The sequence below is a fragment of the Notamacropus eugenii genome, chromosome 4 (genome assembly GCF_028372415.1).
Source record: "Notamacropus eugenii isolate mMacEug1 chromosome 4, mMacEug1.pri_v2, whole genome shotgun sequence".
NCBI classification, from domain to species: domain Eukaryota; kingdom Metazoa; phylum Chordata; class Mammalia; order Diprotodontia; family Macropodidae; genus Notamacropus; species Notamacropus eugenii.
The window spans coordinates 322,933,216-324,086,648 of NC_092875.1; the positions used below are offsets into that span (position 1 = coordinate 322,933,216).

Here is a 1,153,433-nt window from a genome sequence, read left to right on the forward strand (position 1 = left end):
GGAGAAGATCATTGGGAAGAGCCTGAAAACGAGCCACCAATTGGCAATGACAATTGTTTAAAGTGATAGTAAACCTTATCCTTACTGAGTCCAGTTCTCCTTTGAAGAAAGGAAACCAAATCTTTCTAGGATTATGCAAAACTACTCAGCTAGGAGTTCTAGGAGACTAGAACATTGTGGCCAATGGAAGCAAGAATTCCAGATTCCTGGCCCACAAGACACCTGCAGAAACTGGCTTTGGCCACATCCAAGGGACTCTATGTGCCATTCTCAGGCAGAGTCTCCCCCATCCATTGGTCTATAGGATCACGTGGGGAGAAGGCAGCTTTGACTTGGGGGTCCAAGACTTATCTTAGGAAGATTATCAGACTCTGGGGGAGGAGGAAGGCAGAGAAGGTAGACAAAATGTGTTCAGTCTAATTTAACTGACAGCTTAAGTGACCTCCCACAACTCTCAGGTTCTGACACTGCAAAAGCTCCTGCCTCTCCCTCAGGGCAGCTTCCCCTCCTCTTCAGGTGGGTGGTTCTGTTCATATGATATCTATAATTCCTCTTCCGGAAGTTTCTGTAATGCTGGATTTCCCACAGCAAGCCAGCTCAGCTACTTTGGAAATACTGGTGGCCACAAATCTCTCATTCTGGAGCATGAGAGATATGGCTCATTTTAAAATTTTCACTCTTTATGAAAAATTATTTTGAAATGATGCAAAAGAAATAGTTCCTGTAAGAAAGCAGCAGGTTATACAAGTCACCCCACTTTCAATGAACCCAGTGCATTAAAATCTCAATTTACAAAGAGTAAACTAAAGATTCTTTAATTTTCAAAAATTCATAGACTCAGAATGTTAGAGTTTGGAGGAGCTTACAGATCATCTAATGTTAAGAATTCTTAACCTTTTTCTATCAGGTTTCCCTTCGGCAATCTAGTGAAGTGTATGGGCCTTTTTCAGGATGTTTTGTAAAAGCATAAAATAAAATAGACAAAGGAAAAATTTTAAAATATTACAAAAGAAAAAATAATTATGTTGAAATAGTTATCAAATTTTTTTAAAAAAAGACAAGTTCACAGGCTCCAGCTTAAGAACCCCTAAGCTAGTCTAATGATCTTATTTTACTAAAATTAAACTGAAGTCCAGAGAGATGAAATACTTCCATCAGGATTACAGCTAGTTAGTACTGGTAGAATAGAGACCAGACCCCTATTTATATGTCTATTATCAATCCTTATTCATTGGAGAAGAGAGAAGGAAGGACAAAGCAGAAAGTAGAGAAGGAAAGAGGAGAGAGAAAGTAGAGAGAGAATAGAGGAGAGAGGGTCTTAGAGACAGGAAGACCCAGGTTCAATACTGCCTATGATCCCAGTAACCATTTTACGATTATGACCCTCAGTTTCCTGTCTGTCAAATGGAGATAATGCTAGACCTCCTGGAGAAGTGCTACATAAAAATCAACAATCATTTGTTCTTTGAACATCAGCTATTATGGTTTCTTTGAAATCCAGTGTTCATCCTTATTACTGTCAGTGAATATAGTATCTCTGAATAGCACAAATGTTTTGTTCAACTTGCATATTCTTTCATTATTCAAGCCATAGGCTCTTATTTTCCCCAGACAAAGAGGGAGTATAGGGAGGGAGTGCCAAAGATGAAGAAAGGTATTAGCATTATTATTACCTTTATTAAAAGTATTAGAAATATTAAAAATCAATTTCCTCTTTCTTCCTCTTTTTTTCCTCCACAGGAATTTGTAGGATTCTAAGTTAGCACTCTCTATCCAAGTGCAATGTGCCAAGTACTAAAAGCTTCTTTCCACCTCTGTCCCAACCTTTCTTCATCTCCCAGACAAGCCATGGGTTTTAATGTCCATGTGGATAGACATTACACTTTCTTTTCAGCCTATGTTGAGAGAAATTTAAAGGCTAACACCCGAAGATGGAAAGTGTCTCTAATGAATTAGGTAATACTTTGGTCTTGAAGCACCAGCAGTAACCAGTCTTTTATTTCCTTGACTTTCCAGTTAAACCACATCTCCTCCCTTGGCACAAATAGAATTTTCCTTCATTCCTTTCTTTTAAGGCCGCAAAGACACTGATTGCCAACCTAAGTTTTGTACTGACAGTTACCTTAAAGGGTATTATGATACACGTAAAAAATTTAAAAACCTCCAAAACTTAACTTTTAAAAATATAGAATATATGACTTCTGCCAATGTGAAGAAACTATAATTTCCTTTGAAACACTCAAGTATTATGAATTGGTCTAATCATTCTGAAAGCAATTTGGAATTATTCTGAGGAAGCGACTAAAATGCTCATACCCTTTGACGCAGAAATCCCGCTACAGGTACATACCCCAGGGAAGTCAAGGAAAGAAAGAAAAACCCAAAATAAATCAAATCATTTATAGTAACACTTTTTAACAGTAGTAATGAACTGGAAACAAAGTAGATATACATCAACTAGGAAATATCTAAATAAATTTTGCACATAAATGTAATAAAATAAAATTGTGCTGTAGAAAATAATGAAGATGATGAATACAGAGAAGAATGGGAAGACCTATTAGCTTATTCCAAGTAAAGTAAGCAGAACCAAAAAAGCAATGCATAGCCAGGTAAATGGAAACAACAGCACCAAAACAATCAAAACTGAACACTGCACCATTTGAATGAACAAGAGAGCCCAAAGAAATGTTATGAAAAAGCATAGCCCTCTTTGCAGAAATAGGTATGGGTACAGAACTCTAGAGATGTCAGACTTTTCCAATGTAGAGGTAGTTCTGCTGAATTGCTTTTTCACCCTCTTTTTTATTCTTTGTCATAAGGAATGGCTTTCTTAAGGAAGGATACCTTAGGAAATTCAGGTGATGTGAGAACAAAAAAGATGATAATAAAAATTTATTTTGAAAAAAATTTAAGCACTCCAGTTGTAATCATAGAATTATTATCACTTACTGGCCTCTAAGTCATTCTCTCTCATTTTTCAAGGAGTTCAGTTCTTGGTTTAAATTCTTCCTTCCCATCCCAAATCCTGTCCTAAATATGGAATTCAAATCCTATGTCACACATTTACTAACTGTGTGACCCTGGACAAGTTATTTAGCCTTGTTACTTTATCTGTAAAATAAAGAGATTGAATCAGATGACCTTTAAGATCTCTTTTAACTCTAAGGTTATGATCTCGAGATTCTTCACTGATGGGAGGCAATCATTTTATTCCTCCTAGATTAACTATCAAACGCCCAACAGCATCTATCCCACATCTTATAGTCTGATCTCGGCACTCCTCTACACACCAACTCACCAGCATTCATCTCAGCAGAGGACCATGACTTCTACTTGACTGATAAAACCAAATCCATTCACTTTATGCTTCCTCTTCTCCCCATTCCATACCTCATCCTTCCCCATCTATACTCTCTCCCATTCTCTCCCTTTTTTCCAGTCTTTGAAGAAAAGGTAATCATCATAATTGCCTAGGCCAGTGTTCTTGATTCCATTCCCTCTCATCATTTCCTGAAAATTTCCAGGAAAAATCCTCTGCACTCATTGCCTCCATTTTCTCACCTCCCACTCCCTTCTCACACTCTTAGAATCTGGTCTCTGACCCTGTGACTTGACTGAAGCTGCTCTCCATATTGGCTATTTTCAGCTGCTCCCATAGCTTCAACCATCATCTCCATGTAAATGAATCCCAAGTTTAAAGATCTCTGCTGAACCTCAGTCTCATATCACCAACTATCTGCTGGATATCTTCATTAACAGATGCTCTATCAACATCTCAATTCATGTCCAGAACAGAACTCTTATCTATTCCCTGTGACATATGAAAAGTTTGAGAGACATAATTTCTGCATAACTAATCATTTTATTAATTATGGCTTACAAATAATTAATAAAAAGATGGTCATTTGGCTTTCTCTCAGGAACCAAAAGACTCTTCCTGGAGACCTCTCAATGCTTACATACCTCGAAAGAGCAGGTGTTCCCAACAGGTGGCAATCAACTCTGGTTAATAATAAATGAGAGAATATTATAATGAGTAGTCCTATTCTAATAAGGAACTGGGGGATGTGACTTTGATAATGTCAGAAACTGGACCAGGAAAGAATAGTACATCTAACTAGATCAGACAGACTAGAGAAGTAGGAGACAATGTAATTGGTCAGGATCAATAACCACCTATTTGTATCTAATGGTAGCCACCTCTAGGACAGGTAGGGGACTGGGGGGAAGGGGATGGAGGGGAAGGAAGAAAAAAAAAGAAATTCATGATAGCTTTATTATACAAAGTTGTACATAATAGATTTATAGTTTCATGTGCAACCATCTTTTTAATTATACGATGTTATGGAAATTCTTATTTTCATAAATTGAAGATAGAATAATTTTTTTTGAAAACTAGGCATTAGAGGAAAGGCAATTTCAAGGAGCATTATCCATCATGATGAAGAAAAGTGCCAACTATGGTCTCTACAAAGCTTGACTCCAAAAGCCCCCTGAAAGCTACATCTAAGGGGAACTTTATGAGGACTTCAGAGGCAGAAGAGAACTGCTTGTAACCAAGAAGTTGTTTCTTTGTTTACACCATTGTGCTTTGTGCTCATTATCCTCATTGAGTCTGTGTGTATTCAATGTGTCAGTGTGCTCCAGACTTTTTATGCCTACTGCTCTTGCAAGTACCTATTAGCAAGAATCTTTGCTAAAAGACCAAATATCTAACTGATTATTAGTGGGAAGCACACTGGTGGGAGCCTATGAATGACAGTTCTAGAAATCCAGGTACTCAAGATTACTCCCTCAAACTCTAAGCATAGTAGTCAGGTGCCTTCTGAATACCCAGTCTCCCAAAGTGAGTGAGAGTTGGGAAGTAGTTCTGAAGGAAGTTGTTGTATTAGTATTTCAAGAGTCTAGCACACAGCAGGTATTTAATAAATGTTCAATAGAATTGTGATTATAGACTCTTAGATGTGGAAGAGACCTCAGATGCCATCTAACCTAATCCACAAATGAACAAGAAAGCTTTGTATGACATCCCTGACATATGGTCATCCAAACTCTTTTTAAAGACCTTTAATAACTGGTAACTCACCTCGCATTTCACTTTTGGACAGCTCTGACTATTAGCAAGTTTTTCCTTATGCAAGTTGAAGCAGCCTCTTTGCAGTTTCTACCCATTGCCCCTAGTTCTGGGACCAGAAAAACAACTAATCAGTATTACAGATTTCCAAACCTTCTTTTTGCCAATCTAAACATCTCTAGTTCTTCTGCTATCGCCTTGCCACTAGTTCCCTCACCATCTTATTGATCTCCCCTGCATGCTCTTGAGTTTTCCATTGTCATTCCTAAAATTCAGCACTCAAAACTAAAAATAGCTCTCCTGATGCACTCTGATCAGAGCAGTAGAACTATAACCTCCCTTGTTCAAGACACTGTGTTGTCATTAATATAACCAGCACTTGCAATGAGTTAGCATGACATGGATAGTGGACTGCCCTTAGCATCAGGAAGTCCCAAAGATAAGAGCTGCCCTCATTATATACTAGCTAGGTGACTATGAGCAAGTCACTTAACTTCTCAGTGTCCCAGCAGTTACTTAACAAATGTTGATCTACAACAAATGAGAAATCATAGCTATGGACCACTTCCCTCTCATCCCCCCCGCCCCCCAAAAAAAACTGCATTAGTCTTTTTGGCTGCCATGTCTCACCATTGAGTCATTGAGGAAAAGAATCCAGCTATTTTTCATTTGAATATATTGTCCAGCCACATGTTTCCAATCTTGTACTAGTTGATATTCTGAACCCAAGTGTTCCCCTAATAAATTTCATTTTATTAGATTTGACCTCTCCTTTCATCCTTTCAAGATCTTTTTGGATTCTAGTGTGTTCGCTATCCCTTCTAGATTTGTTTCACTTAATTTTAAAATGTTTTAAAAGAGAAAGTAAGTTATAACCCCTTTAATAAAGAATTTGTGTCAGCAGAAAGTCAAGTAACAAAATACTTTATTTTGTAAAGAAGGAACTCAAAGTAAGCAAAAATTTGAAAAGAAGCAGGTTTCAAAGAAAGGGGACTTAGCACTATCATGGATAAGCTGGCTAGATGGCTAATGTGGATATGTATGTTTTGCACAACTGTAATGTATAATAACTGTCATATTTCTTGCCTTCTTGGTGGGTGGAGGAAGAAGTTGAGAGAGGGAGAGAATATGGAATTGAAAAAAAAAATAAAAGCTAAATTTAAAACAAAAAAAGATAAAATAAAGCAACTTTTTTTCCTGAATGAGAAAGAACAACCATTCAATTCAATACACAAATGTATTAAAACCCAAATGAATACAAAGCACCATGCTATATGTTGGAGGGTGGGGAGATTCAAACTTTGGATAAGACATATGCCCTACTCTCTTAGAAATTATCATTTATTGGGGGATATGATACATACATACCATAATACACAAGATCATGGGATCAAAACTTTAGAGCTGAAAGGTCTTTGGAAGTGTCCAAGTCCAGCCCTTTCAAATAATTTCAAATAAGAAAGGCCTCCAGTACACTGAGTGAACTCTATGACAAAATGTATATGAGGACATGAACAAGAATGACATAGATACTCATGAATGGATTTTGATCTGCATATTTGGAGGGAATTTCCAAATTGATAAACATCCATTTGAGCATTTTAATAAGTTCAGGTAAACCTTATGTGAGGCTTAAAAGGGAAAAGGTTATTGCCACCTGGTGAGGAGGATTATTGAGGATTTGGGGGAGGAAGTGGTATTAGGAAGCTTTAATGATGGAGATTACATCAGAAGATGGAGCGAATGGGAAAATTGCATGCTGGATAGAAAACATAAGGCCTACATGGGAGACAGTAAGTAATTATAACTGAGTAGCCAAGAAAGGTGAGGAAAGAGAAAAAGAGAAGGTCAAGCTTTCTAAATGAAAGATCATGTAAATGGCAGTGCCTCTGACTGGAATAGTGAAGTCAAAAGAAAGAACACATGTTGGGAAAGGAAATAAATTTGGGTTTAGATACCCAATTAAGTCCTGATTAGTGTGAATAATGAATTCCAGAAAATGGTTGAATTATTTAAAGTCCCACTACTTGAAGTTATAAGTAAATGTAATGTATGGTCATTGGTTCCAGCCCAGTGGAAATATGCAATGAAAATTGCTTTTTAAAATTTGCATCTGTTTATTAATGTAATATAATAAAAAAGAATTTCTGACACAAATTATTACACAGTAAAAATTATAGAAAACAAAATTTGTAAAAATTTGGACAGTTCTGAGGACCTTTCAGCTCTAAAGTTTTGACCCCATGATTTTGTGTATTATGGTATGTGTGTATCACATCCCCCAATAAATGATAATTTCTATGAGAACAGGGGATATGCCTTATTTAAATTTTTTACTAACTATTGTACCTGAATCTTAGCCTACATAAATGATATGATGAAAATGTCATCAATGTCATTAACATCTTTTAGCAGCATAGCTTAAACAGTCTTTTTTAAATCTTCACGTATACTTTGGTGGCTACAAAAAGATGTATCTTCATCTCAGCAAATCTGCATGCTCACATTCTCACAAAATGAACCTGGATGACCTAGGGCATTAGCTAAAATTGGTCATGTTTTAAACCCAGTATTGTTGTCCTTGGGATATTTTTCCAACATCTGGGCTAAAATAACTTGAAAACCAGACTGAAAACAACTTTAGTCAACCATACTTTCTTGTTTGACTGCCAAAGAACAGGAGAAGATTGATGGCTGTAGCAACTCAGAGCTCATGAATATTTACAGGCTGAGAAAGAAGCATTGAGGCAGTTAGATGGCTCAGTGGGGAGAGTGCTGGACCTGCGGTCAGAAAGATCCAAAGATTCAAATTCTACCTCAGCCACATATTACAAGCTGTATGACCCTGGGCAAATCACTTTGCTCTACTCCACTGAACAATGAAATGGCAAACCACTCTAGTATCTTTGCCCACAATAGTATTGAGGTGCAATGGCCCATGGGGTCACAAAGAGTTAGACACAACTGAACAAAAAGAAGCATTGGTTTTTATTTAAAATTCCCTCCACACTTCCTCTCAATGAAAGTATTGGTCAATCCATAGATTCTTTAAATCCTAGTTGTGTGTTTTTTTCCTTAGGAATGTAAGTTCTAGAAGACATCTTTTCCCAAAATAAGTCTACTTCATCCCCATTAAAAATTTCTTAAATTTTTTTCTTCAAAACATCAGGACATTAAGCTGCCGTACCCACATCTGCACTGGTCATCGCTTCTGCCACCTCTCCAGTAGTCTGTGCAATTGAATTTGGTGTTTAAGGAAACAAACCAACACTTGAAATAAAAGTTTCTTCACTGTATACTTCATTTCCATTTTCTTTCACTTTCTTAAATAAACTTGAAATTTTTATCCTCATGCCTGCTCTGCTAAGAGGAATGTATTTAGGATTGCAATTTCAATGTATGCTGTTAAAAAGACATTCCATTTCTATCATTGTAATGCACTTGTATTCCTTGTAGTTTCCAAACCTCCCAAGACTGATGAGACTTCACCTTTGTCTCTTATTCAGCCTGCATGTTTTTTTTATTCCATACAATGAATTCAGATATTCCAACATCTCCTATTTTAGAGTTTGTTATGACCACATTCATGTTATTCAATTATATCAAATTTTTGTTCTAATGTAATAAGAAGCCTTTTCTTTTAGGGTCTGGTAGTGTTTCCATCTGAAATGTTCTTCCTTTTGTCCATTTTCTTAGGGCTCTTTTAAAAAAATTAAACTTTTAATTGTGTTAATTTGATAATATTATACACAGTAGCACAACACATCCACACAAGAAAATGGGCAAGAACAGACTGACACCACAATATGTTAAAACCCTCAACTAACTTGCATGTCTCATTCCATAAATTCAAATCTGGTTCCCCTTATATGTGACCTGATATAACAATTTGCCCTAAATCAAAATTTTTCAAAGTTATATTAATCTCAGCCTAGCTATATATTGAGTTCAAAGTGCCAATAAAATATCTAGATTGAGGTCTTGTGATTTTTGTTCAGGCCAATACTTAGCAGTTTTCTTGGCAAAAATACTGGAGTAGTTTGCCATTTCCTTTTCCAATGGATTAAGGCAAACAGGGTTAAGTAATTTAGCCAGGGTCACACAGCTAGTAGGTGTCTGATCTGGATTTCAACCCAGGTCTTCCTGACTCCAGGCCCAGCAATTTAGCCACTGAGCCATCTAGTTACCTTGGAGATCCTATATACAGTTATCCATCCACATCAATGGGGTTAGGAGCACAGAGCCCATCAATCTGGAAAATTTATGTATAAATTTTTGGTATTCCCTTCATATCAGAGAAGACAGAATTATTATGACAGTAAGAGATAAAATAAAGTTGATATTATACAATATATATTATGTGTATATTTATGCATTTCTGAGTTTCTAGATTTTTTCTATGTAATATACTAGTCTTTGTATTTCATTTGAAACTTTCTCAAAACTCCCCAAAAATTCCTTTTTAATTTCTTATGTTGATCCCCAATATGGTGAAACCATGGGAAGTCACAATATAGAAGAAATAACTGTAGTTTAAGCTATAGGAAGGAAGGAGATTGCCAAGACGAAATAGAGGGGCAGAATGAGACGTACATTTTCACACACACACACAAGACGTGATGTGAAATATGTGTAGATGTATGCACATTTAACTATAGTTATTGTTACAAGAGAATGCCTGGCCATATAGAAGGGAAGAATCCCAGAAAGTTCAGAAGAAGATGCAAACAAACAGGTCCATGCTGTATTTCTACGTATGCATAAAAACCCCCACAAGCCCACACAATATTCATTTTCATATACAATTCTCTTCTCTGTTCTTTGCATAAGTTGATGTTTATCAGGTTTATTTTTTTAAAAAGAAAGAAAATTTAATTTAGAAAAATAAGAAAAAGGCATTGAGAGTGTATGGGGATCATAATGACTGGAAATTGGTTCAAGCAAAACTGCTGTCCTACACAGAAGGAACAAGAAGATTGAATTGGGTGGGAAGGGGGAGGGGAATCGTCTTAGTTCCAGGGGTACCTTAGGCGCTAGGGCAGATCTGAGAGTAGTGTCGAAGCAGGAGATTTAGAACAACATGAAGGCCCTGGAGAGCTTGGGAAAGAGGCAGTGGAAAGTGGTGAGGCTTGACAAAAGGGACATCCGAGAGGGCCCAAAGAAAATTATATTTCAAGATCTTGGCTCAGGACAAAACAAAACTGTAAAAAAAAGGGCAGGGGACAGGGGAGTAATATCCCTGAGTTTAAGGGCCTTCTTCAGAAGACATTCTCCCTCATTAGGTTACTTTCAGTGTCCAAAAACCTTGTATCCTTATGTCTAACGTAAGTTAACCATTGGGTAAATGCAAGCCTTTCGTCCTTCAGAGAAAGTACCTTATTTCAGGGAATAATCATCATACTGTTTTTTCAGTCCATCACATGGTAATTCTGTTCCACACTTCTTAAGAGGTAAACAGAACAACAATGTATTCACTGGTGGCATATTGATACACATTTATCTCTCACGTGTTGCAAGGCATGAGCATAGAATTCTCAGAATAAGCACATTGTCAGTATTCAATTTTAACATATATTAGTGAGTATCCTGTGCATCCTAATCTTGCACCAGAGACAGTTTAGTAATAAATGATTTTTCAGTCATACTGGCACAAATTTTTTAAAGCTTCAGATGATGCTCACATCCCATTTTTTGTGAAAATTTTGACATAAAATCTGCAGCGATTAAGCAGTGAAATATGCTAAAGGGTAATAACTAGTTCATCCATCAGTGAATCCATCAAAGAATATCATAATTCAAATACTTAAATACAATTTTTATGAAATCATCCTTCATGGCAACTCACACTTGGGTGGAGGAACAATGATCCATTTCAGACTTTTAAGAAGTGAATTGCTAGACTTTTCAGAATCAAATAGTGTTTTATTATTTTTCTGTAGGACTTTGTAAAAAAAAAAAAAAGGTACCAAATATGTTAGTCCCAAAGCAATAACTAATTAACCCAAAACATCTATCTCTTCTTTGTACATTATATACATCTGAGAAATAAATAGTGTTCTAGGCAGCATACAAAACATCATTATATACAAATAAGGCTTTAAGCCAACTGCGTAAATACATGGCCAGTGCCGATCCATTCCCTGGAAATCAACTCCAAAGACTTCCATTACCTAAGGCCTACCAAGCAGGATGGACAAAGTCCACTTGACTTTGGTTAGAGAGCAGACAAAAAATTTAACAACAGAGAGTCACACAAATAGGAAACCCATCAGGGATGAACGTTGACTGAAAGGGGTCTCTAAAAGCCTGTGGCCTGAACAAAAACATTATTTTGGGCATTATGCAGGCTAATCCATTGTCTTTTAGAAACCAGAGCCCAAAGAAAACATGTCTAATCCCATCCAGTACCTCTCCTCCTGTCTCTCTCTCTGTTTCTCTCTCTCTCTCTCTCTCTCTCTCTCTCTCTCTCTCTCTCTCTCTCTCTCTCTCTCTCACACACACACACACACACACACACACACACACACACACACACACACACACACACACACACACATACCTCCCCTTCCTTTTTGGAGATCAAAAAGCATTCCAAGCTCTTAACTAGGTTATGATCTTATAGTAACACATAGAGGCTCCAAATTCAAGGTGACAATGGAAAAGAGCCCCTGCCCATCACATCTGGAGCATTTCAGGAAGAAAAGACTGCATAATTCCATCTCAAATCTGAACATGAAGATGTAGAGACAGAAACCCTGAATGATGGGCCAGGATCTCTGAACTGACCACCATTGAAAGATATGAGACATCAACAACCTCTCTGAATCTTAGTTTCTTCATCTGTAAAATGGGGGGAATAATATCTACTCTCTCCAACTCCTGTAAGAATCAAATAAGGTCATATATGGTGCTGTTCTTTGAAAAGTATAAAAATAGTGAAGAATATAAACTCTGTCTTATTATAGATCTATCATGTGGAAGTTTTTCTAGGAAATTCTACACTGGCAAGGCACAGTTGGAGACAGAAAATCTTTGGAGGAGTCAAGTGCAAAGTAAAATCAAAATTTCAGTAAATCCAACCTGTGGCTCCTGGGTCCAAGTTTCCTTGACCTATGTTGACTTTTGCAAATATAGATATACTTAATAAATGCAATATTTTCCTGAATGATGAAAAATTTGCTTTAAAACTTAACCAGCTATATTTTCTAGTACAAAGAAAGGCCAGTAGAGTACCCTTGATGGTGATTAGCATGTCAATACATTGTTTGCCATGGGTCATGCAAAGAGACCACTTGTGGACTCCAGGATACATGTCTTATACATAATTGCATTCCTACAGCTGCGGAATGCTAGGGCTAGAAAGAACCTTATTTATCATCTAATCTAGTCCACTCATTTTCAGATGAGGAAACTGAGGCTCAGAGGAAGTGATTTGTTCAGTGTCATGCAAGCAACTCTTGGAGGTCTCTCAATAAATATCTGTTGGATAAATGGGTGAATGATCCTTTGGACATTGCAAGAGCTTATGAGAAGAGAGACTGGACTTCTCAAATACAGCAAAGAGAGACAGTGCAAGCAAAAGCTGCCCAGAACCCTTCAGCATTCACCTCTGCATGCGATTTCTCCTCTATGTGGAAACACAGAATATTTCTCAAGTGTTCCATCATGTCAGAAAGACTTTTTTCTGAAGTGAACCCTAGGGGAAAGACCACCAGCCAGAGAATCCTTGGGGGGGGGGGGGGGGGGGTGCGTGTGTGTGCGTGTGTGTGTGTGTGTGTGTGTGTGTGTATGTGAGTGTGTGTGTGTGTAGGTGTCTCATCCATTGAGGGTCACACATTTACTGTGTCTCATCCATTAAGGGTCACTTCAACAATGGCTAAGTTTCCCCTCAGCTGAAAACACAGGTAGATATACTCCAGGAACTTCAAACCAGCACTGAGAAACACACAGACATTAAGCTTGTAGAAAGAACTGGAACTCAGCCTCCACTCAGGGTCCACTGTGTGTTTAGTTAGGGTTAGTGCTAGCCTAAGGAGCAGTGGTAGTTGCAGTAATGGATGAGTTCCCCTCCTGCCTGCCATTACAGCAGTCACAGGAAAAGGGGGCCTGGGCCCAGCCAGTCAACTGCCCTCCTATTAGCAGCCAAGAGGAGATCTTTCCCTCAGGGTAGATCCTCAGCAGTAACTTTCTTCATGTAGTTGGATGGCCTCTGGGGCTAAGATTTCCAAAAGGATCCTTAGAGCAGATTCATAAATGAACTGAAAAGAGAGATCACAGGAGAGCATGAGGCAGTAACAAACACCTTGGGACTGTTCATTCCTACTAAAAAATGTACCATACCAAGAGTCACATGAACTCTAGCTCCCAGAATAGACCAGGACTTAGTAACATCCTTCTCCTCTCCCTTAAGCAACAGGCATACATACTTACACATGCATGAGCACTAGACATACACAAAAATATATGTACAAAACACACACACACACACATACACACACACACATGCAAACAATGTAACACTCCATCCACCCTCACCTATGACAGCCTGTTATATCCACTCAGCCCTGTGAAGTCAGTACGGTGAGTATCACCATTTTTATTTTGAAGCTGAAGGGATATACACTCCAGGGAGACTAATGAGGGCACAGTAAATTATTGGTGAAGTGAAGTCTATCACAAAGGTCTTCTGATTTCTGACTCCTCATTCAGGGTTCTTCTACTTCTCAATACCTTCCCCATATCCATAGAGGAAAATGTATTCATAGATGTCTCCCCAGTTTTGTTTTTAAAGGGGAAGGGGGAGTATTCGGCAATTGTTATGAGAAAGACTTTAGGGTTATTCTTCAGGAAATCACCCCAAGCCCACAAGTGGGTGTTACATTAAAGAATCTTAACATTTACTGCTAACTACCCTATAGGAGTGCAGAAAGAGCACTGGAGAGGAAGTCATCAGGACAGTGGGCTATGGTCCCCACTCTGCCACCAACAAATCTCCTGTGCTCAGTTTCTTCCCTTGTGATATGAGGGAGTTGATCTTCAAAGACCCTTCCAACTCTAACATTCTATGGTTTTTTGTTTTGCAAAGGAAGCTTAGAACTTTAGATTAAGTGCTGTTCATCTCTAAGGACGATGAGGGGTTGGGGGAAGAGAATATATAAGCATACATAAAAGAGAAAACATAACCTGGCCAGGCAGTTCCTAGGGCTATGATTTGCTAGCTCAAGGTTGCTGTGTCTAAAATCTTCACAACAGTGGCCACACACACACACACACACACACACACACACACACACACACACACACTTTACTAAGTACACACCTTCCCAAAAAAATCTGGGGAGAGATCTATAAAAATATTTTCCTCTTGGGAGATAGGGACATAATAGGAAGCAGAGGAAAGAACTCCAAGGAAAAGCGTAGGAAACTTTGGTGACAGCCTCGAACTCACCCATGAGGTTAATGTGCCCATTGAACCTCTCTTGAGCGTGAATCTCCCTAACCATGAGAGCTATTTTATATATAGTTTACTTATTAAACTATTATTTTTATGAATGTATGTGGTTTTTTTCTTCAGTAATTTTCAGTCATGTCTGACTCTTTGTGACATCATTTGGGGCTTTCTTGCAAAGATACTGGAGAGGTTTGCCTTTTCCTTCTCCAGCTCATTTTACTGAAGAGGAAACTAAGGCAAACAGGGTTAAATGACTTGCCCAGTGTCACACAACTAGTAATTATCTGAGGCCAAATTTGCACTCAGGCCTTCCTGACTCCAGCCTTTGCTATCTATCCACTGCCCTAACTATCTGCCCCATTTATGCATAATTATTATTTATTTGAATAAAATATACTTATTGAACTATTTAAACTATTTCTATATAGTTTATTAAAACTATGAAATGAAGATGGTGCTACCTGCTCTACTTTCCCCACAGGCTGCTTGAGGGTCAAATAAAACAGTGACTGTAAAAGTACTTTTAAAATTACAAAACACAACGTTTTTTGGAAGAGACTGTCGTTATCATAGCATAAATCCTATTTGAAAGTAAGTTTAATCTTGCCATGTAATTCTATTTAGCTAGGCAATGTTTAACTAAAAAAAATGCTATGAGTGTGATCCAATGGAAGAGAATTGGTTCTAGAGACAGAAGGCCAGAGCTAAAATGCCAACTCTGATATCAGCTGTGTGACCTAGAGCATGTCACTGCATGTGGGCTTCATCGTGAGCTCTATCTGTTTCCTGGTCAGTCAATGGAGGGGCTTGGGTTAGAGGGTCTCTGAGGTTCATTCCAGACCTCAAGGACAGAGACCTTATAGAAAAAACCCAAAGGAAAAGGGAAGCACGAGGGACAGGAAGCAGAGTTATCATACCTGGTCTGATTTTTTATTCTCCAGCCATCTCGGCACTTGGTAAACCAAAGATCTTTACCAGGAGAGATGCTAGTTTGCTCAGGATCTTCAGCACAGAAAGTCATTCTGGACAAAAAAGAAAAGTAGCTGTGACCAGAACCCAAGAATGTGCCGACAGTAACTGAGTAATAAGAAAGACACCATCAATCAGAGAGGACGTGCCAGTATTAGATGGACAAAGGAGGGGGAGAACAAAGGGAAAGGAAGAGAAAAGAGACACCGCCATCAATCTAGTAATAGCCAATCATATGACCCTGAACTTCTCTCTGGGCCTCAGTTTCCTAAAATGCAAAATGAGCAGATTGAACTCAATGATCCCTTTAGTTCTAAGAGTCTTGAAATCTATTACCCCCTCCCCCCAAAAAAGTATTCATTAATTCTCTATTGCATCAAAAAAGCATTCATGAATTCTCTATTGCATGAAAAAAAGGACAAGATCTCCCATTGCATTTAGGGTCATCCTCATTCTTCCTAAACTGTCTGTTGCCATTGGTCCCAAAGGGCTCCAGAGAAGAAAGTGAGGCTGGTGACTTTGCACAGCCCTGCCTCACTGAAATCCAATTCACTTGCAAGTCAAGACATCACCTTTCTGAGGTCATGGTCCTCTTTGAGAATGAAGAACAAACAAAAACAATTGCATCAAATGTCTAGTTTTAGAAACCTTTCGTAATGTGGCTCCACTCTCTCAATATAATCTTATATTTTGGTTTTCCTCAGAATGCACCCTTCACTCTAGTGAGGCAAGGATCCTCATGGTTACCTGAATAAGTCATACCCATTCCTGTCTCTACACATTATACAAAATGTTCCCTCTACCTGATATGCCCATCCAAATCTTACACATCCACTAAGACCAAGTTCATGTTCTGATTCCTTCAAAAAGACTTTCCTAACTAGTGCTGTACCCATGAATCCCTCTCTACCCTGATGTCCTAGAACATTTAGGGTCTGTGGATACAAACCAGTTGCGGGGAGGGAAGGATATATAGTAGAGAAAGTACAAGAAACTTTACTTAAACATAGCATAGAAATCATCCAGAGGATGAAGGTGGCTTTCACCTCTCCTAATGTTTGCAGGGGCCTCTCTAAAGCTCTGGAGAGTAAACTACAAAAAAATTCTCCCCTCTCACACAAGGTCTCCAAGATTTCACTGGCCTCACATACATAGTCATACCCACATTAAAAAAAATTTAAATTTTTAAAATGAGACTGCTCATTTGAGTGGTTCATCAAAGCAATATGAGGTGTTATACAAGTGCCTGGCTTCTTCAAACCAGTCTGAGAGGAGAATGGGATCAGCTCCTGGGGAGGGGCTGCACAGCACCCTCTGTACAGAAGCCTATGGTGCATTCTCCATTCATCTGACCCTGCCATTCCAGATGGGGCCTGGCTTCCCTTTGAGTAGATAACACCTTTATGAAGCTGGAGTTGGTTATGTTGGAGATTGAAAATGAAATAGTGGGGTGGAGTCAAGATGGCAGAGTAGAAAGACACATATATGCCAGCTCTCCCCACACAGCCCATAAAATACCTGTAGAGAGGGACACTCAACAAATTTTGGAGCAGCAGAAGTGGAGAACAACAGAGTGGAGAAGATTTCCAGCCCAGAGTGACCTGAAGGGCCCACGGGAAATGTCTGTTGGACCTGATGTGGAGTGGAGCCCAGCCCAGCCTTGGTTGTGCGGCTTCTGAACAGCTCTCGGGAGCAGAATCTCCAGCCCCAGCAGCAGCAGTGGTTGGCAGATCACTCAACCCACAGGCACCAAAGGTCAGTGACAGGGTTTTTTCAGCTGGCCAGGAAGGGAGAAGGGCCTTCCCATAGCTCTGGCCTCAGGCAGCGGCCACAGAGGCCACATCTGGCAGGCGGCAGCAGTTCCCACAGCAGCCCCTACAGCAGCCCGCCTCCACTGTTGGATCATAAAAACCCTGGGGGCACTGAGGAGCTGATCATTACCGAAGCCCTGTGTAGAGGCCCTGAGGGAGCTGATCTTTATCTCACACTGAATGGCAGCCCTGCCAATGTAGCTTATCTGAATCTCAGCCCCCAGCACTGGCTTTGTGGAACTGCATGCCAGGTGGCTGTGGAGAGGAAACTCTGCTAAGATTCTGGGCTCCCAGACCAGTGTACATGCTTGATTGTGCCACCTTGGAGGAACTGAGATCTTATAGATCCCCAGAGTATACCCTACTCTTGACAAAGGACCCAAAAGTCAAGTAACTGGTTGGGAAAATGCCCAAAAAAGAGAAAGAAAATAAGACTATAGAAGGTTACTTTCTTGAACAGATATCTTCTCCCATCCTTTTGGATGAGGAAGAACAATGTTTACCATCAGGGAAAGACATAAAAGTCAAGGCTTCTGTATTCCAAACATCCAAATAAATATTCAATAGGCTCAGGCCACAGAAGAGCTCAAAAAGGATTTTGAAAATCAAGTAAGAGAGGTGGAAGAAAAAGTGGGAACAGAAATGAGAGAGATGCAAGAAAAGCATGAAAAGTGGGTCAATACTTTGATAAAGGAGACCCAAAAAAATGCTGAAGAAAATAACACCTTGAAAAATAGGCTAACAATTGGTAAAAGAGGTTCAAAAAGCCAGTGAGGAGAAGAATGCTCTAAAAAGCAGAATTAGCCAAATGGAAAAGGAGGTCCAAAAGCTCACTGAAAAAAATAGTTCTTTCAAAATTATAATGGAACACATGGAGGCTAATGAGAAACCAAGAAATCACAAAACAAAACCAAAAGAATGAAAAATGGAAGATAATGTGAAATATCCCATTGGAAAAACAACTGACCTGGAAAATAGATCCAGGAGAGACAATTTAAAAATTATGGGACTACCTGAAAGTCATGATCAAAAAAAGAGCCTAGACATTATCTTTCATGAAATGATCAAGGAAAACTGCCCTCATATTCTAGAACCAAAGGGCAAAATAAATATTGAAAGAATCCACCAATCACCTCCTGAAAGAGATCCAAAAAGAGAAACTCCTAGAAACATTGTGGCCAAATTTCAGAGTTCCCAGGTCAAGCAGAAAATATTGCCAGCAGTTAAAAAGAAACAATTCAAGTATTGTGGAAATACAATCAGGATAACACAAGATCTAGCAACTTCTACATTAAGGGATCAAAGGGCATGGAATATGACATTCCAGAAGTCAAAAAAACTAAGATTAAAACCAAAAATCACCTACCCAGCAAAACTGAGTATAAAACTTCAGGGGGGAAATGGTCTTTCAATGAAATAGAGAACTTTCAAGCATTCTTGATGAAAAGATCAGAGCTGAAAAGAAAATTTGACTTTCAAACACAAGAATGAAGAGAAGCATGAAAAGGTAAACAGCAAAGAGAAATCATAAGGGATTTACTAAAGTTGAACTATTTACATTCCTACATGGAAAGACAATATTTGTAATTCTTGAAACTTTTTTCAGTATCTGGGTAGCTGGTGGGATTACACACACACACACACACACACACACACACACACACACACACACACAGAAAGACATAGAGAGCATGGGGTGAATTGAATAAGATGGGATCATATCTTAAAAAATGAAATTAAGGGGTGAGAGAAATATATTGGGAGGAGAAAGGGAGAAATGGAATGGGGCAAATTATCTCTCATAGAAGAGGCAAGTAAAAGACTTTTCAGTGGAGGGAAAAAGGGGGAGGTGAGAGAAAAAACATGAAGCTTACTCTCATCACATTTGACTAAAGGAAGGAATAAAATGCACACTCATTTTGATATGAAAACCTATCTTACAATACAGGAAAGTGGGGGTGAAGGGGATAAGCAGGGTGGGGGGGATGATGGAAGGGACGGCAGTGGGAGGAGGGAGCAATTAGAAATCAACACTCTTGGGGAGGGACAGGATCGGAAGAGAGAATAGAAGAAATGGGGGGGCAGGATAGGATGGAGGGAAATATAGTTAGTCTTACACAACACGACTATTATAGGAGTCATTTGCAAAACTACACAGATATGGCCTATATTGAATTGCTTGCTTTCCCAAAGGGAATGGGTGGGGAGGGAGGGAGGAAGAGAAGTTGGAACTCAAAGTTTTAGGAACAACTGTTGAGTATTGTTCTTGCATACAACTAGGAAATAAGAAATTACAGGTAATGGGGTATAGAAATTTATCTTGCCCTACAGGACAAAGAGAAGATGGGAATAAGGGAAGGGAGGGATGTTAGAAGGAAGGACAAATTGATGACAGGGGTAATTAGAATGCTCGGCATTTTGGGGTGGGGGGAGGGGAGAAATGGGGAGAAAATTTGGAACCCAAAATTTTGTGAAAATGAATGTTGAAAACTTAAATAAATAAATTTAAATACAAAAAAAAGGAAAGAAAATGAAATATCATCCTCACCCAAGGCACTCAGGGGAAAGGCACAATGCTTTTAAAATGTGATACTATTGGAAGGAAGCCATGGCCTATCCAAGACATCTTCCTGGAGCAAGCTGGGAGGCCATCAGCCTTGATCCTTGGCACACAACATACAGGTCTTCAATTCTGGACCAAGGGAGTAGTGAAATAGATGGCCTCCCACATTCTGGGTTTTCAGAATTGCTATAACGACCCACTAGCCTAAAAGCGACTGAAATTCCCATCCCAGGCTGGTGAAGTTGCCTTGTTTCATAAAGCAACTTCTTACCTATAAAGGTATTTTTTTTAATAATGGCTGTTTTACCCGGGTACTTGAGAAGCTCATAAAAGATAGGGGAAACAGGTTTGAAAGAAGTGAGGAACACAAAAGACAGGAATGCTCTGACAGGAGGAAGGCCGGCAGGTGACTTACTTCTGCTGGGTTTCCCCAGATTTGACCCGGATGCGCCTAATGTGAAGCTCTTTCACAGGGTTGCGGGGTTTTGACAGATAGCTCCGCAGCTCTTTCCACAGGTTGTACCAAGATTGAGAGGTGTCCTCCCATGAGAGCTTGATCTTCAAGAGATCGCCCATGTCCTCTTCTGTATACACCAGGAAGGTGTTGGTGGCATTTAAGTCTATGTGCTCCACTCTGTGGGGCAAGAGCAAAGCTGTCTCTCTATGATACTCAGCCTAATTTTCTATCCCCTCTTTCCACTAATTATGAGAAGATAATAGTAAAAATAGCTGGTGTTTACATAACGCTTTAAAAAGTCTGCAAAATGTTTTAGATGTATTACCTCACTTAAGCCCTACTCCAATCTTGTGAAGGAATACAGATACAGGTGACCCCCATTTTTTATTGCTGTAGAAACTGAGGCTCAGAGAGGTTAAGTGACTTGGCTAGAATCATACAGCTTATGGGCAAGGCTTCCACAAATCCATGTCCAGTAGCCTACCCACTATACTGTGTTGACCTTCTAATGCACGTGTCTTATCTATAAAATGAGTTTGGACCTGTCAATTTCTCTGCTCTTCTTAGATTCTATTACTATGACAAAATCATAGCCAGGTGGCACACTGGATAGAGCAGTGGGTCTGGAGTCAGGATAAGCTGAGTACAAATCTGGCTTCAGACATTTACTAGCTGTCATTTGACCTCAGTTTCCTGAGGATAAAAACAGCACTTACCTCACAGGGTTGTTGTGAGGCTCAAAGGATATACTATTTGTAAAGAGCTTAGCACAGAGCCTAGCACATAGTAGGCACTTGATAAATGCTTGTCTCCTTACCCCTCTTCCTGGATTTCCGTTTCTTCAATTGGAAAACAAAGAAATTGGACCAAGAAGACATTCTTAACTTGTTTGTGTGTCATTGGACATTGTGACATTAGTGAAACCTATGGATCCCTTTGTTGAATAATGTTTTTAAATATATAAAATAGAATATATGGGATTATAATAGGAACCAATTATACTGAAATACAGTTACCAAAATATTTTTAAAAACAACTTAATTCAATTGAAATGTAAGTTCCACTTGATTTCATTTTCTTTTTATGTTTGCTACAAATTGATTATTATTTTAATTTTGAGAAATAATTATTGCATCTAAGGTTTCAAAAAAAAACAATGCAACATAAAATGTAAAGATAGTATCAACATTTCATTATCTGATTTATTTGTACTACAATACTACAAATAATATTAACCAATAAACATGTAAATTTAAAAACAAAAACAAGTTAATTGACCCCAGGGGAAGAGATCCTAGATCTCTGATGTCTCTTCCAAATCTAACATTCTATGAGCTTCCTTGAGCCTCTTACTCTCCTGCCCCACCCCAACAGGCCTTGAGTCCAGGAAACTTGTCTAGTGCTTCTTTGTCTCCCCCGTAGCTTCTCCATCAACCACAATGTGCTAAATAATATACTCCTTGTCCACTACCCACTCATCACACAACTGGAAAACATGCTCTTGCAGGTTTCCCAAAGCCCTGGGTGTGACATAACCTGGTTCTGCCTAGTTGATCAGCAAACCATATTCACATTGCTGATTCATCACAGTCATTTTACTCCCTGTTTCTGCCAGTGCTGAGTAATAACTATGTATGGTACAAATTTCGGGCAGATGTTGCTATGAGAGAAAGTGAAAGCAATGGAGGAAAGACTCATCACTGTCTGGGTTATCAGGAAGAATGACGTGTCCTTGACAAGAATAGAAATGCTTCAAAGAGAAATCAAAGGAATGTGAAGCAAATGTAAAGAGACAGAAGGGAGCCCTACTACATGTCAGAAATTGGAGGGCAGAAGAAAGTGAAGAAAAGAAGGAGGACTGCAGAGTGTTGGAGCTAAGTGACTGGTATAAGGTTATCCCCATAGTGAAGGAACTAAATCTCAGGAGGAAGCAGCTTCTTTTTCTCTAAGGAACGGCGATATTGAGCCACAAGTGCCATCAAGTAAAGTATTGTCTACTAATGGTCAGAAGAAGAGATAAGTTCTGGGCCTAGTGGATGACTCCATGATGAGGAGTTCAGAAGCAGCCAGAACAGCACAACACCAGAAAAGATCTTTTTCCCAGGGCTCATGTCTAGAATCTGAGTCTTGTCAAACCTGAAGACCTTTACCTACTCAAGGTGACTATTGACGGGGGCACAGGGGGCAGGGGCAGAAAGAGGAACAAACAATGCCTCTGAAAGGAACATAGGTGGTATTATGAGAGATCATGGAGTCCTGGAAGAGAGGAAATATTATTGTCACTGCTGCTGGTTGAAAGTATGGGTTTCAAAAGAGAAAAGTTGAACTACTTAAGAGGGTAGTACATGAAAGTGAAACTTTTTTCTTTCTTTTTTTAATTCAGCAAGTATTTATCGAGCACCTACTGTATACATATAATGTAATAAAGACAAAGAACGTAGTATCTGTTCTTAGGACTACTAGGGTGATGATACATAACACCAAAAAAACTACAATACAATTTAGAACTTGATAAAACATACAAAGGAAGAGAAATTAAGGAGGGAGGTGGGTTGAGAATCCATTAAAACATCATGGGAAGAAAAAGACAAAGATTCCACTAGTCAGAGATGCATAGGAAATATGATTCAAGCATTCAAGTCTGTCAAAATTTGAATTTGAGAACCACAGTTTGAAATATCAATTTGGAGGAAGGTTTCTGATGGAGTAGCCAGGGTTACTGAAGTCCATGACCCTTCAGTATTTAAATTTTTCCTAGCGACTTAGTAGAAGCCACGGGTACTTCGCTTATAGAATTTGCAGATGACATCAATCTTGGAGAAAGAGCTAATATGTTGGGTGAGAGTGTCAAGATCTCATATGTTTTCCAGAAATCTGAACAATAGACTACATCTAATACACTTGGGTAAGAAAAATAGGAACAGGTAGGTAGTGCAGTAGGTAGAGTCCTGGAGTCAGGAAGACTCATCTTCCTGAGCACAAATCTGGCCTCAGATTCTTACTTACTTTTTGCCTCAGTTTCCTCATCTGTAAAAAATAAGCTGGAGATGGAAATGACAAAGCAATCTAGTATCTTTACCAAGAAAATCCCAAATGGGGTCATGGAGGATCAGACATGACTGAAAACAACTGAACAACAACAAGAAAACTCAAGAGCATGGGGGACTGAGGGTAGACCTCAGTACACATGAAAAAGACCATAGTCAAACTGAGTCAACAATGAGACAAGCTAGAGTGATCTCAGGTGCATTTAGAGAAGCATAGTATTTAGAAGGTGACCATACTGATTCTGCCTGGATCAGAATACATCTGAAGTACTTTGTTCCCTGCTGGGTGTTATATTTTAGGAAGACCATAAAAAGCTGGAATGTATCCAGAAAATGATATGGGGTGGACTGATGGTGGGGGGACTGGAGATCATGCCACAGGAGGATTGATTAAAGGAGCTGGGGATGTTTTAAATCAATGGAGATAGCCTTAGAGAAAATAGATGCATTACCGTGTCCTAAAAGGCTATGGAATTTGTAAATGAAATCACCTATACATGTTGTCTATTCCATAAAAATGTAATTTCCTTGAAGGCAGTAACTGTCTCTGTTTTATTTATAGAACCAGCACTTAGCACAGAGCTTTGCACATAAGTAAATGCTATTTCTTAATAAATGTTTCTTCATTAATTCATTCCTGTTTAGCCTGGAAAAGGGCAAACTTAAAGGGGGAAAGGAGAAGAGAGGTGAGGAAATCACTATCTTCAAGCATTTTAAGTGTTACCATGTGGAAGAGAGATTCAATTTATCCTCTTTGGCTCCGAAAGGCAGAACTTGGAAACAATGGGTACAAACATAGGGAGGCAATTTTAGGCTCCATGTAAGGAAAGTCTTCCTAACAATGAGATTTGTCCAAAGAAGAAGGGACGGCCTTGAGAAGTAACAAAGCACCTTTCGTTAAAGATCGTTAAGCAGAGGCTAGATGACCATGCATTAAGAATTCTGGAGAGGGGAATTTGCTAGATTAAGACCAATTCTGAAATGTGATTTTTCTAGATACAGCCTGAGGCCAAGAATCTGGAAGCAAAGAACCCAGGTTCAAATCCTGTCTCTGACCCTTACTACCTATATGATGCTGGACAAGTCATTTATCTCCCTGGGCCTCAGTTTCCTCATCTCTACAATGGCCTTAAACTAGATAGCCTCTGGATCCCTGGTAACTCTAGACCTATGTAAGAATTCAGACTGATTGGAAACACCCAGCCTCAACTTCTATAGGTGAATACATACATATATATATAGATATATATATATGTATATGCACACACAACCATCCTCTCCATCTCTTCTCCCCTGCCTCTAAAATTCCTCACAATACTTGGCTCAAACCACAAGAAAGGTAGAATGTGACTTACATTTCTAGAGGAAGAGACTGGGAATCCGTGTTGGTGCCATAAAGTGTAACATAAAATGAAGGTTCTGTTTTTCCCATGGTCTTGTAGCTGAAGACATGGATTTTCATCTGATAATGGTAAACTGTAAGTACAAGAAGAACACAAATATTTACAAGGTCTTGATTGCAACTTCCTGCCTGGTAGCCATAGACTGGCACTAAGGGAGTGACTTAACAAACTGAAATCTGGAGATCAATTGACAAAAGACCAGAATCCAATATCTAAGCCAGGTAGTAAAAGCAATCAGCCCTGGGCAGGACCCTCAGATCTCCCTGACTTTATGAAATCTGACTTTCCTCCTTACCTTTTTGTCAATATTGCATCATCAAGAACTTGTTTCAGGATAAAGAGAAGGCCATTTATGCTAAGGGAAATATATGGTAGCTGGACAAGAGTAGGCTGTCACTAAATGGCAGCATGGAACTGGACAGTTGAAAAGCACCTTAGGGTTCTCCTGATCCAGCACTCTCCATTAACACAAGAGGAAATTGGGGTTTAGGAAGGAAAAGCAACTTTTCCAAGGCCACACACAAGTAATGAGGAGCAGAGCCAGGAGCTAAACCTTGATTTTCTATCTCCAGACTCAATGTTCTTTCTCCAAGATGCCTACTTGTATATTGACATTGATGGATGTTGTTCCTTTGCCAATGGGCCAAAGTACAAAGGTATTACAAAATAAACTGAGCCAAAAAACACAAATCAATTAAGAGGATGCAACTCGGTGGCACGACATTGGAAGTTTCATGTGTTTGTGACTTGATGCTGCCCTTTGTGTGAGACAGCACTGTGGCAAAAGTCTCTGACATACATTCTATTGACATAATGTGGTCTGTTGGGATAAAATGCTAGGTTTGCAATCAGAAGGAAAAAAACCTTGAGTTCAAACCCCTCCCTTGATCCTTACTAGCTGAGTAACCTTGGATGAATCATCTAATCTCTATGTGCATCAAGCAACTCCCTGGGACTATCATAGATGGTTTAGGATCTTTAATAGCAGAGAAAGTTTCCACATCAGGATTTTCCCATACTTATGAAATTACGACTCCTTCAAGCATTCACTGAGCTCATAATGACAACACTACCACAAACCGTTTCACTATCACAGTGAGAGTTCTGACTGCACCATCCACATTCTCTCTCACCCCCTTTGGACCAAAAAAGTACGTGTTGACATCAAAGATACTACCATCACACAACATGGGTATCATCTGTGGCCTTAGGTCCTTAGGACGTAACAACAGCAACAACAACAACAACAACAGGCAAATCCATGGGTCAAAAGCATGACCTTAGACTCACTGGCAATATCACCAATATGCAATTATAAAGAGCTTCTCATAGGAAGACAGGGTCTGTTATTATTATTACTATTATTGTCGTTGTTGTTATTATATATTATTATATTTGTTATTATTATTATATATTGTTATTATTGTTGTCATTGTTGTTATTATTATTATTATTCTGTTTTGTAGAAAAAGAGACTAAGGTTCATCGAGGTTTAGCGACCTGCCCAAGCCTACATTGGCAATGTGGTGGTGAAACCAGAATTTAAACTCAGGTCTCCTATGTCCAAATACACTAGTCTAGGGGTGGGAAATTTGTGGCTTCAAGACCACATGTGGCCTTCTAGGTCTTTGGGTGCAGCTCTTTGACTGATTCCAAATTTTACAGAACAAATCCTTTTATTAAGGGAATTTATTTTGTGAAGTTTGGATTCAGTCAAACGGCCTCACTTGAGGACCTAGAGGGCCACATGTGACTTCAAGGGCTCAGGTTCTGGAACCCACCCTTACTCTAATCTTTCCACTATGCTAAACTGCCTCATTAACACTATTTTTCAAACCACATGAATCCACTATCCTCAGCTACCTGTAGTAGAAAGATACCTGCCTTGCCAACCCTAGGAGCACCTGAATCATCCTATTTCACTGAGCTGAACTCGGGTGGGGTCATTTCCATGAAAGAAACAAGCTGCCACGGATTTTCTTCTCTCAAGTCAGTCTTAGCAGTCTCATAAGTCCTAGCATTAGTGTTATTTTAAAAAACCAAACCAAACAAAAAGACAACCTATAGCCATTAGCAAGTGAAAACAACGGGGCAGCTGTCAGGACATGAACATTTGGAGGCCAGACAGAAGCATCATTTATAATTCTGTGAGTAGGCCAGAAGTCAAGCCCATGGTGAAGTCACCAAAGGTGACGCTTTTTTCCTCTCTGGAGTTTAAGACTCTGGAACAGAGAAGGAGGAAGGTAGAGAAGAAAGAAAACAGATTCCCTGATTGGATGATGTCTTTAACTGAAGGGGCCAGGTTAGAATTTGTACCCCCTTTGAAAAGGAAAGTATCTCTTGACCTATCTGTGTGCCCTTAATGACTCCAAAATCACCCAGCTAACGGCTGATAGAAGAAGAGGAAGGAGGAACCTTAAAGATGCAGTCCAACCCTATCACTTTACAGATAACAGAAAGAAGAGCAGAGAAGCTCAGCTTAGGTTACACAGGCGGGAAGTGTCCTCATATCTGAATCCAAGTCTCCTGACTTAAGATACCCCTGTTCTCTCCACAACACTCAATAATATTGTTTAAAATGTAATTTAATTTACAGGAGTTTAACTTAATAGCCAATCTTCCTCAAGACTCCAGCTATACCATAATGATGTGCATTTATCAGTGCCTGGCACATAGTAGGCACTTCAGAAATATTTGTTAAGCTAATTCTCTGAGCTTGGACACTAAACTGCACAGTAATGTTGAGGAGTGAGAAGCAGAATTACCTTTGAAAGGCATGCCAGCCCGGGTCTTTAGGTACATTTTGCTGTTTCTTTTGTGCCGGATTTTCTTCGCATTATAGCCGATGCTGTTGCAGCGGTTTTTCCTGCAGCTCAGGCAGATGCCTTTCTTAAAACGATTGGAGTCTGTGCACTGAAAGGCAAAGCTCTGCTTGTCCTGGTTCACCAGGGAGTCCACAAAGAGGTGCACAGCCCGTTCATGCTCACATTTCACCACCTCAGTGATTGCTAAGGAAAAGATGAGAGAAGAGAGTGAGGGAAAGGGGGCAGAAGACCTGACCCCCATTAAACTCAAGACTTCAAACATCTATGAATGTCTCCAGGGTGGTACTCCCTCCAGCTACATAAGCCATGATCCCTCCATCCATATTTGAGTTTCATGGATTGCTGGGTCCAAAAACAAAACAAGCCAGGCCCTGGTCTGATATAAGAACTGGAATGAAATGTAGAGATACTTAGTTTGACCCAACAGAATGACTTGGCCAAAGTCAGCCCCTGGGGATCAGTCCCTTTGGTGATAAGCATTTCCTCAATTTTAAGAACAAATTCAGCTCACCCCAATCTGTTAGCCAGTTCTGTCTTCCAAAAGACTAATTAAAGCTATTCTGAGAAATCATTTAGGTTCATTACAGAATAATTAAAGCAGATAATAAATTAACTATGAGAAGAAAGAACAGAGTAGGCATTATGGGACATCCCCAACTAACTACTAGCAGGCTTGCAAAAATATTGAGCCATTTAAAACAAAGCATGACAGAGAAGGTCAAATGGGTTCATAATAAAACAGATGTGTCATAGGCAGAGGGGCTGGGGCTAGCATTAAGCAAAGCATGGCTGAATGAGAGGTAGTCCTATCAGGGAGATATAATCACTAACATTGAGTCTTTGTATATGGTGAAATGGGATGGGAGGGGTGAGTGGGCAAAGCAACTCACTTCCATAAGCAATTGATCCTAAAACATCATTCAGACCACAACCTGGCTGGTAGTCACCCCCATTGGGATAAACATCAATGTGGCCCACGGGCATCTGGATGCCAATACTCAAGCCAAAGGAACGAGTGTACGTATGGAGGACATCCACAAAGTATGCATCATCTGGGGAGAGCCGCTGGTGGATATCTGTTCCTTCAAACATGGGGCCAGCAGGATCCAAACCTAGATGAAGGAAGAAAGGCAACAATGCTGTATTTAGGAGGACTTCAGTCCAGTCAGCAATGCTTACTAAGCACTTACTGCATTTTCTGCACTGGGTTAGGCACTTTGGCTATGATAGAAAAGAAAGTGGAAGGTTACTGCCCTCAAGCATCTTATAGTTTTGTTATGGACCTTCATGGTAGCATTGGCCTCTCAGCTGCCTCAGCAAACAATTAAGTCACACATAGCAGGTGTGACCCATGACTGTGGGGAATTCCATGGAATTTTCCCCTTGCGTTACTTCTGACTCATGAATAGCAGAACTTAGTTAAAAAGTTCTAGAAAATAAGTACTGATGCTGGCAGGAAAGAGGCTGTTCATAGGAGCATGGAGGGAGAACTAGAATCTAGCCCAACCCCCTCATTTTACAGATGAGGAAAACAGAAAGAGAAGAAGAGATTTTCTAGGGGATGCCAGAGAGCACAGAATGCCAGGTTTGGAGTCAGAAAGACCTGAGTTCAAATTCCAACTCAGATATTCACTATCTATGTGACCCTGGGTAAATCACTTAACTTCTGTTTGCCTCAGTCTCCTCACCTGTAAAATGGGGATAATTTACCTCCCAGGGTTGTTGTGAAGATCAAATGAGAAAATAATTGAAAAATGCATATATATTTGTGTGCATGTATTTTGAAAGAGAGAGAGAGAGAGAGAACTTCCCCAAGATCATACAGGTAAAAAAAGTTAGAGGTGAGACTTGAACCCATGCTTTCCCCAAAGCCAGTCAATATTCCATTCTACCAGGCTATCTCCTCATCTTATAGAATTTTAGAGCTGGAAAAGACTTCAATAACAATAATAATTGTTATTTAGTGCTTACTATGTGGCAGGCACTATGCTCAGCATTTTACAATTATTAGTTTATTTGGTCCTTGCAACAGCCTCAGGAAATAGGTGCTCCTATTTTCCCCATTTTACAGATGAACAAACTGAAATATACAAAGGTTAAATGTCTTGCCCAGGGTCATACAGTTGGTAAGTATCTAAAGCTGGATTTGAACTCAGGTCTTCCTGACTCTGAACTTAGTGTTCTAACCATATCACCACCTAACTGCCTTTGCAGACTATTAAGTCCAAATTCCTCATTTTACAAAGACGCAGAATTGCACCTCTTGTCTCACTCATTCTTGAGTTTACCTAGTTAGGACAAAATTAGAAGGAAAAAACCTATTATCCTACACACACACACACACACACACACACACACACACACACACACTCTTGCCATTCAGCTTCAGAAATGTCCATTTCCAAACCTACATCTCATTAGTTCAATGACTTCGTAAAAGTCATTTTTTATGTACTGAGTTTCAGGAGGTGTAACTAAAGGCAGCTGCCAAAGTTATTAGAAGTAGGTGCAGCAATGACAGAAAGTGACTGGCTGACAACAGCGCCGTCTGACCTGTCACTGCTTCCACCAAAAAGTACTCTCCAAAGTAGCCCACTACTTCTGAAATGCTTCCTCTCCTGCACCCCAAAGACCTCTAGCTTCCATCCAAACAGAGATTACATGCTACCACCTATGACCTCTCCTGACTCTCCTCTCCTCCTTTCCTCCCCCCCTCCCAAGTTATGGGAGGGTCCCACTTACACAAGTCAGTATCTACTTACTCATGTGCAGGTCGTTCCTCTCCTTCCCAAGTAGAATGTAAACTCCCTGAAGTCAGGGACTCTTTCATTTTCATCTCTCTATCCTCAGTTCTTATCAGCAGAGTACCTTATAGGTAGTTAATGCTTAATAAGTGTTTGTTGAATGAATGAATAAATGAACAAACTCACTGCAGAATCAGAAGTAAAAACAAGGTCTCCTACCTCCTAATCTAAGACCCTTTCTGCTTGGTCACAGCTACAACTTGCTTTTGAGGTTCCTTTGGGAGGGGGTAAATTACAGGGTAACAATGGGAGTCAGTTTTCCCAAAATAAAGTCATTGAAGTAGAATGTACTCTGACTTTTTCCTTGATGAGGGTCAGAGGAAGGGAGGAAACAGTCTAAGAATCTGTATCTTGACACTCCATGAGTGTACACTCCCACAGATAACTGGATGCCCTCTCTGTTTCCCAACTTTCTGCATCCCACAAGACTAAGGTGACAAGATTCACCTCCACCTACAATACTCTCAGCAGCTCAGATAACATACCTCAAGAAAGACACATCAAGAGAACTAACCTGTCTATGCCTCTAACAGAGGCAGAATCAGCTGGGGCATTTAAGAACTATTAAGATAGTTGGCGGGTAGCTAGCCTATCCAACCTAACCTTCAGTCAATTATGGTGTAAGATCCACTCAACTAAGCATTCTGAACACAGATCAGGAATAGTCGATCAACAAATGTTTATTAAGCACTTACTATGTGTCAGATGAGAAAGCTAGATGGTGAAGTGGATAGAGCTGTCAGGCCTGCCCTGACTCATCTTCCTGAGTTCAAGTCTGGCCTCAGACACTCACTAGCTGAGTGACCCTGGGTGAATCACTTAACCCTGTCTGCTTTAGTTTCCTCATCAGTAAAATGAGCTGGAGAAGGAAATGACAAACCACTCCAATATCTCTGCCAAGAAAATCTTACATGGGAACATGATTGAAAAATGACTGAACCACAACAACACGTATCAGGAACTATGCTAAGCTTTAGGGATGCAAAGCAAAAACATGATCCTTGGCCTCACGTTCTAATGAGAGAGACAAACGTAAAAATAACTAGGTACACACGAGGTCTCTGCAGTGTAGATGAAGGGTAGTAAACTCAGAGGGGAAGGCATTAGCCACATTGTCTGCATTTCCCAGGAAGTTTCCCTGACGTGACTATATTTCTGCATCTCTCCCCTTAAGACCTTTGGAAAGTACCAGGGACCAAGAGGAGAGCAGGGTATTGTATCTGCATTCTCCTCCCACTAGGGTTATTTTGTGCCAGGACTATGCATGGTACCTTCCCCTAGTGGTAGGAAGCCTCTCTTCTCATAAGGTTCAACTGGGTGATGATAATAAGCCATTCTGTTAAGACCAAGACTATATATCTGATAAGGAGACTTTTTCAAAACTGTCCCAACATACTAAGGACATATTTGTGTGACCCAGTCAAATCAGCTAATGAAGATTTGAAATTCATCACCTCTAAGTGGTGATATAGTTTAAAAAACAGAAATAGCTTCTGAACCAGTTTAGTCAAATTCATGGATAACAAATCCATAAAGGGAAACTAGGATGCTTGGAGATATTCCCCTCTACATTGCCCTGATTTGGAGATTAACTTACTATGTTAATGTAATGAACACCTCCTGGCATCCCCTTTCAAAGAAAAAAAACAGAACTCCATGGACTATAGGGTGGGCCCAGAGAGGCTCCCCATTGCCTCCTACCATGCTCCTGCTCCCCAAAAGAAAAAAGAGAGAACATTTCTCCTGTATCACCAACAGAACAAAAAGGTTCTTTTCTTGGTCTGAACAAATGTACCACCAAATAGTGAATGCCATGGAAACTAAGCTGAGCTAGAGGAATGTGGGAAGACTTTATAGTCCAGTAGTTAGGCTGCTGGGATTGCTGGGAGCAGCCTAGTCAGACAGGCTATGTCCTCAGACTGTTCGTGTGAGGACATATTTGTGGGCCTGTGGACCCATGAATGAATGTTTGAAAAACTGAAAGCTCAGCACATTCCACTTTCAAAGGAAGTCCATGCCCTACCTCCTCCAAAAAACAAGAAGATCTAATCAAATACTGATTCTGAATAAGATTATAATCTTAGGAAGAACTTCTAGAAGCACAAGTGAGAAAAGTTAAAGAGGAACAAAGATCTTCCAAAGGACTCTTGATGCCATCCATATCCAGAGAAAGGACTATAGAATCAGAAAGCAGAATGAAGCAGACTGTTTTCTCTTTTGCTATGTTTTGGTTTGGTTTGGTTTTTCTCATGGTTTCTCCCATTCTTTTTAATTCTTCTATGCAATATGGCTAATGTGAAAATGTGTTTAATAAGAATATAAGATTATGTGCCATCTTGGGGAAGGAGGGGGAAGGGGGAGAAAAATTTAAAACATATGGAAGTGATTGCTGAAAACTGAAAACAAACAAATTAATAAAAAAAAAAAACAGAGAAACAAAGATCAAAGAATCCACGACTAAATGGGGATTTTTAAAAAGCTGTCTAGTTGAACCCTATTTTATCATTAAGATCTAGAGAGAAAGAATAGTTTACTCACAGTCAAACACAGAAAACACTAGCCTGTTATAAAACTGATATAGGTTTAGATTCAAAACTAATTTTAGAGATTACCTGGTTCACCATCCCATTATTTTCCACAGATGAGGAAACTGAGACTCAAGTTAACTTACTTGCTCAAGGTCACACAGCTAGGAAAGAATACAGCTGAGATTCCAACCCAGGATCTCTAATTTCAAAGCTAAGTTTCTTTCCCTATAACACACTGCCTCCAAATGCCTCCTCTGGCTAAAGACTTCTCTAACCTTTATTCACCAACACCAGCTTCAGAAAACAAACATGACATCACCTCCAAGTCCTCATCCCCATCCTAATCACAAAGGAAACCCACCAGATGAAAATACATGGGGGGAGATGGCAAGACCCCTATTGAAATTATCTTTAGCATCTGACATGATGTTGGAAGACAGTGAGCCTAGGCAACATCTATAACTGCATCTCTGAGAAAGGAAAATCTCCCCTCCCAGCTGAGCCTATGCCAAGCATTCTCCCCTTCAGCTGGTAGGAGGGGCCTGTCATCCAGCCAGCGACAGATCCTGACTCTCTGTACAATGTATTCATTAGCATTCTGCCCACTTCACGGGGCAGGACAAAAAGGGAAATGATATGTGTCAGTAGCTGCCACCCAAATAAGCCAAAAAGACAGACTCCTAATGTTGGGGCTTACACCCTTTGGCTTGGAGTCTGGCCTTGACCAGGAGAAGGGAGATGTCTTGAGCAGAGGGCCCCCATGGTCTCTCCTGATTCTGGACCACTGCAATGATTTGTTTTCATTTGGTGGGGTTTCCTGCCCCAGACTTCTGCATACAGGAGCACAGTGGGCCTCCTGTGAGCCAACATTTAAAAACTGCTGGCCTGGCCCTCCAACCACATGCAGCTCATCCAGCAGGGGAGCCCCTCAGACAATAGGCCCAAGAGTGGCCTAGTAGGAAGCTGCTTTGCTCCAGAAACAGGGTTAATTAGCAGATCCCTGTGAGTCTGGACAACAAAGGCAAAGCCCAGGACAAGATCATATTTCTTGCTGAACTACAGTTCTCTACAAGTTGGACTGAGTCAAACATCTCAACTAAGTCGTGGGGAAGGGAGGGAAGGAGATACCCTCTTGTACAGGTGGGGTGATACATAAGAGTTGCCAGGACAGCCCAGTCTCCCCCCACCCCCAGTGTTCAGTTTCCCTGTGCCATGTAGATGAGATGAACATTGGATGTCTAATCAATCCCCCAAATGTCTTTCACTCCAAGATTGCTTTTCTGTCTACTCTGCACATATCTTAAATGCCCCAATTTATATACATCTCCCTCTTTAAAATCTAATTCCTTGAAGACAGGAGCTGTTTGGTTTTTTCTTCTTAAGCACAGGACTTAGCTCAGTACCTGGATCACTGATGATAGATTTAGAGTGGGAAGGGACCTTAGAGGTAATAGAAACCAACCCCCTGAAAGAAATTGAAAAAGACAAAAGTTAAGTGACTTGCTGGGTATCACACAGGCACTAACTGTCTCAACACAGATCTTCCTGACTCTAAGACCAGTGTCCTATTACTCCTAAAATGTACTTGTGGATTGTTTCGAGTCCCAGCTTTTTCCACCAACTGTGTGGCTGTGACCAAGGTGTACTAGGCAAAATGGTGCAGAGGAAAGTAGCTGATTTGAACTCAGAGATCCAGAAAGACATTGGGCAAATCATTTAAACTCTCCAGGCCTGTTTCTGCATCTGTGAAACAATGAGGCATTCAATGCCCTCAAAGGTCCTAGGTTTCTATGAACTTCAAAGTCCCAACCAATAAAACTTTGTCATGCCTGAAATACCACTATTAGGAGTCATTCCTTAGGACTAAGTATGACTTAATGACACAGAAGACTGTGGTCTTCACTTAAAAGGTAAAGCCCTTGGGAGGAATAACAAAATTAAGTCCTTAACACCTCAGTGTGAATTTATCCTATGTCTCTCATTCAACATTTATTAAGCCCCTAACATAGTCCCTTGCACATAGCAGACCTGAGGATGCAACTATGAAAAGAAATTTAAAGTTAGGGAATTTACAATCTAGTATGGGAGATACGACGTGTTTTCCACCTGACAAAGGGACTAGGGAAGTCAGAGAACCACAGACACAGGAGGGGTACATGGAGGGGAATGGAGGGGAGGGGGGCCTGGATGTGGGGCTTATTAAGGACAAACAAGCATCAGTATCTCACTTTTCCTAGGGTTAGCCTCTGGATATGCCTTCAAAGAACAAATATGATAGAAGGAAAATCTTACAAATAAGAAAACTGCAGGGAGGGGGAAGAATGTGAACTGACTTAACTGACTTACAGCCAGAGAATAAGATTGAAACCCAAGTCCTCGAATTCCAAATCCACTACCTCATGCAGGTTAATGATTATTCAATAACCAAATTCAAATTGAAGCTCAGCTAAACTTTAGAGAATAAAACTCAATTCAGGTTTCTTATTGTACTCAGGAGATCCTGAATGAGGAAGATCTCATTAACTGTGCCAATCAATTTACATATGAATGATGCATGGCCATCCAACATAAACCAGATTATTTTAATTACAAAAATCATGCACACAATATAAAGTGACACTTCCTTCTTTTCCTTGCTCTCAAAGGGGAGTTCCAGATAAAGCTGCCAAAAGATTAAGCCTTCCATTTTATTCAGGGCTCAGACACTGTTTTGCCTAATTTTTTTTTTCCAAACCAGACATCACCCAGGAAACACAGCTCTGAATAACTATTGACTGTTCTTTGAGTTAAAGAGGGGCCTGAGTTCAGCTGCAGCACAGAATCACAATCCAAGAGGGAGAACAGAATCAAAAAGGAGAAATCAAACTCAGCAATTTCTTTAAAATGCATTACATTGACAAAGTGCTTTCATTGCTCAAAGCATGCTTTGTCATGAGATAGCGTGATGCTGGGGAAAGAACTCTGGATTGTCTCTTGAGGCCCCTTGGGTTATCGTATAATTCTATCACTTCCTAACTATGTTATTTCCTTTCATGAACTCAAGTTCCAGCCACACTGGCCTATTAGCTGCTCCTCACACTTGACATGATATCTCTCATCTCTCTGGCTTTGCACAGGCTGTCCCTAATACTGGAGATATACTCTCTCCTCACTTCAGGCTCAGGGCTCGAGCTCTACCTCTTACAGAAGGCCTTCCCTGGTTCCAAAGCCCCATCTCATCCACCCAGGTGCTAATGTCTCCTTGGGCCCCTGTATATCTTGTACCTGTTGCTCATCTATTTATTTATTTAGCCATTCATTTATTTGCACATTATTTACCCTGATAAAATATAAGCTCCTTAAGGGCAGAAACAGTCTCATTTTTGTTTTTTTGCAGTCCCAGAAACTAGAAAAGTACCTTGTACATAGTATGCACTTCATGTTTATTTAATTGAATTAAACATGACCTCAAACAAATTATCTCCTAGACCTCAGTTTCTTCAACTGCAAAATAAATTGGAAGCACTAAACTATTTCTAAGGGCAATTCTAGTTCTAGCTCTCAGAGATATGTTGGATCTATTTTATCTGATCTCACCCCATGCCCACCAAATAGGGTTTATTAGATCATTTCTGCAGATGGGAAAACTGGTACACAAGGACGTGAAATGTCATCCAGAATCCAGAAAGACCCTGACCCTTCTATGTGGTCACTTTATCACCAACAGGTTCCTAAAATTAATCTCTATGACGCATTTTGATGGCAAAAGCAAAGATTAGTGACAAAACTAAAAATTAAAGTCCTTTCCATGAAACAAGAACATGAAAAGGGGATTGGACAGAGAATCCAAAGATCTGAAATCTAATCCTATCTCTATCATTAACTAGCTGGGTGAACTTGGACAAATCACTTACTCTTTATGGGCCTCCATTGTCTCATCTGTAAAGTGATGGGACAGACGAGATGACCTTTTGGGTTAGTTCCAACTTCCACATTCTGAGAATAAACCAAAGCAACTGAAGATCCTTTAACACTTCAGAAAAGTACAGGTAATCAGAAGGGTGAAAAAGGAGATCAAGAGGATGGGGAATTGGAGGGTTTCCAAGTACATAAGGAAGCAGCACTTACCTGTGATCCTGCCTACTGTCCCCTGCACAAAGTTTCCAGCATATCCAGCAACATGAGCTCCAAGACTGTAGCCAATCAAGTGAACATTCTCAAGAGAAAAATGTTCCTTCTCCTGAAGTCACAAAAACACATTTATTAGAAGCTTGAGTTTCTGAGTCTGAAGAGGTCAGTCAGCACTACTGTGGGTCAAGCAAAGTCCTAACTGATCCTTGACAGAAAGACTAGTATTCTCTCTAGAATCCTTGGGCATTTGAAAGGTTGACTTGAGATCCTCAAGCTCATGGGAATGAGAGATTGTGGGCGAGATTGGAACCAAGGTTCATGACTCCAATTTCAACTATCCAAGAACTATAAGGAAGGGCCTGGCTAGCAGGTACCAACAAGACCCATTGATTCTCTATCTGTACCCCTTAGTCACTTCAGATTGAAAGGAAACATGGCACAATGGGGCTGTATTTGGAGAATAAGGACTGTTTCATTTTTGTCTTTGTATCTCTCAGCACCTAAGCACATTGCCAAGCACATAGGAGACACTTAGCAAATACCTGTTGAATCAAATGGAATGGAAAATAGAAGAGAAACATCTGAAACTACTGGTCACAGTCTTCTCCCTAATGGCTCAATGACAGGATTTTCCCATCAGTTCTCTATCCTCTCCATCCCCAATTCTCCTCCACTCTATTTCTTCTGATATCATAGAGTAACTAAACTTGGATTCAGGCAGACTAAGATCCAAATACCACACTGACACTGGCTATGTGACCATGGGCAAGTAGCTTAACTTCCTGAAGTCTCAGTTTCCTCATCTGTAAAATAAGGACATTGGATTCAATAACCTCTAAGGTCCTTTTTAACTCTAAGCCTATGATCTTCTGAATCTCTGTGCTCCCACACTCACCCTAATGTACTGCTGGGTTTCAAGTAAGGAGGACAGTAGCCATCTCTGCAAAAAAGTTAAGGAAGCCTAACTTTGAGGAAATAGGTAACTGTGAAAAGGTCATTATCCTCATGGCCCAAAGAACAGGCCTCCATAGACTTAGGTAGAAATAGAAGGTGATGATCTTGACAATTCAGGCCAGAATCCTCTCCCAATTCACCTGATTTCTGATGCAAAAAACTAAGATTCAGACTTGAATGATCCAGACAATTACTTCATTTTGCTAGCATAGACCTATTCTAGTCTATCCTGTGGATGCCTGGTAACTTGTTAACATGTAAAGAGAGTATTTAAGATCTCCTTCTTCGTGCTTAGTGTTCTAAAGTACTTATTTAGATGTATTTCCATGAATCTCATTCAAACTCCCTTAGAAAGTTGGTTAATATCCAACTACCCACAATCAGCAGCTATAACTGTGGAACCTCCTGAGAACCTTTAAAATTATAAGAAGACTTTGGCTTCTAGCCACATCCAATAAAACCATAAAATTTAGAGCTCACTGCAGGGGACTTTAGGCATCAAGCCAAGCCTCTCATTTTACTAAGGAGAAAGCTGAGGTCAAAGGGGTGAATACCTTGCCCAAGGTTACATAGGTAGTTTCAAACTCAGGACTCAAATGCAAGTCAAGCTAAATTTCTTATTCTTTGTATCAAGTCATGCTGCCTTGGACTAAAATGTGGGTTTATGAAATCAGCAAATATTACAGAATCAAATCTTAGGAACCTTAGAGGTCAGCTAGTCTTATCCCCTCATTTTACAGATGAGATACTTATGTAGAGATTTTTGTTGTTGTCCAGTCATTTTTCAGTCATTTCCAATTCCTCATGACCCCATTTGAGGTTTTCTTGGCAAAGATATCGGAGTGATTTGCCATCTCCTTCTCCAACTCATTTCACAGATGAGGAAACTGAGGCACTGGGTTAAGTGACTTACCCAAGATCACACAGATAGTCTGAGCTTGACATCCTACCCACTGTGCCATCTAGCTGCCCTGAGCAGTGACTTACTCAGGCCTAAATAGTTAACAAACAAAAGATCTGGGATTTGAACCTGGGTCCAAATGATTCTGAATCTTCTACCACACTCCTTCCACTGGGCCAGGACATATTACAAGTCAGATTCTCTCTTGGCAAATACATTGACTAGGAATGCTTCCGTTTGGTACCAGTAAAAGGTTTCCTCTGCATTGAGCTGATGACCTGACTTACTCCAAACAATGTTTGATTCTACAATTCCAACTCAAAAGAACTTCATTGGGTCTTTGGAATTCACTGTAACAGGAACTGACATAGTTTCCCCTAATTTTAGAATGTACTCCTCCCCCAATTACCTGCAGCCAATCCAGCATCTTGGCAATTTTAGAACCCACTTCCCTGGTGTTGTTGACAGCATCTGTATAGAGCTGATGGGCCAATGGCAGCCAGTCCACCACAACGACATTAGCATCCTGCTCTCTCATCTGGAGGGCTGACACGAGCTTGAACAACCAATTCTCAAACATGCCACTCATCTGCACAGGAAAGAAGACATGGTGCTGTTATTTTCCCTTTAAGTCTTCGGGAGCTTCTCTCAACCACAGAAACTAAAGATTGCCCTGAGTCCTTCATGCTGGTTACTCACAAATTAAACTTGTCACAGTGTAGACTGAGCTCCATAAGGGCAAGGATGGTAGTTCAGCCTAAAAACTTATCTTCCCATGCACTCTACACATATTAGGCACTTAAAAATGTTTTCTGAATAAATCAGTAATGGGGACAATTCCAAGCAAAACTTTTGTCAAGATAGGGAACCTCTTTTGCTGCCATCAAAAGTGAGTCAAATTTATAAAAATTAGAGCCATACCCCACTTGATAAATGGTCAAAGATTATGAACAGATTTTTTCAGAAGAAGAAATCAAAGCTATTGTCACATTAAAAATGTTCTAAATCACTAATAATTAGAGAAAGGGAAATTAAAACAATTCTGAGATACAACCTCACATCTCTCAGAATGGCTAAGATGACAGAAAAGGAAAATAATAAATGCTGAAGGTGTTGTGGGAAAATAGGTACTGTTGATTGACCTGTGAAATGTTCAGACCATTCTGGAGAACAATTTGGAATTATCCCCAAAGGGTTATAAAACTCTGTATATCCTTTGACCCAGCAATTTCACTACTAGGTCTATACTACAAGAAGAGTAAATGAAAGGGAAAAGGACCAATATGTACATAAATATTTATGGCAGTTCTTTTTGTGGTAGCAAAACAGTGGAAACTAAGAAGGATGCAGATAAATTGGGGAATGACTGAAGAAGTTATGGCATATGAATGTGATGGAACACTATTATGTTACAAAAATGATGAGGGGGATGGTTTCAGAAAAACCTAGGAAGATTTTATGAACTGATGCAAAGTGAAATGCACAGAACCAGGAGAACTATCTACACAGTAATGTCAATATTATAAAGACAATCAACTGTGAAAGATTTGGTAACTGATCAATACAGCGATCCACACCAACTCCAAGACTCACAATGAAACATGCTATCTATCTCCAGATTGAGAAATGAAGGGCCAAGATTAAAGATTAAAGCATATTCTTTCTTGCTATTAGGGTGGGAATGGGAGGGGGGGCAGGGAACCTAGTGAACAGAGAAATGTTTTGCATAATCTCAAATACATAACAGGTGTCATATTTCTTACTTTCTATTTTTAAATTTTATTTTGAATTAATTAAATAAAACAAGGATTTCCATAACAAAGCAGAATTTTTAAAAGATGATTGCACGCGAAACTGCAAATATATACAACTTACTATTCCTTTTAAATATATAATAAAGTTATCATGTAAATTTCTCCTTTTTTTCTCCTCAATGTGCAGGGGAAATGAGATAGTGAAAGGGAGAGAGTTTCAAACTGAAAATAATTATTTTTTAAAAAAAAAAGAATTTTCTTTCTCAGTGTTTCAATCTTTCAGGCTTCTGCTGAAAGTTTTGGCTAAATCTCAGCAACTGGACTGGATGATCATTGGTATAGAGGAGCTCCCAGACAGGAAATTCCATTTACCAAATCAGATCTTTTACTTCCTCTGTAATTTATAATCTTAGAGAGTTGACCAAGACGCTAACAGTTTCAATGTTTTGCCCAAGATCACACAGTCATTATGGGACAGAGGTAGGTCTTATACCTAGCTCTTCCTGCCTCCAGGCCTGGCTGCTTCTCTGTTCCCTACACCACAGATGCCTCCTAATCTCAGAAATTAATCCATATTAAAGTGTCAGTGAAGGATAATTTCTTAAGGTTTTTTTCTGTCACAGTCCTCACATTTTGAATAGCCCATTCAAAACAGTCAGAGTACAGCTGTGGAGTTCTCTGGGAGCAGATGAGCTAAGGAGTTTCTTTCTCTGATAAAAATACAGAAAGGTACTTTCTCTTATGCAAATATAGAGAAATAACAAGTTACTATTGTCTAGGTCACCCTCTACTAGGGCTAGAAAGAAGCTGGGGGAGTCTTTGTTCCCACAGCTGGGACAAGGGAAATAGGATAATAATGTTCCATAGTCAAATGTAGAATATAATTTCCTCAAAAAAGAAAACAATGTTATAAAGTTATGTATATTAGAAAGTCATTTCTAGTACATTATGGATTAATCAGATTTTTGTGGGCTGGCCTGGGAACGTATCTACTATGACTTTTTTTATTTCCACGTTTCCCACTCCACACAAACAACTTAGAATCTTTAAGAAAATATAAAACTTTTGGTAAATTGAGGACTGTTTGTATTTTGGTTTAACTCAAGGGTTCTCCAACTCAGAAGTCTGTAAGGGCTGGGATCTCTTATCTACATTATGCATCTCTTGGTAAACAGTAGACATTAAATAAGTGTTGATCTAATCATACTGAATTTCAGAGAAGCCCAGTGTGGGAGTTGATGTGAACTAGGAATTTAACCCATGAAACCTCTCTCAGTCTCAGTTTCTTCAGCTGTAAAATGAGCATAATAATAGCACTTACTCCATAAGGTGGTTGTAAACATCAAATGAGATGGCATACTTACAAATTTTGCAAAATTTTTGGGAAATCTTAAAGAGCTGTATAAATGCTAGCTATTACTATTTTTAGGCAGGCAGATTCTCTGTATGTCTCAAACCTCACCAGGTAGAAAAATCCCTGCATTTCCCCTGCATTGGTCCAGTTCTGGTCAAGAAGGAGGGAAAGATCCTAGAACCTTCCTTCTATCATTTGGTGATAGATGGCAAAATACCTACACTGTGTGAAAGAAATGAATTTCTCACTACCATCATAAGCACTTTATGGCTTACATTAATATATCAGTTTGGCAAAGCTTTTTCTTCCTCACCTTCCCTATCAGAAGCCTGCTCAGACAGAAGGGGGTGGGGAGGAATAGAGGCAGAAAGAACAATATTCAAAGTAATTCTACTGACATTTATTAATTATTTCCTAATTGACAAGCACTGTACTAGACATTAGGAGTGCCAACACAAAAACAAAACACAGATCCTGACTTCAAGCTTCAAGTGTCTTCATAGAATTTGACCCTTTAATGGAAAACAGCATCAAACAATAGCTAAACGGATGGTAGAGTGGAGACCATTGGAACTACAGGCATTGGCAAACACTTTTTAAAGATATTTTGTTTAATTGCTTATGTGATTTGATTGTTATTTGTGGGCAGGGGTGATATTTGTTCTATGTAGTGATACAACTAGTCCTGGACCTGGAATCAGGAAGACCTGAGTTCAAACCTGGCCTCAGACACTATCTGCAAAACTTTGGCCAAGTCATTTAACCATTTTCTGCCTCAATTTCCTGTTCTGTAAAATAAGGTTATTAATAGCATTTACCTGCCAGGGTTGTTGTAAGGATCAAATGAACTAATATTTATAAATATCATAAATATATATTTATATAAATATGCAATATTTTATATAAATATAAGTATATACATATATGTATGAATATATTATATTATATGTAAATATATACATATATGTATAAATAGATAAATATATTGTGTTATATCTTATATATAAATATAATATTCATTAAATGTTTATATATAATTACATATAAAATATTTATAAAACATTAAAGCACTCTAAATGCGAGCTTTATTATTTGTTGGATGCTTCATTTTACTTGGAGGTAACATTTTTGTGGGTTGTCAAAAAAAAAAACTACCATCTTAACCTAGAATTTTTAGTGCAAATGGTTGTCTTATAAATGAATAACTTCCCTAGTCACAGAATTATAAAATATTAGAGCTAGAACATGACTTAGAGATAACCTAACCCCTCACTCATCTAAAGTCTCTGAAGTTCAGTGTTAAAACCTTTTTTGTTGAAGACTGTTACAAGTAGATCTTTCACCACATGCTGCTCTGATAGTATATCCCTAAGAGCTTCAGCAGTTTTGAACCAGCCCATCTCTGGGTAGAAGAGGGCACCAAGCCAGGAGCTCCCTCACCCCACTCCACCCCCCATTCCCAGCCAACTCTTCTGGCTCCTCTTCAGATTCAGAGTCAGTCAAGTGACTCCAGCCAACTTGACATACAAAAAGGGATGTTGGAAGGCAGTAGTTGACCAATGTAATTAAACACAATTAAAGGGCTTCTTAAGTGGTGGTTGGGTTCTGCTGCTGCTGCTTTGAGGAGCTCCATGGGTAAGCCTGGTATGTGCCAGGGGTAAAGCCTGCTGTCAGCCACCACAGGCTGCAGCTGGAACACAGCCTGCTCCTTAAGTTCAGTGCCTGGACTCATTCTTTACAGATGCCTGAAATGCAAACAGCAAGCTGGAGGGTGGGGGTGGGGGTGGGGGTGGGGGTGCCTGCGGAGAGAAGAGAGAAAGGGAGGACCAGAAGCCTAGATGTTCATTTTAACTAAACAGAACAAAAGAAGCCAGAAACTGATAAAACTATGGAGTTCCCTCCCCCAGGAGCTCACCGTCCATCCGTGGATGATGAAAAAGGTTTTTGCTGTTGTGTTGAAACCACAGTCTTTTAAATGTTGGTCATGGCCCCTGGAGAGATAGCAGCCTTCATGCTCTGGGTCCCTGGAGGTTCTGACGTTAAACCGCACTGAAGGCTTGGCAGGAGCATGTACTGTATTGGACTGAATATGTTCAGTTAAGCTTTTATCTGCGGACAAAGGAATATAGTTGGATGCAATTTATATGTCAAGGTTCTAGTCTAGAGTGTACTGCTAATTAGCTGTGTGACCTTGGGCATGTTGCTTTATCTCTCTGGCCTCATGTTTTTCATCTGTCAAACAATAATGACCAAAATTTGTATGATGCTTTCTGATTTCAAGGTGCTTGTCACATAGTATCTCATTTGATCATCACAATAACTCTGTGAAGCAGAGAAGACAGGTCTATGATAATCTCCATTTTATAGATATGGAAACTGAGGCTCTGAGTTTCAATGATTTGCCCAAACTGACACAGCTGAAATTCAATTCAATTTAACCAAGTATTCATTAAATGCTTACTGTCTACCAAGCACTATGCTACACAAAGACAAAAAGAAAAACAGCCCCATGAAGGAACTTTCTTCCTGTAAAAGTAAACAGCAGAACCAGGAAACACACCAGAATCCTCTGACCTGGAGTAGTTTTTTCCTATCCAGTGCTCTTCAAATGGTTACCTCTGACACTGTACTACCCTCTTCGCTATACTGTCCCACAGATAGATGGCCCAACAAAAGCACTTTGGCAGTGGTGTGATAACCAAAGTAGAGTTATTACAGTCTCTTCTCTCCATCTCCCTCCTCTCTTCTCTGCTCTCTCTCCACCCTGTTTCCTTCTCCATTTTCTGTCTCCCTTTCTCCATACTTCCTCCTTTTCTCTCCCTCCCTCCCTCCTTCCCTTCACTTGACCTCCCTTCTTTCCCCTCTCTCTCCTTCCCCACCCCCCCACACCATTACAAAAGCAATCTCTTTTCTTCCTTCCCAACCCTTCCTCCCTTCAGAGAAAATGAAAATATTGTAGAGAGAATGACAGAAGATAAACTGAGGGGGAGGGCAGGAGCAGGGAGAGGACAGAAAGATATGCCTGAAAAGAAAAAGGAATTAATTGCAAGAGATAGGTGTATATATGCACACCTGAGCAAGATTTAGTTTATCTTTATCCCTTGATGCCTTTCCATCTGTTGTTCAGTGGTCAATAAATCCTTAAATTACTAGAACAGAGAGCTGAAAGAGAATTGTTACTATCTTACCTAAACTAACACTTTTATGTTAGAGGTGAAGAAATTGAATCCTGAAGAGGTTGTGACTTGTTTAAAGTCACACAGCTCATTAATAAGCTTTGAAACTCCAAAAAATTATAAGCAAGCTTTTTTAGCTGCCTTAGAACTGCATTTTTATTATTTGCAATCTCTCAACCCAATACTCCAATCCAAGCCTGTGAAAACTTTAGTTTTCAATTTTTTGTGTGTCAAAGACCCCTCTGTCATTCTGGTGAAGCCTATGGACCCCTCCTCAGAATGTTTGTAAATGAATAAAACAAAATACATAGAATTACAAAGGAAACCAACTATGCTGACATGCAATTATTTTTTTAATTTTTAAGTTCTTGGGGCCCAGATTAAGAACCCCTGTCTTAAAAGGTTTTTTAGAAAAAGGAAATTTGTAAGCACCCATGGGCATTTTCTGTTAGCTCTTTTAAACTAGGGCGGTCATAAAGTTCAAACAAGTAAAATGCCATTTGGGAGTTCCCCGACACACCTTCCCAACTGCCTCCCTCAATTGACTTAGAAAGTTCAAAGGTATTTGGTGCCATTCTAATACTGAAGTTGGGCACCTTCTACATAGAAACTCGAAGAGCTATAACTGGGGACACAGTGGTGGAGAAAGGGCTGAGGAGGAGGAACTGGAGGAAGCAGAGGAAAACGGAGGTGATGCTGGTGCATCAAAAAGTGACAAACCTAGCAACTTCTCTGAATACAGCTGCTGCTCCAAACTCCCGCACTAGTCAGGACAGAGGAAAGCAAACTTTCTTGGAATTGGAAAGCGATATCCTCCCTCCTCCCATCTTTCCAGGAACCTATGACAGATTAAAATAAACCGACTAGGGCAGCTAAACCCTGCTCTTTACCTTAATCCTGAATGATCAATGACCAGGGGAAAAAAATTAAAGGCAAGGCGAATTACTGGCAATCTGACAGAACGAACGCAAGTTAAAATGAAAGTGTAATTTTTAAAAGCTCGAGAGACTTAGATGGGGAGAGATGTGGGGAACGTAAACTTAGATTGGCCTCAGTTGTCCTTCTATTGCCACGCGATGGGGAAGATGCTTGGGGAAAGCTAAACTGGATCCAAAGAACAAGTGGATACTGAAAGCAATTAAGAAGGATGCGAAAAAGACCGAGAGGGAGAAAGAGGTGCTAAGAGGAGCAAATTGTGGAAAAGAAACCAGAATGAAAAATGAAAATAAATGAGCATTACCTTTAAGTCGCCCCTCTGGACCATCCGGATCTGTGTTTCCCGCGGCAACAGAACAATGGAGACTCCAGAGGCAAAGCAGGGAAATGAAGCTTCTCATCGCTTCCCCCCCCGCCGCAGTCCCTCACGCTGAGGAGGAAGGGGGAAAAACTAGGGATATTTCCTCTGCAAGGGAAGGAAATCCTTTTGCGAACCTGAGGTGCACTTTGTCTTTTCCTCTGGGCAATAATAAGGTAAAAGTCAAGAAGTTCGTGGGAAAAAAATTAAGAGGGGAATATGGGCACTAAGGAATGTGTGAGTGTGAGTGTTGAGGGCGACAGGGAAAGAGAGTGAACTATATTCGCTCACAACCTCAGAGGCCAAGGAGATGACTTGCTGTCAAGGAAGGAGGTCGGGGAGGGAGAAGTTGTAGTTTTTAAAAGTATCGGAGTCATCTGACCCATCGCCAGATGGTGATTTGCCTAATTTATTCGGAGTCCCGAGCTCTGATTGGTCACACCTTCTCTAACTCGCCAAAGTTTGAATGAAAGAGCCGCACACCCACCTTATGACGCATTCTTCCGCTGGACCAGGCTGAGTTCGGTTCTCTGCGCGCTTACACACACAGACACTCACTCGTGTATACACACACACACACACACACACACACACACACACACACACACACTCCCTCTACCACCAAGGGAGAGTCTTGTGTGTAGATAATCTCCTATAGATTATCCCTATCGGAAAGAAGCCCCAAAACATTTCTTTCCTACCCTTAAGAAAAAAAAGACAGTCTAGGGTAAGATAAGCCACCTTCTTCCGAAGTCTTTTCCCTCTCTCCATCCGAGTCCCACAGAGTTTTCCTCACCATCCTCGCTATATCCTGGAGTGCGGTGGAGGGAGCGCTGAGGGGAGGGAAAGTGAGCATTTATGGCTCATCAGATCTCTTTCCTCTCCTCTCCGATCATCCTGAGCCGGCTTACAGGTGACCAAGGAATCAGATAATGTGCGATCTGGGGTTGACTGGGTCGATGTTAGCCACACAGACTGGGGGAAAGGGAAGTGAAGATCATTCTAGGTCTACTCTCAACAAGCTGAATCTCTCCCAGCCCTCAGCAGAGGTTGTAGGGTGCTTAACACAGTGCATTGCACTTGCAGCTCAATTAGAAAACGCTCACACTGGATCATTTGGGGGCAACTCCAAAACCTTGGAATGAAAACGTTCCACTCCGCAAACACGTGCCTACACGCCGTTCTCTCCTCCTCTGGATCTCCCTCTCTCCCCATTTCTTTTTCTTTTTCTCCTTTGCCTTTCCTTCCTTCTTGGGCTCTTTTCTGTCCTTCCTCCTGATTCCCTTTGTTTTATCTTCTCTCTCCCTCTTTCTTCCCTCCCGGGGCTTCTGAACCTGAGAAAAGAGCCACGGTCTTCTTACTTGATCTTGGGAACCCGCAGTTCCAGCCCAGAAGTGAAGAGGATTCTGCAGGTTAAATCCAGTTTTAAAAAAGAAAGGCGGGGGGGAAGTGGAGGGGAGATACTTTTTGGACAGTCGGGAGAGAAGCTAGTGAAAAGTCACTTTTCTATCCCCTGAGCAGAGGTGCCACCCTATGGGTGCCGGGAAAATAAATGTGGACAGGATCAGAAAAAACAAAAAAACAGGGTTTTTGACCGCGAGTAACCCCTCTCAGGCAGGCAAGAGGCGGGCTCCTGGACCTAGCCTGAGAGCAGGGGAGGGTCTAGGAGGGGGCGTAGATCAGGGATGGAACACACCACTATCCACTTCGCCTACCTGGTAGAGTGTCTTTTCTCCTGTCCACGCCCCCCTAGTCCATTTACCCCACCGACCCCACAGCTGTGTGCTCTGGGCGCCCCTGCAGTCTTCTGTCCAAAGCTGCGAGGGGTCCCTTCCCAACACTCTAGGTTTCGGCTTTCCCATGAGCCAGAAGGGGGAAGTAGAAGGGAGGACTGAGAGGAGCGCAAGAAGGAAAAAAAAGACCGAGAAAAAAAAGAAAAGAGAGGAAGGGAGATACAGCGAACAGTAGAGGAAATCGGTGTGTGTGTGTGTGTGTGTGTGTGTGTGTGTGTGTGTGTGTGTGTGTGTGTGTGTGTGTGTGTGTTCATACACTTGTTTCCTGATGTTTTTTTCCGAAGGAAAAGGATGCGTTGTTGGTCACACTACACTTCTTTGTCCCATTTCAACACACACACACACACACACACACACACACACCAGATCCCTGATAAACGAACCCGTAGCACCAGGAATCTGAAAGCACTTCTGCATGAGCAACTCATGAAACAATGATCGTCTGTTTCTCAGTCGATAAGTGGTCAAAGGATATGAACAGGCAGTTTTCAGAAGAAGAAATCAAAGTTATCAATGGTCACGAGAAAAATGTTCTAAAACATTAATTAGAGAAATACAAATTTAAAAGATTCTGAGGCATCATTTCATATCTATCAGATTGGCTAAGATGACAGAAATGAAAAATGGCAATGCTGAGGAGTTGTGGGAAAATAGGTACACTAAAAAACTGTTGGTGGAGTTGTAAATTGGTTCAATCATTCTGGAGAACAATTTGGAACTATGGATGCCCAAACGGCATAGTTGTTGTGCACACCCTTTAACCTAGCAATACCACTCCTAGATCTGTAGCCCAAAGAGATCAAATAAAAAAGTAAAGGACATATCAAATCTTTCTGTGGTGGTAAAAAGTTGGAAATGGAGGGGATGCTCATCAGCTGGAGAATGGGTGAAGAAGTTATGGTATATGAATGTGATTTTGCGCTATAAGAAATGATGAATAGGATGGTTTTGGAAAAACGTGAGAAGACACAAACTGATGCAAAGTGAAGTGGGCAGAACAAAGAGAACAATGTACACAGTAACAGCAATATCTTAAGGAGAAAATGTGAAAGACATCAAAGCTCTGATCAATATAGCAAATCAAGAAAATTACATCCTCATGATGAAAAATGCTGTCCACCTTCAGAGAAAGAACTGATGGACTTCAACTGTAGATTGAAGCAGACTTTTTTCACTTTCTTTATGTTTCTGGCTTTTTATTGTTATTTTTTGCAACATGGCTAATATGGAAATATGTTTTGGATGGCTTTACACATGTAATTGATATCACATTTCTTACCTTCTAAATGAATGGTGGAAAGGTATGATAAGGAGAGAATCTGGAACTCAAAAAAATAATTAAATGATTATTTAAATAAGTAGATTAAACAGACAAATAAATAATTAAAGGAAAACTGTGACAGTCTATTCAGTTTTGAGTAAAGGAGTTAAGCCACTGTATAAATACTGCTTTTATTGAGGTTCTAAAGTAATGGTGTCAGACTCAGATAAAAACAGGGATCACTAAGCTGTATGTAAGCATCTTTGTGGAAGCATACTGACTTAGAAAACCACATATTAATATTATTTATGTTTTATTGTATATTTTTGTTAAATATTTCCCAAATACATTTTAATCTGGTTTGGGCCATGCTTGGGAGTCTCTTCTCGAAGGAGTGCCATTTTGAGACTGGATTTCCAGTTCCACTACTGTACTTCCTCTTTTCTCTCATTCCTGAGAATTTTCTTTCTTTTTCTCTTCCTTATCCTGTTCAGACTCATCCTCAAAAGTCTAAACCCTCTGAAAAATTTGTCTTTTTTCCATATATTAGCATCAAGGTGTAGGTTACCATAGCATAATCTTTAAACAGGTACAAGCATAAGCTTTAAACCTTGAAGGGAAATTAGAGATCCTGTAATCTGATTTCCTCATTTTACAGAAGAAGAAACTAAAGCCTAGCGAAGGGGAATGATTTGTTCAAGGTTTCATAGGTTGTTCAGTAGCAAAATTCAGACCTAGAACCCTTTGACTACAGATCTTTCCACTACATCATAAAGCAGCCATCTTTTCATTAAGTGACAAACAAGTGTTAGAGTAAAGCTAGACAAACCTTTTTTGATCCCTATACCCCTTGAATTTTAGTAAACCTTCTGGTGCCCTCTAGACAACATGAAAAGAAATAAATTCCAAAGTGTCCATGCATCTCCACATAAAAAAATAAAACTAAGAGATTAACTTAAATAGGTAAATATAATTATTTACTAAATGATCTCCATATTCTCTTGATAATCACCTTATACCCCAGATCAAAAACCCCTGAGCCAGAAAAATCTTAAAGTCCATCTAAACCCACATCTCCATTTTACAGATGAGAAAATTGAAACTTGGAGAACTTAAATGACTTTTTAAAGACTCATACCACTAATTAGAAACAGAACAAGTTGCTGAAACCCTGTTAACTCCTTACTGAACTGAGTAAATATGGCCCATGCCATGCAAAGCAATCTAAGGGGCTGCAAAGGTCTATCAAACCATCTGTATAGGAAAATTCTTTGATTGTCAGTTGGTTAGAGCCCCACCTAGTGTCTCCACATTGTAACATTAGTTTTTAATGGCAGCATCAGTACCATTATTTTTCTGCAGAGGCACATCTGACCTAGGATGAGCTCCATTTGATCACCTTTAGACCTTTGGCTTAATCAATCAACAACATGGAGTGTCAACTATGGACAAGGTAGGATATATAAGTGCCAATTTAATGACATAGGCATCTAGTGGGGTAGGTGAATTATGAGCTAGGGTAGAGATGGCATAGGTTTGGGAGAAAATCCTGGAACCAAATCCTGCCACAAGTTCAAAAATACATATGACTTGACCTCAATCCTTTATTAATCATCTTCTTATGCTATGCCTAGAACCTGTGTAGAGAAGACAAATAGTATCTTCTATGTGATCGTCCTTCAGGTCCTGAAGTAGCTATCAGACCCTCCTCTCCGCCCCCACCCAACTACCCAATCCTGTTTTCATCAATCAACACATCCCAAATTCTTTCAATTAATCCTCCTATGTCAAGGTCTTCTATCACATGGGCTGTCCTCCTTTTTCTACACTCTAGGAAAGTGCCCAGAACTGAACTCAGTGCTCCAAATGTTGTCTGATGAGGGTAGAGCAGCTCCCTCATATTGGATACTGTGCCTCCTAATTCAGCTTAAGGTCTCATTAGTTTTTTGCATGCCAAGTCACACTATTGATTCATATTGACCTTGCACTACAAGAGAAAGATCATTGTGAACTAAAACAGCTAAGGAAAGCTTTTTGAAGGATATAGGACTAGAGCTGGGTTCAAAGGATGGGTAAATTTTATCTATGTCTTAATTGTTTATTCGAAATCTACATACTGTTGGTGGAACTATGAATTAGTATAATCATTCTGGAAAGCAATTTAGAATATACTAAGAAGATGACTAACATGTCCTTAGGCTTATACCCCAAGAAGACCAAAGCCTAAAAGAAGAGACCTATATATCCCAAGATCTTCATAGCAGCACTTTTGTGGTGGCAACAAACTGGAAAGTAGGTGCCCATGCACTGGGGAATGACTAAATCAGGGATGGGGAACCTGCAACTTCAAGGCCACATGTGTTCTTCTAGGTCCTTGAGTGTGGTCTTTTGACTGAGTTCAAGTTTTACAGGAAAAAAAATCCCTTTTATTAAGGGGATTTGTTTTATGAAGTTTGTATTCAGTCAAAGGGCCATACTTGAGGACCTAGTGGTCACATGTGGCCTCAAGGCTGCAAGTTCTCCACCTCTAGACTAAACAAATTGTGGTACATGAATATTTGTTGTGAGGTCATTTCATGTCCAACTCTTTGTGACCCCATTTGGGATTTTCTTGGCAAAGATACTGAAGCAGTTTGCTATTTCCTTCTCCAGATCATTTCAAAGATGAGGAAACTGAGGTAAAAAGGGTTAAGTGACTTGCTCAGAATCACACAACTACTAAGGCCCTGAGGCCAGAACTCACAAAGATGAGCTTTCATGACTCTGGGGCCAGCATTCTATCCACTGTACCACCTAACTGCCTCAATGAAATATTAATGGATATCAAATATGAAGGATTCAGAGCAGAACAGCAAGACAAACGAAATAAGGCAGAGTGAAGTAAAAAGAACTAGGAAAATAATATACATAAGTATAACAATGTGCAAATACAGAATAAACAAAGGAAACTGGATGCTATGGAATTAGAGTGACCTACCTTGTCCTAAAGGAGAGATGAGAAAAAGAATGTACCTCCCTTCTTTCTTCACTGGGGGAAGAGGCCAATAACATGTGTGAAATGCTGCATATATTTCCAGGTTCAGCTGATAGGATTGTTATTCTTGCCAAACTCCTTTCTTGTTTATCTTCTGTTTTTTTTTTTTTTAATTTTTCATAAGAAGGTTTGGCTCACTGGGTAGTGGAGGATATATTTGGAAATAAAAGTGTCACAACAAAAAGTATCAATAAAAACATAAAGAAAAAGTAACATTATATACAATGGTATCAAAGAATTATAAGACACAGTCTCAACTCTAGGAACTGACAATCTAGAAATACAAGTAATGTCACAACGAAAAGTATCAATTGAAAAAAAGAAAAAATAACATTATATACAAAGGTATCAAAGAAGTATTAGATAAGATCTCAACTTGAGGAATTGACCATCTAGAAGGGAAGACCATGAGGGAGGGAGTATATGATCAATCAAAAGCCAATTAGAAAACAATCTAGACAGCATATAATTTCATCCTAGTCTGTATAATACAGGTAGTCACAGGTAGGCAAAGGAGAGATAAATCCCCATTGGTTTGGGGATGGTCAGAGAGGTCTCAGATGAGGTAGGGATATCTGAGACACACCTTGAGGAACAAATAGATTTTATTCTCAGGTCTCAGACGGTAGCTTGTTCTTAGGTCCAGCTGAGACACCAATTTCCTAAAAAGATCTGGGGTTAGAGACTAGGCTTCTTCATGATGGTTGCAGATGGAACAGACCACACCATTCTGAATAGACATGAAGAGTAAATTCATTCATTCAACAAAAATTAATTTATTGTTGCAATGATGGTAATACCGTTGGAATATTGGAGCTGAGCTCTCCAGGTTAATTTCTGGAGCACATGTTCCCAGGGACATCCAGGACTTTGATGATGAAGAAGATATCCTTTGGTGTCCATGATGGAGGGGGATGGGAGGGTGCAGCATCCAAGAAGAATGGTCACTAAGCCAGGAAGAGTAAGTAGCCCACTCAGTAAGTCATAAAAAGAATGTATCTGCCCTCTATCATTCCTTCTCCTCCATATGCACCGTAAAAAGTCTCTCTCCCTCCTGTGGGGGAGACTACACAGACTAGAATAGACAATGCCCTCTTCCTCTTCCCAGTGACTAATAGGCCTTAGCCTAAAGGGGCCAAGGTCTCCCATTGCATCCTGGGCCATCTCCAGATGCATATCTGGTCACTGGATCCAGATGACTCTGGAGGAGAAGTGAAGCAGGTGACCTTGCACAGCCCTCCCTCACTCAAAACAAAGTCAAGAGCAAGTCATATCATCATTTCTCTGATGGCATGGTCCTCTTCTTTAACGAAGAACAAACACAACAATCCAGTGACTGTGGCAAGGGATGTTAAGTGATGCCTGGGTGGGTGTAAGACTGAACATTGAGCCATGAAGAAGAGCCATGGCCTGGCTGCCCAGAAGATATGAACTTTGAAGGAGTTGTTTGGACAATACAGTGCCAAGGTAAAGGTGAAATGACTGTTTAGCAGTCCCATAAAATATTTCATATTTTGATATCTTAAATATCAACAGCCTAAGAGTTCCTAATAAGAGTTATAAATTAAAGTGTCATGTGTTAAGTGTTTGTCAATGTGTACTATGAGTCTTGCATTTTAAGCAAGGAGGAGAAATAGCTGACCTATTACTTGATCTACATTATTCATTGAGTGTCTTTTTGGGAGACTCCCAATTCCAGTCAAACCTAAGTTTTAAATGACTTTCCCTATTGATCCATGATATAATAAAAAGAGACAGAGAAGAAGTGCCAGACCTCTCTCTCTTTCTAGGTCAAGTTACCCCAGAACCAAACCTAGCCCATGCGAATCCAGACTAAGGAGTCCCTTAACTGGAAGAAGGTATCCTGCAGACCCTAGGGTCAACAGTGGCACTATTGTTACCTTAAGCTCCTACCATATGAACAGCAGTGTGCTGAAGGAGATAAAGTTTAAATAACATATGATCCCTGTCTTCATGGTGCATACCATGTAGTAAATCAGGTATTGTCTGCTTGCTCATCAAAACAACAAGCAATTATCAAAGAAAACTGGGCATCACCTCCAGAAAATCAATAGCAAACAAGTTGATCCAGGTCTCCAGGGGCTAGAACATTACGCTTGATTTCTTCAAGACTTCTTTCCAAATGGGAAAAGTTAGGGAGACATCCACTGAAGCTCATGTAACTTCTCATTTAAAATGCTAGTTTTCCTTATAATTAACCTACAATTTATCCACATCTGGAGGTGGATTTTGGGGTTAGAGCAGTAATCTTTGGCAATTTCCTCTATCTTTGGGGGCAATAAAGCAGAATTCTCTTTCTAATCTCTTACAGCCCCACAGGCTTAAATTTCTCAAACTCCACCACCACCACTGGAGACATCTGAAGTGAGCCAAATGATTCATAAAAAAATGCTTGAGCAGCAATAAACAAAACAAGTGTACCTGGGAGGTTTTCAAACAGATATTGGCATAAGTTCCAGAGGGGATGAAATCCAGAGAATAGGTTTCAAGAAGAAAATGACCCACAATTAAAGAAGAAAAAACTCTTATGGATTCCTTTACTCCAGACTATCAGCTTTTGTTTTGTAGTATCATTAACCCTGGACCAAAGTGGAGTAACCATTGATGAGAACTACTCAAAACTTTGGTATTCTGAGCCATGTTCATAGTCCCTCCCACGAACATCCTGGCTGGCCAAATCCTTGAGTTTAGGAAGCAAAATTCAGCAGATTACTACCCACTCTACCTGTTGGAGGTTTTATTCTTTGTCCTAGAGCCCCAGATCTGGAACAAGCTTACTGATCACAGACTTAGAGCTAAAAGGGAAAATTGAACAGGTTATTTATCCAACTCCCTTCTTTTAATAGATGAAGAAACTGAGACTCCAAGAGGTAAAATGATTTGCCTAAGGTTGTGCTGGTAGCAGATGAAAGAAATGAGATTTGAACCTAGCAATTCTGACTACAAGGCCATACTGGAATGTTGAGTGCAAAAAGCAAGTGTGAGCAAGATCCAAGCTGGAAGGTTTAAAAGCACGTGCAAGGAATGCTGTCAGACATGATTACTGTGTAAATTGGTTTTGCTTAACTATTCTTCTTTGTGACAAGGGAAGGTTTATATTTGGAGGAGAGAATAGAGGGTAATAGCAGGAAATGATTCTGATGTTTAAAAGGCACCAATAAAACTTCAATTAATATCACAAAAAACTCCACAACCCTATATTAATTACCTAGAGCCTTCAATTGCTCAATTGAAACTATTTTTAAGTGCTCTGGGGTGGGAATTAAATACCAGGGATGGGGGTGGCTTTCAGAAAGGATAAGATAATTACATAGGAGTCAGTAGAATAAAAGAAATTTGCCACAAATTGAAATAGTTCATCTTGGCCCTGGTCCAAAACATCAGAAAGATTCCCCAGGGGAAGATCAACATCCATTCATCTTTGAGGGGCTTCCCATCTCTGAATAAATGGGATAATAAAGGTATAGAAATACACAATATGGCCTTGGATAAGTCACTTCCATTCAAACTTAATATGTCCAAAACAAAACTCCCTATCTTTTCCCAGATCCTCTCTTCTAAACTGTTACTGTGGAGGACACCACCATGCTCTCTTTCATCTAGGTTGCAACCTCAGTGTCATTCTCCCCTCCTCACTCCAACTCATCCCATCTATCAAATCAGTTGTCAAATCATATCACTTCTACCTTTATTCACATGATAGGTGTGCATATGTATATATACATATGAATATATGCATGTGTATATATGTACATATATACATACTCATGTGTGTACTCATGTATCATGCTCCTCTTTGTGTCCTCACACACAAATATAGATAGATAGATAGATAGATAGATAGATAGAGATAGATAGATAGATAGATAGATAGATAGATAGATAGATAGATAGATAGATAGATGATAGGTAAACAGACAAGTCTATCTATCTATCTATCCCATTTTCTCTTCTCCTATAGTCATCAATCTAGTTCTGGCTCCCGTTTCACACCTAGTCTATTGCTTCTAATTGGTGTCCTTGCCTCAAGTATCACCCTACTCCAATCCATACTCCACAAAGCTGCCAAAATGATTTTCTTAAAGCTCTAATCTAAATATGTCACCCCTTCCCTCTTCCTAACTCCACATAGACACACTCAATAAGCTCCAGCAACTCCCTGTTAGCTCCGTAATCACAGATGTGTTTTGCCTTTAAAGCTCTTCACAACCCTACCTTATGAATCTTCTCGGTACTCCATATTCTCTCTGTGTGTCTTGCTCTGGTTGCTGTTCCTTCTCACCTCTGCCTCTTAGAATCCCTGGCTTTCTTAAAACTCAACTTAAGTACTTACTTCCCCTGCCAGCTGCCCTCAGTTTCTTCATATAGAAATTAAAAGAATGATTTCTAAAATCCATGACAACTATGTGACTCCATGACTAAATGTGGCTGTAATGAATAATAACCATTTATTTAGAGTGCACTGTCCACAGAGAACTGGGCTAGGCCCTGGGGGAAGGACACAAAGAGTGGTGTGATATGGTCTTTGCTCTACTGGATCTTATGGGTCCAGCTGGAGAATCAGGGTGGTATAGGGGCAAGAAGACTGGTCCCAGGGTGAGAAGATCACAGTTTAAATTGTAAAGCTGACACTAACTGGCTGTGTGACTGTAGCTAAGTCACAATCTCTCATTTAGACTGTTTCCTCACCTAAAAAATGGGGCTAATAATGTTTTTATAATAATATAAATAGTATTAACTCATATCAGTAGTATTCATTAATAGTATAATAATAATATTTATACTACCTACCCCCATAGGATTGTGGTGAGGAGAATGTTTTGTCAGCCTTAAACAAACTACACCTCGACCCTGGGCAGAGGTGGGAGGTCCCAAGTTGTATGCACATTGTACATATTTTCTGCCCTTTTTTTAAACGTACTATTTAGCTTTGCTGATTTTTCCTCTTTTTTCCCTTTTTTTAAATTTAAAAAAATACTCCATTACATGAGATGGCTTTGGAGGTGGGGATAGGGAGAAAGGAGAGAGTTGGGTGGGGAAAATTGCAATGATGCAAAAAAAGATGCCAATAAAAACCTATTTGGAAAATATAAATTAAAATATTCTCCAAAAAAAAGAATAAAAGAGAAACTATAAGCATGTGAGTTTTTAGTCTTGAGGAAGTAAAACTTAGTCATATAAAATGATTAAAAATAAGATGAGGTATCATGATATAGTTCAGAAGTTCTTCACCTTTTTAATATCAAAGACACCTTTGGTAATCTGGGGAAGCCTATAGACCTCATCTCAAAATAATGTTCTTTAATGTGTAAAATAAAGTACAAAGGACTGTAAAGGAAACAGCTTGTATTGAAATAAGTTATAATTTTTTTAAAAGCAGGTTTGCAGACCCCAGGTTAAAAATCCCTGGTCTGGCAAATAGAAAGTCAGCCCTGAAGTAAAGAAGTTCAAGTCCCACCTCTGACCCATACTAACCAAATGACCCTGGTCTAATCACAAAATCTCTCAGTGCCTCAGGCAACTCTCTAAATTGCTGAACGTTGCTCATTTGTTTTGATAAAAAAGAATTTCCTCCAAGGGTGTTCTCTGTTCCCCCCAAAAATGACAAGTCACTTAAAGTCCCTGGGCCCACAGCTTAGCACAGTGCATGGCATGTAGTAGGCATTTAACAAATGTTGATTGACTGATTGATTCTTCCATAAAGTTGGAGAGGTTGACATTACTCCAGAGGACTAGTGATGAAGTGTGCTACCACCTTCTGACTGAGAAGTGATAGACACAGTGTACAGAATGAACCTGGACAGTGGAAGAAATTTGCTTCATTCAGCTCTGCATGTTTGTTTAAACAGTTTTTTTTCCCAAATGGAGGACGTAAGGGGGGGGGGGAATTATTCATTGAAAAAATGAAATTTAATTAGTAAAATAAAAAGTAAAGGAATTGAACTAAATGGTCTCTGGGGTCCCTTCCAACTCTAAATCTAGATTAATATTCATATGAGCCTGAGAAAGCATTGTACACTATGTGTCAAATGACGGACACAGACAATAGATGCAATTCAGGAGAAAAAAGATCTCTGTGGGCTTGGAGTAGACTGAAAGACTCCATCCAGGGATCATAGGATTACTGAGGCCTGGACAGGACTGTGGAAGTCACCCAGCCCAACCTCCTAGCCTTGAGGTTGAACATAAAGGATGGTTAGCATTGAGAAGAGGGGCATAAGGAAAATCAGGGAGGTGGGATGCCCACAGTGCACTAAAGAGACTGTGTTTAGACTTGACTCATGTGAATTAAGGGTTCCTCTAAGGGAGAAGTGGGAGAAAGGGTAAGATGGGGACTGGGCAGATTATGAAGGGCTTTGAATGCTTCAGGAGGAATTTTGGACTTTATCCTCTGGGTAATCGGGAACAATGGCAGGGCTTTGAGTGGGGTATTTTGCTGCCCAGATCCTGTGTGATGCAGGAATTCTCATGAGTCTCATGAGTACAGCTGAGGAGCCACCACTGTTCCTTCCTAGTCTGACTTAAGCACCCAATTGTAGCTTTGGCTACAGTCCCCAGACCTCATGAAGCAGGTAGCTTCACTAGCCTACAAACCCCAAGTGACTATGAACCAGCTTCCACTCTGATCCAGTACACATTCCCTATCTCTGCATCCCCTAGGGGCAACTTCCTAAAAAAAACAACAAACATCAGCTTCCTAGATATCCTCTGTACTTCACTCACTACTCAAACCTTTGCAATAGGTCTTCAACCCCACTACTCAGTTCAAACTGTTCCCACCAAGTCTCAATGTTAAAATCCAACAGCCTTCTCTCAGTTCTCATCCAATTTGACCTTTCTTCAGAATTTGAAACTGTGGATCACTCCCTTACTTTTAGATGTAGAATGAGGATGTGTAACACTCTCTCTTGCCTAAGTTTGTAACACTGTTCTGTATTTATTTTCTTCCTCCTCCTCCAATAGGTCCTCCTCATTCTCCTCTGCTGGATCACCATCCATCCTCTTCCTGTACTCATGGATATACCCTCAGGACAGTCTCCTAAGACTTCTTCTCTCCCATTTCATCCCACCAGCTCCCACAGTTCAATTAGTATATCCAGGTAGATGTCTCCCAGATCTTCAGAGCAACCCTTCCCCTCCCAGTCTCCTGAGATCTAATCTTGACTCATCAAATGCCTGTTGAACATCTATTGACTACCCCACAAGTAACTCAAATTCAATTTGTCCAAAGCAAAATTTTTTATCTCCCCCTACCCTCTCCAATCAACCTCTTTCCAAATTTCCCTATTTCTGTGGAGGGCACCACCATTCCTCCACTCATTGAGGTTCCCACCCTCAGAGTTACGTTGGAGTCTTCACTTTTTGTCACCTTTCCATATCAGTCAGTTGCCAAGCTTTGCTGAGTCTTCTTCCTTGTGCAGCATCTCTATATCCACATATCTGTCACCTTCTCTACACTTCCTTAGTCACCATACCAGTTCAAGCCTTCATCCATCCCCCTCCCTGGACTATAGCAATAACCACCTCATTTATCTCATTGTCTTCAGTCCCTTCTTTATTTAATTCCTCCTCCTTACAGTTTCCTAACTGATATTCCTACAGCAGAGCTGACTATATCCCTACAACTGCTCAAGAAATTATCAAGAAGCAATCTCCAAGGGTGGCACAATGGTTAGAACACCAGCCTTGGATTCAGGAAGACCTGAGTTCAAATCCAACGTCCAGACACTAGCTGTGTGACCCTGAGCAAGTCACTTAACTTCAATTGCCTCAAAAAAAAAAGCAACCCCTGCTCTTTGTAGACGCCTACCCCATTGCCTCTGGGATCAAATACAAACTCACTCTCTTGGCATATAAATCTCTAGGGTTTCAATATGTCTTTCTAGATTGTAACTCTCCCTCACGCACTATGTTTCAACCAAATGGACCCACATGGTACTTCCTGTACAATCTAGTTTTTTCTGCAGTCCATACCTAGAAGGTTCTCCCTCCTCCTAGAATTCTTAGCTCCATTCAGGACTCAGGGTAGATCATCTCCAGGCCTTTTCCCATTCCACCCCCCAATTTGTTATTGTTTCTCCCCACTTTCACTTCCTTCCTAGTTACTTTAAATATATTTTGCATTTATTTATCTTAGTATTAACTTTTTTGTTTACTTTGTATTTACTTGTGCTACTTACCTTGGTAGAGTACTTTCTAGGGATGTACATATTGACAATAAGGTTTATGCACACTTTGTCAGAGCTAGCTCAGTGTTTGGGAGGCTCCAAAGAAAGGTTTGGGAGAAAAGAGGTTTGGGAGACTGACTACCAAACTGAAGGTCTACAGAGCTGTTGTGCTGACCTCATTTTTATATGCCTGTGAAATACAGACAGTCTACTAGAGCCATGCCAGGAAAGTGAATCGCTGCCATTTGAACTGTCTTAGGAAGATTCTGAGGATCACCTTTCATGATAAGGTACCAGACACTGAAGTCCTTGCTCAAACTGAGCTGTCAAGTATTCAAACTACGCTTCAGAGAGCACAACTCTGATGGGCTGGCCAAGTTGTTCTAATGCAAAATGTACATTTGTCAAAAAGACTATTTTATGGAGACCTCACATGGGGCAGGCGATCACATGGTGGCCAGAAGAAGTGATACAAGGACACTCTCAAGGTGTGTCTCAAGAACTTTGGATTTGACTGTATAACATGGGAGAAACTGGCACAGGATCACTCAGCATGACATGCCCACATCAGAAGGGGTGCTATCCTCTTTGAGCAAAGCAGAATTGAGACAGCACAGAGTAAATGCAGGATGTGCAAATTTGGGATATCCACCCCAAAAATTCATATGGACTATCTATGTCAAAGCTGTGGTAGAGCATTCTGAGCTGATGTTGGTCTGATCAGCCACAGTCAGACACACTGCAATTTCACTTTATCGTGGTGATGTCATTTTGGTCCTCTTCAAAGATGAAGGACAACAACCACACACCACTCATGCTACTTCTCCTTAATGGATATAAAGTCCTTATTTGGCCTCTTGTATCTCTAGCTTGGTAATGTTTTTCTTTGTTCACTTAGGAATTTCAGTCCTGTCCACTCTCTGTCCATGGAGTTTTTCTTGGGAAAAATACTTGAGAGGTTTGTTATTTCCTTCTCTGGTGGCAAACAGAGGTTAAGTGACTTGCCCAAGGTCACATAGCTAGTTCCTGAGGCTGGGTTTCAACTCAGGTATTCCTGACTCCAAGTCCAGCACTTTATCCACTATGCCATCTAACTGCCCCCTTGGCATATAGGAAGTGTTTAATAAATACTTGTCAAATTTAGCTGACTTGAACCTCCGGATTCCAAGGGAAATTCATGACCTTTGTAGAAATCCCAGTTTAAGGCCAAACTCTTTGATTAAGCTTCCCCTGATAAGAGTGCAAACAAGGGTCCCCTATTTTTAGACAAACACCTAAAAACATGAAAATTCATAGCAAAACAAAAGATAAATCATGGGAAGCTGACCATATGAGAAAAGGATTTGCCATATGAACCCTTTATGTAGTGAACTCCTTAAGTGCATTTCAAATATGACTTAACTTACAAAAATCCAATTTACAAAAACTTGATTGGTCAAAGACACTCTCTGCAGCCCACCTAGCATGAGTTAGTGAAAATTTGCCCTGAATCTGTTAGCTGAGGAACCTTCTTCCAACGGTGCCTAATCTCATTTGACTTGTATCCGGTTACAGAGTCTGGGAAGGTTGAGTCAAAGTGGTAATTGTTACTAATGGTTTGTAAACAAACTTTCTTTAATATAATTAACTCCTGGTTCTTACTGGAAAGAGTTAAGCAGTCAGCTAGGAAGCGTAGCCTCCTGGAGGAAGGGGGTGGAGACAGTTTAGATATGAGGAGGAAGAGGAAAAGAGGTTGCCCTGGGTGTGTCAGATAAATTATCTTTGGAGCACAACTCAGCCTGAAGATCCTGTTTGGGAATTCATGGGGAAGTGAATAGCCGTGAATATATTCACCTGACTTGAATTAGGTAGATGGTGGCTATTATGGCAACTAGGGGCAGGACACAGTGTTGGATCAAGATTCAGGAAGACCTAATTCAAATCTTGCCAAGGACATTTTATAGCTTTGTGATGCTGGGCAAGTCACCTAATTTTTGCCTGCCTCAGTTTCCTCATCTGTAAAATGTGGATAATAATAGTACCTACCTTTTAGGGTTGCTGTAAGGATCAAATGAATGAAATAATGTGTAAAGTACTTTCAAAAACTGAGGCATTATAAAAATGTCAGCTATGTGAGACCATGGCTAACTATCCCAGACCATCCTTAAACATAGTAGGTGTTGCAGTAAATAGATGTTGAAATGGTTGAAAACAGAGGTCTAGAGTATGTAATGGAAAGAGCCCTAGAATGTGTGGGAAGTGAGGAGGTCTGAGGTCTGAGTTCTAGTCTTTTTTTTCTTTTCTTTTCTCCCCAAATTTATTAATTTATTTGTTTTCAGTTTTCAATAGTCATTTCCATAAATTCCAAATTTTCTCCCCCTCCCCAAGACGACATGCAACCTTATATGGGTTCTACACATACATTCTTATTAAACACATTTTCACATTAGTCGTGTTGCATAGGAGAATTAAAACAAATGGGAGAAACCATGAGAAAACAAAATAAAACATAACAAAGTTTCATTCTGCAATTCTGACTCGATAGTTCTTTTCTCTGGATGTGGATGGCATTTTGCATCATGAGTGCTTTGGAAATGTTTTAGGTCCTTATATTTCCGTGAAAGGTTAAGTTTATCAAAAACAGTCCTCAAACACTGTGGCTATTACTATGTATAATGTTCTCCTGGCTGAATCCTAGTCTTGGGCCCTGTCCTTCGCAAGGAACTGAGTGAGTTGTTTCTAGGCCTCAGTTTCCTCATCTGTAAAAAAAAAAAAAAGGGAGTTTGAACAAGGGGATGTCTAAGGTCCTTTCAGAGAGCTCTAGAATAGGGCATCCTGAAGAGGAAGAATGCCCATAAAAATGTCCTGCTCCAACTTTTTCCTGATCCAGTCACAATTCTTCTGAATTGAGACTAATAATGAAGTCTTAGAGAAGACCAAGCAAAGCAGACAATCAATCAAAGTGACTTTTGTTATTCAGAGACATGGGAAGGATATTTAAAGTGCTAAATGATATTTGAGATTGTGCTGTGTCAGGATTTCAGCTCCCTTGGGGCTCTGGCACCTAGAGATAATAAATCAGGCCACTTGGCTGCCTGTTACTAAATTGGGGAGGAATCATAGCACAGTGGAAGGATCATTGGATCAGGAGTCAGAGCACTTGGACACACAAGAATCTTAGAGGCAGGAGGGAACTCACAGCCTATCTAGGCCACCAAGCTCAGCAGTGACTGACCAGCTTCTCCAACAAGTAACCTTCTCTTGAAGGACCCTACTGAGGAGAAAGAAACCCATTGACTCTCCAGGGCATCCATTTCACTTTTTAGGAGCTCTCATGGGTAGGGAATTTATCTTTCCCTTGAGTCTATATCTCCCTCTCTGAAACTTCTACCAGTGGCTTCACATTCTGTTTTCTGGGGCCAAGTATAACAAATTGAATCCCTTTTCCACAGGAGAGCATTCTAAATACTTGAAGATTGCCACCTAAGTAAGTCTCTTGTTCGGTTCTCTTCTCTTTATTTCCTAGCTCTTTTTCTGATGATCACTACCTGTGAGATTTTGGATAAGTTGTAATCCCCTCCCCAATCCCCTTCTTACTTTTTAGACTTCAACACCATGCCTCAGCTGCAGTTCCAACCTGGATTTTCCCTTAATGCCTAAGACCTGTTTTCTTTGGAAAATCCATCAACCCTCATGTCCTTATTACCCTGGAATATCCCTCTGCTATGCTGAACCTCTTCTACCATAGGTGAGTTCCTCCTGAGGCCTCTATTTTACAGAGAGGCCCAGTCTAGCCAATTTTCATTCCCCTCCAAACTGTGCTTATGGCTTTCTGAATTTCAAAACCATGCCTCCCCCTCTCCCATGATGACCCTGACTATTTATGTGTGCTGTTTCCCCATTAAAATGTAAGTTCCTTGAAGGCAAGGACCATGTTTCTTTTTGCTTATATTTGTATTCTCAACACTTAGTGTAGGAGCTGACACATGCTAAGTACTTTATCAATGCTTGTTGCCTTTCCTTACCACATCAGGGACCTCATTTTCTTCATCTGCAACGTGAGGGGCTTGGATTAGATAATCCCTAAGATCTCTTCTGTCTCTAAACTATAAGCAATAAACCAAGTATAATTGTGAGAGGAGAGTTAGGGTGGAGAAGAAAGGCTTTACTGTGGCCCTCGCCCATAAAATGGCCCATTGCCTGTTTTTCTGACCATTTTAGCTTTACTTCTTTGAAATCTTTGATAGTTCATTTAAAAGCAAGTGCTCCTGGGAGGAGACAATTAGCCCCAATTTAAAATGTACACCTCTCCAGGAATTAATTGACAACCAACAGAGATTAAGAAGATGATTTAGAATAGAAGCTATTCCAAAAAAGAGATGAAAGTACCAAGGGAAAACTTAATTGAGTTCAAAATTTTGTTGAGAGTCCATTTGGATTATTTCTTCAAATACATGAAGCCCCATTGCATGTAGTTCAACCATCTTGTTTGTATGGCATGTTCTCACAATCCTCTATCCTGTCTGGACTTTATTTGACGATACAATTCTCAAGGCCAGGACTATGCCTTCTGTCTCTTCTATTTGGACCACAAAACCAGAGAACCTAGTTCAGCACCTAGAACCTGGTGAGTGATCTGTGGAAGAAAGGAAGCAGAAAAAGTCTCTGTGTTATTTCCCAACTTCTTCTATGGGTCACTTGATTCAAGAGAAAATAGAGAATAATGACTGAAGGAAAGATTGACACTATCCAATTTGGCTTTGGACAGTGATCCAGTCCAACATCACTAGTCCTTGAGAAAACAACATATGGATTTAATTCAAGCTAAGTAGTATGGATTGAGTAGCTATTATGTGACAAGTTTTGTTCTAAATGCTAAAACAAGTAAGACTTGTTCCTTGTCCTTAAAGAGTTTGCATACCATTTAGAGTGATAAGACATACATTTTAGGGACCTTTAAGACTTTCATTTGATCAGTAATTGTGATGTCATTGATGCAAATACTCCCTTTCAGTAATGCAGATCCTAACCCATTTACACCTCATCCTTTAGGATTCTTTGTCCAACTCCTCCTATCAATAGTCCATGCATCCTAGTAGCCTTCCTCTATTCTAATGTTCCCTAGGTAACATTACAGTACCTGGAGCTGTCTATCTGTTTTCCCTTGCTCATCCTATATGATCAGTCCACCTCCTCTTCCAATCATATATTTCTAGAATGCTATCTTTTATGGTACTTCCTGCACATAAGTTATTAGTTACATTCTAGAGGCTATGCCCACCATACATCTTGCCATTGCCCTTTGTGTCACTAGAACGAATAAAAAGGTATTTTATTAAGCCTTTAATATGTACCAGGCACTGTGCTAAACAATGGAGATGAAAATATAAAAGACAAGGCAACCTCTACCCTTAAGGAACTTCTATTCAAAAAGGAAAAGACAACAACATATTAGGGAGTACTGCCTAGGTTGGTTTTGAAATTTATAGAATGTGAGTGGAGCCATGAGTTCAGTGATTGAAAGTTATTGGCCTCAAGGATTCATTTGTGTCAGACCAGAAAAAAACATCTTAAACACAGATGGGTTTAAGAGATCAAACAGCAGAGATCAAACAATTTCAAAAAGGTGCAGTGCTGTGGGCCCAAGAATAATAATGGAGCTCTTACTTAGTGGGAGTATTTGCAATTTTGTAAGTTTTCCATTTTCCAATGAAGTACATGGTTATGTCCCCAGATATTCCTTTCCTTCAATTTTGATTCTTTGTAGATCACAGTGTTCATGACTCATAATCATATTAATCACCACTATCAGTAGCTATGTAGTTAGTTGATGCATTTTTTGACCATGGCAATCCATTATGACATCTACAATCAAGATAGGACACAAGGCATTGTCAAATTGGTTGGCATGAGCAATAAGAAACAAGATCAGATAAAGATCTCATTTATCAAATATGTAAATATAGAAATGAGTCAAATTTACAGAAATAAGATCCATTCTTCAGTTGATAAATGGTCAAAGGATATGAACAGACAATTTTCAAAGTAATCAGAGCTTTCTACTGTCATAAGAAAAGTGGTCTAAATCACTATGGATTAGAGAAATGCAAATTAAAACAACTCTGAATTACCACCCTACACCTATCAAACTGGATCACAGGACAGAAAAGGAAAATGACAAATTTTGGAGGGGGCATGGGAAAATTGAGACACTAATTCACTATTGTGTACTGATTCAACCATTCTATAGAGCAATTTGGAACTATGCCCAACGGGCTATAAAACCATGCATACTGTTTGACCAAGCAAAATACTGTTACAAGGTCTATGTCCCAAAAAGATAAAAACAAAAAAGAAAAGGACCTATATTTACAAAAATATTTATAACAGCTCTTTTAGTGGTGACAAAGAATTGGAAATTGAGGGCATATCCACCAACTGGAGAATGGCTGAACAAGTGTTATATGATTGTGACAGAACATTGTTGTACTATAAGAAATGATGAGAAGAATGCTCCCAGAAAAATATGGAAAGACTTACATGAACAAAGTGAAATGGGAAGAACCAGGAGAATATTGTATATAATTAAAGCAATATTATATGATGATTAACTGTGAATGACTTAGCTATTCCTCTCAATACAATGATCCAGGACAATTCTGAAGAACTTATGATGAAAAATGTTATCTATCTCCAGAGACAGAACTGATGGAATCTGAATGCAGATCAAAGTATACTTTTTTAACTTTCTTTAGTTTTCTTGGGGTTTTTGTCTGTGTTTTCTTTCACAACGTAGCTAACATGGAAATATGCTTTACATGATTGCGTGTGTATAACCTATATCAAGTTGCTTTCTTTCTCAATGTGGCAGATGGTTGGAGGAGAGGGAGGATGAAGAAAATTTGGAACTCAAAAAAATTTTAAGGTAAATGTTAAAAATTGTTTTTACATGTAAATGGGAAAATTTTTAAAATAATTTTTTAAATTATCAGAACAAAATCAGAAAAGGGAACAGTACCGTTGTGGGCTGGCATAGTCAGGGAAAGTTTGGTGAATGAGGTAGAACCATAATTGGCTATATGAGTTGCTTGGCATGGAATTTTTTCAGATTGTCACAAAGCTGTCTAGAATTAGAGTCTAGATTTCAGATAAGCAAAGGAGAATAGAGACAGAAATAAAATAAAGTGAGAATAAGCATGATTTCTTGATGAGAGAATAATAAAAATGGCATGGCTAGGCCAAGCAATAACTATTGGGATAGTGAGAATTAATGGATACATAAAATTGGGTCATATTTAAGATGAAAGGGAAAGATGTTTTTGAAGAGATGGCAAACAGAAGGCAAGGTACTTTAACAGGAAAGCAATGGACATAGATTCAGAAGGCCTGGGGTCAACTTCTGGGTCCATCTCTAAGTAGTTTTGTTACCTTTTGTTCCCTCTCAGGACCTCAATTTCTTCTGTGAATTAGGAGAATTATGGGATGCTTTGGAACTAATGCACTGAATTTGGTGAGTAATTTTAAAAATCATTCAATTCACATTTTGATGTACTCTTTTTCACATCCTTTGTATATTCAAGTACAGAATAACAAACAAATTTAAAATTTTTAAATAGAGTTACACCAGATGATTTCCTCTGTCCTCTCTAGCTCTTAATAGTTACTTCATTAACCCAGGAAAAGACACAGGACTGTAGGCATCAGAAATTAGCTTTAGGGCTTGAACTTTCCCCAGTAGGAAACAAACCTGAGGTTCTAGATAGGTAACCATTTCCCATTGGACTTTCATGGTCCAAATAACTCATAGTGACCATAAACAATAAAAAATAGGTTTTCCCCCTCATATCGTGAATTAGTTTCTTGCTCCAGTTTTGGAACCAATCTTTTTTGTCTCTCCACCTCCCTCCAAGGAGATGCTACACAGGATTGCCTCCTCCTCTCACTGGACACAACACTATAGAATTCTCTTATCTCCAAAAGGCAGGTGATATCAAAGTACTCTTCCTTCTTCTTTAATAGCTCTCAAAAATAACAATATAATTCCATTCTTCTAGGCATATGTTCATGAGAACATATGCAATTATGATGTACCTTTGACATTCCTTCTCCAATTTTGAGCCCAGGAACTCAGCAATCAGGAACTCTCACTACTCCACCTCTATCCCACAGATGGAGAAAGAAATGGTTTCTCTGTCTCTGAGGGCCAGTGGCAATATTCAGGTCATTCCCCCATCCCAGGGATAAATATCTGTTCTCTGGTCTCTGACTGATCCTCAGTGTTCGATGGATCCCTCTTAAGGGAAAAGCACAGACTCTGCCACTGAAAAAAAGATTTCTCTGATCATTCTAATCCTACCTAGTCAACCAATACATCCTCATTAGATTCATATAACCTCAGGGAGAAGAAATAAAAGCTATGCAAGCTTATCAGGAAACTTCCTTGATCAGCCCCCAGCACTGTGCTTTCTTCCCACTTAAATACTCACATTTTCTATAAACCAAATCATGTCTTCAGGTGTATTGGTCTAGACTCTAGACTCTAATTCTAGACAGCTTTGTGACAATCTGAAAAAATTCCATGCCAAGCAACTCAGTATAGCCATAGCCCTTGAATGGGTATTGCCTCAGTCAAACTGAGACCTGGGAAATATGTTAGCATAAAAAGGCCAAGGTCTACCACTGTATCCAGAGCCATCTCCAGTCATCCTAATCCATATCTGGCCACTGAACCAGATCACTCAGAAGGAGAGAGTGAGGCTGATGACTTTGCACAGCCCTCCTTCACTTAAATCCAACTCACTTGCACTTCATGGCATCAGCTCCCTGACGTCATGGTCCTCTTCGAGAACGTAGGACAACAATAACAATATTCCCCCAAAGAATCCACAGCAAGGTCCATGGTACATAGTTCTTTTATGCTAACAATCCTTAGTGAGGGTACAGTGTTCCCATAATGAAGTGCACCTAGTATTTATATTTGCAAGTTTCCTCTAGTGCAGAGGTTCTTTACCTGGGATTCAAACACTTTAAAAAAATATTTTGATAATTATATTTCAATATAATTGGTTTCCTTTGTATTCTCATGTATTTTATTTTATACCAATAAAAACATTATTCTGAGAAGGCATCCATAAACTTGTCAATAGACTGTCAGGGTTTCCATGGCATAAATAAGGTTCAGAACTCCACTAGACTCATTTTTATTTTGTTGCTTGCAAACTTCTGTATCAACTCAGCCACTGACTACCCTCTTCTCACTAAGATAAAAGGGGGAAAATAAAGCAACCAGAGCAAAATAAGATAAAAACAAAGATGAAAGCCATGATTTGCTTTTCTACCCCCAAAGGGGAAAGCACTCAGGATTTTTAGGGCTTCAAGCCACCCCTTCCCTAGATTTGCCAGAAAAGACAACTCCCAGGCTGGCAATGCCCAGGAATGCCCCTCTCTATGAGGAGGGATTCTCAAATCCTCTTTACTCCAAGAGTCTGGTGTAATGCAAGCATTTACCCTTTTTCTCTCCTAATTGAGACCTAGAAGCAACCCTGAGGTGTGCAGTGCACAGGACCAAGAGGCTACCATTTCTGCAGCTCAAGAAGGGATGGTCAGTTCCCTACCAATATAAAGTCATTTCCCAGAGACCAAAGTCCAATTTCCCCAGTAACCAACAGTAAAATGAATGGGTTCAAGAAAATCTCCCAAGTCTTTTGACATTTGAATCTCAAACCTTCCATCCTATGAATCCTTTGCAAGAGTTTAGGACCTTTGCATATAAAAACCCATCCTCCAATTAAAAAGGAAAAATCAACTGTATAGTCCATAATAAATGACTAGCCCACAATACCCAGTACAAAAGAATTGAAATCTATTTCACACTACATTGAGAAAACCCAATTAGTTCCTGCATAGGAGTAAAAAGATTTCAGTAATGAGAGTTTTTTTTAAGAGACAATTGTCCTAGACAGGTAAAGGACACTATCTTCTTTTTTTTCTGGTTACAGAGACCCCTTTCGGGGAGCATGGACTAAGAAGAAAGTCAGGGAAGGATACATATGCACACACACACATACATACTTTTGTAATGTGCATATATAGTGTACATATCTATGCATGTATTTATTATGTACATATATATGTAATTCTATAAGTATGTATACATATGTTATATTATATAATTATACTGTATGTTAATATATTATTATATTATATTACATATTAATAATTGTGTATGCATGCATAGTATGTATATGCATATACATACTTGTATAATATGTATATATATACACTTACGTGATATATACATATGCACATACTTATATGTCTATGTTTTGTGTATGTGCATGTATATGTGTATACACACATATTATCAGGAAGACTTTGTTCCATAAAAAAGGAAGAAGGTATCAGCTGAGACCCTAAATTCACAGAATCTTAGGACTAAATGAGACCTTCAAAATCTAGTCCCAGTACTCGGTGAAGGAATCCTCCCTTCAGGTTCCCAAGTGATCATGCAAGCTGTGCTTGAACATTTCCAGTGCCTGGAAGATCAGCCCTTTGCAAGGAGACCCACTTCATTGTTGGACAACTCTAATTATCAGAAACTTCTTGTGTATCATAGGATTATAGATCTAGGACTGCAACAGACCTCTAGTCCAACCTTCTCATTTTATAGATGAGGAAACTGAGACCCTGAGAGGTTAAATGATGTGCCCCTAGCCACACAGGTAATAGGTTTCAGAGGTAAGGTGTGAACCCAGCAACATTAGTTTCATTGGAATATTCTATATTCAAGCTGGAACTAGTTTTAAGCCAAATAAATGTCCCACATGAGCCAGTTAGAGTGGAAACAGAGCCAGAACCTTTGTGGATACTAGGAAGGGCCTCAGACCAAAAAAATCTATCCACCCACTGTTCTTAACTTAGTTTCAATAGTTAATATGCAGGACATAATTAAATAGGTAAGTAGGGAAAGCCAATTGTTCAGGGTATTGAAAAACCTGTAAAGATCTATCAATAAGAGAAAACTTGGAAAGAATACATTTGGTTGTCCTCTCAAATGACTCCTCTAAACAGAAGAATATGATGAAAAGAGTGTTGGATTTTGTATTGATAATGCATTTTTACATTATTGTTAATATAATTTTGCTTCTTAATGGGAAGATCTTCCCCACCCATTAATGGGCCTGCCCATTACTAGAAGCTTGATAAGGGAAGGCCCACATCTTTTGTTAATGAGGTACTGGTTCACAATGGTTGTAATGCCCTCTGGCTCTGAAAACAATGTATAAGTACTCTGAGGTAAGGATTTGTTTTGAAGCTTATTCGCTGGAAGTGTTTGTTTGGCCAGATGAGACTCTGGGAAGCTGCTAAGCAGCCCCTCGGCTTTGAAAACCCAGATGTTGGTGCTCCTCTCTCTGGTAACTGTATATGTATGTTCAGACAGTTATCTGCCTGTTGATCTGTGATGTTAGTATTGCTTGTCAGGCACCTGGAAGCCTTGTCTGTTGATTTTGATTTCTCTGTGCTTTCTCTGGAGTTCCAGGTGCTGACTTTTTTCCCTGAACAAAGTGAATGATACATGTGCTTGATTAAAGTGATTGTTAACCATCAAGAGTTGCTTTCCTTTTAGAAATGCTAATCTAAGAACCTATTACTGGAAACCCTCCTGTGTATATTGGAGTGCTTGCTTTAAAAATTTGGAGTCAGATAGCTTGGATTGAAATCTTACCTCTGTCCTTGCTACCAATGTGAATTTAGAAAAATCATTTAACCTCTCTGGACCTTAGTTTCCTCATCTATAAAATAGAGGGTGAAGGGAACTGGACTAGATTACAATAAAATCCTTTCTGGTTCTAAATTTATAATTCTATGACTCTAGTTCCAGTTTTGCTATTTGATAGCTAGGTGGCACAGTGGATAAAGTGTAGTACTTGAAATCAGGTAAACTTGAATTCAGTTATCCTTTCTCAGATGCTTACTGACTGAGTGAACCTAGGCAGGTCACCTAAACTCTCTGTGCCTCAGTTTCCTTATCTGTTAAATGGGGAAAATAACAGCACCTACTCCCCTCACCCCAGGGTTGTTGTGAAGATCAAGCTAAATAAACTGTAAAATGCTTTTCAATCCTTAAAATCCTATGCAAATACAAATTAGCATTGTTCTTATTGTGATTACCTTGGAAAAGTCATTTAGCCATCTAGGCTTCAGTTTCTTCAGATATAAAATAAGACTAGATGATCTCTAAGGTCTAAATCCTCGGTCTCTTCTCTCTCTCAAAACCCCACTTCATCTCTTCCCACTTCCCCTTGGTCTCAGGGAGTGAAATGATCCTCCTTGTACCCAAACTGTACCCTCCACTTGTGCTGTTGATCACATCTCCTCTTTCTCTAGAACCTTGCTCTCTCATTCATTCCTTTTCTTTCTCTTGTCTTCAAATTCTCCTTTTTCTGGCTCATGTCTCTCCACCTACTCTTTCTGTCTTCTCAATTAATAGTGCTTTGAATAAAGTATTATTTAGGACCATTATATTCAATTATACCCTATCCCTTAAAAAAATACATCCCTGATCCTTCAAGGAATTATTCAATAAGCAATCATTTATTATGTCTCCCATATCACACAATCAATTCCAAAGTTATTAAGCAAGACCTTGAAAGTATCCTTGATCTTTCTGGAGATGAAAGGTAAATTTAAGGAGAAAGCTCAGGAGGACTGGAGATGGTCCACAGTACTTGATTATGGTCTTGCAGAAAGCCAGGCATTCAACCCATTCTACCTATAATCTTACACTTTTCCTCTTCATCATAGCTAAACTCCCAGGAAAAATAGCTGTGTTTCCAAAAGCCTCTAGGTCCTGACCACCCACTTACTTCTCAAGCCCTTGATATCTAGACTCACCTCCCCTACTTAGACAAAATTCTCTACCTCTTAATTGCTAAACACAATATCCTCTTCTCAAGTCTCCCTTCTCCTTGAATTTTTTTTAGCATTCAGCACTATTGTATTCCTCCTGTCACCTTCCATACTGTCTCATTCCTTGGTTTCTCAACTCTTTCCTAGTTCTCTAAACTGTTTGAATGAACCTTCTTATTCTTCTTTACCGGGTTCTCATCCTACCTATCTGACCACTCTTTTTTTAGTCTCCTTTACTGAGTCATCATCCATATCACAACCCTTTGGATGTTTTCCCAAGGATCAACCCTTTTTTCTTCCCTCATGACTTCATTTACTCCCATGGCTTCACTAAATACTTTTATCATAAGATTCCCAAACATAAGCAGCATATCTTAATCTCTCTCCTCAGTTCTAGTGCCATATTTTGACTGCCTGCTATATTTCTTATCCTGGATATTCCACCAGCACCTCAAACTCAGCCTCCACCAGAATTAACTAACCCCCCTAAACTCAACCTCAAAATCTGTCCCTTTAGCCAAAATTCATTTTTATAGATGATGGCACATTCTTAGTCATCAAGACTTGTTCAGTCTTTTGAGTCTTCCCTCACACTCAATCTCCATATTCAATCAATTGTCAAGTCCTATAGATTCTATTTCAGCAATATCTGTCAAATGTGTCCCTTCTCTCTGCTCTCACAGTTACCATCTTTCTTCAAGCACTCATTGCTGATCACCTAGATTACCATAATAGCCTTCTGATTTCTCCCTAAGCCTTCAATCTCTCCCCAATCCTATCCATGCTGCACACAACAATCTAAATAAATTTTCTAATTCATATGACTTACTTACCATGTCATTCCCCAGCTTACGATCTTGTTTGATAACTCATTATTCCCTGTAGGGTCAAATGTAAAGTTCTTAACCTGGCATTCAGGAACCTCCAGCAACATACATTTCCAGTCTTGTTTCACATTCCACCCAAACTGAGCTACTACTTGTTTCCTAATCTCAACCTGTAGTTTCCCACCTCCACGCATTTACCAAAACTTTGGAAAATACATTCTCTCAACAACTCTGCCATTTAGAATCCTCTTACTTCAAAGCTGAACTCAGGTGTGGCCTTCTCCCAAAAGCCTTCCCTGGTCCCTCATAACCAAGAGTGAGCTCTCTCTTTTTCAGATTTCAGCACTTAGGAACTGTCCTTTTTGCCCTTCTCACATTCTGTCTTTTACCATAAATATTTGTATGTGTATTCTATTCCCCTATTCTATTAAAAGCTCTTAGAAGACTGTCTTTGCAACTCCAAAAGACTCATTATGGAAAATACTGTCCACATCCAGGAAAAGAACTATGGAGTCCAAATGCAGGTAGAAGCATATCAGTTGCTGTCTCTGTCTCTTTTTTTGTTTGTTTCTTCTTTCTCATGGTCTCTCCCATTGGTTCTAATTCTTCTTTACAACATGACTAATGTGAAAATAGGTTTAATATGATTGTATATGTAGAGTCTATATCAAATTACACACCATCTTGGGGTGGGGGAGGAGAGAGTTGGGGAGAAAATTTGGAACTCAAAATCTTATGGAAGTGAATATTGAAAATTAAAAATAAATACATTTTTAAAAAGAAGATTGCTTTTATATTCCTAAAAATGAGTACCTTTCACACAGTGCATTCTTAATAAATATTTATTGAATTGAATTCACTTGCCTAGGCTAAATACTAATAAGTAGAATAATGTTTGCAAAGAGCAGGGGCAAAGATAATAGTAATTCCTTGTGTTTATAGATCATTTCCTTTTCACCCATATTGTCTCATTTGAACTTCATAGTAACCCTGTAAGAGAGCAAAAGCTAGTGTTTTTATCCCCGCTTAACCCCATGGGGGAAAAAAGAAGCTAAAGTAGTTCATAAAAAATCACAGAATTCTAGAATACTTATTGTCTGATCCAGTGGTTCTCAAAGTGAGATCTGGGGGCTCCTAAGGGTTCCCTAAATCCTTTCAAGGGGCCAGGAATGTAAAAGACTAAGAATATTAAGGTATTTGGATTTCTAATATTGTACATATCATAGGTGCTCCATCAGCCACCACCACACCATCCATACGTGAAACTATCAATTACAACAAATGGAGAAGTTTTGAATGCCATAGATAAGTTCACTTACCTTGGTAGCATACTTTCCAAGGATGTACACATTGACAATGAGATTGATGCACACACTGCCAGAGCTAGCACAGTGTTTGGGAGGTTCCAAAGAAAAGTTTAGGAGAGAAAAGGTATTAGCCTGACTACAATACTGAAGGTCTACAGTGCTTTTGTGTTGACCTCATTGTTGTATGCCTGTGAAACATGGACAGTCTACCAGCACCATGCCAGGAAACTGAATCACTTCCATTTGAACTGTCTTAGGAAGATTCTGAGGATCACCTGGAAGGATAAGGTATCAGACACTGAAGTCCTTGCTAGAACTGAACTGCCAAACATTCAAATTATGCTTCAGAGAGTACAACTCCAATAAGTTGACCATGTTGTTCAAATGCAAAATATATGCTTGCCAATAAGACTATTTTATGGAAAACTCACATGGCACAGGCGATCACATGGTGGTCAGAAGAAGTGATACATAGACACTCTCAAAGTCTCTCTCAAAAACTTTGGATTTGATTGAGCAACATGAGAGACACTGGCACAGGACCACTCAGCATGGCATGCCCACATCAGATAGGATACTGTGCTCTTTGAGCAAAGCAGAATTGAGACAGCACAGAGTAAATGCAGTATGCACAAATTTGGGATATCCGCCCCAAAATATTCATATGGACTATCTATGTCCAACCTATGGTAGAGCATTCTGAGCTCATATTGGTCTGATCAGCCACAGTCAGACACACTGCAATTTCACTTTATCATGGTGATATCATTTTGGTCTTCTTCAAGGACGAAGGACAACAACCAACCAAGCATACATATCTGTAGAATTAAGTCACAGAAACGTTACTCTTCTGGATGAACTACTTGGATTCCTTTCCTCCATCATCATGCCCTACCCTTTATACCCAGGAAAAGCTCATCACCAGGAAATTCACTGTCACAGAGACTTCATCAGCCTCAATACTCCTACCTCATCAATACCCTGAAGGACTAGGAGACCGGAGAAAATAATCCTCCAAAAGCCACCATCTAAAGAGGACTCCGTAGCCCAGAAAATTCTACTACTATTATCATTATGACTTCTACGACTACTACAACTAGTACTAATGTTGCTGCTGCTGCTGCTACCGCGACCACCACTTCTACTACTAAAGATAATAATAGAGGGGGCGGAGCCAAGATGGCGGAGTGAAAGCAACGACTCACCTAAGCTCCTGGAAAAACTCCTCTGGATATATCTGGGGGGAGAGTCTGACCAGACTTTGGAGGTGTAGAATCCAGTGGGAGATGGACTTTGACAGATTCGGAGCCCAGGCTGGACTGGAAGGTCCACGGGAGGGATCTGTTCCGCGGGGGTAAGACCCCGGAGCACAGCGCAGCGCGGTCGGCGCGGCAGGGCGGAGGAGACCCGAGGGGCCCGAGAGTGGCGGGCGAGACCAGCGGAGCAGGAGATAAGCCAGGCCGAGCCAACGATATCAGCGCAACAGCCTTTGAAATCTTCAGCCTAAAGACGGGACTTCAGTGGGTCACTACTTGAACATCCAGGAGCTGGGATGCCGGAGTGATCAGTAAGTGCTCTCCCCTCCCCCCCGATGACCGTGAGGGAACCATAAAATTCTTCCCCAGATTGATCCTGGATCAGTGGGAGCAGCAGAAGGGAGCGGGTGGTCTCATAACACCAGAGGCTGGAGAGGTGGCAAAGGGGGATTCTTCCTACCGTGGTGGAGGCTATCTGGAGGGACAGACAACCCAGGGCAGAGAAAAATTCGCACTGAGACCCAAGCAAGCCTCAGCCTGGGAGACGAGCCCCAGGAGGGGCGGGAACACGCATTAGTCTCTAGGCGTGCCCCAGCCATCCAGGGGAAAAGGGAAGACAATAGGGAAGCTGGGATCACCATCCCCCTGGACCTTGCCTTTGCCTCAGGCCAGCTGAGGAGATATCCTGAGACCAGACCACACCTCCCACACACCTATCAAGCTAAACCCAGGGTTGATCTGGGAAACAACAACAACAAAAAAAAAAGCCTGCTTTTAGCCTAGACAAACATCAACTCAACTTAAAAGATCTGTATCTTCTGACTGAAAGAACCAAAAGCTACAACACTCAGCCAACATCATGAATCAGAAAAAGCAGACGAAAAGTGAAAAAACCATAGAATCTTTCTATGGGGATAAGGACCAAAACACAAACACCAAAGAGGTCAGAGCTGAGACTGTACTTCCATCTGAAACCTCAGATGGGACTATGAATTTCTCGCAAGCACAACTAGATTACCTGGAACGTCTGAAGAAGGATATAAAAGAAAAACTGGCCAATGATTTTAAAACCATAAAAAAAGAATTCACTGATGAGAACATCAATCTGAAAAAGAAAATTGAAGAAATGGAAAAGGAAGTTCAAAAATTAACTGGAGAGAATAATTCCCTAAAAGGAAGAGTTAATCAAACGGAAAAGGAAACTCAAAACCTAATAGGGAAAATTGATCAGATGGAAAAGGAAACCCAAAACCTAACTGGGAAAATTGGTCGAATGGAAAAAGAAGTACAAAAATTAAATGGAGAAAATAGCTCCTTAAAGGGAAAAATTGGCCAGATGGAAAAGGAGATGCGAAAGCTAACTGAAGAAAACAATATGATCAAGATTAGAATTGGGCAAGTAGAAACTAATGACTCAATGAGGCAACAAGAATCAGTCAAACAAAATCTAAAGAATGAAAAGATAGAAGAAAATCTAAAATATTTAATTGGAAAAACAACTGACCTGGAAAATAGATCCAGGAGAGAAAATCTAAGAATTATTGGCCTGCCAGAAACCCATGATGAAGAAAAGAGTCTGGACAATATCTTCCAGGAAATCATCAAGGAAAACTGCCCAGAAGTACTAGACTCAGAGGGCAAAATAGTCATCGAAAGAATCCACCGTTCCCCACCGGAAAGGGATCCCAAACTCAAAACCCCAAGAAATATAGTTGCCAAATTCCAGAGCTATCAAGTGAAGGAGAAAATACTACAAGCAGCCAGAAAGAAACAATTTAAATATCAAGGTCACACAGTCAGGATCACACAGGACCTTGCAGCTTCTACATTAAAAGATCGAAAGAATTGGAACCCAATATTCCGTAAGGCAAAGGAGTTGGGACTTCAACCGAGGATCAACTACCCAGCAAAGTTCAGCATAACATTTCAGGCAAGGAGAAAGTCATTCAACGAAATAAGGGATTTCCAGAGCTTCCTGACCAAAACACCAGAACTCAATAGACAATTTGATCTTCAAATGCAGGTCTCCAGAGAATCATAAAAAGGTAAACAGAGGGGAAAAAACAAAAACAAAAACTTGCAACTCAATTAGGGCAATCTGTTTACCTCCCTGTAAGGGAAGATGATACCTGTTAATCTTGAGAACTGTGCAGCTATTATGATAAAAGGGATATATGTAGAGGGAACGGGCATAAAGTAAATGATGTCATGGCAAAAATATGATTTAAGTATGAGAAGGGAATGTAATAGGAGGTGTGGAAAGGGGGAAGCAGAAAATGGCAAATTATATCACAGGAAGAAGTACAAAACCATAGTAGAGGGAAGGAGGGGAGGGAGATGAGCATTGTTTGAGAGGTACTCTCATCTGATTTGTTCAAAGGAGGGAACAATAACCTTAAGCAGATAATCCTAACTAGCTCTATAGGTAGTAGGAGGGGAAGGGGGAAGAAAGGGGAGGGTGGCTAAAAGGGAGGAAAGAAGCAATAAGAGTCAAGGGGACTAAAAGGGAGGGGGGCTAAAAGAAGGAGGGGAAGGCTGCAGGAGGAGGGGGAGAAAAGTGAATACTATTGAGGAGGGGTAGGGAGACGGGAGAGTTAAAAGCACAAATGGTGGGAAAGAGGGTGGAGGGAAATACACAGATTGTAATCATAACTGTGAATGTGAATGGGATGAACTCTCCCATAAAACGGAGACGGATAGCAGAATGGATTAAAAGCCATAATCCAACAATATGCTGCTTACAAGAAACACATTTGAAATGGGGGGATACACATAGGATAAAGGTCAAAGGATGGAGCAGAATATATTGTGCCTCAGCTCATGTAAGAAAGGCAGGAGTAGCAATCCTAATCTCAGACAAAGCAAAAGCAGAAATAGATCTAATCAAAAGGGATAAGGATGGAAACTATATCCTACTAAAAGGCACCATAGACAATGAAGCAATATCATTACTAAACATGTATGCTCCAAGTGGTATAGCATCCAGATTCTTAGAGGAGAGGTTGGGGGAGTTGAAGGAAGAAATTGATAGCAAAACTATACTAGTGGGGGACCTCAACCTCCCCCTCTCTGAACTCGATAAATCCAACCTTAAAATAAACAAGAAAGAGGTTAAGGAGGTAAATAAAACTCTGGATAAGGTAGATATGATAGATCTTTGGAGAAAATTAAATGGGAATAGAAAGGAATATACCTTTTTCTCAGCGGTACATGGAACATTTACAAAAATTGACCATGTACTAGGACATAAAAATCTCACAATCCAGTGCAGAAAGGTAGAGATAATCAATGCATCCTTTTCAGATCATAATGCATTAAAAATTACATGTAATAAAAGGCCATGGAAAGAGAAACCAAAAATCAATTGGAAACTAAATAATCTAATTCTAAAGAAGGGTTGGGTTAAAGAAGAAATCATAGAAACAATCAACAACTTCATTCAAGAGAATGACAATAGTGAGACAACGTACCAAAACTTATGGGACACTGCAAAAGCAGTTATTAGGGGAAGTTTTATATCTCTGAATGCTTACATAAATAAAATAGAGAAAGAGGAGATCAATGACTTAGGCTTGCAGTTGAAAAAGCTAGAAAAAGAACAAATTGAAAATCCCCAAGTAAATACCAAATTAGAAATACTGAAAACCAAAGGAGAGATTAATAAAATTGAAATAAAGAAAACTATTGAATTAATAAATAAAACCAATAGTTGGTTTTATGAAAAAACTAATAAAATTGATAAACCTTTGGTTAATCTGATCAAAAAAAAGAAAGAAGAAAACCAAATTACTAACATTAAAAATGAAAGGGGTGAACTCACCTCCAATGAGGAGGAAATTAAAACAATAATTAGAAACTACTTTGCCCAACTTTATGCCCACAAATTCGATAATCTAAACGAGATGGATGAATATTTTAAAAAATACAAATTGCCCAGATTAACAGAAGAGGAAGTTGAATACTTAAACAACCCCATCTCAGAAAAAGAAATTGAACAAGCCATCAATGAACTCCCTAGGAAAAAATCTCCAGGGCCAGATGGATTCACAAGTGAATTCTATCAAACATTTAAAGAACAGTTAATTCCAATACTACATACACTATTCTTGAAAATTGGGGAAGAAGGAGTCCTCCCAAATTCTTTCTATGATACAAATATGGTTTTGATACCCAAACCAGGAAGAGACAAAACAGAGAAAGAAAATTATAGACCAATTTCCCTAATGAATATAGATGCAAAAATTTTAAATAAGATTTTAGCAAAACGAATACAGCATCTTATCATGAGATTAATACATTATGATCAGGTAGGATTCATACCAGGACTACAGAGCTGGTTCAATATTAGGAAAACTATTAGCATTATCGACCACATCAACAACAAAGCTAACAAAAACCACATGATTATCTCAATAGATGCAGAAAAAGCTTTTGACAAAATACAACATCCATTCCTACTAAAAACATTGGAGAACGTAGGAATAAAGGGAACTTTCCATAAAATAATAAGCAGTATCTATCTAAAACCTTCAGCAAGCATTATATGCAATGGGGATAAGCTAGATGCATTCCCAATAAGATCAGGGGTGAAACAAGGTTGTCCATTATCACCACTATTATTCAATATGGTACTAGAAATGTTAGCTGTAGCAATTAGACAAGATAAAGATATTCAAGGAATTAGAATAGCCAAAGAAGAAACTAAGTTATCACTCTTTGCAGATGATATGATGATTTACCTAGAGAATCCCAGAGATTCAAGTAAAAAATTACTTGAATTAATAAACAACTTTGGCAAAGTTGCAGGGTACAAAATAAACCCACACAAATCCTCTGCATTCCTATATATTAGCAACAAAGTTCAACAGCAAGAGATAGAAAGAGAAATCCCATTTAAAGTTAGGGTAGACAGTATAAAATACTTAGGAGTCTACCTGCCAAAACAAACCCAGGGACTATATGAACACAATTACAAGACACTTTTTGCACAAATAAACTCAGATTTAAGTAAGTGGAAAAACATTAGTTGCTCATGGGTAGGCCGTGCTAATATAATAAAAATGACAATTCTACCCAAATTAATATACTTATTTAGTGCCATACCAATTAAACTATCAGACAATTACTTTCTAGAGCTGGATAAAATAATATCAAAATTCATTTGGAAAAACAAAAGGTCCAGAATATCAAAGGGACTAATGAAAAGAAATGCTTGGGAAGGTGGCCTAGCGCTACCAGACCTTAAACTGTACTATAAAGCAGCAATTATCAAAACCACTTGGTATTGGCTAAGAAACAGAGAGGTAGACAAGTGGAATAGACTTGGCACTCAAGATGCAGTAGGCAAGGAATATAGCAACCTTCTGTTTGATAAACCCAAGGACCCCAGCTTCTGGGATAAGAACCCATTGTTTGACAAAAATTGCTGGGAAAACTGGATAACAGTGTGGCGGAAATTAGGCATAGACCCATACCTGACACCGTACACAAGAATAAAGTCCAAATGGGTACATGATTTAGGTATAAAGATTGATACCATGAACAAACTGGAGAAGCAAGGAATAGTGTATTTATCAGATCTATGGAGAAGGGAAGAATTCTTTACTAAAGGAGAGATAGAATGCATTATGAAATGCAAAATGGATAACTTTGAGTACATTAAACTGAGAAGTTTTTGCACAACCAAACCCAATGCAACCAAAATCCGGAGGGATGTAGTAAATTGGGAAAAAATTTTTACAGCTAAGCTCGGGGATAAAGGCCTCATTTCTAGAATATATAGAGAACTGACCCAAATGTATAATCATACAAGTCATTCCCCAATTGATAAATGCTCAAAGGATATGAACAGGCAATTTTCAGAGGAAGAAATTAAAGCTATCTATAATCATATGAAAAAATGCTCTAAATCACTATTGGTTAGAGAGATGCAAATCAAAACAACTCTGAGGTACCACATCACACCTATAAGATTGGCAAACATGACAGAACAAGAAAATGATAAATGCTGGAGAGGATGTGGGAGAGTTGGAACACTAATTCATTGTTGGTGGAGCTGTGAGCGCATCCAACCATTCTGGAGAGCAATTTGGAACTATGCCCAAAGGGCTACAAAAATGTGCATACCCTTTGACCCAGCAATATCGCTACTAGGACTATATCCCCAAGAGATCATAAAAATGGGAAAGGGTCCCACATGTACAAAAATATTTATAGCAGCACTCTATGTAGTTGCCAAAAACTGGAAGTCAAGGGGATGTCCATCAATTGGGGAATGGCTGAATAAATTATGGTATATGAATGTAATGGAGTACTATTGTGCCATAAGAAATGATGAACAAGAAGACTTCAGAGAGGCCTGGAAGGACTTATATGACCTGATGCTGAGTGAAAGGAGCAGAACCAGGAGAACTTTATGCACAGCAACAACCACAGTGTGTGAGAGTTTTTTCTGGTAGACTTAGATTTTTGTAATAACACAAGAACTTCTGAAAAAAAAAAAAAAAATCCCAATGGTGGACCTCAAGGCAAAATGCCTTCCACACTCAGAGAGAGAAATATGGAAGTCACTCACATAATGTAGCAGATCATGTTTGTGTATGTGTATCTGTTTGTGTATCATGTTCTGATTTGTTATACGGATTCTTTCATTTATCTTAGTCTGACTACATAGCATGACTATAGTGAAAATATACTCAATAGGAAAGTATATGTAGAATCTATACAGAATTGTATGCAGTCGTGGGGAGGGAGGGAGGTAGTGGGGGGTGGGTGGGGAGGGATAAAATCGCAATTGTATGGCAGTGATTGTTAAACATTAAAAAAATAAAAAAAATTAATAAAAAATTAAAAAAAAATTTAAAAAAATTAAAAAAAAAAAGATAATAATAATAATGCTTCAGACATAAAATGTTCTAAAATTTACTAAGTGCTGATGCATTCTTAAGATCATTTAAAAAGTAAGCAGCCCCCAAATACCAGATTTTCTGACTCCTACTTCAGTTCCCCATCTACTACAGAGGGAAAGGAGAAGGAAGAGCATTCCAGGCAGTGGTAAATCGAAGCACAAAGCTGTGTTTAGGAAACAATGAATAGATGTCTGGATGAAGTAGAGTGTTTATGGGATCATAAAACTGAACACTGGAAATCACGTTAGAGATTATCTCATCCACCTTCCTCATTTTGTAAATGAAACAATTAAGTCAGTGAAGGGAAGTGCCTTCATGTGAGGGTGTGGTGAGAGATGAGATTGGAGTAGCAGATAAGCATCAGATCCTGGAGGACCTGACCTTGCATGCCAGACTTGGACATTATCCTGTAGATAATGAGATTCCACTGATGATTTTCAAAAGGGTAATGACAAGGTCAAAATTATATTTTAGGAGGATCAAAAAGGAGCATGGGATTGGTCTTGCATTCCAGTTTTGCTATTTATTAGCTGTATGACCTTGGGCAAGTTGTTTTACTTCTCTGGGCTTCAGTTTCCTTACCTGTAAAGTAAGAGGAAAGGACAAAATGGTTCCTTTTAGGTCTAAATACTATGATCCCTTTTTCTAGTTTATTGTACTCTATTGCAGAGAATGCAGCTCTAATGGGCTGGCCACATAAATGCCAAACACAGGCTTATCCAAAAGACTGTTTTATGAAGAACTCACAGAAGGTGAACAAAAGAAGTAGTACAAAGACACTCTCAAGGTCTCTATGAACAAGTATAGTATCAACTGTGAGGCATGGGAAAAGCTGGCATAGGACTGCCCAGCATGGTATGCCTGCATCACCAGAATCGTAGAAGCACAAAGGACATGTGAGCTATGTACATCCAGAGCCCCTTCTATTCTAAGTGATCTAGCAGATCACTTGTGGTAATGCCTTCTGAACTTCTGATCAGCCACAACCAAATATATCGTACTCTGACTCCAACATTGTAATGTTGCTGATCTTCAAAAAAACAAAGGACCAACAACAATTATTGATTCTCTACTATAAGGGGGAGTGCTGCTGGGATCATGAGTATGTGATAGCAGAGGTTCTCTAATGCTTGGCAAGTATAATTCTGAAGAGGCTATCTAAGGCCTAAATGTGATTGATTGATTGTGTGTGGGGAACAATGCCAAAAGGTGCCATTTGTGTATTTGTAGCCCATGGAAGTTCTGAGGATCCTCATGCTAACTGTTACTCTCATAAATGAGTTGGGTTCTCAGAGTTAGGCTGGTTACATCTACCCCCTTAGGATTCTAATAACAATAATTAAAATAATAACAACTAATATTTACATGGTACTTTAAAGTTTGCAAAGTACTTTACAACCTTATCTGATTTTATCTTCATTACAACTCTAGGAGGTAGATATTATTATTGTCTCCATTTTTCATATGAGAAAACTAGGGCAGATAGTGGTTAAGTGACTTGCCTTGGATTACACAGCTAGGAAGAAATTGAGGCAGATTTGAACTCAGGCTTCCTTTATTCTGGGTTTAGTGTTGTATCCACTGTGCTAACTAACTTCTTTTAGAGGTACTCTTGAGAGGCCAAGGATAATTTTCTAATGCTATCAGTTCAATCTGTCTCCAGGATTATCATTTCAGAATCAATTTAGTCCACCAACCTAAAGTAGCTTTTTATCTTTACTAAGATAATATAAGCTTACTTAATTTTATCATACTTCACTTTATTACATTTTCAAAGTATTGCATTTTTTACAAATTGAACTTCTGTGGCAACCCTTTGTCAAGCAAGTCTATTGGTGCCATTTTTCCAACAGCATTTACTCACGTGGTGCCTGTGTGCCACATTTTGGTAATTCTCTCAATATTTTAAACTTTTTTTTATTACATCTGTTATGGTAATCTGTGATCAGTGATCTTTAATTTTACTTTTATAATTGACTTGGAGCATCATGAACTATGCCCGTATAAGACAGTGTTGTGTGTGTGTTCTGAATGCTCCACTAACTGGCCATTCTCCTGCCTCTCTTTTCCTGTTCTCAAGCCCCCCATTCCCTAAGATGCAAAAAAATTGAAATTAGGCCAGTTAGTAACCTTAGGATGGCCTCTCCATGTTCAAGTGAAAGGAAGAGTCAATCAACGATACCACAAATTTCATTGTTGTCTTATTTCAAGAAATTGCCACAGCCACTCAGCTTTCAGCAGCCAGCACCCTAATCAGTCAGCAATCATCAACATTGAGGCAAGACCCTCCACCAGCAAAAAGATTATGATTTACTGAAGGTTTAGATAATGGTTAGCATTTTTAGCACTAAAGTATTTTTTAATTAAGGTATGTGCATTATCATTTTAGACATAATACTATTGCACATTTAATACACTATAATAGAGTTTAAATATAACTTTAATATGTACTGGAAAACCAAAAAATTCATGTGCCTTACTTGATTAAAATATTCACTTTATTATGGTAGTCTAGAACCAAACTCAAAATATCTCTGAGGTATGCCTGTACAATAAGAACAATGGTTACAAAACATACTCTAAAAGACTATGACAGACTCTCCCAAGTATGTATGAAATCCTGGGCAAATGGGCTTGAGATTGGAGATCATATGTGGCAAAGGGTAGCTCCTGTTTTCTGGAAGTCTTTCTTCTTTTCATTGGGTACTCAAAAATTCCCCCTTAAATGTGGTGAATCTGTGTTTTTAGCTCCTGATGCATCTGCCATTCCCTGACTCAAGGCCATGTAGGACATGGAAGGGAAGATGGGAGATTCCACATCTCCACCCTTTGAAACTTTTCAGATACTCTTCTGGTCAAAGGAGATGGGGGTGAGGGCAAAGGAGACCTAGCCAAGGCTGAAACCAAGTCCTCTCCTCTCTTCCTGGTAGTCCCTCCTTAGGAATGTGCTGGGAAGCCACTTGTGTTTCAATTTCTGAAATTCAATTCCTTCTCAATACAATTGATAGTTTTATTAATAATGTAAATTTAGTAAATTTAATTTTTTAAATTGATAATTCGTCATTTGATGCCCCCCCCCAGCATCATATTTTCTAAGCCTATCCCTAAAAACACAAATTCTACTTCAAATATCTTTTAGCACTTTCTGTGCCCAATCTGTGATAGGGCATTTCAAGCTCATATGGATCTGATCAGCCACAGACAGACACAGTGAAACTTGACTTTATCGTGGTGATGTCATTTTGATCCTCTTCAAGAATGAAGGACCTGATTAATTGGTGGAAACAAGTTCTCAGTTAAGATATCAAGGTTAAAATGGAATAAAGTGGTTTCAACCAAATGCTTAAACCTCACCAATTTCCATGCTCCATGTTAAACAATCTAGTGGATATAACTATATTCAATGTCTTACCAAAATGCAATAAACTTTCTCTCTAATCAGCTGATCCCTATCTGCATGAACCAGGGAAAATCTCTACTCTCTTTGGGTTAATCTCCCCTCTCTCCGTTCCAAAGTGCTGACTTCTAAACCTGGATACAAATAACAATTAATGGCCACATGCTTTAATAGCATAAAAATACAGATAAGTACTAAAAAAAGTATAGTAGGCTGCAATACAATATATTACATAACATTTATATAGTGCTTATGTGCTGGGCTAAGGATTTCACAATTATTATGATAATTATTTTGATATTATGATAATTATTATGACATTATTGATTCCCACAATAACCCTGGGAAGTAGGTGTTATTATTATTCCCATACCAAATTAGGTCCAGGTTCCTTCTCATCCACCTCACAGAAATCAGGTAGGAGTTACAAGTATCACAATATTCATTTTATAGATGAGAAAGCTTTGTGTCATAGAGGCTAAGTGACTTGCTTATGGTCATACATCTAGTAAGTCTGGAGTTGGGACTTGAACACCTACTCAAGATAAATGTCAGATAAATGTCCATTCCACTATGCTAAACTGTTTGATCTTCAGCCTGGCTTCCATCTTGTGTTACTGTATCCAGAGCCAACAAAGAAAGTACAGGTAATTTATTATTATTTTCTTAAGAAACAATTTCATTTCGCATCCAAGCTGTCTGGGGATTAATAAAAGTTTTTTCAGCTGTGCAAGCTGAATTTTCAGTGCCACAAGGATCATTAGTCTGTGTCTCCAAGAGGTCAGGAGTTCCATATTAGGTGATATTCTCTCACACAGGACACAGTATCCTCACACTAATGCAACTCCAACAGGGAAGAAAAGTACAAGTCTGACCTTCCAGGCACCATTGACTAGTGGCCCCAAGTGGCTGCCCCTGACTCTCTCAGTCTCCTTATCTGCAAAGCTCATAAAACCTCAAACAAAGTTGCTTTGCAGTTTTAAGAAAGCTTTCACATGGGATATGTTGTTATTGTCATCCTTGCCTTTATTACTGGGATACATTGGTCCATGGGTCAAGGGACAGTAGGCCAGTGGGCCTTCTACAGGGGCTTGTGACATCCAGACATGTTTCTGGGGATGGATATGCACCTCTGGGGCATTATTAAAGGTATTATCCAAAATATCAGCTCCTTCTTCTCCAAATTGGCTCTAAGTTCCTGCTGGCTGAGATGTCTGAAATTTTCCACTGTTTTAAGTTGATATAATCTCCATCTGGTTCCTGTTAAAAATGTCTATGTCTGGGGGGAGAGTAGATGGTGGAGTAGAAGGACAGACTTGTAGAAGCTCTCCCCTCACAGCCTATAAAATATCTGTAAAAAATGACCCTAAATAAATTGTAGAGCAGCAGAAGCCACAAAATGACAGAGTGAAAGAGATTTCCAATCCAAGGCAGCCTGAAAGGCCAACATGAAAGGTCCATGGCATCGGACATGGAGCAGAGCCCAGTCCAGATTTAGCTGCCCTGTATGTCAGGGACAGGACTGGAGCAGGCCTCAGGGGGTGGAATCCCTGGTAGCAGTTGTGGTTCCCAGATTCCTCAACCACAAACACTAAAGACACCTTCAAAGGTCAGTGAGAAAGCTCTTTCACCTGGGGGAGGAGGGAATGAGGTCTGGCCTTGGCCCTAGGCAGTAGTGTCCATTTTTGGAGCCCTCGGGCTAAAGACCCTGGGGGAATCAAGCTGCTGATCTGGGTCTCAGCTATGAGTGATGGTCTTGTGGTGAAGAGGAGCACTGAGTGGTGGAGCTAGTGGAGGCTCTGGAGAGGGAATTCTACTCACAGATCCTGGGCAGAAAAGCTTGTGGTTGCTCCCAGACCAGAGTGAAGGCCAGGAAAGGAGGAAGCTCTTCTTCCTTGATTGTGCCACCTTGGAGGAACTGAGAACTTACAGATCCCTATAGTATACCCTCCACTTGACAAAGGACTCAAAAGTCAAGTAACTGGCCGGGAAAATGGCCAAAAAGGGGGAAAAATAAGACTATAGAAGGTTACTTACTTGGTGAACAGGTATTTTCTTCCATCTTTTTGGATGAGGAAGAACAATGCATACCATCAGAGGAAGACATAAAAGTTCTGCACCCAAAATTTCCAAAATAAATATGCAATGGTCTCAGGCCATAGAAGAGCTCAAAAAGGATTTTGAAAATCAAGTAAGAGAGGTAGAGGAAAAAATGGGAAGAGAAATGAGAGAGATGCAAGAAAATCAAGAAAAGCAAGTCAACAGCTTGCTAAAGAAGATCTTTAAAAAAGTGCTGAAGAAAATAACACCTTTAAAAATAGATTAAAGCAAATGGCAAAAGAGATCCCAAAAGCCAATGAGGACAAGAATCTTTTAAAAAGCAGAATTAACCAAATGGAAAAAGAGGTTCAAAAGCTCACTGAAGAAAATAGTTCTTTCAAAATTAGAATGGAACAGATGGAAGCTAATTATGAGAAATCAAGAAATTACAAGACAAAACCAAAAGAATGAAAAAATAAAAGACAATGTGAAATATCTCATTGGAAAAACAATTGACCTAGAAAATAGATCCAGGAGAGATAATTTAAAAATTATAGGACTACCTGAAAGCCATGATCAAAAAAAGAGCCTAGACATCATCTTTCATGAAATTATCAAGGAAAACTGCCCTGATATTCTAGAACCAGAGGGTGAAATAAATATTGAAAGAATTCACTGAACACCTCCTGAAAGAGATCCAAAAAGAGAAACTCCTAGGGATATTGTAGCCAAATTGCAGAGTTCCCAAGTCAAGGAGAAAATATTGCAAGCAGCCAGAAAGAAACAATTAGAGTATTGTGAAAATACAATCAGGATAACACAAGCTTCTACATTAAGGGATCAAAGGGCAGGAATATGATATTCTAGAAGTCAAAGAAACTAGGATTAAAGCCAAGAATCCCTCAGAAAGACTGAGTATAATACTTCAAGGGGGGGGGAAATGTCTTTCAATGAAATAGAGGACTTTCAAGCACTCTTGATGAAAAGACCAGAGCTGAATACAAAATCTGACTTTCAAACACAAGAATCAAGAGAAGTATGAAAAGGTAAACAGGAAAGAAAAATCATAAGGGACTTACTAAAGTTGAGCTGTTTACATTCCTACATGGAAAGATAATATTTGTAACCCTTGAAACTTTTCTTAGTATTTGGGTAGTTAGGGGAATTATACACATATAGAGACAGAGAGCACAGGGTGAGTTGAATAGTAAGGGATGATATCTAAAAAAAATAAAATTAAGGGGTGAGAGAGGAATATATTGGGAAGAGAAAGGGAGAAATGGAATGGGGCAAATTATCTCTCATAAAAGAGGCAGGAAAAAGCTTTTCCAATGGAGGGGAAGAAAAGGAGTGAGAGGGAAAAAGTGAATCTTACTTTCATCAGATTTGGCTTAAGGAGGGAATATGCATACTGCATTTGGTATAAAAATCTGTCTAACACTACAGGAAAGTAGGAGAGAAGGGGATAAGTTGGGTGGGGTATGATAGAAGGGAAGGCAAATGGGAGAAGGGAGTAGTTAGAAGTAAATACTTTAGGGGAGAGACAAGGTCAAAAGAGAATAGAATAAATAGGGGGCAAGATAGTATGGAGGGAAATATGGTTAGTCTTTCACAAAATGACTATTATGTAAATCGTTTGCAAAACTGCACATACATAGCTGATATTGGATTGTTTGCCTTCTCACTGGGGATGGGTGGGGAGGGAGGAAGGGAGAGAAGTTGGAACTCAAAGATTTAGGCATGAATGTTGAAAATTGTTTTTTCATGCAACTGGGAAATAAGAAATACAGGTAATGGGGTATAGAAATCTATCTTGCCCTACAAGAAAAGAGAGAAGATGGGGATAAGGGAAGGGAGGGGTGTGATAGAAGGGAGGGAATATTGGGGGAAGGGGTAATCATAATGAATGTGCTTTGAGGTGGGGGGAGGGGAGAGATGGGGAGAAAATTTGGAACTCAAAATCTTGTGGAAATGAAAGTTGAAAACTAAAAATAAATAAACAAATGTTTTAAAATGCCTATGTCTAACCTGGGAGGGGAGAGGAAATTATCACAGATTCATTTATCACATTACCTAGCTGTCAATTTGGGGAAGTAGCACAAAGTCAGGAGAGATTGGGAAAGAGGAAACTTTGATGGGGAAAAGACAAGAGAAGGGTGTAGAGGATGGAACACCACCTGGGAAGGCTGGATTCTAAGATAAATCACAGAAGTGAAGGGACAGAAGTATTCAAGACACCTGAGGTTCAGGTACCAAAAGAAGAAGGGTACTATAGCACCTTAAGATGGGGCTCCAGTACTATTCCACATGGCACAAGACTCCAAGGAGGCAAAGAACTATTCCAGGGTCTGTGCTTTCTTCAAGATAATAAGAGGATCTCAGGATTTAGAGAGGAAGGGACCCTAGACATCCTGGAATGCAATTGCACTTACCCACCCACATTTAAGAACACTGGGATCTTTACTAAATGGTCTTTTTTCTTTACAGTAAGGTCTTTTTTCACAACCCTCTCTCTTTGAAGAAAGAATAGATGTAGGGTTATTTTTGTATCTCCTGTCCCCTGTCCTTTTCCCTACCCCCAATACCTAGAACAATTCTGTTCATATGGTAGATATTCAATAACTAATCTGTTATCTTTGGTTAACCTGGGACTGGGAGGATTTCTACCTTCTCCATAGCTTTTCTGGATCCTACCACCTTGCACTGATTGATCAAAATCTGAAACTCCACTCAGATAAGTGTGTGTGGTGGTGGAGAGTTAGTTAAAATGGGAAAATTTGTTTTCTGGTTCTAGTGATTTGATGGAGGTGTGAAATGGGGAGTACATTATTCTAGTAATTCTGACTGCCACCATCAATTGCTTCCTCAAACACTGTCACAAGGTCAGGGGCCCCTAAGTAATCTCTCCCCAGTCAAATGTGTGGGCATAGATTTATGTAGGACCTTCCTTGGTCTCATCATGGTTGCCAAGCTGATCTCTGCTACTATCTACTGGGTTTCATCTATCAAGTCTCTTCAGAGCTATGTACTGATCTACTACTCTCCCTACTAAGAGTCACCACAGCTATCCTAACTACTAGTAGAAGGGGGAAGGGGGAGAGCTAACAGAATGCTTCAGGTTAAAATGAAATCTATACTTTAAACCGGAAGTGCCAAACACAAGTCACTATTAGATACTTCAAACAATGGAGGAAAGGAGAGAGTAATCACCTCCTCCTACTTCTTCATAAGAGCCAAAATGCTTAGACTTAGCTATTTAAAACCCTAAATATTTATTTTTTACTTATCCAATGACATTCTTTTTAATTCTATCAGATAAAATGTTCACACATCATAAAAAGATTAAAGTTTATAGGTATCGTTATAGTAAGTTTAATATCTCATTAACATCATATGATCACCTTCAGGATTGAGGGTCAGTCAAAGACCAAATCTCCAAAATAGGAAACAAATTTGGCATGCAGTAGTGATTATAAGTCTTCATGTATTCAGACCCAGCTGGAAACGTGTCTTCCAAAAGCAAGATAATTTCTTTTTTTTTTTTTTAATTAATTTATTTAACTTTTAACATTCATTTTCACAAAATTTTGGGTTCCAAATATTCTCCCCATTTGTCCCCTCCCCCCACCCCTAAACACTGAACATTCTAATTGCCCCTATGACCAATCTGCCCTCTCTTCTATCATCCCTCCCTTCCCTTGTCCCCATCTTCTCTTTTGTCCTGTAGGGCAACATAACTTTCTATACCCCTTTACCTGTATTTCTTGTTTCCTAGTGGCAAGAACAGAACTCAACAGTTGTTCCTAAAACTTTGACTTCCAACTTCTCTTCATCCCTCCCTCCCCACCCCTTCCCTTTGGAAGGCAAGCAATTCAATATAGGTCATATCTGTGTAGTTTTGCAAATGACTTCCATAGTAGTCGTGTTGTATAAGACTAACTATATTTCCCTCCTTCCTATCCTGCCCCCCATTGCTTCTATTCTCTCTTTTGAACCTGTCCCTCCCCAAGAGTGTTGACTTCAAATTGCTCCCTCCTCCCATTGCCCTCCCTTCCATCATCCCCCCCACCCTTATCCCCTTCTCCCCTTCTCCCCCATTTTTCTGTATTGTAAGATAGGTTTTCATACCAAAATGAGTGTGTATTTTATTCCTTCCTTTAGTGGAATGTGATGAGAGTAAACTTCATGTTTTTCTCTCACCTCCCCTCTTTTTCCCTCCACTAAAAAGTTTTTTTGCTTGCCTCTTTTATGAGAGATAATTTGCCGCATTCCATTTCTCCCTTTCTCTTCCCAATATATTTCTCTCTCACCCCTTAATTTCATTTTTTAAAGATATGATCCCATCCTATTCAATTCACTCTGTGCTCTGTGTGTGTGTGTGTGTGTGTGTGTCTGTGTGTGTAATCCCACCCACTACCCAGATACTGAAAAGTTTCAAGAGTTACAAATATTGTCTTTCCATGTAGGAATGTAAATAGTTCAACTTTAGTAAGTCCCTTATGACTTCTCTTTGCTGTTTACCTTTTCATGCTTTTCTTCATTATTGTGTTCGAAAGTCAAATTTTCTTTTCAGCTCTGGTCTTTTCATCAAGAATGCTTGAAAGTCCTCTATTTCATTGAAAGACCATTTTTTCCCCTGAAGTATTATACTCAGTTTTGCTGGGTAGGTGATTCTTGGTTTTAGTCCTAGTTCCTTTGACTTCTGGAATATCCTATTCCATACCCTTCGATCCCTTAATGTGGAAGCTGCTAGATCTTGTGTTATCCTGATTTTATTTCCACAATACTTGAATTGTTTCTTTCTAGCTGCTTGCAATATTTTCTCCTTGACCTGGGAACTCTGGAATTTGGCCACAATGTTCCTAGGAGTTTCTCTTTTTGGATCTCTTTCAGGAGGTGATAGGTGGATTCCTTGAATACTTATTTTGCCCTCTGGTTCTAGAATATCAGGCCAGTTTTCCTTGATAATCTCATGAAAGATGATGTCTAGGCTCTTTTTTTGATCCTGGCTTTCAGGTAGTCCCATAATTTTTAAATTGTCTCTCCTGGATCTATTTTCCTGGTCAGTTCTTTTTCCAATGAGATATTTCACATTATCTTCCATTTTTTCATTCTTTTGGTTTTGTTTTGTGATTTCTTGGTTTCTCCTAAAGTCATTAGCCTCCATCTGTTCCATTCTAATTTTGAAAGAACTATTTTCTTCAGTGAGCTTTTGAACCTCCTTTTCCATTTGGCTAATTCTACTTTTTAAAGAATTCTTCTCCTCATTGGCTTTTTGAACCTCTTTTGCCAATTGAGTTAGCCTATTTTTCAAGGTGTTATTTTCTTCGGCATTTTTTTGGGTCTCCTTTAGCAAGGTGTTGACCTGCTTTTCACGCTTTTTTTTTGCATCTCTCTCATTTCTCTTCCCAATTTTTCCTCCACCTCTCTAACTTGATTTTCAAAATCCTTTTTGAGCTCTTCCATGGCCTGAGCCCATTGAATATTTATTTTGGATGTTTGGGATACAGAAGCTTTGATTTCTATGTCTTTCCCTGATGTTAAGCATTGTTCTTCCTCATCCTGTTTAAATGATGCATCCTAAATTTAATAATTTATTATAAATTTATGGATTTTTTCCTGCATTGAAATTTTGATGATGCAGTATTGCATTATGTAGCCATATAATTTCATATTACAAACATACATATTCCTTCCAATGCATGCTGGACTACCTGACAATGCACAACACACTCACCTGCCAACACTTGCTTGTTGAGACCTGTTGGCAGACTGGACCACTGATTGGTTATAACTTGCATTTTGTGTGTTTGTTTCGAAAATAATGTGATCACCATGACTTTAACTCTGTCGTATGACAGATGAAACATGTATGAATAGTTTTTCAAAATTTTCTTATCTTCTCTTCTTTCCTTATGCTTCCATTGTCCCCTTATTTTTTATTCAATGCCCTCCAATTGCAACTGAGGCTACTACTGCCTTCCTGGGTCATTCCAGCACTCTCAAGGGGGCAGTATTACCCACTTTGGGAATGTCTATTCTAGACCATTATTTCAAAAAAAAACCCATTATGCTTCACTCCACTCTGTCCCACTAGTTCCTGAGACTGTTCACCAAAAACCTTGCCTCCTGTTTGTGTAACCTTTCTTTTTTCCCCTTCTACCTTGTCCAGTATGAAACTACCAGCTGTGATTAAATCAACTCTACTGCCTGCAAGCTGTCCTTACCCTTAGACCTTCACCCACCTGGGCCTCTGCTGAAAAGGACAAACTGGGGACCTAATTGGCCAGTTCCAGTTGAGCAACACAGTTCCTTCCTTCCTTTCTTCCTTCCTCCTTTCCTTCCCTCTCTACTTTCCATCTGTTCACGTAGGGTATCATACCCTTATTTTCAGGTGCTCTGCCTAATGGAATGTAAATTTTGATCTCTGAAACCTTGCAAGATATCTTGGAGTTTACAGGTTAGATTTCTTTCTTAAGGATCATGCCTTAAACCCAAATCACTCTGCCTCTCACTGATTGACCACAATAGGTTCCAGCCCAAGCTTCACTTGGTCACTGTTTGGGCCCTAATAGTTCAGAATAAGTGTAAATAGCAATTGTTTCTATTTTGGCCAGAAACTCTGAGGGTCTTCCCCTCCCAGCCTGATTTTTTTAACTAGGTAAAAGAGGCCATTCTTTGCCTTATTTCTTACCCAACCTTAATCACAGAATGGGCTCAGCCAAACTGAGACCTAGGAAAGGCCTTAGCTTAAAAAGGCCAAGATCTCCTGCTGTATCCAGGATCATCTCCAGTTGTCCTGATCTATATCTTGCCACTAGACTCAGATGGCTCCAGAGGAGAGGGTACACAGCCTTCCCCTCACTCAAATGCAATTGACTTGCAAGTCATGGCCAAATGCAATTCACATCACCTTCCTGATGTCATGGTCCTCTTCAAGAACCAAGAACAAACAACAAACACACAATAGTCTATGTTTAAGATGGTGAGGGCCAGGGTAGAGGTTTGGTAAGTAGAGGAAAGTGGATTTAAACAAGATATTGTGAAGGTAGAAAGAAGACATGACAATAGGTTAGCTATATGAGGCAAGTGCACATGAGAAGTTTATAATGAAAACAAGTGAACAGGTAATGAATTGAGGAATGAAATATAAAGTTAGTACAAGAGCTAGAAGAGGCAAAAGAAGGGTGTCATCTCTGTCATTTTTGGAAAATAAGATTGGCTAGTGTCTTCCCAGAGTCCGCAACCTGATCAGGATAGCAAGACTGGTAATGGCATGAAGCACTCGCCCCATGTAGCTCTGATCTTCTCTTTTCATTCATTTTTTCCAATGCCACTCATTCGTCCTGAGCCTCTTCATCTCTCTCTTTATGGCACCATCTTCCAGAAGTATTAATAACCATCCCCAGCATTGTTGAACACATTTCTCAGTTCTTTCACTTCTCCTCTAATCTGTTACCCTCATGAGTCCTCAAGACCTGGGTGAGTGAGGTGCCAGAAATCTCCATATTCCAGCAAACAATGTCTCCAGGGTCCTATTATAGCACATATAAATTTACCTCACAATAGAAACTTCTCAAATTGTAATATTAAAACAGATGGTATAGCACTGTCCTCAAAGTGGTAATGTCCTCCTAGGGCTGTTGATTCTCCTATGAACCTTATTTATTTATTTATTTTGGTAGCAAAGATACCCATTTAATTAAGACATTAACAAAACAGAAATCAGAGAAAATATTCTTAGGAGAATAAATACCAGACAATGGAGAGTGAAGCAACTTTCCCACTGGGGGTGAGATAATTCATTTAAACCAAGAAACAGATCTAGATCTTACCCAAGGGGAAATTCCCTGAAGTCTCTAGTACAGCAAGCTGGGGATAGGGACCTGTTGGAGACTGCCAACTCCTTTCATGTGGTCTTTCCCAGAGACTTATTTTCCGCTCAGCCACTTAAAATGGGGTTGGTATCATCCATTTTCTTTCTCAAAGCTGGAAGCCAGAAATTCTAGCAGGACACTGCAACAAACCGGCACCCTATATCTGCCCCCTTTGACCATCCATGCAGACTGTGCATAATAGGCTTACAAAAAAGATCAAGGCAAGAGATTCCAGTGACTATAACAGGAGCCTTAACTATTTATCTTCTGAGCTGGATCCTGGGGTATTTGACTTTGGGAACTCCCCCATACCACAAAGAGGCACAGCTAAGTGGTGCAGTGGATAGAAAGTCAGGTGTGAAATCAGGAAGACCTGAGTTCAAATCCACCCTCAGATACTTACTAACAGTGTGACCCTGGGCAAGTCACTTAACCCTATTTGCTTCACCATTAAAATGAGCTGAAGAAGGAAATGGCAAACCACTCCAGCATCTTTGCCAAGAAAACCCCAAATGGGATCATGAATAGACACAAATGAAAGGAATGAAAAACAGTATCACAAAAGTGGAAGAATAGTTGAAGCTGGAACTCAGCCAAAGAACAAGCATATTCTCATAGCATGAATGAGATGGGGGATGTGCTAGAGGTACAACCCACAGACACCAGCTTTGCAATTCCTAACCCTTCAAAGAAAGACTGTGTAAAGTTTAAATCTCTGCATAATGAGTAGTGGATGCTGTTGAGAAATAGCTTCAACAATCCATTGAGATCACTAAAGATCTGTCTCACAGGAACAGTGAGAAATCTTATTCTGGCATATGTGCAGAACTCCCAAATGGTGAGGATCAGAGTAAGTTTTGTTCAGGTCTCTGGCTTGTGTTTGCTTTAAGATACAAGGAAAGTCTCTCTCCATGTGGATCCCAGTTTGCTAGCTGACTCTTTGATAATGCGCACAAAGCAGTCTAGTTAGGGTCCTTTTTGGCTTCCAAATGGAGGTGGTTATCACTTCCTTCCCCCAGTGCTTTTCTCTGTCCATTGCAGTAGTTTGGAGTCTTAAAGGAGATTTCACAAAAGAATCACCCAGGCCAGGGAGGGCATAAGCCCTCACAAATCCACAGATAGAAAGTGGGAAGGACAAGGGCAAAAAAGGAAGATAGAACCAGGGCAAAAAGGGACACCATCAGCTTGCTCAGTAACAGTCTGCTTCGTGGTGAGGGCCAGAGGTTTATAGGATTGGGGCAGGTTCTTCCTCAGGCATAACTGATTGATTTGTCATCTGCTGCCACAGGCACGGAGAAGAGAATCAACTATCAGGGTCACAGTCACGAGTCACAGAAGTTTGCAGGTATGATTCCAGAAAAGGACATGGAAGGTAGAGGAGAGAGGTATCCCATCTAGGAGTAGCCTTGCCACAAAAGAAGCTAATCCTCCTGCTTAACCTTATCTCTGACTTTGAGAGTTAAGTTATATACCTGGCCAGGCCTTTTTTGAGGACTTTTTTTTTCTGTGCTGGATATCAGTGAAGGAAAGCAAGTGAACAATGAGATTTCAACATGACTTCCCTCAATTGTGAAATACTAATAGCTTATACTTAGCACTTTACAAGGCACTTTCCGCATAACAACCTTTGGTTGTTATGCAAGATTGATTATCCTCATTTCACCCATGAGGAAACTTCAGCTCCAGAATGTGCAAGAATTTGACCAAATCTACGCAGCTAGTAAGTAGTGAAGAGCCTAAGGTTTTCTACCTCCAAGTTCAATGTTCTTTCCACTGTGTTATATATGTAATTCCCCTGAGTTAGCCATCACCTAAAATCACCGTAGGATATGACTACAGGAACCTCTAAAGACCATGAAATCTAACATTTCATGAGCATACTTCCCTAATATTGCAGAAGCTCCATAGAAAACACAGAGATAATTATTCATTAGAAAGTGGCATAAGTTTAAAGTCTGGGCTGATAGAAACTAACATTTATAAGATACCTCTGAAATAGGCCACATAGTCATGGGAGGGAAGGGAAGGGAAGGGAAGGGAAGGGAAGGGAAGGGAAGGGAAGGGAAGGGAAGGGAAGGGAAGGGAAGGGAAGGGAAGGGAAGGGAAGGGAAGGGAAGGGAAGGGAAGGGAAGGGAAGGGAAGCTCAATGGGTATTTGTTGATTGAATCAATCAATGAGTATGGTTGTGTATTTTCTACAATACTAAGTTCAAATACAGGAGGGAGGCCAATTTTTTTTAAAAGAAACGGTTTAATTTATAATAGGCAAAAATTGAAAACCACCTGTATGTCTCTTGATGAGTGAATGCCTGAATAAATTGATGACCTTTGTGCTCCTAAGAGCATCCCCTTCTGTCCCTTACTGCCATCACTCCTCCATTAATTCCCTATTTATCCTCTCTGGAGATAAGGTGCCTTGTAGAAGCTGTCTGGTCAGCCTATTCTGCTTGGCAAGCACTGCTTCTGAGGACTAATCCAGTCACAACCATGAGCTTCCAAATTAGATTCCCATTCATTTGTTTATGTCCAATGTTGCCTCTTTCCTGGCCCCCATTAGCCCTCTTTTGTCTAACCACCCATTGCAGCTGCCCAAGCCTGGTACCCAGCCACAGAGGAAGGCAGCCAGGATCCTCTATGAGCCAAGTGTTGAGCTGCCAAATAAGGATCCTAGAAAAGTTAGAGCAGCCACCTCCCAGAGTCACCAGACAGGGCTTGTGTTTACACAACACCAATGGAGTGTGTAATGAATTCTCTCCACCCCAGAAGTCTCCTGGTGGGAGATCTCTCTGTTGTGATTATGCAGTGCCTTCTGTGTATCTATGCTAAGTGACTGTGGAATATGATAAAAGACTACAGCTAATTGGTGACCATTATAAGAAAAAAAAACAGAAATGGTTCCATCCCGGAGGGAGACAGATTTGATCTGGAGGTCAGAAAACAGCAGATCAAAGCAGAACTCAGACCTGACTGCAGAAGGCAGAGGACAATTAGAGAAAGGAAGAGTTCAATGGAAATGAGGGACCAGAAAAGATCAGTTTCCTGGGTTCCCTAAAGGAACTTGGTGGAAATTCAGGAGGAACTCAGCCTCACTTTGTAGATAGAATTAGGAACCAAGGAAGACTTCATTCTTTAATATATTCTTTCATTTGCTATTTGAACACCTACTCAGTCAGGGCTGGCCCTGTACTAGGCACTTAGGGGGTAATATGTATGTACAAAAAATAGTTATCTGACCTTCAAGAAAGAGAGAAGTCTAGAGGAGGAGGAGACTTTCCCACTAATGCTATTCAAATCAATCCAACAAATATTTTTGAGTTACTCTGCTAGACAGAAAGAGGGAAGGTGTAGCTATTCTGGGTGGCCTGTGGGTGAGAGAGGGTGTCCCAGGTTCTACAGTAATAAGCCAGAATGCTTTTATCTAAACCAGGAGTGGGGACCCTGGGGCCTTGAGGCCACATGTGGCCCTCCAGATCCTCAAGTGCAGCCCTTTGAATCCAAATTTCACAGAACAAATCCCCTTAATAAAAGGATTTGCTCTGTAAAACTTGGACTCAGTCAAAAGCCCATACCCAAGGACCTAGAAGACCACATGTGGCTTCAAGCATGCAGGTTCCCTGCTTTTCTCAAATAAATTCTGAAGTAGGTAGTGAATGCATTAGTACCTCATTTTACAAATGATGAAACCAAGATTTAGAGTAGTAAAGCAAGGTCATACAGTCAAATGAATAGAAGAGACAAGCCTAGAACATAGGTCTCCTGGATCTCAGTCTTGAGTCTCTTCTTGAATCTTTTGGCTTTCACCACGTAAATAGAAAATTCTAATCTTTCTTCAGGGCCACAAAAGGAAAAAGATTGTAGCAAGAAACCAAAATTTACAATGCCGAACATGTACTTATTCCCACTTTGCTGCACCTTTCAGTCTTCTCATACCTTACATTCTCCCTATCCCCCACCCCATTCATGCTCTCCAGCCCAGTGACACTGGCTTCCTTGCTATTGTTTAAACAAGGCATTCGCATCTCCCAACTCCAGGCATTTTCACTGGCTGTCCCTCAAACCTGGAATGCTCCTTCCTCGTCTCTGCCTCCTGGCTTCCTTCAAGTCCCAGTTAAAATCCTACAGTCCATTATGACCAAAGGGCTATAAAAATGTGCATATTCTTTGACCAGCAGTACTACTTCTAGATCTGTATCCCAAAGGGATCATAAGAATGGGAAAAGGACGCACATATGCAAAAATACTTATAGTAGCTCTTTTTGTGGTGGCAAAGAATTTCAAATTGAGGGGATGCCTATCAGTTGGGGAATGGCTGAACAAGTTATGGTATATGAATGTAATGGGATACTATTATGCTATAAGAAATGATGAACAGACAGACTTCGGAAAATCCTGGAAAGATTTATATGAACTGATGCTGAATGAAGTGAGCAAAATCAGAATATTGTTCACAGAAAGATCCACAGTGTGCCATGACTGATTTTGATAGACTTCTCAGCAATGCAAGGAGCTAAAACAATTCCAAAAAACTCATGAAAAATGCCATCCACATCCAGAGAAAGAATTATGGAGTCAAAATGCAGATCAAATCAAACTATTTAATTTTTTGTTTTATTTTGTTTTGCTTTTCTTTTACATGGTTTCTCCCATCCATTTTAATTTTTCTATGCAACATGACTAATGTGAAAATATATTTGATAGGAATGTATGTGTAGAGACAATATCAGATTGCTTGCTCTCTTGGGGAGAGAGAGAGGAGGAGGAGGAGAAAATTTAAAACTTATGAAAGTGAATGCTGAAAACTGAAAATAAATTAAATGAAAACTGTGAAAAAAAAGAAAAAATGATGAGCAGGCAGACTTCAAAAAACCTGGAAAGACTTGAATGAACTGGTGCTGAGTAAAATGAGAAGAACTAAAATATTGTACACAGTAACAGCCACAATGTGAGATGACGAACTTTGATAGGTTTGTCTCTCCTTTGCAATGCAAGGATCCAAGACAGCTCCAAAGGACTCATGACCCATCATCCGTCCACATCCAGAAGAAGAACCATGGAGTCTGAATGCAGACTGAAGCATATTATTTGCTCTCTCTCTTTTTTTCTTCTTCTTGTGGTTTCTCCCCTTGGTTCTAATTCTTCTTTAGAACATGACTAATGCAAAAATAGTTCAATATGAATGTATATGTATAACCTATATCAAAATACATATCATCCTGGGTGGGTGGGAGGAGGGGAGAGATGGGGAGAAAATTTGGATCTCAAAATCTTATAGAAGTGAATGTTGAAAACTAAAAATAAATAAATAAATGAAATCTCATTCATCCATTAAAAAAAAAATCCTACCTTCCAGTGAGTAGAATCAGGAGAACAGTGTACTCAGTAACCAAAACATTGTGCAATGACCAACTTTGATAGACTTAACTCTTCTCTGCATTATGAGGATCTTAAACAGTTTCAAAAGACTCCAAAAGACTCAATGCTGTCCACATCCAGAAAAAGAGCTATGGAATCTGAATGCAGATCAAAGCATACTATTTTCTCATTTTGTTTTGTTTTGTTTCTTCTTTCTCATGGTTTTTCCCTTTGGTTCTAATTTTTTCTTACAACATGACTAATATGGAAATATGTTTAATGATGATGATACTGTATTGCATATCAGATTGCATGCCATCTTGGGGAGAATAGAGTGGAGGGTCGAAGAGAAAATTTGGAACTCAAAACCTTATAGAAGTGAATGTTGAAAACAAAAAAATAAATCAAAAAATTTTTAAATCCTACCTTCCCAATGAACTCACTTCTAGTGTCTGTATTCTGTTGGCTATTTCCAATATCTCCTGTACACAGCTTATTTGTACATAATTGTTTGCATATTGTCTTCTCTGTTAGACCGTGTGCTCTTTGAGATCAGGGACTTTCTATTTTCTTTGTAATACCAGTTCTTAGCACAGTGCTCGGTACATAGGAGGTGGTCAACAAATGTTTATTGAATCACTGACTGACTGATTCTAGTTGCCATAGATTTATGCTTCTGTGAATTTGTAGTCATCCTAAGAAATATGACTTTCTTTAAAAATAGTAATAAGTTGTATTGGTGCCTTTTGTTTTTACACCAACCATTTCTGGATATATCTCCTACCCTCAACCCTACCCAGCTCCAACAAGATGACTTTCTCTTTCAGTGTTCAGTTCCCAGGAACAAGAGTGGAGGACTTCTCATTTCAAAACACTTTTCAAATGTGTTTTCTTAACATTTGATAAGGCGAAAATGTCCTCCTTAGGACTGAGAGATGGGATGCAAAAACTTGTCATCTTTACATAATTGCCTTATGAAGCATGTGAAGCCTATATTGCCATCACTACAATGTATGAAAATCACCTACTTCGATTAAACCAAATTTCACTTTTGGGTCATTGACACAGAATGAAAGAGACCAAGGGAGAGTCTATTCACATGTTTATATATAGGACATTGAACAGCAGCCACATAGCCACAGATCACCTTATTGCTACACCAAGTAGCGCCACCTAGTGACTTCCAAAGTTATGCCCACCAACCCACTACTACAATTTGTAGTCACATGAGGATTAGAGCTGCAAGTCATCTTAAGGGTGGTCATGTCCAAGTGATTTGGCCAAGGTCATACAGGTGGTAAATGGGTCAGCTTTGCCTCCAGTTTTTCCTGACAAACATTTCAAAACAGTATTGGGAACTTGGAGGAAGGGGGAGAAGAGGAGGATGAGGAGAAGGGAGAAGAGGAGGAGGAGGAGAAGGGAGAAGAGGAGGAGGAGGAGAAGGAAGAGGAGGAGGAGGAGGAGAAGGCTCAATGGAGGTCTTTCTTTTTTTCACATTTATTTAATCTTTAATTTATGAAATAAACAAGCATTTCCATTACATAGTATAATAAAAAAAAAGATAATTGCACATGAAGCTGCAAATTCGTTATGTACAATTTGCTATTCCTTTTAAATATTTAATTAAATATGTAATAAAGTAAATTTCTTTTTTCCCCTTCCCTCCACTCCCCCAGCCCTAGATATGGCTACCATTAGAGAAGGAAAGAATCTAGGAAGGATTGAAATAATGACTACTGTTCTGGGAAGTTAACCACAAATTGTATTTTGACAAATTATGAGATGTTTCCTGTCCATATAAATGTTATTTTGAATCATCTTGGTCTAGACAGATATCCAAGGACAATGATTGGACATTTCTCTCTCTAAGCTATAATGGCCTGGATTTAGGAGAAAAAAAGTAAATAAAATTTTTTCTGGAAACTTGTGCCTAATATGCAGAATACAGTATTGATTTTTTTTCTTCAAAACAAAAAATTTGAGACCAAAGAATGCCTAACAAAATTTGAGGTGATAAAAGCCACTGGAGGGGCATACTGTGGGTGGCACTAATGAATTAATTGAACCATTCTGGACAGTCATTTGAAACTATGCCCAAGGAGTCACTAAACCATGCATATGATGACCCAGAGATAGAGCTATTAAGCCTTTACCCTAAAAAGACAAAAGAAAGCCAAAAAAAAAAAGAGAGAGAGAAAGAGTGACTCAAATGCACAAAAATATTCAGTGGTAGCAAAAAATTGGAATTAAAAGAAATGCCCATCAATTGAAGAATGGCCAAAAAAAATTATGGTTTAAGAATGTAGTGGAATATTATTGCACATAAAAAATGATAAAATGGATGATCTCAGAGAAGCTTGAGAAGTCTTATAGGATCTGAATCAGTAAAGTGAGAAAAACCAGGAGAATAATTAATACAGTAACTATGACAATAGCAAAGAAAAACAACTTGGAAACACTTCAGAACTCTCATCAATGCAATGATAACCACAGTTCTAGAGGTCTGATAATGACAATAATACCCACAGTGACAGAAGGTTAGTGGTCTCAAGATGCCGACTGAGACATAACTTTTTTTCAGACATGGCAAATGCACAATTTTTTTTTTTTGCTTGACTGGGTTTATTTGTTATAAGGATTGTTTTGTTTTGTTTTGTTTTAGGGGAATTAGGAAAGAAAAGAGAGCTAATGATAAAGTTACTAAAAAAAAATTTGGAAAACCTGTATGAACCAATACAGAATGAAATGATCACAATCGGGGAAAGATTATAGGACAATGTTGTAAAGAAAAATAACTTTGAAAGACTTGTAAGCTCTGGTTACAGCAATAAACCATGATTTCACAGGTTGATGAAACAAACCACTTATCTCCTAACAAGAAAGCAATGGATTCCAGATGCAAACTAAGACATACATATTTGGACATAGCCAATACAGGAATTTGTTTTGCTTCACCATTTATATTTGTTTGAAGGGCTTTCTTTTTCTTTTTTGTTTAATCGATTGAGGAAGGGAGAGAGAAATAATGTTTTTAATGGAAAATAGTAAAGTTTGGTTTTTAATAGGTAACATTACTAAAGAAAATAAGGTCATTAAAGGTCATTAAACATACAGAAGAGAAAAGAAAGATGTTCAGAAGAAAACTTTGAAAGCATTTTCATAAATTTATTGAACTTATTATATGTATATAAAAGCAAGCTATATATAATAGTTTCACATGCAGTCCACTTTTTTCTGTTCTACTTTGTATATGGAAATGTTCATTCTTTTATTGATGTCTGAAAAGCTCAGAAAAAAATAAATTTTTAAAAATTCTGTTTTAAAAGATGTAAGGTTCTTGAGGACAGACACTATTTCACTGTTGTTTTTATATCCCCAAAACTTAGCACAGTGCTTGACACAATGAACACTTCATAATTTATTGACTAGCCAAAAAAAAAAAAAGTCACAGGAATGAGAATAGCAGGGCAGCTAATTTGGCCACCTAGGCATAAAAGGAGGGGGAATGAGTTGCTAAGGAATCTCTAACTACAATATGAAGAGAGGGAGGAAAGTTTCCTGGACATGCTTGGACATTTAGCATAGGAAATGATTAACCCCTTCACCTGCTTTGCTTTCCAGTGACACCTGATGATCATCAATAGAAGAAGAAAATGAGACCCAGGGAGGTTGTGACTTGCTTAGTTGTTTTTCAAGTCTTGATGGACTCTTTATGACCCCATTTGGGATTTTCTTGGCAAAGATGCTGGAATGGTTTGCCATTTCTTTCTCCAGTACATCTTACAGATGAGGAAACTAATGCAAATGGGGTTAAATGACTTGCCCAAGGTCAGAATAGTGTCTAAAGCCTGATTCGAACTGAGGAAGATGAGTTTTTCTCATTCCAAATCCAGTGCTCTATCCACTGAACCACCTAGCTGCTCCTTTGACTTGCCCAAGGTCGCACAGATATGTGGTTTGAATGCGTGTCCTCTGACTCCAGAGTCAGTGTCTTCTCTAATGCACCACACTATCTATTCTTTCATGCCTCCCAAATCCAAGCAAATCAAATCTAAGCAACCTCTTCTAAAGTTTTGCAAACCACCAAGTTCCACACTAATCACTCCCTAAATATGTTTGCCCAATAAGGCACCCCAAAAATTCCTCGCTGGAAAATTTAAATCTCTGTCTCTGCTCTCTTTCTCCATTTCTCCTCTCTCTCTATCTGTCTATCTGTCTGTCTGTCTGTCTCTCTCTCTCTCTCTCTCATGCACACATACCCACATATGCATGCACACACAGTCACAAATCACAAGTGCTATTTGTATACACATTTATCTAATTAATTGCTCTCTCTGCTTTCACTTTCACTTTCACACACACTTTCAGTCCTCCAGTACACTCCACACCAAAAACCAGGGGATAACTTCAAGCATGCCTGTTCCTCCAAGTAACAGCATTAGAAGAACATCTGAAGTAATCAGTCTCCCGTGGGTAGCTTTAAGCCTTTTTGTTCCAGTCCCTTTCAAGTTGAGCCTCCCTAGAGACTAACAGAATATTATTTCCATCTATCTGTAGACATGAAAAGGTCATATCATATGAAATTAGCTGACTAATGTGCCTTTTTTCTTTGAGCATATGAAGTGATAATATTATTACATTTCTTGCTTCATGGCTGGAAAAAGCTGCAGATAAGTAGCCCCTGCACTGTCTTAGAAAACTTGAAGTCATAATAGGCAGTGGAGAGGGCTTGTGGCATTTATTTCTTTTAATCCAAGTTTCTTTTTAATTATGAACTTAACAAACATTAACACCTCACTATACAAGGAACAGAAAATAGAATTGTATATGAAGTTACAAACTTTTACATGCAGTTTGGTATTTTTAATTATATATTAAATTTAACATGAAATTACCATGAACATGAAATTACCATAACATGAAATTAGCAATGAAATTACCTTGCTTATCTGTCGGTGTCCCCTTCAGAACTTTTCTCCTTTTTTCTCTATATTTTCTTAATGTTTCATTTATGTTCTTTTCATTTATCCTATTTTTGTATCAGCACTACCCACCAACTTGTCTCCCCTCCTGTAGAAACCCTCCCTTGTAATTTATAAGGAAAAGCAAGTAAAACAAATCAATACAAATGGCCTATGTTTATGAGCATGCCTCTTTCTGCACCTCTTTACCAAGAAGAAAGAGAGTAAGCTGCCATTGTCCCTCTACTGAAGTCATGGCTGCTTACCATCCAGCATTTTCAGCTCCTTTAGAGCTCTCCCAGACATAAAATAAGTACAATATTACATCATTTTCTTCTAATCTCTTGCTTCCTCCTGAGGCACCTTACATAAGACTGTCCCCCAAAATGAGAGGAGAACACTGCCAATATTTTTTCAATGACTCCCTCTTTTGGAGGAAAAAATGATTCCTTTGAGGGCAGCAATAGCCTGACTTAGTATATAGGATGTGTTTTACCCTACAGTGTCTTGCCTGTCACTACACACATCTGATATTAGTATGACCCACAGCATACAGCAGGCTGTAGGAAGCTAGAATTCAGGACTGGCTATGCTGAATTGAGTCTGTCACTTCAAATTTAGTAACAAAAGTTCCTTAACCTACTATTTCCTCACAGATTTATATGTCCTTCAATAATATCTCTAGCCTTGAGACTACTCCCTGCAACTTGCAATAACATCCACAAGTTGGGTCCCCAGATGCTAGCTGCTACCTCGAGATTCTAGGGTGTCTTATGAGTGATTACTCCTGTTGTTGTGTTCGTCCTTCTTTGCCAAAGAAGACTATGCCACTAGAGAAATGATGACTCTTAAAACTGTAGTAAGACCCCAGTAGCACTCTTCCCATTAAAAATCAGCCAATAGACACAATTAGCTTTTAGCAAAGGCCATGATGGCTAAGAAAAGCAATAGCAGCAAAGTAATCCCCTCATATTGCTGGGGCACCCCCTCCTACAAGTACATACTCTATCCATGGAAAGAGGGGGCATAAGATACAATGGTAGTAAGACACTCAGGAACATGGATGGACAAGGAAACTCACAACATCAGTGTTATAGGGCCCTGAGGACCTTTCTTTCTTCACAGAGTCCTGTCAAAGTTCCCTTCTGGATGAAGCTGTTCAGCGGGGCATCCTGAGCCAGCTTCTCTCCACGACTCCCCATTGTCAAGCCTGATGCTCTCTTATGTCCACAGCATTTTTTTATGTCCACCTTTCTTTGCAGCCAGAGAGCTTGCTTCTGGAAGTTGCTTCCTTCCTTAACTGACCTTCTCTGTATCTGCAACTTTATCTACAATTTATGTCTCTGCTGACATCTACAATGCAGTGTCTCCTACTGGCCAAGTCTTTCTCCTTCGAAACTACATGGCCTTTATTGGTGGGGAGGGATAAAGAATTCACCTTCCTTCCTTCAAGATTTGCTTTTATAGGTTGGGGTCTCTGTCCACTGCTAACTTGAACTGGCAAAATTAAAAATTCATTCAAGCCTTAGTTAGTTAAAGCCGCACAAAGAGGAATCCAATTCTTGCTCCTTCACTGAGCTTGCTCCTTTGAATTCTGTTAGAGAAAAGTATTCACATTTGATAAAGGGATCATTTATGGTAATGTCTAGTTAACATATTGATACTTCATTACCTCTCCTCTCCTTTTTGCTGTCTGTAACTACATCAACTATTGGGAAAGGAAATGAATTCCCAGTTCCCTTATACTTATAATTCAAAACAAGTCCATGATCAGCTGATCTGCCAGGCTAATTCAGCTCCCTTTTCTACAAATATGAAATCAGGAGTTTATTCACATGGTATCATTAATATGTTCTATAGTGGATGTGACCTCAACTTCTATCACTGTTCACTTTAGAACTATTCCTTAATGGGAAAAATAGCTTCAATAGGAAGTAGATAGTACTTAGTAGATAGTAGATAGATAGTAGGTTACTAGAGAGTTCTTCCATCAAAGTCTCGATGACTTTGTCATATAGGTGTGTTATAGAGGGGATTATAGTTCAGGTTGGTTAACATGGTCACTGGTCCCCTCCAACTCTGAGATTCTATGATTCCACTCATCACCATATGTTAGTCCATCTTCATATGAGATATTCAGTCTTCTTCCTATTGTAAAGTTCCCCTAAATGCTGTTGGAAGCAACAGGTTAATTGGCCATGACTTTATTAACTGTTCAATGGAGCCCCAGCATATGATGCGAATCTCTGGTGCAATCTCTTCCATTTCTACCCTCTGTTTCAAGTTTATCCCATTTTTAAAGTATCTATATGGTACTTGACACCAATGCATGTTTCGTCTAGAGGTTTTTTACATGATCATTACTCTCCACCTTTGGCTACTAAATCTATTATCTGGATAATATACACATTGTCTATCCTTTCAATGTGGCTATGGAGGCATGTGTAATGGGTTTATTTTGTCAGCATATAGAAAGTAGAATGGAAGAGAAAGAAAACTATTAAAAGAGTACCTATTGTTTTAACACAGTGTAATTGAGAACCCGAGATCAGATGTTTGCTAAATAGTTTAGAAGAATGAGCTCCTGAATTTTACAATCATTTAAAAACACATGGAACCATGACATCAAATAATGCAGCAATAATATTAACAATCTTTTGGCTGTTTAGGACAAAATAGAGGTGCCATAGTTATTTGTTGAGGTGGGATTTGTTTAAGAAGGCTTCATGATCCCCAAAAGATCATAAAATGGGAAAGGGTCCCACATGTACAAAAATATTTATAGCAGCTCTCTTTGTGGCGGCCAAGAACTGGACATCAAGGGGATGCCCATCAATTGGGGAATGGCTGAATAATTTACAGTATATGAATGTAATTAAATACTATTGTTCTATAAGAAATGATGAACAGACTTCAGAGAGGCCTGGAAAAACTTATATGATCTGATGCTGAGCGAAAGGAGCAGAACCAGGAGAACTTTGTGCACAGCAACAACCACAGTGTGCAAGAATTTTTTCTGGTAGACTTGGAACTTCATTGCAATGCAAGGACTTAAAAAAATTCCCAATGGTCTTTTAATGCAAAATGCCTTCCTCATCCAGAGAAAGAACTATGGAATTCAATCTCAGAATGTAGCAGATCATTTTCTTTTGAATTACATTTTGGTTTGTTATATGATTTCTCCAACTCATTTTAATTCTTCTATGCAACATGATGAAAATGTATTCAATAGGAATGTACGTGTAGAACGTATATAAAATTGTACACCATCTCAGGGAGGGAGGTGGAGGGAGGGAGGAAGAAGGGGGAAGGAGGGGAAAAAATCTAAGTTATATGGTAGTGATTGCACAACACTGAAAGTAAATTTTAAAAAATTGTCAATAAAAAAAAGAAGACTTCATGAAGGTAAGTCTAAATCATAATGCTGGAGAGATTTATGTTAGCAGAGGCAAAGGGCTGAACCATAGATCTGGTGTTCTATATAGCTTGTGTTCATAGCTTTAAGCACATTGGACAAAGTGAGGTCTGTCATTCAAACAGTGTCTTGTATTTCTGGAGTAGGAATTCAAAATCAACATGGTAGGTAATAGGAAGCCTTTGCAACATGATGAAGGTGGCATTTGAAGAAGTGTTGGTGGGATTGCACAAAGATTGGGATTTTACATGTTGTTTCACATATTCTAAACTGGGCTCTAATTTCATGGCATACAGAGTAGGTTGGTGAAAAAAACAAACTAGAAGCTAGTAATTTAGGGAAGAAATTTAAGTGATAAGGACCTCACCTGGAAAGAAAAAAGCCAATTTAAGGGGCCCATTCTGACCACCCCTGTCCATAGTAATTCCTTCTTTCTTTAAACTTTTAGAACACTTATTGTCCACCCATTCTGACTCCTAATGTCATAAATAGCTGCCTTACATAGTTGCTTTAAAAAAATTTTTGTCGAAATCTTATCCTCCTAATTATATTAAGCTTCTGGAGTTCAGAGACTGAGTTTTAAATTTCTTTTTTATTTCCTTTACTACATAGTAGAATGACTTACACTTAGTAAAGACCTCTTGAATGAATGAACGCATTAATGAATGAATGAATGAATGAATCTTTCGAAGGTTGCTTTGATGGTTCTTATTCATCTTAAGTTAATTTTATAATGGCCCTGAATCTGGAGAACTGACCAAATTTTCAGGGCTTGGGAAACAGACACCACTTGTTTATGGGATGTAACATATGATATGTTTAAAATCATCTCAAACATATGACATGTTTGGAGCATTGTCCAGACACAAGAATAGAGCCCATGGCAAGAAAGAAAGATCCCATCCCAGTGGCCAGTCTGAAAGTTCATTGCTCAACCTCAGTTCAAATATGATTTGGCACCACATTTTGCCCCTTGTTCTCATCCTCAAGATCAGGTTAAAAGTAAGCAGAAGTCAGTATTCTTTAGCATCACATTTCAGTTTTTCAACTTCGAAAAAGCTGAGGCTTGCAAATTTGTCACGTACAAGTTTTTACTGCAGCTTGTAAGTGGAGTTACTGCCAAATGATTGTTCCATTCAGGCAAAGGGTGCTTAGATATAGCTGAAGCCTAGGTTATACATGGAGAATTAAATAGCTTACCATGATAGGATAACCTATATAGACTCAGTTTTCATGCACTGGTTCATATCCTCTAAACCTGGTTCTAGTTTCATGGTTATAAAATTGCCTCTGATCCTTTACTTTCCATAAGAGTTATTCCCAAGAGTCTCCCAAAGATGTCTAATGGTAAAGGAGTTGCTTTCTCTAAGCACTTGCTAACATCTTGAATCTATCTTTAGTCACTTACTAGTTCTGTGACCCTTAGCCACTCTCAGCTTCAAATTCCTCATCTGTAAAATGGGGATAATTATAGCAACCAGATCATAGGCTAGTTGTGAGGATCAAATGAGATAAAGCTTTGCTAACCAAAAAGCACGTTTATCAATGTAATATATATTTGTTGATGTTTTTGTGCCTCAGTACAGGGAGACTCTATGCCTAGTTTACAAATGAGGCACAGAGCTGTAGGAAATAATGAATATGAAGCATGGGAAGACTTAGGTGAATCAATTTAGAGTGAAGTATAGTCAGGAAAACAAGATATACAAGAACTACTACAATGTGAACAGAAAGAGTGAAAACAGATGACACAGTGCCCTGTAGTTATAAAGACCAAGCTTGACCCTAGAGAAGAGCTGGGAAATTTAACTTCCCTCTCTTTAATGCAGAGGTGGGGGGATCTGAGTGTGAAATATTGCCCAAACTGTCAGAACCCTATTGATGTCTTGATTGGTTTTGCTAAACAATCTTCTGGGGGATTTGGTAAAATTAAACTAAGTAAAAGGGCAGTTAGGTTGCACAGTGAATAGAGCAGAGGGCCCAGAGTCAGGAAGACTCATCTTCCTGTGTTCAAATCTGACCTCAGACACTTACTAGCCATTTCACCCTGTTTGTCTCAGTTTTCTCATCTATAAAATGAGCTGGAGAAGGAAATGGCAAACCACTCCAGGATCTTTGCCAAGAAAACCCCACATGGGGACACAATTGAAAAACGACTGAACAACTCTAACAATTATGAAAAACATTTTTAACACTTAGTGGTCAAAAATTGGAAACTAAGGTGGGACAACTAAACAAATTATGGTTGAAGAGTAATGGAATATTTTTGTTCCACTTTCAGAGGAAAGTAGGAAGACCTAAATGGGCTGATACAGAGACTGGTGAACTGAATTAGGAGAACAATTTAAACATAAACAGCATAGAAAAAAACAGCTTTGAGAGACTTTGGAACTCTGATCAGTATAATGATAAGCCACAAGTCCAAAAGAATGAAGATAAAATATGCTTCCCACCTCCTAATAGAGAGGTGAGGAACTTAAGCAGAAAAACAAACACATGCCCAGATATGGCTAATGTGGGAGTTTGTTTTGAGGACTACGAAGCTATGTATTGAGGGCTTTTTCTTTTTGTCTTTTTTTAATTTGCTTCATGTGCTGGGGGGAATAGCAGGGACAGATAATTTTTAAATGCCTGTTAATTGAAAAAGATTTAAAAAATAAACTTTTTTTAAAATTAGAAAAAACTGCCTTTTTCTTTCTTTTTTATTCTGTTACAGGAGGAGAAATATATTAGGAAATAAATATGATGAAAAACAAAATATATTCATAAAATGATTTTTAAAAAGAAGTAAAGATAGAGCCCTAAAATTAAGAGAACATCAGACTTCCACTCCCAGGGAGTCACTCAGATATCAAGTGACCCTGAAAAAAGAATTACAGAAAAGGAAGATCTTTTCCTTATCTCTGGGATGAACATATTCAGATACTTTTTCTAGCCAAAACTATTCCCTTATCTATCATATACTAGCACCATGTTCTCCCAGGGTAAACTATATCTTGGCTTTTCCCTCTTTTGAATTATATGAGGAGTTAATATGTTCTTTATAGGGTCACATACTGACCCTCTGAGGAGTCTAGGGATTGGGTCACTGACCAGCAGAGATGATGAAGACTACAACCTAAAAAACATTCAGTTCTCTACTAAGAAATAGGGGGCAAACCAGGAAACCAATCTCTCATTAGCAAAAGCTATCCCTGTGTCTCTCCGTGTATCCCAGTGAACCAGGGTTACAGAAGGGAATTATGGTGATATTTCAGAGGAATATCCCCTACCTTCAAGGATGTACACCCATCTTTCCCCATCAACAATAGTTATTATTTCTAACATCTGGCACTAAAGTTCAAAAGAGCAACACTGAGTATGTGCAGCATGAGTGAAAGGACAGAACCCTCCCAAGGAATTTGAAAGATGGTGATGAGGTCTTGGTTTCTTAAGGGTACTTGAATCAAAAGGTTTGGGATTTGTTTTTTCTGAATCTTCACCATAAGTAAACAGGAAGTTAAGGATCAGTCTATACTTCTGTCTCACTGGGTCAATCTTGCCTACTTTTCAACAGCCCATCTGAACCCCAAGAAATGCAATTTGCAGAGAGCAAAGTCTGAGAGAAGAAGGGAATGTTTCTGACCATGCTTTTCTATGATGTTTTAAGAAGAGTAGAATACTTGAGACTTACTCAGAACAATTGCTCATATGAAACTATTTGTATTATGTTAACTAAATTCAATGAGCATTTATTAAACACCCATTATACATAAGGCACCATGGTAAATGTTTAGGATAAAGATAAAAATGAAAGACTGCCTATCCTCAAAGAATTTACATTCTATCAAGGAGGGGTCTGGGGTGGGGTATAGGGAATCACTATGGCTTTCTTATTTGAATAAGAAAAATTTAAGTGCATTAAAAGTCAAAAAGTACTAAATAAGAAGACTAGCAGCTTTGCTATTCACATGTGATATTTTTGAAAAATTTCCAGGTTTCCCAGGTCACTGACTAGATCAGGTTCTAATCTCTATGTTTGAAAAACACTTTCTCTGGCCTTGAATCAATGCCCTAGTAAGTAAGGATCAAGGCTTTGCCCTACAGCACCAAGTGTACAAAATTTAAATAATAATTTTTTAATTGTTCAATTTTAATATTTTTTGCATTTATATGTTGATATCATTTTCACTCCTCTAGAAGTATAGAAATGAGTATTAATTAGAGTTAATTAAATTAGGAAGGGACAAGATGGGGGTATGCTTCCTTTCCTTCCCTATCAGTGCAGGCATTGACATCCCCAGAAGCAGCCTCTTAGTGACATGGGGTCTCTTCCCTAGCACCTGCATGCATGCAAATGTGTGCACACATACACACACATGTACATGTGGCAATGTCCCTGGGAACTATCCTCCTACTCAAGTGAATTTATCTTTTTTTATTATTTTCACATTATGAATTACTGATTTGCTGCTTCCCAGAATACTATTCATCTTCAATCTATTGCCAAATCTTCCGAGTGCTACTTTCACAAAATCTCTCCTCTATGTTCCCTTCTCTTTATTCATTAGCCACAGCTATAATACAAGACCTTTTCACCTCTGGCCTGGACTACTAAAATAGCCTTCTAATTGATCTCTCTGTCTCAAGTCTTCCCCCTCAACTCTAATCCTTCTTCCACCCAGGTGCCAAAGTGATTTTTCTAAAGCTTATTATTTATCCCTGTCTCCCATGTAGAGGTGGCCCTTCTCCTTGCTAAGGTAAACTCCTAGACATGCACAAATGAGTCCTCTCCTTTCTATCTTCTCTATTATCCCCATTCTCTCACTAATCTTCAATTTCTCCCTGCCTACTGCCTACATAATTACCAATGTTTTTCCTATCATCCAAAAAACCTCACTTTATGTGATCATCACTGCTAGCTATCATTCTATGTTTCTCCTCTCTGTGGCTTAAGTCCTTGAGAAGGTCATTTGCAACAGAAGTCTTACTTCCTTTCCTTGAAGTCCCTTCTTAACTCTCAGTATTCTAGCTAATAAATAGCCTTATCATTCAACTGAAACTGCTCTCTCCAAAGTTACCAATGATCTCCTAATTGTCAAATCCAATATCCTTTCCTTAATCTTCATCCTTCTTTATCTCTCTGCCACTTTTGACACCATTGATCATCCTCTTCTCCTTTATACTCTCTTCTCTCTGGGTTTTCATGACTCTGGTTTTAATCTTACCCATCTGACTACTCCTTCTGTGTTCTTTGTTGAATGTTCATCCAGGTTGCACCTGTTAACCCTGGGGTCCTCCAGTGCTCTGTTCTGAGCTCTCTTCTCTTCTCACTCTATAGTATTTCACTTGGTAGTCTCACCAGTTCCCATGAATTCCACTATCATGTCTATACCAATGATTCTTGGATCTCTTGAGTCAGCCTTGACTCCCAGTTTTGTATCTCCTATTGCCAATTGGACAATTGCCAATCTTGAATTCGATGTCCCACAGACACTTTAAACTCAACACATCCAAAACTGAACTCATTATCTTCCCCCAAAAAACCCTCCATCTTCCAGCTTTATGCATTTCCACTGGCTGTCCTCCATTCATGGGATTCTCTCCTTCCTCATTTCTACCTCCTGCCTTCCCTGTCCTTCAGATCTTAGCTAAATTCCCACATTCTGCAAGAAGCCTTTCCCATTCTTCTTTAATGCTATTGCCTTCCCTCTTAAATACTCTCCAATTTATCTTGTATATAACTTGTTTTTACATAGTTTTTTGCATATTGTCTCTTCCATTACAGTGTGAATTCCTTGAAAAGGAACTGTTTTCTATATATCTTTGGTAAAGTGCCTGGCATATGTTAAGCACTTGGTAAATGCTTGTTAAGTGGACTTGCCCAGCTTACTGCTCAATGAGCTCCAGTAGAGCTCCCTTACCTCCAAAGTAAAATATAAATTCATTTTTGGTATTTAAAATTCTTTGTAACCTAGGCTTTCCCTACCTTTCCAGTACTATGCTTCCCTCCCTTTCATGCCTTTTTCAAACCAGTTTAGTGAAGTTACTGGAACTCAATAATCTGTCTCCCATCTCGATGCTAGCTTAGAATGCTAAGAATGCTCTCTTCACCTCCTCCTTTTAATTTCCCTGGCCTCCTTAAAGACTTAATTCCAGTCCGACTTTCTTTCTAATCTCCCCAGCTCTTAGATCACCCATCTCTCCTCTCTCTCTCTCTCACTCTCTCTCTCTCTCTCTCTCTCTCTCTCTCTCTCTCTCTCAGAGGTGGGGGAGGGGTGGGATTAGGACCAACCTCAGAAATCTGTGTGTCTTGACCTTAATATTCTTCAAAGTGCCCATGCTGACATTCTCACTCATCAGGGATACATTGGACCTTAACAGATAAGCCCTGATGATGTCTAACCTTGTGGATTCTAAAGGAGGGAATCTGTCATAAAACTATTACAGATTTCCTCAATAATCAAACTGAAAAATGAAAGACCATCTCTCCCCAAGGAGAAAGTAGTCACTTAGAAAGAACAGGGAGTTGAAGTAAACTAAACATACAGAGGAGGGCAATTAGGAGACTTGGATGAGGTGTGTGTGTGTATATGTCATATGTGTGTATATGAATAAATGGATAGAGAACTTATTAAGCACTCACTGTGTGCAAAGCACTGTGCTCAGCACTGAGGATACACATAAAAAATTAAGGCAGTCCTTGCTCTGATGAAGCTCGCCTTCTGATGGTAGACACTGAAGGAAGATTTCAACCACAGGTCAGAGGGAGAAGTCCCATGGTCCTTAGGGTATAACAACAAAATAGATGGCAATGTCTCTTTTTAAATTTCATTTCCACTGATGAAATCATATCAGGTTCTGATGCATGACCAACTGACAGTCTCAAAGACTGGATGGCAAGAACTTTATTTTCTGGGTCTTCAGTAGATGTGGCTGTAATCCTACAGAAATGGTTGCCAGGTGCATCTCCATAGGAGTGTTCCTTAGGACGATGTCTGAGAACACTGGACTAGAAACTTTACTATTTGAAAGGATCTTGGGATCAAGGTCCTGAGCTTTCTCCATTGGGGACCGAGGGGAGATTACGGCCAAAGAGGTGCTAGTCATTAGACTTGTCTGGCAAGTGCTGTTTCCCTTCTGTCCCTTGAGGACACTTGCTGTTTCAGCAAGGCTGATTTGCCTGCTCTGTGTGTGGCATTTGGTTACTAGTTGTGAGGAAGACTAGCCCCTTCTGCACAGGAGTTATTGTTTTGAGGGCATTGGGCTTCATTGTAACTGCATTTCAAAATAATTGCATTGTATTATATTATATTTCAATATGATTGGTGTCCTGCATAATCCTATGTATTTTGTTCTATGTATTTTATAATATTATTTTGATAAGTCATCCACAGGCTTCACTAGATTGACAAAGGTGTCCAGGACATAAAAAAAAAAAAGATTAAGAACCCTTAACTTAGTGTAAAAATGATAGTCATCTTAAGGTATTTGCAGAGCTGCCATGTAGAAGAATGGGGCTCATTCTGCTCACTCCCCAGGAGACAAAACTGAGAGCAATGAGTGGGAGTTGTAAAGAGGCAGGTTAAAGCTTTAAAAAAAAAACCTTAACAACTAGAGTGGCTAAAAGTGGAGCAGTGTATGCCAGGCCTCCCATGAGAGGCCTTCTGGGAAAGACTGAATGGCCACTGGCTGAGAATGTCATAAAGATATTCTTCATTATGTATGGGTTGGAGTAGATGACCTCTGAGGTTTATAGTCAATCAGCCGATAAGTATTTATTAAGGGCAGTACAGGTCAGTCATCGTTTTAGGCACTCAGGATATTAGTATTAAGAATGAAATAATCCCTACTCTATTTTCTCATTCTAAAGACAACAACATTCGAAAGACAACAAGAACATAGAAAATGCATAAAACAGAAGTACAAAGTTAATATGTACAAGTATATACAACATAGTCAAATAAAAGATGGTTTGGGAGAGCAATGACATTTATAAAGGCCAGGAAAGGTCATGCAAAAGATGATGCCTGAGATGCACCTAAAGAGAAGAAAAAAATTCTATGAGGAAGAACTGGGTGGGGAGAATATTCAAGGCATAGATCAGAAGTTTTCAAGCTGTAAGGGCCCCACAGAAATTATCTAGTCTGACTCTCATCTTAGAAACAGTAAAACTAAGACCTGGAAAGGTAATGGACCAGCCCGGTGGTACAGTGAGCTGGAACTAGATTCAGGAAGACTCACCTTTCTGAGTTCAAATCTGGCCTCAGATACTTACTATCTGTGAGACCCTGGGAAAGACCCTTCTAGCTTCAGTTTCTTCATCTGTAAAATGAGCTGGAGAAGAAAATGGCAAACCACTTCAATACTTTTGCCAAGAAAACCCCAAATTGTGTCACAAAGTGTTGGACATAACTGCACAAGAAAAACATGATATTTGTCACAAGGTTACATAGGTATGTAAATGGAAGAACCAGGATTTGAACCACTAACCTAGAGATAATTTTAAAGTCAGACTGGATGAGGTCCTTGGTCACCCTGCACATAAAAAAGCACCAGGCCTACAGAAGTCTAGCAAAAGAAACTGAGTTTGGATAAGAAATGTGGGAACCAGCTGAATAAGATAAAGGCTATCTTAGATGACATAAGGACAGAAAATAACAATGTGCACTTGTCTCTAGGAGTGTCTAACAACAAAGCAACAAGATTCAGAGACTTCACAATAAAGAAAATGTAGGTTTTAGACTGGAGGTTAAATTTTTTTTTTAATTTTAAATGTTTATTTATTAATTTTTAGTTTTCAACATTCATTTCCACAAAATTTTGAGTTCCAAATTTTCTCCCCATCTCTCCTCTCTCCCACCCCATAATGTCTTGCATTCTGATTACCCCTTTCCCTCCATATGCCCTCCTTTCTGTCACATCCCTCCCTTCCCTTATCCCCAGGTTCTCTCTTCACTTGTAGAGCAAGATAGATTTCTATACCCCATTACCTGTATTTCTTGTTTCACAGTTGTATGCAAAAATATTTCTCAACATTCATGCCTAATACTTTGAATTCCAACTTCTCTCCCTACCTCCCTTCCCACCTACCCCCACTGAGAAGGCAAACAATTCAATATATGCTATATATGTGTAGTTTTGCAAATGACTTCCATAATAGTCATGTTATAAGACTAACTATATTTCCCTCCATCCTATCCTGCCTCCCAATTCTTCTATTCTCTCTTTTGACCTTGTCCCTCCCCAAGAGTGTTTACTTCAAATTGTTCCCTCCTCCCATTTGCCCTCCCTTTCATCATCCCCCCGACCCTGCTTATCCCCTTCTCCCTACTTTCCTGTAATGTAGTATAGATTTTCATATCAAATTGAGTAAACATGTTATTCCCTCCTTAAGCCAAATGTGAAGAGAGTAAGTTTCAATTTTTCCCTCTCACCTCCTCCCTTTTCTCCTCCATTGAATAAGCTTATTCTGGCCTCTTTTGTGAGAGATAATTTGTCCCATTTCCTTTCTCCCTTTCTCTTCCCAATATATTCCCCCTCACCCCTTAATTTTATTTGTTAGATATCATCCCTTCATATTCAACTCACCCTGTGCTCTCTGTATACACACACACACACACACACACACACACGCATGTGTGTGTATGTGTATATAATCCCTCCAACTACCCAAATACTGAGAAAAGTCTCGAGTTACAAATATTTTCTTTCCATGTAGGAATGTAAACAATTTAACTTTAGAAAGTCCTTTATTATTTCTCTTTCCTGTTTACCTTTCATGCTTCTCTTGATTCTCGTGTTTGAAAGTCAAATTTTCTTTTCAGCTCTGGTCTTTTCATCAAGAATGCTTGAAAGTCCTCTATATCATTGAATGGCCATTTTTTTTCCCTGAAGTATTATACTCAGTTTTGCTGGGTAGGTGATTATTGGTTTTAATTCTAGTTCCTTTGACTTCTGAAATATCATATTCCAAGCCCTTTGATCCCTTAATGTAGAAGCTACCAGATCCTGTGTTATCCTTATTGCATTTCCACAATAGTCAAATTGTTTCTTTCTAGCTGCTTGCAATATTTTCTCCTTGACCTAGGAACTCTGGAATTTGGCTACAATATTCCTAGGAGTTTCTCTTTTTGGATCTCTTTCAGGAGGTGATCAATGGTTTCTTTCAATATTTATTTTGCCCTCTGGTTCTAGAATATCAGGGCAGTTTTCCTTGATAATTTCATGAAAGATGATGTCTAAGCTCTTTTTTTGATCATGACTTTTAGGTAGTCCCATAATTTTTAAATTGTCTCTCCTGGATCTATTTTCCAGGTCAGTTGTTTTTCCAATGAGATATTTCACATTATCTTCTATTTTTTCATTCTTTTCATTTTGTTTTGTAATTTCTTGGTTTCTCATAAAATCATTAGCTTCCATCTGCTCCATTCTGATTTATAAAGAACTTTTTTCTCCAGTGAGCTTTTGAACCTCCTTTTCTATTTGACTAATTCTGCTCTTTAAAGCATTCTTCTCTTCACTAACTTTTTGGGCCTCTTTTGCCATTGGAGTTAGTCTACTTTTTAAGGTGTTAATTTTTTCAGCATTTTTTGGGTCTCCTTTAGCAAGCTGTCGACTTGCTTTTCAAGATTTTCTTGCATCTCTCTCATTTCTCTTCCCAATTTTTCCTCCACCTCTCTTACTTGATTTTCAAAATTCTTTTTTAGCTCTTCCATGGCCTGAGACCATGGCATATTTATTTTGGAGATTTTGCATGCAGACCTTGACTTTTAGGTTTTCCTCTGAAGAAACTAAATTGTTCCTCCTCATCTTAAAGGATGGAAGAAAATACCTGCTCACCAAGGAAGTAACCTTCTATTTTAACTCAAACCTCCCCTTCCCCTCAAAATTATACATATATCTTTGTTAATGTAAAGATTTGAAGAAGATTGTAGTATCTCAGGAAAAGAAAGAGAATGAAAACCAACTGTCAGGGGAAAAGGTTGGTCCCTAAAACTGTTCTACAAAAGTGGTGAAAGGAAAAAAGAGCAGACTGAAGAAATGATTAGTGAGGAGAACATTCCAAGGTTTTAGATATCACAAGGTCTAGAAAAGTAACCATTGCTGAAAGGTATTTGACAAAAAGGAGAAAAAAAATGAGCAAAGAGCTATAAATCAACAAAAATAATCTCAGGTCTGGATGTGGCTAGTAGCCACAAAATGACAGAATTATAAACCCCCCCATTCCAATGGAGAATATTAACTCTATAAGTAAACTATTAAGGATTCCCCCCAAAAAATGGGACTCGAAGAAGACAAGGACAAATGGAAAAGTCAAGAGATCAAACAGGAAAAAAAAGAGATAGAAGAAGGCCCACCAATACCAGTTTGAGGGGCCATCTAAGAATATTCAGTCCTAACTGGAGATCTGTGGACAAAAAGGGGTGAGGCAAGCAAATTGGGGAAGAAGGAAGACACCTACATTTAGAATGAACATCTTGGTTCTCTCTGGAAAATTTTGGTTTTAAGTTTGGAGAGATGTCCCAGAGGAAGCTCCAATTTGGACAGTTTTCAAAGACCCTTCTCTAACTACTCATATCAAGAAGACAGTATGAAAGCAGAGAGGATATCTTCCACAATGGTCCCAAATATACTGGTCTCAGGAATCCCAAGAAAAGAATTCAAACAACATAGCATACTGTTTCCAGCCTTAAAAAGAGGAACAGAACAGAAATTAGGAACCAAGATTGCTTGGGTATAAGAAGAACTGTGCTTGGCAAATCACTTTTACCAATGTGGTGTAGTCAGATCATAAAAGACCCTGGAGGAGGGGGCTGTGGTCACAACTTATCTAATCTGGGTTCAGAGCAAGACAATGGGAGTCTGCAAACCAAGGAGGAAGGAATTTGGATATATTGCAAGGACAGAATTAAAGGACTTGTACAAAGATTATCAGGATATGTCCTAGTCAATGGACATAGAGGTCATTCTCACTGATAACCAGGGGGTTTAATATTCCTTGATTTTAGTTGTTATTGTTGTCTCTCAGTCATTTTTCAGTTATGTATGACTATTTATGACCTTTTTGGGGTTTTCTTGACAAGAGACTGGAATGGTTTACCATTTCCTCCTAAGACTCATTTTACAGAGGAGTAAACTGAGGCAAACAGGGTTAAGTGGCTTGCCCAAAGTCACACAGCTAGTAAGTGTCTGAGGTCATATTTGAATTCAGGAAGATGAGTCTTCTTGACTCTAGGGTTGGCACTCTATCCACTGAAGTATCTGACTGCCCTAAAAACCTTGGTTACAAGGTTCCAAATTTTGCTGGTAGACAAGAATGGTTTTTTTAATATATTTTTTCATTAAACATTTCTCAATTAATTTTAACAATCAGTTTTTTAAATTCTGAGTTTCAAATTCTCTCCCTCCCTCCTTCTTACCTCATCTTCCTCCTTGAGAGAGTGAGCAATTTGATATTTTTCATGTAGTCATGCAAAACACATTTCTATATTAGCCATGTTGTGAAAGAAAACAAACAAAAATGTAAAATAAGAGAATAATAAATATATAATATTTATTTAATAATACTTATTCATATTTAATATATTTAATAATATATATTTTTATATATTATATATAATTATATGTATTATAATATATACATGTTATATTATAATATATAATTATATATTAAATATATATACATATATATTTAATAATAAATAATAAAATAAGAAAAATAAAGTTTTTTTTTAAAAGTATGCCTCAGTGGCACACTTAAATTTAATCTGAATCATTAGCATTTTCTCCCTTAAGACTAAACAATAAACAAAGCCATAAATCAAGTCCTGATTTGTAGCTTTCACTTATTGCTAAGGTATAAATGCTCACATTGAAAATTTAAGCATCATCTCTCATGAATCAGTTAACTCTGGATCCAGCATACTCATATACCAAGAACACAGAATGAAACATTCCTTACTTGCAATGACCATATATTCTAATGGAAAGATCAAACTTGTATGCTTGATTGGACAATGCTAAACAAGGTGAAATGAGCTATGGTTAATTGGTTGTCTTGAAAAAGCTGTTTTATGTCCCAACAAGACTCAAATATTAGCTTCCCAACTAACTACCATAGTAATAAGCTAAGATATTGAATCCTATTTAAATAATTCATTTGATGCGTACTGTGACTCTCATCTTATCATTGCTTTCTGTGTTCAAGTAAATGATGTGTCCTATACTAAAAAAATAAATAAATAAAAAGTATACTTCAGTCTGCATTCAGAGTTCATTAGTTATCTTTCTGGAAATAGGCAGCCTTTTCCATCCTGGATCCTTTGGAACCATCTTGCATCATTGTCTTGATCAGAGTGACTAAGTCTTTCATAGTCAATTGTCCTTACAATATTGCTTTTATTGTGTACAATATACTGATTCTACTCACTTTACTTTGTCTGAGTGACAAGAATGCTTCAGTTGCCATTTTTCTAAAAAGAAGATGCTTTACTGAGATGGCAGACTAACTTTTCCAGATGTGGGATCTTATATAATATTAATCCAGAGATTTTCTCCAAATCTAAGTTTATATTCATAGATGTTGAGATAGACTAGCATAAATCTGCAGTAAACCCGAAATGTCTATTATTTCTCAATACATACATGTGTTTCATTCTCTGAATATGCTTTTTAATAACTAAAAGGGTTTATGAATGGCTATTTTGATTCCAAAATCATTCCCATATGGTAACAATTTTGTCCAGAAGAGTGCTTCACTATACAGTTAAATAAGTATACAGTGCTCAAGGATTCTGAGATAAGAACACAACGAGTCTCTGGGAAGCAACCCAGCTAATAAGAATTGAGGAGGTCTGAAATACAGAAATATCAGATATAAGATGGTCTGTGTCTGGGAATGTGACTGGGATCAACACCAAAACTAAGCTGTACCTGCGGATTGTCTAACTTGGTGACCAGAAGAAGAACTTGGTGGCAACAAACCTTCTTTGCACTGTGGTCCAGGATCTGGGATGAGAGTGGTCTCTGCAATTTATTTCCCTGAAATCTAGATTCTATATGGAAGATACACTGACCTTTTTTGGAAGTTTGTGACTTATCACAGTAAGTGCCAGAAGCAGGATTTGAACCCAAGTTTCAGTGACTCCAAGTTCATCATCCTCCCTTTCCTTCCTCCTACCCCATGCTGCCCTGTCTAGCTGTTATACTATATATTTTTCTCCTTCCTTTTGCTTCTAAGCTTCCAAAACAGATTCTCCATAAACACTTGTTGCTTCATTAATTCATTATAAAAAGATATCAAAGAAAGAGAAAAAGGATCCACATATACAAAAATACTTGTAGCAATTCTTTTTTATTATAGAAAGAACCAAAAACTAAGGGGATGCCCATCACTTGAAGAGTTATTAAACAAATTGTGGTATATGAATGTAATGGAATATTACTGTATCTTCAGAGATGATGAAAAGGACATTTTCAGAGAAACTTGGGAAGACATATGAACTGACACAGAGTTCAGTTCTCTGAACCAGAACCAGAAGAACAATTTCTATAATAACAACAATACTGTAATGGAAAACAACTTTGAAAGGCTCAAGGTGCAGAATGAGACATGCATTTTCAGATATGGCTGGTATCAACATTTATTTTGCTTGACTTGATTTTTTTTACAAAGATTTTGCTTTTCTTTTCTCTTTTTTAATTGTATAGGAAGTGGAAGGGAGAGGGGAACTACAAATAGGGTTACCAAAAACAAAAAGAGTTATTGAGACATTTCAAAACAATAAAAAGAAGAGAACAAAAGGAATGCCAGAAGGAAACACAGACAAGCAGGGCAGCTTTGAAATGTTAAATTTGTTATATATTTAGAAGGAAAGAAAAGCTATACATAATGGAGATTTATGTTTTCATGTTCTATTATATTTTTCTGTTCTACTTTGTCTATGGAAATGTTCATTTAAAAAATTAACTTGTTGGATATTTTCAATTCCTCATCTCAAATAGATTTTAAACTGAAAGGGACTTTAAAGATCATCCCATACAACCTTTTCATTTTAAAGACAATAATACTGAGGCTCAGAGAAGTGGCTCTCAATCAAAAAATCCCCCAATTCTTGTAGCTTTGACTGGAACATTTATATTGATAATTCTTGAATCTAGACTATGTCTGTAGTCTTTTTCCCAGTTCTATATTTCCAATTGCCTGCAAGGCTTTTCTATTTTAGTGTCTATCACCTCAAACTTAACACATTTAAGACCAAACTCATGAACTTCCTCAAACTATCCTGTTAATGCTACTTCCATTTTTTTAAATTCATCTAAATTTGAAATTCTGAAGTCTTTGGCTCATCCCTCTCTATCAGCCTCCATTTCTAATTACTCAAGAAATCTTATTCATTTTTCCTTTGAAATGTTGCTCATATCATATGATTCTATGGTTCAGTCACTTCTCCACAACCATTTCCACCACTCTGAAGAAACTCTTATTGCTTCAACCTTACATCTTAAATCTGACTTCCTTCTACTCCCCCCCCCCACTTCTCAGTGTTCCTAGTTTTGTCCTCAAGAGCCAAACAGAAGATATCCTCATAATAGGAAATCCATAATCACTCAAAATTCAAATTAATTACCCACACGAGAAAAATGAATCTAGATTATGACATTCAATTAGCTCTATTAATGAGTATATCATTGGAGAGGTCAGAAAGCATTTATTAGGCATTTACTATGGAATACAAAGACAATGAAACAGTCCTTGCCTTCAAGAAAATTCACATTCTAACAGGAAATAAAACATATCCAACATGTAAATATGCACAAAATGAACACAAGGTAGCTTTAGAAGGGAAAACACTAACAGCTCAAGGGTCAGAAAAGGCCTCTTGTAGAAAGTGGTGCTTGATCTGAGTCTTAAAAGGAATGAGGGATTTTAAGAGATGGACATGAAGAAGGAGTGCATTCTAGGCATGGAAGTCAGCCAGTAAAAAAGGAATAGATATGGGAAATAGAACAAATATGTGTGGAACAGTAAGTAGGCCAATATGGTTAGATCCAAGAATGAATGGTGAAGAGTAAGAAGACTGGAAAGTAGGGAGGGCTTACGTTGTATAGAGATTTAAACAACAGAGAAGAGTTTATATTTGATCCAAGACTTAAACAAAGACAAAGCTCCTAGAGATTATTGAGCAGAGATGTGACTTGTGCTTTTTCTTTTTCCCCAAAAATTACCTTGGCATTTGTGTGGAGGATGAATTGGAGTGGGAAATGACTTGAGGTAAAGAAGCTATTTAGAACTCTATTACAGTAGTCCATGCATGAAGTAATAGGGGGCTAAATTAGGGTGATATTTATATAAATAGAGAGAAGGGGACAAACAAGAAAAGATACTGTAGAGAGAAAATTGGTAAGACTTTGCAACTGATTGGATATATGGGGTAAAAAGGAGTTAAGGACAAAATGAAAAGAGTGGACCTAGAGAACTGTGAGAATATTGACGTCCTCCCCAGGAAGTTTGAAATAGGAGTGGGTTTGTAGAGAAAATAATGAATTCTAATTTTGAACATGTTGAGTTTGAGATGCCTACAAGATATTACTTCTAAAGATCCAATAAACCTTCAATGATGTAGAATTACAGCTCAGAAGAGTTTGGTTCTCAGAGGACTGAAATAACATCACTATGCTAGAGTCAAGTTACAATGTGTCAAACCAACATGAGCTCAGAATGCTCTACTAGAGGTCAAGCACAAAATGTGAACATTCAGGGTGGATTTTCTAAATTTTTGCTTCGTGTATGTGTCTGCGGTAGGGTAGGAACCCCACCTACCAGGATAATCAGGTCAGGGTTAGATAAGCAGACAATTTTTAAGTCAGCTTTTCTAGCACCAGGAGGTGAGCAATGTGATCCTTATAAAGTTTCTAAGACACCCAGGAGGCTGCCAAATCGCACTTCTGTTTCCAGTGAGATGACCCTATGGGCTGGACCACCTGTATGCTTGGTTGTGAAAACAGCTCCCTTAATTAAATTAAAAATAAAATGCATAAAAAAATTTTAAAAGAAGACTAAGAAGAAGCAATTCAACAAATAGGAGGAGGATGAGGGGAGAGCAGAATCAGGGAAATCCAAGAAGAAAGAATATTCAGGAAGAGATGGTGGTCAATAGTGTCAAACATTACAGAGAGGTTGAGAAAGATGAAGATTGAGAAGAGCCAATTAGACTTAGCAATTAAGAAATCACTGGTAACTTTGGAGAGAACAGCTTCAATTGAGTGGTGATACTAGAAACCACACTGGACAGGGTTAAGAAAAAAGCAAAAGAAAAGTAAGTGGAGATATTTAATATAGACAGTTTTTTTCAAGAAGGTTGTCTGAGAAAGAGAGAAGAGATAAAGAAATGACTAAAGCAACAGTGAGGTGTACTGAAGTTTCTTTAAGGATAGAGGGAGACAAAAAGCTATTAAACTGTGCATACCCTTCGACCCAACAATTCCACTACCAGGTCTATGCCCCCAAATATATCAAAGAAAGAGAGAAAGAACCCACATAAGCAGCTCTTTTTTTTTTTTTTTGTAGTGGCAAAGAAATAGAAACTGAGAGGATACCCATCAATTAAGGAATGACTGAAGAACTTATGGTATCTAAATGGGATGGAATAATCTTGTGGTGTAAGATATGATGGAGATGGTTTCAGAAAAGCCTGGAAAGACTTGTATGAACTGATGCAAAGTAAAGTGAACAAAATGAGAACAATTTGTACAATAACATTATTGTAAAAACAAACAACTTTGTAAGAATTAAGAGCTCTGATCAGCGTAATGACCAGCCATAATTCCAAAGGATTTATGATGAAACTTGCTATTGATCTCCAGTTAAAGAGCTGATGGACTCTGAGTAAAAGCTAAAGCATATTTTTCTCTTCTTTCTTTCTTATTATTTTTGAGGGGGGGAACATAACTAATGCAGGAATTTATTTTGCATGACTGTATATATATTTGTAATAGGTTTTATTTTTCTTGTCTTTCTGAAGGAGTGAAAGAATTCAGAACTGAAATAATATAAAATAAATGTTTTTAAAAAGAGTGGGGGGATACTTGGGAATATTTGTAGGTAGCAGGGGAGAAACCAGATGGGCAAAAATCCAAATTTGAATAGGAGAAAGGGAGTGGGCCAAATTGCAACTGGGAAATTATATAGTTTTTAATGATATTTTTTGTAAGAAGCAGCATAATATGTTGGATAAAGAGTTAGCCTTAAGTAAGAAAGACCAGGGTTCAAATGCTACCTCTGACATATAGTTGTGAGACTCTGGGTCATTTAAGTCGAGGCTGTCTCCAGACTCCTCCTTCAGGTCTCCTAGTGGGATTCCTCCCTCCTCACCCTTTATCATTTTCTTGTTATGCATTGTCTTCCCCCTTTAGAATGTAAGCTCCCAGTCTTTCTTCTTGATTGTATTTATTTTCTGGCTAAAGCTATACTTTTTGAGTAACCATAGGACCATTGCAGTCATTTTTGTATAACTTTTATATAATTTCTGAAGCAATCATGTTAAACCATGATGAAGCTCTGATATTCCTGTTCCCTTTACGGATGCCCACAGAGCAGTAAGTGGAGATGGGGGTAAAAAGCAATCTAGGAAAGGTGGGCAGAGCTAGTCTACAAATAAACTTGGACAAAGACAACCATACCAAATGGGGATGAATGGACAGAATTAGCTGTGAGATACTCAGAAAATGAAAAAATAAATGTTGTAGCCTGGCAAATCACTGATTCCCACTAACATGACTAGGGGCAGGGAGTGAAAGAAGAAAAAGAACAGAAATGTAATCACTTTTTAAACTGGGTTATTTAGTTTGGTCCTGAGTAAGGCTGGGTAAGTTTCTCACCATTTCAAGACCTTCTCCAGAACATGGCATAATCGATCCTTCCAGTCCTTACCTTGAAGGACCAGGAATATTAAGAGAAATTGTGCATGAACTTGGCTTCTGCACAAGCTTTGGCATCTTCTGATGAGAGTGTGACTCTGAAAGTTACTACAGCCTGCAATGGACTGTTGATAAAATGCTATGGTTTTATTAAATATTAGACAAATATTTTAATGTCCTATTTGTAGGACATCATCCCGAATTGTCTCCATCATAGTACATAGTAAAAGCTTAGTAAATGCTTGTTGATGATTATTATCTTTGAAGTTCACTAATGTATAAGAATTTACCAACATATGATCACTAGGGCTGGGAGAACAGAGAGAGTCCCTGAAGTTTTCCAAGGCCAGGGAAAATTACGTGATGACCTCATTTTACTAATCGTTCCCCTCTTCCCCACCACGCACAAATTTTTCACAGAATTTCAGAGTTAAAAGAAACTCCACAGATCATCTTGTCCAACATTTTCCAAACTGGAGGAAAACAAGGCCAGGGCTTCAAGTAGCTTGTGATTTAACAATGAAGGAGGGTAGTGAGACTGGTCTCATCTTACTCTCCCTACAATAGTTTAGGGCTCATCATCAGCACTGTTACCCTGAACTATATCCAACACCAACAACAACACTAGCCCCACTCCTCCTCTCCCTCTGCTGTGAAAGCTTCCAGCCTCTCTCCTTCTGAACCAGGTGTTAACCCCAAGAGAGAGTTATAACCTAACGGGTGGGGCTACGTGTGGTCCTCTAGGTCTTCAAGTGTGAGGCCACAGGTTCCCCACCCCTGAAACTAACCAATACCCACAGCAGCTACACAGGTTTTTTTGAGGAAAATTCCACACCTCCCCTTGTCTATCAGATCTTCTCATGCCTGCTGCAGGAGCCCCTCTGAGGCAGGGTGCAGGGATCAGGGTGTTGAGTTCCACTTCTTCCCTTTTCATTTTGGGGGAGACAGGATGACCAGGCATGGATGATGGATTGTGATCTGGATATTAGCTATTATTATGTTATATTCTATCTAAGTCTACTTAGCTTTATAACTTCTCTGGTACTGTCAAGGGCACCATGATTTTTGCATTAACCAAGGTTCCCACAGCCTCAGAAGCATCTTCACATCTTGTTCCCTAAGCCCACATTTGCATTTCCAATCACTTGCCTAAGTTTGTTGGTTCTACCTCCACAGCTGTCGCCTTCATCTATTCCCTTCTCTTTATTCATATAGCCATCAGTCTAGCTCAGACCCACCTCTTAATTGGACTACTACAATAGGATCTCCCCATTCTAATATGTCCTACAAATAGTTTTGTTGTTCAGCTGGGTCCAACTCTTCATGATGGCATTTGGGGTTTTCTAGGCAAAGATACTGGAATAGTTTGTCATTTTCTTTTCCAGTTCATTTTACAAACAAGGAATGGAAGCAAACAGAGTTAAGTGACTTGCCCAGAGTCATAAAGCTAGGAAGGGTCTGAGGTCAGATTTTAACTCACAAACATAAGTCCTCCTGACTCCAGGCCTGGCTACTTCCTGCACCACCTGGCTCCAAACAGTTGGCAGAGTGATTTTCCTAATGTGCAGGTCTACCCATGTCCTCCCTCTATTCATTAAACTCTAGTAGATCCCTATTAATTCTAGGATCAAATATTACTTCATCACCCTCTCATCTTTTTTTCCAGTTTCTTTGTGTGTGTTTGTAGCTGAACACAATTGTTAGCAAAGTCATACTATTTCAGAAGGTTGAGCATTCCAAATTTAAACAACTCTAACTGTGTGAACTAGTGAGTTCCCTCTCACTGAAGGTATTCAAGTGGAGATCAGGTGACCACTTGCTAGGGATGGCGTAGAGCATCACTTCTCAAAATATGTTCCATTGACCCTTGGCATTTCCCAAAACCCTTGCAGGGAGTCTATGAGGTCAAAACTATTTTCACAATAATACTAAAATGTCATTTGCCCATTAAAGTGTTTCTACTTTTCCAACTACATATCTGTGTGAGGCTAGATTTTTTTCATATACTTCAACCAAAACAACATCAAAATAGATTGTAGCAGATACTATTAAGATGGACATTTTTTTAAAATTGCACTTGTAACAATGCCCAGTATGCTTGGATCCAGTAATACCATTACTAGGTTCATAGCCCAAAGACATCACAAAAAAAGGGAAAAGGACCCACATGTACAAAAATATTTATATCAGCTCTTTTTGTGTTGGCAAAGAATTGGAAATTGAGGGGATGGTCATCAACTGGGTTATGGTTAAACAAACTGTGATATATGATTGTGATGGAATATTAATGTGCTATAAGAAATGATGAGCAGTCAGATTTCAGAAAAACCCGGAAAGACTTACATGAACTGATGCTGAGTGAAGGGAGCAGACCCAGGAAAACACTGTACACAGTATCAGCAACACAATCATCAACTATAATAGACTTAGTTCTTCTCAGAAGTACAATGATCCAAGACAGTTCCAAAAGACTTGTGATGGAAAATGCTATCCAGAGAAGACATACAGCAACTTGAATGCAGATCAACACATACTATTTTCACTCTTTTATTTTGTTTTTTCTTTCTTGGTTTTCCCTTTTGTTATGATTCTTCTTTCATATGATTAATATGATTGTACATGTATAACCTATATCAGATTGCTTGCTATCTTGGGAAGAAGGGAGGGGAGGAAAGCAGGGAGAAAAATTTGGAACTAAAAGTGAATGTGGAAAGCTATCTTTTCATGTAATATGAAAAAATACTATTAAGTAAAAAATAAACAAATAAAAATTGCAGAAATATGTAAAATACAATGCCACTCTTCTCACTAACGTTTTTGTTTTGAAAATATAGTTATTTTTCATTAAAATGTTATTTATGTTAACATATAGTAGATCTAGGTGGCACAGTAGATATACGTGCCTGGAATCAGAAAGATCTAAGTTCAAATCTAGCCTTATACACTAACTAGCTGTGTGACCCTGGACAAATCCCTTCACCTCTGTTTGCCTCAGTTTCCTCATCTATTAAATGGGGATGATAATAATAGCATCTACCTCCCAAGGTGAGTGTGAGGATCAAATGGGATAACAATGTGCAAAGCACAGTGTCTCACACAGAGTATGTGCTACATTAATGTTAGTTGTTGTTTTCTCTCTATGATTTCTACCCTTTGCTCCTAGTTCTGAGCAGAACAAGTCTAATCTCTCTTCCACATGACAGACCTTCAAATACTTGATGACCATTGTCTTCATTTCTTTAACTCAGTTTTCTCTTCTGCAAAAAATGTGAATAACAATAATTCTTTGTTCTATCAACCTCATAGGGCTGTTGGGAGGAAAGGGCACTGTGAATGAAAGGTGAGTGGCCATTGTCTTAAGGAATTGTGAAGGAAGTTGGGATGTTGAGCTTGGAGACTATTTTAATTCACTTAATGTTGCCCTCAAACATGTGAAAGTCTGTCATGTGGTAGAGGGAATAGGCTTGTTCTGCTTGACTACAAAGGAAAGAACTAGGACCAATAAGCAGAAATAACATGAAGGCACCCTTGTTTCAGTATAAGTTAGCTAACTTTCTAACTACTTGCTTGGCTCCCACCCCCTGCTCCATACTGACCTCTAGTTTCTACATGATTCCTGGCTCCTGCCCCTTGGCACTGCCCAAAGGTGGAAGAAGTTTCCTTGTTCTCAGCTACTGAGAGACTGAAAGAACAACAGGTCAGAGGTGTTGCAGATGGGATTTCTGCACTAGCTGAGAAGTTGGGCAGGTGGCTTTGAAGGCTCCTTCCAACCCAAGATCCCACATTTCTTCTTTTTTTTATCTGCTCTATTTGCCTAGAGGATTTAGAGGAACAAGGAACTAGAGAAAAAGGAGAACTATTGTATGGCATAGCACGTTTTCTTTGATCACCGACACAATAGCAGCTCAGCCTCTCCCCCTATTCAATCCTAGAAAGAAGAGATTATGTTGTCTGTGTCATCATGAAAACTTATGCTTTTTTGTCCTAAGAGGGGGAAAAAAATCTACTGAACAGAATTGCTATGGTAAATTCCACAGAGTGCATAAATGGAACATACAGATTATACAATGCCCCATGAAGAGCTAAATTCTCTATCAAGAGATTGTCTTTTCTGTCCTTTTTTCTTGGATAACTGGAAGCTAGCCTCATTCCCTGAAGAAACTGCTTATTACATGAAGGTTGGGGACAAAAAAGAAAAGAGAAATCAAGGGGACAAAACTAAGAGGAAAAACAATTACGAATATTCATTCAAAAATCTCAGGAGAAATGCAGTGTCTTGGGCAGTCAGACTAATCCATATATACTAATTGATTTACACAGAATAATATTGCTATGGCAGTTCAGGCAAACAAGTACTTTCCTAAAAGGGATTTATAACCTCCACTCAAAACTGTTGTTTGGACTAAGTATTTTATTCCTACAGGGGTCCTCCTTGACCTCTGTGGTTGTCTGAGAGAAACACTGCAGCTTTGAGAAAGGTAGGGTCTTATAATTTTTTTTTAATTGATCCCTGGAGACAGAAAAAGTGAGTGAAGCCTGAGTGGTCACCATTAAAGAGTACAAAATAGTTGTGTGTAAATCATGTTTTTATAAATCAAATCTTATGTTAAATGCACCAGGGAGTTTTGATATTTCATTTCTATTGCCATCACCCCCGTCCAGACCCTCATTATACAGGCCTGGGTTATTGCAACAATCTCCTAGCATATTTCTCTCTGCCTTCTGTCTCTTGTCCCTGCAACATATTTTGCATGCCTGACAGAAAATCCTCCTAAAATGTCACTTTTGTCATGTCTATTACGGTGAGCCCTATGCAGTGGTAGATCCAGGAGATGGGGTTAGAAACTCATAAGGGAAATCAAAAAATTTTAGGGAATAAGATGTGGGGGCAAAGCAAATCAAGGTTAGTGCTCAGAGAGTATTTGGAAATCATAGGTCAAGATGCAGCTATAAGTCAAAATTGGGCAAGCAGAAATCCAAGTCACAAAGGGATCAAATGACAAGAGCCTGAAATCACGTAGAAACCAGAGGTCAACGCAGAACAGGGGGTCAGAGGGCATTCAAGAGAACAGAAGCAGATGTGGCATCACAGAAGACAAAAATGACAAATTTTCCCCAAAACTTTATTAGTTCATTTGTTTTCAGTTTTCAAGAATCACTTCCATAAGGTCCAAATTTTCTCCCACTCCTTTCCCAAGGTGGCATGCAGTCTAATATGGGCTTTACACATACATTCCTATTAAACACATTTTCATATTAGTCATGTGGCATACAAGAATTAAAATGAATGAGAGAAACCATGAGAAAAACAAAAGAAAACATAACAAAAGAGAAAATAGTCTGTTTCATTCTGTGTTCTGACACCATAGTTCTTTCTCTGGATGTGGAAGGCATTTTACATCATGAATCCTTTGGAAATGTTTTAGGTCCTTGCATTGCTGTGAAGGGCTATGTCTATCAAAAACAGTCCTTGAACACTGTGACTGTTACCGTGTACAGTTTTCTCCTGGTTCTGCTCACTTCACTCAGCATCAGTTCATAGAAGTCTTTCCAGGTTTTTCTGAAGTCTGCCTGTTCATCTGCAAATTTGTTTTACTCTTTCATTTTGTGGGTTCTGCTGTTCTAGAATTTGTTTATAGTCATTTGTATAGGTATTTGGAGGGGTTTGGGGGAGAGCTCAAGCAAGTCTCTGATTTTACTCCACCATCTTGGTTCCACCAGAGTAGTGAACTTTTCTCTAGTCTCCCATCTCCACATACACACACCTAGCTGTGAAATGCAGCAACTGAAACATCTACTTTCTCCCCCTCCATCTGTTTAGGAGAAGCTTTTAAAAAAAACACAAACAAAAACTAGCCTGTCCTATCCAGGGGTGTGCTGCAGCCAGCTTGAATTGGTTGAGAACCATTGTTAAATTTCCAATATAAGCATTTACACCTTGAAAACCAACAAAGCTACAAATCGGAGCTTGTGAAAGTGATGGGGAAAGTGTAAATAATATAGATTAAGCTTAAAAGAGTGTCCTGCCAAACATTTTTGGAAAGTTGGTTGTTCATATACTAGCATATCCCTGTTAATCCCCCCTATTGTTGATTGTAGTTTGTAAGATTGACTCTTGTTTTTATAAATGAATTTGATCCCTTTGTCTGTGGGCATGTCATTTCTTAAGACCAAATTGTAGCCTAAGGAAGATGTTCCTGAGGGATCCTGCACTAGGACTCTGAAATTCACGTACAATAAAAGGCCTCCTTATCAGTTATAAACTATGGTTTCATTTTACAAATAATCCTAAAATTTCAACTTGACCTTCACTTAGATTTCCCTTAGAAAAATGAATCTAATTGAGGCATGGGACAGCTAGATGGCGCAGTGGATAGAGTGCCAGGCCTAGAGTCAAGAAGACTTATTGTCATGAGCTCAAATTCAGCCTCAGATACTTCCTAGCTGTGTGATCCTGGGCAAGTCATTTAACCCTGTTTACCTCACTTTTCTCATCTGGAGAAGGAAATAGAAAACCACTCCAGTATCTCTACCAAGAAAACCCTCAATGACACAACTGAAAAATGACTCAATAATGACAAAATTGGAGGTATGGCACCACTGAGGGTATGAGCACTCCTTCCGAAAACTAAAAACTACTTCTTTTACCCAAAGAGGGGGAGAGGTGAAGGAATTAAAGGAAAAAATTCTGCTTTCAATCCAACTTAATGGGTATAGTCTGGAGTGATTTTTTTTGTTATTTCACTCCTTTCTAGTAGTGGAGGAATTGAGAGCACAGATCCTGCCAGCTTCACAGAGGACATCTAGTGTATATCATATAACTATATGTATATATGTAATATATATATACACATATGTATATATAACTGTATATTTTGTTGAATCCTGTGTCTTTATATCAGTCTTTCTCTGCAGTCTTTCTACATATTGAACCCTATATTGTGACAAAGCAATCCAGCACAAAAATCCAACACAGAGACATTTTCTGACAACGTATACAACACTACGTTCTAGTAGCCCTCTGCCTCCCTGATTTGAAGAGATAGGGTTCATCATCTTTTCTCCAAATTCTTCATCAGTTTTCCATAACTCAGAGTTCAAGTTTCTTTTACATTCACATTATTGTAGTCATTTTGTATTCTGTTCTCTTGGTTTTGTTTACTTCACTCTATAACAATTTATATAAATCTTCCAACAGTTCAATGAATTCCATATATTCATCACTTATTATTTCATGCCATCATGTTATGTAGGGGAGGGGCCATCTCAATGTGTGGCTCTAATCCAGCCTCCCTTTAGTCACTTAAGTGATTTTCCTAAAACACAGGTCCAGTCATGTTGCCCCTCTATGTAGTAAATTGAACTGGCTCTCTATTATCTCAAATCAAAAATACAAAATGCTCAGTTTGGCATTCAAAGCCCGTTATAACCTATCCCCGTCCTATTTTTTCAGTGTTTTTACACCTTGCTTTCCATAACATACCATTTGATACAACGATACTGACCTCCTGGCTGTTCCATGAACAAGACACTCCATCACCTGTCTCCTAGCATTTTCTCTGGCTCTCTCCCATGCCTGGAATGCTCTTCCTCCTCTGCTGCAACTACTGACCTCCCTGCCTTCTTTTAAATCCCAATTAAAATCCTACCTTTACAGGAAATTTTCCCTAACTCTTCCTAATTCCAGTTTCTTGTTCAGTCGTTTTAGTCATATCCAACTCTTCATGATACCATTTGGAAGTTTTCTTGGCAAAGATACTGAAGTGATTTGTTATTTCCTTCTCCAGCTCGTTTTACAGATGAGGAAACTGAGGCAAATAGGGTTAAGTGCTTTGCCCAGGGTCACACAGCCAGTAAATGTTTTGAGGCTGGCTTTGAATGCAGCCTCCCTGACTCCAGGCCTGGCACTGTATTCACTGAGCCACCTAGTTTACTTAATTCCAGTGCTTTCTCTCTTTTAATTAATTCCTATTATTCCTGTTTATATTATCTCCTCTATAGTTTTGCACATATTTGTTTCTATGTTGTCTCCCCCTTTAGATGGTAAGCTCCTTGAGGGCAGGAGCTTTCTTTTGCCTCTTTTTGTATCCCCAGTGCTTAGTACAATGCATAGCACATAACAGACACAACACATGTTTATTGATTGATTGACTGAATAGATACATCTCTAGTGGCTCCTCCCTTTCTTCAAGGGCTCTAAGATACCATAAAAGAGCAGATGGTCACTCTGTTTTCCTTAAAGAAAGGGGGTACTGGGATAGAATTATATCTATCTGGTCCCTTAAATATTATTAGTCAAGGGGATATAATTTTTAGGTTCAAGCTAAACTTTTTATCACTGTTTCTTGATCACAAAATTCTATATCCAAGGCTTGACTTCCTTCTCACAAAATATCAGTTACACAATGAATACACATAGCAAGTAGCAAAAAAAATGTATCTGTCCAAGTCAATAGCAAAACAGACATTAGGGAAATCATATGTGTGTATATACATATATATGCGTACATATGTATATATACGCACACACACGTATTTATATATGTATGCATATGTATGCGCATATATATGCACATATATAAAGTATATGTGTGTATACATTTACAGGTGCTAACACAATACGCGTACAATACAATGTATGTATATATAATATTACATATATAATATACATATGTGTGAAAATATATACCTGACAACACAGATTGAAGGAGCTCTCCTATTGGAAGCAAGATTACTCAGCTCACCCAAAGGAAAATTCCCCAAAGTGTTGACTGTAAGAAACTGGGAATAGGAACATGATGGAGACTGCTAGCTCGTCTCAAGTCAGTTTTTTCTCAGAATCTTTTTCTCCCTTCAGGAACATAAAGTGGGATGGGCATTGTTCACTTTCCTTCTCAAATACAAAATCCAAAACACCCCAAAGAGACTGAAGAGCCTGATGAGACCATAGAGACTGGATCTCTCTTGTCTCTAGCTCTCACCAACTCCTTCCCAACCCTCAGATATGGCATTGATCTCCACCAATGAGGAAAGAATCCCATACCAATGAACTTTAGGGATCTGGTTACAAACGCCATTCCTAGAGCACCGTTTTTTCTTCCATTCTTCCAATCCATGGGTGCCCACTTTGGCTCCAGTTCTTTGTTACCAGCTACCAAAAAGAGTGCTGCTATGAATATGAATATGTGAATCCTATCACTTCTTCAGGTCCCAGATTGAGTACTGCCTCTTCCGTGGAGCCTGCTGCAACCCAAGCTAGAACAGTAATGGTTTTATCCCAGAGCCTGAACAATCCAAGGAGCCAGTGGTCAGAGTCAGCAGAGGGCAGCAGAGAACTGTCCAAGATAGTATTGGATGATGGCCTTACTATTCCACCAGCAAGGTGTTTTCCATTGTGTGTGGACAAGACACCAAAATATAGTTTCCCCAAATCAGAAGTCAGACATTCTGAGGATGAGCAGGTTCAAAGAGAAAAGAATGTAGAGATGAGGCCACAGCCAAGGGCCAGTCAAGGTCTCAAGGGAGGAATGTGTAGAAGGAAGATCGAGAAAGGCCCTGGATAATTTCAGCTTTCGAGACCGGGGTTACATAATATAAAAGTGATTATAACCAAGAGGCATTCCCCAAGTGAAATAAATCTGAGTATTTTTTTTTAATTTAAAACGGCACATCTAATCTTTGTGTAAGTAAACTAATAGCGAAAACATCTTACTTTTCAGATAATAGCATCATTGATAATGAGCATGATAAAAAATATTCAAACACTTTTGCTCCTTAGTCAAATGACCCTCCTCCTCACCTTCTGCAGCCCTTACCAGAGACCCTCCTGCCTTTTCACTTATCCACTTGGCCCTAATCCAGAGAGCTGATGAGGTTTTAGCATAGAACTGCCAAGAGCAAGGAGATCAAGTTGCAAGAGGGTCATAAATATAGATGGTTCTGTGTTTTATAACTATAAACCTTTCCCTGAACTTAGAAATATAAAATTGGTTTAAACATGAAAATTGTCTGCAATTCTGTATGTCTTTCCTTTTTATTCTCATTCAGATCCTCTGGTCATAAAGCTTTGTAAAACTTCACCTTGTAAGTATTGCCTCAGCTTGCTGTCCAGAATGTTGTGCTTTACTTTCAATGTCTCTAATAATCTTATTTATATATTTTCCATCTCTTTTGACCTTTCTCTCCCCTACACAGTTAAGTATAGGTTTCACACAAGAATGAAGAGAAGCATGAAAAGGTAAAGAGCAAAGAGAAGTCATAAGGGACTTATAAAAGTTGAACTGTTTACATCCCTACATGGAAAGACAATATTAGTAACTCTTGAAACTATTCAGTATCTGGGTACTTGGTGGGATTACACACACACACATGCACATGCACACACTCATAGAGACAGAGTGTACAGAGTGAATTGAATAGGATGGGATCATATCTTTAAAAAAAATGAAATCAAGCAGTGAGAGAGAAATATATTGGGAGGAGAAAGGGAGAAATGGAATGGGGCAAATTATCTCTCATAAAAGAGGCAAGCAGAAGATTTTTTTAGTTTGGGGGAAAAGAGGGGAGGTGAGAGAAAAACATGAAGTTTACTCTCATCACTTTCCACTAAAGGAAGGAATAAAATGCACACTCATTTTGGTATGAAAACCTATCTTACAATACAGGAAGGTGGGGGATAAGGGGATAAACAGGGTGGGGGGGGACGATGGAAGGGAGGGCATGGGGAGGAGAGTACAATTTGAGGTCGACACTCACAGGGAGGGACAGGATCAAAAGAGAGAATAGAAGTAATTGGAAGCAGGATAGGATGGAGGGAAATATAGTTAGTCTTATACAACACAACTATTATGGAAGTCATTTGCAAAACTACACAGATTTGGCCTATATTGAATTGCTTGCCTTCCAAAGGGAGGGTGTGGGGAGGGAGGGAGGAAAAGAAGTTGGAACTCAAAGTTTTAGGAACAACTGTCAAGTACTGTTCTTGCCACTAGGAAATAAGAAATACAGGTAAAGGGGTATAGAAAGTTATTTGGCCCAACAGGACAGAGGAGAGGATGGAGACAAGGGCAGAGAGGAATGATGGAGGAGAGAGTGGAGTGGTGATGGGGGCAATTGGAATGCTTGGTGTTTTGGGGTGGGGGGAGGGGACAAGGGGGGAGAAAATTTGGAGCCCAAAAATTCTGTGAAAATGAATGTTAAAAGTGAAATAAATAAATAAATTTAAGAACAAAAAAAAAAAAAAAGTATAGGTTTCAGAACCTTCCCTCTATCCTCTGGTCTTTCTGCAGTGCTCTGCTGACATTCTTTCACTTTTACTTCACCTTTTTCCAAAAAAGTTTTCCTTAGCTTCTCCTGTTCTGAATTCTACTTGCCAATTCATGGGCTATATATACCCTTACTTATTCCTTCCTTATTCTTTCCATATCCCTCAAAGGAGTAGAGACTCTAAAGAACCAAATGTGAATTCCCTCTCTATTCCATGTGTGCATCATTATACCTATGGACTTTAATTTTATTCTTTCTAATTTCTGCTATCCCTAACATTTAGAAATATTAGTTTACCAAGCCTAAATCCTCCAAGGAAGGTGACTGGTTGTGACAAATGGCACACAAAACCAAAAGAGAAAAAAATGCAACCTAACAATCTAAGGTTGTCCTAGGAGCCTGGCCTGGAACCACTGAGATCCCAGGTCTAGTCATTCCCCAAGTGGAAACCTGAAGTCATGTGCCTCTAACTAGATGGCTACACAAAGAAGTAGTCAGCAAAAACAAAAAGGGGAGTTTTGGGAAGATGGCAGTACATAGAGGATCACAGATCCCCTGCAAAAACGCCACTGGGACTGAGAGATGCAACCCTTTAGTCAGAAATAAAATCATCTCTAGACTCCTCTATCCAATCCAAGAATCCACAAATGGATCTACAGAGTCCTTCAGAGATCTTGGGACAGACAAATCAGAGCAGGTTGAAGGCATAGCCCCAAGGGTAAAGTCCAGGCATCCCCTGACTTTAGGGTATTCTGGGAGGTCTCTGGCATGCTCTGAACTAAGACAAACACTGCCTGAACCTGGCCTGAATCCTCAGAAATCTGCAGAATCCTGAATCTGGAGAAAAGGGAGATGTGAGGAGTCATCCATGACAACTTCACAATTGTGTTATAGGCAGGCTCTGGCCATAAAAAGATTGCTATTGCTAGTAACACCACTAATAATAAATGAAGAAACCTCCTGGAATAGGGGATGGAGAGCTAGAGTCAGGAAGACATAGATTCAAGTCCTTTCCCTGAGTCTGGACAAGCCACTTAATCTCTCAGTGCTCCAGATCTCTAAGTGCTCCTGTGCTCTAAGACCATAAATTGCAGACTAGGTACCAAACCCATTTTAAAGATGATGAAAGTGGGGCTCAGAAGGATTCAGTACATGCTAGCCCAGGTCTCTCCTTACTTCAAGTGAGCATTAAAAGTAGCACTTTCTACAATACCACACTTTTTAAACTGAGATTTTTTGTTTGTTTGTTATATTTATTTATGAACATATTCCACCACCTCCTCTACCCAGAAGGCTTTCCCTTGTATCAAAGATTTAAAAAGAAAACAAGCAGTTCAGCAAAATGAACCAAGGCGTCCATCACATCTGAGAGCAAATACTGTATTCAACACCCTGAGTCCCCCATCTCTGAAATAAAAGGAGGCAAACGCACTTTCTCATCTTTCTCCAAGGTCAAACTTAGCCATCGTAATTACACAGTTTTCGGTTATCTTCTACCGTACTCTCTCTGGATATCGTCACTATGCATGCTGTTTTCCCGGCTCTGCTTACTTCACTCTCCATCCAATCATCGCTGTTTTCACCAGCTTCTCTGAAGCCTTCACATTCCTAAGGTCTTGAGGAGAGGCATGTTTCCTTACCTTCATACACCACAGTTTTTTGGTTTCTAGCCATTCAGCCGTCCAAGTACATCCCCCTCTTAAAAAAATAAGACAAAACAAAAAACCTAGCACTATTGAGTTGTAAAGACGCCATTTGAATGCTCCAGTCCTCCCTTTCAATCTGGGATAAGTACTGGAGTTTGGAAAGCCCCTCCACCCACAGTTGGCCAAAATCCCGCTTTCATAGTTTCAGAACAGCCTGGGCTACCTGTCAAGCCGCAGGTACGTGCCCGCTGTGGAGCTCGAGCTCAGCCCTCACAGAAGTCAACGTTTGTTCCCAGTGTCGTGATGCCTCTTCAGAACAAAGTCTTGTGGAACGGAGGTTCTCCAGCCTTCTGTGTCAGGAACCTTTCTCCGTCCGGTAAAGTCTTCAATTCAATGTATCAGACGCCTCCTCCGTGCCTGGCACTGTGCTAAGCATTGGATAACTGTTTGTAAATGCATAAAGCCAAACGAACAGGTCTCCAACCTAAACCAAAAGCTATGGAAAATAAAAGGGAAGGGTTTTTTATTTTCTTCTCCAAGCTCATTGCCCCTTCCCCTCCCCCAGAACTCGGAACCCACGGAGAAGGCCGGGCTTCCGAGAAGACGGTGCTGAGGACATCCGTCCTGCCCCTTCCTACTGCCTCCTACGGTTTAAAATGCTCTCTTTCCAAGCAGAACTCCAAAAAAGCCATCAACAAGACACGCCCCTTTAGTTTCTTGGTTTCTGTGGTTTGTTGTCTCGTCTTTTTTTAAACAGTAATTTTGAGATAATCCCTTGGGACTACTTTTAGGTCCTACAACTTTTAAAAACATTCTCCACCCTCCCTTCCCCTTCCCTGCCCCTCCTCCCTCTGTTTCTCCCCCCTCCCCCACCTCAGCCCTCTCGTCCCGGGAAGTAGAACTCTCGCGAGATAGCCGAGGTGTCATCAAGTATCCCGAAAGCCTTTGCTCTTCCTTTTCCTTGAGCCGTCCTAGGTGAGTGAAGCGCCGCTTCTGAGCCACCTCTGCCATCCGCCGGGCATCGGCCCCATCGGCCCCTCACTCCGGCCGGACTGAAGGCCTCGGTGAAGGGTAAACCCGAGGCTTCCTTCAGGGCCGCCCATTTACCTCCCGATGGCTTTGGTTCTTTGGTTCCGGCGCGGGGAGCCGGGGGCAGCCTCGGCCTCCCGTTTGCAGCCTGCTGGCGGCTGGTGGACGGGCGAGGGTGGGAGTGGGGCCCACGGAGCGGTGCGCGCTCCGCCACCTCCTCCCCTATGCTCGAGCCTCCGTCCCTGCCCCCGCCTTCGGTATCCCCGCGAGCGCCGGAGCCTCCCGGAGCAGCCGATGGCCCCGGCCCCCCCCCGCAGGTCCCCGCGTCCCTGCCGCGTGGAGGAAGGCAAGGCTTCACTTCCGGGCCTCGTGTGGGTAGCGGAGGGAGGTTCAGGAAGGAGGCAGGGAGAGGCGGCCCTTGGCCGGGGTGCTGTACTTTACTTCAGCAACGCTGTGGGGACGGCTTTTCAAAGCAGGGAGTCTTGAGGTAATGAGATGAACGCTTCTCTGGGCCCTAGTTTTCCTTGTAAAAGGAACGGGTTGGACCGGTGTGACTGACTTCGCCTTAAGATAGTTGGAGCAGAATTACTGAGCTTTTATTCAACCCTGTCTAGCTTTTTGTGACCTCATTTTGGGGTTCTGGGGTGCTTTGCAGTTTCCTTCTCTGGCTCATTTTACAGGCGAGGAAACTGAGGCAAACAGGGTCCTGTGACTCACCCAGGGTCACACAGCTAATGAGTGTCTGAGGACAGCTTTGAACTCAGGAAGATGAGTCTAACTCCAGGCCCTTGGCTCTATCCCCTCTGGCTGCTAGCTGCCCAAAATGATTCCAACTCTAAATCCGAGGGCAAGTCCAAATTTGTCATGCAAGTAGTATTTATTGGGAGTGTGCCCAGCGCCGTTGGATATTAGCGGAATTTTAGGGCTTGAAGAAACGCATAGGTGAGTAAAGGGGAATTAAGACGACTATTGTATGTTTTTCTACTTTGGAATAAGTGGCTGCAGTGATGACTATTCTTAGGACACCTTTGGATTAACCATGAAAACAATGACATTCTGAGCAGCTGCTTCATTTAGCTTGATAGTGGGAATTTCAGTGTGTGTTTCCACAAATTCATTTTGACTCTTTAGATGATTACAAAATGTGGTGTGAGTCCTCCCTTCAGCATATTTACCAGATGTTTATTTGTGAGTCTTCTGAAATTTTTGTTTAAGAAAGAATACTGAATTGCGTTGCCTTTTTTCCCTAGGGTAATCAGTTAAAATGGTGAGGTACTCTCTTGATCCAGAAAACCCCACAAAATGTAAGTGAACATAGGATACTTTAGCTTAGAGTGATTTGTTTTATTGATGCTTTTTGCTTTTACATCAAACATTAAAAATCAATAATGCATCCTACAGATAACAGAATTCTGTAGGATTAAGAGTATAAATGCTTTTACAATTTTATAAGTCACAATAAAATGTCTCTCTCTACTAAACAGAACTATTTTTTTTTTTTAATTTTCAGCATGCAAGTCAAGGGGTTCAAATCTCCGGGTCCACTTCAAGGTATGTAAAAATAAATCATGATTAGCTTCCAAAGTGATTTTTCATATTGCGTGTATTTCTTGAAATCAGAGCTATGTACTTGAAGCTGCAATGATGACTTTTCTTAGGACACCTTTGGATTACCTATGAAAATAAAAACAACACTGAGCAGCCACTTTTGGTAGTGAGTTCCCCAGGGTTTTATACTAGGTGCTGCTACATTAATCTTAATCACAATATTGAAAAACAATGAGATTAGAAATAAGGGACAAGTATAATAGAGTGAAAACATTAGACTAGAGTCAGTTGCCCTATTTTGTAGTCCTTAGTTCTGTCACTAACAAGAGCATATTGTGTAAACTGAGTTTCTTTTGTTCTACATAAAGCAAATCATTATAACTGTAATAGAGAGGGGAAATCTACAAAAATTAATAATGCAGTACAACCAGATGTTAGATTAGCCACACTGATGTATCACTTTAGGAAATTAAAACAAATATGATCTGAACTACTCGTGAAAAATTTTGGGTCACAGTTACTCATTAAATATCAGTTATTGGTGGTTGATCCAGTCAATCAGTAAACATTTATTAAGTGCCAGGGGTACAAAAAGACAAGAAACTGGTCCCTCCTCTCTAGGAGCTTATATATGGAAACCTATACACAGCAAGCTATATAGAGGGTGAAAGCACTGGGTTAGGGAAGGTTTTATGTAGAAGGTGGGGTTTTAGTTGGGACTTAAAGGAAGCAATGGATTGGAACAGAAGAAGATACATTCCAGGCATGTGAAATAGCCAGAAAAAATGCCTAGAGCTGAGAGATGGTATGTCTTAATGAAACAACCGAAAGGCCAACATAATTGGATCAAACAATATTTCTTGGGTAGTAATAATCCTTTTTCAAAACTTCTTTTGACTCACTAATTAAAATATGACTTTTTACAGAACACCCGTGAAACAGCCCAAGCTATCAAGGGCATGCATATCCGAAAAGCTACCAAATATTTGAAAGATGTCACATTGAAGAAACAATGTGTTCCCTTCCGTCGGTATAATGGTGGAGTTGGCAGGTGTGCCCAGGTCAGAATTCTTGATTTATTTGTGGAAATATGTAAAATGTCTTTCTAAAAACACTTCTAAGGAATCAGTCTGGTAGAATAAGTTTAAATAGTAAGGTTTGCCCCCATTAGGCATTCCTTGGTTGCTGTGATGACAATCTTAGGACACCTTTGGATTAATCATGAAAAAAAGTATGTTCTGAGCAGTTTATAAACCCAGTTTTCTGAAAAGTGGGCAAATTTATGATTTCCAGGGAAATGTGCTATAAATAGGCAAATAGAATAACAATAATTTTTTTTTTTTTTTAATTTTCAGGCTAAGCAGTGGGGTTGGACACAGGGTCGCTGGCCCAAAAAGAGTGCTGAATTCTTGCTGCATATGCTGAAAAATGCAGAGAGTAACGCAGAACTGAAGGTAGGTTAAACCATACCAAATAAATACTATTTTTGAAATAATGGCAACTTTTAAGACTCAATATTAGTTATGCTGGTGATGATGGCAGAAATGAATTTGATGACAGTCATGACTCTCTTAGGACACCTTTGGATTAATGAAAATAATCACTCTGAGCCATCAAGTGGCATGGTAGTATAAGTTTCTGAAAGGGATCAGTCTAGTCTGGGATCCCTCATTTTATAAATGGGGAAGCCAAGCCCCAAAGGTTAAATAATGTCTTCCATAACACAAGTAGAAGCAATTTGGTTAAATGACCTGAATTTAGAGATGATCTTAATCATCTCTTTAGACCTCAGGGCTGATTTTGAGTTTAATTCCATTTTAACTCAAGGCATTAATCATATTAATTTTCTCCCTACACAGGGGTTGGATGTGGATTCTCTTGTCATTGAGCATATCCAGGTTAACAAGGCTCCCAAAATGCGACGGCGTACTTACAGGGCTCATGGTCGAATCAACCCGTACATGAGTTCTCCTTGTCATATTGAGATGATACTTACTGAAAAGGAACAAATTGTTCCTAAACCAGAAGAGGAGGTTGCTCAAAAGAAGAAGGTGAAAAAAATTTGGATTTTTATGTCATTGTTATATTTCTGGTTGCCATGATGACAATCTTAGGACACCTTTGGAATAACCATGAAAAAAACTTGTATTCTGAGCAACCCTGATTTCTTTCTTGAACTTTGCAATACATTGAAATGTCATTTAGTTTCTGATTGGTGAACGGTAAAATTTTCGTTTCACTGGAGCACAGTGGAATGAAAAGTCAGTTTTTATAGTGAAAAACGTGTTTGAGAGTTGCCTTTTTTAAAATCTTTTTTCTCCCCCCAGATATCCCAGAAGAAACTGAAGAAACAAAAGCTTATGGCTCGGGAGTAAAGAAAACATTAAAATGCAAATAAAAGTGAAATGAAAACATTTGTTACAGTAAATATTTTTAAAGTATTTATCCATAACTGGAAAACAGCTTAATGGTTGTTACTCACTTTTAATGGCTAGATATTCTGTAGTAGCAAGGGCGTTGGTTTTGTGGGGTAAACCTGAGGTTGGGCCTTTTCCCTACTGTTTTTAACCATGTGTAGTGTAGCATTGGTAAATCATTCATGTCCCTGAGTGTGCTCATTTGTAACTAGTGTAGTAGAAAGAACATGAGTAGCCACGTTGTTCATCAGTGTGGTCAGTACAAGAGTTCTGAAAGGTACTGACTGCTGTGTGTAGTCTTCCTTTGTTATTGATTATATCTTGACCAACTATGGGGTAGTGGGAGTGAATGACAGTGGGAATAAGTGTTGGACTTGGTGCTGAGGGCATTTCTGTTTGCAGAAGCAAAGTTGGGTAGACAAATTACGGACATTTGCCACAAAACACTATAAACATTGAACAGTTTCACTGTTTTAATAGGAATGTTGTGAAAGGCATTCCTTTGTTGGAGATGGTCTTGTCCAACTTTTAAAGCATGCACATTGGGGTGATGGATGTATATCCCAAATTTTTACTAATATCAGTATACAATCAAAGAAGTTTAGAGACTACCATAAAAGCCTAACTGCCCTATCTCAGGTCTAATTTCCTCCATAATAACTAAATCTGAAGTATGATTTTGTCATTTTTTTTTTCCCCAGCTTCCCTTAATGTTCTTTAGGGTTCAGAAGTCAAAGACACCAGGTCATGCACTGTGTCCCAGGCTATCACCAGTTGTCTTGAATTTTGTCTTGCCACTGGATTTCAGTGGCTGGAAGGGGCAAGTTCTACCTCACTTAAGTTCAATTCATGCATTAGTCAAGATATCCCCTAGTGAAGTCATTGGCCCTCAAAAGAAAAAGAACAAACAAACAACCTCTTATCTCCCAAAGTTCCCTGGAATGCCATTCTCCATTGTGGTAGGCAAAATCCAGGACTCAACCTCACGGAGACTGTCACTCACCCAGTTTAAATGAGCAGGTTGTTTCCAGGCAATTTTCTCTTGGCTGGTATTAACTACACTTAGCAATTTGTATGATTACCTGAAGAAGCAGTAAATACTAGCCCTTTATAAAGTGCTATTTGGTCAAGTGCTAAGATAAGTTATAGGTATTTCTGACTGCGGCTTTAACTTTACTTCTTTGTCTCTGATTCATAATACAGAAATCCTTCAGAACCTAGTTTCAGCCCATCCTTTCAGACTCTTAGTGCTCTTCTCAACAGTACGTCTCCAGTTTTCAGGCCTCCTGCCTCGAATGCATCCCCTTCTGCTTTAAAATGGGTTGCTCAAGAGTATTTTCAAAATTTAAATGTTTGCCAACAGAGCAAATTGCTTGACTGAGAAGGAATTAATCGCTATGTGCTTAACAGCGAGAAGCTGGAGTCGGGGTGGAGTCCAGGAAAGGGCACTTGGGTCTGAACCTGACGGTGGGAAAGGGCAAGCGGGAGACGCAAACCGGCGTTCCGGGGCCAGGGGTCGTCAAAGGCGGTCACCAAACGAGGGCAAGCGAGGCCCGGGTCCCTGAACTGCCAAACTTAAGTGATGTCCAAGAGCAAAGTATTAATGTTCTGTCCAGGTCTAAGGTCCGCGATTCTCCAATTCCGTTAAAAGGCGGGCAAAGGAAAATGCTAGATTCCAACAAGGAAGTAAGGGATCTGGTAGAGGTTTGGGGGAAGATGTGCTTCCCCAAACGGGCGTAAGGGAAGCTTAGAGCGTGGAAGCCCAGCAGTGCGCAAACGCAGAAACCTGTTCTGTACGGCGCTTCTCTGGCCGCCCAGCCCACGTGCCCCGATTTGCCCCGCCGCGTCACCCGAAGTCAGCGGATGGACGTCCAGAGGGACCTGAGCATTCTGGGCGTTTGAGTTCCCGGATCGTCACCTAGACAACAGGTCACGTGATAGTGGCGGTGCGGGCGCCGCTGGCCGACAGGGCTCTTCCGGCTCCCCATTGGCCTCGTTGTGGCCCCGGAAGTTGGGACGCTCCCGTTCCGGTTTGGCTGTCTCCTGGGTGAACGGGGCTGGGGCAGCGGTTCAGTCGGTCTATCGGTGGGTCCGTAGACTGGTGCGTGAGGGGCTGGGGTCGGGGGCTGTTGTGGGTCCCGCAGGGTGGGAGAGGAGTGAAGTAGAGCCAGTGCTAGACTCAGACGGCGGCGGCTGGGAGCGGGCGGGCCTCGGCTTCAGCCGTTGTCAGGGCCCGGGCACCTTCCTCGGTGGGTTCGAAGGCCCCCGGGGGTTGGGGAGCGGCCGTCTCCGCTTGTCTGGCTGTCGTCTGGGCCCTTCCGCCCCGCCATTTCTGGTTCCTTCACCTCCCGATCTCCAGGCCACCTTGTCACCCCCAGGCCGGTCACTTGTCTTCCTAGCCTTGGGCTTTCGTCTCACCTTCCTCCGTGATCCACCATTACCACCTTTTCCCGCCCTTGCCTTGCTCTGCATCTTTTACAGTTTCATCTTCCCTCTTCTCTCAAGGACTCCCTGACTCTCTTCCTGAACCACCCCAACAACGGGTATGACTGCTTTTCCCCATCTCCTTGGTCCTCAGCTCTTCCTGACCCACCTGCTGCCCCTCACCAGCTAGCTCCTCATCCTTCATTCTGGCTCAGATAGTAATAACAGCTTACGTTTTAATATACTTTATAGTTTTTAAAGTGTTTTCCTCACAACGGTCCTTTGGGGTGAGTATTGGTTCCAGTCTGTAGGTAAGGGTGCTGCTGAGGGTCAGAGTAGCCAAGACTAGACTCTAACAAATATCCTGTGAACAGCCAGCCATGTTTTTTCTCCACCAGGACAGGGTGGCTATCAGCGAACAAATGTCAGTTTTAAAAGAATGTGTAAACAGCAAGATGAAGATCTTTCATGTCAGTTTTCCTATAGTCCTGAATTTCCTACTCCAATATATAACCCGTTAGATACAAAGATTTAAAGACTTCAGGTGCTAGAGAAAAGTAATTTTTAAATAATAAAAATAGCTAATTTTTTTCTAGCACTTTATATTTAATCCTATTGAAATGGTACAGTTCTTATTCTCATTTTACAGATAAGATTGAGGTATAATGAAGTTAAATGATTTGCTCAAGGTCTAGTACAGCTAGTAAGTGTCAGAAGTAGTATTCAGATCTAGATCTTCTGACTCCAAACAGTATTGTTTCCATAACATCACATCTGCCTATACAGTTGAACCTTACACATCGTTTTTCGTCTGTCATAAACCACCTCATTTTACAGTGTTGGAAGCTAAGACCCAGAGAGATGTTTCTCTTGACTTTCTTGGAGACAGAATTTAAATCTTTCCACTATGCCATGCTATCCTTACAGTATGTTTAAAACTTCTATAAATTTAGTAATCCTGTCTTTAGAAGAATTTTTTGACTCTAGGATTTTATGAAATTTTAGATCTAGACCAGAAAGAAATGTTTCACTCAATCCCAGCCTGTTTTTCTCTTCCTTCATCTCTTTTTTTGAGTGAACTTTGGCCCTATACCAGGGGGATAAGCAGGACATTTCCTCAGGTTTTTACAAGAGCATAGCTTTTCTCTTCTTTGTCCTGTTGGCAAGATTGAAGTGTAAGGTTGGGGTGCTGAACAAAGCCCTTTTTTCCCAAAGTTTAGAAGTATCCACCTATTTAGGATTCTGCCTCTCCTGTTGCATATGATTTTGACTAAAGGCACTTAGAAATAAATTTATTTCCCTTCTCCAGCTGTGATTCTTAGACAGTATCATGTGTATTTTCTGGAAACATGAATTCAAATTCTGGAGATTGTGGTAGAAAACAAAATCATATAGTTTTTATCATCTATTATGCATATTATCAAGTACTTTATGTTTAAAATCCTCAGCTACTTCTCTCTACGCCTGCCCTCAGTACAACCCCTAATTGAGGGTTTGAGGTTTAGTATCCTTCCTTTCCTGCCCTGCTGCTCCCAGGTAGAGCAGGAAGCCTCCTTGGTACCAATGATTATTTGGCAAAGCATAAAGGCAAATTTTTTTCAGTCCTCTTACTCTGCTTAACTGAACAATTTCAAAAGTTTATACAGAAACGTAATATACAACTACAATTTTATTTGTTGGTGAGCTTTTCCGTCTTAAAAAAATACACTTCTACCTTTAAAAAAATTTATAGCTATCTCTTGTGTGTACGTATACACATACACAAACACACAAACATACCACCTTTTTCAAATATATTCCTCTGACTTCTGCCCAGAAGAGGTATCCCTCGTAAAAAAGAAGAAGAAAACAGTTAAGCAAAGCTATCAACACATCAGCAGGGTCTGACAGTACACAAAGTATTCTGCACTAATAGTGAGAACCTTAATTTTTCTGGTCCTCAATTTCCTCAACTGCCAAATGAAAGGGTTGGACTAAATGGCCTCTAAGGTTCCTTTCAGACCTAAACTCAGTGTCTTTGGTTAAGAGCTCTACAAACCCTTTCAATTAACTATTAACTTGCTATTTCTACTTGATGTTCATCTTTCTGAAGCAGCAATTAGTAAGTTCCATTTACTACACCCAGATTCCCCTGTTGTATAATCAGTTCTACATTTTTGTATAGATTTTGGCTTTTCATTCTTTCCCTCTCTCATTCTCCCCTGTCCTCCTCTTTACCCTCACTTCCCCATGCTTCTAAGCTTCCTTCCACCATATTTAGCACAGGTGTACACCACATACTGTTCAAGGGCCTCATACAGCCTGACAAAGGATTTTAGGCTGCCTGGAAAAATGTAGCGTTGCCTCTTCAAACTCTCTCCTGTTTGTTACATGACCTGAGGCAACCAATCATCCTCTGGCTTGGCCTAGTGTAACTTATCTGGAGCTCAGAGAGATGCAGCCTCCTTTAATTTTGGCCCCCACTTCTTGCCAAGTTGTGCAGGCCTGATCTAGCATGTTATGGGAACCCAAATTAAGTTCAGTACTAGCCTAGACTACAGCATAGGAGTGTTAGACTTGAAAGAGGACTTTGACTCAGTTTCCCCTGTTTTACAGATGAGGAAACTGAGGCACAGAGAGGTTAAAGCTATTTTTCCAAGGTCTCATAGGTAACAAGTATTGAAGTTGAGCCTCTGACTCATGTCCAGAACTCTTTCCACTACACTTTGCTACTTTTTTGAGTTAAAGGTCACAACTTTATTCTCTTAATCAATAAGCTCATTTTTACAGGAAAGAAAATTCATTGTATTAAGGTATTATATTCCTGTTTCTTAATTAAAATTTAGTGATTTTAATATTTCATATCCACAAAAACTAAATTAAGTTTTTAATTTTTTTTTTTACTTCCATGTGAAGTTCATTTTTTTTGTATGGGTTCTTGGCACTCATAAAAATGTTGCAGAATCCTTACTTAGATACTGTTTTTAGATTCTGAAAGATCTTTATGATGTTTCAAATAAATTAAAAATTGAAATGTAATCATACATTTACATGTCATAGAAGAGAATCACACTGTAGTGTTTTCTGTTAACACTAATTTCCAACTACACATTTTGTTTTAAGAGCCTTTGTTTAAAAAACAAAAAGAAATCATTAGAGGCATTGCTTGACTAAGGCATTTCAGGCAAATCAAGGAACCTTAGAGATCATCTAATCTGACCCCCTCATTTTACAAATGAGGAAAACCGAGAGTTAGAGAGATTTCATGACTTTCTGAAGATTACACATTTAGCAATTGAGGAAGATCTAATGAGGAAGATCATGTGTTGAAGGAAGAAATGCACAGGCGTATTCCTTTAAAACTGTGTGTAAATTGACCAAAATTTGCTAAGGGAATTTGCTATTTAAAAATATTTTGTAAAGAGACCAGTACTTTTCATATAGTGAATAATCACACCATTTTTTTTTCCAGAAACCCAAATATTCATGTTTGGGTTAGATTTGCCTGTGATATTTTTTCCAAAGCCTTGTCAGCTCATGTGCAATTAATCATTGATTATATAGTTATATTATTATTGCATTTGCTACTTGTGCTATGCAGTATTAAAAATGAAATAAATGTTTAATGTTTGGCATTTAATGCTTTCTAAGCCAGTTTTGAAATTTAAAAAAATCTTGGCAAGACTTCCCAACTCTTATCTAAGGGATTGAAAAATCCCTAGAAAACTAAACATTTCTTTGTAGAAATTTCCAAATTCAATGTTATGGTATATTGTTGAGTTAGTGTTATATATTAGCTTATTGAAAAGTCATAATTGCAATACCATAAGAAAAAAAATTCATTTCAAATGCATTGATGATCCTTAGGCATTCTAAGATGATACAGTAGTTTTCCTAATTCATTCCTCAGTCTCAGATCTTTCTCCTTACCCTTATAGCTTCCAAATTGATTTTCCTAAATCAGAACTCTGATTATATCACTCTCTTATTCAAAAAACTTCCTCTTCACTCAAAGATTAAGTACAAACTCCTCTGGTTTTTAAAGCCCTTCATAATCTGGCTCCAGCCTGCCTCTCTAGGCTTATTGCACATTATTTACCTTCATGCACTATTCATTCCAGCCAAATTTTCCTTCTTATTGTTCTACTCCCAAGACATCCCATCTCCCATTTCTGTGCATTTGCACAGCCTATCCCCCATTCATTGAATGCCCTCCCTTCCTCTCTACCTCATAGAATTTCTAGCTTCTTACAAAAGCTCAGCTCAAGTGCCACCTACTCCAGGAAGCCTAGCTTAACCCCACCCCCCACCCCCAAAGTGTTTGCTAATACCCTTCCCCTGGAAACTATTCTATATATATTTTGGATTTTGTTTTCTTTGTATATGTTTTCCCCAACAGAAGCTTCTTGAAGAGAGGAGATGGTTTTTATCTTTGGTTTGTATTCACAGTACCAGGAAATAGTATGCATTTAATAAATATGCTTATTGAACCAAGTGTTACCATCTGAATCAGCAAAACATAAAATTTTGTTAATGATGTTTGATTTTATTCACATTTATAAAAAATGAGTAACTCATTAATCTCTTTGAACTTCAGGTTCCTGAGCTCAGCATAGTAGGTAGTATGTTAGACTTGGAGTTAGTAAGACATGGGTTTAAAGTTTAATTTTTGCTTACCCATGTGACCATGGTGAGGTCATTTAAACTTCTTTGAATCTCAGTTTCTTCATCTGTAAAATAGATATTGCATTAGGTAATCTCATAAGGTCTCTCATAGTATTAATATTATCTGCTTCTACATATGATGCATTTATGGTAATTCTTGACTAATCAGAACTTAATAGGACACTCCATAAGCATTCCAAGTAACAGTGTACTTTATTTGAACTGGCACACTGAGTTCTTGGTTTTAGCGAAATTGATTTTTAGATTTATCTAGTCTCTTTCCTCCAGAAATAAATATTTTAAAAAGCACAAATTTGGAGAAGTCTTAATCATGTCATTACTTAGTTACAAACTATATCATTTGCGCTTTTTTATATCTACAGTTCAGAGCAGTCAAGCCTGAGGCAATGGTGTGCATTCCTTGTATCGTCATTCCAGTCCTTCTTTGGGTCTACAAAAAATTCCTGGAGCCATATGTATATCATCTAATCTCACCTTTTGTTAGTCGTCTGTGGCCTAAAAAAGGTCTAAAAGAAAACTCTATTGAGAAACAAAGCAAAGGAGACCATAAGGTAAAAACATAATAATAGACAAATGACAGGTAAAGCAAGTAGCTAAAAACAAATGTCTTTTGACCCTTGTTTTAGGACAAGGTGTAGAAATTTTCTCTGACAACCCAAAGCTTCAATAATGTTTTGAATTCAGTTCTTTTCCTTTGTAAAATATCTAACAAGAAGTGTAAATGGGCATTAAAAAATACTTAACATTTCCTATTCAAGAATTGTTCTATGAAAGATGGATAACTTTTGTTTAAACAATATGCATGTTTTTGGATTTTTAATAGTTTTCTATTAAAAATGTCTAAAAAGACATACACAGATGGAGAGTTAGTTATATTTATCCCTAGTTGGTTAATGGAAAATAGAAGAAGTGATACTAAAATTAGTCAGTTTTTCTGTGGTAAACCTGCTCAGTGAGTTGAGGTATAGAAAGATAAAGGATAACATTTTTTTCCTGAATTGATATGATTACAAATTATTTCTGAATCGTATATTCTCTGTTTAATATAATTAATTACATAATAATTAATTATACTAATTAATTTACTAATCATACATTTAATTAATACTAACTATACTTTATAATTAATACTAATCATACATTATTACTAATTAATATATAATTATATTATAATTAATACTAATCATACATTAGCATATGTGATTTTAAGTTGGTTGTACTGTACTGAATCATTTTTAGCTTTTCAGTATAAGTCTTTGGAAATAAAACTTTGTTCACATTTACTGCTCTAACTTATGTTTAAGGGAACCTCCTGTACAAATGTTGATTCTGTAAAAAATTTATGTTTAAGGGAACCTCCTGTACAAATGTTGATTCTGTAAAAAAAAACAACCCTGTTTCTTCTTACAGATTGCAGACACAAATGGAATCTCTACTCCAGAACCAACAGAAAGTTGCAACAAAAAGATAGATTAAAGCAATTTGTCCAAAGGATGCCTTTGCTTAAAAAATGGAACTGATGATATGCAGCAACTACTCTGATAATTGTCTTTCACACTTTTCTCTGAGACCAGATATGGGGTAGATATTTTAGAGATCTCCCTAACATACATAGTATTTCTATTTAAATGTTTAAATTATATTTAATTACTTCATTCCTGTTCTTTTTCCTTACTGATATAGTTTTCATCTCTATTATTGCAAATAACCTAAAGTTTCTATTTTAGGTTAACTTGTTTTAACAATATAAATAAATAGAAGTTCACTTTAATAATACTTTGCATTTTGTCTTTCAGTATTTATAAATCCTCAAATCCCTCACGCTCATGTGAATTTAACCACAACCCTATCCCACCACTTATTTTATCTTCTATAGGATTCTCTTGAAATATAGTTTGAAGTTTTATCCAATAATAAAAGGTTTTATTATGAAACTGCACCAAAGGTGTATGCTAGTTTTTTCTGTGAACCACCACTACATAAACAAATTTGCTAATGAAGAATAAGAAAGGAATTATTGCCCGGCTTATCTCTGAAGAGAGATACATAGTACTTGAATTGAGTCTTTTCCTATTTTAAGAGGAAAGAATGATGTGTATGAATGAGAGACCACTTTAAGAAGGGACACATTTATTATATTCAGATACATATGTGATCTTATTGATATGGATTTTGCTTCCAGTGATACAGATTGACCCTATCCCATACCTCTCTATCCTGTGTGAATCTTTTTCAAGTAAGTTCCCTAAGGGCAGTCTGTCTCCTGTGTTCGGAGCCTTCCTCACTTTCACTTGACATCTTGAGGGAACCAGCAGAGCATACTGGTTGTTTGCTTGTCATACCACAGTCACCACACGACTGGCCTTTCTTCTTTTTCAATCATAGCATTTCCTAATGATGTACTTTATACAAGTTCTTCCAAGTTACTTATTTGTTAATGCATTTCAGCCTCCTCACACCCACCTTGTACTTTTTCATTGCTATCTGATTTGTGCTCATTTTTAATTTTTCAGAGACTAGTGTTGCAGGACTCAATACAAAACCAACAGAATATTCAAATCAAAATGAAGGACTTTTGATTCTGGGAGAAGTTGAGGACATTAAAGAAGCTTTGCAATTTCTCAGAGGCAATCAAGTCATCTCTCCTAATTCTGGGCTTTACTTACTTGTGACACTTGTTCATTTGTGTTTGTCATGCACACACAAATAGACAAGTGCCACAGGTTTTCCATTTGATTAAATTTTATAGTCTGAACAAGAGACATTCTTCATCTACTTGAGTTTTCCCATGAAGATAGCTATGACTAAACACTTTTGAATGGTTATAAATCTCTTCCAGGAAATGCTAAAATGCAGAGACATCCCTTGTATAAACATTGTAAAATTCTACTTCTGCTTCAGGGTTACATTTCCCAGAAATGTAATAAACGTTCTCATTGTGCTATACAGCTTACACTTCTCTCTTGAGTTTAAATACTTGTAAAATGAAAAAGTATATCATATAGCAGAGTTGGAATGAATATTTTTCTTCTTTATTAAGTTTCTAGTGAAAGTCGCTGAATCCTCTTGCAGTCTTCTAGATCACCTGCAAAGCAACAACCTGTCAATTCACCTTGACTAATTACAGAGAAGGAAATAATCCTTATGAGAATATTTAATGTTCTTAAAGAAGAAAAGGGAAAGTAATAGAATAGCAGTAAGCTTCCTTTACAATAAAACAAAAACTACCTGTAGACCATATATATTACTTAAATAAAGAACAAGTTGTCTGGCTATCCATTTACATTTCAACTATTTCAGATTTATTGATGTATACAACTCCCAGAAGCCCAGAGCTAAGTATACAGAGCTACCAGTTTTGCAAATAAACTAATCAACAAAATTCATATCGACTATCATCAATATAGACATTTAATGAAAAATTTAGATGTTGAGCCAAAATAGCAAACCATGTTTAAGGATCTAATTTTTTATGTCAAAGAGTAAATAGTTGCTAGGGAGGAAATGTTTGGAACCTTGGGAGAAAGTGACTGACCACTCCATCTCAGAATTGTGCTAGAGGAGAGGGAAGCCTAGAAGAGTCTGATGTATGCCCTAAATGGGGAGAAAAGATTTTGAAGAGTTCAGAAAAAAAATACGTAGGACCCCTTGGCCTAATATTCTTAGCAGGGGAGTTAGCCTAAGAGGGCTAAGAAACAGCCAGGAATTCAATTCTGAAGATACAAAGAGAAATACTTCTATTCATAAGGAAAAGGGAGTTCTCTGAACAAAATAATGTGGATGCAAAGGGAAACTTAGCAATGAACTTACATTACTTGAAGTGTGGACAGAAGAAGGCTTGATCTCTGCTGGACTGGTATCTGGTTTTTGGGTCATAATCTCCACCATTTCTGTCTTTTGAGGTGGAATCCTTGGCAAGAGCACTGCTGGGCTCTGTCAAGGAGAAATAGAACATGTTACTCTAGGATGAAAGAAACTTGAGTTCCTTTCCCTCAGGGACTTACTGGCAGCCTTCTCTCTTCCACCCCCTTATTGTAAACTCTCACAGACTATCCACTACCCAGAGACAAATCTGTTGTCTCTGTAGGCTGAGTCTTGTCCTTTATAAGCTGAAAATGGATTATCCTAAGTTCACACCCTACAATTTTTAAAATCAACTTATATTGGGGAGGTGTGGCTAGGCAATAGTTTGAAAAAAATTTGAGTGTTTCAGTAGATTGCAAACTGAGTATGAGTCAACACAATCCTGGGCTGTATTAAGAAAAGCACAAAAGTAAAAACATGATAGCTCCACTAAGTTTTGTCAACCACATCTAGACTCTGAGGTTTAGTTCTGATATTTTGGGAAGAATAATAAAAAGCTAAAGAACTTCTAGAGAAAAGCAACCAGGATGGTGGAGAGCCTCACATTTTATACCATTGTAGGTTTAACAGATCATGGGTGCAGTTGGGAGCATTGTGGGTTAAATGGATTGTGATTGTAATTAGGAGCAAGAAATTCATAAATATTCTTGCTATGTCATGAATAATGTGTGGCTAGCAGCCAAGTCCACCTTCACTGAACATTTATGTATGCTGCTACTTTGATCACTGACAGACTCTGTCTATCCTGCATGTTTCACTCCTTTCCCTCCTTAAGCAGTTTAGGTAAAAATTTAAATAGCAAGAGCAAAGCCCCCTGCATGGACTTGTGCCTGCTGTCCATGGTAAGGTGCTATGGCCGTGGGTCTCCTCTAAGTATATCCCCAGTAAAGCTTGGGCTGATCACCCTGCCTTTTTGTGGGTCTTCCCTTGGAATTCTTGCATCACAAGAGGACACAAAAGAGTTATTTCATGTCCTGGATCACAACAACCACATAAGTAACTGAAGGTATTTAACCTGGACAGAAGACTCAGTGAATACTTAATAGTAGTTTTGAAGTGTTTGATTATCTCCGGGTGTGTGTTCATCCTTTGTTGCCAAAGAAGACCATTACCACCAGAGAAATAATGACATGACTTGCACTTGACTTTGTTTTGAGTGAGGGAGGGCTGTGCAGGTCACTAGCCTCATTTCTCCTCCAGAGCCATCTGAATCCAGCAACCAGATATTCATCAGGATGACTGGAGATGACCCAGGATGAGGCAATTGGGGTTAAGTGACTTGCCCAAGGTCACACAGCTAGTAATTTGAATTCAGGTCCTCCTGACTCCTGCACTGGTGCTCTATCCACTGCACCACCTAGCTGCCCCTTATCTCCAGGTATTCATGTGAACAAAGGAATAGATTTGTTCTGCTTAACTCCAGGTGGAAGAACTACTAGCAATGAATAGAAGTTATAAAGAGGCAAAATCAAGTTTGGCATAAGGAAAACTTTCCTAATAATTAGTGATTACAAAGTGGAATGTGACTTTTTCCTCAATAGCAGTTTTCAGCCGAGGGCTACATGACTATTTGTCAGGAATGATTTAGAAGAGATTGTGGATCAGATCTGGGTTAGAGTAGATGCCCTCTGAATTCCCTTCCAACTCTTGGATTCTGTGATGTGTTCTTCATCAGAAAGTTATCTATAAACCATTATTTCCAGATGTCAAAATTTTACTAATTTTATGATATTATACCTTTGATCCAAAATAAATCTCTTCTTTCATTATATCTTCCAAAGACTGTCATTAAATAGCTTCAGCTGTCCAACTTAAGAATAGCCTGACATCAAATATGTTTAATACCAAGATAACATATTTCAAGGTACAAAATCATTCTTTATTCACTGTCTTTAGAGTGGAGCAGTAGTTCACCCTCTACCCCCAAAAGTTGATGCAATATGAGGCAGCCTAGCTGACAAAGCTAGATTAGGGGCATCCAGCAACAATACTTTCACTAAACTGGAGGAAGGAGAAGACGAGTTCTCATGGCCTCTGTCATGGTCCCAATTCTCTGTTTTGGCAGAGACTGAACAGCAATCCTTGTCTCTCCTTTTCTAGGTCTTAAAACCCCTTGACGAAAACTGGGACACCAACGCATTGTTGGTGGAGTTATGTAGCAATCCAATCATTCTGGAGAGAAATTTGGAACCATGTCCAAATGACTATAAAACTGTATATACCCTTTGATCCAACAATACCACTGCTAAGTCTATATCTCAAAGACTTCCAAAAAAAGGGGAAAGAACCTATTTGTACAAAAATATTTATAACAGATTTTTTTGTGGTGGTTAAGAATTGGAAATCAAAGAGATGCCCATCAATTGAGGAATAGCTAAACAAGTTGTGTTATATGATTGTAATGGAACATTATTGTGCTACAATAAATGACATGCAGGATGATTTGAGAAAAACCTGTAAAGACTTACATGAACTGGTGAAAAGTTAAGTGAACAGAACCAGGAGAATGTATACACAGTAACAGAAAAATTGTTCAGTGAAGAATTGTGAATGACTTAGCTATTCTCAGCAATAGGATGATCCAAGACAATCCCAAAGGACTAATGATGAAGCATACTGCCTGCCTCCAGAAAAAGAACTGATATTGAGTGAATACAAACTGAAGCATGCTCTTTTTCACTTTCTTTCCTTTTTTCCTTTTGAGTCTTCTTGTATAAAATGACTAATGTATAAAATGTTTTACATAATTGTATATGTATAACCTATATCTAATTCTTTACCATCTCAGGCAAGGGGAAGAGAAGGGAGGAAAGGATAAAATTTGGGACTCAAAACTTTAAATAAAAATTAAAAAATTAAACATATATATTTTTTAAAAACCCTTGACAAATCCCCACTCTCTCTTCTTTTCCAGTAGTCTTTGTTAATGAGGTGAATCTTCCTGCTAATGCCAAACCTCCATATGCCTTTGATCTCATACCCTCCCATCTTCTGCAGATTATTCCCTTATGAATATGAAGTGGAATTAATGAATAAGTTTAAGAGATTAGATCAGGTAGATAAAGTGCCTGAAGAGCTATGCATAGAGGTTCACAATATTGCATAGGAGGCAGCAACAAGAAATATTCCAAAGAAAAAGAAAAGCAAGAAAGAAAAATGGCTGTCTGATGAGGGCTTACAAAAAGCTGAGGAAAGAAGGAAAGTGAAAGGTAAAGGCAAAGGGGAAAGATGTACCCACCTGAATGCAGAATTCCAAAGAATAGCAAAGAGAGATGAGAAAGTTTTCCCAAATGAGCAATGCAAAGAAATTAAAAAAAAAAACAAACCAATAGAATGGGAAAGACAAGAGAGTAGGGAGCTCATAGCTAATGGTCTCAATTTTCTCAGTAAAATAAGAAGTTGATGAATGCTGAGATGAAGAGGTGTAGGAGGCTTGAGGAGAGATGAAAAGATTTGTGATAGCTTCTGTGGCAAGTGGGAGAATCACTCAATTGGAGAGAAAGAAAAGGATTACCCTATTAGATCGAGAGGCCGAACTGAAAATAGAAAAGATCCACTATTCACTTCCTGAAATACCCAAATAAAAACTTTCAGGAATATTATAGCCAAAATTTGGAGCAGACAGACCAAAGGAAAATAATAGAAAAAAAAATACGAATGAGGGAGGAATAGCACATCTAGACCTCAAACTATATATCAATAATCATCAAAAAAATTGATAATTATTTAAAAATAGAAAAAAAGAAAGCTTAGAAGCATAGAGTAGATCGGTAAGAATCAGAAAAATTTGAACTCAACCCACATTAATAAAGCTCAAAACATAAACAACTTGGAAATAAATTCCTTATCTGATGAAAATAGCTAGTAAAGCAAATTGATAGAAATTAAGTTTAGATCAACATTTTGTACATGTAGCATAATATAACAGATTAACACCATAAAGAAATTTAGAAGAGAATGAACTCTCCTATGGTTAGAAGAATTCTTAGGCAAAGGATAGAGGAGACTGATTACATGAAATTGAAATGTTTATCCAAGGTCATAGAGGTCATTTAGGTAAAGCCAAGACTGAAATCAAAGTCCTCTGATTATGAATCAAATTATAAAATCATATACAGTAATCCCTTCCACACCACATGGGTTAGGAGCATGGCGCTGCTCTCCCCTCTTCCATCCTCCATCTGGAAAATCCACATAAAAATTTTTGGCCCTCCCTTCAAACTGATGGGGTACTTGGGTGCCTGCGCTTGGACTCCATTTCTCTCTAAAAATAACATTTCTCTCTAGCCTCAAAACACTATCCCTGGCAGTTTCTCCCCAGCCCAAGAACAGCCTGCCCTAGCAAAGCTTTTATCTCTCTTCCTGAAACAGTAGCCAGCTACACCTATAGAATTTATTAGTTTGAACCAGCTGTATACTGGCTGAACTGGTAGTGTACTGGGTCATAAAGATATTTATTACTCATCAACTAATCACATGTATCCTAGACTTAGATACATGTATACTCACTTCCATTTATCTTGTCTAACAAGATATTGATGAGAGGAGCCTGGGTATTTCTCAGGCAGCCTCGACTGTTAATTGACTTTGTGACATTTGAGCCCTAAAACCACACCTCCATGTAGAACCCCTTGGACTATTTTCCCAGTGACCTCTGGCTAAAATACTTGCACAATAGATACTAAAAGTGCATGTTCCTTTATGAACTAACCACTCTTAATCACTCCCTAATCCCTCCCTGAATCACCTAGGTAGCATATTTGGCACATATATTACTATAGAATATCCTATATAAACTTTACCTGAACCCCATTCAAATCACAGGTTCCTTAAGAACTCTTGCCCAATGAAAAGTGTAACAATAAATCTTTACCACCTTGAATTCAAGAATGCTTGAGTCCAAGATTTCATTCCAGGTGACTCGCCCCCGTACCCCCATCTTTGGGGGAGTCTCACCTCCCCTTTCCAATGCTTGTCAATACCAGAGAAGTCTGAATTATTATGGCATTACAAGATAAAATATATTGATATTATACAATGTTATACACATATTTTATACATTTCTGAATTTCTAAACTTTTTTTGTGTCATTTGCTGGCCTTTACATGTCATCTGCAGCTTCCACAAAACTCCACAGAAGTCCTATTTACTTTCTTGTGCCAACTTGTGACATACGAAAACCACAATAGGGAAAGTTTTGATATGAAGAGATAACTGTATTCTCAAAGTTGCAAGGGACCAAAGGAGCCACCCAGTCCATATGATACCCAAACAACAATCTACTCTACATTATGCTTGACCAGTGGTCATCTGGTCTTTGCTGAAAGACCTCAGTATTTTTGCCTCTATAACACACTTCCTCTCAATTTCACCAGTGCTACAGATACATTTTTGACCAGCAAACTGAATATTGCTCAAGTACAATGAGTAAATTGTAAATTATTTGAAACATCTTGAGTAAAGTGATCTTAAAGCTTTCTCCAAATCAGTTTAAAGTAATTTTCTGTTTCTCAGGAAAGAACAAACTCTTGGTGTCACATATACATGGATATTGCAGCTTTAAAAATTCATAGCTGATTTGGCAAAATATTTTTGTGAGAATGGAGTGAACTTTTTCCCAGAGCACTTCATGCCTTATACCCAGAGCACTTCCAAGGTACCAGCTGACTGAAAATATTACAAAGCAGTTTTCAAGGAGAAATTGCTGGGACCTTCCGATCTTATTGGGTCCATGGTTTCACAGAATTGTATATCTGTTTTTTTCCTTTCTCGAGAAAACTGTTTTCAGGATTTATCTATGGTTACTAATGAAATTGCCCATTCACCTATTTTTGAGTCTAAATTTTGCTGACCTCAGAAAACCACCAATGCTAATAAACTCTTATTTTGCTTTGCTCATATTTTCTGTAATTGAGTTCTGTCTTGGTGAATTGCATGGATATTTGGGGTCCTTTTTGCTGATTAAGCCCTGATGAGAGAGATTCATTTTCTCAGGTAATTAGTTGATGTTTGCATGATATATTCCCAGTGGTTTGTTAAGCCTCCTTGCTCATTAAGAAGTCCTTGGCCTCCCTCTCCTTCCTTTCCCCAAATCTAGATGAGACAGCACCTTTGAAAAATTATTAGTCCCCTTAAGGGAAAGTTACTTTGAGGTTATATTGAAAAGAACTGACCACTAGTATTAAGCCTTCCTGATTCCCTGAAGCTAAAATTCCTGGATTCTCAGACACAGACAACGCCAACTTGTACAAGCTGCTGTGTATGTGGGTGGTAGGAAGATTCTGTGCCCTCTTACTAATTTCTTCTTTTCTTTATTTATAACCATTTTGTTATTTTTATGTGTTTTTATTTTACTTATTATATTTATTTAGGGGCAGCTTGCACAGTAGATAGAGCACTGGATCGGAAATAAGACCAGTTCAAATTTGTCAGCAGATACTGTGTGAATTTCCCGTCATCTGTAAAATCAAAATAATAATAGCACCTACCTCCTGGGATTATTGTGAGGGGAAAATGAGGTATATTTGTAAAGTACTGTATAAATGTTAGCTATTTCTATTATTATTATCATCATTGTTCTTTTATTTTGAATTTAAACACAGATACAAAAGAATATTTCCAAGCACATAGCAGAAAAAAGGATTCTTCATGAAACTATAAATCTCCATTTAATACTGTTTATCTTTTAAATATATAAGCTAAATTCTACATGTTATTTTTCAAAACTGTCCTTGTCTGTGCTTCCTTCTGAAATTATTTGTTTTATTTCATTTTTATTTTATAATATTAATAAATATTATAAATATATTATAAATAATAATAAATAATATTACAATGGCATCTTTTTTGCATCGTTATTGCTAACTTCCTGCCCCTCATTCTTCCACTCCAATCAAAAACAGAAACCATTGTAATAAATAAACAGTCAAGTAAAATTAATTCACACAGTGGCTATGTCTAAAAGAGCATGTCATTGAATCTTACTTCTACCATTTTTCTATTAGGAGGTGGGTAATATGATTCCTCAAAGGTTTTCTAGAGACATAGTTAGTTAGACATTGTGTTAATCAAAGTTTTTAAGTCTTTCAAAGTTGTTTGTCTTTACTGCGTTGCTGTCCTTATATAAATGGTTCTCCTAGCTTTGCTCACTTCACTTTGTATCAGTTAATACTACCTAGGATTCTCTAAAATTGTCTCTTTTGCCATTTCTTAAGGTACAATAATATTCCTGTAATAGTTTTGGAGCATGCCTAGGTCACCTAAAGTGAGGCCATCCATATGAAAGGTATGAATTATCTGCTTCTGGGAGAAAAGCGAGTAGGTGCATGTGTGGAAATTTTGTGTTAGCCTATTACAAGATTGGGAACATTCCCTTTTGCTGTGGCTAAGTATTCAAAATTGACTGCATCCTTAAAACTACATGACTGGACATTCTCTTTCTTCCTAGCATTTGCAGTGAAGGAGCTAAAAAGAATACTTTATTATTTATCTTTTATTAATATTGTTTGAACCTAGGTTTATGTGGCTAGAAATTGCCTAACGCAAAGTTTACAGTAGAGGTCAGGCTTACCAACCTCAGCGCTCCCAGAAAGCTGGATGGCTTCATTGAATGCTTAGATCTCACCCAGGTCTAGTTTCAGGTCCATCCAATGCCTGTGTTTTGGATTTCTCAAATTTGATTTTTATGTTTATTTGCTGAAATACATCCCAAACTACCCTTCTCTGGAAATTACCTACTACCTATGTATGGCCAGTGTCCCTGTGTCCTTGCCTGAACTCCATATAATATAACCTCACAAAGACTGGGAAGGGAGCCACACCTTTTTCCAGCTCTCTCTCCTTTCCCAAATGACCTAATAAAATTCTTTCTAAAACTACTTCAAATGTTAGGGTTTGTTCTCAAGACTAACAGTTATGGTGGCAACAATGGGAATCCCTGGTGGTTGCCTTGAGTAAAGGGTGTGTAAGACCTTGAAGACTAAGTCTCTGTGATTTTAGGATTGAGTATGTGTAAGACCTGACCAACAAAGGATCAAACCAGATGTGATGAAAATTTGATGAGTTCCCTAAGGTTCAGGTCAGACATCATCAAAGTCCTGAATTAGGAGGGTTAGGACTAAAGATTCCAGGTATCCAGAAAACCAAAGGCTGTGTTTGGCTTTAACCCAGGGAAAGACTTGGATGGGTTTAGACTTAGCCCAGGTTGCTCTAATCCACAAACAAATAATCTGCTTGGTTTGATCAAATGTGGGCTTGATAAACAGTAGCAATTAGCTGAAATCTGGCTAAAATTAAATTAATTTTTTGACAGAGTTCTCTCTCTGTCTCTCTCTCTCTCCTCTTCCCCCCTTCCCTCACTCCCTTTCTTCCCGTATTTCTCGTCAGCCCTCCCATGGACAGCTGGTCTGTGACTGCCTCATAGCTGCCCCATATCCTGGTGAACATAATATTATGATCCAGATCTCAAAAGCAAGGTCTGAAAATTAAACCTTGTGACCTCCTGGGAAGGAACCAGAACCACTTCATCAGATATCTGTGCCTTGTCTACCCTGGTGAGCGGATTGAAGAACTCTATTCTACCTACATTCGCTTAGGATGACTGTAAGTTAGTGAGGGAAACTCAAATTTGCTAGGCAGTGAGATGGGATTGGACCAGGACTTCCATTTCCAAAATTTTCTAGTGTATCTAAGGCCACATTGACCTAGGAGAATTTGGGAGGGGAATGCCAGTTACCCATAAAGACTGCTGTAAAAAGTACAGAAGGGTGGGGAAGATGAATGAAATTAGAGATCTAAAACAGGTCTAGCCATCTGTAATATTAAGCATGGACCTACTTCCACTTGTTGAGGTTAAAGGGTGCTCAGGACCTCAAAATGCCAACATACTGGGTCCTGCAATGAATTTGATTCGTCTTCTTTCAACCAAAGAAAAACAAAGTTTATTTAAGATCCACCATATTGGATAGACTCTTAAGGAATATAAGCATTTGTGACACTTGTAAATCAAGCAAGCCAGATAGAATTTGAAGTAGCTTGAATCTGAGCTAGATTGAATCTGAGCATTTTCATAGAGACAAGATGGATACAGAAGATTGTGGGAGGGATCTAGGGTTGGCCAAGTAGTCTGGGCTAATTAGAGGAAGGGTTTAGGGAGGGTCTTGATGGGAGAGGTCAGTAGCTGAGGTGACTAGGTCAGACACCAAGAAGCAAGAAAATGGGATTTTGATGGGATCAAGGGTGGGAAGTAGCCAGAGGCAATCCAAAGGTAACAGACAATGGAGAGCTAGGCTAGATTAAGGGTAACAGATTTGGGCATGAAAAGTCAAATCTGGTGGGAAAATTCAAGGAGAGTTCAAGGAGGGGTTTTCCAGGGCCTGTGGACAAATGGGGTAATTCTTTTGGGGTAAGGGGTGAAGTTCTCAGTTTGGGTCTGTATTTTGTCACACTGACACTTTGATTAGACTTTCAATGGGAGATAAGGAGGAAAAACTGCAAGATGCCTTCTGTTTCTCTGCCTTAACAACCCTGGCCGAGTTGGAGATTGCAGAGACAAAAGACACACAAGAAAGGAAATCCCTTTTCCTTATTTGTAGAAAGTTATGCATTAGAAACTAGAGATATAATTGTAACTGAAAAGTCATGCCTTTACTGTAAATTTCAGCATCATGGTTTAAAGGTTTTTGTAATTGCTCAAATATCTTAGTGGATTTTCCAGAGGTTTGTGGCTAAGATTACAAATACATGCAAATGACACAGGTCTCATTCACTCTCTCCCCTACCTGGAGGGCATAGATAGATGTATTGTTTTAACAGAAGGTAATTTCACTGACTAGAAAATAAATGGGAGCTAGTAGGAAATAATTCAAAGAAATTTAATTGTTTAGGTAAATTAGTAATGAAGTTGATTAGGAATGCATGACCCTGGCCCTTTTTCCCAAATGAATTTGGGTACTTTACTCTTCTGGGGGAGATGAGACTCACAGAGACTGGTCAGTGAGAAGCCCATTATCTCAAGTACCACTTAAATAGATTTTAGGAGATAAAGAGATTCAAGTAGGCTGCTCAATGAAATATGGAAACTAACTGGGGTCCCTCCTCCCCTCTGCCAGAACAGTGGAATAATGATGTGCCTAGATATGCTCTGAACTCAGAACTACTTCCAGCCCCTTGCCTTCTTGTTCCTGGTTACCCGCTAGTGGAAGTCTCCCAGAAGCAGCCATCTCCCTTAGGATGGGTCCTCTCTCTCCCTTGAGGGGCTGTCTCTCTTAAGGAGCTGACCCCTCCCCCAAGCTGGGGTCTCCCTTAAGCTGTTGTCCCTTTCCATATTAGCTTTAGCATCACCCCTCATTAAGTTGCAAGCTCCCTAAGGAACTTTGTTCACTTTATTGACGTTACAATAAACTTTTCCACTTGATGGGAAGATGATTTCAGTGAAAGAACTCATTCCTGGCAATAGGTACAGATGCCCTGTACCCTGACATTTTAGGGTTTCTAGCACCCTTAAACTGTATCAGTGATGGAAATCCTAATAAAGTTGTCCCCACCCTCAATATTCTAACTTCCTTGTAAGTCCCATTGAACAGCAGGCCCACTGCCTCTACCTAGCCTCTCACCCCCCCTCCCCATATCCTGACTTTATATATATGCCTCACTACTCACTAGGATCAATAGGTGTGTCCACAAACACATATTTCTCACAGAAACATCAGCTGTGTGCATGTGATGAGACCCCAGCCACTGCCCCCTAGACCCATTCCTTACATTTCCCACAGAAACAGCAGGTGTGTCCATGTACTCAACCACAACCATATCCAGCTAGTCTTAGACAAGACCACAATACTCAGCCAATCAGAAAGCAGCACCATTGGGATGCTGGAGCAGGATGTGGACCCCAAAACAATAGAAGGGACTTTCCCTAAGTAGGCACCTTGTAAGTAATAGTAAAGAACTGTTCTAGAGTGAACTTATGACATAGAGAGGCTTATTATAATATTATTATCATACATACCCCTCAATGGTTTTTTATGTATGCATGGTGGGTAATCACATACATGGTACTACTATGGCTGGGAGACATCCTTCATCATCTATTTCCTTGAAAAACCTCTCCTGCCTTTTTAATATTTATAATTTCTGTTTTCTAATTGCATCTTTACCCTATAAAATCCATCTTGCTTTCTCTGAAGTTGCTGATTCCTCTTGGAACATAGAACATTTAATGAGAGGCGTCAATCTCAATAAATGCCTATACCTAGATTAAAGGTGGTCTGACTCTGAATTCTTTGAGACGGTTTCACCACAACACATCATGAAACCACAACAGTTTTTGGGTGGGCAGAGCCTAAATCCCAACAGTTCTGGTTTCCTTGAGTGGTTGGAGTTTAAACTGTAACATCAGCACCCCTAAACCATTCAAAGTCACCTCAATTGAAATAGACTAGGCAACTCAAGAAGTAAGAGTTTAGCAATTAATTGGTATTATATAAGGAAATCTGTCTAGGAGAGATTCAGTGGAGTGTCAGACTGGAATATTGTTGGAAAGAGATGAGATGGGGGCAGAGCCAAGATGGTGGAGTAGAAAGGCACATATACTCTAGCACTTCCCCCACAGTCTACAAAATACCTGTAAAAATCACTCTCAACAAATTTTAGAGCAGCAGAAGACACAGAACAACAGAGCGAAAGAGGTTTCCAGCCAAAGGTAACTTGGAAGGCTGACAGGAAAGGTCTATCTCACAGGATGCTGAGCAGAGCGGAGCCCAGCCCTGGCCACGCAGCACTGGGAGGAACAGGACCTGAACAGACCTCTGGGGTAGAGTTCCCAGCAGGGAGGGTCCCAGATCCCTCAACCCACAAGTGACAAAGAAGCTTCAAAGGTCAGTGTGGGAGGGCTTTCCCAGCTGGGCAAGAGGGGAAGGAGCGATAGCCCTAGGCAACGGCAGCAGCAGCAGACTGAAGGCAGCTACGGTGGCTGGGAAGCAACCTGGGTCCATTGTCCAGGTAGCTCAGCTTAAAGCCTCTGGTGGTAGGGAGCAGCTGATCTAAACCTCAGCCCTGAGTGATGGTGTAAAATTAAACTATTAGGCTTAGGACTTTAGACCAACAACAGTAAGTTAGGATCCTTTAATTCTTAGTAATAGTGTGGAGACAATTAGGTCAAGGGCTTGTGAAGTTAGTATACATAGTTGTTATCTGTGGTTAATGTTAAAAAAAAATTTGTTTGTGCTCTATATTGTAAATGCTTTAAAAGAAGTATCACCTGACCAAAAGTTGGAATTGTTTTATGTGATATGAACTGTTAAAAATGAAAAAGAAAAAAAAAACTTAAAAAAACCCCATGAATGTTAAAAATTGTTTTTACATATAAAAATTGTATAATTTTATGCAATATAATCCTTAGTGTCTAAATTGTATAATACGAAGTATTATTTGAAAAATAAAAGAAAAGGAATAGAAAAAAAGAAAAAGATGAGATACATTTAAGAAAAGTAGCAAAGATAAACTGAAGTGTGGAATCAGAATGTTGAAAAAAAGATTCCATTTTGAAGTTTGTAAGGCTTTAAAGTCTACTGGAAGGAAAAAGAAATGCAGTGGAGTTTTGAAGTGGAAAAGAGGAGAATGGACAAACCTTAAAGGAGAAGTTCCTGTGCACTGGTGTTGTGAATGGAGGGCAACATGAAATAAGGATTTAGAGCTTTGGAAAGAGAAGTTTGAAAAGGTTTTTGATATCATTGAGAAAAGGATATGAGGGACTTTTTCAGAAATTGTTTTTCGGTCATTTCAGTTGTGTCTAAAGCCAAGTTAACGTGTAGGAAATTGATTATGCCCCAAGATGCTAGAGAAGTGTGTGTGTGTGTGTGTGTGTTTTTCTTGCTATACTTTTAGAGTAAATATTTCTTTGTAAAAGTGAGTCTGATTAACGTCAGTGACTAAATAAAACTAGGGTACTATAGTCCTGAAAGGAGGAATGGGGCAGCTAGGTGGCACAGTAGATAGAATGCTGGACCTGAAGTCAGGAAGATTCATCTTCCTAAGTTCAAATCTGGCCTCAGACATTTATTAGATGTATGACCTTGAGCAAGTCATTTAACCCCGTTTACCTCAGTTCCTCTTCTGTAAAATGACCCCAAAAAGAAAATGGCAAATCATTCAAGTATCTTTGCCAGGAAGAGCCAGACAGGACTGAAAAATGATTGAACAACAGCAACAAAAAAGAGAGAAAAAATTGATGAAGGCTTGAGCCAATGGAATAGAAGAGAAACCACAAATCCCCTCAGGGTAACTACTTTTGGGTGTAGCCTGGCCTTGGCCTGGGCTCTCCTATCTGAATTCTTCCTAGATCTTTAAAGTTCAAAGCCTAGGATCTCCAGAGCCCTTTCTGCCATATCAGCACAGAGTTCTAGCAGTCTTAGAGCCCTGGTCTGTAACTGACCACTGTTGGCACTTACGAAGACTTTCAAGGTTCCTACCCTGGGGCTTTCTGACTATTCTGAGGCTTTCTCAGAGAAATCTGCTTTTGTTGCCTTCAAACAGTTTTGCAGGCTATATATCTTCCAGTTCCAGTCATTTTCACTGGCTATCCCTCGAGCCTGGAATACTCCTTCCTCATCTCTGCCTCCTGGTTTCCTTCAAGTCCCAGTTAAAATCCTACCTTCTGGTTTTGCTGTAGTGCCCCTTTTTTACTGCCCTTGTGATTCTAGTTAGCAGTTTATGCAGTTTATTCTGGTATAGAAGAAATTTTTTACTATACTTTCTCATTAGATTTATTTTTTTCCCCTCCAAAAAGGTTTATTTTCAAGGATCAAAAATAAATATTACATTTATACATATGAGAAAACCCACCATCAGTTGTGTTCTTCAATGTACAATTTTAGTAGATGACACTTATGCGTTATTTAGAAAATAAATTATTAACCCACAACTGGTATTGATGAGGTTAATGGGTGATCGGGAACCCCAAAATACCGACGGTCCGGGTCGTGCTCGAATGAATTCGACTCAAGCCTTCTTAAAGCCAAAGAAAACAAAGTTTATTAAGAATTCGCCTAATTGGGTTGCCTCTTAAGGAGCCTAAGCACTTGTAACGCTTGTATTCACAAGCGGGCCAGACACAATCCCAGCTAGACAGAGTCTGAGCTGGATTGCATCTGAGCACCTTCATGGAGGCAAGGTGGGACTTAAATACAGAAAAGAGTATAGGAGGGATCTTGGGGGTGGTCTGGTGGTCCAGGGTGATGGGAGGAGGGGTTTAGGAAGGGTCTTGAGGAGAAGTCCAAGGAGGGTCAAAGGCTGGAAACAGCTGGAGACTATCAGGAGATATCAGACTAGGGAGGGTTTGGGTGGGAAGCAGGTGGGGCAATCCAGAGATCTTGATAGGGGCAGTATGGCTATGGGGTTGATGGGATCAAGGGTGGGGAGTGCAACAGAGACCTGAAATGATAATGAAAAGCCCATGGGCTTCCAGAGACTGCCTGAACAAATGGGAAGATTAGATTTGAGTAAGAAAGGCCAGATTAAGTGGGAAGATTCAAGGGGAGCTCAAGGAGGCTCCCAGAGTCTGAACCTCATCAGTATGAGCAATCTCTGTGATTCTAGCAAATAACCAAGAGTCCAATTTATATAATAAAAGTAGATTCCCAAGGTTAATTACTCTGAGAGCTGTGAAGAACTGGTTCTGCTGGCCCAGCTCCTACCAAGGGATCTTAGAGCAGAGGTACTTGATGAAGGGGAAGCAGCTAGTATATAGAACATGGTAGATGACTCCCTGCATAGCCTAGTGAAGTGGAAGAGTCTGAACTGGTCACTGTGCATGGTGTAACAGAGGATGGGGAGGTAGGTCTCAGTGAGGCAGAGCTCTAGAGCAGGTGCTGTCTCAGGGTAGCCAGGCTGGGCATCTTCCATCTAACTCCAAAGAAATCATTTCCATTTGTACCAGCACAAGGCATCTTCCCTTCTTTCTGCTAGCTCAATGTCCCAGTCAGGATGTGGAAAAACTCCAGTGCAACCTCAGGCCTCCCATCTCCTTCTGTGTCTATTCTTCTAGGGTAGAAGTGTGTGGTGTTCTACACACAATGATGAACATTCTTAAACTTGGTCAGCCACTTCACATCCCACTGACTCTGAAATCCTGTAGCTCATCATCCAAATCCCATTCCAAACTCCTACCACCCAATTCCTCATTCCCATCCCTCTCAACTTTCCCACCCCAAAGTCTCATTCTAACTCCATCCAAGTTTTCTACTCTGCCCTCTGAAATGTCCATTCCATAAGCAACAAACTTCCTTACATCTTAAATCTATTCCTCTCCCATTCTTCCCATCTATTAACTCTTACTGAAACTGGCTTCCCCGGGTGACACAGCTTTCCTAGCCACTCTTATCAGTACTGACTGCACCTTCATTCATTCTCCTCAGCTCACTGGCTGAGGAGGAGCTGTTGGAATGACCTCCACTGACCTCCTTGACTTCCATCACTACTTCCAGCTTTGCTCTCTTTCTCTATCACTCTCTTGCTTTGAGGTCATGATATTCATATCTACCACCCAATCAAAATCCTGGTAGATATTGTCTACAGACCCTCAGGTCACTCTCCTTCCTTCTTCAATGAGTTACAATGAATGACTTACAATTTTTCTCTACTCCCTGACTCCTGTCCTCATACTAGGGGACTTCAACATAAATATTGATTTCCCCTCAAATACCCTAACCCAGCAGTGGGGAACCTGCAGCCTTGAGGCCATATATGGACTTCTAGGTCCTCAAGTACAACCTTTTGACTGAATCCAAACTTTACAGATTAGGGGGTTTGTTCTGTGAAGTTTGGATTCAGTCAAAGGGCCATACTTGAGGACCTAGTGGGCCACATGTGACCTAGAGGCCAAAAGTTCCTTACCCCTGTCCTAACCACTCAGTTCCTCAACTTACTCTTCTCCCATGAACTGCTCACCTCAATCACACAAAAATATGTTTACAACCTTGATCTTGCCATTGCTCACCCATTTACCACCTTTATGTTCAAGAATTCTGAAAACCCTTTATCCAACCACAACCAGTTCAATTCATAGCATCCGCAGGAGGCTAGCAGATAGGAGTCATCCCAAAGAGTACAGCTGAAAGATGGAGGAAAAGAGACATAGTCAAAAAGGACAGTTATGTTCAGCCTCTCTAACTTTAAAGACCTATGCAGTCAATCAAGGAAAGAGACAACAGACTCCATGCTAGGCAAACTGGGATATGCTCAAAACATGCTCAGAGAAGCCTGGACTATATTCATAACATTGGATAGAAATCCCCTCTCAGCATGGTGAAATTTTGTGAGAACAAGGACAAGAGAGTTGCCCAGACTGGGCAAATAGATGGTGTGCAATCACATCACTGGAGGAAACTCAAGGATCCATGAGGTCACGTATACATTTGAGTATGACAATGCTTGCTTTATATAAATTTGCATTATGTAAATTCAACTTTATATTAGGAATTCTAAAAGAGATCTGCATTCCAAACAAAATACCTATGTTAATTTTACTGTATAGTACTTTGTTCTCTCTCTTTGCTCCTGACCCTCTACTGGGTACTCCTGGGCCTCCTACATCTCACTACCCCCCAGAAAAAACCCTCCAAGTGAAAGCAGAAGAAAGAATACCTGAGGAGGTAGATTTTATCACATTTTTGCCATATTCCACCCATCTCCTGGCTGCTGGGTGTCTCTATCTCACCATGTGTTGTTCTTCCTCCAAGTTCAGGTCAGATTCCCATGAGTGGCTGACTTGGCCTCACATGTTCTTCCTTCTGCTCTCCTGCTCTTGATCTCCCCAAAAGGAGGGGAGGATACCCAATAACGAAACTTTCTCTACTAATTTAGGTTAGTATCTACTCTTGAATTAAAATCTTAGAGGTGTGTGAGGCTCTCAGAGATTAAGTGACTCGTCAAGGCTCCTAGGATCAATCCACAAACGTTTGTTAAATGCCTGCTATGTGTCAGGCACAGAGATTCAGAGACAAAAGTCCACTAGTGTCTGCCTCTAAGAAGATTGCATCCTAAAGGAGGAGATAATTTATACCACAAAGTAGGAGCAACCCCCTCTCCCTTAGTTCTTTTTACAAGCTTCCCCTAGGGGAATGACTTTTCTCTTCGTGAATATCTCTCTCTGCTGCTCAGGAGAGAGAGATTGGAACTTGCTGCAGGGTAGAACACAATAAAGGGAAATTGGCCTGAGGCCACAGTCCCAGAACAGGTTTTTCCAGCTTTTGTTAACCTCTCTCACCAGAAATTTGCTGAGTCATTTTGTGTTGAGGAATACAGGACAGCCTGAATTTGTTTAATATTTTCCTTATGAATTCAAAATTAATTTATGGAGTTACTAATTGAATAAGGGAATGGGACAATAAAGCAGTTCCTCTGGGTTGAGTGAGGGCAGGTTCTTTGGAAACTTGCAGAGAAAGACCAGATAGCAGCAAATTTAGATTAATGCTTCAATCACACTTAAATAAGACAGAAAAAGAAACATTGCAAGGGGGTGGGGATAGAGGGGCAGAAGTCAGGAGTGAGGTAGTGGTGGGAGGCAGGCAGTATGGGGAAGAGAATAGGGAGAGGGAGAGGTACAGAGAGTCATTTATGTAACCATGGATTGAAGTTGGGGACCACTTGGGCAGCATGGACCCAGAGAGAGATGGAAGAGTGCTGTTGAAGGGTTAATGGAATATAAGATCCTCCCCATCCATTAATAGGCCCTATGTGACCACATGTGTCCTCTTTTCCTTTGGAACAAGAGCCGTGTTCCTAGATCCAAAGGTACACAGGTATTTCAATCACAGATGTCTTACTGCTTTGAACTCTGGCTCTGTTCACAACTGTGACACATCTTGAGTCACATAAATCCCTGATGCAGAGTCAATTAAGCTCTGGGCCACATGGATCCAATTAAGTGCTGAGGCATATAGGTTTTCAAGCTTTTCTTTGTTTGAAAATTATATATACTGGGAGGTTGGTGTTTTGTTTTGGGGCTCACTCATGGGAAGAATGTGTCTTTTTGATTTGGCCAGACAAAACTCTGGGTAGCTGTTGTTAGGCACATGCCCCCCTTCCCTCTTTGAGAAGTCAAATATTGGTGCTCTCTTGTGATTATGGATCTATTACTTTGTTTAGAGAGTTGGGGCCCTGTCTATTGGATTCTTTCTTGGGTACTCACTTCTTTCTACTTATCTGTCTGCATTGTTTAATTACAGGTTGTTGACCTCTTTGAAGCTGTCTTTCCTTTAGAAAAGCAGATCAAGAACCTGTGCTAGCAGGCCATCTTGGGTATGCTAGGGAGCTTGCTGTGGGTGGGCAGGAGTTTGAGGTCTCATTTTGTAGGTAGGTAATTTGTAGGACAGACTAATTCTTATCTATGCCACCTTGGGATTAGTTCATTAACATATCTACATAATCTCAAATTCATCCACAACATCTAGTACTTTGTTGGTTTTACTGGGGATATTAGGAGCTTATCTGAGGCTTACAGAGACAGTGACAAAAGGGATTTTACAATGAGGCCTAGCTGGTTTCCTCTGATTTAGCATCATTTCATTCCTGGTCAGGGTATCAATGGCAGCAGTAACAATAATTCTGTTTTCTCCACTCATTCTCACTGCTTGCATTTCTGGAGTTTCTCTCTCAGTTCTATCATGGAGGACCTTCTAATCAACCATCCTACTTTTTGCCTCTTGTGAGATTTTTGCTCTTCCTTTCAGGGCAAGGGAAGACTGTCATTTTAGATGCAGTTACAATCATGATGGTCCTTGGATTGGATTATATTAATAACTTCAGTGCCATCTTTCAGGCAACCATTTCTGTTATATTTGAACCTTTTGGGTAAAGAAGTGTTACACTCCTTCCAGAGGCCAAGAATTTTTCAGTCCCTTGAAAAATTATCTGTTTACACTTGACACATGAAACGGTGTCAAGTTAAACTAGCTTTCCAGGGAATCATCTCAGGATGCCATTTATAGCAAATGTACATCAATTATACATGCAACAGACACAATACTTGTAACACATCACTTGACAGTTTGTTTCAGTAGCTGTGTCTAAATTAAAGGCATATTATATATACATATATATGTCTATATATATATTTATTATATATATATATATTTATAGATACTACTGTTCATATACTATCTCAGAGTCAAGGCACTCCATTTCTCCCTCAAGGTTCTAGGGAGTACCCCTGACGGGTTGTGATTTCTCTTCTCTAATGCTGTAGCTCAGCCTCCCATATGAGGTATGTTTCCTCCAATGTTAAACAGCAGTGCCTCAGTGGCATACTCTCCCCTATACCACTCAATTCTCTGTGAAGAGGAGGTTCAGACTTAACACAGTTTCTTGACAGCATTATTCCAATCACATTTATGTCAAAGGTGACATCATTGCTAAATGAGTCCTTGTCTCAGGAACTATGTTTCATTTTCTTTGATTTTATCCACTGGACTGGAAGTGGGTGGGAAGACAATTGATTAGAGGTGTCCTTCTCCCACTACATCAAAATAAAATGGTTTGACCCATGTTAGAGAAACTTCTGGCCAAAAAGTTTAAAAACCCCAGTTCAGCTGTGACACTTAAAGACCTATTTAACCATGGACAAGTCACTTAACCTCTCATCTTCAGTTCTCTTAACTATAAAATGGAAATAATGATAGCACTTAACTCAAAGGGTTGTTGTAAGGCTCAAATGAGATAATATCTACAAAGTACTTTGTAAACCTTAAAACATTGCTAAAATGTTAGCCATTATTATTAATAGCTAAAATGTTAGCCATTACTATTAATGGCTTAATTTCCTGAGGCCTCATCAGTTAGCTATGATGGGGTACAGGCTCTAGGAGTCCCCTTGAACTCTTCTTGAAACTTCCCACTTGATCTGGTGTTTCCCTGAAGCTATAAGCCTTTCATTATCTCTATGCCCAAATTTCTGTTACCCTTAACCTAGCCTAGGTTTCCATTGTCTGTTGCCTTCTGCTACTTCCCACCCTTGATGGTATCAAAACCCCATTCTCTTGGTTCCTGGCTTTTAACCTCTCAGCCTACTAGCCACTCCCATCAAGACCCTCCCTAAACTCCTTCTCAAGTCACCCCAGACTACTTGGCTACCCCTAGATCCCTCCCAGAGTCTTTCTGTATATAAGATCCATCTTGTTTCCATGAAGGTGCTCAGTTTCAATCTGGCCTGCTTGCCAATACAAGTATCATGAATGTTCAGCCTTAGGAGTCTACACAATATGGCGGTCTTTAATAAACTTTATTTTTCCTTGGATGAAAGAAAATTTGAGTCGAATTCATTCCAGCAGGACCCATGAGTTGCTATTTTGGGGTCCCGGCACCCCTAAACCTCAACAACTAGGTGGTACAGTTGATACAGCTCAGACCAGTGTTTAAATCTGACTTCAGACAAATAATAGCTAGGTGACTCTCCACAAGTCACAACCTTTGTTTGTCTTAGTTTTCTGAACTATAAAATGGGGATGATAGCAACACCTACTTTGCCTACTATTGTTCAGGTCTAGGACATAGTAGGCACTATATAAATGCTTGATCCCTTCCCTTGTTGGCAAAATGCAAAAAATACTATCAGTAATGCCTACTTCAGACATATGGAAGAAAAACTCAGTTTTCTGCCATTTATGTAGATGCAAGTTTGTCAAAGACAAATTTGTTAATTGAACTTTAGGTAGTTTCACTTTTAGAGAGAACCAAGGTAGAGAGTTTCTTCTTCCTTGTTGGAATTCTAACTGACCCAACCCATTTCTCTTTATAATTTATAGTGTTCAGGAAAAAAAAAGGCAATAGAACAATTAAAACAAAGGTACAAAGTTCCATTTTAGAGTCTGATTTACCAAATAGAACTATATTAGCATTGGGAGGTATATCCTTGGAAATGAAGTCTGGGAAAACCAGGTCCAGGCTATAACATGAGTCCCCTCCCTCAAGTTACTCTAGGACAAAACAACGGACAACTTCCTTTGCTTAACAAAAGGACCCTATCCTTTTCAGGATCCCCTTTCACTCTAGGCTGAGATACGTCCACTTCTAGTTTCTGAGCTTGAGTCTTCTATTAAAAGAACTGTTCAGGTCTTTGATGAAAGTTCTAATTAGGACTTTAGACAAGTACATTATTTTCCTTGGAATCTGGCTAAGTACAGATAAGATTTGGGACCAAATTTTTAAGCAAAGATATCTTAATAAAATTATTTTCAATATATTTTCCAAAGAGGAAAAGGGGCAGTGGATGAGGAGAATATGCCTCAGTTTACTACCACATGGGGTTATTTTGAGGATCAAATAAAATAATCCATGAAACGTGCTTTCTAATCATCTATATATTACACATGCGAGGTACACCTGATGAAGAAGAGGAAGAGAGGGCCTTAGACAAGAAGATAAGGTTTTAAGTCCTGTTTTTGACATGTACTATCTGGGGAAAAATAGTTTATAAACCTCAAAGGACTATATAAATTCAATAAGAGGCTTCCCAACAAGCTCAATCCCTAAGAGCATGCAAAGGATATTGCTGATACAACTCCCCATATGGAAGAGGCTAAGGAGCCTGTTTCCAAGAATCGTGAAAGCTTAATAAAAGCTTGTCAAGTGATTGGTAGGGGAGGCCTTGGAGAGATTTTGGAGCATTAATAAATGTTCTGTATAAGTGCTAATTACATAGTGAATGGCAGCTTCTTTGAATGGTATCAGATGTAATACCAGGACTGCAGGAGATTTCAAAAGGCCTCATTTGGCCTTGACTTCTTGTTGGTTGAACTTCTTTTCTTGGTTTGACTCTTTTCTGACAGCATCCAGTAAGATTTGCTGCTGTAAAGGGAGTGCTTCAAGTCTTTTCTTCATCCAAGAATAAAAGTAGGCTCCATCCTTTGCTTTGGTGTTTTGTTTAATTTTTTTTTTAGATGAAAGGTATTAATCCTGAACTTAAGAATTTGTGAGTTTTAAAAGGGCATAAGAGTGAGATAACAGGGCTATCAGTAGTCTAAGAGCTTTGAAATCCAGTTCTCATGGGATTTTGCAGACAGTCCAGCATCATTGTCTGGAGGACCAAGGAATGATCTTTCAGATCAAGCCCAATGGTAGTTGAGATGAGGATTCATCCAGCATCAATACCACATTTTGACACAGATGTGGTTACCTTGGCCACATGTGGTCACTATGTATGTGCTTTTTTATAAGTAAGGTCTATGTGTGTGCCTACCTTTTCCACTGTCTGTGAGTAGTTGTGGTAGCATGTGCCCCAGATTTATGGGGAGAATATTTTGTCATTTCTGTTCATGCTATGATCTCTTATTAAATGCTTTTGCTCTGAGCTAATTGTGTCTACTTACTCATCATTAAAGACAGGCACATTGGTGGGAGTAGATGAGCTATAGTTTTAGAAGTGTGGACCCTAGAGAAATTTGAACCTGAGGTAACTGTCCCCATGGGACCCAACCTTCAAGTGCTAATTGGTAGTTTGCATGTAGAGTAGACACTACATTAATGAAATGAAAACTCAGAAGGTACCATATTGAAGATCTGAGGCAAAGTTTGGAGTAGATTTGAACTGAATTTCCACCACTCATTTTATTATTGAACACCTACTTTGTAATGGGCACTGTTCAGGGTTCTATAGATATAAAGATAAAAAGATACAGTATCTGTCCTCAAATACTTTGTAAATTTCTACTCCACCTTGAAACTTAAGAGTGGTGATAGAGATAATGCATACATGTATATGTGTATATATATTAAGTACACACACATAAGCACAAGACGAATGCACAAAGTCCCTCATCTGTCCTAGACTACCCTAATAGTTTTCTTCCTCCAGTATCTACCCTAAGGGGAAATAAGGCTTTTCCCTTTAGGTACAGGAAGATTCTGTGAGGATTTTAAGGGTGAAAGGATAAAGAAGAGAGAGAAGGTCAAGAATAGAGGCATGGGGGATGATTACGCTTATAGGAGAGTAGGAAGTAAAGGGATCACTGGAGACACAGAAAGTAGGACAGGAACAGGCAGAAGGGAAGTAATAATACTAGGAGAGATCAGTGGCAAGGAAAGTAATGTATGAGAATGTACCAAGAAGAATAGGTTGCTTCATACTGTCAAATGATGCAAAGAGGTCACAGAAGATGAGGTCATTAGATTTGTCAATTTGGAGGTCAATTGTTTCTTTGGAGAAAGTTTTAATATAGCAGTGGAAATGAAGGACAATTACATTTCAACAAAAATTAATTAAGTATATTTTATGTGCATAGCACTCGAGCCTAGGGCTAGAGAGATATGAAGTTTGGATAAGATGGAGATTACACTATTTTCTCTTTTGTTATATTTTGTTTTGTTATTCTCATGGTTTCTCCCATTCCCTATAATTCTTCTATGTAACGTGAATAATGTGAAAATGTGTTTAATGGGAATGTATGTGTAGAGCCCATATAAGATTGCAGGTAGTCTCGGGGAAGAGGGGGAGCAAATTTAAAACTTATGGAAGTGAATGTTGAACACTGAAAACAAATAAATGAATAAATTTGGGGGGAAAAACAGATAGAGATTACAACTCATGAAGACCTCATGGAGATTATAACTGAGTAAGAGATTAGGATACCAAGCCAGATAGTTACAATACACAGACTAAAGACTGACTGGTGAAGTTCAGAAGGAAAGTGAGGAGCCAGTCTTCAGAAGTGACTTTTTTGACCTGGTCCATCTATGGAATGACTTGCCAAGATACTATACTTCAAAAGCACATGAATGACTCATTCATGGACCAGTGGTAATCTCTGGTCCTCTAGGTCCTCAATTGCAGTCCATCGACTGACTCCAAACTGCATACAACAAATCCCCTTAATGAAAGGATTTGTTCCGTAAAAGTTGGAGTCAAGTCTAAGGGCTGCTCTCAAGGACCTAGAAGGCCACATGTGGCCTCAAGGCATCAGGTTCTCCACTCCTATGCTATGCTGAGGCCAGAGAGGAATGGCCACTATAAGTTTGAACCAACTCTCCCTAGGGACTGACGTATAGAAGGGAGATTGGGCCCCAGTTCAGGGGAATGTTTTTGTATTTTTATTCTTGCTAACTTTTCAATAAACATCCCTCTGTAAAAGTTAATCAATGCCAAATGGTAATCAGTGATTTCAAGGAGATATCAACTGGTCAAACTGGGGTATAAGTTATAGGTTAGATGATATTGAGGAGATAGTAACTGCTATTGGTCAATTGATTTTGGGGGAAAACACAAAAAGGGAACTTGTGATTGATAGTAAAGCAAGACATTCCGCACTCTCAGGGAGAACCCTAGATGCTAGAGAGGAAGAAGGAGACTTGCTTTGAGGATCAGACCTGCCACTAAGAGTAGGAGTTGGGAGAGTGACTATAGAACCACACATATACCCACATACAGGCACATATATGAACACACACACAATGGAGACACATGCACACATAAACACAGTATACATGCACACATATGCACGCATGCACACATGAACACACAAACATGTGTGCACATGAGCACGTGTGCTTGTGTATACATGCACACATATGCACAGTACACACGTGTGCATGTGTGCAGATGCAAACGTACAGAGGTGCACACATATGCACAAACACATATGTGCAGATGTACATATATGCACACACATGCACACATCACAATGCATTTGCACATACGTGCACACATGTACAGATATGATAACATACACATGTGTACACTCATGTACACACATGTTTATGTATGCCTATATATGCACATATACATGTGCTCACACATGTACACAGATGCATAGCATGTACACATATGTGCACACATGCACATAATGCATGCATTTGTACACACATGCATGTATACACATAAATACATTTATGCACACATATGTACACGCATTCACATATACACATCTATACATACATACACATGCACATAATATAGACACATGCACATATAGACACATGTGCACACACAGATACACATACATGCACATATGCACATATATGCGCATATAACCCTACATGTACACATATGCACATGCATATATGCGCATGGACACATTACACAGCATACACATGTATATATGTACACTGTACACACACACATTCACACAGATCTGTACATATGTATACAGTCACATGCAGAGGCATATTCAAACATGTACAAATACACATGAGCATGCATATACACACATTACACCAGTACACACATGTACACAGCACAGACATATACATATTGTCTCTTCTGTTAAAAGTAAGCTCTTTGAGGGTAGGGATTGCTTTACTATTGTCTTTTTATCCCAGTCACTTAGTGTCCTGCACTGGAGGAACTTAATAAATGTTTGTCAGTTGATTGGTAGGGGAGACCCGCTAATGTTTATGGGTAGAGGGGCAATAGCTAGGAGATGTAGAGAGGATGAAGATGGGAAAAAGTAGAAATGATCAGGGTCCAAAGGATCAAGAAGGGGTTAAGGATTCTCATTGTTCAACTATGAAAAATCTTATCTGTAAAATGAGAGGGTTGTAACAAATTGGCCAAGATGACAAAATACAGAAATTGTTAGGGTTGGTTGGGCTGTAGGAAGATAGTACATTAATACACTGTTGGTGAATATATGAACTGATTCAACCGTTTAGAAAGCAATTTGGAATTATGTGAGCAAAATCACTAAAACTACTCACAACCTTTGATCCTCTGGAACCCATTGATGACCATATACCCCAAGGAAGTCAGAGAGGAAAAGGAGGTCTTAAATATTTCAAAATATTCATAGCATTGTGCTAATGTAAGACCCCTTGATCTCTAGCTACCTCTTTCTTTGCTTTGAGGAGCATTGGGGTCTTTGGGGCTGGTAGGGGATTGAATGGAAGAGTTGTGATGCAGAAGCAGATTTGTTGAAGGTTAGGGGAAGCAATGAAAGAGAAAAAAGGCACTGAACCTTGCTCAGACTGGCTACTAATTTACTATATCCTTCTCTAAGATGGTATAGCTGGGTCCAGATGAAACCAGGGGTCCCCATTTAACAGCTGAGTGACCCCAATAACTGGGGAAGCTGAGTTTCAGTGCCAATAGCACTCATTGCACCACTCCTAACTTAAGGTTAGAAATTTCCTTGTGGCTCCCTGCTTAATTTCCTACTACTAAATTTCCAGTTTGAGAATCAGGTTGACCTCAGTTCCAGTCTTGCTTTTGATGTGGAATGCTTACAAACTACATTGGCTCACAAGCCTGCAAGGCTAAGGAGACTGAATTTTTTTCCTCCCCCAGGGTTCTCCTGTGCCCTTAAGGAGGTGAGGGGGCATTAAGGCTCTCTACAAATGACTCCTGCCCTGGGAGATAGCATTCCCTCAATTATAGGGGGTGAGGCTGGAACCATTCGTCTCTTTCGCTGCGGGCCTGAGCAGGTTTTAGAAGATGGCAAAATTCATGATTCCTGTGATCTAGGACAACCCTTCAGGCTGGGGTCCCTGTGCAGTCCCCGAACAATTTCGGGACATGCCCATTCAGCCGTTCAGTAAAGGACTTCGGCTGGGAAAGGTTGCACACTGAACAGGAGCCACCTACCAGAATAAGAGGTACACGAATAAGTATTCCTCCCAGTTTGGGGATGGAAGTCAATACGCTTATTTCCATGAGAAGGACGAGACCACTTTCTAACTCGTAGACGCGGCCCGGACCCAGAAGACGGCTTACCAAAGGAATAGAATGAGGTTTGCCCAGCGGAATCTTCGAAGGGACAAGGACCGTCGGAACATGTTGCACTTCAGCCTGCAGACCTTGCCCAATAGCACCAACAGAAAGAGAGAGACCGCATATGTCTGCAAAAAAAGTTTCAGAAGCAGTTTGGAGTAAGGCAGAAATGGGACCAAAAATCCCGGAAGCCCCGGGATTCTTCCGTCGAGGTGAGGAGTGACTGGGAGGTGAAAGAAGAAATGGATTTTCCTCAGTTAAAGAAGACACGTTACTTGGAGGTGTCAGAGCCGCAGGACATCGATGCTGTGGGGCCCTGGAATATTACGACAAAGCCTTTGACCTATCACCACGAAGAATGAGAAGCCTCTGCGTAGCATCAAGCGCATTTTCCACACCGTCACCACAGCAGATGACCCCGTCATCCTCAAGCTGGCAAAGACTCAGGGCAACGTGTTCGCCACGGATGCCAACCTGGCCACGCTGATGTGCTGCGCAAGCTCCGTCTATTCCTGGGATATTGTCGTCCAGAGGGTTGGGTCCAAGCTCTTCTTTGACAAAAGGGACAACTCGGACTTTGACCTCCTGTGAGCGAAACTGCCAACGAGCCCCCTCAGGATGAAGGCAACTCCTTTAACTCACCCTGGAACCTTGCCATGAGGCAGCCTACGACAATCACAATTTCTCCCAGCAATGCCTGAGAATAGGAAAGGAAAGATATATTTCCCAACCCAAATCCCTTTGTGGAAGATGACATGGACAAGAATGAGATTGCCTCGGTTGGCATACCGGTACCGCAGGTGGAAGCTCGGTGATGACATTAACCTCATTGTCCGCTGTGAGCATGATGGCGCGCCAATGGAGAGGTGTCCTTCATCAACATCAGGACCCTCAATGAGTGGGATTCCAGGCACTGCAGTGGCGTGGACTGGCGACAGAAGCTGGACTCTCAACGTAGGGTGGTCATCGCCACAGAGCTGAAGAACAACAGCTACGAGACGGCGCGCTGGACCTGCTGTGCCCTGCTGGCGGCGTCCGAGTACCTCAAGCTCGGGTACGTGTCCCGCTACCGCGTCAAAGATTCAGCTCGTCACGTCATCCTGGCCACCCAGCAGTTCAAGCCCAATGAGTTTGCCAACCACATCAACCTGAGCGTGGAGAACGCTTGGGACATCCTGCTCTGCGTGATAGACATCTGCATGAAGCTGGAGGAGGGCAAGTACCTGATCCTCAAGAACCCCAACAAACAGGTGATCCGCCTCTACAGCCTGCCTGATGGCGCTTTCAGCTCCGACGAGGATGATGACAATAAAGACGAGGAGGAGGAGGAGGAAGAGGAAGAAGCGTGAGTGGGTTGCACACGACCCTGCACATCTTCCCTCTTCTGCCCGGAAGGGATCGGAGGATACCATGGAAATTGGCCTTGTCCACACAAACTGAGGTTTAATGGGTGAAATAAAGGAGAAGCGTAATTGAAAAAAAAATTATAGGGGGTGAGATTCCTGAACCCCAGTTCCATTTAGTCACTGAAGAGTTGGATTAACTTTTACAAAGAAATCTTTACTTCAAAATTATAATCACAAATATATAGATTTACCCCTCTGATACATGTGAGTGGGGAGGGAGGCTGCTTTCCTCTTGCATTACCTCATACTCTGGGAATGTAAAGCGGATTAGGTTCACAGCTTAACTCAATTCCTATACTGCACAATTCGACAGTCTCCCACCCCCCTCCTCGGGCTAAATGCCCCCAGAGTCTCAGGGCTTCCCTGCCAGACTATCTGGCTACACCATCCTGTCTGAAGGCCTGTCTCCAAAGTAAACATGGTTTGAATTCCTGGTCTGGTAGAGGTCTCTGGCACTGAAACTGTGAAGAATAAATGAAGCAACACAGAAACAAACACCGTCAGACCCATTTCTCTAAGCTGGAGTAAAAGAGAAGGAGCAGAGGAAGGAAGTCCAGTTCATGGTACCCATGCTGTTGACGAATGTGAGCCAGAAAGAGATGTGAGAAAAGGGCCACAGTCTTAGTTTCTCTAGTTTTGAAGATGCAGTCTGTTCTGTTAGGCAGTCACATAAAGGAGGGTGTATACACACACATACACACACACACACACACGACAGGAGACAAAGAGTTCCTTCATCTTAGAAGAGGACATGCTCAGTATAAGCCCCTTAGGGTGCCTCTATGTTAGGCAATCTGAGCATGCTCCAAAAGCAAGGTCCCATTACAGATACATACTGGCTGTATAATCCTTGATAAATTATTTAACCTCCTAGTTCCATATGGGACAATTGTTGATCTTCATTAGTAGAGGAAGTTTCAGTCCAGAAAACAACAAAACAAACTGTATCAGTCAGCATCACTTTGGACGCTGCCTTTCCAATAGCCCTGGTTTTGAGGGGCTCCTGATTTCTTAACCCCAACACTCTCTTGCAAATAAATGGGAGAAAGAAAAAGCAGTGGAACAAAATTAGGCCCAATTCTCCAACATAATTGTATTCCTGCCTTAATTATGTACTGAATGTGTACAACAAACTGCCTCATATTTTGGAAATCAATATTATTTTTAATGCTAGAAAATACTACACTACATGGCATAAAATTTATTTTGTGATATTAGGTTATTACTATCACAATGAAGACTCCAAGTGTCTGGTGGGTTATAAAACTGGGAAGGAGGAAAATGTTAGTAATTTTCACCTGGAAAGACTTATGTGAGCTGATGCAAAGTGAAATGAGCAGAACCAGGAGAATGTTGTTCATAATAATAACAATATTGCATGATGATCTTCACTAGCTGTACTCAGCAATGCAATGATCCAAGAGAATTCTGAAGGACTCATGATGAAAAATGCTACCCATTTCTGAAGAAAGAATTGATGGAATATGAATTCAGACTGTAGCATACTTTTTCTTTACCTTATTTTTCTTGTTTTTTTGTCTATGTTTTCTTTCATAACATGACCAACAACAAAATATGTTTTGCATGACTGCACATGTATAACCTATATCAAATTACTTGCTTTCTCAATGAGAGGGGAAGGGAGGTGGGGGAGGAAGGGAGAGAATCTGGAACTAATTTTTTTTAAAAGAATGTTAAAAATGTTTATACATGTAATTGGAAGGGAAGATATTAAATTAAAAACTGTTTGTAATTTTCACACCTTACCTAAATAGTACTGGCTCTTCACTCTAGACTCTTAGAGATCAGGCTATTATGGGTTTAGAGCTGAAACTGCACCTTAAGAGCATCATCTAGCTATTTCTACTTTTCGCTTTTAGGCTCATATATTCATCTCTTCATGTTCTCTCTCTTTTACATAATGGCTGTGTGGAAATCATTTTGATTTAGGACAGGAGATCAGAGGTACAGAGTGTGGGACAAATCAGAGAAAGAGTGCAGAAGCCTACTGCCTGGTCTCCCTGCCTCAAGTCTCTCCCTACTTCAATCTGTTTTCCAATAAGCTGTCAAGTTCTTATTCCTAAAATGCAGGTCTGATCTTGGCACAATAAGCTCCAAAGTTTTCTACTACCTCCAGCCTCAAATAAAAAGATTTTTGTTTGGAACTTAGAACTCTTCAAAACATGGCCCCTTCCTACTTTACTCTCCTTCTTCATGCACCCTTTCTACATTCCAGCTAAACTAATACTTGTTATGCTCCATCTCCTTGAATTTATGTCTTTGGACTGGTGTCTCTTTCCAACCCCGATTCATGGTTCCCAGCTTTGAATGTTTTCCCACTTTACCCTGTTTTCATTCAACTCTCAGCACAAATCTCAACCACAAGAGGCTTTTCTGCTCCTTCCTCCAGCTTTTGGTGACTTTCTTCTAAGATTACCTTCTACCTACTTTTTATATGTCAGGTATGTACCTTGTTTTCACTTGCTATCTCCTCCATTAGAATGGGAGCTCCTCGAGTGAAGGGGCAGAGAGTTTGTCTTTCTTTGCATTCCCAGAATTTTGCACAGCAGCTAGCTCACAGTTCGTTTTTAAAGAGGACTAAGGACATTATAGGGTGCTATCTTGATTTGCCCATGAATTGGATTTAAGTAAGGCCATCAGCTTCACTCTCTCTTCCAGAGTCATCAAAGTCCAATGGCAAGATAAAAGTCAAGACCAGTGGAAATGGTCCAGGATACAGTGGATGACTGACATTTTAGATGTCTGACCAAGCTAGGTGATTCCACAGCACCTTCTTCTGAGGTTTTCATGGCCATTGGAACAAATTGTTCTCATATGCCCACTCTATTGGGGAAAGTCTTCACATGCTTGGGGTCAATACCCACCTTAACTCACCACTGGATTTGAGGCCTGTTGGTTACCTTCAGCCTAGTTTATCCTGTCTGCCAAGATGGTTTTACTGGGGTGTGGCAGCTGTGCATACTACAGCTTCTTGGAGCCACAGGTGAGAGTTGGGTGACAGGTGGACACCAAAGGTGAATGAGCAACCCTGAAAAGGGTTTGGCAAGCCATTGCAACAGAGGTACTAGTTTTCTCTGAACACCCCATATACTCACACAGTAAACCCTTGACAAAAGCTTTTTGATATATTTATTTTTAATATTTCATAGGTACCAGTCAAAGGTGTTTTACAGTCTCTAAAAGGCTTTGTTCACAGAGGTAAAATGACTAATTAGCCGAATTGTCTAACTATACCTTGATGAGGCATATCTAATTAGCCTCCCAACAGGTTGTAATAGTAGTTATTACATTACCATATTACAAATTCTATTCTAATCAATCTATTATCCATGTTATTTTTTAAGCTAAGTATTTCGTTTTCTATCTTAGAATAAATGATCTGTTTTATATATTGTTCATGTTTGTACATTGGACCTTTTCACTCTTCTCTCTTATAACCCCCTTAGATTTTGTGTCCTATTAATATAGCAGAGTTAACTACTTTCCCTGTGTAGTATGGTGGAGATTGTTGTTGTGTTTGTACTTCGTTCTTGAAGAGGACCATGACATCAAGATGATGACAAGACTTACAGTTGACTTTGATTTGAGTGAGGGAGGGCTGTGCAAGGTCACCAACCTCACTTTCTTCTCCTGATAGAAGTCCAGTGGCCTGATATTCATCAGATTCAGGATGCAATGTGACACCCTAGCCCTTTCAGGCTAAGGTCCTTTCACATTCTCACTTTGAGTGAGATACACCCATTCAATGAATAGGCTTCTTTAAGTTACTCAGGGTGGAGAGATTAAGCCAAAGAAGGAGGAATGAGTTTCCCCTACAGAGAAGTCAAGATTCCCTTAGTAAGAACCGTGATATATAACTACATTACTGGTCACAGGGAACCAGCTCTGGGAGTCCCAGTCAACTGGTTGCATCTAGTTATTATGCTAGCCTGGTAACAAATAAGTTGTTCAGTTGTTTTTCAGTCATATCCAAATGTTCATGACCCCAGCTGAGCTTTCTTTGGCAAAGAAACTGGAGTGGTTTGTCATTTTCCCCTTCAGTTCATTTCACAAGGAATTGAAGCAAATGAGGTTAACTGACTCGCCCAGGGTCACATATCCAGTAAGCTTCTGATGTTAGATTTGACCTCAGGAAGATGAGTCTTCCTGACTTCAGACCCAGCACCCTATCCACTGTACCACCTAGCTGATCTAACAAATATGTATAATCAAGTAAAACAAATCAACACATTGTCCATGACTTAAAATGTATGCCTCATTCCACACCTGCTTCTCCTACTGCTTTGTTGATAGATTGGAGGCCTGATTTACCAAGAAGACAAACTTCCTAACCATTACATTTCTACAACAGTGGTAAGAGCTGCCTTGGAGGGTAATGAGTTCTTTAGCAGTGTTTAGGCACTGCAATTGGAATTTAATGCAGGAAAGAAGGTGGGAGCTGCCTTTGTGAGAGTGTTTTGTTTGCTTTTCAGGTCTGGTTCAACAACCAATCAAAAAGGCTCCTCTTTAGTAGGAGGTAAGTGGATGGAAAAACAGAATGCCTACCTGCATTGCTTTGAATTGGGGAACTTGGATCTCTATTACACATCATCACATCTTTCTGGAAACAGGCTTCCCCTACCTCTTCCATGTGGACTGGCAGCATTAAGAGTTCACTATGCATGCTATGGGGATGGGGCTTCCATTGGCTGGTCCCACGGTTACACATTTAAAAGTGCTCTTTAAATATAAAGTGCTATATGCATGTGAGCTATCACTACTAAGTAGACTCTGTTAGAATTTCTATTAGAATGACAAGTGATGGAATAGCCCCAATCTGTAACTTGCTACTTTATCTCCCTTCTGGGTTTGACAAATGTGTGGAGATTTATTGGACAGTTGTTGGATCTTTGAACCCGTTTCCAAAGGACATGAAGTCAGTGACACTTAACCCAACACATGGACACTATAGGTGGCGGCTCTGCCAATTCTTGGATACCAGAGGAAATTTCAGTTTTATGAAATATAGTCGTTATGTGTAGATGCTGATACAATTCTGATGAAGATAGTCTCTGGTAGGTTAATTCTCACCATTTATCATTGGAAATCTCCTCTCTTTGGGGCTTGATATCTGGTTCTTTTGCTTAAGGAAGGGTTCAGGATAAGCCAAATGGATAGATTCAAGCAGAGCCAAAATCTAACTTTGCAATCTGACTGTGTCTCATTTGAGCTATTTTGGGGTCAGTAGCCCAAGGTAAGGAGAAGAGTGAAGTTCAGCAGGTTTAGCCACTTGGACTAACTTGAAAGCTGTGAGATAAAAGGGTTTAGAGGTGGAAGGGAATTTATGAGTCATATTGTCCAATCCCCTCATTTTACAGATGAGAAAAAGGAGTTCTATTTTCTGGAGATGAAGCAACTTATCATAATGGCCATAGACTTAAAGCTGGAAGGGACCTCTTGTATTACAGATGAGGAAACTGAGACCCAGAGAAGTTAAATGACTCATCAAGGTCACACAAGTATTAAGTGGAACAGCCAGGATTCCAGCTTATAGCATCTGACTCCAAACTGAGTCCTGATGTACCACAAATAGCAGAGCCTATAACCTACTACCGCATGCATGTGAAGACTTTCCCCTATAGAACAGGTAGATGGGAACAATTTGTTCCAACAACCATGAAGCTTGATTAGGCATCAAAGACACCAAAGGCATTCACTGCATCATGGGCAATGACCAGTCATCCTAATTTTTGTCTCGCCACTGGACTTTGATGACACTGGAAAAGAGCATGAGGCTGACAACTTTGTTCAGCTCTGCCTTGCTTAGATCCACTTCAGACATAAGTCAAAATATTATCCTTTGGTGTCAGCCATCTGCTTCGAAAACAGAGGATAAACAACAAAAGTGCTACCAACGGCAGAGCCAAGATTGGAACCACTGACTGTCCACTGACAGTCCACTGACTCCAAATGCTTCTCTTTAAACTATATCATGCTGACTGGTTTGATAAACAGCTAGTTTTTCATCTTTGACTGACTTCTTATAATCAGAGGTGTGCTGAAGCCAGCTCAAACTGGAGAGAGAAAGAGAAAGAGGGAGAGGGAGAGAGAGGGACTAGGAGACAGAGAGAGAGAGAGACAGAGACACAGAGAGAGACAGAGACACAGAGAGAGACAGAGAGACACAGAGAGAGACAGAGACAGAGACAGACAGAGACAGACAGAGAGACAGAGAGGGACAGACACAGACAGAGACAGAGAGACAGAGAGAAAGAGAGAAAGGATTAGTAAGTGTTCAGTGGAAGCATTTACATTTTGGAATTAGGCAAATGCTAAAAAACCAGTGCAAGATGTGTTGTTTTGTTACTAGTCTGGATGCAGGAAAGTGATGGAGAAAATATTAATAATGCAGATTAAATTTAAAAGTGTTTCATGTGTATATCCCTCCCTCCTTCTTGCCTCCCTCACCAGTTGGTTATTAAACACTTATCTGCACACTACTGCCTATGACACAGTGTTTAGGGAATGCAAGCTAATTTTAAAATTAGCCCTCTAAAAAAATCACAGGTCTTCAAAATAATATATAACTATTGTTGGATTGTTTGTGCCACTGCTCCTTTCCTCTAAGCATGTTAGCTTTATTTTAAATGTTTAAGGGAAAACAAGCAGGTATTTGAAAAACTCTTAATGACTTGTCTATTAGTGGTCACATGTGTCATTTTAATGGAGAGATCCCACACATGTAACATTGAGCAGGGGGTTGCCTACTTCAGAACTATAGGGAACAAATGGATTTGTGTCATGTCCAAGTGGCATTGTAGGCCAGGGTTGAGAGGAAGCTTAGGGATCCTTCCCAACAAAGGGTCACAATTCTGACCTCACATCTGTGGGGAATAATATCATCCTTCTAGATAGGCAATTATCCCCTTCCTGGGCTTGGCATGCTTTTGCCTCAAGAGCTTATCACTAGTAAGTCTAGACGTGTACATATATGCATATACATACATACATACATATATACATACTCACAAATATTATGTATATATGTACGTATATATAATACACACATACTTATGTTTGTATTCTTTTTCTGTTTATGGGCTATCCCATTCATGGAAACTTGTTCTTGCTTAGGTGTGCAGTTTTAATATGCTTCCCCCATATTTGAGACTTCCAAATGAAATCATTGCCTCTTCTTCCTCCCCATGTGCTTCTGCTATGCTAGAGGTGGGATCTTTCTGCTGTCCTTTTACAGAGATTGCCTCATCTACCCATGACAGTACGAATCATACGAAATAAGGATTTAGAGGTTGCTGGGTTTTCTTTTAGATAAAGGGGAATAAAGCAAAAGTTTGAAAGGACAATGAATGAATGTCATTTTGACTATTATAAATACCGAAATTAACTACAAAGGACATATGAAAGAAGACACTATCTACACCCAGAGAAAGAACTGACAAATAGAAATATGTACAGAATGATTTTACTGACATACACACACACATCAGATGTTAGACATCTGTAGCGTGGAGGGGGATAGGGAGAAAAAAGGAAAACAATTATATAAATTTATATAAATTTATTTTATATTTAAAAAGAATAACAAGTTGTACATAATAGATTTGCAGTTTCAAAGGCAATCATCCTTTTATTATACTGTTATAAAAATGCTTGTTTTATTTCATAAATTAAATTTTTTTTTTAAAAAGAAAAGACAGTGAGCAATTGGGGTGGAGGGATGGAACATGGCATGGACAATACTTTGGATAGGAAGAAACCAAAGGCTTTACAAGAACAGAATCATCTTCTCCTCATTTATCTACCTTCTTTCCCGGATATAGAGGAGACAGAACTTGAATGAGTTTTGGCAGCTAATGAGGTGTTGCACCCTTACCTGGAGTGCACACAGGGCCAATGAGAGTCTACCACTTCCTGCTAGGACCTCCGGGCTGGCCCCCTCATGTGAGAAGAAAGGTTGAGTTCCTGTGACTGCATTCCTTCTGCCTTCTGTCTCCTGTTGGGTTCAGCCCATCCTCTGAGGCAGCAATGGACTACACTAGGTGTCTTCCATCTCCCCCAAATCCCTGTTTTACAGCAATGACTTCCATCTATGCTAGCACAAGGCCACTTCTGGCACCTCCTGCTGCTAGCCAAATCTCCCATCCAGGGAGTAGAGAACCCCTGATATAAAATGGAGCAACCTATTCTTTGACTTCAGGCCTTCCCTCTCTTACTGTATCTGTCCTTTAAGAGAAGAGAAAGAGAAAGTTGGTGGGGAATGGGACTTCTTTTTCCTGCTGTGCAGGTTCAACCTCCATCTTTTGCTGTACCCTTTTCCTATCTAATCTTAACTATTTGTAGAGAAGAGGAGTAATGAATTGGGGCCTTCCATCTAACCATCTGGCCATGTCTTATGCTGCACTTGCCTCCAGCCCGATCTCCACCCTTTGTTGGAAAGAGTGGTGTCCACTCACTGATGATGTCCTCCACTCATTCTAGACACACCCTTCACAGCCCAGTGATTCTGAACTCCTCTCAATCTTCCCACCTTAATGTTTCCGCCAAACATCACTCAGGCTGTCCACTGTATCCTCCATAGGCAATATGTTTCTTCTCATCCTTAATCTTTTCCTCTGCCACTATCTGTCTATTAGCCGTTACTGAAACAGGCTCCTCTAGATGACACAGCCTTTGTAGAACTGCCTATGCTTTCACTTATTCTTCTCACTGGTTGAGGCTAAGGAGTTGGAATACTCTTTGCCTACTACTGACACATCTAGTTTCTCCCCTACCCCCATCACTCAGCAGCCTCTTTTCCTTTGAGACTCATACTATTCATATAGCTCTTGCCTATAGACCCCCAGGTCACTCCCTTTCTTAATGAGTTCAGTATATGGCTCACAATTTTTCTCTCCTTCCTAAATCCTGCCCTCATACTAGGAGACTTCAATAGTCATAATCAACTCTCCCTCAGACTTCTTAGCTACTCATCTCACTTCTCATGAGAAATTTCCTTACCCCACCTCAGCCACACACAAAGATGATCACACACTTGATCATAGCATCACCCCAAAACGTCTCACCTCCATGTTCAAAAATTCCAAAGTTTCCTTATCTAGTCATCATCTCTTGGCTTTTCACCTCTCCCTCTTCTTTCCTTTACAAAATTCTACCCTTCATCCACACCATAACCTCCTATATCTTGACTCCCTCAATTCTCTCCCAGGCCACCTCCCCTTGCACTGGCCACTCTCTTCTCTTTTCTCCATCTTGATTCCTTGGTGAACCAATTTAACTATTCTAAAGAAAAAACTTTCTTTCTAGTAAGGCAAAACAAATTCCCATAAAATGTATGATTCATCTGCATGTCTGTCACAAGGTGGCTAGCATTCCTCATCACTTGTTTGGGGGTGAAATCTGAATCCCAATCTTCCTCCCTGCAGATCTGGCACTCTTTCACACCCGAAGTCTCTTGGCAAGGGAAGTCACCTAGCCTTTCTGGGTTTCATTTTCTTTACCTGTAAAGTGAGGACTGGTCCCCACCGGCTTCCACGGGGCCTCGCCCCCAGCGGTGCACGGCAGCCTGCTCCGGCCCATCCTACACCCTGCAGGGTGAGCATTTACACCGAGCAAACCGGCAAACGCTACGAAGGGGGGAGGAGCTTGTTTATTGCTTTGTTGACACTTTAAACTTAAGACAGGGCTGGGGAACACGTTCACAGCGCGGGCGAAACTGAAAAGTGTGTCGTGAGTACGTCCCCCGCCCAGAACCAGAGGACAAACATTGACCAGCACGCATCCGCTCGCTCCCGGCCATCTGCCGTCCTGGGATCCTATGACAGGGGCCACGCACACGTGGATGTCTTCCCAAGAGGACTCCATTTCCCAGCATCCTTCGGGGCGCAGAAAGCGGAGCCCGTCGCCTCTCCCACGTGACTCCACAAGCCGTGACTCTGCCAGCCTCGCCTCCCCGGCAGTTTGACTGCGTCGACACCTCTTTCGGCCCGCCCCCTTCCCCACGGAGAGACCGGGACGTAGATAGAGAGAGGGGGGAGGGGGAGAGAGAGAGAGGGAGAGAAACACACACAAACACACACACGCACACGCAGGACGAGTGGACGCAGGCGAGCGGGCGGGCTGGGAGAGAGAGCCGGGCTACGTGGAAAGATGGAGGACTGAGCAGGCGCGCGCCTGCTGGGCCCGCGGCGGCCTCTGTCCCAACCACCCTTCTCGGAGCCCGCAGCGCGGGAGCCCGGACTCAGCCGAGTCAGGTGAGGAGGCAGGGCGGCTGCGGCTGAGCTGTCGCTGTCCGCGGAGCCCCTGCCGGGACACGGGGACGGGGGCCTGGGGAACCTCTGCCTAGTTGGGGCGGGGGCCGGAGGGCGGAGGCGGATGTGCCGCAAAGAGGGTCCCGAGTAGTTAGTCGTGGAGGGAGGGGCTCCCCAAATAGGCAGAGGTGGCGGGAGGGTCCCCAGGGGGCTGCTTGGGAGGGAAGGAGGGGTGGAAGGTGATGGAGTGATAGAAGAGGGACTAGAGGGACCGAAAGGACAGGAATTTGGTTTCAGGGATCATAGGGCGAGGAGAGCTGGAAGGGACTGGGGTGGGGTTTGGGGGACACCTCGGATGGGGCGTCAGATAGAGGAGTGGGAGAGTGAAGGAGGAAAGTTGTGGGAGAGGAGTATGAGGCATTGGTGACAACATGGGGGTGACGAGTGGAGCGCTGAAGGGCCGTCTGAAAAGGGGTGAGAGGAAGGTTGTGAGGTGCAAGAGAAGAGAGGAGGGGGTCCGCATGAGGGGAAAAGAGGGACAGCCTTTGGGGATTGAAGTTGACTCTAGGTGTAAATGGAAAAAATATGGTACGGACTGAATTAAGGAGAGGATGAAGTCGTTACCAGAAGACCTATGTGTCAGATGGAGTTGAGGGAAACTGTAGAACAGTAATATAAATGCAGAGGAGATGATGACCATTAGTGAGGCTGTGGCGGCTGATTGGGATGCAGAGAATTCATCTGGTTGGGCTGTGACAACCTTGGAGAACAGTTGTGTTAAAAATAGATGTATTTAAATTGTTGGGGGAAAAGACTTGTCTTAGAATGTGCGATCCGTTGAGTATTAGACAACTGGATAATGTAAATGCTCTTGTTTAACAGAAGAAAAGAATTTCATCTAATTATTTCCTGGTCTTTCTAGTTGGTTCTGCTAACCTCACTGTGTCATTTCCTTTGTTTACATAATCTTCTACTTCTGTGAGATGAGGGCAGGAACTTTGGATCACTTTTTTTCTCAGGTGTGAAGGATAGGCACTGGAGTGAAAGAAAACTGCCGTATATTGTGATGTAATGTAGTACCTTAAATAGTTGGACATTGCGGTTGTTCCTTTCTATCTTGCCCTAGCACAGCTCTCCCTCACTCAAGTGCAAGTCATGTCATCATTTCTCAGATATCATGGTCCTCTTGGAAAATGAAGGAAGAACACAACAACAACAACAGATGATAATGGTCAGCAGGCTAATTGTATATGTTGTTTAACGTCCGTTTCTCCACAATTATGTGTGGAGATAAATGTTGTGGATGATTTCTTTCACTGCTGTTTTGTAGTGAAAGTGTCTTCTTTTAATTTGAGTAACAGATAATGGGAATTGCCAAAACTAGTAAAGGCAGTTTCATTTTGAGATACATTTTATAAGAAAAGGAAGGAGGAAAATCTTGAATTTACAAATTTTGAATGTATACAGCATTGCTACATATTTTACATTCTTAAAATTATATAATAGTTCGATTCCTTGTAAACAATCAACAGGGTCACCCTATGTCTTTGTGGCAGATGTTTGGCACATGTGGTCTGGCTTCTGTGTGGAACATGACGTTGCAAGATAGATGGCCTCTTGGGAAATATGATAGTACCTATACTAGAGATGACATAGGAATGATAAGATAACTTATATAGTTAAAGTAGGAATACGCTTTCAAGTAGAATAAGATAAGAGACATCAGCCCCAAATTATTCTTAACTTCTCCTTCACGTCTCCTTACCTGACCTGAGTTAGCATAGGTGAGGATTGGTTTTGTCCTGAAAAACCAGTTAGAAAGATGGGCATCAGCTTCTCTTCGCTTTTTTGGCAGGGAGAGGATTCACTGACTCCTAAAGGTGAAAAGATCCTTAAAAGGTCACCCAGTTCATTGCTCTGCTACTTGATAGAACTATACTTTCTACTAGTGCTCCTCTTCTTATCAACAGGTTTTTTTCATTGAGTTTTGTATGATTGTTTGCTGCTTCTAATTCTTCCTTTAATATATTTTCTACCTCTATTCCTTCCTCTGTTCTTCCTGCACATGAGGTATCATCACCACAGTCTTTTCCTCCTCTAGTCCATCATAAGTAGAGCTATCAGGCCAATCTTCCTAAAACACTGGTTTCATTACATGACTGTCTTGAAGCCAGTGGAGACTTATGAGTCACGAAAAGGGTCAAAATTCAAATGTGGATTTCAAGGATCTTTATGATCTGACCTTTCTCTGCCTAACTTATCTCCTCCTTAACTGTTTTTCAGTGTAAATTTTCTGTATTAGCCAGATGCTTTTCATATACCTTCTAACCCATCATGCTTATCTGAAAATCTAAGATTTTGCTCATGTTCTTCCTTTCTTTTTTATGCAGAGCTGTTAGTATGAATTCTGACACTTTAGGGGGTTGGATGGGGGGGAGGCTTTTGGAGGAGACCTTGGAGAGATGCCATAAGGACACTGCTGGAGGAAAGATCAGGGAGGACCTAGGCTTTGGAAGAACTCCCAGGGAGTTCTGGAGGGCCTTGGGATCCCTTCTCTAGTACATAGTAGCCTTTACTCTCATTGTGATATATGTGGATTTTTTGGTGAGCATAATTTTTGTGAGCCATTTATGGTAGGGTAGAGTCACATCAGAGAAACGGTGACCTGTCACTCAGTCTTTCATCCACCAACCAATATGGAAATGGGAGAGGCTGCAGGTAGGAGATAGAGTTGTCAGTAAAAGTGCAGAGGTTATTATCATCCTTGATCCTAGGGTGATTAGAAAACATGAAGCTATTGGGACAGTAAGTTGTCATGGCCTGAGAGAGTTGAACCTTTTTTGTGGATAGTGTCCAAGATGATGTGGATGCCAGAAACTAAGTCATGAAAGTCATGGTAGAAGGCCATCAGGCATGGGGACCACATGAAGATTGCGTGGGGAGGATCTGTGTTCTACTAAGTTTTGGCATTCTGGAACAATCTTCTCTTAGGACTGTCTTCCTTGCCTAGAGGCAGGGTAGCACTGTGTATAAAGTGCTGGGTCTGGAATCAGGAAGGTTGAATTCAATTCCAGTCTCAGACACTTCCTTGCTGTGTGACCCTGGACAAGTCAGTTAATGTTGCTTGCCTATGGTTCTCGTCTCAGCAGTCCATCAGAGCAACCTACTGGTCAAGCCAAGATAATATCCCATAGTCATCCTGGTGAAGAACCCAAAGAAGTGGACATCAAAGGTACAGACAAGGTTGCCTTTCAGGAAGCTGCAGGAAAAAGGAAAAATAGTATTAGGGAGAAATAAAAAAAGAAGGCAGCAGAAGAATGTCGAAATACATTTAAAGAATGAAGCAGAATTTCCTGCTACAAAAGAAGGAAACTGTATTTGTAGTTCACCAATACAGTCTTTAGTGGAATTATTTCAAACCAGTGAAGACAGTTCTGAATTTCTGGGTTTTACAAGCTGTTCTGAAAACCGTAGTTCATGTGACATATTAGAGGTTTGGGAGGAAGAAAATGGGAATAGCTTGTTGTCCATGTTTCTCTCTTCTGTATCTTCATCCTCCATGTTTACTGGGTTTTAGAGGAGTTTTTTGCTTTTGTCTTTAATTTGTGTTTTTCACAAATGGCAAGGATTGTATACTTGAAAATATCTTTATATATATGTGTAAAGGTTCTTCTTTTATATTTTGTGTCATCTGTACATTTTAATAACCAAATGTAAATATTAAGAATAAAGATGATTATTAGTATTTTCTTTAAAAAATTATTACTTGTCTTAGTTTCCTCAGCTGTAGAATGGCAATAATAAAGTACCTTCCAGGGTTGTTAGGAAGATGAAAGGAGATAATGTTTGTAAAATACTTAGCACACTGGCACATAGTAAAAGCACTTCATAGGTGCTTTTTTCCTTCTCTTTCCTAATACTGTTTCTCCCTCTTTTAAAACCTATTCATTATTTTAAATGGCTACCTATGTCATACTTTTTTCCATCAAACCATCAGAGGGCTTTAGGCCATAGTGAACAACCCACCCTCTGAACTTACCCTGAGTATCCCTTTTTTAACTTTTATTTATATAGGATGTTCTGAAAGCCTTAGTTAATTTTTGAGCATTACTTTTTAAAGTTTTATTTAGCTCATTTATACTTATAAATAACTTATATTATTTATAAGTTTATTTAAGCTTTAATAAGTAGGCTTAAACTTTCATTAAGACTTTTTGAATGCTGGTTTTATATTGCTTTCTTGATTTCATAGTATATATGTTTTATATTTTCTTTACTTCTCCCCTCCCCCCCTCAGTGCTGTGCAGATAGAAGGCATGAAATAATTTCTTGTGGAATGAATAAATGAACCTTGATAATCGTGATTGGTCCACTAAATTCTGCTTTTGATAGACAACTTATTGAATTTGTTAGGGTCATCTTGAATTTTATTCCTGTCTCCTAAGATGGTAATAACCCTTCCCAACTTGGTGCCACTTTTTGAAAGTACAGTGAATTGTATCCTCTAGGTAAATTTTCTAAAGAAAATACCTCCGGGGGTGTGTGTGTGTGTGTGTGTGTGTGTGTGTGTGTGTGTGTGTGTGTGTGTGTGTGTGTGTGTGTGTGTGTGTGTGTGTGTGTGTGTGTGTGTGTGTGTGTGTGTGTGTGTGTGTGTGTGTGTGTGTGTGTGTGTGTGTGTGTGTGTGTGTGTGTGTGTCTATGCGTGTGTGTGAATTTGTGGATTACAAGTGGCATATCAAAGAAGAAAAAAAATCTTACATGTTTACAAATTGGATTATTTTAATGCCTTTGCAATTGTTGACTTTAAATTGATTTATACCTTCAGAAATTACAGTCATTTCCCTTTAAAAAGTTTAAAAAATTGACCTTCTTTTGGTCTCCAGCCACTCTTGATTCTTGAATTGTAATCAGAGTCAGCTCTAGGATATAGTGAATTAGGCTTAATTGCCTTTGATTCTGAGAAGTGAAGTCCATGATTCAAGGAAGTAATGGGTGAGGAAAATAAGTCAGATTCTTAAATATGATCAGTCTGTGATAAATGTGATCAGTCTGTGAACCCACTAACATCACACAGGCAACTAGAGATGGAACTGTTTTCCCAACTTACATGCAAACATCTGGGACTATTCTTTTGAGACTTCTTTTTTATCTTATGGATGCCCTTGACCATTTAATTTCATTTTACCTGGAGAAAAATGTTAGTGCGAGGTATAGAGGAGAGAATAGTCCACAGTGTGATTTGTGTAGGAAATAAGTTTGCTGCAATGGCATTCTAGTTCAACAATGTATCTTTTGCATCTTTTTCTTATATGTCTTTGGTGAAATGGAATTTTAACAGTTATGTATGTGCTCTTCAAATCCAAATAAATACTTCCAGTTTTAGAAACTTTTAAAAAGTCTTGGGATAAGTTATTAGATGCATAATAGAGAGCAATAAGCTACTGCTGTTACATGCACTTATTAGGTAATAATAGCTAGTATTTATATAGTGTTTTCAGGTTTGCAAAGAGCTTTACATCCATCTTATTTTAGTTATTTAGGTACTTCAATTCAGTTAACAGATTGTAATGAGCAACTATTAAGTATATAACATTTATTTAAGTTCTGTGGGAGATAGAAAAAATTAATTCTTGTTCTCTAATGGAGCTTATAATCTAATTGGAGAAGAAAGACAAGCTTAAAATTATGTGAAAGTAAGACTTGAAAATATAATAATATAAGGGCTTTCCTAAGTTTAAATGTTAGGTAAAAAGTGCTGTAGAAATTGAGAAGAAAAGAGATCCTAGTGAACTAGAGTGATCAGGAAAGGTTTTGTGGTGAAGGCAGGACTGGAATTATCCTTAGAGGACAGGAAGAATGTTTTTAAGTAAACATTTTTAAAATAAAAAAAATTTAATTATCAGTAAAAACAATTCAAAGAAAAATGAAAAAAAATCATACCTAGAAACAGAAATTTATAACCTCCAAAAAACTATTTGTTAAAAATTAAGTATTTTTAAAATTTTATTTATTTCAGTGTTCTACAATCACTACCCTATAACTTAGATTTTTTTTCCCTCCCTCCCCCTCCTTCCTCCTCATTCCCTGAGATGGCATGCAATTTTATATAGGTTCTACACATAACATTCCTATTAAATACATTTTCACCATAGTCATGTTGCATAGAAGAATTAAAATGAATGGGAGAAATCATATAACAAACCAAAACGTAATACAAAAAAGAATGATCTGCTATATTCTGCAATTGAATTCCATAGTTCTTTCTCTGGATGTGGAAGGCATTTTGCCTTGAAAGACCATCGGGAATTTTTTAAGTCCTTGCATTGCAATGAAGTTCTAAGTCTACCAGAAAAAATCCTCTCACACTGGTGGTCGTTGCTGTGCACAAAATTCTCCTGGTTCTGCTCCTTTTGCTCAGCATGAGATCATATAAGTCTTTCCAGGCCTCTTTGAAGTCTTCCAGTTCATCATTTCTTTTTTTTTTTAATTTAATTTAATTTAATTTAATTTTTTATTATTTTTTAATTTTAACAATCACTGCCATACAATTGAGATTTTATTCCCCCCACACCTACCCCCACTACCCCCCTCCCTCCCCACGACTGCATACAATTTTGTATAGGTTCTACATATACTTTCCTATTGAGTATATTTTCACTATAGTCATGCTATGTAGTCAGACTAAAATAAATGAAAGAAATCATATAACAAATCAGAACATGATTCACAAACACATACACATACACAAACATGATCTGCTACATTTTGTGAATGACTTCCATATTTCTTTCTCTGAGTGTGGAAGGCATTTTGCCTTGAGAACCACCTTTGGGATTTTTTTTTTTTATAAGAAGTTTTTGCGTTATTACAAAATTCCAAGTCTACCAGAAAAAACTCTCGCACACTGTGGTCGTTGCTGTGCACAAAGTTCTCCTGGTTCTGCTCCTTTCACTCAGCATCAGGTCATATAAGTCCTTCCAGGGCTCTCTGAAGTCTTCTTGTTCATCATTTCTTATGGCACAATGGTACTCCATTACATTCATATACCATAATTTATTCAGCCATTCCCCAATTGTAGGACATCCCCTTGATTTCCAGTTTTTGGCCACCACAAAGAGAGCTGCTATAAATATTTTTGTACATGTGGGACTCTTTCCCATTTTTATGATGTCTTGAGGATACTGTCCCAGAAGCACTATTGCTGGGTCAAAGGGTAGGCACATTTTTGTAGCTTTTTGGGTATAGTTCCAAATTGCTCTCCAGAATGGTTGGATCAGCTCACAGCTCCACCAACAATGAATTAATATTCCAACTCTCCCACATCTTCTCCAACATTTATCATCTTCCTGTTTTGTCGTATTAGCAAATCTGATAGGTGTGATGTGGTACCTCAGAGTTGTTTTGATTTGCATCTCTCTAATCAATAGTAATTTAGAGCATTTTTTCATATGACTATAGATAGTTTTAATTTCTTCCTCTGAAAACTGCCTTTTCATATCCTTTGACCATTTATCAATTGGGGAATGACTTGTATTCTTGTACATTTGACTCAGTTCTCTATATAATTTAGAAATGAGGTCTTTATCGCAGACATGAGTTGCAAAAATTCTTTCCCAGTTTTCTGCGTCCTTCCTAATCTTAGTTACACTGGGTTTGTGCAAAAACTTTTCAATTTAATGTAATTAAAATTATCCATTTTGCACTTCATAATGTTCTCTATCTCTTGTTTGGTCGTAAATTTCCCCATTCTCCATAAATCTCACAAATATGCTATTCCTTGCTCCCATAATTTGTTTATAGTATCAGTTTTACACCTAGATCATTTATCCATTTGGACTTTATTCTTGTGTACAGTGTCAGGCATTGGTCTGTGTCTAGTTTCTGCCACACTGTTATCCAGTTTTCCCAGCAATTTTTGTTCAACAGTGAGTTCTTATCCCAGAAGTTGGGGTCCTTGGGTTTATCAAACAGTAGATTGCTATATTCATTGACCACTGTGTCTTGAGTACTTAACCTGTTCCACTTGTCTAACCCTCTGTTTCTTAGCCCATACCAAGTGGTTTTGATGATTACTGCTTTACAGTGAGATCTGGTAGGGCTAGGCCACCTTCCCTAGTATTTCTGTATTAAGAAAATATTAACAAAAATGCCTGTTTGGTTTTGACTCTTGACCACTTTTTTTTTCTTGAATATTATCTTTTTCTTTCCTTTGCTTCCATATTTCTTTTTCCTAGTTCTTCATTTGTCCATTTAACTCTTCTTTTACTTTTTCCTTAAAATATTTTTTGACCTTTTTTCATTGTATCATTTCATTTCCTGCCTTTTCTACTGATTGATTCTTCCTGTTTGGCTAAGTAAAAACATTTATGAGAGACTGTATCTAGATAACATACAGATAGAGATATTGATATAACATTTGATTGATCCTAGGAGTCCTCTTCTTTTCCACATTGCTTAGTTTGATTTCATTTTAGTGATCTTTTCTTTCGTATTGTTGTACTGACTGCTTCTTTTTAGGCTCCTTTATTATAGCATCATCAGTCTTCGACCCCTTAACTATGGATGTCCTCCAAAGCTTTCTCTAGTCATTTCTAGTGTTGATCTATCTCATATCTGTGCTATTGGCCAACAAGTAGGCATGGGGAGACAACATGCAGATAAACATGTACATACAAGACACACACATACACACACACACACACACAATAAAGAGAAAGTGGGAAGGCTTTAGAAGTGGGAGGAAAGATGGTTGGGAAAGACTTCTTCCAGAAGGTAGGACTTGAGCTGAGTCTTGAAGGAGGCCAGGGAAACCACTGGGAGAGAAGGGAGCACATTCTGGGCATGGGGAATAGCCAGTGAAAAGACTCAAGAGTCTGAAGACAGAGTATCATGTGGTAGGAACAGCAAGTAGGCCACTGTCACTGCATCTTTCAGTATGTGGAGGGGATTAAAGTCTAAGAAGACTGGAGAGACAGGAAACAGTCAAGTTGTGAAGGGCTTCAAATGCTAAACAAGATGATTTTATATTTGGAAGTAATAAGGAAGCCTCTGGAGTTTATTGAGTGTATGTGTAGGAGTATGACCTTAGCTTTAGAAAATTCATTTTTGTCAGTTGAGTGGAGAATGGACTGGAATGGGGAGAGACTTGAAGTAGGGAGACCAAGCAGTAGGCTATTGCAGTAATCTAGGCATGAGGTGATGAAGACCTGCAGCAGGGTGGCAGCTATATGAGTGGAGAGAAGGGCCTATATAAGAGAAATTTTGTGAAAGCTGAAACAAAATTTGACAGCATTTTTTGTATATGTAGGGTGAGTGTGACTGAAGAGTAAAGGATTTCACTGAAGTTGTATATCTGTGGGGCAGCTAAATGGTTCAGTAAATAGAGCACCAGTACAGGAGTCAGGAGGACCTGAGTTCAAATCTCACCTCAGACACTTGACATTCACTAGCTGTGTGATCTTGGCAAGTCACTTAACCCCAGCTGCCTCATCCTGGGTCATCTCTAGTCATCCTGATGAATATCTGGTCACTGGATTCAGATGGCTCTCAGATGGCTCTGGAGGAGAAGTAAGGCTGGTGACCTGCACAGCCCTTTGTCACTCAAAAACAAAGTGAAGTGCAAGTCATGTCATTATTTCTCTGATGGCATGGTCTTCTTCAGCAACGAAGGATGAACACATGGACATGGATCCATGTGACTGAGACGATGGTGATGACCTTAACAGTACTAGGAACAATGGGAAGAGGAGAAGTCTTGGTGGGAAGAGACAGTTTTGCCTTTGGTACGTTGAGTTTGAATTGCCTAGTTCAAGATGTGCAAAAGATAATTTTTTACCCAAAAATTGGTAATTCTAGTCTGGAGCTCAGGAGAGAAATTAGAGCATCTCTATGCATGGGAAACCTAAGTCTCTCTATGTCTAGTTTTAGTTTCTTTCCTAGAATTCAATTTGGCATCATTAACTGCCTGTTATATATCTCTTTCTGGATCTCCTAGTGCCATTTCTCTCTGTTTTCTTTTAAACTGACCCCTCTGGAAAACTTTCCTAATTCTTTTACTGTTTTCTTTATAGTCAACTTAGATTTGAAACTTCCCTGTCGTCCCTGTACTTGAAGTCAGGAGAGGGACCTGGGTTTGAATCTGGCATCTAGTAGTGTTAGCTGTGTGCCTCTAGGTAAATCACTTAACATTTCTGAGCCCCAGTTTCCTTATCTCTAAAATAGGTGTAATGCCTGTATTAGTCTGCCCCATAGGATTAAGATCCAATAATTTAAAGGTTAAAACATTAAACCTCAGGCTTATTATAGTTGTTTTAATTAATGGTCCTTATTTAGTCTTTCTTACCTTCCATATATAATCAATGATCAATTCTTATTGGTTTTATCTCTGCAGTATTTCTCATATCCATCCCTTCTGTCCAGTCTTTGCCAGTATGCCAGTATGCTCTTATCTCTTCTCATCTAGGACAATTGCAGTAGCCTCCTAATTGGTCTCCCTGCCTCAAGTCTTTCCTCTCTTCAATCCATTTTATACATAATTCATGCAATTCAAGTACTTTAAGTCTGATTATATTACAGGCCTGATTACATCATTTGTGTTAGTGTCCTGGATGCAGCAGCGTACCGGTGTCTAGCATAATTCTGGCAGATAGTAAGTACTTAATAAATGCTGCTGATTAAGTTATTCTCAGCTCTTCATTTTCCTTCAACTCTCCCTCTCTCCTGCAGTATCCAAGTCTTGTCAATATTAACTCCAGAATATCTCTCATATCTATCTCCTCCCGTTCAGACTACCACTACTTATAGGTCCTTATCACCTCTTGCTTCTATTGTGATAGACCCCTGGTCGATCTCTCTGCTATCAGTCTCTCTTCAATCCACCCTTCACATCAAAATTATCTGCCTAAAGCATGGCTGTGACCATATCATTCTCCATCTTGACAAATGTTAGTGCCTCCTCATTGCCTGCAGGATAAAATATGAACTCCTTAGCTTGGCATTTAAAGCCCAACATAGTTTGGCTACAGCTTGCATTTCCAGATTTATTTTGCTTTACTCCTGTTTATACATTCTCTGTGGCATCCAAACTGCCCAAGTTGCTGTTTCTTGAACTTTGCTTTGTATTTGCCACATGTAGGCCTTTGACAGGTTATCTTTGAGGTCTGGAATTCATTTCCTCTACATTGGAATCCTTAGCTTCTTTCATGGCTCAACTCAGGTGACTCCTTCTGTAGGAATCTTTTCTTAATCACTTTAGTTGCAAAGGTGATTTTCTTCAAGTTATACACTGTGTTTTAAATTTGTTTTAAATTGCCTTATTCCTCAGTAGATTATAAAGTCACACAGGATAGGATAGATAATTCTTTGTATCTTCACCATTTAGCACAGTGTCTTGCATACAGTAGGCACTTAATAAATGCTGATTGAATTGAATGGTACTCTCTGTTTTAGCATCTTTGGTGGTTTTTTGCTGTGTCTTTGATTAAATAAATTTCTTAGGTTGTCACATAGGACCTTCCACACATTCTGCCCTGACTTCATTCATCACTTTCATGTACTCTATGCCCTATCAGACTGGTCTATGAGGTGTTTTCTAGGGTCTACTTTCTATTTCCTTTCTCTCTGCCTTTGCACAAACTATCCCTCACATCCACATTGCAGTTCTTATGCCTCAGAGAATGTCTCAATCTCACCCAGTTGTTAGTGCAGTTTTCCTCCTCATTTTATCTTCATTTTATTTATCTTATGTACATGAGATGTGGGCAGCGAGGTGACACAGTAGATAGAGTGCTGGGCCTGAAGTCACAAATCTTCCTGAGGTCAGATTTGTCTAGCATTGTGACCCTGGACAAGTCGCTTAACCCCATTTGCCTCAGTTTCCTCATCTGTAAAATGAACTGGTACAGGAAATGACAACACTCCAGTATCTCTGCTAAGAAAACCTCAAATGGGGTCGTGAAGAGTTGGATACAACTGAACAACAACAAATGAGGTGCCAACCAATAGCATGTCAGCTCTTGAGGGTGAGGACATTTTTAGTTTTTATATTTGTATTCCCAATATCTAGCTTAAGTCTATAACTATAGTAGGCATGGGATAGATGTTTGGAAAATTGCACTGAATTGCTTCCTTGGGATAGGAAGGATTAGGATAGGAGTAGAAAGAATGTAAGACATAAGAGACACTGTGAGCAAAGCTAAGAGGGGAAATGAATCTGTTGTTTTTGGGTCATAGTAAGTAGTTGTTAATTGATTTGTTTCAGTCTTGTCCAACTCTTTGTAACCTGTTAGGATTTTCTTGACAGAGATACTGGAGTGGTTTGCCATTTGCTTTTCCAGCTCATTTTAGAGATGAGGAACTGAGACAGATAGAATTAAGTGACTTGCCCAGGGTCACACAGCTGAAAAGTGCCTGAGTCCAGATTTGAACTCAGGTCGTCCTGAGTTCAGGGCTGGTACTTCATCCACTGTAACACTTAGCTGCCCTGATAGTCAGTGGGCCAGTTGTTTAGATTAAAATCATTGGAGGATAATAGTGGGAGTTAGGTTGGAAAGGTTAGGTTGTATTGGGTCTTGAATAAAGAATTTGATATTTATCTTACAAGGCAAAGAGCCATTGAAGGTTTTTGAGCAGGAGAGGGAAGTGTTGGAAGGGGTGTTTTAGGAAGATCAGCCATATAGTAGTGCCCAGGTATGAGAGATTAGAAGTCAGAAGTGCTATTAGAAGAACATTGCAGCAATCCAGGCATGAGGCAAGGAGTTGGAATAGGATAGTACTAGAGGGAATTAAAAGAGCAAGTGACTTCAAGAGACATTTGAATGATGAATCAGTTTATTGGATTTGGTGAGCAGTAGAGAGGGAAGGAATAGTTAAAGATAATTCTAGTTTCAAGCCAGGATGACTGAGAAAATGATGATGCTGTTGCTACAAATAGAGATACCTTGACAATGTTTTGTTTGGGGCAGAAGATTATGGGTAGTGTCTTAGAGGTGTTGATTTTGAAGTAAGGTAACAATTGAGTAGTAAATTGAAGTCATTGATGGCTAAAGCTGGGGAGAGAGATCAGGACTAAAGATAAAGTTTTTTAAATCATTTAATAGAAGTGATTGTTGAAGTCATGAGAGTAGAGCTCCTTGGAAGACCAGACTTTTATTTAATTCGTCCTATCTTTTATTGCATTTTGACTCCTCAGCAGGATCATGTTATAGAGAGATTTCTGTATAATTCACTTGTGAGCTATAAAATAAAGGTCAGGAAAATGGAGATTAAAATGGATTTCAATCTTAGACTTTCAAGGTGAGTTCTGTAGTTAGTTATCTCTATTTGCAGTCTGCTAAGAGTGGTTGAAAATGCTTAGAAGATGCCACTATATAATGTAAAATGCAAGTAGATTAGCCAAAATTTGCAAATAAAAACAAGATTGAGATGTCCTTCTTGTGCATACTGAACAATCTCTTTTTGTGCTGGAGAAGATATTCAAGTTTCATGCTTTGTGGAAAGTAGACTGCAAAATATGGAATTAACATTTCCATTTCAGCATTAAAAAGTCCCCAAATTTCCTTAAAGAGTTCTCTTGGAAGTTGAGACATGCTGTCAGCTTGATATAGGTACATGATGAAGTCAAACTCCTTTTTACAAATTGTTTTTGGACTAATGTCACTTAAGTTGAACTTTATAGAAAAAGGAATGGATCAGTAAAAATCATTCTAACCTTGTGCTAACTGTTTGACTTTAGGCTAAGGAATAATAATAATTTTTATAACATATCATGTAGAAATAAGTGCATAATGTCTGGAAATGTCATTCTTTAATATATTTTATGTTCTTCTTAATATACTTTATGTTGATGTTTCAATTGAAATTTCAGAGTGGTGCTGAACTGAACAGTTATTTCCATTCCCAATTTCCTCTGTGGTCTACTCTAGTAGCTAAGAAAGTGAAACTTAAATGTTTGACTGGCAGTATCTGTTAAAGGTGTTTCTTACTTTTGCTGTTCGTTGAAGCATCAGGGTCATTCCAGAGGGGGAATAATCAGTGAACTGAAAGTCTATATTCACTTGCCTACACTCTTGAGGATATTCTCTATTCAGACTGATGGCTTTTTATGTTCACTGGGCTCATGGCAAAGGTAAAGGAGGGACCTACTTTAACTGCTGAAGAACAAATTACTCTCTGGTATTAGTTGTATTTTTGAGGTGTGGAGAGGGTGAATAATAGGTCCATGGCAGAGCCAGGAATTAAATTTTGGTCTCTTGACAGAGTCCTGCTGATCTTCTAACAAAAATAGTATTTTCAACTAGTTAAATTTAATGTGTTTAGCAAATAGAATAGCTATTCTGGCCTTGAAGTGTTTGTTTATTAGGGCTATTCGTTTCTTCATGAGATTGACAAGAGTTTTAGAAATCTCTTAATCAGATTTTTTTGTTTTTAAAAATGTTTGGCTGAAGCTATTTCAGTGGCACTGAAATTTTGGGATCAATAAACTAGCCATTTTTAAGATTTTGTAAAAGTGAAATAGTGTACTCAAACATGTAAAGGACAGAAGTTGCTTTGTTCCTCAGATTTGGGGAAGGCTGTAAAAAGGGACCTTTTTTCTTTTTTTTAGTAAACAATGAAACGTTGCTCACCTTCTGATAGTGCAATGAGAGACTGAGTCCAGAATGAAATATATACATTTACATATTTATAGGTTTTGTGCTTAACTGTAGAGTTATTTTATATATATGTATACACACACACACGTTTTGTTATGGACTATCTCTTACCTCACTATCAGGAGATGACGGGTAGAATGTTTCATCGTTAATCATCTAGAATTATAGTTGGTCCTTACCAGAGTTCCTGAGTTTTTCAGAGCCATCTATCAACTGCCTTTGCTCTTTTGCTTACACAAATTTCACTGAATAAATGATAAATATTTTAATCATCAATGAAAAATAAATTTAATTATAAAGTTATTTAATTGTAAATTATAATTATGAAATTAATTATAAATAATTTTATTCAGATAATTATTATAAATAATAGGACAGTGTTAAGCCTATACTTTTTTAACTTTCAGAAATAGAATATGATTGTTACATTTTTTGTTTCAGAAACATTCTTTTTCATCAACATTTACCTCCCCCCACCAAAAGGTCCCTTTTATATCCTTTCTCAAAACCTGGCCCACCAAAAGGTCCCTTTTAACATCCTTCCTCAAATCTGAGGAATATAGCAACTTTTGCCTTTTATATATTTGAGTACACTGCTATTTTGCTTTTACAAAAAATACTTTGTTATGAGCTTATGATAATGTGGATGACTAGATTATTTAATATGTAAAAAGAAATATAACATTTATGAACACGAACGTAGTTGAACCAAACTCTTTGGCATCTCTATAGAAGAATTGTAGTAAATATGAATTTTGCTTCTCTTTTCTGACAAGACTTAATTATTGCCTCTGTAGTAACTTTATACAATGAAAAATATTCTTGCATTTAAAAAATATTCCAGTAACCTTGTTAAAGATTGAGAGTTGTTCAACTATTTAATTTATCATGATTCACTTTCAAATGTATTTTAGCGGTGATTAAAGCAACCAATTCAATCTTAAATTTCATTAATGAAATTATAACTATCTAGGTGAAGGGAAGTGATAGTCTGATTCTGTTTTGCATTGTAACAATCACATGTATGGAATGTTTTGTCTAACTGGTCACTGTAATTTATAAGAAACATTGACAAATTTGTATACTATCCAGATAAAAGTGATCAGAATGGTGAGTAATATGGAAATTATATTGCATGTGGATGCTTAAGGAAGGGGGCACATAGCCTAGAACAGACTCAGGAGAGACTCAGTTTCTTGTCTTTCAGAATTTGAAAGGCTAGCATGTGGAATTTACAGCCTAGGTGTTTGTATGAAGAAGAACTTGCTGATAACATATTGCCGTTCAAACTGGAGATATCTTCCTGGAATCTTGTTACATGTTTCTTTTTTAAAAAATTGCATTTTATTTTTTTCAGTGAGCAAAATCTGCTCTTTATCCCTTCATTCCAGTTGAAAATGAAAAAAAAAACCCCAAAACTCCTGTTCCAAACACATATATGTATATATAGCCAAGCAAAACAGATTTTCATGTTGGCCATGTCTAAAAATTTTGCACGTGCATATATACATATGAGCATATACACATACATATATGTATGTATGCACACATGTATATAGATTGATGATTTAAGACTAATAATGAAGCATGTTACTCACCTCCAGAATGAAAACAAAAAATATATATGTGCATATATATACACATATACACATCTGTTTGTATGTGTATGTATATACACCTTTTATTCTGAACTGTAGACAGTTCTTATATGTGTATTTATACATATATACATATATGTGCATGCATGCATGCATGCATACATACACACATCTATATATTTTATTTTGGACCCTGAGTCTCTTACCTCACTATCAGGAGATGGGTGGCACGTTTCATTATTAGTCCTTTGGAATTATGGTTGATACTGAGTTTCTGAGTTTAAAGCTGTGTTTCTCTACAACAATGTTGTATAAATTATTCAAGCAAATATGATATTCTGTTCAGAGTTCTACATTTATCTCTGGAAGGAATGGACAAAGTTGTATTCTTACATCATAGCACTAAGTTTAGATGTTTTTTTCTATTTACATTGTTGTAGTCATTATATGTATTGCCTTTTTCTTTTTGCTCTCTTAACTTTGTATTGGTTAACAGAAGTCTTCTTTAGCTTTTTTTGGTCTTCATCATATTCATTTATTTCTTACAGTACAATAGTATTCCATTACCTTCATATACCAAAATTTTTTTAGCCGTTCTACAGATGATCATCTAACATTTTTTTCTGGGTGTTTCCTGCTACAAAAAAAGTACTGCTATAAATATTTTGATATATATAATTCCTTTGGTTTTTGTCACTGACCTCCTTGGGTGTAATGGGATTCAATGGGATTTTTGTGTCACAGGATTTGAACACTTTAGTCATGTCCTTAGCATAATTCCAAATTGCTTTTCAGAATGGTTTGGGTCAGTTCACAACTCTAGACAATTCAAAGGATAAATCAACAGAATTACTGAATGAATGTGAAGACAGCAAAAAATAAAAGATTGGTCTGGAATTTTGTATTTGGGTGACTTGGAGAGTAGTTTGTCCCATTAACAGAAATAACAAATTAAGTATTAAATAACCAGCTATGTGTCAGGGACTGTGCTAGACTGGGGACAGGAAGACAAAAATGAATCATTCTTTGACTTCAAAGTTCTGTTAGGGGCTTGAGGAGGAGGAAATAGCATGTGTGATATAATTAGTATTATCCAGTGGAAAAGGAGGTGGACTGATCATGTAGCAAGAGCTATGAATAGCTGGTGGTCCGTACTGGTGCCCATAGAATTTTAAAAGGCTTGTAACAAGGCTTCCAAAGTTGTACTTTAGGTACAACTTCTTTGGAGGTTCAGATTAATTGGTGGATGTGAACATGAATTACCTAGTTTGAGAAGGTTTGGATAGGAGGAAAGATCGTGGATCCATTAAAGTATTTATCTGGAAACTGCTTCAGTGCAAATATTTGATATTTGAAATTTCCAAAGTGGGTGAGGCTAGGGGTGGTAAAACACATTTAACTATCTCACAATGTATAGAGCCTCCAAGTGTAGTAAGTCAATAGTTTTTACAGACAGGAAAGAAACTGAGAAGTAAGATGGTTAAAAACTACTTAAGATAGGAAATTGAGTTGAGTGCTTCTAGTTTTCAGCTTATTTGAAAAAAATTATAATAAAGCCTTGCAATTGTATAGCACCTTATTATAGTTTGTACTTTTCTCATTTGATCCTCATAACAGTGAAGTAAGCCTCATTTTAAAAAACTTTACTTAGAGTCTCTTTCCCTTCCATTCTACTCCATTGAAGGAAATAAAGAAAAACAAAGCTTTTGTTGCAAATTCACACAGTGATGCGAAACAAATGCCCACATTGTTTGTGTCCAAAAAATATATTTTTTAGACTGGAATCTAAGTTTATCACCTCTGTCAGGAAGTGGGCTTGCGGGGGGGGGGGGGGGGGGGGGGGGGGCGGAGCCAAGATGGCGGAGTGAAAGCAACGACTCACCTAAGCTCCTGGAAAAACTCCTCTGGATATCTCCGGGGGGAGAGTCTGACCAGACTTTGGAGGTGTAGAATCCAGTGGGTGACGGACTTTGACGGATTCGGAGCCCAGGCTGGACCGGAGGGTCCACGGGAGGGATCTGTTCCGCGGGGGTAAGACCCTGGCGCACAGCGCAGCGCGGTCGGCGCGGCAGGGCGGAGGGGACCAGAGGAGCCCGAGAGTGGCAGGCGAGACCAGCGGAGCAGGAGATAAGCCAGGCCGAGCCGGTGAGAGCCGCTGAGTGCCAGACATCAGCGCAGCAGCCCTTGAAATCTTCAGCCTGAAGACGGACTTCGGTGGGTCACTACTTGAACTTCCAGGAACTGGGATGGCAGAGTGATCAGTAAGTGCTCTCTCCTCCCCCCTGATGACCCTGAGGGAACCATAAAATTCTTCCCCAGATTAATCCTGGATCAGCGGGAACAGCAGAAGGGGGCGGGTGGTCTCATAACACCAGAGGCTGGAAAAGTGGCAAAGGGAGATTCTTCCTACGGTAGCGGAGACGGCTGGAGGGACAGACGACCCAGGGCAGAGAAAATTCGCACTGAGACCCAGGCAAGCCTCAGAGCCGGGAGACGAGCCCAAGGAGGGGCGGGAACACGTGTTAGCTTCTAGGCGTGCCCCAGCCCTCCAGGGGAAAAGGGAAGACAATAGGGAAGCTGGGATCACCATCCCCTGACCTTGCCTTTGCCTCAAGTCAGCTGAGGAGATATCCTGAGGACAGACCACCCCTCCCACATACCTAACAAGCTAACCCCAGGGTTGATCGGGGAAACAAAAAACAAAAGCCTGCTTTTAGCCTAGACACACATCAGCTCAACTTAAAGATCTGTACCTTCTGACTGAAAGAACCAAAAGCTACAACACTCAGCCAACATCATGAATCGGAAAAAGCAGACGAAAAGTGAAAAAACCATAGAATCTTTCTATGGGGATAAGGACCAAAACACAAACACCAAAGAGGTTAGAGCTGAGACTGTACTTCCATCTGAAACCTCAGATGGGACTATGAATTTCTCGCAAGCACAACTAGATTACCTGGAACGTCTGAAGAAGGATATAAAAGAAAAACTGGCCAAGGAAGTGGGCTTGCTTCGTCATCAGTCCTTTGGAATCATGGTTGATCATTCCTTTGATCAGAGTTCTTAAGTCTTTCACAGAAAGCATTCCATACTTACAGTTGATAAACTGAAGCCCAGATACATTGTGACTTGTTTTGTGGTCACACATATCCCTTGATTGTAGTAAGTGGTAGAGCTGGGGGCCTGAGTTCTGGCTTTAAGTCTTATGCCCACTTTTTTCATGGTTGTTGTTTCTCTATTGGCCACTAATGTTTCTCCAGTGCTTCTCTGATGGTCACAAGTTAGACAAGGTTATTTTGGAGGTGTCTTCTTGCTTCTCTCTTCCCTCCCCCATTTTGAATCAGGGTATGATTGGAGAGTATAGTATAATATAGCATCTTTTTAGGTTTAATTCTTCAGATGAGAGTTACCACAATAAAGATTACGATGAATAAGTTTTTTCATGTGTAAAATAAGGAGGATTGGACTAGATACTTAAGGTTCCGCCCAGATCTGAGGTTCTGTGATTCCTGTCTCTGATGTGACAGGGTATTCCAGTGCACTCTGCTGCCATAGTCCTTGGCACATAAAGCAGAAATGAATCTCATTCCTTTGCTCTTCCTTCTATGTTTGATTACTTTGGGGTATTGAAAAGCTTTGCTGAACTATAACCTTTCTGTTTGCATGTCATCAGTTTTATATATAGGTAGTCTCTACAACTAACGTATATGGGGCAGCTAGGTGGTACAGTGGATAGAGACAAACAGGGTTAAGTGATTTGCCCAGGATCACATAGCCAGATTTGAACTCTAGGCCCAGCACTCTATCCACTTTGATGAAGGAGGGGGTGGGTTGGAGGTGTCTTCTCATTTTTTCATTTGAGTCCTGCTTGATCTTTATTTTTTGGCATACACTTTTGATTTTTTGGTGCAGTGGTTCCTTTGTACACCATTTATAGCAGCACTTTTTGTAATAGCAAAGAACTTGAAATAAAGTAGATGCCTATCAATTGGGGAATGGGTAAACAAATTTTGGGACATTAATGTAATAGAATATTACTGTGTTGCAAGCAATAATGGATGTGAAATACAGAGATGCATGGAAAGATCTATATAAACTGATATAGAGTGAATTAAACAGAGCAGAGAAAACAATATACATAGTAACTGCAACAATGTAAATCAAAAGAACCACTGCACCAAAAAATCTGAAGTGTATACCAAAAAGCATTCAAACTATGCTTCAGAGAGTTCAACTCTGATGGGTTGGCCATATTATTGGAATGCAAAACATACGCTTGCCAAAAAGACTATTTTATGGTGAACTCACACAGGGCAGGCAATCACATGGTGGTCAGAAGAAGTGATACAAGGACACTCTCAAGGTCTCACTTAAGAACTTTGGAATTGATTATGTGACATGGGAGACACTGGCACAGGATCACTCAGCGTGGTGTGCCCACATCAGAGAAGATGCTGTGCTCCATGAGCAAAGCAGAATTGAAACAGCTCAAAGGAAACACAGGACGTGCAAATTTAGAGTATCCACTTCAAATGTTCACACGGACTATTCGTGCCAGACCTGTGGCAGAGCATTCCAAGCTCATGTTAGTCTGATCAGCTACAGTTGGACACACTGACATACAACAATGAGGTCAGCACAACGGCTCTGTAGACCCAAACACTGAGCTAGCTTGGGCAGTGTGTCTATCAACCTCATTATCAATGTGTACACTACCAAAATAAGTGAACTTATCCACAGTATTCAAAAGTTCTTCATTTGCTGTAACTAATGGTTCTGTGTATGGATGGTGTGGTGGTGGCTGATGAAGCACCTGTGTTTTCTTGGCCAAAATTAGCACAAGCAGCAGTGAATCAATCCATAGTTTGTTGTGTCTCAGCTTTAGAGGCTGCACTGAGTGCACGATCATCTGCAAACAGAAAATCATGCACCAACACTCCTTCCACTTTGATTCTGTCTTGTAGCCTTTTCAAATTGAAGAATTTACCATCAGGGTGGTAGCTGACCTTGATGCCATGTTTATCCTCACTGAAAGCTGAAAACATCATGCTAAAAAAAAAGCATGGGGGCCAAGGGATATGAGCAGGAAATTTTCAGAGGAAATAATCAAAGCTATCAATAGTTATAAGAAAAAATGCTCAAAGTCATTAAGAATTAGTGAAATGCAAATTAAAACAACTCTGAAGTACCTTCTTACACCATCAGATTGACCAAGATGACAGAAGAGGAAAATGACATGCTGGAGGTAATATGGGAAAATAAATACCCTAATGCATTGTTGGTAGAGTTGTGAACTAGTCCAACCATTCTGGAGAACAGTTTGGAACTATGCTTCCAAAGCTAAAAAGCTGCATATCCGTTGACCTAGGAATACCACTAACTAGGTTTGTATTCCAAAGAGATCAAAGAAAAAGGAAAGGAACCCACAGCAGCTTTTTGTGGTGGCAAAGAATTGGAAACTGAGGGATTGCCCTTCAGTGGGGGAATGGCTGAACAAGTTATGGGATATGAATGTGATAGAACAGTATTGTGCTGTAAGAAATGATGACGGGGATGGTTTCCAGTAAACCCAGAAAGATTCATATGAACTGATGCAAAGTACAGTGAGCAGAACTAGGAGAACAGTTTACATAATTAACAGAAATGTATGGTGTTAATCAATTGTGGAAGACTTCATAACTATGATCAACACAGTGGCCCACCACAGACTCAAAGGACTTATGAAAAGAAATGATATCTACCTCCTGATAGAGAACAGATGGACTCAGAGTACAGATTAAAGCATATTTTTTTCTTTTTTTTTCGGAACATGGTTAATATGGAAACGTCTTTTGCCTGTCTTCATATGTGTAGTGAGTACTGTATTTCTTGCTTTTTGAATGGTTGAGTGAGGGAATAGAGGGAGAGAGAAAATTTGAAAATTAAAATAAAATTGAATAAAGAAAATTATCAGATAGGTGAAACAATTTCTGGCATCCTAAAAAGGTTAAAATAATTTTTACTCATATTGTATTAGAAATTGAGAGGCTCTTGAAAAGTGTTTGAAGATAACAAGGTCAATGTGTCCTAAAATGAAACTGGAAAAAGAAATGACAAAAAATGGAGACGAGTTTATTAAACTTGAATCTGACAAGTTTGTCCACAAACTTTCTGAGAGATTAACTTATTCTTGGTATATATTACCTGGATTTGGAGTTAGAAGATCTTGGTTTGGATTCTGTATCATCCCTTTTTTTCCCTCTTTTTAAAAAAGTTACTAAATTATTTTATTTTCAGTGTTCTACAATCACTTCCATAGATCTTTAAATTTTTTCCCCTCCTTCCCCCATCTCCCTGAGATAGCATACAATCTTATATAGGTTCTATACATACATTCCTATTAAATACATTTTCACCTTAGTCATATTGCATAGAAGAATTAAAATGAATAGGAGGAGCCATAAAACAAAACAAAGCAGAAGAAAATGGTCTGCTTTGTTCTGCAATCCATTTCAGTAGTTCTTTCTCTGGATGTGAAAGACCTTTTGCTTCATGAGTCCATTGGGAATTGTTAAAGTCCTTGCATTACAATGAAGTACTAACTAAGTCTACTAGGAAAATCCCGGCACTCGGTGGTTGTTGCTGTGTACGAAATTCTCCTGGTTCTGTTCCTTTCACTCAACATCAGTTCATATAAGTCTTTTTTCCCCCCAGAGTATTAGCATTTCTTTTTTTATATTAATTTTATTTTCAGTGTTCTACAATCACTACGATATAACTTAGATTTTTTTCTTCTCCCTCCCCTTACCTTTCCCCTCCCTCCCCAAGACGGCATACAATTTTTTGTAGGTTCTACACATACATTCCTATTAAACACATTTTTACCATAGTCATGCTGTATAGAAGAATTAAAATGGATGGGAGAAATTGTATAACAAACCAAAACATAATACAAATAATGACCTGCTACATTCTGCAATTGAATTCTGTAGTTCTTTCTCTGGATGAGGAAGGCATTTGGGAATTTTTTTAAGTCCTTGCATTGCAGTGAAGTTCCAAGACTAGCAGAAAATATTCTCGCACACTGTGGTTGTTGCTGTGCACAAAGTTCTCCTGGTTCTGCTCCTTTTGCTCAACATCAGACCATATAAGTCTTTCCAGGCCTCTCTGAAGTCTTCCTGTTCATCATTTCTTGTAGCACATTAGTATTCCATTCCATTCATATACCATAATTTATTCAGCCATTCCCCAATTGATGGGCATCCCCTTGATTTCCAGTTTTTGGCCACCACAAAGAGAGCTTCTATAAATATTTTTGTACATGTGGGACCCTTTCTCATTTCTATGATCTCTTTGGAGTAGAGTCCTGGAAGTGATATTGCTGAGTCAAAGGGTATGCACATTTTTGTAGCCCTATGGGCATAGTTCCAAATTGCTCTCCAGAATGATTGGATCAGCTCACAGCTCCACCAACAATGAATTGGTGTTCCAATTCTCCCACATCTTCTCCAACATTTATCATCTCCCTGTTTTGTCATATTAGCAAATCTCATAGGCGTGATGTGGTACCTCAGAGTTGTTTTGATTTGCATCTTTCTAATCAGTAGTGATTTAGACATTTTTTCATATGACTATAGATAGCTTTAATTTCTTCCTCAGAAAAGTGCCTAGTATCATCCTTTTTTAGGAGATGTTTGGTAAATGGAGATACCTGATTATCTTAAGCATAAAATATATTAGTTTGACTTAGTCAAATTTATGATGTCATTTATAGTACAGACTGCAAGAAGCTTCATATAGATGTGAGGGAATAGAGACCCATTGATTATTTTGGAGCAGGGAAGTAACATGACCCGAACTCTGTATCAAGAAGATCAGGCTCTCAGTATTCTGTATCATAGTTTGGCAGACCACAGAGATTGAGGATAAGAAGACCAGTTGGAAGTCTATGACAGTAGAGCTAGGTAAGTGGTAATGACAGCCTGAGTGTGGGTGTTGGCATTGAAACTACAATGAAAAGGAATGAAAAATGAATCAAGTGTGGTAGATGGGTTGTGTGACACTGTGGTTCCTTGAAGTTCTAACTCATGTGATTGTATATTTGTGGAAGGTGTGCTTCCAAATTTATACAGGACCGAGTATTCTTTATCAACCGAGAACACAACTTTACTCAAAGGAAGCAGTTCATAAGCATTTATTAAGTACCTACCATATACTGTCGTAGATTCTGGGGGTCAGTTACAAAGAATGAAACAATCCCTTGTCTAAGGGAACTTTTATTCTATAGGAGGAAACAAGAAGCATTCATATGAGTTCGTAGAGAACAAATACAAGATAGTTTGTGAGGGAGGGCACTAGTAATTGGGAGGGTCATGAAAATTCACAATAAACCCAGGTAGTATTTGAGCTGTATATAAGCAGAATAGAGTAAATTTATGAGGAAGAGGTGATGGATGGGGCATCACCAGTGATAAGGCATAAGAAATGAGAGGATTGAGTGCTGTATGTGGGAAAGGCCAGTTTGGCTGGACCTTAGGGATCTGGAAGGGGAGTAATGTACATTCAAGTTGATTGATGATGTTGATATCAGAATAATTTTATATCACCTATCTCACATAAATATATTGTTATTTACATGAGAAAATTTCTGTTCAAGTTCATATAAAACATGATTTTTAACTGCTTGATAAAGGACTTATTGAACAGAATAATTCAGTGATCACCAAGATTACTAGTTTGCCCTCTGCTGGCCAAGGATAGTAAACACTGAGGAGCCCAGCTAATTCTACATTGTGAAAATAAGTATCATTTAAATGCGACTTTTGGGAAATGTTTTCTGTATGCTTCTTCGTGAACTGTGAATTTGGCTTATGAGGAATAGAATCATGGATTTACACTTACAGTGTATACATTTAAAAAAGCCAAGTTGGAAAATATGAATACATTTTAATGTGATATTGTCTGAAAATACAAATTAATAAACTGACTTCCATGTAGACATGAAAGCATGTAAGCATGAAAAAAATGACAGAAGGATTCTATATGCCCAAAAATTATGAAACCACTTTTTCATAAACGTTTCATAAAAAACGTTTTGTCTCTAGTGACACTTGGACAACTGTATAACTTTTATTGGACTCATTTATCTCAACTGTAAAAACAAGAGGGTTGGAATAGGTGAATTCTGAAGTCTTTTCTAGATCTGAACCTATCATTTTTTGATAATGTGATTAATTCCATTCCTTAACTAATTTTTAATTCAGTTAATGTGGCCCTTCCACCAATTCAATTTACAACACATCTATAACTTAATAGATAGTTTTGGAGAGTTGCTATGGTCATAACATTTATTGACATGTGGTTAACTTAGTGATGAGCTTTCCTGAGTTTAGTTAGGTTGCTTCTTGGACAATTAACATCCATTTCATCACTTGGCAGACACTGGAACCTTTTTCAGTATGAGATCCACCTCAGTGTTTATGCTTTGCTGACATAATCTTTGAGAATCCCAGAGTCACCTTCACATTATGAGGAATTATCTATTTAGCTGCCGTGTTACCTGGATATAGTAAGTTGATTTATTAATTTAAGTAGATGAAAATTCCCTACCAAGTTTGCTTGAAGGAGGATGACTCCCATCCCTTTGGGAAGATCACATTGATTCTCTCTTATCTTGTCTCATGTGTCACTTTAATGTGGTCCAGTAATTGGGCAGGCAGTGGTCTGCCACTTTTGTCTTGAAAGTCAGAATTAAAGTAGTGATGGGGATTGCTAAGTTCCCTCCTCTTATACGATAAATAACTAGAGTGCTCTGAATGTCTTTGATCTGGACCAAGAAAGGATCTGAATTTGAGGACTGTGAACTTAAAACAATTTTACAAGAATTTCAGTGTTAATTGATTTCCTTTGTAATCTTGTATATTTTGTTTTATGCATTTAAAAACTTATTCTGAGACGGGGTCCATAGGTTTTACAAGACAGCCAAATTTGGGTCTTTGACACAAATAAAGAACTAGATCCTCAAACCTTGGATCGTCTTTGTGAAGTCCTGTGGCTATGAAGCTAGAGCAAGGGCTATCTGTTTGTTAAAATATCTCCTCTCCCTGGAAGCAGAAAGGAGTTAGTACATGGCACTTTTGATTAGGAGTGCTTCCTCTGTTTCTGTCTTGTGTAGAGCCTCATCAGTGGGATAATGGAATTAGCTATTTACCTTTGGTTATATCTGTAAATAGAGGGGGTAATGGTGTATTTTCAGTATGTAGTTAGAGGTCTAGACATGAAGTCATCTGGATAGTTCAGTGATATGTGAAAAAATTCAGCATTACTGCTATTTTTGTTGGTTATACTATATTTATAGTATAAATCATATACATTATTACTTATTTATAATTAATATTAATAAGTGGATGCATTCTAGTAACACTATTCAGTATTCTAGGAGATCAGAAAAGGGGAATTGTGGTATGAATATGCCATTAAATGCAAATTAAAATATAGTTGTGACAAATAAAAAAGCCAGGAACTCAACATTGATATATCTCCTCTACATTTGCTTCCTTTTATGTAAGATGTAGCAATAATTTCTGATTGAATAGCACAGTTGGAGCATATCATTTATTCTTTAACTCAGTCTTAGTTCTAGTCTCCTAACACTTTAGAATAGAATGAAACCCGTGATCTGGTACCAATGGCCAGTTGTACAATCCTGTTACATTTGTTTTTCCAGTCACTATGTGGCCCATCAGTATCCTTTTGTCTCCTTCAAAAGGAAAATCTGATCTAATTCAGTTAGCATTTTTATGTGCCTCTATGTGAGGCAAGCTCAACCTTCTTGAGAAAGGGAAGGAAGAAGGAGGTGCATATGAGGGAGAAGGAGAGAGGGAAAAGGGGGAATGAAAAGAATGAAAATGAGTGAGAGGGAAGTGCCATCCACCTTCTTTATTGAATGATGAAGGGAGCTGAGGCTTTAAGGACTCATCTTAACTCCTTGTTGGGCCAGGCCCTCATTCAGCCAGCTGGTGAATGGTTCCTCACAACAGATACTGCATATTTTCTTCCTTTACTCTCTTTGTACTTAGATTTCCTTGATTCTCTGTGTTATGAAGTTTTTATGTGTATTTCAAAACATGGTTGATTTTATTACAAAGAATATTTTTTCATAGAGGAGTCATTAATTGGCATACATGAATTTGTTTTCAAGAGGCAACAGTATAGAAGTTATTCTTTGGACATTGAAATGAATCAGCATCACTGTGATCTCTGTTCCTGATTTCTCATTGGTGTTGGTTAGAAAAGGTTTTAAAATTTTAATAACTGATCTCTTATTTTTATCTATCTTACATCAGAAATATACTTTCATATTACTTTGGAAATTTTAATGTATTTTCTGAGTAAGTTAATTATGATAGTTTTTTTGAATAGGTTTAAAAATCTCTTTCCTAAATTTGTAGGTTTTCTTGAAGAAATGAAGGTTTAAGAGATATTTATCTACCAGAGCAAAAGATGGGAGCAAACAGCAGCAGCATTAATGACCTTTCAGAAAACGAATATCTAAAAAGGTTATCTGGAACAGAATCTATCTCTGAGAATGACCCGTTCTGGAATCAACTTCTTTCTTTTTCCTTTACTACACCAACTGACAGGTAAGATATTTCCTAAAGTTCTGAAGACTTAGATCAATGGGCCATGTTTTCTTTGGTCATTATCACAATAAACCCAGGTAGTATTTGAGCTGTATATAAGCAGAATAGAGTAAATTTATGAAGAAGAGGTGATGGATGGGGCATCACCGGTGATAAGGCATAAGAAATGAGAGGATTGAGTGCTGTATGTGGGAAAGGCCAGTTTGGCTGGACCTTAGGGATCTGGAAGGGGAGTAATGTACAATCAAGTTGATAGATGATGTTGATATTAGAATAATTTTATATCATCTATCTCACATAAATATAGTATAATTAGATTTTGAACATTATAATTTGAAATTATTTCCTTTGGGCTTGTGAGGGTTTCTGTGAACATTAAAGTACATTATATATGTATAATTATTGTAACTTAAAATTTATTTTTGCTATTTGTATGCAAAAGTAAACAAAATGGGTAAAATGCTTCTTGAATTTCTCACATTTTGTATTGTCATTTGTTCTTTTCTGTGTAGGATCTACTTTGGTAATAAGAGACTTCAGTATGGTGAGGAAAAAGGAAAGTTGCTTTAGTATTACTTTGAATTGATAGGGTAGAAAGAAAAGAAGTGATCAATCTGTTCTCTCCATGTTTGCTATGATTTAGTAGCAGCTGAATTAGAGCTGTTGACTGCTGAGGTTGGAATGAGGGCTGTCACTGTGAGTTGTTAAATCAGAAAAAAGACTTGATTAGTTTCTCCTCCCCATTTCACTTCCTACATTTGGCAGCATTGGCTTCTCCAGTTCACTTTACATATTAGAAAAAGAAAGGAAAAACTCATATATAAGTGTTTATCGTCCAAAAGAATTTTATTGAAGCATATCCTCTACGACCAACCAAGACTTTAGGAGGACTGATGACGGGAGGTTGAGGGTCACCATGGTCTTGCAAATTAGTATCCAACCTGAATGTGGCAGCTCTGTAGATGGCTTCCCAGCTTTCCTTTTTTATACAGAAAAAGTCCTGTCTCTGATATCTATTAGGAGAGGTGCTCCCCTCTTTTCCAAGGTTCCAGCATGGTGATTGGAAGGGAGCAAAGTGTTACATTCTAGTTACCTTCCGTTCCACATCTACACTTTGGGATTTTTGAGTACTGACATTGGTGGAAGGGATCAGAATCATAGGATTAGGATACTTCTATCTTCCCCTTCTCCCATTCAATGCAGGCTAATAAGAGGGATGTGATGTATGTTATCAGTGATCCCATGTACTGTGGCACTGTTTGGGAACAGTTGGACTCTTATCTGGGAAGCTGTAATTGGGGAGAGAAGGGAGACCTTCTTGGCTGGTTTCATATATCAAAGCAAAAGAAAGCAGGAAACACAACCACACAGATATACAGATAAATAACCAATTAACATGGGCATGAGCCTTCCTATATTGGAGAGAGAACCTCTAAATTGCTTGGCCATTGCCAGAGGATGTTAGTTTGTTTTCTCAAGTTAGGATGAAAAATATGGTGCAGTTGCATATAGAATTTTCCCTGGGAATTCTACATATGAATGCTAATTCATATTCTGTAGGGGAGCAGAGAATAAAATTCCAGTATAGAAATACAGCATAGGGAAAGTGACCTCAATTATAGTGGTATATTTTTTGTATGTAAATATGATACATTAATTCAGATTCTCCAGAGGAAAGATGACACTCTCAGTTATAGAATTCTAAGAAGCAAATGTATCTATATACATATCACAAGAAGGGTCATAAGGACCATAAGCCCAAACACTGTGGAATAAATCATGTCAGTCATAGTTTAATGGTTTTAATACAACACTATGCTAAAAGAATGATTTTTTTTTTTTGCTTGTGTGATAAATCAGTGTTCAAACTTGGGAAGGGAAAAAAAAACTCCCTTATAAAACTTACCTGTCCAAATGAGATTTATTGAAAGATTTTCTGTGTAGGCTACTGAGGCCTCAGGAGGGCTGGATTTGGGATGTATTGCAAGTCATTCAATCCTGTCAATTGAGGTGGGCCTCTAGTCTATAGCTCATGGTCACTTGTGATGTCAGAAGAGCTTATGGGGAAGCTGCACCAAAGATGGTTTATCAGTTTTCCCTTTTATACTGAAAAGGGCTTATCTCTTATATGTATCAGTGATGATTTGCCAGATTTCCTTGGTTTCTAGGGGTTCTGGAATATATGAGCCTTGTAATTAGTTGAGGGAAGAAAGAAATAGGTAGAGTTTAGCTTCCATCATGGTTAGCTTTGTAAATACAGGGTGACTCAAAAGTCTGTGCAATTTTAAACTACTCAAGCTTAGAGCTTAAAAAAAAGTTTTGCTCATAAGTTACTAACACTTAAAACTGTACAGTGACTTTGGGAACACTGTGTATGTTAGGCAGGTTCTCATGGTCTTGCCTGGACTCGGTAAAACATTTATCTGAAAACTTTCTGGAAATCAGACTTACTGTCAGCCAAACAATTGAATACCACAGTATATCTAGAAACCATAGCCCCTTCATTTTTTTGAATGGCATCTACCAGAAAAGGACAGGTGGTCAGAGTTGGGTAGCCAAGGAGTTTTGGAGAGGCCCCTCCCATGTAGTAAAGAAAAAAGTAAAACATGTAAGCAAAACTACTGACACAGTGACTGTGTCCAACAGTGTATACAACGTTCCATACTTTTAGTCCTCTCTGTGCTGAGAAGAAAGAAGTTTACTTTTTATTTTTTGTTTTCTTTGTCTTATCCCAGTATTGGTCATTTCATTTAGTTTGATTGAAATCAGATTTTTAAAAGGCTTATATAGAAGCTTTGTAGATCTCTGAAGATAAGACCCTTTCAACTACCTAAGCATTGTTCATTTTAAAGGAAATAGTTCTCAAATGGAGATATTTCTAAAACCTCCTTTATTATATACTTTCTTAAGCAGAAAATACTAAACCAGGGATGAAGTTTGGATTCAAAGGGCCACACTTGAGGACCTAGACTGCCACTTGTTGCCTCCAGGCATCAGGTTCCCTATCTCTGTACTAAATGATTTAAGTATTTCTTAATTGTTTAGGATTGGGAGGCAGCAGGATATATAGTTTGCTTTTCAAAGTGCTCAATACTTCTCTGAAGCTTTACATTGCTGAGAAGGAGCTGACTGATCCACATTGGTAGTTCTTATACCAATGAAATCACAGGTCCAGTCCCAAATTCCAACCCCAGCTTAGAAAACAAAGGCAAAATTTAGGATTAGGGCAGAGTAATGACAGAGAGTGAGAGAAGGTAGAACTATTTTATCTATGTTTTCTCTACCAAGGAGAATGATTTTCAAACTGAAGAGTAAAGGAAAAAAGTGGTTAACAAGGGAATTGGAACTCAGAATGAACAGAGATATGGTAAGAGAACTTATAGGGACCCTCAACAAGTTCATGTTGTCTAACCTGGACACACAACACTACAGGATTGTGAAAGAAATTTTAGATGTGATTGTTAGCTGTGGGAAGACTGGTAAACATTATTCTGATTTTCTAAGAAAGGAAGAAGATAGACTCTTCAAACAGTATGATGTTGAACTTGACTTTGATTCACAGTAAAGACCTAGACTATATTATTCAAAGAAAGATTTGTCAGCATTTGAAAAGGGAAGTGGGAATCACTGCAAGCCCACTTTGATTCATGAAAAACAAGGTAAGTTCAAATTGGAGATTGAGGAATTCTGTAGGCCTAATAAGTCTGGATTTTAGTTAAGTATTTGATAAAGTGGCTCCAGATGTCTTTATGGATAAGGTAAAGAAATACAGAGTGGATGATAGTAATAATAGGTAACATTTATGTAAGCTTTGAAGTTTGCAAAATGCTTTACAAATATCCCAAAGAGATCGTAAAAAAAAGGAATAGGACCTTCATGTGCAAAAATATTTGTGGTGGCAGAATATTGGAAATTGAGGGGATGCCCATTGATTGGGGAATGGCTGAACAAGCTGTGGTATATGAATGTAATGGAGTACTATTGCGCAATAAGAAATGATGAATAGATTTCAGAAAAACCTGGAAAGACTTGTACAAACTGATGCAAAGTGAAAAGACCAGAACCAAGAAAACATCAACATCATGTGGTAATCAGCTTTGAATGACTCAATACAGTGATCCAAGAAAAGTACAAAAAATTGACCAAGGAAAGTGCTATCCATATCTTGATAAAGAACTAATGGACTTTGAATGCAGATTGAAGCATATTTTCTTCACTTACTTTATTCATTCTCATATTTTTTTCTTTTGATCTGTTTCTTCTTCTACAACTGTGACGAATATGGAAATATGTTTTGCATGATATCGCATACATAAATTATATCAAACTGTTTACCATTTTCAGAGGAGGGAGGGAGAAAAATTTGGAACTAAAAATCTTTTAAAAATAAGTCCTAAAATGTTCTTGATGTGTAATTGGGGGAAAAATAAAATACTATTTTTTTTTTCTTTTTTAAAATTTTATTTATTCGTCCATCCATTTATTTACATTTTAATATGCTTTATTTTAACATTCATTTTTTTATTTGGGTTCCTAATTCTCTCCCATACCCCTTGCCCACCTACTGAGAAGGCAAGCAATACATTGATTATTCATGTGAAGTCATGCAAAACATATTTCCATATTAACCATATTGCCAAAAAAAAGTGAAAAAAGTATGCTTCAATCTGCACTCAGATTCTGTCATTTCTCTCTCTGGAGGTGGTTAGCGTTATTCATCATGAATCCTTTAGAATTGTTTTGGATAGCTGAATCTTTTTTTTTTTTTTGCCATTTTTTCTTTATTTTTTTTTTTTTATTTTTTCTCTTTTTTTCCTTTCTTTTTTTTCTTTTTTTTATTTAGCTTTTAACATTCATTTTCACAAAATTTTGGGTTTCAAATTTTTCCCCTTTTCTCCCCTCCCCCCCCAAACGCCAAGCATTCTAATTGCCCCTATGACCAATCTGCTCTCTCTTCTATCATCCCTCTCTGCCCTTGTCTCCGTCTTCTCTTTTGTCCTGTAGGGCCAGATAGCTTTCTATACCCCTTTACCTGTATTTCTTATTTCCTAGTGGTAAGAACATTACAGCTGATCCTAACACTTTGAGTTCCAACTTCTTTAGCTCCCTCCCTCTCCACCCCTTCCCTTTGGAGGGCAAGCAATTCAATATAGGCCAAATCTGTGTAGTTTTGCAAATGACTTCCATAATAGTTGTGTTGTATAGGACTAACTATATTTCCCTCCATCCTATCCTGTCCCCCATTACTTCTATTCTCTTTTGATCCTATCCCTCCCCATGAGTGTTGACCTCAAATTGCACTCTCCTCCCCATGCCCTCCCTTCTATCATCCCCCCCCCACTCTGCTTATCCCCTTATCCTCCACTTTCCTGTATTGTAAGATAGGTTTTCATACCAAAATGAGTAGGCATTTTATTCTTTCCTTTAGTGGAATGTGATGAGAGTAGACTTCATGTTTTTCTCTCACCTCCCCTCTTTATCCCTCCACTAATGAGTCTTTTGCTTGCCTCTTTTATGAGAGATAATTTGCCCCATTCAATTCTCCCTTTCTCCTCCCAATATCTTTCTCTCTCACTGCTTGATTTCATTTTTTTTTAAGATATGATCCCATCCTCTTCAATTCACACTGTGCACTCTGTCTCTATGTGTGTGTGCGTGTGTGCATGTGTGTGTGTGTAATCCCACCCAGTACCCAGATACTGAAATGTTTCAAGAGTTACAAATATTGTCTTTCCATGTAGGAATGTAAACAGTTCAACTTTAGTAAGTCCCTTATGACTTCTCTTTGCTGTTCACCTTTTCATGGTTCTCTTCATTCTTGTGTTTGGAAGTCAGATTTTCTTTTCAGCTCTGGTCTTTTCATCAAGAATGCTTGAAAATCCTCTATTTCATTGAAAGACCAATTTTTCCCCTGAAGTATTATACTCAGTTTTGCTGGGTAGGTGATTCTTGGTTTTAGTCCTAGTTCCTTTGACTTCTGGAATATCCTATTCCATGCCCTTCGATCCCTTAATGTAGAAGCTGCTAGATCTTGTGTTATCCTGATTGTATTTCCACAATACTTGAATTGTTTCTTTCTAGCTGCTTGCAATATTTTCTCTTTCACCTGGGAGTTCTGGAATTTGGCCACAATGTTCCTAGGAGTTTCTCTTTTTGGATCTCTTTCAGGCGGTGTTCTGTGGATTCCTTGAATATTTATTTTGCCCTCTGGTTCTAGAATCTCAGGGCAGTTTTCACTGATAATTTCATGAAAGATGATGTCTAGGCTCTTTTTCTGATCATGGCTTTCAGGTAGGCCCACAATTTTTAAATTGTCTCTCCTGGCTCTATTTTCCAGGTCAGTTGTTTTTCCAATGAGATATTTCACATTATCTTCCATTTTTTCATTCTTTTGGTTTTGTTTTGTGATTTCTTGGTTTCTCATAAAGTCATTAGCCTCCATCTGTTCCATTCTAATTCTGAAAGAACTATTTTCTTCAGTGAGCTTTTGTATCTCCTTTTCCATTTGGCTAATTCTGCTTTTGAAAGCATTCTTCTCCTCATTGGCTTTTTGAACCTCTTTTGCCAATTGAGTTAGGCTAGTTTTCAAGGTGTTATTTTCTTCAACATTTTTTTGGGTCTCCTTTAGCAGGGAGCTGATTTGCTGTTCATGCTTTGACTTCATGTCTCTCATTTCTCTTCCCAGCTTTTCCTCCACCTCTCTAACTTGATTTTCAAAATTCTTTTTGAGCTCTTCCATGGCCTGTGCCCATTGAGTGGGCTGGGACACAGAAGCCTTGATTTCTGTGTCTTTGCCTGATGGTAAGCATTGCTCTTCCTCATCAGAAAGGAAGGGAGGAAATGCCTGTTCACCAAGAAAGTAACCTTCTATAGTCTTATTTCTTTTCCCTTTTCTGGGCATTTTCCCAGCCAGTGACTTGACCTCTGAATATTTTCCTCACACCCACCTCACCTCCTGATCCTCCCAGCCAGTGTTTGGGGTCTGAGATTCAAATGCTGCTTCCAGCCTCAGGGCTTTTGGCGGGGGCAGGGCTGCTATTCAGTGTGAGATTAAATTCAGATGCTCAGGTGAGGGCAGGGCTGCCTCTCAGGCTCAGTTCCCTCAGGGAGTTTATGCACAGACCTTCAACAATGGATCCAGGCTCCTGCCTGCTTGGAGAGCCCTGGTCTGCCGCTGCCCCTCAGCTTCTGTCTCCCGAGGGGGCCCGAGCCATGGGGGCACCCCACTCCCCCCTCGACCCACCAAAGGGACTCTCTCACAGACCCCCGTCACCTGTGGGTGGAGGTACTTGTGCGGCCGCTGGAGATCCCGTCCCTGAAGCCCGCTCGGATCTGTTCCTCTCGGTGCCGCGGCCACGGCAGGGCTGTACTCAGCTCCCAGTCCCGGCGCCCAGTCCGCAGCACGAAGGACCTTTTACGAGAGGTTTGCAGGTCTCTCTGGAACAGAAATCTCCCTCGCTCCAATGTTCTGTGGCCTCTGGGTGCAGAATTCGCCGTGGGTTGCTTCTTTGTAGTTGTTCTATGGGTTGTGGGTTCGGAGCTATGTGTATGTGCGTCTTTCTACTACGCCATCTTGGCTCCGCCCCCCTAAAATACTATTTAAAGCAAAAAAAAAAAAGACAGTAATACTGAAAAAATATTTTACAGATATTGTCTCCTTTGATAGTAGTCACACAAGTAAGTGACAAAAGCAATTGTATACTGACCTGGTTGAATGATTAGACCAAATGGCTTGCCTAATATTAATGAATCATTGTCCATCTAAAGGGAGATTGCTAGTAGAGAAATTCAAGATGATGTCATTAACTCTGTTCTGTTCATCATTTTTCTCGGGAGCTTGGATCAAGGCATAATATGTATTGCATTTTTGGCTGGAAGATAACAGGAATCTAGGAGGGATAGTTAATATGTTGGGTGAACAGAATCAGAGTCCAGAGAGATGTCAGATTATAGAACAATGGGGGCAAATATAAGGTAGAATTGAATTTACCTAAGGGTAAAATTCTGTATGTAGGTTTTAAGTCTGCACAAGAGAAGTATAGGACAACATGTGGCTAGATATCAGTGCGTATGAAAAGAATCTGGAGGCTTTAGTAAATTGTAAGCCCAGTATTAATGAATGGAGTTACATGGCTGCTGCAGTACTTAAGTTAAGGTGATCTTAGATCAAAAGACTAGAAATATAGTTACCAGAATAGGGGGAATGATAACCCTATCCATGTTATTATGCTGTGGGTGGACTCTCTGGAATTTTGTCCTATCAGTTCTAGGAACCTGAATTAAGAACTTCAGAATAGAAATTGACAGGCAAGAATTTATCCCCTCAAAAGTGGCCACTGTGGTGAATTAATTAACTTGGAACTGAACCATATAAAGATTACTTGAAAGAACTGGAGATGTTTAATTGGTAGAAGAGAAAATTTAGAGGAAATATGATAGCTTGGCTTCAGATTTTTGAAGGCCAATTGTGTAGGAGGTTTATTAGATTTATTTTACTTGGCCCCAGGAGTCAGAATTAGTACCAATAATATAAAATAAGTTAAAGAGAGGCAGATTTCAGCTCAAGATAAGGAAAAACTTCATAATATTTATTGCTGACTAAAAGTGGAATGAGTTGCTTTAGTAATCAATCATTTAATCAGTAAGTATTTATTAAGTACCTGCAATATCTCAGGCTGTGAGCTAGGCACTGATACAAAGGCTAAAAAAATGAAAGTGCCCTTGTTCTTACGGAGTTTTATATTTGATTAGAGGAGACAATATTTACATGTGATTATGTACAGAATAAATATGTGTATGCAGTATGTATGTGTATACAATAGAGATACAGAAACAATATAAGGTAAATACAACATAGTTGAGGAGAGGAGGGAGAGCCTTAGCAAGGCTTTCTGATAATGTGGTGCTTGACCTTAAGCTTGAAGAAATGTGGGATTCTGTGAGGTTGAGGTGAGGAGGGAATGTATTTCAGGCATGAGGGAGAATCAGCGGAAAGGCACAGAGAAGAAAGGGAGTGCTCTGTTAAGAACAGAAAGAAGACAAGTTTGGCTGGACTATGTGATCCAGTGTAAAATGTGAGAGGAGGATTAATGTACAATGATTTTGTAAAGATTGGCTTAGAATCGGGTTCTACAGGAGCTTAATAGTCCAGTAGAGAAATTTATATTTTATCCTTGAGTCAATAGGGAGCCACTGAAGTTTATTAAGTAGATGTTCTGTTATCATATCTTCATTTATTTTGTGAATTCTCCTTGGTAGAGAAAACAAAAAAAGTTTTTCTTCCTAACATAGTTACACTTGTGTTTAAGGAAAATCACTTTGGCAGCTGGATTGGAGGATGGATTGGAGTGGAGGGAAGGCAAGTCAGGGAGACCAATTATTAGGTCATTACATTCATCTGGTCGAGAGGAGATGAGGGCTTGAACTGATGTGGCTACATGAATAGCAAGAAGGAGACATATATGAAAGAAAATGTTGCAGGAAGAATTGAGGAGAATGCTGACTTTGTGAACCCAAGAGACTGGAAGAGTGGTGGTACTCTTTATAAAAACAGGGAAGTTTGATGGAGTAGGTTTCTGGGGAAAGATAAAAAATTATTTTTATGACATAATGAGTTTGAATTTTCCTTGGGTATGTAGTGAGGTCCCAGCTACTGGAAATCTTTAAATAGAAGCTGTATGATTAATTTTTCTTGATATTTTAGAAGTTATTACTATTTCAAGTATAGGTTGGCCTTTGAGTATGGCTTGAGTTAGGTGACCTTGGAGACCCTTCTAGCTCTTAGAATATGCTTTTAAGTGCTTAGAATTGGGTAACTTTTTTTTATCGTATAGATCTGGAAGGGATTGTAGAACTGAGGCTCAGCGAGGTAAAAGGTTTGCCCAGTGTTCCACAGATAGTAAAGGCAGGAGTCAAACCCAGGTTCTTAGATTCAAGATACTTAACACTAATGTTTGTTTTATCACTGTTTTTGATTTTGTTCAGGATTTCTTCATTTTGTAAGGAGATTATAATGAACTGAAAAGTTGCAGACATCCTAAGGAAGTTATCTTTGGTGCTTATAGATTCAGTCTGTTTTTTTTTTTTTTTGTACTTCTACTTGTAGTTCCATCATTGGCTCATTGCAGCTGCCTACAATTTTAATTATCCTTCCATTCTGACAGTTTGTTTATCCTATCTATGATAAAATTGTTTTAGAGTTCCTGGACATGTAGATGTCATTGATAAGGTAATAAAAATATAATTTAGATTGGCTCTTATATTGTTGTGCCTATTGCTTTTGAATGGAAATTCTTCAGCCATATTTTGAATGTATTGTTCTAATAGCATATTGACCAGAAAGTAGATTTGTCTTCTCTTATTTTCCATTGCTGTTATATAATTCCTTGTCTTGGTTGAATTTAATCGACAAGCATATATTAAGGGATTATCATGTGCCAGATTCTGTGCTAAGTCCTGGGGATCCAAAAAAAAGACAACCTTTAAGGATCTCACATTCTAATGGTGGAAATAACATATAAATAACTGGTTGCATATACTATATTTTTAGAGTAGATGAAAATAATCTGAAAGACATTAACAGCTGGGAGTACCTGCAGAAGGCTCTAGTAGAATTAGGCTGAGCCTGGAAGGAAGCCAGGAAAAGTGAAAGGTAGAGGTATGGGGGCAGAGCATTATAGGTGACGGAAACAGTCAGTGTGATGACTTAGAGATGAAGAGGAGTGATATGTTTAATCATTTGCAAGTAATCAGAGTGTGTAGGGGAGAGTGAAATGTAAGAAGACTAGATGAAGAGCTTTAATGCTGAATAGAGGGATTTATATTTGATTCTGGAGGTGATAGGGAATTCCTGGAGCGCCTTGAGCAGGGGGTTACATGGTTAGATCTACACTTGAAAAAAATCACCTTGGTAGTTGAGTGGAGCATTGAATGAATGTGTAGGAAGGGTTTATCTTGAAATTAATTACCAGGCAAGAGCCAAAATTAGGAATAGCCATGCAGCTGAACTCTCTTAACATTCCCCTCTAAACAACTTTAAAATAATGCCTCAAATGAAATTTTGGAGTGGCAAAGCCAAAAAGAGGTCAGAGGGAGACATTTTTCTAGCATAAGAAAACTTAAGATGTTGGCAGGAGAAATCTTTGGCACTTTGCACACTGTCTGGAGTGTGCACTTGTGATGACAGCTATAGCAGCCACAGCAGTAACAGCAGCTTTGGGAGCTCTTAGCCTAGAGACAGAAAAGAAGGTCAGAAAATTGCTCAGAAAGAGACTGCAGAAAGAAACAGTTCTAATATTGTGGAGCCACAGTAAGGACCACACAGGATTTAGTGGCTTCCAGGTTAAAAGAGTCTTCTTGTACAAAATGACCATGGTATTTTCATGGTAAGAGATTTCTTGGCACTGGGTACCCCTGATGCTGATTGACAACTCTGTTGCCTATACTCAGTTCTGGGTCACATTTCCAGGATGGAGAGTAATGCTTGTGGTCTGTCATAAGGGAGCAGGGGCCTTTCCAAGGCAAAGAGTGCAACTTTAGGACATTAGGGGTCTTTTCTGGACAGTGCCCACATCTTTCTTCAGATCACACCACCTTGGAAGCATTAAGAACTTGCAGACCCTCAGAACTAGTTCTGAAAATATCAGTAAGAAAAAATGTGAAGCTTGGGACAGTGCTTCACCACCCCAAGGTGAGCACAGCCCAAGTTTAGCATAAAGTTCAAAGTCAAGAAATATGCTGGTAAAATGAGCAAACAAGAAGAATAACAAAAAGAATTTGACCATAGAAAGTTACTAGGTGGCAGAGAAGACCAAGATATAAATTCAGAAGACAGCAGTGTGAAAACAGCTACCAAAAAAAAAACCTTCAAAGAAAAATGCTAATTGGACTCAAACCTGACAAGAGTTCCTAGAAGAGTTAGAGAAAGACATAACAGTGGTAGAAGAAAAACTGGGAAAAAAATAAGAGTGATGTAAGCAAAATTTGAAGAGAGACTTAATAGCTTGGTAAAAGAGGCACCAAAAAGACTGAAGAAAATAACACTTTAAAAAAGAAAATTGGCCAAAAGGTAAAAGAGGCACAAAAATCAAAGAGAAGAACTTAAAAAAGCACAATTAGCCAAATGGAAAAAAAGAGGGACAAAAGCTCACTGGAGAAAATAATTCCTTAAAAAATAGAATGAAACAAGTGGAAGCTCTTGACTCCATGAGACATCAAGAAATAATCAAAGGCAGAAGAATGAAAAAATAAAAGAAAATGAAATATCTCGTAGAAAAACAAATGACCTGGAAAATAGATTGAGGAAAGATAATTTAAAAATTATTGGACTACTTAAAAATTATGATCAAAAAGAGCCTAGATATAATATTTCAAGAAATTATAAAGAAAAACTGCTCTGACGTCTTAGATATAGAGGGTGAAATTGAAAGAATCCACCAGTCACTTCCTGAAACCTAACCAATTCCAGAGCTTCTAGGTCAAAGAGAAAATACTTTAAGCAGCAAGAAAGAAACAATTCTAATATTGTGGAGCCACAGTAAGAATCACACAGGATTTAATGGCTTCCATGTTCAAAGAGCTTTCTTGTGCAAAATGACCAATATGGAAATGTTTTACATGATTGCATGTGTATGTGTATGTCTGATTGCTTACCATCTAGGGTTAGGAGTGAGGAGGGTTATAATTTGGAACTCAAAAGTTTAAAGGAAAAAACAAATGTTAAAAATTTTTTAAAAATATAATTGGGAAAAATAAAATGCAAATATGTATATGTGTATGTATGCATATATTTGGATATAAATATAAAGAAATTGTAGGTGTGGATGGGATAAGGGAAAAATAGATAGACTAATAAATTGCTGATAGAGTAGTGAACTGGTCCAACCATTGTGGAGAAGAATGTGGAAATATGACCAAAGGGCTTTCAAACTGTTCATGGCTTTTGACCCTGCAGTATGTGTCATTACTAGGTCTGTATACCAAAGGGATCAAAGCAAAAAAAGGAAAAGGACCTATATGTACAAAAATATTTATAGCAGCTCTTTTTGTAGTAGCAAAGAATTGGAAATTGAGAGGATGCTCTTCAACTGAGGAATGGCTGAACAAGTTGTGGCATACGATTGTGATGGAGTACTATTGTGCTATAAGAAATGATGACGGAGTAGTTTCAGAAAAACATGGCAAGACCTCTATGAACTAATACACAGTGAAGTGAGAAAAACCAGGACATATTTGTGCCCAGTAACAGCAATGTTGTAATGATGATTAACTGTGAAAGACTTGGTTATCCTTTTTTCTTTTAAAAAAATTATTTTTTGTTTTCAACGTTCACTTTTATAAAATTTTGAGTTGCAGATTTTTTTCTTCCTCCCCTCCCCAAGATGGCAAGCAATCTGATATAGGTTATACATATACAATCATATTAGACATTTCCACATTATCATGTTATGAAAGAAGAATCAGAACAAAAAGGAAAAATCATGAGAAAGAAAAACCAAAACAAAACAAAGTGAAATTAGTGTGCTTTGATCTGCATTCAGATTCCATACTTCTTTCTCTGGATGTGGATAGCGTTTTCTATCATGAGTTTTTTTTAATTGCTGTAGATCATTATATTGCTGTGAAGAGCCAAATACTTGGCTTCTCTGATCAATACAGTGATCGAAGACAATTCCAAAGCATTCTTGATAACAAAAAAAATGCTGTTTACCTTTGAAGAACTGATGAACTCTGAATGCAAAGTGAAGTATAATTTTCTCACTTCCTTTATTTTTCTTAATTTTTTTGAAATATGGCTAATATGGAAATGTTTTGCATGATTTCACATGTATAATTAATGTCATCTTGCTTGCTTTCTTGGTGGGGGAGGGATGAGAAGGAGGGAGAGAATTTGGAATTCAAAATTTAAAAGGAAAAGAATGCTAATAAGTAAAAATAAATTACCATTAATATTTAATATAATTATATTATTAATATATAAATATGTGTTATGCTTGTTTATAGTCATTTCCCAATTGATGGACATCCCTTCAGTTTCCAATTCTTAGCTGCTAGATTTTTGTGCAAAGAGGTCCTTTCCCCTCTTTTTAGGATGTCTTTGGGATATAGCTAGCAGTGGTATTGCTCAAAGAATATACAATATATAACATACAAATATATTGTATTGCTCTATAGCATATTAATATTTAAAGTTAATAAAAATAAATTAATAGTAATATTCTTAAAAAAATTTTTTTGGGGAGGCAGTTGGGGTCACGTGACTTGCTAGTCCCACAGCTAGTAAGTGTCTGAGATCAGATTTGAACTTAGGTCCTCCTTACTACAGGGCCAATGCTTTATCCATTGTGCTACCTAGCTTCCCTGTAATATTCTTTTAAGGTCAACTAGATGGCATAGTGAATTAATTAAGCGCTGGTGTCAGGGGGATTGAGTTCAAATCTAGTGTCAGACACTTACTAGTTGTGGGACCCTGGGCAAGTCACTTAACCCTGTTTGCCTCCTTTCTTCTTCTGTAAAATGAGCTAGAGAAGGAAATGGCAAACCACTGCAATATCTTTGCCAAGAAAACCCCAAATGGGGTTACAGAGAGTCGGACAGGACTGAAACAACTCAACAGCAACAATATTCTTTTTGGTAGGTTTGAGGAGCTGTTAAAAGCTATCAAAATTGACTTGTTTGTTAATGAAGTTTACTTTATTTGACCAATTAGAATTCTTTCAAATGTTCAAATAGGATTGTGTTTTAAGCATCTCTAGATTTACTAATAAGTGTCCCAAATTAATTTTAATCATATATATTAACCCCTAAATTACTTCCTTCAGTTTTAAAAAATTTCCTATCCTTATCTTTATTCTTTGTTTCTATGCAATTTCCATATATTTGATTAATCATTCCTATATAAATGCCAGCCGATTGGTAGTAAAACACTAAGGGAAATCTCTTGTTAGAATTTTAAAAAATAGTATTTTATTGTTGCTGTTTGCTTTACATCACAGTCATTTTTCTAGCCATGCTCTAGATTGAATCTTGCCTTACCGTATCTGACATGTACATTATTTTTTCCTTGCAGTCCGGTGTCACCTTCTTTATCTTATCTCTTATCTCTTCTAATTTCCTTAAAGTGATATTTTATTTACATTGTTATAGTCACTGTGCATATCATGTTCTTGTTTCTGTTTCCTTTGGCAGCAGTTTGTACAAATCTTCCCATACTTCTTTGAGTTTTTCACATTCGTTATTTATTATTATGCAGTAATATTCCATTGCATTAATATACCACAATTTGTTCAACCATTTCTCAGCTGATGAAAAGATATTTCTAGTTTGTTGCTACCATGGAGAGTGTTACAATGGACACCTGGTTATATATTGGACCTTTTTTTCCCATTCCTATTTTGATTTCCTTAAAGTATATACTCAGTAGTGAGATCACTGAGTTGAAAGGTATGGATGAATTAGTCAGTTTTTTGGGTATCATTCCAAGTTGAAATTCATAATTGGAAATCCTTACAACTCTACTAACTCTGCATCAGTGTTTATACCTTTTCATAGTCCTTTCCAACATCAATTCTTGCCTTTGTGTTATTTTTTCCACTTCACACAGTGAGTTGTTATTTTAATGTGCATTTCTATCACTGTTAGTCATTTGCAGTGAGTTTTCATGTACTTATTTATAGTTTATAATCATTCTGGGGGAAAATTTTGTTCATGTTCTCTGACCATTTATCTTTTGTATTTATATATTTGTATTTCAAACATCTCTATTATTGAATGCCCATCTTTATCATTTATGGTGAAGCTCAGATTTGCTGGGTACATCACCTTGGACTTCCTACTGAGGTGCATTGCCCTTCAGAACACTTTCCATTTTTCCCCAGGTTTTCTAGTGGTTACAGAATAAGTCTTGTGTTATTCAAATTTCCTTTGCTTTGTATTTCTCTTGATCTTATGCAGAACTTATTTCTGAATTGAATTGTTAAATTTAACCACTATTGTCTGGAAGTTTGCAGCTGTGGAGTTGTTTTTTTTTTCCTGAAGGCAGTCTATCAGTTCTTTCAATTGGTATTTCATTTACTATGTTTAGAAGTTCTGGGCAGTTCTCTTCTATTATTTACTGAATTATGGTGCTGAGAATTTTTTGTCCTGTTATGGTCTTCTGGCAGTCTTCAGATTGTCTCTATACCTCTTATCTTCAAGATCAATATTAATATTTAATATTAATTAATCTTAACTTTTCCTCTTCTTTTAGATTGACTCTCACTTTTATGTATTTGTATTCCTAAATTATTGTTTTCCCTTTTGTTTCTTTGGTGTGACTTGCCATCACATATTCCAGTATTTTCTCTTCTGCTCATAATTTTCATGGTATAGGCCATAAATTCTGCTCTTACAATTCTCATTTCTCCTTTGAACTACTCAGGAACAACCTTCCATGTTCTCTTCAAATTCCACAAGGTCCTCTGTCTCATCAAGTTTTAGATCATTTTCCTTTGTTTTGCAGTATTTATAAATAGATGCCTGAATTTGTTTACTAGATCTAGAGGTCATATTTCTTTCTGCTGTTAATGTTTTCCCTGTTGATTTGTCTGCTTATCTTCAAGGTCTTTGAGTTGTCTTCTTCCAGAGATCTTTGATGATTTGTCTTATTTTTCCCCCTCTTATTTTCCTTTATTGCTCACTTTCTGACTCTGGTCCCTCTGATGGTGGTTTCCTTGGGCGCTGGATCTCAAAGCTTCTCAGCTTCCTCTCTTGCTGGGCAGTTCATGGTTGACAAGCCTAGGGCTCGCCTCCATGTGACTTCTGGGGGGAGGGGGCAGAACTGGTTCCAACCAGATGCTGAGCCCTTTCTTACAGGCTTAGTGGCATATTAATCAACTGTTTTCTCCTCGTGCCCCCCACCCCCTTCCCTATTCTTTCTGTTCTTCAATTCACTGGCCTGTATTTCAGAGTTTTGTCATGTTGATGATACAGGGTGGATTTGTGTAGTTTGGGTGTCAGGATCTGGAAATAGTGGGTGGGGGTAGGATGTGGTATTGAGCTCTGTTTCCAGCCTAGACATGTTTACTGCCCTTTTCTCTTTGTTCTTGGCTCTCTTACAGAGATCTTTTGCAGCACAGACCTGCTGTGATGGCACTGGCTTTGTGGCCCTAGTGGCTTCTGTATTCTGAAGCACTGCAGAGTTGGGCTGGCCATCTGTCCTAGCCTAGTTAGGCTTCCACAGTCTGTAGCCTGGATCTCCAAGACAGTGAAAAGAGCGAGGAGACATGGGGGTGTGGGATTGGGTTTCATTATGAACTTGTGTTATTTGGCTTATGTAGCCTGGTTACCAGTAGCATGGTATCTTGGGGGAGGGTGCTGATTGAGCTCAGTGTAGATGTCAGTTAATTATTATTTTTTAACTTTTTGGTGTCCTAAATCATGGAGACAGCCAAAGGTTCTTTATCTTTGATGCATAATTTCTGTTTTGGAGAAGTTTGAAAGTTGGGGGGAATTGGAGAAACCATTTTGTTTGTTATGTGGTCCAGAACTTTCTAGTTTTCTTATTCTTCATTCTCAGACACATTCTTTGATCCAGATAGTTCCACAACAAGACACCCTATCTGTCTTTTGGCTCTGGGCATTTTCTCTGCCTGTCCCTCATTACTGGAATCCTTTTCCTCCTCATCTTTGCCTCATGCCTCATGGTTTCCCTGTCTTTCTTTACATCTGAACTAAAATCTGATCTACTGGAGGCCTTCCCTAACCCCTCTTAAATCCAGTGTCTTCCCTCTTTTATTTCCTATTTTTCCTGTGTATAGTTTGTTTATATTTGCTTGCTTGTTGTGTCCCCCATTCAATTGTGAGCTCCAAGGACTGTCTTTTATTTATTTAGTTATTTTTGGTATCACCCCAGTGCTTAGTACAGTGCTTGGCAAGGACTGTCTTATTGACTGACAGACTGAGTATACTATTTTAGATTTTAAATTTATAGTATACTGTTATACTATATATATATATATATATATACTATTTTAGGTACTGTAATATGTGGTATATTATACACTACATCATATGTGTGTATGCATGCAAAATTGTAGAAGAGTAATACCAGAAAAGGAATAGCTGTATGTGGAATAAACTTTCTGAACCTCAAGGAGGGGAGTAAAAGAGAGAAAGAAAAGAAATTAACTACAACCTTTGATTACCTTTTGGACAGTTGGGGAATAAATTGTAGTAAATGAATGTGAGGAAATTTTTTCATCTTGAGAAGTGAAAAAAGAGATGGTTTCTAATTAATCTGAGTAGTATGAACTGATGCAGAGTGAAGTGAGCAGAACCAGGAGAATGGTTTATATAAGAACAGCAATGTAGTAAAAAAAAGAAAAAAAAAGGAAAAAGGAAAAAGAAACCATTTTGAAAGCCTTAGGCACTATCTTCAATGCAGTGATCAGAATGAACTTTTTTGTTATTTTTTCCACCTAATAGTATTTTATTTTTTCCAATTACATGTAAAGATAATTTTCAACATTCATGTTTATTAGATTTTGAGTTTCAAATTTTTTCTCCCTCCCTAAGATCCAAGCAATCTAACATAGGTTATACATGTACAATCATATTAAATATATTTCCATGTTAGTCATATTGTGAAAGAAGAATAAGAACAAAAGGGAAAAACCATGAGAAAGAGAGAACAACCAAAAAGTGAAAATACTGTTCTTTGATCTGCATTCAGACGCCATAGTTCTTTCTTTGAACATGGATAACATTTTTTATCATGAGTCCTTTTGAAATTGTCTTAGTGTTGTTTTGCTCAGAAGAGCTAAGTCTATCATTGCGCAGTGTTGCTGTTACTTTGTATAGTGTTCTTTTGGTTCTGCTCACTCTCCTGGTTTTGCAAGTCTTTCCAAGTTTTTCTGAAATCTGCCTGCTCATTATTTCTTATAGCACTAGAATGAACATTTTTAGACGTTTTAGACATGGAGATTCGTTTTGATTGACTATGCTTATTTATGATAGGTTTTTTCTTCTTCTTTCAACTAATGGGGGGGGGCAAAGGAGTTAGGAACAATGACGCAAAAAAAAAGATGACCATTGAAATATTTTTTTAACATGTATAAAGAGAACAAAAGGATATTCAGAAAGAAACATAGACAATTAGGACAATTTTTAAAGTAACATGTAGAGTTTATTACATATTTAAAAAAAGGTAAGTGTGAAATGGAGATTCATGATTTCATCCTTTTTTGTTCTACTTAAGTGTGTGGAAATGACCCTTTTAAAAATGTTTATTTACAGTGAAAAAAGAAAATAAAATCTAGACATAGAAAAGCTTTATTCCATGTGGAGAGTAGTATAGTGTTGTGGAAAGAGACATATTTGGCAGAGTCATGAGATCAAGATTCTAGTCCTAGCTCAAGTAAACTACTTGAGTGACCTTGGCAAGTCACTTAATCTCTCTTGGCTAGTTTCTATAGCTACAAAATTAGGAGTTGGTTATAATGTCTGAAGTTTCATTTAGCTCTAACATTTTATCACTTTTACAGTGGTTGAAATGTAAGAGCATGGTCTGTAACAGGATTTAGAAAATAAATTCTCTTGTACAGGATTGTGATATGATTTAATTTATTGAACACTAGGTGGTGCTCTTGTAAGGCAAGAAGGCACATTTTGAGTCTAAAAATAATGAAAGCCAGAGTTGGATGGAAATGAATAACAATATATAATTTATCAGGTAAATTATATATAATACAATGGAAATATTCACTATTTTCCCCAAATTACCATTCACTATTACGCAATAATTTTAGACTTTTAGGTTCTTTAAAATGTCTTCCATTTGTATCTGTCATTAGTAGTTTCTAGTTTTGTTACAGTTAAATCTTTTACCTAGTATTTTAAAAATTATCCCAGTGTTTCAAGCTGTTCTTATCTGTCACAAAGAGGGGAGGCTGGCAGATGAGGCCTGCTCAGGGACAGACCCTCAAGATGCAAGCTATACTTTTTGGAAAAGAATTGTGGATTATGCATTTATTATTTCATCCACCTAATGAATCTCAGGTGATGATAACTGTGTTGGTAGCATCATCTTTGGGTACCCAGGCTGATGATAAAATGTACAGACTGGAAAAAAATTATCTAGTATTTTAATCTCTGCTTCATGAAAATCTTACATGGCTTAATTTTTTTTTTAACCTAGTTAGCTTGTTATTCATCACTTTATTCAACATAGTTCTATTATTTTACTTTTTTGAAATACTACTGAACAAATGTAAGACTATATTCCCTTTTGTTTATAGGAAAATGTTAATAGTACCTCATTTATATACATGCTTTATTTGCAGTTACAAAGTTCTGTTAATACATTTTCCCATTTAATTCTTAGAACAATTCTGTGAGGTAGATAGTTTAAATAGTACAATACTCATTTTATATGTAAGGAAACTGAGTTTCAGATGGTTGTCATGACTTGAATGTAGGACTTTTGTCCAGTCATGTTCTCTTGCTACTATGCTCTGTGGCCTTAGGAAGTTACATTCGTATGGTGTTTTACACTACAGGAATCCACTTTCCTTTGAGGTAGATCATTGTACTTTTGGGTAGTTCTTACTTAAAACTTAAGAAGTTTTTTCTTTACATCAAATATAAATTTGCTTCTTTGCAAGTTGCAGCCAGTGCTTATAGTTCTGTCCTCCCTGGGCCAAACAGAATACTTCCATTTTCTCTTTCCTATAATAGGGATAGGGAATAGAGCTGTGATATCACTGGGATAGGGAACTCCTTTTTCTAATACAAGTGGGCACCTTCTCTGCCCCTGAGAAGGGGAGTGAGTTTCTGAAGCACTGAGTGGGTTAGAGCCTTCCCAAAGATTGTATAGCCTACACGTGTAGGGGGTAACTAGGGCATCCTGATTGGAGTCCAGCTTTTTTTCTGTGTACCACACTGCCTCTTCCTTGTGATAGTCCTGTAGATACTGAGGATCCTAAGAGTTGGAGGGGACATCAGGAGCCCACCAAGTGGTACAGCAGATAGACTGTTTGATTGGAAGTTAGGAAGACCTGAGTTTGAATCCTCCCTCATATGGTTTATTTGCTCTGTGACCTTGAGCAACCTCAGGGTTTCAGCCTATTTCTTCATCTATAGAATGAGAATCATGGTACCTAATGTAAAAGTATGATGAAGATCAAATGAGAGAACGTATGTAAAATGCTTTGCAAAACTTTAAGTGCTATATGAATGCTATTTTTATTGTTGTTTTTGTTATCATTTAACTGGCCAGACCAGGCTTACACCTGAAAACACCTATTATGTTTTCTGGGTGACCTCTCTGAAGTAAACAACACAATCTCTAAGCTTTTTACAGTTTTTCTTGCCTTCCCCTGGATACTCTTCAGCTTTTCAGTGTTCACCTAAAATGTGTACTGACTAGGGTCCAAATTCAGAGAGTCTGTTAGCTCCCCAGTCCTGGATTCTGTGCAGCCGGAAGATCTCATTAGCGTTTTTGGCTGTTGTATGTAAGAATTAGCTATATTACATTTATCTTGATTAAATGTCATCTTATTGCATTTGGCCCCATGTTCTAGGCTATCAAGATCTTTTGGGATTCTGACTTTGTTATGTATTAGCTCTTTTTCCTTGCTGTGTGTCACCTGTTACTTTGAATGAAAGTGAAAGTTAATTGAGTAATTGGTAAAACTGTTAAGCAGCACAGGGTCAGACACAGAATCTTGGATATAGCCTTCCTTAATGACTACTTTCTAGGTCCAACCATTCAGGCAATTTGAATTTAACTAATTGATCCTATGATCTAACCCACTTCTTTCCATCTTATCTGTAAGACTAGAACAAGAAACTCAGACAAATACTTTGCTGCTATTTGGATAAACTGTACTTTACATCTTAATAATCTTACTCAAAGGGAGAGGCAATTCTGTCTGTTTATGCTTATGTATTTTGTTCCTGTTGGCTTAAATACATATTCCTATAGATTTTATAGGTTGAAACTAAATATAAAATCCTCCCAAATGTTTTCCAGAACAGGTGTTAACCCTCTTTTAATTCTTTTATTGTGGGCTTTGCTTGAATTACTGACTAGTAATAAAGTCTGGTGATTATTTCATCTGAGAAAGTAAATAGCCTGAGCCACTGTTTTATTCTCAAGTTAAAGGGTAAAGTCTTTTTTTTAATCTCTTATGTTTAACCTCATTTTTGAAGATTTCTGATGAAGTTATTGTTACTTCATGTAAAAATCTGGTGAGCTACTGTTGTAGATTTACTAAGTGAATTTCATAGTTGTAACTGCCTATTTCATTCCCCTTTATTGTGTTGATGTGGGAAGTATCACAGAATTTCCTGAAATAAACTTTTATTTATAGTTCCTCAGATTTTGGTAGTTGAATCACAGCTCATGCATTTGTCTAACTTAAAGATACAAATATGCATACCTTCTTAGTTCTGCTCTGGTGTATTTACATTGCTACAATTAATTTTACATGGCCAAATTTTTTCCTTATGAATGTCCTCTTTTAAAAAAAGAAAGCCGACATTCCCATAGCTTTACCTGCTGAATGGGCTGATTCTGAAAAGATTTGTGAATGATTTGCCATAATTCCTTGGTTACTTAGTTAAAGAAGTAAAAGTTGCTGGGAAAAGTATATTTTTTTGGTTATTTGTTGATTTATATAATTTAGGTCTTACATGGATAATATTAATCAGTTGAATTGCCAGAGTATATATGATATGAATGTGATTACTAAAGATTTTACCATATTGTTTTGTGAGCTGCTCTGTAAGCAATCACTTCATGAACACAAAATGTTCATAGAGTTTATTTGCATAGTTTTGAAATCTTCGTGTGTTGGAAAATTTTCTAAATGAGGTGATGTATTCAGTATGATTTAATATGAACCATTTGAGGGGTTCTTTATTTACTGATAGTTTCCAATGATAGTTATTTCCACTGTTTAGGAAACTTATGTGTATATTTGAAGTTTACTTACTTCAGTACTTATAATCTCTGGTCTCTTTGCTGTGAATGGTTACTTACTCCATCTACTGAAACCCCCGACACCCACTAATAGTCGTATTAGATTATTCTCATGAAGTATTATGGTTGAAAAATTCTCCATCCTCTAGTGCTCTAACTTTTAGTGACAAGCTCTTTCCAGCTTAGCTGGGCTGATCCTGAGAGTAGATGTTGCAGTTCAGTCACTAAGCCTTTTCAACTTTCTAAAGCTTACTACAATCTGCACTCTGTTGACAAAGCATTTGAAGACCCAGGATCACCTCCATCTCACTATTGGGTATCAAAGGAAAACTTGAGTGATTTGTCCATACTGTCTGTACATTGAATTGAACACTCCTAATGCTAAAGAATTTCATTCCATTTTTCAACACCTAATTTAAGCTGAAATTTCTTTCTCTGTAGCTTCTATGCATTAATCTCTTCCTTCTCTAACCCCATAGAATATGAGTAAAGATGACATCAAGATTGTAAACTTGGGTGACTGGAAAGATTATGGTGCCTGTGACGGTAATAGAGAAAGATTCCATGGGGCCTACAATAAAGTATTAGACTCAAATCCTTCCAGAGAAGCAAGGATTCATGATACAAAATGAGGCATACATCTTTGGATATGTACAATGTGAGAATTTTTTTCTGCTTGACTATACATACTTGTTATAAGAATTTTGTTGTCATTTCATTCTCTACATTGTCTTTGGGATACATACCCTTCTTTCTACTTATGTAGAGTCTTATCACCTCTTTTTTGCCTGGGCTGTTTGGGTAACCACCAAATTGAGTTTCGTGCCTTATTTCTTTCCATTTAAATACACCTTTCACACAGTTAACCAAGTGAGTGTAAATAGCAGTAGTTTATGTTCTGGCCTGAAACTCTGAGGGTCTTCCCTTCTCAGATAGAATTCTTTTGTGAAGGCAAACTAGACCCTCCTTTGCCTCAATTCTTACCTAGCCTTTAATTACTGAATGGGTGTTGCCTCAGACAAACTTAGACCTAGAAAGACTCTTAGCTTAAAAAAAGGTCAAGGTCTCCCTCTGCATCTGGGGCCATTGCCAGTTGTCCTGACTGGCTGTATTGCTGATGGACTTTAATGACTCTAGAGGAGAAAGAGAGACTGATGACTTTTGTGACTGTAGACGAAAGTGACATGTACCATCAGTTATAACTACTTTTAGGTTGTTATACTTAACTATTTTTAGGGACTGTACTTTGTGAATGTTATTTGTGTTTTTGGAATGGATCTGCTGTGCCAAAAAAGGCATCAATTAAAAAAAAAAAGATGAGAACAGCGCCCTGAATTTTGACATTGGAGAGCATTGACAACAGAGTGACATTATTTAGTTAATTTGTACTCATTCATGGTTCAACCAGTATCTAATGCCATTATCTAGGTGACATTGCTTCATCTTTCTGCTGTTGAAAGAATGTTGTGTTTGGAGTTAGACGACCTGGGTTTGATTCCTAGATTTTCCATTTACCACCTGTTTGACCTTGTCATATCTCTTTTGTGGTCCTCATTTTCTTATTTGTATAATGATAGTATTGGAACGGATGACCTCTTTTTTTTTTTTTGTAGATACTAGGTCATTTATTTTCATTCATTTATTCATTCAGCAGGCATTTAATAAGCATCTGCACCAAGGAAGAGAGACAAAAAGGAAATATTTTCTGCCCTCAAGGAGTTAACATTCTATATCCTATTTAAACTGTATTTTTTTTAGAAGGCACTGTTGTGGCAGAGTGGACAGATTCACAGAGTCTATGAGTTAGGATGACTTGAATTAAAGTTGTGCCTCTCACATACTGGCCATGGGACCCAGGATAAGTCATTGAAATTCTGTCTCGGATAACTCTAAGACTGTGAGTTGCAAGGCATTTGCTGATCTACACTGAAAGATTGAAGTTCATTCCAGGTCCCAACCCAAGAGAACATTCTTTAGTTCTGGGCTTAATAACAGTGCCTGGCATCTAGTAAAGTCCTTAATAAATGCTTGTGGATTTACTGAATAAATTTTCTCATTTAATCCTCCACAGCCTGGTGAAGAAGGTTGAACAAGCATTATAATTATGGTTTTACAGATCAGGAAACTGAGGTTCAGTTATAAAGTGGTTATCCCCAGGATCACACTATGCATCTATGTAGATTTGAAGGCCAAGTCTCTTATGTTTTTTTAAGATGTCTGTGCTTCTTTGGTGTCATGAGAGATTTTGCCAAATGCGTTCTTCATATTTTGTTACTAATTTGGGTGGGGGGGCAGGAGCCAGTACAGATTAAAGCCTTTCATGTCTCAGGAAAGGCTTTGGCATTAAGGGGCAGCTTGTTACTGAAAAGTTTGAATTAATAAAGTATTTACAATGATTAAAATTTTATTAGACTACTTCAATATTTCATTGAAATTTTAGTCTCATTTATTTGGTTCCTCCTTCCATTGATGCAGGTCTTAACCTGTGCATACTTTCTCATCCTATTTAGGCATTCTTTTAAGTGTCTGCTATATGCCAAGCACTATGTTAAGCAATAAGGTTACAGCGAAAGCCACATGATGGTCCCTCCCCTCAGGGACTTCATAATCTAATCCTAATAATTCTGTTCATGCTTTCCTACCAATCCTACGCAGAGGATACCTCTACCTAGGGGCCTTGCTTTAGGGTTTGTTTTTTTTTGTTTTTGTTTCATGGATACTAATGCAGTACTCAGGCTTTCCATCTGATATCTCCCACTCAGTACTTGATTGACTTACATCTTTTGCTTCTGTTCACATATTTTATTGATAAGAAATTGAGAAAGTTTTAATACATTTGAGTGTACTTAAATACTTATATAGTAACTGTAATTAATTACTGTTTCTAAGAAGAGGTTTTGTATTTTTTCTTTGATTCAAATTTCATTGATTTTGAATAGTGGAAAGAGTATTCCTGGCCAGTGTGTCAGAAGACCTTGATTCTGTTTACGACTGTCTCTGGTTTCTGTGTAACCATGGACACATTATTTGGCTTCTATGTCACAATTTTGTCATTTGTAAAAAATAGGTAATAGCACCTATTCTATTAGCGTACAGGATTCTTGTCAACATTGAATGAAATAAGGGAGATGAAAGACTCTTGAAAAATGAGGATTTGATTTGCATGCATAAAATTGCATTTTGCTATCTTAAATAATTAATACAGCTAATTATACAAAACTCCAAAATCTTATTTATTCTGATTTTTATAGTAAAGCCTTCTTTTTATTAAAAGTAGTCATAAATTTCACACTGAACCTAGACATATTACCACAATGCTCAGTGGTACTTTGCTACATATATACTTTGAAGGTAGCATGGTTATTTTTCATTTTTCTGTGAGTCATTCAGCTTAGTGGTTTAGCAAAAAAGAAAGCAAGCTATTTTGGCACTTTAAATCATTCCAAATTCAGAGAAAACAAGACATTTTTTCCTAGTCTTCAGAATTGCTTCATAACCATTTGGTAAGCTGTAACCAATTATAGCATGAGTAGAGTCCTTCTGTCTCAGAGTTGTAATTCAGATCACCAGTCTTTTTGGCTCCAACAGTGGGACCAAGCAATTCATAAAGATGTCACTGTGTGTATCATTTTGAAAAATAAGGTATACTTTCCCCCAAGATGGCGCCGAAGGCAAAGAAGGAAGCCGTTGTCCCCCACAAGATGGAAGCCAAGTCCAAGGCCTTGAAGGCCAAGAAGGTGGTGTTGAAGGGTGTCCATAGCCACAAAAAGAAGAAGATCTGAACATCCCCCACCTTCCAGTGACCCAAGACACTAAGATTAAAAAGGCAGCCCAAATACCCTTGGAAAAATGCCCCTGGGAGAAACAAGCTTGATCACTATGCCATCATTAAGTTTCCCTTGACCACTGAGTCTGCTATGAAGAAGATTGAGGACAACATCACCCTAGTTTTCATTGTGGACATCAAGGCCAACAAGCATCAGATCAAGCAGGCAGTAAAGAAGCTGTATGATATCGATGTGGCCAAGGTCAACACACTGATCTGGCCTGATGGAGAGAAGAAAGCTTATGTCTGGCTTGCTCCAGACTATGATACTTTGGATGTTGCTAACAAAATTGGAATCATCTAAACTGTGTCCAGCTATTTTACTGCACCTACAAAAAAAGTCCCCCCCACCCCCCCCAAAAATAAGGTATAGCAAGCAGAACAGTGGGGAAAGAGAGAGGATAAAGAAGGATAGAGTGGATAGAGAGAAAAGGAAAGCAAGAATAAGGAAGAGATACACCTGATGAGAAGTGGTTGAGTCCTGTAGCAATTGCCTCCAGTGTCAGTGATTGGCATTAGTGATGGATTCCCTACAACTGATTTTGTACCTTAAGTTAGGGTATTACTTCTCTAAGTTCAAATAGTATTTTCCTTGCCAACAATATAGCCTTTTGTATGATTGTTCTAATAGTTGAGCTGCTAGACAAGTTAGTAAACATGTAAAATAAATTCCATACATTTCATTTGTGACAATAATCCGAAATAGTTATTTAGTTTATTGATTTATTTTCTTTGGTTGTGGAAACTGCAAAGAATTCTTCAACTACAGTTCAGCTGGCATAATTAATTAGATTTTCTCCCTAGTAAATGTTCCTTTTTGTTTGTTTGTCACTTTTGGAAAACTACTTGAAGTCTAACAGTGGTATACTGTTAATTAATGTTTAATACCAAGTTCACGTTTTTATATGCATGCATTCAAATGACTTTTCTCTGTAGGGTTGTGGTACAAGGCAAATCTGATAGTGCTAGTGTTGTTGCTCTCCTGTCATCTCATGAATCTTGATGTGGCAACATTCTCTGAATAAGTGGTTAATATGGTCCATCCTCTGTCCTTATAACAGAAAAAATATTTTTTCATACCATTTGCTTATTTCTTTTTTTTCATTTCCACTTGAACTTAACTGATATTTCTGCTCACATGTCAGTTTCTTAGCATACCCTGTATTTTATTGTTTACAGATTTCTTTTCACAATTCTATCCCTGAGTAGTTTGGTCAGAATGTTAAAATACAGAAGTTAATTCCATTATCTATCAGTTCAGTCAACAAGCATTTGTTCAGTGTTTACTGTGTGCCGAGCACTGTGCTAAACACTGGGGATACAGAAAAAGAAAAAAAACAAAGTCCCAGTCCTCAAAAAGTTCACATTCTAATGGGGGAGGTGACATCTAAATAAATAGACACATAAAAGATAAATACAGAATAGATACATACAGGTATATGTATATATCACCCTTAGAGGGGTCTGCCCTAACAATTGCATGGTTGGGAAAGACTTCCTGCAAAAAGTGATGTTTGAATTGAGTCTTGAGGAAAGCCAGGGATTTTAAGAGGCTGAAGTGAAGAGGAAGATGATTCTGGGGAAGGGCACTAAGATAGAAGATGAAATATTATGTGTAAGGAATAAGAATGACTGGACTATGTGGGGTGGGTGTAGCAAAGTATAATAAAAAGGCAGGAAGAGAACAAGTTGTGAGAAAAAATATTGTAACAAAAATCTCCTTGCAAAAATTTTTGTTGTGCCTTATTTCAAGCAATCTTTGATTAAAAAAACCCAATTAGAATGATAAAATAATCAGCCCTTTGGATTTTAATGGGCTTTCTTAATGCATCGTGTTTTTCTTTGTTAATCTTTTGTCTAAATCACTCATTGGCCAGGTATTGTGATAGGTGCTGGGGATGAGTTACAAATATTAAGAATGGGACTGTATTTTGTTCAGGGAGCTTGCATTCTAATGGAGGAGATAGTGAATACAAGGAGTAGTACATATAGAATAAGTTAAAAAGTGAATAAATAGAAGTAAATACAGAGTACTGAAATGCATGGAAATTTGGAGGCCTTCCAAAGGAGAGGATCAGGAAGAGTTTCATGCAGAAGAGGGACTCTCTGAAGGAGCAGTATGGGGGGAGTATCATCTAGGCATGGGGCAGGTATAGTCTTTTCCCTTCTCCTGAAGAGGTGAGAATTAGGATCCACTTAAGCGCAGCACACTTGCCCCTTTTTCTGAAGGCATCAGAGAAGTAGGAAGTCCTTTTGGTTAATTCAGTAAAAGCTTTCAGGGTAGTCATGAGGGGTTTTGAGGGAATGATTCTCTAGATGATTTTAGAAAGATTAAGTATTGTTCTGTTAGTTTTAACAGAATGTTAAACAAAACTGTGCTTTATTATATTGTAATGTTTTCCTTGTTCATAATTCCTTTAAATGTTGCTTCCATATTCCCTGCGTTAGTGAGATATCCTAGGACTTGAGTGAAATGTCGGTTTGAATATGTCTCTGTCTCTGTGTCCCGCCCTCCCCCGCCCCATGCTTCGATTGGAACAGTGATAAATTAATAGAAATTGTTTTTGGCGGACTTAAGCATAAAATTCAGAGCACAGTATGTATATTTTTTTCTTTGACACTTGCTGCCCTGATCTTATTGGAAAAGCTTTCAGTGGCTCTCCAAAAGAAGTAATGCTAGAAGGTTTTACTGTATTTAAGAAAAAGTTTTATTGATGCTTTTCATTTTTATGTCACAGTGTAACTCATGGTTTTGGATAAATACTTTTGATCATATTCAGGAAAATCTCTTCTGCTCTCTGCGTCCCCCCTCCGCCCCATAATACATTAAACAACAAACAATTACAAAGCATCCACTATGTGACTGACACTGTGCTGGGTGCTTGAGATGGGGAAAAAACCCCCCAAAGTTTCACTTTTCAGAATAGAAAAAAAGAAATATCATGTGAGTTTTATTATTTGAATGATTAGTTATGCTAATTGCTTTCTTAATGTTTGAATCATCCTCAGATTCCTGACATAATAAATCCAAATTGGTTATAATTAGTAATTTAAAACGTATATTGCTTTAGCTTCTTTGATGAAATTTTATTTAAAATTTTTGCAACAAGTCAACAAACATGTATTAAATACTCACTGTGTGGCAGGCCCTGTGTTAACTGTTGGGACCTGCCAAGAACAACTTTACTAATTTTGATTAGGTTAATTTCTGCTGAGAATTTTACTTTCACAAGTTATTTTGTAGTTAAATTGATAGTTACCAAACAATATACAAAATTTTACAATCATGATTGAACAAGGGTTGTTTAACAGTTTGCTTCAGTAACTCTTTGACAAAGAATTAAGAATTAAGAATTCTCCTTTATATCTAGCCCAAGGTGAACTTCCACTAATCTAATCTTCTTTGTTTTCTTGTCTGATCACTATCATAGTCTGGTCCAAGCATGTGGAAAGAGGGTACTACTCTGATCTACAGTCAGTGAAAGGCCTCTTTCCTTTGTTACTGTCTTAATACCACAAAAAGGGAGACCGGAATTCTTCCCTGAACATTTTACTGTTTCCTTAAGGAAAATAGTTAGGCCTTTCCTTCATAAGGGGGAAAAAGATTTAGTCCAGTATGTTGTTTAGTTAAAAAGGCCAGATTTCTCTTTATGATTATTCCAAAGATTTTAGAAAAATGCTTATATAATATTCCTAAAAAAGAAAAAGAGAAGTGGGAATAATCTTAGTTGTTTCTACTTTAGCTAATGGTTTATCAGTGTTGTTAGTCTTCAAAAAGAGATTTTTATTTTAATCAGTTCAATATTGTTCGTTTCCACTTTTTTTTTAAATTTTATTTTATGCTTTCTGGATTTATAAAAAAATGTTTTCAGAGATATAAATTTTCTTCTGCGAAAGCTTTTGCAGCATCTCCAAAATTGTATATGTTGTCACACTGTAAACTTTCTGTTTATCATAATTATTTATCATTGTACTTATCCAGAATATCATTACTAAGCTTCCATTTGTTTATATCTCATGTTAATATCTCTTTTACTGAATGCTTTTAAAAAATTATGTTAGGTAAGCCAGGAAGAGACAAAGCAGAGAAAGAAAATTATAGACCAATTTCTCTAATGAATATGGATGCAAAAATTTTAAATAAGATTTTAGCAAAACGAATACAACAACTTATCATGAGAATAATACATTATGATCAGATAGGATTCATACCAGGAATGCAGGGCTGGTTCAATATTAGGAAAACTATTGCCATTATCGACCATATCAACAACGAAACTAACAGAAGCACATGATTATCTCCGCAGAAAAAGCTTTTGACAAATTACAACATCCATTCCTATTAAAAACATTGGAGAACATAGGAATAAAGGGAACTTTCCACAAAATAATAAACAGTATCTACCTGAAACCTTCTGCAAGCATTATATGCAATGGTGATAAGGTAGATGCATTTCCAGTAAGATCAGGGGTGAAACAAGGATGTCCATTATCATTGTTATTCAATATGGTACTAGAAATGTTAGCTGTAGCAATTAGACAAGATAAAGAAATTGAAGAAATTAGAATAGGCAAAGAAGAAACTAAGTTATCACTCTTTGCAGATGATATAATGATATACTTAGAAAATCCCAGAGATTCAAGTAAAAAACTACTTGAAATAATAAACAACTTTGGCAAAGTTGCAGGTTACAAAATAAACCGACACAAATCTTCCACATTTCTGTATATTGGTAACAAAGCCCAACAGCGAGAGGTAGAAAGAGAAATCCCATTTAAAGCTAGGGTAGACACTATAAAATATTTGGGAGTTTACCTGCCAAAACAAACCCAGGGACTATATGAACACAACTATAAGACACTTTTCACACAAATAAAGTCAGATCTAAGTAAGTGGAAAAACATCAGTTGCTCATGGGTAGGTCAAGCCAATATAATAAAAATGACAAGTCTACCTAAATTAATTTACTTATTTAGTGCCATACCAATTAAACTATCAGATAATTATTTTCTTGAGCTGGAAAAAATAGTATCAAAATTCATCTGGAATAACAAAAGGTCCAGAATATCAAGGGGACTAATGAAAAGAAATGCTAGGCAACGTGACCTAGCGCTACCAGATCTCAAATTGTATTATAAAGCAGTAATTTTCAAAACCAGTTGGTAGTAGCTAAGAAACAGAAGGTTAGACAAGTGGAATATGCTAGGTACTCAAGACATAGTAGGCAATGAATATAGCAATCTACTGTTTGATAAACCCAAGGACCCCAGCTTTGGAATAAGAACTCACTGTTGGACAAAAATTGCTGGGAAAGCTAGATAACAGTGTGGTGAAAACTAGGCATAGACCAATGCCTGATGCCGTACACAAGAATAAAATCCAAATGGGTACACGATCTAGGTGTAAAGATTGATACTGTGGACAAATTGGGAGCAAGGAATAGTGTTTGTCAGATTTATGGAGAAGGGAAGAATTTTTGACTAAAGAAGAGATGGAAAGGATTATGAAGTGCAAGATGGATAATTTTGATTACATTAAACTGAAAAGTTTTTACACAACTAAACCTAATGCAACCAACATTCGGAGGGTTGTAGAAAACTGGGAAAGAATTTTTATAGCTAATGTCAGTGATAAAAAGCCTCATTTCTAGAGTATATAGAGAACTGAGTCAAATGTACAAAAATACAAGTCATTCCCCAATTGATAAATGGTGAAAGGATATGAACAGGCAGTTTTCAGAGGAAGAAATTAAAGATATCTATAGTCATATGAAAAAATGCTCTAAATAATTTTTTTTATCATTTTTTATTTTTTAAAATTTATTTATTTAACTTTTAACATTCATTTTCACAAAATTTTGTGTTCCAAGTTTTCTCCCCATTTGTCCCCTCCCCCGCCCCAAAACACTGAGCATTCTAATTGCCCCTATCACCAACCTGCCCTTCTATCATCCCTCCCTTCCCTTGTCCCCATCTTCTCCTTTGTCCTGTAGGGCAAGATAACTTTCTATACCCCTTTTCCTGTATTTCTTATTTGCTAGTAGCAAGAACAGTACTCAACAGTTGTTCCTAAAACTTTGACTTCCAACTTCTCTTCATCCCTTCCTCCCCACCCATTCCCTTTGGAAGGCAAGCAGTTCAATATAGGCCATATCTGTGTAGTTTTGCAAATGACTTCCATAATAGTCGTGTTCTGTAAGACTAACTATATTTCCCTCCATCCTAACCTGCCACCCATTGCTTCTATTCTCTCTTTTGATCCTGTCCCTCCCCAAGAGTGCTGACTTCAAATTGATCCCTCCTCCCATTGCCTTCCCTTCCATCATCTCCCCCACCCTGCTTATCCCCTTCTCCCCCACTTTCCTGTATTGTAAGATAGGTTTTCATACCAAAATGAGTGTGCATTTTATTCCTTCCTTTAGTGGAATGTGATGAGAGTAAACTTCATGTTTTTCTCTCACCTCCCCTCTTTTTCCCTCCACCAAAAAGTTTTTTTGCTTGCCTCTTTTATGAGAGATAATTTGCCCCATTCCATTTCTCCCTTTCTCCTCCCGATATATTTCTCTCTCATCGCTTAATTTCATATTTTTAAGATATGATCCCATCCTATTCCATTCACTCTGTGCTCTCTGTCTCTCTGTGTGTGTGCATGTATGTGTGTGTAATCCCACCCACTACCCAGATACTGAAAAGTTTCAAGAGTTACAAATATTTTCTTTCCATGTAGGAATGTAAACAGTTCAACTTTAGTAAGTCCCTTATGACTTCTCTTTACTGTTTACCTTTTCATGCTTCTCTTCATTCTTGTGTTTGAAAGTCAAATTTTCTTTTCAGCTCTGGTCTTTTCTTCAAGAATGCTTGAAAGTCCCCAATTTCATTGAATCTAAATCATTTTTGATTAGAGAGATGCAAATTAAAACAACTCTGAGGTACCACATCACATCTATCAGATTGGCAAACATGACAGAACAGGAAGATGATAAATGTTGGAGAGGATGAGGGAGAGTTGGAACACTAATACACTGTTGGTGGAGGTGTGAGCCAATCCAACCATTCTGGAGAGCAATTTGGAACTATGCCCAAAGGGCTACAAAAATGTGCCTACCCTTTGACCCAGCAATTGTGCTTCTAGGACTGTCCCCAAGAGATCATAAAAATGGGAAAGGGTCCCACATGTACAAAAATGTTTATAGAATCTTTCTTTGTGGTGGCCAAAAACTGGAAATCAAGGGAATGCCCATCAATTGGGGAATGGCTGAAAAAATTATGGTATATGAATGTAATGGAATACTGTTGTGCTATAAGAAATGATGAACAGGAAGACTTCAGAGAGGCCTGGAAAGAATTGTGTGATTTGATGCTGAGTGAAAGGAGCAGAACCAGGAGAACTTTGTGTACAGCAACAACCGCAGTGTGCAAGAGTTTTTTCTGGTAGACTTGAACCTTCATTGCAATGCAAGGATTTAAAAAAAAATTCCCAGTGGTCTTCTAAGGCAAAATGCCTTCCACATTCAGAGAAAGAACTGTGGAATTCAGTCTCAGATTGTAGCAGATCGTGTGTGTGTGTGTGTGTGTATTGTGTTTTGTTTTGTTAGATGATTTCTCCCACTCATTTTGATTCTTCAACACTGCATGACTATAATGAAAACGTATTTAATAGGAATGTATGTGTAGAACCTATACAAAATTTTATGCCGTCTTGGGGAGGGAGGGGGAGGGAGGGGGAAGGGAGGTAAAAATAATAATCTAAGTTATATGGTAGTTATTGTAGAACACTGAAAATAAATAAAATTTTTTAATTAAAAAAAAGAATGTAAGCCACTGAAAGGGAGAAATATTTTCATTATTGTCTTTGTATCCTCCATGTCCAGAATGTAGTAGGTGACTAATAATGTTGAATGATTGATTAAATGTAATGGTAATAAAAGTAAAAAAAAAGAATGCTAAAAAAATTATGTTAGGGCCTATAAAAGGATACTTAATATTTCTACCTTTCTACATTTATTTGTGAATTCTTTGTACTTAGTACAGAGTACTTTTTGTTAAAAATAAATGAAAAATTGAAAAAAAATTCTTAATATTCCCATTCAGTATTTAGTGTTAAATCTAATTTGTCCTATAGTCTTTTCAGAACTACAGTTTTCGCATTGTATATTTTTCTTTAAGAAATTTGTATTCCAGTTAGATTTTTTAAAAGTACCTAGGCTTTTCCTCCCATTTGATACACAAATTTATAATTTACATACATTTATATTTTATTGTTGTTATTTCATTGAGTAGCATTCCTGGGTCAGTAATGAGCAAGCTAACCTTGGAGTCAAGAAAACTAGGATTCACTTCTTCCCTCTTCACTAACTACAGTTTTAGTTAGATTTCCAACTTATTTAGTCAGTGCAGTTGAACTCATGTTTGTTTTTTAAAATTCTTCCTTGAGAGTTCTAATTTTCATCTTTATCTTAAAATTGTTTTTCTTTATTATGAACTTAATAAACGTTGACAAACATGAATAATTTAATATATAAAGGAGAAAAAAAGGATTGTGAAGCTTGGCTTCTTCTTTATAGATTCTCCCCTATGCCCCTACCCCCATTACTAGCATCGTGGATTTTTTTTTTTTTTTGATATAAGACAGATTTTCCATGGTAGTTCCAATACTGCCCTGATTGTGTCCCCTTGGGAACTTCTTTCTGTTCTCTCCTGTTTTAATGGTTAGTTGTTGCTCTTTTCTTTCTTTTTCTTTTTTAAGGTAACTTCATTACTACTTCCCAGTGCCCCCAATTTTTCCTCTCCTCAAAGAAGAAAAATAAAGGTCTCTTTTATAACACATAAATATAAATGTATGAAAGAAATTCACATATTGGTTGTGTCAGAAAAATGTATGTCTCATTTGCACATTGAGTCACCTCTCTGCAAAGAGGTGGAAAGCATTGTTGATTACATATTGTCTTTTCACTGTTACAAATTTTTTAAAGAAAATTTTACTTGTATAGATTGTTTTCCCATTTCTTTTCACTTCAGTCTGTGTCAGTTCATATAAATCTCCCCAAGTGTCTTTGAATCCTTCCCTTTTATTAATGGAAAAATAATATCCCTAAAAAAAAACCCATATCCCTAGTCAAGGAGCACCTATTGTATTTCCAGTTGTTTGCTGTAATAAAGAGTATGGCTATAATTTTTTGGGTGGAGGTGCATGGGTCCTTAATATGTTTCTTTGATGTCTTTCATGTGTAGACCTAGCAGTTATATTATTAGGGCAAAGTGGAACTATCCACAATCCAGTGACTTTTGGGGTATAGGGTGTGAGTGGAATAGATTCAGTGAAGACTTCTTCTCCCAGGGGTAAAAGGAGATCGAGAGGCTCAGGCTATAATGCCTTTATTGTGGAATAATTCCCATATGAGGATATAGACTATGTAGTGCATTAGGGTCTCAATGATTGGATAAAACTTACATAACTTTTCGATGTCTTCATTTCAAAGGGGATTGGCTAGATTTCGTGTCTAGAATGTAAGATCATATTCTCAGCTAATGAGAATAATGGTCAGGGGTGAGAGGAGGGTTTTGCATTAGGGTCTACATATATGACTGCTTTTACTTTGCCTTCGGCCTTTCCTTTGTCTTCGGCTTTTCTTGCTCCAGACCACTTGGTGGAGGAATTGCCCCGCTTCTTGAGAATCGAATAAATAAACTTTCTGTCATCACTTTCAGAGACCTCTGAGTAGTATTTGAGTCAGGGATCTTGCCATCCCATACAGTTTTGGGGGGCTCATCCGGGATCTGTGGCTTTTCCAGGGAGACGGCTGGCAATTCAGTTCAAGGGTAGGCGCCCATGTTACCCCCTCCCCCTGACCCCTCCCCCCGCCCCAGTCCTTGATCCTGAGTGTCAAGCCTCCCTCTCTTCAAAGTAACGACCCGAAGCAGAGGAACTCAGTGAGAAAAGAAAGTGTAAAGACTCCAAATCCGAAGCTGTGAAGTATTTGAAACTCTGACCAGTTGGTGTTGGCAATTGTAGTCAGGCAACTTGTGCCCGTATGACCTGGAGGTAAGCAATCGGGGGGCCTGGGGGCCGAATTCGAGAGTCATAGACAGACTTGGGGAGCTTGGTGATGACTCCCAACCAAATTAGTGGACTGTAGACCCCAAGGGAAAGGGCCCCCCGGGAACGCTACCGGGTGACTGCTGGTGGGTGGGTGACCCCCACGGAGAGCTAGCATAATTCGTTGAGTCTTGGACTCGCAGGTGTCTGGCAACAGCCCTCGTGCAAAATGGGGAAGAAGCAGTCCAAGCCCCGAGCTTCGGTGTGGAGTCAGGATATACTGGTAAATAGTCCCTTGGGAAATTGATTACAGAATTGTCATGAATTACCAAAAGATAAAGGGAAGGATAAGAAGAAGATGATTAAGTATTGTTGTTTCATATGGGGTGAAAAGACCTTGGAGGAGGAGGCACAATCTGGTCCAAATATGGTTCCTCCGAAGACTGGGACTGCCAAAAATTTAAACCTCTGTGTAGTATTTTATTTTGTTAAATGTTTTGGTCTGTATATGTTGTGTTGGTATTTCTGTGTGAATGAAAGTCTGTGTCTCTGTTTTATCTGATAAGGTTGTAAATTTAGCCAGCCAGCCAGCAGGAGCAGAAAGGCTGAGCTGGACTGTCCTTGAAATTCCTGGGCCTGGTGGGATATTGCAGGAACTTGATAGACTCATATGCAGTCCTAACTAAACCCTTTATATAGTCATCTACTGGAAGGAAAAACCAGAACATATGCAATGGGACTCTGAGAATGAACAAAGTTTTAAACAACTCAAGGAAATTTTTATCTCAGCCCCAGTATTAATGTTACCCTCAATAGAGAAGCCCTTTCATCTCTTTGTGAACACAGACAAGGGGGTGGCCTTAGGAGTACTGGCACAAATAAGAGGAGAGCAGAGACATCCGGTGGCATTTTTATCGAAAATGTTAGATCCAGTAGCAAAAGGATGGCCAACCTGCATACAGGCTGTGGCAGCCACAGCCCTTTTAGTAGAGGAAAGTAGAAAAATAACTTTTGGAAGCTGTTTGATAGTAAGTGTACCCCATCAGGTGCGATATTCATCTTGAATCAGAGAGCTGGGAGGTGGCTGACGGATTCAAGAATTCTGAAGTTTGAGGCCATATTATTAGAAAAAGATGATTTAATACTGTCTCAAGATCATAACCTCAATCCAGCTAGTTTCCTGTCAGCCTCTCCCGAGGAGCCTGTAAACCTGGAACACTGTTGTTTGGATATAATTGATTATCAGAGAAAGATACGGGAGGAGTTGCAAGAGTTCCCGTTATTTGAAGGAGTGAATTGGTTTATAGATGGGTCCTCCCGAGTGGTGGAAGGGAAGAGACTGAATGGGTATGCCATAACAGATGGGGATAATAATTTTCTAATACAGGCCAGCAGCTTACCTAAGACTTGATCAGCACAAACTTGTGAACTATATGCTTTTACATCAGGCTTTAAAACTGTTAGATGGAAAGAAGGATCTATATGTACAGACTCTAAATATGTCTGGGGAGTGGCCCATGTCTTTGGAAAATTTGGGAAGAAAGAGGAATGGTGAATAGTAAAGGAAGAGAACTAGCTCATACCACCTTACGAATAAGACTGCTCAACGCCATACCCCACAAGGGGACAGGCCTCCGGGATACAGACTCTTCCAAAGCATTCAGGTGGACTTCACCGAACTACCATCAGTGGGCAGTCTCAAATACCTGCTGGTCATAGTAGACCACTTGACCTCATGGGTAGAGGCCTTTCCCTTGTCACGAGCCACTGCCTCCACAGTTAGTAAGATATTATTGGAACAGATAATTCCATGGTATGGCATACTGGAGAGGATAGATTCGGATCAAGGCACCCACTTTACTGCCAAAGTTCTGCAGTCATTGATAAAAGCATTGGAGATTTCTTGGGAGTTCCATACCCCTTGGCATCCTCCTTCCTCAGGCAAGGTAGAAAAAATGAATCAGGAAATCAAGAAACAGCTAACTAGATTAACCTTGGAAACACAATTACCATGAACCAAGTGTTTGCCATTGGCTTTCCTAAGAATTAGAACAAAACCTTGCAGAGATGTGGGCCTGTCTCCTTATGAACTTATATATGGGCATTCCTACCCGGGGATACAGGAAGGAAAACTGGGACCCAATTGCTGATAATAGGGATAGATTTGTAAGAGAATATGTGTTTGCTTTAACTAAACATTTGCATGAACTACGACTTAAGGGACTTATTGCTCAGACTCCCCCTCTAGGTTTTGTGGTGCACAAGTTTAAACCTGGCGACTGGGTCCTGATCCGAGTATGGAAGGAGGAGAAGTTAACTCCGAGCTGGGAAGGTCCCTACCAGGTTCTCCTGACTTCAGACACAGCTGTAAGAACCCAGGAACAAGACTGTACTCACCATACCAGAGTAAAAGGACCCATGGAGGATGCCCGAAGGAGTGGACTGCAGATCCTCACCCGGCAAATGAACTGAAGCTCCGTTTAAAGTGTGTGTGAGAACACACAAAATTTGGAAAGGGATAGCCAGTGAGGCCTGTATATAAATTCATTATGTGTTTTGTTGTTTGGGGAACTATACTAAGGTTATTATTGTTTGTTCTTAACAGGATTCTCTGTTCAGCAATTGTCTCATGCCACTTACCGCGATATTGAAATCAGACTGTTCCATTAAGACTGTGTGGACTTGATAAACCTTGGGAGCAATGCAACCAAAATGTAATACCCTGGGAATGCCCCTTTTAGGCATGATCCTGTTCCTACTGCTGGGAGACCAAGTCCCAGTTGTCAGCCCCCCTCTTGAAAATAGTTTCCTAGCCCTAATCCAGACCATAGCAGATACCTTCGGGGTAACCCACTGTTGTATTTGTGGGGGACCTCAGTGGCTAAGTCAATGGCCATGGGTAGCAGTACCGCTGAGTCTAACCTGGATTTTAAGTAATAAATCTGTAGTACATGATGGGACAAGATTCTGGACGAGCCAGGAGAAACACCAATGGTCTTTGTCTGAATCAATTCTGGGTGAACGTTGTTTAAATCAGATAGGACCTGAGTTGCAGGAGACGTGGTTGGGAGAAAGTAATTGTAAGTGGACGTTCACACGAAAGCCAGAAACCCTGGCTTGTATTGACTATACCCAGTATGCAAATAGATGGAATCAGACCAGTGTCACCTGTTCTGACAGTAAGGTGATCTCCTCCTGCAGCTACTTATTTTTCCCATCCTTTTCGTATGAAAGCAGAACCACAGAGGAACTTCAAGGGAGTTGTGGGTATAAGTCTTTTAATCCCTCTGATCCCAGAAAACCATGTGATGGAGGTCATGGTTATTTGTGGAATTGTATATATATGAATAGTACTAAGAATAACAGAGTATAAGGAGTAGGTATGGAAGTGGGAGAATGGGACACATAGGATGATGTTTGATAGTTTCTGGAGTGTAATCAATAGAACAGGGGAAAACTATCAAAGTTGTATATGGAAGAGGAAACAACAACTATGGAAGTGTAAGTCAGAGATCATGAAAGGAGGACCATTAGACCCGGAAGATGTGAAGTACTTTCCCGCTGTGGATTATAGGGCAAGATTGTTTCTAGAAGAGAATCCTGCTTTGAGAGGACATTATTGGATATGTGGACAGACAGCTTATACGCACCTTTGGTTAAATTGGAAGGGTGTTTGTTATATTGGATTGGTGAGACCTAAATTCTTCTTTTTATCTGAGTCAGGGAAACAGCATCTAGGGGTCGCTTTATATGATGATCTAACAAAAAGGAAGAGGAACATTGACACCTCCCTCACTCGGACTGGGAATGCAAATGGGTGGGGTGACACTTGGCCTCCTGAGAGGATAACCAAAGAATATGGGCCTGCAACTTGGGCTCAAGATGGGAGTTGGGGTTATAGAACCCCTATATATCTATTAAATAGACTAATCAGGCTTCAGGCAGTGGTAGAAACTATTACCAATCAAACAGCAAAAGCTTTAGACTTACTGGCCGATTAGGCCACACAAACTAGGGAAGTAGTACTGCAACATAGGTTGATCTTAGATTATTTACTTGCAGAAGAAGGGGAAGTTTGTGGAAAACTCAATCTGTCCACATGTTGTTTGAAAATTGATGATAATGGAAGAATAGTGAAAGAGATCACCAAGAATATCAGGAAAGTTGCCCATGTTCCTGTACAAATTTGGAACTCCCTTTTCAATACGTCCTGGTGGTCTTGGTTTGAAGGGAGTTGGTGGAAAAGATTACTGTGATTTTGTCTCATAGCAGTTAGTGGTATTATATTACTTCCTATTTGTCTGCCTTGTTTGATTTCACTTATCACTAGGATAGTTAGAAATTCTCTACTAAGGCTTGCTAGAGTAGAAGAGAGAACCAAAGGAGCCATTCGGTTGATGATACTAAAGAAGGAAGGATGGGCACCTGTGGAGAGACAAGACAGGAGCGACCCTGATGGGGATGAAGAAATTGACAGACGATGTGAGATTATGCTACAGAAGTTTGGTTGAAATATCCGTGAGAAGTCTTCAGGTTAATAAATAAGAGGAGGGATTGAGTGGAATAGATTCAGTGAAGACTTCTCAGGTTGTAATTCTTCTCCCAGGGGTAAAGGAGATCGAGAAGCTCAGGCTACGATGCCTTCATTGTGGAATAGTTCCCATGTAAGGATATAGACTATGTAGTGCATTAGGGTCTCAATGATTGGATAAAACTTACATGACTTTTCGATGCCTTCATTTCAAAGGGGATTGGCTAGATTTCGTGTCTAGAATGTAAGATCATATTCTCAGCTAATGAGAATAATGGTCAGGGGTGGGAGGAGGGTTTTGCATTAGGGTCTATATATATCACTGCTTTTCCTTTGTCTTTGGCTTTTCCTGTTCCGGACCACCTGGTGGAGGAATTGCCCTGCTTCTTGAGAATCGAATAAATAAACTTTCTGTCATCACTTTGAGAGGCCTCTGAGTAGTTAATTTGAGTCAGGGATCTTGCCATCCCATACAGGTGGAATAAAACAAGCACTTATTAAGTGCTCATTAAGTTTTGTGCCAAGCACTCTACTTAAGTGTTTTACAAATATTATGTCATGTAGTCCAAATAACAGCTCCGGGTGGTAGGTACTATTATTATCTCCATTTTTTAGTTGAGGAAACTGAGGCAGATTGAGGATAAGTGACTTGTCCAGGTCACATAGCTATTAAATGACTGAGTTCATATTTGAACATAGTTCTTTCCGACTGCCACCTAGCTGTCTCCAGTTCCAAATTGTTTTCGAGAATGGTTGAACAATCTCATCATTGGTGCATTAATAACCAGTCCCTCTCCACAACTCATCTAGCAGTTATCATTTTTTTTCCTTTTTATCTTTGCCTCTTGGATGGGTGTGAGGTAGAAAGTCAAAGTTCTTTTAATTTGCATTTCTCTAATACATAAATTCTTAACCTGGTGTTCACGAAGGGTCTGTGAATAAATTTCGTGGATGAATTTCAGGGGGTCTGTGAACTTGGATGGGGAAAAATACATACATATATAATATATATGTATATATGCATATATATATATCTGTATCTGTAGCTATATCTATATCTGTCTTTGTTTTCAGTGACCTCTGTGACAGGGATTGGCAAACTAACATCTTTGGGTCAAATCTTTGTATCTGTTTTTGTATGGTCCACAAGCCACGAATGGTTTTTACATTTTTTGCATTTAAAAATATTTGTATTTCAGGGAAGGATAGACTATTCACACAGGCTGGTCAGGCAAAAACAGGTGTTGGGGTGAATTTGGAGCCATAGCTTGCTGGCCCCTACTTTCTGAAATGACCTTTTACATCTGGGTCTCATCCATTTGGAGTATCTTGAGGTATATGATGTTTGACTACAGATATTATTCACATTAAATGGTTGTACTGGGAAATGTGGTGATGGTGGGAAGTGGGGTAGGATGGTGGGAAGTGGGGTAGGATGGAGGGAAAGGCAAAAATGGCTTTTGAACTATATTCTTATCTAGATAGAAAGAAGAAAGGGTCAGAGGGGTCAAATGAATAAATAAAAATAAAGACATACTAACAGTTTAAATAAACTCAAGCATCCTGGGATAGGACAGGTAAAAGAGGGCCCATATATGCACTTCACAGAGGCTATGGAAAAAGACTTATTATTATTATCAAATTAGTGTTAGCAAAATGAATCACAGTGATTAATTATCATCGTGCCTGGAACACGTAGTAGATCCTTAAAGAATGGTTGACTTGTCTTAAAGGAGTGATAGGAATAAATAATGCCAAAGAAGTATTCAGACAAATGCAAACTTAACAGTTATAATCCTACATGCAATTAATCTAAACTCCTCAATGAAACAAAACCAAATGTCAGAATGGATAAGAAGACAAATCAAACAGTTTGGTGCATAAAGACACACTGAAAAAATAAAGGTAGGTGCAGTGGGAAAATGAGAGACTTGGAATAATGGTTTTTTTGTATTTAAATTTTAAGACAGTAGAGTTGCAAACTTACTATCAGAAGGCAAATTTAAGATTTGCATTGTTAAAGGAGACAAACAAGACAACTCTATTACTTACGCTTAAAGACAACATAGTGAAATAGTATTATTAGCTATCTGTTCACTAAACGGCATTGCATCTAAGTTCATAAAGCTAAAATTAACAAGACAGATAGCAATATTTGACTTTAATGTTGCTCTCCCAGAGCATAAATCTAGAAGAAAGATAAACAAAAAGGAAAAGATAGAAATAAACAAACATATTTGAAAAATTAGATTTGAAAGACAGTGTATGTTTTGAATGGGCACATAAAAGAATATACACAGATTTCTCCTCAATATTGCATAGCCCTTTTACCAAATAGGCTATGAGCTAGAGTAGACTATAGAAAAATGATAAATTAATTTTAAAGGACAGAAAAAATAAACATACTTTGTAGACCATATTCAAAACTCTCAAGTGGATCTGTGGTCTCATCAGTTTGGAAGTTCCCTTCAGTGACATAGATTGCAACCCTGTCTGTGCCTGCCTGTTATCTGTGACTCTTGTCCATATGCTCAAAGATGTTTGCCTCAGGGGATTTGCTCAACAAGCTGAAGCTTTTCTTTTTTTCTCCCTACTTTGATGGCATCCTTTGCTCTTACCACGTGACATACCCATCTTTTTCTGTCATTTGATCTTTTTTCCTATTGTTCTTTGGAGTTACTCATTGGTTTTACAGCCTATGGCTATGCCTCTCTATTGTCCTGTATGTGATACTCATCTTTAGATTTTTGGACATAGTAGTGTTCAATGACTCACTGCCATATAGCAACACCAATAAAATGTTGATTTTGAAAAGGTGGGTCTTTGCTTTCATGGGAAGCTTGAGAAAAGTGTGTTTCAGTTCACAGAAAGCCATCAGCTACATTTTCATAATTAGCAAACTTTACACATAATGACATATTAGATTTTCTGCTTTTTTCAGTTAATTGGTTAGTCAGTAAATGTTTATTAAGTTCCTACTGTGTGCTGAGATGTGCTAAGCATTGGCGATGGTAATGGGCTGCTATTTGGAAGAGAGTAATGATGTGGTCTGTTGTCAAATATTGGTTGCAAAACTTATTGTTCTCCACTGATGCCCTCATTGAGGATCCCCTCAATTCATGGATAGATGTCTCTGATAATGATGAGATAGTAGGCATATGAATCAGTGATTTTTCATTGCTTGATCATCTTTTTCAGTATTAAAATGGTCTGAGATATTTTTCTTTTTCAGGTATTTTGTATATTGGTCTTTCATGTCCTCACAGTATTTTTGTCACCAGCTGTATTTATTTTCTGTGGTGCCATTTCTACCTCTTCTATAAGTTTCTCAGGGTCGGTGATATTGGGGCCCAGTGTGGTGGTTCTCCTATTCTTAATGGAGAAAAATTTTTGTTGAAATGGTTTTCACAAATTTCTTCCCTTTTTTTGGGTAGTCAGTCTTTTTTCCATTTACATCCTTGAATTCCTTAGGGATAGCTTTGTTTAGATGACTATTTTGCCAAGCTTTTTTAAAATTGATTTTAACTTTGACTATGTGCTTTATGAGATGTTCATAACCATCCATCATTCTTTGTAAGATTTTACAAAAGTTTATATTCTAATCTAGGTAAAATAATTTCACCTTCCCTTCCCTCCTCCCCACCCCAACCCTTTTTATCTCTCATCTTTGTTTCTTCTCTTAGCTTTGATGAGTCAGTTTTCTGACTGTACACAAACAGGTGACTTAAGGATAACTCCTCCATCAATAATAAGTCTTTGGGGCTGTTAAAATATGATCAGTTTCATTTTTCATGGTATTATTTCATGGTTTAGTGCTTACCAATTCTTTTTCTGAAAAAAACTTATACTCTAGAGGTATACAGTTTCAATATAATCTGCAGGTCTTGGTTATCTCATTTCTTTCTCAGGAACTATACTTTTCAATGTATTTCTCCCCACCCTCACTTTTCCCCTCCTTTGCATTGAAACCACCAAGTATCAGAGTATATATTAATTTGGTATGGAAGGATTTATCATATTTTTCATAGATTATCTCAACTATTTCATTCTCAGCAAATGATACTGATGCATAAATTACAATTATTTTTATAGTGATATTTTTGAAAATACTTATACAGATCATGTACAATAAAATATAGTAATTAATTCAGGAGTATAAGCCTTAATGGAGATGTAAAAATGACATCTTGAACCAATCATTCAGCAAGCATTTATTAAACACCTATTGTATGTCAGGTACATGCAGTGTATACAGGTACAAAGAAAGAAAAAAATACTATGTGAAGAGTTTCCAGTGTTACGGAGGAGACAGAGTAAATATATGAGTATACCCTGTATAGGTATTAAGTGAGTAATAAGTAAATGCCTAATAGTAAAGGGGGCACTAGCATTTAGGAAGATCACGGGAGGCTTCATGAAGAAAGAGAGGGAGGGGCGGAGCCAAGATGGCGGAGTAGAAAGACGCACATACACATAGCTCTGAACCCACAACCCATAGAATGGCTACAGGGAAGTAACTCACGGCGAATTCCGCACCCAGAGGCCACGGAACATTGGAGCGAGGGAGATTTCTGTTCCAGAGAGACCTGCAAACCTCTCGCGGGGGGGTCCTTCGCGCTGCGGACTGGGCGCCGGGACTGGGAGCTGAGTGCAGCCCTGCCGCGGCCGCGGCACCGAGAGGAAAAGATCCGAGCAGGCTTCACAGACAGGATCTCCAGCGGCCACGCGGGTCCCTCCACCCACAGAGGGATCTGCAAACCTCTCGCAAAAGGTCCTTCGCACTGCAGACACAAAGCCCAGCCCAGATCTGCTGCGGCCACGGCTGCGGCACCGAGAGAAACAGATCCGAGCAGGCTTCAGGGACGGGATCTCCAGCGGCCGCACAAGTCCCTCCACCCACAGGTGACAGGGGTGGGTGAGAGAGTCTCTTTGGCGGGTCGAGAGGGGAGTGGGGTGCCCCCATAATTCAGGCCCCCCCCCCCCCCCCCGGGAGGTAGAAGCTGAGAGGCGGCTGCAGACAGGGGCTCCCCAAGCGGGCGGGAGCCTGAATCCATTGCGGAAGGTCTGTGCATAAACCCCCTGAGGGAACTGAGCCTGAGAGGTGGCCCTGCCCCGACCTCAGCACCAGAACATAATCTCATACTGAATAGCAGCCCTGCCCCCGCCAAAAGCCCTGAGGCTGGAAGCAGCATTTGAATCTCAGACCCCAAACACTGGCTGGGAGGATCAGGAGGTGAGGTGGGTGTGAGGAAAATATTCAGAGGTCAAGTCACTGGCTGGGAAAATGCCCAGAAAAGGGAAAAGAAATAAGACTATAGAAGGTTACTTTCTTGGCGAACAGGCATTTCCTCCCTTCCTTTCTGATGAGGAAGAACAATGCTTACCATCAGGCAAAGACACAGAAATCAAGGCTTCTGTGTCCCAGCCCACCCAATGGGCTCAGGCCATGGAAGAGCTCAAAAAGAATTTTGAAAATCAAGTTAGAGAGGTGGAGGAAAAGCTGGGAAGAGAAATGAGAGACATGAAGTCAAAGCATGAACAGCATATCAGCTCCCTGCTAAGGGAGACCCAAAAAAATGTTGAAGAAATTAACACCTTGAAAACTAGCCTAACTCAATTGGCAAAAGAGGTTCAAAAAGCCAATGAGGAGAAGAATGCTTTCAAAAGCAGAATTAGCCAAATGGAAAAGGAAATTCAAAAGCTCACTGAAGAAAATAGTTCTTTCAAAATTAGAATGGCACAGATGGAGGCTAATGACTTTATGCAAAACCAAGAAATCACAGAACAAAGAGAGAAGAATGGAAAAATGGAAGATAATGTGAAATATCTCATTGGAAAAACAACAGACCTGGAAAATAGATCCAGGAGAGACAATTTAAAAATTATGGGACTACCTGAAAGCCATGATCAAAAGAAAAGCCTAGACATCATCTTTCATGAAATTATCAAGGAAAACTGCCCTGAGATTCTAGAACCAGAGGGCAAAATAAATATTCAAGGAATCCACAGAACACCGCCTGAAAGAGATCCAAAAAGAGAAACTCCTAGGAACATTGTGGCCAAATTCCAGAGTTCCCAGGTCAAGGAGAAAATACTGCAGGCAGCTAGAAAGAAACAATTCAAGTATTGTGGAAATACAATCAGGATAACACAAGATCTAGCAGCCTCTACATTAAGGGATCGAAGGGCATGGAACAGTATATTCCAGAAGTCAAAGGAACTAGGACTAAAACCAAGAATCACCTACCCAGCAAAACTGAGTATAATACTTCAGGGGAAAAATTGGTCTTTCAATGAAATAGAGGATTTTCAAGTATTCTTGATGAAAAGACCAGAGCTGAAAAGAAAATTTGACTTTCAAACACAAGAATGAAGAGAACCATGAAAAGGTGAACAGCAAAGTGAAGTCATAAGGGACTTACTAAAGTTGAACTGTTTACATTCCTACATGGAAAGACAATATTTGTAACTCTTGAAACATTTCAGTATCTGGGTACTGGGTGGGATTACACATGCACACACGCTCACATACATAGAGACAGAGTGCACAGAGTGAATTGAAGAGGATGGGATCATATCTTAAAAAAAAAATGAAATCAAGCAGTGAGAGAGAAATATATTGGGAGGAGAAAGGGAGAAATTGAATGGGTCAAATTATCTCTCATAAAAGAGGCAAGCAAAAGACTCATTAGTGGAGGGATAATGAGGGGAGGTGAGAGAAAAACATGAAGTCTACTCTCATCACATTCCACTAAAGAAAAGAATAAAGTGCACACTCATTTTGGTAGGAAAACCTATCTCACAATACAGGAAAGTGGGGGATAAGGGGACAAGCAGGGTGGGGGGGATGATAGAAGGGAGGGCATGAGGAGGAGAGTGCAATTCGAGGTCGACACTCATGGGGAGGGATAGGATCAAAAGAGAATAGAAGTAATGGGGGACAGGATAGGATGGAGGGAAATATAGTTAGTCCTATACAACACAACTATTATGGAAGTCATTTGCAAAACTACACAGATATGGCCTATATTGAATTGCTTGCCTTCCAAAGGGAAGGGGTGGGGAGGGAGGGAGGAAGAGAAGTTGGAACTCAAAGTGTTAGGATCAACTGTTGAGTAATGTTCTTGCCACTAGGAAATAAGAAAAACAGGTAAAGGGGTATAGAAAGCTATCTGCCCCTACAGGACAAAAGAGAAGATGGAGACAAGGGCAGAGAGGGATGATAGAAGAGAGAGCAGATTGGTCATAGGGGCAATTAGAATGCTTGGTGTTTGGGGGGGGAGGGGATAAAAGGGGAGAAAATTTGTAACCCAAAATTTTGTGAAAATGAGTGTTAAAAGTTAAATAAATAAATTTAATAATTAAAAAAAAAAAGAAAGAAAGAGAGGAACTCTGAATCAGAGGTAATAAGGGAACACATTGTAAACATGTGGGATGACCAGTGAGAAGGAACAAACATGAGTGTTGTGTGTAGGGAACAGAGATAAGACCAGTTTGACTGGATTGCAGAGTGAGAAGGCTAGGAATGCTGAATAAGAATGAAAGATTAAAAATTAAAAGTAGAGAACCAGGTTGTGAAAGACTTTAAAAGCTAAGTACAGGAGTTTATATTTTATCCTAGAGGTAATGAATAGGAAGCTGTTGGAGTTGATTGAGAGTAGGGAAGTGACATATTCAGATCTATGCTTAAGGAGAATTACTTTGGCAACAGTATGTAGTATGTATTTAAATGATGAGGAATTTAAGTCAGGGAGACCAGTTAGGATGCTGTTGCAGAGATCCAGATGAGAGGTACTGAGGGCTGTCTGGGTAGAGAGAAGATATTGGACGTGTATTTTGGAGGTAGAATCAGCAAGATATGTAGGTGATTGCATATGTGAGAGGGAATGAAGAGTTGGGATCAGTGCCAAAGATAGAAATTTCATTCGCTGAAAGAATGATGCCTTTGACAGAAAAAGGGAAGTCTGGAAAAGGGAAAAGTTTGGAGATAAAAATAATGAGTTTAGTTCTGGACATTTTGAGTTGTAGATATCTCTGGGACATCAAGTTTGAAATTTCCAATAGGTCATTGACAGTGTGGGATTGGGAATCAGGGAAGAGTCTAGGGCTGCATAAATATATTTGTGAGTCATTTGCATAGAAATGATAGTTAAATCCACATGATCATGTCAGCAAATGCACAAAGGTTTGGGGAAAGTTATAATATTTATGCTGAAAACTTTAAAAAGCACAAGGATATGGAAGGGACCTTGTAAACTATGATAAAATAGAATGTATCTAAACCCCAAAGTTAGCAATGTTAATAATGGAAAAATACCACTTGCTTTTTCCTAATAAATTTGGGGTAGAACAAGCTTGTCAGATAGTAGTGGGGAGAGGTGACAACCTTGCTTTACCTCAGATTTATTAGGAAAGCATGCAGCCTATTTCTATTACTTTGGAGTTTAGATACATAGTAGTTCACATTTAAAGACTTATATAAATATTATTTTAAAGCACTTTTTTTCTGGAAATAAAGGAAGACAAAAAATTGTAGGAATAGACTGTTTATGGTTGAGGCATACCAACATAGAAGTGATTGGGACTGGACCATTATTGATTCAGGAAATTCTCAGAAAAGGAAATTCCTTCTGTCAGTGCAGGTTGGCACCTACTCTGAAACTTACAATTTTAAGGAATTGCTAAGAGTATTGAAAAGACAAGTGACTTGTCTCAGGTCACACAGCCAGCATGTCAGAGGTGAGGCTTAAAGCCTCAGTAGACTGTACCACAATGATAAAATAAAGATGACCATACTACAAAATTCAATTTGCAGATTTTTAGGTATATATAACTATATGATAGGTTCATAGATTTAGAGCTGTAGGGGAGTTTGGTCAAGTCCAACCCTTCCATATTGCGGATGAAGGAACTAATGCCCAGGACATAAAGCAACTTTCTCCAAGGTCACATGGGTAGTAACAGCTGAGATTTGAACCCAGATCTTCTGAGTCCAAATCTAGTATTCTTTCCACTATACTTCTGTATACTTTATATTTATGTTTTTTTTTTTTAATAGATGAATGAAACATCAATGGCAACTCAGTATTCCAGGGTTTGGTCAGCCCAATAACATAAATAATTGAGGGAAAGACTCTTGATCTCTCAAGGTTAACTAGAAAGTGATTTGGCAGAAAATAAATTTAGACCCCTGTGTTGCATTGTGTTGTATATAATAAGATCCATATGGATACATGCCCTAACCATAAAAAAAAAAATTAGAGGAGAATAAAAGGAAGAACCTTTCACAGTTAGAGCTAGTGGGAGAATTTTTAGTGAAACAAGGAAGAGAAGTGATAGTGTGGAGATGATGATGATGACAATGATGATGATGATGGCAGTAATCCTGAGCATAAGATTTGGAGATAGACAATTTGGATTTAAATCTGTCCTCTACTTCTCTGATAAAATCTGATATCTATAATTTTTAGGGACCTAATACAGATATATAAGACAAAAAACCTTTCCCCAATAGATAAGATGTGAATAGTTTTCAAAAGAATTGCAAACTGTCAGCAACTATGTTAAAGATTGTGCTAAATGTCTCATAATGAGAGAAATGTGAACTAAAATAGCCCTGATATTTCACCTCACATTCAGCAAGTTGGGAATAATTGATAAAAAATGGAAAATGGTGTTCAAAGGATTGTGGGAAAACAGACACAGTAGTGGAACTATGAATTGGTCATTCATTAAGTCAGTAAGCGCATATATATATATATATATATATATATATATATATATATTAAGCAGCTACTATGTGGCAGACACTGTAATAAGCTATGAGGATATAAAATGAAGGAAAAGACAGCTTCTCCTTTCAACCATTTTAGAAATAAATTTAGAATTATCTAAGCAGTATCACTAAATTCTTGACCCAGAGATCCAACTACTGTGTGTATATCCTAAAGAACTAAGAGAAATATACTTATATACTGAAATATTCATAGTAGGCATTTTATGGTAGCAAAAAACTGGAAACAAATTGGGTACCTATTGATTGAAGGGATAGCTGAACAAGTTTTGGTATGTGAATGTCTTGGGATATTGTTGTGGTATAATATTTGATGAACTGAAAAAGACTGGAGTGAGTAGAATCAGAACATTATACACAATGACTATTATAATATAATGGAAAGAACTATAAAATGAAGCTGATTGTTGAGTGATTTTAATGATCCATTTGGACCTGGGAGAAGAGATAAAGAACAGTACCTTTCTTCTTTTAGTAGAGATTATAATCTCTGGAAACAGAATGTTCAGGACAGGATCAGATAGAGTCTTTCTTTATGTTCTTCTTACAAATTAGGGATGGGAGGAGATGGATTATGGATATGCAAAAATAACTGTGATATGGAAGCAGAAGTCATCATTAAAATTTATTATTAACAAATAAAGGATAGAAACTTTACTCAGTGTCAGTCAGAATATAAAATGAAATCATCCCTGAAATTATAATGTAAATATCTGGAAAAAATAAGGTTTTATTTAACTTAAATTGTCCAGAATAACACATATTTAGGAACACTCTATTTCTTTCCTCTGGAACTTTATACTGATTTCTTCCCCCCTTCACTTTTTTATTTTCCCTGACTTCCTTCAAAATTCATCTCAATTCTACCTTTTGCATGAAGCTTTTCTTCCTTTTGCCTACTGTTTGTGCTGTTTCCCCTCAAAGATTACCTTTTAGCTACTGTATGTTATTTACATTTGTCTAGTTATTTACCTGTTGTCTCTCTCCCTTTCCCACCCCCCCATATAACCTATTTTTCTTTCCCTCCCTCTCCCTCCCCTTTCCTTTCCTCTCCCTTCTCCTTTTTTCCCTTTCCTTTTCTTCTTTTTCTAATAAAAGACAGTTGCCTTGTATCAAATTAGAGATACATAGACCAGTTAACAGAGTAGTAGTTTGCATTATGGTCTTACTGATAGCGGAAGCTTTTCTACTTATTTGTAAGACCAGTTATTTATGTAAAAGTGGTACTTATCATAGTGCCTTGCATAGTGATTATTTAATCAATATTTGTTATTGATGAACAGTGACTTTAAGTAAAATATTAAACATGCTTTTGTTTGGGGTATTATGTTTGCCTGTTCTAATTCTAATTCCATACTGTGAAATAATTTTGAAATGCTTATTTTCCAGTAAAAAGATAAGATTTTTTTTAAAAAATTGAGTATTAAAAAATGTCCATCAAATACTTTGTATACTTATTATGCTCTAATCAATCACTTTCCTCTTCTTTCCTTCCTAGTGCTGAACTGAAGCTCTTAGAGGAAGCCACCATCTCAGTCTGCAAGTCTTTAGGTAAGAGAATTAATATTTGGTTAATGAGCAGATTTTATTTCATGCTAATCTGTACTTTTAGTATATAGCATTCCTCAGATATGGATTAAGTAGCCATTTATAAGATAATGTTGTTTCTCAAAAAGTTAGTTCACTAGCCCATATTTCTATAAACAGTTTAACATTTTTGATCTGGTTCTTTTAGTGCAGTCAGGGATTAAAGCTGAATTGTTTAACAAGGTGTTTAATGAGTGTTCTTTTAAAAAAAGTACTCAATATTCTAAAATCCTTTGCTGCTTTAGGAGGAAAGCAAATCATAGAAAAGTTGTATGTTAATATAATTCAGCTGCTTCCTTGAACTATAGTGACTATATTGACTGTGAAAATTATACATATAGTGGAATGTGCCTAAGAGGGACAACAGTATTTTTCAGCTAAGAGTTCATGGAGTAATGACTAATGGGGGTCAACTTCTTGGAGAGATGTGTACAGAAGAGTAGATTTGGATAGAGGGGATGGGCATGGATTGGTTTAATAAGATTGGGGATGTTACAGGCAGAGTACATGGCATGAGCAAAGGCAGGGGAGAAGGAAAGAGTGTATGGAGTAGTACCATGTGCTTTCTACCATGCCAAATTTTGTCATTACAATGGAAGGGCAGTAGCTGTATTAGATAGCAGGTTAGATTTGTACTTCAGCAAGTCTTAGATGAAGAAATGAGTCAATCAATCAATAAGCACTTATTACGTACTTAGTTTGCTTCAGTCAGTCAACAACAAGCATTTATTAAGTGCCTGTTATGTGCCAGTTAGTGTGCTAACCGTGGAGATAAAAAGAAAGTAAAACAATATGGCACCTGCTCTCAAGGAACTTACTGTCTAATAGGAGAGATACCATGAAAACTTATGTACAGACAAAATATATATGAGATAAACTCGGGGTAGTTTTATAGGGGAGGCACTAGGATTAAGGAGGTAGTGATCAGTAAGGGCTTCTTGCAGAAGGTGGGATTTTTAGCTGAGCTTTGAAGGAAGCCAGGGAGGTCAGACAACCAGACCAAGAGATGGATGAGGAAGGGGAGAGTGCCCTTGAAAATACCTGTAGTCTTGTGTTATCAGAAGGAACCCAGATTTTAGTGAGTTCAAAAAGATGGAAAGGAAAAGGCTTAAGATGAAAGCAAATTCATTACCTATGGAACAGGCATTCCAAAGAGCACAGTGGAAGGGATGGGTAACTTTAGATGGGGCAGTAATGGGGTTGAGGGAAAACCTATAGGGGAATAGATAGAGAAGGGAACAGAGAACAGAATTTGAATAATGAGTGCTGGGGTTACAGAGTCACTGAAATGGGGAGGGTATGACTAGGTGAGAGTTTGATAGATTCATCAGATAGTCAGTAAGCATTTATTTAGTGCCTACTATGTGATAGACATTGTACTAGATACTGGGGGTACAAGAAGAGGCAAAAGACAGTTCCTGCCCTCAGGGAACTCACAGAATAATTAGTTCAGTAGGTTGTCAGCATCCCCAGGGAGAATTTGGACTCAGGCAAGAAGACAGGAAATAAGCATTTATTAATCATTTACTCTATGCCAGATACTGTGCTAAGTGCTTGAGATACAAATATAAGCAAAAAGAGAGCCTTTTCCCTCAGGGACCTTACATCCTCATGGAGGGAGACAACATACAAAAGGGAGCAGCAAAGGAGGGAATAGGTAGAGGAGACCAATGAAGGTACCTGGCCAGGGGCTGTGGTTTTTTTGAAGTCTTGAAGTCAGAAATGGGACCTAGAGGGACATGAATCCTCAGGGGCTAGGTAACAGGGTATACCTGGAAAAGAAAGGGAGGGGGCGCTTTGCTAGGTTTCTGGGATACAAAGAGAAATGGGTCCTATTCTTGTATTCAAGGAGCTTACATTCTGTGAGGGGGAGGCAGTGTGTACGTATACACATATATGTATATATACACACAAGATGATTTGGGAGGAGTGGGTTCTGGTAGCTGAGAAAATCAGGATGATAAAGACCTTGGCATGTTTGTAGGCAGAGGGGAAAAGACATGGAGGATTGTGATTAAGGTTACAGATAGAAAGGTTGGCCTTGGTGAAGAGAAGGGCTGTCATTTCATCAGAGACAGGAATAAAAGAGGAGATAATGGACTGTGAAGTCATGGGGTTGTGAGATGTAGAGAAGAGAAGAGGAGCTTCTTGGTGAGTGGCTTTTATTTTCTCAACAGTATGAAGGCAGGTCCTCTGTTGAACCGCTAGGCATAGGGGGTTGTGTGGGAAACTTGGGTGGGGGAGGAATTGGTTTGAAATAGCCACTCTGGAAAGTATGATATAGAATCATTTATGGAAGGGATAAAAGGATTGCCTTGTTTCAGTGATGGCCTAATTGATATTAAATAAGAAAGGCAATTAGGTGGCTCAGTGGACAGAGTGCTGGGCCTGGAGTCAGGAAGATCCGAGTTCAAATGCCGCCTTAGACATTTACTAACTGTATGACCCCTGGGCAAATCACTTAATATCTGTTTGCCTTAATCCACTGGAGAAGGAAATAGCAAACCACTCCATTGTCTTTGCCAAGAAAACCTCATGGACAGCATTGGTGTGCTTTGGTCCATGGGGTCATGAAGAGTTAGACATGGCTGAAAAAGAACAACAATGAAATTTGTAGTGAACCTACTGTGTATGTATGTAATATTACATGATTTTCTTCAGCATCATTCAGTACATATGTATGTACCTATTGTCTTCATTGATAAAATACATACTTCTTGAAGGCAAGAATTGTTTTATTTATCTTTGTATTACTAATGCCTGGCATATCATAGGTGCTTAATCAATGAAAAAGAACTTAAGTTTTTACTCTGTGCAAAGCACTATGCTTTAATCAATTTAATTAATAATTGTCTGTTGATTTATTATATTTCACCTTGTTTTATAAGTGCTTTCTTTGTGATAATCCTGTATAGGTAATGCAGTTGCAAAGTGCTTTTGAGATCTTTTATTCTAACCTAAAGCAAGAATCTTTTCTATACTATGGCTGCTATATGGGCATTCAGCCTGTGCTCAAATGCTTCCAGTGATTTTTAGATGGCATAAAACACTTAAAAGTTTTGGGGTTTTTTTTGTTGTTTTTGTTAGGTTAAGCTGAAATCTCCCACCTTGAAATTTCTACCCATTGGTCCTAGTTTTACTCTCTACACAAAAGTCAGTTTTTTAGCAGCCTGACAGCTTTCCAAGTATTTTAGAACAGTTATATTCCCCTTACTCATCTCCATGATCAAAATTGCCATTTTCAGACCCCTTAGCATTACATTGTCACTCCTCTAGTTGAAACCACTTTGTCAACTTCCTCCAAAATTGTGGAACTAAGAATTGAACAAAATATTTCAGGTGTAGTCTGACCAGCCTAGAGGCCAAAGGTACCATCATTTCCCTTTGTGTTATGATACTGTCCTTCCATTCATGAAAAGCAAGATTTCCTTATGGTTTTCGTTTGCCCTATTGCAGAGTTATCTTATGAACTTGAAATCAGCTAGAAACCTCAGTCACAAGAATGGCTACATTTAAAGAGACTAATGTGTCCTCACAAGGAAACTAGGGTACACATTCATCTTCTCAGCATGCCTTTTGTTGACTAATATAAACTATATATTCCTGCCCTTCTCCTTAGCACCTTCAACCCTCTTTCCATATTTTTTCATAGCTCCAATCAGTTTTTCCTTGTTGGCTAGAATTATGTCTAGACCAGCAGTTTCTTTCCTCTAACTTCTGAGTGTTGAAATTATTTATTAGTAAGGCACACCAAGAACACAGAGATTCTCAGATTTGAGGTGAATGAGATTTTTGGCAGATGTCTTGACAGCTGAAGTTCCTTTTTACTTTATCTTCTTGGCTCTGTGCTTGTTTTGTAATTTAGCAACATGCCATAGTGGATAGAGAACTGGCCTTGGAAAGATGGAGCTTCAAGTTTCTCTTCTGTCACATAGTCCCTGAACAAGTCACTTAAACCTTTCAGAATGCTTTTAGGCCCTAAGACTGTAATTTGTAGAGAAGGTGCCAACTGGCATTAGCAGAGGGAGTTTCCACAGATGAGAATTTCATACCACTGAAATCACATAATCTGAATTCTGTGCTACTATGATTATAATGAATGGTTTTTGACTCTTAAAATATTATTTTTTTTCTTGCAGTTGAAAATAATCCTCGAACGGGCAACCTTGGAGCACTCATAAAGGTCTTCCTTTCTAGAACCAAAGAATTAAAAATTTCAGCAGAATGTCAAAAGTAAGTTGCGTGATGAAATTGTAATGCCTTAATATTTAATGTAATGCCTTGAAGGTTTTAGCTGTTCATTTACTGGTTGAAGTAGGCTGCAGTTGTTTCTTTGTTAGGCCGTATGGTGTCATTATGCCATTATTTTGAGAAAAATAAAGCACAGGAAGAAAGATATAATCAGTTGACATAAACAGCAAAATCAATGAATGGATGTAATTTTTGTAATATTTGAACTTCCTGGCTCAGATGTGTGTATAGTCTGCATAGATGTACACATATACATCCTTTTTAGCCAGTAGATTTAATAGTAACATTTATGGCCTTTGGAGTTTTGTAATTTGCCATTGTCATAATTGGATTGATTTTGTTTTAGTAAGATTCAGAATTGGATAGTAACTGAAATCTGCTTCCATGTTTTTTTTCACATTGGGTCATTTTTATTTTCTTTATTTACATTTTCTGTTGAATTTAAGGAATGTGCCTCCTCTATTTAAGAAGAAAAATCAAACAGCAAAGTGGTAGCTTAAGTCTTGTAGCAGCATCATTTTAAAATGATTAACTAAACCCACTTGCACTCTGTCAGATGTCGTATAAAGAGATCTGTGCCCTGGAAAGTTCAGGAACTGAACATTTCTAGGGCATTGTTCTGTGTGGGCAAATTATAAGAAAATGACTGGAATTATAAATCATCTTGTTAATTAAGGAACTCTTAAAAATTAGGCTATCTCTTAGAGAGTGTTAAGGCCTCAGATATACTTATACTTGTTTTTATAAAATAAACATTTTTGTCAGTGGCCTAATTTATTGATTTGTATTTAACATACTTACTTTAAAAATTCTCTGGGACTACTACTTCTGCTTAATTTGATGTATACTCCCAAGTGTATAAATGCTGTAGAATATAAAATCTGACATAACTTCTTAATGGACATGGAAGGAGAAGCTCTTTAAAATGGTAATACACTTTTCATACTAAATAATGAGACCTTATTTATGATAATTTCTCCTGTTATCCAGTACTGAGAAGAAGAGAAACAGTTTAGACCAGTGAATCTTCAGTATAATTGAAATTTAACCCTTTCCTTAGAAACTGATGTTTTAGCCATTTTTGAAGGAAATACTTTAAAAATAATCTGCTTTCTTGGTTTCTTATAGTTGTGTTAATGACAGAGGGTTATCATAGTAAAAACCAGTTTGTAGTTATTTTGTAGCTATAGTTGTGGTAACTGAGGTGATGTGAGACCTAGGTTTTTAGGTTCTGATACCAAGAAGGTAGTGGATAACCACTTTTATTTAAAAAAAAAATCCTTTATGTCATCTCATAGTTTTGTTTCTTTGCCTTTTTTCTTAAAAAACTGAAATGAAGGATAGCCAGCTGCATGCTTTCTAATTATTTTTTTGCAAAATTCATTGTTAAACTAAAGACCAATACAGATTCTCCCAAGTGGTCATCTTGCCTTCCCAGAAAATATTTTTCTTTTCTATTTCTATCAGTATTTTTGACTTATCATTGTTACTCAAAAGATGACCTATTATTTCTGACTCACTAACGAATTGAACACTGGCATCACCTTTTCAGTTTGTATTCACTCCTCTGTCTCACACTACTTATTGCTAAAATGTGAAGGTGGGGAGTATTATTTACCATTTAAAGAATTTGTGTTTAAGTGGTTTAGGGAACATTTACTCCAAAGTTTACAAATTCATAGAATCACAGAGAAGAAAGTATTTCTGTCAACTTGACTCTCAGGTGCAGTTTTTTCTAATCTTTCCTGAATGTTGAATTTTTGCCAGAATTTCAGGTAAAGTCAACATTAAAAATTACACCTTTATCGTTATAGCAACCATGAAAGCCTTGTAAGATGCCTTCTAATGGATCAGTTTTCTCATGAAATCTCTTCTGTGTTAACATTTCATGTTTTGAATGACCAGTGGGGTGACATTTACAAGAAAGAAAATGGTAAAAATATTACCAGACACTAACCTTTCATCAGGATGAGATTTACAGTTATTTAACATTAGAACTATAGGATGATGAAAATTTTTCATCACTTCCTTTTCATAGAAATATGCAGCATTAATTAGTCCATGTAGGAATAGTCTGTTATCTCCTTAAATCTGAGAGGACTCGATTTACTGTTACCTGTGAGAGTAGGAATTGGCAGATGCTGCCGTTGTAGACCAGTTTTATCAGCATTATAAAACTCATGTGAACAGACCATGTCCAGAAATGAGTCCTCTGAAAAAGACACATTTTTCATTAGCACAACAGTGCAATTTGCTGATTATTTTCATCAGCTATAGTTGGCATTTTACTGCTCTGCCTCATTTTCAAAAATAAAAGCCACCTAAATGAAAATATAGACTGCTTAGTCAGCTGCACTTTTCTTTCTTTTTAAATGTTTTATTGATTTTTTCTTTCTTTATATGTTGTCTCTTTACTATGACTGCCTCTGCCCACTACTCCCTGCCCCTCCCATCTTTCTTTGTAACAAATAAATACAGTCAAAACAAATCAACATCTACGTTATCCTGCATCTGCAGTGTGTCATCTCTTCGGTGAGGGGTGAGAGGCATGTTTCACCATCAGTCTTCTGAAGTCATGATTAGATATTTTATTAATTAAGGTTCAGAAGTCTTTCAGTGTTGCTATCCTTTATGTTATTATGTTCACTTTAATAGTTGTTTTACTGGTTCTGTTAATTTTGTTTAGTTTCAATTCATGTAAGTCTCCTTTAATCTCTTCACAGAGAGTCACTCTTATAAAGAGCTGTCCAGGGTTCCTAGTTGAACTGGGGACCTGCTATGTGGTGATGCTCAGTGTCTTTAGTTGGTGCATAATCTGCAAAGAACTTGAGCATCCTGAAACTTGGTAACATGAAAATATTGTAGCTATCATTTTCCTATGTTTAGCTTTTCAAGTTGTGGACAGAATCCTTTTTTTCTCAAGATTAAGGCAATGTTTTTTTTTTCTTCCTTTTTTTCTGCTTTTTTTTTCTCATTTCATTCGAGTACTTTTGGAATTTATCACAGAATGGATGCTACTTAGTTCTCTTTTGTTCACATATTCAGTGTTGTACATGTAAGAATCTTCTTCTGTATTGGAACTTCATTTATCATTATACTGAACCTCTTTGAAAGCTGCACTGTCCTGGTTTCTGTGCTTAAAGAATGCTGCTGCTTGAATGTATTGAAGCAGTATGAGATTACAGAAGTGAAAACCTTGTCTTTTTTAAAAAAAAATCCTCCATACCCCAAAATACTACAAAAGGTTGGGTGGCTGATGACCATTTATAGCATAGTGATGCCTTCTGAAATTGTTCGCATTTGTATTTATTAAGTATCTTCTGACTGGGAGAAAAGCATATGCAAATGATTTCAATGCCAGGCAGAATATCATACACTCTATTAGAATAGAAAAAAACCAATGAATTTTTGTACTCTTTAGGCCTTGGACTTTAATCACCTGTTTCTGTTGTTACTTACTATTTAGAGACTACTTCACTGACACTTAAAAACAAGAAACAAAACACCCAAGCAACTGAACTTCTGAGTTTAATGCTTTGGGTTTCAGAAATCTGACTTAAGTAACTGTATTAATATTCTCAGTCCAGGACTTTGTTTTGATGCTTGAGCTGTCTTTATAATGTGATTATTTTTGTATGCTCTCTTAGGTTTTTATTACGTGTGCTCACCTGTTCATTGTCTTTACTGAAAAGCTGTACATTGTGGAACAATTAAAGAATCCAAAACAAAAGAGCAAGCTTTTTTTCCAGGGGTCACCAAAGACTGATTTGACTTTGAATCGTTTTTGAAAACTCGTTATCAACTTCATGTCAGTTACAAAATTATGATTCTACATGATAGTTATGTTTGGCTTTATATTATAATTAATAAATGTAATTGGCGGGGACATATATATCCCAAAACATCAGTAGAGCAGGCGCAGTGCTTGACAGGAGGAGGAGAGTTCAGGGAATAGACATAAGATGTTTTTGCTCATAAATTAAACATTGATTCTTGTGGATTTTTTCTCTTTTTCTTTGTAGCCACCTCTTTATTTGGCAAGCCCACAATGCTTTGTTTCTTATTTCTTGTTTGCTGAAAGTGTTCATCTGTCAGATGCCTGAGGAGGAAATGCAGCTTCATTTTACTTATGAAGAAAAGTCTCCAGTCACTTATCGTAAGTATTCCCTTGTAAGGGATAGAAAGCACATGGATGAACAAGGCATCTGTGAAAAAGGAAAACATAAAATTAGAGGGGGTGGCAAGTAAAAGGTTTTTGACTCATATCCATTCAGTCCTGCATATACTCTATATTCCTTTTCCCCACAGTATCTGCATTCTATACCTTTCCCTCCTTTTACAATATCAGCACTGCTAAACTTCCATTAGGACTTACTAATGTTCATGGCATTTATTTTGCTTATTAAGAAGTACCCCATCATAGTCAGTCCTCTTTTTTTTTGTGGGTAAGATACATGATTTTGTTTTTTCCTTCCTGGAACTTAAATATATTTGGTAGGGAAAGGAGGGAGAGATTGTAGATGGGTGTATGTTTGAATAATGAAATCCTTGAATGGGGAAGGTGATTGATTGCCATCAAGCCAAGGGGAACTTGAATTTTTGGTCACTTCTGGATTGCAGGGTTTTGAATTAGTATCAAGCCTTGCCCTTTTCTTCACTGAAAAATCCTAGAAAAGGGTCGGACTTGGCACATCTTCTTCTCCAAAGACCACCAGATTTAAGTGAATTGCTTTTCAACTTTAAGGCTGCCTTCATTTTTCTTTTCTTCTGTGAGTCTGATTTAAAATCTCATTCATATATGTGTGTGTATGTGTGTGTGTGTATCTACACACACATATATATGAGACTTAATGGACTTAATATTGAAATAGAAGCTTTCATGCCTGTGTACAAAACAACAAGAAAAAAAAAGGAAATTTTTTTTTTTCTCTTTTGTTGAAATGAAAGCCACTTGCTTGAGATCAGATTAGGGAGTTACTTTCCTTTCTTTTCAGTCTTCTGTTTCTCATCTTTATTCCAAGGAGTGAGAGATACGCTTTATATTGCAAGTAGGTTTTGCTGGGAAATAATTCTTTTCTATTCTGAAAATAATAGCACTTAATATTTGACAGAAAAAGCTACAATTAAAAATCACTTTAGAAATCTGCCAAATGTTAGTTTAATTTTTGAGGTTGTTAATAATAGACTACTACTATTGAGTAGTTACATCACTTTAAAGTGATATTGGATTTTTAAAGGTATTAGATTTTAAAACAAGGTAGAAATATTATGAGTCTAAAGTGCAGAACTTTGTATCTGGAGAGCTTCTCCCAAATATTTTTTTAATTTTATTGAAGCATTGTGCCAAGAGAGAGGCTTCAACGAAGTATCACTATGAGCCAGGTCTTTTGCTTTCAGATGATCCTAGGTAAGTTCTTTGTGTCATCACTGTCAAACTGGGGATGAAGAATATATACTAAGGCACAAAGAATTTTCAGTCTGTGATGTTGAAGGGAGTGTCTACAATGATGAAGTCACAGGTGTTTGAAGTGTTGCAGTGGAGTAAGTAAAGGGAAATTTTAGATGCTCAGTAAATGATTTTCAGAGTGTCGTATGGCAACTAGAGTACTTGGGTTAGAAAACTGCTCAGACAATAGTTTACATGACCCTGTAGTTAGATGTCATCTAAAAAACAAAATGCTCTATCCCTTATCCATGTGTCCACCACTGTAATTCTAGTGCTCTGAGTCTCCTAATTTGTCTCTCTTCCTCCAGTCTCTCACTATGTTACTTCTTGTTCAAGAAATTCCAGTGCCTCTATCTTGCCTCTAGGATAAAATGCAGACTCTTCAGTTTGATCTCCAGAGCACTTTGCAGTCAGTCTCTAGCTTACCTTTCCAGACTTATTGACCTCTCCTTCATGTATCGTATGTTCCAGCTCCGCTTCTCAGCTTGCTGCTCTCCATACGCCAGCTTTCATCTCCTCTTTTCCTTTTTACAAATTGTCATCCATGCCTAGAATGAAACTTTTACTCACCTCTACCCTACCTCTTTGAATTCCTAACTTCCTCCAAAATGTAGCTCAAGTACAATTAATGCCAGTCACTAATGCCAAGGTGATGGAAATTATTTTGTATCCATTTTGCATTTATACTTTTACATGTTATCCTAACGTTAGTGCCTTCATGGCAGAGACTAGTTTTGTATGTGTGTATGTGTGTATGTGTGTGTGTATGTGTGTGTGTTTTCATCCCCATTGTATGGCATGTAGTAAATACCTAATAAATGCTTATTGAATGGGTGAATGAATTACATAGATAATACTCACCCCTTTCTCAAAAGGAACGTTGTTAGGCTTAAATGAGCTAACATAAGTAAAGTGCTTTGCAGACCTTAAATTGTTACATTGATATAAACTATTATTAATTTACATTAGGAAATATTTTCTAATTATTTTAGGGACAGTAAAATTCAGATTCCTCTTTAGTGCTAAAGATACTAAAGAAAAGAAAAAAGTAAATTCTTCCTACTCTAGAATTGTGTGATTACAAAATATGGAGAGAATTAGCATGACTACTGTAGCTAAATGAATAGAATGCTTAGAATGATAAGGTATATTTTTATTAATATAGTAATAATAATGACAGCTATTTTTATGAATCTCAACCCTAGATAGTCATCAACTCAAACCACCTTCTAAGGTATGAGGGACAGGTCCTTGAAGATTTCTGGTGAGGGGCAGCTCATTCCACTTGTGGAATGCCTTGATTGTTAGGAATTTTTTTTTCTCATTAAGTTGAAATCTGATACTCTTCAACTTATACCCATTGCTCCTAGTTCTTCTATGTGGGTTCTGAAAGCACTATCTGTGAGACACTGTGCTAAGCTCTCAGGCAAAACAAACATACTTTCTTTTCACATGGCATGTTGCCCTTCACTCACTTCAAAGCAACTATGACGTTTCTTAAGTATTTTCATTTTCAGGCTAACATAACCAGTTCCTTCTGCCAACTTTCATATGGCATGGCCTCCAGCCCTTTCATAATCTGATCATCTTCTTCTGGTTGCTTTCAAATTGATTAAAATCCATCTTCATATGTAGTATGTGGGAATGAACACAATATTTCAAGTGTAATCTGATATGATAAGAGTTCAGCAGATCCTGCGTTTTGTTTTTTTTATTATACTACACTACAACAAAAATAGGTATTACCAAGCCCATATACCTTATTCATAAGAAAGATCTTCATTTATTGTCTATTTATTTTTATTTTAGCCATGATTCAAATAATCTTGGTTTTGGGTTTCCTCGTCTATAGCAGATTTGAAATAGCAAATTTAGAAGTAGGCTGGAAGAATACCAGAAGAAAATGCATTCAGTAAGCATTTATTAAGTGCCTACTGTGTGCCAGGAACTGTGCTGAGTTTTGGACACTGACATTCTCTACCAGTGCAGATCATGACTCTTTATTGCTTAAGTAAATGGTCTTCATGAACTGCAGTAGTCCCCCAAAAAAGTAGTTCCTGGTGATCAACTTTCTGGTTATTAACTTTTCCGCACTGAGCTAAGGTGGACCCCTGGGATGCATCCTCAACTCTGAATCTTTTGAGTTTAATAGGATCTGTCAATACTCATAGCCCTCTGACATAGCTTTAAGAAATGGTCATCTCCGTACCAAGAAGAAGTATTAAGATAGGATTTTAGTGGAGGGAGCATGTAGATAATAAAAAACATACAGTAACAGTGAAAGCACAATAGTTCCTGGCTATTTAGTGTAAATTTCAACTGTCCAACATATTGCAGTAGCCCTTCAGTACATCTCTTTATTTTTAGTAAGAGAAAAGAAAAATTATAATGATGACCCTGTATCACTGGAAAAACATTAAATTGGGCTGATCATTCTCTTGTGAAAAGCCAACAAAAATTTTTAAAATGAAATTTTATTGCTATCTTTTGTTTTACATCATCTATATTTCCTAGTGTATCATTTCTCCACACCTTCCCAGAGAACCATCTCTTATGATAAAGAACAAATAAGAGGGAAAAGAAAGTTAAGCAAAATTAAGAAATCAAAAAAAGTTGATATTATATACAATGTTTTACACTCATAGTTCCTAAACTCTATAAAGAGTGGGGATGGTATGTTCTGTTTCTTTTTTTTTTTTTTTACTTTGTAAATTCTTTTTTTTTTTTAAATTTTATTTTATTATTATTTTTTAATGTTTTACAATCACTGCCATAAAATTAAGATTTTATCCCCCCCACACCTACCCTCCACTACCCCCTTCCCTCCCCACGACCACATACAGTTCTGTATAGGTTCTACATATACTTTCCTATTGAGTACATTTTCACGATATGTTCTGTTTCTGTTTACTTTTGCATACAGTGTGGTTAGCCTCTTCTTGATCTTCAGAGGGAAATTTTTTACAGATTTTTACCTCCATACTCCATAAAGCTAATAAAAAAATAATGGATATGTGTAAAGTTTTAGTAATTGGGAAATTCATTTATGCTCAACTCCTCATTTTTTTATTCTGGATAAATGAGGCATCTAATGTACATAGTTTACTTATATAAGTGTTTTCTTTTTTTTTTTTTTTAAAACAAGTATCATCTTCCTTAATAGGGATGTAATAGTTTGCCCATATTGAATAACAAGTTTTTGGTTTTTTTTTAATCTGTTTACCTTTTTATGCCTCTCTTGAGACTTGTGTTTGAAATTTTCTGTTGAGCTCTGGATTTTTCATCATGAAGGTCTAGAAATCCCTTATTTCATCTCTGTGCCTGAAATATTATGCTCAGTTTTGCTGGGTAATAGATCCTTGGTTGTAGTCCCAGCTTCTTTGCCTTATGGAATATCATATTCCATTCACTCTGATCTTTTAATGTAGAAGCTACAGGATCCTGTGTGGTCCTGACTGTAGCTCCTTAATATTTGAATTATGTCTTTCAGACTGCCTGTCATATTTTCTCTTTGATAGTTCTGAAATTTTGCAATGATATTCCTTGGTATTTTCAGTTCGTGATCCCTTTCAGGAGGTGGAATGATAGATACTTTTGATGACATTTTGCCCTCTGGATTCAGGACATCTTGACAGTTTTCCTTGATGATTTCTTGGAAGACATTGTCCAGGTTCTTTTTTTCATCTTGGCTTTCTGGTAGACCAATAATTCTTAGATTTTCTCTCCTGGGTCTCTTTTCCAGGTCAGTTGTTTTTCTAATTAGATATTTTAAATTTTTGTCTTTTTTTATTCTTTTTTTAAAAATTAAATTATTTGTTTTCAGTGTTCTACAATCACTTCCATATATCCTATATTTTTTTCTCCTCCCTCCTCCTCCCTCCCCACCCCCTCCCCGAGACAGCATACAATTTCACATAGGTTCTACTCGTACATTTATTTACACATTTTCACCTTAGTCATGTTGCATAGAAGAATTAAAATAAATGGGAGAAATCATAAAACAAAACAAAACATAATACAAAAGAAAATGGTCTGCTTCATTCTGCAATCAAATTGCATAGTTCTTTCCCTGGATGTGGAAGGCATTTTGCCCCAAGAGTCCATTGGGAATTTTTAAAGTCCTTGCATTGCAATGAAGTACTAAATCTACCAGAAAAATTCCTCATACGCTGTGGTTGTTGCTGTGTACAAAGTTCTCCTGGTTCTGCTCCTTTCACTCAGCATCAGTTCATACAAGTCTTTCCAGGCCTCTCTGAAGTCTTCCTGTTCATCATTTCTTATAGCACAATAGTATCCCATTACATTCATATACCATCGTTTATTCAGCCATTCCCCAATTGATGGGCATTCCCTTGATTTCCAGTTTTTGGGCACCACAAAGAGAACTGCTGTAAATATTTTTGTACATGTGGGATCCTTTCTCATTTCTATGATCTCTTTGGAGTAGAGTCCCAGAAGTGATATTGCTGAGCCCAAGGGTATGCACATTTTTGTAGCCCTATGGGCATAGTTCTGAATTGCTCTCCAGAATATGAATTGGTGTTCCAACTCTCCCACATCTTCTCCAGCATTTATCATCTTCCTGTTTTGTCGCGTTAGCCATAAGTGTTTTCTTTTTAAAAATCTGCTCTCGTTAAGATTGTAAGCTATGCCTCTTTCAGTTTCTAAATTTCTCTCATGAAGATGTATATTCACATAGGTAATATCATAGTTTTGAAATAATAATTCAACAAACATTTATTAAAAGTTCACTATTTGCAAAGAACTGTTTTAGGCAGTGGGAGTACAGAGACAGAAGCAAAACAGTCTTTTTGCTCAGTGCTCTTACATTTTTTGGATGAGGCACACATACACACACACATACACACACAAAATATCTGCAGAATATAAGGTAAAGGAAGAAAGCTCTAATATTTGGAAGTATTAGGAAAGGCTTTGTGTAGAAGGATGATATTTGAGTCTTGAGAGAGAACTGGATATTCTAAGGGATGAACATTAAGAGGAAATACATTCTGGGCATGATGGACTACCAGGCCAAAGGCACAGAGGAAGAAAATAAGTGCCATCTATGAAGCAATTTCATTGCCAAACTGAGGAGTTTTTTTTGGTCTAAGGGATGATAAAGAGTCCCTGGAGGCTGCTGGGTAAGGGAGTGTCATGGTCAGACCTCCACTTTAGGAAAATAACTTTGGCACCTGTGTGGAGCATGGATTGAAATGGAGAGAGACTTAGAGCAAGGGGATGTATTAGTAGGATATTGCAATATTGCCAAGGAGAGAGTTAGTGGGTCTTGAATTAGAGTGGTGGCTTACACAAGTGGAGAGAAAGGTAATGGATGTTGTGGAGGTAGGACTGACAACTGATTTAAAATGTGGGGTAAGGAGTTGAGGATGACATTGAAGTTGGGAACTTTTGTAACTAGAAGTATGGCTCTTTCTTAGTAGACTTGGGGAATTGCACAAGGCAAGGGTGGAATGGGGGTGGAGTTGGGATTGGGAAATATAATGGATTCTTTATTACAGATATTACATTTGAGATGTCTATGGGAAATCCACTTCCAGATGTTCAATAGGAAATTGGTGATGTAGTAATGGAATTCAGAGAGATCTCCTTGAATATAGTTTAGTTTTCTATCATTTAAAGCTATACTTCCTTAGGTAGCTGCAGTAGCAGTTCAGAAAATAGCATCATAATTTGTATATGTTGTTCATGTATTTATCCAAGGCTGGATATATAAATCTGGGGGTCATTTGCAAGAAGATAATACTTAAGCCCATGAAATATCATGTCACCAAGTAAAAGAGTATAGAATAGGAAGAGACAAAGTAAACTTTGGTTAGGAGGTGTGATAGGAATCCAGCCAAGAAGGTTGAAAAGGAATAATTAGATGAGTTCAACAGGAGAGCCCAGAGGGAATAGTGTCTTGAAAACAAAAAAACTGGAAACTGTTCACTTGCTTTTTATCCATATTATGTCTGAGTAGTGGTGATTATAATAATAACTTCATTAGTATTAGTATATAGGAATGTTAGAATTTGCAAGGTGCTGTAAAGGTAGATCAACTAAACAGAGTACTTCATTTTACTGATGAGGAAACTAAGGCCTGAGGAGGTCAAGTAGTTTGCCCATGTTTGCCCTCCTGTTTAGTAGTTCATTTAAAAACAATTTAACTTAGTTGTTCAGAAACATAGAAAAGTATTGCTAGGAGTTATGAACAATTGTGAAGCTAATTCTCTCTTTGTCAGGGTAAATGCTGTTAATTGGTTCTCCAAAAATGTGACATGAGGTGAAACAACATTAGAGAGAGTGGTTAGTTTGTAAGAATGTTATAAATGGCATGGGGACAAAAAAGACTGACATACAGGGGGAGTTAATGCACCCGCAACTAACTTGAATCGTTATGTTTATTGTAAAGGAAATTCTTCATTTATTGGTTGGAGCATGTGGCCCTTGAACTTCTTTTTTTTTAATACCTTAGATTCTTTGATTATTAGTTTGTTAAACTATTAAGCCAAATTAGTCTATTCATTCAAAAAATTTTTTTGTTTGCCTTTGTTATTCTTTAGAAAATTCTTTTTATCTTGTGGAGTTTTGAGTGGCATAATACCAGATTTGGACTTCAGGGCCAAGAGATTTAGTGGAGAAAAAGAATGTTGTATGGGCATTAAAAATTATTTGCCTAATAAATTGTGGAAATGTCAGATGACTCTTTTAGTTTCAAAGCATATCATCTGAGAATTTATTGTCAACATATTTTTATAGTTCTTCTGCAAGTAGTAAAAAAATAAACATAGGTAGGTATTAATTAAAAGATTGAAAGGTACCTTTAAGTATGATTGGGTGTGTATAATGTTTTTCCTCTTCCCATTTACAGTGGTGAGATTCCCCAGGTATCTGGAGAGTGTTCTATGTGTATTTCCGATGATGAAAATGTTTACAAGGGACTTTTGCTTCCCAAGGGAAGTGACTTTGCAGTTCCATTGTGGGCCAAGAATTCCTTCCTATTATTCCATCCTGTCTACTTTTGAGTGGCTCCTTTTGCATCTTGTATTCCGGCATTGAGAAAGCACCCAACCAAATTCAATCAAGGTCAATTTAAAGCCACCCCGGAAGTGACAAGGTCATAGGAAGCAAAGCTCAGTTGTCCTCCTCAAAGGGTGAGAGCATTAGTTTGTCCATAGTTACAGTACAATAGTAGATACTATTTTTCTAATATTTAACAATTCAAAAACCTTTTCTTGGCCCCAGATACATTCATTGTTTGAACTGGAACCAAAAATATACTAGATTTGGATCTCTCTCTGCCCCATAATCTGCCTTTAAGAAAAGAGGGTACTTTTTTCTTATCTTTCCGTTCTACCCACATAAAAAGGGACCTACTCAATCTTCTTCTTTTTTCCTCTTCTCAAAATAAATCCAGTAAACCCTGAGGTAAGGGAGTTGAGATCCTCCAAGATAACCCCAAATATACCTCAATTTTCTGCTGTTAGTAATATCCTTCCTTAGGTAGCTACAGTAGCAATTCAGAAGATAACCTTTTGATTTGTGTGTTTTATTTATGTATTTATCCAAGGCATTTGCATCCAATGACCAAATTAGACAAGAAATTCTTGAAAAAGTTCAGCTCTTCAAAGAGTTTTATAAGCCTTATCTCATTGCTAGTGGGAATTACAGAGAAAGTTAGGCAGTGTACCCTGAAATTGAAGTCTGCAGATGTGGGTTTGAGTCCCAGTTGTGTTGTTTAGAGACTGTGCTTGTAGGCAAACTCCATTTTCCTCAGCTGTCAAATGGTGGTAACTACATTGCTTGCCTTATTGTGGTTAAAGTACTTTGTAAATCTTAACTATATAATTATTACCAATTGTTAGATGGAAGAGATATATCAGCTGTGTTGACTTCATCAAACTAGACTGCATTCTTGCACCATCATTATATATTAGCTTTTTTAAAAGCAGTATTTTCCAATGATTGATATAGGTACTGACTTTGAATTTAAGTTGGGAGAATGCATATAATTTTTGATGCTTTGATTATAAAAGGAGAGTAAAGTATATTGGCAAACAGCATTTTTGTGACCTAGGTAATGTTTGAAAACTGAACCCCCTGTGTTTGAAAATTATATGCACTGGATGTTTGTTCCATCAAAACTTTCTCTGCAAAACACGTGACTCATCTCCAAATAACTCTCCTCCTGTCACACAGATTGGAATTTTCTGGCATTCAAAATGTGTGATTTTTATATAAAAACTAAAATTAGAAAATATCTCTTGTTTATCCTCCTCAAATACTACCTCCTATCCATGTTGCACTGTAGTTGACTTTAAATGACTATATAAGACACTCCAAATGCCAGTTTCATATGTTTAACTCATAATCAACATGTTGCATTTCAATTTATGTTGATTTATTAAAGCTACATTTTGCTTTGGTCCTATTGTGAATGCCAAAAAAATAGTAGCTCTCCTGTTTTCCAAAATAGGATTATTATAAGAAACAGCACAAAGCAGATGACTGTGTAGTATATCCAAGTACTTTGTGGGTCCAGATTTACATTTCTGTAACATAGCTAGAGTCATCTATGAGAGTTGCTTGTGAATGTATGGGTCCATGTGTGTAACTGAGTAAATTAATTTATTCCAAGTATCAGGTAGCCTGGTAATACAGTATGCATAGTAGAATGGATGCGCATGATGTATTTTATCCCTAATCAATCCAGAATCCATTATCTGTAATTTTATTGGATATTAGCATTTTGTGAAATATTGCTGGTATTTCTAGTGGAACAGATACTGATGTAAGAATGACATGACGATCAATGAACTATGAATGTATTACAAAACCTAGAATACAGTTGGTTGAAATTTAACCACTAGAATCCCTGCAACAAAACCCTTTAAAATAATTTTTAAAAATACTACTAAAGATTTCACATGCCATAAGGACGATTAGAAAAGCAAAAAGGCAAATAAATAGACAAAAAAAATCCTTTAGTACTTCAAGTTTCTATGATTTCTTCTTATGGGTTCTCCTGTATTCTCTAGATAGATAATCAAAACCTTTCATACCCTAGCAGATGGTTTAATGAAGTCTTGTTCCCCTATATGCCCTTTTCATCACTTCATGATCTTTGAACAGACCTTTTCTTAACATATCCATAATTCAAGTTTATTAGGATTTATCAGAGCTTGTAGTTCACTGGTAGAACCACATAAAACCCAGGATCATCTATCTCTACATCACGGTTTACCACTGGACTTAAAACAGAATTGTGTTGAATATTAGATCTCTTTTGACCTGCTTACAAAACAGAACAAACCCCAGGGCAATGTCCTTTTTTTCATTTCCTCTGAACTTTCCTTTTTCTTTTCAAAGTCTTTGAACACAAGAAAGGGGTTTTCTATGAATCATTTTTTTTTCCTTCCCAGCCATATTCTTCTGGGAGAGAAGGATGGGGATTCATAGCCCAGTGTGAAAATTAGCCCTATTAGTGTCAAATTGAAGGGGAATAAATAGACCAATACTCTCTTAGGGTCTGCTGTAGCATACTAATATCAACTGAAAATGGATCTATTGGTAAACATATACGAAACATCTATTTGCCTGGTACTGTATTAATTGCTAAAATAAAAAACCAAAACAAACCATCCCTAACCTCAAGGGGTTTACATTCTCTTTGGGTAAACATGCATATATTCAATATATACAAACTGAATTCAAATTAATTTTGGGAGTGATGTTGGGTAACAAAGGTGGTGAGAATCAGGAAGTACCTTAAATAGGAACTGGCACTTGAGGTGAGCTTTGAATGAAACTAGGACTTCTAAGAAGTGTAGGTGAGGAGGGACTGCCTTCTAGGTATGAAAGAAAACTAGTGAGTCACAGAGATAGGAGATGGAGTGCTATGTTGGAGGAACACACAGAAGACAAGTTTGGCTAGAGTGTAGGATGCAGGAAGGGAAGCAATTCATAATAATTAGGCTGGAAAGAAAAGGTGGAGCCAGAATGGGAAGGGCTTTAAAAGCCAAATGGAGGAGTTTATGTTTTATCTTAGAGGAAATAGGGATACAGTGGAATCTATTGAGTATGGGAGGGACGTGTTCAGTCCTGTCCTTTAGGAAAATTGCTTTGGCAATTGTGTGGAGCTTGGATTGGTGTAAAGAGAGACCTAAGACAGGGAGACCAATTAGTGTACTAGTCTAGGTGAGAGGTGTTAAGGCCTGAACTAAATGGTAGCTGTATGAAAAGAGAAAGGGGATCAAATGGGAGACATGTTTTAGAAATAGAAGTCACAAAATTTGATAGCAGACTGAATCATGCAAAACATTTCCATGTTAGTCATTTTGTACTAGAAGACTCAAATAAAATAAAAAAATGAAAGAAAGAAATGAAAAATAGCATGCTTCAGTCTGTATTCATACAATATCAGTTCTTTCTCTGGAGGCTGATATTATGCTCCATCATTAGTACTTTGGGATTGTCTTGGATCATTGTGTTGCTGAGAACAGCTAAGTCATTCAATATTTTTCATCGAACAATGTTGCTGTTACTGTGTATGCAGTCTTCTGGTTCTGCTCACTTTGCATCAGTTCATGTAAGTTTTTCCAGGATTTTTTGAAAACATCCTGCTTGTCATTTCTTATAGCACAATATTATTCCAACACGATTATATATCACAGCTTGTTTAGCCATTCACTAATTAACGGGCATCCTCTTGATTTCTAATTCTTAGCCACAAAAAAAAAAAAAAGAACTGCTATAAACATTTTTATACAAATAGGACCTTATCCTTTTTTTTTTTTTTTAACTATCTTTGGAATATAGACTTAGCAGTGGTATTGCTGGATCAAAGGATATGCACAGTTTTATAACTCTTTGGGCATAGTTACAAATTAATCCTGAGTATCTTTACTTGAGAATTTTTCTTTGCATTCACCATCTGTAAATTTTATGGGGAACAGTGAGAGTAGACTAGGAGAAAATGGTTTGCCATTGCTCTACATATTTATTGGAAGCTATTTGAACTTTGTATTAACTAATTCTAATAGATAATTGATAATGTGTTCCAAAGCTAATTAGCTCCTGAGACTTATGGTTTGGACTCCTAGATGTATTTCTCTCTTAATCTTCCCTGAAGATCAGTGTTGAGTCCCTGAGTTGTGTTCATCCTTTCTTGCCAAAGAAGACCATGCCAGAGAAATGATGACATGACTTGCACTTGACTTTGTTTTGAGTGAGGGAGGGCCGTGCAGGTCACTAGCCTCACTTCTCTTCCAGAGCCATCTGAATCCAATGAACAGATATTCACCAGGATGACTGGCGATAACTCAGGATGTACTAGGAGACCTTAGGCCCTTTAGGCCAAGGTCTTTGCAGGCACTCACTTAGGGTGAGGTAATGCTCATTCATTGAATAGGCCTGTTTAAGAAGCAGCCAGGGTATGGCCCCTTTAATGAGGCACAGAAAAGAAAGACTTTAGGCTGGAAAGGAAACAACAACAGTTACTATTAAGAATCACTCTGAAGCCAGGAGGATCCAGAAGAGGGAAGTGGGACCACCACTACTGTCACTAATGTCTCTTCTTCTTATCCCTTATCATTATTGTTGGTGTATTAATAATGGTAGGTTTGATTTTAATCACTTGGAAATTGTGTAAATTGTGTTTCTCCGCCAGTAGTTGTATTTTGACGTTTAATGTTGACTGCAGGTACTCTAAACGGTTCAGTTTAGCTCCAGCAGTCTAACTAGTAAAAGGGATCAAGGCTCTCATTGTGGTTAAGTAGCTATTCAATGTGAAGAACTGTCCTGTGGCACCATTACAAAATGGTCCCTGGCAGGGACCTTCCATACCTCGAGTGCCTTTCCCAAACTGGTCTCTGATAGTAATGTTTAGAAAGACTTTGGGAAACAGTCTCACTTCACTTTAGCTTGTTTGGCCATTATTCTCCTGGTGTCATAAAAACTTCAGGAAAGTTGATTGAATGAGTTTTTTGAATTCTAAATTTCAGGAATATGAAGACATAACAGCTTCATAGCTGACAGCACTGGATAGGTCATGCAGAGCATTCCTGGTAGATTGTCATATCTCTTCAATCTTTCAAATGTTGCATATTTAATCTGGTGGGATAGGTGAGGAATATTACTAGGGAGTCATCAGACATTTCCTCAGGGAATTTTTGCCTTATGATTTTAAAGGAGTTCCATTGACTTGATCCTCTAGGGCAAACAAGTTTTTCTGGAGATGCTTTTGCCTTCTCTTCCCCAACTTCTTTTGCCCAGTATAGTACTCTGTTCACACTTTTCACACTTTAAAAAATACCAAGCTTTAGTCATGTGTGAGAAGCTATAACTTGGCGAAAATGGACTCACACCCTTTTGTTATGGTAGCAGTTACTACATTATTATGCTTTTGCTGAGCAGTTGTGATTCTGGTTAAATGTGTTTTAGTGAATTTATGCTGTTCATACAAAACTTGAAAGGCAACAGGTCCTTTTTGACTTAGCTCAAAGAATAGGCTGTTAAATTCTAAGGGACAGATACATTGCCACTTTTTAGGAAGTTCGTGTAAAAAAAAATCAGTCTCATGCTATATAGGGCTATAGATTTAGAACTAAAGGAAACTTTAGAGGATATATATGAAATGAGATAATCTTTGTAAGAAACACTTTGTGCAGTGCCTGGCACATAGCAGGTACCATATAAATACTTATTTTCTTCTTTTACTTCTATATGCAGTTCTGCTCCTGCATTTTATGGGTGGGGAAATGGAGGCCAAGGGAGGTTAATTGGCTTGCTGAAGGTCACACATGTAATAAACATCATAAGTAGGATCTGACCTCACATCCTCAGACTTGAGCTAGGGCTTTTTCTGTTGTGTTATATCTCCTTTGTCCAACCGTTTGGGTACCATGGAATTCCATGTAATATATATCTTTAAAACTTTATCAAAGAAAAGTTAATATTGAAAGTAGAATAAAGACCTTGGTAGAGTATTCTTACCTGTATAACTATCCTTTGGTATAACAAGGATAATATTTAAATCATGTTCTAATATAATCTTCTTTTGTTAACACTGGTTTTTATTTCAAGTATTTAAAATTATCATGTGTATTGAAATATTAATTAATCATTGCTAGTTCAACAATGATGTGACATAGATCTTGAAAATAAACAAAATCAGAAAACAATATTCCTCTTCCCCCCACCTAATATAAATCTTATATTTGCTTGAGTTCTTAAATTTTTAAATGGGAATCTCAAAATGATTCTGTCTAGCAGAATGGATACTGGATGGCACAATGGATAGTGTGCTGGACCTGGAGTCAGGAAGACTCATCTTCCTGAGTTCAAATCCAGCCTCAGACACTTAATAGTTCTGTGATCCTGAGCAAGTCACTTAACCCTATTTGCCTCAATTTCCTCATCTGTAAAATGAGGTAGAGAAGGAAATGGCAAAACACTCCAGTATCTGTGCCAAGAAAACCCCAAATGGAGTCATGAAGAGTCAGACATGACTGAAAAATAATGTAAGAACAGCAGTAACAACATATATTAGATGATCCTAGATTTTCAGTGGTTGTGTCATTAACATCCTTATTCTGGGATGGAAGCAGCCAGAGGTGAAGGGTTCAGGGCTGTTTGGAATAAGGGAAAAGGAACAGAGTGACAGTTGTTGGAGGTAAAGTATGGCCAATAAAAAAGACTTGATTTTGAAATCTAACATCCACTCCTCCTAGGTACAAAGCATTCCCCTTGTGACTAGTCAGGTTCCAAGGATACTATTTTTGTTTTGAGCATAAGCTGGGAAGGTAAGTATGAAACATTATAGATATAGGGTTAGTAGTACATTATTAGAAACACCTTGATTTTTCTTTTGCAAAGTTTTGTGAGAAGTGGTCTTGCTTATATTTTTCTGTAATGTGACAATAGACTCTGGTGTGTCTTTTATCTCAGAGGCAGATAGTATTGTATTGTCTGCTTTTCTTTGAGGGGTATTAGCCTTTTGTAATGTATGTAGATATAATAATGAATTTTTGGTTCACCTTGTAAAATGGTGGATTAACGTGGAAGTCCTAGGGATGGAAAGTATTTATACAGCACCTACTATATGCCACATATTGTTCTAAGTACTTTTTACAAATATAATTTCATTTGATCTTCACAACAATCCTGTGAGGTAGATGCTATTATTACCTCCATTTTGTAGTTGAGGAAAGAGGTGAACAGAGGTTAACACAATCAACACGGCTAGTACATGACTGAGGCTGTGTTTAGACTCAGATCTTCGTGATGGTAGGCATAGCTGTTTATCCACTGCACTACCAGCTGCCTCTATTTATGCTTCTTTTACTTTGAGGCTGCAGTGAGTGCCACTTTTTCTTTAATTATGATCCTGGTGATATTTCTGGGGAGAAGACAATGAGTTGAGTAGTACACTGTAAAGAAAGAACAGAATTAAAAAAAAAAAAAGCATTATACTTGTTAGATAAAAAAAGGCACCAAAGAAGAAAAAGTAACGAATTAGAGCAGTTGAATCCTTTGATATTATTAATGTTGATTTCCTGTTATACTCTTTTTTCTTGAAGAGAGAAACTGTTAATCTAAGAATAATGCCAGCATCTGAGAAAATCAGTTGGCCTTTAGTGATGCTATGAATGAATCATTAGAGTAGGAGAGGGAGTTGGTCCATGCTTCCGGAGGCCATTTTCTGCTGTTGTTTCCTACTTATTCCAACTCTCTTCCCCAGTGAATACCAGAAGGCTGAGGTTGGCTGGGGCAATACTGCAGCTTTCTAGTCAGTTTCTGTCTTGCTGAGCATAAGATGAGGACTGTGAGAATGGGTGGTCAGGAAGCAGCAATGAAAAATAGAAAGATTCATGCATATGTTACCATACTTGAGTTTTTAAAGTGCTGGAGAAAATACAAAGATTAAATGAAACAGGGTTCCTTTACTCGTGAAACTCATAGCCTAGTAGGAGAATGTGACATACAAATATTAACAAAATAATTGCACAGGAATGATACAAACTAAATGCTATGTGTCATATATTTCCCTAAGATCATTACCATCTAAGGTGAAGGATCAAGAAAGGCTTCCTGGAAGTGGCATTACCATTGGACTTTAAAGGATCAACAGAAATTCAGAAAAATGGAAGTAGAGTTGGATAGAGTACTCTGGGCACTGTGGATAATGTAAGCAAAGGCATGGAGGTAGGAAGATATGAGGGTGGTAGAAAAGATGGTTAGTGAATCAGTTTGCCTGAAATGTAGATTATAGGGGGTAGAATAGTATGATATAATACTGGACAGTCAGGATGGCACAATTTTGAATCCTTGAATGCCAGATGAAGGAGTTCGAAATTTAATTTGTAGACAGTAAGGGACCATTGGAGGATTTTGTGTATAGAAGTAACGTGAACATACCTATGTACAGGAATATTGGTATGGCAGTTGTATTCAGGTTGAAGGGAAAGGTTATGTGCTCTGCAAGATTAGTTTGGAAGCTGTGTGAAGGATGATTTGGAAGGGAAGAGAAAACCTTTTCAGAACATATTGTGTTAGCAGAGGTGGGCCTTATTAGATATAGAGGGAAAGAAGTCATGTAGATAAGAATCAACAGGGCTCAGTAACTATTTGGATATGGGAGATTAGGGAGACAACATGGGACAGTACGTAAATAGTAGTGACACTTACAGAAATGATGAAGTCAAAAGGAGGAGTGGGTTTAGGGAACAATATATTAGATTTGGTTTGAACATGTTGAGATTGAGGCATTTATGGCATTCAGATGGAGATAATAGAGATCTGGTTCTGGAACGCAGGTCAGAGTTGGAGGTACATTTGGGGGAGTAATTTTTATGAAAGTGATAGTTGAAGTTGAGGCAGTGAATGAGATTATCAAGATAGAGATAAAAAGCAGAAGAAAGTGGATTGAGAACAGATTCTTCCTTCCTCTCTCCCTCCCTCACTCTCTCGTTTCCCCACTGCTCCCTTCCCTTCCAGTTTGCTTTGCATGAACACATATTTTAAATGGGTTTTGTATTTCTTATCTTTACCATGGATGGGGGAGGGGAGAAAGAGAATTCAGAGCTGAAAATGAAATAAAATTGAATTGAAACAAATTTTAAAAAATTTATATTAGTTTAAAAAATATCTCCATAGTATAACCAATCTGTCTTATGAAATCATTTTTCCTATGTAGGACTAATAGGATTTTGGTCAAAATATGATAGACAGTAATATTTAAATCGTGGATCACTTTTTCCAGAGCAACAACAAAAGTAGTTAAATTTGGTTTTTGTAGTTGGTGTATTTTTTGTATTGTCATAGAACACAAACCAAAGAGATCAGTGAAAGAGGAAAAGGTCCCATACGTATAAATCTTTAGATCAAATTAATTTTATTTCCAGAGGTAGTTTAAAATATGGTATACCTTTCAAAGAATAATTTGTATACATATTTTGGACAAAAATTAACTTAAAATTAAATGTTTTAAAATAACTTAGATATTCTTTACTCTTAAAATTGGCAATAACACAGTATAGTACCATGATTTTCTGAATACAGGTTTATAGTGAACATCAGCCAGCTATCTGTTTGGTTTTAATTTCAAGAAAATTAAGTTGTGCTTTGAGCTTGTCAGACACTCTATTAACATTTTTTGGAATGTAGTTCTATCATTTCTTGGTGTGTTTTTTAGTATTTACTCTTGGCACTATGTAGAAATGGGCAATAGTGAGTAACTGGCAGTTTGACTTTCTGAATGCAAATTTTAAGAAAATAACAAATAGCTCATTCTCTTTTAATGCTCTTTTTAATTACTGCATGTATCCTGACTTAAATCATCACATACTTATTTCCTCTGGCTGCTTTTCTCATTTTCTTTTTTCTTCACTTCTTACCTTTTTTTGCTAATTCTTCCTACTTCCCTGCCCAAGGAAGGGGTGCTATAGAATTATATACTGAATCATAGATTTAGAGCTAAAAGGGAGCTTACAGACAAGCCTTTTTCATGTCTTGGGAATTCTTCATCATTTTCTTGTCTTGGGCCTCATTGGAACTTTAATGAGGACTAAGGACCCATTCTCAGAGGAGTATCTTTGAATAGTAGAAGGATATGTTAAATTCCAGTTAAAGATTAGTGAAAATAAAGATGTTACTTTTTTTTCACATACAAGTTCATGGAACCCATGCAATCTACCCACACCTGCTCATTTTATAGATGAGACAGCAGATGCCTACAGAGGTGAAGTAATTTGCTCAGGATTTTGAACCAGTTTTCCTGACTAAAAGTCTAACACTATCTACTTCACTGTGCAGCTTCCCAGAACAGAACTAGGATTTGAACCCACATCTCTTGATGAAAGAACAAACTTTCACCATTGTATCACACTGAATGTTTCACTTGTTTGGCTCCCTACCCCCCAGTTAGAGTTGGGACTGAGAAATTACTTGTGGTGATGGACTTGTGAGGGAAGAGAAGAGGAGAGATGTATATGGTAGAGGCAGAAATGACAATACTTGTAACCGATTGAATATAGTAGGTAAGGGAAAGTAAAACATTGAGGATGTCTTTGAGATTGTGAACCTTGATGACTGGAAGGATAATTGTGCCTTTGATGAAAATAGGGAAGTGTGGAAGAGGATTGGATTAATGGAGAAAGATTATGACCTGTGTTTTGGACACATTGAGTTTGAGTTCGGTTTGCACTGAACTTATAAGTAGGCTTATCCAGTGGATTGAATAGTTTCAGTAATTTAATCTTGCTTGAGTGTTGCAAAATCATAACCATCTGTTCTTTGAGAAATTAGGTCATAGGTTCAGCTTTTGATATTGGTTTGGTTTTCCTTCATGAAAATAAAAATCAGTCATCCTTCATATGTAATAATAATGCTCAGTTGTGTCCTTAGATTTCCTTTTTCTGGTAGTGGCCATTGGTTTGTCTTGAGTGATCCATATCCTTTTAGCCAGCAGCATGCCTTCTGATAAGCTGGCTTAGATTGGGAGCATCTTGGCTTTAGAATCATTTTCTCTTTATGAAGCTAATTGTGCTGTTGTCTTATTCTTATTGTTGTCTTATTGTCTTGTTCTCTTGCGCAACCTTGCCCCCATAGAGCTGTGTAGTGACCAGGTGAACTGAGTGCATACTACATATTCAGTTGGATTGAGTCATATGTATGAAAAGTGAAAAAGTTCAAGAGGACTTCTTTGCCTCCCACCTGAACTGTTGAAGACCTGCAGAGGTTAAGTGATTTTCTCAAGCATCATTCAGCCAGTAGTTGTCTGAGGCAAGAGTTGAGCCCTGGTCTTCCTTACTCCTAGTACACTGCTCTATTTACTGTACCACATTGCTTTTATTAGAACAAAGGAAAATAAATAATTGGCCTAGTGTGAAAGCTTTTGACAGTTCCATTGAAAATAACGTTATTCTGCATGTCACTTGACCTTTCTTGTAAGTCCAAGAAACATTCAGCAATTGAAGATCTTTACATAGAAATTGGACTCTATCATTTATCTGCCCCCAAATAAGAGGAGAAATTTGGATGTGGCCTTTTGAAGGAATGCCTTTTGAAGGAATGTTCTTTTAGCAAATGCAAGACCTTAATCATTTCATTTGGAAAATGCTCATTTCTTGACATGAACTGCTGTTATAGTTTTAAAATGCCACATTTCATTTGCACTAAATCTATTTTTCATCATCATCATTTTTTAAAGTGGCATTAAAGCTGTGGTTGCATTGCTTAATTGACTCAGCTGTAAACTTTGTTCATGAGGAGGTGAGGTCATGTTTTAGAGTGATGCTTGGAATACAGAGTAGGGAATTCTTGCCACCATTTTTATTTTTAAAATCAGGATTTTTTCCCACTTGGGAGAAAAGAGTCAATCAGGCAAAGTCTTTGGATTTCCAGAGTCTGTTCTTTCAGCTTTGTGATAAACAAGCTGTTCTGGCTGCTTTGATGACTAATGGGATGTTATTAAACTGGCTAAGTTATTTGGTTTGAAATTCTCTTTAGGGACTCAGTGAGTGATTTTTAAATGTTACTGTTCAGATCAGGGTCACTGCATTTGGGTGGGTGAGCCAGAGGGTGACATTTATAACAAATCAACTTAGGAGCAGGTTGTTAACTCATGTGGTTTAAATTGGGCAGCTTTGGTAAAGAGAGACTTTTCTGTCAAAAATCTGTTTATCAACTCCTTTTCCTTTCATTGTAGGAGCAGATATTGCTTATCCTCTTTCTTATCTGCTAAACTAATCTAAGTCCTCCTCTTTCTTTGGCTTAGCTTTTGTACAGTGTAATTCTGGTAGTGCACCCCTCCTAATCATTTTCTTCTCAGGAGACTACTTTCCAAGTGCTATTCATGTTGAGGGCAAAGTGCAATTAAAAGCAAAATCTACATATATTTAGTTGTGTCCATTGAGGAACAAAAAAAGAATTACTAAAAGTTTTGGAGAATCCAAGTGATTTCATTTATGACACTGAATTCCTGTCCCAGGGGTTGGTCATCACAGGTCTTAACTAGGTTCATAGTTTGGGTTTCATTGAAGGATGAACACATTTCCGGTAATAATAGCTCTTATTTTGTATTTGAATGAAGACAATCTGACTTTGGGATGAGAGATGCCTGTATTATGTTTTCTGATGAATCTTTGATGTATCTTACCAGAAGCTGACTCTGAAGATCTCATAGAGGAACTGCTTTGCTGCTTAATCAAGTTAATCATTGACATCCCACTCTTGTAAGTTCTAATCATCAGGATTTGTTTATGTTTTCTTTGTATTCTCAAAATGATGAATTTGTTAGCATTTTATAGTTTATAGAACCAGATATAGTACTTTTATTTTATCTCTTTCAAAGTCATATATCCACTATATCCTCTTTTTTGTGTGGGCCTAATAGCTTTCCAATTGTGTCTATACAATGTATAAATAGTTGGTCAACCCAGGCAACAGTTTAGACTCTTCAATGGAATTAAAAAAAAAAGTTAAACTAATTTTTCGACATTTTGAATTTAGAAATTTGGCATGTGATTTCTACTAAATATTTATTCAGTTAAGTCATTAGTTGTGCTTTTGATCCAGTGTCTTTTTTCCTTTGTTGAGAAAGAGCTGGGGAGAAAATAAATTATTTGAAGATTAAAAATCAGATACTTTGCCGTAGTAATTCTGATCCCAGTCTTTGCTAATCTGCCTTGCTTTTTTAAAAAAAGTAATTTCTTTTTGAGTGAGGCTATATGTCTCAGGGTCTGTCATCAAAAAACTTATTAACCCATGTCTTAATATTATTGTTTGATGATAGTCCAGAAATATTTATGCTACTGTACATCCTGCCTGTCTTCTTTGAACACATGGAAACAGCTAGGTTAGTTTATCGTCTAGGCTTCGTTGGATCCCCTTTTTTATCATATCAGAGGATAGCAGAATTAGAGGTTTTTGTGAATCATTTCTAGCCATGGAGATGCCATGTCATTTGTTAGCATAGGCTAGACCTTAAAACCAAAGGAAATTTATCAATTAACAAGTATGAATCTTGAGAGTAACAGCATTGTGTTATATTTCTTTGTTGCCAAAGGGAATTGTTCATTAATAAAACATTTTCAGACAATACCATCAATAGATTTTAAAACTTAATCAGTATATGAAATATTCATTTTCTTTTCTCATAGTGTCTAATAGTTTGCTTTTTATACTGTGAACATCTTATTAATATTGGTGAACTAATTGGGATTTTAACTCATTTTCAAGCAATTTTATTTAATGTCTTTTAATTCATAAAAATCTCTTTTCTTTCCATTCAAGAAAAAGCAAACAACAACAAATAAAAACAAAATTTAAAACCTTTGTAACAAATATTCATAGTCAAGAAAAGCAAATTTGTCTTTACAATGTTTTTGTAGAAACTTTTCTCTTGGTTCTGTGTATGTCACTCTGCATCAGTTCATATAACCCTCCCCAGGTCTCTGAATTTATCCTTTTCATCATTTCTTATGTTTGCATCTTTACATGCATATAACTAAAATTTGTTTAGCCATTCCCCAAGTGATGGATACTTTCTAAGTTTCCAGTTCTTTGCCAGAACAAAAACGAATTGTTATATAGAACTCCTTTCATCTCTTTGGTGGTATCAGTAGGTCAAAGACTATCTGTAGTTTAGTAACTTTTTCAGAATGGGTGTATTACTTCCCAGCTCCACCATTAATCTGCCTGTTTTCTCACAGGTCACTCAACGTAAGATGTTATGCTTTTGTCAATTTTGTTATTGTGATTGGTGCAAGATGGAACCCCAGAGTTCCATCTTAATGTGCATTTCCAAAGTTATTAGTGATTTGGAACAATTTTCATATGGATTTTGATGACTTGGATTTCTTCCTTTGAAAACAGTTCATGTTCTTTGGCCATTTATCAATTGGAGAATGGCTTTTATAGATTTTAATCAATTCCCTATATATCTTGGAAATTAGATGTTTGTCAGAGAAACTTGTTACAAAGATTTTTCCCCCATTCTTCATATTTATCATTTTGATCATTAATTGTATATTTCCCTCCTTATTCTCCCTTACATTTTCCTTTTTGCTTCTCACTCTTCTTTGCAAAGAAGTAAAGGGTAGTTAACAAGAAAGAGTGTGCTCAGCATTCTCTCCTCTTCCGTCTCCTCATTTTCTCCTGTTTTCCTGTTGAGCAAATTTATTTCTGCACCCAATTTTGTGTGTGCCTGTGCATATACACACACATGTGTATGCATGTTTGCATGCATGTGTGTATGTGTATATTCTACCCTCTTGACAAATTCAGATGAAAATAAATTTCCAATGTTGCCCTTTCCTCTTCCTCCTTGTTTGAATAGCCTTCAACTTGAACACAGCAATGATTATATACTTTCTGTCCAACTTTCTTCTCTGGTTTATGCCTTTCCTTCTGCCTTTCCATTCTTCTTTGAAGGTCATCAAAGCATAATCAAGCCACTTCTAGGGCCTCTGTCTTGTTTAACTCCCACTGTGACCTCTGATGATATTTTAGGGTTCTGAGCAGATACTCGTGTCACCTTTCTTATTTGAATGTCATCACTTTGCCTTTTTTGTTCAGTCATTTGATTGTGTCCAACTCTTTGTGACTCCAAGAACCATACTGACCATGGGGCTTCTTGGCAAAGATACTGGAGTGCTTTACCATTTCTCCTTACAGTGGGTTAAGGCAAACAGACATGAAGTGAGTTGTCCAGGATCACAGAGCTTGTACATTTCTGAGGCTGGATTTAAACTCAGGTCTTCCTGGTTTCAGACCCAAATCTTTATCCACTAAGCGATCTAGTTGCATCTTCACCCTTGTTTGATCTGTTCTTATTGCTTGCTAGTATTTGCCTTTTTATATTTCTTGACTGTGTTTGAATTTCAGAGTTTATGCTCAGCTCTGCTGTTTTCATCAGGAATGCTTGGAAATTCTTGAGTGAGGAAGTTGGAAATCAGACTCCAAAGAGTTAAGAAGAGATTGAGAGGAAAGGAAGTGGAAGCATCTATTTAGATATCTTCTCAAAGAGTTTAACTGCAAAAGAGAGAAGAAAAGTCAGGCAGTAGCTTGCAGGAATGGAATAGATCAAAGGAGGGTTTTTGAAGATAGGGGAGTTAAAGGCATGTTTGTAGGCTGTAGAGAAGCATCCAGTAGACAGAGAGATTGAAGGTAAGTCAGAGAGGGGATGAGTGATCTGCTGGAGCATGGGAATGAGTGGAATAATTTCTGCATGTGGAGGGGTTGGCTTTAGCAAGGAGAAGAGTCAACTCCTTGCCTTAGTTAGGAAGAGGGAACTCTTAGTGAATGACCTCAGTTTTTTTTTTAGTGAAATATGAGGCAAGGTTCTCAACTGTAAGGGTGAGAGACAGGGGAGCTTATTATTACAAGTGAATTGAGAAATTAGACCTTAATTATGGTATTGAAATAATTGAAATAATTTTATGAAATCTTGATTAGGATATCAGATTCTACTCCAAACAAAGTCAATAAAAATGAACTTAGTTGTATCCTTAAGAATGAACTTGTTTCTTTTGTAGTCTCAAAATTTATCTGTTATGTTGTGGACGTTGGATAAATGTTAGACCTTTTAAAAAGTGTCGTATTTTAAAGAATAATTTATTTCTTCTACATATACGTTCTAGGTTTGTGTTCACTTTTCCTAAGCTTGTTAGTGAAAGCCAGTGCCCAAATTGCTCTCTGTGTAACATAAGCTAATGAGGGCCAAAAATGCCAGTATGCCATTTGAAAAGATGGAGCAGTGATTTTAAGTATTTATTTGTTTATATTTTAAAATTAATTAATAAATTTGTTTTTAATTTCCTACAGTTCACTTCCATATATCTTAGATTTTTCCACCCTCCCCCTTCCTTCCCCAAGATGGTGTGCAATCTTATATAGGTTCTACACATACATTCTTGTTAAATACATTTTTACCTTAGTCATGTTGCATAGAGGAATTAAAATGAATGGGAGAATCCATGAAAACAAAATATAACACAAAAGAAAATTGTGTGCTTCATTGTGTGATCCAATTCCATAGTTCCTTTGCTATATGTGAAAGGCATTTTGCCTCGAGTCCATTGGGAATTTTTTAGGTCCTTGCATTGCTATGAAGGGCTAAGTCTACCAGAAAAATTCTTCACACACTGTGGTTGTTACTATGTACAAAGTTCTCCTGGTGCTCCTTTCACTCAGCATCAATTCATGTAGGTCCTTCTAGGCCTCTCTGAAGTCTTCCTATTCATCACTTCTTATAGCAAAATAGTATTCCATTACATTCATATACCACAACTTGTTCAGCCATTCCCCAGTTGATGGACATCCTGTTGATTTCCAGCTTTGGGCTACAACAGAGAGAGCTGCTATAAATATTTTTGTACATGTGAGACCCTTTCCCATTTTTATGATCTTTTGGGGGTACAAGTCTTAGAAGTGATATTTCTGTATCAAAGGGTATGCACCATTTTTGTATCCCTTTGGTCATAGTTCCAAATTGCTCTCCAGAATAGTTGGATCAGCTCACAGCTCCACCAGCAATGAATTAGTATTCCAATTCTCCCACATCTTCTCCAGCATATATCTTCCTGTTTTGTCATGTTACCCAATCCGATAGGTGTGATGTGGTGCCTCAGAGTTGTTTTGTTTTGCATCTCTCTAATCAATAGTAATTTAGTACATTTTTTCATATGATTATAGATAGCTTTAATTTCTTCCTCTGAAAATTGCCTGTTCATATCCTTTGACCATTTATCAATTGGGGAATAACTTGTATTCTTGTACATTTGACTCAGTTCTCTATATATTTTAGAAATGAGGCCTTTATCTCAGACACTAGTTGCAACAATTCTTTCCCAGTTTTCTGCTTTCCTCCTAATCTTGATTGCATTGGGTTTGTTTGTGCAGAAACTTTTCAATTTAATGTAATAAAAATTATCCATTTTCCATTCATGATGTTCTCTGTTTCATGTTTACTCAAAAATTTCTCCATTCTCCACAAATCTGACAAATAAACTATTCCTTGCTCCCCTAATTTGTTTATAGTATCAGTCTTTATACCTACATCATGTATCCATTTGGACCTTATTCTTGTGTACGGTGTCAGTGTATGCCCAGTTTCTGCCACATGGTTATCCAGTTTTCTTAGCAATTTTTGTCAAACAGTGAGTTCTTATCCCAGAAGCTGGGGTCCTTGGGTTTATCAAACAGTAGATTGCTATATTCATTGACTACTGTGAGTACCTAAACTATTCCACTGGTTTACCCCTCTATTTCTTAGCCAGTACCAAGTGTTTTTGATGATTGCTGCTTTATACTGCAATTTGGGATCTGATAGGGCTAGGCCATCTTCTCTAGCATTTCTTTTCAATATTTCCTTTGATATTCTGGACCTTTTGTTCTTTCAGAAGAATTTTGATGTTATTTTTTCTAGCTCTAGAAAATAATTGGGGCAATGATTTTAAAAAAAGGATATTTCATCCTCATTGAGCTTGTAGACTACCAAAACCTATGGATCTTTTTTCACATGAACTATCATCTAGTGATGCTTCTTCTTTTGTTATACTTAAGAGATTAGTGTTTTGAACCAAAATATAGAATTTTGCATTTATCTTTAAAATTCTGTTCAATTTTGTGCATAATTCTAACTGGTCAAGATTTTTTTTTTGGCTTCCAGAACTGTCTTTTAGTGTGTTAGCTGTTTTTCATTTTCATGTCATCTGCATTTTTGGTAAGACACTTTTATGGATTCTGCCTTTACTTCTCTTGTGTGGGATCAAACTTGTAGAACTCAGTAGAGAAAATCCATTGTTAGAAGAATAATGTTATTCAGGAAAAAATGCAAAGACTTAGAATTAGATGGTAATGAGGTCACACAGGAGGAAATGTTGAAGAAATCATGTACTTACAACTGTATCAAGGGAGTTGATGAGTACAAGTTCTTTTAAAGAACGTAGAATATTAGCCTAACATACTGAACACATTAAATAATTTACAAGCCTGAAGTGCTGTTTGTAACTATTCTCTATTATAATTTTGTAATGTGCTAGCATCATGTCTAAGGCCTTGCTGGCTGACTGGAAAACTTTTGGAACTCAGTTAACCCATTTGTGTTATGGTGTTAGGCTTCTTTTTATTTTTTGGTCTAATATCCATATGCTCATATTTCTATGGTATTCCTTCATCTCCACCACAGAAATTTAAATTCTTTGAAAATAATTTCCAATAAAAAAATTTAAGTGTGAGTAGCATTAGTTTGACATTTTGTAGTTTGTTTCTGTGAACATTCTCTTCAGTTAACTAAAGGTTTAATTTCTTTTCCCCACAATATTATGTCTGGAGCTTTCATGGCAGGCAGAATGGAGTAGTGTTACTGATACTGGGGTAAAATCCTAGCTCTGCCACTTATTAGTGATGTGACTTTATGCAGGTCAGTTATTAACCTCAGTTGGTCTCAGTTTCCTAATCTGTAAAATAAAGAGGTTGGACTGACCCTTCCCCATCATTATTTTGAAGTAACAACTGAGGCATGAATTACGTTAGTATTCTTGGTCTCCAGTTGAGTTGTAATTCTTCCCTTTCCTCTGCTACCTTTAATAAGGCAGGGAGTTAGGCCTTTTGGAGAAGACTTTGAAGTTTGATTTTCCCTCCCTTCCTTTCCCTGGATAGGTGCAGTGCAGCTCCAGTATCTGGATCTAAGAATAAACATAATGAAGATACTGTTTGATGCCCATCTTCACCTTAGTGGATGTTAACTCATTTTTAGATTGTTTTGTTTTGCTCGTCTGAGACTTTGGTTTAAAACCACATTCACTAAAAGTAAAAGCTAATAATTTACCTCTTAAATAAGAAAAATATTTTTTATTTTGTTTTAAAAGCTTAAATCATCTTCTGTGAAATTTTCCACCAAGCTTGACAGTGATGTAGAAAAAATAATAAGGATCTAACTATCTTCAAGGTCTAGTTCAATCTCTGTTGCTCAGCAGAGGTTAATAGGGATTTCATGGTAAATAGTTTGGGAGGGAAGGAGGCTTCTCACTTCTGTCTTCCTGGACCTGGGATTTTGTTTTGCTTAATCTTTCCTTACCCTATGCTTTTCTGTCCTCTGAGTGTATTACCAAATTGTTTTTTAATCTTTCTTTGCAGCTGCTCTATTGCATATATATGTATATATATACATATATATATATCCTTCATCAAAAGGAAATGTTTTAGATTGGATTGATGCAAACTTTGTTTTCTCTAGTTTTAAAACCAGTCCTTTAATGTAAATAATGTAGTTAATTCTGAAGAAATTATCCCTTTTCTTCATTTTATTTCCTTCAGATTTTTTTCTATTACTATTAATTTATGTATTTATACCTAACATTGTATAATTTTCTGATAATCAGAGACTAATCTAGTGATCATTATTAGCATGTTTTATGCCTGTTTAAGTCTTTTTTTGAAGGGATACTTTTCCTTGGCTTAAGTGATTAAAGTCATTTAAAATTAATAATAATAGAATACAGTTATACTTAATAGGTTTTTTTGATCAGCCTTTTAGTTACCTTGTGTGTGAAATTGTGTATTAGGGTTTTAATTGCTTTTCTTTTGATTAATGAATAGAGGAAAATCTAAGTATGGCATTATAGTCTATTTAAAAGATGACATTAACATTTACATTTTTATAGGATGAATGAATTTTGTAATAACTCAGGAAATAATTGCCAGCATTATCTAAGTTGTAAAAATCCAAATTAAATAGAATTAAATAACTAGACCAATTTAAAGAAGAAATATTGTTCTTAGACACTCAGTCTAAGATCCTAGTTCTTTGATTTGAAGTCCTGTACTCATATTGCTAAGTCTCTCTTTTTATCTTTTAATACATTTGAACTGGTTCTGGTCATCTACAGATTATAATTTTAATACATGATATCCATCATTAACCTATTTTATCTTGGTAAGGTGGGATCTCTTTTATTCCATTGAAAAAGGTGGGGGTTCCAGGAAGCTCATAGGATTTGGGGGAAGGGACCTTAGAGAACATCTTGTTTAGCCTCCTCTCTTACAGAGAGAAGTTTTGAGAGGTGAAGCCACATATCCAGGTAAGTCACACAGGCAGTAAGTAGTATGTTACAAAGGCAATATTTGAACACAGATATGAATTGCATTCTAGTGTTCTTTCTACCACATCTTTATTAAGTGGTTTTACCTATTTCAGGGTTTCTGAGTGGTGAAATTGAAGGATTTATAGCACACTAGAATTCATTTTGACTTTTGAAATACTTATTTGAGTTTTAAAAATCCTTTGCTTCTAAGTTTTTCTGTATTCGTTATGAGGGAAACTAAAGAAAAAGGCAGTCAGTTTTATAAATCTTTTCTTATATGTCATAAGTCACTTATTCTTTATGTTTGCTTAAAAAGTGTATTGACCATAGTTATATGTTGGTAGTATGTAACTGAATAGTAGAAAGAAATATAATGCATGAATAGCAACAAAAGAGTTACATTTAATAAAACTTAAAAAAATAAATCTGTATTAATAGAGATACACAGTTCCATATACAGTGCTCTTTTTATGTTCTTTATATGGGAAAATGTCCATATTAAAATCATAATAAAAATTTAAAAACAGGAAAAGATAGGAATTGGTGCTCTATAGTAGAATATAGACAGTTTTTTAAATGGAGGGTAAGGGATAGGAGAAAAAGTTGGGAAAGCTTACTTCTGCTTCCAGTTTTCTGCTTCACTCATATTCCTGTATTATGTTGGACAAGGTAAGTGGTTTTGTGGAGTGATTGGGGTGGCAAAATTGGAGGCCAGAATTTCTTTTCCAGATAGGTTATGTGTGAAAGGGATAAGTGGTTAGATGGAGAAAGGGGCAAGACTTGAAAACTGTCAGTGACACTAGTTATCTCTTATGTTCTAGTTCATGTTCAGTGAAGGTCCCTTTCAGCTAGATACCTGTTAATTTGGTAATCAGCAGAGGAGATAAGGCCTAGAAATTGTTGTTCTTGAGACTGAGAATTTAACTTTATGCCCATTGGTTACTGAAATGTGATCACTTCTGAAAGACCATTGCAGTAGAGCCTTTTTTTTTTTTTTTATTTCTTACATTATTGCTGCTTTTATTTCATTTTCTACCTTACTGGGGTTTTCCTAGCACTACAGACTGCTATGTGAGTTAGAAAGTTTTCTACTGTGTTATATCATTAAAAAGCACCACTGTTTTTGAAATGATAAATGTGTTAAAAGTAAAACCATTTACATAATGTTATATAGTTATATAATTAATTACCAAAATGATTTGGCATTGTTGCAGTTTGCAAGCAAAGAAGCTTAGGTGGAATATTGGTTACCTAAAAAACAGATGAAAGTGAAGGTGAAGATGAAAGTCTGAAATATTTAAATGTAATAATTATTTTCTTGGAAGGTATCATAGCATTTTGATGGTCAGTACCGTATTTTTAAGAAGTTGATTCGCAGAATCTATGCATGTACATTCTGTAGAAGTAAGTGATTGTCTTGACTATTTTTTTGGACTTTTGGAACCAATTTGTGTTGTTCTTTTTTCAAGAGTGCTCTGTTTTTGAATGTGAACAGCTGTTCAAAGTCTCATCTACATAAACAGCAATAAAAAAGTTTGGTTTTTAGATGAAGTGGTAGTAACTTACATACTTTCCAAAATATTTGACTCATAAAATTGTGCTCTATCTCTGTCTCTCTTTGTCCATCTCTGTCTCTGCCTCTGTCTCTCTGTCTTCTTTAGCATCTATGTATTTATTTGTAAATACTTCTTAAACACCAAGACATTACAGGCTTTAGTCTGTGGGCCAGAGATTAGCCAGATGAGAAAGGATCTATGTATTATGAACCCTCTCCCTGAGAAGTTTTTGGCATTGCCCTTCTCCTACTCTTTATTGCTACCTAAAAGGGGGGAAATCGGAAGTGAACTGAGGTAAAAATATCTGATAACAAAAAGGAATACTCTCATTTGAAAATGATCTTTTTAAGATTTTATTTAGCTGGTCCACCTCATGAATGGTTTTTCCCTTTTATTAGTTGCATATCATATGATTTCATAGTCTGGATTTCTACAGTTATAAGGATATTTGGGGGAAAATGGTATTCTGCAATACAGAGAAAAATATGAAAGCTAGTTATAAAATTGATTTATCTAGAAGGACATGTAGTCCTGTGAAAAAGTCAGCAACAACATTTGCCACACAGATAACCATTTAAACTCTGTGTTTACAACACTACAAAATAGTGTATCACCTTTGCCTTTTATCTTCTCAAGAATATTTTTTAAAATTTTATTTTATTTATTTTCATTGTTCTACAATCACTTCCATATATCCCAGTTTTTACCTTCCCTCTCCCTCCTTCTCCTCCTCTCCCCCTCCCCCTCCACTCCCTCTCTGAGACAGCATACAGTTTTATATAGGTTCTACGTATACATTCCTATTAAAAACATTTTCACCTTAGTCATGTTGCATAGAAGAATTAAAAGGAATGGGAGAAATCATATAATAAATCAAAACATAATACAAAAGAAGATGATCTGCTATATTCTGCGATCTAATTCCATAGTTCTTTCTCTGGATGTGGAAGGCATTTTGCCTTAAGAGACCATTGGGAATTATTTAAGTCCTTGCATTGCAGTGAAGTTCCAAGTCTACCAGAAAAATTCCTCGCACACTGTAGTTGTTGCTGTGTACAAAGTTCTCCTGGTTCTGCTGTTTTCACTCAGCATCAGTTCATATAAGTCTTTTCAGGTCTCTCTGAAGTCTTCCTGTTCATTTCTTATAGCACAATAGTATTTCATTACCTTCATATACCACAATTTATTCAGCCATTCCCCAATTGATGGGCATCCCCTTGATTTCCAGTTTTGGGGCACCACAAAGAATGCTGCTGTAAATATTTTTGTACGTATGAGACCTTTTCCTATTTTTATGATATCTTGGGGGTATAGTCCTAGAAGTGATATTGCTGGGTCAAAGGGTATGCACATTTATGTGGTCCTTCAGGCATAGTTCCAAATTGTACTCCAGAATGGTTGGATCAGCTCTCAGCTCCACCAACAATGAATTAGTGTTCCACTCTCCCACATCTTCTCCAACATTTATCATCTTCCTGTTTTGTCATGTTAGCCAGTCTGATAGGTGTGATGTGGTACCTCAGAGTTGTTTTGATGTGCATCTCTCTAATCAGTAGTAATTTAGAGCATTTTTTCATATGATTATAGATAGCTTTAATTTCTTCCTCTGAAAACTGCCTGTTCATATTCTTTGACCATTTATCAATTGGGGAATGACTTGTATTCTTGTACTCAGGAATATTTTAAACTCCCTAAGTTCAGAGCTCCCTTCTATTTCTTTTGTTGTTGTTCAGTCATTTTTCATTCATGTTTGACTTTTTGTGACCCAATTTGGGGTGTTCTTGTCACATGTACTGGAATGGTTTTCCATTTTCTTCTCCAGCTCATTTTATAGACGAGGAAACTGAGGTTAACAGGCTTAAGTGACTTACTTGCCCAAGGTCATGCAGCTAGTAAGTGTCTAAGTCCAGATTTGAACTCAAGGAGATGATTCTTCCTGATTTTAAGCACGGCACTCTATTGACTGTGTTACCGAGCTGTCTTCTATTTCTTTTGCATCCCTCTAACTTAGAATAATAGTAGTCTTAATAGACTTAATACTAGATCTGACTTAGGTAGATATTTAATAAATGATGAAGAAATGAATATAATAGGGATACCTGTCCCTCCCCACAAAAAGGTTCTTGGGTTCCCAGAGGCTTCTGATCAAGTTGTGTGGTGTTCACTTCCACTCTTTACTGCTATTGTAGGAGGGCTTACTGTCATTATTATTGACTATTATAACAACTCTGATGGGCTGACCATAGCTAAGCCCACGTTTACCTTAAAGACTGTTTTAGTGAGAACTCACACAATGTAAGTGCTCAGATGACGCAGTACAAGGATACTCTCAGGGTCCCTGTGAAGAACTGTAATATATTCATTCTGAGCCATGAGAGATGTGCCCACATCAAAAAAGGTTCTGTACTCCATGAGTAAAACAGAATTGCAGTAGCACAAATACAGAGATGTCTCCATCCCAACGTTTTAATGAACTACTTATGCCCAACCTGTTGTAGAGCCTTCTAAACTTACATTGGTCTGATTAGCCATAGCCAAGTGTACTATACCCTAACCACAATCTTGTGATATCATTGATCATCTTCCAAAACAAAAGACGAACAACAATACTGGAATCAGAACTCTGATCATATTACAATGCAATTCAAAGTCATTATCATGATATTCATGACCCTCTGTGATCTGGCTTTACCTTTTTCTTCACCTTCTTTTAGCTAAAATAGAATACTTACTGTCCCTTTAGGGAATTTGTATTTTTATATAGTGTGTAATTCTGAGTAAGTCACTTACCTTCTGCCTCAGTTTCTTCAACTGTAAAATGAGGGTCATAATAGCACTTACCTCCCAGAGTTGTTGTAGGATCAAATGAAATAATTAAATGAAATGATATTATAAAGCACTCAGCACAGTGCCTGACACATAGTAGGTGCTTGATGTTTCTTCCCTTCCCTTTCCCACCTATATCCATGCATTTTGCATATTTTGTTCTCTCCCACTTGGAAGATCCTTCCTCCTTATCTCTTCGTAATGAAGTCTCATCTTCAAGGCTTAGCAAAAATACTGGAGTGATTTGCCATTTCCTTCTCCAGCTCATTTTAAAAATGAGGAAACTGAGCAAACAGGATTAAGTGGCTTGCTCAAGATCACATAACTAGTGTCTGGGGCTAGATCTAAACTCAAGAAGATGCATCTTCCTGACTCCAGGCCTGGCATTCTTTGCCACTTACCTGCTGGTAAGAAGTGGGTATTTTAAAATAATATGAGACGATAAAAAATCAACATGAAAACAATCCATAGTGTCATAAGGAAAGTTGCCAGAAACACTTCCTGAAAGAATTAAGATTTAAACTGTATCTTCTTTTTTAAATTTAATTTTTTCCAGTAGCAAAAATCTGCTTTATTTTTCTGCCTTACTCCAGTTGAAAGCAAAAGAAAAACAAAGCCAGTATTACATGTATAATTAAGCAAAATAAATTTCCAAATTGGCAATTTCAAATACACACCTCACTTTACACTGAGAGTCCTATATATCTTATATCAGGACATGGAAAGCAAATTTTATCATTAGTTCTCTGAAATTATGGTTGATCATTATGCTGATCAAAATTCCAAGTTGTTTATCTTTACCGTATTGTCGTTATATAAATTATTTTCCCGGCTGTGCTTATTTCACTCTGCGTCAGTTTATAAAAAATCTTTCCAAGTTTCTCTGACACCATTTCCACCTTCATCTTTTCTTACAGCACAATAGTACTCTATCACATTTTTATACCCTAACTTGTTGAGCAGTTCTTCAGTTAATGGATACCTCACTCAGATTCTCTTTCATTGCCATTTCAGAAAGGGCAATAAATATTTTTGTACATATTATTTAGTATTTCTTTTGTATAGGATAAATCCGTTCTTCTTAGTCTCCTATTCCACTTATTCTTATTTCTTCATGTTTCCCTGTTCAGTGAAATATATTTCTGTACCCAACTGTATGTGTGTATATTCTTTGCTTTTTTGATGAGTTCAGTTAAGATTGAGATTTATGTCATCCTTTACCCCCTCATCAGCCTGAAATTCTATCTACATGTGGAGCTCTCCTTAGTTTTCCTTGTATCTATGATCTCAGACTGGATAGTGAATGATAGAATTGTACTTTTTTTTGCACCCTGCATATGTTTAGTCCTGTCCATGCTGAACTGACCTCTACTTTCTCTGGTGCATAGCCATTTCCTTTGCTGGAATACTCTGTCCTCCTAACCAGATCTCAATCTTAGTATCCACACACCTCTCTTGTGTGTCTCTATATGCCAGTCTCAAGTTGAAGAGTTACTTGCAGCGATTCTTTTTTCTTGAATTCCTGATTAGGAGTCAGTTTGGTGTGCTTTTGAGATTGTTTGGAATGATTTTTGTTTTGGAGGGAGGAATTCACTTTACTTTTTTCCACTACTCCACCATCTTGACTCCTCCTTGAATTAGTTTTTGAAGGAGATTATGTTTATTGTTTGCATGATTGCTATTTTATCATCATGACAGACTTGAAAGACAGTTGTCATTACTATTTAAAAGTTATTTTATATTTGTAATGTTGGTAATTTAATGTTATTTTTGGATCTTGAAGTTGATATTATTTTGATATAGAGGATCATTTAGATCGAGTACATATAAATCACGAAATTAAATGTATGTTGCTAGTAACAATTCTGCTTTTATATAAATAGAATGATTTAACACAAAATCATGAGATGTTTCTCTTACAATTTGATCTTACTGCCCATTAAGTGAGATATTTATACTATATTTCAGAAATACATTGTTGGCACACATTTGTTAAATAGTATGAATCTGTTTTGGGAAAGCTGAAAGTGGGAGAGTAGGGTGAGGAGGTTTGCCTTTTGGTTGCTTCAGGTATCAGACCCTTTCTATTTTTCCTCCTATATTACATTTGCATTTAAGGTATAGATCGATCAGCAATGGATGAGCCACATAAAGAGTTCATGTAGCAACAGTTACCAAGACAAATCTTATTATATGAAGGGGTTCCAAGAATGCTCAATCCCAAAAACTTCTTTTTTTCAACAGCTGGTTAAAGCTGAGTATATGTAATAGAAGACATCTGGCTGTCTGAGAATTTTTAGTTCATTTTAAAAGTGTAAACATGTAAAAATGCTGAGTTATTTAATTTATTGTAACATTATGAACTAACTCCTTGTTGACTAACATTTCATCATTGTCAGACCTCTTTAATTGATATGTAGGTTTGCTCTCTCTGTTCCCGCTCAATATCAACAGGACTTTCAGGAGGTCGTTTTGGAATGAAAAAAATGAAGAAAAAATTACTTATATGCTGTGTTCCTGGAATTTCTACAGAGTACTACTCTGATACCCACTTGTGTTGTGGAAGTGATGTGGAAATCTTAAAGGCTATATCAGTAGAGATCACAAACTCTTGCATGCTGAAAATATATCCATTTTATGGTCCTAGTAACATATAATCTACTCTCCAGAGATCATCTTAGTTAAGTAATGAGATCATCTTAGTTAAGTAATGAGATCATCTTCACCAGTAGGCATGACAGAAAGGGGCCTAGCAGTATTAGATATCAAAGAAATTATCATAAATACAAATCAGTAATCATAAAAATTATCTTGAACTGGTTAAAAATGGGAAAGTTCATCAATAAAACATATTGCATACACAATACCCAGAAGAAGTCAAGCATAGTAGCATAGTCTTTCATAAACCCAAGTGCTCTTAAGAACTATAGTAAGGATTTGAGTAATCACAGTTTGGCAGAAATTAGGTTGAGGCAAACATCTCATACCATATGGCACAATTAAGTGCCAAGTGGATATAAGGCCTTGATGCAAAAATTAATATCACATACAAATAAGAGGAGCAGAGAAGGAGACACCTTTCATAATTTTGTGTGGAGGAAGACTCCCTCCTTTTCTCTATGGAGACTTCTGACTTCCCTGACTTGTTTTAATTATCAACTAATGTCCAGCTTTCTGCAGGAAGCCATTCCCTATCCTTCTTAATCTCAGTGAGACTACACCCAATTTGTTCAATACCTTGTTTTTTTGTAGTTGTTTACATAGTGTCTTCCATCATTACATTATGGGCTCCTTAACAGCAAGGACTATTTATTGGTCTTCCTTTAGATCTCCAATGCTTAACACAATTCCTGATACCTAGTAGCCATTTAATATATGCTAGTTGTCTAATTTGACTAACTAAGAGATATAGAGGATCACATCATTTAAAATATATAGTTTTCATTACAGCAAATTGAAACATTTTTCTATAAGCAAAATCAGTGCAGTTAAAATTAGAAGGGAAACACTTACCTAGGGGAAAAAAAAACTTTGCAGTAAATTCTGATTAACATTTGATATCTAGAATGCATTTGGAATTGATTCAAAATATTTAAAAATAAGAGCCATTCCTCAATAGATAAATATACGAGGTTTTCAAAAGAAAGCCAATGTATTAATAACCATAAGAAAAAAAATTGTTCAAATAACAAACAGCAAGAAAAATACTAATTAAAACAACTTTGGAATTCTACCTCACACTCATTAAGTTGGCAGAGATGACCAAAAAGTAGAATTTTAATTAGTAGAGGAACTCTGGCAGGACAGACTCACTAATGTGCTGTTGATTGAGCTATGAAATAGCTAACCATCTGGAAAGACAATTTTGGAACTGTATCTAAAGTCACCAAACTGTGTATATAATTTTTGAACCTAGCAATGCCCCAAGGAGATCAAAGAAAGAAGCAAAGAATAAAATATTTATAGCAGCACTTTTTATTAGAGCAAAGAACTGAAAAAAGTGGGCTCCCATCAGTTGATAATGGATGAAAAAATTATGATGTGTGAATGTAATGGAATATTATTGCACCCTAAAAATGATGAAAAGAATGGATTCAGAGAAGAAAGACTTATGAATGATTACAGAGTAAACTGAGCAAAACCAAGAGAGAAATTTGTGCTATGACAACTGCATTGTAAGAGAAAATAACTGGGAAAGAGTTAAGGATTGCCATCAATGCAATGACTAGGTACAATTCCAGAAATTATTCTTTCTGTGACTTAGCAGAGATTTGGGAATGGAGGCTACAGACAATAACTTGTCTCCCTCCCAGTTAAAGAAATTAGAAAGTCTGAGGTAAGATTAAGAAACAGGAAAAACTTTTGGGAATATCAGCCCATGTGAGAAACTGAGGCTTTTTCAGTAATAGTAATAGTAATAGTAGCAGCAGCAGCAGCAGAAACAGCAGCAGTGATAGTAGATGGTGATGATGTAGCCACTGACATTTATATAGCATTTTTAGATTGCAGAAATAATTTACGTACATTACCTCATATGCTCCTTGTAATTACTATGTGATGTTGGTCCTATTATCATCCCAATATTGTCTATGAGAAAACTGAGACTCAGAGGTTAAGCTATTTGGTCAGGGTCACTTAACTCCAGTCCCAATCTAGTACTTTATCCTCTGTGCCATGTCACTTCTCCATACTCCTTCACATATGGGAAAACCAGGAGCTTCCTTTTCTTAGTTACTCCTTTTTTTCTTGGACTACATTCAAGTTGCTTGCATTTACGCTGGTAGTATTAGCAGCAGGCCTTAAATCAGGGATCTCTGCAGGTGTTTAGTATGTCATGTCTCAGCCGATTTCAATCATTGTGTTCCTTTATCTTGCTCTCAGACTAGGAATCTGCACTCCAAATTTTATCTTAGGGAATTTGGTTTCAGATTTATTAATTTTGTGCATAAGCTATTTTTTCTGGTGTTTTTGTCGACTTTTATCCCATCTTCCAAGGAAACATTTATGTCTAAATTGTGGGAGAAATGGATGGGAAAAATCATCTCACTTGATTCCCAGCAATACCACCTAAATCACTCAGTACATCTTATTGTCCCAAAGGTGGTGGTGTATTTAGTTACTGTATTCTTGTTTTGTAGGTGGAAAGTCTTAAAGTTGCTTATTTTGCTATGCTTTTGATTAAATGTCTTTTACTTTGAACTCTGTCCTCCAGTTTTCCTAATATACTAAACACATCTTTGGGGGCTCATGAATTATGGTGTTGAGTAATTGCCAATTCACAATGTGCCCTGGACCTGAGTAGCATTCTGGAATCCTTGTGTGAAGCGGCCATAGGCACTATATTCAGTTGAATGCATAACCTACAAATCATTAGATTTATCTTAGATGAATACCATGTATTGACAGTGAACTGCACTCAGATTTGAAGAGGAGGATAGTTGGCTGGATTATATTAGTTGGAAAATTACCCAGTTCTTTTAATGACTCCAATCTTCTCCATGAAACATGGCTTATCTTTCTAGTATCAGGCTTATTTAAGTGATATTGTATGACTGTCTATCACTATATATCTGAAGAATTAAAATTGGGGTTTATGCTAAGGGATAGAGAGAGGTTCTTGAAAAGCCTGAGTAGGATTACTAATCATGTATTTTAGGTGACAGACTTTGTATCAGAGATTCTTGATGCAAACATTTTTCCCCAATCGGTAAATTTTCTTTTTATTCTAACTGCATTAACTAAAAACAGTTTTGATGATTCTTTTTGTTTTTCCAGCATTCAGTTATGGATATGTTTTCCTCTCTCTGAGTTAAATATTACTTTTTAGAAAAGAAAAACAATAAAGCAAAAATAACTAACACAAGAATCACGTCTGAAAATGGAAGCAGTGTTCTGCTCTTGTCTTTAATTTCCTGCCTCTCTGCCAAGAGGAGAGGGAGAAAGGTTTCATTATATGTTTTCTGGGAATATTATTGAATTTTCAATAACTTTCCTTTCTTTCCTTCCCCTCCTGGCTACATTCTGAAGCCCATAGATTGGACAACACTAGACCCCTGCCCAAGCTCAGCTTAAGGGCTGTTTTTCTGGACCCTCCTGGCTTAAGAGTGATTATTAGTACTAACTGTTGCTGTTTCCCTTCCAGCCTGATGTAGTTATTTTTATTTCCCCTGACTACTTCTTAAACAGGCCTGTTCACTATTACCCTAAGTGAGTACCTGAGTAGACCTTGGCCGAAAGGGGTCCAGATCTCCCATTGCATCCTGGGCCATCTCCAGTCATCCTGATGAATATCTGGTCACTGGATTCAGATGGCTCTAGAGGAGAAGTGAGGCTGGTGACCTGCACAGCCCTCCCTCATTCAAAACAAAGTCAAGTGCAAGCCATGTCATCATTTCTCTGATGGCATGGTCTTCTTCAGCAATGAAGGACGAACGTAACAACAACAGTCACTTAGCTTTGTAATCATCTCTCTTGCCAAGACAGTAACAAATTTAACAGTAAATTTTAACAGTTCTATTCACTTCATAATCAGAATTCAACTTGATATATGAGTTATCCCCACCATTTGTAACAGAGGTGAACTGTTGATTTTGGTTTTGAATACGAGATATAGGCAGTAAGGAAATTCATTATATGCATAGTGACCTTTTAGGAAGGCCATTTTGTCAGCAGTAAAGTGGTAAATGGAGTTGAGACACTGAGATGACTTAGAAGATTAAAGACTGAATTTTGTTCAATATTTTCAAAGACAGAAAAACATATTACATTTCTGGATTAGTGAGCGTGATTATATAAATTTGCTAAAGGAATTATTTACTTTTATTTGAACAATCCACTGGCATCTTCTATCTTATTTTCTGAGAGTGCTAGCTAAATGTAGTGTAACCACATATGAATATCTGGATTTAAAAGCACATATATTCTTTACTGTCGGAAAGGGTGCACTGAAATCTTCTTTATACAGTGAATTCTTCGGGTGGGGCTGTCTATAGAGGTCCTGATCTATATCTTGCTGCTGTCCCTAGATGGCTTTGGAGGAGAAAGTGAGGATGGTGACTTTGTACAGTCCTTCCTCACTTAAAACTATTTCACTTGCAAGTCATGGTATCATGTTCCTGGTGTTATGGTCCTTTTCTTTCTTTCTTTTTTTTTTATTAATTTATTTAACTTTTAACATTCATTTTCACAAAATTTTGGGTTCCACATTTTCTCCCCTTTTGTCCCCTCCCCCCACCTCAAAACACCGAGCGTTCTAATTGCCCCTGTCTGCCAATCTGCCCTCCCTCCCTCCCCACCCCTTCCCTTTGGAAGGCAAGCAATTCAATATAGGCCAGATCTGTGTAGTTTTGCAAATGACTTCCATAATAGTAGTGTTGTGTAAGAACTAATTATATTTTCCTCCATCCTATCCTGTCCCCTATTACTTCTGTTCTCTCTTTTGATCCTGTCCCTCCCCATGAGTGTTGACCTCAAATTGCTCCCTCCTCCCCGTGCCCTCCCTTCCATCATTCCCCCCACCCTGCTTATCCCCTTCTCCCCCACTTTCCTGTATTGTAAGATAGGTTTTCATACCAAAATGAGTGTGCATTTTATTCCTTCCTTTAGTGGAATGTGATGAGAGTAAACTTCATGTTTTTCTCTCACCTCCCCTCTTTTTCCCTTCACTAAAAAGTCTTTTGCTTGCCTCTTTTATGAGAGATAATTTGCCCCATTCCATTTCTCCCTTTCTCCTCCCAATATATTTCTCTCTCACTGCTTGATTTCATTTTTTTTTTTAAGATATGATCGCCTCCTCTTCAGTTCACTCTGTGCACTCTGTCTCTATGTGTGTGTGCGTGTGCGTGTGCATGTGTGTGTGTGTAATCCCACCCTGTACCCAGATGCTGAATAGTTTCAAGAGTTACAAATATTGTCTTTCCATGTAGGAATGTAAACAGTTCAACTTTAGTAAAGACCCTTATGACTTCTCTTTGCTGTTTGCCTTTTCATGCTTCTCTTCATTCTTGTGTTTGAAAGTCAAATTTTCTTTTCAGCTCTGGTCTTTTCATCAAGAATGCTTGAAAGTCCTCTATTTCATTGAAAGACCAATTTTTCCCCTGAAGTATTATATTCAGTTTTGCTGGGTAGGTGATTCTTGGTTTTAGTCCTAGTTCCTTTGACTTCTGGAATATCCTATTCCATGCCCTTCGATCCCTTAATGTGGAAGCTGCTAGATCTTGTGTTATCCTGATTGTATTTCCACAATACTTGAATTGTTTCTTTCTAGATGCTTGCAATATTTTCTCCTTGACCTGGGAACTCTGGAATTTGGCCACAATGTTCCTAGGAGTTTCTGTTTTTGGATCTCTTTCAGGCGGTGATCTGTGGATTCCTTGAATACTTATTTTGCCCTCTGGTTCTAGAATCTCAGGGCAGTTTTCCTTGATAATTTCATGAAAGATGATGTCTAGGCTCTTTTTTTGATCCTGGCTTTCAGGTAGGCCCATAATTTTTAAATTGTCTCTCCTGGATCTATTTTCCAGGTCAGTTGTTTTTCCAAGGAGATATTTCACATTCTCTTCCATTTTTTCATTCTTTTGGTTTTGTTTTGTGATTTCTTGGTTTCTCCTAAAGTCCTTAGCCTCCATCTGTTCCATTCTAATTTTGAAAGAATTATTTTCTTCAGTGAGCTTTTGAATCTCCTTTTCCATTTGGCTAATTCTGCTTTTGAAAGCATTCTTCTCCTCCTTGGCTTCTTGAACCTCCTTTGCCAATTGAGTTAGCCTATTTTTCAGGGTGTTATTTTCTTCAGCATTTTTTTGGGTCTCCTTTAGCAGAGTGCTGATCTGTTGTTCATACTTTGCTTGCAAGTCTTTTATTGCTCTTCCCAGTTTTTCCTCCACCTCTCTATCATGATTTTGAAAATTATTTGGGCTCTTTAAGACCTTTTCCCAGAACTGATCCCATTGAGTGGGCTGGGATGTAGAAGCACTGACTTCCGTGTCTTCCCCTGATGGTGAGCACCGCTCTTCCTCATCAGAAGGGAGGGGAGGAGAAACCTGCTCACCAAGAAAGTAGCCCTCAATAGTCTTGGTTTTTTTCCCTTTTCTGGGCATTTTCCCAGCCAGTGACTTGAGCTCTGAATATTCTCCTCACACCCACCTCGCCTCCGGATCCTCCCAGCCCGTGCTTGGGGTCTGAGAATCAAATGCTGCTTCCCAGCCTCAGTGCTTTGGGCGGGGGCAGGGCTGCTATTCAGTGTGAGAGTAAGTTCAGGTGCTCAGGTTGGGGCAGTTCCCTCAGGGGGTTTATGCAGAGACCTTCAACAATGGATCCGGGCTCCTGCCTGCTTGGGGAGCCCCGGTCTGCTCCTGCCTCCGCTATTGCCTCCCAAGGGGGCCTGAGTTATGGGGGCACCCCACTCCCCTCTCGACCCGCCAAAGAGACCCTCTCACCGACCCCTGTCACCTGTGGGTGGAGGTACCCGCGTGGCCGCTGGAGATCCCGTCCCTGAAGTCCGCTCGGATCTGTTCCTCTCGGTGCCGGGGCCGTGGCAGGGCTGTACTCAGCTCCCAGTCCCGGCGCCCAGTCCGTGGCGCAAAGGACCTTTTGCGAGAGGTTTGCAGGTCTCTCCGGAACAGATATCTCTCTTGCTCCAACGTTCTGTGGCCTCTGGGTGCAGAATTCGCCGTGAGTTACTTCTTTGTAGATGTTCTGTGGGTTGTGGGTTCGGAGCTATGTGTATGTGCGTCTTTCTACACCGCCACCTTGGCTCCGCCCCCCCTGTTATGGTCCTTTTCCAGAACAATGGACAAACAACAATGAACTCCTCAGGCAGAGTTAAAATATTCTGTCTGTAGAGATTTGATTTATACATGTTTAATCATTTAAAAATGTGAATTATATATATATTCCTTAGTTTGTTAGCAAAGTGGTGTCAGCTTATGTCTTGCTTAGATGTTACATATGGAGACAACAACCAACCAATATGTGGAGAATTCTGAAAATATATTTATTGATGATTTGTAGTACTTGCTAGCTCTGAGTTTGGAGGAGGAACGGGAACCGTAAGAGTATTAAACATTTTGTACATGAAGATCGTAAGTTGTTGGAAGAGATTGAAGATGTTGGCACAAACCCATCATTAGCAATGAGTTTTACAACATTACATATTGATACTTAATAAATCTCCAGTTGGATTTAGTCTCAAGAGAGATATGTAGCTGAAGCAGGAGAGAATGTGGCCTGTATATAGATGGATTTGCTTTGTGTTTGATAAACACAAAGTGCTAATCTTATGCCTGTCACAGTTTCCAGGAGAAATGTGATATTCTGGATACAGCATGGAATTGAAAATTATAGCCCTTTCTGGTACACAGGAAGCAAATTCATACATTGATCAGCAGTAATTGCCTATGACTTATTGACTTCAAAATTGAGAGGATGTTTAGAGTCATTTAGCCTAAACTCCCCCTGCCCTACCTTATACATGAGAAAACTGAGGCTCAGTGAGTTTGAATGAGCTGTTTAGTAGGACAGGACTAGTAAGATTCTGAGCTAGATTTGAACCAAAGTCTTTTTGAGGCCAGGTCCTCTACCTGATCCACTTACCATTGTGCTGCCTCTCTAGAGTAATTCCTTTGTTTTATTATTAGGAAATTTCATTCCATTTTCAGAGAATGAATGTTTATCCTATTTAATAATTTTTGTAGCTAGTGGTACTAATGGAGTGAAATGAAACTTTGAGTTATATCTTATTGGCCTATATATATTACTCTCCTCCTCATTGAAAAATTATTTAAACGTTTAAATCTTTGTGGTCACAAAAAGTTGCTTTTGAACCCTATGGTTTTCAAGTACTTAATCTCAAGATTAAAACTTATTACAGCTTTAATTTTTGATAATTATAACTGCCACATTATTTTGTCTAAATGGAGAATTCCTAGCAATTAAATGCAATATTACCCTAATTTTAAACAAGCACACAATTTCTACTTGAAATCTAACAAATTTAGGTTCTTTTATTTTAATATGGGCAAATATAGCACAACATGAACACGTGGTCGTTTATAAACACGATAACATATTTTTCCTCATAAAAATAGGAAAGTTTAAAACTTCATATATTTCTTAACTTGTTCATGGTTGTATATGCTGTCATTACCAACTAAATTGTGAATTAGATTGTGACTTTTTAAATGTTTTTTTCTTCAGTTTCATTCAAGAAGCTTTGTATTTGGTGATTTATATTTGTATAGATAATTGAGTTGTAATCATAGGACCATAACGTGTCAGACTGGAAAGATGCCTTAATGATGCCTAGAATGTTGTGGCTGGAAAGGAAACTTGGAGGTTATCTAATGCTTCTTTTGCATTTTACGGATGAGAAAAGTGAAGCCCAGAGAATTTTAGTTTCGTCCTTAAAGTCTTTTATATAGCTAGTTAATTATAAAGCTAGGTCTTCTGATGTCCAATCCAAGTTTTTTTTAGTACCACACAATTTCAAATAAAGGAATATTGTAAGGTATATACATTTACTCTTTGTTGCTTTCCAACTAATTCATTTGTTTTACAGTAGAGATTAGGTGGCTTGTCCATTGTGTTACAGTGTGGGCTGTATAATGACTGAATTGGGACTGCTGACCTCCAACATCATTCTCTCTTACACTGTTTTGTGCCTTAGAAATAAGAAGCATCTCCTTAACTTGTCAGGTTTTCTTTGGGCACATAACGAGACTGTATGTATTTTGTAAAGGGTAGCTTAGAAAGATCATCGACCGTTTATTATGTCCCCTCCACTAATTCCCCTCTTCCTCATCTTGTATCACTCAGACATCTGTTCCTATTATCTTTCTTGACTCCTGTCTTGCTGAAGAGCTGTTTCTTCTTGCTAAATCCAATACCTCTACTATTTGGCATTTAAAGATATTCATAACCTAATCCCTTTTTACTTTTCCAATCTTTCTACGCTTTACACCCTTCCATGCCCTCTATGACCCACCTTTATTGGCCTGTCGTTCCCTGAATCACTACCATCCCCTTTGTGCTGACTGTCCCCTAGGCCAGGGGCCCTCTCTTCTCTCACTTCTGCCTGTTATTTTCCCTGGGTTTTTTCAAGATTGAATTGAAATACCACCTCCTTAAGGAGGCCTTTTTCAGTCTGTCCAGGTAGTATTGCCTTCCTCAGAATACCTTCTATTTACATTGTGCTTATGTGTGTTTCAGTACCTCTGTATTTTTATTTTTGCCTCCACCATTAGAAAGTGAGCTTCTTAATGATATTAAATAAGATATTTGTAAAGTGCTTAGTACATTTCCTGGCACATAGGAGGTACTATGTAAATCTTTATTCCTTTCGCTTCTCAGTGATGGATTGTTATCTGATTATCAACTTAAGTAAATTCAGTAAGATATCCTTACAAGGCTACCCTCTGGATTACGGTTTTTCGTTTTTGTTTTTGTTTGTCTTTTGGCCACAGCCATTTATAAAGATTGCTATGGTATAGAGAGGTGATGATTTGCCTCGGTTGGAGGAAGTATTCATGCCAATGAAATCACTGATCTTTTGAAACTTGTAAATAGAGCTAATTTTATTTTGTATTTGCTTAATACCTTTGTGTTGGCATGGCATTGTTGTCTCTAAAATTTGGTTATAATCTTTGAAATTAAACAGTATTTTTATTTAATTTACATTCCATTTAGATTTGGGTCTCTAATGCAGTGGCACGTCAAAGGAGGATGTTTTCTCCTCCAAAGAAGTTGAATCCTTTTTCAGCCAACACTAACACTAGTTTCATGAAAGCTTTTGTCCTTATCCAAGTGTTCCATTCTGCCTTAGCAGGCAGTGGTACAAGGTCACAATGACTGTCTTTTTTTCTTCATATGAGATTAATAACTTTGCTCCAGAGGTAGTAAGTGTATCCTAGAGTGTTTCCAGACCAGATGGTGGAAAGTTCCTTGAATAATATGGCAGCCAAGGCAAAATAGGCCTTTTTAAAGTTCACTTTATTTTGGGCTTGGTGAAATGAAAATCTGAAGATTTTACATGACATAAAAAAGAAATTATTGACTTAAATTTTGTATTTTAAACCTATCATACTTGTAGTGATTGAGAGTTGACTTTTTTTCCCCCAAGTATTATCTGATCTTGGACTTAGTTATTTTATTAGTTAGCACATAGTCCATTGATCATACTTTGAATTTGAGCATCCTGAATCAATAGGAACCTAACATTTACTGACATGACTTGTACTAAAAATAGAATTTTAGACCTGTTAGGGACCTTAAATAACTTCAGTTCTACTTTCTAAATAAGAAAACTAAGGCCTAGATAAGTAAAATGCCCAAGGTTGTATGCCTAATTTAGTGAATGAGAATTTTGACTCCCTTCTCTGAGCACATTATTTTATAGTACTCTAAATTCCTTCATGTGGTTGAAATTTTTCTTTATTTACTTTTAGTTCAATTTCTCATTTGGCCTTAATTGATAGAGTCTTAGTTTTAACTTTGCTTATAGTGCTATTAAGAAACCAGTATTTTGGTCCCAGAAATATATAGGGAGAAGATTTTAAAGATGTTCATTCAGTCATGAAGCTTTTGTCCATAAGTTTCCCTACTGAGCTCTTTGAAGCAGTTGTTTTGATGAAGTACTTTGTAGAGAAAATGGCATAACCTGTTGTTAAACATCCATGTGTAGTAATTTTTGTCTAATTGACTCGGAACCAATGTAAATCCAGGCTTAGACTTGTGTCCCTACCTGGTTCTTTCTTATATATCATGGATATATGGCATACTCTTGCATTCTGTTTCAGTAATAATATTGGTTTGAAAGAAAAGCTTGGCTCCTTGCTTCATGGATATTGTAATGTAAGCCTCTCATGTAATGCAAGCTAATTATTTCCTGTCTTATAACTATTAATGTTTCAGGGTATCAGATTTGATCTTTGGAGGTATGACCATATCATGCCTGTTTACCTTCTTTTTGGGGTGAATGTAAATGGCTTAAAAAAAAGGAGGAACTGAAAGGAGAAGAGTAGAAGAACTTCAACTGATCAGAAACCTTTAATGACTCCTTCAGAGTAACTTTGACCCTTTGGGCTGGCATTCAAGGGCTCACTGCAGTATGTCTACAGCCGACATTTCTAGTCATAGTTCCCATTATATCCCTATAAAATCTCTAGAGTCTAGTGTACGTGGGACTATTCTGTGTTCCCTTTAACACACACTGTGCTTTTTGTCTCCCTCTGCCCTTAAATCCTGCATATTTCTTTGTTTCTTTGGAATAAGTTTTCTTGCTGACTTTTATTTTTACATTATAGTTATTATAGTTATTTCTGGATATAATTCCTATGACCACTCTCCGTCCCCCTACTCCCAACTAAGTGCAACAAAAAAGTTAAATAAAACCTATGAGCATAACAGTTCCTGACATTTGCAATATTGTCCACTTATAATCCACCATTTTTTTCTAGCTAGCATGGAGTGCATTATTCCATGTGTGATTTGACCTGGGCAGAGAATAGCAGGATTATCACCTTCTTATTCCTGGAAGCTATATCTCTTATAATATAAACCAAGATGACCAGGTTTTTTTCAGTTGCATTGCTGTTATCTTTGCCTTCCCCATCTTGTACTCGTGAAATTGATTTTTGTAACAGAAGTGTGAGACTTTACACTTTTACTTCACCTTTTTTAAAAATTCGATTCAGCTAATCATTTTGAATCCTGATCTGTGTGGTAGCTATCTCTCCCAGCTTTGGGTCTGCAAATTTAATAAATTTATCTTCTGTGTCTTTATCAATTTCATTGAGAAAAAATGTTAAAGAGCAAAAATTAATTAATTCTTTGTAACTTTTAGGCTTTTATTTCAGAGACCTTTCAGTTTCAATGAATGTTCTCTAGATGGGTAGAAACTGAACTTACTTTATTATGTTGTTATGATCCTGCTTATAAATTGAATTTAACTGGGTGTAAGCAGCATTGTTTTAGTGTAAGTCTTGTAGACAATTGCTTTTCAATGTGTTATTAGGTCTGTAGATTTCAATAACAAATTGAATTGCCCAGTCAAAGTGAGAACTCAGAAAGACCTCAACTTAGAAAGACCAAGGTCTCCCACTGCATCCTGGGCCATCTCCAGTCCCCCTGATCTATATCTTGTCATTAGGCCCAGATGACTCTGGAGGAGAAAGTAAAGCTGGTGACTTTGCACAGCCTTCCCTCATTTAAATCCGATTCACTTTCAAGTCATGGCATCATCTTCTTGATGTCTTCAAAGAAATGAAGGACAAACCACAACCACATAACAAATTATGAAATAGCTGACGCAGAGAGTGTCAGAGCTTCTGGCCTTACCAGACCTGAAAATGGATGTAATATGCAGATCATCCTTTGTCTCATGAGACTTTATGGATATTGATAGTTCTTATTCAACAGAGTGTGTAGATATGATGAGTTTATTTAGTAGTGGTAGTTGCAAGTACACTTTAGTGCTAATCAGGCGGCTGTGTATTTGCAGTTTAACTACTCTTGCCACTTAATGTTAAATATGACTTGACATACCAATGAAAGTGTTATAGAAGTTGGGTATGATATCTTAAGTTTGTTTTATTCTGAAATTCACAAACACCAAATAAAATGAGCATTTCCAAATACATAGTAGAACTGAAAAAAACATTTTGAAGTTAGAACTATAGCTTTCTTGGATATTACTAAAAATTTCACCTTGGATTCTCCCCTGGATCTTTGAGATTCAGAGTATTGTATATTCAGGCCCCTTTATGGCATCTCAGGACAGTATACTAGGGAACTTAGAGCTTTGAGGGGTCTGGGGTCATGGTTTCTCCTCAAGGCTTCTAAGCCCTCTCAGGAGGCTGGGCTTGTTTGCCTGGGCTGTCACTGGCTTTGCTGGTTGTTTCTTCTTCTACTGTTTGTGAATTTCTGGATGACTTTTTTTAATGCAACATTGGAGTGGTCACTGTAATTTCTCATTGGATTTCTTATTCATTGTTAGGTTTTATGAGATTTTCAGCTTTTTGCTAGAGTAGGTAGAAAGAAAGGGGTGGGCGGAGAAGAGAGAGAGAAAGAGAGAGAGAGAGAGAGAGAGAGAATATGAATATTTATTAAGTACTCACTGAGTTCCAAACATTTTACTGCAGTTTGGCCTCTCATTCAGCTATCCATATTGATTAGAAGTTCTTTCCTTTTTATCCTACCTGCATTGATTTGGTTTGTCCAGGAACTTTTCAATTTTGTCTTATCAAAATAGTTCATTTTCTTAAACACAAGACTGCTATGTTTGATTGCTTCTAGACCTTGTGTACCTTCTCTGTTCCACTGATAGATGGTTCTACTTTTTAACCGCCACCAAATAGTCTTAATGAATGCTATTTTGTAGAATAGTTTGAGATCTGATACTCTGTGGCGTCTTTCCTTGCTACTTTTTTCCCATCATTTTCCTTTAGATTTGTGGCTTTTTGTTCTTCTAGAGGAACTTCCCCTTTGCCCCCCAGTTCTATTAAATAATCCTTAGGCAGGTTGATTGGTGTGGCACTAATCTGGAAATTAATTTCAGTAGTATTGTCATTTTTATTATATTGGCGTGGCTTAAACGAGCAAAATTAATGTTTATGGTTATTTTTTTTCCTGTAAAGAATACTTTTCAATTGTATTTATGTAATTTCTTTTTGGGTCTTGGTGGCTAGACTCCCAATTATTTTATACTTGCTATACTTATTTTGAAAGAAATTTTTAAAAGAAGTTCTACCTGCTGGGTCTTTCTGGCAATATATCGAAAGTCTGATTATTTTGTTTGTGTAATAATAAAAGCAATAATTATTTTGTATATCTTGCTGCTTCATTGAAATAAGATTTCAATGAATTTTAGTTGAATTTCTATAGCTCTTTAAATAAGACATTCTATGTCATCTTTAAAAAGTAACAATCTTGTTTTCTATTTGATTATGTTCATTTCCTCAATTTATTTTTCCTTTCTTATAGCTATAACCAGCATTTCTAGAACTATATCAAATAATAGTGATGATAATAGACATACATTATTTGTTCCTGATCGTATTGGGAAGGCCTTTTTCATTTCTCCATTACAAATTACGTTAGCTCTTGGTTTTAGAAAGATGATGTATAACATATTAGGGAATGCTTCATGTATTCCTATGCTTTACATGTTTTAAACATCAGTGTACATATCTTCGAAAATTTTTAAAAAATGTGTTGATATGATTATAAGATGCCTTGATCTTTTAGTTCTTTGATTTCATTACTATGTCTTTCCTCCTCTGATGTAGATCTAAATCCTCCCATGTCTTCTTCTTCCTCTGTGATTCCTATGTGTCTTCTCATTCTTCATGGAAGATCTGTCCTGTGAACCAGAGGCTTTCATCTGATTCTTTTGATATTTTAGCAGTACCAAAGACAACTTCTTGGTAGTACTGTCTCTTTGTTGAGTTTCTTTCTTATTACATCTTTGGCACATCTCCTTTTCCAATCATACACGTCTTAAATGTTGAGTTTTATGACATTTCTGGTTTATTATTCAGTCATTGCTGAATATAGGCTACAATCTACTTAGACCCTCTGTATATCTTTCTTGTGCCCTTGGACTGCTTCATTGCAATACTTCAAAAAACATTTATTAAATATCTACTCCATGAAAGGTACCATTTTTAGACCTGAAATTCAAATTCTCTCTCTCATATTAAATACTTGATTGACTTTGATCCAGTCTTTTCACTTCATTGGACCTCAGTTTCCTCATCTGTAACATGAGGGAGTTAGACTAGATGACCCCTTAGATTCTTAGAGCATGAAATATAATCCTTTTATTCTAAGTATACGTATAATTTGAAGAGGGAGAGTGCACTGACAACTATGTGTGTTCATCCTTTGTTGCCGAAGAAGACCATGCCATCAGAGAAATGATGACATGACTTGCACTTGGCTTTGTTTCGAGTGAGTGAGGATTGTGGAGGTCACCAGCCTCACTTCTCCTCCAGAGCCATCTGAATCCAGTGACCAGATATTCATCAGGATGACTGGATATGACTCAGGATGACGCACTTAGGGTTAAGTGACTTGCCCAAGGTCACACAGCTAGTGAGTGTCAGGTGTCTGAAGTGAGATTTAGACTCAGGTCCTCCTGACTCCTGCACTGGTGCTCTATTCACTGTACCACCTAGCTGCCCCTATACTGACAAGTAAGGTTACTAGGAAAGGCTTTCTCTAGTGTTAGTGCATGAACTGTACCTTGAAGGAAGCTAGGGATTCTAGGAGATGGAAAATATGAGGGAATACCTTTCAGGTCATTCAGATCAGCCTGAGGCATAGAGGCAGAGATGGGAGATGGCAGGTTGAGTAGGCCAGTTTGTCTGGAAGGCAGAGAGAATAACATACAATAAGCCTAGAAAGGTTTGTTCAATTTAATTGTTGAAGGACTTTAAATGTCAAGCTGTAGAATTTGTATTTTATTTTCAAGGCGGTACCAGTGAAGGTTCTTGAGCAGAAGAAGAACATGGTCATAGTTGTGCTTTAGTACAGTTATTTAGGTTACTGTGCAGAGGATGGTTTGGAGAGGGTAGAGATTGAGACCCTGGAGTGTAGTGTGTGGCAGTATTCCACTTGGCAATTGATGAACACCTGAACTAAGGTGGTAGCCGTTTGAGTGTTGCAAGCAGATTAGTGTTCAGATATTTGATGGATGTAAAAATGTCAGGATTTGGCAACTGATTGGATATAGGATGATGAGAGGAATTGTGAAGTCAGGAAAGACTCTGTGGTTGACTAGGAAGATGGTTCCATGCTTAACAGAAAAAGGGAAGTTTGAAGTAGAGGTGTTATAATAGTTCTCTTTTAAATATCTTGAGTTTGAGATTCTGATGGTATATCCAATTAGAGATATCTAATAGGTAATACAGAAAAGGAGCTCAAAACATAAATAAAGGCTGGATAGGTAGATTTGGGAGTTACCTGCATGAAGATTATTGAACCCATGGGGTCTGACATAATTATTAAGACGGAAGGTATAGAGGGAGAGAAGAAGGTCTGGTACAGAGACTTTGAAACACCCATGGCTACAGTTTAATAAGTACATGGATGATAAGATAGCAAAGAATACTGAGCAGGAGCATTCAGAAAGGTAGGAGCACAACTAGAAGTCAATGTCAGGAAAGCTAAAGAAGGAGAAAATACATATAGCAAATGATATAAAAAAATTGGGATTGATGAAATTGCTTTTACCATATAATTTTATGTTGTATAGTCTTATCCTATAGCTTTTCTCAAATTATTAAATTTTTGGTTGTTTTCAGTTGTCTTAAAAACTCTCCCACTTTATACTAAAAAAAATCATGGATGAATTTTAAAAGGCATAAAGTTTTTCAAGGATAATTTTTTAAAAATGATGATCGCATAATAATTTAATAAGACTCACTTGCCTAAGCTGTTTAGATATTTTCATCTTTGACATATAAAGTAACTAAGATGTCATTTGCTTTGTATCATTTTTTTGTCATCATTATATTGGTATTGGTTTTCATATTTCAGTAATATTTGCATAGCATCTTTAAATTTGAAAATAAAAGTTATTTCATTTGGGCCTCGTAGCAGCTCTGTGATGGAAACACAAATATTATTTTCCCTATTATACAACTCTGGAAGCTGAGACTCAGAGTGATCTGCTTCAAATGTAGTATTTTCTCAATAATATGCTCATTTTTCACTATTCTGCAGAAGTAGGGTTGCTAAATATAGCTTTCTCTCTCTGTGTATGTATGTATGTACATAGGTATGTATGTATGTAGTTTGCATTAAGAAACATGAGCCAAGAAGGGTAAAGAACTGCACTCTTTGATCTCAGTATGTGATTCTTGAGTATGTATTTGGGACATTTCCCAAATCTTTCTAGGCAGCTTTACCTAGTGTATTATATAGTTGCCAATATGCATTTTTGCCATCAGTGATGTGTTTGGGACTGAATCCAAGACAAATGATTATGTTCTCTTCTAGTTGTAGTACTTATGTCTTGATACTGATAATCAGACACTTTTGAGAGTTCAGAATTTTATATTCTCAGCACTCGATCTTTTTTTTTCAATCAGTAATGAGTGGCCCTGACATGGCACAGGCAGAACCTAAGTTCAATATGATACAAAACTAATGAATAAATTTTTTTGGCCACCAGCCTTAACTAGGAAATATTCTTTGACTTTTCATTTTATAAAACTTTGCATAAAAAGAATTGATATTCAGGAATTATAATATTCTCACCAGAGCAACCATGGTATAATTCATAGATTTTGGAATATATTTTGGAATTCAACCACTGTCAGTATTGAATAAAAATGTTCAGTATTTGCTGTTTTGAAATAATACCTACAGTGGCTGAAACCTCCTAAGAAACTCCAGACTTCTCCAGATGTTCTCTCCCATAGTCAGGTATGGAGTAGTGTCATGGAGGATCTGAGGTTGTCTCCTTTTTTTCCTATGAGTTAAGTGAGTGTTACCAAAAGTTCAAGCAACCAAAAATTTTGGAAAATTTCATGGTTCTTGTTACATTGTATTACCTGTCCTTGATCATGGACAAGTCAGTGGTGGAAAGAAATGCTAATGTTCTCATATTACGAAGCCTTATGTTAAGACTATATCATTAGACTTATGTCAATCAACAGTGCCTTTTATGTACCTAATATATGACAGGTCCTCTGCTAAATGGGGGTGGGGTACAAAGGCAAAAGCAAACAGTCCTTTCCTTCAAGGATTTTACAGTTTTATGGAGGAGACTATATACATATAAAATTACTTATAAAATATGTACAAATATGCTGAATAGTTGAAGAAGTAGGTAGATGATAGAGTGAATAGAATACTGGACCTAGAGTCAGGAAGAGTCATTTTCCTGAGTTGAAATCTGGCCTCAGACACTTAACCAGCCATGTGACTGTGGGCAAGTCACTTAACCCTCATTTTGCCTTATTTTCTTCATCTGTAAAATGAGGAAGGAATGAAGAAAATAGAAAACCACTCCAGTATCTTTGCCAAGAAAACCCCAAATGAGGTCATGAAGAGTTGGACAAGACTGAAAAATGACTGTACAACAACAGTTAAAGGATGGAAAGCACCAGTAGTTGTGTGGTTCAGTAAAGACGTTGTACAGAAGAAGAAAATACTTGATCTGAGCTTTGAAAAAAAAAATGGGATTCTGAAAGACTGAGAGGAGGAGGAGGGGAGAGAGTGGGAGCTAGCCTGACCAAAGGCATGGAAATGCTGTGTCGTGTGATGAGCAACCAAAAGGGCAATTTGACTGGATCATAGAGAGCATGCAGGAGAGTCATGTATAAAATGATGGTAAAAGTAGGCTAGGACCAAGTTGTGCCAGTTATATTTGATCTTAGAAGTAATAAGGAGGGAGCCACCTTGAATTGATTGAGCAGTGGGAGTCAGAGACAGATTTGTACTTAAAGAACATTTTTTTTTTGGCAGCTTTGTGGAGAACACATTGAAGAGGGAAATGGACAAGACAGAAAAACCAAATAAGAGACTGTTATCGTAGTCCAGAGAGTTAGTGGACTGTGAGTAGTGAGAAGGATGCCAGAAATGTTGTAAGAGCAGAAATAAAAAGATTTGGTAATTGATTGAATGTTTGGGGTCTTGGAAGTGAGGAGATGAGGTAACAGCAAATTTGTGAACTTGAATGACTGAATGAATCCTGATGTCATTGATGAGATAGGAAAGTTTTTGGTGGAGTAGATTTACACAAACCAAAATGTTAGCCAAACTCTAGTTTTACTGTTGGACAAACTGTAAAGATCAAAGGTGATGTGGTGTCTACCTAGTATATCTGGCAGCCTATCTGACAGTGGTTGTCTACAGAAGTTTGCTGTTTTTTTTTAATGCCATGAAACTTAAACTTGATAAAGACCAAAAGATTTTTTTTCTTAGATTCAATCAGCAAATATTTATTATTGTGTGTAAGGCACTGTGCTATGTTGTAGGGATACAAAGACAAAAATAAAGTAGTCCCTATCCTTAAAGAGCTCATATTGTTTTTGTGAGAAAACATGTAGAGGTTATGTGTCACAGATGGGACTTGAACTCAGTCCTCATATAGTTGGGAAGGTTACTTCTCTACTCACGATGCCCCCTACTGGACTAAGACTTTTGGGACACCCTGTATAGAATGTTTCAGCAAAGGAGCCTGAGAAACAGTATTAAGAGATGTGGGAAAGATAACAGAATAGCATCACAAAAGTCCAGAGAGGAGCAAGTGTGCAATCTGTAGTGTCAGCAGCTGCAGAAAAGTCAGGAAGGATGAAGATTGAGAAAAGGACATTAGATTTGTCATTTAGGAGGTCATTGGTTTCAGTTGAGTGATGAAATTGGAAGCTAGATCATAAGGAGTTAAGGGATGAGTAAGAGGAGGGGAAGCAGAAACAGGATGTTTTGGCAACTTTCCCCCTCTAGGAATTTGGCAGTAAAGGGGAGGAAAGATAGATTGTTATAGTTTTTTTATTTAGGGTCTAGTGAGGGTGTTTTTTTAGGATGGGATAAATTGGGGAAAGTGGCATTTTTATAGCCTGAAAAGAAACCAGTAGATAGTGAGAGATTGAAGATTAGAGAGAGGAAGGGATGGGATTATTGTTGGGGTGATCTGCTAGAAATAAAAGGATGGGACCAAAGGTTAAATGTTAGTAGTAGGCAGTCAATCTGAGATGTTTTCTAGCACTACAGTTCTGTTACGCTCATGTGAGGTATAGAAACTGAGGGAAGAATGTTATTTAAAAAAAAAGATTGTAAAATTAAGCATTATAATATTGATATGAATTGAAGGGCAGCTATCTAGTGCAGTAGATAGAGTGCTAGGCCTGGAGTCAGAAATACTCTTCTTCCTAAATTCAAATCTGGCCTCAGACATTAATTAACTAAGCTGTTTGACTCCAGGCAAGTCACTTAATTCCTGTTTGCCTCAATTTCCTGATCTGTAAAATGAGCTGGAGAAAGTAATGGCAAACCACCCCAGTATCATTGCCAAGAAATCCCCAGATGACGTCACAAAAAGTCAGACATGACTGAGCCACAAAATTATAGAGTCCATGTTAAATTAGATATGCCTTATATACAGGTCATTCCTCTAGTCTTAGTGCAGTTTTAAGCTGTTGAACCTAAAATGGACTTTTTGAGGACTCCACAAAAAGAGAAATAGTTTAAATTAAAGTGAAAGCAGTTTCCTGATCTAAAGATCTACTACTCTTATAGAATATTTGTATCAGATTGATATGTTTTATAGTAATATAAAGTATGAATTATGGATTTCTTTTAAAAAATAGTAATGCCTCTGAATATTTAGCGTCCAGAAGCACACTAAAATTATTCTACTTTTTTATAATAGGACTTCAAAATGGGGCCACAGGAAATAATAGGTGAAAGAAATCCCTACTAATCTAGAAATCCAGTAATTTAAATCTAGTCAGCAATTCAATTTGAGTGTAATAAAAATTAAATAGAAATTTCTCATTAGCTCTGCATTTGAAGGCTGGAAAAGTAAGAATGGACAATAGGCAGGCAGGCCCCCATCAGTGACTTTAAATCATATTTTTCACATTTTGAAGGACTATTTAATTTCTCAACTTAAGTTAAGATTATCATATTGGATAAAGATAAGATTTATGTCCCTTGGGAGGATTAATTGAAAGAGCTTTTTAAGTAACATGAATGTTGACAGTAGGATATGTGACTTAAACAGAGATGTCCTGATTAAAATGTAATTAGGAAATATTTAGCAAAGTAAATTAAAATACAGTGTGATACAGATAATGTTTATTTGTGGTTTTATGTCATTACTTGGCCAACAGCATGTTGATTCCATTTGAGTTTGACACAATTGAGCTAGAGGATATATGGTGACATTTATGTGGCTTCATGATCTAGATTAAGCTAAAAGTCTTCAGCAAATTAGTTATGTCAGTTTCTTATACAGATCAGTCAGTCAGTAAACATTTTGTGTCAATACAAATTTGGAGTTATCACAGGCATTGTGCTAAGGATACTAGGAAAGGCAAAAGATACTCCTTACTCTCAAGAAGCTCACAGTGTAATGGGGGAGACAGCATTCATAGCTGCATAAAAAAATAAGAGTACAGGATAGATTGGAAATGATCAATGGAGGGAAGACACTAGAATTAAGGGAGCTAGGGAAAGACTTCCCATACCAGGAGAGATTTTAGCTGAGACTTGGCAAAGCCAGGGAATCCAGGAGGCAGAAATGAAGAGGAAGAGCATTCTATACATTCCATCTAATGAAAATGCCTGGAATTGGGAGATAGAATGTCTTGTTCTGGGAACAGGTGTCAGGCCAGTGTCACTGGATTAAAGAGTACTTGGGGATGAGGCATAAGGGCACGCTGACATCTTCTTGAGCCTTTCATCTCCTGATGGGCTCAGCTTCCATGAGGGAAGGCTGTTAAGGGCAGGACTGGGTATCTTCTATCTGCCCTGAAGCGACCATTTTCATTTTGTAGTACAGGGCATTTTCGTTCTCATACTGCCAGCCAACCTCCCAACTGGGATGTGGAGAACCTCTAGTGCAAAGAAGAATAACACCCCCTTTGACTTCAGGCTTCCCATCTCTTGCTGCACTTTTCCTTTAGGGTAGAGGAATGGTGCCTTCCACCCAAAGACGAACATTCTCACACCTGGTCATATTCTCCAGTGACTCAGAACTCCTGTAGATCATCATCCAAACCCCATTCTTCACCCCCTATCACTTGATTCCACATTTCCATATGCCTTCCTTGATCTTTCTGTCCCCACTAACTCTTACCTTATTTCTCTTCTGCCCTTTGTAGCAATTCCTTCAAAATACTGTCTACAATAGATGCCTCCACTTTCTCTCCTCTCACTTTCTTCTTTACAATTTGGCTTTTGACTTTATCATTCCACTGAAACTACTCCCTCCAAAGTTAGTAATAATCTCTTAGCTGCTAGTTAGTTCTTATTCTTAGTTCTTATTCTTTGTAGTCTCTCTGCATCCTTTGACATTGTTTGATTACTCTCTCTCCTCCTTGATATATCATGTTCTCTCTAGGTTTTCAGGGCAATATTCTCCCAGGTTCTCTTCCTAACTGTCTTACTGTTCTTCTCTATCCCTTTTGCTGGATCCTCCTCCAGATTGTGCCTTCTAACATAGGAGTCCCACAGGGTTCTTCCTGACCCCTCTTTTCTCTCTATATTTCTTGGGAATCTCATCAACTTCCATCAATTTAATTACCATCTCAATGTTGATGAATTTCAAATCTACTTCTTCTGTCCCAATCCTTCTGGTGACCTTCAATCTCATATCTCCAACTGCCTCCAGATATTTTACACTGCATTCCGGTAGATCTTAAATTCAGTATGTCTAAAAATGGACTCATTTTTCCTCCTAAACCTTCCTTCTTTCCCTCCTACCTTTCCTTTTGTGGTAGAGGGCAACACCATCTTCCAGTACCTTAGACTTCACCTAAGTGTCATCCTGGATTCCTCATTACTTCTCACTCCTCATTTCCAATCTGTTGGCATTGTTGATTGGTTGTTCAGTTGTGTCCAACTCTTCTTGACCCTGTGGAATGCTGGACTATCCTCCACTATCTCTTGAAGTCTAAGTTCTCACTCAATGTCAACTTGAAACATTTCTCCAGTATGCTCCTATCTCTCCCCTAACACTGCCACCACTCTGGGGTAGCCTTACATTACCTCGCCCCTGCATTATTGCAATATCCTGATGATGACCCTGCCTGCCTCAAGGCTGTCCCTTCTCTAATCCATCATCATTCAGCCACTAAAGCAGTTTTGCTAAAGCACAAATCTGACCATGTCATCTTTCCCCTTCTGTACTCAGTAAACTGTTGGGTTCCTATTGCCTCCAGGAGCAAATACAAAATCCTCTGTTTGGCATTTGTAGCTCTTCATAACCTAACCTTCTCTTAACATTTCAGCCTTCTTATACTTCATTCCCCAACATACTTGCTGATTCAGTGACACTGGCCTCCTGACTGTTCCATGAACAAGACACCTCATCACTTGACGCCTGACTTTTCTCTGGGTGTTCCCCTTGCCTGGCTCCCTTCTCTACTTCGACCATTGACCTCTCTGGATTCCTTTAAAGTTCAGTTAAAAGGGGGCGGAGCCAAGATGGCGGAGTAGAAAGATGCACATACTCATAGCTCCGAACCCACAACCCATAGAACGGCTACAGGGAAGTAACTCACGGCGAATTCTGCACCCAGAGGCCACGGAATATTGGAGCGAGGGAGATTTCTGTTCCGGAGAGACCTGCAAACCTCTCGCGGGGGTCCTTCGTGCTGCAGACTGGGCTCTGGGACTGGGAGCTGAGTGCAGCTCTGCCGCGGCCGCGGCACCAAGAGGAAAAGATCCGAGCGGGCTTCAGGGACGGGATCTCCAGTGGCCACGCGGGTCCCTCCACCCACAGAGGGACCTGCAAACCTCTCGCAAAAGGTCCTTCGCACTGCAGACGCGGAGCCCAGCCCAGACCTGCTGTGGCCGCCGCGGCTGCGGCACCGAGAGATACAGATCTGAGCAGGCTTCAGGGACGGGATCTCCAGTGGCCGCACAAGTCCCTCCACCCACAGGTGACGGGGGTCAGTGAGAGAGTCTCTTTGGCGGGTCAGGAGGGGATTGGGGTGCCCCCATAATTCAGGCCCCCCCGGGAGGTAGAAGCTGAGAGGCAGCTGCAGACCCGGGCTCCCCAAGCAGGCAGGAGCCTGGATCCATTGTGGAAGGTCTGTGCATAAACCCCCTGAGGGAACTGAGCCTGAGAGGCGGCCCTGCCCCAACCTGACCACCTGAACTTAATCTCACACTGAATAGCAGCCCTGCCCCCGCCAAAAGCCCTAAGGCTGGAAGCAGCATTTGAATCTCAGGCCCCAAGCTCTGGCTGGGAGGATCAGGAGGGGAGGTGGGTGTGAGGAGAATATTCAGAGGTCAAGTCACTGGCTGGGAAAATGCCCAGAAAAGGGAAAAGAAATAAGACTATAGAAGGCTATTTTCTTGGAGAACAGGCATTTCCTCCCTTCCTTTCTGATGAGGAAGAACAATGGTTACCATCAGACAAAGACACAGAAATCAAGGCTTCTGTGTCCCAGCCCACCCAATGGGCTCAGGCCATGGAAGAGCTCAAAAAGAATTTTGAAAATCAAGTTAGAGAGGTAGAGAAAAAGCTGGGAAGAGAAATGAGAGACATGAAGTCAAAGCATGAACAGCAGATCAGCTCCCTGCTAAAGGAGACCCAAAAAAATGTTGAAGAAATTAACACCTTGAAAACTAGCCTAACTCAATTGGCAAAAGAGGTTCAAAAAGCCAATGAGGAGAAGAATGCTTTCAAAAGCAGAATTAGCCAGATGGAAAAGGAGATTCAAAAGCTCACTGAAGAAAATAGTTCTTTCAAAATTAGAATGGCACAGATGGAGGCTAAGGACTTTATGCAAAAACCAAGAAATCACAGAACAAAGAGAGAAGAATGGAAAAATGGAAGAGAATGTGAAATATCTTATTGGAAAAACAGCAGACCTGGAAAATAGATCCAGGAGAGACAATTTAAAAATTATGGGACTATCTGAAAGCCATGATCAAAAGAAGAGCCTAGACATCATCTTTCATGAAATTATCAAGGAAAACTGCCCTGAGATTCTAGAACCAGAGGGCAAAATAAATATTCAAGGAATCCACAGAACACCGCCTGAAAGAGATCCAAAAAGAGAAACTCCTAGGAACATTGTGGCCAAATTCCAGAGTTCCCAGGTCAAGGACAAAATATTGCAAGCATCTAGAAAGAAACAATTCAAGTATTGTGGAAATAAAATCAGGATAACACAAGATCTAGCAGCCTCTACATTAAGGGATCGAAGGGCATGGAATAGGCTATTCCAGAAGTCAAAGGAACTAGGACTAAAACCAAGAATCACCTACCCAGCAAAACTGACTATAATACTTCAGGGGAAAAATTGGTCTTTCAATGAAATAGAGGATTTTCAAGTATTCTTGATGAAAAGACCAGAGCTGAAAAGAAAATTTGACTTTCAAACACAAGAATGAAGAGAACCATGAAAAGGTGAACAGCAAAGTGAAGTCATAAGGGACTTACTAAAGTTGAACTGTTTACATTCCTACATGGAAAGACAATATTTGTAACTCTTGAAACATTTCAGTATCTGGGTACTGGGTGGGATTACACATGCACACACGCTCACATACATAGAGACAGAGTGCACAGAGTGAATTGAAGAGGATGGGATCATATCTTAAAAAAAAAATGAAATCAAGCAGTGAGAGAGAAATATATTGGGAGGAGAAAGGGAGAAATTGAATGGGTCAAATTATCTCTCATAAAAGAGGCAAGCAAAAGACTCATTAGTGGAGGGATAATGAGGGGAGGTGAGAGAAAAACATGAAGTCTGCTCTCATCACATTTCACTAAAGGAAAGAATAAAATGCACACTCATTTTGGTAGGAAAACCTATCTTACAATACAGGAAAGTGGGGGATAAGGGGACAAGCAGGGTGGGGGGGGGATGATAGAAGGGAAGGCATGGGGAGGAGAGTGCAATTCGAGGTCAACACTCATGGGGAGGGACAGGATCAAAAGAGAATAGAAGTAATGGGGGACAGGATAGGATGGAGGGAAATATAGTTAGTCCTATACAACACAACTAGTATGGAAGTCATTTGCAAAACTACACAGATTTGGCCTATATTGAATTGCTTGCCTTCCAAAGGGAAGGGGTGGAGAGGGAGGGAGGTAAAGAAGTTGGAACTCAAAGTGTTAGGATCAACTGTTGAGTAATGTTCTTACCACTAGGAAATAAGAAATACAGGTAAAGGGGTATAGAAAGTTATTTGGCCCTACAGGACAAAAGAGAAGAGGGAGACAAGGGCAGAGAGGGATGATAGAAGAGAGAGCAGATTGGTCATAGGGGCAATTAGAATGCTTGGTGTTTGGGGGGGGGAGGGGATAAAAGGGGAGAAAATTTGTAACCCAAAATTTTGTGAAAATGAATGTTAAAAGTTAAATAAATAAATTTAATTAAAAAATAAAAATAAAAAAATAAAGTTCAGTTAAAAGCCTATCTTGTGTAGGAAGTCCTCGTGAACTCCTCCTATTTCCAGTGTCTTTCCTCTGTTAATTTCCTGTTTATCCTATGTTTAACTTGCTTTGTATATATTTGTCCTCAGGGCAGGGATCATCTTTTGCTGGCTCATTGTATGTTTGTTGTTTGATTGAAAAGAATGTCCTATTAGAAAGGTTGGGGAGAGGTAGGTTATAAAGGCTTTTTGAATGTCAAAATAGAAAATTTTTTATTTGATTCTGGAATGAAATCTGGACAGAAGATACTATAACTAATTTGTTGAATAGTTTCATGAAAGCTGTAATGATTAGAAGGCACAGTAAAGTAGCTTCCAATCCAGGGTAGTTTTTGTAACATATATGAGGACATTGAGCTATTTTATTTATCATTTAGAATTTGCTTTGATAAAGTGGGTATTAGAAGTGTTGAGAAATGTATTTATTAAGTAATTATCTTTAAAAAGCATTGTTTTTTTCTATATATGTGTATACATATATACACATTTTACTTTTGAGTTCTATTTATTTTTTGATTTAAAGTAGTAAAAGTAGAATAGTGTACCGACTTTCTAGAAATACTAGAATGGATTCTCAAAGCAGAACATTACTAATGACTACAGATAAGGGAATTTTGAACCTGTGAAGTAATGAAATGAAATTGATACCCATGTAAAAGCTGAAATCTGGAAAAATATTTTCATCTTTTTTCCTTACTGATTTTCAGGATTATCACATAAATATAAAATGTTTATGCCCTAGGAAATCATTTTAAATTTGACATTGATATTCTTTCCGTTTTTGTTATTTACAACTCATTTTAGAAATCAGTAATAGAGCTCAGTCCTTCAAAATGATAAGTATCTTGTTATCTCTTCTCTCCACAGAGATATAACATATGGAATATCACTAGAGGCTGTGTCAACACTGGTTGTTTTCCTTTCCTGTCAACTCTTTCATAAGGAAATTTTGAGACAGAGCATAAGCCACAAATACCTGATGCATGGACGATGGTATGTTTCAGTATTGAAGAGTTTGTCTTAGATGTTTTTTAGCTTTCTGTTGTGTAAATCCTTTTGTTTTGTATCTGCAGATCCCTGGTAATACATTTTTACTTGGGTCTCCCACTCTCCCCTCAAACTAGTCAAAAAAAAAAAAGAAAGCCAAATTGATTTTCCTCTTTAAACCAGGTCTTCTTTCTACCTTCACCATCTTTGTCAGTGGTAGCACTGTATTCTCTAATTATTCATACTCCAGATCTTTGAATGTCTTTTGACTCTTGCAGTATGTGTGTGTGTGTATTTGATGTGTTTATATATATGCATACATACATGTGTATATATATATTTGTGTATATGTATATATACACATGTATGTGTGTATGTATATATTCTGGTTATCATTTCCCCTGCTTGAAGATGCGCCCTCTTCATCTCTCCTCATATATTTCTTTGATTACTTCAAGATGCAGCTTAAGTATTACCTTCTACATGAAGCTTTTCTTGATGCCTCTACGCCTCAAACTCCTTGTAATTATTTATATATATTTATTTTATAAACACTTATATATGGTCATGTTTTCTCCATCGATAGGCTCTAGAGTTTATGTGAGCATGGATTGTTTTGCTTTTGTCTTGGACTAGATAATATTTGGAAAATATTTGGAAAAATCTTTGCCTGGCACATGGTAGACACTTAAATGTGTATTTCCTCTATCCTCTTTTGTCTGTGTGTAATCATCTCATAGCAAAATGTCTGACAGATTATAACTGCTTAATAAATACTCATTGAATGATTTACTGATTACTTAAATAGTTGAGTGAGGTTGCTTTGAAGCCTCCTAACTTTTCTGGTGGTCCTCAGATTTTACTTAATTAACTACTTACTATACAATTGGCCATGTCTGCCTCCTAGAATTTAGGCCTGATGCTAAATTTTTTGTTCTGAGGCCATCTCCTTTGGATTTATGGACTACACCTGTTAGACTAAAAGTCAAAATAGTCAGTTTACTAATTGGAGATTTGGAGAGGGTAGGGAAAGGCTTTCTCTTTTTTTTAACATCTTAGTTCTTAGGAAACCCCATGAAGTTATTTTGCATTGGATAATGTGCCATATACATTTGTAACCCCCAAATAATCTTCATTGTTTAGTGAACTTCATGTGAAGGAAGACTAGAAGTTGAATCTGAGAATCCATTCTGCTCCTGGGGTCTGGGCCACATGGCTTCTGATTGCTTCTGATCTGGCTCCTCTCTAAGTATAGAACCTGGGACTTATAGACAGCTTTTATCCTGGAATGGTATCTTTGGGCTCAGGTTCTGCCTTCCCTGAATCTGTGACCATGAACCTGGGTGGTTGGTGATAAAACTGCCAGATGACAGCCATTCTTGTCATAGTGCCCCATGTGGGTCTGTAATCTACTACTGCCCTTGTGCACAGCCCCTTTCTGCAAGCTGCAGTGCTCCAGGAAGGGCTCTGGATATACACCCCATTCCCAGTGTTGACAGGCTTCTCTGTCTGTTTCTCTCTGCTTAACTTGAACTTGAAAAATTATTCATGGTGACTTTTTTTGGATGTTCCTGCAGGATTCAGTTTGTTTTATTTTCTAGATCTTTTTGGAGAAAGGTTTCTTTTTGGGTGTCGTGTGTGTGTGTGTGTGTGTGTGTGTGTGTGTGTGTGTGTGTATGTGTTTTGGTAGGAGGGGAGTGGAGAAGCTTGTACTTCTTGCACTTCTTGCTGTCTTGGCTTCACCTCTGATTGCTTATGACTTTAAAAAAAAATGGTGGTATTTGACAGATTTGTTCTTTGATTAGTTTTGTGTTCATTTAACAAATGTGTGTTTAAGAAAAAAGTTAATTTTGAAGAACCAGACTACTTGTTGGCTTTTAAGTCCTTTGTGGTCGAAAATAATTAATCTTTGGTCCTCATAGTACTCTTCTCTATATGTACACTGTATTATAGCCAAACTCATTGTCTGATGGTTGTGTTCTGTCACTTTGTCTTTGTATCTTTTTTCATCCTGTCCCTTGTCCCTGGACATGAACTATTTTCCCATTGTTCCATCTTTTCTGTTGAAGTTTTTTCTTTCAGTCAGTATCCAACCCAAAACCTTTTCCATCCATAAAACCTTCTCCTATCATTGGATTTTATCCCTTTCCCCTGGCTTCATTAGGCCTTTTTTTTGCATTTATTTTCTATTTTCTGTCTAGTAGATAGTTTTGTTTTTCCTCCTGTTTTTATTTGGTTATATAATTCTTAACCCTTTTCCCCTCTCGGTTAAGTAGATTTCTCCTTCCTCTCCTTCTCTTGAACTGGTTCTTATCATTAGTTTTTAAAATTTCATTTTTTGCATGCCTTACCAAAAGTGATCTCTATAATTATATAGTCTTTCTCTTTTCTCTGGTGAAAAAGATTCCTCATGGAATCAAAACTTCCAGAGTATCCATTCTAGGCCCTCCACTGAAGGTGATTTCTGCCACTGCCTTGTAGAGCTTGCCACATGGATTCCTCTTTTCTTTGTGCCTCACTTCCAGAACAAGGCCAATTATTTCAGGCATCAGAGAGAACAGTGCTCTGTGATAGGACCCTTCCCCTACCATGTCTTTGGTTATACAACTTACCACTGATCTATAACCTCTTTTGGTTACTTCTCCCTCCCTCCCCTTGTATTTGCCTCAAAATCTCCTCCCTGGGTTCATGTTCTCCCACTCCCCCAACTGCTAGTCATCCCCAGTGATTCCAATTCCTCTTCCCCAACATTGGCCAAGGACATCAGACAAGTAGATTCTTCAAATACCAAGTTCCTCAGGCCACACGCAGTGTAAAGTCTCTATTTTCTTTCACAGATCATCTCTCCTCACCTGTATGAGCATTTATCAGTAGAATTCCCCCCGTACCCCCCTACTACCAAAGTAAGGCCTCCTTGTTCACCATTTTCCATTTTCTCTCCTCCTCCTTACCTACTCTTTTGTAGGCTCTTTCTGTGACCATAGAGGTCACCTTCCCCTCATTACTAGTCCTTGATTTGACATGGTCACATCACAAAATCCTATCTCTCTCCCCTCCCTCCCCTTTCATGTACCCTCCATGTTGCAATGCAGTCCCGTAAACACCATTGATTAACCTGTTTGCAGCTTCTTTCTACATTGCCCTCTGTCCACCTCTTCACTTTTACCTTCACCAGATGTCAGCCTTCTTCCCTGTCTCCTTATGTACATTTAGAAAGAAGTCTCTTATTGGTCTCTCTGCTGCCTCTCTGTTGCTTTTGCTGCCCTTGGCTAATGTCTTTATTTATTCTTCTTCCATTTCTATTGAAAGAGAAGTGAGCATGGGTGGCTTGGATGGTTTATGAAATGATGGTCCTGGGCAGGAGGGCACCAGTCAGAGCAAGGGACCATGGGATAAGAGGCATCTTTAGGGTAAAAAGGCTCTTACAAAATGGTAGAAAGGTGTAGCAGGGGTGGGGAACCTGTGGCCTTGAGGCCACATATGGCCTTCTAGGTCCTCAAGTGTGGCCCACTGATTAAATCCAAACTTCACAGAACAAATCCCCTTAATAAAAGAATTTGTTCTGTAAAACTTGGACTCAGTCAAAACGTAACACTCAAGGATCTACAAGACAACATGTGACATTGAGGCCTTAGGTTCCCCACATCTAGTCTAGAGAATCAATAGTATTTTATATTTTTTGCCTGCCATTATAGGTGACTTACAAAATCTCCATAAAGTTGGGATAGAGCTATACATTTGGAATAGAGATACAGTTGGGATAGAGAAACATTTGGAAAAACTTACGTAGAAAGGAATTGGCATTCTTGGGTCTGGGAGATGGTAAAGGATATTATATGGATGATGTTTTATAAGTAGGAGGATATTGTATTTTCACTCTTTTAAGACTACGAAGTACAGAGAAAGTGGCATTCTACACTGGTAGAGGAAATCCCTCACTGGGAGCTCTGAGGAAATCCAGATCTGGTTTAGAATGAAAAATGAACACCCTGCACTCTATGGTCTAGCCAAACTGACCTTCTTGGTGTTCCTTGTAAGTAATAATGATAATAATAACAATAATAAAGTTCCTTATCTCATAAAAATTATAATCACCTTTTTCTGGCATTTAAAGGTTTACAAAGTGCTTTACAAACATTGGCTCTTTTTATCCTCTCAATAATTCTGTGAGGTAGGTGCTATTACCCCCACTTTACAGGTGAGGAAACTGAGAGACACTGTGGTTAAGTGACTTTCTTAAAGTGTCTCAGACTGATTCCAGGTCCAAGGCTCTTTCTCCTGGTCTACTTAATTGCCCCATTCATTCTTCACTTACAACATTCCATCTCCTATCTCTATATCTTTGTAATGGCTAGACCACATATGTGGAATGCAATCCTGCTCATCTCCACCTCTTACAATTCCTATTTCCCTCAAAATTCTTCTCAGGTTCTGACTTTTACTTGAATTCTTTCCTGATTCTTCAGGGATACGTTTCCTCCCCTCAGTCCCATTATACTTGGAATTCATTTTTTATATATTTTATTTATACAGTAATGTAGTTGTCTCCCTTGGTAGAGGGCAAACTCCTGGATGACAGACTCTAATTTTTTCCTTTAATCACCATGTACATTATCTGGCACATTGTTGTTGTTGTTCAGTCATTCAGTCCTGTCTAACTCTTTGTGACCCCATGGAGTATAATGTTCATGGAATTTTCTTGGCAAAGATATTGAAGGGATTTGCCATTTCTTTCTACAGCGAGTTAAAGCAAACAGAGGTTAAGTGATTTGCCCAGGGTCACACAGCTAGTACGAGTCTGAGGCCAGATGTGAACTCAGTTTTTCCTGATTCCAGGTCCACTGAGCCTCTGGTTGCCTGATCTGGCCTATAGCAGGCATTTAATTAATGTGAATTCATTAATTGATATTAGTAGCTGATTCTTCATTTTCACCAAATATGAGACAAAAATGGATAAATTTAAATTATAGCATGAGGGATTTAACTTAGACATTAATAAGAATTTCCATTGTGCAATAACTATAAACTTCTGTAAACACTGTTATTAAAAAAGATAGCATCTCATTCCTTGTATAATTTTCACAAATAGAGAAGGAAAGGATGTAGTTTCAGATTTGATAGAAGATAATGAAATGGACTTTATGATATTTCAAAATTGATTTTGAACTTAGGTTTAGGGAGTTTTAAATTTCTATTATCATTGCTTTCTGAAATGTTGAGATTCACTTTATTATCTATTTGTTGTATATAGTGAGTTTTCTTCCTTTGTCAATTCATTTTATAGTCTCATTACTTAAGAATATGAGTCACGTCCAGTGTCATGCCTCTTTTTATGACTAATTTTGGGTGTCTATAATTTGATCCTGTATTTGAAACAATTCTTTTGGACTCCTAGAATTCAAGAAATTAATTATGCCTTGCTTGCAGTAGTTACTTCAGTAGCAGTTTGGGGATATTTTTTATTATACCTTATTTTCACTCGCAATAAGTAAATGTGACATCCCTCTAAGAGTTATATGACAACTGTCATTCATGGATTGGGTCCCCTAGAGGGGGTTTTAGGGTATTTGGGTATCTACTTAAATTATTGCTCATAAACCCTCACTGGTGAGCTTGCCTTTAAGTAGATAATAAACACAGCTCAGCTGATTTACTGATATGCCGAGTAAAGCTTAGGGTACACTCTTTTACAAATATACACAAGATCAGTGGGAAAAATTGGCAAACTCAAGAGTACAATAGTAGCAAGGCATACAAAAAAGAATGGCCAAGACAACTTTACCTGGTTCTCTCTTCTCTTCTTCTGGATTGCTCACAATACTTGTTCTTGGGCTCAGCATTTCTGCTCGGTGGGTCACTCAGCTGGGCTTCAAAACTTAAAATTATTAATTAATTAATTAAAAATTATTAATGACAGTAAGTTATTCATCTCTATTTCATTATCACAAACCATCTGAATTGGATGAACATTGAAATGTTCTTTTTTTACAGTCTTCCTTATACCAGCAGACTTGTGAAGACCTTATTGTATAACTTCATCAGACAAGAAAAGCGACCTCCCCCTGGGACCCACATCTTTGAGCGGCAGTCAGATGGTGGAGGATTGCTTTATGGCCTTGCATCAGGAGTGGCAAGTAAGTCCTTGCTAAGATTTATTGAAAACTGAGATAAATATATGTACTCTTTTCTGGTATTTACGTAGGAGAATGTTTGTTTATTTGGAAAGGCTTTTTTGTAGCTATATAGTGTCTGAAGCATATTGAATATAAAGTAAACAAAATAAGTATAATTTTTTTGTTCTAACTTATTTTCTTTAGAATATGTCAAAATAACGAATAGGTTATTTGCCTATAGTTAATACAGTGCTTCAAGAAGACTATTCACGAATAAATTTGTCCCTTTTGTGAGTTTAGTTACCTAATAGGAGTGGGTAAGTGGTGCGGTAGATTGAACACCTGGCCTGGAGTCACACTTGAATTCAAAACCTGCTCAAGACACTTTCTAGTGTCTTCTGTGTGATCCTGGACAATTCACTTATCCTCTCCCAGCCTCAGTAGTTTCATTTGTGAAAGAGACAATAATAGCACCCTACTTTCTAGTGTTTTTGTGAAGATCACTTATGATAATAATTGTAAAACATTTTGCAAACTTTAATGTACTATGTAAATGCTAGACGTTACTGTTATTGCAATAAAAATCTAATTAATCTTTGAAAGAAAAGTTTGCTTTTTATATTCAGATAGCTACATGGACAGCTCCTCATTTCCGAAGTCCGAATTGTTCGCTGAAAGGTTTTCGGTGACTTCCAGAAAAGTCCCTTCTTATTATCGAGGTTATTTAGGTTCCTCAGATAGATGCTAGCTTAAACTGAGGGCATTGTTTACTGAACTCTGAATATCAGCAAACTTGGGCTTTTTCAGTCAATCAGTTGGTCAATAGATATTTATCAGGCACCTATTAAGTGCTGTGCTAAGGTACAGAAGATGTAAAGAAAGGCAAAAGACAATACCAGCTCTCAGGGATTCAGATTCTAATGGGGGAGACAACTTGTGAACAAGTATGTGGAAACAAGATGTGGAGAGTATAAATCAGAAATACTCAGTAGAGGAAGGTACTAGAATTAAGAGGAATCAGTAAAGACTTCCTTCTAGAAGGTGAGATTTTATCTGACACTTGGAAGTAGGCCAGGGAATCCAAATGGCAGAGATGAAGATGGGAGTTCTAGTTATGGGAGACAGTCAGTGAAAATGCCTGAGTTTGGTAGCTGGAGCATCTTGATTGGGGAACAGCAAGAAGGTATGTCAGAGAATCAAAGAATATGTTGGGGGTATAAGGTATGAGATGATTGGAGTAGTGGAGGAGGGACTAGGTTGTGAAGGGCTCTGAACACCAAACAGAAGATTTTATATTTGATCTTGGAGATGATGGGAAGCCACTGGAGTTTATTGAAGGGGGAGTGTAACATGATTAGAATTACACTTTAGGACTATCACCTTGACAGTTGAATGGACTGGTGTTGTGAGAGACTTGTGGCAGAGGAGCATCCAACAGGCTCTTGCTTTAGTCCAGGTGTGAGGTGATGAGAACCTGTATCAGGTGGTGTCTGGGTCAGAGGAGAGAAATGGACATGTATAAGAGATATTACAAAGATAAAATTGACCTGCTTTAGCAACAGATTGGATATGGAGTGTGAGAGAGAAAAGTCTGGGATGAACCCTGGGTTGCAAGCCTGGGAGACTGGGATGATAGTGGTATGTCCTCAACAGTAGTAGGAAAATGTGGAAGAAGGACAAGTTTTCGGGAAAAGTTAGTTCAGTTTTGGACTTGTTGAATTTAAGATGTCTACAGGCCATTGGATCGGCTGAGAGGTTAGACATGGGTAATTAGTTTTGAGAATTATCAACATAGATATGATCATTGAATCTGTGGGAGCTGATATGATCACCAACTGAAGTAGTATAGAGGGAGAAGAGAAGAGTGCCCAGAATAGAGCCCATTGAACTTTTAAAGTGAGTGGGCACATTGGGAGTGAATTTCATAACCAAAGCCTTCTCAGAAAATGTTTTATTTCTTTTTTTTGAAGCAATTGTCTCTAAAGATCCTTTCATTAGGAGTACCTCCCATCCTTTTAGTATGGTTCTTAAGGAAAATGGCAAGTCAGTCATATGTGGTTTTATAAACTGAAATTTCTGCTTATTTCTGGAAGAAAAAAAAATCTGCTGAGGTGCCTTAAAATCAGCTTTTCTAAACTAGCAATCTGTGTCCATTTATTGAAATGAAATTTTATGGAAGTCTTTTGGAGTACCTGAAGCTGGCAACATTTTTCTGTTGCCATACATAGGTTATGGGTTTAACATGTATAGCATCTAAAATGAAAGAAAGATCTTCTGATGTGTTCATAAGTAGAAAAAGATTCTGTGAATTAATTTCATAAATAGTAGTCCTGGGAGTAAATGTAAATTAAACCCTTAAGCCATCGATTTTTAAAGTAAAATAGATCTACCCATTGGGCTCATGAGCCCCTCTGAATGTTTTCTTTACTTGTTTTTATATCTTCTAATATATATTTAATGTTAATCACACCATTTTCTTTAGTGGAGAAGGGAGAATTATACCCAATAGAGTTGGAAGGGACCTCAGAGATTCCATTATATTCCAGCTCTCTGAATTTATATTTGAAAAAACTGAACCCCAGAAAAGTTAAGTGACATGCTTAAAGTAAATCAGGTTTGTAGTAGCAGTTAGAACAAGAACTCAGGCCTATTGACTTCAAGTTTTGACTGTATTGTATTTGCTTTACATGTTTCCTCTGGGTCATTCATGTGAAATACATAGTTTTGTTTTCTACAACTTTATATTTTCCAAATCATTGAATCCATTTTGTACAGAGGATTATGGTAACTTATTTTCAGAACTTCTTTTTATAAGTGAGACATATAGATTTACTTCAGTATAGTAATTTTACATAATTTGAAATATAGTCAGCAATACTTGAGTTAGATTATGACAAGTTGTTTTAAATAGCTAAAAATTGTACTTCAGTCTTTAAAATTGTATATTATCATGAAATAAGCATAGTGTTTTTATTTCACATTAATTAGAATATTTTGAAACAAATCAAACCCATTCCCCAAAGTACTACTATTAGGGTGCTGACTTAAGATGTTAGAATGTAGCTCTTGTGAGTTTTGAACTTTCTGCAAGAAAGAGCAGTCCACTTCCAAAAGAAATACTAATTCAGTAGTACTTAGCTCTCAGTCATCTTGGTGTGAAATTTTCATCGTGGGGAATATCAAGACAGATTTTTAGTCTAGTATTTGCCTCTTCCCAGGTGGTAAGCTTCTACATCACTTTCTATCATCATCAGTTGGTTTGCATTTAATTAATATGAACTAATTTTTATGTTGGGCGAGGTGAAACACATTGGATGATCTGATGCTTAAAATTATATAGTACAAAGCAAAATATAAATCTTAAAATTGTTTTAGGTTTGTATATTTATTGTTTGTGGGATATGAACACCTGTTCCACATAAATTCTGATTTTTTATTTCTGGAAGGTCTCACATTTTCGAACTCAATTCCATTCCTTTAAACAATATTATACTTTGAAGTCAGCCTAGTTTAATTACAGATTTCATATAGTCAACAAGCATTTTTTAAAAGGGTCATTATGTGTCAAACTCTTTGGTGTTGGGGAGACAAATATTAAATTGATATAGTCCCTGTCCTCAAGGAACAGATATTTTATAAGGGGAACAGAAAATATTTATATATAAGTAAACAGAGGAGATGTATAAAATGAATGCACAATTGCTGGGATAAGAATTTTCATTAATGTTTGTGGGAATCTTAGTGTCCTTAATAGAACTTCGGCCCTTTATTATAGTCAGTGCTTAATCATGCTAATGGAGAGGAGAAAATATCGATGTAATCTCTATATTAGTTCTCTATATTGGTTTTGGAATATGTTTTGGTCTAGTGTTTGTAAATGAACGTGCATAAGTCTGAGTTTTCAGACCTTAATGGGAAATATGGAGTCCAGCCCGATACAGGAAGAACTTGGAATCTATCTTCTTTTTCCCTTTCATCTTCCTGATATCCTACTTGTAGGTTTCTCTCCATTGAATAAAACAGACTCTTTTTTAGATATTGTGAAACTTATTTCCTCTTGGTGCTATTTTTAAACAGGGAAGGTTATACTTTATATTAAAGATAAATTCAGTCAGGAGTGAGATCACTCGTTGCATTTAAAAGATTAAATTGTAATTTCCAATAGTAAGGTATATAAAAAAAAGCAAAATAGGAATATGTGAGTTTTCTAGTGCTTAGTCTCCCAGGAGCCTCAATCCTTTCAAAACATATTGCCAGCTTTATGTTAAAAGTAAGTAAAAAGTCCTCTGATTGTTTGAAAAAAAAGCCTGCACTAAACCAATGCACTTTATTTAGGGCATTGTTCTGCGCTTTATCAATTTATAACCAATTTAGTTATCTAACTTCTCAGTCCTTGAAAGATTAGTGACTTTAGTATAGAAGAAAGGAGATTATTAGAAGAAAACTATATCACCTTTTTATATTATATTAATAATATGCTCTATAACTTCTGTTTGTTCTATATTAGTTATATAGTTACAAAAGTTATAATAATTGTAAAAAGAACATATGCTTTAAAAAGGATAAACTTCAATTATATGGCAAATTTGCATATATTCTTATGGAATACCTAATTTTTAATATTATGCTTTGAGATAAATGAGATGTTACTGTAATTAGAATAGTGAATAAATTTCAATCAGTCAAGCATTTGTTAAATACCTAGTATTTGTGAGGCACTATACTGAGTTCTGGGGATGGGAGGGCCCCCGAAGGAAAAATGACTGAATGATAGTCCCTGCCCTCAAGGAGTTCACAATCAAGGGGAAGAAAACACAAAATGAAGCTGAGGAGGTGGGGGAGGGGAGACTGAAGCAAGTGCCCAAGGTGGGGGCATGGCACAAAAGTTACAGAAGGGAGCTTAGCTCCCTCCTTAAGTGGAAGTTTGCCTCCAATCAGAAATACAGTGGATGCTGATGAGGTAGAGTACCAAGGCTGATGGAATCTTTCAGGATGATGTGGTTTTCCAAATAATGAGTTTCCTGGTGTATGGTAGAAAAGTCAGAGAGGTCTCAAAGTAGTATATCCAGGTGAAAAATGAGATATTAAGGTGTTCAATTTTGAAATCAAACCATGATTGATACTTACATATTAACTATAATGTATTAAATATTAATCATATCTGTTAATAATTAATAGTTACCATTTGGAAACATAATATGCCACAAAAATACTTGATGATACTCAAAATTATCCTTAACAGTCTTTGAAATGATTAATGTTAAGCATGTTTATAATTGTTGAATCAAGGTATTAAACTCTATTTAAGACAAAGTATTAATTCTCTTTATATATTCCTCAGAGTCAAAGGTTCTCTGTATGAATCAGTGTTGAATTAATTTTGTATTCTAAATTTTTGGGAACTAGAAACTACAATATCATTTTGCATTAATATGATTGAGTAAGGAAGTTACCTCCAAGAAATATCTACTTTTGTCAATCTGTTTTTGATGAAGAAGAGTGTGGTGGGGATTGCATGTTATTATTATATTATTATTATTATTGTGACCATGCATTATTATTGCATGTTTCTCTAACAAAGCATTGGAATATATTACAATGGCATCCCTTTCTCTTCGATTCTAAAATTGTGTAGGCACTAATTTCTTTAGAATGATGAACTTAAAGTTTCTTCTAGCTCTAATATTCCATAATATTAAATGTAGCTCTGCTTGGTTAGTAATTAGGGGTTGAGGTAAGAGGAAGGATGGGAATAAATGAACTACATAACATAAGGTTCCTTCCAGGCTCATTAATGTAATGATAAGGCACATCATATTCATGGGAAACCAAGCAAAAACGTTCTGGAAGAAAGGTACAATTGAAGTAGTGATTTGCCCCATTGATAAAACAAATATACACATACACACACATGCATGCATGCATGTTAGACACGTATTAGACATGTTAGCCATTGTCATTCAAAGGACATTATTCTTGGAGTCAAAGGGAAATGGAATTCCCTATAAATCATGAAGTTCTTCAGATCTTCTTGTTTGAAGATGACATGCTGATTTCGGTAAGCTTCCTCTGTGATAATCACAGTTACTCAAAGTAGATCCTACTAATTGTCCATGTTGGAAAACCAAAATGAAAGAAAAATGCTACTCTCTACACTGGCAGTTGTCCAGATCGGGGAGGGAACAGCAGCCCATTCAATCAGTTTATCAGTGTGCAGAATATTGGCTCTGCAAATGGACAGTAAGCTGGAACTAGGATTGGATACAAGGGGAAAAGCAGACTGAACTGCATTATTTTCTTCTTTTTTTCCTCTTTTTAAGTAGGCTTTTTTTGTTTTTTTTTACACTACCATTTTCTCTCAGTATCCTTCCACTTCCCCTCTCAGAGAGTCACCCCATATAAAAAAAATAGTGTTTTTTTAAGACAGCAAAAGAAGAGAAAAAAATAATCAGTATAAAACTAAGTGATCAACACATTCAAAATGTCTGAGAAATATGTATAGTGTACAATATTTGTGAACCTTCCACTTCTGCAAAGAGGTGAGACAGTCTTCTCATCTCTTTTCCATGCATGCTGCTTCATTATAATTTTGCAATATTTACTTAAATTTTTTTTATTTCTTTCCATTTACATTTTGTTGTTATTGTCCATATTCTTGGCTCTGCTTGCTGCCTTCTGCATCAGTTCTTGTTGCTGTTCTTTGTATCTATCATATTTGCCTTTTCTTATCGCTCAGTAATGTTCCATTATGGTCATGGGCCAGAATTTGTTTATCAATTTCCCAGCTGATAGGCATCTACTTTTTTCCTAATTCTTTGCTATCACTAAAACTGTTGCTGTAAGTATTTTGGTGTATATGGAGACTTTCTTAATATCAGTGGCTTCCTTGGGGTATAAGCTCAGGAATGAAATCTTTGGGTCAGAGAGTATGGAAATTTTAGTCACGTTATTCAGCGTTATTGCCATCTTTTGTCACCTTTGTTAGTTTGCAGGATATAAGGTGAAACATCAGGGTTATTTTGAGCTGCAATTCTTATTTATATATCTTAGATATAAATCCCTATCCCAGGAGTTTGATTCAAAGATATTTTTTTCCATTCAACCAGATCCTTTTGTTTTCTAAGTACATTAATTTTATTTGTTCAGAATTTCTTTCATTCCATGTATTCATGTTCATTTTATCTTATGTAATTATTTGTATCCTTTGTTGGTTTAGGAATATGTCTCCTGCCATTGCTTTAAAAGGTATATGATCCACTTCTCTTTTAATTATTTAATGGTATGATCTTTAATTACAGTTTTAGTTCCTTCTCTCAATTAATTATTTCTTATTTGTTCTTCATATGGCTTGCTTTGCATAGTTTGTTTGCATGTTTTCTCCTCTATTACATTTTAAGCTCCTTGAGGGCAGAAATTATCTTTTGCCTCTTTGTATCCTCAACCCTTAGTACTTCAGTGGTGTTTAATAAATGTTTATTGATTGATGCCCCAATACTGTGCTGAGTATTTTTTATGTTAACAAATACTTAAACATCTGATATATTATACTGAGATACTCAGGGATGAACCAATAAAACTAAGTATTATAAGTCTTACACTAATGAAAATTGTTAGGCTGAGGCATGGTTGGATATTGGTAGAGAAAGGTTTGGGATGGATAGCATTTACTAAAACTCTTGCTAAACCTTAGCCTCACTGTTTTGGGATTGGACCTTCTTTGCATATTCTCTGGTTCTTTAAGGTCCTGTAATACTTAAGTTTTAAGGGTGAAATAAGGTTTTATATACAATAAAGGGTTTGACTAAAATTTCTTGTTTTTCTTAATTTAAGACAAAATTGAAATGTGATTAAACTCTCAGTATTTAAATTTTTAAGAGCTAAATTTAATGAAATTTGTTCTGCCAAACCATAATTTCCATCACTAATACTAAGATTTTACATGGTAGTAAGTTTTACTATAGTACTACTAGTAGTACATAGCAGTAAGGTTTTACATAGCAGTCTCTGATATATGATTCCCCGCCCCCCCCCCCCCCCTTCTTCCCCCATTTACACTGGCCTTCAAAAACATTTTTTTCCTTTGCTGCTGTGATTAGTATCCCACCCCAAAAAGGCCAAAATAGTGATTCTTTGTTTTAGACAAATAACAGTTTAGAAATTCTTACTAATTAAAGATTAAGCTTCTCATTGACAAATTGAGGAATTATTAAATCATCACTATGGTAATGATATATAGTAATAATCATTTATCTTGTATAACAGTTGTTTTGCTTGTCAGTTTTAGTATATTCAAGGGTGACTATTTAGGGAAAGAAAAACTGTAGTAAGAGAACAAGAACGTGATATTTAGTAATAGACATACTCATGGAAAGAATAGGTTTGCAGTTTAAATGCTGGATTTTCAAATAAGTACTTTATTATCATTCATTCCAGTCTTAACATTTAATAGTTTTCTTAATATTAGCTATTATTTAGCAAAGGGTGACATTTAACTTCTGATTATTTTTCATTTTGCATGAATTTAGACAGGATTTGCCAGAAAGGTAAAATGAGAAAAAGATGCTTTACCTTTTAAATCTTATCAGAAGACCCCATGACCTAGCTCATAGGGATATTTTGGGAATTCTTCAGCTGAAGTTTAAAGTAGTTGCTTTTCTTAGAATAAAGGGACCAAGTGATTGTTGTTTGGAAGTTATTTTTTTATAAGAATAACAATTCCCAAAACTGTTGCATTTTATTTGATGCAGCTAGATGGCACAGTAAATAAAGTACTTGACTTGAAGATAAGAAGATCAAAGTTCAAATTCTGCCTCAGACATTTACTAGCTGTATGACTCAAGGCAAATCATTTCACCTTTGTTAGCTTTAGTTTCCTTATCTGTATAAGGGGGATACTAATAACATCTATCTTAAGGGTTATTGTGAAGATCAAATGGTATTATGTGTATGCATGCACACACACAAATACATGTACGTGCACACACACAAATGTATAGTAGTTTGTAAAGCATAGAATTTAATAAATGCTAATAGTGGTGGTGGTGGTAGTAGTGGTGGTAGTAGTAGTAGTAGTGGTGGTGGTGGTGGTGGTGGTGGTGGTGGTGGTGGTGGTGATAGCAGCAGCAGCAGTGGCAGTAGCAGTAGCAGAAGCGACAGTGGTGGTGGTGGTGGCAGCGGCAGTTAAAGATCTTCTCCTACCCATTAATAGGCCTCAAGTGAAGCAAATTAAGGGAAGCTTGATTAGGGGAGGTTTGTTTTGTAGGAAGGCCCACACCCTTTATTCATTAATGAGGCACTGAATCATGAGGGTCATGATGCCCTCTGTCTCTGAAAAGTGTATATACTCTGAGGTGAGGTTTTGCTTTGGGGCTTATTCTTTGAAAGAAGATTCGTGTGCCAGATGAGACTCTGGGTAGCTGTTAAGGAGGCTGCCCCCTCCTCCCTTGAAAATGCAGGTGTTGGTGCTTCTTTCTCTTCTAATTATGTATGTATGTATGTATGTAATGGTCAGACAGTTGTATCTCTCTGTTGATCTGTGATGTATGTATTGCTTATGGTCAGACAGTTAGAAGTCCTGTCGGTCTTTATTTCTCTGCTTGTATTTTCTCTGTTGGTGAATGGAATTAAAGAAAATCATTGACTCCCCTCAAAAGCTGCTTTCCTTTTAGAAAAGCAGATCAAAGAACCTATGCTAGCAGGCCATTCTGGATGTGTCAGGGTCCTTGCTGCTACGTAGTAGTAGTAGCAACAGCAGCAGTAGTAAGAGAAGGCATTTTTTGGTTTTGGTTGCTCATTAATTTATTGACTTAAATATTAAGTAGTCTGATAATTTCAAAATGGTGGTTATTAAATGCCCAGTCATTTAAATTAGGGGTGGCAAACTAACTTAATAAAGTTTTATTGCATTTACATAAAAACCATTGTTAGTTTGCAAACTGCACAAAAGCAAGCAGTGGTCAGATTTGACCCAAGTTTGGCAACGCTTGATTTAAAATGTTTTAATAATAGAAGATGGTCTAGGAAAACTGATACTCTCCCTCCATTTCATCATAGTCAAATTATTTGTTATACCTAGCATTCAGGCAAAATAAAGAATTACATAGGGTACATTTTTTGTATTATAGTCAACATGCTTTTTCTTAGATAAGTGATAAAAAGATTAACGTTGACTGCTGAAATAAATAATGAATTAATCTGCTCATTCTCAAATTCTCAAATAAGGAATTGTGGGAAATAGTTTAGTCTTTTGAATAAAGTGCTATTGAATGTCAGTTTCAGTTTATGTTCCTAAGAGTTTTGTCTAAAACCTCTTGAAATGGTTTATTTAATTGACTTTTATTATTTTTTAAATAAGATGGAATCATACGACCTCAGCATTAAGAAGAAATTCATCTGCCATTTAGTTCAACATATACCCAAAGAAGAATTTCTACTTCTTGTGTTTCAAAAAGTGGTCATCTACTTTATGTCTAGAGATCTCAAGAATGCAGGATTCTCGTCCCTCTTGAGGGAGCCTGCCACACTTTGGAGTAGCTGCATTAGGAAACCTTTCCTTATGTTAAGCCTAAATGTCCTGTAACTTCCTAACCATTTCTTCTTGTTCTTTTCTCTGAGGCCTAGAAAAAGTCACTCATCAAGCTGTTATTAAGTGATTATATGTTAAGTGCTGTGCAGAGTTTGAGGATGCAAAGAAAGGCAAGAAGAGTCCCTTCCGTCAAGGAGCTCACATTATATGCAAATAATTATGTCCATGCAAGATGTATACAGTGGAGGTGGAATGTAGACGGACAGACACCAGCAAATGAAGGGAGTGGGAAAAGCTTGCTGCAGAAGGTGGACTTTAGAGGGAGAGAGAACAGGGAGTCTGGAAATGAAGTATCCTGTGAGAGAAATAGCAAGTAATAAGATTGTATTGTATTGTGGATAGGGGAGGTTAAATTGTAGAAAGACTGGGAATGAAGGAAGGTGTGACATTTTGAAGTGCTTTAAATGCCAAACTGAAGTTTCTATATTTGATTCTAGAGATAATAGGGAGCCACTGTCATTTACTGAGAAGAGGAGTGACATGGTCAGAACTGTGCCTTAAGAAAATCACTTTGGAAGCTGATTATAGGATGAATTAAATTTGGAGAGAGCAAGAAGAGTAATTAGTAAACTGTTCCCATAGTCCAGGAGAGGAGTGATTGGTTAGCAAATCTATAGGTAACACAACAGTAGAAGGGATAGTTAACATGTTAGATGACAGAGGCAGGATTCAAAAAGGATCCAGAAAATGAGATTTGAGGAGTAGTTGGATAGATTGAAGGAGAACTCAGAGAGATCATATCATGGAAACTTAGAGGGAAGGAAATTTCCAGGAGGAGAGTGTTTTCAGGGGTGTCAAAAGCTGAAGAGAGAGAGCAAGAGGGATGAGGAAAGGCCTTTGGATTTGGCAACTAAAGTTAATAATTTTGAAGAGTATGTATGGTTTTGATTTTCTTGTGACAGACTTTTAGATCAGGGATTGGTAATACAAATGGCCTAAGAGCCACATCCAATTTGACTGCATGTTTTTGTACATCCTGTGAGGTAAGAATGGGTTTTATATTTTTAAATGCAATAAAATTTTATTTTAAAATCAAAAAAACCATTCTTAGTTTGTAGGATATTAAAAAAAAAAAGACTATAGTTTTAAGGCTTGTCATCTATAGGTTGTCAACCCCTCTTTTAGCTGCTTAAGTTTTTTCTTTCCCAAGTTAAACATTTTCAGTTCTTCAGAAGATTCTCTTATGGTTTAGCCTTGAGATCTCTCATCATTTTGATTCCATTCTCTCATTTGTGTATGCCCTTCTTAAAATGTGAACACAGAATTGAACATAGTACTCCTTCTAGATGTGGTATGACCAGAAGTAAGTTCAGTGAAATGATCATTTCCTACATTCTGGACACCATTCTTCTTTTAGTGGCACCTGTGATTATATTAGCTTTTTTGACTACCATACCACACTCTTGACATATAGAACTTGGACACTTAGCTGTGTGGCCCAGGGCAAATCACTTAACTTCACTCAAGCATTATTTTCCTCACCTGTAAAATGGGGATAATAATAATACCTACTTCATAGAGCTGTGCTGAGAATCAAATATAAGTAAATCATTTTGCTAACTTTCAGGCACTATACACATACTAGTATTATTATTGACTCATTTTGCTCAACGTTCAGCAGAAGCCTTGTATTTTTCCCCACAGTTATCATATAGTCATGCCTCTCCCATTTTGTGCTTGTGAAGTTGATTTTTATAACCAAATGTAGAACTTTACATTCATTTCCAAAGACTTAAATTCATCAAATTCTAGTTTATTAAGATCTTTTTGGATTCTGTCATCTCACATTGTCTATACTTCCTTGCTTTGTGTTGTCTGAATTTTTGTTCTGTGTGTTGTCAGTACATTCTGTGTTCTTAATAAAAGTTTGAGAAATAGGATTAAAACAAGGTCTCTACTAGAGATCACCCTCTAAATTTACATGAAACCATTAATAACTACTTCTTGGGCATAGCCATTCAACAAAAACAAATAAAGAATATTGTCTATGAAATTATTAATCTCATCACATAGAGTTTTTATGTATATACTGTTTAACACTTTAATTCCAGCAACTGTCTTTGCACTTTCTTTACTACATTTTAAAGTCCTTCATTGATGTTCTTTTCTTTTCTTTTTTTATCATTGTCGTTGATTCCTCTTCCTATCCCCACAAAAACCAAACCATCTTTTATCAAATTAATATGGTTATGAAAAATGGATCCATGTATTGGACATTTCTGAAAATATATGTCTCATTTTGTACATTTAGTTTACCTTTCTCTCAAGACATGGGGAACATGCATTGTCCTCAGTCTGCTGGAGCCATGGTTTGTCATTTCATTTATAATAATTCTTTAGTTTTTCTAAGTTTTTCTCTATAGTAGTACTATAGCCATCACATAACTTCTTCTCCTGATTCTGCTCATTTCATTCTACATACAAATCTGTTTCTTTGAATCCTTCCTTTCTTCATTTATTATGATGCAGTAATATTCCTTTACCCTCATATACCATAATTTGTCTAGCCATTCTCCAGTTTATGAGCACTCTTTTAATTTTTAGCTCTTTGTTACTAGTTAACGTGCTATGATGAATATTTTCATACATATGACCTTTTTATTTATATGTTTGGTATATATGCCTAGTAGTAATATCTCTAGGTGAAAGGGCGTGCATAAGTTTAGTGATTTTAAGTATATATTCCAAATTACTTTCCAGAATGGTTGTGCAAATTCATAGCTCTATTCACAGTGCATTTATGTGCCTGTGCTTTGGACAGGTCCATCTTGACTGATTTCATAGGTGCATACATAACTAGATGGAATGTATTCCTTTCTGCATTAAGAGAACACTGCTCACATAGTCTGGAAGACTTAGAGAACCAAGGCCTGCATTAGTCTGAAATGACACAAAAAAGTCCCCTTGATAATCTGCCCTTCCATTTTCCTTCCTTTGCTTGTCCTTGTCCCTACCTTAATGTACTTAGAAATACACAAGGTGGGTGAAAGCAAGTATTCACCTAAGCTGTACGACAGACTCCTTCAGACACCTCTAAAAAGAGAATCTGAACAAATTTTAGAGTGTCTCCTCAATCCACTAGGAGACAGAGTATGGCAGATTTCCAACCTAGGACATCCAGGAAGTTTGACGGGAAAGATCTGTTGTGTGGGACTGGAAGAGCTCAGAGCACACAGGCTGTACCAGTATGGACTCTGCCATAACAAAGCCAAGCAGTAAGCTCTGGACAGTCTGAAGCAGAGGTAGCAGCCATTGCATCCTTCTCAGATCATAATGCAATAAAAATTATATGCAATAAAAAATCATGGAAAGATAGACCAAAAATTAATTGGAAACTAAATAATCTAATCCCAAAGAATGAGTGAATTAAACAACAAATGATAGAAACAGTCAAAAACTTCATTCAAGAGAATGACAATAGTGAGATGACCTACCAAAACTTATGGGATGTTGCAAAAGCAGTTCTTCAGGGCAGTTTTATATCATTGAACGCCTTCATGAATAAAATAGAGAAAGAAGAGATCAATGAATTGGGCATGCAGACGAAAAAGCTAGAAAAAGAACAAATTGAAAATCCCCAAGTAAATACCAAATTAGAAATACTGAAAAGCAAAGGAGAGATTAATAAAATTGAAGGAGGGAAATATAGTTAATCTTACACAACATGACTATCGTGGAAGTCATTTGCAAAACTACACATAGGTAGCCTATATTGAATTTCTTGCCTTCCTAATGGGGGTGAGTGGGGAGGGAGAAAGGAGGATAAGTTAGAACTCAAAGTTTTAGGAACAACTGTCGAGTATTGTTCGTACATACACCTGGGAAAAAAGAAATACAGGTAATGAGGTATAAAAATTTATCCTTCCCTACAGGACAAAAGAGAAGATGAGGATAAGGGATGGGAGGGATGTTCGAAGGGAGGGCAGATTGGTGGTAGTGGTAATTAGAATGCTCAGCATTTTGGGGTGGGGACAGGCATGGGGAGAAAATTTGGAACTCAGAATTTTGTGTGAATGTTGAAAATTTAAAATAAATAAAATAAAAACAATTTGAAAGCGTTGCAAAGACTTGTAAAACCGAGCATATAATTTGATTTAAGAATATAATTCCAAGGTCTGTATCCCAAAGAGATAAAAGAAACTGGAAAAGAACCTCTTTATACAAGAATATTTATAGCAGTTCTTTTTGTAGTGGCAAAGAATTGGAAATTGAGGTGATGCCTCTCAATCAGGGAATGGGCAGACAAGTTATGGCATATGATTGTTATGGAGTACTATTGTCCTGTAAGAAATGATTAGGGGCAAGGGGTGTGGTTTCAGAAAAACCTGGGAAGACTTTTATGAATTAACTCAAAGTGAAACAAACAGAACCAGGAAAATATGCAGTTACAGCGATATTGTAACAGTGGTCAACTGTGAAAGACTTAGTTTCTCTGATCATAGGGACTTATGAGGAAAACTGCTATCCACCTCCAGAGAGAGAACTGATGAACTCTTAAGTAGAGATTGAAGCATACTTTTTCACTTTCTTTATATTTCCTGCTTTTTATTGTTTGGGTTTTTTTGCAACATGGCTAATATGGAAGTATTTTTTGCATGATTTCATATGTACGATTGATTTTCTATTGTTTGCCTTCTCAATTAGTGGAGGAGGGGCTGAAGGGAGGACAAGAATTTGAAACTTAAAAACATTTAAAAAATATGAATGCTAAAAATAAATATTTAAAAATAACTAAAATAACATAAAAATTGAATTACATATAGTACTGAATTCTTCTTTGAGTATTTGGCTTGGACTAGCTGGCCTTCTTAGCTCTATTTTCTTGTGTGCCATTTAAATTCAACAAACATTAAATTCAGTAAACATTTAAGTGCGTACTATACATGTGCAAAGCAGGGGATTTTTCCACTTTGTGAAATGAATGAGAGGCCATTTTAGGTTAAGGTAGTTAGGGAAGGACAGAGTCCAAACTCCTGTTCCTAATTTGCCCTGGTGCTCACTAATGTAGGTTGGTCTTTCCTGTTATTGATTTTTTTTCCTCATTCTTTTCTTTTCATAGTTTGAATTTTGGTTAATTTCCCAACACTCTTGTTTTTTAGTTGTTCTCTACTTTGTTCTTAAGCTTCCAGGCCAATGTATTCAATTTCTCCACTCTTTCTGGTTTCAGCATAATCTATAAAATTAAAGTGATATTTATTCCCTTTTCCAGATCATTGAAAAAGATGTTAAAATAAGTTCAGATCCAACATTGGCCTCTGTAGAACTCTTCAGCATAACTTCAGCCAGTTGGATTTCTTGCCAGGTGTCATTACTATTTTCAGTTCATTTGACTGTTTTCTTATTCATACTAAATTGAACTAATTTTGCAGTTAAAAATTTCATAAGGAGCTGAATCACATGTTTTCTTACATTTGAACATGTAGTGCTTTCTGTATAGTCCATTATTTTAATGTGCTTGATTTTTAAGAAAACATTTGCTTATAATGCTTTCTTTAGATGTCAGGGTTTTTTTCTTTTAACATTTGTTGCCTGTTTTTTAATCGTTGCAAAATTTATAGATGTTAGCTTCCATGACAGAGCTTATTTTTAATATTTATACTGTTGACTTTAAGAATCGAAATATTATACAGTGTGTTTGAAGACCTTGTGTACTAAAGATCAGAAGAAAATGTTATCTAGGTATTTCAAAATGCAGATAGTTTGGAAAATACCCTGAATTACTACTTCTTATGAACATGCATTTTGCTCACAACTGCTTGTTCCTGTCCCCTGTCCCCACTTACCATTCTTGGCTCTTAGCAACCACAATTCCACACACCTGGTTGCTGGTGCTTCTGGCCCTGGTCAATGATGCTAACTTTAATAGCAATCTAGGACTGGTACAGTAGTTCACCCTAGAATTGGCATATGCTGAGACTTTGACTTTGGTGATAAAGCATCCTGAAAACAATTACATGTCCTTGCCTTGAGCTGGGTCAGGATCTATGATGGCACATTGAGATTGGGAGCAGTGCGTGGGGAGGGAAATTAGGATAGGAATAGGTTGAAGTGAGAATGGAGAACAAGTTGCTTTTCCACACTAAGCTTCCTCTCTTCTGGTCTAGTCTTTTTCCCTTGTTCTTGTTTTCAGGAAAGAAATGATATAGTTAAATCAGAGAACTAGATGAGTAAGATGTGAACAGGCAAGCTTTCACTGCTTGTTGTCTAAGAGTTATTAAAAAAGTGAATTTATAATTTGTTTAGATAAACTAATTTTATTATACGCACATCATGATTACTCATATTTCAACAACTTTGTACTGTATTTCGTAATGGATTTGTCTGCTAACTTGATGTGAGCCCACTGAAATACCTTGTCTCCTTGTCTTGTGTGTATTTACTGTTCTTTCTCATAACATAGCATCATTAGTGTTCTTTTCCTTCCTGAAACTCTGTATACTGCTTCATATGAAAATATCCTCTCCTGAAAGTTTAACAAGATGGCAATTAATTTTTTCAGTGGAAACTTCCCTTCCACCTTTTTTGTTTAAAAATGAACTCAACCACATGATATTGCTTTGCAAGCCAGGTTCATAGGACCATGGAGTTAGATTTGGAAGGAACTTAAGAAGTCCATTAGTCCAGCCTCCTCATTTTACCCGTAGGAAGCTGAGATCTCAAAGAAATCAAGCAACTTGCCTAATGCTGCACAGCTAACAAATATTAGAACTGGGTTTAAGCCTTGTCTTCTGACTCCAATTCCTTTACTCTTGAGCAGAAATTTTAGTAAGATACATAGTATTATACTTTACATTGTAGTCACAAATGACTGGTTTTATTGCCCCATGTTGCTTGATACCTTAGCTGGAGTCAGGCAGATCCACAACTAGGTTGGGCCAACTAGACTTTATCAGGACAGGGAATTAAGGCTAGGAAAGTTGGCTCAAGGGTAAAGAATTGGAACCTCAGATTATACTTAGGTTCCATGTAAATCTGTCATACAAGTTGGAGATTGGAGGGGGAGAGCACAGTTGAAACCAGGGTGATGCTAGGATTCTTGGAATGGAAGTCCTAAGCTTTGGTTCTCCTCAGGGCTGAGGAAGGGGCCTGGTTCTAATCTTGAGAGCTAGACCCCTAACCCAGGGAGTAGGTCTCCCTCATGGTCAACAAATGTGAGATGAGGATATTTGGGGACCAGAATTAGTCTGTGAAGGTCCCCTTCCTCTCTGTCCTTGATTGGATTGTATGGATATTGGGAATGACTCTTTAGGGAAGGTTGGAGAGTAGGGGAAGGGAAATAGTGCTTTTGCTTCTGTTGGTAGTCAGTTTTTTTCTGAAATGTCCTCTGTCTCTCCTGTATTGGGGAACTTTCTTTCTCATCATGTTTTGTTCACTGTGTTTTAAAAATTTCTGTAGTCTGAGGCCTGTGAAAGAAGACCCAAGTTAAAGGTGTTGGTAGGTTGCATTGAGAAAGGCGAAAGGAGGAATCTTTGTGGCATCTCTCAACCTTTCAGGAGCTAGATTGCCCCAATCAGGTGAAAATTCTTTTCCAGGGCTAAGATTTCTTTACCACCTTTAAGCAGAATATGCCCAGAGAGAGGCAATTGTGAGGTGGGGACATTTTAACCAGGACAAGATAGGGGAAGGAGCCAGTTCCTCAGATCCAGATAAGGACTATGCCTTCCTAAGGAGTAATAGCCTATGCTTCTTCCGTCCCAGGGACTTTTCTTTTCCTGAAGGTTTTATCTTCCTGAAACAACTTCAGCATTCCTTGTTTAGTCCAGAATTGGGGATTGTGGAAGTTGGTTGGGTGAGCTTGGAGTCAGGGTTGGCCAAGGACTGAAAAGTTTCTGTCTCTACTCACCTGCTTATCCTAAGTCAGGAAATCAGGCACCTTTGTTTTGGAAAGTTTAGTCCCACCATTTCCCAGGTAGAACTTGCAGTGCACAGTGCTGAGTTCGGATTCTGCCTCAGAAATTTACTTAATTGTGTGACCTCAGGCAAATCATTTTGCATTTCTCAGCCTCAGTTTCCTTGTCTGTAAAATGACTAATAATACCATCTACCTCACAGGATGGTTTGTAAGGATAAAATGAAGTAACATGTGTAAAGTGCTCTGCAAAATTAAAGCACTGTATAAATACTGTTATCACCATCATATCACTGCCATCATCATCAGTCATCATCATCATCATCATCGTCAATTTTTTTTATCCCTGAGGGTAACCAGATTCTTTCAAATTGCCTGAAAAAACACTGGCCACTCTGAAGCTGCCATTACTGGAAGTTTTCTCCCATTCATAGACAAACTCTTAGAAAAAACTGTCTATACTTGGGGCCTCTGCTTTTTAACCTCTCACTTCGCAACCTTTATCATCTGATTTTTGACCTCATCACTCAAGTGACACTGTTTACGAAGCTTATCAATGATTATGTGATTTAATGACCTTTTCTCAGTCCTTATCCTTTTTTCAGCATCATGTGATACTTTTGACCACCTTCTTCTAGACATTCCTTCCTGAGTTTTCGCGGTGTTACTTTCTCCTGCTTTTGCTAGCTATCTGACTGCTCCTTCTCATCACCTTTGCTGGATCATCATTGTTGCCTGTGTGTATATATCTCAGGGTTCTGTGCTGGGTCCTCTTCTCTCTTTATGCTCTCTTCAGCTCCCATGGCTTCAGCGACCAGCTAGTGCCCAGACCTATTTATCCAGCTCTGATTCCTCTCCTGTGTTACTGTACCATATCACCAATTGCCATTTGAACATCTCTGATTGGATGTTCTTTAAACACCTCAAATCTAACATGTTCAAAATATAATTTAACTACCTTTTCCCCCAAAGCCTTCCTTTATATCCTTTTTGCTGTTGAAGGTGTCATTGTCCTTCAAGTCAGCAGAGTTCACAGCGTATTGTACAGGGTGTCCCAAAATTCTTAGTGCAGTTTTAAGCATATAATACTTATAATACTTTATATATATAATAGTTATGTATATATAAGTATTGTAATACTTATATATACATATAATAATAACTTCCATGCATATAGATTTAAGTATATATTGTCATTACTTTCATATATATGTAAAATGTCATTTATTTATCGTTAAACTCAAAATATTAAATATTTTTCCATGACAACTGAGAATTATGACATAATTTTTTTCTATTTTGTTCCATTTGTTTTTCTTTATAGTTGAAGATAATTTAACTGATCTCTATGAGGAGAAGAAAGTGATGAAATAGAAATGCCTACCGTTACCATTTCTCCTAGTTTATTTTAATAGCCTGATAGTTTTGTTTTTGCTCCCAGTTTTTCTGTCCAATCCATCATTTAAACCACTCTCTGTCTGTGTAACAAAGATTGTTCCAAACACCTTCTTTTCTCAGACCTCTTTCTATGCCACTCCCTTCTTTGTCCCCATTAGCTGAGGCCCTTGCCTTATACTTTACTGAGAAACTAGCAACTATTTGCAGTGGACCTCTTCTTCCCTTCTCTCCTCCTCAAACCCATCTTTACACATTCTCTCACACTCTTCTCTGCCATTCACTCTACATTTCACTGAAATTAGACTATTTGTGTTCCCTTATTTTTACTTCCTCTAATTATTTTTCTGTTCCCTTCACTCCTCTTTCTGCCTCTATTCTGTTTCCCACACTTGGAATGCTTTTCCTCAAGGCTCTTCTCTGTTAAGGTTTTCTAGCTATCCCTTTCCTCCAATTAGAACTAATTTTTCCTTAAATTTCTCAAACATTTCCTTTTCTCATGTCACTTAGCCTGTTCTACCTTATCATTGTTGTGTTTGCTATTAATGACTGTCAGCTCCTTGATGACAGGGAACTATGTCTTCTTGTAATTTTGTGTCTCTAGTGCCTTTCTTCTAAGAAGTAGTTTTATACTGATTTCAATATAGTTTGTAAGTTCCTTATATTAAAGGATCATACAAGTTGAGCTAGAAAGGCTATCTAGTCAGTGCCCCTTGTTTTACAAAAGAGGAAACTAAGACCCAGGGAGGTGATGTGATGCCTTCTAAGATGCTTTGCATGTATATGCTCAGCATCTAGCTCTCTGCCTGTAGGTACTTGATGATTTCTTGGATTGCACAGTGCCAGATATGTGATTTTAACTCAGAGATAATATGAACCTAGATTTCGAGCTGAAAGTGGTGTTAGAGACACAGAAAAGTTAAATGATTTCCCCAGGCTCACACAGCTAGTGAGTGTCTGAGGCAGGATTTGATCTCAGATCTTCCTGACTCTAAGTCCAGCTCACTAGCCACTGCAATTAACTATGAATTTATCTGTCCTAGCCAAGATTCTTTCTGTTGTACCATGTTGCTTCGGTTGGGTGGCTTTTCCCAGTGTTTAAGATCTGGATTCAAGTCCTGTCTCTGACATATATTAGCCATGTAGCAAGTGACCTAATCGCTCAGGGTTAGGCAACTCTTTAAGACTGCAGTAAAGATAACCAACCTACATTGACAAAGAGGTTCTCACTTGAGAATTTTCTGTTATAATAATACAGGCCCAGTACCTGTCTATATTTGTGTGTGTGTAAATTTGCAATAGAAAACATGGGAAAGTAACTTTCACTTAAATCATAGTATTTCCAAGTTTGTGGAACAGATGTATTCCTTTTTAATGTAAATAGTATTTTTTTTCCAATTACATGTAAAGATAACTTTCAACGTTCAGTTTTTATAAGATTTTGAGTTCCAGATTTTTCTCTTTCTGTCCCTTCCCCTATTTCTAGGTGGCAAGTAATCTAATATAAGTTATACATGTGCAGTCATGTAAAAGATATTTCCACATTAGTCATGTTGTGAAAGAAGAAATAGAACAAAAAGGAAAAATCCTAAAAAACAAAGAAAGTGGAAATAGTATGCTTCAACCTGCATTCACACTCCATCAGTTCTTTCCCTGGATGTAAGAAAGCATTTTCCATCATGAGTCTTCTGGAATTGTCTTGGATCATTGTGTTGCTGAGATGAGCTAAGTTAATCATAGTTGATCATTGCACAGTATTGTCACTGTGTACAATGTTCTCCTGGTTCTGCTCAGTCTTTCCAGTTTTTTCTGAAATCTGCCTGCTCTTCATTTCTTAAAACACAATAGTATTCCATTACATTCGACTACCACAACTTGTTCAGCCATTCCCATTCAGTATATTATACAGGAGAAAGTTATCTGTAGTAATTCACAACAACAACAACCTGTAGTTGAAGTGATCTCTGGTTTCAGCAGCATGAGTTCTCTATCCTCAGAAGATTATCATAACCCCTTCTTGCTTAGTAGATAGTTCATGACTTATTTATGTCCCACCTCTGCCCTCCAAATCAGTACTGAATTTATTCTTATATCTTAAATACTGTGTTCCTGAATTCATACTTGGAATCTTTTAGGGATTTGTTAAGGACTTCACAGAGCTTGAGTTCTGCCTTTATGAACCATTGATGTTGGAGTTTAGTGAAGTACTTGTAACTGATATGATGGTTTCTAGGAAAAATTTTATTGTTTCTATAAAATTGGCATATTTGCAGTTCATACAAAACTTTCATAGCTTGATAACTTAAATTTTTGCTCACCCAATTCTGCTAATGCTTCATTTAAATGTATGCCAACTTTCAAAAGTTGTATAGTAACATGAGATATAATTGTTGCTTTAAAAGAATTCTGAATTCTTGTCAAATTTTACTTTTATTTACCTAAAAGAGTCATGTAATGTAAAATAGATAATATAGAACCAAAGAAGAAAATCCCAAAATTTTAATAATTTTTAGTATTTAAAAGAAATGAAGTAAAATATGCAGTGAACATGACTTTTGAAAAGATTTTATGTTAAAAAAATTGATGTTGAAAATATGGAACAAAGTTTTCAACAGAATAGTTAATTGGGTTTTTCTTTTAAACAAATGGCACAGTACCCACTAATTACTTAATTTACATTTTTGTTGAAAAACGTTTCAAAATGTTGTCTTCATGGTTGAGGATTTGTTCCCCTGTTGTTAAACTTTTCAGAATTTCCATTGTAAATTGAGTTAAAGAAAATTTGCTTTGGCTTCCAAGGCCTTATCTCAGAAGTTGAGCTTTTCTTTCTTAAAGTAATTTTTTAAAAAATCTATTTAGTTGTGTTTATATAGTGGGGCAGCAAAATAATTGGTTTCAGATGCTTCTAATGTTCTTTAAAATTCAAGAAATGCTTTATTCTATAAAATTGAATTTTGTATATGATTAGTAATATACTTTGGAAAAATGCTTCAAATGACTCACTTTCCAACATTATTCATTTGTACCCGATAGAATTTTGTTTTCTTCTAGTTCTGTCTACCTTTATATTTTCATAATCTTTGTACATATTATTATTTAGATTTTATCTTCATTATATCATTTTATGCAAGTCTTCTCATCATCTTTTGAATTTTTCCTCTTCATGTTCCTTATTACTTGATAGTATTGCATTGTATTCACATACCACAATTTCTTCAGCCGTTCTCCAGTTATTGGGCACATTTTTTATTTCTAATTTGTTGCTGTTTTAAATAGAGCTACATTTAATTTATATGTATATTGTGTTTTTGTATATATACATCAGTCTACAAAGGACTGCTGTGATCTTTTCATTGTTACGTGAAGATTTCCCTGTGTTGCTGAAAGCACGTCAGGGGACTATACACTTTTCTAGATTCTACCATGATTAAAGATGTCCTCTTTGAGGATCAGTCTAATTAAATATGATTCTTATCACTAGTCCATTGGCTACTTGGTAATGAATTATTGTCCATTGTGGCACCTTACAAAACAAAAAAGACATAATTACCCTTTGTACCTCTACTTTTTCAAGGACAATAGTACAGTACATAAATAATAACTTAGCTCTTGGTATTCAACATGTGGGAATCTTGTGATCAAGGAGTAAACATACTATTAAAGAAATTGACTTACATGAATTTTTAAATCCTCACTAAATCAAGGATTCTTAGCCTGGAGCCTTTGAACTTGTATGTATGTTTTAAGTATTTTAATAGCTTTATATCAGTTTAATTGATTTCCTTTGTAGTCTTATAAAATTTTATTTTATATATTTAAAAACAACTATTTTGAGAAAGGAGTCTTAGACTTCACTAGACTGATACAGGATTCTATGACACAGTTTAAGAAAGCCCTCCTATAGATGAAAGTAGATTACAAGAGGAAGTTATAGTCAAATGAGATGATAGCTCATTTACTGTATTTTCTCATTTACTGATGGCTGCAAAATGAATGAGAAGACAAAGATTTCCTGTTGGGGTTTGATATGTGCTTCCCCCCTCAGTTTTTCTAACAAAGAAACCATATATGGAGATTAAATACCAATGTTAATCTCTGTATAGAAATCATGTACAATTAGAATAAGTTTTTTTTAACTTATAAAGAAACAAATACCCAGATAGAATTTGACTTATTCCTTACAACCCTTTACTGTTAATAGTGATTTTTTTAATGGAACCTAGTTTCTCTCCCTCTAACTTGAATAGACTTTATTTATCCAAAATTTTTTTGGAGCCAGATACAATTTAAAACAACTCTGAGATTTCAGCTTAGTTTGTTAAACATTTATTAAGTACCTACTACTATATGGAAGGTGGGCAGCTAGGTTGCACAGTGGTTATAATGGTGGGCCTGCAGTCAGGAATACTTACTTTCCTGAATTGAAATCTGGCTTTAGACACTTATTTAGCTGTTTGACCCTAGGCCTAATACTATTTGCCTCAGTTTCCTCATCTGTGAAATAAGCTAGAAAATGAAATGACAGACCACTCTGGTATCTTTGCCATGAAAACTCCAAATGGGGTCTTAAAGAGTTGAATATGACTGAAAAATGACTGAACAGCAATATATAAGGCACTAAGAAATAAGAAGAATACATAAACCTGAAGTGTCTTTCCCCATATCTAATCCTTCCATTATACTTTTTATTTTGCTTTCTGGGCAGGCTTACTTTAAACCTTTTCTTTCTCCTTCCATCTTTTGTGCCTTCTTAGGACCTGGCTCCATCCTGATGACACTGCATCTTAGGCTTCCCTTTCCAGTGCTGCTTGCACTTTCATTACCATCTTGTCCTCCTTCCCTCACCCAAAACACATACATTGGTCCCCATTACTACTTCAGGCTTTCTTTCTACTATCATACAGCAACCTTTCCTCCTTTAATGCTTCTTATTCAGATTTATCATCAATCTAGTTCCTGGTAGCCATTATCTATTGACCTCTAGGACATTTTGTTTTATTTCTCAGTGACTTCAGTACTTGACTCAGTCTTTCTATCACAAATCCTGCCTTTATTCTAAGGAACACATGTGTTGATGGTCCCTTGCTTCCCAGTTCCTGTCTGCTTAATTAGCATGAACTATTCTTCCACTCCACCTCAGTTTCCTACAGTGTTATGTTTTACACTTGATCTTGCCATCAATCAGAAAGGTTCTACTTCTCTGAACTCTTAAATTTCTTTATCTGTTCATAATCTTTTTATCTTTCTGTCTTTCTCTAAGCCTTGCTGCCCACAACCTTGTTTTTATCTTCTTTGTGACCTCCAGTCCTCCAACTCCTCAGTTTTTTCCTAGGTTATCACCCTAATCAGGGGTGGGGAACTTGTGGTCTCAAGACCACATGTAGCCCTCTAGTTCCTGAAGTGTGGCCCTTTGACTGAATCCAAACTTCACAAAACACGTCCCCTTAATAAAAGGATTTGTTCTGTGAAACTTGGCCTCAGTCAAAAGGCTGCACTCGAGGACCTAGAAGGCCAAATGTGGACTTGATACTGCTCTCTCTGTTCCCTTTCCTTTCTTGACCCCTTGGTGAGTCATTTCAGTTCTACACTATTCTCTTCTCTCATGTCCCTTATCCTATTGCCATTCTTACTCTTCCAAACCCCAGCCTTGAATTATGCCCACCAGTCGCTGCTTTCTCCCATATTCATATGTTTTTGAACAGAGCTTGAGTAGATCACAAAACTGCTAACTGGTTCCATTGCAAATTTTTATTACATAATCTCAACCATAATAAATGTTCAAGATATTCTCCCCTTTCCTTCAGTACCCCACACCTACTCTCCTAAGCTGAGAACCTTGTCTCATATTTCAGTGGAAAAACTGAGGCCATTTGCCCAGATCTCCCTGTTCTCTTCTCATTTCACATCATATCTTTCCCTACTATGTACTCCTTCAGCCATCTCATATGAAGAGTTGATCCTTCTTGCCAAGAAATCCCTTAATATGTACCCTTAGTCCCATTCCCTCCCATTTTCTCCAGCACCTTTTCTTATCCCATCTCTAATTTTCATTATCTCCTTATCAACTATCTCCTTTTCTCATGCCAGCAAATATGCCCATATCTCCCCCATCCTTAAAAACCTTCACTTGATTCCACTATAGTACTAGCAAATGTCCTGCATCTCTCTTCGCCTTCTTGGCTAAACATTTTGAGAAAGCTATCTGTAATTAGTGCTTCCATTTTTCCTTCTCTCCCTTGTTCCACAATCCTCTGAAATTCAGCTTACAACTTTAATCATTCAACTGAAGCTTCTCCCTTTGGAGATTCCAGTGATCTCTTAATTGTTAAACCTGATGGCCTTTTCCCTTTCTTCATCTCTGAGGACATCAGTAGTCTTTGATTGCCTTTTCCTAGTTATGTTCTTGATTTCTGTATTTTTGTGACACTACTCACTCCTGATTGTCTTCTTGCCTGTTTAATTCCTCCTCAGTTATCTTTACTGGATCTTCATCTATGTCATGGTTACTAAGCATAGATGTCTCCCAAGGATCCTCAGCTCTTTTTTCTTTTCCCCTCTACTGTTTCACTTGGTGAGCTCTTAGCCCCTGGGTGTTCATTTGTCATCTCTTTGCAGGTGATTCCCAGATCTCTCTGTATATCCACAATCTTTCTTTTCAGCTTCAGTCTCAGATCACAAGCTGACTTTTTGATATCTTAAACTGAATGTTCCATAAACATCTAAAATTCAACCTATCCAAAATAAAACTCATTCTCTTCACTTCCAATCACTTCCGTCTTATGAATTTCTTTATTACTGCCCTAAGGCTCCAAACCTCTACTTTATCCTTGATTCCTCTGCCTCATTGATTCCACACATCCAGTCTTTTGTTCTGTTACTGGTGAAGACTTGCATCGTCAGTGTCATCCTTGAGTATTCTTTTGTATTCACATCCAAACTGTTACTAGGTCTTTTCATTCCTACCTTCATGATAACGATACTGTATATCCCTTTCTCTTCATGTACACACATGTACTTCCCTGATACAGGCCCCCATCACCTGGTGCTTCCACCATTCAGTGACCTCTAGTTGGTCTCCTTACTTCAAGTCTCTGTCTTTTAGTTAGCTGCCAAAGTGGTTTTCCTAAAGCATGAGTCTGTCCATGTTTTCCCCATATTAAAAAAATTTCCAGTGACTCATTGTTACCTCCAGGATCAAATTTAAAATGCCCAGTTTGAAATTTAATGCCTTTCACCACTTGGCCCCTTCCTACTCTGTACCCAGGCCTAGCCTCTCAATCATCAGACTCGCATCTCCAACTGTCTGTTGCACATCCTGACCTAGATGTACTGTAGACATCTTAAACTCAGCATTTCCAAAACTGAACTCATTATCTTTTTCTGTCAAACCCTCTTCTCTTCCTAGCTTTCCTATTAGTGTCAAGAGTACTACAGTCTTCCCAGGCTTACAATCCTAGGTGTTGTCTTTGACTCTTCACTTTTTTTTCTCCACTCCCCGTATTTAATCTATTGCCAAGTCCTGTCGATTTGACCTTTGTAATATCTCTGGTATATGCCTCGTTCTCTCCTCTGACACTGACACCACCATACTACAGTTGTCTGTCACTTCACACCTGAACTACTGCAATAACCTGCTGGTTTGTCTGTCTTCCTCAAGTCTCTCCCTGCTTGTGTTCATCCTTCATTCAACTGTTAAAGTTATTTTTTAAAAGCATAGAACTGACTGTATCAAAATGGAGAAAACAATACAATGAAGCCAAGGCTAAGTGTAATGATCAGTCTTTATCCTCAAGAAGAGTTAGAGAAATGCTCACCTTGACCATTTGCCAAAATCTCCAAATTTATGTAGGGATTCTTTTCAGGTGTGGGTTGGAATCCCCATATGGGGTTGTGACCCACAGTTTAAGGAAGTGCTGAAGGGCTCGTGAGTGGCAGAAGTTTAAGAAGCCCTGGACTAGAGCACTGCTGAGGTATCTTCAAGTATGAAAAAAATTCCAATGGAGTATTATTGCATGGTGAGAAACAAAACAAAAAAAGATGAGGCATTTGGAGAAACTAGGAAAGACTTATTTGAACTATTGTAGAGCACAGTAAGCAGAACCAGGAACACAGTATACACTGACTTCAGTAGTATAAGTGAAAACAACATTAGAATGTAGCTGAACTCTAGTTAATTGCAATGAATAATCCTTTTAATTTTATTTTATTTTCAGTTCCAAATTCTGTTCCCCTTTCCCACCCATCGAGAAGGCAAGAAATATGATACTCAGTAAAACATTTCCACATTAGCCACATTGCAGAGTGAAAAAAAGCAAGAAAAAAAGTGAAAAAAATGCTTTAGTTTGCATTTAGAGTCTATCAGTTCTCTCTCTAGAGGTGGATAGCTTTTTTTTTTATCATGAATCTTTTGGAATTGTTGTGAATCATTGCATTGATAAGAGTAACTAAGTCTTTCACAGTTGATTATCATTACAAAATTGCTGTTACTGTGTACAATATTCTTCTAGTTCTACTCACTTCACTTTACATCAGCTCATATAAGATGAATAATCTCTTGATGGGAGAGGTGTAGACTGTGGGTCTGCCACGAGGCATGTGTTGTCACGCATGATTGGATGACTGTTCATTTTGTTTAACTATACTTCTTTGTTACAAAGGAGGGTTCTGCTGAGGGGTTGAGTAGTTATTTATTGAGAAATGACTGTGATGGGGAAAAGCAACTATAAAATATTATAAAGTGAAAGGACACTTATTTTTTAATTGAGATGGTCAGGAGCATTGGAAGGATGGAAAATAGAAAAAAGTTCTAAAGTGGAGAGGCTGGAACTTGAAGGAACTGGTGACTAATAAGCTCAATGTTCTTTGGAAAGCAGAAATTGAGATCATTTGCAGAGAATGAAGGGGCCCATGGTAGGGAATGGAAAAAAATATGTTGGAATAGTTGCTCTGGGTAATGGGATTGGGTATGCATAGAACTGTATCCATTTGGATGGCCAAAGCAGCAATGATAGCTTAGTTTTTTTTTTTCCTTTCTCAGTGTACAGGCTTCTGAAGCATAAATGTTGACAAATATTACTAATCAGTATATGAAAGTAATATAAGTATATTAAGGTATAATGTTTTGCATATACTTGACATATCATTTGCATGTACTTGCATATCATTGACATAATAAATTTTTAATTCCCTGTTGATATGTTTTTGTTGCGTAAGGTGTTGTTTGTGGGTATTTGTCCTGGCTCCCTCAGTAAGAGTCTATTTGATAAAATACCTCGACTGTTTCTTTTTATTTTTTTCACAGTAACAGATAAGAGGCATTACACATGAAATTTGATATGTGGCTAAAGGTATGCCAAAGTACTTGCTGCCTATCTCGTGTGTGTGTGTGTGTGTGTGTGTGTGTGTGCGCGCTTTTTATTTTCAAGAATTTGCTCAGTTGTTCTGATGTTTTTATAGCAAGTCATTCATACTCCTTAGCCTGGTCTCTTTTGTGAAGTTAATGGATACTCATTTGATTTTATAATTAACAAAATGTAGCATTTTAGGGAAGATTTGAAATTAATACCTTACAAACTGGACCAGATTGACAGAATGATGAGCTAGACAAATTATACAAGTGGATCTCATCATTCTGGTACTTGTCAAGTATGTTTTATTGGAAGATTTTTGAAGGAAAAAACCCCAGATAAGCAATAAAATGGTGGGTGGGAACAGTTACAGAATTATCTGAATTATATGTTTTCTTTAGTATGTTTCTGGTATGTATGAGTAGAGGTTGCAATAAATATGTCTTGAATTGAGAAGGAAATAATCTCATTGAACATGGACCATAATCCACAAATTATAATCATGAGTGTATGTGGGAATCTATTCACAAATTGTCATCTCTGTTTCAGAAATGTAGGTGGGAAAAAAAGGCATAAAGTGTGATAGTTAATCTGCTAAAATTGTCTGGTCAAAATATGTGAATAATAAATACTTTAGTGCCTCATAAGGTATAATCTTTCTCATTTACATCTGTGCAGTGGATTGAACACTATTTTCCCTCGTTTCCTTAAAACTGATCAAACTCTTGTATGAAATTTTCAGGCATTTGGAAGAACATCTTATATTAGAGCATTTGGATTCATCATTAATTCATTAACAGGATGAATTGCTGTGCTTCTAGGTTTCCTTTCCCATTTAAAGTGATCTCCGGATTATGTATATTGAGTGATTCTTTTTTTCCTAAAGTCCTGACTCTCTATTGGTTGAGAATCTGATGATCTAATGGATTAACTCCCAGAAACCTATCAAGTTATGAGTGATTTTAAAGGGAAACCATTACCAGTTCCTTCCTTTACCCCTACTGCTTGTGTAAATAGTATCATTTTATGAGCTCAGGATCAGCAAAGGAATATTTTCTAGTACTTTGAATGTTAGAGTTTTACTTAAAATTTTTTTGGGTAAATCTAATCAATTGATAGGTTGGTCTGCAAGTTAAAGTAACTACAATATAATTTAACTGAGTCTGTTGGAAGTGAGATTCTTTTCAGTGTATTAAATTGTCAGATTTATGATAATTTTACTGAAATGTAATGCCTAGTACGTTTGTCTATTGTGTGCCTTTCCTGAATTATTTTTTAAGAGAAAGAAGCATAGAGAGTTCCCTCCATTATAATAGTATTGGAAAATGTGTATAATGGCTCTTCTTTTTGGAGTAAAAGAAGTCAGCCAGCTAATTTTTTCTGGCTTGTGTATTTAAAAACACCAAACACTGATTATTCACTGAGAAAGTAATACCAAGAAAAGGAGCACTGAACCTGGAGTCAAGAACTTGAGTTCAAATGTGGCCTTAGATACTTACTGACTGGGTGGCCCTGAGCAAGTCACTTAACCTGTTGCCCTTCCTCATCTATAAAAGAGAGTTAATGATAGCACCTACCCACCCTCCCAACCCCTGCTCCCTTGGTCATGAAGATGAAATGAGATAATATTTGTAAAGTGCTTTGAAAACCTTAGAGCACTATATAAATGCTAGCTGTTAATGATAATAATAAATTATATCTACAGAGAGTCAATGTTAAGTATCTTTGAGTGAAGGTGAACTTTCTGAAGCCCATGGATGGTCCACATGGAGGAAATGTGGCTAAATGATAGCCCTGAGAACAGAAGATGGAGCATCAGGAATGTGGGCTCTGCTCCTATTCCTTAGCCCCTTGTAGTCTTGCTTTTGTTCCCACTGCTCTGGTGAAATAATACTCATCAAGGTTACTAACAATTTTATTTCCAAAAGTTTAATTGTTTTGTGTGGAGAAGGGAGGGACCTTCTTCTTTTGATCTCTATTTAGCATTTATACTTCCAAGAACCTCTTCTTTGTTGATAATCTTTTGGCTTCTGTAAATACCAGTTACTGAAATTCATTTATCTCTCTCACTGTTCTAACTGCCTTTTGGACTTCTAGAATTGGTTGTCCTGTAAATGTCTGTGAAACTTATTATCTTTCCCTTCACACTCACCTCTCTTACCAACTTCTCTGTTACTCTCAAGGGTTCAACCATCTTCCTAGTCGCTCAGGCTCACAACCTAAGTATCGTCTCTACTTCTCAGTCTCTCTTCCTCTCCCCTCTCATTCATAGTTATTGATGTAAATCACATGTAGATCACAGTTATCATGAAAAAATAGATCTTTGTTAATTCACCCTGAGAATTTTACCAAATAAATAATCTATGTTTGAATAATGATAGGAAGTAATACATGCCTATGTATTTCTTTCAGTTTATCTTCTTTAGACTTTCTTAAGAAGTTAGGTACTATTTATATATGTATAACATCATATTATACATGTATAATGTGGTTAAAAATTATTTCCCAAAGCTTTCAAAAGGATTATTCAAAAATTATTTTGCGGTACTTTTTCATCTTATATTGATACATCATTAAATGGTATTATATCAAAACGTGATTGAGATCAATGTCAATTCACAGGTAATTCCAACTAACTGGTATTTTAAAAAGTGATGTAGAGAAGATGGAAACAAAGCAGCAGGGTGAATACAGAAGTCTGCTGTGGTGATGTAATGTCAGGTTTGCTAAAGCTTAGAATGACCTTAGCCTGGTTAATATAGCTAAGGATATCAAAGATGTTGCCAAGGTGCCCTGGACCTCTGTATCCTAAAACTAGTTCATGAATTCCATCAGTTGATTTCTCATAGCAGTCTTTCTGGGGACACAGGTAAGTCAAAGCAAAGACATTTACTAAGATGGCATAGTGATAACAGTAGTTTCAAAACATTCCTTTCAAGACATTCATGCTTACTCTTCCACAAATACAGACATCATTCTTGGGATGATTTGGCATACAGAGTAAACATAGTGATGGTCAGGCAAGCATGGCGGGGATGTATGTGGCCAAAGCAACTTGTGCTTCTGGTGCAGTTGGAGTTTGAAGTCTTTCTTTTCCTTATGGAGAGGTTCTCCAAAGCTTAACTCTCAGTTGTCAGGCCTAGTTCTTCCTTCATAATCAACTCTCTTTTCTGATGCCAGGGGACATGCTCTTTGAGCTGTTTCTCCATTTCAGTGACTACAATCTTGCATCCATATCTTTCTGGAGAGGATGTCTTGATGCTGCTTGTGAGCCTCTTTGTATTCATGAATTTTTGAAGAAGGTGTCTTTCAAACAGACTTAACTCTTGAATTGCTGATTGGAGTGTCTCTTGTCTACTACTGGGTAGTAGTAGCTCTGCTGCTAAATGCCATGGCTAATGGGGAAAGAGCGGAAAAAGATAGAAGTCCTCTCTTCCCCTACCACTCACTAATTCTCTTCTCTCCCTGCAAACCCACCCCCCCTTTCCCATTTTGTGATTCTGGCTCAGAACTAGAAAGCAGTAAGACAGTTGTGTCCTATTAAATACAATTGCAGTTACTGACAAAAAGAGATTAAGATATACAATATCCAAGATTAAAAAGATAGTGCTTTTGTTCAACACATAGGGCATGCAAAATTTCCCTAGTTGACCCATGCAACACGCAAGGTATTCCAAATAAAAGTCAGAGCTCACTCTCCCTCCCCCATCTCTCTATTCCCCCTTACAAGGCTTAGCAGGCCACCTTAAAAAAAATCAAACTTATTAACGTCCAAGAGTAGTGTGGGACTCCCAAAAAGAAATTATGCGTTTGAGGATCATTGTTTGGGATTATTATTATTTTTTTATTTTTTTCAATTAATTAATTTATTTAACTTTTAACATGCATTTTCACAGAATTTTGGGTTCCAAATTTTCTCCCCCCTTGTCCCCTCCCCCCACCCCAAAACACCGAGCATTCCAATTACCCCCATCACCAATCTGCTGTCTACTCTATCATCCCTCTCTGCCCTTCTCTCCATCCTCTCCTCTGTCCTGTAGGGCCAAATAACTTTCTATACCCCTTTACCTGTATTTCTTATTTCCTAGTGGCAAGAACAGTACTCAACAGTTGTTTCAACATCTTTTCCTCCCTCTTTCCCCACCCCCTCCCTTTGGAAGGCAAGCAATTCAATATAGGCCAAATCTGTGTAGTTTTGCAAATGACTTCCATAATAGTCGTGTTGTAGAAGACTAACTATATTTCCCTCCATCCTGTCCTGCCCCCAATTACTTCTGTTCTCTCTTTTGATCCTGTCCCTCCCCATGAGTGTCGACCTCAAATTGCTCCCTCCTCCCCCTGCCCTCCCTTCCATCATCCCCCCGACCCTGCTTATCCCCTTATCCCCCACTTTCCTGTATAGGTTTTCATACCAAAATGAGTGTGCATTTTTCATATATTTCTCTCTCACTGCTTGATTTCATTTTTTTTAAGATAGTTCTTTCAAAATTAGAATGGAACAGATGGAGGCTAATGACTTTATGAGAAACCAAAACCAAAAGAATGAAAAAATGGAAGATCATGTGAAATATCTCCTTGGAAAAACAACTGACCTGGAAAATAGATCCAGGAGAGACAATTTAAAAATTATGGGACTACCTGAAAGCCATGATCAAAAAAAGAGTCTAGACATCATCTTCCATGAAATGATCAAGGAAAACTGCCCTGATATTCTAGAACCAGAGGGCAAAGTAAGTATTCAAGGAATCCACCGATCACCACCTGAAAGAGATCCAAAAAGAGAAACTCCTAGGAACATTGTGGCCAAATTCCAGAGTTCCCAGGTCAAGGAGAAAATATTGCAAGCAGCTAGAAAGAAACAATTCAAGTATTGTGGAAATACAATCAGGATAACACAAGATCTAGCAGCTTCTACATTAAGGGATCAAAGGGCGTGGAATAGGATATTCCAGAAGTCAAAGGAACTAGGACTAAAACCAAGAATCACCTACCCAGCAAAACTGAGTATAATACTTCAGGGGAAAAATTGGTATTTCAATGAAATAGAGGACTTTCAAGCATTCTTGATGAAAAGACCAGAGCTGAAAAGAAAATTTGACTTTCAAACACAAGAATGAAGAGAAGCATGAAAAGGCAAACAGCAAAGAGAAGTCATAAGGGACTTACAAAAGTTGAACTGTTTACATTCCTACATGGAAAGACAATATTTGTAACTCTTGAAACTTTTCAGTATCTGGGTACTGGGTGGGATTATACACACACACACACACACACACACACACACACACACAGAGTCATAGCACAGAGTGAATTGAATAGGATGGGATCATATCTTAAAAAATGAAATTAAGGGGTGAGAGAGAAATATATTGGGAGGAGAAAGGGAGAAATGGAATAGGGCAAATTATCTCTCATAAAAGAGGCAAGCAAAAGAGTTTTCAGTGGAGGGAAAAAGAAGGGAGGAGAGAGAAAAACAGGAAGCTGACTCATCACATTCAACTAAAGGAAGGAATAAAATGCACACTCATTTTGGTATGAAAACCTATCTTACAATACAGAAAAGTGGGAGAGAAGGGGATAAGCAGGGTGGGGGGGATGATGGAAGGGAGGGCTGTGGGAGGAGGGAGCAATTTGAAGTCAACACTCTTGAGGAGGGACAGGATCAGAAGAGAGAATAGAAGCAATGGGGGGCAGGATAGGATGGAGGGAAATATAGTTAGTTTTACATAACATGACTATTACGGAAGTCATTTGCAGAACTACACAGATATGGCCTATATTGAATTGCTTGCCCTCCCAAAGGGAATGGGTGGGGAGGGAGGGATGAAGAGAAATTGGAAGTCAAAGTTTTAGGAACAACTGTCGAGTACTGTTCTTGCTACTAGGAAATAAGAAATACAGGTAATGGGGTATAGAAAGTTATCTGGCCCTACAGGACAAAAGAGAAGATGGGGACAAGGGAAGGGAGGGATGTTAGAAGAGAGGGGAGATTGGTGATAGGGACAATTAGAATGCTCAGTGTTTTGGGGTGGGGGGAGGGGACAAAAGGGGAGAAAATTTGGAACCCAAAATTTTGTGAAAATGAATGTTAAAAGTTAAATAAAGAAATGAAAAAAAAAAAAAGAAACTAACCTTCTGTTGTCTTAATTTTTTTTCCCCTCTTTTGGGCATTTTCCCAGGCAGTTACTTGACTTTTGAGTCCTTTGTCAAGTGGAGGGTATATACTATGGATTTGTAAGTTCTCAGTTCCTCCGTGGTGGCACAATCAAGGGAGAGGAGTTTCCTCCTATTCTGGCCTGCACTCTGGTCTGGGAGCAACTCCAAGCTTTTCTTCCCAGGATCTACAAGTAGTATTCCCTCTCCAAAGCCACTACCAGCTCCACCACTGCAGTGCTTTTTCTCACCCCAGGACCACCACTCAGAACTGAGATGTAGAACAGCTGCTTAATTCCCCCGGCATTTTTAGGTGTAGGGCTCCAAAAATGGATGCTGACACTGTAGTTCCTGCTGCAACCCTGGTACCAGAAGTTGGAATGGGCCTCACTTCCCTCTCACCCAGGTGAAAGAGCTTTCTCACTGACCTTTGAAGGTGTCTTTGGCATTTGTCGGTTGAGAAATCTGGAAACTGCAGGTGCTGTCTGTGATTTTGTGCCCTGAAGCATACTCCAGTCCTGTTCTTGCTGTGCTTTGTGGCCAAGGCTCAGCTGTGTTCTGCTCTGAGCCTGGCTGGTGCAATAGACCTTTCCTGTTGGCCTTCCAGGCTTTGTTGGGCTGGAAATCTCTTTCACTTTTTTTTTTTTTTTTGGCTTTTGCTGCTCTAGAATATGTTTAGAGTCATTTTTACAGGTATTTTATGGGCTGTGGGGGGTAGAGGTAGAGCAGGTCTGTCTTTCTACTCTGCCTTCTTGGCTCTGCTGCCTGGGAAGGCATATTTAAGGAAGAACATTGGTGAACTTTATCATGGCTGTATAAAGGCGGTGAGGATGGTGATAACCCAAGCATTCATGCTGTAGAAGGAATTAAACATATTTTGCTCAAAGAAAAAAAATTCACATAATACTTGAAGATTACAAAATACATCATCGATCGCTGTCTTCAAATACTTGAAGTACATCCAAGTATCTTCAAGGCCTGTCATGTAGGGGGATGATCATGGGTGATTACTCTTTTTCTGCTTGACCCCAGAGGGTAAAGGTGGGAACCATGGTGAAAGTGGTAGAATGTGCTTGTTATGATGAAAACCTTCCTAGCATTGAGAATGATGGAAAAGTAGACTGGGACTGCCTAGGGAAGTGGTGATTTTCTTTCATTGGAGGGCTTCAAGCAAAGATTAAATGAACACTTTTCAGGTGTACTGTAGAGGGAATTTCTTGTCAAACTGCGGTGGGACTCCATTGCTTCTCTAATTCTGTGAATTGCATTAACATTGGTAACGTGATCATTCAGTCTTTAAGATTATATAGTTTGCCTTATTTTGGTTACTGAGTGAAGGATGAAATTAAAAATAGAATGCATTCCCACATAATTCAGTTGAAATCCATAGAATATGTGTCTTTAAGGCATACTAGTATAATGATAGGATAGAAAATGAAGACTTGCCAGTTGGGTCAGATTCTTGATGTCATGTTATGTGACCTGACTCTGGCAGTGACCCTTAGGAACATCTTATCAGAGACATGGTTCTTTTTCATGTCACCAGCTTCAAAAGGTTGGAAGAGTCTATCCCACCCATCTTAAGCTTTTCTCAGTAAACTTTGTGAATTTAAACTAAACTCTTTTGGAACCTATTTATATTTTCCCACTTATCTTGAATGTATTCATAAGATAAATAATTTTATGTTGCAAGTATTTGAGATCAATTTTGCAGAAAGGAAATATTTGGCTAACTTAGCTTTGAAAGTTTTGGGAAAAGAAATGGCTGTTTGGAACTATATATTCCTGTCTGTGTCTCTCTAGTTACTGTGCTCACTTAGTCTGGCTGGAAATTTTGGTGAAAGAATGAAAGAAATTTATGTTTCCTAGAAAGCAGCGGGATTTTAGAACTAAACTTTATCCAGCACCAAGGGAAGGAGCATCTTTATATACTCAGTAAGAAATTTGAAGGCATAAAAAGTCTCCCACAAATATATTGTCCTTTAGTAGTCTTGTGTTAGGCAAGGAAAAGTGAACATTTAAAAACAAAGTATAGTAAGTACAAGGCTTGAAATATCCTCAGTGACTGTTTAAAAAAATGTAAATGACAGCATTGCAAACTGCAATTCTGATATCCATAAATATTTGTGCCACAACCACAGGTGATGTTTTGTAGAATTTTGTCACAAAACTAATCATCTCAGACTTTTGTTGGAAGTACCTTAGAAAATATTTCTAAAGGGAACCTTAAAATAATCCTGGACAAATCACTTAACCCTTTTTGTCTCAGTTTCCTCATCTATAAAATGAACTAGAGAGGGAAATGGTGAACCACTTCAGTGTTTTTGCCAATAAAACCACAAAAGAGGTCCTGAAGAGATGGCCATGACTGAAAACATATAAACAACAAACATAGTTCTAATGTAAGAGACATGTATATTTTAAGTTTTTTTTGTTATTGATTCCTTTTGTATTTATAGCACTTCATTTCTGAATATATCATTCCCCTCTCTCCTACTCAGCAAAACTTCCTTTGGAATAAAGATTGTAAAAGAAAGAGAAAAAATGCATTTCAGCGAAATCAACCAACCCATGCAGTGTGTCTGAAAGTATTTGTAATATTTCATACCCATAGCATGTACCTCTGCAAATATGGAGGGAAGGAAGTCCATTTTCTCAATTTCTCTCTAGGTCACATTATGTGTGTGTATCTATATATACCTATGCATATGTTTTTTGGAATTATGTTGTGATTATTATGAATATTGTTTTCCTGGTTCCAGGTGTTGAACCCCATCCCTGTCATGAAGATCCAGAAAAGAAGTCCTTGGCACAGTTAAATGGTTCAACTTCAGAAATTGAAGTGGTTTTACTCATTACATTAGAAAGAGAAATGACCATATATCTACTTTGCCACTACATCCTAAGGACCACTGGGTCTTTCCATTTGCCTTGACAGGTGAAACCCTCAGATTTTCAGTGGAATATCTTTTTTCCATTGTTAAAAAATATACTTTTCATTACTGTGAACTTTATAAATATCAATACACATAAACATTTTCTTTTACAAAGAAGACTCTCCACTGTGTAGAACCTTGTAGTTTTTTTATATTTCAGTTGCAATGTTGTCGTTCAAACATAGCCATGCTTGCCTGAAAACCTTTCTGAAATTTCTTTTAATCCCTTCTGTAGTGATATCACTATTACTGCTCCTTTCATCTGTCTTCCCCTAATCTAAACAAAGCCATCTCTTTTAACAAATATGCGTAATCTAACAAGTTTGCACATTGGCAGTGTCTGAAAATAAGTATTTCATTCTGGATGACAGACCAGAATGTCTGTCACTTCTTTGACAAAAAGCAGGAAACCTGATGCATTATCAGTCTTTTAGACTCATGACTCTTTGTTTTGGTTCTTCGGTCTTTTACAGTAGTTTTCTTTTATAATGTTGTAATCATTGTATAATTGTATTGATCTTGCTCACTTTATATTGCTTCAGTTCATAGAATCCCCACCTGCCCACCCCTGGCCAGGCTTCCTCTTATTTTACCGTAACATTCCATTCCATTGTTATACTAGCATCTGTACAGCCATTCCCAAATTTATTCTAGTCCACATTTTTTTCAGTTCAGTAGCACTAAAAATATTTTGTTACACATGAGTATTTTCTCTTTGTATTTGCTCTCTCTGTATTATAAGCCTGATATTGGTATTATTGGATCAAAGAGTATGTATGCATAGTTCAGTGAGTTTTTGAATGTTGTTCCAAATGTTTCTCCAGAATAGCTGATCCATTCCACATGCCTGTCATTAATGCATTTATGTACCTGTCTTTCAATAACTAGTCTTTATAACAATTACCCTTTTTCTTTTTTTTAAATTTTTAAAGAATTTATTTAAGTTTTCACCATTCGTTTCCACGGAATTTTGAGTTCCAGATTTTCTCCTCATTTCTCCCCTTCCCCCACCCCAAAATGTTGAGCATTCTAATTACCGCTACCACCAAGCTCCCTCCCTTCTAACATCCCTCCCTTCCCTTATCCCCATCTTCTCTTTTGTCCTGTAGGGCAAGATAAATTTTTATACCCCATTACCTGTATTTCTTTTTTCCCAGTTGTATGCAAGAACAATACTCAACAGTTGTTCCTAAAACTTTGAGTTCCAACTTCTCTTCCTTCCTCCCTTCCCACCCACCCCCACTGGGAAGGCAAGCAATTTAGTATAGGCTGTGTATGTATAGTTTTGCAAATGACTTCCATAATAGTCATGTTGTATAAGACTATATTTCCCTCCATCCTATCCTGCCCCCCATTTCTTCTGTTCTCTCTTTTGATCCTGTTCCTCCCCAAAAGTGTTTACTTCTCATTGCTCCCTCCTCCTATTTGCCCTCCCTTCCATCATCCCTACCACCCTGCTTATCCCCTTCTCCCCTACTTTGCTGTATTGTAAGATAGGTTTTCATACCAAATTGAGTATACATGTTATTATTTCCTTGAGCCAAATGTGATGAGAGTAAGCTTCAGTTTTTTCCTCTCACATCCCCCTTTTCCCATCCATTGAAAATCCTCTCTCACCCCTTAATTTTATTTTTTTAGATATGATCCCTTCCTATTCACTTCCCCCTGTGCTGTGTGTGTGTGTGTGTGTGTGTGTGTGTGTGTGTGTGTGTATAATCCCACCCAGTACCCAGATACTGAAAAGTTTCAAGAGTTACAAATATTGTCTTTCCATGTAGGAATGTAAACAGTTCAACTTTAGTAAGTCCCTTATGATTTCTCTTTCCTGTTTACCTTTTCATGCTTCTCTTCATTCTTGTGTTTGAAAGTCAAATTTTCTTTTCAGCTATGGTCTTTTCATCAAGAGTACTTGAAAATCCTCTATTTCATTGAGAGACCATTTTTTTCCCCTGAAGTATGATGCTCAGTTTTGCTGGGTAGGTGATTCTTGGTTTTAATCCTAGTTCCTTTGAATTCTGGAATATCACATTCTGTGCCCTTCAATCCCTTAATGTAGAATCTGCTAGATCTTGTGTTATCCTGTTTGTATTTCCACAATACTCAAATTGTTTTTTTCTAGCTGCTTGCAATATTTTCTCCTTGACATGGTAACTCTGGAATTTGACCACAGTGCTCCCAGGAGTTTCTCTTTTTGGATCTCTTTCAAGAGTTGATTGGTGGATTCTTTCAATATTTATTTTGCCCTCTGATTCTAGAATATCAGGGCAGTTTTCCTTGATAATTTCGTGAAAGATGATGTCTAGGCTCTCTTTTTGATCATGGCTTTCAGGTAGTCCCATGATTTTTAAATTGTCTCTTCCGGGTCTATTTTCCAGGTCAGTTGTTTTTCCAAGGAGATATTTCACATGATCTTCCATTTTTTCATTCTTTTGGTTTTGTTTTGTGATTTCTTGGTTTCTCATAAAGTCATTAGCCTCCATCTGTTCCATTCTAATTTTTAAAGAACTATTTTCTTCTGTGAACTTTTGAACCTTCTTTTCAATTTGACTAATTGTGCTTTTTAAAACATTCTTCTTCTCATTGAATTAGCCCCCTTTCCCTTTTTTTAAAACAAAGTTGATACTATTGATTTAAGGTTTCCATCAAATCCCTATTACCTGATGTTATACGAATTATACTTGTGAAGCATACATGCAAAATGGGATATGTGTTCCCTGATATGGCCTTTGAACTGATTAATTTTTCTTGACCATCTTTATTTGTCACAGGGGAAGGCCTCTACTGTGTAGGCAGGAAAAGATTATGGGTTAGCATGTAGTAATAGATGTAATAAAAAAAAGATTGATGATAAAGGTTTTTTCTTTTTAAATGCACAAAAGGAACAGGATTGTTCCCATTAAAAATTTGTTACCTAATCTCATTTGGGTCCATATTATAGCAAGGCAACCTTTTCTTTTTCTTTCTAGTTGATTCTCTATGCCACTTACTATAGCATTTTTTTCTAAATCTTTTTTCTCTCCTCACACCTCAGAATTATATTACACCTCACGATTATCATACTGTTCCTTCCTTCTGCTTAGCTAAGGGTGTTGGTTCATGCTTACCCCCAAAATCAAGGCTACTTTCTGGCATCTCTCTGTTCACCCTCTTTTTCTCACCTCATTTCCCTATCCTCTTTCTCTTCCTTCCTCCAGTTACCTTTGAAGAAGTGAAGCTTCCTTTCACTATGGCCAACTCCTCAATATGTACCTTGGTTATATGTACCCTAGATACTAACTCTCCCCCACTTTTTCTAACCAATTGCTTCTCTCTAATCTTCACCTCTCCCTAATTACTCTTTTTTCCCCTGTTGCCTACAAATACCCCAAGTCTCCCCTCTTACTAAAAAATCTCACTAGATCCTACCATCCCTGCTAGCCATCATCCTGTATCTTTCCCATTCTTTGCTAATGTCCTTGAAAAAGTTGTTTATATTCACTACTTTTGCTTTCTCTCCTGTCATTCCTAAGCTCTTTGCAATCTGGTTTTCATACTCATTACTGTATTGAAACTGCTGTCTTTTAAAGTTATCAGGAGGGATCTCTGAGGCACATCAACAGTTAGGGAGCATGATGAATATCTGGCAATGAAGACCGTAAAAGAGCAGTTACATATATGTAGGAACAGAATGTAGGGTCACCAAAATCCATGGAGGGGAAAGCGTCCTTTAAGAAGAGTGTTACAGAGATGTCAAGACTGATGAAAATTCAGAAATAATAATGATGTGACCTTAACACTCCTCATTTGGTCACCCATTTCTTGACATGCTAACTTGTCAATGTTTTTACCAAAATATGGCACCCAGAAATGAAAATAATATTCCAGATGTCTTCTGCATAGCTAAGAGTGCGGCATAATTGTAGCCTAATAAGTCCTAGGCATTCTAGCTCTTTTAATGTAGTTTAAAACATCTGTGTGAAAGGACCTGTCTCCTTCCTTCCTAAGCCTTCATCAGGATGTCTCTGATAAATCTGTAAATTATTCCTATGACTAATTTACAGTGATGTAGTAGGCAAATGAATGATAAATTATTGATATTTTCTTGGTCATCTTTTTTTTTGGAATGAGAATAGTCTGTGCTTTTTCTTTTTTCTTTTCTTAAGTATTTGGTTTTCTTCCCACTTTCATATATCTTTTGAATCTTTCTCAGTGCCCTCAAAATTGTGTCTCCTCCAGTACCTATGTTTTTTCTTTATACTTGGCCTAGTTCAGCTGTTCTTCTCATCATTGTTTCCTTTAGTACTATTTCTGCTTCTTCATCCAGTGTATCCAAGACTCTGATGTTACATCCAGATGTGGTTTCTCCAATCCTATTAATGGTGAAAACAATTTGTAATAGAAATCTTTACATTTCTCTTACATTTTTATCTTGTTTGTTTTCCCTCTTACCATTTCATCCTTGAATACTCTTGAGGTGATTTGACTTCATTTGGTCTCCTGCCAAAATTTCAGTAAACTTGTTTTTCCCATACTACCTTTCACTATTCTTATGAGTGTTCTCAAAAGTATTTCAAAGGAGTAGCAAATCATTGGAATCATTGGAGTAGCAAATAAGTACATACAGCTAACCTGTCCATTTAGATGGTCTATATGAGCATTTGATTGCTGTCACAATCATTAGATGGTAATTAAAATTGATAAATTAAATGAAAATGACTTACTGTTCTTGATTCAATTATTAAATACATCCTGTCGGCTGATTGTCATTACATTTTGGAAGAGCCAATATAAAATAGTCAAATGTTCATCTGATTAGTTTCTTAGGTACAAATGTTTATGGATCAGTGTTTATTATGCATAACAAAATTAAGAAGTTTGAAGAGAAAAAAAGTGTTAATAGCTAGAAATGACAGTAAAACAAGTCACAATTAAACTATTAATTCTCAATTACAGAAAAAATATAAATATCAGTCTGCAATTTCAGTTTGTTTCTATATTCCTGATTCCAAGTGAGGAAGATTTTACCAAATTAGAAAAAATACTTCTTTTGATCTAACGAATTTTTAAAAAATTGTTATTTATTTTAACATTTTTTTTTTAATTTTGAGTTCCAAATTCTCTCCCTCCCTCTTAACTCTCTCCCCCCTGAAGGCAAGCAAAATTATATCAGTCATATATGTGAAATCATGCAAAGTATATTTCCATAATAACCATATCACGAAAACAAATAAAGCAAGAAAATTATACTTCAATTTGCATTCGGAGTTCATCAGTTCTCTCTCTGGAGGCAGATAGCATTTTTTTCATCCTGTTCAGTTGTTTCAATTGTGTCCAATTCGTGACTCCATTTTGGGGGTTTTCTTGCAAAGACTTGCCATGAGTAGTTTGCCAGTTCCTTCTCTAGCTTATTTTTACAGATTAGGAACTGAGGCAGACAGAGTTTAAGTGACTTGCCTAGAGTCACACAGCTAGTAAATGTCTTGCTATTGGCAAAGTCAGCCCAGGAGGAATGGCTGATGTTTGTGAATGAAATTCTGGAGATAGTCCTCTACAGTTGATTTTCTATTCTCTCCTTGATTTGTTCCAATCCTTATTTCTTCTTAACACTTCAACAACCCCTCCCCCTGCCATATTCCTTTTATCATTCTTTGTATCCCCCATGATTAGCACATAGTAAATGCTATTGGCTGACTTACTGGATGAGAACGGTACTTATACTGTACTTTGCTGAATAATTGAAGCTACTTACCAACCCTGCCCTCTTCTTCTCTTCAGCTGATAATGGTTCATCTTCTTATAACCCCTTGAAATCATTCCCTACATTTCCTCCTTTACTCTTCAGTCTCTAATGATGATTTAGCCCTTCACTGCACCAAGGATAACCTCTCTACATGCAGCCTTAATCTCATCCCTTCCTATCCTCTGTAGCATATTTTCCTCATTATCACACCTATCCTATAATCTTCAGTCCCTTTCTATCTTCTAGTTCCCTTCGTTTTTTCTAAAAGTATGCCTGAATTTCCCCCATCTTTAAAAAATTTTCGCTGGAGTCCACCAATCCCACTCTCATTTTCTAACTGCTGTCTTTTTTTCTCAGCCTAATACCTCGAAAATGCCATCTATACTCAGTACCTTCACTTCCTCCCCTCTCACTCTATTTGTTGTCTAGATTCCAGGCTCATTACTCAACTGGAACATGTCTCTCCAAAGTTACCAGTTATCTCTTTATTTCCAAATATAATGAATGAAAAAACACTTCTCAGTCTTCATCCTCCTTGACCTCCCTGTAGCATTTGACATTCTCTCCTCACTTATATAACACTTCAGTATCTAGGCTCTTCTCTTACCTTTCCAAGCCTCTTTTCAGTGTCTTTTCCTGATTCATCTTCCATGTGCTACCCACTCAGTAAGTGGACTCCAGGACTCTTGTTTACTTGGCTTTATTCTTTTCTCGCTCTCTGTAGTCTGTCATCTTCCTCATCAGCTTCCATGATTTCAGTTACCATCTGTGAACACAAGATTCTCAGATCTATATAGTAAGCTCTAGTCCCTTTCTTCTGAACCAGAGTACTGCAGTATCACCTGCCTGTTTTACATTTCAAGCTATATCCTATAAGCATCATAAATAAAATTGTCCAAAATGGAACTCATTGTCTTTACTTCAAAACCTACCATTTCAGACTTTCCTGTTAACTATGGAAGATACCACCACATTTTTAAGTCACCCTAGTTCACAATCTTGGTATCATCTTTGACTCTCCCTCACTCCATTTCAGTGAATTTATGTGAGTATTAGAATGTTATTTGCTATAGAACTTTATTTACCAAGTCTACCAGTTCCCATCTTACACTTTTATCAAGGATAACTGTTGATTCAGTATATCATATATCTTTATGATTTTGTAGAGGTGAGAAATTAGTCATGAAATGCTCTTGATCAGTTTAAAAAAAATAACACTAAGACTCAAGTTCTCCCTTCTCCCCCCGCTCCCCCATATTTTGAGAATGAATCCCTCAGTGCTTTAAAAATTTTTTTTCCTAGAGACTCTAGCCGCAGAAATATCCTTTAACATATTCTTGGTCCAGTCCAGCTGTTACTCACTTTCCTCATGTAGCATACTGGAGACTGTCACATATGTGTCCAAATGCTATAGCTTCATAACTGTGCAGTTCAGATTAAATGTATATATGTATATATTTACAAGTAAATATTCAGGGAAGTGAACAGAACTGTGGATGTTTTGGACAGCTTTCTTTTTCTTTATACTTGATAGTTTTCCATTTGGCTGAAGATTTTACTACTTTCATAGTTGTTAGCTGATTGAATTAGACATTATTTAAATGAATTTAAATGTAAATAAATCATATACTTTCCCAGTTTCTCATAGTTTTAACTTCCTAATCACCTCACTTTTCCAATTTGCAGATATTTTTGTTAGTTATTACCTGTTTTTCGTTGTCAAAAGTTATGAAATTTATATAAGGACTAAAACATAAATGTTAATCAAGTTGTGTTCATTGTGATAAAGCTGAATTTATAAAACTATTCTCTGCAGATGTTATCTAGATCTAGAGCAACGTTTCTTAAATATTACTGCAGTATGAATTTGTGAACTCACTGATGCATGAACATTCCCTTCAGTACTGAAGAGAGAAATTCATAGGCATCCACATATCCTATGTAACTCTTGTCCATATCATTTCATCAGTCTTTTACAGGGAATCTGCCAACATGCCTTGCACTAACTCTCCTGCCTATATGGATCTCATTACATTTCATGTGCTGTCCAATTCAGTAAACATTTATTATGCACCCACTGAGTGCAAGGCGTTATTTAGATGGAAGTTATGGGATAGAGAGAAGGTGATGGGAGATGTTTTAGAGGTAGAAACTACAAGATTTGGCAGTTGATTAATTATAGGAGGTCAAGGAGGGGGAAAAGTTGAGCAAGGAAGGATTCATAACTGTTTGAATGGCCAGACTTAAAGAGTAGTCTTTAACAGTTCAATTCAACTTAGAAGGATATCTCTAATTGAGTATCCCAGTGAAATGAGCATAGTCCTATAATGCTTGAATTTTTTATTTGAATTATTTGATATATTCAAATAATTTGAATTATTTATTTTTATCAGTGTTTGAGATACACAAAGCTGAGTGGGATGTTCAACACACTGGCAGAGTCAGGCTCCAAAAGAGTCTTGATAGAGTATAGTCTAAGATTAAATTTAATAGGAGTAAATGTCTTTTCAAAAAATTGGTTTCATAAGTAAAATTTGAGTTAGATAACAATATGTCTAGAAACCATCTAGGATTTTTAGTGAATGGTAAACTCAAGTGTTGAGTCAGTAGTGTGATGATAGCCCCCCCCCCCCCAAAAGAGTCAGTGTGATCTTTGATTGCATAAATAGAAATATAGCTTTCAAAAATAAGGATGTGACATTTCCATCATTTCCATCAGGTGCTCTGCCCTGCTGGATTATTTCATTCTAGTCTTGACACCACAGTTTAGGGAAGGACATGGCAAATTTGAAAACATGTAGCAGAGGCCAGCCAGGATGATGAAGGCCCCCATGCTCATGCTTGGTGTGCATTAGCTGAAGGAACGTGTGATGTTTAGCCTGGAAAAGAGAAGACTCAGGAGGAAGGTAACAACAACTGATATTACTTTGAAGACCTACTCTACAGAAGAGGAACTAGATTTGTTCTTTTTGGCCTTAAGGCCAAAGGCAGAAAAAAAAAAATTTGCAAAGAAGTAAATTTAGGAAAATTTGAAATAAGGAGAAACTTCCTAGCAATTAGAACTATCCTTCCTAAAGCGAATTGGCTCTTGAAAAAGATTTCTCACTGTCAGAGTTCTTCAAGTAAAGGAGAAATGGGAAGAGAGCTATAGAATGATAGTTTGAAAGGATGATAGTCATGGGAAGGATATTGAAGGATGGAGGATACCTGGACTCATGTGCAATCAGTACATAGAGACAAACTGAATACTACAAGGATAAATGGTTTTATTGAACTGACAAGCTCTTAGAAGAAAAAAGAAAGGAGGGGCTCAGGGGTACACATAGGGGGCCCTTGGTGAGGAGAAGGTCCATTTGTACATATGAAACTAGAGTAAAGAAGGAGAGAATAGGAGATATTGTAAAGGGGTTTCAGCTATAGACTAGGAAAGAAAAGGAAAATTATGAGAGATAACCTCAATTTTATTAATAAAATAAGGTTAGTCCCTTAGTGAGAGGGATTGAGGAAGTGGTGGTGTTAGAGCTTGAGGAGAGAAAAGGAGCTACTGAGAGAATAACAGCTACTGTACAGAATATAGTCAGATTCAGTTAGGCAATAATAAAATGTTTTTTGTAGGGCACTGTCAGTATATAGATACATACATTTGTAGTAGACCTAGGAAGCATACACACACACACACACACACACACACACACACACACACACATTTAACTTCTTTAGCACAGTAATAGGAACAAAAAATTGATGGGGTAAATGAGGATTGAGGCTTGGCAAGTCATGAGTGGTGAAAGGACATGGGAAAAGGGATTTGAGAGTTGAGGACAGTATGTGATTGAAGTGGTTAACTATTAGGTCAAGAAAAAGAAAAGTGAGGTCAGTGCAGAGGTAATAATGAAGAGGTAGAAGTAAAGTGATTCTTTTTAATTGTACTTTATTTTTTCAATTGCATGTAAAGACAGTTTTTGACATTCCCATTTTATAAAATTTTGAGTTCTAAGTTTTCTCCCTCTCTCTGTTCCCTCCCCCCTCCCTATGATGGTAAGCAATTTGATATAGGTTATATAAGTGCAGTCATGTAAAACATATTTCCATATTAGTCATGTTGTAAAAGAAGAAACTTTGAAAAAAAGAAAAAAACAGAAAAATATAAAGTGAAAATAGTATGTTTCAATCCTCCATAGTTCTTTCTCTGGATGTGGACAACATTTTCCATCATGAGTCTTTTAGATTTGTCTTGAATCATTGTATGACTGAGAAGAGCTGAGTCAATCATAGTTGATCATTGTGCAATGTTGCTGTTACTGTATACAATGTTCTCCTGCTTCCTCTCACTTCACTTTGCATCAGTTCATGTAACTCTTCCTAGGTTTTTCTGAAATCTGCCTGCTTATCATTTCTTATAGCACAATAGTATTCTATTACATTCATGTACCATGACTTCTTCAGCCATTCCCCAGTTGATGGGCAGAGGTGAACCTACTACAAGGCAATGTGCCTTCTCATTGTGGTTGTTGTTATTGAGTTGCGTAGTCATGTCTGACTCTTTATTACCCTATGGACCATATTGTACATGGGGTTTTCTTGGCAAAGATACTGGAATGGATTAAGGCAAACAGTGGTTAAGTGACTTGTCTAAGGTCACACAACCAGTAAGTATCTGAGGCTAAATTTGAACCCAGGTTTTCCTGATTCTGAGCCTAGAACTCATACACTGAGCCATCTAACTATCCCTCTCATTGTGGAGGATTCAGAGATTAATGAGACATATTGACTGTCCTAAAGGACAGTGTTATGAGGAAGTTACAAAGTGCTATGGAAATCACCATGTGGTGGGTGAGGATGGAGTGGTTTTTGAAGTAAAGCTTCATTGAAGTATCTTGGTTTTGCTATTTGTTTACTACCTATGTTACCTTGGCCAAATCCATTCATCTCTCAGGTCAGTTGAAAATAAATTGAATCTGAGTAGTTTTGATGGGGAGATTACAGGCAGACAGAACTGGGGGAAGGCAGAACTTGACAAAGGAAAAGAGTGGATATTTAGGATACGTCAAGTCTTAAAGCATTACTGGAAAATAATTTTGGAAATGATTTATTATAATAATTTACTGTAATAATTAATTCAATAAACATTTGTTGAATACCAGTTTTATGCAAAGTACGAATACTACCTGTTTTGGGGGGAAATACAGAGGCTCATTGCATTTGTTAAGTCCTTTCTTTTTTAAAAAAAAAATATTTTATTTGTTTTCAGTTTTCTACAATCACTTCTTAGGTGTTTTCCCCCTCCCTCCTCCCTTCCTCCCCAAGACAGTGTGCAGTCTTATATAGGTTCTACACTTACATTCTTATTAAGTACATTTTCATCTTAGTCATGATGCATAGAAGAATTAAAATGAATGGGAGAAACCATAAAAAAAAACCCAAAACTGTTTACACAAGAGAAAATGGTCTGCTTCATTCTGCAGTCCAATTCCATAGTTCTTTCTCTGTATGTGAAAGGCATTTTGTCTCACGAGTCCATTGGGAATGTTTTAGGTGCTTACATTGCTGTGATGGTCTAAGTCTACCAGAAGAATTCCTCATACACTGTGGTTGTTGTTGTGTACAAGGTTCTCCTGGTTCTGCTCCTTTCACACAGCATCAGTTCATATAGGTCCTTGCAGGCCTCTCTGGAGGCTTCCTGTTCATCATTTCTTATAGTAGAGTAGTATTCCATTACATTCATATACCACAACTTGTTCAGTTATTCCCCAGTTGATGGGAATCCCCTCGATTTCCAGTTGTTGGCCACCACAAAGAGAGCTGCTATAAATATTTTTGTACATGTGGGATCCTTTCCCATTTTTATGATCTCTTTGGGATACTGTCCTAGAAGCAATTTTGCTGGATCAAAGGGTATGCACATTTTTGTAGCCCTTTGGTCATAGTTCCAAATTGCTCTCCAGAATGGTTGGATCAACTCACAGCTCCACCAGCAGTGAATTAGTGTTCCATCTCTCCCACATCTTCTCCAACATTTATCATCTTCCTGTTTAGTCATGTTAGCCAATTTGATAGGTGTGATATGGTACCTCAGAGTAGTTTTGATTTGCATCTCTCTAATCAACAGTGATTTAAAACATTTAAATCCTTTCTTAAGAAGTTCTTTTATGACAGGTTGGTTGTAGATACTCATATTAGTCTTTTGTTGATTAATACCCTGATGAACAAGATGCTAAATGAAATCCTGAAGATAACACATCTATTCTGAGGTTCTTGATTTTAAGTTCATATTGGTTTCATGTGAAACTATGTTGCTTATGCTTTTTTAGACATCAAGCCTAAACATTTATTTCAGAAGATCATTTTTCCAGGCATTCTTACATTTTGTCTCCCACACCTTTTCTTCAAGAAAAATATTAACTATTTTCAGAAAACTCTCCAAAATTTCCTTTTATTTGGATCTGTACACTGGAGACATGATCTGAGCAAGCTGTACATATATAACTAAGAGTGTGATTGCTCAACAGCTCCTCTCCTTTGCTCTTACCTGTTTATCTCCCATGTAAGTGTTTTTCAGTGACATACAGTGGGACCTTTTCTAGGTTTATTTGCCTGGAGAAGTTTCCAGGTCATACCTCTAGGAAACTTAAAGTAGGATCACACTTTTTAACCTTTATTTTTAGTATTATTTTTATATGAGATCATGGAGGTCTCTTTAAATTTCTTTCAAAAAGTACAGTGAAATTATTTAAATGTAGACTGTAATTATCCCAGAAGTTTTAGGGAGCTACTTTTTTTCTCAAATCATATACAATGACTTTTTAACTTCTGTTAGACTTTGATTGGGAGGGGAGGAGTAGTGCCATGTAACAAAAGGAACCACAAACATGTCTTTATAAGACACTGGTTCACATTCTCATTCTGCTACAGCTCCCAGGGCAAATCATTTCCCCTTTCTGTGCCTCACTGTTTTCATTTGTAAAGTGAGACTTGGATTAGATCTATTGATTCAAAGCTAGAGGAGACCTTAGAGGTTAGTCCCCTCATTTTACAGTTAGTAAAACAGAGTCAGCAAGGTTAGTTGAAATTTTTCTAAGCTCACATGAGGTGACAGTATTCAATTTGGCTGGGACTCAAACAAAACATGATCTGTAAGTTTTCTTTTAGCTCTAAAATCTTTGATTTTATGACTTTATACTTGAGTTTGTTCAGTGTAAGGGGGCAGAGTATTCTCTCCTAATTATACCAATTGTAAGGTGACATATTGTCTGAGAGAATACTGAAATACCAAAGAAAGAGGGACACATACCAGCTTGGTCATTAATAGGTTTTATTTGGGTCAATTAGGTTGATTGGGTTAAGAGAGTTTACTCACAAGAGTTCAGTTGTCCTGAGGGGCATTGGGACAAAGTAATATTGTGCATCCCTGCATCATTCCAGGCCAGCTTGGGCATTATATAGATTGTTATTTGTCCTTTGTTCTCAAAGATGACCATGATTGGGGAAGTGATGTCTTATGTAGAAACAGAACAAAGAAGGAGGGCACTGGCATGGTGAAGGGCCTTGAGTTTATGACATGGGAATTCATTGAAGGTACCGGGGATGTTTAGTCTCAAGAAGAAAAGACTTCATGAGTGACTGATCACTAGTTTTATTTAAAGGCTGTCTTGGAGACAAGGGATTAGATGTGTTCTGTTTGACCTCATAGGGTAGAACCAGAAACAATGGATAGATGCTAAAAGGAAACAAATTTTGACTTCACATGTGGGGAAAACTTAATAGTAAGAGCCATCTAGAACAGAATGGGCTCCCTTGGGAAGTAGCTGGCTCTGTGTCATTGGGACTCCTCAAGCAGAAGCCAAAGAACCACTTGCTGTGCACATGGTGGTAGTGATTGTTTGGGGTTATAGGTTCTACTAAATTGTCTTTTCCCTTCTAAAATTATGTGATTTTGTTCTTTCTTTTGACTTTATTGCGTCGGACAGTGGCAGTCAACACTGGATGACCATTTGTTGACAGTCTTGTAGAGTTGCTCCTTTTCCTTTTATAGGTTTGACTGAGTGATCTCAGGTAGGGCCCTTCTAACTCTCATGACTAATTCTTTCTTCATACTGGATATCCTCATAGTACTTGATAATTTAATAATTGCTCAGAAACTTAAGAATCATCCAGTCTTTGAAGTAAAAATTTGATAATTGGGGTGGAGCCAAGATAGTGGAGTAGAAAGACACACAAATGCAGGCTCTCCCCACACAGCCCATAAAATAGCTGTAGAGAGAGACTCTCAACAAATTTTGGAGCAGCAGAAGTGGAGAACAACAGAGTGGAGGAGATTTCCAGCCCATGGTGACCTGAAAGGCCCACAGGAAATGTCTGTTGCACGGGACGTGGAGCAGAGGCCAGGTTTGGCCACATGGCCCACAGCTCGCGAACAGCCCTCGGGGGTGGAATCTCCAGTCACGGAGTCCCCAGTCCCAGTAGCAGTGGGTCTACAGATCCCTCAACCCATAGGTGCCAAAGGTCAGTGACAGGGTTTTTTCAGCTGGCTGGGAAGGGAGAAGGGCCTTCCCATAGCTCCGGCCTCAGGCAGGCCACAGAGTCTATATCCAACAGGCGGCAGCAGTTCCCACCTCAGCCCCTACAGCAGCCTGTATCCATTGCTGGATTGTAAAACCCCTGGGGGCACTGAGGAGCTAATTATTACCTTAGCCCTGAGGGAGCTGGTCTTTGTCTCGGACTGAATGGTGGCCCTGCCCCCACAACTTGACTGAATCCCAGCCCCCCAGTGCTGGCTTGGTGGAACTGGAGGCCAGGTGGCTGTGGAGAGGAAACTGCTAAGATTCTGGGCACAAAAATCTCTTCCTGATCCCAGGCCAGTGTACACCCTTGACTGTGCCACCTTGGAGGAACAAGGACCCAAAAGTCAAGTAACTGATTGGGGAAAAGCCCAAAAAAGGGAAACAAAAATAAGACCATAGAAGGTTACTTTCTTGGTGAACAGATATCTCCTCCCTTCCTTTTGGATGAGGAAGAACAATGCTTACCATCAGGGAAAGACATAAAAGTCAAGGCTTCTGTATCCCAAACATCCAAAATAAATATTCAATGGTCTCAGGCCATGGAAGAGCTCAAAAAGGATTTTGAAAATCAAGTAAGAGAGGTGGAGAAAAAACTGGGAAGAGAAATGAGAGAGATGCAAGAAAAGCATGAAAAGCAGGTCAATACCTTGCTAAAGGAGAGCCTAAAAAATGCTGAAGAAAATAACACCTTGAAAAATAGGCTAACTCAATTGGCAAAAGAGGTTCAAAAAGCCAATGAGGAGAAGAATGCTTTCAAAAGCAGAATTAGCCAAATGGAAAAGGAGGTTCAATAGCTCACTGAAGAAAATAGTTCTTTAAAACTTAGAATGGAACAGATGGAGGCTAATAACTTTAGGAGAAACCAAGAAATCACAAAACAAAACCAAAAGAATGAAAAAATGGAAGATAATGTAAAATATCTCATTGGAAAAACAACTGACCTGGAAAATAGATCCAGGAGAGACAATTTAAAAATTATGGGACTACCTGAAAGCCATGATCAAAAAAAGAGTCTAGCCATCATCTTTCATGAAATGATCAAAGAAAACTGCCCTAATATTCTAGAACCAGAGGGCAAAATAAATATTGAAAGAATCCACCAATCACTTCCTGAAAGAGATCCAAAAAGAGAAACATTGTGGAACAAATTGTGGCCAAATTCCAGAGTTCCCAGGTCAAGGAGAAAATATTGCAAGCAACTAGAAAGAAACAATTCAAGTATTGTGGAAATACATCTAGCAGCTTCTACATTAAGGGATCAAAGGGCATGGAATATGATATTCCAGAAGTCAAAGGAACTAGGACTAAAACCAAGAATCACCTACCCAGGAAAACTGAGTATAATACTTCAGGGGAAAAAATGATCTTTCAATGAAACAGAGGACTTTCAAGCATTCTTGATGAAAAGACCAGAGCTGAAAAGAAAATTTGACCTTCAAACACAAGAATCAAGAGAAGCTTGAAAAGGTAAACAGCAAAGAGAAATCATGAGGGACTTACTAAAGTTGAACTGTTTACATTCCTACATGGAAAGACAATAACTCTTGAAACTTTTTTCAGTATCTGGGTACTGGGTGGGATTACACACACACACACACACACACACACACACACACACACACACACACATACACACACATACATGCACACACACGGAGACAGAGAGCACAGGGGGAATGGAATAGGAGGGGATCATATCTTTAAAAAATGAAATTAAGCAGTGAGAGAGAAATATATTGGGAGGAGAAAGGGAGAAATTAAATGGGGCAAATTATCTCACATAAAAGAGGCAAGTTAAAGACTTTTCAGTGGAGGGAAAAAGAGGTAAGGCGAGTGAAAAAACATGAAGCTTGCTCTCATCACATTTGACTAAAGGAAGGAATAAAATGCAAACTCATTTTGGTATGAAAACCTATCTTACAATACAGGAAAGTAGGGGATAAGCAGGGTGGGGGGGATGATGGAAGGGAGGGCAGTGGGAGGAGGGAGCAATTTGAAGTCAACACTCTTAGGGAGGGACAGGATCAAAAGAGAGAACAGAAGCAATGCGGGGCAGTATAGGATGGAGGGAAACATATTCAGCCTTATACAACATGACTATTATGGAAGTCATTTGCAAAACTGCATAGATATGGCCTGTATTGAGTTGCTTGCCTTCCCAAAGGGAAAGGTGGGGAGAGAGGGAGGAAGAGAAATTGGAACTCAAAGTTTTAGGAACAACTGTTGAGTATTGTTCCTGCAAATAGGATATAAGAAATACAGGTAATAGGGTATAGAAAGTTATCTTGCCCTACAGGACAAAAAGACAAGATGGGGATAAGGGATAGGAGGGATGTTAGAAGGGAGGGCAGATTGGTGATTGGTGCAATTAGGATGCTCAGCGTTTTAGGGTGGGGGGAGGGGAGAAATGGGGTGAAAATTTGGAACCCAAAATTTTGTGGAAATGAAGGTTGAAAACTTAAATAAATAAATTTAAATTAAAAAAAGAAGAAAAAAATTGATAATTCCTCTCTTATATGGGTTCTTTTCTCTCTCTCTCCTTATGTTTACCTCTCATTCCTAGGCCCTCCTAATTAACTTTTTTACTTTCTAGATTTTGTCCTGTATTTCTTCAAACTTTGCATCTATCTGTTGGGACTGGTATGAATTGTTAAACTAAGGTGAAAAACAACTCCCTGTGACTTTTCCTTCTGTGTCATAAAAAAAACAAAACAAAAAAAAAAAAAACCAACCCAAAACAAACAAAAAAAAACCCCCACCCTTTTCTATTTCTCCATCTGTCATCCTTTGCGTCTTTTCTGTAACTCTGTCAACATTAGCATTTGTTTATCTTGCTTGGTGGAGGGTGTTTCCATACTTGAAGTGTCCTACGCCACTGAACTCACAGATCTGTTTAAAACAGAAAGTACCACCTTAACTCTTTCCAAGTTAATGCTGGCTGCAACCTGTTTCAGGCAGTGGTGGTCACTTGAAGGTGAATAGATGCTTTTCTTTTAGCCCTGCTGATGATTTCCACTGGAGCCATAAAGTTAGCATATTCTTGTTCCCCAACTTTGGACAAACAGGAACTTGTATTTGCTCCGGGGCAGAATTTTCAGAGCCCAGGTTGGCTGGCCACCTCAGGAGGGGGGCTGTGGTTGGGTTCAGAAGGAGCAACTGCTGATTAGCAGCCCTGGCCTACAGCCAGACACCTGTGCCATGGAGACCTTCCTCTCTTCATTTCTCCCTGGCAGACTTCATAAAGGCACTTTGAGAAGTTCTTAGTCTTCTCCCCTCCCTCCGTCAGATTGGTAGTGTAAGGTTCTTTTGTCCATTATCAACTACTTGAAGAAAGCATTAAAAAGTTTCCATTTTGATGTCTAAGTCTTTCAAAGACTAACTGATGTCCTAATCCTAAAAGGCTCAGCAGAATTATTCACAAATAGAAAATTGATGTTAAAAATGATTTTGCTTCATACCAAGCCCTTTTAGTTTATCCAAATCATTTAGTTTAAGAATTGAGGTGTCAAGTTTGTCAGTTTACAATTTCCTTCATGATAGCCTGTGATAAGGCCTTCCCTATTCTTATATCTTTGCAAAATAATAAAAAAGACATTGGAACCTTTATGTTGAATTTTGTTTTGTTTTGTTTTTTTGTTTTTTTATTAATTAATTTTATTTATTTTCAGCGTTCCACAATAACTACCATAAAACTTAGATTATTATTTTCCCTTCCCTCCCTCCTCCCTCCCTGAGACAGAATACAATTTATTCCTATTAAATACATTTTCACTGTACTCATGCTGTGTTGAAGAATTAAAATGAGTGGGGGAAATCATCTAACAAACCAAAACACAATACACACAGACACGCAAAAAAAATGATCTGCTACATTCTGCGATTGAATGGATGTGGAAGGCATTTTGTCTTAGAAAACCATTGGGAATTTTTTTAAGTCCTTGCATTGCAATGAAGTTCCAAGTCTGTAATAAAAAACTCTCACACACTGTCGTTGCCATGCACATAATTCTCCTGGTTCTGCTCCTTTTGCTCAGCATCAGATCACATAAGTCTTGCCAGGCCTCTCTGAAGTCTTCCTGTTCATCATTTACTGTAGCACAATAGTATTCCATTACATTCACATACCACAATTTTTTCAGCCATTCCCCAATTGATGGACATCCCCTTGATTTCCAGTTTTTGGCCACCACAAAGAGAGCTGCTATAAATATTTTTGTACATGTGGGACCCTTTCCCATTTTTATGATCTCTTGGGGAATAGTGTCCTACAAGCACAATTGCTGGATCAAAGGGTATGCATTTTTGTAGCCCTTTGGTCATAGTTCCAAATTGCTTCCCAGAATGATTGAATCAGCTCACAGCTCCACCAACAATGTATTAGTGTTTCAACTCTCCCACATACTCTTCAACATTTATCATCTTCCTGTTCTATCATGTTTGCAAATCTGATAGGTGTGATGTGGTACCTCAGAGTTGTTTTGATTTGCATCTCTCTAATCAAAAGTGATTTAGAGCATTTTTTCATATGACTATATATATCTTTAATTTCTTCCTCTGAAAATTGCCTGTTCATATGCTTTGACCATTTATCAATTGGGGAATGACTTGTATTTTTGTACATTCGACTCAGTTCTCTATATATTCTAGAAATGAGGCCTTTATCACCGACATTAGCTGTAAAAAATCTTTCCCAGTTTTCCACATCCCTCCAAATGTTGGTTGCTTTGCGTTTGGTTGTGCAAAAACTTTTCAGTTTAATGTAATCAAAATTATTCATCTTGCCCTTCATAATCCTTTCCATCTCTTCTTTAGTCAAAAATTCTTCCCTTCTCCATAAATCTGTAAAATACACTATTCCTTGTTCCCCTAATTTGTTTACAGTATCAATCTTTATCCTTAGATCTTGTTTCTATTTGGACTTTTATTCTTGTGTATGGTGTCAGGCATTAGTCTATGCCCAGTTTCCCACACACTTGTATCCAGTTTTCCCATAAATTGTTGTCAGACAGTGAGTTCTTATCCCAGAAGCTGGGGCCCTTGTTTTTTTCAAACAATAGACTGCTGTATTCATTGTCTGCTGTGTCTTAAGTACCTAGCCTATTCCACTTGTCTACCCTTCTGTTTCTTAGCCAGTATCAAGCAAATGGTTTTGATAATTACTTCTTTATAATACAATTTGAAATCTGGTAGCACTGGACCACCTTCCCTAGCATTTCTTTTCATTAGTCCCCTTGATATTCTGGACCTTTTGTTCTTCCAGATGAATTTTGATACTATTTTTTCCAGCTCTAGGAAATAATTATCTGATAGTTTAATTGGTATGGCACTAAATAAGTAAATTAATTTAGGTAGAATTGTCATTTTTATTATATTGGCTCAACCTACCCACGAGCAACTGATGTTTTTCCACTTACTTAGATCTGACTTCATTTGTGTGCAAAGTGTCTTGCAGTTGTGTTCATATGGTCCCTGGGTTTGTTATGGCAGGTAAAGTCCCAAATATTTTATAGTGTCTACCCTAGCTTTAAATGGGATTTCTCTTTCTATCTCTTGCTGTTGGGCTTTGTTACTAACATATAGAAAAGTGGAAGATTGTGTGGGTTTATTTTGTAACCTGCAACTTTGCCAAAGTTGTTTATTATTTCAAGTAGTTTTTTTACTTGAATCTCTGGGATTTTCTAAGTATATCATCATATCATCTGCAAAGAGTAATAACTTAGTTTCTTCTTTGCCTATTCTCATTTTTCCTAGGGAGTCCATTGATGGCTTGTTCAATTTCTTTTTCTGAGACGGGGTTGTTTAAGTATTCAAAGTATTCAACTTCCTCTTCTGTTAATCCGAGCAATTTGTATTTTTTAAAATACTGATCCATCTCATTTAGATTGTCAAATTTATGGGCATAAAGTTGGGCAAAGTAATTTCTAATTATTGTTTTAATTTCCTCCTCATTGGAGGTGAGTTCACCCCTTTCATTTTTGATTTTAGAAATTTGGTTTTCTTCTTTCTTTTTTTAATCAGATTGATCAAAGGTTTATCAATTTTATTAGTTTTTTCATAAAAGCAACTATTGGTTTTATTTATTAATTCAATAGTTTTCTTAATTTCAATTTTATTAATATCTCCTTTGGTTTCCAATATTTCTAATTTGGTGTTTATTTGGAGATTTTCAATTTGTTCTTTTTCTAGCTTTTTCAGCTGCATGCAAGTCATTGATCTCTTCTTTCTCTATTTTATTCATGTAGACATTCAAAGATATAAAACTTCCCCTAATAACTGCTTTTACGGTATCCCATAAGATTTGTTGTGTTGTCTCATTATTGTCATTCTCTTGAATGAAGTTGTTGATTGTTTCTATGATTTGTTGTTTAACCCACTCCTTCTTTAGGATTAGATTATTTAGTTTGTGGTGTATCTCTCCATGGCCTTTTTTTACATATAATTTTTATTGCATTATGATCTGAGAAGGATGCATTAACTGTCTCTGCCTTTCTGCACTGGATTGTGAGGTTTTTATTCCCTACTCCAAGGTTAGTTTTTGTATATGTACCATGTACTGCTGATAAAAAAGGTATATTCCCTTCTATTACCATTCAGTTTTCTCCAGAGATCTATCATATCTACCTTATCCAGAGTTTTATTTACCTCCTTAACCTCTTTCTTGTTTATTTTGAGGTTAGATTTATCAAGTTCAGAGAAGGGGAGGTTGAGGTCCCCTACTATTTTAGTTTTGCTGTCTATTTCTTCCTTCAACTCCCCCAACCTCCCCTGTAAGAATTTGGATGCTATACCACTTGGAGCATACATATTTACTAATGATATTGCTTCATTGTTCATTGTGCCTTTTAGCAGGATATAGTTTCCTTCCTTTTCTCTTTTGATTAGATCTATTTCTGCTTTTGCTTTGTCTGAGATTAGGATTACTACTCCTGCTTTTCTTACATCAGCTGAGGCACAATATATTCTCCTCCAACCTTTTACCTTTACCCTGTGTGTATCCCCCCATTTCAAACATGTTTCTTGTAAACAACATATGGTTGTGCTATGGCTTTTAATCCATTCTGCTATCCGTCTCTGTTTTATGGGAGAGTTCATTCCATTCACATTCACAGTTATGATTACAATCTGTGTCTTCCCCTCATTCCTCTTTCCCACCGTTTGTGCTTTTAGTTCTCCAATCTCCCTTCCCCTCCTCAATAGAGTTTTTACTTTTCACCACCACCTCCTGCAGTCTCCCCTTCCTTTCCGCCCCACTCCCTTTTACTCCCCTTTACCCTTACTTCTTCTTCCCTCCCTTTTGCTTCCCCTCCCCCTTCTTCTCCCTCCCCCTCCTTCTCTCTCCCCCTCCTGCTGCCTATACAGCTAGTTAGATTTATATCCTTAATTAAGTTTATTGTTCCCTCCTTGAAGGAAATCAGATGAGAGTACCTCTCAAACAATGCTCATCTCTCTCCCCTCTTTCCTTCTACTATAGTTTTGTACTTCTGTGATGTAATTTACCATTCTCTGCTTCCTCCTTTTCACACCTCCTGTCACAATCCCTTCACATGCTTAAATCATATTTTTATGATCACATCATTTACTTTATACCCATTCCCTCTATGTATATCCCTTTTATATTTCATAATGGATGTACAATTCTCAGGATTAACAAGTGTCATCTTCCCTTGTAGGGAGGTAAACAGTTTGCCCAAATTGAGTAACAAGTTTTTCTTTCCTCCTGTTTGCCTTTTTATACCTCTCTTGTGCCCTGCATTCGAGGATTAAATTTTCTATTCATTTCTGGCCTTTTTGTCAGGAAGGTATGGAAATCCCTAATTTCTTTGAACGTTGCTGGGTAATTTATCCTTGGTTGTAGTCCCAGCTCCTTTGTCTTACGGAATATTGTATTCCAGTTCCTTAGATTTTTTAATGTAGAAGCTGCAAGGTCCTGTGTGATCCTGACTGTTGCTCCTCCATATTTGAATGATTTCTTTTTAGTTGCCTGTAGTATCTTCTCCTTCACTTGATAGTTCTGGAATTTGGCAATAATATTTCTTGGGGTTTTTAGTTTGGGATCCCTCTTGGGAGGTGAAAGATAGATTCTTTCAATGACTATTTTGCCCTGTGGATCTAGCACTTCTGGGCAATTTTCCTTGATGATTTCTTGGAAGATATTATCCAGACTCTTGTTTTCATAGTGGCTTTCTGGTAGGCCAGTAATTCTTAAATTTTCTTTCCTGCATCTATTTTCCAGATCAGTTGTTTTTCCAATTAGATATTTTACATTTTCTTCTATCTTTTCATTCTTTAGATTTTGTTTGACTGATTCTTGATGTCTCATAGATTCATTAGTTTCTGCTTGCCTAATTCTAATTTTTATCAAATTGTTTTCTTTAGTTAACATTTGCAACTCCTTTTCCATCTGTCCAATTATTCCTTTTAAGTAAGTATTTTCTCCAATTAGTTTTTGTACTTCTTTTTCCATTTGTCCATTTTTCCCAGTTAGGTTTTGTGCTTCCTTTTCCATTTGTTCAATTTTCCTTTTTAAAGAGATGTTCTCATGAATGAATTCTTTTTTCATAGTTTTAAAATCATTTGCCCATTTTTCTTCTATTTCCTTCTTCAGCTGTTCCAGGAGAGATGTCTATGCATGCAAGCAGTTCATAGTCCCTTCTGAAGTTTCAGATGAAAGTATAGTCTCACTCCTGACCTCTTTGGTATTCTTCTTTTGGTCCTTGTCCCCATATTAATATTCTATGGTTTTTTCACCCTTGTTTTGCTTTTTCTTGCTCATGATGATGATTTGTGTTGTGGCTTCTGATCCTTTCAGTTAGAAGCTGCAGAACTTGGTGTTGAGCTGACTAGTGTAAAAAAGTTAAGGGCAGATGCTTTTTTATCTTTTTGTTTTGTGTTTCCCCCATTTGCCCTGGGGCTAGCTTGTTAAGTGTGGGGGAAGGGTGGTCTGGTCCCTGGAGATCTCCTCAGCTCAGATGACGCAAAGGCAAGCTCAGGGGTTGGTGATCCTGGCTTCCCTATTGTCTTCTTGTTAACCCTGGAGTGCTGAGGCACGCCTGGGTCCTAGTGCAAGTTTCCACCTCACCTGAAGCTCCTCTCAAAATGCTGAGGCACACCTGGGTCCTAGTGCAAGTTTCTACTGCCCTGGGGTCCCTCTCCTTCCAGTTTGCCTCTGCCACAGTAAGAGGAATCCCCCTTAGCTATTTTCCTAGCCTCAGCTGTTATGAGATTTTTTGCCCCTTCACTGTTCTCACTGATCCAGGATTTTTCTGGGGAAATACTTCATGGTTCTTTCAAGGTCAGCACTGGGGGAGGAGAGTGTCTTTATTGATCACTCGGCCATTTTAGCTCTTGGAAGTTCAAGTAGGTGACTTTCAGATGTTTTATCTACGGTCTGAAAGTCTCAGCTGCTGCTGCATCTGATATCTGGGGCTCAGCAGTTGTCACTTGCTCAGCTCTGCTGGTTTCTCACCCTGGGTTGCCACTCTGCCTTTCTGCCTGCTGCTGCTGCGTCAGGCCTCCCTGGGGTTTTCCTGCTCTGCTGCGCTGGACGAGCTGTGCTGTGTGCTGTGGGCTCACCCTCACTGAACAGATCCTTCCCTTCAACCTTCCAGTCTGTCCTGGGTTGTGAATATGCCACAGTCTGTCTCCTATTGGATTCTACACCTCCAAAATTTGGTCAGATTCTCTTTTTAGAGTTATCTGAAGCAGTTTGTCTAAGAGCTTAAGTGAGTTGTTGCTCTCACTCTGCCATCTTGCCTCAGCTTCTCCTTTATATTGAATTTTAAAAGAATAGAAATTTTTAGCTTTTTGTGTCCTTTTCAAATCCTATATACCAACAGCAGACTAACTCTTTAAGACTTGCTGATTTTAACATTTAGCTAGGTATTTCAAAATTGACCTTTGGGAAAATATAATTAATCTATACATCTACCTATATTAATTTATTTTTTTCTGTACTATTCACTGAACATGCTATTTGGATAATATACTCTAAGAGAAACAGTAGCGTAACTACTAGGATTACCTATGGTAAAATAGACATTATTTTGTTTTCAGACAGGATAGGAGTCTCTTCTCTTTCACATTTGTACTTTTGTCATAGTCTTGTAACACATGTTCTGTCTTGAAGTCTTTTCTATGTCCTCCTGCAAGATTAATCTTCAAAGGAAACATGATGTAATGGATCAAGTGATTGATTTGGAGTCAGAGAATCCTAGTAGGTTTAACTTGTGCCTTTACCATTTGTCAGCTGTTGTGGTCTTGAGCTTGTCTCTTAACCTCTGAGCTCATTCCTCATCTGTAAAGTGGAGATTGTTAAACTCAAGTGAAATAATTATATAAAGTCACACTGAGGTCCACTTTTTACTCTTTCGAGTTTTCCACTTCCTCACCTATTACCTGGAGATGCCTCTATCCTGTACCCTGTCTTAACCATGTTCACTTCAATCTTGACCCACTCCCTACTTTCCAGACTTTCTCATCTCTTCCTTAGCAGGCTTGCCCCTGTGCTGCCTGCCAGTGCCCTTTTATGTGTTTTCTTCCTTTAGAATATGAACTTCTTTGTGGAAGGTTATCTTATTTTTTCCTTTATGTTTTTATCCTCAGCACTTTGTATTGAGGCAGCCAAGTCCTCAGTGGGTAGATTTTATGGCCTAGAGTCAGGAAGACCTGAGTTCATCACTGGTCCCAGATACTTACCAGTTGTGTGACCTTGGGCAAGTCACTTATCCTTGCTTTAGCTCAGTCTTGTCAACTATAAAATGGAGATGATAACAGCATTTACCTTACCTGTTTGTCGTGAGATCAAATGAAATAATATTTGTAAAGCACTTAGAATAGTGCCTGACACAGTAAGTACTTAACAAATAATTATTTATCAATCTCTTATTTCTCTCTCTCCCTCTCTGTCTCCCTCTCTGTCTCTCTCCCATCAGATTTTAAAAATACAATGTCATCAAGTCATCACTATTGCTATTGTTATTTAGTCGTCTCAGAGAATAGCTTTCCCTTCATTCCTCTGCTCTGGAATCTTAAAGAACTTTCTGTTTCTTCCCTAGTAATGTTTCAAGTACTTTGTCTAGAAATTGGGCCTTTTTCTGATCTGACTAATAATGTTGATAACAATAATAGCTGATATGTACATAGAACCTACTGTGTGCCAAGCATTTTTCAAATACTATATCATTTGATGCTTACAACAACCTTGGGAGTTAGGTGCTTTATCCTTATTTTACATGTGAGGAAACTGAGGCAGACAGTGGTTAAATGACTTGCCCAGAGTCACATAACTAGTGGGGGTTTGAGGTTTGCTTTGAACTCATGGCTTCCTGACTCCAAGCCCAGCACTCTGTCCACTGTACCTTCATAAACTTGTGCTAACTTCAGCCAAGTAGTAATTCACACTTCTCCAAACTATGATTTTACTGTCTTGTCTCAGTCTTAGCTGTGTACTGTGTCCATTCACCATTTTTGTCATTTGAAAATCTTACTTATCTTTTAAGACTCAGTGCAAAAATGCTACCTAACATGATCACAGGATTTAGAGCTGGAAGAAACGCCTTCATTTACAGATGAAGAAACTGAGAAGAAAAAAAATCAAACTTAACTTGTCTAAAAAAGTGCAGATAGTAAATGGCAGACCTGGACCTGGAAGCCAACCCAGGGAATCCAGCTGTCCTCCTGTACCACTCTCAGCCATATTGGGGCGTAGCACAGGGTCTACAAAGATGATCATAGAGCAGAGGGGCTATATCTAACGACATTTCCAAAAGCTTGTCGCACTCCCAAACACCAGTCTAAGCCTTATGAACAGAATTACCATTTGATGTTCTACTTGTTCCTCCATTATCCCTCTCTTTGCTTTTCCTGTACATAGCTACTCTCCCTTTACTATTAATCCTCCCTTCTTCCTTCTCTCTCCTCTCTCCACCAACACAACAGCCAGCATAGGCAGGCATCTCCTAAGGTGTCAAAGACCTTCTTGTCACTTGGCAACTTGAGGAAGTTTTGCTCCCTCCTGTTGGCAATCCTCTGAGCATTTTCTTTTTTTTTTTTTAAATTTATTTATTTAACTTTTAACATTCATTTTCACAAAATTTTGGGTTCCAAATTTTCTCCCCTTTTGTCCCCCTCCCCCCACCCCAAAACACCGAGCATTCTAATTACCCCTATCACCAATCTGGTCTCTCTTCTATCATCCCTCTCTACCCTTGTCTCCATCTCCTCTTTTGTCCTGTAGGGCCAAATAACTTTCTATACCCCTTTACCTGTATTTCTTATTTCCTAGTGGCAAAAACAGTACTCAACAGTTGTTCCTAAAACTTTGAGTTCCAACTTCTTTTCCTCCCTCCCTCTCCACCCCTTCCCTTTGGAAGGCAAGCAATTCAATATAGGCCAAATCTGTGTAGTTTTGCAAATGACTTCCATAATAGTCATGTTGTATAAGACTATATTTCCCTCCATCCTATCCTGCCCCCCATTACTTCTATTCTCTCTTTTGATCCTGTCCCTCCCCATGAGTGTCGACCTCAAATTGCTCCCTCCTCCCCATGCCCTCCTTTCCATCATCCCCCCCACCCTGCTTATCCCCTTATCCCCCACTTTCCTGTATTGTAAGATAGGTTTTCATACCAAAATGAGTGTGCATTTTATTCCTTCCTTTAGTGGAATGTGATGAGAGTAAACTTCCTGTTTTTCTCTCACCTTCCCTCTTTATCCCTCCACTAATAAGTCTTTTGCTTGCCTCTTTTATGAGAGATAATTTGCCCCATTCCATTTCTCCCTTTCTCCTCCCAATATATTTCTCTCTCACTGCTTGATTTCATTTTTTAAAGATATGATCCCATCCTCTTCAGTTCACTCTGTGCACTCTGTCTCTATGTGTGTGTGTGCATGTGTGTGTGCATGTGTGTGTGTGTAATCCCACCCAGTACCCAGATACTGAATAGTTTCAAGAGTTACAAATATTGTCTTTCCATGTAGGAATGTAAACAGTTCAACTTTAGTAAAGACCCTTATGACTTCTCTTTGCTGTTTACCTTTTGATGCTTCTCTTCATTCTTGTGTTTGAAAGTCAAATTTTCTTTTCAGCTCTGGTCTTTTCATCAAGAATGCTTGAAAGTCCTTGATTTCATTGAAAGACCATTTTTTCCCCTGAAGTATTATACTCAGTTTTGCTGGGTAGGTGATTCTTGGTTTTAGTCCCAGTTCCTTTGACTTCTGGAATATCCTATTACACACCCTTCAATCCCTTAATGTAGAAGCTGCTAGATCTTGTGTTATCCTGATTGTATTTCCACAATACTTGAATTGTTTCTTTCTAGCTGCTTGCAATATTTTCTCCTTGACCAGGGAACTCTGGAATTTGGCCACAATGTTCCTAGGAATTTCTCTTTTTGGATCTCTTTCAGGCGGTGATCTGTGGATTCCTTGAATACTTATTTTGCCCTGTGGTTCTAGAATCTCAGGGCAGTTTTCCTTGATAATTTCATGAAAGATGATGTCTAGGCTCTTTTTTTGATCATGGCTTTCAGGTAGTCCCATAATTTTTAAATTGTCTCTCCTGGATCTATTTTCCAGGTCAGTTGTTTTTCCAATGAGATATTTCACATTATCTTCCATTTTTTCATTCTTTTGGTTTTGTTTTGTGATTTCTTGGTTTCTCATAAAGTCTGTTCCATTCTAATTTTGAAAGAACTATTTTCTTCAGTGAGCTTTTGAACCTCCTTTTCCATTTGGCTGATTCTGCTTTTGAAAGCATTCTTTTCCTCATTGGCTTTTTGAACCTCTTTTGCCAATTGAGTTAGCCTATTTTTTAAGGTGTTTTTTTCTTCAGCATTTTTTTGGGTCTCCTTTAGCAGGGTGTTTACTTGTTTTTCATGCTTTGCTTGCATGTCTCTTATTTCTCTTCCCAGTTTTTCCTCCACTTCTCTAACTTGATTTTCAAAATCCTTTTTGAGCTCTTCCATGGCCTGAGCCCATTGGGTGGGCTGGGATACAGAAGCCTTGACTTCTGTGTCTTTCCCTGATGGTAACCATTGTTCTTCCTCATCAGAAAGGAAGGGAGGAAATACCTGTTCAACAAGAAAGTAACCTTCTATAGTCTTATTTTTTTTTCCCTTTTCTGGGCATTTTCCCAGCCAGTGACTTGACTTCTGAATATTCTCTTCACACCCACTTCACTTCTAGCTCTGCCCAGCCAGCACTTGGGGTCTGAGATTCAAATGCTGCTTCCCAGCCTCAAGGCTTTTGGCGGGGGCAAGGTTGCTATTCAGTGTGAGATTAAGTTCAGGTGCTCAGGTGGGGGCAGGGCCGCCTCACTGGGCTCAGTTCCCTCAGAGGGTTTATGCAGAGACCTTCAACAATGGATCTGGGCTCCTGCCTGCTTGGGAGCCCTGGTCTGCTGCCACCTCCGCTGCTGCCTTCTGAGGGGGCTTGAGTTATTGGGGCACCCTACTCCCCTCTCGGCAAGCCGAGAAGACCCTCTCACCAACCTTTGGGGCCTGTGGGTGGAGGGACCCATGCAGCCGCTGGAGATTCTGTCCCTGAAGCCTGTTGGGATCTGCTCGTCTCATCGCCGTGTGGCCAAGGCAGGGCTGGACTGGGCTCCGGGCCTGCAGCGTGAGGACCTTTTGCGAGAGGTGTTCAGGGCTCTCTGGAACAGAAATCTCTTCCGCTCTGTTGTTCTGTGGCTTCTGCTGCTCCAGAATTTGTTGGGAGTTCTTTTTTACAGATATTTTCCAGGCTGTGGGTTCGGAGCTAGCGTATATGTGTGTTTCTACTCTGCCATCTTGGCTCCACCCCCCTGAGCATTTTCACTATAGCCTTTCACTATATGCTTTCACTTAACTAAAACCATCTTCAAGAAAATCAACACCTTCCCTGTTTGTAACCTATTTATGGTGGGAGGGAGATATCCCTTATTTGTCTTGAGTACCTTGTACTTGCCAGCACCTCGGAAACTTCTAATGTCATTGAACAATTCCCTAGCCAGAAGGCTCTTCTTTCTTTCTAAACTTTGACTTCCTTTAACGTATCTTTTCTCCTTATAGATTCTTATAGTTATTTTTATTTGTCTGAAATTTAAGGCCTTTTCCTGTCTGGCTCAGGTCTGCTTTTTCAGCCTTATTTTGCATAACTTTCCTTGATGCACTTGCTATTTTCAGCTGGACTGAAATATCTACTCTTCCCTAAAGTCAGTAGACCATTTCCTGCCTCCTTGCACTTGCCAATTTGCCTCCTGCCTAGAATGCACAGCCTTACCATGTTGCCTTTTCAATTTCTCATCTTGCTTTAAGAATCAAATCAGGTGTTAGCTCTTCTGGCTGCCTTCCCCCAAACCCCTGCCAGTGATATTATTCTCTCCTTCTTCAAACGTTCCTGGGGGGCTTTGTTCTTTGTTGATTTTCTTCACACCATAACTTGTTCTTCTGGTTCTCCTCACTTCTCTTTGCTTTGATTCATGTACCCAGGATTCTGTGTAATTTTCTGTTTTATCCTCTCTTATGGTGCAATAATATTTCATTACATCCATTTATCACAATTTGTTTATTCATTACCCAGTTGTCTTAGAAACAATCTAAGACATCCTGTTAGATTCTAATACCTTTCTTTTTTTCCTTTTTACTCCTTCAGAATCAGGAAATTTGTTTTGTTTACAGCTATTTCCACCTTTCTGTTGTCCTCCCCCTTAATATCCTCTTCCTTTCTCCCTGTTTTTCCTAGTTTAAGTTTGATATATAATCAGTGGCTGAGGTTCATCTGATACCCTATCCCCCCATTGCTTCCTTCTCCAAATACCTGTTTTACTACTTCTCCTTTCTACACTTATTCTTCCTTTTGCCCTCTATTCTCTTTCCTCTCCAAATGCTCAGAACAGTCAGTAAATAAACATTTTTTAAACACCTATTATCTTTCAGGACCATTCTGTTCTTTCGAACTCTTTATTTTGTTCTAGTATTTCTTGCTTCCCATGGAGTCATTGATTTCAGTTGGACCTGTTCGGATTTTGAGGGAGTTCAATACTTGGGCAAGGCTTAACACTTTCTTTTCTAAACTATTGATTCTCATTCTGTTTTTCATTCCTAGAACTTCTAAGGTACCTACCATGTGTATTTTTAACCACACTGGGACTTTCTCAGGTCTTATGCAGGTTTCTGTGCTCTTGGTTTCTTCAGACAGTGCCTTTCAGGTTATACTTGTTCCTAGAATACCTCTAATGGCACTTGGAGGCTATGCTGCACTGATGTTGGCTTTGCTAGCAACTCACTCTCATGTTGTTTTTGGATTTCTGGATGACCTGTTATGCAGTAACAGGTAGAAGATATAGGTAGAAGATAGAAGAAATCACTACTTTCCCATTAGGTTTTTGGTCATTATTCACTCTGGTGTGAATTTCAGGGTTTTGCTAGAGTAGATCTATGGTACCTTAATGAGTTGCTTCTAGTTCAGACAACCTTCTTAGCCCGAAGTGACACTTTGAACTTTATAGAGGAACCTTAATGTAGTTTAAGCTCTAAACTTAATGAGAAATAGTCAAGATACATAAATATTTTTTTTTTTAGTCACAGACAAGTAGAAACAAAGTAGATGCCCATTGATTGAGAAATGGTCAGGGAAACTATGATATATGAATATATTAATAAATAAACATTACTATTGCCAAATCTGTTCTTGGCACTAGGAATACAAGTTCAAGAATGAAATAATTTCATCTCACAATGAGCTTATAATAGTAGAGGCAAATACATAGAAAATATAGAAAAATAATTACAAAGAGAATAAAAACAAATATATACAGAGTAGTTAAATAAAAGGTAGTTTCGAAAGGCATGTATTAGCATTTAGGGGAATCAAGAAAGATGTCATGCAGAAGATGATACCTGAACTAGTTTTTAAAGGAATAAAAGTACTCTGTGAGGTGGAGACAGTAGAGAATTGATCCATACTTTGTTGCATCTCAACTTCAGAGGCTGCATTGAGTGCACAATCATCTGCAAACAGAAAATCATGTACCAACACTCCCTTCACTTTGGCCTTGGCTTGTAGCCTTTTCAAATTGAAGAACGTACCATCAGTACAGTAGTTGACCTTGATGCCATGTTCATCATCATTGAAAGCATTTGACAACATTGCTTTGGAAGCAAGCACAAAGCCCTAGTTTCACTCCATTGGTGACTGGGAAGGCATGGGAGCGTTGTCCACTATCCAGAACCTGGGCAAACATGTCATCATGAAATTGATGTACAATACTGATGAACTTCTCTGGGCAGCCAAATTTTGACATAATTTTCCATAAGCTCTCACAACTAATAGTGTCAGCGGCCTTGGCCAGATCTACAAATGTTGTGTACAGATCTCTGTTCTGCTCCTGGCATTTCTCCTGGAGTTGTTGGGCAACAAACATCATATCAACTGTTCTTTGGCCCTTTCAGAAGCCACGCTGGTTCTCAGGTATATGCCCATCTTCCAGGTGAAGGATCAGCCTATTAAAGAGGACTCTAGCAAGAATTTTGCCAGCAATGACTAAGAGAGAGACACCCCCCAGCCCCTTGTGATTGTTGCAGGATAATCTGTTCCCTTTATCTTTATAGAGATGGACAATGGAGGCATACTTGAACTCCTGGAGGAAAACTTCCTCTTATATAACCTGGAAAATTTCCGTCAGTTTTTGTACGAGGAATGGTCCCCCTACCTTTTAAATCTCAGCTGGAATAGAATGAGTACCAGATGCTTTGCCACATGCAAGGAGCCTAATGGCCTTCAAAACCTCTTCTTCAGTTGGAAGTTCAGCTAAGGAGGGATTGACTTCAATCTGAGGTAAATGGTCATTGACTTCAGCATTGATTGATGATGGTCTGTTGAGATCACTGTGGAAGTGTTTTGTTCATCTCTCTAGGATCATGTCCTTATCTCTAATCAATGTGGCTCCATCAGCACTGAGTGGTTGTGATGCACCATAGGTTTTTGGTCCATAAATAGCTTTCAGGGAATCATAAAAGTGCTTTCATCTGCCTTCTTACCAAACCAGGAATCCTGCATCTCTCCAAGCTTTGCTTGTACTTTGCTTTTGATGGAATTAGGTACTGCCTTCTTAGAGGTGGGTGAACTATCCTGCTGGTATATCCTGTGGAGTTCTCGCTTTTCATTTAGCAGCTTCTGAATTTCCCCATCATTTTAATGAAACCAGTCTTGGTCTTTGAAAGTGTTCTCACCCAGATGAGCAAATGCAGTGCTGTACACCAATTGTTCTCATCTACCCATTCCATCAGAGGAAATCCTCACAGGCTTGAGGTAGATACCTCCCTAACTCACCAACGGGTTTGAGACCCTTTGGTTACCCTCAGCCTGGTTTGGCCTGCCTGCTGAAATGGTTTACTGAGTTGTGGCCGCTGCACATGCTGCAGCTTCTTGGAGCCACAGGTGAGAGTTAGGTGGAACAGGTGAACACCAAATGTGGAAAGAGCCCCAAAAAGAGCTTGGCATCCATCACACAAAGGTCCTGGTCCTCCCTGAAAACATGCTACACCCCAGCTTAAAATATATGTGAAAGTTTAGGGACCAGTTTGCTTCCATAGGCATAGTCTTTTCCTTTAGGGGTCCAGGTCCCATAACCCCATCATTCCCCCCTCAAACAAATGGGACCCAAAATCTTTTGGAGCAAGGGGCAAAGATCTTGGTTTCTGAAACTCCTTCTTGCTAGCAAGGGACATAGAGCTGTCCTGGGGAGGAGGTTGACTGGAACTGAGCATAGACTGCTTCCAGGGATCAATGGGTAGATATGGGCTGGTATCCACTGTTTGCTACCAATTGTAGGTGAATGACATGTAGTCTGGAAGACAAATCTGACAAGCAAATCTGACAAGCAAGTTTAATATGTTGGGCCCGTATATAGGGAAAGTTAAAAGTGATGTCAGAATGGGGCAAAACAAAGAAAGAAAGCAAAGAGCTCGGTTAGAATCATTTGCATTTGACACACAAGATTATCTGATCTTATTACTTTTCTCAAGTTTCTACTCTGATTACATTCCTTTAGGAGGATCAGATGCCATTGGGAAATAACAGTAGTTTTGCTGGTAGAAGTTAATTTGCCAGAGAGTGAGTTTTAAACCAATTATAACGAAAGACTTGAGAGGATACTTAAGTAATGACTAGGTTGAATAGGTTGCCTCAATGTAAGAAAATTGATTGCACTGAAATTCTTTTTCCCAAACCAAACTGAAGATGTTTCTGATTTAATTTCAGTAACTAATAGCAATACCACTTACTAAATTGTGTAGAATATAGAAAGGAATACAATTTTACTAATTCACCCATTTGTTTGAGATATGGAATACCTACACATTCACATCAAAACAGCATGATCTCACATATTTGCATTGTGCTAATATCTTTTACTGACCATTTGCTCTGATTCTAGAAATTTGCTATATAAAGATGAGGCAGGGACCTGATTCATTAGTTCCACCTCATAGCCAGATTTAGTAATAACCAAGTAGGTAATACTTTTCAAAGGAACAGAATGGGGAAACAGCCAGGCGGATCCCAACTTAGACTGAGGCTAACATTGTCCTCACAGGTTTTTCAAATACAGATCTCCACCTGTATCACATTCTCTGAGTAGCTCATGGCCTTTCTCTCATGTGGTAGATTATTGGCTGTTGATTATTAATGGATTATTATAATTCATTAGTTATAGTCTCATGAGCTTTTACCTCAAAGAGCAAGTTTCACTAATCACAGCTTAGGGAAAAATTTACCAGGACTTAGATCTGAAATTTAAATTTGTGCTTATCATTTGTGCCATTCATTAAAAGATAATTTCTATATGCTTGCAAATTCTCAGCAATCCAAGTTCATTGTTTGAGAATGCCATAACTGAAACACACACTTTTGGTAGTTTATAAAATAAAGGAGGATTGGCAGGGAACCCTGAGAAAGGGCTTCCTATCCACCTCATCTACAGTTAGAAGTGCTATTTGCTGTGCTTTTTTGACTAGTCCTGAGGACTGCTCTGAATGGGCCAATCTGAATAAGGCTTTCATCTCCCATAACCCCATCAAAGTTAAAGAGAGAGTGTATTTCAGGCACAGGAGATGACCAATACAAAGGATAAGGATGGGTGATGTAATGTCAAGTGTGAAGTACAGAGAGAAGGCCAGTTTGGTTGGATCTGAGAATATGGGATGCGAAATAATGTGTAATTGAAAAGACAGATCAGCCTATGCCTGTATGTTTTAAATACTGTCATCCTGAAATAAAAAATACTGACAAAGTAGCAAAAACTAGGATCTTTAATGGAGACAATCCAGGGCCAACACATAACACCAAAGTACTAGAGTGCCCAAGTGGGGCAGAAGGGAACAGGAACACTTGAGCAGGGAGGGTGTCCCATGGGAAACACTCATGGGAAGCTGCCATGTCAGTGGTTTTTCATAATGACAGAAAGTTCACAGAGAAACATAGGGGAGGCTGAGGAGTGCTAATATCTGGTCAGAAGTGAGGGCTCCTTTCTTTCTTGTTTTTCACTTGGTTTGGAAAGTTCTCCTTTCACCTGTTTTTAATTGCCCTCAGTCATTTTGCAGCTCTGGGATCAGGGAAGGTCAATTGATATTTAGCTGCATTCAACAAAAACTAAAGAGTTTATATTTGATCTTATAGTCAATAGTAAGTCATTGAATTTGATTGAGTTGCGGAAGCATGTGGTCAGACCTGTGTTTATGAAAAACTGCTTTGATAGCAGTGTGCAGGATAGACTGGGGTGGTGAAGGACTTGAGGCAGAGACCAATTAGAAAGCTATCAAAATAGTCTAGTTTAGAGGTAACAAGGATCAGAATTAAGGTGAATAGAAAGAAAGGGTTAGATGTGAATGATGTAATGGTAGAAATAGCAAGATTTGTTAGCTAATTAGATATATGAAGTAAAGGAGAATAAGAAGTCTAAGATAATGCTGAGATTGCAAACTTGATATACTGGAAAGATTATAATATTTTGACCAAAATAGGAACATTTAGAAGGGAGAGGTTTTAGGAGAAAAGACAATGAGTTCAGTTTTGTAAATAACAGCAGAAATAATAATAACCAGCATTTATATGGTGACTAATATATGCCAAGCTAATCATTTTACAAATATTTGATCTTCTCTATAGCACTATGAAGTAAATGCTATCTTCCTCATGTTACAGCTGAGAAAACTGAAGAAAACCAGTTAAATGGCTTGCCCAAAGTCACACGAGCTAGTATGTGTTTGAAGCTGGAGTTGAACTCAGATCTTCCTGAATCCAAGCCCATTACTCCATCTACTGTACTACCTAGCTGCCTTAAAGACTTCTTGACATCCAGTTTGAAGTGTCCAATAGGCAGTTGGTGATGGGTAACTGAAGTTCAGGGGGAGAGACTAGAGTTGAATCTATAGATCTGACAGTCATCTACCCAGAGATGATAGTTAAATCCATGGAAGCTCATGAGGTGTTTTAGACAAAGTATAGAGGAAAAACAGAAGTGAGCCCAGGAACAGAACTTTGGAGAACACCCACACTTAGGTGATGAAGACAGTGAGTTAGTAAAGAAGACAGAAGAGCAGTGGTCAGATAGGTATGAGATAGATCAGAAGAATAGTTTCAAGTAAACCTAGAAGGGAGAGAATATCCAGAAAGAGAGTACAGTAGTTAAGAGTGATAGATTGACAGGGGTTAGAATCGAGAAAAGATCATCCATTTGGACTACTAAGTAACGTTGGAGAGATCAGTATCAGTTGATAGATTAGATTGGAAGCCAAATTTCAAAGGGCCAGTGACTAAATGAGAAGAGTGAAAACAGTGAGTATAAATAACTTTTTCAAAGAATTTGGCTGAAAAGGGGAGAAACAGTGTACACATTGAATACAGAGAGACATGCAAAGACTTACTTTAGCTGATTCAGAGTGCAATCAGTAGAGGTAGGAAAACTATGCACAAAGACTAGAGCAACATAAATGTAAAACACAACAAGCATAAAATCATCTAAATTGAAAACTGTGAAATAATAAAGAGCAGGTTTGACTCCAAAGATAGTATCTCCTCCAACTCTTTTGCAGAAGTGCATGTAACATCAGATTTTTTTTGATGTGTTTGTCAGTTCTCTTGATTTTTTTTCTCTTCCTGTTTTCTTTTAAGTTTTTTTGTAATAATTTTATAAGGGTTGGAGGGTGGGGGTGGGACCACAGTGAGAAACTTAGATAGTGCAAAAATGATACCAATCAATATATAAACCTATTTTTAAAGCTTACCTAAAAGTACATAAGTGTATTGTTGTCAAGACATGTTTTTGTATCCCCAGCCTCATCACAGTGACTTGTTCCTGCTTGCTACTTAATAAATCTTTGTTGAATTGGTTGGTACATATGACTGATTTTCCTTCCTCTCAAACATTTGTAAAAGAATAGGAAATTAAGTTGTGAAATACATGATTAAATTTTAAGATTTTATTTTATGTCTTAGTTGCATTAAACTGTAGATAAATTAGATTCTTTTAGTGTCCAAACTTGCCTGCCTTCATGAAACTTTTGTTCTTTTGGTAGGGGGGACAGGAAAGTGGAGGATAACATGTGTCTAGAAAATTAAATATAAAATTTAGATAAAGTAATTTCAAAAGGAAAGGTCATTAGCAACTGACCATTCAAAGTTGCACTCTGGAGGCAGCAAGGGATTGTGAGAAGTGTGGAGGGTGAAAGATGAAATGACAGGAAACAAAGGTTCAAGCTTCCAGGCATACTGATTTATTTAGCAATGCATACCAATTATTCTACAAACTGGGATCAGGCCCCCTCAGTTTTGGTACTGGATCCTGAATGCAGGGGGAGACAGATTTTTATGCCTTAAAAACAATCAAATAAGACCAATTAATTAAAAAACCATTAACCAGGTTACAACATTAGGTAATCAAATTTCTTATTGGAGGAAGATTAGGGACTGTCTCAAGTTGGGAGGGGAAGAGCAAATAGGTACAGTTCCCTGAAATCAGAAGAAGTGGTATCTGTCAACAATAAAAGGAACATGAAATCAATAACTTACTGATCACTATGGGGCTAATTTTCAGATAAGACATATGAGTTGCTTGAGATGTATAATTGTGATAAAACTCCTAGCATCTATCTGTCTTTGGTTCTGACCTGGTTTCTGATCAGCATAACCTAGGGACCTTAGTTAAAGGCCCCTGAGCAGCAGGTAGGGCAGCTAGTGGATAGGTTGCTGGGCTTGGAATCAGGAAGACCTAAGTTCAGATCCAGCCTCAAACATTTACTACCTCTGTGACCTTAGGTGAGTTACTTTACTCTGTTTACCTCATTTTTCTCATCTTTTGTATGAATTGGAGAAGGAAATGGCAAACCAATCACTTCAGTATCTTTGCCAAGAAAACCCCAAATGGGGTCACAGAGTCAGACATGATTGAAAAATGACTGAACTAAAAAAAAACAGTGGGCAGGGGTGGTTCAGCATCCGAGGCACACAGGGCTAGGTTCAAATAATGCACTATTTTTTTTCTCGCAGTTCCTACAATTGAATAAAATTTTCCTGCAAGACAGAAATTGAATTAGACCTATAATTGAACAGAAAGAGAGCTGAGCTTGATTCAGAATTGCACTATAAGATAGGGTCACTGTGTTCTCTCAGTTCCCACTACCACTTAGTGTTTGAATCCCCTCAGTTCCCTCAGAGGTATAGGTGAGAACTGCATTCTAGGTACAGCTAACAGCCTGGGCAAAGGCACAAATATGGGGGATAAAAATATCACTGAGAGAGAGCCACAAGTAGGCCAGTTTGGCTGACATGGAGAGGGTGCAGAGGAGAGGAATAGCTGGTAACCTGGAAAGGCTTCAGATGCCAGGCTGAGTCTGAATTTTATCCTGAAAGTAAGAGGGAGCCACTGGAATTTCTTGGGTAGGGGAGCAGTCCTGGTTAGACCTGTGCCTTCAGATCAGTTTCTCTACTATGAAGAGAATGGACTGGAGAGAAGAAAGGCTAGAGACAAGGAGAGCAATTAGAAGGTTGTCACAGTGGCCCAGAAAGAAAGTCATTAAGCCTTGAACTAAGATCTTCCATACCGTTTGTCTTCTACTACTAGAAGAAAGTGAATTGTGAAACTTCCAATTTCCTTTCATTCATGTGATAACTTACATAATAAAATGCACAGTAAAAAGGACATGATTTATTGAAATTATCTGTTTGCATATTCAGTTCATAGCACATTCCAATGGAAAAAGAATGTAGAAGGTAGGAGTTGGAGCTGGTTGGAATATAGGAATATGTAAAGGGGCAAATTGTATTGTTATGACTACCCTTCTCTCATAAGATTACAATAATCTCAGGAGATTAAGGGTATAAAGAAGTGGAAACTGCCCATCTGCTGACAATACTTATTCTCTATATAGTTTATCTTTCTTTCTTTTTTGTTTTACATTTATTTTATGTGCTTATTGTAAACTGTTTTGGTTTTCTTATATGAATGTGCTTATTGAGTACATTAAATAAGTTCATGTTACATACATGAAAGCTAGAATCTCAAGGTGACCTATAGCTTGATTTATCAGTAAATATTAAGGGGGAAATATCCTCTTTATGAAATGACTGTCAGGACTATCAATAATTTTTAGATGAATAAAAATTTATTAGAATGTAAGGAAGTATTTTAATTCATTTAATTAAATTAGTACATTTAATTAACTCATTCTGTCTTTTATCACTTGGTTGGCTCAGTGCAGAACTGAGAAATAGGGGAAGAGAATAAAAAATATGTTGGGAAATAAAGTTCAGGAGTGAAAAATCCAAGAGACCAAAGGTTTCTTGATTAAACAAAGTCAGTGAGTCATTAAATATTTATTATTAATGGCACAATTATTACTAATAGCACATCTACGTATACCAGGAACTTTGCATAAGCACTGCAGATACAAAGAAAGGCAAAAACCAATCCTTGTCCTCAAGGAGCTCTCATTCTAATGGGGGAGATAACATGCAAACAATCAAGTACAAACAAGGTATATAGGGGATAAACTGGAGACAGTCTACAGTAGAGGAAAAACACTAGAATTAAAGGGTATTGAGAAGAGCTTCCTGCAGAATTTGAGATTTTCACTGTGGCTTGAAGGAATCCAGGAGGTGGAGATGAGGAAGGAGAGCATTACAGGCCTGGGAGGCCAGTAGTGAAATTGCCCAGAGTTGGGAAGTGGAGTTTCTTGACCAGTATCACTGGATCACAGAATTCATGGGGGTAAAAGGTAATGAGTAAATTCTAAGAAAACTAAAAAGGTGGGGGGCATGCCATCTTAAGAAGGGCTTGGAACAATAGAGAATTCATATTTGATCCTAGAGGTGGTAGGGAACCACTGGAGTTTATTCATTAACTGGGGGAGGGGAGAAGGAAGGGAGGGTCATGTGGTCAGATGTATTCATTAGGATGATCACTTTGACAGCTGAGTGGAGGATGGACTCCTGCGAGGAGAGACTTGTGGCAGGAAGACCAACCAATAAACCCTTGCAGTTGTCCAGGTGTGAGGTGATGAGGATCAGTAGCAAAAGAGAGATGGGGATGTATGCTAGAGATGTTATAAAGACAAAATTGACAGGCCTTGGCAGCAGATTGGATACCAAAAACTCATGCCTCTCTATAATTAATTTTTTCCACAAGAAGAAAGTTGAGAGGCACTGGTCCTAGAGAGCATCAGATAGCATTAAAAATAAAATTGATTATATTTTGATAGACTGGAAATCAGTTCTTGCCATCATTTCCAGAACAGCTGTCATCCCATCAACTTATTAGAGCAATGATCAACATTAAAAGAAAGAATAAAAGTGAGAAGGTAAAGTATTGAGACAACTCCAACCCGATCTACTTAAAGAAGCTGAGAAATTAGGAAATGCATAAATGAATGGGCATTAATGCAGATTGTGCTCATTTTCTACATTTGACAAATATAAATCAGTTGCCACAATGAGAAGACTAAAAGAGTCACCTCATGCCAGGCCTAGAGGCCTGAGGGCTACCCGAGTCTTCTTACCTCACCTCCCGAGGTCTTTGGTTGGCCAGACCGGATGCTCGTATGAGAGAAAGGACGTTCCAGAGTCGAACAAGGGTTGAGCTTTATTCAGGGTCTAGTTACAAGTGCAAGGGAATTCTTCCTTAGGAGGGAAAGAAGAATCTCCCAAGGAGGCAAAGATCTTACAATAAGAGATTGGAAGTAGAAGTGTAAGTGGGGAGAGAGGGGGAGGGGAGAGAGGAGAGAGGAAAAGCGGAGCCTTGTTGTCCTGTCCGCTCCGCGCCCCTCCGCCCAAGAGAACTTTCAGGCTTTCCTGATCCTACCTAAACTCTCCAGCAGCATAGTTTGCATCTGAATACCGTGCTGTTAGATAACAATAGTGTGCCCAGATCCGGGACAATCTCGAGGGCGGGGAGAGCTCTCTCCCATCACGTTTCTCACGGGAAGAGGCGGAAATACACGAGATAGCTCAGTTCACCTCGATTCCCAGTTTTCTGGGGGGTCTCGTGAGAACTCTAAGATTTAGAAGTTCCCACCTTTACCCGCCCGAGACTGTCCACCTGGAATTGAGCTTCCATCCCCAGCAACCTCAGCCAGGAAAAATTTGATATTTTTGCTAACAAAGGTAATATGGCTTCTAAAGGCAACAGTGCCTGCACCTATAAACTTATTTATAATATATTATTGAGGAGAATAGTGGAATATTATGAACAGTATCATGTCAAAAAGAACAAGAAAGCAGTGGAGGAAAAATACAAGTTTAGAGAAAGTTTGGCAAGAGATTTAAGCCAGATCATCCTGTGCATGCCTAAACCTGAAACTCTGAAGCCATCAGAAAGATCTGCAATAAAATCTCTTCTAGACTTATAGTTGTAGAGCCACAAGGATTCCCCTCATTTTATATATAAGGAAACTAAGGCCTGGAAAGCTTAATTAAGTGACTTACCCTAGGCTAGACAGACAGGTCCTCTGACTCTAAATCCTCATCCATTTTTGCTGTTGCTCACTGTCTCTTGATGATAGCAGAATCACCATTTTTGTAGTTTAACTCAAAACTCCCTAATGTCCTTTATGAGAAAGAGCAGCTCAACTAAATCAAGGGAACAGAGATGAGGTTTCATATTGGAAGCAGTGCAATTTTTTAGCCTGGTGATGATGAGTGGATTAATTTTTAAGATATTCGAAAGATGTAAAGATACCATTACCCTGAGGAAAAATAGATTTTATTCTTACTAAAAAAAGTAACAGAAATGCCTTGTTACCATAAACCTGCTTTCCTATCTTTAAAAATTCTTTGTACAACTTAACAAACCCAGTTCAATAATGTTTAAGTTCTGAAGATGGTAAGTTAGTTTTTTGTTATTTTTTTTAAGTAAGTTAAGGAGAAGGAAGAAGATGATATGGTCAGATCTGTATTTTAGAAATATTACATTGGAAACAGTGATTGCAATAGCCAAGATAAGAGATGATGAGGATCTCAGGGTAGAGACTTAGTGGGGTGTGTTGGAGAGGTAGGAGTAAGAGGACTTGACAACTGACTTGCTATGGGAGTGAAAGGAGAAAGAAGCATGGTGGTACATTCAGGAGGAATAGGGAAGTATCAAGAAGAGAGAGGTGTGAGAAGGAAATATGAATTCTGTTTTGTACATATTTGTACATATTGAAGGTAAGACATCCAGTAGCCAGTTAGTGACAGAAGACAAGAGTTCAGGGTAAAGATAAGTTCTTGATATATAGATTCTGGTGTCATCAAGGGTCATCATTGAAGCCACTTATGAAATTAATCTGCATATGCTTTGAGGATACCCTTGAACCTTGATAGATGTAACCTCAAAGTTCACTTTGTTTTTCAACCTTCTGATTTATTACTATCAGGAGGATTGATCCAGGTAGATGAATGCTTTCCAAAAAGCTAATCATTCAGTAAACATTTATTAAACACTTGGTATGTGCCAGGCACTCTACTAAGGGCTTGAGGTGTTTGCAGCTTTCATGGAGGATATCCAGTGTAGAATCCAAAATGAAAATACGTTTCTCTATGTATACATACTTTAGTCTTCCAAATGTTCCTCCTTGTATGTAGATTACATTGGTCTGATTGCCTCAAACCATAGAAACTTACATCATCACCTAAATGAGAATCATAAAGAATCAGTAAGCAAATTATTAAGTACCTGTTTTATGCCAGACACTGTGGTAAACCGTGAGGATACAAATATGAAAAAAGAAAGACAGCTCCTATTGGGAGAAGACAAAACCTAAAAGGAAGCTAAAAGCAAAACTGAAAAGCTGAGGTGGCTAGGGTGGAGTGGTGAGGGAGGGAGTAGGGAAGGTACCTGACATGACAGCATAGTGGAAAAGTTAGTAAAATTCCAAAGTTGTGCATCCAGGTAAGAAATGAGATATTCTTCTCCTTAAATGGCGATTTTGGAGTTTATGGCTCCATACTCCACTCAAAAGGATAAAGGGTGGTGATGAGTGAAATACCAAGGCTGATGAGGATCTTTCAGGATGTTTTCCCAATAATGATCTTCCTGGGACATGGTAGAGAAGTCCTAGATTAGAAGCAAGGTGAGAAATGATGAGCCAAAATATCCAGGCTATCTGTGTCTACTGGAAAAACTTAGTGGATTATTTTTTTTGAATATTGTCACATTCCATTATTTACAGCCATATGACATCTTTAGAAGGCTGTTGGTATTTTAAAAAAATAAAGAAAAGATTGATTTGACTATACATGAGTAATTTGGAATTGCTGATATATGCAGTTTCCTAGGTAGACTGTAATGATTTGTAAATATTTTATGTTAAAAACAATTTTAACCAATCTAAGGAGTTTCTTTTTTTATGATATAGCTTTCTATTATGGTTGTTGTAAGTCTGGGCAGGCATGCTTTTAGTTCATTTTACTAAATGATTGATCCACCAAACAAACAAAACTAGACATAAAACATCATTGCAATCAGGCAGTGATAAAACAGAACTGCTGAGTTTTTGCTCTTAAAGAACTTCAAAAATTTTTTAATGCTCAGACTTTTTCCACTTAGCTGGAATGTAGAAATGAGAAAAGTCTGTCATAAATCTTCTTTGGTTGGTTGGCTGACTGACTGTTTTACTTCATTCTTGAAGAGGACCAAAATGACATCACTATGTTGGAGTCAAGGTACATTGTGTCCAGTTATGGCTGATCAAACCTATATGAGCTCTGAATACTCTACCACAGTTCAGGCACAAATATTCCATCTAAACATTAAGAATGGAGATATCTCTAAATTTACACATCCCATTTCTTTTGAGCTGCTGCAATTCTGCTTTGTTCATAGAGCACAGTACCTTCTTTGATACAGGTATGCTATGCTAGGCAGTCCTTTGCCACTGCCTCTCTCAGTCAATTCCAGAGTCCTTCAGAGAGACCTTGAGAGTGTCCTTGTATCACTTCTTCTAACCACCATGTGAGTGCTTGCCTTTTGTGAGCTGTCTGTAAAATAGTCTTTTAGGCAAACATATACTTGGCATTTGAACATTGTGACCAGCCCATTGTTGTTGTGTTCTCTGTAGTAGAGTTTGAATGCTTGAGAGTTTAGCTCAAGAAAGGACCTCAGTGTCTAGTACCTCATTTTTCTGGATGATATTCATAATCTTCCTAAGACAATTCAAATGGAAGTGATTCAGTTTCCTGGCTTGACACTGGCATACTGTCCAGGTTTCACAGGCATACAACAATGAGGTCAGAGCATAATAGCTCTGTAGACCTTCAGTTTGGTAGGCAGTCTAATACCTCTTCTTTCCCACACTTTCTTTTGGAACCTCCCAAACACTGAGCTAGCTGTGGCAATGTGTGTGCCAATCTCATCATCTATCCTCAGCCCTTTCTGAAGCTACACTGACTCTCTGATAGATGACCATCTTCCAGGTGAAGGATCAATCTATTAAGGAGGACTCTTGCAAGAATCTTTCCAGTGGTGACTACAAGAGAGCCCGCACGTGTAACTGTCACAGGACAATCTATTTCCTTTACCTCTATAGTGATGTATGGTGGAGGCATCCTTGAAATCCTGGTAGCAACCTCCTCTTGCCATATACTCAGAAAATTTTAGTCACCTTTTCTATGAGCAGTGGACCCCCCACCTTGTAAATCTGAACTGTAATAGAATCAGCATCAGTTGCTTTGCCACATGAGAGGAGAGCCTAATAGTATTCAAAACCTCTTTATCATTTGGAAATTCAGCTAAAGGGATCGACTTTAACGCGAAGTATATGGTTAATGATTTCAGCATTGATTGAGGACAGTCCGTTGAGAACATTATGGAAGTGTTCAGCCCATCTCTCCAGGTTCATGTCCTTGTTACTAATCAACATGGCTCCATCAGAGCTGAGTAGTTGAGATGCAACATATGTCTTCAAGGTATCATAAAAGCAGTTTGAATTGTCACTGTCAGCATAAACTGAATTTCTTATGCCTTCTTATTGAGCCAAGAATCCTGCATCTCTCTAAACTTTGCTAGCACTTTACTTAATATAATTAAATGCTGCCTTCTTAGAGATGAATGAACTATCCTACTGACAAACCCTGTGGAGCTCTCAGTTTTCATTTAGCAGCTTCTGAATTTCCCCATTATTTTCATCAAACCAGTCTTGATGTTTGTGAGTGTTCTGGCCCAGATGAATAAATGCGGTGCTGTATACCAAATCTCTGAAAACTGGTAACTTATTTTCTGCTCCACTATTATCAGCTGTGTATTCCTTCCAAGTGAGCAATGAACTGTTCTCACTTAGAGCTCTAATACGTCTTCTGGTAGTTAGTCTTGGGGCTACTGCTTTTGTTGAATGTGAATATTCATCTTGGAGCATAAGTATGATCAGTCTAGCACTCTGTGCCACGTTGCCTTTGTCACTATCACATCCTGAATTTTCTCTTTACAATCCAACAAGTGGTTTATTAAATGCCAAGGTTTGCTACAAGGGTACATCCGCAAAGTTTTATTATATTTAGGTAAATAAAAGACAGTATTGGTGAAGAGAAGATCATAAGATGCACAGATTGTCAGTAGTAATTTCTTAGGAGAGATTTACCTGAGATATGGCGAAGGAATGAATTCTTTTCTCCAGGAGCTTGTTTGGTTCTGAGGTGTCAAACATGCTCTTTAGACTCCATTGCTTGTAGCACTCCTGAGTATGGCTGAAGCAGATGAAAATGTAATTGGGAAATATTTAGCAAAATAAATAAAAATACAATAGAACATAGACATTGTTAACGTGGATTTCCAAAAGTCAATGTGTGCCACATAGGGTTCCTTCAATTGGTATTCCTGAGGCATTGGGTCTCTTTTTCTTTTTGACCACTTCTACATTGCACTTTAAGATCCTGTATTTCTGTATTGATTTAAGCATTGCTTTGCATCAGATAAAACTACTAAATCCAGATCTTCTGATACCCTAACTAACTTGAATTATTGGTTGTGTTTTCATTGATCAGAAAAAGCAAAGTCAGATGATACAAAAAATATCACAGTCAGCTAAATTCCCTAATTTTTTTTTTTTAAATTTGATTATAAAATTATTGCATGGTACAATGGTTGTATTCTTCATTAAGGTGTGAGTTAAAACACCATCTTTTTCTTTTTAGCTGGGCTTTGGACAGTCTTCACACTGGGTGGAGTAGGGAGTAAAACAGCACCTCATCAGGAACATTCTTCACCTCTCGCCAGTCAGAGCCTTCTGCTCCTGCTGGTGCTGGCTAATCTCACTGATGCTCCTGACACACCAAACCCCTACCGACAAGCCATTATGTCCTTTAAGAATACACAAGGTTTGTAATGCTTTTCTGTCAATTTTGTTTTGTTTTGTTCTCCATCATCTCTATTTTTGATACTGGAGATTTAACTGCAATTCAGTCATAATAATGAGAAAATTTAAAAATACTAAACTAAATCTCCTTTATTGAAGTAATAACATGAATTTGATTTGAGGACTATAGTTCTTTAAATTCACTTGAAATATTTTGATTTACTTTTGTACCTTGTTGAGTAATAGTAAAATTGAAGACAATATTTTGTGTAATAGTAAAATTAAGCCAGCTTTGGATATGTCCACTAAGAAAATGAAATAGATATGTGAATAATACAAAATATAGCAGTAAAATTCATACTTTAGGTTATGTCATTATTTTATTGTTATATTTCATTAATATTTGATTTGTATGTGACCTGGATTCTTAAGTTTCTCATTTCAATATGAAATTTAAGGTGTTAATTTTCCTTTCAAACATAGAATAAACAGTGGCACTTCAAATGTATTAGAATTTTCTTGCTAAGCTGATTTATCCCATACTGCCTTCTTATCATGTGGGAAAAGCCCACATACTCATATTGACTTCATCTAGTCTAGTGTATTCATAAGAATGATTGAGAGCCTAAGCAAAAGACTTGCATGCTGTAGCAGTAACCTCTGGTTTGTTAGGATGAACCCTTTAAAAAATACCATTGCTATAAGAAACACTAGCTTAATTTGCTGTTCTTATTGCAATGCATTAAAAATATATATTCCAAAACCTACAGGAAATATTTGTTGACAGTTTTTTAAAAAATAAATTTTAATGTGTCATTGCTTCGTGTTTCTTGTTTAGTTTTTGCACTGTGAGTTTTTTCACCACACAATTTCTTTTCTTCTGAGGGCAACCAGGTAACATGGTGATTTAATGGAGAGAGCATCAGATGAGCTGTCAACTAGTTGTATGACCTTTTGCAGGTCACTTCCTTTCTCACAGCCTCTTGGTTTCTTTATTCATAAAATGAAATGGTTTCAAATATATTACTAGGGTTCCTTTCTTCTAGTTCTAATACAGACTGTATAATTTCGGCTTTCCTATTTGTCTTGTATGAAAATTTGGTTTTTCCATTGTATAGTGAAAAGCCTAAAATTCCTAGAGTAACATTAACACATAATATGCCAATAGAGGTATTAACTTTTCCCTCAAAACATTATAAAAATAGCTTTCACCTGGCATCTGTAAATATAAGCATAGTTTTCTAGCTTTCTTGAAAGAAGTTCATTACCGAATATTTTTTCACCTTCACTCATTTTTTTTCAGTTGGCTTATAAAGTTACAATTAATTAATCTAAATTTCCAGTACGGATTATGGTCTGGTTCTTGCTAAGATTTTAGATTTTAAATTGTAATTTTCTCTGTTTTTCATGATTTTTGATGACAGCTAGTTTTTATTATGCCAGTTAATTTTGAGGCATTTATGAACCAGCATGGAGCTTTGCAGCATTAGAAAATGTTGTCTAAGTAAGATTTAAGAAACAATCAATCCATAGTTACAGTGAAATTACTTTAGTTCTGTTTCTACCAGAATGATTTTTCTATGCTCATACTCAGCACAAATGGTCCTTAGAAAAATGCTGATTTGAAGGTCCAATTTTGCCTTCAGAAATCGCAGGTAATTCAGAAATTAACTTTATATGGTAAAGATTTTTCTTACCTCTGATCTTTTAATTCCATCCACGTAAATTGAATTCATTTCTTATCCAATAATCCTAATTTATAAGTAGAATGCTAAACCTGATGGGCCCTTAGAAACCATGTACTCCCTTTCTTCTGTTTTATACATAAGAACACTGAGGCCCAGAGAGGAGAAGTACATTCCCATTTGTAAACAGGTGTGTATACCAGGATGGGAGAATTGAAGGAGTGAAGTACAGTAGGGAGATGAAAGTGATGTTCAGATTCTCATCTCTGTTACAGATACCTGTGTGTACCACAATATAATGCACCATCATATGGGATCAATTGGCCTTTGTGAATGAGAACCTTCATACCACCCCATATCTTTTTCAAGGACTAATGAAGTAGCCTGCAGTAGCCTCTTTTGAATACTTGCAAAATATAATCTGCCTGCTTCTTTATCTCTTAAGGTTTAAGGCCAGACAGTCACATGCAGTGGTGATTGTAAGTGGTAAAAATGCTGTGTGAAGATTGGAAAAAATATCCCTTGTTTTCAGTGGTAAAGGAAAAGATAGGAAAAATGAATAAAGAGTAGAATAATGGAAGTTTTAGGTGAACTTTCCACATATATCTTAAAGGTTATCAAAGAGAATTTGAGAGGTGTAAGACTGTTCTATGGAAGATTATATTTGTTCTGGCTCACATCTCTTTACATTAGAAGACATGGTGAAAATGTTAAAGCATTCTTTCTATTCTTTGTAGTGGTCCCATATTTTATGTCCTTCAAAAATATCTCTTGGTGTTTTGAAAAATAAGAGAAATTATAGTCAAAATAATAAGTAAATAGTAATAAGTAATACATAAAGTAATGTGATTGTCAGGCAACCTCATGACTTTTTATGAGTCAAGTGCATCCAACCATCCATTCTGACTCCTTAATTAACCAACTTGGATTTCTAAGATAAACCAATTAATTATTAAGTAGAGAACCATTTATCACTGAAATTGTGGGAACCATCCCAAATGGGCTAAGAATCTTTATAGAAGTTTTATAGACAGTTTTTATAGACAGTTTTCTCAGAAAATATGAGGAATAGCTCTTTGAAGTTAATGAAGTTTTCTTTCACAAAAGAGTGAGGAATTTTCTAAGCATCTTTTTGACATACGACAAATTGTTACTGTCATAGAACCCAAAGATAGACATATCATTTCAATCTAAGTTTTAATGCTAGCTGTGCTGCTTTTTAAAAAGCTTAATATTCTAGCCATTATCTTCATAAATGTCTTAAAGAGAATAATGAAAACCAGAAAGGTAATTTTAAGCATTTTAAAAAACAAATTTTCTTTCTGATATATTCCTTTCCATATTTCAAGGATAAATATTTTTTAAATTAACTATCCCTCAGAGTCATTGGCTACATGGTAACCTTTATATTATTTTCTTGTTTATGTTTATGCTTGGTTCTGATCATGACTTTTTAGGATAGCTTCAAAATCTAATTTAGCAATTGAGTTACGATAATTAGTTCACATTTTAAAAGAGATTTTTCATGTATAAAGCACCTTCCTTACAAAAAGGAAATGTCTACTTGAGGTAGGCAGAGCAGGAGTGTTTCCTGTATTTGTGTATATAAGAAAACTGAAAGTTAAAATGATAAACTTAAGAAATGTGTCTAGCCACATATCTAGTAAATGGCATAATCTAGATTGAGGCACAGATTTTCTGATTACCAAATGCAGAACTCTCCATTGTTCCTCTGGGATGAGTGCCAGCCAAATTTTTTTTCCATAACATATATATTTGAGCAAATCTATATAGAATGAACAAAGTCACTATATGGCAATGTAAAGAATTTTTTTCTCAGACCAAAATATACTTAAACATTATTATAAATATTCCTGAGAAATTTGTTGCATTGTAACTTTATACATTGTTTTTTTTTGTTTCAGACAGCACTGCTTTTCCTTCTTCAAATCCACATGCTTTCCAGATTAACTTTAATAGTTTGTATACAGCCTTGTGTGAGCAACAGAAATCTGATCAAGCAACTCTCCTTTTGTATATGTTACTGCATCAAAATAGTAATGTGAGGACGTACATGTTGGCTCGCACAGATATGGAAAATCTTGTAAGTGTGATACCTCATGTTTCATCTTTGCATTTTTAAACTACTTTGAATCACACTTTTTCAACAGGAGCATTATCATTATTTTAAAGCACGTTATTGAACATAGCTTAAATATAACAAAGATATTTCATAATGGTAAACAGGTGCTCTTTCTTCATTTCTTTTTCTTTTTTCTTTTTTTTTTTTTTTTACACCATTTTGGATTCTCAGGTATGGTAAGAAGCTATATGGGCACAAATGTATTATACTTGGGATCAAAAAATTTCCATGGCATGACATAAACTTTTTTTTAACTGAAATATTTCAACTTTTATTTTAATAAAATTGACATAACTAGGATAAGAAAGAAAACAGTAGATTAGGGAAAAAATCTTTGTATCCTCTGTCTTTGGTGAGATGTATTGAAAATTAATAAGGAACTAATACAAATATGAAAGATCAAGAGCCATTCTCTAATGGATAAGTTGTCAAGGTACATAAATCAACAGTTCTTAAAACAGTTGAAAACTATTATCACCACATGACAGTTGCTCCAAATTGTTAAATAAAATAAAGTCAACTCAGTAAAACTGTGAGGTATTTTGTACCCAGAAAATTGGGAGTAATGACAGAAGATTGAAATATTCAACACTGGAGGAGTTTTGAAAAAAACAGGCACCTTCATGCACTTGGTGTAGCTGTGGTTGGTTCAGCTGTTCTGGAAATCAATTTGGAATTATGATAGAAAAAAAAATGTATAAAATGTTCTTTCCCTTTGACCCAGAATGTCTGCTGCTAGCCATATGTCCCAAAGAGGTGAAGGATAGGAAAGTTCCAATATACACCAGAATACTTGAGTCACTACATTTTATTTGAAATGGTTTTTGTTTCTTCTTTATCTCATCCTTTTTTAGTTATAGATTTTTATCTATTTAATCAGTTTTATCAGTGGATAATTTTTTGTTTTATTGACATATTTTATTTTTCTGTCCCTTAGATTTCCCCTTGTATCTCTCCCTCTTCTCTATTCCAAAGACCCATTCATTATAACAAACACTTCTTTTTTTTTTTTTTTTTAATTAAACTTTTAACATTTATTTTCACACAATTTTGGGTTACAAATTTTCTCCCCTTCCCCCCCCCCCCCCCCAGACCCAAGTTTTCTAATTGCCCCTGTGACCTATCTGCTCTCTCCTCTATCCTCCCTCCCTGCCCTTGTCTCCGTCTTCTCTTTTGTCCTGTAGGGCCAGCTAGCTTTCTTGACCCCTTAACCTGTGTTTCTTGTTACCCAGTGGTAAGAACATTACATTTGGTCCTAACACTTTGAGTTCCAACTTCTTTAGCTCCCTCCCTCTCTACCCCTTCCCCTTGGAAGACAGGCAGTTCAATATAGGCCATATCTGTTTAGTTTTGCAAATGATTTCCATACTAGTTGTGTTGTATAAGACTAACTATATTTCCCTCCATCCTGTCCTGTCCCCCATTACTTCTATTTTCTTATGGTCCTTTCCCTCCCCATGAGTGTCGACCTCGTATTGCATTCTCCTCCCCATGTCCTCCCCTCTATCCTCCCCTCCATCCTGCTTGTGCCCCTGTCCCCCACTCTCCTGTATTATGAGATAGGTTTTCCTATCAGAATGAGTGTGCATTATATTCTTTCCTTTAGTGGAATGTGATGAGAGTAGATCTCATGTTTTTCTCTTGCCTCCCCTCTTTATCCCACCACTAATAAGTCTTTTGCTTGCCTCTTTTATGAGAGATAATTTGCCCCATATAACTTCTCCCTTTCTCCTCCCAATATTTCTCTCTCACTGCTTGATTTCATTTTTTTTTTTTTTAGTATATGATCCCATCCTCTTCAATTCACTCTGTGCACTCTGTCTCTATGTATGTGTGTGTGTGTGCATGTGTGTGTGTGTGTACTCCCACCCAGTGCTCAGATACTGAAATGTTTCAAGAGTTATAAATATTGTCTTTCCATGTAGGAATGTAAACAGTTCAACTTTAGTAAGTCCCTTATGATTTCTCTTTGCTGTTCGCCTTTTTATGGTTCTCTTCATTCTTGTGTTAGAAAGTCAGATTTTCTTTCCAGCTCTGGTCTTTTCATCAGGAAAATTTGAAAGTCTTCTATTTCATTGAAAGACCATTTTTTCCCCTGAAGTATTATACTCAGTTTTGCTGGGTAGGTGATTCTGGGTTTTAGTCCTAGTTCCTTTGACTTCTGGAATATCCTATTCCACACTCTTCTATCCCTTAAGATAGAAGCTGCTAGATCTTGTGTTATCCTGATTGTATTCCCACAATACTTGAATTGTTTCTTTATAGCTGCTTGCAATATTTTCTCCTTGACCAGGGAACTCTGGAATTTGGCCACAATGTTCCTAGGAGTTTCTCTTTTGGATCTCTTTCAGGCGGTGATCTGTGGATTCCTTGAATACTTATTTTGCCCTCTGGTTCTAGGATATCAGGGCAGTTTTCCTTGATCATTTCATGAAGGATGATGTCTAGGCTCTTTTTTTGATCATGGCTTTCAGGTAGTCCCATAATTTTTAGATTGTCTCTCCTGGATCCATTTTCCAGGTCAGTTGTTTTTCCAATGAGATATTTCACATTATCTTCCATTTTTTCATTCTTTTGGTTTTGTTTTGTGATTTCTTGGTTTCTCCTAAAGTCATTAGCCTCCATCTGTTCCATTCTGATTTTGAAAGAACTATTTTCTTCAGTGAGCTTTTGAACCTCCTTTTCCATTTGGCTAATTCTGCTTTTTAAAGCATTGTTCTCCTTATTGGCTTTTTGAACCTCTTTTGCCAATTGAGTTAGCCTATTTTTCAAGGTGTTATTTTCTTCAGTACTTTTTGGGTCTCCTTTAGCAAGGTGTTGACCTGTTTTTCATACTTTTCTTGCATCTCACTCATTTCTCTTCCCAGTTTTTCCTCTACCTCTCTGACTTGATTTTCAAAATCCTTTTTGAGCTCTTCCATAGCCTGAGCCCATTGAATATTTATTTTGGATGTTTGGGATACAGAAGCCTTGACTTCTGTGTCTTTCCATGATGGTAAGCATTGTTCTTCCTCATCAGAAAGGAAGGGAGGAGATATCTGTTCACCAAGAAAGTAACCTTCTGTGGTCTTATTTTTTTTCCCCCCTTTCCTGGGCATTTTCCCAGCCAGTAACTTGACTTCTGAGTGTCCTCTCCACACCCACCATGCCTCCAGATCTGCCCAGCTAGTGCTTGGGGTCTGAGATTCAAATGCTGCTTCCCAGCCTTAGGGCTTTGGCGGGTCAGGGCTACTATTCAGTGTGAGATCAAGTTCAGGTGATCAGGTGGCAGCAGGGCCACCTCGAGGGTCTCAGTTCCCTCAGCGGGTTTTTTGTAAAGACCTTCAACAATGGATCCGAGCTCCTGCCTGCTTTGGGAGCCCTTGTCCTCTGCCGCCTCTGCTGCCTCCCAAGGGGGCCTGAGTTATGGGGACACCCCACTCCCCTCTCAGCCAGCCAAAAAACCTCTTTCACTGACCTGTGGGTGGAGGGACCTGCACTGCTGCTAGCGATTCTGTCCCTGAAGCCTGCTGGGATCTGCTCCTCTCGGTGATGCGCAGCCAAGGCAGGGCTGGGCTTTGCTACGGGTCCGGTGCAAGACAGACCTTTCGCATTGGTTTTCCAGGTCTCTCTGGAACAGAAATCTCTTCCACTCTGTTGTTCTGTGGCTTCTGCTGCTCCAGAATTTGTTGGGAGTTCTTTACAGGTATTTTATGGGCTGTGGGTTCAGAATTGGCATACTTGTATCTTTCTCCTCTGCCATCTTGGCTCCTCCCCTGCCTATCTGTGTGTTTAAACCATGTTTCAGAAATCCAGATTCTCCCAAATCTGCAGCTACATGGGCATTCTGAAGGAATGTGTTGTTCGGTATATTTTTCACCTGTGAGCTCTCAAGATTTTATAGATATAAATTAATTGAAAGTTAATTTTTGTCGATTGGGCTGTTGAGGTAAAAAGACCTCTTGTTGCTATTGGCAATTCTGAGTGTCTAGAACCCAAGCTGCCACTGTCCCATCAAAGTTTGAATGTTTTCTCTTTAAGGATGTACTGACATAATGTAGACCTCCTAAATGAAATAGTATAGTAACTCTAGTGAGAACTGCCAAGAGTATTGATTATGATGCCATGTTACTGAGAATTTGATCCCTTCATGAAACTAATTATAAGTTTAGTGCTTAATTATTAAAAATTGAAAAAAAATTTCTAACACTTCTTACTTTAATAATTTGGTCCACTCAGTGGGTTTATGGAAATTTCTCATTGTGTGACTTCATTTTGAAACCAAGAATCAAATGAAACATTTTAAAACTGCTTTAAGTTGTATAAAGAGTTTGCCGTCTCTTGTAGTTCATGGCAGTTTGGGGATTAGGAAATGACTTGGGCTGTGAGGATGTTCAGCACAAAGCAGCTTCAAATAAGATTGTTTTAGTTGGATGTCATTGAAGCAGTTCTGGGCTGATGCAGTAAGGTTCACATTTTATAGAGAGCTTCAGCTAGAACTTGTAAAAGTTCTAGGGTGACATTTTTAAAGGCTCACACGATAGGTGTGCCACAAAAACTCACATGCACCCGTTGTGCAGGCAGCAGCCTGTTTATATGGCTAAACATGGGATTTAGCCTGTATTAGAAGATTGTGCACTCTGAAGTTCATTCAGAATTGAAGGAGAGTCTTAGCCTATAAAATTCTTTCATTTAGAGTATGACTGTGCTTTTCTTCATGTTATGATTTAACATGTTCATTTAGTTGTTTATAAGTGGAAGTGGCTGTATAAACCAAATGATTCATGTCAGTTACATTTTTGACTTTTGGCAAAAGGTGTTTATCAAACTAAAATTTTTAGGAAAAAAGGTTAGTTCCTTAAGTGAACATCTATATACAAAATATTTCTGAAACTTTTAAAATTAATATTTTATATGAATAGTGGTTTTTTATTGTAGATTTCTCTTAGTATCATCATTGAAATATACTTGAAAATACTTGAAATTATTTTTTTGCCTGCCATGAACAGCCCAAGTTACAAATGCATTTCAAGACACATCTTTAATTCCCTAACAGTGTTTCAAATTTCATCACTATTCATTTATTACAGAAGATAACGTTATTAGAAAACTTATTCATTATCTTGTATGAGTGGTAAGGTAAGCTGCAAGTCATATTTTATGCATATCTTCTGGCAAATTTTGTCTAAATCAATCAACTTTACAAATTGTAAGAATGAACAAATGGAAACTGCAGTGGGGTAGAGTTGAAATGGATAATTCTCTTTCTGCTAACTAGTAACCTTTGCGCTTTAGACCAGGATATCATTCCCGTTTTAGAGATATAGAAATTGAACCAAAAAGAAGTTTAAGATAATAAAGAAAGTGGATAAAACAATAAGAGTGAGACTTGAAACCTCAATGACCTGTGACTGTTACTTAACCATAACACCTCTGTAAGAAATTCATTGCACACCTTCTGTGAGTTCTCATTGATTCTTGCCAGAAAAATAGGAGCTCAGATTTGTGGTTGGTGCAAAATGGAGGTGTACATTGTGGCATTTTCATTGGTTGGGGCTCATGTTCTTTCTTCAGGCCCCCAATCCTTAGGGTAAAGACATTTTAAGTATTTTCAAACCCACAGTGACCAGATGTGGGAAACAATTTGCATTTCTAATAGCAGCACCAAAAGGTCTGCTGTTCTTTTGTATCACTGAATATCTGCATTTGTCAGATGATATTTTGTTATAAAATGCTTTCCAAAATGTGGATGTCACTTCTATGATGTTAATAAAACCATAAATTTTATTTGAAAATGTGTGAAAATGGTCTTCTATACATTCATCCAAAATAAGCCCCCTTAGAACTGAGTGAGTTCAGTGGAACATTTCTGGTAATTTAAAAAGAGTCAAACATGTGATCCTTTTGAGCTCTTGGCATTATTTCAGAAAACTGTCCTGGCTTTCATCTTCCATATTCAGTTATATTGTCAAAAAATAGAAGCTGAGATTTTTAGTACTATTGAAATCTTCATATAAAATTTATGCTTTTTTTATATCCTTTTAAGCCAAAACCAAACACACACAAGCTCTGTGCCTTGGCATTTGATTTTGGTTGCTTGGTGATTATGTAAAAAGTTGAGAGTTGTTAAAATTGAGTTAGCTAGGATCTCTTGTAGTAGAATCTAAAATTCTGCCATAAAATGGCAATTTCTTAGATTTTGATAGCTCTTTGATAGATTACGGCTATCCAGCAATACTGTAATTGACTGAGAAAGAAAATAGAATTAAATAGGTCTGCCTGCCCATAGGAAAGGGGCAAACAGTTTGAGGCTGATGTTATTTCTGTCAAACCTAGACAAACCAGAAAGTCTACAGAATGGTGCCCATCTAGCTAAGTAATCTAACCTATTACTACAGTTGATATAGGCTATTTTAATCAGTTTCACCAATTGTACATAGGAGCCACATTTTACACCATTACTGAGATCTTAAACTTTAGCTACCAGTCTACCAAGACTGAATTGATATTCTTAACAAAGCTCTCCCATTTAGCTACCAGTCTACCAAGACTGAATTGATATTCTTAACAAAGCTCTCCCATCCATAGAATGTGCATGGAGTGAATCTAATGCAATTGTGAATTGAACTGAGGTGGGATGACTATAGGAACTTGTTATTGTTCAACTTTGTGCCATTCTTCATGACCCCTTTGGGGTTTTCTTGGCAACCATACTGGAGTGTTTGCCATTTTCTTCTCCAGCTCATTTTATAGAAGAGGAAACAGAGGGAAACAGACTTAAATGAGTTGCCCAGAGTTGTACAGCTAATGCCAAATTTCAGCTTAGGGAGATGAGTCTTCCTAACTCCACGACCATCACTCTATCCACTGGGCCACCTAGCTGCCCTGGCTGTGATGGGAGAGTAGGGTTTGTATATGAAACACTTAATGTACATGCTGCAGTACTGCTTGTTGACATAGCCTTACACTTCTAGGACACGATATTGGCAGGCAAACCAGTCCTGGCTTACCTCCAACACGGATAGGATAAGTCTCCTTAAGCAGAAGCTTGAACCAAATACATGATCCTAAGGGACACAGTTACAAATAACACCAAATTGTGCATGGTGACTGCAAGCAAAGAATCCTAAGGTGGTTTGTCTGTGTACATGGTGTATGAGGGGAAACTCTTCAGACATGCTTGAATAGAGATAGTCTGTAAATTATATCTGAGTACAAAGGAAAATAATAACCAATTTATAGACAGCTGGAAAATGGTTCTGTATTCTCAGGTATTTTGGTTGGTTTTTGTGGCTTTTCAAGGAAAAATAATTTTGTGATGTTAAAGGAAAAAGTAAAGAAAGAAAACTTATGCTTGTAGGCTTATGTTATTGAAATAATAAGGTGATCATTTTTGTCCCCTACAGGTTGTACCAATTCTTGAGATTCTATATCATGTTGAAGAAAGGAATTCACACCATGTATACATGGCTCTTATTATTTTGTTGATCCTGACAGAAGATGATGGCTTTAATCGATCTATTCATGAAGTGGTAAGGCATGGTAGCATTGGGTGCATTTGCAGAATCTGACAGTTTTTATTTTCTGTTCTTCACATAGCTCTTCATTAATATTCACCTTTATTGCCAATTATCTTCCTATTTATACTTGTTTCTCTGACTAGACTAGAAGTTACTAGGGGGCAGAATTCTTATTTTATTAATCTTTTATTCTTAATAGCATGGTACTTAGGTATTCAGTAATTATTTATTGAATTTAATGAATGTAGAAATGTGTTACCATAAAATTAACTGCTACAGTAGCTTTTGTTCTGTTTTCCTCCTTCCTGGTAGATGTTTTTTAGGGGCCTGGCTTGGACATGCAGTATGTTTCTCTAGATTTATGAGGTGCTATTCTCCTTAGGCATAGTTTTTAACCTCTGGTATAAATTTCCTTTCAAAACTGTTTCTTTAGTGATATGTGTGAATGTTTTCCCTACCGCTAGGTTCACTTTTCTTCTGAGGTTCATTTGCTTTTTCCTTTTGAGCTTGGAAATGGTCAGGTAGGTTGACTCACATTTGCTAATAAGTAAGCCAGGGAAAGGAGATTGGGGAGGAAAGAGGACGATGAACAGTTACCTGTTTTATACCTTTATAATATCCTTAAAGACTTCAATAAAATCACACACATTTCTTTTCTGAGCATTCCTGTTTGTCTACTAGATACTGCTTCTTCCTTTGTATAACTTTTATTCTTCTCTGCTAGATTAAGTTAAACCTCTTTTGTGCCAGCTATCCAAGGAGACCCAAATTTCAGCTAGGTAGAATGGATCTTGACTATCTGTGTTAGAGTACAACAATCACAAATATCTGTGGTTGTCATTTTTGATAAAGTTATCACAAGGTAGAAATTATTTCCGTTAATTTGTTCTTCTTTGCTTAGAGTTTATCTTGTTTTATATGAAGAGCAGAAAACGTCATTTTGAAAAAGATGTAAAATTGTTTTGGAATTAATAAAATACGTAGTTATTTCCTTACTGGTCAATTCCCAAGAGCCAAGCTATTGCATATCTATTTTCTGACTGCCTTTTAATATTCAGAACCTGAGGTCATAAAACACTATGACCTCTTTAAAATATACAAGAAGAATTTAATCCTAAATTCATGGAAGTGAAAACTGGTTTTAGGACTGAAAATTTAAACTTTATAAATCAGCATTTAATACTACATATGTTTATTCTCTTTATAAATTTTATCAATAACTAACAATGAAGCAAGTATAGCTTTAACTTAGAAAATTGGGTTATCTATGTCCAGTTTCTTAAATCTCTAAGAAATATTCATTTAGTACAAATAAATCACTTTCTTAAATATCTGGCCTAGAGTGGACCTTAGAGCTCATCTGCTCTAATTATTTCATTTTACAGATTAGTAGATTGAGGCCATTGTGACATGCTAAAGGACACATATTATTTAGTGATAGAACCAGGATAAGAATCCAGATGAAAATGACTTTTGTCAACAAATATTAAGCCCATGTTATGTGCCAAATTATGATTATTTCTGGATATACAGATAAAAAAACCAATCCCTGTACTCAAGGAGCTTACATTCTACGAGGAGAAACAACATAAAAAGGTCTGTACAAGATAGATACAAAGTAGGTAGGACATAATTTTAGAGGGGAAGACTGTTGCATGAGGAGAGCTGGGGAAAGGCTTCCTGTGGAAGGTGAAATTTGAACCAAGGCCTAAAAGAAGCTAGAGATTCTAAAAGGTGAGGTGAGGAGAGACATCATTTCAGGTATGGGCACATAACACTAGAGATGATGTCATTTCTGCATAGAGCATCAAGTGGGACAATATGGCTAGTCAATGGAATGGGTGGAAGGGAGTAAAGTATAAAAAGAATGGAAAGGGATTCAAGAGGGAGTTGGGGGAAGGTGTGACTGTCAATGCCAAACAAGGAAATTTAGTCCTATAAGAAATAGGAAGCTACTGGAACTTATTGGAGCAAGAGGACTGTGATTGCCTGCTTTGTTAAAGATGAATTGAAGTGGGGAGGGACTTGAATCAGGAAGCCCTATTAGAAGGCTGTTGCATAAGACTAAGGAAGGGGCAGTGGGGGCCTAAACTAGAGTAGTGGGCTAATAGTGGTGAAAGAGACAGATGGGGGAGGTAGGTTGTGGAGGTAGAAACAACTCTTCTAAGAAATAATTGTCATTTGAAAGTAACTGACTGCCTAAATTTTTTGAACTGCTGATCCTTAGTAATGCTTCCTTTTACCTAAGGAGTGATTTACCTAAGGAATTTGGATGAAACTCTGAATAACCTTTGACTCAGTGATACCACTACCAGGCTTACACACCATAGAGATCAAAGAAAGAGGAAAAAAACTGATATGCACAAAAATATTTTAACAGCTCTTTTTATAGTGTCAGAACTGCACACTAAGGGAAGATTCCCATCAATTTTGAAACGGCTGAATAAATTATGGTACACTAATGTAATGGGATACCCTTGTGCCATAAGAAATGATTGAATAAATAGTTTCAGAGAAACTTGGGAAGACTTATTTCAACTGATGTGGAGTGATGGAAACAGAATCAAAAGTACAATATATACAAGAACCACAGTACCATATGGACAAATAACTCTGAAAGACTTAAGAATTTTGATCAACACAATGACCAGTTATGGTTCCTGAAGATCTTAATGAAGCATGCTCACCCACCTCCTGACAGAGAGGTGAAGGGTACACAATATGACTTATATCTTTTGGATGTGACCAAAACAGGAACTTGTTTTGCTTAATTGCATGTATGTTAAAATTTATTTTGTTTTTAATTAATTGAAAAAAATTAATTTTTAAAAATATTTCCAACCTCTGATCAATTGAAACACCCATAGTCCACATGATGAAATTTCACAGTGAAAGAGGTAGGCAATAGAAAAAATAATAATGTTAAGGTATTTATTCTGTTTCAACATCAAAAGGGTAAAGCTCTTGCAGATTTTGAGTCAATCATTTTGTACCTTGTAAAGTATGAGAACTTAAAGGGTTCAAACACTCCTTTACTTATTTGTACATTGTAAAGGATTACTTTACAATTAGTGCAAGTAATCTAATCACAGCTTATAAAGGAAGTATGAAGAAGTACATATACTTTTTTAGGAGGTATGAAAAAGGTCCTCTATCAGTTTGATGACATTTAAGGCATGTAATCATTGAGTAGTTAAACAATCAACCACATACCTGGTAACCTTTAAAAAACCATTTGACTGTAGACATGACAAGCACTATCTAAGGTTGGGGGTTCCTACTCTTCGGTGTGTCATGGATCCCTTTGGCAGTCTGATAAAGCTGATGGACTTCTCAAATTAAGGTTTTTGAATTCATAAAATAAAAGATAAAGGATTTCAAAGAAAGGAAATTATATTGAAATACAGTTATCATGATATTAAAAAAAAGTCCACTGATGCTATACTCAAGGGAATCAGTTGAGTTAGAAGGACCTCAGTTAACTGAGTCATTCATCTCTGGTGGTTGAAAATCAATCAGTGAACAAACTTTTAAGAGTAAAGAGGGAAAAGATACCTCCCTGTCCTGAAAGAGGTCACAGTTTAATAGAGATTAATTACCAAATGTATACGTGTATACACACGCGTATGCAGACACAGACACACACACACAGACACACACACACACCAGCTTTTAGTTGGATCTTGAAGGAAGCTAAGCATCAGACAGATAAGACAGAGATGAGGCAGAAATGCATTCCAGACATGAGGGACAACCAGAGAAAATGCGCAGAGCTGAGAGAGATTGAGCATCTTGTTTGTGCAACTACAAGCAGGAGAAGAGTAGAGTGGTGGAGAGGAACCGTTGGTGCAGCCTATCTAGCAGTAATATTGTGCCCAAAGGACATTCATGAGGATGCTATGAGAAGAAAAATGATGTTGGGTGTGAGTTCTTTCCACTGCTTTGATGCTTCCCAGATTTGAGGTGTGTAGGGATAGTGGTGGTGGTAGTGATAGTTGTTGTTTGTTTTGTTATTTGTGCTTTTCAGTGCTTGTGTTTTTTGACTTGTGTCCTTATGATTCAGTTGTAAAGACAACTCATCTTCAAGAATGATATATTTTATTTGTATAGATACCATATTTTCTTTTAATAATATTGCTTTTTGCTTCTCTACTCGATTGTCCTTTGCATATGCACATGCACTCACACACACACACACACACACACACACACACACACACATTCCTAATCAGTTATTCTCTTTTGTTTCTTTGATGACAGTAGCACCTTTAGGATCAAATACAAATTTAGCATTCAAAGCCCTTATAACCTTACCCTCCCACCAACCATTTTTTCACCGCCTTTCTAGTTTTCTTATACCTTAATCTTCACCACATACTATGAACCAGTGACACTAACCTCTTTGTTCTTTCACAAATAAGACATTCCCTCTCTCAGCTCCAGGCATTTTCTCTGGCTGACCCAACACATACCTAGAATGCTCTCCTTTCTCATCTCTACCTATTGGTTTTCCTGGCTTCCTTCAAGTTCTAACTGAAATCTCATCTTCTACAAAAAGCCTTTTCCAATTCCTCTTAATTAATTCTAGTGCTTTCACTCTCTTAATTATTTCTTATTTATGCTCCATGTAGCTTATTTGTACATATTTGATTGCTTGTGGTTTCCCCCCTTAAATTGTGGCCTCCTTGAGGGCAGGAACTGTTTTTTTACCTCTTTCTTGTATTCCTGGCACTTAGCACAATGCCTAGTACATAATAGGAGTTTAATAAATGTTTATTTTTTTATTAGATTGTGAGCTCCTTCAGGGCAGAGTTTTATCTTTTGCCTCTTTTTGTTTCCCTAACACTTAGCATAATTCCTAGCACATAGTTGATGCTTGTCGAATACTCATTAACTGACTGGTGAGACTTGCCTCCATGAATTCACATTTTTCAATTCTGTAGAGTAAGCAATAAATTCTATTTCTTAATTTTTATTTTGCTTTTAAACCATTCAGGAATATCCTGCTGTGGTTCCACAGTCATCCACAGTGTCCTTTGCTTCATTAGATGTTAATTCATTTTCTTTTGTCTTACACGGTTTGTTCATAGATGTCTGGACTTGTTTATCTGATCTAGAAGCCTTATTCTTTTTCTCTCATTAATACTTACCCTGTTAAACTAATGTTCAGCATCTTTAACTGAATTTTTTCCTCTTTAGATCTTTGGAAATTTCATTCTTTTTTTCTTCTTCTTTATAATCTTCTATTATTTACTTTCTGACTCCTTCCCCTTTTATTAAGGTTTTCCTGAAGACAGAGCCTACTTACTTGCATGCTGTCTCTCCCAATAGAAGGTAGAGAGCAGGACCATATTTTTGCCATTGTTTACATCCATGTGAACTTAGTTCGGTGCCTGGTGTATAGTCAGCCATTAATACTTGTTGACTAACTGACTTTACTTCTCTTATCTGTGAATTGAGGGGATTGGAACAGATGATCCATATTCCTTCCGACTCTTACATTCTTTGATCCTGTAATGCTTTTCCCCTAAAGAGCCAGACTTTCTTGTTGAGTACCTTGTCTGCCTTCCTGATTCCTTCTTAAAGTTTGCAGAGAAACTAGAAAAAACAAGAAAAATCTGTACATGACACACAATAGTTCTCTCTGTAGGGCATCGGCATGTCCTGAGTTAATTTGTAAATAGGAAGCTTTATTTAGGATTATAACACTTTTTTACTCCTTTGAGACAGATGTAAAAAGAAAGCCTTCTGAAGTAGTGAGTAAAAACCTACAGTATCAATGTGATAAGATGTTATCTTAATGAGAAATCTCTTTGATTCTATGTAATTAGAACTATTTGGCCTTTGTAAATAACTTTGAACCAGCATGTTGACCTAACTTGCTAACTGTCCTAAGCTTCTTGTCTCAATTGGCCATCAGTGGCAAATGATCATAAAGTGAACAACAGTAAAATAAATAGAAAAGATGGAAAAATGTTGACCCAGACATCTCAACTGTCTGTAATGAAGGAAATATGAATGATAAGAAAAACATTTTGAAATCTAGTATTGCATTTGTTTTCTTACTTGGAAAACTTTAAAAAAATTTACGCCTAATTACGTGTGTTCTTAAATATAGATATATACACATATCAAAGACAAACTGAATCTTGCCTATTTGACTTTGAAGGAAAACAAATTTCCATTCTATCGCAATATGTATGTGTACTTGAGCTTAAAAAATTTTGAAGTATACAAGTTCAAATTATGTAACAGAATCCTTTAATCTTGGAGCTGGAATGTACATTATTTGTTGTGTACTCCAGAGCATCTCCAAATACAGGAGAGATTAAGTATTGTTTGCAAAGATTTGCAATGTTTACAAAGATTTAGTAAAAAAAAAAGTTTATAGTTTATTAAGTTCTTTAAAAATTGAATTACATTAGATCAATTATAATATAATAATATAAAAATTAGTTTGAGGTACTGAAATTCTGTTTATACAGAGCCTTTGGAGAACTATTTTTTATAACTAATATTTAATTTATTAATATGTTCAAAATAATTTTAAAAATCTGAAGCAGTTTTCTTTAAACTGTAGTATGTTAATAATAAACTAAATTGTATATATCAGATGATTCACAAATTTTTTGGAAATATTCTCTACTTAAAACTTTTTCTGAGTGCTTACATTAGTAAGCCTTGGGAGCTCATTTTGCTGATGCAGTACCTCAGTCCACAGGATTCTTCCATTCCCAGTTTTTCTTTTCTACGCTCATACCTATTTACCCACTTTCAGGTATGGGATGTACAAAATCTTAGGATTGTTTGCTACATTTTGAAGTTTTAAGAGCTAGAAATATTAAAAAATGTTAATGGAACAATTTTATATTTTAGAATAGTCAAAATCATAGAAGTTTAGTGCTGATAAACTCCTTACACTCACATCATTTTATTTCTGAGAAAATAGAGGCTTGGAGAGATCACAGAATCATAGAAAAGAATGATTCTCACAGTTGGGAAGTATCACAGAGGTCATCTGGTTCAGTCTGTACCAGGCAAAAATTCCCTTTACAATATATATGACAAATAATCATCTAGATTTTTCTTGAAGTCTTCTTATGAGCAAGAAACAACTGTCCTGGCAGTTTATTCTCCTTCAAAATAATTCCAAATGTTAGGATACTTTTCCTTATAGCAAGCCTAAATTCATCTATTTCTAACTTCCATCTTTTGATCCTAGTTCTGTCCTCTGGGCCAAAGAGAACCAGGCTAATCCTCCTTCATTCTGATCATGCCTACTTCCTGTTGGTTCCCACTATACTATTTCACTTGGTGATCTCAATTCAAATGGTTTCAGTTATCTTTGCAGATGATCTACTTGCCCAGCCCCAACCTATCTTCTGACCTCCATTCTCAAATCTCCAACCACCTCAAACTGTATATTCCATAAACATCTTAAATTGAGATGTCTAAAACTGAACTCATTACCTGCCCCCTCACTTCTCAAAACCTTCTCCTCTGCCTGTCTTTCCTATTACTGTCAAGGTAATCACCATTCCTCCAGTTACCCCAAGTTCCCAAACTAAGTGTCATGCACTTTCTCTCATCTCTCCTCCTCCAAGCCCTTAAATCCTGTTGTTTCTGCCTTGGTAACATCTCTTGTATTTACCCCTCTTCTCTCCTCTGACACTGCCACAATGCTATCGTAGGTCCACATTGCCTCCTGTTTGGATTATTGCAGTAGCTTTTTGGTTGGTTTCTCTGCTTCACATTTTCCTTTCCACTCAGCTGGCAAATCTTTGCATATAAGTATGACACTGTCACCCCTCCTTTTTGATTAACTTCAGTGGCTATCACCTCCAGAATAAAATATAAAATCATCTCGTTATCTTTTAATACCCTTCATAACCTGACTCCCTCCTGCCTTTTCAAAGTTCTTTATATCTTACTCCCCTGCGCTTACACTGCATTCCTGTGACACTGGACTCCTGTCTGTCCCCCTAATAAGACAGACCATCTCACTGCTCTGGACATTTTCATTGGTTGTCTTGCCTGGAATTCTCTCCTTCCTCATCCCTGCCCCCTGGATTTCTTGGTTTTCTTCAATTTTCAGCTAATGTTTCACCTTATTTCTCTTGCTATTGGTTATTCTAACACTTAAGCTTCAATGTTTACAGATGATATATTTAAGTGCTCACAATTTATTTGCAGCCAGTAGTATAAATACTTTCTACCATGTCATTTTTTGGAAAAGACTAAAAAGGCACTAACTCAGATTTATAACTACTTTTATTTATGAGAGTTCTTTATAGAAAGGCATAAAAGTTTAAATTTTTGATCTGATGAGGACATTATATTGATACTATTTTTCTTCATTGTAGTTCCTTGGTAAGGAAATCTTGGCACGGACTCAGCCTAAGTTCTTTATTAATTCCAGCCATTAGAAAATTTATGCATAGTACCTTTATATTCTCTTCTTTTGCTCTCCTTTTCGTTCTTCTCACTCATTTTTCTTCATGGTCTGGTATGTGATTAGTTAACCGTTCGGTTACAGGTGTTTAGATTTTACTTTCTTGCTTCATACTAAAGTGTGGGTATTGTATATTCTATGTTTTTATGAGGGATGGAAAAATTCTAGTCTTTTCCATGATTTCAGCAAGCTCAAGGAGTAAAAGGGATAATAAGTTAAGGAGAAGGAATCTGGAAGGACCTTTGAGAAAATCTAATTGTAAAAGCAAGTGAGGAGGGCCTGCTATCACAGATTCTTACATCTGCTTTTCTAAAAGGAAAGGCAACTTTTGAGGGGTCAACAACCACTTTAATCAAGCACATGTATCACTCATTTAATTCGGGGGAAAAAGTCAGCACCCTGAACTTCAGAGAAAATACAGAGTAATCAGAATCAACAGATATGACTTCCAACTGTCTGACATAAGCAATACATACATCATAGATCAACAGACAGATCTGACTTTCTGACCATTACATACATACATAGTTACCAGAGAGAGAAGCACCAACATCTGGGCTTTCAAAGTGGAGGTGGGGGTGGGGGAGGCTGGCCAGAGTCTCTTCTGGCCAAACAAACACTTCCAAAGGGTAAGCCCCAAAGTAAAACTTCACATCAGAGTCTTTATGTACTTTTTTAGAGCCAGAGGGCATCATAGTCCTTGAGAACCAGTGCTTCGTTAACAAAAGGTATGGGCCTTCCTACAAATCTTCCCAGGCCTATTGTGAGTGGGAAATAGCAACAGTTACTATTGATAATCACTCTAAAGCTAGGGGTGTCCAGGGCCCCTTGGCAAGGGCCCCTTGGCATCTCAGTTTCAGAGTGTAGTAGGTTTAAGGTTTTGAGAGAAAGACAGGGGACAGGACAGGACAGGGAGTGAGGGAGGGGAGGAGACAGTAAAATCTGTCGACTGCGTGACTTTTGATCATCCAAATTTACCTTCCTTCGGAGAGGAGAAGGAAGGGGAGGGAGAGGCACACAGGAGAGGAGGAGGTGAGGTACCCAGCTAGCATTCAGCCAGCTGCATCTACTCACAGGATCATCCTTCCTTGCTGAAGAAGACCATGCCATCAGAAAAATGATGACATGACTTGCACTTGCTTTAGAGTTAGTAGTGGGTGGGGAAGATCTTCTTTAATCAGATTATTCAATCAGAGGCACTTGATTATATTAAAACAAAAGTGCATCATCAATACACTAGTTTAATCTGCTCAATTTACAAAGAAGAGAGCTAAGGTTAAATGAGAAATCTAGAGTCTGCATAGCATTTTGATCATTTATATAAAATTATCTGTAAATATGGATTATTCTGCATAGGATAGAGGAATTAGTAGTCTATGACAAACAAAAAAAACCTTAGTAGATATCAGTTTCATAATTTTCTGGGGAACTGGGAATGCCAAAATCTGATGCTTCCATTTTATACTTCTGCTTGGCTTAAAGCCAAAAACATTTAAAATGTTTTGGCAGTCATATAATTCTCTTCGTATACAAGAAATATCTGCATTAGTAAATTTCTAACTGACTCTACATGAGTAGTATATGTCTATACTTGCCTTTATTTAGCCTATTACCTTTTCTTTCTTAACTCCGTCTCTGTTTCTACCACCCTTTAATCCTTTTCTTTTACTCATATCCCCACCATTTTCCCATTTACCTAGTCATGTTATAGACCTAAAGTATATCAGGCATTTTCTTCCAGAATATGTAGTCATTTTTCAATTGTGTCTTGCTCTATGACCCCATTTAGTGTTTTCTTGGCAAAGATGCAGGAGTGGTTTACTATTTCCTTTTACAGTTCATTTTACAGATGAGAAAATAGAGGCAAACAGAATTAAGTGACTTGTTCAGAGCTAGTAAATGTCTGAGACTGGATTTGAATTCAGAAAGATAAGTATTCTTGACTCCAGACATGGCATTCTATCCTCTGCCCCACCTAGCTGCCTTAATTATTAAAAAGGGTTTTATATCCTTTTTTATTGCTTTTAAAAGCATGTGAGAGGCATGCGGTCCCTACTGGGTTCATGATTTCATTAATTCAGTTAGCTCCAGGTAATTAACTTCATCTACTAATAGAGATTAAGAATTTCTTCATTCCTTAGGCCTTTAGAGAGTTGCCTAGAGTGCTGAGAGCTAAGGTGACTTGTCCATAGTCCCACAGCCAGGATGTTTGAGAGGTAGGACCAGAAAAGCATATACACATCTGCTCTCTTCTTTCTGTCCCAGTGTCTGTCTCTCTTCCCTCCCCCCCATTCTCTTTTTCTCTCTTCTCTTTTTCCTAAATCTTCTCTTCCCCACACATTTGACACTAACATATACCACCTTCTTTTATATATTTTTGTGTACATCTTATTTTTCCAACTAGATTCCATGTCCCTGTATGAAGATTTGTCATATATTCCAGTTACATGGTTGACTTTAAGTTTCACTTCTGATAAGCTAAGATTTAGACCAGAAGTTCCTTCATATCTATATTTGCAAAATAGTTTCTGACCCACAAATATCTTTTTGTTTGGAGTCCATAGGTGAATTAAAATCGATGTCTTCCCAAAGAAGATAAATTACATGAAAACAGCACAGTCACATTCCCTTTCTTGGTGACCCCACAAACACCAGAGGGCAGGCCAGGCTTGTGAGAAGCATGTTCTACCTGCATTATACATTATGGTCTCCTTCAGACTTCCATGTTGTTTAAAGGTCTGATTCTTATTTAAAATATTTGGAATTTGTTATATGTTCTTTCTTGAACTGTTTTCAAGGCATTTTTGTTTCCCCTGTGCATGTATACAAATGTGCACATGCCTGAGTTCACCTGTATTGTTTTCTACAATGGAATTTTAAAGTAATAATGGGTCACTATCTCCTATTTTGAAAATGGTTCTATATAACTAGACCTTTTGTGTTTGGAAAAATATATTACCTTTGTCAGTATGTTAATTTGGACAACAACAGTACTCTTTAAGTTCATGTAATGACTCTTCCTGGAAGACTTGAAAACACTTTTACATGTACTACCATACTCATTTAACCAGCATCTCTGATTGGTGGGCAGAGGGAGATGTTTTACAGGCTTAGACTATTAACCTAGAGCACCTTCTTAACCACAGTCATGTAGCATTATAATTGAATTGTTTTTCAAGCTTTCTGATTCTGTATTTATTGATTCTTGTTACTTAAATACTTCTTCAGTATCTAAAAGATCTGTCATTTAATCATTGTTGATCCCCTCCATGGATACTCATTGTAGCCCTCCAACTACTTAGTTGATAATCTTTGAAGTCTGCTACAGCCAAGAAATTCACTGCCCAATAACCAAGTTAGGGGTGAACATTTTCAAAATTGGCTAAGTTGATCCCCAGGAAGCTGACACAGCATGGGGGCTTCAGTGGATGTTCCTATCCAGGGTCTTTTAGTATGTATTTCTAACTAATAAGACGTTTGATATATTATTTGAAAATAAAAACTAAGAATCCTAATATCTTAGGAAATCATAGAACTTTAGAAATAATGTTGTCTGATTCTTGCATCTTGCAAATGAAGAAACTGAGGTACAGTGAAGATAGGTTACTTTCCTAAGTCTACATATAACCAATGCAGGACAAGAATCCAGTTCTCTTAGCTGTTACTGAAGCATTTTTTCTACTACTACATGCTTCCTCTTTGCATTCTTCCAAAAAAATAATTTTCTGCCATATTTTTCATGGCTCTTGAAAGTATTTGTTTTTCCCAAGAAAAACAGATTCTTTACAGCCCTGAGAATTTATTCTCAGTTAAAATAATAGTCTGTGCAGGGCAAGTATGCTAGGATGAAGATTTTTCTTGTTTTTCTTTACATTGTTACTTCTGTTAGTAAATGATGACTAGATATAGGGGGAATTGTCTTTGGAAAAAAACTAAACAGGTACATACATGTGTTTATATATCTATTTATGTAGATTGATTGATATGCATGTCACTAAAATACCCAGCATATTAAGATTACTTCATTGAGTTAAGGTCTCATAGCTTTAAAATGAAGAACCTTTTTGAATATAAGCAGTGACACTTTTCCAAAAAGGAAACTTTCTTCTTTTTTCCTTTCTTTCTTTTACTTTAAAATTTCCCATCATTTCTCTTTTATAAAACTTGTCAGTTGGATGAGTAATTATTTAGTGCTTAATACAATTTCACTGTGCCATCCTGAAACATTTCTGAGTCTTTATGATGTACAGTGTACTGGGTGAAACACTGTGGCCTAGTAGATAGAATGGGTCAGGAGGGATATCAGGAGTATCTGAGTTTAAATCCTATCTCAGACACTCAGGTATGTGAAATTCTCCTTTCTGTGCTCTAAGCAACATGAGACTATAAATTACTGATGATTTTGTAGTCTGCCTTGATGAAGGAAATTTCCACATCCAGAATTCTCCACACTAATGAAACCCCAGATCAGTCAGTCAACAAGAATTTATTCAGCACTTGCTGTGTGACATTAATGGGAAAAATAATCCCTGCTTTAAAGGAGCTTACAGTCTAATAGGGGATGCAACATGCAAATCATTCTGTATTGTGGAGATGGAAGGTCCTGTCAGAGGGAAAGTGGGGAGAGGGAGGCAGGGAAAGGTTTCTACGGAAGGTGGGAATAGAGCAATTTTCTTATACCTTTACAAATAAAGGAATTTTAAAGTCCTAGTTTCAGAATCTTAGAGCCCTTAGAGACCCTTTTGTTAAAGACATGTCAACTCCCTTAGAATTGTTGTAGTCAGGTACTTGATTTTTCTCTACTAGTTGTAGCAAAGATTTGGCTACCATTAAAATTAGAATGCTAAATCAAATGCAGTTGATTATAATATTTTAAACTAAATAAAGGACTAGCTTCTCCATTTCCCTATTTATACAAATCTAGCTCCTTAGTAAATTCCTCTCCCCTCTTCCTCATCCAAAAAAGATACAGATTTTGTATCATCAGATCCTATCTTTGTTATCTTATTACTGTTTTCCTTTCTCTTCACCAGGAAAATGAACCCTTCTGGGAAGTCAGGACTTAAGGGCCACATTTATGCTGGCAAGTTCTGTGTAATAAGCCTGCTGATCTCATTGGATTTTTTAACCACACATACATGCCATATATGTATATACAGACTTCGTATACATTTATTTCTTTTTGCCTATAATGGTATTCCTGCTTTACTATCTATTCTTGTCTCCAAATGGTAGTGATTTGAAGATGTTAAATTTGTATCTTTCTTCTGGTCTTAGTATACTCAGCCCAAGTACTGATTTTCTAAGCTACACAGCTTTTTGATGGCTCCTTCCTACCACTTTCTTAGCCTTGGCTAGACTTTTGACAGAATTCTAATTTCCTTTGGTCGCTTGCCTTTTTCTTTTCCAGCACTTTTACCATGAAATATTGCCAGAAAAGTTCTTACTTCACCGCCTCCCAAGTGATAACACTCTTTTGCCAGGGCTGCACCTCTGTGGAACATATTGTGATGTAAAGAGATTGTCTACAAGGTAGTCAGCAACAATCTGAGCCTGAAAGGGTGTGGACAGAAAACTGACTACTCTAGAGTGTTGTTTTACTCTCCTTGGTTTTTTTTTATTCTAATGTACTGAGCTTAAATGTTTTTCTCTGAATTATACTCCCACCCTAACTTATTGCTGTCTGTCAGACTTTAAGAATTTCTTTCATTTTCCTATTTACAAACCAATTTTTTTTTCATAATCAGTTTCCAGTTGAGAAAGTGAAGTCAACTTATCCTATTTTTCTTTGCAATTTGGTTTTATAATTCTTTTCTACAAGTTTAATTATTTCTCTAACACTTTAGGTATTACAAGACCTATATCTAAAATATTAAGAGTAGGGACAGAATATGTCCCTTAAAGCTTAAAACTTTCAAATATCTGTCCCATGTTCCCAAAGATTCAAATTTTTAGATTGGGATTGGGGTAGAGAGGAAGGGGTAGAATTGGATATACAGGGTATGATTATAAATATCAAGATTAAGTTTTCATATATGAAGCCAATCTTGTTATTTAGTCATGCTTCATACACTGTTAATAACTTACTATATCTCTTATGGTAACCATATTTTCTTACCCTTTTCATGTTTGCCCATATCCACTATTTGAAAGTAAATAGACACAGTATTGACTTTTTCATAATTGATTTTGAAAATATATCACACCAGGTTTATTTCTTACTTTTTCTTGAAGGTGGAATTCTGTTTTTTGATTAATGTTCCTATTTACCAAAATCATGGCTTATAAATTTTGATTTTTATATATTTTAAAACATTTGTCAACTTGCTGAATATTATAAGACATCTGAAATCTTATAACTTTTAATGAAGATTAAGGCTGTACATTATTAACCATCTAAAAATCTTGTATAAATCAGGAACTTAACTAATACGCTGACTGACTTTAAAGTGATAGGAAACAAGACTATTTTTATATACTCTGTTATCTAAAGTTCATTTTTAATACAGATTGTTTGCTTTAGATTAGTTAGTAGGGAGGCTGGTCTTATGGACCCCTAAAATTATGTCATTTCTATTCTCCACTCTGTTATTAAATATTAAACCTTATAGATATCCAAGGTTTCATCAACAGGGCCCTCTGTCAAACAAGTTGTTCCTTCACTTTGAGCTATGATTCAGGCCCCTTTCTTTGTCCTACTCTGAGCTAACTCATGACCCTCTTAAAACTGCTTGAAATCATATGACTGGGCATCAAAATCTTTTTTCAGTCCCCCACATCTCCAAAGCTATTAAAATTTACCTTTTCATTGCCAGGATGGTAAAAAAAAAAAAAATATTAGATAGGAAAAACCATGCCTAAAAAATGAAAATGAATGAAGAGACAGGGACAATCATGATTTACTTACCTTCTTATGGAAGAAGATTAAAAATAATTCAATAATTTCAGTGTCTACTATTAGACAAAGCTTAAATTTTATTTTTCAGGGGCCCTTTTAAGTGTCAGTAATAATAATAATCCCAATGACTGACAATTACATAGAATTTTACTGTTGGCAAAGCATTTACTTATGTTATCCTGTTTGTTTCTCCCAACAACCTTTGAGGGTAGGCATTATTATCTTCATTTTACAGGTGAAGAAGCTGGAGTCCAGAGTCCAGTACTTAAATCATGCAGCCTGTTATGGTCAGGGGTCCTCCAGACCTTAACTATGTATCCTACCTCTAATCTTTCTAGACCCTGACACTGTCCTTTGACTTATTGATATAACCTGTGGACACCAGAGTAAGCTACTTAACTATGGATCTGAGTTTCTCCACTTAGAAAATGACCAGATAGTCTTTATGATCCCAACTATTAATCTACGATAGCTTCAAAAACAGGAATAATAACATTTGCTGTCTATTTCATAAGTGGAATTTTACAAACCTTAAAATGCCTTATAAATGTGAACCCTTATCCTATACATCTCTAGTTATTAAGAAAACTAATAGACTTTTATCTTGGTTAATATTGACTATAGATATTACCAAATCCAAGGATAGAAAAGCAAAGACAGAGATCTATAGACCAGCATCACTAATGAAGTTTTTAAAAAGTTTTAAATATAAAACTCTAAATAAAAAGGAGAACAACAATATATTTAAATTGTATTTACGATGACCAAGTTAGATTTAAACCAGTGATTCAAGGATGATTCATCATTGGAAACATTGTCATGTTGAAAACGAAAACATTACAAAGCATTTGATTATGTTAATAGATGAGGGAAAAACCTTTGACAAAAGGCAGTAATTATTTATATTTAAAGTACTATCTAGCACAAGTGGATTACTTTTTATATTATTAAAAATATATCTAAGCTCCAATTATTCAATATAGGGAGCTATCAGAAGCCTTCCATAAATATAAGAGTAAAGAAGAGATATCCTCCTTCCTACTATTATTTGACATAGTTATGGAAATGCAAGCAATAGTAGTAAGAGGAAGAAAAAATTAAAGCGTAAACCTTGATAAAATGAAGAAAAGTGTTCCTATTCGTTAGTGACATGATAGTTTACTTGGAAATTTCAGAAATCAGCAGAGAAACTAATTGTGACATTTAATAGCATCAGTAAAATAGCAGAATATAAAATAATCCACAAAAATTGCTAACATTTCTATACAGCAATAACTGAATACAAGAAAAATATAATAGCAAAGAAAGGCCCATTCAAAATATTATCTACAAATCTGTCTACTGAGGGATACTCAACACTTATATACATTTACCAAACATTCCTTAAAGAAATAAAGAACAATTTAAACAATACTATTCACTGGCCCTTGATTGGGATGTATTAATATAACTAATATGATATGATATGATATGATACAATATAATATAGTATCAGTGATTAATTTTTAGATTTATAGATTTAATGTTGTGCCTATCAAACTACCAGAAGCTAATTTCACAAAGCTAGATGAAACAAATTTCAGAATTCACTTGGAGGAACAGAAAGTTTAGAAATAAAAAGAGAAATAATGAGAAATATAGAAATGAGAGTGAAGTTGCAGTTCCCCTCTCATCGTTTCTCACCATGATGTTCTTCTGAACTTCACCCATGGTTTCCAGAAAATTGCCATCCTGCAAGATCACATCAACTCTGAAACTCATAGACCTTCCTAGAACCCTCTGCCAATGGGACCCCTTCCCCTCTGACTGCAGAGGGTGGTGGCTGGACATTGAAGAGCTCCTTCCAGATCCTCTGTTTAAGGAAGGTGCTGAGGTCAGCAAATTCCTCAGTTCCTTCCTGGCTGGAGTAATAACCAAGGCTAACCTCCATGTAGTACTTATAAGATTTCAAAACCTTCTGTATGTATTCTGTTTGAAATCTCTATTCCAGAAGTCTAGATAGAGACACTGCTGCTATCTCTCAGGTTTCACAACTTTAAGAAACTATCTCTTCTCTCACTTTATGTTTGAGCCTGAATTTGGAACAAAACTTTACTTTTCTTCATTGAATTAGCAAGAAGGAAGTGGAAACAAAGGGATGAGAGAGTTTGAGTATGTATTTTTAATTTTTTTAATGTAGAGATGTTGGAATTACACAGGATCCCCAAGGTGCTACAGATTTCTTCTGGGAATATTGTTGCTAAGCCCTAGAACTCCTGTTTGCTTGCCTTCAGTCTGTGATAGTTGTGATTTAAAAGGATCACTGCTCCAAGACATTGCCCATACAACATTGCATATTGTAGCTACATTGGAAATACATTGACTATTTCAGTCCCTCCAGTGAGTTCAAGGGAACAGTTTAAAGGGAATGCATGACAACCAGGATGAGGGGTACCACTGCTGGGGAAAAAAATATTCACTAGCACCAAAACAAATAAAATCCATATGAGAACAAGGCTTTTGTAGTTCAGTCCTATCTTCTCTGTGATCTGTGCTATAACAAGCACTGTGGGTCCCTGCTCAATGCTCTGGTCCAAAACAATGAACTAAAGAGAAGAGATGACTCTGCCTTCATAGCTCTTCCAGAGCACAGGCATTTCTTTTGAGCCTTTTGTATCTCAGTTGAATAAAACATTTTTTTATGGTCCTCGGCACTAGTTCTTAATCTCAAGGAAGTAAGAGATGTAGATATAAAGTGTTCTGGGAAGCTTAAAAGTGAAATCCTGATGTAAAATTTCAAAAATCTAAGAACAGACCTATTGTGGTGCTGTTAGCCTAGGAGAGAATAAAAATAAGCTAATTAGGATATAAAGGGTATCTAAACTTAATATAACAGTAAGATATCTAAAAGGATAGTGTTCTGCCCTAATACAAAAAGGTAAAAACAAAGCCCAAATCCATTTTAGAAAAAAAAAATCACAACAACATTAATGCAGTTTACTTAACAAAAACCCTTAGCTGTTATTGAATTTAATAGGCTCTATTCTTGGCATTTGGACTGTACTTACTAATGAATACATGTGCAAATGCTCTTGAATAATTCATAAATAATTTCTTTAGGTCAGTCATTACATTAGCAAATAGATTGTTTCATTCAGCTGTCTTCAGACTTGTCACTACAAATATCTTTATATCATTACAAGGGAATTTTAATTTTGAACATACATAGGAAAATATATAGGTGTTATGTGATTGGAGTTTCTCAAGAAAGTAATTGAAAACGTTGCTGCTACTTGAAATTTTTAAAGAATAAGAACATACAAAAGAAAGTGCTATATAGTCAACACTTTGTAACTATTAATGACTGACCGAAGAAGGAACGTTTTCTACAAAAATGTTCATTTTTCTCTTAAAGAGGCTGGGTAGGCACAGTTAGGAAGCCAGAAAAAAAGAAGTCCACACACGTACTGGTAAAATGCTATGAACACTTGAAATAAAGAACGTAATTAAATTTCACTGTTTGGGCTATCCACAATTAATTTCTTATTTCTTTTGACTTCCATATACTGGTCTTGGAATCAGATGACCTGGATTCCAGTTCTTCTCTGCCATTAACTATCAGTTTAGTCACTTCCTTTCTCTGGGTTTACTTCCAAATCTGAAAAATAAGTGTTTTAGACTAGATTATATCCAAGATCCCTGCCAAACTCTAACATTATGTCTTTCTTTTTTCCAATAACACATACAACAATCTCCTACCCCACTGAGAGTTGTTAGCAGGTATTAACTTAGGGAATATAAATTAATTTTTAATATTAGAGTAAGCAAATCAAAAATAGGAAAGTAAATTTATTGTAAAATATACCATATAGTATATTCCAAAAGTCAATTTAAATTCCTGCTCTATCATCTGCCTTCTTAGATAAAAAGTGCTATATGTTAAGGTAATTATTATTATGAGAAATTAAGTAACTTAGTAATTTTCAGAAGAACTAATTGATTTAAGACCTGGAATACCTTTGAAGTACTAGTTAATAAGAAAGGAAATCACATGTATTTAATCTATATTGAGTGGACATAGATGAATTTAAATTTTAGAGACATCTCATTAGATATAATCTCTTTTGTTTATGTCCCCATCTAGGGTCTCTTCTGGGAATACAATAAATCAATTCAGTTCATGTCTAGGTCTCCATCAAAAAAAGGAGGAAGGGGAGTTGAGGCACCTCAGCTCTCAGAGAAACACTTAAATAACAAAACATTGGATCTAGGATAGGTTTTATTTAATCTAATCCCCCAAAATGCAAATAACTTACACTTAAGACCATGAATAGTTAAAACAATATCCTCTCCTCTCTGGTGAACCCAGACACCTATAGAATTTTTCAACCTTATGGTATTACTCTTTGTGAGTTCCCTTTCTCTCCTTTCTGCTAAGAGGAAAGCACTTGCAATTTCTAGGGTTAAACAGCCTTCTCATCTGATAAACTTCACTTCCTAGGGACATATTCAATTTTCAGATTTCAAAGAAATGCCTTGTATCTCTAATCCCCCTCCTTCCCTGGATGGACAGATTGATAATTAACTTTCTCACTTGCCCTTGATGTTTTACAGTCTCCATAAAACTTAGAACCATTGTGAAGGCCAAAGTCAAGACTTGCTCATTCCTATCCTGACTTTTTCACTAACTGCTTCTCCACTCCATAATCTACAATTTGGTGTAGTTTAAGAACTCATCATGGACTAACTTCTCCCTCACTAAGCAACTCTCCTCACTTGGCTGACTCATTCTTGCAGCACTTATCTCATCCCAGGAATTTCTCACTGCTCCTTTACTACAGAAAAAATATCAGCAAATTAGAAGATTAAAAAATTTGTACAGGGTTTCCTATTATCTTCAGGACTAAATACAAATTCCTTTTTTCGGCATTTAGAAGTTCTTTTCTACCTTTTAACACATTATTTTCCTTCCATACTGGCCTTTCTCAGACATAACACTCATCTTATCTCTGTTTCTTTCACTTGCTATCCCCTGGAACTTGAGGGCCCTCTCTCTTCCTGTCAAACTCCTGGGCTCCCTGGGTCTCTTCAGATTCAGCTCAGGCCCCACCTTCTTCTATGTTCTCCTATCTGCCTATGCCTTCTCTCCTCAGGTTACCTTGTTTTTAGTTTGTATGTAACTTACGCATAGATGTATCTGTACACATTTCCCTTGTTGAATGGATGAATGAAAAATCGTTTATTATGTGTATGAGCAAAGCACTGAACTAAAAAGCAGAGACAGTCCTTGTACATAAGGATTTCATTTTCTGAAGAGAGAGTCAGCTCATATAGATGATTTCAGCTGCCTGAATGTAACCTCTTTGAGGGAGTTTTTTTCTTTTGTACACCCAAAGCTTAGCGTTGTGCCTGATGTAGATATTTAATAAACATTTATTAATTGATTGACTTACTGTGGAACAATACCCTATTGCAAATAATGTGTCCCTATTACTTGAATTAGCTAAAATTAAACTGAATAAAGCAAATCAAAATATTCTAAAAAAAAAAGTAGTTTTATATTTGTAGGTATAATAAGTTTTTCCCAAAATTCAAATTATTCTGTGATTCATAATTTTCATAGTAAGACTATAAGAACAAGTTGATTTAAAACATTTGTTCCCATGACATTATATATTCAGGGTGCACAAAAATAGAAAGCAGTGATGAATGTGCTGATCAATCCTATTATTTTGTTATTCATAACACATTTGATAATGTCCCCTTTTGCTCAATTAGTGAGCATCAGTGTGCTTATTTCTGTTTCTTGTACAACACTTCCAAAGTATTAATACAAAATAAATTAATCCAAGATGGCTTGCTTAGGCTGTGAGATGAAGAAAATATATAAGAATTGAACCAATCAAATTGATAAATTGATTCTGAATCCCAACTTGAATTGTTGGAGCTTTATTTCATTGTCAGGAATAAAGTAAGTTGTTGTGAGGGAATGCTAAAAACCACTGCTTTTTTCCTGGTTGTAATTGACTGCCCTTTCCTAAGAGTGTCAAAGAAAAAAAAATTTATGAGGAATTCGGAACTCCTGGGTTCTGGCCCAAGTTTTAAAGCACTGGGCAGGTTACTTAATTTCTCTGGCCCTCACTTAATTTTCCTCATATATCAAATGAATAGGTTGAAATCCATGCTATCTAAGATTCTTTTGAGTTCTAAATTCTTATATTCTTAAATATCATCTAATCTTGAATCAATGAACAATTGATTCATAAATTTTAATTATTTTTGCACTAAATTCGGTATATTCTTATTTCTTTAGACAAAATATTCTACCAAATGAAAATTTGTTAATTTTTTTTTTGCTTTTCACATTTCCCAACCACTAAGCAAATTCATATATACAGAATCATATAGAATTTTAGAATTAGGAAGAATCTCAGAGATTCACATGTTATTTTTTACAGATGATGAAAAAGAGGTTCACATAATTTATGTGGCTTCCTTAACATGACAAAATTAGTTAATGGGAGAGATGAGACTAAATCTAGATTTCTTATCTACAGTGTTCTTCAGTTTTCTTTCCTTTCTTGGGCAGGGCTACCTACACTAAGCTGCCTCCCAAAGACTGAAAAGGCTAGAAGGAGGTAGCTTACAATGAACATCATATAGGACCTGGAATGCTAGGCCTAAAGTTTTGGGACTTGCAGGCAGTCATTGAAGGTTTTTGAGTTGGTGACTGAATACATGACATCAGTGTTTGGGAAAATTAGTCTCATTTTCCATAAATATAAAATTAAAGCAAGTATATTCCTCTCTGTTATTTAACATAGTTCTGAAAATGATAGTGGTAGCAATAATACAAGAAATAAATTAAAGACATAATCATTTTTAGTGGGTAGAAGGAGTTATTCCTTTTTGCATATTACACGATGGTTTACCTAAAAAACCGTCAAATCAGCACAGAAAGTAATAGATGCCATTAATAGCTTAATTTAAACGAGATATAAAATAAATTTACAAAAAACAAAAATTATTAGCATTTCATGTAACCATAACAAAAACTGGAAAGGTATTATAAAAATCTCATTCAAAATAATTTTAAAATATCTGGAAATTATTTAATCTTTAAATATAGAAGGTAACATTTAGATAGTGCTTACTGTTTGCCAGGCACTATGTTAAGTGGTTTGCAATTATCTCATTTAATCCTCTGAAATACCATGGGAGGTAAGTGTTATTGTCATCCCAATTTTATAGATGAGAAAATTGAGGCAGACAGAATTGAAGGACTTGCTCAGGGTTACACAGCTAAGAAGTTTCTGTGGTTACATTTGAACTCATTTCTAATTAACTCCAGGCCCAATGTGCTGGGCACTATGGCGCCATCTAGCTGCCCAATTAGTCTGCCAAGCTAGTCTACCTTTACACTCAAGACTTAAACATTATAGGTGGCAATATGGTGGTGCATTAGGACCTAGATGAGATTATGTCCTTCACAAACACCGTAGTAAGCATATAAAAAGGTACTCAAAGGAGCAGTGAGATAGAAAATTAGAAAAACAAAAAAAATACAAACTCTGTCTGGTCTGGGACTGCACAAAAAAGACTTTTAGAATCTAACAAAAGCTCTGAAGGGTGAAATACTAAGCACACTTAGATCCAAAGCAAGAGATGGTAGACTACACCCAGGCAAAGCTCAGGCAGCGCTATCTGAGCCCCATCTGGAGGCACATGCTGAGCGGCAGTATCAGGAAGCATTTCCACACACAGAGATGAAACACAAGCTGAAACAGAGCACCAATGCAGAAAGAAATCCCAGGGAATTCCTGAAGTATCACTGAGTATGGGAATGAGTGGCACCTCGCAGGTCTCTTGCTTATTGCCCATTTTCAGGGCATAAAGGAGGGGTCATGAGCCAACCAAGCATGAGCCTTAGCCCTAACTGTGTACTTATACTAAGCAAGAAACAAAATTTAAAAACTTATCTGTGTGACTCTGAATCCAAGAGCAGAGCAGTGACTCAGTTCTAGCCTTTAACTCAGCACATAAGCCTGCAGTGGAATAACCAGGTCAAGAGTGACAGACCAAGAGCAGCTCAGTAGCTAACAGCACTTCAGTGACTAAGAGTGACTTGAGTTCCACAGCGGCCTATTGAAATTCAACCACACTCAAGCAAAGAGACCCAAACCTGAGTCAGAAACTTACAGAGTTCAGTGAAAGAGGACAGTGAACAGACCTCTCCCCAGAGCACAGCATTTTGGGAACACTGAAAGCTTTCAGTGCCCTAGGCTGAAGTGTGAGAGCTGCAGGAGGGCCTAAAAGGACAGAAGTTCCAGCCAGACATCCCCTCTAGAACAGTGCAGAGCCTAACACTAACATCAACTGCAGAGTCAAGAAGTGAGCTGGAAGAATGAACAAGCAGCAAGTGACCCAGACATAAACAGCTCAAGACGCAAATTCAAAAAGAGGGAATGACTTCAAAATATCTACAAAGAAAGCCTCAACAAAAAAATGCATGTTGGCCACAAGCCCAACAAAAATTCCTAAAAAGAGTTAAAGGTTAAAAAAAAAAGCAAAAATTATTTTTAAAGCCATATACGAACTATGAAAGAGAGATGTGAAAAGAGAATTAATAGCTTAGTTTAAAAAAAAGGTCCATGAGGAAGGAAATGGCAAACCACTCCATTATCTTTGCCAAGAAAACCCAAATGGGGTCATGAAGAGTTGGAAACCATTGAACAACAAAAAAGAGGTACAAAACATTACTGAAAAGAATAACTCCATGAAGATTAGAATGGACTAAATGGAAGCTGATGACTCCATGAGACATTAAGAAATAAAAATCAACACAGAAAAAAAAAGAAAATGTTAAATATGTAACTAACCTGGAAATACCTGTGAAAATAACTAACCTGGAAAACAGAACAAGGAGAGAGAATTTAAGAATCACTGTACTGAATGAAAGTAATGAGCCAAAATAGAGCCTAAATATTATATTTCAAGAATTCATAAAATGTCCCAGATATCTTAGAACTAAAGGGTAAAATGGAAATTGGAAAATTCCCTAGTTACCTCCTGAAAAAAAACACATCAAATTGAAAATTCCCAGAAATATTATAGACAAAATACAGAGGATTTTGTATTTGATCCTAGAGGTGATAGGGAGCTCTTGGAGTTTATTGAATGTGGAGGTGCCATGCTTGGAGCTGTACTTTAAGAAAATTACTTTGGCAGCTGAATGGATGATGGATTGGAGTTGAGAAAGACTTGTGGCAGCCAGACCCACTGGCAGGCTATTGCAGTAATCCAAGCTTGAGTTGGCTAGTGCCTGTACCTTATGAGGGGGATGCAAGAGAGAAGGTATATAGGAGATATTACAAAGATGAAAACAACATGTGTGACATTGAATACAAGGATGACAGTGAGAAGTTGAGGATGATACTTAGGTTTTGAGGCCGAGAGACTAGGAGAATGGTTTTCTCCTTGACAATAATAGGGAAATTTGGAAAGGGGGAGAGTTGAAGGGGAAAGATAATGAAAATGTTAAAGTTTTTAAAGAAAAGGGGGATAATTGAGGATAAAATCTGCTGGAGAAGATGGGAGGGAATGGCATCACATGTATATGTAGAGCAACTGGCCTTAGCCAAAAGAGCCACATCTGTGTTAGAACCTGAAAGAAAGGATGAAAAAGTGGAAAATTATATCAAGGGGTTTTTGAGATAAAGAACATGGAAGAGAGTCATATGACCTCAAATTTCTCAGAAAAGTATGACCTGAGGTCCTCAGCTGAGGTGGAAGTATGGGAAACTTGATGAAGGAAGATAAAATTTGGAATATTTTCTGAGGAAAGTGACCTGACTGCCTTGCTCTAGTTGAGGTTCAATAACATGAATTTGTAGTGTACCCTGTCAACATGGCTATGTGACTTCAGCTGTATTTAGCATCTTGTAAGTTCATTTGGAGGTGGAGGATATTAGGAGTAAAGTAGGAATGAGGATAGCAGCAATAGGACAAAGAGAAAGAGCCAAAAAGCAGATGACAGCATAGATCGGAAATGGATTTCTGTTGGGTTGAGGTTGGAAAGAGAGGAAAGTGACAACACAGTTATGAGTACTAGAGAAAGTACAGAGAGTGGAAGTAGACTGGAAGTCGAAGTTTCATTGAGAACCAAGAATAGGTTTGGGGAGGGATGAAGCATAAAGAGAGGTGGAATATTAGGAAGTTCTAATTAGGAAAATTAAATCCATATGACTAATTAGATATAGGCAAGATCAAATGTGTGACCATCCCTATGTGTGACTGAGGTGGAGTGAAGGTCTTGGAATTTAAGGGGACTGGGGGGTCAGGTTAGTGCTTTTGCTAGCATTATTGTGAGCATGATGCACAAAGACCATGTCTTTTCATTTCCATTTAAATAAAACTCATGTATGCAAGTTAATTCCTTATATTTGGGAAGAAGGAATATATAATGAAGACAAAGGATTCTGTTAGTGTATTTTTTTCCTCTGCATATTCTTGGTGATTTTAAAGTGATTTGATCTAGAGGAAATATTTTGAAGTAATATTTTAAGAAAAACACTTTGTTAATACATCATAAACCTGTTCCTACAACTGAGAGCCTATTTTAATGTGATTTGCTATCATTCTTTCCCCTGTTTTCTTCCCAGCACATTTGTATTAAAGGATTCTTCATAATTAAGTAAAGAGTGTCCTGGCATCCTCTGCCTGACATAGTTAATTGGTTTCATGAAAGCACGATACCTTTAGGTGAAATGATGTTACATGTTACATTGCATAGAAATGTTCTAAATGAATGATCACATGACTGTGATGGGGCTTAAGTTTAATGCATCAGTTATAACACAGATTGGGATAGTGTTATTTGTGATATGCCTGTATATGATTATGGAGCAGAAAAAGAATTTGAGAAGTCATATTAAGCTGTATAGTTCCTATTAAGCTATATTGCTCCAGTTGATGGGAAAAACAACATATTTAATTTTAAATTCAGTCCAGATTTGACTATCTTAATAGGCTTATTTTCACTTTCCACTTATTTTCAGCTTTTTATTTCACTTACTTGGATAGAGTGAGAAAGCAAAACTGTCAAATCCTAAATTGTACAGGACCAACTTAATTCTCTTTTTTGCTGGAATGCAAACCTGCTTTTAAAAACAAATGTCATTCACATATTTATTAATTTTTTGAGTAAGCAGCAGCCAGTGGAAAATTGGGCATTAAAAATCCTCCCTTTTCTAATCTCATTACGTTTAACTTTTTTTCCCTCCTTTTCAGATACTCAAAAATATTACCTGGTATTCAGAACGGGTTTTAACAGAGATTTCACTGGGTAGTCTTCTGATATTGGTGGTAATAAGAACCATTCAGTACAACATGACAAGAACAAGGGTATGCATTTTACAACAATTTCCTTTGTCATAATTTATCTTTTTGCATCTCCAAGTAAACCTAGAATTTTAAAAATGGTAATATTTTCATGAAATAGAATATGAAAAAGTAAAATTGTCTAATGATCATTATATGATATGATTCTTTGCTTTCCTGAGGGTAATGGCTATGTATAGTGCCTTTATTCAACAATCATCTTCAATATCTTTAATCAACAATCCTTGATCAAAAGTGTGTAACACAGGAGTTAGGATGAAGCATTACTTTTAAACTTAAAGAAAAGAATGAGCTTATCATATCATTTAAATATATTTGTGAATAAAGGTAAGGGACTATCCCTCTTTCTACTTGGTGAAGGATGTCACTGATGGATTAAGAAAGGTAATTGATCTTTGCCAAGTGTCAGCAATGAAAGGCCCAAGGAAAATTTGTACCTTGAACTAGCTATGTTTACATTAGTCCTGAAGAGAGTTTTTAAATGCTCAGCAGGAATGCTGTTGTGAACAACATGCCTAGCAGTGAGAAAATGAGCACAGTTGATGAATTCAGAATTATTCCCCTAATGTAGACAGGTGTAAAATGTGATCACGTTTGGACTCACTTCTCCCATAATTCACTTTTTATAAAATATAACTAACTACATCTTTTATTTCTGTTTTCTGACAGGACAAATACCTTCACACAAATTGTTTGGCAGCTTTAGCAAATATGTCAGCACAGTTTCGTTCACTTCATCAATATGCTGCCCAGAGAATTATCAGGTAAATAAGTTTTTGTAAAAGTGTAGAATTTTATCTTAAAACTGAGAGTTCTTTTAAATTAACATCACCTGAAACTTTACATTTTCTCAGTCTAGTTTGTTTGGATTTAAATTTCATCTTTATGTTCACCTCTAGTTCCCTCCCCCCAATATGAGTACTAAATTTTAGCTCCCATATAAAATCTTTTCATGACTTTTTCCCTTTTTTCTATATGATGGCTGTTTTATTAATTGCCTCAGTGGCAATCTGAGTTAAACTTGGAATTATCTGTGTTGTACGCCAACTTTATACAGCACTTGGAATGTTTACCTGTATTTATTTTAAAGAAGATAATCTTTTTAAAGATGTTTTTTCCACCTCAAATCTACATTGACAAGTTAACAGGCTATCAAGTAAATTATAAATCTCAGTTTCAGAGATTTTCAAGTATTGCATTGAGGTAATTCCTGACTACTGCCTTTCCTTCTCTTCTGGGAAATATTCATTATAATTTTAATATTTTTCAAATTAAACACGTTTTGTAACTCATTTAAGTAACATTGGACGTGTGTGCCTAGGATATATATCTTGCTTTGAGAGAATTGTGGATTTTCTTCCAAAAATCAATCACTAAGTAAACATTTGTTAAGCCGATGTTATGTGCTGGGCACTGTGCTAAGTGCTTGGAATACAAAAAGAAATAAAAGATGGTCCCTGTCCTCAAGGAGCTTATGATCTAATGGAGGAGTTCACAATCTCATGATCCCTGACCTCTCACTTCTATGTTTCTGGCCATTATAGGTAAGTAGTAGGACTCCTTTCTTTATTCTTCCCCAATCCAAATGTCACCTTTAGCCCTTTGATTAGGAACTTACACTAACTTTGATTTATTTTGGCAATTGCTCTAACTCGTTCTATAGCTTAAACGTCTGTGAATCTTATCTGCTATACCTCTTGATTGAATTTAGGCACATTAAAAATATAAAATAGGCAATTTTTTTTTTACTGAAGTTCACTTCCCTATTTTCATGTCTTCAATCTGTAAAACACACCAGCTTATAATTACATGCTAGTTTATTCACTCTAATCTAGATATTCCTTTTCTTGTTTTCATGACTTGAGAGCATCATTGTTTATTTAATTTCCTTCTATTCCATACTGTTCTCATCTCCTCCTTTTCCCATAAAAAAAATCAACAATTAATTTTCATCATATTTCAACCATCTAGAGCCCCATTTAGAATGCAAATTTACTTCTTGACTTCCTTTAAACTCTTATTACCTAGCCTTAGGTTTGCATTTCAAACTAGTTTGAGGGATAGTATAGTTGAATAATTTTATTTTAACCCATATTTAGAGATTTTAAAAATACCTAACAGTCCATTCATGTATTTAGACACTTATAGGTAATTGGGTAGCTAGGTGGTACAATGGATAGAGCTCTTCTGGGTGTGGAGACGGGAAGACCTGAGTTCAAATCCAGCATCAGATACTTTCTACCTATGTGACCCTGGGCAAATCACTTAACCTCTCTGTGCCTCAGTTTCTTGAATTCCTAAATGGTGATAATAATAGCACCTACCTCCCAGGGCTGTTGTGAAACTCAAATGCGATAATTTGTAAGAAAGGGCTTAGCACTTTGCCTTTCACATAGGATGTGCTATATAAATGTTTATTCCCTTCCTAGGGGTTCTTAGCCTTTCAGTGTCACAGAACTTTGTGGTCTAGTGGAGCCTATCAATCCCTTCTCAAAGTAATGGATTTAAATGCATAAAATAAAACATATAGGATTGCACAGAAAACCAGTTGTGTTGAAATAGTCAGTAGATGAGAAAACTGCAACCATGTATGATCTAGCAGCAAGTCTAATATTAACTACAGTAATCTTTAAGTAGTGATGAGTACAAATAATATCTTGATTCTTCCTTACTCCAGCCCCAGGCTTAAAATCATTGCTTAGTGACTAAAGAATTTTAAATTAAAATGGATCCTAAATTAACTGTAAGACTTCTTAAAGAGATATCCTGAACAAAAGATAAAATGTAAAGTGGTAATTATCCTTGATTTGCTTTGCATGGTTCATGGGTAGGTAGGTAGAACAGAGGACAGAACACTGCTCTTTCAGTCTGGAAGACCAGAGGACAAATCCAGCCTCACATACTAGCTGTGTGACCTAGGCAAGTCACCTCCCCTCTGTTTGCCTTAGTTTCCTCATCTGTAAAATGGAGATAATAACAGCATCTAAAATTCAGCATTACTTGGAGGATCAAATGAGATCATATGTACAAAATACTTAGCACTATGCCTGGCACATAGTTGGTGCCATATGAACACTAATTCCCTTCCTTTTCCCTTCCCCATATTTGCCAAAAAAACTGCAAATGGGAAACTCTTCCTTATAGTATAGGAGAAAGAACACTTTCTTGAGAGCTAATGATAGACATACTGACTTTGTCACTATCTGTGTGACTTTGGGCAGTTTGCCTTAATTTCCCTATTCACAAAAATGAGGACAGTAATCCTGGCACTACTGACCACACCAGGTTATGAGAAAAGAACTTTGTAAATTGCAAAGCACTCCATAAATATGAGCTACCATTTTCATTTTCCATATTCAGTTCTTCCTTCTTACTCTTCTATTGGAACTAACCAGCTCCATAGATCTGTGGGCTAGTTAGTTCTCTTTCCTGGGCCTCAACTTCCTCTTGTATAAAATGAGAGGGTTGGACTAGATAATTTCTAAGTCCTTTTATGTTTTAAAATGCTGTGAGTTGGGGCAGCTAAGTGTCACAGTGGATAGAGCACTGGGCCTGAAGTCAGAAGGACGTGAGTTCAAATGCAGCCTCAAATACTTAACTAGCTGGGTAAATCATATTATCCTGATTGCCACTAAAAAAATGCTATGAGGCCTTCATGAGTCCCTGGTTTGTTCATTTAAAAAGGAAAACAGTCAAACCCTGGGTAGCAGTTTCAACTGCATTTCTGCTTGACACCTTATTTATTTCCCTTTATCCTGTTCTGCTCCTCTCTCTTGTTACATTCTCATCTCACCTAGATTATGAATGCAGTGGGAGGGGGAGGGTGCTAAGTCCTAGACAGACTTTTTTAAGCCACATGAGAACTCTCAAGCAATCAACAAACGTTTATTAAGCACTCGCTATATGCCAGGCACTGTGCTGCAGATATCAAGTCAAAAACGAAACATTATCTGTCCCCAAAGAGCTTGTGTTCCCTCAGGGAAGGCAATGGGATGGTGGATAGAGAGAGAGAGAGAGAGAGAGAGAGAGAGAGAGAGAGAGAGAGAGAGAGAGAGAGAGAGAGAGAGAGAGAGAGAGTGTGTGTGTGTGTGTGTGTGTGTGTGTGTGTGTGTGTGTAAAATAATACAAGGTGATATTTTTATTTCTTTGGTAATGTTCCTCCCAGGAAACTTCCCTTTTGGATGTAACCCTGGCCTGACTGATTCTAACTAATTAGCCAACTCTAGACTCCCCTTCTCCATCCTTCCTTTTCAGTCCCCTCTATCCCATGGTAGAATCCAGTAATCTCTTGGGCCACAGGTTGAGTTGTGATCTTTGAACCGTGGTGAAATACCTCAGGCACTATTTTGCCCACAATCCCAATATGTACAAAACATTTTACATGCTTTACCGACTTGGATCCTCGCAAATACTGGGAAATAATTGATTTGAGGATTATCCCCATTTTCCACCTAAGGAAACTGAGACTGAGGGTTTAAGTGATTTCATAAAACAATGTAAGAATTTGTTCAAGTCTTTTACCACATGCCAGACCAAGGGCAATACAGATGTAAAAATGAACAGTGTCTTGTTCACAAGAAGCTTGCATTGCATTAGGGAAGACAAACTGTACCTAAATAAGAAAGTATAAAATATCTGCAAAATAAGCACAAAAACAGTTTGTTAGGGACGGCACCAACACCCAGAGAGTGGCTCCATGTAGAAAAGGGCATGCGGACTCCCTTTGAAAAGAAATGAGGGTTGAGTTTAAGAGGAGAGGTGAGAAGCAACAGCAGGTTGGCATAGCCAGTGCAAAGACGTTAAGAGAGGAAACACCAAGTATCATTTGTAGAGAGAAGTATAAAGCCTGGTTTGCCTTGGATTGTAGGTTGTAGGAAAAGGAATATTATAGTATATTATATTACATGTATATATTTATAATTTAATATAACTATAAAAGGAATATAATAAGACTGGAAAGTGGACAGGTAGGTTGGGTCCAAGTTGTAGTATGCTTTAAATGCCAAACAAAGTAGTTTATATTTTATCCTAAAAACAATAAGGAGCTAATGGTGTTTACTGAATAGAGAAATGACATAATTAGACCTATACTCTAGAAAAATCACTTTGATATCTATATGCAGGATGGATTAGAAGGGGAAGAGATATAAGGCAGGGAGACCAACCCAGGTGAGAGAATATAAGGGTGTGCACTAACATGGTAGCCCTGAGGGTAGAGAAAAAGTGATACACATGAGAAATATTGTGGATATAGGAACGACACAGTTTATGAGGTCAGTTAGCATTATGAGTCAAAGATAAACTGGGGTTCTTGGCAAAATTCAAATGTAATTCTTCCTTACTCTTCCTGATACTCTTGCCAGTACACCATACTGCTTCTCATAATCATGGCAAGCTTTAATCGATAATGAAGAGAAGATGAAAATGACATCTTAGATTTTTATCTAGATTTTATCTAGAGTACACAACTATATTTTCAGTATGATTAGAGCAAGCCCCTCAGTGAAAGAATATAGTACAACTTCATGCTCTCACACCGTTAAGCTGCTTTGAACCTCTTGAAATAAGGTACTTCATAATGTGAGATATTAGTTTTCTAGAAGAAGATGGGGCTTAGAAGACATCTAGTCCAACCACTCATTTTATAGATGAGGATACTAAGACCCAGAGAAGTTGTGTCATTTGTCAGTGGTCATATAGATGGTAAATGGACCTAGTCCTCTGACTCCACTACTTCACTCCATTGTACTGCCTTTATTAGGCTGCTCATCAAACCTCTTCATATAGAAAGCATAATTCGGGGTATATTTTTAATCACATTTTTTAAAAAAAGGAATGTCCCAGTCCTTTGTAAAATTAGATAAGATTTTTTTAACTTTAAATTTTTGATACCATGATTTGTGCTTGTTATCTTTCCCAGGACTTGGTGACAATCAGTAGTAAACTTGTAATCTTCAGACTTATCAAGATCCACCATTATTTTATCTCTATACATTCTCAAGCTGATGGTATATGAGCATTGGTTTTTATCACTATATTCATATATGATATGCCTTATTTACTCTGCATATTTTTTTGTAGAAAGGAGAATCATGTCAAGAAATTACTCAGGGGGATGAATTTTTCAATTTTGATTATATAAAAGTAATTTCAGAATGGAAAGGCAGCATGGTATAGTAGATAGAATCTGGAATCAAGATGATCCTTGATTTTTGGAATCAAGATGACTGCACTTAACCTCATAGTTCCCCAGACATCTAGGTCTATGAATCACAGTGAAGTTGCTGTACTGTGTTGGTGAAGGAGTTCCTATATCATGTGTTCCCTCTATTAATGGAATTGTAGTTTATTTTAGATTCAGAACTTGATGGAATATTAGAAACCATCATTTTATAGATGAGGAAACTGAGGTTTAGAATGGTTAAGTACTTTGTCCGGTGACACACATAGTAAATGGCATAGCCAGATTCAAACCCATGCATTCTGACTCTAATTACAGTCACCTTTTTTGCTGCTGTACCATGCTACCAGACAGCCTCCTCCTACCCACAATTCAGAAGGACCTATAGAAAGTAAAAATTCATATTAACATCATGCCTTCTAGAATTTATTTGACTTCTTATATTAATTTTTCAGGATTTCCTTTCCCTACCTTTTCCTCACCAAATTAATACAGTTTGGAACTAGAAAAAAGAAAGAGTTGGGTTTGGTTTTGTTTTTTAATCTTTGGGCAGCCAGATTTATACTATACTAAATTTACATAACCATCTAACTATGATTATCAGATTCTTTTTATCTCCTTATAGTATTCTGACAGTTTTGGCATTTTAGAAAACTACTTTTGTCATGACTTTGTAAGAAATATCTGGGATGATATGGGGTCTTTTTAATATTTTCATACTAGTTCTTCTGATCAGTTTCTCATCAAGGCTTATTACAGAGTGAACACAGCTAAATAAGAAGACAACTGGCATCACAAGCTGTGGGAATTGTCCCTTTCTTGCCTTGCCTCTCCTGCTCCCTCTCACCAGGGATGGGAAAGATTTGTGTTGTCTAGGGACACAGATGCAACAGTAACACCTGGAAGACAATGTGACCACAGCATGAGTGGTAAAAATTACTTTTGGAAGTGGTTCACCTAATAGATTACTGTGAATGTCTATTCTAGACGTTTGCTCTGAGGTTGGCCGGTGTCAACAATTCCTATTAACTCATTTCTTCCCTGCTTCTCACTGCTCCCATCTGCCACCTAATGTGAGTAAAGCTATAATGGCAGAAATAGCAAGCTGATTTTATTGACATTTCTTAGAAGAAAATGAGTGAAACAAACTGAAGCTCTCAGGTCACACTTGTCAGTAGGTCATTCAACTGGCATATATTAAGTACCTATTTTGTTCCAGCTTGAGATACGGAGAGGCAAAAAAAACCCAACAACAAAAAATCAGTCTTGTTCTCAAGGAACTCACAGTCTAATGGAGAAGACAATGTGCACACAACTATATACAAATATGATACATACTTGATAAATTAGGGGTAGTAATCTCAGAAGAAAGGCCCTAAGATTAAGGAGACCAGGAAAATGTTTCTTGAAAAAAGCCAGGGAAACTAGGAGGGAGAGCATTCCAAGTATAGAGGACAACCCATGGAAATGCTTGGAATCAGGAGATAGAGTGTCATGTGGGAAAAAAAGCAAGGATGCTAATTGCACTGTACTGCAGAGCACATGGGTTTGGGAGGAAGGAAGGGTGTAAAGTGTAGGAAACTAGAAAAGTACATGGAGGAAGAATATTTGTGTTCATGGCCCCTAATATGAAGACAGGATTTGGAGAGGAAAGAAACACTGTGAGAAAGGCATTGAACTTAATGAGGAAGGAAGAAGAGTGTTCTGGAAGTCTGTAGACAACAGCAACCAGAATCTTGATTAGGTGATAAATAGGTAATGAATGTGAACCTTCAAAAAGGAATCTTGGAAGTGGCGATAGGAAAGAAGGAATAATCCAACTCCCCTACCACAACTAGTGAATAAGAGGTAATGAGTAAAAATGCAACCAGTGCTGGAAAAGGCAGCCACAGAAGCTGTATAATGAGATCTCAGTTAGTGTGAGAAGATGAAGGGAGCAAGAAAGGAAAGGATAAAATAAAAATATACTTTATATTTAAATATATTAAAATAAAATAAAAAAATTAAATCTTGATTCTTGCCTTGGAGCAGGCATTCCAGAAGGCACAATTATATAATTTATAGTTTTATAGTTAATATATATGTAATATATAATAATATAATATAGTTAATATGTATTACACATATAATATATACTTTTGTAATACTATGTATGATTTTATAGTTTTATATATAGTTATATATATGTATAGTAATATTATATATGTGGTTTTATAGTTAATTGTATTTACGAAAATATGGCATTAGGTACAGCAGTACTACAGGGGACTATCATATCATTATCCATCCTCTAATGTGTGTCTTGGTGGTCAACTAAGTTTTGTTAAATTATAGTAAGATTTGGCTACTTGATATGTAAAGGACATAGCTAAATATTTATTGTTGGTTGGGGGCATTTCTTTATCTGTGTTTCTTTCAGTTTAACAATCTTATATTTGCTTCTCTATAATCTCTATAATAACAAATTTTAAGAGCAATTCAGTATGCCAATTATATGCTTATCACTCTTGCAGTCTGTCTTTTTTTTTTCTTTTTTAATGTTTAACAATCACTGCCATACAATTGAGATTTTATCCCCCCCCACCTACCCCCCACTACCCCCCTCCCTCCCCACGACTGCATACAATTCTGTATAGATTCTACATATACTTTCCTATTGAATATATTTTCACTATAGTCATGCTATGTAGTCAGACTAAAATAAATGAAAGAAATTGTATAACAAATCAGAACATGATACACAAACACATACACATACACAAACATGATCTGCTACATTTTGTGAGTGACTTCCATATTTCTTTCTCTGAGTGTGGAAGGCATTTTGCCTTGAGAACCACCTTTGGGATTTTTTTTTTTTATAAGAAGTTTTTGCGTTATTACAAAATTCCAAGTCTACCAGAAAAAACTCTCACACACTGTGGTCGTTGCTGTGCACAAAGTTCTCCTGGTTCTGCTCCTTTCACTCAGCATCAGGTCATATAAGTCCTTCCAGGCCTCTCTGAAGTCTTCTTGTTCATCATTTCTTATGGCACAATAGTACTCCATTACATTCATATACCATAATTTATTCAGCCATTCCCCAATTGTAGGACATCCCCTTGACTTCCAGTTTTTGACAACTACAAAGAGTGCTGCTGTAAATATTTTTGTACATGTGGGACCCTTTCCCATTTTTATGATCTCTTGGGGATATAGTCCTAGTAGCGATATTGCTGGGTCAAAGGGTATGCACATTTTTGTAGCCCTTTGGGCATAGTTCCAAATTGCTCTCCAGAATGGTTGGATGCGCTCACAGCTCCACCAACAATGAATTAGTGTTCCAACTCTCCCACATCCTCTCCAGCATTTATCATTTTCTTGTTCTGTCATGTTTGCCAATCTTATAGGTGTGATGTGGTACCTCAGAGTTGTTTTGATTTGCATCTCTCTAATCAATAGTGATTTAGAGCATTTTTTCATATGATTATAGATAGCTTTAATTTCTTCCTCTGAAAATTGCCTGTTCATATCCTTTGACCATTTATCAATTGGGGAATGACTTGTATGAGTATACATTTGGGTCAGTTCTCTATATATTCTAGAAATGAGGCCTTTATCCCCGAGCTTAGCTGTAAAAATTCTTTCCCAATTTACTACATCCCTCCGGATTTTGGTTGCATTGGGTTTGGTTGTGCAAAAACTTCTCAGTTTAATGTAATCAGAGTTATCCATTTTGCATTTCATAATGCTTTCTATCTCTCCCTTAGTAAAGAATTCTTCCCTTCTCCATAGATCTGATAAATACACTATTCCTTGCTTCTCCAGTTTATTCATGGTATCAATCTTTATACCTAAATCATGTACCCATTTGGACTTTATTCTTGTGTACGGTGTCAGGTATGGGTCTATGCCTAATTTCCGCCACACTGTTATCCAGTTTTCCAAGCAATTTTTGTCAAACAATGACTTCTTATCCCAGAAGCTGGGGTCCTTGGGTTTATCAAACATAAGGTTGCTATATTCCTTCCCTACTGCATCTTGAGTGCCAAGTCTATTCCACTTGTCTACCTCTCTGTTTCTTAGCCAATACGAAGTGGTTTTGATAATTGCTGCTTTATAGTACAGTTTGAGGTCTGGTAGCGCTAAGCCACCTTCCCAAGCATTTTTTTTCATTAATCCCTTTGATATTCTGGACCTTTTGTTTTTCCAAATGAATTTTGATATTATTTTATCCAGCTCTAGAAAGTAATTGTCTGATAGTTTAATTGGTATGGCACTAAATAAGTATATTAATTTAGGTAGAATTGTCATTTTTATTATATTAGCACGGCCTACCCATGAGCAACTAGTTTTTCCACTTACTTAAATCTGACTTTATTTGTGCAAAAAGTGTCTTGTAATTGTGTTCATATAATCCCTGGGTTTGTTTTGGCAGGTAGACTCCTAAGTATTTTATACTGTCTACCCTAGCTTTAAATGGGATTTCTCTTTCTATCTCTTGCTGTTGGACTTTGTTGCTAATATATAGGAACGCAGAAGATTTGTGTGGGTTTATTTTGTAACCTGCAACTTTGCCAAAGTTGTTTATTAATTCAAGTAATTTTTTACCTGAATCTCTGGGATTCTCTAGGTAAATCATCATATCATCTGCAAAGAGTGATAACTTAGTTTCTTCTTTGGCTATTCTTATTCCTTGAATATCTTTATCTTGTCTAATTGCTACAGCTGACATTTCTAGTACCATATTGAATAATAGTGGTGATAATGGACAACCTTGTTTTACCCCTGATCTTATTGGGAATGCATCTAGCTTATCCCCATTGCATATAATGCTTGCTGAAGGTTTTAGATACATACTGCTTATTATTTTATGGAAAGTTCCCTTTATTCCTACGTTCTCCAGTGTTTTTAGTAGGAATGGGTGTTGTATTTTGTCAAAAGCTTTTTCTGCATCTATTGAGATAATCATGTGGTTTTTGTTAGCTTTGTTGTTGATGTGATCGATAATGCTAATAGTTTTCCTAATATTGAACCAGCCCTGTAGTCCTGGTATGAATCCTACCTGATCATAATGTTTTAATCTCATGATAAGATGCTGTATTCGTTTTGCTAAAATCTTATTTAAAATTTTTGCATCTATATTCATTAGGGAAATTGGTCTATAATTTTCTTTCTCTGTTTTGTCTCTTCCTGGTTTGGGTATCAAAACCATATTTGTATCATAGAAAGAATTTGGGAGGACTCCTTCTTCCCCAATTTTCAAAAATAGTGTATGTAGTATTGGAATTAACTGTTCTTTAAATGTTTGATAGAATTCACTTGTGAATCCATCTGGCCCTGGAGATTTTTTCCTAGGGAGTTCATTGATGGCTTGTTCAATTTCTTTTTCTGAGATGGGGTTGTTTAAGTATTCAACTTCCTCTTCTGTTAATCTGGGCAATTTGTATTTTTTAAAATATTCATCCATCTCGTTTAGATTATCGAATTTGTGGGCATAAAGTTGGGCAAAATAGTTTCTAATTATTGTTTTAATTTCCTCCTCATTGGAGGTGAGTTCACCCCTTTCATTTTTAATATTAGTAATTTGATTTTCTTCTTTTTTTTAATCAGATTGACTAAAGGTTTATCAATTTTATTAGTTTTTTCATAAAACCAACTATTGGTTTTATTTATTAATTCAATAGTTTTCTTAATTTCAATTTTATTAATCTCTCCTTTGGTTTTCAGTATTTCTAATTTGGTATTTACTTGGGGATTTTCAATTTGTTCTTTTTCTAGCTTTTTCAACTGCAAGCCTAAGTCATTGATCTCCTCTTTCTCTATTTTATTTATGTAAGCATTCAAAGATATAAAACTTCCCCTAATAACTGTTTTTGCAGTATCCCATAAGTTTTGGTATGTTGTCTCACTATTGTCATTCTATTGAATGAAATTGTTGATTGTTTCTATGATTTCTTCTTTAACCCAACCCTTCTTTAGAATTAGATTATTTAGTTTCCAATTGATTTTTGGTTTCTCTTTCCATGGCCTTTTATTACATGTAATTTTTAATGCATTATGATCTGAAAAGGATGCATTGATTATCTCTACCTTTCTGCACTGGATTGTGAGATTTTTATGTCCTAGTACATGGTCAATTTTTGTAAATGTTCCATGTACCGCTGAGAAAAAGGTATATTCCTTTCTATTCCCATTTAATTTTCTCCAAAGATCTATCATATCTACCTTATCCAGAGTTTTATTTACCTCCTTAACCTCTTTCTTGTTTATTTTGAGGTTGGATTTATCGAGTTCAGAGAGGGGGAGGTTGAGGTCCCCCACTGGTATAGTTTTGCTATCAATTTCTTCCTTCAACTCCCCCAACCTCTCCTCTAAGAATCTGGATGCTATACCACTTGGAGCATACATGTTTAGTAATGATTTTGCTTCATTGTCTATGGTGCCTTTTAGCAGGATATAGTTTCCATCCTTATCCCTTTTGATTAGATCTATTTCTGCTTTTGCTTTGTCTGAGATTAGGATTGCTACTCCTGCCTTTCTTACATGAGCTGAAGCACAATATATTCTGCTCCATCCTTTGACCTTTATCCTATGTGTATCCCCCCATTTCAGATGTGTTTCTTGTAAGCAGCATATTGTTGGATTATGGCTTTTAATCCATTCTGCTATTCGTCTCCGTTTTATGGGAGAGTTCATCCCATTCACATTCACAGTTATGATTACAATCTGTGTATTTCCCTCCAGCCTCTTTCCCACCATTTGTGCTTTTAGCTCTCCCATCTCCCTTCCCCTCCTCAATAGTATTCACTTTTCTCCCCCTCCTCCTACAGCCTTCCCCTCCTTCTTTTAGCCCCCCTCCCTTTTACTCCCCTTTACTCTTATTGCTTCTTTCCTCCCTTTTAGCCACCCTCCCCTTTCTTCCCCCTTCCCCTCCTACTACCTATAGAGCTAGTTAGGATTATCTACTTAAGATTATTGTTCCCTCCTTTGAACAAATCAGATGAGAGTACCTCTCAAACAATGCTCATCTCCCTCCCCTCCTTCCCTCTACTATAGTTTTGTACTTCTTCCTGTGATATAATTTGCCATTTTCTGCTTCCCCCTTTTCACACCTCCTATTACAATCCCTTCTCATACTTAAATCATATTTTTGCCATGACATCATTTACTTTATTCCCGTTCCCTCTACAAATATCCCTTTTATCATAATAGCTGCACAGTTCTCAAGATTAACAGGTATCATCTTCCCTTATAGGAAGGTAAACAGTTTGCCCTAATTAAGTAGCAAGTTTTTGTTTTTGTTTTTTCCCCTCTGTTTACCTTTTTATGATTCTCTGGAGACCTGCATTTGAAGATCAAATTGTCTATTGAGTTCTGGCGTTTTGGTCAGGAAGCTCTGGAAATCCCTTATTTCGTTGAATGACTTTCTCCTTGCCTGAAATGTTATGCTGAACTTTGCTGGGTAGTTGATCCTTGTTTGAAGTCCCAACTCCTTTGCCTTACAGAATATTGGGTTCCAGTTCTTTCGATCTTTTAATGTAGAAGCTGCAAGGTCCTGTGTGATCCTGACTGTGTGTCCTTGATATTTGAATTGTTTCTTTCTGGCTGCTTGTAGTATTTTCTCCTTCACTTGATAGCTCTGGAATTTGGCAACGATATTTCTTGGGGTTTTGAGTTTGGGATCCCTTTCGGGAGGGGAACGGTGGATTCTTTCGATGACTATTTTGCCCTCTGAGTCTAGTACTTCTGGGCAGTTTTCCTTGATGATTTCCTGGAAGATATTGTCCAGACTCTTTTCTTCATCATGGGTTTCTGGCAGGCCAATAATTCTTAAATTTTCTCTCCTGGATCTATTTTCCAGGTCAGTTGTTTTTCCAATTAAATATTTTACATTTTCTTCTATCTTTTCATTCTTTAGATTTTGTTTGACTGATTCTTGTTGCCTCATTGAGTCATTAGTTTCTACTTGCCCAATTCTAATCTTCATCGTATTGTTTTCTTCAGTTAGCTTTTCCATCTCCTTTTCCATCTGACCAATTTTTCCCTTTAAGGAGCTATTTTCTCCATTTAGTTTTTGTACTTCTTTTTCCATTCGACCAATTTTCCCAGTTAGGTTTTGGGTTTCCTTTTCCATCTGATCAATTTTCCCAGTTAGGTTTTGGGTTTCCTTTTCCGTTTGATTAACTCTTCCTTTTAGGGAATTATTCTCTCCAGTTAATTTTTGAACTTCCTTTTCCATTTGTTCAATTTTCTTTTTCAGAGTGATGTTCTCATCAGTGAATTCTTTTTTTATAATTTTAAAATCATTGGCCAGTTTTTCTTTTATATCCTTCTTCAGATGTTCCAGGTAATCTAGTTGTGCTTGCGAGAAATTCATAGTCCCATCTGAGGTTTCAGATGGAAGTACAGTCTCAGCTCTGACCTCTTTGGTGTTTGTGTTTTGGTCCTTATCCCCATAGAAAGATTCTATGGTTTTTTCACTTTTTGTCTGCTTTTTCTGATTCATGATGTTGGCTGAGTGTTGTAGCTTCTGGTTCTTTCAGTCAGAAGGTACAGATCTTTAAGTTGAGCTGATGTAGGCTAAAAGCAGGCTTTTTTTTTTTTGTTTCCCAGATCAACCCTGGGGTTTGCTTGTTAGGTGTGTGGGAGGGGTGGTCTGGTCTCAGGAGATCTCCTCAGCTGACCTGAGGCAAATGCAAGGTCAGGGGATGGTGATCCCAGCTTCCCTTTTGTCTTCCCTTTTCCCCTGAAGGGCTGGGCACACCTAGAAGCTAATGCGTGTTCCTGCCCCTCCTGGGGCTTGTCTCCCGGCTCTGAGGCTTGCCTGGGTCTCAGTGCGAATTTTCTCTGCCCTGGGTCGTCTGTCCTTCCAGATCGCCTCCGCCACAGTAGGAAGAATCCCCCTTTGCTATTTTTCTAGCCTCTGGTGTTATGAGACTATTTGCCCCCTTCTGCTGTTCCCGCTGATCCAGGATTTATCTGGGGAAGAGTTTTATGGTTCTTTCACGGTCATCAGGGGGGAGGAGAGAGCATTTACTGATCACTCCGCCATCCTAGCTCCTGGAAGTTCAAGTAGGTGACTTACCAAAGTTTAGTCTTCAGGCTCAAGGTTTCAAGGGCTGCTGCGCTGATATCTGGCACTCAGCGGCTCTCACCGGCTCGGTTTGTCTTGTCTCCTGCTCCGCTGGTTTCGCCCGCCACTCTCGGGCTTCTCAGGTCCCTTCCGCCCTGCTGCGCTGACCGCACTGCGCTGTGCGCTGGGGGCTTACCCCTGTGGAACACATCCTTCCCGTGGACCTTCCAGTCCAACCTGGGCTCCAAATCTGTCAAAGTCTGTCACCCACTGGATTCCACACCTCAAAAGTCCGCAGTCTGTCTTTAAGTTGATAGCTTTTTTAAAGCTATCATTTTAAAGTAAGTTAATGCCACTGGCCATATCCAGAGTTGAATCATTCATTATAGGTCTTGTTCTTTTCTTAAATTGCAAATTTGAATTGTCCTCAAAATTAACCTTCAGAGTTAAGGAATGAAGTGTTTTTTTGAGTCTGATTGTATAAGGTCTAAGAAATTGTTTCATGAATATAGCTTCCCTGTTGGTCTGAACATTTGAATTCTATTCTCCATCTCTACAATGAAAGATAATATTTGCCTCATGTGCTTCGTGAGAGTTAATGAGTCTTTTAAAAGAATGTTTACATTCATAGAATGAATTTTTCTATTATTTGTCTAGTGTTTTATGATTTTTTAAAATAAAATTTTATTGATATATTTAATTTTTACATCATCAATATTTCTCACTTCATTACTTCCCTCCTCCTAGAATCTATCTCTTTAAATAAAATGTAAAATGTGACAGAAGGAAGAAAGAAAAAAACCTTCAACAAATTAAATTCTGTTAAACACACTCAAACACCTCTATTTCTTCAGAGGATCAGGGGTAAGGATCTTCTCTTTGGAGCAAAACTTAAGACTTTACATTTTCATGACATTGTTTCAATTATTTTATTGCTGTTACTGTAAATGGGAACATTTATGTTGTTCTAGTCATAGTTCATGGTCTGCTTTTTTTGGTCTTTGATGATCTCTGTTTGATGTTGGCATAGCAGTGGGCTGAGAAGCCAGGGAAGTAGTAGTGTTTTGCCTTCAAAATTTTGGCTTCCTGTGTTTCCTGAAGCCAGTGGTACTTTGAAGGTAGCTAAGTTTTAAAGTTTCAGCTCTACCATCATTTAAATGTGTCTAGCTTGCTTTCCAGATTAGCCACATTTAGACAGCTGTTGAATTATGATCAATTTAAAACTTTCACAACTTTCAGAAATGCATAGTACTGCAGAGCAGGCCTACTTAGCTGAATTGATAGGAAACTTGACAACTAGAAAGATCCGTTTAATTTCAGGTGTTTTACACTGCTAACTTTTTATTCAAAAACTTCTTAGGAAAATATATTTTAGAGTCATTGCACCATAACTGAATTTTTATTTCATATTTTAGAGTAACAAAAATGTTTTACATGGCTATTTCAGTAGTTGTAGTTAAAATATTTGTATAGAGCTTTTTAGAATATCAGTGACTTGTAATGTGGTGTGAGGTGGGGAGTGATAATACATACACTTTGTGCTTTAAACCATGAATCCTCTACCTCAGCTCTGTTAGTCTTTGCATATGGTAACTACATCCAATTGTAAACATGTCACACTGCTACTTCTTAAGGTAGCTAGTTGCCAGTGCACTAAATTTTTAAAATATAAAGTAATAAATTACTTGGTTTCATCAGTGTCAACACTGTGTATCTAATGCACAAGAATCAATGACAAGAACACTTGAAACCTTATAAATGTTATTACAGCATACTTAGTAAGTTTGAAATTGCAAAAATAGATAATAGAATAAGGAACCTTAGAGATCATCTTGTCTAACTTATTTATTTCATAGATGAAAAAATCGAGGACCAAAGAGGTGAAATAATTTACCAAATATAAAAACAGCTGTTTGATAATAAAGCTAGGACTACAGCCTATCTTCTGACCTCTACTTACAGTGTTCTTTCTATTGCGCCATACTGCCTCCCTATATACTTGACATATATGTGGATGGTTATATGAGCAAATATCTGATTGATATATTTAATGTTTTTTCCAGTTCTTCAAGGATCTGTTATTTTATCAATGTAGATATTAACAATACAGATCATAGCTCTGTAGAAATTTGGAGAAAGGCTGTAAGAGTCATTCTGATTGAAAAATTAATCCCCCTGGTGGCGAACATGGGGATGAATTAAGCCAAGCCAGGCTGGCGCTCTGACAATAGGTATATATTCCATCATGGAACCCATGTCTCAATGGCCGTAGCTAGGACTCTGTTGTCATTGCCTTGAGAATACTAAGTCATCTCCTCTGTCACACTGAGACACCTAATTAGGATCATCAGGAGGAATATAATACTGAGAAATAATAGTCTTAATAAAACACTTGTAGAATATTCTGTATTATATATAGACATTTATTTTATCACTTTGTCTATGAATGAGGGAGACTTTATCTCTTGTCAAGGGAAAATGGTAGTTAGATTTTCTTAAAGTCAGCATTTTAAGGAGCTTGAACTAAAATGTCTTGTATATCCTGGGTACCAAGTAAATAATTGTTGAAGGCATGAATGAAGGATTTTAAGGAAGAAAGGAACTTAGGAGGAAATCTCCTGCCTTTTTGCTATGTATCATCTGTAAATCATTTGTCTTTATGGATTGTTCCTTCAGGGATATAGTAACTGCAGTGGCATTAAATATGGCATTTATTCAGTTGTGTGTTCATCCTTTGTTGCCGAAAAAGACCATGCCTTCGGAGAAATGATGACATGACTTGCATTTGACTTTGTTTTGAGTGAGGGAGGGCTGTGCAGGTCAAGGGCCTCACTTCTCCTCCAGAGCCATCTGAATCCAGTGACCAGATGTTCATCAGGATGACTGGAGATGACCCAGGATGAGGCATTTGGGGTTAAGTGATTTGCCCAAGGTCACACAGCTAGTGAGTGTCAAGTACGTGAGGTGAGATTTGAACTCAGGTCCTCCTGACTCCTGCCCTGGTGCTCTATCCACTGCACCACCTAACTGCCCCTATTCAGTTGTAAGGCCTGAGCAAACACAAAAAGAAAATTTGAATAATAGAATCTCAGTTATAAGCAACCTCAGTTATAAGGAACCTATTCATCTAGTTGGGTCTGTACCTGAAGGATGAATCCCATCAAAGCATTCCTGAGAAGGATCTACCTTCTCTGCTTCTTCATCTGTAACTGATGAGGAACTTACTCCCTCTTGAGGCAGCCTGTTTTATTGGTGTATATCTCTAACTGCCAGGAAATTCTTCCTAATGTTCAACTGAAGCCTCCCTGAAACTTCTACCAATAGTCATTTCTCCATCAGCTGTAGTGAAAAAGAAACTTCTGCTCCCTCCTTCACAAGTCATGCTTGCAAATATTTGTCCTTTCAAAGTCTTGTCTTTTTCCTTAATGTCTTCATCTTCTTTCCAGTATCGTGATGTAATTGAGTTGTCCAAAGACAGTTGCACAGAAAAATTGGTTTTGCAGTACTTTCTTTATTGCTAAGATTACTTGCGTCTCAATTTACTAAACTCAGTTGATCCATTTGGCTCTTATTAATTGAAGACAGTTGATTGAGGTTCATGTTGTTTCATTAGGAAATACTTACCAAAATTAATAGACGTTCAGCACAGTTGTAGTTTTAATGATCTTTTCTCCTACCTCCTACTTCAGCTTTTTGGCTATCTACTCTAATACTGAAGAAACTAGCTGATAATGATTTTTCTAAAAATGTATTTTTTCCCTAGAAAATTTTCATGTCACAATTATCCATCTTCCAGTTAGGGAGGCAGCATTGTGTAATCAGTCAGCAAGCATTTTTTAAACACTATATTATGCAAAGTGTACCATGCTAAGCCCCGAGGATATCAAAAAGTCAAAAACACAGCCCTTGTCCTCAATGTTTTGACATTCTGATAGGGGAAACAACGTTTAAAATTTTTTCATGAAGATATACATGATTTGATGTAATGAGCCCTTTATTTGGAAGAATTGGGTTCAAGTCCCAGGCCTATCCATTCTTAGCTGTTCAGTGCTTGGCAAATCACAGAAGTGTTCTGAGCCATACGTGTATTACTTGTAAAATTGAGGTGATAACACTTATATTAATGGTTGTCTTGAGGAAGGCACTTTATGAACTGAAAAGTGTAATAAATGTTCATTATTATTGTTACTGTTGCTCCCTGAAACAAAACATTTTTCAGTGTTGGAGTTGTTTTAAACGCTAGATTTGTAGATATGAAAATGTCACTTATTTGTGACATAACAGGTTTAGATACTTCTTTGGAAGAGCAAACTTTCTTTGAACATTTGATCCATTTGGGAAATGGTGTTCATCCTCTTAAATGATCATCTCCGAACTCCAGTAAACTTTTTTACAATTATGTGGTGATATGATGGAATTTGTATTCTTTTTCCTCATCTATGAAATGAGGAAGTTGGACTGGATAGTCTTTAAGTCTCATTATGGTTCTATGATCCAATGAGTTACTATATATTGCTCAAAGAAATCCTTTCTTTAAAGTAAAATATAGGAGAAACCAAGAAATTTTGAGTATCAGTGAATATACACCTATGCTTGAACACCCCAAATCAGGCTCTTATCTATTCTTTAGTTTCTCTGGCCTTTGTATTGCTTCTTTTCTACATTATCTCAGAAATTTCCAGAAGACTCTTTCATAGGATCATAGATCTGGAGCCAGAAGGGATTTTATGTCATCTAGTCCAGTCCCCTCATTTTATAGATAAGGAAACCGAGGTCCAGAGATATAACAGTAATTGATCTAAGGTAATACAGTTAATAAATCACAGAGCTGGGAATCAAACTTAGGTCCTTTACCTCCAAATCTTTCTACTGTACCATCATCATAAGAATAGCTGACCAGGTGGCCACAATGGAAAAAGACTTTGCCTTTGAGATAGGGATGTGTTTTGTATGCCATTGTAGTTTGTGCCTTTGTGATTGTCTTCAGTTCAGTTAAACAAACATTTATTAAGCATCTATTCTATATGAACCACTGGGACAGACTCTGGCAATGCAGATTTCTGCCCTCTAGGGCAGTCCTGGCCCTCTAGGAGCCTTGTTGGTGATGTGGTAGAAGGGTAGGGATGCACCAAGGACCTAAGGTGTCCATGAGTAAGTGCAAAAAAAAAAGAATGAAGAGCACAAAACAGAAATAGTGTACTCTAAACTTACTTAAGAAAAAGTACTTTCAAGGAGAAAAAGAGAACATTTCTTGATCAGGAAGGAAATGACACCTGAGCAGGGCTTTTGAAGGAAAAGAATCTGACAGATGAGAAAACTGTTATCAGAGGCATGGGAACAGTTAATGCAAAGTAACAGAGACAAGAATGGCTGGTCTAGTTCTGAGGACAGCTAGTGGTCCAGTTTGTCTCAAATGTAAGTTGTATCAAGGGAAGATAATATGAAATAAACCTGGAAATATAGGCTGTAGCCAAGTGTGGTGAGTCTTAAATGCCAGACTGAGGAGTTTGTATTTTAATCCATAGAGGCAATAGAGGATCACAGGAGGTTTTTGATCAGAGATGTGTAATTATGGAACTATAGGTCTGTAGTTCTGGAGGGAGATTAAGTTGGGATTAATAAGATTTAACATTTAACTTCTTTAGAAATATCATTGTCATAGAGACTATCTATTGGTGCCCTAGACTTGGAGTCTTAAGGCTGATGTGAGAGTCTTGCCTTTACCGTATGCCCCAGGACCCTGGGTTAATCACTAAGCCTCCTCATAACCTAGATATCCTCAACTCTAAAATGACAATGAGAAAGGGGATAGGAATCAAGACTGAGATAACTAGACTTTCTTTGGTTTAAGGACCTCTCAGAAGAAGAAACACCCATTGAGAAGACAATTTCACCTGCCTTGAGAACTGACAAGTTAAATGGATTTGCCTCAAACTAGTATTTATCAGAAACTAAACTTGAACTTACTGCCAGGACAATGCTTACTCTGTCACTCTGCCTTCCCTTTAGAGAAAATTACTTGGTAAAAATTACAAAGCACCATGTAAATGTGAATTAATGTTTTTTGCCTCCTTTCCACATGTACAAAAAAAAATTCCTAGTTTTTCTATCAGTACTTCCATCAGTGTATCCTCATGTCTTGGTTATTGAAACCAACACCTATTGCAAAAACAGATTTGAGGAGATTCTACATAAAGAAAGGGAGAGGGGGAACTCTTACCTTCCTTATACTTGTGAGAGGCATAGGGTTAAATTCCAGGTCTTTGGAGGCATTTTTCTGTAGAGAACAAAATACCCTTGTGTGTTGTGTTTTATATTAGGCAGTTGCATTGTTTAGTTTATAGATGTCAGTTAACCTTTCTTTGCAACTAAAATCTTGAATTTAATTTGTTCTTCTGGGGAGAAAGGAGGGGGAAACCTGTGCAAGATCAAGGTTCCCTCTGGCCTACAAATGCACCCTAATTTGTCTCATCATTCCTTTATTTATTCATAATTAGGGAAGAGTTGGTGTAATGGTAGGAGGCCATCTTCTGATTCAGTGTAAGTGGCCAGTTCAAATGAAAGAAAACATCTTTAAATCAAATTAATTTGTCAGACCCAGCACCCTCTTTTCTTTTTCCTTCTTTGGTATGAAACTACTCATTATCAAATCTTTTTTATGTCATTAATGATGATTTTTTTTTTGGCTTAAAATATAAATTCTTGTGGGGGAGGGCCTGTCTTGTACGTATTTTAACATGTTACAGAGATTCAGTCAGTATTATAATGAGCTGATAATGTTCTTTTCCCTTTCCTGGGAAGACTTTGATATAATGGCCAAGGAAGGTGCTGCTAAAAGTATTCTTGAATTTTCCCTCTGAGTGATAAAACAAATCAATTTTCAGTTATTTGTTAATTCACAAAATGACCCTGTTTAAAATACTGACATCCCACAGTTGTTCAAATGAAAATAGAGATATAGATTGCTCCCGATCTGGCACCCATCTAGTGACAAAGCTGGAATTGCTACTCATAATTCATTTACTATGACCTCAGATAACTAGGCTGTGATTTCCAGGAGCAGTCAGTTTTAATGTAGGCAGAACACTGTGTGGAAAGAGCAGTGAACCAAGTTTCAGGATAACTGAGTTCTGGCCTTAGCTTGCTGTGCGTGACCTTGGATAATAATAGTATAAAAACTAACATTTGTATAGCACTTTAAATTTGGCAAAGTGCTTGTAAAGTCACTTATCTTTTTTTTACTCACTTCCTACATCCATAAGATGAGGAGATTTGAATTAGATAGTCTTTATGTACTTTCTAATCCTAAAATCCCATGGTCCCATAGAAAAGTAATGATGAAATCTTATGCCTTGACATCTTACATTTTCCAGAAAATGTAGATTCTTCCATCTACCTTGATGCTGATTCCCAATTTCCTCATTGTAATAATGGAAACAGTGGTGGCATACCTTACTATATATAATAGTGGCATAAATTGTGCAGTAGTTGAGTTCACAAAATATTTGTACATTGCATTTTTGAAAAACACTTAACATTTGAATAGTACTCGAAGAGCTTGATGTGTTAAAAAAATCCTATTACAAGGTTTTACAAGGAATAGTTTTACAAGGAAAGAATTAACTCTGTTTTATGATTCTAGCCTTTTCACATTGGGTTTACATAAATTAAGGGATAACTAAAGAAAAGCACTCCCAGCCATGTCCCAGTTAGTACAAATAATAAATCCTGTGAAGTGGTCATATGTTTTTGAATTCTCACTATTTGAAGTCATTGGTACTGTTCTGAGAATACTCTTGGGGCTTCCTACTGTGCATTCAGTCTAAAGCTTTGTTTGACCCAGTAGACTGGTAGGGTGGAAAAAGAGGAGGATTAATCAAATCAGATTTTTCTATTTCCTTTTATAGAACTAAAATATGTCTAAAATAAATGGTCCTCTTTATTTCTTATCATTTTCCAATAGGTAAGTACTTTAACAACTTAGTCTCTCTTTACCTCTTTCCCCTTTCTTTTCTCCCTGTCTTTCTTCGAACTCTCTCATTTTCCTCTTCCCTCTTTTTATTCCTCCTTTCTTTCTTTGGTTAGGTTTGGATTATTCACATTTTGATTTACATTAAGTGGAACATATCCTTACTGGACTACCCTTAACATTGTTCTAAGAAACACATTAATAAAAGTGAGACTAGGTTTATATTTACATATGTATATGTGTATATATATATATACACATATATATGTAAATATTCAGAGAAGGACACACAGAAACTTAAATAAAAGGAAGCTAGTACTTTTTGGAGTGAATTTTAGTTAACTATAACCTTTTTCCCCTATAATTAGGAGATTGTGAAGTTGAGGCATAAAAAAGGAAGCCCTTACTTATACATGAATCATTAAACCACTGTATCACAATGGCAATTAGGATATTTGTGCAAGTTACCTTACTTGCACAAGTAGAAATTAGATTTCCTTGTGTGTAAAAGTTCCTTTTATAAATATACTTCTGTCAAATTAGTTTTAACAGCTTTATCTATGGTGTACCCAGTGGAGGTTAGGCAGCAAGTATGAACCAAAATTATTATTGTAGCACTTTTTGTGGTAGCAAAAAAAGAAAATAAAGTTGATATCGATGAATACCAAACATAGTATATAAATGTAATGGAATATTAATGGAAATTAATTAATTAGTTAATTAATGGAAAATTAATAATGTTAAAAATAACAAATATGAGAAAATCAGAGAAACATAAAAACACTTGTATAAACTGATGCAAAGTGAAGAAAACAGAAGCAGAGAAACAATAAAACACCAGTAATATAAATTAGAACATCAGCAAGTGGTAGCTAAACTCAATTTTTCTGCAGTGAGCATTACTAGTTTTAAAGAACAAATGATGAAACATCTTCCCCTCTTTTATAAGAAGCACAGCAAACTGCAGATTTTGAACACTACCATTACAGAGTCATGTAGTTCCATTTAATTGTCTTCTAAAGGAGAGTTGTTGTGTTTGCAGGTGGAGGGAGGTAACTGTAGGAGTTTATTGGGAAATGATTATTATGTACAAAAAAAAAAACAATACCAAAGGTAATTAACAAAATTTTAAAAAAAACTTATGTTTGTTAAAGTCTGGTTTTCAAATGAGTAGTTTTTATTACTACATATAAATGATCATTTCTTCAAATGAAACATCCCAAAGGAATTGTTGAAACTAAAAACCCTGACAGGGTGTCCCGAATCATTCGAAATAAAGAAAATTCATTGAAACTTCTTATCATACATCTTCAAAAAGAATTTTCTAGGGAAAAATAAATAGTACACAATTAATATTTGTATGCCTTTATTATTTGCCTATGAGAAGAAATAACTTGAACAAGTAATATTTATATGGTTTTGCACCTTCTTAGGTAGAATCCTTTCTAAATTACCAGGAAAAGATTGAAAGAACTTTTTTCTTTTAGAATATCAAAATCAGATTTGTAGTTGTCCTTTTCCTTTAAAAAAATTAAAGATAAATTCTTCTAGATCAAATGTTCTTAATCTTTTTGTTTTGTTTTGTTTATAGATCCCTTTAGCAGTCTGACAAAGCATATGGACCCCTTATTAGAATAATCATTTAAAATATGGAAGGAAACAAAGGAAACCAGTTATGTTGAAATACAGTTACTAAATAATTTTTAAATAAACAAGTTCACAGACCTGAGGTTAAGAAGCTCTTCTATAGACAGGAAGCACCTAAAGATGCTCCTTTCTCTAGATCACATCACAATTAGATTGTGAACTTCTTGAGGACAGGGACTGTTTTGGCCTTTCTTTGTGCCTCCAGCTTAACACAGTGGCTGGCACATAATAAATGCTTCTTGTATTGACTTGACTTGACATTTTGCAAACTTCATCAAGCCCTAGAACATTACAAAGCCTCTAAGTTGTCCTTTGAATGGATAACCTATAAAACTTAAACCATCAGTATGTACATTTTGAATAGATATTAAAAATGAGCCCAGAATAGTATCAGAGTTAAAAAGTAATTTAGGCTGCAAACTGCAGGATGGTCTGGGCTGTTAAATAAAACCCCAAGCTTCTCCCTGAAAAAAAATGACTATTTTTTAATGCTGCTATTTTTTCAGTGTTTGTGTTATGACCAGGAGTCATGGAGTACTAAAAATTCTAAAGAACTAAGCTGAGGATTATCTAAAGGGCAATGGAGAGAAGCATGGTGGGATGCAGCACACAAGAACTCTTTAAGGCCGTTAGGGAGTACAGTAGATAGACCATGGGAATTGATGTCAAGAAGACCTGCGCTAAAGTCTTGCCTCTGACATATATGAATTAATTTTGTAATCCTCAGCAAGCCATTTTAACTTCTTTCGGTGTCAGGTTCCTCATGTGTAAAATGAAAGGGAGGCTCAATAATTTCCAAGCTCCCTTCCCATTCTAAATGTATGAACCTTAATATACAGGGAATTATTTAGAGGTGAAAAACATCAGAGAAATATGTGATCTAAAGAGAAAGTGGGTTTATAGTAGGAAAGGATAACTCATGAACAGTCTGTATACTCCATCAGCATCCTAATTACGTCAGTAGAAGTGGAAGGAGACTTCTCTCTTGTTTTGGCCCTTGTGACAAACTGATGAAGAGATGACAGGAACAAGATTCACATAGCATAGGGAGGTGCTGATGGCTTTCATGCTGCCTTCTTTGGAGGAAATATCTATGTCAAAATCAGAGAGCCATTTGAATAGTAAAGTCCAGTGCATAATCTTAAATTATTTCCATCAATAATTTTAAACAATGTCTTTAGTTCAAATCTTGCCTTACTATTTGTGCAACCCTTTTTGACTCAGAATCCTTATCTCTGAGATAGGGATCATAATTGCAATTACCTCCAAGATTATTGTAAGGATAGAATGAGATAATATTTTAACTGCTTTGCAAAACCTTAAAGTTTGTATAAATGCTAGTTGTTGTTATTTACAAGACTAGAAAGGCAGATAGGAAGCAGGATATGAAGGGCTTTGAACACCAAACAGAAGATTTCATATTTTCTCCTGGAGGTGATAGGTTATTTGTTGAAGGGGGAGTAAAAGTAAAAAGTGGAGTAGAAGACCTACATTTTAGATAGATCACTTTGGCTCCTGAATGAAAATTAGAGAGGAGAAGGGAGAGAGTTGTGGCAGGAAGATCAACCAGCAGGCAATATAATATTATAATACTGCAGATGTGAGGTGATAAAGGATTGTATCAAGATGATGGTGGTGTCAGAGGATAGAAGGGAGTTGTAATTGTAATATATGTATAATCAACCCATCTTGATAACAAATTGGGTATGGAAGGTGAAAGAGATTGAAGGATTGAGAATGACAACTAGGTTGCAAGGAGAATTGTGGTACTCTTCACAGAAAAAGGAAAATTAGAAAGAAGGGTGGATTTGGGGAGAAATATAATGAGTTCAGATTTTGGCCATAGTGATTTGAGATGTCTAGAAAACATGTATTCTGACGTGTACAATAGGACATGTGAGTCTCAATGTCAGCAGAAAGGATAGGGCTTGGTAAGTAGATTTGTGAATCATCAGTGACTGATAATTGAATCCATGGGAGCTGTTGAGATCAGTAAGTGGAATAGTATAGAAGGAGAAGGAGAAGACAAAATGCCCAAGACAGAGTCCTGTGGGACACCCAGTTTTAGTGAGAGTTACATGAATGAAGATCTACCAAAGGAGACTGAAGAGCAGATGGTTAGGAAGAGGACCAGGAGAGATTGGTGTCCCCAAAAACCTAGAGAAAAGAGAGTATCAAGAAAAAGGAAGATCAACAAGCTGCAGAAAAGTCCAGAGGGCTGAGAGCTAAGAAAAGGCCATTTATTTGACAATACAGAGATGGTTAGTAACTTTGAAGAAAGCGGTTTTAGCTAAATGATAAAGACTGCAGAGACTTGGATCTGTTTGTAGGAGGTAGGGAAGGAGCCAGTGGACAGGAAGAGACTGAAGATAAGTAAGAGATTAGGGATGACAGCGGGGCCAATCTCTCGAAGAAGATGAGATCAAATGAGATCCCTTGGGCATGTAAAGGACTTTGCTTTGGAAAGCAGAAGGGCTATTTCATTATGTGATTGGCAGAAGGCATCTTGGGAAATATGAGTTGAAGTGTGACATCTAAATTATATCTATGACAAACAGGGTATGTAGACAAAGATCTAATTTAACTTTCTTTATGAACTTCATTAAAGACTGTCCAGGTATACAGTTTTATATACATATATGTGTATATATGTGTGTATATACATATACATATATATATATATATACATATATACATACACGGGGGGGGGTGTATTCTTAGCTATTTGAAATATCTATCTGTTTACTCTGTTATTCTTCACCTGTTAACACAGGTGATATGGTGATGTTGAAAGGTTTGTGCTTTTGCCAAGTATAACCTTCTAATTGTCATCAGGAGAGAAGACACTAGAGGGAGAATCAGTAGCACAGCTGGTAGATGAAAGAGGGAGGGAAGTAATTATCCAGAGGGGAAAATAATACAGAGGTAGTAAGGCCCAAAATTAAGAGAATTGCCTGAATAAGTCCTGTCCCCTAGACCCTAGGAGTCTTCTCTGAGGGCTTTACTCCACCTCTGGTGCTCTCTGACTCCAATGTACTAGCAATACCTGTCTCAAAAATAAAAACAGTAATACTACATAGAAATTGCATTTTCACTTGTAGATTTTCAGAGGTCACATAGTCCAACCAATACCTGAACAGAAATCCCCTATATTACATCCAAAGAAAGGGTTCATTCAGCCTTTACCAAAGACATTCAATCTCCCTGCCTCCTGAGGTAGCCCAGTCCACTTTGGAATGGCTGGAGTCATCAGGAAGTTTTTTCCCTGATTAACTTCATTGGCTTATTCAACTTCTTCCCATTGTTGTGAGTTTTGCCCTCTTGCAGCAAGCAAAACAACCTGATCCCTCTTCTACATAACAGTTTTTTGACTACTTGAAGATAGCTATCATGTCCCCTGCTGGAAGCTGCAAAGATGATCTCAGATCTGCCTGCCACACAGATTTGTACTGCACTTTTTATTGCTCAAGCATATGCTGAGCTATACTGTCTTATTCTGTAAGGAACATTTTAAATCTGTAGAATCTGTGAGATAGTGTAGTTTGGTTGATAAAGTCTGGACAGTTTTTCTGTTGCTGCATTATCCTGGGATGCTTGTATGAGGTACTTAATCTTGCTGTGTCTCCAATTCTCACCTTATAAAATGGCAGCAATTATACAAGACTAAAAAAAGTAAAAATCATGACTGCTTTCAGGTATTTGAAGGTCTGCCCTGTATAAAAAAGTTTTTCGTAGGACAGAACTAGAACCAAGAAGTGAAAATTAGAGGGAGGTAAAACTTTCAGTTTATTACAAAATAGCACTAGAACAACTAGCCCTCCAAAACAGGAATGGACTTCTTTGCTAGAGAGTGGGCTCGCTATCAGTAGAGAATAGGTAATCAGTCACATATCAGGAATGGTGCATATGAAATCCTTATATTGGATGAGAACTGAAATTCCTCTTAAATATCAATAGTCTGTGATTCTAATACTGGTGTCTCTTTCTGGCAATAATTAAAAAAAAGACATTTATTAAATAACAACTATATATAAGGTATCATGCAGAGTATTAGTAGGGCAAAAAAATATTCTTAAAAATCACAAAACCTTACCTAAAGAAGACTGTAGTTTAGATGAGAGGAAGAAGTAGCAAAGGTGAGATAGATACTGTTTGATACTTTAATGCACCTGTCATCTCATTGTGCATTCTTTAAGTGTTCCCAGCTATAACTATTCTACTTATCCTATGTGACTCTTGTCCATGACCTAAAAATACTCCCCAAAGGTTCCACAGCATAGACAAAATACACTGGGTTCTTCCCTAAGTCTCTTTAGACTGTATGGGTGCCAGTGGAGTACATAGGCTTCCCAATGGTAGTCCCTCACTCTCAAGGAATGATTGGCCCACCTCCTCTTCCAATTGTACGTTTCTCTGATAAAACATACCACTTCACCTGTACAATTACTTTTTGTTACTATGCTGCAGCCTACTGATGCCAGTCATGTATTGACTCTTTAGGTATAACCTGTCATCTAAATTCTTGGTAAATTGCTTTGCTCCTCATATAATTATCCAAAAAAGATTGGCATTCAAAATATAGGCCTTCGTTTCAGGCAGAAACTTGGGGTCATTAAAAGTATCATAATTTACCAGATGTAATTCATCTATTTTACTTTTCCTATTCGATTTTGGGCCCTGATCATTGTCCAGCTGCAGCGTTTGCCAGTATGTGTAGAGAAATAAATAATTCATACGTACATGAACATGTACAGATAGATGAGGTCTGTGAACTTTCCATCTAAATGTATATCATCATCTGAAAAAAAGGCATTCTTTATGTTTTTTTCAGTGTAGATAGACTATTCTATTGAGTGTTTATGGATCTCACTTTAAAAGGGTTTCATTGTTCTGACATTTTGTGCATTACATTACATTACATTAACTCAATACAATTTGTCTGGAGAGCCAGCTAGGTGTTTCAGTGCATAGAGCTCTGGACCTGGAGTCAGTAAGACTAATTTTCGTGAGTTATCTGACCTCAGACATTTAACTAACTGGATGATCCAGGGCAAGTCACTTAACCTTGTTTGCCTCAGTTCCTCAACTGTAAAATGTGCTGGAGAAGGAAATGGCAAACCACTCCAGTATCCTTACCAAAAAGTTGGACATGACTGAAAAGATTTAATAACAAAAAATTTGTCCAGAGGAGCATCTTCAGGACTACAGGTCCTTTTATTTGGCTCTTGCATTAGATACATCTTTCATGATGATGACAGACAGCTTTGGCAAATATATGTCTCCCTTTTTATGCTTTGCTTGCTATTTATAATCAGTGAGTCATCAAACAAAGTTAAATATTTTGTATATTTCAAGGAATACACTATCATTTCAGCATATCCATGGGAGACAGCTTGTTGAGGAGTATTTTTATGGATTTATCCTACCAGATAAAATGCTTTTTGAGTCAACAAGCACAGTTGGTTCTTAAGAGTCTCTGCATCTTTCAGTCAATTGAGTGATATAACAAGTATGTCTCCAGCAGAATATTGGTTTCAGAAACCTGCCTATTCCAATCTCATACTTTCCTCAAGGATACTCTCAAAATATAAATAAGTTATTCTCATAAAGATTTTTTTTTAGAGATGGAAAAGTAGGTATATGGTTGAGTAGTTAGTATTAGTTTCTTGATATTTTTTTCAATAGTAATAATGCTTATGAAAAGGGGCATCATATGGTGGTCTCAGACTCAGGAAGGTCTGGCTTCAAGTTTCTCCTCTGACATCTGCTGGCTAGACTATGTGATCCTGGAAAAGTCTTCTTTCTTCTGATGCCCTAGGTTACTCTGTAAGATAGTAACTGCAGGAAAGGTATCAATTTGTTCTAGGAGAGGAAGCTTTTTCCTAGGAAAAGCCAGTGATGTCATAGTGGAGTCACTAATCCAGTCCAAAAAATAGCAATCATGATATTTTCCAACTATTAAGTATCTTTCTTTTCTTTCTAATATTGGTATCTCAGCTCCCTCTAAATTGTGGCACCTGCCACATGGGCGTCCTGTGTTTGTACTCCACATGTCTAGTCCAGATATTCTTTGTTTTCTTTGTGCCCTTCCTACTTCCTTAAGAATCATATTAGTTACTGTCTTACTAAGTTCTAAACGTGGTAGCGCCATTACCACAGATATAGAGAATAGTTTTTCATAGTAACTCTGCCAGTTATTTACATTTGTCTTCTGTTTGTTGTCCTTTTGTTTTCATCTTTAAGTGCTTTCAGGATTATTTGGTTTAATTAAGTCTCCTGGTAAGCTTTCTGTCAGTTATTTTTTCTTCTGTTAATTTCACTGAGTCAATATGATTCATAATCTACCAGCCTCTTTCATAAGATTTTACCAGTGAGTTCATATTCTAAATTAGTATGGCCCTCAAGTGCCAGTTTTCTCTACTTAGCAAATAAACAGGTATTTGCTGGTTAAAGTAGTGATAGACTCTTTTGTTCTAATTATGGTGATTGATTTATATGTTTTAAACTTACTTAGGATACAGTTACTGTTTAGTATGTAAGCCTTTGGGTTTTTTCATATCTTACTTTTTTTAAATTGGAGAAAAGAGACTTGAGTCTCTCTATTTTGCCTTGGTTGAAAAGGTGAGGGCCCACTCATGGGCTCACCCCACTACTGGTTGACGCAGAAGTTTTGTTTTCCATTTTCAACCTAGGCTGGTTTGCCCCTCCTTAGGTAGCCTGATGGCTCCCTGTCTACAAAGGCTCATCACTTTGGTGGCAGATTTAGTATGAACAAGACTTAGTGTGGACACCTGATTGGCTTATTAAGCTTTAATGAAATAATAAAGCATTTTTAAAGCACTTAACTATGCACAAAATGGGGCATCTAGGTAGCACAGTCAATAGAGCACCAGGCTTGGAATTAGGAAGACTCATCTTCCTGAGTTCAAATTCAGCCGCAAACACTTACTAGGTCGCATTCTAAAGGGGAAACAACACACATGGAAAGTTCCATTCAAATCAGATGGAAATGACCTATCATTCTTAGGGTATAACTGCAAAGCTGTTAATGCCTCTTCTTTTTAATATCATTTCCATTGATAAAGTTATATCAGTTTCTGATGTTGAACCACTTGGCAGGGCCAAGGACATTGATAACAGGAATTCTCTTTTCTGGGTGTTGAGTAGATGTGGCCATAGTTCCTCCAGGGAAAGTCACCATGCTGCAACTCTACAGGGGTTACTTCCCTGGATAATGACTGTGATACTTGGACTTGGAAATATTGCTGTTCGAGAAGCTTTAAGGATCAAACTCCTGAGCTTTCTCAATCAGTCTGAGAGGACATGGTAGTCAAGATGGTGGTGATGGTTTGACTGTAGAGAAAGAAGAAAATGTGGATGAGGACAAAGGTTTGGGAACACCTATACTTAGGAGATAGAAAGCTGAGGAAAAGCTAGAGAACAGATTTTCAATAAGAGGAAGGGGTTAGATAGGTAATAAGGAGAGAACAATGTCATGAAAGTGAAGGAAGAAGAGAGTATTAAGGAGTAGGGGAAGTGATTAACAGATTGAGTTGTTGAAGAAAACTTAAGGAGAATGAAGTATGAGAAAACATTGTTGAACATTTAGTAGATCAGTGGTGACTTTGGAGAATTTCAATAATAAAGAAATTAGATTTCAGGTGGTTCCAGATAGTGGGAGTATGACAGAGAGAGAGAGAGAGAGAGAGAGAGAGAGAGACAGACAGACAGACAGACAGACAGACAGACAGACAGAGACAGACAGAGAGAGATAGACAGGCAGAGAGACAGAGGGAGGGAGGAAAAGAGAGAGAGATTTTTTTTACAACTTTCTTGGACCTGTTAATAATGGATAAACCAAAAAAGTAACACTTTTTAATAGCATCCTTAAACTAATCTAGAAACACATTTTCCAAATAAGACCATGATTAAATTCCTTACATTCTTTTGCTTGTCTGTTTATATGATATAGAGATTTTCTTTTGGTCTTTTTTTATCTTTCTCCTTATGATTTATCAGTTTGTTCTTATTCTAATATTGAAAACATTTTGTCCTCTCCCTTCTATAGAATTTCATCTATTGGCAGATATAACATGGACTTTTATAGAGAAATCATTTTATTAATTATGAGGTATGTGTTTCAGGCTACCAAAGGGTGTTTTGATTAAATATTTAGTGCCTCATTGACCATTTCCTCTCTGACTTTCATTAAGAACCTCTGGAAGTGATTCTTATCTGATAAGTCTTTTGTTTGTTTTGGGCCAGTCTAACGACCAGCGTAGAATGAGACACTGGTATAGTATTTAGGGTGTGGTAATCTTTTCTCAGCAACTTGTCTGACTGCAGTACAAGTAATGTCTTTTTGAGACGTTAACAGTTTCTGTCATTGCAGGAAACACTGTGGAAATTTTTGGTTTTGTTCCCAGATCTCTGACATAAGTTCTGTTTTGAAGTAGTGAATTATAAGAGTTTTCTGAACATGCAGAGGAAAAATGAGAGAATTTTTGGTGAAAATTAAAAGAGGTTTGATACTGTGATTCTTAGGCAAAATTTCCTTGCTTGAACAAAATTTACAGAACTAAATCCATCTGTTATGACACCAAGTCAAGGTTTAGAAGGTGTCAGGATCTGAACTTATCATCCATATCATCTCTGTTACTTTTAAAGATACACCAAATGTATACAGGAGAAAGCATGGCAAATTAGAAAGGAATTCACGTTGGCAAGAGCCTTTCTTTTTTCTTTTTCTTTTTTTTAAAGTTGTGGTGGGATGATGTGGATTGATCTTTTGATTGCCATTAGAATCACTGGAAGGAGTGTGGGGGGGCATGTTTTATGTTCTAATGCAACGTTGATACATGTCCCATGCTGATATAAATACTAAACAACTGAGCAAAAGAAATGAATTCTGGAAGTTTGTAGTTTAATTCTGAAAATACTTGTGGAGAGTCATATTTGGTACAGATATTTCCAATTTCCTGAGTTTTGTTTTTTGCCCTGGAAAAACTGATGATGGGGACCATCGACAGCATGGTGCTATTTAATGGGTTCTATGTCTTGCATATCAGAGCCCTATAGGTACATATGAACATGTATTTGTGGATGCAGAAGAGGAATCTGCTTTGATTTCTTGACTTCTGATGCTTAACTTCTGCCAAGATTATGAAATTCATGTTGAGCTTACATTCCTACTCACAGAGCTTAGGCTAAGAAATCCGCTGAAGGTCCCCTTAGGCCCCCTAACTGCAGAGCAAGCAACCTAGAGTTGGCTGGACCTGCTACTGACCAGCTCAGGACCTTTAGACAAGCTCTTCAGTGTCTCTGTCCTTCAGTTCAGTGACCTCATCTATAAAACAAGAGGTTGGACTAGATTCCTTGATTGACGGTGGTAGCAGAAATTGAAATGAGCAGGAGGAAAAGCCCAGAATGTTCATTCTAGCATCTCCCTGCTGTTGTTTCACTCCAGTTGTCAGTCAACCCCTTTCTCTACCCCTCATCCCCCAGCCCCTGAGGCAGAAACATTCTGATTTAGAAAATACTATAATTATTGACTTTCTCCACCTCTACTACTACTTTTTATCCTACACATAAAGTCTGGCAGCTTGATACTCCCTTTTTTGGGTTATTCCTTTTCTTCTCTCCCTGTCCCCCCTTTCTTTCTAGTCCTTTCTTTTAGGCAGTCTGGTGGTATAATGCATAGAATGCTAGATCTTTGGTCAGGAAGACCTCAGTTCAAATCCAGCCTCAGATACTTACTTACCTGTGGGACCCTGGGCAAGTCACATCACTTCTGTTTAGCTCAGTTTCCACAATTGTAAAATGGAGATAATAACACCACCTGCCTCCCTGTGAGAGTCAAATGAAATATTTGTTAAGCACTTAACATAGTATTAAGCCCTTAACATAAATGCTTTTTCCCTTTCCCTCTGCCTTCCCTTCCCTTCCTACATCACTGCAGCCTGCAATAAACCTCTCTCCTCTGAATTCATAACTTATTACCTATATCACATACTTTTTCACTAATCCAACTGTATTAAGCATTTAATATCTGACAGGCAAGGCATTATGCTAGGCACTGGGGAGACAAACATGAAACACTTATTGGGCAAGAAATGATGCATTGCCCTCGGACATCTCTAGTATTGTTATTCAAATTTCATGTGTTTTTCATCTCTCCAGTTTTAGATTTGTAAGGTCCTTGGAGGACAACTAGGTGACACAGTGGAGACAAGAAGACTTATCTTCCTGAGTTGACTTATCTTCCTGAGTTCAACTCTGGCCTCAGACACTACCTGTATGACCCTAGGCAAGCCAGTCAAACCTTTTTGCCTCAGTTTCCTCATCTGTAAAATAAGCTAGAGAAGGAAGTTGCAAACTATCCCAGTATCTCTGCCAAGAAAATCCCAAATGGGGTCACAAAGAGTTGGGCATGACTGAAAAACAACTGAACAATAAGGTCCTTGGAAGCAGCAAATTATTCCTCAAAACCCTAACATTGTAGCATACCCATAAGAGATATTCAATGATTATGATTGAATTTTTCACAACTAGCAGAAGCAGAGAATTGATCAGTTAAGGAAATGCTCTGATTATCATAGTATTTCCTTAACTTTGCTCTTTATGTTTCAAAAGAATTTCAAACTGAAACAAAAAATAAATTTTAAAAAATATTGTCAAATTTTATTCAAATTGATTCAAATTACTAGGAATATGTTACAGTGGTAGCTAACAAAGCAGCCACAACTTAGCTACTTGTGAGGTGTCAGATTCTCTGTACAACAATGAAAGGATAAAAAAGTTTGAGTAATTCTTCTTTGGAAAATTAGAGCTATTGTGTGTTCATATGGGCATTGAAGGAAAGTTGAGATCATTGTTTAAGGAAAGAGTTTGAAGAGAACTTAGAATGAGACTTTAAGTCTCATTTAAGTGATAACAACGAGGACAAAGTAACCTCGTGCAAAATGGTTATTAAAAATGAGGAAGTAGGGGCAGCTAAGTAGTGCAGTGAATAGAGCATGTGAGTAGACCCTGGAGTCAAAAAGACCTGAATTCAAATCTGGCCTCAGACACTTGACACACTTACTAGCCATGTGACCTTGGGCAAGTCACTTAACCCCAAGTGCCTTCCCTTCCCCCCTCCAAAATAAAATGAGGAAGTGAGGCAGTGGCCCTTATTGATGCTTTCTTACACAGACCTGTTTAAGTGGCTTCTTTTTTTGTACCCAGGATTGAAGTCATTTCATCTTTAGGTGATGAGGTATGAATCCGAAACCTCTCTAAATTTGATTGTCTGCATATATATTAACATGGAAGAAACATGACAGCACATAAGCCATTCAGGCCATTGCACATATAACACTATTGTCATACCCTTTTCCAGGGAATATCAGTTTCCATGGTGGTTGTGTGACCTTCCAGCTAAAATGGGTGGAGCCCAAGTTCTCAACTCCCATCCCTGTACATTCTACTTAACAGCTAAGAAAATCTCCAACCATGACTACATGCTACAATGGGCTCTTTAGGTAAACTCAGCCAACTCTTACACTATAGATTACTCTGCTTAATTTCATGATCACTGCAAAAGCAAAAACAAACAAGCCTGGCCTAAAGTAGATGTTCTACTGAGGATAGATTGGTAGCATCAACCCCTCTTCATTGATGGATAACAGTTATTTTTTAATGACCCTAGAAGTGTTCTAACTGTGCAAGCCATGTTACCTACTATATGGTTTTCTAACACTGTTACACATATATTACGAACTAAATATTTAATCACATGCATTAACCTTTTTAATTACTCTACATGATTTGCTTTCTCTGACTTTAATATGCTTGGAATATGTCTTTAAGAACTGAAGCTCAGAACTTAACTATTCCTGAATGATTCCTTAACTATTCCTATGGCTCTAAATCTGCATGCATTTTTGTTAAAGGGGAATTTCTAAAATATAACTTTACCATTTAGTTTTTTGGTGGACATTTCTTTATAGCTGTTTATTGGTGAATATAAACTTTTAGAATCCCTGATGTTTTGCTATTTCTGTTTCAGTTTTTTCATTGCAAACTAAGTCATGTGACTTGAAATAATATTGTATGAAAATCATTTTAACTTTTCTTTAGAAAGTTAAAGTCTCTTTTTCTCTTTAAATCATGTTTTAGAATAAGTGAAGTTAGAAGTTAGACTAAGTTTTCCTATCTTCCAAAACTGGTTATTTTGGAAACAAGAATATATTTAGTTCTTTTAATTAATTATTTCAAAAATCAACCCCACCCTAAGCCCTAGAAATAATTGGATTTGGTTTTTTTGTTTGTTTGTTTTTTTGGGGGGGGGGGGGGGTTAGGCAGTCAGGATTAAGTGACTTGCCTAGGGTCACACAGCTAGTGAGTATCATGTGTCTGAGCCTGGATTTGAACTCAGTTCCTCCTGATTCCAAGGCCTCTGCTCTATCCATTCTGCCACCTAGCTGCCTCAAAACTATTTTGTATTAGGAGTCATTTAATGCAAGTGTTGTCACGTACTCCATAACTCTCCAAAGGATATTCTTTATGTGCAGTCAGTGAAAAAAAAGACTCCTTTCTATCAGTTGAATTTTTCAGCCGAAATTGCATTCATAGAAGACAAGACTATTAGAATCATTATATTTAAACTAAAAGACACATGTTAGAGAAAGGAGATCCAGTTCACTGATTATTTATCCTTCTAGTTAAATATATTTGTCCATTTTTTTCATCTAGACTCCTGAGAACTTACAAAATTAACTTGTGCTAGTATATTTCCGAATATTTTGTCCTAGTTATTCTGGAAATGTTGAACATGTAAGACTTCCACAATTTACTTTGATATACGTTGATGATTCACTAAAAGCAGCAGTTACATAGACATCCTTGTAATTGAGCCTAGCAGAGGGAGATATTCTGCTTCAGGAGTTTATAAAATATCCTAAAAGACAACAGCCGTATCTATAGCAGTATACATTTTTACACTATCTAGCCAGATATATCTAAATTCCATTAAATATTGCAGAATTCATTTTTGTATAAGCAAAAAAAATTTGATAAAATGGCATTTGGTTCACAACTTAGCTAAAATAACTTGCCTCGTTTAAAAATTGTATGAAACAATTATCTTTTTAATCTTGTGATTTTTATACAAAATATTCCAAATTTTATTGACTGGTTTAGGATGACATTGTTATATAATCTTATGCCATAGGTTTGACTGAGGTTCAGATTGATGTGATATCCTGCATTTTAGTTGATTATTTTCACAATTGTGGTCAAAATGACTTCATATTGAACTACTTTTTTGAGATTATTAAGGCCATGAGAATATATGATCACAGATGTTGCATTATTCATGATGAGTTGTTTTTGGAGCTTTGTTTTGTTTGCTTGTTTGCTTGAATTGCTTTGTTTTGTTGTTGTTGTTGTTGATCCACAATGTCCATAGATTTTTTTTTAAAGACCTGGCAGTGGTATATTAGGTCATTTCATCCCCATTGGGCCAATGATGGATAAATTTTCCAGCATGTAGGCCAGTCCAATAGTAATTCTTGCATGCTGGTGATTCCCAGGGTGTTCATTGTTGGCAATGAATTTCACTCCAGGAAAATGACTTATGCTGCCAAGGAGTTAAATGACTCAAATGGTGGAGGTTCCATCACTGTTAGGACAGTGTTCCTGATATTCATCTCAGATTTGCTTTGCTTAATTTTATCATAGCATTCTAGTTTTGTGATTGAAAGCCCATATAATAAGAAATTTTATATCTTTGTCTTCTTATAACTTTTCAGTCTTCCAAGAAGCTTCCCTTATAATGTTGAATTAGAAAACAATAAGTAGAGAATTTATAGAAAAAACATATAAGCACTTCCTTATTTGCATTTTAGTGTTTAGATTTTAAGTATTTAGATATTTTAGTATCTCATTACTTTCTAGTGTTTTATAATAATGGCTCTATTACTAATGATAGAAACTCTGTTAGTCACTATTATGTTAGAAGGACTTTGGACTGGGAAATTATACTTTAAAACCAGAAGTTTAGATGTATAAACTTCTAGCCAATGTCATGCTTTCAGGACATTGAATTGTGTTAGAAAGTATATTTTAAAGTTACTACACTACTAGGCTTAAGAGGGTAACTACAGGGACAATCAAATTTTGTTTTTGTTGTCTGTAAAAGTGACATTTTAGCATTCTTTCTAGTGGAAACCATCAGTCTGAACATAATTATATGGAAACACTGAGAAAAAATGGCAGTCAATTAGCAAGCATTTCTCAGTGGCCTTCTGTATTCTAGGTATGATATTCTGTACTCTGGATACAAATACAAAGAATTCAATAATCATTACTATCAAGGAACTTATTCTAATGGGGGAGATAAGAAGTAGGTGACACAGAGTGTAGAGCTTGGAACCAAAAAGACCTGAATTCAGATCTTGTTCCAAATAGCTCTGTAACCCTGGGCGGGTCATTTCTCTTCTCTCTCTCTCAGCCATAGATTCCTCAATTATAAAAGTAAGAAAGGTTGGGTGTCCCCCAAGGCTTTTGTTCTGGGCCCTTCTGTCCTCCCTCTGTACTATTTCTCTTGATAATATCACTCATATCCGTGAAATCAATTGTTATCTCTTTACAGATGATTCACAGATCATTTTATCCAGCCATCTTTCTACAAATGATTCTTAAATCTCTTTATCTAGCTCTAACCTTTCTGCTGATGTCCAGGCTCTTATCTCTAACTGCCAATGGTACATCTCAAACTGGATGTTCTATAGATACCTCAAAATCAACGTGTACAAAACTGAACTAGTTACCTTTCCTTAAAAGTCATCCAGTATTGAGGGGCAGAGCCAAGAAGGTGAAGTAAAGGTAGGGACGCACCTTAGCTCTCCCAAATTCCTCTTCAAACAATTTTAAATAACGCCTCAAAACAAATTCTAGAGTATAAGAATTCACAGAGGGACAAGATGAAGCAATTTTCCAATCCAAGACAACTTAGAAGGTCAGCAGGAAAGACTTATTTCACTGGGGTGTGAGTGGAGCACATTGTAGGCAAGCAGTAGAAGCGAGTAGTAGGCCTTGCGAGTGTGTTCATCTGAGGTAACAGAGACAACTATATGTGGAGATGTTAGCCCTCAGATGGTAAGGAGGTTGGACAACTGATCAGAAGAAAATTACAGGAAACCCTTTACTGGCACTGGGTATGGGACTCCTTTGTATTGCCCAGACAATACAACCTGGGTCATAGTCCCAGGACAAAAAGAAGAGCATTGGTGAACTAATGCTTATGACCCCAGGGTATCAGGGACCTTGGTTACCGTTCCAGGGTGAAAAAGAGAGACCAGGGCACAGGCCAGAAACACAGTGACCATACCTTTCCTTAGATCATAATACTGGAAAAAAATTGAAAATTTGTCCCTTCCCCCCTCCCCCTCAAAAAAAAATCTAGCTCAGAAAACAGCAACATAAGAACCTGAAACTTAGGAGAGTGTGTCCCCCACCCCAGGAGCAGGGCCCAGCTTTAACATAAAGTTAAAAGTCAAAAAATAAACTGAGAAAATGAGCAAACAACAAAAATAGAATTTGATCATAGAAAGTTACCATGGTAACCACAAAGATCAAACCACAAACCCAGAATAGGACAACAAAATCAAAGCAGCTACATGTAAAGCCCCAATTAAAAATGTGATTTGGTCAAAAGCTGAAAAGGAATTCCTGAAATACTTCAAAAAGAATTTAAAAAATCAAGTAAGAGAGGTACAAGGAAAATTGGAAAAAGAAATGAAAGTGATATAAGGAAATCATGAAAAAAAAGAGTCCATAGCTTGGTAAAGAAGCACAAAAATTCTCTGAGGAAAAGAACTCCTAAAAAAGTAATATTGACTGGATAGAAAGGGGGTACAAAAACCCTACTGGAGAAAATAATTCCTTAAAAATTAGAATTGGGCAAGTGGAAGCTTAGTGACTCCAGAAGACATCAAGAAATAATAAAACAGTTAAAGATTGAAAAAAATAGAAGAAAATGTGAAATATCTCATTGCAAAATCAACTGACCTAGAAAATAGATCAAGGAGAGATAATCTAAGAATTATCAGATTACCTGAAAGTCATGATCCAGAAAAGAGAATAAACATGATCTTTAAATAAATTGTCAAGGAAAACTGTTGTGATATCCCAGAACCAGAGAGTAAAATAGAAATTGAAAAAATCCACTGGTTACCACCCAAATGTAAACTCCCAGGAATATTATAGCCAAATTCCTGAATTCTAAGGTGAAGGAGAAAATATTGCAAGTAGTCAGAAAGGAACAGTACAAATACCATGGAGCCATAGTCAGAATAAGTCAAGATTTAGCAACTTCTACATTAAAAGATTAAAGGACTTGGAATGTGATATTCTGGAGGGCAAAGAAGTTAGGATTACAACCAAGAATCAACTACCAAGCAAAACGGAGTATAATCCTTCAGGGGGAAAAATGGATATTTAATGAAATGGAAGCTATTCAAGCATTCCTGATAAAAGACTAGAGTTGAATAGAAATTTGACTTTCAAATACAAAATTCAAGAGAAGAACAAAAAGGTAAACAGGGAAGAGAAATCATAAGGGATTCAATAAGATTCCGCTCTTTACATTCCTACATGGAAAGATGATGCTTACAATTCCTAAGAACTTTATTATGATAGGTATGGGTGTGGGTTGACAATGATTTAAAAAAAATTAGGAGGTGAGAAAGAGATGCATTTGGAGAACAGGGAAAGGAGAGGTAGAATGGAATAAATTATCTCATATGAAAGAATCATGAAAGGAAAAATTTTACAGTGGAGGGAAAGATGGGGGTGTAGGGGACACAGTAACACTTGAACCTTACTCTCATTTGAATTGACTCACAGAGGGAATAACGTACACACTCAGTTGGTTATAAAATCTATCTTGCCCTACAGGGAAGTAGGAGGGGAAGGGGAGAAGTGGTCAACTCATAGAAGGGAGGGCACGTTGGGGGAGGCAGTGGACAGAAGTAAAACATTTTTCAGGAAGGATAGAGTAACAGGAGAGAGAGAAGGATAAAGATGGGACTGGAGGAATGTGATGGAGTGAAATAAGCAGTTATCATAACTGTGAATGGGATGAACTCACCCATGAAACAGAAACAAATGGTACAGTAGATTAAAAATCAGAATCTGACAATATGTTGTTTACAGGAAACACTTAAAACAGAGAGATACACACGGAGTACAAGAGGCTAGAGCAGAATCTCTTATATCTTAATTCCTTTATATCTGAGCTGAAGTTGAAAAAAAGCAGGAGTAGCAATCATGATCTCAGACAAGCAAAAGCAAAAATATATATAATTAATCGAGATAAGCAGGGAAAATATATTTTGCTAAAAGGTACCACAGACAATGAAATAACATCAATGTTATACATATATGCAACAAATGGTATAGTCACTTACAGGAAAAAATAGATAGTAAAACTGTACTATTGGAAACCTCAGCTTTCCCCTCTCAGAGCTAGATAAATATAAGCACAAAATAAACAAGAAAGAAGTTAAGGAGAATAGAATTTTAGAACAGTTAGATATGATAGACCCCTGGAGATAATTGAGTGGTGATAGAAAGGAATATAACTTTTTTTCAATTTTCCATAGCATCTACACAAAAAATTATCTTGTTTAGGGCATGAACACAATCAAATGCTAAAAGGCAGAAATAGTAAATGCATTATTTTTCATATCATGAAGCAATAAGAAATACATTTAATTAAGGGACATGGGAAGATAGTTAAAAATTAATTGAAAACTAAGTACTCAAATCATAGAAATAATAATTTCATCAAAGAGAATGACAACAATGAGACCACATACTAAAATTTATAGGATGAAGCCAAAACAGAACTTAGGAAAAAAAATTATATCTCTAAACACATCAGTAAAATAAAGAGCAGATCAAAGAATATGGCATGCAACTAAAAAAAAAGTTAAAAAGCACAAATTAAAAATCCCCAATTAAGCTCTAAATTGGAATTCCTGCAATTCAAAGAAGAGATGAATAAAATTAAAAGTAGGTAAACCACTGAACCAACAATAAAGCTAGGAATAGGTTTTATGAAAAATTAAAAAAAACTAGATAAGCCATTGGTCAATTTGATTTACAGAAATAAAGAAGAAAAGCAGATTACCAGTATCAAGAATGAAAAGGATGAATTCACTGCCAATTAAGATGAAATTAAAAAAATTATTTGGAGGAGGATTTTTTTGCATGTTTATATGATATGCCATTTAATTTGAAAATCTCAGTGAAATGGATGAACACTTACAAAAATACATATTGCCCAGATTAATAGAAGAGGCAACAGAACACTTAACCTCAGCTTAGAAAAAGAAATTTGGCAAGACAAAAATGAACTCCTTAAGAAAAACATCACCAGGACAAGATGGATTCACAAGTGAATTCTACCAAACATTTAAAGAACAATTAATTCCAATACTACATAAATTATTTGAGAAAATATGTAAATGAGTACTATGAAATTCCTTTTATGACACAAATATGGTGCTATATCTAAACCAGGAAGAACAAAAACAGAAGAATTAAGCTATAGACCAATTTTCCTAATGAAATATATCACAAAGATCATATACCATGACTAGGTGGAATTAATCTGGGAATATAGGGCTGGTTCAGTAATAGGAAGACTTAGAGTCTTGCCTTGGCCATATGGCACCTAAAGGAGCAGATCTGAGCAGACTTCAGGGGCAGAATCTCCAGTGGCAGCACAGATCCCTCAACCCACAGGTGCCAAAGGTCAATAAGAGGATCTTTTTGATTGACTGAGAAGGGAGCACCATGTCCTGATAACTTGGGCCTCCTTAACTGGCAGCAATGGATGCAGCAGCAGACAGGGCTCCCAAAGCAGGCAGTAGCCTGCATCCATTGTTGAAGGTCTCATCCTAAACCCCCTGAGAGAACTGAGCCCTGTGTGGTGTCCCTGCTCCCACGTGAGCAGCTGGCCTTAATCTCACACTGAATAGCAGCCCTGCCCCCATGTAAAGCCCCTGAGGCTTTGGAGCAGCTCATCTGAATCTCAACCCCCAGTGCTCGCTTGGCAGAACTGGAGGTGAGGTGGTTGTGGAGAGGAAACTTAGAAGTCAAGTAACTGGCTGGGAAAATGCCCAAAAAAGGGGAAAAAAAATAAGACCATAGAAGGTTATTTTCTTCCTTTTTCTTTTCTTTTCTTTTTTTAAATTTATTTATTTATTTAACTTTTAACATTCATTTTCACAAAATTTTGGGTTCCAAATTTTCTCCCCTTTTGTCCCCTCCCCCCACCCCAAAACACCAAGCGTTCTAATTGCCCCTGTCTGCCAATCTGCCCTCCCTCCCTCCCCACCCCTTCCCTTTGGAAGGCAAGCAATTCAATATAGGCCAAATCTGTGTAGTTTTGCAAATGACTTCCATAATAGTAGTGTTGTGTAAGAACTAATTATATTTCCCTCCATCCTATCCTGTCCCCCATTACTTCTGTTCTCTCTTTTGATCCTGTCCCTCCCCATGAGTGTTGACCTCAAATTGCTCCCTCCTCCCCCTACCCTCCCTTCCATCATCCCCCCCACCCTGCTTATCCCCTTATCCCCCACTTTCCTGTATTGTAAGATAGGTTTTCATACCAAAATGAGTGTGCATTTTATTCCTTCCTTTAGTGGAAGGTGATGAGAGTAAACTTCATGTTTTTCTCTCACCTTCTCTCTATCCCTCCACTAATAAATCTTTTGCTTGCCTCTTTTATGAGAGATAATTTGCCCCATTCCCTTTCTCCCTTTCTCCTCCCAATATATTTCTCTCTCACTGCTTGATTTCATTTTTTAAAGATGTGATCCCATCCTCTTCAATTCACTCTGTGCACTCTGTCTCTATGTGTGTGTGCATGTGCATGTGCATGTGCATGTGTGTGTGTGTAATCCCACCCAGTACCCAGATACTGAATAGTTTCAAGTTACAAATATTGTCTTTCCATGTAGGAATGTAAACAGTTCAACTTTAGTAAAGTCCCTTATGACTTCTCTTTGCTATTTACTTTTTCATGCTTCTCTTCATTCTTGTGTTTGAAAGTCAAATTTTCTTTTCAGCTCTGGTCTTTTCATCAAGAATGCTTGAAAGTCCTTTATTTCATTGAAAGACCAATTTTTCCCCTGAAGTATTATACTCAGTTTTGCTGGGTAGGTGATTCTGGGTTTTAGTCCTAGTTCCTTTGACTTCTGGAATATCCTATTCCATGCCCTTCGATCCCTTAATGTGGAAGCTGCTAGATCTTGTGTTATCCTGATTGTATTTCCCCAATACTTGAATTGTTTCTTTCTAGCTGCTTGCAATATTTTCTCCTTGACCTGGGAACTCTGGAATTTGGCCACAATGTTCCTAGGAGTTTCTGTTTTTGGATCTCTTTCAGGCGGTGATCTGTGGATTCCTTGAATACTTATTTTGCCCTCTGGTTCTAGAATCTCAGGGCAGTTTTCCTTGATAATTTCATGAAAGATGATGTCTAGGCTCTTTCTGGCTTTCAGGTAGGCCCATAATTTTTAAATTGTCTCTCCTGGATCTATTTTCCAGGTCAGTTGTTTTTCCAAGGAGATATTTCACATTCTCTTCCATTTTTTCATTCTTTTGGTTTTGTTTTGTGATTTCTTGGTTTCTCCTAAAGTCATTAGCCTCCATCTGTTCCATTCTAATTTTGAAAGAACTATTTTCTTCAGTGAGCTTTTGAATCTCCTTTTCCATTTGGCTAATTCTGCTTTTAAAAGCATTCTTCTCCTCATTGGCTTTTTGAACCTCTTTTGCCAGTTGAGTTAGCCTATTTTTCAAGGTGTTATTTTCTTCAGCATTTTTTTGGGTCTCCTTTAGCAGGGTGTTTACTTGTTTTTCATGCTTTGCTTGTATGTCACTCAATTCTCTTCCCAGTTTTTCCTTCACCTCTGTAACTTGATTTTCAAAATCCTTTTTGAGCTCTTCCATGGCCTGAGCCCATTGGGTGGGCTGGGATACAGAAGCCTTGACTTCTGCATTTTTTCCTGATGGTAAGCATTGTTCTTCCTCATCAGAAAGGAAGGGAGGAAATGCCTGTTTACCAAGAAAGTAACCTTCTATAGTCTTATTTTTTTCCCTTTTCTGGGCATTGTCCCAGCCAGTGACTTGACTTCTGAGTGTCCTCTCCACCCTCACCTCGCCTCCAGATCCGCCCAGCCAGCACTTGAGGTCTGAGATTCAAATGCTGCTTCCCAGCCTCAGGGCTTTGGGCAGGGGCAAGGCTGTGGTTCAGTGTGAAATTAAGTTCAGGTGCTCAAGTCAGGGCAGGGCCGGCTCACAGGCTCCGTGCCCTCAGGGGGTTTATGCAGAGACCTTCAACAATGGATCCAGGGTCCTGCCTGCTTGGGGAGCCCTGGTCTGCTCCCACCTCCGCTGCTGCCTCCCAAGGGGGCCTGAGTTATGGGGGCACCCCACTCCCCTCTCGACCCGCCAAAGAGACCCTCTTACCGACCCTTGTCACCTGTGGGTGGAGGGACCTGCGTGGCTGCTGGAGATTCTGTCCCTGAAGCCTGCTCAGATCTGCTCCTTTCGGTGCTGCCGAGGCAGGGTTGGGCTCTGCTCTGGGTCTGGGGCGCAGGGGACCTTTTGCGAGAGGTTTTCAGGCTCCCTGGAGCAGAAATCTCGTCCGCTCCGTTCTGTGGCTTCTGCTGCTCCAGAATTCGCCGGTGGTTCTTTTTTTTTACAGGTATTTTATGGGCAGTGGGTTCGGAGGTAACATATGTGCATCTTTCTACTCCACCATCTTGGCTCCGCCCCCCAGAAGGTTATTTTCTTGGGGAATAGGTACCTCCCCCCATCCTTTCAGATGAGGAAAGACAAGGCATGCTGTCAGAGGAAGTCAAGGCCTCTGCCTCTAGGGCCTGCAAAGGGAACTTAAACTGGGCTCAGGCAATAGAAGACCTTAAAAAGCAAGTTAACAGCTTACTAAAGGAGAACCAAAAAAATGCTGAGGAAAGTAATAGCTTTAAAAAGAGGGTAACTCAATTGGAAAAAGAGATCCAAAAAGCCAACGAGGAGAAGAAGGTTTTAAAAAGCAGAATTAGCCAAATGGAGGAGAAGTTTCAAAAGCTCACTGAACAAAATAATTCATTGAGAGAATTAAGTTCACGGAAATGAATGACTATGAGTTAAACTAAGCAGTTAGTAAACAAAACCAAAAATTTGAAAAAATAGAAGATAATGTGAAACATCTCATTGGAAAAACAACTGACCTGGAAAATAGATCCAGGAGAAACAATTTCAAAATTATAGGACTACCTGAAAGCCATGATTAAAAAAAAGAGCCTAGACTTTATCTTCCATGAAATTATCAAGGAAAACTGCCCTGATGTTCCAGAATCAGAGGGCAAAATAAATATTGAAAGAATTCACCGATCACCTCCTGAAAGAGACACAAACAGAGAAACTCCTGGGAATATTGTGGCCAAATTTCAGAGTTCCCAGATCAAGGAGAAAATACTGCAAGCAGTTAGAAAGAAACAGTTTGAGTACTGTTGAAATACAATCAGGATAACACAGGATCTGGCAGCTTCAACATTGAGGGATCGAAGGGCTTGCAATGGGATGTTTCAGAGGTCAAAGGAACTGGGATTGAAACCAAGAATCACCTATCCAGCAAATCTGAGTGTAATACTTCAAGGGAATAAATGGCCATTCAATGATATAGAGGACTTTCAATCATTCATATTGAGGAAAAGACCAGATCTGTATAGAAAAATCTGACTTCCCAAGACAAGAATCTAGAGAAACATGAAAAGGTCAAAAGGAAAGAAAAATCATAAAAGACTCTCTAAAGCTGAACTGTTTACATTACTACATGGAAAGAAAATATTTGTAACTCTTGAATCTTTTCTCACTATTTAGGTAGGTGGAGAGATTGTACATACACACACATACACATATGTAAATAGAGAATACAGGGTGCGTTGAATCAGAAGAGATGATATCCACACACAAAAATAAAATAAAATAAAAATTAAGGGGTGAAGGAGGAAAATACCAGGAAGAGAAAGGGAAAAATGGAATGGGGCAGGCTGTAACTCATAAAAGAGATAAGAAAAATCTTGTTCAATGGAGGAGAAAAGGGAGAAGGGGAGAGGGGGAAAAGGAAGCTACTCTCTCCACATGTGACTGAAGGAGGGAATAATATGCTCACTAAATTTGATATGAAAATTTACATTACACCACAGGAAAATAGGAGAGGAGGCAACAAGTGGGGTAAGGGGAATGTTAGAAGGGAGGGCAAATGGGAGAAGGGAGTCACTAGAAATAAACACTTTGAGAAGAGATAAGGTCAATTGTGGGGGAAAAGAAAGGGGAGGGATAGAGTAGGACAGAGGGCAATATAATTAGTATTACACAACGTGATTATTATGGAAGTCTTTTGCAAAACAACACATATTTAGTTTGCATTGAATTGCTTGCCTTCTCGGTGGGACTGGGGGGGAAGAGAAGTTGGAATTCAAAGTATTAGCAACGAATGTTGAGAATTTTTATTGCATATAATCGAGAAATAAGAAATACAGGGAGTAGGGTACAGAAGTTTATCTTGCCCTACAAGAAAAGAGAGAAGATGTGGATAAGGGAAGGGTGGGATGTGATAGAAGGGAGGGTACATAGAGGGAAAGAGTAATCAGAATGCAAGGTATTAGGAAGCAGGGGGAGGGGAGTGATGGGGAGGAAAATTGGACATATTACAAAGTGAGGTAAAAGCAATTAGTATCAAAACAACTGACTGAATTGATTACTGAAAATAAATCAATGACATCTTTAATTTAGATAAAAGAATTTCAGTCTAAATTTCCTAAAGGAAGGTAAACTTGGGTAAAATTTGCATTGATGGAAAAGTCAAGGTTTTAATGGTAAATTTGACTTTATGATTGCCATTTAATCAGGAACTAAAACATGTATAGAAAGGCATGTAAGCCACTTAAGAGTTGCCTCAAAAGATGTTCCTTAGCCAAAGTGAAACTATAATCATATTTGAAACCTGGTTATTGAAACTTGCCATTTTTATGTGCTATGGGACTATTAAGTGATTGTTCTTCTGAGACTAACTCCAGGTATAGGTAGCAAGAAAGGCGATCTGAGCCTCCAATCCATGATGCCAGTAAGCCTGTGAGATGCTGGTATGAACTGCAAAAGGTGATCTCATGGGAAGGGTGGGACAGTGGCTGTTCAGCCTGGGCTGAGATAGGATTCTCCTGACTCAATTTCCCCACTGACACCTGGCAGACTTTAAGCCTGACTGAATGCAAGTGGATAATCTAATTCTGCCTGGAATTGACATGAAGTTGGGGAGATATTGTATCTCTGCAATGTCCCTACTGTTGGTGGCAATTTCCTATAGTCAAAAGGTTTGTAAGCTTAATATCAGATCTATACAGTTATAGATTATTGGTAGGGGAACATCCGAGGTTAAGTCTAAAATTATGCTATTAGGTATAGGACTTTAGACCAACAACAACAAGTTAGGGTCCTTTAATTCTTAGTAATACTGTGGAGACAGGTCAAGAGCTTGTGAAGTTAGCAACATAAATATTATTTGTGTCTCAGTTGGTTAGTGTTTAAAAAAAATTCTTTTGTGGCCCATATTGTAAATGCTTTAAAAAGAAGTTATCACCTGACCAAAAGTTTGAATTGTTTTATCTGTTATAATCTGTGTTAAAAATGAAAAATAAAAAAAAAGATAAGACAAGAAAAAAGTAATAGGAAGACTATCAATATAATTGACCCTATCAATAATAAAATCAACAAAAATCATATTGCCTCAATTGATGCAGAAAAAGCTTTTCACAAAATCCAATACTTGTTCCTGTGAATGACCCTAGACAGCAGAGGTGCAAATGGAGCTTTCTTTAAAATGATAAGTGGTATCTATCTAAAACTATCAGCAAGCATTTTGTGTAACAGGGATGATCTAGAAGCCTTCCTATTTAGATCAGTAGTGAAACAAGAATACCCATTCTCAACACTATTGTTCCATATTATACTAGAGATTTTAGCTATAGTAATAAGAGAAGAAAAATAATTCGAAGGAATTAGAATAGGCAGTGAGGAGACAAAATTGTCACTCTTTTCAGATGGTATGATAGTATACTTAAAGAATCCTAAAGAGTCATTAAACAAACTAGTGGAAATAATTAACAACCACATAACCAAGACAAATATGGGGCAGTAGTGTAAGGAAGACTAACATTCACATTTATTGAGTTACCTACTATTTTTATGGCACCGTGCCAAGCTTTGAAGAACACATAAAAATAAACAAGGCACAGTCCACCTTTTGAGGGAATACAACATATACACAAATAACAAATACAAAATATGATATAAGACTATGATAAGTCAACAAGAAGAATACAAGCAAAGTGTTATGGGAGCTGTTGGAAGAAAGATCATTTCTACTTGGTAGGATTATGGAAGGTTTCTTGAAAAAGTTTTTTATTATAATTATTATTATTATTAATATATTTGTTTTCAGTTTTCTACAATCACTTCCATAAGTCTTAGATTTTCTCCCCCTCCCTTTCCTCTCCCTCCATGAGGCAGCATGAAATCTTATATGGGTTCTACACATACATTCTTATTAAACACATTTTCATATTAATCATGTTATGTAGAAGAGTTACAATGAATATGAGAAACCATGAGACAAAACATAACACAGGAGAAAATAGTTTGCTTCATTCTGTGATCCAGTTCCATAGTTCTTTCTCTGGATGTAGATGGCATTTTGCCTCGAGTCCATTTGGAATGTTTTAGGTCCTTGCATTGCTGTGAAAGGCTAAGTATACCAGAAAAATTCTTCACACACTGTGGTTGTTACTGTGTACAATGTTCTCCTGGCTCTTCTCCTTTCACTTAGCATCAGTTCATGTCAGTCCTTCCAGGCCTCTCTGAAGTGTTCCTTTACATCATATCTTATAGCCCAATAGTATTCCATTACATTCATATACCACAGCTTGTTCAGCCATTCCCCAATTGATGGGCATCCCCTTGATTACCAGTTCTTGGCTACCAGAAAGAGAGCTGCTATAAATATTTTTATACATGTGGGACCCTTTCACATTTTTATGATGTCTTTGGGATACAGTCCTAGAAGTGATATTGCTAGGTCAAAGGGTATGCACATTTTTGTAGCCCTTTGGACATAGTTCCAAATTGATCTCCAGAATGATTGGATCAGCTCACAGCTCCTCCAACAATGAATCAGTGCTCCAGCTCTCCCACACTTTCTCCAACATTTATCATCTTCCTGTTTTGTAATGTTAGCCAGTCTGGTAGGTGTGATGTGGTGCCTCAGAGCTGTTTTGATTTGATTCTCTAATCAGTAGCGATTTAGAACATTTTTTCGTATGACTATAGATAGCTTTAATTTCTTCCTCTGAAAACTGCTTGTTCATATCCTTTGACCATTTATCAGTTGGGGAATGACTTGTATGCTTGTAAATTTGACTCAGTTTTCTGTATATTTCAGAAATGAATCCTTTATCATAGACACTAGTTGCAACAGTTCTTTCCCAGGTTTCTGTTTCCCTCCTAATCTTGGTTGCATTGGGTTGTTTTTTTTTTTTTTGTGAATTGAAGAAGATTTTTATTTGGGTTTTGAAGATTGGGTTATATTTCAACAGGTAAAGATGCAGAGTTTAAAGAATGCTTGAGCAAAGAAATGGGATGTGTATAGAAGTGGAAAATCATGAATAGAACATAGATGATTTGTTTAAAGGAAGGATTAGAGTAGCTGGAAGGCAATGGTATGTGTGAAGTAATTATGGAAATGTTGGCAGACACCATTTCAAGGAAGGCCAGAATTGCTAAGCTAAGAGCTTTGCATGTTATTTTGAAGACAATTTGAGAGCCATTGAAGAGTTTTGGGTAGAGTACCATAATTAAATCTTTGTATAAGAAAAATTAATCTTGGAGCAATGGAAAAGAGAGACAGGATAGTGAGAGGGAGAGTATAGGCAGAAAGAATGGTCATGAAACTATTAGAATATATGAGGTAGATAACAGTGAAGCCTATATTGATGATTGGTGGAAGCAATGGGAGGAGAATGGCAAAGACAAGTAAAAGAGATATCATGAAGGCAGAATTAGATTAGAGAGGTAAGAGAAAATAGATAAAGATGCCTCTGAGGTTTTGGACACTGATGTCTAGGTAAGTATTGACACCATTAACAGAAATGTGAAAGTCAGACAGAGGAAAACATTTGGAGCTTAGAGTGAGCTGAGGATTTTAATTAATACAAATAATAACAGTGGGGTTTTTTTAAGTCTTTGAAGTAAAAACAAAGAAAAAATGTAATGGAAAAGTCTCCAAACTGGAGCCAGAACACTTAGGGGTTTTTATAGACTACTAGCTCAACATGAGTCAACAGCATGATGTGGCAATGAAAAAACTAATATGATCTCAGACTGTATGAGAAGAAGCATGTTGTCCAGAACACTAGAAGGTGGTCATCCTGTTACACTCCAACATGTTCAGAACACATTGGAAGCAACATGTTCAGTCCTGGGTGCAACTTTAGAAGACAAACAGGAGGGTGGCATCATCTCAATCAGCTTTGAGACAGATTCCATTTAAGGACTGGTTGAAGAAACTGATAATGTTTAGCCTAGAGAAGAGAAGACATGATGGTCTTTTTCAAGTAGATGAAGAGATATTTTGTAGAAGAGGGATCAGACTCGTGGGCAGAAGCCATGGGTGAAAATTGCAGAAAGGCAGATTTTGGTTTGATGTAAGGAGAAACTTGTTAGAGCACTCCAAAAGTAGAAGGTTGTATCTCAGAAGGCAATAAATTCCACCTTACTGTGTAGAACTACAAGGAAATTCTGAATGACATTTATTAACTCTTTTCTTAAGAAGATAATATTGTTCAGAAATGAATTAGATTAGATAAATAACTCTCTTGAGATTTCTTCAAACTCCAAGACTTTGCACTTCCTAATCTGTACACAGGATAGCACAATGAGTTAAGGCTGTAATTTAACCTTCCTGACTTTTAGGTTTCTTATTTTTATAATGAGGGGCTTGTTGCTGAATTCTCATTGATTTTTAACCACAAAATATCTGTGAAATACTTATTGGTATTTCTGTGTAGCAAATAAGGTAACAGCTGACTGAAGGAAAGCAGAATCACTCAGCTCCTGTTTTGCTTTCTTCTCTTGAAGGAGAACAGTCTTCAAATTGAAAGGAATTTTGAAAGTGCTTAACAGAATTGAAGCTCACAGTAGGTGAGGACATAGAAAAAGAGCTCTGAGGTGTTTTAAATCAGTTCAAGTATCCAGGCCCAGGTGAATGATGTCCTAGAATATTGAAAGAACTTGAAGATGTGATTCTAGAACCACTATTAACAATCTTTATGAAATCATTGAGAAAGGAAATGATGTTAGAACTTTAGAAATTGGTTGTCCCATTTTCCAAAAAGGGAAACAGTATAGGTCTTGAAAGCTGGCAATAAAAAGCCTGACATCAATTCAAAAATTATGAAACTGATAACTCGTGTATACTTTTTCAAAAAGAAAGCATAAGTACACATGAGTTTACTAACAACAAATTCCACAGAGCGGAATTTTTCTTCTGGACAGTATTATTTGAGTGGTAGACTAGCGGAAGACCGTAGACACTGAATGTGTGTATGTGTGTGTGTGTATACATATACACATATGTGTATGTGTGTCCATATACTGTATATGTGTACACACAGAGAATAGAGGGAAGGAAGGAGGATGGAAGAGAGGTGAGGGAAGGCCACATTGACTGTTGGTCAGAGTTGGTGACTTGTGTTCAGTACAACTGGATTGGGATCCTTCCTTCCACAGACACTTCTAGTTATGGAATCATGGGCAAGTCATTTAATGTCTTAGCACCTCAATTTCCTCATTTAAACTTGGAACAGAATATAAAAACTGGCATCATTCTAACATCGTAAAGGTCACAAAGCACTTTACACACGTTTTATTTTTTCATTTTGACCTCTCCAAAAACCTGTGAGCTAAGTAATTCTCCGAAAGTTTCATGGACCAAGGATCTTATCATTTTCAGTAATCCCTGTAATGATGCAAATGGCAAGCAATCAGTTTATCAATTTAACCATTCGTGGCTATCCTCCCTGTGTTTATCTACATAGTATGCCAAAAGCAGTGGCTTGTAAGCATAACACATATTAAGTAAATTGGGTGAGTGATCAGTATCTATACCAGAGGTTGCCCTATTTTATTCCATCCTCTCTGTTTTACTATTTGTAAGAGCTTTAGAAAAGCAAAATAAGTAGTCTGAATTTCATTTACTCTTTACTCTCAACTGTTTCTCATGTTTATCAGAGGTGTCAGTGGCCAGCGATTTGCCAGAAGTCTACATGCTTCAAAAAAAAAGACTAAAGAAGAAAGTAATGAAGTCAGGGGAAAACTATTCACTGGATAATAGTAAATTGTTTTCAGCTACAAAAATGTGCCAATCTGGAATGAATATGTATTCATGAAACTACCGCCTATCTCCCTCATATACATAGAATAAATGTGGCAACTCTTTATATCTGCTACCCAACATTGAAATGAAGAAAGAAAATCAGCTGAAAGGAAAAGTAAAAAGGAAATAAGGAGGTCTTTGCATAATTCTTGGCCTGAATATGATTTTGAAATTAGGCACTTTCTAATCCAAACCTCTCATTTTACAAAGGAAGGAGTGAAGTCAGCATAAGTGAAGTAACTTGCCCAAGGTTACACACAAATAAGTAGCAGGCCCAAGGTTGACACCTAAACTGAACTGATCTCAAGTCCTGTACCCTTTCTATTACATACTCTAGTAGTGCTCTACTGTTGTTTATCTTTACTTTTCGAAGACGACCAGTGATATCACAGATGATTTGTCCAAGAGTTGAATTAAGATGAGGCGGAGTTGCACAAAGACATCAGCCTCACTCTTTTCGAGAGTCATTGAAGTCCAGTGTCAGGACAAAAGTCACGACAGCTGATAATGGCATGGGATGCAGTGGATGACTTTAGTGTCTTCAATGACTGACCAAGCTCTAAGTGCTCCACAGAGCCTGCTTCAGCCACCTTCATGGCTGTTGAAACAAATTGTTTCATTTGTCCATTCCATCCATTCCACTGGGGAAAGTCTTCATTCACAGACTTAAGGTAGACAGCTCTATAACTCACCAACAGGGTTGAGGCCTGTTGGTTACTCTCATCCTGGTTTGGCCCATCTGCCAAGACAGTGTTAGCAGGGTATGGCCATTGTGCATGCTACAGCTTCTTGGAGCTACAGGTGAGATACCAAAGGTGGATGAACAGCCCTAAAAAGGGCTCAACAACCTCTCACACCAGAGGTGCTAGTCCTTCTGAACACCCCATAAACCTCAAACAGTAGTATAGCACTATACATACATATTACGTATAAATCAAGCCCTCTGAGTAATTGATCCTTAATTATGGTTTTGAGCCTTTTAGAGAGAAAAAAAATTATTTAGATGCCTGGTACTTTTATTGCTATAGTAACTCTTTTTAAGTCTACTCATGTGATTTCCTCAACATGAGGATCGCCTTCCACCTGTGTTAGTTCTGTAACTTACACTGTTAGGGCATAATAGTATAATGGCTAGAGTGAGGAAACTTATAGTTCAAATCCTGCCACAGACCCTTCTCAGCTGTGTGACCCTGGGCAAGAAACTTTACTTCTTCTAGGCTTTGTTTCCTTATCTTTAAAATGGGGTGTAGGGTGGAGTTATCATAGCTCTAACCTCACAAGGTTGTTATGGGAATCAAGTGAGGAAAACAAATATATATATATATGCGTATACATATGTGTGTGTGTGTAAATATATGTATACATAGTGTTTTACAAACCTCAAAATGCTATACAAATGCTAATTGTTGCTGTTATTAATATTGCTTTAGAGTTTTGCCTAAAGCAGTGATGTCAAACTCAGCAATGGGAGCCACTAAACTACATGGAGAACCCTGTGGACTGAATATTGACTTAGTTTTCAAATGTAATGTCATCTACATTTTACTTTATTTTAATTTATTTTGTTAAATATTTCCCAATTACATTTTAATCTGGTTTGGGCCACAGGCTGCATGTTTTGACACCTCTGGCCTAATGTAACTCACACAGCTAGTGTAGTTAAACCAATAGAAATTAGATCTTCCTGACTGTATCCACTACACCACACACCCACTGCATTATAAAATAAAAATTAAAGAATGTTTTATTTAAATAACCTTATGCTAACAGCCTTCTTAGGCAACATTTTCAGGTTTCTTTTTTTTCCAATGGACTTGAGCACTGTTTTAAGAGGACATGTTTTCATAACTTGATTTAGTTGGGAATGACAAGATTTAAAAACATTTCAGATCTATACATTGCATAATCTTGGAAATTTTGTTCAGGAAAAAGACATGAAGGAGATTTTGTTTTTCTCTTTTAAAGACAGTCTCATTCTTAAGAAATAGCAAATGTTTTTAATGGGATAACTCCAGACCACATTTACTGATTTCCCAGGCTCTAATTTTCCTGATTTTCCAGACATTAATTGTAAAGGTCACATTGACATCTTAGAGCTTTAGTATTGAATCTCACTATATTAAGATTCATGTTGTTTTGTTTATCAGAAGGAAACTTTGATTTCCTTCTGCTTTCTGTTTTCGATAAAGAATGAAGTTTATGCCATAACTTTTTTTTTCTTTAAAGGATTGATTCTGTTTTTCAAATATAGCTTCTGTTGTTTAAGTATCCTTGCTTTCTTTCAATGTGCTTAGTGCCCAACTCATTATTAGTGCCAAAAAGAAGGAACTGCTTTAAAAGGTAACAGAGGAGGTATGGGGGAAGAGGTGATTAAGTTTATTTTCACCAGCCTTTTCTGCTTTCTAAACATTTTCCTGATGAAATTAGCCCTGAAGTTTCCCTCACATAACAAAAGATTTGCCACAGAAAATTGGACCTTTGTTTAGTTCTTACCTATGAATTCAATTTGTCCTTTTCCTAAGCATGGCAAGGCATTTTTAATAAATATAATAGCATTAATCTGAAGGTCTTTTATCACTGATTGACATTTCTTTGAGCAAGACACATAATCTCTTTTCACAATTCTCCATCTATAAAATGGGAATGATTATTCCCAATAGTATCTAATTCATGGAAATTTTGTGAGGACAAAATAAGTTAAAATAGGTACTTCATATAAAAACATTCAACAAAGTCTTCCATGATTTCTTTGTGGATAAGGGGTGAACTGTGAACTGAATTATAGTGATGTTATATGATTTTGTAGCTGGCTAAATAACTGTATTCAAAAGTGTCTTTTGAGAGCTTTGACCATCTATGGGGCAACTAGGTGGCACAGCAGATAGAGTGCTAGGTCTGGAGTCAGAAAGACTCATCTTCCTGAGTTCATATCTGACCTCAGACACTAAACTAGCTGTGTGACCCTGGAAAAGTCAGTTAACCCTGTTTGTCTTAGTTTCCTCATCTGTAAAATGAGCTGGAGAAGAAAATGGCAAACTGCTCCAGTATCCTTGCCAAGAAAACCCCAAATGGGGTCACAAAGTGTTGGACACAGCTGAACAAACAGTGATGGCAATCTACAGAACACCATTCACCTAGGAGGCCTCAATTAATGTTTGTTAAATTGAATCTGAAGTGAGATTCCCAGTATGTTCTAAATAGTATTCAATCTTTGGCCCTGTCTAGTTTAACATTTGCATTAAAGACTTAGATATGTTTATGAAAACTTTTATAAAGACATACTGAAGTATTTGAAGATGACATAAAGCTAGAAGGAATAGTTTATTGTGAAAGTGACAGAATAATTTGTGAATCTGAGATCTCATTCATGAAGCTACTCCCTCTAAGGGTGCAAATCACAACCCATCTGTATCATCTCATCCTATTCATGTCTTGTCATGTGGTCTCATAATCTCTCCATATGGAATTCACAGACTAAGGATTAGAAAAGGATTGAACAGTCTGGAATGCTGGAGCCAACCCAACAAGATGAAATATAATGCTTAATGGCTTATATTGGTCTGGAATTCAGTAGTTTTCCTACTAGTTTCTTATATTCTGTAATACTCAATATTCACAAAACCCCCAAAAGGTCAACCAAGAGAGGCAATGTTATTCCCTTTCTATAGAAGTGGAAATTGAAGATAAAGGAAATTAACAAACTTGACTCTTAATTTACTCATATGACTAGTTAATTTAGTCATTTGACTAATAAGCAGTACAGCCTAAATATTAGAGTTTCTGAAAACTAATTTAATTTGCTTTATACCTATAGCCTGCTACAAAATTCTGGGTTTTGAGTTAAAGAAAATAAATCATACAAGTACAGCATAAGTACTACATTGACAGAATTTCATGATAAGAAGATCTTAGGGTTTTAGTTGACCAATGTACAATATAATAATCAAAGAGTGAGAGGCAGTTGTTAAACAGACTAATGTAGTCTTAGGCTGCATTAAGAGAAGCATAATTTCTAAATAATGGGAGATAATAATGCCATTGGCTCAGCATGTGCATTAGATCAGTGAGGTATTGTGTTCTTTTCCTAGTGCCACATTTTAAGAGAAAAATTAACAAATTGGAAAAAATTCTTAACAAGAATTAGGAGAGTTTGAGAAATTATCATATAAAAGGAATGATTGAATAAACCCAAATATGTTTCTTTAAGCTAAAGAAAAGAAGACTAAAGGAAAACATGGCAGACATCTTAAGATTAGCTGATGAATTGTCAAGTAGAGAAAGAAGTAGGCTTGTTTTGTGCTCTGGAAACTGGAACTGAGACCAGTGTTACCAGGAAGCAAGAAGAGTTGGTTTTACATGGGTAGAAGACTGGCCAAAGAATTGTAAAGTCTAGTCAGCAAGCATTTAGTAAGCATTTAATATGTGACAGGTATGATGATAAGTTCTAAGAATACAAATACCAAAGAAAGCAAAACAGTCCCTACTCTCAACGAGCTTATATTGTGATTGGAGAAGATCACACTTTGAAGGAAGCTGAAGAGTAGGGAGGAGAGAGAGAAGATACTTGGGAGTTTTAGAGATATAGTAAAGAATATCTGCAGACTCAGGAGGGGATCCTAGAGAGAAATAAAGACATGGTTGGCCTGGGATCATTTTCCTTAAAATAGAGGTTCTGGGTGGAACTGACCAGGAAAAAAGGGCTACAGGCATAGTCAATTTCCAGGAAGGTATGGCTTCAAGGCCTGCCCCTGACATATACTAGTTATATGACCCTGGACAAGAGGTAGGGACCTGCAGCCTCAAGGCCACATGTGGGCCTCAAGTGTGGCCCTTTGAATCCAAACTTCATAGAAAAAATCTCAATAAAAAAATTTGTTCTGTAAAACTTGGACTCTGTCAAATGGCCTAACCCAAGGACCTAGAAGGTCACATGTGGCCTTGAGGCCTTAGGTTCCCCACCTCTGCTATATCATTTAATTTCTGAGGCTCCAGTCAACTTGCTAAGATCCTAAATTTCAAATAAAGCGACATTCTACATCGGCAGAGGGAGTTTCGGCAGCAGAAGTTCCTCTTACAAGTAAAAGCCACAGAGGATAGAAGGAATATATGAACTTTCAAACAGAGAGAGGTATCCAAAAAATGGAATGGGCTGCTTTTCTTTCAGTAGAGATATTCAGGTTGATTCTAGATGACTGTCTTTTAGGAGTGATACAGAAAGGGCTTTTGTACTGGATTTTTTTGGCTGTTATCTGGCAGCACCACTTTCCAGTTTCGTCAAGATGGTAGAGTTTCAGGCACTTACCTTGGTGTAGATGTTCTTTTGCTCATTATATTTATGGTAATACAACTTTCTCTTGCATATTGATCCAGTTTCCTTTTGTTGTTGTTGTTGGACTTCTTTAGACTTTATAGACAACCAAAAATATTTCAAGTCCTCACCAATCCAGGGATTTTTTCCATCCTCCTTTGCTTTACAAATCTCTGTAGTATAGTTTTTGATTGATGCTGACTTTTTTATTGTTGAAATTAGACTAAACTTTAGCAATTCCTTCCAGTCCTAAAATTCTATCTATTCATCTATGAGTTCTGAGAGAGTAAAGGCAGTATGGCAGTGTTATCCCTAATTTTATAGTTGTAACTTAAATATATTTGACAATATCTTATGGATAATTTTGCCAAACTACTTTTTTCTCATTTTTTATTCTTTTTCATGAGGAATAGCTCTTTGGAGGTGGGAGGAAGGTAGTAGATAGATATTTTTGAAAATGAAGATAATAGATAAAAGAATAATTAAAAAATATTAAATGAAAAAGAAAATATTGTATGATTTAAAGTGGGTCCTTTAAAAAATTATTAATGAAAACCTTGCTGAAAACATGTTTTAACTGAGAATGTTCTGTGAGCCTAGTAGTCTCTTATAAGGATCATTTGGTAATGAAAATATTGTATCAAAAGCTAGTTTTCAATGCCATGGACTGTTATATTAAGGAATTACGATTGATTTGAGATGAATTCAGAATGTCAATTTTGGTTTCCATTTGCCTGAATTAGTGATTAAGCCAACTTTACCAGTATTGTAATAAATATGTAAACATCAGAAGAAACATTCATAATGAATTACATACTATTTTAATCAAAAATATCCATGGTATCATAAAAACATAGACTTGGAGTTGAAAGAAACCTCCGAGGTCATTTTGTCCAATATCTTCATTTCTTAAAATAATAAAAAGTGTAATTAATATTTAATTAAATGAATCAGCCTTTAAACATGCTCATTTGAATTTTTTTTTAAGAAAAACACTTGGAAATATGGAAGTCATTCGCAGAATGTAGCAGATCATGTTTGTGTGTGTGTGTGTTTGTGTATTATGTTTTGATTTGTTATATGATTTCTTCCATTTATTTTAGTTCGACTACGTAGCATGACTATAGTGAAAACATACTCAATAGGAAAGTATATGTAGAACCTATACAGAATTGTATGCTGTCGTGGGGAGGGAGGGGAGTAGTGGGGGGGATAAAATCTTAATTTTATGGCAGTGATTGTAAAACATTAAAAAAATAATAATAATTAAAAGAAAGAAAGAAAAACACTTGGGAGTATTTGGAAGTTTAATAGATACTTGCTTAAATAAAGTTGAAATGTACCAGACTGGGCCATTAAAAAAACACATAACATATTTTAGGTCTTTTTTATTTGAGAAATATTATTTACTAGTTAAGATGTGCTAATGGGCATCTAGGTGGCACAGTGGATAGAGTGCTGGTCCTAGAGTAAGAAAGACCTGCGTTCAAATTTAGCCTCAGACACCCTAGGCAAGTCACTTAACCCTGTTGGCCTCAGTTTCCTCATCTGTAAAAATGAGCTGGAGAAGGGAATGACAAACCATTCCAGGATCTGTGCAAGAAAACCCCAAATGGGGTCATGAAGAGTTAGACATGATTGAAATAACAAGTTGGTCTAGAGATGAAGAAAAATATTACACCAAGATTTCAGGGCAATTTGTTTTCTTATATGAGAAAGTAGGTATTGTAGTGGAAAGAGCACTGGATTTGAGATCAGATGACCTGGATTCAAAACTCAGGACTGCCATTTACTTCAGTGACTTTGACCTTGAGCAAATCACTTAATCTCTGAGCCTTAGTTTCTTCTTCTGCAAAATGGAGTCCAATGAAATGATCTCAGATCCTTTCCATAGCTTAGTCCCTATAACATTTAAAGTTGGTTTTATGGTATGCTGAACTATAAAATACTTTCCTAATGTAAAGTTCCTTTTACCATATCTTAAGAAAGGTAGAAAGCATATAATACATTTTCTGAATATCTTTCTAATCTTTATGATTCTGTTTTTCCAGGTTATTATTTTCATAAAGGAAAGGATTATGGGTCAGTAAGGACTTAAAGTATCTTAGAAAGATTCTCTAGAGAAATCCTAAGGTAGACAGTTCATATAATTAAAAAGCTCATCAAGCTGAACTATAGACATGTTTCAAATAAAAATGTTGTTCAACACTTTACTAGGAATGAACATTAATATATTAACAATTAGAGAGATTTGCTAAAATTTGTTTCTAATACCAGAACTGTACAGAGTTAAGCACAGAGAAATATGTACAAATAATTACATGAGATTGAAAAGTAGTTATAAAAAAGCAAATTATAATATTACTTCAAGTTTTATAATTCAACTTGGAATCAAACTGATTTTTAATGAAGCTGGAGAAGCCATTCTGTCTCTCCTCTGCCTGTTAACTGCCTGGGCCATTTAGAATCTTAATCCCCAGTCCAAAGGAACAATGCAGGAAGCACTTTATTTACATAACCCTGAGAATATTAAGCCAGGAAGGATGCAAGACCAATGAGTTGAACTGCAGCTCAATGTTAAAGAGGTAATTAATGCTGCATAATTTCATCTTGTTTTAAAGAATTTTTAATTGGCCAGTCAGCATTTTAAAATTTTTTTTATCTGTTTCCTCTTTATACTTGTTTAAATGATTGATACGTTTAAATGCATAAATATTGTCCATCTATGGGAATTTGCCTACTTGCAGATTTCAAAACTGTTTGAACTATTATCTCCTTTAAGATAAGCAGATTTTTAAAAATTATGCCCATGTAGAAATGAGTTCTACAGTCTTCTATAATTATCAAAGCAAGTTTCTCAAAGATTGAATGTCTCTAGAGGATCATCTAATATATTCGTTGTTTGTTTATTCTGCTTATCAGCCAGAGAGCACATTTGCATTGCTAACATAACCCAGTTTCAAAATGCAGTTGGTTTTGAATGTCCTGAAATCGTTCTTTTACCAGGAGTTGATCTGAATAAAATAGTATTTCTAATACCTCCTGTGTATTTATGTATGTATGCAGAGAGAGAAAAAGAGAGACAGGCAGTTAGTGCTAAGAACTTTCACCACCATTTCATTTGATCCTTACAATAGCCCCATGTATTAGTCTGGGTGATGTGTATAATCCCTGTTTTATAGACTGTGAAACTGAAGCTGAAATATTTAAGTGCCTTGCTTCCTGAGCCTGGATCAGAACCAAGCTTTTCAGATTTTTTTTCATCTAGTGTCTTTCTTGCCCCAATGGGCCAGTTTCCCCATGTGGAAAACTTACCCTCAGAGAGATAGTGGCTTCAGTAATTTTGCTTAGACGCTCATGTATTTAATAATGGCACCAACTATTTTTCTTGCCATTTAAACTTTATTTCCTCTTTAAAAACTATTTGTTCTCTGTAGCGTCATCCACTGGTGGCACAAAAACTTTCTAGATGTAAAATATTAATTAGTTTCTGAAAGGAAATATCCTCTCTTTCTGTTTTTCTCCCTTCACCCTTGTCTTTCAGTTATACCTGCCGCCACTTGCGGAGATATGTTTGTGTCCTGGACAAACTGTATTTCCCCCACTCTCACTGCTCTACGCTGCAGCATTGCTTCTCGACCCTCAGTGACAATGGAGAAGAACTCCTGTCTTTAACTTGCTCTCACATTCTCAGATCCTATGCTTCCAGGTTATTAACCTCTGCTGTCCATTGACTGCATGCTGCATGCTCTGTGGGATGGATCTTTCTTTGCATGCTTTTTGAGGGAACAGATGATAACTAAATGATTGAAGGGGGAGATTTATACATTAATTCTAACTGATACTTCTCGAATAGTTATGAATAATCATCGGATTTTGTGTCCTTAGAAATGTAGTGCTTCATACCATGCTTCATAGTACAAAGAAAAACTTTTAGTCTCAGCATATTATACACGCATATATGGTGACATATATATATGTATGCACAGATATATTTCCCAGAATTGTTATGCCATGGTACCATTTGGAAGCGCTTTGATTATGCTTATAAGAACGGAAATGTCCCTATCTATCTGCATTTTAAATGGACTTTACAACTAATAGCAATTAGAATATAATTTTGAACTATGTACCTGATCTAGAGAGCATGTCTGCTAGTTAATAGCAAGGCTCCATTCCCTGATGGAAGCTAATTAGGTTGAACAGATTTGAATGAAATGAAAAAAATGGTAGTTTTGGTTTCTTGCATTTCATATTCATTTTATTTTCAAACAGATCACTTATAAAGAGCAGAGACTTGGCTCTATCATGTAAGAATTTAGATTAGGAGGAATGATGGTAGAAAACATGAACAAGTATGAGACAAGCCACCAAACTCAAATACCAGAGAAAATCAATACCTACAGTGTAGTGTTGCATGTGCCAGAAGAGAGCAGCACTAGGGCATTAATGCATTGCCCTCTGTAGATAACATTTTAATGAGCATTTGTTATAAATCAAAAGAGAAATTATACCCACTCTCTGCTGTTAACTATATAGATGATTTAATATAATATCCACCTTGCCAGATGTTTTAGAGACTGGAGGAAAAAATTTCATGTTACACTTAACCAGAACATGGAAATCCTCCAAAATAAAAATATAGCTTTCCAGAAAAAAAAAAAGCATACAGTCACAACAGATCATAGAATAAATCTAAGTAAAAACAACTTAGTGGTCAGGAAAAGACAACTGGGTGACATACAGATGGGCAGTATTTTCAGTTTGTAAGAAAGAAAAGTTATGGTACTCCACAAAGATGTTGATCAGTTTTCTAAAGAGACGAATGCTTACAAGCTATTGAAAAACTAATTAGAGAGAGAAAACTGGCTAATAAGAAATCTACAAACATACCAAACTGTGGAATATGTATTTTTTTTAAAAAACCACGTTGACTTAAGCAAACACATTTTCTTCTAATTGACCTTTTGTGCAGTGACCAAATTTTCAAAGAAGCCAATAAAGGAATGGGGAGTTAAGGTAGACCTGGTGGATGTATATAATAAGAGGAGGGATAAAGAGAAAAACACTGTTTTAAAGGCACGAAACTAGGTACAATAATTAACCTGAGTATATAGCCTCTTCCAGATTGTGCTAACAATTTCAGATTTCTTTGCTAACCAAGCATGACTTTGTGGCAGGGGAGGGAACAGAGGTGCATAAAATTTGAAAGAATCCATGGAAAGTCCGAAGAGGAAAGCAGGGCAGAGACAAGAGTGGAGGAAGGAAGGACAAGCCAGCACCAATGGCCCCCCAGCTGACCTCTGTTTCTTGCCTAAAGTGCTAGGCAGTACTCCCTTGTCCCCTATTTTCTCCCCCATCCCTACACTTTACCCTACTCACTTATCTTCTAGATTTCAGATTTCTTAAACTTTTCCCACTTGTGACCTCTCTGAGCATTACTTAAACTGTGGGTTGCACAGTTTAAGGAGCACTGTACATGACTGCTCATAGAACTTGGGATTGAGGAAGATGTGGCCCTGCATTCCTTGAGATTTCCTATCTTCTGCACTTAGACTATTTTAGTTATCTCTCTTTGGCCTGCTTTGTCTCTTACTAGTCTTCATGGCCCCTTGGATATGGAGGAAGTTTGGGAATGGAGCTGTAGCGGAGTAGAAAACAGGGTAATAAATATAGGAAAACTGGACCAGAAATCAGGAGACCTGTATTTTCATCTCAGCCCTGCCAGTAAACAGATGTGTGAGTTTAGGCAAGTTACTTCTCTGAGGGATCTCAGTTTTCTTATCTATAAAATGAAGGGGATAAACTAAATTTTGTCAGTTTCCTTCTAAAAAATTATGATTCTATAAAGAATTACAGCCCTTGCTATGCTTATATTAGAGAGAATTTATTGGACACCCAGCTGGAATGTAGATGTGCTCTGACTAAAACAAAGGCATTAGTATTCATTTGCAAGTGACTAACATCCTCTATGCACAGTGATACATAGGTGTAATATGGTCTCTGAAATTGTGAAATATTCTAATAATAACTATAAAAAGAAACAAACCCAGTCAAATATCTGAATGCACCAATCACACTCTAAAACCAAAATGTAAAAGCCTTTTGATTATTGTCAAGAGTATTCTGAAAGAAAAAAACCAACAGATAGCAATATCATTTGTTTTTTAAAGAGTAATACGAAATAGAGCTAGTTATTAGGGGGAAATATGCATAATTATTGTTCGCAACACTATACCGAGACCAGCACTCACCATTCCTTAAAGTAGGACTCACAGATTCATCAACTTGAAAGGATTAGAACTTAGAACTGTCGTCTTGTCCTTGTCTTCCAGTCAATGCAATCACTTCCTGAAGATGCAGTCACAGCATCCCTGATGCTCATTCAGCAACTTTTTAAACATCTCCAGTGGCAGAGTAAGCCCACTCCATTAGCTCTCCTTGTGTGATATTTTTAATTGCAGTTCACCCATTGATCGTGATTTTGTTCCCTAGAGCAATACAAAACAAATTTATTCCACATATATGACAACCTTTCAGATATTTGAAGATAGCTATAATATCTCCCCTTAATCTTTCTTTCCAAGGCTAAATGTTTCCAGCTTCTTCATATGAGGTGGCTTCCAACCCCCCTCCAAAACCCTCCCCCCCTCCACTGATATGCCACTATCCTCTCGACATTATCTAGTTTGTCAGTGTCCCATTTAAAATGTGGTATCCAGAATTAAACATTATCTCCCAGATGTGTTGGGGAGACCTGAGAACAGTGGAATTATTGCTTGTAATAAACATATTTGTGCTTCTTTTAAAATGGCCTTAGATTATATTCAGTTTTTCAGCAGCTGAGTAAATACTCTTTGCTCATTTTCAGATACATTGACCAAACTCCCCTATTCCCTATCTCTTTCATATGAACTGGTGCCAGGCCAGGCAACCCGTAGTAAAAGTGTGCTTGTGTTTGGACTTTTTAAAAATTTAAATGCAGTACTTTATATTCGTTTCTGTTAAGGTTTTTGAATATCTGTTTGGGCCCAGCATTTCTCTATTCTGACTGTTATGCATTTTAAAACTGTACACTTTTCAGACCCACGTAATCATGTTCAGCTTTTAGTTTGTTTCTTGCTTTAGATTTGGTTGAGAGTAAGACTGAGTAAGAGGAGCCAGCTCCTGTCAGCTAGAAAGAGCTGATTGTTAAATTTTCAGTATGAGCACTAGCACCTTGGAAATTGGCAAATTTTACAAATCAAGGCTTGATTTATTGATTGTCTAGACTTAATATAATGATAGAGAAAATTTTAATAATTCAAGTTAAACTTAAAAGTGTGCCATACTCTCCAACCAGCTCTTCCAAAAGTTGTGGGTTTCAGAGAGCTCATTTTTAAATATTTACTAGCACACCACTGGGACTGAGAATCTGAATTCATAGAGATAATTTGTAAATAGAATTTGTGCCTTGAGCACATGTTTAATAAGACTGAGATAGCTTCAAGGGTACAGCAAAAAAGTTTGTAACTTCGTCGATTAGAAATCACTTTGGAGTTTCTGGTTATTAGAGAGCTCAGTATCTTTTGATTGGTTCATTGTTGCTGATTTTTTCTAGCTCAGTATAAAAAGGGTTTTCTATCTAAACCTTATTTATTTGATTTGGTCACAATAATCATTCCTTCAGCTTTTTTTTTTTTTTTAAAGTTACCTTCTCCTTTCTATTCTACCCTAACCTCATCACCATTTCCATCCAATACACAAATTTGTGCACTGATGCCATTAGTTTTGGAATATTGCAATAGGATTATATAGTTATTGAACAAATATTCACCATAACCCTTTGGCAAGCCTTGAAAATAACTAACTATGCTGCAAGTTGGGAAGCCTTGGCATAGATGATCCAATCATCACACATCTATTGAGTGCCTGTGATATGCAAGAAGGAACCTTAGTAGAGTTAAAAGATCTTTGTATTTAAAGGCAGATAACTTGAGGTTGAGTCCTGACCTTACCACTTACTTGCCATGTGCCTCTGTGCAATTAATGTCACTACCTTTAATCTCAGTTTAGTGATAATTCCATTACCTTTTTCAGATTTGTTATAAGGAAAGTACATAGTAAGTGTTATAATGCTATATGATTCTGACTTTTTTAGACTACATCATTTTAAAAATCTTTCTGTCTCCAGTTCCTTGCACATGCCTGCCACATGCTTAATGAATATTTGCCATTAAATGAATGAGTAGCATTGTTCTAGATGCTATTGGAGGTACTAAAAAGCATCATGAGTGAAACATACCCTTAAAAACTAATAAAATGGGCATAGAGATAAGATAAATAGACTTGAAATGATAATGTGTTATACAGACAGTAGGAGCTAGAGAAAATTACTTCAGTTTAGAATGTCAGGGAAGAGTTCATAGAGGTGAGATTTGATTAAAGAATTTTGTAGGCTATCTGCTTCTCAGGAGGCATTGGCGTTTTTGGACTCTTGCCTCTACTAGATTCACTCTTAATCTGGGCAGACAGGAAAGACAGGGACAGAGTCACCATAAGGGATTAAATAAACAGGCTTACTTTATTCTAGTCTAGTCTTCGCAGTGAGTTCCTGATAATGGGATCACCAACTCCTACAGGATGCCCCTAATCACCCTTCTTGCAGGGGCCAACAAGAAGGAGCAGCTACTCCATGTCTCATTGGGGTCAGTTGAGACAAGCACAGCATTCCAGCTTATGCATTCCCCCAAATCCCCTTAAGCCTCACTGGGGACCAGTTGAGGCACACACAACATTACACTGTCATATTCCCCTATGGGTTCCCCACTCATTGACCAGTGCCCACTTGGTTTATAGGACAACAGACAAAAAAGGCATATTGCCAGCAATAGCCCCACAGGTTAACTTTAGCAATATCATCACTCAGCACAAATGTAGTAAAAATCACATCGTGTCACCCCCTATCTCACTGCACAACTCTGGTGGAGATCTTTACAAGTTATGAGCCTAGGAAATATTATCTAGGATTCTGGAAACTACAGTCTAAAAAGAATAACAAAATCTTCCTTACTTACACTATTTAAGGTAGGAGGGTCTCCTAGGTGAAGGTCTTACGCATCAGATGAATAGAGATAGGAAAGAACAAATTTTGGTCTTGGGACAGTAAGAAAGTTGTTTTGGCCAAGTGCATGGGTGAGGCTGTTGAAAGTCTGTTAAGGCCAGTTTGTAGACGGCCTGGATCGCCAAGCTAGGGAGTTTGTACTTCTTTCTTTTGGCAATTTTGAATCATTTAATATTTATGGAGGCTAGTGACGTGATATAGAAAAAGAAATGGATGCATATGACATGTTGAGAGACTAGACAGTAATTGGGAGCTAGGTGTGAAGGCCAAAGGAGAGTAAGCAGTAAAAGATGACGTAAGTGAGGAAGCTTCCTGGTGCCATTAACAGAAATTGGGAAATGTGAAGTTAATTGCACTAATGTCCATTAAGAACCTTCACAATTCTAAGAGTTTGTGCGACTCTGCTTTGGGGGATAAAATGAGTTTGTTTTTGATATGTTCAGTTTTCAGTGACCATGGAATATACATTAATCATTTGATTTCACAAAACAGGAACTCAGAAGGGTGATCTGATTAGTAGGATCATAGATCCAGAACTGGAAAGGAGATTAGAGATTGTCTAGTCACACCCCCCTTATTTTACAGACAAGAAACCAGAGGTTTGCACCCTGTCTCATTGAGTCTTCGTTGTTCTTTTGATTTCAGATCATCTTCAGTCTAATTATATAATCTCTCTGAGTCTCTTTTTCCTCCACTGATGACCTCAGTCCCTTTCCAGCTCTAAATCTATGATCAGGAAACTTGGTATCTGATTTAAAAGTTTATTCTGTATTGAGGAAACAAAAGCAACATGCTGTATGCTGTTAGAATAATTGCTTATAGAATTGTGCTTGTATATCTTTAAGGTTTTGTTTATATTCTATTCATGAAGTATTTATTAAGTGACTCCATATTTAGGATTAGACTAGGAATAGGTTCTCTAGCATAATAGTACCTTTGCATTCTTACCAATAAATAATAAATATATAAAATGCTTTGCAATGTGTTTGCATAAAAGATTTAATTTGCTCCCATTATAATATTTTAAATAATTATCGAATCATTGAAAAAAATTATTCTAGGGCAGCTAGGTGGCACAGTGCACCGGCCCTGGAGTCAGGAGGACCTGAGTTCAAATCCAGCCTCAGTCACTTGACACTTATTAGCTGTGTGACCTTGGGCAAGTCACTTTAACAGTAATTGCCTTGCCTTCCCCCTCCAAAACAAATTATTCTAAAATAAAGGCAACATGATTTCCTAATAACTAGGTTTCATGTGTTCAAAAAGTGTAAGTGGAAAACAATGCAATTTTGATGACTCATAGTAAAATGGAATATATCAAACTACCTTTTAGATAATATTTTGAAGAAAATGGTCATCCTTGTTGCCAAGAAACTACCTATTAAGTAAACTGTAATTATTTCAAAACAGAATATTCTCAACTGTGTTTAAAAAAGTCAAAATGCCACACTTATTCATGTTTGTTCAATGGATGAAAAAGCTTTTGAAATATGTTCTTTGCTCCTCAGCCCAGGAAGGCTCTATTAAAATGAAAGGAAAGAAGACAAAAAAAGGTACAAAATTCAGAAAAGGTTTAATATTCTGTTTTTACTTCTGAACATTTTGTTTTTCTTTCTTTCATTTCTTAAGAGCCAACTAACTGAAACACTGTCCTTTGGCAAGAAGAGACAGAAAGAGGGGCTGGACCTGTGGTACTTGATGTAGGGCACTCCTGGGTGAGGAAATTCCCTCTGCCAAGACAGAGCAGCCCTCCACTGCAGTTCAGACTGCAAGTTGCCTAGAACTCTGAGAGGTTAAGTGCACAAGGTGTCATGTCAGAGGCAGGCCTTGAATGCAGGCTTTCATGGTAATGGAGCTAGCTCACTAGCCGCTGCACAATGAAGATAAATAAGAGTGCCTACTATCAACAAATGTTATTTTCACATTTTAAAATTATAGCAATTCAAAAATGTGTGTGTGTCTTTTAAATAACACAGTGCCTGCCCTTAAGGATCTTGCATTCTCCTGAGTTTGGAGAGTAGGAATGTGGGTATATATAGATACAGATATTCCTATCACAATCACAATTAGATACAATCCAAGGTAAGGTGAAATGGGCAACAAAGGAGGAATCCAAACAAAATTATCTGGGAGAATTTCAGAAAGAAGGGCATGCTTTCATCTGAAGGGTCATCAGGAAAAAAGTCTTCATTGAGGAGGTATCATCTGAGTTTAGTAAGCCTCAAATGAAGTGACAGAATAGATATGAGAGGGATGGCATTCTAGACACGGAGAAGGTTTATATGATGGCTTGAAGAGCAGTGATAGTACATAGGGTAACAGCTAATAATCCAGTTTGACAAGAATGTTAATGTTTGTAGAAATAAGGCTGGCAAAGGGAAATAGGAACCAAAATACAGAAGTTCTTAAATGCCAGACCTTATAACAAGTGTTCTTAAATTGTTTTGTGAAATTAACTCCCTTGGCAGCCTGAGGAATTCTATAGATCCTTCTTAAAATAATATAAATGTATAAAATAAAATACATAGCATTACAGAGGAAACTAATTGTATTGAAATACAGTTGTGGGCAGCCAGGCGGCACAATGGATAAGGAAGTAAGTAAAATCTAGAGTAACAAAGATCTGAGTTCAAATATGCTCTCAGATACTTACTAGCTATGTGACCCTGGGCAAGTCACTTAACCCTGTTGGTCTCAGTTTCTTCATCTATAAATGAACTGGAGAAGGAAATGGCAAACTACTCTTGTGTCTTTGTCAAGAAAACAACATAAAAAGAATCACAAAGAGTTGGACACAACTGAACAAGTTACCAAAAAAAATTTTTTAAGTTAATAGACTCTAGGTTAAGGATCCTGCTATATAAGGAAATTATGTCTTAGAAACAATGGGGAGTTAGTGACAGAGGGTGTTTGAACAGAGGAGTAACAATCTTTGCCACAAAAAATGTTATTGTCAGGTATGTAAATGGATGGATTGACAAAGGAAAGGACTAAGAGAAAGCCTACCAGTTAGAAAGCTGCAGACAGTAGTTCAGAGCGGTTGTGAAGGTCTAGGGTAGTAGCAGTCTAAGTAGAGAGGAGGAGATGCTGATGACAGGTATTATAGTGGTGAAATGAGGAAGTTGGGATTGATGACCTCTGAGGTCCCTTCCATCTGGAAACCTATGAAAATTTAGCAAACAATTAGAGAGAAAAGGAACAGGAAGAGTCAAAGATAATTCTGAGGTTCCAAACCATTTAGGAAGTTGGGAGAAGGAATATGTTTAGAAAGGAAGATTTAGGATTTCAGTTTTGTATGTGTTGAATTTGAGGTTCCTGATATATCACAGGTAGCTCTAAATCTAAGACAAGGGTTTAGTGGAGAGATTGGGATGGGGGGAGGTGGGGAGGTGGGGACCGGATCGGGGAAGGGTGAACACACTACTTGTGCTTATTCACAACCTAATATCTCAAAAGAAAGTATCTTATGTTTTCATTTAAGTGTATAATGGTTCTTTTAATGTCTCATCATTATTACTGTTATGCAATAAGCACTAAATTGTATAATGTGGATATTGTAAAAATGTATAGAAGCATTCACTTGGAGCATGCACTCCTGTAATTGCAGTGTCACATTACCATTAGTCATTCTCTTCTTCTCCAATTACTATTCTCCAAAATTATTTGACCTTTATAAGGGGCTGCACTAAGTGTGCCAGTACAGTATAATAATTGTCATATTTTTCACTATTGTGCTATTGAAATAACATAGTAAGCCCTTGGCTTTACATCTTATATCAGTCATGTGATGCCCTCTTTTAATTAAGAAACACAAAGTGGTGCATTATTAAGAAAAAAACTGAAAAAAATTAAATGATAATGAGTGTACTTAATAGGAAACCAGTACAAAAGTCTATCAGAATATCCTATATACCTAGTATGGTGTTATCCTGTCCATAATGTCTTACTGTATTCTCATTATAACCAAACCCTCTGCTTTCCAAAACCAAACACTGTTCTTCATTCACCTCAATCCCTTGATCCCTCAGTTCTCTTCCAGGCCATTGCCCCTGCACTGGTCACACACTAATGTTTTCCCTATCTTGACCTCTTGTTAAAACCATTTCAGCTCTACATTGTTCCCTTCTCTGGGGTCTTTTGTCTCACCGTTTCACTAATTGTATCTTGCTAAGCTCCTGATTACTCCATTGCCTTTGCAATACACATCCTGCTAAATGAAGATGGAGAAAATCATGAAACCCTGCTGAGAGAGTCCACCACAAATTTGTTACAAAATCTAAACTGGGCCCTCACTGCTACAAGGAATCCTTTTACACTTCCCTAATTAACTCACTACACCACTCACTGTAGTGGCTGTTTTAAATGTTTTCATCCCTCCTCACACCTTCTCATGGCTCCCTCTTCCCCCACCCTCTCAACTAATAACTTTGCCCCATATTTTAACTGAAAAAAAATTGAGGCCATTCCCTGAGAGCTCCCGTTTCTAACTTCTTCCTTATCTCACATCACCCATATATCTGCTGCCATTATCTCCTTTATCCCATCTCATATGAAGTGGTCCTCCTTGCAAACTCTAATACCTGCATAAGCAATCCCATTATAGCCCATCTCTTTCAACAGATTGCCTCTTCCATCATTCCTACTCTGTCACTTATCTTCCATCTTTCTCTGTCTCTTGGTTCCTTCCCTATTTCCTGTAAACATGCCTATATCTCCCCTATCCTCAGAAAGTCCTCATTTGATCTTTCCATCCCTGCTCACTACCTTCTGCCCTTTGTGGCTGCTCTCCTTGAGAAGTCCATATACAGTTAAACGCTTCTACTTTCTCTTCTCTCACTCTCTTCTTGACTCTCTGCAGTCCAGTTTCTGATCTCATATCAGATGTGTCTCTTTTCTTCATCTAGAAGATTGGGTAAATAATACTTTCATTCATTATCTCACAGGATTGTTGTGAGGAAATACTTTATAAACTTTCAAGCATTGTTTAAATGTTGATAGTTAACACTGAAGGTAGAGACTATAATATTGCGTGTCCAGGACCCTTCTTTGTTAGGCTCCTTGTAAAAGTATTAATGTTATAATTATAAAAAATAGGAAGAGAAATAGCAATCTGGATTGTCATTCCCGAGTTAACTATATAGGCAAAGCCATAAATTTACTTACTGTTTGAAATTAAGAGACTTTGAGTAGCCCATTTTCAGTTTTTAAAGGGCTGAGACTTTGAGAGGTTCATTTGCATATTGGTAGATACAATGGACTTATTCCTGGGTGTAGGTATGTTAAAACTGGGAACATAACCTTACGTTTATTTTTGGCAGAGAGAGAACTCGGTTCCTTGAATGGTGGGCAACAAAGAAACAATCGGTATTCATTCCCAGCAAAGTTGTCTATTCTCTTTTCCTTCTTCATTTGTGCTTCCTTCTTAACCTGCACTGTGCTGCAGTTGTAGGACTTTTTGCCTCACGTATACGTTTTACTAATTATTTAGTTGCCAGGAATATACTGAGATTGTAACAGTCACACCCTGCCCCTGGAACAAAGGGAGTTGAATCAAAGGTATAAAACTTGAAAGAAAAATATCTTTGAATATTATTTACACATTTCAGTTCTTTACAGATTACCTTCCTCTCATACACAGGGAAAACTAGCATAAAACTGAACTGCCAAAAAAAGAGAGAAGTGTTAGGAGCTCTAGAGTTCAGTGAGCTTTGTTCCTGATTGTTTGGAGAGTCACTTCTCCTGAGTAAACAGAGACCCAGTACTCAGCCGTTGGCTTCATTACATTTCTTCTTCACCAACCCCATTCCAATGCTAGTTAAAGAAAATCATAGGACGAAGAGGGAGGTTGGCAGAGAAAAAAAATCAAACAACTACAGGATTAGAACACAGAAGAATCAGGGATCTTTTTATCCAGCTCCCTCATTTCACAGATGATGAAGGGAAGAAAGTCTGAGTGACTTAACCAAGTTTCATACGTAGTAAAAAGCAAAATGAGGAGTTGAAGCTAGTTTCCTCAACTGTAATAACAGCACCTATCTCTCTATGTTGTTGTGAGGATCAATTAAGATGAGAAGTGATGATGATGAATGGATAATATCAAATAACAAAATTAAAAATGAGATAATAATGCTTAACAAAGTGCCTGATACATAGTAAACACTATATAAATGTTAGCTGTTAGCTTTAATCTTATTATTATAAAATTATTAAAATTATTAAATCATTATTAAATTAAAATTATTAAAATATAATTATTATTATAAAATCTTATTAATTATTCTGACTCCAGACCCTCAGCTTTTTCACTATATCACTTTTTCAATTAATCACAATGAAAATAAATATAATTCTTACTTTGGCAATTATATCAAGCTCTCTTTAAGGAAGAGGGGCTATGGAGGTTATAAATGAAGTTCAATAAAACAAAAAGGCAGAATGAAAAGAAAGCTGCTTGAAAAATGACTTAAAATATTTATATATATCTATTCTTAGCAGATTTTTCCTCAGATCATTTAGAAAGTCTAATACATATCTGTTCATCTTCTCCATAGAACCTAGGTTAACATTTTAGATAAATATGCTTAGGATATGAGAAAATGTTTTTTACTCCTTCATTACAGTAGATTAGTTCATTTTATACAACATATGGCTATATATATGTAACAATATGTTTAATGCTTGCAAGAAAATGCTGTTTCAACCTAATTCTAAAAAAGAATGTTTTGATAAATTTTCTTGAACAATTCTCTTTAAAATTGGTGAGAAGCCCTTATGCTACATTCCTAAATATCAGTAATACATGCATATTTAAAACCATGGTAATAATTTTCCACTCATTTGATATTATATTTATAATTCTGTTGTGGGTATGTGACTTATTGATTTCAGGACTATTTCTGAGGCATAAAATGAAATGTATCATCCCACTTAAACCATTATGGTTTCCCTATGAATTACATATTCCCTGGGTGATCTAGCCATCAAGTTTCTTTTTTCACCAAAAAAAATTCCCCCTGCTTTGCTCAGCCTTAATAATTTGCTTTTTGTTGGGCATAGTATAAGCTAAAATAGGATAGTTAGATAGACAGTAGATTGATATAGAAATAAAGTAAAGGTAAAAATAAAGTCATTCTGAATTGATATGAAAGCATTTTTCATAGATCTTATAACTTCACTAGTTCACAGAAATTATAGCCATAAATTGGTGTTATATTTGTTTAGAGGAGCAATAAAATCTTATTTGATAGTTCCTTTGCTTGTTTTTAGATATTTTCAATTCAGTAAGAATTAATAAGATTAAAGCTAATAGCTAACATTTATATAGTGTTTACTATGTATCAGGCACTTTGTTAAGCATTATTAACTCATTTTTAATTTTATTATTTAATATTATCTATTTATCATCATCACTTATTATCTTAATTGATCCTCACAACAACATAGAGAGATAGGTACTGTTATTACAGTTGAGGAAACTAAGACATAAAGAGGTTAAGTGATTTGCCCAAGATCACATAGCTAGTGAGTATCTGAGGCTATATTTGAACTCAGGTCTTCCTGATTCCAGGTCCAGTACTTTATCCACTGTACCATCTACATGCTCCAAACTAAACTGTATGTAGAACTTTATTTGGTGAATCCTTATTCTGTGCTATCCTGGACGAGCAGTAGATAGTCAGTTTAATCCTGTCATATTCTTTTTTTTAAATCTTTTTGTACTTTTAAAATAACAGTCAAACACAAAGCAACAAGTTGCAGATCTAATTTCTTGGTCAGTAACACTTTATTTAAGTAGGATTATTAACCTAGAGTTTCCTCACTTCCACAGTTATTATCTCAGGCCAGGGTAAGGGAACCCTTAGAGAGAACATACCTCCTACACTCCCATTGGTTTCAATCTTAGTTATTTTTAGAAATATAGTCCTTTTTAATAATGACCACAGACAGATTCAGCATGCTTTTATGTAGAAAATTTATGAGAAATCACAAGTATTTCTTTCTAAAATGAATTTTGATAAGAATTATAAGAAGATAGAAGTTTTGAAAATAGTAAGGTAATATAAAGAAATAACTTCAACTACTGCTTTATCTTTTAGCTCACAGAATATCTAAACCATAATTCCAACTGTTCTAAATTTCCCCCTCCCCTACTCCCCTTCAAATCATAGCTACAATACCAAATCTTTATAAATTCTGAAGAAATCTGCCTAACTGATGTGTTACCCTGCTTGCTATGGATATCTTGACTTTGCGGTCTTGATGAACCTTCTACAGCCTTTCTCGTTATTTTGAAGACTTCTGAGAGGTACTTTTTGAATATAGCTCTTTTGAAACATGCCTATATTTCCCAACTCAGAATATACTAGTGAAATATCCACCTTAGGAGCTCCAAAGTGCTCCACAGCATTCAGTATCAGAATTATAGGTGAAAAGTAGCTGAACAAACATGAACCGACCCTGTTATTGAAAATTCACTTTATACTAACCCTTTTCCAAAAAACATCGTATTACCTAATAACAGACCATTCTGGTTTATTATATCATGTACTATTTGAAAGTTTAAGCAGTATTTGTGTAGAGTAGTGCATTTATTTATCAGAAAATCAGGAAACTCTGCAGTTACTGTAGACAGCCAGAAAGAAACCAAAAACAAAACAAAAACGCCAAAAGATAAACAGTATCATGCTTTTAGCCTGCTATGGAAATCCACACAGAGAGCACACAAGATCATGTTATACTATTTATCTTTGAAAAGGAAACAGAATAAAATTAAAATCTATAAACAAAACAAAAAGATATTACCAAACAAATTGTTATTTTAATCTATGAGCAGAGTTTCACCAGATTGTTGGCACATAGATGTAAAGACCAAAGAACTGATACAATCTAATGAAAGAAGAACATGAAATCTGAATTCTAGCCAAATGGTAATAAGCCCTATATTCCAAATGGGCCATAGGTTATGTTAGTAAGAAAAGGTCCCAGATTATTTTTATGTCTGCACACCAGGGTTCCCAGAGGTGAGCAAAATAAATAACAAAAGTAAAAATTTCCCAAGAAATTCAGACTGCCATCATGGAGAATTTTTGGTGGGCAGAGAAGAATTCTTTTAAGTTGGATTTAGCCATTCCCCTGAGGCTGCCATTTGCAAGGAATTGTGTACACATATATCAGACATGCAGGCTTGCATAACTGCTTATTATAGAAATATTCTTGGTTTCCAAATGTCTAGCAGACTTGCACATGCAGGGATTTTCTGTATATGGGAGAATGTCTTCCCACTCACTCTCCATGCTTTGCCTTGTAAGCATGCAGGCTCTTACACAATGATTTGATTTCTATAGCTTAAAGATTGAATGCTGTAAACTAAATCATAAGCCAGTGTTCCATTTTCTAGTGCTGAGCCACTAAATTATCATTAAGGTAAATCTGATGTATGTTAGCATTCACCTTTGACTGCAGAATCAAAGTTGTTCTTCTGCTGTAAACCAAAGAGATTGCAAAATCATTTATTATATTCACTTGACCAAAAAATGATATATAGGGCTAGAGAGAAATTAAATGGTTGACTAGGGTGACATGGCAAACAAGCAAGAACCCTTGTCTATGAAGTCCAGAGTTTGATCAAGGCTTTGGATTTTTGAATGTTATAAAATATCTCTTGAAATAAACTGTATGGGACTTTATTCTTTAAAGGCGTTTTTATTCTACTAAAAAACTAAAACTTCATAATGATAGACTATTCTTCTTAAAATTTCAATCTGACAGATAGTTGCAAAAATGATGGACTTGGAGTCAGAATTCCAGGTTCAAATCTGCCTCTGACACTACCTGTATGACTGAAGAATTCTATACTCCCTTAACTTCAGTTTCTCTGACCATAAAGTAGATATAAATCGTACCTGTTGTAGTCAGAGATGTTGTAAGTATTAAGTAATGTATGTAAAGTTCTTTCTAAACTTAAAGTTGCTATGTAGATGTCAGCTGGTGTTAGTTTTTTAGGTTAAAAAATCATTTTCCCCTTTCATGCTTCATATTTTCTGGATGGGTAAAAGTAAATTTGCCAGAGGGTTGGTTTGGCTGTGCTTTTGTTGTTTGTTTGTTTAAATCCAGTCACGAATCCTCAATCGTGCAATTTTTAAATCCCTGTATTGCAAGCCTGAGCTGATGGTACCATTTAAGAGTTACTGGCTTTCAATCTCAATATTGATCTTAAACTATAAGCTACCTACCAAGATGTCCCATGCCAGCTTACATGGCTAAACTAACCAAATTAGATACCTGTAAAGTCAGTTCATTAAAAATTAATTTTAAAAATGTACTATGAACTTCAAATACATTTTATGGAAGTTATTTTTAAAGTCTTCTTATTAGAGGACAAATATGAAAAAGTTTTCTTTGCAAAATCTTTTGATGATAAGATTTTATTTATCTTCACAATCATGTCACATCTTTGAGCCCTGTAGAAGTCTAGTATTATATTGACTTGTAATCATTAATTTCTCATTTGTATTAGTACCTAAACTCGGGTATTTTTGAAGTAATTTTGTTCCTCAACCACTTAAATGAGCACCATTCAGTACTGGTGGCATTAGCAGAAAAGATAAACAGTTGGAAGAGACCTAACACCGTACACCTCTTCCCTGAACAAAAATTACTCTAGTCTAAATTTGATACTTTTCCATTCAGTCTATCTTTCACTATAAATGCCTATAATTTTTGCAACTTCTCCATGGAAATTGCTAGTCCTTAGAAAAGTGTTTATTGATGTTACAGCTGAAATCTTTGAATAGCTTTAAATTTGGGGTAGAGGATCTGACCACCTTATGTTGCAGCCACATTTCTTTTCCTGGAGTAATTAGTTAAGTATAGACTGCTTCCACCTATGCTTTTTTGTATCCAGATTTTTCATGAAATCTTAAGGAAACCAGTGGGCTACTATTTTACTTATCATTGTGTAGGAAGAAGTGGAAGAGACAAAAAAAATTAGCTACCCATAACATGTAACGATGACTAGCAATCTTGTTAGGTTTCTTACCTTTCCTCAGTTCTAGTGATTAGCAATTATGCCTTCCTTCTGAAGTTTTTTTTTAAAAAAAACCTTCTGAGGTATCGTTTTAGCTAGAAATGTTGTTCTTTTCCAAGATATTTAATTTTATATAAATAAAATAATTTTAAAAGATGTTTCAGTCACTTCTAATGCCTTCTTGTCCTGTCCTACATGTGACTTTTCCTGTTTGAATTCCTTTTCAAGTAGCATTTACTATAAGCCAACAGATATTTGGCAGTATCTATTATTTTTACCTAAGGGAGATTTTTATATGTAATTCCTATTTTTTTCCCTCCTAAGCTATTGTACACAACCTGGCACTTTGAATCTGGATAGAAGGATAAAGTTTTCTTTGTCTGGTGGAGGCAGATTCATTTTTTAGTTAAGAAAAAAAACATTGCAAAAGTCTCAGGACTTTCCCTAGTTCTAAATGTCCAGATTATCTTATAAATGGGTCAAGATAACCACTTAAAATACTGACAGTTGAAAATCTTTATGGTCATATACAATCTAACAAAAGAAAAATTGATTAAACCATAAAGCAATGAGCAAAAAACTTACATCATCTTTTATATACTAATTTAATGTTTGCCACTTTATAATGAACAAAATATAATTTTGTAATTTTTAACAATGTGGTCAGTTATAGCATTAGAGTTCTATTGTGAAGTCTCAGATTACTAGATTATGATCTCCTCAAGGGCAAGGACTTCCGATTGCCTTTCATTATATCCTCTGCTCTTAAGTATAGTTCCTTGCACATAGTAGGCACTTAATGCTTATTAACTGACTGATTGAAACATAGTCAGTATGGGTAAGATATATTTTAGTGGATAATACTGTAAAAATTATCTGAAGTAGGAATCATAACCTAGTCTTTCACAGACAATACTAGAATCAACAAACTTTTGATCTAATGGGTTCTCAGACAAGAAATCATGTCACTTCCCATTATTTCTTAAGCAGCCCTTTCCAAGAACACAGATACCACCTTGGCATTTTGAGTCAACTACAAATGATATCTAGACTACCAGACTTTGCATAATAGATGACGGATAATTGCCTAAGTTTTTGGTGTTTGCCCTTATCAGGGATGTTTCCCATTTGTCTTTCTCCAACCTTCATTTTGCCAGTACATGTCAAAATAATACCTTGAAAATACATTGTGCCTTTATATGCTAACAATTTGTTGTTCCACTAAAAATGACCAGTTTGAACTGGAGTTATCTCACATTTGGCATAGATAAATGAAGAGGCATTGTCTTTTGTGTAAAGTTATAGTCAGCACATAAGTAAAAGAGGTCAGTAAATATAAAATATATAGAAAGTGATTTCCTGGAAATGTGAAATAGCACACCTCAATTGGGGCCAGGGGCGGGAGAAGGGGAAAAGGGGGAGAGTGAATTAAGAAAGATACTTGAGCTGAGCCTCAAAAAGAACTGAGGATCCCAAAGGATGGAGGTCAGGAAAGAATGTATTCCAAACAGAGACATGATGGGCAAAAAAACAAAAACAGGCTATGGAATGTCAAGAGTCTATGGAACAGCAAGGAGACCAATATTGCCTAGTTTGGAACCAGATTTCAAAGGGTTTTACCTGTCAAATGGAAGAGTTTGTATTTTATCCTAAAGGCAAAAGGAGGTCACTAAAGATTTTTCTGAGCAGGAGTAAGACCTGTGCCTTAGATGACCAGTGCTTTTCTGTGTGGTGTACTCCAGTGATGCTGGCCTCCTGGCTGTTTGACAAACAAAACACTCATCTCTCAGGTCTGGGCTTATTTAGTGGCTGCTTTCCCCTACACCCCGACTCCTACGTCCTGGGCCTCAGATGCTCTCCCTCCTCATTGCTTCTCTGGCTTCAAGTTCATACTAAAATCTCACTGTCTTCCCAATCCCTCTTTATTCCCTGGCTCCCCTCTGCTACTTATTTCCTATGTATCCTGTATTTCACGTATTTTTGCATATTTGTTTGCTTGTCATCACCCTCACTAGATTTTGAGCTCCTTGAGGGCAAAGACTGTTTTTTGTATCCTCAGTGCTTAGCACAGTGCCTGGCACATAGTCAGCACTCAATAAATACTTATTTACTGATTGACTGGTATGGGATTGAAGAGAGAAGCAGTGAGGCTTCTAGGGAAGAGCTGGATATGACCACAGTTGAAATTTGGGGGAAAATGAGGTACTTGTAAGTCACTAAACAGTTCACAAAAGGAGGTTTATTTAACCCTAATATAACAAGGATATAGTGGCACTTTCCTTTTGTAGGTTACTCCCTCCCAACCCCACTCCTGTCTCAGTACAAAAACACATCTGGTCAGCACAGCAGAGTGTGATTTACTGTAATGTCTTCAAATACCCACCAAGTCAGGGGAACCTAACTTCATGTGGGTGGGACTTTTTGTACCTTTAGGTAACCAAGAAATTGTGTCAAGAGAAGCCTGGTCCAATCAGATCCTAAGAAGAGTTCTGTTGCCTATTAGTGAAAGACTGATCCCCCTGGCTGAGGAGAGAAGGAACTCTGGTTCTGTAGCAGAGACCGATTACAGGACTATTTACAGTTCTTCAGACATGATGTAATGAAAGCATGAGTGGAGAAAAGGCAACTGATATGGGAAATATAGTGGAGATAGAATATTGAGAGTTGGAAGGTGCCTCACACATACCAAGAAAGCACTTTTTTAGATGCACAGAAGACAATGGAAGAAATTCAGAAGTAGTGGCAGATAGGAGAGCTTTGAAAATGCTATGTTAATATGTCTTTTGGTTTGACGTGTCCTCTTTTCTGCTCTACTTTTACATGGAAATGTTATCTTTTTGGTATTCCTTAAATTTAAAATTTAAAAAATTATAACTTAAAATTAAATGACTAAAAACACAAAATCCAGAGAATGTAATTATCTTCCTGAAATTTTTGAAATTTTCTGAATTTTCTACAGAATTTTAGCCCATGGGTTCTACTTAACACCCCACCCCCACCCCAAGCCTTTTAAAATTTGATTGAGCTTCTTCATTATTCTCAGTTGAGTCTCCCCTCTGATAGGAAGACTAGAGGGCAGAGCAAAAAACTCCTCTCAAAACCTGCCTTTGTAAAGAGCTCAGAGTTTCCATCTCTTCATTTTCTACCAGCTGCTCTGCTTAGTTTGAACTCCAGGAACATTATGGCCCTGAACTGGATACCTTCTGGTTGCCTCCCCCCACTTTTCAGTTTCCTTTTATGTATTGTCTTCCTTCATTTGATTGTAAGCTCCGTGAAGGAAGCAACTGTCTTTCTTTTTTCTTATTTGTATCTTTTTTGGGTGTTTTTTTTCTTAGTTATATCTTTTCTCCCCTTTTCTTATTTGTATCTCTTAACACAATGCCTGGCATATAATAGGCAATTAATAAATACTTCTTGATTATTGCCTGTTGGATAATTGAAGTCCTCCATCACTACAGTATCATAACTCTCTTTTAAACTTGGAATCTAATTCCAAAACAGGATTTTTTCCTCTTTCCGACCAGATGTTGTTTGTCAGTAGTCTGACTCTTCATGACCCCACTTGGAGTTTTCTTGGCAAAGATACTGGAGTGGTTTGCCATTTCCTTCTCCAGTTCATTTTACAGATGAGGAAACTGAGGCAAACAAGATTAAGTGACTTGTACAGGGTCACACTATTAGTAAGTGTCTGAGGTCAGATTTGAACTCAGGAAAAGGAGTCTTTTTGACTTTGACATTCTATGTATTGTACCAACTTCTGTCCAGACAGTCATTAGTATAGTCTTATGACAAAATCACTTCTGTTTCTCCTTCCATTGATCTTCAATCAAAGGCTTTCAAAATGCTTTTTTCATATACAAATATGTGTGTATATTATTCTGAACTTAAATACTCCCAAAAATGTGAATTGGATGTAAGCCCAACATAAATTTTCAAAATCAAATAAGAGTGGTAGAGGAAAATTGAGTAAAGAAGTGAGAGCAAAGGAAGAAAATTATTAAAAAGACAATTAAAAAGGTTTGTAAAAGAATCACCAAAAATATTGAAAAAAATAGCTTGTAAAAAAAAAAAAAGCAGAATTGGCCAAATGGAAAAAAGACATACAAAAGCTCACTAACAAGAATAATTTCTTAAAAATCAGAATCAGGCAGTTGGAAGGGGAATGACTCCACAAGACATCAAGAAACAATAAGACAAAATGAAAAGAATGAAAAAATGGAAGAAAATGTGAAATATTTCCTTGGAAAAACAGCTGACCTGGGAAATAGATTGAGGAGAGATAATTTAAGAATTACTAAACTACCTGAAAGCCATGATCAAAAAAGAAGTGTCATATTTCAATAAATTATAGTGGAAAACTAGTATCCTAGAACCAGAGGGTAAAATAGAAATCAAAAGAATACATCTTTTCCCTTCATTCTCTTTTTCCTCCCTTAAAACCCACAGCACAGAACATCCAGCCCCAGGTCCTTTGTTTTTCTTATTAAACTCCCTCAATACCTTTTAAAGAATTAAGGTTTCTGAAGACACTTGTTTCTTCTCCCTCTTTAGAATGTTAGTACTGTATTGTTGAACATTTCTTCCAGTTGCTTTAAATTTAACTTTCTAGATTTCTCTTGAACTTCTGGGTTTGCTTTTCTGAGTTTCTACTCAACTCTGGTCTTTTCTTCAGAAATCAGCCAATCAGTAAACATTTATTAAGTGCCTGCTATGTACTAAGCACTCTACTAAACCCTGGGAACACAAATACAAGCAAAAAGACCACCCCTGCCCTTAGAGATTGCATTCCAGTGGGAAAGATGTGTCATTAAAGGAAGCTGAAAAACTCAGGAATTGGGGGCAGGGGAGAGAACAGATGAAAATACCTGTCACTGGGGCATTCTGGAGAAAACCTAAAAGTTGGGAGTGCTGAGAGGAATAAAAACAAGGCTTTCCTGGGTCTCCTCCTTGAAATGGACATTGTAGGAAAGACCAATCAGGAAGAGGCCATAGAGGTGGAGATCATTTCCATTATGTGAAGAAGAGATTTCTAGAACATTGGTTTCTTAGTTCCTTTCTGGGTACTTGCAGCATTTTTTTTTCTTTACTGTTTGGATATCTGATGTTGAGCTCTGGATTTTGGCTGTGATGTTTCTGGAACTTCCTCTTTTGGTGCTTCCTTTAGGAAGTGATCAGTGGATTCTTTCTATCTTTGCTTTACCCTTTATACTGAGAGACCTAGGCAGTTTTCATTTATGATTTCTTGAAATATATTGAGAAGGATATTTTTTTTAATTTGGTTGTCAGGAAATGTACTGATTATGAAATTATCTGCCCTTGATTTATTTTCAAGGTAAATTGTTTTTGACATCCTTTTTCTTCTATTTTTTCAATCCTTTGATTTTGCTCTAGTATTTCTTGCTGTGTCATTGAGTTATTGATTTCTGTTTCCATCTATTCTGATTTTCAGAAGGCCTTAGGTAAAGTTTTACCACTTTTTGTTCTAAGCTATTTATTCTCCCTCCAGTTCTTTCCTTGAATTTTTATTTTTTAATACCTTTATTTTTTCAAGATATTGATGTGATCCTTACAAAAAATCTTAGTTTCTACTTACAGTTGCCATGGAGTCACTCTAGCTTTCTAAGTTAGTTTTTAGGCATCTCTGGACCTACAGTAATTCTTTATAGTGATTAATGCCTACAGTTTATATATCTCCTCAGTCTTCCTAACCTGGACCTTCATGCCAGGACCACACTCTACCTCCTGCTGTGCTTTTGAGTGTAGTGGTCAACTCTGCTTGATCTTGACCCAGTCATCTGTACTAGTTTCCACCCTCCAACACTAATTTTTGAAGTTTAGAGCACTGACTCTTTAGGCTCCTGGAACCTAGGGACCCCAGAACCCTCTAGGTTGTCATGTCAGTATAACTGCACTGACTACAGTTTCCTTTAGCTTCCAAAGACCCTTCTGTACATTTCAGACCATCCTGAGAATTTTCCAAGAGTATCCTCTGGTCCTGCTGCCTCAGGATGCAAAGCCTTGGAAGTTACGTATGTCCCTAACTCACCTGATTGGCTCAGGAAGCAGCCAGTTTGTTTCCCTACTCTGACTCTGAATTTGCTGGTGGTCCCTTTTCCTATACATTGTTAGATGATGGCTGACCTTTTCTGTAGTTCTGAGGTCACTTCAGTTTCTCATTAGGTTTCTTGATCATTACTGGGTCTGATTCAATTTTTAGGTGTTTTTTTTTCTGGACTAGGCATATGGAAACTGCGCTATCTACATCCAAAAAGGCGCTGTCTTGGCCAAAAGTTTTGACATAGCACTTTCCTACTATAGTTCTTACATTTTCTTACAAGAGTATACCTTCTTAACCTGCCCTACCCCACACTTTTTTCTATTTTTTTTTAATTATGCCTATCCAGAGCCATATTTCAGTCATCAGTTTCATCCCACAAATCTCAGTGATGCCTGTTAGGTCAAATTTGCCTCTTTGTATTAGGTCATCCAATTTGGGTTTTTTTTGTTTGTTTGTGGGTTTTTTGTTTGTTTGTTTTTTTTTTGCTGGACGGGTTTGTGAGGCCATGTGTTTTTTTACTAGCGGCTGTCTTTCTTTCATAGGAATTTCCTTCCTATGAGCTTCCAGATGTCTCATTTAAGACATTTGTTCCCTGAAATATTTAAATTGAAATATTTCATCATAGTTACTTTCTATGTTATCTATTTTTATGAATAAATTTAGGCAGTTTTTACTTCGCCCCTTTAAAAAAAGCTTTTATTTTGGAGGCCCTTTGATTAGATTATCACTTTATTAGACACAGTAAGACCCTGTCATTTCTTTATTTTAAACTATGATACAAAAATCTAATTCCCATTCTCAGAGGCCATTTGTTTAGCCAGCTGTTTATATTTCCCAAATCAGCTTTTCTCTTCTTCATCCCTAGTCTTCAATGGGCACAAGTGAGGAAAACAGAACTTATATCTCTGTGATCTTCAGTTACTTGCCCAAGACATTGCAATCTGTGGCAACATTGGCTAGAATCCTTCTGGCAGTATTATTTGTGCCTTTGTGAATCACAAGAAGTAGGTAGTAGTCATCTCTTTGACAAGTCTTGGGAGTTTTTCAGTTATGTCTTTAATACATGCCCTGGGAAGACTACAGACCTTTTTATTATTGTGATCAGGTCTGCAAATAGCTGCCATGGTACCCCTGAATAAGGAAACAAGAGTTACTCACTAGTGAGGCAAGTAGATAGAGCACTGAGCCTATTTCAAATCCAACCTCAGGTCACTTACAGTGACCCTGTGCAAGCCACTTAGCCTATATTTGCCTCAGTTTTCTCAACTGTAAAATGAGATTAACAATAGCACCTACTTTGTAAGGTTGTTGTGAGGATCAAATGAGATAATATTTGTTTAAAAAAACTTGACGTGGTACCTGGCACATAGTAGGTGCTATATAAATGTTTATTCCCCTCCCCTTCCCTATTCTCTTCTTTCTCTTTTATCACCTTCAGAATTTTTAGCAGCTTCTTGTCCCTCAGAAGATCTGGCTCCTTCCTCCTCATGGAGAGCATCAGATTTATTTTTTAGCACAAGGTATACAGTTCTTTTGCATTCATTTTTCCTTTGTGTGTAGTGAATATAATATAAACAATAATTAAAGAAAAAACATTTCCCAGCCTAAAGGTCTGACATTCTAATGAGAAAATGCACTTTCTGCTAGAAGACAAAGGAAGAAGGAACTGTGGTAACTACTTTCTGATGCACCCTCTGTTATCTCAGTCACTTAGTCTTGAAACCTCAGATCATCTTTGATTCCTCTCTCTCTCACCTTTATCCTCTTGCCTATTTCTGTTGTGAAGATCAAGATGACAAGATCTGTCATCTGAAAAGTTATGGGATGTGACTGAAACTAAGGAGCTGAGGGTGATACCAAGGATTCAACCCTGAGTGACTGGGATTATACTGATGCCCTCAACAGAAATATTTCTTGCATGTATGACTCTTTTTTGCTTACATTAGCTTGCTGAAACAACTCTCTCCAAGAACACCAGGCACCAATTATCTCTTCATTACTAAATCCAATGTCCTTTTTTCTGTTTTCATCCTTGACTTCTCTGTAGCATCTGACCATCCCTTTTTCTGAGTTCTGCCTTTTCCTTGACTTTGTCATTCTTCTCTTCTTAAATGTCAGGTCGTGTTTATTCTTCTTTGCAGAATTATTATCCATGTCTTCTTCCCAGGCATAGGCACTTCTATTACTTAGTTACTGAGGTACTTAACATAGGAGTCATTCTCAACTTTTCACCCTCAACATCATAGCCAATCACTTACCAGGTTGTGTCACTTTCATCTGCACAGTATATCTTCCATCCATCCTTCTGTCATAGCACCACCATGCTGTAAAAGCCAACACTGAAACATCCAGAATGGTCTGCTCTTACAGGTTCTTTGATTTGCCTTTCTGAAAGGAAAGGCAACTTTTGAGGGGTCAGCAATCACTTTAATCAAGCACATATATCATTCACTTGCTTCAGGGGAAAAAGTCAGCACCATGAACTTCAGAGAAAATACAAGGAGAGAAACAAAGATCAACAGACAGGGCTTCCAACTGGCTGACTGTAAGTAAAACCTATATAGTTACCCGGTCCTTAGCGGCTGCTCAGAGTCTCATCTGGCACACAAATCTTCTTCCAGAACTAAGCCCCAAAGTAAAACCTCACCTCAGAGTATTTATATACTTTTTAGAGCTGGAGGGCACAACCCTCTGACCCAGTTCCTCAACAGAAATTAACAAAACGTACTTGAGTCCTATTAATGGGTGGGGAAGATCTAGTTAACATTACACACTTTAGCCTATGCCCTCATCATTTCTCATATCAATTTTAGCATACTAATTTACCTCCCTACATCCATCTTCCACATGACTGCCAAAGTAGTATTTCTACAATATATAGGTCTGAGCATATCTTATTCAAGAAGCTTTAATATTTGGGATAAGATATAGAATCTTCACTTTAGCATCAATATCTTTTTCCAGTCAGATTCCATCCTAACTTTCCACCTTAATTTTACATTATTCTCCCTCACACATTTAGCCAAACTCTCCTCCTTGGTATTCCATATCCACAGCATTAGGTTTCATCAGTTCAGTGCCCCCAGGACATGGAATGCTGGCCCTCCTGAGTTCTGCTTTTTGGATACCTGTTGTCCTTTATAGCATCAGCTGAAGAGCCACCTCTTTCAACAAGTCTTTCCTGGTTCTTACACACACACACACACACACACACACACACACACACACACACACACACACACACTCACACTTATTAGCGCTACCTCCCCTATCACTGTTTATTTTGAATTGTTCAGTTGTTCATTGGCGTCAACTCTTCATCACTCCATGAATACCATCCCATGTGAACAATAAGGATGCCCTTCCCATCCTGGTCTGTTCAAATTATTTTTCTTCCTTCAAGGCCTAGTTTACATGCTCCCTCCTCCAAGAATCCTTCCCTGATCTGGTAACTAGAAGTGATTTCTTCCATTTCAAATCTCAAATCTTTCTTGGTTAGCTATTAACTGTATTATTAATTCTAGCCTATATCATAGTTATTTTGTACATACTCTATTTTCCATTCTTTACTATAAACTCCTTGAGAACAAGAAAGAATTATGTCATGTTTCATGTTTGTGTCCTTTGAGTCTAATATAGTAAGTACTCAATAAGTGTCTGTTGAATTGCCTTATGCTCCAGATATGCCATCTAGAAGTTGTTTCATTCTAATAAAACAGAGCCTGTCTACTGTGTTCCCCTTCCCACCTGACCCCACCCAAAAAAGGATCACATTCTTGGAGTACATTTTAGGCTCTTTCAGTATCTACCTCTTTTGGTCTTGCGCACTGCTCCCATGGACCTTCCTCGAAGGGATCATACCATGTAGCCTAATAAATCCTTTTTTCTAACTGCCTATGGAGAGCTTTGGGAGGCTATATTTGGCAAGAACCAGACTCACAACTCTATGCACTTCCCTTCTACCTTTTCATCTTCCATTCAAATGATCCCAGATCAATTTAATTTATAGTTTCAAGGCTATAGGATTCCAAAATAATAATTACTGGACAAGAGAAGCTAAAAAGAAATGTTAAAACTCAATGCTTTACTAACCAGCTGACCTCCTGTGCCTGAGTGTGCTGATACTGTATTAAGTAAACTCTTTGGATTTTCCACAGATAAATGAAATAAAAACTTTTTGAATTAGAAGATCAAAAAGGAGTGATAATAAATTAATGTGTTTTTTCCAGATGATGAAATAGCCTCATTTAGCTGTGAGGTATCTGTATATAATCAAAATCATAGACTCTCACATTTGGGTTTTCCAGTTGACTAATAAACTAATAAACCATATGTATATTCTTATGTATTAAAGTGTGAAAGCATAGCACAATGGAAAGAGAAATCAGTGTAGAGTCAGTAACTGGGCTTCAAATCCTGCCTTATGCATTTATTACCAATATGACTTTGGGCAAGTCCCTTAGCCTTCTGAAGGCCCATTTTCCATTTTAAAATGAGGAGGTAGGACTAATTACCTTCTGAGATCCCTTTTCTCTCTAAGATCATAACCTGACTTTGCATCTGTCTCTTTATGATCTCTTTGAACTTTAAAAGGAAAATTTTCTCCCTTGTATTTGTTTAAAATAATTTTTCTTTGAATAGTTCTGTACATACATATGTATACCTACATACATACATATTTGTAATTGTTCTTTTCTTTTGTCATATTATTCTTACTTAGGTATACTATTATACTGTATACTATGATATTATATTATTTATACTATACTGTTTATATGTATATATGCACATATATCATATGTTCTATATTATGCTCTATATGCATTATATATTCTATATTATGCTATTATATTTCTGCACATATTTAGTATTTTATTTCTTACTAGTATCTTATTTGGATGCCTTTTCAAGTTTGACTTGAATCTAAATGTTATAACCTATTTTATCATCCAGTTGCAAATCAGTCATATAATCAGCATTTACTGAGCACTTTCTAAGTTCTAGGCACAGTGCAAGGAGATAGGCATTCAAATGCAAAGAATGAAACCATTTCTACTCCTAAGTGGTAGGGATATTTTCTCTCCCATTCTAATGGGGAGGGGAAAAAAGTAGATATTGAAATGTATGTGTTTATGTTTACGTGTGTATGTATATGCATGTGTCTATGCATTGTTTTATAAATTCAAAAAATACAAGATGTTAAATGCAAGGTAGCTTGGAACCAAGGGCATTTTACAGTATCAGGAAAGGTTTTACACAGAAAACCATGCTTTTACATGTGTCTTATAAGAAAGAGAGGGACTCTGTGAGGCAGAGGTAAGAAAGGAGGGTTTTCCAGGTATGTGAGGTGGTTAATGCAACCCACAGAGATAAAATGGAAAATTTTTGTTTAAGGAATAGAGAAAAGGCCAGTTTGTCTGGATCAAAAAGTATATCCTGGAGGCCCAGGCTAGAATGATAGGCTAGGGCCAGGGTGTTAAGGGCTTTAAAAACTAAACTGAGAAGTTTGTATGTTGTCCTAGAAACAATAGGAAAGCACCAGAGTTGAATGAGCAAAAGATCAGATCTATCCTCACAGTAAGTTACTTTGGCATCACTGTATAGGATGGAATATAATGGTGAGAGATTTGAGGCAAGGATATCACTTAGGAAGCTGTTGTAGTCATCTAGATGAAAGGTGCTATAGGCCTGAACTCATGAGACTAAAGAGGTGACAGATGTGAAAGATATTGTGGAGATAGAAATACCTGACTTAGTCTTTGATCAGATATGTGGGAGAGGGAAAGAGAAGAATCAAGGATATTGCTGGGTGATAGAAGCCTGGAATGATGACTGTGCCTTAGTCAGCAGGCATTTTTGATGCTCCTGTTTTGTGCAGTTCTCTGAGGATACAGAAAAAAAGGGGGCAAAAAAAAGCAGTCTCTGCTTCTGAGAAGCTTACAGTCTAATGAGGGAGATCTTCCCCAGAAATAGGGACATTTGGAAGAGGGTAAAGTTTGGTAGGAAAGATAATGAGGTCAGGCTGAGACATGTTGAATTTGCAGATTTTCTCTTGCATAGTTATTTTATTTGTTTCATCTTTGAGCTCAAGATGGTCATTTCAAAGAAGCCAGTGATATTCAACAATTATCTTGATATCTTGGACTGGCTAACTTCTACTTTACCTGATTAATGCAGTTTTAAAGTATTTTATTGGATGTTCTCACTCAGAACAACCACCACCATGTAGTAATTTTATATTTAGTGTTTTTTCCTAAAAAGATAGCTTCATATCAACTGCTTTATTGATTCTTTGGGGATTATTGTTTAGCAGGTATCTGGCAGGATAATGTCATCTGGAAGGGTATAATAGTAGAAATTCATTTGGATTCAAAGAACCTGGGTTCTAACTCTGTAATTTATTACCAGTGTGACCTTAGACAAGTTATCAACCTCTATCCTCCTGTTTCCTAATCAGTAGAATGAGAGAATTGGACTATATGATCTTAAAAAATATGGTCTTATCCCAGTTCCAAACCTTCTAATCCTTATTTTACATATGAAGAAACTGAGGCATAGAGAAATAAGCAATATTGAAAGGGTGATAGAATTAGTTTGTGAACAGCTAAATTAGATGAGACACCTAATCCAGTGGTTTCTAGCATCACTATCTCAAATTTCCTCTCTACTTTTCTTGCCTTTCCCATCCTAGTAGAGTGATAGATTGCACCCTGACAACAAGTCCCATCCTTTATATGACAGTGAGGAACACATTTCTCAACTCCTTTTCTGTACATTCTTTTAAACATGCCATATCTAACATTCTTTGGGAGATCATGCCAACCATGCTTTATATCAACATACTTTTTGTCAATAGGCCTAGAAATTTTGTTATTTTAAAGTTATCTGTAGTAATATCTCTGTTGTAATTAAAATAATGTGACCTTCATAACACCCTTCCTGGGTTCCCAATTTTTAAAATTATTAAGTCTAAAGAATTTAGTCCATAAAACAATAAAAGGAATAGGGTGTCAGGTGGAAGGTAAGTCAGGTAGGCTGCCCTGAAAAGAAAAAAGTGACTTTTAAAAGTAATTTGAGGATAATTTGGTGGATTCTGTAGGCTGTTCCAAGCATGGGGGTGGCTTGCAAGAAGACTTAGGCAAGAGTGGGCGAGAGACAAAGACTGCATTTAGAAGAGAAGAATGGGGAGCAGGACAGGGTGTAGGAGGAACTGAGATCAGACACATAAATTAGAGTACAATTGTGCAGCCATTTAAAAAGGAGAAAGAAGTTTGAACTTTCTGCCATGAGAGAGCCAGTACTCTGATTAGAGAGGAAATATGGCAAACACATGAAAACACAGAAAGAATGCTGGTTAGGTATCTTTATTAGGGAAAGCTATAGAATAGGTAAAGGACAGAAATGATCCATGACACAAAAATGCTAATAATCTATTACACAGTATTATCTGTAGCATATTGGTAATGTAAGATGAAAGAATAGTAGATGGTTTTTCTAGAAGAAAAAAATCACTTACAAATTTTAAATAATTGAATATATTTCTGGACTATACTGGATAATACATTTCATAAAGGCAATGCTGAGATGTTGATATTCTCATTGCATTAACTCATGTCATTTTGTGCCTTTGAAAGTGAGTACCATTTAAACTTTTTGCAGATGCTGAGGGTAACCATCTGCCCTAAATTTTAAGGGGAAATTCTGAAAATGAGAAAATACTCCCATAATATGAAATATTTTTTCTCATCCCATTTTGATGTTTCATTATTCCCAGTATAGGTTCTCTTCCTGTTAGACTTGTTCTCACATTCCAGAGATAGATACTTTCCCTTCTACATTTGGGAACCATTTATCATCCTTACATCACAGACTGGAAAAAAGAGGTATTTGAGCTGGAATTTCCAGCGTGATGTTTCTTGAATCCTATCCCTGTCCTCCTTCCAGTGGAGCCTCCCTTCTACATATTAGCATCGTGGCAGGCAGAATGTTAGAGTATGTTCAAACTGAACAGCAATCATTTCATTTCTATTTGATGTAGAGAAAATGAAGATCTGAGTGAAGTTTTTGCAGAAGAAAAAAATGTAAAGAAATGTAGCCAAAATATGATGCACTCCTATTAAGTATTAAAATGATCATTTGGAAAGAATTATAAGATCATCATTGGTAATTCAGTTTATAGTAGCCTGCTTAAGGTTTGTTCTAATTTACTTTTGAAGCCTTGCAAAAATTTATATACTGATTTTAATAAAGTATTGTAATATGGATATAAATACTTCCACTATGGAATATTTTTTCATTGTTAATATTATAGTTGCAATAGCATCTTTTTTCTCTACAGTTCTAAGATTGCATTTCCTATGTTGTAAATACCCTGTGTATCAAATCCTTTCTGAATGAAACAACAACACAACACTTTTTTTTTTTAAACAAAGTGAGCTTGCATTTAGATGGTGTCAGTAGCTACAAAGAAGGGAGCAATGGTCATGGCTGAGGAATAGGTCTCTCCAGGACAGAGCAGCCTTATCCAAGCTAAGAAGACCTCATTCTTAGGGTCTTCTGACTTGAGAGTGGAGAAGGCAAACAGGACGCTGCTTTATGCAGTTAGTTAGTTATCTCACCACTGGAGTCAGAAAGACCTGTGTTCACATCTGGCCACACTAGCTGTGTGACCCTGGGCAAGTCACTTAAACTCTCTTGTCTCTCAGTTTTCTCATCTTTAAAATGAAGATAATACTAGCACCTACATCACAAGGTTTTGTGAGGGTTAAACGAGTTAACATACATAAAGCATTTTGCATACCTTAAAGCCATATACAAATACTAACTAAGGTAATGATGGTGGCCAAAACAAGCATCACTGCAATGGTCATGGATTTAATTTGTGAAAAATTGGATTAAATGAGGCACCTAATCCTGTGGTTTCTAGCAGACTTCATTACTTTCTCACTTTTCCCCTCCACCCTACCAATAAATCTGAACTCTTATATGACAGTAAGAAACCTATTTTTCCACATCTTCATAAATATGCCGTATCTAAGATTCTTTAGGAGATCATGCCTAATTTCAGCCTAGTTTTTAGTCAGCATGCTTTTTTCTTTTTTTATTAATTTGTTTTCAGTTTTATGCTTTTTTTTTCAACAGACCTAAAAGTCTTGTTATTGTTAAGTAATCAGTATTAATATTCTGTGGTGTGAACTAATTTGAAATCGTTAAGTCTAAAGTATTCAGACCTGAAAGGAATGTCGGGTAAGAGGTGGTTAGATGGGGCAATGGGATAGAGCTCTGGGACTGGAGTAAGGAAGACCTGAATTCAGATCTGGCCACAGACACTAGATGTGTGACTTCAGCCAGTCTCTGCTTGCCTCAGTTTCCTCAAATGTAAAATGGGCATAACAATAGCATCATCCTCCAAGTGTTGTTATGAAGATCAGATGAGATACTGTTTGTAAAATGCCTAGCACAGTGCCTGGCATATAGTAGGCACTTAATAAATGCTTGTTTTCCTCTATTCAATGCAGAAATAATTTTCTTTGCCCCTAATTTCTCCCCTTTCCCAAAGTTCCAACATTGACCTTCCACTCACTAGATTTATCTTCTCAATATCATCCTCCACTCCTCAACAGCACTAACAGCACTTATCCAAACTAATGCTGTTTTGTCATTTCTGCTTTACCAACTTCTCTCACATGCATCCTCTTCTCCCTGCCTGTGCAGCTGCTATCCTGCTGCTGGCCCCCATTTCCTCTTGTCTGTACTATGGCAGTTGTCTTCCTAACTGGTCTGCTGCCTCAGCCACCTGTGTGACCCTGGGCAAGCCAGTTAACTCTGTAAAATGAGCTAGAGAAGGAAATGGCAAACTACTCTAGTATCATTGCCAAGAAAACCCCAAATGGGGTCATGAAGAGTCAGATATGACTGAAAAAGGACTGAATGATAGTAGCCCTGGGCTTGATGGCCTGTTCCCCCTGGGCTTGATGGCCTATTCCTGTCACCCCTGCTGCCAGAGGCTGAGGCTAGCGGATTGATTAAGTTTGGGAGTTCTGAGTTTAGGTTTAAAGCTGATTAGTGCCTCCACTAAGTCTGGCCTCAATATAGTGATTCCATGGCAGTAGAGGGCCACCAGGAGCTTGGTGGGTTCAAAAAGAAAAAAAAAGCATTAAAACTTTTGTGGCACTCAGTGTTGGTATCAGACCTGTGAGTAGTTGTATGAGAGAGACCCAGTCTCACCTCCCCCTAGAATTCTCTCTTTTGTCATAGTCATTTACATACACAGTGTATGCTTTTCTCTCCCCAAGCCTCCCCTGTCTCCTCCCAGTAGAGTATAACTTTCTTGAGGACAGCATCAGTGCTGTATTTCAGCTTTGGACTCCTAGCACCTAACAGGCAGCTATGCATTTTACAGATGCTTATTACATATTGGATCAATTTAATTTAATTAAATAAACTATAGAGATAAATGTTTTAAATGTGGAATCTAAGGCTGTAAGGTAGTAGACACTTAATGTTTGCAACTGCTACTGAAGACAAAGAGGTAATCTTTTTGATCCCAGTAGATTTCAGTAATGTTGCTGAACTGCCCTGTTCTCCCTTTTTCCAAGGTTAACTAATAGTTGTAGGGTTTGGTGCCCTCCTCAGGGTAAGCTAAGACTGTATTCCATTTGTTTTTGTTAGTTTCGAAGGTGGCAACAGAGACATATGATGATGAAAGAATAAGAGATCTGTCTAGCAACAGTTTCAGTAAAGTATTCATTCTATGTTAAATAACATGTAATTGGGCTAATCAAGTGTGCTGTGCATTCTTTCCAGAGAAAATGAAATGATTTAAATATAACTTCTATGTAATCAGATATATAATTTCTGGTAAATACTGGAGTCTTTTCCTTTGAGAATAATATTTCAAATAAAGACATTGTTAGAGCTTCTTTATCTTGTTCTGACTGTTTTATTAGGCCTAGTTTTACAAAAATCAGAGGAGAGAGGAAAAGAAAAGAAAAATGTTTAATAATTTGTGGGAAAATGAAAGACAGTACTAATTTATAAATTAGAAGCAAATCTAATGATATCAATCCTCTACCCCAAGACCTTCAGACTAAGCAACAAAATTTAAAGTTTGGATGTATCCTGTTTGTTTAGACTTTTATCACAATCATTTTTCCTTTTACATTCTCAACAAAACTGGTCTACTTCTCATCCTCCATTCTCATCCTACCTTCTCCTGTCTCTTTGTCTTTCTCTAGAGCAGTAGGGTCAAACCCTACATAAGGTTTCCTGTAACCACATAGTTACTTGGAAGACCACAAATTAACATTATCTATGTTTTATTATATTTTTATATATTTTGTCAAATATTTTCTAATTACATTTTAAACTGGTTCAAGTTGTGGGAATATTTGAGCCTCTGGTCTAGAGCAGGGCTTCTTAAACTATTTCCACTGGTGATCCCTTCAGCACTTCTTAAACTGTGGGTCATATGAATCTAGGGTTGGGAAACCTCTGGAATCAAGGCCACATGTGGCCCTCTAGGTCTTTAAGTGAGGCCTCTTTATTGAGTTCAAGTTTTATAGAACAAACCCTTTTATTAAGGGGATTTGTTCTGTGAGTTTGGATTCAGTCAAAAGGCTGCACCCAAGGACCTAGAAGGCCACCTGTGGCCTCAAGGCTGCAGGTTCCTGTTCCCTGGTACAAATTCTAGGGAGCAAACAAACCTCTCCTTGTTGAAGTCCCTCCCTGAAAATCCAAACTCTAATGTCATTACTACCTTCACAAAGTCTTCCATGATGCCCCTCTCAGGAGTTCTGTATCTTATTTGTGTCTTTGTGTGTCTTTGTGTGTCCCTTTGGCAGTCTGGTGAAGCCTATGGATCCTATTCCAAAATAATGTTTTTAAAAGAGTAAAGTGAAATGTGTAGGATAGCAAAGGAAACCAACTGCATTGATAAAGTAATCAAAATTTGGGAGGAAAACATCACAGACTCCTTAAAATCTATCCTTAGAATCCAAGTTAAGAATTCCTCTGCCTTCTAAAAATAATCCCTTCTGCCTCAAAATTCTTAGAGCACCGTGTCTGGATCTCTACTTTACACTAATGAAATTCTATGTTGTATCAGCTATTTCTATGAATAGTCTTTTACCTCCATTATATTACAAATTTCTTTTAAGGAAGGATTTGTTTTTTATTTCAATTTTCTAAGGCCAGTACCTTCCACATAATTGGAATGTTTTCTGGCTTTAAGTAAAATGGTTTGGAATTTGAACCATCTGTTTTATAAGGTTAATAGCATTTATATAGCATTTTAATGCTTTTGGATCTCAGTGTTCTACCTTAGGGGCCTCCAATGGGTTGTCTCATGCTGAACAAGAGTGATAAAAATCCTCAGTTTGAAATTGGAGTTCCAATTTATATTATATTGCAGTGCTGTTTTATTAAATGTTTGATCATCTAAGTGTCAATAAAGATTAGAAGTTTCTTCTTCTCTGAATCTCAATGTTACAGTATTGTTAGGTTGGAATTCTTTAATACCAGGAATGTGCTATTTACAGGTCATTTATAGAATAACCTGTAATATAGGTTATTTGCAGTATAGAAAACAGCATAAAAGGATACAGGATAAAATGTAAAATCACAAAAGTTTAGAGCTAAAAGTCATTGTCTAGTCCAGACTCTTCATTCTTTAGGAAAAACAACTAAAATCTAGAGATTCAATTACTTTTATGGTTTTACATCCCTGGTTAACATAGCCAAAGTGAGGCCCAAGATCTCTAGGTTTTCTGTCTGATGGTCTTTCCATTCCAGTATACTAAAGTGCTGACAGAAGAGCTAAAGGAAATGTGGAAACTGAGTAACATTGGTTTATAATTGTCATCAATTCAAATCAGATTCCTTAAGACTACCTATAACCTTAGGACGTAATGTCATTTCTGAGCTGTTGAAGTCTTTTGTTTGGTCGTGTTGTCTGTGGAGCTAAAATGAGTTTTCATTCCTAATAGGAGGATATATTTTAAACACTGATATTTTTCCTATTGAACATTTTTTTAATATTATTCTGATTTATGATGTAGCTTCTTAGAGAAATATCTTAATATAAAAAGAGAACTGCTCTTAGAGGAAGAAGACCAGGTCTGGTTCAAGTCCTGGATCCATCATTAACTAGCAGTATGACCCTGAGCAAGTCATTGAACTTCTCTAACTTCATCAGGAGTTGTAGGAGTAATAATACTTGCATTATCTATTTTCTGTGGCTACTGGGAAGATCAGATGTGCTTATGCGAAGCAATTTATAAACACTAAAGTGCTATATGCATAGTATTAACTATTATTAATTATTAAGCTGTAGGGAAGATAATGTTAGTGGATGAGTCTCACCGAAATGAGCAGTTGATGCCTCTTGAGCCTTCTGAGTCTGTGTTTTCATAAGGATAAAAGAGTCTAAACAACCATAGTTTGTTTGGATATTTCCTGTGATCCAGATAACTGTCTCCATCTTTTACTGAAAAATAAATGCCTCTTCCCTTGAAAATGGGACCTGTATATTCTAGCCTAATAAATATTTACTTGTTATTTAATCACATCAAATTCTTGGGTTCCATGTTCTATCCAGATTGCTGGTTTCCATTTAAATAATACTGTTGTCACTCCGTAGCTAGAACATTTTCAGTTTCTTCTTCATCAGACTAATTAAAAGCATATTTGAAACTGAAGCAATTAAAATAGAATCAATCCATCTTCTTTATTGTTGTCATGTTGTGGAATTGTTACTGCGATGATGTGTTTATGTAATACTTACGAAGCAGCTAGTGTTGGACTCTATACAGACGAAAAAAAAGTGTCCCTACCCACGATGAGCTTCAATATGATAGGTGGCATTTAGCGCAAAGTGTTTCAAAAACAATGGGGGAAAAATTTTAAATTATTTATTAACTGGAGGACATGGTAACTTGTCTCATTAGATCTGTATTTCAGTGTCATTGAATTTAATGTGGGAGAAAAACTTAATTTTAAACTGAAAGTCTTTATCTTTGTATAATATATAACTCACATTTTAGTAGTATATTATACTTTAGAAATACTTTTTCTTAAAAAATCTTTCAAAGTATATTTAGTATTAGTATTCCCATTTTACACCTAAGGAAACTGGGCTAAGAGAGAATAATACTTTGCTCACATCACGTAATTAACAAATGTTAGAGCTGAAAATCACATTCTGACTACAGTGACATTACCACTTAGAGATATCAAGATATGGTTCTTGGCTCAGCTGGTCAAGTTAAGTTTATCACTATGATAACCTTTTTCAAAAATTTAATATTTTATTTTTCCCAATTACATGTAAAAACATTTTTAAATGTTTGGTTTTTTTTTATTTTGAATTCCACATTCTGTCCCTTCCCTCCCCATTCCCTGAGACAGAAAGCAATTTAATAGCATTTACACATGTGCAAAAACATATTTCCATATTAGTCATATTATGAAAGAAAACACAGACCAAAACAACAACAAACAAACAAAAGAAAGCATTAAAAAGTATCCTTTGATCTGCATTCCATCTGCATCACTTCTTTCTCTGGAGGTGGGTAGCATTTTTTTGTCATAAGTCCTTCAGAATTGTCTTAGATCATTTTAATTCTGAGAATAACTGAGTCATTCAAAATTGAGCATCACAATATTGCTGTTACTATGTAGTGTTCTCCTGGTTTTGTTCATTTCACTTTGTATTAGTTCGTGTAAGTTATTTCAGGTTTTTGTGAGAACATCCTGCTCGTCATTTCTTACAGCATAATAGTATTCCATCACAATCATGTACCACAACTTGTTCAGTCATTCCCCAGTTGATGGGTACCCCCTCAATTTCCATTTTTTTGCACTAGAAAAGAGCTGCTATTAATATTTTTGTACATAAAGGTCCTTTTTGTTTTTAACTCTAGTAGTGGTATTACAGGGTCAAAGGTTATGCCTGGTTTTATTGCCTTTTGGGCATAGTTCCAAGATGCTCTTCAGAGTGGTTGCATCAGTTCACAACTCCACCAACAATGCATTAATGTCTCAATTTTCCCACATCAGCTCCATTTGTCATTTTCCTTTTCTGTCATATTAGCCAATCATGGTGTGAAGGGATAGCTCAGAATGTTTTCATTTGCATTTCTATAGTCAATAGTGATTTAGAGCATCTTTTCATATGACTATAGATGGCTTTGATTGCTTCATCAGAAAACTACCTGTTCATATCTCTTGACCATTTATTAATTGGAGAATGACTTGTACTCATAAATTTGACTTTAGTTCTCCATTTGAAAAGTGAGGCCTTTATCAGAGAAATTTGCTGTAAATTTTTTTTCACAGTTAGGACTACTGTGTATTTTCTTCCATCTTATTTTTCCCCTTGTTTATGTTATTCTCTCTCCTTTCTCAAAAATGTTTTGCTTCTAATCACCACCTTTCCTATCTGCGTTTCCTTCTATCAGCCCTCCAACTTCTCTTATCCCCTTCCCTTCTTAATTTCCTGTAGGGTAAAATTTCTGTGCCCAAATGAGCATACTTCTTTTTCCCTCTTTGAGCCGATTCTGGTGAGAGTAAGCTTTAAGTACTGTTTCTCACCTTCACCATCTTCTTCCTCTCTACTGTAAAAGCTCTTTCACACCTCTTTTATGTGAGATAATTTATGCTTTTTTATCTCTCCCTTCTCCTAATATATTCCTTTTTCTCGCCCTTAATTTTTTTTAGATATTATCCAACTCACATGCATACCTGCTGTCTATATATACTCCTTCTAACTGCCCTAATAATGGTAAAGTTCTTAGTAGTTACAAGTATCATCTTCTCATGTAGGAATGTAAAAACAGTTTAATCTTATTGAATTCCTTATGATTTTTCTTTCCTGTTTACCTTTTTATGTTTCTCTTGAAATCTTGTATTTGAAAGTCAAATTTTCTATTCAGCTATGATCTTTTCTCAGGAATACTTGAAAGTCCTCTATTTCATTAAATATCCATCAGTTTTGCTGGATACAGGGATTCTTGGTTGTAATCATAGCTCCTTTGCCCTCCAGAATATCATATTCCAAGCCCTCTGATCCTTTAATGTAGAAGTTGCTAAATTTTGGGTTATTCTGACTGTGACTCCATGATATTTCAATTGTTTCTTTTTGACTGCTTGCAGTATTTTCTCCTTGATCTGAGAACTCTGGAATTTGGCTATAATATTTCCAGGCGTTTTCCTTTTGGGATGTCTTTCAGGAAGTGATCAGTGGATTCTTTCAATTTCTGTTTTACCCTCTGGTTCTAGAATGTCAGGGCAGTTTAACTTGATAATTTCTTGAAAGATGATGTCTAGGCTCTTTGTTTTGATCACAGTTTTCAAGTAGTCCAATAATTCTTAAATTATCTCTCCTGAATTTATTTTCCAGGCCAGCTGTTTTTTCAGTGAGATATTTCACATTTTTTTTATTATTTTGATTTTGTTTTATTGTTTCTTATTGTCTTGTAGAGTCATTAGCTTCCCACTTTCCCAGTTCTCATTTTTAAGGAATTACTTTCTTCAGCAACCTTTTGTATCTCCTTTAACATTTGGCCAATTCTACTTTTTAAGGAGTTCTTTTCATCAGTGAATTTTTGTGCCACGTTTTGTATGTGACCAACTCTAATTTTTAAGAAGTTCTACTCAGTGAATTTTTGTGCCTCTTTTACTGTTTGGCCTACTCTGTTTTTTAAGGTATTATTTTCTTCATTATTTTTGTGTGTCTGTGTGTGCTTCCTTTGATCCTTTTTTCTTGGTTTTCTCATATCACTTTCATTTCTTTTCCCAATTTTCCTTCTAACTCTCTTATTTGATTTTTGATTTTTAAATTCCTTTTTTTTTTATATCTTTCAAGAATTCTTTTTGAGTCTCAGACCGATTCATATTTTTCTTTTAGGCTTTGGATGTAGCAGTTTTGACTTTGTTGTCTTCTTCTGAGTTTTAATCTTCCCTGTTACCATAGTAAATTTCTATGATCAAGTTGTGTGTGTGTGTGTGTGTGTGTGTGTGTGTGTGTGTGTGTGTGGTTTGCTCATTTTTTTCCAGCCTATTTCCTGACTTTTAACTTTATGTTAAAGCTGAGCTGTGCCCTAGGGCTAAGGGGACACTGTCCCAAGCTTCAGGTATTTTGTGCAGCTGTTTTCAGGACTAGTTCTGAGAGTCTGTTAAGTTTTCATTTATTTCAAAGGTGGTTTGATCTAAGGAGAGGTTTATTTACTACGCTTTTGGCCTATGCTTTGATGTTTGAGTGACCACACTTTTTCTGCCCTGCAACTAGGACCAGCTGGCCCTCTCCACTGCAGCCACAAGCTCTTTGTCTACAAGCTCTTTGTTCCACTATTGCCCAGTTTGACAGACCATTTCTGCCAACCTTTTAAGTAGCATTGGACTGGAAAATTGTTTCACCTGGATGCTTTGTGGGTTCCACTGCTCTAGAATTTATTTTGATGCATTATTTGAAAAGTTATTTGGAGAGGATTTTGGGAGATCTCAAGCTAGTCCCTGCCTTTTCTCTTCCATCTTGATTCTGTCCCATCACTGTATAATTCTAATAAAAGAAGAGATTTAGAACAGGAAGCAATGTGAGATAGTATAGAGGAAAGAACACAAGGCTTGAAACCAAGAGTCCTGGATTCTGCTCCTATTCCTCTTGAAACCACTTTGGCAAGTTATTTAACTTCTCTCACCTTCAGTCAGTCCCTAACAGTTTGTTAGGTTTTGCTGGTACAGTAGATTTCTATGATAAAAATGAGATTTAATTTAGCTATGGAGACAGTAGAGGGAGCACAAAGAATGGCTTTTTATGAAGGTACTTTGTAAAATTGGGCATTTTATATAGTCATATTTAAGAAACAAGGGAAGTCATTAAATATTTCCACAGACCATATTCCCCCACATATTATACTAATCTTAAATTGATGTTTTTTTAGATTAATTAATTAATTTAACTTTTACCATTCATTTTCACAAAATTTTGGGTTCCAAATTTTCTCCCCTTTTGTCCCCTCCCCACACCCCAGAACACCAAACATTGTAATTGTGCCTATCACCAATCTGCCCTCTCTTCTACCATCCCTCCCTTCCCTTGTCCCCATCTTCTCTTTTGTCCTGTAGGGCCAGGTTACTTTCTATACCCCATTGCCTGTATTTCTTATTTCCTACTTGCATGCAAGAACAATACTCAACAGTTGTTCCTAAAACTTTGAGTTCCAACTTCTCTTCATCCCTCCCTCCCCACCCATTCCGCTTGGAAGGCAAGCAATTCAATACAGGCCATATCTGTGTAGTTTTGCAATAGTCGTGTTCTGTAAGACTAACTATATTTCCCTCCATCCTATCCTGTCCCCCATTGCTTCTATTCTCTCTTTGGATCCTGTGCCTCCCCAAGTGTTGACTTCAAATTGCTTCCTCCTCCCATTGCCCTCCATTCCATCATCCCCCCCCCCACCCTGCTTAACCCCTTCTCCCCCACTTTCCTGTATTGTAAGATAGGTTTTCATACCAAAACGAGTGTGCATTTTATTCCTTCCTTTAGTCGAATGTGATGACAGTAAGCTTCATGTTTTTCTCTCACCTCCCCTCTTTTTCCCTCCATTAAAAAGTCTTATGCTTGCCTCTTTTATGAGAGATAATTTGCCCCATTCCATTTCTCCCTTTCTCCTCCCAATATATTTCTCTCTCACTGCTTAATTTCATTTTTTTAAGATATGATCCCATCCTATTCAATTCACTCTGTGCTCTGTGCGTGTGTGTGTGTGTGTGTGTGTGTGTGTGTGTGTGTGTGTGTGTGTGTGTGTGTGTAATCCCACCCAGTACCCAGATACTGAATAGTTTCAAGAGTTACAAATATTGTCTTTCCATGTAGGAATGTAAACAGTTCAATTTTAAAAAGTCCCTTATGACTTCTCTTTGTTGTTTACCTTTTCATGCTTCTCTTCATTCTTGTGTTTGAAAGTCAAATTTTCTTTTCAGCTCTGGTCTTTTCATCAAGAATGCTTGAAAGTCCCCAATTTCATTGAAAGACCATTTTTTCCCCTGAAGTATTATACTCAGTTTTGCTGGGTAGGTGATTCTTGGTTTTAATCCCAGTTCCTTTGACTTCTGGAATATCCTATTCCACACCCTTCAATCCTTTAATGTAGAAGCTGCTAGATCTTGTGTTATCCTGATTGTATTCCCACAATACTTGAATTATTTCTTTCTAGCTGCTTGCAACGTTTTCTCCTTGACCTGGGAACTCGGGAATTTGGCCACAATGTTCCTAGGAGTTTCTCTTTTTGGATCTTTTTCAGGCGGTGATCTGTGGATTCCTTGAATACTTACTTTGCCGTCTGCTCCTAGAATCTCAGGGCAGTTTTCCTTGATCATTTCATGAAAGATGATGTCTAGGCTCTTTTTTTGATCATGGCTTTCAGGTAGTCCCATAATTTTTAAATTGTCTCTCCTGGATCTATTTTCCAGATCAGTTCCAATGACATATTTCACATTATCTTCCATTTTTTCATTCTTTTGGTTTTGTTTTGTGATTTCTTGGTTTCTCATAAAGTCATTAGCCTCCATCTATTCCATTCTAATTTTGAAAGAACTATTTTCTTCAGTGAGCTTTTGAACCTCCTTTTCCATTTGGCTAATTCTGCTTTTGAAAGCATTCTTCTCCTCATTGGCTTTTTGAACCTCTTTTGCCAATTGAGTTAGCCTGTTTTTCAAGGTGTTGTTTTCTTCAGCATTTTTTTGGGTCTCCTTTAGCAAGGTGTTGACCTGCTTTTCATGCTTTTCTTGCATCTCTCTCATTTCTCTTCCCAGTTTTTCCTCCACCTCTCTAACTTGATTTTCAAAATCCTTTTTGAGCTCTTCCATAGCCTGAGCCCATGGAATATTTCTTTTGGATGTTTGGGATACAGAAGCCTTAATTTCTGTGTCTTTCCCTGATGGTAAGCATTGTTCATCCTCATCAGAAAGGAAGGGAGGAGATATCTGTTCACCAAGAAAATAACCTTCTGTGGTCTTATTTTTTTTCCCTTTTCTGGGCATTTTTCCAGCCAGTGACTTGACTTTTGAGCTTCCTCTTCACACCCACCTCACCTCCAGATCCTCCCAGCCAGCGCTTGGTGTCTGAGATTCAAATGCTGCTTCCCAGCCTCAGGGCTTTTGGTGGGGGCAGGGCTGCTATTCAGTGTGAGATTAAGTTCAGGTGCTCAGGTGGGGGCAGGGCCACCTCACAGGCTCAGTTCCCTCAGGGGGTTTATGCAGAGACCTTCAACAATGGATCCAGGGTCCTGCCTGCTTGGGGAGCCCTGGTCTGCTGCTACCTCCGCTGCTGCCTCCCGAGGGGGCCTGAGTTATGGGGGCACCCCACTCCCCTCTCGACCCACCAAAGAGACCCTCTCACCGACCCCCGTCACCTGTGGGTGGAGGGACCCGCGCGGCCGCTGGAGATTCTGTCCCTGAAGCCCGCTTGGATCAGCTCCTCTCGGTGCCGCGGCTGCGGCAGGGCTGTGCTTGGCTCCCAGTCCGCGGTGCCCAGTCCGCGGCGCAAAGGACCTTTTGCAAGAGGTTTGCAGATCCCTCTGGGACAGAAATCTCCTTCGCTCCAATGTTCTGTGGCTTCTGGTGCTGCAGAATTCGCAGTGAGTTGCTATTTACAGATGTTCTATGGGTTGTGGGTTCGGAGCTATGTGTATGTGTGTCTTTCTACTCCTCCATCTTGGCTGCGCCCCCTAGTTATGTTCTTGATGGCCACTTAATCCTAATAATGAGGAACATCATAATTTATATTCTAACATATTCATATTTTATTCACTGAAATATTTAATTTCCTTTTTTTTGAAATATCGAATTTCAAAATAATACCAAAAGGGAGTGGAGCCAAGATGATGGAGTAAAAACAGGGACTCCCCTCCAAATACCTGTAAAAAATAACTTTAAACAAATTTTAGAGCTACAGAACCCACAAAATGACATAGTGAAACAAATCCTCAACCCAAGACAATTTGTAAAATTGACAAGAAGGGTCTTTTGCACCAGGCAAGGAGTGGAGCGCAGTCCCAGCTTGGGCCACACCGATAGAGACAGGCCAGAGCAAGCTTTGGGGGACTAAATCATTGGCAGCTGTGGCAGTTTTCAGACTTCTCAACCCACAAACACCAAAAGGTCAGTGGGAAAATTCTGTGGGATCTGGATGAAAGAGGAGCATGTGGTCTGGCTGGATCTTGCCCCAGCCCTAGGGTAGTGTGGGTGGTGTTGGTGCCAGCAGTGTTGGCAGTGACAGCAACAGTAGCAGCAACCAAGGCTGCTTTTGGAACTCTGGACCCACAGACAACTGACACAAAGTCCTTGAAGCCTAGGACAGTACATCTACCCAAACCCCCACACCTATTGGAAGCAGAGTCCTACCTTGGCAAAGAGTTAGAAAGTCAAATGTTTGGCAGGGAAGATGAGTAAACATTGTAAAAGAACTTAGACTATGGTATCTTATTTTGGTGACAAGGAAGATCAGGGAGCATACAATCAGTGGACAGCAAAGTCAAAGCTCCTACTTCAAAACTCTCCAAGAGAAATATGAATTGGTTGCAGGCCATGGAGGAACTCAAAAAGGATTTTGAAAATCAACTAATAGAAGTAGAGGAAAAATTCGAAAGAGAAATGAGAGTGATGCAGGAAAATCATGAAAAATGAATCAACAGCTTGCTAAAAGAGACCGAAAAAAGTGCTGAAGAAAATAACACCTTAAAAAATAGACTAACCCAAATGGCTAAAGAAGTCCAAAAAGCCATTGAGGAGAATGCCTTAATTGGCCAACTGGAAAAGGAAGTCCAAAAGGTCCCTGAAGAAAATAATTCCTTCAAAATTAGAATGGAGCAATGAAAGCTAATGACTGTATAAGAAATCAAGAAATTATAAAACAGAATCAAAAGAATGAAAAAGTAGAAGATGTGAAATATCTCATTGGACAACCACTGATCTGGAAAATAGATCCAGGAGAGACAATTTTAAAATTCTTGGACTACCTGAAAGCCATGATCACAAAAAAGAACCTGGACATCATCTTTCAAGAAATTATCAAGGAAAACTGCCCTGATATTCTAGAACCAGAGGTTAAAATAGAAATGGAAAAAATCCACCAATTACCTCTGGAAAAGAGATCCTGAAAGGAAAACTCCTAGGAATATTGTAGCCAAATTCCAGGGTTCCCAGATCAGGGAGAAAATATTGCAGGCAGCCAGAAAGAAACAATTAGAATATTGTGGAAATACAATTAGGATAACACAAAATCTAGCAGCTTCTACTTTAAGGGATTGAAGTGCTTGGAATATGCAATTCTAGAGGTCAGAGGAACTAGGATAAAAGCAAGAATCACACCCCCTACCTCCTCTATCCCCCGCAGCAAAACTGAGTATAATCCTTCTGGGGAAAGTATGGACATTCAGTGAAATTGAGGACTTTCCAACATTCTTGATGAAAAGACCAGAGCTGAATAGAAATTTTGACTTTCAAATACAAGAATCAAAAGAAGTAGGAAAAGGTAAACAGGAAAAAGAAATCATAAGAGACTTATTAAAATTGAACTTTTTACATTCCTACACAGAAAGATATTATTTGTGACTCATGAGACTCAGTATTATGATAGAGGAGATAGATAGATACATACATAGATGGCACAGGGTGAGTTGAATATAAAGGGATTATAGCTAAAAAATAAAATTAAGGGGTGAGAGAGGAATATATTGGGAGAAGAAGAAAGGAAGAAAGGGAGAGATAGAATGGGATAAATTATCTCTCATAAAAGAGGCAAGAAAAAGGTTTTACAATGGAGGGGAAGAGGTGGTAGGAGGTAAGAAGGAATGAGTGAACCTTACATTCATCAGATTTGGTTTAAGGAGGGAATAACATACATACTCAATTGGTTATCTTACCCTACAGGAAAGTAGGGGGAAGGGGATAAGGGAGGGGAGCCTGGGGGGAGGAGTAATAAGAATGGATGCCATCTTGGAGTGGGGGGGACGGAGAAGATGGGGAGAAAATTTGGAACTCGAAATCTTGTGGAATTGAATGTTGAAAACTAAAAATAAATAAATTTAAATCTTAAAAAATATATAATACCAAAACTTTTAGGTTTAATTTTAGAGAAATGCTATTATTTAGAATTTGTTGAAAGCAATAAAAAGAGTTTAGTAGTTTTGTGGAATAATTTTGGTAGAATCAAAGAATCCTAGAGTAGAAGAGACCTTAAAAATCAATTTGCCCAATACCCTTTGACTAAGCAATGCCACTTCAAAGCCTGTATCCCAAAGAGATCATACAAATGGAAAAAGGACTTTTATGTGCAAAAACATCTGTAGCAGCTCTTTTTCTGGTGTCAAAGAATTGTAAATTGAGGGAATGCTCATTATTTGGGAAATGGCTGAACAAGTTGTAGTATATGAATATAATGGAATACTATTGTACTGTAAGAAATGATGAGCAGGCAGACTTCAGAAAAACCTGAAGAGATTTATATGAACTGCTACTGAATGAAGTAAGCAGAAACAGGAGAACATTGTACACAGTAACAGCCACATTGTACTGTGACTAACTTTGATAAACTTATCTCTTCTTAGCAATGCAGGGTTCTAAGCGAACTGCATAGATGGAAAATGCTGTCCACATCCAGAAAAAGAACTATGGAGTCTGAATATAGATTGAAGCATATTATTTTCTGTCTTTTTTTTTTTTAAGTCTCTTCTTTTTTGTGGTTTCTCCCATTAGTTCTAATTCTTCTTTGCAATAATGTGAATTAAGTTCAATATGAATGTGTATGTAGAGGCTTTATCAAATTACACACTGCCTTGGGGTAAAGGGAGGGAGAGATGGGGAAAAAATTTGTGACTCAGAATTTTATGGAAGTGAATGTTTAAAACTAAAAATAAATAATTTTTTTTTTACACACAAAAAAATGTTCTGCTATATTCTGTGGCTGAATTCCATAGTTCTTTCTCTGAGTGTGGAAGGCTTTTTGCCTTAAATGACCATTGGGAATTTTTTTAAGTCCTTGCATTGCTATGAAGATCCAAGTCTACCAGAAAAAGCTCTTGCACACTGTGGTTGTTGCTGTGCACAAGGTTCTCCTGGCTCTGCTCCTTTCACTCAGCATCAGATCATATAAGTCTTTCCAGGCCCCTCTGAAGTCTTCCTGTTCATCATTGCTTATAGCACAATAGTATTCCAGTACATTCATATACCGTAATTTATTCAGCCATTTCCCAATTGATGGGCATCCCCTTGATTTCCAGGTTTTGGCCACCACAAAGAATGCTGCTATAAAAATTTTTGTACATGTGGGACCCTTTTCTATTTTTATGATTTCTTAGGGATACAGTCCTAGAAGCGATATTGCTGGGTCAAAGGGTATGCATATTTTTGTAGCCCTTTGGGCATAGTTCCAAGTTGCTCTCCAGAATGGTTGGATCAGCTCACAGCTCCACCAACAATGTATTAGTGTTCCAACTCTCCCACATCCTCTCCAACATTTATCATCTTCCTGTTCTGTCATGTGTGCCAATCTGATAGGTGTGATGTGGTACCTCAGAGTTGTTTTGATTTGCATCTCTTTAATCAAAAGTGATTTAGAGCATTTTTTTCATATGATTATAGATACCTTTAATTTCTTCCTCTGAAAATTGCCGGTTCTTATCCTTTGACCATTTATCAATTGGGTAATAAATTTTTTAAAAAACAGGATTTTAAGCCAAAAAAAAATCAACTTGCCAAACATTCCTCTTTTATAGATGAGAAGGTGAACACCCAAACACATTTAAGCAATCTACCCAAGTTCCGCAGTTTAGGTTTTAAGATTGGGCGCAGCCTAAAACAAGTGTGTTTTTCCCTCCCATCCTAAAGGTTTAAATTAGAAGAGAAACCCCATGTCACTCAAACTCATTCAGGTGCTATAGGTTTAAAAGAAATTCAGTATCTGCACAGTATCCATATAGTATATGAAAAGTAGGTGTTATGGATCACACTTTATTTTTGACATTTTGGGAAAAAATATAACTAGACTGAAGCACCCTTTAGCACTTGTCTCCCTAGGCAAGAAACAGAGTATTTAAAACCATGATTGGAACCCTTAGGTGTACTGAACTGCTATTGAACTTAGAAATCTATAACTTCCCTTAGATTTAGATGCTTTCTTTATCCAAAATCAGTGTGGAAAGAGATATTATACAAAAGCTAATTTTCAAGATATTTGAAACTTACCCTTTCCTGTACCAAAACTATCATTTTGTTCTTTTCTTCTTTCAGATCTCTCAAAAATACATCACCTTATTTCATGCTTTCTTAAGGAGAGCCTGCTAAACATAATTTAATCTCTCGATTTAAAATCAAAATTACAAACATCTATTATTGTAATATGCTATATTTATGAAGCTGTGCAGCTAATTCTCTTTCATTTTCAGGCTCTTAGTTTTACCACTTGCCTCACACTCATATCTTGCTACATCATCCACTCTTCCTTTTCTTAATTACTTGTATAGTCCACTGCTTTTAATTTTCTATGTACTGAGAAGCCAAAAATTGAAGTTTTTATGTAACCTTACCACTTGACTGAAATTCCATCCATCAATAATGTCTTAACTGATGGCCTTTTCTTCTCTTCCTTTTATATAAATCCAGTTTTCGATACTGTTAATTGATGACACCTCCCCAGTCTCTGGCCTAGATAATGTTTCCTCCCTTGATTCTGATGACACTGCTTTTTCCTAGTTTTCCACTGTGTTGGGAGCAATATCTTGTGGTCCTGTTCAACTCATGAGTGACTATTTCAGAAAAAAATATATACTTTATAAATCATATATATAATTTATTTGTATATATAAAAGCATGTATTCATATAAGAAACATACTTTATATAAGTATAAATATACTTTATATAAGAAATATAATTGGTCAAGCAAAACAAATCCAAATTGACCGTGTAAAAGTGTACATTTCATTCTACATCTTGAGACCATCACCTCTGTCAAGAGGTGGGTAGTATTCTCCATTTTATGGTAAAGACATTCACAAAGCACAAAGAATAATATTTATGTAGATACTTTGTCAAATTCTGGAATTGAGAGTGGTCATTGCTTTAATTTGAGTTCATTTGTCTTTGGAGTGTTTTTATCGGATAAATTTTTCTCCTTGTTCTGCTTACTTCACTTTGCATTGGTTCATATGAGTTTTTCCAGGTTTTTCCCTAAAACCATCTCTTCATTTCTTAGGGTATAGTGTATAGTAGAGTCTTACGGTATAGTCTTCATATTCTCACTTTCCTATAGGATGTCCAAAAAGTCTTTGTCCAGTTTCAGACTTTAATGACTTCAGAAGCATAAGTGTTACAGACTTATAAAAATATCATTTAAAGGCTTATTTAAATGTATCATTTTATTAACTTTGAATAATAAACTTTCAATTTTAACAAGATAGGACCATGTCATTATTCTTCAAATGTGCAGCAATTCCTGGATAACACCTTCTCAGATCTCAGGTGGATTGATAAACAAGGTTCTCTTACTTGGCCACTTTGGTTAACTGATTTCCATTAGACTTTTCCTTATGAGATCATATATACTGTCATATATTGGATATAAAGCTGGGATTACAAATGCTCTCCTTTCAATAACTAGATAACAAGTTGAAAGTTTTTACTAAGTTTGGAAATTACTAGAGCAGTGAAAGCACAACATGGTGGTTATGTTAAATTTGAGTTTAAAAAGATCAATATTTTAAATCTTCAGATAATTAATCTTTTAAATATTTTTATATTTGTCACATTCATACATCCTAAGTTATTAAAGCTTAAAACTGCAGTAAGACCTTTGGGACACCTTATATACCATAGTTCATCCATTCCCCAATTGATGAGTCCCTCTTCCATTTCAAATGCTTTGCCTCTATGGAAAATACTAGTATAAATATTTTTGTACATATTAGTTCTTTTCTTTTTCTTTGATTTATTTCTAATATAGGCCTAGTAGTTTTATCGTATGCATAGTTTATTGCCACTGGGGACATAATTCCAAGTTGCTTTCCGGAATGGCTGGACAAATTCACATCTTCATCAATAATGCATTATTGTGCCTATTCTACTATAGACACTCCAACATTTTCTTCTTTGTTAAGTTTGTCAGTCTCTGAGAGATATAAGGAGAACTCTCAAAAGCTGTGTTGTTGCATTTCTCTCATTATTAGTGTTTCGGGCATTTTTTGTATGACTATGGATAGCTGGTATTTCTTCCTTTGAAAACTGTTCATATTCTTTGTTCATTTGTCAGTTGAGGTATGGCTTTTATTCTTATAAATTTTAATCTGTTCCTTACATACCTTAGAAATGAGACCTTTATTAGATAAACATGCTACAAGATTTTTTTTCTGTTTCCCTTCTTATCTTAGCTATAGTCAATTTATACCTTTAAAAAATTAATTGTTAAAAATTTTTCCAGTTGATGAACATCTACATTGGTATGATTATTGTTCACTTTCTGACTTCCTCCCCTTTAAATAGTGATTTCTCTGGAGGCTGGATCTCAAAGCCATTTCAGCCTTTTCTGACATTGGGCAATCCAAGTTTCACAGACCTTAGTCTTTGCTTGAAGTGACTTTTAGGAGGACAGAACAGACCCCAGTTGGTTGCTAGGCTTTTCCCCTCATGTTAGTGAGATGCTGAACAAAGGTCCCTCGATTTCTCAGTTTCTGAGATACTAAGAAGAGGGGATAGAGGAAGTTCTGCTTATAAACCTGTAGATTCACCTGTATAAATTTGCTGCCAGATCATGGTATTTGGGGAGGAGTGAATGCCAAGTGAACATCTTAAAACATGATTGATCAACCTTCTTTACTCTCAGCTCATTGAATTTTTACTTCATTAGGGTTTTTTTTTATGTTCAGACTGTGAAGACGGCTGAAATTGCTTTATCTCTTGCACGTAATTCCTATTATGGAGAACTCTACATTGCCTCTAGAATATATTACAAACTCATCAGCTTGCCATTTAAAGCCCTCCAGTCTGACTCAGGACTCAAACAAAATGACTTATATGCGCTTCCCTAAAAATTGCCTTTTATATCCCACCTTCTTCTCTTTTTAGACTGACTCCATGCTTGTAACTCCCCATCCTCAACCTCCAACTTTTATAATCCTTCACTTCATTTAAGTTTAGCTTATATGCCACCTCCCTTAGGAAGGCTTTTTAATTCCCCTTAGTTGTTAGTCCTCTTTCTCCTCAAATTATTATGCATACTTATCATTTTACATGCTGTAAACAATCAGACATAATCTCCTTAAGGTCAGGGACTGTTTTCAATTTTCTCTCTGTATCTCAATGGTCTTGCATGTAGGCTTTTAATATGTGCTTATTGGATTGGGTTGGAAAATGCCTTTCAACTGTCTAAACACAGTAAAATCCTGTAGTCTTTACACCTTTCCATTAATTGTATACCTGTGAAGACGTTGTCTATTGTAGAAAATCATTTGTGAAAACCTACCTGTTCTCTTTTCATATTTTCATCAAAGAATGCCTTTGATACCACTCTAGATTATTCTCATAAAGATTCTTTTGTAACTGATGTCCTCATTTGCCATTTTTAGTAACTAACCTGGCTGTGATTTTTCAGTCTTTTGGTATTTATATCACCACCACCACCCCACCCCCAGATATCTTGGAAATTTATCCCTCAGTGCTTTCTTGCCTCTCCCCTACAGCTCTTCTCTTTGTACTTGGTTTGGTTAGCTGCTTTTTCAGACTTTATTTTCTTACGTGCCATTTCTACTTCCTCATATAGCACATCAGGGATTGAGATCCAGATGTGAATATTCCATATCATCAGTGGTAAAAATTAGATGTCTGCAAACATGTTGGCAGTTTTATTCTATTTTTCATTCATGTTTTATTCTTCCATTTTCACCTAAAAGTGCTCTTGGTATGAGCTAACTTAGTTGTGCCTCTCACCAAAGTTTCTACAGGTTCATTTTTCCTTTTACAGCTCTTTACTATTTTATGAGGCATCATTCTCCACAATATTTTCCAAATGAGTTGCTATTCTAAGCCAGTGTTGCTACTTGGCAAAGAGATTAAGTGTTTGCTGCTTGAGGCAGTTTCTTGGCTCTTTTGACTTCTCCCTTTTGGCAGTTGCTTTTCATCAATTAAACTTGTGGAGGAAATGGTGATAATCAGAGTCAATGTTTTCTTCTTTATCCATTTGCCATCAGGAGCTTATTTGAATAGGTCAGGTTAGAGCTATTATAATTGCATATGATATCATTTTAATCCTTACTTCAAGTTTGATATTGATTTTGACCTTTATTCTAACTAGTCATTGATCTGACTATACATATCATTGTTTCAGAAATAATTCCCACATTGGTATCCAAGTGTTTCCTGATTCAATTATTTTTTCTAATGTCATTTGGTGCTTCTATGTCTAGCACCTTCTTATATCAGGGAAGTGTTCATAATTTAGAGATACAAGAGTTCAGGCTTTGGCCCCTTTCTCTTCTTAATTTAGAACCATGTTTTCCAACATATTTTTCACTTCCTTTCTGTACACCCACCTGTTCATTGATATCACTAAGCATTGGGGTATATATTAACTTATTTTGAAGGATCTTGTTAAGTTCCTGAAGAGGTAGAGAAATTCATTTGTCTGCAATAGGTATTATTGCATAAACTGCTATTATCTTCATGATATCTTCTTCTTATATGGTCTTATATGGTCTTCATATACATCACAAGATTAGAAGACAGTGTCCTGTGGATTGGTGTTTTGTATTGCCTTTGTGCCACGTATTGAAACCAACTATATCTACTCCTTTATTTAGGTCAATCAGTAAACATATTAAGTGCCAGGCACAGTGCTAAACCTCAACAATGAGGATCTAAGAGCTATCCTGTCCTGTAAGAAAATGCAGTGGGGCAGAGTAGATGGAGTTGTGGGTTTAGAATCAGGAAGACACGCATTTGTTGCCAATTACAATTGTAGCTAACAGAGATCAAGTATATTTAACTAACTTTGACCATGAACATGTCATTTAATTTCTCTCTATTTTATTTTCCTCATCTTTAAGAAGATGATAGTGCCTGTCTCATAGGATAGTTCTGAAACAAATAATATGTGTAAAGTGTTTTGGAAGTCTTAAAGCACTGCCTACTGTTCTTTTTGTTTCCTGAAACTTCCTTGTAGTTTCACATATAGCAAGAATGTCACTATTGATATGGTCAGTCCATTCACAAAAGTTACACTCTGATGCTTTACTGTCATGTGCAAATGACCCTGTGTACTCAGTATCTTTGTCAACAGAGCACAAACTCAAGCAGATTATACCAAGGTCTTCATACGGTCTGGATTACATTTTCTGATGGCTCGTCACCAGTAGACTGATCACTAGGGAATAAATTCTTGGGACATAGCAACCCATGAAAAAAAGAAAAATACATCAGTGGACTAGGTCATATATGATCTGCTTCTGCTTCTGCAGTAACTGTGGTGAAGTCATGGAAAAGGGATAAAATAAACATTACTTTTACTCTTTGTACTATCAATGTGAGATCCTTGCCTAGCATCCCAAAAGTTGGCATATTGCTGAAGCAATCTCAGCAGTTACTTTGTTATAATTCACTTTGTAGCCATTTTGTTTCTACTTTGGAAAATTATGTATTTTTTTTAAAAAAAGTAATTTATTGCCCCATAAGATAAGTGGGAAAAACAGTGGGAGGTGAAGCTCAAATCATGGCAATTTTGCCATATTCTTACTGCTCCAGTTGCAGAGATTTTAGGGGAGGAAATTGAAAGTTTACTAAAATCTTTTTTTTAAAAATATGGATTTCAGTTATCCCTGTGAAAGTTGGACTATAATAGTAGGATTTTTTGACCATATTTAACACCACTTTAGTTTTGCTTATCCAGTATAACACAAATAAACAACCTGTTTAATTGGTGCTTCACACAAACTTAGTATCTGAATGTAAGAGGAAGATAGCAAACATACAGTATCGCCTGCCTTTGGGCTGTCCCTTATGCCTGGAGTGAACACTCCCTTCACCTCTCCATCTTAGGTGCCAGCCTCCTTCAGAGCTTAGTGCTATAGCCACCTTCTAGACAAGGCCTTTCCCTGATCCCTCAGGCTCTGGTGCCTTCTCTGCAAATTATGTTGTCCTTACTTTGCATATATTTTGTATCAACTTATAATATATTTATTGTTCCTCTAATAAAATGTCAACTCCTCAAGGACAAGAATTGTTACATTTTTTTTTAAATTTTGGTCTCATATCCTCAATACCTAGCACAGTGCATACATAGTGGAATTTATATTGACAGATGGGTTGAATTGCACTAGTTTGCTGTTGTTGCCCAGATCTAGGAGTTTACCTTTATGGAGAGTTTGAAACCTCTTTTTAACGAAAGAGGGTGCTTTGTCATGGTGCCACAGAAACCACAAAGATCTGTTGAACTATGTTTCTTTTACCAATGGTTATGTACTTTTCTGACATCAAAGCACATATACATAGAAAATGAAAGCATCTTTTAGTATAATAGCTTTTCCCTCTTGTTTTAAGCTCTTATATCTGGTATCTGTCAAGTTTATTTTTCCGTTTATATACTGAAAGTTTTATTACAGATGTCATTATAATATTTGCCATAGGAAAATTATCACACACAGTGCTATTAAATATAAATGTACTGATATAGGAAAGATAAATGGCGAGGAATAGTTCAAATCTGGAGCCCCTCCTTCTTTGGGGGAAGTTGACCTTTCTTTGACATCTCAGAAGACATGGAAAATAATTCTCCTATAATGTCAGGTGTCAGTTGTGGTGTAGTGGAAAAAATTCTGGATTTGGAGTCAAGACCTACATCAGCTCTTGTGACCTTAGGCAAATCACTTAGTAGTTTTTGCATCTATAGGTAACAGTCAGAAATTAAAATGAGCTCTTCTAACTCCAAATTTCTTTTTTTTAAAATAGTATTTTCTTTTTTCCGATTATACTTAAAAGCAGTTTTAACATTCATTTCTTAAAAATTCTGAGTTCCAAAATTTTCTCCCTCCCTAAAATAATAAGCAATTTGATATGGGTTATATATGTACAATCATGCAAAACATTTCTATATTTATCACGTCAAAGAAGAAACTTACCAAAAGGAAAACACACACAAGTTAAAATGGTATATACTTCAGTCTGTATTCAGACTCCATCAGTTCTTTCTCTGGATGTGCATAGTACTTTTCATTATGACTCCTTCGGAATTGTCTTAGATCACTGTATTGCTGAGAAGAGCTAAGTCATTCATAGTTGAGCATCACATAGTATTGCTGTTACTGTATCCAGTGTTCTCCTGATTCTGCTCACTTCACTCAGTATCAATTCATGTAAGTCCAGGTTTTTCTGAGAGCATCCTTCAGGTCATTCCTTATCACCCAATAGCATTCCATCACCATCATATAAAATAACTTGTTCAGCTATTCCTCAAATGATGGGCAACCCCTCAACTTCTAATTTTTTGCCACCATAAAAAGAGCTGCTATAAATATTTTTGTACATGTAGGTCCATTTCCTTTTTTTTATGATCTCTCTGGCATACAGACCTGGTAGTGCTGCTGATGGATCAAAGGGTATGCACACTTTGATTGCCCTTTGGGCATAGTTCCAAATTGCTCTCCAAAATGGTTGGATCAGTTAACAACTCCACCAAACTTTGCATTAGTGTCTCACTTTTCCTACAATCCCTTCCAGCATTTATAATTTCCCTTTTCTGTCATTTTGACCAATCTTATAGGTGTGAGGTGACTAGTTTTAATTTGCTTTTCTCTAAATATTTCTCTAATCAATAGTGATTTGGCGCAACTTTGACTTCTTCATCTCAAAATTGCCTTTTCATATCCTTTGACCATAGGGAATGACTTATGTTCATATAAATTTAGCTCAGTTATCTGTATATTTGAGAAATGAGGTCTTTATCAGAGATATTTGCTATAAAAATTGTTTTCCCCAAATTTCTTTCTTGTTTACTAGTGGAGTATGAAAGTTATATTTTTGACCATGGGTTCTGTGCCCTTCCCACAATCATCCCAGAATCATAGCATTATAAAACCAAAGAATGTTGGAACTAGTAGACATTTTAAAGATTTTCTAAATCAACCCTTTTGTTTTATATATGAAAGGGAAAGTAGCCAGTACATAAGCTCACACAATGAGTGGTAGTAGTAGAACCCAGATTGCCTGACTCACAGTTTTGTCTACTACGGAATTTGAGAATATTCTGTTCCCAAATTGGAGCAGCTTAGGGAATAATACTAATAAAATGGGGGGGAGAAACCACTAGACATGGAGCAATAATACCTAAATAAATGACTCTTACTTGCTATATGACACTGGACAAATCAGTCTCAATTTACTCATTTTTAAAAGAGAGTTTCTGAAAATACTTGAATTACCTATTTTTAGGTTGTTATAAAGAAATTATTTTTTATGATGAATGTGAACTGTAATCCTTAACAGATGCACATAGGTATATTCATTCATTCAACAAATTGATTTTAAACACTTGTTGAATGCCTTATAGTCAAAGAGTATTTTGGCAAAATGTTGAAAGAAATGAGAAAGAATAAGAAATGAGGAAGCACTTTCCTCTGTAGAAGTAGATGGAATTTCTGAGGAAGAATATAGATAATTATGGATTTAAAAGTCATTTATGTTAGGAAAGGCATTAAAAGTGGGGAAAATAGGAGAGGCGCAAGTTGGCCTTTGTGGGGCCCAAGACAAGGCTGTGGGAGACCTCAGTTACGTGTCATGAGAAGACAAGTACCAGTATCCTTTGGAACCACTGCTTGATACTGAGGGATAAAGCAGGAATCTAAATGAGTACTGTTCCTGTTCTTTAAGGAGAACAAGGTCATACATAGCACATTTTAAAAAAATAACTAGCAACCCAAGGCAATAACTAAATGCCAAATGAACACTTGGGTTTTTAAGAAGCTGAAATCTGACTGTAACCCAGCCTGTATTATTAATTATTATTTTAATAATGCTAACCATAGCTAATGTTTTATATACCATTTGAAGATTTACAAAGTGCTTAACACATCAATCATTAAATGAAAAAACATTCATTAGGCAGCTACAATGTTCTAATCACTGTGCTAAAGCACTGGGAGTAAAAAAAAAAAAAATGAAGATGGGCTCTGCCCTTAAGAAGCTTGAATTTTAGCTAGATGAGAGTATTTGTGTATATATGTAAGTACAAAATAAATATAAAATGATTTTTTGTGGATGAGGCACTAGCAGCTGGAGGGATAAGGAAAAGTCTCACGTAGAAGCTGGTAGTTGAACTCAGTTTTAAAGGGAATTGGGATTCTGAGAGATGGAGTTGGAGAAAGAGTATGTTCCAGGCTTGTTGGGACAGCCAGTGCTAAAGGCATAGAAATGGTAGGTGGAGTTCCTTGCAGGAAGACTAGCAAGAAGACCAATTTAGCTGAGCTACAGTCTGGGTTCAGAGAAGTAGCATTATCACTTTGCATCCTTAAAACAATATATAGAGGCATGTACTACATGAGGAATTTATTCCCATTTTACAAATAAGGAAAATAAGGTTCAAAGTTCAAAAATTAGCAAATATTGGCATCAGAATTCAAACTCAAATCTTTTCTGATTCAGATCTAGAAAAAAACCCATTCTTTCCATTATATTACATTGACTAGAAGAAGTCATCATATATGGGATGAACACCAGACTGTGAAGTCTATGTAAGTTTGAAATGGGCAGAGGAAAGGAAGAAGGCATTTTGGGGAGGGAGAAGAAAGTGTTATGTTATAGTGAAGAGAACATTAACAGAGTTGGGCGGCATGAAATCTAACCGTGACTCTATTACTGCCACTAAATTTATCACCTTCAGTATGTCACTTTACCTCTGTTATGCTTCAGATATCATATGCAAAGTAAATGAGTTGGACTAGATCAAGAGTCAGAAATTTCTTTGGGGAAATGAATTATTTTTTAATGATTCAGAGACAGTATAACATAACGAATGGAGAATTGGCTTCAAAGCCAGGAAGACCTTAATTCAAATCCCACCTCTGACACATACTGTCTGTGTGACTCTGGGCAAATCAATTAAAATCTCAGTAATAATCATACTAATAATAGTTGCTATTTATATATTGCTTTAAGGTATGCAAGTCCTTTGCATGTGTTAACTCATTACATCTCAGTGTTCTAACTAACTCTCTAAGGCTGTAATTTGCAGGGAAGGTACCAACCTACATTGGTAGAGGGGGTTTCCTACACCAGTAAAATCACAGGTCCAGCCCTCATCGCTGTCTGTTTAGGATGAGTAGAATCAGGAGGAACAGCATGGAATTCTTGTTCCCAAATTTCAGAAGGCAGTGACTAGCAGTAGCTTCACATTGATCATGCAAAGCACTTGCCAGCTTGTGATTGAACAGGTCTGGCTGACTTCACCATTAATTAATCAGTTATGACTCTTAAACTATACAACGTCCAGGATCTATTCTAGCTCTTAAATTCTTTTGTTGATTTGACTTGTTGCCTTTGGTTCCATAACTCAATTAGTCTGTTAGAACTTTTTCAGACCATTTTCCTTGGTAGAGAAAACAGAAGCAAAAAAGGAGTAGAATAGTTCTGCCTTCTTTCTGTCATCCATTATCATAATCCCATTTCTCTCCGTCCACTCCCTCCCAAAACAGGGGGTTCTTTTAGCAATGTTAGAAAAAAAAAGTCCTTCAATAAGAGATTGCTTTTTGGGGTAGAAGGCCAATTATAAAAAATGACAGAGAGGATGAAGAACTACCTGATTCTTACCTTGTTCATTTTGTCTATCAAGGACAATGATCTTCTGACTGGGAAAGATGGGAAAAAGTGATTAATAGAAAACTGAAAACCAATGATAAGTGAAGTCATGGTAAAAGAGTTCCTATGACACCTCATTGATTTCAGATCACAAGAACCAGAGAACCCTGTCACAGCATACTAAAAACTAGCAGATGTATTTGCTATCAGTTATCTTTGAAAATTTATAGAGAAGTAGAGAGGTACAGGAACAGAGATGACAAAATGTAGTCCTGGGTTTCAAAAAAGAGAATGGTGGAGTCCTCCGATTAAAACCCAGTGGCCTTTACACTGATTATTGACAACATTCTAGGATGTATTATTAAAGGGATGATTTATGTGCGTTCAGAAATGCTGAGACAGCATTGAGTTTATTAAGAACAAGACATGGCAGACTAACCCCATTTCTGTCTTTCAAGTATGACTAAACTGGTAGTTATATCAGAATAATTAATTAGAAATAGTATACCTAGATTTTAGGTTATGCAAAGTCTTTCATTGTATACATGAAAATTGTATACATGTGGACAAAGCAGATAAATAAAGACTATACAATAGCATATTCATATATATTAAGAACTGGCTGAATAATCAGACCAAAACAGGTGAAGGAACTGAAGCTCAGAGAGATTAGGCAAATTTATACATGGTTACACTGCTAATAAGTATTGGAGATGGGATTTGAATAGGTTCACTGAATCTGCCAGTGTTTTTTCTTCCATAACAGGATGTCTCTAGGGAACTGTTAACTTCAGTATGGAAGGAAAAGCAAATTATGAATATTGATTGATGGGTCATTTGTTAGTCTGGAGCATGGTCTTGATTAGTTTGCCAAAGGGCTCTGTTCTTGACCCTATTTTGTTTAATATTTTATCATTGACTTAGACAAATATATGAATGATAATATGCTTTAAAAATTTATAAATTACAAGAAGCTAGATTAATACAGTAAATGGTAGAACCAGGATTTTTTAAAAAACTGTCTAGAATGGATAAAAAGTAACTTCATAATAATAAATCCAAAGTCATAGTTGTTGTTTCAGAGTTATCTGCTTAAACAGTGAAAGTGGTGTAACTAGACAAAAGTCAATTTGAAAGACAGTAACTTAGAAAAATATCAGTTCAATGAGTCAGTAGCAAAATAGGCAAAAGCACTAAAGTATATTAACAAATTCATAGTTTCTGAAAGAAAGGAAGTTATAGTTCCACTATACCTCACCATGATATTCTGTTCAGTTCTGTAATTCACATTTTACAAAGGACACTGAAGCTGGACCATGTTCAGAAAAGGGTTGTTGTGTTTGTCCTTTGTTCTGGAAGAGGACCATGACATCAAGATGATGACATGACTTGCAGTTGATTTTGATTTGAGGGAAGGAGAGCTGTGCAAGGTCACCAAACTCACTTTTTTCTCCTGAGCCATCTGGATCCAGTGACCCGGATATTCACCGGACTACTGGAGATAGCCCAGGATGCAATGTGGAGACCCTGTCCCTTTCAGGCTAAGGTCTTATCACATTCTCACTTTGAGTGAGATACACACATTCAGTGAATAGGCTTTTTAAAGTTACTCAACGTGATGGCCCCTTTAATAAAATAAAAAATAAAATCAAACTGGGAGGGGAAGACCCTTAGGGTTTCTAGGTAAAAGAAAAACAATTACTATTAAGTTATTACATTCACTGTGTGCTAGGTGGGTGGGGTCTTGTTGTCTAGTCTCAGAGCTCCACAGTGAATTGGGTTTAAGGCTTGATCTTTGACCAAGAAATGTAGCCAGTAAACCCAAAGGAAAAAAAGGCAGCTTTTGACAATAACTAAATAGTAATAACTAAATAGTAAAAGGGTCAGTAGTTTGATGAAAGGATTAGAAACATGCCCTATGAGGACCCATTGAAAAAACTAGGAATGTTTCGTCTGGATAATGGAAGACTTAGGAGTATGGGATCTGTTTTCAAGCATTTGAAGGGCTGTCATGTGGAAGAGTTCAAATTTATTTTACCTTGCTCCAGATGGCAAAATTGAGATGAATGGATGAACGTTTCAGTAAGGCAATATTTGGCATGATGTGGTAGAAATTTCCTAAGTAGGGTCATACAGCACACTACTAGTCTGCTTGGTGAGGTGGTAAAATGTCCCTCTCTTTAAAGGTCTTTGAGGAAATATTGGATAGCCACTTGTCAGAGATATGGCAGAGATAGAAGGAATTCCTGCTGAGATGTGGGATCACCTATATGATCTCTGAAGTTCTTACTCAGATTCTGTGATTTTATATAATTGGAAATGTTCAGCTTCAGAGTTGGAGCCAAGATGGTCCAGCGAGCTCCCCCTCTACACATACAAACCTGTACCTCCTCCAAAGAGATCTAGAAAACACACCAGACCAAATCGTGATGGTGAAATTCAAGAAAAGTAACAGTGGATCTTTTTTTTCTGGTCTAGGTCAGTGAAGGGAGATAGAGAAAGAGATTTATGGACACTGAAGTTGGGTCTAGCCAGGAGTATGGGGCCACAGGGTGCTCCAGCACCTAGGAAGAGTCAAAAAGGGGTCCCTGATTCATGGGATGGTGGAAATAGGTGCCATATGGCAGCTTTATCAACTACGACCCAGTTTTAGACCACAGATTCAAGCTGGACTAAAGAGGGGTCCTATACCCTTCTGGGATAGGGGGCACTATAGTCCCTAGGCGAGTTAAGTGGCAGTATTTCTCTGACCCCAAGAGGAAAACAGGGTGTCAGTTTCAGCTTCTAACCCAATGGAAGCCTTCAGGGGAATAACCAGGACAGGAATTCTATAGTTCTGTCACTCTAAACCAGCAGAGCTTTCTAGTTGGTTGACAGGGGCTAAGTCTAGTGGCATCTTCTATTGCTTAGATCCAAACCTAGGTCAGGAACTTGAAGAGCCGAAATCAGAAGTTGCACTGAACCAGACCTCTTTGAGAGAACTGAAATCTTAGAAGTTACTAGTTTGAGTTGTCTCTAAGATCCTGAAATAGTACAACATTTGGTACCACAAGAAAGCAGCAATAGGACTGACCTAGACCTTTCTTCCAGAAGTGTGTATAGGCCAGTCTTAGTATCAAGTTCAAAGTTATGAAGTAAACTGGAAAATGAGCAAAAAAACAAGCAAAAAAAAAGAATCCCACCATAAAGAACTATTATAGTCACTTGAATGGCACTCACGACACAAATCCAGAAGAAGAGAATTGACTAAAACATCTACAAGCAAAGCCTCAAAGTAAAACATAGCTCAAGCACAAGTTCAACTAGAGTTTCTGAAAGACAATAAGCAGAGAGATGTTTTTTTAAAAAGAGCTTAAAATGTTTTGATAAAGGAAGTAAGAGTGCTTGAAGATAAAAAATAGATAAGAAATGAAAGCTTGTAAAAAAATGAATTGGAAAGTAAATTAATAACTTGGCATAAGAACATACGAAACTTTGCCCAAGCAAGAAACTCCTTGAAAATCAGAATTGACCAAATAGAAGCCAATGACTCCATGAGACAATAAGAACCTTTAAAACAAAGTCAAAAGACTTAAAAGAAAATATAAGTTGTCTCATAGCAAAAGTAACTGACCTGGAGAACAAATAGAAAAGAAAAATAAGAATCATTGGCCCCCCGAAAACCATGAAGAAAAAATATCCCAGACATCATATTTTAAGAAATCTTTAAAGAAAACTGCCTTGATTTGTTTGAACTAGAGTGCAAACTGGAAATAGAAGGAATACTTATCACCTCCAGGAAAAAAAAAATGAAAACTCTGAGAAACATTATAGCCAAAATCTGGGGAGCATTATAGCCAAAGTCAGGGCTTCCAAAGGAAAAGTACTGCAACCAGCCTGAAAGAAAGAATTCAGGTAACAAAGAACCACATTCAGGATCACACTGATCTAATGAGAGAAGAGGTATTAAACTGATTACCAAACTGAAGGTCTACAGAGCCGTTATGCTGACCTCATTGTTGTATGTCTCTGGACATGGACAGTCTACCAGTGCCATGCCAGGAAACTGAATCACTTCCATTTGAATTGTCTTAGAAAGATTCTGAGGATCACCTGGCAGAATAAGGTACCAGACACTGAAGTCCTTGCTTGAGCTGAACTGCCAAGCATTCAAACTATGCTTCAGAGAACCCAACTGCAGTGGGCTGGCCATGTTGTTTGAATGCAGAATGTATGCTTGCCAAAAAGACTATTTTATGGAGAACTTGCATGGGGTAGGTGATCACATAGTGGTCAGAAGAAGAGATACAAGAACACTCTCAAGGTCTAAGGTCTTTCTCAAGAACTTTGGATTGGATTGTGCGACATGGGAGATACTGGCACAGGACCACTCAGCATGGTGTGTCCACATCAAAAAGAGTGGTGTGCTCTATAAGCAAAGCAGAATTGAGACAGCGCAAAGAAGATGTAGGATGCACAGATTTGGAGTAACCACCCCAAACGTTCACACAGACTATCTGCACCCAGTCTGTGGAAGAGCATTCTGAGCTCCTATTGGTGTGACCGGCCACAGTCGGACACACTGAAATTTGAGTTTATCATGGTGATGTCATTTTGGTCCTCTTCAAGATTGAAGGACAACAACCAACCAACCAACCAATCTAGCAGCCTCCACCGCAAAGGAGTGAAGATTTTGGAATATAGATTGGATATTCCAGAAGGCAGAGGATATATCCTCTTAGTTTGCAACTAATAACCCAACAAAACTGAATATAAATCATACAGGAGCCAAATTGGACTGGAATGACATAAGAGGATTTCCTGGCATTCCTGCTGAAAAGACCAGAACTTAGTAGACATACAAATACAGAAGTCAAGAGAGGCATAAAAAAAAAAGTAAATATGAGCAAGTAATTGTAAGGGATTAACCAAAGTTAAATTTTTTTTTAACCTTTTATTGAGGGAAATGATACATTTCCTCTCAGAACTGTGTCATCATCAGGAGTCAGAGAGAGATTCTGTTTAGACAAGGCTGAGGAGTTAGTAAACCCAAGCTCAAATCCCATCTCCAAAACTCATTAACTGTATAATCATATAAAATAAAATGCTGTTTAAAACGTTTAAATAAAATCTCAATAATAGCTGACATTTATCTGGTGCTTTCAGGTTTGCAAAATTATATAACACAGCACTGTTTGGCAGGTAGTAATACAGGAATTATTATCCTCATTTTACAGATGAGGAAACTAAGACTTAGGTAGGTTATGTGACTTGACCCATGATCATCTAGCTGGGAGCATGGGAGTTGGAATTTTACTTCTTTACTTCAACTGTAATACTTCATCCATTCATACCATGCCATTAACAATGTAGTTGGTACAATGTAGTGCGTATTTTCTTTATTTCTCTTGTGCTTAGCACAGTGACTGGCAGATGGCAGGTGATTAATAGATGCTTACAGACTTGACCTGTTGGTCCATTAAGAGAAAGAGGTAAATCTGAGGAGGCGGAGCCAAGATGGTGGAGTAAGAGCAACTACTCACCTAAGCTCTTGGACAAACTCCTTTGGATACCTCTGAAAGGAGAATCTGACCCAATTTTGGAGGTTTGGAATCCAGTGGGAGACAGACTGTGGCAGATTTGGAGCCCAGGACAGACTGGAAGGTCCACGGGAAGGATCCATTCCACGGGGGGTGAGCCCACAGCTCACAGCGCAGCACATAGAGCGCAGCACGTCCAGCGCAGCGGAGCAGAAGGGTCCCAGGAAATCTGAGACAGCAGCAGGCGGAACCAGCAGATTGAGACCTGAGGGCAGGAGACCAACCAAGCTTGCCATTGCCTCAGTTCAGCTGAGGAGATCTCCCGTGACCAGTGAGAGCCGCTGAGCACCAGATATCAGCGCAGCAGCTCCTGAGACTTTCAGCCTGAAGATTAAACATTGGTAAGTCACCTACTTGAACTTCTGAGAGCCAGGATGGCAGAGTGATCAGTAAATGCTCTCTCCTCCCCCCTTGATGACTGTGAAAGAACCATAAAATATTTCCCCAGAAAAATCCTGGATCAGCAGGAACAGCAGAGGGGGCCAATAGTCTCATAACACCTGAGGTTAGGAAAATAGCTAAGGGGGATTCCTCCTACTGTGGCAGAGGCAAACCGGAAGGACAGAGGACCCAGGGCAGAGAAACCTGCACTAGGACCGAGGCAAGCCTCAGTGCCAGGAGAGGAGCCCCAGGAGGGGTAGGAACTTGCACTAGCTTCTAGGCGTGCCTCAGCACTCCAGGGGAAACAGGAATACAATAGGGCAGCTAGGATCACCATCCCCTGAGCTTGCCTTTGCCTCAGTTCAGCTGAGGAGATCTCCTGTGACCAGACCACTCCTCCCCCACACTTAACAAGCTAACCCCAGGGCTGATCGGTGAAACACAAAACAAAAACATGCTCTTAGCTTTTTCACACGTCAGCTCAGCACAAAGTTCTGTAGCTTCTAACTGAAAGAACCAGAAGCCACAACACACAATCAACATCATGAATAAAAAAAAGCAAAATAAGGGTGAAAAAACCATAGAATCTTATTATGGAGATAAGGACCAAAACACAAATACCAAAGAGGTCAGTGTTGAGACTGTACTTCCATCTGAAACTTCAGAAAGGACTATGAACTGCTCGCAAGCACAAGCAGCTCTCCTGGAATAGCTGAAGAAGGAAATAGAGGAAAAACTGCCCAATGATTTTAAAATTATAAAAAAAGAATTCACTGATGAGAACATCTCTTTGAAAAGGAAAATAGAACAAATGGGAAAGGAAGTACAAAAATTAACTGGAGAAAATAACTCCTTAAAAGGAAAAATTGGACAGATGGAAAAGGAGATGCAAAAGTTAACTGAAGAAAACAATTTGATAAAGATTAGAATTGGGCAAGTAGAAACTAATGACTCAATAAGACAGCAAGATTCAGTCAAACAAAATCTAAAGAATGAAAAGATGGAAGAAAATGTAAAATATATAATTGGAAAAACAACTGACCTGGAAAATAGATCCAGGAGAGAAAATTTAAGAATTAATGACTTGCCAGAAAGCCATGATGGAAAAAAGAGTCTGGATAATATCTTCCAAGAAATCATCAAGGAAAACTGCCCAGAAGTGCTAGATTTAGAGGGCAAAATAGTCATCGAAAGAATCCACCGTTCCCCTCCCGAAAGGGATCCCAAACTCAAAACCCCAAGAAATATCGTTGCCAAATTCCACAACTGTCAAGTGAAGGAGAAAATACTACAGGCAGCAGAAAGAAACAATTCAAATATCAAGGACACACAGTCAGGATCACACGGGACCTTGCAGCTTCTACATTAAAAGATCGAAGGAATTGGAATCTAATATTCTGTAAGGCAAAGGAGTTGGGACTACAACCAAGGACCAACTACCCAGCAAAGTTCAGTATAACATTTCAGGCAAGAAGAAAGTCATTCAATAAAGTAAGGGATTTCCAGAGCTTCCTGACCAAAACGCCAGAACTTAATAGACAATTTGATCTTCAAATGCAGGTCTCAAGAGAATCATAAAAAGGTAAACAGGGGGAAAAAATTTAAAATGTTACTCAATTAGGGCAAACTGTTTACCTCCCTGTAAGGGAAGATGATACCTGTTAATCTTGAGAATTGTGCGTCTATTATGAAATATAAAAGGGATATACATAGAGGGAACAGGTATAAAGTAAATGATGTCATGTTAAAAATTTGATTTAAGTATGAGAAGGGATTGTAACAGGAGGTGTGAAAAGGAGGAAGCAGAAAATGGTAAATTACATCACAGGAAGAAGTACAAAATTATAGTAGAGGGAAAGGGGAGGAAGATGAGCATTGTTTGAGAGGTACTCTCATCTGATTTGTTTCAAGGAGGGAACAATAAACTTAAGTATTGATAATTCTAACTAGCTCTATAGGCAGTAGGAGGGGAAGGGGGAAGAAAGGGGAGGGAAGCTAAAAGGGAGGGAAAAAGCAATAAGGGTAAAGGGGAGTAAAGGGGAGGGGGGCTAAAAGAAGGAAGGGAAGGCTGCAGGAGGAGGTGGTGAAAAGTGAATACTATTGAGGAGGGGAAGGGAGACGGGAGAGCTAAAAGCACAAATGGTGGGAAAGAGGATGGAGGGAAAATACACAGATTGTAATCATAACTGTGTATGTGAATGGAATGAACTCTCCCATAAAATGGAGATGGATAGCAAAATGGATTAAGAGCCATAATGCAACAATATGTTGTTTACAAGAAACACGTTTGAAATGGGGGATACACACAGGATAAAGGTCAGAGGTTGGAGCAGAATATATTGTGCTTCAGCTGATGTAAGAAAAGCAGGAGTAGCAATTCTAACCTCAGACAAAGCAAAAGCAGAAATAGATCTAATCAAAAGAGATAAGGATGGAAACTGTATCCTGCTAAAAGGCACCATAGACAATGAAGCAATATCATTACCAAACATGTATGCTCCAAGTGGTATAGCATCCAAATTCTTAGAGGAGAGGTTGGAGGAGTTGAAGGAAGAAATTGATAGCAAAACTATACTAGTGGGGGATCAACCTCCCCCTCTCTGAACTCGATAAATCTAACCTCAAAATAAACAAGAAAGAGGTTAAGGAGGTAAATAAAACTGGATAAGATAGATATGATAGATCTCTGGAGAAAACTGAATGGGAATAGAAAGGAATATACCTTTTTCTCAGCGGTACATGGCACATTTACAAAAATTGACCATGTACTAGGACATAAAAATCTCACAATCCAGTGCAGAAAGGGAGAGATAATCAATGCATCCTTCTCAGATCATAATGCAATAAAAATTATATGTAATAAAAGGCCAAGGAAAGATAAACCAAAAATCAACTGGAAACTAAATAATCTAATCCTAAAGAAGGAGTGGGTTAAAAAAGAAATCATAGAAACAATCAACAACTTCATTCAAGAGAATGACAATAATAAGACAACCTACCAAATCTTACGGGATACTGCAAAAGCAGTTCTTAGGGGAAGTTTTATGCCTTTGAATGCCTACATAAATAAAATAGAGAAAGAGGAGATCAATGACTTGGGCATGCAGCTGAAAAAACCTAGAAAAAGAACAAATTGAAAATCCCCAAGTAAATACCAAATTAGAAATACTGAAAACCAAAGGAGAGATTAATAAAATTGAAATTAAGAAAACTATTGAATTAATAAATAAAACCAATAGTTGGTTTTATGAAAAAACTAATAAAATTAATAAACCTTTGGTCAATTTGCTTAAAAAAAAGAAAGAAAATCAAATTACTAATATTAAAAATGAAAGGGGTGAACTCACCTCCAATGAGGAGGAAATTAAAACAATAATTAGAAATTACTTTGCCCAACATTATGCCCACAAATTTGATAATCTAAACGAGATGGATGAGTATTTTAAAGAGAAAGAGGTAAATCTGAACAAATAAATCCTATGATCTTGCTTTCCATTAAATCAATGAAATACACTGAAGACCTACTACTTCACTTCATTTTTTCCTACTTTCCCCAGACCAGTTTTTTTCAAGCCCTCTTTTTTGCCTGTCATTACTGACTCTGAACCTTCTCCCAAACTATGTTTCATGCCTGTGAGGCTCTCAAAAACTCATTCCCGTTATTCAAGATACTCCTGAATTTCCATCCATTCCAGGATACATTCTAGTTAGGACAGTGCCTTCACATAGCAAGCACAAATTGAAAAAGTGATCATCATTTCCTTTGTTAAGTAGTTCTATTTTATTCAACAAATTTACCATATTACCCTTTTTTATTTCATGTAAATAAAATGTGTTGGCTACATATCTGTATATGAAGTGTATAAACTCTATATACATCCTTTTCCCCCTCTTAACTCCTAACTTATGGCATCCTCCCCAGTCTGCTCATTTTCTTTTATACAGAGCATGCCTATTCTTAACTTGTTTTCATTGCTGCTACATCTTGCAGTGCTTTTCTTGGCCCCATTATCTAAAGCCTGCTTGATGACAATAGGTAAAATTGTAAGGTTTTTCAAAATGCTTTACATGTACTGTCACCTCTTCAGAACTATAGCTATACTATATACTAGAACTATAACTGTAATTATTCCCATTTTATAGATGGGAAAACTGAGACTGACCAGAAATGACTTGCCCAGGGTGTGATTTGCCCAGGGTCTCACCCAGGTGGTAAGAGTCTGAGGCCAGGTTTGAAATCAGGTCTGTCTGGTAACAGGTCTAGTGCTCTGTATACTAGAGCGCCGCTTAGCAGCATCTTTTCCTTCAAGTTCTAGCTCGTATAAACTTCATAAAACTTTCCCTGCCTATTTCAAACCACACTGATCTCTATCATAGTGAAAAGAGTACTGAATGTAGAATCAGAAGACCTTGATTTGGTGGTGCTTTTGCCATCTGCTAGTGACCTTGGGATAAATCAGTGCACTTTTCTGGGAAAATGAAAGCATAGGACTAGACCAGAATTGTCAAACTTGGAGTGCACCCCAACCATATAATTGGAAATATTTAACAAAATAAATAAAAATACAACACAGCTGATGTTAATTTGTGGTTTTCTAAGTCAATATAAGGTCCACTTGTTGATCATTTGTATTTGAATTTAACCCTACTGTACTAGATGACCTTTAAGGTCCCTTCTAACTCTAAGATCTTGTGAGCCTATATTCTACTGCTTTTATAATCTGTCCTCTTCCATTTGATGCTTTTTCCTCCCAGATTACTTCATGTGTGTTATTTCTGTCTCTCTAATTAATTATAAGTTCTTTCATGGCAGAAATCATATTTTATACTTCTTCCCAGTGCCCCAGAGTTCCTGAATACATAATTGGTGTCCAGTATGTATTTGTTGGTATAATTACTATAAGACCTTAAAGTCTCTGGTCCATAGTTACTTGTTTTTAAGTTATGCATTTTTAGAGCAATGTGTTTGTTTTACTTTTGTTTATGTAACATATAATATCATCTATTTCATACATGATTATGTATGTTATGCCTTTTCATAGGATGGTCATAAGCCTAGAACGGATCATTCATAGGCAACCTAATGCCACATTTAATTATTCCAATTGGCTGAGAATTTATACTAAATTCAAATTTTAAATGAAGCCCCAGTAGCATGTGGAAGGAAGATGTCAAGAAGTAATAAATCATTTTAATTGAAGGAAAAAAATATGTGCTTAAGTGAAAAGGTGAGAATAATTAATTGGATTTTTTACTTATTTTTTAAGATTCTGTAGGTGAGTGTACCTACACTTGTCTTTAGTTTAGGCCCTACAAACTTACTAGAAAAGTAATCATATGGAATCAGGGTCATTCTGGCTATTAAGCTACCATCTTCTTTAAGCCAAAAGAAAAGGTGTTTTTATTAACTAAATTATTGTAGCTTTTAAAATATCATTATAGAGTTTTGATGCATATTTTAAGCAGGTAGATTTTGAAACACAAACATAAGACAGTAACCTTTTAAACCTCTGGTAATAAAGTATTTTCTCAAATGTGCGACAGAATTTGTAACCTCTCAAACTTTCATCCCATTGTCATTGTACCTTCCTAATTTAAACATGTCTGGTTTCTAATTACATAGAAAGTATTAACATGCAGCTAACAGAAATCTGAAAAATACACAAATATATTTTAAAAGATTACCATATGAATAAATAATATAATTTCATCTAGAAGCTAGACAGTTTGAACTTTGGTTTTCTTAATATAATCTCTTTGGCTTTGTTGTTTTTTTTTTTTTAGTTTGTTTTCTTTGCTATCTAAAAAGCACAACAAAGTTCTGGAACAAGCCACACAGTCCCTGAGAGGTTCCCTGAGTTCTGATGATGTTCCTCTGCCAGATTATGTAAGTATTTACCTTACTGTGCTAAATTATTTTCATTTAAACATCAAACTAACAAATGGCAACATCTCCTTTCCTCTTAAAAAAATGTTTGAAATTGTGATGACCCAGCAACCACCAATAGCCAAATAAAGGAACTTCTAAGGAATGATATCATGTCTGAAATTGGAGGAAAAAAAATGAAAAATGCATGTACCAATGGCAGGGGGAAAATTCCCAACACCACCCAACAACTCTAAACCAACAACACTTCATAACTAAGAACCTTCTGGGGTTTCGTTTAGTAAGTTCATAGTTTTCAAATGACATTGTTAGAAAAATACATGACTTTCATAGGTTTCACAGGGTTGTGAGCTTAGAGAATGTCTCCTGTCCAATTTTTTCATTTGAAAATTGAGAATACTGAGGCCTAGATATGTTACTAGGTAGCACATAGTAATGTGTGTATTGGTTGAATTACTTTATGACCTTAATATCTCTGACTCATATTTCTTTGCTTTTAAGTTATCAGTTTTGAGAGCAACATGTCTGTTTTGCTTTTTTTTTTAATGTAGCATCTAACATTGCATTACATATGAAGGCTTTTTATGAGGATAGTTATAAGCCTAAAAAGGATCATTCATTGCCAGCTCTGTGCCACCAGTAATTATTCCACCACATCTATTAGACATTCTCTTTTTTATATCATTCCACAGAAACTAAAACACACAGCAGGCCAAAGTTCATGTTTTCAGCGTGTATTTGGACCTTTTTTTGTCATTATTTTTATAGATTTTTAAGATGAGGAAAATCAAAACAAGAAGTGACTTATCCATGTTTTTAAGACTGGGTCATGTCATAGAATCTAAGCTTTCTGACTCACTGAGCATTATGCTAGATGTCTCACCTTTCTTTCCTATCTCTTTTAGCATACAAATATCAGAATTGATCTTGACCATGCACAAATCATTGTTCAAATGACTTATTTAATAACGGAAGTATTGGTGACCTGAAATAACACAGTATCTTATCTATAGCTTATTCAACCAATTTTTTCTTCACTAAAAGAGGCCATAGTACACCGAGAGAATACTCAGATTTAAATTCTTGGCATGTTAATAGTTTATAATTTAAACCAAAAAGTTAAACCACTTACCATTATAAATTTGAAAAATGGTACTTACAAAATAATTTCAAAAATCATTGCAGATCAATAGAAAGCATTAACCACCACAAAGTAGAAACAGTAACTAGAAGGAGAAAGGATTTTCTTTACACCTTTAACTGTATGGTCCTCATTTTTTTTTTCTTTTACATCAAACAAACACTCTTCTAGCCTCCATCAAAAAAGGAAGGAAAGGAAATTATGGCCTTGTGCTTTTGAGAACATGAAGTCAATGCTAACATGTTTTATTTTTCCCATTTTGGGAAATAAAGAAATGAATTGGCTCTTGGAGATACTATGAACTGACACTGGGCAGTGTACACTCAGAGCAGCACCAACCAGTGTCTTAGTGTTTCACTGTGTCATCTTTATGGATTCTGGACATGAACAGCATCTGAAATGGATGAATTTTAGTCATTGCTTTTTTCTCTTCTCTATCCTGCTCTTTAATGGAGGTAAATAATAAGCAAGAAGTAAGCAAAGCAGGAGTCATGATCACTCATCCACAGATGGATTTATCCATTCCTGACCATCTAAATAAAAATTCTTAATGAATTTTTAAATAAATATATGTGTGTGTATATATATATTTACAATTCTATTTCAGTGTAACTGATTTTCTTGATAATACTTGTATTTCATTTAATGTATTTAAAAACATTATTCTGATTCACAGGCTTTCCCAGCCTGCTAGAGAGATCCTTGGAACAAAAAAGGTTAAGAATCCCTAGTTTAAGTTGATCATATTTTCATGTGATATTGAAACTGCCTTTTGTCTGCTGTCTTATTTATTTTAGGTCTGGCTTAATTTCCTTTGGACTATGAAATATATATTCATTTGCAAGGTTGAAATGCTAATTGTTTATATCAAGTTCCTTAGACTTGGTGTAACAGTCAGTCAACAAGTACTTAAGTGCCTCCACTGTGCTGAGCCCCGGGGCATAGAGAGAAAGCAAAAAGAGCCCCGGCTTGCAAATAGCCATGTATATGAAAGAGGGCAGGGAAGGGATAGGGGCAAAGGCTCCTTACAGAGGATGGGACTGGTGCTGAGCCTGGTGTCTGAGGAGAGGAGGAAGAACCTTCTAGGCATGGGGGACAGTCAGTGAGCAGGTAGAGTCAGGAATTGGAATGTACTTAGTAAGTAACAACAGGAAGGCCAGAGTATGTGGAGAGGAGTAATGCATAAGAACACTGGGAAGGTTGGAAGGGGCTGGGTTGTAAAGGGCCTTAAAAACCAAACAGAGGAATTTATATTTGATCCTGGAGGTAATTGGGAGCCACTGGAGTTGGTTGGGGGGGGGAATATGGTCAGATTTGTATTTTAAGAAGATCATATTGGCAACCAACTCGATAATGAATTGGAGTGGGGAGAGACTCCTGGAAGTTAAAAGGTATCACTGGAGTTTATTAAATAGGGAGGTATAGAGAATATGACAGAGTGGGAGTATGCTTAGCATTGAGGATTGAGTTCAAGCAGATTATCAGTGGTCCAATGAGGGAGACAAATGATTAAACTATTTGGGGCCCTCCCTCAGTGTCCAGCCTTGTGACAGTCTGAGTCCTGTAACATATAGGAGGCCTGAGACAATAGAAGCTATTAAAGGAACACCTTGGAAAAGTCCAGACAAGGCAGGAATGGGCAACTGAAAATGGGTCTGATCCAGGAACATACTGTAAGAAAACCCCCTGAGACAAAGACAGTGGCCAGATGCTTGGACCCAGGGCTGATACAGAGATGTCCAAGAAGACCACAAGTAGTTGGACTGTATCTGTGACTGATACAAGGTTCCCTGGAAATTTATCTTGAAATTCCAAATATAATGATATTTTATAAGAGAAGGCACATATCTCCATTTAAAATACTTTATCTTTAGTTGATAATAGAAAATATAATCATCAAATTCCTTTCTCTTGAGCAAAACACATGTATAAATGCTCCTTTTACTGGTTTTCATAGCTATCAGAGCAAAGACATTCTGACAATTTTGTTAACCAGAAGTTGGCATAGCAGGGCCCATGGTGAAAAAAAAAAGATTATGTACCCAGAGGATGATGGATTAAAGGGATGGGTGAACGTAAGACAACCCAAGGTCTCAGAGATTCACTTAAGGATAAGAAAGATAAGACCTGTGAAAGAGTTGAAAGGTCTTCTTGATTGGAGAAGGAAATGGCAAATCACTCCAGTATCTTTGCTTAGAAAACCTTAAATGGGGTCACAAAGTGTCAGACACAACTGAAACTACTGAACAGCAAAAACTTATTGGTTGGGGAGAACAGAAGTTGTTTAGAGGGACCTAAAGGACCTTAAAATAAAATTAATTATTGAAGATGAAGAAGAATAAAGCATAATCATTAAAAATAGAACTTTAGGGATAATGGTAGAAGACCTATGGTAGGCCTTGAGATTAGAGTTTCTGAGATCAAAAGTTGAGGTCCTGTCCCCAAGATCTAGTTCCCTATGCAGAGCCTTGTTTATATGAAGGAAGTTATGTTTAGCCTGAAACTCATGAAAGATTTTCCCCAAAAGGAGGGAAATTTTTTTTTTCTGTCCTTGGTTCTAACCCTGATAAGGGAGGATTCTTAATATCCAACATCCAGGAATGTCCTGCAGACAAAGCCCATCATATTCTGTTGGGAACTAGTGATCTGAGAACACTAAAAAGACAACTCATAACTAGTTGCTCTTTAGTAATTTTGTAAAACAGGTGTGTAAAGTCTTCATTTGAAATGTTCATGCATGCTAGGCAATGTGAAGGTTATTTTGCCCGTTTCCTGTGGTTTATATTGTATTTCTGGGTCTTAGGGCAGTGCTGATACGAGACTGTGGGAACAACACTCAGTCTGGATGCTGGCTGCTGATAAACAAAGTTTGCTGTGTACATCTATAACTTGACTAGACCCAGTTTTCCTTTGTTGTTTTATTTTGGTAATAGTGTGTCACCCCATTGAGATGTTATGTTTATGGTTCCAATGTGTCTCCTTTCTCCTGTGAATCATGGAAACTTTTTGAGGTTTTCTGTAGGAATTCAGCAGTTGCATCACATATACTAAGCTGTTCTTTCAGACCAGTGTAATCTCTCAGTTCATTCTGTACCTGCAATGACTTGGTTATAAGACAGATCTTCATAATTCTATTATGACAAGCTACAGACTCTTGGTGGAAATAAGGCCGTGGAGCTGGGAAGAAAGTATCAAATTGGAATTCCTCTTTTGTTTGCCTGATAATGTTGTGTTTACTCTCTTTTCACTTATAATTATTTGGAGCATTGTAGTGTTCCTGTGTTTTCACAGATAAATACCAGACTTTATCCATTTCTGCCTTTCATTCTTTTGTTTAATTCTTCAGTAAACTAAAATCCTGAAGGTGCATCATCTGCATTCATTACCCTTTCAGGGAGCCATGAAACCACTTGGTTTCTCTAGTCAACTGAGAAATGGGGCACTTGTAACACTGAAAATTCCAGAGGTAATTATTAATTAAAGGACAGCGGATTAAGTTAAATTTCTGGCAGATGCTTGAATTAAATGACATAATTTTACCATATTAAAACTGACTGCTTTTTCTGGGTCAAAAACAAAAGGACAAAAGTTTTGTGAAGTGTGGATGGAAGTCTTAGAGCATCTGCTTTCTGGAGATAATATTTAAAATTCCATTCAGCCATCCCATTTTGATAGTAGCAAATTGTAGATGGGAGACACTTAAGTCTATGTACTTGAATTCTGCAGCATCTCCTCAAAGAGGGACATCATCAACTTTAGCTCAGGGCTAGTGACAATAGCTTAGAAGCCTCACTAAGAATCGCTTGTATATTTCTCTGATCTTATTAACCATCTTAGAGGAAACCCAGCATTTAAAAAGCACTGAAATTTTGGCTTCTTCAGTAATGATGAAGTGTCTTATTGATAAATTCCAGTACTCAAAGACTGCATAAGGGGATTTCATTTTTGAATGCATATTCTCAACATGCTCTTTTTAAAAATTGGATGAGATAAGATATTTTTCCCCAGAGTTCTGTGTGGTTAAAAGTCAGCAAACATTTTTTCAGTACCTACTACGTGTCAGGCACTGGGGCTAAGTGCTGGCCATAAAGAAAGGTCAAAAATCAGACCCTGCTGCCAAGGAACTCACAGTCTCATGGGGAAAACAACATGTAAACAACTATGTATAAACAAGATATATACAGGGTAAACTGGAGATAATCCATAAAGAAGGAGGGAGAATTAGAAATTTTGGGGAAAAGCTTCTTGAAGGAGGTAAGATTTTGGTTGATGCCGTATGTTATTGAAATGGTGCCAAACTGCATTGGTAGATGGTATTTCACTCTGCCAATGAAAATCACAAGTCCAGTTTCTAACGCTGTTTTATAGGATCTTTTACAGCAAAGTAAATACTTCAAGATCATTCAGGATTCCGTGGAAAATGTAATAACAAAAGATGTAATAACAGCAATAACCCTCTGAGAATAAAACATTAGGCAAGGCATAAGACAAGAAGGTGTATGTTTGCCAAAGGCATTTGCCACCGTAATGGAGGTAATTCTTTTAATAAATACAGAAACTGCAGTCATTTCTCAGTTTAATAAAAAGAAATCAATGAGATCTGCATATTGAAGAGGAAATATGTACCTTACAAGATGGTCTAGCTCACCCAGCTATACACCTCCAGCTCTAGAGAAGAGGAAAGGAAGGAAAAGGAAAACCAAGTCCCCAAAAGAACAATCCCTGATCCTAGAGCTGTTGCAGTTTCTGGCCACAGTAAATCACTTAAGTCATGACCTCTGAAAGATTTTTATGAAATGTATCTCTGTCACACTAACTTTTCTAGACCCAGTAGAATCTAGACTAAATTAAGAACAACACTACTTCTTCCATATTCAGTATCAGTGTGAAAATCTTTTTAGTCTAACACATGGAGAAACTGTTCAATTTCTAGTTAAACCTACTTTGAGAGTGTTACCTTTGACTGTAAAGTTCCAAAAGAGCAGAGACCAAATCTTTAAAATTCTATATGGTACAAAATATGATTCCATATGAAAAGAACTAAATTACTGCTAACTCCAAATAATAACCCTTCAAACCCAATATTTAATGATATTTGTTATCTTAGTAATTTGGGTATTTCCTAGAGAATTGCCCATCACAAGCTATCTCCATGCCCAGAACCTCATGGCATGTTAACAACCTCCCTTGAATCCTCTGAGCATAGTATGGGTACCATTGGAGCACTCTCCTGGCCACCTGTCATCCTTTGCTCTTTCCACATGACCATCACATTTTCTCTTCTGGTTACACAGTTCCTTCATATTCCTTTTCTTGAGAATTCTTCATTGGCTATATGTTGTAATATGCTCACATTTACCTTGTTTCCCTCCACTTTCCTCTGTGGGATGCTTATCTTTAGTTCTTTAGGGGAAGTAATGTTTCACAATAATGCTTCCCAGCAGTAAAATGTTAATAATTATTATCGGAATCTTAGGGTCAAAAAAAGTGTTTTTCCTGAAGGCATTCCAACCCACTCTTCTCCTCTTCTTCTACTCTGGGCAGAGCTTGTTGTCAATATCTACTGTCCCTAGAGTAGATACTGTAGGATGGTCTCTACCCAAATGCATATTGTAGTCTGCATAATAGAACATTCTTCATCCACTTGGTGTTTTCCTGTGTGGAGTAGCAGACTAAATTCCTTTGAGTTATTACAGATTTCTTTCAGGGGACTCATCCACAAACAGGAGCATTAAATAGGCCTCACCAGAGAATCTCCCTGCCCTGTACTATATACTGAATCACCTCCATTCTAGTGGCAGATGCTTTTGGGGAACATACATCTTCCTGTTTTATGCCTCACCTAATGTTTCTTCTAGAGGATTGTTGAACAGGGCTTATTTCTATTGTTACATCTTCCAGGGGATCCTAAATAATCTTGAGGTATGAATGGGAGTACACTTTACTTTAAAAGATTCTATATAGCAGCATTTTTTTCTCCCAATTTAAATGCTTTCTCTTAGTCAATAAGCAGTAAGCATAATGTGATCTTATGCTGTCTGCATCTTTTAGGGAATTGTAAAATGGTAAAGATGTGACCCATTCTTGATTTGTTGCTGTTGTTTAGTCATTTCAGTCATTTCCCACTCTTCATGACCCCATTTGGGGTTTTCTTGGCAAAGATACTGGGATGTTTGCTATTTCCCTCCCTAACTCATTTTACAGATGAGGAAACTGAGGCCAGTCGGGTAAGTGACTTGCCCAGGGTCACACAGCTAGTAAATGTCTGAGGTCAGCTTTGAACTCAGGAAGATGAGTCTTCCTGGCTCCAGGCGCTGCACTCTAAACACTATGGTGCCACCTAGATGTCTCCAGTCTTGCAAAAGTCTACTTTTTCCCTGCTCATATCCTCATTGAAGATATCCTTTATTTGTAATAACTCTCATAAAGATTTTTCTTACCTTCCATCATGTACATTGTATATCATTCCCTCAATATTGTATCATCTCTAGCCACATTTTTTCTGTATATATACTTGGTTCAATCTGACTGCTTTTCCTATCTTTGTTCACTTTAGTGCTATTTCTACTTCTTCTCTAAGCACCTCAGGAACTCTGATGTTTAGGTCCAATGTGGTAGTTCCATTCTCATTAATGGAGAAATAGTTTATGGAAATGGTTTCTGCAGATCTTTTCGAGTTTTCTTCTATTTATGCTCTTTCTTCTTGGATGCTCTTAGGGTAACTTTACTTCATTAGATGTCATCAATATTTTTTTAGAATGGTTTTACCCACCAGCATTTCTCTCTGCTCTATGAGAGGGTATCATTTGTAATCATCCATTACCATTCTTCATTAGATTTTATAGATAAATTTTATATTCTAACCTGTTATTGACATTGACAGCTCTTTTCTGATGATGATACCTATCACTTACATAATAAATAAAGTTTGGTTTGGTTTTTATCTTTTAAAAAAATTCATCATTTAGTTTTAACATTCATTTTTTTTTCAATTTTGAGTTCTGAAGTCTCTCCCTCTCTCCAGTCCCTTCCCCACCCTTGAGAAGGCAAGCAATGTACTATCAATTACATGTGTGAAATCATGTAAAACATAAAGCAAAAAAATTATATTTTAATCTGCACTCAGTTTATCAGTTTTCTCTCTGAGGAAATCATGAGCCCTTTGGAATGGTCTTTTATCATTATGTTGATCAGAGTAGCTAAGTCTTTTACGCAGTTGATTATCATTATAATGATACTGTTACCGTGTACAGTGTTGTCCTGTTTCTCCTCACTTCATATAAGTCTATCCAGGGTTTTTTTGAGATCATCTTGCACAGGAGTATTCCATCACAATCATATACCACAACTTATTCAGCTATTCCCCAATTGATGACCATCCCCATAATTTCTAATTCTTTGTCACCACAAAAAGAGCTGCTATAAGTATTTTTGTACAAATAGTCCTTTTCCTTTTTCTTTGATATCTTTGGAATATGGACCTAGTACTAAAGATACACACAGTTTGGTTGCCCTTTGGGTATAGTTCCAAATTAGTCTCCAGAATGACTGGACCAGTTCATAACTCCACCACCAGGGCATCAGTGTCCCGATTCTATATCCCCTAGTTGTCATTTTCCTTTTCTGACATGTTAGCCAATGTGATATATGTGAGATGCCTCAAAGTTGTTTAAATTTACATTTCTCTAATCAATAGTGATTTAGAACATTTTTCATAGATTGTAGATAGCTTTGATTTCTTCTTCTGAAAACTGCCTGTTCATAGTCTTTGAAAACTTATCAATTGAAGAATGACTCTTATTTTTATAAATTTTACTCCATTCTCTATATATTTGAGAAATGAGGCCTTTTAACAGAAACTTGCTGTTAAAACTTTCCCCCACTTTCTTGCTTTCCTTGTAATCTTGGCTGCATTGGTTTTGTTTATAACACATTAAAGTTTGCAAAGTGTGTACATGCTATTATTATTTCTAGTTTACAGATGAGAAAACTGAGGCTAGAAAGATTAAGTGACTTGTTTCCACTATAAGTCTAGCACTCTCTATCCGCTACACTATCCAAATGCCTATTAGTTATTCTCTGTTTATAGTGCTTACTGGATTCTTTTGATCTCATGACAATTAATTTACATTGGTTAACTTCTGGATGGAATTATTATAGTCAGTATCGATGAAATTTCTATTATCCATTTCCCATTTTTAAAATTTTCAATAATTTATATAAATAATTCACAGTTAAATCAGTTTAATTGAACATATTTTTTTCTCATAATTATCGTTCTTGTTTGTTTTTTGCACATTTTGATCTTAGCTTTGATGAGTTGATGGTCTGACTATATACAGACAGCTGACTCAGAAATAACACATCAATAACAAGTCTTTTCCTGTCAAAATGAAGCCAGTTGTGTTCTTTTTGGTGTTTTCTATATCCAATGTCTGTTAATTCCTTTTTTGAAGAAAGTGTTCATAATATAGAAATAGGAAGTTTCCAGTACAAATCTTTGGTGTCTTTTCTTCTGAACAATAATTTCCCATATGTCTTTTTTCCATGTTCACTTTTTTCATGCTTTACATTGAAGTCACTAATGACTTGATTGGATCTGGAGGATCTTAATAGGTTTTTCATAGAATTTCTCTAACACATTATTCTCAGGAACCACTGTTGGTGCACAAGCTGCAGTTCTTTTCATGATAGTCTTTTTTTGCAGTTACTTATTCCTACTACAGTGGTCCAGTACCTCCTGCAATATGTCCACTAGTTGATCACTGGACTAGCATCTCAGTTTTAGAGTACCTATAGTCAAATAGAAATTTATTGATTGTCTAAAAGTGGTATTGATTACTTTTTTAAATATATAATTTATTTTCCAATTCTCCACATTCACTTCCACAAGAATTTGAATTCAAAATTTTTCCCCCATCTCTCCCTGCACCCCACCCCAGGACAGCATGCACCCCATCCTCCAGTCTGCCCTCCCTTCTATTACCCACCCTTCTTCCATCCCCCTTCCCCTCTATTTTCCTGTAGGGCAAAATAGATTTCTATACTCCATTGCCTGTATATCTTAATTTCCAGCTGCATGCTAAAACAGTTTTTAACATTCATCTTAAAGCTTTGAGTTCCATATTCTCTCCCTCCCTCCCACCCTGTGAGAAAATAAGCAATTCATTGTAGGTCATACATGTATAAAAATGCAAAGCACTTCCATAATAGTTATGTTGTAAAAGACTAACCACATTTCCCTCTGTCCTATCCTGCCTTCAGTTTATTCCATTCTCTCCCTTGACCTGTCCTCCCATAATTGTGTTTGCTTCTGATTATCCCTTTCCCTAATTTACTGTCCCCTCTATTTTCTTCCCTCTCCTATCCCCTTCCCCCTTGCCTTCCTGCAGGGTAAAATAGATTTCCATATCCACTTGAGTGTGTTATTCCTTCTTAAACCAAATCCCATGAGAGTAAGGCTCACTTATTTCTTTTCATCTCCCCCCTCTTCCCCTCCATTGTAAAAGCTCTTTTTTTCCCTCTTTTATGTGAGATGATTTTGTTTTGAGTGAGGGAGGGCTGTGCAGGTCACCAGCTTCACTTCTCCAGAGCCATCTGAATCCAGTGACCAGGTATTCATCAGGATGACTGGAGATGACCCAGGATGCACTGGGAGACCTTGGGCCCTTTAGGCCAAGACCTGTCAGGTACTCATTTAGGATGAGGCAATGCCCATTCATTAAACAGGCTTGTTTAAGAAGTAGCCAGGGCATAGCCCTTTTAATGAGGCCAGGAAAAAGAAAGACATCAGGCTGGGAGGGAAACAGCAACAGTTACTATGGATAATCACTAAAGCTAGGAGGGTCCAGAGGAGCCCTTAGGCAGGGCCCCATTGGTGTTCCAGCTTCAGAGTGCAGTAAGTTTTAAGTTTTGGGACTGGAGGGGGGGGAAGGAAGCCAGTAAAACCCAAGTCAACTGGGCATCCTTTGGCCATCCAAATTTACCTTCCTTTGGAGAGGAGAAGGAAGAGGAGGAGGGAGGCAGACCGTAGAGGAGGAGTTGAGTTACCCAGCTGAGTCCCCATTCAGCCAGCTGTGTCTACTCGCAGAACTGTGTTCTCAGAAAACAGACTAATTCTTTCACCAGGGCTGTGGCAGAATCTACCAGAACTGGTGTTCCATTGTAATCTCTCATGATAGAGGACCCAGGGTTACATCCACACCATAATGAAGCATTGCAGTAAGACTTTGGGGACAAAAGGTGAATATTCCTTTTTTCCTACTAAGTTTTTCCAGTTAGTAGCCTGTTAATCCCCCTTTATTATTATGCTTTTGTCTTCTTCAGCCTTATCCTATGAAAAGAAAGGTATTTAACTTCACCTTTTTTCATTGACTCTTCCAATTTTCCCCCCCTCTTAACCCTTGAAGTTCATCCATAAAATCTCATAAATACTCTATAATTTAAATTTTTTGAGTTTTTTCTTAGGGTGGACAAAAGTCTTCAGAAAATTCCTTCAGTTATTTGTTTCTTATAATCACTTCCTTTTTAGTTAGTGTTAAAATGAATAACACTTACACATCATTACTTTTTTATCTCTCTTAGTTTTAATCAGCCATTTGAAGGTTGATCTAAACATCTTTGAAGTCTTAACAGTGAATTAGCAGAAGTCTAATTCGTCTTTTGAAATATGTAAAGAAAAAATATAATCACATATATGTTTTTAGACATGTTTACTTAACTCTGTATATTGACCTTTGTGTTGTCTCCATCAAAGCAGTTACCATCAGGTAATATATTTTTTCCAAAGATACTATCTTGACTTAAAATTTTTTAAAAGTAATTTATCTTTTGGAATTACTGATAGAGCTTATTCCTTTTTTAATACTTTTAAGATACCCTCAGGTAAATCAGCTTTGCGCATTTAATGGGGAGTAATGAATGAGACATAATCCCTGCCCAGAAGGAGCATACAGTCTAATAGACATAGATAGGAAAATTAAATAGATAAATATAGTACAGATTAGAACTTGATAAATACAAAGGATCTGATCTGAGCCTTTTATTTCATTGGGATTGGGAATTTCTACTGAGGAAACTCCCTCCAACAGTTAAGATCTGCAGCTTCTTTGCAGTGAGTCACACAGCCAATATATGTTCAGAAGTGGATCTTGAACGCATTTTTTCCTGGCCCCAAGGATGACCATCTACCCAATATGCCATGCTGTTTCTACCTACAAACAAGTTAAATAGGAGTTCAGAGGAAAGAGAGTTTGTTTCTATCTGAAAGTATTATGTCTTCATGGAAAAACAGCATTTGAACTGTACCTTGGAAGATTCTTGACACCTAGATATTATGGGGAGTTCATTCTAGATAAAGGAATCAGCAACAATAAAGGTACAAAAGTGGGAAAACTGAAGGCACATTGGGGAACAGTGGTTAACCTAATTCTACTGAAGCACAAGGCAACATGAAAGAGAAGTAATGAGAGACAAATCTGCAGATTCAGGACCAGTTACAAAATTTAAAGATTGAATATCTTCAGAGGTGGCAAAGTTTTGTCCTTTGAGTGAATTTGATTTTTTTTTTAAATAGCCAGAAGTAACATGGATTCAAATCTAAGGTGGACGAGGTGGGGAAGGTGCCAAAAATAAGATGTGTCTCTAAGACTGATTTTCTTGGTTTACTTGTAAACTGGTACTGAAGACTAAGTATATAAAATACTCATTTGGAGACACACACCTATGTTAGTACATTTGTTGGAAACATTTATCTTGTTAGTTAAACATTTTATGTAATGTAAGGTCAGGAAAAATAATTTCCTTCTCTTTCCTACATGGGCTGGAAGTTGATCAATCCTATCAACTACAGAGATGACTTAGACCCTCTTCAAGATTTTTCTTTTTAATTATCTTTAAAAATGCTGAAAGAACTTTTATGTTCTTTCCTCCAGCTTATACAAGGAAATAGGATGTTTCTGCATTGAAGTCTGGCAATGATTAATTAACTTTCCAAGTCAAGTTTAAAGAATACAGACAAAATAAGCCATGGATATTAAATTCAGTAGCAGTGTGTGATGGATTTGTGAGAAACACTGATCAGAAGCTTATTTTTCTTGGCTTCTTACCCTTTCAGTGAAAAATTTCTTACCTACTGTGCAGAGCCAATGTTTAAAAACTTCATGTCCTACAGTGTCACCAAATTGCTTTCCTTTTAATGAAATGACATTTTTGCCAGTACCTTGATGAAGTTTTTGTCTCCTTTTTTCCCTTTCTGCCTCAGTTTGTATTCCATCATAGGAGCAAATCAAATCCACAATTTAGAGTTTTCTTTGATTTATCCTTGATTTATATGGTAAATAGAAAGCAGCTGTCTATTTAAGTGTCTAATTCTTGAAACCATAGGCCCCTCAAGCATCATCTGGAAATAATGTAACTTGTAAAACAAAGCTAAGAAGAAAAAGCAATGTTTGTTTTATGTGGGATGAATGATTTCAGTTGGAGTCCTTTAATTCGGCCATTATGAGGGTTATTAAAAAGCAGTATTACAAAAGTGGTTTCAACGAGAAGAATTTTTTTGTAGCTAGTATCTTATTATTATAGTTGATTATAGTCAATGCTGCAAATACTTTATAAATGATCCTTCATTTTAGTTCCCCCAACTGAGATACAAAGGACTAGTAATCTTTCCCTTTACTATATGATTAAAAATTTTACTTTCTTTATTTGATTAATTTCTACAAACAAATTATATTTGAAAATTCAGTTTTACCTTTTAAAATGAAAATTCCATGCCGCACTAAATAATGCCTGAAAGAACAATTCAGAACAAGAATACTTATTGGTCAACTTTTGAACACAAAGAAACAACCTAAAGAATTTCAAGACCTCTAACATATACATGTATATGTATATATGTGTGCGTATGTATATATACACACACGCTTACACATGCATATATACTTATACATATGTGTGTGTGCTATACGCATCTAATTACTGACAACAGCTGGTGGCTCATTAAATTTAAATGAAGGGTTTTTTATGACAATTGATGAAATTGACATATAGAAGTATAGGGAAATGTATATAGCATAGAATTCTGAATTTAAAATCTTGGCCTTATCTTTGACTCTACTTTCTTCCTCACCTCTTTCAACCCATTTGACTACCAAGTACTGTTGATTCAACCTATGTAGTTTCCTTCCTTTGGAGTCCTTTCTTTTCCCATTAACTACCACATTTGTACAAGCCTTTAACTACTTTCCTGGACTACTTATTGCAAGTTTCTTACTGGATAGTCCCTTTTCCTCTCCCTCCCTGTTCTAATCCATATTTTATACCATTGCCAGACTAATTGTCCTTATGCAGAGATCTGCTCAGATCTTTCTTCTCTTCAGAAATGTTGTGTCTTCCTATTCCCTACCAACTGAACTTCAGACTCCTTTTTCTCACATTCAATACCCTCCTCAATTTCATAGCACTCTACCTTTCTTTCCAACCTTATAATCATACACACACAACACGAACCTAGTCACTTACCAAATATCAATAATTCTACCTTCACAACATGTGTCCATCAGACTCTTTCTTTCTCCTCACACAATCATCACCCTAGTGATGATTCTCATCTCCTCTCACTGGACCACTGCAGCAGCTTTCTAATAGGTCTCCTTACCTCAAGTGCCACCCTTTTCTAATTCATCCTTCACAAGGCTGCCAAAGTGATATTAGTAAAGCATAGGCCTAACCATGTCACTCCCTTGATCAAAGAATTCCATATACTCCCTTTGTTTTGTATTTAACATCCTCTACAACTGGGCCCCAACCTATCTCTACTGCTTTATTAAACGTTACTCCTCTCCACATGCTGTGGTCTAACAAAATTGTACTGTTCTGTACCTCATGCATCATTGCATCTCCTGTCTCTATGCCCTTGCACAGGCTGTTCCCCCCAAACTTGGCACACATGCCCTCTTCACTTCTTCCTCTCAGAAACCCTAGTTTCCTTTAAAACTCAAAAAGTCCTCTTCTCATTCTCTCAGATGCAAATCCCTTACTCCCCCAAAATTTCCTTGTATTTATTTTTTGCATTTTTTGCACATTTTATTTTCCTCTAATAGAATTTAAACTCCTTGAGAACAAGACTATTTCATTTTTTTTCTTTGTATCTCTCCCCACTGCCTAACTCATCGTGGGCACTTATTACAGTCTTCATTGATTTCTCCAACCATGCTAGACAATTCATTGTCCCCCACATATTGTCATCATTTTCTCACTTATGTAGATTTATTCTTAACATCCTTCATACCAGATACCCTCCCTTTCCCACTTCACCTCTTAATTTTCCACCCATTCTTTAAAATTCAGCTCAAATGCTGCCTTATCCAGGTTCATGTTCCCTGATCCCACTAGTTGGTTATGACCTTTTCCCTCCTCTGGCCTCATAAAACAATGTATTTGCATCCATCTTACATACCTACAATAAACTGTTTTAGCCTGACATTATTTTACTTTTCTTTTCAATTTTATTTTCCTTTCATTTCCAAATTCTCTCCCTCATCCTCTCCTGTCCATTGAAAAGTTAAGAAAAACAAAGCATGTTACAATATGTATAGTCAGGCTTCACATGTATAATGGGTATCATATTGCTTACCTTCTCAGTGGGTGGGGGGAGGATTTGGAGAGGGGAGAGAATTTGGAACTCAGAATTAACAAATGAATATTAAAACATAAATAAATATGATAATTTTAAAAAGAAAAGACATGTTTTGCCAAAAGTTTCACTTACATGGTTTTATGATGAAGAATTAAAGAATATGTGTCAAAATCATGTGTAATGCCAATCAGAGAGTTAAAGATCTTCCGTACCAGCTTGATTAGGGGAGGCCCACACCTTTTGTTAATTTCTAATGCACTGGTTCTCAAGGGTTGTGATGCCCTCTGGCTCTGAAAAGTGTATGAATACTCTGAGGTGAGGTTTTGCTTTGGGGCTTACTCATTGGAAGTGTTTGTTTAGCCAGATGAGACTCTGGACAACCTCTGAGGAGCCCCCCAGCTTTGAAAACCCAGATGTTGGTGCTTCTCTCTCTAGTAACTATGTATGTATTGATTGTGGTCAGACAGTTGGAAGCCCTGTCTGTTGATTATTATTTCTTTGAATTTTCTCTGAAGTTCAGGGTGCTGACTTTTTCCTCTGAAAGTGAATGATACATGTGCTTGACTTAAATGATTATTGAGCCCTCAAAAGTTGTTTTCCTTTCAGAAAAACAGATCTAAAAACCTGTACATCAGGCCCTTCTTTGTATGTCAGAGTGCTTGCTTTTATGTCTTGTGAATTCAGTATCAAATTATGTAAAATAAGTGATTGTACCAGAAAATGGCAAATTAATAAGTTTTTATGATATGAACAGACAAAAATGATCATCTAAAAAAAACCCATATAAAATCTTGCATAACAAATTTCCCTGCAAGCCTGACATTATTTTATTTGGTAGTTATTTGAATATGTATCATATCTCTTCCTCCCCACTCCCCCTTGAGTTCAGGGATAGCATCTTATAAATTTTTTATTTCCTATAGAGTTTGGCACTGTGCCTTGCATATAGTAGGTTCTTAATAACTATGGATTGAATTCTCTTTTTAGAGGAGTACTGTCTAGAAAAGGATTGTAAAAACTATCCTGCTTTGACAGTACTCAGGAATACAGCAGTGATTGAGTCATTGTGTTTGTTTCCCAACCTCTTTGTCAAGGAGTTGCATTTGGGACATTTGGCCTTTAAGAACTAACATATACTTCATGATTTTCTCCTATACCCTTACTACAAGACAATCATTTTCTGCTTCAACTGATTTTTTTTATTCCACTGACCATAATATCTATTCCAAATCTTTTCATCCTTTCAGAATTTTCTCCCTCTCCCCTCTCTCTCAGCTGAAGACTTCATTATCACATTAAAATTTAGATCATTCACTGAAAGCTCCCATCTCCTTTCCTCCTCATCTCACATCACTCACTATCTTCCTTTAGTAACTTCTCTTTGATCACTGTCACATATGAAGAGATATGCTTTCCTGCCAAGACAACACCCTCAATATGTACCCTTGATCTCATCCCTCCTTAATTCTCTAGCTGATTGCCTTCTTTCTGATACCATCTCTCTCTCCCTCTCTCTCTCTCTCTCTGTCTGTCTCATCTTCAAACCCCTTATATACTTTCTTTTTTTTCCTTATCTTTCTTTTTCTGTACAACCTGTAACAATTCCCATTTTTCCTCCCTTGATCTGACCATCCTCAATAGCTGTCACCTTGTACCTCTCCTTTCCTTCTTGGCTAACCTCCTTGAAAAAGTCACCTACATTATGTCTACATTAGGTGCCTCCACTTCTCCTCTCTCACTGTTTTCTCAACCCTCTACAATCTGGGTTCTGACTTTATCATTCAAATTAAACTGTTTTCTCCAAAGTTACTAGTAATGATCATTTAATTGTCAAATCTAATGTCCTTTTATCATTGTTTATCCTTCTTGACCTCTGTGCTAAGATGACGTTAGTCACATTCTTCTAGGTATGCCCTCCTTTAGGTGTTTGTGACTGTCTTATCACTCTTTTTTCTTCTTTTTGCTCACCCATCTAATTTAGTGATCTCATTATCTCCTGTGAGTTCACTTATCCTCTCTACATAGATGACTTCCAGATGTATACATGTAGCCCTCATCACTCTCCTGATTTGCACTCTTGTACCATCAATGACTTTCTGGACATATTAAATTGGATATCCCATAGACATTTCAAACTGAATTCATTATATTTCCCAAAACCTTCTCTTTTCCCAACTTTCCTTTTTGTTGTTTTTTGTTTAGTCATTTCAGTCATGGCTGATTCTTCCTGACCTCATTTGGGGTTTCCAGTGATATCCTTTTCTGTTCATTTTACTGATGAGGAAACTGAGGCAAATATGGTTAAGTGACTTGCCCAGGGTCACACAGTAAGTGTCTGAAACCAGATTTGAATTCAGGAAAATGAGTCTTCCTGATTTCAAGGCCAGTACTTTGCTTTTACTTTTGAGGAAATCACTGTCTAGTCACCAAGGCTTATAATCTTGGTCTAATACTCACCTTCTCACTCATACTTAGACCCATAGCCAAGCTGTTGTCAAGTCTGGTCATTTATAACTTCATATCTCCCATACATGTCCACTCTCCTACCCCTTTCATAAACACACAGCTGCCACTGTGGTGCAGCCTTCCATTCTCCAATCAGATGTCAAAGGGATTCTTCGAAAGTGTAGACCTGATCTTGTCACTTACTCTACTCACTAAACTCTAGTGGCTCCTTGTCATTTCTGGGACCAAATATAGAATGCTGTTTGACTTTTAAAGCTCTGACCCCTTCCTACTTTCCATTTTTCTGATGCTTTATCATATACTCTGTAATCCAGAGACAATCTTGTTCTTGCTGTTCCTCACCCACAGTATTCCATCTCACATCTCTCTGCCCTTTCACTGACTGTCCCCCATGCCTGAAATATTTTCCCTCCTCACCTTCACTTCCAGACTTCTCTGGCTTCTTTCAAATGCTGTCCTCTGCAGGAGGTCCCATCATCACCCCTCCCATGTGCTTCCCCTGTGGCTTTAGATCCTATTTATACTATATATCTTGTATATAACTAGTCATTCATGTGTTGATTTTTCCATTAAAATGTCAGCTCCTGGAGGACAAGGACTATGGTTTTGCTTTTCTTTGTATTTCTAGCATTTAGCATAGTATCTGGAACATAGTAAAGACTTATTAATAAATGGTTTTTGATCATCCGAGTGAAAGTCTCTGCCCTCAAGGACCTCACATTTACCTGGAGTACACAACTCATAAAATCAGACCTAATTTGAGGATGGAAAAGAACACAGTACTTGATGACTAATAACAAGTGAGAACAGGAAGGGCTTGTCACCTGTCAGAAATGACACCTCAGTTGAGCTTTTAAGGATATTAATGATTCCAGAAAGCAAAGGTGAAGTGGCATAGATATATAACTGCAAGGAACAGGCTGTACTCAGCTCCTTCTTTCATAGAGAAGGAGATAGAGGCCCAGATAGGTTAAGTGAATGCACAGTGTCACACAGCTAGAATGTCTTTGAGGGGAGATTCAAACCTAGGCTGGACCAGATTGTACAGGACCTTAAAAGCCAAGGTAAGGAGTTTGTTCTTTATTCTAGAAACAGGAAAGATACTTGAGCAGAAGAGATGGGCAGCATCATGCAGTGGAAAGAATTCTCAATTGCAAGTGAAAGGATCTGTTCTGAATCCTAACTGTGCCACTTACCACTTGGGTAACCTTGGACAAATTGCCTAACCCCTCTAGACCTTGACTTGCAATGAGTAGATTGGATTAGACAACCTCTAAGGTCCCTTCCAACTCTAAATCTATGATCTCATGATACGACCTCTGCCTTAGAAAGGTTGCCTTGGCAACTGGGTGAAGAATGGTTTGGAGAAGGAAGAGACTGGAAGTAGGAAGCCAGGGAGGTAGCTAATGTCATAATCTAGAAAGAGAAGATGAGAGAGTAAGCTAAAATGTTAGCTATGTGAATACAAAACAAAGAATGGATTGAGAAATATTGTTGAGGTAAAATTCGCCACACTTTGCAACTTATTAGATGTCATGAATGAGCATTTGAGAATGACTCTGAGATTATGAACCTGGGTGACTAAAAGAATAGTGGTGCTCTCCATTTAAAATTTGGATAGATGAAAAGAGAATGATGCCAAGAACCATTCTGAATGTATTTGAGATGCCAACATAATATTCAGATGGCATTGTACAGTCAGTAGACAAGTAATTGGTAATATAAAGTTCAAGGTCAAGATTAGAGCCTAATATGTAGTTGTGGTAGTTATCAGCATTGAACTGAATTTTGAAACCAGGGGAGCTGGTGACATCAAGAGAGAAGATACAGCAACAGAAGAGGGCCCAGAGCAGATCTAGGATATCTAGGATGTCCTATCCAGGACAGGATAGATAGAGACACCCATCATTAGGGGAGCGGAACATGGATGATGATGCAGCAAAGGAGACTGAGAACAGATGATCAAAGGTAAGAGAATGAAAAGGAGATAACAAAGCCAAGGAAGTCATACAGATGACAGAAGTGATTGACCATGACAAAGCCTAAAGAGGGGTCAAGAAAGGATGAGGATTGGGAAAAGTCCAGTTAAGTTATAGTAACCTTAAAAAGAGCATTTTCATAGTGTTGTAGACTCTGAGTTGGAAGGTCATCATCTCCTCAGGTTCCTTCATTTTAGAGAAAAGGCAACTGAGACCCTGAGAACTTAACTCGCTTAAGGTCACACAAGAATTAAGTGACAAAACAGATCAAGAGTCCAAACCCAGCATGCTTTTCACTATACCACACTGCCTCTTTTTCCAGTCAGGGGATGGAGTCAAAAGCAGGATGGCAAAAAGTTGAGAAGTAAAGAAATAGAAGCAACAAGTATAGACAACTTCTTATAAGAATTTGGTTATATAAGGGAAGAGAAACTTTGATTACATGTTTTAGGCCAACTCTTCTGCATGGACTTTTAGGAGTCCAGTTGTTTTGGGGGTTTTGTCAGTCATCTTGTTTTATATTGGTCAATAAACACATTTAGAAATGAAAGTTTGTTTTGCCACCTTCAAGTTTAAAAACCTGTGGAAAAACTCATAAGCTAGTTCTGAATTGCCCCTTAATTATCAAAACATCATACAGTTATTAGTGCTTTCTGGAACCATAGTGAGTAACTTTTTTTTTTGGAGCGGGAAATGAACCTGTGATTTCATTGGCATGAAGAAATTCTTATGTGAAGATGCCTTTTACTGGTGACTATGCAACTTGTAATGTTTGATTATTGGCTGCCACAGACACAGCTAGTATGTGTCCAAGGCATGAATATTAGATAGTATTATAAATATGTATATCCATTTCCAAAGATATTGTGGAGCTGATGATTTTCCACCACATCTTTCAAAGACAAAGGAACTCTACCTAAAAGATAAGGAGAGAAGTCCTTTTTCTCTCCCATAAATATAAAGTATGACTTATTGAAAATTACTAAGAGCATATCAATTAATAGTCTGCACCAACTATATTGAGAAAGGGTAAAAAAGAGTAATAATAAAACCTTAAAGGTCAAAATAGATTAAAATACTTAGCTTTTCAGTACAATTGTACTTTTAAGACATTTTCTTACTCCTTAATCATGAATTTCAGTTATAAAACTTTGTTCTTTCTATGTTCTTATTACAATACATCTATTTGAACGATGATTGTAAGTACATTTTGATTTGTTAACTAACTTTAGTGAATATACTATACTATTAAACAGCAAAGATTTTTGTTAATGTGTAAAGTTGTGGTGATTTAGGTTATTGTTTTTCAATTTCATTTGGTCTTGATTTAACAAGGTAGTTTTTACTTCCCTGTTTAAAAGATAAAAATTATATACCCTGTGTCATTAGTACCCCATCCTTCCTATCCGCATCCTTTTTCAAATGGCACGAAAGGGGACCACTATGTACTAGGTGCAAAGAAATAAACTAACCCTTCCCTCCCAATATCTCACCATTTTGTTCTGAATAATAGAAGCATTCAGCATATCTCACTTATTGTTGACAGCAAAATTTTAATTATCAGTATTTATTGAGTTCATCAGTTTCCTGATATTTGATGAGGTATTGCAAACTTTATATAATTTTGGTAGTCATGGTCTTTACCTTCAAAGAACCTACAGTCCAGTAGTGGCAAAATACAGCACAGATTTGATTAAAAGAAATATATAGAATAAGAAAAGTCTGTGCAGAAGTAATCAGTAATATAGACATTGGCTAGCGTAGAATTTCTTTACTTGGGGTCTGTGGACTTCTTTATTTCAATAACTATATCTCAATATAATTGATTTTCTTTGTAATCCTATGTCTCCTGAGAAGGGTTTCCCAGATGCCCTGCTGTCAGAGTAGTTGCCCTTGACCCACAAAAGGTGGAGAAAGAGTCCTTATTCTCATGGGATGAGGACCTTGGCTCTAGTTCATATCCTAGAAGCTTTAATCAAGTAAGTTAACCTCTCTTTCTTTCAATTCCTCCATCTACAGTATGTAGATATTTTATTCACATCACCCTGGCAACTATAAGAAAAAGATGAGATAATAGATGTGAAAACACTTTGGAAGTAAAATCACTTACGAATTTTGTCTTTTTTGCTCAAGAGGACCAAAATGACATCCCGATGTCAGGGTCATCGTGTAGTGCATATGTCCATGGCTGATCATACCAATATGAGTTCAAAAGACTCTACCATAAATTGGGCACAAATGGTCCATATGATTATTTGGAAGAGAAATGTCTCTCAATTTAGATATCTCACATTTCTTTTGATCTGCTGCAATTTTGCTTTGCTCATAGAGCATAGCACCTTCTTTAATCCATGCATGGAATCATTGGTTACAGCAAATTGAGAAATTTTGAAGGCTCTGGATAAGTTCACTTACTTTGGCAATATTTTTTTCCAGGGATGTACACATAGATGATGAGGTTGATGCACAAATTGTATGAGAATGAAGTGTTAGGCTGCCTACCTACAGGGGTTTACAGACCATTGTGCTGCCTTCATTGATGTATGTATGCTTGTGAAACCTGCACAGTCTACCAGTGCAGTGCCTGAAAATGAGCCTCTTCCATTTGAATTATCTTAGAAAGATTTTGAAGATCACCTGGCAAGATAAGATACTGGACACTGAGGTCCTTTCTTGAGCTGAACTGTCAAGCATTCAAACTCTGCTGTAGGGAGCACAACTCTGATGAGGTGTCCATGTTGTTTGAATACCAAACATACATTTGCCCAAAAGACTCTTTTATGGAGGACTCACAGAAGGCAAATGTTCACATGAACATGATCAGATGAAGTGATAAAGGGTTAGGTCTCTCTGAAGAACTTTGAAATTGATTGTGAGACATGGGAGATACTGGTGCAGGACTATCCATTCAGTATGGTGTGCCCACACTTATTTATATCCATTCAGTCAGTCAGCAAGCATTTATAAAGTGCTTACTCTGTGCTGGACACTTTGCTGTGTGCCAGGGAGACCAAAAACAGACAAACAGATATAGTTCCTGCCATCAAGGAGCTCATATTCTCATGGGGGAAATAATATGTAACTTGGTACCTGCAAGATATATACAGTGTAAATGGAAGATAATCACAGTGAGAAGGCAATAGCAAGGAGAATGTGGTGAGACCAGTGAGGCCTCCTACAGAAAGTAGTATTTGAGCTGATGATTAAAGGAAGCCAAGGGGTAGAGGTAAGAGGGAAAATATGCCAGGCATGGGAGCTCAACCATTGAAAAGGCGGGGTCAGGAGAAGAGTGTCAGGTGTGAGGAACACCAGGTTGGTCAGTGTCTGGATCATAATGTAAAATGTTAAGACTGGAAAGGTATGAAATGACTAGGTTGTGAAGGACTTTAAATGACAGGCATAACTTTTTATATCTGGTCCTGTAGATAATAAGAATCCACTGTCATTTACTGAGAAGGAGAATGACATGATCAGATATGTGCTTTGGAAAAAGCATTTTGACAGCTGAGTGGAAAATGAATTGGATTGCGGCAGAACAACCAAAAGGCTAATGCAGTATTCCAGGCCAGGTAGTGATGATTAAGGCCTGTGTCAAGGTGGCACCTAGGTGAATGGAGAGAAGTCAGGGTATTGGAAAGATGCTATAAAGGTAGAAACAACAAGAATTTGCAACACATTGAACATGTGGAGGAAGAGCAAGTGTGGAGTCAAGGGTGATACTGAGGTTATGAACCTGAAGTGGAAATATTTTGGAAGGTGTGAAGCAGTTAGTGGCAATAGATTAAATGAGATGTTAAATTTGGAGTTGGTTACTTGGTTGGGAGAAATATGGAGTAGATTTTGTTTTTCACTTTACATGATATGTTTCTTTACTACATAACATCTCTTTGTCTCTGTTTCCTCATAACCAACTTCACAGGATCCCTGTAAGAAATGATGATGGATAAACTCTTTGAAAATGCAAATGCTTGTTATTGCTGATCATGATAGATTTCTTAACTGAACACTTCAATTCATTTAAGCCTATATAAGCAGTTCAGATTTTAAGTGAGAGTATTGCACACAAAGCCAAGTGAAAAAGACTAAGATAAAAATGTACAGCACCTACTCAACGTTGTAGAAACCCTCAGTCTCATCATGCATGGTATCTGTAGCAGTTGGGAGGAAAAAACCTGACAGCACATGACACTTTGTTCTGTTGTCATGTGTCTTGAGACATGGAGATTGCATTGTATATTTTAGAATCTCTTTTGCATTATGTAATAACCTGGAGCTAAGCAATCCTAATACGATGCATGGTTCAAAGGAAATTCTCCTTGAAAGCATCCATAAATATGTTTTCACTTTACAAATGTTTGTTATTTTTTCCCCTCAAAATACATTGAAGAGGAGGTTTTGAGAACTGAACACAAATGAGGGAAATGAGTACTGTGCAACGAAGGATGACTGCTACTAAATTTGTGTGTGTGTATTTTCAGGCTTTAGAGAAAGCTTTAAATGTGTTTTTTTCTTTTTATTCTTTTATCTCAGTATCGTTTGTACTATCATTACTTATGTTGAACTTTCTGTCTCTTAAGTTCAAAGCTCTTGCAAACATCATCATTTCTTTCTTAGATTTATTGAATGTATGCCCATTGTCCAAAAGCCTCTGGGCATAAGTACAATGTCATAAAAGCACACAAATTAAATGTAATAGCACAGGAGCAAGATAGAAAGCCAGCAGGATGGCTGTGTCTATTGGGGAATGCCAGACCAAAAAAAAAAAAAATGGGCCTTGTACTACACCCTAAAGGATAAGAGTACTCTTGTCAAAGGGAAAAGTAATTGGGTAAAGGCAAAGGAAGAATGTTTAAATTTAAAGACAAAGACGTTCTCTAGGAAATTTCCAGCTTCTGGTTCAATTCAGATTCTAATCTAGAAACTTTAATCCAGAGAGTGTAGTGATAATGAACTCAAAGTTTAGTTTATACAAAGTGATACTGTTCCCATTTTGCAAATGGGAATCAATACAGAGAATTTGCAAGGTTAGCAAATCCCTTGGTGAAATCAAGAATTCCATCTCCCTGTCCAGTATTTTAACTAAGGTCTAACCCTAACCCTAAATTGTATCATCTTGCTGCCATAGTTTCGTAAGAGAGATCACCCATACCTAATTTTTCAGCTGTCTCTTTTAAGCAATGATTTACCAATCAAGAAAGAATAGAATACAATTTCTCAACATTAAGAAATCACTATAAGAAAATTAATATGTGTGTTAAATAGTTTGAGATGACAGAAAAAGAAAAAAAACTTTTGAGAAGTTTCTTTAGAAACTTGTGCCTTGAAGAGTTATGTTGGTGATGGTGTGAAATTTGGCTAGTTATTTGTACGTATATGTTCATTTGAGTGCCCATAATGTACTTAGAAGAGTAGAAAATGGAAAGCATGTAGTCTCTTCTTGGAAGTTTATCATTCAGAATGAGTAAACAAAATATATCCTAGTATATAATTTTGAAAGTTTTTTTTCCATTATATTTACTCTTATTGTTTCTGGACTACTGAAAAAAGGTTTTGCATTGTTTTAACTTGGAGACCAGAGAATTCTTCATGTAAATCAACTAAAGTATGCTTTCTGGAATAATTGGGATTTGCATTAGATTTTAAGTGAAGGAAGAAAGAGGGACATAAGTTAGCAGGTGTATGTTTGGACAATGAAAAAGGATAAAAGAGAGTGTAAATGAAAGGAGGGAATTAAAGTTTTTTATGTGGAATAAAAATATTTGGAGGGATTTTTAAAATTTTAGTTTAAAGCTATGATCTCTCAATTTTCAAAATGTTTTAGATATTTGTTACAGAATTTTCTGTCAGAAGTCCAAATATAAGTAGGTAAATCAGCTAAAACTGTTAATAACCAGCACATGAAATTATCAGATCAATTATTTTCCATGTTTCCCTTTACATATGAAATTGGCCAACCAACATTAATTAGTTATTAAACTCCTGAAAGTATTACAACCTGTCAGTATGAACAGGATACCTGTTCCTATGGCTCAGGTTCACTTTGAGTGTTAGACAATTAATATACATTGGGTGGATAAATAAAATTATCTCATGTACCCTATTAGTCTGAAAAAATGCATTATTATAGTTGGGGAGACTTTAGAAGTGATCTAGTTCAGCACCAACTTCTTCTAACTTGATGTATTCTCTACACCATTCCAGGGGTTATTCAGTCAGTCTCTGTATGAATACCTATAATAATGGAAAACTCTGCACCTCATAAGGCAGTTCATTTGATTTTTTTTTAAACAACTTCAGTTGCCAGCAAGATTTTTCTTATACTGTATTGAACCAAAATCTACCTCTCTCTGACTTCCACCCTTTGTCCATACTTCTGCTCTCTGAAATTACATGATAAATCTAATCCTTCTGTCACATGGCACCAACCCTTTAACAACTGGAAGAGAGCTTTTCCAGTCATCTCAACTATGTTTTTTATCATGTGGTTTTCAGACGCTTCACTATCCTAGTTGCTATCCTTTGTCCTCTCTGTGTTGTCTCACCTAATTAGAACTTGAGCTTCTTGAGGGCAGAGCCTTTCTCACTCTTTTCTTCTCCCCATGCTCAGCATAGGGCTTAACACAAAATGCTCTCAAATGCGATGGCATTTATCAGTCTCTTCTTAAAGTGTGGGCTGTCCAGATCTGGACACAGTACTCCTGATGTGGGCAGACAAACACAGATAACAGTGAAAATGGTAGAAATATTGTCTCATGTTTCCATTAATTACAGCCCCAGACCATATCATCAAAGGCTCTATAGTCTCCTATTTTTCACAATTTTTAAAAAATCAGTTGTATCTGCAAATTCTTTTAGAACCCTGAGGTACAGGAGAACAAAAATGTCAGACACAGCTTCTGTACTATAACACTCTCCAGTGAAGACCAAAGGAGATTAAAATGCAGGAAAATACATTAAGAAGATTAAAATGCGGAAGTATTTAACAAAAAAATACAATAGAACATATATAATGTTAATATGTGTTTTTCCAAGTCAATATAAAGCCAGCAGGCATCCTTGTTATGATATAGTGACCCTGTTTCTATGGAAATTTCATACTACTGCACTAAATCAGCTGGGCCAGTAGATTTGCCCTCGTTAGAGCAGTTGAATTACTTTTCTATTATCTCCTCAGTTGTCTTCACCTTCAGTTCTCCCTTAGCCATTGTTATGCTATACTTTCCAGATATATCACTATCATGGTTATCCTCCTCTGAATAATCTCAAATGTGACATTTTCCTTCCTGAAGTACATGATGCACAAACCTAAGCACAATATTCATGTGATCTGGCTAGCACAAAATAGAAGGTGATTAAAATGATTCTCTGAAAAAATGGAAGCAGAATAGAAGTTGAGTAGCCATTACTACACAATCAATTGAAGATAGTTATGACTCAAAAAGGGGAGAGGGGCAATCTAACAATAGTGAAGAGGCAGCATGAATATCCCAAATTGTATACATAAAATATTGGAAGAAAAAAAAAAACCTAAGGGAAGGCTTCCATTGGGCAGTCAGTCAGTAAACATTTGTTAAGCATCTGCTATGTGCCAGGCACCTATCCTATGTGGCAAAGAGACAAAGAAAGGCAAAAGACACCTCCTACCCCCCAGAAGCTTGCAATCTAATGGGGGAACACAAAAGGAAGCTGAGGAGTGGGGAAGTACACAACTCCTGGGGCATGATATGTAAGGAATACAGGGGGGTGGAAAATGAAGAGATATCTGGCCTTGGAGGAACCCCAAGGGCAGAGTGTACTGAGGAGGTATGAATTCCAGAGCTGAAGTGATCTTGCAGAATGAAGAGGTTCATGGGGCATGTTGGAGAAACCCAGAGGAGTGCAGCTGGAGAGGATCTTCTATGGAGATCCTTCTTGGGAGGATTTATGCTTTGTGCAAGAATCACACAGGATAGGAAGATATGAATGGATTGCAGTCTGTGCCAGTGGAGGGAGTATGCACATGAGTGAGATCATAGATCCATTTGAGCATCAAAGTGCCATCTTCCCAGGAATATATCTATACCTTCCTTATTCTTATTGCCTTTATAACTCAGAGAGCTCTCTGTGCACCTACATCTTTAGTGGGTATCTCCTACCTTTAGTAGGTAGTTGTCTTCCTTTTTAGCATTTCAGGCCACAGAATCATACTTATCCTTTCTCTATACTTTAAAAAAAAAAGATTTTTTTTCTCCTCCTAAAGGCTTTGATAGAGGTACGTCTGATGACACTCAGCATTGTTCCCTTTGGATATCATGAACTCTAAAATGACATGGTTACATTTCCCAGGGTCACTTCTAATTCTCCAGCTTTCTTAGTATCATTGTCCCCCAAATACCTAGTTTGTTCCTTAGATTGCTCCCAATAAGACCTGACCCAGGATTTGTAAGATATTTTAAAGGGTAATATTATATAAATAATGTTGTGCTTAGTAATCAATGCTTTTGATATTTAACATGAATTAATCAAGTACTGTTTATTCTGAGATCTTGAGGTAAAAGACATCAGAGTACAGTGTGACTTTGACCACTTATGACATTAACTCATAGATCTTAAAATCTGCTAGAACAACCCTGCTGAGAGATTTTAATTATATCTTGAAGGGCTCAGTGGTCACGGTTTGAATAGAAGGTATGCCTCTGAAAGTTCTTTCTATTTGCCTGTACAACTGTTTTTATCAAACTTTGACCAAAAACATCAAGGAGATTCAGAAGTGATCCAACAACACTTAGAGAATCCATTTCTGGATACCACATTTTAAAATGAACATTGAAATGTAGACTATTTCCAGAAGAGAAGACAACCAATATGTTGAAAAAACTTGAAACTATTATACAAGAAACTACATAATAACTGTTGAGAGAACTGGCACATTTAACGTTTAGAAAGGAGAGATGACATAATAACAAATTCAAGTATTTAAAGGATTGTCATGTGAAAGGCACATTATGTTTGCTCTGGTTGACTCCAATAGATAAGACTAAGAGCAGTGGATAGACATTTAGGGGAGACAGATTTCAGCTCAGCATAAGGAAAACTTTCTAACAATCAGTCTTTGGAGATGTTTAAGCAAAATCTGGATGACTGTCTTTTGAGAGTATTGTAGATGGGATACAAGATTTATGTAGGGATTGAAATAGATAATTTCTAAAGTCCTTTCTAGCTCAGACTTTCTTTGATTCTGTTATTATAATCATTCCTTTATTTGAGTCATTGATATAACTGTAGGAATATAGTTTAGCCAAAATACTGGGTAATAAGCTAAACTAGATCTATAGAAAGAGAAAAGTTTTTTTAAAAAAAAGTTTCTTCTCTTTCATGCTGCCATTTTCTCATACTTTGGAGAGTAGTTGATTCTTTACAAAAATCAAACAATCAACAACCATTTATTAAAGACCTGTTTTATGTGACACTGTAATAAGGCTTTGGGGATACAGAAACAAAAATGAAGACTTCCTAGCATTCCATCAGAGGAAATAGCTTGTAAAATATGTAGCTATATAGAAGTGCTTTATTTGAGAAGCTCTATCAACTGAGGGAGTCAGGAAAGGTGAGGAAGGAGAGCATTCCAGCCATGGGAGAAGTCAGGAGAGACCAAATTATGAAGGGCTTTAAATGACAAAGAGAAATTTATATTTGGTCCTAAAGGTAATTGGGAACCACCAGAATTTAGATACTGCATTATATACGGTGCAGGGTTGGTGGAAGGTGTGATATGACTGAATTTGTGCCCTAGGAAAAATCCCATTAGTTGCTCTGTGGTGGATTAATCAGAAGGAGGAAAATCTTGAGGCAGGGAAACCATTAAAAGGCTGTTGCCATAGTTCAGGCAAGAGGTGAAAAGGGCCTGTGTTAGGGTGGTGGCTGTGTGAGTAGAGTTGAATCAAGATTAGAAAGGCTTTCCCTAATATTTAGGGTTTAGTGTAGTTCTTTCCAGAAATGATTTTGCCATAAAAGTCAAGCTGAAGTTATACGAGCTATATAGGCTGCTTATGAAACAAGCGACACCCACTGTTAAAGGCCCCTTGCTCTTCTGTAATGTAGTACATGCAGTCTTTCCCACTTAAGCCTGCCCATGTATATTTATAGTGTCAAGCACCCAATCTTAGAAAGTTCCCTGCTTCTTCTTTTAAAAATTAACAAAGCAGGGTGGGGCCAAGATGGTGGAGTAGAAAGACACACAAATGCAGGCTCTCCTTACACAGCCCATTAAATACCTGTAGAGAGGGACTCTCAACAAATTTTGGAGCAATAGAAGTGGAGAACAACAGAGTGGAGGAGATTTCCAGGCCAGGGTGACCTGAAAGGCCCGTGGGAAATGTCCGTTGCACAAGCAGTGGAGCAGAGCCCAGCTTTGGCCAGCAGCACAGCACAACTCTGGGAGGAGGACACCTCGGGTCAGAATCTCCAGTTGCAGAGTCTCCAGTTACGGAATCCCCAGTCGCAGCAGCAAATCCCCAGTCCCAGCAGCAGTGGTCCGCAGATCCCTCAACCCACAGGCACCAAAGGCAGTGATGAGATTTTTTCAGCTGACCGCGAAGGGAGAAGGGCCTTCCTATAGCTCCAGCCTTAAGCAGGACACATCAGGCAGTTCCTACTACCCATACAGCGCCCACTTCCATTGTTGGAGCATAAAAACCCCTGGGGGCACTGAGGAGCTGAATATTACCTCAGCCCTGTGTAGAGACCCTGAGGGAACTGATTTTTATCTCACACTGAATGGTGGCCTTGCCCATCCAGCTTATCTGAAAATCAGCCCCCAGTGTTGACTTGGTGGAACTGGAGACTAGGTGGCTATGGAGAGGTAACTGCCAAGATTCTGGGCACAAAAATCTCTGCTTTCTCCCAGACCAGTGTACACGCTTGATTGTGCCACCTTGGAGGAACTGAGACCTTACAGTATACCCTACTCTTGACAAAGGATCCAAAAGTCAAGTAACTGATTGGGAAAATGCCCAAAAAAGGGGAAAAAATAAGACTATAGAAGGTTACTTTCTTGATGAACAAATATCTTCTCCCATCCTTTCAGATGAGAAAGAACAATGCTTACCATCAGGGAAAGACATAAAAGTCAAGGCTTCTGTATCCCAAACATCCAAAATAAATATTCAGTGGGCTCAGGCCATGGAAGAGCTCAAAAAGGATTTTGAAAATCAAGTAAGAGAGGTGGAGGAAAAACTGGGAAGAGAAATGAGAGAGATGCAAGAAAAGCAGGAAAAGTGGGTCAACACCTTACTAAAGGAGACCCAAAAAAATGCTGAAGAAAATAACTCCTTGAAAAATAGGCTAACCCAATTGGCAAAAGAGGTTCAAAAAGCCAATAAGGAGAAGAATGCTTTAAAAATCAGAATTAGCCAAATGGAAAAGGAGGTTCAAAAGCTCACTGAAGAAAATAGTTCTTTCAAAATTAGAATGGAACAGATGGAGGCTAATGACTTTAGGAGAAACCAAAACCAAAAGAATGAAAAAAATGGAAGATCATGTGAAATATCTCCTTGGAAAAACAACTGACCTGGAAAATAGATTCAGGAGAGACAATTTAAAAATTATGGGACTACCTGAAAGCCATGATCAAAAAAAGAGTCTAGACATCATCCTTCATGAAATAATCAAGGAAAACTGCCCTGATATTCTAGAACCAGAGGGCAAAATAAATATTGAAAGAATCTACTGATCACCTCCTGAAAGATCCAAAAAGAGAAACTCCTAAGAACATTGTGGCCAAATTCCAGAGTTCCCATGTCAAGAAGAAAATATTGCAAGCAGCTAAAAAGAAACAATTCAAGTATTGTAGAAATACAATCAGGATAACACAAGATCTAGCAGCTTCTACATTAAGGGATCGAAGGGCATGGAATATGATATTCCAGAAGTCAAAGGAACTGGGACTAAAACCAAGAATCACCTACCCAGCAAAACTGAGTATAATACTTCAGGGGAAAAAATGGTCATTCAATGAAATCAAGGACTTTCAAGCATTCTTGATGAAAAGACCAGAGCTGAAAAGAAAATTTGACTTTCAAACACAAGAATCAAGACAAGCATGAAAAGGTAAACAGCAAAAAGAAATAATAAGGGACTTACTAAAATTGAATTATTTACATTCCTACATGGAAAGACAATATTTGTAACTCCTGAAACTTTTTTCAGTATCTGGGTAGTTGGTGGGACTACACACATGCACGCACACACACACACACACACACACACACACACACACATATACATAGAGAGAGAGAGACAAAAGAGCACAGGGTAAATTGAATAGGATGGAATCATATCTTTAAAAAAAATGAAATTAAGGGGTGAGAGAGAAATATATTGGGAGGAGAAAGGGAGAAATGGAATGGGGCAAATTATCTTTCATAAAAGAGGCAAATAAATGACTTTTCAGTGGAGGGAAAAAGTGGGGAGGTGAGAGAAAAAACATGAAGTTTACTCTCATCACATTTGACTAAAGGAAAGAATAAAATGCACACTCATTTTAGTATGAAAACCTATCTTACAATACAGGAAAGTGGGGGAGAAGGGGATAAGCAGGGTGGGGGGATGATGGAAGGGAGGGCAGTGGGAGGAGGAAGCAATTAGAAGTCAACACTCTTGGGGAGGGACAGGATCAATAGAAAGAATAGAAGAAATGGGGGGCAGCATAGGATGGAGGGAAATATAGTTAGTCTTACACAACACAACTATTATGGAAGTCATTTGCAGAACTTCACAGATATGGCCTATATTGAATTGCTTGCCTTCCCAAAGGAAATGGGTGGGGAGGGAGGGATGATAAGAAGTTGAAACTCAAAGTTTTAGGAACAGCTGTAGAGTATTGTTCTTGCAACTAGGAAATAAGAAATACAGGTAATGGAGTATAGAAAGTTATCTGGCCCTACAGGACAAAAGAGAATATGGGACTAAGGGAAGGGAGGGATGTTAGAAGGGAGGGCAAATTGGTGATAAGGATAATTAGAATGCTCAGCGTTTTGGGGTGGGGGGAGGGGAGAAATGGGGAAAAAATTTGGAACCCAAAATTTTGTGGAAATGAATGTTGAAAACTTAAATAAATAAATTTAAAAAAAAATAAAAATTAACAAAACAAAAACATTATACTACTAACATTTCATCGTCAAGTCGATATACTTTTTTAAGTTCATGAAAATGTAGTGGCTTTAGAACAAATCCTTAAGTATGAATAATAAAGAATCACAGAATATCAGAACTAGAAGTGACTTTGGGGATCAGCTAGTCCAGCCCCCGCTCTCCCCATTTTACAGAGAAAGGAACTGGGATCTAGAAAAGAGACCAAGGTAGTAAGTGAAAGAGCCAACATCCTAACCCAGATCTAACCTAGATACTCTGATTTGACAGGGGTGCGGGGGGGAGGGGATGCTCTTTCTACCATGCTATAATCTTTGTCTCCTAGGTCTGTTCCTTCTTTATTACTCCATTAACACTCTTTTGAGGGCAAGGCCTACTTTCTCTGTTAACTTTGTCTCCTTAAACTGTGAGCTTCCTGGGGATAGAATCTGTGGGACTGGTAAACCTGTTGCCTACAAGGCTTCTCATTTTTTAGGATAAGTTTTTCTGAGAGTTAAATGCAATGATGTTAAATAGCTAAATGGTTCAGAAAGTATGCCCTTTCAATTAATGTATATAATCTAAATGGTTCTCCAGGCAATTCACACCAATGTTGATTTGATAAAAGTGTTTCAACAAGAATTTAGGGGAAGCAGGTAGAGGGATGTGTTCAGAGGAGGGTGAAATAGATGGTATTGGATTTTCTTGAAAATTTTGGAAGGATTTGAAATAGGAATGACAGATTCACTATCAAAGATCGTCATGTTCGTCCTTCGTTGCCGAAGAAGACCATGCCATCAGAGAAAGACCACAATAATGGAGAGAATTGTTGCTTATGGGAGAGTAGTACAAACAAAAAAGTAAAAATACAGTAATCATCTTAGATATTTTCTGTATAACGAGTATGGTCATCCACTTTTAGAGTGTGATTTGGTAAAGGAAGAAGTTGAGTTGAGAAGGAGTTGAGTCAGTTTGGATACAGAGAGGTAGAGTAGATAAACTTTGGTGATTCTTCTCAGGATTGTGTGAAAACTGACCTAGATTACTAGTACTCTGACTCTTCAGCCAGCCTCAGAACCTATCTACAACCTTCCTTTTATTCTTCAACCAACTGCAGCCGCTGAACTTGTCACATCTTCAGCTCCAGGTCAGCCCACATCCTTATGACACAAAATTCTTCCCATGCAAAAAGTGTACATACAACTTCAAGATCAGACATCCTCCACCTTCATTTCTGTATCAGTTTCACATTACTGTGTTCTGGCTGTTGATGCCTTAATTTAAATGATTCATAGACTAGACTTTTGACATCTTAATGCCCCTCTACCCCTCCCAACCTTGCCAGAACTAATAAGCTCCTAATCTCTTATCTTTTTCTCAGTTCTAGTAACAGCAAACTACTTATCCCTCAGCTTTTGCCTGCAAATCTTGACTCCTAATTGATTCTCTGGGTGCTGACTCCCAGCTTTTTAAAAATCCCTGCCCTACTATTTACCCTAGTATGACAACATGATCTTTTGGAAAGAATCCCAGTTGAATTTCCATCTACAATTTTAGAAACTTTAAAGCACTTCAGTGAGTTCTCTACATGGAATCTCACACAAACACAAATATATGCCACTGATGAAAAAGAGCCAGAATTGTACCAACTTCCATCACCAGTCACTCAGCTTAGAAACACTATAAAAATAACCTATTGACCAAACCCAAAGCCTTGACTTTTCCAAAGTTCCATAGTTTCTTTCTGAATGCTTGAAAGACAGGCAAACTTATATAACACTGCCCAGAGAAAAAACCTCATTGGGATTTGTAACATTTAAAATCCAAAGTTTGATCATGGCACAACATGTTATCCTCTACTCTGTATACTCCATTATCCTCTCAGCTGTTCAAAGTGATCTGCTTAAAGGGCAGGTGTAACCATGGCACTCACATCCTCAGTAGACTCCAGTGGCTCCTTTTCACCTCCAGGATCAAATTTAAAATCCTCTGTTAAATGTTCAGAGCTCTTGCTAGCCTTTCACACAACCACACCCTTTCCAGTCTTCTTGTACCTTACTCCCCAAACCTGTGACATTGTCCTCCTTGCTATTCATTGAACAATGCACTCAGTCTCTCAGCATTTTCTCTAGTTGTTCTCTATGCCTGGAATGCTCTCCTTCTTCATCTCTGCCTCTTGACTTTACTGGCTTCCTTCAAATTGCAACTAAAATCTCACCTTCTACGGAAGCCTTTCCCAGTCTCACTTAGTTCTGGTGTCTTCTCTCTGTTGATTATTTCCAATTTATGTTGCATGTATCTTGTTATATATAGTTGTTTGGTTTTTTTTTCATGTTCTCTCCACATGCTACTTGAGAGCAGAGATTACCTTTCTTTGCATCTCTAGCAGTTAGCACAGTGCCTGACACAAAGTGAGCTCTCAGTAAATGTTTTATTACTGGCTGACTGACTTTTTCTGTTTTCTAAATCAGTTTTTGCTGTGAGATACTGTACATTTTCTTCTGGCTTTTTTTTTTCAGTCTTTTGTTCTTATTTTAATATTTGCTATTGATTCAGTGGAGTCATCTTCCATTTGGTCTATTCTAATTTTCAGGAAGTTGTTGCTTAGGTAAGGTTTTGTATCTCTTGTATTAATTCTCTTTCCAGTTCTTTCTTCTATAACTCTCATTTATTTTCTATTTATTTCCTCTAGAACTTTCACTTATGAAACATTTTAACTCTTTTATAAAAAAAAAAATTCATTTTTTCTAAGAATTCTAGTTAAACTGGTTCCCAAGCTACTTTTTTCTTTTCTTTGAGGTTTTGCTTAAAAATTATTTGGAGTCATTCTCTTCTTTTGGGTTTGTGTCTTGAATGTCCCTGTCATTATAATAGCTTTTTATGGTAACATTCTTTTTGTTTGTTTGTTTACTCATTCTTCCAGCTTACTTCCTGATTTGAGGTTTTATGTTAAGTTCAAGATCTGTGCATTTCTAGACTGAACTTGTATCCTTTAGGGTCCTGCTACTGTTTTCTTATGTTCATGAGAGTTGTGTTAGTCCAGTCTCACAGGTTCAGTTGAAGATGGGGACCTACAAGCTTTGAGTGCTTACAAAATGGCCCTATCTCAAGCAAGGTCTGATTGCTAACCTCCTAGTCTGGGATCTGCAAATTCTTGACCTGGGTTTGGGTCTGAACAACATACCTGTGGACTTGCTTCTGGTTGGACTGCTGCTGGTCTCAGCCAGCGGGAAAGCTCTGCTGTTAAAAAGTAAACTGAAGTACGTATTCTCCTTTTGTTTGGGATTCTTGCCCTAGTTATTCCTCTGCATACTTCAAACTGGTGTTGAGGTTAGAACCCTGCTCTGCTTCTAGAATCCAAGCCATATAACTGCTCCTTGATTATGAGTTTGTTCCTTGCTCAGTACACAGCCTAAGGCCTGTAACTGCACCTCATTTTGGACTACTATCCCTAGATGCAGGTCACCCCCTCAGCCTAAAACTGACTAATAAGCAACAGAGCTGCCAGTTGGCCTGTCTTACTGTCCCCTTTACAAGATCATGTATCTCTGCAGAGGATCTAGAGACTCTTCTCTTCCTCATCCACAGCAACACACTTTGGAACGTTCCATGTGGCAGTTCCCCATCCCCAGTGTGGCAGTTCCCCATCCCCAGTGCCCACAGACTCCTCTGTCTGTTTCTCTATTATGAACTAGGCTAGAAAATGGCTCACTGTAATTTTTTTTTCTTAGATTTCCCAATTAGGACTTGATCTGGTACGTTTTGTCTTTATTAGAGAGTTGTGGGGGAGATGTCATTTGTACCTCTTTTATCCTGCCCTCTTGGCTCTACCTCCAAGATTTTGTTTAAAGAAAAAACAAACTTGGTAATTATAGAACCCTGAAAGCAAATAAAGTAATTATTTTTAAAAAAACAAACAAATTTGAGAACTATAGTCTTTACTAAATTGCTATAAGAAAATGCTAAAAAAAAAAATTCTTTGCAATTAAGATTAAATTTGAAATATATCCTGCAAAATGGGATAGCAGTCTGAGAAAAATTAGACTAATGTCTCATGCCACATACCAAGATAAGCTCCAAGTAGTTACCTGTCCTAGATATAAAAGGCTACATCATAAACAAATTAGAGGAACGGGAAAGAAATCACCTTTCAGATCCATGGATAGGGAAAAGAATTCATGACTAAACAAGCAATAGAAAAGATCACATAAGATAAAAAAGGACAATTTTGATTACATAAATTTAAGGATGTTCTTTAACAAACAAATCTGATAAAATTAGAAGGAAAAGGTAAATGGGGAAAATATTTGCAGCAAGTTTCTCTGATAAAGGTCTCATATTCAAATGGTCAAAGGCTATAAACAGTTTTCAAAGGAAGGAATCCAAACTATCAACAACTATATTGAAAATTATCTAAATTACTAATGATTAAAAGGTAAATTAAAGCAGCTTTGAAGTTCTAGACTGGCAAAGAGGGCAAAAGGGGAAAATAAAAAATATTCAAAGGTCTGTGGGAAGGCAACCACACTAGTGTGCTGGTAGAGCTCTGAATTGTTCCAGGTATTCTGAAAAGCAAGTTGTAACTATTCCCCAAAAGTCACAAAATATGCAGACCCTGTGACCCAGCTATACCACTAGTAGGCCTATATCCCCAAGAGATCAAAAAAAAGAGAAAAAGGAGCCATATTTCCAAATATATACGTACATACACACATATGCATATAAATGTCTAATATACACATACATACACACACATACACACACACACAAACACACACATACACACACATCAGCTCTTTTCTGAGTAACCAAAAATTAGAAACTAAAGAGCTATTCTCTATTTCGGAATGACTAAATAAATTACAATATATAAATGTGATAAAATGGCTATGTACCTTAAGAAATGATAAGACGGATGGTTTCAGAGGAAACTGACCTCTGTAAAGTAATGCGAAGTGAAATGAGTAAAACTAAGAGAATATATTATGACAATATTACAGAGAAAAACAAATTTGAAGGAATTTAGAACTCTTACCAATATAATGATAAACCATGAATCCAGAAGACTAAAGATAAAGCCTGCCACTTGCCTCCTGCCATAGAGGTGATAAACTTAAAATACAGAAAGGTACATACATTTTTGGGCGTGGCCAATGTGGGAATTTGTTTTGCTGGACTCTGCATGTTTTTGCTGAGGGCTTTAATTTCCTTGTTTTTTCAGTAGAGAAGAGTAGTGGGAGGGACAGGTTATAAATACATGTGCAGAAAAAAAAATATCCAATGTCCCCAGCCACCTCTTGGACATTTCAAACATAAGCACCTTAAACTTGGCAAATCCAAGAGAGAACTCAGTTTTTCCCTCCAAACTTCCTATTATTCCAAATTTTCCCTTTTTTTTTTTGATCCCACTATCCTCCCTGGCTCCCAGGTTCACAACCTGTGTCTTTTTCATGCTTCACTCTCATCCCACCTATCCATTCTGTTGCCAGATTTGTTACTTCCCCCTCTCACGTACATCTCTTTCTGTCAACTCACAAGCACCACCTTGATGCAGGCCCTCACCACCTCTTACCCAGACTATTGAAGCAGTACAAGGAAGACTTCTCATTGGTCTCCCCACCCCTACTTTCTCTATTCTAATTCATCTGTCACCCGACTGCCAAAGTTATTTTCCTAAGGTGTAGGTCTGACCCTTTTCCCATTCACCCCTCTCCAGGTATACACCAGTGGCTCCCTGTTATCTCCAAGATTAAATATAAAGTCCTCTGTTTGGCATTTAAAGCTCTTCACAACCAGGCCCATTCCTGCCCTTCCAGTCTTCTCACATTTTACTCTCCTTCATGTACTTTATGGTCTGTTGATTGACGCTGGCCTACTTGCCATTCCTGACACAGCACTCCTCTTATCTCTGTGCCTTTTCATTGTCTGTCCCCCATGTCTGGAATGTTCTCCCTCCTCACCTCTGCCTCTTGACATCCCTGGCTTCTTTCAAGACTCAGCTCAGATGCCCCCTTCTGAAGAAGACCTTTCCTGATACCCCCACCTGCTGCATAAAGCTCCCTTTTTTCTAATCTGTGTTTATCTTGTATGTACCTGATGTTTCCACGTTGTTTCCTCCATTAGCTTATAAGGTCCTTCAGGGCAAGGATTGTTTTTATGGCTTTTTTCCCCTTCATTATATCCCTGGTACTTAATATACTTCCTGGCACAAAGTCTTCATAAGTCTTATTGATTTATCAATGTTAGTAATTTTAGTTGGATTTGGGGAAAAGTTATGTCTTTTGCTCTTTGACTTTTGATTGAGATGTGTTATTAACCCATTCAAAAGTAACTAGCATTCACTCTTATTCATAATATGTTATCTTGTGCTTAAGAGAAGGTGGTAGAATGTCAGATTAGCAATATTTAATTAAAAATGTTCCCCCTTCGTTTACTTTGCTGTCAGTTAATTCTCAGAATTCTGCTTCTGGTATCTTTCTTGTTTTTGCTTTGTGATCTACAGTTAGAGATTGGAATTTGTCCATCTTTTGTTGTTTTTCAAACCAGTTCCTGGCTGGGATGATTTTAAAAAAAAAGAAAGAGTAATTAAGCCAAAGCTGTGCTGGAAGAGGTTTTAGTAAAGAAATAAAACCACATCAGCAGCCCTTTACAAGGATATACCTGTAGGCATTTTGCATTTGTAGCCACTTCAAAAGATTTCAGTTTGGCTTCTTAATAAGGTACATTGCTAATATCCAAGTCTAGTCCAACAATTTTCTAAATTGCTAATAACACTTGAGAAGAAGAGTTAGTTTGGGTAGAATGTGTGGGCCAACCACTCTGAAAATGTACAATTCTGAATTCACTTTGGAGCATTTGGTTTACTGTCCACACTAGAATAAGAACCACTTGCAATGTAAAGTAACTGGAAAACAACTGCTTTCTGATTCAGCAAATCCAGTTTGTGGGTATGTGTCAGTAGAAAAGGTCTAGGCACCTCCCTGAGTCACAGAGAGGCCAAGTGACATGTCCAGAGCGAGTGTCTGAGGCAAGATCCAAATCTTATTGACTCCAAGTATGTAGCATTAGTACACTGTACTCCACTGTCACTTTGTGGCTCTAGTTATTCCCTTCTTTTCAGTTTGTCAAGGGTAGTTTCTAAACAAAGAAGAGCTGTATTGTCATGACCTCTTAGCTGCACATTGCCCCTCTTCCACATGTTATAGCCAACTGCTGTATTCTAGCCTGTCCCCATCCAACTTCTAGGCTCCCAAGGAAGCAATATTTCACATCAAAATCAGCATTTGAGTCTATTTTAATCAATCAGTCAACCTAGAATAATCTATTAAGCACTTCTGCCAAGCACTGTGCTAGAAACTGAAGATACAAGTATAAAGAATGAAATAGTCTGTACTCTGGTTATTATCTGAGACCTAAGACTATCAGCTCCTTAAGAAGCTGATCTCATCTTACAGCATGCAGTAGAGCCCAGCGTGGAGCCCTTAGTGAATCTCTTCTTAGGATGATAGGTTTAAGGGTGGAAAAGATTTTAGACATCAAATCTAACACCCTCCTCATTTTACAGAGGTTTCCTCCTCTGTAAAATGATTTAATGACTTGCCTGGGGTCATGCAGTGTTTGGGGCAGGATTTGTACATAAGTCTTTCCAACTCCCAAGTCCAGCATTCTGTCTCTTAAAAGCATGTTGCAGCCTAATGAGGGAATGGTTAGGAAATATCTGGCAACATTATTCAGGTTTGATTAAGAGAGGGAAAGCCTAGAGTCAGAGAAGGCAGTTAGTCAGTAAATATTTATTAAGTGCTTACTATGTGCTAGGCACTGTACTGAGCAATGGGAATACACAAAGAGGTAAATGACAGTCCCTGCTTTCAAGGAACTCAGTGTCTAATGGGGGAGACCACATGCCAACAACAATGTACAAACAAGCTATAAATGGGATAAATTGAAGACAATCAGCAGTGAAACGCTAACATCAAGAAGGACCAGGGACTTGAAGGAAGCCAGGAAGCTTTTCAGTCAGGAGAATATTATACTTTTACAGGTAGAGAATGATGAAACCTGGAGTGTGATGAGAGGAGCAGAAGTGGCACTCAACATCTGGTATCTGGGGATGAAGGAAAGGAATGAGGCCCATGTATCTCTAAAGTTTCAAGTCTGGGTGACATGGAGAATAGTGACAGCAGTGATTGTTGGAAATTTTAGAGGAGGAACCAAATATGGGAGGAAAGTCAGGTTTGTTTTGGAGTGATCATGAAAGTAGATGCCATGTGGAAGGGTGTAATAAGCATTTGGAGTTTGAGGCCATTCTCTGTGAACTTCCTCATCTCTCAACTTTGCCCTTCAGATCACCTCTATATCATCCCTCATTCTTTCCTCTTTTGTTCCAGTCTCAGGGGAAGTGGTGACCCTTCTTCCAAACCCCATCCCCTCTATTTGAGCCCTTAATTCTATCCCCTCTCTAAGAATGCCCCTTCAATCACGGCTTCCCTGTCTCTAATGTTCATTTTCTCCTTATTCCATGACTCCTTCTATCCTGCTTAGAAGCATCCCCACATTTCCCCCACCTACCAAAAAACTTCACTTAATCCTCCCATTCTATCTAGTTATCATCATCCTCGTTTTCACAGTCAAACTCCCAAAAGGAAAAAAAAAAGTTGTTTATATTCATTGTCTTTACTTTCTCACCTCCCATTTATTTGTCACCCTCTTGCAACTTAGTGTCAGACCTCATCATTCAACTGAAAATCCTCTCTAAGGTTATCAGTGATCTTTAAATTGCAAGTCCTATAGTCTTTCCTCAATCCTGATACTTCTCTCTGCAGTGTTTGAGACTTTTTCATGACATCACTTTTCCCTGACTCTTCTCCTACCTATCTGCCTACCCCTTGATATATTTTGTTGGGTCACTATCCTTGCCACACCTCTTGCCTGTGACTGTACAGTCCAGCTCTATAGTCAGCCCTCTTTGCTTCTCTCTCTCTGCATTCTAGTGATCACATCAGCTTCCAGGGATTCAGTTATCATCTCAGGGGCAGCTAGATGATGCAGTAGATAGAGCACCAGTGCAGGAGTCAGGACCTGAGTTCAAATCTCACCTCAGACACTTGACACTCACTGGCTATGTGACCTTGGGCAAGTCACTTAACCCCAATTGCCTCATCCTGGGTCATCTCCAGTCATCCTGATGAATATCTGGTCACTGGATTCAGGTGACTCTGGAGGAGAAGTGAGGCTGGTGACCTGCATAGCCCTCCCTCACTCAAAACAAAGTCAAGTGCAAGTCATGTCATCATTTCTGTGATGGCATGGTCTTCTTTGGCACACAGTGCAAACTACTCCCAGATCTGTATATGCAGCCCCAGTCTCTCTGGAGCTCTAATCCTACATCATCAAAGAGGGAAATAGTGATGTATTGAACTAAATGTTACACAGTTATCTCAATCTCAGCATATCTAGAAAAGAATGTGTTATCTTTTTTAAAAAAAGTCCTGTTCCTGGCTTTCCTATTTCTTTTGAGGGTGCCACAATTCTTACATTTGTCCTGGTTTACAAGCTTTGAGTCATCTTCAACTCTTTCCTTTCCCTTCCCTTATTTCTCATAGCCAAGTTTTGTAGATTCTCCCTCCACTACCTCTCTCATCTGCCCCCTTCTTTCCTCACATCCCTGGCTCAGGTCCTCTTCACCTCTTGCCTAGATTATTTCAGTATCACTCTAATTGGTCTCCCTGCCTCCAGCTTCTCCTCTCTTATTTTTCAGCTGCCAGATTGATATGCCTGTGACAGGTCTAACCACATCACTGCCCTGCATAAGAGGCTCGCTCTTTCTTTACAAAATAAACTCTTTGTTTGGCTTTTAAAACCCCATCATGATCTGACCTGAGCCTACGTGTACATACTTATATTCTGTTTTTCTTCATATAATCTGGTCTCTAAGCAAAGTGACCTTTTTGCAGTTTTACGAACAAGTACTCTATCTTCCCTCTGTCTCCTATGCCTCGAATGTACTCCCTCACCATTTTTATCTCATGGTTTTCTTCAAGTCTGAAATCAGACTCCATCCCCTACAAGAGGTATTTCCTTCACCATCCCAATTACTAGTATATTCCTTCCAGAAATTATTTTGTATTCACTTTGTATATGTTATTTTACTTCAATAAAATATAATCTCCTCAAAGGCAGGAACCTTTTCATTTTTGTCTTTGTACCCCCACAACTTAGAACATTGAATGGCATATAAATAGGTACTTAATAAGTTCCTAATGAACTGAATTAAGATCAGGGATTTAGGTGAAAGGACTAAATTAGAGAAATAAACTTGGAAGTTATAAGACTAAAAATGGAAGTTTGAAATCATGAGTGTCACAAAAATTGATGAGAACCGCTAACTGACTCTTGGAGAATTGTTACTGGTGGAAGTTAGGGGAAGTACATCTATGTGCTTCTCAGATCTGTGAAGGAGATTTTTTTTTCCTATTTGGCAGTTTTGTTCAAATGTGAGAGATGGGGGGAGAAAACCAGAAAACCCTTGGAAAACCCAAGAGTTAGTTATCAGGTTACTTGGTACAGATGCCATTGTTGCTTAACATTATGTGTGTGCATAGACTAAAACCATGGAAATACTACCTTTTCACTGGCTTTCTTACTAATGATTGTGGTTTGTTGAGTAAAATAACCATTTAGATGAACAGTTCTTGGGTCTCTGAGGTTGATCAGTCATGATCTTTATATCATATCCATATTCAACTACAATAGATTATCTTCACATCAAGATTGTTCCTTGGCACTTTTCTACAGAAAAAGTGTCAGGAAAATAAAAAATTGGGCCTCTGCTGTTAGCCAAGAAATTGGCAGCAAAATATATAGCAAATGAAGTATAAGTAAAGGAATAGGTCAGAGATTGGTTATTTAGCGTTCAACCTAGAGGCAGATGGACTACCCGAATCTTCTTACCTTTCGTCCAGGTCTTCGTGGCCATCCGACTAAACGTATTGAGAGAAGAGACTTTCCAGAGTCAAACAAGGGTTAGGCTTTATTCAGGGTCTTAGTTACGTATCCATATGCAGGGCGACTTCTTCCCCAGGAGAAAGGAACCCTCCTTCTCCCAAGGGGCAAGGATCATACAGCAAGAGGATGGGAGCAGAAGAGGGGAGGGACCCTCTTCCCTCTAAGGGCCCCACAGCAAGTAGAGGGCCTTCAGGCTTTCCTGTCCCTACTTAAGCTCTCCCAGCTGCATAGTTTGCACGTGAATACCATGCGTGCTCTCAGCCTCTAGCTAATTAACAACAGGTGTGCTCAGACCACGGACCAATCTCAAGGGTGGGATGCTCTCCCCAGCAAGTTTCCCACTGAGAAGAGGTGTAAAGGCACAAGATATCTCGTGTTTCACGCCTCAATCCTCAGCTGTTCCCTGGGGGGCCTCGTGAGAACTCTGAGGTTTAGAGGTCCTCACTTTTACCTGCCCGAGACTGTTCACATGAAAACTGAGCTTACACCCCCCAACAATTTAGGGGAGCAAGAAGGTAAAAGAAGACAACTACCAAATCTTTTCTATTATGCTTCCATATCACCTTTGACAAATGATAAATAAAATTAAAATAAAATAGATAATAAAATAAAAATAAATGTGTGACAGAATACATTATCTAGAACTCTATATTCCAAACTGGACTACTAATTCCTTATCTTGAGTCAGGAAGATCTGAGTTCAAATCCATCCTCAAACACTTACAGTTGTGTGATACTGGGTAGGTCACTTAACCCCTGTTTGCCTTAATTCCCACTTCTGTAAAATGAAGATATCACCCACCCTTCAAGGTTCTTGTGAGGATCAGAAGGGATAATAGTTGTAAAGCTCTTAGCACAGAGCCTGGCACAGAGGAAGCACTACAGAGTGCTCATTATTATTATTGCTATTGTTATTATCATCATTAAAAGAATCCATGCTTCCACAGATGTGCACCAGGCATTCCATGCCTGGAAATCTCTTCCACCTTATTTCTGCCTCTCAGAACCCTGATCTTTCTTCAAGGCTGAACACCCCTGCTGCATTCCCTGTGAGGTTTCCTCTCTTGCTCCAGCCTGGTAGTGTTCTCTCCTCCACTTTTCTTTCTCTCTACTCATTGATGTGTATGTTATTATCACCACAATGGAATGCAGCTAAAAAGACAACATTGAAATGTGCCCTGCCTTCAAAGAGCTCACTTTCTACATGTAATATGTGCACAGATTCATCAAAGTAATTTCAGGTGAGAGAAAACATAGGAAAGAATTTGGGTCAAGTTAACAAGATGACTGAGGAAAGAAGATAAGCCTCACATCATGTAAGTTCACCTCTGAAAAAGAAAGGATTATGTTACAGGCATGAGACAAAGATCCAGAGGCGGGCCATGGTTTTCAAAATCCAAGAACTATTAATAGGCTAAGTTGACTGGAACATAGAGTGCATGAAAAAGAATAATATAGAATGAGACTATAAAAGTAATGCCTGATTGCAGAATACTTCAAATACTGGCTGGAGAAGTTTGCATTTTTATCCTATGCAGGTATGGCATAAAGATGGTCAGAGTGCATTGTGGCAGATCTGGGGATAAACTTTCACCAGTGAGGTGTGTATAGGGCCCTAAGGTCAGAGTTAGGACGCACAGGGCAGAGTGCCCAGTATGGTAAGAAGATAGTCAGTATGTTAATATTCATGAACAGAAAAGCATAGTTGAAAAACTAAATTCTAACTGTTATTAAGCCAGTTACATATAAGTAAATGATTATAAGTATCTGCTGATACCTCATAATTTTTTCATCTGAAATAAATATTTAAGGCTGTGGTAGCTTAATCTTTTTAAACTTTCCATCATTATTTTCTGAGAGCCCCTGACCAAATTCTGAGGAAGCATGGAGTTTCAGAGAGCTATTAAAAGATATCTCACCAGACATTTCTCATATTGTGTAGAGGAGATGGCAAATGCAGAAGGGCTATTAAGACATTACAGAGCCTGATATTATTTCCTTCATCCAGAGTTTTGGGAAACAAGGAAAACAATAGAAAGGAATAGGAAAAATAGCATAATTCAGTAGAAAAAAATGTTAAATTTGGAGTTGGAGATCCTGGGTTCAAATCTCAGCTCTGCTACTTTCCTTGTGACCTTGGGCAAGTCACTTAATTCATCTGGGCCTCATTTTCTTCATCTGGATAACCAGTCAGTTGAATTAAATGGCCTCTAATGTCCCTTTTATTTCCAAACTTATAAAATGCTACTAGGAGACAGCTAACATAATTGTGTGTATTGAGTTTACTTCATTCAGCAAAGTGGCTGCGTTGGTGGAGAAGAGGAAGGTTCACAATAACAGGGGGAAAACTCATTATTTCAGGACACACACACACAAAAAGTAGTAAGAACCACTGTCCTTGAATACCAAATGTTGAATGCTAGATTTACTTCCCTAGGCAGAGAGGAATGGGAGGTCCAGGTCTTCTTTCCAGTAGGTAAGTGCTGATTCTGGTGGAAAAGAGCAGGTTAGCAGCTGCAGAAGCAGACAGCTGGTATGATGACCTGGATGGGTGGCTGGGTGGAAAAGGAAACTCAAGTATAGTTGAATCTTTGTTGTATGTACCGGGGAGATAAAGGAACAAATGCAAAGGAGACAATAGGTGGCTATTCATTCTCATTTGAGTACTTGATTTTTGGCTACCCATTTATAAGAATACAATTATTGCCGTAAAATAAAAAAGAATCATTATCTTAGACCTTGTTAGGGTTTTCAGTACCAATTTAGTTTTCCCTCCTAGCAGCCCAGATGACTATCTACTACTTCTTTACAGGCTTACCTCAGAGCTGTCATGGATTCAATTCCAGACTAGCACAACAAAGTAAATATCACAATAAAGAGAGTCACACAGATTTTTTTGGTTTCCCTATACATATAAAAGTTACATTTACACTGTACTGTAGTCTAGAAGGTGTGCAATATAAGAAAAACTATAACCCCAGCTTCTGGGGTAAGAACTCACTATTTGACAAAAATTGCTGGGAAAACTGGATAACAGTGTGGCGGAAATTAGGCATAGACCCATGCCTGACACCGTACACAAGAATAAAGTCCAAATGGATACATGATTTAGGTATAAAGTTGATACCATGAATAAACTGGAGAAGCAAGGAATAGTGTATTTATCAGATTTCTGGAGAAGGGAAGAATTTTTTACTAAAGAGATAGAAAGCATTATGAAATGCAGAATGGATAATTTTGATTACATTAAACTGAGAAGTTTTTGCACAACCAAACCCCATGCAACCAAAATCCGGAGGGATGTAGTAAATTGGGAAAGAATTTTTACAGCTAAGCTCGGGGATAAAGGCCTCATTTCTAGAATATATAGAGAACTGACTCAAATGTATAATCATACAAGTCATTCCCCAATTGATAAATGGTCAAAGGATATGAACAGGCAATTTTCAGAGGAAGAAATTAAAGCTATCTATAATCATATGAAAGAATGCTCTAAATCACTTTTGATTAGAGAGATGCAAATCAAAACAACTCTGAGGTACCACATCACACCTATAAGATTGGCAAACATGACAGAAGAAGAAAATGATAAATGCTGGAGAGGATGTGGGAGAGTTGGAACACTAATTCATTGCTGGTGGAGCTGCGAGCTCATCCAACCATTCTGGAGAGCAATTTGGAACTATGCCCAAAGGGCTACAAAAATGTGCATACCCTTTGACCCAGCAACATCGCTACTAGGACTGTATCCCCAAGAGATCATAAAAATGGGAAAGGGTCCCACAAGTACAAAAATATTTACAGCAGCACTCTTTGTAGTTGCCAAAAACTGGAAGTCAAAGGGATGCCCATCAATTGGGGAGTGGCTGAATAAATTATGGTATATGAATGTAATGGAGTACTATTGTGCCATAAGAAATGATGAACAAGAAGACTTCAGAGAGGCCTGGAAGGACTTATATGATCTGATGCTAAGTGAAAGGAGCAAAACCAGGAGAACTTTGTGCACAGCAACGACCACAGTGTGTGAGAGTTTTTTCTGGTAGACTTGCAATTTTGTAATAACGCAAGAACTTATTAAAAAAAAAAATCCCAGTGGTGGTTTTCTAAGGCAAAATGCCTTCCACACTCAGAGAAAGAAATATGGAAGTCATTTGCAGAATGTAGCAGATCATGTTTGTGTGTGTGTGTTTTTGTGTATTATGTTTTGATTTGTTATATGATTTCTTCCATTTATTTTAGTTCAACTACATAGCATGACTATAGTGAAAATGTACTCAATAGGAAAGTATATATAGAACCCATACAGAATTGTATGCAGTCGAGGGGAGTAGTGGGGGGTAGATGTGGGGGAGATAGAATCTTAATTTTATGGCAGTGATTGTTAAACATTAAAAAATAATAATAAAATAAAATTTAAAAAAAAAGAAAAGAAAAACTATATACTTAATTTCATTTAAAAAATACTTCATTGCTAAAAAGTACTAACCATCATAGGAACCTTCAGTGACTCCTAATCTTTTTTGCTTTCTTGCCTCAATGTTGATGGCTGCTGACTGATCAGGGTGGTGCTTGCTGAAGGTTGGGGTGGCTGTAACAATCTCTTAAAATAAGAAAAAATTGAAGATTACCACATTAGTTGTCTCTTCCTTTCATAAAAGATTTCTCCCTAGCATGTGATGTTGTTTGATAGCATTTTACCCATGGTAGAATTTCTTTTAAATTGGAATCAATCCTTTCCTGATACTTTATCAACTATTCTTCAAGATTGTTGTGTTTTAGGGAATAGGGAGGCCTGTGGAGAGGGAGAGAGATGGAGAAACAACCTGTCAGTGAAGCAGTTAGAACACATATAACATTTGTCTCCTAAGTTCACTCTCTTATATGGGTGTGGTTCAAAATAATCACAATAGTAACATCAGAGATTACTGATCACAGATTATAATGGTAATTTAAATTGGAAGATCTTTCCCATTCATTAATAGACCCATGTGACCTGCTCAGATCACATGGAAGCCTAAGTCACCTGTGTTGGAAAAAGTTTGCTGAACGGGAGGAACAGGAAGAGTAGAGCAGAGCTGGGAGAAAGTTAGTCAGGCTAGTCAGAGCAGGAAAAGACAGAGGAAACAGGCAGCTGGGATTGTGAGTGTTTGTGGGAAGGTCTGATAATATATATAGACTTCTTGGTTATTATGATGGATTTCTTTGTTGCTATGAATTTCTGGTGTCTGAATAAAAGTTTTGGTTCTGTCTTCCATGTGAAGAGTATGTTGTATTTTGCAATTCAGAACTGTGCTGGCATATTCATAGCCACCATAGGCACTGTGAATATCACATTGATGCTACGCAGATCACCATGCCATATATGATAACAATTAAAAAGTTTAAAACATTGCAAGAATTAAATATGCCACATCTGAAATGGTCATCTAGTTCAACAAATTTTTAATTAATTTTGCCCAGCATGTTAGTTTACTGAATGGCATATTTCTACAGATTGGCTACTAGAGAGACAAAAAAATTCAGTTGCATCTATATGTCTAAAGCTACTTCATTGTAATATGTGCAGTAATTGCAAGAAAATTAATTACATGTTTAGAAGATTTGAGATCTTCAGTCATTTCTGTATTTTATCCTGTAGCAGGCATAATATAAGAGTTTATCTTGCTTTAGTGTGCTACGTAACTCCTTGATGTCTCTTGTGCTTTGAGTGTTTCATCTATTATTTCAGCATTAACATTGACCAGATTTTTTTAACTTAATGTAATATCTTGCCTTCATTAAAGGTTTAATGTGTATTTTAATTAAAAATCAGTATTTAACTGATTTAGGAGAGGGTTCATTTGTTTTGATACAGATTTGGAATTTCATGGATATAGAATACTATAGTTGAGAAAACTCTTCCCATTGTAGGTCTATTCCTAGCCTGCAGCATTTGATTTTGTTCACCATACAGTCCTCCTGATTATTCACTGCATTTTCATAAACTCTTCTCTTGATTCTCTTCTTCCTGACTTGTTCTTAGTCTCCTTTGCTAGAACAACATCCCTATCTCATCAACTAACTTTTGATGTCTGCCATGAGACCCTGTTCTGATCTCTCTCTTTCTCCATTGGTACCCTTATCAGATACCTTGGGTTCATTTATCTCTGCAGAGGTGAGTCTCAGATCAATATTTTCAACCTTAGTATCTACCCCAAGTTCTAGTTCTGCATCATCAAGTTCCTGTTGAACACTGTCTGCTAAGCATCTCAATCATAACATGTCCAAAAGAGAATTTATTTATCTTTCCCAAAAAATTCATCCTTCTTCCTAACTTCCCAATTTCTGTCAAGGGAATCACCATTCTTCCAGCCTCCCATGTTCAAAACTGTAGTCATCCTGACTCTTCACACCACGTATCCAAACAGTTGCCAAGCCTTGTCCATTCTACTACTCCAATCTCTGTCACATCTGTCTCCTTCTCTCCATTCCTACAATCACCACCCTGGAGGGGAAAAGACAGGAAGGCAGGAAGGGAACTGAGTCTTGAAGGAAGCCAGGGATTCTAAAAGATTGAAATGGGAGGAAAAGCATCCCAGAAATGTTAGACAGTATGGAGCCTGGAAATGAGAGAAGGATGGAGTATCATGTGTGATGAAGAGGATGTGTGATCTTTCTTTAACGCACACACACACACACACACACGCACATACACCACCCAAAAAATATTTATTTATATATTTCTTGTATATTCCTGTGTGAATTTTGTCTAGGACTATTTCACTTTTGTCTTTGTAAACCAATATCTAACACCTGTTACATGATAGGCACTGAATAAATGTGTTGTTTGCCTAGTATTAGAGGGCTACCTAAGGTACTGAGAGATCAAGTGAATTGTCTTGCAGACCTAGTATGTCTGACACGCAGCACCTGAACTCAGGCCTTTCTAACTCTGAGGCCAGCTCTCTATCCATTATATTATACTGCTTTTCATGAGTTTATTGGTTTCGTTAAAATTAACAATTAGGAACACTGATGCATTGTTGGTGGAATCGTAAACTGATCCAGCCATTCTGGAGAGCAGTTTGGAACTATTCCCAAAGGGCTATAAAACTGCATATCCTTTGATCCAGCAGTACCACTTACAGGTCTGTATCCCAAAGAGATCATTAATATGGGGGAATGACCCACATGTGCAAAAACATTCATAGCAGCTCTTTCATGATTGGAAGTTGAGGTGATGACCATCTCTTAGGGAAAGGCTGAACAAGTTGTGGTTTATGAATATAATGGAATACTATTGTTCCATAAGAAATGATGAGCAGCCAGATTTCAGAAAAACCTGGAAAGACTTGAATGAACTGATGCTGAGTGAAGTGAGCAGAACCAGAGCAGTGTACACAATAACAGCCACAGTGTGCGATGATCAACTTTGATAGATTTAATTCTTCTCAGCAATGCAATAATCTAAAACAATTCCAAAAGACTAAAGATGGAAAATGCTATCCTGAGAAAGAACTATGGAGTCTGAATGCAGATCAAAACATAATATTTTCTCATTTTTTGTTTGTTTTCTTTTCTTTCTCATGGTTTTTCCCTTTGGTTCTGTTTCTTCTTTACAACATGACTAATGTGGAAATATATTTACTATAATTGCACATGTATAGCTTATATCAGATTACATGCCATCTTGGGGAGGGGAAGAAATTTAAAACTCAAATCTTATAAAGGTGAATGTTGAAAACTAAAAATAAAAAATTAGGAAACAAAGCAAAAACAAAATAAAATTGATAGTTATATCATAAACTTACCAAGAAAGGACCATATCTGATTTTGTATTTAATACATATGTTGCACGGTAGATGCTGTTGAACAATACAAAGCAATTCTCATGGTACACTTCCCTATGAATAGATACCCTAAAATATGAGTCAAGACCAAATTGTGCCCAAAGTAGTTAATACACCCTCTAGGGGTCATAATATGTTCCCCTATTGCTTCACCAAGCAATATAATGCTATGGATTTGAGTTAGCCTGATTTTTATTTTCTTCACATACTAAATTTTAGAATCTGTAAGTGGAAACAGTTAAACTTTAGTTTATTATTGACACTTTCTGTACCTGTAAAGATGGTACTGGGGGGCGGAGCCAAGATGGCGGAGTAGAAAGACGCACATACACATAGCTCTGAACCCACAACCCATAGAATGGCTACAGGGAAGTAACTCACGGCGAATTCCGCACCCAGAGGCCACGGAACATTGGAGCGAGGGAGATTTCTGTTCCAGAGAGACCTGCAAACCTCTCGCGGGGGGGGTCCTTCGCGCTGCGGACTGGGCGCCGGGACTGGGAGCTGAGTGCAGCCCTGCCGCGGCCGCGGCACCGAGAGGAAAAGATCCGAGCAGGCTTCACAGACAGGATCTCCAGCGGCCACGCGGGTCCCTCGACCCACAGAGGGATCTGCAAACCTCTCGCAAAAGGTCCGTCGCGCTGCAGACACAAAGCCCAGCCCAGACCTGCTGCGGCCACGGCTGCGGCACCGAGAGAAACAGATCCGAGCAGGCTTCAGGGACGGGATCTCCAGCGGCCGCACAAGTCCCTCCACCCACAGGTGACAGGGGTGGGTGAGAGAGTCTCTTTGGCGGGTCGAGAGGGGAGTGGGGTGCCCCCATAATTCAGGCCCCCCCCCCCCCGGGAGGTAGAAGCTGAGAGGCGGCTGCAGACAGGGGCTCCCCAAGCGGGCGGGAGCCTGAATCCATTGCGGAAGGTCTGTGCATAAACCCCCTGAGGGAACTGAGCCTGAGAGGTGGCCCTGCCCCGACCTCAGCACCAGAACATAATCTCATACTGAATAGCAGCCCTGCCCCCGCCAAAAGCCCTGAGGCTGGAAGCAGCATTTGAATCTCAGACCACAAACACGGGCTGGGAGGATCAGGAGGTGAGGTGGGTGTGAGGAAAATATTCAGAGGTCAAGTCACTGGCTGGGAAAATGCCCAGAAAAGGGAAAAGAAATAAGACTATAGAAGGTTACTTTCTTGGAGAACAGACATTTCCTCCCTTCCTTTCTGATGAGGAAGAACAATGCTTACCATCAGGCAAAGACACAGAAATCAAGGCTTCTGTGTCCCAGCCCACCCAATGGGCTCAGGCCATGGAAGAGCTCAAAAAGAATTTTGAAAATCAAGTTAGAGAGGTGGAGGAAAAGCTGGGAAGAGAAATGAGAGACATGAAGTCAAAGCATGAACAGCAGATCAGCTCCCTGCTAAGGGAGACCCAAAAAAATGTTGAAGAAATTAACACCTTGAAAACTAGCCTAACTCAATTGGCAAAAGAGGTTCAAAAAGCCAATGAGGAGAAGAATGCTTTCAAAAGCAGAATTAGCCAAATGGAAAAGGAGATTCAAAAGCTCACTGAAGAAAATAGTTCTTTCAAAATTAGAATGGCACAGATGGAGGCTAATGACTTTATGCAAAACCAAGAAATCACAGAACAAAGAGAGAAGAATGGAAAAATGGAAGATAATGTGAAATATCTCATTGGAAAAACAACAGACCTGGAAAATAGATCCAGGAGAGACAATTTAAAAATTATGGGACTACCTGAAAGCCATGATCAAAAGAAGAGCCTAGACATCATCTTTCATGAAATTATCAAGGAAAACTGCCCTGAGATTCTAGAACCAGAGGGCAAAATAAATATTCAAGGAATCCACAGAACACCGCATGAAAGAGATCCAAAAAGAGAAACTCCTGGGAACATTGTGGCCAAATTCCAGAGTTCCCAGGTCAAGGAGAAAATACTGCAGGCAGCTAGAAAGAAACAATTCAAGTATTGTGGAAATACAATCAGGATAACACAAGATCTAGCAGCCTCTACACTAAGGGATCGAAGGGCATGGAACAGTATATTCCAGAAGTCAAAGGAACTAGGACTAAAACCAAGAATCACCTACCCAGCAAAACTGACTATAATACTTCAGGGGAAAAAATGGTCTTTCAATGAAATAGAGGATTTTCAAGTATTCTTGATGAAAAGACCAGAGCTGAAAAGAAAATTTGACTTTCAAACACAAGAATGAAGAGAACCATGAAAAGGTGAACAGCAAAGTGAAGTCAAAAGGGACTTACTAAAGCTGAACTGTTTACATTCCTACATGGAAAGACAATATTTGTAACTCTTGAAACATTTCAGTATCTGGGTACTGGGTGGGATTACACATGCATACACGCTCACATACATAGAGACAGAGTGCACAGAGTGAATTGAATAGGATGGGATCATATCTTTAAAACAAAATGAAATCAAGCAGTGAGAGAGAAATATATTGGGAAGAGAAAGGGAGAAATTGAATGGGGCAAATTATCTCTCATAAAAGAGGCAATCAAAAGACTCATTAGTGGAGGGATAAAGAGGGGAGGTGAGAGAAAAACATGAAGTCTACTCTCATCACATTCCACTAAAGAAAAGAATAAAGTGCACACTCATTTTGGTAGGAAAACCTATCTCACAATACAGGAAAGTGGGGGATAAGGGGACAAGCAGGGTGGGGGGGATGATAGAAGGGAGGGCATGAGGAGGAGAGTGCAATTCGAGGTCGACACTCATGGGGAGGGATAGGATCAAAAGAGAATAGAAGTAATGGGGGACAGGATAGGATGGAGGGAAATATAGTTAGTCCTATACAACACAACTATTATGGAAGTCATTTGCAAAACTACACAGATATGGCCTATATTGAATTGCTTGCCTTCCAAAGGGAAGGGGTGGGGAGGGAGGGAGGAAGAGAAGTTGGAACTCAAAGTGTTAGGATCAACTGTTGAGTAATGTTCTTGTCACTAGGAAATAAGAAAAACAGGTAAAGGGGTATAGAAAGCTATCTGCCCCTACAGGACAAAAGAGAAGATGGAGACAAGGGCAGAGAGGGATGATAGAAGAGAGAGCAGATTGGTCATAGGGGCAATTAGAATGCTTGGTGTTTGGGGGGGGAGGGGATAAAAGGGGAGAAAATTTGTAACCCAAAATTTTGTGAAAATGAATGTTAAAAGTTAAATAAATAAATTTAATAATAAAAAAAAAAAAAAAAAAAAGATGGTACTCCGTGAGTTACCTGCAGCCAGATCAGCATTAGTGAGATGCCCACTTACCTTTTCAGCCTTATTTCATTTTACTCTCCTTCATGAACTCTGTTCTGATCAGATTGATTTGTTAGCAGTATCTCAAATTCACTCTGATAGAGAAATCAGAAAAGGCTTCCTATACGAGGTGGTACTGAAACCTGGACTTTGAAAGAATCTAGGGATGCTGAGAGATGGCAGTGAGGGGAAAAGGCATTTAGACAGTTTATGCAAAAGTGCAGAAATAAGAGATTGGTTATCACATATGAGTTTTTCCAGTAGGTCACTTTGGCTAAAATGCAGAACACATGAAGGACAGTAATATGCAGAAAGTCTGGAAAGGTAGACAGGAATCTGATGGTGAAGAACTTTAAATGCCATATATAGAGGTTGGTATTTTATCCAAAGATTAGAAGGAGGCATTGGAGCTACTTGAGCAGGAGAATGACATGGCCCAAATTATGCATCATCTCTTCTCAGCATCTCTTGTTGTCATCATGAAATGGGCTGTGCCAGCCACTACACAGAATACTTAAGGCACAGTTCTATGTTGGACCTGCAGTCATAGACTGTTAGACCTAACTAGGACATTAGTAACCAGTGAGACTGACCTCCTTATTTGACAGAAGAGACGACTACAGATCAGAGAAGTTAAATAACCTACCCAGGGTAACCCAGTTCAGTTGTGGCAGAACTGGGAGCAGAACCCAGGCCATCTGACACAGAACCTAGTTCTATCAGAATGATGCTGCCCTACGCTGCACGTTAAACATTTTTGCTTGCCTTAATAATTTTTAATTTTGTATATAATTCCAAATACCGTATCAATTCTCTTTTCCCTAAGAGTTTCAACACTCATTCATTCATTTAACAAACGATTTTTAAACACCCACTATGTGCCAAGCATTATATTAGAAATAGCATAATATGTCTAGCTACAAAGGCATAGCATTTTTTACACTTCTGTAGGTTAGAAGAAAATAAAATGTACACTAACAATTAACTTCAATTTGACTATCATCTCACTCGGGTGTTGCAAAAGTCTTAGCAATTTTAAGCTGTTAAAGTTTAACTAAACTAAAATGAACAAATACAAAGTAACTTTTTCAGGCGTGGAGATAAAGATAGGCCTCTCGGGAGTTAGTTCTTGAGCTCACTCTTGAAGAAATCCAGATGTTACAACCCAAGCCTGATTCAGGCTGGTCATCTGGTGCTTCAGCGTGAAATCAGAGGAAAATGAAACATTTTGAAAGTTCACAAAAAGAGAGAAAGGCTACTCAGCAAGAACACAGCATTGATTCCCCTCAGCCCCTCCACTGTGCTCTCTATGCTGGACCATCACTCAAAAGCCTAAGGAAAGATTTTTCCTTCCTCTTTCTCTTTTGCCTTTTGTACTTACGCTACCAAGAAGCTAGGCTGGTGGTTTATTCCCCTAAACTAGTTGAGTCTTAAAAATGGTTTTCATGTCTTTTAAGGAAAAACTAGCCTATACTGCTTTTCCTGGAAAAACCAAGAGAAAGTATGACACCAGAGAATCCCACAAGGTGGAGGTGAAGAGGGCATTGTTACAGGAAAGTTTGTGTGAAGGCACAGGGCTATGGGCAGTGAGACCTTGCATCACAGAGAACAACACTCTGGTTGGAACATAGTGAGAAAAGTAGAATGTTCAAGAGTCTTGGAGTCAGATTTCAAGTTGTTTTGTTTGTCTTACTATAAGGCAAAAGAGAACCCTAGAGCTTCTTGAGCAGGAAAGTGACATGGTCAGATCTCAGACCTATGCTTTAGGGACATCACTTTGGTAGCTGTGTAGAGGATTCATTCAAGAAGGGAGAGACTGGTTATAAGATGAATTAAGTGGCTCTTGGTGTAATCCAGGCAATAGGTGATGAAGGCCTGAACTGAGAAAGTAGCTATGTGAATGGAGAGAAAGGGATAGATGTTAACATTGAACAGTTTCACTTGAAATGATTTGGCATCTGATTGAACATGAGAGGTGAGGAGGAAGGAAGAGTTATAGTATAATGAAGGAAGAGTTATAGTATAATGAAGGGGACAACATGTTGCAATGGATTTGAAGTCATAAGGCCTGTGTTTAAATCCTAGCTCTGCCAGTTCCTACCCATGTAACCATGAGCAAGTCATTTAACCTCCCTGGGGCCCAGTTTCTTCATCTGTAAAATTGGGGTAAAGGGGCAAAAATTAACTATTCAAGAAAAACTGCTAGGAAAACTAGAAAGAAGAAACTAAGTATAGTTCAACATCTCACACCGCATACCAAGACAAGCACTAAATGGGTACATGATTTATCCATAAAGCATGATATCATAAACAAATGAGCAACGGGGTGACACAGTGGATAGAGTGCCAGGCCTAGAGTGAGGAAGATTCATCTTCCTGAATTCAGATCTGGCTTCAGATACTCTGTCTCAGTTTCTTCATCTGTAACATGAATAGAGAAAGAAATGGCAAACTACTCCAACATCTTTGCCCAGAAAGCCCCAAATAGGATCACAGAGAGTCAGGCACAATTGAAAACGAGAACAAAAATGGAAAAAAATTACCTGTCAGATGGGAAAGAGCTCATGACCTAACAAGAGTTTTATAAGGTTAATAGGAGATAAAATGAACAATTTTGATTGCATAAAAATTAAAAGTATTTGAACAAAAAAAAGCTCTAAAATGAGAAATAAAAAGTTGAGAAAAATCTTTGCAGCAAGTTTCTCTGATAAAGTTCTCACTTCCAAGTACTTAGGGAACGGATTCAAATTTATACGAATAAGAAGCATTCCCCAATCAATCCTTTGGTCAAAGGACATGAATGGGCAGTTTTCAGAAGAAAAAAAATCCTAACCATCAAAAGCTATAAGAAAAAGAATGCACACTGGCCCAGGAGTCAGGAAGACCTGAGTTCAAATCTGACCTCAGATATTCACTAGCTATGTGACCTTCGGCAAGTCACTTAAGCCCAATTGCCTCCAAAACTAAAAGTTCTAAATTATTAATAATTAAATGTAAATTAAAGCTACTCTGATGCACTCCCTCATACTCATCAAATTGTCAAAGAGGACAAAAATAAAAATGATAAATGAAAGCTGTAGGAACTATGGGAAAGCAAGTACATTAATAGACTGTTGGTGGGGCTGTTAACCAATCCAGTCATTCTGGAAAGCAATTTGAAGCTATGCTCCACAAGCTATTAAACTGTGCATATACTTATTCAGTCTATACCCCAACAAGATAAAAGAAAAGAACCCACATGTACAAAAATATTTACAGCTGGTCTTCTCATGATGGCAAAGAATTGGAAACTGAGAGGATACCCTTCAATTGGGTAATGACTAAACAAGTTGTATATTTACATAATGAAATACTATTACATTGTAAGAAATTGTGAAGGAGATGGTTTCAGGGAAACCTGGGAAGACTTACACGAATTGATGCAAAGTGAAATCAAAACCAGGAGAATATGTTATACTATAACAACACTGTTGTAAAAATAACTTGGAAAGATTGAGAAACTCAAGTCAACATAAAGACCAGCCATAGTCCAAGAGGACTCATGATGAGACACGGTATCCACCTTCAGATAGAAAGAGATAGACTCAAAGGGCAAATTGAATTTTTTTATATGACTGAAGCAAGAATATGTTTTACTTGTCTATACATGTTTTTTATAGATTTTTCTTTTCTTGCTATTTCATTGGGAAGAGAGGAAAGAAGTAAAAGGGGGAATTTGGAGCTGAAAATACAACTGGATTTTTTAAATAAAAGGGTTAGATTAGATGATTTCTAAGTTCCTTTCTGGATTTGCATCTATAGTCCTCTGTTTCTGAGGTAAGTCTGAATGACTGGAAAAATTGTGGTGCCCTCTACAGAAATAGGAAAGTTAGGGATAATAATGATAATTATGATAATGATAGTAAGTAGTACTTATAGTGCTTTAAGGTTTGCACAGTACTTTGTAAATATTATTTCATTTGATCCTCACAACCACCCTGGGTGGTGGCTGCTATTATTATCCTCAATTTACAGATGAGGAAACTGAAACAGACAGTGATTAAGTGACTTGTCCAGGTCACCCAACTATTAAGTGTCCGAGGTCAGGTTTGGACTTAAGATCTTCCTGACTCCAGTTCTTACACTGTAACACCAAAGAAAGAGAGGTGGTACTGAAGGAAAGGGGACAGTGAATTCTGTTTGGAGCATGTCCAGCTTGAGATGACTGTATTAGAGCCAGTATGAGATCTAAATATGATAGGCATTTGGTGATTTAGTGCTAAGATTCAGAAGATAGACTGGGGCTTTCTGGGAGTCCTCTGCATAAAGATCATAGTTGAACCTGTGTTAATTGATAAAATCACCAAGAGAGAAAAGAGAGAGAACAAGTTCTGGTACAGAACCCTAGTGTATACTCTTGAGGTGAAATGTGGATAGTGATTCAATTAAAAAAAAAAAACCAAACCTGAGAAGGAGCAACCAAATTGGTGGAAGGACAGTCAGAACAGAAAAGCATTACAAAAACCCAAGAAGGAGAGCATCTAAGGAGAAAGGTGTAGCCAACAGGGCAAAGGTGGAAAGTTGAAGAACTGAGGAATGGTTTGGGAATAGATTGCAAGGGTTTGAAAAGTAATAATTGGAAAGGGAGGTGAAAAAGTAAAGGGAATGAGTATAGATTCCTTTTTCAATGCAATTGTGATTCCTAGTATATGACTTTATCTTATTCTACCTAGATCTTATTATTTACTTTGCTACACGTTTCAAAACACATCCTTCTGTTTTTGTTACTGGAATATCCCTTGTAGGAATTCTTCCTTAGGTATGACCCCTAGCCATGAGTGTTATCCCAAGAACCTTTGCTGTGAATAAGTTATTAAGAATACATATTATCCTCTGATATTTACATCTTACACATTTTGAATAACAATTCCTCAATTTTACTCTTAAATTTCTTTGTAAGTCTTTAGTTATTTAATTAATCTATTATTTGTTTGTTTAATTTTCTCAATTTTATTATCTGTTAGTTTGTTTAATTATTTGGTTTATTTAATTGTTCAAGTGATTTAATTAATTGTAGTTTATCTGGCAGTAGTGATATACATACATCGAGGCAGCATGGTATAGTGGAAAGAGAATTTTATTTGGAGTTAAGGGTAATAGTCTAATGTAACACTAAATAACCTCATGGTTTGGAGCAATTCGTGTAATTCTCTGAGCCTCAGTTTGCTCAAGTGTAAATATGTATATGTATATATACATATAATTCCCGTAACATCTATCTCACAGTTGTTGTGAGGATCAGACAATAATATATGGGAAGCCCTCTGAAAATCTTAATGTATTATAGAAATATTTGCAATTATTTCCTCTCACTTATTGATTAGATTCATGACATAATATGAATTTACGATTATTTAACTTCACAACTCAAATCTTCACAACAAATAAAAGATGATTTGGAAGTAGGAGTTCCCAATAACATCTTCCTAGGACCAAAAAGTGTCTAAAAAGTCAAGCAAAAATTCATTCTTTTTACTATGTCCTATAAATTCCTGATCTATATCTTGCCATTGAATCCAGATGGCTCCTTAGGAGAGAGTGAGGCTGGTGATTTTACACAGCCCTCCCTCACTTAACTACAATTCACTTGCAAGTCATGGCTTCACCTTCTTGATGTCATGGTCCTCTTTGAGAAGAAAGGACGAACAGCAAGAACCATTTGCATACATGATGCTCAGATATTCTCTAATTTTCAAGCTTGTTTCTCACTTTGTGTGAATTTAAACAGCTTTTATTATTGACTTTGTAGTTCCCTTGCTGATGTTCCATTAATTTAATGTGGGTATGTTCATTTGCAATTTATGTGTGATGCTTCTCCTAGACTGTGAGGAAAATTTTCACCATTTTTCTTAAAGGAGGATTCTGTCACACTTATTTTCATCCTTCATTACTCACTCTTTTTTTAGTCTTCTAGACATTTCCTTATTTTTTTTTATTCTGAACTAAAACACACACACCAAAGTAGGATTTCCATATACGCAGCAGAACACAAAAGAGGTTTCTTATAGGAAACCATGAATCTCTATTTTGTACAACTTGCATTTTTTAAAAGAATAAATTATACATGTTATTTGGTTAATGAGTTCCCTGTGCATCTATACTGGTCTCTTAAAACAACTTATCTTTTTTTCTCCACATCAAATTTTTTTTTCTCTTTGTGTCTTCAGAATTACATTCTTGTGAAATTCCCATCCCTCCTGGGCAGACTTTTCCTATAGAATGTTAGTGGGTGGCATCCAACTTGAGTTGAAGAATGATTCTTTTTATCTTCTTTTCTAAAAGATTCATCTTTTCAAAATAAACACCTACATCTTTTGTGAACATGAGCAATAAGAGAATTGGTTTATACATGCCTGTAAATAGGGAGAGTGGGAGATAGGAGCAAGAGAAGGTAGATTTTTCATTGATTGTAAAATAAAATTCGGGAGGTGCTTCCTACTGTGTTAAGTCTCTGAGGTTTTCTGAAGATTGAGAAGAAATTGCAGTTTTCCCACATTAATTGCAGTCATACTTTCTGTTGTGAATTCTTTGATACTTTATAACATTTGAGTGCTAAGAGAATACTTTATCACATGTTTTACATTTATGGGATCTGTCTCGTATAAATTCTTTCTTGTTTTGTTAATTTAATTTTTTTTAATTCTTAACCAACACCAAATAAGATGAGCATTTCTATTTACAAAACAGAACAGAAAAAGAGGATTGCACATGTAGCTACAAATACTCTAATTTCTTCAATGTCAAAATCTGAACTATTTAGAAAGGCTTTCCCATGCTCTTGTAGTGTCTTTTCTTGAACATGAATTCGCTAATTTAGCTCCTTGGATAAAAAACATTTGCACATTTTTTGTGGAATCAGGATTTAGAACTAGGACTCATCTTCCTGAGTTCAAATCTGTCCTCACAAACTGTGTGACCCTAAGCAAATCATTTAACCCTCTTTGCCTCAATTTCCTCATCTATAAAATGAGCTGGAGAAGGAAATGGCAAACCACTCCAGTATTTTTGTCAAGAAAACCTCAAATGGGGTCATGAAGAGTCATATGTGACTGAAACAACTGAACAACAATAATAAAACTCACCAATTTTCTTGAGAGAAATATAAGGTATTTAAAATAAGTTAGCCAGGTCATGAGTAGTTTGACTCCCTTATAATGAAATAGCTTCTCCTACCATCTAGATGACAGACTTTCTTTCTCAAAGTTCTTATTTAGTCTGATGAGCCACAAACAGAATGATAGGAAGGGAGAAACAGAACAGATTTTTGAATCTTTCCACAAATGGGTATTTTTATGGCACAAGAAATATGGTAATAGAGGGAGAGATTAATAAAATCAGAAGGCCCTCTATCTGATATAGTTCCCTTTCCCTTACACATTATTCAGACAACCTTCATTATCTCAATTAGGCAATGGGGCTCATTCCTCAAATGTGGCATTGCATGAAATATAAAACAACTTCTTCCTTACAGAAGCCCAGTCTCATGGTTGACATATAGGCCTGTTTTGGAGTAAGACAGCCGCAGGACAGTGCAGCTTACGTGACAGCAAATTAGTAACCCACAGATAACAGAGCTCTAGCACCAAATGCTTGACTTTGGAGGCCATTTGTGCATTAACTTTAAAAGGGGCCTTCTTGTGCATTTCCTCTTGCTTCTTTTCCCCCTTCTTGGCAAAGTCCCATTAATTTTTTTGAAGGTATTATTTTCTGCTGAAAATGCAGGAAATTTAGACAACTCTCTTGGAATCCTCCCAAAACTAATACAAATAAGATACATATGCTTCTCTTAAAGTACCTAAAAATAAATGATTTGAAACCATTTAACTATATAAATTCCTTCTAAAGAGGAAAAGGAAGTTTAGATAATGAGAGCAGCAATTGTGAATGCTGTTAACAAGGTAACGTATTCCTGCAAGTGCCAGCTTGTCTATTTGATACTATATTACAGGTTGGTATAGAGTGTGTGGGGGTTTACATTGCCAACATGTAGAGAAGAGCCATCAGTGACATCTGAAAATGTGATCACTTTGTCTTGGGCCTTTTTTCCCTTTTTTTTTTTTTTGACTAGTAAAATAAGCTGAAAGAGAAAAGGGAAGTGAATTTGCTGAAAAGGCTCTTTAATCTGGGCTTTGTTCATACTGTGGAGTTGTAAGTACTGAAAAGGGAATACTCTTTAGTATAAAGGCAAAATACCTTATGAAATTTGGCAAATCTAAATATTAATGAGTTACTGTATTTTATTTGTCTTAATGTCTTTAGCAAGAAGCAACTTTTACGTGGGTTTTCCTACTGAATCAAAATCTTCTAGCACATAAATTACTCCTCAGGAAGTGAATTCTTTTGTGTACATTTTCAGACACTGCAATGACAATTGATCAAGGTCACTAAGTCACTAATGTAGTTATACAAGTACCCAACTTACAGGAAGTAACTTATGCAGCAAAAGTTCTGATTGCCCATAAATGAATGAATGAATGATAAAATAGCATTTAGCTTTGAATTAATAACTTCTGGCTCCTTGAATAATAGCACTGAATTAGTAGTGGTGATTTTTAACTATAAAAATGCACCTTCATGTTAGTCAACCAATCAGCAGGGATTTAAGGGTCTACTATGTATATGCTAACTAGTGTACTAGACACTGAGGATACAAATATAAAGAATAAAGTAGTCCCTACTTGCAGTGAGCTTATATTCTAATGAGATACAAGTACATATAAAAATACATACAGCATAAATATAAAATTAGTAAGTATGAAATAGTTAAGTACAAGGTAGTTTGGGAGGAGGAGCTGCATTAGAGGAAGACAGAGATGCTAGAAGGTGGCGGTAAGGAGGGAAGGCATTGCACTTGTGAGGAATAGTCAATGCAAAGACATGGAGGTGGAAAATTAAAATTGAGGAGTCTTATATGCAGAAGAAGGAAGGCCATTTTGGCTGGAACTTAGATTTCAAAAGTAAGAGTAATGTTCCATGTACCTGTAAAGATAGGTTAGGGGAAATTGTCTAGAGCTTTCAGAGTTAAACAGAAGAGTTTATGTTTTATCCCAAAGGCAATAAAAATATCATTGGAACTGATAAAATAGAGGAATCACATGATCAGATGTGTCCATAAGGAAAATAGCTTTGACAATGGTATGCAAGATGGACTGGTGTCAGTGAGACCATTTAGAAAGCTGTTGCAATCATCTAGTCAAGAAATGATAAAGGCTGAACTAAGGTGTAACGGGTGTGAAGGGAGAGAAGAAATTGCATGAAGAGGATGTTGTAAAGGAAGAAAGAGCAAGATCCTAATAGAAATGGATTCTATTCAACAATTAGTTATTAAGCACTTGCTTTGTGCTGATTACCTACTTGGGGTGCTAAGAAGGATAAACCTTTCTTACTTCAAAGGATCTTACAAATGTTTGAAAATTTGTACCTGAAATGTTTGAGATTAAATTCTGGACAAAGATGCTGAGTTCTGATTGAGTAGATGGGGACTGAGTTCTTTACTATTCAAGATTTACATATTTATTAAGCCTGTAAATATAGAATTATTTCTCTCAGCTTGGATAAAACTATATGTTTCATTCTGTGAAATTCATATCTTTCATAGCACATAGATATGGGTAATAACTAGAAAATAATAAAATCTTGTAGAAGAAAGAATGTTGTAACTTGAGGGTTTACACTGGAGATCTAAATTAACATATCAAGTACTCATCAATTAGAAGTGTCTTGGACAGAGCACTAAGATTTTGTTACTTTCCAATTTTAAATAATCTTAAGTTCTGTTTGTCTTTTTTTTTTCTAAATAAACTTTCAAGAATAACATAAGGAAGTTGCTACCCAGCATTCAGTCAGGATAAAGCTGGTTTCTTATAAAATGTCTTTAGTTTCGATTCCAACCACATCATTTTCTATGATGACTAACACCACAAACCTGGTATTGCTTCTGTATGTTTAAAGAAGCTACATCTAAGAAGTGACTAGGAAAAATATCTACAGTAGACCTCTGAAGCTAGAGTTTAGTTGTCAGAAGAACTATTTATGGATCTAACTCTAAGAATATTTAAATCAAACTCCTTCAATCCCTAAAAATATAGACTACATAATATATATATAAATACATAATATAATTCTCAAAGGTGCATCAATTAGAGTAATGAGTGCTAAGACAAAGTAGAATTATGTCTATGAGATTTCATATTTATGCCAGAGAAATGAGGAATCAATATTTTGATATAAAAGAATTGTCTTTCAGATACTGCAACAGAAAAGATCCTATTGATGTCAACAAATTTATTAAAAAGATTAAATGTGTATGTATTCCTTAATTGATGTTATATTGGTTAAGATATCACCAAATTTTCTGAAATGCCCACCAGCAGAATTCTGAAGCCCATCATCTTGGCCATAATTGAATGTATAAATATCCTTTATTAACAAGTACTGCAGATGACAACATGGGGGGAAAATAGTTAAACATTTGTTTTTACTGAAATTTATTCATTTGAGGTTTCATGTTTTTTTAATATACAAAATCCTCACATGTTGGTTGGACTTTTTTCTTCCAGCTCTGTTTTAACCAAAGAATTAATTTCATTCATCAGCCAGTAGCTTTTAGTAGTAATTTTCTCTCATACATGACTAAAAACAGCTTTCATCTATGGGGACTGAAAATGATCTAGTATAAAATTAAATTAAGTTGTTAACATGGAAACTGAAAAACAGTGACATTTCTCATTCCTGTCATCCCCATTTGTTCCATAAAATCAGGTCGGTAAGTGTTCTGGCAAAGAATGTATAGCTATTTTTTAAGAATAAGATGTGGAAGCCAGTGCATTTATAGCAATAACGGTACATGCCATTAGATATATTGAAACTGAGGGACAAATTATATCTATAATGTCATTTTATTCCTGGAGCAACATAAACATAAAAGAAAGCTGTGGTATTTTAGGTAAAAAGGTCTCGTTTCCCACCTAAGTTTGTGTGTCTCCATACATATACACATGCACACACATATATATGGTCCTGTTGATGTCAACAGTGTCATACGTATGTATCTATGCTTTATATATACATACACATGTGTTACCATATATAGTAACATAGTTTTCTTTGAGGACTTATCTAGCTAGGTGGCATGGGTTTTATTTTCTCCCAGATTGTTAATATTTCATCTTCATTTGTAGCCTTCGTTTGTCTCTATTCTAATTCAAAAAATTCTCTTCCACCTTTTTTCTTTCTTACCGTCTGTATTTCTTAAACTTTATCCATCTTTCCCCTTACTTTTCAACTTCCTCCCAGCATTCTGCCATGTAAGTTCTGACAGTTCATATTTTCTTAGACCATGGTCTCATCAGGTCTCCTAAGCCACCCATGATGGCTTAAAGAAACCTGTTTGTGACTTCTGTCCTTAACCAGTTCAGCAATGAGCCTAATGCAGTCAGCCTGCCATTTCTGAAACTTGCAGGAGCTCATCATGCATTTCTGTAGGTATTAGAATGAGCATAAGTAAGGTGGCAGACTTAGTTTTTCCATTATTAATTGTAGTGTTCTTTGCCCAAATACACAATAGAATGACACAGAGAGGTACTATATTACTTTAATATCTCTTTTCTATGAATGAGAGGGAATGCAAAAGATGAGAGATAGTCAGATATATAGGTCTTCCATCTGATTTAAAGGCTATGACTTTCCTTCTTAATTAGCTTTAATAACGTAAGCACGGGGAATAAAATGATTGTAGCTCTGAGGTAGGGAAACAACCTGAAAGGCACTTTAATGCCAACCTGGATGAAAGTCCCAGAGCTGTCCTGGGAAGAGTCCAGCTCCAATTTAAGGGTTCATAATGAGTGTAAGGAGAATTTCATCCACACTTGGGCATTAACCAGCAATAAATCAAGCACTGATTAATAACAGTTAAGGACTATCAAGGAAGCTGTTAATATGTTTTTCATCAGTCTGAACATAGGTCACACTTTTCCCCGCAAGTTTCTACTTACTAATGCATATGCATTTAACTCTTATGCTCTTTATATATCTTCTTTAAATACAGCACCCATTATTCTCACCCATTACCACTGTTGGTGGAGCTGCGAGCGCATCCAGCCACTCTGGAGAGCAATTTGGAACTTCGCCCAAAGGGCTACAAAAATGTGCACACCCTTTGACTCAGTTATATTGCTTCTGGGACTGCATCCCCAGGGGATCATAGAAATGGGAAAGGGTCCCACATGTACAAAAATATTTACGGCAGCTCTCTTTGTGGTGGTCAAAAACTGGACATCAAGGGGATGCCCTCCAAACCACCAATGAAATGTAAGCTTCTTGAAGGAAATTATGTGTGTGTGTTTGTGCATGAATGCATGTGTGTGTGCCTCCAATTAGTACTTAAGAGTTCTAATAGTAGATACTTAATAATGCTAAGTAGTTAATAAGCCTTTCTTGAATAGTATTCTTTAAGGTTCCTATGTTTAATTGAGCGTTAATGAAAATTAACTTTAAAAAGTAGATTAACGTAGAAAGAAATATGATGATCTGTTCATTATGCTTTTAACTAAAGCCTATTGATTCCCTCCCCCAACTCATATGCCCATAATGAAGGTACCGTTACTCACCTGGTCACACTGCGGACAGATTTTACAGATTGTATCTGCATAATTGCAAACAATAAGCAGTAGGACATAAACAGCTTCTTTAATGTTGACCAGCCTTGCCATGTTGTAGAAAGAGAAATGGACTGGAATTCAGGAGCTTCATCATGTGTAGACAGGGGTGTCATGTGTAAAAAGGGGTTGGATAGATTTGTTCTATTTGACTCCAGAGGGCAAAATAAGGAGCAAAGGATAGAAGGCAGAAGGAGGGAAATTAAAGTTTTATTTCAAGAAATTATTCCTAACAATTGTTTTCTGAAAATAGAATAGGTTGCCTTAGGAGATGGTGGATTTCCCTGCCCCAGACACCTTGGAAGTCTTCAAGGAGAGACTGACTGGACAACAAATTGTCTCATATGTCATAATGGATATTCCTTTGGGGGAGAGGCTAAATTATGTGATTCTTTCCTAATACAGTTTCACAGGCATTTGCATAAAGATTTAAAGAAGCTTAAATTCTAAAATGAATCTGTGATCTCACTGATTCAAGAGTTCTTCCCAGTGATGCAGCTTACAACTTATCCTTGCCCAGACTGAGGGGTACTGATGAACAATTCTTCCCCAAACTCATTTAAGCTTGTTCTGCAGTATGAGTTCTTGCGTGATATGCATGCAACACAAAATCATGGAGTTCTTAATATGACAGTTCTTTGATTTAATTCTTATTGATATTTGTCAATTAGCTGGATGTGCTATATTCTTGAAACCTGCCAATATTTGTGTTGTTTTCCCCCCAGTACTTTAATCTCCTATAACTATTTAAGGAAGTATTTATAAGTGGGAGGGGGCCAGTTCTTTATAGCATTGTGTGACATTTATATGTTCTAATTTAAAATTGAGAGACTTGATATTATCTTCACTCTTACCACAAAAGATTCTGGTTCATATTCTTAGGGGGAGAAACAATTGAAGAAGTCCAAAATGCCCATTTTACAGATTGGCGGGTGTTAGTATGTTTTAAAAGGAGGATAACAAAATTGATACTTGTACTCCTTGATTTTACCAAAAGCATTGTGCTTTTTTTAATGTGTCCAGAAGCACTGATAGTTTTATGGTAATACACTCCTACAGAATAAATGTATGTCCTTAATACCGTATTAAGATACAGAATTGCATAGACTAGATAGAAATAAATCAAAGTAGTAAAATTAATAAAGTGGCAGTTCAAACAATGTATTTCTTTTTTTTTTAACTTTGGGTCTCATTTTTTATTTATATCTTAGCTGCTGTTAACAGGGAAATAAGATTATTACTCCAATTTTATTTTTATAAAAACCGTGTAAATAATTTTACCTGTGTTTAGAAGGAGCAGATGAAATTTGAAATGCTATATTTGACTCTGTTTTTACCAGCTTTTATAAAAATACATCCAAATAATAATAAAAAGGATGACTGTTTAATGTACTTTTCTAAAATTTATAAGTCAAATGTTTCTTTTTTTCCCTCCCTTCCTCTTTGCCTTTCACTCCCACCTCCCAGGTATTCTTTTAACCAGCATATTTGCTGGCTTTTTCTGTAGATATATGTGTGTGTGTGTGTGTGTGTGTGTATTTTTTTGTATGTACTAGAAGTGCTGGCAGTTTTTCTTTGAAAATGGGTAGTTTTTTTTTTTTTAAGATAAACTTTGGTTTTGTTTTTAAAATAAGACTGAGTTAGTTGTATCTGGTGGAAAATGACTCTCTACTATCGATCTGTATATCGGGCAGGAGTTCATAGGTACCATTCTTCTGCTTAGGGTGGTTTATATGAAGGGTAGGGGTTTTAAGCCCTACCTTTCAGTGTCTCTGTAAATCTAATACGACCTAAAACTATAAGAACAAGTTTTAAAGAGTTCCTCCTTTCCCCCTATTCAATAAAAACTTTTCTTTTTTACCACTAATGCACTTATCAGTTTTATACCACTTGAAATCTAAAACTTTTCATAGTTCATCTATAATTTAGGAAATAGTTATTCCACAAGTTGATGAAAACCCTTTCACTTAGGCTCACTAGGTAGACTTTAATATATGTCAGAGATTGAATAAGATCTAGTGGCCAAATTAAAAACGTTGATCCCCATAGTTATTGGTAAAGAATTTCAATTTTACTTTTAAATAGTTTTAAACATATTTTAAAGGTTTTTTCCCCAATAGATCAGCAATGCCTTTTATTTTTAATTTTTTTTGTTTTGGGGGGATTTTTTTGTAAAAAATTTTATTAAATTATTTTGTTTTCAGTGTTCTACAATCACTTCCATATATCTTAGATTTTCCCCCCCTCCACTTCCTTCCCCCTCCCTCCCTGAGATGGTGTATAATCTTATATAGGTTCCACACATAACGTTCCTATTAAATACATTTTAAACTTAGTCATGTTGCATAGAAGAATTAAAATGAATGGGAGAAACCATAAAACAAAACACAATACAGAAGAAAATGGTCTGCTTCATTCTGTGATCCAGTTCCACAGGTCTTTTTCTGGATGTGGAAGGCATTTTGCCTCAAGTCCATTGGGAATTCCTCGAATTACAGTGAAGTACTAAGTCTACCAGAAATATTCCTCACACACTGTGGTTGTTGGTATGTACAAAGTTCTCCTGGTTCTGCTCCTTTCACTCAGCATCAGTTCATATAAGTCTTTCCAGGCCTCTCTGAAGTCTTCCTGTTCATCATTTCTTATAGCAAAATAGTATTCCATTACATTCATATACCACAAATTGTTCAGCCATTCCCCAATTGATGGGCATCCCCTTGATGTCCAGTTTTTGAACACCACAAAGAGAGCTTCTAGAAATATTTTTGTACATGTGGGACCCTTTCCCATTTCTATGATCCCCTTGGGATGCAGTCCCAGAAGCAATATAACTGAGTCAAAGGGTATGCACATTTTTGTAGCCCTTTGGGCGAAGTTCCAAATTGCTCTCCAGAACGGTTGAATCACCTTACAGATCCACCAACAACGAATTAGTGTTCCAACTCTCCCATATCTTCTCCAACATTTATCATCTTCCTGTTTTGTCATGTTAGCCAATCTGATAGGTGTGATGTGGTACCTCAGAGTTGTTTTGATTTGCATCTCTCTGGTCAATAGTGATTTAGAGCATTTTTTCATATGACTATAAATAGCTTTAATTTCTTCCTCTGAAAATTGCCTGTTCATATCCTTTGACTATTTCTCAATTGAGGAATGACTTGTATTCTTGAACATTTGAATCAGTTCTCTGTATATTTTAGAAATGAGGCCTTTATCACAGACACTAGTTGTAACAATTCTTTCCCAGTTTTCTGCTTCCCTCCTAATCTTGGTTGCATTGGGTTTGTTTGTGCAAAAACTTTTCAGTTTAATGTAAACAAAATTATCCATTTTGTACTTCATAATGTTGTCTCTCTCTTGTTTGGTCAAAAATTTCTCCATTCTCCATAAATATGACAAATACACTATTCCTTGCTCCCCTAATTTGTTTATGGTATCAATCTTAATACCTAGATCATGTGTCCATTTGGACTTTATTCTGGTATATGGTGTCAGGCATTGGTCTATGCCACTGTTATCCAATTTTCCCAGCAATTTTTGTCAAACAGTGATTTCTTATCCTGGAAGCTGGTGTCTTTGGGTTCAATCAAACAGTCGATTCCTATATTCATTGACTACAATGTCTTGAGTACCTAACCTATTCCACTGGTCTACCCCTCTGTTTCTTAGCCAGTACTGAGTTGCCTTTTATTTTTAAAAAAAGAGAAATTTCATAAGAAACTCTTCCACACAAACTGTCTAGTGTGTGTGACAGCAAAACAAAATCAAAGAGCTAAGTCAAATTAAAAATAAAGGTGTTTAAGGAATCTGCCTGTTGAGCCAGCAACCAGATTAGTAGTAGTAGTGTCTTCGTCCTTCGTTGCCAAAGAAGACCGTGCCATCAGAAATAATGGCATGACTTGCACTTGACTTTGTTTTTGAGTGAGGGAGGGCTGTGCAGGTCACCAGCCTCACTTCTCCTCCAGAGCCATCTGAATCCAGTGACCAGATACTCATCAGGATGACTGGAGATGACCCAGGATGAGGCAGTTGGGGTTAAGTGACTTGCCCAAGGTCACATAGCTAGCTAGTGAGTGTCAAGTGTCTGAGGTGAGATTTGGACTCAGGTCCTCCTGACTCCTGCACTGATGCTCTATCCACTGCACCACCTAGCTGCCCCAGTAGTAGTAGCAGTGTGGTAGTAATAGTAGTATTTTTTTTTTTTTTAAAAAAAAGGTTAATTGTTGTGACTTACTCCCATATGATAATTAATAGTTTTATTTAGCATTATAAATTGTTCTACTCTTCTCAACTCAGTATATCTGAAATAAAACTAATTATCTTTCCCCCAAAATCTACTCCTCCCTGCTTCCTAATTGCTTAATTTCTATTGAAATCACCAGTGCCCTGCCTGGCCCCATATACCACACTCTTTGTCTCTTCAGATTCTTTTTTATGTCCTCTAGGTATATAACAGTTGTTGATTTTGTCTCCATGACATCTCTTACATATCTCTTTGCATATCCACTACTCTTTTTAAAGCCCCCTCACCTCTTGCCAGGACTCTTGTAATACTCTCCTAGCCTCAAGTTATTTCCCTTTCCAGTCTATCCTTCACACAGCTACTAAAGTAATATTTCTGGAGCATAGATCTGAACATGTGATTTCTCTACTCAAAAAGCTCCAGTAGTGCCATAGTTTTAAAAGTGAAGCCATATTTAGTCTACACAGAACAGTGATTCTGAACCCCTGTAGGTTATTATCTTCTGTTTGACAACTACAGCCCTTTCCAATCTGATTCCATCCCTACCTTTCTGGGCCTCTTAGACATTATTCCCCTTCATGCTGTCCTAACAGTCTTCTAGCTGAACTGGTCTGCTTTCTGTTCCTCATACGCAAAAACGCAGATCCTGTCTCTTTGACTTTGCACAAACCACCTCCCTGCCTCAAATACACTACCCCTCTGCATTGTAGAAGAAGCACTACCTCCTCTTTCAGACCTTTCCTCTTTTCTCCAGCTACTTGTGTTTCTGCCCCTAGCATAAAAAGTATTACCACTCATTTATTTTTGTATATATGTTGTATTTATTTCTATTGCTACAGTTGTTTCCCTATTGTAATGTTAGCTCCTCAAGGGCAACGAACTGTTTTGGTTTTTTTGCTCCAGGATAGCATATACTACAGTATGCATGCCATACAGTATGCTTAAGAAATATTTGTTGATTGACTCCTTGAATTTTAAAGCTAACGTAGATTTTAGAAATCATTTAACCTAATCCCTTTATTTTACAGATGAGAAAAGTGAGGCCAAAGTGATTTAATTAAGACCATACAACTAGAAAATGGTAGCAGCAGGATTAAACCTCAGTTCTCCTGACTAATTATTGAATGTTCCTGCCTCTGACTCTGTGCCTTGTGCCTTCTTGCTGGATACAGCATGCCCCCTGAGGGAAGGGGCTTGGCGTTTCCATATGCCCCAAAGCAGCAGCTTTCATCTGTGCCAGCACATGGCAATATCCACCTTTTGCTACCTTCCCAATCTCTTGATGGGGATGTGGAATGCCTCAAGGCAAAGAGCAACAACCTTCCCTTTGACCTCAAATCTTCTGTCTCCTGCTGCACTCATCCGTTGAAGGAAGAGGAAGATGAGAGTTGGTGGGGAATGGGACAGTGTGGATTTGACTTTCATCTTCTGTTATTCCCTTTCCTGCCTCATCTCCACCCTTTGGAGGGAAGAGGAGTAGTGAAATGGGACTTCCTCATCTGATCATCTGACTATGTATCTCCTATCTTATACTGCACTTGCCTTCAACCCATTCTTTTGGGAAGAGGAGTGGTATTCCCCACTCAATGATGAACATTTTCAGACCTGATCGTACCCTTATGTTCCAGTCTGAACCCCTGTAGGTCATCATCCAAACCTCATTCCCCACCTCACCTCCCAATTCCTTATTTCCATTCCCTTCAACCCAAAATTTCAGCCAATGCCATGTAATCCTTCCACTGTTCCCTGTGGAATGCCTGTTCCATGAGCAACCTTGATCTTTTCCTTTCATATTTCTTCAGTCTACTACTACTGAACCCTGGCTCCTTTCCAATGTCTATCCTTTCCAATGTTGACTATACATTCACTCATTTCTCCTTGGCTCACTCGTTGAGATGGGGGAATTGAAATACTCCTGGCTCCCCATTGCTACTTTAAGGTTTTCCCCCTAACCTCATCACTCAGTAACTTTTCTTCTTTTCAGGTTCATGCTCTTCATATCTGTGACCCAAACAGAATCCCAGTAGCAGGAATTTAGGATTAGAGTTAGGGTTAGGATTAGGGTTACAAAACTCCAGGTCACTGTCCCTCCTTCTTCAATGAGTGTAGTACATGACTTACAGTTTTTTTCTCCAGTCCTTATACTAGGAGACCTCAACATATATATTGACTTTCCTTTGAACACTCTAACCACTCAGTTCCTTAACCTGCTTCCTATGACCTACCACTCTTCTACCCCTCTTCAGCCACACGCTAAAATGGTCATAACCTTCATTTTGCCATCACCTTCACAAATGACCATAATCTATTGACTTTTTACCTCTCTCTCTATCTTCCTTTTACAAAACTCTACTTTCCACATCATGATCTCTAATTCTTTAACACATCAGGTTTCTCCCAAGCTATCTTCCCTGCACTAGCCATTCTTTCCTCTTGACCCCTTGGTGAATCAGTTCAACTCTACACTGCTCTCCTCTCTTGAATCTCTAGCTCCCTTATCATTTCTCTAATTATGCCAAACCTCAGCCTTGGACCACTCCTACTGTTTGCCATCTTTGCTTCAACACAGATGCTGCTAAATGAAGGTGGAGAAAAGTCACACAACCATTCGGACTAGATCCACTGCAGATTTATGTTATACAACCTCAGCTGCTGCTAGCCAGTCCTACCTTATCAATTCACTGTCCTGCTCTCCACAGTAACCATTTTTTCATCTTTCCTCAAACCTTTTCATCCCTCCTCTCATAACTCTTCCTCCCTATCCTGTCAGCTGAGTACCTTACTTCATATTTTACCCCAAAAAAAAAAAAAAAACTGAAGCCATTCACCATGAGCTTCCTTTTCTCCCATCTTCATTTCTTGTCATTCATTTGCCTTCTGCCATGACCTGTTTTACTTCTGTCTTGATGAGGTGGTCTTACTGGCCTTGCTTTTTACCACAGCTAACCCCTCTACCTACTGAAGTGATCTTATTCCTTTCCATTTCCTCCAACAGATTGCCCCTTCTGTCATTCCTCTTTTATCACTTATTTTCAATCTGTCCCTTTCTTTTTTTTTTCTTTTTTTTAATTATTTTTTAATGTTTAACAATCACTGACATACAATTGAGATTTTATCCCCCCCACACCTACCCCCCACTACCCCCCTCCCTCCCCACGACTGCATACAATTCTGTATAGGTTCTACATATACTTTCCTATTGAGTATATTTTCACTATAGTCATTCTATGTAGTCAGACTAAAATAAATGAAAGAAATCATATAACAAATCAAAACATGATACACAAACACATACACATACACAAACATGATCTGCTACATTTTGCGAATGACTTCCATATTTCTTTCTCTGAGTGTGGAAGGCATTTTGCCTTGAGAACTACCATTGGGATTTTTTTTTTTTTATAAGAAGTTCTTGCGTTATTACAAAATTGCAAGTCTACCAGAAAAAACTCTTCACACACTGTGGTCGTTGCTGTGCACAGAGTTCTCCTGGTTCTGCTCCTTTCACTCAGCATCAGGTCATATAAGTCCTTCCAGGCCTCTCTGAAGTCTTCTTGTTCATCATTTCTTATGGCACAATAGTACTCCATTACATTCATATACCATAATTTATTCAGCCATTCCCCAATTGATGGACATCCCCTTGACTTCCAGTTTTTGGCAACTACATAGAGTGCTGCTATAAATATTTTTGTACATGTGGGACCCTTTCCCATTTTTATGATCTCTTGGGGATATAGTCCTAGTAGCGATATTGCTGGGTCAAAATCTGTCCCTTTCTATTTCCTCATTCTCTGCTGCCTGAAAATATGCCCATGTCTTTCTCATCCTGAAGAAACCCTCACTTGATCTTTCCATCCCAGCTATCCATCATGTATATCTCTTCTGCCATTTGTAGCTAAACTATAGCCACAGTGCCCCAGGTGCCTCTACTTTCTCTTCTTAAGCCCTTACAATCCAGCTTCCAACTTTTTCATGCCAACAAAAACTGCTTACCTGTTTTTATATTCCCAGTGCTTAGCAGAGTACCTGGAATATAGTAGGTGCTTAATAAATATTTATTGATTGCCTGCTCGATGTTCTTTCTATTATAATAACACTGTATTTGTCCTTAATCTGAGGTCGAGACTTAAAAAATGTAATTGGGGGCATGGGGGGGATTTATACAAGTATAAACAGTTATAATTGTTGAATGTGAAAATGTCTTTCTCTGTATTACCCATTTATGAGCATTAATTCCTTCTACATATAAGGGAGTTGACCCTTTCAGAGTAATACAGAGCATTTCTCCCAAGAGGCAGAAGATCTGGGTCTTAGAAAAGAACTCTACCACTACCTCTCTGATACTCAGTTTCCCAATTCATAAAACAAGCGAAAACTAAATGATCTATATGTTTCCTCACAACTCTGATTCTTTTTATTATTTTTATGGTATTCCTAATTATTTCTACTTAAGAGTGAAATAAGTCTATTTTTAAGCCCAAACTGACAATACTAATTACTAATTTATTGAAAAAGTGACTTGAAATACAAAAAGGTTGTTCTCATTCTTTCTAATTCCTTTTTATTTGAAAGACCACTTCACTGAACCTGTAATATTTTCCTTTTATTTTCAAAGGCACAGGATCTGAATGTGATTGAGGAAGTGATTCGAATGATGTTAGAGATCATCAATTCCTGCCTGACAAATTCTCTCCACCACAACCCAAACCTGGTATATGCATTGCTTTACAAACGGGACCTCTTTGAACAGTTTCGAACTCACCCTTCATTTCAGGATATAATGCAAAACATAGACCTGGTAAGTATGAACAGAGCTCACAGTCATTTACAAGAAGTTATTTTTAAAGGTGGAGACACTGCAGAGAAGGTTGGGTTAGCAAGCCTTGATCAAAAACTAGAGTAATGACATTTCATCCACTCTTTTCAATCCTAGAAAAACAAGAATGATTTAAATTTCACCACAGTAGTATTTTCCCTTTACTTGTGAAATGTCTTTTTTATACCACTTTAACCTAGTCAGGTAGAATCAAGTAGAATCATGGTTTCCATAGTTTTTTTTTTCTGCCTGAGATTCTTGGCATCTGTCCCATTTGTCTTTTACAGATTTCACCCCTCTTGTTTTTCTTTCTTTTTTATTTTTCCTGTATGTAAATTTCTTATTTTTCTACCCCACTTGACCCTTCTGCAACATGCAAATTACTTTGTTTACCTTACTCAGCTCCATTGATCCCGTTCCTTGTATTATCTTCTGATGTTGCTTATCTCCATATGAGCCACAGAAGAGTCCCCAAGTCCCACTTGGAAAACACTGAGAGATAATCAATGCATCCTTCTAAGATCATAATGCAATAAAAACTACATGTAATAAAAGGCCATGGAAAGATAAACCAAAAATCAATTGGAAACTAAATAATCTAATCCTAAAGAAGGAATGGGTTAAAGAAGAAATCATAGAAACAATCAACAACTTCATTCAAGAGAATGACAATAATGAGACAACATACCAAATCTTATGGGACACTGCAAAAGCAGTTCTTAGGGGAAGTTTTATATCTTTGAATGCCTACATAAATAAAATAGAGAAATGACTTGGGCAGGCAGCTGAAAAAGCTAGAAAAAGAACAAGTTGAAAATCCCCAAGCAAATACCAAATTAGAAATACTGAAAACCAAAGGAGAGATTAATAAAATTGAGTTAAGAAAACTATTGAATTAATAAATAAAACCAGTGGTTGGTTTTATAAAAAAACTAGTAAAATTGATAAACCTTTGGTCAATTTGATTAAAAAAAAGAAAGAAGAAAATCAAATTACTAATATTAAAAATGAAAGGGGTGAACTCACCTCCTCCAATGAGGAGGAAATTAAAACAATGATTAGAAACTACTTTGCCCAACTTTATGCCCACAAATTCAGTGATCTAAACGAGATGGAAGAATATTTTAAAAAATACAAATATTGCCCAGATTAACAGAAGAGGAAGTTGAATACTTAAACAACCCCATCTCAGAAAAAGAAATTGAACAAGCCATCAGTGAACTCCCTAGGAAAAAATCTCCAGGGCCAGATGGATTCACAAGTGAATTCTATCAAACATTTAAAGAATAGTTAATTCCAATACTATATAGACTATTTTTGAAAATTGGGGAAGAAGGAGTCCTCCCAAATTCTTTCTATGATACAGATATGGTTTTGATACCCAAACCAGGAAGAGACAAAACAGAGAAAGAAAATTATAGACCAATTTCCCTAATGAATATAGATGCAAAAATTTTAAATAAGATTTTAGCAAAATGAATACAGCCACCTGTCACAAGATTAATACATTATGATCAGGTAGGATTCATACCAGGATTGCAGAGCTGGTTCAATATTAGAAAAACTATTAGCATTATTGATCATATCAATAACAAAACTAACAAAAACTACATGATTATCTCAATAGATGCAGAAAAAGCTTCTGACAACATAGAACACCCATTCCTATTAAAAACACTGGAGAACATAGGAATAAAGGGAACTTTCCATAAAATAATAAGCAGTATCTATCTAAAACCTTCAGCAAGCATTATATACAATGGGGATAAGCTAGATGCATTTCCACTAAGATCAGGGGTGAAACAAGGATGTCCATTATCACCACTGTTATTCAATATGGTACTGGAAATGTTAGCTGTAGCAGTTAGACAAGATAAAGATATTGAAGAAATAAGAATAGCCAAAGAAGAAACTAAGTTATCACTCTTTGCAGATGATATGATGATTTACTTAGAGAATCCCAGAGATTCAAGTAAAAAACTACTTGAAATAATAAACAACTTTGGCAAAGTTGCAGGTTACAAAATAAACCCACACAAATCTTCCGCATTCCTATATATTAGCAACAAAGTCCAACAGCAAGAGATAGAAAGAGAAATCCCTTTTAAAGCTAGGGTAGACACTATAAAATACTTAGGAGCTTACCTGCCAAAACAAACCCAGGGATTATATGAACACAGTTACAAGACACTTTTTGCACAAATGAAGTCAGATTTAAGTAAGTGGAAAAGCATCAGTTGCTCATGGGTAGGCCATGCTAATATAATAAAAATGACAATTCTACCTAAATTAATTTACTTATTTAGTGCCATACCAATTAAACTATCAGATAATTATGTTCTAGAGCTGGATAAAATAATATCAAAATTCATTTGGAAGAACAAAAGGTCATATATCAAAGGGATTAATGAAAAGAAATGCTTGGGAAGGTAGCCTAGCGCTACCAGACCTCAAATTGTACTATAAAGCAGCAATTATCAAAACCGCTTGTTATTGGCTAAGAAACAGAGAGGTAGACAAGTGGAATAGACTTGGCACTCAAGACTCAGTAGGCAAGCAATATAGCAACCTCCTGTTTGATAAACCCAAGGACCCCAGCTTCTGGGATAAGAATTCACTGTTTGACAAAAATTGCTGGGAAAACTGGTTACCAGTGTGGCGGAAATTAGGCATAGACCCATGCCTGACACTGGTACGCAAGAATAAAGTCCAAATGGGTACATGATTTAGGTAGAAAGTTGATACTATGAATAAACTGGAGGAGCAAGGAATAGTGTATTTATCAGATTTATGGAAAAGGGAAGAATTTTTTGCTAAAGAAGAGATAGAAAGCATTATGAAATGCAAGATGGATAATTTTGATTACATTAAACTGAAAAGTGTTTGCACAACCAAACCAAATGCAACCAAAATTCGGAGGGATGTAGTAAATTGGGAAAGAATTTTTACAGCTAAGCTCGGGGACAAAGGCCTCATTTCTAGAATATATAGATAACTGATTCAAAGGTATAACTATACAAGTCATTCCCCAGTTGATAAATGGTCAAAGAATAAGAACAGGCAATTTTCAGAGGAAGAAATTAAAGATATCTATAATCATATGAAAAAATGTTCTAAATCACTATTGATTAGAGAGATGCAAATCAAAACAACTCTGAGGTACTACATCACACCTGTAATATTGGCAAACATGACAGAACAAGAAAATGATAAATGCTGGAGAGGTTGTGGGAGAGTTGGAACACGAATTCGTTGCTGGTGGAGCTGTGAGCTCATCCAACCATTCTGGAGAGCAATTTGGAACTATGCCCAAAGGGCTACAAAAATGTGCATACCGGAGGGCGGAGCCAAGATGGCGGAGTAGAAAGACGCACATACGCTACCTCCGAACCCACTGCCCATAAAATACCTGTAAAAAAAAAGAACCACTGGCAAATTCTGGAGCAGGAGAAGCCACAGAACAGAGCGGACAAGATTTCTGCTCCAGAGATCCTGAAAACCTCTTGCACAAGGTCCCTCGCGCCCCGGACCCAGAGCAGAGCCCAACCATGCCTCGGCAGCGCAGCGCTGAAAGGAGCAGATCTGAGCAGGCTTCAGGGACAGAATCTCCAGCAGCCGCGCGGGTCCCTCCACCCACAGGTGACAAGGGTCGGTGAGAGGGTCTCTTTGGCAGGTCAAGAGGGGAGTGGGGTGCCCCCATAACTCAGGCCCCCTCGGGAGGCAGCGGAGGCAGGAGCAGAGCAGGGCTCCCCAAGCAGGCAGGACCCTGGATCCATTTTTGAAGGTCTCTGCATAAACCCCCTGAGGGCACGGAGCCTGTGAGCCAGCCCGGCCCTGACTTGAGCACCTGAACTTAATCTCACACTGAACAGCAGCCCTGCCCCTGCCCAAAGCCCTGAGGCTGGGAAGCAGCATTTGAATCTCAGACCCCAAGTGCTGGCTGGGCGGATCTGGAGGCGTGGTAGGGGTGGAGAGGACACTCAGAAGTCAAGTCACTGGCTGGGACAATGCCCAGAAAAGGGAAAAAAAAATAAGACTATAGAAGGTTACTTTCTTGGTGAACAGGCATTTCCTCCCTTCCTTTCTGATGAGGAAGAACAATGCTTACCATCAGGAAAAAAATGCAGAAGTCAAGGCTTCTGTATCCCAGCCCACCCAATGGGCTTAGGCCATGGAAGAGCTCAAAAAGGATTTTGAAAATCAAGTTACAGAGGTGAAGAAAAAACTGGGAAGAGAATTGAGTGACATGCAAGCAAAGCATGAAAAACAAATAAACACCCTGCTAAAGGAGACCCAAAAAAATGCTGAAGAAAATAACACCTTGAAAAATAGGCTAACTCAATTGGCAAAAGAGGTTCAAAAAGCCAATGAGGAGAAGAATGCTTTCAAAAGCAGAATTAGCCAAATGGAAAAGGAGATTCAAAAGCTCACTGAAGAAAATAGTTCTTTCAAAATTAGAATGGAACAGATGGAGGCTAATGACTTTATGAGACACCAAGAAATCACAAAACAAAACCAAAAGAATGAAAAAATGGAAGATAATGTGAAATATCTCATTGGAAAAACAACTGACCTGGAAAATAGATCCAGGAGAGATAATTTAAAAATTATGGGCCCACCTGAAAGCCAGGATCAAAAAAAGAGCCTAGACATCATCTTTCATGAAATTATCAAGGAAAACTGCCCTGAGATTCTAGAACCAGAGGGCAAAATAAGTATTCAAGGAATCCACAGATCACCGCCTGAAAGAGATCCAAAAACAGAAACTCCTAGGAACATTGTGGCCAAATTCCAGAGTTCCCAGGTCAAGGAGAAAATATTGCAAGCAGCTAGAAAGAAACAATTCAAGTATTGTGGAAATACAATCAGGATAACACAAGATCTAGCAGCTTCCACATTAAGGGATCGAAGGGCATGGAATAGGATATTCCAGAAGTCAAAGGAACTAGGACTAAAACCAAGAATCACCTACCCAGCAAAACTGACTATAATACTTCAGGGGAAAAAATGGTCTTTCAATGAAATAGAGGACTTTCAAGCATTCTTGATGAAAAGACCAGAGCTGAAAAGAAAATTTGACTTTCAAACACAAGAATGAAGAGAAGCATGAAAAAGTAAATAGCAAAGAGAAGTCATAAGGGACTTTACTAAAGTTGAACTGTTTACATTCCTACATGGAAAGACAATATTTGTAACTCTTGAAACTATTCAGTATCTGGGTACTGGGTGGGATTACACACACACATGCACACGCACATGCACACACACATAGAGACAGAGTGCACAGAGTGAATTGAAGAGGATGGGATCATATCTTAAAAAAATGAAATCCAGCAGTGAGAGACAAATATATTGGGAGGAGAAAGGGAGAAAGGGAATGGGGCAAATTATCTCTCATAAAAGAGGCAAGCAAAAGATTTATTAGTGGAGGGATAAAGAGAGAAGGTGAGAGAAAAACATGAAGTTTACTCTCATCACCTTCCACTAAAGGAAGGAATAAAATGCACACTCATTTTGGTATGAAAACCTATCTTACAATACAGGAAAGTGGGGGATAAGGGAATAAGCAGGGTGGGGGGGATGATGGAAGGGAGGGCAGGGGGAGGAGAGAGCAATTTGAGGTCAACACTCATGGGGAGGGATAGGATCAAAAGGGAGAACAGAAGTAATGGGGGACAGGATAGGATGGAGGGAAATATAATTAGTTCTTACACAACACTACTATTATGGAAGTCATTTGCAAAACTACACAGATTTGACCTATATTGAATTGCTTGCCTTCCAAAGGGAAGGGATGGGGAGGGAGGGAGGGCAGATTGGCAGACAGGGGCAATTAGAACGCTTGGTGTTTTGGGGTGGGGGGAGGGGACAAAAGGGGAGAAAATTTGAAACCCAAAATTTTGTGAAAATGAATGTTAAAAGTTAAATAAATAAATAAATTTTAAAAAAATATAAAAATAAAAATGTGCATACCCTTTGACCCAGCAATATCGCTACTAGGACTGTATCCCCAGGAGATCATAAAAATGGGAAAGGGTCCCACATGTACAAAAATATTTATAGCAGCACTCTTTGTAGTTGCCAAAAACTGGAAGTCAAGGGGATGCCCATCAATTGGGGAATGGCTGAATAAATTATGGTATACGAATGTAATGGAGTACTATTGTGCCATAAGAAATGATGAACAAGAAGACTTCAGAGAGGCCTGGAAGGACTTATATGATCTGATGCTGAGTGAAAGGAGCAGAACCAGGAGAACTTTGTACACAGCAACGACCACAGTGTGTGAAGAGTTTTTTCTGGTAGACCTGCAATTTTGTAATAACGCAAGAACTTATTTAAAAAAAAAAATCCCAGTGGTGGTTTTCTAAGGCAAAATGCCTTCCACACTCAGAGAAAGAAATATGGAAGTCATTTGCAGAATGTAGCAGATCATATGTGTGTGTATGTATTTTTGTGTATTATGTTTTGATTTGTTATATGACTTCTTCCATTTATTTTAGTTTGACTACATAGCATGACTGTAGTGAAAACATACTCAGTAGGAAAGTATATGTAGAACCCATACAGAATTGTATGCAGTCGTGGGGAGAGAGGGGGGTAGTGGGGGGTAGATGTGGGGGAGATAAAATCTTAATTTTATGGCAGTGATTGTTAAACATTAAAAAATAATAATAATTTAATTAAATTAAAAAAAGAAGAAAACACTGATTTAGATAATATAGAACTTTAATAAAGGCTATAGAAAGAACATATTCTCCCCCAAAGGCTTCTGTTAGATTTATCACCTAGGGACTTGTGAACCAAATGTGTTTTATACTTGATGGTAGTAAGTGAATCTTTTTACTCTTAGTTCATTAGGCATTAAACTAGGCCCTTGACCTGTAATAGCGAGAAAATGATGTGGTTACCACATAGCAGATTTAATAAAAATAAATAACAAGTAAAAAGAACCATAAAGAAAGAAATGTAGTAAACCTGTAACAACTTTATAACAAAGACAGTTGTTGGGTACCAAAATCCCTGAAATATAAATATATATATTTACCTAAAAACATTGCTATCCTTGCTGTTCTTTGAATTTGAAAGTAATTTGATGCCCATTTAAAATTTTCCCAGCTTTTAGAGACTCATTTTTAATAGTGTTTTTTCCACCTCATATTTAGGTGGGCATCTGATTTATTTTGAATTGCTACTTTTCCTCATGTAAATGATCCTAGTACCGTTAAGGTATTTGTTACCTTCATGGATTGAGGAAGTGAGCAATACGCAGGACTGTGAAGTGGGGCTCTTGTGCATTTGGATAAGTGCTAAGTTGTGTGTTCTGGCCAAGGTTGCCTATTCTTCCTCTGCACTATAGAGTACTGTTATTCACCTTGCCTTGCCTAGAATCTTAAGTACTCTATCTTTTGGACGATGTCCTGTGCTAAGAGTGAGTACAGGAACCATGCTGCTGGTCTGTCACTTTCATGAGTTCCATTTTCTGTCTCTAAAATACGGATAGTCACATTTCCATATTAAAGGATTTCAAGGTCCTGATAGGAAAACAATAAGGAAGCCCAAATGAAAGGTCCAATTTTTATTGGCTCTTTCCATGAGAAGCTTTTCTCTCCAAGCTGTCTTAACATAGGAGAGGAAATCTTGTATGCATCATTTTAAGAAATGGTATGGTTGGGACAACTCAGTTATAGACCTTTCTCTCTCAGCCAGCCAAAGGGAAAGAAAAAAGTGTGTTATTTCCCTTTACAGAAATACTGTACTCATATTTCTCATCAGTATTTCTTAAAAACTAGAATCTGAATTATATTTGTTTACTGTCGTTTCATAATTCATATACTCTTACTTATGCCAGCTCCTTGGACTTTATCTTATGTTTTCAAATTACATTATAATTCCCTGTCAATAGTGAATTCTTTAATCTATATTAAAAAATCTATACCAAAATCTGTACTGAATGGATATTATTTTTTCCTATTTAATTGTATAGTATAAATTACTGGCAAAATGCTACCCTGTCTTATGCAGTTTATGACATTTAATGTAACAAAAGAATTATTTTTAAGTGAAGCATTCTTATTCTAGATCATAAATTTAGCTCTGTCATGAATGTTTATCAGATAAATGATCTCTTAATTCTACCCACACTTTACACTTATTGACATAAAAAGTAATTCCTACTGCTCACATTAACTCCTGGCTATGAGATCAACTCTCTGTCCATCGCACTAGGCTGCTTTTCTTGATTTTTAAATTAATCATTTAGCATTCATTCTGTTTCAGCTGTTTTGAAAAATATATATTATATATAGATAGATAGATAAATCCAAACCAAATTATGCATATGTGTATTGACTATAATCAATCAGGAAGATTAATGTATATACATATACATATATGTGTATGGTCATTTATAACACTAATTAATATTTTGCTCAAGGAAGCTAAATCCAATGTAATAGAGCAGGTACTATTTGCTTTTTTATGCCCTGGTACTAGTTCAAATCAGTCTTCAATTGTAAACTAGCCTCTTTTCCTAGACTTTAACATTAATGATGTATTTGCTGCAGAAAATTATTTCCTGCATAGTGCATAAAACTAGCTGTAGTTTTTACAATGTTATTTGCAATTTTCCAGAATCAAAACTATTTCATAATTAATGCTATCTTTCTTTGGAAAAGTGAACTAAAATTAAAGCTTCACATCTTCGCTATCAACTGAACTTATATTTCTGAGGCAGCTGGCATTGCAGGAGATAGAGAACTGAACCTAGAGTCAGTATTATCTGAGTTCAAATTGGACTTACTAGCTGTGTAGCTGCCTCAGTTTCCTCATCTTTAAAATGGAGGTAATAATGGTAGCTGCCTCTTAGGGTTGTTATAAGGCACTTTGTAAACCTCCAAGTACTTAAACAAATGCTTGTTGTTGTTGTTATTGATTCATTTTTGTGCCTAAAGAACCACCTGAACCAAAAAAAATAGTGCTATATACCCCCCTTTTTGTTCTCCTAATCTATCTGTTCCATGTATATATTGTTAATTGATTTGAGATAAACTGGCCCCCTTAATAATAAGGCAAAAATCAAGCAGAACTTGGTATACAAAAATATTTAAATATTTCACAGGAGGATGTGAATGGACATAGAAAGAAAGAGAAAAAGAAAGAACTTATTAAGTGCTTACTCTGTTTTTCTAAATTATAGATTACAAAATGCTAAAAGGAATGACTGACACACTAAATGATACAGTCAAGATCCAAAAAGATCTTAGCAAACTAAAACAGAGGGTTAGATAAGATCAAATTCAACAGTGTTAAATGTAAGGTCCTATAGTTAGATTGCAAAATATCAACTTTGGAAGCATAAGATTGGAAGGTGTGGTTAGACAACAGCTTATCTAAAAAAAAAAAAAAATTGAGGGGTTTTAGTGGACTTCATGCTTAATAGGAATTAGCAGTATGATGTCGGAGCCAAAAATGCTAATGCAGTCTTGAGCTGCATTAAGAGATAGAGCTTTAAGGCACAAGATAATGATAGTCCCAGTGAACTTTACCCTGACTAGCCACATCTAGAATATTTTGTTCAGTTCTGGGAACCATGGTGTAGGAAGGACATTGATAAGCTGAAGAGTCATTAGGGAAAGGCATCCAGGATAGTGAAGGGCCTTAAGTCTGTGTCATAGAGGGATCAGGTGAAGGAATGTTTAAAGTGGAGAAGAGAACACTCAAATTGGAGGGGGGAAGGGAGGGACAGACAAAACACATGATGGCTGTCTCCACGTATGTGAAGGACTGGTGTGTACAGGAGAAATATTTGACCCCAGAGGATAAAAATCAATGGATGAAAGTTGCAAATAGGCAAATTTAGCCAGGAAATCTTCCTAAGAATTAGAGCTATTCAGAAATGGAATGAGCTGGCTCAGGAAGTGGTAGATTCCTCCTCACTGGAGGTCATTAAGCAGAAGCTAGATGAATACATGTCCATTCTGTTATAATGAGGATACCTTTGAGGTAAGATTTGGACTAAATGGTCACTGAGGTCCCTTGCAATTCTATGAAACTCTGCATGGAAAACCGAGGCATTTTTACAAATGTCTAATCATCTCTACCCCCTCTGCTCTTGTTTTTTATCACTTTGCTAATTTGCCTTTTTTTAGAATTTAATTGTTATTTTTTAAAGTGACATCAAGAAATCACATCTAGGAATCGTGAAATGTAAATGAACACATCTTTAGGAAGATGACATCCTTTGATAACTCAGTAGATCCCAGTCTCATGGGAGTCCAGTGTTAATTCTATGTTTTTATGGAAAGAAGGAATGCCTTGACAAAAATATGAGAAATCCTTACTCCCTTCTAGACAGAGAAGTTCCAAATATTTCCTCATGGTAACAAAGAATCATTGTTTCCTCCTTTGTTCCCAGATGATCCATCACTAGCATTAGCATTGCTATAATTGGGTTAAACTCAAGGTTGATGCCATTCATTTGCTTTTGCTAACTATAACTATAAGTGAGAGGAAGTAGTTGCTCTCTCCGATGTCATCCTTAAAAGTTAAACATAGTGCACAGATGTTCCAAATACAGATGTACCATCATTTTGTATAATGTTTTCTGATATTTTTCTTATTTTGTACTTAACATTTTGCTGCCTTTTTTAGCTGTAATAGCATATTAGGCCAACAAATAATAATGCCTCCCATATCCTTTCCTCATACTCTGAGCTCTTTATTCATTCAATCCAGTTAGCACTGTGCAAGAGAGTACAAGAGAGATACAAATTTGAGATAAGATGGGCTTTCTGTCTTTATGGAGATGTCTAAATGTTACTGTTTGTGAATGTCATCATGATATTTACATCAAACTATACAGTAATACAGAAGAGATGTATGGTCTGGCCATCCACATAGATAAAAACAAGTGGATAAAGAATGTCCAGGGCCTCGATCATGAAATGCACTTAGAAGAACAGCCTCCTTACCCATCAAATATGTATATCAGAGATAGTATAAATGGGCAAAGCCTAGGACTAAATAGGAGGAAAGAAAGCAAGCCAGATTGCCTTCAGGAAATTTACCCCAAACATTTCCCACACACAGCCTTATCTTCTCAGTGTCAGTATTCAACCTATACCATTATGTGTCTTTGAGATAACAATATCTGAAGAATTGAAAATAGGTATAACATAGAAGGCCATGGAGAAGCATATGGTTGGTGTGAGTTGACAGCAACATAAAATAAAGAAGAAATTTCAAAGAAAGAGAATTTAAAACGTCATCAGAGAAATGTATGATTTTAAAAAAAACACACAACTGGTTACATGATGAATACAAGGAATAGTAGGTGGTCACCTGAGTGACTTCTTTGCATGTGTGGAGAAAACAAGGAAGGACTCTAGCACGTGTAAGTGACATGGAAGGAGCAAAATGGGTAGGCATGGCCTGCGTTGTAGAAGGAAAGTCCCATATCCATAGGCTTGAAAGGGCTGAGAAATATACACTGTTCCCTGTAAAATACATGATATGGCAAGTTCCCTAGGCTATTAACAAAACAAAGTATTATGTGAAGTCCAAGAAGGAAAGTTGTTATTGACCTGGAAGACAGGAATCATGGAAGGTGATATCAGGAGATAAGGTTGGAAAGGTGAGGTGATACCAGATTGTGGAGGGTCTTAAATACCAAGGATCTATGCTTGTTTACATTATCAGGGATTTCTATAAAGGCACCAAAGGTATAATGCTCTTCAGATTTGCAGATGACCCCCTGCTGGGAGAGATAACCAATCCAAACAGCTAGCCTGGAAAGGCAGCCTGCAGGTCCATTGTGAAGGATTTCCAATGCCAAACAGTTTTTGTTTTATCACAGAGGCAAGATAGAGCCACTGGAACTTTTTGAGTGGGGGACTGACAGCCATGAAGTCAAGGATGACGTTGAGTTGTTAAATAACTAGAAGGAATAATTTTCAGTCATCTAGCATTTATGGAGGACCTTGTTCTATACCAGGCACTGGAAATACAAAAGCATGAAAATAATTCCTGCTCATCAAGAACTTTATATTCTAACAGGACAAACCACAAGTATATAAGGACTGCACTTGAGGACCTAGAGGGCCACATGTGGCCTTGAAGCCACAGGTTATCTATGTTAGTGTATAGAGAATAAATATAAATTAGTTAAAACAAGATAATTTGAGAGGGAGGGCTCATGCAGAAGGAATCAAAAAAGGTCTCACATAGAGGGTGGTGCCTTTGACAGACACTGGGAAATTAGAAAGAGGGGTGAATTTGGGAGAAAAAATCTGAATTCTGTTTTGGACTTGCTGAGTTTGAGATTCCTAAAGGACAGCCAGTTGAAAATATATAATAGGTAGTTGGTAATGTGGCCCTGCAGTTCTTAGGATATCTATTTTAAAAGTCCTAAGGAGGGAGGGAGAGAATTTATAACTCAGAATTTGAAATAAAAAAAAAGTTAAAATTATTTTTACATGTAATTGAGGGGGAAAATAGAATAGAAAAAAGAGGAATAAAAAAAAGAGAATATGGAACTAAAAATAAATAGAATGAAAGCTTAAAAAAAACATACCACAGTCCAGTTCAGAATAACATGTAGAGGACTGAGACTATAATTCACTTTTTAACTGAACGCCATATCTAACCAGATGCTTAATTACATTCTTAATATTATGTGGAAGAAATCTGACTTAAGAGTGTGCAGTGTAGTGCAGCAAGGTTGGATTTGTTTTGTTTTGTTTTGTTTATCTCAAGTTCAGCATGAGCCAGCAACCAGCATGGCTGCATCTAAGACTAATGCAGTCTTAGACTGTTTGTAGTAATATGCTGTTCCAAACTACTGAGATACTAATCCCAATGTGCTCTGCTCTGCACAGTACACATTTCAACAAGCATTTTTTAAACACCATCCCACTGTCTTTGATGGCTGCTTCTTCCTCAAGCTCCCACATTGCCTCTTCACCTACTGAAGGACCTGAGGATGTCTGTCCTAGAGAAGAGAAGAGTTAAGGGCCACATGTTGACTGTCTTTGAATATCTGAATGGCTGTGATGTAGATAAGGATTAGACTTGTTCAGCGTGGCTCCACAGGGCAGAACTACACGCAGTGAATGAAAGTTTCAGAGGCAAATCTAGGCTTGATGTCAGGAAAATCTTGTAACAATTAGCAACCACTGGTGAAATGAGCTGCCTCAGGAGGTGGTGGGTGCCCCCACAGTGGAAATCTTCAGTCCAAAACTGCATTACCACTTGTTGCATATTGTTCTAGTATTGGATTGTTTATGTACAGTTTATATACAGTTTAAAACTAGAAGGCTTGTAAGGTACCTTCCAACTATTGAGAGTCCGAGAAAAATAGAAGCCATCCACTAGGAATCCTCCTCCTGCTTTATACCTTCACATCCTGTCTTCTCTCTCTTTACTTCTGTCTCTGAGGCAGAATGGCTTTTCTTGCCATGGTCAGCACTTTTTATTTTTGTCCTCAGTCCTATCCTCTCTTGTGTCTTCTAGACTCTGTCCTTAATACTCAGGCTCTTGTAATCTGGATTCTTATACTAGCACTCAGCTGAAACTGAAAAGTTAGCTGAAAGTTAGCAGCCAGTCTCTAAACTGAAGATCTAAAGGCCTTTTTCTTTGTCCTTATTTTCCTTGATCTCTCTGAAATCTTTAATACTGTTGAGCACCCCTTCCTCCTAAATATTCTCCTCTCTGGTCTTCTACAATATTTTTTTTAGGACCCTCTTCTCCTTTCTCTTTACATATACTTTCCTGGAGATCTCATCAGCTTCTGTGGGTTTAAGTATCCTCTCTATGCAAGTAATTCCAAAATTTCCATGTCTGTATACAGTTTCTAAATTCAAGTTCCGCACTGTTAACTCCCTGCTGGATTTCTATTCCTGGATACCCTGCTAGTACCTTAAACACAAGAGATATAGAACAGAACTATTTGTTCTCCCCCTTCCACCCCAGAATCTACCCCTTCTCCAGATTCCTGTTTCTGTAGAACATAGCACTTATCTTCCCACTTACTCAGATTTATAAACCCAGAGTCATTTTTTACCCTTTCCTTTCCCTCATCTAATGTGTTGTCAGGATTTGTCAAGTCTACCTGTCAAGACTACTTCTAAATGGCACTCACCCCAATTTCCTTCTCTTTACTCAAGCAACATTACCCTAATTATGACCCTCCTCAGCTTAAACCTAAAAAGCCATGTCTTAGTTGAATTTCCTGCTTCCAGAACTTATCCTCTCCAGTTCATCCTGCCAAAAGTCTCCCTAAGGTACAGGTTTGACCATGTCACAGTCCTTTTCAAAAACCCTTACTGCTTGATTTCCCATTGCCTAAAAGATAAAATTCAAAGGCCTTCAGCAATCTGACTCCTCTCCAACTTTCCAGTCTTTTTTCATGTCTTTTTCCAGTCTTTTTTTCCACATCACAAATTTTACCTTCCAGCCAAATTAACCTATTAATTGTTTCTCAGACATGATCCTCCATTTCCCAGCTTTCTGCTCCTGGAGTGAGTTTCTGCCTCATCTCCTCTTCTCAGAATATTTACCTTCTTTTAAGGCTCAACTCAGATGCCATTTCCTACACGAAGCCTTCCCTGATCCCTAAAAGCTTGTTCTCTCTCCCCTCAGTCCATAAGTATTCATTGCCTGACTGACTGACCTGTTATATCCCCTCAATACAATGGAAGCCCTGAGGCACAAGAAGGGATGATACTGGGTAACCTAGCAAAGGCTAACTTGTGCCTGCTGCCTGCACTTTTGTCAGGTCCCAAACTACAGTGCCCTGGAGAGGGAATGATCTGTGCCCACTCTTGACTTTGAGGGGAGGGATGTCTGCAGAGGAGTCACAGATACTTAAGATGATACTGAGCAGAATTACTACCTCCCCAGATCTTGTGGAAGGTCACTATCTCTTTCTCTCTCATAGAGCAAAATCTTGATTATACACATGTCCCTCTTAGTCTAGAAAGGAAATGGGAAGGCCTAATTCATCAAAGGGGTTGGGGGGCTGGGAAGAAGGCTGTCCTCCACCTCCTCCCCAAAGACTTACCAAAATAAATTTAATTCTCTAGTTCCACTGTGAGGAAAAGGAATCATGGCCACTATTGCTAAGGAACCACTGAGCTCACCATTTAAAAACTCAAGGCTCAACTCATATATTGCTTCTTACACAAAACCTTCTCTGATCCAGGACTCTTGCTCTCTCCCTCCTCAATTTTCCTTACCTTATACCTACTTGTGTATATAATACTTCTTTACATTACATTATAATGATCATAAATGCTTGTTTACTGACTGACATGTGTCCCCTCAGTAGAATGAACACTCCTTAAGGATTCAGTCCGTCTTTTCTGTCTTTGTGTAAAAGACCCCTAACAGTATTTTATGCAAAATAAACAATGTAGCGTTGTTGAATTAAGAGATTGTGCAAGTAGGGTATGTAAGACTTGGCAGATAATTGGTGATGAGGTTAGGGAAAAAGGGGAAAAACCAAAGGTAACAGGGTTTCAAGTCTAGTTGTCTAGGAAGTGATAATCATCAGACATAGAAACAGTAGGGAAGGGGACAAGTTTGGGGGAAGTTTTTACAAATTCAGTTTTGAATGTGTTGAGTTCAGGATATCATAAATATGTAAAAGTAGAGATATCTAGCAGACATTTGGAACTATTAGAATGATTGACAAGAGGGAGAAGGGAAGGGGACAAGTCTTTATTAAGCACATACTATGTGCCAAGCACTTTACAAACATCATCTCATTTGATCCTCATAGCAACTGTGTAGGATAGGAGTCAGTGTAATCCCCATTTTACAGCTGAAGAAACTGAAGCAGACAGAGGTTAAGTGACTTGCCCACCCCACAGTCATACAGCTAATGTCTGAGACAGGATTTGCATTCAGGTCTTCCTGACTCCAGACCCAGTGTTCTATTCACTTTGCCATCTAGCAGCCAAGAGAATAGTGTTCCATCAGTAGAACTGAAGGAGTTAGGGGGAGGGACAAGTTTAGACAGGAAGAAAGACTGAAAGATACTGATTTATTATTCCCACACACACAAGTGATTATGGAAGCCAGAGGAGTGGATAAGTTTGCCCAGGATGAGAATCAAGAAGCGTCATGTAGAAGAAGGACTGGAGATATAGTTTCCATGAGCAAAACTGGAACCAGTTCTTGGATAGAGACTTTTTTCTCAATATAAACAAGAATTTGCTGACTCTTAGAGCTATCCAAAAATGTAATGGACTGCCTTGTGATAACCTCATCACTCATAGTAGAAAAGATGACCACCTCTCAGGGAAATCTGTCATTGCATGGAAAGCTGGACTTGTTAACTTGCATTCTCCCCAAGCCGAAGAGTCCATGTATCTTTGATTAGCTCCATTTCTGTGTCTCTGTGAAGTTGTAAGACACTTGAAATGGATCTTTAAATATAGGTAGAACTTCAGCAGGAATAAGTAATGGGCATGAACAAAGTGGAAGAGTGTAGGAAATAATCATAGAATGGTCCAGTGTTGCTCATGGACAGTAAAGCTCCTACCTTTATCAGTCAACATCCATCTTTTCCAGACTTCATGTTACATTCTATGTTCCAGCCCCAGTGAGACTCTTCAGCATTCCCCATCACCTCTCTCCTTTGGATGTTGTCTTTCATCAAGGTTCAGCTCACCTGCTGCTTCTCCATCAAACCTTCCCTGATGCCTCCCAAAGCCTGTGCTGGCCAGAAATCATCTCTCCCTCTTGATATGCTTTATGCCTGTCCTATATTTCCTTACTAAAATGAAAACTTGTTGAGGTCAGGAACAGCATCTTATTTCTGTCAAAGAGGAAGTAAGAGCTCGAAATAGAGCTCTGAGAATTATCTCCATGGAGGTAGTTGAAGCCTTTGGAGTAGATGAGATCCTTAACAAACAGACTGTAAAGGAGCCAAAGACCAGAAAATTGAACCTTGAAGATAATTATATTGAAGACGCAGGAAAAAGTAGACCTAATTAAAGAAACTGAAGAGATAACTGAACTAGAACAGTGTAGAGTCACAGAAACCCCAGGAGAGGAGCGCCTCAAGCAGGCTGTTAAGAATATACAAAACAGAGAATCATAGGATTTAGGGTTGAAAGGGATCTCAGGGATTGTCTGTCCCAATGTCTACATTTTAAAAATGAGGATGCAGAGCTACAGAAGTTAAATGGCTTGCCTATGATCAAATAAGAAAACTAGGATTTGATCCCAGCTCTTTGGACTCCAAATCCAGGGCTTTAATGGGAACTAAATGGATATGTGTAATAATGTGTAATTGGTATGTAATAATGTGTATTATAATAATAATGTATATGATAATCATGTGTATAATCAGCTCACAATTTTGCCAGTGAGCAACATTGAACTTACCAGTCTGAAATGTGCAAAGTACTAACTTTATCTTTTGTGAAAATCGAGACATTTGCCTGTTACCCACCTCTCCCATTCTCCATAAATACTCAAGGATTTCCAGTGGTAGTCCTGAGATAATAGGTCACACACTTCTGTAGCATTTTATGGTTTATACAACATGGCATTTTTCCCCCCAGAAATAAACCAGAGAAGTAGACAATACAATATTATCCCTATTTGACAAATAGAAAACAGTGCTAAGGAAGCAAAATGGTTTGCCCAAGGCTGCCCTGCTAGGAAGAGTCAACATAAGCCCAGTTCATCCTCCAAGTCCTGCGTTCTTTCTACTATATCATAGCTCAAATCACATCTACAAATTCCTTTAACAACTTGGGATTTAATTCATTTGAAGCAGGTAGGTACACTCAGTATCTTCTCACCTATCCTACATCACAGTGTTGATTGTATTCTCTCAGATTTGAATATCATTCTTCTGAATGGAGAAAACCAAGATAATATGGAGGTTGAACAGTTTTGCCTACTCTGTCATCTTTAAACATTATTCTGTCTTCTCCAAACACTTATGGTCCTTTCCTTGATCTTGTTCTGAACATAATTAAAGGAAAAAAGAGAAAATTCTTCATTGCCTCTAGCATTTCTCAGAGTCTCAGATTTGGGGCTTCTGCCTTGCTGCCTTGCATCCAGATTCATGCTTCTCTTTTCTATTCATCTCAACTTGGGAGCCTCTCCTTCTGTGTTTTGTTCATGTGCTTAGAGTCTGAGCTCATCAGAGAGCTCTGTACAGCAATACAGACATGAAATGACTAGAGAACAATTACAAGATAGAAGAACATTGCAGTTTACAAATAAATGTTAGGAGGGTGCCAAGAATGGAAGAGATCAGTGTGGTATGGGCTTAGTCAGGCAAAGGCTCTCTGAGGGCAGTGAATCTTTGGTTCCGTATTTTTATTCCCATTAGCCACATTCCCTCTCATTCTTTCTGATGTACTCAGTAGCAAGTTGGTTATAGAAAACCTTTTCTTTTTAGCTCCAGTTTTTTAGGGTACATAACTTTAAAGCAGACATCCTGTCAGTCATATGAGTATGAACAACATGAACAAAGCATGAACAGCCTCATTTGTTGTTTGTTTGAGATGGTCAGATGGTCCTTAGTGCAACATTAAGGTTGTGTTCTAAGCCAGAACAAGTGTGGTGTATAGGAAAAACAAGTAATCTCTACCATTTTTGCCTCCCTCCAAATGAAAAACCACTGATTTTGTAATTAACCAAAAGTCTTTGAGAAACAGTTTTCTTACTTTACCAATCAAAACCATTCTCTCACTTCCATACTACCTTGCCAGATTCTATTCTCATAGCTCATGACTAAGAAAGGTCAAGGTAAAATGATAAGCCATGAAACTAAATGCTAGATGCTCTAGGCAGCATCTTTAATATTCCTCTAAAAAGTTCAAGTCTTGTGAATTTCCATAGTTTGTTTGACTTGTATTTTCCACATTTTCTTTTGGCTGCAAATATTTGACTGTTCTTATGAATGTTAGAGATTTTTTTGTTTTCAAAAAGTATTCTTTTGATTGAATGATCATTTTAACAATGCTCAACCTTTTCAGAAATTAATGCACTTTAGCAACTATTTGGTCATTGAGTTAAATGAATTTTATTAAATTGAAAATGGTTTCACACTGGGCTGTCATACTAATAATAAAGCTAATAAATAAATCAGATCAATAATTTGTATAATTTTTGCCATTTTAAAACTCACTTCCAGTAAACTAAAAATTATTCTCAGTATGTATATATTGCACCTTGTCACTAAGAATTTCAGAACAATTTTTGTTCTTTCTCAAAGAAGTAGGACAAATAGGTGAAAAAATTGCAGCTTGTTTAAGAATTAAGAACTCTGACATTTTTTATAATAGGACTTAAGTATTGCATATAACATGTCAACTTCAAGGAAGGTCAGTATATTTTAAATTAATAGGCTAAGTCACAAAGAGTTATCCCAGTAATGAGTCTGATCCTTTTCCATTTGACCCTTTGAAGTGTTAGACAATAGCAGGCACACTATCTATTATTGTTATGTTGGAAAGAGCAATGATCTTGGACCCAGGCACCCTCGCTGTGGCTAGACTAGGAGTAAGGAGAGTTGGGTTCTAATTCTGACTTTACCAGCTACCAGTTATAGAGTGACTTTGGACAAGTTGCTTTGCCTCAGGACCCCAAGCTCCTCATTTGAAATATCAGTGAAATGATCATCTCTGAAGTTACTTGAGCTAAAATATTTCAGTGATTCTTGCACTTGCCAGGACATAACGAGAGTTATCTAAACTTGAGCTGGCCTGCAGAGAGAGGTTGTCTCTGACAGTCTTTAAAAGTAGACTTGATAAACTTGTCCCTGAAAATGATAATGAGAAAATACAATTTATTGCCTTCTTTGCAGAGGTAGAGGATTATGAGTATGGAATATTACGTCTACTTTTGTTGAATTGGTTGATACGTTAGTTTTTCTGAATTGCTTTTTTTCTCTCTTTTTAAAAATTCTTTGTTATGGGGAATAATTTACAGGGGAGGGAAAGAAGGATGTATTCTGAAATAAAGGAAATATAAAAACAAAAGATATCAAAATTTTTTAATTAGAAAAATAATCCAAGACCTCCTTTTCCTCAACAATTTATTGTGGTAATATAAAAACTTTGGCATTTGAAATATGCTCTCATGGGTATAATGATGCTCACACTATTTAAGTATCAGGGTTGTTGTGAAGAAAGTACATTATAAACTTTACTTAGATCTATGACCTCATTAATGTGGATATTGATGATGATGATGGTGATGATAGTGATATTGATGGAGTCAAAACTAAGCAAAGCATCTGGTGTTAAAGGAAGAAAAGCCTTAGATTCTGAGTCCTTTGTAAAGAGAGGCTCTGGGAGCAGTTTTTTGCTCTACTTTCCAGTCAGAAAAGAAGAACTGAAGATACTGATGAGGTGTGAATACCAAGGCTGAAGCAATCGCCATGATGAGTTTCCTAATATTGAGTTTATCTTGGGATGATGATGGTGATAGAGTTGAAACCAAGCAGAGTATCTGGTGGCAAATGCCCTTCCTTTATCACTTGTTCTCACATGTGAACAACTTATCTTTTTTATATATACATTTCTTTGACGACATCCTTTAAACCACTTCCCTATATAATTCCTCATTTCATCACATGCTGCATCCTGATCATACCCTCCAGGTCCTTCTTCATTGCTCTTTGGGTGCTCCTCAACTTCCATTCTCTTGAGAGCTGAAATCATGTTCATAATGATCTTTTTTGCAGATACTCAGAATAGGCCTGCAATATACAATTACCATACATTCCACAAAATGATGTTTCCTATGACTGTCTTGCAATAAAATCAGTTTTGCCCAGACCTTTATTTGCCTCTTCAAGAAGAACTTGTGAGCATCCTTCCCTTTAGCTGCAATTTCCTTTAGTTTGCTGGTTTATTTAAATTGAGAATGTCAAAATTGATTGCAATTCAGTAATTTCAGTTGTATGCTAAGTGGTATGGTGGCTAGAGGGCTAGACATAAAGTCAAGAAGACCTGAATTCAAATCCAGCCTCAGACATTTAATAGCTGTGCAGCCTTGAGCAAGTAACTTAACCTCTGTCTTCCTTAGTTTCCTCATTTGTAAAATGGACCTAATAGTAATGGACCCCAATTCATAGGGTTGTTGTGAAGATCCAATGAAATAATATTTGTAAAGCATTTTCCAAATCTTAAAGCACTCTATAAATTATTATTATTGTTCTCCTGTTCATTCGCTGGCCTTTGGACAAGAATCTCACATTATGGAGCCAACAACTAAGTTACTGCTAGAAACCAATCTAAAAAGTTATGCTCCCTAGCCTCCTCTGCCACAAATTCTGCATAATGGGAGAGCAATAAAGAAGAATGAAGGCCATTCTGTACTTCTCCTTGTTTTATGTTCATCACCAAATGACCAGCCTCCTTCTCATCCACACCAAGCTAGACTGGTCTTCAGAAAGCAGACAGGGTCTGTGGTGGGATGTACTCCACACCTATTTACAGCATGAAAGGAGTTCCCAGAACTTCTCAGCTGTCATAGCTTTCAAAAAACCAATCACATCTACACTTTGTGGAGGAAACTTAAATCATGATATAGTGTGAGTTATTACTGTTGTTGTTGTTGTTAGGCTTTGGGGGGACTGTTTGCTAGAAAGCAAGACATTTTTAAAAACTATAAAAATTCTGTGCTTTTAAGATGAAGATAGTGAGTTGACATGTCAGAGCTGAAATAAAGGAAAAAAAAGCAGCAAGCGTGTATTAAGCACCTGTTATATGCCAGATATTGTGTAAAGCATTTTACAAATATCTCATTTGATCCTCACAATAACCCTGGGAGTTTGTTACGATTAAGTGTTACAGTTGAGAAAATTGAGGCAGACAGAAGCTAAGCTACTTGCCCAAGGTTGCACAACTAGTAAGTGTCTGAGGCCGGATTTCAACTGAAGTCTTTCTGACTCCAGGCCCAGGGCTTCATTTCCTAGAGATGTACATAGTTGGTGTTCTGATCATAAACATACTGTTCTATTTTTCTCTCTGTCATTTTTATCCATGCATTTCTATGTTTGTTAAATGTGTTGATTAGTTCTTCCAACTCTCTAATGAAATAGGTTTATAATAACAACAGATAACATTTTAGAATGTTTTAAAGTATGCAAAGCACTTTACTTACATTATTTTGTGTTAGGCTATAATACCAACTTAACAGTATAAGGAAATTCTATCGTTTTCCAAGTCTCTGTGAAGCTTTCATGTTCTTGCTGTTTCCAGGTGTCTTAAGTAGTGATATAAAAAGCTTCTTTACTTGGTGCATCCTGAAGATTACCATTTTAAAAATATGTATATGAGGTTTTTCCTGTGGTCTTAGCAATCAGAAACTAAAATTTATTTACTATGCTTCCTCTTGGACAGCCAAGACTTTTGAAATATCACCTTATTTCCTTATACTTCAGGTTATATTCTTTTCTTCACTTCTGTCAATTCTACCTGTATCTCCCACTTATATCTTAACACCATCTGTTCTCCGCATATCCAACTCCTTTTTGCATAAGACAATTCCAAAAAGTTCTTCCTTGTCTTCCCCATTCTAATTATGGGTTAAGTTGTTATAACCGTTGTTCATAAGTTCTTGCATATTTTATTAGATATTACTATCAAAAAGTGATATTTTGGAGAAAGTCATTAAACCAACTGCCTTAGGTTCTTTTAAAATTCAACAATCACTTCTGGATGCCTAAGATAGATAAGCAGGCATGCATGGAGCATCCTGTCATTCAAATTCCTGGTAATATTTACCTTTCTTTAACATATTTTCCAATCATCTTTTTTCTTTCTCATCCTTCATCTTCCTTATTTTGTTCTACCTCAAAACAACCTTGAAATGTTTGCTTATGTTCCCCCTGACGATTTTGTTCCTCCATAGACCTAACCTTGAAAAGTGTGGGTAGAGGAGGAGGCCATAAGTCTTCTGGTATTTTTAGCTGATTGGAAGTTAAGCGTTGGTATTGCTAGTTGAGACATTCAGTAATGCTGAAACTAACTTTGGAGTACTTTTAATTCTTCTAGAAGGAGTCAGACATGAAAAATCTGCATTTATTTTCTAACAAACCTTGACTCCAGCTTTCTGTTTTTGTCATTTTTGGGTGTCCAGCCTTTAACAGTGCCATTCCACAGAATGATTAGGACTTGTACGTTATCACCAACAAAGCCTGTGCAATAAGAACCAGGTCTTATCCTGTTCGGTACATTGCACACAATTGCTGTTCAATAAATATTAGATAGCAGCCAATATGTTGCTAATAAACAGTTTTTATCTCCTTCCTATCTATCTCAGGAGAGGAAAGCTGGTAGATTATCTGAATACCTAACTGAATTGTACAGCGAGGTGGAAGAGAAATGGAGACAAAACATTCTACAATGAAATCTTATTAACTAAAAATAACGGGCAGACTGTGCAGTATGAATTGTATGAAAGACGACCTGCACAATATTTTTAAAGATTGAGAGGTTTGCTACTTTAAAGGATGGTGTGTATATTTTATAAGCTATTAGATAAATAGGTACTGATAAGTAGAATTAAGAAAGTTAATTTTTCAAAGTTGTTTTTATTGAAAGTCTGCCTTACAAAATAATAATGAATACTAAAGTCCTACAACAGATGTACACTAATTAATTGTTCAGCCTACAAGTTACAGACACTTTAAAGAAATCTCTGTCAGCTCTTTTATTTGAAGAATCTTGTGATTTCAAATTGTATCTCATCCTTCAAGGAAAGTTTTTTGAATGTTTATCTTTTTAAAGAATTGTAGAATTGTAGAGGGGCAGCTAGGTGGTGCAGGGGATGGAGCCCCAGGGCAGGAGTCAGGAAGACCTGAGTTCAAATCTTACCTCAGACAACTTGACACTCAGTAGCTGTGTGACCTTGGGCAAGTCACTTAACCCCAATTGCCTCATCCTGGGTCATCTCCAGTCATCCTGATGATTATCTGGTCACTGGATTCAGATGGCTGTGGAGGAGAAGTGAGGCTGGTGACCTGCACAGCTCTACCTCACTCAAAACAAAGTCAAATGCAAGTCATGCCATTACTTCTCTGGTGGCGTGGTCTTCTTCATCAACAAAGGACAAACACACACATAATTGTAGAGTCAGTTTTTCATATGGGAGTTTCCTATGCCAGCAAAATCACAGGTCTAGTCCCCATCCTAAGAAACATATAACATATCACATAAAATTTGAAGTGTTTCATTTTACTACGTACAAAAAGACTATAGAGTATATCAAGTCAGGGAATTAAAAGCCAGGCTTTCAAAATAAATTTACATTCTACCTCTAAATGTAATATGAAAGATAAGCCTGAGGTACTATTTTTTAACCTACATTTTATTTCTCAAGTTGTAGCTTCTTTCATATGGTGCAAACTTTTATAATATTTTTGATGTCTTTGCCATTTGCAGGTGGGATAACTTTAGTATGTATTACTTGGGAACTGCCATTTCCTAATGATTAAAAACGAAATTAAAATAATTGTAATAGCAGCTGATAGTTGTATAGTACTTTAAAGTTTTCAAAACGTGTCACTCATACGTTATCTCATTTGATCCTTACAAAAACCCTTTGAGGAAAGTCCTGTATTATTTTCCCCATTTTACAGATGATGAAACTGAGGCTTAGAAAGATAAAGCAGTTTGCCCAGAGTCACAGAGCAAGTAGGTGTCAGCAGTGAGACTTTAACTTAGGTCTTCAGGAGCTCTCTCTGCTATATTCCACTACCACTTTACCCAGTATATTTACCTATATGCTATAGTTCCCTACCACATAGGGAACTCTCTCACTTAGTATGAGGTAATGGAAAGAGCATTGAAGTGGAACCTGAAGACCTGGGATCTAGTCCTAACCCACCAACTTTGAGACCAACAAGTCACTTATTATGGTTCTGTCTTAGTCTTCTTATCAAAGATGAAGAAAGTACCACCTTCCCTCAACAATAATACTTCATATGGTTCTTCATGTACCTTATTTAGATAGCACTTTATCATTTACAAAGGACTTTACTTATGTCAACCTTGTAAGGAAGGTTGTACAGGCATTGTTATTCCCTTTACCGATAAGGACATTGAGGATCAAAGCAGTGAGGTGACCATCCAACAATTAAACAAATAGTGTCCCAAGCAAGATTTGAACACAAAAGAACTTTGAAAACTTTTAAAATAAAAAGTAAATATAAGGTAGTGGTGTCTGTCTTTTACATCTCTCTACACTCACTTTATGACCTTATCAGTTCTAATGGGTTCAAATACCAACTCTTTTGTGGATGAATCCAAGATGTGTCTATATTCAGCCCCTCTCCTCTCAGCTCCAGTCCATCATTGTCAACTATCTTTTACACATTAAAACTTGAAGTCCTTTCAACATCTCAAATTCAACATGTCCAAAAGAAGTATCATTAAATTTCCCTCAAATGAACCCCTCCTATGAACTTCCCAGTTTCTGTTGAGAACGCTACCATCCTTCCATTCAGCCTGTTTCACAACCAAAGAGTCAGCCTCTATTCCTCATTTGTCAATTTTTGTTTCTTTCTCCCCACAACAGATCATGCATTCATCCCCTTCCCTCTACTCACAATGCCACTTCTAGTTCAGGCTCATGTCACCTCTCCTTGGACTATTGTAATAGCCTCCTGATTGACCTCCTTACTCTATCTCCCTTCTCTACTCCATTCTCTGCTCAGCTGCCAGATTGCCATCCCTAAAGCACAGGTCTCATAATGTCATTCTACCACCTGATAAACTCTAGGGAGGGTCCCTATTATTTCTAAGGCCAAATACAAATGTCTCTGGTATTTAAGACCCTTCACAACCAGGCTCCAGTCTACCTTTCTAACATTATTATGTTATTTTACTTCCTTCCACAAACTCTATGGTCTAGCCAAACTGGCCTCTTAACTGTTTTTCAGTCCCTCTTCCATCTCCATGCTTTTTCACAGGCTTTCCACTATATTTGGAATGCACTTCCTCCTCACCTTTGCCTCCTAGAAACCTTGTTTCCTTCAAAGTTTAGCTAGAGTGTCCCCATCCATAAAAGCCCTTTCAGATTCTTACAGCACGTAGTGCTTTCCCCTACAAAATTATCTTGTATTTATGTATTTACTTCATACATATTTGCATGTGTACATGTCTCTTGCCAAATAGAATGTAAGAAACAAGGACTGTTTCTTTTCTTGTCTTTTGACCTCCCAGTACCCAGCTCAGTACCTCACAAAATAGTCATTTAATAAATATTTATTAATTTTGCTTGGCTGATAAATGAATTTTGGATGTATGAGTGGTGGTGGTACTGATGTTGCATGTTGTCCTTGGTACCTTCACTAGTTTCTTGGTTCCAAGTGAAATTAGTATTGTAAGATTTCAGCTCCAGAGCTAAAAGGGATTTTTAGAGGCCATCTAATCTCTCTAAGTCTCTCATCTTTGAGATGAGGGAACTGGGGCCCCAAAGAAGTGAAGTGACTTAACCCAAGCTCACATGGGTTTTGAACGCAGGCCCTCTGATTTTAAATCCGTCACTCAATCCATTGCACCAATTCTGGATTTTGTATTTAATCCATGAAACATGAAGTGATTTTCCATTCCTGCTTCAAAAAAAAAAAAAAAAAGGTCAATCCAATTTAACCCTATTAAAATCTTGTCTCCTCCCAAATTGGTTCTTAAGGGAGCCTTATGTAGAATAATTTCTTTATAGTGCTCTTAATTTATAAACCTGTAAGGGACAGGAACTATTTCTTCCCCATGCTACCTGAAGTTCTTATTTATGCCATGACTAAAATAGGCATTCCCTAAGTTCTGACTTCAGGTAAAGATAATAAGTAGAATATAAAATAACCTATTGTCTTAATTCAAGCTAATGGACAAAAATTTAGGGATGAGATTAAAGTTTAACGCATGTTCAGTATGGTGACATTGAAATTCATTGCCATTTTGAGCAATATAAACAACAGAAATTTTATTTGAAAACAAGGAATTTGTGTATGGCATTCATTAGTATATTGAGCCAATAAGTACCAGTGTTATTCAGTTTTTATCTGCCATCTTTTCATGAGTTTCCTGTGAAAAGAATCCCAAACTCATTTCTCTCAACTCTAGCTCTTACATGCCTCTGTGTGTGTCAGTGTGCTCAGCTGTTATCTGTTATGCATGTTACTTTGTGTTTCATCATTTTCAGTTTTATGCAGAATTCTTCCCATCCTTCTCCCCACACTGTGCCACACTGCACCCCACCGCCCCATCAGATAGGTGGATGGCAGTAGTTTCCTTGAGGACAGGAACTATCTTTTTCTACCTTTGGAATTCCACATACCAGTCCAGTGGCTACAACTGAGTTGTTGCTCAATACTTCTATTGAGTGAAATTTGAGAACTTAGAAAGAAAAAAATAGTGATACAACTCACAAGTATTGCATTTTTTAAAAAACCCACTACCATTGTTTAAAATAAATACCCAACCTTCTCTTGGGAGAATAACCTTTTACCAGCCAAGAGGGAGTGCTTGCCTGGCATGTACTAACTCCCTTATATACTCATTCCTCAGAAAAAATCACAAAGTATCACATTTCTATAAATCTGTGATCTGGTGAACATCATCCACAAGTTTCATGACAGGGGGTTAAACGTGACTTTGACATTACTTGAAAGGTCCAACTGACTAATCAGAACATGACATTGGACAATTACTGTTCAAAGCCAATAGAATAATTGAAGGTAATGTACTGTACTTAGGTTTCATGAGTTGCAGCCAAGGTCTGCTCTGAAATATGGTAGGCAGAGAAAGGTTGTAAAACACCCACTGTGGAAAAGTATGTTCCTTTGAAACGTTGGCTTTGAGTTGACTAACAAAGCATTCATTTTTATTTTAGCCATAGACTTTGCTTTAAAATTTTTCTTTTCTTGGCTAAAGCTTTGTGCATATATGGAGGGGGCTGCAGCAGGGAGGAGTAGAAGGATTAGGGGAAAGAGGTGTTGATCTCCTTTAACAGTTTGGATGGTTGCTATGGCAAATGATAATAGCTGGAGCACTGTTGTTATCACTAAAATTACTGTTGTCTGCAATATCTAGTTTGATTGGGGAAAATAGGCTGAAGACCTTGAATGAATGGGATTGCAAGATATATAGAGCCTGATCTCATAATTTTACTTCACCTGAAATGTTTTGGCTAAGCTAAAAAAGCTCAAATACTTTACCCTAAACCTTGTTCAGTAAGAAAATGTTGATTATAATCCATTTTACTGCATGGTTCATGTCAGCTAAATCAATCAGAATTTGACTTTTAAAAAAATACCTAAAAGATGTTTAAAGAGTACTTATAGTATCTTATTTTAAGATTCGCTAGATTTGAGTAAATTGATCTACCATGCAATAACTTGGGTAGGAATGAGAATTCCCTATGGTGTGGAGCCAATAATCTTTTGACCCAATAAAATAAAAATTGTCAACGTTCTTCCATTTAATTTTAGTCATTTCTGTCTGTCTATAAACCTATCTTGAGTTATTCCAATTTTATTGCCTGAATATTTGAAAGAGCCCAAGAACATTCTGTAGAAAGTTAAAGTGATTAAAAATAAAATTCGTCATACTTGATTTCCACAGCTGAAATGAAAATATGGAATTCTTATAAGCAGATGCTCAAAAGATAGAGATTACATGTTTGAGCCTCAATTGTAGAGAAACTTTTAAAATATAAAATATAACTTTTAAGTTGTATGTTTTACAAACATATTACCTCCTTTTCAATCTCTATATTCAAATGGAATAGTTTTGAGCAGAGGTGTGTTTTTTCCCTAGAGAGAAACTCATTGGTTCATTTAATAGCAATGTTAGTTCCATGTCATGTGTATTCTCCTTTAAAAATTCAAAAATTAAATGCAAAATAAATTTGTAACACTAATAATTAAAATCTTGTTTTTAAAGAGGTATTAAAGACACTAGATATTTAAGATACTATTTTGATACTGTTTTTATTATTATATTCTCTTCCAACTATATTATGCTTCTATTATGTTATAATCGTAAGCAGTTTGCCAGCCACGTGTTAAATAGCAAGACATAGCCCCAGACCCCATGGACATGATCCCAGACCCAGATCGTACCCGAAGGTTCTTATTGTAAATGGGGGAAAACAGTAATGATTGGCACATATTGAGAGCACGATGTGTGGACAAAACAACTCTTCCACGTTACCGAGGAGCTAGTGCTAGCAAATTGCTTAAGATAAAAGAATGACTTAGTCGAATCAAAAGTAATCAAGCCATCCGCTGCCTTTGTTTTAACTAACTGCAGTGGAGTTGTGAGGCATAATTATGTTAATGATCCCTGGCTCCAGCTGGGTCTCTTGGCTTTCCAGAACAAAAGCAGTTCAACAGAGTTTATGGGATGCAGTTCACTTGTTCCATTAGCATGGCGTTGGGGAAAAATTACTAGTAAACAATTAATATTCAAAATAGAATAACTTTTTTTAAGTTTTAAAGAGAAAACATGCAAGATATTATGTATATCCTTTGGTATGGGTTTATATGAAAAAGTAAAATATTGCTTCTACTTTTTTAAAATAAACTTTCAACTTGAAACAGCACAAATAAATCTGTTTATGCATAAACACATACACATTAGAATCTTGTGTTTTCTAATAGAGCAGTACTTCTAAGTCTTTGATTCCCCCCTGAACAAAACTTTTCATCCAAGATGTAATTATGACTTTGAAGTTGTTGTTTTCAAAGACTTGTCTTGTAAAATTATTTCATTGTGTTCAGTTACATATTGGAAAAGGTCAGAGAGTTATTGTTGCCTAGAGGATGCAACTGTGTTAGCATCTTCTGCATGGTTTTGCTTCACACTGGAAGTAGACTGCCAGAATGCTGAATTAACCTTAGGAGTCATATAAGTGGACAGAGATAAATAAAATTCAGAGCCAGTTCTGAAAACATAATTGTAACCATTAGGTTCCTTTGCTTCTTTTCTTGGCATTACTGTTAAACTAAATCGACCCATTTATTTGTTAGCTTTTCCTTCTACCTGCTAGGGGAAATGAAATAGAGAAAACCCAGCAAGTTCAGAGAACAGAAAGAAGAGCAGAAACCAGAGGGGTAGACACTTAATAAATGGTGATTGATTGAGCAATTGTTGGAATAATCCGGAGGCCTAGGGTGCAGTCATTAGCCATGTAGGCAAAGAGCTGTACTTTTAGGGTTATGAGTCAAGATCACTTTCCTTTAAACGTGGAGCTGTGTTTGCTGAAGTGATGTTTCCTACATCAACTTGTTTAAACAATATTGCTTTCTGTTCCAGGTGATCACCTTCTTTAGCTCACGACTACAACAGGCTGGAGCCGAACTGTCAGTGGAACGAGTCCTGGAAATCATCAAGCAAGGAGCTGTTGCACTGCCCAAAGACAGACTGAGGGTAAGGGCTTTCAAAGAAAAAAGTCAATTAGAACATGGTTCTGATCCATTTATGCAAATATTTGTGTTTGAGCAGTTAGTCTGTCAGTCAACAGACTTTTATTAAGGTCTTACTATGGGCCAGACACTGTGCTTAGCACTGGGGATACAAAGAGAGGCAAAAACAGTCTGCCTTCAGGGAGCTCCCAGTCTACTAGAGGAGACAACATGCAGGGAACTGTCTACATACCAAAAAGTGCCAAAAAGGTAGGAAGGCACTGGGAGAGGGAAGAGAGAGAAGGGCCTTTCCCTTTTGGTCTTGTGAGAAAGCAGGAATTAGAGCTGAGAAGGGAGAGAATTCCAGATGGAGGAGACAGTCAATGAAATTGCATAGTCCAGAGCTGGAATATTGCAAGACTGCGAAGAGCAGCAAGAAAGCCAGTACATAACTATAAAGATATGGAGGCGGGGGAAAGAGGGCCATATGTGAAAAGCAGAGTGAGGTCAGTTTAATTGGACCATAGAGGACCAGAAAAGGAGACTGCAAAAACAGGTTTGGTGCCAGGTTATGAAGGGTTCTAAAAAGCCACAGAGGAGTTTCTATTTTATCCTAGAAGGAATAGGTAACCACAGGCTTTTGTTGAATAGGACAGAGACATGGTCAGATCTTTGCTTTAGGAAAATCATTTTGGCAACTGTGTGGAGGGTAGATTGGAACAAGGAAAGACTCCAAGGTAGCAGGACAATCAGGAGACCATTGCAGTATTGTAGGGCAGAGGTTGTAAGAGCCTGACCCAAGGTGGCAACTGTGATAGTAGGAAGAAATGGTTGGATGCAAGAGATGTGTGAAAGTAGAAATGACTGTGTTTAGCAACTGGTTGTATTCTTATGGCGATGGAGTGAGAAAGGGGGAATAACATCATAGTTACAAACCTGAGAGATCGAAAGAATGGGTGGCATCTTTGATAGAAATAGGGAAGGTTGGAGACTGGTGGTGGATTTGGAAGGAAAGATGAGTTCAGTTTGGGACATTTTGAATTTGAGCTATCTCACGTACTATTTTAAATGTCTGTTAGACAGCCAGAAATGCCAGACTGAAGTTCAGAGGAGAGACTGAGGCTAATTATATAGATCTAGGAATGACCTGCATAGAGCTGCTACCGTAGAAAGAGAAGAGAACCCAGGACAGAACCTTGGGAAACACCTATGGTTAGGTGAAAAGATACTGGTGATGGGCCAGCAAAAGAGCATGGAAACATCAAAAGAGAGCATGCTCACATCCCTTCAGGCTTCCTTTCTCCACCTCCATTCCCTATACTTTCATTCCACCTCAGCAACAATGATTATGACCTTAATCTCACCGTCTCTCATAAATGTTTTACTTCCATGTTCAACAACTCTGATGTTTTCCATATAATCATAACTTCCTATCCTCCCATCTCTTCCTGAGCTTCACTCTTGTTCAACCTGTTCTTTGACATGACCATAGTCCCCAGTCGTTCCATCCTTCAGGGTTCCCACAGTCATCACCCATGTTCTGCCTTCACTTTACTTTGAACCAGTGTAGTGTTATGTTGTCCTCTGCATTCAGATGCCTTGTCTCACTGTCCTATCACCACTCATCTTACCAAGCTGCTACCATAGACGACCTTCATCATTTCCATTCTCACAAGCATGCCACTGGATGAAGTCAGACAGCCATGCTGACTGGGTCTATTACAAATGTTTCTCACCTAATCCCTAATTGGGCTCTCACTGCTACAAGGTAATACTTTCACACTTCTCACACTCTCTCCCAGTTACTATCTGAAATTTTTTTTCTCTATCCCAGGCTCCCTTGCCACCCCTTTTCTCTCTTTTGCCCTATACTTTACTGAGAAAACAGATAACAATTGCTATAAATGCCTTCTTTTCTCCTGTTCTTTTTTTCAGAACTCCTTGACATCATCCCCTATTTTCTCCCTTGTTCCCCTCTACTTGTGCCCTTTGATCTCATTCCCCACTTGTCTTTTTCTTTATTTTGTTCTCACATTTATGCTTTGTCTTTTGCTATCTATTGGCTTTTTTCCTGTTATCTTCAATCATGGCCAAATCTTCCTCATCCTTTAAAAATGCTTACTTTCCCCTGACATTCCCTGAAGATATCGTCCTATGTTTTCTCCTTTCTTTTAGAAAGAGAACATGACCAAAGAAAAGCAATATTCCTTACCTCCATTCCTCTCCTTTCTCAGTACCTTGCAATCTGGTTTCTGATCTTACCATTTATCCAAAAAAAAAAAAATTATTTTCCCCAAGATTATCTATGATCTTTTAATTGCCAAATACAGTGACTTTTCTCATTCCTCATTCTTATTGACCTCACTTTAACATTTGTCACTGTTAGCCATCCCCTTCTCCTAGCTAGCTAGCTAGCTAGCTAGCTAGATAGATAGATAGATAGATAGATAGATAGATAGATAGATAGATAGATAGAGCTGGCGAGCATTTATTAGGCATTCACTATGTGCCAGGCATTGTGTTAAAATCCAAGAATACAAATACAAGCAAAAATAATAATCTCCACCACAAGAAGTTTATATTCCTTTGGGAGAAAACAACACATAAAGGGGAGGTGGAGGGGTGGAGGGAAAGGGTACCCATGGGGCACAAGGCTTCCAGAGCCTTGTGAAACCCAGAGAATCAGGAATTAGGAGCACATCTGGGAGAGAAGTGAGTTCATATGGCCTGGGCATTTCATGAAATGGCAGTCCTAACCAGAGACTCTGAAGTCGGAGAGGACCAGAGGCACAGAGAAAGCATCTCCAGGCTGAAAACAGGGCTGTGGGTGAGGACGTTGCAAAGTCCTAAGAGTCAGACATGAAACTGGGAGATAAGTTCTCCTTCCTGGGTTCTCATGATATCACCCTCTCTGAGCTCTCCTACCTGTTTAGTATTTCTTCAGTCTCCATTGTTAACACAGCTTCTAGCACATAGTATATGAATAATGTGTGTTGTAACTGAAAGTGCCCCTGCCTACAATTCAGAAAACCTGAACTCTGCTACTGGCCATATCAGCTACTAATTGTGTGCTATGGGCATCATTTTGAGTAAGATATTTCTCTTTTTCTGGGCCTATAAAAATGAAGATTATGAACCTCTAAGGTCCTTTCTACTTCTAATATTTGAATAAGATTTGAATCCAGGTCTCTGTTGTTTCCAAACCCAGCACTCTTCCCACTATTCCATGCTACTGTTAATAGTATTCCAACTTATTAACACCTTAACTTTTTTTGATAAATAGCTAACACATATCAGTAAAAAATATTATAGAGTATATCATGGCAACTTTATATATAAGATTGACATTAAAAAAAGAAGTAACTTCAAAATGGAAATGCTTGTTTAATAAGCTATATTTGAAAGTTTGGAATAAACTATGGCTTGTTGATTTATTCTTTCTTAGGATATAAATTAAACATGGAAAATTTCAAAGTTATTTCCAACCACAATTTGGGTTTCTGGGAGGATTATACTTGCCCCTTACACATAAGAAATTGGTATGCTGGTGGAAGCTGAAAGTAGATTTGCCAAAACTTTTAAAATGCCGTTTGGATTGGAGAATTGGAAGCCACATTCATGGAAGAATCATTCTTCCAAGTTGGGTCAGATAAACAAAAAGATTTGGAGGACCCTGTCATAGTAATTGACTTTCAACCAAATAAAATATTTTTCAATCAAATGTTATTTGACATAGCCCTGTAAAATATTTATATAATTTCCTGTGTAGTAATATATACTCTTTGAATAAGTCCATCTATACAGTTAAACAACTTGGCTCCTCAGAATAAATAGAATTAATATCATTTTAAACATTTTCCTCTTACTGCTATATTGGAAAGGCCAGAACAGGCAGATCTAGGTAGTTTTATCAGACTCTCCTACATAAACAGAAACATAAAGAACAGGCACTGAAATTATAAGTTGCTTATTTCTCCTTTAATCTGTGGAAGGAAATAGATGAAGCTAATGGGCCTTCCTGGTACTGACGTAGAAGCTGCAGTTCAAAGATATCATTGTTTTCATTATAGACAAGAGTGCATAATCCAGGCTCCTGTTATGCTTATTAACAGCAATTTAAAGATCACTATGATATATGAAAATTGGCCCCCATTATTCGTTGATTCTTCTTTACCACCATCTTTACCTCCCTTTTTGGTGAACTTCACAGTCTTTCAATTTCTTCCTTTTAGTGACTTATCCATTTAGGTTAAGGATTAGGAATGTGAGAAAGGTGATACTCTGGTGTCTGGGAATTAACTCCTGATTTTCAATGACAAGTAGCTAGGAGAATAATTCCCTTTCCATTAAGTAGGAAAACTTGGTAGGAACATAACTGATTATCTGAAATGAATTATTTCAATTCAGAGACCAAATGCACTCATCATTTTCTGAAAAAAATCAGTAGCCCATTTCATTTTTACACCTCAGAGAACTTCAAGTTTTAATTCTACAGAACAAACACAACTTATCTCAGCTAAAATTTGCAGCTTTTTTTAAACTCCATGTTTTTTATTGGCTCTCAGAATTTCTTTATTGCTCTTTCTTTTTTTGAAGGAGTGGGAAGTATCTCTTCTTACCTTTGGTATCATTGTCCCAATACCATTCTCCAGTATTTGTCTAGTATCTCTTATTCTCCTTCATCTGAACCATTAGTGTCTCTTTCCAGTCTTCAGCCTGCAATATCTGCCACTCGGAGTTGTGCTGCATCATAATACAAGGGGAAATTTTTCAACTTATTATTTCATAATTCCAATTCTTTAGGCAGAATTCATCTCTACATAAAATTGGCATTTCTGTTAGCATCTGTTACTTATTTGTAGCCCAAGTACCCAAGAGAATGATGATAGGATAGGGCTCTATCACCTCTTCCTTTTAAATCTGCCACAGTTCATTTCCATTTAGACCCAACTAGTTCCACCATTTCTTGCTTCCCCAAAACCAAAATAGTCACATCAAAGACTATTCACTCATCCTTCACTCTGGATTCATTTCTTTCTCATATGTGGTAAAACATGGTGTAATAGAAACAGGACTGGCTCTGGTCTTAGAAGACCTAGATTTGGATCCCAGCTGTACTACTTTCTACCTTTGTGATTTGGGGCAAGGCTCTTCATATCTTTTTTTTAATCACTTCATATCTTTTGTTATTAACTTTCGTGTCTACAAAATGAAAGAGTTGAACTAAATCAGTGGTTCTCATAGTGTGGTCCAGGAGATCGTGAAGATTGTTTCAGTGAGTCCTCAAAGTCAAAACAGTTTTTATTATCGTACTAAGATATATTAATTTCTAATATGGTAAGTACTGAAAAACATAACCCATGTAAACAAAAATTCTTTGGGGGGCCCCCCAATAATTTTTAAGAGTATAAAGTGGTCCTAAGATCAAACCATTGAAAACTACTGAACTAACTTGTAGTCCTAAGTTTTATGAACTTATATCAATCATCTATTAAATGTTGTTAAATGTTATTTTCCTAATGGGAAAAAAATGAACAAATATTGCCAGGCCTAGAGGCCTGTGGGCTACCCGAGTCTTCCCTTACCTCACCTCCCGAGGTCTTCGGTTGGCCAAACCGGATGCTCGTATGAGAGAAAGGACGTTCCAGAGTCGAACAAGGGTTGAGCTTTATTTCAGGGTCTAGTTACAAGTGCGGGGGAATTCTTCCTTAGGAGGGAAAGAGAAAGATCTCCCAAGGAGGCAAAGATCTTACAATAAGAGATTGGAAGTAGAAGTATAAGCGGGGAGAGAGGGAGAGGGGAGAGAGGAGAGAGGAAAAGCAGAGCCTTGTTGTCCTCACCGCTCCGCGCCGCTCCCACCCAAGAGAGCTTTCAGGCTTTCCTGATCCTACCTAAACTCTCCAGCAGCATAGTTTGCATCTGAATACCGTGCTGTTAGATAACAATAGTGTGCCCAGATCCGGGACAATCTCGAGGGCAGGGAGAGCTCTCTCCCATCACGTTTCTCACAGGAAGAGGCGGAAATACACGAGATAGCTCGGTTCACCTCGATTCCCAGCCGTTTCCTGGGGGGTCTCGTGAGAACTCTAAGATTTAGAAGTTCCCACCTTTACCCGCCCGAGACTGTCCACATGGAATTGAGCTTCCAACCCTAGCAAAATATTATTGAGTGTCTGTTCTTTTCATAGTACTGTGTCAGGCCTGAAGTGCCCAGTATAACACACAGTCACTACCATCAAAAGACTTCTAGTATGGTTGGGGAGACAAATCACATACTCATTAAACATGAACCAGCAATATGAGGTAACTTGAGATGAGTGCCACATGAGTGATATGGGTGAGATAGAAGTACAGTAGTATGAGTTCAGACGGGAAAAAAGGTCCCAAAGGTTCAGCAGAATGGATAGAATTTGAATAAATGGAAAGAAAAAGAATGATGGAGAATGAGAGTTAAGGAGAGTTAGTGAGTAGTGATAAAGATGCAAAAGAAGAAGAAATAGTAATATCAGTAAAACATTAAAAATACGCAGAAGAAAACCAGAAAGTTTAGAGGGGAGTTTTTGATATTACTTTGTTAAATTTAATATATACTTAAGATTTCACATGTAAGTCTCCTTTTCTTTTCTGTCAAAATGTTTGTGTTTTTGTTGATGAGTAAGTTCACAGAAGCAAAATTACTTTTTTTTGAGAAAGTAAAAAAAGTTAAGAGAAACAAAGACGTAAACTGATACAGAGAAAAGGAAGCGAAATCTAGAAAACAATATACACAGTGACTCTAATATTGTAAAGGGAAAGAACAATAAAACAAAAGTGAACCATGTGGCTAGAAAAAGAGTTGAGAGAATCCACCTCCCTCCCTTCTCAGAGGAGTAGGACTCTGGGAGTGTGATGTAGCATATACTGTCCAATGCCATCATATATTGGTTAATTCTGTGGACATGGCTTTTTCCCCCTTTCTTTTCAAATCTTTCTTCCTAGTAGAGGCTTATTGGTTATGAGAGGGAGATGGATATATTTAGAATTGAATGTTATATAAAAACAAAAGGCATTAATTTTTTAAAACTATGAACAAAAGCGGAAGAGAGGAATCTGGATGACGGAAAAATCATGTACAAGAATGTAGGGGTGGAAATGAGCAAAATATTTTCAGTTCTCTGTTAAATTTGCACTTGCACACAACTTTCCTCACCTTTTGTCCAAGATTAAGCCCTATTTTCAACTCTTGTGGATTTTACCATCATATCTGTACAAATGGCTACAAGATCAACACATCCAGCCTCAGAACTTGAGTCCTCCATCACCACTTATCCATTGGACATTTCACACTGGATATCCAGAAGGTATCTTGAAGTCAGCTTGTCCAAAACTGAGCGCTGTCTTTCCTTCTGAGTTCTCTCCTCTTCCCAACATCCCTGTTTTCTCTTGAGGCACCATCAGTCCTCCCAGTCTCTCAGTTTTGTAACTTCTGCATTAAACTTGATTCTTCATTCTCACTTACTCCACATATGCAGATTTCCAAATTTTGCCATTTCTATCTTCAGAACATCTCTCCCATATAAACCTCTTTTTTCCACTTTCATAGCTGCCACCTTAGTTCAGGCTCTCATCACCTCATTCCTAAATTATTGTAATAGCCACCTAATTGGTCTCTCTCCCTCACGTCTCTCACCATACCAGTATATGCTGTGCACTGCAGCCAAAGTCATTTTCATTAAGCAGAGCTCAGATCATATGACTTTACTGCTAAACCAAATGTAGTGTTTCTTATTTCCCATAGGATAAAGCAAACTCTAGTTTGGCTTTTGAAGTCCTACGCAATAACTTGGCCCCAACCTACGTTTCCAGCTTCATTAGACATTGCTCCCACACCTATACTTGCATTCCTACCAATGGCCTCGATTCCTCACACACAACACTCCTTCTCTTACCCCATGCCTTTGTCCTGACCATCCCACACACCTCTAGTACCCTCCCTCCCTATCTCTCCTTATAGAGTCTCTCACTTCCTTCAAGATGCAGCTCAAGTACTATCTTTTGTATAAAGTCTCTCCTGATCCCCCACTGCTAGTGACCTCCCTCCCGAAACACTCCATATTTAACCATTTTGCATAAAATCACTTCATGTTACATTACCACATGAACTGACAGTTCTAAATTGTTAAAATTTCCTTGGAGTTTACTCTTTTTCTAGTATACCTTCAAGTATTCCATCATCATTAAGACAAAGTAAAATATGATTTGTTCTCCTGTAAGTAAAAATTATGATATTTCTGTTCCTAGAACACTAGCTTTCAAGTAGAAAAAGTCTGCTACATGCAAACTAAGCAGCAAAAGCTGAGAAGCTGCCTTATGATTTATCTTTTGACTTACTTTAGAGCAACATTGTCAGTATTGCTAAGATTCAGTTCTTTTAATAGTACATGCACTCGTTAAATAACTGACCTCACATTTAGAATGCCAACAGCTACATTGTTTGCAAACTGTATGAAAACAGTGCTTTTTAGCACTCTGTGCATACTTTTCCCTAACTTTGCTGCCATCACTGTAAAATTGGAAGGGGACCACAGTAATAAAGATCAGTTTTGTTTTCTCCTGTGTTTCATGTGTTGCCATGATCAAACAACTAAGTGTTCCCTACTAATGGTAAGTCTCTCTGTACTTAGTCCCTAAGTAAGCTGGTCCTTGGAAAGAAGACTCAGTATCTCACTGGAACGATACTCTAGACCTTCCCTACACGATAGAACCTGCCAGGTTTTATGCATATGCTTCATTGGCATGCTTTTTGAAAACTCAGTCTTACCTCCATGCTACAGTAAGCCATTGAAATATGACTTTGTGGAGTGATTCAAATGAAAGTGACTAAAATTTCTGAAATTTAATCAACTACATCTGCTACAAGATGTTTTAAATTGGTATTTGAAGTATTAAACAACCAAATGTAATGCTATACTGTGCATGGTTTGTTTTGAGAAAAGATTTTGAGCCTTCTTCTGTACATGTTCTTTGAAGTTGTGCTAAATATACAGTAGTAGCATTATATCATATTTACTTTTACAAGCATTGATAAAAAATATATTTCTAATATCCACCCTAGTACATTCACTTTGAATCTTATGTTCCTTGTGCTTGTCATTATTAGTCATTTTTTAAAACTATCTATATACAGATTTTCTTTTATCTGGAGAAAATAAAGGAAAAACTAATCTAACTTCTTTTTTTTATTTATGACAGGTGAAAACAAATTTTTTAAAAATTTTAGCATATTTGTAAAAAGAGAAAATGCTCATTACATTTTGCAAGTTTTGATATAATGTGATGATTTGTATATTAATTGAAGTAACAAAGTAATTCTCAGCCCAAGTCTTCAGCCCCTGGGCACAAATTAGAGAAAAAAGTCCTTTATGAATATATATTTTGAAAGAAATCTACCTCTTAATGCTAGCTCCCCATAAAACAGAAGTTAGAATTTTCTTTTCTGGAAGTTGGTGACAGTTTCTTCAGATCTAAAAGGTGGGCGGTTCCTTCAGATATAGAAGTATAAAGTGTTATACTCCTCTGTAATTTTTTCTGTTGATATCCACTGTGACTTAGAGAGTCTCTGTGTTTGGGCATGCTTTTTTTGTTCAGGGTGAGGAATGTTCTTAGCATCCATAGGGTAAAATATTTAGAAGTAGATGGGGCCTTCGAGGCCACCTAAGCTCACAGAGTTCCCACCTCCTGTGGGTTTTGATGGGGGTGTTCTTAACCAAGCACACTTCCCCAAAGCTTCCAGCAACTTACCAGAGCATGTCAAACTTTGAAGGAGACTCAAGTCTGGTACCTAAAATACAGATGTGCTCTTTACACGCAGCAGAACTAGTCTTTGGGGGGAATATATAAAAATGAGCTCACAGAGGGAAAATGTGTACATGACTGCTTTCTTTGTACCAGATTTCATTTCTGGGGCAGCTGGGAAAATGTGGAATGAATAATCATACCAGAGATGCCCTTAAGCATCCAGCTCTGTCAATTACAAGTTTCTTGGCACCAAAATTGTTAATTTTTTAGGATCTGAAGCCCTGAAAGCATAGCCTGGCTCTACAGACAGACAGTATAAATACTGTTGATGCTTGGAAGTAAGTTTTAGATAATTAATTAACATAATTTCCTTTTTCGTGGCAATGGGGACTGTACAGGTACTATACAGCATTTCTAAAGACTGAATGCTTTTAAGGAAAATGAAAGGCATCTATGGCCACTATATAATCTAATATGCTAAAATTCACAGAAACCTAGTCTATTTTGAAAACTTAGAAGCAGTGACAAATTCTTTAGCCTAAATCTAACTTAAAATAGCAATTGAACATATGTTTTAGGGGATTTTCTAATTCTTGGATGACAATATCAATTATGTTTTTTAAAATCATTGTGAATGTATCACTTTTAAGTATATACAAAGATTGGAGCTTATAAAGCAAATTAGGAAGTAATTATTTATGTCACAAATTGGCTTGCCAAAAGTATTTGCCACAGATTGTGTTAAAAAACCACAAAACACTATCACATTCATCTTTTCTGACCCAGTATCTTTTCTTTTGAGGTTCTGATTGCCTCATGTTCCAAGTACCTCTTATCAAGAAATTCTAGGATTCTCTTCTTATAGAAAAAGAAGGGGACAGAATTTAGCTCTTTTGTCTAAAGTGGTAAATCAAGTTATTGGTGACCTAAGTCCAGGGTATAGTATATGTCTCCAGATTCTTAACCCAGAACATAGTATATTTTCCTCAGCATTTTTGATGACACTGACCCCTCTATCTTCTCTTCTACTCTTTGCTTATTCATGCCCTTCCCTTCAGCCAAACTGAACCCCCCAGACATTGCTCACCATTGTCACTGCTGTTTCACTTCCATGCCTTTGCTAAAGCTTTTGCCTTCTAGAATACTAGCCCCATTCCTGCCTAGCCCTAAACTCTGTTGAAAATCTACCTTTCTTTTGAGTCCTCACTCACATGTCCAACATCACTTCCTCGTTGAAGCATCATCTTGTCCCCTGGGCAAAAGTAAGCCCAACTTAACTCCCATAGCCCTTTGTTCCAATGTCTTATGACACTTGCCACATGCTTACCTACTTTATTTTTAACTTCTTGAGGGAGCTTGCTCACCTGCAAAGGACCTCAGATTATCAAGTCCAACCTCTTCATTTTACCAGAGAGAAAAGTAAGGTCCAGAGAGAAGTTATGTGACTTGCTGAAAGTCACATGAATATCATGTAGCACTGGGAACCCAGATCCTCTGACTCAAATCCCATGACGTTTTGCCATTTGATAGCTATTTGTAAAGAGAGGGAGGGAAGAAGGAAACAGATAGGATTTGGTTTTTTTAATCACTTTGACTATCTGTACCTAACAAGTGTCCTCAAGTTTAATACGATAATTGAAGAAGTAATGGGAGGGACTACAGAGAAGGAAGCTTACATTTGTGGGACTTTCCAAATGGGCAGAAAGAGGTCATTTTCATTACCTGACAAGCCAGTTTACACATACAGAATTTTAAAAGCTGAGATTTTTTGAAAAGGGAATACAAGCCAAGTTTGTGGAAAGGATTTAAGAACATTCTTTATTTATCTCTTCTCAAATACTCTAATAGTATTTCATGAACCAGAAATTGAGAGCCACATCATAGCCAATCAACTCCCTTCTCTCTTCCCTAATAATAGAGCTTCTTTAGGGGATGGTACCAAAATATGTCCTTTTCATTCTAGTATATTATCTCTTCTCAAAAGCCAGCCCAGTCTGAGAGCAGTGGCGTATCCTATAGCATCCACAACTTCTGTGTACAGCTCCCAAAGAGAACTTGTGTTGTAACTGATACCATATTTATGAGTTGCCTTCAAGGAGCTTTTAAAAAGTAGGATGTACAATTCACTTTTCCTCAAGTATTTTCAGGATATGATTATGATACTCATTGATATTGTTATTACATTCCATTTTCAGAAGTCAGTTCTTTACATGAAAGACTAAAAGGACTTCAGCAAACTCCTAAACTAAACTGGAGTCTCAATAATCTAAACAGCATTGGGTTTGCTTTTGTACTGTAGCCACCATTTGCTAGTGGAATCAAAATAGGATTTTCAATGAAACATGTTTTAAGAGTTTCCTTCTGGCATATTTTCTATAGTAAGGAAGAAGGGGAGGGAGACATAAAGAGAATCAGGGAGGAATTTACAGTGATATCTAACAGTGAAAGGAAAAAGCACTTTTCATTTTATGTGTCTTCCTGGCATGAAGTTAAAAACATACTAATGCTTTTCTGACACCTCCCTATCAAAACAGAGTCTAAACATTACTACAGCACTAGCAGAGGAAAATATGCCTTAGCAAGCTCTGAAGTGTCTGAAGTTTAAACTCTTCCCATGTAATATCATATTCTTACTGTAAACTAGCCAGAATGTTTTCCAGCAGAAAATAATAATTATGTCTTCAACTGGAAAGAGCACTTCATCAAAGTTTTTCTTTACAGAAGAAAGTAAACAGCCTCTCAACCCTTTCCTCCACCCCCACCTCAGAACTTAGATAGCTCTTCCTTGTTTCCCAGATTCACAGCAGTAAAGGGTTTGCATTTACTACATTGTAGAAATTCCTACATTTCATAGCACTGTTTCCCTCAGAATGAGGATAAAATTGCATGCAAATTATTTAGCTCATCGTAATCATTGCTGTGAGAGCAAGTTTCCATTGGTTAGGCCCAGGAAATCTTTTCCTTTTTTGGCTCTCCTGTTAACTCACTGTTTAATCTTAAGCAAATTACTTGATGCCTCATTTTTTTCATAAGGAAAGTTGAGATAATTTACTTTTGTTGTTGTTTTTTTTTTTTTTTGTAAAAATGTATTTGCTTTCTGTGATGAAAGTTTCTACAAAGGTATGAACTTGGTATTGAGTTGAGGAGGTGAGAGGAAAAGCAGGATTTGGACCTAATATGCCTTATGCCAAGCCAGCAATACTCTTGTCCTGTAAAAGCAACGTGATTCACCCTTGCCAGGGGAACTGTTCTGACTCACATTGATCAACAAGAATTTGACTGAATGATTAAAGAGCCTCTGTGGAGCCAAGGAAAAGCATACTTCAAGAGGGAATTTCCCTGGTTCCTCCTCTCAATAAATACCTCCAATATCTAATGGTCCAGCCCCTCAGGATCATGGGTCCTAATCCATTGTCCATTTATAATTTTTTTAAACCCTCTGTTCTCCTACCACCTCTAGAAGGGAAACTTGATGTTCAAGCCTGGTCTGTAGTTGCCTGGAATTTTAGTTGGTATTCATCAAAGGGAAATCCTGTCACTTTTACCTTGGCCTCCTCCCCTCACAGACAAAATGGCATCTCTTATCAGAGCTCTATGAGTCCAGTCATGTCAGTCCTTTTCCACAAGCACCTTAAATAATCATTCTTTAAAGCAACCCTCTTTGCCCCTTTACAACAGCACTCCTCTTTACCCTATCCTCACTCTACTACAAAGTCCCTAGAGAGTCACTAAAAATGGCCAGTACTGAGAGAGAAAGCAGGGGAAAATTTTTACTTCTATCGAAGGTTATTATATATGAAATTCTTATGCTTTGCGGGATATTTACATAACTCTTGAAATTTATGAAAGGCCTCAGATTTTCTTTTGGCTATTTGTATGTGTTATCACTTGTAGCCACATGTGCTACAAAGCAATGAAGATGATCCTTTAAATAAACCAGATTTTACTGAATGAACAAGACTGTCGTATATTATTCTCCTGTCATGAGATCCTTAGTTTTTTGATTAAACCTTATCATTTTTCCATCACTTGAAAATTTTCTGAATTTAAAAAGACTACATGTATGTTTATATCTTATAGATGATTAAAATACATTATAGTTCATAATCATGATATCCATAAACCTATTTTTACCTCCTTTCTTATGAGATGGGGACAGCAGATGAACCCTTGTGCCAAATCAGTTACCTCTTTTTTTTGTTCATGTGTCTAGCCACAATCCTCAATCCTAGTTAAGATGATTTTAACATAATCTAAGAAACTCCCTAGCCCTTCTCTATGTTTTCTTTGTGTTTGTCAAATTATTGACTTTAATGAAGTAAACTTTATTCTAATCACCTCCTCCCCTACCTATAGCTTCTCTCTCTCTCTCTCTCTCTCTCTCTCTCTCTCTCTCTCTCTCTCTCACACACACACACACACACACACACACACACACACACACACACACACACTCATCTCCCCAGTCTAGGCCTGGGAACAAAACATTCATTTACTGTCAGCAAAAATTCAAAAACTGAAGCAAAGAAAAAATTATCTTATAGTTCAGAATCATAGAAGAAGGAAAAAAATGGATTTACATTCTTGGTTAAATAGGAAACATAATGGTTCACTAGTTTGTCTCCCTTTCTTTAAACATTTTTTTGGAGGATGAAATTCATGCCTCCCTCCCTGTAAACCCTAGAACCTGCAGCATTTTTCTCACTGTTGCTGTGACATCTGTTTGTAAGAGTGTAGCTAATCAACTGCAGATTCCTTCCCTGCTAATCTAAGCCTGCAAGCCACTTGAAAAGCTCACTGGTTTAGGGTTGGGGTTTTTTTTTTTAAAGTAATGAAGAGCCTGGAGCTATTATTCAAGATTATTTTTTCCCTTTTTCCTTCCCTTGAGGGGTCATGTGACTTTTTGGGTGTTTTGACCCGTTTATTTTTTAACAAACTGAAATGTTGAATTTTAAATCTTAAACTTTTGTTGATTTTTATCTCAAAAAAGATTTGAAATCTGAACCAAGTGGGAGAGATAACTTATGAAAGATATTTAAGTTTAAGAGAAAACTACAAAAAAAAAACTATACTTAAGGTTCTTTATGGAAGAACAAATGAGCACTGTTGTAAGGACAACAACTAACCTCCCATAAAGGTGAAGTTCCTAATAGTTTTCTTTAGCCAGTAGATGTATAGTTCGTAACTTATTTCAGAGTGGTAAAATTATGTCACAAATTAATTAGTCTATTAGAGTGTCAAGTAGACTTTTTTTTCACTACTTTTCAATTTTGAATTACTAAACAAAAATCCTCTTGGAAATATCTTGGCTTTCCATGAACAGTATTGGCCATTCATGTTGGCGTTCTGCCTTTGGTTCTCCTTTATCTAGCTATCTCATTTGTTTTTGTTCAGCACATTCTCCAACGTGAAGAAAAAAAGCCTAAATCAAGGCAAAGAGTTTTTATAGTTTTATGTTTAAATGATGAAGACTGTTAGATATTTTTCCTAAATATAGCTTTAACAGCCATGTGTTTCTTACTCTCCCGGTTGAAGTATACAAAAGAAGAGGGGTATACTAAAGAAGTTTCATTTTTTAAAGAGACCACATGTTTGTGAAGTTCTGTCACGTTGTGCTTCAGGAAAAGCTGTAAATGGAATCTGGCAGTTCCACTGTTTGCATGGTGCTATTTGGCTCAGGAGTGATAAGCAAGAGACAGGCTGGCTCCTTCAAGGAGTCTTTCAGTAATGTCTGAGCACTCGACAGTTCCGAAACCCACTGGCTGACTTTCCCCTATGGACCGTTCATTTATCAGGAGATGAAATTGGTTACGGGATTTCTCACGTTGCCAAACCTCACTGACGAAATATGGTTTGTTCCTAAAATCAGGAGTAGCAGGGACACATTAACCCTTTACTGCTACTCATCTTATCATATCTTTGACAATGGACCCCCATGTTTTTATGGGGTTCTGAGAAGTGGGAGAATAGAGGAAGGGTTACTTCCAAACAACAATTTTGAGGATTTTTTTTTAACTCAGTCTGATAAAACTTTATCTCTTAAAGTTTCAATTGATTTTGCTTGTATGAAAACTAACTTTGCTACAAAATAGGTCAACCTATTGCCAGAATAACCTTGAAATTTATACCATTGATCGTTGTTTAAATTATGCTGAAAGTAAAAGGAACAGAAATGAAGAACAGAAGCATGTAGTTGAATAACACAAAATGTTTGGGTATGGGAAGGTTAAATTATTACAAAGTATATAATCTAGTTCATATGTTTAAGGAACGGAACTGGGCTAAATTATCTAAAATATTCTGACATACTGAATCAGTTCATTTTGTAAAATAGAATATGACAGGAGAGCATTTCTGTTATAGATCTCTATGTTCAGTACAATCTGTAGCTGCAAGCTCCTATGTTTGGAATTAACAGGCCCAGAGGTAACCCAGGATGCATGTGGCATGTGGCAGCTATTAGAAGTGTGGAAGTGGTGGCCACGTTGATTGATAGCAGTATCAACTTATTTAATTTTCTTTAGTTCTCATGACAAGATGCTGTAAACAGGATCCTTTGTAATCTTACAATTATTGTTCTTTCCTTTTCATTAATCAGGAGATATTGGATGAGCAGGATTAAAAATACTTAGGGAGTAGATTTCTTGGACTATTGTTTAGCAGAAATTTTCCTTTTTCTGTAACATTTTAGACTTCACATTTGAGGCTCCTTGGTTCTTAAGGACTAATTCCATTTGAATGTCATGTTTCCTATTTGCTTTAAAAAAAAAAAAAAAAAGATCTTTATAATCACAAAACCAACCTTTAGCCTGTGACAGCCAGTGGCCTTGCTTACAGTTTGGACCCTGAAGAGACGAACTGGTCTCATAAAGGGTAGACAAATGAATCATTCCCACCATTCATCACTGGGAGGTAAGCTTTTATGATTTTCAATTGCATTTGGAGAATTGGGTCTGTAATTTCCATTGTATCCCAGAATGTTACACAGATTGAAGTGGGTAACTTTTCTGTTGGTGTGCTCTCATTTTTTTCCATTCATTTTTAGTGTATTTGTAGCAAAAGATACATTCCTGGAAATGAAATCAGGTTTTGAGAGATATTTCACTAATGAAAGTGTTCAAATGGATTGCTTTATCCTTTCTTTTCATTTGTTTACAATAAATATTTCCATTAAGTAAATATAGGTCTTATCAACACCCTGCATTCAACATTCTTCCTGTTATTAGACATGAGAAATAATAGTACATAGGTGCTCTAAAAGATATGCCTTTATCCCCACTGGCCTGCTTCCCAACCCTGACCTACGTAACACATGAAAATGAAGTCTGCAGACTTCAATGCCAGCCCTCTGCATTTATTTCCCCATATTCTATCATATATTGTAGCATGATTAAGAGCCCCACTGAAGAAAATTCAGCACATGCAATACTGAGAGTGCTGCATGTAGGGATACAATAGGTTATGTTGGGGAAAAGTGCAGGCTCTTAATGCATTTTATTTGTTTACACTGTTCTTATTGCCTTTGGAAATCTGAACATTGTGTATAAATTATTTCTGCATTTTAACCAATTCCAGCAGCTAAAAATCCTTATTTTAAAAAACCATATATTTGCAAGCTAGATTTCTTTGACCTTGATTCAGCAAGCATTTAGGAATATTTGCTAAGTGCTAAAAACAGAGATTTAAAGATCCTTTCTGTTTTGTAAGGGACACCTTATGAAATATCTTCTCCAAAACATCCTTCCTCAAGTTCCCTTCAAATTTTGCTCATAAGTAATTTTAAGAGAGCTGTGACTGATTTTAACTGGCATCATGATACACAGTGAGAATTGGGATTGGTCCAATGATAGGGCTTTAAATTTCTACTCATGGGGAACTAGTAAATCATTATATAGAAAATATGCTTTACTCAACCAGCATCCTAAAGCCCACAGATTGCAACATTTCATACCAGTCTTTAAGATATCCTCTGGCAGAACTGATGACAGTAGTCTAATTTTAACCTATTAGATTATTTCCTAAAGGTTTAGAGCACTGTGGATAGTTCCATATTAGAAGAAAGAATGTCTTTCCTTAGTAAGTAATAAGTGTAATAATATATCACCTGTTTGGAATTCAGCTGTTCCAGAACACAACAAAAGTGGAAAAAGGAAGCAAAAAAAAGTTCTCTCAATATCCAGAATAGGTGTCACAAAAATCAGTTCAGTAAAACTCATGTGCTTTACTATAGAACATCCCTTATCATTTCCCTCAAATCATATTGACTCTTGTTTAATTCACAGTCCTAATAAATTCTAATAAGCTTGATCTTCTAACACCTTCAAGCAGATTAAAAGAAGCACAGAAATTGCTACCTACAGCAAAGCACTTTAACATCAAAAAATAATGATAGTTGATTGTTTGATAGTGAGAAAAGAGACTAAAATCTACAAAAGCAAACCCTCACAATAAAAAAAATCTCAACAGTCTGGAGCCATTTGGACCAGGGAAAAACAAAACCCTGCCCACTTAAATAGACTCTGAGGATATCACTAGATCATGTAAAAATAGATGCTTATAAATGTTGACCCTATGCCGTGAAGAAAATGTTATGTATGTTCTGTTGAAGAAAGTAAGAAAGCATATAATACATTTGAAAAAGACCCACCTAAAATTATTAAAATGAAATAAAAATTTTGCATTTAAAATAAAAAGTTTCAGACTCAAGTAGCAAAAAAAAAAAAAATGAAAGAAAAGAAATCATCTATCCAGAGCAATTCGTTTCTCTGTGGTTCTGGATAGTTGAGGTTTAATTGGAATAGTAATATTATTTATCATGCATCCATGCAGTAGTCACTGTGAGGTATACATGCCTGTTGGAACCCCTGATCTCGCAGCCTTTGTGAAACTTATAGTTCAAAGGAGACAAAAGAACCAAAACAAACACACACACACACACACACACACACACGCGCGCGCACGCACAAATGTACACATACCCAGTGTGGAAATTAGCAGGCATATTTGGAGTTACTGGCAAACCATACCCTCCTAGATATGTAATTCCAGCTTGATATTTATCATATATGCTAATTAGATGTTAATTTGACTACTCTTCCTCCCCAAAACCAATCTAGCAGTGTTTATAGAAATTTTTCCCCTTAGCTATGTGTTTTGAACATTTAATTTTCCAAAGTGAGTATGTAATCATTTTGAAACAAACACTAAATAGAAGCTCATTTTCACATACAGACACAAGATTCATCTTGTAGCTAAGCCTCTGATCACATAAGTGAATACTCAGATACTAAAATGGATCTGCATCTAACCATTTGGGACAAGTCCCTTCGACGATGCACATGCCAACCTGTGCAAATGCACTTGTCCCCCCATAAGTCCACCCCAAGGAATCCACACATTGTGATGGAGACCTTTTTTTTCTCTTGACATGAGGATATCAATGTTAATGTCATTTTTATAACATCTACTCACACATGCTCACAATTGGAATTAATGAACAGTCTCAATTTAGTTCAATTCTCTGATCCCCAGTTTGGATAATGGTATGGCACCATTTATATGGATTTGGGGGCTTAGGTTGGGGGAAAAGTATTCAAGTGATTCATGTATATAGGGGCTTTTATTTTTTTACAGGCTATATTATTTTATCCTGTCTTATTAATTAGCTTTATTTCAATTCCACAAACTTACTAAGCACCTACTATCTGTAGTATGCTAGATGTTTAGCATACAAAGATGAAAGAACTTACAGACAATTAAGGAGATGAAGCTTGAATATAGATAACCAGAACACAAGGCAGAAAGTGATAAATGCCTAGGAAAGCTTGTGAAACAGATGAGATAGTGAGTGGGCAGGGAAGAAACCCTTCTGGCTTGGGAAATTAAGTAAGGCATTTTAGAGGAGGTGGCACCTCAGTTATTCCTGGAAAAAGAAGGATTTCAGTAGGTGAAGTGGAAGGAGGCCATTCTAGGCAGGAGAATTAGACTACCTAAATTGACAGGAGGTACCAGAAGATATGACAAGATCAAAGAGTAACTAGTAGCTCAGTTTGATTGAAACACTGAATGCATAAAAATCGTGTAAAATAAAATAAACTGGAAAAGGTAGTTTGAAGGCAGGACATAGGGCCCAGGGATACTGCTGAGGGGATTTTTGTTCAGGTACAAGTGAGACTAGATGACCTCTGAAGTCCCTTCCTATTTCGAAGGTCTGTGATTCTGTAAATGTCTGGATAAGAAGTTTGGGTTTCATTTACCAAATGAAGGGAGGAATCACTGAAAGATTTCTAATAGGGGAGCAATACAAATAGATCTGCGCATTAGGAAATTATTTTTTAGTGGTGTGAAGTATGGTTTAGAGAAAGGAGAGACTGGAAGCAATAAGGAGACTACTGTGATTGTCTAGATCAGAAATAATGAGGGGCTTGAATTAAAAGGGGGCCAGTGTGAGCAAGTCCTTGGAAGGACTCTGGGAATAGAAAGGAAGAAGGGGAAAGATAAAAAATACTAGCCTTAGCAACTAATTAGCTCTTGGGGAGGTAAGGAACAAGGAAAAGTTAAAGATGACTCCAAAATTTTGTCGAGGTTATTGAAAAAATAATTGTACTCATCAACAGAGTCAGGAAAATTAGGAAGAAGAGCAACTGGAAAGAAAGAACACTTTGAGGCCTGTTGTATTTGAGGTATGATTTAGAGGGAAGGGACCTTAAAGATCATCCAAGCCAATCTGTTCATTTCATTGCTAAGGAGGGTGAGGCCCAGAGAGGTTAAATCATTTGCTCAAGATAACACAGGCAATAAGAAATAAGTGGCTTCCAATTCCAAATTCATTGTTCTTATAAAAATGCTATCCCCAGTTCACGAAAGACCAATTAATTTATATTTTTTATTACCAACTTTAATTATTTGAATTAAAGTCTTCTATATACAACACAATACAATTAGTGTCTGTTAGTAATTGATAACATTTGAATTCTCACAAGCATTTTGGAATTTCACCTCTTGCATTTAAAGAGAAAATTGGTTTCAGTAAATGTTTGTCCATTCTAACTCTTTAGACTTAGTTTGGTTGTTTCGTTGTACTATAGATTAAATTCTATCCCTCTTCCCTCAAATTCCCTATGTGCTGTGCTTCTCATCATACTAAGGAAAACTGATAACATGGGTATTTCATTTTGTTATCCAGTATCCAGTGCAATAATGAAATTCCATAGTATTCATAGTTCTGAGAAGTCTTGGAAATCCCATGTATATTTAGTTAAATTGCCATTTAAGTCAATCCATGACATTTTTTTCCTTTCTTTTTTTTGTTAGTTTCTTCAGATTTAAGAGACAAAATGAAGTGGGGTGAAAATTAAGTCCTTCCTCCCTCAAATCCCCAATGTGTTTTCCTTGTTTCCATTAGGGTTAAAACAGTAATAACAGCAATTTATAGTTACATGGTGCTTTCTTAACAACTCTAGTAAGACTGAGCGGTCATTATACTCATTTTTTCTAGATGAGGAATAGAGGCCCAGAGAGACACTTTGATGTGAGTGACATTAGCTGTCATGGCTTTGCTTTTTCTGATGTACCACATTTCTCTTCATTCACAGTGGTACAATTTTTTAAACATGAGGACATAACTTTAGAGCTCAGAGGGATCCCATAGATCATCCAAGCCAAATTACAAATCAGTAAAATAGGGACCAGAAAAGTGAGGTCATTTGTCCAAGGTCACATAGGCAGGGAGTGAGTGGCAGAGTTAGAATTCTAACTTGGGTTCTCAACCTCCAAATGAGATCTTCTTGCCACAGCATCATATGCTATCATGTCAATTATGCATCTGTTTGTAGAGTCAGATTCTGTTTTCCTGAAGAATTTTTTGGGCATTTGAAGCTATATAGATTAAAATAAGCTAGCAATCATTAAAGTATTGTTATTAAGGTATTTATTTCAAATGAGTAATAGCTTGAGCATTTTGACAGAAAACAAGAATTGTAGTATTGACATCCACAAAAATTCATGTGCATCACAACATTCAGAAGACACTGTCAACTTTCCATGTGCTGCTTATCTTTTTGCTGGAAATCCTTCCTTATTTCCCACAGGATCAAAATCAAATTCATATCTGACATTCAAGGCCCTTCACCATCTAAATTATACCTTTCTCTCCAGCTGTATCTCCTACTGATCTGTTATACAAACCTTCTAAAACACCAATCTCCTTATTGTTTCTTTTTAAATTTTTTTAAGTAAACAAGCATTTATTTTCTCTCCTGTGCCCTTGACCACCTCCTCCCACCCCCATCACCACCAATGAGGAAAAATAAAAAAAAAACAAAATCCTTGTAACAAATATGTATAGTCTAGCAAAATAATTCCCTCATTGTCCATGTCCAAAAATTTATGTCTCATTCTATGTATTAAGTCCACCAACTCTCTGTCAGGAGGTGTGTAACATTATTCATTATCAGTATTCTGGAATCATGACTAGTCATTACCTTGATCAGAGTTATTAAGCTTTGCAGTGTTGTTATTGTATAAATTGTTCCTTGTTTCATACACGTGTCATGTACTTGAGGCCTTCCTGAACTGTCTTCACGACCTCCTTTTTTTTCCATCTAAATCTCACCTTTCAAGCCTCAGTTTGAGTTTCAACTTGTCCTTGTGGCCTTTCTCAATCACCACTCCTCCTTCCCCCCGCATTAATGATATTAGTGATCATATCTTCTAACTTCTGTAGTAATTGCTATCTCTACCACTGATTGGGCATTTAACACGTGCTACTTGTATTCATATTATAGCATGTGTTTGTACATGTACATGTGAACATGTACTTACTCTGTCTTCCCAGATAGAGTGTAAGCCCTTTAAAGACAGTAACTACATGCCTTTTACGTGTATCCCCAGTGCCTACCACATTGTAATCCATGTATATTAGGCACTCAATGAATCCTTGATGATAATGAAGAATGACTAGAATTCAAGGGGCTCTAAAGACTTAAGCCACAAGATACTTTGACAAGTGACTTAAGTTTTTCATTGAAATTATAGGATTATAAACTTAGGGATGAAAAGGACTTCAGAGGACATCATGTCTAATCCTCTCATTTTACTTCAGCTTATAGAGGCAAAATGCCTTATTCAGGTTCATACAAATTATGAAGAGTAGCTCAAGGACATGAACCTCTGAGCTTTTTGACCCTCCTGCTTGCTTCAAGTACCACTCATGACATACTGGAGAGTTGCATGTGATCCCAAGGCCTCTATAAGTCTACCTGTGTCCTATTTAAGATCATGCTGTCCTTTTCCATAAGGATTCTTCCATCCAAAAGTAGTCTCTCCTTTTTCTGTGCCCCCTTTTCTTGAATCAACATTGAAAGAATACCAGAAAAATTAAGTCATATCAAAATAAAAGTTCATAAGAAAGCATTCCTAGAGAAAATTGAAAAAAGAGTTAGAGCAAAACTGAGGTGTAGAGTCTACACCATCATCTTCTACCCCAGTAAGTACTAAATGGGTACTACTCAACTTAAATATAAAAAGTCAAATTATTTTTTTAAATGACCGGGAAATGGTTGGAAGTATCTTTTACAGCTGTTGCTAGGGAGAGAATTCTTAACCAAAGCAGAGACAGAGGAAAACACTTAAGACAAAATGGATCATTTAAATTTCATGAAATTGAAAAGCTCTTGCAAGAACAAAATTAATGCAACTAAATTTAAAAAGGAAAATTCAGTTGTGTAAAAATCTTTACACTGAATATCTCCAATAAGAGTTCAATATCCAGGATATATAAGAAATAAATACATAAGACCAAAAGCCATGATTAAGTGGGCAAAGGAGATGAATAAATACTTCTCAAAAGAATTTTCAAACTCTTAGTAGCCAGATGAAAGAATGCTCTAAATCACTAAAGATAAGAGAAATGCAAACCAAATCAACCCTGAAGTTTCACCTTACACCCAGCAAATTGGCAAGATGGCAAAAAGTAGAAATAGTCAATGTTGGGGGAGCTTTGGGAAGACAGGCACTAATGCAGTATTGAAGTTGTGAATTGGTCCAGCTGTTCTGGGAAGCAATTTGCAATTATGCTTTTTTTAAAAGTCTGAAGACTAACATGTCTAGTGTTAGAAGTGATAGAAATTTGAATGAATGGAATTTCTGTGTGAAGAATTACTCCTCCATAAATCAGAAACATGAATTCTTATCATCTGAGAGTCTTCTTGCCTCCTCCCTTTACATATCCCACATAAAAAGCACCTTATTTTGTCTCTTTAAATTTTTTTAATGTAATTACAAATGTTACCCATAACACTGAGGGAGAGAACATTATAATGAATGAAAAGTTAGCAGTTAGTGCTTTGAAAAAGAGTGTGTGGGAAAGAAAAGATAAAATAATCCTTCTGTTTTAGTGAACTGTACAAATATTATAGACTGTCTTTTGATTGTATTTCAGCAATATGCTGAAAAAAGAATTATCTTCTTTAAAATAATTTTTTATTTTCCCCCCAATTACACGTAAAAACAATTTTTGGCATTTGTGGGGTTTTTTTAAAGTTTTGAGTTCCAATTTCTATTCCTTTCTTCCTGCCTTCCCTCCTCCCTGAGACATTAAGCAATCTGATGTAGGTTATATATGTGTAATCATGTAAAACACATGAAAAAAATCTTAAAATAACCAACGCAGAAGAAAAAAAAGATTTTGCAGTGCTGTATGGTTTCTTTGTTTTTTTAACTCCATAAGTCTACCTAATCTGGCACTGAGTTGTCTAACTTGCACACTATTTTCAGTTTACCTTAAACCATTCAGTACTTTCAAATAGAAACATAGCCAGTCTTGTAGTACACAGTTAAAGCATAGCAAGATTTTAAAAAGTCTCATTTTCTACAGATCTATAGACAAGCATCACAAGCCCTAGTGAGGTGATGCTTGTGTTGTTATCTCTCAATCTTTGGTCTTAAATTGACTTAAGGAAAAATTAACAGCTACAAGAAGACATGAGGGGGGAGCGGAGCCAAGATGGCGGAGTAGAAAGACGCACATACACATAGCTCCGAACCCACAACCCACAGAACGGCTAGAGGGGATCAACTCACGATGAATTCTGCACCCAGAGGCCACGGAATATTGGAGCAAGGGAGATTTCTGTTCCAGAGAGACCTGCAAACCTCTCGCAGGGGGTCCTTCGTGCTGCAGACTGGGCGCCGGGACTGGGAGCTGAGTGCAGCCCTGCAGCGCCCACGACACCGTGAGGAAAAGATCCGAGCGGGCTACGGGGATGGGATCTCCAGCGGCCACGCGGGTCTCTCCACCCACAGAGGGACCTGCAAACCTCTCGCAAAAGGTCCGTTGCGCTGCAGACGTGGAGCCCAGCCCAGACCTGTGGCGGCCGCGGCTCCGAGAGGTACAGATCTGAGCAGGCTTCAGGGACGGGATCTCCAGCAGCGGCACAAGCCCCTCCACCCACAGGTGACGGGGGTCGGTGAGAGAGTCTCTTTGGCGGGTCGAGAGGGGAGTGGGGTGCCCCCATGGCTTGGGCCCCCCCGGGAGATAGAAGCTGAGAGGCGGTTGCAGACAGGGGCTCCCCAAGCAGGCGGGAGCCTGGATCCATTGTGGAAGGTCTGTACATAAACCCCCTGAGGGAACTGAGCCTGAGAGGCGGCCCTGCCCCGACCTGACCATCTGAACTTAATTCTCACACTGAATAGCAGCCCTGCCCCTGCCAAAAGCCCTAAGGCGGGAAGCAGCATTTGAATCCCAGTCCTCAAACTCTGGCTGGGAGGACCAGGAGGCGAGGTGGGTGTGAGGAGAATATTCAGAGGTCAAGTCACTGGCTGGGGAGAATGCCCAGAAAAGGGAAAAGAAATAAAACTATTGATGGCTACTTTCTTGGAGAACAGACATTTCCTCCCTTCCTTTCTGATGAGGAAGAACAATGCTTACCATCAGACAAAGACACAGAAATCAAGGATTCTGTGTCCCAGTCCACCCAATGGGCTCAGGCCATGGAAGAGCTCAAAAAGAATTTTGAAAATCAAGTTAGAGAGGTGGAAGAAAAACTGGGAAGAGAAATGAGAGGGATGAAAGAGAAGCATGAAAAGCAGATCAGCTCCCTGCTAAAGGAGAACCAAAAAAATGTTGAAGAAATTAACACCTTGAAAACTAGCCTAACTCAACTGGCAAAAGAGGTTCAAAAAGCCAATGAGGAGAAGAATGCTTTCAAAAGCAGAATTAGCCAAATGGAAAAGGAGATTCAAAAGCTCACTGAAGAAAATAGTTCTTTCAAAACTAGAATGGCACAGATGGACGCTAAGGACTTTATGAGAAAGACATATATCACAGAACATAGCAAGAAGATTGGAAAAATGGAAGATAATGTGAAATATCTTATTGGAAAAACAACTGACCTGGAAAATAGATTCAGGAGAGACAATGTAAAAATTCTGGGACTACCTGAAAACCATGATCAAAAGAAGAGCCTAGACATCATCTTCCATGAAATTATCAAGTAAAACTGCCCTGAGATTCTAGAACCAGAGGGCAAAATAAATATTCAAGGAATCCACAGAACACCGCATGAAAGAGATCCAAAAAGAGAAACTCCTAGGAACATTGTGGCCAAATTCCAGAATTCCCAGGTCAAAGAGAAAATATTGCAAGCAGCTAGAAAGAAACAATTCAAGTATTGTGGAAATACAATCAGGATAACACAAGATCTGGCACCCTCTACATTGAGGGATAGAAGGGAATGGAATAGGATATTCCAGAAGTCAAAGGAACTAGGACTAAAACCAAGAGTCACCTACCCAGCAAAACTGAGTATAATACTTCAGGAGAAAAAATGGTCTTTCAATGAAATGGAGGATTTTCAGGTTTTCTTGATGAAAAGACCAGAGCTGAAAAGAAAATTTGACTTTCTAACACAATAATGAAGAGAACCATGAAAAGGTGAACAGCAAAGAGAAGTCATAAGGGACTTACTAAAGTTGAACTGTTTACATTCCTACATGGAAAGACAATATTTGTAACTCTTGAAACATTTCAGTATCTGGGTACTGGGTGGGAGTACACACACACACATGCACACACGCACACATACATAGAGACAGAGTGCACAGAGTGAATTGAAGAGGATGGGATCATATCTTAAAAAAAAAAAATGAAATCAAGCAGTGAGAGAGAAATATTGGGAGGAGAAAGGGAGAAATTGAATGGGGCAAATTATCTCTCATAAAAGAGGCAAGCAAAGACTTATTAGTGGAGGGATAAAGAGGGGAGGTGAGAGAAAATCATGAGGTCTACTCTCATCACATTCCACTAAAGGAAAGAACAAAATGCACCCTCATTTTGATAGGAAAATCTATCTCACAATACAGGAGAGTGGGGGACAAGGGCACAAGCAGGGTGGGGGGGAGGATAGAGGGGAGGGCATGGGGAGGAGAATGCAATCCGAGGTCGACACTCATGGGGAGGGAAAGGATCATAAGAGAATAGAAGTAATGGGGGACAGGATAGGATGAAGGGAAATATAGTTAGTCCTATACAACACAACTAGTATGGAAATCATTTGCAAAACTACACAGATTTGGCGTATATTGAATTGCTTGTCCTCCAAAGGGAAGGGGTGGAGAGGGAGGGAGTTAAAGAAGTTGGAACTCAAAGTGTTAGGATCAACTGTAATGCTCTTACCACTAGGAAATAAGAAATACAGGTTAAGGGGTCAAGAAAGCTATCTGGCCCTACAGGACAAAAGAGAAGTTGGAGACAAGGGCAGAGCGGGAGGATAGAAGAGAGAGCAGATTGGTCACAGGGGTAATTAGAATGCTTGGGTTTGCGGGGGGGAGGGGATAAAAGGGGAGAAAATTTGTAACCCAAAACTTTGTGAAAATAAATGTTAAAAGTTAAATAAAAAAAAAAAAGAAGACATGAGAACTGTGTAGAGAACATGAGTAATAAAAACTTGTTTGCAGGTAAAAAGATCAGAGAAAATGAGGCAGAAATTATTTCATTTGTGATCATTTCAGAAAGGCTGTCTAAAAAAAAGTAATTTCATTTCAAAAGCGAACTTTTGCATCTGAAAATTTCATCCAAATTTTGACCCAGTATTCAAATTTCTTAATAGACTTTAACTTTACATTTTACTTAGGTTTTTAAATATTTGCCTGGGTTCTTCATAATACAATGGCATAACAGAGGCTAAAAATCTCTTTGTATCTGTTTGTCAAAGTTTTTTCTTTGTTATCTTTAAATTTTAAGTAGGTTTTGAAGTACTAGAATGCAAACTGGTCCTAATTCCTACACTGATCCTCAGAATGAAGATTACCAAAAAATATGCTGGTTTTTCCTCCTCTACATTGTCCCTACCTTTGGAAATATAATATCACAATATACAGTTTAACAAAGAGAAAATTGGCTTTAAAAATGATTTGATCTGTACATTTATTTTCATAAGCATTTTGTTCTCATGCAATAAGTAGCTTATCCAAGGCTAATTTTTCCTCCAGTAAAAATGATTTGTGAAGGGTTCCAATTAATCAAGATAATAATGGTGCACAGTAAGGAGTAATAGATTTGGAGTTGTAAGACATGAGTTTAAATCCCAACTCTGTCTCTTTTTACCCTTGAGACCTTGAGAAATTTGTGTCACCATTCTGAGCCTCAGTTTCTTCATCTGCAAAATGAGAGGGTTAGAGTGTATGACCTCTAATATCTCTTCCAATTCTAAATCTATGCCCCAGTAATCTTAGCATTTTTCCTCTGTGTGGAGCAATAAGAACTGAATAATCATCCTTTACAGATCAGAAGAATGTAGGCAAAGACTATTTTGATTTTGGTTTTGTGGGCCCAGGATCTCGTTAGTATAGCATGCAAGTTATAAATATTTGTTCTTTACTGAGTTATATCTAAGGCTTAGAACAATGCTCCTTGTCTCTGTAACCTGAAGAGGCAAACTGACTGAATTCATACTTCCTAAGTAGTAGTTATTAGCCACAGGACATTCTTTTCCTTTTCAAAAAGTTAACAACTGGTACAAATGCCAACAAAGTGCACAACCACTGGTGTATGTTTTTATGTACAGGATGCATGGGCAGTTGAGACTTTGTTTTTAACACCATCTACAGTACAATACCAGTTAATTTTTGCATCTTTCATTTTAATGAGCAGCTAGTCATCCCCAACCACAAGGTTCATCATTTATTGAGATTTTTATCATTATTTCAAGGGAACTGAAAGAAAGTACGTCAGTCACTGTGTGCATTTCCCAGCCCTCAAAGATTACAGAGCCAGAAGTCCACAGACTGAATAGGGGCATTATTTGGCATGTCCTGAACTGAACATAGATAAGAGTTCACTTCCTAGGCTTTCTGATCAAAAAGTTAACAATTGGTGACAGTAAGTCTGTCTCTTTTTCTAGGTCATTGTTATCATTTTCTCATACTTACCAGGTTGGCAATCTAAGATTGAAATGTTCATATTTAAGTAACACTTCTTCCTTTGAAATTATGCAAACTTTCTCCCAGGCTCTTTTTCTAATTCTTTTGCATTTTAGGAGGTGGGGGCAAGAGAAATGTAAATTTGGCAAGCCATCCAGGCAACTTACTTAATATGGAGATAGGAAGATATCAGGACAAGCAGCTGCTCTCAGCAGCAACTTGTGTTTGTCCTTCGTTGCCAAAGACCATGCCATCAGAGAAATAATGACATGACTTGACCTAGACTTTGTTTTGAATGAGGGAGGGCTGTGCAGGTCACCAGCCTCACTTCTCCTCCAGAGCCATCTGAATCCAGTGACTAGATATTCAGATGGCTCAGCAGCAACTACTACTGAAATGAACATAAAGGTAATATGAAGTCAGCTAAACAGAGCCCCTTTCCCAGAGACCAACCAGCTGGAGGAAACCATATCAGAAAGATGGAGACCCATTAGAATGGAGTCAGTAGGAGGGAAAGAGAATGAAACAAGACCTTCAATACTCAGTTATTACTGAAATAGGAAAAATTAAATAAATGACAGGTGGACACTTCGACACTCATCTTGTTAAGCATGATAGTCAATAGCTAAGACCTCCACCAAAATTAACATGGCATATCAATGTTATAATTTCCCTATGCAGCCTTCTCTCTGTTAAGTATGCCCTATGCTTACACATATATATTTTCTTGATCTCTTCCCTCACTCTCTATCGTAGTGAAAATGCAATTACCATAGAGATTTCACAGCTTTGGTCACTTTGTCCCTTGACAAAAGAAGAAATAGGCCAAGGTCCTCTGCCCTGGACTAGCTTCCTTTTAATAACTTCAGTCTTTTAATTTTAAAAATATTTATTAAGCACCTGCTGTGTGAAGCACTGTGTAGAAATACAAAGACAGAAGCAAAACAAGCTCTTGTGTTTAAGGAGTTTACAGTGTACCTGGCTGTAAACCTATAAAATAGGTTCATTGTAAAATGCACAAAACAGGATCATTTTGAGAGGAAGACACTAGCAGACAGGGCAGTAAGGAATGGCTTCATGTAGAAGGTGGTGCTTGAAATTGACCCTTCCCTAGAAATTGTAGAAGTAGGAAAGATTTCAAGAGATCAGGGAGTTTACCCTCTATTCTAGAATAAGGAACAATTGAAAAGAGAAGCATTTTCATTAAGAATTACTCTCAATATGTGTATAAAACAGTGTCATAAGGTTTTGTGAAGATGAAAAAGTGGGTATGCCAGTCAGTAATTGCTCATATTTTCTCAGACATCTTAGTTTGGGGTATCATGGTCAGTGATTTTTTTTTCTATTCTTTTGGTATCTTCCTGTCTTTGAGATATCTTGAAAATTGACCTCTCATTATCATCAGAACTCATTCACTTCCATCATGAATTTGTTCTGTGCATATTTGGGCAGATATACCTTTTACCTCCAACCTCATCCCTTATAAGTACCATTTCTACTTTCTCCTATCACTTGGTGCTGAGATATTAACATTGAAATGTGGCAGTTCCATGATAAATTTTGAGATTAGGTTGCTATAGAAATAGTGGCAAACCTCTTTCATTGTTGTTTCAATTCAATCAACATTTATTAAGCATTACTGTGTGCAAGGCATTGTATACAGATAAGTAATTCAAGGAGTGAGGTAGCACTAATAACTGGAAGAATCAGCTTCATATAGAAAGTAGTATTCCCTGTTGGACACTGATTTCTACTGGTCGCACATCTGGGGGTCATCATGTCACATTTCTTCTTCATGGTAGGTGTCACGTCTATGCTACTCCCCTACTGATTGTAGAGCCTCTTTTGCTTGTCATTCTGCTGGTTTCCTGATTTGATACCAGCTTATGCTTTTCATTTCCTTAGGAGGACCTTTGGCTCCCTTCTGCTAGGGTGCTATGACTATAAAGCCTCTCCTCAAAAAGCGCAAGCTTAAGCTCTTGAGTCACAACCTGAGACTAAGAGCCACCAAACCTAGTTAAGAAGCAGCTGAAACAAAAGCCAGACAGAGTATACCTCCTGCCTTTATATACACATCTGTCTGCAGCTCTGACTTTAAGTTGTAGTTTAGCCACTAAAAAGCCTTGCTTTTTCCCTGTATTTTTCCTCCAAAAAGAATATATAGTCTCAACAAATTACATAGGATTAGTCAGTCAACATGTATTTATTAAGCCCTTACCATGTGCCAAGTACTGAGAATACATATGCAAGCAGAAAGTATCCTCAGAGAGCTTACATTCTAATAGGGAAAGACAATACGCAAACAGAACCTGAAATGAAGGCATTGAAGGGAGTAGGGACTGAAGCATGGTTACAGGATAGAAAAAAATTCATAGTGCAGCCTTGAGAAAAATCAACAAGGCTGGCATGAGTGCCCTGCTTAAAGGGAGAGGGGAGCTGTCCAGTCAGAGAGAGGCTGCCTGACCGAAGGTACTTCCAATGTGTGAAACCCAGGCTTGGAGTAAACTTCTAGGATGAAGAGGTTTCTGAGGGCACAGAAGAGAAAGTTTGTGTACTTTGATATATTTCATGTTGTCACATACTATTTTGTGCTATAAACTGTCACATATATTAAAGCTACTTTCATATAGTTTTTCTACCAAATACACGCACCGTGCTATGCAGTAGGACATTATTTGTCAATTTTTGTTGTTTAGGCTCTATGTTCATAAATGCTCAAGTGTACCCCTCATTCCTTTCCAGGCTGCAATCTGGACTTTCTCTTCTGTATCTTGTTGTTGTCTTCCCAGGATGATTTTGCACACTGAACTTCTCAATTACTGCTGCTATCTCTATTTGGCAGACAGAATCCAACGTGGTGCTGGTAAAAATGTGTCAGTGGATTATTGTCTATTAAAACTTAAAATTGAATTCCATACGTAGAAGTTGTCAGTGATAATCAACTTGTAAGCCAAGAACTCCAATTTATGTATGGGATAATCCATCTCACCATCAGTAGTCCTCAAATGGGAAATGCAGTAGGTTTCTAGTACCCATCTTTCTCATTCTTTTCATCACTCTACAGCAACTTCTACAGCCTTGACACAAAATTGTAGACCTGCCCCCTGTGAGGTAATCAGAAACTTCATGTTGGTGATGTCAGTTGCATTTTTTGTACTACATGAAATTGGCTGTCCAGCATCTGAACAAACATTCACCTATTACATCCCCACAGTGTTTCTTTTTCAGTGTGTATATCATAAGCAGATCCACTGAAACTCTCCAATAATCTCACGTTTCTTTCTCAATCTCATACCATTCCTGTATCACATCTGCAATGTATTCATATAGGACTAAAAGGATTCCGCATTTGTTGAATGAGGTTGCCCCACTGAAAAAGGACTATGGTGTACTTTCTGTATTGAGTGTCCTATAATAAGTAGCCTGTACTTCATCCTGTTAAATCACTTTTATATCCGGAATTTTTGTACCATGATTTGATGAAGTTAAATATGAGGTGCTCTGTCTAGTAATAGGCTTCTCATTTAGTCTTCACTCTCTCCCTTGCTCATCAAAAAGACTTCAAACTTTACAGTCCTGGCCATCATCATCATAAGGGTTTTTTCTAAATTTTTTCCAAATAGTTACATTATCAGTTGTCCTTTTGGCAATGCTAGAAAGGATCATTTCAAGCAGTAGGCATAATATCATTACATTATTCCCTTTCACGTGCTCTAGAATACAGTCAAACCAGCCTTCTTATTGTTTCTTAGACCCAACACTCTCATTTCCCATCTTCATATCTTTGCATTTTCTATGGCCATACCTGGAGTTCTCACCCTCATCATCTTTACTTCTTAAAATCCTTAGTTTCTTTCAAGATTCAGTAACGCCCCTCCTTCTGAATGAAGTTTTTATCTCCCTCCTCAAGCTACTACTGTCCTAGCTCTCAAAATCACCTTGTAATCTTTTTTGAAAATATGTACACGTTATCTTCCGTGGTGACATATTACCTCCTGAAGGACAGGAACTTTTTCGCTTTTATCTCTGTGTCCTAATTGTCTAGCAAAGTGTTTGTTACATTGTAGATATTTAATGAATGTTTGTTGATTGCTTGATCATTTTCTGTCCTTGTATTCCTTGGCCCACACTTTATATTTCCCCAGTTTGTTTTCAGTACAGTGTTAAAGCCCACACAGTGTCATCACCAACACAGTTAACACTAGTCCTTGGATCAGGTCAGTTTCAGTGAAAGAATGCCAGGCTTGTCATGCCTGAATATATATCCATGGCAAAATTAAACTTGATGCTCAGTCACAGTGTTCCCAATTCAACAGTGTTGATAAACAAAACACTTCAGTGCATTTTTTAGGACATTTTTTTCTCTTCTCATGCCTCTTTTCCTCTCCTGTTCTGCCATTTTATGAGATACTTAAATGATGAGTATCTCAATTTCATAGGAAATTGATGGGTTTTCCATCTGTGATTGGCTGGTCTCTTTTCATTGAGACTCTAATTTCTCCAAAGTGAGGACTATGCTTGCCTACCCGCTTCAGTACTCTGCACATTGTAGAATTTAAACGACATTTTTTGTTTTGTTTTAAATCACCATTATCCTTAAAAGAGGGGCAGTTAGGTGGCACAGTGAATAGAGCACTGGGCTTGGAATCAGAAGACTTATGTCTGTTATCTTTCATTATAGGGAATGATTGTTCCTAACCTTGAACTAAAGTTTGAAGGTGTATCTTAATTTGGAGATTTGTTTCCCCCTATACCTTTCATCATATGACCTTCATATGGGTTTTCCCCTTCTCTCCACCTTTTTATAATTTTATTTTTATTTTTAATAGTGTTTTATTTTTTCCCCAATTATATGTCAAGACAATTTTTAGCATTCATTTTCACAAGATTTTGAATTTCAAATTTTTCTCCCTCCCCTGCTCTCTTCCTAAAATGGTAGGCAATTTGATATAGGTTATGTATATGCTGTAATGTAAAACATATTTCTATATTAATCACAGTTCTGGAAAAAGAAACAGATCAAAAGAAAAAACAACATGAAAAACAATAGTGAAAAAAGTGTGTTTCAGTCTGCATTCGAAATCCATTAGTTTTTTATTTGGATGAGAATTGTTTTCCTTTGTGAGTCTTTTGTTCTTGTCTTGAATCATTGTGTTGCTGAGAACTATCATTCATAGTTGATCATCACACAGTGTTAATGATACCGTATACAATGTTTTCCTGATTCTGCTTGTTTCACTTTACATCATTTCATACGTACAGCAATTCCAAGTTTTTCTGAAATCTGCTTTTTCATCGTTTCTTATTGCACAATAGTATTCATTACATTCATATACCACAGTTTGTTCAGCCATTCCCCAGTTGATGGGGAATCCCTTAATTTCCAAAATTTTGCCACCATGAAAAGGGCTGCTGTAAATATTTCTATACATGTAGGTCCGTTTCCCTTTTTTATGATCTCTTTGGAATACAGACCTAGTAGTGGTATTTCTGGATCAAAGGGTGTGCACAATTTGGTTGCCTTTCGGGAATAGTCCCAAATTACTCTCCAGAATGATTGATTCAGTTCACAACTCTACCAACAATATGTTAGTGTTCCAATTTACCTACATCCCCTCCAAGATTTATCATTTTTCTTTTTTTGTCTTATTAACCAATGTGATAGGTATGAGATGGTACCTCAGAGTTGTTTTTATTTGCATTTCTGTAGTTAAAAATAACTTAGAGCACTTCTTCATATGCCTATAGATAACTTTGATTTCTTCTTCTGAAAACTTACTGTTTATATCCTTTTATCGATTGGGGAATGACTTATATTCTTATAAATTTGAGTTCTCTATATATTTGAGAATTAAGGCCTTCATCAGAGACACTTGTGTCCCAGCTTTCTGCTTTCTTTCTAATCTTAGATTGGTTTTGTTTGTGCAAAAGCTTTTTAATTTAGTATAATCAGAATTATCTGTTTTACATTTCATAATACTCTCTATCTTTTGTTTGGTTATGAACTTGTAAGTCGCTTCTCCTTTAAGAATTTGGATGCTATAGCACTTTGTGCCTATGTTTAGTACTGATATTATTTCATTGTCTATTTTACCTTTTAGCAAGATGTACTTTCCTATGTTATCTCTTTTAATTAGGCCTATTTTTTCTTTGTCTGAGATCAGTATTGTTAGTCATGCTTTTTTTTTTTTTACTTCAGCTCAAGTATAATAGATTCTTCTCCAGCCCTTTATTCTGTGCGTCTCTCTGTTTCAAGTGTGTTTTTTTATAAACATCATGTTGTAGGATTCTGATTTTTTGTTTCCTCTGCTATCCATTTCTTTTTTATGAGTGATTTCATCCCATTCACATTCACAGTTATGCTTACTAACGGTGTATTTCCATCCATCCAATTTTTCCTCCTGTTTGTCCTCTCTCTTCTTTCATCCTTTCAAACCTCCTCAACAGTGTTTTACTTCTGTCTACCATCTCCCTCTGTCTACCACCTCTTCCATGTCTGGCCCCCAACCTTTACTGGATCTCCTCCTTCCCTAGTTTCCTGTCTGGTAAGATAGATTTCTATATTCAACTGATCATTCCCTCTTTGAACCAATACTGATGAGAGTAAGATTCAAGCAATGCCCATAGCCCACCCTCCCATCTTCCCCTCTACTGTAATAGGTCTTTCATGTTTTTTCATGTAAAATAATTTACCCTATTCTATCTCTACCTTCTATACCCAGTATACTCCTCTTTCTCATACTTTAATTATTTTTTATGTCCTTCCCTCAGTTTCTCCCTACACCCATACCCTTTGTCTATGTATATTCCTTCTACCTGTACTATTAGTTGTACAATTTTTAAGAATTGCAAGTATCACCTTCCTATGTCTTGATGTAAACCACTCAGCTCCATTGAATCCCTCATGTTTTCTTTTCCCTTTTTAGGCTTCTCTTGGGTCTTGATACTGGAGATCAAATTTTTCTGTTCAATTCTGGTCTTCTTTATGAAAACTTGAAATCCTTTTATTTCATTGACCATTTTGGAGTATTATGCTTAATTTTGCTGGGTAGGTTATTCTTGATTGTAGTCCCAGCTCCTTTGCTTTCTGGCATGTCATGTTCCATGACTTCTGATCCTTTAATGTTGCAACTGCTAAGTCCTGTGTAATCCTGATTGTGGCTCCCCAATATTTGAATTGTTTCTTTCTGGCCACTTACAATATTTTTTTCCTTGACCTGATAGTTCTGTAATTTGGCTGTAATGTTCCTCAGAGTTTTTTGGGGGGATCTCTTTCCTGAGGTGATCAGCAGATTCTTTCAGTGCCTATTTTGCCCCCTGGTTCCAGGATATCAGGGCAGTTTTCCTTGATAATTTCTTGAAAGATGCTGTCAAGGTCCACCTTTTGATTATGGCTTTCTGGTAATCCAGTGATTCTGACATTGTCTCTGTTGGATCTATTTTCTAGGTCAATTGTTTTTCCAATGAGAGATTTTACATTTTCTTCTCTTTTTTTCATTTTTTTGAATTTGTTTGAATTTTGATGTCTTATGGAGTCATTAGCTTCCACTTGCCCAATTCTTACTTCCAAGGAGTTATTTTTCCCAGTTAGCTTTTGTACTTCCTTTTCCATTTGGCCAATTATACTTTTTAGGGAGCACTTCAGTGCATTTTATATAAAGTAGCACAATCCTGATTTTACAATAGATAGTCTGATCTGCAAATACATATGTGCATGTGCACATGCACGCATACACACACACACACACACACACACACACACACACACACACACACACACACACACACACACACACACACCAGGAAACCCTACTGTCCAATCACAACCCAAAGAAAAAAAATTTCCCAGATAATTCCTACAATAAGTATTATAGCTTCAAAAATGGATGTCTCAAATGAACCAAAAAAATATAGTCCATATGATGTTCTTTTCTGGGATCCCCAGAAAAGCTATCATAGGTTCAAGGATTCTGTAGGTCCACCATTTTCAGTATACCCCATAGTTTACTAGCCTCTACAAGGCTGTTGATTTTTGCTAGTCAGCATGAGGAGATGATTACTTCAAAGCATTTAATGAAATAATATAGTAAGAAAAGTAGTAATCAAACACTTCTTCTCCTCCTACCCACCCACACCACCCTATACCCCTCCTCCTAACCTGGAATACATTCATCCAAAAATATACACACAATTAATTGGGAAGATTGAACTCATTCAAATTACACACAGGAGCACAATTGTGAAGAGTACATGCAGAGGGGCACAGATAGAGGAAATGTATGGCCAGGGCACATGTGTGAAAGGGTAAGTCATGGCTCTAACACTATAGGGCTACCATTGTGTCTTCTGGTAATTTCATTACACTGTTCTCACTAGTCTTGCACCTGGGCATCACAATATCTATGCTGATTCCTGTTGGGTATCACTGTTGCTTCCAGTGCAGATGCATCACTCTGTTGGTCATTGCTCCCTACTGTTAGCTTCTGGACTTATCTCTTCAGAGGCACCTACCAGCTAGCTTGTCTCTCTTCCCCTAGGTTACAGTGACTAGAAAGTGAGCTTCTGATAAGATGAGACTAAGAGTGCTTTAGTCACAGTTAGAGGCCATGAGGTTGCTACCAAGAAAAAAAACCTTACAGAAGTCTCCCAGGCTAAGAATAGATTTTTTTTTAATCTCCTGGGTCCAGGACCTTAGCACACAGTCCTTTATCCCAGACAATCATCTAACATAGGCCTAGAAATTCTTACACCACTTACAGGATACAAAGGAATTTGCAACAGAGCAAAATGTAGTCAAGGGAGGCCAGTTCATTGTTCTCTATTCACCTGGCCCACATTCCTGCCATTATTAAGTGTGCATATGTATGTGTTTATGTGTGTACATGCAGTTAGATTGATTTGTATTATTAAGTTTGAATAAGGAAAAAAAGACCTTTTTCCTGTATTCCGTAATTTCTTTTCTCTCCAGTGAGATTTGAAGCCTGTTGAGATCAGGGACAATGTTTTATGTTTCTTTGTAAACTCCATGAGTTGTCTACCATAGTGCCTTGTGCACCATAAATGCTTAATAAATATTTGTTGATATTTAGTTGATTCTTTGGAAGGGAAAGAATCAGTCCTGTATGATGGACAAGTCATCCATCTTTTTTCTTCCCCAACCAAAAGAAAGGAATGTTTTGAGGGGAGGTGATTTGGCCAACCTAACAGGAATATTATGAAGATAAATCAATTGATATATAGAAAGTACTACCATACCAAATGTTTCTCTCTTATAGGTGAAACTCACTTTGTATAACTATTCTGGGGAAGTTGTCTATGAACTAGAGATTTTTAAAAACTGAATTATATTTTAAATGCCAAATGGCAACTTGCTATTTAAAGAGATTTTGCATAACCTATATTGAATTGTTTGCCTTCTCAATGAGGGGAGGGAGGGAGGGAGGAAGGGAGAGAAAGTGGAACTCAGAGTTTTAAGGACAAATGTTAAAAGTTGTTTTTACATGCAACTGGGAAATAACATATACAGGCAATGGGGTATAGAAATCTGTCTTGCTCTACAGGAAAATTGAAGGGAAGGGGATAAGAGAAGGGGGGGGGTGTTTTGATAGAAGGGAGGACAGATTGAGAAAGGGGTAATCAAAATGCACGCTATCCTGAGATGGAGAAGGGTAGAGATGGGAAGAAAATTTGGAACTCAAAATCTTGTGGAAGTGAATGTTGAAAGCTAAAAATAAATTAAGAGTGAGAGAGAGAGAGAGAGAGAGAGAGAGAGAGAGAGAGAGAGAGATTTGGTCATGAATCCATTGTAGTTGAGAGGCTTATCCCTGATTTTATTTATCTCAAGTCACCTTCAACATGAGACACACAAGATATAGCAGACAGATCTGTAGTTTGCAATTATCAGAAATTTAGTTCCTTGACTCTGTGGCACTATAATATATCAAATCCACATTCTTCTGCCCTGACTACTTGTGGGACCTTTGGACCCCAGCAGCCACCAAGCTATTTGGGCAAAGGTGCAAGATTAAGCTGTTTGGTTTGGTCTTTGAACATTCTTGGATGAATCATGCCTTTTCCTTTCACCTTGATTCCATTTCAGTGATCATACGTAGCAAAGCAATCTCTTTTTAAAAATCTCTGTTAAAATAACATATTAAAATATCTATGTTAATAGTTCCAGTATAAATTGGTAAGAAGGAAGGACACATGGATAAGCAGCTCAGCTTGCAATAGAGATGTTCAAGAGTTTTATCTTTTATTCCTTCATTTTGTCAATGAAATACATTTATTTTAAAAAACGTGTGTATACATATATGTGTACATGATATATATACACATATATGTATATGATACAAGGTGCAGTTCTGAAAATATACAAATATAAATAAAACACAATATAAAGCCCCTACCCTAAGTTTGCAGATGATAGGGGAGATACAAAAATACAAATAGAATATATGTTTGTGTATATATATACATATATATATATATGTGTGTATATATATATATGTACACATATATATGTAGAATATAATCATAAGTAGAGAAGACACAGAAAGCTATCAGAATTCAGAGGAGGGAGTAATCACTACTGACTTGGAGGATGAGAATCAGGAAAAGAGCTTCCAAGAGCAAGCATCTAACAAGGAAATGAAAGAGCCCTAAACATAATGCACAGTGACTTGACTCAGTTGCTTTAGCACCAAACCCAAGGAATAGAGTATGTAAAATCATAAGAAGATTTCTGTTCAAGAGAACACCACTTTTATCATTAACTACATGAAGGGGAGTTGTTTAAAATAAAACTGAAGAAAGGAAAGTTGAAATAAGACTATGGAGGACTTCCAATGCAAAACTAAGTAGTTTGGACCTTGTAACTTCAATTTTTTCATCTGTGAGTGTTTTATATTTTCACCAGAGTGGAATAACCATCAAAAATGATTATGTAATGTAAAATATTTCTTCCCTACCTTGTCTACCTTTCTCTTCTAAAAGTGTTATCTGTCCAAAAGTAATCTTAATTCTAAAAGCTGTATTTAAAATGACTTAGAGCTCAGATATTATCTTTACTTTCATGTTGATCACATAAAATACCTCTTTAGTTATAGAAAGCCTCTTTAAGTGAGGCTTGTAATATTCTAGTTGTTTTCTCCTTTATACCAACTCATGGTTGAAAAACAAAACTTTTGTTTTGTTTTGTTTTGAAGAAAGACATGTATACCACATCCTCCAATTCTGAATAAATACCTGTGTATGGGAATATATATTCATTATTCAAATATGTCCTAGACTATAGTGAGGTGTTTACATTTCCATTTGAAATGCCTTTTAACATACTTTGTAAAAATTTCAGGGTAAATTTAGATTTTGTTTATTTTTCATGCTTATGATGTGTAATAAATTGAGTTATCTTCTATGACTGGATGAGTCTTCTGAAAAGTTGAACAGATTATTAAATATAAATATATATGCTTTTTGTTATTTTTCATTTTAAAACCATATAAATAAATGTATGAGGCATCTGCTTCTGGAACAGTCAAGTTTTTTTGCAGGTGACCCCAGGTCTTCAAATGATGTCAACTAGCAGATGTTTTGTTCTAGTTCTAATGCTTAGAATTGAAGTAACAGCAATATACCTTTTAGGGGGAAGGGAGGGGAAAATGGTATTTATCCCACTTATTATTTCTTGTTAATTGTGGCCTTCCATCAGTTGCGAGGCACAAAATGGGCTCTTTTTATGACCTACCAATAATACAGCTTAGACAAGGCACTGATAACATACTGACCTTTCCACACCTTCTATCTCACCTGCCCTTTGTGTGTGTCAGTGAAATATTGTCAGGTTTCCAACACAATGGTTTAATACCCAGAGAACTCATTCATCATCACCAACAAATGGTTTTTGAGTGTCTCTGTTATGTGCCTTCTGTGTATAAGACATAGACCCTATCCTCAAGGACCTAAAAATGTATTTGGGAGAATATTTATTTCGGAGAATATTTAATTGGGAGAAACAAACTATATGTCTAAAAAGTTAAGTTGCAATACAGATTTTGCCACATCAGTGCTAAATGAGTAGAATGGCCAAAAGTCCTGAATCCAAAGGGGAAAATTTCATCCAGGTTCCCAAAATGGTGATTGTATTATATGTTCTCCCCTTCACTCCCTTAGCAAGCAGAGCCCCTGCTTGTCTGAGGGAACTGCAAGTGTGACCCCAGATCTTCTTACCTTGCCTCTTCTGAACCCCATACTTCTGTGTTCTGTGGTTTCTCAGACTATGTTCAGATTTGTATTTATTGTTTTGCTTGACCCATTCATTATATAGGGAGTGCCAGAGGGAAGTGATGGATGGAGGCAGGGCGGAGACTAGAATAACTAAAGGGGCCTTCACAGCATTACATTTTGCTCCTTTTCTGTGGCAAATCCTGGTCTTAGAATTACTACAGTACAGCTCTTCATCTTTTAACTGACTTTTTTTTTAACTTGGTTCTAGTATTCTAATTTATTTGTAAAATTTTGAGACTTGCTAAAGTATCATTTTCCAAAAATAAAATAATTAAACCAACTGAATTTAAATCAGCATAGTTAAATTTCTCCTATTTCTATTTAATTCAGGAAACATTTATTAGGCATCTACTATGCTAAGGATACAAAAACCAAAACAAAATAGTCCCTGATCTCAGCAAAGAGCTTCCATTTTCCTGGGTGGAAACAGCATATCCAGAGACAAGTAAATATGAATACATACAATATGATTTCAGGAGGAAACATACCAACAACTAAGGAGATGAGGAAACGTTTGTGAGAGACGTTTGTGCTTGAGATGAGTGAGTCTTGAGAGGAGCTGAGGATTCTGAGAGGTTGAAGTTAGGAGGGACGACATTCCAGGTTTGGAAGATGGACTCTCCAAATCAGCAACAGTAATGGGTACATCTGTGTACAAAACTTCAATGTGATGTTTCAGAAAACAAAAATTAGTTTGAGATACTTGTTGTTAAGAAGGGCCAATTAAATGAAAATACACTTACACTCATAGGTAGGTCTTCTAGCCCTCCATAATCTCCAGTGAGAGGGAATAAATCTTTCCTGGAGAGTCCTTATTAAGGATTTTCCTAAGGCTTAGACTTCTAAATTGAGTTTTGGAAGGGACTGATTTTGAATCTGTAAAACATAATAAATAATGAAATGCAGTTTCTTTCTCTCTGTATATGGAGGCATTGAGAACAGAATGCTTTTCGAAAGCATTCTTCTCCTCATTGGCTTTTTGAACCTCTTTTGTCAATTGAGTTAGCCTATTTTTCAAGGTGTTATTTTCTTCAGCATTTTTTTGGGTCTCCTTTAGCAGGGTGTTTACTTGTTTTTCATGCTTTGCTTGCATGTCACTCAATTCTCTTCCCAGTTTTTCCTTCACCTCTGTAACTTGATTTTCAAAATCCTTTTTGAGCTCTTCCATGGCCTGAGCCCATTGGGTGGGCTGGGATACAGAAGCCTTGACTTCTGCATTTTTTTCCTGATGGTAAGCATTGTTCTTCCTCATCAGAAAGGAAGGGAGGAAATGCCTGTTTACCAAGAAAGTAACCTTCTATAGTCTTATTTTTTTCCCTTTTCTGGGCATTGTCCCAGCCAGTGACTTGACTTCTGAGTGTCCTCTCCACCCCTACCACGCCTCCAGATCCGCCCAGCCAGCACTTGGGGTCTGAGATTCAAATGCTGCTTCCCAGCCTCAGGGCTTTGGGCAGGGGCAGGGCTGCTGTTCAGTGTGAGATTAAGTTCAGGTGCTCAAGTCAGGGCAGGGCTGGCTCACAGGCTCCGGGCCCTCAGGGGGTTTATGCAGAGACCTTCAACAATGGATCCAGGGTCCTGCCTGCTTGGGGAGCCCTGGTCTGCTCCCGCCTCCGCTGCCGCCTCCTGAGGGGGCCTGAGTTATGGGGGCACCCCACTCCCCTCTCGACCCACCAAAGAGACCCTCTCACCAACCCTTGTCACCTGTGGGTGGAGGGACCTGCGTGGCTGCTGGAGATTCCATCCCTGAAGCCTGCTCAGATCTGCTCCTTTCAGCGCTGCGCTGCCAAGGCAGGGTTGGGCTCTGCTCTGGGTCCGGGGCACAAGGGACCTTTTGCGAGAGGTTTTCAGGCTCTCTGGAGCAGAAATCTTGTCCGCTCCATTCTGTGGCTTTTGCTGCTCCAGAATTCGCCGGTGTTTCTTTTCTCTACAGATATTTATGGGCAGTGGGTTCAGAGGTAGCGTATGTGCGTCTTTCTACTCCGCCATCTTGGCTCCGCCCCCCCAGAATGCTTTTTGAAAATAAAGGATGCAGTGGTTGTTCTTGCTACAAGTAATATAGCACATATTATGTACTTCAGCATTTAAAACATGATTAATTTGTGATTCTTTAATGTATGTGTTGTCAAATGCCCTTTTTCCATATTGCCTATGGATATCAGGGATTCTGGAATGTGTATTCATAATCTTGAGAAACAGCGTGATGTAGTAGATGGAGGGCTGGCCAGCTGGAAACCTGGCTGAGCAAGTTGTCTTACCTCTCAGTGCTCTAGGCAATTCTCCAAGACAAAAAGTTGTACAGAGGTTGTCCACCTACGTTGGTAAAGGTTGTTTCCTCTTCTGGGAGAGCCCTTTATCAATGAAATCACGAGTCCAGTCCTTATCTCATATTCATAACTTAGCATGATAAAGCTGGAAGAGAATGCTGAGGTTATCTAGTTAAACCTTCTCACTGTACAGAAGAAATTGAGACCCAAATAGATGGTGATTTGTCCGGTATCACAGACAGTGCCAGCCCATTAACACAGTCCAGTATAATCTCCATTCTGTGCCACACTGCTCTCTCACCATTCAGTCCATTTTAACTCATATCTAGCATCTACTCAGCAGTGGGCACTGGGCTTGGTTCTGAAGATGCTCAAACAAAAATGAAACAGTCCTTACCCTCATGGAGATTATGTTTTATTGCTTTATCATAGACACTAACATCTTCATGAGCTTCATTATACATCTCCCAATCTTCTCACCTTGCCTTTGCTGACCTTCTGGTCCTAATTAAGTATTAATCTTCCAACCATTTTTTGAGTATGTGTCTGTTTTTCATGGAAGGGGGAGGGGAGGGGAAGGGAATCAGCATTTATATAGTGCCTACCACATGACTGCAAGGTATGTGCTATTATTATCCCCATTTTACAGTTAAGGAAACTGAGGCAAACAGAAGTTAAATGATTTGCCCAGGGTCACACAGTAAGCATCCGAGGCCAAACTTGAAGTCAGGTCTTCCAGACTCTGGGCCCCCTTCTATCCATGGTGTCACCTAGCTGCCTATTCTACTGACTTGGCATTGTGAACAATCCTAGAGAAAGGAGGTGGATAAAGGAGGCTGGAGCAGCTATTACCTTTGGAGCATACAGTTTTGTCTATATTCAGTCTCTTCACAGTCATACTTGAGTTAAAGACTCACCCTATTTCATGGGAGCTTGGGTTTTGTCCTGGATGACTTTGTGATTTTCTGTTCTTTTTCCCAACTTCCAAACCCCCACACAAACACCCCATAATTTTCCTAACTCCAACTCACATTGATGTCTAGGTATTGAAGTCAGTTTCAGCTTCTGGAAGACACAGCAGCCAGCAAGATCAGTGATTAGTACTAGTGGAGCCATTTTTAATCATTTACTCAGCTGCTTTGCTGCTTGTTTATTCATTGTGTATAAACCCTCCCAGGACCTGTTTCTCAGGACTCCAGAGGGAAACCCTTCTTCCAAGAGCTTGTAGCCATTACATCAGAAGCATCACAATTATATTACCTTCCCACTGTCATTATTAGACTTTTTTTATCTAAGGGTGAGAATAGAAATTATTTCCCTTGAGATCCTCAAATATACTACTTCAGTGGATTGCATTAAAGTAAAGTAATTTGATTTTTTTTCCACATTGTGGCACAGATGTGCACTGCTGGGAAACAATGGCAGCAGGTAAACCAGCCTGACTTTCAGCTGTAATGAATGGGAGGGGGAGGAAGCTCTCTTTGAGCAAAGTAAGTAAAAAAAAAAACAGTTGCAGGCTGTCCTAAAACCACTTGGAACCTCAAACTAAAGAGTATTCTGAATGCAGGTACAGCTTAAAAAGGATTCTTAATTGCATACATTAGGGTTGTGGTCACCAACATCATCTTTGAAAACGTATGGTAATTCTCATTCTGGTGAATCTGGAAAGGTTGTCCTGGTTCTCTCTCCTCCATCAGAACTGGAGTTAGATGGTTTCTTCTCTATGATATGCCACAGTACATGTTACAGTCATCACTACTAAACATTACTTCCCTGTTTGTAGTTATGACTTATGAAGTTATAAATAATTCAATTCAACAAGTGTTTATTGTGCACTCTCATTTGCCAACATTCTACTAGATATGCTGGGAAGAACAAAAAAAGAAAAAATCATGTTGTCCTAAATATTCAATAGTTTCTGTGAAGTTCATTAGTAGTAAAAAGAGATCAATGTGTGCTAAAGCAGTGCTGGCAGCCTTAGTGAAGAAAGGGGAACTTGATTCGGGCCTTCTTTTAGATGGGCAGAGAGGGCATTTCAATTGAGGAGAATAAAATGGACCAAAAAACTGTGGCAGAATAATGAGCTTGGTGTGTAGAGGAGGCAGTCTCATGATCAGACATTTCATGGTGGACAGTAATGGGGAATAAAGTTGACAGGGTATAGTAAAGACGTTACGAAGAGCCCAAAATACCAGAATGAGGAGCTCAAAATGGGCCTGATTAACAGTAGGAAGCTTTTTGAGTAGGGGATGTGATATGATGAAAATCACATTTTAGAAAAATTGGTCTAGTATTTTGTGGTATAAAATATACATATATACATAAATATATATATATATTCATGCTATCCAATTCTATGCTCTGATCACAAATCTTACTGTTCTTTATTCTTTGATTTCCTAGTATATTCCCCACAGCAGCTGTTGCACATATTTTCCTTTCTCCTAAAATCCCACCCCTTCATTTTAACTCTCATTTATTTATTCTCAGCAAACGACTGTGCCTTCTCCATCACTGGAAAAAAAAAAGACATTCACGATGAGCTCTTTTATTTACCTGTCTCTTAACCCTCAACATATCCAGTTCAATGCAATCCTGCAAACATTTAAGGGTCTATTTTGTGCAGGGTATATAGTTCAGTCTCTATACCTATCCTGTCCTTCCTCACAGTCCAAAAGGAAAAGATGGCCCACTACTCACATGGCTGGAGCCTTGTTATCTTGTGCCCTATATTCTTTGTGTTAGAATGAAAAAAACAATGGGATTCAAGTTCTATGTTTACTTCAAACTAGTTGAGTGACCTTGGGCCAGTCATTTTATTTTTCTTGACCTCAGTCCCCTCAGTTTAAAAAAAAATGAGCTAGAGCTAGACTAGCTACGTTTTAGGGTACTTTTTAGCTCTTTCTTTTTTTTAAGTATGATTCCTATAAAATTCTAATATTCAATTTCTTTCATATTCCTGAGGGTGCAGACTCTTTAAATATCTTCAGTCTTTTATACAGTCAATCATAAATATTTATTAAGTGCTAGGGATGCAAAAAGAGGCAAAAGACAGTTTCTACCCCCAAGCAGTTTATAATAATGGGAATGACAACATACAAACAAATATATACAAAGCACGCTATATACAAGACAAATAGGAAATAATTAACAGAGGGAAGGCACTGGAATCAGAAGTGGTTGTGCAAAAATATTTATAGCAGCTCTTTTTATGGTGGATAAAAATTGGAAATCAAGAACATGACCATCAATTAGGGAATGGATAAACAAGCTGTGATATATGGTTGTGATAGAATATTATTGTGCTATAAGAAATGACAAATGATTTCAGAAAAACCTGAAAAGACTTAAGTGAACTGGTGCAAAGTGAAATGAGCAGAACCAGGAGAAGGTTGTACACAGTAAAAATAATATTGTATGATGAAGAATTGTGAATGACTTAGCTATTCTCCGCAAAATAGTGATCCAAGAGAATCCCAAAGAACTAATGATAAAAAATATAATCTCCCTCCAGAGAAAGAACCAATATTGTTTGAATACAGACTGAAGCATGTTATTTTTTACTGTCTTTCATTCTTTTTCTTTTATTTGAGTCTTGAGATGGTTCATGGGGGAAAGATAAAGAGTTCTGTTTTGGACATGTTTGGTTTAAGATGTCTTCTGCACATTCAGTTGAAGTTCTGTGAAAGGCAGAGATGTGAGATTGAAGATCAGCAGAGAGATTGGGGCAGGAAAGGTAGATCTGAGAATCATTAGCATAAGATGGTAATTAAATCCATGGGAGCTGATGATCTCACCAAATGAAGTAGTATAGAGGGAGAAGAGAAGAGGCCCAGGACAGAACCTTGAGGGACACCTATGCTTAGAGGGTGTGATGCAGAAGAGGATCCAGCAAAGGAGACAGAGAAGGAGCTATCAGATGGGAGTAAAACCAGGAGAGAATAGGATTCTGAAAACTTAGAGAGAAGAAAGTATCAAAGAAGAGACCCTTCAAACATCCTTCTTTGAAAAAAAAAACCTTCTTTTGTTTCTGATGCTTTCTTTAGCCACCATCCTATTTCTCTCAGCTATTTCTTTGTGAAAGTTCTCAAACTGATCTGTACCCAATACTAAACTAGAAGTATTTGAAGTTGCCCCCCAGACTCTGCTACATCACCATCACTATCCATAGTGATAGTGAATAAGAAACCCATCTCCTAGTTGCCCCTCTTCCCACTATACACCCTCTTCACCTGCTAGGCACTCTCCTGAATCAGAAACCTGGAAGCATGCTGAGTTACCCATGATGAAGATCAAGTTATAGTAGGCAGTCAACAAACATTTATTGAGTGTTATGTGTCAGGCACTGTGCTAAGCACTGAAAATACAAAGACAGAAATCTGATCTTCCAATTTTATCATTGTACACTTTGTACTGGTGTGCATTGCATTGGGAGTGGTTAGCAACCAGGCCATATATCCACATCACAGTGTCACACAAGGTGAAGAACCCCATGGCAAAATCTGAGGTACTGAGAGTTTCCATTCTCTGTACTTTTCACCTTCACCTATCAGGACACCACTGAACTGTATGCTCATGGACCCTACCAGCTCTTCTGTTCACCCTCAGCTATAATAGCATACATACATCCAAGACACCTATACATCAGGCACTGCCTCTCCTTCCATACTATAATGTTCACAGCATCCAATGCACCCTCCAACCACCAGAAAGCCATATACTAAATTTCTCTATTTTATCATTAGATGCCTTCTAACCACCCCCTGAGAAATTATAATTCTTTGCTCCCCTTTGGGACTGCCTCCACCTTAGGGAGAGTTAAGCATGAAATCTTCCTGCCCAGTGGGGGACACTGTCAGCATTCCTTTCTCTCTCAAATGCTCAGCATCTCAAGCTCTTATCACTCAGGTTTTTTGTCCTTCCACCTCAAGATTTAGTCCTCCACATCCTCTTCTCTTTCTCTTCTTACTTTTTAAAATATTCCTTCAGATAATGCATATTTTCATGACTTCAGATAACAGCAAAATTTATACTTTGATCCTGGATCTCAAACCTGCCAATTTAAATGTTTTCTTCACTGTCCCCTCTTCACACTGTATTCTTTCTTGCTTCCCTACTTGTACCTAAAAGGACCTACCCACTCCTCTCTGTATTTCTAAACTTGACTCAACCTTCAAAACTCAGCCTAAGTTCTAACCCCTCCATGAAACTTTCCTTGGTCATTACAGTTCTACAATCATCTGTCCTATCACTAACCTCTCATATTGTCCTTATTGCCTTTACAACTCATCTTGTTTACAAATTTAGCTCAGTTTGATGAAATATGGCTGTATTTTAATTTCTCATGTTTGTATTTCTTGTCTCTTCAAGTAAACTATCATTTCTTTGAGAATTATGCTACGTTTCCTTTCTATCCCCTACTTCAGTCTTGATCCCTATATAAAATTAGAGGGAAAGCAGGATGATATGATGGAAAGAGCTCTGAAATTTAGAGTTTAGAAACCTGGGCTCCGATCTCAATTTGGTTGCACTTGCTAGTTGTGTGGCCATCAGAGGCAGCTAGAGCCCTGGGCCTGAGTCACAGTGCAGATCCAGCCTCAGACTTCTACTCTCTATGTGAGTCTGGATAAGTCACTTAACCTCTGCTTCATTTTTCTGAACCATAAAATGAGGTAATAACAACACCTACCTCACAGGGTTGTTGTGATGATCACATCAGATAATATTTGTGAAGCACTTAGCATAGTACCTGACATGTAATAGGTACTATACAAATTTTATTCCCTTCCCCTTTAGCAAGTCATTAACTTACTAACATAACTTCTCTGAGTACCTCGGTTTCTTCGTCTATAAAATGGGGATGATAAAACCTATAATTGCCCTCTTAAAAGGGTTCCTTCAAGGAAAGCACTTTGTAAATTTGAAAACACACAAAGGTTCTCAAATTATTTTTAAATGAATGAATGAGTCAGTGACTGGATGGATAGAAAATGAGAGGCAAGAAGACCAGTTAGAAGATGATTTCAGTCAGCCAAGTATCAAGTGATAAAACCTTGGACTCATTTGAGAGCATAAAGAAGTAAAACGTTAAAGATGGCTCCATGGTATAATGACTGTACCAAAAATAACATTTAAAAAGAAGTTGTGAGGATGGCCAGTTTGGGGGGAATGTGATGAGCTCAGTTAAGTTCTGAGGTACTGATGGAACATTCCAATTGAAAGTATCCATGAGCATTCATGGCTAGAGCTAAATGTAACTCATGGGAGTTTGGTTTTTTTTAATGACCTGATATAGCACTTCAGATTATATTCTTCAGGATATTAATTTCATACTCCATTCCTAAATATAAAAATCAAGGCTGCTTCAGGTTTATGTCTTCTTAGTCCAAAGTAGATAATGATTTAGGGAGGATTTGACAAATTGCACCTTGAACATTTCATAGTTAGTAAAAGGAATATCGTACAGGATACAAATATGTATACCCCATTATGTGAGTATTATATTGTCTGTGTAGCCTTAAACCAAATCCCTACTCAGTGATGAGTTCTTACATTTTTTTGTGACATGAACCCCTTTAACTGCCTGGAGAAGCCTTTGGACTGTTCAAAATAATATTTCCTAACCAGTGAAGGGAATGCTAAATTTCAGTCAGAGGCTACTGAAAATAAAGTTGTAATATTTTTTCACATCCAAGTTCATGAGCCCATGGATAAGAACCTCTATGCTAAATCATATCGTTCATTTACTCTAAAGACTATAATGTGGATGTTACTTATATTGCTACATTTTTACTAGTATCCAACCCTACTCACACTGTGATCCAAAGTCTACATAAAATTATAAGAATGGCTACAAATAGTCCACTTAAAGGAGACTATAGTAGATTGAATGCTCCTCAAAAGCCAGAACTATACTTTACAATCTGTGTGTATTCTTAATAGCATCAGACACTGAAGATTGAACAGGATAAATGTTCCTTGAATCAATAAGAAAAGGTTTGTAAAAATAATAATAATAAATTAAAACATTTCCCCAAACCAAGTCTCCACACAGCAGCATTCTAGCCATGTTTTTTCCCTTACTCCTCCCTCTTTTCTCTGATATACTCTACCATTTTCCTCTTCCTTCTCTGATTCCTTTCTCTGTTATCCTCTGAGACAGACAAACTGCATTTTGCTCAGTCCCAGCTGAACCATACTGTATGCTGCCCCATATTAAGTCCTTTGAGCAGTTGAGCCTTTCACAATTGATATCTATTTTGTAAGCCTGAAGAGTCCATCACGATAATAGCAAGCAGATGTTATACATACCATAAAACCACCCTCCAGGATCGGTTTAACAAAATAGACTTGCTGGAATCAAAAAGAAAACAATGTAACAGCTTATTTATTGCTGACAAGACCTTCTTGGAAAGAGTATTATCTGCCCTTCCCAAAGAGAGTTGACTGATCTGTGATTTAACAAAATATTTGGCTGAGGTAGTTTAAGTTCCATTTATACTAATACAATTTCTTTACACGGAAGGTTTGAAAAGAAAACCATAGAAGCTCGGTAATCTTATGTATATTCCAACAACTTGGTAGACCTGTTAGCTTTTGTTTTTCCTTTCCTTTTTAAATGAAATGAATCCTGATGACTCTGGCTTGGGGCCAGAGACCCCCAGAAAAGGTAACATAGATTATCGAGTTCCACACTAGAGCATCACTGTCTTTGAGATCTGCTGTGATAACATTTCATAGGTGAAATTGTCTTACAATAGTTATTTTGGTACTTCAGGAATAAGTGCTCTTGATTAGGTTCAAGTTGAACTCTATTCCATGTCAAATTTCATTTTTTAATAAATAGTACTAACGCGAAAAAGAAAACTGCCTTGTAAACCTTTAAGTTCTGTGTAAATATGAATAGTTATTTGGGGTATGGTTCAGGTTCCTTCCCTCTAGATTTCTTAACTATGTTTCCAAACCCATAGAAAGGGACTTTCAAATACTCAAAATGGTACTGAGATTGCACAGACTTAGATATTCCCTAGAATGATACAGATGATACAACATCCATGCCTATCCATCCTGCATGCCTCTGTTCACGTCTGCCCACAAGATTTCTAATATACCTAGTATATTAAGAACATCTTTACTTTCTCCTGATACCACAAAAATATCAGAGAAGCATTAGGACTATCTACCAGTTATCTCTTGTTAGCCGACCAACCCGTTTTCCATTTTGCCATACATGTCTCTGACAACCCTGTCTCCTGTTCTTCTTAGCTCCTTATTTGTCATATTTTGCAGCCTACTCACACCCATCCTGTGCCTTTCCATTACTCCCTGTATGATACTGATTTCAATTCTTCACAGACTATTATGTTCCATGTCTCACAGCCCTTTAACTCTATAAAATCTTGGTATTAAAATGTTGTACCTGTGTTTCTGAGAGAAGTTTCAGACCATTAAAGGAGCTTTGTCATTTCTTAAAAGCAATCCAACCTGCTCTGCTCCTCCTGTGTAATTCTGTTTCTACCTCACTATACAGTTGTTCTGTCTGTGAAAGATATCTATAACAAGCTTTATAAGTTGTCCATCCAACTGCAGGTCATAGTCTCAGCAATAGATAGTCATCCATTTGGTTTTTCCCATTTATTTGCTTGTGAACTCCAAGTGATTTCCCAAGGGTTTGGAACTTGACAAACAAACACAGTGTAATCAGTAAACAGGAGAATATAGAGCAGGGGTCCTTTTTTTTCTTCTTCACTTAATAAATAATATTTTTTTCCAATTACATGTAAAGATAGTTTTCAACATTTTGAGTTCCAATTTTTTTTTTCTCCCTCCTTTCCCTTCTCTTCCTCCCCAAGGTAGCAAGCAATCTGATATAGGCTATACATGTGCAGTCATATTAAACATATTTCAGCATTAGTCAAAGTTGTGAAAGAAGAATCAGAACAAAAGGGGAAAACCACAAGAAAGAAAAAAACAACAAAAAAGTGAAAATAATGTGCTTTGATCTGCATTTAGACTCTATAGTTCTTTCTTTGGATGTGGATAGCATTTTTGTCACAAGTCTTGGAACTGTCTTAGACCATTGTATTGCTGAGAAGAGCTCAGTCTATCAAAGTTGATCATTGCACTAGAGCAGGGACTCTTAACCTGAGGTCCATGAACTTGGATGGGGAAAAAAGTATTTTTTTTTCATTAAATCCTAACTGAAATTTATTATTTCTTTCAATTTTTAAAAAACATTATTCAGAGAAGTGGTCCATAGATTTCATCAGGCTGTCAGAGGGGTATGCCTTCCCCTTTCTCTCTTCCTCCTTCCCTCCCTGCCTTCATATCTATCTCTCTCTCTCTCTCTTTCCCCCTCCCTCTCTTTCTGTCTCTCTCTTGCTTTCACACACACACACACACACACACACACACACACACACACACACACACACACACCACAAATACACATTAAGAACCTTTGATCCAAAATATCTCACCACCCATAAGGAATCCCCCTTCAACTTGGTCTCTGCATTAGATCTGTCTTTGTATCCCCAGCACTTAGCACAGTACAGAGTAAGCACTTAATAAATGTTTGTTGGATGATTAATCCCTTCTACTGCAGTGGCAAAAGCCCTTAGTGATCATATGTCTTTCTTTTATGCCTCACTTGATGTTTTTGATCAGAGAGTCATTAAGCAAGGTTACCTCTGTTATATCTCTCAAGGAGTCAGTGATTTTGATGACAAATGAGAGGCACCTTGGTGGAAGTGAGTTTTCAAGGTGACATTTTATTCTACTGAATCAACCAACACAGTGGATCTAGTATTCTCTACTTTCAGTCAATTGCAGGATTGTAAAATGTGATCTACTATAGAATCTCTCTTGCAAAAGTCTGCATGTTCCCTACTAATATCCTCACTGAGGATGCCTTCAATATATGTGAAATAGTTCATATGAAAACTTTATGTAGACTGGGAAAGTAGGTGTATATGCTGGTAGTAGTTATTCTCTTAGGAGCATTTTTTTTTTCAGTATTAGTAATAGGAGATTTTTTTTCCCACAAATTTGGTATCTTCCTCTTCTCCAGATATATTGCAAATGAACCTTTGAGTGTCCTCATAATCATATCACCTCCAACATAGATTTCCTCTTTGTATACTTGACCTGATCCAGCTGTTTTCCTCATCGTTATTCTCTTTAAGTGTCAATTCTACCTTTCTGGGACTGTGATGTTAGATTTCCAGCGGTGGCTCAACTATCCTTGATAGTTCAAGGAAAACATTTCATTATTAAAATTTTTGTAAGTCATTTCTATTTTTCTCCTTTTCGTTGTCATTCCTTTTTTTTCTTTAAATGTCCTTTGGCCTCTGGCTAACCTTCTTTCAAATGGTTTTACCCTCCATTGCTTTTCCCTGTACTTTATGAACAATACTGCTCAAAATCTTCCAGCATCCTTCTCCATGAGGTTTCACAAATGAGCTTATGTTCTAAAGTGGTTCCATCCGTGGCTGCCAGTATCTCTCCACTTGACAAATAAGTCAAATATTTGCTGACTAACACCCTTTTATAGTTTTCTTTTAACTTTTATATTATAGCTATTAACTTAAATTGGTTAAACTTCAATGTGAAATTATTATAATCAACGTCAATATCCTTTCTACCATCTATTACTTATTTTTCATGTTCGGTAACTCATTTGAATAGGTCAGGATTGAATTGTTTCAAATGCATGACATTTGTTTCTCACAATTATTCATCTTTGTGATCATATTTATCTTTAACATGCAAATAATCTTATTGCCAAATTAATAACAAGTTGCTTCGATACTGTTAAAATTCAATGGCTTTTGTGTGTGTGTGATATTATTTAGCGCTAACCATGTTAGCACTTCCAATTCTCTTTGACTCAAAAACCTCTGGATTTTTACTATAGTACTAATAGAAGTTTTCTCTTGGGGGTTTCTTTCAAGAGGTGACTGGTGGATTCTTTCTATTTCCACTTTGCCCTCTGATTGTAAAAAAAAATCTATGTAGTTGTCTTTTAAAATTTAAATTTAAAAATCATAATATCTGTGTTCTTTATTTTTTTGTCATGATATTCAAGTAATTCAGTGATTCTTAAAGTTTTTTTTCTCCTCAATCTGTTTTCTAGGTCATTTGTTTTTGGTATGAGATACCTTACTTTTTTTTCTATTTTTTCGGTCTTTTTACTTTGTTTTACATTTTTTGCTGTCTTGTGGAGCCATCATTGGCTTTTATTTGATCCATTCAAATTTTCAGGGAATTTGTTGCTTGAGCTAAGATTTGTACCTCTTGTGCCAAACTGTTAATTCCTTTTCTAATTCTTCCACAACTCTCATTTCTTTTCCAATTTTTTCCTCTAGTATTGTAATATCATTGACAGAAACATTTTAAATGCTTTTCTTTAATCTCTTGCTTCATCTCTTCCAGGAATTCTAGTTGAATTTGTGCCTAAGCTGTGTTTTTTCTTTGAGACTTTGCTGATAGATCTTTTGGAGTCACTCTCGTCTTCCTGGCTTTGTGCTCAAGCATCCTGTTTTATTGTGGAATTCTATTTTTGTTTGCTCTTTCTTCCAGCCTACTTTGTGCTTGAGGATAAGGGCCAGGCTCTGCTGACTTCTCGACTTGTCCTGTTGCTGCTTTCTTGGTGATATTGAATCTTTAGTTATTCCAGGATCTCAGACAAAAAAACAAAGGTTGAGGAGACCTAAAAGCTTTCAGTGCTCCCAGAGTGGTCTTACCCAGAGCAGGGTCTGATTGCTGCCGCCTTGTCTGAACCCTGCAGGTTCCTGGCCTGGGTTTATATCTAAGCAATGGTAGATATTGTTGGATTCAGCCACTGTCAGTTTCCAGGAAAGCTCTGCTGATTCTGAGTGGCAGCACGACAGGCTCCCTTTGGTCTGAGATTCCTGCCCTGATCATTTCTCTTCAGCCTGGGCTGAAAGCTGAATCTAGAGCAGCTAAATGCTGCTCTGCTTCTGGTGTCTGAGCAATATAGCTGCTACCTACTTCTGAACATCTTCTTCACTGGCACACAACCACCACTCTCTTCCTGGATCTGTGACCTGGAACTGGGTAGTGGGTGACAAACCTGCCAGATGGCACCCATCCTATCATAATACCCTGGGAGAAGCCTGAGACCTCCCTTTACCCAACAACATCTTCCTGGGCTCTGGAGTGCTCAGTCAGCAAGAACCTATCCCCAGTATGCACAGACCTTTCTGTGTGTCTCCCTATGCTGACCTGGGCTTGAAAAATCACTGACTTTTTCTTGGCTGTCCCCATCACAATTTGGTCTAGTGCATTTTCGTGATCTGTTTGGAAGAATTGGGGGGGCTGAGGTGGGGGAATAGAGGGAAGAGCTCACTATCCTACTTTCTGTTCTTCTGCTATCTTGGCTCCACTCCCTCGATTCTCTTCTGAAGACAAGTATTTGTGATATAAAGGTAAGAGGCTTCTGTGTAGTCTAAAATTCTCTGTCTATCTAATTCCTTATTTTTAAAAAATTGTTTTTTACTGCTAGGTTCCTGTTCATGTGAATAATGAATCCTCTGAAGTGATCACATGTATTTGAATTTGCACTATTCAAATTATAATTATATAAAATATGATAATTGATTCCATTACAATGGAAATATACAGTGGGAATTCAAATAATGGGACCACTTCAGGGGGAATTCATTATTCATACAAATCACAGTGTGTACTTAATAACCATCTACAAACACAAACATTCCAATATACAAAGAACAATAAAAAAGCTTATTTTAAAAAACATGAGCTTCTGTTATGTATAGTTTATTTTTAAGTATACATATACATGTACATATATATTCAAGTTAAATTTAACAGAGTAGTAACAAAATTGCTTTATTTTTGTCCCCTTTTGTATTTTTTTCTTCTGTACATTTTTTAAAAATTATTGATATTCTATTTTTGTGTATGTATCACTACCATTGTCACCCCATCTCCCTAAGTAGAAATATTCATTTGTCAAAAATATGTATAGTTCTACCAAACAAATTAGCCCATCACTTCTTGAATCATGACATCTATCTTCCAATATATTTCTTCCTACTCATAGCTGTTCAGCCTTTTCATTGAAATCATCAGATATCAAAGCATATGTTGATTTAATGTGGAAGGTTTTAATAGAATTTTACATAGTTCTTCATAGAATTTCTCTGCCTCTTCATCCTCTGTAACCAATGTTGTTGTGTATGCTGCAATTATTTTGCAAATACTTAACATCACTTTTAAGAGAGCTGAAGTACAAGATGACAAAATTTCCCATGAAATGATGTTTCTTGTTGCCTTTGGGCATGTGATAAAAATCAACCCTGCAAAATCCTTTATTTGCTTCTCCAAAGAGTACCCTATGAACCAGTTAGTTGTAACTTTCTTTTGACTTTAAGATCAATCTAATTAAGCTTCTACTATAGCATATCCAGTTCTTGATCATTGAACAAGAGCCTCTCATTTCAAGTGAGGCAACAGCCAAGTAAATGTATGTAAACTAAAATTGTTATCACTTTCTGCTCCCTTCTCTACGACTTTGCCACTATCAGAGGCAACTAGTGGATAGGGTGTTGGACTTGGAATCAGGAAGACTTTAGTTCAGATGTGGCCTCAGGCTTCTATCTTTATGACCCTGGACAAGTTAGTTAACCTCTGTTTGCCTCAATTTCCTCAGTTATAAAATGGGAATAATAATAGTACCTACCTCACTAGGTTGTTGTGGAGGTCAAATAAGATAACATGTGTAATGCACTTAGCATAGTACTTGGCACCAAGTAGATGCTTAATAACTGCTTGTTCCCTCCCCCTTTTCCTCATCACTGCAAAGTAGATGGAAATTATATAGACTGGTGGTCATATGCATTTTTATTTGTTTTATGAGCTGCAATAGCCCCTTGAGGTTAAGTGACTAACACAAGTTCTCACAACTACTAAGTGGCAAAGTCAGGACTGACCCCCAGGATTTCTGACGCTACATTCATTGCTCATTTCATTACATCTCCCTCCTTTCCTTTCTGCCTTATCTAATCACAAAAGAGGGCCAACAATAATGACTCTACTGGAATGTTCATGGAAGAGGTTAGTTATTATTACTAAACAAGGAATAATTAAGCTCTAACATTTGCCAAGAATGGTTGATGCTCCCTGCATACTTGAAACATCATCAAGCTGAATTACTAAAAATGCTAGAAGAGGAGGGCTTTCAAGGAAGCAGAAACTCTTCCTTATCACCAGAACTGTCTCAGTCGGAGTTCTCTCCCCATTCATTCCTTGACATTCTGTTAGTAAAGACAGAGGTTCCCATCTGATAAAGTCATCCAAGACTCTCTTTGCACTCAGTGGAATGCTAGCCCTTAGAAAAAGACTGAGACTTTTAGTGGAGACTTTGGAGCAGTTCTGCTGTTCCATATGCACTTCCAGATTTCATTCCATACATAATTCCCAGTATAACATGTCTGATATGGCTAAAATACATAGTTTACATAATTTGTCTGAATGCAAACCAGAATATTTGCCTCCACAACACCTCCCACTCTTGAACTTGGTAAAAATTAAACCAAAGAAGAAAATATCCTAGATGTTAGCACTAGTTAAGGCTTAACTGTTATTGTAAAGTATTCTGGTTGTAAACCATTTTCTCTTCTATACAGCAGCCCTGGAAAAACATAAAGGTAAATAACATACTAAAAAGTAACTTATTTTACCATCTGTGCATCAGTCTAGTCCCCAAATGGTGGTCTAAAACTGTCCATTATTCATATTTATTCTATAAATTCCTCCCAGTATTACTCTGGTTCAATGATCAAAATTATTGAAATTTCAGACTATCATAGGCACCATTTGCATACCAGTGCCAACATAACAGGAAAACATTTTAAATGAATGAACTAGCTCTTTCCCCTGCCTTTATTGTGTATTAGTGTAAATCAGGCCTGCACAACATGCAGTCCATAAGGGAACTTCACATAGTCAGGTTTTGCTGACAGATTTGCATAAAGCAGTTTGTTCATCTCCTAGAATCTTATTTTACAAATATCTTTGGAATTTTTTTTTAACATCTTTGTCACTAATAACCACAGAGCCTAGTTTTAGTACAAAGTCTTTCTACCATGATTCAAAACCCAAGGCATTCATCTGTTCAGATTTCTTTGATTCCGTATTTCTGGATTTAGCCACAGGCTACAAATTTATCTCTTTACTGCTACCTGGACTGCTGGTATGTTCCCTACCCTCACTCGTGATCATTGTTTTCCCATCCAGAATTCTTGCCATGAAAATCCTTGTTTTTTTCATAGTCTTCCAGCCCTGGCTCTTCACCTTCACAAATTGCTAGTAGAGAAAGACTTTACCCCTATACCCCATATCTTTTTTCCTTTTCCTTTTCTGGAAATGAAAATGTCCCTCATACCAGTTTCCCAAATTGGACTTACGTTTGCCTTACATACAAATAATCTGGATCTTCTAATCTCAGACTCTTCTTTCACCATTTGACCTGGTAACAATCAAGATCCCATTGCTTGGGGAGGAGCCAAGATGGCGGAGTAGAAAGATACACAGATGCTTAGCTCTACCCCACAGCCCATAAATACCTGTAAAGAAGAACTCTCAACAAATTCTAGAGCAGCAGAAGCCACAGAACAAAGGAGTAGAGGAGATTTCTGTTCCAGAGAGACCTGAAAAACTGAGGAAAAAGGTCTGTCCCACACCAAACGCAGAGCAGAGCCCAACCCTGCCTTGGCCACATGGCACCGAGAGGAGCAGATCCAAGCAGGCTTCAGAGACAGAATCTCCAGCAGCAGCGCAGATCCCTCAACCCACAGGCGCCAAAGGTCAGTGAGAAGGTCTTTTCGGCTGGCCAAGAGGGGAGAGGGTTGTCCCCATAACTCAGGCCCCCTCAGGAGACAGCAGTGGAGGCAGCAGTGGACAGGGGCTCCCAAAACAGGCAGTAGCTCGCATCCCTTATTGAAGGTCTCCATGTAAACCCCTTGAGGGAACTAAGCCCAGTGTGGTGGCCCTGCCCCCACCTGAGCAGCTGAACTTCATCTCACACTGAATAGCAGCCCCACTCCCGCCGAAAGCCCCTGAAGCTTGGGAGCAGCATTTGAATCTCAGCCCCCAAGCACTGGCTGGGTGGCACTGGAGGTGAGGTAGTTGTGGAGAGGAAATGCAGAAGTCAAGTAGCTGGCTGGGAAAATGCCCAAAAAAGGGAAAAAACATAAGACCATAGAAGGTTACTTTCTTGGGGTATAGGTATCTCCCCCCATCCTTTCAGATAAGGAAGAACAAAGCATACTGTCAGAGGAAGTCAAGGCCTCTGCCCCCAAAGGGAACTTAAAATGGGCTCAGGCAATAGAAGACCTCAAAAAATAAGTTAGCAGCTTACTAAAGGAAAACCAAAAAAATGCTGAGGAAAATAACAGCTAAGAGACTAACTCAATTGGAAAAAGAGGTCCAAAAAGCCAATGAGGAGAAGGAGGTTTTAAAAAGCAGAAGTAGCCAAATGGAGAAGAAGGTTCAAAAGCTCACTGAACAAAGTAATTCGTTGAAAGAGAGAATTGAGTCCAGGGAAACGAATTACTATGAGTTAAACCAAGAAGTTAGTAAACAAAACCAAAAATTTGAAAAAATAGAAGATAAGGTAAAACAACTCATTTGAAAAACAACTGACCTGGAAAATAGATCCAGGAGAAATAATTTAAAAATTATTGGACTACCTGAAAGCCATGATCAAAAAAAGAGCCTAGACATCATGTTTCATGAAATTGTTAAGGAGAATTGCCCTGATGTTTTAGAATCAGAGGGCAGAATGGATATTGAAAGAATTCATCAATTACCTCCTAAAAGAAACCCGAACAGAGAAACTCCTAGGAATACTGTGGCCAAATTTCAGAGTTCCCAGATCAAGGAGAAAATACTGCAAGCAGCTAGAAACAAACAATTTGAGTACTGTGGAAATACAATCAGGATAACACAGGATCTGGCAGCTTCAACATTAAGGGATCGAAGGGCTTAGAGTGGGATATTTCAGAAGTCAAAGGAACTGGGATTGAAACCAAGAATCACCTACCCAGCAAATCTGAATATAATACTTGAAGGGAAAAAATGGCCATTCAGTGATACAGTCGAATTTGAAGATTTCATGTTGAGGAAAAGACCAGATCTGTATTTAAAAATTTGACTTCCTAAGACAAGAATCAAGAGAAGCATGAAAAGGTAAACAGAAAAGAAAAATCATAAAAGACTCTCTAAAGCTGAACTGTTTTACATTACTACATGGAAAGAAAATACTTTTAACTCTTGAATCTTTTCTCAGTATTTGGGTAGTTGGAGAGATTGTACATACACTCCCCCCCCCCCCACACACACACACACACATATACACATAGATAGAGAGTACAGGGTGTGTTATATCAGAAGAGATGATATCCACATACACACAAAAAATAAAATAAAAATTAAGAGGTGAAGAAGGAAAATTCCAGGAAGAGAAAGGGAGTAATGGAATGGGGCAGGCTATAACTCATAAAGGAGATTAGAAAAATCTTATTCAATGGAGGAGATAAGGGAGAAGGGGCGGGGGGGAATAAAGCTACTCTCCCCACGTGTGGCTGAAGGAGGGAATAACATGCTCACTAAATTTGATATGAAAATTTATATACACCACAGAAAAGTAGGAGAGGAGGCGACAAGAGGAGCAAGAGGAATGTTAGAAGGGAGGGCAAAAGGGAGAAGGGAGTCACTAGAAATAAACACTTTTAAGAAGGGACAAGGTCAGTTGTAGGGGGGATAGGGTAGGTCAGAGGGCAATATAATTAGTATTACACAACATGATTAATATGGAAGCCTTTTGCAAAACAACACATATTTAGTCTGTATTGAATTGCTTGCCTTCTCAGTAGGGCTGGGGAGGGAGGGGGGGAAGGAGAGAAGTTGGAATTCAAAGTAGTAGAAACGAATGTTGAGAATTTTTATTGCATATAATCGAGAAATAAGAACTACAGGGATAGGGGTATGGAAATTTATCTTGCCCTGCAAGAAAAGAGAGAAGATGGGGATAGGAGAGGGGTGGGGTGTGATGGAGGGGAGGGTATGTTGAGGGAAGGAGTAATCAGAATGCAAGGTATTAGGATGCAGGGGGAGGGGAGTGATGGGGAGAAAAATTGGACATCTTACAAAGTGAGGTAAAAGCAATTAGTATTAAAACAACAGGCTGAATTAATTACTGAGAATAAATCAATGACATCTTTAGTTTGGAGAAAAGAATTTGTCTAAATTTCCTAGAGGAAGGTAACCTTGGGTAAAACTTGGCATTGATGGAAAAGTCAAGGTTTTAATGGTAAATTTGATTTTATGATTGCCATTTAATCAGGAACTAGGACATGTATAGAAAGGCATGTAAGCCACTTAAGACTTGCCTCAAAAGATGTTCCTTAGCCAAAGTGAAACTGTAATCATATTTGAAACCTGGTTATTGGAACTTGCCATTTTTAGATGCTATGGGACTATTAAGTGACTGTTGTTCTGAGTCTAACTCCAGGTATGGGTAGCAAGAAAGGCGATCTGAGCCTCCAATACATGATGCCAGTAAGCTGATGAGATGCTGGTATGAACTGCATAGGTGATCTCAAGGGAAGGGTGGGAGAGTGGCTGTTCAGCATTGGCTGAGGTGGGATTCTCCTGATTCATTTTCCCCACTGACACCTGGCAGACTTTAAGCCTGACTGAATGCAAGCGGAAAATCTAATCCTGCCTGGAATTGACATGAAGTTGGGGAGATATTGTATCCCTGCAATGTCCTTACTATTGGTGGCAATTTCCTATAGTCAAAAGGTTTGTAAGCTTAATACCAGATCTGTTCAGTTATAGAGTATGGGTAGGGGAACATCCAAGCTTGTCTAAAATTAAGGTATTAGGCAAAGGTCTTTAGACCAACAACATTAAATTAGGGTCCTTTAATTCTTAGTAATACTGTGGAGACAATTAGGTTAAGAGTTTGTGAATTTAGCAACATAAATATTATCTGTGTCTCAGTTGGTTAATGTTTAAAAAAAAAAATTCTTTAGTGGTCCATATTGTAAATGCTTTAAAAAGATATATCACCTGACCAAAAGTTTGAATTCCTTTATCTGTTATAAACTGTGTTAAAAATAAATAAAAAAAATAAACAACCCATTGCCTTTTTTAGAATAGTAGAATTTCAGAATTATAAGGGACCTCAGAGATTATCTCATCTAAGGTTTCTTAATCTAGGGTCCATAAACTTGCTTTTTAAAATATTTTTATAACAGTATTTCAATATGATTGACTTCCTTTGTAATCCTATATATTTTATGCGTTAAAAAAAACCATTATTCTAAGCTGAGCATAGTAGTACACATCTGAAATCTCTGCTACTGGGGAGACCAAGTCTGGTTGATTGCTTGAGCTTGGGAGTTCTTTGCTGTTACAGTAGGACCAAAATACTAAGTCTGTACTAAGCCTGGCACTAACATGATGAGTAAGGGGTCAGAAACAGAATGGTTCAGAGCCCCCATGACAATCAGTAGTAGGACTGGGCCTGTGAACTGCACTTTAAACCTGGACAAAAATAGGAAGATCCAGTCTAAAAATAAAGTAAAATATAATACAAAAACATTACTCTGAGTAGTCCATAGACTTCACCAGACTGCCAGAGACTTCCATGGCACAAAAAAAGGTAAATAACCCCTGATCAAGTCCAACTTCTACCCGAATTATGAATTCCACTCTAAAATTTCCATCATCTTTCTTCTTTTTCATTAACTGAAGTGGCAGAGAACTCACTATCTCCTCAAGACAACCTATTCCATTTTTACATGGGTTCAATTTTTTTTTTTAAGATTGTTTTCCTTATGTTGAACAAAAATCTGCCTTCCTGAATCTTCTCACATGTAGGTCTTAGTTCTACCCTCCAGAGCTATGCAGATTGTCTAATCCTTCATGAAGACAGATATTGTAGTAACTATGTGACCCTGAGCAAGTCACTTAACCTCTGTCTGCCTTAGGTTCTTCATCTACAAAATGAGGATAATAATACCTCCTACTCCTCAGGGTTGTTGTGAGAATCACTTGCTTTTAAAAGTATTTTTAAAACAATATTTCAATTATCACTGGATCATAATGTGAAGATCAAATGAAATGATATAAGCAAAGCACTTTGCAAACTTTAAGGTACTAAATAAATACTTTTTAAATAAATTTTTATAAATTTATAATTTATTTGTAAATAAATTACTTATAAAATTTTATGAATTTTCTATAAATACTAGTTATTATTATTTATGTGTCATGTCACCTTTGTCCATTAGTTCAATTTGACTTGTAGATTCAAGCTCAGAAGCCTTTAGTTTCTTCTTTAGTTTCTTGGCTTATATTAAAAATTTTACACTTATTTAGTTCAAGTAACATTTTGATATTATTGGAGAAAGATTCCATGTATAGTCAAGCAAAACAGCAACAGGATGTGAAATTCTACAGACACAAAAGGAAACAATTTCAACAAAGTTGAATAAAAAAGAGTGAGCTGCAGAAACCAATGTGGAAGCACAACTCAGCAGCTAGCTGAGATTTTTTTTAAATGTTTATTTGGAAGATGGAAACAAAGACACTTGTCAAAGGATGAACATAAGAGAATGGCATAGTCCATGTTAGGAATACTAATGCCCAGAATGAATTCAGCTGGGAAAAGAAAGCTAAGACACAAAAACTGGGACTTGGATTATCTGGAAGGAATGAGAAGAATCAAAGAAGGGAAAAGACCGTTACTCAAAGTGGACAGGACAGTGATAACGGACAGCTGACAGAGGATAGAACTGTCCAGTTCAGTTATAGACATCACCTAGTCCTCATACCCTCATTGTGCAGGTGAAGAACTGAGGCCCAGAGTTAAGTGACTTGCCCACAGTCATTGAACCCTTAAGTGGCAGAGCCAAGTTTTGAATCAAAGTCCTCTAATTCCAAATCCTTTGCTAGTTTTCTTTTTTTGCTTCTGTTTTCTCTGCCAAAGAAAATGAAATGGAAATGATAAAATAAAAATGACTAACAGACAGTAGATACCCAAGATAAGCAAGGAGATTATAGAAGAGCAGCACTTAGTTACTGCTGTTTCCATCACAATCTGGCCCAAAGAAAAATACTCTCAAGTGCTGAAAGAACTGGCAAAGGTAATAGCTAAGCTACTGCCAGAAGCCTTTTGGAGTCCCTTCTCCCTCCTCATCCTCCCTCTCCTCTGCTAGTGCCTTCCTTCTGAAAAAACCGTCCATTTGCATTGCATTGCGTTGCATGTTGTCTCCTCCATTAGAATGTTAGTTCCTTGATGTCACTGTGTTTTTACCTTTCTTGGTATCTCCAGCCCTTAGCACAGTGTCTCGCTATTAATAAATGTTTATTGACTGACTGACGGACTAAGCTAAGCCACTTCAGTGATATCTGAAAGATTACAGAAAACAGTAGAGGAACCACAGAACTGAAAAAGATCAGATGAACCAATTTTCACAGGAGGCGGGGGAGGAGAAGAAAATAAAATCTACAAACTATAATCAGTAAGCTTGAATTCAGTTCCTAGGGGAATTTTCAGTTGACTCATTAAAGAATAGTCAAGATGTCAGGAAGGAAGTTCTGATGGTAAAGTGCCAGCATAGCTTCATCAAGAATGGGTCATGTTGCACTAGCCCTTTTTTCCTTTTTGACCAGTTTACTAAACTAGTATGTTAGGGAAATACTGTTAATGTAGTTTACCTAGATTTTAGTAAAGGATTTGATAAAGTATTTCATATTATCCTGGAAAAGTGAGAGAAATGTAAAATAGACAGTGATGTTAGATGAACTGTTTGGATTGTTATTGTCATTCATTCATTTCAGTCTTATCTGACTCTTCATGAACTTATTTGGGATTTTCTTGGCAAAGATATTGAAGCAATTTGCCTCACCTTCTCTAGCTCATTTAACAGATGGGGAAACTGAAGCAAGTAACAGTTAAGTGACTTGTCCAAGGTCACACAGCTAGTAAATGTCTGAGACTGGATTTGAACTCAGGTCTTCCTGACTTCAGGTCCTGACTCTATCCGCTAAGCCACCTAGCTGCTGTTATTTGGATAACAAAGAAATCTTTAAGTTAATTCAGTGTCAGTTTGGCAGGAGGTCTACAGTGGATAGAGTCAAGTCCCCTTGGGATCTGTAGATAATTTCATAAATAACATACGTATCAAATTTACAGATGACACAAAGATAGGAAGAATACTATTAATACAGAAGATGACTGAATCAGAATGCCAAAAACTCTTGAGACAGTAGAGTCTGAATGTAATAAGATAAAATTCAATAGAGATGAATGTAAAGTCTTACACTTGGGCTCAGAAAGTCTACTTCCTATGTACAAAATGAGGGAGTTAGGGTTAGAGGGCAGTTTATCTGGTGGAATGGGGAAAGATCTGTGGTTTTAATGGTCTGCAAGTTCACAATGAGTCAGCACCATGATATGACAACCAAAGAAGCTACTCTGTTCTTGGGCAACACCAAGAGAGGTAGAGGTTACAGGAATAAGGAGGAGGATAATCCCTCTGTCCTCTTCCCTGATTATGAAAGATCTTGAGGTACTATGTTCTGTTAGAGCTTCCATGACTTAAGGAAGAGTGATAAGCTGGATGTCCAGAAGAAGGAAAAAAAGATACTGATAGACCTTGAGTCTGTCATAGGAGGATCAGTTGAAAGAACTTTTAGCCTAGAAAATCAAAGATTGAGGGAGACAGAGAGCTCTTTTTGGGTATTCGAAAGTATCATGTGGAAGAGAGGTTCACTACCCCAGTGAATGAAAGTGACAAAGAAGCAGATTATTTGATATCAGAAAAAATTTTCTAATAATTTGAGTCTAGTGGTAAAATGGGTTGCCTAGAACACTGCTAGGTTCTTTCTCCCTAGAAATCTTCAAGCAGAAGCTGAAATATCATTTGTGGGGTAGCTAGGTGGTGTAGTGGATAGAACCCTGGCCCTGAAGTCATGAGGACCTGAGTTCAAATCATGCCTCAAACACTTTATACTTACTGGCTTTGTGATGCTGGGCAAGTCACTTAATCCCAATTGCCTCTCAAAAAGAAAGAAAAAGAAAGAAAGAAAGAAATATCATTTGCCAAGAATTTTATAGAAAGAGTACTAGCTTTGGAATCAGGGGGCTAGAATTTGAATCTTTGGTATAGAGAACATAAAACAAGTCACTTAAATTCTCTTGACTTCTTTTTTCTCATCTATAAAATGAGGAAGTTGTTCTACATGATCTCAGATTTCCCTTCCAGCTCTGAATTTATGCTCAACTGATCTTAGTAGGGATTCTGTTTCAGGTAGAATATTAATAGATGGTTGCTGAGGTCTCACAGAATCTGAAAGTTGGAAGGAACTTCAGTGGTCATCTAACCCAACCGATACCCAAAAGAAATCCTCATCATAACCTACCCAACAGGTAGTCACCCAGCCTTTACTTGAAGACATCCAAGGAAGAGGAGCCAGATACCTTTATGGGTAGTCCCTTCTACTTTCTAGCAGCTCTAAAGTTCTCCAGCAGATGTCCAAATAATTGAAATCTTCCATCATGATATCCTGCCTCCATGTCAACTTTGTGGTTTGGGTCGGGATTTTATCCTCCATTTCCTTCAGTTGGCCTGAAGGCCTATAGTATATACCCACAGCAGTATATAACCTCTCTGTCTTCTTCCTTTGATACTCACCCCCAATGCTTTGATCTTCACCTCTGTGATTCCCCCCCTTAAGTCCATGAATTTCTACACAAGAAAATAATTTTTATGTAATCTATTCCTTTTGAACAGTGTGTACCTTTCCACTAGTTTATTCTCATTGTACGCCATCAAGTCTCAGCAATATTGTGAGATTACATTTATTTCCTTGAATGTCCAGCTCTCATTATTACCCTTGCTCTTGCTCTAGGTATTAGGGGCGTGTGTGTGTGTGTGTGTGTGTGTGTGTGTGTGTGTGTGTGTGTGTGTGTGTGTGTACATAAATATGGTTACTTGCCCCTCTATCATCTTGTCTGTCTTTGCTATTCTTTGTGTTTCATACCTGTGGGTTTTGTTTCTGTGTCTGGGTACTTTTCTCCCCTCTTTTTCAATTTATAGCCTTTTTAACAAGATCTGTCAGTCTTCTCAGCTTTATTTAAATGTCCTTCATCCCTGACCCAGAGCCCATCATTCCTTTATTCTACAGCATGCTCCAGAATTCCAATTCCCTTTCTGTAATACTGTCTTGCCAGTCATTGACAGCCCATAGCCTACATTTCCTTTAAGGTCCTTACCTTTCATTGGCATCAGTGATGAAAACAGTATCTTTACTCCTTCAGTTGCCTGCGCAGGTCTTCGTAATCCCAACAGATTCTTTCCAAGTTCTTTTCTGATAGTGTCATTTATTATGACATGAATCCCAGAAGTAGATCATGGTACTGAGATTTAATAAGTTTCAAAAGGCTCTATGCCATGTCCTACATGCCCATACTTAGAAAACAGGCATACTTTCCAATTGTTCATATGGAATAACCTCTAAACAGAGTCATCTACTCCCACAATCCATCTTTCTGTCCTGAAGTTGGCAAAAGAGAACCTTACTTTCTAGGTTGTACTTATGCCCGTGGAATGGGAGAAACTCAGAAGTAAATGCACAAAATATCTTCTCTGGGAAGAACCTTATTCCTGTGTGCCAAGGCCTGCATTCTGTACTTCCTCCTTGGTGGTACATTCATATAACTGGTAACCTCTTGATCCTCCTGATACTGATTTGGATTCTTCTATCTCCTTAAAATCTTTTTTCCTCCTTATTTTCTCCTTGAGTCTTATCTTCTCTCCAGCCTGGGAACACTTCATCTTCCTTGATAAGCCGGAGACTAGAGGTGTTCTCCTTTACTACTTAATAACAGCATGCTTATTGAAGATGCATTCCTTCATTTCCATCTTCATTTTCTTAGCCAGATCTTCTCTAAAACCTTTCAACTCCTTTTCAGGCAGGCCAGAGTAAATATTGGTTTGTATGATCAAACATGCTGCCCACTATATACCTCCTGACAGAGAGACAATGAATTCAGGATGAAGAATAAGACTTTTTTGTTCCTGGACATGACCAATGAGAGAATTTGTTTTTCTTGGCTATGCATGTTGTTACAAGTGTTTTGTTTTTCTTTTTTTTCCCAATGGGGGAAGGAGAGGTAGGAGGGAGAGAAAATAAATTTTGTTAATTGAAAAAAAATTATCTGAAATAAATTGCTAAGAATTTTTTCAGTGTATTGGAAATAAAAAAAAAATTGAGAAGTATCACTCACTTAAACACCCCTCTCACCACTATCACTGAAATTCCATTTGCCTCTGCCTTTTTGACTAGTACTATATCCCCCAAAAGATGTTCACCATACATTGTATTTCCATACATCACTGATCATTGAACTTGTCCAGAGATTGGAGAAATACTCCCATTTTGTAAATAGGAGTTCATGATTTATAGCTATATCTTGGTGTTTTGGCATGGAGTACCATGGATATAATTGAAATTCTGATGGTCCAAAAACCTTCATATTCAATGGTTAGTTTTAACCTTCATGATCTCCTCCTTCTAGAAGGCCAGCCTTCTCCATAGACATCCTAGTAATCAGCTCAGGAACCCAAAGGAAGTGTTTGACAGAACAAATCTCTGAATAACCAAGAATTGGCTGTATTTTAATACCTTGCATTTTTCTGACATTACCTTGCAACTGTTATATTTTTCATCTAAGCAAATACCTACATACATACCATAAGACTCCCCAAATACAGCACAAGAGGAAAATGACAGATGTTTAAGGAGTTTCAGAAAACAGACACATTGAGACATTGTTGTTGAAGCTGTAAATTGGTCCAGCCATTCTGGAAAATAATTTGTTACTGTGTCCCAAAAGCCACCATATTATGTATATACTTTGACCCAGCAATACCACCACTAAGCATAGACCCCGGAGAGATCAAAGAAAGAGGGACAAGAGCCAGATGTACAGAAATGTTTATAGTAGTTCTTTTTGTAGTGACAAATAACTGGAAAATAAGGAGATGTCCACCTACTGGAGAACAACTAAAACAAATTATACTGTATGGATACAATAGAAAATTATTGCATCATAAGAAATGACTAAATGGATAGTTTCATTGGAACCTGTAAAGACCTCAGTAAACAATGCAAATTAAAGTGAGCAGAACCAAAAGAAAATTTATCCAATGACAACATTATAAAGAAAACAACTCTGAAAGATTTTAGAAGGTTTCATATTAGTGCTCTGTGCTACCCACCTGACAGAGAGGTATTAGACTCAGCGTACAGGATAGATACATTCTTAGACATGACCAGTGAAGGAATTTGTTTCACTTGATTATGCATGTTTATTGGAGGGGAGGTATTTTTTTCTTTTTTATTGTTGTTATTCAGTGGGGGACAGGGGATAGAAGTGCTAAGGAGAGAAAATAAACATTTTTTCATTGGGAGGGAGAAAATTAAGAAATACCACGAAAATATATGTCATAACTCTGTGAATATTTTTTATAAGAATTCTACCAAGCCAAAGGCCCTCAGCTCCTGTCCCTAGGTTTGCTTTAGTTGATAACAAGTGGAAGAATCATTGTCCTCCCTCCCTATCTAGTTGTGAATGTACATTGGTTTCTGGCTCCTTATCTTCAGTTATCTTCTATTTCTGTGGATGTACCACATAACCTCAACAAAAGGTAACTTAAACATAATTCATTCCTCATCAGTCTAGATGGTTAATGAAACAGAAAAAGATATGGATTTAAATCCCAACTCAGGCATTCACTTGGTGTATTACCACAGTAAGTCACTAAAGTTCTGAGAGCCTCATTTTCCTTACATGTAAAATACTTACTTTACCTACCGCAAAGCACTTTGTAAACCTTTAAGGACAATATGAATGTGAGCTACGTTAAGGAGCATTTTGTGACAATTAGTACTATATAAATAAGTTATTGTTATATTGTATACGTACATATAGTATATATATTGTTATGATGTGTGGCCCCTTTTTACCCATCAGCAAAACCAAAGTTTGACTTGTCTTTCCTGTTGAAACTTAAGAGGCAAGGGCAATGCTGGAAAATGTTACCAGATCTGAGAGAGTCTTATCCTTTCTAGGGTGTTTGTATAAATGACTCTGTTCTTTTAAACTTCCTCACTACAATTTGAAACTATGCTGAAACTGCGCATATCCTTTGCCCCAGCAATCCTAAGTGTATATCCCAAAGAGATCAAAGAAAGGGGAAAAGGACCTACATGAACAAAAATATTTATAGAAGCTCATTTTGTATTGGCAAAGAATTGGAAACTGAGGGAATGTCCATTAATTGGAGAATGTCTGAACAAGTTGTAGTATAGGATTGTCATGGAATACTAATGTGCTATAAGAAATGACAAGCAGGATGATTTCAGAAAAGCTTAAAAAGACATAAATTAACTGATGCAAAGTAAAGTGAGGACCAGAAGAGGACTGTGCACAGTAACAGCAGTGTTGTAACAATGATCAACACATTGATCATAATTCCAAAGGACTAATGTTAAAAAAATATTCTTCACTTCCAGAGAGAGAACTGGGAAATTCTGAGTGCAGATTGAAGCATACTTTTTTCACTTTCTTTATTTTTCTTGCTTTTTTTTTTCAAAAATGGCTAATATGGAAAAGTGTTTTCCATAACTTCACATGTATAATTAACATCATATTGCTTGCCTTCCCAGTGGGTAGGGGAGGGTAAGAGGCAGAGAATTTGGAAATAAAAGTTTTCTAAAATGAATGTAAAGAAGCAAATGATCAAAATAAATATTTCTAACTTTTCAGCCCAGAAGTTTCCAGATTTATGCCCATCATTTTTTCTTTTATTCATGGGTACACAAATGAGGCTGCCAAATGGGAAAATGCACCTTTGACTGCCATGAAACGTACAGGATATTTGATACCCCATTTTTTAGACTACACTGGTACAATTTTTTTTGGCAGCCCAATACAACCATTAAATTTGATGACTTTGGGATCATAGGATCATAAAGTTAAAGAGGACCTTGAAGATTATAGGTTTATTATAAGATTTGGAACTTAGAGATCATCTTGTCCAACTGCTTCATTTTACGGATGAGGAAACTGAGACTCAGATTATGTCTTACCAAAGATTGTATTCAAACTCAGATCTGCCCAGTTCAAAGGCAGCACTTTTTTCACTATACCAGCCCTTCATATGTAAATAATGCTTTACAGTTTTCCAAATGTGTTCATATATGTGATCTCATTTGATCCTCACAAAAATTTTCAGTTAGACAGGACAGATGTTATCCTTATTTTTACAGATGAGGAAAAGTATGATTCTTTAAGGTTCAAAATGACTTCACCCAAGTGACATAGATAGTAAGAGTTGGGACTTGATCCCAGATTTTCTGATTCCCACTTCTCTATTCTTTCCACAGTCACTAAATTGATTATTAAATTACCACTGAAAAGCTGCAATAGACATATCATCATTGATCAGTGTAAAGACTTGATAATAAAATCAATATAAGACAGTTATTGGCTGAATGAACCCTAGGATATACTTTTTTTTCTTTAATTAATGTGGAGAGTAACTAATATGAAGGAAAGTCAGTGAGCCCTACCACTTTGGCTACTGTCCAAAACAAAAGATTTTGCCTATTGAAAAAACTGTAGTATTTATTTACCAGGTCAATGTGAAATGTGTAATTTACTTTCAGATTAGTGTAACAGCCATTAAATTATTTTTGTGCTAAGAAATGTCCTGTGCCTTTGTGGGTACATTTCACCTATGGATGGTGAAATGATTATTATTTTGGATATAAACACAAGCCAAAGTAAAGGGTGAGGCATTCTCAGCTTCCTGTTCATCATATTACTGAGAGAATCAACTATTTGGAAGGCGAGGTTATTTTCAGAGGTGCTCCAGAAAGTATTAGTGATTCAGAAAGTATTGCACTCATTCTCTCTTCAGTTTAACATTTTGTAATTAGCCAGTTATCAGGGTTTCCTCCATATTGTCATAAATGAATGTGAACAGTTTTCCATGTCAATTCTTTGAATATTTCCTGCCCAGCTAGCATATCGTCATTGAAAATCATTTCTGTATAAGCACTTTCAATTTGTTTGTTTGACTTCCCCATTTTACACTTCTTGGAAACTATATGTAGCAGTCTTGAATGTATTTTCCCACATCCTTGAATAAGACCTTCAGAGGAACCCCCCCCCAAATGCGTCACTGGATAGAAAAGATCTTTCCTTTTCTTGAGTCATTTCTTTTCAAAAAATATCTTGGCTTCCAGTCACAATCGTAGGAACAGTGAAAGTGTGAAGTAGAGAAAAATTCTTGGGCCATTATTTATGAATTTATAGAATGCTGATATTCTAAGTGAAAAAGGAAAACTATTGAGTGGAAGTTTTTTCTAACGTGCTACCTGTCAAAATCAGTGGCTATTCCCCACCAAAATGGAGATACAGGGGAAATAATAAAGCACTTATTATTAAGCTTTCCTCTTATAACAGGAAAATAACTTTCGTTCTCTATATACTGGATCCCCCAATGATTGGTTTCATCATTATTTTCATCTCTGCTATTATTTTATTCAGAACTTGGTAAGAACTGATAATAATTAAGGATTTGGTAATAACTTTTTTTGACCCTAAAAAAGTTATCCTCACTTGAAAAGTCTAGGGAACCAGTGAACATCTAAGGGTTTCTTCCTCTATAATTCTTTAATCCAGGGTGTGAATGGGGACTTCAGTGGAGAGGCTATGCTGCTTCCACAGTTGGTGGGTGGCATCAGATCTTTATCTCTCGGTAAGCAAACTAGAAACAATGCAGAATCCCTGGACGAATCCAGTTTTATTGGACAGGCAGCTCAGTTAAAGAAACAGTATAGACTGTGATTCTTAAAATTTCCCTTAGAATCTTGAATTTTGGCTCACCTTTCATAATAAAGAACTAAGCTGTAACTTTGTTTGATTGAGGTAAAGAAAGCCCAGGATCTTGCAAATATTGATATTGAAAAGGAGAATGGAGGTGGGAGCAGAGAGAATGCTTGGGTATGGGCCACCTTTAAAATCTTAATGGAATACTCTCCAAATTAATTGGCTTTGGTTTTAATTGTCGTTGTATAGGTAGGTGCTATTTGTGTTAAGCTGATGTGTTATATTAGCATGGATGACTGCACAAGGGAAATGTCTGAATGCTTATTTCCATGTTTTTGTTGCTCCCTCAGGCACAAACAAGCACTAGGAATCAATGTAAAAATAAACCTGAATCCCAAGTGACCAACCAGTCAGGCACAGGAGTGTGCTGTTGGCCCAACTGAGAGCAATGCAAACACTGAGCTAGAGAAGGAGCTCCCATCATAGTCAAAGCCTTGTCTAACTCCACAGCACAAGTGGTGGTTTATTTCTAGTCTTGGCCACATCCTTATAAATAATGAAATGGCACCAGTTTTATCTTCTCACAGTGATCCCTGTGGCTTTGAGTTGTGTCTCTGCCAAACAGTTGGAAAAGGTTGGAGCTTCTCTAGAGAAGCAGATTTTATAAGGTAGGGACAGTAGGCAGAATGGCAGAGTCCTGTTTGGTTTTGCATTTGGTTTTTCTCACCGAGGGCCCCAACCAATCCTTGACTTTCCTAGAAGTACAGCCAGTGACCATTCTTCACTTGCCACCACATCCTCTTACACTATTGATATATGAGAACTGACCTAGAGAGCCCCTGAGCCCAAGGGCACAGACAAGATATAGGGTTACAGGGTCTCAGTAGAGCATCCTGTGGCTTGGCATTACAGCCTGCTTCTACCTATTACTCTTAACAGAGGACACTTACAGTATGGAACTTAGCAATCTGAAGGGCCCCACATATACATATGTCTTCTGCTTGGTAGGATCAAGTCACAGTGCATGTGACTGGGTAATCTTCTTTACCCAGGCCTTTTCTCTCACTTGGAATACCCCCTTCTCTGGCAACCTGTGACCAGTTCCTTTAAGATCTAACTCAAAGCTCAACTTCCTATAAAAGCCTTCCATGATCAACAGTTCCCCACTCTAATGGGCAGCTAGGCAATGCAGTAGATAGAGCTCCAGGCCTGAAGTCAGGAAGATATAAATTCAAGTATGGCCTCAGACACTAACTAGGTGTGTGACCCTGGACAAATCCCTTAACCTGTATTTGTTTCAATTTCCTCATCTATAAAATGGGGATAATAATACCTTCCTCCTAGGATTATTGTGAGGATTAAGTGAGGTAATAATTGTAAAAGTGCTAAGTACAATGCCTGGCACATAGTAGGCCCCATATAAATGTTAGCTGTTGTTTTTCTTGTTATTCTGTAGTATAGTCTAGGTGCCCACTATTCTTAGGTAAATCATTGATATTTTATCTTATATTAATTCATTTATTATTTACCCTGAATGGTTCTGAATTGGTTTATATTCATCTATGTATCTTCTCCCACAAGACTATATAAGCACCTCAAAGGGAGAGACCATATTCCCATCTTTTGTGTCATCACTGACCCATCCAAAGGACCTACATGGTCATTAGTACTCTCGAGGTACATAACAAATATTTCTTGAATGAAGGATTAAAATTGCTTAGGAGCACAAAGAGAGGCAGAAAGGTTTCTGTATCACCAGGCAGCTGATAGCACAGTGGATGGAGTGCTGGGTCTGGAGTCAGGTAGATGTGAGTTCAAATCCAGCCCCAGATATTTACTAGCTATAGGACCCTGGGCACATAGCTCTTTGCCTTGGTTTCTTCAACCATAAAATGAGAATAACAGTTGAACCTACCTCCCAAGGTTGTGAGGATCAAACAAAATAATATTTGTAAAAGCGTTTAGTGGCACAGTGCCTGGCATATGGTAGGCACTGTATAAATGCTCATATACACCCTTCTCCCTTCCCCCTTTCTCTATCTAGGGCAGTATTAAAAAATCAGGTATTCTCCACAAAGAGTTAAATGGAGTAAGATCTGGCTCACACCTTGGATTAAGTTATCCAATAACTACCTACGCAAACACCCACAGCCTTCCAAGTTACACCACCTCTCAGGCCCTGGAACAGGATTAAGTGACCTAGGCCATTCCTCCCCATGACTGGAATGCCTTCACAGCCCTCCTCCCTCAGCCCAGTCCTCCAGACATTTAGGCGTAGGTCAGTGGTGTTTAGGTTGCCCACAGCCTCCACAGGAGACACTTGAGAAAAGCCCCACATTCTCCAGGCCTCGGATGCCAGCTGCTCTAGTTTGTACTCAGCAGAAGTAGGTTAGTAGTGAAAATAAAAAATCAGAAGCCCCAACTCAGGCACTAAAGTCTAAGTGCCACCCTGGGACTGCTATACCTCACACATTCTCACTTATCAGACAATTGGAACTGAAAGATGCAGATTTTTTTCACGTGGAAATTGCTTGGCAGAAAAATGAGGATATTGGTTATCTTTGAACTCTTCTACTCAATCCAGCCCTTATAGTCATCTAGCTAGCTAGCAGTGTGATCGCCACCTCCCCACTTGAAAAGCAGAGGTCACTGCTGCCCTTCCTCCCAGTCACCCAGAATTGTAGCATGCCTCTGACCTAGATGGGTGTTAAGTGTTACAGTGAGACCTGCTGCCGTGCTTTATCTTGAGATTCTAGTTCCTATTTCATCTTAGCCTCATTCAAGTCTAAAAAAGCCTGCCAACTGCAGGCCAACTGCACCCTGAATAAGATGTCTATCAAGTAGAGCCAGATCTAAACTGTAGAGTCAGTGATGATATTTACTTGAGTTTTCACCTGCTTCCCCTTCCTGATGCCCCCATCCTCTTAGGTACCTATCCTGTGTCTCACTCATTCCCATAGGCTCTTGCTCTCAGCTAGACAATCCCTTTTGTTGTTCAGTCTTGTCAGTCATGTCTGACTCTTTGTGATCCCATTTGAGGTTTTCTTGGCAAAGATACTGGAGTGGTTTGCCATTTCCTTCTCCAGCTTATTTTACAGATGAGAAAACTGAGAGAAACAGGGTTAAGTGCTTTGCCCAGGGCCACACAGCTAGTAAGTGTCTGAGGCTGCATTTGAACCCAGGTCTTCCTGACTCCAGGTCCTTTTACCATGTATAAACTAGCAAAGTGTAATTGAACCCCTCTAGAGGTATTTACATTTTCACCAGGGATGCTTGAAAACCAAAATGCCTAAAGGATCTTAAGAAGGAGATACTTTCAGATAGAGAATCCTGACCATAAATCACACCACACAGGCAACAGCCTACTCTGCCTCCACATAACAATAACCTTGCTCCTGGAATGGATTAGTTCAGTTTTTCATCACTGTTGTCTTTATGTGGGAGAGTCTGAGAGGGCACATTGGCTGATGGGGAGAGCATGTTAGGTTTGGCATTAAGTCTGTTTGGGGTTTTTGTTTTATTTTTTGTTTTTTTATGGGGGGAGGGGTACAGAAAGTGTTCAAGTGTAACAGAGAATTACATTTACCTCATTCCATTTTCAGAAATTTCCAGAGCTGAAGTTCAAGTATGTGGAAGAGGAGCAGCCTGAGGAATTCTTCATCCCCTATGTCTGGTCTCTTGTGTACAATTCAGCTGTTGCCCTATACTGGAACCCACAGGACATCCAGTTATTCACAATGGATTCAGGCTGAGGGCCCAAACTGGCCTTCTTCCCTTCCCACCCCACCCTACCCCATGCAAAGCAACTCTTCTAGTTACCTATTCTTGGAGGAGACAGACCTGTGCATATTCTAGGCCTGAGACTTACAGAGAGTGGAGATTTCTAATCTTGTATAGTTTGGAGTTTAAAATTTTATACCAGATAGTAGGAGAGCATCAAGTACAGAATGTGGCACAAAAAAAGAAAAGGACAGAAAGACAAAATAAGAATAAAAATCTGATATGTGACCTTTAATTTGATTTTTCAACAGAAAACCTAGAGCTTATCCAGAAAATTGATGCTTTATGAACTCAGCATAATACTGCTTATTCCTTGGTCAAGTGTTCAGAGGGACTTTGGGGGTGGGGGGTGGGTGAAGTTGTTTGGGGTTTTTTGTTTGGATTTTTTTTTAATGTTAAAAATGGGTAAATGAGGAAAAACCAAATTGACAAGCTGACTGAACAGGTATTCAGGGAAATGAAACTTAAAAGCATATAAATCTGGTTACCTTTCAAGGAGGCCTCCTTTTATTTAACCAGCTTTGTGTATTTATTTTCCTTTGCTTCTACACATATCATCCTCCCAAAGACAGAAGAGGATTCCTTGCCCTAAGGCTGCCCCTGCTTTCTAAACTAGAAGTAAAATAGAGGCCAGGGGGACATTTGTGAATTGAACAGCTATGGATTGGTCATTGAGGGAAGAGGTTCATTTTGAAAGCAACTTATTTTGTTGCTTTCAGGGAGTAGGGAGGAAGGGAGAAAGATCAATTCAATCCATTTGGTGAATACTGATTAAGCTCTAAGTTAGGTAATCTGCTAGGATGGGGATGCAGAGGTGAAAATCACTACAGCTGCCACCACCACCACCTGCCTTCTAGGAATGAAGCCTAATGAGGGAAACAGCCACATACACAAATAACTGAATCAGGGTGGGATAAGGTCACAGGAGAGAGCCAAACAAAAGATGGTAAGAAATTTAAGGAAGACTATTACAGCTAGGATGGGATTAGAGAGGCCTTCATGGTGGAGGTGGCCCAAACAGCTAAATCCCTTTGAAGACAAAAAGCTTGTTTCTCTTCCCATTGGATGAGTAAACCTCCCTGTTTACATCCCTGCACTGAGCCACTGATTTAGCCAAAGAGGGAATGCTCAGAAAGGAAGTACTGCGGACAGCAGGGCATCTGACTTCAGCCTCCACCATCTGCAGCTTGTTCATCTCAGAAGCTGTAGACATGAGTGTGACTTCCTCATAACTCGGGAGAAAAGGGAAAAAAACATCCAAGTCAGTACCAGTTTTTTTTTAAGATATTTAAACTTGCTGTGTTCTTTTCAACCAAGAAAGCAAGGTGCCAGGCAGGTAATGTTAGGCATGAATCTCCTTTTTCAAACCTAATATCATTTGGTGTCGTTTTGGGAGCAGCATCTCCTTGCTTCAGGTTCAGAAGTCTAAAGTGATTTGGGCCTACTGACTTTTTCAGATGACCTGACCACCTTTTTTTTCAGTCCCTCCCTGCTCTAAAAAAAAATAAAAGGTCAGATACATTGTGAGAATTGACATTCATATAGAGCTTTCTGCTATCAAAGCCCATTTTCTCTCTTTCCCAATTTGAGCCTCCTTACAGCCACAAGAATTAGAGCACATGGCATAGTCTCCTTTTGAGTCTAGTCATCCAGAGACTGTGACACTTGATGCTGACCTAGTTAGTGACAGTGCCAGGACCTGGGCCCAGTGCTCCTAGTCAATCAATATCCCTTGCCCTAGAGCACAAGGCTCCTTTTCTGCTTCTATGGAAACTCTCTTTGAGGTAAGCATGCATAGTATTGGTGTAAGATAAAAAAAAAAAAAAAACACTCAGTATAGCATAGCCAGAATAATATTCTTAGCTACTTTCCCCTTAGATCTCTGGCTTTGGGAAAGAGGCAGTCTTAAAACTGAAACAGCAGACCTCTCATTGCAGAAAGAGGAAATCATTTGATTATCAGCCTAAGTAAAAGTTACATTTAGACTGGGCCTAGAAAACAGTTTACGGCTTTGAAAACAATGAGCAGAATGGCTTTGCGTGTTGGTTTGATCCTTGCTTGGCCTTTCCCCATTGAGGCACCAAGAAGAGAAGGTTGGCAAGGCCACTCTACCGTCCCCCCACCCCCCAAGACTTAGGGCCAGGATGGGACTAAAGTATAGGAAAGGAGTCACCTAAGGGCTCCATCAAGAAGAAATTGTGGTTCTCTGGAGCTCAGCAGCCTTGCTGGTCATCATAGCCAGGGAGTCCAGGGAAGCTGCAGACACAGCCAAGTTGCCAAGCTGTTCCCCTCCCCCTACCATCTGGCCTCGCTGAGCTGATGCTCTCCTGAGCCTAAGAGGAGCGAGTTGGTACCCGAACAAATCATTTTCTTTCTGTCTCCTTTTTTTAATTAAACACACAGTGGAGGGATTCAGCAGTCCAGCAACACAGCTGGGGCCAGAGCCTCCAACTAAAGCTGGGGAGAGGGACAATTACCAGAACAACATTGCCAGCTTGAGGAGTGGTGGAGGCTGGGAGCCAAAATGCATGAGTTGGCCTGGCTCCTCAGCCATGCTCACCCCTCACCACTGTCTCTGGCTTGGCTCTGGAAAACCAGCCACCTAGACTCCCTTCCTTCTGTACTCCGTGTGAGAGACTTACCATCTTGTAATTAAAAAAAAAGGAGGCAAATAACTCAGACTACTCCTGTTTTCATTTTGCATGCCAGCTTGCTTGCAGCAGATGATGGGGAGGAGAACTGGGGGAAGCGGTCAAAATCTTTCTAATTATTTTACACTTAGTAGGAGATAATAAAATTATACTGTTTTCACTGAGCAGGGCTCTCATACTCAGGTGGAAATTATTTACCTCTTACATTGGCCAAGAGATTGAAATGGTGATGGAGTGTGGTTTTTGTTCCATGTAGCACTCTGGCACAATATTTATTTTTATACCTGTTCTTTCCTTTTCAGCAGCTCATCTCCTATCAAGAATCAAGGCATTTTTGGTTTGTTTGGTGTTTTGTTTTTTTTAAAGAGGAGCTGACCAACTCACCTCCCCAGCCTGATGTGATTAGCAATATTGTGTTTATTAAATAGAATTCACTTCACAGTTCAAAAATCTGTTCTTCTGAAAAGTTCTTCTTCTGAAACCATAGTACATGTTGCTGGGAGGGATGATGAAGCCAACCAGTAGTGAGGATTCCTGAGGAGCCCACCACTGGCTAACTTCTTGGGGTCAGGCTAAAGACCTCTTCCATTCCTCTTCCATATGAGAGCCCTTTAAGCATTGAAGTGACCAGTTGTGTTGCCCCTGAATCTTTTCTAGATTAATTCCTTCCTTAATTCCTTCCATGCTCCTGTCTTCTTACCACATGCATTGTTTCCTCTGAATAAGCTTCCACAGATCAGTGACCTGACCACAGTTCTCCATTTGTGGAGGACAGTGGGACTGTCACCCTTCTCCAATACTCAATGCTATCTGTGCCTCTGTGCTTCTAGAGCCCAGGCAGCCCCATTACTATGTCACCCCGCTAACTTACTGAGTCACAATTGACTAAATCCCCACCACCTCCTGGGTTGTTTTGTTTTCATCTTGTCTAGCTATTTCTCCCCCATCCTGTACTTGTTCAGTTGATTTTTTTTTTTATTTTTTTTAACTCACGGGTAGTGCTTTAGATTTATCTATGTTTAATTTCATCTTCAATCAGCCCCTGATTATTGCTTGTTGGACTTTGGGGGAATCCTTACTATCATCTGGCATGTTCCCTGTCCCTACTAGTTCTGGTATCCTTTGTGGAACCAGTAAGCGTGCCATCTAAGCCTTCATCCAAATCATTGCTAAAAGTGATGATAGAACAAGTCTAAGGACAAACTCCTGGGACACTCCTCTCCCAACGCCCTACTGGGGTTCAGGGGTTCCCCTTTAGAGGCTCTTTCCTCTGAGATGCTGCCTGCAGCCTAGGAGGCTACCAACTAGTGGAGCCTAAATTGTGATTCATGCTCACAACAGCCAAGGTGTGCATAAACACAAGAGAAGGTGATCTGCTGAACTATGCTTTCTCATAAAAATCTATTAAAAATCTAATTATAACAAACAGCAGGTATACTTCAGATCAGGGGTGGGGAACCTGCGACCTCAGGCCACATGTGACCTTGTAGGTCCTTGGGTGCAACCTTTTGACTGAGTCCAAGTTTTACAGAACTTTTATTAAGAGGATTTGTTCTGTGAAGTTTGGATTCAGTCAACAGGCCACACTTGGGGACCTAAAGGGTCATGTGTGGTCTCAAGGCCACAGATTCCGCACCCCAGCATTAGAGTGAGAAGTCTATTGCATTCAGAATCTTATTGGAGCCTTTGAGGTAGATATAAGGTGTATTTTTTTTAGCTCTTGTTTAGGCCTATGGGAACCTACTGGCTCCCACTCTTCCAGGAAGGGCAAATGATGGTGGTGTCCCAGTTGTAGGCCCTGCCAATTATCTTTCCCTCATACAGATATGATTCCCTGACATCACAATCACAAGATAATCCTATCTTATCCCTCACTACTCTGTACCAAGAGTCCTCTGCTCCATCTGGAATAGTCCATGGGAATTATTCCTGAATCTTAGTTATCAGTAAACACGTAAGTGACTACTATGTGCCAGGCATTGTACTAAGCACTGGGGATACAAAAAGAAGTAAAAGACAGTCTTTGCTCTTAAAGAAACAACATGCAAATAAATTTATACAGAGTAAACTATATACAAGATAAAAAGGAAATCATTAGAGAAGACACTACAATTAAGAGGAATTGGGAAAGTTTTTCTGGAAACGATGGGATTTGGGTTGGGACATGGAAGCCATGGAGGTCAGTAGTCAAAGTGAAGGAGAGAAAGTCACCCAAGCATAGGGGAAAGCCACACCACACACACACACACACACACACACACACACACACACACACACACACACAAAAATGCTCTGAATAAAGAGATGGCGTGTCTTCTTTGTGAAACATCCAGGGACCAGTGTCACTAGATTCAAGAGTACATGTCAGGGAGTAAGACAAACAGAGAAAGGGGCTAGGTTATAAAGGGCTTCAAATACCAAACAGAGCATTTTGTATTTGACCCTGGAGGTAATAGGGAACCCCTGGAATACCCTCTCCATCACTGTAATTCCTACCCATGCTTTAAGCACATTTCTTAACTTCTCTACAAAGCCTTCTCCAGAGACTTCAGAAAATAGAGCCAATATGGCAGAGTAAAGAATGCAGCTGAGCTCTCCCAACATTCCCCTCCAAATAACTTTAAAATAGTGCCTTGAATCAAATATTGGAGCAGCAGAGCCAAAAAAATGGTCAGGATGAAACATTTTTCCAACCCAAGACAACCTAGGAAATCAAAAAATCTGTGACACTGAATTAGGGTCCAGTACAGAGCTCACCCAACAACAACACCAGCTGTGGGCCTAGGAGGGATCAGGACCAGATTTGGGAGCTCTCAAGTCAGGGACAGTAAGGGTATCTGGCAACTGATCAGAAAGAGCTTACCAGGGAGGCCTATGCTAGCACTAAATGCAGGATGAGGCATTGTTTGGCAACTCCATTGACCATGCCCACTTCTAGGTCACAGTTCTAGGAAAAAGAGGAACACTTTCAGCCCCAAGGGAGAAAGGACCGTAAGGAACAGCATTGCTTTTGGTCCCAATGGAGCAGGAGCCCTGAGGTGTAATATTGCTTGTTGCAAGGATCATGGTCCCTTCCTACATAGGGACCAGGGCACAGATCAAAAGAGCAGTGACCACACTTTTTCTTAGAAGCACTGAAAACATCCAAACCTCCAGAATTAGCTCTGAAAACAGCAGTGTGAAAAAAGCCTGAAGCATGGGACAATGTCCCCCACCCTACCTCACCACCTAAACCCGGGAACAGAGCCCAATTTTAAGTTCAAAGTCAAGAAATATACTGGGAAAATGAGCAAACAACAACAACAAAAAGAACCTAACCATAAAAAGCTACTATGGTGACAAAGAAAATTGAAACACAAATTCAGAAAAAGAATGATATCAAATGAGCTATGAGCAGGTCTCAAAGAAAAAAATGTGAATTGGACACAAATCTAACAAGAATTCCTAGAAGAGGTCAAAAAAGTTTTCAAAATCAAATAAGGAAAGTGTGGAAAAAGAAATTAGAGTAGTACAAGAAAATTACAAAAACACAATGAACAGCTTGATAAAAGAGGCACAAAAAATACTGGAAAAAAATAACACCTTAAAAAACAGAATTGGCCAAATGGTAAGAGATACAAAGTTTCACTGAGGAAAATAACTCCTTAAAAAGTTGGATTGGCCAGATGGAAAAAGAGGTACAAAAACTCACTGAAGAAACAACTGGACAACTAGAAGCCAGTGTCTCCGTAAGCCATCAAGAAACAATAAAGTCAAAAGAATGAAAAAATAGAAAATGTGGGATATCTCCTTAGAAAAACAATTAACCTGGAAAATATATCAGAAAGATAATTTTAGAATTATTGGGCTGCCTGAAAGTCATAGTCAAAGAAAGAGCCTAGATGTCATATTTCAAGAAATGATCAAAGAAAACTGCCCCGATATCCTAAAACCAGAGGGTAAAATGAAAATTGAAAAAATCCGCCAATCACCTCCTGAAAGAGATCCCAAAATGAAAACTACCAGGAATATTATAGCCAAATTCCAGAGCTCCTAGGTCAAGAAGGAAATATTGCAAGCAACCAGAAACAAATAAGTCAGATATTGTGGAGCCACAAGATTTAGTAACTTCCATATTAAAGGAGTGAAAGGCTTGGAATATGATATTCTGGAAGGCAAAGAAATGAGGATTACAACCAAAAATAACCCACCCAGCAAAACTGAGTATAATCCTTCAGGGGGAAAATAGACATTTAATAAAATAGAGAACTTTCAAGCATTCTTGATGAAAAGACTAGGGCTGATTAGAAAAATTGACTTCCAAATCCAAGACTCAAGAGAAACATAAAAAAAAAAAAATGAAAGAAATCATAAGGAATTTAATACAGTTAAACTGTTTACAATCCTATACGGGAAGATGACCCATGTAATTCCTATAAACTTTATAATTATTAAGGCAATTATTAAGGCCTACATAGGCACAAGGCATGGGAGTGAGTCAACTATGTTAGGATGATCTAAAAAAAATGAATGGGGAGAAAGAAGAATGCCCTGAGAGAAAGGAAAAAGGGGAAGATGGGAGAAATTATCTTGCATAAGAGACATATCTTACATATGAGGAAAATGTTGAGGGTGAAGGCAACACTTGAACCTCACTCTCATCTGAAATGATTCAAAGAGGAAAGAATGAGTGTGTGTGTGTGTACACTCAACAGGGTATGGAAATCTATTTTTTCCAACAGGGAAATAGGAGGGGGAAGAGATAATAACAGGGAAAAGGAGGGGGTGATGAAAGGGAGGAAAAATTAAGGGAAGCAATAGCCAGAAGCAAAACAGACTTGAAATAAAGAATAGAGTAAAAAGAGAGAAGGATAAACAAAGAAAATAGGATGGAGAGAAGTGCACAGTTGGTAACTATGAACTGAATGGGATGAATTCACCCATAAAACAGAAGTAGCAGAATGGATTAGAAACAAGAATACAACAATATCATGGTTGTAAGAAAGATACTTGAAACAGAGAGATACACAGAGTGAAAGAAAAAAGTGCTAATGCAAAATTTATTATGCTTCTACTGAAATTTTTTTAAAAAGCGGGTAGTAATCATGATCTCAGACAAAGCAAAAACAAAAACAAAAATAGACTTAATTAAAAGACATAAGTAGGAAAACTACATCTTGCTAAAAGGCACCATAGACAATGAAGTAATATTAATACTAAACATAGATGCGCCAAGTGGCACAGCATCTGAATTCTTAAAGGAGAAGTTAAATGGGTTACAAGAAGAAATAGTAAAACTATGCTAGGAGGGACTTCAATGTTCCCCTCTCAGAACTAGAAAAATTAACCATAAAATAAATAAGAAAGAAGTTAAGGAGATGAATAGAATTTTTTAAAAATTAGATATATTAGACCTCTGAAGAAAATTGAATGGGAATAGAAAGGAGTATGTCTTTGTCTCAGCTATGTGTGGCACCAAAAAAATGGACCATATATCAGGTCATAAAAAATCTCACAAATGCAGAAAAGCAGAAATATTAAATGCACCCTTTTCAAATCATAATGCGATAAAAATTGTGTTAGATAAAGGGCCATGGAAGCATAGAATAAAAATTAATTAGAGGGGGGCAGAGCCAAGATGGCGGTGTAGAAAGACACACATACACATAGCTCCGAACCCACAACCCATAGAACATCTACAAAAATGTAACTCATGGCGAATTCTGCACCCAGAGGCCACAGAACATTGGAGCAAGGGAGATTTCTGTTCCAGAGAGACCTGCAAACCTCTCGCAAAAGGTCCTTCGTGCCACGGACTGGGTGCCGGGACTGGGAGCTGAGTACAGCCCTGCCGCGGCCACGGCACTGAGAGGAAAAGATCCGAGCGGGCTTCAGGGACGGGATCTCCAGTGGCCACGCGGGTCCCTCCACCCACAGGTGACAGGGGTCGGTGAGAGGGTCTCTTTGGCGGGTCGAGAGGGGAGTGGGGTGCCCCCATAACTCAGGTCCCCTCGGGAGGCAACAGCGGAGGCGGGAGCAGACTGGGGCTCCCCAAGCAGGCAGGAGCCTGGATCCATTGTTGAAGGTTTCTGCATAAACCCCCTAAGGGAACAGAGCCCTGCCCCTACCTGAGCACCTGAACTTAATCACACACTGAATAGCAGCCCTGCCCCCGCCAAAAGCCCTGAGGCTGGCAAGCAGCATTTGAATCTCAGACCCCAAGTGCTGGCTGGGAGGATCTGGAGGCGAAGTGGGTGTGAAGAGAATATTCAGAAGTCAAATCACTGGCTGGGAAAATGCCCAGAAAAGGGAAAAGAAATAAGACTATAGAAGGTTACTTTCTTGGTGAACAGGCATCTCCTCCCTTCCCTTCTGATGAGGAAGAACAATGCTTACCATCAAGCAAAGACATAGAAGACAAGGCCTCTGTATCCCAAACATCCAGACTAAATATTCTGTGGGCTCAGGCCATGGAAGAGCTCATAGAAAATCAAGTTAGAGAGGTGGAAGAAAAGCTGGGAAGAGAAATGAGAGACATGCAGTCAAAGCATGAACAGCAGATCAGCTCCCTGCTAAAGGAGACCCAAAAAAATGCTGAAGAAAATAACACCTTGAAAAATAGGATAACTCAATTGGCAAAAGAGGTTCAAGAAGCCAATGAGGAGAAGAATGCTTTTAAAAGCAGAATTAGCCAAATGGAAAAGGAGATTCAAAAGCTCACTGAAGAAAATAGTTCTTTCAAAATTAGAATGGAACAGATGGAGGCTAATGACTTTATGAGAAACCAAGAAATCACAAAACAAAACCAAAAGAATGAAAAAATGGAAGATAATGTGAAATATCTCATTGGAAAAACAACTGACCTGGAGAATAGATCCAGGAGAGACAATTTAAAAATTATGGGCCTACCTGAAAGCCAGGATCAAAAAAAGAGCCTAGACATCGTCTTTCATGAAATTATCAAGGAAAACTGCCCTGAGATTCTAGAACCAGAGGGCAAAATAAGTATTCAAGGAATCCACCTATCACCTCCTGAAAGAGATCCAAAAAGAGAAACTCCTAGGAACATTGTGGCCAAATTCCAGAGTTCCCAGGTCAAGGAGAAAATATTGCAAGCAGCTAGAAAGAAACAATTTGAGTATTGTGGAAATACAATCAGGATAACACAAGATCTAGCAGCTTCCACATTAAGGGATCGAAGGGCGTGGAATAGGCTATTCCAGAAGTCAAAGGAACTAGGACTAAAACCAAGAATCACCTACCCAGCAAAACTGAATATAATACTTCAGGGGAAAAATTGGTCTTTCAATGAAATAGAGGACTTTCAAGCATTCTTGATGAAAAGACCAGAGCTGAAAAGAAAATTTGACTTTCAAACACAAGAATGAAGAGAAGCATGAAAAAGTAAATAGCAAAGAGAAGTCATGAGGGACTTTACAAAAGTTGAACTGTTTACATTCCTACATGGAAAGACAATATTTGTAACTCTTGAAACTATTCAGCATCTGGGTACAGGGTGGGATAACACACACACACATGCACACGCACATGCACACACACATAGAGACAGAGTGCACAGAGTGAACTGAAGAGGAGGGGATCGTATCTTAAAAAAAATAATAATAAAAAAATGAAATCAAGCAGTGAGAGAGAAATATATTGGGAGGAGAAAGGGAGAAATGGAATGGGGCAAATTATCTCTCATAAAAGAGGCAAGCAAAAGACTTTTTAGTGAAGGGAAAAAGAGGGGAGGTGAGAGAAAAACATGAAGTTTACTCTCATCACATTCCAGTAAAGGAAGGAATAAAATGCACACTCATTTTGGTATGAAAACCTATCTTACAATACAGGAAAATGGGGGAGAAGGGGATAAGCAGGGTGGGGGGGATGATGGAAGGGAGGGCACGGGGAGGAGGGAGCAATTTGAGGTCAACACTCATGGGGAGGGACAGGATCAAAAGAGAGAACAGAAGTAATGGGGGACAGGATAGGATGGAGGGAAATATAATTAGTTCTTACACAACACTACTATTATGGTAGTCATTTGCAAAACTACACAGATCTGGCCTATATTGAATTGCTTGCCTTCCAAAGGGAAGGGGTGGGGAGGGAGGGAGGACAGATTGGCAGACATGGGCAATTAGAATGCTCGAGGTTATGGGGTGGGGGGAGGGGACAAAAGGGGAGAAAATGTGGAACCCAAAATTTTGTGAAAATGAATGTTAAAAGTTAAATAAATTAATTTTTAAAAAAAATTAATTAGAACCTAAATAACCTAATCTTAAAGAATGAGTGGGTCAGAGAACAAATCATAAAAACAATCAATAATTTCATTCAAGAGAATGACATCAATGAGACAATATACCAAAATTTGTGGGATGCAGCCAAAGGAGTACTCAGAGAAAAGTTATATCTCTAAAATCAATACATGATAAAATACATCAATCTGTCAATCAAAGAGAGAAAGAGAAGATCAATGAATCAGAAATGACACTTTTTTTAAAAAAAACTAGAAAAAAAGATAAATAAAAAATCTTTAATTAAATGCCAAAATGGAAATCCTAAAAATCAAAGGAGAGATTATTTAAATTGAAAATTTTAAAAAAATTCATTGAACTATTGAAAAGGGTGATTGTACCATCAATGATGCTGAAATGAAAGCAATTATTAGGAGTTATTTCGCCTAATTATATGCCAACAAAACTGACAATCTAAGTAAGATAGATAAATATTTAGAAAAATATAAATACAAATATATTTACAAAAATATAAACTGCCCAGATTAACAGAAGAGGAAATAAAATACTTAAATAACTATATCTTAGAAAAAGAAATTGAGCAAGCTATCAGTGAGCTTCCTAAGAAAATGATTCCCCAAGACCAGATGCATTTACAAGTGAATTCTATCAAACATTTAAGGAACAATTAATCCCTAGGTAAAGTCCTACCAAATTCCATTTATGACACAAATATGGTTTTGATACTTAAACCAGGGAGAGCAAAAAGAGAAAAACTATAGACCAATTTCTCCAACTAATTGTTGCAAAATTTTTAAGTAAAATACTAGCAAAGAGATTTCAGCAATATGTAACAAAAATCCTACACTATGACCAGGAATTCAGGAGTGGTTCAATATATTATAAACACAAAAAGACTATCAATTTTTTAAAAGCAACAAAAATAACATGATTAAATACAAAGCTTTCTGTGATCACTTCAGTCTGGTCACCTTTCCCTCCTCAGAACCCAGAGCACCATAATCTCTACCCATTTTTGACCCAATCCCATAAATTACATAGAGATGTTTGTATTATGGTTCTTATTGCCATTTAAATCTTCTCTTGTTCTATAACTTTTCATAGATACATATTGTCTTCCCAGCTATTGAAGAAACTCCTTTTTTCCCCTCTGTTATTAGGCATTTTTTTCCCTTTCACCTTCCCAAGGGAAAGAAAATACAAAATCCTTGTAACATATTGGCATAATGAAGCAAAACAAATTCCCACATTGGCCATACCCAAAAATGTTTGGCTCATTTCCCATATTTAGTCCATCACCTCTCTATCAGGAAGTAAGTAGACTTCTTCATCAATGGTCCTCTGGAATCATGGTTGATCTGAATCCTTAAGTCTTCCAGAATTGTTTTTACAATATTGTTATAGTATAAATTGTCCTGAATCATTTCTCTCTACATCAATTCATATAAGTCTTCCAAGGTTTCTCAGAAACCAGCTCTTCACTTTTGATAGCATTTGTGGGAAGGAATCAAATCTTTTACTTCTTTATTTACACCAGAGTCTAGCACAGTTGCTTGTACATAGTACACCCTCAGTAAACATTTGTTAATTGAATTAAAAAAAAATGAATGAAACATCTGCCATGTGGAATATACTGAAATCTCATTACAACAGACAAAGTCCCTCAAGATGAGGGGAAAAGTAGATCTACCTATAAATCTCATAACTAAATTAACAAGGAGCCACATCTCCCTTGAACATCATTTCTTCCTCTGCTCCCTTGGACTCATCATCAGGTGCTACATAGAAAAGAACAGCAGACTGGCTCCATGAGCCACATCTGAAGGCAGCAGCACCTGGGTTGGGAGCTAACGTTGTGAACTGGCAGATCTTCCTTTGGAAGAGTCCCACCAGTCCCACTCTGAGTCCCACTCTGTATTGTTAGAGTACCTCCAAGTTTCTGTACGCTGTCTCCTTAATGAGAAAGTTATTCTGGAAATCCAGCTGTTTCCCTTGGATGGAAGCAAACTTGTAAATTCTCAAATAGGAAATTTTATAAAACATCTGGCAGCCACTGACCTCATTTATGACTGGAAATGAAAAAGGATTTGATCCTGCAAACCATGCCTGACCCTAATGAATAGACATGGGTCATTAGCTAAAAACCAGGACCATGGACAAATAAACAATTGAACATTTGAACCAGGAGTTCCATGCTTTTGCTGATATCCTTTGCCATGTCCTAAAGGGAGGCAAACCCCGCTATTGCCGGTTTTAGGCAGTGAATTGCATAGTTGTCTCTGATGCTGAGTGCCTATGTGACCTTAAGAAAGTCACAACCAAATTAGTCTCTGGACCAAAGTAGTCTCATCTGGACAGATGAGATGTCATTTGTAAAGTGGAGATATTTAACCTGCTTCATCTACCTTATGGAGAGTGTTGGGTAGATCACATGGATGGTGGATAAAAGAATGCTGTGAGATGTATAAAGCTAAAATAAATGGTCAAAGTGTCAAACTTTCTACAAAGAGGAGAAAATGCAAAGATTTCTCCCTTTGTATAAAGCCCATTTCCCACAGCACAGAGGCCTTTGTGAGGAAGAACTGGCTTTGACCCTTCCCTGTGCCATCTTGGACAGCTTTGAGAAATAGCTAGGGATAGCTCGCATGATCCAGCAGTCCTCCTAGAGGAGGAAAGAGGCCTTAGAGTGTCTCTCTGAGCCCCAAGTCTCAGGCAGAGCCATAATTAGAAAGTTTGTGCCCAGGGAATCACAAACCATAGCCAAAGTTGCATACTCTTAGTGGGTGTACATCGTCCAATGGTGAAGGAGAGAGAAAGAGACCTCAGGACATAGCCGCTGGTGCTGGGGAGGTTGGGATGGGGGTATCAAAGCTTTCAGGGGGCAGGAGAGGAGTGGACCACAGCCTGTCATCTGATATCTTATTTTAGCTATTCTTGCTGACCAGCTGTCAAGCTATGTTATTTCTTCTGAGAGACACCAAACTCCATCAGTACCCTTTAAATCCTGTGCCTTCTAAATTCAGCACCTTAGAACAAAGCCCCAATCACCCTGCCCTAGCTCTGACTCTGGTTAGCACATGCTGATGCAAGCATGGAACCAGAACACCAAGAAAGGGAAGGGATGAACTACCATTGATTCACCACTCTAAGTCATTTTGGAGTGGTGTTAGAGAGCCACTGCATGATCCACAAGGGAGGAGATCATATCTACCTGAGGTAGTCCCCTTTGTGTGGAGAGTGAAGTTGTGAAACTCAGGTGTGAAACAACCAAAGGCTTAAATAACCTGTTGACATTGGACAGGACTGGTAGAAGAGACAGATAATGTGGTTTGGAGCTATCAGAAAAGGAGTAATGTTGACCTCCTGCCATTTCTAGGGCTCCACCTGGGTTAGCTCTGTAAGTCGTTAAACTGTATACACCCTTGGATGCAGGATGTGGTCACCAAGCCAATATGCTGTACCATACTCTGTACTACCTAGCTACCATTAGATTTAGGGTGAGAGAGGATGAGGAGTCAAGGATAATGATTAGGTGGGCAAGAAAAAGGGCCATCTCATTATGTGAAACCAGTGAAGATGGTGGCAAAAAGCACATGAGATGAAGAGAAAGGAAGAAGAGGGATCTCTCAGCAGGTGACTGGCAGAACGATGGTTCCCTCCACAGTAATTGGGAAGTTTGGAAGGTGTGAGGCTATGGACCAGGAAGGTGATGAGGTCAGTGTTGGACAAACTGAGTGTAAGATATCTACAGTATATCCAGTTGGAAATTCAAGACTAGAGGCCAACAGAGACCATCAGAGTTAGGGCTGGATAAACAAATTCAGAGAATCAGAATAGTCATCAGATAATTCAATCAAGGTAGCAGATGAGATTATTTAGAGGGAAAAGAGAGGAGGGTCCAGGGCAGAGCCCCATGGTTAGCAGGCATGATCTGGACAAAAATCCAGCAAAGGAGACAGAGTGATCAGATAGGGAGGAAGATAACAAGGAGAGAGGAGCATCACAAAAACTTAGAGCAAGAGAATATTATTACCACCCAACATAGTTATATAAGGCACTTCCCTCAAAAGGTACAAGTCTGAAGAACAGACTCAGTTGAATCCAACAAAATGTGATTCTTCTCCAAGGAGATGCACCCTACTGTGCTTGACCTTGCAATGCAACATTAATGAATTTTGGGAAAACTTCCTGATATCACTGTGGATCATAGGATTTAGAGTAGAAAGGAGCCTTAGGGATCATCCAGCCCAGTACCTATAATTCACAGATGAGAAAACTGGCTTAGGAGTCATGACTAAGAGTTGACAGTGTTTAGAAATAAATTAATATTCCCATAGTGTGGGCTGGGAAACACTTCTGCAATGCACATTGACATCAGCTGCTGATATGGAGTTGATTAGGGCTCAACTTGGAACTGTTCCTGACACTGGAGGTCACTTTTCCCTGAGATGCTGAAGTAGTAGACGTGTGTGTGTGTGTGTGTGAGAGAGAGAGAGAGACAGAGACAGAGACAGAGAGAGAGACAGAGATCATTATGATCATAATCCACCTAACATCAGGCCCAGATGGGGTCGTACAGAACTCAGGACCAGAACTACTGATATGTTCCCTAACCTTGAGATACTTGTTCCGTACTACAGAGAGAAGACAAATAAATATACAAGGAATAAAAATAATTAAGCAGAAAGAATGAAATTTGCTTAAGAGCTGGAGACCAATCAGGGATTCTGCTGTACAGAAAGCCAGAAAACATGGGTTCCAACACCCATTTGGCTACTAATAAGTCATGTGACCTTGGACAAGTCATTGAAGTTCAACTTTCTCATTTGTAAAATGAAGGCAGCCTCCACCCAGCCCAGCCTCATGGAGGCATTTCAAATATGTAAAAGTGTTTTCAAAAGGAAGGGGAGGAAAAGGGTATGTATACATGGCAAGAGATTATTAATTATTAGTATTATTGCTTTTGGTTTCCCTTGGGTGGCTGCTGAGGTAAGTATCCCCACAGGTAGCAGCCTTCTTGGAGAGGAGCCCCAGTTCTCCCTTGGGGCTGACTACAGGCTTTGCTTCCAGTGTCATGGGCAAGGGGCCTCTGCGGGTGGTAGGAACCTCCATACTTTTCTGGGACCCAGGTGCATGTCTCTGGGAGCAGATCTTTGGTGCCAGCAAGGCAGCCAGAGGCTGCAATCCAAGGAAGAGCAGGCCAGTGGACTGACTGATCCATTCCTCTTCAAGTCAGCAAAATGGGGCTTATTTTTTCATTAATGACCAGAAAAGGAAAAAAAACACAACACCCTGCCTTGGCAGGGACCTTTAGATTCCATATCTGTGAGCAGCCGACAATTCCTCCTGGCTCAGAAATGACTAGCTTAGCCCAGCATGTCTCCACCAAGGGGACACAACCAGCACCCCACCAGGCTCACCCCTTCCTATGGACACCCTCTGTCCAGGTCATTGGGCAGTCAGCCTCACTGCCAGCTGAGGAAGGCCCAGTCATGTCCCAGACAGCCTTTCTCTACTCCCCATTCCATTCCTTCTTTCCTTTTCCTCCCCTCTTCCTTTTTCCCAGTCATCCCCTTCATCTTCCCCCAACATCTCTCTCATCTCCATTATTGCTTCCCCTTCATTATTCTTTTCCCCTCAAGTTTTCTTCCTCTCTCCCTCTTTTCATCTCCTCTGCCATCTTTCCTTCTTCCTGCCCTCCATCTCCTCACCCATTCACCCCTCTTTCTCTACTCTCATCTCTCCCTATGTTCTTTTCTCTCCCCTCATAGGACTTAGAGCTGGGAAGATTGTCTAATTCAACACCCACAACCCTCAAAGAAGGTGAGTGAATGGTCCAAGGTCACATAGGTAGTAAGTAGCAGAAGCAGGATAAACCTGCAACCCTAAGGTCACGTGTGACCCTCCAATTCCTCAAGTGTGGCACTTTGATTGAATCCAAACTTTACAGAACAAATCCCCTTAATAAAATATTTGTGAGAGAGAGAAAGAGAGAGAGATGAATATGAAGGAATGATATCTAAAAAAGAAAATTAAGTGTTGAGAGGAATGTACTAGGAGAAAGAGAAAGAGAGAGGCAAAATGTAGTAAATCATCTCAAATAAAAGAGGCAAGAAAGAGCTTTTAAAATGGAGGGGGAGAAGGGGAAGATGAAAAGGAATAAGTGAACCTTCCTCTCATTGGATTTGGCTTCAGGAGGGAATAACATACATATTCAATTGAGTATGGAAGTTTACCTTACCTTACAGGGAAGCAAGGGGGAAAGAGATAAGAGAGGGAAAATAATAGAAGAACAATTTGGAGAAGGGGTAATTGGAAGCTAACACTTTGGTAGAGGGACAGGTCAAAGGACAGAATAAAATAGAGGGAAATGTACTCTTTCACAACATGACTATTATGGAAGTGTTTTGAATGACTACACATATATAACCTATACTGAATTACTTGCCTTCTCAATGAGGGTGGATGGGGAGGGGGGATGGGAGAGAAAGTGGAACTCAAAGCTTTAAAGATGAGTGTTAAAGATTGTTTTAAATGCAACTAGGAAATAAGATATATAGGCAATGGTATAGAAATCTATCTTGCCCTACACAAAAATAGAAGGGAAAGGAATAAGGGTCGGGGGAGAGTGATAGAAAGGGGAGGATATTGGAGGACAGAATAATCAGAATACACATTGTCCTGGGGTAGGGATAAGGGGCAGATGGGGAGAAAATTTGAAATTCAAAATTTTGTGGAAGTAAATGTTGAAAATGGAAAATAAATAATTTTTTTAAAAAAAATAAAATGATTTGTTCCATAAAGCTTGGACTCAGTCAAAAGGCCTCACTCAAGGATGGAGAAGGTCACATGTAGCCTCAAGGTCCTCAGTCCTAGGCATGAACTCTACCTATGGGTAGAGGTGAGGAGGGAGATTTTGGGTGCAGGGGGATGGTCAAAGAAAATGGAGAAAGAAAGACATGATTTCAAATCCTGCCTCAGACACTAAGTAATAATATGACCTTGAACAAGGCACTTACTTAATGCCTCAATTTCCTCCTCTTTAAAATGGGAATAATAATAGCACCTACCATATAAAGTTGTAAGGATCAAATGAAATAACACATGTGTATCAGTAAGCACCCCAACATACACAGGGAGGCCTGCTAGCACAGGTTCTTAGATCTGCATTCATAAAAGGAAAAAAATTTCAAGGGGTTAACAATCACTTTAATCAAGCACATGTACCATTCCTTTAACGACGTACATATCTCCTTCAGTTAGTTCAGGGAGTCAGAACACTGAATTTCAAAGAAATACAGAGAAATCAAAAGATCAACAGGCATGGCTTCCTCTGCCTGAATTCAACAGACAATTGGACCCCAACTGTCTGACCATAGTTACCAGAGAGGAAAGCATGACATCTGGGATCTCAAAGCTGGGGGGGCTCCTTAGCAGCTTCCCAGAGTCCTCATCTGGCCAAACAAACACTTCCAAGTCAGTAAGCCCCAAAGTAATCAACAGATATGGCTTCCTCTGCCTGGCCATAATTCGACAGACAGGTACAGCTGTCTGACCATCATTAAAAGAGAGAGAAGCACAACATCTGGGATCTCAAAGCTGAGGGGCTCCTTAGCGGCTTCCCAGATTCCCCACCTGGCACTCAAACCTTCTTAGAAAAACTAAGGCCCAAAGAAAAACCTCAACTCAGAGTATTTATACCTTTTTTAGAGCCAGAGGGCATCACAACCCTTGAGAACCAATGCCTCATTAACAAAAGGCTTGGTCCTTCCCACAAATCTTCCCTAATCAAACTCCCTTTAATGGGTACGCCCATTAATGGGTGGGGAAGATCTTTAATCACATTAAAATAATTAACAATACAAATACATATACTATTTCTATTACAAAAACTCTTGTTTCTGTACTTTACTCCTTGTAAAGACTCTTGATTTATAAAGGCAAGATTCAATCAGAGGCACTTGATTATACTAAAACAAAAACAGCAAAAGATCCTATTTTGATTGCCATTACAACATGTAAAATGCTTTGTGAACCTTAAAGCTCTATATGGAAGCTAGTTGTTATTATTACTAATATTGCTATTCTGACATATTCCAGTTCTTTTCCCCTCATTTAAGCCTTGATTCTGCTTTTTTTGGTTTCCATCTTTCCAGAGAAGTGACTTATATACAAAAAATTGAAGATGATATGTGTCCAGGAATTCAACAGGACTGGAGACTCCAGAGAAGCAGTAAGATGAGAGGAAAGGACAGGCAGCTAGATGGCACAGTGGATAGAGCACTGGCCCTGGAGTCAGGAGGATTTGAGTTCAAATCTGGCCTTTGACACTTACTAGCTGTGTGACCCTGGGCAAGTCACTCAACCCCAATACTCGCAAAAAAAAAAAAAAGATGATAGGAAAGTTAGGTATACAGGAGAAACAAATATGTGATCCATCTCCACAGCTCTCCCTTTGACTCACCTTAGATTACTCAGAGTGCCATAGCAGGCTCTTGGTAGAAGCTGGGGTAAAGTATTGTGGTCCTGTGGTGTGAATACTTTAGAGACACAAATACTTCAGAGATGTCTATCAAGAAATATATTTAGCTAGGGAATAAGTGGGGGAATGCTAATAAACATTTAGCAACCAGATCTCTGGAGACTTAAAAAAATGTATGCAAGACATACTTTTAAGTTTATTCTGCATTATTAACTATCTCTCCATCCCTTTCATAAGGCTAAATAGTTAGCAAAACAATCAAGATCTGATGTGGAGTGCTCGCCAACTTCTGAGGCACGAATGCTCACAGTGAAAACTGAACAATCAGCTCTCGCTCTGACTGACTGCTTCAAGCTGGCTCCAGCACACCACCAGAGATAAGCTACACAAGTGGAAGAACCATGTTTTACTCTGCCTTATATCCTCCATAGGAGCTGGCACAGAAACAGGCTCAGAGGAAGTGCTAAGTAAATGCTTGTGGAATTGATAGGTTCAATTCACTGAGGTGTGTTCTGTCTTCCAAAGTTTAATCCTCAGACTTCTAAATTAGAGGGTTTTTTCTTTTCAAAAAAATTTTAACTGGGAAAAGACAGTGTAGAATAGTAGATATTGAGCTGGCTCCTGAGTCAAGGAGACCTGGGTTCAAATCCTGCCTCTGACTGATAAGGGTTGTATTAGTGTAGGTAAATAATTTCATCTCTCTGTTCCGTAGGCAACTCTTCAAGTTGTGGATTTTTCTGATCCACCATAGTAGAGAGACTCCTCACTGGGAGTTCCCTAGACCAACGAAATTTCAGATACACACACACACACACACACACACACACACACACACACATACACACACACACACCACCACCACCACCACCACTACCACAACTACCAACAACAACAACTAGGAAGTGGGGGCAGGTATCTGTTGGCTGAAAAAACTTTGGCATAAGAATCTAGTGGAAAATTATTGTTCCATAAGTTGATAATGTCAGGGAATTCAGAAAAACACTGGAAATTCTGTAAAAACTGATGCAAAGTAGCATAAAAACTCAGAGAATGAACATGCATTGTTCAGTCGTGTCCAACTCTTCATGATCCCTTTGGGGGTTTTCTTGGCAAAGATACTGGTGTGGTTTGCCATTTTCTTCTCTGATTCATGACATTTGAGGAACTGAGGCAAACAGGGTTGAGTGACTTGCTCAAGGTCACGTAGCTAGTAGGTGTCTGAGGCCAGATCTGAAATCAGGACGATGAGTCTTTCTAACTCCAAGACAGGCCTTCTACCCACTGCTGCCCCCAAACTACAGCAATGTAAATTAGGAGATTACTACAAGGAATTCAGACCCTGAATAACTGAAAAACAAGTGGTCAATGATACCACGATGACACATGTAACACAAGAGAACCAAGGATGAAAGGAAAGGTCCCAGACACGCAAAATTATTTATAATCACACTCTTTGTAGTAGCAAAGAACTAAATACCAAAAGAATCCCCCTGAATTATGGAATGACTGAACAAACTATAGTCTACGAATGTAATGGAATATAGCTGTATCATAAGAAATGAGAGGCAGCACAATGGATAGAGAGCCAGGCCTGGAGTGAGGCAGGCTCATCTTCCGGAGTTCAAATCCAGGCTCAGCCACTTACTAGCTAGCTGTGTGATTCTTGGCAAATCACTTAATCCTATTTGCCTCAGTTTCCTCATCTGTAAAACGAACTGAAGAACGAATCAGCAAACCACTCCAGTATCTTTGCCAAGAAAACCTCAAATGGGATGGTGAAGAATCAGACACAACTGAAAACAGCAACATCCATATACCCATTTTCTTATATGTACAAAATCTTTGTTAGAACAACCTACGCACATACAAAATGCATCATTGATGAAGAGCTAAGCAAATGATATCCTAGAGGAGGGGTTCTTTACTTTTTGTGTGTCTTGGACCCATCCCCTTTGACAAGCTGATAAAACTGATGAACTCCTCCAAACAGTGCTTTTAAAGAACTATGGAATTGCAGAATGAAGCAGGCCATTTTATTTTGTGTTGTGCTTTGTTTTGTTTTATGGTTTCTCCCATTCATTTTAATTCTTCTATGCAACATGAATATGGTGAAATTGTATTTAATAGGAATACATATGTAAAATCTATATAAGACTGCAAGCCGTCTAGGGGAGGGAGGGGGGAAAGAAAGGAAGGAAGGGGAAAAAATCTAAGATGTGGAAATGATTATAGCACACTGAAAATAAATAAAATAATTACTTGTAAAAAACAATGCTTTTAAATGCATAAAATAAAATATGCAGAATTACAAAGAAAACCAATTACATTGAAACATAATTTCAAATTTCAAAAAATTTAGCAACCAGATCTCTGGAGGGTTAAAAAATGTACACAGGACATACTCTTAAATTTAATCTTTCAAAAAATTTTTTTAAAAAATCTTTTTTGAAGTTCACTAAACCCAGATTAAGAACATTTGTTCCACTTTGCCCAAAGGGCTACAAAAAAATGTGCACATCCTTTGACCCAGCAATATCCGTTTTAGGGCTGGATCCCAAAGAGATCATAAAAATGGGAAAAACTCCCACATGTACAAAGATATTTATAGCAGCTCTCTTTGTGGTGGCCAAGAACTGGAAATTGAGGGGATGCCCATCAATTGGGGAGTGGCTAAACAAGTTGTAGTATATGAATGTAATGGAATACTATTGTGCTATAAGAAATGATGAACAGGAAGACTTCAGAGAGGCTTGGAAGGACTTATATGAACTGATGCTGAGTGAAAGGAACAGAACCAGGAGAACATTGTACACAGTAAGAGTCACAGTGTGTGAGGACTGTTTCTGATAGATTTAGCTCTTCACAGCAATGCAAGGACCTAAAACATCCCCAAAGGACTCTTGAGGCAAAATGCCATCCACATTCAGAGAAAGAACTATGGAACTGGAACACAGAATGAAGCAGGCTATTTTCTCTTGTGCTATGTTTTGTTTTGATTTTTCTCATGGTTTCTCCCATTCATTTTAATTCTTCTATGCAACATGACTAATGTGAAAATGTGGTTAATAAAAATGTATGTGTAAAACCTATATAAGACTGCATGCTGTCTTGGGGAGGGAAAGTGGGAGTGGGGGGGCAGAAGAAAATCTAAGACTTATGGAAGTGATTATAGAAAACAAATAAATTAATTTTTTAAAAAAACTGGGGATTAAAAAAAGAACATTTGTTCCAGAGTCTGTGTGGCATAGTGGATAGACTGGCCCAGAATACCTTGGCTCAAGTTCTGCCAGGGACGTACTCTGGTTTTGTGACCCTAGACAGTCACTTTGCCACTCAGTGCTCAAGACCAATTATTCTCAAACTTTCTCACAATGGCAGAACCCTTCAGTTTAAAAAAAAAAAATTTATTCCCCAGTTGATAAATGGTCAAAGGATGTGAACAGGCAATTTTCAGAGGAAGAAATTAAAGGTATCTATAATCATATGAAAAAAATGCTCTAAATCACTTTTGATTAAAGAGATGCAAATCAAAACAACTCTGAGGTACCACATCACACCTATTAGATTGGCAGACATAACAGAACAGGAAAATGATAAATGTTGGAGAGGATGTGGGAGAGTTGGAACACTAATTCATTGTTGGTGGAGCTGTGAGCTCATCCAACCACTCTGTGGAGCAGTGTGGAACTATGCCCAAAGGGCTACAAAAATGTGCATACCCTTTGACCCAGCAATATCGTTTCTAGGACTGTATCCCCAAGAGATCATAACAATGGGAAAGGGTCCCACATGTACAAAAATATTTTTAGAAGCTCTCTTTGTGGTGGCCAAAAACTGGAAATCAAGGGGATGCCCATCAATTGGGGAATGACTGAATAAATTATGGTATATGAATGTAATGGAGTACTATCATGCCATAAGAAATGATGAACAAGATGACTTCAGAGAGGCCTGGAAGGACTTCTATGACCTGATGCTGAGCGAAAGGAGCAGAACCAGGAGAACTTTGTGCACAGCAGCGACCACTGTGTGCGAGAGTTTTTCTGGTAGACTTGGAATATCATAACAACACAAGATCTTAAAAAAAAAAATTCCCTATGGTTTTCTAAGGCAAAATGCCTTCGGCACTCAGAGAAAGAACTGTGGAATTCATTCAAAGAATGCAGCAGATCATTTTTGTATGTGTGTGTGTGTGTGTGTGTGTGTGTGTGTGTGTGTGTGTGTATTATGTTTTGATTTGTTATATGATTTCTTCCATTTATTTTAGTTCATCTACACAGCATGACTATAGTGAAAACATATTCAATAGGAAAGTATGTGTAGATCCTATATAGAATTGTATGCCATCTTGGGGAGGGAGGAGGTTGGTGGGGGGGGAAAGATCTAAGTTTTGTGGTAGTGATTGTAGAACATTAAATAAATAAATGAATAAATTCCCTAGGAAAAAAATTTAGCAGAATTTTTGTAGTAAAATCTTCTAAAATTATTATTTTAAGGCTTATTAAGAAACAACATACAATTCATTTTATTTTTTTTAATGGGATATTTCAGGGTTCCTAGCAGCACAATTTGGGAAAGTCTGTCCTACACCAGTGGTGTCAAACTCAAATAGAACAGGGGCCACTAAGCCCTCCATAAGGATCCCTATGGGTTTAATATTGACTTAGAAAACCACATATGTTTATATAGTTCTTTTTTCATTAATACATCAACACACTAAAATCAGAGAGGAACTACATTTTCTTCTGGTGCAGGCCACAGTCAGAAGTGTTGTGGGCCACAAGCAGACCCTGGGTTTGCAACATCTGCTCTAAGACTGGAAGATTGTAGGGAACAGAGAAGGAACTAACCTGTTTTGATAAAGGGAGTAACCTCACCTGGGAGTTCCCTAAGCCAATGAAATCACAGATCTAGTTAGTCCCTTTCCCATTTATAGTAAAGCGTTTCTTTGCAGTTAATTTATTTAAAGGACAGAGAATAAAAGATCTCACTCTGCTTATTATTTGTTGACTATTACTATCCCTCACCCATCATATCCAAGATGTTAGCAGGGCCTGTTGATTTCACCTTTGCAACATCTCTCTATCATACCCCTTTCTCTCCTATGACATTGTCACTGCCCTGGTGCAGAACCTCATCACCTCAAATCTGGGCTATTGCAGTGAACAGCCTTCTGGTCGACCCACTGCAATCTATCCTCCATTTAGCCACCAAAATGATTTCCTAAAACTTAGATCTGATCACTTTACACATTCAGCAAATTCCAGTGGCTCCCTGTTGCCCACAGGATCAAATACAAAATGCTCTGTTTGACATCAAAGCCCTTCATAACCTCACCCTTTCCTACCTTTCCAGTCTTCTTACACCTTACTTACATATACCCTTCAGTCCAGTGACACTTGTCTCCTAGTTGTTCCATGAATGAGACACTCCATCTCTCTACTCTAGGCCTTCTCTTTGGCTATCTCCGATACCTGGAATGCTCTTCCTCTTCTACTCTGACTACTGACCTCCCTGGCTCCCTTTAAGTTCCAACTAAAATCCTACTTTCACAGGGAGGAGCCAAGATGGCAGAGTAGAAAGACACACATATGCTAGCTCCGAACCCACATCCCATAAAATACTTGTGAAGAAGAACTCCCAACAAATTTGGGAGCAGCAGAAGCCACAGAACAATGGAGCAGCGGAGATTTCTGTTCCAGAGAGACCTGAAGAAGTGACACAAAAGGTCCGTCATGCACCGGACCCAGAGCAGAGGCCAGCCCTGCCTCGGCTGCCCAGCACCAAGAGGAGCAGATCCGAGCAGGCTTCAGGGACAGAATCTCCAGCAGCCACACGGGTCTCTCCACCCACAGGTGCCAAAAGTTAGTGAGAGGGTCTTTTCAGCTTGGTGAGAGGGGAGTGGAGTGTCTCCATAACTCAAGCCCCCTCCAGAGGCAGCAGAGGAGACAGCAGCAGACAGGGGCTCCCAAAGCAGGCAGGAGCTCTGATCCATTGTTGAAGGTCTCCACATAAACCCCCTGAGGGAACTGAGCCCCTACTGGTGGCCTTGCCCCCACCTGAGCACCTAAACTTAATCTCACACTGAATAGCAGCCCCACTCCCTCCAAAAGCCCTGAGGTTGGGAAGCAGCATTTGAATCTCAGACCCCAAGCGCTGGCTGGGCAGATCTGGAGGCAAGGTGGGTGTGGAGAGGACACTCAGAAGTCAAGTCACTGGCTGGGAAAATGCCCAGAAAAGGGGGGAAAAAAATAAGACCATAGAAGGTTACTTTCTTGGTGAACAGATATCTCCTCCCTTGCTTTCAGATGAGGAAGAACAATGCTTACCATCAGGGAAAGACATAGAAATCAAGGCTTCTGTATCCCAAACATCCAAAATAAATATTCAATGGGCTCAGGCCATGGAAGAGCTCAAAAAGGATTTTGAAAATCAAGTTAGAGAGGTGGAGGAAAAACTGGGAAGAGAAATGAAAGAGATGCAAGAAAAGCATGAAAAGCAGGTCAACACCTTGCTAAAGGAGATCCAAACAAATGCTGAAGAAAATAACACCTTGAAAAATAGGCTAACTCAATTGGCAAAAGAGGTTCAAAAAGCCAATGAGAAGAATGCTTTAAAAAGCAGAATTAGCCAAATGGAAAAGGAGGTTCAAAAGCTCACTGAAGAAAATGGTTCTTTCAAAATTAGAATGGAACAGATGGAGGCTAATGACTTTATGAGAAACCAAGAAATCACAAAACAAAACCAAAAGAATGAAAAAATGGAAGAGAATGTGAAATATCTCCTTGGAAAAACAACTGACCTGGAAAATAGATCCAGGAGAGACAATTTAAAAATTATGGGCCTACCTGAAAGCCAGGATCAAAAAAAGAGCCTAGACATCATCTTTCATGAAATTATCAAGGAAAACTGCCCTGAGATTCTAGAACCAGAGGGCAAAATAAGTACTCAAGGAATCCACCTATCATCTCCTGAAAGAGATCCAAAAAGAGAAACTCCTAGGAACATTGTGGCCAAATTCCAGAGTTCCCAGGTCAAGGAGAAAATATTGCAAGCATCCAGAAAGAAACAATTTGAGTATTGTGGAAATACAATCAGGATAACACAAGATCTAGCAGCTTCTACATTAAGGGATCGAAGGGTGTGGAATAGGATATTCCAGAAGTCAAAGGAACTGGGACTAAAACCAAGAATCACCTACCCAGCAAAACTGAGTATAATACTTCAGGGGAAAAAATGGTCATTCAATGAAATTGAGGACTTTCAAGCATTCTTGATGAAAAGATCAGAGCTGAAAAGAAAGTTAGACTTTCAAACACAAGAATGAAGAGAAGCATGAAAAGGTAAACAGTAAAGAGAAGTCATAAGGGACGTACTAAAGTTGAACTGTTTACATTCCTACATGGAAAGACAATATTTGTAACTCTTGAAACTTTTCAGTATCTGGGTAGTGGGTGGGATTATACACACACACACACACATACACACACACACACAGAGCACAGAGTGAATTGAATAGGATGGGATCATATCTTTAAAAAATGAAATTAAGCAGTGAGAGAAATATATTGGGAGGAGAAAGGGAGAAATGAAATGGGGCAAATTATCTCTCATAAAAGAGGCAAGTAAAAGACTTTTTAGTGGAGGGAAAAAGAGGGAAGGTGAGAGAAAAACATCAAGTTTACTCTCATCACTTTCTACTAAAGGAAGGAATAAAATGCACACTCATTTTAGTATGAAAACCTATCTTACAATACAGGAAAGTGGGGGAGAAGGGGATAAGCAGGGTGGGGGGCATGATGGAAGGGAGGGCAGGGGGAGGAGGGAGCAATTAGAAGTCAACTCTTGGGGAGGGACAGGATCAAAAGATAGAATAGAAGCAATGTGGGGCAGGATAGGATGGAGGGAAATATAGTTAGTCTTACACAGCACGACTATCATGGAAGTCATTTGCAAAACTACACAGATCTGGCCTATATTGAATTGCTTGCCTTCCAAAGGTAAGGGGTGGGGAGGGAGGGATGAAGAGAAGTTGGAACTCAAAGTTTTAGGAACAACAGTCGAGTTCTGTTCTTGCCACTAGGAAATAAGAAATACAGGTAAAGCAGTATAGAAAGTTATCTGGCCCTACAGGACAAAAGAGAAGATGAGGACAAGGGAAGGGAGGGATGATAGAAGAGAGGGCAGATTGGTGATAGGGGCAACTAGAATGCTCAGTGTTTTGGGGTGGGGGTAGGGGAGAAATGGGGAGAAAATTTGGAACCCAAAATTTTGTGAAAATGAATGTTAAAAGTTAAATAAATAAATTTAAAAAAAAAAGAAAAATCCCACTTTCTACAGGAAGCCTTCCCCAACCCTCTTAATTCTAGTACCCTCCATTAATTATTTCCTATTTATCCTGTACATGTTGGTTTTGTATACATTTGTTTACATGCTTTCTCCTCCATTAGACTGTGAAGTGCTTGAGGGCAAAGACTGCCTTTTGCCTCTTTTTGTATCCCCAGAGTTTAGCACAATGCCTGACACAGACACTTTTAAAATGTTTATTGTTTTTTAAAATTTGATTCAGTAGAACAAAATACCATTTTAACAACTCTCCAAGATATCCCCCATAAATGTGTTCAGTTAAATTCAACTCACCTTTATTAAGCACCTATTACATAAAGGATATGTGAGGGGTGGCTAGGTGGCACAATGGATAGAGCACCTGGAGTCAAGAGAACTTGAGTTCAAATCCCACCTCAGGTGTATGACATTAGTTATGTGACCCTGGGTAAGTCACTTAACTCTAATTGCCTTACAAAAAAAAGTTGAGGGCAATGTGTGACCCTGGACAAGTCACTCAACTTCTGTTTGCCTTAATCCACCAAAGAAGGAAATGGCAAACCACCCACTCCTGTGTCTTTGCCAAGAAAACCCCATGAATAACGTTGGTGTGATATGGTCCACAGAATCACAAAGAGTTGGAATCAACTGAATGACTGAACAGTACTAGGTGCTGGGGAAAGGAAGACAGAAAGGAAAAATGGTTACTGCCTTTTACTGGGCAATAAGTAAAAGATTCCTTAGAAATGAAACAGGAGAGACAACTTCAGTAATTACAAGGGAGACCTACCACTATCAAAGATGTCCAGCACAAAGTTCAGATAGAAGAGGGATGCTCTCTAGATGGCCAGGTTCTCCAGATGCCACTGTTTGCAGATGACATTATGGAAATTGTACCAAACTCTGGAATGTTACAAAGTCCTAAAAAGCTCCAGCTTTTTGTAAATGGAGTTTTTTCCCTCTGCTGTTTCTTGATTCTAAAGTCAATAATTCTCTACTCAAAAAAAAAATTTGGTATTTAAAAATTCCTTTCACAATTTGACTTTAGCCTACCTTTCCAGACTCTTCTCTCCCCTTCTCTCCTTCTCCCTTCCCTTCCTTTCCCACCTCTCCTCTTCCCTTGTTCTTCTCTATCTCTCTTTCCCTTTCTCTCTATTCACTCTGTGTGTGTGTGTGTGTGTGTGTGTGTGTGTGTGTCTTTCTCTCTCCATACACACATCCAAAATATTCCATCTCCCATCTCTGCCTTTGCTTTGGCTGTCCTTCATGACTAGAATATATTCCTTATCTCCACCTCTTAGAATTCTTGGCTTTTGTCCAGTTTAAATCAAGTAATACCTCCAACAGAAAGATACTTTTCATTACTTCCATGCCTAGTACCTTCCTCCCCCCAACTACAATTTATTTGTAATTATATATACATATGTGTGTATGTGTTTATATTTAAGCATTTATATGATTTCTCTCCCAATGGAAGGCAAATTCCATTAAGAAAACAGCTGTTTTGTTTTTATCTTGGTTTTTCTAGTACCTAAGCACAAAGTAGGTGCTTAATAACAGCTTGCTAATTTACTGAGCCTCTTAATGAAATCTATAATCAACCAAAAGACTCAATCTAACTATCTACACAGGAAAGATAAGTGGATGAAGAACACCTGTTGTCCATACTTCAGCATACAATTAGTTGAATGGATAGATACTATCCAACAAGGTCCAGAATGGAATAGGAGGAAAAGAGTGGCCAGATTGCTTTTGGGAAGTTACACCATGCTTTTAATGACCCCAAGATTTTCCCTGAAAGTAAAGACCCAACTTTTTGACACATATATTCCTGGGGATGCTATGTGGCTAAAACAAAGAATAAAGGTTTCAGACCACCCAAAGGCAAGGAAGAGATTCATCGTAGGTGTAAATAGGCAGCAGTATATTTCTAATGAAGGACATTAACATCAATGATTTAAAAGATGTCATTAGAGACATGAATGACCAGAAAAAGAAAAAAGAACAGTCATACTACGAAATTGAGGTTCTCTAGGACCTTGCACATGGCCAGTATTTAATAAATATTTGATGAGTTGAATTGTCTAACAGATGGACAGCCCATGTGTTCCTTTAGCACCTGTGAATGTCAAGACATGTAGGGGGAGATTCCCAGCATATTGGTTGACCCCTTGTGAGGATTTATGGAAGTATGTGGACAAAAGTCCCATGGGATAAAAAGATATAAATGGTCTGTGATCTGTACCATTGGAAAAACTGAGATGCATCAAAGTAGCAGGTGCTCAGTCCAACCCAATCAACTGATTAATAACAGTAATAGCTAAGATCTATATTTCACTTTAAAGTTTGCAAAGCATGTTACATATATTATCTTCTTTGGTCCTCAAAACAACCTTTATGGTAGGAGCCATTATTAACCCCTCACAACAACCCTATGTGGTAGGAGCTATTATTAGCCACAATTTTACAAATGAAGAAACTGAGGAAGGCAGAGGTTTTCAATGACTTACCCAGAGTCACATAGCTAGCAAGTGTCTCAGGAAGGATTTGAACTTGGGTCTTCATGGTTCCAAGTCCAGCACACTAGATGCCTTAGAATTGACAGAGCAAGTAGCTTGCCCAAGGATGTATGAGCTGTAGTAGTAACAAGAAGGTCTGGGTGCTGGTTTCATTCTACCAATCTACCTCACTAATCATATTATCTTCTAACCCCTTCTGCCCCCATTAGTTTTTTGGTTTTGTTTTGTTGGAAGAGGTATCCCTGGGGTGGAGAGAGGAGTGGGTGATATCAGATAAGGCCCACCAGCTAGCAGAAAAGGAAAAGCCTACTTGGGAGTGGTTTCCATTCACGTTCCACCTTGTATTAGAATCATAGGACATCATAGATTTACCACTGAAAGCAACTTCAGAGGTCAGTTAGTTCAGTCTGATGTTACAGAGAAGGGAACTGAGGCCCAGAAATCTTTATTAAAGTAACAGAGCTGTGATTTGAACCCAAGTTGACTCCAAATTTGAATACTCTTTCCACTGCACCAAGGTTGTTTCATGTCTTTCTGAACAGACTCTGAATTCCTTGAGACCAAAGGCCATCCTTATATTCCCTAAGGAAAACAGCAAATAGGTTCTGCTTACAGTAAATGTTAATTAACACTTACTGAGTCTGTAGGGAATGGAGTAGTACTGGCCAGGAGCCTAGAGCCCCTGAAGGTGGGAGGAGGGACCCAAATGGCACTAGTCTCAACCTCCTAGTGGCTTAAATTGTAATCTCCTAAAGAAACAGGTGGTCTCTCCTCTCTCCAGTCCTAAACTGGGCACACAATAAGGGTACTATAAATGCTTAATGATGATAGATAGTGCTGAGGATGACCCATTCCCAACCGAGGTTAAGGTGTTAGGGACTGTCCCATTGCTCTATACAATCAGCTGCAGGGACCTCCAAGTCCTGAGCTCTGAGCTCCAAGTTCAGGAAAGAAAAGACTGAAACCTTATTTCTCCTCATTCATTCCAAAGGCCCGCATCTCTTGCAAGTGCAACTGGGAATGGGTACCCCTGAGCATTATTTATCATCATAAAGCATTTATAGTACATTTACTGGGTGCCCAGGTCAGGACTAGGGAGAAGATGAGAGGAGAGAGGCAAGCATTCTCTAGCACTTTGGCCAAAGGCTCTGGTGATGGAAGACAGTGCAGTAGCTACAGCAGAGGAGACTGATAGGCTCAGAGGAGTTCCACAAAGGGACCGGCCCAGACTAGTCACTTTAGATTTTTTCCCCCAAACCGGAAGTCCTACCCCACAGCATCTGCTCTTACTTGAGCCCTAGACCTCTTTCTGCCTTGCAGCAATCTGTCAGTCAAAGAGTGACATGTCTCAAGAAAAAGAGAGCGAGGAATGACTAGAGTGGACATGCAGGAGGCTAAATGGGGGATGGAAATCTGGGGGATGTTCCAGTGCCCCATTCCCTTCCCCCATCACTGACAGAAAACAATTAGGGACCCCAAAGCACAGCCTTAACCACACAGCAGGGAAACTAGGAAACTAGATGTGGGCCATGGTCATTCCTGAATTGTACACATCTTCAAAGGCAGATTATATTCCATGTTCCTTTGGGCAATTTTACAAGTTTGGAAAACTGGAATTTTAATGGGTGACATGTTGGGAGTGTGTGTGTGTGTGTGTGTGTGTGTGTGTGTGTGTGTGTGTGTGTGTGTTGCTGGGCTGGGGATTTCTTGTTTGCTGGGACTTTGGTTGCTGTGGCCTCAGCTGGAGGTAAGGGTTGGGGAGGGAGGAGAGGGAGAGAAAAGAGTTGGAATGTGACTCAAGACTTTGAAGACAGTAGTTTCTGTTCTGGAACTGAAAAGAAAGGGCTAAAGGGCTAAGGGAAGACACACCCAAATAGCCAGGAGACAGCAATCTGGGGCGGGTTGGGGTGGGGTAGAACCTGGGGATGCCTCCAACCCAGGCTGCTTGGAGTGAGGGACATAAGGACGTGGAGGTGTTCGGCCTGAGCCAGCCTCTGCCCTCCTAAATCCCAAACACCCTTCCATCTGTCCCTTATCCAGGGTCCCTTTCAGCAATTTCTGAAATTGTGAAATCTGTCTCCAACTAGCCATCTGAATGCCCCCTTCCCGCCCCCACCCCCATCTCTTACCCAAGGGCAATGAAAGCTGTTGGCCAGTCCATGGGTCCCAAGGCAGCCATCCTCCCAGCATCCCGCCAAAATAAAATTCTCCTTCCTCCCATCTCACCATAAACACTCCCCAGGCGACACTGTAGGTCTGAAGCCATGGAATGATGTTGAAAGACCCGAGTTGGAGCAGCCTCACTGGACGGTTTTGGGACCTCATCCAAGAATGTTTGGGAACTGAAGAATGGGGGAGAACCAGGCCAGACAGGGCCAGAAGAGCCCAAGGTGAATGAAGGTGGTGGAGGGTCCTAGAGGGGCAGCAGGCTGAACCTATCAGCTCCTCTGGGCCTCCTCTCACATCTCAAGGAATTACTCATCACATTCCATTAATTCACATCCTTGCTTCCTCCATAAGGGAAAAGTTCTGGGAAGATCTCTTTAATATGGACCAATAAAAGCTGAGTTTGGGGAATATAAGTGAAGTCATTCCCAGCTCAACACACTCTCCAGAACTGTCTGCCTCTTGGATAGCTCCTTTCAGATGCCTGCACCCCAGGGCCTGCTGTTCTGATTAGGGAGTCCCTATCGGGGCAGCTCCACATCCACTCACTCTCTACCCATCATCTCCTCCCCAGCAACCTTTCCTCCACCTTCCAGCTCCTCTTTTGGTGTTTATGAGTCTTCCTCTATTTGAATGGAAGATCCTTGAGGGTAGGAGCAGTCTTATTTGCAGGTATACACATCCTCAGGGCTTGGCATAATGTCTGATCCATCCACTTAATAAAAACTCATTCCATCCAGCTTGCTAGCTATCCTTAGGGATCCTGTCCCTAGCTATCAGAGAATGATGAGGGAATAATAAGATAATAATTGTTATCCTTGTAACTATCAATTAAGGCCATTTCCTCCCTAGCCTGTGAGGTGGGTGCAGCCTAGACATTTTCTTCTCATTCCTCTCATAAGCCGGCCTCTTAAGATTCCCCAGTCTTTTAAACTATACACCCTCAAAACACACCTGCCCAGAGTCTACAAGGATGACCCCACCATAAAACAAAGAAAGTCTCTACCAAACTTCCTACCTACGTAATGCAAAGAGGATTGACTCCAATGATTAAGGCTTTCTTGGTCCCAAGCATTGTGGGAATATGGGTCCCATACATACTCACCCTTCTTTCCTAATAACTACCTTATCAAGTTGAGAGATGGAAAATTAAATGACTGTCATAAAGTTCCGATATCCAAAATACAGAAAGAAATTATATGAATATTTAAGGGGGAGAGCCACTCTACAATAAATAAGTAGTCAAAGGACAGGATGGAGCAGTTCTCAAAAACAGAAGAACAAGCTACAGACAATCATATGAAGGAATGCACTGAATTGCCAGTAATTACAGAAGTGTGCTATCAGACTGGGATGTTGTGGTTCAGTTGTGTCTGACTCTTTGTGACCTCGTTTGGGATTTTCTTGATAATGATCCTGAGGTAGTTTGCCATGTCCCTCTCCAGCTCATTTGGCAGATGAGGAAACTGAGGGAAACAGGGTTAAGTGACTTGCCGGAAGTCTTATAGCTAGTAAGTTCCTGAGGCCAGATTTGAACTCAGGAAGATGAGTCTTCCTGAATCCAAGAGAGCCCTTCTATTCATTCTGCCCCCAAAACAACAGCAGTGGATAGAATGACAGCCTGGAGTCAGGAAGACTCATCTTCCTGAAAACTCATTTAAATTCGGCTTCAGATACTCACTATCCACTGTGCCACCTAGCTGCCCCATCAAATTGGCATGACAAAATGGCAGATGCTGGAAAGATTGTCACACAAATGAGTTATTGGTAGATTTGTGAATTACTCCTATTCTGAAAAACAATTTTAAATTATGCTTTAAAATCCACTAAGCTATACGTAGCTTTTGTTTTTATTTCATTTTTATTGTGAATTTAATTACCAAAAAAAGAACATTTCTACATACACTGAACACAAAAAGAGGCTCTTACATGAAACTGAATCTTCATTTGCTTTTTTAAAATATGTAATAAATCCCACACATTATTTGCAAAACTGTCTTACTTGTCTGTACTTCCTTTATAACTTTCTTCTGTTCTGTTCATTGATTAAAACGTTTCACTGGTCCTCTTTTTTGGTATCATTAGTGCTACCCCCCTCCTTTTTAACACCTCTAATTAAAAACCAAAAGTAAAAAACAAAACAAAACAAAGCCAAATAAATAAATAACAGTCAAGCAAATAAACCTGCACAGTAGCTAGGTCAAAAAATTTATGTCCCATTCTACACCTTGAATGCATCAGCTGTCAGGAGGTAGGTCACATGTTTCATCATATGTCCTCTGGCAAAGTGGTTATTTTATTGACCAGATGACTTCAATCTCTCAGTCATTTGACTTTACAAAACTGATGTCCTTGTATAAATTATTCTCCTGATTTTGCTCACTTTACTTTATATCAGATTATGCTACCCAAGATTCTCCAAAGTCATCTCTTTCAAAGTTTTTCCAGACTGGGTCTCCATATCTTGCCCAGGCTGGAAGTGTGGTGGCTATACCCTGATATAACTGATTGGCAGAGGAGCTCTTACTCCATTTCCCACCTGGAACAGTTTCCTCCTTCATAGGCAGCCTGGTGGTTTTACCATATTAGTGGGGTTTACCATATTGGTGCCAGAAATTTTATTGGCATTGGCCCTATTTCAACTCAGAACTCCTGAGCCCAAAGCAGTCTACTAGCTTCAGCCTCCCCAGTAGCAGGAATTACAGGGGTATGCCACAATACTCAGCTCTTTTATAATTTCTTACAACAGAAAAATATTATATTACATTCATATACCATAATGTGTTGTCATTCCCTAGTAGATGGGCACCACCATTCCCCTTAGATTCTAGATCTTTTGTCCATTTTATACTTCCCATTTCCTCCTTCAAGATCAGAAAGTTTATTTTCCTTGCAACTATTCCTTCCCCAGTTTCAACCTCCTTTTTTTTAGTTAATTTTTTTCAACTAAGAAATATTTTTCTCTCCCCTCACCTTCCCCTTCTCCCATTAAAAAATAAGAAAAACAAAGCCCTTTTAACAAATATGCTTTGTCAAGCAAAACAAGTTCCTACATTCCCCGTAAATGGTCTCATTCTGCACATTTTAGTCCATCAGTTTTTTGCAGGAGGAGGTCAGGCATCTCAGTAATGGTTCCTCTAGAAGTGTGCTTGTTCACGGCATTGATTAGATTTCTGAAGTCTCTCAAAGCTGTTCTTTTTACTATGTTGTTATCATTATTTAAATTTTCCTCCTGCTTCTGTTCGCTTCACTCTTCAGCAGTCCTGTCCTCCCAAGCTTCTCTAAAACCATCCCCTTCGTCATTTCTTAGAAGCACATGAGCACTCCATCACATGAATACACCATAATTTGTTCAGCCACTCCCCAATCAACAGGTACTCCCTTAGTTTCTAGTCCTTCCCAGTAAATAAAAACAAAGCTGCTACATAAATATTTTTATACGTATGTCTTTTTTCCTCTGGGCTCAACATCTTTGGGGGTATAGGCCTAGTTGTGGCCCCCCACAAGAATGAACCAATTCGCAGCTCTACCAACAGTGCATTAATGAATTAGCTTCCCTCTTCACCACCCTCCCTTCATATCCCAGCTTACTACCCTGCTGAGTTTGAGGTATTTCTGTATGAAACTATTTGTGTATTAGAGGAGCTATGGGAAAACACACACTCATGTCATTCCTGGTGCTTTCCAAGGTCCCTGCTGTAGGTTTCTGACTGCCCTGGAACTTTCTCAGGGATCCCATCATTCTGGCTGCCTCTGCTCACCAAGCTTTACAGGCCTCTGGTCTCTGGTCACATAAAGAGTCTATTGGTTTGATTGTGCTGATGGCTTCCTTTCTTATTGACCATAGGGTTCTGGCTAACATTTTGTGCATTCATGTGGTAAAAGAAGTCATTTACCATGGTTCTCATTGGATTTCTTGATTATTATTCAGTCTGAGATTTTTTAGGTTTTTGCTGGATGTAGGTGTGTGAAAGTTGGGCTGCCTACCTCTATTTAGAAGGCCAGTCAGGTGAAAGGTCAAAACCCCTTGACCAAGCTATACCACTTCGAGGCATATAACTCCAAAGAAGTCAAAGAAAAAGGGAAAGGTCTTGTAGATAGAACATTTATTAAGCAGTCATTCAGTGTGCTAAACCCAGGAGATACAAATATAAGCAAAGAGGATAATCCTTTCCCTCAAGGAGCTTACCTCCTAGTGAGAAAGATAACTATGTGTTTCAAGGGATCTTGAAGAGATTTGGGGAAAATGTATGAATTCACATGGCATAGAGCTGGGCAGGAAGTGGTGTCTTGCCCTTGTAAGGTAAGGCAAAAGCTAACCTATCAGAGCCAAGGGACCTGGGGGCAGGGTCTAGGTTACCAGTGGAGGAGAGGAGGAGGCAGTGGTTCAGATAGAGGCAGCATGGCAAAGGTTGGACTGAGATGATTAGACTATATTTAGAACAGTTCTCTAAATAGATACAAAAATATTTATAACAGTACCTTTTATAGTAGCAAAGTACTGGAAACAAAATGGGTGCTCATGAACAAACTGTAGCATGTGAACGTAATGGAATATTATTGTGCCATTAAAAATGATAAATAGGAGGATTTCAGAGGAATTTCGAAACACTTGTATGAACTGATGCACAGTGAAGAAAACTAGAAGAAGCAATCTCTGCTCTCACTTTTCCTAAAATGTAAAAAAAAAAAATTGTGTAGAACCTATATCAAATTGTATGCCTTCTCAGGGAGGGAGGGAGAAGGGAGGCGGGGAATAATCTAAGTTATATGGAAGTGAATGTAGAACATTGAAAACAAATAAAATAATTTAATAAAAAATAACAGAGCAAAAAATTATGGCATTACATTATGCCATTAACCCATTATTATCTTCTATTCTGAATTATTTTATTTTTTGTGATGGTCAATCTGAGTTCCATCCACATGGTTCCCTCTGTGAGCAACGACACTTGCTTCCACCAGGGTAATTGTAGTCAGTGCAGCCTGAAGCTAGAAGAGACAGAATGGGACCATTTGGCACACAGGTAATGAACAGAACCTGTGGCCTGAACCTCTGTTGGTGGCATATTTGGGAGTGAGCTCTTCTTTAAAAAGACAAGTTCTTAAAACATTCCTATATAGGTAGCACCACAATATCTTCAATTTCATGCTAAGCAAACTGTAGGATGCTTTCAATTAATTGCCATTCTATATCCCTAGCAACTCTAATCAGAGAGGAGCAAAGTATGGTAGAAAGGATCTTGGAGTTTAGAGTCCTGGGTTCAGATCCCATCTCTGAAGCATCTTTTGTAAGCTTGGACAAATAATTTTATCTTTCTGAGTCTTAGTTTCCTCACATATGTAATGGGTAAATTAATATTAAAAACCTTAAAGTACCATATAAAGTGAAAACCAATGATTATCGGAGAACTTCAAGCAGTGTTGTAAATGTTAATGCCATTTAGTAATGTAAAAACTTGGATAGGACTGGACGCTTAATCTGAAATGCACCTGGAATGTTACTGGTTAGGCTAGCTCTTGAAATGCATGTGAAACCAAAGAAAATACAAAAAGGGGAATGTGTATGTGTGTGTGTGTGTGTAGACACGCATACATGTGTGTATGTATGTGGATGTGTATGTGAATGTATGTATATGTATGTGTATATACATGACCTTTTCTTTGTCTCTGTGGGGATATAGACCTAGTAGTGATATTGATGCGTCAAGGGGTCAAACTATTACAAAATACTTTAGTAATTTGGAGGGCATAGTTCCAAATTCTTTCCAGAATAGTTGGACCAGTTCAGAGTTCTACCAATGCAATAGGGTATTAATATATTATTAATATATTCATAATTTCTGCAGTTCCACCAACATTTCTCATTATCCTTTCTTCATCATTTTTGCCATCCTGATTAATGTGTTGGCTTAATTTGCATTTATCTAATTATTAGTGATTTAGAACATTTCTTAACATGTGGTTGTTGTTATTGTTCAGTTGTTCAGTAACATGACTAGAGAGCTTGAATTTCTTCCCTTGGGAACTGCCACTGCCTATCCTTTATCCATTTATCAATTGGGGAATGGCTCTTAGTCACATGAATTTGAATCAGTTCTTTCCCCCTCACTTAATAGTATTTTATTTTTTCCAATTACATGAAAAGCTAGTTTTCAACATTCATTTTTATAAGATTTTCCCCTCACTCCTCTAATGTTAATTAGCTCTTTCCGGCCCATTAATAGGCCTCAATAGGCCTTAATTTCTGTTGAGGCATTGGTTCAGAGAGTCCTGCTCTCCAGCTCTGAAAAGTATATAAATACTCTGAGGTGAGTTTTTACTCTGGGGCTTAATTGTTGGAAGTATTTGTTTGGCCAGAGGAGACTCTGGGCAGCTGCAAACGAGCCCCTTGACTTTGAAAATCTAGATGTTGTTCTCCCTCTGGTAAGTATGTTTGGTCAGAGAGTTGAATCCGTCTGTTGATCTGTGATGTATGTATTGCTTATGGTCACAGGTGGAAGCCCCGTCTGTTGGTCTTTATTTCTTTGCATTTTTCCTGAAGTTCAGGGTGCTGACTTTTTCCCCCGAATTAAATGAGTGATACATGTGCTTGATTAAAGTGATTGTTGACCCCTCAAAAGTTACTTTCCTTTTAGAAAAGCAGATCTAAGAACCTGTACAGCAGGCCCTCCTATGCATGTCAGGGTCCATGCTACTCTCTATCCTGCCCCCTCCCCAAGAGGTCAAGCAATCCGATATATGTTATACATGTAAGAAATTATTTATATATCTTGGAAATGAGACCTTCTCAGAGAAACTTGCTACCAAGATTTTCTTCCAGTTATCTATTTTCCTTCGAGTTTTAGCTGCGTTGATTTTGTTTGTGTAAAAACAATTTAAACTTTATGTAATCCAAATTGTCCACTTTATATTGTGTTCTTCTCTTCATGACCATTGTTTGGTCATGAATTCTTCTCCTGTCCATATAGCTTAAAAGTAATTTCTTCTCTGTTCAAAGATCAAAGAATCTGTAATTTTATCTTATATCTAAGTCAGGTAACCATCTAGAGTTTATCTTAGTGTATATTATAAGATTTTGGCCTATACCTAATTTCTGCTAAACTGCTCTCTTGTTTTCCAGTTTTTGTCAAATAGTGAGTTTTCTCCCCAGAACTTAAGTTTTGGGGCTTATCAAACCCTAAGCTATTGCGTTCATTCGTTTCTGGATTTTGTGTACTTAATCTGTTCCACTGACTTCTATGGTTTTTTTAATCAGCACCAAATCATTTTGATGATTACCACTTTGTAATATAATTTGAACTCTAATCATCCTAAGCCTCTTCTTTCCTACTCTTTTTTCATTACCTTGAGAGTCTTAACCTGGAAATTAAGAGAGTGCCCATTAATTTGGGAGTAACTAAACAAATTACAGTATGTTCATGTAATAAAATACTATTGGACCATAACAAACTATGCAGGGATGGCTTCAGAGAAGGTTGGGAAGATATGTAAACTGGTGCAGAGTGAAGGGAGCAGAACCAGGAGAACAATTTACATAATAGTAGCACTTTAAATTTCAAACAACTTTAAGAAACTTCTTAAGAATGCCAATGATGCAATAGTCAGCTACAATTCTAGACCTACTTCCTGACATAGGTAATGGACTCAAGGTGCTGATTGAGAAATTTTTTTGGACATGCCAATTTTGGAATTTGTTTGACTGTGTATTTCTGAAAAGCGTTTGGTTTTCCCCTTTTTTCTAATTGGAGAGGGGGAGTTGGGAGAAGAGAAAATATTTTTTCATTAAAAAATAAATTAAAATTTTAAAATAAATGAATAAATTGAATGAATGAATAAATTCATAAATAGGTAGATAGATAGAACAAACAGAAAAAGACCAAAAAAAAAAAAAAAAGCCAGACAATATTATAGACAAAGACAGCTTTGAAAATGACATGTTGGAATTTATTGCATATTTTTAAAGAAAAGCAGGCTCTATGTAATAGATATTTATAGGTTTATGAACAACCCTCTTTTTCTGTCCTACTAGTCAGTCAGTATTTATTAAACACCTGTACTGTAATAACAAAAAAAAGCATCAGTAAAACTTTAAAATATTTTTTTAAAAATCAGCTATGATACGTCCAGCACTGTACTAAGTGCTGGGAATACACAGAAAGGCAAAAGACAGTCCCTGCCCTGAGAAGTCCACAATCTAATGATATAAACTCTATGCAAATGATCATTTTATTTTGGTGTTATTTAAGTTTAGAATTTCTAAAGTATGGAATTTTTCTTTAAAAAGCATGATGTAGGAAAAAGCTGACTGGGCTCTAAGACCAACTTGATGTGATCTTGGACAAGGGATTTGGCTTCTCAGGGACTCAGTTTCTTTGTCTGTAAAATGAAGGGGCTAGCTTATGGATCATGGGAATTTAGAGCTGCAATTTAGAATGCTTGCAATCTCATATTTGAAACCCCGGTTTTATCCCCACCCACCTCCTCCTTTTCACTCACTCTGTCTATCCAGTACAATGCCAGATCTTACCCCTTCCATTTTCACATTTCTAATATGTGTGTGTCTTCTATTCAGTGAGGCTTGGTGGCACAGTGAATAGAGCAGGAAGATTCCTCTTCCTGAGTTCAAATCGGGCCTCAGACACTTGCTAGCTGTGCAACTTTGGACAAGTCATTTAACCCTAGCTTCCTCATTCTATCAAATGAGCTGGAGAAGGAAATGGCAAAGCAGAAAACCCTAAAGGGGGTCATGAAGAATTGGATACAACTGAAACGACTCAGCAGCAATGACAATAAAAGCCATGGTTGTTTGCAAGTTGTGTCGCTCCCCCATGAGACAGTAAGCTCCTTGAGAACAGGGACTTTTTTTTTGGCCATTCTTGTATCCTCAGCACTTAGCATAGTGCCTGACATATAGAAGCTACTGAGTAAGTACCAGTTGACGGACTGAATGAACTATTACAATAACCGCCTCCCTGCCTTGAGTCTCTCTCCATTGAGCTGCCAAAGTTATTTTCCTGCCACAGAGAAGTGATAAACCCAAGATGGAGGAAGAGGCACATTTCTTTTTTAATTCTATTAGTTATTTACTTTTAATTTTCAAGTCAACATTCACTTCCATACATTTTAAATTTTCTTCCTCTCCCTCCACAAGACGGCGTACAATCTGATATAGGCTCTACATATACATTCCTATTAACACATTTTCACACTAGTCATGTTGTATAGTAGAATTACAACCAAGGGAGAAACCATGAGAAAGAAAAACAAAACAAAGCAAAAAAGAAAATAGTTTGCTTTTCTCTGCATTCTGACTCCATAGCTCTTTCTCTGGATGTGGATGGCATTTTACACCATGAGTCCTTTGGAAATGTTTTAGATCTTTGCATTGCTGCAAAGGGCTAAGTCTATCAGTAACAGACCTTGCACACTGTGGTTGTTACCGTGTACAATGTTCTCCTGGTTCTGCTCACTTCACTCAGCATCTGTTCATATAACTCTTTCCAGGTATTTCTGAAGTCTTCCTGTTCATCATTTCTTATAGCACTATAGTATTCCATTACATTCATATACCACAACTTGTTTAGCCATCCCCTCAGTTTCCAATTCTTGGCCACCACAAAAAGAAGTGCTATAAACATTTTTGTACAGGGGAGTCCTTTTCCCATTTTTATGATCTCTTTGGGATTCAGCCCTAGAAGGGATATTGTTGGATCAAAGGGTATGATATTTTTAGAGCCCTTAGGGCATAGTTCCAAATGGCTCATGAAGGCACATTTTTTTGGACATGGCCATTCAGAAATTTGTTTTGCTTAACTACGAATATCTGTTATAGGTATCTACTGGAGCATGGTTGATTTTTTCTCCCTAATGAGATGGAGAGATAGTACTCTGCTCTGGGTGGGTGGGCCTTCAACACAGGTGCTTGGCCAGGGAAGGCTGGGATGGAGTGGGGATGGAAAGGCTGGCTCGGCAGAGGTGTGGCAAAGGAAAGCCCAAAGCCCTGGGCCTGGGACCTGGGAAAGGCTCTGACCCTGTTCAGGGAGCTGAAAAGGAGGTGCCTGGTCTGCCCAGCCCCATGGGTCCATGCACCCCATTCTTGCTCCAGGAAAGAAAGTACCAAAGGGGCGAAGGGGTGTTTTCCCTTTCCCTTTCTCTCCCAGCAGCCCAGCCCAAGGCAGTGAGCTCCTAGGAAGCTAGGGAATGCAGACAAGTTGGACCAGCTCAGGGCCAGGCAGGGGAGGGGCTCCTTTGAGTACTCCTCCACCCCTGCCCCCAGCCCGCAGGGTCCAGGAGGGCACCTTGGCTGCCATCGTCTGCCTACCTGGCTCCCACCAGCCAGGGCCCCAGGCCTGTCTCTAGCCCAGATGGGAGCAGGCCTGACTCACCTCTGCCCTGCTCTGTAATTCTAGGGCTGGGCTTCAAACACACGTGGGGAATGGGTGGGTACAGGCTGGAGGGGAGGGAGCTGAGGAGCCCGTCTAACTTTCAAGTCCCACCCTTTCTCTGAAGGCTTTGTGTGCAAGGCCAACCCACACTGATCTCTCCCCTGCCTGACTCATTCTAGCTCATCTTGGCCCTGATCCAGAACTCCTAGAAGGGTAGAACTGGAAGGGATCATGAAGCTCATCTGCTCCAATCCCCTGACTTTATCTGAGGCCCAGAATGGGGATACACTGAGCTGGGGGTAGTTCAGGTCTAGAGCCCTGGTCTCTCTACTTCCTTTCATTCCTCTAAAGGTTTCAGTTGGGCTGGTCTTGTTACCATCTAGATTGTGAGTTTCTGAAGAATGGGATCCATGCTTTTGCCCCCTCTTATCAGGTCAATACCAGTCAATGCTCAGAGGATGCTTGTCCAGTCAGTCACCTTATTCCAGTGACAGGCAACCATCCACAGGACTTAGCTCAGAGTCTGGGCTGGAAAATATCCAGGCTCTCAAAGGACCAGGCTGCAGAACTAAGACTGTGACTCTTCCTTTCCCTAGCTTGGCAAAGTCAGGCCTTTTACCATACTACTGGCAGGCCTGGATTCCAAAGGGCTTAAAGAACTGAGGTGGTAGAACATCACATTTTTCTTTTTAATTTCAGAGTCCAGGAGAGTCCCTGTGCAAACAGTTTTTTTAGAGGCAGCTAGATAGCAGAGTGGATAGAGAAACCAGGCTAGGGTCAGTAAAATCTGACTTCAAATCCAACTTCAAACTGTGTGACCCTGGGCAGGTTACTTAATCTCTGTTTGCCTCAGTTTCCTCTACTGTAATATGGGAATAATAACAACCCTTACCTCCTAGGGTTATTGAGAGGATCAAATGAGATAATATTTGTAAAGTGCTTAGAGCCTTCCACCTTGGTCTCAAGTATTCAGCTTTCTCATTACCATTTTCTTCACCCTCGCCCTGACAGCTAGAGGTATTTAAGGCTCTGATGGAGAATACTAAAGAAATCTTGTCTGACCTTAAAGAAACTCCAGCCCTGAAGCTGCCCACTCCAGCCTCTTATACATAGCATGTGGCCAGGCCTGTCACACAGCTAGCATGTTGGAAGAACTGGAAAGAATCAACATGGAACATTGAGGTTGAGCAGTAAGTGGGGGACCATTCCATCATCTTTTGTCAGACAGCTCATCTTACAATGCTCTGCAAAATAGAACCCTATACCCATACAAAAATGTGATGAGGCCTAGGACAGTTTTTATGTGAGTCTGTGGGCCTCACCCCACACCTCCCACTGTGCATCCCACTTGGGTCCCTAGAACAGCAAAAGATCAGACAATTAACTAGCATTTATTAAGAGCAGCTGGGTGACTCAGTGAACAGAGTATGAAGTCCAGAAGACTGTTCTTCCTGAGTTCAAACCTGACTCAGACACTCACTAATTATGTAACCCTGGGCTAGTCACTTATCCCTCTTTGCCTCAGTTTCCTTGTCTATAAAATGGACTGAAGAGAAAATTGTCAGACCACCCTAGTGTCTTTACCAAGAAAACCCAATATGGGCTGATGAAGAGGTGGACATGATTGAAATGATTAAACAGCAAACAACATATGTCAGGCACTGTGCTAAGAGCTAAGGAAAGAAAGGTAAAAACATGATCTGTGCCCCTCCAGAAGCTCTCATTTGAATATGGAAGATGATATGTAAATAATGTGTAAGATACATATATATACACACACATGAGGACAGATGGGAAGTCGTCTCAGAGAGGGCTTTGGCTTAGCCTCATGACCAAAATGTCTCAGCAGAGACAATGATCAGCAGTGTACCTAAGGCTGCTGTCCAAAAGGTGTGGTGTCAGATACTCTCTGATGGAGAGACCTTTTCAATGTTGAATTCTTTTCCCTCCTTGCTACCTCACCCCACCCTCTCCCTAGTCTCATGCTTACCATCCCCCTTTACTGTGGTCATGACATTCCTTCCCCTTCCCTTGGTATCATGATCAAGAGCCAAATCTCTCCCTGAACTCCTCTAGGACTGGGATGAGCTCTTTTATTTCTTCTAAATCCTCCCCAACTCTACCCTCCACTCCAGTGCCTACAACAGGGCTAGGCACACCACTGATTCTTCAGTCCTGGTGCTAATTCGGATTCCTCTAGTTCATCTTGCTGAAATTAAGGGGTGAGGAAGCATTCAGGTAAGAGAGGAAGGAGAGATTATGCTTGCAGGTAGGAGAAAGGGGTCTTCAGGGTGGGGCTCAGCAACTTTGAACTTTCATTGGAGAAGGACATTCTTCTTGTGACTTTTTCTTCCTACGTGAATTTTCCAGAATACAAGGAATGAGAAGACTAGCTCAGACTATCTACTCTACTCCCTGGCCCTTTAACCCACAGATTTTAATCCAGTTTGACCCAGATACATTAGTGTCTATTAAGCAAATGCCTTCCCCCTCTCTGGACCTCAGTTTCTTCCTCTAGAAAACTGGGCTGCTCCACCCCTTTTGCCTCAGGGGCCAGTGTGAAGAGCAGTGAGGTCATGTCTGGGAATGGCTGGGAGCTGCTCACCAGGAAGACGCTCTATAAATACATCATCATCCTCATTATCATCATTAGGGCTCAGGGACAGCCCAGGCTTGACTGCGGGATTCAGAGACTTCAGCATGAGTCTCTCTAAAAGAATGAATGGGAGGCTGGACTTCCAGGTTCCAGCGAAAACCTAGGGATGGAGCCTGATGTATAAGAAGCGTGGGAACTGGAAAGAACTGGCTGAGCTAGGCACTACATATCCCTAGCCTACATTCCTGTTAGTCCCCCACAGTTCCCTCTGCTGCATCCCCAAAAGCATGCCCACTCCTCTGTCCCCACCACCATCACCACTCTGCTGCCCAAGACCACTGGCTATTTCTGACCTCTAAGCCTCTATCTGGAATGTCTCTCTTCTTCCCTACCTCCCTATCCCCTAATCATATCATCCAGCTCTCTGGTCTCTTTCTAAATTCATCTCAAAATTTACCAGTTGACCCCACCCAAAATTGTACTGGGGCTCAATAAATGCTGGTTTATGGGAATGACAACAGAGACCTAGTGATGGATCAGCGCACATCTATACCCACTCCTGAATCTTAGGACTATAGATTTACAGTTGAAAAGGACCTCAGAGACCACCTATAATGACCCACTTCCACTTGTTTTACAGATGGAGGACCACGATCCCTCCTAATGTCACAGTAGTAGTAAGTGGCAAAGCCAAGATTCTAAGTCCAATCTTCTGATTCCAAAGCCAGCATGTTTCCACAGCCCTACTGTCCCCTTGTTTCTCTGGAGGACTGACGAAACCAACAAACATGTCTTAAACATCTACTATATCCAAAGTACTGTGCTGGATACTGGGGATTCAAAGATATGACACAAACCCATCCTCAAGGACTTTACAATCGAACAGGAGGGAAAGGCAAGCACCCAAATACTGTGATCCGGAGGAGAATGAGATCATTGCTAAGGAGAAATCCAGACGGAGTGCTAAGAGAAATAAATATAAGGAGCACTAACTAGTTCAAATCAAACATAAGTATCCATTATGTATAGGACTCTGCTTTAAAGTTCTCCTTATTGTGTGTCAGGGTGACTCTGGGGTTCTTGAAGGCTAGACCAGTAGAGTAGCTCAAACAGGTCGAAGGATTAATCACTGGACAAGCATTTCTTCTACTACAATGACAAACACCATGCAAGTAAAAATGAGACAGAACCTGTCTTCAAGGAGCTTCCATTCTAATAGAGGAGACATAGATTAGGAAATGGAGAGGGCACTGTTCTTGGAGAAAGACCCAAGTTCAAGCCTCGTCTCCAACACTTAACTAACTATAGGACCCTGAGCATATGACTTAACCTCTCTCAGCCTCAGTTTCTTTATTTGTAAAATGAAGGAGTTGGAATCAGTGGTTCTCTCCAGCTCTAAATCTATCCTCTATACATAAATATATATGGGTATACAAGATATAGACAAGGAAACAGAGGGGAAAACAAAGCAACTGGGGAGACCAGGAAAAATTTCTTTGGGATGGAGGTGGTTGAGCTGAATCTTAAAGGAAACCCTGGATTCCATGAGGCAGAGATGAGGAGGGAGAGCATGCCAAGAGGGAGAGGCAGCCAATAAAAAGGCACAAAGATGAGAGATGGAGTGTTGTGTTTAAGGAACAGCAAATAGACCAGTGTAACTGGATTGTAGAGCATAAGGAGGGTACTAACATCCAAGAAGAATAGAAAGGCAGGAAGGGGCTAGACTGTACAATAATCCCTTCCACTTCACAACTTTCCCCAGTGCAGTTTCAATATATCACGGGTAGACATAGGGAATGAAATGGAAATTTTGGGGGAGTTTTGTGGAAGCTGCAAATTTGTCAACATGGGAAGGCCAGAAGTTGATGCAGAAAAAATTTGGAAATTCAGAAATGCATAAAATATGTGTAAAGTGTTGTATAATATCAACATATTTTATCTTTTAATACTGTAAGCACCCCATAAAAGAAAAAATTAAGATTTCTCTGGTACAAACTGAGGGCCAAAAATTTTTATGAGGATCTTCTGCATCACAGAGGTGCCATGCGCCTAACCTCTGCAGGGTGGAAGGGCTAACTATAAATAGTTTTGAAGGACAAATAGAGGACTTCATCTTTGGTCCTGGGAGTAATAGATAGCCGTTACAGATTACTGAGTAGGGGAGAGACATGGTCAGACCCGTGATTTAGAAAAATCAGGTTGTGTGGAGGAGGATGGATTGGATGGAAGAAGCTTGAAGTAAAGATTCCAGTTAAAATGTTATAATAATAATACATGGAAGAGGTAGCAGGGACCTGAATTAAGAGGTTGGCTGTGGGAGGAGAAAGGAGTGTATGTGAGAAGTGTTGTGGAGGCAGGGGAAAGGAAAGAAATATGCGTTTATGTAGTACCTACTATGTGCCAGTCACTCTACTTGGAGATACTAAAACAAGTATGCGCAAAAAGAATACTAAGTGTGCCTTTACAAATATTACCTCATTTGATCCTCACAAAATCTCTGCAAGGTAGGTGCTGTTATTATGCCCGTCTTACATTTGAGGAAACTGAAGTGAAGGGACTTGCCAGGGTCACATAACTAGTAAGTGTCTGAGTCCAGATTTTAACCTGGGTTTTCCAGGCCCATGTTCTATCCACTGGGCCTCCAGCTGCTTAACATTTAACAGTAGATTAGAAATATCAAGTGAATAAGAAGGGGTCAGGGATGGCAGAGGTTTGGGATGGTGATAACAGTAATAGGGACATTTGGAAGAAGGGAAGGTTTGAGGAAAGCAATAATGGGTTCTATTTTGGACATGTTGGATTTGAGGTAGCTAGGGAAATCCAGTTGCGAATATCCCAAAGACAGGTGATGACTCAGAAGTGGAATGGAGGAGAGAGACCAGAGCTACATCTAGAAAGATTTCCAGGGGAACCTAGAGACAGACCTTGTCTACAATCCAATGACAATATAATAATAATTTATAAACAAATAAATCCTCAACAATTTATAAATAAATAAATAAATCCTACATAATTTATAAATAAATAAATCCTAAATAATTTATAAGTAAAGTCTAAATAATTTATAAATGTGTGTTCGTCCTTCACTGCTGAAGAAGACCACGCCATCAGAGAAACGATGACATGACTTGCACTTGACTTTGTTTTGAGTGAGGGAGGGCTGTGCAGATCACCAGCCTCACTTCTCCTCCAGAGCCATCTGAATCCAGTGACCAGATATTCATCAGGATGACTGGAGATGACCCAGAATGAGGCAGTTGGGGTTAAGTGACTTGCCCAAGGTCACATAGCTAGTGAGTGTCAAATGTCTGAGGTGAGATTTGAACTCAGGTCCTCCTGACTCCTGCACTGGTGCTCTATCCACTGCAATTTATAAATAAATAAATTCTAAATAGCTACTGTCTAAGAGGCAAATGCCTAGTTTGCCTGCAGAGTAATAAATTTTGAACCACAGTGACTCTCAAAGGACTCCGGTCTTAAAGACCTTCCTGTAGAACATAAACCCTTGAAGACAAAGACTTGTTTCCCTTTGTCTTTGTACCCCCTGCAAGCTAGGTGGTGCAGTGCAATGAAGGACGAACACAAACACCCCCTGCAGCTAGCACGAAGCTGGGCGCCAATAGATGCTTAATAATCATTACTGCATTGGATCCTACCGCAGTTTAGAAGTTACTATCTGCATCTGCAAAGAGAGTGCCCACATCAGGAATTCGCAGATCTTTGAAGATTATGTACAGGGTGCTGTGCTAGTTTCTGGGGAGACAGAGACAGTTTATAAGGAAAGTTTCCTGTATGCAAAGAGGCCAGAGAGTGGAAAGGTCTATGAAAAGTTTGAGAGGAGTGGTCACTTTTAGCTGGGATGAACCTGGTGAAGGCTGAAGTTGAAAGAGGCAAGAAATGGAAGGAGGTCCCACAATGAGAAAAACCCATTCATTCTGATGAATGAGAAGCGAGCATTTACATTAAGGTGCTTGGAAAACCATCATGTCCCATAGAAATGGAAGCTATTTTATATTCTCATTATTGCTCCTACATCACCAACTTGTCCTTCTCTGTCTACAGTTAGTTCTGCTTCTTCTTTCCATCCCCCAAATGTCATTGTTTTTCAAGAGCCATCCGCTCCTTTTAAAATTTCCTCACTTCCAGATTCAAAAGCTAGATGTTTACTCAGGATTCAACTCTCCTGACTTCTTTTCTTTCCCTTTCTCTTCCTCCTCACCAATCTGGATGTGCCACCATGGAGAAACCTCCACTCTGGACACCATTCTTCTGGTGGTTGACTACATGCTCAGAAGACTAGGTCCAAAGGGGCCTGTCCCAACCCCCTCTTCTCTCAGGATTCAGTTTTTTGGCCTTCTTCTCCTAGTCTTCATCCTCTTTGACCGATAGCTTCTTTCCTCTTCTCTCCTACCTCGGTTTTTCATCTCCCTTTTGTGAGTTGTCTCCCCTATTAGAATGTAAACTCTTCTGGTACCAGGACTATCTTACTACCTTGAATTTGCATCTTAAGCTCTTAGCATTGAGTCCCATACTTAACAAATGCTCTATCTATCTCTCTTTCCATCTTGCTCTCTACCCATTTATCCATCATCTTTCTGTCTATTTATCTATCTGTATCTCTATTCATCTATCTGTCTCTCTCTATCTATCATCTATCTCCTTATCCATCTCTATCTTTCCATCTCTACCTATCCATATCTATGTGATGTGACCTTAAGCACCATTAAGAGAGGCATAGATCCTCACAACAACTCTATAAGGTAGGCACTATTATTATCTCTATTTTACAGCAGATAAAACTGAGACAAACAAAAGCTCAGTAACTTGCCCAAGGTCACACAGCTAGTAAGTGTCTCCAGGTCTGGTGCTCTAGCCACTAAGCTTCCAGATGCTTCTAGCATGAGGACACTATGAGAAGAGAAAGGTCCTTTCAGATGTGGGGAACCTACAATGAGGGGGGCAGAAGTTTACTGAGATCTTGTGTTCTCTACATGCGTACATGTATCAGTATATCCAATGGATGGTCCTACAATTCCCACTGATACTATGCGTATTTGTAGGAGAGGGAACTCTGGGTTTATGGTGTCTGTGGGGGGCAAATTTTGTAGTTACTGTACTTACTATGCCATATTTGTAAATGGAAAAAGAATGCTCTGAGGGTAGGGGCTACAGAAAGATGAAAGCTTGGAAAACTGTACGAACTATGGAAATGCTTGTTTTATTCCAAAATTTAAAAATAAAATGAATTTTTAAAAAAGAGAGGCTTAGTGGCCAGGACTAAGGTCTTGCTACATTTGGCCCTGAGCAGACCACATCTGGGGCACAATCTGTTCTGGGTGCCACATTTTTTTTCACATTTCAATTTATTAGTTTATTTTAATTTTCAACATGCACTTCCACAAGATTTTGAGTTCCAAATTTCCTCCCCATCTCTTCCCTCCCTCCACCCCATGATGGCATGCATTCTGATTACCCCTTCCCCTAATCTGCACTCCTTTCTATCAACCCCCTTCTCTTATCCGCTTCCCCTTCTATTTGGGTACCACATTTTTAAGTCTCCCTGTTGCCTATAGAAAAAGTCTAAACTCCTCCTCCTGAATTCAGTGCCTTCCACAATTAGACACCTCAGCCTACCTTTCCAATTGAATGTTTAAATATTTATCCCCATGGTATTCAGTATTTCAGTCTCCCCATGATTCTCTTCTCTAATCATCATTTTTTAAAAATCCTGGAATATTTAATCGCCTCCAAACTGTTCCTCCTACTGTGCCTCTTGCCTGGAATGCCCTCCTCTCCTTTCGTCTCTTCTTTCAGCCAATCCAAACCTTACTTAGCTTTCATGTTTCACCAACTTTCAAGATAGGGCTTAAGCTCTGCTTGCTCCAGAAGGTTTTTCCAATCCCCTCCCCTAGCTTTCAATGGTCTCTCCCTCCACTAACCCTCCCCCCCCATTCCACTTGCCATACGTGCCAACCACTGTTATCTCTGTTATCTTGTCTGTGCCTGTCTATTTTCCCTCCCCAACTAAATCATAAATTCCCCTAAGGCCAAGGGTCATGGGAAGATATTTCTTTGTGTTCCCCTCTTACAATCTAGTATCTTACTTTGAAGGTACTCAAGAAATGCTTGCTATGCAGACACCATCCTAGTTCAGATCTCATCTCTGGCCTAGACTACTAGAAAACAGCTTTCTCATGGACCTCCCTAACTAACCTTGTCCTACTTCAACCCCTCCTCCACACAGCTGCCAAAGTTTCAAAGCACAGATGTGATCATGCCACTGCCATATTCTCCCAAAGTAGTCAATACCACCTCCCCACCCTGAAATTGTTTTGTATGTAAAGATGGAATTTATCTACTCACAGGGGAATACAAACTACTGGAGAGTACAGCCTTGGCATCTGATGCTCTACCTGTTCTCCTTCCTCATAAGTTCACACCCCCTTATTCTCTCCCCATTTCAGTAGTTCTGAACCCCACCCCCACACAGAGGCGAAGGTACAAACCCCATTCCCCAGTCCCAACTACTCACTCTTTACTCCCATTCATCTCAATCCTAGCCCTTCAATGTCCCACTTCATATTTTCCCATCCCTTCCCATGTGCTCTCTGGAATGCATTTTCCACAAGCCTGAATCTTAAATCTCTTCCTTTCTCACTCCTATCTCTGGTACTCATGGAGACTCTGGTACTCATAGCTCTCTCCTGATGAGATTGCTTCCTTCAACATCATTTCTTTCATACTTTCCCTTACCGCCTCCACACCTCACTGGAGAGGAGGAGATGTCAGAATATTCCTGGCTTTCCATCACCACTTTCAGACTCTACCTTTACTACCATCCTCTGCTCCTTTGAGATTTACACTATCCAAATTTGTTGAATGAATCCTTGTATCAGAACTTGGCCCTTTGTCATAGAGGTTCAGATGCTTTTCCAGGATTCAGTTGGTTGTCATGACTGCATGGACATTTCTGGGATTGTTCACGGAAAAAACAGTAGAAGAAGGAGGAGAAAGCAGGGACATTGGAGTAGAAGATGAGGTCGCCTCCATCCTGAGGTCATGTGGTCTTAACAGGATCAGGCACTTAGCATCAAATTTATATTTCTCTGCTATCCTTTTCAAAGACTGAAAACTTTGAAAGAATGAAGAACTCTAATTGTATAATGATCAAGTCCAAATCCAAAGGACTAATGACAACATGAGCTACCCACTTCTTAACAGAGAGATGATTGACTAGGGCATAAAATGAGACATGCTCTTTTTTTTGGACATGGGTTTATGTGGGAATTTGTTCTGCTCAACTATGTATGTTATAAGTTTTCTTTTTTTTCTCTTCCTCAATGGGGAGAGAGACATTGGGAAAGAGAGAAAATAAGTGCTTGCTAATTGAAAAATAGCACATTTTAAAATGTAAAGACTTGGAAAGAAGAGGTGGATCCTCAGCCACCCCATTTAACAATGCAGTTGAGGCAGGGTAAGAAGGGCTGTGACCAGTGAGTGCTGAGCTTACTGATTAGGTTGGGCAAGATGACCCTACTGAAGACAAATGGCTCGGAGCCTGGGAAAAGGCAGCTGCTGTTAATTATAACACTCCTCTGGGATTTGTCCTTCACTTCTCTGTGAAAAGAAGGATTTAATGCAGGAAAATCCTGGTTGCTGGGGCAGTGGGCTTTACGCAGTTGGTCTAAATCCAGAGCAGCTCTTCCTTTTCCTCAGGCTTTGGTTTGATCTTCTGTAGAGATTGGGAATTTAGGCTGTTTAGAGAAAGCAACAGACCCATTCATCCATCACCTACTGTAAGGGTGGCAAATGGGTAGGCAGTTGAGCAGTGGAGATTCTCAGGAGATCATCTCCATTTACCTGCATACAATAGCCTTCTAAGCCAGACCAAGGTGGCTTAGTGATAAGCCACTTGAGTGGACAAGGTGATAAGCAGGAGAAATAAAAGCAGAGAGAGAGATTTTTATCTGAAACTTCATTCCTCTAGACTACACACACACACACACACACACACACACACACACACACACACACGCACACACACACACTCCATCTATATTATTATAATATTTCAACAAATCCAAATGCCAAGGAAGGAAGAGAAGAGGATTGCCTTCCATGGACCTGTCCTGGATTCCTCTATTTCTGGCCGGGGACTTCATCCATCAAAAGGCTACATCCCCAATCCAGATGTTGGTAGGTATCTGTAGATCTCCAGGTCTTCCTTCCTCAGTGAATTCTGTACCTAACTCCTATTCCTTCTTTCCATCTCAACTCTTGCCTTCATATTAATAAAGACTTCAATATCAATGCTCCCTCAAATACCCTAACTCTCCAGTTCCTTCATCTACTTAGTTACCTCAGCTACACAGAGAGCTGTTCATACCCTTGACTTTGCCTTCATAAACAAATGCTCCACTGGCAAGTTTATGAATTCTGAAAGTCCTTTATTTGATTTTAATCTTTTAACATTCCTTTTCTTCTTATGCCTTACTGCTCTTAACTCTATTTTTCATTCTCACGGTGATCTCCATTCCTACTTCCTTAGTTCCTTCCCAGGCCACCACCCATGCACAGTCTACACTCTCCTCCCTTCATTGTCTCAGCCCCTTGATAAAACAACGCAACTCCACATTATCCTCCATTCTCCAAGCCTTCCTCCTTTATCCTTTTGTCAATCATGCTTTATGAAATGGATTAGATTTTTCCCACTGTCCAGGTCCTTCCCTCACATTCACATAAGTTTAAGGGAGTCGGAAGGATTCACAAAACTATGATGATTGAGTCTATCTAATCTCACTCAGGCCCTTGCTGTGCTGAGGCGATTCTGCTCCTTCATGATCGAGTACTATTGGGCCATAAGAAATGATGAACAAGAAGACTTCAGAGAGGCCTGGAAGGACTTCTATGACCTGATGCTGAGCGAAAGGAGCAGAACCAGGAGAACTTTGTGCACAGCAACGACCACAGTGTGCGAGAGTTTTTTCTGGTAGGCTTGGAACTTCGTAATAACGCAAGAACTTAAAAAAAAAATTCCCAATGGTTTTCTAAGGCAAAATGCCTTCCACACTCAGAGAAAGAACTATGGAATTCATTTGCAGAATGTAGCAGATCATGTTTGCGTGTGTGTGTGTGTGTATTATGTTTTGATTTGTTATATGATTTCTTCCATTTATTTTAATTCATCTACACAGCATGACTATAGTGAAAATGTTTTCAATAGGAAAGTATATGTAGATCCTATATAGAAATGTATGCCATTTTGGGGAGGAAGGGGGGTGCGGGTGGGGGGTTAAAATTTAAGTTTTATGGTAGTGATTGTGAAACATTAAAAAAAATAAAATAATTAAAAATAAATAAATAAATGTAGGCTCCTTGAAGACCTTTTAGTGTATGTAACCCCAGGGCCTAACATCTAGTAGTAACATTAATAAATGTTGATTAAAATTGAGCTTTAGTATAGAAACATAGTGTATTGTTGCTGGAAAGTGCTAGACCTGGAGTAGGAGGACCTAGATTCAGCATATCACCTCCAATGTTATCTATACAATTTGGGGCAAGTTACTTAACTATTCTGAGCCTCAGTTTCCTTATCTGTAAAATGAGAATAATACTTGTCCTATCAATCTCATAAAGTCCTCATGAGGAAAGTGTTTTTATAAGCCTTTTGGTATTTCATGACTATGAGTTATTATTATCTCATTCTTCTCATCTTTTACAATAGGTCTCAGGTAGAAATAGACCAAGATTAGTCTCTATCCTGCCGTTATTCTTTCATGTTTAATATTCTGCCAGCTATAGTGCAGATGGATAAACTTATGCCTTTCTGTAATTGGATGAAAGTATCGGGAGGAAGGCTTATTCTCTGGAAATTCACTGAAAACCTCATTGGGATGCAACCAGGAGCAGAGATTATGCACCTCATCTGGTTGGTCACTAGTTTTGATTTCTTCTACTAGGTTTTAAATTTGGAGAACTTTCTGTTCTTTGTAGTTTGGAGGTTATAAGTGTTTAGTCTATGACATCTATTAAAAAATGTTCCTAAAGTTTTAGGAATTAATGGCATGCCTATATGACTTTAGGCAGCAGAGTTTTGCTTTGTTTTGTTGAGTTTTGCTTTCCTGTGACAATATAACACCCAGTTTCCAGCTTATTTTATCTGTTGAATTAGGAAGTACATTTTGGGATCTGTATTTATAATACAGGGCAGCTAGGGGGCACAGTGGATAGAGCACCAGGTCTGGAGTCAGGAAGATGAGTCTTCCTCAGTCCAAATCCAGCCTCAGATTTGCCTAGCTGTGTGACCCTGGGCAAGTCACTTAACCCTGTTGACCTCAGTTTCCTCATCTATCAAATGTGCTGGAGAAGAAAATGACAGATCATTCCAGTATCTTTGCCAAGAAAACCCCAAATGAAGTCACAGTCAGATACAACTGAATAACAACAAATTTGTAATACAAGATTTGATATCTGTAAGGTTTTGAAAAATAATGAGATTCTGGTTATGTTTCTAGGTATTATTATAGCCTGAAGTCATAGATTCCCCTTCTATTGTTTTCTTGAAGACTCTGCATTGATCAAATCTATCAGTTATTTTTCTTATTACACAAAAAATAAAACTGAAGGTGACAAAGGCCATTTGAGATTTCTTAGTGTAGAAATTGTTGTCACCGAGTCGGTAAAGATGCTGCCAGTGTAGATTTTCCTTGAATAGGACTTTAAGTTCCCTGAGGGCAGGCTCTGGGATTATTCTTCACTTTGAGTCTTACCCTGACGTAGGGTCCTACACATAGTAAGCTCTTGGCATAAGTCTGATGGGTGAATGAATAAATGAATGAATCATGAATGCATTTGATGAGGAGAAAGCTCTAATAATGACAAAGTAATAATATCCATTTCTCACTTCGGCAGAGTGATGGTTAATTTACAAAACACCTTCACAGATGTTAGCATATTTGATCTTTAAAACTACCTTGGGAATGAGGTCTAAAAGGAAAGCATGGGCTCAGTAGGCCTCAGTGACCAGAGGGGGCAGTGTTGTATAGGGGAAATGAGGCTGAACTAGGAATCAGCCCCAAGAGCCAGGTCTAGCTCTGCTTCTGCCACAGATTTGCTGTGTGACCTTAGAGAAGTGGATTCACCTCTCTGGGTCTCCGTTTCGTCATATGTAAAACAGAGATGCATCCCCTTGCCTCTTTCACCAGCTTGTTTGTGGTTCAAAAAGAATAATTAGTGAGGGCGTATTTTTACATATTAAATAAAACATTATTTTTTTAACAATTGCATTACTAACAGAAGCAGCATAATAGAAGGAGAGCTAGTCTTAGACTCAGGAAGATCTGAGTTCAAATCCTACCAGTGACGCTAGCTTTTGTAACCTTAAGTAAATCAGAGTTAACTCTTGAAGACTTTTCTACTGTGGAAATCCCCCACAGAAGAGAAAACCACAGATCCTTCACACTTCCTTAAAGTCTCAGCCAGAGACATTGAAGGCCCCCCATACTCTGATGCTAACTGACCTTTTGAGTGTGTACTCTAATTGATCCTTTGTACAAGCTTGGCAGTTTCTGGCAGTAGTCTGCTCCTACTCTCCAAACATATCTTATTCTCTGCCTTTTCCCACTTACAAGCCTTTGTCCGAGCTGCTCTTAAGTCCCACCTCCCCTATGAAATCTTTAGTCCCTGAAGCTCCAGTCTCTCTTTCTCTGAGATCCTCCAGTCTGTACTACTTAGGAGCTCTTCGAATATATTTTTGTTGTTGTTCAATCACATCCAACTCTCTGTGACCCTATTTGAGGTTTTCTTGGCAAAGATACTAGAGTCATTTGCATTTCCTTCTCCAGCTCATTTGACATATGAGGAAACTGAGGCAAAAAGAGTTAGGTGACTTGCCCAGGGTCACAAAAGCTAGTGAGTATCTGAGACTGGCATTGAACTCAGAAAGTTCACTTGAAGCATTGAGCCTGGTGTAACTCATTATCTTTGTAATGTCTAGACACCTCCATCCCCACCCTATCCCCAAACTAGATGATAAACTCCTGGTGGGCAAGGAGAATATCTCAGAGTGACTGTGTCTTTCAACCACCTGACTCAGGAGCTGACAGGTTGTCTCCAAACTGATTGAAATGGATCGCAAGTGAGCTCCAGTTTGTATTAAAGAAGAAACTACTTTATTCTACCAAGAAGCTATGCAGCAATGCTAATGTGGATTCAGACGCCAGACAAGTTCCCAGTTTGGAACGACAATGATCCCTCCTTGTGAATAGCTGGGGAGCACCCCAATTCATCTGGTCTGAACTTCATAACTCTTCTGTTAGTTAAGAAGGGTAGAAATTATCATTCCCATTTTGCAGATGAGATCACTGAGGCCCAGAGGGTTTATATGTGGTTTATATGCCTTAGGGTTGCCTGGCTTCTAATCCCCTATCCTCATCATTACACCACACTGCCTCTCTGTGTGGTCTATGGCACCATACTCACCCAGAGCAAAAAATGCTAATAATTTCTCTGATCCACATCTCAGTTTGGTGGAAAGACCACTGAACAGGCCATCAGAAGGGTTACAACTGTCCACTTGACTTGGGCAAGTCATTTCCCCTTTAAAGGCCTCAGTTTCCTCATAAACATAAGCAAACTGGACTAGATAATGTCTAAATCTCCCCTCTGCTCCAGGATTCACTCTATCTCTTTCACTCTTGTCTCTGTCTCCCTCTGTCTCTCTCTGTTTCTGTTTCTGTCTCTGTCTCCATCTCTCTCCCTCCCAGCTTCCTTAACTCTCCCTCTTTTTTACTCTCTAAGATTTGCAGGGCTCTTCTTTTTTCCCAAAAGATTTGTTTCCCTTTGTCCATCTGTTTCCCTCCCTTCCCTCCCCTCCCCCTCCCCCTACCTCCCAGGATCTTAGCAGTAGGTATGGAATGTGCAAGCCCCTACCCCTCCCAGGCCTGCTAATTTTAACTTGTCTAGCCTTTCTCCTCCCTTCTCTTACCCACTTGTAAAAGAACAAAATTGGTGGGGAGGGAGAGGGCAGGGCAGGGCAGAGGCCTCCCTCCTAGAACACTGACCCAAGACCTCTCCTTCTAGATATTCCTCCAGCCTCACCTCAGGAGTATTTGGGCAAGGGTTATTCCCTGGGGTTAGAGTGGCTTTGGGGTTGATGGAAAGGGCTCAGCTCTGGGCGAACTCTTGTGAAACTAGGCAAAGCCATTCAGACTTAACAACGACAGCAGCTCTCAAGTATGAGAACCTATGTCCTGCTCTATCAGTTTGGGGGTTCATGCTGCAGTTGAATAAAAAGGAGGTGCTTGGTGAATATGCATCAATAATTTGACTTTAGAACTTCTGAAGCCTCTTTAAAATCTGAAGCAGCAATGTTTGTTGATATTCCCTTCTCTCTAGTCCATATCCCTAAATCTTCATCATGCCCCATGGGGGACTGGGGGGGTTGTTTATTTAGTGATTTTCAGTTTGTGTCCAACTCTTTGGGGTTTTCTTGGCAAAGATACTAGAGTGGTTTGCCATTTCCTTCTCCAGTTCATTTGACAGATGAGGAAACTGAGGAAAACAGGATTAAGTGACTTGCCCAGGGTCACACAGCTAGAAGTGGCCACATTTGAACTCAGATCTTCCTGGCTTCAGGATCAGTACTCCACATCCACTGTACCACCTAGCCTGGCCTACAGGAAGTTGGAGAGAAGGCCCATACCCTCAAGGGTCACTTTTTTGGTGGCCACAGATGTACTTCTACACATCTATCTAGAATCTACCTTGGGATGGTCACATATAGACTTAGATTCCCTAGACTTCTCTTTTCCACTCTCCCTTCCTTCCTTCCGCCCCCCCCCCCCCCCCCCCCCCCCCCCCACTATCTAGCTCTTATTTAGGTCAAAGGATCATAGATTTAGAGCTGAAAGACCTGAAAGGCCATTGTATCCAACCTCTTATCTTACAGATATAGAAACTCAGTCACAAAGAAATTATTTGTCTTGCCTGGGGTTAAACACATGTCTGAGGCAGGATTTTAACTCAAGTCTTCCTGACTCCAAACCAGTTCCCTATCTACGAGGTCATTCTACCTCTCATATACAATAGATACTCAATAAAACCTTCTTGGTTGGTTGCCTGATAAATCCTAATCCCAATATGATCATTACTCACATAGTCCAGAAGGGCAGGCTAGGTTAGAGGACCTTTTGTTCTAGGGCTTTAAGCATCATTTCTTAGAAGTCAAGATTGCCAGCCAGCCATCCACATACCCTCATTCCTCAAAGCATCTGAGATCTCATTATGCCAATAATCCCTCCAACTCTGCAGGTCACAGTTCATCCAGTGCCCCTTTTTATAAATATCATGAAACAGTATTTATAAAGTACTTTGTCCAGTACCTGGGATAGAAAGTCAGACCTGGAGCTAGGAAGACCTTTCGAGTTCAGATCTGGCCTCAGACACTTATTAGCTGTGTGACTCTGGGCAAGTCACTTAACCTTTCTCGCTTCAGTTTCCTCATCTGTAAAATGAACTGGAGATGAAAATGACAAACCACTCCACTGTCTTTGTCAAGAAAATCCCCAATGAGGTCGCTAAGAGTAGGAGACAACTGAAATATGCCTGAATAACAATGAAATAGCACTGTGCCTGGCACATAATCAATGCTTAATAAAACCTTGTTCACTTTCCTTTCCTTTCTCCTTTCCCTTTTCTTCCTGTAAATACGCCTCGGTGGATTCATTCGATGGGCTGAAGGTCTTCCTTGAATTCTCTTTTCATGGCCAAGGCCCGGATACAGCCCCCCAGGCTCTCTGTGGATTATCCCCTGCTTCCAGCACATGCACGCTCATATTCTTCCCTCATAACTTTCGTTGGTGGCAGTCTTTACAGCACTTTGCCCTTGTAATTCCTTGTCTGGAATGTGTTTTAGTCTATTCACTGTCCTACACCCACTGTGGCTCTCTCCACTGACCTTTGGGTGATCCTCACCTTGAATAGTTCAGAGTTTGTAGTACTCCATGACTCAGCCATCCATCAACACTGCAAGAATCCAGGGGTTAAAGAGGTGGGTCGTTTTCTCAAGGAGAAACTTCAAAATAATAGCTTACTCTCCTACTGCTAGAAGGTAATACTAACTCCCTTCTACAGGATCTTAATGTGCTTTCCTCACCACTTGCCATGAAACAGACAGGGCGAGTACTATCATCCTAATTTACAGATCAGGAAACTGAAGCTATGAGATTGTAAGTAGAGGTGTGCTGCATCTGCTTCAGGGGGAAATCCATGAGCATTTACACCTCAGAAATCAGCAAAAACTATAAACCAGGGAGAGAGAGATATGGCCCTCTGGGGGTACTGGAACAATGGGGTGAAGGTAGTAGCCTCGGTCGCAATTGAGGAGATGTTGAATAAAAATAAGGGTTAACCCCAAGGCGGGCCCTGGGTGATTTGTTTTAAAGGGCGTGGTAGAACAAAGATGTTTGGGACCATCTGAGAAAATTAAGAGAGTGCTGGAGAAAAATGCTAATAATGCAAATTAAATTAAAGGGTACATTTCCCCCACAGAAAACTGGTTGTCGCTAAATATTTACAAGCACACCCCTGGTTGCACCTTTGCCCAGTGTCTCTCTTTTATTGATTGATTGATTCTTTTATTATAGAATATATAATGCTCTATAATATATTTTATATACTATTATGTGCTATCATATTATTTATAATAATATACATCCTTATATATTATATTATTTGATTTATTTTTAATTTTCAACATTCAATTCCATAAGATTTTGAGTTCCAAATTTTCTTCCCCTCCTCCCATGCCAAGTGCAATCTGATATAGGCTCTACAAATACATTCATATTAACTATATTTTCACATTAGTCATGTTGTAAAGAAGAATTAGAATCGTTGGGAGAAAACATGAGAAAGAAGAAACAAACAAAAAAAGAGAGCAAATAGTTGCTTCCATCTGCATTCAGACTCCATAGCTCTTTCTCTGGATGTGGACAGCATTTTCCATCATGAGTCTTTTGGAGTTGTCTTAGATCCTTGCATTGCTGAGAAGAGCTAGCTCTCTTATTCTTAAACACCCTTTTGGATACCATGCCCCATTTGCACCTCCTCTCATCTGGTACTCCCTCTCCATTTCCTTCTTATAAACTTAGAAACTTTCCTCCTTCTTTGCCCACCACCCCCTTGTTAGTGTCTCATGGTGATATATACCTTTAGCTCTCTTCTTCTCTTCCCTCAACTCTCTCCCCTACCACCCCCTTTCCAGCCTCCCCAATTGCCTGTCTTCTACTTTTGCCCCAAATCTCCCCACCCCAACACTTCCTCATCCTCATCTTTCATCCTCAACCCTCCTTCCTTGTCAATCCATGATCTGGGAGGTATTAGAGGGAGAGCTATCCACAAGTGGAATGAACTGCTTCCTGAAGTATCAAATGCCCTGTCACTGGAGGCCTTCAAGTGAACAACCACTGACCATGGATGCAGTAGAAAAGAACCCTCTCAATAAATTGTGGTATATGAATGTGATGGAGTACTATTGCACTATAAGAAATGAGGAAGAGGAAGACTTCAGAAAGGCCTGGAAAAACTTATATGATCTGATGCTGAGCAAAAGGAGCAGAACCAGGAGAACTTTGTACACATTAACAAACACAGTGCAAGGATCTTTTCTGGTAGACTTAGAACTTCATTGCAATGCAAGGACTTAAAAAATCCCCAGTAGTCTTTCAAGGCAAAATGTCTTCCACATCCAGAGAAAGAACTATGGAATTCAATCGCAGAATGTAGCAGATAATTTTCTTTTGTATTACGTTTTGGTTTGTTATATGATTTCGCCTATTCATTTTAGTTCTCCTATGCAATATGACTATGGTGAAAATGGGAGTGTATGTGTAGAACCTATATAAAATTGTATTCCGTCTTGGGGAGGGAAATGGGAGGGAGGGGGTAAGGAGGTGAAGGGAGAGAAAAAAAATCTAAGTTATATGGTAGTGATTGTAGAACTCCATAAATAAATAAAATTTAATTTAAAAAAAGAAAGAAAAGAAAAGAACCCTCTCCCTCTCATTTAAGCGGTCTTAGAAGTTCCTTCCAAGACTGAGATTCCATGATTCATTACTCTGACCCCACTACGCACCCCTGGACAGAAAGGGAGGGCCTGGTAAATTGGTGCAACTGTAGCATAGGGCAAACTTATGCTAGAACCACTAGGTGGGAAAAGTGACCTGGAATCCAAAGTGACCCTGGGTCCCAAAGAACTAGTGGAGGGAACTGAAGGCATTCATTCGTCTAGCCATCAGTCTCACTCTCCCCAAGAAGATGATTCCAGAATAAGATTGGAAGAAAGTATTTTCAATGTACCTCCCTCTCTGTCCCATTCCCAGCCCAAATTTCTTAACTGATCAATCAACAAACATTTATTACTAAGTATGGAAACATCTGGTGATAAAGACAGAAGTGAAGCAGCCCCTGATCTTCAATTCTAAAGTAATTCTAAAGTTTGTGGAATTGAGCAAATTTCCCCACAAAAGATGTCTAGAGTCAGGCCTCTCAGGAGACTCTACCCCAGGCTAGCCTTCCAGAAAAGTCTATTAGAATATCTCCTCTATTCATAGTCTAAGGACCCAGCCCAAAGATAGAGGAGAGACAATCTTTGGGGCTGCCCTAGACATTTTAACTTAATTTAACTGATCTCTTCACTCTCACTGCCTATCAGTTGTGTAACTGAAAGATTCTTATACCTCAGCCCCTCTCCACCCTACAAAAGCCTAAATCTTTACAAAGCAGAGGACCCCTTGGACTTAGTCTACTCCCCAACCCCTGAGGATAGAACAATTCTCCCCAAAAGGGGACACTGAAATGTCACACTTCAGTCTCTAAGTTGGGAGTTTGGTTGTGGGGCTATATGCCAGGGGTCTGTCCTAGGCCCACTTCTCTATGTGCTCTGCTCCTATAATTTCCTTAGCTCCCATGGACTTAAGTTAACATGTCTCCAGTGACCTTTTCTCCACTCTCATCCTTCCTGGCTTCTCTGAAGCATTACACACGATTGAGTACCCTTCTCTTTCTAGATAATCTTCATTCTATGTGTTCATGCCAGACATTGCTCTCTCTTGATTCATCCACTCTTCAGTCTCCATGGCTAGATCATCTTCCACATCCCATAACCATGAATATATTCCAAGGCTGTGGCTTCTCTCTGTGCCTCTCTCTGGTAATGGTTCCATCCGACTCCATGGGTTTGGTTACCCATACACAGGAGACTCACAAATCTACATATTCAAAACTCATCACTCTGACTTCTAATTGGCAACAGCATACCAATTTCTCCAGCTCAGGCCCCTTAGATATATCAAATTCACGCAAAACACATTGATTATTGTCCTTCCTTCTCAAAGAGGACCAAAATGACATCACTGTGCTAGAGTCAAGTTTCAATGTGTCCAATTTGGCTGATCAGACCAATATGAGCTTGGAATGCTCTCCCCCAGGTCGGACACAAATAGTACATGTCAACATTTGGGGTGGATACTCTAAATCTGCACATCCTGCATTTTCTTTGAGCTGTCTCATTTCTGCTTTGCTCATAGAGCACAGCCCCTTTTCTGATGTGGGCACGCCATGCTGAGTGGTCCTGTGCCAGTGTCGTCCATGTCACATAATCAGTTCCAAAGTTCTTGAGAGAGACCTTGAGAGTCCGTGTATGTCTTCTTCTGACCACCATGTTAATGCTTGCCCTGTGAGTTCTCCATAAAACGGTCTTTTTGGTAAGCGCATGTTTTGCATTCAAATAGCATGGCCAGTCCATTGGAGTTGTGTTCTCTGAAGCAGAGTATGAATGCTTGGCAGTTCAGCTCAAGCAAGGACTTCAGTGTCTGGTACCTTATCCTGCCAGGTGATCTTCAGAATCTTCCTAAGACAGTTCAAATGGAAGCAATTCAGTTTCCTGCCATGGCCTTCTCCAGGTTTCACAGGCATACAACATTGAGGTCTGTACAATGGCTCTGTAGACCTTCAGCTTGGTAGTCAGTCTATTACCTCTCCTCTCCATTCTTTCCTTTGGAGCCTCCCAAACACTGAACTAGGTCTGAAAATGCATGTGTCAACCTCATTGTCAATGTGTACATCCCTAGACAGTACACTACCAAGGTAAGTGAACTTATTCACAGCATTCAACACTTCTCCATTTGTTGTAACCAATAGTTCGATGTATGGATAGCGTGGGGGTGGTTGATGGAGCACCTGTGTTTTCTTGGTGTTAATTGTTATGCCAAAAGAGAATTCTTTATCCAAAAAAAAAAAAAATCAACGACCCAACACCCCCTTTCTCCCTAATTTCACAATTTCTTTTAAGAGGACCATCATTGGGCTTGGTGAAATCGGAGGCGAGGTCGTTGTGGAGAGGAAACTCAGAAGTCAAGTAACTGGCTGAGAAAATGCCCAAAAAAGGGGAAAAAAATAAGACCATAGAAGGTTACTTTCTTGGGGAACAGGTATCTCCCCCCATCCTTTCAGATGAGGAAGAACAAGGCATACTGTCAGAGGAAGTCAAGGCCAATGCCTCCAGTGTCTTCAAAGGGAACTTAAACTGGGCTCAGGCAATAGAAGACATTAAAAAACAAGTTAGCAGCTTACTAAAGGAGAATCAAAAAAATGCTGAGGAAAATAACAGCTTTAAAAAGAGGCTAACTCAATTGGAAAAAGAGATCCAAAAAGCCAACAAGGAGAAGAAGGTTTTAAAAAGCAGAATTAGCCAAATGGAGGAGAAGGTTCAAAAGCTCACTGAACAAAATAATTCATTGAGAGAATTAAGTTCACGGAAATGAATGACTATGAGTTAAACTAAGCAGTTAGTAAACAAGACCAAAAGTTTGAAAAAATAGAAGATAATGTGAAACATCTCATTGGAAAAACAACTGACCTGGAAAATAGATCCAGGAGAAACAATTTAAAAATTATAGGACTACCTGAAAGCCATGATCAAAAAAAGAGCCTAGACATTATCTTCCATGAAATTATCAAGAAAAACTACCCTGATGTTCCAGAATCAGAGGGCAAAATAAATATTGAAAGAACTCACTGATCACCTCCTGAAAGAGACCCAAACAGAGAAACTCCTAGGAATACTGTGGCCAAATTTCAGAGTTCCCAGATCAAGGAGAAAATACTGCAAGCAGCTAGAAAGAAACAGTTTGAGTACTGTGGAAATACAATCAGGATAGCACAGGATCTGGCAGCTTCAACATTGAAGGATCAAAGGGCTTGCAATGGGATATTTCAGAAGTCAAAGGAACTGGAACTGAAACCAAGAATCACCTACCCAGCAAATCTGAGTATAATACTTCAAGGGAATAAATGGCCATTCAATGACATAGAGGACTTTCAATCATTCATATTGAGGAAAAGACCAGATCTGTATAGAAAAATTTGACTTCCCAAGACAAGAATCAAGAGAAGCATGAAAAGGTAAACAGGAAAGAAAAATCATAAAAGACTCTCTAAAGCTGAACTGTTTACATTACTACATGAAAAGAAAATATTTGTAACTCTTGAATCTTTTCTCAGTATTTGGGTAGATGGAGAGATTGTACATACACACACACACACATATACACATATATAGATAGAGAGTACAGGGTGTGTTATATCAGAAGAGATGATATCCACACACAAAAAATAAAGTAAAATAAAATAAAAATTAAGGGGTGAAAGAGGAAAATACCAGGAAGAGGAAAGGAGAAATGGAATGGGGCAGGCTGTAACTTATAAAAGAGATAAGGAAAATCTTGTTCAATGGAGGAGAAAAGGGAGAAGGGGAGAGGGGGAAAATGAAGCTACTCTCTCCACATGTGGCTGAAGGAAGGAATAATATGCTCACTAAATTTAATATGAAAATTTACATCACACCACAGGAAAGTAGGAGAGGAGGCGACAAATGGGGTGAGGGGAATGTTAGAGGGGAGGGCAAATGGGAGAAGGGAGTCACTAGAAATGAACACTTTTGAGAAGGGTCAATTGTGGGGGAAAAAAAGGGGGGGATAGAGTAGGACAGAGGGCAATATAATTAGTATTATACAACATGATTATTATGAAAGTCTTTTGCAAAAGAACACATATTTAGTCTGTATTGAATTGCTTCCCTTCTCAGTAGGGTTGGGGAGGGAGGGGGGGAGAGAGAGAAGTTGGAATTCAAAGTATTAGAAACAAATGTTGAGAATTTTTATTGCATATAATCAGGAAATAAGAACTACAGGGAATGGGGTACAAAAATTTATCTTGCCCTACAAGAAAAGAGAGAAGATGGGGACAAGGGAAGGGTGGGGTGTGACAGAAGGAAGGGTACATTGAGGGAAGGAGTAATCAGAATGCAAGGTATTAGGAAATGAGGGGAGGGGAGTAATGGGGAGAAAAATTGGACATATTACAAAGTGAGGTAGAAGCAATTAGTATCAAAACAATTGACTGAATTAATTACTGAGAATAAATCAATGACATCTTTAGTTTGGGGAAAAGAATTTCAGTCTAAATTTCCTAAAGGAAGGTAGCCTTGGGTAAAATTTGGCATTGCTGGAAAAGTTAAGGTTTTAATGGTAAATTTGATTTTATGATTGCTATTTAATCAGGAACTAGAACATGTATGGAAAGGCACGTAAGCCACTTAAGACTTTCCTCAAAAGATGTTCCTTAGCCAAAGTGAAATTATAATCATATTTGAAAACTGGTTATTGGAACTTGCCATTTTTAGATGCTATGGGACTATTAAGTGACTGTTCTCCTGAGTCTAACTCCAGGTATGGGTAGCAAGAAAGGCAATCTGAGCTTCCAACCCATGATGTCAGTAAGCTGGTGAGATGTTGGTATGAACTGCAAAAGGTGATCTCATGGGAAGGGGGGGAGAGTGGCTGTTCAGCCTGGGCTGAGGTAGGATTCTCCTGAATCCCCACTGTTTCCCCACTGACACCTGGCAGACCTTAAGCCTGACTGAATGCAAGTGGATAATCTAATCCTGCCTGGAACTGACATGAAGTTGGGGAGGTATTGTATCCCTGCAATGTCGCTACTCTTGGTGGCGATTTTCTATAGTCAAAAGGTTTGCAAGCTTAATACCAATCTATTCAATTGTAGATTATTGGTAGGGGAACATCAGAGGTTAAGTCTAAAATTAAGCTATTAGGCATAGGACTTTAGACCAACAACAATAAGTTAGGGTCCTTTAATTCTTAGTAAAACTGTGGAGACAATAAGGTCAAGAGCTTGTGAAGTTAGCAACATTTTATTTGTGTCTCACTTGGTTAATGTTTAAAAACATATATTCTTTTCTGGTCCATATTGTAAATGCTTTAAAAAGAAGTATCACCTGACCAAAAGTTTGAATTGTTTTATCTGTTATAAACTGTGTTAAAAATGAAAAATAAAAAAAAATTTAAAAAAAAGAGGACCACCATCCTTCCAGTGACCAAGGTTTATAACCTAAATGTCATCCTCATCTCTTCTCTCTACCTCACTTCCATATCCATTCAGTTTCTAAGTCCTATGAATTAGGTCTACCTCCACATCTCCTGAATCTGTTGTTGTTGTTCAATTGTGTCCAATTCTTTGTGACTCCAGGGACCCCTACTGTCCCTGGGGTTTTCTTGACAAAGATACTACAGTGTTTGCCATTTCCTTTTGGAAATTAACATTAAGGCAAACAAGTTTAAGTGATTTACCCAGGGGCACACAGCTAGTAAGTGTCTGAAGTGCAGTTTGAATTCAGGTATTTCTGACTCCAGGCCCTGCACTCTATCCATTGAGCCACCTAGCTGCCCCCCTCACCCACCCCAGTTTCTTGCAGCTGTACCTTTCTTTTTACTAGTACTGCCATAGCTCTAGTTCAGACCTCACTCACCTCTTGTCTGGGGCACTATAATAGCCTCCTAATTGATCTCCCTATCTGTAGTCTCTCCCTTCTCCAATCCATCCTTCACACTGCTGCCAAAGTGATTTTCCTAAAAACATGGGTCCAACCATGTCACTCCATTGCTCAACAAGCTCCTGTGGCTCCTCACTATTGACTTCCTTTAAGTCTCAGCTAAAATCCCACCTTCTGTAGGAAGATTTCCATAACCCCTCTTAATTCCAGTGCTTTCTGTCTTTTAATTATTTCCTATTTATCCCCTTTAAAGCTTGCTTTCTATCATCTCCCCCAAAATATTGAGTTTGGACACCGAACTAGATGATCTTAAAGGTCCCCTCCAACTCTTATGCTATAATTTTATATCTAGTAGTTTCTGGTGCTATAAGGAATGGTGTAAGGAATTCCCAGAGAGGAAATTCCCTCTACCAACGTCAATTTACAATCTTAAATAGTTGCCTAAGGCATTAAGAGATTAAATACCTGGCCAGTAGTCATATAGCCCTTAGGGTCAGATTTTGTTATTCAGGCATTTTGAACTCTTCTTGACCCCATTTGAGGTTTTCTTGACAGGGATACTGGAACGGTTTGACATTTCCTTCTCCAGCTCATTTTACAGATGAGGAAACTGAGGCAAACAGCATTAAGGGATTTGCCCAGGGTCACACAGCTAGTAAGTAGCTGGATTTGAACACAGAAAGATGAGTCTTCCTGTCTCCAGGCCCCACAGTCTATCCATTATGCCACCTAAAATCCCTGGCTTTCTTTAAATGACAACTCAGGTCTGATTTCCTACACACAGCCTTCTAAATCTTCCCCATTGTTTGTGCTTCCATTGTTTCCCCTTATTACTTTATGCGTATACTTTCTATGTACATTCACCCTTCCTCAGTAAAAAGTATGCCCCCTATTGTTTTGTGTCCCTAACACCTAGAACTGAGTGGGAAGGCAGCTTGCCTAGAACACTGAGGCAAGAGATTGAATGTAGAGTTTGGGAAACACCTCCTAAAATTGACCAGCTTCTACCTGGTGCTCATGAAGCTGGCTGTAGGAGCCCTGTCAAGGACTTGTAATTTTATCCAATAGGTAGCAGGCACTCACTGATGGTTTTTGAGCAGGGATAGGCAGACCTGTGATACAGGAAGGTTATTTTGTCAGCTATGAGGTGGATGGGGAGGCAGAGATTAGAAGCAGAGATCCCTGATTCCAGGTGCTCTCTCTTCCCCAACTCTCTCCCTCAATCAGTAAATCAAACAACAAGTCTCCAGTCCAGATTTAAGATTTCCCTCTTCCTTAATCAGGACCACCATCACCACCTCTGCCCCCACCAAACCATCATCAACTATGTAGCTTGATGTTGTAGTGCTGGACCTTAAGTCAGGAAGACTTGAGTTTGAATTTGGCCTCAAACACTTACTACTAGTATGATTCTGGGCAAGTCACTTAGCCTCTGTTTGCCTCAGTTTCCTCATCTGTAAAATGGAGATAAGCATGTCTCTTTAAAATTATCTCCCAGGGATATTGTGAGGGTCAAATGAGATAATATTGGTAAAGTGTTTAACACAGTTTCTGGAATGTAATAAGAGTTTAATAAATGCATATTCCATTCTAACATTATTTTTTCCCCATACTTGAATTTTTACAATAGTCACAGAATCTTTACTCAATGCTACACAAACACCTTGCTTATTCCTGCCTCTCAGTATTTAGTCATATTTCTCCCTTGCCTGGCCTTTCCCCTATGTCTACCTATACATTATTCAAGGCCTAGCTTAAGATCTCATCACCTTCCTCCATGAGGTCCTTTCTCATCACTCCCACCCTCTTTGGTCTCCTATTTCTCCAAACAAATGGAATTGCCTTGTTCTATTTTGTGTCTATATCCAAATTCCCCAATTAAATTTTATTAATGATGAAAACTGATATCTTTTAAAATTAAATTTATTTTTAATGAATAAAAATCAATTTTCTTTCCCTTCTACCAAGCCCCCCATTGAAAAGGAGAGAGAGAGGGGCAGAGCCAAGATGGCTGAGTAGAAAGACACACATACACTAGCTATTTCCCCACCATAAAACACCTGTAAAGAAAGACTCTCAACAAATTCTAGAGCAGCAGAAGCTACAGAACAATGGAGTAGAGGAGATTTCCAGCTCAGGGAGACCTGAAAGCCTGACAGGAAAGGTCTGTGGTACCAGACTAGATGAAGAGCAGAGCCCAACATGGCTCTGGGAGGAGGACACAAGCAGGCCTCAGGGGCAGAATCTCTAGTGGCAGTAGCAGCTGTTTGCAGATCCCTCAACTCACAGGCACCAAAGGTCAGTGACAATGTTTTTTCAGCTAGAAGGGAGTAGGGTGTTTCCATAGCTCTGGCCTCAGGCAGAGGCAGTGGCAGAGGCCACATCAGGCAGCAGTAGCTCCCACAGCAGCCCATAGCTGTTGTTGGATCTTAAACCCCTGGAGGCACTGAGCAGCTGATCCTTACCTCAGCCCTGTGTGGCAGCCCTGCCCCCACCTGATACTCCTGAAGGAATTGAGCAGCTGATTTTTATCTCACACTGAATGGCCTAAAGCCTCTGGGGCAATTGAGCAGCTTATCTGAATCTCAGCCCCCCAGTGCTGGCTTGGTGGAGCTGGAAGCCAGGTGGTCCTGGAGAAGAAACTCACAGATTCTGGGCACAAAAGTTTCTGGTTGTTCTCAGACCAGTGTACACACTTGATTGTGCCACCTAGGAGGAACTGAGATCTTACAGATACCCAGAGTATACCCTACTCTTGACAAAGGACCCAAAAGTCAAGTAACTGGTTGGGAAAATGCCCCAAAAAGGGAAAAAAAATAAGACTATAGAAGGTTACTTTCTTGGTGAACAGATATCTTCTCCCATCCTTTTGGATGAGGAAGAACAATTCTTACCATCAGGGAAAGACATAAAAGTCAAGGCTTCTGTATCCCAAGCATCTAAAATAAATATTCAGTGGTCTCAGGCCATGGAAGAGCTCAAAAAGGATTTTGAAAATCAAATAAGAGAGGTGGAGGAAAAATTGGGAAGAGAAATGAGAGAGATGCAAGAAAAGCAGGAAAAGCAGGTCAACACCTTGCTAAAGGAGACCCAAAAAAATGCTGAAGAAATTAACACCTTTAAAAATTGGCTACTTCAATTGGCAAAAGAGGTTCAAAAAGCCAATGAGGAGAAGAATACTTTAAAAAGCAGAATTAGTCAAATGGAAAAGGAGGTTCAAAAGCCCACTGAAGAAAATAGTTCTTTCAAAATGAGAATGGAACAGATGGAGGCTAATGACTTTATGAGAAACCAAGAAAACACAAAACAAAACCAAAAGAATGAAAAGATGGAAGAGAATGTGAAATATCTCCTTGGAAAAAGAACTGACCTGGAAAATAGATCCAGAAAATTTAAAAATTATGAGACTACCTGAAAGGCATGACCAAAAAAAGAGCCTAGACATCATCTTTCATGAAATGATCAAGGAAAACTTCCCTGATATTTTAGAACCAGAGGGCAAAATAAATATTGAAGGAATCCACAGATCACCCTCTGAAAGAAATCTGAAAGAAATCCAAAAAGAGAAACTCCTAGGAACACTATAGCCAAATTCCAGAGTTACCAGGTCAAGGAGAAAATATTGTAAGCAGCTAGAAAGAAACAATTTGAGTATTGTGGAAATAAAATCAGGATAACACAAGATCTAGTAGCTTCTACATTAAGGGATCAAAGGGTGTGGAATATGATATTCCAGAAGTCAAAGGAACTAGAACTAAAACCAAGAATCACCTACCCAACAAAACTGAGTATAATACTTCAGGAGAAAAAATGGTATTTCAATGAAATAGAGGACTTTCAAGCATTCTTGATGAAAAGAAAATTTGACTTTCAAACACAAGAATCAAGAGAAGTGTGAAAAGGTAAACAGGAAAGAGAAATTAAAAGTTGAACTGGTTACATTCCTACATGGAAAGACAGTATTTGTATCTCTTGAAATTTTTTTCAGTATCTGAGTAGTTGGTAGGATTATACACACACACACACACACACACACGCACACATACGGAGAGAGAGATAGAGAGCAGAGGGTGAGCTGAATAGGAAAAGATCATATCTAAAAAAATAAAATTAAGGGGTAAGAGAGGAATATATTGGGAGGAGAAAGGGAGAAATGGAATGGGTCAAATTATCTCTCATGAAAGAGGTAAGAAAAAGACTTTTCAATGGAGGGAAAAAGGGGGGAGGTGAGAGGGAAAATGTGAAGCTTACTCTCATCACATTTGACTCAAGGAAGGAAGAAAATACATACTCATTTTGGTATGAAAACCTATCTTACAATACAGGAAAGTGGGGGAGAAGGGGATAAGCAGGGTGGGGGGAATGATGGAGGGGAGGGCAATGGGAGGAGGGAGCAATTAGAAGTCAACACTCTTGGGGAGGAACAAGGTCAAAAGAGAATAGAAGAAATGGGGAGCAGGATAAGATGGAGAGAAATACAGTTAGTCTTATACAACATAACTATTATGGAAGTCGTTTGCAAAATTACTCATATATAGCCTATATTGAACTGCTTGCCTTCCCAGTGGGGATGGGTGGGGAGGAAAGAAGGAAGAGAAATTGGAACTCAAAGTTTTAGGAACAACTGTTGAGTATTGTTCTTGCATACAACTAGGAAATAAGAAATATAGGTGATTGGGCATGGAAATTTATCTTGCCCTACAGGACAAAAGAGAAGATGGGGATAAGGGAAGGGAGGGGTGTTAGAAGGGAGGGCACACTGGTGGAAGGGGCAATCAGAATGCATGGTGTTTTGGGGGAAGAATGAAGAGATGGGGAGAAAATTTGGAACTGAAAATTTTGTGGAAACGAATGTTGAAGACTTAAATAAATAAATTTAATAATAAAAAAAAAAAACAAGAAACAAACAAAAAAGAGAGAGAAAAACCAAATCCTTGTAACAAATATGCAAAATTCAGCAAAATAAATTTCTGCTTTGTCCATGTCCAAAAACCAGATGCCTCAATGTGCACCCTGATCCATCATTTTTCTGTCAGAAGGTGAGTAGTGTGCTTGATCCATCACTGGTCCTCTGGAACTATGGTTGTCTATTGTGCTGACCAAGGTTCTTAAAGATTTCAAAATTTTTGTTTTTTCAATGATGTTAAATGATTGACATTTCCATAGTGCTTTAAAGTCTGTAAAGCATTTTACAAATATGATCTCATTTTGAGCCTTGGAACAACTTTGTGAAGTTGATAGCATATGTATTTTCATCTGACTAGGTAGATGATTGACCTAGAGTTAAGGAGACCTAAATTCAAATCACTGAGCAAGCCACTTAACCACTCTGTGCCTCAGTTTCCTTATCTGTAAAATGGGGATAATAATAGTTCCTACTACCCAGGTTTGTTGTGAGAATAGAATGACACAATGTTTGTAAAGCAGTTTTCAATTATCCTCATTTTATGAATGAGGAAATTGAGACTCAGTGAGATGAAGAATCTTGCCAGGGTCATGCAACTATAATTGTCTAAGATGAGATCTGAACCTAGATCTACTAGTCCATGTCTAACACTCAGTCCCTATTAAACTTCTTGAGGGTAGAGTTTGTGAATGATGCCTCCAGGTATCATTTACTGAGTTCCTAGGATGGGCTGGGCTAAGTGGTCCCTCAACAAATATTTGGTTGACTGGGTGGATTTCAAGTGTGGATCCTCACTTGGGGGAGAAGAAGGGAGGGAGCGAGCTTCCGTGGGGTACAGAGAAGTAAAAAGAGAAGTGAATGATGAAGGTATCAGACTCATTGGTTCCAGTTTCCCACCAAGGCATTGAGAATTGTCTACTTGGCCTGAGCTGATCAACCGTCTGAATGTGTCATGACAGGTCTTGCTCAGAAGACAGTGTCATTATTTTCAGTAAAGATTTTCTTAACATATCATCACTATATAATTTCTCCCCCTCCCTCCTACTTTCCCTCGTACTGATGGATGATGCTGTTGCTTAGAGACTGGGTGAGAGGGAGACATCACATAAAGAGCTGGGAGCACCTTTGTCTAATACAGAGTCAAATCTGGTTCTCAGTGCCCACACCCACCCACACAAACACATATATACAAGAGAGATGATTTGGTTTGTTCTGAGCTTTGTCTCTGTAAGGTTCTCTCTCGTTTTTGTGGGCCAGTGATTTGTCCATTATTATCCCCACCATGTTATTGATAAGAAAGTATGTTCACTGAGCATTTCTTACATGCCTATTCTGGGCTGGGCACTGGCAATACACAAACACAATTAAGATACAGACCCTGCCCTCAAGGAGTATATATTCTTGGGGGGGAGGGGCAAGTCCTGGGGAATGTCACTGGAGTAAGAGATCACAGATTTGGAAGGTATTTATGTCACCTCCCCTTCACAGAGAGCTCCAGTGTGCTCCTAGCTGCTGGTGGCTTTTTAGCTGTTCTGTGCCTTTTTTGAGGGATTATTGTATTTGTGATGGTTTGGAGTTCTGGTGGGGGAGGGTGTACGGGGTGGGGGGGGAGAAGGGAAGTTTCTTTTCTCTCTATTTTAAAATCTATAAGAGGTATTTAATTGCCAAAAACCTTTCTCTGCAAGTCTTGAAATAGTAGAAAGACCTGTGGACTACTCTGGGAATTCAGAGACCTTTCTAGTCTTTAGCTCTTCAGTTGTATTCAATTCTTCTTGAATTTGAGATTTTGAGATTTTCTTGGCAAAGACACTGCAGTGGTTTACCATTTCCTTCTTGAACTCATTTTACAGATGAGGAATTGAGGTTAAATGACTTACCCAGAGCCACATAGTTAATAAGTGTCTAAGGCCACATTTGAAGATGAGTTATCCTGACTCTAAGCCATTCATTCTATCCACTACACAATCTAGCTGCCCAGTCTCTGGCTCTCATGCTAATTAGATTATGTTCTTGAAGGAATCACTTTCCTCTCTGTGCCTCAGTTTTATTATCTGTAAAATTTGGAAAGGAGAGGTAAGTTGGACTAGATTGGTGGTTTTGAAATTTTTTCTTAAAAAAATAGATTTTTCTTAATATGTTTTGGGTTTTTGCTGCCTAAATTTCCCCAGTCTGTTTCCTTCCCTCTGCCTGAAAATCATCTTTAAAAACAAGAAAATGAGGAAGAAAAAACTATCAAGACCAATAAAATACGGGGAAGAAAAAAAAAATCAAACTTGACATTTTGTGTCATGTTCCTCTCTGGACACCCCAGCCTCTACAAAAGGAGTGTGGGAGGGAGGGGAAAGGCACCTTCTCATCTCTTCTCTTGGGGCCAAGCCAGTTCCTTACAATTCTGCATCGCTGTTTTCAGCTGGTTTGTAGTTACTTTTTACATTTTGTGGTCGTTGTATATATTGCTTTCCTGGCTTCATTTCCTCAGTTGATGGAAGTCTTCCCATCCTTTTCTGCATTCAGTATTTTCCCACATTTTTCAAATATCTGGAACCCATTTTTAACATAAAAACATTTTATGGACCCTCCATATGATGCGAATTGTACTATTAGTGTACATAAAGCAAATTCAGAATCAATTATTCAGCAACTATGTATTTAGGAATGACTAAATGTTAAATACTGTGCTAGTCTCTGAGATAAAAATGATACGATCCCTGCCCTCAAGAAGGGGTTAAATGACTTGCCCAGGGTAAGGGTCTCAGGTGTTCTTGACTCCAGGCCCAGCACTCTGTCCACAGAGCCACCTACCTACCTGCTCCACATATCATTTAACCTCTCTGGAAAATGTGGGAATTAAAAGAGATGACCACCAAGGTTCCTTTCAACTCTAAATCTATCATCTTAGCCCAATCAGAATCTGAACCCAGGTCCCTGAATCCAAATCTAGTCAGTGTTCTTTCCATTACAGGATTAACTTAACAAGTATCTATTAAGGACCTACTATACTTAGTAGAAGACACTGGCTAATGATGACAATAATATTGAATCAAAGCAAATGAATGAATAGAGCATTTATTGAATATTTACAGTAGGCACTTAATGTGCTAAACCCTGGTGATAGAAATAGAAAAGTCAGTCCTGGCTTTGAAGGAACTCACATTCTAATCAAAAAGACAACACATAAGGAAAGTTTTAAATGTAATTAATCTTCAATGTCATTTCTACTGATAACATCATATCTGGTTTTTTCTTTTGATTATTTTTTGGACATATCTGATATTTCTATTGATAACATCATAGTTTCCAATGAGCTACTTGACAGTGACAAGGACTTTGGTGACAAAATCTTTCTTTTCTAGGTATTTAATCGATGCAACTGTAGCACCAGCAGAAGCAGCGGTTGCCAGGCTGCATCTCCACAGGATATGGCCCATATTCCTATAATGATGACTGAGGGCACTGGGCTGGAAGCACAGCTATTTCCAAAGCTCTTGGTTCCAGCGTTGGGAAGAAATGGTGATCAAAAGATGCCCCCTCTGGTTTAACTAGGCTGGTTTGCCTGCCCTAGGATTGGCAGCTGGTTTGTCTTTGGTGGTCACCTCTACAGCAGCCATTCTTGGATGGATGATGGCTGAAGGAGGGCCTGGGCTGGAGACAAGCCCACTGGTCTTGGGATATCCTGCCAATCTCAGAGATCTTGGGCTTAACTGCCTGTAAGTGGTAGTCAGTCAGCAGCTGTTGCTAGTGGTTGTAAAGAAGGTGGGTCCCTTCTGCACGATTTCTCCTCTCACATAATTTATAATAAGTTCTGAGGTTTAGATGGTACTTTATATTCTACAAAGGACTTTCTTCTTTGAAAAATTAGTTTTTATTGATGTCTGTTTTATATATCACCAAAATTTCTCCCAACATCTCAACCTCCCCTCTCAGAGGGCCATCCCATATAATAAATAACATTTTTAAAGAGAAAAAAATCAGTAAAATTGATCAATACATGAAAACTACTTGAAAAAATGTACAAACCCTCACCTCTGCAGAAGGGTGGCATGTCTTCTCTTTTCTCTCTGTGGAGCCCTGCTGGTTCTTTCAACAACATTATGTCACTTCACACTCAGAATAATCTGGTGAGATAATCTGGGTAGTGAGAATGTCTGCTACCTCTGTGTATTCAGGCTTAAGTGTAGACAATACATTTCCCAGATAAATACTTAATTGTGTTCCCTTTAGACTCTCCCCCCAGGTGGAGAGATAGGGATATATGCAAGAACCTGATATCTGTGCATTTCCATTTGAATCTGTCTGGTTAGAGGCAGACTGAGGCAAAGAAATTCCAAAAGGCTTGGGGTGAGGCGGGGAGGAGAGTGGACCCGGAATATGAAGATTCTCATTCTTGTTAATCACAGCCTTGGATAGAAAAGGTCAGAATGAGTAAGAAAGGAGAAATGTTAGTACTTTTTGGTCCCTGGGGCAAGAGGGGTCCAGAGGACTGAGAAGACTGAACTGGAGACCATTGTCCATATTCAGAAGCCTCTTATTATCTTTACCCAGGTGGTCAAGCACAGGAATAATGACATTTTTATAGTCCTGTAAAATTTGCATAGGAATTTCCTCACTGTTGAGTAGATAATGCTATAACTTCAAGTCCTATTTTACATGAGACAACTGAGGCTCTGGTCAGTGTGTATAGGTGATATCAGACATTTACCTCTTTGGGCCTCAATTGCCTTGTCTGTAAAATGAAAGTGCTGGACTAGAAGACCTCTCAGGTTTTTCCAGCTGTATGTTTATAATCCTAAGAAGGGATTGACTGACCCAAGGTCACACAGGATGGGCACCAGGACTCAAACCCAGGGCTTCAGATTCTTTCACTACATGTTACTGCCCTTCCCTCATCTGTCCTAGTACATGGTAGATTTCTTGAATGAATGTTGAATGAATACTCCACAACATAATATCAATGAAGATTTGTGTACAAAAAAGCTTTAAACTTGATGCTGGGAAAGGCTTCTTAAGGATTAGAGCTATCAAAAAGAGGAATGGGCTGCCTCATGAGGTGGGGGCTTCTCCATTATTGCTTCCAGCAGAGACTGCATGATGATTAGGTACATTACTTAGGTAAGGATTAAATAAGCTAAGGATTCCTTTAGGGTCTGGTTAGACTGGCTAACTGCTTAGATCCCTTCTGGATTTCAAGTTCTATGATTCTCTTGAGTTTTGTAATAATATGTCATGTTTATATATTTCTTTAAGGTTTGAAAAGTACTTTGTATAATATTATTTCATTCAGTCCATGAAATAAACCCATAAGGTAGATGGCAATATTATCACTACCACCTTTTTTTTAAAAAATGAGTAGATTAAGAGTCAAGAGGGATTAATTGATTTGACCATGTTGACAAGGCAAGCAATCATCAGAGGTGGAACTGAGCCTGAATCTTCCTGACTGCTCTATCTACTATACCACCCTGCTCTCCTAGAGCAGCATCATCATACAGTACCAAGAACATTAGTGTCTAGGAAGTATGGTGTACCTGATTCTACGACTAGCAAATGGCATCTTGGAAGAAAGCTGTATTTGGAATCTCAGAAGATCAAAATTTGAATCAGTCATTTTCTACCAATGTGACCCATTGGACAGACCCCTTAACTTCACTGAACATCAAGTTCCTCATCAGTAAAACTCATAAAATGAGAGCGTGAACTAGCTGACCTCCAAGGAAAGAGGAAAAAGAATCACTTTTAAGTAGCTACTACATACTAGGTGCTAAGTGCTTTACAATATTACCTCATTTGATTGTCACAACAAGCTTGTGAGACAGGTGCTATTATGATGCCCATTTTACAATGGGCAAACTGAGGCAGATAGGAGGTTAAGTCACTTGGACAGGGTCACATAACTACTAGGTGTCTGAGGTCAAATTTGAACTCAAGCCTTCCCTGCCTTCAGGCCCCAGGCTCTATCTACTTCACCACCTAGCTGGTTCTAAGGATCCTCTTAGTTCTAAATATAGGATCCTTCTAAATGACAAGTACAAAGGATAACAGATTTCCTGCCTTCATGCTGCACTACTATCTGGAAATGATAAAGAAGGGAGCGAAACCTCATCGCAGATTCACAGAAAGACTCCATTTAACAAGGATGCTAAAAGCAGGGATGTGACTTAATCAAGGCCATCCAGCTGCTTAGTGGCTTCACTCAGACCCTTCATCTCTGTTCAGTTGCCAAATCCCGTCCATTCTACTGGAAGACATCTCTTGCATCAGGCTCCTTTTCTCCATTTACACAGCCACTGCCTATTTCAGGCTCTTGCCTGAGCTACAGTAATAGCCTCCTAATTGGGTCTCTCTTCTTCTAGTTTATCCTTCTCCAAACCATCCTCTGAACAGCTGCAAAAGCATCTAAGACACAGGTCTGACCTTGTTGTTCCTCACCTCTGCTTCAAAACCTTCAGTGGTTTGATGGAACAGTGAAATGGTCAATCCTTTATAATATAATGGTAATAATAATATTAATAACTAGTATTAATATGCATTAAAAACACTTTCCAAAGTGAAGTAGGAAGAACCAGTACTACAATAAAGTAAACAAGACAAACTCCCAAATTACTAATCAGTCAGTCAATAAGCATCTATTAAATACTTACTATGTTCTAGGGACTGTGCTAAACAGCAGGGATACAAGAAAAGGTAAAAAAGAAATTACCGCTCCCATTCTAATGGACCATCCTTGGCCTCAGGAAGATGGTGAATGTTACTTAGTTGGGAAGTAATCAGGGTAGAGGAGATGAAGGTTTAGGAATAAAAGAATCAAGGAACAAAGAATTGGAAATTGAGGGGATGCCCATCAATTGGGGAATGGCTGAACAAGCTGTGCTGTATGAATGTAATGGAATGCTACTGTGCTGTAAGAAATGATGAGCAGGGGAATTCAGAAAAACCTGGAAAGACTTACATGAACTGTTGCTGAGTGAAATGAGCAGAACCAGGAGAGCACTGGACAAAGTAACAGGAATATTATTCAATGAACAACTCTGACAAACTTAGCTCTTCTCAGCAATAAAATGATCTGAGACAATTCCAAGACTCATGATGGAAAATGCTCTCCACATCCAGGGAAAGAACTACAGTGTCTGAATGCAGATCAGAGAATACTCTTTTTGGTTTTTTTCTCATAGCTTTTCTCTTTTGTTCTCTTATTCTTTCACAACAAGGCTAATGTAGAAATATGTTTCATATGATTGTACACGTATAGCCTCTATCAGATTGCTTGCCATCTTAGGGATGGTGGAGTGGAGGGAGGAAGGGAAAAAAAAACTCAAAATCTTATGAAACTGAATATTGAAAAATAAATAAATAGATAGATAGATAAATGAACGAATGAACGAATAAAATAAATAAATAAATAAATGGAAGAAAGCACGTGACAGAACCAAAAATGTTTTGAAGGAAGTATAGAAAGTTGGATAGCTTTGAAAACAATGTGTAGTATTTACTACCTGTTTTTTTTTAAATAAGGTAAACTGTTTAAAATTTTAAAAAAAGAATGAAGGGTGGGGCTCATGATTAGAAAGAAGTAAAAGTTTTGGGGGAAGTGGTATCATGGACTGGGAAAACAGGGATGGATCAAAGGAGCCAAGGCCAAGGTGTAGGCCAGCAACAGTGACAGAGAGTGATATTGGGGAGCGGAAGGGGAGGTAGGAGGACAGAAGATCAGTGGAGAACATTTAATCATTTAGAAACTTAGAGGTGAAATATTTTCAAGTCTTGATGAAGTGTAAGGGGTGACCAGTCTTGTGGATAAATGAGGTTGAGAAGAGATGGACACCATAGGAATTTAAAAAGCCCAGAGTTGGGGACGTTAGAAAAGACTTAGAGCCAGAAGGCATTTTAGAGGTCTCTTAATCCAACCCCTTCTCATTTTACAAATGAGGAAAGTAAGGTTCTGAGGTCAATGATATCAAACTCTAATAGAAATGAAAGCCATTTCTAAATGGATCCATCTAAAAGGATCCATAAAGATCTCAATGGGTACCTACTGACTTAGTTTTTTAGATATAATATTATCTGTGTTTTATTGTATTTTATTAAAAATTTCCCAATTCCATTTTAATCAGGTTCAGGCTAAATTTGGGATGATTGCAGGCCTCTTGTGGACACCCAGAGTCATACAGCAAATGACCAAACTGGGACTTTAATCGTCTCCTCCCATCTCCCAGTCCCAAGCTTTCTCCACTGGTCCTCAGTTATCTTGTAATCTAGACAACTTTAGATTTCAAATGAGCAGGTAATCAATTCAAGGCAATCAGTGCTGCCCAGGACCTCCTCCCTGCCTTCCTGCATTCTACTGGGCACCAGCAGAATTGGCTGCCTCTGTGGCCCTCCCTGAGACCTTGCGGTCTGTTTTAGTGCAGATCAAGGGAGGGCCAGAGATGCTCAAGGCTGGGGGAGCACAGCACTTGGAGGCAGCCTGAGCTCAATTCCTCTCTCCACAGGGGCCTGGAGCCACTGGGACACTGAACAAAATCTTTTTTGGCATGCTGCCAAGTACTGGGACTCTTTGCCATTCTTCAGGAGAGGGAGGAGAGAGGGACAGGGATAGGAAGAGAAGGGAAGACGGCTGATTCTGTGTGTGTGTGTGTGTGTGTGTGTGTGTGTGTGTGTGTGTGTGTGTTTGTGTTTGTATGGAGTCACCTGCATCTCTGTCTGCAGCAAGTGATGTGTGTGTAGGTTTTGTAGGTATGTGTGGCTATTATGTGCCAAAAGAGTGTGATGTGTGGGGAGTACATGTATGTGGTACATGTATATCTGGGTCTTGTGTTTACATATATGGTGATGGGAGTGAATTGGAGAGAGAGGGGGACAGGTCAATAACCACATCGTGGCAGGAAGAATAGATTTGTTCCTTCTTTCCAACTCCATGTCTCTAAGTGACCAAGTGTATCATGAGTTGTAACTGGTTGAGAGACTGGGTTAAGGCCCCATCCTCTGCCTGAAGAGGAAAGGGAGAGGTTATCCTAGGTTAAGCTAGAGGAGCCTCAGCATCTGTGTAAAGGGTCAAATAAACTTTGTTCTGGTTATTGGGAGCAGAAGCTCCCAGGGGCTGCTGGAGGTCACCATGGACCTTATGCAATTTGGCTGAGTAGTGAGCCCCTGAAGGAACTGACCTGTGAGCTCCACTGAGGCTGCAGCTGCACAGCCTGCCCCTAAACCCACCCTAGTGCACCTCTCTGGGTGGAATCTGTACAATGGAGATTTAATTACTTATGATAACACTTCATGGCTCAGGAATAACTGAATTATTTGGAGAGTTCAAGTTTAGGAAGTCCAAACAAACTCCTCTCCTTCCATTCTGGTCTCCCCCATTTCTTCTTTTTCATGAATGGCAATCCTTGGCATTTATCCACTGCTTTTTGTTGGTCAGAATCTGTTTCTGATATCTCTCTGTGACACGGAGGCAACCCCAAGTTCTCAGAAGCTATGTCAGTGGGACTCAAGCTCTGACAAGTTCTACTTAGTGAGACTGACTTCCAGCATGGACGTATTGACCGAGGATTACAACTGCTCTCTAAAAACCAGCTTAGTACTGGAAGCTTCTCACTTGTAACAGATCATTCAGTTGGGAATGAATCCATTGGCCACAGCATCTACAAAATGAGTGAAACATTTGAAATGGTGTTCAGTTTTGTGTAGTCCCTTTCCACTAGGATGGTGGCCATGAAGTGGGAAAAAGAAACAACAAACCAGGAAGGCAGCTGGTATCTTCCCTATACTGGGGACCTGAACAGCTAGGTAGTAGTTTCTACAGCAGAAGCAGAGAGAAATGGGGGGAAGGGGAGGAAGGAGAGACAGAGAGAAAGAGAGAGAGAGGGAGAGAGAGAGAGAGAAGAGACAGAGAGAGAGAAGAGAGGGAAAGGGAGAAGAAAAAAGGGGAAGAAGAGAGGAGAGGGAAAGAGAAAGGGAGGGAGGAGAGAAAAAGAGAAATAAAGAGAGAAAATAGAGGGAGAGAAAGAAAAGAAAAAGGAAGACAGAAAAAAGGGAAAGAGATAGACAAAAGAAGAAGGAGAAAGAGAGCGACAGAAAGAGAGAGAAAGAAAAAGAGAAGGAAAGAAAGGTAGAGAAAAGCAGAGAGAAATAGGGAGAAGGGAGAGAGAGAAAAAGAGAAAGAAAGAAAAAGAGAGGAGAGAGAGGAAAGAGAAGAGATAGAGAGAAGAAAGAAGAAAAGAGAAAGAGAGGAGAGAAGGAAAGAGAGAGAAGGAAAAAAGAGGAGGGAGAAAGGGAAAGAAAGAGGGATGGAAAGGGAAAAAGAAAAAAGAGAAGAGAGATAGAGAGAAAAAGGAGAGGAAGAGGGAGAGAGAACCAGAGACAGAGACAAAGAGAGACCACCCAAAAGAAAGAGGCCACTTGGTGCTGTTCCCACTGTGGTCAGGGGAAATGAAATGTGAACTGGATAATTAGCAGCCTTACAAAGAAATCAGGTCCCAATGAGGCTTGAATATGAACCTCTCCATGGATTGTACTTGTAGCGATAAGTTACTGAATTCTGTTGTTGCTTGACATTCTCCTTTCAACATAAAATGAAACTACTGTTTCCATACCTAGAAGGAAAAAATCCAAAAATATTTTTTTTAAGTGGCTTAATGGTTTTTTAAAGACAGCATCAAAGGATAGCAAACCAAGACTTAGTAATCAGTTTTGCAAAAGATATAAAAACCCACTTGGCCAGAACTTCATTTTCCAAGGGGCTGCTTCCTGAGCATAGGAAATATTTCATCGTCAGAAGGAGAAGGAAGTCCTGGGGAAGAGGAAAAGGAAGTGGAGTGAACTTAGAAGGAGCTACCTGGAGGTGACTAAACATGACTCCTGAAGAGTTCTGACATGCTGAGTGCAAAGAAGGCAAGCAGAGGGCAGGCATGGGTGGGTTTCTGGATGGGATGCCCACTTGTTGAGGTCAGGCAGCAGAGTAAAAGAGGGGAACTGGAGGTCTGGAGGCCACATGTGGCCCTCTAGGTCCTCAAATGTGGCCCTTTGGCTGAATCCAAACTTCACCTTCTCTCCACCCCTGCTGAACTCTCTAGTACCACTAAGAGAACTGTAGCCAGAGGGCAGAATGATGACCCAAAGAGCAGAGATTACAGCTACCAAGGTGACTCACTATTTCCCTCAGTTTGCAGACTGGAACCTGGATGGGAATCGGGTTTGGGGCAGATTGGAATTGCCTCGTCAGACTCTTCTAGGGAAGAGGAGAATGGAGATGAGTGCACTCATTTAGAAAATGGAAGCTGAGAATGTTTCCAATATTTTTTAAGAAGGATAGCATATCTTCACAGATGCCTTTCTTCAATAGACCATGTCTTAACCAAAGCACTATGCAGAGCAATCTAGGAGCCATGAACCACAACACCAGAGGCCATTGACTCTGACCTTCACCTGAGTAAGAATCTTCTCAACATCATCCCTAAGGAGGCCATTCAGCTTCCAACTGAGGTTTGAGAAGTAACCTATGCCATTTCTGAATGAACCTAGTTTTTGGCAAGTTTTTCTGTATATGAAGCTAAAATTTGACTTCCTGTAACTGTCACCCCACCCCCGCTTCCTGGGCCAAGCAGAAAACTTCTAACTCTTCTTCCATGTAAAATAGGACTTTAGATCCCTGTGTGCCCCAAAGCTTCCCTTTCCCAGGCAAAGTGTCCTAATTCCTTCAAACAGCACAGTCTTAAACTCCCTCACCACATTTTTAAGACTTTGATTTTATTTTATTTCAATTAACAAGCATTTGTTTTTTCTTCTTTCTTCCTTTCTCCATCCACGGGCAAAAGAAAAACAAAATGCTTTAAAGAAGTATAAATAAGTCAACTAAGTCAACAAGCACCTACCTGCGCGAAAACAGATTTTCAGTGGTAGTCATGTTTCAAGAGTGCGCGTCTCCTCCTGTGCCCTGAATCTATCCTTTTTCTTTCAGGAGATAAAATGTTTGTTTCAGCCGCAGTGCTCTGGAATAGGTATTGGTAACTGCACAGATCGAAGTTCTTTAATTCTCCAAAGTTGGTTGTCTTGTTATTACATATATTGTTCTTCTGGTTTTCTACTCACTTCCCTCTGCATCAGTTCACATTTCTTCCCAAGTTTCTCCGAAACTATTTCTTTGTATCTTACAGCCCAAGAGTACCCCACGTTCATATATTACAGTTTGTTTATCCATTCCCCAGTTGATGGGCATCCCCTCCGCTTCCAATTCCTTGCTACCATGGAAAGAATTGCTATAAATATTTTTTACATACAGAACCGTTTCCTGTTTCCTTGGTCTGTTTGGGAGTACAGATCTACGAGTGGTATTGATGGGTCAGAAGGCACGCACTATTGAATCCTTTTTTTTCTGTATAATCCACCAACTCCTCTGATGCCTGCCATCTGCCCAGTTCTAAATCCAGCTGACTGTAGGGTTGCCTAACCTGTATCTTTCCACTTTCTACACAACAATAGCAGGAGATACTTGGCCAAAAGCTCTCCCCGAATCGAGGCAAACTACATCCCCAGTAGTCTCTTTATCTACTAGTTTAGCAGTTCTGTCGAAAAATGAAATGAGGTTACTCTGGCGTGACCTGCTCTTGAGGAAGTCATACGGCTCTTAGTTTTAACCCTTTCCTATCTAAATGTTTGCTAACCATCTCTTTACTGAACCATTATAGAATTTTCCCAATCGAGATCATTCATACTAAACTCAAAAAGGGCTTTTTGAATTATACTAGAAAATACTCCTCCTTCTCATAGTCATTTGAGAATATTGGTGCTGTTTTGTCATCCATTCTGTTATTAGGTATAGTTTCTGGAATCTGCATGACATAAAGATTGTTAGCAACCTCAGATTGTCAACTTTTTCCTCTTCAGATTTCCTCAGTTTCATCTCTGATTTTGAGTAATTCTGATTTAGGGATGAAGTTTTTATTTTGTTTTGCTGTTTTTAAATCACTGCCCTACCAGAGGTGGGGAACCTGCAGCCTTGAGGTTACATGTGGCCCTCTAGATCCTCAAGTACAGCCTTTTCTGCACTTCAGGATTTAGAGGGCCCTATGTGTCCTCAAGACTGCAGGTACCCCACCCATGCTGCCTATACTGAGTATTGGGACTATGCATTATTGTATGACTTGGAGCTAAGGGTACTACTCACCAAAAAGCAGTATGAAGCTCTTGCCTTTTGGTGACAAGAAATGTTTCTTATTTTGTTATGATAAGATATTGGTGCACATTGAAAGTGGTCAAGCCTTCAGTGCATTTCATACACATTTGTCTGCTCACCTTAGTAGTCAGTGCGCTGAAACACTTTTGGCAGATGTGGTATTAGCATTCCTGATTTGTTCTGATTTATTTTGACTTCTTATGGTACAACAATACAGAGAAGTGCCATTCATTCCACTCTCCTCAAGGCCAAGCTGGTGATCATTGTAATGGTTTCAAAGTAGGGTCAGCCTGCAACCCAACTAATGCTCTCTGTACTTTAGCTGCATGGAAACAGCTGCATCCTATTGGATGGGGGTGCTAACCCAATCAGTAGAATTATCAGACCCAGCTGGTCAGCTTCCCAGGGTTTCTGTCTACCATAGTTGTCTCAGTACCCATAGTCCCCAATAGACATCACCTTGGATGAAATTATCTCATTCGGTTGTTGTCCAACCCTACCTCCTCATAACTTGGACAATTGGATTGGGATTCAGGAGAGAAAGATGATGATATTAATGATTTTTTTCTGGGGAATTTCTGTAATACTTACGGGGAGTGCCCTACAGTTTCATCCTTGGTCAGACTGGCTCCTATTGTCTTCCAGTTATTTAATTTTTATACCTCTTCAATCAGAGATTGTGCTCTTGTGCACAGGGATTTTTTTTTCTTATCTCTTGTACCACAAGAGTTGGGCACATGTCAGATGTTTAAAAAAAAAAAAAAAAGCTAATTGTGAAGAGAACTTAAGACCCAAAGGGAAGGTAGGGATCGGAAACCAGGTCCAAAGTGAATCCAGATGGTAGGAGGGGGTTGTCTCTGATCAGAATCTGCACAAACCAAAAGAACAACCAAGTGGGAAATTAAGAAGTTGTACTAGAAGTATAAATGGACACTGATACCCAGAGAGGAAAGATCACTGTGTGAATTCATCTGAAAAGGCTACAGTGAAGAGGCAAGTCTTCATTATAAGGTGATTGAGTGTGGGGAACATTTTCTCTCCTTTATCTTTCTCATGATGCTTAGGACAGTGGTTTGAACACAGTAGGTATTTATGAATGAATGACTGAACAGGAAAGGAAAGGGCCTTTATTAGCAATGGCATCTAGTAAAAATGTGTGTGGGTTGGAGTATCTGAGTCACTCATTTCCAAGGCCCCCAAGTCCAGCCAGCCTCCCTCATCCCAGAGATTCTGAATCCAACTCTCCAAGGCACCTGAACTTGGCCTGACATTTTCTGGCACCAGGAACACCTCCTGCCTAAAATTCCAAGACTATGACAAGTTCTTCCTCCTCACCCCACCCTCAGGCAATGGGTATTACATCATTCTGATGTCACCATCACCAAGAATGTCTCAGGTGATGGGCAGAGAAGGGAAGCACCATTCTGGGAAGCAGAGGGATATGAGCAGTTGGCTTCCATCCTTCCTTTCTCCGAGCAACCCTGTAAACAGGGGCAGCGCTATTTTAGGGAAATAAGATCAAATGTGGATATCAATTCCCTTGCTACTTTTGACTGTGTACTTCTATCTATTTTGGTGAATACCGATGATGGTAACACTACATGTACATTACTAAGCACTCTGGGTCTGAAATTCAATCGTGAGTCTGGCACTAGAAGAATGATTGTGAATTCCTATAGGATAGATGGTTGCCTAGCAACCAGAGTTTGAAGGCAAACACAGTATCAGACAGGGCACTATATACAAGGGAATAAATCACAGTTTGGTTAAGTTTGAAAAGTGTCAACTCCAGAATCTTGTGAGAGTTTCAAGGGTCCCTCACTTTCCAAATATTTATAAGTGTCAACGAACATGGCAGGCAAAAAGTATGGCTTTTAACCACAGAAGAAAATCCTCCCTGACAGGGATAGTTGTATTGCTCAAATTCCATGATAAAAAATACCTTCATAAAGGAAATTCTATATTACAAAAAGATCTTCAAACCCCTGCTAACAGGAGGTATGCCCACTGAAAGCACTATCACAGTGAGGGGGGAAGAAGGAATAAGGAGGGGAGGGGGAACACTCAAATAGGGCCCTAGAGTTGATGGGAATAGAAATTGTTCTCAACTTAATTTGGATGTTGTGCTGTGTGAGAGACACAGAGTATAAGGTATGGAGAGCTTTTTTTAATTGTTGTGATGTCATAATCTTGCTGTGCTTATCTGTATACACATCTCCCCACCCAAAACAACAGAGACAACTTAAAAGAGGAAAGCCCTGGAATGAACTGTTTGTTTCAATGGTTGCTTAGCAAGGAAAGGTCTGGTCTCCAGATTCTAAAATTATTGGCCAGCAAAGACGTTCAAAAAGTACCTAGGTCAGAGACCGGGCATCTCATTAGTTCCAGGGGTCCCCCAACAGTGCTAAGTCAGGTGCCTGAGGATCTGACAAGAATGAGGCCTAGAAAGAAATGTTACAGGAGGAAGAAGGGAATGAGGAGTCTCCTTAGCTGGATTCAGGAGTTCTGCTCCAGAAGAGCATGATTTAGGTCAGTATCTTACTTATAAAACAAGGTAAAAAAGATTAAAGAATGATTTAGTGGTCTGGGACCTTGGTTATAGTCTAAAAGACACATTCCTCTACTAGGGGTTAAATATTCTCATGGACCCCACACTTTATGGGGCTCAGGGGATACCCCCTTGAGAGTCTCATTGATCTGGTTAGCCCATGATACCATAGGATGAAGGATTTATTCAAAGCCATTTCAGACCTCATGGTCTATATTTGGAAGAGGCCTTTAAAAGGCAAGAGAAGGAGACAGCCAGAGAGAAGCAGGTTGGGATCCAGACAGATCCAGGTGGGAGCCATATGGCCCTAGGAGGAGAAAGAACATCATGGTCCTAGAGCTGGCTAGGAATAGAAGCAGCTGTGAAGTGAAGAGGAGCTGATGTAAGTTAGAGATTTAGAGCTAGAAGGCCATTGATTCTGCTCCCCTCCTTTTACAGACAGTAGGTCAAGTGAGTTGTTTGGGATCACACAATAAGATTCTGAGGCAGGATTTGAACCCATACTTCCAAACTCTAGTGCCCTATCAGTTACACCATCAAAATGAGACCTGCAGCAGTGTGAGTAGCAGTAATAGTTGGTCTGCTCTGAAATTATGTGAGACGGAGCATTTTATGCAGTCAGCGCTGGGTGAAGGTGGGGGAGAGAGACACAACTAGGTAGGACATATCATTTTCTCACTAGCTTCACTTAATTCAGTTGTTTGTCCTTCATTCTCAAAGAGGACCACAACATTAAGAAGGTGATGTCTTGACTTGCAAGTGAATTGGATTATAGTGAAGCAGAGTTGTGTAAAGTCACCAGCCTCACTTTCTCTTCCAGAGCCATATGGGTTCAGTGGCCAGATATATAGCAGGATGACTGGAGGTATCCCCTCCCCTTGATTCAGTTAGTAACTATTGGAAAGCCCTGCATGGATTGAGTTTATCTCTCCTAGATGCCCCCATCTTACCTACCAGCTGCCAACCAAAATTCATTGCTGACTTGTGGCATGGAGTATGATGCTGAGGCAGCTTCTCTCTTCTTAAGAGGAGGAGAGGAAGGTAAGAACCACACTTCAGAAGACAGGTAGTATGTTCAGTGACTACAGTCAGTCTAGAAGTGATCTAAAGGTCTAGGGCAAGAGATCCTCTTAAGAAATGATGGTAGCTGGAAAATCTAGCCAACTGGGCAAAACAGGCCACAGCCAAGAGTGCTTTCAGGGTCCTTCTCGCCTTTCTGGGTTCCCTTTCCAGCTCCCAGACCACGTGTTCCGACTGGGCTGTCCATCACCCTTCCAAGAATCCTCCCTCTCAGACTTAAAAGAGACTTTAGAGAATGAGGCCAACTCCTTTGTTTTGTAGGGGAGGAAACTGAGATGAAGAAGATAGAGACTTGCTCATGGTCACATAGCCAGTTAGTGGCTAATCTAAGGTTGGAACCATGGTTTCCTGACTTCCAGTTCAATGCCTTTCCCCATGGCTCTGCCACCCCTGAAGCTTCCATCCCTTGAGGTCACTCTCTTCCCCCAGCCCGCCCCATGTTCCAGAACCTTCCTGACTCCTTCATGTCCCCAACAAAATTTATCTTTTAAGAAAGAATGAAACCTTATTTAAACATTGAAACTTAAAAATAACAACAATGAAACATTTTAAAAATAGAAGAAAGTTTAGAAGGGGAAATAGGCAAACAAGGCAGTCATGGTACTACCATGTTTCTCTGTGTGTATACACGCATGCACATATACACATAACTATACATACAGATATGTGCATATATGTGTGCATATACACATACTAATATTAGATTATATAAATATAGAAACAATATAGATTATACAGACAGACATATATAATTTGTCTATTTTTTAAAGGCCGAATGTAATAGATTCACACTTTCATGTATCATTCTTACTTCTGGTCTTCTTTGTACATAGAAAAGTTCATATTTGTTGATGTTCTAGTTCATAAAAAAATTTTTTTAAAAACCTCAATATGACCAAAGAAAATTATCTGACCCTAGTCCTTTATACATGTTAAGGTTAGAGGTGGGAAGTAGGGCTAAATCTGTGTGTGATTCCATTTGTAAAGGGAATTCCCAGTGAGGAAATTCCCTCTCCTAAGAGATGATGTGCCATCATGTCACAACAGCTGTCACCTCCTCTCCCTATGGTAAAATCAGCCCTGTATGAATGACCTACCCTTCTCCAAAGAGTTTTCCCATTTAGTCAAATGCCTCTATAGAAAACATGTTGCTTTTCAGGCTAAGCAAGGCCAGTTTCTTTTTTTCCCTAGAATTCAATGCAACATAGAAAGACTTTGGCTTCTGCTCAAAGCCAATAGTTTCAGAAGTCCTCTGCCTCCCACTGCTCATCACAGAAGTTCAGAATGAGGAATATGTGTTGGCTCGTTTGTCTTACGTGTGCTTCTTCGTCACAAGAGAAGGTTCTTTTTGGGGAAGAAGGCAGGAATCATTGGGAAGTAACAACAATGTAAAAAAAAGCATCAGAAATATTACAAGCAATTCAATTAAACAAAATATTTTGGTCGTATCTACCATTCGCAAGGCATAAATTTAGACTTGGGATATAAAGATGAAATTAGATCTTCTACTTATGCTCCACAAGTTTACAACCTAATAGGTCAAGCATATAAATGGCTATAAGACACAGCAGAGATTTGATAAGTGCAAAGGAGAAATCTAAGGAGGAAATGCTATTACATTTTTGAGGAGGGAGAGATAACATCTAGTTATCCAGATCAGAGAAGGAAAATTTCTATGGAACAAGCAGCACTTGAATGGATCATAAGATTCCCACTAATGTGATAGGGGAGCCCAGTTCTAGCACAGAGAGACAGTATGAGCAAAGAGACAAAGATGGGAGGACACAGGGTGAGAACAGAAGAAAAAATTAGAGAATCAGAGAGAGTATCATAGAAGGTGAGAGCTAAAAGGGACCTTAAAGGCCATCGAGTTCAACATATTCATCTTATAGATGAGGAAACTGAGGCCTAGACATGAGAAGTAACGACGAAGGTCATCCAGCAAATGGCAGAATTGGGATTTGATTCCAAATCTTCTGAATCCTTATCTACTGCTCTCTGATCTAGTTTGTTTAAATGGTCAACTATTTCAAGTGCTATGAAAACAAAGCTATAAAGATACATTGAAGTCGGATTGTAGAAATCTTGAATGTCAGGATCAAGAATTCATATTTAATTCATTTGGCAGTAGGGAGCCACTGAAGGCTTGTGAGTAGTGACATGATACATTCCGAGTGGTGCGCTGGGAAGATTCCTTAAGGTGTGGTATGAAGGATGGGTTGCTGAGAGTAGAACTTGGAAGCAGGAAGACCAATTACGAGGGTATTCCAATCATGTAAAGGAGAGATGATGGTAACCTAAACAGGGGTGGTAGAAATTGAAATAAAAAGGAGAGGCTGGATGCAAGAACCATCATGAAACTAAAATGGGTAGTACTTGACAAGTGATTGAATTGGGAGTGGGCTGAGGGACAGGGAAGAGCCAAAGGCATCTGAGGTTTTGAGTCCTGGTGACTGTGAGGTTGGTGATACTATTCAGGGAAATAGAGAAATTAGGGAGAGAGTCGGAAGGTGTTGATGGGGGGGTCTAGGTGGAATAGTGGGCCTGGGGCTATAAGTTTGAGGGTCACATGCATTGAAGTGATCATGGAAGCTCCAGGAATGGATGAGATCTCCATCATAGAGAATTTGGGGAGAGGAAAATAGAGGGAAGGATGGAGCTTTGGAGGAACTTGTACAGTTTAACATTTAAATGACCTTTGATTTTATCTGTGTGAGAACTGACTTTATGAAGGCAGATTGAGAGCTCTCTGTAATTTCAATAGATATTCTTTGAGGGATGCTAGAGTTGACAAATTCATCAATCCCCAGGCCAAGCTGGTGAGATGCTTCTCCAAGTTTCACTTGGCTGACCTGATCCTCAGAGGACACAGAGGTTATTCTGACAGAGCTTGTACTCTTTGAGAATGTAGAGTCATCTCCACACTACAATTAGGCATCCATGATCATAGAACTTAGTGTACACAGGGGAGACTCTTGTTTAAAGAAAGGGAAGAGAATGAGGAAAACAGAGAAGGTACAGAAAGGTCTAGCAGAAGAGGCACTGAGTGGCATAAAAGTGAGCAGAGAGATCAAGGAAGGTGAGATTCAGTGATAGGAAATCCCTAAAGTCAGTCAGTCAGCTAGCAGTTACCAAGCACCCACTATGTGAGAAGCCCTGTGCCAAGCACTAGGGATCCAAAAAGAGGCAAAAGAAGGTCTTTACCTTCAAAGAGCTTCCCCGCTAAAAAATGAGGCAACGTGCAAGCAATTTATGTGCAAGCAAGATAGAATTATAGGACGAATTAGGGGAATAGAGAGATGGCATTGATTAAAGAGGGCAGGGGAAATATGCTGGAAAAAGACGGAGACTTTTAGCTGAGAATTGAAGGATACTAGGGAAACTTGGAGGCAGAGAAAATAAAGGACAGAGCTCCAAGTCTGGAGGACAGACAGGTAACATGTTGGAGTTGGGAGATGGCGTGTCTTTTGTGAGAAACAGCAAAGCAAGCCGACACTAATGGATCACAGAATGTGTGGAGGGCAAGCAAGTGTGAGAAGACTGGAAAGATAGGAAAGGAGCAGGTTATGAAGGGTTTTAAATAGCCAAACAGAGAGTTTATTGAGTATAGGAGTGTGTGTGTGTGTGCGTGTGTGTATGTGTGTGTGTGAGAGAGAGAGAGAAACAGAGAGAAAGAAAGGACAGCCTGAAGAGTAAAGTCTTGGGAAAGTTCTTTTAAGATAAAGGAAACCAGAACCAATTGCTGAGCCAAAGAGAAAGAGGTAGGTGAGAGGAAGAGATTAAAGATATGACAAACGAATGGAATGGAGAGGAGGACAATGGTGGGGGCTTTCAATGCACTTTACATAAGTGATGGGCAACTAAATGACCCAGTTGAGTGCAGGGCCTGGAGTCAGCAATACTCATCTTCCCAAGTTCAAATCTGACTTCAGACACTTCCAAGCTGGGTGACCCTGGGCAAGTCACTTAACTCTGTTTGCCTCAGTTTCCTCAACTCTAAAATGAGCTGGAGAAAGAAATGGCAAACCACTTCAGTATCTTTGCCTGGAAAATCCCAAATAGGGTCACAAAGAGTCAGACATGACCAAAAAACAACTACAAAACACACTTGTTAATTCATGTGATATAGCCCACAAATGAGGAGGTTGTGGTTGAAAGTGGGGGACAAGGATTAGAGTTCAGGGTCTGAGGATAGAGGACAGGATTTGGAAAAGAGGATCCCTGCCCCTTCCCCTGTGACTCTAAGACCCTCTATAACACAGGGAAGAAAGGGTGGAAATGGAGGGTGGACAAATATGAAAACAGTAAGGGTGGAAAGAGCTATGGATTCAGAGCCAGGGAGCTTGACTTTGAATTCTAGCTCAACCACTCATTACTTGCATGGCCTTGGGTAAATCATTTAACCACCAGGAAACTCGAAAAATAAAGAGATTAGTATCATCTTGGTTCCTCCTTCCTTTGTTATAAATTCTACAGTGAATTACTTTGACAACCTGGTCTCTTTTCTTAAGGAACCTTCAAAGTAGTTAAAATGATATCCATGTTTCAACCCTAGCCGTGATACCATCCATCACCATGAAAATTCCTATCACAAAAGATTTTAGAACCCACTTTTTTTTTTTTGGAGATACCCATTGCTGGACACCAGACGTCCAGCAGAACAATCCACAGGGTTTGGTCAAAACAGGACTTGCCCCATAAGAACTGCAGTTTTGTGGGGTGGAGAAAGAGGGAAACTCCTGGGATGATATTTTTATTCAAGTTAAGTTACTATTTTAGTTTTATTGTTGGGGAGGAAGCTAAGTGCCAATTAAAATTTTCACTGAAGAGAAAATACTTTTATTATATTTCTTAATCCCTATACTTAGTCCATTGGTAGCAATCTATCTGTGCTTTGCTGTTTGTTGGTTGGGTGTATTGTTCACATATGTGTTCACATGTGAAATGTCATAGAAATACATGCATGTATACATACATATGCATCCAAATATGTGAAGTCCTTTTCGAATGTGGGGGAAAAAATCCTTGCTTTCTTAAACTAGCTCAGTTAGAACTGTTGCATTTGGTATTTTTATCATGAAATGGTAGAAGGCGATGGTGATGCGTGTCCCCTTGACATGCCATTTCCCACGAGGACTAAAAAGCTCATCACATTTTATTTTATGATCAACAAGTCATTCATCTCGATCTGCTTTTTAAAGCCCCCGTGGACATTTTGCCAATCACTAATAGAAACTAAATAAACATAGCCAAACAGTGTCATCTATCTGTGGCTGAGTAATTATGAAGAATTCCGCCTTAAATAGATGTTTAAGTAAATATAGAAATATCATTTTACAGAGGGCGACTCAGGAAGAAGGGATATGTAGACTGTGAGGGGAGGACAGTGAAGACAATGAAGGGACCCCTCACATGCAAGAGTGGATGGAAAAGCTAAGGCTCAGTAAGCAGGGAGCAGGCAGAGAGGAGGATTTGGGCTTTAAAAGACCACTTTGCTTTGAGGGAGCATCATTCAAGTAGCTTGTCTCATGGCTGTCATCTTCTTAGTGGCCGTTTTGAATTTCAGCAGCTTCATTCATAAAAGTGGCTTTTTTAGACTTCCATTCCAGGCTCAGTCCTGGAGGCCAAGTCACAGAATCTGAATCACAGGGTGGAGGAAGAAGCAATCAATCACAAATCACATATCATAGTTTCAGTGATAGCTCTTACCACCTGTTCCCCTCACAGCAGTCCTGGGTGTGAGAATTATTATCCCAGTTTTACAGAAGAGGAAAAGGAAACTCAGAGAAATAAAGTGATTTACCCAGGATCAAAGTGCTAGTAAAGGTCAGTCAGGCTTCAAATTCATAGTAAGTGCTTAATAAATACTTTTTGATCAATAAATTGATTTTGATTCCAAGACCAGATCTTTCCACTATGCTTTGGTTGATTCTTAAGACAATTGCCAAATATTAATTAAACACCTATTACGTGCTGGGCCCTAATCATGTTAAGTGTTGGGAGGAAGAGATACATGGATACAAAAAAATGTAAGGCATAGCTCCTACTCACATGAAGGTTCTTGTTGTTCAGTTGGGTCTGACTCTTTGTGACCCCATTTGGGGTTTTCTTGGCAAAGATACTGGAGTGGTTTGCCATTTCCTTCTCCAGCTCATTTTACAGATGAGGAAACTGAGGCAAACAGGATTAAGTGACTTGCCCAAGGTCACCCAACTAGGAAGTGCCTGAGGCTGAATCTGAACTCAAGCCTTCCACCTAGCTAACTGAGGAGTCAAAAGACCAAGGTTCTAGTCCCAGATTTGCCTGTGATTCTGTGTGACCTTAAACAAGTCACTGAACTTTTCTGAGCATCAGTCTCCTCATCTATGAAGGGAAGGAGTACAGCTGATTTTCCTAGTTGTTCTTTCTAGAGGCATGGTGTTAGAGGGAGGTTATACTCCTTTATGTTCTTAGATTTTATCCCACTGTGCTAGGCCTATAGCTTTGGGGCATAGGGTATCCACTCCTTCAAGTTGAGATCAGATAAAATCTATTTGGTTGTTAAGCCAATTCTCTAGTCCCTGGTGCTGAGTTCCCCCCACCCAGAGATCTGTAATCTGACTGAACTGGCCCCTCAAGAGCACTCAGCTGTATGTAAAAGAACTACTCATAATCAAATTTGTATCTTACAACCAATAATAATGATGGTGGTGATAACAATAACTAATAGAGTGTTCTAAGGTTTGCCAAAGCATGTTACAAGTATTATTTCATTTTGTCCTCATAACAACCCTGGGACAACTATTATTATCCCCATTTTAAAGATGAGGAATCTGAGGAAGACAGAGGTTAAGTGACTTGCCCAGAGACACAACAACTTGTAAGTATCTGATTTCAGAACTGAGTTGGGGTCTTTCTAACACAGCATCATCTGGCTAACACCTTTAATACCACCTTTAACAGAATGAAATTTCTGGCAGAAACCAAGAGGGTTGAAGTCCCCAACCACTACTATATCTGACTTCTATGGAACCTTGGCCAAAAGGGCTTCTCAACTCTGAGTCTCATTTTCCTCATCTATAACATGAGGGGGAATACTGTCTTCCTTATTCTGCAGTTCTCTTCCTTGAGATTTGGAATTAGAAGGTTAAATTCCTTTTATGTTTTTTTCCGATTGTTGTTCAGTCAGGTCCAACTCTTCATGATCCCATTTGGAGTTTTCTAGGCAAAGATACTGGAGTGGTTTGCCATTTCCTGCTCCAGCTCATTTGACAGATGAGGAAACTGAGGCAGAAAGGGTTAAGTGATCTTTGCAGGGTCACCCAGCTAGGAAATGTCTGAAGCCATATTTGAGCTTAGGAAGATGAGTGTTGCTGACTCCAGGCCCAGCACTGTATCCACTGTACCACCTAGCTGCCCATATAGGAGAGTCATGGGGAATAACGTTGCAAATCAAGTGCTTTTGAACAACAATCTAGTTTACAGTCTAAGAATTCATCACAAAGCCCAGTTTGTCTTACCAGTACAAAAGATTTTCATCAGCCTTACCTTTACCAGGATGTGGGGTAGCAGTAGTTATTTTAAATCTCCCCATTTATGAAGTCACCCTCAACATATGTCTCTGTCTTACTGAGGGGCAAGATTTACTTATAGACCTCTGACCTCCCTCTGGCTACAACTTTCAATAGTCATGGTACTCTAAAACAGGCTAAAATTTGCTTAGAATTCTTGCCTACCTAGTGGTCTCTCAAATGATTTTCCTGAACTTTACTGCTTGCCTGCCTGAAATGTTTCTATCAAGCTAGACTCCCCACTTGACTCTTCTTGGCCAGGTCCAGTACCGTGATCATCCTCCTATCGCCACTCACTCAATTCATGTCACAGAGCACTGTTTTGAACAGAAGTCTAAGTTCCTGACCCTCAGTCAACACCATCTCTAGAGGTCCAGCAAAATCCTCCCCAACATATGCCACCCCCTCTCTTTTATACATAAACAAAATCTCCCTAAACACAATGACTAGATGGTTTAAAATAATTCACCCATAAAATATTCATAGCCCAGTTGGGAACTCAGACCAAGATCAGTGAGTCAGATACCTCTTAGAAGTCTTCTGTATTTGTTTCTGATTTTGAGCCAATGATGAATGTCAAGGTGAGAAAAACCCTTGTGGGGACCAGGACAGTTAAAGCTTCTCCCTACCCTCAGAACCTAGCACCGTACACAGTGAACATTTAATGCATGTTCACTGAGAAGAACAGAATGAAATGGGATTGATTGAAAGAGCCTAACTCTCATTGTTCAAAGTACCTAGTCAGCTAGCTTATGGAGACCTGGTACTGACCTGTTGGTGGAGATATGAATTGGTCTAGCCATTCTGGAAAGCAATTTGAAACTATGCCCCCAAAAGTTACTAAACTGTATATAACCTTGGACCTAGCAATATACCACTATTAAGCCTGTATCCCAAAGAGATCAAAGGAAAAGAACCCATATGGACAAAAATATTTATAGTAGATCTCTTTGTGGTAGCAAAGAACTGGGAACTAAGGGAATATCCATCAATTTGGGAATGACTGACCAACTTATGTGATGGAATAATATTGTACTGTGAGAACTGATAAAGAGGACAGTTTCCGAGAAACCTGGGCAGACTTGTATTAACTGATATGGACTAACATGGAGTAAATATGAATAAAACCAGGAGAGCAATCTATATAATAAACATACAACACATAATAAGTATACATAATATAATTAATAAAAATAAATCCATATAACATTACAATAACAAACAACTCTGAAAGACCTAAGAACTCTGATTATGCAATGACCAAAAACAATCCTGCAGAATTCATGATAAAATATTCTACTCACCTCCTAGTTGAGAGGAGATGGATTTGGATAAAGAAAAAATATCTATTGAATAATGCCAATGTGGGAATTTGCTTTGCCTGACAAGGCAATTTTATTACAAGGATTTTGGTTTTCTTCTTTTTAATAGGGGAAAGAGGATATAGAAAGATGATAAAGTGGATTTTTGTAAATTGAAAAACAATTCAACTAGCAGGACGATCATCTAAAGCTAGGCCAGATCTATCCTAGGGTGATCTAATGAATTGATCAATTAATGAGCAAACACAGACTGAAAACCTAGTATGTACAAAACAAATGCCCTCCGGTATTGACCTGTGAACCCCATGAACTGTATTGTCTCAGAGAGAATATAAACATGAAAAGATAACTAAAAACATAAGGTGACAAGCACTACAGGAAATTAGAAGAGGAAGAGATCTGCATGATCCGAAATAGTGGAACAGGAAAGGCTAGAGTTAAATCTTGAAAGATAGGATTTGAATAGGCCAAAGGGGTTCTACAGGTAGGGAGCATAGCCTGAGCAAAGTAATGGAGGTAGAAAACTATAAAATTCTTTGAGGACTGGTTTCACAGCATTGTTTTTTTCTCCTTTCCCTAACAAAAGAGGGGTCAGGGACTCTTGCCTGAGTCTATCCCTTGCCCAACTGAGGTTGAGCTTGTAAAGTCCTTTGGCTGCCGAAAGCTATTCTGGCTTGAGATGGTGTCTCAAATCATCTCTAAGTAAAGTCTGGGCAGATAGGTGGTGAAGTGGAGTCTGGAGTCAGGAAGACTCATCTTCCTGAGTTCAAATCCAGCCTCAGACACCTATTAGCTGTATGACTCTGGACAAGTCACTTAACCCTGTTAGCCTCAGTTTCCCCATCTGTAAAATGAGTTGGAGAAGAAAATGGCAAACTCCTCCAGTGTCTTTGCCAAGAAAATCTCAAATGGGTCACAAAGAGTTGTACACAACTGAACAACTGTAACAACAAAGTAAAGCTTGCTTCCTGCTCCTGTTCTAACTCTTTTTGCTTTCCAAGTCTTAATTAGAGCTATAATGATAAGGAAAAACAGGACACAAAAGGAACATCTGTGATAAGGAAATAAAAGGCACCACAGAGCAGAGGCTGAACTTTGGGATGTCAATATTTTGGAGAGAAATCAAGCCTTACTGATTCTCAGCTCTTCCCCAGGCCTGGAGTCTGTGGAAGGAATTTGAGACATAATCTTATCCATTCTGCTCTGAGGAATTTGTCCCTGTGGGCAAAAGAGGAAACAAGCAACATACAGGGACATACACTCTATCTCAAACACACGTGACCAAGATGCCCTCCCTCTGGGATATAAACAGTAACCATATAAAGCTTCTTTCCACCTCTGGTGTCCACCTAGTCCACCAAACTCTCACAAAACTGTCTTAGGAATATTCTGAGGATCACCTGGCAGGATAAGGTATCAGACACTGAAGTCCTTGCTCAAGCTGAACTGCCAAACATTCAGACTACGCTTCCAAGAGCACAACTCCAATGCACTGGCCACGTTGTTCGAATGCAAAATGTACGCTTGCCAAAAAGACTATTTTATGGAGAACTTGCATGGGGCAGGTGATCACATGGTGGCCAGAAGAAGCAATACAAGGACACTCTCAAGGTCTCTCTCAAGAACTTTGGATTTGACTGTGCAACATGGGAGACACTGGCACAGGACTGCTCAGCATGGAGTGCCCACATGAGAAAGGGTACTGTGCTCTATGAGCAAAGCAGAATTGAGACAGCACAAAGCAAATATGGGATGCACAAATTTGGAGTATCCACCCCAAATATTCAAATGGACTATCTGTGCCCAACCTGTGATAGAGCATTCCGAGCTTGTATTAGTCTGATTAGCCACAGTGGGACACACTGAAATTTCACTTAATCTTGGTGATGTCATTTTGGTCCTCTTCGAGAACGAAGGACAACAACCAACCAACCAAACACGTAAAGCCCCCTGAAAAGGAAGAGCTAGAAACGGAAGAGCTCTTCAAAGATTCTGAAAATTCAAGGTTCAGGCAAATGGGCCTTTGTTTTCCAACCTATTAACAAGCCACCTAATTTAGACAGCACCCCTGAACATGCATGTTCTTGTATTGCTTCGGGTCTCCCAGCCAAGCCTCCTCCTTCTCCCCACAGATGAATTGTTCATTTCCTGCCTCCATGTTTCTGCTTAAACTGTTTCCCCGACCTGAGATTCTCTCTCCTTTCCTCCTGGTTCAGAGAAATGGGAAGATTTGTAGAAACTGACAAGACCTGGAAAAGCAGAAACAGCAGGACAATATACATAATGACTCCAACAAAAAGGAACTAAAAGGAAGTTGAACTTCAATGAAAAACCAACAATGGTCTTGGAAAAAAGATGAGGAAACTTCTCGGTCTCCTCTTGGCAGAGAGGTGGAGGCCTCAGAAGGCCAAGCGCCACATACGTTGGCTCAATAGATCATTGAATTCCATGCTTATTGCTTTGCTGTTTTTCTGTGTTATGATGCAGTGTTGGATTTGGGATGGGATGGGATGTGGGAGCAGGAGGAGTATTTACAGAAACAGAGACACAAAACACCTGAGAGGAGCATGGTACAGTCGAAAGAAAGATGCCTTTGGAGGCCAAGGTCTTGGATTCAAACCCTGGTTCTGCTACTTTCTATATGTGTGTGACCTTGTGCAATTTATTAAGACTTTCTGGAAACTGAAGGTCTTCATGATATTAATAGTAGCTAGTTTTTATATAGCTCTTCAAAATTTGTAAAGCACTATACAAGTATTATCTCATTTTTATCTTCATAACAACCCTGAAACATACATGTTGTTATGATCCCCATTTTATAGATGAGGAAACTGGAAGCAGAGAGAAGTTTAGTGACTTGCCTGGTGTCACATAGCTTTAAGTGTGTGAGGTCAAATTTGAACCCGGGTCTTCCTGACTTCAAGCCCAAAGTTCTGACCACTGTACCATTTGCCTCAGGTGTGAAAATAGGAAATTGGACTGGTTGACCTCTTGGCTTCCTTCTAGCTGTAAATCAATAATCTAAGATACCATTTTAAAAATTAATCACTCTTGCTTGTCTTTCTTTTTTAAAAATTTAATTAATTTATTTTTAGTTTTCAACATTCAATTTCATAAGTGTTTGAGTTTTACATTTTCTCTGCTTCTCTTCCCTCCCACTCCCAAAATGGCATATAATCTGACATAGGCTCTACATATATATTCATATTAAACCTATTTTCACATTAGTCATGTTGTAAAGAAGAATTAGAACCAATGGGATGAACCATGAGAAAGAAGAAACAAAACAAAATAAAACACAACAAAACAAAAAAGAGAGAGAGCAAATCGTCTGCTTCAATCTGCATTCAGACTCCATAGTTCTTTCTTTGGACATGGAGAGCATTTTCCATCATGAGCCTTTTGAAGCTGTCTTAGAACCTGACATTGCTGAGAAGAGTTAAGTCTCCCATGGTTGATCATTTCACCATGTACACTGTTCTCCTGGTTCTGCTAATTTCATTCAGCATCAGTTCATATGATTCTTTCCAGGTTTTTCTGAAATCTGCCTGCTCATCATTTCTTATATTACAATAGTATTCCATTACATTCATATACCACAATTTGTTCAGCCATTCCCCAACTGAAGGGCATCCCCTCAATTTCCAATAAATCTTGGTCACCCCTAAAAGAGCTGCTATAAATATTTTTGTACATGTGGGTCCTTTTCCCATTTGTTTGATCTCTTTGGCATACAATCCTAAAAGTGGTATTGCTGGGTCAAAGAGTATGCACATTTTTATAGTCCATTGCTCTCTGAAATGATTGAATTGGTTCACAACTCTACCAACAATGAATTAGTGTCCCAATTTTCCCACATCTTCTCCAACATTTATCATTATCCCATTTTGTCATGTTAGCCAATCTGATAGGTGAAATGTGGTATCTAAGAGTTGTTTTGAATTGCTTTTCTCTGATTAATAGTGATTGAGAGCATTTTTTCATATGACTATAGATAATTTTGATTTCTTTCTCTGAAAACTGCCTGTTCATATCCTTTGACCATTTATCAGTTGGGGAAAGACCTGTATTCTTATAAATTTGACTCAGTTCTCTATATATTTTAGAAATAAGGCCTTTATCAGAGACACTGGTTGTAAAAAATTCTTTCCTCATTTTCTGCTTCCCTCTTAATCTTGGTTGCCTTGGCTTTGTTTGTGCAAAACTTCTCAACTTAACATAATCATATTATCTGTTTTGTATTTCTTAACATTCTTTATCTCTTTTTGGTCATAAATTCTTCCGTTCTCCATAAATCTGACAGGTAAACTAGTTTGCTAATAGTATCAATGTATCCAAATTGTCTACCCATTTTGACTTTATTTTGGTATATGTTTTAAGATATTGGTCTATGCCCAGTTTCTACCACACTATTTTCCAGTTTTCCCAGAAGTTTTTGTGAAAGAGTAAGTTCTTATCCCAGAAGTTGGGGTCTTTGGGTTTATCAAATAGTAGATTACTACAGTCATTGACTACTGTCTTGTGTACCTAACCTATTCCATTCATCCACCACTCTATTTCTTAGGCACTACCAAGTAGTTTTGATGATTGCTGCTTTGTAATACAATTTAAGACCTGGTATGGCTAGGCCACCTTCTCTAACATTTATTTTCATCAATTCCCTTGATATTCTGGACCTTTCATTCTTTCAGAGGAATTTTATTATTATTTTTTCTAGCTCTGTAAAATAATTTTTGGTAGTTTGATTAGTATGGCACTAACCTGTCTTTCAAGAACTAGTTTAACACCTCGTCCATGAAGCCTTCCTTGATCACTGAAGTTCACATTGATTTCTCCTTCCTCAGTTTCTAGTGCACTTAGTATTGTTAGTTAGCACTTATTAGTATATATGATTAGTTATTACAAATCCATGCCAGTGTAGTATGGTCTTGGACTCAGGAAATTTGAATCTGAATCACGGAATTGTCACTTAGTAATTGTTTGATTTGGGGCAAACCTTTGAACAACTATATGCTTCCGTCTCCTCATTTGTAAAATTGTAACAAAGCTACTTCACAGTCTTTGTAAAGAAATCACTTTCTAAGTGATTCCCACATCTTCTTCAGCATTTATAATTTTCCTGTTTTGTTATGTTAGGTGTGATGATAGGTGTGATGTGGTATCTAAGAGTTGTTTTGATTTGCATTTCTCTAATCAGCAGAGATTTAGAGCATTTTTTTCATGTGACTATAGGTAGCTTTAATTTCTTCATCTGAAAAGTTAAAGCACATAAATGAGTTCTTATCATTGATTCCATCTCCCTTTAGCAGATTGTAAACCACTGGAAGGCAGGAACTATGCCTTCTACCTTTATCATCTTCTTTGCCCCACTCATCAAATATTTGAATCGTTCTTAGAACTTGAAAGTCAGAAGATCATTCATCTGGTCCAAACCCCTCATTTTTCAGGAAAGAAACCGAAGCCCAGAAATGAATAGTGACTCAGTATGAGATCATACACCTTGTTAATGACAGTGTTGGCAAAACCCATGTTTCTAGATTTTTGGTTTATCTAGTAGTCTTCCCACTTTCTTGTGTTGTCTCCATTAATGACTGCTTAACTGATTGACTGAGAGACCATCTTACTTGGCCAGACCCATTCCACCCGTATTAAAAGCTACCTTAGAAGGTTGGGGGCAGTGGGTGGAGTGTGGGGGAGGGGTGGGACATGGAAAGACTATGAGAACAAGGGGTAGGTGGTGTTGGTGAATGGAGGGATAATTGAGAGGGTTCTGGTCTGGGCTCTGTGCTTTGGGCAATGATGGAGTAGGCCCAGTAATTAAGGATTTGATCTGGAATGAGGTTATTCAATAGAAAAGTACCTCCCACCCCACCCCCACACACCTTTAAATGCCACTGGCTCTAGGCAGACTTCTTTGATGCCTCCTAGTTTTCAGGCAGCTAAGTGGTACAGTGGATAGAGCCCTGGGCCTGGAGTCAGAATGACTTGAGTTCAAAACTGATCTCAGACACTTATTAGCTGTGTGATTCTGAGCACGTCATTTAATGTCTGCCTCAGTTTCTCAAACTGTAAAATAGTGACCATGACTGCACAATGGTTGTTGTGAGATCAAATAGGATAATATTTGTCAAGTACTTAGCACAGTGCCCAGGACATAGAAGGCATTTAATAATGCTTATTCCCTCCCCTTTCACATAGGACTTGACTTACACCTTCCTTATGTGTTTATCATATTAGACATCTAATATGATCAATATCTATATAGATATTTAAAATATAATCTAATCTAATGTCATATATATTAGAGCTATCTGTGTATACCATCTTCCCCACTAGATAGACCATAGGCTCCTCATGGGCAAGAATCATCAGCTTATGGTTAACACTGTGACTAGCTGAGTGCTAAGCACATAGAAGTCACTTCCTACTTCTGTAGTGAAATGACTTAAATGAGACATCACTTGTCTCCTCCCTCTTTGAACTTCTGCTTTCTCCAGAGTTGCTTGCCCCTCGAGGACAGTCAAGGACCTTTTTATTCATAGCTCTAATCCATAAACTTTGCAGAAAGTAGGCAATCAATTCATATTTGCTGAAAGAAGATCCCTGTGTTATCATATGATCACTGACCGGCCAACCCATTTTATTCTCTAAGGTCCTTTCCTAGTTCTGAAGTTCTGAGAGTCTGAAAGTTGGAAGGAGACAAGGTTGCCTTCCTGGAAGGTTGGAACCACATCTTCTGCAAAGGGCATCCCAGGGCCCCAGCCTGGATTTGTTGGGGAGCCTAGCAGCTTCCTATCCATAGTTCATTACATCACTTTTGCCAGAGGGAACTTTTGGACTCTGGTTCTATGGTAGAGCTGGCCTGGGTAGACATGTGGGGCTTTTTTTTCAGGAAAAAAAACATGACTCTCTTCCTCAGTACAAACAGAATTCTGGAAAACCTTAAAACACAGAAATCACCATGGGGAGGGACAGAGAAGGAAGAAGAGGGTGAGGCCAGGAGAGTTGGGAGATTGCAGCTTTTTTTCTGAGAATTTCTTTCTTTCTCCCTGAGTAGCAAGTCCTGATCCCAGCAGTTTTAGGGCCAGATTCAATAAAAACTCTGTCTGCAGAGGGCTGCTCAAAGCCATAGAAAATAAGTATTTCATGACTTGTCCAGCCTTCCACAACATGAAGCCCAGTGAGAGGTTCTATTTCCTCTTGGCCTGAGTGGAACATGGACACAGTTTGGAGTTCACTGCCCGAACAAACAACTTCCTACCACTGGTTAAAGCTATTTAAAATCATTAAGTAGAGGTTCCAGTTTGGAGGGGGGAAAACAGAGGGAGAGAGGAAGAAAAGAGTACCTCAGAAAAGTCAATTTATTTTAGGTCAAGGCTAGAAACTGTTGGATCTCTCTCTTGTTTGTTTAAAATACCATCTGGGGTTAGGTCCTTACCCTTGCTTTCACACTTTTACCTCATCTCTCCTCCAAATAGTGCTAGTTACTTCATTGGAAATATTCTGGTTATTGAGGAATACAACTGGCTTAGCAAACTCTGTGATTTGTGTCTTCAGTCTCTTTTAGTTCTGGGGAAGAAGGAACATGGTTTTGTAGTTCCACGTGGTGAGGAAAAAACATCAGTTCATCCCAGTTTCACAGATTTAAGAACAATCATAATAGCTAGCATTTATATAGAGTTTTATGACTTTGTGTAGCTGATTTCTTTTGATTTACATCTAGGGGGACTGTAAGAATCATTTAGTCCTAGCTCCACATTTTTTTCAGCTGAGGAGACTGAAGACTGATAGCTTAAATGACTCACCTAAAGAGGCAGGTAGGTGACACAGTGGATCAAGTGCTGGGCCTATAGTCAGGATAGACCTGAGTTCAAATCCAACCTGACACTTCATAGCTTTGTAACCCCCGGCCATTCACTTCACCTCAGTTTCCTCAACTGTAAAATGAGCTAATTATAGTATCTACCTTAGAGGGTTACTTTGAAGATCAAACAAGATATTCTTTGTAAAGCACTGAGCAAGTGCCTGGCACATAGTAGGTGTTTAATAAATGCCTATTTCCTTCACTCCCTTTCCCTGAGAACACATGGGCAGTAAATAGTAGAACTAGACTTGAGTCAAAGTCTGCTGACTCCAAACCCAGGACTGTTCTACAGCGTACCATACTACCCTATTAACCTATTAACCAGTCTTATAAACTGGTTGCTGAGATAATTAAATATATACTATACATACACATATATACTAATACAATTTTTAAAACATTTTTTAAATGTGGGGGATTGGGAAACTTTACATTAGAAAAACACCCAAAATCACATAGGTTCAATTTCACACCTGGAGTGGGAAGTGAAGGATATGTAAAGACTAGCAATGAAAAATATAGATAGATTGGGGGAATAGCTGAAAAACTGTGGAATTAGGATAATCTAGTGAAATATTATAATATAGTAAGAAATAATAAGCACAAGGAATTCAGAAACACAGGAAGATTTATATGAGCCTAAGCAGAAAGCAAACAGGCAAAATCAAGAGAATACTATTATATCTATATCTATCTATCTATCTATATATATATATACACACATACATATATACATACATACATACAATAAAAATAATTGCAATGGTAACTAGCATTTACATAGCATTTTAAAGAACCCAAATTGCTTTATATACATTGTCTTACCTGATTCTCAAGACAACCTTGGGAGGTAGGTGGTAAGTGCTATTATTATTTCCATTTTATAGATGAGGAAACTGATTTGCCCAAACTACTGAGTGTCTGAGACAGGATATGAATTTGAGTCTTCATAAATCCAAGACCAGAACTCTGTCTCCTTGGTCATGTAGCTGCCTATCATACAGGATCATAACAATGTAAATGAAGAAGTCACAAAAAAGAAAATCCACCTCTAAGTAACTGGAAAACCAGAAGAATAGACAGTGGAAAATACTTCCTCCTTCTCTTGAGAAAGGTGTAGGGTTTCTACATGAGAAGCGTTTACCATAGTGTACATGTTGTTACAATGAATAAGGCAGCCTGGGAATAGAAAAGGAGCCAGTCTTAAACCAGGAAGACATGGGTTTACCCTGGACAAACCACACAATGCTCCGGGTACTCTCTCTTTTAAAAAAATTTTTTTTAATCAATTTACCTGTTCTTCCACCAGCATCCTCAGCCCCATCCCCTTTGAAGAAAAAAGAAAAAGAAAACCTCTCTTAGAGGTAGTCAAGCAAAACAAATTCCCACGTTGGCCACATCCCCCCCAAAAAAGTCTCCATTTTCACTCTTGAGTCCATCCCCTCTCTACCAGGAGACAGGTAGCATGTTCCATCATAAGTCCTTTGGAATGGTGGCTGGTCATTCCCTCATGGCATAGATTGTTCTCCTGGTTCTGTTTACTTCACTCTTAATCAGTTGATACAAATCTGCTGAGGTTTCTCCAAAACCATCCTCTTTATCAATTCTTATAGTACAACAGCATTCCATCACATTCATATGCCATGCCTTGATCAAATAAAATCATTGCATGAAAAGTTTTTGCTTATCACCCCTGACTTCCTTCAAGACCTAGTTGTAACTCTACCTTCTGTAGGTGGCCTTTCCCAGTCCTAGCTGCTAGAGCCTCTCCTGCTAAGGCTACCTCTTCAGCTCCTCTACTTTGACCTTGTATATATATTACTTATTTTGATTACATGAAATTAAAAAGGTTTTGCACAAACAAAACCAATGCAGTGAAAATTAGAAGAAAGTTGAGGGAAAAAAATGACAGCCAATTTCTCTCATAAAGGCTTCCTTTGTCAAATATATATAGAACTGAGCCAAATTCATAAAAAAAATAAGAGCCCTTCCCTAACTGATAGCTGGTCAAAGGATATGAACATGAAGTTTTCAGAAGAAGGAAGTGCCTATCATATTAGATTCAATCACATATTAAAATAATCATATTAAAAAGTGCTCTAAATCACTAATGATTAGAGAAATGCAAATTAAAGCAACTCCGACATACCACTTCATACCAATCAGATTGGCTAATAGGACAGAAATGGAAAATGACAACTGCTGGAGGGGATGTGAAAAAATAATGGATTATTGGTGGAGTCTTTAACTGGTTCTACTGTTCTGGAGAACAATTTGTTTTTGTTTTTTTCCTACTAAATACATTTTCACTATAATCATGCTGTATAGAAGCATTAAAATGAATGGGAGAAATCATATAACAAACCAAAACGTAATACACACACAAAAAATGATCTACTACATTCTGTGATTGAATTCCATAGTTCTTTCTCTGGATGTAGAAAGCATTTTGCCTTAAAAGACCTTTGGGAATTATTTTAAGTCCTTGCATTGCAATGAAGTTCCAAGTCTACCAGAAAAAGCACACCGTGGTCATTGCTGTGCACAAAGTTCTTCTGGTTCTGCTCCTTTCACACAGCATCAGATCATATAAGTCTTTCCAGGCCTCTCTGAAGTCTTCCTGTTCATCATTTCTTATAGCACAATAGTATTATATTACATTCATACACCATAATTTATTCAGCCACTCCTCAATTGATGGGCATCCCCTTGATTTCCAGTTTTTGGCCTCCACAAAGAGAGCTGTTATAAGTATTTTTGTACATGTGGGACCTTTTCCCATTTCTGCGATCTCTTGGGGATACAGTCCTAGAAACAATATTGCTCTGAAGAACAATTTGGAACAGGGCTCAAAGGGCTATAAAACTCTACACACTCTTTGACCCAGCAATACAACTACTAGATCTGTATCTCAAAGAGATCAAAGAAAAAGAAAAAAGACCTATATGTACAAAAATATTTATAGCAGTTCTTTCTGTGGTGGCAAAGAATTGGAAATCAAGGGGATGTCCATCAATTGGTGATTGGCTGAATAAATTGTGGCATATGCATGTGATGGAATCCTGTTGTGCTATAAGAAATGACAAGCAGGATGGTTTCAGAAAGGCTCCAGAGCGTACAAGAAAAAGGAAGATTGAGAACGGACCATTAGATTTGGTAGTTAAGAGATCATTGGTACTTTTAAAGAGAAGAGTTTGGATTGCATGATGAAGTTGGAAGATAGAATGCAAAAAGAGTGAGAAGAAAGGAAGTAGAGGTACTTGATATACACAGCTTTCTCCAGGAGTTTAGCCACAGAAGGAGAATGCCTGCCACTTCATATAAAATAGGAGTGAAGAAAGAAATTGTTGTAGAAGGTGTCTCAGTGGTATAAGGTGAGCAAGAGGAAAAAAGGAACTTTCTATGAATTACCTCAGGTTTTTGTTTTGTTTTGTTTTGTTTTGCAGTGAAATATGAGGCAAGATTCTTAGTTGAGAGAACTGGAAGAGGGGAACTGGGGAGGTTGGAAGAAGGATGAAAAGGAAAAGATGAGTAAGAAAGTGAATTGATTTAGGGAGGCGTAAAGGATTGTCTTGCTGCAGTGAGGACCCAGTTAAGAATATGTAAGATGCACTTGCAGTGAATGGATCTAGTCAGCACAGTTTTGTGATTTCCTCCAGCTTCATTCAGTAGCACATGTGTAGAAGCAAAGGATGGTGGGAGTGATCTTAGACAGGAGCTTGGCAAGGCAAGGTCTTTGATAGGAAAAAGGGCAAGAGACTTGAGAGAAGAGGACAATGTACAATTGAACTGGTTCACCAAGGTGTCAAGTCGGGGAAGGGAAAAGAATATAGCCATTATAAGGGTGATGGCCTAGAATAGAACTAAGCAGTGATGAGATTATATGTCTTAGTGAACATAAAGACCATAGTTTGGAGTTGCAAGGCAGAGAGTGAGATAACAAATTAAGGTCAGAAAAATGAATTTCAGAGTTTGTGAACATAGATTTGGAATACTTTCGAGTAGATCAAAGACAGAAATCACCCTTGCTTGCCTATCTTTTACCTATATGGTATGTATTATTTTGTTTTATGGTTATTTGTGTATGTGCACTAAATATGTGCTCCATGGGGTCATGGACCCCTTGTGTAACCTTTACATATCCCCTAGTTCCTAGAGTAGTTCTTTCTGCGCAATAGACAACTAAGAAATGTCTGTTGTAATTGTTAAAATTCCCAGAAATGAAAATGGCTTCAATTTTCAGTTTTTTTGTAGACGCTCATTGTGGAACTCACCTATTTGGGACACAGCCAAGATGCTAGAACAAAGTAGGGGAGGCCTCTGAATAGTCCAAAATGAGACATAAATTCCCATGCATTTTACTCACAGGAAATTTTGCAAGGCCGTTGGCCAGACCCTGTATGATGATACTCTTATTCTAGTTTTTTAATTACATTTCATTTTTTTCAATCAGCAAAAATTCTCCTTCTTTCCCACCCACCCCAAGCACCACTCCCTCACCACATTGAGAATGAAAGAAAAATAAAACCTTTGTGACAAGGGTATTTAATCTAGCTAAACTAATTTTTGTGTTGGCTATATAAAAAAGAAATGCCTGTCTCATACTGCACTTTGAGTCCTTCACCTCCATTATCAAGAGGTGGGTAGTAGGTTTCATCATATGTCCTCTGGAATTCTGAGTTGTCATTACGCAGATCAGAGATCCTAATTCTTTCAAAGTTGTTTGTCCTTACCATACTGTTGTCTTTATATAAATTGTTCTCCTGGTTCTGTTCCTACATTCATATAAGTGTTCCCAGGTTTTTCTGAAACCATCCCTTTCATCATTTCTTATAACACAATAATAGTATTCCATCACATTTATATACCATAACTTGTTCATCTATTCCCTAATTTGTGGGCACCTCCTCAGATTCTTTTTCTTTGCTACCTCAAAAAGACCTGTAAGTATTTTTGTACAACCTTATGGTTTATTTTACTTAGAACAAATCCTTCCCTTAATCTACCCTCCCTCTAATTCTCCCTTCTGGCTTCTCCCCTTTCCCTCATATTTCCCTGTGGAGTGAAATGCATTTCTGTACCCAATTGTGTGTATATATTCTTCTCTTTGACCAATTCAGATGCAAAATGAAATTCAAGTGTCTGCCACTCCTCCCCCTCATCTGTATAGACTTCTATTTGTTTATTGGTGACATGTTCACACTGATTGTGAGTGATAATTTTCCCTTTCTTTTTCCTTTTGCCTCTAGTGTATTCCTCTTCTTTTCCATTCTACTCTTCAGATCATCAAGACATAACTGAACACATCCCAGGTCTCTTCTAATTAGGCTCCCTCTATGACCCCTGATGACGCTAGGGCTCAGAGGAAATACATGAATCATCTCCCCACATTAGAATGTAATAGTTTTTCCTTGTTTAGTCCTTTATTATTGTTCATGTTTACCTTTTTATGTTTCTCTTAACTCCTGTGTTTGAACTTCAAAGTTTCTGCACATCTCTGATCTTTTCAATAGGAACTCTTAGAAGTTCTCTACTTTGTTAAAGGTTTGTTATGGATTTCCCCATCAAGATTTGTTCAGACTCATTTTCCAGATCTATTTGGAGGAGTCAGGGATTGGGGACCTGGCTTGCTGTCCTTCTTTCTGCCATTCCACCATCTTTGCTCTGTGTCTCCATGACACAGAAATTGGTCTCAAGAGCAAGGAACGAAACAGGAGCAGGAGAAGATGGCAAAAGACACAATCAGAAGGGAACATCTGGAAGTAATGAGAAAGCTGGAGATCTCATAGACCACAACACGACAGTTTGTGAGAACATAGGAGTCTTGATTCCAAGGGCATAACTAGAAGGGTTTAGTTATTGGAATAAAATGTTTATTTCTCCATAAAATTTACAAAGTCATAAAACATACAATACAAAATATTAAATTTAGAAATAAATTATAGAATATATAACAATTTTATTAAATTATTAAAATGCCTAATAGTCCTCACTATATTATGTCATATGTTATATCTTAGCTATGTTACATGAACAGCACATAAATTGCTGTTCATGATGACTACTCTGAGTCATAAAAGAAGGGTGAAGTATATCCAATGGAGCATTCTATTTAAGAAGACAAGGAAGTACATAATATATTTTAAAAAATTAAATGGTAAATAGCAGTGGAAACTTTCGGTAACCCAGCCCAATTACCCATGGAGAAGGACTAGCACAGTGTAGTAGAAAGCAAGTTAGATTTGGAATCAGAAGATTTGGGCTAGAATTCCAGCTCGGTTTCTCTCAATATCTGTTTCTCCCTGGAGCTATTCACCTCTCCCCTCTGGTCTTGAGTTTCTTATCTATAAAAGGAAGGCACTGAAGTAGGAGATCTCCAAAGCCTTTTTCGGCCCAAGTCTTCTAGTATTTTATAATTCTTGAGGTTGTTTAGAACCAGATAGGGATACCTTATCCCCACTATTTTCTAAAGTGATGGGGTGCCATTGTCCAATCCAATACTAAATGAATGCTAAACAGAAAGGAGCTAGTATTTTGGGGTATTTAAGAGGTCAAAACACTTCCTACCCTCCCTCAGTTTAAGCAATAACCATGCATCCGGATACTCATTGGACATTCAATCCATGACTAGCAATGACTTTTATCATGTGAGCAATGAATCAGTGATGCCAGAACCATATCCATGTCTTTTTTTCCAAGTAGAAGACCATGGACCACTTCCCTTTGGCCCATGAAAAAAAGTCTTCTTTTTTGTGGACAAGAATGGGTTGTAGACTTCTTCATACATTTGATATATTGTTTTCTCTGAATGTACTCATCCCTTTAAATGTCTCTTGAATTCATCTGTTAGACAATGGGGCAGAAAGGTGGCACAATGGATAGAAAGAGCTCTGGGTCTGAAGTTAGGAAGACTCCTCTTTATGAGATCAAATCTGATCTCAGAGACTTTGTTAGCTATGTGACTTTGGGCAAGTCACTTAACCCTGTTGGCCTCAGTTTCCTCATCTGTAAAATGACCTGGAGAAGGAAATGATAACCTACTTCAATATAACTGCCAAGAAAAACTCAAATGAGTCAGACTCAACTCAAAAAACCCAACTGAACAACAATCATAACATTAAACAATGCAGTATTGTGAGACTTGGTTTCGTTTCTTTTTCTTTATATGGTACATCAGGTACTGAGATGTAAGAGTCCCAATGTTTGGATGCAAAAGACACTTTCCAACAAAACAGGAGAGAGGCTAGCGATAGTGATGCCAAAAGCAAAAATGAGGAAGGAAGGTCATCAAGCATTTTTTTAATGAAGAGAATAACAGATACTTGGACAATTAGAACAGATCCAAAAGTTATATAGTAAAGTTATTATAGTCTTAGAAGTAAAAAACAAGCTATGAGCAGTAGGTATTTATAGTTTGGTGTGATTGCTCTGTGCAAGGAAATGTTTGCTTTAAATATTTGTTAACATCAGGTTTTTTTTTAGGCTTAAGTGCTTTGAAAAGAGTCTAAAAAATAATGAGTTGCAGAAGCTAAGCTACAATAGTGAGCAAAGGATAAGTGTATTTAGGACCAAACTTTTAATTCATCAGAGCAGGCAGTGACCTATGTGGTGGATTGAGAAGATACTGGAAAAGTCAGTAAAAAAAAGGGGGTGGGGGGCATTTATTATATCTACTATGTGCCAGACACTGTTTAAAGTTGGGGGGGAGACACAAAACAAGGCAAAAGACAATCCCTCCTCCAAAGGAGCTCACAACTTAAGGGAGGAGACAACAAGCAAAGAACTGGCTACAAACAACATATATTGGAGATAAATTGGAGATAATCAGGACACCAACATTAGGAGGAAAAGGAAAGCCTTCTTGCAGAAGATTGGATTTTAAAATCTAAGATTTATAGAAGTGATTGTAGAAAACTGAAAACAAATTAATTTTAAAAAGCTTGAATTTTAGCTGGGCCTTGAAGGAAGTCAGGGAAGCCTGGAGGCAGACAAGAGGAGTGAGAGCATCCAAGGCTTGTGGGGTGGGGGGAGAGACGATTGATGAATACGCACATAATTAGGAAGGCCTCCTAGTACCTCAGTCATCTCTCCACAATCAGTCGAAACTGAGAATTTAATCCTTTTACGCCTGGAACTCCAGCCCCTAGGGCCCCGATTGTGCTGATTGGGGGGGTTGCCTTAGTTGCCCTCCACATTTAGCCATATTTCACTTTCACTCTTAGGAACTCTCTTTACTAGCTTCCCTTGTTATTCTCTCCCTTTTTCCCTCCCCTCCCCTTCCCTACCTTCAGTTATGGAACCAAAATCAAATCAATAGTCATTATTCTAGAAAAGATATGTCAAATCTATTCCTCCAAAGGTTCCAGTATCCATTGCCTTATCTTTCCAAACCAGAATTTTCCTCCCTAGAGATCACTCCAGTCACAGTTTGGTATCCCCCAATTGGAATGTAATTACCTTGAGGACAGAGACTATCTTGTTATTTTCTTCCTTTCTTCCTTCCTTCCTTCCTTCCTTCCTTCCTTCCTTCCTTCCTTCCTTCCTTCCGGTCTATTAGGCTTAAGAGTCTCCTCCCAAATACACAGAACCCAGGAAATCAAAGGACAAAATGTCTTTATCTTTTAATACCTTAAGGGCCTTAGTTGATCAAATTACTTCCATTCTTGGACAACTAGAAGTGAGAGTGAAAACTTGACCCTCAGTGTAGGTGCTTCAGAGAGCCAAGGAAAAGGCCATGGAACCCAGAAGGGAGAGAAAGGCTCAGAAAGTGTATTTTTGTATATGTCACAGTTTCATGACCCATATTGGTGAAAGTAAGACCCTTGAGGGGAGGGATCTTTTCATTTTTGTTTCTGTATATTCCACTTAATAAAAGTTTATTGAATTAAATCCAATTAAATGTTGTCGAGGGTGGTGGAGTAAATTTAGATAAGTTTAGGTCTTCAGCAAGGACTAAAGAGAAGAAGGAAAAAGAGAAAAGGAAGACATTTTGATGTTCTGAATTAATGCAAGTCCAATTTGTTCTAGGAAACACATAGGTTTGCAGTGTATTACACCTACCACAAAAAGGTCAAAGTTGAACATAACCCAAATAGGAAAGGTTGGACCACAAAGATTTAGAAGAACATGATCAAGGGCTCTGTGTAGATTTCTTGACCAAACTAGGGATAGAGACAATTACAAAAGAATACAGTAATCAGAACTAGGAAAATCATCATGAAAATTTTAAAAATAAACAGAAAAAGAGAAATGGTACGGTTTATTGGCTAGGAAGCAGATCTTGAGCTTGGGAAGACCTGGGTTTAAGTTGCCTCTGATACATACTGTCTATGTGACTTTGGGCAAACAACAACCTCTCAATGCCTCAGGGAAGTATCTAAAACTGTAAGTTGGAAGGTGCCAATCTGGTTAGTAGAGTTTTCTCACTGGAAATTCTTTATGCTAGTCAATATGAATTTACTAGTCACATACAATGTTCTAGGCACTATGCTAATCAACGAGCATATAAAAAGAGACAAAACCATGCCTGCCCACAAGGAGCTTACAGTTGGATGAGGAATCTTAAAATCTAATAAAATAATAGACAAAAATATATCATCCCTTTCTCCTCCTTTCCTTTTTTTAAAAAAGGAAAATACATATGTTTGGAATTATGATCCCAGAAAACAGATAATGCAATATACCTCTCTTCTTTTTGGCAAAATAAAGGCAGAATGCTGCTACATTAATTGTCAGACAAGGTCATTATCTTTGTTAAATTTTCTTTATTTATTCTGAACTTAAATACATAAAGACTAAAGAAAGACCATTTCCATGTACATAGCACAACCTAAAAAGAGGATTCACTTTATAAATTTACATTTCACACTGTTTACTTTTTTTGAAAAACTACGTAAGTACTATTTGTCATTTTCAAAGCTGTTCTGCTTTCTATGCTTCCTTCTTCATTTTTAAAAATTCTCTTCAGCTCATTTTTATATCCCCTTCTCCTATCCTAGAGATGGCTAACATTAGACACAAATGTTTATGTGTGTGTATATGTTTTATATATATATGCACACACATGTGTATACACATACATATAAGTCAAACCATATTATACATGCTTCTATTTATCTCTGGCAACAAATGCCATCTTTCTTCATAAGGCCCTTGTAGTTAATTTGGGTATGGAGGGTTCAATTCTAAAGGGGGAAAAAGGGAGGAATACATATAGAAAAAACTAATAAAAAAACAAAGAGAATAAAGAAAGATTATCTTATTTCTAAACCTAGCTTTTAAGGTTTTCAAATGGCTTCACATCATCTCATTTCATCCTCACAATTACCCTGTGAGGTAGGTGCTTTTACAGATGAGAAGACTGGCTGAGGCTCCAAGAGATTAAAAGACTTGCCCAGGGTCACAGTTAGCAAGTTTCTGAGGTGGAATTTAAACCTAGACAGCTCAGGTCTTCCAGAATTCAAAAATAATAGATTCATTTCTGGCTTACATGACTGCACTGGGTGCTTTTGAGAAAACTCTTTGACTCAGTTCATAAGAGAAAAAATAATAATGTTTGGATTTGGGCTTTAGCACATTAGTAAGACTGGTTTAAATTTCTGGTTCCCTAATTCAGTTCAAGTCCCTGGTTCAGTCATGTTCCCTATGTACTCTCGGAGAATTTGTAATGTGACTTGGAGCAAAGAGCCAACTTTGAGGGAGAGAAGAGATAGTGAGACAGAAGTCAGCTACTATGAAGCATTTGGGTGGGGAAGCAATAAGGATCAGGGAAAGCCATGTCAATGGTGTGTCCTTCAGAGATGAAAGAGAAAGGCCAACAGAGATGACCTATGTTCAATCAGAGTCCCAGTGTAGGACTTCTCACATATTCTCACCCCAGAAAGATAACCAGCTGTAACTTGTTACAATAAATCCTCGGGATTTAGGAGATTTTTTTTCTATAACCATGAACCGTATAAGAAGATACAAATAGTCTAAATTTGCTGATGTTATGAACATGGGCAAGCTGAAGAAATTGGAATCTATAAGCCTTAGTGGTGCTTAGGGAGAGATCAGTATCATTCTTATCCTAATGTAGGTAGTATCATGAAGATAGAGTTAGGCACTGATCACCACCCTGGGATACTTCCCTTTCATCCCCAGGCCCCATCTCCTTCACATGGCACTCCCCAGGGCCTCTCTCATAGTCAAGGGAAGACCTTGGGGCTAAAAAAAAAAAAAAAAAGGAAGGAAGGAAGGAAGGAAGACTTAAGACTGAATATAGAGAATACTTCACTGACTCCTTTGATGCCACTCAGGACTTCACAAGTCAGAAGTCTGGAATAGTCAGAAAAGACTTTATGACAAAAGTAGGAAGGGCATAATAGCAATAATCACTGACATTTATGCACAGAGAGGATGTCCCAAAAGTCTTAGTGCAGTTTTAGTCTCTTGAAACTCATAACTGCACTAAGATTTTTGGGACACTGTAGATTGCTGGGAGGTTTACAAAGCAGTCTACAAACATCACTTCACTTGATCCTCATAATAATGCTGTGAAATATGTGCTACCAGTATTATTATCCTCGATTTATAGATGAGGAAACCATTTCAGAGTAGTCTTCAGCCACCTAGCCAAGCTGTGCTGTAAAAAGCTTTTGAGTCTAGGTCTCTCTTCAATGTTTCCCACTCATCACCTCTGGCTTCTGGACCTCTGGCTAGGCCTATAACCTAAAGTAAGTTATTCAACCTTTCAGTTTCCATATAAGAAGGTAAGACTAGATGACCACTAAGATCTAAAACTATAATCCTATGAGATATCAATACCAAACAGGATCCTGAAAGGATGAGGAGTTAAGTCATGAACATCTGTCAAGTGTTTGCTATGTTCCAGGCACACAATGCTAAATGCTTCAGATACAAAGACTTTTAAAAGACAGTCCTTGCTCTGAAGGAACTCACACTTTAATGGGAGAGACAAAGAATACATAAAAACAAGATATAGAGAGGAAAACGTGGAGATAATCAATGTCACATGAAATGCACTAAGCTGAAGGGGTGGAGAGAACCAGGAAAAGTTTCTCAATGAAGGCAGAATTTTAGCTGAGACTTGAAGGTAGCCATGATCATCAAGGTGGCACAGTGGACAGAGTACCTGGAGAATCTGAGTTCAAATTCAGCCTTAGACATTTACTAGCTGTGTGACCCTGAGCAAGACACTTAACCCTGTTGCCCTCAGTTTCCTCATCTAGAAAATGAGCCGAAGAAGGAACAGGCAAACCACTCCAGTATCTTTGCCAAGAAAACCCCAAATCGGGTCATGAAGAGTCGGACATGACTGAACAGCAAAAATGAAGCCAGGAGTCAGAGAGAGACAAAGTAAAGGACAGCCAACAAAAAGAAGAAACAGATAGAAAGATTATTACTTTTTATTTATTATTGTATGAAATGGGTGCCCAAGAGGTGGAGATTCTATTGGTTGCCTTGTCTGAATTTTAGAGGGTGTACTAGGTACATTCCACAGGAGGTTAATTGAAATATAGGAAAGGATGGGTTTAAGAAAGTTTAAAATTAACACAAGACTAACACCAGAGTGATTATAATAGATACAACCAACAAGCATCTATTAAGTGGGCCAGACACTGTGTTAGGCACTAAGAGACAGAAACAATTAGGGCCCAGGGCAGTTTAATAAGAACTTCTAGAAAGAAGCCTTGGAAGATGGGCAAGTCACTTAACCACTCTGAAATCATTTCCTCATCTATAAATTGGGGATAATAATACCAGTAGCACATACTTCATAGTGTTTTTGTGAGGATCAAGTGAAATAATGTTTGGAAAATGCTTTGTAACTCTTCCAGCAAGCAAGAGTACCCCCAAAATCTTACAGCAGCTCTAAGTTTCATAGAATATTCATCTTGATACTCAGGAAGTATGAACATCAAGGGATTTATTTCAGTGACCTAGAAGAATATATTTTACTCCATGAGCTGGTCACAAATTATATGAAGAACAGGTTCAGTTTATCTCTCTTCTAGAGGGGACGGCCTTAAGGAATACCTCTTCCTTCCATATTTTAGAGTCATGAAGAATTCTTAGATTCAATGAAAGAAATAATTCAGAAGGAAGTCAGGAAGAAAAAATTTCTGAAGAATTAGAGGCAAACCCAAGCTACTGTCAAAGGGGTTGTCTAGTGGAAGGATGGGACACAGAGAACAATATTGGTACTACTGGAATTATACAAATATGAGAGTCTGCACACAGAGAGTAAATTCATGTATCCACAAGAAGTAATCAAATGCAGTACAGATACCAAGTACACAAAAACACTAGCAAGCTAGAACAATTCTATTACGACACTGGCAGAGAAAAGATTGTACAAGAGGGATGATGACCTTTCCCTCCCTCAGCCCCCAAGGGTACAGACGTATGAGGATGTGAAATAGATAATTAAGACTGGAGTCATCTTTCTAAAGCCTTTATCAGAGTCATGGTAAAAAGATACTGAACTAGATGGAAAGTCAGGGTCCTCTATAGTCTACCTCATCCTCCATGTTTTTTCATCTTTCTTCTCTTCTCCCACTCAATTCCCAAGATTACTTTGTCTTTCACTTCCCTCTTTGGTCTGGACCTGTACATTCATAGGCAGAGGGAGTTCCCAGCTGAGGAAACTTCCCGTGCCAATGCAGATGGTAGCTAGTACAATTTTATGATCTTAAAGAGTTTCCTGGAGCAAGGCTTGGGATCAAGTAACTAGCATGTATCAAAGGTCAAATGAGGTAGAATCTCTTAATTAACAAGACTGAAGATGGGATTTTCTTTAGCTGTGTTCCATGCCTAGAATACTCTCCCTCTTCATTTGTGCCTCCTGGCTTTTCTGGTTTCCTTCAACTCCCAGATTAAATCTCACCTGTTTGGGAAACCTTTCCTAAAGCCTCTTACTTCTAATGCCTTTCTTCAGTTGACCATTTTTTATGTATTCTGTACATAATTTGTACATAAGTGTTTTCAAATGAGTTCTCTCATTAGCTTGTGAGCTCCTTGAAGTTAGGTCTTATTTTTTGCCTTTATTTGTATCCTTGGACCTTCTCACAATGCCTGAAACATAGAGCTTATTGACAGACTGAGCTTTATCTTATTTATGTAACACATGCAGAGTACATCATGTAAAATACCAGGCTGGACAAGTCAAGTCACCATTAAGACTGCTAGGAGAAATATCAATAATTTCAGATATGCAAATAATACCACTATTATGAAGGAGAATTAAGGAGTCTCTTGATGAAGGTGAAAGAGGAAAGTATAAAAGCTAGCTTTGAAGCTTAACATAAAAAAATGCAACTACATAATGGCAATTGGTCTTATCATTTTCTGGCAAATAGAGGGAGAAGAAATGGAAACAGTATCAGATTTTACATTGTTGGACTCAAAGATGACTGCAGATAGCAACTGTAACCATGATATTAAAAGACAGTTCTTGGAAGGAAAACTATGGCAAATCTGGACAGTATACTAAAAAGCAGAGACATCACCTTGCCGACAAATCTGTATAGTCAGGGCTGTGGTTTTTCCAGTAGTAATAGATGGCTGTGAGAGTTGAACTAAAAGAAAAGTTGAATAGAATTAATGCTTTTGAAATGTGGTGCTAGAGAAGATTTTTGAGAATCCTTTAGACAGGAAGGAAATGAAATCAGTCAATCCCTAAAAAAAATTAATTCAGACTATTCATTGTAAGGACATACTGAAGCTAAAGCTTAAATACTTTAGCCATATAAATGAGAATACAGGACCCATTAGAAAATACTTTAGTGTTGGGAAAAATTGAAGGCAAGAGGAAAAGAGAACAAGATGGATAGATAGTGTCATGGAAGCAACAAACATGAGCTTGGAACAGACTTTGGGGGATAGTGGAGGACAGAAGGGCTTGGCATGTGATGGTCCATGAAGTTATGAAGAGATGGACATGACTAAACAACTAAACAACAACAAAAATTTCCCAATTTGATTTTTGAAATGAAAAGATTAATCACTAAGTGGGTTGAACGAAAAAACAAATGAGTCAAAAGCCTTTATTAAGCTTTTACTATGTTCAAAACACTGGGGATATAAACAAAAGAGTAGAGACAGTTTCCTGCTCTTAGGGAGCACATATTTCATTGAGTGAGATAAAGTGTATAGAAGGTTTCAGGCAAGTGACATAGAAAAGTCCCACAGTTTAAAAAACTCCCAAAGTTCCCATAGATGCAGCAGTAAAAGAAAGGGTAATATATCTTTAATTTCATTTCCACCGATAAAACCATATCCCTTTCTGATGTTCAGAATTTTGAGCACAGATAGGAGCATATTTTTCTCACTTTATTTTTCTTGCCTTTTTTTGTTTGCTATATGACTAGTATGGAAAAATGTTTGGCAGGACTTCACATGTATAATTGATATTATATTGCTTCTCAAAAGAGGATGGGATGGGAGGGAGGGAGAGCACTTAAAACTTAAAATTTTTTAAAATGAATATGTAAATACATATGTAAATATAAAATTCCTTCAAAAAATTAATTAACCATCCCAAAGTAACCTAATTTCCTTTTTTCCCCTTAGGCTAAGTAGACTAATAGATAAGATGGATGCCTTTCATGGAAGGTACTTTGATTTCAGTAATTTGTAAGTAATTTGGCCAAGTCGTTCATCATTGCCTTCTGGACAAGATGAAGAACCACTAACTGGTGGTTGGTACAATGCTTCGTAGTCCCAGCTAGCTGAACTTGCAGTTGCAAGCAATGAGTTTTCTTTAATCCTTTCATATCAACTTGAAGGAGGATCTCTAAAGGCTTTCCACAAGGCTCTCTCTTTGACCTGACCTAGTCAATAATTTAACAAGGATTGGAAGACAGAGAGGGCATGCTCATTGAGTCTCTGTATACAACATGAAATGGATGAATATCTAATATACTGGATGATAAAATCAGAATCTTTAAAGCTCTTCAAAATGTGGAAGATTTACTTATCAATGAGATAAAAATTCAGAAGGATAAAAACAAATTTCTGTACTTAAATTCAGAAAATCATCTATAGGTTAAAAGTGACAGGGCTGAAAAAGTTGTGTGAGGAAAAAAAAATCAAACTTCTATGGGCATTAGTTGGCTATAAGTCTAATACAGATTGAACAGGTGTTTGATAGTAACCAACAAAGATGATTTAACCTCAGGCTGCATATTTAGTAAGGCAGTTAGATGATGGAGTGGAGAGAGCACTGGGCCTGGTGTCAAATCTGGCCTCAGGCACTTACTAGCCATGTGACCCTGCGCAAGTCACTGAACCCTGCTGGCCTCAGTTTCCTCATCTGTCAAATGAACTGGAGAAGGAAATGGCAAAACACTCCAGTATCTTTGCCAAGAAAACTCCAGACTCCACAACTGAAACAACTCAACAACAACAAAGCATTTGTAATAATGAAGTTACTGCTAATAATTTAATTATTTAGTGTTTGTAACTAGTGCCATGAAACTTTTCAGTTCAATTCAATTTTGAAGCATCTACTAAGTGCAAGGCATTATGATAGGTCTTCATAATACAAGGGTAAAACAGAAATAAAACCACACTAGAGGAGCATCCATTCTACTGGTGAATATGTCATGTACAGTATCACATAGATACAGATAAGCGAATATGAAGTATATGCAAAGTATTATGAAGAAATATAAATTTCTTCATATGGGAAGAATTGATGACAATGAGGTTTCAGGGAAAGGCTAGCAGGCCACTTTTACTTTAACAGGGAATACATAAAGGGGTATATATATATATATTTTTTGTCAATTAGTCATGCCTGACTCTTCATGATTCCATTTGGGGTTTTCTTGGCAAAGGTACTGGAGTGGTGTGCCATTCCCTCTCCAGCTCATTTTACAGATGAGAAAACTGAGGCCAACAGGGTTAAGTGACGGATTAGGGTCACACAGCTACTAGGTATCTGAGGTCAAATTTGAACTCGTGAAAAGGAGTCTTCCTAACCCTAGGCCCTGCATGCTATCCACTACACCATCTAAGCTGCTCTATGAAGGGGGTATAATAAGTAATAAAGCTCTTGAGGTGGCTGGATTATGGAGACTATAAATATTGAGATGAGGATTTTGTATTTTATCCTAAAGGTCATAAGGAGCCAGTAAAGACTTCTGAATAGAAGAGTAACATAGCAAGATCTGTTTTAAGGATATCTGTCTGGCATCAGGGCAGAGGATGGATTGGAGAGAGGAAGGACCAGAATCAAGGAGATCAAACAGGTTCTTGTAGTAGTTCAAACAAAAAGGCCTGAAACATGATGGTGACTGTGAGAGTGGACAGGAGGGCACAAATGTTCAGATAGAATCAACAGGACTTAGCAACCACTTAGTAAGCCAATTAAGTAGCAGTTATTAAGCACCTACTATGTGCCAGGCCCTGGGCAAAGAAGCAAAAAATAATCTCTGCTTTCAAGGAGCCCACAGTCTAATGGGAGGGGACAACACTTGAAAACCTATTACAAAGAAGATATATATACACAATAAATTGGAGATGATCCACCGAGAGACTGGATATGGAGCATTCAAGGATAAAGAGTTGAATGAAGGTGACTATATTGGTTGGGATCCTGGGTGACTGGAAGAATGATAGTGCTCTCCGTGGGAGGTTAGGAGAAGAGACAGGTTTTTGGGAAAAAATATAGAGTGGCTTTTATAGATGTGGAGCTTAAGATTCCTAGAATAGCCTGGATGAGATGCCTAGCAAGATTTCCAAACAGGCCTAGAATTCAAGAAAAGATCTTAAGGATGTCATATAGGTTTGGAAGTAGTCTGCATAGAAATGGTAAATAAGCCCTTGGTACTTTATGGTCAGACCATATCTGGAGGTATTTTGTTCTCTGGCAAGCTGGAGCACCTCTGAGGAGTGACCAAGAGCAGAAGTGACTTGACATATACCTAGAAGGTTTGAAGGGGCAGCTAGGTGGTGCAGTGGATATAGCACCAGGGCAGGAGTCAGGAGGACCTGAGTTCATTTCTCACCTCAGACACTTGACACTCGCTAGCTGTGTGACCTTGGGCAAGTCACTTAACCCCAATTACCTCTTTCTGGGTCATCTCCAGTCATCCTGATGAATATCTGGTCACTGGATTCCAATGGCTCTGGAGGAGAAGTGAGGCTGGTGACCTGCACAGCCCTCCCTCACTCAAAACAAAGTCAAGTGCAGGTCATGTCATCATTTCTCTGATGGCATGGTCTTCGAAAACACACGCGGAAGGTTTGAACTCCCTATCAGTGTTCTTTCCATTACAACGCTGCCTTTCCGAGGGTCACAATCTTCTATTATAAAAAATGAAAAATATCCTATGGCCAACTCTTGGTGCTGAGGGGCCCTGGATGCCTCAGTTGTCCAGTTTCTCTTCCTTCTCCCCAGTGACAGAGATTTTAGGATCATTTGGTAAATACAGTAGGAGAAGCTGTGAATTAGTCAAAACCTCTTTGAATCTCAGTTTATTTGTCTACAAAACAGAGACAGTAACACCAGCCCTGGTTACTTCCCAAGTTCGTTGTAAGGATTAAATGAAATAATAGTGGATGTTAATCTTCGGAAATTGTGAAGCACTAATAAAATGTAACATGATGTCAATAAATTACATATACATTTACATGACATATAGTAAGCTGGTAAGTACCATGGCATATGAAACGTACCGTGAACTACTCCAATACTCTTTAAAACGGGTCCAACTTTAAGGAAAAGGAGTACAACTCAAATCTGGTTAGGTGACGTTAGAGGTTTAAACTAACCCCCTCCCCTTCCCAACCAAACCAAACAATCCCATTCCAAGACTGGAGGATTCTCTCCCTGGGTAAGAGAGCCAAGGCGTACCTCCCCCACGTTTAACTGAAAAGACTCCCTCCAGCGCGGGGCCCCAGGCAGGGATCTGGGACGTGGTGCGGATGCCCCCTTCGTACACCAGCGGGGGAAACTGAGGCCTGCGGGCGGGCGGGCTCGAGGGGCGGAGGTGACTCGGGGCTGGGTCACCGCGTGAGTCAGCGGTGGAGCCGGGCCAGATCGCGGTCATTAACGTTTACTGGCCCGCGCCGCGACTCGGGGTCCCCGCCCAGGCGCTGACACTCCGAACCCCCAGGCCGACTCATTCTCCTGCCGAAGTCCTTAGGTCACCGGGCGAAGGGTGTCACCGCTTGCAGGTCACCGGGCGCCCCCGCTGCGAGGACGGGAGCGGCCAGGCAGCCTTCCCCGCGCCCCGGGAGGCTCGGCCCCGGCCAGGCTGGCCCGCTGCGGGCGCCGAAGGGCGCGGGCGCGGACACAGCCTCCGCCGGGCCCCAGCCCAGCCCCGGCCCCCGGCCCCGGCCCGGCCCCCGGCCCCCGGCCCAGCCCCGGCCCCGGCCCCCGGCCCGGCCCCCGGCCCCCGGCCCAGCCCCCGGCCCCGGCCCCCGGCCCCGGCCCCCGGCTCCCGGCCCCGGCCCCCGGCCCCAGCCCCGGCCCCGGCCCCCGGCCCCGGCCCCCGGCCCCGGCCCCGGCCCCCGGCCCCGGCCCAGCCCCCGGCCCCCGGCCCAGCCCCCGGCCCAGCCCCCGGCCCCCGGCCCAGCCCCCGGCCCAGCCCCCGGCCCCCGGCCCCGGCCCAGCCCCCGGCCCCCGGCCCCCGGCCCAGCCCGAGCGCGAGCGCGCGCACGGAGAGGGCTCTGCGGCAGCCAAGCCGCCGCCGCCACCGCGCTGAGTCACAGACAGACTGCCGCCGGAGCGGACACGCGCGCACACAGGGAGGCGCGTGCATGCGCTCGGCGGTGCAGGGCCGAGGAGAAACCCTGGCACGCACAGGAACGTGCACGCGGGGTCCGGGCTGGGCTCCCCCCCTTCCCCCAGCTCCTCGGGGCAGCGCCGCCGCAGCCGGTGCGCTTGTCTGGATACTTTGGAGAATGGAGAGCGGAGGAAGGAAGACAGCTCCTGCAGACAGTCACGCCTCTCTGTGCCTTCTCTCCCGTGCCCGCCACCCTCCCTGCTTCCAGCACCCCAGCCTTGCCGCAGTCCGGCAAATCCCCCTCTCCTCCTCTCCCCCCCCCCCCCCCTCAGCTAACTTTTGTGTTCTGGTTTGTGTCTGAATTCAGAAATCAATGCATTCCCATCTAAAAGTCCTCCAACACCCCTCGGGTAGTGGGGCGGAGGGCAGAGAGGTGGCAAAGGATATCCCCTCCCTAGGGTTTAAGTCTCCCCCTGTAATCAGACTGGCTGGTGCCAGCAGCCTGGTGTGTTGGGAGCCAGGGTCACCCAGAGGAGACTGGAGCAGAAGAAAGGGAGGGAAGTGAGCTGTCAAGGCTCCACGCTGTGTAGACAGAAGGCTGGGTCCCTGTGGCCCAGGGTGCCTGGGGGTGGCTGGCCGTGGTGGTGTCAGCCGTCTTTGGAGGATCGTAGAACTAGCACTTAAAAACTTAAAAATAGTGCTGCCGCGTGGAGAACACTGGGCCCTGGAACTCAAATCCTCCTAGCAGCAGGGGAGCTGACTTAGTCTGAGCTGGTCCAGACCAAGTCCAAAGCAATGTCAAACTTACTTGTTAAGAAACTATTACTTTTCTTGAACTAGTTTACTGAAAATTTCACATTTCTTTTCTTGCATAGTGGTCATGGTGGTCCAATGGAAATCCTAAAAGTAACCGTTAATAAAGACAAGCCTTCTCTTTCGGGAGGTATCTGAGTTTGAGTACTGGATTCTAGTCCCGACTGGTCCATTAACCAGCTGTTCAAATCTGGGTCAGTTGCTTAGCCTTATTGGGGTAGCTCCGTGATTCATGAGAAGCCAGACACACATACAGAAAGTAAACAGGTACTCCAAAGCTACGCCTGGAGACAGGGACACTTTAGGAGCCCATCGCTAAGTTTATGTCTCTGTCCTCCCTTCCACGCCCTTTAAAGTTCTGATGGAAACAAAAGGGAAATGCAGTGCAGATGACACAGAAAATTAAAAGCTGTTTGCTTTTCTGAATTGTATGGTATATTCGGTAGGAAAGCACAGATGCTGTATTGTATGAGGTCATGATAACCTTCGAGCTCTATTCAGTTCCATCGATAATTTCTGTAACACCTATAAACACTGGGGAAAGTCCTTCTGCTGATGAGCCCTCTTGTTTTCCAAATCGTGTCAAATATCTTCCTCCTAAATAAATCTCCTTGAAATGAACAATGACAATCTCAAAATGGAAGAACTGAGAAAGACTTTTTTTTTCTAAATAGAGGGAGAAAAGAATGAAGACTAACAGGTGATGTCAACTAAGTATGTCATAGTATGGAGTGCCATAAAGGTTTTATTACCCTGTCTCAGGGAGGGCCTGACTGCCTAACTCACCTGCATGGCTCCACTTCGGGTGAGTAATGTGGACATCCCAAGTTAGTGCCAGGAAATAAACTTTTTACTGCATCCTCAGGAGCTCTTCTCCTCCTGTTCTCCCTCTCCCTAAACACCCCCTCCCCTATGAGACATCAGAGAACAGCCGGGGGTGTAGCGCAAAGCTCTATGCATTGCCCCAGACCTGGCCTGTGGTGGTTTCCCCTCCAAAGTAATGAGAATGAACATTTCTGTCATGGGTGGTGAAGGAATAAGTTTAACTTGAGTAAGGTAGGGATAAGGAAAAGATGGCTGAGACAAATGAAGGGGGCTATTACAGCTAAACTTTGAAAGGAGTCAAGGGAACAATTTATTTAAAAGGTTTTAATTGGTCCTGTTCTGGAGAGCTCCTCCTTTGCTAAAATCCCTGCGCTTTCCAGGCTAGCTCAGACCTGCATTACAGGATTACCTGAACCTGCCTCCCTTTTTTTTAACTTCTTTGAACACTGTAAGAGTGAGTATGTCTTTTCAATCCCTCTGCCTTGTTCTCACTCTTAGCGTGTGAGTTTATGTGTGTGTGTGTGCGTGTGTGTATGTGTGTGCAGTTTTGTACATCTACCTATTGATCTAACTCTTTCTTTATCTGTATTCTTTACCAGATAGATCAGATGACCGACCTTAGGCCTTTTCCCATCCCCACTGACTGATTCACTGACTCATGTGGGGCGGGTCTGCAGTACAACCAAAGCACCACATGGAACAGGCACAAACTTAGAATCATTTGGGGGAGGAGAGGGTGTGAGGACATAGCTCCTCTCAACTAAAAGCCAAAAGGCTGCAATGTACCTTTTCAGGCTCTGCTCCCTTCCATGAACTCTGTGAATCAGCTAACCTGGACTTTATGTTGTTTCTCATAATATACATATACAGTCATCTCCCTCCTGAGCCTTTGCACAGGCTATGCTGGAATGCACTCTTCTCACCCTTATTCATTTGAAAACTCAACTCATACACCTGCACATGATTTTTTCTGATCTCAGCTATTAGTGTTTTAACTCTTTGAAGACAGGGACTGTTTTCATTTTTTTTTTGTCTGTATCTCCAATGCCTGGCATGCAGTAGGTGATTAATAAATGCTTGCTGTCAACTGATTTGATGACAAAATTTTGCAACTGTCTCCTCAGCATCAGATGAGGCCTGGGGTGGTTCTCCAAGATTGTGTCTTGGTAGGAAAAGGTAAGTCACATTCCGGGCCATCCCTTCATCAATCTTAACTCCATGAACCTGTAAAAATTTAGAGCTCCAAAGGCCCTAAGAGACAGGAAAGAAGGAATGGGGAGCAAGGGGGAGGACACAAGGGGATAGAGCAAGTTGATCGGGATTTCTTCTGGATTATATTATGTGGTTTTCTATCACTTCATTATCTTTTTCAAAGTGAATTGAAGCACTACAAATTAGGAATAACTTGAGATGAGCTAACATTTTTTAAAAAAATTATAGCAAATGTTATAGCCAGAGAAGATCTTAAAAAACAAGTCCAACCCTGTCTCTTGCAGGTGGGGAAACAGACAAAAAGATATGAAATAAATGACCCAACATCGCATAGTTAAAGAAGTTAGATTGAATGAACACCCAGTTCTCCTGCCTCTCAGTTCAGTGTTTCTCCTACCATGTCAGGTTGCTTTTCATTTTCTTTTGGGTTCAGAACTGTTATTTCTTGATATAGAGAACTCTAAGGAAGGAAATGCTTTTACTAGGGCAAATCCATAACTTTTTGCATCGAATAGTCAGTTACCAGTACCACTGAAAAGTGAAATGACCTGTGCAAAGTCACAAAACTAGCAATAGCCTATTATTTGATTTCCCTGCCTCAAGTCTCCTCCCTCTCTAATTCATCCTCCACTTAGCTGCCAAAGCAAAGGTCTTAACATATCCCTCCTTTATTTAGTAAACTCCAATGTTTTGAGAGTGAAGGATGAATAATAATTACTCCCAGGATCAAATATAAAATGCTTTCTTTGGAATTTAAAGCCCTTCATAACCTGACCCTTTGCCTTTCCAGTCTTTTTTCTGCTTTATTCTCTCCAGTGACACTGGCCTGATTGTTCCTTGCATAAAACAGTCCTGACTGTGACTATTCTACTGTCTGTAAACCATGCCTGGAATGGTCTCCCAGCTCAGCTGTGCATCCTGGATGCCCTGGCCTCTTTTCAGATTTAGCTTACATCCCACCTTCTGGAGGAGGTCTTTCTTAGTTCTTTATGCCCCCACCCCAACTTGTGTCTTTTCTCCAAGATTATCTTTTATTTGCACTCTGCATATCTTGTATGTAGGTAAAGATTTTGGCAGGTCATCTCTGCCATTACAATGTGAGCTCCTTCAGATCAGCAACTGTGTTTTACCTTTCTTTGTGTCCCAGTGCTTATCATAACGCCTGTCACAAATTAAGTTCTTAATAAATGTTTGTTGACTGACATGTTGACTGAACCCAGGTTATTCTGACTGAGGCTGGTTGTCTTTTGACTAGGTCATGCTGCCTTTTAACATAACAGTAAAAATCGTTTTACTTGCCAAGAGACTTCAATGAAGAACCTTTTTGGTTGGTTCATCCTGTATGATCCTTAGACAATCCATTTAGCAGTCAGTACCTCAGTTTATCTCACTGAAGGAGACTTAGAGGTTATTGACTGGTAAAATTAGTGTCTGTAAAGAAACTATAAAAACAACCCCATCATTACTACAGAGATCCAGTCTGTCAGAATCTAGGTAGCATTCCTTTCTGTGTGCGCTCAAGCTCATACTTCAAAAATACATGATTTCATCAGTGTAGGTATATCTTATATTGCAACCTCTTCATGAGCTGTTGTGGTTGAAAAAATTCTGTCACCTGGTAGACCAATGCCCTGGTGACAAACCAGGCTAGCCTAACCTTCAGGACACAGATACAGAGAGTATCACTGGACCTCACTGGAAGCCTTTCCAACTTGGTAGAACCATTCTTGGGCTCAGCTAGCAAACTTCTCTGAGCCTCAGTTTCCTCATGTGTAAAACAAAGGGGCTTTTGGAGATGGTGTCTGACCTCCCTTTCAGCTTCAAATCTATGATCCAATGATGCTTGTGATCTCCATGCCCCTGATGAGTCATTGAAAGATAACTTTTGTCTCTGTAGCTCAAGGATTTAGCACAGTGCCTGGCACATAGTAGGTGCTGTTGAATGCTTATTGACTAACATATAGATGTATGTGTATATGTGTACATCTATGTAAGTAGATTGTATGTATGTATATATGTGTGTGTATATATATATATAATATATATATATCCATACTCAATACACATATACACATACCTATCCAACACCTATCTCTCTATCAGCATGGGATGGTGTGTAGAAAGCTTATCTCAGAGTCAGAAAGACCTGAATTCAGGTCCTACCCCTTGACACATACTGGCTCTGTAATCTTGAACAAATTTCCTGGCTTCTCCATGCTCCCCTGGCAACTCTCCAAGATCATAAGTTGCAGAATTGTGGCTGTTTGCTGATCTGCATAAGAGGGAGTTCTCTTCAGAGATGAAATCACAGATCTGGACCTACTGCATATCAGACACATGAGGTATATATAATATGTATATGTTCATATATATAAACATCTATTCATGTGTATATATCATGAAAACCATCCACAAAGATGAAGGGGAATAAGATTTACCAAAATAAGGGGAGTAAGATGGACACTAAAGTACCCATATCAATGAAACTACTTGTGAAATATTTAGTAGGTATGTCCTTGCAAATATCTAATTGTGGGGTGTAGTGAAAATAAAACTGGACTAGGTAGGGGCCAGTCAAGGGCAAAAGGCAAGGCTCGTTCCAGGTCTAGAAGTTTATGATTCTATGAATCATACCTATCCTTAAAGCCCCAGCTCAAATGCTGAGCCCTCTGTGACTTCACTGGTAATAACCATCCCCCTCACACCTCACACAACACTTTGTTTTGAATCTCTCCATTCATGCATTATTGTGTGTTATGGCCATGGAGGAAAGGTAGCAGTAGAGAACTGGCCTCAAAGAAGTCTTACAAGACCTGAGTTCAAGTCTTGCCTCTGACACACTGCTGGCTGAGTGACCTTGAGCAAATGACTCCATCTCTCAGTGTTATAGGACACTCTTTAAGATTATAAATTGCAGAGAAGAGTCAACTTTCTTAGCACAATGCCTGTCATACCGAACTTAATAAATTCATAATCAGTACTAGTTGACTGACACTCAGAATTGGTAGGTTACCTCGGAGTTCCCTATTACAATGAAATGACAGGTCCGGTCCCCCATTCCTATCCCTCTGACTATATACCTGTGTCTCATCCCCCACTTGGACACTGCCCTTCCATGATCAAATGAGCTAATGGATGTAAAGTGGGTTGTTTTTTTTTAGCTTCATAGCATAGTGTTTTACACATAGTTGGAGTGCTTAATGTATGTTTCTAATTAAATTAATTTTAATTCAATTTTAATCAAATTAAAGCATTGTATCAATGTCAGCTGTCATTATTATCGTCTTATCCTTACCTTTTCTAGTGGGGCTCAGAGCAGACGGCCAGTTCCACGGTAAATGATCTAGATCAGAAAATCAGAGGCTTTCCTTGATTATTCTTGTTACAAAAACATAAAGAGGATTTTGAATCTTTCTGAAATTTGAACCATGTCTTGCTTCTAAACTTATACCATTGGACACAAAATGGAGACACACTTCTGAGGTTTCTGTGATTCACACTTTCTTGACTTGATTATAATTTGTACCAAATATTATAAAGTTTGATCCAGAGACCACATGTGGCCTCAAGACCCCAAGTTCCCCATCCCTGGTCTGATCCCTTTCTGAGATAGAATAGCTTCTTTGTGGCTCAGAGAAAAGAACAATTTCATATAATTTCTGTATTTGGGGAAAACACTTGTCATGTGTAAAATAACACTTTGTATTTTTCAAAAGGCTCTAATATCCTTCTCTTCTCATTTTACAAATGAAGAAATTGGGACCTAGAGAGATGCTCCAAAATCACACAATTGCTTCATGAAAGAGTAAGTTCTGGAAACCAGGTCTTCTGATTCCTAGACCTGTGCCCTTTATAGAAAAGATCTATTCCTATTTGGGAAATGTTCCTTTTTTTTTTTAAATTTCCTTGTGTCTCTTAGACAAGTATGCCAGTGCAGTCAACAATTCAGCAGGTATTTCTTCAGGGTTTACTGTGTATTAGGCACTGTGTTAAGCATTGAGGTTGCAAAGAAAGGCAGAACTGATAGTAACCTTCACATTCTAGTAAGGACAATAAAATAGAATAACTAAACACAAAGAAAATATAAACAGGGCAGAAAGAAGGCACCAGTGGCAGGGGGATGGAGGAATGGAGACCTCCCGCAGATGTTGGGATATAAGCAGAGTTTGGAAGTGGCCAAGGAAGGAGGTGGAGGGAGAGCATTCCAAGTTTGGGGGATAGCCAATGCAAAGTCATGGAGATGGAGAATAGTGAGTGAGAAAATGAGGAAACAGAAAGTAGACTAGAATTAAGGATGCAGGCTAGAGAGCAGAGGATATGCCTAGTTTGAGAGATGAATAAACCCCTTTGTGATATGCTTTCCCATGCATTTTACACATTGATTCCTGGGCAGGCAGCAGGGACACTAAATTAACAGTTGCACGCCAGCAGAAATGTCCACTTTGGTTGTAATTCAGTCATTTCAGTCGTGTCAAACTCTTTTTCATTGACCCCATTTGTAGTTTTCTTGGCAAAGATACTGGAGCAGTTTGCCATTTCCTTCTCCAGATCATTTGACAGATGAGGAAACTGAGGCAAGCAGAGTTAAATGGAATGCCCAGAGTCACCCATCTAGTAAGTGTCTGAGGCCAGATTTGAACTTAGGTCTCCCTTACTCTATCCAGGCACTCTATCCAACTAGGCTGCCTAGTTGTCCATGTCAACTTCAATTCAATTCAACAAACATTATTTAAACATATAATATGTCAGAAATTGTATCAGGTGTATCCTATATCTATAGGATATAAAAATGAAACAGTTCTAACCTCAAGGATCTTATGTCTGCTGGGGTCTGTGGTGGGGGAGGGGAGGTTAATAACCCAACAAGTATGATGAAGAGTAGGGAGTAAAAGGAAGCAAAGAGAAATTAGACAAAAAAATTAAATTGAGGAGGGAGAGGACCCCAATAGCTTGGATAAGGCTTCACTTGGGTGGCACTTGAACTGGGTCATGAAGAAAAGGCACAAATAAGAAGAGAGTGCCAGGCTTGGGGGAAAGCTTGTGTGAATGCCCTGAGGTCACTGGCAGTTTGTGGTTATTGTTCAGGGAAATGCTAGTAGTCTCTTTTGGCTGGCATGTAGAGTCTATGAAAGGAAGAGGTACCTTTGGAATTGAGATCTCCCATTTACTACCTGTGTGACCCTGGTTCCCTGGATTGTAAAGGTAACTAAAACCTCTCAGAGCTTCTGCATCCTCACCTGTGATCATTTCCCTCCATGAACTTTGTGGTCCAGTAACATTTGCCTCCTTTCTGATTCTTCCATAGAATACTACTCTATGCTATTTACTAGCTGTTTAACCTGGATATAGAATGTGAGACTTGGACCTTAAAGACCATCTAGTCCAGGGGTGGGAATCTGCGAACTAGAGGCCACATGGGATCCTCTAGGTCCTCAAGTATGGCCCTTTGATGGAATCCAAATTTTACAGAACAGGTTCCATACCCCTGGTCTAGTCCAACCCTCTCATCTTGCAAATAAGGAAACTGAGTCCCTAAGGAGTCTTGAGATTTGTCCAAGAGGAAACCCCAAGTTAGTGGGAGAGTCAAGGACTAGAACCCACAGTCCCAGATTCTCATTAGAACCCTGGCCTCTGGATCTGCAAGGTTAGGGCCCATTCTTTTCAAAGTGCTTTCCCAAACATTTTCTTCAAAACCTTCTAACAGTTTAGTGGAATAAACATGGAGGTACTATTATTCACATCTGAACCAAAGGAAACTGAAGGAGAAAATGAGGAGGTTGGACCAGGGGACCTCTAAGTTCCCTTCCTCAAGCCTGTGATCCTTTGATATCATGAGCAAAGTGAAACAATGATGAAAAGGTAGATTGGAGCCAGCCTGAGAATGGAACCAAGAGGACTTCATGTCAGAATGGCACTTGCAGTTGCAGAAAAGGGCTAATTAAAGAGACAGCAAAGAGAATGGATGTAGTATTTCTCCTTAATGGAACCCATACTGTTTAGTTTGTGTCTTTGCATCCCTGGCCCTGGAATACAGGTCCTGATACATCATAGACAAGTCAGAGTCTAGTCAATAAGTATTAAGGACCTACTCTGTGCCAGATACTGTGCTTAGGTCTTGGGGAGGTACAGAGAGGCAAAAGATGGTCCTTGCTCTCAAAGGACTTCCCAGTCTAGTGGGAGAGATAGCATGAAAGCAACTACATATAAATAAGATATATGCAGGATGAACTGGATGTAATCTCAGTGGGAAGCCGCTAGCCTTAAGGGAGATTGGGACAAACTTCTTGTTGATGGTGGGATTTTAGTTGAGACTTAAAGGAAGCCAGGAGTTAGAGAGAGGAGAGAGAACATTTTAGGGAAAATACTCAGAGTCGGGAGACAGTGCCTTATAACAAGAATAGCAAGGATGTCAGTGTCATTGTATCTAGTAGACAGAAGTGATGTATAAGAAGACTGGAAAAGTAGGAAGGAGCCAGGTTATAAAGGTTTGAAGGTGTGGAGAAGGTGGATAAACAAATCAACAAGCCAAATGAAGATTTCATATTTGATTCCCAATATAATGGGAATCCACTGGATTGAATAGGAGGTGGTGTGGTGAGATGGGCATTTTAGAGGAAAATGATTTTGATGACTGAGTTGAATATGGACTGGAGTGGGGAGAAGGCTTGAGGCAGGGAGACCCACCAGCAGGCTACTGCAGCAGTCCAGACATGAAGTCAGTACCTCTGACAGTGTCAGACAGAAGAGACCATATACAAGAGATGTTGTGTTGGGAAGGTAAGGTCAATAGGCTGTGGCAACTGATCAGATATAGGAGGAGGGCAGGAATGTATGAGAGAGTAAAGACTTGAGGATAATAAGTAAACTGTAAGCCTTGCTGGCTAGGAGGATGATGGTATCCTCTGTACTAATTTAGGGAATTTAGGAAGAAGGTAGTGTTTGGTTTGGGGGTTGAGAGAGATGAGTTCAGTTTGGGACATGTTGAGTTTAAAAGGTCTACAGGATATCCACTTCAGGATGTCCAATAGGCATTTGGAGATGTGAGACTAGGGGTCAGGAGAGAGATTAGAGTTGGATAAGCAGATCTGAGGATCTTTTGCATAAATATTCAGTGAATCCTGGTTGACTGAATGACTCCTGACTCCAAAGATGAGAAAATGAGACTTCTGACTCACCATCTATCTACATGGAGGACATAGGAGGGCCAGGATCTGTCTGACTGTGGCATAAAACATATCTCATTGGGAAATTGTGTGGATAGGAAAAAGAAAATGGGCCTTGTAGACAGATGATTTGGATTCAAATTTCAGCTCTGCCATTCATTAGTCATGTGACCTTGGGCTGGAAATGACTTTCTGTCATCTCCATTCACTTATATGTAAAATGAAAGTATTGGACCTTGCCCCTATTGATTTCATGGAATTTGTGGATCTCAAACTCCTGACTTTGCCCTCTGGGCCACATAGAGCCAGCAGAAATGAACTGAAATGGGATTCCTCTTGCTTACTTCTTTATTTTTCAGGCCTCTCTTGGCACCACACACTGGCACCATTAGATGGTTTGTGAGCCAGAAGAAGACTGCCCAAACGGACTATGGTAATGACTAGTGTTGGTCATACTGCAGCTAAGCACAAAATACCTTCCAAAATGGATCTTAAAGTCCCAAACGGACATTGTCTCATGACAACCCTGCAAGGGAGTGCAAATATTATTATCCCCGCTTTACAGATGAGGGAACTGAGGCTGGAAGAAGTTAGGTGACCAGCCCAAGGGCTACATAGCTATATCAATATTGGAAATGGGACTTTAAGTCTTCCAGCTCCAAACCTCTAGCTCTTTTCAGGTAGGGCCTAGAGGCACGGAATTAGGAAAAGGTGAGGCGGTGCTGGGAGAGCTTTGTAATAATAACAGTCAAACTGGGAGAAGATAAAGGCTTGGGTGGGGAAGGATTTAAGCCTGGTGGAGCCAAGGTAGTGGCAGACTGGGCCAAAGCTACAAAGGTAAAGATAGGCAAATTTGCAGACAACTGGAGATAAGGGAGGAGTGATGTGCCAAGTCTGGAGTCTGGCAGGGCTACAGACTGCTAAAGAAAGTAGGAGTCTCCACTGAGGGGAGGAAGAGAGGAGAGGAGATTTGTATCAACCCCAGCCTCTGGGCTCCAAGTCTCTTTTTTGAATAAGGACCTTTTAGATGCAAAAGTAAATATGTGGATTCTAAATGATGGCTCCTTCTATTACCTCCTGTTTTCCATGGGAGGCCCAAATGGAGGAAGTTATTTAAATTTGTTCTATATCCTTTAGCACTTGGTACTAAATAGTTTTTCTTGATTTTTCTAATAAGGCTGTGATGGTTTTTTTGTGGAATTTTGAACAATATGACTGGTTTCAAACCTTTTCAACTTTCAAAAAGAAAGGAAAGGGAATCATAAAATGTTAAAGATAACAGGCAGCTTAGAGGATATCTCATGCACTTTCACTTGAAGCATGGGGAAACTAAAGCCCAGAGAGGGGAAGAGATTTGACCAAAGGGAAACAGTCAGTAAGAAGCAAAATCAGGATTTAAACCTGACCCTTCTGGCTCTGTGACAAACATATGAGCATTCTGCAGTATACCCTCCCATTTATACCCAAGGTATTAGAGCAAAAAGAGTCCAGCTCTCTTATCTTCCAGGTGAGCATCTGGAATTGTGCAATCCTTGACTCTCTCACAAACTTGGGATTTGACCTCAGACCATTTGCAAGATCAGAGGGTTGGACTAGGTGGTCTTTAAGGTGCAAGTCTCACATTCTATGACTCCAGATTAAACAGCTAGTAAGTGACCTAGCTGAGACCACAACCCTGGCTTCTGGATTTGCAAGACTAAGGCCCATTCTTTTCAAAGTGTTTTCCCTGACCTTCTCTTCAGAGCCTCCTACAGTTTAGGGAAGTAAACAAGCAGATATTATTATTTACATCTGACCCCCGAAAAATTGATGCTCTAAGAGATTTGTGGATAAAGTGGGGAAGACATGGAATGGAAGTTTGAGGATTAGGGCATGGGAATAGAAGAATCAAGACTATTCACAGTCTGTGAACTCTATATTCTTCCTTTGGACTCCTAGCTTCAACACTTTCTTATCTATGTAACCTTGAGTAGAACAAGACTTTCATTACTGACCCTCACTGGGTTTTTGTGAGAAGAGCCCTTAAAAAGTGACGCAATGGAGAGCCATTATTCTATTAAGGAGGCTTAGAAATGACTAAGAATTTGTGAGTTACCTGGAACCATCATTGAGTCTTTATCTTAAAAATTTTGGCCAGGACTTTCTGGAATTTGGTGACCTTCCTGGACTCAACGCCCTGAATACTGCTCATTTGTTTCAGAGGTAGCTCTGTAGACACAATAATCATCTGCTTCTCTGAGAATGACTCTTTAATCAGACTCTAGTCAGCCGATAAGTATTTATTAAGTGTTTAATCAGTTCCAGGAACTATGCTAAGTTCCAGGGTACAAAGAAAGACAAAAACATAGCTCCTGTCCTCAAGAATTTCACCTTCTATTGGGAACAACAACCCACAATATGTAGATATGTAAATAACTAGGTAAACATAAGATACATACTGAAGAGATGGAAAGCCCTAGTAGCTGGGGGAGCAGGTAAGCTTGCTTACAGAAGGTGAGATTTGAGCTTAGCTTTGAAGGAAGCCAGGGAAGCTAAAAGCTGTAGGTGAGAAGGGAGAACCTTCCAGGGATAGGTTGCAGTCAGTACAAAAACACCAAGATAAAAGATGGAATATCCAGTGGGAGAATCAGAAAGTAGGTGTCATTGGACCTCTATCTATTTTTTTCAATGCTCCAATTCAACTCCTGTTGTTTGGTCTGACTTTTCATGACTTTTGGGATTTTTTTTAGAAATTATTTTACTTGCTTTCAGTTTTCTACAATCACTTCCATATATCTTAGATTTTCCCACTCCCTCCCCCTCCTCCTCCCCTCTTTCCTATTCCCTCCCTCAGATGGCATGAAATCTTACATAGGATCTACACATACATTCCTATTAAATACATTTTCACTTTAGTTGTGTTGCATAGGAGAATTAAAATGAATGGGAGAAACCATGAGGAAAACCCAAACAAAACAAAATATAACACAAGAGAAAATGGTCTGCTTCATTCTGTGATCCAATTCCATGCTTCTTTCTCTGGATGTGGAAGGCATTTTGCCTCAAGAGTTCATTGAGAATTTTTTAGTTCCTTGCATTATTGTGAAGGGCTAAGTCTACCAGAAAAATTCCTCACACATTGTCACTGTATACAATGTTCTGGTTCTGCTCCTTTCACTCAGCATCAGTTCATAGAAGTCCTTCCAGACCTCTCTGAAGTCTTCCTGTTCATCATTTCTTATAGCACAATAGTATTCCATCACATTCATATACCACATCTTGTTCAGCCATTCCCCAATTGATGGACATCCCCTTGATTTCCAGTTTTTGGCTACCACAAAGGGAGCTGTTATAAATATTTTTGTACATGTGGGACCCTTTCCCATTTTTGTGATCTCTTTGAGATGCAGTCCTAGAAGTGATATTGCTGGGTCAAAGGGTACTTTGGGGATTTCCTTGGCAAAGATACTGGAGTGGTTCGCCATTTTCTTTTCCAGCTCATTTTAGAGAGGAAAGGTGACTTGCCCAGGATCCTATAGCTAGTAAGTGTCTGAGGCCAGATTTGAACTCATGAAGTTGTCTTTCTGAACCCAGACCTGGCATTCTATCCACTGTATCACATAGTCACCATGCTACCATGCCCATTCAACTCTTACCTCCCTGAATATTTCCCTAACTGCTCTCACTCACTTTGATTATTCTTACTTTTAATACCTATGTCCACATAATTTAGCATATGATTATATTTTGTCTTGTGCTGTTATTGAACTCTTGAGCATAAGTCCTCTTTCTCAAACTATATTGTAAGCCCTTGAGAATAGGGATCATGGTTCTATGACTCCTTACCATCCTGAATCCCATTCCTATGGAAATGGAGATGTTTCATGGGTAATTGAGGGGACAAAATGAGAGAAGAGAGACAAATTGCAGCAAATCTAAAGGAGGGCCACAGGATGGGTAAGAGGACTAAAAACCACAGCATTCAAGAAATAGTTGAAAGAACTAGGTAGGGTTTTTTAACCCAGATAAGAGAAAATTTAGGTAAATATAATTGTCTTCAAGTATTTGAATAGGTGTGATTTCAAATCATGGAAGCTGCAGAAAGGAAGATTGAGGCTTGATGCAAGAAAAAACTTCTAGTAATCAGAACTAACCCAAAATGGAATGGGTTACCTTGGGAAATAGTAGGTTCCCCCTCATCTGAAGGTCTTCAGGCAAAAACTAGATGATCTCATGTCAGTTGTGCAATAGAGAGAATTCTTGTTCAGGTACAGGTTGGACTAGATGGTTTCTGAGGTCCTTTCCAACTCTGAGATTCTATGGGTCTGTGACTTGCCAAAAAGGGAAAAGTAACTGTGAGTCCACACTGCTAAAACTACAGCTCGTGAACCCCCAGTGATAAGTCAGTCAGTCAGTTAATAAACATTTATTAAGTGCCTACCATAATGCCAGGCACTGTGTTAAGCACTAGAGATATGAAAGAAAGAAAAGAAAAAGACAGAGAGAGACAGAGAGACAGAGAGAAAGAGAAAGTCTAAATGGACAGATATAGGAATACAACATACAAAAAGAAGTAGCATAGAGGGAAAAGAAGACCCAGAACAGAGCCTTCTGGGACACCTACAGATAGAGGCCTGATCTGAATGAGGATATAGCAAAGGAGTCAGAAGAGTGTCCAGATAGATAAGGGAAGAACCAGGAGAGAAAGATGTCCTAAAAACCTAGAGAGAAGCGAGGAGAAAGTGATCAACAGTGTCAAAGTTTGTAGAGAGGTCAAGAAGAATGAGAACTGAGAAAAGGCCATTGGATTTTGCAATAAAAGAACATTGTTGGAGATAGCAGTTTCAGTGGAATAAGATCAGAAGTCATATTGAAAAGGGTTGAGAAAAGAATGAGAGGAAAGAAAGTGAAGGTACCTATAGACAGCCTTCTCAAGGAGTTTAATCACAAAGGGTAGAAGAAATATATGGAAGGGTCAAGTGAGGGTTTTTTGAGGATGGAAAAGACATGGACATATTTGTAAGCGATAGGGAAGGTGTCAGTAGACAAGGAGAGATTGAAAATAAATGGTAGAATCTATTGGAGGAGGCAGGCTGGAATGGGATCACTTGTGTAGGTCACTACCTGGTTAGCCCTGGTAAGGAGTAAGTGCACTTCAACATGTGAGACAGGAGTAAAAGAGAAGATCATCGCAGATGACATCAGTGTGATAGGAAGAGGGAAGAAGATGGAGTTCATGGTGAATAAATTCTATAAAATATGAGACAAGGTTCTCTGTTGAGAAAGTAGGGGAAGGTGAGCCATGGGAGGTTTGAGGACAGATGAAAAAGTGTGAAAGCTCCTGTGGAGACTGGGATAGTGAGTTGATAAGGGAGGCATGGTAAGGTTGCCTAGCAGCAGGGAGAGCCCACTTGAGGTTGTATAACAAATTTGTAGTAGACCTAGTCAGAACAGTCGAATGATTTTCTCCATCTTTGTTCAGCAGCACATGTATAGGATCAAAGGCAGCAAATGGTGAGAGTGATTCAAGGCTGAGGCTTTGCAATTAATCTAATATATTTATTAGTTAATAGTTAGACAGAAAGACAGGTCTCAAATACAAAATCCTCTGTTTGGTGTTCCATGCCCTTTACAACTCCCCCAAACCTTCCTACTTCTCTAGTCTTCTTATATTTTATTTCCATCCATATACTGTATGTTCCAGTGCCATTGACCTCTTTGCTGTTCCACAAATAAGATGCTCTGTCTCTCAGCTCTGGGTATTTTCTCTGGCTGTTCCCCATTCTTAGAGTACTCGCCTTCCTCATCTCTACCTATTGACTTCCCTCAAGTCCCAACCAAAACCCCATCTTTTACAGAAAGCTTTTCTCAACCCCTCTTAATTCTATTGCCTTCCCTTTGTTTCTTACATATTCTGTATATGGTTTGTTTCTACATACTTGTTAATTACACATAAAGAAAATAGCATTCAGTTAAAAACATTTTTGAGTTCCAAATTTCCTCCCTCCCTCCTTAAGATGGTAAGCAATTTGATATGTTTTATATGTACAAGCATGTAAAATACATTTCCATATTAGTCACATTGTGAAAGAAGAAACAGACCAGAAGAAAAAAAACATCACAAAATAAAGTACAAAGTAATATGTTTCAATCTGCGTTCAGACGCCATCAGTTCTTTCTCTGCATGTGGATAGTGTTTTTCATCATGGCTTCTTTGGGATTGTCTTGGATCATCATATTGCTGAGGACCACCAAGTCATGCACAGTTGATCTTCATAAAATATTGTTCTTACTATGTACAATGTTCTCCTGGTTCTGCTCACTTCACTTTGTATCACTTCATGTAATTCTTTTCAGGTTTTTCTGAAATCATCCTGCTTGTCATTTCTTATAGTACAATTCCATAACTATTATACACTACAACTTGTTTAGCCATTCCCCAATTGATTGGAATCCCCTCAATTTTCAATTTTTTCTATCACAAAAAGAGCTGCTATAAATATTTTTGTACAAATAGGTACTTTTCTTTTTCTTCCTTCCTTCCTTCCTTCCTTCCTTTCTTCCTTCCTTCCTTCCTTCCTTCCTTCCTTCCTTCCTTTCCCCCCATCTCCCCCACTCCCACCCCCCCCATCAGAAAGAGACTAGTAATGTTTTTGCTGGATCAAAAGATAGGCACAGTTTGATTGCCCTTTGGACATAGCTCCAAATTGTTCTCCAGAATGGTTAGATCAGTTCACAATTCCAGCAACAGTGGGTTTTTCCCACATTCCCTCCAGCATTTATCATTTTCCTTTTCTGTCATATTAGCCAATCTGATAGGTGTGAGATGGTAACTCAGAGTTGTTTTAATTTGCATTTCAATACTGATTAATACTGATTTGGAGCATTTTTTCTTGACAATAGATAGCTTTGATTTCTTCATCTGAAAATTTCTTATTCAAATTCTCTATTGTGAGAATTCTATTGTGAGCTTCTTAAAGGGAGGGACTGTTTTTGCCTCTTTTTGTATCCCCAGCACTTAGCACAGTGCCTGGCATGTAGTAGGCACTTGATAGATATTTACTGGCTATTTGCGGTATTCGAAATGAAGACATCTTGGTATTATGAGAATAGTTTTGATCTTAATGACCCCTTGAAAAGAGTCTCAGCAATCCTCAGGGATCACTGGATCATACTTTGAGAACCACTGGAAAATACAATTTCTAAGATATCCTTCAGGTTCAGTCTGTGATTTTATGCTCTCTGAGGTTGTTTCCCATTCTGTCAAATGACATCATTGGGCTAGATGATCTTTAAGGTCTCTGACAGTTCTAGAGACTGGAAGCCCTGTAAATAAATATTTCTAAGAGGAGGAGGGTTTCAAGCACAGATCTAGGTCAACCTTCCCATCAGCGTTAGCTTCTTCAGGTCTTGGTGTGTAAAGCTATCACTGGTGGTATTTGTGAAATAAAGCAAAATACTGATTATTGATACTGCCTAGAAAAGAACTTGAAATAGAATAATTATTCACCACACACATACAACCCTCCCTTCTACACTCCACTCTCTCAGGAATTTCGGTGAAAGCTTAGCTTCTCATAGTTACGAAACTCATCGCTAGTGTGTCTGACTTCTTTGTTAGAAAAACACTTCACTTAGTGCCAGGGCTCCAACTGCCTATCTAGCTCTGAATTGCTAGTGCAAATCACTTAGCCTTTATCATTTAACTTTCCAGTTCATGGGTTCTTCAGGTCATATATTTGGAGCTAGAATGATTTTTAGAGTCATCTAGTCCAAGCAATCAACCATATATACATACATTAATACACACATACATACATGTGTGCACACACATACACATACACACATACAAAGTTGAGGCAACTGAGATCCAGTGAAATTAAATGAAGTGACTCATAAGTAGTAAGTGTAAGAACCAGGATCCAAGCCCAGTTCCTCTGACTCCAGATCTAGCACTCTTTTCATTATACCATTATACCTCTGAGAAGAGATTCAAAGTGGTCTTTGCTGTGCTAAACATTCAAAGCTGATTTTTTCTTACGTGGATGGTTATTATTATTATAGTAAATGCAGATGCATTATTCTATCTGCCCATACCTATTATGAAGCAGCTGGTGACTCAGTGAATAGAACAATAGGTATGTTCATACCTATTGAACCTGAGTTCAAATCCAGCCTCAGACACTTCCTAGCTGTGTGACTGTGGGTAAGTCACTTAACCTCTGACTGCCTAACAAAATGGAGTCACTGGAGCCACTGGAGAAGGAAATGGCAAATCACTCCAGTATCTTTGCCAAGATAACCCCAAATGGGGTCATGAAGGGTGGGATGCCACTGAACAACAACAACATTATAATATCAATTATAGTACAGGCAGATATTTATTCTGTCTGCCCATACTATCAAAAAAGAAATTTTCTTTCTTTTTTTGGAGGTAATTGGAATTAAGCGACTTTCTCAGGGCCACACAGCTAGTAAATGGGCAACATTTGAACTCAGATCCTCCCTACTTCACAGCTAGTGCTCTTTCCATTGCGTTGTGTAGCCACCCCTCAAAGGAATTTCCATTATTTTTATTTGCTTATGATTTATATTCAAATTCCAAAAATAGTTTGAAGAGCAGCAATTTTTCCTTTAATTTAATTTTATTTTCAGTTCCAAATTCTCCTCCTCCCTTGACCGTTCTATCACCCACTGAGAAGGCAAGACATACAAAACCTGTTACAAATGTGAATTCATGAAAAACATTTCCATATTATGCATGTTCTTAAAAAAAAAGCAAAAAAAAAGAGAGGAAAAAAATTCAGTCTGCACTCTGAGTCCATCAGTTCTCTATCTGGAGGTGGAGAGCATTTTTCATCAGGAGTCCTTTGGAACTGGGTGGATTATTGTGTTGATCAGTTACTGAGTTTTTCATAGTTGATTATCTTTACAATATTGCTGTTACTGTAAGCCTGGTGTAGATTATTCTCCTGGTTCTGCTCGCTTCACTTAGCATCAGTTCACCTCAGTTGTCCCAGCTTTTTCTGAAACTGTACCCTTCATCATAGGGCAAATAACGAGAATAATCTCACCATCAAAGTGTTAATGTTCATCTCAAATCTTTAAATCTTGATTCATTTTTCTTTACTAGGATTCAAACTTTCATTACTTTCATAATAGCTGTTTGACCATGGGCAAATATTTAATCTCTTTGAGTGTCAGTTTCTTCTTTCATTGGCATGTATGATGGGGATAATAATATAGGTAATATATCTACTGCTTGGAATTGTGATGATTAAATGAAGTAAAGCATGTTAAATATCTTATGAGTATCCTCCTCCCTGTGGTCCAGTCACACAAAATTCCATCTTGTCTTTCCATGTCTTTCTTTGCAAAGGTTTTCCTCTGTGCCCAGAATGCAATTCCTTCTCACCTTAGCTTTTTAGAATCCGTAACTTCTTCCAAGCTTGATCTGAATGCCACTTCTTACCTGAAGCCCTTTTGCTGCTAATAACTTCCTCAGCCAATAAGCTCATAACTATTTTGTATGAAGTTTGACCTCACATGTGCATATATTGTTTCTCCAGAAGAACGGAATGTAACTTCCTTAAGAGTAGGGATTGCTTTGGTTTTTGTCTCTGCATCCCTCGAATCTAGTAGAGTGCTGGGCTAGTACATATTTAATAAACATTGATTCAGTAATCAAAAAAATACTCCATAAACATTTATTAAGTACATGCTCTGTGCCAGGCTGGGGATAAAACTATGGAAAATCAGTTCTTGTCCTCAAGGAGGTTAGAATCTAGTAGGGAAAGAGAATACACAAAAAGAAGCTGAAAAGTGTGTGTGTGCGTGTGTGTGTGTATGTGTATGTGTGAGGCATGGTGGACAAATCAGAGAAGTCCCACGGTAGTGCAGCCAGATGGGAAATGAGAAAGTAATTCATATTGTTGCAATTATTGATAATATTTACAACAATAATACTAATTATTTGTATATATGCACACATATACACACATATTTACAGATATGCATACATATACAGATACACACACACACACATACATATAAAACCACAGACTTTGTTTTGATGGTGATGGTGATAGCTCTTCCAAACGAATGTAAATTCCATCAGGGCAAGTTGTTTTGTCTTTATATTTATTCTCCTGGGCCTGGCATAGTGCCTATCACACAGTAGGCATTTAAAAAATGGTTGTTGAATGGAAGAGAATGGAGTTTGGAGAAAGCAAGGGACTTTTAAACAATTATTGATGAAAAGCGTATTTAGTCTCACTTTTGTATGACCAGAAAATATTCTGATGTTGGCTATTATTGGGGCAACTCCTCTCCCCCCCAAGAAAAATTCACTTTCCCTGAACTGACAGTCATGGATTTATAACTTCAGGAGCCTAGAGGTTTGTACTATACTGACCAACTGTAGAAACCAATTGTTGGGATTGCTCATTGCTCCCTGCTTTAGTTAGAGGATCACACACATTTGCAGAGTCTTGTTATGTTTTCTATTCCTGGTTGGCATAAAGATCAAAGGTTTGTGTTTTGTTCTCCCCTTTTTAAGTCATTCGCTACCACTGACATCACTGAACACTTTTCTGTTTCAAAAACCAAGCCACACTACCTTCTAGATCAAGGGGGCAAGCTACCTCTTGATTGAGCCACCTTTAAGATTTGAATCTTACTAAGCTATATTTCTAGGGCTACTTGACCGATCTCTTTGGAGAACTTTGATTATTAAATAAGATTATTGGGTCTTGGGACTATGAAGACAAGTCTACCTCACACCCTTGTCCTTCTGGAGACACCAGGTTGTGATGTAATCAATTTTCCTATATTAACTGCCCCAGAAAAACAGAAGAGGTCTCTGTTCCATGGAATCCCACAGTCCAGCCTTGCTTCAACTGGCAGTTTGCTCATATTTCTACAGGGACACCTGATGACTCCAGTGAGAAAAGCAAGGATGATTTTTTATTAAATTAGGACAGCAATTTCTCTACCTTTGCATTAAAAACCAAGCTAAACAAAAACTTCAGCTAAAAGAATTTAAAATCACAATCCTTGTGACTGAATCTTCCAGATAACTAAAAGGGATCTTAGGGATGGGTCATTCTAGTCCAACTGCCTTATTTTACAGGTGAACAAATTTCAATGAAATGAGATTATCTGCCTTCCTCAAGTGTACCCCCCATCCCCACCCCAAACATCCCAGACTTCTCCCTCACTTTTCTTCTTTCTGTTGAGGGCATCTTCTAGTCACTCAAGTTAACCAGTTTGAAGAATGTTCCATTCTTTATTCTTTCTTACATCTAAGAGCAGCTAGGTGGCACAGTGTATGCACTGGGCCTGCAAGTCCGACCTCAGAGACTTACTAGCTGTTTGACCTTGGACAAGACACTTAACCCTGCTTGCCTCAGTTTCCTCATTTATAAAATGAGCTGGAGAAGAAAATGGAAAACCATTATAATATCTTTGCCAAAAAAAACACAAAACTCCAGATGGGGTCACAAAGAATGACCGACAGAAAAACAACTAAACAACAGCAACAACTACCCCTCATATCCAATTATTTTCAACTCTTATAAATTCTACTCCCATATTTCCCCCACTTTCCTCCTTCTCGCCATTCACAAAGCCATTGTTCTATACTCTAGAGATGTCAAACATGCTTTCTCTGCCATATGGTAGCCAGCAACACTCCCAAGTTCAGTCAGAACCAGATTAAAATGTAATTGAGAAATATTTAACAAAATAAATACAAATATGATCGAACAAAGATAATGTTAATATGTGGTTTTCAAAGTCAAAATTCAGTTGGCAGGGATCCTTATGTATGGTTTCATGCCCCCTCCTTTCTATTTGAGTTTGATATCACTGCTCTACCCCATTAACTCTCTCCTGAACTACTGAAATTGCCTCTTAATTGGGTGCCCTGTTTCAGGGGATCTTTTCAGGTCTTTTTCTTCTTCAGTCTATCCTCCTTAGTGGATACCAAAAGGGTAGCCCCATTGTACACAGCTCTTACTACATCACTCTGATTCTGAAAGCTCTGCTTTTGTTCTATTGAATACAAATACAAAATCCTGTGTTTAGCATTTAAAGACTTTCACAGTCTCACTCCAACTGACCTTTCCAGGCTTATTAAACACTATTCCCCTGTGTGTAGTCTGTGGCCCAGTCAACTTGACTTCTTACTGTTCTTCATATACAAGTTACATTTCATATGTCTCTGTGTCTTTATACATGCCTCACAGTTGAAATACACTCTCTCCTCACCTTCTGCCTTTTAGAATCTCTAATTCTTTTCAAAATTCAGCTCAAGAACCATCTGCTATATTTCTACTTGTGATCTTTCCAGATCTCCTCTGATGCTAGTGTCTCCCTCCTACCTCACCTCTTGAGTTACCTTACATTTAATTTTGTACTTCTATGTATAAGAGTTATTTCCCCCATACGTCCTAAGTTCCTTAAGGTCATTTTGTTTTCTTCTGAAGACCCAGAGTCAAGCCAAGAGTTTGAGTTAAATAAATGCTTATTGATTGATTGAATGTGCTTAATCACACAGATAATAAGTAGGAGAGCCTCCAGCAAATTCAGATCTCCTGACTCCCTTCCAAGGTTCTTTCCCCAACATCAGCCAATCAAAATAACAAGCATTTATTGAATGCTTACTATTTGCTAAACACAAGAGTAGAAATAATCTGTGTTGTCTAGGAATTTATACTCTATCAGGTTGCTTCCCTAGGACTCTTATCAATCATTCAATCAATTAATCCATAGGCATTTACTAAGATCTAATCTTCAGGCTCTGGGTTTATGTCTGGGGCATAAAGAAAAAAAAGCAAGACCAGTCCCTTCCCTCAAGGAGCTTATATTCTAATCAAGGCAATTATATATATATATATATATATATATATATATATATATATATATATATATATATATATATATATATATATATATATATATATATAAAATTAGATATATACGAGATATATACAGAGTAGATGAAAGGTAACCTTGAAGGGGAAGACACTATCAGCTGGAGTCATCCTGGGGAACCCAGGAAAAGCCCTAGAAAGAATGCAGTCTTCAAACTGAGTATTGAGAGCACTTATGGCACAAAAGATGAGGGTGGGTGGCAAGTAGAAGGATGGAGATATTACATGTCAGGAACAAGTGGGTTAGTATGTTTGGAGGATACACTAGGTGGAGGGAAGTTATAAATAAAGAAGGTAGGAAAGATGGGAAGGAGCCAGGTTGTTAAGAACTTTAAAGAGGAGTTTATAGTTGATCTGAGACATAAGATCAAATTGGAGTTTGTTGAGTATGAAGGGATGAAATGGTCAAAGCTATGGCTAAAGAAAATCACTTTGGCAATTACGTGTAGGATGGACTTGAGTGAGAAGAAACTTAAGGCAGGGAGACCAATTAGAAGGCTATTGCAATGGTAAAGCAAGAGGTGATGAGGGCCTAAAGGAGGTCTATGCTTCTGTGACTAGACAGAAGGGGACATATAAATGAGGATAAAATGAAATGTTTGTGAAGTGCTTAGCACTCCTGACACATATTAAGAGCTATAAAAATGATAGTTGCCATTACTGTTTTTATTATTTTAATTTATGGAAGAGATGCTATGGAGAAAGAAATAACAAGATTTGACAACTGATTAGATATATGGGATAAGTGATAATGAGAAGTTGATGATGCTGAAATTCCTAACTTGGGTCACTGGAAAGATTGTGGTGTTTCTAACAGTAATACTGAAATATGGAAGAGAAGTAGGTTTGGGGGGAAATATAATGAGTTCTGTTTTGGATATATTGAGTTTGAGGTGACTACAGAACATTCAATTTGAGACTATGCACTAATGTTGGACTGGCATTCCAGAGAGAAAAATTAGGACTGGATATATGGAACTGGGAATTATCTGTCTAGAGATGATAATTGAACCCCTGGGAGCTGATAAGGTCAACTTTCTCCCCAGAAAAAAAGTTCTTACTACCAAAAAGCACACCATTTTCAAATGGTTCATCATCATAAACACACATGATATTATCAGTGGAAATGACATTAAATAAGGTTAATTCCCCAATCAAAGTTTACTCCTTTCCTTTTTTGGTTTGAAAGAGATGACTGTTCACTGACTTTTGCCCAGGCTGAGCAAACTATGGAATATGAATGTAATGTTATAATATTGTGACCTAAGAAATGACAAAAGAGATAATTTCAGAGAATCTTGGATAACAACAAAGAACAGTTTATAAAGGGACAACAACTTTGTAAAGAAAAATAAGTTTGAAAGATTTAAAAACTCTAATGAGAACAATGACAAAACAGGACTTGAGAGGACTGATAATTAAGCATGCTATTCTCTAGACAGGGAGGAGATGAATTCAGGGTGTAAGTTGTGACATATATGTGTATATACATACATACATACACACATATATATGCATGTGTGTATATGTATGTATATATATGTGTATACAGTTATATATCTATGTCTACATCTGGACTTGGCCAATGAGGGGATTTGTTTTGTTTGATTGTGTATATTTGTTATAAGTGTTTTCTTTATTTTTTTTTCCAATGGGAGGTAGAAGGGATAAAAAAAATATATATTTTTGTTCATTGACAGAATTAAATTAAGTTACAAAAAAAGACTTCAGAACTCTGACCAATGTAATGACTAACTAGTGTCTCTAGAGAACCTGTTATGAAACACTCTGCCTAGCTCCTGACAGAGAACTGATGGGCTCAGAGTGCAGAGACATTCATTTTTGGACAGGGACATTGTGTGGATCTATTTTATGAGACTCTGTTTATCTTTTAAAATGAGTTTCTTTTTCTTTCTGTTTTTTAGGGGTGGGAGTGGGGAGAGTGTTTGAGGAGTATAGGTATTAGCCACATGATGACCAAGAAAAAAAGGGCTTTTGAAACATTTTTTAAAAATGTACAGGGGAGAACAGAAGCGAATTCAGAAGGAAGCACAGATAAGCAGGACAGTTTTGAAAATACTGGAATGCATTACATAGTTTAAAAATAAATCTATAAAAAGTAGATTTATGGTTTCCTATATAATTCTTTCTTTGTCTTTTGCTGTATATAAAGAAAGGTCTGTTTTTGGTATTTAAGTTCAAAATAAAAATAAAATTTAAATAAAAAATATATTGTTACCATCTCTTTTGCCACTCCACCTTAAGAATTACGGGACCTTTCCATTCGCTTTGGAATACATGCTGTCATCCTGCCCCAGTTAGAGTTTGAGCTACTTGAGAATAGAAACTGTTTCCAACTTTCTATTATGTATCCAGTGCTTAGCATAGTTCCTAATACATTTTTTTTCATTCATTCGTTCAGCCATTTATTCATTAAGTCACAGATCTTCTCAATGAACTTTGCACTGGTTTTCCCTCCATCCACAGTTTGTTCTCCTTTGCCTCTGCTAGTTAGAATCTCTGGCTTCCTTCAAGACTTAGCCCACCTCCTTCATTAGGCCTATAACGATTTGTTCTCTTTCTCCCAGTCGCCAATCTTTTCTTCTAAGGTGGCTCAGTGGATAGAGTGCTGGGCCTGAAATCAGAAAGACTGACCCTGAGTTCAAACATGATCCCAGGGACTTACTAGCTGTATAACCCTGGGCAAGTCATTTAACTCTGTTTGCCTCAGTTTCCTCATCTGTAAAATGAGCAGGAAAAGGAAATGGCAAATACTCCAGTATCTTTGCTAAGAAAGCCCCAAAGGAGTCACAAAGCACTGGACATGACTGAAAGATGACTCAGCAACTGCAGTCTATAGGCACATTGTATAGACCTGTTTTTCATAATAGAATGTAAGCCCTTGGTGAAGGGACCGCAGGGACGATTTTTTACTTTTTAGTACATGACACAAGGATTAATAAATGCTTGTGAATGGATGGATAGATTGTGTTGAATTTTCTCTTTTTTAAGTATATTTTTTCTGGTTCCCTCCATCAGAAGAGGAGCTCCTAGATGACTAACTCACAAAGCAAGTTTTGTTGTGGTTTTATCGTCCTCATATCCTTGGCACATCCCCAACTGCCTAGGCCAGAGCTCTGGTGAACAGGACTCAGTTGTGGTTATTGACTTACTCTATACCTGCAGAATAAAAGTATTGGATGACTCTGGGTCCTTGAAGACTCAGAGTTCGGAGCGTTTTTCTTTGATTATGAATTCAATACATCTTCATTCCCTTTCAGCTCTTATTCAGTAGACAGCCAAGGAGTGTTGAGAGCCACATTGGTTTTAGTAATGCTGCCTACCTTCCTGAAATGATTTCTTTCAATTGTATTATTGCCAGATTAAAATGGCTTAGTGCTCACTCACACATTTTCAATGAATGATTGTGCAGGAAATGTTGATATTTTACAACATTTTTTGAACCATTTAAACTTAAAAATATTTTTGAAATCTTTAAAAATGAAGAATTTTTTCTCCCCCTTTTCTTGGTTGCTGATACCACCCCTGAACCTTACCTTTTACTCTCTCTTGAAGTTATTTTTTGCAAAGGAAGCAGAGCGGGAATTCTAATGCCTAGTCATTGCTATTAACATTTTATTTTCAGGTTCTATTTAGGATTTTTTTTGTAAAAGGTTCTTTTCCATCTAGCCAGAAACCGTAGTCCCAAATTCTTCTTACTTGTTTGTGTCTCAACCCTCCTTACTCTTTCTTTGTGCAGTACAATGAGTTAGAGTTAGAAAAGACTTGGATTAAAATTCTGCCTCTGACACTAAGTAATTGTGTAACCATGACATAGAAGGACCATTGGACTTGAAATCAAATTGTATCAGACACTTACTAGCTAAGTGATCTTGGGCAAATTACTTAGCCTTTCTAATCCTCAGTTTCCTCATCTGCAAAATACCTATAGTATCTACCTCAAAGACATCAAATGAGATAATACATGCAAAATTAGTTTTGCTATATACACATCATCTGTCATTACACTATTTCCTCCATTGCTTTTCAGGATCCCATTTTCTGTCCCTTTTGGCTTCCTGGGCACTCTGTTGAAACCTTCAGGTGGGGTCTGGGACGGAATTTTAAGGGTCTGCTGATGTTAAAGGGGAGGATTTGGGGGAGACTCAGTTACCAGACAAAGTTGCTCCCCTTTCCCTCTTAAAAACCAGAAGCTTGCTAGCTCATGAATGCTGGGATGGGACATTTGCCCGAATTCTTCCTAGGTTAGTCCAAGGCTCTTCAACTATAGGAGATTAAATAGCCAGTTTCTTTAGATGACTCCATCCTTGTTTGTCATAACTGCTGCTAGTTATTTTGGTCTCCATGACTTGTGGCTGTACCATGATTAGTGTTTGATTACTATCACCAAAGTGACTAAAAGATGAAAATAGAAGCCACAACAGGAAATAAACAACTGCAAATGAGATATTTTATTCCATATTCCCTGCCAGCAACTGATTAGAATCAAATTCATTCATAATAGTTGGGGGGGGGGCGGGGATTTCTAAACTCTTTTTAAGGCCCAGAGGAAGCAGGAAAGGTACACATGTCCCTCACATTTATATTTGTGAAAGAGAATGGAAAGGAAACTTTCCACAGAGCAGCAAGGGACCCTCCTCTGCAGTAGGGACCCGTCCTACCCAGTAGTCTCAGACTCAAACTGCTTGTTTGTTTTATGTTTAATACCACTAATCTATTCACACGACTATCTAAGTCTTTGTTTGCCTTTGCTGAGATTTGTTAATCTAGTTATTGGCCTCTTATACAAAGGGCTACATAATATGGGGGAAGAGGGAGCCACTAAGTAGTCCAAAATTCTGGTTTGAGATTCTTGCTTTTCTTGGCAGTTTTTCGAAAGGAACCGTGAAGGAGAGGACAGATGGGGAGAATTGGAAAAGGTTTGCTGTTAATATCAAGATAAGGGGTCATTGATGTAAAAAGCATGAAGAATTAATAAAGATTGATGCTTGCCCCTATAAATCAGCTCCTTTGAAAAGTTTTGGTTCAGTGAGTTCAATGGAAAGGGAGAAGCAATGGCCAGAATGAAATAGCTCTCTAAAGTCTGGATTAAAACAGTATAAACAATAAAGAAAGGTGGTGTCACATAGGTGACCCCTCCAAAAATGATCCCTTAGCAAGAACTATGTTCAAGTCCCATGCCTGATATGTGATGCACACTGGCTGTGTGACCCCAGGGAAGCTACCTATCCTCTTAGTCCCCCAGACAACTCTGGAAAACAATAAATTTTAGGGCAGGTGTCAATTTGCTTTGGTTGTGAGAATTTCTTCATCAGGAGTTCCTTAGGGCAGGGAAATAAAATTCCTTCCCCTCCAATCAAAAATCCCCTTGAGAATAGGATATGTATGTATGTGTATGTATATGTGTGTGTGTATATGTATACACATACATGCAAACAAATGGCACATATGCCTATGTGCTATCTAGTCATGCCCTCAACATAATAATATAGCATTTGATCCTCACCACAACCCTATAAAATAGGTGCTGTTATCATACCTATTTTGTAGATGAGTAAATCAAGGCTGAGAGAGCTTAAATGACTAGCCCAGGGTTACACAGCTATTTGGGGTAGAATTTGAATCCAGCTGGTTCTGAATCGAACTCTAGCACTCTCAACTCTGCCACCTTGATGACACCAGATTAAACTTTTGTCACATTTGTTAAGTTTGCCTGACATATATGTGTTATGTATGTATGTATTACTTATATTTCTATTAGAAGGAGAAAAGTTAACACAATTTTCCAAAGCTTTTGAAATAAGAAAACTTTTTTGTTCAGATTCTCAAGTTAGCCAAGAAATACATTAGCACTAGGACTTTTGTTTTCTATTTATTCAATTCCATCTTAACATCTGAAGGCTAGTCTCACAAAATGTTAGAACTGGGAAAAGACCTCAGAATAATTTAGTCCAATGTCTTAATTTTATAGATGAGAAAACCAAGCCCCAAACAGGTGAAGTGACTTGCCCAAATCATAGCTCATTAGGTAGACTCCAAATGGAGTGTTCTTTCCCATAGTGGGCCGCCTTTGGAAGATGAGCCTGCCTGTCATTTATTTATTTATTTGTTTGTTTGTTTGTTTATTTATTTTTTTTATTTAACTTTTAACATTTATTTTCACAAAATTTTGGGTTACAAATTTTCTCCCCTTTTATCCCCTCCCCCCCAAACCCAAGCATTCTAGTTGCCCCTGTGACCAATCTGCTCTCTCCTCTATCCTCCCTCCCTGCCCTTGTCTCCGTCTTCTCTTTTGCCCTGTAGGGCCAGAAAGCTTTCTTGACCCCTTAACCTGTATTTCTTATTTCCCAGTGGTAAGAACATTACATTTTGATCCTAACACTTTGAGTTCCAACTTCTTTAGCTCCCTCCCTCTCCACCCCTTCCCCTTGGAAGACAGGCAATTCAATATAGGCCAAATCTGTGTAGTTTTGCAAATGATTTCCGTACTAGTTGTGTTGTATAGGACTAACTATATTTCCCTCCACCCTATCCTGTCCCCCATTACTTCTATTCTCTTTTGATCCTTTCCCTCCCCATGAGTGTCAACCTCGGATTGCATTCTCCTCCTCATGCCCTCCCCTCCATCCTCCCCCCCACCCTGCTTGTGCCCCTGTCCCCCACTCTCCTGTATTATGAGATAGGTTTTCCTATCAAAATGAGTGTGCATTTTATTCTTTCCTTTCGTGGAATGTGATGAGAGTAGACCTCATGTTTTTCTCTCGCCTCCCCTCTTTATCCCTCCACTAATAAGTCTTTTGCTTGCCTCTTTTATGAGAGATAATTTGCCCCATTCAACTTCTCCCTTTCTCCTCCCAATATTTCTCTCTCACTGCTTGATTTCATTTTTTTTTTAAGATATGATCCCATCCTCTTCAATTCACTCTGTGCACTCTGTCTCTATGTATGTGTGCGTGTGTGCATGTGTGTGTATGTACTCCCACCCAGTACCCAGATACTGAAATGTTTCAAGAGTTACAAATATTGTCTTTCCATGTAGGAATGTAAACAGTTCAACTTTAGTAAGTCCCTTATGACTTCTCTTTGCTGTTCACCTTTTCATGGTTTTTTTTTTTTGAACCCTCAAGAACAGTATTTCTGTCTTTATTTCATAATGCTTAAAGATTCTCTTGTAAATACTGAGCAGGGAACTAAACTGACACTCTGAATTGTCAAGGTCCAGATTCTTCCTTCCCATCTCCATTTCTTCTGTGTGTAACAGCTATATTTCTGATTAAAACTCATAATACTTTGTTGTGGCTGACTCTTTGTGACCCTATTTGGAGTGGTAAAGATACTAGAGTACCATTTTCTTTCCGAGCTTGTTTTATAGATGAGGAAACTGAGACAAACAGGGTTAAGTGACTAGCCCAGGGTCACACTGCTTCTAAGTGTCTGAAGTCAGATTTGATCTCAGGAAGATAAGGAGTCTTTCTGACTGCAGGTCAACACTCTATCAACTGCACCACCTAGTTGCCCCAAACGTGCCAAGCTACTTCATTAGACCTTAGAGTTAGAAGGATTTACAATGGGGAAAATTAAGATCCAGAGAAGAAATGACTTGTGCAAAGTTACATAGACCTGAGATTCAAATTCACATGTTTTGATTCCAGATCCAGGATTCTTTCCACAATGAAAGAGCACCTTTCCTATTTCCAATGAAAAGTTTAATTGAAACACATAGCTGAGAGAAACATGTTCTCTATTGGTATATAGGCATTCTATAGACTGATGTACCTATGCACAGCTTCCCAGAAATGTATTTAGATGATCTCTGCTAGAGAATGATCACACAACATAAAAGGATGTGTTTGAGTTATTTAGTTTTTTCACTCACACCTAATTCTGTCCACCTTTCTATGTGCAAGGCAATTTGAAGTTACTAAAATATCTGAGATAATCTCTTTAATCTCAAACAGTTAACAGTCTAGTAAGGGAGATATAAAATTCTTGCTTTTTAATAACAACTTAAAGTTAACATTTCTTGTTCAGTCACATGAAATCCCCCCATTTTGAATGTTTACTTTTTAAAAACTCATACTACTATTTGTTCCCTGTACATGTCAAGTAGGCAGCTAGGTGGCGCAGTGGATAGAGCACTGGGTTTGGACTCAGGAAGACTCATCTTTTATGAGTTCAAATCTGGTACTTACCAACTGGGAAACTCTGGGGAAGTCACTTAACCCTGTTGGCCTCAGTTCCTCAACTGTAAAATGGACTGGAAAAGAAAATGGCAAGCTACTCTAGCATCTCTGTCAAGAAAACCTCAAATGGGGTTATGAAGTCAGACATATGTCTAAAGTCAACAATGTATGTCAAGCATGCTAGTTTTTTAAATCAATAAATACTAGACATTACTAATGTTTGTATATGAATTTGAAAATATCAACTGTCACCTCCTCAAAAGAATCTTTTCAGATCCTCTTCCCCAAGCTTTTTGCAGACCTCCACACCCAGACATTCCTTTGAATTTTATACTTAATATTTACTTATCTATGTTCTTCTTATTTTTCCCCTTTAGAATACAAGCCCATGGAGGGTAGAAAATATTTTAATATTTATCTTTGTATACTAAAGGGCCCCGTGAAACTGCAGTAGGAGCAAATGTTGGTTGAATTGAACATTACTCCTGTATAAATGTTTTATTAAGATTCTCTGAATTCCATGTGACCCAGGGCAAATCACTTAACCTTTCAATGCCCCAGGCAACTTTCTAAATTACTGAGAAGGTGCGGACCTGCTTTGGAAGTGGGAGTTCCTTCCAGGAAGCCCCTACCCAGATAAGATCAAAAGTCCAGTCCAAAAAGGGGGGGTAGGGGGTTGGGGGAAATCATCTGGATGTTCAGTTCCTCACTCATCACCAACTTACACATTTATTAGGGCTGGCTGTCTAGGTGGTGGAGGAGTAGATAGCACCCCAGGTTTTCGGTGTCTGCAGCACTTAGTATAATGTCTGGCATATCGTAGGCGCTTAATAAATGCTGCTAGTTGACTTACTGAAGAAGTATGGAGAAGATACAATTCCTGATCCTCAGCATCATAGTATCTAAGAGAAACCATCACCATCCATGTCACTAAGGGCATATGTTGCTATATGCATGTCTCCTATAGTGCCATACATTTCAAGGCAGCCGATTCAAGCTTTGGTTACGTTGTGTTCGTGGGGGTTGAATGTTGTGTCTACATATTTACTTACGAAATAAGAAATTTGCAGGTCACTACATCCAGCCTCCCTCCATTCACCCACCTCTTCGTGTTGGGAGTTGCCAAAATCCGCTACAAGCCCCACTTTACACTTCACAACCCTAAATACATTCCAGAGCTGTTCACAATACACACTTCCGATGTAGTTACCGAAACAAGAGCGTGGAGGAGACCGAAAGAAGACTGAGGTCACATTCTCGTCCGGCTCCCCACCCCTAGGCCAGAGCTCTGCTCGTTCCCCTCCAGTGGAGACTTCCTGGGGCTCCAGTCCAGTCTAGTTTTAAATGACTTCTTAAAAGAGGACAGAGCTCCCCCCTCCTCCCTCCGGAGACTGCTGGGCAACAAACCCAATAGATCTCACGGTCAGGACTCTCCATCTCTTTAAATGAATGAAATGGGTTGGGGAGGGGGGCTTAGAGGAAAGATTGGGCCGGAGGGGTACTGTACAGGGGCAACGAACACCCAGACTAGTCTGCTGATGCAAACCCATTCTTGAGTCCTTTTTTTTGTTTTGCTTTTAATATTTTCTCTTTGCTGTAACTCTTCCAGCCGACCTGATTTTATATATGTGTATGTATGTATATAGATAGATACCTATACGCATGCACGCACATATATAGGGAATCAGGTGTTTTTTTCTCTCTCCACCTCCTCTTTTCTTCCTCTCTTTCTCTTCCTTCTCAGTTTCTCTTTCTCTCTCCCCCTCTCTCCCCAGAATTCAGGAGGAGGGAGTAGGAAGGGAAAGCAGGGGGGGGAGGGTGGTAAGGAGAAGAAAAAGAAATAGCTTTTAGAAACCCGATCTGTTGTTTGCGAAACACAATCGCTTTTTTTTTTAAAGCGACAGGGTGTCTAGACGGTCACGTGTCCAGGCCGGAGCCGGGCGCGCCACTGCGCAGTGGAATCAGCGAAGCAGAGAGAGCCAGGGCGAAGTGGGAGGGGGGGTGTAGGGGAAGGAGGAGGAGGAGGAGGAGGAGGAGGAGGGGCGGGGGAGGAGGAGGAGGAAGAGAAGCAGGGGAGTGTGTGTGCAGCAGGCGGCGAGCTTCAGACACACATACATACATACACACACACACACACACACACACACATGCATACACGGGAGCTAGGTCCGCGAGTAGAGCGAGGTGAGAGCCAATACCGGCTGGAGGCAGAAGCTGTTCGGAACCCTCACTGCCCTCCTCGGCTTCCCGGAGTCTTCCCCTCCCCTCGGGATTGCAAAGCACCGGAGCCCGGCTCCAGAAGCCAAAGGCAAAGACTAAGAAGAAGAAGGACACCCCACATTAAAAAAATATTCCCCTCTGCCTTCTCCTGCGAGGCAAAGCCTGCTGGTCCCCTCCCTCCCCAGAAGAAGAGGGGAAAAAAAGGGAGGAGAAAATAGGAGAGAAGAAGGGATTCCAAGCTTTTTTTCTTGCTGCTTGCTGCCCGGCGCATTGAGAGGAAAATAAAAGTCGGAGAGGCCAGAGAAGAGAAGGAGGCGGAAAGTAAGCAGCCACCCTCGAGGGAGCCCCGAGCCCAGACAAGCGACTGCCTGCCGTGCTTTTTTTTGATCTTTCCTCCTCCTCTCCTTCTCTCCTCCTCCTTCTCCTCCTCCTCCTCCTGCTTGCTTGCGTGTCTGCAGCCGAGGCGAGGAGCCTGGGCGAGGAGCAACCCTGAGAGGAGGAAGACACGGTTGCAGTAGCATTTGCTAGAGAGAGCCAGCCAGCCTGCGAGCTAGAGAGCGAAGCCGACGCCAGTCTCACCTCCTGTCAGCCTCGGCATCACCCCCCCTCTCAGATCTGTTTTTTCTCTCATCTCCCTCCTGCAGCCGTGGGGCCTGGAGGAAGTGGGGACTGGGTCGGGGCGGGGGAAGCAAGGCTATCCCTCGGAGATCCACCTCGGAAAAACCAGGAGAGCTAGTGAAGGCTGGTGCAGTTTTTTTTTGGAGGGGAGAGTGGGTGGCTCTTTGTTTTTTTTTTTTCTTCTTTCGCTGAGGTGGTGTTAGGAAGGAGGAAAGACGAGAGGCTCACTTAAAATAATAATCAGACGAGCATGGTGGAAGAAGCCGATTCAAAGCTTCCTTTGGATTAAAAAAAGATACATATACACATATGTATATATCTTTGGCAGAAGAAAAGGAGAGGAAGAAGAACCGAGCTCCTAGAAGAAAAAAAAGGATGTTAACTCTTGGATACATTTTTTTCCACCAAAATTTTTTTTTGTGATACTTTGTAAACGTTTTGTCGCCCTTTTTCTTCTCTTTTTTGAAAACTCCGACACAACCGGACGTCCCCGGGGCTGCGCCTTGCAGTGGTGATTGTTTTAAATTTTTATTTAGAATATTTGGGTTCCCCTCCCTTTTTAATTGAAAAATAATTTTTTCGTCAGGCACCTCATGCGGGGTGAAATTCACTTTCTTCCCCTCCCCCGAACCTTCGTGTGGATGGAATTCGTGGAGATCCGGTTACTAAGGATATAGTGCAAAAAAACAAATTAAATCGCGTGCCTGCCTTTTTTTTTTTAATTGCCAGCTTCTCCTCACCCCCAAATTAAGTTGCTTAGAGAAGGGGAAAAGAGCATTTTCTCCTGATTCAATCAAAGAAACAAAACCTTAAATTTTCCTTTTCCTGAGGTTCTTAGCCTCAGTAAGGAACTGAGGCTGGAGGTGCTGACATTCAAAAGCTACTCCTCTTCGTTCTGCGTTTGGGGGGCAGTGAGGAGAGAAGGAAGAACTACCTCTCCTGAATCCCCGTTTTTTCTCCCTTTTCCTTTGTATCTTCCCTTGGTCAGCCCGGTCTGTTTCCTCGGCGGGGCTGGGCGAGACGACCTGAATTGGGTGCCAGTGGAGCGGGGTGGGGAAGCCGGAGAGGAGCGGTCCCTCCCCTGCCAGGCCCCCCCAAGCCCCCCCACTCCCTCCGGGCTCCGAGAGACTGGCGCATGTTACGGAGCGTCCCTCCTGCCGCTGCCGCTCCTGCCCGGGCTCTTGCTGCTGCTGCTGCTGCTGCTGCTGCCGCCTGCGACTGCTGCCCCAACTCGGCGCCCAAATTCTTCATGGTGTGCGGAGGTCATGTTCGCTCCTTAGCCGGGAAACGACTTTTCTCCTCGCCTCCTCGTCCCGCATGTTCAGGACCAAACGATCGGTGCTCGTCCGGCGTCTCTGGAGGAGCCGTGCGCCCGGCGGGGAGGACGAGGAGGAGGGCGCAGGAGGAGGCGGAGGCGGAGGAGGAGGAGGGGAGCCGAGGAGGGAAGGGGCGACGGACAGCCGGGCGCATGGGGCTGGAGGAGGAGGCGGCGCTGGTAGGGGTGGCTGTTGCCTGGGCAAGTCGGTCAAAGGTGCCAAAGGTCACCACCACCACCATCACCACCACTCCTCCTTGGGCGCCGGCGCTGCCGGGGGCTCGGAGGCTGAATTGAAGGCGCTAACCCACTCCGTGTTGAAGAAACTGAAGGAACGGCAGCTGGAGTTGTTGCTGCAGGCGGTGGAGTCCCGCGGGGGAACCCGCACCGCCTGCCTCCTCCTGCCTGGCAGAGTGGACTCCAGGCTGGCCCTGGGGCAGGGGCCTCCCGCGTCCCCTCTCCAGACTCAGCCTACCCAGCCTCAGCCGCCGCCGTCGTCTTACTCGCTCCCCTTGTTGTTGTGCAAAGTGTTCAGGTGGCCAGATCTCAGGCATTCCTCGGAAGTCAAGAGGTTGTGTTGCTGTGAATCTTACGGGAAAAACAACCCGGAGCTGGTCTGCTGCAACCCTCACCACCTTAGTAGACTCTGCGAATTAGGTAAGGAGTTTTCACTTGCTTCAAGTAAAGCTTCTCCCCTTGCCAGTGATGGAGCAAACAGAATTGGGGTCTATACTTTTTACAACTGTGTGATTGCATTCTTTTCACCCTGCATTGCTAGTGGGGAAAATGTGTGCTTATAGTGAGGATGCATTGTAAGGGGATCCGGGGGCTTGGACTGATGTGTACTGTGCCTTCTTCCTTTTCTCCACTCTTCAGGCCCGTGAGTATGATTTGGCGTGCATATTATTCATGCAGACCATACGTGTGCATGTAGTTCAAAATTAGAGACCAAAAAAGGGTGCAGAAAAAAAGTGTCCTTGCTCCCTCTTGCCCCCACTCAGATAAAGGAGTAGGAGATGTCAATGATGCAGACTAATTGATTCCAAGAGAAGTGGAAGTGTTCCGAGTGACGTGAATCTCCTATCCCTTGGTAAATAAGGAAAGTCAAGTTGACTCTGGGACTGGGCTATGGGGATTGCAAAGACAGCTTGAAAAAAAGCTATCTACATAGCCTGCTGTAGATTTCCTCCTGAATTGAAGAAAGAACAAGAAGCCACTGGGACATTGGGATTCCAATTTTTCCTCCTCCAGAAGAAAGAGAGAGTCCATACAATTACAGGCTCTGGTATTTATCAGATGACATATTTGTTGCCCCTTTACAGAGCTATAGTCCAAAAGGATTCCCCTTAAAGCTCTATATAATAAGCGTAAGCTGTCATTCACTGTCCCCCTCCTCTGACTCTCTCTCTCTCTCTCTCTTTCTCTTTCTCTCTCTCTCTCGTTTTGGGTGAATGGGGGCATATTGATTTTGGAGTATTTTCTAATTTAAAACTCCGTTCCCATTGTAGCCGTCCCAGAGTTTCGCGCAGCTCCTACAAACTTTCTTGAGTTCTTGGGTGGTTGGGTTGTGAAATAGAAATCAGCTGGTGGCAGGCAGATCGATAGGACTTTTCTCCTTTTTTCATTATGTTTGGGTGTGTGGTTAGAGGAGGAGATGAGTGTGGGGTTATGGGGAGGGTTGGGAGTGAAGGGGGATTTTCTTTCTTTCCCTCTTTTCTGTGAAATGTTCTACGTGCTGCTCGGGAGGATTATCCAGCAGCCTGAATCCGTGGTGATTTCCAGAGCTGGAGTGTTTCAGCTGAGCCAGGGAGACCGGATCAGACAGTCAGAGTAGCAGATAGCAGCGAGTCTGGCGCCAGGCGGCCTCTTTTGTTTATCTGACAGCAAAATATCAAGGCAATCGCCGCCTCCCGGCCCTGCCTCCAACCCCCAGAGCTAAGACAAACAGTTTTGCTAAAAGAATGCCACTGTTATCACAAGTTTCTATCTCTTTTTCTCATGGCTCTGCCTTATTTTCTCTTTACTTTTTCAATTCCAGAGTCTCCCCCTCCTCCCTACTCCAGATACCCAATGGATTTTCTCAAACCAACTGGTGAGTAGATGATTTTAAAGTACTTCGAGTGTGTTTAGGAATAGAATGGTTAAGTCGGGTGTGTAGTAAAAGCAGCAGGGAGTCGTTATGCTTATTAAATATAGAATGTGCTCCTCGTTTTTTGGGGGTTTTTCCCAGTAACTTTGTTAGGGCTAAGGGGCCTTTTTTTTCAGGCTTATATTAGAAATGCTTTAAAATATTTTGTTCCTTTTAAGTGTTTTTGCCCTCTGTGCCCTACCAGTTTTAAAATGCATAGGCTGTGATGGGTACCAGAAAAATGTCAAGGGAGTCAAGAGATAACTGGTTTTTAGAAGAATTTTAGAAGAATTCAAAAATTTCTAAAATCCCAGTGCCCAAAGAGTAAGGGCGTGGAGTGGGGAACTTTTACAAATTCCAGCACTTTTTTCATTTTGATGGATCTAGGTTGGTAACCTAGTGGCCAGAGAGAATGTTATTTTCTAAGGTTAAAAAAGGTGATTTGTAGTACATTTGAGTTTTTAGGAAAACAGCAACCACAAATCCTTCCCCTTTTCCCTGTGTTACTTCCTATCCCTAGTCACCTGTAAGTCAGCCTTCTCCCATGCTTCCTTAAGAATTCTTAGTGGGGGCCATAAAAGTTTCTCAGCCTTGTTCTGCATGCCTGTTGCTTTATAATTGAGTGGCAGGATGCCAGGGCAGAAGCCCATTTGAGGCTGGCACCGGCTCTGTTGCGGTTGTCTGTATAAACTTCTGGTTGGCAGCAGGCTTGGCCCTGTGTTGATAAGTAGGACCAGCATTGTAGAAGGAAAGAAAGAAGTGCAGGGGAAATAAGAATGGTGGATAACATCAGGGAGGAGTCCTGGTTTCATGGAGCCACTTTATATCTCTCGAAAGATTAATTGGCTAAAAGTATTGATTGTAGCACAAGTTGTCTTTGTGCCTGTGTCCCAGTGTTGGAATTTTTCAAGCTTTTACTTGACCAAACATGTGATATGAGAAAAAGAGGCATGTTAGACCTGAAGAGGGGCAGAGGTGGGGCAGGTGGGTAAGCAAGCCTCCCCAGAGCTCTCCTAGTGTCCTCGGAGCATCTTTTAACCTTTTGGAATTAAAACAGCTCCACTACATCATGCGTTTTGTCTGATGGAACTTCTCCTAATTAAAAGTTTTGCTGAGGTGGAGTCATGAATGAAAATACTTTAATGAACAGTGTTCCTGAAGCCCAGATTCCACAGGTTGGGCCTCCTCCTCCCCATCTCCCTCAAGTTAGAGAGGCGTTCCTCCCTCCCCTCTAATAAATGGCCAACAATGCATGTGATATTTTGCTTTCGATTTACAGAATACCAGATAAATGGTCATTAATGAGGAGATAACTTAGAGCACTGTGTTCTTAAAGTGTAAACTGAAATTCACCAGTCTCTTAACTTGCCAAAGAAGGTTACCAGACTGCTTTATACGTATTCAAGAAAAGCTCTGGACTTCTGTTAACACACTGGGATTCTCAAATACCCCATACTTAATACATGACCTTGGGCTAGTGACTTCACCCTCTAAGCCTTAGTCTCCTCATCTGTCAAAAGAGGACTAGATCTAGCGATCAGTGATTGTTTATCTGTAGTCCAGAAACTTGTTTTCAAAAATAATTCTAAGTGTACTTCAGTAGAATTGGAATTGGTTTTCATTGTTGCCTTACAGATTTTAGGCCCTTAAAAGCATTATTCTGAGGAGGGATTTCTAAGCTTCTAAGATTGCCAAAGGGGTCCTTTAAACAAAAACATAAAAAATCCTCACATTCAGTGTTGTCTCTAAAGTTTCCTGCTAGCTTAGATTATTATTTCCTTCTTAGATTGGGTTTATGGACACTTGGGTAACTTATTCCACTCTTGCTTTTTCTTGGGATTATGAGGTTTGCTATTTTTTAATTAATAATATCTAGCATCACCCCTTGACCCCAGTGTGTCTCCCTCCAGTTTTGTAGGACAAACTAACATCTTGAAGCTTCTAAGGAAGGCAGGCCAGCTGCCAGCGTAAACCTTTAAGAAAGGGGAGTGATTGACTGCATGTATGTAGGCATCCTCCGAAGAGACTAGGATAAATCTTTTAACAAGATTTAAGCATCCAATTTGCTATGCCAGTACCTCATTTTCAGTTAGTGGAGTGATACATTTATTCATTTGCAAGTGTTGACCTTAGGTAGCAAAATGTGTGTAAACAGACAAGCCACAAGAACATGAATGGGCTACTTCGAAAGGGGGAAAAGGTTCTCTGGACCAGCCAATAGGAAATAATCAACCCTGCCAATCGGAAACTCAAAAACAACTGGTTACTCACCCAAAAAGTTTTATACAGAAAAAGGGAAAAAGTGTGTGTGAGAGAGAGGGTACTTGTTCCCCTAAGAATTTGGGGGCAATGACAATGAGGAGAGGAAACCCTAGATGAAAGGGTCTGTCATTATAAATGGTCATTAAAAAGGCTTACTGGTCTGGGACTGCACTGACCTTTTACTGACAGTTCTGGGGGAGTGAGTGAAGGGACACAGAGACTGAAGGGGAGGGGAATAATTGGCCTGCTCTGTGCTGTCCCTGAGTTTCATCAACACCTTGTATATTTCTGAGTCTCTTTGACCTGGGAATTTCATTCTCCCACATTCTTAAGTTTCTAAGCCCTAGGTTGAATTTGTTTGTCTTAGATTACTAGGTGAGAGCGAGGAACATGGTTTTATAATGGAAAACTATTAAAATCATAACCAGTTTAACAACTAAGAGAGTCCCTACCCTGGAGACTCAGGCTTGGGAAGAGGATATTGGAGGTGGGGGGAGGGTTGGGGCTCTGGGTAAGACAGGCAGACAGGCATTTCTTTGGAAGAGCTATAGGCATCAAGGCTAGGGAAAGCCATTTTATTGCTATAGTTAAAACATAATCAACTGCAGTTCATGATTTCTAGAGCACAGAGCAGCTTCTGTTGATACCTAGTTTTCTGGCCTGTGTTAGGGCATCATCACTGGCCCATGGTCCCATATAGCACATTAGAGTTTATACCATGTTTGCTTTCTCAGTTGATCGTCACCACAATCTTGGGAAGCAAGGTTTTGTTATACCCCATTTTAAGAAGAAACTGAGGCTTTGAGACAGGTTAATGATTTCCCTAAGGTCACACACAGCCAGTTAAGTATCAGAGGCTGGATTTGAACTTAGGTGGCTGCCTGTCGTAAGGATATAAGGAATGTTGGACACATCCACCTAGAGAGAACTGAGTTAATAGACTGCTTCAGTTGCTAAGCATGACAACGTTTATGACATGGGACTAAGGGTCACAGGTGTGTATCCTATATCTATCTAGAGAGCTCAAGTTGACTCTTGCCTTTTGTTTCATCTTTAATGGAATTCTGAAGGACCGAAAGGATAGGATTGGGGGTGGAGGCAGAGGCATGTGAATTGGGAAGTATTGATGGGTGCCATTTTTGTTTCGGTGGAGACACTAGAACACTTTCTTTGTCCTCATTGCTAATCTTTGGTTCGTAGGGGAATGAGCTTCAAACTTGTAGCAGAAGAGAAAGGAGGGAGAATTGAATTGGTGGTCTTGGTACTTAGTCCCAGCTCTTGTTATTAACTGGCTTTGTGTCTGTCGTTGGTCTTTCCCAGCCTCAGTTTTCTTGTCTGTAAAATTAGAGTTGGGAGAGGCATAAGTCTTATGGATAGAGATCCTGGCAGGTTCTCCTTCTGATATTTAGTGGCAGTCTGTGTGAGCAAGTAGTCACTTAATCTCTCCATGTTTTGGGAAACTCTAAGAATAAGTTTGGAAAGAGTTGTTCATCTGCTTTGGGAGAATGAGTTTTCTTACCAGAAATTGTCAGGTTTCTCCCCAGGCACTGCTCCTCCCCCTCAAAGTAGAACAGATGATTGCCAAGGGTCCCTTTGGTTTTAATGCTTCGGGGCATCCTCTCAGATCAGAAGAATCCTATCACAGACGAGGCAGGGAAGAGCTCATGTGGTAACATCACATCCCTCTCTGGACTTCCCTGGTTAGCTCGTTTGGGTCCATGCTGCATAGACCTGTAGGCAACTTGAAGATTTCTGTTCCCAGCACTGCTTTAGACTTTTCCTTCAGGCCTCCCAAAACATTTTGTGAGAAAACTCTGCTGACGTGTGCTTCTCTCATTAGGATTTTGAAAGTCTTATTGAAAAGACATCATTGTTTCTACCTTGATACCCTTTGGGGTCCGGGGGGCTCGTTACTAGACTCCTTCAACTCCAATCTGTTTTCTTTTGTGACCTGTTGGCTTCTAGAGGAAGACCTCTGACCTGAGAGGTCAGGGCATTTCCAAGGATCTGTTGAGGCACGTGGAAGGAAATGACTTCTGTTTTCCTCACAGCCTCTTATATACATGTTGCTTGATAAATATTGATTGTTTTGAAGGTAGGCGTGACAAAGACCTTCATTGTGCTTTGGGGGCCATGGTCTTGAGTTGAATAATAGGCAAGGTCAAGTCAGTGCTTCTCCTTGGAGACTTGCCTTTGAACACCCCAAGATGTGAACTCCATTTGGGATGAGATTTTAGAGGCTAACCCTCTATGGTATCACCACTCCGTGGTAGAATGACTGGTGCTGGATCAGAATCCTTCAAGTTTGGCAAATTATTTAACTTCCCTGGGCCTTAGTTTCCTATCTGCAAAATGGAAAGAGGTAGGGGAAGACTTAAGATAGCTAGATGGCTCATTAGATAAGAGTCCTGGGCCTGCAGGCCGGAAGACCTGGGTTCCAGTATGGCCTCAGATACTCACCAGTTGTGTGATTCTGGGCAGGTCACTTAACTTCAGTTTGCCTTAATCCACTGGAGAAGGAAATGGCCAAACACTCCGGTATCTTTACCAAGAAAACTTATGTTGGGGTGAACATGACTGAACAATTGAGCCGCAAGGTAACTAGTTGAAGCTCTGGACCTGTAATCCTCTGATATATAAGGAAAGAGATTGGGACATGTTTGGTTTGATTAGCCAGATGAAGAGAGCCATGGGGTGGGAAGCCTGGAGAGCTGAGCTGTAGCCCTGACTCACTGGGTGGCCCTTTGGGCTAGTCACTGTGGCCTCAGTTTACTTCAAGGTGTGTGTCAAACCAGGTATACTTGGCTATTTCACAGGGTGGTAGGGAGAACTAATTAATGTTTGTAAATCTCTTCCGGAGATCAAAGGTGCTACCTAAGTGCAAAATATTATTTCATAAAAAGCCTTGTGGTTTGCCAGTGTAGGGCCAGGTTACCTTTGATCTAAGACATGGTTGACACCCTGGTGGGTGAAGTGCTTGGGGGTCCAGGTTTGCCTGTAGTGCACATCATACCATGTAGTAAGAAAAGACTATGAAATGGGGAGTTTTCTCAGTTTCTAGACTTGATTTTGGGGACAGGCTTTGGTGGAGGGAGGAGTATGTAGAGGAAAGGGTTAAAGAGCTTGTCTCTTTGGAACATAGTAAACTCTCCACCAAAGGCATTTAGAAAGTGTAGGGTATACAGTATTTCACAAGTAACTTCATTTCCTGTCTCCTCTATTGTTTTCCATTTGATTAAGTGTATCCTGTTAAACTGTATATTCCTGTTACCAGTTATACTTTACCCTGATAAAATGAGATTACACACACATTCTTCTCTCCTCCCCCCCCCCCCCTCCCATTCCCCTGCTTTTTAGGAGAGGATTCTTGTGAGCTAGGAGGAGACTGCTACAGTCCTGTGATAGCCCTGGATAGTAGAGGGGGGGATTGGAGCCAGAGAGGAAGGAGGGTGTAGCCTTCCTAGTCTAGAGGTAGTTTAAACTCAAGACAATATATTTATCAAAAAGGCCAGCCTTAGGAAAGCCCAGTTCCTAGTATGGAGGATTCTCAGTTAGCCTTGCTAACTAAGCAAGGTGCTGCCAGCCCTTGGGCAGAGCATGGAGGTTAGCTTTTGCATATTCATACCATACTTGTTAGCTAGAGGTCTGCACTACAAGTTGGGAATATCATCATACCTCATACAGGGGTGGGAGCCCTGGGACCAAGAATGGCTGGGTCTCATCATTGATTTGCACCTTTGTGTGTTACATGTGGTTACCTTCTTTTTCTTGGGGAGTGAGGAGGGGACAGTTCTTTGAGATCAGTGACTAATTTTTGCATTTGTATTCCAGTCCCTAGCTCACATAGCTGGCACTTATTAATGAATATGTGCTTCTTTGAGGATGGAGGAATCTTTGCCTAAGATTCTCCTAAAGTGTAGGTAGATTTGGCATCATCATTAACATGGAAGGTTTATGGAATGTGTTAGCATTGGGCATTTGGGATACATAGAAGCATGAAAGGTTTACAATCTAGCTGGGTAGATAAGTTGTATTAAACAAAATTGCCGAGACAGACTTGAATAAAATATTATGAAGCTAAAAGGGATGGGGGGAGACCAAGGAAGGCTTCACCAAGAAGATTAGATATGAGTTGGGCTTGGCAGCATCCATAGTATAGAGATTTTGAAAATAAGCCCTTTTTCTCTTTTCTTTGTCGATAAGGAATTGAGAAAAGTTGAATCCAACCACTTTTCTAGTCTTCTGAAGTACTTCTTCCAGATTATCCAAAGCTCAAATGGGCTATAGTCCATTCAATAGATATTGTAAGCTGGGGCCCCAGGAAGGTAGAAGGAAGACAAATTAAACAGCAAAGCTAGTGAGCAGGAAGTTCCAATCCAGCAAGCTTTGGGTTGGGCACAAGAGCAGAGACCAACTCTGTACAGTAGCCTAGTGTTTTCCCTTGGAGGAGACTTAATGTTTAGACATAGCTTGGAAATGGTTTGGGTAGCAGTATATACCCAGGGGAAAGCCATCTAAACTGCCTTTGACCTTGGTCCCAGAAGGAAAGATGGCCGACTTGATTTCTTCAATGGAGAACTTGTAATAAAAGACATTCCAGCCAGTCTATAATTTTGCATGACTTGACTAATGATTAACTGGGTAGCATGGAGCCCAGACAGGGGTGACAAACTAATGTGGTCCGTCTCATGATGTACAGCAATCCTGGAGCAGACAATTAGTGATAAGCAGCATCATTTCCTGGAGTAAACAGTTTGGAATGTATGGTCTCTCTTTAACACTGTTTGAGTGTATGCTTAACAAAAAATAATTCTTTCTTTTTTCTTTTTACAACTGTCTTCCTACCACTCCTGATGCAGCAGAGTGTCCAGATGCTGTGCCTTCCTCCACTGAAACAGGGGGAACTAATTATCTGGCCCCTGGGGGGCTTTCAGGTAAGACTTGTTACCTTATTTACCCAGCTATTTCCTGACTCACTTGGGAAAAAATAGACAAATGTGATGGCCTTTTGATTCCTAGTCTGACTTGTGGTTATTTTATGTTTAAGTGTGTTAGCTGGATGGATGGATACTTGGTAGCTGTTTATGCCCCCTGTTGCTAGAGGGGGGGTTTTATCATTAGGTCATTGGGCCAGTTCTACAGATACTGTAAACTGAGGCCCCACGTTGGGGTTCTCCAGTGACTCCTATTAGGTGTTGGTTTATTTTGAAGCCAGTAATTAGAGATTTGGGGCTCCCCCTTCTGTCATAGATGTTCCTTACCCTACCAAATTGAGGCCCAGCTATTACTGCTGTGGTACTTTTAGAGGTCTGATTAAGGTGAAATAGTTGGTTTTCTGTAGGCCACCCCCTTTACTGTGCTGAGTGAAAGGAGTAAGGGGAGAAAATTCTGAAATACAGGTCCAGAAAGATGGTGGGGGCAAAGGACTTGCTTTTGGCAAATGCGCTAGAGAGGCTGGTCGCTTTGAAGTATTTTGCCTGGTGGTCTGGAATTTGGAGTGTTTAACCCAATAGGGTAATGGGGGGTTGTTGAACTGGTACCCTCTTGAAAGCTACTGGATTAGAAATAATTTCTGTGCTGCTTGGTCCCAAGTATATGAGTGACAGTGGAATGGAGATGGAATATATATGATATCTGCATCTCTCTCTATATATTGATGAGGAAAAAGTCATAGCAGGCACTGGATGTGTGGTGCCAGTTTCTTTAGCTTTTTCTACAAGCGATTTTTAGGTAAAGCTCTTTCTCTAAGGTTCTTAAAAAAAAGAAAAGATTAAATGAAGAGGACAATAATAGGTCATTAACTGGTTATCTTAAGAGCTAGCAAGTGCTAGGCTAATCAGCATTGCCAGGCCTTTCTATTCTGAGAGCCCTTTCTCCTTCTTAAGGGAATCTCGGTTATATAAGATGAGTGTGGAAAGTTAAAATCCACTTAGTGTATCCTGAAGGCCCCTTCCCCTTTTAAGTCAGTCTGTCCTTCTGACCAGAATTTGTTGCTTGGTTATCCTCCATTTTTTGCCCTAGGGCAGGATTGGGGTATAAGGGTGTCTACTTCACTCACTCCACAGCATCTCTCCCGCTTTCCCCAAGTCCCCATTTCAGGTACAGCAGTTGATGTGGCTGTCTTTCAGGAGACCCTTGTTTGTTTTTATTTCCCTGTAATATATATCCTGACCGATTTGAGAGGGGAGTGCATTGTTTACTCAGAGGGCACTAATGAGTACTGAAGTATAAAAAGGGGTGGGGAAGGGGAGAAAGGGATTGGAGAAGAGTAGTAGGTTACCTGGGGATTGAGAGAAGGAAGAAAAATCCAACTTGTGAGTCTTCTCTGCCTTTGAATTCTGGAGAGCGATCCCAGAGACAAAAGGAAGGCTGATGAGGGAGAAAGAACCAGGAGAAAAAAAAGGTAGCATAGTAAGTAAGGATGTTGTTAGATAATTTTTGTTTTTAAAATCATGAAATATGCAGGGAGGAGGCCCTGTTCCCTAGGACCACATGAAATAAGCAAAGGAAGTAAGTAGTAGCTTTTGAAAGGGTGCTCTTCGAGAGGTTTGTGTTATTGATAACATCTTGTCTGTCTAGTCTGTTGAAGGAAAGGGTGGGGGTAGGGGGAGGAGGGGGCCCCCCTCGATACAGGAAATGACACAACTGGCTGGTTGAGTGCCTTCTTAATAAGGGGGCTCTCTAGGGTTGCTTAATCTTTAAAAAGTGGCAGCAAATATTTTCCATCTCTTCTCCCCTTCTCCCCCCCCCTCCCCATGGCAATCCCAGTTCTCTGAGGGTTTGGTGCACTTTTTGTTCCCAAAGGATTTCTCTAACCCTGAAAAGAAACTTTTTTTTAAACAATCATTAACCACTTTTTCCCCCTTCTCAGAGAAGGTAATTGCAGCCATTTAGTTTAATGAGGAGCTGATACCAGAGTTGTGGGTTTTAGAAGGGGGATGGGCCAGGGGTTTGGGGGATTTTAAAGCAAAGGAAAAAGCTAAGGGCTTCCACATGAAAGAGAGCTTGTTTTGAATTTTAGGTCTTGATTGACTGATTCCCAAGGCTTCAAAGTTCCAACTCAGACCCACCTTTCTTCTTTATTCAGGGAGATAGAGCATTAATTAGGTGTATTGTCAGGACAACTGCAAGAGTAACCTCTCAGTTTGGGAGGGAGGGAGGGAGGAAAATTACCCTGCTAGTGGGGATGTAGAAACTGCTTTCTAGATGGGTCTTACTGGGTTAAAAAGGGGGAGAGGGATGGGGAAAGCAGCTTCACAAACTGTAGTAGTCAGAACTCATCAAAAAGATTGTTTGAATGGCCCATCTCCAGGGCTTTGAGTGCTTTCAAATAGAAAAACCCCAAACCTCTCCTCCTTTTAAGAAGTTTGTCTTTCCATTCCAACTGGGCAGGGTGTGTCTTCTCTGCAGATGATGAGGAAAGTAGCCTGGTTATAATGTCTCCTAGAATCTTAAGGATGTGGGGTGGGGGTGGAGAGGGGTGTTTTAATGGAGAAGTTGACTGCTTTGTAGGGAGGGGAGGGCAGTAAAAAGTTGTCTGCAAGTGTTCTTCTCCACCTCCCTCACCCTTGAAATAACCAATCTGACTGTCTCTTTCACATGCCTTGTGCTCTGTTTTCCTTCCTGGCCTAGGCGTGAGCAGGCTTAATGAATGGGGCTCAGTTCAGGGTGGGAGGAAGGTCGGGGAGGCAGGAGCCAGGGCCTTGATTCTTTTGGCAAAGGGAGAAGGAGAAGGAAGGGGGTGGGTGGGAGGCTTGTGGAGAGCTGAATGTGAAAATGAAATGCCTTTGGGAGGTCTTCACAAAGAAACAGTCCCATGCCCACATTGACCTGCCAGTCAATGCTGTTGCCATTTCGTTCTGTATGAATGTGATTCTTTAAAAAGGTAATGCTTCCAGGAGAAGGGCTCCTGTCTATTGTATTTCAAATATCCTGATAATTTGGAAGAACCATAGCATTTATTACTAAGGTCCTTCCCACATGTAGGACCTCATTCAGTTCAGCCCTCATGGTGGTTCTCTTCAAAAATAGTGATTATCTTGAGATTCCTCAAAGTAAAATTCTCTTCTTTTCTCTCACTTTGAGTTTTTTTCTTTCATTTCCCAAATTACAGTCATCAGCATACCCATTATTGCAAAAAGGGAAGCAAGTTACCAAAAGGAGACTTTTTTTGTTTTAATGCATTAATCCATTCTGGAAGTTGGTCTTCATTTTTGACAGATTTTTTTAGACAGAAAGATCACTCAGGTTATGCAGGTACATAGGAGGAATGCACACACATGGCACTTGCCACCCACAAAAAGGGTTCATCAGAGAAGTTTGAGTTATCCTTCCTCTGCAAAATGGATAGGTAGATTGTTATAGAAGGGTCAGTTTCTCTTCTAAGATTCTTAAATTTTAAAGGGATTTTTTTAAGGGGGTGTGTGGGATTTTGGTCCTGAAATTTGTTCTAGTGGTGTAAGCTAATCTGTATAGGTAGGTCTCATCTCTCAGTGGGAATGGGTCATCTTTCAAAAAGTCAGGAAACTCCAGAGAACATTCTCCTTATTCATTGGAAAAGTTAGGAGTTTGGCTCAGTTATAGAAGCCTCATCTTATGAGGGAGGGCCTTGGAATCCACAGGAAGCTGCTTCATTAAATTCAGTGGTCAGGGAATGAAAAGACTTTTCTCTGGGAGCCCTCACTTGTATCACTGTTAATTAAGGAACAGTGTGTTCAAAATGGACTTGTCTGCATCCACCTGTGTCAGAAGGGACTTAAGCTAATAAGTTCCCATGCTAACATTAGCTTAGCCTATATCCATAAGATTGTTAGGAAGAAGGCATTTTTTGTAACCACTTAAAGTTATATATAACTACAAGCAATTAATTAATTTACTGTCCTTTGATCTGGGGATGGTTAAATGGGGACCTCTTAATTGAAGAATTCTAGGTATATTCCTCAGTTCAACTTTGGGAACTGGTATGACTGACCCCTATTCAAATTGCCAAGATTTTGAGGCTAGGCAGTGATCAGAAACCTTTGTTTCTACTTGGGGATCACTTTAGTGTTAAATTTATAAAGATCATAAATCTATGTTAGCTGGATGACAAATCTTTTTGGATTTTTAAGGACATGGAAGAGGTAGACATTGAGGACCTCCAATTTTGAATAGTAACAGGTATCATTAGTGAATTGGGTTGAGAACTTCTGCAATCAGGTTTCCTCACAGACTGGGCAATATCCTCACTTCTTTAATGGAACATATACCTTCCCCCTCAATTCATCTTTTGAAACAAAAGTCCCAAAGTCTGGCTGACTGGCATTTCATTTTATAGTGTAAGTGACAGGAATGTATCATCAGGCCTTTGAGGCCTGCTAGTGGTCTGTGTCAACTCAAGAGGAGCACCTTTAAGATAAATACATGCATATACACACACATATATGAGTGCACATATGTGAAAACACATTTTTTCATATATGTGAACATGTACACACACAGGACTGAAAATAGTTCACAAGGAAGGTGCTCTCTTGTCTGGACTCCATTAACCCTAGGAACCTGGGGCTCAAACAGAAATACTCAGGTCCCTTTCTGCTTTCTTCCACCCTATCCCCTCTAATCACAGGAAATTTTAAACTGCATGTGAAAATATAATTTGGAATGGAGTTGGCCTAGACAACTGAGATGTAAGCCGTTCTCTAGAATTGGAGACAGGTTGTTATTTCACTGAGGACAAATTGTATCTAGACAAACTTTTGGGGTTAGAGTAGATGAGTTGGGTGCATTTGAGGGTTCTCATTATAAATTTAGAACTGACAGGGACTTTAGAGATCTCCTAGGCCAGCCAGACCCCTCCTTTGAACAAATAAAGAAAATCCAGCAAGAGGTGACTAACACAGTTTGGCCTTTTCTTTGTTAACCTGTTGATGCCTAAATTGCACTTGGCCCTTTCTCCTGGTACGGACTTGGCTATTAGACTCTCCCCTAGGTGTACCTTCAGCAGGCTTGGACTTTCAGGGGTTAATAGCCATATGACAGACAGAATCTGAAGAGTCTAGAGCAAACCCAGCTGCCAGGCCAGACTAGAAGCATCACAGTTCTCCTCACACATCATCTGACTGAGGCAGAATGTAGCCAGGCCAGTGAAGTGGGGGAGATACTGGGCCAGAGCCAGGTTTCTGTGTAGCTTTTGGCCTCTGATAGCTCATTCTAACTCCTCCTCCTCCTCACAGGCCTTTTTCTTGGCAGAGTTCTTTCGGAGGCAGGGTGGGCTTCTTAAAGAGCAATCTCTGAAAACAGTCAGAATCCCAGAATTCACCAGCACTGTTGGGGAAGGGGGAAGAAGGAAAATGGAAATCGGTGGGGTTTTTGGTAGTGTTTCTATGCTGAATAATTTCTTTTAAAAATCATCAAGTATGATCATTTAACCTCAGTGGAGACAATGTGAACAGCAATAGTCTTTCAGAGGAGATTCATTAACCTGCCCTTGTGAGGGAGGTGAGGAAGACATAAAATGATTTCTTTGTTGGATTTTTCCTTAGAGTGGCTTCTTAAGGTAGGAGCCAGGGTAGTTGTGTGTTCTTAGGGGATTTCAGATATATGCAGAACAGACATTAGAAGTAGGAAAGTTCTCTTGCATTTATTTTTCTAACCTAACTTTTTTTTTTGCCAGGGGAAGATTTTGTTTTGATCTCTATGTATTTCCCTCCCCCCTGTCTGCCCAGTCTGGTTTTTAAGGTCACTGCTATCCCAGCCAATGCAACAATGACGATGGCCCTCTATTGACCATTAACTAAGGTTAATAGAAGGCTTATCTTCCAAAGTCCCAGAGTCAGGGTGGTTCCCAAATTGGGTGAGATCCGCTCCTCTTTCTTTCTTGATAGAGCAAGGGCCCAGAGGTCATCCCTTGGGGGCTCCAGGTCTTCAGAAGATGAACCTCTGGTCCCTTCTGTCACCTCCTTACCTTGTGACCTTTGTTGGCCGGGTGAATATCATTAATGTAACAGGCTGTTAGGAGGTCATCTCTGGCAAGACCATCTTTCCCTTTCTCCTTTCTTTCTGGATTGAATGACCAACACACTAGTCTGGCTGCCTGCCTACTGTCACAAAGTAGCTTCCTTTCTAGCTTATTTTCAGCTTGAAGGTATTATTGACAACTGAGGCACAGCTCTCAATTTAGTTAGCACACTGAAGAGATTAAAAAAAAGTCTTTGGCCACTTCATTTCTACCTAAATCTTGGGTGATTTTTCTCCCACTTCTAACCTCTTCTGTTTTCCCATTGAGAGTATGTGAGCCAGTAGCAGAATGTTCCTGGGACAGTGATTAGTAGTTAGTAGTAAAGGCTTTTTTCCCCCTGCTGCATATTTGTGTGGTAGAAACAGGAGTAGGTGTTTTTAACCAGCCCCTTGTTAGAAATCTAACAAATGGTCTCAGACCCCATTGGGGGTGGGGGTGGGGAGGAGTTATTGGGGGGTGGGTGTCTGTGCTGGGCACATAGGTGGGGAAAGGGACTTTGTGTTGCATTTAGGACAGTGGTTTAATATAGGGTGATAACTTTCACCTTGTAAGTTAACAGGAAACATTGGGACAAGACAGGAAATTGCATCATTCCTTTTATGAGAAAAGACCTTTAAAAAAGGCAGCTATTTGAGAAAGGTAGTCTCAGAGAGAAAGCAAGGCTTTCTGTTTCCCTCTCCCCCTCCGCTTCACTCCCACGAGAACTTTCAGGTCATTTTCTTTAAGAAAGAGGCTGTTTGAGGACTTTATGTTATTTTTATTATTTTAAAAAATATTTTCCTAGAAGGGTCACCTTCAGTTGAAACGTTCCTGCAGCCTTATTTCTTAGTTTACTAAAGAATCTTTCATGACTTTTCCAGCTTCCTTCCCCGAATGGTGAGGCCAAGCCAGCTCTTGGCTGGGAGCTAATTTTGGTTTGGCTGCTCAGTCCTCCAAATTGGTCCCCCACCCAGTGTCATTATCTTGGTTTTAACTTGCAGAAATGATTGAGGGGGGTGTGGGGGGAGTGGAAGGCAAGAGTTAGTTACCCTTTTCACCTCCAAGTTGTCTTCATTGCTGGGTCCTTGTTGTTTTGCATGTTTGCATGTGTTGTTTTTTTGGGTTTTTTTAAAGCATTGCTTCTTTCCTGCTAACTTCATCTGTTTCTTCCAGTAGTTCCTTGATGTTCCCTGAGACTCTTTCCAGGGCACCAAGTGGAGCTGGAGTACAGCTGAAAAGGAAACTTGAGGGTTTCAGAGTTCCACTGGAAGTGTTATATTCTAGCCTGGGCATCTAGGAGAGTGAATGACCAGGATGCACTGAGGGCTTGGGGAGCCATTCCAAGTGGCAACATCCATCTAAAGGCCTGGCAGTAGGAACTGTATGTAGCAGTAGGCTATTTGCAATTAACTAAGTCCTCACCATTAGATGAGTGCAGGAAGGAAGAATTTACACATCACTGGGTGTGAGAATCGAGTTTTTCTACTTTGGTGTTGAAGCTTAGTTTCTGTAAGTGTTCTTGCTGGTGGCACTTCTGCTCTTTATTCTCATGCATAGAATAGTCACTAATCTTACGGTCAGCTTTGGGATCCCCTATTCTTAGTTTTTTTTCATTTAGGAAACACAAGTTGAGCCTTGAGGTATCTGTACGTAAAACCATTGTTGAACATCTGGTAAGGGTGAGAGAATAGAAGGTGGGTCCAAGCAGAAAGAAGGCTTTTGAGAAAGTATCGCAGTTGAGGAGATGGCAATGTAGGTCTCAGAAATGCCTTTGCATCTCTCATTCCCATTCCCCACACCTGTTAAACTATCGGATAGCGTGAGCACCATCTGGGGTAGTTGTGTGTGCTTGGTTGTGTGTTTGGGAAGTTGCTCCAATCAGGTACAGTCTGTGCTTTCTGCAATAATACCCAACATTTCCATTAGGGCTTTAAAGTTTGCAAAATGTTTGAATTGCACCTCTTGTTTGATCCTCATAGCAGTCCTGTGAGTTAGCTTCTTTTATTAACCCAGTTTTACAGATGAAGAAATTGTGGTTAGGAGAGACTTGAGTGACTTGGTCACACTTGGTCACAGAGCTAGTAAGTCCACCCTGCCACCTTGCTATCTCTGGTGGATCCATTTGTCTGGTGTCTGTGGTCCAAAGAATATGGAATTTGGATTCAGAGCCTGGTTCCCTGTTACTTGCTTCCTCTGAGCTTGAGCAAGTCACTTCCTGTCTCTTGTCTCTCAGTTTCTTTTTTGGTTAAATAAGAAGGTTGGACTGGATGTGGACTGGACCAGCCCTGAGTACTGAGTACATCAGCACTGAGTACATCCTGCTATACTTCCTAGGGGCATGACAGAAGTAGTCGATAGGCCCCCAGCTGTTCTTGAATCCCAATGGAGTTGACAGTCATAAGGAAACATGGCACTCTTAGAGGTTAACTTGTCTAATCTTATCATTCAAGGTTGTGAGAATTAATGTGAGGAAATAGGCCTATAGGGGCAGCTTTTTTGTCAGCTTTGGTCTATGCCATGGCTTGGTCTGAAAGCTGGTATTGGGTGGCCCCAAGGAAGTAGAGGCTGTCAGTAAAAGGGACAGTTGGACAAATGTCATTTTTGCCATTAAAGCTTGGGTTGTGCAGTGGTTCGGTATTCCTAACCTCAGACTGCAGGTAATAAATCTAGGAGGGCTACTAGGTAATGGAATTTTAAGGCAAGAAGAAGGACATATGCAAGAGGGGAATGTTGGGCCCCTCTGCACTTCCAGGGCAGGCAGGTCTCTCAGTCTGCTTGGTGGTGCTCATTAACCCTGGGTTTCCTGCCTTGAATAGAGGGTTTCATGAACAGATCCAATTGACTTTTAGTATCTAAGGCAAAGTAAAGGAATGGATAGACAGAGCTCTTCCAGTAGTTTCAGACTCTTGTTCTTTTATCTCAGTTGTTGATTATCAGGTACAATTATTTGCACAGGTAGGTACAATTATTTTTAAAAGAACTAGTCCCAAATGGTGAGTAGTGAGTATTTGTGTACATCTGAGGAGCTCTGATGAACTAAGCCCCACTCTAGTAAATATATAGCCAGTGGTGGTCATGGGGCACAGTCGGATATTCATTAACATCTGGAACAATATTATTTAATGCCTCAATAGTGCAGCCATGAGAGGAGGGAAAAGAACTGGGGAGTGCATATGTGTTCAACTCTGGTTGGAGTACCCTTGGGTGATGAAATTTGTGCTTTAAGATTTATGGATCTCCATGACAAGAACCTTTTTCTGAAAGTTACTACCAAACCTGTAAGGCCCTCCTACCTTTTCCAAGATGGATATTACAAAAAGTCATCCAGTAACCACAGCAAGGTATTTCATTTTTGTTCCCACTCTCTACTATCCTTTTACAAATGCTCCAGCAGATCTCTAAGTTCTCTTGTTTTATGACACCCAGTGAATACTCAGCTAATAACCCTCTGGAATCCTCATAGGGAGGCAAAGACAGGAAGTTGGAGTTGGGGGAAGATTCCAACACAGTTCTGTGTGGCAGTTTTCTTAGCTGAGAATTTCTTTCTCAAGGCAACTCAGACATCAAGGCCTGTGGGTTCCTGGTGGCTTCGTGGTTAGGTCATAGATAAGATTTAGAGTTGGAATAGACCATAGAGGTCATCTACTCAAACTAATGAGGAAAGTGGTTCAGAAAGGTAATACATATAGGTGATTAGAGTGAATATTTGAACCCAAACCCCCAACTTCAAATCATATCATTCTTTTACATTGCTTAATCCTGACTTTTCATATTTTGATGATAAAGATTAAGGGTACTTTGTAAGTACCCATTTGGAAGAGCTAAAAACAAAATAACAACCCCTTTCCAGTGATTCATCCTAGCTCCCAGTCCCCCAAGTCTTTCCATCATTAGATCATTGAAATCACCCAGAAGAACTTCTTGAAATGGGGGTTGGTCAAGGAAATTTTTTAAAAAGAAAGACCCTTTCTCCCCTCTACCCCCCTTTCCCCCATGGAAACTTTTGAAAACATCAATAATTGAGATGCTGTTCAGTTCTAGGCACTGTACAGCATCACCGGGGAGGTGAAAGTCAATGTCTCCATAATATTCTGTAAGTAACTTGTCTTCTGTCTATGAAGGAGAATCATGGGAAGTCAGAGAGCCATACTTGGGAGGAGTCTTTGCAGCTGTGACAGATATATAAGGCTACCTTGCCAGTCTTGGACTTTGCACAAAAGGGTAGTTATGGGCAAAGCATTGCAGCTGGAGCCTCTAAACAGATCTTGATCTATAAGGAGCCCAGAGAGCTTGCTCCATTGTAGAAATGGGAATTATATCTTCATTTTTGTTCAGATCAGAGAGACTGCTCACTTCCTTCTGATTATGGGTTTTTTGGGGGGGGCACAAACCAGTGGAACCATATGTGTGATCCTTGGGAGCAATTTCTCCCCCTTGTGGACCTCGGTTTACTCAGTTGTGAAACTTGGTTCTAGGACTTTCTTGAATCTATATACATTGGGCAGGAGGACTACTTTGTTGGGTGAGTTTCTAAGGCTTGAACTGACATTAAATTTTGTCCAAAATTCATTAGGAGTTGGGGTCCTTAAGCAGAGGCAATATAGTCTTCTGGGAAAGCCTGGCATGACATCAGAGAGCATCTACTCATGTGTGTGGCTTAATTTCCAAAGTTATTGTATGTGTTCGTGTGTTCATAGGGACGGAGATCAGCAAATAGATTTTGAATCTCAGACAAAGCTTAATCTTGGACTGAACTCAATTTGAGATGGGGTTGAGGACACACTGAAGTGAACCTCTGTTTATGTGAAGATAAGGGAAACAACTGATAGAACAAAACATGTGTTAGAAAGAGGAATAGTGCTTCTCTGCAGAAGCAAGAAATTCACGTGTACCAGTAGCCTCAGCCCCCAGATTTGTTTTCTTCCCTGATATATTGGGACTTGGGAGTACAAGAGACCAGGACAGGTGGACTCTGGTGGCCTGGAGGGGGTGTGTGTGTGTGTGTCTGTGTCTGTGTCTGTGTCTGTGTCTGTGTGTGTCTCTGTGTGTGTGTGTCTGTGTGTGTGTCTCTGTGTCTCTGTGTGTGTCTGTGTGTCTCCCTTAGCCCCCCAGCCCAGGTATTAGTTCATTTGTCATTCATTTGGGGTCATGCTTGTTCTGGCCTGGAGGAGTGCGAGTGGATAGAGGGATTCTGGTTCTAGGAGGTCATGGGTGCTTTTAGGGGTGGAGGGGTGGGAGGGTCCAACTGGCTGGACAGCTTCGGTTTAGGAAGAGAAGTGATTAGATTATGAAGGCAGACAGAAGTAATGATTAACTTTCTCAGTCTGCATACTGTCTCCAGTCTGGCGATCTGTTGTTTTTCCCTGTAAGTACAGCCCTGGCCTCCAGTCGACAGGGTATTAGGTTGTAAAGAAAGACAGAAGGAATGAAAGCAGGGAGTGAGCAGAAGGAGGAGGGAGAGGGAGAGAGGAAGAGGGAGGAAGGGAAAAAAGGAGGGAATGGAGGGAGGGAGGCAGGGAAGGAAAGGAGGAGGGGGGACCGCCTTTTCCATCAGATTCAGGAATGGAATTTATTGGTTGGAATGCAGTAAATGTTCAAAATGCCATCCCATCCAAACAGTTTTCATAATTGTTAGGGAACAAGGGGAGCCGGGGGAGGGGAGAGATGAAAAGAACTTTTGTTTCTCACTGTATTTTTCCATGTCTTTGCGTGGGTTTCCCTATCCTCTAGAAAAAATAGTATTGAATTGGGAGCTATGCTCTCTTTTGGGGAATGTAGAGGATAGGAGTGGGGGAAGGGCACTATTTTTTGGACTTGTAATAACTTTCAGAGAACTGTGGGTCAATGCAGTGCAGGGCTTTATTAAAAAGACCTGCAGTGAATGAACAGCTATATGGAAAGTATTTAGGTATGTAGGAAAAAATTGTCCTGTGCACTTGGACTTCTGTCTACTTGGAATGTTGGCATATTATGCATCAGTTTTTATTGAGAATTTTTACAAGGCTTAATATGTAGCCAGCATACCTGTAAGTTGTCTATTTTTTCAAAAGAGAAGAGAAAGACTTACATATAGAAGGGTTGGGATTTATTCTTGTTTGGAGTGCATTTGAAATTTTATTTTTAAAACAATTATGCAATATAATCCCTTTCTTTAGCAGGGACAGTGAAGTGGGAACTAAAGAGTCATTACTACAGTGAATTGGGCACTAAAAAGACCCTGGGGGAGTGGTAGGTGGAGGGAAGGAGAATGTCTGGCTTGGAAGACAGAATCAAGAAGACACTGGCTTTCCATGAACTTGTCTCTACAGTGTGGGGTTGTTATTTTCTTGGGAGGAGAGGAAGAGATAAGGAGCCAAGACTATATCTACTTCAGAAAGCCAGATAAATAAATGCAGTGCATATCCAGGTAGACCAGGGAGTGAGGAGAGTGTGTGTGTGTGTAAAGGTGGAGTGGAGCCCTTTTTCTGAAGACATCTGAGGTGTTTCTCTAGTTGGGAGGTCAGGTAGGAAAGTTGAAGGAGAGGGTGGGCATGGCCTTGGTAAGACCCAGAAGATTCTTGAAATTCAGACTTCAAAAAATAATTAAGCTGGATGCATACAAAACAACCGCCAGAGAGGCCCATTTACTGTAAATATTATGAATGGATTTGGCTGACTTGGGAGTCCCCACCCTTCCTTTGAGGCTTTCTCTGAGATAAGTCAGAATTCAGCCTCCAGACAGCAGCCAGTACACTCTGTAATTTGCATGGCTGATGAGGGCTGAACGCTGGGACTGAGGAAGCAGGAGTCAGCCCAACCGCTGGAGACAGACAGGCGGTTTTGATTTGTACCCTTTCCCCTTTTTCCCCTCTCTAAATTGTATTCTTTGACTACAAAGCACTGTTTTGTATTTGGGGGGTGAGGGTGGCGGCAAGGTTTTGTTTGGTAGTTAACATGATATTACCCTTGAGCTGAACGTATAAGAAATTTTGAGGAGTGGGGGAGAACATGGCAATAATTGTTAGCCCTTGTAATGGATTACTCATCACTTTTTTGGCTATAATGTCACATTTATGGATTAATCTTGCTGGCAGGAGCGTGGATTTCATCGCTAGCTACTTGGGCTGTGCTTATGAAAGGTTGGGGGTGAAAGATTGGTAAACGGAAAGATGATCTGATGGAGGGAAATGTTGAGGGGGCTAGAGTAATGACTTGGGAGAAGGGAATTCTTAGCACCCTCTCTTGGGGAATGATGAATGATAAGGAAGAGAAACATATTTGTAACAGTTTTGTTTTTTTTTTTAAAGTTAAGACACATAAAGTAAAGCCACATGTCTGACTTGCCTGGTGGATGGTTATCCATTTCCAGTCCCTTTCCCCCTTCCCTTTGGTAAATAATTGCAAAAACTCTACTAGTTTTAATAACTTTTTAAAAAAAAATAGTAAGTTTAACTAACCTTCCTTTCCTCCCCTCTCCTTCACCAAGTTAGTAAAATAAATGAAATCAGTATTCTTTATTACAAATCTAGCACAAGTCAGAATCCTATAATGTTCATGAAGAAGGACGGGGAAGTCTTAGAGATCATCTAGACAAATTCCTTTATTTTATAGACCAGAAAACTGAGTCCCAGAGATGAAAAGTGACTTCCCTCAAGTCATAAGCTACTATGGTATCAAATCTTGACCAAGTTAATTAATATCTGTTACCTGTCCCGAGCTAGTGCCTTCCTGCAATGTTAACAGGAGTCTTGGAAGAAAGACCAGAAGCATTGCCTGTTCTTGGCAAAGAAGACAAGTAAATGAAGTCTAGTCCAAGGCTGGATTATTGCATTGGGCTGTCAACTTTCGAGGCTTCAGATATTAAGTACTGTGTATTCACTCAATACTGTGCTAGGCGTTATCGGGGCATACAAAGAGGCATGAGAGGAAGCATTTTTCTAATTCATTTTCTTAGAAACTTCTAAAACATGAATCCACTTTCTAGCCTTGATAATAAGTAGAGTATACTAATAAACACAGTAAATCAGTAGAGAGCACTAATAGATATAGAATCTGGTGATTTGAGCACCTTGAAGACATCACTTTCAAGTACCAGTCTGTGATCATTGACAACTACAATGTGTGGAGACTGGGCTGATTTCAGTTTCACCCTAGGACAGACCCCCAAGTAGCTTTATTTTGTTACAGTTAGTTTTTTGCAGGGTGGAAAGGGGAAAAGATATATTTTGGCAGTAGATAGTAGAGGGTCATTTCCTTCTTTGATTCCAAAAATTTATGCTTAGTTGAGTTGAACCTTTACCGTATAAACTGACATTCCTATAAACTTAACCTGCTCTGTTCTTCAGATTTTTGCCTCTGTTAAAAGGGGGTTGAGCTATATGAGATTCTTTCTTCCAGGATTCCATATAAGAAAACAAATCTCACAACTTGCCTTTCGCCCTTAGGGGCTTTCCCTGGACTTGTGTACAATTCAACCCTGCCTGGGTTCTCCTCTCACACAGTAATGCTGAAGTACAGTGATAATTGGTGGTGATGACTCTTTGAGTCCTTAAAGATTTTTATTACCTTCAGGCTAATTTTAGCATTGAGTTTATTCTATGGCAATATGACTTAATGGAAAGAACCTGTCTTCAGGAGAAGACCTGGATTTTGGAATCCTTGTTCAGATAAGTTACTAGCTGGGTGACCTGCTGACAGGTCATTTCATATCAGAACCTCACTTAATTTTTCCATCGTGGAATATGGACATCTATCTTAAAGGATTATTGGGAGTGGGGAAGATGCAATTTGCAAGCTTTTAAAGGGCTATGAAAATAGAAATTATTATTATTACTCTTTGAAAGTTGACAGTTCTAACGTGGGACAATAAGACCTTCTGTGTCATCTTGTCCAAATGATCATTTTATAGATGTGCAGACTGAGATCAGAAGTGACATCTCAGAACTAGAATTTGAACCCAGATCCCCTCAATCCAAATCCTATGCTCTTTCCACTCCAACACCTCCCATCTTCCTCCCTGGTAAACATTTTACATTCTTCCTTGGTATAGAGTAATCCAAACTCCTACCTGACTAGAAGCTTCTTGAGGGAACGAACCTTATTGAATTCATTTTTATATTTCCCACCTTGAACTTAATCCCATAGTGCTTTTGAGTAAAATTTTAAAGTAAAACATTCTAAATGTTTTTTGTTGGTTGGTTGGATGAGTGAATTTTTTTTTTTTTGGATAAAACAGAACAACTCATTCCTAGATCACAATCTAGATAACTTTGGAGGGTGGGGGAAATACTGATCTTTGAGGTTTAATATGTGGTGTGAGTATTAAAGTAAGGGCAGAATAGTCAATAGACTTAAATGATTCCTATGTATGTATGCTTAGGGAAACCCCTGGAGCTGGCATCAACTTGCAGGGCTACTTGAAACTTTTTTTCATGCTTTTTTATACACTAATTGCCAAATTGGGGTGTGGGGTTGGGGTCTAGTCTGACTCTTATAGTTACTCTTCCTGACTAAATGTTTCCTCCTTAACCTTCTGTACCCTTTAGGGAGAATAGGACTTCTAAAGAAATATGGTGGTGATCATTATATAATGAGAAAGGATTTTTGACTTGACTTTTAACTCTTCAGAAACAATTTTGGGGTTCTCTTCACTCTCACACACTCCTCCATCATATCCTTGTTTCTCCTCTAGCCTGTCTCAGGTATTATCTATGTTGTCCTCCTCCCCTCCCCTGATTTCACACAATTTACCTCTCTCTATAAAGCAGGAGATCTTAACCTGGGATCCACAGACACCCACAGATTCCATGAGTAGATTGTAGGAGGCAGTTAAAAAAACCCATTAATTTAAATTTTTTTAAGCATCCATTTTTATTCCTCATCTTACCTCCCACCACATAAAGAAGAAAATACAGATCCGCTGTATCATATAAGTTCAGTCAAGCAAAACATGTATTTTAATATAATTGGTCTCTTTTGTAATCTTATATATTTTAGAATCGTTATTCTGAAAAAGAGTCCACCTACTTCACCAGAGTGACAAAGTGGGGATAGTGAAACATTAAAAGGTTAAGAAGCCCTGGTTTTCTGTAGGCTGCCTCTACTGCCTTTGAGAGGAAAGAGGACATACAGACTGAAGTATGAGGGTGACAGAGGCCCGTGAACCTACACTCTCTCTCCCTATAGTCCTTTCCCATACCCCTGTGCCTTGGCATGATGAGACAGAACCCTGCCTGGACTCTTTGAGAATTTCCCTGCCTGACATCCCAGCTTTCATCTCAGTGGCCCCTCTAGTGGAAGTGTGGTGGCTGGAGGGGCTGCTTTGCTAGCCTCACCCTCCTCCCCATCTTCCCGACTTCACACCAGCAAATAAAAAGGAAAAATTCCTCCCTTGCCTAAAATGTGGCCTTGAGGTCTGGTCACCCCATGTCATTGAACAGCCCCCAAGTGAGATTCATTCATGAACTTTTGGTCTTCTATAAAGGTCTGTTCATTCATGACCAGGGCACTTAAATAACTCTTTGTAAGTGGTAGCAAGTAACTTGCTACTTGTTAAGTGGTTGTTACTAATGCTAGTGCAAACACAGGTAAAATAGCCTTCTCCCTTCTTCCTCCCTTCTTCCTTTCCTTGTAAAGGGGGGTTTTATGTTTTAAGGGGGAAGGGATAAGGGAGGGAAAACACCTTAAAGGAATTTCAGTCAGATTCAGCATTTTCCTGGTGTTGTTCCAAAAATTCCCTAAACCGTAGTAAAATGAAAAATTGTTAGTAGGTATCTGATTGCTTTTTACAGCACAGCTTTTCTTTCCTAGTTTTAAAACAAACTACTACAGTTTTAACAACACCTCTTTTCTGGTAGGTTGAAAGAAATAATCAAATTGACCAGATCACCCTGCTCTTGAGAGCAATGAGGTAGATTGTAGAATGGGAGTGAAGTAGTTGGCATTCCAGGTTACCAACCTGGTTGGTGCCTTCTCCAGGAATGGATTACTAAAGCCCCCTCATCAGATGCCCAGGGTGCATCTCATGACTTACATACAAATCGTTTTTTGGGGGAAAGGGCGCTGCTGCAGGAAAGAACTAGGTCTTTCTAAAGACAGTGCCAAGCATTTTACTTGCATCTTCTCTGGGATCCTGTTTTTCAGGGCTGCCCCTATAATAATTCAACTATCAAGCATGACTGAGAATCCAGCAAATTGTGGGAAATGCTATTGCCTTTCCCCAAAGTTGTAAATTGTGGGAGAAATGTCAGTGCTGATACAAATTAGGAGTTTCAATGCTAAAGTTTTTCCCAGAGCAGCTCATTTGGGCAGGACTGGGGAAAGTAGGAGTATAGGGCAGTATAGGGTAGTCAAATCACATTTGTTTAATTTGGATTTTTCCTGGGGGTGGGGAGAGGTTAGAGAAGGAAATCTTCTTTACCAAGATCCTGCTTTAATAAAGAACAGGTGGGAAGGAAAGAAGGGAGCATAACCCCACTCTTCATCTTTTCACATGAGGGAGTTAGCTTTAAAGGCCTTTCTACTCAACCCACAGACAGATAACCCACACTCTGCAGTTTATTTGGGCTAGGCTATTAACATAATCGGGAAACTTCCCTTTCCTGGGGTATGTCTGGCTGAAAATTGCAGGGTAGACTGGCTGGTCTACAAAGAAAATTCAGTCTAAGATTGCAAGACTTCTCCCTGTCTCTGTCTCTTATTCACACAAACTCTAAGTGGGAGGCAGAAAGTATAATAGGCTATATAGAACATTAGCTAAATGGTACCTGACAGACTGTTGGTAGAATGTAATTGTGGGCCCCCTTCCCCTTTTAAAAATGGAAGCTGGTTTTCCCTTTTGGTGCACATCTTTTCCTCCCACCCTCAGCTCCCTACACTTCCCTTGAGGTGGTTTCAGAGGACTAGGTTGGAAGTAATTGGATCCCTGGCTCTCCCTTCAGCCTGCCCCTCCACCTTCTTTGCCTTTCCCCTTTCTCCCTCCCTAGGCTTTTTACTTCCCTGCTGTTTATTTGGTGCCAGGTTTCAGTGGGACAGAAGTGTATGAAACAAAGTATTGTGGGGCTCAGAAAAGGGGAGTTCTCAAGGCAAACGACCAAAAAGGAGGCAGAATTCACTCTTCAAAAGGGGAAACCATTTTCTCCTACATGCTGGCTGTGTATTTGCTCCTTTTCTGGTTGTCTCGTTTTCCAGGCCTAAGATGAAGGATTCCATCATTTTTACCCTCCAACTTATTCTTTCTCGTATCTTTTCTGCTTTTCTCCAGAACTCCCATGGATAGACCCCCAGTGCCCACTCAGAGTTGGTTTTCTGAGGTGAAGTTCTTATATTTCAGAAGGTACCCCACGTCACCCCAACTAGGGCTTCCAAGGAAAAACTACATATGAATGCATGAACTAGGAATAATTTTGTTTAGAACTTTTATTATCTGCTGCACCATTGAACTTCTGGGAATTCAGTGATGTTTGTTGTTTACTATCCTATTTGGCAGCCAATGGATGCTCTTCAGGAAGAAGTTACTGTCCTGAGAATCAGCTACTGTGCTGTTGTCCCTTTGTTGGGGAATATGGGAGAGAGACAGATAGATAGACAGACAGACCATCCATATTTGCTTTTTGAGGTCTAGTGGAGTATAAGTTAGCTTATCAACTTACTCATAAGGGACTAAAATTTAAGGCTAAATGCTGCTTTTTTTTTTTAAGTTTATAGACCTGAATAGTTCCCAGGTCTTAACATGTCTGTAAAAGTTGGAAGGAGGTGACTGGGCTAAACTGCACTCCGATCTTCACCCTGCCGACAGCAGTCCTTTTCAAGGGCGGGGGTGGGAGTGGAGGGTGGGTGGTGGGTGGGCACCGGAACCCACTTGCTTCTTTCCTTTCCCTCTGTCTGGTCTGGCTGATGATCAGTTAATCTCTCCCCCAGTTGCTTTAAAAGGCTATAGGGAGGAGGGCTGGTTAAAGGAATAACCATTCCCCCTCCCCGTTACTCCATACTTCTCCCCCCCTCCCCTTTCCCAATTTTTGTTAACAAATACAAAACTTCCGGTCCCCACCCTGCCGCCAAAAACCACAGCTATTCCTGCAGCTCAGGCAGATTTATAGTTCTCTGTCTGAACCTTGCATTTATTACTCCAGCTCCAGGCATGAGGAGGAGAGGTAAATGACAGCTGTAGCCTTCCTGGACGATTCCCCCTTTTTAATGTGCACAAACATCTATTTAAAGAAACATGCACCCCAAACACCAAAAACACTCCTGGACTGGTGGCTTTCTTAAAGAGGTCCAGGAAACTTTCTTCATGTCAGGCCATGGGGCGGAGCTTGGAGGAGGTGGAGGAAAGGAGCAAGACATGGAGGGAGAACAAGCTATCACACTGTACTGTAGAAATGCTGCACTTCTGGACCTTCCCATCACCCTCCCTACATAGGAGAATCTGTAAGACTTGAACACCAGTTTCTGTGACACATTCTTTCTTTCTGAGTTGTAGACCAGGCCTCCCAGACCACAGGATACTATCTTTCAGTCCCAATTAGTCCAGATTTAAATTTTTAAAAACCATTTTCCAGGATAGTTCTAGTGCTGTCTTTTCTGAACAACTCCTGATATTTTATTTAGCATAGGATGTATGTCTTAAGTTGCTTCTCTACCGGTGGGGTTTGATTTGTACTGAGTGAGCCACATACCCTCATCTAACTCTTCTGACTAAAACATCCTCGTAAAACAGATAGAGGGTCAGAGTAGGGATACTGAAAGTCAGGCAATATGTAGTAGAAAATGGATTGACTTACACTGGGTTGACTTACAAGAGCTAGGTTCTAGTCTCCCATCTGATAACTTATTCTCTATGTGTAATTCTGGAATAGGTCATTTTCTCTCTCTGTTTTCTTATTAGTAAGGTAAGGAGATTGTACTAGATGAACTATAATGTCCTAGCTCTTCTACTTCCTACCCATGTGACCTTGGGCAAATTACTTAGCTTTTGTATACCTCATCTCAGTTTGCTTATTTGTAAAATGGCGTAGATGACTTCCGTGATCCTCTCCATGCCTGAGAATCAGTTAAATTAAAACAAAAAGTCCCTTGTGGCTGAATTCTGTGAACTCCACTCTTGGTGTTACCAGCACTGTGTCCTGATTGGCCATATAGTTATTTGATTAAGCTGCTGGGAAATCTCCTGGCTTCCATTTGAGTTTTGACCCAGATATTACTATATCTCTTGAAGGAACGAGAATGTACCCAAGATTGTATGCCCTAGTGATGCCCCTTCATGGGCTCAGAGTAGAGTGAAGGCATCAGCATGCCAAGGTCAAGGACATTCAAAGGTTGGATCACATTTTGTTCATCAGTCCTGAGAGTCTGCAGATCACCTGGGGGGAACTTGTCTCACACCCATCTGGAGGTTTCCACTGGGGCTGTTGGTCTCTAGCTTTCTCCCCAGGGGTTGGGAATCTACTCTTGGAGGTCCTCATCAGGAAAAGGATGGAGACTTCCTTAGATAAGCTGCTGTTGCTTCCTTTTCCATGATTCAGTACGCTCTCATAAGAGACTAGAGAGAAATGAGGGAGAAGGCACATAGTGAATGAGTTACCTCTGTGTCCATGTGTCTCAAAGTCCTTGAGATACTTCCCAATTAAGGACAGCATCCCATGAAGACTGTATTGCTCCTTGAAGGCAAGGACCATCTTTTTCCTTTTGTGTCTACAGTATCAGCCATGTTATGGGCAACACTACTCAGCAGTGGAGGTATAAAGAAAGGCAAAGACTCTGGCCCCTCAAGGAGCTCACATTCTGATGGGAGAGATAGCCTGCAAAAAAAAATGTACATGCAAGAAAAATAATGTGAACAGCTGAATCTAGGTAAATGGAGTTGAATCAAGAAAGGAGTGTCAAAGCTAAAGGCTCAATCCAGGACAATTTGAAGAAGCTGTTGGCCACAGATAATCCTGAGAGGGCCTTTGAGTAGATATAAAGTCACAGTTGAGTGTTCTTTTGATTTTACAAGGCCCAAGCTAGCCACTTCTGACGGTTCTCATTTCTTTTTTCCTTCCTTAGGTTCCCAACTTCTTCAGGAGCCTGGGGATCAGTCACACTGGTGCGTGGTAGCGTATTGGGAGGAGAAAACAAGAGTGGGTCGGCTCTACTCTGTCCAAGAGCCCTCCTTGGATATCTTCTATGATCTACCTCAGGGGAATGGCTTTTGCCTCGGACAGCTCAATTCGGACAACAAGAGTCAGCTGGTACAGAAAGTCCGTAGCAAAATTGGCTGCGGCATTCAGTTGACTAGAGAAGTAGATGGCGTGTGGGTGTATAACCGTAGTAGTTACCCCATCTTTATCAAGTCGGCCACACTGGATAACCCCGACTCCAGGACGTTGTTGGTGCACAAGGTGTTCCCGGGTTTTTCCATCAAGGCTTTTGACTATGAGAAAGCATATAGTTTGCAGCGGCCCAATGACCATGAGTTCATGCAGCAGCCGTGGACCGGCTTCACCGTGCAGATCAGCTTCGTGAAAGGCTGGGGCCAGTGTTACACAAGGCAGTTCATCAGCAGCTGCCCGTGCTGGTTGGAGGTCATATTCAACAACCGATAACGCAACAGGAACCAGAGGGGACTAGATGACGTTTAAAACTACTTTGCTGCTAATATTTTCCTTCTGAGTGCTTGCTTTTCATGTAAACTCTTTGGTTGTTTTATTTTTTAATTGTTGTTTATGGTTTTCTGTTTTGTTTTGTTCTCGAGAAATAGCTTATGGAAAGAATTTTTTGGTTTGGTGGGGGGAGGGAAATAGGATGAGGAGGGTACCTGGTAAGCTGAGAATTTAAAAGGGGAATAAAAACCAACAGCACCAAACAGAAGGTATGAATGACCAATGAGTCAGAAGAGAAGAGGGGAGGCACTTTCCCTGTCCCAAATCACCATTTCGCACGTCCAGTCTCTCTGGGCAAGAGGGGGACATATATGCCAGGGGAAAAGGTGGATACTTTGTGATACAAATGGAGGGTATTTCTCTTAAGGAAGAGCTTCAGTAGGAAGCTTGCAGTCACAATGTGGATAGCTCTTTAGCCCTTTGGAAATGATTGAGGGGTTGGGATATTAGTGCCCTATTAGGTCCTATCATTGGTTAGGTGTTCCCATATGATAAGGCCACCTCCATGATAGAGCCCCTTTGACCTGGCCCCTCCCCAGGTACTTTTCCCCCTTTATTAATTGGCTTGGAATGGAAGGCCAAGGCCCCATGCACACACAGGTCTCTTGGGAACAAACACAGCAAGATTCTGAACCAGAACCAAGACTTTGACCCTGGTCATCCTAACCTTTGGTCACCTTCACTGCTGCCATAATTGTATTTTCTTTTTTTCCTTCTTTTTGGACATCTTGGTTGTTCTGTGAGTTTGACTTCCCTGAAGTATTGCTTATAAAGTGCCCCCTTTCCCAGGTCCTTTGTTCCTACCGCAGGAAAAACTTGACTCAGCGTCTCTCTTCCCCAAACCACACTGTTGAAACCAGTGAGTTGGGGAAGAGGCAGTGAGAAGCTCCCTAAGTGGGAAGGAAGGGAATGGAAACTATTCTCTCCCCCCCCACCTGCACTGCCCCACACCCCCTCCACTTCCACTGTCCCCTCAATGGTCCATCTTAACCCAGAGCCGGTTATTAAGGTACCACTTGTGTCCCAGAATACTGTGTTTTCATTTCTTCTACAACTCATACACTTGTATGATACTTTTACACTGTTCTTAGCTCAATGAGCATGTTTAGACCTTAACATAAGCTATTTTTCTAACTACAAAGGTTTAAATGAACAAGAGAAGCATTCTCATTGGAACTTTAGCATTGTAGTGCTTGGTGAGAGAGAAAGGACTCCTGAAAAAAACTGAGATTTATTAAAGAAAAAATGTATTTTATGTTATATATAAATATATTATTACCTGTAAATACAAAGACGTTTTATAAGCATCATTATTTATGTATTGTGCAATGTGTATAAACAAGAAAAATAAAGAAAGATGCACTTTGCTTTAATATAAATGCAAATAACAAATGCCAAATTAAAAAAAGATGAACACAAGGTTGGTGTTTTTTCTATGGGTGTTATCACCTAGCTGAATGTTTTTCTAAAGGAGTTTATGTTCCATTAAACAATTTTTAAAATGTACACTTGACTTGATGTGCACCAGCTTCTCTTTCATTGTTTGGGGTTAAGATGGATCAGAGGCCTAGAACTGGGCAGCACGGAGGACCAGAGTGGGGTGGGGTATGACAACTTGAGTCAGCCCCATTGGGGCAGGAGTGGGGCTGGGTTAACTCATCCTCCCGAGGTGAGGGATGATAAGTTCTTCATAGAGTTGAAAGCTATCCACAACAGACTTCTTATAAAGCACCAAACCAATTAGATATCTAGAGCAGAAGTGAGCAGCTTGAAGTCCCGGGCCAAATTTGTGGGAATCCACTGTTGCATGACAAACTAAGGTGATTTGTGGAATAACTAACTTCATGAGTTGTCAGGAAAATGTGCTTAAATCTGCTCTGTGAATTAATTGGGCAAGATGTCTGACTTCCTTTAATTTGCCTTAAATCCCTAAAGCTGATATAGCTGCAGCTTTGTTGCTGCCTTAGCTTTTCTGACCCCTAACCGGATGTCCCCACAAGACTGTCCTCAACCCTCGTCTCCATCCACTCGTTGCATAATTTAATAGGCTTTGATGATCTCTTCAGATGACTTCAAGATCTATCATTTCCAACCCCAGCACTCTCTTAGACCTGAGATCCCTAGCTGCCAGCTGGGCATGTCTGCCAGTCTGTCTTAATGACAAGTCCAACTTACATGCCTCAAGCTAAACTCATCTCTCACTCTAGGTTCTCTCCTCCAGTACCACTTAGCTTATGATGGCTATCATCCTATTCAGTCACTTAGGCTGGAAAAAATCGCAGTTGAATCCTTTAACCTTCCAGTTCTAATCACTTGCAAATCTAGTTTCTACTACCACTGCATCTTTCATTCTTCCTTCCTTCCACTCAAACAGCCTCCTTAATTGGTCTTCCTTTTCTATTCCAGTTATTTACATAGATACAAAATCTCTCCAAGGCACAGATCTGACCAAAATCTTTCATGATTTTCTATTTCCTTTAGGATAAAATACTGTCATTTAAGGTTCTCCACCATCATTCTCTCCCCAGATTTTCCAGCTTTATTTCCCATTAATTACTCCCTTTACACGTCTGCAGCCAAACTGGAGTATTGACCATAACCTTCACATCAATCACAGGCCATCTGAAGACTATAGGAAGAGTAGCAAAGAACCCATACCTGAACAAGAATTCTCTCCAGTTTGCCTGACAAGTTATCTAATTTTGATTACTGAGAGGATCTTGAGGCATCACGTAGGGATGTAGAAAGCATTCTATATTTGGAGTCATGAATCCTGAGTTCCTGTTTCTGCTTTTCATCTGTCCAACGGACAGATCATTTGAGTTCTCTTGGTCTCAGTTTTACCATTTGTAGAATGAAGAGGACAGACTAGGTGACCTTTTAGGATCTCTTCTACTCTAGAACTTAACAACCTATGAGCTCCTGAAAGGGAGAACTTACTACCTTGCCAGGCAGCCTTTCCACTTTTGGAGAGGTCCAATTGCTGGAAAATGTCTCCTCGTATCAAACCATCCACATATTTTGCTCCTAATTGTGCTGTCTGGGACCCAGCAGAACAAGTTTAATCATTCCATTGAACAGACTTTCAAATACCAGAAGATGCCTATCATTTTCCACTCATTCCCAAATAAGTCTTCTTTTCTAGGATAACAGTCCTTAATTCCTTCAACTGACATGAATTCAAAGCCCTTCACCATCCTGGCTACCTTGTCAATGTCCTTAAAATGTGGGGAGCTCTTTGAACTTGATACTCTAGAGGTGGAATCACCAGGGGCAGGGGCAGCATCACCTCCCAGTCCTGGTTACCATGCGTCTCTTTAGTAGTGTAGGCCAAGGTGTGCCACTGCATCTCAAGTCGTCCTGATCTGTCTTGCTATTGGACCCAGATGACAGGAGGAGACAGTGAGGCTGGTAGCTTTGCACAGCCCTGCCTTGCTTCAATCCAATTTCCTCACAAGTCAAGCCATCACCTTCCTGATACTATTAGTTCTCTTCAAGAGCAAAGTGCAAGCAATAGTAGTATTGAAGTTTGCACTATTGTTGACTCAAATTGAGCTTGTAGTCCACTAAAACCCCAAGATCTTTTTTTTTGTCAAGACAAACAGTATCAATGCCTTATCATCTAGGCCTGGTGAAGTTTACTTTTTGAGCCAAAATAGGCCCCATGTTCTGACTTTTAGTTGAGATCTTTCTGAATCCTGCCCTCTGAAGGGCTCCTTTTTTCCCCCCCAGATGAAAAATTTGATAGGCAGGCCACCTTGTACCTTTATTTCAGGAATTAAAAATAAAGGGAAGAGAGGTTATTAGGTAGAAGAAAAGAGAAACAAAAAAGGAGGAAGGAAGAAGGGAGAAAAGTCAAATAGAAGCACATTTTTAAGGCAAGAATCAGATTGTCAATTGAAAAGAAGCTGTCTTGGATTTTGATATTTCCTTTGATATCTCTAAGATACTTAGTTGTTTCTCTTGATACTTACATAGTGCTACAGGAAAGATCAGAGGGAGAGGATAGAATTTTATATCCTGGAAGGACTGCCTTTAGCATGATGTGGCAGGTAGAGTATTGGATCTGGAGTTAGTAAAGCACTTAAACTATCTGAACCTTAGTTTCTCCATCTGTAAAAAGGGGCTAATAATATCACCCACCTTCACTCAACATCCAATAAACATTTGTTAAGCACCTACAATGTGCTAGGTGCTATAATGTGTCAGGAACTGGAGATACAAAAATTTAAAAAAATGAAACAACCTTCAAACAGCTTACTTTCTGTGGATTGGGAAGAACATGTAGCACAAAGTAACCATAAAATAGATCTAGAGCAGTTACCCAGTCATTCCTAATTCCCTATCAGGCACTAGCAACCAGGAATAAGAAGAGACTTCGTGTAGGAACTTGAGGGTCGAAAGAAGCCAGGGAGTCTGACATTATGGCAAGATTAGGAAGTTATCTCAGAGGGATGCTCTGAAGGTCAAAAGAAAATTTATAAACATAAATATCAAAATAATATAAATTATAAATGTAATATAAATAGAAGTATGTGTGTGGGTATATATGTGTACGTATGTATCCGCACACATATATAGTATGCATGTGTCCACAGGCGTATATGTGAATACATGTATGTTTGTGTATATGTGCATATGCATGTGATGTATATACGCATATGTATGAGTGTATATGCATATGTGTATATATATGCATGTTTATGTATTTGCGAGCACGCACACAATGTATGTGTATATTTGTGCACACATGCATATGCATGTGTGTGTATATATACACATGGATGTGTATATAGGCATATATTTGCATATGTGTATACATGTATGTGTGCACGTGCATGTATATGTGTTTGTGTGTATAGCTTTGCAAAGCTTAAAGGATTCTATGAATATCAATGGTTATTAGGGAATAAAGGGATACTTACTTAGAGATTTCTGTAGGGGAATAGGTTGGAACATCAGAGGTGAAAGTGTTCTGATTGTAGGGCACAAGGAGACAAAGGGAAGCAAATGCAAAAGCAGAATCGAAGAACGGTGAAACACAAAAGCTGCAAAGAATCTGTGGTCAACAGCTAGAAACCAGTTCTCTTATCTGTTAACTGAAAAAGGCAAACAGCATAGTTAGACAGTATCTTAGTCTGTGTTGAAAAGAAGGAAAGTTTTACCAAAGAATCTTAATTCCCTGATCCCTAGAAACAGGCTCATTTTAGGGTATAATACTGATCTAGGCTAGATATACTGAGAACTCTCAAGCTGGGTGGAGGGGCAATTTTTGGCACTCTCTCTAGAGGGCTGGATCTGGGACTAGAGGATCTGGGTTCAAGTGCTGGCTCTGTTATTTATGATATGTGTAACCTTAGACAATTCGTTTAACATCTATGGACTTTGATTTCTCATCTTTCAAATGGGGGTTGATTTATATAACTTGTCTGTATTTTGTGTTGTTGTTGTTTAGTCATTTCAGTCATGTTCAACTCTTTGTGACCCCATTTGAGGTCTTCTTGACATAGATACTAGCGAGGTTTGCCATTTCTTTTTATAGATGAGAAAACTGAGGCAAATAGAATTAAGTGACTTGCCCAGGGTCACACGGCTGCTAAGTGTCTGAGGCCAGATTTGAACTCTGGAAGATGAGTTTATCCGCTGCACCACCTATCTGCCCCCTGTATTTTATAGTCTTAGAAATTTGCCTGGGGACACCAAGGTTAAAGGAGTCAGGATCTGAACTCAGGGCTCCCTAACTGGAGGCTGACTATCCACTCAACCCCATTTCTGCTCCTTGCCTGATTTTCATTATCTGCAAAATGGGAGTAATCATATTTTTTACTATCTGTCTCATTGTTGAGGAGAAAAGTACTTGAAAGACATTAAAACATCATGTGAATGTGAATATTTGTCCTTTCAAGGCTCAATTCAGGTTGTCAATACTTTATAAAACTTGACTTGGTCCCTGAAGCTGCTGATCTCTCCTTCCTCAAAAGTTTTTAGAGGAAGAGCCCTCTTATCACTTTTAACTTTAATCACCTTTGATTTGTGTACACATCTTATTCCCACCTCTCTCTAATCCCCAGTAAATTGTAAGCTGCTCCAGGGCAGCCACAACAATATTCTTTTTTAATTTTTGTATATTTAGCACTCAGCAGGGTGCCTTACATATAGTAATAATTCATATTTCTATAACATTTTTATCATTACAAAGCATTTGCCTTACAATAACCTTGTGAAGTTGGTAATTTAGCTGTCATTATCCTCATTTTGCAAGGAAAGAGCCTGAGATTTGAAAAGGCTGGTTTGCTGAAGATCATGTAGCCAATAATTTCCAGAGCTTGACTTTGAACCCAATCGTTGAATCTCCTCTGAATCCAAAGCCAATAGACTTTTTTATTTCCCAAAATTTTTTCCTTAATTATAAAACTTTGCCATTATTTTAACCAATAAGTAATAATTAGAATAGCAATCACTTTCTTTAAAAAAAAAAATCAACAAACACCTATTAAGCACCTGTGATGCTCCAGGAACTGGCCAAGAGGCTCTTAATAAATCCTTTTTCATTCTTTCCAATTTAAATGGAATGCCTAAAGGACCAAAGGCAATTAGTCAATGTTTATCGACTAATTGTTTATTAACTGACTGATTGGGGAAGAAAAACTTCAGACTTGTGGACAGGGGCATTAGAAAATGTGAATAATATAGCTTCGACTAATAACCAAGGTATTTACAGTGGAATGGATGATGAGACCTGAATTTAAACTGAGTATTTTGTCCTTCTAAATGTTTCAATAATGGCAAAGAATCTTCTAAAGAGTTGGAAGGGAACCAAGAGGCCAACTTGTTCAGACCTTCTTTCAGTGTAAGAATTCCCTCTACAATACTACAACGGTCTTGACCATTTCTAGTGATGAAGAGCTTCTGACCTCACGAGGCAGCTGATTTCATTGTTGGGCAGCTCCAATTGCATCAAACTTAGCAAACCCAAATCTACCTGCCATCGGCTTTGGTTACTTCTTAGTTAAATCCTATTTTGACTCTTTGGACATTTTCCCAACATAGTTAAAGTTCTGCATCTCAATTTGTCACAAGCAATAAGGTGGCAGCGAAGGTGCCCCAACTCTGGTTTAGAAAATATCCTTAATAATCTCCTTTTATAGGGTGGGGATTAGTTGAGATGAAGGACTTCAATGAAATTGTTAAAAATCACTCTGTTTCACTAAGTATGCAATGGAATATTTTTGAGAGCCGACAAGACAAAGTTTTAATGAATTGAACCTACAATTTTTGCAAAACCTAGAAAACCAAGCTAATCATCCCCAAACAAGTATTTAAAATGATCCTGAAAACTAAAAGATCAATAGAATTTAAAAATCAAAACAATTGGAACTAAGACAACTAGCTGGTTGGGTTTTTTTAAAGGGTAAAAATATTGATAAACTATTAGTTAATTTGTTTTTTTAAAGCGTGGAAAGATAACTAAATTAACAAAATAAAACTGAAAAGGAAGAATTCACAATCAATGGAGAAGAAATAAAGAAAATTATTAGAAATTAGTATTCCTGAATTATACGCTAATTGAATTGAAAATGTCAATGAAATGGATGACTAGCTACAAAAACACAAAATGTCAAAAATAACAAAATTAACAAAACAAGAATTAGACAGCCTAAACAATTCAATCTCAGAAAGAGATATTAAGCAAGTCAAGCATGAATTTCTAATGAAGAGAACTCTGTTTATAAATCTTGACACATTTAGAAATTAATTCTTTCAAACATCTAAAGAACAAATACTCTCTTTGCTATATAAACTGCTAAACTATTTTCAAAAACAAAGAAGGAAGGCATTTTATCATCTTTCTATGAAACTGATTCTGATTTCCTAATCAGGGAGAGATAAAGCAGAGAAAAACAATTGTAGATTGATGTCACTAATTTACAGTAATGTAAAATTATTAAATGTTGACAAGGAGATTAGAGCATATGCCTCCAAATTATTAATTATATGAAATTTCAATTTATATCAGGGATATTCAACATTAGGAAAACAATTGGCATAATAAACAATATGAATAACAAATACCATATGATTACACCAATGGATGCAGAAAAGACTTTTGATAAAATACAGCCCTTGTTTACATTAAAATAATTAAAAAGCATTAGAATTAATGGACAGTCACTTAATGTGACTCAAAGTATTTGCAGTGGAGTAATACTGGAAGCCTTCCAAATAAGATTGGAATTGAAGAAAAGATCATCACTGTCTCTAGTATTATGTGATATAATGCTGGAAATGTTGGCCACATCATGTCTGGTTGTGACTTTTGTTTTGTTTTGTTTTTTGGTGTGAGAAAAGAGAGAAAGAGAGACCTATGATTTCACTAGCCCACATGATATGGTGAACAAAGGGCAGGCCATGGGGTCAGGAAGACCTGAATTCTAGTCTTCCCTCTGACCCAAGGTAGCATTACAGACAAATGACTTAACTTCTCGGAACCTTAGTCTCTAACATGATTCACAGAAAATTTGCTGATATGAACCAGCAGAAGGAGTTTCCATACCAGGAGACCCCCACACTATGAAATCACAGCTATGTCAATGAGACAAGAAAAAGAAATTAATAAAGAGAGCAAAAGTGATCTACTTATAGATACAATAATTTATTTAAACATCTTAGATAATGAACAAAGAATAAGTTATACAATTAATGACTTTGATGAAGTAGTAGGATACACAACAAATATGCCACTATAATCAGGAGGCATAGAAAATAAAACACCATTTTAAAAACCAAAAAATACATTAAATATATTGGAGTTAATATAGAAAGATGCATAGAGGTCTTGCTTGAACAGAGCAAAATAGATGCTCTTTGAAACAGCCACTGTTTTGTTTCTTTCTATTCTTGTTGAGAGCATAAATAACACATGAATGGAAGCAATGATGATACAATTGGATTAGAGAAATAATGGATGGTTTTTTAAAAGTCTACTGATATTCAATGTTTGTGATGAGGCCATTCCAAGACAATAGTCATAATAATATCCAGATTTATCAGTTTCACAGATTTAACACTATACCAAACAAATTTTTTTTCAAGGCAATAGTTTGTATACTCAAATAGACAGGAGATCTCATCTATATGGAATTTTTCTCTAATGGTGTAGATTAAAACCCACTCATGCATGACCATTCTGTGGAATTCCTGCTTGTATCCTCTGGTATGCTCACTTGGAAGGCCTCTAGTATTTCTTCTATTTCACCTGACATCATTAGAGTACCAGGGCAACAAATAAAAATGGGGGAATTTAATTAATATTAATAATCAAGGATATCTAGGGGAATAAAAAAATAGGAATAGGTACGTTATGGTGTCATCAAACCTCAGATTATAGTAGAAATCTATAATTATGAAGTGATATAAAGTAGACTAGGTAAGAAGCAAACAGAAACAAATGACCATAAGCAGTCTACTCCTCAGTTAGCTCAAGGACTGAAAGAACTGGGGTGGGTGGAATTATTTCTTCAGCAATAACTACTGATTAGAAAGATGCAAATTGAAACAACCTATCAGATAGGTTAAAATGATTGAAGGAGAAAGTGACAAATGTTGGCAGAGATGTGGAAAAATTGGAACACTAATTAATTCATTGTTGTTGGAATTGTAGAATTGGTAGAATTGATCCAACCCTTTTGGAGAGCAATCTGGAATTATGCCCAAAGAGTTATCAAACCTCACCACCACTACTAGGTCTATTTCCAAAGATGATTAGGGGAAAAAGGAAAAGAACCTATCTGTTCTAAAATGTTTATAGCAGCTGTCTTTGTGGTGGCAAAGAACTGGAAATTGCAGGGATGCCCGTCAGTTGGGGAATGGCTGAACAAGTTGTGCTATATGATTGTGATGAATACTACTGTACTATAAGAAATGATGAGCTTGATGACCTTAGTGAAACATAAATAGACTTGAATGAAATAATGAAGAGTAAAGCAAACAGAACTGAGAACATTGTATACAATAATAGCAATATTCTTTTAAGAACAACTTTGAGCAAATAGATCATTTTGACTACGATAAAAATCCAAATTAACTACAAAGAACCTGTGAAAGAAGACTCTGTCTGCATTCAGAGAAAGAATTGATAAATAGGTGTATAGAATGATTTTACATACATGCACACATACATACATACATACATACGTACATATACATACACACATTTAAGTCTAATGGTAACCATCTCTGGGATGGAGGGAGAGGGAAGAAAAAAAGAAATTTACATGATAATTTTAATATATATTCAAAAGGAATACCAAGCTGTACATAATAGATTTGCAGTTTTATATGCAATCATTTTTTATTGTAATATGTTATGGAAATATTTGTCTTATTCCATAAATTAAAGTAAAGTAAATAAAAATGTCAAAAAATGCTTAGGAACCTGCATTGTAGCTTGACAGAAAAGAAATTTAAAGCGGCAACTTAGCTATATCATGTGCCATGATGACAAATGTCAAATATTTAAACAAGCTACATGTGAAAAGTTCTACCTTGAAAAACTTGGAAGACAATGAAATACTGTAATTCTCATAACTTTGAACAGAGAATGAAATTGTAACCAGTCATGACATAAAGAATATTATAAAAGACAACACTGATTCCCATTATTAAAAACAAAAATAAAAAACCTTTTGCACAAATACAGATAGAATATGAAGAAAGGATATAGAGTAGAAGAAAATGACTTCTCATAAAATATCTTTACTGATGTCTGACATGCAAAATCTATAGGAAAATGACATGCGTCTATAATATTGAGCCATTACCCAATAGGTAAGTGTTCAAATGACATGAACTAACATTTATGAAAGAAAAAACATAGACTTTTTAACAGTCATCTTAAAAAGTACTCCAAACTGCTAATTATCAGAGAAATGCAAATCCAAATAACTCTGAAGGATCACTTCACAGTCATCAAATTGTTGAAGGTGGAAAAATTCTAGTATGGCAAACTAAATATGCTATTGCATGGATATAAAAATTGTCCTGTATTATCCAAGTAATCCCCATATTGGCTTTCTTCCTTAGAGAGATAAACAACAATAAGACATCAATTTTCTGAAAACATTTAGAGCAGCATTATTTGTAACAGCTAAAAATCTGAAAGAAAACATGTATCCCAGGACTGGGAAATGGCTGACCAAATAGTGGTCTAGGAGAGAAATGCAATGTTATTGTGCAGTGACACATGCTGAAGAGAAAGAATCCAAAGACATATGGCAATATGCCAATGAGTGCACATTTGAATAGATGGAGGGTGAACAAAGTGGAACTAAGAGAACAATTTATATAATTACTACAACTACATAAAAGAAAGTAATTTTAAATGGCAACCAAATAGATCAAAAACATGGGTATTAACATTTGAAGCACACACCCACTCTTTCTTTTCTTTTTCCTCCAGGAAATATTTTTAAAAATACATCTTATTGAAGTCTTTTATCTTTATATTATATTTATCTTTATGTATCTTTGTGTTATTATCTCCAAAACTGATTGAATTCTCCCTTTAAACTAAGGAAAATTCAGCAAAAAAAAATCACAATCAGAAACTTTGCCTCACAATACATGTACTATTCTGTTCTAACAGCCCCTTCATTTCCCTTCTATAAAGAGGGAAATATGTATTATTTTCCTTCTCTGGGACTTCCAGAATTCAACTTCTTTTCAGTGATTTTTTTTCTGATTATATTTTATATTATTATAAATAAATATATATTATTATATATTAATATATATTATTATAAATAAATAAATATTATTATACATTATTATTATTATATTATGTTTATAGTCTCTGTGTATAGTGATCTTTTGTTTCTGTATATTTTGTTTTGTATCAGTTCATATAAATCTCCCTATATTTCTCTGAACTCCTTCATCATCATTTCTTATTTTACTGTATAATAAAGTCCATTATATTCATATTTCATACTTTTCCATTTCCCAATCAATGAGCACTCACTTTGCTTCTATTGTTTTTACTACCTTCAGTGTGGTTATGAATATTTTGATGTGGATTAGACCTTTGTTTCTATCTTTGACTTCTTTAAGATAAATACCTAGTAGTGCTATGACTGGGTCAAATGTGATGTACTATTTGAGTCACTTCTCTCTGCCATTTCTTTTAGTAAATGGAAAACCACTAAAGTAAGATTTTTAGGATCATAGACTTAGAGCTAGTTTCCCTCTGTGGAATGGATCTCAAATGTTCAACCCCTTAATTTGATGACTGAGCAATCTGAGACTCAGGGAAGATAAACAAAACAAGTAAACAAGCAATTTATTAAGTGCTTGCTATGTGCCAGGGACTGTGGTAAGCAAGTACAAAGGTAGTGATTGGTAGTCAGGTTCCAAACCCGAAATATTACACTCTTCCCACCTTGCCATGAATGTATCATCACACCAAATCACTCTTTTATGATGTTAAAGATAAATGAGGGATTTTACATTGTGAGGAATTTAATCATGAGGAGTTGATGCTTTGTATGATATATTTGAACAAAATTTATCAACCTAAAAAATTAGATAGTAAAAATTTGGGCTAAGTTAGATGCTTTGGGTAATTGAAGGCAAGTGTTCTTCAAGGAAAGATATCTTTCAAATTATGGTTTGGCTATGCCCACCTCTTTATTCTCATTGTATATTGGAAAGAATGCCAGATTTGAAGGCAAAAAAGACTTGGGTTAAAGTGTTATCACTAGCATAGATAATTAATGCTGAGCATTAGGAAGAGGAGAAAAAGGGTGAGTAATTAGACTAACTGGCTAAATCCTCCTAGGCCATTGTGTTTCTGCTTGAGACCACCTCATGGAGGACAGAAAGAAGAGGCCAATTTTTGTTTGCAGTAGGGCTTTATAGGAATCCATTAATTGTCCATCAAAGGCAGCTGAGCAAACCGGCACTCATATAGAAATAGGCAATTTATCCAATGGAACTATCCATATAAATCAAAAAACTCTGGGGTTCTTGGTTACTAAAAGTATGGAAGTCAAGGAGAATTTTGCAGTGACCTGCAGGGAAGTGCAACGTGTTTGTGTTTCTGTCAGTATCAAGTACCAAGTAGTATAAACAAGGAGTAGACTGGTTTTCCTCTTAGGGAAGAAGCTGAAAAGGCTAAATAAATGCCCTTCTCCTTTGTAAGATATCAGGCAAAGTGAAGTATTCCTTGGAAGAGTGAAGGAAATGCTTTAAGAGGAAAGGAAAAGAAAAAGGACCTGAAAAGGCGGACGAGCCTCGTCTGTATTAGGAGGTTGGAGGGTGGAAGAAGGTGACACAGAGAGTATTATCACATATGGAACTAGAGCTGAGAGAGATCCATTGAGTCCAACTTCCTTATTTTACAGATGAGAAAACTGAGAACTAGATAAGGTTACATGACTTGCCCAGGGTCACACAGATAGTTTCTAAAGGAAGGGAAAAATAAAGACTCACTGAACATTTAGAGGCAATTGATGTTAGAGTCTTCCTCAGGAGGGAAACTCATTGTGTTTCCAGGAGGGATGATATGGCTACAGAGGTGCCATCAGAAAGACCTCATCCTGGAGATGATTAAGAGCATATGGAGAAGAGAGAAGTAGTGATGGCTGATGACTTTTTGCAAAATGTTACTCAGGTTACTAACATGAACAAAGACAGAGGTTTGCTGTGCTTTCAGGGTAAATATATGGAGGGTAAGGGAAAGTCTCCCAAGAACTGTCAAACCTGATAACCACTTCCCACTACTGGTGATTGTTGTCTGGACCAAGGATACTTCTGGAAGGGCTTAGGAAGGCTTGGATTAGAAATTGAGAATGTTAGGGGCATAGGAAATGTTTTTATCTTTGTTGCTAATTGGATGGAGAGACTTTAGAAGAAAAAGACAGATTTGGGAAGTGAATAGCTAACTCAGAAGAACTTGTTTGAGAATAAGATTTGAAAATTTGAGCCACAGCAGCTTAAACTATAGGGATTATGGACTCTTGGCCAGGAAGATAGCATTTGCTTAATGAGGGACAGTTTAAAACACACATACACACATACTCACATATTATATATTTGTCTGGATTCTTGAGAAACTGCTTGAGAGAGATTAAAATTGTAAAGCAGCAGTGGGCATGGGAAGAATCAAACGCATGTTCTGCACATGTGTTGCCTACTCAGGTGCCAGAGAATAGTAGATGCAGCAAAGGAAGAAGAATCATGGTAATAAGGAGCCATAACACACAGGAGACAATATTCAAGAAGAGAGCAGATGACATAACCCCAGACATCAGATATCTGCATACAAATGTATTGCTGCTCAGTCATTTAGTTATGTCTTATTCTCCATGACCCCATGTGGGGTTTTCTTGGCAAAGATCTTAGAGTGGTTTGCCATTTCCCTCTCCAATGGATTGAGGCAAACAGAGATTAAGTGACTTTTCCAGGGTCATTTTGCTAGTAAGCGTCTGAGATCACATTTGAACTCAGGTCTTCCTGACTCCATGCCCAGTGCTCTATGCACTGACCTACCTAGCTGCCTCCTTCAAATGTGTAAGGATCTCAATTTCACCTTGTTTTGTTATTAATTTTTGCATTTGTGGACAAGAGAGAGATATGGCTTAAATGGTAGTACAGCGGGGTAAATAAAGAATAGGTTGCATGAGTCAACCAAAAAATCATTACAGTGGACCCATATAGGGAAGTGGAATGTTCTAGGATTTTGTTCTTGGCCTTGGACTATTCAACATTCTTTTTTTCACCAGTGATGGATGGTGAAGGAACAGATAGCATGCTGATCACATTTGCAGATAGCATGAAGCTGGAAGAAATGATTTATAGTCAGAATTCAAGAAGACCTTGACAGCCTAGAACATTATTCTAATAAGGTGACATTTAATAGAGTGAAATGCTAAATCCTACACTTTGCTTTTTAAGAAGTCAGTTTCACATAAACAGCAGGAGATATGTCACTAGACAAAGGGTAGTTTTTAAAAACTTTCTCAAAGCATTTTATTTTTCAGTTTTCTTTCTCTTAATACTGAATAAATGTATGCATTTTGGCAACGAGGATTATACAGGAGACCAGGAATCTTATTGCAAGCAGCTCAACTTCTGAATAAATATGTTTTAAAATGAACATGGTAATATCAATATACTACTCAACCTGGCATTAGTTCTTATGGGAAAAGATCTGAGTATTTCGCTGAACTCAAAGTTTAATGTGAGTCAACAACCTCACATGCCAGACAACATGTTGAATGTAATTTTAGGTTGCATAAAGGGAAGCCATGGTATCCAGGACTATGGAGATAATAATAACAATAATATTTATGTAGTACCTACTACATGCTAGGTACTGTGTTGAGCACTTTACAAATATTATCTCATTTGATCTTCACAAAAACCCTGCAAAGTAGGTGCTATTATTATTATTACTGTTTTGTAGTTGAGAAAACCAAGGCAGACAGAAGGTAAATGACTTGCCCAGGGTCACACAGCTAGTAAATGTCTGAGGCCAGATTTGAATTCAGATTTTCCCGACTCCAGGCCCAGCACTCTATCCTCTACTTCACTTAGCTGCCTGTGATAGTGATTCTGTACTCTGCCCTAGATAACCTCCTTCTAGAGTATAGTTTTAAGTTCTGGGCACCATATTTTAGGAAAAATCTTCACAAACAGAATGCATTCAGAAGAGGGCAATGAGAATGCTAAGGCTGTTAGAAATGATGCCATATGAGGATTAGTGAAGGAACTGGAAATTTATAGTTTAGAGAAAAAAAGATTTAGGGGAATATGATAGCTATGCTCAGGTATTTAAAGCCTTTGAAGGGCTGTCATGTGAAAGAGGGCATTACACTTGTTCTGATTGGTTCCAATAGTAGAACAAAGAGTAATGGGTGGAAGTTGAAGAGAGACAGATTGCTTCTTTAAGAAAAACTTCCTGTGATAAAGGCCTCATTTCTAAAATATATAGAGAACTGAGTTAAATTTACAAGAATACAAGTCATTCCCCAATTGATAAGTGGTCAAGGGATATGAATAGGCAATTTTCAGAGGAAGAAATTAAAGCTATCTATGGTCACATGAAAAAAATGCTCTAAATCACTATTGCTTAGAGAGATGCAAATCAAAACCACTCTGAGATACAACATCACACTTATCAGATTGGCTAACATGACAAAACAGAATGATTATAAATGTTGGAGAAGATGTGGGAGAGTTGGAACACGAATTCATTGTTGGTGAAACTGTGAGCTGATCCAACAATTCTGGAAGCAATTTGGAACTATGCCCAAAGGGCTATAAAAATGTGCATACCTTTTGATCCAGAAATATCACTTCTAGCGCTACATCCCAAAGAGATCATAAAAATGGGAAAGGGTCCCACATGTACAAAAATATTTATTGCAGCTCTCTTTGTGGTGGCCAAGAACTGGAAATGGAGGGGATGCGCATCAACTAACTAGGGAATGGCTGAACAAGTTGTGGTATATGCATGTCATGGAATACTATTGTGCTATAAGAAATGATAAACAGGAAGACTTGAGAGGTCTGGAAGGACTTGTATGAACTGATGCTGAGTGAAAGGAGCAGAACCAGGAGAACATTGTACACAGTGACAACCATAGTGTGTGAGGAATTTTTCTGGTAGACTTAGTCCTTCGCAGCAATACAAGGATCTAAAACATTCCCAATGAACTCAAGACAAAATGCCATCTACATCCAGGGAAAGAACTAGGAATCAGAGTGCAGAATGAAGCAGAATATTTTCTCTTTTGTTATGTTTTGTATTTTCTCATGGTTTCTCCCACTCATTTTAATTCTTCCATGCAACAGGACTAATGTGAAAATGTGTTTAATAAGAATGTATGTGTAGAACCCATATAAGATTGCGTGCCATCTTGGGGAGGGAGTGGGGGTGGGGAGAAAATCTGAGACATAAAAATGATTGTAGAAAATGGAAAACAAATAAACTAATGATGATGATGTTGATGATGATGATAGAAAAACTTCCTGTTAGAGCTGTCCCAAAGTGGAAGAGACTGAAGAAAGGAGGGATATGAGGGATTCAGAGAAACATGGGAAGATTTATATGAATTGATGCAGAGCAAAATAAGAAAGGTCAGAGACTACAATGACATAGAAGAAAAGGTTCTTGAAAGGAAATTGAGCTTTTAGTCATGGAAAAGTCAATAAAAGTCCTAGAAAAGGAATAGCAAAACATACCTTCCCCCCTCCCTAGAGAGAGATGAGGGAATATGAGAAGAGAATGTTGTACACGCGTTGTCAAACAAATGCTGTAGTTGATGTTTTGCTTATTTTTTTAAACTTTGTCACAAGGGAAGATTTTTTTCCCCTCCACTTAATATAGTATTTTATTAAAGTATTTTATTTATTATAGTATTACATATACAATTTTTCCAATTTATTTTTTCCAGTTACATGTAAAGATAATTTTCAACATCCACTTTTATTGTGTTTTGAGGTCCAAATTTTTTTCTCCTTCCCTCCCTCCACCCAAGAAAGCAAACAATCTGATATAGGCTGTATTTGTACAATCACATTAAACATGTTTCCGTATTAGTCATGTTATGAAAGGACAACAGGGAAAAACCACAAGAAAGAAAAATAAGAGAAAACAATATGCTTTGGTTTGCATTCAGACTCCATGACTCTTTCTTTGGATGTGAATGGCATTTTCTGTCATGAGTTTTTTGGAGTTGTCACAGATTGCATTGCTGAGAAGAGCCAAGTCTATCAAAGATGATCATCACACAATGTTCAGCATCGGCTCATGTAAATCTTTCTAGATTTTTCTGAAATCTACCTGCTCATCCTTTCTTATAAGAAGCACAGTAGTATTCCATTACATTCATATACCACAATTTGTTCAGCTATTCCAGAATTGATGGGCATTCACAAAGGAATATTTTGTCTGGAGGCAGGTTGGAAGTGCCTGTGATACAACAGATACGTATACCCAAACTCAAAATGGGGTATATCAGGTTCCCCTTTATTGGAAGTGTTCTAGGAAAGGCAGATGACCACTTTTCACAAGTAACTGATCAGTCAATCAACAAATATTTTTGTGATTACTATGTGTCAGTGACTGAGCTAATTGGGGTTTTGGAAGGGATCATTCAGTCAAATGATAATTAAGCACTACTGGATTCAGACCTCTATTTTAAGCTGTTTTTCTCCTTATTATCCATGTAACTTTGGGCAACAGTTCCCTCTCATTATCTCTCTAGGCCTCTGTTGTCATAACATGAGGGGCTCAGACCAGATCGGTGGTGTCTAACTCAAGTAGAAATGGGGATACTAAACCATACATAAGGATCCTTATGGCCACTAATGACTAAAAACCACATATTAACATTATCTACGTTTAATTGCACTTTTATTTATTTTGTTAAATGTTTTACAGTTACATTTTAATCTGGTTCTGTTATATTGGGGAGTGTTGATGTCATGTTTGACACTTCTGGATTAAATGATCTCCAAAGTTCCTTCCAGCTCCAGATGGATAATCTAGTTATCCCAAAATCTACATACAGACAATTCTTGCTTTATATAAATTCACATTACACAAATTCAAATTTCTAGCAAAGAAAATTAAATTAACACTACTTTGATTCCTAAAGTTGCCTTCCAGTTTCTTGAATTGAGCTCAGGAATTTATCTTTCCTTCTGAGTTAAAATTATAATTAAAAGAAAAATCATTATCTCTCATACTGGTAGCGCCTCTGATTCTTTCAGGATATCTTTGTTACATTTAAGTTAACTTGGTACCATCCCCAAAATATATATTATCTGTCCTTGTCTATCCATGAACAATTAGAGAAATTTTTATTCTAAGAAGGCAGCACATCTGATCAACTTTTAATCCCCTAGCAAAGACTACAAGATGTGATTTATTCCATGAAACAGTTAATTTTCCTTAATTGATAGAGGGGGCAGTGATTAGCTTCATGTGAATGACAAACTGCCTTTCTTAGCATAGCCATTCATAATGTTCCTGCCCCAACCCTACAATCTATCACTTTTTCTCTGCACCCACAAAGAGCCTTTCTTTGTTGTGTGTCAATAAGGAGGGTTCTCTCCTTCTCATTGGGGTTGCTGATTTTACTGAGGTTGCCAGTCTGACCAAGTTTGTTAAGAGCTATATGCATCACTGTTAATAAACTGACTTTCCTTGGAGCTCTGTATGTCAGTTTACCTTTATTAGTTTCCTTTGCCACAATGTAAAAACATTTTTTTCTTGTATTGAAAAAATGGATCCAAATGCTTCAAGAATTTTAAAAGTTCAAAAACTTGTTGAGAATAATATTGTTTGCTGCCATCATATATACAAGGAATAAAAGACAGCCATTGTCCAAGCATCTCTCAGTAACTTCATAAAAAAAAAAGTTGCACAACAATCTAGGGATACCCCGATGATAAAGCCTAAGGGCAGTGAGTAGGGAAGGGACAGCATACTGCATACTGTATGCTGACTTTATTGTGCTATACTGTGTGTATGTTATCAATCACTTTATCTTTCATTTCATAATTCTGTTTGCCATGGTACAGTATTTACTATGTCTGCATTCTAGTACATTTTATGACTTGCACAAAGGTATTATTTTGTGTATGCCTTTGTTATATAGACTAAGTGACATAAGTGGGTAGGGACAAATTGTCCCAAGATAAAAATCGCTTTACATAGAGCCCACTAAGTAAGGCTAGAACTGTTCCTTCCACTTCTAAATTTATGGTCGTCAGATATTTTGCTCTTACCTCAGGTCCACGGCTTCAGGAGCGTAGACCAAGGCCTCTCTAGGTTCCTAGATATAAAGGAGTTTCAGAATTAGAATATCCAGATCGTCACCTCCCAGGAATAAAGATAAAGGTTTTTTATGGAAGAGAGTGGATGATAGCCAAAGATCTATAAAATGGGGGTCAGAATAGCATCTCCTTCCCAGGGTTGCTGTGCGGATCAAATGAAATAATAATTGTAAAGCACATAATACAGTGCCTAGAACATAGTAGGAGCTTCATAAATGTTAGCTATGTTATTGCACATGTATTACCTATATTAAATTGCTTACTGTCTCAGGGCTGGGAGTGAGGGAATTTTAAAAATGAATATTAAAATTTATTTTACATGTAATTATGAAAAAATAAAATATTATTTAAAATGTTAACTATTGCATATATATATGTATATACACATACATATATATATATATATGATAGAAGCAGGAAGAGGGTCATCTCTAGCCATTCTGACCTACATCTTGCCACTAGACTCAGATGATTTTGAAGGAGAGAGTGAGGCTGGTGACTTTGCACAGCAAAGTCTCACTTTCATCCAATTCACTCACACCTGATGCCATGATCCTCTTCAAGAGCAAAGGACAAACAACAACAAAACAGAAGCAAGGTGAGACAGTGTATTCAGGAAATATGGGTTCAAGTCCCAGCTGTAACATATATTGTTGTGTGACCTTGGTCAAGTCACTTAATTTCTTAGTGCCCCTGGGAATGCTCATAGAATAAAAAGTTATAGAACATCAGCCATCACCAAGAGAGGAGGAAGTTCCACCAATTAAATCATAGGTCTGGTTAAAACTTATACATACAAGAATGTATTTACGAATTTGTGCACATGATGCTTCCTCCTAAGAGGAAGCTCCTTGAGAGTAGAAAGTTTTTCTTTTTTGTGTGTATCATCCATCCTTAGAATGATTTGAGGTGCATAAAACCCTTTTTGTATTATTATATCAGAAAGCCTTTACTGAGTTCATATAGAACAAAATTCTCAGTGATTTGACCTTTGCCCTCATGGAACTTCTATTTAGTAGGAGAAAAAGGGACAAGCACAGATAAGTGTCATATCCCACGTCACCTGATAACTGCATTAAAGAGGATTTAGCAAAGGAGGGATTGGATCTGGACCTTATTTAAAGACATCAGTTCCACACAAAGGAGGAGAATTCCTACAAAGAGAGGCTGTCAATTCCTTTTCTCCTGGACACCTGCTTAGGTCTGAGGTAAGTCAGCATTTGTTAAGCCCTTAGCCTTTGCTAAGCACTGGGAATACACATACAAGAAGAAAGAGACAGTCTCTGCTCTCATGGATCTTACGTTCAATCTAAGCTTCCATTGTAAGGATAAAACACATTGAAAGAAAGCAGAAAAGGGAGAGGGAGGTAAGGAAGAGAATGTAAAGGTGCAGAATTAAGCTTGATTTCAACTCTATGACCTTGTTCTATTTAATATGTACTTCACCCCCTTCTGCCACCAAATCATATCTAACGGGTTCATGGGTTTTTCTTTGCATATTGAAATTTTTGTGTTTGTTGATGACTGTTAAGTTCATAATATAAAAAAGTTCATAATAGAAAAATATACACAGATATGCATATATCTGTGTATATGTATACATATCTATATACACACAATGTATACATACACATGCACATATGCATAAACATTGACATGTATAAATTTTTTTTTCCAAAAGGAGATATGCCACAGGCTGGCACATAATGAGTTCCCGGTGGGGCAGAGAGAGGGCAAGCTATGTTTAGGAAGGTGTCAAACCAACTTTCTTGACACAGGCAAGCTGTCTGACACTCCCCTGCCTCTTATTCACCTCCCATCTGTAGGGGTTAATAATAGAGCACATGGTATGTGCTCAAAAAATATTTGATGATTGACTGATTAAGCAGCAGTTCTGGAATATAGCAGCTCCCCTCATCACATAAATATAGATATACCATGGGCATGCTCAGCCTTACACATAGATGGAGCAGGCAGATGCCTACACAGTATGATTTGAGACACATAGGAAGGTCCTCCTGCCTTCACAATTCATTCCTTTGGATTCAGCATTGCCTTCTGTGTAGTCTAGGGTTTTTTTCTTTGAAAATACAAATCTCTCAGGAGGAGTATATGAAGTTTCTAACACTTTGGTGTGGTGTGAATGAATTTATCAGATACTTTTACTCTGCAGGGACCCAGGCCAAGGAAGAGAATTCTGAGAGCCTAAACGGTGTGTGTGTGTGTGTGTGTGTGTGTGTGTGTGTGTGTGTGTGTGTGTGTGTGTGTGTGTGTGTGTGTGTGTATACCATGAAATAATGCTCCTGTCAGCCCTGCCCCCTAGTCCTAGCAGAGGGAGGGCAACCTGTTGTCCAAGATGAGGAAGACTAATTTAATGCAGAGCTTTCTCACTGGGTTAGAGACAGCCAGAGATGCCAGCTCAGCAATCTACCCCCAAGTCAAAGAGCCCCCTCTTCAAAGTAATGATTTTCTAAAAATTGATTTTTCCCCCTGCCCAATGCTGTAATTAATTCACCTAAAATAAATTGGTCACTGGAGGAAGCTCCAGACCATTTAGAACTAGAGTAGACACTGATTAATTCAGTGAAAATCTGATGACAACCAGCAGCAGGGGTTAGGGGTGACCTTTGGATTGGGTGAGTGGGACTACAGCGCAGTTTTCTGCTGGGCAGAAAATTGCAGTCTAATTAGAGGCAGTCAGATCAGAATAAGGCTGGTATTCAGACCACGCATTCACATAGCCTCTCTTTAAGCAAACACAAAATAGGGACATCTAACCATACCACATCTGGAAGTACGCTTATTGATCATCAAGTCTAGCTCCCTCATTTTACTGCTGAGGAAACCAAGGGCAGAAGGGGCAAGTGACTTGTCCAATATCACACAACTAATTGTTGGTCTCCTGACTTTGAATACAGTGCATTTTTCACTATTTTTCACTCCTTCCCCAACAAAACAGTTAAATTGAGAAGTACCGATTTACGCTGTAAATATTTCTTTAAGAGAAGTTTCACTTCAAAGTTCCCTTAAATAATCAGTTTCTCTAATGCATTTACAATAGGAGTATATTATAGCAGTATGTTATTTTGGGCCTTTGTAAGCATGAGAACTAGACCTAAGATTTCACTGTTAGAGAGAATTCTAAATGAACAAATTCCCATATACTTGTGCAGGTAGGCAACTTCTCTGCAACCTCCCGGCTTAGACAGTTGCCTAAGCAAAGGTGTCTAACACACCAGCTGCTGGCTACGTGTGGCCCATAATACTCCTGAGTGTTACTTGAACCAGATTACAATGTAACTGAGAACTTTTTTAAAAAAAATTATTATTATTTTATTTGTTTTCAGTGTTCTACAATTACTTCCATATATCTTAGATTCTTCCCTTCTCTCCCCCCCTTTCCCCCACCTCCCCACTCCCTCTCTGAGACAACATACAGTTTTATATAGGTTCTACATATATATTCCTATTAAATACATTTTCACCCTAGTCATGTTACATAGAAGAATCAAAATGAATGGGAGAAATTATAAAACAAACCAAAACATAATGCAAAAGAAAGCAATCTGTTTCATTCTGTGATCGAATTCCATAGTTCTTTCTCTGGATGTGGAAGGTATTTTGCCTTAAGAGACCACTGGAAATTATTTAAGTCCTTGCATTGCTGTTGAAGGGCTAAGTCTACCAGAAAAATTCCTCCCAGCTGTGGTTGTTACTGTGTACAAAGTTCTCCTGGTTCTGCTTCTTTCACTCTAACTGAGAACTTTTTAACAAAATAAGTAAAAACACAATGAAACATACATAATCTCACATCTTAAAACTAAGACAATGTGCAGTTGGCACTGATCCTTGTGTAGGGCTTAGTGGCCCTCAATTTCTATTTGAGTGGGATACCACTGGTCTAGAGTTCTGAGAAGTTGTTAGGGTCACTTCACCAGCATGCATCAGAAATGGGACTTGCACCCAGGTCTTTTTGGCTCCAATGCTGGTTCTCCATTCTACTACTTCATTCTGCTTCTCATGACTTTCACAGAATCAAAAAATATTAGAAGTTATGGAGGCTGACTCTCCCCCACCCCACACTTTGTATAGAAGAATTTCAAATTGTCCTCCAGCAGTGCATCAATGTGCCTCTTGTCCTGTGGCCCTTCCAATATATATACATATATTTTTTGGTCAACTTTGCCAATCTGATGAGTGTGGAGAATAACCTTAAAATGACTTTAACTTGTGATTCTCTTAGTAGTGATTTGGAGTATTTTAATATGGTAGTTGATAGTTTGGATTCCTTTCTTTGAGAACTACCTGTTTATACCCTTTGATCATTTAACAATTGGGGAGTAACAGTTATCTGTTCTTGGTTCTTTTTATACCTTGGAAATGAAAATCTTATCAGAGAAACTTGCTGCAAAGATTCCCCCCCTCACCCCAGTTTTCTGTTTCCTTTCTGATCCTGGCTACATTGGATTTGTTTGTGCAAAATTATTATCATTGTGAAATTTATGCAATCAATATGATCAACTTGATTTTCTCTATCCCTTGTTTGGTCATGAACATTTCCCCCTGTGCAAAGATTGATGGGCATTTTCTTCCTTGCTCCTCTAGTTTCCTTATGATGTCATCCTTTATTCTAGGTCACATATCCATTTGGAGTTTATCTTGGTATTGGTGTGAATTGCTGATCTATACCTATTTCTGCTAGTTTTCCCTGAAGTATTTGTTAAATAGTGAATCTCTCCCAGTACTTGGGGACTTTGGAACCTAGGTTTTTTGATTCTCAGCACAATGCTATTCCACTTGACTAGTATCTTTTTTTTTTTTTAATCAAAAATGTTGACCATTTATTTTTCTGTCTTTTTAAAAAAAATGTGCATGCATGTGTTTGTGTGTGTATGAACAGTGGAGTAGGTGTGTTGATTGTCTTGCCGCATCTTTTGTCCAAAGTGCTCTGTGATCTAATGTGCTATTCTTTATAAAACCTTTCCATACTCATCTCAATTCCTGACTCCCATAGAATCTTAAAATTGAAAAGGATCTCAGATTACCCATTCCAATTGATACCTTAATTGGAATCCATTCTATGACATCCCAGAAAGTGGTCATTCATTCTACTTGAAGACCTTCAACAATTAAGAGCACAGTACCTTAATAAGGCCATTCATTCCCATTTCTGTATAGTTCTGATTATTAGGAAGATTTTTCCTTAATCACAGATATCTGCCCTCCTGTAACCTCCACCCATTTCTCCTAACTCTGTCCTCTGGCTCAAGTCTTCCTTTCCATGAAGAGAGTTCCAGCCCACATAGATGGCTCCCATCCTGACCCTCCCACAGCCATTATTATCTGTCCTGCACATTTTGTCACTTGGTTACATCCTGTCTTGCATTGTTGTATGTTCCATGAGTTTAAGTCTTGTTAACTCTTACTGCCTGTAGTGCCCTTAATGGAGGGCTGTGCAGACAGTGAGTAGATGGGCCACAAGAATCAGAGTCACTAAGAGCTGGAAAGGAATTCAGAAGTAGGATGACATGTCACTTATGACATTTGGACCTGGAAGGACCTTTAGAGACCATCTAGTGTAATCCCCTCATTTTTTTTACAGATGAAGAGACTGAAGCCAGGAGAAGTGAAAGCAAAGATGTAGATCAAACTGTGAGGTAGTGAATGGCTGAGTGTTAAGTCTAGAAAATTTGGAGTTAGAGGACCAGGGTACAAATCTTGCTTGTGACCTGGGCAAATTCACTTAACTTCCAGGGGCCTCACTTTATTGTTCAGTCATTTTTTTCAGTTGTGTCCAGCTCTTCATGACCCCATTTGAGGTTTTCTTGGCAAAGATAGTGGAGAGGTTTGCCATTTTCTTCTCCAGTTCATTTTACAGTTAAGGAAACTGAGGCAAACTGGGTTAAGTGACTTGTCCAGGGTCATACAGCTAGTAAGTGTCTGAGGACAGATTTGAATTCAGGAAGATGAATCTTCCTGACCCTAGGCCTGGCATTCAATCTACTGTGCCACCTAGCTACCCTTGGGGTTCAGTTCCCTCGCCTATAAAATGAAGGGTATTATACTAGATGATCTCAAAGATCCATCCTAGATCATATGAATTTAAGGTCCATCCCTGCTCTCCATCTATGATCCTAAAGTTCAGTGGTGGGCTTCTCACTCCAGTTAGTGCTCTTTCCTGATACATGTATTATATTGGGTAGAAGTAAATTGAGATTAATTAAATGGAATTTAATTGAATTGCAGTAAGAAAGATAGTTATAAAGGTGTCTCTAGATGTCAGAGTCAAAGAGCCAGTTACCCTGAGGTGATATCCTGACAGCCTTCCTTTGGGGGAATCCTCAGAGCCAGAGTGGTCTCTTGGGAAAACCCCACCGGCATCCCAAACAGGGCCAGCCAGGGTGGGAGCCCCCTGGGCTTGGTCAGAATTCCTACTCGGGTAATTGCCATGCGCCCTGCCTAGATTCCTCCAGCGACTGCTGACTGAATGTGGCATTGTTCACTTCCTGTCTCGACCTGCCAGCCGGTGCCGGTGCCGCAAAACAGGCCTTCCCCAGTCCCATCGTGGGCGTGCCTTCCTCTAGGAGGCTGCCCCAGGGGAGAGAGGACAGCTTCCAGAATGTGCTGGAGCCTGACTGTGCCTGGGGACAGAGGGCTTCACTGGGGACAGGACAGAACAGGGGGGTGGGGCCAGGTTGGGAAGCTCTGAGATCTTTACAACTTAAGGCTCTTTTGTAGCCTTTGCTTCTCTCTTCCCCCACTTCACTAACATCCCTCCTCCCCCTCTTCTGTCCCCTGGATGTGTATGTACCTTTTTGTGCTTCTGGGAATGGAAAGTTTCCCCGCTGAGAACCAGAACGAGAAGATGAGTGAATCATGCCTCAGTTATTTGACCACTCAGGTGTTAGTTTCCTCCTCTGTAAAAGACACCTCAAAACCCCTTAGAGAATTTAGAGATTGAAGAGGCCGAGGAGATCATATCAGCCAACCTTTCCATTATACAGGATTAGTAGATTGAAAACCAGAGAAGGGAAGTGATTTACCCAAGGCCTCACATCAACAAAGCCAGGATTTAAACCCTAGTCTTCTGACTCCACCTTCATTGTTCTTTCCATCATTTCACTCTGCTCTATCATCATTCTCATCTCCATCACAAAGCAGAGGTACAAGAGGGTTGTTGGAATGTTTGGAAATCTTGAAGTGCTATGGAAGTGTGAATTATTATCATTTTGTAACAAAACCATTCTGTGATTCCCCACTCTGGAGGAGCCTGTGACCCACAGGAAGACCACTATTTATTCGTCAAACCTTTACTGACTGCCCACCATGAGAAAGGCCTCATGCTGGCATTGGGGTTACAAAGACAAAATGAAAAAAAGCCCTTTCCTCAAGGAGCTCAAATTCTGTAGAAATCTTCTCTCATAAGTAGTCCTGGGTAGTTTGCAAGCTTGTAGGGATTTCTCTTTCTTGTCTTTCTCTCTGCCTCTCTTCTCTCTCTCTCTCTCTCTCTCTTTCTCTCTCTCTTTCTCTCTCTCTTTCTCTCTTTTTCTCTCCTTTCTTTTTTCCTTCCTTTTTGTTCTTTCTCCTTCCCTCCTTCTTCTTTCTCCCTCCCTCCCTTTCTTCTTCCTTCCCTTTCTTTCTTTTCTCTCTCTCTCCTGTTCCTCTATTTCTTTTCTTTTTCTCTCTTTTTTAACTCTCTCTCTTTCTTGGATATTGATTTTTTTTTTTTTTTACTGTTTTGAAGATAGATGGGAAAGGGGGAGAAGTTATACTATTTCAACATCCAGGGTCCCCAAAGACACTCCATGGAGCCTTTCAGACTGATTTCTCTAGGCTTCTTAAACTAGACAGAGGATCTTTCTGCCTGGCCCTTAGTGAGCTCCTTTGATAATATCATATAATAATTGTGATTATTTCTTTTTGCCTCATTGCTCTTGTTCCCATGTATAGTGGAAAGTTGGGAGTTTTAAGCTCTAGAGCTACAATCAATAAAAGTTGTGGCAAGTCACTTCTCTTGTCTAAGTCCCAGTCTCTCCATCTGTACAATGCATAGATTGAAATTCAAGGGTCTTTTCCAATTTTATGGTTCCATGATAATTTCTCCTACTCTATTTAATCAGTTATCAGCTGAGAAATCTGGAACTCCCATTATAAACATTTAAAACAGCAATAGCCCTACAGATGGGTATTTGTTGCACACGGACCTTCTGGGAATGGAGGGAATGGACCAGCAGAGAACTGGAGAAGGTAAGGTCAGAGCCCCTGGGAGTCCCAACATTCCTGAGTCAAAGAACTATCTCATGGCTCTCCCAGAAAGCAACATCACATCACCCTTTTCCTGTTGCGACCTGTAATCTTTGCTTTGTTGGGGACTCCCAAGTTCTCTAAACCTTCTAATGACACCATGCTGTGGAGGATGTAATAAAATAAGGGCCAATGCAGAACTTTTTTTTTTGCTTTGTAGTCACAAGTAAGAAATGCTCAAACCAATGGCCTTAGAGCAGGTAGAATACAGGCTGCATTAAAATCAGTGGTCTTTATTTACAACTGTGGATACTCAGAAGGCAGGGAGCTTTTTCGTTGACCTCTGAAAGGGACAGGGTCAGTATTGCCTCCTCCAATCTCTGGAACTACTCTGAGGACTCTATTACATTCTCAAGGGTCTTAGGATTTAGAGCAAGTAGTAAGGGACCTTACAGATCATCTATTCTAACTCTCTCACTGAAAAAAAATATAACCAAAGATTTTTGTCTTTCTATCATCCTCCTTTCTTTCTTTTCAGTTTTAAGATGTAAATAGTATGTTATTTTTCCCAATTACATGTAAAGACAATGTTTGGCATTCATCTTTTTAAGATTTTGAGTTGCCAATTCTTCTCCCTCCCCTCTCCCCAAGACGGCAAGCAGTCTGACACAGATTATACATGTACCACCCTCATTTCTGAGCATATTTTCCCGTGCTATAGGGATTTGTAACAAAGATTTAAAGAAAAGAAAAAGAAACCAGTTTAGCAAAACCAACCCAAACATTATCAATGTGTCTCACAGCATATATAACGTTCCACACCCATAGCCCCCACCTATGAAAGAAGGGAGGTGCATCTTCTCAACTCAGCCGTGGAGACAAGCTTCAACCTGCTCATTTAAATTTTTTAAAAAGTTTTTATTGATGCTTTTTGTTTTTACAACACAGTCATTTCCAGATATCCCACTCCTTCCCTCCCTTGAACCCTCTCTGGTAACAAAGAAAAGCAGTTAAAGGAAAAGAACACAGCGATCATGTATGGTCTGATGATGCATGGTGTGCACCATTCTACCATCGCAGAACTATGCAGAATACCCAACTAGAACGCCTCTCCGAGGAAGGGGGAAATGTCTATCTTATTTTCTCTTCTCCAAAATTATTATTGGTTTTTCAGATACTCAGATTCCTTTTCCATGATTTTTTCATGTACATGGTTATAGTGACTGTCTGTAACAGTTCTCTTAAACCCTTCATTTTGCATACAAAAAAACCTGAGGCCCAGGAGAGGAATTCACTTGCCAAAGGCTGTAGAACCAGGATTTGAGCCTGTCTTTAAAAAAAAGAATTTGTAAATAGTATTTCATTTTTCTCAATTACATGTAAAGATAGTTTTCAACATTCATTTTTTTGTAAGATTTTGAGTTCCAAATTCCTTCTCCCTCCCTCCCATGCCCCTCCCCAAGACAGCAAGCTATCTAATATAGGTTACATATGCACAATCATGGAAATATATTTCCATATTAGTCATGTTGTGCAAAAAGAAACAGAACAAAAGGGAAAAGACACCAAAAACAAAAAATTGAAAAGAATATGCTTCACTCTGCATTCAGACTCCGTAGTTCTTTCTCTAGATGTGGATAGCATTTTCTGTCATGAAGCCTTTGGAATTGTCTTGGATTCTGATATTGCCGAGAAGAGCTCAGGCTATCACAGTGGATCATCGCACACTGTGGCTGTTACTGTGTACAGTGTTCTCCTGGTGCTGCTCACTTGACTCAGCATCAGTTCATATAATTCTTTCCAGGTTTTTCTGAAATCTGCCTATTCGTCATTTCTTATAGCACAATAGTATTTCATTACATTCATCTACCACAACTTGGAACTCAAGTCTTTTAATCATATCTAAACTTGTGTCACAATTACCTATGCACCTATCTCGTCCTTCCTACTGGATTGTAAACTTCACAAAGGCAGGCACCGTCTTGTGTCATCTTTACATCATCAGCATCTAGCATAGTTGGCACTAAATAACTAACTGGAACAGAGCTGAATGAAAGACTGAAGAAATTCATCTTGGCCAGTTTATGTGTCTCTGGGGTATGATTTCAGGGGCACTGGGAAGCTTCTGAACTCCACTCCATATAGCAGAAAGAATATGGGCTCCTTTGCAGAGAATACTGCTTCTTTCACTTACTACCTATATGATCTTGGGTAAGTGCCTTAACTTCTCTGGTCCTCAGTTTCCTCATCTATAAAGCGACAGGGTTTAGCGAGATGCCCTCTCAGGTTCCTTCTAGCTCTAAAAACCATCCCCTGTCTATTCTATCCCCAGGTGAAAGTCAGAAATGTCACCATTTTATTCTTTTAGTTTTAGGCAGTAATTTGTTTTTAAATGTAAACACCCTGGAAGAGTCCTGACTAGTTGTCTGCCCTGGTGTTCCTGACCTATCAGTCTTTGGAGGAGGAATCTCATATTTTCTTGTTTTTGGTGACTGGGATGTGACTGGGATAAGGAGGTGGGAGACGGGCTAGAAGGAAGGGAATGGTTGCTCCTGTTGGGTAGGCTAGCATTGTCTCAGGTAGCAGGACCCAGTCCCTTGACTTAGGAGAGAGAGCAACTTATTTCTTTTTTTTTTTTAATTTTTTTTATTTTTTTATTTTTATTTTGTAATGTTTAACAATCACTGCCATACAATTGTGATTTTATCCCCCCCACCTACCCCCCACTCCCCTCCTCCCTCCCCACGACTGCATACAATTCTGTATAGATTCTACATATACTTTCCTATTGAGTATATTTTCACTATAGTCATGCTATGTAGTCAGACTAAGATAAATGAAAGAAATCGTATAACAAATCAGAATATGATACACAAACACATACACATACACAAACATGATCTGCTACAATATGTGAGTGACTTCCATATTTCTCTCTCTGAGTGTGGCAGGCATTTTGCCTTGAGATCCTCCATTGGGATTTTTTTTTTTTTGGTAAGAAGTTCTTGTGTTATTACACAAATCTAAGTCTACCAGAAAAAACTCTCACACACTGTGGTTGTGAGAGCAACTTATTTCTATCATATTATACAATGTATTTCATGAATTGATATTTCTAAAAATGAAACTCCCAGAATAAGATCCCTTAAGAATAGAACAAATCAAAACAAAAAGATGGGGAAGGAAGGGGTAGGTGAGATCTGTAATTGCTAATATGGTATAGAGGAAGGAATAAACCTTTTGTTTTCTAGAAACCCTACCTTGTATGAGGGACTTAGAATGAGAAAGAACATGTAAGGATTTATCCCTTGAATGGAAGAAAAGTTTCAGAATAGTCTATATGGGGGAAAAAATGAGGGATGTTAGGTAAATGAATACTTTTAAAAAATGAGACCATAAACAGATGTTACCTAAATTAAGAGAATGGGTGGATGTGGGATTTTGAACCATGCTCTTTTTTGGGCAGGGAGGAAGGTTAAAAAAAAATAAATTAAAAGAAAGGAGATTAATAATTTAATTGAAATCGAAAACTTGGGATAAGTCAGAGAAATGAAAAGTGGGAGGGGGATGATCCATGGGAGAGGAGAAGGCTGGGATCAAATTAATGTAAGCATAACTGATCACAAGAATAAAGGTTGACTTGAAGTAAGAGGGGGAGGGGATGAATTAAAAATAATTAAATGGAGGAAAAAACAAACCTAACAATGATAACATCAGATATGGCTGGATTCAATTCCTAAGTAGAAAAAAGAGAGAAAAGCAAGATCAATAAGAAAACAAACACTAGCATTTACTGCCTACAAGAAATACATTCTAACAATAAAGATACATAAAGAATTAAAATGAAGAAATGGAACAAAAATTTGCCATACATCAGATAATTCCAGAACTTTCCATCATGATTTCAGACAACAACACAAAAATAATGTAAAGAGATTTAAATAGGGAAATTGCATTAGGTTTAAATAGATGATGAAGCAATATTATTATGAAAATTATACCTACCAAATGACAGATAATCTAAATTTATAAAGTAATTCTCTCCTCACCCCTCGTCAATTAAATCACCCAGGTAAAAGAGTGAAATTGCTTTTTCCAGTCTCCATGTTCCCCTTGATGTTAATTTTTATTTGATTTCACCTAGATAAGAACATTGGAAAGAGTGGCTTTTGGGGCTTGTACCCTTGAAGGATGGTCCTGTTCTCCTTTCATGACTCTGACCCTTGGGAGTAGTACCTTTTAAAACAGTTATCAGTCACTGATACTTCAGTGTGAATAGAACTGAGAGGTGGAGAAGGAAGATAAGAGAGAGAGAGAGAGAGGGAAAGAGACAGAGAGAGTGACAGAGAGAATTCACTGGACAATGATTTCTGGGGAGCATAGAAAATAGGCCCAGAACTGGGAGATTCAGAGTGAAAGAAAACATCCAGCTACTTTAAAAATTTGTCTAAAGCTTGAATCTGGGACACAGCAAGGAGTGTTATAATTAAGTATGTGGGTTGGGACTGGTGGTAGGGTGGGAAGAGTAGTGGAGAGAGTTGGCTGAGTCACTCCAATGGACATTTCAGGGATGATAGGATTAAGATTCCCAAACCCCTGGAACAGCCCAGGGACAGACTTCATCTTTACAGTTTTTTTCTGTGACCTGAGGCCACACATTAAATTCCCTTCATTCTCTGTCTTGGTTTCCCCACACTTCCCTGGAGTGTTTATGAACCAATTCACCAGTTCTGCAGAAATGAAGGAGTGGATTTTCTGTTTGTCTGTTATTAGAAGAGTCCTTAAAATGTTATCAGAACAGCACTTTACCAGCCCTTCTTGCTCCCAAAGGCTGACTGTGGAGGACACAAGCCAGACCAGGCTTGGTGGTCTTGATGGTGAGAATATCTGCAGTGTCAAGATGCACCATTTTTAATGATCTGTCTTCAAATTTCTTGTTGTAAGGCAAGACCAGAAAAGTTTTTATTGCAAATGGGAGTTTGTATTCACTGGACTTGATATTTAACAGCCTGCCTCAGGCAAAATTGTTGTTGGATGATGTGTGTACAGTCTCCTCCTGGATGCTCTCTCCTTCAACCTCCTCTTTCTCCCTCTCCAATGCTTCTTAGCCTCTCGAGAGTGAGCTGAAATGCTAATTCACACTAAGGTGTTAATGGCTTAATGCTTTCTCTCCTTCTCTAAATTCTCTCACCTCTTGCCACTACACTAGATCCTGGTTCTCTAAATTCTCTACTCCTCTCTCTTTTACTGGCTCTCCTTCTACCTCTTTTTTCCTGCTTTGTAGGAATCAGAATCAGGTCAAGTGACATGCTCAAGGTTAGACCCCTAGTTAAATGTGAGAGGTTTAGTTAGTACAGAGAGGACTTGAGTTCAAATTCCCTCCTCAGACACTTAGTACTTTTGTAATGTTAAGGTATTTTGAAGATCTTCCCTGATCCTTAATAGGCTCATGTGACCTGCTTTGAGCTTTGGCCCAGCCCACAGCTTGAGTTACATGGCATAGTGGGAGGAGCTTGCCAAATTGGTGGAACAGGAAAGGTGCAGCAGGAAGAGAGTGAGGTGGAGCTGGGAAAGAGATTGAGGCAGAGCAGAGCAGCTAGTATGAGAGAGAAAGGGAGTGATTTTGTGGGGAGGCCTGACTGGAGGGAAGGTTGAGGATGGCCATGCTCCCTGAATTGAGATTGTGTATAGATGTTTTTACTATGATGGATTTGGCTTCCTGGTATCTGAATAAATCTTTTGACTTTGTCTTTGAAGAAGAGAGTTTATATTTTGTGAATTTACCCAGGAAATATGCCTGCATATCCATAAGAGCCGCTCTAGGTATTGCATTGGCAATACGAGCTGTGACACTGGTCAAGTCAGTCCACTCTCTGTCTGCCTTGGTTTTCTTTGTTCATAAGATGAAGATGATAACATCCTACCATAGAGGATTGTTGTGAGGATCAAATGAATTAACGTAGATAAAGTGCTTTGTAAATGCTATCTATTACTATTTTAGCCCTGAAGATGACTCCCAAATCTCCACATCTTTTGCCCTGAGTTCTTTCCTACAGTGATATCCTTATTTCCAGTTGCAAACAAGACATCTCCACCTATATGCACCTTAAATTTAAGGTGCAAGGCAAGGCAGAAAGCATTTATTAAGCACTAGATGCCAAAGCCCTGTGCTGAGCACTAGTGATACAATTACAAGCAAAAATGAAAGACAATTCCTTCCCTCAAGAAGCTTGCATTTCATCCGTGAAACAATAAATTAACAGCGAGCATGAAATGGAGTAGGGGAGGTACCTGCAAAGGGGAATAGTGCTGAAGTCCAGGAAGCCAGGAGAAGAAGAAAGTTTGGAAAGCCTGGGACCCTCCCTGAAATAGAGGTCGCAGGTGGAATTCCTCAGTGGAAGAAGGGGATAACACTGAAGAGGAATGTCTCATGGAGAGGAGGACCCAGGTATTGGTCAGATGACAGTCCAAAAAGTCAGATTGGTCAGATGACAGTCCAAAAAGTCAGAAGCAGAGCTAGGAGGGGAATATCCAAAACATGTCCCAAAATTGTGTTTTCCCAGAGCAAAAACTCTTCTTCACTTTTCTCTGTGTCAATAGATAATCATATATTCTCTCAATTCCCAGATTGGAAACCTTAGAACTATCTTTCAAGTCAATACATTGCAGCAAACTTTAATTCCTTGCTATAAAGAGAAAAGGCACTGAGGTATCATTGGGACCATAGGTTTGAAGTTGGAAAGGACCGTCGCGGCCATCTAGTCCAACCCTTCCATTTTACAGATGATAAAACTGAGGTCTCCAGAGGCTAATATTATTATTTTTATACAAGTAGTAAGTAGCAGAGTCAAAACTTGAATTCAGGCTCTCTGACACCAAATACAATGCTCTTTTATCACACTATATGGCATGGAACCTGCCCTAATAAAATTTATAACTTAGTTTTAAATAGATATATACATATATATATCATATACAACATCTCACATCATATATTATATGTATGTGTGTATTCATATATGTATATATGTACACTTACATTTGCATATATCAGATCACTGTATGCGAGAAGCAGCATGGTATGGGGGAAATTAGAAGATAGGAATTCTTCCACTAGATGCATGATCTTTATAGAAAGTCTCTTGTCTTCTCTAGACCTGAGATTCCTCATCTGTAAAATGGAGATAATAAAATCTGCATTCTCTTTTTTACAGTGAGGTTGAGGGGATGGTATTTTATACACCATAAAGCGATATGTAAAGGTATGCTGTCTTTATGCAAAATCAGACATAATGATTGTGTGAGAAAGGCTCAAAGTACCATATAAGAAAACATCTAAGATCTTATATCTATGTAACACTTTGTTTATGAAGCACTCTTCACAAGTCAATGAGGTAGGTGTTACATACAGTATTTCTCTCCATTTTACAAATGTGGAAACTGAGGTCTCAAATGACTTGATCAAGATTGCTCAGTTAATGTGACAAAGCTAGGGCTTTGATTCTTTGAATTAAAAATAAAATTTTGAGTGTACGTGGTTTCTCCCCCATTAAACTATGAGCTCCTTGATGGCAAGGTCTGTCCTAATAGTATCCCTAATGCTTAGCATAGTGTCTAGCATATAATGGGTGCTTAATAGTTGGTTTTTTATTCATTCATTCATTCCTAAATCATAGTTAACCATGGTTTGAAACTATGTTATATTAAGAGAAGAATATTGGTATTAAAGACAATGAAGAAGCATATGGTGAGCATGAACAGGCTGCAACATATTATGGATAAGAAATTACAAATGGATGATTCATGAATTAGATGATTATAAATCAATCAATCAATAAACATTTATTGAGCATCTATCATGTGCTAGAGAAGTGGTGTAATGAATGACATCCAAGAAAAGTATAAACAAAAGAATGGTAGAAAGAAGATGATATTGAGTTAGGGTGGGAATTGGTGGACTTCCTCCTCTACCTTACTCAGGTGAAATTTTATTTTTAATTACTTATTTAACAATTTTGCTTTCCCCCCCAACTGCATGTAAAAAGAATTTTTTAATATTCTTTTTTTAAAATTTTGAGTTCCAAAATCTCTGTCTCCTCACTGAGAAGGCAAACAATTTGATAGAGGTTGTACATGTACAGTCATGCAAAATATATTTCCATACTGGATTTGGTGATCTTTAAGGTTTTTTAAGGCAGGATTTGGACATATATTTTCCTGACCACAAGTCCAATGCCTTATTCATTATATTACAGTGCTAGAAGACCAACCTTAAACCTAGGCCGTTGAGGCCTCTTCTTTGAGTCCCCACAGTGAACAAGGAAGGGATCTCAGCACACTGGACCATAGCTAAGAATTGGAGTTTTGACTCTTGCCTAGCTCTTCAGACTACATCTTCCTTTTCTTGGGTTTAAAAAAAAAGTTTTTTTTCCAATCTGGACCTGTGATTTCATTGATATAATTAATATGTAATAAATTTATATAAGATCAACAATGTTTTGTCAGTCAATCAAATAAGCATTTAAGTGTTTACTATGTACCAGTCACTGCGTTAAGCACTGGGGATGCAAAAGAAGGCAAAAAAAAAATCTAGTCTTTGCCTTTAAGGAGCTCAGAGGAGTTATTTAATATGTAATTAACTCAGTATATACTATCTATACACACACACACACACACACACACACACACACACACACACACACACACATTAGACTGAAGGTAATCTGAAAAGGGAAGAAGTCAGGGGCTAGAAAGGTGGGGGAGGGCAAGGAAAAGCTTTCTGCAGAAGGTGGGAATTAAGCTAACTCCTAAAGGAAGTCAAGGCAACTAAGGGGTACAGATAAGGGAGAACATATTCCAGGAAGGGGGTACAGTTTAAAGACCCAGAAGTGAGAGATGGAATATTGTGTCTAAGTAATTGCAAATAGAGCAGAATCAGTGAATTGAAGGGTGTGTAGAGGGGAGAAAGGCATAAGAAGATGGGAAAGGTAGGAAGAACCCAGGTTATGAAAGGCTTTATTTTTTTTAATTAATTAATTTATTTTTAGTTTTCAACATCCACTTCCATAAGTTTTAAATTTTCTCCACCTCCTTCCTCTTACCTGGCACATGCAATCTGATACAGGCTCCACATATACATTCTTATTAAATACATTTTATGAAGGACTTTAAATGTCAAGCAGGAATTTACATTTAATCTTGGAGTTAATAAGGAGCCACTAGAACACACTGAGCTGAGGCTGACACAGTCAGATACACACATTGGAAAAATTACCTTTACCACCTGAATGGAGGTTAGATTGTTGTGGGGAAAGACTTGGGGCAGAGACTTTTTAGGAGGCTGTTGCAATAGTCCTAAAGAGAGGTGGATAGGGTCTGAACTAGGGTGATGGGGAGATGGCTTTGGTTTTTTTCTTTCTGCAAGCTATTTATTTGTTTTTAACATTAATTTTTCCAAAAAATTTTGAGCCCTAAATTTTTTCCCTCCTTCCAGCCCCTCCTCTGCCCATCGAGAAGACAAGGAATGTGATACTCATTATACATGTGACGTCATGTAAAACATTGCCACTTTAGCCATATTGCAAAAAAAAAAAAAAAGCAAGAAAAATAAAATGAAAAGTAACATGCTTCAATTTGCACTCAGTGTTCATTCGTTCTCTCTCTGGAGGTGGGGAATAGCATTTTTCATTACAAGTCATTTGAAATAGTGATCACATTGATCACAATAGCTAAGTCTTTCACAATTGATCATCATTATAATATTGTGGTTACTGTGTGCAATGTTCTGGTTCTGCTCACATCACTTTGATCAATTTGTATAAGTCTTCCCAGGTTTTTCAGAAACCAGAAGTGATAGCTTTGTTAATGGAGAAAAGACATTTATGAAAGATATGGAGAAGGTAGAAATGTCAAGATTTGGCAACAGACTGGATATGTAGGGTGAGTGAGGGTGAGGATGAAGAAGATGGCCATGACCTTCTTAGGAATAGGGAAATTTGGAAACACTGAGGGTATAAAGAGGAAGAATAAGGAGTTTTGTCTGAGACATCTTAAATTCTATAATTTATAGTTTGGGAGAGTAGCCCGGGGTATTGAAAGGACAAGTGACTTACCCAGAGTTACACAGACTCAAGTTAATATATATCAGAAACTAGACTTGAACCCATAGCCAGTATCTTCCTTACTTTGAGGCCATCTCTCTATCCATTATGTGGTATAATACTTCCTCTCTTTCACCTTTTTTTTTCCTCATAGGACCATAGAATATGGTGGAGACAATCTAGAGGTCATCTAGTTCAGAATCTTCATTTTAAGGATGGGAAAATAAAGGACTAGGGAGAATTTGTTGTTCAGTCATTTTTCAGTCGTCTGATTCTTTGTGACCCCATTTGGAGTTTTCTTGGCAAAGATACTGGAGTGGTTTGTCTTTTCCTTCTTCAGCTCATTTTATAGATGAGGAAACTGAGGCCAACAGAGTTAAGTGACTTGCCCAGAGATACACAACTAGTAAGTATCTGAAGCTGGATTTGAACTCAGGAAGATGAATCTTTCTGATTCCAGGCCTGGCTCTTTATCCACTGTTTCACCTACCTGCCCTAAAAGAAACCCTTTGGAGACCATAAAGGAAGGCTTGCCCAAGGTCAAAGAGCTAGCAAATTTCAGAGTCATGGTTTGACCCCAGGCTCTTGTGATTCTAAGGCCAATATCCTTTCTTTTTTTTTTTTTTAAATTAACTTAATTAAAAATTTAAAAAATTACTTATTGACTTGGGCCAATCCCTTTTCCACTATATTCCTTCACTCTCCTTTGTCTCTCTAGTATGGTGAAACCTAGCTGAAATGAAGAGGGAATCTGGGTGTCAGAATAAACCCTTTAGTACAACAGAACATCCTTTTGTGGTCCTTACCTTACTTGTTCTTAGAATCCAGAGGAGTGGCTGAAGCTCCCTGGAGTTGGGGTTTATCACCTGCCTTTTAATTCTAGTAAGTCAACATTGTCCTCTTCATCCCTCATTCTCTCTCCCTCCTCTATCTTCTCCTTCTTCCACACCAAATAGGATTAGAATCTGTTATCCATGTTACCAGCAGCCATGACTGTTTATCAGATTTGCTTCTTTTGGAGACTAGCTAAATGGTGATTTAGTGGAAGAAGGCGGGGATCTGGAATCAGAAGAACTGAGTTTAAATTCTAGTTCTTCCAATAACAACCTATATATTCTTGAATAATCTCTTTCACCTCTCTCTGGGCTTTTGTTTCCTCATCTGTAAATGGGGGGGTTGTTTTAAAAGGCCTTTAAGGTCTCTGCCAGCTTTGAATCTATGATGTGATCAAGACATATCCCTTTAGACAATGATTCCCAAGTCCCAGGCATATCTTTGAACAACTAGGTGGGCCTGAGGGAAGTGAAAATCATAGTATCATCAACGTAGATGGCCAGCTACTCTAAGACTGGGAAAAAACAACACTTATTCTAGAGTTAGAGGACTTTGGTTCAAATCCCAATCATTTCACCTGGAGACCTTTACACTTAGATAGTAGTAAAGTTTTTTTTCCTACCTCAGAGAAGGGAGAGGAGAGAGTCTGGCTAGGAAAGGGCAATGCCTGAGTCTGGAAGATTTCCAGCCACCATTTTACTCCTACCACCTTCTCTGTCAGCTTAGAGACACTAATGAATAATTTCATGGCTAATGGCTCTGTAACTAGTTATTGAGGAAAGTTTGGAGTATTTGAGTTGAGCAAGTCTCAGTTTCTTCATGTGCAAAATAAAAACATTGTAGCAGAAGACCTCTAAGGCCATTTTAGCTCTTTATGATCCTATGAATAAAATTCATTCATTTTTTTCATTCATTCATTCAGTAGCCATTGATATTATATGTAAGCTACTTACCTGTAATATTTATTTGTAATACTGATATTATGTAAATAATATTGATATTGTATTTAAGCTATTTATCTTAAATAATTTACATGTGATGTTGATATATATATAATACCGATATTGTATATAAATTACTTATACTAAGTAGCTTACATGTAATGTTGATATCATATGTGTAATATTAATATTCTATGTAAGCTATTTATATTAAGTAAACTCTATGGGAAATACAAGAAGGTTAAGGCAGGTTGCTCCCAAGGAACTTTTTTCTAGTTGGGAATGAGGATGTTCATAAATATCTAACCACATAATATAACCGGACAGACACAGGAGAGCCACAGGCGCTTAAGGGCTTGGGTTCAGAGGAAGGATGAATGGTTGTCGAATAGATGGTCAAGGAAGTGGAAGTGAGACTAGGGTGGGCAGGATTATGATAAATGGCAAGAAGGAGTCTGGGGCAGCCAGAGAAGAATGAATATTGGGAACAGAGCCTCAAAGGTGAGAACAGGAAGAAGGGTGTGTTCAGGAAATAGTCTAGGGTCCAGTTTGGCTGCAGTGGAGGGAATATTAATGGAGCATGAGATAAAGCCTGGTCAGGGAAGACAATCACTTTCTATAAGCTGATCCTGGTGATATTCTTCTCCCCACCACTCCCACTCTAATGAGGCTTTTTTCAAAAGCAAACCTTTGTTTTTGTTGGTAAATTTTTGTTTAGTATCATATAAGATCCCACAGATTCCCAGATAAATCCCATACATCATATAATCCCTGAAAAGAGTAAAGCACAGTCACTCAAGATCAGGCTGTGACTGATAGCACAGGCACATTAGAAGTTACCCATATAAAAGATGGGTGTGAACTTTGTAAGCTGGTCCCAGTATTGTCCAATGTTTTTGTTCTGTGTTTGCTTCCTTCCTAAAGCAGGCTTCGTTTTTGTAGTCGCCGCCATTGTGTACAATGATTCTTTGCACCAGTTTTCTTCCCCTCCTCTTACTTCTCTCAGGGCTTCCCAAGTTCTTTAAATTCTTCAGATTCGCTGTTTTTATAACATGGCTGAGATTCTGATGGTCATATCTGTATCTCTTGACATCTGGGGACAAGCAGCATATAAGGAAAGAGGGGAAAATGAGCACAGGAAAGCTTTTTTGCACCTAAGTTAGCTGCTGCCCTTGACTTCTGGAGTGATGCCTTTGTGTGTGTGTGTGTGTGTGTGTGTGTGCGTGTGTGTGCGTGTGTGTGCGTGTGTGTGCGTGTGTGCGCGTGCGCGCATCATGTGACTACTTAATGATGGATGTCTGATGGAGTTAGTCTGATGAATACTCCTTATTAAGAATGTGGCCCCTTATTCATGGGGCCTGCATGTTGGGGGATCTGTATCCTGCTTCACGGATATCTCCTCCTTACAAAAGAGGGAAATAGAGCTGAAAGAGAGAGAGAGAGAGAGAGAGAGAGGAGATGATGAAGAAGAAAGGAGAAGTAGAAAAAGAAAAAGAGAGGGGAAAGAAACCGAGACAGAGACAAAGAGAAGACAGAGCCTATATATAAAGGGGAAACCATAACCCCCTCCTCCCATATGCCCCCATGGGATGTGGTAGATGCCTTGGAGTCATGGGGAAGGGTTAGCTCACATTTTCAAACATCCCTGCAAACCCTCTCCATGTTTGAACTTGTTGACAAGGCTCTACAAGGTGATGGCATAGTTACAGTTTCAATCTCAGATTAATAAATCATTTTAGGAAAAAGGAAGGCAGGTCTGCACTGGAAGGGCACCACAATGCCCCCTCACCTGCTATCAAAGGGTGCTGCCCAATATTTTATGTTTCTCTGGTACAAAGTCCTGACTTTTCTGATAATGATGATGATGATAAATAATATATTCCTTTCTGACACATTGGCCCTCCTGTGGAGATGTCTGGGTTTGAATATATGAGGGAATGAATAGGGATCTATGTGTGCCTCTATGTACATATATGTGAGTATGGGGTAGCGAGTCTGGGTCTGTGCATCTTCCAGTCTGTGGGTTTCTATATATTTGTATGTGTGCCTGTGTGTCTCTCTGTGTATATTTGAGTGTTTGTGAATGTGTGCAATTGTGTATATTGTAACTTACTAGCTGTGCAACTGCAGAGAAGTCACTAGACTTCTACGGGACTATTTCCTTATCTGTAAAAGGGGGATAATAATACATTAACTACTTCATAGGATGATTATGATGATGCACTTTGAAAAACTTAAAACACTATAGAAACACGAATATTAATTTTATTGTTGACTCTCTGGGTGTGTTTCTGTTACTACAGGAGTAACCATAACTCTCATTTATATACTGTTGTATTTTAAAGTTTACCAGAGAGGGTTACATTATTCCTGAGGTACCACGGTATTTTCTGCTTAACACATAAGTGACTTATATCATAGAAATACAATTCACATTTATAGTCCTTTAAGTTGCAAAGTGCTTTCTTAACCACCACTATATAAGACATGTAGCACAAGTATTATATTTCCTTTAAAATATTTTATTTTTAATTAACAAAAGTCTGTTTTTATCCCTCTCACCTCCAGTATACTTTTCTTTTTAAACTAAAGTTTATTTGTTGAATGAACAAAAAAAAAAGAAAAATTGTAATAATATGCATAGTCAAGTAAAACTAATTTCCACATCAGCCATATCTAAAAAAAAGATACGTCTTGTTTTGCATCTTGAGTCCATTGTCTGTCTGAAGGTGAGGACATGTTTAATGGGTCCTCTGGAGACACTGGTTGGTCATTGATGAATTAAATTAATTAATGAATTAAAGTTCTCACACTTTTCAAAAAACTTTTGTCTTTATAATGTTGTTGTCCAATTAAGATAATTTCCTTGGTTCTGTTCACTTCACTTTGCATCAGTTCATACAAGTCTTTCCAGCTTTTTCTGAAACTATCCTTTTAATTTCTTACAACACAGTAGTACTCCATTGCTTTCATAGGCATGTTTTGTTCATCCATTTCCCAACTGATAGGCATCTCCTTCACTTTCCAATTCTTTGTCACCACGAGAGATGCAGTAAATATTTTTGTCCTTTCCAAGCTCTTTCTTTGATCTCTTTAGATGGGTATAGATTTAGTAGCTGTATTACCGAAAGCATTTTTATTCCTACTTTATAATGGGGGAAAGAGAGTCTCAGAGAACTGGCCACACAGCTGGTAATGAGTGAGGACTCAAGCGCTGGTCTCAGAGTCCAGCTCCAGGGCTCTTTCTACCTCATGACTCTGCCTCTCCTAACAAACTGTTTTGATTCCAAGTGGGTCAAGAGTTAAGAGCAACTGGCCCAAAGTCTGCCTTTGGCCAACGTTGGGGAGAGGGATCTTCTACAGGGCTCCAAATTAGGCTCCCTCCCTTTGAAAAAGAACTCTTTTACATAAATATAGTGCTTTATTCATTCCAACACAATTTGTCTCCATTAGCTTATTTGATCCTCTAAACAATCCTAGGAGAGAAAGAAGGCAAATATTATTATCTCCATTTAAAAAAAATATTTTTATTTATATACATTATAATTAACTTGGGAAACACTCATTCGACCCAAGCATTTCCATAGACAAAGAAGAACAGAGAAAGAAGATTGCATATGGAAACCTGCATCTCCATTATATTATACCTGTTTGACAATTGATGAAACTGAGGCCGGAGAGGTAACCTACTACACACACAAAGAAGTCATAGCAGAATTACTTGCACTAGAACCCAGCTCTTTGGACTCTTTGTGGGCTTTCTCTCTCTCTCTCTCTCTCTCTTTCTCTCTTTTTTTTTTTCAGATGGGCCTTCTAAAAGTGATAGATGGAAAGGGACAGGAGTTGTTAGTTCTAGACTCTCTTAATATTTGCCATTGTTTGGCCCTTGGGGAATAGGCCTTTCAGTTTCCTGAATCCATTTGGCATTTAAAAAGCATCATGATCTAGGGGGCTGATTCTCCAAATGGAAAGAGTACTGGAATTAAGGGGATGATCTCAATTGGGGAATGGCTGAACAAGTTGTGGTACATGATTGTGATGGAATACAATGAGAGGATAGTTTTAGAAAAATCTGGGAAGATTTACATAAACTGATGCAGAGTGAACAGGAGAACATTGTACATAGTAACAGCAACATTGTAATGAGATCAACAGTGAAAGACTTAGTTGCTATGATCAAGACAATGATCCAAGACAATTCCAAAGGATCCACAATGGGAAATGTTATCTACCTCATGAACTCTGAGTGTATATTGAAGCATAATTTTTTTCACTTCATATTGTGTGTATGTGAGTTCTTTTGCAACAATTCTAGGAGAGAAAGAGGACAGATATTATTATCTCCATCTTTCAAAAAATTATTTTTATTTATATACGTTATAATTAACTTGGGAAACACTGATTCAACATAAACATAGACAAAGAAGAACAGAGAAAGAAGACTGCATATAGAAACCTGCAACAAAAATATTTACTGTATCTCTTGTGGTGATAGAATTGGAAACTGAAGGAGATGCCTATCAGTTGGGAAATGGATGAACAAAACATGCCTTTGAAAGTAATGGAATACCACTGTGTTGTAAGAAATGGAAAGGATAGTTTTAGAAAAATCTGGAAAGACTTATATGAACTGATGCAAAGTGAAGTGAACAGAACCAAGAAAATAAATCTTAGTATGACAACAACATTATAATGGCTAATATGTGTTTTATATGACTTCACATGTGTAATCAATATCATATTACTTGCCTTCTCAAGGGGTGGGGCTGGGCCATCTCCAGTTCTCCTGATCTATATCTGACCACTGGACCCAGATGGCTTTGGAGGAGAGAGTGAGGCTGGTGACTTTGCACAGCCCTCCCTCACTTAAATACAATTGACTTGCAAATCATGGCATCATCTTCCTGATGTCATGGTCCTCTTTGAGAATAAAGGACAAGCCATACTCCATAAGGGGTAGGGGAAGGGTAGGATAATTTGAAACTCAAAATTAAAAAAAAAATTAATGTTAAGGGATAGCTAGGTGGCACAGTGGATAGAACATCAGTCCTGGATTTAGGAGAAACTGAGTTCAAATCCAAACTCAAACACTTACTACCTGTGTGACCCTGGGCAAGCCACTTAACCCCAATTGCCTCCAAAAATAAAAAGAATGTTAAAAATTTTAAAATGTAATTGGAAAATATTTAATGAAATAATTTTTTAAAGAAAGTCTAAAAGAAAGGATACTAGACCTAGAGTCGAGGCATCTGGGTTTGGGTACAAGTTTTACTATCAGCCTGCCAACTGGTCTTGTGACCTTGGGCACCCCATTAGCATCTTTTTATGTCTTGTTTATAAGAGAAGTCATTGGATGTGATGATCTTTAAGGCCCTCCCTGGATCTGACATTTTATGACGCCATATTTTCATGCCATCTTCCGTCAGTCAAGCTCCAGTTTTAAGTAATTGCTTATCCCTTGTTAGGGACACTTAGATCAATGGGGAGTTGGCAAAATGCTATGAATTCAGGACCCAACACTGGACATCCTGTAGGCTTCTGGAGACTCCAAGACCCACTCTGCTATGGGAGAGCTCCTCAGGTGTGCTTATTCCCCAGCATACTAACCTTTGGCTTCCCCTTGTAGGTACCCTACAGGCAACTTTGGGTGCTCTTGTGTTTGACAACACCGTGGGTGTGGTTCCTGAGCTCTTGTACAGGCCCTGGCTCACAAAGGGAAAACTATGAGGACCCAGGATCAGGGAAAGAGGTGGGTAGAGAATCAGTAAGGGATGTTTGCATGTAACAAAGTCTCCCAGGCTGACATCACTCAAGTCTGATGTTAATTTAATGTTTCATTTTGGTGACTTTTTTTTTTTTTGGCCAAGAGAAAATTCTGGAGACTCAGCCTAGTGTTATTATTTGTGGAGTTGTCATACAAGGTGTTAACTTTATTACAAGATGGGGTGCTGTGTTGTTCTTTCTCCCCACTAAGTGGCCTGTTTTCCATGAAATTCAAAGTGATTAGTATACAACATCTAATTATACCTGGGGAGGGTCCTCCTGTGGTCAGGTGGGACTGCGCACTGTCCCCATTTCCCAGCTGGGAAGAATGAGGTGGAGAGATTTGCCCAAGGCCACAGGATGAATCAGGGGAAATGCTGTGAGTAGGATGGTGTTATTGGCTCCTCAAGATTCTACTAAATTATATAGTCATTCATTCATTTGCTCATTCATTCATTCACCAACTCTCTATTCAGTGTCTTCTCTATGCCTTGGTGGGGGTATAAAAAAAGTAAAGCACATGGTCCCTTTCCCTACCCTTTCAAGGGGCTTCCTACATCCTTAGACAGACAGGTACACTGTAGATAATAGGTTTTGAAATGGCAGGGACTTTAGAGCTCATCTAGTCCAACCCCTTTATTTCATAGAGAAGGAATCCAAGTCCAATGGTGGTTTAGTGACCTTCTTCACTGGATCACATTGGTAGTAAACATGATCTGCACTCAGGTTGTAAGGCTCCAGTTCCATCATTCCTTCCATTGTCTCCTTCAGGGTGAGCTACAGAGCACAGATGGCTTTAGAAGGAGGGTTCTGTTTATTAAAACTGTCCCACAGGATTGCAACAGGGCCAAACACATATTTATTTCTGGGTCAAAAGTTCATTAATGGTGCTCCCATTAATTATCTGTGTGATCTTGTACAAGAATAAATCACATTTCTCTAGGCTTTGGAGTTACACAGAACTTTCATGTCCATTTCTGAGTTTGATTTCATCATTCCCATTTTACGGATGAGGAATCTAAGACTCAAAAATTAACCTGAGACAGAATAAAGACCCCAAGTCTCCTGACTCCAAGGTCAGTACAATTTCCTCTTAGCTCAGTTTCTTGTCATAGTTATTGCAATCTTCAGAATGGAATTGATTATTTTCTCTAGGTAAATATGCAAACAAGAGTGGGGAAATGATGCTAATAGGTGAAGGGGCTAAGGGGAAGGGAAAGGAATACAGATTTATACAGTGCCTACTATGTACCAGGTGCTGTGCTAAGTGCTTGTACAAATATCTCATTTGATCCTCATAAGCATCCTGGAAGTTAGGTGCTGTTATTATTCTTATCGGACAATTGAGGAAATCGAGGCAAACGAAGGTTATATGACTTGCCCAGGATCACACAGTCAGTAAATGTCTGCAGACAGATTCGAACTTAGGGCTTCTTGACTCCACACCCAATGCTCTACTCACTCTGCCACCAGCAGCCTCCTCTTCCCTGAGCACAAGTTGGACAGGTAAGTAGGACTGAGATATAAGAAGCCTCCAGGAGGGTCTGGGGCAAGATGTGAGACTGTCTCAGTAGGAAGTAACCAAATGCAATCAGTAAATCTCCAGACAGACTAGAAAGGGTTACTAAGAAATAGATGGCATCGTAGGGAGAGTACAGGGCTTGAAGTCAGGAAGATGTGGGTTCAGATCCTGCCTCAAACACTTACTAGCTGTGATTCTAGGCAAGTCATTTAATCTCTCTGTGCCTCAAATTTTCATCTGTAAAATGAGGGTTTAAATAGCACATACCTTACAAGGTTGTAATGATCCAGGGAGATAACATATGTAAAACAGTTGGCAAACCTGAACGTGCTATATAAATGCCTGCTCTTATAAAGGAGGCCACCCAGTTGCCTTTCCTGACCTTTTCCATATCTACTTCTCTTCCTCAGTTTGGTTTTCTTTTGGAGGAGGGAATGGACATGTACAATCTAATCAAAGACCTACATGGACCTAGGACATGGCCACCTATCTACTAGAAAGAAAGGGGGAGTGACAAAGGGAGGAGTCAGGCATGTATAAAACCATCCCTGAACAAGAATTAAGGGCCACTTTGGTCTGGGACTAACAAGGCAGAGACCCTGAGACTTGCCTACTGGAGGATCAGACTTGTCTGTGGGGGCATCCAGTGTGCAGATGGGAAACCAAGAAAGAGTACAATGTCTCTGAGGCTGCTCTGTAGGGGTCACGTTTGAGGTTATTGGAGGAAGATGAAGCTGGAGGAAGACAAGGAAATCCAAGGACATGAACCTTACCAATGCAGGCCAGTGGAGCAAATGGGTGACAATAGAAGCAGATGGAAATGTGGTCCTCGAGGACTGCTGAAGGGGCAGGAAGGTCGATGATGCTCTGTGGTGAGGAGCAGCCATGGAGACCTCTCCAAGGGGGATGCATTGTGCTGATGGAGTCACTGGGAGACCTGGGAAAGGCAGTACCATTCAGTAACAATTTTTCAGACTTGTTCTATCCAAGGTTGAGTCTCCTCTTTTTAAAAATTATAAAAAAAAAATCCCTATTTAAAAACTGTATAACTATCAACCAAAACAAACCCTTCTAAATCCCTAGTACAACAGAGAGGATTGTCTGTGAGATTGCTAATCTCTATCATGTAGACTCTGCTTTCCTTTTTAAGCACATATATCATAAATTCAACAGGTTGCTTTCAGAACTGTCCTGTTTGGCTGATTCCCTTTGACCTTTCTTCAGTTCTCTGTGCATTTCAAAAACGTTTCAATGAGCTTCTCTTCTTTCTTTTCTTTTTCTTCCTTGGTCTGGACCCCTCAGGAATTAGGGCTTCACTAACACATGACTTTCATCTTCTTTGCTCAAATACTCTTCTGAGTCTGGAGGAAAAGGCTCCAGACCCAGGTCAGAGGAATCCTAGGCTTTGTGGGCCCTATAGATGATATTCTATCCCTAGTGCGTCCTCAGGGTCCAGTTCTTTGAGGACAAGACCAGAGAACCTTTGGTGGAGGCCCTAGGCCAAGACTATGGCAAATGGAGAAGCCTCAAAGGAAGTTGTGAGCAAGTTGGATGATCAGCTGAATCCAGAGCACCAACACTTGGACCAAGGTGAGGATAAACGTGGTTAAGTGAGAGAAGAGAGAGAAACCATAGATTCTTGGAGCACGGTATACCATCTAGTCCAAACTCCTACCAAAAGTAGGGACGTGCCTTTTTTTGTCTTTGTATCCTTAATGTCTAGCACAGTGACTGGCAGATAGTAGGTACTTTATATTTTATTTTTAAATTTATTGTTGTTTTACATTTCTTTATTTTTGAAACTTGTCCAATTACAGATAAATAATCCATACACTTGGCACTTTATATTTTGAAGAATTAATTGATTGGTCCTTGCTATAGCCTCTCCACCTGATAATCATTTAGTTTCTGCTTGAGCATTTCCAGTAACCCAAAACTCACTCTCTCTCAAGATTCCGACTGGGAGTATTTGGGTGGAGGCTGCATGACATTCTCTCCAGAAGAGACGCTGTAGAGGAGATTCCCACATTTCAGAGGAGGTTGAACTTGGTAGCGTCTAATCCTATCAGACGGGGATGGATGTTTCTCCCACCCCAAGAGGCTATCACTACATAGTACCCAAGACTAGGCACCCAGTAAGCTTTTAATAAAGACTCCTCAGAATGGATTGAACTGATCTTTAAAAGGTCCTGAGCAGGAAACATTGCTTTTTGCCTGGCAGGGAGCCCATGAGGGGAATTACCAGTGTTGGCTTTGCCCTAGCAACTCACATTCTGTCTGTAAGTATATTCCTATGGGAGGGGCAGTGGAAGGATGAAGACATTTGGGGCTCTGGCAGCTCATGCCAGCTGCCCCCTCTTAGACCTGGAGTTAGGCCTCAGTTGTCTGGATGGGGAATTATCCCCTGAACTTGGATGTTACCTTTGGCTAGGAGGGGAGTATGCCCCGGATAAGAGTGGATGGACTGGGAAGGTGTGTTATAGAGACCCAGAGATGTGTTCTTCACCTGCATTCAGTCAGTGACCAGCTTGAATGGCAGGCTGGAGGGTATATTTGCCTTGGCCTCCAGCCAGGGCCGCCAGTGAGTAATGCACAAGGACTGCTTGGCTTCAGTTCAAGGGAAATGGGCTGGAGACGGGGCCTCCTCAGCCTGCTGGGGCTCAGTTCCGGGGGTGGGAAGGGGGGTGCTTCCCAGAAAGTTGTTTCTGTTGCTGCTGCTGCTGACAAGGCCACTTCCACCTCTTCTCCTTTAAGAAGGGCAAGGGAGGACAGCATGGGTCCCAGGGAGGAGGCCAAGGCATAGTCCCAGATCTAGGGTGGGAGGCACCAAGGAGGCTGGAAGTCCAGTTAGAGAGCTCTTTTAGGCCTTGGAAGAAGCCTTGACTTGCACCTAAGTCCAATCCTTTCCTTTTAGAGAGGAAAAGACTGAGGCCCAGAGAGGGGAAGCCACTTATCCAAGGTTGAACAGGGAGGAGGGAGGGATGAAACTGGGAGTAGGAACCAGGTGTCCTGACTTCCCAGGTCTTCCTGCCTTCAATTCTCTGTGTTACAGGTTTCAGGGCTTTATTAGTTTCTTTTTCTTGGGTATTGACCCTGGAAAGATTTAAATCTACTTTCGTCCTACTGCCTGCTGTCTTCTTCCCCCTGCACTATCCCTTCTCAGAATAAACAAAGAGAATATAAACTGACACTAATATTCAACCAGATTAGGGTCAGAAAAGTAAATCTGTTTCCCTTTTCCTCCTTCCCAACCCCCACACTAATAAAATCAGTGGGATTAGCTACTGCTAAAAGGGGGCAGCTAAATTGTCAAAGGATGTAGGGTTAGCAAGACCTGTCGCAAATCCTGCCTCAGACACTTATTTAGCTCTTTGGGCTTGTGACTCAACCTCCTTCAGTCTCAGTTTCCTCACCTGTAAGATGGAGAGAATAATAATACCTACCTCCTAGTTTTGTTGTAGATGACATGTAAACAGCTTCGTAAAACATAATCATAAATGTTGTCATTATTTTCTCCTCCTCCCTGGCTCCTCAAATTTTCTTAGAGCATATTGTCTGAATGTCTACTTTGTATTATGCTGATTTCTGTACCAGCGTGTCCCCTGTTAGACTTAAGGCTCCATGAGACTGTCCCGCCTTGTGTTTCCCCAGCTCCTGGCATGGTGTCTGACGCACTGCAGTATGGAGACATCTTGGTGTCTAGACAGAGCATTGATGCTGGAGTCAGGAAGACCTGAGTTCAAATCCTGCCTCACATACTTACAAGCTATGTACTCCTAGGTCAGTCATTTAACCTCTGTTTGCTTTAGTTTCCTCATCTGCTAAATAGTACCTGTCTTAAATGACTGAAAGACTTAAATGAGGTAATCTCCTACACTCACTATTTTCCATGTACTGTGCTAGGAAATGAGGTTAAAAAGACAAAGAAGGGACAGATTTGTACAAGACAAAGAGGATTTTAATCAGAGGATCTAGGTTCCAATCCTATCTGTGTGACCTTTCACAAATCACAACCTCTCTTGGCCTTAATTTTCTTACCTTTAAACTGAAGGTATTGAACTAGATAGCCTACAAGGTCCCTTCTTCTGCTAACATTCTTCAAATTCTCTCTAGGCCTCAGTTGCCACATCTGTAAAATGGCCTTTGAAATAATTTCCAGCTCCAGGTCTCTGATCTGGGATGGAAACTCTAAATCAAATCACACCTGCCTGTAATTGAATATGAACTGTATCATATACCTTTCACTCTGGGGAAGCCAAAGATGATTTTCTTTTTAAATATGAAAGTTAAACCCATACCTATCCATAATTCTTTCTCTCAAGGGGGCCAATAATGAATATTAATACTGAAAATCCCATCATTTATATGTATTAACAGAACCACAGACACTCATCAGTAAGAAATGAGCTTTGATTTGTCTCCCTTGGGGGTGGGGATGGGTTTTCACTGAGCCAGTCACACTGTTCTAGCACAAGGTTCCCTAAGATGGCTTGTTGCCTAGGCCTGGGAGGGGGCAGAAGCTGGGTTTCCACTGAGCAGTAAAGAGCCAGGAATGCTTCCCTTGACTGTGACCAGTACTCACTCTGTACCATGGACTTATTTGTCTTGTCTACCTAGCAACTGGCAGTCCATGAGGGCCCCATCTGTCTCCACCCTCTTGCCCTTGAACTAATGAAGGTCAAGTAGACCTTTTATCATCGCCAAGGGCACACATTTTGAAAAAAAAATTAATTCTTTTTTCAATGAACAAAAATTGTTTTTCTCTCCCTCTACTTGGGACCATTGGGGAAAAGAAAGGAAAACAATGCCTCTGAAATAAATATGCACAGTCAGGCAAAATAAATTCTCACATTGGCAATGGCATATACATGTGAGATGACTGGCTGGAAGCAGGAGCACAGTCTGAGGCTTTGTGACAGAGGCTAGCCAGCCAGCCTGGCTGGGTCTCAGACCTGTGATCCTTACTTTATCACCGGATTCAGTGCATGGAAAGTTCCTTCCAGATTATGGGATTGCACATGGAGATCTAGAAAAGGCCCTGCAAGGCCATCTAGCCCAACACCTTTACTTTATATAGGAGTAAACAACAGCCTAGAAAAGTAACATAATTTCTCAAATTCACACAGGTAGCAAAGAGCAGATTCAGGATTTGAATGTAAATCTTTGTGATCCAAGATCCAGTGTTCTTCCCATAGCATCACATGGTATCACTTAATCACTTTTTATGCTATTGTACGACATGAAGTAGCTACTTGTTTGAGTGCGAGGTAGGGACAATGACACCTGGGAACAAGGTGATATTGACAGCTGTAGTAGGGGCAGAAAGATGGTCTCAATTTTAGAAAGGAACTGGAGAAAGTATTAGAATTGTCCCCTAGAGATGACAGAGAATACCTTATCTATGATCTGCTTATGCCTCACAGGCTCTGTTCATGGCAAAACTGGGAAACAGCAAAGTTTGTCTTGGGATAGAAGTGGGAGAGGGGGAGAAATAACTAGCTTCTCCTGTCTGCATTTTCTCTTTGTGTGACACCCTCTCTCCTTCTCCAAAGTGGTTCCCTAGTGCCCTCTTGTCTTTTGTCTGTGCAGCCCTAGTATACTCTATTCTGGAGAAAAATGTCATTAACTGTCATAAATTAACTGTCAAAATAAATGTAAGTCATTATAAAAAAGAAAGAAGAAGGAGTTAGACCAGACAACCTCTAAGGTCCTTGCCTTGTGATCATACTGCAACTGGAGAAACTTCAGGCAAACTAGTTCCCCAAATATCACCATTCACCTGGTAGTATCTGCCTGAACTACAGGTATGGTAGGTAAGAAGAATCAATCAATGTCATTTATCTGAACTCCAGCTCAGAGTTGTTCCTACAAGATGTGATTCTAGGTGCTGATGGAGTTATAATAAGATATAAGATGAAATCACTACCCTGAAGAAGCTTAATGACTGTCATTCATGCGCTTACAGATGTATGTATGTATGTATTAAGACCTAGTCTTAATCACTGAAGGGGCATTGCCTCAATCAAACTGAGACCTGAGAAGGACCTTAGCTTAAAAAGGCCAAGGTCTCCCACTGCATTTGGGGCCATTTCCAGTCATCGCAATCTATAGCTTGCCACTGAACCGAAATGGCTCCAGAGAAGAAAGCCCTCCCTCGCTTCAATCCAATTCATTTGCAAGTCATGCTGTCACTTTCCTGATGTCATGGGCCTCTTTGAGAACACAGGACAAACAACAAAAACCATGAATTTTGGAACTTCATCTTGGAGATGATCTCCAATGCAATTCAATTCAATCCAATCCCATTATTAAGCACGTACTATGTGCTAGCTATCTGTGCTAAGTGCTGGAGATACAAAAGAGGCAAAAGACAATCCCTGTCCTCAAGGAGTTTATAATCTAATGAGGGAGACAACATGCAAACCAATATATACAAAACTGGCTATATGTAGGATTAATAGAAAATAACAGAGGGAAGGCACTGAAATTAAGAAGGGTCAGGGAAGGCTTCCTGTAGAAGGTGGGGTTTTAGTTAGGACTTAAAGGAAGCCAGAGAGGTCTGGAGTCAGACAGGAGGTGTCAGAGTATTCTAGGCAGGGGAGACAGAAAATGAGTTTATATGAGTTTATATATATATGTATAATCTTATATATATGCTTTTATGTGCACTTATTATTTACTCCTTTAAAATTTAAGTTTCTTGCAAATAGAGACTATTTCATCCTCGGTACTTGTATCCTCACAGCCTAGCACAGTGCTCTGCATGTACTAGAAGCTTAATAAATTCTTATTGATCTATTAATTCCTAGCCTTCTACTTAAAAGAAATCAGAAAAAGAGGAAAAGAACCCATATTTTAAAAAAATATTTGTAGCAGCTCTTTTTTGTATTGACAAAGAACTGAAAACAAAATGCCCATAAATTCAGCAATCATTAAGCAAATTATTTTGCATGAATATAATGGAATATTACTGCACAGTAAGAAATGACAGAAGGGATGGTGTCTGAGAAGCCTTCAAAGATTGATAAACAAAGAACCAAATGAGCAGAATCAGAAGAACAATTCATACAATTACAACATTGTACATAAAAATGACTTTGAAATACTCAAGCTCTGATTAATGAAATGTCTCGTTGTGGATCCGTAGGATCGAGGGAAGTATATTTATTGCCCGCTTCCTGACAGACAGGTCATGATGGACTCAAAGTGCAGGAGATATATGTTTTTGGCCATGGCCAATGTGGGAATTTGTATTGATAGACTATGCATATTTACAAATCTGTTCTGAGAGTTTTGTTCTTATATTTTCAAATGAAGAGGTGAGGTGAAAGGAGAGGAAGAAGAGGTATTTTTAATTCCCTAAAACAAGAATAAAAAAGAAATGGGGGGAGTCATTGAAGTATTTTTCTTAATGCACAACAGAGAACAGAAGGAAGTCTAGAGAGAAACATAAACCGGACAGCTTTTGAAAGTTACATGTTGAATTTATTATAAACGTGAATTAATTTATTATAAACTTAAAAGGAAAAGTGAGTTATATGTAACAGAGATCCCCAGTCTCAAGTACAATTGTATTTTTCTGTTCTACTTTGTATTTGGAAATGTTTATTTTATTTAATGCTTGTTAAGCTCAGAATTTAAGAAATAAAATTTTTAAAAAGGAAAAAGTCCCACAGCTTGAAAGTTGATTATATTTTAAATAAATGTTTTTTACTGGTGCTCTTTTCTTTTTTTTTTACATTTCTGTCACAGATGACTTCCCTGAAACCCCCAAATTGAACCCTTTCATAAAAAATATGTGGTAAAGAGATGGCATTTCTGAGCTCTATGGATTGACTCTGCAGCATTAGTGTCCCCACTGCTAAGGTTCCAGGCAGGAAAGGTATTGCTTCTGGCTTCAGAACTTTTCCCTTGCCTGAACTGGCATGCCCTTCAGTCCTATACAAGTTTGTTGGGTTTCAGTAACAAACTGTCTTTTTTCATGGGAAGACCACCATCTGAGTTCTTGTGTGACTCCATCTTTCTACAATTGGTGGACATTTTCTCATCCTTAGAGCCTGCTTAGCTGAATGCCCATCATTTCTTTTCTCCTTCTCATCAGGGAATCCCAGAATTCCTGTGGGCAACACATGGCCCTGTTGGATTACATTCCCTGAACACCAAGTTTTCTCAGCAAAACTCTGTCATCTTGCTGCAATCATGATGATAAACTCAAGTATCACACTCTCATTTGTTTCTGTTGAGGCTCTTCTGAGCTGAAATCATAGCAGGCTGTTAAGCCTTCTTCAGTCTCCCTCTCAGTTCAGAGATGTTCTAGTTTACCACTTCCCTCCTGGGGTAATACTCCACCCTTAACCCTCTAAGTCCAGACTGAACCCTGGATTGGTCAGAGATCTGAAGTCGTTTTCAATGTTGTTTTCTTTTGCATTACTTTATAAATTATTCTCCTGCCTCTAATTTCATTTCTTTTTTTCTTTTTTGGGAGGCAATCAGGGTTAAGTGACTTGCCCAGGGTCACATGGCTAATCTAATTTCTAATAGTGGAAATCACACATTGGTCTTGGGTGAGGGTCTTTATATCAAAGAGACAACAAAGTCCTTTTGCTGGGATGGCCCTTTCCTTTTTGGACAAAAGGACCTGATAAATGAATTTGGATGATCAGTAAAAACAAGAATAACTCATAACATATCCAATTGGTATTTGCAATTTAAAAGAACAGCCTGAGGGTAATCAATCTCCAATTTGGCTTTAGAGCTGGAGCAGATTGCAGTGGTTTGATATCAACTGAGAAGTCTCCAGTGAAGGGTCACAGGGATCTGTGTTTGGCCCTGGGTTGTTTAACTTTTTTTTTTTTAACTAATTAATTGAATAAAGAATAGATAATATGCTTATGCAATTTGTGGAAAATACAAAGCTAAGAGGGATAGCCAATACATCGGATGACAAATCATAGGATTATTGATTTAGAAGGGCTTCTAGATATCATCAGGTCCAACCCACTCATTCAGATGAGAATTGAAGTCTAGAATGGTTAAGTAACTTGCCCAAGATCACAAAAATAACAAGTTGCTGAGCTGGGATCCAAGCCCTCTGCCTCTAAATTAATGTCTCTTTCCTAAGAATCTCACTGCCTCTCTGCAGTACAGCTTTAAAAGGAACTTAACAGACTAGATTGTTGTTGTTCAGTCATGTCTGACTTTTGGTGAACCCATTCAAGGTTTTCTTGGCAAAGATATTGTTTGCCATTTCCTTCTCTGGCTCATTTTACAGATGAGGAAAATGAGGCAAACAGGGTTAAGTGACTTGCCCAGAGTTACACAGCTAGTGTCAGAGGCAGAATTTGAACTCATGAAAACAGCCCTATCCGTTGCATCACTTTGCTGCTAACAGGCCAAAGCAACGGGCTACATGATGGAATTCAGGATAGGGACTAGACTAAATGTAGAGTCTTATATGTGAGCTCAAAAAAAAAAAATGTCAGTTTCAAAAATGTAATGTGGGAAAGATATGAGTAAAACTTCCTAAAAAAAAAGATTGGTAGTTTTAGTGGACTGCAAGTTCCATATAAATTAATCACTCAATCCACAAGCATGTAGTAAACAGTGGGCATAAAAAAACCAAAAATGAACAAGTTCTTGTCCTCAAGAAGCTTACATCCTATTGAGGGAAACAAGACATATACATGTAAATAAATACAAAATACATATTATGTGAGGGCACCTAGATGGTAAAGTGGATAGGGTGCCAGATTCAGAGTCAGGAAGACCTGAGGTCAAATCCAGTCTCATCTACTTTCTTTGAACTCCTTTCAAGGATGCCTCCCTTGTCCATCTCTATAAAGGTAAAGGGAATAGATTGTCCTGCAATAATCACAGAGGGGTCTCTCAGTAATTGCTGGCAAAATTCTTGCTAGAGTCCTCCTTAATAGGCTGATCCTTCACCTGGAAGATGGTCATATACCTGAGAGCCAGCGTGGCTTCAGAAAGGGCCGAGGAACAGTTGATATGGTGTTTGCTGCCCAACAACTCTAGGAGAAATGCCAGGAGCAGAACAGAGGTCTGTACACATTTGTAGATCTAACCAAGGCTTTTGACAGTTAGTCATAAGGACTTATGGAAAACTATGTCAAAATTTGGTTGCCTGGAGAAGTTCATCAATGTTGTACGTGAATTTTATGATGGCATGCTTGCCCGGGTTCTGATAGTGATCAATGCTCTTGTATCTTGCCAGTCACCAATGGAGTGAAACAGGGCTATGTGCTTGCTCCCATGCTTTTTAGCGTGATGTTTTCAGCCAAATGCTTTCAATGAGAATGAACACGGTATCAAGGTCAACTACCGTACTGATGGTAAGTTCTTCAATTTGAAAAGGCTACAGGCCAAGACCAAAGTGGAGGGAGTGGTGGGGCATGATTTTCTGTTTGCAGATGATTGTGACTCAATACAGCCTCTGAAGCGAGATGCAACAAATCAGTTCTCTGCTGCCTGTGCTAATTTTGGCCTAGTAATTAACACCAAGAAAACACAGGTTCTCCATCAGCCACTACCACCCCATCCATACGTGGAACCATTGGTTACAACAAATGGAGAAGTTTTGAATACTGTGGATAAGTTCACTTACCTTGGTAGTGTACTTTCCAGGGATGTACACATTGACAATGAGGTTGATGTACACGTTGCCAGAGCTAGCTCAGTGTTTGGGAGGCTCCAAAGAAAAGTTTGGGAGAGCAGAGGTATTAGACTGACTACCAAACTAAAGGTCTACAGAGCCATTGTGCTGACCTCATTGTTGAATGCCTGTGAAACAAGGACAGTCTACCAGAGCCATGCCAGGAAACTGAATCGCTTCCACTTGAACTGCCTTAGGAAGATTCTGAGGATCACCTGGCAGGATAAGGTATCAGACACTGAAGTTCTTGCTCAAGCTGAACTGCCAAACATTCAAACTATGCTTCAGAGAGTGCAACTCCAATGGGCTGACCACGTTGTTCAAATGCAAAGCATATGCTTGCCAAAAAGACTATTTTATGGAGAACTTGCATGGGGCAGGCGATCACATGGTGACCAGAAGAAACAATACAAGGATATTCTCAAGGTCTCTCTCAAGAACTTTGAATTTGACTGTGCAACATGGGAGACACTTGGCACAGGACCACTCAGCATGGAGTGCCCACATCAGAAAGGGTGTTGCGCTCTATGAGCAAAGCAGAATTGAGACAGCACAAAGTAAACAGGATGTGCAAATTTGGAGTATCCACCCCAAATGTTCACAGGGACTATCTGTGCCCAATCTGTGGTAGAGCATTCTGAGCTCATATTGGTGTGATCAGCCACAGCGGGACACACTAAAATTTCACTTTATCATGGTGATATTAGTTTGGTCCTCTTCGAGAATGAAGGACAGCAACCAACCAACCATATATATGTGTGTATGTGTGCACATATATATATATGTATGTATATGTATATATATTAACAATGATATAAAGATACAAAGTAATGGGGAGGAGGAGCACAAATAGCTTTAATGAGAGCTGGAGCTAAGAATCAGAGATGAGAAAGGAAAACATTTCAGGCCTGGAGAACAGTCTATGCAAATGCACAAATACAGAAGATGGAATGTCATGTACCAGGGAGATCAGGCAGTTCAGTTTGGCTAGGCTATAGAGAGAGTAATGTGCAATAAGCCTGGAAAGAAAGGGCTTTTGATGCCAGACGAGTTTGTTTCTTTATTCTAGAAGCAATAGGGAGCCACAAGGTGATATAGCAGCCAAGAAAGCTAATGCAATACTAGGCTGCATTCATGAAGAGAGAACTGGTGGCCAGGTCTCGGATAGTGATCTTAATGCTGTACTGTCTCTAGCATTATTTGGAATATTTTGGTGATCGTTTCTGGATGCAATATTTTAAGAAGGACATTGATAAGCTAGAGGGTGTCCAAGGAAAGTGAGGACCTTAGAGTTCATGTAACAGGATGGGTTGAAAGAAATGAGGATGTTTAGCCTGGAAAAAAGAAGGAATGGGGTAGAGGAAAGACATCTCTTTTCAAGTCTTGAAGAGATGTTATGGAGAAAAGGAATTATTCTACTACTAACTTGGCCCCAGAAAGCTGAACTAGGAACAGTCAATGGGAGGAAATTGTAAAGAAGAATATTTAGGGTCCACATAAATAAAAAGTTCATAACGGAGTAACCCTAAAGCAGATTGTCCACCTCCCTAGAGATCTTCAAGCAAATGTTGGAATCTACAATGTAAAGGAGCTTTCTTATCAGATAAAATAGCCCATGGGCTTGGAGCCCTCCAGGTCTCTTCCATCTCGGGATTGGGAGTTGGTGTGGTGGAGAGAGCATTTGAATTGGAATCAGAAGTGCTGGGTTCCAAGATTTGTCCCCTAGTGAAGGCACGACGGTGCTCTTCTTTGCACAGGACGCTTCTTTGGACCTCAAGTGTCTTCTAAGTCAAATTCTCCGCAGCTACCTACGTGATCTTGGGTAAGAAATTTAATCTCTCTTATAGCTTGCTTACGGTCTAAATGGGGGATGAGGGTGGTTAGTGATTTTCAAGGTCTCTTTCATTCATCTCTAAATACCACAGAAGTCAAGTGACTTGCCCGAGGTCACACAACCAGTTTGTGGCAAAGCAGTCGTAATACACCATAGCCATAGATCCTCGCGGTTGGTAGCTAGGAGGGACCTTGGGGATAGCTTCTAAGCCAAACCCCTGCGTTTCTGTTTATTCTGCAGAGGGAAAAAAAGGGGCCTTGTCATTCATTTTAACTTGAGGACGGGGCTGGGTTTGCTTTAGATGAACGCCACGATTTTAATTCAGTATTTCCTTGGAGGACAGAAGCGGGGAGGGGTCGGGGGATGGGAGCCCGACGATAAAAGTTGCTGCGCCGCGTATTCTGGCAAACACGATAGCTAGCGTCCGTTTCCTTGCACACACACCCCCTTTCCCACCCCAACTAGGCATCCAGCCTAAGCCTTCCCCTCCCCCCTAACCCCCGGGGAAAGAGAAAGGAAAAAAACTGTCCATTTTGTTCCACTCTGGCCTCTTTCGGACGGGTCTGGCGTTGCGCTCCTGGGGTGATCTATGTGACGGGCTGAGCCGGGGAGGAAAGATAGTGCGTCCGTGAGCCAGCCAAACCCGGGATCGTGCTGGCTCTCCTGGGGGAGGGGAGAGGGCAAGCGGGGATGGAGAGAGGGGCGCGCGCCCGGCTCGCTCGCTCAGTGTCTGGCGGTGATGGATGGATGCCCGCAGCCTGCCAGGAGCCCGGAGGCTTATCTGGGAACCGACGCCCGATGGGCCGCGCCAGCCGGGAGCCGAAGGTGGCAGGTCAGATGCTGGCGGCCTCGCCGAGGCCCCTGCTGATTGCCAGCCGCTAGGTGGGTTGGCTCTCAACTCACTGACCAGGCACTGAGTGTTCTCGAAGCTCCGGACTGAGAACCAAGGGTCAGAGACAGAAACGGGCAGGACTCCTGGACCCCCAATTCAACCAAATTCTATACCGTCGCCACCTGCATCCTACCCCGGGCAAAGCCTTCCTAACCTGAGGGATGACTCGAACGGGAAATGACTTGCTCAGGGTCACCAAGCTTTGTCAAGTCATCTTTTTATAGTGATAACACTGGACTTTATCTTTCTTTTGTGTAGGGAACTCTCAGGTAAGGAGATTCTGAACTCTGCATCTTTTTGTCAGTATATAGTCTTAAAGAGTTGCCCCGGTCACTGATGGGTGAAGTAATTTGCCCAGGATCACACAGAGTGTGCGTGTTGGGCTAGGACTTGACCCCTGGTCTTCCTGGCTATATGGCCAGTCTGTATCCACCGAGTTATCTTCTCGCCATCTATACTCAAAGACCTTAGAGATCATCTAATGTCCAACCCCGAGTGGATCAGTCAAGTTCTCACAGGTTTTAATAGGATAAAAGCTAGGAGCTGGAAGGAACCTCGTGCCATAGTCAGCCCTCTGCCGTTTGGAGTACCTTCCACAGCATCCCTGACAAGTGGTCATTCAAAATCTTCTTGAAAACCAGGAGTGCTTCCTGAGGCACCCCATTCCACTTTTAGACTGCTCCAACTCTTAGGAATTTTTTCCTTGATGTTTGTCTAACCACCTCTCAGTTGATTCTTAGGTGCAAATTATTAGAAGTAACTTCTTATGGTGGCATCATTCACTTTTCCTCTTGACTTCAGAGTAGTTATTAATCAGCCTGTTATCACTGCTCTCTGAAATGCAAATTGCCTTATTAGCCTCTGTTCTCAGCTCTTCATTTCTTCTTATCCTTAAACATTTTGAGCAGATTACCCCTGAATCATATGACCATGGCAGTACTAGATAATGCAATAAAATGCAAACAATACCAGAATGTTTATTAAACACCCACTGCTAGGTTGAGGGATGAGGGAGGCTACCAGCTAATAGGCTAACTGATATATATAGGTAACTGATTGTATAATAATATGATCAGTTGCCAAGTCTTGCCAATTCAACCTTCAAGACATCTCTCAGTCTGTCCTTTTCTCTGTCATTACACAGCCATGGACAGGGTTCAAGACTTAATCACCTTTCTCATAGACTACAGTTTCCTAACTGGACTCTTTCTTGATATTCCCCTTTCCAAATCATCCTCCAAAGAGCTATTAAAATCATTTTCCTAAAGCATGTCACTAACCTCCTCAAGAACTTTCAGTGGCTCACCATTGTCTCTGAAATAACACACTCTCACTTTGGCTTTTAAAGCCCTTTGCAAATCTATGTACTGCCTATTTTTGAGGCTCCCTTCTGTTTATGAATTCTATATGACAGCTAAACTGACCTCTTTGCCATTTCCACCACTCAGCACCCCATCTCCTCCTTTTCATCCTCCTCCTCTCTATCTTTTCATGGACTGTCACCAGTTTCTGGAATGTACTTCCTTTTCACCTCAGATTGAGATTCTTTACTTTCATTTAAGGTTCAGTTCATGTGCAACTTTGGGAAGCCAAACTTTTCCAAACTGTTAGTATTGTCTTCAGATTATACTGTATTTTCATTTTATCTCTTTTCATTTTATACCACCCTCTTCCCCCTCCCCCCTCCAGTGGAATGTAAGTCCTTTGAAGGTAGAGACTGCTTTTTATTTTGACATGTTATCCTCAGCACCTAGAACAGGGACTTGTACATAATAGGCACTTAATAAATGCTCATTGGATTGGTTTGGTTTATAGGACTGGTTAAGATAGCTTTGCATAATGGTTAGATCAAGAGTTCTTATCTTTTTTTGTGTCATAAACCTCTTGGACTTCTGGTGAAGTCTATGGACCTCTTCTCAAAATAATATTTTTAAATACAATAAAGTAAAATACATGAGATCATAAAGTGAATTAAAAGCTAGTGAAAATAAAGATATAATGTTTCCCCATTCTAGTTTTATGGACCTCCTGAGATCTGTGCATGGACCCCATGGGGGCCTGGGCATCCCAGATTTAGAACTTTTGTTTTAGAGAGTGAGTCTAGGCCTTGGAGGCAGAATATCTGGGTTTAGGTTCTTCTTCTAACACCAACTGTTAAGCAACTATTCACCTATGCCTCTAATGCCTTGCAAGGTAATAAGATGGATCTGGGTCAGGTAGAGAATTTAGGATCTGAGACAGTCCTGTCTAAAACAAAAGAAATGTAGACACAAAGAAAAAAGAGGCAAAAAACTGTATACAATGTATGGTTAAAAAACCCCAACCTTACATGTAGATTTATTGCACAACCACCCTGTCACATAGGTAATACAAGTATTTTACAGATTTTACAGATGAAGAAATTGAGGCAGTTGAGAGGCAGAAATTGAGGAATTAAGTGAGGATCCCTCTCTCTCCCCCTCCCAGGAAGTTTTCTCATACAAATTTTTTTTTTTAAAGAAAAAGGGGAAAAATCAGTAAGACAGGTCAACGTATGGACAAAAAGCTGACAAACATAATGTTCCACATCCACAAACCCTTCCCTCCCTGTGACCGCTACAAAGTAATGAGGGGAGGGGTCTTCTCATATTTCCCCTTTGGGGTCAAGCTTGTTCTTTGTAAGTTTGCAATATTCATTTTTTATTGTTTTGTGGATGTTGTTTTGTCTAGTTATATTGTGTAGTCTTTTAAATTATTTTCTTGGCTCTGGTTACTTTACTTTGCATTTGTTCATTAAGTATGTCCATTCTTCTCTGTATTCACATACTGAAATTTGTATAGTTATTTCTCAGTGTTTGTGTGTGTGTGCACGCATGTGTGTGTGTGTGCGTGTGCGTGTGTATAGGAGGCACCTACTTTGTTTCCAGTTCTTTGTTACCACAAACAGTGTTGCTCTCAATATTTTGATGTATGTATAGGGTCTTTAGAAATAAGTAAAACAAAATTTTAAAATAAATAAATAAAATATAAACAAATAAAAATAAAAGCATGTTTTACACATATAATATAATAAAATTATATAGTGTTCAATGAGATAATATAAAATGTTATATGATGATATATTTATATATTTTAATTTATTTTATTACAATATAATAAAATTATACATATTTATCAATGTTCTCTTTGCAAACCATTCATATTCTTAATGAATGGATAGAGTATTGGATTTGTAGTCAGGAGATATGAGTTCAAATCTTACCTCAGACAGTTAGTAGCTTTGTGATTCTTGGGAAGTCACTTAACCTGTCTAAGCCTTACTTTCTTTATCTGTAAAATAGGGGCAAGGAGAGCCCCTACCTTCTCAGGATTATTGTGAAGATCAGATTAAATTGAGTAATTTATATAAAATGCTTTGTAAACTCTTAAAGCACTATGTGAAAATGAGTAATATGCTCCCCTCCTTTCCCCTCCTCATTTGCTTCCTCCTCCTCCTCCATATGATTATTATTATTACCTCATGCTTTTTTTAAGTCTTTTTTGAAGATTAAAAAAAGGTCACAGGACAAGTCTTTATCTTGCTACTATTCTTTTATATTCACTGGGAACAAGGGGATAAAATAATTGTTTTTATTATGATTACTTTTACTAATGAATGACCTGAGGCCCAGCTGGAAGGTGAAGCGAGTTGACCAAAATCACTTTTGGAGCTAGAACTAGAACCCAGATCTAATCTTGATACCCTCCCTTCCCTCTCCCCTCTAAAGGCTTTTTCCTGACATAGAACTTCTGATCAATCCCACTTACACCTTACAGCACAACAGTGCTGTCAAATTCAAATAGAAATGGGGGTCAAGTACACAAGAATCCTTGTGGACCACATATTGGCTTAGTTTTAAAATGTCATGTTAATCATTTTTATTGTATTTTTACTTATTTTATTAAATATTTCCCAAAGACATTTTAATCTGGTTCCTGCTGCCATAAGACTCACCAACGTGTGTGAGACACTTCTGCTCTGGAATAAGAAATTGTTACAGCTGAAAGGGACCTCAGCAATCATCCAGCCCAACCCCCTCATCTTTCAGATGGCCCTGCCAAAATCCTTTTTCAAGGCCATCCCTCTCTAGTTCAGAGGAAATCACACAATGTGAAGGTGGGAGGGAGCTCTTCTCCCTCTCTCTGGCCCACCTTAAACAATTGATGCTGGCTAAATCTTGTTCAAATGATGGGCAGCTACTGTCTCTATGGATCAGTGGGAGGTGAGAAAGGAAGAAGGTGTCTGGACTTGATGTTTGTTGTAAGGGAGGAAAGTGAGGGTTTATATGTTGGGCTAATTATTTTTGTTCATTGTATTCTATTATATTTTATTAAGCGGTAGAAGTGAAGATCAGTGTCGTTTGGATTCCCCTTAAAAAGTGTCATAGAGGACTGAGGAAGTCAGCTGAGGCTGGGAAGACTCAGGGAGGATTCAGAGAGACAGAAAGGGCAGGGAGGGAAGGGAACTGAGAAGCCCTGACTGTAAAAAAAACTGGTGGCTGGATATAAAATTCAGCATATTGATGGTAGTATTAGTACTAGATCTCCAAACCCCCATTATGCAGACAGAATCATCCCCTTCGTAGTCTTTCCCAGGATAAAATATGGGCTTGGGTCTTGACCAAAGTAGACAGTTGGCCTCCATGGGAAACAACTCCAAAGATTTTTAGGTCTTCTTTACCCTCTATTTTAGTCTTCTCCTCAACAGCTCTCTCTAGGTTGTCCACTTTTCAGAGAGGCCAATACTCCAGACTTTTGGATTGAAAACAGCCAATTAGCAGGGATAGACAACCCTTCCAGAATGGGCCAGGCCAGTTTTCAGGATGCCTCTGGGCAGAATTTCCAAAAGATCGGGTCACTTAGCTTCCTCAGCTTGAGAAAGACGGAAAAAGGTCACAGTTCTCATTCCTCCCTCCCCAACCTCTCCAGGCCACTGGAAAGAAATCTGAATGTCTTTTAGAGACTGTTTCTGCTAGTCCAAAAGGTCTGTCTGTGGTCTACTCAAGGGGAAGAAGGCATCAGTTCCTTGATCAAATAGGGACAGATGCTGGGACAGATGTCCCAAGGAAACCCTTTACCTTCTCCTTAGGTAGATTTAGGCAAAAAACCCTAAGCACTTACCTCAGTGTCTTCCTATCTCAGGTAGCAGCCTTTGAAAATAACCCATGAAAAGGCCAGTTAATGATTTTCATCCAGTGAATAAAAGCATACATGCATTTATGTTAGGGAAAGATCAGAATCTAGTAGCGGCAAAGAACTAGGCAGACGGTCAGGGGAAACAGGAGGCCGCTCGTGGAGAAAGTGGGCATTGAATCCCTTAGCTTGAGGTGGTAGGAAAGATCATAGCTCTTCAGGTGTGAAGACACAGTTTACATTTCCAGCTGTGCTTCTGCTTCCTTGGGGGATCTTGGACAAGGAGCCTCACCACCCTGAGTATCAGTTTCTCTACCTATAACATGGAAATAATAACTTTTCTATTTGCCTCACTAGATTGCTGAGGTGACAGTACAAAGACAAATAGCACCAGGCAACTGAGACTTTGACTTAAATGTGGAAATTCCAAGATGGGGAGGGGGAATTACTCCTCTGGGGACCACTTTTTGCTCTTCCTTTTCCAGACTACTCCCTCCCAACCAGTACTGATCAGTACAAGTGGTACTGACTACTTGAAACAACCCCAGAGATTTTAAGATCTCCTTTCCCCCCTAGTTTAGTCTTCTCTTCAGGGGCAGCTAGGTGGTGCAGTGGATAGAGCACCAGTGCAGGAGTCAGAAGGACCTGAGTTCAAATCTCATCTCAGACACTTGACCTCACTCACTGGCTGTGTGAACTTGGGTGAGTCATTTAACCCCAAATGCCTCATCCTGGGTCATCTCCAGTCGTCCTGATGAATATCTGGTCACTGGATTCAGATGGCTCTGGAGGAGAAGTGAGGCTGGTGACCTGCACAGCCCTCCCTCACTCAAAAGAAAGTCAAGTGCAAGTCATATCATCATTTCTCTGATGGCTTGGTCTTCTTCTGGCAACGAAGGATGAACATAGCCTTTCCTTCAATAGCCCTTTCTCTAGGTTGACCATTGCCCAGAGAAACCAATACTCCAGACTTTCAGATTGAAAACAACCAATTAGCAGGGACAAACATCCCTTCCAGAATGGGCCAAGCAGGCCTGTCAATTACTCTCAGCTTGGTTTATCCCACCTGCCAAGATGATTTACTGGGGTGTGGACACTATGCATGCTACAATTACTTGGGCCACAGGTGAGATGCCAGTAGACACCAAAGGCAGATGAGCAGCCCTGGAAAGGGCTCTGCAGTACTCTTCTACTCCTTTGAAAGGCTTTCAAGCTGCTACTTCTCAGTCTCCACTTACCCAGAATGGGCACGATGAGTCCCTTATATAATCCCCAGCCTGGAGATCTGAGTCATCTGGAACTGCCACCCTTAGAGTAACTTTCTCCTCTAACCCTCCCTTCTCACTGGCCCTTCTGGAATCCTTCTCTATTGTGCAGTGAAAATTGTGAGAGGTTCTGAGATATGACCTTGGCCTCTAGGTTCCTCATCTGCAATAATGGAGGTGGAATCTCCTTCCAGCTTTCCATCTAGGAATATATGATCCTAGATCTCTGCCTCTCACACTCCTGTCATCATTTGGTGCTCATTAACACCTAGTTTTCTCTTGAAGATACTGTATCTCTTGGCAGGTTCTGGGATCCATATAGGCTGCCCCTTCTCCTACACCCCTTTACTCACAGTGTCAGGAGGAGGAGTTGGCCCCTTTGGGTTCACTTATTGTTCTTTGTCCTTTGTTTTTGAAGAGGACCAACGACATCATGGGGTGATGTCTTGACTCTCAGTGAATTGGATTTAAGTGAGGCAGAGATGTGCGAAGTCATTAGCCTCACTTTCTCTTCCAGAGAAAAGTCTAAGTAGAAGTCCAAAGTCCAAAAGTCCAAAGTCCAGTGGCAAGATAAAAGTCATGACCACTGGTGATGGCCCAGGATGTAACAAATGATCTTGGTGTCTTCGATGTCTAACCAAGCTCTAAGTGTTCCACATAGCCTGCTTGATGAACTTAATGATCTCAACTAATCTCATCTGCCCATTCCACAAGGAAAAGTCTTCACATGCTTGGGGAAATCACGTCACTAACTCATCGACAAGTTTGAGGCCTGTCAATTACCTTCAGCTTGGTTTATCCCACCTGCTAAGATGGTTTACTGGGGTGTCGACACTATACATGCTACAGTTTCTTGGAGTCACAGGTGAGAATTAAGTGCCAGGTAGAAGCCAAAGGCAGATGAACAGGCCTGGAAAGGACTCTGTAAGCTCTCATAGCAGAGATGCTAGTCCTCCTTGAACACCATACACTTCATTGGGCTCACTTATAGACCCATTCTCAGCCACCCTCTGTCAGTAATTACTTGTCTTCCTTTGAAATTCATTCTGTCGTATTCAGATCCTTGTTGCTGTCTTATGGACTTCTGGGTCACTGTTCCTCCTCCCCAATAACTTCAGTACCTGGCTGATAGATCTAGCACTGGAAGGGATTTAGAGACCATCTAATAGAACTCTTAATTTTGAGGAATCTGAGGCCAAAGTCACATAGGTAAGAGGTAGGATTTGAATACAGGTTGTCTGACTCCAGATCCAGTGCTCTTTCCACTGTGCCACACAATCTTCTTCTCCATTGCTATGCCCTCAGCCCCTTTTTGATCTCCCTGGTGTCCCAGTTCCGCAACCTCCTCTCTTCCTATTAATTCAACCATGCTCAGGAATGACCCTCTTTAATGATGCTCTTACCACTATCAGTGAGTCAATAAACATTTTAAAGGTACCTACTGTGTGCCAGGCACTGTGCCAACTACATCCCCACCCCAACTCCAGCTGTGTTTGTCGTAGGTGCTGGAATCCCTAGTTAGAGCTTCCCTAACAGGATCCTGAATGGCAGTCCAATTCAGTGTAATTCAGTGACCATCAAATCTTAGAATTAAAGTTCATGTTCTAACTTTCTTAGTAACTTCCACATCTCTTCCACCCCTCTTCAGCCTGCTCTTTTTCTGTTCCCCAGGCCCCACATCCAAGATCCCAGGATCTTTCTATAAAGGCAGTCATTCTGGCAGATAAATGTCCTCTTTTCTCTCTCCAACCCTGGGTGGGGCCTGAGCTCTTGGGGCTGCTGCCTATGGTGAATGGTGCCCTGGCTGGAGGTGGGGCTTTCTAAACAATCCCATCTGCTCTTAGTTAGCTATCTAAAGAACAACCAGACTATAATGCTTACACAGACTTACAGGCAGAAGAAAACCAACAACAAAAAAAAGCTTAATTATTAGTGTTAGGAAAAACATTCCTTCCTTTCCCCAAAACTAGGCAGCCTGGTAGAAATAATTCTCCTTGTGGAAACAGCAATGATCCTAGAGTCAAAAGATCTGAATCCCAGTTCTGGCATTTTCCTCCTTTGCTTTGTGATCACTCACTTAATCTGTCTGCGCCTCAATTTCCCCATCTGTAATTGTATGTAATAAAAATTGTATTCCCTCTCTCGTAGATTTATTGTGAGAAAGGCACTTTGTAAACTCAAAATGTGGGCTTATTATTTTTTCCTAAATTCAACCTATTTACTATGAGCAACTGCTAAAATCAGGGTCCCATGGCAAGGGACTACTTATAATCAGTCAATCAATCAAAAGATACATAAGAAGACAGGCAGTATGGTGTAGCATATAGAATGCTGACCTTAGAGTTAGGAAGACCAGGGTTTGAATATTGCCTCAGATGCTTCCCAGCTGTGTGACAGTAGGTAAGTCTTTTACCTGCTATCTCAAGCCCTACCATCTTTACCTGGGCTATCATCTCTACTTGCTCCCCACTGGAAATGTGGACTCTGCTCCTGGAACCAGCTTTGGCCTTATCTTGCTAGGGTCCAGGTCTTCACAGTACTTCCTGTGCAAGTTCAGGAAAATGAGGAAGTAGTTCTCAATGACCTATAAGAGCTCTTCCAGCTCCAAATCTGTGAGCCTATAGGATGAAAACTAGTATAGTTCTTGCCCTCAAGAACCTTGTAGCTTGAGATCTCAAGAGAGTCATCCTTCGAGATAGGGATCACCTTTGGTACCTGCACCTCACCAGTACTGTTAGTTCCCTCTGCCCTTCTGATTAGAGGCCTGGAGAGCAGAGTCAACAACTTGTCCCAAAACTTCCACCTAAAGAGGACTCCCAGGCCAGTCATCTCTTCATGTCCCATTGGCTTTCTGCCCCTTCTTTCCCCCTCTTTTGCCTTTCAGCTTCCTCCATTAGCTTGTAATCCCCTTGAAGGCAGAGACTTTTTTTTTATGTTTGTATCCCAGTGCTTAGCACATAATAGATGCTTAACAAATGTTTATTGACTGTGATTGAGGAGGGTAGAGTGGGTAACATGTCCATCGGCCTTCTCAAACTTTTTTGATTCAGGGCATAACATTTTTCATTGCTCTGAGGCATCAGAGCACATACAGGAACATTGAAAGGCTCTAGCATGCCTACCATTGATTGTAAGGGTAAGCGCCATATAATTGTCAGCAATTCCCTGCTGTCACTTCCTTTGAAAACCATTACTGTATACAGATAAATATTCTAAGAGACAGAACTCAGATAAGAACAGAGGAGAGATCTGAGCAAAGTTTTTAAAGAACTACAAAGAGGGAGAGATCATTTTACCCTGGGGGGATGAGGGAGGGTTTCATACAGAAGATGTTATGTAGTTTGGAGTATGAAGGGAGAAGATTCCAATAGTAAGAAATGAGGAAGGTGTGAATTCCTTCCTCCCTGAAAGAGGGGAATTCACTGTGGGGCAAAGAATCTAGGAGCCTAGTTCAGTTAGAAAGCCAGGGATGGTAGAGTGAAATAAGACTGGAAAGGGATAGCCAGCTTGGGGAGGACCTTGAATGCCAAGCTAAGGTGCTTGTGTTTGATCTGTAAGGAACTACTTGAAGGTTTCTGAGCAGAACAGCATGATGGGAGCCCTATAAGGCAAGAAGATTACTTTTCAAATCGGTGTGAAGTGTGGGCTGGAGAAAAGGAGAGACTAGAGCCAAGGGGACTGGTTATGACAGCAGTCTGGGCTAAAGAGACTTAGGGCCCAAACTAGGGTGGTAGCAGGGTAAGTGGAGAAGAAGAACAAGCAGAATGAACAAGACCTGACCACTGGATGTGAGACATAAGGGAGAGGCAATAGTCAAAGGACTGCTGAGCGTTAAAGAGGATTCCTTATCAACCAATTGATAAATTATGCGTGATAGATCTTTGTAAACCCCGCAATTCCACATACACAATGGGTTCAGCACCCCAGAAGGGGTTTGCCTCCTAACTGAAGTAGCAAGACATTTCTGGGAAAGTTGTAACTAATTACCATCCTCCTTTCTGAGAATCTAGGGTGCTGGCAAATCTTACTCTTTTTTCTTACTCAGTGTTGACCCAGCCCTTCCCCATTTGCATTTGTACTCTAAGACAGAAACATTTAAACTAATATCAGGGCTTGCTGACATTTTTTCAACAGAAATACAAGAGCAAATGATGCCTTTAGTGTACCCCATCAGCTTTTCAGCTCCTCCTGCTTCCCTTCCCTCATCTCACTACCAACCCAATGCAATGCTTGCTAGCTGCTGTGCCTTAACCATCTTGGGCCAACCACATTTGTCTGCCCTTGTGAGGCAGCTGCCATGGTTTGTACCTATCTCTCCAGTCCTCTATTTTAAAAAAAACTTGCTCTCAAAGCTTTGGAAAAACTCTAATAAATTAATTTATGCTAAGATGTTAATGATTGGTGAAAGTCAAGTGTGTTATTTCCTGTGGGAAATATTTATACTTTAACAGGGAGCAAAACCTTAGCCCAAAGGAATAAATTCCAGACATCTCTGACAAGCTGAGGGTGGAGAGAGTCATTATCAGAGGGTAGAGGTGAGAATAATCCTGCTGCCCCTCTAATCATCCTATAAACGTACAGAGTGGAAAGGGCTAGTGAAGGGCAGGAAACCTGGTTCTAGTACAGATTTTGCCTTTTCTTTGCTGTGTGGCCTTGGATAAGTCAACTAGCCTCTCAGAGCTCTAGAGGATCATAACTTTAGAGTTGGGAGGGATCTTGGAGAGCATCTAGTCCAACCCATTCATTTTGCAGAGAAGATAACTGAAGCCAAGAGAAGTAAAGCAATTAGCCCAAGGTTGGGAAGGTAGTAAGAAGGTGGTAGCAGACACCTCAGCAAAAAAGTCCGGCTCAACAATCAGTAGGTTTCATCATTCAATTTTTCCTTTTTAGGAAATCAAATCAGCATTTATCCTTCAGTCCCAAAGCACCTCTCCCAATATCCATTGTCTTTCAAAGGTCATCAACACTGGCTCAGCCATCATATCTTCCAGTTTTTGTTAAGTCCTCTCCAATCCAAGGATCATTTTCTCAGTCAGGGAAAAAACAAAAAAGACACAGAAACGAAATAAGAGTTGAATCTTTCTGTTTCTTCTCCATGATCCTCTATTATTATCTCCAAAAGTGGATAGTGCCCATGGAGACAGCATGGCATGATGGAAACAAAGTTGGATTTCATGGGTTTGAATCCCAGCTCTGTGATTTGGGTTCCTTTTCCTCTCTGGACCTCAGTTTCCTCATCCACAAAGTGAGGGGGCTAGGCTAATGGCCCTTCAAGTCCTTTCTAGCTCAAAATCTATCACCTCCATCCTAATCATCCAAACAGCAGTCCTATGCCTTCTTTGGTCTTCACCCCCAGACTCCTCCTGGCTTTCTAACTGAACTAGGATCCTAGATTCTTTGCCCCACACTGAATTCTCCTCTTTTAAGGAGGAAGGAATTCACGCCTTCCTCATTTCTTGTGGAAAGCCATTTTTGTTATCAGCGTTCCACTCCAGCTTTAGCTCATTTTGAGTTTTAGTGCTCTTGACTCTCTTCTTCCAAGACTGTGCCATGCTTTCATTTATCATTTTGTCCTTTAGGGTGTCATTGTGAAATGGAGGCATGGGAAGAGAAGGAATGCTCCTAGCAAGATTGGAGCAAAAGAGTTAGGTGAGGAAGACATGCTAAAAAACTTATCAATATCAGAGTCCCCAAGGATTTCCTGGAGTTCTCTGCATGGACAAGTGTTGCTATGGTGTTGCTGGCTTGAAGTCAGCTTCCTTGGCTGATTGGTGGCTTCTCCCCATAAACGCTAATTTTACTCCTTTAATAAGGACAGTCATGCATGAAAGGGAGCTGGTGTTCTTGGGAAGAGGGGTGTCATCTAGAAGGCTGGTGAGTCAGAAAGCACAGTCATCCTCAGCGTTGCCTGACCCTAACATCTCCCAGAGAGAGGACAAAGAAGGTGCCCTAAAAGCTTCTGGAACCAGAAAATGACAGAGAAGTTTGGGTAGTAAGAGAAAGAGCCCAGGTTAGAAGACATGGGTTCAAGTCTTGACCCTACCACTGTGGGATCCTAGGTGGGCCACTCTTCTCCTCTTAGTGTGAGTTTCTTCATTGGACTAGATGAAGGCCCCTTCCTCTTCAATTCTACTATTCTTAGATTCCAAGATATTGGCCTTTGTAACAAATCCTTGAAGATCATGAGAAAGTTCTCCAAACAATTCCTAGTTCCTCTTCAGAAGAACAGCACCCAGACAGATGGTGGGTTGGTGTAAGAAGTATAGTCCCAAAATATTACTGTACTATGAGGAGTAATGAGCAGGTAGATTTCAGAAAAACCTGGAAAGACCTATATTAACTGATAAAATGTGAAGTGAGCAGAACACTGTACACAGTAACAGCAACATTGTACAATGATCAGCTATAAATGACTTAGCTCTTCTCAGTAATACAATGATCTAAAACAATTCCGAAGGATTCATGATGAATCACCTCCAAAGAAAGAACTGATTGAGTCTGAATGCAGGTTGAAGCATACTATTTTTCATTTTCTGTGTGTGTGTGTGTGTGTGTGTGTGTGTGTGTGTGTGTGTGTGTGTGTGTGTATGTGTGTGTGTTTCTCCTTTGGATCTGTGTCTTCTTTCACAACATGACTAATATGATAATATGTTTTGCATGACTGAACGTGTATAACCTATATCAAATTACTGTCTCAGGGAGGGGGAAGGAGAGGGAAAATTTGAAATTCAAAAAATTTTAACAACAGTGTTAAAAATTATCTTTACAAGTAATCAGAGGAAAAATAAAATATTATTTTTTAAAGAGAAAAAATATAGTCCGAATTAACTATGACAGGTATAATATACATACATACAATGGATATTTGAAAGGCAACCTTTGCTTTATAAACATTTCAAGGTTGAGTATAAGTAAGGGAACATGGCATAAATTAAAAGAGGGACCTAGTTTCATAGATGTAGACCTGGAAAAGGGACCTGAGGTGTCCTGGCTAGCCTTACTGTTACCATCAGGTAGAAAACAACTGTTGGATTCCCTATGCTATTTCCTTTTGAGGGAGTGAGTTTCTTGACAAGTTTTATGGTGTTGAGCAAAATATTGGTCAGTAGCTGGTCTATGGAAATTGAGAAAGGAAAAGGAAAATAGTTATCCTACTAGGAAAAGCAGTGTGATATAATGGAAAGGGTTTGGATTCTGGGGTTTGATTTCTGTTTCATGACATTAGGTGAATTTCAACAAATCACTTAACTTCTCCATCTGTAGGATATTGGGAGATCATAATATAAGCACTCCTCTCTCCCAGGATCTATAAGAAGAAAAATCTTTTTAATCAATCAAATGGTCAATCAATTAATATCTATTAAGTACCTACTATGTGTTAGATGTTGTGCTGGGCTCTGGGAATTAGAATATGAAGAATGAGTAGCCCCTGCTCTCAAGGTGCTTATATTCTACCTTTAAAGCTTTAAGCATTTTAGAAATGAGTTATTATCAATTAATTATTGATAGGGAATTCTCAGAGGAAAGAGGATTGTAAAATTAGAACCTCAAGGTCCTACTTAGGATGGGTTATTGGTGAGAAGGGTGTCTTTCTCTCTGGGAGAAGCCATGGGAAGAGGGACAGTCACATAGAAAGCAGCTGGTTCTTGCTTAGTATCTTGGATCTTACTTCTCATAACTATCAGTCAGTCAATCAATTAACATTTATTAAGTGCTTACCATAGTGCCAGAGAATGTGCTAAGCACTGGTGGGCAGGGGGAGAGTAGAAAAAAATAAAAAAGGCAAAAGACAGTCCTTTCCCTCAAGGACCTTACAATCTAATGGGGGAGACAACAAGCAAATACATATATCCAAACAAGTTATATATAGGATAAATAAGAAATAATTACAAGAATTGAGGCACTAAAATTAATAGGCATTGGCAAAAGTTTCCTGTAGAAGATGGGATTTTAGTTGGGACTTAAAGGAAGCCAGTAGGCAGAGATAAGGAGGGAAGAAGAATATTCCAAGTATGGGGGACAGCCAAAGGAAATGCCCAGAGCTGAGAGACAGAATTTGATCAAGGAGGCCAGTGTCATTGGATCAAAGGGCATATGGTAGGGAGTAAGCTACAAGACCAAAAAAGTAGGGGGAGGGTGCTAGGTTGTGAAGGACTTTGAATCCCAAACAGAGATCATATTTGATTCTGGAGGCAATTGGGCATAGTCAGACCAGTGTTTTAGGAAAATCATTTTGGTAGCTGGCCCTTGATTTACAGAAAGGGAGAAGGTTTTTGAGGTCCAGGGTATTGCAGAAACCATAAAGGTAAAGGCTTCCCACACAGGCAGGGCAGTGGAGGGCCTGTGGTAGAAGGTAGTGGACTTATAGTAATACCAGGCAGCTTGCACTGAAGGATTGTAGGTGGCTCTTGGAAAGACCTACCTCTCACTCTCATCCTTCAACCAGCTGGCTTCCAAAGGTAGAACTAACCAGATTACAAAGATACTCTCTAAATATGGATAGGCCTTCTGCTGAATCATGATGTTGACAGACTTTAGCAATGCTGTTTCCTCTTCCATTGCCCTTTCCTTCTTTGGGTTTGGCAATAGTGTTTTCATGCTCACAGAGACCTTAAACTTATACACATTATGGAGGAATACTTTAGAACTCACTCAAGCTGCCCTAGAGGGCAAAGGTAAGGAAGGAATGCATTTCAGGCATAGGAGCAGGAGATGCCCTATTTTGTGTGGGATAACAGTAAACTAGTATGGCTCACTCATGTATTCTATGAAAGGGAATAACACTCAGTAAGTCTGGAAAGGTAAAGCCTGAGACCAACTTATGGAAGAGCTTCATTCATGGAAGGAATAGAGATAGTGGAATAGGGAGCTTTATGAGATAAGGAGCAGTAGGGTCAGGTCTGTGTTTTAGGAATGGGTATTTGTCCAGATCGTGCAGCTTCTAAGTGGTGGCTGTTTGGAGCATGGATTGGAAAGGAGGCAAGATAAGAGCTTAGTGTGGTAGTCCAGGTGGGAGATGTTGCCCCTACACAGCACCTTGAGCCAATGGTTCACTGCTCCATGCTGGAGTAGGTGTGAGGGTTTCCTGTTCCCTGGCAGTTCCAGATAAATGACTCCTGTGTTTCAGAAGCACTGTCATCTTACCAACATGCAATTTAGCACTGGAAGAGACTTTAAGGATCATCTAGTTCAACATCCTTGTTTTACTGATGAAACTGAGGTCCAGAAGGGGAAGACACTTGCTGAATATCATCCAAGCTCTTATGGAGACTCTCCTTTCCCAAGTTACACAGGTACCTTTGCCAGGGAAGGTAGCTACATCTGTAGTCTTTCCCTAGACTTCTCTCCTTAGGGAGTCTTAAATCAAAGACTGGACAAAACATTTGTGTGTTCTCATCAAGGTTTGAAAACTTCCTCCCTTCTCCACCATTTTCTTGTCCTCCTTCACCATTTGCTCTGTAGATAACTACCTATCTTTTGCAGTGGATAGAGTGACGGCTCTGGAGTCAGGAGGACCTGAGGGCAAATTTGGCCTTAGATTCTTCCTACCCTGTTTGCCTCAATTTCCTCATCTGTGAAATGAGCAGGAGAAGGAAATGTCCATACCACTCCGGTATCTTTGCCAAGAAAACCCCAAATGAAGAGTCAGACATAACTGGAACGACTCTACACCGACAACAACGAAAGTATTCCTGAATCTTTCTGGATTCAGATGCCTCTTGAGCAGATAGAAATAGGAGGAAGGTAGTGGGCAGGAGGCCCTTGGAATCTCCAGAACTTTCCTCAGAGGGGCCTGAACTCCCACTCAAAAGATAAGGTGCAGTGATGCCCCTGAATGATGATGACAATGACAGAGAAAATTTTATTTTACACTTGCATCCCTCTTGTAGTTTACAAAGTTTTTAAGCACACCATCTAATTTCATTTCATCTTCACAATCATCCTACACTGTGAAGTTGACCGAGTAGGTATCTTTGTCTCCATTTTGCAAGTTAGGAAACTGAGGCTGGAGCGGGGGAGGGTTAAATGACTTGACTGAGGTCATATAACTCATGTGGCAGAGATGGTGCTGAATAACGTCTCCTGACTCCAAAGCTGTGAATCCTCTCTGCTACACTATGGATCCTCTTCCAGACATGTGCAACTGACTCCAAACTCCCCTTCCACAGGTGGGATGCTGCTGCTGCTACAGGAACATCAGCCTAGCCTCTGGGTGATTCCTGTCCTTTACTCTTTTCACATCGGCCTCACCTCTAGTACACTGAAGCCAGCCATGGAGTGGGATGGGAAGGACGAAGGGAAGAAGAATTCTTTGCCTCAATGTCCAGCTCATCTACCCCATGCCTGAAATGAACACTCTTTCTGGGGAAAGAACGCAGAAGATCAGAAGACTCAGGTAAGTACTAGAAATTGATACTACACAAAGGACCTATGCATATAAAAATATTGATAATGGCTCTTTTTGTAGTGGCAAAGAACCGAAAACCAAGGGCATGCCCATCATTTGGGAAATCACTGATCAAATTGTGGTATATGGATGTAATAGAATACTATTGTGACATAAGAAATGATAAAAGGAACAATTCCAGAAAAATCTGGGAAGATATGTCATGGATCGATGCACAGTGAAATGAGCAGACAATTTGTACAATAACAACAAAACTGTAAAAGCAAACAACTTTGGAAGACTTCAAACCTCTCCTCAATGCAATGACCAGCCATGATTCCCGAGGATAATAACAGTTATAATAGCTCTATTTATACAGCCATTACTCTGTGCCAGTCACTCTGCTAAGGGCTTTACAATTATTATCTCCTTTGATCCTCATAACAATCTTGAGAGGGAAGCCGTATTATTATCCCCCCCTTACAAATAAGAAAACTGAGGCAAAGGTTAAATGATTTGCCTAGGATCACATAGCCGGTTAAGTGTGAGGCAAAATTCTAAATCTAGTCTTTCTAAGTTCAGGCCCATCACTCTATCCAGGGTACCCCCCTAACTGCCTCAGGCAAATGAGACATGCTACCCATCTCCCAACAGAAAGGAGATAGACTGAGGATGCAGAATGAGATATATATCTCTGGACTTGGGTAATGTGGGAATTAGATTTACTTGACTGCATATTTGTTAATAAGGGTTTTGTTTTTGTTTTTTAATGGAGAGAAATATGGGAATGAGAGAAAATATTTTTTTATAAAAAAAAATTAAATTTAAACCAAACCAAAAACCCAAACCAGAAGTTGCTGCTGCCTGGGCCTTGGCCCCACCCTTCCCTCTCAGTCAAAACCAAAATAAGCCCCTCCCCCTCTCAGTTACTCCCAGTTGGCTTGGGTCTTTTCTCTTCAGGATGATTCTCCAGAGTGGGGAGGCCCCAGGTCCTCCCTCCACCCCCTTCTGAGAGGCCAAGCTACCTTTGTCCATCACAGATCTTGGATCTAAGCCCCTCCTCCCCTGTGCTGCTGTAGCTCGATTCTGCACAGGGCCTGTAATTATCCCAGGAGGGAACTGGCAGCCTAATTAGTATTTGCAGAGGACTTCAAGAACCTTTGATGAAAGCAAGGAGAGCAGAGCTCACAAAGTAGAGTGAAGACCTCTGGCCCTATCCTGTTGGGGCTGGGTACCACCCAGGGTAGAGACTCTCAGAAGCCTGTGGGTTTGTGCTGGGGGACAGGAGGCCCCATGACATCACTGGGATAGAGCTAGCCCATTCCCTGGTTGTCACTACCCCCTTCTTAATCTCTTTCTTCCCTCATTCTCCTCTTCCCCCTCCCACTCTCCAAAAGGGGTCCTTTCTGGCTTCATCTCCCACTGTGTGTTCACAAAATCTCTACTTTACCAGGCTGGTTTATTCACCGTCCCATAGACATGACATGTACATTTCCTCCCGAACACGTTGACTCAGCCATTCTTCTTGTCTGCTCTTTATTTCCCTGCCTGTTCCATCCCATCTACCCATTATTAAGAGAACATTTTAGGACCTACTTCCTCTGTGGTTCCTTCCCTGATTGCTCCAACCTACAGTGATCTTTCAGATGCTCATAACTTTTACAGTTGAAAGAGAGTTGGAGAGCATTTAAATCAGTCCCCCTCTTTTTTTTAATAAAAAAAAGGTTGTTTCCTTTTCTAATTGTTTGACTTTCTTTTCATAATCTTGTTTTTCTTGGATTTTTGTTCTTCTTAAAACTTTTTCCTTAATCTTTCTCATTTGATTTTTAAAGTCTTTTTAAAGTTCTCCTATGAAATCTTTTTGGGCAAGTGACTATTTGACATTACTTTTTGGGGTAGAAGATGGTTTCTTTGCTTCAGTATCCTCCTCTGAAGATGAATTTCAGTCTTCTCTATTCCCTTAGTAATTCCCTATGGTTGGATTGTTCCTTGCTTGCCTTGTTTGTCCACTTTTCTTTTTTTTGGTAGCAGCTTAGTTTTTGTAATCACCTCTAGTCCAGGGTTATTGGGAATGGTGGCTCTGGTCTCAAATTCTCCTTCAGTTCTCCCCTCTGGACTGGAACCAAAAGTCTACCTCTTTTTTACATAAGAGAAATTTGAGGTTCTCTATCCCCTGTGCTATGTGGCCTCCTAATGATGTGAAGCCAGTTTGGTGGTGACACTTTGTACCCCACTATCTCTAACCTTGACTCAGCAGATCAAGTTTCCTCTTTCACCAAACCATGTGTGCCCCTCCCAAAAAAAGCCGGATAAAGGAATGCATTTCTTCTGTCAGAGCTGAAAAGAATTGTATCCCTTTACTAGAACAAGTTCCAAAGCCCAATAAATTTGTATTGATTAATCATTTAAGAAAGATGGGCACAATGGGGTAAAAACACAACCAAACTCAGCTTGGATAGTGATGGAGGGAAGGAGAGGGGTCTGGGGGAAGACAGTGTCTTGGAATACCAGGGAGGAGCTTAGCTTCCTCCTGGATCTAGTGGTCGGGCTTGGGAATAGGGCCTTCTAGCTCCAGAGGGGTTCCTTGGCCCTGTAGCCCAGCTTTATGGTAGTCTTTACAGAGGATCTTTAAAATAATGACTGTCTCCCTCTCTTGGAAAAGTGGCTCCACTGGACAAGCTACATATTTGTCTCAAGGTACCTGCAGTCAGTCTTGCTCCTCTGTTCCCCTCAGGTAATTCCCAGGCCCACTTGTGTGGGAGGAGGAAGGAGTGGAGGTCAGAATAATATCTGATAGGGGAGACAAAAAAAAAAAATGAATCAGAGGTCATTTTGTCTAGTTCCATGTCTCTAGGCAAGCTTGTGCTATTACCATCTCCTGAGACAGGAGGAAAATCTCCACTGGTCTTAAAAATACTTCCTTCAGTCACCCAGTAATTAACAACTCCACCCTGATGAAAGTTTTCCTTTAGAAACTTTAGGATGTTAGAACTGGAAGGGACCTTAGAGATAATCTCATTTAACTACTTCTTTTTCTTTTTAAAAGTTGTATTTATTCCTATTGTGTCATACCCCAGACCTTTCCCAGTATTCCTTCCATCACCAAAGAAGCAGGAGTGGAGGGGATCAGGCCAGTGGCAGTGGAGCCCTTCACTGTCAGGAAGAGAAACAATCAGGCAAAAGGTACTGACAGCCTACATATCTTCAGGTACCCATCCTGCCCCATATCTCCCAGAGGAGGGAGGTATGTGTTGTCCTTTGCCTTCTGGAATTAACATTGACCCTTACTCTGTTTTTTTACTTCCTTTGGTGTTGATTTGCATGATTGTAATCACTGTGCATATTGTTTTATTCCACTATCAAGGCTTCCTATTACTAGGGTGAGGAGAATCTATCTAAGTGGAGAGGGATCAATAGGGTGTAGGGTGTGGTCTATAGGACTTAGCAAGTGATTGGATGAAGGGGAGGAGGGAGGAGGAAGAAATGAGGGTGACCCTGAGGTCTCCCTCTGGAACTGGTCTGACCTGAGTTTTCCCAGGCAGCAAGTGAAATGGGGAGGGCCCCATAGAAGATTCTTAGGAGAAGCCACTGCCTGTCTGACTTTTAGGCTGCTTTAGTTAAGGTCAAGGTTACTGAACATGATCCAGAATCACATATCTCTGCCTGATGCAAGCATCTACTGCATCCTATTACTGTAGTTCCTATTGTTTCATACCATCTTTAATACTTTCTAACCAATCTCCACTGAAACATTGAGAAACCCCACTGGAACATCCTTTAGTCAGAGACTAGAAAAGAGACCAGCCTGGCTCTCCTCAGCTTTGTTCAACACTGCCTTTCTATTAACATCTCTGTGGGGAATTATTTTAATCTTTTATAGTCCAAATTTTGGTCACCAAGAAACGTATCTCCCATTTAAATACATATAGATATATATGTATATCTATATTAAAATATATTGTTTTTATATAATTTTTCATTTCCTAATTTCCCCTTTCCAAATTATTCCTTATAACAAAGAATAAGAAAAAGGAAGAGGGGGAAAAGGCAATGCAGCAAAACTAACCATAATACCAACTCAGTTTACACACATATAGTTTCCCATACTCGTAATACCCAACTAAGCAAAGAAAAGAGAACAATTTTTATTTTCTTTGGGGTCAAATTTGGTTATTATAGCTTTACAATATTTGGTTTCATTTTTTTTCATTCTTTCCATTTCCATGACATTTAGGCATTTTTCCTGGTTCTGCTTACTTCATGTTGTACCAATTAATATAAATCTTGCCATGCTTCTCTGAATTCTTTATATTTATTTTTTCTTGGCATAGCTAATAGTCCATTAATATGCATCTTCCATAGTATGTTTAGTTATTCCCCAATTGATGGGTAGATACCTACTTTGTTTCCTTTTTTTTTTTTTTTTTTTTTTACAAAAGATAATGTTAAGAAATTTTGGTGTAAAAGAGATTTTTCTTTATGACCTCCTTAGGAATATATCTAGATCTCTGGATCAAGCATCTCCTCTTTTAAACATTGTTCTAGTAGAACTAGCTGCCTCCCTGAAATTTTGCTTGCATAAAGTCATTGTTTTGTGTTAACTGTTGCATGTTGGGCAAGTTAAGGGAAGACAAACCAGGTTACTATAATAAGCAGGGTTACTTTGTCCTTTACGTATCTGAGTTTCCTCCCTTTCTCCACTTTTTTCCCCTCCACTTTTGATTGGTTCTTGAATGTACTTGTGTGTGACCAAGTGAGGAGATTTTGACTGTTTCTCATATTGGAGGAGGAAGTCCTTGGTGGGACCTGGGTCTGGTTTAGCTCCAGAAGTGCTTAGGATCTCTGGAAATGCAGAATCTCCATCCTTCCAGCTGCAGAAATGAGCTGGGCTGCTGGAGGCTATGGAGAAACCCAGCAGGATTAGGAGTAGCTGTAGTTGGTCACATTGTCAGTATTTAAAACGAGTTATTAGTTACTGGAAAATGGTTTACAGAACGTTGCATTGGCAATTAATTTACATAATGGTTTCACAAGATACATAGTTTGCATAAGATGGATTTTTCTGGTTGGTTCATACCTGTCTTCCCATTAGATCATGAGCTCCTTGAGGACAGGGACTGATTTTTGCCTCTTTTTGTGTCCCCAGCATTTTGCTCACTGTCTGGCACATAGTAGACTGTTCATAAATGTGTATTTATTGGCTGATTGATCTGTATAGCCCCTTGAGAGAAATGAGAAATACTGTGGTGTATTTGGTGCTAGATAGAAGCCCATGGTGAGCTTGGGAGGAAGGAAGGGGATGGGCTTGAAAGGGGTGGGGTTAATGATAGAGGAGAGAGTCTTGCCTTCCAGGTACTTCCAGTCTTGCTGGGAAGATGGGACATGGATATGGAGGGAGAAGATGAAAAGCAAATTTATTTATTTTGGAAAAACATATTTATTGAGCAACAGTTTAGCAGATGTAAGTTAATATGATGCAAACTTAATCTGCATGCAAGTGATGAACATATAGAGTCTCCAGAGTAAGGAGGCATGGACTTATTTACAAAAATATTTCTTATAATTATATTTCAGTATAGTTGGTTTCCTTTGTAATCTATGTATTTTATTTTATTCATTTAAAACTTCCTAAGAAGAGGAAGGATTCATCAGATTGCCAAAGGGGTCAATGATCAAAAAGGTTATGAATGCCTGCTCTAGAGTCAGTCCTCAAAGATTTCCAGGTAGAAGTTAATCGTCCTTTCTTTTCCCTTCTCCATTCCTTATCTTGGTTATCAGAAAAAAATGACCCCCAAATTTTGATTATTTAGAAGTTAATTATCCAAGCTTGTCACATTAGAAGCTTAAGGGATATTTTTCTGGCTCTTTGATGGGGGGAAGGGAGTGTAGAGTGTGAATCAGAACCTTTCTCTGTCCACACTCAAAAGTTAGCTAAGGAAGAGTATCAAGTAATTGGATAAAACGTGGATTTTCTCCAGAGTGTCCGAGTAGTTTTCAGACAGACAGACATTAGAATTTATACCTGCCAAGAATCAGTTGTCTTACTGACCCAAAAATGCAGGAAAGGAAGGAAATGGTCCTTTTCCTGCTCTTTAATACAGCCTCTCACCTCCACTCAGGCAAGACATTCTGTGTTCCACAAATGCTGAATCCTTAATCTCTTTGTACCTTTGTTCACACTGTGTCTGTTGCCTGCAATGATCTTTCTAATCTTCATTGCCTTACTCATCTGATTTGACCTTCAGATTTTCCCTCTAGCCTGATCTCATCCATGAAACCTTCCAGTGATATAGTATGTAGCATGCTCTGCAGGGCCACTTTTCCAACACCTACTTACCTTAGTGGGTCTGGTGCCCAAAGGGCAACTACTGCTTCTCTTTCTCAGGATTCTAGAGGTAACTCTGAGAGTCACTGAGGTTTCTAGTGTCATCATGCATGAGCCAGCACCAGTATGTTTCCCTTTGATTTTTAACCAGACTTAATTAGCTGTCAAAAAGATATGTTTAAGTAGGCATTATAAAGACAGTTGTTACCGAAATACCCTGCCCCCAATGGGGACAAACTTTCCCCTTGTACATACAATGTCCCTAGGGAGAGTGGACTCAAATTTATAGAAAAAACAATGGTAATGAGGCACAAGTATAAGGAATCCAGGTGGCAGAGGAATAAGTTAAAACTCCTGGTTCCTGGAAGTTTCTTTATGGAGTCCTCACAAAAGTCCCCTGAACTTTTCAGTTCATTCTCCATTCTCCACCTGATGCTCTGCTTGATTTGAACTCTATAAAACAAGATAGCCCCGGTATACCCTTCCCCCACTTTCCAACTTCCTTTTGTCTGTGGTCTTCCCTCATTAGACTTTGAGCTCCTTAAGTGCAGGGATAGTTTTTCTTGTTCTTATTTGTATTCACAGGGCTTAGCACAGATTGGAACACAGTAGGTGCTTAATAAATATTTATTGAATGAATTGAACTTTGTGGGTTAAAACCCTTGCAGAGTTCTTAAACTGCCTTTTTCCTTAGTGTTTAGCTGGTCCTCAGCCATGGATGAATGATGATGATGCAACTGCTGTCATTGGATGCTCACTGTTGCTCTGGGAACACTCTACTAGCTCTAGTGGACACTGTTCCTGAGGGGACCTCCTGTTCTTCCATTTTCGAAGAGGACCAATGACTCTTGAGGGAACTGGATTTCAGTGAGGCAGTTACACAAAGTCATCAGCCTCACTCTTTCTTCCAGAGTCATGGAAGTCCAGTGGCAAAACAAAAAGTCAAGATAACCCAGGATGCAGTGGATGACCTTGGTGCCTTTTGATGCCTAACTAAACTCTAAGTGTTCCACAGCAACTGCTCCAGCCACCTTCATGGCAGTTGGAAGTCTTCACGTGCTTGGGCTAAGTATCCCCCTAACTCACCAATGGGTTTACTTGTTGGTTACTCACAACCTGGTTTAGCCTATCTGCTGAGACAATTCTAATAGAGTATGACTGCTGTGCATACTACAGCACTTGGAGCCACGGGTGAGAGTTAAGTGCCAGGTAGACACCAAAGGCAGATGAACAGCCCTTCAAAGGGCTTGGCAAACCTTCACACCAGAGGTGCTAGTCCTCCTTGAACACCCCATATATCTCGAGTAACATGGTCAATGAGCTGGGGAGACAAGAGAGAAGGAAGCATAATCTCTTTACCCCAAGGGAAATTTCTTGGGAGGGGCACCCTGGAATTGTCATCTCTCACAATCTGGAGTTCTTTCTCAAGTGATTGATTGGCTCCAAACTAGCTTGATTTTAACTAGCTTTCCCAAGAAATGCGACTTGATGTTCTTTAAACAATCACAAGGTTTTTCTTGTGTGGGACCATCTCTCCTTTATACAAGACCCACAGACCTTATGATCCTTTCAAACTGATTAAGAACTTATTCACATCTAGTTTATTTTGGATTGATTGCCTGAATCTAGATAATAGCCTTTGGTGATTAAGGAGTGGAAGTGGACTCTTGCCTTTGCACGTCTATCTTATTTTTCTCCCTGTGTGAATTCCTATCAGTCACTCGATAAATATTTCCTAAGCACACATTGTATATGTGGCACTGTGTGTGTGTGCTGTGTGATGGAATAAAGAAGTAGAAGCCTCCATTGAGGTCCCCAAGGAACTTGTGACCCAGTAAGGTAGACAAAAATGTATTTATCCACTTCAGTGGATTTATTATTTACACTTGTGTGGGTACTTTCTTCACGAGTCTAGTTCTCACAATCCATCGATACCTTCTCATCCGCAGCTTTCCATGGATTTCTCTCTCTGTCTCTCTGTCTGTCTCTGTCCATCTCTCATGATTTTAGTGCCTTTGATGTCTGAGTTTAGTTCCTGTGATTCTTGTCCACAGCTCTCCATGGATCCAGTGCACTAGAGGCCTTTCTTTCTCTCTTTTAGGATTCCATGGGTACCTGGACAATACTAGGGCTATGTGTCATCTTCATTCTTGTCCAACCTCCTTTGCTATTCATACATGTTCTTTATGTCTCATATACCATTCACACTTAAAAAAGCTGAATAATATCATTCATTATGTAACAAGTATCAAATGAGGAATACAGGTAATATCAGGAAAGGAGAGATACTTGTAGCCTGGGAAAAAAGAAGGGAAAGTCTGGGAATTTTTTATGGAGGAGTGAGCAATGAAAAATGAATAATTTTTGGGTAACTAGAAATCTCTTTCACACACACACACACACACACATACACACACACACACACACACACACACACACACACACACACCACTATCACCACCACCATCACTCAATAGGTCAAGAACCTGTGATTTTAATATGTGTGGAAAGTCCCAGTGTCAAAGCTTCCACCACTGACTCAGATCGCTACTCATTTATAACTTAGAGTCTTAGAGAGTTGCCTAAGGCTCAGAGAAGAAGACTTCCCCACAGTCATACAGTAAAAAAAATGTCAGAGGCAGGCATTGAACCCATTTCTTATTAAAGTCAAGGCTGGCCCTTTATGCGCTATGTCATACTGCCTACATGAATATATTTCTTTATATCAATGAACAAAAGTGTATCATGGTTATTTGTGTACTTGCCCTATTCTCTGCTTAGGTTGTAAATGCCTTGTAAATAAGGTCCGTGGTGTCTTTGTAGCATCAGCCTTGAGCACAGTGTTTTGAATACATATATGATGCCAATTATTACTAAATTATACTACTAATAATAGTGAGCACTTCACAGTTTACGCCACACTTGCCTCACAATGTGGCAGTGAGGTAGCTTGTGCAGATATCATGATCTCCATCTTCTTGTTGGGTTTGTCCTTTGTTCTCCAAGAGGACCATGACATCAAGATGATGACATGACTTGTAGGTGACTTTGATTTGAGGGAGGGAAGTCTGTGCAAGGTCACCAGGCTCATTTTCTCCTCCTGACATCCCCATCTTACATGTTAGGTACTCCCCCCACCCCTTGAAGCATACACAGAAGAGAAAACCTAAGATATAGCATCCTCCCTTAAGTCAGGAGGAACTCAGTTCAAGTCTGGCCTCAGACAATTGCTAGCTGTGTGACCCTGGGCAAGTCCCTTAACCCTGATTGTTTCCCCCCAAAAAAGGAGGAAACCTAGAACCCAGGAAAGGATATGATTTGTCCACATTTGGTGAATTGAATGGAATAGAATTGAATTGGATGATTCCTGAATCCTGTCTTATGAATAATGAAATGGTCAACCTTTTTCAGTAGCCTTTGGTCTTACAAAGTCTCTGTGGGACCTCCAGCTTAGCCAATTGATTTAAATCCAAATTGTCTCCCACGGGAAGGTACCAGGGCTCCCTCTGGAGCGAGACTCCTACCCAGTTCGCCTCCCCATACTGCAGTATAAGGCTCTGTACCCCTCCTTTGATGTGGGCCATGGATAGAACTAGAAAAAACACTGTATTGGGAGTCAAGTGATCAGGGTTCTGGTCCAGCTCTGCCACCTGTGTGACTATGGGAAGTTACTTTACTTTTTGTGCCTCTGCAAAATGAAAGGGTGAAATTTCATGATTTCTAAGAAATCTTTGATCCTGTGATCTCTGGACATATCTGTCAGTCAGCCTATTCTGATGCTTTAGCTCCACAGTTGGAACTTGCACCTGCTTTCACAATATTCCTTACCCCCTACCCCAACTGAAAGCCCTTGGCTCACCCTGGGGCCACCCCAGGTACTATTTTCTCTCTGGTTTTCTTGGTTTCTTAAACATTTCCTCTTTCTCACCCAAGTCAGGCACAAGCCAGCTGGCCCTTCCCACAGCCCCTCCCCCAGCTCCTGTAGTCTCAGACTGTGCACAGCAGGCCTGGAGGATGGCTCCAGTGAGAATGCAAAGAGAGAGGAGTTTTCACTATAGCATCAGCCCAAAGGCAGATGCAGCTCAGTCCATTTAGATATATAAGTATTAGAGGTGGCTCCATGAGCCTAACATTGAATCCTATGATTTGAGCAGCGATGCTGTCTGCTTTAAAACATGTGCCCATTGACTTAGAATTCTGCTTCTTAGGTGGACTCTTTAAAACCCTGACTAGATGTATTTTCCCTGTGTTTATAGTGACTCATATGGTGAGAAACAATATGACATATTATGTAAAGAACCTGCTCAGAGTCAGGAAGAACTGGGTTAAGTTCTGCTTCTGACACATAAGGGGCAGCTAGGTGGTACACTGGATAAATAACTGGGCCTGGACTTCCTGAGTTCAAATCTAGCCTCAGACACTTACTAGCTGTATGACCCTGGGCAAGTCACTTAACCCTGATCGCTTTAGTTTCCTCATCTATAAAATAAGCTGGAGAAGGAAATTGCAAACCACTCCAGTATCTTTGCCAAGATAACCCCAAATAGGGTCACATAAATTCAAACATGACTGAACAACAAAGTGTGATACATAATGGCTTATGTGACTTCTAGAAGGCAAGGTATTTAACCTCTTAGAGCCTTAGGCTACACCTAAAGATTATAAACTGATGTTGGTAGAGGGAGATTCCTCCATGGGAATTCCTTAATGCTATTCTTTATAGCACCAGATTGGAGTAGATGGCCTCTGAGGTTCCTTCTAACTCTGAGATTCTAGGATTTATTATCTGATTCACATCTTACAGCTCTCAAGGAATGGTAGATAGAAGGACCAGGTCGAAATAGAGGCAAGAATGGGGTGCTATGTTAGGAAGAATGGGGCAGAATTGACCCAGTAATGGGTGGTGGATTTGTGGAAGGACTGCGGAATTTTAGACTGGAGAAGAGAGGATAGGGGAAGGTATGAAGTGAAGGGGACATGTGGGCTAACACTGGAGAATGAGAGGGCATAAGATCCAAAAAGAGTGGAAAAATAGCAGATAATTTGCCCAGATGGAACAGAAATCACTCTTCTTCCTCCTATTTCTTTCTCTCCATAAATGGATTATGAGTTTGTCTGTCTCTCACTTTTGTCAGACCCCCTCCCTCTCTTCCTGCTGCCTTTGTCTCCATGAATCTCTCTCTCTCTCTGTTTTTCTCCCCTTGCTCTGTCTGTCTCTCTGTCTCCATCTGTCTTTGTCTCTCTGTCTCTGTTTTCCTCCTCTCTTTGTGTCTGTCTCTCTTCTCACTTCTGATTTTTGTTATCTCATCTCAGCACAGAGCCATACATTGAATCTGTCTGTTGCCTTCACACCCTCCACTCTCCTGGGGAACACTCCCTTCTTGCTTTGTGCTCAGCTTGCCCACGCACACCTTCTCTCTGTGGGAGACAATCTGACACTCCTTTCTAGGTTCAACCCAGGACCCAGATGCTAAAAATCAGCATTTCTATTTTGGCCATTTAGGCCAAACAGATATGGAAGGAAAGGATGTGGTATGGTAACACCTGTCACCCTGACTCAGCCTCATATCACATCCCTACTCCCCTTTACAGAAATTTAAAGCAAATATCTCTTTTGTTAGTATAAAGTATTCACACTGCATCTCCTTGTAACAGAACCCTGTATATAGTGGGAACCTGGCAAATACTGGATGATTGGTAGATTTTAGCAATGTCTCCAACATTTTATGAAGAAAATGATCTTGCCAGAATTGATGAGAAAAGGGAACAATATTGAGAAAATACAAGTAAGAAAATTGAGCATCATATAGGATCTTGAAATTCAACTTATCTTCATTCTATCTACTAGAAACCTAAATGTTTCATTCATTCATTCATTCAAATGACGGCATCTACAGCACAATGAGAAGAACATGCCAGTCTCTCCAGGCAGCCTTGTTTCTGTTGGAAAAAAAACCCCCACAATATGTGCAAAATCTTTATAAACTTTAAAGTGCTATATAAAATATGGGTTTGAAATATCTATTAGGAGATTTGTCCTTATATTGAACTAAAATCTGCCCTCTGGTAACTTTGGACCACTGCTTCTACTTCTGCCTTCTGGGGCCAAGCAATTCTTCAGATTCTTAAAGCCAACTATCACATCTTCCCTAAGTCTGGTCTGCTCTGGTTTTTTTCTCTTTTCTGGGTGAAAAAGCCTCAGTTCCTTTAAAGAATCCTCTTAAGGTGTAATTTTGAGTCCTTCCACTGCCTTGTGTACTTTACTTTAGATTGGAGGTTCTTTACTTGGTGTCTGTAAACTTGTTTTTTTAAAAAAATACTTTGGTAACTATATTACAATGTGATTGGTTGCCTTTGTAATCCTACGTAGTGTATGTTCTGCATCTAAAAACATTATTCTGCGAAGCAGTCTATAGGTTTCATCAGACTTCTAAAGGGATCCATTAAATAGAAAAAGGTTAAAAATCCTTGCTTTAAACTTTTTCTACGTTAACAGAATCTCTCTACTCAATGACTATTGAAAAGAAAACACTATGATTAGCTGACTAGAGTGATTCATACTAAATTGTGAATGACTTTTGGGAGAAACATTTGTATTTTAAAAGAGAAATCTGTTGGTCCAAAAGCATTTTCTGTTGGTGAAATTTGGTGGTGATGGTGGGTGTGTGTTATTGTAAGCGTGATCAGAAACTTCTAGGGTCTTTTGTTTACTCTGTAATTCTCATCAGGTGGTGCAGTGGATAGAGCACCAGTGCAGGAGTTAGGAGGACCTGACTCCAAATCTCACCTCAGACACTTGACACTCACTAGCTGTGTGACCTTGGGCAAGTCACTTAACCCCAACTGCCTCATCCTGTGTCATCTCCAGTCATCCTGATCTGGTCACTGGATTCAGATGGCTGTGGAGCAGAAGTAAGGCTGGTGTCCTGCACAGCCCTCCCTCACTTAAAACAAAGTCAAATGTAAGTCATGTCATTATTTCTCTGATGGCATGGTCTTCTTTGGCAACAAAGGATGAACACACACACACAGTTCTCATCACAAAACAAAAAGTCAGCAATTTGTCCCCCTACTTTTGACAGAAACACATGAAACAGTTAGATAACAATATATAACCAGTCAGGAACCTTGCCTAAAATTGTTCATTGGCTCTATAAACACACAATATTAGGAGAGAAAGACCATGTCAGGAAATTAGTTTCACAGATACAGTGTTGTCAATAGGGGACTTGCCTAATGATTTTACATTGAAGTGCTGAAGCTTCTCAAGGTTAATGGAGAACTTGGGGGAATAATGCATTAATGTCCTTATTGCCAAATGACATTCATCAGGTAAGTTAGGGTCTATGCCCATGAGTAATGAAATGGGAGATTTTGTGAGTCTGGGGCAGAGTGGTACAATGGGAAGAACACTGGACCTGGGCTGAGAAAGACCTGAGTTCTTCTCCAGGTCCTGCCTCTTAAAAACTGGATGACTAGACAAGTCAGAAGATTTACAGCTATCAGGAACCCAAGAGATCATCTGTTCCAAACCCATCATTTTACCTATGAGAAAACTGAAGTCTGGAAAAGTGAAATCATCAGTCCAAAGTCACAAAGGAAATAATTAGCAGAGTCAGGAATCCAAGTATTACAGTGAAATATACTCAATGTCTCTGAGCTTTGGCTTCCTTTACTGAAAAATGGGGCAAGTGATGCTTGCATTACCAGTGCTCAAGGGTTGTTGTGAGATAGATATACATAGATGTATGGGTAGAGAAATAGGTAGCTAGATAGAAGATAGATTAGTAGGTAGGTAGGTAGATAGATAAGTGGATATTAGGTGATTGATAGATGATAGGTAGAATAATGTGGAGGTAGGGAGATAGATATTTAGATGGATACATACAGACATATGTAGACAATACATATAGACATACATACATATAGAAATACGTAGATAAAGAATTTCTTAAGTACTTACTATTTGTCAGACACTGGGCTAAGCTCTAAGAGATACAAATAGAAACAAGGAAGATAACTTCTACCCTCAAGAAGCTTATATTCTAACAGAGGAAACAACAAATATGGGGGAACTAGAAACAACTATTAACTTTAAAATAGCTAAATGAGAGAATAGGGGTGAATATGTTTGGGGGAAAAGAGAAGGTGAGTTGGTTTGTGTCTTTCTTAGAATTATTAGAATTATGGGAAAACAATGTGTTTTACTTCCTAGACATTCCCCTTCATCTCTGTGACTTTGCCATTTTACCACTCATCTTTTCTTTGACCCTTAAAGGGTCTTGTGGAATAGAGGAAACCCTGGGGCTATCCTGAACCCACAAAGCCTTCATACCACTTGCCCTCAAGTGATTTGCTCCCTTGGCATCTGGACTCACTGGGAGAGAAAAGATTGAGAAAGAAGATTAAATATCCTACCCTACAATTTCCTCTCTTCCCCCAAAATACAACATATGCTGGGGGTGGGGGGATCAGTTGGAGGACAGAGGGTTAAAATGCTCAATAACTTGCCACCACACCTGGAGAATGTTTTGTTATTGTTGCAGAACCATAAATTAGTTTGGACCAAATGGCAAGGAAAAACAATCAATTGTGTGACTTTGACATTGATTGACCTCCGTGTTGTTAGTTTAGAGCATCAGTGTCATATCCAGTGGTTCAATCTAAACTCTTGAGCATGGGAGGAAGCAGGAACCAGTCTTTTTTTTTCCAGATGGAGAAATGAAAACACAGAGAGGTCTGTTCCTAAGTATCTCAGCAGCCCTGAGATGAAACTGGGACCAGATGGAAATCCTTTGGAGAAAACAGACAATATGGACAATCGCTCTCACTTCTGGGAGACAGTCAGTTGTTGCTGTTTATCTTTCATTTTTGAAGACCAATGACATCATGGGGTGATGTTTTAATTGGTGCATGAACTGGCGTCAAGTGAGGCAGTGTTGTGCAGAGTTGTCAGCCTCACTTTCTCTTCCAGAGTCATTGAAGTTCAGTGGCGAGACAAAAGTCAAGATGACTGGGCTGGCTCAGGATGCAGTGGCTGACCCAGGCACCTTCGATGTCTGACCAAGCTCAAAATGCTCCACAGTATCTGCTCCACCTGTCTCCATGAACATTGGAACAAATTGTTCTCATCTGCCCATTCCACTGGGAAAGTCTTCACATGCTTAGGGTAGACATCACTCTAACTCACTGAGGGATTTCAGGCCTATCAGTTACCCTCAACTCAGGTTAGCTTGTCTGCCAAGATGGTTTTACTCAGGTGTAGGCACTGGGCATGCTACAACTTCTTACAGCCACAGGTGAGAGTTGAGGTGTATGGGGTGTACAAGGAGAGCTACTGGTGTGAGGACTTGTGGAGGCCTTTTCAGCACTGCTCAGCAGTCTTTGGTGTTGATCTGACAGTCAATCAGTAAACATTTGTTTAATATTACATACTAGGCATTATGCTAAGTATTGGGGCTACAAAGAAAGGCAAAGAACATTTCCTGTTCTCAAGGAACTCACAATCCAATTGGAGAAACTGTGTAAACAACCATAAGCCACATATGGGAGAAATAAATAATTGACAGGAGGGAAGAAACTAGAATTACAAGAGATTGGGAGAAGCTTTGTGTAGAAGGGAAGATTTTAGCTGGGATTTAAAGGAAGCTAAGGACAGTGGAATGGGCTCTGCCTGTGTGACTTTGGACAGGTCACTTAACCCCTCTGAGACTCAGTTATATCTTTTGTAAGTGAAAAGGGTTGTACTCAATGACCTCTAAAATTCCTTTTAGTTCTAAGTATATGATCCTTTGAATCCTTCCCATAAACTTACCATGCAACACTTGGCAAGTCGCAACTTTTCTTAGCCCCCGTTTTCCCCACTTGTAAATTGTAAAAAATGCTTTGTCTAGGATGCTTTTCAGAAAACGTGGAAGTCTTTGAAAATGGCAATTTGATATTGCTGTAAGTTATTAATAACACCAACAGCAATAATTTGTTTGCCTACAGAGACTGGAGCTGGGTCTCAGCTCTGTTGACTGGCTGACAAATCTCTTCACCTCTGAACCCAAGTTCTCTTCCCTGTAACATGAGGACGCTGGGCACTTCTGATGGTCTCTGAGGTCTCTTCCAGCTCTGATGTCCTAATTAGGGAGCCATTCACATTAGCCTCACTCTCATCAATCTAGGGCTTCAAGAGGCTCAACTGTGCTGGTCAGAAATTAACATCAGCATTATTTCTCTTGAGTTCTTCCTACATAAAAGTGACTCTTTTAGCCTACTTCAGGAGGATATTGTAAGGAATGAGGTTTTCTTTCATGAACTTTGGAGGTGACCACTGTGTTGGGTTAATTCAAGGAAATGGTAACCCTGTAGGGACTTGTAACATTTCCTTGTTTTCCCTTGATTGAGGGTGGGGTCAAGGGAAGACTATAGATGAGTCTCCATTTTCTTCTTTGCTTTGCTCTCTGAAGTAGAGAAGGCCAAGCCTTTTCCATGTGTTTTCCACTCCCTTTCTCCAGATGCTCTTGATCCCCTCCCCTCCAATCTTCTCTAAGATCTTGCCCTCTGGATCAAGACTTCTCTTTCACATTCGGTCTTGCATCTGTGATAACTATCCTCTGAATATTCCTAAGTCTCTTCCATTCTTGAAAAACCTTAACCTGATACTGTTCTGTCCTCAAGCTGTCATCCCAGTGATCTCTTCTTCATTTCACAGCCAAACTCTTAAAAAACAAATGTTCTACATCAAATATTTCTATTTTCTCATCTCGTGCCTACATCTCAGCTACTTAACCTGACTCTAGTCAGTCCAAACACTTAGCTGAAACTTCTCTTCCCAAGGTTTCAAATAATCTCTTAACTCCTAAGTCTGATAGCTTTTTCTCAGTCCTTAGACTTGACCTCTCTGCAGCTTTTTTCAATGCTAGCCCCTCCTCCTTCCTGGATACTCTCTCTTTCCTTGGCTCTTAGTATACTGAGTACACTGAGGTTCTGGTTCTCCTCCTCCATGTTGAGTGTCGCCTCTTGGACTCCTTTGCTAGGTCACTATCCATCTATTGCCCACTAAGTGTGTGTTTTCCCATTGCCTGTCCCCCATGCCTGGAATACTCTCCCTCGTCTCTGCCTCCTAACTTCTCTGACTTCCTTTCCCAGCTTCAATTCCACCTTCTTTCCAAAGCAATTCCTTTAATTCCAGTGCCTTCCCTTTCTCGATTACTTCCTATTTATTCTGCATACAGCTTGTTTGTGTGTAGTTGGCTGCATGCTGTCTCCTCCATTAGATTGTGAGCTCCTTGAGGTCAGGGCCTGTCCTCTGCCCTTCTTTGTATCCTCAGCACTAAGCAAAGTGCTTGGCACATAGTACATGCTTAATAAATGTTTATTAACTGGCCAACTCTTCTCTCTTCCTTTGAAGCCATTTCTAGTCCCCCACTCCCTCTGAGATTACCTTCTATTTACTCTTTCTTGTATATCTTGAATATATACACATACATGTGTACATGCAATTATATATACCTGTATATAAAATTTATATATAATAAATAACATATTTTTATATTTATATAAAATATATGCAAATAAATAATTATAAATGATAAAATAGCTGTATTATATAAAGGTAATGTATAGAGAATATAATATGAACATATCATAATAAAATAGAATACCACATTTTATTATAGTAATAATTTAACAATGATTATATTTCATTAATTAACATAACAATATTAATCATTATACAATAAAATATATAATTACATATGCATTATATAGCATAAGAATAATATAAACACAGTATGTAAACAATTAATATAATTACAAATTATCATATAAATAAATCATAAACTATAATTATAAAATACATAAAACATAAATGCAGTTTACATGTGCACACACACTCTTTACATATACATACATACAATTCTCATACATGCACAATTACTTACATGTGTGGAACTCCTTGAAGACAGGGACAGTTTATGCCTTTTTTGTATCCCTAGTAAGTGCCTAATAAATTCTTACTGATTAAATAAGTGACATTCTCTCTTCTTAATTTAATCAACTCCTTTGCGTTCATGCCCATCCTTAACCTCTCTCCTGAGCTCCAAAGCCCCGTTGCCAATCACCTGTTGAGCATCTCCACCTGATTATCCCATTGACATCTGAAAGCTGGGGGGTACAGGGTGCTATTATAGAAAGACCGCTGTCTCTGGAGTCAGAAGGTCTGGGTTCAAAAGAATTTGACTTCTGATTCTTCCCCATATTCGACCTCAGGAAAGCTGCTAGATTCCCTTCATTTCCTTCTCTGTGAAATGAGGGTACTAGACTAAGATGGGCTGAGGTCAAGCTCCTTCTCTGAGTTGAGCACTTCAGGCTGTGATTAGCTGTAAGGCTTTGTTTATCGATTGCTGCTGTGTGGATTTTAAAAAGTATTTTCTTTTTTTCAATTACATGTAAAGACAATTTTTAACATTCATTTAAAAATTTTTTTGAGTACTAAATTTTTCTTCTTCCCTTTCCTTCTTCTTTCTAAAATGATAAGTAATTGAATATAGATTTCCTATGTACAATCATATAAAACATATTTTCATATTAGTCATGTTGTGAAAGAAGAAACAGGTTCAAAAGGGGAAAAAAATGAAAAAAAAAGTGAAAATAGTATGTTTTAATTTGCATTTAGATTTCAACAGTTATTCCTCTGAATGTAGATAGCATTTTTCATCACGAGTCCTTTAGAATTGCCTTGGATCATTGCTGAAAGAGCTAAGTCATTCATAGTTGATCCTCATACAATGTTGCTGCTGCAATGTTGTGCAATGTTCTCCTGGTTTTGCTCATTTCATTTTTTAGCAGTTTATGTAAGTCTTTCCAAATTTTTCTGAAATATGTTTGCTTATCATTTCTTATGCTACATGAATTTTAAAAATTATTTGTTTCTTTTTATAGAGGGTGTGCCTAGAAAGAGAAGTTTACTCAAGGCTGAGAAGGTTAAAAACTACACCTTTCATCCTGGATTGAAAGTGACTCTCTGTACAAAGTATATATATTCCCTTTGAGAGACATCTCCAGAGGAGGGCAGCCAGGATGATGAAGGTGTTTGAGTTCATGTCATGACACAGTATGTTAATTGAACTGAGGATGTTTAGACCAGAGAAGAGAAGTCTCAAGGAGGATGCAATAATTTTCTTCAAGTATTTGAAGGGCTGCCTGTTTTGCACTGAGAGGAATAGGTAGAAGTGGCCAAGAGACCGACTTAAGCTTGATGTCAGGGAAAACTTCTAAATGATTAGACCTGTCTAAAAGTACAATGAGCTTCCTATGAGGTGATGGGATCCTCCTTCTTGGAGGTCTTTGAGCAGAGGCTGGAGGATCACTTGTGAGATGTGTTGTAGTGGAGATTCCTTTAACGTATTGGTTGATCTAGATGGCCATGGAGGTCCCTTTCAACTCTGGGATTCTGTGAGAGTTTGTTCTGCTTTTGTTAATGTCCCTTCGATCAGGTATGAACTTTGTTCAGATGCTCATTGTTCCCCTGACACCACATAAAGGATGAGTGAATGACTCATTGGCAGTTTCAGACAACCACATAATTGGGTCTTTAAAAATAGGATCTGGATCTTCTCAGCAATCCAGTGATCCAAGATAATTCCAAAAGACTTATGAAAAATTCTATCCACATTAAGAGAAAGAACCGAGGGAGTCTGAAAGCAGATTTAAGCACACTGTTTTCACTTTTTTTTGTATGTGTGTGTGTTTGTTTCATTTTGTTCTATTTCTTCTTTCACAGCATGACTAATATGTAAACATGTTTTACGTGATTGCATGTATATAATCTATATCAAATTGCTTACTGCCATAGGGAGGGAGGAGGGGAAGAAGAGAGAGGAGAAAATTTGGAACTCAAAATTTTATTTTTTTTTTAAATTAATTCATTTATTTTTAGTTTTCCACGGACACTTCTACAAGATTTTGAGTTCCAAATTTTCTCCCTATCTTTCCCCTTCACTTACCTCCAAGACAGCATGCATTCTGATTAAACTCAAAATTTTATAAAAAATGAATGTTAAAAATTGTCTTTATGTATAATTGAAAAAAATAAAATGCTATTAAAAATGGGAGCTAGAAAATGGAAAGAACAAGAAATTTGAGGATAGGAGAGGGGTACACATAGACACTCAGTTGTGTATCCATGAATCTGCACTAGGGACCCACAGACCCCAGAGGAACAGAGATCACTTTGGTCCTAGGAGAGGAAGAAACCATGGGAATCAAGAGATTTCAGCTGTGGCAGAGTGATGGAGGAGTCCATCAACAGGCAAATGAATGCTGGATATAGAGAAGTAGTTCCTGAATAATGAAGAATTCCAGGACCAAGTAGTGTGTGTGTTACAGTAAAAGTTGAGTTACTGAGTTACCAGTAGATCACTGGTTATAGAGCCAGAAGACCTGGATTCAACTCCTGCTTCTATCATTTACTTCCTAGTGATTTGGGATAAGTCACTTAACTTTTCTGTGCCTCAGTTTCCTTATCTATAAAATAAGATTAGACATTTTATTAAAATTGAACTAGATATCCTATAATGTTACTTCCAGATCTAAATCTGTAAATCTATGACTCTCTCATGATTCCACAGTTCCAAACCCTTCAATGAGCCCCTAAGTTGCACTTAGAGTACAATTGAATTGAATTCTATTCAATTCAATAGAATTGAAACTGGACCCACCCTCAGCTAGGAAAAGAGCTAAGGATTTTTAGGGTCAATGCTATTTCCAGAATTCTTGCACATTGTGTATAACTCATAGCTGGGATGAGGAGCAAGGCTTGGTTTTCTTTACTCCTTCATACCATGGCTAAACTGTTCCTAGTTGCTCAATTTTCCCAGCTCATTCTCATGGTGTGAGGAACTCAACATTGTCCAGATACTCCTTCTCTATGAAGAATACTTGGTTTCAAGTTCCTCATGACTCCCCCAGCTGCTGCCATTTGTGGAGCCACCTGGTTTCCTCCTTTCCTGGGAAATGTGCTTCCTCTTTCTGGATAAGGAGTATGTATGGGAAGCACTTGGTTCCATGGATAGTCTCAATCTATCATCTTTGACGTAGTCACCAATGGGTCAATGAGTAGTCATCCCAAGAGGAGATTGCTTTCTGTCTAGGATCTATCATCAATGACAGAAGAAAGTCTCAAATGTGACATCAATTAGTACCCCAAATTACTTTCTATTTATTTTGCAGTGTACTTATCCGAATTCATGTCTTCCCCCACTAAAGTTTAAATATAAGCTCCTTGAGGACAGGACCTCTTTAGTTATCATCTTTGCCTCTATAGGCCTAATATAGCACTTGGCACATATTATGTATTAAATGAACATTGAATTGAAGTTTATATCGTGTAGAGTGAGACATCTTCAGTGCCAGAGTAAAGGTCTCTCACCTTGTTGCCCTTGCCTAGGATTCTCCTGCGCATATCCCCTGTACATATATACAGGCATACCTTATTTTATTGTGCTTCACAGATATTGTATTTTTTTTATAAATTGAAGGTTTATGGAAGCCTTCCACTGAGTAAGTCTATGGGCACCATTTTTCCAACAGCAGATGCTCACATCATGTGTCTGCGTTACATTTTGGTAATTCTTGCAATATTTAAAACTTTTTCATTATTATTATATCTGTTATGGTGATTTATGACCTTTGGTGTTACTATTGTAATTGTTATGGGGCGTATGAACTGCACGTAAGATGGTAAACTTAATTGATAATTGTTGTGTGGGTTCTGACTGCTCCCCTGACCAGTTGTTTAGTCTTTCTCTCCTTCTCTCTCCCTTTCTCCTCCCTTCTCTCTTTCCCTCTTTCTCTCTCCCTCCTTTAAGGTCTCCCTATTCCCTGAGACCCAACGATATTGAAATTAGGCCAATTAATAACTTTACAATGGCCTAAGTGTTCAAGCAAAAGGAAGACTTGATTGATGAGGCAGACTTCATTATTGTCTTATTTTAGGAAACTGCCACAGCCCAACCTTCAACCTTCAACAACCACCCCCCTGGTCAGAAAGCAGCCATCCACATCCAAGCAAGACCCTCCACCAGCAAAAAAGAAAACAATTTGATGAAGGCTCAGGTAATGGCAAGTTAATATATGTATATATGTATATATATATATGTATATGTATACATACATATACATATATGTATATACCAGTTGTTGTCCTTTGTCTTCGAAGAATCAAAATGACATCACCATTGTAAAGTGAAATTTCAGTGTGTCCCACTGTGGCTGATTAAACCAACATTAACTCAGAATGGTCAACCATAGGTTGGGCACAGATAGTCCGTTTGAATATTTGGGGTGGATATTCCAAATTTGTGCATCCTGTGTTCACTTTGTGCTGTCTCAGTTCTGCTTTGCTCAAAGAGCACAGCACCTTTTCTTATGTGGGCACACCATGCTGAGCAGTCCTGTGCCAGTGTCTCCCATGTTGCACAGTCAAATCCAAAGTTCTTGAGAGAGACCTTGAGAGTGTCCTTGTATCACTTCTTCTGACCACCATGTGATCACCTGCCCCATGCAAGTTCTTCATAAAATAATCTTTTTGGCAAGCATACAGTTTGCATTTGAACAACGTGGTCAGCCCATTGGAGTTGCGCTCTCTGAAGCATAGTTTGAATGTTTGGCAGTTCAGATCAAGCAAGGACTTCAGTGTCTGGTACCTTATCCTGCCAGGTGATCCTCAGAATCTTCCTAATACAGTTCAAGTGGAAGCGACTCAGTTTCCTGGCATGGCACCAGTAGACTGTCCATGTTTCACAAGCAGTCAACAATGAGGTCAGCACAATGGGTCTGTAGACCTTCAGTCTGGTGGTCAGTCTAATACCTCTTCTTTCCTAAACCTTTCTTTGGAGCCTCTCAAACACTGAGCTAGCTCTGGCAATGTGTGCATCCCTGGAAAGTATACTACCAAGGTAAGTGAACTTATCCATAGCATTCAAAAGTTCTCCATTTGTTATAATCAATGGTTCCATGTATGGATCGTGTGGTGGTGGCTGATGGAGCACCTGTGGGTTTTTTTGGTATTAATTACTAGGCCAAAATTAGCACAGACTATAGAGAATTGATCCATACTTTGTTGCATCTCAGCTTCAGAGGCTGCATTGAGTGCACAAACATCTGCAGACAGAAAATCATGCACCAACACTCCCTCCACTTTGGTCTTGGCTTGAAACTTTTTCAAATTGAAGAACTTACCATCAGTACGGTAGTTGACCTTGATGCCGTGTTCATTCTCATTGAAAGCATTTTACTGAAAACATCATGCTAAGAAGCATGGGAACAAGAACCTTTGGTGTGATGGCTGCCGAGACCTTTTCAGGGCTCTTTCCACCTTTAGTGTCCACCTGTTACGCTTAACTCTCACCTGTGGCTCCAAGAAGCTGCAGCATGCACAGTGGCCACACTCTGGTAAACCGTTTTGGAGGCAGGTCAAACCAGGTTGAGGGTAACCAAGGGTTCTCAAACCCATTGGTGAGTTAGGGGGGTATTTATACATATATATAGACATAATGTGTGTGTGTGTGTGTGTGTGTGTGTGTGTGTGTGTATATATATATACACACACACACACACACACATATACATTATATAGATATAGATATATATACATAAAACTTTTTCACACCGTAGACTACAGCAGAGGATAAACAACTTTTATATGCACTGGGAAACAAAAAAATTTCATGTGACTCAGTGTATTGTGATATTCATTGTATTGAAGAAGTCTGAAACGGAACTTATAATTATATCTCCAAGGTATATCTGCATATAATCTTTTTTATTTTTTATTTTTTGATAGGACTTGTGATTTTATTGGTGTAGGGAGCTCCTAGTCTAGAAACTGTAGCACTTGCTTTGCAACTTAGGGCCTCAGAGAGTTCCTGGAGGCTTTGAGGAATTAAATTACTTTCCCAGTGTCACTTAGCCAGTTTATGTCCAAGGTAAGACTTGAACCTTCCTTTGAGGGTTGTTTCTCTATCCACTCCCCTAGGATGCCTTTCGCAACTTTTATTAATATAGATACTGGGCAACATCCTTCACTGATGCCCTTCTCTGACATCTCATCAAAGTGTGGGAGGGCCAGTGAAGTTAACCATTAGCAGGTCCTACTGAGCTGGAATGATTTTGCCTAGGGGACAGCAGGCAACTGAGTGCCCTCCACTGGGGACCTGTCCAGTTAATGGAGAGAAGTCCCTCTCCAGAGAGTTGGATACCATGAGAAGAATTCCTCTTTTGGTATCAGGAACTAAGGGAGGCCAGTCAAAGCATGGCAAGGCTGCCATCTACCCTGGTAGACAGAGTGAAATCCTAGTGTTTGAGAAATAGTACATGAAGCTGCTCTCAGGGTTTGCTTATTCATATTTTGTGGATGCAGAAATCCGCAGGATTTCTTTAGTCTTTGTCTAGAGACCAAGTTTCACCCTACGGGCACCTCTGTAACTAGTCCTCAGAGGGACACCATCTACATAGTGGTCAGATGCTTCTGTGGAGCCTCCAGTGATAAGGTGGAGCCTTCTGTGCTCTGGCTTGCATGACTTTCAATCAAATATGAACCAACAAGTATTTATGGAATACCTACTATGTGCCCAGGTGTTTGGAGCAAGACAGAGAAGACTAGACTGGTTGGGTTGGGTGAGTCTTCCAGTGACCAGAATGGAGACACTGATGAAAGACACAGAAATGACTCCATACTACACCCAATTCAATTTCAGAGATATTGATTAAGTGCCTACTGTGTTCCAGGCACTGTGCTAGATACTGGGGTTACAATGTCAAAAACATGAAACAACATTTGCCCTCAAGGAGATCATCCTACTAATTTCCTCATATTTAGGGGAATTCTTTCCTAGCAATTAGGGGAACCCCACAAAGCAGAGATGGTATTGGGAGGGAGGATAGCATGGGAATAGGGTAGTAGAGGCAGCTTGGGTACTGATAAAGTGCTGGACTTGGGAGTCAAGGAGTCTTGGGTTCAAATCCTACTTATTGTCCATGCTTACTGACTATGTGACCATAGTTTTAGAGTCTTCTCAGCTTCCTCATCTATAAAAGGGAGGTGAGGCTAGCACCCATCTTCCACAGTCCTTGGGAGGATCAAATGAGATAATGTATTTAAAGCGCTTTGCAAGCAAATATGAGATGATGCCACCTCATCCATGAGACATTTCCTGACCTCCTTCCCCAGCTGCTAGTGCCCTGCCCCATACTTTATTTTCACATATATTTACTTATTTGTGAACATGCTTTGTCCTCTGGTAGAATGTAAGCTGTCTGAGGGCAGGCAGGGACTATTTCATTGTATCTCAGGGCCTGGTTTAGTGCCTGGCACATAGTTGGTGCTTCATACATGTTTGTTGATCAATTGATTAAGAGATTAATTGTATAGTTAAAGAAAGTGGAGGTAGGGAAACATAGAAAAGACAGCAATGGGTTTTCATATCTTCCACAGGACATCCTACATTTGTTCTGTTAGGTATCCTTTTTGTGTGCAGAGAATTCCAGATACAGCCCAAGAAAGCCTCGCTTACCTACTCACTGCTAAACCATGTCTAACTTCACCTAGCTTCTGAAAGAATAGGATTTTTAAAAATTAAATTTTATTTTTTTCAATTAAACAAATTCTGGCTCTCCTCTCCCTTCAACCCCCATGAAAAAAAAAACAAATCCCAATTAGAAACATGTTTAATCAAGCAAGGTAGTCAGTGGTCATGCACACACACATGTATATGTGTGTATATGCATCATATATGTATATACAACACACACGTATATGTTTATACTATACGTGTGTATATATACATGTATATTGTATATGTATGTATATATGCGTATACATGCACACATATACAATGCATATATACATGTATCTATGTATCTATCTCTATCTATTAATGAAGAACTGTCCTACCCACTGCAGGAAGTGGGTAGTGATTGTGCTGCTGAAAGTTCTTAAATTTTTCAAAGTTGTTTGTCTTCATAAAGTTCTGTTGTAAAAATTGTTCTCCTGGTTCTACCTACTTCATTTTACAACAGTTCATACAAGTTGCACCAGTTTTCTCTGAAACCATCCCCTTCATTGTTTCTTACAGCATAATAGCATACCATCACATTTGTATACCATAGCTTACTCAGCCATTCCCAAATTGATGAACCCTTTCTAATTTCCAGTTTTTTGCCATTACATAAATATAGGTGCTATAAATATTTTTGTACTTATAGGTCTTTTCCTCTTTCTCTGATTTCTTTACAGAAAAAAATACTACCATGTAGTAGTATCACTGGGTTAAAAGAAATGCATAATTTAATAACTTTTGGGTTAGGTTTCAAATTGCTTGCTAGGATAAATGAACCAGTTCACAGCTCCACAAACAGCAGAATGGCCCCGCAAAGGTCTCATGATGTCCCCTAAGGAGTTCGTATTATGTCCCCTACTCTCAAAAAACTTAAAATAATGGCATTGTGATCTAGTGGAAAGAATACTAACTATGCTCTCCAAGAGTGTACCAAACATCAAACTCTGCCAAATGTCACTCCTCCTGCATTTGTCATTTTCCTTTTTGTCAACTTTGCCAGTCCTATTGGTGTGATGTGAAACCTCAGAGTTATTTTTATTTACATTTTCCTAATTATTTGTGATTTAAAAAAATATGGCTTTTGATAGATTAGACTTCTTCAGAAAACTACCAGTTCCTATCCTTTAAATAATGGCTCTTATTCTTATAAATTTTAACCAGTTCTCTACATATGTAAGAAATTGAACCTTTATCAGAGGAACTTTCTGCAAAGATTTTTTCCCTATATACTTGTTTCTCTTTTAATTTTAGCTGCATTGGTTTTGTTTGTGCAAAAATCCTACATTTTACGTAATCAGATTTATCCATTCTACTTTCTGTGAAAGGCTTGCAGTGTTTAGAGGTGGAAAGTACTTTAGAGACCATGGAGTCTAAACGCTTCATTTACAGAGGAGGAAACTGAGGCCCAGAAAGTTTAAGCAACTTACTCAAAGTCACGTAAGAAATGAATGGCAGAGCCAGACTATGAACTCAGATTCGGTGACTCCAAATTCAGCGTTCTTTCTCCATGACCAGCTACACAAACTCTTAGAGCTAGAAGGGACCTTAAAGATCATTTAGTCCAATCCCCTCAAGAGCAATGAAAGAAAGGGTCAGAGTCATGACACCTGGATTCACGTCCTGATTTTGTCATTTTACAGTTGTGTAAAACTAGGGGAAGCTAGGTGGCACCATAGTGCATAGAGTCCAGGACTGGAGTTGGGAGACCTGAGTTCAAATGTAGCATCAGATACCTGGGCAAGCTACTTCATCCTGTTTGCCTCAGTTTCCTCATGTGTAAAATGATCTGGAGAAGGAAATAGCAAACTACTCCAGCATCCTTGCCAAGAAAACCCCAAATGAGGTCACAAAGAGTCAGATCCGACAGCTACAAGTGAATGGCAATAGTAGAGTACCTCTCATTATGTCTTATCCCCCTGCTGAGTGGTAAAAACTCGAAGGCAATCACTGAATTGTTTCGTCTTTATCCTCCGTGCCTAGCAGAATACATTGCACGTAGTAGATTGTTAATATAGACTGAATTCACTCAAATGGCAGAAAATGTGGCAAGAATGCTGGCTTTGGGGTCCAGAGAACAGCTCTATGGCACTGGATAAATCACAGACTGGTAGAGCTTCGATAAATCTCATAAGCCATCTAGTCCAATTCCATCATTTTACAGATGAAGAAACTGAGGCCCAGCAAAGTTGTAACTTGTCCAAGCCCCACAGCTGATCGTGGTAGAGCTGGGATTGGAGCCCAGGTACCTTGATTCCAAATCCAGTCCTCTTTTTGCTGTACCACACTTAGACATGTTCTAGTCCAACCTTAACTCTCTGGGCCTCAGTTTCCCTCTCTGCAAAATGGGAGGGCTTGACAAACTCCTTCTACCTCTAACATTCTACCAGCACTGTCTTCCACATCCCTCCCCTGGAGATCCCCGAGACTCCCAGATCCTCTCAGCTTGTTCCTCTTCCCCCAAATCCAGAAGCATCCAGCTTCCTACAGCACAGGCTTCCCTGCGGTAGGGGCCAGCCAGGGCAAACCTATATTGAGGGCTATGTTAGTGCCCCTGCCCTGGGCAATGACAGGAATACAGGGGATCTCAGGGCATGGAGAGATTTTACTGGAAAGCCAAAAGGAAATTGCTTCTTTAATAATTCACTCAGCCGGGTTTGGTGGGAGGCAGGTTGGCGGTGCTGGAGCCGCGAGGCGATCCCACCATCTGTTCCTGGAAATCTGGCTGGCTCCGGGGGACCACAAGGGGCTCCATCTTCTCCTTTCAAAGGACAGGGGAAACTGAAGTGTGTCTAGACTAGGGTGAAAGGTTAAAATACAGTAATCCCAGGAACACACTAGACTGATATCCCCAGCAAAAAAAAAAGAGACTAAAAGAATCGATATTTCAGCAACCCAGGAAAGCGTCCAAGATCAATCCCCCTGGACCCACTGACTCACTTCAGAAACACAGTGGCTGAGGTTCTGGGCAAACTGCTGAAGGGCCTTTCACGGAATGAGATCGGGGGTTTCTTAGAGGAACTAAAAACAAACACCTGTTTTTGCTCCTGGGAAACCTGGATGCATTGGAGGTGGGGTGACTGCAAAACTGGCCCATGGAGGCAAAGTCAGTAGTCACTTCAATACTGAGTGATTTGAAGGGATCTGAGACAATTCCCTTACTCAAAAGAAAAGAGGGAAAAAGCTCTCCAAAGCACCTGAAATCCCACAATTATAACTTTAGTCCTTCAGATCATTCAGCATTGGAAGGCACCAAGAGAGCATCTAGTCCAATCAATTCACACCTACAACCTCCTTAATGAGGGTCATCTGCCGCCTTCTCTTAAGGCCCATCAGTCACTGGGGAACCATTATCTTACCAGGCAGTCTGTTCCATTTTTGGGGCAGCTGTAATTGTTAGGAAATTTATCCATATCTTGAACCAGAATTTGCCTCCTTCTCTAGACTCCTCTTGTAAAATACAAATATCCCTAGCGGAGACTCAGGACAGGCTTCTTATCAGTCCCTTCTTCATCACGGCTAACTGCCCACCTGCCATTTTATTGGCACCCTGCTCCAGCATCATTTTCAGAACCAAGACTTTACCCAGGGATAAAACTGGTTCTTTCTTCTCTCCTCCCACCCACAGGTCTTCTTCAGGACATGCATGGCATTCTGGCATCCTGACCAGGTTGTCATACCTTTGTCTCCTGCCTGCTCTGATTCAGGTCTTCTGGAGCCTGCATGGGACAAAGTGTCACCACCTGCCACCATATTGAACCTCAAGGGAGGATGTTCACTGTTTCATTCCTGCCTCACTCAATGACTTCTTTCTATGCAGCCAGTGACACTCTGCTTAGACTCACTCCTTAATGGTTATCATACCACCATCTCTTTATACATTTCCCATGCCTGTGATTCTGAATCCCTGGCTTCCAGTGTACACACCCTGTTCCTCATCCCCAATTGGCTGCTCTCAGACCTATCCACTTCTCAAGATCCCACTCCAGATGTGCCCTATCTGTGTACTGCACCCTTTAGAATGCCTATTCCATTATTGAACAAACTTCTTGTCGTTACTTCTTCCATCTTCTGGGTCTCACTGAGATTTAACTCCTACCACTTCCTTTACCACCCTCCCTCCCAGTACTGGCTGCTCTTTTCTCTCATATCCTCCCTTTCCCTTCCCTCCCCTTCCCTCCCCTTCCCTCCCCTTCCCTTTCTCCTAAAACCTACTGCACTCTCAAACTGACTGATTATCTATAGTAACTGTTGGTGGTTCCCACCCAGCCAGATGTCTTTCTTTTTCTGGATCTCCTTAAAAGGCCATGCCCTGGCTACCTCTTAAACAGGCCTATTCAATGAATGGGCATTGCCTCACCCTAAGTGAGTACCTGCAAAGACCTTGGCCTAAAGGGCCCAAGGCCTCCCACTGCATCCTGGGTCATCTCCAGTTATCCTGAAGAATGTTGGGTCACTAGATTCAGATGGCTCTGGAGGAGAAGTGAGGCTGGTGACCTACATAGCCCTTCCTCACTCAAAACAAACTCAAGTGCAAGTCATGTCATCAATTCTCTGATGGCATGGTCTTCTTTGGCAACAAAGGACGAGCACACAAACAACTCAACTCTATGCTGTCCTCCATTCTCGAATTCTCTTCTCAGAAGCTTTCCATCTTCTCTGTATACATCTTGTATCTACCTAGTAATTTATATATTGTCTCCTCAGGATACTTCTGACTTTCTTTTAATTCCCTATGCCTGGCATATAGTAAGTGGTTAAAAAATGACTTTTTGATTTGAGGCAGGCAGCATGAGGAATTAGATTGGGTAGAGGAGACTCAAAAAGAAAGAAGGCAAAGAGAAGGAAGGCAAAAAGGCTTCAGAGACAAATTAGCACCTTTCTGATCTGGTCCTGGGTGGCCACTGACTCACTCATAGGTGACTTCCCCCATCATCTTTCACAGCCTATTGCTTTTTTCCTTTTTTTCCCAAAATTTATGAATTTATTTGTTTTCAGTTTTCAACATTCACCAGTTTATTGCTTTTCATTTTAATTATACTTCTAGCAAACTCAGCTAATTAATTTACAAGGTAATAACATGTTAGAAAGGGGAAATGTCAAGATAACATGGAATTGTTAGAGGCAGAGAATTGACCATGGAACTTTTAACCATGAGAGAGAAGACAAAAACTAACAGATCCAGATATAAGATCTCAGATCGAAAATCGTCTTTGCTCAGAAAACAGTGCTGAGTGTTTATTAGTTGAAGGCTTCCATGAATATAACTGACTTTCCCTCTCTATCTTACGCTGACAACTCTTCCTTGGCATCCTCTCTGCCAGGAAAAATTAAAAGTTTCTGTCAGCAACCCAGCCTCTGAGAGAATAATTCCAAATTGACATCCCCACCTCCACATCACCCCCAATTAACCAAAGAAATACTACTCAGCTCATGTCATTCTCATTGACCTTTCCCACTGATCTCACCTATTTTCCACTTCTTAAAAATGGTCATTTCTGTGTGGAATTACATTGGGTACTTCAGTGGGAGCTGTCAGCAGTAGCAATGTATAGAGTTGGAAGTTGGGTTAATTTTATATGGCATAAAAACATGAAAAAAAAAACTGAGTATGGCAAATTAAGGGAAGTCTTTTGTGAAACTTAGACCCTTGTTGTTGTCTCGGGATCAAACCCCTGCATCCTGAGTCCAGTTCATGTCTCTTTGCTCACTTTTTTGGTCTCTATTTTTGATTTTGGTGATAAATAATTACAGTAACTCACATTTATTTTCACAACAACCTTGCAAGGTAGATGGTTTACATATTGTTATTCCTATTTTATAAATGAACAACCAGAGACTCAGAGTAGCTGCGTGACTTTAACAGGATCGTACCAGTCATTTATATATTTCTTCCTTCAAAATATGTAATGTTTGTGCTCTGTGCAAGGACCCTGTAGATACAAATATCTATATGACATAGACCTTGCTCTCAGAATGATTACTATTTAACTGAGGGAGATAAATATAAATAACTGTATCAAACAAGGGAGAGTACAATAAATTAAGTGCTGGAACCTTTTATTTGGACAAAGATTTGCAATATTTGGCTTAAGCTAAATGTAGTCTTCAATCAGGTTCAGCTTGAGTTTATTTTTATATTTTGTTTTAAAACAAGGATAAAATGAAAATGCTAGCTCATCCAAATATGTGGTAAAAAATGGTAGCAGAATTTTATAGGCTCTCTATCTGAGAGACAGAAATTCCATTTTTAAATTTTTTAGTGACTTAACCAATTGAAAAGAATGAATAGATAGTTACAACATAAAATATTTACTTTTCTATTAGCTAATGGTATTAAATGATAAATGTACTTAGTGTTCAATTGGTTATATATTGCTTTATTTTGTTTTGTTTTTTAGCCATGTTTATATATTAACTAAACTATGTAAGGAAAGAATCTGTTCAGACATGACTTTCATCTCTTTTACCACTGTATTCTGGCTATATTTTCATAGAAGCTCCACTGAATAACTGACTAGTGTCGCCAACCAGTTCATTTGAAAATTAACCAAATAGAATAGCAACAATTAAATGAAGGATAAATTTACATCAGAAAACAGTCTTAATTTCAGAACTGGCCTCCAATACTTACCAGATGTGTGACCCTGGGCAAGTCACTTAATTCTGTTTGTCTCAGTTCCTCATCAGAAAAATGAGCTGGAGAAGAAAATGGCAAACCACTCTAGTGTCATTGCCTAGAAAACCCCAAAGTGGGGTCACAAACAGTTGGACACGACTGAAATGACTCAACAAAAAGACATTGTCATACTTAAGACTTACTAACAATATGTGATAGGACATCTAGTAGTGGTGATATGCACCCATAAACATTTTTAACACTTTGGGGGCCATATGCTCTAAGTGTGAGGGCAGCATATGTAATGATCATCATAACCCATATCTTTTTCTTTTTAACTGTACAATCATCACTTTACATCCTGCCAATCCAATAAAAGACAGCCATAAAACTGCAATGGGAACAAATACCAGGTCTGTTTCTGCAGAATGGTTGTGGTCCTAACATGTGTATAGTGATCATGGTTTTTAGACAGTCTGACATGTGTGCTATAAGAATATAAATGTTTGAAACATTGATCACATGATTATGCAGTTGATGGGGTACAATTATAGAGAGGCAGAAGGGACTGAAGGAGCTCCTCCGGTGCCATGTACAGAGTGAAATGGAGAGTCTACACAGGCATCTGACCATCCATAGGGAATCAGTTTACACTTGAGTGTCAGACCTATGTGGCATTTTGGAAACAATTTGATTACATGTTGAGAAACTGCATGAAGACATTATACATAGAAGCAGTCAGAGTTTGATGTAATTACTGAAGAAACACTAAATCATTGTACACATGATCATGATAGTTTGGAATTGCTGTAGAAACAAACCTATAATTCTTCCAACATATACATGCTTGTTGTCACAGAGGGAAAAAATATATATATACATATGTGTGTGTGTGTGTTGTGCGTGTGTTGTGTATGTTTGTATGTGTAACATAATTGGGCAATTATTTATTGCTTTAGGGATTATTAAATAACTTTTAGCACAAACCCTTTGAGCTATTGTCTTAAACCTCCACGGGATTCTTGAACCACTAAATGGGAACCACCATTGTAGGCTGTTCCTCTTAGTTTTTCATCATATGCAAATTTTTCTTACCTACCACTCTAGGGATCTTGTTTTAAAAAAGGAAAGAAGAAAGGAAGAAGGGAGGAGAGGGAAGAAGGAAGGGAGGGAAGAAGAAAAGCAGAAAGGAAAGAAATAAGAGAGGAAGGAAGAAAGTCAGAAGTTGATCATGCTTATAAAAGGGATTCTTATTCAGGAATGGGTTCTGAAATCTCTTGCAACTCTGAGTTTCTAAATTTGTTGTTCAGTCATTTCAGTCATGTCTGACTCTTCATGACCTCATCTGAGGTTTTCCTGGTAAAGATACTGGAGGGGTTTACCATTTCCTTCTCCAGTTTATTTTACAGATGATGAAATTGAAGCAAGGGTTAGTGACTTGTTCAGGGTCACTGCATCTTCTTGACTCCAGGCCCAGCACTCTACCCATTGTACCAGCTAGCTAAATAGGCTTCAGTTAGAAGTACTGGCTTTGAAGAAAGGGAGAAACTTTAGCAAGTAGCAATTGGTGGACAGGGGTATATATGGTGTGACGTTTTAGACCAGGTGATCCAAGTTCATAATTGAGAAGAGCCAGAACAGGAGACAGAGATAAAATTCAGCTTATGTAAATGTAGAACACATAGGGGCAATGTTGTGATATAGGGCTAGAAATGTCAGTTAGAGTCAGTTTGTGGAGGGTTTTGAACTCCAGGACCAGGAATTTGTATTACAATTGATAGGCAATGGGGAGCCACAAAAAGTTTTTGGGTTGTCAACTGATGTGATTAGGTGTTCTGACTTACAGGTTAATTCTGTTTCTTCCTTCCTTCCTCCCAAGCTCTCCTTCCTTCATTCTTTCCTTCATTATTTCCTTCCTTCCTTCTTTCCATCCTTTCTTCCTTCCTGTTTCATCATGAGTCTTTTGAGGTAACTTCAGAGGCACTTAGGTGAAGGCACATTGCACAAAGCCCTAGGCCTGGAGTCAGAAAGACCTGAGTTCAAATCTAGTCTCAGATATCTTACTAGCTATATGACCGTGGACAAATCATTTAACTTTTGTTTGCCTCAGTTTCCTTGAATGTAAAATGGGGATAATAATAGCACCTACTACTTAGATATATTGTGAAGATCAAATGAAATAATATTTGTAAATCTCTTAGCACAATGCCTGGAACATAGTAAATACCATATAAATGTTAATTCCCTTCCCTGTATGGAGTCATGGTAATTCATTTCATTTCCCAAAAGTTATTTGTCTTTAAAATATTGCTGTTATTTTTTTGGTACACAAGTACATATATATATATATATATATATATATATATATATATATATATATATATGTGTGAATACTATGGTGCTACAAGAAACAATGAGCAGCAGAAAAACCTGGAAAGACTGAGTGAAGGGAGCAGAACCAGGAAAACATTGTACACAGTAACAGCAACATTGTGCAATGATCAACTAGTTCTTCTCAACAATGCAATGATCTAAGGCAATTTCAAAAGACTCATGATGGAAAATGCTATCCACATCCACAGAAAAAACTTTGGAGTCTGAATGCAGATAGAGACATACTGTTTTTAATTTTTTTCTTTCTTTCTTGTGATCTTTCCCTTTTGTTCAGATTCTTCTTTCACAACAGGACTAATGTGGAAATATGTTTAATATGATTGTACGTATGTAATCTATATCAGATTGCTTGCCATCTTGGGGAAGGAGGGAGAAAAAATTTGGATCACAAAATTTTATAGAAGTGAATGTTGAAAAAAACAATAAAAAAGAAAAAGGAAAAAAAGAAAATATTGCTGTTATATAATTTTTCCTGGTTCAGTTCATTTTACCCTGCATCAGTTCATATATACCTTCCCAGGTTTCTCTGAAATTGTCTTCATTTTTTTTTTTATAACACAATACTATTCATTCATATTCACATACCATAATTTATTCAGCTATCCCACAATTGATGGGGATTTCCTCAGTTTCTAGTTCTTTTTTTTACCACAAAAGAATCTGCTATAAATATGTTTGTACATATATGTCCTTTTTCTCTTTCTTTTATCTCTTTGGGGTATAGACCTAATATTGGCATTGCTGAGACAAAGACTATGCATGCATAGGTTAGGAACTGGTCATAGTTTCAAATTCCAGAATGGCTAGAACAGTTCACAGTTCTACCAATGTAATATGCTTGTTTTCTGACAACCTCTCCAATATTTGTTATTTTCAATTTATGTCAACTCTGCTAGCCAGATGGGTGTGTGGTAAAATCTCAGAGTTGCTTTGATTGATATTTCTCTAATCTTTAGTAATTTGGAGCATTTTAATTTTTTTATGTTTATGTATTTATTTTTAGTTTTCAATATTCATTTCCACAAAATTTTGAGTTTCAAATTTTCTCCCCATCTCTCTCCTCCCCTCACCCCATAATGCCTTGCATTCTGACTGCCCTTTTCCTCAATATGCCCTCCCTTCTATCGCACCCCTCCCTTCCCTTAAGCCCTTCTCTCTTTTCTTGTAGGGCAAGATAGGTTTCTATGCCCTATTACCTGTATTTCTTATTTTCCAGTTGTATGCAAAAACAATTCTCAGTATTCATTCCTAGTACTTTGAATTCCAACTTCTCTCCCTTCCTCCCTCCCCACCCATCCCCACTGAGAAGGCAGGCAATTCAATATAGGCTGTATAAGTGTAGTTTTACAAAAGACTTCCATAATAGTCATATTGTGAAAGACTAACTATATTTCCCTCCATCCTATCCTGCCCCCCATTTATTCTATTCTCTCTTTTGACCTTGTCCGTCCCCAAAAGTGTTCACTTCTGATTACTCTCTTGTCCCATTTGCCCTCCCTTCTATCATCCCCCTCACTCCACTTGTCCCCTTCTCCCCTACCCTTCTGTAGTGCAAGATATACTTTCATACCAAACTGAGTGAGCATGTCATTCCCTCAAGCCAAATGTGAAGAGAGTAAGCTTTCCTTTTTCCCCTCTCACATCCTCCCTTTTCTCCTCCACTGGAGAAGCTTTTTCTTGCCTCCTTGATGCATGATAATTTACCCCATTCCATTTCTCCCTTTCTCCTCCCAATATATTCCGCTCTCACCTCTCAATTTTATTTTATTTTTTTAGGTATCATCTCTTACTATTCAACACACCCTCTGTTCTCTGTCTACGTATGTGTATGTGTGTGTGTATAATCCCTCCAACTACCCAAGTACAGAAAAAAGTCTCAAGAATTACAAATATTATCTTTCCATGTAGGGATGTAAACAGTTCAACTTTAGAAAGTCCTGGTTTCTCTTTCCTGTTTACCTTTTCATGCTTCTCTTGATTCTTGTATTTGATTTTCTATTTTCTATTTTTTTCTATTCAGTTCTGGTCTTTTCATCATGAATTCATGAAAGTCCTCTATATCATTGAATGACCATTTTTTTTCCCCTGAAATATTATATTCAGTTTTGCTGGTTAGATGATTCTTGGTTTTAATCCCAGTTCCTTTGACTTCTGGAATACCGTATTCCACACCCTTTGATCCCTTAATGTAGAAGCTGCCAGATCCTGTGTTATTGTGATTGTATTTCCACAATACTTGAATTGTTTCTTTCTAGCTGCTTGCAATATTTTCTCCTTGACCTGGGAACTCTGGAATTTGGCTACAATATTCCTAGGAGTTCCTCTTTTTCGATCTCTCTCAGGAGGTGATCTGTGGATTCTTTCAATATTTATTTTGCCCTCTGGTTCTAGAATATCAGGGCAGTTTTCCTTGATAATTTCATGAAAGATGATGTCTAGGCTCTTTTTTTGATCATGGCTTTCAAGTTGTCTTATAATTTTTAAATTGTCTCTCCTGAATCTATTTTCCAGGTCAGTTGTTTTTCCAATGAGATATTTCACAGTATCTTCCATTTTTTCATTCTTTTGGTTTTGTTTTGTGATTTCTTGGTTTCTCATAAAGTCATTAGCCTCCATCTGTTCCATTCTAATTTTGAAAGAACTATTTTCTTCAGTGAGCTTTTGAACCTCTTTTTCCATTTGGTTAATTCTGCTTTTTAAATCATTCTTCTCCTCATTGGCTTTTTAAACCTCTTTCACCAATTGAGTTAACCTATTTTTAAAGGTGTTATTTTCTTCAGCATTTTTTTGAGGTCTCCTTTAGCAAGCTGTTGACTTGTTTGTCATGATTTTCTTGCATCACTCTCATTTCTCTTCCCAATTTTTCCTCCACCTCTCTTACTTGATTTTCAAAATCTTTTTTAAGCTTTTCCATGGCCTGAGTCCATTGCATATTTATTTTGGAGGTTTTGGATGCAGACGCCTTGACTTCCTCTGATGTTATGCTTTTTTCTTCCTCGTCTGAAAGGATGGAAGAAAATGTATGTTCACCAAGAAAGTAACCTTCTATAGTCTTATTTTTTCTCCCTTTTTTGGACATTTTCCAGCCAGTTACTTAACTTTTGAGACCTTTGTCGAGAGGAGGGTATATTTTAGGGACCTATAAGTTCTCAGTTCCTCCAAGATGGCACAGTCAAGGGAGAGGTGTTTACTCTTCTCCTCTCCTGTGCACTGATCTGGGGGAAACCAAAAATTTTTCTGCCCAGAATCTGCAATTGACTTCCCTCTCCAGAGTCTCTACCAGCTCTACCATCAGTGTTCCTCCTCATCCCTGGGTGGAGCTCAGGGCTGAGCTCAGTGGCTCAATTCCCCCAGGGTCTTTAGGTGGACATCTCTCAGGGCTGCCACTCAGGGCTGAGATTAGATCAGTCCTTCAATTCCCCCAGGGGCTTTAGGTGGAGGGCTTCAAAAATGGCAGCTGCCAGAGCCCTCCCATTGACATTTGAAGCTATCTGTGGTATTTATGGGTTGGGGAATCTGGAAACTGCTGCCCCTGGTGCCCTGAATCCTGTTCTGGGTCCTGTCCTTGCTGCTCTGCACTGGTCTGCACTTGCTGTGCTAGTCTGCGCTACTCGAGCTGGTCTGGTCTGTGCTTGTGGCGCTCCTGGAGCATTTTTAAATACAACTATTGCTACATTGAATTTCTTCTTCTGAAAACTTCCTGTTCATATCCTTTGATCATGTGTTAATTGGGGAATGGTTCTTATACATTTTAATCAGTTCCCTGTGTAGCTTGGAAATGAGACCTTTATCAAGGTAACTTATATAAAGATCCTTTCCCCCTATTTATCTCCATTCTTTTTAATTTTAGCTGCATTAGTTTTGTCTGTACAAGTACTTTCAATTTTATACAGTAAAAATCATTCATTTCATCTTTTGTGATCCTTTGTTTAGTCTTCTGTCATTAAGATTTCACCCCATTTATCAATTTCCTTTTTAATTTTAGCTATGCTGGTTTCTAATACTTTAAAATTTTATATGATTGAAATTATTTATTTTATCTTCTATGATCCTTTGTTTGGTCCTCCATCCAAATATCTGAAAAAAAAACCTTTTTCTTCCTTTCTCATCTAATTTTTTTAAATGGGATCAATCTTTATATCTAAGTCATTTTCTAATTTGAAGTTTATCTTGGCATATCAAATAAAATGTTGGTCTATTTCTTGTGTCTGGAACATTTCTTTCCAGTTTTTTAGAAGTTTTGGTTGAATGACGAATTCTTACTCCACAAGCTGGGATCTTTGGGTTTATCAGCTTTCATTTTCAAAGATACCTTTGTCTTCCTTCCCACTCATTAAGCCTTCTTTTGCAACAAAGGTTTTTTTATTAATAAAAAACCAAATGATGTTGTCAACTGCATTAGGGCACATGCAATATTCCACATACATGTTTTCCTAGTCTTCAACAAAAGGGGAGGGGATTAATTTTCTTATCTCTTCTTGATGCGGACCTTGATAATTATGATTATACACAACTAAGTTTCACTTTCCCCCATCTGCATTGTTGTAGATATTATATATATATTTATATTTATATGTATATGTATATCTATCCATCCATCTATCTATCTATCTATCTGTCTGTCTGTCTGTCTGTCTGTCTGTCTATCTATCTATCTCTCTCTCTCTCTCTATCTATCTATCTATCTATCTATCCATCCATCCATCCATCCATCCATCCATCCATCTATCTATCTATCTATCTATCCATCTATCTATCTATCTACATATATATAATGTGTGCGTATATATTTATATAAAATTTCCTGGCTCTGCTTATGCCTCAGTATGTATCAATTTTCATATTATTGTTTCTGCAAGGAATGAGTTTTGCCCTGGTAATGAAAAGCAAAAAAGGGTAACAGAGTGGAGAACAGAGTGGAGAATAAGGAGATATTAAGAGTGTACCTCGTTGCCTTTGATAAATTTAAGTCACCTGAGCCAAATGACTTACATTGTTGCATCCTGAAAGAACTGGTAGTTGTGATTGCAGAACCAGTGTCTTGATTTGAAAGATTATGGAAAGTAATAATGGTACTGAAGGACTGGAGAAGGACAAATGTGCTGATATTAAAAAAAAAAAAAAAAAGGAAAGAACAGCCTGCAGACTCTAGACCAGTCAGCTTGATTTCAATTGTTGGGGACCATTCTAGAATGAATCTTTAAAAAATGGCTAGTGGACATCTAGCAAAAGAAAGCAATGAGTACAGAGTCAACCATGTTAGATTATTTTTATTTCTATTTTGCCAGTTTTTATCTAGATTTTAGCAAAGAATCTGATAAAATATCTCATTCTATTCTTGTGGAAATGGGAGAGAGATATAGATAAGACAGTAATTCAATTAGATACATTCAGAACTGGTCGTATGGCTACACTCAAAGAGTCATTTGTTTATGGTTCAATGTCAACTTGGCCTGGAGTCTCTAGTGAAGAGCCCTGGGATCTATGCTTGGCCCTGTGCTGTTTTACATTTTTATCAATGACTTGGATAAAGGCTAAGATAGCAAGCTCTTTACATATGCAGATGACACAAAGCTGGGAGGGATAACTGGAATGTTGAATGTTAGAGTTGGTATCCAAAAAGTTTTTGAGAGGCCAGAGCATTGGGTTGAATCTAATAACATAAAATCCAGTACTTTTACACATAAAGGCTCATGATTTGGTTAAAAAAAAAAATCAACTACAAATACAAGATAGAACAGATGTGCTAGATAGTTTTAACGGATTACAAGGTTGACAAAAATTAGCAGTGTGATGTGGCAACCAAAAAAACTATTTTGATCTTGGGCTACATTGAGAGGCATAGTTCCAGGAATAAGGAGGTGATAATCCCTTTGTTCTCTGTTCTGGTCAGACTACTGTGTTCAGTTCTGGGTATCATAGCTGGAGAAAGACATTAATAAACTGGAAAGTGTCTAGAGGAATGCAATTTTACTGTTGTTTTTCAGAGGTTTTTCAGACTCTTTTGGGACCCTATATGGGGTTTTCTTGGCAAATATCCTGGAGTAGCTTGTCATTTTCTTTGCCAGCTCATTTTATAGATGAGGAAACTGAGGCCAACAGGGTTAAGTGACTTACCCTGGGTCACCTAACTAGTAGATGATTGAGATCAGATTTGAACTCAAGTCTTCCTGAAATCCAGGCCAGGAGTTTAAATTTCAGCTGAATGGTAGAGATGGCAGTGTATGAGCATCTTAACAGGATTTCAGATGAAGTAGATGGGAAAAACAGACTAGCCACTGGGTTCTTGGGTGGCACAGAGATGATGAGGACCTAATAAAGTTTTCATTTGCCTTTTTAAAGTTCCCTGAAGACTTTACTGTAGAAGTATAGAATATTAAGGCTGGGAGGGACTTTAGAGACTCAGAGAAAGTGATTTATTCAAAGATAGATTAGTGGCAGAGCTAAGAACCCAGTTCAGTGATCTTTCCACTATCCTTTGGATCATTGGTTTTCCCCGCAAATGGGCTGCAGACATCCTGATATTCTGTCTTAAGAGAAGAGCAGCTTGGGTCTTATGAAGAGATGGTCAAACACTGTCAGTGTCCCTTTTTGTGACATTGCCCAAAAAACTGTCATCCTATAGGTGATGGGAGCAGGGTGGGAGGACTGAACAGTTTTGAATGGCAGTGACAAAGTTGTACCTGTGCATTAATACAATTATTTTGACAGTCGATAAAGGACAAAAGGGAAAGCTGAGAAGCTAGAGGCAAGGACACAAGCTAGGAGGTTACAGTAGTGGGCTAGGATGGTGTCTAGGGGAATGGAAGGGAGTGGTTGGATGTGGGAGATAGTGAAGAATTAGGATGAATAGGATTTGACTACTAATTTGGATGGGGAGGGGATGAGGGAGAGAGGAGTTAAGTGTGATCATAAAATCACAGATGGAAAACTAGGAGACCTCAGAACCTCTCTGGTTCCCTCATTTGTATAGATAAGGAAACTGAGGCCCAGGAAGGTGTAAAGTTCACATAGTCAGCATCAGAGCAGAAATTCCCTCTGATTAATGGAGTTTCCACTGTACTATGCTGCTGGATCTATAGACTTGAAATTATTTGAATAGAAAAGATAATTGAATAAATCCAGGTGGGTGAGCTTTCTTTCTGAAAGAGAATCTAAGAGAGAAAAGACAGCAGAGGAAAGAGCCTTGGGAAACATCTACTCTTAGAGGATGGGAGGAGAAAGAGGAGTCAGTGAAGGAAATCCTGAGGGAATGGTGAGACTGGGGGGTGGGGAGAACCAGGAAGTGCAACTTTTCATTGTCATTCTCTTGCTCAAAGGTCTCCAATGGCTAGTGCTTCCCCATCAAATCTAAACTCTCCAGTACTTGCCTCTGAACTCTGTCTCCACTTTATCTTTTTTGTTCAGATACACCTATGATTCATTAGTGTAAGGTATTCCCTGTATGAAAGCTTCCTTGATGCCTGAAATAAGGCACTTATGTAGATAGAGAACTCATCCAAGAGAGCTTTGTGGGACACTCAGAGACTAAGATACTTGTCCATGGTCACACAGCTAGCATGTGTCATAGGCAGGAGCTGAACCCACATCTTCCAGAATCTAAGATTGACTCTTCATCCACTTTATTGTCCTGCCTTTTATCTATACATATTATTGCCCACCACTCTACTGCATAAACATGTCCTAAAGTCATGCTGATTTCTTCACTTTCTTCCACACACACTAAGCTCATTCCCATCTCCGTGCCTTAGTTTACCTCTTCCTGCTCTCTTTAAATCCTATTCATGTTTGAGAACATTTTCTTTAACAAAGCATTCTACATCCTTATTTGTCAGTGTCATGGAAAGGAGTTCTCCAAGATCATTTTTCACTAAGTCCTCCTTCCTCCACGAAGCCTTCTTGGGTTGTTTCAGCCTTCATTGATCTCCCCTTTCTCTGATCTCTTAGGTCTCAAGAGTTTTTCCCATAGCACTGAATTACAGACATAGCCTATGTTATTCTCTATTACTCTATGTGTGTCTAGATTATGTCTCTTCTCTTTTTTAACAATATTTTATTTTTCCCCAGTTACATGTAAAAATAAATTTTAACATTTATTTTAAAAAACGTTGAGTTTCAAATTCCCCTCACCGAGATGGTAAGCAATTTGATATGGGTTCTACATGTTAGGCTGTCTCTTCAAGGAGACTATAAGTCATAAAACTGCTGGAATTGTGTCTTTTCCTTTTCCCCACATGGTAACAAATGTATTTTTTTTTTTTTTTTGGAATTGAGAGGAAACTGGGACTTGAATCCCAGCTCTAACACTCAATAGCTGTATATCTTATAGGATGTGTGAGCTGGCCTATAGCTTGATAGATTCCCTCAGAAGTAGGAACAGGCCTGTGAGGCTGTAGAAAGTGGTGACCATGCTCAGCTGGACTGTTTCAAAGCTGGGAGGGGCAGTGTAGCCTGACAGAAGGAGTTCCAGATTTGGAGTCAAAAGACTTGAATCCAAATCAGGACTTTGCATTTGTGACCAAGATTTCGTTTTTCTCATCTGTAAAATTAAGGGGTTTAGATAGATGGCTTCCAAGGTCCTTAACAACTCTAGATTAACAATACTATGACCTTGAGTGAGTCACATACCTTTTCTGAGTCTCAGTTTCCTCATCCACAGAGGGATAATACTTGTACCTATGTCATGGAGTTGTTTTGAGGATGAAGTGAGACCTTGTATGTTAAGTGCTTTGTAAACTCTCATGTGTCAGTCACGAACACTGCTGCTCCATAGAGGTCTACCTGTGTAAAAAAAAAATAAAACTTGAAAAAGGAAATGAAACTCTTCAAATACAAGGCTTAGACTTCTCATTTAATCATTTCATAAGATTTAGAACTGGAAGGAACTTGAGAAATTATGTATTCTAACCCCCCTTTTCCTCCACCCCCATGTTACATAAGAAAAAAACTCAAGCTTCTGTGAAGGGAAGTGATTTTCCCAAAGTCTCAAGTGACTGAACTGAGATTTGGAACTAAATCCTCCTTTGACAGCTAAGTGGGCTTAGAATCAGGAAGACCTGAGTTCAGATCTGAACTCAGACACTTACTACCTGTGCAACCCCGTACAAGTCACTTAACCTCATTTGCCTCAGTTTCCTCATCTGTCAAATGAGCTGGAGAAGGAAATGGCAAAACACTCCAGTCACAAAAACCCACAATGGGGTCATGAAGAGTCAGACATGACTAAAAAAAAGACTAAAAAATGACTACAAAACTTCCTCTAATTCCCAGTCCTGTGCCTTTTCCTCATATAATTCTGTCTCTTCAAAGCTTTGAACCAGGAAGGCTGGCAATGCAGATCACATTTTACAACCCACCTCAGGCCTGGCCCTACATCTGGGAAATCCAGGAAGCTGTGACCCATCTCCAGGTTACCTCAAAGTCCACTGTCCTGTCTACACTGCCCTGCAGTTCACTCCTCGGCTATTATTAATCATTGTTTTCACACCGGGAGATAAGTTGTTCTGCCTTCCTCTCCAGGAGAGCCTGCTCCTCTTTCAGGCCTTCCTTTGGTCTGAGCATCAGAGGGACAGACAAGGATGCCAGGCTTCAACCACTATGAAAGTGAGACAATTGTCATTTTCATGGTTGCTGAATGTGAGCTTTGTTCAGAGGGGACGAGTTAGAGGTGAAGGAAAGGGTCTTGCACTAGTAGAGAGAAGATCTGGCTCCTCATCCTAATTCTGTCATTAAATAAGCTTTGTGATGGTTGGCAGGACAGTCAGAAGGAAGGAGGAGGGAGTCACACCATACTCTGAGTGCCACATTTTTGGAAGGACATTGATTAATTGGAGTGCATCCAGGATGGCAGGATGACCATATCATAGGAGGCTTGGTTAAAGGAAGTAAGGACATTTAGTCTGAAAAAAAGACTTGAGGCAAGGGCTGGAGAGGAGATGGGGCATGAAAACTCTTTTCACATATTTGAAGGGCTGTCACATACAACAGAAATTATAAGGTCACAGTATCAAAGGATTGAGAGTTGGGAGAGATTTCTGAGGTCATCTAGTCTAGTGCTTCTTAAACTGTGCATGTTGATCCCATGGGGGGGCCACGAAAAGTTTGGCAACAGTAGAAGGTTTCTGAAGGTGCAAAGACAAAAAATTAATTAAAAATCAAACAAGGTGTTTCTGGCAGCGCTTGCCTGTGTTGTATCATGAACCTTCATTGCAGCCTTGGTTCTGAACAAACAATCTGCATTGTGTGTACCCTCAACACCAAAGAACGCTGCTGAAGCAATAAAATGGGTCAGGAGTAGAAAAAACTTAAGAAGCCCTGATCTAGTTTAACCATCTAATTTAACCAATAGATTATAAGCTCCTTGAGGGCAGGGCCCACCTTTTGCCTCCTTTTGTATCCCTAGTGCTTGGTAGATACTCACTAAATGTTTCTTGATTTATTTTACGATGAGTAAACTGAGACTTCTCCAGTTAAGGAGGTGGCCTAAACATACAAGTAATAAGTGTCTTGTTCTGCTTTGCAGAACTAGGAACAGCAGGCTTTATGGGAAAGTAGGTTTGGGTTGAACTAAGCAGGGGGAAAAAAGGACAACTTCATCTCAATTATGGTCCAAAAATACAATGGGCCACCTGGGTGGGTAGTGAATTTCTCCTTATAGGAAGTATTTTAATTAAGGCTGGGTAATCACTTGCAGGATCTGGGTTATAGTTTAAAGAGTTTGATACAGTTTAGAGAGTTTGATTTAGTTTAGAGAGATTGATTGTAAGTTCTTTGAGGGCAATGAGTATTTTTTAAAAATCATCATAAATATTTGTTCATTGGCTGAACTAGATGGTTTCAGAGGTTAGGGAGACCAGTTGACTGAGAACATAAAATGTGTGCTGAGGAGTAATATCAGATGTCTGCAAAAGTTGCATTGGAGCCATATTGTGAAGGATTTTGAACACCAAATAGAGGAATTTGTATTAGAATCCTAGTGGAAATAGGGAGTTACTGAAGTGTTTGGAGTAGGGAAGTGACAATGGTAGAATAAGGTTTGATATATCCATCAACTAATCTATGAATCAAGCAGATATTGAGCACCAGGGGTACAAAGACAAAGCAAAAGTAATACCTGAAGCACGCAGTCAAATGGGGGAGACAACACGTACGTAAACAGATGTATAAAACTCAGGTACACGCAGACAGAGTAGATGGAAAGCCCTTAGCAGCTGGGCTGGGCTGGGGAGTGGAGAGAACCAGGAAAAACCTCTGTTAAGAAGTGTAATTTTTGCTATGATGTTTATCACAGAATTAAAATACTCCAGCATTTGAATTTTATAAAGGACGGTTGGTGGTAATTTGAGGATCTTCCCTGATTTATTGGACTGAGGCATGTCTCATGGTTCTGGACGTGTGCTCAGGTCTTTTGGGATGGCCATGTTCTCTGGCTCAGTCTGGCAGTGACTGCAGGAGTTCATTGACGATGATTAGCCAAGCAGTCACAAGCAAACTCCTTATCAGTAGGTTATAAATGCAGGGAGAGTCTCAGTCCTCTCTCTTGTGCTTACTTGGCTCAGGACTCTACTCATTGCGTCTAGTGCTTCCAGCAAAGGGGGTAGGGAGGAATTGTAAGGTCTTTGAGGGCAATGACTTTTTTTTTCCTTTCTCAGCCCTTAGCCTGAGGGGAGCACAACATTATGAGAATATGTGCTTGTCTAGAACTGGATTTCAAGTCTCCCTCTTTTGTTATGTGCTTTCTCAGTTCGGGTTCGTGAATGATGTCCCAAGACATGGACATTTCCAGCTCTCAGGATAAGTTCATGATTTTGAGAGGTCAGGAGTTCCTAACTGATGCTAGCTGCCTAGTGGGTAACAACTCTGATCCTCCTCTTCTTTAGAGGAGAAGAGGATCACTGACAAGGTCATCTGAAGCCCGAAGAGACCATGCTTTGACTGGCCAGAACATCTGGTCTGGGTGAGTGGCTCAGACTCAGTATAGAGCTTAGATGAACAGGAGGTATTTGTGTAGCAGTCTCACAAAGTTGTCTTTACCTCCTAGTAGACTATAATAGGTGTGCTGGTTTATTATTATATGTTTTAAGTATTTATTAACATTCACTTAGGAGTCTTTTGAATTTCAAGTATTTCTTTTGTGGTGGAAGAATTAACTAATTGTCCTATACCTAGTTTTGACTTTGAGTTTCTTGTCTAGAAGGGTTCTTTTAATTCCTCTTAGAGAAGTCCTACTTAAATTTTGTTGCAGAGATTTTCCCTACAGCTCTGGGGGAAGGACATTAGGAACAAAAGACTATGGGAGGGCAGCTAGGTGGTGCAGGGAATAGAACACTGGCCCTGGCATCAGGAGGACCTGAGTTCATATCCAGTCTCAGACACTTGACACTTACTAGCTGTGTGACCTTGGGCAAGTCACTTAACCCCAACTGTCTTGCCTTCCCCCCTCCAAAAAAAAAAAAAAGACTGTGGGATCAGGCCACCTTCAGGATGGATCTGGTTCCACTTGATCCCAGAGCCAAGAGTCCCTTGTGGGAGGGAGGCCCCTGGGCCTTGGATGGCATTAATTAGGTCAATTTGAATTTTTTTATGACACACATACCATGTTACTTTACAAATAGGCATCCATTGTTACCAAGATTCCTTCATCTTCTCTACCAGAACCAAACTTACTTCTGTGAATGCATTCTGGATACACACTGTTGCTAGAGTCTCGTGAATGATTGTGACCTTGGGATTATTGCATCAGGGCAGATTGTCCCCAACGTGCGGGGAATTGTCCAGTGCACAGACATTCCTCCTTAAAATGTACTTTTCGAATGCATATGATTAAAATAGTCACTGATTAATTTGGGGAAAATGTTTAAGCTCAGAGTTAAGCTTTGAGCTAATTCCAACTTCTATGTAACATCTCTACGTGGGGGATTTAGTTTTAGTGACATGCCAGCAATCTCTTGAACAACACATCTACACAGCAAACAAATACATTCAGAAAAGAAATGAATTCAATGATAACTTTTCTGAAGGTCCTAGAATTTGGGGCTTGCTGCCCACAGGCATAAAAAAGTACAAGGCAGCCCTGATGAGCATGGTATTAAAACCTGCATTCACTCAGAAGAGGGAAAGTCCAGAAGAAGAGAGAGCTAAAAGATACTGTGTTCCTAGGAACACAGGTTCCCAGGTACTTAGGAATCTTAAAAAAAGAGAAATGTTACAATTTCTGGTCTTTTCATTTTTTCCCCCATGAGGTAGAAACTCTCAAGTTTTGTGAATTCAGAAAGCAGACAAGCAGAGAGAGAAGAGTCAGCCTTTAATTATTTCATTTGAGGAGAAGGAGTTGAAGATTTCCCCCCTTGTCCCAGGCCCCACCTTCGTTCTGGGGTGAAAAATTATTTCCTTTTTACCTTCTGTGTGTGACTTCATGAGGTTTAACCTTTTTCTACCCAGAATTCATTTTCTGAGGAAAATTCTTTGCATGTTGGGGCAATCTGTGGTGGTAGGGTGGGAAAAAAAGGCACATGGAAATGCAGAATAATGGAAAAAGCAATGGATTTGGAGTTAAGATCTGGGCTTGTCTACTTACTACCTGCATAGTCCTGTGTAAATCGTTTCACTTTTATTGTGGCCTCAGCTACCTCCTCTCTAAATTGATAATTTTAGATAATTATTAAACTTAGATAATTACTAAGGGCCCTTCTTGCACTATCCTATGGCTTACATTTTGGGCATCTTTCTGTTAAACCCTATGCACTTAATAACCAGACTTGTGGTCAGTCAGGTGGAATGTGGTGCCCTTGATTAAACAGTCAGTCAACAAACATTTTCAATGCTTATAATATACCAGACACTGTTCTAGGTGCAGGGAGCATGAAGGAAGGCTGAAGCAGTCCCTGCCCTCAAGGAGCTTATATTTTATTGGGAGATGGGTCATATGATGAGGAGGATGGACCAGGAATTGAATGTGAGAAGAGCAGGATACAGGACAAAGGAGGAATCAGGCTTTGGTTGTTTTTTTTTTAAGTTTGTAGGTTTTGAGAAATAAGGACTTTGGGCAGAAATATTTTCTAAGACCGATAAAAAGTCACTATGGATGAGCACAATGAAAAACATTTCTATTTCCAGATGGCCATCAAGGAGGAAAACATCTGGTAAACTGATTTACATTAAATAGGATGGGGGAGATAATGGAGACAGGCTTTTCCAGTGGGGAAAATGCTTTCACCCAAAGGAATCAAGTTGTAATGGTGGTATCTCAGGCACTGTGACAGAGTAATTTTTCAGTGGCTGGGAGCTCCCCAGGGCATCTCAGATCACTTCACATAGGTCCCCTGCCTATGCCAGCCACTCCTAATGCTACTTTTTGACTGGCATGGAGACTTTTTCCTGGCATAGTATGAATGATCATCATAATTCACCAAGGCTCCAGCCTGGCCTTTCCAAACTGCCTTTCCAGTGGCACCTCATTGTTCCTGGGCTAGAGCTGCTTCTGGAAGGGTGAGCTACCCCTGAAGTCTGATGGAGGCTGGCTATTGCAAATCCCAGAGGGATTTTTGGTCTGAGTAAACATCAGACTGATCTCTTTGCAGTACAATGGGTGCCCTGGTCCTCCTTCCTTCTTCACAATGATCGGAACATAAAGGACTGAATTGTGTAGATAGTGCAATGGATTAGGTGGTATATATGGGACATAGGATTAGACTTGACTTAAAATCCTGACCCTGATACTGACTAGCTGTGTGACCCTGAGCAACTCAATAGCTCTCAGTCTCAGTTTTTGCATCTGTAAAATGGGGATAATAGCACCTCCCTCCAAGGGTTGTTGTGAAGATCTGAGATAACATGTAAAGCCCTTTGAAAATCTTAAAGTGCTGGCTATTATTCTCGTTATTCCAGCCTCAACCTTGCTATTTATTAGCTATGCAGATTTGACCACCTAACTCACTGTACATCTGAGTCTGTTTTTTTCATTTGTTTAAGTCCGATAATATCTGCTTTGTCTACCTATAAAATTATAGATAAATGTAGGCAATTAAAAAATTTTTTTTTACCTTTTTGGTCTAGGTCTGTGATGTTCCTGGTATAGGAAGGCCCTGCCATGAGGAATCTTTCCCTTTATTCTCCCTAGACGGGATAACCATACCTCAGTCATTTAACTGACATAAAATGAAGAGATTCTAGGTTCTTCTTCTTCTTAGCCTTTTCTTCCACTCCCTTCCTCCAAGGAGGGACTTCACAGAACTTGGAGGTACAATTTCTGAGGGGAAGAATGAAAACTATTCAGCAATTTATAGTCTTAGAGAATTGCCCAGAACATTGAGAGTGTAAGTGACTTGCTCAGAGTCACACAGCCTACGTGCCAGATGTGAGACGACCCCCGGTCTTTGTGATGTGGCTCGCTATGCTATGTTTCATCAGTGTCAACAGTTCAGATTCATTTATGTTGAATATATTACCCTTCTAGAAAGACTGCGACCTTCTTGGGCTGGCATGGTGCTGTGTGATGCCCACAGATCCTGCTGGACCTGGGATTCTTAACTTGGACTCCACGTACCCTCAATGGATTAATTCATGGTAAGATTTCAGGGGATCCCTGAACTTTAATAAGAATAAAAAGCACTGTCAAGCAGGACCAGACACAGATTTATGTTCATGGTCATAGGACATATAGTTTCTCTAGTGTTGAGATCCCTGTGACAAAGAAAGAGTCCTAAGTCCCAAGTTAAAGTTGTGGTTTTATGTTGCTCAGTTGTTTTAGGACTCTTTGTAACCCTATTTGGGGTTTTCTTGGTAAAGGTACTGAGGTAGTTTGCCATTTCCTTTTCCAGCTCATTTTTGAAGTGAGGAAACTGAGGCAAATAGGGTGAAGTGACTTTTCCAGGGTCACACAGCTAATTAGTATCTGAGGTCAGATTTGAATTTAGGTCTCCCTGACTCCAATTCCACTGCTCTATACACTGCCTATCTATTAGATATGTCTAAGAACATAAAAATGGAGAAACCGAGGCTTAAAGAGACAAACTGACTTGCCCATATTCTCAAAGTAAGATACTTTGGCAATAGAATTTTAACAATAGAGCCATAGCTAAGTGGTGTAGAGCATTAGGCCTGGAGTCAAGAGGACCTGAGTTAAAATCTGGCCTCAGACACTTACCAGCTGTGTGACCTTGGGCAAGTCACTTAAACTCAGTTTCCTCATTTGTGAAATACAGACAATAATAGCTACAGCCTCCCAGGGTTGTTATGCGTATCTAATGGGATAATATTTGTAAAGTGCTTAGGATAGTATCCAGCACACCATAAACACTATAGAAATGCTAGTAATTAGTAGTATTCCATTTTCATCTCCATTTTCCTTTAAATTGGAAATGAGCTCTTCTACTATTCCAGTGTTACTCCAGTAGTCAAGCAAGGTGTGAGATCTTTCTGTGGCCAAAGTGAGAGATGGGGTCCTTTACCCATGCAATGTCTCCATCTTATCTGGGAACATCAGCTGGTCTCCAGCTCAGATTTCTGCTTCATTTCATGTTTTGTGGATCTCAGGGACATCCTAAATTCTTTTTTTATACCCATTTAGAAACATTTTTATGTACAGTTTTGAGTTCCAAATTCTATCTGTCTCTCCCTTTCTTCCCCCCTCCCTGAGGTGGTAAGCAATCAGATACAGGTTATACATGTGCAATTATCTAAAACATTTCCATACTAGTTATTTTGAACATTTTGACTCTAATAAAAGAAAAAAAATTAAAGAAAGAAAAACTTGCATGTTTCAGTCTGTATTCAGTCAATATCAGTTCTTTCTCTGGAGCAGGATAGTAGGCTTCATCAGTTGTCCTTCAGGATAGTCTTGCTGAGAATAGCTAAGTCATTCACAACTCTTCATCGAAAATTTATTGCTTTAGTTCTCCTGACTCTGTTCACTTTACTTTGCATTAGTTCATGTAAGTCTTTCCAGGATTTTCTGAAATCATCCTGCGTATCATTTCTTTTAGCACAATAATATTCCATTACAATTATATACCATAGTTTGTTTAGCCATCCCCCAACTGATGAGTATCCCTTTGATTTTCAATTCTTAGCCACCACGAAAATACTGCTCTAAACATTTTTGTACAAAGAGGTCCCTTTTCTTTTTTTTAGGTGTCTTTGGCTATGGACCTAGCAGTAGTATTGCTGGATCAAAGGGTATACATAGTTTTATGGTTCTTTGGGAATAGTTCTAAATTGTTCTCTGGAATGGTTGATTGAGTTCACTACTCCAATGGTGCATTTGCATCCCAGTTTTCCCACATCTCCTTCAACATCCAACATGTGTCATATCAGCCACTCTGAAAGGTGTGAGGTGGTACCTCAGAGTTGTTTTAATTTGCATTTCTTTGATCAATAGTGATTTAGAGCACATGACTATAAAAAGCTTTGATTTGTCTGAACATTCCCTGTTCATATCCTTTGACCATTTATCAATTGGGAAATGATTTGTATTTTTATAAATTTGTCTCAGTTCTCTATATATTTTAGAAATGAGACTTAATCAGAGATGCTTGTTGTAAATTTTTTTTGCCCAGTTTTCTGCCTTCCTTAAAATTTTGGTTGCATTGGTTTTATTGTGCAAAAACTTTTTAATTTAATATAATCATAATGGCCTATTTTACATTTTCAAATCCTCTCTTTATCTTCTTTGGTCCTAAATTCTTTCCTTATCCATAAATTTGACAGATTAACTATTCCACAAGCTCTTAATTTGATTATGGTATCACCCTTTATGTGTAAGTCATGTACCCATTTTGACCTTATCTTGGTATAAGGTGTGAGATGTTGGTCTATACCTATTTTCTGCCATACCGTTTTCCAGTTTTCCCAGAAGTTTTGTCAAATAATTTTTGTTCTCAAAAGCTTGGGGTTTATCATATACTAGATAACCATGATCTGTTACTGTAATATAATTTGTACCTAATCTATTCCACTGACCTACCACTCTATTTCGTAGCCAGTACCAGATTGTTTTGATAATTACTGCTTTATAATACAGTTTGAGATTTGGTACACCTAGTCTACCTTCTTTCACATTTTTTTTTTCATTGATTCCCTTGATATCCTTGAGCTTTTGTTTTTCCAGATGAATTGTGTTATTTTTTTCTAGCTTTATAAAATGATTTTTTGATAGTTTGGTATGGTACTGAATAGATTTAGATAGAATTGTCATTTTTATTATATTGGCTTATTAGCAATTAATATTTTCCAAGTTGTTTAGACCCGACTTTATTTGTGTGATAAGTATATAGTTCCTGGGTTTGTCTTAGCAGGTAGATTCCCAAGTATTTCATATTGTCTATAATTATTTTAAATGAAATTTCCCTATCTCTTACTGCTCAACTTTGTTGGTAATATACAGAAATGCTAATGGTTTATGTAGGTTTATTTTGTATCCTGCAACTTTGCTCAAGTTGCTAATAATTTCAAGTAGTTTTTAGCTGATTCTCTAGGATTTTAGGTATAACATCATATCATCTGCAAAGGATATTCCTAAATTCTTAGGTTCCCAAGTGCCACTGACACTTCAAATGTCTCCCCCCACCAAAATATCTCTGTATGCTTGCAAACCCCAGCAGAAAATCTCCATTAAACTACTATCGCCTTTCCAGAAGCTGCCTGACAGCATCTCCAGCTGTGCTTTTGGCTCAAGGGAAATGGAATCCTGAGAACTTCCCCAATTAATTATCAAACTCTGAATCCAGACATTCTAGGAAATGTAGTCTTACTATGACATGACTGTAATAACATTATCATAAAAGTATTATCATTATTACATGTCAATTGTCAAGGCTACCCATTGCTTCTACCGTAATTGGTACCTTGAGCTGGTGGAAAGCATGAGTGGCCATTATTATTCTATCATCATTCACTCTAATCATGGATGATGGGTCAGGTGGGATGGATTACCCTAATTGCAAGAGTGCCCTAGGATGGGCAACTAGTTCCAAGCCCAAACTTCTAACTAAATAACTCTTCCTACAATAAAGGATGCCATAATGTGGTATTGAGATGGATCATGGTATGAGGGGTTGCTCAAGTCTCCATTAGGGGAGCAGAGTAAAAGTGCTTACTAAACAGGAAATGCTTCAAGCATGAGTCAGTTCGGTGCTAGACTTATTTTATAAGAACCGATCTAATTAAAACATGAGAAGCTCATCACCCTAAGTGATAAGTTTTTTGGCCAAAGTTATTCACAAAGACCATATACTAATGTGTGTGGAGGGTTTTGATAAGGATTAGTGGAGGGAAACCTCCCCCTTTCCCCCAACTTTGATGATGTAGTGGCCTGAAAAACCTGCTTTATGGGAAAGGCGGTCTTTCTTCACCCTCCCCCAGCCCCCAACAGGTCTCTGCTTTACAGATGCCTCTTGGCTGACAGCCTGCCCTTCCTTTTTTTTTTTTCTTCAAGTTCTTCAGATCTGGCATTTACTTGCTTATAATGGTGGAGATGAGAAACCAATCAGAGATGGCTGAGTAGGTCTTCATTCTTCTCCTCATCCACTTGCTGTGTAATTCAGACTCAGGTGTGCCTGTACCAAACTGGGTAGGAGGAACCGGGACCTAGTATAACCCAGGGCTTCCTACACCAGGGGCAGTGACCCCATGAAGCCAAGTGTTGAAGAGGTTAATACATGGAAAAAGTTTAAGTCGTCCTGGATGACCTGGTCATCTGATCTTGAGGCACGATCATTTATCCTCTTTTTTTAACTTCAAGGTCATCTTACCCAAAGCATTCCCCTTTGACAGACTGGTGGATAGAAATTTGGTAACACCTTTTTCTGTTGAATGACTGTGACCCCAATGTAGCCTTGCTTCCTCTTCCCATCCCTCCCTTCTCATGGCCTCCTAGGCATCTCCAGTTAAATGCCTTTCTTCTTGAGGGGTAAAATGAATCTAATCATAAAGACTCTTCTTTTTAGTACATTGGCTGGTTTGCTTCTGTGGAAATCTCTTGGTTTTCCCAAAGCAGCTGCAATAAATTGGGGCAATAATAATTATAGATCTTTATAGTTCTGAATAATAAAACACTTAAAAAAGCAAGATAGTTATCCACAAGATACTGCATTCTCAGTTTTAAGCAATGATCTCAGGATTTATTTTTGTGATTTATGCTATTTCATCATCCTTGGTCATCAGTGTAAACTACAACTCAGGGTATTAGCATAACAGAGTTTACATATTGTGTATTAAATGAATTATGTTTCCAATAGTAATAAATGTGCAAAACATCTCACCCTCCCATCCCAAGAGATCCTTAGGCTCAGCTATTTAGATGTGCTTTTCACTTGAGGGTGGCTAATGGAGAAGAAATCATCCAGCCCATTCAGAAGTAGCCCACTACAGGAGCTGGCCCATCTGGGGAGGGGTCTGATCACTTTAGAGTGGTTTCCAGCTGTGGGGAGTTTGAATGATCTAGCTCTGGATATCACTCACTGGAGAAGATTGACTCATGTTTAATTTCAGTTCCCTGAAATTCACCAAACATTTATTAAGCCGTGCTAGAAGCTGGGGATTCGAAGATTGAAAAACAACCCATTTAAGCAATTCTGCATGTGTGTGTTTGTATGTGTGCGTGCCACCTTTTCTCCAGGCTCTTCTCTCCCATCCCCACAGGGGGGACAGCACAGATACAAAGTCAGCTCTTTGTGGCTAAATGCCATGGGCCCACTTGGGCTAGCTAGTCCCTCTGCAGGGTTCAGTAAAGACTTGATTGATTTGTTTGGTTCACATTTCTTTTCCTTCCAAGTGGAAACTGAAATTGGGGTCACCAAAGAAAAATCCTACGAAATGGTCACCCCCTACAACCCAGAAACACATAAGAATCATAGAATGTTAGAGCCAAGAGATTTTAGGAATCATCTAGTTCAGCTCTCTCATCTTTCACATGAAGGAAGAAAGCCCAAAGAGGAGGACTGACTTGTTCAAAGTCCCTCCTGCTGGAATCAGCCGTCAGAATTCCACTGAAGCAGGTCTTTAAGTCCAGGCCTGTGGCCACACTGCCTCCTTGCACTTTGCACCTTGCACCTGTTAATGGTAACCACTGCTCGACAACCATCTCCTCCCTGAACAAAACCCTTCCAACCCCCTTCCCTTCCAAGCAGAAGTAAAGCACATTTCAACAGGGATGATGAAATGTCAGGGTTGAAACATTTATTACTCAGACAATATATTTCATAGAATACAGCGTTTCGGAACTGTCTCGTCTCTCTATATCAGCAGTCCTCAAAAAGATTCACCCTTTTCCAGGCCCTTGTATAACTGCTTCCCCCTCCTCCCCACCCCACCCTTGCATTTTCTTAAAAAAAAAAGTTTTTAGTTTAACAAATATGATCAGCGATTAAATTAAAATGTTATCTTCTTCAACACAATAAATTATATATAGAGATATTATATTCTTCCCTAGCTTCCCTTATGTGCATGATTCCATGGTTGAGTTAGAGGAAGTTGGGCCCTCTCCTCCCTCCCCATTCCCCCACCCCCATTGCAATGTCCTTGCCTCTTTTCTCCAAGGGGCATCTTTGGAGAGGAGTGGGGCTGTGGACACCCCACTGTGACCAGCCCTGTGAAATTATGGGGCAAGCAGTTAAGTCGCAGACTGAGCGTGAGCCTAGAGCGAGAGTCTCTGATCAGGAGAAAGGTTTCTCCAGAGCCCTGCTGTGTGAGGGTTGCTGCAAAAATAAAGTATATGTCATCGTAAGAAAATAAATGGCCAGGCCTTTTGGGGAAGATCAGTCTTTGCAGACTTATCTGCTTGGAGCTGGAGAACCAAGCACTTGCCCTCCTGAGCACATCAATTCAGTCTTCCTTTTGAATCACAACTTTCCTCAAATAAGCTTCATCTACTTGCCTGCATGGGAACGTTGCTCTGGGGAAAAACACAAGCCAAATGACTGTGAGGAGGCACAAACCTTCTGTCTGCAAACCCTTCCCCATTAACTGAACCAATCTAAGTCTGTGCTGGGTGGATTTTCTGATGACAGCCCAAATCTCTGACTTGTTTATCCAGGTATTCTCTTCGTCCCCTGTGCCCTGTCTTCCACCTGTCACCCTGGCATTCAACCTCTGTCTGGCCTACCCAGCACATCTTGCCCCACAACCTACATCAAAACTAGCTTCTGTAAATCTCTGAACCACCCCCTCAGTCTTCAGCAGCATTTCCCCTGAGGTCCCCACCAATGCCATTAGATGTGTTTGATTTTGGGTAGAAGAGGTTCCTCCAGCATACAGGACTGTCACAGGGCTAAAGTCAGGGGTTTTGTGGGATTTTGATTTATTATTATTAATTAAACTCACTGGTACCTGGGGTCCAGCTGAAGAGTGGTATATATCAAGAAAGAGGTCATTCATTGTGTATCTAAAATTCACTCAGAAGCTTTAACAGGGATCCTTTGAACCCCCAGAGACAGGTCTTTATGAGATCACAAACATGTTTCTGGGAGGTATGGAACCTCAGGACAATCTGTGTAAATGCTTAAAAGCAGAGGGCAATTTGCCTATCTTTTGTCCTCAGTGCACTTCCATTTTCAGCTTTCTCAACATGGGAATCTTAGATCAGGCAGAAGATTCTTACTCTTCACTGCCAACCTCCTGCCCCTTCCCCACTGCCTTCCAGTGGAGACAGTTCATAAGAGAAGAGCTGACTAGTTCCTGCTGCCAGATAACAGTTTCTGATCACAGCTTTGGGGATCCTTCCCCCTCCCTACGTCATGATCCAGGCCCTGGCTGATGACCTTAGTTTCTGGGGCTCTGCCTCTTGTAGATTTTCCAAAGCATGATCAGTACATGACATATTTCAAGCTCCTTCTATCCCTTAGAAAAATAAAATAAAAATAAGAAATAAATACTACCTTGGCCAACAATTACATTTACATGGATAGACAGGACAATCCAAAAACTCTAAGTTTACAAAGCATTTGACAGACAAACGAAGGCAGACTGAATTAACTGTAGAGTAATTCCAGAGGAAGGTGGGTTTCCAGCGTCTCAGGTGTTCTCTGGTCTTTTCTAGCAAAGGTTAGGAGTCAGTTTGGGCTGCAGCACAAAGAAATGGACTGAAACTATTCAGCCTGGTGCCTAAGACTACTGCTAGAAGGCAATCTTATCTTTCAAAGGAAAACTGTGATAAAAGCTGGCCCTTGGGTTGGCTGGCCCACCGGGACAAGTGCTTAAATAAGAACGACCACTGGCTGTCTTGGATTCATGAATGTTCTCAGAAAGTTATGGTCATAGGCTATGAATCTGAAGCCTTAGAAATAAAAGGTCCAGTTTTCCTCTGTTTAGGGTTTCCCTTGAATACATTCAGAGGTCAAACTGGGCCTACCACAGTTCACCAGGTGAAGGCCAGAAATCGCCCTAGGCTCAGGGCTGGCAGATCAAGCTCTCTGAGGCTGGGCAGAGTATTACTTAGATCTGCCCATGTTTTCCTCAGATGATGGCTCCCCAGAGTTTAATCTTATTATTATTATTATTTTAAATCTCTGAAGCACTTTTCACAAGTCTGTAAAAGTAGCAGCAACTAGATATAGAAAACGGCTTAAATGGTTATTCAGATTGGCCAGGAAGCGCTTCAAAGCAATAGATTGACCTGTGTAAACCATATGTATGCCGGAAGCCACCATGACACAATATGTAATTAAAAATATATTTATATGTATATATATATATATGTGTGTGTATATATATGTACACATATATATACACACATATATATGTACGTATACTATTTTACTTTTTCCACACTATTACCATGAGAGTTAAGGAGCTTGACTCACAGGGTTAGTGTGGGAGAACTGGAGGAAGTAAGCCTCACAGCTTCGGAGGGTCTGGGGACCCTCCAAAGAGCCCATTACCCATGTCCCAGGGGGACATCCCTCCACAGTTCCTGCAAGGAACCTGTTCAGGAAAAAGTCTTTTGAGAAGGTCCCTCCTATACACATTAGAACTTCCTGTCTTGGTTTTACACTGTCCATCTCCTTCCCTCAGTTCCTCCTCTCTGCCCCTGTAGCTCACAGGTAGTTCACATCTAGTTATTTCCCCTGACTTCACCAGAGGTTTGGAACCAGATCCACTCCACACATATTTACAGTTTTAGAAGGTCTTCTTTGATTACTCTAACTGGGTGGATCACTAGTTTCTGCCCTTTAATGTTCTCTCCTGACTAGGACTGGCTGAATCCATTAGGAGACTGTCTTTCTTTTGGCTTTCTACAAGTATTGTCACCATGACTGAACAATTCAGGCCAATGGCTGGTAGTTTTTTTATACCATAAGCCCCTATTAGGGCTGAGCAAGTCCCTAGGGAGCAGTGGCAAGCTTAAGCAGTTGGGGAATAGGAGAGAAAGAGAGGGCATGAGAAAAGAATGGGAGGAGGATGAGGAAAAAAAAAGAGAAAAAAGACATGGTTTATGTGGTAATGAGGACAGCGGTCCCATTAGCTCCCGTGGTAGTCTGGAACCCCAGGCTTAGGGAAGACCTGTACTCTCTTCTCATATGGGTGGGTGGGCTTGTTTTCAGAGAATGGGCATGCAAATCATCTGCCAGGGAGTGGACCTGGATAATGTCAGGGACCCACCTGACTCAGGTGGATGAGAATTCTCTCACCTGGGAAAGCAACTCTGAGGTTTGGTCACAGTGGGGCTGGTAGGAGACTGTCTTTCCTTTCCTTATCTCTCACTCTCATTAGCTCTGAACAAAAACAGGGAAAACCTAATTCCTCAGGTCTAAGAGGACCTTTGGATCTGAGCAGTCAGAGAGATGATTTAGTGAGTGGCAATCCTTAATAAAGGAGCAAATAGGAAGCTACTGAAATCTGACATAATTTCCTGGTCCCTGTTCAGGTCTCTAGTCCTCAGAAAGTGAGTTGTTCAAGAGCCCATTGAACATGTTTAACTAGGGTTGTCCTAGACAACTCCCCGGCTTCCAAGAAATGGGCTCAAGTCCATCTATGAGATTTCTCTCTCTGGTTCATGTTACTGTTACTCAAGACAGTACAAACTGTGTTGAACTCAATACAGCCAGGTAGAGGTATGGGGATGACAGGGTTTTGTGGGGAAAAAAAAAAACAACAAAAAAACCAGGTTGTTAATACAAGTGATTCCAGCTGAGGCTCAGAAACCTATAAAGCTGTCTTACTCACTAACACTGGTTGCAACCTTGGCTCTGGAATATCTCCATCCTGAAGTACCCACTTTCATACTCTTTCGAATAACACTGTGCTCCAATGAGAGCTTGCTTGGCTTCTACCCTCCCTTTCTGGGCCACAGAGAGACTTCTGGATTGGCTTTTGATCTTGGCAGGAGGCTTCTTCTCATGGAAGGGGAATGGGGTACCATGATGTAGGCCCAATTCAGTGAAGACAGGGGCTAGTCAGAACAGCACCCTGGGCAATGTCATTCATCTTGCAGCCTGAGGCCCTGAGAACAGACTACAGTATACATCAGTGAAAATACTTCCTTTGAGCCTGCAAACACCATGAGGCTCTCTTCCCCATTTACCAGCCTCTTTTCCTTGTATTTCCCAAGGTCCTCTGAGATTAGGGCCAAGTTAACTGAGCAGTCCTATGGATATAGTGCTAAGGACTCCAGTACAGAACTTAGGAAGGAGTAGTAGGTCAGTGACCAAAGGATATGGCATAGTACAGGTTTCTTGGAGGAAGCCCCTGTTGGACCAGAAATATTTGATTATCTTAAATGGCTACTACAGCTATAAGCCTGGACTGCGCCCTCCCCCTACCCCCCAGACCTGCCTTCTCCTGCCACTCAGGGAGTGCTCACAGAGTGTACACTGGAGGCTCTCCACATAGAGAAAAGAGACTTCAAAGTCACTGTCTTTTTTATAAAAACCGCCTCCCAACAGTGCAAATAAAACCGCAAACATCCCTCCTCCTGTGTTTCAAGAATTTAAGGGAAGACAACTGAAGTCAGTCCAGTGAAGGGTGAGGGGCTGGGGGGACTCCCAAGTCCTACTCAAACTAAGCCCTGCTGGACAAAAGTCGTCAGTTACAAGTGTCTGGTGTGGACCTTGTGTTCTTTTGTCTTCCCAAGACATCTGCCATGCGTTGCCTCCGCCAGTTGGCTACTGCAAACTGACATAAAAGGAGTGGGGGTGGGGTGGGGTGGGGTGGGAAACAATACCAGGCCAGACTTGGACGCCTGTTTTCAACCCTCTGTGGTCTTTTCTGACCCAAATGGTGTCCCAGGGTGAGTGAGCGTCTGTCATGCCTGTAATAAGAGTCACAAGAATGAACCCCCTCCAACAGAAACCCTGAAGGGTATGGAGTAGGAAGGGGTAGGGAAGTGGGGGGGGATAAGAAATTTAAGAAAATAGGTAGGGAGATGGCAGGGGGCTCCTGCTAAAAAGGGACATGCATCCTTTATGGATGTGTACCGCCACATGCATAGAGCAGGGGGTGGTGACTTCTCTTAGGTATTAGATCCTGAGGGTTTTGCTCCTTTCCCTCTCTGGATTTGCCATTGGACCTTTCTGCCCTGCTTTTCTGCTTTCACTTAAGGTGCATGGTCTTTCTCCTACTCCGGCCACCCCCTTTCCTCCTGGTCCTGTCCTGTCCCATCCTATTCCCTGCCCTCTGTGGGGCCCCCCAGCCTGCCTGCCCTCCCAGCCCACCCCACCCTGCCTCCTCAGGCTGTCAGTTTCTGGATGGTTTTGTTGTAGTACTGGGTGATGGTTGGTGTCAGGGGGTTCCAGCTGTTGGCATGCAGCTCAATGACCTCGAGGAGCAGTGACCGTGTCAGCATCGACTCCGAAGGGCACAGCATCTTGTCCCGGGCACTGGCCAAGAGCTCGGTCATCATTTCAGGCAGCTGCTCTTCCAGGAGCCGACCTGTGCTCTGCAGCTGTCGACAGAGAAGGGCAGGAGTCAAAGTTCAGGAGAAAAGACTAAGTGGTCCAGTGCCATGATCTACTCCTTTGCCTCCTTCTGACTTGGGCACAGGAGGTTGGGGAGAAGAAGGGAGGAAGTGGATGGATTTTAAGGAAGATGGCAGATGAGGGCCTCTGCCCTTCAAGAAGAAGTAAAACTAGAAGAGTCTGGGCTGGCAACAACTGACTTCTGTACTTTTTAAACTGAACATCCCACCTTGGGAAAAGGAGATCTGGATGCTATCATGCTACCTAGTGGGAAAAGATGGATCCGTAGAATGGGAGTTTCTAAATAGCATCATTCATTACATGTTAAAATTGCTTCTTGTGACTTGTGTGTTTTCAAACTAAAAAAAATAAATAAAATCTACCCTCACAGGGCAAAGATCTGCCCTTACTAAGAATGTACAAAGAAATGTGCCCTAGCCTCTGACGGCTCTCCATTTCCATAGAGGCATCCCAGGGAATCTGAGCAGTAATGGCATGTTAAAGGACCTCGGTGGTCATCTGTTTCAATCTCATTTCACAAATGAGGAAACTGAGGCCCAGATAACAAGAGCACCTGCCTACCAGGGCTATTGTGAGGACCAAATTAGATAATATTTGTAAAAAGTATTGCAAGCCCTAAAGCAGGACTGTAAGTGCATTGGTGGGAGTAGTCTGCCCTAGGTGCTCTCCATGGTGCCAGGCCCCTGCTGAGTACTTGTATCAGAGGGACATGAGAGGACAGGTCACTGCTGGGGCCAGGGAAAACACTTAGAAAGAGCAGAAACTAGCTAGTGGAAAGGCTGTTAGGTGAGGGTTCAAAGAACCCCTCTCCTGCCCACCCCTCCCAAAGTGACGTGCAGTACTTTTGGAAAGAGCCTCTCCAGAGATAGAAGTGATTTCTTCTGAGGAAGGAGGAAGAACAAGGAGTGGGGTATGCCTGTGTGAGTGTGTGAGTGTGTGTAAATATATATATATGGACACACGTTTTTATATAGACAAAAGTGTATACATACATAATTCATGTGTATGTATGTACATATACATGTATACACGTGTGTGTATGTATGTGTATAAATTAATAGTGTTTACATAACTCTTATTCTATGCCAGGTACTGTGCTAAGCATTTTACAGATATTTGTCTCATTTGATTCTCACAACAACCCTATAAGGTAGGTGCTGTTATTCTCCTCATTTTACAGTTGTGGAAAATGAGGTCAACAGAGATGAAGTGATTTGCGTCTGGGGCTGGAGTTGAACTCAGTTCTCCCTGACTCCAGGCCCAGTGCTCTATCCACTGAGCCACTTAGCTTTCATGGGAATATGGAGTGCTCTGACCCATACTGGAGTTTGCCTTTGATATTCTCCCCCTCCCCCTCATCATTATAGCATTTGTAGAGCACTTGAATTACAAAGCACTTAACAAATATTATCTCATTTGATGCTGACAACAACCCTAGGAGGTAGGTGCTGTTATTATCCCCATTTTTACAGATAAGGAAACTGAGGCAGGAAGTGGTTAAGTGACTTACCCAGGGTGACACAGCTAGGAAGTTTTAGCATGATTCAAACTCAGGTCATCTTGATGTCAAACTCAACAGTCTATCCAAGGTGCTCCCTGGACACGGGGCCCTGGCAAGTCACTCAACCTCTCCATGATTAAAGCGACTTTGTAAGATAGAGAACGTGCTCATATGTATTGCTGGAGGAAATTCTAGAGTGTAGCAAAACTCCAGATACTCTCAGAGCTTCAGGGATATCTTAGTTCCTGGTGCCAACCTGTCCAGTCTTCTTATCACTTTGACTTCAGGGTTTTTGTTCCAAATATGCAGCCTCTTACTTCCTGTTGCTGCTTCCTGCCTCTTCTCCACCAAGCCCATTTATCTGCTACTGCCTCAGCCCACAGCACATCCTCTTTGTTAAAAGGGAGGATTTTTTTAACCAGACATAATTTTATTATATATATAGCTTAGAAAATACCCTATGGAGGAAACTTTCCACCAATGCAGATTGACAACTTGCCCTGCAATTCAGTCTTCGAAGTGGTTAAAAGTCTTTAAGTGGTTAAAACAGTAGGTGACTTGCCTAGGGTCACAGATAGTATGTGTTCGCTGTAGGATTTGAACTCAAGTCTTCTTTACTCTGAAGCCAATTTTCCATCTAGTGTACTATGTAGTCTTTCAAAAAGGTGTTAAAAACTGGAGGATTCTACAGATTCTAATGTCAACAGTTGGGCACGTTGGTCATTTTCGACGACAACCCCTCTTTGCCTTTGTATGCCTTGCAGCTATAGATGCAAAAAAATTCATCACCTGGTGGCCAAACTTCTTGTGCTGACCTTCCCTGCCCTTAGCTGAGCTGGCCCTCAGATGACAGGCCTGCTACTGGCACCAGACTCGTTCTGGTAGCCTTTTCAGCTTGGCAGGCAAGGCACGGCCTTCAAAACTCAGGGTCACTTCCCATGGCAGGGGATTTTTAGCAGTGAATGTTAAAGGCATACCCACCTCCCTAAAATGGAGGGATTCAGTTCTTTCAGAACTGAAAGAACACTGAAAAACAGAAAACTTCAGAAGAGCATGGGACATTGTCAAAGGCCTTTGATGTTAGAAACAAAAGTTCTAGGAGATCTCTATTCCTGAGGGTTTCTAGGACCTATGACTGCAGAGGGTCTCATGCACAAAGCATTCTCATGTAAGCCTGTGCTATTGAAGTGTGTTTGGCATTTGTGGCACATGTGTGTGCATGCATGGCTGTATGTGTGTGTGACACATTTGGAAGGGGGGGAGGATGTAAGCACCTGGAGCAAGAACTGGGCTGGGAAGGTATAAGCACCTGGGAGAAGGGGGAAAGGAATGAGCATTTATTAACATAGTAACCCTAACACAGTACCTACTATGTTAAGTGCTTTACAAATATTATCTCATAGAATTCTGTAGGAAGGGGATCAGGGAACATTTGACAAGAGGGTCCTTCTGTATTAATCCTATTGAGCTGGGAAAGCGAAAGTAGGGAAGCCCAGCAAGAGGAAACTGGGCATATGGAAAATCAAGCAAATCTGAGTCTTTGGAGGACAATGCCTTAACACAAAGGAGTGACTCTAAAGCAGGGAGGATAGGGGACATCATTTGGAGCAGGAGGGGTCACTTTGGTATCCTTCCAGTGGTGCCATGGTTGATCCCTGCTTATTTGCAGAGATTTATTTGTCTTTGTATTCCCAGTGCATGACACATAGTAGGTACTAGACACAGAGTAGATGCTAATAAATGACCCAAATGAATAGGAATGAAGAACTCTGTCCTAAGGAGAAGGCAAACTGCTAGAAAGTGGTGAAACAGGCAGATCAGATATTTCCTCTACCCCTTACCCTAGTCTCTCATAACAGGTCTGCCCCAACCAAGGACAGAAAGAGTTAAAGAGCTGTCAGTTCTGTCTACTGAGACACCTTGCTCATGAATCTGTTTTTCCCTGATGGTATGAAGGGTGATACAGTGGGAAGAGCAATGGCCTTATCATCAGAAGACCTGTCTACTTGTTGGAGATACTGGAGCTGAGATTTCTTTCGACCATGGATTGGACCAGGTAGCTAAGGTCCCTCCTTCTCAGATTTGTGATCTGGGTTCCAGTCCCAGCTCAGTCATTGAAATAGTTATTTGATTATGGGAAAATCTTATCTCAACACTGAACTTTTCCAGGTCTCAGTTTTCTCATCTCTCAAATGAGGGTGTTAGGTTAGGTGACCTCTAAAGGCCTTTCCACCTCTAGTCATCTATGGATCTGTGAGCTTGAATCTGTGAAGTCTCCATGGTGTTGGAGGTCCCTTTCATTCCTTTACGGGTTCCAAGAAGCAAAATGTCATGATAGTCTGTCTCCCCCTTTCTTTGTCTTTGCATAGTTTTGCTCTGAGTGGAAATGCTATCCTTCCTCACCTCTGACTTTTATTATTCCTGGATGCCTAGAGTCTTCCTTCAAGTCTTAACCTCTCTCAAGTAACCTTTCCAAATGCTTCAATATATACTGAATCCATCCCTCTCTACCTGGAAGTGAATAGTTTCATCATGAGTCTTCTGGATTTGTGGTTGGTCACTGTATTGATCAGAGTTCCTAAGTTTTTCAAAGCTTTACAATATTGTTATGAGCGTATAAACTGTTCTCCCTGGTTCTGCTCATTTCATTCTATATCAGTTCATGCAAGTCTTCCCAAATTTCTTTGAGATCATCCCCTAGAAGGCACTTCATAAAATACTTTTTGATGGATTGATATGCACTTACTTCCATGGAACAGCAAAGGACTGCATCTTCCTTCACATCCTGAGATTGCAACAACTGCAGAGGAAATAGAACAGAAGGTACCAGTTAGGAAAGTCACTTTCACATTGGAGGGCAGTATTCCTGCACAATCCTGGCTCACCCCTGGAAACTCCAACTGGCTGATGGTAAGCATCCAGTGCCAAGCCCGAAGAAGCAATGACCTTGGTCAGCTTCCTGAGGAGCTGCGCCCGGGGGGCCCTTTTCCTAATTTCTAATTTTCTCTGATCACAGAAACATACTTTGGGCACTAAACCTCTTACTCTCCCTCCCTCTGAGCTTGCTTGGCTCACTGGGTTCAGACGTAAGTCATACCTGATTTGGTTTTTACCAGCTTCTGCTCTTGTTGCCATAGCAGGATGACTTAGCATGGTGTCAAGTCCCAGCACTTGACGGCAGGATGCTGAGGGAAGTGTCAGAAACAGAATTGCTCTGAATGCTTTTTATGTTTGTATCTCCTGTGCCTGAGACCACAACAGGACATTTCTTAGGGTTTACTTCCAAAGAGAAGAGGCTGAATGATGGTCAGCCTAACCTTGGAGGCTGGAAGACTTGGGCTAATGTTTGCCCACAGGTACATGTCCCCTGGCAAATCATTTCCTCCCTCAAGGCTACAGATAACTCCAGGTAAGACTCCAGGATATAGAGAAGTTGTCACTTGACTTTGGAAGAAGGAATACTCTATGTTAATACAATCATAAATCCAGAACCTCCATCACCAGAAAAACAATTTACAAAGGAAAAGAGAATAAGTTTTTTTAAAAAATTCATTCATATTCATTCATCAGACATTTATGAAGGACACTTACCAGGGAGATACAAAATTTAGATAAGGTGTAGTAGCTACCCTTATGTAGTTTACTAGAGGGAAGAGGAGAATAGCACACAAACAGGATTATTTTCATGTAATTGAACACATTCATGTTTTGTTATTCAGTCATTTCAGTCATATCTGACTCTTCATGACCTCATTTGGGGTTTTCTTGGCAAAGATACTGGAGTGGTTTTCCATTTCCTTCTCTAGCTCATTTTACAGATAAGGAAACTGAGGCAAATAGGGATTAAGTGATTTGCCCAGGATCACATAGCTAGTAAATATGCAAATCCACATTTGAACTCAGGTCTTCCTGACTCCAGGTCCAGTGCTCTATGTACTGCACCATTTAGCTACCCCAAACATCCGTAAGAGAATTACCAAGTCAAGTACTATGTGAGGTTCAAAGAGGAAGGTCACATATAGGATCAGTTATCAATTTATAAACACTAAGTGCCTACTACTTGCTAGACATTGTGCTAAGCAATAGAGGTACAAAAAGGGGCAAAAGACAGTCCCTGGCCTCAGAGAGTTTACAATCTAAACATGCAAACAAATACATGCAAAGTAAGCCATATGCAGGATAAATAGGAAATAATTAACAGGAGGAAAGCACTGGAATTAAGATCAGGGGAGCTTCTTAGAGGATTTAATCTTTGAGTTGGATTTTAAGGGATGGGTAGGAATTCAACAGATAAAGGCAAAGAGGAAAGCCATTCCAGGTAGGGAAACTGTGTGAGCAAAGAAAGGTATGGCTGGTGAGCAGAGTGGGTGTTCACAGGGTGACCCACCTACTACAATGGGCTGGATCATATAGTGCATTGGAAGAGGTTCCATGAGATAAGACTGGAAGGCAGGGTGGTGCCAGATTATGGACGCCCTTGAATGACAGAGAAAGAAACTTGAACAGAGCTTAGAATACTGCCTGGCAAATAGTAGGGTAAGAACAATGGACTGGAGTTGGATAAGACTAGAGGCAGGAAGACCTGAAAAGAGCAGATATGGATGTACAGATCAAAATGAGGGGGTTTGGGTGAGGAAAGGGAGATAGTGAAATAGACTGGCAAACCATCTGAGGCTAGTTAGGCCCATATCCAGGTAAGTAAAGTTAGAATGTGGGAAGTTAAACTGGGAGAATAGTGAGAGGTTAAAGGGCCATTGAAATGAGGGTGAAGAGCAGGTTCTATGTAAGAGAGGTAGAAGGATGAGAGATTGTAGTTGGAGATCCATAAATAATACACCAGAGTAAAATCACTGGAAGTGGGCATAAAAGTACTGAATGGGTAGCGCCTAACCTTCTTAAACTACCTATTCAGTTACAATTCCCTAGCCGTAATCTGGTTCATGATTGTCTCTAGGCTATAATCTCTATGCTATAGCAACCATCTCCTTCATGGTACCATCAGTGAATGCTTGTCTTCTGCCCCAGAACACTGCCAGGCTAATTTAGAATTCACCCAGCTGGGACCTCTGGATCAAGATTAATTGGTTCATTGTACAATCCCAGATTTTCAATCAGCCTATCAGGAAGCCTTCCAACTATACAGTGGGTTTTTGTGTTCATGTCCCTAGCCCCCTCTCTTCTCCTTTCAAACAAGTATAGACAGGGTTCCTATTATTTTAAAAACATCAGGATACCACAACCCAAACAGACCAAAAAAAAAAAGTTCCTGAAAGACAGTATCTTTTTCTCCTGTTCCTTCTAGCTCTGAGATTTGATAAGTCTATGAAAAGAGTTAGCATAGAATGGTGGAAAGACTGCTGGACCTGGAGTCAGGTAACAGAGTAAATCAATCATTTCACCTTTCTGGGCCTCAGTCTTCTCAATGTAAAATGGAAGGTGTGAGCTCAATGACCCTCTAAGGTTCTGTCTAGTTCTAAAACTAGTTTTTGGGTTGGACCTTTTTCAAATCTGCTACATCCTGAAGGGTTGAAGGACAAAGTGACAGAAGGGGTGGGCACAGGAGTTTATGATGGAATGACAGATTTAGAGTAGGAAGGGACCATCAAGTCAGATGAGGAAACTGAGTCCCAGAAAGGTTCAATGACTGCCCATGTCACACAGCTAGTAACTATCTAAAGAAGGACTGAAACCAGTGCCCTATCCATTATGTCATGTTGCTTCTCTGCTCCCCACCCACCACCCCCACCTTCAATTCTCTCTTCTTAGTCTCAGTGGAAGAGGTGGTCCTTTTCTCTGCCAAGGCCAATCCATCTACTTGTGCCCTGGATACTGTCTCCTCTGGCAGACTGCTTCCACAATTATCCTTCACCCTTCCTCCTTAATATTCAATCTCTAGTCATTAGCTTTCTTGATACCCATCTCAAGAAGAGGAAACTGAGAGGTTAAGTAACTTGTCCAGGGTCATACAGGAAATGTCAGAGGTGAGATTTAAGCTCAAATCTTCCTAACTCCAGGCTGGGTGCTCTATATCCATTGCAATACCTAGTTGTTATTTAGTTGTTTCAGTCATGTCTGACTTTTTGTGACCCTATTTTAGGTTTTCTTGGCAAATATATTGGAGGGCTTGGCCATTTCCTTCTTCAGCTCATTTGACAGATGATAAAACTGAGGCAAACAAGGTTAAGTGACTTGTCCAGGGTCACATAGCTAGTAACTGTCTGATGTCTGATTTGAACTCAGGTCTTCTTGACTCCAGGCCCACTGCTCTATCTACTGTGCCACCTATTAAAAAAATTTGTCCCCAAATTAAAAAAATTTTTTTACTTAATCCTGTCACTCCCAGCTATTCTTCTCTTCTTTTCTTTCCTTTCATAGTCAAAATCCTAGAAAAAAGCCTTCATTTCCTCATGTTCTATTCATCTCTCAAACCCTATACAATTTGGTTTCTGGTTACTGCCACTAGACTGAAAATGATCTCTTCAGGGTAATAACAATGACCCCCTAATTAGTAAATACAATGGCTTTCTTTCAGTCCTCATCCTTCTTCACCTCCCTAAAGGATCTGTTATGGTGATCATTCTTTTCTCCAGGACACTTGCCCATTCCTGGGTTTTCATGGCACTGCGCTCTCGTGTTCTCTCTCTCTCTCTCTGTCTCTTTCTCTCTCCCCTCTTTGTCTCCCTTCCTTTCTATCTCTCTTCCTCTCTCCTCTCTCTGTCTCTCTCCCTTCCCTCCCCCTCTCCCCCCTCTACTCCCCTTCTCTCTCATCTCCTCCCTTCTCCCATCTCTTCTTGGTGAGATCATTATCTATGTCCTGCTTCCACATATGAGGGAACCCCAGGGTTCTGTCTTGAGGCCTCTTCTTTAGTCTCTTTTCACTCCCAGTGATGGCATCATTCTATTAGGTTCTGCTATCCTCTCCAAGCAGAAGTTTCCCAAATCTAGCCCTCATCTCTTTCTTGAGCTCCAGTCTTACACATCCCCACATTCCTGCTGTACAGTTTCACCAAGAAGCTCCCAGGCATCTCAAACTCAGCCTGTTCAAAACAGAACTCATCTTGCACACCCATTCCTAACTTCCATTATTTTGGTCACCCAAGTTTGAAACCTGAATGTCATTCCTGGTGCTTTTTGTTCTCTCACTCCCACCATCAGCAGCCAGACATTATCTATTCTCCTTCCACAACAGAGACATAAGTACCTTTGTCCTCCTCTCTTTGCTCACACCAGCACCCTGTTCCTTTTGGGCCCTCATCACCTTTTGCTAAGACAATTACACTAGCTTCCTACTCTGCCTCTTTGCTTCCAGCCTCTCCAATCTCTAATCAATCCTTCACACAGCTACTAAAGTGATAGTCATTCTTTTAAAGCACAGCAGGTATGATTGGGCCACTATCCTGCTCAGCATTTCCTATTACTACCAGGATCCATTTGGCACTTAAAGTCCTCCAATGGAAAGACCACTGGCTCTCAAGACAAAAGGTCTAGAATTCAAATGCTGCTCCGTTGCTTAATACCTCAGTGGCTACCGGCAAATCTCGTAGTCTCTCTTAGGTTCTTTCCAGGTCTAAATCTATGATGCTATTTTTCTAGTCTGATTTCAGATTATTCTGCATCACAAACTCTATTCCAGTCAAACTGCCTTATTTGATGTTCCCCATACAGACCCATTCCTTTTCATGGGTCCTTATGCCACACATATTCATTTTCTTCCTCTTCTGGGTCTTTTGGAAGCCCTAACTCTTTTAAAGGTTCAGCTTCAGTGCTATATCTTACAGGAAGCTTTTTTCTAATATTTTCAGTTGTTGCTGCTCCCAGTTTCTGAAACTGTTTTGTGTTATTTTAAATTAATTCTATTTTAAAATTAAATTAATGTTTCATTTATTTATGCGTATGCATGCCATTTTCCCCTGATTGAATGTAAGCACTCTGAGGACAGGGACTACTTCAACTTTGTCTTTTTGTTCTAGCACCTAGTGAGCTTGGTACACAGTAATCACTTACTAAATGTTTGTTAAATTGAACTGAATCATAATCTCTAATTTTCTTCAATGACTGTCTACTACATCATGCCTTTCCTGACTTTTCCAGTTGTTCATGATTCCCCTCAACCCATTACTTTTTATATATACCAACGAAACAACAGGTTTGGGTCCCTGCCCTCCCCCCAGAAAAAGCAATAAATTTTGAAATGACTTCCCTATTTACCTCTTGTTTTCTCACAACAGATTTTGTAAACTCCTCTTTCTATTTTTCTCTTTTTATTCCCAGCAATTAACACAGTGCTTGATGCATAGTAGGCACTTAAAAATGTCTGGTGAATTGAGCATGAAAAAAACTTGGTGATTTATCTAATGGGAATGTGGTCCTAAGGAGGATTTCTGTGATTTCATAGCAAGAATTCCCTGCCTAAGTGATAGCTATAATCATAGTAGGAGGAGGTAGGTTGCTTAACACAAGCCCTCAAACCCCTGACCCCCCACATAGGACGCAGGCTCCCTGAAACACTCCACATATATTACATCTTCTTTGGCCCTTTGTTCTGACACATATAATTAGACTAACAAGTCTTTCTGAAGAGAAACAAAGATGTACATAGTGATAGTACCCAAAAGCCCAGGAATGAACATCAGAAGGTTGGCTTCAAATCCTATCTTAGCCATTTATTACATGGGGGACCTGGTACAAGGACCTTTGAACTTCAGTTTCCAAATCTGTAAAATGGAACAGCTTGGACCTGATGATCCCTATGGCCCCTTTCAGTTCTGAATCCCTCCTGTAATTCTGAATCCTTCGGAGATCAGTTTAGGCCCCCTTCCTGCTTTAGAAGCCTAAATATGGGAGTGATGTAGACTTAGAATAAACCTGAAATCTGATTTTAAGAACACTGACTTATAAAATGACAGAATTTGTGGTGAAAGCACAGGCTGTGAACAACTAGCCAGTGAGGATCCCTAGTGGAGATTAAATCAGCTCAAACACTTTCAGATTTGTAACCAGGTATGCAAGCGTAAACAAATCACGGATGCCCTTGTCTCTCCTTCGTTCCATCTACAAAACATTTACCACACAGCATTTCTGTGGTGCAGTGGATAGAGCACCAGTGCAGGAGTTGGGAGGACCTGAGCTCAAATCTCACCTCCTTGGGCAAGTCACTTAACCCCAACTGCCTCATCTTGTGTCATTTCTAGTCATCCTGATAAATATCTGCTCATTGGATTCAGATGGCTCTGGAGGAGAAGTGAGGCTAGTGACCTCCACTCCCTCACTCAAAAAACAAAATCAGGTGCAAGTCATGTCATTATTTCTCTGATGCCATGGTCTTCTTTGGCAACGAAGGACGAACACACACCCTTAGAAAATACTTTATATTCAAAGTACTTTCACACTTAGATCTCATCTGACCTAACAGTGAGCAGGTTGAAAATGAAAGGCCCATGACCACACACAAATGCAAATATTCTTCCTGAAGTCTACCATGACAGCACATTAGTACAGTCTGTGGTCTATTGGAAAGAGCCATTTATCATGAAATGAGAAGACCGAGGTTTGATTGCTGGTCCTAGGACTGGAGGCAGCACAATACTATGGAAAGAATACTAGATTTGGAACCTGTAGAGAGGTGCCTCTCACAATTGTCAGCTCTCTGATCTTGGACTGAATGTCTCTGAGCACTGGTTTCTTCATCTGTAAAATGGGGATAACAACACCTAAAAGACTTACCTCACATGGTTGTTGTGAGGACCCAATATGAAAATACAGGAAAAGTGTGTTGCAAACCTTAAAAAGATTATATAACCATCAGCAAGCATTACATGCAATGGGGACAAGCTAGATGCATTTCCAATAAAATCGGGGGTGAAACAAGGATGCCCATTATCACCACTACTATTCAATACGGTACTAGAAATGTTAGCTATAGCAATTAGACAAGATAAAGAAATTGAAGAAATTAGAATAGGCAAAGAAGAAACTAAATTATCACTCTCTGCAGATGATATGATGAATGACAAACAGAGAATCCTAGAGAATTAAATAAAAAAAAAACTAGTTGAAATAATAAAGAAACTTTGGCAAAACTGCAGGATACAAAATAAACCCACATAAATCATCTGCATTTCTATATATTACTAACAAAGCCCAACAGCAAGAGATAGAAAGAGAAATCCCATTTAAAGTTACTGTAGACACTACAAAATATTTGGGAGTCTACTTGCCAAAACAAACCCAGGGACTATATGAACACAATCACAAGACACTTTTTGCACAAATAAAGTCAGATCTCAGTGACTGGAAAAACATCAGTTGCTCCTGGGTAGGCCAAGCTAATATAATAAAAATGACAATTCTACCTAAATTAATTTACTTATTCAGTGCCATACCAATCAAATTACCAAAAAATTATTTTCTAGGGCTAAAAAAAATAATATCAAAATTCATCTGGAAGAACAAAAGGTCCAGAATATCAAGGGAATTAATGAAAAGAAATGTTAGGGAAGGTGGCCTAGCCCTACCACATCTTAAATTGTATTATAAAGCAACAATTATCAAAACCACTTGGTACTGGCTAAGAAACAGAAGAGTAGACCAGTGGAATAGACTATGTACTCAAGACACAGTAGTCAATGAATACAGCAATCTAGTGTTTGATAAACCCAAGGACCCCAGCTTCTGGAATAAGACCTCACTGTCTGGCAAAAACTGTTGGGAATACTGGAAAATAGTGTAGCAGAAAGTGGGCATAAACCAGTGCTTGATACCATATACCAGAATAAAGTCTAAATGGGTACATGATCTAGATATAATGGCTTGATACTATAAGCAAATTAGGGGTGTAAAGAATAGTTTATCTGTCAGATTTATGGAGAATGGAGGAATTTATGACCAAAAAAGAGATAGAGAACACCATGAAATTCAAAATGGATAATTTTGATTACATTAAATTAAAAAGTTTTTGTACAAAGCCAGTGCAACCAAGATTAGGAAGGACACAGAAAACTGAGAAAGAATTTTTACAACTTTCTCTGATAAAGGTCTCATTTCTAAAATATATAGAGAACTTAGTTAAATTTACAAGAATACAAGTCATTCCCCAATTGATAAGTGGTTAAATGATATGAACAGGCAGTTTTCAGAGGAAGAAATTAAAGTTATCTATATAGTTCTATGAAAAAATGCTCTAAATCACTATTGATTAGAGAGATGCAAATCAAAACAACTCTGAGTTACCACATCACACCTATCAGACTGGCTAACACGACAAAACAGGAAAATGATACATGTTGCAGAAGATGTGGGAGAGTTGAAACACTAATTCATTGTTGGTGAAAAGTGAGCTGATCCAACCATTCTGGAGGGCAATTTGGAACTATGCCCAAAGGGCTACAAAAATGTGCATACCCTTTGACCCAGCAATACCGCTTCTAGGACTGTATCCCCAAGAGATCATAAAAATGGGAAAGGGTCCCACATGTACAAAAATATTCATAGTGGCTCTCTTTGTGGTGGCCAGGAATTGGAAATAGAGGGGATGGCCCATCAACTGGGGAATGGCTGAACAAGTTGTGGTACATGAATGTAATGGAATACTATTGTGCTAAAAGAAATGCCCAACAGGCAGACTTCAGAAAAACCTGAAAAGATGAAATGATGCTGAGTAAAATGAGTGGAACCAAGAGAACATTATACACAATAAGAGCCACACTCTTTGTTTCTGATAGACTTAGCCCTTCACAGCAATGCAAGGACCTAAAACACTGCCAAAGGACTCGATGCCAAATGCCATCCACATCCAGAGAAAGAACTATGGAATTGGAATGCAGAATGAAGCAGGCTATTTTCTATTTTGTTATGTTGTTTTGGTTTTTCTCATGGTTTCTCCCATTCGTTTTATTCTTCTATGCAACATTTCTAATGTGAAAATGTGTTTAATAAGAATGTAAGTGACCCATATAAAATTGCACGTCATCTTGGGAAGGAGGGGGAAAAGAGGGGGAGAAAATTCAAAACTTATGGAAGTGACTGTAGAAAACTGAAAACTAATAAATTAATTTTTAAAAAAGATTATATAAATGTTAACTTTTACTATTATTCCTGTAACTTTGGGCAGGTTATCACTTGTAGAATATGAGCTCCCAAGGAAGGAAATTGTTCCCCCCAATCCTTTCTCTTTCTTCTCTCTCCTCTTTCTTTTCTCTTTTCCTACTTTCTCTCTCTTTCTTTTTACTTCCCTTCCTCTTTTCTCTCCCTCCATCTTTTCCCTCTACTTCCCTCCTCTTTTCTTTTTCTCTCTCCCTCCCTTTTCTTTCCGTTTTTTCTTCCCTCCTCTTTTTCTCTCTCCCACCTTTCTCTTCTTTCTCTTTCCTTTCTTTCTCTCCTTTTTCCTTCCCTTCTCTCCTTTCTCTTTCTCTCTCCCTCCCTTCTCTCCCTCTGCCTCCTCTCTCTTTTTTCTTTCTCTACTTTCTCTCTCTCCCCTCTCCTCTACCCCCCCAATATTACCCATCAAAACATCTTGTACATAGGAAATGTTGGTTTTCCTCTCTCAGACTCTGCCTTCCCTCTCTATAAAATAAGGAGCAGACTTTAAGGACCTTCCCAGCTCTAACATTATGTAAATGTAGATAATATGAAAGACTACACACACCATTCACCATCATATGCAGTAAAAGAATAGGTTTTGCCTGAACTTCATTCTTTTGTTTCACGGGTAGCTTTTAGAAATACTTCCTGTAGGCTGCATGAGCTTAAGCAGGAGGTCAGCTGTGGTCCCCAGAGCACTCAGAACCAGGCAGACTCCCTCCCCCAGGGCTAGACCTTGGTGACTAGCTGTACCACAGATGACGGCACAAGAAGAAATGAAACTTAAGTTACTGCAGGAGAGAACTTCAAATAGACCTGGGGAAGAACTTTTAGTCCCCGACATTAGCTTAAAGGTACCAATGGAAGATTCTCCAGAGCCAGTCTGCTTAGGACACTAAATGGAGCTTCTCGTAATCCTTAAGAAAGGGATTATATGGAAGGCTCCCACCAGGAGCCCCCAATCAAAAAGAGCTGTATGCCCTGATGGGTCAGGGACTGTCTGGCTTCTTTTCCTATCCCTAGCATTTTAGCACAGTGCCCTGGCACTAGGTAGATATTTAACAAATGTTTACTGACTGACTGACTGATTGGCAAATTTCATTGGACTTTCTCCATTCTCCACCTGCTGGGTCTTCTTTCCTTCTGTTCAATGGTGATTAGAAGGTTAGAGGGATTCACCCTCCCTTCCATGTGCCTCCTCTTCTCCACTCTTCTTTCTTGCTCCTCTCATTCTGGTTGGCATGGAGCTATTTTTCTTTCTATAACAGGATCCTAGCTTTAGAGATGGATGGAGCCTTAGGGGTCATTTAGTCACATACTCCCATTTTACAGATGAGGGAAGTGAATTCCCTGAAGTGATTTTCCCAAAATCACACATCTAGTGACATCGCTATGTGTCATTCATCATCCGCAGCTGAATGGGACATATTTGGTTTTATTAATAGTGTCTTCTTTCTGCCTACCCTAGGGTCCCACTAGAAGTATTCAATGACATGCACAGGGATTGCCTTTTGAGGGGCTCTGCAGGTCCTCCTTTGCACAGAGTACCTGGTTCTCTTGATTATTCATTGAAAGTGGATGGAAAAATGAAAGATGGAAAAATGTAAGTTAAGCTTGAAATCATATTTTCTGATAGGAACTCTTGCCAATAGCCTATAGGAGCTTCTCAAAGAAATTGGTTTGGGCTTTTTTTCTTTCATAAAAAAAAAAAATCTTGTTTCTTTCACTGCTGTCCCACAAAAGGGAATAATTGCAACAGATGAGGGCTGGAGACCTGGAATCAGTTCCTCCTTCTAACTCTGACATTGGCCAGGAATTTCTGGATTGAGATTATAGAATCTTAATGGTTGAAGAGTCCTCTCATTTCACAGAGGCTGAACCCAAGGGCTGGCATGGGGAACTAATTTGCTGAAGGATCTCACAAATCAGAGTTGGAAGAGACTTAGAGATCATCCAGTCTAAGGATTCTTAACTTGGAGCCCATGAGTGTAAAAGAAATATTTTGATCACTGTACTCATCATAATTTGTTTTCCTTATAATCTTATTTATTTTATGCAGTTAAAAACATTATTTTCAGAAGGGTTCCATAGACCTCATGAGATGACCAGAGTGGACACAAAGGATTAAGAATTCTGGCTCAAATCTCCTTGTTTTGCAGATAAAGAAAATGGAGCCCAGACAGGGAGGTGAATTGCCCAAAGTGATATACCTCATTAGGTATGCCCTCCCATTAGGGGCAGAGCCAGACCAGAATACATACCTGCAGATACAGTCTTTCCCTACTATCTAATGATGCCAGGTGCTGTACCTCCTTGCTCAGGGCTGGCCACAGACAAAATTGCACAGTAGGGAAAGTCAGTTTTTGCTATCCTGTGTGCTTTTTAATACCTCTCACCCAAGTGCTAAATGCCCTCTTGCCCTCCCCTAGATTTCCAGGCTCTCATGCTACAGAATCCCACCTGGGTCTGGTCTCTCCAGACATGTTTTTTGCTACCCTTTACTTTTCCATTCTCTTTCTTCTCTCTTCCCTGGCTTGCCATAACCCTCTCCTCAAGTGTTATGTCCTATTACCTGTTCCAAGTCCCATTCTTTCAAAGACCTGTTCTCTTCCTTCTAAAATGATAGAGGGTCAAATAAGTCCTGGGATTATGATAAAGGGACCTTTCTTCCATTGGTATATTTTCCTGGGTACTTTCTGGTGAGACATACTTAAGGTAAATGAGTGGCTAAAAAGATAGTTGGCAATGAGGTAGGCTGGCAGATGGAATACCCCCTCCCCCACCTTATGCAAGCAGCTTATGGTGTGAGGTCCTGTGGGTCTATGGCACTATACCCTGAGGTTAGGAGGAACAAGCTGACTGCAAAAGTTCTGAAAGAATAGAAAGGGGCTAGAGTAAGCTACCAATGACCTATAATGACAATGACAACCAAGTGAAATATGTTTCTTGGATGGGAATCCAAGGCAATTCTACTAGGCCTATAATGTTTGCTCGGAAGCTAGTACATTCCAGTCCCATTGTCTGTCCTAGAGGATTGTTATGGGCACGCCTATCATATCCTCCCCTGAGGGTGAGAAAGAGAGGCCAAGACACTCCACACTTAGAGCTTCTAGAGGCTGAAAAGCAACCAGGGGAAAAGACTGCCTCAAGGGTGGGGTGGGGTGGGGTGGCATGCAATGGAATCTCTCTTTCTTCTGATGGTCTGATTGGTTGAGAACGAAGGTCCAAAGGTGATTGTTTTTTGTCCCCATGACAGTCACAAGTCAATTTTTGTCCAAGAGCTCACCAGCCAGCTGCCTGTAGCATAGGAGGAGGAATGAGGTCCAGATGGGTCCATTTCATTTTGTGGGGCAGAATGAATGACTCTGGCAGACTGTGAGATTCCATTACTTTTAGGATTCCATGGAAGTCTAAGCTTTATAGCCTAGGTGGAAGCCACTAATGTGAGGGCTGGTTTAGGAGCTGGACACATTCACCTTATCTTAATCATATCATACCATCTTTCTGTTAATATGTACATATATGCTCATACATACACAATGTGTGTCCAATGTCTGGATGCATGTATTGCCAGCTCCCTGTAGGCGTGGGGGCTGAGTCTTATTTATTTCTGTGTCATTTCTATTATCTAGCCTCAAACCCTGTACATAGAAGATACTTAGTAAATCACAGAAAAGACCTCATGGACCATTCTAAATGAATTCATACCCAAGAAGACCACCTTTTATCCCCTTAATTGTTCTATAGCCCACCTGACAGGTAGTTCATTTAACCTTGGCTTAATGCCTTAACTCCAGTTAGAAGAATCCATTTTTGGATCACTCAAATTGTTAGGAAATTTTTCTCTATATTGAGCTGAAATGGTTGTTAAATAAATTTATACACTAGCCTTGACATATAACAACATATTTGGCATGAGAACTATAATATAGTCAGTATAGTTCCTGTAAAACCTAGACTTCCTGAATGTAGGCCCTGTGAGAGACTCTAGAACAAGAAAATAGCCATCATCACTCTCCCAAGTATACCCTTCCCCAACCCAAAACAACAATAAAAACAACCCCTCCAAACTCCCCAGAATCAGAATCACAGAATGTCAAGGCATCCTGAAAGGACCTTACAAATCACTGAGCTTATTTTATAGTGGAGAAACTGAGGCACAAGGGAAGGGAAGTGGCTCGACTAAATTCATACAGGTAGTAAGTGGACCAACCAAAAAATGGTCTTTGTGGGTAAAGAAGCAGCCCCTAAACACTGAGAAGTGAAATGAACCCAGCTGAGAAGCATCAGAGATTCTCCATGATTTCTCACAATTGCTTCACAGAAGGAAAGGATAGTTCTAGGGCGGACAAGCTATATGAAAGGCCATCTTTTTTTTCTTGCATGATGTCAAAAAGTATGAGAAGCAACAGAAAGAAGACAAGGGAAAAAGAAAATCAGAGAAAAGGAGAGAAATGGAGAGGATCAACAGGAGTTAAGAGCAATAGACACTCATAACAGAGATTTCAACTTAGCAAACATTTTTTAAGCCCCTGCTGTATACAAGCTTTCATGCTGGGTACTAGGCATCTAAAGAGCCTAATTTCTAGGAGCATACAATTGAATACAAGTTAGAATATGATTATGCCTACAGGAGAGGTCAAGATTCAAGGATGGAGGGACGATTTCTAACTGGAGGGGCACAATAAGGCTGCTGGAAGTGGGCCCTAAAGAGAAAGGAAAGACTTACAACATATAAATATGTCAGAGGAGTTTTACCAGGCATAGAGATACTCTAAGCAAAGACAAGAAGTCTAGAGTACATGATGAGGAATCAGAGAATGACTGGGGAGTGGCCCAGCTTGGCAGGAATGCAGAGTGTCTGAAGAGGATGATAGGGTGTGATCATAGGATCTGGAGTTGGAAGGTCCCTCAGAGACCACCTAGTCAAACTCCCTCCTTTTGCAGACTTAGGAAACTAGAGATTACATTAATTGTGAATATCACAAAGCTAGTTAAGTACTAGAGTCAGGTCTCCAACTCAGGTTCCTTGACTCCAAATCCAGAGTTCTTTCCATTGCCCTACTCTATGTGAAAGAAGTTAAAAAGGTAAGTAAGAGCTAGATTGTGGGCCCTTTAAAAACAAGTTAAGCAGCTGATACTTTATTCAATGGTCAGCGTGAAGCCATGGAAGGCTTTGAAAGAGCGGACAGAACTGTTGTTCAGTTTTCAGTCTTGTCTGATTCTTTGTGACCCCATTTGGGGTTTTCTTGGCAGAGATACTGGAGTGGTTTGCCATTTCCTTCTCCAGCTGATTTTACAAGTGAAGAAACTTGAGGCAAACAAGATTGAATGACTTGCCCAAGGTCACATAGCTAGTGTCTGAGGCCAGATTTGAACTCAGGAAGATGAATCTTCCTGCCTCCAGGCTCAGCACTCTATCTATATCTTCTTGGATAGGGGAGACAAAAAGGCAAAAATATATTCAAGGCAAGCTATGTACAGGCTGAATAGGAAAAAATTTAAAAAGTGAAAGCACTAGAATAAGGAGGGTCTAGGGAAGGTTTAGGATAGCTAAGCTGGCATGGTGGATAGTGCCCAACCTGGAATCAGGAAGACCTGAATTCAAATCTGGCCTCAGACACTGTGTGACCATGGGCAAGTCACTTAATCCTGCTTGCCTCAGTTTCCTCATCTGTAAAATGAGTTGGAAAAGAAAATGACAAACCACTCCAGGATCTTTGCCAAGAAAAGCCCAAATGGGTCATGAAAAGTTGGACACAAGTGAAACAATTGAACAACAATGACAAAAGGGAAGGCTTCCTGTAGAAGGTGGAGTTTTAGCTGTATTTGTGTGTGCATGCTAAACAGCCACCAGTATTGTATTTAGTATAGTGTTCTATGCCTACCCTCTGTACCCTCTGCTACAGTCCTCCCTGGGACCGATGTCAGGGCCCATGTTTGTGTATCTACATGTTAATTTACCCCATGTAACAGCACAGAGCTGCCCCCATAGAATGTTCCAATTACAGATGTGGATAATGGTGACTAAGAAAAAGATAAATGATGTTCACAGGTTCACTGGGCTCCACTAAAGTGGGGAGCATAGTAGAATAGACAAAGGTCCTTTCAGAAGCATTTCTGTCCCAAATGGTTAGAACAATGAAGTTCTGGCACTTAGAGGATTTACTATACAGAAAAGTGGGGCTATTGACACCCTCTGAGAGTGGAAGTGAGCTTGGGCTTTGCTTCCTGTACAGTAGATGTCATATCTTAAATGTCTGTATAAAGAAAAGCCATACCCTATTGATCTCTTGGTCACGTTGCCAAAGACCCATGAATAGCCTTGGAGTGAGAAAACTGAACCTTTAACTTCAGCTCCAATACTGACTTGCTGTCTTGCTTTGTGACCCTGGGCAAATCACCTCTCTGGTTTTTGGTTTCCTCATTTATAAAATTAATATAATAAAGTTTACCCTTCTTACCTCCCAGAACTATTGTGAGGGTCGAATGAGATCATGGCTGAGAAGCAACTTTGAAAAGTACAAAGTATGACATGACTATAACATGTTATTATTGTTATTAAATATATCTTTACAAAGATATATCTTTGTAATTAAATGTGCCACGTCAGTGGGCCACACTTTGCAAGTACCATCTCATTTATCCTCATACTATCTTTCTGGGAATACAGAAACAGAGGTATTATTATCACTATTGGAAATGGAGCTGAAGAAATAATAGCACACTGAGATTAGGTGTGATATGCCCCAGGTCACACAGCATAATCTATCAAGATAAGATTAACACACAGAACTCAGGCCTTTCAATTCAGCATAATACAGTGCTTTCATTTAGTTAAGCAACATTTGGGATGTGCCTATGTTCCCCAGTCTTGGATCTAGTCAGCAGTCTGTCTGAGGTGGTGATCTGGTGGGACTTTTCTAGAAATGGGCATAAGCATGGCTTACAGAAAATATGCATAGCCCTAGGAAACAAATTAACTAGGGAACTATACTTATATCTAGGGTTCTGTCATCATGTGAACAGTAGCTTGGGTTAGCATAAATCCACTCGTTAGGCTTTCTTCATGTGAGGATAGTTTAAGATTAACAGAGATAAAGCAAATAATCTATTTATTTATGCTTTTTATATAAAACTTTGTTTTTAAGTTTTACTTGAATGTGACAATACTCTTCTACTTTCCATGAATATTTTATTTTCCCTTAATTAGCAGTCTGATGTCTCATGTATAAGCAAACACATCAGTTATAGCAAGGGTTAAAGGCAAAGCAAACCTCTAAGTACAAATTCAATATCTTTCTCACTAGTTAACTGTTATAAGCTTTGTTTACAGTAAAACATTAGGTTCAATCATCTTCCTATAGCTTTCTCTTTTATTTAACTGGCTGTCAAAGACTATTTTCATAGCCCCGTATGTATTTCTTCAACTGTCACTAGACCTCTTCTATTAGTAGCCCAATTTCTTCCAGTTTAGACCATTCTTACCCCTGCTGGTTTCAAGTCTCAGCTCTTGTTTCACCTCTAATGTTTATCCTGCATGTATATTTTACAACCTGGCCCAACTTCCTTCTTTTTTTTTTTTTTTAAGGGGAAGGAAAACATTTGTAAAAAATCATTTTATGCCCATTAACCTATTCAGAACAAGTTTTAACCAAATTTAATGAATTTGTTACGCTAGGACAAAAGCTATCAGAGTTAAAGACTTATGTCTTAAGACTGTCTTTGTGAAGGGACCACAGAATCTAGCAAACCTAGAGGAGGAAGATTTCTTGCTTAGAGTATGAATGTCCCTAGTCTCTCCAACTTCTCGCACCCATCTCCTCCCTAATTATGTAGTTATCTTTAATTCCCAGCTCCCCTAAATTATACTTATGTTAAACATGGATTAAATCTACTGTCTACCTTTGTCCTAGTGAATGCTTTTATTCTGCTGTCTGTACATCATTTATGTGTTTATGCACATCTGTGTAAATAGTTTTCCATTTTAATCTCCTTGGGAACAGGGACAGTCTATACACAGCGCTTCACAGACTGACATATGCAATTGTGTGTTTAATGAAGTCTTTTGGACAATGATGAGAATTTAAGAACCATTTCTTGTTGGATCTGTATTTCAGATCAAAGTTTCATTTGGCCCATGAACCACCTAATTGAGGCAATACCACTTTCTTGACAGCATCATACCTTAGTGATGGAGCAAGAATTTAAGAGGGAATAATAAGCGTCTTCAATGCTGAGCTTGCAAACCTATGGCAGCCCCAGAGAATGGAGAGAGCACTGACACAGAATCAAGAGTTCAGGGTTCAATAGTGGTCCTGGTTTTTCCATTAACTCACTATATGACCTTGGTAAAGTCACTTCCCCTTTTGTGACTCACTTTCCTCATTTGTAAAATGAGGATATTAGAAGAGATGATGCCTAAAGTCCCTTCTGCCTTTAAAATTCTAAATGGTTTACTTCAATGATAGCAAACTTTGCAATGGGCAAATATTTTCTTCTGTTGAGGGATTAAGAGGCAGCTCAGTTCAGACATCTGTAGAAAACTGGGCCAGAGATCTGGGATGCCATTTTTTGGATCTTATACTTACTGAGTTCCAGGTAAATGAAACCAAAGAGAGACCTGAGATGGTCAGGGGCAAGCCGCAGACCAGGGGGATACACGTGAAATACCCTGAATCAGGAGGTCTGGCTTAGAATACTGGCTCTGTCACTTACAATTTGGGTAATCCCAGACAAATCCCTTCTTGTCTCTAGCCTCAGCTTCCGCCCATGTAAAACAAGTGATCTCTGGGCAGTAAATACCATGCTAGGCCTGCTGTTTGGAAGACCCAAATTCCAATCTGGCCTTAGACATAGCTCTGTGGCTCTGAACAAGTCACTTAACCTCTGTTTGCCTCAGTTTCTTCAACTGTAAAATGGGGATTACCACAGTACCTACCTCCTAGGGCTGCTGTGAGGATCAAATGAGAACACTTCTAAGGGTTCAGCATGGTGCCTAGCACACAGTAGGTGCTACAGAAATGCATATTCTTTCCCTCCACTCCGCCTACTCTAAAAAACATTACCTGATGAGGCTGAAGGCATGTCATGGGTATTCATGATGATTCAATTATAATAATTTACATTTCTGTAGCACTTTAAGGTATGTAAAGTACTCATATCAACCTTGGTAATTTCTGTGCAAATATTATGTCTTTTTACAGTTGGGGAAACTGATGTTTAGAAGGATGAAATGAGTTTCCTAGATAATGAGTCTCAGAAGACTTTAATTTAGCATTTATAAAGCACCTATTCTGGGCCAGGCACCCTACTAGCTGCTGGGAATGCAAATATGTATTTCTTCCCTCAAAGAGCTTTTGTGGAGCTCACAGGCCATCACGGATCCTAATAAGAGGGCTGGATTTGGAGTTAAGAACTATCCCTTGTACTCTCAGTTTCTTCAGCTGAAAAATGGGATAACAATGACATGTATTTCAAAGTACTGTGGTGAGAATTAAAGGAGATAATGTTTTCAAAGCGTTTTTCAAACCCTTAAGGTGCTATACAAATAAAAGCTAGGATTTCGGACTTGACACATGATTTCTTTTGTAATGGGAATTTCCAGAGAAATTCCTCTACCAACTAAGATCAGTAAAGGGGAGGTGCTGGGGGGGCACTTGGAGATAAGAGACTTGCCCAGGGTTTCAGAGCCATGTGTGACAGATGTTCATCGACCCAAGTATTCCTGACTCTGACTCTACAACCTGCAAAAGCTCCTTGAGCTCTGATGATGACGGGGAAAAAACTTCAAATGCCAAAGGAAAGAAAATCTCAACTTGAAATTGCATGTACCCCCTCATAGGCAGTGGGGGAGAAACTCATTATCTGACCTTTACCTCAGTTTTTTCCCTCCTTATAAAATGAAGATGACACCTGACCTCCATAACTTACTGGAGTGTTATGAAGATCAAATGAGATAATAGATTCTAAGGCTTGGAAATATGTCAAGTTCAGTATCTGTGTAAGGGACTCTTATTAAAGGGGATCATACTACCTGTTCCTCCGGCCTTCCTCACAGGGGAAGGGTATAAAACCCGTAAATACTCAGGACTCCTGAGGGGAAACCTGCTGGGGAAGGAGACGTTATTATGGTGGTAACTCTAGTGAAAGCCTGCTTGTCTTGCTTTGCTGGAGTGCATAGAGAGGCCCCCACAGGGACCTGAGCAAGAAGAAAAACATATGTAAATGCAGTTAATTTGTAAAGTTTCTCCCCCAGAGAGAGCTAGACTCAACTTCCCTCCTGGGCATTTGCTGTTGCAAAGGGTTTTGCCAGGAGTTACTTGGGCATCACCCTCCCAAGACTCCCTTTCCTAGGGGACAGTTTGGTTCCACCCAGTCCAGGGGGGAAAGACTGCGGGCTGGCTCCCAGCCAGCGCCTGTCTGGGCTGGGCTGGGCGGGCTGGGAGGGAGGCCCGTTCCAACTCCCCCTCACTGGTGCCTGGCTCTCTGCAAAGCCAGCCTTTCCCGGGAGCCCGGGTAAGCTAACACTCCCCGAGCTGGAGCACGGCCGGAGGGTGTGGGGGAGGAGGGCAGGCTGGGCATCTGGGAGCCACTCATCTGCCAGTAACCCCTGGCCCCCCTCTCTCTCCCGCCCACCCAAGGCCTGGACTTGAACCTGCCAGAAGCGGGGGTGTGATAAGAGTCACAGCTCAGGGAGCGAGCTGCCTGCACCGGCATTTTCCGCCCTCTAAAGCAAACAATCAAACAGGAAATTAATCGAGAAACCCACATCCATGCAAGGTTCAGGTTGTGATTTTCACAGCCCTGGAGCCAGGAAATTCAAAGTTTTGGTCCCCATAGCAACCTGAATGTAACATCACTGACTCTTGAGGCTGGAAAGGGACTTGGAGAGGTCATCGTGGCCAATCCCCAGGCTCCACACAAAATATAGCATCAAAAATACCATGCCTGATGTGGGCTACAGATATCTCCCATTTCAGATATACGGAGAGTAAAGCCTCACTGGTAGTTGGATAGGCATGCTGGGTGACCTTTCTTTACCTGTGAAATAGGGATAAATAAGGAATCTAAGTGGATAGAGTCCTATACCTGGAGTTAGGAAGATCCAAGTTCAAATCCTACCTCAGAGACTACTTCTAAGTCCCCTAACTACGGTTTACTTTGGTTTCCCCATCT

General features: G+C 38.6%; 6 protein-coding genes, 3 long non-coding RNA genes, 5 other non-coding genes and 2 pseudogenes across 39 annotated transcripts in view; 12 read left to right on the forward strand and 4 right to left on the reverse strand.

Moving 5' to 3' along the window:
* The window catches only part of LIPG (lipase G, endothelial type), a 116,208-nt gene extending 69,182 nt beyond the window's left edge, over positions 1 to 47,026 (reverse strand). Inside the window, exons 1-10 of one of the 3 annotated variants that reach the window (XM_072605130.1) lie at positions 46,425 to 47,010; positions 43,924 to 44,117; positions 39,310 to 39,489; positions 37,043 to 37,154; positions 28,494 to 28,715; positions 27,544 to 27,786; positions 24,731 to 24,851; positions 20,287 to 20,505; positions 15,446 to 15,550; positions 10,979 to 13,335 (exon numbers count right to left, since the gene is read on the reverse strand). In XM_072605130.1, the coding sequence (XP_072461231.1) occupies positions 13,314 to 13,335; positions 15,446 to 15,550; positions 20,287 to 20,505; positions 24,731 to 24,851; positions 27,544 to 27,786; positions 28,494 to 28,715; positions 37,043 to 37,154; positions 39,310 to 39,489; positions 43,924 to 44,117; positions 46,425 to 46,521 (1,515 nt within the window). In that variant the 5' untranslated portion in view covers positions 46,522 to 47,010 and the 3' untranslated portion in view covers positions 10,979 to 13,313. Of the gene's footprint in view, positions 1 to 10,978; positions 13,336 to 15,445; positions 15,551 to 20,286; positions 20,506 to 24,730; positions 24,852 to 27,543; positions 27,787 to 28,493; positions 28,716 to 37,042; positions 37,155 to 39,309; positions 39,490 to 43,923; positions 44,118 to 46,424 lie in introns of those variants that run through there. The other 2 variants (XM_072605129.1, XM_072605131.1) reach the window with 2 other exon arrangements.
* A 95,353-nt stretch (positions 47,027 to 142,379) lies between these two features.
* Positions 142,380 to 143,795, reverse strand: LOC140501473 (uncharacterized). Of its 2 annotated transcripts, none has more exons than XR_011966195.1 (2): positions 143,667 to 143,795; positions 142,380 to 143,289 (listed from the first exon to the last, which is right to left on the reverse strand). It is a non-coding gene; the product is annotated as an uncharacterized lncRNA (long non-coding RNA). The 2 variants fall into 2 exon arrangements; XR_011966196.1 differs by lacking the exon at positions 143,667 to 143,795 and adding an exon at positions 143,373 to 143,457.
* RPL17 (ribosomal protein L17) lies at positions 143,283 to 147,784 on the forward strand. Of its 5 annotated transcripts, none has more exons than XM_072605133.1 (7): positions 143,283 to 143,768; positions 145,073 to 145,126; positions 145,333 to 145,373; positions 146,297 to 146,431; positions 146,726 to 146,824; positions 147,230 to 147,421; positions 147,698 to 147,784. In XM_072605133.1, the coding sequence occupies exons 2-7, from the start codon at positions 145,087 to 145,089 to the stop codon at positions 147,743 to 147,745; spliced, it is 555 nt and encodes a 184-aa protein (XP_072461234.1). In that variant the 5' UTR covers positions 143,283 to 143,768; positions 145,073 to 145,086; the 3' UTR covers positions 147,746 to 147,784. The 5 variants fall into 5 exon arrangements, with proteins under 5 accessions (XP_072461234.1, XP_072461236.1, XP_072461238.1 ...); XM_072605135.1 differs by having other exon boundaries at positions 143,744 to 143,864; XM_072605137.1 differs by having other exon boundaries at positions 143,751 to 144,168.
* LOC140502903 (small nucleolar RNA SNORD58) lies at positions 144,822 to 144,887 on the forward strand. The gene has a single exon (XR_011966626.1). It is a non-coding gene; the product is annotated as a small nucleolar RNA SNORD58 (small nucleolar RNA).
* LOC140502905 (small nucleolar RNA SNORD58) lies at positions 145,459 to 145,525 on the forward strand. Its single transcript, XR_011966628.1, has one exon. It is a non-coding gene; the product is annotated as a small nucleolar RNA SNORD58 (small nucleolar RNA).
* On the forward strand, positions 146,553 to 146,617 carry LOC140502902 (small nucleolar RNA SNORD58). The gene has a single exon (XR_011966625.1). It is a non-coding gene; the product is annotated as a small nucleolar RNA SNORD58 (small nucleolar RNA).
* Positions 146,925 to 146,984, forward strand: LOC140502906 (small nucleolar RNA SNORD58). The gene has a single exon (XR_011966629.1). It is a non-coding gene; the product is annotated as a small nucleolar RNA SNORD58 (small nucleolar RNA).
* LOC140502904 (small nucleolar RNA SNORD58) lies at positions 147,464 to 147,529 on the forward strand. Its single transcript, XR_011966627.1, has one exon. It is a non-coding gene; the product is annotated as a small nucleolar RNA SNORD58 (small nucleolar RNA).
* Positions 147,785 to 149,728: 1,944 nt separating the features above from the next.
* C4H18orf32 (chromosome 4 C18orf32 homolog) lies at positions 149,729 to 156,647 on the forward strand. Of its 2 annotated transcripts, none has more exons than XM_072605138.1 (3): positions 149,729 to 149,888; positions 155,239 to 155,427; positions 156,287 to 156,647. In XM_072605138.1, exons 2-3 carry the CDS (start codon positions 155,263 to 155,265, stop codon positions 156,350 to 156,352), a joined length of 231 nt encoding a protein of 76 aa, XP_072461239.1. In that variant the 5' UTR covers positions 149,729 to 149,888; positions 155,239 to 155,262; the 3' UTR covers positions 156,353 to 156,647. The 2 variants fall into 2 exon arrangements, with proteins under 2 accessions (XP_072461239.1, XP_072461240.1); XM_072605139.1 differs by having other exon boundaries at positions 149,754 to 149,872.
* Positions 156,648 to 156,733: 86 nt separating this feature from the next.
* On the reverse strand, positions 156,734 to 175,883 carry LOC140501474 (uncharacterized). The gene is made up of 3 exons (XR_011966197.1): positions 175,382 to 175,883; positions 158,687 to 158,809; positions 156,734 to 157,961 (listed from the first exon to the last, which is right to left on the reverse strand). It is a non-coding gene; the product is annotated as an uncharacterized lncRNA (long non-coding RNA).
* A 9,273-nt stretch (positions 175,884 to 185,156) lies between these two features.
* On the forward strand, positions 185,157 to 186,893 carry LOC140498459 (eukaryotic translation initiation factor 3 subunit D pseudogene; annotated as a pseudogene).
* A 9,825-nt stretch (positions 186,894 to 196,718) lies between these two features.
* Positions 196,719 to 798,494, forward strand: DYM (dymeclin). Of its 2 annotated transcripts, XM_072605142.1 has the most exons (18): positions 196,719 to 197,109; positions 224,785 to 224,976; positions 277,621 to 277,673; positions 281,849 to 281,942; positions 285,983 to 286,116; positions 307,070 to 307,142; positions 349,367 to 349,492; positions 355,478 to 355,620; positions 439,780 to 439,962; positions 443,551 to 443,729; positions 451,154 to 451,279; positions 477,886 to 477,999; positions 478,666 to 478,760; positions 541,252 to 541,416; positions 611,466 to 611,568; positions 688,578 to 688,760; positions 719,078 to 719,191; positions 796,482 to 797,174. In XM_072605142.1, the coding sequence occupies exons 2-18, from the start codon at positions 224,837 to 224,839 to the stop codon at positions 796,629 to 796,631; spliced, it is 2,175 nt and encodes a 724-aa protein (XP_072461243.1). In that variant the 5' UTR covers positions 196,719 to 197,109; positions 224,785 to 224,836; the 3' UTR covers positions 796,632 to 797,174. The 2 variants fall into 2 exon arrangements, with proteins under 2 accessions (XP_072461243.1, XP_072461242.1); XM_072605141.1 differs by lacking the exon at positions 541,252 to 541,416 and having other exon boundaries at positions 796,482 to 798,494.
* Positions 251,510 to 252,155, forward strand: LOC140501476 (large ribosomal subunit protein uL23-like; annotated as a pseudogene).
* A 124,490-nt stretch (positions 798,495 to 922,984) lies between the features above and the next one.
* LOC140501477 (uncharacterized) lies at positions 922,985 to 927,160 on the forward strand. 2 transcript variants are annotated; one of them, XR_011966198.1, is made up of 4 exons: positions 922,985 to 924,186; positions 924,594 to 924,724; positions 925,125 to 925,920; positions 926,241 to 927,160. It is a non-coding gene; the product is annotated as an uncharacterized lncRNA (long non-coding RNA). The 2 variants fall into 2 exon arrangements; XR_011966199.1 differs by having other exon boundaries at positions 925,804 to 925,920.
* A 29,137-nt stretch (positions 927,161 to 956,297) lies between these two features.
* On the forward strand, positions 956,298 to 990,884 carry SMAD7 (SMAD family member 7). 2 transcript variants are annotated; one of them, XM_072605144.1, is made up of 4 exons: positions 956,298 to 959,047; positions 960,429 to 960,482; positions 967,643 to 967,714; positions 988,783 to 990,884. In XM_072605144.1, the coding sequence occupies exons 1-4, from the start codon at positions 958,393 to 958,395 to the stop codon at positions 989,319 to 989,321; spliced, it is 1,320 nt and encodes a 439-aa protein (XP_072461245.1). In that variant the 5' UTR covers positions 956,298 to 958,392; the 3' UTR covers positions 989,322 to 990,884. The 2 variants fall into 2 exon arrangements, with proteins under 2 accessions (XP_072461245.1, XP_072461244.1); XM_072605143.1 differs by having other exon boundaries at positions 956,299 to 959,047; positions 967,640 to 967,714.
* Positions 990,885 to 1,122,919: 132,035 nt separating this feature from the next.
* Positions 1,122,920 to 1,153,433, reverse strand: part of CTIF (cap binding complex dependent translation initiation factor) — a 490,358-nt gene continuing 459,844 nt past the window's right edge. For 14 of the 15 annotated variants that reach the window (XM_072605163.1, XM_072605153.1, XM_072605161.1 and 11 more), the window contains 2 exons: positions 1,132,924 to 1,132,977; positions 1,122,920 to 1,128,642 (listed from right to left, as the gene is read on the reverse strand). In XM_072605163.1, the coding sequence (XP_072461264.1) occupies positions 1,128,427 to 1,128,642; positions 1,132,924 to 1,132,977 (270 nt within the window). In that variant the 3' untranslated portion in view covers positions 1,122,920 to 1,128,426. Of the gene's footprint in view, positions 1,128,643 to 1,132,923; positions 1,132,978 to 1,136,933; positions 1,139,958 to 1,153,433 lie in introns of those variants that run through there. The other variant, XM_072605156.1, reaches the window with a different exon arrangement.

What these genes read in the sequence shown, in the direction of transcription:
- DYM (XM_072605142.1), top strand. Translation starts at nt 224,837, where the DNA reads ATGGGAGCAAACAGCAGCAGCATTAATGACCTTTCAGAAAACGAATAT. An exon ending in GCACAGATATGGAAAATCTT is followed by an intron (nt 443,730 to 451,153) that starts GTAAGTGTGATA and finishes TGTCCCCTACAG; the next exon opens with GTTGTACCAATTCTTGAGAT. An exon ending in GCTGCCCAGAGAATTATCAG is followed by an intron (nt 478,761 to 541,251) that starts GTAAATAAGTTT and finishes CTTGTCTTTCAG; the next exon opens with TTATACCTGCCGCCACTTGC.
- C4H18orf32 (XM_072605138.1), top strand. Translation starts at nt 155,263, where the DNA reads ATGGTGTGCATTCCTTGTATCGTCATTCCAGTCCTTCTTTGGGTCTAC. An exon ending in AAAGCAAAGGAGACCATAAG is followed by an intron (nt 155,428 to 156,286) that starts GTAAAAACATAA and finishes TTCTTCTTACAG; the next exon opens with ATTGCAGACACAAATGGAAT.
- RPL17 (XM_072605133.1), top strand. Translation starts at nt 145,087, where the DNA reads ATGGTGAGGTACTCTCTTGATCCAGAAAACCCCACAAAAT. An exon ending in TCCAGAAAACCCCACAAAAT is followed by an intron (nt 145,127 to 145,332) that starts GTAAGTGAACAT and finishes TTTAATTTTCAG; the next exon opens with CATGCAAGTCAAGGGGTTCA. An exon ending in GAGTTGGCAGGTGTGCCCAG is followed by an intron (nt 146,432 to 146,725) that starts GTCAGAATTCTT and finishes TTTAATTTTCAG; the next exon opens with GCTAAGCAGTGGGGTTGGAC.
- SMAD7 (XM_072605143.1), top strand. Translation starts at nt 958,393, where the DNA reads ATGTTCAGGACCAAACGATCGGTGCTCGTCCGGCGTCTCTGGAGGAGC. An exon ending in TAGTAGACTCTGCGAATTAG is followed by an intron (nt 959,048 to 960,428) that starts GTAAGGAGTTTT and finishes TTTCAATTCCAG; the next exon opens with AGTCTCCCCCTCCTCCCTAC. An exon ending in GGATTTTCTCAAACCAACTG is followed by an intron (nt 960,483 to 967,639) that starts GTGAGTAGATGA and finishes CTCCTGATGCAG; the next exon opens with CAGAGTGTCCAGATGCTGTG.